This window comes from Ischnura elegans, chromosome 5 (assembly GCF_921293095.1).
Source record: "Ischnura elegans chromosome 5, ioIscEleg1.1, whole genome shotgun sequence".
Taxonomy (NCBI): Eukaryota; Metazoa; Arthropoda; class Insecta; order Odonata; family Coenagrionidae; genus Ischnura; species Ischnura elegans.
In genome coordinates this window covers 6723290-7876722 of record NC_060250.1, presented here as the reverse complement: position 1 = coordinate 7876722, position 1153433 = coordinate 6723290, and the positions used below count along the sequence as shown (strand labels likewise).

Sequence of the window (1153433 nt, the reverse complement as noted above, 5' to 3'; positions counted from 1 at the left end):
GACCTCCACTAGGCAAGAAACACTTCTAGAATGCGCGCGCTTTGTTATTGCAGATGTAATCTTCGATTGCTGTGTTGTCGTTGTTTCTTGAATACAGTATGATTTCAAATCAATAATTAAACATTTCCCACACATTTTTAACAAAATCTGAAATACTCTACTTACCTGCCTTTAGTTATATTGCTTGTAGCAGAAGTCCATCTCAGTCCACCAGTCCACCAGAAGGCCATAGAAGATATACGTAGTTGTCAAAATATTAGTTGACGAGAGAATTAAGTTCAGATCTGTGTCAAATGCGAAGAAAATGTTCATAACAGCTTTGAAATAGGGATAAAAATAAATATTAATCTCTATACCGTCGACAGAAAAATGAATTGCAAAAGAATGGTTAATGGTCGCATGGAAGCAACTTTCGTAGCAGCTTCGGTATTTCCAAGACATAATCACATCACTGGCCAATAATCCTAATAATGGTTTGACTCGGATCTCAACTTAATTCTCTCGTCAGCTAATATTTTGACAACTACGTATATCTTATACTTCACGTCTTTCTTAATCTGTTCCACATAGTCTATTCGCAGTCTTCCTTTTCCATTCCTGCCATCCAGTTGTACCTCGACTCCATCAGGCATTGATGTCTCATGACAGTGGCGTAACTATAGGGGGAGTGGGGGAGTGAGGGGATAGAATCTCCTCCAAAGCCTCAGAGAAATATAAAAAATATTTAAAACTCATGGACATCCAATTACTCTCGTCGGGATTGAAGGACGAAGGATTAATAAAGGCAAGACACAGACGAAAATATATTTTATTCGAGTAATCAATTTACATGAATTGATTTCAATTTTATTTGGGTTGAACAATTGTTGTGTTCCACCGTTTCTTCAGCGCATTCCATGCCGAGCCCAGGAGGCCGCGCTTTCGGCTCGTTATCCTGTTTAGCGTGGGGATTCCCCTTCCGGTCCCCTTCGGTTCCGGTCAGGCCTATACCACGCACCCCCGAGGTCAGAGTAGGGCCGTGACCCTCCTCTGGCCCCGTTCATTCTCACTCACTCCACAGCTTGCTGACTGAGGTACCCATGGCCTACTATAATACTAGTATTAAAGAAGGTCATGGAGGAACCACTCGTGGAAGATGTCATCCATTGAGAAGTCACCTCCAGCCATCAGGCTGCGCTCGAAAGACCCATGGCCCCGATCAACCAGCGGCTGAAAGTGGTGATAGGACCCCGAGCCCTCACCGCTGCCATCGTGGGGGACAGGTCCTCCTCTCCTTCGTCTTCTATGTCCCCCAGGTAGCCTCCCTCCACAACTCCCTCCATCACTGCTTCAGCCAGGACCGTCACCTCCTCCTCCGTCTCCTCCTCCTCCTGGCGTCGGCAGCAGCAAAGAACGCAGCCCATTATATCTCTTAGTTATGGCTTAAAGAAAACAAGTCCACAACTAAGCAGCTATTAAGGCCAAATGAGGAACCCGAGAAGTGGTCTCCATGGAACTCCCATTGTTGCTCAGCGCCAGAGCCTTGAACATCTCATCCATGGTAACGAATGAAGGGTACTTGAAATCAATTGATGCCTCCGACGTGATTGAGATTTTAGGGTAATCATAAGATTAATGAAGTTTAAAAGAGACATGGTATAAAACAATAATTAATTCTTTGAATCAAAAATTATTTCGATTTCAAATTTAAATCCCTCGTTTTTATTGATTTTTTAAATTTATTCTCCTGTGAGAAATCAGAAGCTGGTTCAATTTAACTTTGAATAAAGTTATATCAATTATAATTGCTAGCGGAGGAAATTAACCATAAAAAAGTGGTTTGATTACTCACATATTATATTTTTAAATATAGTGAGGTGGAAATTGCCATTACCTCGCAAAACATAAAGTTGTAATACCTACTACGACATTGAAGTGCAGCAGTCCATACGTCCTTCCCCAACCTGATTATTTCATATTGGAACCAGTAGAGCTGCTTCCGCATAGATATTGGATTTCCCCCAGTGACGCACCGACATCATTGTAGGCTTGGGACACTGCTCAATATAGGGCCTACCCACTATCTGAAATTTATTCCATTCACTTTTTGAATACAGAGAAAACTGGGAAAAAATTTGGAAGCAAAAACTGGAGGTGCGACCTGGGGAAGTTCTGCTGTGCTATAAGTTCTATTATCATTAAATTTTAATTTAGAGCATTGAATATATAGGTAATTAAAGACAGTTCAAGGACCGGATAATAATTAAAGGTGAATTTTTGAGAAAAATAGAAAATAATAATGGTCACTCGGAGGGTAGAATCGGTAGAAGGTAGGTTTCGACAATTTCTGCTGAACTGATTTGGAGCTTAAAGTTGCAAAAAATATGTCCTCTAGTCAAGGGGGAAGAGCTTCATGTGTTTTTGGAATTCTCATTTTTGCAAAAAATGGTCATCGTCTGGTTCTTGCACTCAGGTTTTCAGACCGTGGTCAATTCCTATGCAGTCATTTCGTGCAGTAAATTTATTTATAAGGTATTAACCCGCGGTAGCACGCGCTTTTCACGCAACGCGATAGCTCGAGGGGCGGGAAAAAGACGGTCGGGTGTTAGGAAGCTAAACAAACATTAATAAATAACGCAACGGTCATATATTTGATACTTATGGAGAGGTAAATATTTTATTAACATAAAAACTTATTTTCGATGTAATAAGGAACAATAAGTACCGAGGCAATGAGAATTTGATGATTTTCAGCTTTGAAGGTAAGTTTGCACCGCCGCGCCGGAGAGAAGAAATAAATGGAAGATTAAATAAAACAGTGGAAGAAGAAATAGTAAAATTACTGAGTTTGCAAGACCACATAGATTAAAGGATAAAACATGCTAGATCCTGTTATAGCGTCTAAAATCACCTAATCACGCAATTAATGGACGCCTCCTAAGCTCGCTGAGGCCAGCGTGTTCCCGCTCTTCGGCTTCTTTCGGTCACGCTCGGCAGCTCTTGTTGGTAGGGGAGCAAAGCTTGACGGCACGGATGCTCGACAGTTTCGGCGGCGAAGCCGTTGGATTTTCAAATCGTTACGTCCGTCTGACTGGGTGCTTCTGCAATGGCGTTATTTCGTAATTACCATTTCAGAAGGATTGCGATTTTAGAAACACGAATATGTAGAAAACGTCTTTGGTGAAGTGCTCTGATTGGCTAAGCTAATCTCCACGATAGCTCTGGCCACAACTGCCTCTGTGGAGAGGAATTTTTCTGCGCTTCAAAGAATAGAATTAAAGCATTTGCGAAGAGATCTTTCTTAGGAGGAGTGTGGATGAGCAATTTCTGCCAATGGAAAAACTCTCAGAGACCATTAGATATGGGGGAGACTTATACAAGGCAGTTATTTAAAACTTCGCAGCAAAAATCGGAGAATCGAGGCTATGTACATTCAAATGAGGTAGACTTTTTGTAACTATTGCAAACCAGGTAGTTTTATTGAAATGCATGAGCATATATTACAGAATAATTATATCATAGCATTGCTAATTGCTGGAACATACTTTATACAAGTCTGAATCTATGTAACGTTTGGACTTAACGTATTGGAGTCACGGAATCACTGCCCCTGATGTCGTCTGCGGTCGTCTTTCTGTGACGCAAAGACAGTTCAACACACCACCTCCCGGTTTCCACCCGCTATCTAACTCTTTACCTTGTAGTGAGTTGACCCATGACCTCTGCCGGGTTCCGTGCGACATAGAGGATGATTTCCCGCTTAAAGAGAACGCAAAAAATGTACAAGTTGATTCGATAGAGGGCCATTTCATTTCAAATCAGGCAGATAGTGCAAAATCATGTCAGGTGACCATCACTGATTTCTCTGAAAGTTATATATATGAAAGCAGTATCCTTATGATGAATAATGATCACTTTTTCTAAGCTCAGATTTGAACCGTTATAAAGTTACCATCCTTTGGACATTGCAGAGTCAGGCCTCCAAAAAGGGCGTGAAATATGTACTCCAGGAGTAATAATCTTTAGATTTAGGCAATAAAAAAATAATGGGAAACCACCCTATTTAGACAAAAAAATGATTTTGTGAAAGGAGTACCTGTTTCATGTCTTGGTAGTTAACAGACATAGGACAACTATTGCTCGCTCTGCAAACCACACAGGCAAACCGGCTGTGACACTGACAAATTCAGATATACAGACATACAGTCCTCAAAATCTCGACATGAAAGACTTCATTGTGTGTTTCCGAAAAACCTGGTCAATTTCAAAAATCACTGCAGTGTGTTTAGAAAAGAATGACATTAGTGTGTAGTTTATGCATCCACATGGTCCATCGAATTGTTCCACATTGCCCAAAGTAGAAGACTTGTGTGAAGTGCTATTGAAAAATACTCTTTGCAAACTGCGACTCATTCACCGTTTCCAGGTAGTAGCAGTGTGAGTTTACACACATTGGATGCCATGGAAGTAAGCAAGATTGAACTTGCTTTCATTCAATAGATGTAACCAATCATTCAGATATGAGCTTTTCGCTGTTATGAATGCTAAGTATAATGAAACTTCATTTTTCACCCTTGAAGGTATGCAATCTTGGTGTAAAAGAGTCGAAAAAATGCCTAACTTTGACTGCCTTAAAACAAAAAGTATAAAAATACTACCTTTTTTAATTTTTTTAAAATTGATATCAGAACATTTAAACTACCCACTGAGAAATTTTAAAGAAAATAAAAGGCGGACTTTTTATTAGTAATTAATTGTTAAATAATGACTAATTTTTATTGTTTAAACAAGTCCTATTTGTTTATTATTGCTTCAAATGACTTGCAAGTTATGCCAGAATATGCATAAATAAATTCTCTTCAAAATGAAACAATAACCATTGCTTTACGGGCCATTATTCCTTAGTAATCAGTGTAAGGGTGCGGGTTCTTGCCCTTGGTGTCGGGAAGCGAATAATCACACACAAGTATTTTAAGTTTTAACCCAAAGTTTATTTCCCTTTGAAATCCCAGTTTCTAAATCAATTCAATGAATATACAATAAGTAATTTGTGCGTCTAGAATAGCCAAAATTTAGAACATTACCAAAAGTCTCGGGAAGGAGAGGAGCTGCTGGTGATGGCACGGGTGGATAGCGAGGCGCTTAGGTCGCACGGGCCATACGGCCCGTGCTTCGACTCCAACTGTGAGTTACTGAGTGCGTCCGTCCCAATAGCATCTCCACCGTGCCATTATATAGGGAAGTGGAACCAGGATGTTTTCGTCCAAGAGGAAGGGGAAGAGGAAGGTTAGGCGTTCTTGAAAGTGAAAAGGTGCAGAACCCAAGGCATAGTTTGTCGCAGCTGGCTATTCTGAGACGTCACACAACAACATATTTATGCATATTTTGGAAATGGAAATCTTCCATTTCCGGATCACTACATCAGCATCTATGTGATTTTTCATTTTTTACTCTGAGGCCTGACTCTGCAATGCTCAAAGGATGGTAACTTTATTACGGTTCAGATCTGAGCTGAGATAAAGTGGTCATTATTCATCATAGGGATACTGCTTCAATGTATATAACTTACAGAGAAATCAGTGATGGTCACCTGACACCTCTCTGCCTGATTTGAGATCAGTGGCGTCTTGCCCATAAGGACTCTCGGACGCCGCCCCTCCCAAAGATTTGAAAAAGGAAAAAAATAAATATCCAATAATTTATAATTATACATCTAATTAATCGAAGTTTTTTTCAATGGCATGCATCGAGAGTGTATGAAAAACACGAAAAAAATAGCGCGAAAAGTTCGTATTTGTAGCCGTGGGGCGCTGTCCAGAACGTCCCAATCCATCCCCATGCAGTTATGTGGAGAGTGGTAGTGGTGGGGGCTGTTGGTGCGATGACGCGTCTAAGCCTGTGCCTTATGGGAGTCTTGGGACGCCGCGGCCGCGCGCCGTCCGGACATGCGCAGAGCGACGAATGTGTTGGCATCGCTGCGCCGGCGGGCGCGGCGGGCGTTTAATCTGGCGCCTGCTTGGTGTTGCCATAGAATAGGGACCTACGGAATCAGAATGGTCACTGTTCTGGATGTAGTCATACGATTTTAATTTTAAATTACTGGTAGGTATTGCTAAAGAAAATAAAATATCCCATTATGCTTGCGTTTTCGGGTGTTCGAATCCCGGAACACATAAAATCCAACCAGTTAAAGGCCGTATTGACGCAGGAAAACTATTCTCGAGTATTTGCCACAGTTCTGTTATGATTACGAATTTCGGTTAATGTCGCTCTCGTGGGGACGACCGATGGTCAGTCCCGATAGTGAGGGTTCAACCTCGACTCCGAGCCTAATCCGACCCTTTCCCGAGGGCCCGAGCTCGCGAGGGACGGACCCAAAACACCGCGAGGGCCCCCACCCATCTGGGCCACGTGTAGTACACTTTACATTTTACAATTCTTTTAGTGCTATCGACAATTTATTGACTTATCGTCTTGTTGATCACTCCAGAAATAAGGGCGTTTTTTGATAGTCTTTCTACGATGTCATCTAATTACAGACCGATATCTTTAACGTCCATCTCATGCAAGGTCCTGGAACACATCGTAGTCAGCTCGGTAATGAAACACCTAGACGCGCAAAACTTATTAATGGGAACTCAACATGGATTCAGGAAAAGCAGATCGTGCGAAACTCAGTTAGCGCTTTTCGCCCACGATATTTTAGTCTCCGGGGAAGACAGCATTCCAGTAGATGCGATTTTTCTTGATTTCAAAAAGGCATTTGATAAAGTACCCCACGGAAAGTTAATAATAAAACTGAAATCTTATGGTCTAGACGATGATGTCATTTCCTGGGTAAGAGAATTTTTGAGCGACCGCGTCTAAAGTTTGAGTAGTATTAGACGGTGCAGTCTCCAATGAGGTTAGAGTCACTTCTGGCGTTCCTCAGGGTAGTGTCATAGGCCCACTCCTATTCCTTCTTTATATAAACGACATTGGCGAAGTAGTACACAGTAAGTTACGATCATTTGCAGACGACGCTGTAGTTTACAGAGAAATCCGTTCCAGCAAAGATATAGATGAACTAACGATTGACCTTGCTGCTATCCAAGCTTGGTGCGATGCTTGGCAATTAGAACTAAATTTGAAAAAATGCGTCGTAATGAATTTCTAGAAGAAGAACAACTCCCTACAACGTAGCTATATAATTCGGGGTACCCAATTAGAGACGGTTGAATCCGTGAAATATCTAGGAGTTAGACTCAATAATGATCTATCGTGGAGTAAACATATTCGAGAAATAACCGGTCAAGCTAATCGTAAAATGGGTTTTGTTAAAAGAATATTAGCAAAGTGCGACGACAAAGTGAGAGAAATTAGCTACTTTTCCCTCGTTAGACCACATTTGGAATACGCTGCCAGTGTTTGGGACCCTCATGAAAAAGGCTTAATAACAGAGTTAGAACGCGTGCAAAGAAGAGCTGCCAGGTATGTGAAAGGTCGTTACGATACTCTTGTTAGTGTAACTGACCTCTTAGATAAACTCGGATGGGAATCTCTGTCGGACCGTATATTGAAATATAGACTAAACCTTTTAGATAAATTCAAGAGCAATGTCTTTTCTGACGAAGTCAACCATATCTTACGGACGCCAACATACTACGGAAGATCAGATCATATAAATAAAATAAGAGAGATAGATTGCAGAACAGACAGATTCCGAATGTCATTTTTTCCACGATCAATAAGAGATTATAACGGCAGCAATAGAACTCGTAAATAGATTGCATGACTTGTTGTGTAGGCTACTAACCTATGTAAAACTTAATGCATGTTTCTTATTTCAATTATCATTTCTAACAGCATATAGTAGTATAGTTTGTTATTATACGGGACGTTTTTTGGACGGTGTGGTGTGCATGTGGGAGTCCAAATGCATGTTGCATGCTGGTGATTGATAACCCCCTGCCAAACAGCCTAGAGGTGGCTCGCAGGGTATTATGTAGATGTAGATGATTTTTAAGAATTTTGTCCAATCTGCGGTAAAAGTCCCCTTCTGACTTTGCAACGCTGCAGCCATCAACTGTGGGCTGGGTAGTGAAAGTCCTCTCGGGCCCAAAGCGCTTGACGCCCGAGAATGACAAACCCTGTTCCGGCCTGGAAATTGGAAATACCATGCGAGCCACCTCTAGGGTGTTTGGCAGTGGATGACCAATCTTCAACATGCAGCATGCAAGATGACCGCCGCATTTCACGTCGCAATTTCATAGAAATATTCTACACATTCATACAAAGACATAACTTCGTTGGAGTGCTAGTCATGGTGGGCGAGGAAAGGAAACTTCTAGACGAGACTCGGAAGAGACGGAGGGTTTGAATTGAGCGAGTAGATACGTATGAGATGAGAAAAAAACCGTGTTAAAGAGAGGGGAATGTGAAGAGGTGAGCGGAGAACGGGGAGAAAGAGAATATATGATTAGTGAATATAAGATTAGTGTATATATGGATGGAATGAAATCGTTTATGCCATTGGCCAGGCGTCATGGATTTGCCGATGTCTAAACCAAAATGGAAAATGTTAAGAAGACTCAAGAAACGATTGAAAATAAGAAAACCATTGTGCGTAAGCGTAGGACGGCACAATTGAACTCTTCTCTAACCTTTTATTTTCTGTTTTTATATGAAATTCTTTTCTTCTTGTTTTTACTGCTTAGTCCGTTTTCTTCAGACGTGTTGCCCATAGAGTTGAAGTTATCCACACGCTCTAGTTTTTGCCATTTCTTCATTTCGATTTAAAACCTATCATTCCTAGTTGGAGGTGTTACAACGGTATAAATTTGGTCTTCTTTTGGTTAATTTTCACACCATATTCCTCAAACTGTTTGTCAAACGACTCCTGCCACCCTCTCGCTGACTAGATAATCAACATCTGATATCAGTGAGGCTGATATCCATGAGCCTCACTGATTTAAACATCATTCCACTCGCTTAATACTCCTGCTTCCAACTCATCCCACGCCTCCCTTATCATCTCTTCTGCAAATACGCTAAAGAGCAGTCGCGCCATTGGGCTGCCTTTCCTCACAAGCTGGCTCACGCCGAATCTCCGTCGGCGGCACTAACTCGTGCAGTTTGGGCCATCGAATGATTGGCCTATCCTTCCAATCCATGCGCCTATTTTCTTGAGAATACTCATTAGCTTCCCCCAGTCCACTCTATGAAATGCTTTTTCAAAATCCACTGAGCAGGCACACATCCTTATTATATTCTGGGTTCCTCTACACTAGGGACCTCACTACCGCAACAGGGTAGTTTCCTTCATCAAAGAAAGGCATTGATTGCGATTCGTTACCCACCATTAGTGTATTCATAATATACAAATTATTTGGTTTTAGAAATCCCAGTTTAGGCGAATGGCAATGGTCAACTTTATCCTCATATGAAAAAGGCCAGATTGGCGCCCATGCGAAGCCACTCCACGTGACGTCACAGGGACCTAGATGCTATACAAGTAGTCGAGAGTTTTACATCGTCTGGGATTACCAATGCATGCATGAGGCACAGAGCTCATGATAAGATTTCTTAATTATCACCTATTAAAATTGCATAAGGTCGGAAAGTTCCCTTCGTTTGATAGGGTTAATCCTTATTTTAGACAAGCGCTACCTGCTATAGAGCGCTCCACATTTAGTTGACAGTACGGGCTCTTATGAAGAATCGTTTCCCATGTTAATCTCCATAAGGCCGGGAGCGCGGTGTAGTCATTAACAGCACGAAAAATAATTTTGCGCTATGCACAGATTAAAAATTGCATTCTAATGTAGAAAGAGATGCTCATTGAAAGAGAGAGATTATTGGTGCCAATAGTTTTTCGATAAAAATTATAACAAAAGCCATAAAAAATATTTCCTTAAATTTCCGTTAGAAACGTGTATTTATTTACTTTATCTTCTTCTCGCAATTATTGCCTGACCGTTGTTTGTGTTGAATTGAATCTTCTGCGTATAATTCTTCATACCCTTTTCTCTTTGATGGTCTTCACCTATTTTACAATGGTTGAGTTAAAATGTTGTTATGCCGACGTAACACCCTTTAGGACAAGAAAATTTTGATTTTTGCAAGGTAAAAAGTAGTCGCCTACTAACTTACGTTTCAAACGTCGTAGATCCCCATATGCTGCGTATCAAATTGGAAAAAACTACAAAGTTATATTAAGTGAAAAAATCATTAGCTTACATCAATTCTGAAGGGGGTTACAAGGTTTTGATCCTAATAAAAAATATTACGGTGTCGCTGGGCCGGGCTTCTTGCTTTTTCTTGCGCGCAGAGGGAAAATTCTCGGGCGGAAAAGGAGCTTTTTGTCAATCATACTATGAAATATATTTATCTATTCGTTTTATATCCTAAACAGAGAATACTCATACGTCGTAATAGCAGTATTTTTATTTCAATACATTGATACACGAAAGCAAGCAAATTTTAACGGCTTGGAAATAAGACGCAAATTTCGCCTTTGGTGTTTCGGCCCCGCCTCAGAAACCAAGAAAGAGAATATCTCATAATCTGTGCGAAACACTACCACTTCCAGTGCATGCCTTTTACAAAAGGGGGTTTTTCCTCCAGTTCTGTTCATAGGGTAACATAAAACATCTGCGCCAGAAACGACCCTAGCGGAAAGGGCCGGGGGAAGAATTTACAGAGGCGTTCAGTTTGTCGTTGCATTTTTTGAAGTGAACAAGTGTTGTGTGGTCTGCTGAATTTGAGAGCTGTGAAGTGTGTTTTACACTTATCTCTGCTGCTATTCGCCCAATCACCATGTCCGATACAAAGAAGAGAAGAAAAGGTGAGAAGCTCAGAAGCCGCGAAATACAGTTGGTGCTCAAAGTCTTCTCGTACCTACTTCAGGAAATCTCTCAGCATTAGTGAGGCCTGCCGAGAAACTTCGAAGGCTGCTGGGTGCTCGGAGTCCACTGTTTACAGAGTGAGAAAGGAAAGCTCCCGTGGTCCATTGGTAACTCCTTCAAAAACTAAAGAAATTAGACAGCCTTACAAAAATTCGAGAGCAGTGATTTTCGACGATTTTGTGAGATCGGGAGTTAGAGGGAAGGTACATGAATTCTTAGTGAAAAATATTCCTCCGGCTTTAAAATCCATCTTAAACTCGGTAAATAGTGATCTCCCAGATTACAAAAGGACTACGCTATATCGTCTTCTTTTGGACATAGGCTTCGTGTACGAACGAAGGGGGAAAAGAAGCATCCTTATTGAAAGGGATGATATCATTCGTAGGCGGCACAATTATTTAAGGCAGCTAAAAAAATATCGTCGCGAACGCAGGGCGATTGTATTCACAGACGAAACTTGGATTAATGTTGGACAAACAGTATACATGACTTGGCGAAACAAACAAATAGAAACTCCGCTTCAAGCTTTCCTGGCTGGACAAGTACTGGGCTTAAGGCCCCTTTCACTTCCCGAGGAGGACGATTTGCAATTATATATGCAGGGACGGAAAAATGGTTCATAAAAGGAGCATCGCATGTGTTTCTGTGCAAAAAGAACTCAATGGATGTGCATAACGAAGTGGATGGCGAGTGTTACGAGAGATGGTTTGAGCATTCACTTCTTGCAAACCTACCCGAAGGATCAATTATAGTGGTAGATAATGCCTCATATCACTCAAGGAAATTGGAATCCTTGCCTGTTACAAGCTGGAGGAAAGAGAACGTTAAGGAATGGTTGGCTGGTAAAGAAATTAGCTTTGATGATATGTTTGAAAAGGGATCTTTTATTTGCAGTAAACCAAGTATGGGAAAAATTTGAAATTTTTTTTTAGAAATTTGAAAATTTTGAAACGTAGTATTTGTTGAGATTTGAAAGATTATTGCTATTCATAATTTATCTGCGTCACAAACTGCATCATAACACTGGCCAAACGATAAATTTTATTATCCTTAACTTTATCGTTATTTTTTATTCTTCGCGTGCAGCTTGTGCATTGAATAAGTGCATACATAAAATAACAAAAGACTTTTCCTTTTATATTGTAGAAAAAGTATTTTGGTTTGCGCTAAAAAAATTCTTAATTTACGTGGTCTTTCGTGCGACCCCAAAACTCTTTTTTGAACTACCATTTTGGTGTATTATTATGTGTGGTTGCATACGCTGTCAGGATGCCTGCCGGCGGAGCGGAAGCTTGGCAACACTGTTCTCCATAAGGCCCGTACTGTCAACTAAATGTGGAACGCTCTATAGCAGGTAGCAGAGTACCCTAAATGTAATAGGTTGAACAATAAATTGAGGCAATTAATTAAAGTTATACCTTGCTTAAGTTAAAACTTGCTGTGGCAGACAAACTTAGCATAGTAATGTTCAATGTATACGCACAAATGATTATATACTCCACAACACAAAAAAAAAATTTAGTGTACACACTAATACAGTTGATAAACACGTGCTATAATTAATTTGAAATCATTTTTCATTCCGTGCGGCGTACATCCCGTATGAGAGGAATGCGGCATGTGTTCCGAAGTTCAATGCGGCGTTTCTCCATTTCTCTACGGGCGAGACGCTGCACCTCGTGGCTCTATAGCCTTTCTATGCCAATATGGCGTAACTAGACTGAAAAAATTCCGAGCAGAACTTACTGTTGCTGCCTCAAACCTTAAACAATCGTAATATAGCAGTAGTTCAGCGTCCGATACGAATTAAGTGTAAGGCGAGGAAAATTTTTGAAGGTAAAACACCAAACTTATCTCAGTATCTGCCCTTTAAAATCTTAAAAAAAACCAATGAAAATGTATGACCGGGTGAGGCGAGTCGAGCAACTGTCATGCCAGTACCCAGATCCAGTAGCTGTCAGCTGTCAGGTCAGCAACTCGTATTATGTAACCGTGCCCTTAGTCTTTTTGAGCTCTAAGTACGTCCGATTTGTTTATTCCTTTATTGCGTTTAGTTTCCCTTTTGATTTATTTCTTTATTGCGTTTAGTTTCCCTCTTGAACTAACAGAAAATAGCTGCTATGGTTGATTACACGATGTAAGAAAGAAAACATATTTTTTGATCTACAAAGCTAAAGCTAAATTCTATAGTTCGTTCGCTTCGTCCACTAAAATTCCATTAATATTCAAGATCCATCGTTGACATAAATTTTAATAAAACTTCCCAAGGTTCCCAAACCTAGATAATTTGGAAAGAATGTACTTGTCATGCTACAAAAGTGTGTTGCGAAAGACATTTTTCTGCAGGCAGTAATACTGTTACATGGAGATGTCAAAATCTGCTGTGTGAATGTGAAAGGATCAAATATTACATAATACATTTACGCATACAATCTTGATTACAATTGTATAAATATCTTTCTTGAGTGTTCATTTGAGCAGTTTGGTTCCATAATTTGGCGATATATTACTAGAGGTTAATTCATTTCAATTGTGCTAATGGAACTGTTTAAGACATTAATTTTCATTCATCTACTAGTATGGTATGGCATTTGGAGGAGGCGACCAACAGCTTAGGTCATTTGCGCCATGAGGAAAAGGTACGGAAGAAAGGGTGGAGAGAAACTCGGCGTCGGCGTTAGCCTGCTCTTAACGAAAGGCGCCAAGGGGACCACGACTTAACGTCCCATCCGACGGACGGAGTGTTGAGCTTGAAATGTCCTCCACATAACACTCAAGCAGGGATCGGGCAGTCTCTGATAATTCTCTGCCACTGCCGGGATTTGAACTCGAGCCCACGGGGTGGGAAGCCAACACTCTAGCCACCACACCAACCCGATCCCCATTCATCTCCTAATTTAGATTCAATTACCATAAACGTTCCTCGTTATCACAATCATCGTTACTATCGTTTTACGTTATTTTAAATATCAAGTTAAGCGTCCGAAATAGAAAATTCGCAAGGGGATTGAGAAAAAATTAGGATATGTTGGAGCATGCTAACGAAACATGATATATTGCATTGCGTTGTTCAAGAATTACCACACTCGACTCGAATCGATTCTCGCGAGTAGTTTTCTATTCGACTCGAGGTCAAAAAATGCTTCTCGCACATCCCTAAAAATTCCCATTAGACAAAGAGATGTGCATTGTGCAACCGGGAGTTACTATCTTGATTTTAAAGATCACTCGCTCGCAAGATCCGTACTTAGGCGAACGGGACGGTCAGCACAAGTGCATATAACACACACACAGGCCGTGGGTGGGCGCGGAGTCGTTCCGAATGGAGAAAGAGTCAACATGGAGTCAACCGTCCGGTATACCCGACAGCAGCGCCAAAACGGAAAATTAAAGAACTACGTGCAAATACGCAGGGACACCATAAAAACAATAATAAACCAATGGCGGGGAATGGACGAAAGGTTATAGAAGAATAAGAAACCATTTCATTGAAAGAAATATGTTAATGAAGATATTGTATGTAGGGACATGACGTACTATTTTTATAACAATGTGAGTGAAAGAGTTAAATTTTTAGATTCGCTCAACTATAAACAAATAGGTAATTCCTCATTAAGGCAATCAAGATAAATCGACAGAAAGAGTCAACCTATTCGGTAGACTCATAGATTTTATCAATTCCTCAGAGTTAGATAAAAATAAATCAACAGAAAGAGAAAACCAATTTGGTAGACTACTAAATTTTATCAAATCCTCCATATATTATTCAAATCGAATCAACAGAAAGAGTTAACCTTTTTGGTAGACTTTTATATTTTATCAATTGCTGAGTATTTAATCAAAACACGCATCCACAGAAAGAGTCAACCTTTTCGGTAGACCAATAGATTTTACCAACTACTCCTTATGAGATCAAAACAAATCCACAGAAAGAGTCAACCTTTTCGGTAGACTAATAGATTTTACCAATTACTTCTTATGAGATCAAAAGAAAACGACAGAAAGAGTGAACCTTTTTCTCTAAGACTCGGTGGGGGCGCAGGGGCGCAGGTGGGGATGGCCCTTGCTAATCTGTCACACAGTGGCAAGCTCACAGGGCTGAAATAGTCTGAGTTTGACGAATATTCTCCCTGACGGGAGTAAGTATCCTGATAGGCGAGGTTTCGCTCTGTATTGGGGCCAAACCAATGTTTATAAAGTTTCCAATAGAAATCCAAGGGAGCCCCCCCTTGTACCCCCAGAAATGAGGATCTAAATACTTCATTGAGATAGCTGGTTGTGTTCAAATTGTGTTTTGCACACGACATTATTACGTTCACTATCTCACGGCTGATACCCAATTCGCAACGGCTTTGGTATGGTGCATACCCTTCGTTCTATGTGGATTCATAATTACTACCTGCAGTTCATAATTACTACCGCTAGCTCAGCCACAAGGGGTCGCTGGAGGGCGCAAGTCTTCTCTTCGAACGCGCTCATTTTCAGCGCATGTAAATAATTAATTACGGAATTGTTTCATTGAAATAGTACGTGAATGTGGACACTTAGAAATTTTCAATTTCCAATATTGAATAAGTTTCGGTAAAAGGATGAGATACGATGAGCTACATTATACAGTAATTAGCCCCAGTTACAATTGGCTTGTAGTTTACTTTCACTTTGGTTGTTACCTATATTCTCAAATAATTGAATGCCATGTGGTAACTCATAGGTGCAATTTATATTCTTACGTAAACATTTTAGAATTTCCGAAAGGCTTACGTAAAACAATCCTCTAAAAACTTAACATAATATCGGTTGGAATGTACTAATGACTACTTACATAGGTGGATTTAGTTTTTTTTTAAGATTTTGAATACGATTATCATTGTGTTCGTTTGTTTAGTGTATTCCGAAGCCTCAATCATTTAATTTCACACTAAAAACTTTCGTATTAAAATAAAGATAATATTTCGCACAGTTATTACTGTATGCTATTTTTAATCTCAAAAATGAAAAGACCGATTGCCTTGTTCCCCCCTCCCAAAAAAGAATCCTGGATCCGCCCTTGAGTACCTACTTACCAAAATACTAAGTTGGCATATACGGACAGATGTTCTTTGAGCTATAATAGTTCCGCAAACCTCCATTTTCTTCAAATTTCCTTTGTTCCATGTGATCTAGCTCCAGTAAGTTTCAAGGACTTTTCTGCTCGCTTCATTCCTCACGTATCCATTAGTGTGATATGCTCTGCGTTAGTCACTCGTACTGAATGACCCTGTAGTCACTACAATCGCAGGCGAAAATCTTTTTCCATGGTAATGTTATTGCCATTGCAACTTAAGGCGTGAAAATCACACGAGAATTTTCGTTTTGAATTGAAAGCAGAGCATAAGTTTTCGTTTTTCAGTGTTTAATTTTTTCCAGAATAGGGAAATTGCATACTTTTTATAAACAGTATGCTGATATACTACAGTAAACACTTAGTACCGCATATATACTTTTTTCAGCTTAAAATTCAGTTTATGCACTAGAAAATGACCCCCAAAAGTCTCCCGAGTTTCGCGGGCTAAAAAATACCGCCCCCACTAATCTTAGGCCGTGACGTCATAGTTCAGTAGGAGTCCAAGATCCAAGCCCAGTAACTGCAGGTTTGGAAGAGCCACGTTGCGTTTAAAGGAGAACATGGGTGAAATAAGGAAATATTACAAGTGGTGCATTGTTCCTCTGTGCAATAACACCCCAGGAAAAAATTTCGTCTGCATTCCCACGGAGGAAATTAGAAGAAAAGCCTCGATGTATGCCGTCTGTCGGGATGAGCGTTACGGAAAAATAAGAGTATAATAAACGGAATGATAAACCCGTGTGGTATGTGAGCGAAGATAACTTTAATATAAATAATATTTCCATATTTCATCGACTGAATAACTTGAAACTGAGATTTTTCGATAATTCGGCCGCCGTAGAATAAAAACTCAACTTCTCATCAAAAATCGAGTTACTTGTTTCTCGATGGTTACGATGGACTCAAATTATTTATGGCACTTGCTCAATATCAGTTACGGAAGGGCATAGAAAATTCCATGATGTTTACAATCAAGGGAGGAAATATGAAAATATAGAGCAACGTTGATCCTCATGCATTCGAGTGCCAGCCAAGAAGACAGCGTTTTCTTCTACTGTCGGCGTCAAAATGATGTGCCGCTGTATTTTGCAAATTTATATCCTGGCTTCACTGAATGCTATAATAATGAACTATACGTCATTTTAAAGCAAATTTTATCCTAAATTGTGATTTATTTTATTACAAAAAATTCAAAAATGTAGACACGGCCAGTGCAATAAATGACTCCGCGCACCGAAAAATTAGCCGTTTTGTCAACTTCATGAACTTTGCAACTCAACCTAGGGAAAACTACTACGTCTACAGCATTCATCTTCCACATTAATTTACTCTCATCAGTGCGGATTAATAAAATGGCTTTTGGGTATTTTTAGAACTTATATTTTGTTATAAATTAATGAAAATATTTAAACATTATCTTGTCCCATAGTTTACCCCGAAAGATAAAGGAAGTTGTAGATGGAAAAAGAATGGAATCCAGAGGTGGTCGCAAAAAATGAATCGCAGCATCCTTTGATTTTATTCTACGCTGTTGCTTGCTTTTCAGAAAAAGTTGAGTCACAAGAGGAATGTTCCGCGGCCCTTGATTTGGAAACTGTGGAGATAGAGGAAGACGTGTGGATCAGCAATTTCCATTTAGTTGGTTGTCAGGATAAACCAAGGATCCATTTAAAGGTTGTCAGGCTATCGTATAACGATAGGACTGATGTGCACCACAGGGGAAATGGGGTGTTTGTGGGAAAGTCAAACCCAAAGAATGTGCAGTTCTATGTTGCTCTTTCCCCAGTTAAAACCAAATAGAAATTGGATTGGGATGATATTTTCACCACGGGTTCCAGTGATAGTGAGAGTGCAGGTGATCACGGTCATCGTCGAAGGTCATCCCTCTAGGATCTCCGATACGGAATTTTTAAGTGACAACCGATCGCAATGACGATGAGCTCGCCTTTAGAGTAGGTTTCAGATATATCGTGAGAAAAGCTCCCAAAATGTATTAAAGACTCTGTTTGGAAAATATTCACATTTTAATGCTACTTTAGGAAGGCTTTCATTACAAAAGTAACTTCTTAACACCTGAAGACGTTGTGTTTATTATATTGATGGAAGTGCGACTGACCGATTCTTTCTGCAGAATAGGAAGTGGCTTCAGGGTTTTTGAGTCACAAGATGGTAGATTGTGTTGGAAGTTCGTCTATATTATCGCTACTAAATTGAAATATTGATAGTCTGGCTTCCTCAGAGCTTCCTGTAGCCCTCCAGTCAAGGTATTTTTAAGTTGAAAGTATCATCGACAGCTTCGAGGTGGAAATAAGTTCACCGTAAGAATCTCTACCGGACTGCCAAAAGAATACACATTTCACATGAGTATACGCTTTCGTCAATATTATACGCAAGTCTCACTTTGTTATGATCTATAAAACATTTCAGATGCACATCAGCTACCAGGGGCGGATCCAGGATTTCTTTCTGGGAGGGGCACAAGCAAGGCCGTATCCAGGATTTTGTTCAGGGGGGGGCACAAGGATACTTCGTCATACAAAACGAACGAAATGATAATGGGACCGTATTAAAAATGTAGCATATTTTTAAGGGTCTGGGGGGGCACGTGCCCCCGTGCCCCCCCCCCTGGATCCGCCTATGTCAGCTACCTTTCCATTTCTTGGCATCGACTTTCGGCGCCGACGAAGTCTACAGTTTCACTAAAATATCCTGTTATCATGATGGAATCAGTAACAGGAAGCTTGCTAGGATCAGCCTAGGAATAACCATATTCCTTCATCTTTACGCAATCTATCGCTTTCAATGGAGAAGAAATAGATCAAATAATAGCCCTGAAGTCACAATGAACAACTCCGATACGTCTGCACTTCAATAAATGAATCATAACCACGCCGTCGCTTGTATTCAAGTATGCAACCTCTACTATGGCCGTGCCGCCGTGCCTCCTCGTACTGAACTATGACGTCACTTTTCTACCAGCCAATCATCGGGCGTTTTCGATTCTCACTTGAATTTGAAAATTCTCGTGAACTTTGACGCATTAAATATCGCAAACCACGTCATAAAATAATAAAAAAAACTTTCACCGAGGTATGCAAACATATATTTTTATATAATTTTGGGGCTATTGATTATATCTGAAATATATGCATGTTCCCTAATAGGGAACCCTCCTTTATAACTATTTGTAATTTTTATGTCACTAAATGGTTCATAAAATATTATGAATTTGCAACTCAAATCCGAAGGAAAGAGCGTATATTTGAATATTTTGTGGAAGGAAAAACATGTTCACGAGCGTTCATCATCCATTTCCTGCACGGTATAATTAAAAATACCTAACTATTTCATTAGCCTTAAGTTTATACATTTGTAATTTAATATTTTCACGGGGTGAACCGGAGTTGGAACCCCTTATTCTCCAATTGGCGGATTGGCGGCGGTTTCTAGAACTAATTTCTGGATAGGTTTCTTCTTCGTGATTGGCTAATTTTAAAGCTTCATACCCCGCGCGTCATGGTTACTTCATTTTTTTCAACAAATCCCGGATTTATTATCGAAGTGACCCATTTATAAAACGTTCGAGGATGATTTCAATGGAATCTGTGGATTATAAGAAGAATTTGGATGAATGTTTTTTGAAAGAGGTGAAATATTCTAGCGGATATTTCGCATTGTTGCCTGTCTACGGTCAAAAGTATGTGTTAGATTGGTGAATGAAAGACGGTTTTATCGTCCAAAATCGAAGTCAAATTAATTGTTTTTTTTCTGTAAAATTATAAATTTATTATCAATTATTTTTTTGTACAAATACAATCATGTATTTAAATTTTATTTTTACAGTAATTTTACATATTTTTCAAAACGTTTATCGTGCGCCGACCACCTACGGTCCAACTACGGTCGCGCCTTTTTACGTTTATACGCTTGATTATCTTTTGCTCATGAGGTATTCAAAATTATGATCTTACTTTTACAAGTCATTCAAATTTCCCTCATAGTGCTGCACAGGTCCAAGTAGTAATGACGATGGTCCACAGTTGGCGCTGCACGCGATAAAACAGCCTTGCTCCTACCGGCCAACAGATGGCTGCTCAGTCGTTGCGGGTGTCGGCGCTGGTCGTGACTCCGTCTCGGCGGCGGCGCTCGGGTAGGCATCTCTTCAGTACATCCGCAGCGAGGGATGAGGCGATGTGCCGTGGTTGATTCTTCAGCTGTAGGATTGCTCACCAAAGTGATTCCTGACGATCTGGATCCGTCTTAATTCTGAGCGGGATGGTCAAATGTGGTCAATATCTACAAATTCTGTGCCCGTTGGGATGATTATACTGTGAAGTGAATGGCAGTCGAGGGAGATAAGTGTTGTTTTCGCGGCCAGTGACCGATTCTTTACCCTACAGCTGTGCGTCTCGACGGTTTATCAACACTTACACCACTTTTCAGTGTCCTTCACATACACCTACGCTACGGTTACCTCTTCAAGTGATCTAGTGTATACACGTATCCTCTGGAGGTCTTTGTTTTACCTGCCACACTTGTTCCACGCGAATACGCCTTGATTCGTGACGGTAAATACTGTGTTTTTCGTGAGTGAAAAGTTCAACGTTAAGGTGAATTTAATAGAGAATCGGCTGAAAGGGATCCGTACATATCTATTCAATCAGAAACATCTCCGCCACAAGCTCCCCAGGAAGGTATGAAAATATACGCTTGGTGGTGATTCAGTGTGTTTTGTGTTTGGTTGCCGGGGAGAAGTATCCAGTGCTGATTCGTGAGGAGAAGTCAAATTCATAAGGTAGGAAATTTTATCTAGCCCTTAAAATTTGGTTAAACAGTTCGCGATGCAATTGTCCAACTTTAAGGTTTGTTTTGAAATCCTTATCGACGTATTTTATGTGACTATTACATCCACTAAGTATCCATTACTGTGTATTGTTTGTTGTTAGCATTTTTTGCGCATGAAACTACGTCTTGGGCATCGTGTGATCATTACCTCATCAAAGCGTGTATTCGATTTGCTGTTTTTTTCCCTTTTGAAGCAGAAGTGTTTCGCCCATGGTGCTGTACCGTTGACCGACAAAACCTGCCCTTCCCGTTTAGTATTCAGGGGAGTGAGTGAAAGATATAGAATTCAAATAAAGACTTACAATCCACCGGCATCTAGAGGCACATGGACGAAGTATTATCGTTGGGGTCAGTACTCGGATACCTGCCGCACTTATCATAACACTGAGGTACTTTGCCGTTGAACTACACGTTGCGTTTCTCTCTTGAAGGACAGCTGACTTCTAATGTGTTTTGAGATTTCCTCCTGTAAGGCGATAACTGCTTCGCGATTATGTGCTCGTTACCTGTATTGACTAAATCGTTTATTTTGTTTGACGATTATGGCCACGCCAATATCACCTGTTTTTCCCTGAGGACGGCAAATGACGGTTTTTAAGCTATTTTTTCACCATGCTTTACATCTTTGAAGGCAGAAAGGGTGCATTGTGGATTTTCAATGTTTGAAGAATCGATTTTCCACGAGATATCCTGTTCCGGAAACGGTTTTGCTTAGAGCTAACCCTTTCTACTGGCTGTATCCCTTCCCACTGTGAAATCCTTGCCCATGCCTTGAACGATTCTTGAGCGTTTGGTATTTTTTGTATTTGAGCAATTAGCATTTCGACGAAAACGCGTTAACGGTGATGTGGTTTGGGAACGGGTTGAAGTGCTGCCTTCTCAACTAGTGGACCAGGGTTCAAATCCCGGCTGAAGTCGTGGTCCCAAAGTGCCTCTAGTTATACGCTGGCCAATGCCGACGCCTCCTGTTTCCCTACCCTGATCTGGCGCTAATGATCTCAGCGGTCAGTCTCCTCCTCAAAATATCATACCTACAATATACGACAGTGTGGTTGATATTTAAGTACGTGGGCTACCCATTAAATCATTTGTCCAATATCGGAATAAATTGGCAATACGCCATTGTACCCTCATATGTCGTTCCTCCCTCGTCGATAATGTGCCGAAACTTTGAGGTGCTCGTCGCGTAATGTGATCATATGTCTTGAATAACTCCGTAATATCACTCCTAGACATCAGTTGAGGGCAAGGACGATAGTGAAGGCATCGTGTTATGTGTGGCACGGTCATTTGTATCACGTATATAGAAGCGTCTGAAGGGGTCACTTATCGGGGGATGACCCTTATCCTACTACGGGGGTGTCTCTGAGGGGGTTGCCAGCCCCCCTCCAATGACGAAAATGTCGAAAAATCAAATTCCATAGTCTTAATTACTTTGACGAATCGTGCGCGTGGGGATGCTGTGATAGATCTGCGTCTATGTTATGATTAATACAAATTTAAATGTAAAATGTAGTGGGGTGAATAAGCGTGTAGTTGGGGTCTGGGAATTTGGAAACTATGTGCATCAAATAACGACGTTTTGAAGGCGCTGTTGTGCCGTGACATTCCCATGTCAATTGCGTTTAAAAAATATAATGTAAAAAATCATGTTTTTTCAATCGATGTAGGGAGGATGTATAAAAAGCCCTATTATTGTTCTGGATTCGCCAATGTCAGCATGCGATTCTAAGCATTCATATATTTCACTCGCGTTGTTCAGATCAGAAAGCGCGATAGCAATGATTGCCTTTGAAACTGTGAGAAAAGTATAGTGTCCTATATTTTAAACTTAGGCAATTCAATGGACTTCTTCGCTACGATAGCAAAAAGCGCCGCTTCAAACCACCGCAGTATTTCTTATCCCAGTTTTACTTTAACGCTGTGGCGATTTCAGAATTCAGGTATGGTTAGAGTATTTGGAGGAGGCGAACCGCAGCCAAGGTCATTTGAGTGTTGGGAGTGGTTAGTGGAGAGAAACCCGGCGTCGGCATTGGCGTGCTCTGAACGAAAGGCGCCTGGGGGGTCACGGCGGACGGAATGCTTGCCCTCTGCACTGCCCTGAAGCAGGAATAGATATGATTTATGGGAAGCCACGGCCGTGACATATGAATCCCGGACGAGATTTGAACGGAATGGGAAGCAACCGCCACAACCCGATTCCCCTGAATTAATCGCTAAGGATGAATATATGCGGCCATTACTCGGCATTATAGCAGACATAACAACGCGAGTTATTTCTTTCGATTACCAACATTCTCTCATGTAGTTTCTTGTACCGAAAGGAAATGTGTCGCGTCATGCGGCCATGATTGGTCATTTGCCTTAGTGTGAAAAACGTATGAGTCACTGTAATTATATTATGGGTAACATGAACGGTCAGGAATCCCAGGCAGCCCTCCGTTCGATTCCCTGTGACTTAGCTGGTCTATTAACGCTCACGCATTTCATGTGTTTTACACACTCAAAAAATAAAGAGTTGATAACCCATAATGCTGAAATGCCGTCCGTCACTCGCTTTTGCCTTCAGTGGCTGCTGTCCCGACATCCCCCGCCGACATATTGAGACCACTTGTACGTTCGTAATTATTTATTTACGTATGCAACCAGTTACGGTAAAGAAGAAGTTGGAAGGGGAGACAGGCTGCGGTAATCTTCAGAAGGCTCCATGGATACCTATCTCAACAGGCACCGAATCCTATTAATAATGTTTTTCCTCTTCTCTTACCTTCAATGGTAATTGCTTATCGAGCTTCACGTTTTCCGTCTTGGGAATCCGCGAGTTCTCAGTTTACTTATATTTCTACTGCGGGGCTGTTCACTGCTGAACCGTCTGCTTCCTTGCTTTCTACCCAGTGGTGGTCGGTCGTCTGCGGCGTCGCGTCGTCTTTTCATGGTCTGGGCACGCGTCTATAGCTTCTCTCTCTCTCTCTCATGCCGAATGGGTGACCTTGGTGAGCGCGGAACACGCTGGCTGCTATATGCAGTCGAGAGGAGAGGGAAGAAAGGTGTAGTGGTGTTTTTTTTTGTCTCTTTGTGTTGGAGGGGCAGGAGAAGATAGCGGAGTGGTTTAGGGAGGGGGGGGGGGCGGGGGGGAAGTGACTGACTCCCTTGTTTAAGTCAGGAAGGAAATAAGTGTGGGTATTACACTCGAGGGCGTCTTCCTTCCGCAACTATTCCATTGTGCTCGGGTTTGGATGGAGCGAGCGAGTAGGTACTCAACTTAACATTGCAGGTATTTTAGCGGATTAGGTTACATATTTAAGCACATTTAAAGAATTCTTTAACTGGAAGAGATCCAATGCAGCTTGTCTATTTGTCCCTCCCTAAATCCGGAGAGGGTCTGGTTACAACCCTAGAATTCAATCCTTATTGGGTTCCAATCTGATTTACCTCAACGGACTCATGGAATAAAATATTCAGCTCCTTTTCCCATCTGGTTGTGCTTGCATTATCCTACACTTTCTCCCCTAACAAAGCGGGACACTAAAGTGCTAGGCACTAGAGGAAGTCCAAGGTATGGTGGGTGAGGAGACTCGAGATACAGAGGGGACAGAAAGTGTGGATGGAACGAATACTGAGAGGGAGAGGATGTTGAAAACATCATTTAAGGGAAAAAAGTTTGGTGGGCGGGGAAGAGAATTATCATGAAAGTATTCTACCAGTTGGGGTAGATTTGAGCCAGCCCAGATTGGACTTCTCATCTTCAGCTCGCGATAAAGCCTATTCCGTTTCATCCTCTCTATAAATCCTATTCTCTCCCACGTAAATCCATCATTCCTCCCTCTAACACTGTTTTCAACACCCCCTCCCCGCTAAGTATTCCCTCCAGCCATACCTTCTGTCTCATTTAGAAGCTGCCTCTCTTCACCCACCATCTCCAGCACTTAGTCGCTCCTCTTTCGATCCAACCACTTCACCTTATGTAGGAGAATAGGATTTGTAGATAGAAGTAGTAGGAGAAGGTGTTCTTGTGAAGTAAATGGGAAGTTGAATGTGGGAGGGGATATTCGTATAAAATGCTCCGTGTGAAACTACGTTAACCGATGGAAAACCTTTAATGGCTTTAACGGTTTTGCCTATTACATGTTTTTCTCCTCTTCCCCGTGTCCATGTAGTATATCGTTTTCCTCCCTAACCGTCTTCGACCACTATTTAGGTAAAAAAGTTAATTCGTGCGTTTCAATTGCAAAATATTGGGTCCAACATCGAAACTTCTTTTCATTTGGAACCTGCTGATGCCCACTACCGTCGTACGCCTCATGAATACCGTAACAGCGGTGTCATGAATGGGATCCTCTGTTGCAAATGCAAAGAGCGTGCCATGCGGATGGGTGATGAGGCCTATTGCCTCAATATCTATTCACACGTATGATCGCAAAGGGGGCAATTGAGCATCGGCGGTGCGAAATACGTAGACGGGGGCACATCGCTGTCCTGCCTACGTACCTCCTCTGCGATCTGACTGCCTCTGCCCCACGGACAGGGACTTATAGAAAGAAGGCTGCTCGTGGCATTCCGGCAACAACCCCTTCCTCCTCCCCCACGAAAATAACTCTCCCCCGTTCCACGCTGAGTTTGAGGACTGCGGGAGGCAACCGTCGCCATGGCTCTGCTCTCGCCTCCTAACAGCAAACTGCTGCACACACTGTACCTAATGAAATTGAGTTGAGTTTTTTTTTCTTTTGTCGGGGTGTTATTCCGAAGTTTACGTATCTATTCCGCATGACATCCACGTTAATCCCATAATGTCTTCTTCCATGATTAACGGATCGAATCAACAAAACGCCGGTAAAATGCGCACGACACGTTTAAACTGAATACTATTATGCTGCGCGGTCCTATAATTTTACGCTAATTATCCCGTCACTTCGAAATCATCAAAATACTATGCTAATTCTGGCTCTGATTTCATTCGGCTTTTGTTCCGTGATCGACGCAGTGTACTAACGTGTTTATAATGCCTATCTAGAATATGATGATCTTGTAATCCCCCCCACTCTTTCCAGTGATTATTCGTCATTCATTCTGTCGATTCATTTCGTTGTCTTCATTTGTCCGTTGCGTCGCATTTGTTCCATCATTGACTCATATGCTGCTGTCCACGTCCTTGCCTAACTGCCATAAAGAAACATGTTCCAAGGTGTGACTTCTTATGAAATTTTTCCCTAATCCTATGGTTGTGTAATCGGTGGTGAGTTGATGCTTTATTTTGGTATACCCTGTTTGCTCTTGGCTATGCTGCAGCCTATTTATTTCATTTTTTCTTCGCCCAGTCGTCGTTGCTCGCCTTTGTACGGTGCTAAACTCTTCGCGTTCTTTTGAAGCTTTTGCTCTCGTGTTTTAACATTGGTCTGTTGTGTTTCAACATTGGTTGCATTCTAATACTCCAGTTCTCTTCTTTGCATTGAGTTTGAGGCGATGCGTTTCTCCATTATTTTCAAGTCCCTCTCCATCTAAGGCTAAGGCTTCTCATTTCGTCGGCAATTCGCGATGTAATATTTTTTTCGCCATGAATGTTTATCTCTCCTGACGCCTTCTTTGATTTCATTGATGGCTTTCTGGAGATAACGTTAAAAATGACGGGGAACGGCAATCACCTTAGTCATACTAACCTTTCCATTTTATTGCTTCTTCGCATTTGGGTCTGGATTCTCTAGGTGTTTGTTTGAACTGACAATGAGTACAATTCTTCGGTGATCCTTCAGCGCTCCCAATTTATTTCAGAATCCCTGTAATTTAGTCTCAACTAATTGATGAACATGGGGTACTAATGAATTAAAAGTTAATGGCAATTTTCCGCTAATACTTTAATTTAATGACCGGTTTCATTACATTTTGGAGTTGAATTTAGTGTTCGTGGAAAATTTCCAGTGGAATTTAATTAACTTTTATCATAGAATGTCGCTAGGTTAAGCCTGAAAAATCTCTATAAAATCAGGGGGTACTGTGCACACCCTTGTACCCCTTTTTGAGTCGTATGATAATGAAATATAGTTGAGTACGTTATATTCATTCTGGACGAAATGTCAGCTGTGTGGTAGCTGTGGACGGAGGGAGCGGCGGCAAGGGGGATGAGGAGGGTTTTTTTTTACCGTAGCCTGTTTCTCGCAGCACACCCCCAGCTAGCAGGCAGGCAGGCAGGATTCCCTTTCATTGATCCAGAGTGTGAAGGGGGGGGGGTGGCTGTGGAGGGTTCGTTCCGCCGCCGACAGAGGGGAGTGGGGGAGCTGGGCAGCGTTTTTGGAGGGGGGTATCTGTGCGCAAGGGGAGCGTGTGTCTTTTTCCCTGTCCTAGAGGGGAGGGGAGAGGTGGGAAGGGGGTGAGGTCTGCTGGGTGTTTGGTCTGCTGGCTCTACCCTTTGACTGCTACTGCCGAAGACAGTGAATGATATAGGTACATTGGTAGTTCAGGCGATGCACGCTTTGTTCTATGTTGTCGCCATCTTTCCTCTGTTTAAGTAATTCATTCATGCTTACTTAGTTTTGTATTATTTTGAGATTGCTATGCATACTCCATTTCTCCTCATCTCTCCTATGCCACTTCCCTGAAGCTCTCCTTCCCCGTATTCTTGTTCATCTGCCCTATAACTACTTGTCCCAAGGTCTTCCTTTGAGGAATACTTCATGAGTATATCCTTCGGTAATGTTTCTTTTCAGTTTAACATGGGTTTACATAAAGAGTATTTATCCAATCACCCTGGTCAATCTCACCTCCCCACTCGGGCTTTTCTCTTCAATTCACAGCAAAACCTTTCCAATACATTCTACTCATAAATCCTATCCTTTTCCCCCCCATCCCTATTTCACCTGATATTCTTCCCTCTAGCATTGATTTTAACATATTTTTTTGTACTCGCTCCACCCTAACCTGTCTCCTTCGCGCCTCATCTAGAAGCCGCGCTTATCGGTCATTATTTTATACAATATCATATAATATACACAATCAATATCATTTATACAACAACTTACGAAGTCGGGCATTTTTTTCACTTTAGTAATCGATCAGAATACGCTCTAACATAATTTTTGTTCGTGTTTTTTCCTCGCGTCTAGTCATTCTATAGTCTCACTGGCTGGGCTGCATGTTTCATTAAATGTGAATCGAAACGGACAAAATCCGAATGACTCGATAACCAGTGGCTTTGAAAGACTTTAAGTGTGAATGTATCAATTCTTACGTGCTATGCATTTTCTCCACAATTGTCGACGCTGCGAGTAGAAACATTCCCTTTTAATTGAGCAGAGTGTGCTTTTTTACTCAGACGTAATCAATCTTGCATAGGTGATGGACTGCTGCGTCTCGTTTTCAATTTCGCAAATTATCCTGGCAAATGCTTCGTCCGAGAGTTGTAGAATGGGCGCCGTGATGCAGGCGATGAATAGTGATGATTGCTTACAAATGTTTCGTGACCCTGGGAGGGATTCCTCGAATCGAAAAATTATTATTTTTCTGCTGCTAATTGCCACGATGAACCGCCACTTCAATCTCGATAAGACTGTGGGAAGATGGGCGAGCATTTGCCGCGGAGATTCTTATCTTCGGGAGTAATTTCGTGTGGTGGAAACGCTCTGATGCAGGTGAGGGGTTCAGTGGAGTTAGAGCGATTCTGGGCATATCTCGTCGTGGCGATGAAGTATTTCTTACAAGGGCGAGTGCTTCTATCAAGCAAATATTATGTGGAATCGTTATAGCATCATTGCATGAATTATTGGCAATGGAAATTAATGCTTAGTTTAGGTCTGAGAATTTCGTATTTATTCAAGAAAATTCATAACCTCCTCGGGTGGATAAAATCGGGGTTGTCATGTTATAAATAGTGTATGTATGTAATATTATAGTAGTGTAGAATCTACTTGAATGTATAATAGCACGTTCGAGGAAAAAAGCAGGCCCACCAGTAACGGTATCAGGAGGGGAATTGCATTATCAAAGGGGTCAATGATTAGGAATAAGCTCTTATAAAAATTAAAAAAAAAAAAACCAGCCTTTATATTTAGATTACAGGGGATGAGCAACGTTTATATATGGTGAGATTTTATGGGTGTCAAAAGATGGGAAATTTTATGGTGGATAACTTTTACTGTGGTCGCAAAACACGAAAATCGACCATTTGGAACTTCTTAGATCAAAAACATGTTTTGGGGGGCTATAGGTTGACTATAGGTGCTATAGGGGCTATAGGTGGTTAAAGGGGGGTTGGAGAGAAAAAGTTATATTTTCATGTATTGTCATCGGAAATGAAGAAGAGTGCAAAATTTCAGCGTTTTTGCTTCACAGGAAGTGAGTCAAATTTGAGTTACAAGATTTGTACCAGACAAACAGACAAACAAACAGACAGGTTGGTGAGTTGATATAAAGGCTGGAAAAAAGGCAATTACTATACCATCATGTGAGAGTGTGATGTGGAACTTTCCGGTGCGGAAACGTGGACGTTGAGGGAGGAGGACGAGAGAAGAGAGTGAAAGCGGTCATGAGGTGTGGATGTGGGGAGGAATCGTGAAGGTGGGTGGAACGAGAGGAAGGGGAACAACGAAGTGCCAGACATGGTGGGTGAGGTTCAGAGGAAGCTTCTGAATGAGATGCGATCTAGGCGGAAGGGCGAGTGGGGAGGGGAGGTTGAATGCGGGAGGAAATGCGCGCTTGGAATCGTTTCTAGCTTGACGCGGTGGAAATGCGATATATCCATGATAAAACGAGAAACCATAATTTCCACATTTTTATTTGTAACTCCACCATCGACCATGGTTTCGACACTTCGTCATTTAAAGGACCTTGAAATTGACGTAGGGTGTCGGAAGCATGGTCGGTAGTGGAGTTATACATTAAAGTCTGGAAATTACAGTTTTTTGTTTATATTTTACCATGGATAAATGCATAGTTATTGGTAGAGAGAAAAGAATAGGATTTATAGATAGAAGGCGAGGTGATAGGCAATGGGGTAATATTTCTAATTGGCGAATGTGATCCCAACTGGGAAAGGGGTGTTTTGTATTTTAAGTTCCATGTGACGTCAATCGTCTTTTTGACAAAATTTGACTTTCCCTAATGCTGTCTGTTATTCGAGACCGTGAAATTTAGCATCGAAAATATTTTCAATGGCTATCTTCTAGGATGGTGTTATCCTCATGGCAGTATTTTAGAGTATAAGGAAAAGCAAGGAGAAAGGTAAACCTCATATAGTTTTAATTTCTTCGCTGCAGGACGTTGGAGGGGACGGCATTTGAAAAGGCATATTTTTCGTGGTACAATTTTGTGATTGAAAAAGTAAACGAATGCATTCATTACCCCGCTTCACGTGCATGGACTATGGCTGACACACAGGAATGGGGAGATTCAAATTTTGTCCAAGAACATAAGTGGCACCGCTAATTTTGTTGGGATATTTTTCGGCACACGGTGCGTAAAATAGTGATCGGTATGAGAATTTATTATATTGCGTAGTTGATGTGTTATTCTCGTGAAATACCAGGAAAGGAGGTGGATGCGATTATGAGATATTGATACGGAGGAAGGCATGGATGAGCTTAGTTTTTTTTTTCATATTCTCTATCTCATTGAATATTCCGACATATGGATAATCTCTTTAGACCTCCCTCACTCTGCATGTCAATGAAAGGGAAGCCGATCACTGTTTATCGATGAGCTTTTGTGATTATCGGGGAACCATGATTTTCTTCTCAGGTGCTAATGATTCTCGTGATTATGATAGCTTGTCTCTTATCGCTCCTCGATACTCTTTCGTTATCGCTCCTCTAAATAATGCTTTCGAGTTGGTTAGCGAACTTTTGCGATGAAAAAGTGTAGTACTCGATAAAGCCGGAATGTTCCGTAGCTCCCTTTGATGCTTTATTTATGTGTCGAGCGGAAGTCATATGTGTATATTATGATATCGAATGTGCGCTGAAGTCCTATCTCTGTTTCTTCGAACACGTGCCTGCCTCATCTCCCTAGCGAGTATTTTCTTGACGTTAATGGAAACGTAATAACATATAATAATAATAATTTTGTCAATGTACAGGATAAGCTTGTAAATTTAGAATGGGAGGAAATAAATAAAGATTAGCTAGCTAATAATAATTAAAGATAACGAGCGTGATATGCGCCCGCTCCCAGCCCCCGCTTCCCCCGCTCTCTTCAACGCAGGTCCACACAGGGATAGGCGCATTTCTAATTTTAAAATGTAGAAAAAAAGGCAGGGTCTTATGTGCAGATTTAATTGAAATGTTCATGTACAAATTGAGGTCAGAGGACCTCTTTAAACACAACATTGGAAGTTATTAGACTATCCTCTGTTAAACGCACATGATGACTCACACTTACGTATCAACAGGAGACTTGAATGTGGAATCAGCCGCATTTTGATTAAAGTTATTTAAAGAATGCGAGATATTGTTGCAAATGAACAAATGTATCAGTTTGTGCGCCGTTAACGTCAGGATTATTTACCGGTTTTTGGTGTTATGTATTTTTTAATTTTTTTAAATTTAAAAATCAATTTTTAGAAACAATAGCAATATTCAGGAAGTAAGATATGCCGACGCATGTTCTCTGATAAATTCTGTGCATTTTGGTACCTTATTTGTAGAGTTTGGTGGCGTGTAAGTTGAGAAAAAGGTATCTATACAGTAGAAATAATATAGAAGATTATTACAATAATGGAAGTAATTTTTATGGGAGATATAGCTATCTATCACCATTGTGAACTGCGGTGATGACTTTCTTTTAATTAAGCAACGTCAGTGGCCAGAAGTAAAATATATGCTATTCAGATAATGTGACCCAAATTATTACATTGAATTTATTTTTATTCGTAATGCATTGTATATTTTGGGCCCTGTGATTCAGAAACATCGTTTATGTAGCGTAAGGTTTGGTTTGGGTGAATAAATGCGGGCTATTCAGGGGTTGGTGGAGTGGACCAATAAGTATGTGTCTGGAAGGTTTTGAATTGTACAGGAAATGCGCTTTGAGAGCTGTTGTGGATGGAATTGGATGGTGTGGTGGGGATAGGGAAGCGGTTATTTATTTGCTTTGGGGGGATTTCAGGCTACGTGTGGAGGAAGGAGTCTGGATGCATGAGCGCTACTCTTTGCTGGCCATTGAGTAAGCTGCTTGTTCTTTCATAGGAACGGACGGAACCAGTTCATACAAAAAGGATCAGCGGTAAATTCCCTGGGTCAATGTGAGTTATGTCGGAAGCAGATGCAAAGAATCTCTTCAGAAATATGTGAACTTGACACTGAGTTCAAATAGATACCACGAGACATAAGATGGCACAATTTTGAAAGTATAAAATATGACGGATATAGGGAAAGGCACAAGTTTTAGAATATATTACTAGAAAATTTTTATTTGTTCTGTCGTTAATCTGCTATGAAAGGGACGTAAATTTCGCCGTATTATAAGGAAACTTGAAATCAAAAATATCTTAAATGTGTGCCTGAAAAAGAACAGTATGAGGACTCATTCCATGAGTGACATTATCGCATGATTGAAGGGAAGCTATTCAAAGAGATTGTCTCCACAAATAAAGGCTCATTCGAGAAAAACACCGATTTCTGAGTGCATGGCTTTCCATTCCCGCTATCGCTAATCGATTTCATTTAGGCCCATCATTTAGCGTAATCTTCTGGATTTTGTGAAGTGGATAATTACCACTCTATAGTGAAGTTAATAAAGATAACAAAAGATGCAATGATATATTGGGTAAAAATATTAGCATGATAATTACATAATGTATGGTACTACTACTTTGACGAAATATACAACGTATGTTAATACAAGCGCCACAAATATTTATCCATGTGACAACGACAATTACTCCATGGCCTTGCAACGTTTCTGTCCCATACTTGGGCACCATCATCAGGGAAATGATGCGGCTGGCAACTAGAGAGCAATTTTACTGAACTGATTATTCAATGTTTGCACGCTATGCGATCGCAGGTGCAGAATGTTTCTAGGAGGCTCTTATGCGCTTCGTTGCTCTTCGTTGATTTTTTTAGCGGGGGCTGAAGTTTCTTCTTGTCTTGTTCCGCCTGAGATGACACATGTCACCTATTCCACACGCGTCACCTAATCGTGTTACTTTTCATCATCTAGTTTGCTGGCGGAAAAATATGTAGAAAAGACATCTTGTGCCAATTTTGACTTTACTGGAATATTTTTTGCATTCCGATTAACACCACAGTTTCCAACATTAGGTGGATAATTTGTTGAAATAATGGAGGAATATATTTTTTATTACCATGCTAATATTTTTAATCCCCATTTAATTTTTTCATATTTCAATTTTACTTCCTTTTATTTTTATAATGTTAAATTTTTTGTCATCTATATATACCATGTTTTGCTAAATGGTAGAGTTAAATATACTGACGAGAGCAGTAATAGATTATGAAAGATATTTCCACAAACAACAGTAAATAGTTTGTATGTGCCTGAAACTAGTAATTTTGTAATGCTCAATATTGTTATAAGCCTTAAAAAATAAGTGACTTGTGGAGAAGATAGTATTCGAACGAATGATATTAAGGGCTATCCGGTGTAAATACCCGTACTAACTACTCAAATTGAAAATAGTATTAAAGAAGGAGTAGTTCCACAGGGTATGAAAACTGTCCATATTGGACCAACAGATAAGGATGGTTCATATTCTGATCTAAATAATCATCGACCGATATATACTATCACTAGCTCTTTGATTTGCGTTATATTGCTACAATATCATAGCAATGTATAATATTACTTGCTCTAATTAAATTACAAGATAGATAATTTTCCTCTTGCGTAATACATTTTAAATCCAATTATAGACTTATGAAATGATGATTAATTTGTATTAAAAAAGAAACAAAAGCTCTACCAGGAAATATTTCAGCCATAGCAAACCCTGAATATACCATAGCAATTATGTATTTACATTTTTTTGGGTCATAAAATATTTTTATTCGGGTTAATCATGAGATAAAGATGACTTGCAGAATACTGGAGGTGCTTCTCCGTTGTGGTTTAAAAGTTATTAGTTTAATGGAAAATTTGTTGCTGGGTAAAATTATGTGCAGAGTAACTTCAAAATTACTCAATATGGTGTACCGCAAGGGTCTCTATGGGGACCTATATTGTCTACCTTATAAAAAAATGGAATTTTCAAATCTATAAAACATGGTAATATTTTACTCTATGCAGGTGGAGTGGCATTAATAATAACCCACGAACACATAAATGAGGCTGTAAAATACGTGCAAGAAGATTTGAATATTGCTTCAATCTGGTCTCATAACCATGACATATTAATCAATTCTCGGAAATCAAAAGTAATGCAATTTTTATAATCGAGACATATATTTCACTCCCACGAAATTCTCCCTTCATGGACATAGATGTTTACACAATAAGTGCATTTCTTTAAGTTATTACTGTACACCAATGGATTAAGTCTCACTTAAGACATATCTTAGAATAATCTGGTTCATACAAAAGTATAAAGACCATGAGAACATATCTGTTAATCACTTACATTGGATAATATCAACATATATTTAACGTTAAAATAGCGTGGAAGTTATTATTATCTAATTTAATAATGGAAAAACAAGTCACCATTCGCAATATTCTGTTATGAAATTAAGTAATTTTTATTTCCTTTTTCTTAGTTAAGACATTTATTTTTTTTAATGACATTTTGTCTTATTCTATTTGCTTAGTAGTGAGTGATTAATTGCATGGGTATGTTTGCTAAAGTAATGTACTGAAGTATAAAAACAATGATATATATGTACTATATCTGATAAGTACAGAAGATTATTTCAATGTATGTTAAATTTTAAAATAATGTGAGACCTTTTTCTATTTAATGTGATCATGACAATAAGCACGATATTATTTATGTCCTTAATATGCCTTTATTTATTTAATGCAGTGCAAAAACTCCACAAGGCCAATTAAAAAGGACTCACAGTAACAAAGAAAACAATTAACAAATAGGAAGCAAAAATTAAACAACAGTGAAAAAAGTAATGTTCAACAGTATTATCAAACAACAAGAAAAAAATTGTATAATTGAAAAGGTGGCGGGAGGAGTAGGGGGAAAATAAGGGTGGGCATGTTGCAAGATAGAAGAGGGATGAAAAAAAAGAAGATCAAAAATTGGAACACAGTTTGAATACAAGTTAATATCAGAAGGGAGTCTGACTAGAAAAGAGCGATAATTTTTATAGTCTTTTTCTCAGCGATTGTTTTTTCTAATGATGGTGTTGTATATCTATATAGGTGTATGAATTGTTTGTAGTCAATATATGCCAAGGTACATTTATTTTTTCATATGAAGATGTGTGTGTGGAGTGATATATAAAATTACAAAAATGTCTGATATACTGCACCAGAACCTTGTGTTAACGTGGAACCTGCTGACAAGATCCCGCTTTGCAAGATCATAATGAATAGCTCATCCCACAAGAAGACATTTCTTTGTTTTAAACTATACTTTTGTAATCTGTAAATGTGTACTGTTATAGTTATCCTCTATTGAAAAAGTTTAATTAATAAATGATCACCTGCTATGGCCAACTTTCTGGCACAGTCAGATTTTCACTGCTTTTTAACCTTATATTCATTTCTCCCTCTCCCTATGATTTTTGTCGTGGAATTCATCAATTACAGGTTAGCGAAGTTAAAATATCAAAATTAAGATTTTTCTGCCTCAACAAATTATGTCCGGTCGATACGGTATCTGTGCTTTCATCGCTATCGTGAGCGTGGCCTTTGTTTTGAGTAAGCAGGGTAAAAAGGCGATCGATGAGAAAAGAGTTGAAAGACGAGACAGCGCATTTGGGGGTATGAGAATAAATGGGGCCACGCCCTCTTCTGCATGAAACGCCTGCTCCCGCGTGTCGCTTCAGTGATGTGGCGGCTGATATTCATTCGTCTTTTGTCGCTTCGTGTCATGGAGTCCCTTTATTCTTTCCTCCCGCGTTGGGGTTCATTTCGCTGGGCCGAAAACATATTCGCCCATGAGTGAAGATATCCCGATTGCGTTTACTGAGAGAACCGCAGTAGGGTTACAAATGGTTGTTTTTTCTTATTGCAAGAGCTCGTACTAACGCGTAATTGTTATTACGTGAGTACCCTTGGTGATGTGATAACTCCGTGCAGGAGAATACACTCGCGTTCATTTCTTAATACATTCTATGTTTTTCTTATATTCATCTTCGATCTAGGGTAAAATATTGGTCCTTACATATGAAAAATCATGGGAAGTCATGAAACTTAAATCCAAATGATAATGGACAGTACTTTTTTTTAAGCGATCTGACTCACCTTATGTTAGTAATTATGTCACAAGTGTTGAATTTGCGCTGAAAGTTGAGTGCTAATATCGGTTTTTGTGTTAATTTAGAGCCGTATGGGCTACATTAAGTGACATTATGAAAGAGGGGTATTATCAATTGGATCGATTTCCAGCCATTTACAGCCTTTAGATTAAAAATAGCCAAGGGCCACCCGCCCTCTCACTTTCTCATCACTCTTGGACGTTTTGGACTGAGATCTGGGTCTCAGATACGAAATCGAATGGCATCAAATATTGTTGCCGCCAGTGCCCAAAAGGCTGAAATTTCTTCGAAGATCCAGGTGAGTTCGGAAACAAACGTGTACGGATACCAAGTGATAATAACTACGACCATTTAGTTAAAAACCAATCGCGGCTTTATATTTCAGCACTAAGCAATCGAGGTTGGCCGCTTATTTAACGAAATTTGTGCGTTTCCACTGTGTGGAAATAGGCAAAAACATAACAGTACTTACATATAAGTTACCCGAAGAGAGATTGCATTTTGCTGGGCCATTGAGTGTTATACCCACGAAGAAAATTCCTTATGTGTAAGGTGCTTCTCGATATGCATCGTCCGGGGACGAAATATCGGTTGCTGTGGAATCTGAATGTGATGCAAAATGTGGTGATATCGGTAGGGAAGTGAAGTTAAAGCACTTATGAGAAAAACTGCTTAACTCAATGGTAACAATCCGTCTTTTGAATGAGAATTCATTCCCGCATTGTAAGGTTAGCCTGTTGTGTCCTTAGAGAAACACTTGAAAAGACCCGCCTACCCAAATGATAGGGAAAACTATCAGTTAATCCTCCTCCGTCCTTTCATTTTGACCTGTTGTTCCTTCCCTAGGGTGGAGAAGAACATGTATGAGATCGCCCAGACAACAGCCCTGGGATATAAGGTACGATGAAACGCAAAAAAGAGAGAACGTTCTAAAATATTTTGTAATTCTTTCCCGAAGCATTATTTGCGTGAAGTCTTTTCGGTATTTCCACTGGTTTTATTCGCTGCATGTCACTAACGTTTCTAAAGTCCATCGTCATCAGGGCGAATGAATAACGGTGACTGGACGATAACCGTCGAAACGTTGAGACATCACGAACAACGCCTAATAAATATCTGTACCTCGTAGATACACTATGTCCGTTTTCCTAATTTTTCAGGAGAGCAGTTTTATAAATTCTTTTAATATTTAACCAGTAATTAATTGAAGGTCAGCTAACAAGTTCACAACATTTTATATCACAATGTAATTGGTATAGTAACCTAGCGTTTTAGTAATTACTGGTTGAATTTTGAAAAAAAAATCTTGAAACTGCTCTCCTGAAAAATTAGGAAAACGGGCGTAGTGTATTCTTTACCTCCAAGTTACAGATGTAGAACTAATTAAAGCGGTGGAAATCCCAAGAAGACCTCACTGATTACCAATGTGCTTCATTTTATATGGATGCTCCCCCTGGTTCAGGCCTATCAGAGTGTCTTAAGCAGCAGGGCCTTCTTCACACTCCTCGCCTCTTCGTGTAGACCCTCGTCCGGAGCAGAAGACCCTTCATGTATGTAAGGAGAGAGAGGGAGATGAAAGAGAAAGAAGACGGCGTAATTGAAATGACAAGAGTTTTCTCCTGCAAGTGAGCACGGACGAGAGTGAAAGTGAAGGGAAGTGATGACGATTCCCCGTGAAGCTAAGCACGGGAGGGAGAGAGCACAAAGTGGAGAGATGCCAATGTTTTTTTCTTCGCCAAGGGATCGATTAACCCGTAGCCTGCGAGATGTACATGTAATACAGGCCTGCGAGAGTGCAGGAGTAATACTTCCTCGACTCTTTTTTATCTTTGGACGCCCCCCGCGAAGCGCTGCAAATGCGGTTATTCCTGTGGTAGAATTCATTCTTATGGCAAACTTTAATAGAGCTCAACTTTCATGACGTGCCGTACTCCTCATTTTATGCGCCAGTTCAATTTAATTCAACATGTTTATTGACTCTGGGAAAACACAAAACAAAACAGAATTATGTCAGACGGAATTTTAGGCATTTCTTTCTGCGTTATCAGTGCGCAGTATGAAATACCTAAACGCTGTATGGCACCATATAATTGTTATTTTATTGGCCACTGCTCTTTCATTTAAAAGTTTAATGCAAAATTGTATCCTAGGGAAAATAATGACCAGATAAATGGCAGTGAAAAATCATTCCCTTCGACGTGTTTGCTAGAACGAAAAATTACGCTGCAATACCTATGATTTGATGGCTATCGTCATTGTCATGTAAAAATATACGGTACAATCAAACTGTAAAAAGCCCAAATAACGTTACGCTAGGAAATATTGTGGTGTCCCCATGAGCACCTACACCAAAACTGGTCTGCTTAAATAAAACTGATGTAAATGGAAATTCGGATGCTCCGCCCTGTGTACATCTCGGAGGCTACGAGACCCAATTACTTCTGCATCCCAGCTGGCCTGGTTTGATCGTCGAATTTGCTGCCCGGACAATGAAGTAAGTACACCAAGGCAAGTTTGCTGTTATTGCAGTGGACAATGTTAATGCCCTAGCATTCTTGATTTTTTTAATTTATTTATCTGCACCAAATCCAAAAACAGCCAATAAGACCTTTTACATTGGATTTGTAAACAAATGAATACATGATGAAGTGCACAAAGAAACAAAAAAACTGACTAAATAAGATCACATCTCTCGTATTTGATCAGTTGATACTACGTTATTGATGGCTTCAGGCTCGGGATTGTAGGGCACTACCATGCGATCTACGCTCTGTTGAAGATTGATGATGAAGTCACTAATGGGCGAAGAGTATTTGCGATTTGTCTTAGAGGTTATTTTTTTAGCGTTTTGTGAACTTAAATAATTTAAATACAAAACAAGTAAATAACCCCTGCCAAACACTGTAGAGATGGCTCGCAGGCTCTTACGTAGACGAAAAGTCCAAATGGCAGTCTAGTTTCGATTTTGGACGGGACGTCATCAAACTCCTCTTCGCGTAGTATGCGCGAATGAATAAATATGTGAAGAACACATTTCAGCATGCCCATGGCCTACAAAGTGATGCTTCCGTTCGTGAAGAGAGATATGAAGAAAAGGAAAACTGTGATTTGACCTTGTTTATGATCGGCTTCACGGAATAACGATTAGAATTTGCAAATGACTGACAAAATTCGGGGCCTATCATTTTAAGCCGTGGGAGTCCAATTATGTAGTCACCTAAATTAAAACTACCGAACACGAAAAGTTCGAACGGTATCATTAAGACAGGAAAAAAATTGAAATGAATTGGGAACTTCGAAACGTGCAAACAGTGAACGGGAAAGCTTATAAACAATTAGGAAAAATTTAAAACTCAATAATATAATGAGAGGTACTTTTTAATAGATGCATAAATTTAGTCTGAGCCGAATTTTCTTTCATTCACCTTTGGTTTAGACAATCCTTTCCGTGTCTATTGTGCGAACGAAACTGTAGCCACTATGAACTGAAATGAGATAGTTAGTACATAATATTAGGTATATACAAAGGAAGAATGATAAAATCCAAAGGATCGAACGAATGAGAAAGTCCTAAGAAGAATGGGTAAGGAGGGGAGCCTTATGAAGAATCTAAGAAGAAGACAGAACAATTCAGCCGGCCACATCTTGAGTAAAGATGGTCTGATGAATAAGTTCTCTTGGATATCACACAATACCACTTCTTTTTTACATAGCGCGACCCCTATTTTTATAGATCATAATTTTCGCCTGAAGATGATGATAATTCATCGAAACTCGGGTCGCGCTCTGTAAAAAAAGAAGTGGTATAAGTAATGGTGTAATATCCAAGAGAACTTATAATGGAATACCACAAAGTTTATAATGAGTTGGTGAATTTTGGTCTGATGGACGTCGAGGGACTAGTGATTGGTTAGAGCAGAAAAGGTAGGCCTCGAATAAAATATATGGAATAAGCGATGGCTGATGTGAAAGATAAGTTCATTGGCGTGAAAAATATAGCACAGTAACGTTGAAAAATTGAGCGGACAGCCGCGTGGAACCAGTCTTTATGTTTCTTGAGCAGTGATGACGATGATCATGATTACTATCGAGCAATTATCCTAAACTTGATCGTTAATGTCTACAAACCCATTTTACTTCATTTCTGCTAATTATTTTTTATCTTTTTAGTGAAAAATCCTTTAAAAAACTACTATTTTCAATGACGAGAAAAAGAAAGATTCTTAATTTTAAGTCAAATGTTTACTTCCAGTTACGAAAATTGAGGAAAGTACAATATTGTTAAATGAAATATAAGTGATTGAAACGAAGAATATATATATTCCAAAGATACAAGATTCGTGGACAGAACTCAACTCTTAACTGTTAACGATCACTCACCCCCAAGCAAAATCACGGCCCCTGGCTTTCTAAAGGAAACTTTCATCCTTATCGTTCTCAGCTGTGCATGCATAAGCAAAATGGGAGATAGTCATCTCCAGCGGTTATTAGATGAAATACCATCTCGTCCGGATATTCCCGGGAAAAGCAGGTTTTTCACCTTCATGGTGATGAAAAAGGTCCATTTTCCTCTGTAATCTCCGACGTTCAAGATACAACAAAATGCATTCCTGCGGACGAGGCGTGCAAAAAATAAGTTAAAGGCAGTTTATGTTCCTCGGACACGCCAAGCGTACAAATTATCTCCCTGACAACAAAACAACCCAACACTTAATTTTGCATTTTGAACGAAAACGACAGCTCATTCAATCACAGTTTTCTCATTAAAAAAAATGCGCATACATTTACGAGAGGTGCGGAAGGAATTTATGAGTTGTGTCCATGAACACGTTGCGTTGGTTTCGATGTAATGCAGATTGAAAATAACTTCTAATCCGTCCTTTGAACCTACACATACGTCGCAATGTATTCAAGGAATACTGAGCATTATAACAGCAATAATTAGCTTATACTACATAAATGGATTGATCATTTGAAAATTCTTGACATAAATTATAGTCTAAATTCAGAATATTTATAATTTGTCTTTTTAAAATTATAATGCTGCAATGTGACGGCATCTTTGTGACGATAATATACCAAGACTCGCAGTCCAAGTGGCTGTTTGAACGATTATTCGCGTTCAAGTTCTGACAATCTGACGTTCGGTTTTACCTAGTTCTTTCGATATATATCATGATAGGCCTGATGAAGATTCACGGAGAAAACGAAACGTAGGCAAAACATCACGGTATATTTGGTGGGCGAATACCAAGAAATCCAGTCCTCATTAATGGATTACCGACATCTGACTGATGACGTGTGGCCATGATTATTATCTTTGGAATCCCGCGACTACCCTCAAAATGACATCTCTGCAGGATATATCTCTTGTGCTTTCCGGGCTTCCACCGCGTTGTTTGCTGACTAATGACACCGGCAATCCCACTACCAGCATATTCAAATCAAAAGTGAACATTGATGCGGAAAGGGCCTTTACTTATACGTCGCAGTGGTTGTCATATGCGCCTGTGATACATTTAGGCCGTGTAACAGTAGTGTCTTTCCTCCCCAAATTTTCCCGTAGTAGCCTCTAAACCCGTTATGACCAAATGTTGCTTCAAAGTAACAAAAAAAAATGTTTACATTTTCAGCTCTATTCAGAAGAGTTTTAAACTACGTGTTATTTTGTGGTGTAAAGTTTAATGGCGAATTATGTAGCTGCCACAATAATTATGACTTGAGTTGAAAATTTTCACATTTTAAAAATGAGAAGTCTAGGAATTTAATATCTCCCAGAAGCACGGTCTGGGTTAGAAAAGGTTGAGTAATGTTTAATCATTTCCCCAAAATCTAAGTAGAACTTGTAGAATCCCGGAGGGTTCTACGAAACTTTTTCCCGCATATCCGATGGTTAAAAAAATAAGATCTCAACGTCGTGAATAATGCTATAATAATTGTGTGAGTAAAATAAAGTTTGAAAATCCCTTAAAATGTTGCTTCAGTATACTTTTCAACCGATGGAAGTTAACTTTTAATGATAAAATAGAAAGTCCCTCTACTTATGGTATTTAATGTTGTCCATACGGGGCTATGTTAAAACGAAAAACCGTTGTAAACTCACCAGTTAACACTTTTCAGCACTCTGACTTAATAATTGGGCTTGCAATCAGTCGGGTTGCCGTGTTAGACTGGCCACACAACGGCTAAGGCACGGCACACAGTGGTCCGGATTCAGAAAAAGGTGGACAAAACTAATTTTTTAGACTTTTTTGAAACTTGATTTGACAATATAAGTTATGATGTAATAAGTCTCGGGCATCACACTTCATGCTTAGTTTTTTATAAAAAATTGTTAACTTTGATATATTGCGTCAATTTTGCGCTATTTCTAACGGAAACATGCTTTTTCCGTTTGTGTTTTCGGATATTACGTATATTAGATTTTATTTTGGCCTTACGTTGACAATTATTTTGGAAAAATAACTTGCGACATAGATGATTGTTGTAGGAGTAAGTGAGGAGGAGTAATTTTTTTGTTGTAAAAATTCATTTAAATGTTGAGTTATAAAAAAGTGACGTCGATTTGCGCGGAAACTTAAATTGGTGTCAAGAAGCACGTATTACAAAGAAATTAGTAAAAAATCAGCTGCAAGTTCTCGCAAGTAAGGGAATAACAGCGATTTTTGTGCCTATCCGCCGTACACGTGAGCGTCAACACGCGGGTGTGAGCGCCTTGTGGGCACGTAGTAAAATGTGTCTTCCTATGTTTCATTGGCAAGGATTAAAAAAGAAAGTTATTTTAACTATTATCTATTATCTATATCTATTATCTATAACTATCTATCCTACGAAACCAACAACATATGATTTTATTCCTGGCTTAGTTACCCTAACAATCTAAAAATCGAATCAAAAACTATAGGCAGGGTATAGCTCAGGAGGAAAGACTCCTGATCACATTAAGGTAAGATTTATGATTTCACCAGTTCCCTAAACAACTAGATAAAACTGGAAGCTACTCATTACGCCTGTCGCTGTACTAGCACTGCCTGTGGCGGCGATCCACGCGTAAGCGCAGAATGATTTGTCGGAAGCCTTTTGCCCGACGGACGAAAATTGAAAAGGCAGTTCTTCGCCTTGCCGTGGCCGATACAGTGTGCGGAACTTCCATTCAGACAAATGCAAACCACGTCGCACAAGGCGCCTGCAGGCGCAAAACGTCCCGCCATGTCGTATCCGGTGTGCGGCCGGCTTTATCGTTCAGGATATTTATATACGAGAGAAAAATTCCGGTTGAATTTCCTGTAAGTGAATTGAACTTCTTGGTAGTAGAGACTTAGGTATGGCATTAAATTTATTGAAGCATTGGTTTATTTATTATTTAAAGTAGGGTTTGGTAATATCAGTTTTGGAATTGTGTGTTTTGAATAAATGTTTACGGCTTGTCGCTACGTACACATTAACTTCTATTGCTGTCGTGGAAGGAAAGTGGACACATTTGTGTCTGAATATTCAAATATGAGAAGAAAACCCAGCGCATTGAAAAATGTAACAAAACAAATATTGACATCATTCCCTTCTCCGAGTAATGACACAAAAATTTCAACCAATATCTTGAGTGTGAGGTAACTGAAAATTGTGCGTAAGAAAAAAGGTCTGCTCGGAATCCAATGCATTTCTTGTGTGCATCACAACGTTTACATCAATCGGGTTAGAGGTTCTCCTAAAATTATTCCTAGCAAAAATCCGTGCTTGAATAATTTCATGGCTGTACCTCAAGTATTTTAGGTTGTGCTGTGATGAGTGAGCGAAAAAGCGCCTTCCATTGAAATGAGTGTTAAATCCACGGACACTTCCTCGTCCAATGTGGCTCCCTCTCTTGCATTCACTGAAAACTGCGGGAAGAAGCCACTAGATGGGAAAAACAGCCGGCCAACGGACAAAATGGCAGCCACAGAAACAGGTCTAGGTATGTCGATGGCTTATTTCTACAAAGTCAATCGAAGAAGCACTCGAGTAAGGTATGGATAGGTGAAGAGGGGGAGGAGTGGTTCATCATTGTCGGAGATATAGTTGGAAATCTCAAAACCCAAATCTTTGGGTGTGACTGGACCGTAATTTATTGGAGGATGGCCATTTGCCATGGATGGGAATTTTGCTGTACCAGGAGTGACGGCGAAGTACTGGATGTGGTGGGTGAGGACAGGCAGCTTTTTAACGAAACACGGAGGAGACAGATGGTATAGATGAAACAGGTACTTAGCTGTGAGGGAATGTCGAAAACAGTATTAGAGGGTAGAATATTGGGTAAACGAGGGAGAGGAAGATAGAGAATAGGATTTTTAGAAAAATTGTAAGGGATTAGGTTTTAATGTATTTAATTTTAATGTAAGAGAGGTCCAACCTGAGCTAGCTCATCTAAATGGAAAGACCCTGCAAGTTCACTTGCTTTAACCGGTGGAATATTTTCATGATTGCATGTGGTGTGATAACCATATATAACCGCACATGAATATAAGGCAATAATAGCACAATTAAAATTCGCCCAAGGTAGCGGCGGGGATCCTCGATTGACAATTCGAAGGTCGTGGGATCGTTTCCCGCCGGGTTTCACGAGGGCGAGGATGAGCGCATTGCCCTGTTAGGGCAAAGGTCATCCCCCGGCAAGAGGTGTAAGGTTTGAAAAATGGTTAATGCAGGAATTTTTTTTTCAATTTTTTTAATCGAACATATGCAATGCGTACTAAAAAAATTCTCCTTTATTTCTCGGTTGGAGTGATTCATGAGGTTTGAAAGGTAGAATGAAAGGGAGCAGGCTGAATTGTGAATTGAAGAGTTAAGCCCATGAAGGAGGAGACAGGCCTGGGTAATTAGAAAAATACTCCATGCAAAACTTTGTGAAAAGGGTGGCTCCCAAAAGTGATTTGGGAGCCTCCCTTTCCTTCCAGCACTGCCTTCTTTAATTCTCTGTAAGGCCTACTCTCTTTCAATCTAAAAATCCGATTCTTTTCCTTCCCCTCCCCGGTTTCCCTAACATTCTACCCTCTAACACCATTTTCAACATCCCCTCCCCGCTAAGCACTAACTCCATCCATACCTTCTGTCTCCTCCGTATCTCATCTAAAAGCTGCGTCTCCTCACCCACCATGTCCAGCACTTCGTCGTTCCTTTTCCTCTCCTTCCATTTCACCCTCTCCATTCTTCTCCATAACCACATCTCGAATGCCTCCAATCTTCTCTCGTCTTCTTTCCTTCGTGTCCACGTTTCCGCACCGTAGAGAGCGACACTCCAAATCAAACTCTTCACTAACCTTTTCTTTAAACTCTTAAGAAACGATCCTCTCAGAAGCTCCTTCCTGTTCATGAACGCCTCGTTCGCTAATGCGATTCTCTTCCTTATGTCCTCACTACTGTATCCGTTTTCCTCTAACGTACTGCCTAAATAGTTGAATTGCTCAACTTGCTCAAGTTTTTCACCACCCACCTTTATCTTGAGTCTCACATACCATCTCTTCAGCGTACACGTTAAAGAGCAGCGGCGATAGAGGACAGCCTTGCCTCACACCTCGGCAAATGCTTGCCCACACAGATTCTCCGTCCGCTATCCTCACTTGCGCAGTCTGGGCCAGATAAACATTGCGAATCAGTCGTCTATCCCTCCAATCTACACCTATTCTCTTCAGAATATCCATTAACTTTACCAGTTCACCCTATCAAACGCTTTTTCAAAATCCACGAAGCAGGCATATACGTTCTGGTCATATTCTAGGTTCCTCTCCACGAGGGACCTCGTCGTTGCTATTGCATCACGAGTTGACTTCCCTTTTCTGAAACCAAATTGATCTTCGCCCAAATACTCGTTTGCCCTCGCCCCCATTCGTCTTTTCAATATCCTCCGCACCACTTTCGCCGCATGCGATATTAGCCTGATAGTTCTATAATCTCCGCATTCCACAGCTTTCTTCTTTTTCGGAAGCGGAATTAAAACTGTCTTCACGATATCCTCCGGCCAAAATCCCTCTTCATAGATCCTGCGCACTAATTCGAAAAACCTTTTCTTACTATCCTTCCCTAGATTCTTCAGAAGCTCACACGGGATATTGTCCACGTCTACTGCTTTCCTAGCCATCATATCACGAAGTGGTCTTTCTATTTCCAAATCTAATATCCCCGGCCCAAGATTATCTTCCTCCACTGCACTTTCCTCCTCTAAACTCAATCTCTCCGGCCTGTTTCTTCCGTCATACAGATCCTCCACGTATTCCTTCCATCTACTCTGTACCTCTTCTCGCTCGGTTAGCATCATCCCAAATTTAGCCTTAATTTTAAACATGGCTTGTCCTCTTTTGCCGCCCGATAGCGACTTAACTTTGGCGTACAACGCGCCTACTTCTCCATCCTTCTGGAACTTTTCCATTTCCTCAAACTGTCTTTTCCACCATGCCTCCCTTGCCCTCTTAGTTTCACGTCGTAATCGATTATTCAATTCCCTATACATTCTTTTGCCCTGTTCTGTGTCCACGTTCTTCCACTTCCTTCTCTCCTCCATTTCTTTTACCTATGCCTCCGTTATCCACGGCTTCTTCATCCTTCCACTGTCCACGTAGCCAATTGACTTCTCCGCCGCATTGGCTATTTCCGTTTTAATTATCCCATATTTCCTCAACAGTCTTCGTACTTTCAATCTCCCGTATACTAATGTCCACTAGTTCCTGATATTCTCTCCTCATACTCCCCTTCATGGCTTCTACGTTCCATTTCTTCGCCTTCCTAAATTTCATTAGTCTTTTGAATCTTACGCTGAATTTCATGAGCACTAGATTGTGGTCCGAATCCGCATCCGCTGCAGGGAAGCTGCGCGAGTTTTTCACACTATTCCTAAACCTCTGTCTTACCATAATGTAGTCTATTTGATTTCTCCCCACATCCCCTGGACTTTTCCAAGTGTACCTTCGCCCTTTATGATGATTGAACCACGTGTTTGTGATGAATAACTTGTTTCTCCTACAAAATTCTGCTGCTTTCTCACCCCTGTCGTTCCGAATTCCTAATCCAAATTCTCCTATTTCGTTTCCATTCCTCTTTTCCCCGACTGAAGCGTTCCAGTCCCCCATCACTACCAGTTTTTTCTTACCCGGTGTGTCTCTAATTATTTCCTCGAGCTGTTCATACACCTCATCTACTTCTTCCTCCCTATGATTGCTAGTGGGCATGTAAACTTGGACCACCACAAGTCTGGTGGGCCGCGACTCAATTTCTACCACCAGAATCCTATCGCTTACGTGGTGTATACCAACCACACGCCTACCCATCTTCCCGTTTAATACTAAAGCTACCCCTCGCTGGCTTTCTTCCCCTCCACTATATATGACCTTATACCCATCACTCCAATAGTCCCCCCATCCTTCCACCTCACCTTGCATAATCCTAAGATATCTATCCTCCCTTTATCCATTTTCCTTTTGATATTTTCTAACTTCCCCGCCTTCATCATAGTCCTCACATTCCACGTCCCTACATTTATAGTCGACTTATTCTTCTCCATCTTCTTGGTCTTCTTTTCTTCTTTCTTCATTGCTGCTGCTGATGATAATGATGATGATAAGTCTCTGCAAGGATTTCGCATGTTGGCGACCCCGAGGACCTTGCCGACCTCGCTGCCGTGCCCGACACCCGCTCTTTGCGTACGGGTCCCGGGCGATGAAATTCCGAGGCTCACGTGGTTGTACTCCATGTTTTCAGGGAATTGGTAGTAGGTAGGGTTTCCCACTTCCATTCCAACAGTGTTTTTCACGTGACACCATCACGAGGACTACCTTTCGTCTGGATCCTACCCTTCGAGCTTCTAGAATGGGTGGCCCTACCGGGAATAATTTAGAATTAATCCCGCCAGTGCAGCTCTAGGGGTCATAGGAACGCGCAAGCCTTTCCACCACGACAAGGTTGTAGCCCAAGGGAAAGGACTTAGCCGGTAACGTCTAATATAATTCAGCGTGTTTTAGGATTCTATCATCTCAGGATAAAAGAGTTCACGTAGTTTCCGATTCCCATACAAACAATTTATACCTGAAACATACCGAAAATCCGTCATATACCTATCAACGTATTAGCATAGGTGTGCTTACCTATCCTAAAATGGTCTAACTACCCCAGCGAGAGCAGTTCATCCAACTTATTCAGTACCGACATATTTTGCATTGAAAAGTGCACCAACATGACTTACGGTGCTTCGTAATGGTAGTGAACATAGTCCATAAGTTATTGGATGTGCTTAAAAACTCAACGGGGCCCACCTTTCAGAAAAGCGCCTTGAATCGATTAAGTCCTGAATTAAAACACATAACAATTTGTTAAATGAGGTAAGAATTATTGCCATGCATACCTGAGATATTATTTAAACAATAATTCATTTAAATTTCGCGGCAAGGTTTTTTCTCTTTGTTCTGCGTATTGACGAAATAATAATAACGCCTAATTTTCTGTATTTTTCTGCGTACGAGTAATGTAAAATAGTTAATATACAATCAATACTTTCGAATCTAAAATAAATGAAAAAATATTTTTCGATTTTTAATTGAACCCACTCACATTAATCCTTCTAACTTTAGAGTTCTGTTCGTGGTGGGTGAAGAGGGAAAGCTTCCAGATGGGAAACCGAGGTCACTAATACAGGAGAGGAAGTAATGAAAAGGAATTTAGGGCTGAATGAAAGGGAGTAGACCTTGGTGATGAGGGATATGCTATGAGGGGAGGAGGCATTAGGTTGGGTAATCTGCAAAATGCAAACTTAACCACGATGTCATAGTACTTTGATAACAATTATGATAGACTTCAGAGATGGTGCTTCTCAGGAAAGAAATGCCGTAGGAATACAAATGCATGTCAAGGTAATCAGTGCGGTACATGCGCTCCAAATAGCATTCAGTGAAACGACGTTGATTTTTTTTCTATGTGGAATATGGAAACTTGTAATAATGTCGTTAATTTCCTGAATAATATTTGATATCTGATCTGATTTTTCCATATGAAACGCAGCGAAGCACGTGCGAAAAATCCAGAGAGGAAAAATTATTCGCCTTGACCGGGATTCGAACCCGGATCCCTCGATTTCCAGCCGAGTCCTTTAGCCAGTTAAGTTACCGAGCAAATTTGTGGACTATACCGGACAAGGTGGTATCACCGTGGCTAGTCCCGGTATACTTAAATGCAGCGAGACACCGCTTGGGCAGCCTGAGGAGGTGGGGGGGGGTCATCGACCCCCCCACGAAATGTTATTAGTGACTGCCCGCCATGCACTCCCCCTCAAAACAACCAGCACGTGGGCACTTATTTCTACTGACTTCACTCCGCACCTGAACTGACATATCTGGTTCGAAATTTTCTCAAAATTCGATAATATTAGCGATTACAACTATAGCCCTGTAGTCGAAAAGGTTTTTAGAAAATCAGGCGGGTTTCATAAAAAAACGCCAGCGGAGACCATAGTTCCATAATAACTGCGGTAGGCTCGGTAAAAACTGACAATGACGATATATATTTCGGTATTATGGAAATGAGATTTTTTTACTTGAATGAAAACCTTGGGATATTTAAAAAAGTGTTGGAGGGCAAAATATTGGGAGAACGAGGAGAGGAAGGAATAGAAAAAAGAGGATTAGGAATTAAGGCTTATCGTAAATTGAAAGAGGGAAGTCCATGAAGAATACTTTTTAAATAATCAATGCAAAGCGACCTTAAACCGTAGAATACTCGAAAAAAGGAAATAATTCAATAAAAATAATGGTTTTCTGATAGGTGGAAACCGAAAAAAATAATTACCAGTGCAGGCAACCTGAACGCCTCTCAAGGCCCCCTAAGGCAAATAATTGCCGAATTGCTTACGTTAGGGTGTGAATGGAAAGGGGTGAGTATTTTTTTCCCCAATATTCGCTCAGCTACATAATAACAGCAAGTGCCACCAATAATTCAAGTGCGTTACTTGGCTGGGAAGTGTTGTATCTCACCCCTTATCGCATCGTTCATTTCGCTACCCGCGACAGTTCTTCTCCCCAAGTGGACATGCATCATAAAATTAAGGCATGCAAGAATGCGTGGGTCTATGTGTTCTACTGAGCAAATCATGGGTTCTAATAATGAAAGAAATAGCCTCATAAATAATTGTCTATCATCGAAACGCCATTGTTCATATCGCCGTGAATTATGTTTGGAGAGTTTAATATTTTTTTTTCGGAAAGAATGAAGTTTTGAACTTGCCGTATTGTCCTGATTTTCTGTTCATAGTCTCATCTGCTATAATACGTAGGATCTCTAAAAGTATTCTTGACTTCTTCTGCAAATTATTTCGCCGTGAAACTGAATAAACGACGACGGTCAGATTGTAGTTTCCATCCTTAGTTGTTGCTGTAGATTCGTAACTCTAACTAAATTATCGCATCGACCTTTATCGTACCTCGTTGATCTTCGGAGCACGATCTCCAGTTCAATGATTGTTCCTATCTCCTGAGGAGCTTCTCTCTCTTTTCGAATGCCTTTTAAGTGAGCCTTCGGGAGTTGCCTCAGTGATAGGTGTTTATCCAGCGGCTGCGTAAACCCTTCCTCTCTTGCATTCTCCCGATCAAAACAAGTGAGCGACGAGGACCGTTGCAGTCGCATCGAAAGGAAGGAAAATCGTTTCCTCCCCGAGGCGTTGGCGCCGCTTTGAATGCCCGCTTCGCTTTTGTTTGCACCGTTCGCTATTGGCTTCCTTCTTCAATATGGCGCGCGCTCGTTCGATATGGCCTCCTCTGCGATGTGAGGAGTCGACCTCGCAGTTCGACCCCAATGGGTCACGAGGGGGATACGTCGCCTGGAGGCACCATGTCCCGTTCGTCCCGTTGAAGCTTGATTTGTATCGCCACTTTAAGGCCAATTTAATTAGTTTTCGGCAATGTCCGCAGGGGGTGTCTGCACGTTAACAATATCGTATGTACTAGTGTATGTTATGTACGAGTGTGTTTTATGGAACAACTGTGGCGTAACTAGGAATATGCTTTTGGGGGATGAGATGGCCTGGTGAGGGGAGTTCCCCCGCCCCCATTGGGAGGTTCGGGAAATTTTTTAAAAATTGACATGCCAGGAAATACATTTTAGATCATTTTGGCACTGAAAAATTTCACTTTTACCAGATACAGTTGTTATAAGTGAAAACTAGACAATGGTTTTGATATTTTTTTATTTCTCCGAGGCTTGGGGGGGGTGGGATATATCCCCCTCATCCCCCCACCATAGTTACGCCACTGTGTAACAATATGTTATGCACGAGTTCAAAGTTGAGCAAATTTCGCCAAAAAATGACTACCCATGATTTTTCTGATATAGATAATCAAATTTAGCCTTTCGCAGTAGTTAAATGAATTGATTTGTGGAAAAAAGCGTACCATTTCAATATGTAGTTCTTTTTTATGTTATTTTGAAGATATGACCTTAACCAAATACACTTTCATCTAAACCCTCATCGCTCTGCCCGCCTAATTTGGCATGTGGCGTTAGGACTCAAACAAAAAGAAAATGCACAAACGAAACTCTGCCCAGCATTTGTTAAAATCCTTTGTTGTTCGGCAGAAAAAGGAATTCCCATACCTATCCGTGCGGCAAAATATCTCTCTTAATTTATCGTTTCTGTCAAACGTAGTGGGGTTCTAATATTATGTTCTCTGTGTCGCTTTCATAGATATCTGTTCTCAATTGCTCAAGCGCAGCTTCCGTGTCTTCAGCGGCTCCCAGCCTAATTCGCTTAACATCTGGGTAACGCTGTTTGTATGCACGTAGCAGTTTTTGAAGAAACGCGCAGCCTTCCTTTGCATTTTATTCCGTTCACGGATGAAGTGTTTCTGCGCCAGATCCCATACTCTCGCTGCATATTCAGATGGAAGAGTGCGAAATAGTACCTTCCTTTTACTTTGTCGTCCATAAATCTTCCCACAACATGCTTGACGAATCCTGGCGTCTTAAGGGTTGTGCCACAAAGACTTCTAATATGGTAAAACCATAAATGGGGATAGTTGGATAACCTACGCAAGTAGTGTGCCGCCGTACTTTTGCTCAGGTTAAGTTCGTGTCCCCACGATTGGCTTCACCCATGAACGTTGTTTAAATACGATGATGGAATTTCTAAGTCAGAATAATCACTAATTTCGCGATGGATGACAGCTTCGTCAGAAAATAAACGTATTTCACTGCTAATTACAAGATGGCGAAAATGTTGTCAGCGAATTTCTATACACATACGCAGTGGAAAAGTACACCATATCGCCGAGTTCCTCCCGGTAACTTAAACCTAGCCATTCTACTTGCGAATCTAAATTAAAATCATGCGCGAATGAGCAACTCCTACTTCTATTCGTCCCAATCAATAGAACTGTGTCGTACATTTCTGTTGTGTTCTACTGCGACCGATCGTGTATCTCTCTTCTCTTGGCTTTTGTCGTCGAGTGTCGGTCGCGTTGAAAATGGCAGGAAACGCAATGGGCTTCTGGAGTCGCATGTTTTGTTTCCCCGTGTTTTATGTGTTTCCTCTTCGCGATTCGGGAATCGCAGATAATGGGGGAGAGGTTTGACATTAATGCAATGCTCCCCATCCTCCAACGGTGTCTGTCAGTGACCAAAAACATCGAGTTCCCTCGTGACCTCCTTTGAATCGTGCAAGGGTTCGTTCCGCTTTCATGTGGTAAGTGTTCCTCGTGTGTTCTGCTGATTTGCCCTCCATGCGATTTTGTGCCATCATTATTAGTGAACAATCTGAAGATCGGTTTGATGCAATTCTGCCATGCCTCTGTGCATGCATGATCCGCTGCCTCACAGCTCTCTTAAGCACTCGCTTGCCTTTCCATATTTACGCTTTATTCCTCTTTTAAATCTTTAATAACCTGTCTTACGTTTCTCATTAGTGTACGTCCACTCTTCCTTTTGTAATTGTCTTCATCGTGGTGTGGCCGATAATGTTTTTTGCTTCAATTATTTGTTGATACATTTTGTGGAATTCGTTCACAATGTGTTGCAAGAGAATATTTTTAATTATAAAAATATATATATAAATAAATGTGATGGTCAGTAAATAAGGTGCAAAAATTCAAAACTAATTCAATCAGAATTTTCAATTACAATATAATGAGCTCAGTAAAATCGAAGTGTTGTAAATAATTCGAATTAATTAATTACCTAGTTTGAATTAAAATTTTAGAAAATATAAAAAAATGTTTTCCCATATCCCATTTTAAAAAAGCAAAATAACATAGAAAAAAAAACATTAAAGAATTAACGAAGCAGTCCCGTCTGCTTACAATCAGAGTTTTTAGACGACTTGCCTTAGCTTCCACTCTTTTAAAGCACTTCCGTAATTGCCTTCTTTGTCGATCGTTTTTTATCTTAATCCCTCGTCGGGGGCACTTGTGAGCCATGGCAGGATAATCATTTATTGCACACATAAGCAAGGGAGGTAGTTAATTTTTTTACGATGGCTTTGTTTTTTTAATGATGGTTGAGTTCATACTTGAGTTTGGTGGTGGTGGTGGTTTTTTATCAACGCGTCCATTTGATGCTCCATTCGTTTCGCCATCGGATGATAGCTCGAAATTGAAATCAGAACTAACTTCAAGTTTGACTTTGTTCCCACCCTACTCTACGGATTTGGGAGTTACTCTTTCAGTGGCTCACTGAGCTGACGTGATTTTATACAAAGCGTGGATCAATTGCATGTTTAGCGTTTTTCGCCATGATTGTAAGATTCCACAAAGTGAAAGATAGTCGAATTGACTTTCGAGACTGTTTGAGAAGAGATAATCCTGCCGAGTTACGGAGTTTTAGAGTCATCGAATGGGACATTTCCTTTCCAAATTGGTCAGAGTAGTAAGTTGAGCGAAAATAGATTTTGAAGACTGATTTGGCCTCTGTTTTGGAGTGTAGTTTCGATGTGTTGGTGTACTATCGTGACTTGGAGCAATGAAAGTCGTCAGGGCAGTGTTTTCTCGCTGGATAGCTAGCAGGGAAGGATGGAAGTCAGGGTTTTGAGGGTGAAGTTTCGGAAACTTATAATGGCCGAATAGCACGGGCTGGTTGAATGGCAGGCAGTATTAATCTAATAAAGTCAACCGACCTTTGTGGACACTTCGGTGTCTTACCAGGGGTCGAGAGTGCACGTTCTGATATTTATTTCTATCTTGTGCGTTAAAATTTCTATTTATTTTACGCCGATATAACATTGAATTACTCCAAAATTATAGAGGTTAGAGTTTGGTATGTAAACCTACCTTAACCGGTTGATTATTATAAATTTATTCTGCCAGCGCAAGTAAGGTAAGTATAACTGTAACCTAATTATAATTACCTCGGCCTGTCTCCCCTCTCCAATAGGACTCTTCATATCAATTCACTGTACATATCTTTGCATCCTTTTGGCAACAATGTTGTCGCGGTGGAAAGGGTTGCGCGTTCCTACAACCTCTAGATCTGCACCTACTCAATATTTTCAACGGTCAGTGGCGTACTAAACACTGTTGGAATCGCCGTGGGAACTCCTTTTTCTCTGGTAAGTACACGTAATTCAACCAACCGTTGGAATATCTGAAATAATTAAAAAAATGAACCGGTCCCATTGGATTCGACCCTGTGTCCGAAATTCTAATCGCGAGTGCCTATGACAGGGAGACAAGGAAAGGAGGAAGCCAGCCAACAAAATATACGTTGCAGGCATGTGGTTCGTGCTATTTCCTCGACTGTGGCTGGGTTTGATTTTCGTGACTTGGGGCAGTCGAGTGCAGCAGAGTGCGGGATTTGGGGGGAGGGGTTCAGTCGCCACTGAGTCTGCCAATGGCAGGGGGAGGAGGGGGTGGGTTGGGGACCCCCCTCTATCGCGTGGGGGTGGATTTCGCTCCCTCTCCTTACTTTTTCTCCTCCTACCCACCCACCCATCTCTCCTATCTGACCGCATCGCAAAAACCCCAGTCATTGATTGACCATCTCCAATCGAAACACAGTTGCTTGACTAATTAATAATAAAAAAATAATTCATTATTTTATTTTTCCAAAGGATTAACACAGAGTTTAGCCTTTAGTAAAATATTTTGGAAGTAACTTGAGGTAACTATAAAGAATAACGTGTGGGGCGAATAGTATTTAATAAAAAATTCCGTGTAAACTTACGCTAATTGGTGGATTATTATACATGTATACTACCGATTTGATTAGGTAAACGTGGAGCATACATAGATTCACCCCGGCTTTTCTCTCGTCCCAACATGGGACTTCTCATTTTAATTCTCAATGAAGCCCGACTTCCTTTCATACTATCTATTAATCATAAAATTTCAGAGAATTGAAAAGTTATTAAACGAATGCGTGCGAATGAAATTAAAAATTGTATCATATTTTGGTACATATCACGCCAACTAAACGTAATAATCTACTTTTTTTAAATATGCCGTTATATTTGTTCAAAATGATTATTTTTCTGTTGAGGAAATATTGTACAATTATTTCCAATTTAAATAAAATCCCTGAACTGTTTTCCTACGATGAATTGTGTGTCAGGAAATAATGTTCCCTATGAGTGATTTTATATTCCTAATAAGTAACTTAAAAGTTACTGGCAAGTTTCAACATTTTATTTCACTTCGGGACCGGTTTAATACATTTTGTATTATCTTCAGGCGTTGGGATTGAAATTGAAGTATTTGTGGAAAAATGCATTTGACTGTTAATTTGCTGATATCTTCGAATTCCAACGCGTTGAGCCCGAAACACGACTTTGAATTTCTATTCCTGAAATTGCTCCTTATCGTCTACCTGCTACTTCTCCCCTCCTGACCCCAGGCGACACCGAATACTTGAGTCACTGATTAAATGTTTCCACCCGCTATACGGTTTTGGTGCTGTAATGGCGTATTCATCTACGTGTAAGAGGTGTCGTGCATGCCAGCAACAGGGTGTATGGCACGGGGTGATTGCACACCAGGCATGCACCACTCACCCTAGCCTAAATCAGACACCCCACTGTTGGACCCTACCCACAATTCACTCTTACATAGTTTCCTGGGTATGCGATTTACTGGGTTTACGTGTGCGATTTTTGTCAATCGCAAGCAGCGAAAGTTACATACCGTAAACCTTGTCAAGTGGGAAAATTTGCCAGGTTTTGAACAATATTATGTTTTGCGCCCTCCCAAGTTCCCGAACCAACCAAGAGAGGCGCCTGTGTTTTCATCACACAGGCGATATAATTGACCTAACCTTACCTTTTCTGACGAAATTACGAAAGTTTTCTTTAAGTATTGAAGTTTGTGAATTAGAAACATTCCACTTCCCATGCTTTGAGTCCCATGCTATAAGCCTTTCTTCATTTCCCCACCGTGTTTTTAACCTTTGCTTTTATTTTACTCCTCTTCAAATTTCCTATATTCTTCTGTCTTTCTTGAACAGCTCTAAAGCACTCTCCAGATGATGATGAGCTACATTTAAGTACATCAATCCATCATCTGTGATTTTCACGTTGAGGACGAAGGTACCATGCTGGACCAATAGCAAAACATCAAAATATAAATAGATCACTAATTGCTTGAAGAAAGGCTCTCACTTGCTTCAAAAACAAACCTTGGTGTGCAACGTACCGCCGCAACGACTCGTGTACCTATTTGGGGCAGGATTTAATAAGAATGTACCTCCGCTCTCACTGCTACATACCGCGGTATTTAAGGCTCAGATCTACATGAATCACAAGCTACATCCACTCCTGCTCAATACCCTACGAGCCACCCCAAGGGTCTTTGGCAGGGAATGAGTAAACACCAAAATGCGCCATGCGGTACGCTCCTAATGAGTCTTCGTAGTGATCGAAAAAACGCTATAAAACTGCAGTGTGTGGGGTGAGCTCTCACCATTGATCCGTGCAAGGTGTCACCAGCCACGCAAGAAATAAAAAATGAAACCTTAAGGCCTGGTTACACGATACATTAACACGTACGGGTTAATGTATAAATGTATGAACACGTGAATGCTCACGAAAATGCACCGTGTAACCACCCAACTTGTGCGAATGCATGAACGGAAAATAGAACCTGGTCTAATTTTGTTCATGCATTCGAACATGTTCCGTCCCGGTTCACCAAAATCATTCACGCAAACGTACATTAACTTGTACGTGTTAATGTACCGCGTGACCAGTCCTTTAAGCTAGGCGTATGCTTGAAATCTGCATAAACATCGGCTGGTTGGCACTCCTGCGGATTGGTTTATTGTCCGGTAATTTTGGTGAAGGAATCAACTGAGGTGCCTGAAGGAAGATATGGTTTCAAGCAGCGGAGAACTCCGTTGTTGTTAAACATCATAATCGGAGAAAAATGAATTTTTGAACCTCTCCCTTCTCCAATCTTATTTCCCATATTATTTGTGTTCACATCGTTGAATTTATCGCACTCTCAAATATTCACCCCATTTTACACGATGCACCTTACTGCACGACCAAATGAAGATACGAAAGTGCATTGCAAAATGCATCGCGTAAAAATCCGAGAACTGTGTGAGCGCATGTGCAAATGCATAAAAGCGAAGAAATACCCCCTTGTTTTAATTCTAGAATGTGTGCTCGTTCGATTGATAACATATGCTGCTAAATGATGTGAAATTTCGTGTACCGTTTGAAAAAAGGCTTTGCAGGCGTCGCGTCGAATGCAAATATTAATTTCCCCCTGCGATTTATTTAAATGCTCGTAATCTACGTTACTGCTATCAGGCACTTAGATTACATCGGGTTGATAGGGATGTGAATGTAATAATATCCTATTTCCGTTCTTTTCTAGCTACTTTCTTTTTCTTTTAGTGAGACCCGTAGGTTACGCCACGTGATAAAATATATGTTCAAAAACACGAATATTTCGATAGAGTTTCTTCCTATTTGACTTCTAAATAACTCTTTACTTACCACGCTTTTAACCAAAAAGTCGCCACCTGCGGCTCTGAAGGTAGAGCGTTCCGAATTTTGCGGGGAATAAGCCGTAATCAACCGATATTTACATTCCTAATAATATCATCAGGAGCGGTTGCTCAGCAGGGAGGGGGTGTTACAATAATACTAATGTAAGAAGAAAGGTAAGGTAGGTAAGCGAGAGAGAGAGAGGGAGTAAGGAAGGAAGAGAACTGGGTTTATTTATATAATGAAATGGAGTACGTTTGTGTTGTGAACTGATGAGGGAAGTCCAACCTGAGCTAACTCTCAAAACACTCCATGTTAACCTAATAAACCGGTAGGAAATAAAAAAAATTCCCCGTGGAAGGAAAGACTCATGCATGGAAAATATTGAGAATAAATGGTTTCACTCATCGCCGCCGTGCTGAGAGGTTTTAAAACCGAGTAAATCGCGTCCGATGTTTACGTCATATGTGAAGCTAGGGGTCGGACCCTTCTTCCATGGAGTAAAATGTGGCTGCCAAGGTAACTCTACTCCCCCTTCCACTGTCACACCGTGATGACGGAGGAGGTGGGGGTTGATGCGGAGGGGTGGGATGAGTCCGTTGTCTTCAACCCTCTCTAACGACATTTTTAAAATGTTTTCTTTCTATTGGGCCCCAATGGCGCGGCCTCCTCAGTTGTCTTCGCGGTCGCCAATATCTCAGTTGCCTTGGGCGTGCAGTTGCCGTTCTTCCACGTGTAGTGCCTTTTCCAAGTCTTATAAATGCTGGATTCGGAGTTAATTTGTAAATAAGGAGTGCTATCGGCGTGTGAAATTATTTCTACATCTTCTTCGGAGTGAATTCCTCTTACTTCGTCGATGATGGGGCCTGCTGGTGCTGGAAGAGTTCGTTGGAGATAGCTGGGCCACCCGAGGAGGGCGGAGGACGATCGTCGCATATCAACGTGTTAATGATAAGGCATTATTATTTTATTCGTTTTATTGGTGAGGGTGATCTATTAGCATTGTGAGCGACTGCCAGTGTCTATATTTGAATTTTGTCGGTGACGAAGGAGTCTTAATGGCGTTATAATATTACCCATCTTGTAATGTGGCTTGGTGAGTGAGGGTTTTGAGCTACTGATGTTTTTTGAGCGGTTGGATCTGTTGACTTGCAAAGGAATATTTAGAAATTCATTCCAGAAATTATTGCGTGGACCAACCCTCAGTATTATTTACGCTTGTTAAACACAGGCTGAGAAATTGGACATCCCGAAGGTTCTATAACTTCTTAATCGGGGTATAGTAATTTTGAAGTTAAAGTAAGGGGTTTTGTTACTTTGCGTTTATGCAAATAATGTATTTCAAACGATGTATAAATGCACATCAATACAACTATAGAGGCTCGTGAAATTCCAAACGCGTGTCTTTGTAAAGGTATAATCTACATCTGCATGAAACTGTAATGCAGGGTGTTTAGCAGAGGATTTGTGTTTCTCCTCAATATGCATTTAGTTAAATTTAGGTGCAGCTACAATTATCCATCATCCCGCTATACTTGAACGAAATTCCGTACGGACTAATATAATAATAATCTCCTATCATGCGATTTTACTGCAGATTACGTCGCCATCCATGTCTCTCGAATTGAGTTCTCGCTTTCTCAATCAGTCTAAGCCCTAGTATTCCTAAACTGCACAAATCCACACGGATGGACTTGGGGATGAATGTTTTTATTTACATTTATTTTAAAATCTTCGAGCGTATTATGATCATTTCGATAATGGGTCATGTAGATAGAAAAAATCTGTCAGCAAAAGGACATCGTGGATTTAGAAAAATTAGGTCTTGTGAAACCCAGCTCTCTTTGTTCACGGTATCGTAGTCGCGAGTGACGGACATTGTCGAGGTGACGCTATATTGTTAAACTTCAGAAAGGCATTCGATTCCGCATTCAAAAGTCGAAAGCATACGATATAGATAAGCAAGTAATAGGTTCAGATCACGGGTATCGTAAACGATCGCTAACATAGGGTTGTTTTGGAAGAAGTTAGCTCGGATGCTATACAAGTTACCTCAGGTGTACCCCAAGGAAGTGTTATAGGTCGTCCTTTATTCCTTCTTTGCATAAACCACGTTGCCACCGCGGTCGCGAGTAAAATCCGCCTCTTCGCAGGTGATGTAGTTGTGAGCATACAAATTGATGGCCATTTCGATAGATTGGAATTAGAAAAGGATTTCGCTGCCATAAATGAATGGTACATTACTTGGGTGTTAGAATTGAAGCTTGAAAAGTTTATGAGTATATGAAGTGATTAATTTTAGAGAAAAGTATGTATCTTCAAGAAGAAGTGACAGCGATAACGGGAAAGTATCGAATGCAGAGTTACTACTATGCCGAGTCATCGAATCGTAAAATACTAACTGGTCACCATTGCTCGGGATCTCTCGTGGGGTAAACACATGCGCGAAGTTTGTTTTTCCGTTTCCGTATTGCCCTTCCCGAACGTGGCAATTGAATTTTTTTTGTTTTGAGTTTCTTTTCGAACGCCGTCAAGGGTGCTATCTGATCGTAATGCTGTGCACTCACTCAACCTGGATTTCTTTGATTTTGTGGTTCTCAAGTTCCAAGCAAGGAGACTGTTTACTGGGCGTGTCGGTTAGAATTGCTTTCTCGCAATTTTTATTCTCTTTATTTTGTCTCTTGTGGAAGTGGAATGCGTTGAGGGAAGTTATCGACTCTCTGTGATTTAGGTTTTCAGGAGGGGAATAATAGCAAAAGGGAGGTTAACAATACATTTTCCGTTCTATGAAAGGGTTTTTAATAGCTCTCGATACTTGATGGTTTATTAGTGGGTATTAAGTCGCGGTTGGTCTGATTTTTGATCGAGAACCCCGGGGATCATGTTATTATTCGAGTATGACGTTTTCCGTTGACTGCAGGCGGTTTATATGAGTAGCCGCTAATTATTGGTGTTGATTAATTGCTTAGTTTCTATATCTAAGCGAAGAAGTAAATAATGTTGCTTGATGTTAATTTGCGGAAAAATGGTATTGTTTTTTAATAAATCTTATAAAGATAAATTAGCAGTACGCAATAGTTCTATTGACCAATATATCAACTAATTTCATTTCCCATTCACTGGAGCTAACTTTTCCCGAGATAACAAGTGCGAATCTTGTTTCGTTCTCGTGATGTAATATTAGCAATTTATACATCCTTGTAGGCTAGCGAAGTAGGTGAATGGATATTGAAAACTATAAACAATGACTTTGCATCGGATTTTCATCCCACAATAAACTCGTGGAAGAAACTTAGGCGAAATCGTTCGTAACAGCCGGTATTATTTTCAAGTAAAGTTCATTAACCGTAGAGGACCAAAGTTTTTTGCTTCAATTTATTTTTTTAGGCTTGTTTACTTTACAGTCAAATTTTAAGGACAGCGCAACCGATTTCGCGTCTTAGATCACCATTTCTGGGTGGCAAGTACTTTTTGCCAGTTTTTGGCCCAAATACTCCTATTATGGAGGGATAATCCTGTGAAGTGAATTTATGTTTCACATTATGTTACTAGAGAAGAAAGTCTTCTCTCTCTCACGTCTCTTTGCTGTGTTGGTTTTCATCGCCACATTCCAATCGCGTGGGGCAGGTCGTTTGCTATATCGACCCGGGGGGGGGGGGGGATGGTTGGGGAGGGAGGTAGTGGGGGGGCTTGGGTGGTGTGGGAGAGCAAGGATTGGTGCCGCTGGCGGCGTCTTGGCGGCGGAATAACAGCTGCGCACTCTCCCATTCATTTGTTTCTTGATTTTCCTCATCTTCATCCTTTCTGCCATCGGGGGATTACATGCGTAGAGGAGACCACAGTCCTCTGGATTGTTGATAATACACTACATAGTTAACGACGAGAACGCATCGCTATATGGAAGCCATGAGAGTAATAATAGTAGTTTCGGAATAGATTTACCCTGTTTCGCACTTAAATGTGTGAGTATCATGTCCGGAAAAACGTCCCGTGAAAAGAATCAAAACTTGACTGAAGTGCATGTATTTGTTATTTTTCATGATTTAAAATTTACAAATTGTTAGTAAAATGTTCCTTCTACATCTAGACTGAATATATTATAATTTGTAATTACCGAAAATGCGACAGGAATCACGTATTTATGAAATATTGGGTCTATCTCACTTTCCCCCATAAGACTTCATAGACGGAAGAACAAAGATGGCGGATTTCTCAATTCCCATAGTGGAAGTGTGTGGAACGACTCGACCCTATGAGAGAGTAGTGCAGAGAACTGCCATTCAGAGGACTCTGGAGGAGACGACAGTTAGTCGCGTTTGCCTTGATTTCTATCCTCGCCACTTTGCGCGCTTTTCAATCGGTTTTCAAAAGTGCCCGCAGTGCGGCGCTGGGTGTATAGCGATCCATTTGCTCTCAATATTTACCCTTCATTGTTTATAACCGTGGGGAATAGCATCTTAGGTTGTGATATGATAGATTATATCACCGCCCACATAAATTTCAGTCTGCAGTTCTAATTATAGCGTACTTCGGATCGCTGTGTCGGATCTGCGACGCCAGTGGCGACTTTGGTAAACCTATTCAAGGGCGCGGTTGGTGACAACACATTTGGAGGTTGACTGTAATCCTCCAATCTTGTAATATTCGTGGTCTTATATATCAGGCTTGGTAATTTTGAACGTATTGTATTTATGGCTTCAATTTTTGAAAAATAGCGTATGAGTTGATGGCCCAAGTTTATGATTATTAGCTTCGATGGCTTTATTTATTTCGATGGCCACCTTACTGTCATTGTAATTCGAATTTGTCAATTCTGCAATGTCTCTTCAAGGGTAGGAATCTGTTTACTCTGTTGATTTTCGGGAGCAGCAGAGAGCAACCACTTCGTCGCAGCCGGATTTCCTTATCAGACGCACAAAAACGTCTTCCTATTCTCTAATTGGTTATCGTTGTTCTGTTCATTTTCAATACTTTACCGATTGAAAAATGGTCGATAAATTGTTCGACGCGGGCTACTAATTGTTTATGATCAAGATAATAATAAACGGGGCCCACGAACTGAAATGCTAAAATGGAATGCTCCTACCCCTCGACAGGTGAAGTCAAGACATTTGCGCATCTGGAGAAATAACTGTAAAATTGAGCGCCATTTCGATGCATGAGAAATCGCGACAAATTTAAATTCTTTCTTAGCCCTTAATATTCGGATAAGATTGTGACTCGGGAGATAAATAACTTATTATTAGATCCCCGACAACAGTTTTTCATCTCCAAATGATCTTTTATTGAATCGAAATTTCCCTTTTTAACTACATGGCAGTCGGATAATGTTTGGTGGGCCCGGATGGACTTCAGCCTGGCTTCAACTGCTTCCATGGTGCATTGCGGTGCTTAGCGACTAGCGTTCAATTGTTAACTAATCGATCACTAACACAGCGATCAAACCCAAGGAAAATATCACTTGACACACTGTATTTTATTCTTAATCTTATTGCACATCCACTTCAAGATGGCTCTCCTCTTAACAATCTCTTATTTATCTCTCATCACCATAGCATCAAATCAGCAAAAAAAATCAAAACAAAAACAAACATGCTCACAGACAAATAAAACAAACAACAAATGAACTCAAAAACAGAAAACAAACTAAACATATACAAAAGTGATTCCGGTCATAAAAACACATGCGTCAAATAAAAACACCTGCATCATTGTTTAGAGTTCAGTACAACGACCGATCGATAACTTTTGTCCGATTGTTAGTGGCCTACGTGAATCAATCTGCCTCGTCTGAACTGATCGATTATTTTTATCCGCCGAATTGCAATCGCCCATCGGACAAGCCTCCTTCAGGGTGGCTGAGACAGGAATAAAAGGGACAAGGAGGGACCTACACGGAATAGACGCGATGAAGGAGTTTTCATTCATTGTCCCCTTCCGTTTCTGAGTCTATCCGACGAACTGATCGACGGTGGATAGTGATGGATGTGTGTGTTTTTCATGTCTTGACAGCGCTTATCCAATTAGCTCCCGAAATATCCCCTGATGATACAAAGTGGATGGAAGCGGCTTTATTTAATGAGATGCTCTCCGCCGCGTTCTCACTCCTCTGTCGTTCCGTGTTCTCTTCTCGTCCTCATGTGTCGCTTTCTTCGACGTGGATTTTCTTCATCAATCAATCAATCGATCGATTTTTGAGTTTGTCCTCACTCCGTGAACTTGACTCTTAATTCCTTTTCTCTCGCCTGTGTGGCGAATAATTTGAGCACGCTGAGGAAATATCGTCGAATCAGCGTGGAGTGAAATGAAAGCGATGTTATGGGCGCTTTCTGCTGATTACGAAGACAGGAAACAAGCTATTATTTAGCTATTAATTGACTGTTTAGGCCTCAATTTACAAAAGAAACTGTGGAAATTCGATGGTGGAGAAGTCTATTGTTGGAAATGTGTGGTATATGTGTACTTCAAACCCAAGAATATAAACCGACTCGGTTTTCTTGATGTTGGAAGCCATTTTGTCATTGACCTTGTGGAAAACCCGGATTAACAACAACGGCTCTATAGAGACGGAAAACTTTATCGTGAATACTGCCGATAAACTTCAATTCAACGGAATTCAAATGACCCTTGTTCGGAGATTGCTAAATTTGATAATTTTACATTGATAAAATCAAAATCAATATATTTTTACTCTGCAAAGTTGTATTTTTAACTACGCCAGCCGACATTAATTTCGAATGCACTGTAATGATCTATTTTGAGACGTAAAACTCCGCATTCGTGTTTGGTCGGTTCAATTAACCATTTTCCTACAGTTTTAAGTTTAAAAAACTCAACAAAAATGCCGTCTACAACTCTTTATTATTCTGTCATGGTTTTACGGCTGACGAGGCTACGATTCCATATGTTGACTTTTACAATCTTTGGCTCCATGATGGGGACAGTCTGTCTGCCTTTTAGCCGGTATTCGAACCGGGGCCCTTTGGTTTCCTGGCTGGCTAGTTGCCAAATTGCCTGCGGAGACTGGCTCTTGGTGCAGTCTGCTTAACTGGGAGTGATCTTTATTGATTCAAGTGAAGGGCCTCTCTGCTACAACCCCAAGGTTGCCGAATTCGCCTGAATGCGTGCTTTATCCCGGTGGTCGTGATGTTTTTGGCTTTTAGGGACGATTGGTAGTCATCGAAATGTTGAAACCGGAGGTGGATACATTTATGCATGCTTTTCTGATGGATTATGAGTTTCGCTGTAATTACCTTCCAGTCTTTTGATTTGAGGATCTTAAATTATTTTTATGCGCAGGTTGCTTACTATGACAGTGAGACAATTATTGTCGTCAAAAATGTAACGCAATGTAGATGCAGATGGGTCGCATTTGGAGATTGAAGCGTTTCCAAAGCTTTTAAAGATAGATTTGCATCTTTAAATAGAGGTTTGGATGCGGTAAAATAACGGACCGCATTATTGGATCACCCAGCAACAACGATGCATGTTTAATTTCCATTAAGAATGAGTTTGGTATTAATTTTATTCATTGGATTCGCGATCAACCCGTGTATTAATTGGGATTTCTATGGGAAAACGAAATCTGTCGAATCTCGACTTTTGGAAATTTTTATGGAATATCGATCAGCAGTAATGGATACTATATGAGTTTTACTATAATTCAGAAAGTTATTAATATTTAAACTATTTAAAAATTGAAATGCCCCAATTTTGAAACTATCACACTCCCCTTCGTTGAAATATTTTTGAATGATGCGGAAAAAGTTGTTATTTTTGTGTGTTGAAAATTATGTACGCATAGGCGAAGGGGTAAATCTACGATGTATTGCGCAAATCGATTCCGTTTGCCGCTCGCCTGCCGTTATTTTATATTTTGTTCCGTGATATTTTCCTTCCACTTTTTCTGCCAGTGCAGCAGAGGTCGCCCTCCTCCTGGTCACTTGGCGGTCTGCTCATTCACGTCCCACTGCTGCACTCCGCTTTACCTACATGACACTCTCTACACGTCCTCCTTCCGCCATTAGGGACCGATCATTGGCCGGTTGGCAGGTGAGCGGCGATTGTGCGACTCGGTTGCTCCGCGACGATGAAAAATGATGCGGTGGAGAATGAACGCCTGGCGATGTATCCCTCCCCCATTCTCTCTCTCTTTTACTCTCTCTCTCTCCGACGACGACGGCGATCCTAAAATACGAGCGAATGCTCACCTCCGCCATCTATCTGTCCGATGTGTGATGTTGGTTGTGCGACACTTCCTCATTCCTTCACCAAATCTGGGAGCACCGTCGGAACGAACGGAATCAAAGAAGACGATTTGTTATAAGTCAAACCTTTGCGATTCGATGTCTGCCTGTTTTTATGGTGTGCGGCATTTCGAAACTGCGTCCAAAATCGTAGGTTAGGGCCCAAATCGCTTATGTTTAGTGAATAGAAATTTTCTGGCAATTTTCCACGAATACTTCAATCTCTCTTCGTGAGCGATTTAATTACGTTTTACATTTTCTTCAGGTCTGATTCTGGAAAATTTCCTGTTACGTTTAAATTTACGATTGTGTGAGAATTCCACCATATTAAGCCTGAAAGAACAGAGAAGAAATTTGTCAGGTTCACTATTATATTAATATGGGTACGACCCGGGTTTCGTAACGTAGTTACATCTTCAGGTTACACCTGTAACCTAAAGATTTAACTTCGTGTACTACAGGTAACTACATGTAACTACTGGTGTAACCTGAAGATGTAACTACGTTATAATAGAGAATCTGACAAAGTTTTACTCCTTTATTTCCAACCTGGAGAGGTTTCACAAAGTTAATCCTGAAGTTATCAGTTATATACTGGAAGAACAGATCTACATCCGGAATTTTGGGTAGGACAACGTCTTGAAGTGTTAACTGTGTGAAATATGTTAGTAAATACCGATTTCAGCCACTGGATTTACGATGCGCCCTAGTATCCTAGAAGTATATAAGTATGCTTCAGAAAGGCGATTTCCAATGCGTCAGCTTCCTTAATTCGTGCCTCATATTGTATTATTCATATGAATGCAGATTAGTGAGTATAATTGAAGGCGACCAATGGGCCCCACACTCCCGGCACTACTAACTATGAGGATTTACGACTTGTCTTACGAAAGGTCTTGAATTTTTTAACATGCAAAGACCAGCAGGTAAAATCAGATTTTGCGTTTGCGCCTACATGATATATAGAACATAGTTATAAGTTATTCTCCGTAAAATACAAATAATTCATACAATATTTTTTAAAATATGTGAAATTTAGGTACCCTATGGGGTAGAAAGACTATTTTTAGAGTATACAGAGGTTTTTAAATGAATCGCTCAAAGGATGATTTCTTTGACATTGTTTTTAGCCATGCTAAGAACAGTTGAATAAAATTGTTCCTCTTCAATTTTATTTGTTCGTTTATTATATAATTTAGGACCTTGAACAAAAATAATTTTTGAAAAGCGTGAGGCACACTTCAGGCGTACAGACCATGACCACCTAGATACTCAAGGCCTCCGCACTGAGTTGTGACGTCACAGCTTTGGGGCTGACGGACGGCCGGAGAACGACCACGGAACCCTGATCCCGTACCATAGGACTGGGAGGGTAGGCGCCGGTGGAAAACAATGCGAAACGCTTCAAGAATAAACACGGAATGAATCTTTTGGCAAATGCACGGTACAATGCCTTCACTTATCTATTGGATGATTTGTTTGAGTTATCCTCCAATATCACATTCGCCTCAAAATAATTATCAATGCGCGGAATAATTGTCAATGATCATTATGAATGCATTGGAAGACTATATTTCTGTACCTGACGGCTCTTAAGACTAAAGAAGTGATTTAAGTCCTTCAACTGCACTATTAGCGCTACAGTCATTCACCAAAATAAAACTTACGAATGAAGACGACAGCGGAATTCTTGCCAAATTACGAGAAGAATGAAGTTCTAGATATTGTTTATGAAGTTAATATCCATGACCATACCGTTCACGAAAAACATTAGAAAAGGGAAAATAAAGCATTAATCCCGGTATCAAGGCTAGCACTAAGAAACCGTAAGATTTTTTATGGATATTAAAATATCATTTTAAATTTGTCCAACCTCGAAAACGGATGAAAATCTGTTGATTAAGGGTACGGAAGAATCGCGACGGAGAAAATCAATGAGGTCTGTTTAACGAAACCAAAAGAGATAATATATAGACTACTTCCTGCGCTAATGATTTTAAAATGTGTCAAAAAATACCTCGTTTAATCACATTGTTCAGTGTCGGACGAATTATTGAACAGGTTCTACTTAAAGGATACACAGAACACAACAGTCACAGGCTTGTGAAATTTTCAGAATAAGAACCCCTAAACTCATTACATTCAGACGCACTCTAGAAGGGGTTAGGAATATCTATCAGAGTGAAACCAATCATTAATCAGATTTAACATCCCACAGAGCCAGACAACACTAGACCATTTGCTACCCAAATCATTTAAAAATGTGTGAAACATTTACCTCCATTTCTCACCACCAGCAGAGAGGACACCAAGAAACCAAATGTCACTTGCTTGTCTGTGAAACTTTCAGAGTAATACCCCTAAACTCAGCCCATTCACAAGCACTCGAGAAGGGTTTGGGAAATTGCCTGATATCTATCAGGGTGAAAACAATCATTGATCAGATTTAACAGCACCTAAGTTGTATCTCAGTGCCTCTTTCTTCTTATGAAGTAATTGCAGTTGGGTAGAAAAAAGTCATTAAATTTTTTATTGTTTTTAGCATTTATTTTAATGTCATCAAGAAGCTTACAAATCTTTGAACAGTAGTTTATGTGATCAGTTTTTGTCTGCCTGAGTTAACACTTTATCGAATGAGTTAAGTTCCTGTCGTGCCTCCCAAAGGATTTCATCTTAATGGCAACCCTGGAAAAAAGATTATCTTGTTAGTTTTTGACACTTATGGGCACTGTAAGAATAACAAATTTCTAAGCTTTCTGGCTGAGCAATGGATATATCAGAGAAATAAATTGAAAGATTCAAGATGCTGTCATAAAATAAGGTAAATATTCTGAACAAATTACTAACTTATTGGACCGGCAAGTATCCATCCTCGTTACTAGGGGTCACAATAGACAGTCATCATGACTACCAAAAAAGTAAAAGCACCCTCTTTCTCATTTTTGACTATTTATGCAGCTTCTTAAAAATAGGGAGTACAAAGAGCATGCATCAATTAAGTCAATGGAAACGACGGTTTTGAGAAAATGGAATTTTGATACCATTCGCCGCTCAATGCAACCCTATGGCGAGCAATCACCGAAGGACTCACACAAATGAATGAAATAAAACATTAATTGGTGAGGGAAGAAAATTGCTGATAAAATGGAGGTTGGAATGAAAAAATTCAGATGATATGCTTTGTTGCGCATATTTTACGAGCACAAGTCCCAATATAGGCAAAGATAAGAAAACCCAATAAATGAAATCGGATGTGAGAAAACAGAAATGAAGCCAGATGTGAAAGATGCAAGAGTATGTGGATGTGGGGCATACATCCAAATTCGAGAGACATTAATTGGACAAAGGAAAAATGACGATTTTAAGTAATGTGAAAGGATAAATGTTTTGGGATCCTAAAACCTGAAAATCTGTGAATGAGAGGAATTTGATTTCTAATAGAAATAAGAAAGTGGATGGCAAGATGTCATTTGAGGATCACGATAGCGAAGAAAAAAATGTGAAGCCACAAATTTAAAATTTAAAAACTAGTAGCAAATTGATCACGATATGTATTTTGATGACATATTTAATTACTATTGACAATTCTTCAGGAGTAGCATTTAGTAATGAATGAGCACCAGTCATCATACGCAGGATCGAGATGATAATGGAATGTGGGTGGACAGATTAAATACCCTTTAATACATAATATAACTTTATCAGTAAATAGCGCAAAGCCAACCACTTGCTAATGAACGGGATTACGAATACGGGACAAGAATAAGGAAATTTTATATAATTTTGATGATAATTTAATATGAATAGTATTTCCGAAGCTTTTTTATACTTTGAGATACAAGAAATTGACGTAAACATAGCTGAAACAGTAGATTCTGATAGATGGAGAGAGAGAGCGAATAATTCCAAGCCATTGAAAGAAAGAAGTGTATGACAAGGTTAGATGATTCACATTTGAGGATCCATATGATGAAGGAAAAAAGAAGCGAAGACTAAATAAAAAGCAAACAAATAACCTACACACCCGCCTTATAGAGTAGCAGCTTACTTCACGGATTGCTTTCGCAGCTATTTTTCAGGAAAATATCGGTTGATAAATGGAAAATACATTAACACCTATCAATGCGATCAAATAAATAACCTTACCTTAATCACAACGGTACTTTTATGATGCTGGAAATATTTCTCGGCGTATAGTAATGATTCTAATCCATGATTTTGAACGACTAAAATTTATTAAAACTCACAACTTTTAAAATCCTTCTCTTGCAAATAGAACAGTTAGCAACAAATGCAATAGGACATGGACAATGTGACTATCGTTTTGAAGATCAATGTAAAAATTAATCTTTGAATTCACGAAGGATAAGTTCAGGAAGCTGCAATAATTAATTGAGACCAACAGATGACCATTTCCTAACTCAAACGTTTCACTGCTTTCTATTCGTACAATCCCTGATGCTACATAGTTGATATAATAAATTTATTCGGTGCACATGTATACAATATAAGATCAAGCCCAGAAAGAATTTAACCCCGAAAAGTTTATGAGAAGAGAATGCATGTATCGATATGGCAGCAATTACCTCACGTTTAACTCCTCTAGTATAAAATATTTAATTCAATTATTAGAAAATATTCACCTTACTATGCTTAATTTTAATAGGGAAAAATAAATACTTACTCTTGAGTGCTTTGAAGGTTGATAGTCCTTCCTTGGGATGGCATTCATCCACCTCCTTCTCAGTCCTTCCTTGGGAAACTGGAAAACACTCACTATCTCTCTCCCGTCGTAATTACAACTATATTGATGTACACAACACTTGCCTACTATACTGAAAACTTTTTAAACACAGCAAATCGATAACTTCACCACAATAAAGGCTTGAAAACTCAAATCGCTTGCTCACACTACAACAACAAGGATCGCAACTGACGCTACTCACATGTGCTCTGTCGCCTATGTGCCTATGATTCCGGTTTTTTCGCCAGCCGCAATCCTGTGACGTCAGAGAAAAGAGAAAGTTCAGTGCGAAGGCCTTGAGTATTTAGGTGGTCATGTACAGACCCAGTAGGCTTTACGAGAATTATGTACAATATGTCGATCCAGTTCTTTAGGCACATTGCCGCTTCTTACGTAAAACATTAATTGTACCGTATAGCGTATTTCTAATAGGAAGATATCTGTTAAGTGAAAAAAATATAGGTCAAGAAAATTAGTCAAATCAACTGTAAAATTTGATTGAATTTCTGCGATGCATAATAATTCTTTTTGTACCATTTTTTTGGATATGCACTAATTTAAGCGTGTAAATCAAATTCAAAATATAGCGCACTATCTAAGAGACAAATTAATTTTCAAATTGTTTAGTGCTTCTCAGGCATCGACCGTTGCCACAAATCGCTGTTATAAATACATTATTGTGTCTCCTTTGAATTAGAAAATGTGTTATTTTGCTTAAAAAACGTCGGTTTCTCCACTATCACCAGGCCTTGCATCGTAATTATATCTCAGCACTTCTATTATTATAGTATTCTACCGATTAAGGTAGGTTTTCATGGAGTATTCAAGAAGTGATTTGGGAGCCTCCCCTTTCCTTCCAGCACTGCCTTCTTTAATTCTCTGTAAGGCCTACTCTCTTTCCATCTAAAAATCCTATTCTTTTCCTTCCCCTCCCCGGTTTCCCTAACATTCTACCCTCTAATGCCCCGTTTACACCACGATCGTCGCGACGTTGATCGCGACTACTGCACGTCTACACGTCTAAAAGTTACCATCTTAACTCAGTGCTGCCCTCGTTGTGGAACTGTGTCGGATAACAACTGACGACGACACTGCGTGAGAAAATTGAAATCCTGGAAATTAAGAAGCAAAAGAATATTAATGTTTTCATGTGCTAAAAATGAAGCTAGACCGAACTGTCGGTAAAACGTTAAAGAATATAGGTTTCTTTATGGGAATCTGTCCAAAGTTTAGCAATATTCGTGCGGTAAAGACAGTAGATATGTCTCCTTGCTACGTTCCAAATTGGAATATTTTGCTAACTGGTCACTTTATTATAATATCGACTCCATCCGGATTGAACGTGTCCAAAATAAATTTTTCAAATTAAATAATTGCGATTTATTAATCTCTTTGTCTGATTACATCACTTCATATATTCTTTCCCTAGTTAATTTGAAAACTCTTGCACGACCAAGGATCCTCCAACAAAGGCATATTCCTCTACAAAATTATCAATTAATATTTAGATTGTTCCAATCTCCTTTATTAGTAACTTTTAATGGATCCCGTCATAGCTATATAAATCCTCACCTGCTTGTTTTTAATTACCATAGAGCAAATTATGTCTTCAACTCCCACCTATGATGAGATAAAACTAAAACTAGTCACAACAGTCCGTGAAGTCTTTAAGAAACTAGATTCTTCGAGAGAATATGTCAAAACATTCAAGAATATTCACGCATTAAAGACAGTACATATTGCTGTTATAATTTAACTAGAAAAGGCTTAGATTTCGGCTTGATTTGGCACAAGTATTGATATCTCCATGTCCTCATCTAAATGTTATGGTTATTTCTGGCGAATTTTATTGTGAAATCCTGTATACAATGATTTAATTGGTTAACATTTTGTGCATGTTTGTTATTTTCCATCATCTGTGAATTATAATGTAAGGATACATGGTTATGGGTTAACCTGTAAATAACGAAATGCATAAAACTGGTATAGTACAGAATATCCGATATCATTTGGTAAATAGAACATCAGAAAAAACTTTCCCCTAACGTCCTTCCATTGCCTGCTGAATAATGTCTTCAATCGTTGCCATATATTTTTGATATATTAGAGTTATTTATGAAATATCAATTACTGTATCAAGATTGCAACGGCGCGAAAGAATCGTATATGCATCGATCTTCATTTCGATCTCTTTTTTTCTTGGCACACTAGCGCTAACCATCGTAAGTTCGGCAGTGTTAGGTACTAAGGCCTACGATGGTAACTCTGCGCGTCTACACGACGTTTTGAGGTTACGATCGTACGGATCAACGTCGCGACGATCGTGGTGTAAACGGGGCATAACACCATTTTCAACATCCCCTCCCCGCTAAGCACTAACTCCATCCCTACCTTCTGTCTCCTCCGTATCTCATCTAAAAGCTGCGTCTCCTCACCCACCATATCCAGCACTTCGTCGCTCCTTTTCCTCTCCGTACATTTCACCCTCTCCATTCTTCTCCATACCCACATCTCGAATGCCTCCAATCTTCTCTCGTCTTCTTTCCTCAGAGTCCACGTTTCCGCACCGTAGAGAGCTACACTCCAAATCAAACACTTCACTAACCTTTTCTTTAAACTCTTACATAACGATCCTCTCAAAAGCTCCTTCCTGTTCATGAACGCCTCCTTTGCTAGTGCAATTCGCTTTCTGATGTATTTGCTACTGTGTCCGTTTTCCTCTAATGTGCTGCCCAAATAGTTAAACTGCTCTACCTGTTCAAGTTTTTCCCCACCTACTTTGATCTTGAGTCTCACATTCCTCGCTCGCGATACTTTACAAAACCTCATTACCTTAGATTTCTTGTGATTAATCCTCATCCCATACTCCTCGCAACGCTCATATAACGCATCCACTAGAGCCTGAAGCCCCCTAGCTGACTGGCTAATCAACGCCTGATCATCCGCGAATCTCACTGATTTGAACATCATTCCGCCCACTTTTATTCCAGCTTCTAACTCATCCCACGCTTCCCTTACCATCTCTTTAGCGTACACGTTAAAGATGCTGCGGCGATAGAGGACAGACTTGCCTCACACCTCGGCCAATGCTTGCCCACACAGATTCTCCGTCCGCTAACCTCACTTGCGCAGTCTGGGCCATATACAGATTACAAATCAGTCGTCTATCCCTCCAGTCTACACCTATTCTCTTGAGAATATCCATTAACTTTACCCAGTTCACCCTATCAAACGCTTTTTCAAAATCCACGAAGCAGGCATATACGTCCTGGTCATATTCTAGGTTCCTCTCCACGAGGGACCTCGTCGTTGCTATTGCATCACGAGTTGACTTCCCTTTTCTGAAACCAAACTGATCTTCGCCCAAATACTCGTTTGCCCTCGCCCCCATTCGTCTGTTCAATATCCTCAGCACCACTTTCGCCGCATACGATATTAGGCTGATAGTCCTATAATCTCCGCATTCCACAGCTTTCTTCTTTTTTGGAAGCGGAATTAAAACCGTCTTCACGAAATCCTGCGGCTAACATCCCTCCTCATAGATCCTGCGCACTAGTTCGAAAAACCTTTTCTTCCCTTCCTTCCCTAGTTTTTTCTGAAGCTCACACGGTATATTGTCCACGCCTACTGCTTTCCTAGCCTTCATATCACGAAGTGCTCTCTCTATTTCCGAATCTAATATCTCCGGCCCGAGATTAACCTCCTCCACTGCACTTTCCTCCTCTGGAGTCAATCTCTCTGGGCTGTTCATTCCATCATACAGGTCCTCCACGTATTCCTTCCATCTACCCTGTACCTCTTCTCGCTCGGTTAGCATTCTCCCATCTTTAGCCTTAATTTTAGACATGGCTTGTCCTCTTTTGCCGCCCGATTGCGACTTCACTTTGACGTACATCGCGCCTACTTCTCCATCCTTCTGGAACTTTTCCATTTCCTCACACTGTCTTTTCCACCAAGCCTCCCTTGCTCTCTTTGTTTCACGCCGTAATCGATTATTAATTTGTCTATACATAATTTTTCCCTGTTCTGTGTCCACGTTCTTCCACTTCCTCCTCTCCTCCATTTCCCTTATCATGTTCTCCGTTATCCACGGCTCCTTTATCCTTCTACTATCAACGTAATCAATTGACTTCTCCGCCGCTTTGACTATTCCCGTTTTAATATTATCCCATCTTTCCTCAACAGTCTTAGTACTGTCAATGTCCCGCATACTAATGTCCACTAGTTCCTGATATTCTCTCCTAATACTCCCCTTCAGGTCTTCTACGTTCCATTTCTTCGCCTTCCTAACTTTCATTAGTCTTTTGAATCTTACGTTGCATTTAATGAGCACTAGATTGTGGTCCGAATCCGCATCCGCTGCAGGGAAGCTGCGCGAGTTTTTCACACTATTCCTAAACCTCTGTCTTACCATAATGTAGTCTATTTGATTTCTCCCCACATCCCCTGGACTTTTCCAAGTGTACCTTCGCCCTTTATGATGATTGAACCACGTGTTTGTGATGAATAACTTGTTTCTCCTACAAAATTCTGCTGCTTTCTCACCCCTGTCGTTCCGAATTCCTAATCCAAATTCTCCTATTTCGTTTCCATTCCTCTTTTCCCCGACTGAAGCGTTCCAGTCCCCCATCACTACCAGTTTTTTCTTACCCGGTGTGTCTCTAATTATTTCCTCGAGCTGTTCATACACCTCATCTACTTCTTCCTCCCTATGATTGCTAGTGGGCATGTAAACATATCTATCCTCCCTTTATCCATTTTCCTTTTGATATTTTCTAACTTCCCCGCCCTCATCATAGTCCTCACATTCCACGTCCCTACATTTATAGCCGACTTCTTCTTCTCCATCTTCTTGGTCTTCTTTTCTCCTTTTTTTTTAATTGCTGCTGCTGATGATGATGGTAAGTCTCTGCAAGGATTTCGCATGTTGGCGACCCCTCGCTGCCGTGCCCGACACCCGCCCTTTGCAGACGGGTCCCGGGCGATGAGATTCCGAGGCTCATTTGGTTGTACTCCATGTTTTCAGGGAAGAGATAGTTGGTAGGGTTTCCCACTTCCATTCCAACAGTGTTTTTCACGTGACACCATCACGTGGACTACCTTTCGTCTGGATCCTACCCTTCGACCTATCTGGCATGGGTGGCCCTACCGGGAATAATTTAGAATTAATCCCGCCAGTGCAGCTCTAGGGGTCATAGGAACGCGCAAGCCTTTCCACCGCGACAAGGTTGTTGCCCAAGGGAAAGGAGCACTTCTATAAACTATCATAAATTATTTTCATCCATATTTATCACTCATTCACAACCCACTGCATTATTTTCAATGTTGAACTATAAAGTTATGGAGTTTATTTTGGGAAATGTTTATTAGTAGTCATAAAACCTGCATTTATTCAAAACTTATTTCAACCGCCATTTTCTTACGGAAGCCTGAGGTAGTAGTTGTCGTTCGTTATAGTCATATATATTATAATTTCTACTCTTATGTATTTGGATGCGAAGTCTCAATCGAGGCGGAGAAACAGTGCGTACGGCTGATAGCTATGTAGTAGTCGGTCCCTTGCAAGAATTTACGGCGCACTCGCTATTTGTCGGATGGAATGGCTTCGTAAATTTCCGTGTCAACCGCAGTTTATGGATGTGGGACTGTGTGATAAGAGCGGAGTCGTTAAAACAGGTTTCATTTTTCAGTGGTTCATGATCTGGAATTCTTCTCAGTTCTACGCGCAATATTGTGGGTTGTCTTTAGCTGCGAGGTGCTATTTTAATGGGTGCCTCGTATGCATTCTGGAGGAAATGATTGATGAAGGAATCTCGTTCTGTTTTCTAGCACATCGTATATAGCGAGATCTGGATTTCCAATCTCAAGTACATGTTAGGTCGGAAATAGAAAACTGGTCTCTGTCCGGAGTGGAAATTTGATGGTACTGCTTGATTTGAAATTCTGAATGATAAATAAGTCAGATCTCATTCACAGTGACTTAACTTGGTGTTGCTAAGAGACAGAAAACTCAATATGAATGTCTTATGGGTCTAAACAACTTAAAACGGTGTAACTCGACGTAGCTTATTCAATGTAGGAGAAGAGCTCATTCTGTGTCGAGTTTAACCTGTGGGAAGGTATATAATTCTTAATCAAAAGTGCGTTGACATCTTTGTCACGATAGATGTGTCTTTTGTGCTGCGTTTGAAGGATTATATATTGGTTATATTAGGTTCATAATAGGTCAATATACGGCAAGTTACGCTATTGTGAACGTCCCAGAGGGCAGTGTGGCTACTCCTCTGAAGAACCTAGAAAGTCGAGGAACTTTTTAATTGTTACAAAATGTTAGTTATAACTTTAAGGAAATAACGAATCTCGGATGAAAGTTTTTAAAACGATAATTTAGACGTACTGTTTCGTGAACAAAATTAAGTGAAAAATTATAAATTCGTTTTTTAAACTTGTAAGCATTCAAATTTTTCTCTACTTCGGCTCCGCTAATAGAAATACATAGGTACTGTGAAATGTATAATGTAAGTACTAATTGTTTAATACGATGTAATGAGACCTATATCCCTCAATATTTTTCATTTATCTTGTCAAAGGAATGCCTTTGGCGAAATGTATGCGAGAGATAATAAAATGAAGACCTAAGTTGAAAATCAGCTGGGTAGTAGGTATGACTCATTTTTCAAGTCGACACACGCTCCTTTGGTTAAACGGGATGACATTTATTGCCATGATCAGAAGAGATATTCTATAAAAAATTATAAATTTGCATCTCGCCATAAGCTTTTTAGGGACGTCTAATTTTCTGTGGCATTGTAATCGTTTTTGTATTGGTACGTGTGATGCAAAATAAACAATTCATTATCAGAAATCTCTTACATTTAAAAATATTGAGAAATGCTGACATTCTCGAAGGTGAGAATGACATGGTCTAATGTCGAACCATACACCATATGTCGCCATCCACCCTTGGAATATTTTGTTCGTTAGAATCCTAATGAAAGCTCAGCAGCATTCGATAATAGCATAACTATCATGGAAGTTATTTCTGTCTCATTATAAACAAAACAGTAGTCCATGTAAGTTCATCTTGTCTAGCATGTATGTTAAAGCCAATGATCGACAATTAGAAATTTATGCATGAGCTGTCGAGTAGTGTAGGCGAAGCAGCCGAAAACATGAGTTTAAACGAAATACCATTCTCGTCTCTTTTCACCTTTCTTTCTTTGAATGGCGTTTCATTTACTCTCGCACTCGCAATTGGAGAGGACTCGGTCGCCTTTGTAATTCCCAAAGCCACCGACGACTCGCTCTCACCGCTCTCTTTCTTTATTTCTTTCTTTCTTTCGGCGTGGAGCGCGTGTGCCTGCTCGCGAGTCCCTTCATTAGGCGCACTGCTCCTCGGATGTTTCTAAAAGATGCAATAAAAAAGCAAACGTCGTTTTTTACGCCTTTTTTGTGCGCTGCGAGTGTGACCCGCTGGTGATGTCGCTGCCTATATCTCCGCATATGTTGCGTGAAAGAGAACTCGACGCGGTTTGAAAAATATGTCGACGGCAATGGGACGTTATTTCTTTCTCTTCAGCCGTGAAGAATATATGAATTTTTTACCTTGGCTGGTGTGTGTGTGAATATGGCTTTTAAAAAGCACGCTTTCTTCCTCACATTTCTTGTGTATTTCTTTTTTTTCTGGTTTTGCTGCGACGTGATTCTGCGTGCCGGGATGTGATTCACGGTCGTAATTAGCCGGAACGCGAGCACGAAGGAATTTTTTATCGCCTCTTTAATATTCAGTGTGTCTTTTGTTTACTTATTTCGGGTGGTGATGTGTCAGCGGGACATATGAAGAAATATAATGTTTTCGGTGGAGAAGGTTCAGTAGGTTGTATACCCCGTCATTAAGGCATGGTTGAATTGAAATTGAAAAGGGTTTCCTAGGTGGTGTAAGTTTTACTCGATATTAAATAATTTTGTACTGTTTTTGATATTACTTTATACCTTGATTATTATGTATCTCCCTCATTTTATGACTTCTACGCGTTTCTAAAAATGACTGGAATTGTTTAGCTGCGAATGGTTGCTTATAATTCGTATTTGGAATGAACCTCAATATGACAATAATGATGGCGTTTGCTCCGTAAATGGGATTTATATCTGTGGCATTATATACTTTATATGTAACCCGCTTAGGAGTAAATGTTATTAATTTCCTTAGAATTACGAGAAATCCCTCGACGAGAACTGAGGTGATTAATCTCAGTCTCTCTCTGTTTTACTTTTGAGGTTTTAATTTATTATTTCGTTTGCCCTTGAGGGTCAGATTAACTAACCAGTACGATACAGATAGATATTAATAGCTCGTAGATGAAAAACTGATGCACACAACATGAATTTATTAATATATGCATTAAGTAGCTTCGAGGGTATTACTGTGTGAAGGTTCGATCTTGGCAGGAGTGATATTAATCAAAAGCTTACATAGCACAAAATATGAAATATATGAAGTCATCAACAATTGGATTGAAATTCTCAATTCATAGTAACACTAGAGAGCGCATGATAATGTAATAGGTATAAATTATGATAAAATTGAAGACAAAAAATGTCTGTGTTTCCATCCATCCCCGTAAGTTATCTTACCATCCCCGTGAGTTATTATAATTACGTCTACTCTGTAGCGGGTATCATATATGTCCTGCATTCATTATGCATAATCCTCTTAAGGGATAAATTCATATCACAATTATGACCCATTCCTAAATGGAAAATAAGATGATTATTTTTTATCTACCTGAGTTTGCTGACGGGTATAAGACCAGATTTGCAAGAGGAAGAAGTAAAGAGGTTGAGGTTGAAAGTACTTGATGGCATCCACATCATGGAGGTGTGGAGCGATTCAGAGACGTTGGATGGATTGCATGATGGATCGTCCAAGCATCAAATTTGTCTCGAGCTGTTTTATTTCGAGCGGATCGTTTCGCCTCGGGTCAATCGACGATCCGTGAATTATTGATTGCCTGCTCGTGAGATGCGATCTTATTTTTTCTTCTTTCCATTGAGGCTCACGGAACGTTGAACATCTCAGTTGCTTTCTGAAGAAAGGCGCTCTCGATATCTGTGTGTGCGTGTGTGATTAGACTGGTTCTGTCGTCGTCTCCTCTGCCCTTACGTGAGATTCATCGACCATATCCGTTCGCTCGTACGACTATTCGCTCCCCCCTCTCCCGACCATTTCATTTTACATTACTCAAATACATTTCAACACTTCCATTCGCCTAACGGTGGGGTATGTCTTGCTGTGTCATAGGGCTGGAATCGATAGGATTTGAAGCTATGATTCGTCCTGCGCGTCGTTAGATTATTTTGCGTATGGTTAAACAAAAGAGAGATCTTACTTCACATTTGTCGGGCTGCCCCTTGAACACAAAGCAAGCATTGAAATATTTAATCAGTGGATATAAGGAGCGCGATTCGTGAAAAACTGCTACGAACGAATAGAGAGCGTTATACGTCTTTTACTTTTGTACAGTACTCTTCTTACTTATGTACTCATCATTTGGGTTCCTTCGAGTCTTCGTGGTAGGCTTAGATTGTTTGAGCTACTAAGAACTACCATCTTTTTGAGTACTTCATCATAGAACCTAACTTTGTTTCTAGATCCGACAGCGGCGATCGAATGTGGGAGATAGATATTTTCCGTCTGTATAGTTATTTTTTTTACATGTTTTTACATGACCGGATTTCCGATCGGATAAGGAGTAAGTTTTTTCTCTGGAGGGAAAATGACTTCTATAAATACCAGTTGGGACTCAGGAGTCAAATCTTTCCTCCGTGCTCCTTTTCTTACATTCTACAAGTAAGTATCCTAACAAAAAAAATAATAAAATCCATGATGATCCATCCTAATAAAATTTATGATGGCTGTCCTAATAATAAAATGTGAGAGGGTTTTTACAAACATCATAGAGTACTCCATCACGTCTGTGAGTGCTGAGATGGCTATTTGAATGCTGAGTTTGGTACTGGAGCACCAAGGCATGCACGATTACATACGTTTTCGTCTGATTTCGCAAGTGCCATAGAGTATGCACGAGTGGTGTTATTTGCCCAAGTGTCCGCGTTGTCTTAAAATCGGAAAGAGTCGCCGAAAACCTCAATTATGGGATTTATAGATCCTCAGCTTGAACCATTGCACATACATTGTCAATTAAATTAGTTCATTAGATGACGTTTTCTTTTGTTCATAGGAATTCTCAAAATCATCATGCATTCGACTCAAAAGTTGAACAATTTCGCTGAAAAACAATTCTGTGTTGTATTTTTCCCGAAATTCATCAATATGCATGTATATAATATTTGAGCTCTGGAGTAGTCTTTCTGGCGCCAGTCCCTCTCAGCGAAACGTTGAGAATGCGCCGTAGTCGGCATCTGAGGTGGGAAAGATGAATGTTAAAGGGAAGGTCGCGGGTTCGAGTACCGCCTGGGTAAGTGGCCCCTATCCAGTGTTTGTGGTCGTTCATTTTAAATGTTGGGACCTTCGTTTTTAAGGCCGTTACGTGCTATCTGTGTGACTGTTGGGAGTAATAATAAGTGGGCCCTGCGCAGAGGGGTTGACAAACTGAGGAAAGAAAAAGAAGAGGAAGTCAGTCACTAATAGAAGCCATCGAGAGATAAATCCCATTGCTTATCCGTTTTTACACGACCTCTTTACCATCGATCGAAAACACTTCTCGTGAATAAAGGCTGTGAGCATGGTTCGGGTATGACGCTCGCTGATCACTCATAAAAGTGTAGTATGAAGTTGATGCATGCCCTCGTCATTATCAGACCGCAATCAATCGAAGCGTGCAAGATTGATGCTTTGGCTTCGTGGAATAGAGAGGGTTTTATGGTTTCGAGCTAATGCGAAAATTAACGCGAGTCATCGTCGCGGCATAAGTCATTTGTGCGAGCACTGTTTTCACGGTGTGCTTTTAGTATTGGGAGTAGATTATGGGCTAATGTCGCCGTTGAATGAGTGCCAAGGGCCATTAGGATTCCTATTCATAGAGCCTGTCAGAGGCCTATTTCTGGGATCATATGGCACTCTAAGCGAGGAAGATTGCTTCTGCTAAGTGAAGATCATTAAGAATAAAACGATATGAATAATTCAAGAAGCGGTAGTCATTCGTGAATATAAGATTTTTTTAATTAAAGAAATGGATATTTTTCAAAGTAAGTTAAAGTCATTTTATAATATTCTTTTCTATTATATACTTAAAATTCTTTAACTATATATATATCTATTATATCTATGTATAAAATATTGAGGAAAGCGCAGAAGAGGAGTTTTTGTGAGTGTCCCTTTTTTATGTGTTTCTGTGTTTTTTAACTCAATATTTGTCCGTTCTCTTCGATCGGCCATATATGTATTTAATATCTATTAGAATATAGAGTTATTCTTTTTATGATATCTGTATGAAAAAGGGTAATACATTCACCATGAAATATGATTATTATATTTGTTATCAATAGGAAAATTATGATTTGCCCCTGCTTGTCTATAACTGTTAGCGGAGACTTGCTGTATGGGAGGATGCCAGGTCCTTAATATGACTTTTATTTACTTTTTGTGAGCATTAAGACGAGAATGTTAACAAAACTTATTCGCAAGGAGATAACTGTATGAAGAACCGGAATATTTCTCCTAATTATCTTTTCAGAAGTCGTCTTTTTCAGAAAAGTTTAAATTACATCTTCAATTTAGATGAGGTTATTGGTGGTGATTTCGCCATGCTCAATAATGCCGTCTATAATAAGTCTACCATGTATCTGTAAGCCTATTGCCACGCTATGCCTCACTTTCAGGGTTTCCGTCTCTTTTGCCTGCTTGTGTGAGTTTTCACTATTTGTTTTTGCAGTCGTTGCAGAGTTGTTGAATCATGCTATCTTTTGATTTCTTCTCCATTCTCACCTTCGTCACCTTAATTCATCCACCCCTCCGATATTCCCCCTCCATTAAGAATGATCCACTCACCCTCCCCTCTGCATTTTATCTGCACTATCACACTCTTACTTGATGCCGCCACTCTCTCGTGACTTGTGTTGGCTTTTTTGATCCATTTGTGAGCACTTGATCGAAGATACTGCAACCTTAACAGAGGCATGTAATGACATTACGAACCACACCAGATCACCTTATTTTGTTTTTTCAGGTCATCTATTGCTGGGTATAAATAATTTTCCTATCAAAGGAAGTAATTAGTGGTTACTGGCGTGCAATTGCATCGTGCTGAACTATGGTAAAATGAGCCTTTACGTATTAGCTTTATTTCGTTTCAATTATAGCTGTTTATTTTTGAACATGTTTCAATATATTTGCTAAATCTTCTCTCATTATATTAAAAAAAATAACTCATTAGCTTTCCCCATCGCCATACAGTCCCTTAAGGCTTAGTTCAACGATACGTTAACTCGTCTTCGGACAGGTATGGGAATTCGTATTTTCTCTTAACTATAAATTCTAGTCGTAATTTTGTTTGATCATTTCCTTTTTATATGAAGACGGCGGTTGTCCTAACAACCCCTGCCACACGCCTATTTAGGCGGGTTGCGGGGTATTATGTAGATGTACGAGTTTATGTCTAAATGCATGAGCGACTCTGGAATGCGTGACTATAACATGCACGAATGCACGCACCAGTTTTTATTTTCTGTTCATAAATTCTAAAAATTTGGGTGATGATCTACACGATGCATTTTGGCGTTCATGCTCGCTTCCATGTTTTTTTACGCTGTCTCGTACGGTTTACGGTGTGTCATGCAACCGAGCCAAATATCATTTAAGATGTATAAGTATCTCCTGTCTGTTATGTCCACCGGAGTGAGTTTTCGTGAAACTCATTTTCAATCTTTCGAGTATTTCGTTCGATTCCTCATTTCCCGGATTGTCTACCTCCACCGCTCATCGACCATTACCCTCCCCACCCCCATCTGTCTCTCTCTCTCCCTGCATCCCTCCAATTCCACCCTCTCCATTCTCAACTCACCCCCATCTCATCCGTCGCTCTCTCCATCATCCCACCCCTTTTACATCATCAACGCAGCCTCTCTCTCCGTCCATCATTAAGAGGTCGGCCCACCCTTCCCCCCTCTCACCTGCACTCACCTGAGCAGTGCAGGCGGCGTTTGTGCTAATCCGCCGCCCTCTCGTCTTCGTTTCCTCGACCGATGTGCACTGCAGAGCGTAGACGCCGTCCGTCCAAGGAGTCCGTCGCGGAGACGCTTGTCCAATTCGTCGCTTCATTGGCATTTAAATCGGTCTTCGTCAAATGCCGCCATGAGTATAGATCGACCCATTCATTCTTAAATTGTTTCCAGTGAAATACTTTCACCCGCGTGGAATAGCATTGAAAAGCAATGAATTCGATTCGATTGGTATGGCATTAGGAGGAGGCGACCCGAGGCTTTGATTATTTGCGCCATGGGGGGAGGTAGGAGAGAAACCCGGCGTCGTCATTGGCCTGCCCTTAGCGAAAGGCGCCAAGGGGACCACGCATTGACGTCCCATTCGACGGACGGATTGTGTCCTCCGATTAGCACTCAAGCGGGGATCGTGAAGTCTATGAAGGCAAGTCTCCGCCACGCCCTGGACTTTGCATTTGTGAACTTAACAAAGCACTCACTCCGTCCGTCGGTTAAGCCGTTGTCCCCATGGCGCCTTTCCTTGAGAGCAGAACACTACTACGGAAGACGGGTCCCGTATCATGATTTCTTTTCTACCCTTTCCTTTTGGTAGGAATAACCTAAATTGTTAGTCGTTTTCACCAATTACCATAACTACCGGAAGGGATTAGGATGAGGCGATTGGAATCTAATCAATCAAGTGATCAATCTGTGGCTCGTGACGGTTCGTCTGACTCTTCGAGGGTTTTTCTGTATTTCAGAATTTCGGCTCCAATTCGAATGTCGTCAACGATGAAGCCAATATAAAGCATTGCTTGAAAGTTCATTAAGTGATTGCCTTTGGCGCGCGAGAAACGGATCACTTAAAGTTCTCATGGGAGCGGTTCATTTGCGTCGCGTGGTCGTTTTTCCCTCGATCAATGATTTAACTCATTGAGCGATTCATTGGATTCATTCATTGGTAATATCATCGTCCCATTGCGCGCCACCATCGTTCTCCGTTCATCGTTCTCACCACCTTCTGATGCTGCCAACGTCTCCAATTCCAAGTTATATGCGTCGCCCGTTTACATTCAGCTTACACCTTCTTCCTCTCGCGACCCCTTCCTCCACTTCCGTCATTAAGACGTGAGAAAGTGAAAGGTTCGCTTTGAGGCAGGACTTTCAGCTTCCTTTGTGCGTTTGTTGTGAGGGCGCGGATGAGTTTGGGATTAAAAGGTTGAGTCGTCCTTCCACGCTGCACTCTCCATCACCTTCCGCCTTGGAGATGCGCGAAATAAAATCGAGAAGGAGGCGAATGTGATTGACTCTAGGTCCCTAGGGTTTAAATATCCGCATTATCCTCAACAGCCAAGGATCCGAAGATTGGTGTTACTCAGCTCTCCAATCAATTCTCCCTTCAGCCAGCACTTTCTTCTGACTTTGAAGAGTACCCTTCGTTCCGTGTACTCCACTTTTTTGTGAGATTTCTTACTCATTCTTTGTTGCCACCACTGATTCCTTCATTTCCGATTTCATGGTAATACGCGGGCTCGTTGTTTGCAGGCCTCGATGGCGGCGGGGTAAAGTCCTGGGTTCGATTCCCTCCTAGGTGGGTTGTCACTATCCAAGGAATCGGTACTAATGATAGTCCGTTGTTGATTGCCAAAATAAAAATTTATAATTACAGATTTGTTTCAAGTTCAGCTACATCAACAAACCTCATTACGTACTCGGAGGATCCATTTTAATTATTCTTCGGAAGCATCACACTCCAAGTCGATTCGTCGTCATAATTATGAGTCAGCAATCCGAGGAATGGGTTGACCAATCTCTCCACTCAATTCTCTCTTCAGCTTATCTCGTAAAACTTAATTAATTAATTAGTAATTATTCTTTTCTACAAGCATCCTCACCTGCTCCTCGAATATTATCCTAGGGCTTCTTCTGCTATCATTTCCTTCCACTAGCCGTTCAACGATTTTTTCCTTCAAACCATTATACTGAAAGCAAAAAGCATGTGAAAGGGAACTACATTTTTATTTCTGTGAAGACTTTAGGACCTTATGGGCCCATCACAATATTAACAATTATTATTATTGTTATTTATGCTTCCTGATGTGACCGATTAATTTTTTCTGCTTCCTTGTTGGGGTTTTTAGAAAATTTCTCATCTCTACCACTGTTCTTCGCACGACACACCTCATCGGATCTCGGTGGATCCATATCAGTCATTAAATGGTAGCACAACATTCCCAATGCACTCATGACTTCTCTATTGCTGTCACGTTCAATCCTCGCTCACACAGAGGAGCATGCCTCTTAAATTGCATCCAATGATCTTTTTTCTATTTTTCTGCGTGATTTATCAACCATAAATTGATTATTCTTTTGATAAAAATGCATATATTTTTCTTTTGATTAGAGTCGCGATGAAGAGAAAATTGAGGCACGTCCCTATAGTAATTTTTGAGCTATAAGCAGATGAACTCTATAGTTAAAGTTTAATCGCGTTAAATTCTCGGAAAATGGCGGTTAGTTGAATCAGATTGTTGGAAAAAGTATTAAATTAAAATTGCGAATAGAATTATGCATATTCTGTACACCACGATTTTTCTTTTTGAGCTTCGATGGTTTTCGTCTTTGATAGCAAAACCTTTTGTGATGAAATGCGCGAAAAGTACTTGCTTTTGAACTGCGCAGTCGTGATTACATTCCTCCTCAATGTACTGAAATGACAAGGAGCGATCGCGGTGGATCTCTTCTTACGAAGAGTCCCTCTCGGAGCTTGGTTGTTCTCCTTTTCCATTATTGTCCACTTCAACCAAAGCCAGAAGGTAACACTGAGTGACGGGCCTCAATGAAATCGATTTCGGATAGCGGGAATGGATTGCCATTCAATCAGAATTAGGTATTTTTCTCGAATGAGATTTTATTTATGGAGACAATCTCCTTGAATAGCTTGCCTTCAATCATGCGATAATGTCACCCATGGAATGATTCACTAGACTGTTCTTTTTCGGACAGACATTTAAGATATTTTGGATTTCAAGTTTCCTTAAAATACGTCAACATTTACGTCCTTTTGATAGCAGTTTAACGACAGGACAAATAAGTTTTTTCTTACTTATATATATTCTAAGACTTGTGTCTTTCCTAATGTCCGTCATATTTTATGCTCTCAGAATTGTGTCATCTGTATGTAGTCGTATCACTTTGAACTCAGTGAGAGGTCAAAGATTTCTGAAGAGATAATTTGTAGTTGCTTCCGTCATAAATCCCATTGACCCTGGTTTATCAGTAAGCTTACGCATCTTGTCCTCTGTTATCTTTCTTACGGTGACCTCGTCTTCCATCCCTCGCTCCTATTTATGAATTACTTACAAAACAATGTGGGGTCGTGTCGTATGATATCATAGAGTAAGGGTACACTTATCTATAATGATATTGATCGTACAATTCACATGGAATGTAATTCACTCAACAATGCTTTTTCAAATGGAAATATAATTTAATTTTGCCATTTGAAAGCTTTTAGCTTCATTTTTTAATATTCTGTTCCGTTTGAGTTATTCATCAATTATTGCATGTAACTAATTGTCTGCTTTAACTAGTTATACTTAAGTAGCTGACATGAGAACAATTCGAAGGATGGCACATGGAATTGAGATAAATGAGTCATAATAATAGTCAATACGAAACCATTAAATTATTTGTTTTCTACCTAATTATAGTTTGTCAATTTAAAACCATTCATTTATTAAATTTTCGTAAGATTGCATATCTTGCAGTACCTCCTCCCAGTTCAGTGTTAAAAAGGTTAGTGCTAGATAATTCACTTCTCGAAAGTGTAATTGCAGTGTACCTAATACTGATCCTTGGGGTATTCCCGAGCAAATATTTCCAAAATTACTATTGAGTCTTTTAACATGCAGTTATCGTGACCGGTGGCTATTCATTAGCGTGCTCGAGAGTCATTTCCTTGGCGCGAATCATGCGAGTCGGCCGTGGACGAAAAGATCGGAGAATATTGGATTCCCCCTCGTGCTCCGACCTTGGCCTCAATAATAGTTAAACTCGCTTTTCCCCCTTTTCTGTTTACCCGTCCCCAAACCATGTCATCCACCTCAATACATTTTTCCCCTTAAATATACCTCCGCTGTCCCATTATCAATTCGGATTCTTGTGAGGAGAGGGAAGTTGGGGGGCGAGGGGAGGCGTTTGGGGAGGCATTAAAAAGTAAAGAAAATATGGAAATTGAACGGGCGACGTTGACGCCACCAACGATGGATATCCTTTCTAGCACGGTCCGTTTGATGGGCGGGGAATGGTGGGGCGGGTGGGTGGTGGGTGGGGATGAAAAAGGGTAAGGGAGGATAACCCAATTGAGATTCTATCTAAAAATCCAATTCTCTTCCTTCCTCTCCCTCGTTTACCCAACATTCTACCCTGTGATAATACTGTTTTCAACATGCCCTCCCCGCTCGGTACTCGCTCCGTCCATACCTTCTGTCTCCTCCGCATCTCATCTACAAACTGTCTCTCCTTACCCACCATGTCCAGCACTTCGTCGCTAATCCTCCTCTCCGTCCACTTCACCTTCTCCATTCTTCCACCTCTAACGCCTCCATTCTTCTCTCGTCCTCCTTCCGTAGTGTCCTCGTTTCCTCACCGTGAAGCTCTACACGCCGGATCATACTCATCTCTAGCCCTGGCCTTAACTCCTACAAAACGTTTCTCTCACTAGTTTCTTTCTATTTTATGAACGCCCCCTTTGCAAGCGCAATTATCTTCCTGATGTCCTCACTGGCGTACCCTTTTTCCTCAAATGTACTCCCCAAATAGTTGCGTTTCTTCACCTGGTCCTCCAGCGTAGGACATAACCTGTGTGAACTTTGTTTATTTTAGAAAAATAACCAACGACGTTTTAGCTATTGCAAAGCGTTCATTCATCTTAATTTTTATATGTTTCCGTTGTAGTTTAATTTTGTACTTGATACTTCCGTCATCTCATTGTTATCTTTTCATCATTTTCTGACCTTTTTCTTGTATCAATTGAGGAAATTTTTCCAATGCTGTTCATATACCTTTTTTCGCGTAGCTCGTCAACTATTCTAATACTTTTTTTAAATTGGTAGTGTGCATTTCATTTATTCAATTCATTTAGAATTAACAGGTATTTCAGGTTTAGGTCGATTATTTTTGCAGGTTTTACATAGTAAATTTATTTCATACTAGCTGACCCGGCGAACTTCGTACCGCATAACATTCATTGAACTTATAGTTTAGTTGCACCATTTATAAATAAAGAGCGGCTGTATCGTTTTAATCATATTTGATTTTTTATAAATTAAATGAGAAAATATTGATGAAATAAAAATTATACGCATTCAGTGTTTGGCTATTTGTGTTATTAACCGTAAAAAAATGTTTTTAGGTATAAGTCCGTCGCGTAAACTTGGATCGTTCACGGGGCAGGTTAACGCAACGCTCGACCGACGCTTGACTGATGCTCAAAATAGTGTAAGAAAAGCCCCTACGAAGCAGCATTCGTATCAAATGACTTTAGGCGCGCCAGTTATAGTATATCTGTTTGGAAAAAATGCACTGCGTAAACGTGCTGAATGCGTAAACGCACCACGGTGTGCCCTAAACATTCGGGTTTAATGTCTTGCGTCAAGCGCCTTCTGATAAACAACAGTTTTTGTTTTGTTATCAGGCGCAAGATAAAGCGAATGAAGCTAAATAAAAATAGCGAAGCGAAGTAGGGACGCAGCGAGGGGGGTTTTTGGGGGTTAAAACCCCCCCAAAAGCTCAGAGAATCTTTTTATAAAACATTTGGTTATTAATATTCGGGGGACGGATGAGTCACAAAATATTTAACTGTTCACACAGCCGCAAAACCTACCATTTTGAACCTTTTATCCTAAAAAATGTCTGGGGAGGGCCCCCACACCTCTCGCTTACCTTAGCGAGTTTTCTATACCCTACAGACCCGTAGTATTAGCTGCGCCTAAAACCTCCTATCCTTAATTCCTAGCTGTGCTCTTGAAGGGAAGGAAGAAATACAGCGGATGGTTTATCGACTCATTAACATACCACGTTTAATTTACCATAAGAAAATCATGGGTTTTCACTGACACATGAGAACAAACATCACAAAAACTGAAAGACTGACCATGCGTTTTGTTAATCGTTATCACGAATGCAACACGAATTGGAAATTGAATACGTTTAAGCTCAAAAGGGCATGTAAGTTGGGATCATGGAATCTTCGGATTGAGAACTTCCTCATCTTTAAATTTTCCTTTGAGTATAGTGGCGTGAATCACTTTCATTATCAGTTTTTTTAATAACCAAACACGTTCCGTTGGATAGTTTTGGTTGGTTTAGGTTTCGAAAGATCATGAACACAGAGCCTAACTTTAGCTGTAAATCGTGCCGTGGTAAGCCAGGTGCGTCCAAGGACTTTAAATATTCAGATAGATAGTTGGTGACTTCGTCTTCGTTTATTACAAAGTTAAAAGATTTGAATTCATGCAGAGTACTCGGGCATTACTGATAATCAACAATTGCTTGGAGATTTGTTTACACACACGGTAGTTATGTGTTTGTTGACAACTCAATTATGCCTCGTTCACATTACGATCGTCCGAGCCGTCGTCGGAACTATCGTGCATTCACATTACGATGGTTGAAACCTGTGCTGCCCTCAAGTGCTGACATCTAAAGTGAACGGGAAATTGAATGTTAGCAAAGCTGTTGAGGTATGCATGGACAAGATATTACTGTGTTTATCGTGTATTTACCGAATAATTTTTCTTCCGCTCATATTCTTCCTTCCAAGGACAAATCCATGAAATGTCCATGGAAAAAATAGAGCTTCACGAGCTTTTCGTCTTTCTCTTGTCGCTTCCGTTTCCGGTCTCCCAGCGCCTAACCATCGTAAAGTGGCAACGTTCGGAACTACGTCAACTATAGTCAGAACTTGCATTCACACGGCTAGTTCGGTCAACTATCGTTAGGACGACGGCTCGGACGATCGTAATGTGAATGAGGCATTAGAGCTGAGCTTACCTCTAATTCAATTATTTTAATACTATTTTAATTTTACTTTAATATTTTTAACATGTTTGAACATTTAAATTTTTTAAAATATTGTTAAAAAGATCAGTCAATACATTAGTAAAAACGAAAAAAAATCTTATTTTTTTGACCGTCTTAACAATCAACTCCTAAAAACATATCTCTAAGATAAAGATGAATTTTTTTTTGCGAACTTTTCCTATTTTTTAATTGCCTAAATGTTATCCGGGGCTGAGACGAATCCAAAGAGCCCAATGTCACTAAGATCGGTGCAGCCGTTCTCGAGTTATGAGTTAACTGGTTCTAACTAACACGATTTTCGACTTTCTTTTATATATATATAGATTGGTTATAATGTTTGACATGGAAACAATTTCCATGTCAAGCATTATAACCAATTTCCCTTTTGGCTCTAGAAGAGAGGGTGGTAAATTTTGCTAAACATGCAATGCCAGCATGTTTGTGTGTGAATTCCGCAGATCGGGGTTCGGTTCCCGGTCAAAGTGAATGATTTTCCGCCTGTGGAATTCACGCACTTTGCAAAGGGATGCCTATGGCTATTATAGTCGGCGCCTCTTATTCTCTTCGAAAAAAACCACTCTCCTCCCTCAGCAAAAAATAGGGCAAAATAAATGATTTATGTGAAATGAAAATTTATACATAATTTTATAGGTATAGTCACGAAAATTGTAACTACTATAGTTTTTTTTTCATTAATGCGATGTCCTCGTGTTTTTGTCTTCTTCTCCTGCTGCTAAGGAGACGAATCGACGATGCACGATAGCCCTGGCCCATTTTTTATGCATGCACATTAATGCAGTTTTATTTTTGATCTCCCTTGAATAAGTACCTCTTTGAGGAGTCGTTGCTCAAGCGGAGCCCTAGAGGGTAAGAGACGTGTCAACTCTCAACTTCCGTGCAGTGCTAAAGATTATAATATGCAAAATCAAAGCTCCACCTGCCTAATGATTTCAGGTTTGTGGACAGTTTTGCGTGCATGCATCTATGATAAATACATATACTCAGAAAGAATGTGAGTGATTTGTTACTTTTTCAATCTTGCATTAATTTTCGTTTCGTTTCTTTTTAGGTGAGTGGTTTGCAAGCAGTTGATGTGATAGTGTATTCTTTGCCGCAGTCGTTACGTGAGTACTGTGGATTTTATTATCTGAATTTCATGAATGAGGTGAGTTACTGGGAAATTGCTATCTATGGTTAGACATTTTTGATTTTTACGTCTAAAAAATTGGGCATTGATTTTAAAATGAATTATTTCTGGCGTTGTTTTTTCTCTAATGCGTAAATGAAACTAATAAGATTTAATGGTATATCGTCTCTGTTATCAGTTTGACGTCCTCTGCAGCAGAAGAGCTAGAGGCATATACTTAAGTGAAGACTGTGTTGAAGAGCTAACTGTTTTGATTCAAATTGACGTAATGGAATCGATACTTTTTTCAAGTATAAGGAGAATATTTGTAAATTACTCGTCACTCAAGTCGTTCGCAACATTTTCGCAGAAGAAGTTATTAGGGTGTATAGTAATGAACTTGAGAAATTAAGAAATAGCCGTCTTCCATTAAATAATTATAATTGTATGTTGAAAATTAGTATCAAATGCGTCTGAGCTTCGAAGCGTGCATAAGGGTTTTGGGGTATTCATTAGGGTAACATGAGGTATAAAATATATGCGATTGGATGTCGTCGCTAGCATAATAAGCACTAAAGGTGATTTTGATATTTGTGGGATTTTTCGTGCATTGTAGACGTAAATATTTCCCCAAGTTCGAATTGATAAAAGCCTTGAGCTTTGCACTCAGTTAACGGCATCGAGTTGGAAGGTGTTGATGGGTGATTGTCGTTTAAATACAGTCCAATTTTTGATAAAACATTTTGAAATTAAAATACATTTTCGCATTAAATATTCCATAGAATGAATAAACCAATTATATAAGAAAGAATATATATTTTAGGATAAATATGTAGGTACATGATAAAAACAAATTTTTCCTAAATTCTACAAAAAGTAAATGTAATCTCATAAAAAACAGGGGGTAGTAGTTTAACAATGATGGGCGATTGTTAATAATGATTCTTCGGAAAGAAGTGGGGAGGTGTGTCTAAATAGCATTCGCTTCACATATATTTGGAGAATGCCTGATAAAAATGTTCCAATGCATCCATACAACGCTTTATCGCGTTGGGAGGGAAATGTAACCGTGTATATATCGTTAGCTTGTGCCTCATAGAGTGATTCAGGTGAACTCCTGGGAAACCGTGTTGGTGGTGAAACGGAGGTGCGTGATTTAGCATCGCCGGAACATGATCCGTAAGTCGAGTGGTCGGTGGTGGTGGCCGTAAGTAATCCTCATTTTTCTTCGTCGCGGTGTGCGGGCGAATCGGAATTGATGAATAACACCCCCACCCCACTCCCTCTCTCTTTGGCTTGGCGCCTCCCATTGCGCCAATTCCACCTCGCTCTGCACCTCCATCGAGTATTTAGTATGCAGAACACCTCTGGTGTGCTTGCGATGTCTGTTATCAAATGAGGGTGATTTGATTACATCATGTTCAAATGTTATCTAAAGATCTTTTAATTTTCACGAGAAATTATAATTTCGATGTGCCCATCATATCAATGGATACAAGTTCTATTATCTTCACGTGACAAAGAAATGTGTGAGAAGGAGTCGTATGAAAAGAATGCAAAATGTCCAGAAACCAGCCGTTAGGAAACAAATGTCTATATATACTCTTGATTAAGGTTCATTCCGGTGTTGGGAGTCATGGAGGTGCAAATCGGGACGTGATGCTACGGGAATGTCCGGGAAAATCTCCAGAGAGGCGGCTGCAAGAGGTGGAATTCCTGTGATTAATTTCGAACCTGAGGCGTTGACGGCGGTCCAATGCTCTTTAAGTGCCGCGGGAAAAAAATTCCCTGAATCTGGAATCAAACCGCGGACTTTTGGACTTCCGGGAAGCCTAAATCCCGTGGTTCGATTCCCTGTGCAGGGGAATTTTTTTCCATGGTACATTCTCTGAATGGGATTTGTGGCTGAAGGCGCGGGGCATTGTTGCTTGCGAGTGGCGAGGTGTCCAAGGTGTCGTGCTGGAGCTTCATTTCAGCTACTGCTATTATTGCTAGGCTGTACTTCAACTTTTTCTACTTTACTTCTACTTTATCCTGCTTGTGTTTGCATTAAATCCATATTTACGATTGCTTCGCCTTTGGTATATTCAGTCAGACAGAGTAAAGGGAATTTAAAAAAAATCGGACTTAAACTTAGAACAATTCTGTGATTTTGAAAGTGGAAAAACGGTGTGAAGTTATGCACCCTGACAATATGAGAGGTGAGAGTGATTTGATGATATCCTTATCCTATCCATTTGTATTCTATAAGGCACATGAATTTCACGAGGATTTCTGATTTCGATATGCATGGATGAGTACTTAGCGGGGATGGGATGTTGAAAACAGTGTTATAGAGGGTAGAATGTTGGGTGAACGAGGGAGGGGAAGGAAGAGAACAGGATTTTTTTTAGATAGAAAGACAGGGAAGAACACGCATTGTGGACTGTAGAGAGGGGTCCAATCTTGGCTGGCCCAGCTAACTCGTAAAACTCTTCATGTAAACCTAACCGTTAGAATGGTTGCATGCTGTCTGCTAATCTCCGCTGATCCCAGTTATGCTCTCCGTCCCTGCTCATCCCCTCAACTTCCGACTCCTGCCTCTTCATGTTTGACTCCCCCCTCCCGTTCCACTCCTCTCTCCCCCTCCCTCCTCTTGTTCCCCCCCCCCGCCAAACCCCCCCTTCGACGCTGCATCGATCTGTTCCTTCAAGAGGGCGCCGCCGACGTCTCTGAATATATTTTCCAACTCTCTTTTCCCCTTCCAACCATCTCTCCCCCCCCCCCCCGCCCGTCTCTTTACCCAAAGCGAAATTCGGTTTTCCGTCTTAGTAACAGAGGGGGCGTGGAGGCCAATAAAGTCTTAGTGCTTATTGTGATGTGATGTCAAGACATGCTCATGTTTTTTTACATAGATACATGCTAGGTTCTTTGGTTGGTATGGGGGGGGGAATGTCAAAATGGGTCAGGGGCCTCTCCCCCTGAAATGAGGTAAAAAATGAAGTATCCTAGGTTCATCTACATCTACATAATACCCCGCAAGCCGCCTAAAGGCGTGTGGCAGGGGGTGTTAGGACACCAGCCGTTTACAGCTAAAAAAATTAAGTGCTCAAAAGAAGTTGGGACTAGCGTTTATTAAAGTCCTTTATGGTTCGGGGGAGAAACGAATTCGCATATCTATCCGTTCGGCAAAATATCTCTCTTAATTTATCGCTTCTATCGGACCTGGAAATGTAGTATGGCTCCAATATTGTGATCTCTGTGTCACTCTTAAAGATATCCATTCTCAATTGTTCAAGCAGTACAAGCCTAGCGCGCAGCCTCCGAGTCTCCAACGGCTCCCAGCCTAACTCGCTTAACATCTGGGTAACACTGTCTGTACGCCCGTAGCAGTTTTTGACGAAACGCGCAGCCTTCCTTTGAATTTTATTCAGTTCGCGGATTAAGTCTTTCTGCACCGGATCCCATATGCTCGCTGCATATTCAAGGTGCGGTCGGACGAGAGCGAAATAGCACCTTTCTTTCACTTTCTCATCCGAAAATCTTCCCACAATACGCTTGACGAATCCTAATTTCTTCAGGGCTATGCCGCAAATATGACTAAGTTCGAATGAACATGGCCGCTGAATACGGTTATACTCTTGTCAATTACGTTAGTATTCGTTTATTTTGTTAAATATGATAAATGAAGAGGTTTCCATTCATCAACCTTGCGGCCAAACCAATGCTTAGTGCTAGTAATGGTTGTCCCCACTGAGGCGAATGCAAGAGAGGGGGTCCCTCCGAAAACGATGAGCCATCCGTATATGTGGGCCCCTTCCTGTCAATAGACTTTGAACTCTTTCAGTTTGATTCAAATAGTTAAACGATTGTGAGTGAGTGTTAAGTTTAGGATTTCAGAGTATGCCCTCGCGAAAGATAGCGGAAGAATATAAAAATGACCCAATCCCTCTGTGCATTCACCGGCTCCCATTCATCTCCTTCGTGCAACCGCATCCAACTGTTTTTTTTCTTTGGCAGAGAGGTTTGCAACTCTGAAAAAGTAAGGGAAATGAAGGGTATGGCTACGCTCGCTATGCAATGTTTTGTTTTTTTAAATTCTTTCTTTAAAAAAAATAATTGCAGCGCGTCGATGAGAGCTGATCAATTCTTGTAATGTTGATGTTCCCCGTTTTAATTTTGTGATGGACCTCGCAACCAATTCATTGTGTGGTTAGGAAATATTGTATCTCTATCGTATGAATTATCGTATTATAGTTAGATCGAATCTGCACGAATTTAAATTTCGGTTCATATCCCTACCTTCATTATGCAATCGTAGAAAAACATTTTTCAGATGAACAGATGTGTTCTCTGTAAATAAACCGCCCAAAATCTAAACTTATGCTCAAAAGATGGTAGCACCCTCAGTAAAGGTTGAAATCGTATACTCCGCCAGTATTAACAATATATAGGTAGGAAAATAGTACCTAGATAGCAAACGTTTCATGTTGAAGTGTAATATAGGTACCTAACCAACATCCTATGGAAATATGCGCAGCAAAATTGCTGACATGGGATGTGGAACCCGACATTGACTAGTCTGTGACTTATCCATGATTTAGCATTCCATGTTTTTCCCCGTTTGGGGCATTTTTGCGTGATCTTGGAGAAGTACTCACGATTTGGGATGCACGATACCTCCTGTACTACATCCCAAATTTTCTGTTATCGTGGTTCCATTTCCTTAATATTCCTTGGGGAACCTTTACACCGTTTCAAACTTACGGTTTACAGGACATATAATCATGTTAATGATGTATACTGGATTTTCATTAATTGTAAATGTGTGCAATTTGTGCAAAAACCGTGGGTGATTTGATGTTTTGAGTAATTATCATTTCCGTACTCAGAAGGTCAAAATACTTGTAGAACTCTCATATTTTTGAAAAAACACTTTGTGATTTACAAGTTGTGGCACGGTGTAATTTCAACGTGAAATTCGGATCGCTCTGCGACGTGAGTGGCTACTTTAGTGAACTCATTTACATGCGCGGTGGTTCCCTTCTTCTACATCTGGAGTCTGACCGGAGAATCCTTTCTGAAATGTTCGTGATGTCTCTCTTGTGTGCCTCTGCATACATTCGCATTTTCAGTTTATCGGAGAGTATTCCATTGAATGATGAGAAGGGAGGAAAATGGAGGGGAGGAGAATGGAAAGGCTTTCACGACTGTGTCAGTGCACGTGGAAAGTGTGAAGGGGAGAGAGAGAAAGAGAGAGAGAGAGAGGGGGGGGAGAAAGGGCGTGAATGGGAGGGAATGACGAAGTGCCGAGTGGGCTGTAAAACGTTTTAACGTGACTTATGATTTTTTGTTTTGATGTGGTGTAGCGGGAGAAGAGAGGGTGAGAGAACGGAATCCCCACGGGCTGTTTGGGGAATTTATATAGGCGACAGTGAGAAAGAGAGGGAGAGAAAAGAGAGCGTGTGTGATGGATGCAGCAATGGCAGAGAAATGAACAGAAATTTTGCGATATAAGAGGAATATTGCAAAGTAAATAAGATCGTTTGGTTCATGAGCTCCTCGGGTCTGTAGCGGTTGCTATGCTGAACAACATATTTGTGAGGTTTCTGCCGTGGAGCTTTTATTACCACTTCAAAGTAGAGACTGATTCATTGTTGATCTAGATGGCTTGTTTATGTAGTGGCTGCGAACTCTCTCGAACATCGCGATAGAACTTCCTGGAACATTCTGGATTTTCTCTGAAAAGGCCGGCGCCGGGAATCGAACGCGGGCCGACCGATTGGTAGTCTAACAGTGCTGTGGCGGATACTGTGTCACACTACTCCCCCCCCCCCCCTTGGAAGAGAGGGAGAGAGAGAGGAGAGTGAGGTCCAGGCTGAGTTGGATAGGTAGCGCCAAAGAGATTTAAGTTAATATATTGTTTTTTCATATTTTTCATAAAAACCTGTCTTCTAGTAAAACAATAACTGGTTTTAATGTTTTTGATTTCAGCTGTGTAACGAAAAAAAAACTCGTTTCTCCTCCTTTTTGAAAACAAATCACGCATGATATACAATTATGGACGAATTTGACGGAAATGTTTACTTGCCACCCGATTTAATCGTTATCGGCCACCCGGATACGAAGGCAAAAAAAATTACCGTCTAACATATTTTTCTTCAATTATCACATTATGCTCTTTGAACATATAATTTAAATTTATGATATTGATTACCGTCGTCATTTTAAGGTCAGGTGATATGCAGTACCGATCACACGGCCCTTACGTTTTCAGGGGCAAAATAAATATACCTGCGAACTAAATGAAAAGCAAAATTGGTCGTAGGTTCACACGCCCAGATGACTTAATGCGATGGTCTGGATAAAATACTTACCACATCATGTTGGCGAAAGCCCAGAGTCTTTTACCTTTAAGAGAGAGACAAGGTAATTAGAAAGGTACAGCGCTTTCCAGTGTATTAGAAACTTCAAAGCACTGCAGGAACAAGTGACTTCGTACGCAGTCACGCGCACGGGTGCAAAGTTAAATACCCCAAAAGATGAAGTCAAATATTTTTTCATGGTGAACTTCATCCCTTGGTGTATTTAATTTTATTAGAAACTTACTAAGAGGCTGTCCGAATTAGATGGAGCACTCTGTAGATACAATTGCATGTAAATACGTTGAGATTTAATAGAGAGGACTCTCCGCACTAACAGTCGACTGACACTCGCTCCATCTTCTGTCTCCTCCGAATCTCATTTAAAGGCTACCTCTCCTCACCCACCATGTCCAGCACTTCGTCGTTCCTCCTCCTTTCCGTCCACTTCACCTTCTCCATTCTTCGCCACACCCACATCTCGAATGCCTCCAATTTTCTCTCGTCCTCCCTACTAAGTTTTCACATGTCCGCATCGTGAAGTGGTACACTACAGATGAGACTCATCACTAGCCTTTTCTTTAAACTCTAATTTAAAAATCCTGTATTTACGAAACAAAATTAAATAAGTCGCAAAATATAGTTGATAAAAATTTATTCCTGTCAAAAAGTATTTAAGACCTCATTCCTTGGAAGCCATTTCATAAAACGTTGCTAATATAAATCGTAATCAGACTCTTCACGTGTACAGGAAGAAAATTCGCGAAAGTTGCATTCGCTTAAACATATTTATTCACGATGTAACATTTCGAATGTTTCAATTTTTGGCCGCCAGGTGGCGGGCACTTCAATTGGATTCGCGAATATGCCGGGGAATCGTCCCTTGGTGAGGATTTCCTCTGGAAAAGCGTTTCTAGTACCTACCGCTGACTCCGCAGATGGCATTTTTTTCTCGTCGTGGTGTGTCTTCTCCAAGCTCCAGCCTTCTCCTCTGGTAAATTATGCGCTGTTGCATTCCGGGTGGATGTTTTTTTCCCCTTTTCTCGTGAGGCAAGTGACTTTTCGAGAGTGGAGAGAAAGAAAAGATGGAAGAAAAGTGTTTTATTTGGATAGCGTGGGGACATTTTTAGAGGCGGAGAGCGGTACGGACTGGGTCGGAGGAAAGTGGAGAGACCTTTGGATAGAGCGCAAAGGTCAGCGAATAAATCGACAGAGAAGAGAACCGAGGTCAACCTTGAATATGTGAACTAAAAATCGGTCTCTGGGTATGGCGGGCACGGATAAACGGGCAGTAGGTACTGCGTTGGACACGAGAAAGATGAATGATTTGAAGGCCCCACCAATGGACTCATCAACCATTCGTAAAATTATTGTCAACTGCACGAGAGTTTCTTGACATTGTTTAGGTGGACTGAAACTCAAGGATAAACAGTTAATTTGACAACACGGAGGCGCATCCTTAAGGTAATTCCTAATGTAATCGAATAAGGGTAGAATTTCGTTTGCCCAAAGAGTTCCGCGGAAGATTTTATTTAGGAACACCGAATCACATCAAGCACTGTGGTGAGATGAAGTGGAATGCTAAGCAAGGATAGGATGACGTCGCCGATTAGTTTCTCATTGTAGTAATTCGATGGCGAGGAAGAAGATGGGTGAGCGGTTGAGCAACTTTAGGGTAGAGGGTAGGGGTGGCGAATTGGAGAGCATCAGGTATTCTAGCATGGGGTGGGAGAGATCAACTCATCAAATATTGTTAAGAGAGAGCTGTAGGTAAATTCGTCATGGATCGGGAGTAATCTAGTGTGGTGGGGGAGGTTGGAATTGGTGGGGAGGATTTGCGATACGAGAGGAAGGAGGGTTTGTTAATTTTTAACCCCTTGCGCTAAAGTGACGATTCTATGAACTTCCGATGACAAATCGCACAATGACGAGTGTAGCTCGTCATCAGATGTTTATAATTTTATCATTATTTAGGAGAGCAATATGAATATTTTGGAACTTAAACAATTTTAAAATAGTAATGATAATGTGCATAAAGAACTCATATTTCATGAAATATGATGCATTGGGAGGAATAAAATTATTTAATACGAGTAGCGATAGCTGTGTTATCGATTTATTTGATTAATTATATACTTAACAATATGAAATAATAATCACTTTTTATTTCACTCTTCTACGTTGATTATAAACTACAAAATGTCATTTGATTACCTACCATTCCATTTAAAAAGAACCGCAGAAAATATAAACAGAGGATAGGAGCACAATATTCAGCAAATAAATTAAAGTGGAAGGGGTTAATATTATTATATTTCGTGCGAAGGGGTAGGGCGCATTGGGAAGTCTCGGTCGAGGGCAGCGTCAATGCGAAGTGATCCTGGAAGGGGGGATAGGAAAGGGCTTTGCGCTGTCGAGGAAACTTGTCGTGCGTGTGAAAGAGAGAGGGATTCAGTCCGGGGATTTGTGGAGTCCGCGTGGTGAGTATTAAGAGAGCTGGGAGGAATTCTATGAGGCGCCCCTAAACAGATAAATATCAAGCATCGAAAATTGATTTGATTTTGGAGCATGCCTACTTAGAAAGTAAGGGCGTATGCAGGAAGTAAGTATTGTTTTGAGAAATATTCAGAATACTGTTTATCATGTTTAAACTTGTGTTGACACGTGAGAGATCGTATGTTAAACTGTTTTTATTCATAATTTCCAAGTCTGTTGAATCACTTGTCGTAGCGGTCGATCAACTTATGCAGTACTTTCTCACAGAACGACACCGGCAATCATGACAGACATCGCTGCATGAAGTGACGAATCATACAATTAATCTCATTGTCGACGGTAAGAAATTGTCTTTAATATTTTAAGTGCACGCTGATGAGAAAATAAATTGGAGACAGAATGGCGTAAATTATTGCCAACGCACCAAGGAGACGAATGTCGGCAGCAGCGCTCCTGCGGCGCTAGAGCGAAGCAGTACTAATTTATGGGTAATTATCCTCATTCTTACTACTTGAAGTAGGAGTGTGGATAATTTTTTAACGGTTAATTGATTGGTGTAATTTATTCATTGAATGTTATAGAATGAGTTCGACAGATCTAGACTTGATAGATTAATGTCTCCAATAATGTCAGTTTTGGAAAGGGACTTCATCGCTAATCGTTTACCGTCTCTATGTCTGTTTTTTCCAGCCCATTGGTTAGATAGGGGATGATAGAGCTCACCGCATAGGCCAGTAGTGCGTATATATTCTCATTTCGGAGGGGTGGCTGGGCCCCCTCGGCCCAATCCATTTTTATTGAATTTATATTTGGGACTGACATGGGTATTACGGTATATGCCGCGGATTTATCCTCGCTCACGATCCATTGAACAATTCGGACGATTTTTATCGTTCTCGTTATTTTCTGCATTTCTGGGGGACATAAGTAACCAGACATAAAAAATTTGACTACTTGGTGGATCTTTGCGGCGCAAATTATGTGCACGTGCCTAATACTCACTGAGCGGTTCTGATGAATTTCCCTGGAAGAAAATTAGCACTCTCAAGGAAATTAGTGTAGTTTTCGTAATATTTGTAAATTAGGAAAGAGAGTTTATTGCCAAAAGCCAATGAAACTCATCGAAGAAGCTTAAAGTCCCACTGCTGCAGAGTATTGGATTGTATTTTTTTTAAATTCCGATAAGGTCATAGGAAATGTAAGCTGGAAACTTGGTATTGGAAATAGGGGTTGCTTTGGAAATGGTTCATGGGAAAATCTATTTTCTTTTTTTGAAGAAGAAATTTCGTGTGGAAAGGAATACTGCCAATGGAGATTTATCAGCCGGGTCCTACCTTTGCGAGAGGAAAGCTGTAGAAAGGAGCTGGCCTTGGAAAAAGATAGATTCCCTCTCTTACCACGTCCTCCAATGGGAAATGGAGCGGAGGGCTTCTCTGCAATCATTTTTCACGGTAAGCCTTCAGCGCAGACTGACGCGAATTCTTGTCGTTATCACGCGTTTGGCGTCCTTATGCCTCTGGATTTGCCACTGAATACAAACGTGGGCGAAAGCGTGAGCTATTTGCCTAGAACGGCAGCACATATACCTTTGTATGTTCGCATTTGAATTTCCGAAGGATTTTTTTTCATCGGAATCTAGAGTTCAAAATGTGCTACGTGTTGACTTCGTGATGAATCTATTTTGGTGACTGAGGAATGTATCGTAGGAATTTTACCTTCCAGTTGATGCTTGGCTTAGGTTATTTGGTGTTTCCATGTTCTAAAGACTATTTACGTGTTCGTGGTTACTGGCAAGTTTTTGTTTGATTTCCTGCAGAGTTGAAAACATCTTAAAAAAACGAATATTGTTCCTAAAAACTCTGTTTTTGCATTCGAATCGAAAAAAAGTCCGCTATAACCATTTATCTGCCTATATGGCCAGTGTAAAACATATTTCTGTTATTTTTTAACCGATTTCAAAAGAATTATTGACGCTTTGTGAACATAGGTTTGGTAACTTCAAGTATGGAGTCCCAGAAGATGAGCATGTTCGATACCAACGAGTATTGACGTCTGTTTTTCATGGGCGTCACATTTATCATAGTTTATAACATAGGTAATTTCCTCGAAGTTTAAATATTTCCTTACAATAATTATAATTTGAATGAGAAGAGATTACATATTATTTGGTTGAGGAATTATTTAAGCATTAGTGTTAATAAACATGTTTTTCCTGTTTAAAATAGAAATTCAGTTAGGGAAAGAAGGATTAAAATCGTTTTACGAGTATAAAATTTTTATTCAACCTTTTTTAACGTTCAAGCGGAATAAAATTTTTCCCATCATCAATTTCTAGCCTTCATGTGTTGCTCAGATCAGGTTCAGATCATTCACGTCTTTGCAGTGCAGCAGTATTAAGTTCTTCTGTCGTTCTCCGCTGTGTGCCGGTCGAAGAGCTTTCCGATTTTCGGGGTTCCCGCCGCGTCGTTTCATTTTTATGGATGATACTTCATCTTGCCATTCTACAGCCTGATAGCCTTTTCTTAAGGTCGGAAGGAAACGATTTCTAGTAAGATTGCTTTGTAGGAAGGCGAAATATTTTCGAGAATAATGAAAAGACAACGAAAGAAGAGGGCATGCAAACGTTTTGAGTAGTATTTTGTTGTAGCAACGCGTCAACAATTCATGTAAATGATGATTAAGTAAGCAAAGCAATTGAAGAGCACGAAGCGATTATACAATGAGAGGTAGGTAAGTGTTGCAATTTTTATCTCTTTAACTACTTCTTCCTCGCTCTTTGCGGTATAGCATCGAATGAAGGGCGGTACAATTTCCTCTCCTCGTTTGCAGGCTCTTATCCAGATATTGGCTGCGAGGAGGGTTTGCGTGGCCTGTGGGTTGCCACTCATTTGATATCAAATCGCTCGCAAAGCGAACAAAAGAAATCGACGAATAAGCGATAAATTTTGTTTTTTATACTGAAAGTTGACGTCAGCTCAAATGAGTACTCAAATGCCCGTTGTCATTATGGCTTGGCCTCCACTGGCAGTTCGCTCCCAAAATCCACTTGATTTTTTTTTCAATTTTAGCTTTAGGACCCTGGCAGCATTCCCTAAAAGATCCGATTCTGGAATATATATGAGTGCAATTTCCGAATCTTAAATACACTCTCATTCTAGTTATACATGTATATATATTTTTATGCATCCCCTGCCATGAAATTCTGAGATTTAAAATAATTCCCTTTTCAAGTTTAAATTAAGTCGCTGCCCACAAGTATGTATTTTTGCATTCTGAGTGAAACATTGTTGCAGGGATGTTGATCAGAAGTTAGAAGGCCATGAGCTAGTCGTCTTTTGAGCGAATATACCGCAGTCAGTCTACGTAAGGGAATAATTACGGAGGTTCTGGGGGTGGGTGGGCTTGATTCCTCCAACCCCATCCCCTGGCCCCATATCCACCCCTTGGTGCTGTATTTGAGTTGGAATGAGTTTTTGGAGGTTTTTCTGAGTGAAAGAAGGCTAATTTTTTCAAGGGATCTAGGGTGGTAGGCCTGGCTTGGCTTATGTTAGTCCCCCCCCCCCCCCCTGGGCAGCTCGCTGCTGTGGCGATTCGCCGGCGAACAACGGCAGAACATGGCGAACGTGTGGCATGAATGAAAGCCATTCCCTCGAGGCCCTTTTTCTCCTGTAAACCCCTCGAAAGGCAGCGAATTCTGAAATGCGGGTCGATTGGTGGCATGCCCCCCTTTCAACTGCCAGCGGGGAAGTTCTCTCTCTCTCTCTCTGTATGGCTTCATTTCGACGGAATTCGCGGGAGGGAGTCAGTCCTCTGCGATATTCTTCCTTTCATTACTCGGATAGCGTGTCCCTTGAGCTACAACCTTGTCGCGGTGGAAAGGCTTGCGCGCTCCTTTGACCCCTGGAGTTGCACTGGCGGGATTAATTATCAATTTCTGCCGGTAAGGTCGAGATAGGTCGAAGGGGAGGTAGTCCACGTGATGTTGTCATCTAAATAACACTATTAAAATGGAAGTGGGAAACCCTAGCAACTATCTCTTCCCTGAAAGCATTGGGTACAATCAAATGAACATCGGAAACTCATCGAACGGGATCCGTCCGCAAGGGACGGGTGTCTTTCGCGGCAGCGAGGTCGGCTAGGTCCTCGGGGTGTGAAACCAGGCCGACGCAGTAAAGCGTTTGAGTTCGAATCCTGTGTCACGCACACCAACATATACAATAGATTGGTTAAAAATTCATGGCCCTTCGAATCAGTGGCCCAGCGAGGGGGGGGGGGGTTTGGGGATAAACCCCCCCATCTAGTGCTCAGAGAAATTTTTAATTTTAATCCATTTTACTTTATTGGATTGATATTACTAATAGAATAGTGTAAGGATTAATAAAATATCTCTCAGAAAGCCGTAAAACTCGCCATTTTGAACCATTTATCTTAAAGATTCCGCAATTTATTAATCTCGCACCTACCGCTTATCCGGGTGGGTATTCCATACACACCCCGGTATTAGTTGCACTTAAACTCCCCCCCCTCCCCAGCCTTAATTCCTAGCTGCGCCCCTGGATCGGATGATTGTGTCGGCAGATATAGTGATTTGGAACGATTAGTGAAGGAATATTGAACGTGTCTATTCCTGGACGATAAACCCATTTTTAGCAACGATAGTGGAAACCCAGGGTGGGTCCGCGGGGATGCAGCTTTTGAGGTGAGGATCACGAGTCCCAGGCTCTTATTTCTAAGAGGATGGAGGACAAAAGTGTAGAAATGGGAAAGAGGCAGCGCCTCTGCGATCAGGAGTGGAGGCGGGAGAACGACGAACGTTGGACGAATCCCGACGGACCAACAATGGAGTGGAACCGAATTCACCCGTGCGTGAGAAATGGCCGATCACTCAATGAAGAGAGTGGTCCGGAGATTTTTCTATAAATACCTCTTCTCGCAATGCAAGTCCCCTAAACAAAAGTATATGGCCAAAACTACGCTTGCAATCATGATCCAGCAGCTTTCAATTAAACTGCACGTACGGTAACTTCGATCGGTGTGTGGAAGAGGGTAGTAAGATAATAGCTATCAACCGGAAAGATAGATTAAGTGTTTTTTGAAAAGTTAGTAGTAAAATTAACTTGATTTAGAGTTTAACTGATGGCACACTAAAACGGTCTCAGCAGAAAATTGATAGACTACCTCCCAGGAGGTAACACTAATATCGTGAGTTAACACTATTCAAGTCATTAGCCGCTGGCAACTGGCTCCGATTCTGTTTGGAGGAGTCAGCGTTTATTAGTTGTATAAATAAATTTCAAGTAGAACTTAAGGTAAAAGTTAACTACAATTTTCTTTAAATTTTTTACTTTAAAGGATAACTTTAACCTGCGCTAAATTGTTATCGAGGTTGACGATTTAACGATTAACGAGTAGCATTCATAAGATTAGCGGAGATAAGCTTCGGATCAACAGCCAAGAGTCCTTGTGTCGTTGGTCTCTGGGTTAGACCCCCCGCTGAGCGGCGAATCTTCCACCGTTGCAATGCCATCCGTGTGCAATGCCCCTGTCCCTTTCTCTCAGCGCTGCGCCTCGCGCTTGAAGTCGTCTTGAAGTGCGCATTCCGCTGAGTCATTGTTGCCCCCCCCACCCACCCCACCCCTCCCTATTCTCGTCTCGCTGTCGTTCCGAGGGACTCTTCCTTCGAGATGCTCATGGTCCGTCTCTCTACGCTGCTTTGTCTTTATTACGGCTATAAAAAGAGGTAATGGTATTCAATTGCCTCCTCCAGAGAAATAAATGCTCACTCCGACGCACCGAGAAGAATGTACTTGCATAAGTACATACAGACAGACAGACGCCCTCCTCCTCTATCTGCGGGATCTCTCCACCTCAGCTCTTCACCACCTCTTCTATCCTTTACGATTTCGTTTCATTTTGAAAATGAAAGGCCTATATGACGATTATTATTAAACTATTCTAACGATTAAGGAACGTTTCCTAGGAGTATTTAATAAGTATTGTGTAAGTCTCCCCTTCCTTAATGGAGTGACCTCTCCCATTCACAATTAGGCCTGTTCCCTTTCAGTAAATCGAAAATTCCCATGTTATCTTCCTTCCTATATCTCGTTTACCCAACATTCTACCCTCTGACATTATTATCTACATCCAGGAGTACTTTTTGGCAAATGTAATTTTTTTTAATCAAAATACATGATTCCCAGACAGTGCCTTCACTTGACGACTTCATGTTAACTCTTTTCACTTTCTATGCGTACATGGGGATAATGGACGTCCGTCGTACGCATAAAATAAACTGCCGTATATTTGCACGGATCCACTTCTCGTCCCCGCACTTGCCTCCACGCGTGAACGTTGTTTAGGACCGATGAGAGTATTTTAAATCAGATTGTTCACTATTTTCGCGATTGATGTCAGGGTTGTCATTAAATAGACGTATTTTATCATGCCAATTTGAGAGCAGAGGTCATTTTTTACGCATACAATGAAAAATAGGCGGCCGATTACGCTTCCTTGTGGGACTTCCGTAGTGACTGATTGTTCATCAGGACAACCTACTGCTGATAAACTATAAATATTTTAGAATATATGTTTACCTTGTATCATTCAAACACTAGGAAATAATTTCGCGAATAGTATATTTAGGGCTCGTTTTGACTGGTACTCCTTAAAAGAATTGAATTCCGTCCAGTTGTTTTGATCTATTTCACTCTAAATATATCGCTTGAAAAAGAACTGTCGGAAACCTAAAAGTATGAATTAACTTAATTATCCTTTTTATAGATTTACATAAGACCCATTTACACAATGTAAACATTAGATTTGAGGAATGAATGGTTGAACCAAACCTGATTATTCTCAAATTTTAAAATCTAGAACACGACGTTTGCGCGAAATGTTTGATATTGAATGGCAGTTGATTGCTGCCATTCAATATCAAACTGCTGATGTACCAATATGCCCCTGTATGCTCCTGTCCGTGTATTAGTGTTAGTTTTCACTTATTACCATTACTCCCTAGTTTTCTTTGGTCCCTCTCTGCTCTTCACAGACAAAGCGCCTCATCGTCTCGGCATAAGTGTCTCAATGGGACACTTAAGTCTATACTGTCCATTTCAATAGTATTAATACTTTAAGTTATTTCCATCGAATTGAAGTTTATTTTATTTTTCGTCGAATATTGGTGGGGGGAATGATGTAATAGTTTTTTAGGCGTGATTGTATACCGAGGAGGGAATGATAATCCGTTTTTCGGCACTCTCCGTGCGATCATGGAGTTTGCGCCCTTCTGAAACGCAAGATAATAATCATATAATGTTGAAATCAGTACCAACGGTTGATAATGCCTTCATATTCGTATTAAAAAAATTTAGTTGTTTTAATTATTATTTCTGCTCGAGTTATTGCTAAGATTGTGGAGTGACATTAGATTGGAAATGAGTGGAGAAAGGGAGGAACTTGTGCGTTGCCCCGTTGCTAGTAAATGTTTCATAATCTTCGCTGAGAAATTCCACTCCCGTTTTCCTCCTTCGAAGTTTTCTCTTCCTCCCGTCTACTCTCCGCCAGCCTATTCCGGAAGTCTTGATTTACACGTGAATATATGTTTGTTTGATGGTGATTTTACTATGGCTTGAGTTTTCCTGAACGTTGCTCGAGGTCCAGCTGGCAAGGATCGGCTCTTGTCAATCTGAATTATGATTGGAGTGCTTGCCAAAGCTTTTGTTTCATCTCCTCCTTCTTTTTGCATCCTAAGATTTACTGTTGAATGACTCGAGTGCTTGCTTTTGCGAGATCAACTCTGCTGATCCAGGGTGACTTTGTGCAAATAGCTGGTTGCAGTCCTTGCCAACCAACACTCTTCTCGTCGTGAAATTTACCTCCTCGAGTGGGACTCTCGTTGATGTCTCCCGTAAATGCATACGTCGTGGGTCGGCACTTAAATTGTTGTTCTCTCGTGAGTGGACTTGTTCCTTGTGAGTTGCATGTGTTGAATCACTGATCACTACTGCATGGTAATCGTTTGCGTTAATTTGATTCGTGTTCATTGAAAATAATAGTCAGTTTTTTTCAGTTCGACATTTACCATCGTCGACTCTGGGTTTGTGATATGGATTTGATATTTTTTAAGTATTAATTGAATAACAGTTCGTAAAATGGGAGATCAATACATATTTTGAGGTCCTCCAGAGTAATTTTCTTTGGGCGTTGTTGTTTCTCTACCTAAATCCCGTGGAATTCATTTTCCTCCATCCGGTGGGATTTTTTGGACACTAATATTTCGTTTGCATTGCAAGGGTTCTTTTTTCGCCAAACTTTGTAAAGCGGTTTTCAAATCTGTCACCATTATTAAAAGTTTATGTATGATGAAAAATGTATGCATCGACTTAAATTGTTGTTCTCTCGTGAGTGGACTTGTTCCTTGTGAGTTGCATGTGTTGAATCACTGATCACTACTGCATTGTAATCGTTTGCGTTAATTTGATTGGTGTTCATTGAAAATAATAGTCAGTTTTTTTCAGTTCGACATTTACCATCGTCGACTCTGGGTTTGTGATATGGATTTTAGTATATAGATAGAAATATTAGTATAATCATTAATGGCACTTAAATATCGAGATCACCACTTTTAAATGGCAGGAACTGATTTTTGGACGAAGACATACAATATTGGGCTAAATAATAAATCGCAACCATGTTGGAACGATTGGCTATGGAAAAAATGGCTCAAGTAGTTGAAATGTTTTGCAAGCAAATGTTTCCAATACGGCTGTATCAAATCCACAGTTAATATTTATTCGTATCCAAAATGTATGCTTCAAATTTTTTATCGCCACATTGTTGGTATTTTTGATTGCATTTTTTCTTTGGATGCGAGATTTCAATCGCGTCCATTTCAAATCTGATCATACATTACTTATCGACATTCGTTTTTATAACGATGCAATGCATACCGTCAAGGGGGTTAAATAAAAGTTTTCGCTTTAATCAGGTGACTCCGAAACTCCGCATAGTAAGAAAATGCCTTGTTATATATCAAGTGATGGAACAACTGCCGCGATTCCGTGAGACCGCGGCTCCCGGTCCCGGTCAAAGCAAGTGATTTTTATCTGTGAAAATATCGTCATTTGTTTTGGTAAACATTAGGCGGAAAGGCATCATGTGTATATCTGTCTACTATTGTCAACATTTTTTCTATTTCATGCTCATGTTGGAAGGCGCTTGAAACACATGTAATTCATTAATATGAAAATAAAATTATTTATATTTTCGTGAACAAAATAGGCGATGCATAAAATTGTCTTTAAATTTAACAAAATTTGCTCAATCATAGCAGCAACAGTCCACATTAGGCTGTATTCAGACGGGGAAGTATTTTCGTGGACCATGATTTTTCCTGCATGAGCTTGAATGGATAGTTACTTCTGCATAGTTTTCGCAAATGCTTTTAGGATGGGATTTGTGTCCAATAGTAAGTGCCTGGTGTGAGACGTTAAGTTTGCTGTGGGAGTGATGTGTTTCGTGCGGAATTCGAAGCGGTGTTCGCTCGCTAGTGGGCAGTCAGTCTTTTCACTCGTTTGTCGGACGCAGGTGACAGGAAATGGCCGCCGTGCGACGCTTACTACTCAGACGAGAGAGCAAGATAGTTGGCAAATAGACGGCAGTGCGTTTGATTTATTTGCGGGAGGAGACGTGAATCCTCGAGAAAGACTTTTGCGGAACGGAATTGCGTCGTCATTGCGTGGATGCGTGCGCGAACCCTGGGATTTGTCGAACGATACCTCGTCTCGGGAGCGAGTAAATGACTCTTTCGACCGCTCAGAGCATCACTGCAATTGTGAATGTTTATAGCTTTTTGCCTTACGTGCTGTGGACTGTTCTGGCTATTTTATTTTTTTTGCATTCACGGAAATGAGACGCTCTGGTGCGTCGCCGGCGCACACATTGAATAACATTATTGCGCGTTTTTCACCATTAGAAATACTCTCTCGGTGTACATATGACTCGAGGGAATAGGGTGGTTTCCTATTATATTTTTATTGCCTAAATCGAAAGATTATTACTCCTGGAGTACGTTTTTCACGCTTTTAGATTTTTAAATGACGATATCTATTTTTCGCGATTAAATGAAAAGTGAAAATTTTCTAGCGCGCGAAAACGCGACGCGTAAGTATGAATGTCGGAAAAATCTCTCCGTGTGACGTATTTCTGGTTCCCGCTGCCGCCCTGTGAGGTGACCTTGAGGCGAGTTGAGCGCTGATACGACGCAGGCTGCTAGCGGGTAGCTGAGTACCCTGGTGGCTGGTAGCGCTTGGCTTAAATAAGGATTATTAATACCTTATCAAATGAAGAAAACTTTCCGACCTTAGCCAGTTTTAATAAGTGATTATTAAGACATGTTTCCCTGAGCTCTGCGCCTCATGCATGCATTGGTAACCTCAGACGACGTATAACTCCTATCTTCTCGTATAGAATCTAGGTCCCTGTGACGTCACGTGGAGTGGCATCGCATTGGGACCAATCTGGCCCTTTTCAAATGAGGATAAAAATGGACCATTGCCATTCGTCTAAACCGGTATTTCTAAAACGAAATAATTTGTATATTATGAATACAGTAATGGTGGGTAACGAATCGCAATCAATGACTTTCGTTTTCTTTGATGAAGGAAACTACCCTATTGTATTCTGTGTACGTTAGAAATTTTTATTCTTTATCACAAGCGAGGATAAGAATTTTGGTCATAGCTGAAAGTGAACTACTCCATTGCGGAAATTGAATGAGAATGCATATTTATAGTGTGAGAAAAATGGTTAATAATCCAAACGCCAAAAAGTGACGGCAGTGACTGATGATTAGATACATAAGTGAAGTGAGAGTCATATCCTTTGAACGTCTGCACCATGCACTCCAACGCTGCGGAGAGAACATGACGGAGTTAAAGATGTGGGTAATAAATACACTATTAATGGAATGAGGATTAATCACAAGAAGGCCAAGGTTATGCGGTTTAGTGAAGCATCGCGAACTATGTAGGAGTTGGAGATTGAAAGTAAAAGCAGGTGGGAAAAAAATCGAGCAGGTTGCTCATTTCAACTATTTGGGCAGCACAGTTGAGGAAAACAGATGCAGCAGTCAGGAAATCAGGTAGAGAATTGATTTGGCAAAGGGGGCACACTGAATTGTATTTAAGTTAAAGGATTATGTTAGGTTTACATGGAGTACTTTCCAGATTAACCAGGCCTGTCTCCCCTCCCTTCATGGACCTCCCTCTTCAATTCACAATAAGGCCTACTTCCTTTCACTCTACCTCTTAAACCTCATGATTCACTCCAACCGATAAATTTAGATGGATCATTTTCAGTTCTCATTCATTGAAAAGTTCGAATTACGAAAATTAAAAAAATATTTTTTCCTCTTAAATTACCATTTTTCATACGTTACACCACTTGCCGGGGGATGAACATCCCCGTAACTGGGGGAATGTCTTCTTCCTTGCCTTCGGGGGAACATCATCTTACCCGGTGGAAATCGAACCGCCGCGGCGGCATTTGGTTTGTCAAGCGAGGACGTTACACCGCTGCTACCTCGGGCCGCTATTACTTTCGTTTGAAAAAAGGGGGATTTATACGACGAAAACGCCTGTAATGACCAAATGCCATCCGCCTCTGAATAAATTATGCTTTTTACCATAACTCCCAAAGATTCATGCGTGCTATTATATGGTTAGCAGACCACGTGCAATTATTAAAATATTCTACCGGTTATAGTCGGTGTTCTTGGATTGTCTTTCGAGCTAGCTGAACTGGGCGAGTAAAGATCTCTTTTTTCTATAAACAACAAGGCCTAAGTACTCTCTTTCATTCAATCTATCAGTCCTATTCTCTTTCCACCTGTCCCTCGTTTATCCAACATCCTACCCTATTCAATTGTTTCCATCATCCCCTCCTCGCTCAGTACTCGCTCCATCCATACCTTCTCCCTCCTCTCCGTCCACTTCACCTCCTCCATTCTTTTCCAGACCCACGTCTCTGGAGCCTCCAGTCTCTTCTCTTCCCTATCCGTAGATGTCTGTTTCTTTACCTTGAAGCAGGAAAGGCCAAATAAGACTCCACAATAGCCTATTCTGTAAATCATTGCGTAATGATGCTCTCATCAGCTGTACAATACCTATTCACCAAATCCTACTTTGTGTACGTAATTCTTTTCTTGGCGTCTTTATTGCTGTGTCTGTATTCCTTTGATGTGCTGCCCAAATAGCTGGACAATGGTATGCTTGAGTAATTTTAGTGATTCTATACTTCGTATTTAAACCCATTACAACCCACTGTTGCTTCTAAGCAACATCGAAAATGTATAAATTTTCAGCTGTATTTAGGAAATATCTTAACTGCGCAATATTTTGTGGTGCAAATTTTAATGACGATATATATATATTAGCAGCCACGATAATTGTGATTGAGTGCAAAATTTTCAAGTTTTCAAAATGAAAATGGTTGAAATTTGATTTCTCCCAAAAACAGCTGTGGGTTAGAAAGGGTTAATAGTTAGGTGAAAGATCATTCGGTATTTCGCTATTGATTTTTGGCTTTGCCTGCAACTGGATAGCTAGAGAAAGTATGCTGTCAGCGTTCCGTGTGTGTCTATTGGGAATGGAATTGGCCGTGCAAGAGAGCGGACAATCGATCGTTTTAGAGATGCCGTTTTTAAGAGTAGACCATTTCTCTCCGGTATACGTCGTGTTTGATTCGGGTGGATGACCAACCGTTCGTCTGGCACGATGGAAGGAAGCGCACAGTTAATGGCAGCTGTGCAGCGACCAAGTCATTTCTCGCTCCGCGGAGCGAATTAGTGACCGCCGAAGAAATTTTAAGTGACCGGTTGCTTTTTCAATTACTTACCCTTTGTATTTCAGTCTTCAACCGAGAAGTTTTATGTTTATCCTCAATTTTTCTCGATGGATTTCCATGTATTTTTAAGGAAGAAAGGAGAAGGAGAAGTGGACGAAGAGGAAGAGGAACGAAGAAGTGCTGGACATGGTGGGTGAGGAGAGGTAGTTTCTGGATGAGATACGGAGGAGACAGATGGGGTGGATATAGCAAGTACTGAGCGGAAAGGGGATGTTGAAAACAGTGTTATCAGAGGGAAGAATGTTGGGTAAACGAGGGAGAGGAAGGAAGAGAATAGGGTATTTTAGATAGAGGGAAAGGGAGTAGGTCTTATTGTAAATCGAAGTAGTAGGCCCATGAAGGGAGGGAAACTGCCAGAATACTTCTTGAATCCTCCTCGAAAACCTTCATTAATCGGTGGAAATAAGAATAATGATAGTCTCATTTTGAAAAAATCAAATTTTCTCTACTGGGGATTTCCTGCCAATTTCACTGTACGCCAATAAATAAATTCACATATAATTATAAAAAATGAAAATTATCATTGAGCTTTGTGTTTTACTGTTCATTAACTAGCAGAATGCCAGAATCTCACGCAAGCTTCTCCGTCGGATGATCAATCCTTAACGCTGTATTAGATTCGAGTGAAGATACATGCAAAACTGCAAAACAAATCCTCAGAAATAACGACTACTGTCAGTCGGGTTCTTAGTGGACGTGTGTCTTCAAACTTCCGACCCAATTTCTTTTTCATGGTTCCGACCAAATGCTTTCCTCTTCCTATCTCGGGAATCGGAAATGTTGGAAAAAAACAGGGGGTGCGAGTTTCCCCTCAGGAAACAGCACTCCACGCGTTTATTTGCATATTGGAAAATGCGGCTGAGAGGAAAGCTTCCCTGACGTGGGTGGGACAGGTGTTGCCGATGTCCGAGGCCCTTCCTATCCCTTTCCCCCACCTGCGGCTCCCCCAACCATTTAATCCCACGACCAATGTGAAGCGCTGGTTTCGTGAACCCGATCGCTTTAGGCAAAGTACGAGCTCTAAAGAGATTTTCATTTTTAAGTAAACCTATTTTTTTCATACTTTTCATGACATTTTTTCTCAAATAGAACAGTAGTACATATTAATTGTTTAAATTTCCGCTCGGTACAAAAAACTTTCTTTTCTGCATCGCGTTGTAAACAAATGACGCACGATATACAATCATGGCGACGTTAGAGAGAATGTTTTTGTTCACCCACAATTAAATGAGTGAGGAAAACTTTAGTATCCAATGATCTGATTGTACACTAAAAATTATATTCTCAGTAAAATAGTGCACATTTCGCGATGTGTGTCGTAAGTTCGTCTACCAACCTATTTTATTGTTCTCCGCTGTTCGTTCGGAGTAGGTACCTACCTTTAATTCTACTCTCCTTACATCCATTCCCCCTTCATCCCCTCCACTTCCTCCCCGTGGCGAGCAACCCTTTTGTCGTCCAGTCGCAGGAGACAGTATTTCCTCGCCCTTATCGGACACGTCTCCCTCGGTTAAGTTACGACCCCGATCCCACCCTTCTACTATATAGTACGACTGGTTTTCTTCCCCCCTTCCTGTAATCAACGGAAGTCGAAAGGGGTGAATGATACAACGTCCACATCAAACGAATTCGTCTGGTTGACATTCAAAAATGTTTCTTTCAATAGTAACGTGAGGTATTCTAGCGAAAGGCACCTGGGACTCTGGTTCCGGTTCACGGCTGCTATCACTCGCTAGGATCGAATTACATTTATTTATATCGGTTTAATTTGGTTTTGTCAAAGGACTTTTTCATTTTCAGAAGCTTAAGTTTTCTAATGATAGGCCAGCTATTAATATATCCATTTGGTTTCAGTGAAATGTTGTGTTTCAAGTACAAGGAGACTTTTTGCTTTTCACTTGTTTTACTAGGGGTGGTTGTGAGATGAGCTGTAGCAAACGTTCTAACTCAGAGCTAATTCAAACTTAAGCACAAAGTTCTGAGTTTTTTAGGTTTACTGAGTTGAGGCTATTTTGTTTTTTGTGGGTTCTCTGATGAATGCATTTCCTCCGTGATTTACTTTTTCAAACTATTCACTTTACCGTCACTACCCTAGTTCGCCTCTTTTTTTATATTGTTTTACTACCGTATCTTCTTAGAATATATTTATCTTGTCGGTTGTACGTGCCACTATTTTGCTGAGTGTGAGAGATTGTAAGAACTTTCCCTGTCTTGATTTCACTCCAACGTACAGCACATTACTCTTTCATCGATTTATTTAAGTTTCGACTCTTTACGGTCGAATACCTACTAGTTGAAGTAATGTTTTAAGTGAAGCGATGCGAAAGTTCTTCATTAACTCCTTGTTTTTTAATCGATTCGCTTCTCAGGGATTGTTTCTACTTTCTTTGTCTCATTAATTTATATTGGAAACGAATGCGGTGTTAGTCACTTGAATCAATTGTTCATTTTCAATCCTCGCTGACCCTCTCTTGTCAGTTGACTTATTTCCAGTCGGGAGATAGTTTCCGGCGGAATTTCATCTCTGCTCAGGCGTAGTAAATTCTTAAAACAGGGTTCACTCGTCTGAGTGCACTTGCATTACATTCCAATGTCAAGCTTGACTCGTGCGACACTCGTGAGCATTGCTGAGCAACCACTACGAATCAATGCGAAAGTATGATATCAATCGATTGAGGTCTTGAGTCGATCTATTAGCGAAGTTGAAGTAGATCAACTTTGAACGCAGAAAAAGTCCATGGCTATGGCTGTATCGCTTGCGGAAATTTCTGGTTTAAATATACTTAGGCGAATAATATAATTTATTTGTTATTAGGGATCAATGGTGTGTTGCAATGTTTAAATGTGTTTTATTTTTCTCGTAATCTCGTAGAGAAGATGGAATTATTTCTCCTTCGTAGCCGTCACTTCTTTTGTTTTTCAATCTCCACCGCCATAAAGAGCATTTACTCTTCTGGGACACTTCTGTGTCGAAAGTATTAACGGCCATACATCGCTATTTAGTGGAAGTATATGGTAACGTTTAAACCACGGTCTAGGGAAGGTCGTGTTTCCTCATTTCAGTTCGCTTCCCTTGTTACGCACAATGCGTGCGTGCGTGTTTTCTCTCCAGCACGCGTCATGCTTCGTAATTCGTGTATCATTCCGCCCTCGAACTATTTAACCTTGCGCTTCTTTTCCTTGCGCCGAGGCTCCTTCCACTTATTCATCGTCCGTAAATATCGCTGATTCCGCCTGCGATGGTTTTCACCGCGCGGATCGTTCGGTCCTCCAAAACGGATTAATTTCGCTAAGCGAGATTTTTTTTTTTTTTTTTTAGTTTTTAATAATAATAATAATATTTATTGCAGAGATTAGAAATTTTACAAAAACTTATATTGGGCAGCAGTAAAAAAATGATTAGATGGACAGCAGTAAAAAAACCTCACCTCAATTGGACACATGACCGTTAAAATACACAATTAATATGCTGTAAAAAAATATATAATTCAATTAGATGAAACAAGAGTACGGCGTTTCAGCCGCCTTCCCCCGTTTAGAAAGAACTTATTGAAGGTTCTTACAAGTTCATGGATTGGTGGCTGATGTCAAGTGATTGGGTTGAATTCCAAATTTATCTTGTCCATCCAGAGAAAAATGAAGACGTTTTGCGGCCCATATCGTAGCTGCTCAGAATAGGGTGGTTTCCTATTATTTTTTTACCTGAATTGAAAGATTATTACTCCTGAAGTACGCATTTCACGCTTTTAGATTTTTAAATGAAAATATCTATTATTCACGATTAAATGAAAAGTGTAAAATTCCAAGCGCGCGAAAACGCGACGGCTAAGTATGAATGCTAGGAAAAGCCCTTGTGACGTCATTCTGGTTCCAACTGCCGCCGTATGAGGCCACCTTGGTACGAGGCTATTAGCGCCGCTACGATGCAGGCTGCTAGCAGGTAGTGCGCTTGGCTTAAATAAGGATTAGTAATACCTTATCAAACGATGGAAACTTTCCGACCATGGGCAGTTTTAATAGGTGATTATTGAGAGATGTTTCCCTGAAGTCTTTGCCTCATGCATGCATTGGTAATCTCAGACGATGTAAAACTCCTATCTACTCGTATAGAAACTCGTATAGGTCCCTGTGACGTCACGTGGAGCGGAATCGCATGGGCGCCAATCTGGCCTTTTTCAAATGCGGTTAAAAATTACCATTGCCATTCGTCTAAACTGGGATTTCTAAAACCAAATAATGTGTATATTATGAATACACTAATGGTGGGCAATCGCAATCAATGCCTTTCGTTTTCTTTGATGAGGGAAACTACCCTGTTGCCGTAAGATTTTTGCAGGGCATAATTGTAAATTGCGATGTACTAACCCGCATCAAAGGTGGATTAATGTTCTTTTTTGCTCCAAACTTCAGGAGTTACCTACTTAAAGGCAAGGTCTTTCAACTGGATTTTATCCGCTTCTCTCCCGCGAACAATGTGCTCTCCGTTACCTTCCCTCTCTTATTGCCATTCACTCCCTCTTTGCGGTCAATCCGTCTTTTTTTGTATTCGCCTCTCAGTGCACCCTTTTACACCACACCCTCGTCACTCTTCGTACGTATTTTTTTTCCTCTCGCGCACGTCCCATTATTGGGTACTCCCTCTGCTACAGTGGCTGGCTGGGTGCGCCCCTTTGACAAGTGCTGACACGGGTCAAGCCAACCCCTCCCTTCCCTCCCCGCGCTACGTGTTCGCGGCTTCTCTCGCCCGCAACGCCTCCTGCACGCCCGAGGCGACACTCAGCGGGTGGCGAGGGAAACGTCTTGTCAGTGGTAGTGGTGCTGCTGTTATTCTGCCGGGCGGGAACGCGAAATTGTCGGATCGACGCGACGGGGTGTCTCGCGTCCTCCCTTTTCTCCCCTTGGGTGGGTCCCCTCAGCCCCTCTCATAGCCACTGAGTGTATCCAAGCGGCGTCGAACCTTTGGGTCCTCAAGAGAGTGGCCGACATCTCTGGAGGAATGTTGGAAGCATTCTGCTCTGGTGCTTCCGGGATCAATTCTTATTGAGGCCTCCAGTAATCTTTACCAATAATGGACTGTATGAACAAAAAAAATCGCTGCATTTTTAAGTGAGCCCTTAAACCAAAAATTATTTATTTATAACTTCCCCGTAAACAGCACTTTAAGGCCTTTACAACGGAGGATAAACAATATAAAACACAAACATCCATGCCCTGGATTGGGACCACCTATCTAGGTGGGATTCGAACCCACGACATACGGGTTGGCAGGCGAGGACTTCACCCCACCGCCACCGAGGCCGACAAATTATCTTCACAGCTTCCAGGCGTTAAAAAATAATAGGTGGAGTGGACGTCATCTATGATTCATCTGCGGAACTAACCGCAAATTGCCCATGCAGCACATACGTAGTGTTACAATGGAGTTGAGCTTTTTCTTATCTGCCTCGGTCTTTTTTGGAGGTTAATTCTCAATTCAGTATTGTATTTCATCCCGAAATGTCCTCTTCCATGATTCATGGCGCGAATATCCCAAGTAGAGGTTCCTCATCTCGGCCGATAATCGCGCTCTCATCTTCCGCGCAATAATAGCGATAATTTGGGTGTCCAATCGCGTCGCTGAGCGGCGGACAGACACGAATTTCGAGGAAAATGATTGGGGCCGCTATCTTCAATTTATATGTGATGGTGTGATGAGTAAAATTCATAGCCTTTCAGAGCTATTCCTCTTGACTGAAGGGGATAGGGTTGGTGTGGTGGCTAGAGCGTTGGCTTCCCACCCAGTGGGCCCGGGTTCAAATCCCGGCAGCGGCAGAGTATTTTCAGAGACTGCCCGATCCCTGCTTGAATGTTGTGTGGAGGACATTTCAAGCGCAACACTCCGTCCGTCGGATGTCGGATGGGACGTAAAGCCGTGGTCCCCTTGGTGCCTTTCGTTTAGAGCAGGCTAATGCCGACACCGGGTTTCTCTCCACCCTTCCTCACCTACCCTTCCTTCACGGCGCAAATAACTTCAGCTGTCGGTCGCCTCCTCCAAATACCATACTATACCTCTTGATTGAAAATACTTTATTGAAAATATTGAGAGTTAATGGATCGCCTTGCACTCATTGCCACGCTGCGGACATTTTTGAAAGCAAATTTAAACGCGCCCTCGGTGGCGACAAATGGAAAACTTCGACAGGGGCCTTTTCTTAATGTACTCCTTTTGATTCACGCTGTGAATCAACAAAATAAATTTAAAAAGCGCGTGAGACCCTTAAACAAATAGCTAACACGCTGCGCATACCAAATATTTCAATTTTGAAGCGCGATCCAAAATCATTTCTGGTGCTTCGTGAGCGAAGTTGTGTTTGTCGACGGGCCTCCCGTCTCGAAATATGTAATCATTTAATTATTCTAGCAGTTGAGTTATGTTTACGTGGAGCATTTTCCGAAATATTTCAATGGATATCGAATTGAGAGCGAGCGATCCCGTTGTGGAGAAGTGCTGAGTCAACTAGAAGGTGAGGGGTGAAAAGAAAACAGTCGCCGTGCCTTGTGAATGAGTGGACTCGTGATTTCATGGGCGCACGAGTCCTCCACAACATTCTCCCGAGAAATCATCCCCTTCCTCCGCCTCCGGGTCGTGCAACAGTGACACCCCTCGCTCATCTGACCAATGACCGCATTTCCGGCCGTGACGTCCCCTCGTCTCCTTTTCGCATCGTCGTCCCTCCTCCGCGTTTATCGCTTTATTAAAATATCGCCGCCGCGAGATTGAGGAAAAAGCGATGACGTGGCCTGACTTGCCGAGATCGTCCCTTCACTTCTTCCCTTTCTTGCTTCTGAATCGAAAGGCTACCCCTTTTACAGGAGTAATTATGCTTCCGCCCACAGACTACGCGAGCGATTTGTATCGTGTATTTCCTCCCTCTGTGCCTTCTTTTGTTCAATCATTTTGCTTCCCTGCTATTTTCGATCGCCTTTTCGGTTTCGTGTTGACGCCAATGGATGGAGCGTCATTTGAGGCGATCGGTGAATAATCGTCCAATTGGACGCGAGCACCGCGAGCATTTATTTTAATGGCTAATAAGTGGAATCATTCAAACAATTATTCAATATTTCAATCTTCTGAAAATAAGCGTAATTTTCTGTGTGTAAAGTAAGAAATAAATTGATTCCCATTGAGTATTTAAATAGCTGAATATATCTGCTGTCTTGCAGCGAGACTATTGCAAGATCCATTAAACCAATCGATTATTATTGGGACATTTATTTTACTCCTGTAATATAAGAAATGAATAATGATTCAATATATTGTTATCTACGCTGGGAATCATAAATTCGAAATTTCCACGGGTAGTCAAGTGTGAAGTCAACCATCGGCGACATTGATCATGAAAGCACCGTTTTCAGTGCAGGTTGTTAGAAGCAATTGGTGAAAAATGAGTTGTGATTAATCAAATCTATCCTGAAACCAGCCCATTTCGCCTTTGGTGTCCTTTATCCTCAGTATTACGAATTTTGAGGACGAGGAGAGGGAGCTTCTACATGAGATGCGGAGGGGAGTGGAGGTTTGAATAGAGCGAGTGGTGAGCGGGGAGGGGATATTGGCAAAAGCAGTGTCAAGAGGGAAGAATGCTAGAGGGTAAAAGGTGAAAGGGTGGGAAGAGAATTAGATTTATAGATGGAATGGGAGGGAGTAGACCTTACTGATGGAAAGATAAGTTTAATTTTGGGGGGGGGGGGGGACAAAGGGAGTGATTCACTCCATGAAACCTGTACCTTTAATGAATAATTTCGCGAGGCAGAGTTCGATAAATGCTGTCGTTATCTTAAAATCGCATTATGTCATTCGTTCTTCAATGTGACGATTTTATCTTTAGACGTCTTCGAGTACCCTCCCACCTTTCATCCTTTGCGGCTCGTGTGTATGTTCCTTTGAACTCTCACCGCCTTCTTCATTTTCTTCTCGAAGTTTCGTTCCTCCCCCTTATCTTCTTCGTCTCTCTTTCTTGTTGCCGCTGAGCTGTGGCTGTGTGTTGCACCCTTCCAGATGCTGCTGTGGGCGATCTTGTTTCCCGAACGGCGAATATAAATTACAAAGACTGTACGAATGGATTTGACCCCTGATATAGAATTGGGTTTTGATTTTATCTGGAGACTTTGTGGCTCTCTTCTTCGTTATAAGTTGTCGCTGCAGATCTTTAGGCTATTCCATTACATTGCTGGCTTAGGGTTGGCAGAGAAGTACTTTAAGTTTTAAGAAAGGTTTCTATTTAATTTTTAGGAGGCATAGATCTGCTGAGCCTTTATGAAAATTGGTCTATTTCCCACCACCCTTTAGTGAATATGACCCGACGGGGTAGAGCGTGGTAATTTTGTAATGTGTCTCAGTCGATTGGCGGAAAATTTCGACGACTCTCCCATCATATTTTCATTGTGACGTGCCTTCTATTCAATTTTTCCGTTAAATTCTACTCAAACTCCCACCACTGTAAGTTTTGCGAGTTTGTTTTAAAGAAACTCTCTGCCTTCGAACTCGTCACGATTTTGAGTGTATTTATTTTCAATTTAAATTAATGAACACATTTTGCTGAAATTTGCGAGCCAAATATATACTTATCTCCACTTACTTTTGTAATTAATACTTACAAATAAAGTGTACGTAAATAAATATTGTTTTTAATGTAAATTTTAATTATGATTACCCTGAATGGTGCGTTGAAACAATATGCTAGATTGGTTTTAGGCACGGCGTTGTAATAAGTAAGCTTATAATAGGTCTATGCCAGACATCTAAGAATGGTAGGATGGTTTGATAACTCTTACAAAGGCGGTTATGCTGAAGCTAATATATATGAGCTTAGGTAGGATTTAATCGTGTATATCATGATCTATCTGGTATATTTCACTTGAACTTAACGAATCAAATATTGCGTTTGGCTGAAAGATAAGTTGTGATGTTGAGGAAAGTTAGACATCCCTATAACTTTTTGTACGTTCTTGAACATATTTCACTGGATTTTGACACCCCAAAGACAAAGAAGTCAAGAAATGGCAGCAAATATCGCTACGTCATCATATAAGACCAGTTATCAATGTACCATTTGTGAATATGAAGCTTCGGTTTGAGATGTACGAACGCATGTTTCTAATTTGTTGTTATCGTGTTTTATCGAAAAGAAAATTGGTGGAAAACTCGTCCAAATTCTAAAAAAAGTTATATATTCCAAATTAGGCGTTACATGGGATCATGAGAAATATTTTTTCATGTAAGGTTACTCTTCAGCAAACGTAATGTACTGACTTAAATTGTGCATTTATTAGAAAAATGCTCATAAAGGGTCAGCAGTCTATAAGTGTATTTAATCTTCCATTTTGTATTAGGATACCGCATGTTCTACAGTTTTCATGCAATTTCATGGAACCAATCTCTGAGTTTCACACATTCTACCTTGTCAGTGTTCCTCTCAACTTGCCCATTTTATATTTCCGCTTGGATATTTTGAATGTAGTCTGAAAGAATGCCGAAGGTTTGGAATGGTTTCCCTTGGAAACGAAGGACAGAGCGCTACTCTTGAAGCGGAAAACTTCTTTTAGTCGGCGCCATAACGGTCCTCGGATGTTTCTGATAGTTGTGGTGTCGTATCTCTGGGAAACATGCTTGTCGCGGCTGTCGCGACATCAGTGCTCTCAGAAAAAAGTTCCCCGTCGCATTCCAGCAATGCCTTATTTTTGGGAGCTCATCGTTATATATCAGAAGACTCGGACGTGAAGGAGGATATTTATTCTCATATTTATTGCTTCGGAACCATCCTTGTATCGGCAACTTCTTTTTTAAAGAGGCTAAAGACGAAATATGATTCCATTCACCGCTTAAGATAGCGTTGTCAAGAATCCTCGATTCCCCTGGCAGACGGAATGAAAGCCAGCGATCCATTATGGGATGTGATTAAATTTTTTCTCTTCCTCCAGAGTTGGTGTTGAAATAACGGAGTATTTGGGAAAAATAATCCATTGCAGATAGAATCTGTAAGAATTTAGAATTGATATGAATATTTGGGGAAACATTAATACATTCTTTTTCCGGTGCTATTAGTGTGATCATCAGGAATCTTAATTATTTTGAATACCTGCTATTTTGAAACAAGGAATTCTGAAATCACAATTCAATTCTGAAAAGTTTCATATGACCACTAATGTGAAACTTTGTGATCTGATGTACGATTTTGACGTATTTGTTAAACATTTATGAAACTGTGTAAACTGTATTGGAAAATAATGCGGTTAGTTTTTTGTTGATGCATTACTCTCCGTACAATTATTTGAATAAAGAACAAGAGTTTAATTCGGTAATATGTAATAAATGCTCACCTTCTTTAATGCCGAATAATTTGGTACCTCGAATCACAATTTAAGTCTCCTGAACAGCGGTATTTAGTTAGAAATCCCCATCAAGACCTTAGCGGGATGGTATAAATGAAGAGTTAGATCTTCTGGGCTTTACTCCGCGTCGGTCCATATTTCATCCAGGCGATAAGTCGCCTTGTTCAGGCCAATTTAGTATGCTGCATCGTTTTGTATCTTAGCCGTCGGTTAAGTCGCTCCTGATAGGCTCTTACCAAGAGCCCAAGCTCCTGATTGGCTGTTGCAGATTGCCTTGTTTCTTAAAAAACCTTTCCATGCCGGGGCAAGGAGGGAGTAGCCTATTCTTTCTTCTTCGTGATCTGTATGGCATATTGTATTACATTCGGAAAATATCTCCGTTCTTCGGATATTAGCTTCGCCTCTTCCAATTTTATGCGTGGGGCCTGTCCAATGTGTTCTCAGCTATGACGGAGAGTTTCAACAGCCTGTTCTTGGTAGCCCTTTGATGGGTTATCATTCGATCCATTTTCGATCATCGGGAAGTTTGCCCAGAGTAGCTTCCCCCAGGAATGCACTTCATAAACCACACTCCTCATCTGCAAAGGCGCTCGTACTAATACTAATAATAATAATACTCATACTAATACTCATACTAATAGTTCCCTGGTTTTGGTGATACAATAAAATGTCGTTACTTTATTGTGTATGATTAAAACGCGTGATTTTCGGTGTGAGGTTTCCACAACACAGGGTATTAGAGCAGACGCGGAAGCTTTTAATGAAGAAACAGGAGCAATTTCCACAATTTTAAATTTATTATGTTACTTGATGATTCTGTAAGCGAAACCGGTAGTACCAATAAATGTAAATTGTGGAAATTGCTCCTGCTTCTTCACTATGTTCCGTTTCCACTCCATCTCGCCTGAAACCTCAGATTATATGCGGAAGATTTTGTTCTCTCCTCCTATGTTTCTCCTTTGCTGGCCCTTATCATGACCATTTCTGTTTTTCATTCCGCCTTCAGGAAGTCGTCTTGACGGTAGCCGTTTTTCTCCATTATTTTCCTCAGATGATGTTTCTCATTTTTCAGTGCATTTTTGCCATAAATGGAGTGGACTGGGCTAAAATAGCGTCCTCATTACATCGTGTTTCTGCAGTGGCTGGTGGTGTGAAGAGTGATGCCTCTTAAATACCGCTTTGTATGAGTCTTCTTCCTGTATACCTCGTGACCCAGTGTTTTTATTTTTCACGTTGACTTCCAAGAATGGTTGGCTATTTTCTTTCTTCCATTTCCGCCGTGAGCTTGATGGAACCGTCTTGATGTTTTAAAAAGTTTTAGGTATTCGTGCTGCTCCTTCTCTCCGTGTTACTAAGTGAAAAAACTGTTGCCCACGTGCATCAGGAAGTGTTTTGGTTTAATTCTATTGGAATTCAGCGAACTTTTCCATGTAGAGGTTGGCGATAGCCGAAGTCGGTGCCTTTCTGTTCTTCATGGAACTTCTTCGTACGCGTTGTGTTATGGTCGTAGGCTGAAAATACCCAAGGATTCCGCATATCTGTGCGCACAGTGAAAATTGAAAAGGTTGACCCTGTATTTCCTTTATTTCATCTCTGAAAACTGAGTTATTTATGTTGAATATTTGTATTTTATAATTATGTTCAACTGTTATTGCGTGATAGTCTTTGGATCATTCACTAAACACACCATTTTTCTCTCTTTTTTCAGGTACGTGCCTCATGTTTGGGAATGGTTTGATATACTTTGCAGGGGGGCCAACCTTTCGGAGGGAGTGGGCCTGTTCGCAAGGGGTCCGTATCGCATATCTGGAAACCGAACGTGAGTTAGTGATAGAGTGGGAGGAAGTTGCAGGCACAAATACACCTCTGGCTCTCGTGCCTATCTGAAGGCGCACACTGAAAGAAAGACACGCCTTTGAGCTCTAATCTCTTTCTCGGAACTCCTCTCCCTCTTTGTGTTTGCCATTCCGTGCCGACTATCTCCAGACCCCCTCTTCAACCAAATCCCTATAGCCTAAGTCGTAAAGGGAGCCTCTCTCTCTCTCCAGTGGAGAAGTCGCATCCAAGTTCTTCGGCTCATTGCCGGAGTTACTCGGGCGGGCGTTGTCCTGCTGAAGTATATTTCTTTGCCCCTCTATTTGTATTTATGCACGTATGTGTGAAAAACACTAAATGGAGAGAGAGATATTAACTCATGTAATCCTCGAACATTCAAAAGAATTTGATTAAAATTGCATTATATTTCAGAGTGAATATAAATCAATTATTGTGACTGGTTGCCAAAGGAATAGGCCTAATTTCAGAGAAAATAATTTCGAATTAAAATTGGTGAAAAAATTCAGAGAGAAATGATAGAATATCTAAGCTAAATTTATGACTTTCTCGCAAATGCGAGGGCAATCTATTGAAGTATTTAGTACCCGTATTTATTTATCCATCTGATGAATAAACGTCAGCTCTCCATCTTTAATGAAAGCATCTGCTATTGGAAAATTTCAAAGTTTTATATTTTTCTTGCGTGATACTTTTATGTTCACTCTTTAGCGTTTACGGTTTGGCTCATAATGGTACTGTGTTGCAGCTATTCCAACTTAATTTGGTTTGATTGCTTGGTTCATATTTATTTCATCGCTTGTGTCAGGTTTTTCACGAAGCTGATGTACGGGGCCGTGGTCTCCTCATCCACTGAACATAGCTTTAGAGTTATTTATCGCTCTGCGCATTAAGGATGCGAAACCAAATCCATTTATTCTCATTCTTCTCACTTGCCTCACGTGAACCCGACTTCAGAACTTTTATTTTTTCATTTCTGTGTCATGTCATTTTTGCCCATTGTATTCCTCGCCGTTGTTATTTAATCCGTGTCCTCTTAGATAAGGGAGAACTCGGGTTTTGTAATGAGTTGGTGATGATGAGGAAGAACGGAAATGAAATGCCTCTTTTTTCCGTAATAATAGTCGTGTTCGACATCTAGCTACTTCAGGTGATCGGTTTCGTCGTAGTGTTTTTCCTGTTTTTGACCGGTTTATATCTGTCGTTTGCAGAAATTTCCGGCATTTGCGTGATCAAATTATCTTTTATCTATTCGAATATGAAGTTATATATGGCTTTTTTGGTGTTTTTCTAAGGCAAGTGATTTTAATAAGCTATAGGTATAATTTCATTTCTGAAAATCTCTGTGCCAAGTGTGTTCTCGCCGTTCTTTAAGTGTATTGATGTGAACAAATTTGAATCTCTGATTGATTTTCTGAATGAATAAATAAATATCTGTTGAGACCGTAAATGGTGTCATCATCTTTAATATTGTTGCCAAGGAGAGCTTGCTTGTTTATGCTAAGGTAACCAAAGTAAGGTAAGATTGTAGCGGCTATTACAAATGGGCTCCAATGGATTAATGTGATAAAAGTGAAGATATTCTCATTCAGTGGCGGATACAGATGGGGGGCACAGGGGGCGCGCCCCCCCCCCCTTGTGAGTCCGCCCGTATTGCCGAACATTGCAAAACCACAATTGTAACTTTTTTATATCATAAGATGGCATTGTCTTTTACATGTTTATAATCACTTTAAATAAAATTTTCTTATACTTTGGCTGTGATCTTTTATTACGATAAAAGTAAAGACAACTCAAGATATGTTGAGTTTTTTCTGTATCCGCCACTGTTCTCCTTTAATCATCTCCACGCAGATATAAAATTTATTTGAGAATTTTCTTTCAAGAAAACGTACTTTTTTCCGATGGTTATTTAAGATTGTCTCACAGATGAATAAGAAATTAAATACAGTGAAATCAGATGTTAATCAAGATCGTGCTTGGCCGTAATGTGTGTTCATAGCCTATTTGTTCCGTTTTTTTTTTATTCTCTCGCACATGCTACGTTGACGTAGTTATATTTAACCTCTGGGAGTTCTGCTAATACTAGATTCCCGCAATAAGATTAAAAAAGTCGAATTGGGGGCAGGCCCTATAAAGATAAGCTTAGGAAAAAATATTTGTCGGGGCCCATAAAAATGTTTGTGTGAATATCTTTATTTTTTAAACCGTTATCGGGGAAACTTCCTCGGCGATTGTGTGTCAACGTATCCCGTGAAGCTCTTGTTTTTTTTCGCTGTCGTCATGACTCAAGTGACTATTCAAATTTATGCACTTTTTTACCGTGTAATACTTTTTAGTTCCAAAAAGGATGTTATGGAAATAGAAAGATCGTTGATAGAAGGCCGTGATAGTTATCTTGAAAATATTTTTGGGACTAAAACGGTAATTTGCAATTTATTTGAAATTCTATTAAAATGGCAGCTAATAATTTGTCGAATGATGCATAGATATGTTTCCCAAATTTCCAAGTGAAGGGGAATCATTTAACATTATTAATACTGATCGCAATTGGAGTAATATTACACTGTATTGTGTTTATGGTGAACCATTTCACCTTCCTCCACGTAATTTTTTAAACCTTTTCTACCAAGTCAGCAAAATCCTTCCGGTTTCACATAGAAAACGTGCTGTTGTTTTATCAGTGCACCGGGCGCTATTATTTCATATTGCGTTTCAAAATGACCAATGTTGGACATTGCGACTTGTTGAGATTGTGACGAAAGCGTCTTTGGTGCACTACGGAGGTGTTTTTTTAATCGCTTCCGTGAAATAAAGGAAAGATAGATATTGTTTTGCCCATGGAAGAATTCAAACCAAAAACTACGGAGGCTCCTGACGAATATGATGCAGCTACACTCTCCGTTATGCTAGCAAATAAGTCACTCTTGTGTAAGTCGGTCGGCAGTCTAGTATTTTTCCTCGTGTCTATTTGATTTAGATGGAATTCGTAGGAGAGGTTAGCTCCGTTGGCGTCTTTAAAGTTCTCCATCTATTCGCTCGCGTTGAGTGGTGATTCGGAAACCGGAATGGGTTAAGTGGGCAACTTGTCACGCCTCTTCGCCGTGCGTGAATCATTCGTGAATCGTGATAAGTCGACGATTAGCGTTCTCGAGGCTTCATGCTTATTGATGCGGTACGCAGGTCTCCATGGACATTTCTTTTTAGTCTTTATCACTGTATTATTATTATTGGAAATTGAAACAGTTATCAAAGTGAAGAGGCATATAAAGTTAGATTGTATGAAAATATTTACAATTTACATTCTTCGTGAGTGTGTAAGTTAATAGGGGTAAATGAAATTTACAATCGGAGTAAACAACATGAAAATGGGTGCTATCAAGCCCACGCAACCACTGCAGGTTGGAAATACGAATCTACGGTTGAATCTACGAATGCCAACAATCAGCATATTGGTGTTCAACACAGGTACTTCTTAGGTCATTAAGATCGTCTGCTGCTTAAATATTTTCGAAGTTTCCATCAAATCATCAAGAATATTTGCTTTTACTAATTGTGCACAAATATTTGGGATTTATTTTATTGATTAATATCTTTAGTGTTTAATGGAAGTATTTTGCTGGTCGCCTTTTACTTTCGTTGTAACTGAATGTTTAGTATAATTTTTTATCGTAGCCGTTATATTATCATTTAAGCTAGTTTAAAATGTATATCCTCTTGTGCAATGTCAAACTTTCAAGTCTGTACCTACTCCTTATTCTAAATTGTCATTCCAAAGTGGAGCTAGATACTACTACTTATGTGTAGTTTCAAGTACCGCAATTAGAGGCATTATTAACGAGATTGCGTAACTTCCGCAGAAATTTGGCACCTATGGTTCATCGAGAGTTTCAATTTATGTGAATAGCCCGTCCGTCGTGATAATTATTCCTGTTTCGCAGCGGTTAATTTGGCATTCACAGAAGAACGGGTGTCCAACGCGGGATTTTCAAATGAAATCTATTGAAACATATCTAATAAACATATAGGCTTGAAATGTGATACACGACTTCATTTTGGGCTGTCTGTAGACGCACAAAGAAATGTTTTGGGCGAAAAATAGTTTTTGGGCAGCCAATTATTGTTTACCACATAAGAAAAGCTTTAAAATCGGTGCAGAAATTTTTATACTCTTTCATAAGTCACATGCACCAGAGATGTTGTTTCGAAATCTATTTTATTACACGGAAAATTAGATATAGTGCCTATTTATAGAATTCATTTACCTTAATTGGTTTATTTTATTCCGAGTATTTCGAGACCCAAATTCCAATTTTCTTCCTTTGAAATAGCGGAACTTAACAACCGAGTCTAAATATGAGTGGAAACATATTCAAAACAGTGCATTGTAATGCAAGGGAAAGCAATTCCCCTGAAAATCCAAGGGATTTTTAAATTAAGGCATGGTGGACTCCCCGTAACTTTAAAGCCAATTTTAGTCCGAATCATTACCCGTAGAAATTCACCGGGTTGTGGTCGGGAAGTTTGCTATTCGGGATATGAAAAAAATAGCCATCTAATATCCTCATCATTAGGATCGAACCACCTTTATTTTTATCCGACAAATTCACTCCAAGGGACTGAGGGCCGTGATCCACAATCTGACTCAGTGTTGAGTCCTCAATCTATCTATAGGTGTCTTAAAATCTCTCACTCAAGGTGAGTTTGAGCTTTAATTTAGAAGCTAACTTCGTTTAATCAACAAATTTTCATTCAAAACTTCGTTTAATCAAAAAGCGTGGTAAATTTTGAAAAATTATGCGTTAACCTAATCTCTTTACGTTCGTGGTCTCCTGATCATTCAAAACTGGCATTACTGGAGTACATTGTCACCCTTGTGTGTATATTTTGCGAGAGATATTTATTTTTTAAAAACATTAGGCGACGTCATCAGCGGGCATCTTGAACTCGAGTTTGGACTTGGGAGAGGCACTTTAAGTTGGGACTCGACTCAGGCCTCGTTGTGTCACCGTGGCAACCAAGTCGAGTTTGACTTGGGTTCAAGAGTTGAGCAACTTTGTGGAATGCCGCCCTCAGTCAACCCCATTTGACCGCGCCCATTTTTTCCTCTTGACTCGTCCCGGCCCTTCCCTCAAGAAAGAGAAGTTTGTATGGGTATTACATTTCATTCAGGGTTCGCCGGATTTGCTGCTCTGATACCGTCCGTCCCAACTTACTATTGATTTTCGGAGGCCGATAACTTTTGCTTCGAGGTCGCGACCTTGCTAACGAAGATAAGATCCTGAATTTTGGCCCACGTGTTTATCTGTTTGTATATATCTGAAATATAATCCTCATGAAGAGATATGTTTATCTATGAGCACAAATCTAAAACGCGCTACGGGCCCGTAACCTCGATAGTCGATTTTAAAACCGAGGCGTGGCCTATTCCTGGAGTTATGTGTATGCAAGAATTCAGCGGGCCAATTACACGCTGCTATCGATTCAGTCTGGGGATGTCGATGAGTCCCAAAATCTGCGCTCGAATTCCGTTTCGCTGCCGGCACGCCCACTGACTGAATAGCGTCATTCAGTGCTCTGAACAATTGTCCTCTCGTAAAAGCTTAGTTGGAGAGTTACGCATTAATCAGAGATGAGTGAAGTTCCAGCAAATGGTGTCTTGGATCGGTTATATTTACTCTTCAATGATTTTGATTATTTGCAGATACCAGATATCTGTCTTAAATTGAGGTAAGGTTCCTGATATTTTTCTCCTAACGCTTTGTGAAGACTTCAGAGGTAAATGTGCGAGAATTAACTGTGCAGAATTTTTAAATCTAATATGCATTATAATAACATTTTGTTCAGAGTGGACAAAAAAAAAGCGAAGGATTCATTTTACTTGTATTTTTCCGGTGAAGATATACAGTGATTTTTATGGCTAATCATTCGCGTTCTTTTCACTTGTTTGCTATGGGAAAATACGTGCAGGAATGTGAAGAAAGTTCTTATAGAAAGCATTTGGTAAATTTTGAGTGCAGTTATATGTATATTAGTAGGTACTGAAAAGTAAATAGAATGCACTTTTGTATGCCCTTAATTCAGTTACATTTACTATTTTACTCCTCATCTTTGGGGTTAATGTACTCCATTAAGTGAAGAATTCCTGCACGCTGTGATGATTAACCACGCATGGAAAGCTGGGTTAATAAAAAAAAAAATTGAGCCAAGTTAAAAGTTCATGGTAGTTTCGTGGGCCCCCTTGGATCCAGGTACACCGGAATATTTTCCATAATTACAGTAACTGCTGGTAATATACTGATTAAAAGAGGTTTAAAGGGAAGACAAAAAACAAATGTTTCCGATAACCCCCAGCTACAAATTTGCAAGTTGCACGTGATTCCTTATACACTTAGTAATAATACGTATTTCTGTTTAGCATAGTTCTTCTATGAACTTTGTAAAAAGATAAATAAGCATTTTAAAGAAGTGGTGGTGGAATTGCGTGTGCTACTCGTAAATTGGTGGCGGGAGGTTCTCGCAAACATTTGTGTTTTGTCTTCCCCTTCAATGTCCCTTAACCGGTAGTTAGGTACTCTAATTTTGAACAAAATTCAAGTCGTTTATTACTAGCTCGCTCACTCAGTGAGTCATATCTAAGTTTGGTTGGAATGGGTGGGGTAGAGTTCACCTCATACTAATCCAAAGGTGCGTGAGATTTCGCTCATTCTGGGGTTGGGTTCCTTCCTCGGTTTCCTTGGCGAGTATTTCGTTGGCGATGTTCTAAGGCTTCAGCTTCGGGATTTGCCGACGGGTCTCTTCGGTCAGAATAGCCTAATGCTCGACACATCAGCTTTTTCCTCTTTTCCCCCAAGTGACTTTCTTGTACAACAGTTCCATTTTGCCATGTTTAGTCTTTTTTCAACTTTCAACTGCTGAACTCCTTTTTCAATTGCCATCCAATGCAGAATACCAAATGATCCGAGCATTAGCCTCAAGTTGTGTTGACGTAATTTGTTGTTTGCTAAGGTTATCTTCGCGAGTATGATTTCCGTAGGCTCTGATGAATTTTTACCGAAGTAGAGTTTATGAATATTTCGTTCGAAGCTAATCACGTCGGCTTTATATTATAGAACGTGCTCCACTAACATTTGCCCCATTTTTCTCTGCCCTGCGATATGGGAATCCCAATCCATGATTCCTCGCTGTGCATTGGAATAAGCCGCTTTCTATCTCCACCGATACCGAATTAACCTTTGCCTTTGATTGATTTCGTGCAAATATCGTATCCTAGCTTTATAATAAAATTTAGCACAGCTGTACTGTGTCTGGAGCCGTCTTAAGATAAAGTAGGGGTTATTTGCACGATAATGCCGTTTGACGATGAAAAGCCGAGGAAAAATAACGAAAATGTTTGGCATTATAAAAAAAATCATGTTTATTTACGTCTGCGAAGTGAGACCGTGAAATATGTATGTCTAGGAGCAGATTTACCCATCTTCTGCCTATAATCGTATTTAACGAGGATTATAACCTCGAAAAATTATTGGCTCTGACTGAAGGGAATCGGGTTCAATTCCCGGGCGATGCCTTTTGAAGCCTCAAAAGAGTATATCTCCATTCGATACTAATTGAAAAAGGAGTTAATAAGTATAAAGAGTACTCAGGTAAACTTATGGAATAAGTGTATGTGCTTTTCAGTCTATTAGGTGTATTGCTCATTATCCTGTGTAATGCCTCAATCTCTCCATATCCTTCCTTATGCCACTCTTTTATGCGGGAATTTCTCGCCTGTTTTAGTTTTCTTGATTTGTTTAATCGTTTGAGAAGACTTCTTTGCCAATGTGATTGTAGCGCCATTTACATTCTCTAGCGATTTGTGCACATAGATCCCTCCTATAGCCTGATTAAATCGTCTTCAAATCATAGTGCATGCTCTAATCATCGGACCTGATTTATCTCTGCCGGTTTGGTAAGGGTTCTGCGCTTCGCGAGATTAATCGCTTCTCATCTGTACCGATGCCGGGGAGCGATGTGCAGATGTCTTTCAACACACACAGAAAAGCAAATCGCCCGTTTGGTTCGTCAACTGTTTCACTACCTGACCTACCTGACCTGTCAATCTGCCTATATGTATAGTCTTCAGCCTCATATCCATACAATGAGAGATCGTGTATCGCATGGCGATGGAGACGCAACTCTTTTGATGTTTTTTTTAAACATAGTAATCGCGTTCTTTGTGTGTTGATCAGTCCTCGTCAATGTCACTCCGACCGCTTTCTCTCACTCATCTCGATAGAGGCGGGCATTTTGATAATTCGAGTCATATGATTTGGTTCATTCCAAAGAATCGTTCAAAATTAACCAAATTAGCTGATTGAACAATGTGAGTCAAATGAACTCAATGAAACACACAATTAATGTGGATACTGGCGATCAAAATTAAAACTGCGAACCAAATAATAGCGCGATACTAATTACTTTTGAAAGTGACTTTACACAAATTAAAATGGAACTCCATTTAAATCCAATGTTTTCAAGTTTTCATATTACAAAAAAGTGATTGTTTGAAACATTTTCTTTCCGTATTTTCGTTTACTTGAAATTTTTTATTCAATTCATCGTTCAATGGCGAAGGCAATAAGAAAGAAAGCGGAAATAAAATATTTACGACCGCGATGGCTTGGCCTCGCTGAGCGAAATAAATTTTTGCATCGGAATCCCCGGTTTTCTGGTCCGATGATGAGAAATATGTACCTACAACTGTCGGGCTAGCAGCCTGAGCGATCTTACCGTAGGATCAACACCCGCCCGTCAAGGTGAGTTCGAGGGGTGGTTGTCGAAAAGGGGCATTTCGATTCATTTAGGCGATTCGAGTCATGTGACTTTCCTCATGCCAATGACTCGTTCTTTCAATTCGTTCCAAATGAACAAATTGAACAATATGATACAAATGAACAATGGCGATAAAAATGAATGCATCGAACCGAATGATAAGATGATCCAAATTAACACGACGGGCATTAAATCATTCAAATATTGCGCTTCGTATAGTAATTGGTTATGTCTATGGCGATCACCCTGAATCTCATAATGTTATGCAGAATTTTTAGCTGGAATTTTTAAGGTACATTTCCGATAGAAAAATGTGAAATTGTCGCCACTTGCAATTGTTCCAATTTTTAAAGTTTAACCTCAATTACTTATGTCAAAATTTGGCTAAAATATTATTCCGTACTCTTCTTAAAGTCAATTCTCCTTATGTCATTAATGTGTTCGTTATTATTTTATAACGATCACTTCATTAGGTCTAGGATCGTTGGTGTGGGATATAACAATGACCCAACTTCTTTTCCGTGTGATTCCATTTCCCTTCATGCACAATTCGTCATTAAAACACCTGACTTACATAATCCGCACAAACCGTTTGATCCATTCCATTTGAGAGCAAAATATAGACGATAAGGAAGGAGGACGAGAGAAGACTGGAGGCGTTCGAGATGTGGGTCTGGAGATGAATAAGATGGAGTTGACGGAGAAGAGGAGGAACGACGAAGTGCTGGACGTGGTGGGTGAGGAGAGGCAGCTTCTAGGTGAGATACGGAGGAGACAGAAGGTATGGTTGGGATGAGTACTTAGCGGGGAGGGGAGGTTGAAAAGAGAGTTAAGAGTTGTTGGGCAAACGAGGGAGAGGACAGAAGAGAACAGGATTTCTTAGATAGAATGAAAGGGAATAGGCCTTATTGTGAATTGAAGAGAGAGTGTGGGGGGTACACTGCCTGAACAAAAATACTCCAATCAAACCTAACTTATTATGTAAAATAGTTTAATGGGTAACAATAAAATAATATCAATTTAAAACGAATATCGCGATTCAATTCATTTTGTTTATCGCAGTGAATTGTTCACAATGAACGGTTCACTCATGAAAGACTTGGCTCTTCTCGAGTACGTTCTGTCTTCCCCTCCCTCTTTCTTCCAACCCCCCACCCCCTCCTATCCCACCCCCCACCTCTCGTCCATGGATACACGCACCCCTCACCTACTCAATATTCCCCACTCCATTTTTGGAATCGCAGATGTTTCAGATAACGCTGGATGCTCCTTCGCTCCGCTCTTCGCAACTGACTTACGAAGGTAGGCCACGTCTTCTGCTAAGGGAGGAAGGCACATTAAACGTACTCCATGAAAAATAATTAATCACATCCAAACTGAGGCCCATTCAATGAAACCACCACTATTCATTTGGAGAAGTGCGCAGCATTCCGAATGCCATAAACAATATGTCATTGAAAGAGGCGTAGCGTGGTCTCCACTTATTGGTATCTTGTATGATGTTGGGCACGATATGGTGGAAGTTCTTAATATTATTAAAATAAGACACTGCAATATTTCCACTGAGTTTTATTATTAAACTACGCGTTTCGTCGTTACAACAACATTATCAAGCCCTAGCCTCATTCAGTTATGAGTACCTGCTGTAGGTCGAAAAATGTTTCCAAGAAATGGAGTTGTGCCACTTATGCTATCAAACGGAATACGAATATCTCTTTTATAGTATGGTATTCCAAGTCCATTGCCATGAACATCGATGTTTGAATAGTTTTATGCCATATCCCATCTTACAGAAAAGGAATGGGAAATTCTATTAAGGAAAAGCACATCAAATAAAAATTTAAATGACACATGAAAATGAGATTGTGAACATCTCCAACGCATCGTTAATTATCCTAAGTTATCTGGAAGGGGTATTTAGTGCAAACGGATCTTATGCTGGTGATGGTAATTCGATTAACTGTATTACATAAGCCTACCGTTGAACACTTACGCGATCAAAAGATGGCACCTCTATTGCGCTTCAGATTCGTCAGAGGACATTTGTACAGCTTGGTTGGTTTAGTTGGAGGACATGTTTCATGTATATAGTTAATCTTTCAGTTTATAGTTAAGATCACGTCTGGCTTGATTTTGAAAGAGGAAAACGTAAGATGAACTCTTCTCGGGAAATCAGCCGGGTGATTTCCCGAGAAGAGTTCATCAACAGCATTCGCCGGGAAAGAACCAAATCCTTCTTCAGGAAAACGTAAGTTTTTGATTTGATTCTTTTCAAAGGCGTACTTTAAAGGTGAAGGTGTTAATTTGACAAAAATTGCATAAAAATTAATAGTTTTAGTTAACATGCAATGTCTTGATCAGCAAGTCCTTGGGTTAGCCAGATATCGTCGTTGAGACGCACAAGTTGACTGAAAGTATATATTGGACGCTGCGTCTGAAAGGCTGTGTTATGTTTTCTTTGCCGAATTCATGAATGTTTACCGTGTGCTTCGCTGAGACAAGTTCGCGTTGCGATATCCGGCTGAAATCGTTTTTCGGCCCCCTCCATTTTGTGCTCACACTTGTCCAACTTCCCGACTATGCATACTTCCTTTGTCCACTTATTAGAATGCCTTCCCCCCGTGTTTTGTTTATCCGTCTGAATATGCAGCAGCGCACTCTATGGGTTCTTCGAGGGATGCGGAAAGTGAAGAAGCGGGGTGGTAAACGGATATCGGAATCCCTCCCTCGCTGCTCGACAGCAATCGGCAAAATGGCGTGACTTTTGAACGCATCCGACATTCATGTGTGACTTTCCTTCGAATTGTTTGTTTGCTCTCCGCGTTGCTATGAGCGGTGCTCTGTTTTGGAGCGTGGCAGTTTGGTCGAGAACTCGCCAGTGGGGCAGTGTCTGCGAACTCTGCGTCTCGCATTTTTTTTTTAGAAAATTTTATCTGACGAAAGTACCGTCTTGTGTGGCTAAATAATCATCCAGAGTTATTGAGACAGCGCATCAATAAAAAGTTTATTGATAAATTATAAATAGATTTATTGATTAATAAATCACTGAATCAATCAAGACCTCTTGTGAATTCCTCCCATGTTCCCACGTTTTGCAGAGTGTACTTACAAAATTTATTCTTTTTGACTAATTAACGAATAATTTACATATTTTAACACGGCGTTCCACCATCTAATGCACGAAATTAAGACACCACTAATCCAATATGGATTGCGTCGATAATTTAAAATTGCAGTGATGTTAAATTGGCAAATATTATAGAATTAACGGTTTTTTACTTAAAATACGCATTTGAAGAAATCTCACGTGAGCATAGGGGCAACGGATGGAGTCGAGGCAAATCACCAAAATCGCCAACCACGTAATCAATAGGACACCCCCAGAACACAACTTCGTTTTCGTGTTCGGTAATGCTATGTAGTGTGCATGCGTGAATTGCGATTCGACATTGAATCCATCTGCTGAGTGCTGCCAACCTAAACTCTAAATCCTCCTCTTTTCCATTTCGTGTGGACACGCGTCTAACTCATTCGCTTCGGATTGCGTTCTTCTCTTTTTTTATTCCCCCCCTCCCCCCTCGCTCCCGATGCACCCTTATCTCTCCCTCACCCCTTGCCCTTGACCCTTGACTCTCTCTCCTAAGGCTTCATCGCCTACTTCTGTCTGTCTGTTCGCCTAAGTTTGCGTGCGTCCGCCTCTATTTCTCATCCCTCGCGATCTCTCTTTTGCAATCCAAACGAGTCGCCTCGAGGGGAAGGAACGCCCGTAAATTTTTTTACATAGCTCTATTTAAAGAAAATTACTTTGAAAAATGAATATCTAATCGAGGGTTATGAAACTGTTGAACGGCGAAATCTCTTGAATGTCTCGTACCCCATCAATGTAATTATCGAAGGACTGAGTCGAGATTATCCACCTTACGACTACAAAAAGGGATTACAGTGCAATTGCAAGTCATGTGTTTTTGTACCACTCATCTCACTGTAAGTTTTGCGGTGGAAATAGATCATTTACTCCATTCTATAACTATATGTTGATTCCATGAAGCAATCAGAGTCCCCAAAGCGCACGCTAGTAAGTCGACAACCGATGAGACCCGGAGACTACTTTTTAAGCTTGTTTGAACGGCTGAGAATAGACGCTAAATCAGAGTTCACGTAGGGCATCATATGTCACCCGAATATATTTACACGTTCCATGGATATAATAAGAAATATACACAGTGGAAAGGACAATTGAAGGGATTCATTTGACAACCAACTGAAAGTGTATCAAAAACGAAGGAAAAAGGACGAATGCCTCAGACGGTTGTATTGTCTAACGGTTAATTAGTTTAAAACGTACGCTCTGATCTTGAAATTTTTAGCGATTATAAAATATACGTCAGCATTTCCTCTTTTCTCAAATATATAAATATGCCATCTGAGAATGTGCCATGGCTCAAACAAGGATCCCAACAAATGGGAGTGGGCCCAATCATTGAATTTGACGAAACATGTCTTCCTCTAACATTGAAAGACTTTCTATGCATGTACTTGGAGGTAGAAGTTACATGTACATGCATTGAAAAGTAAAAATGAAGAATAAAATCAAAATAAAATTCGTTGCATCTTGGTGTCCATTTAGGTTTCTTGCGGCTTGCGACATTTTATTCTGCAAGTCGCCTCAATAGATGTATGACTTGTCAGGACACCAGCCGTTAACTATAAAAAGAAGAAGAAAATACAAAGAGATGCGCGATCAGAGTCCCACGTAGCATTTATTAAAGTAAGTACTTATTTCTTTGGTCAAAAAAGAGGTTCCTATATACTAAAGTTCTTTATTGTATCGGGTGACAAACTAATTCGTATTCCTATCCGTTCGGCAAAAGATCTCTCCTAATATAACGTTTTATGCTGGATCCATAAATAAAATGGATTTCTCAGATGATGCCCTCCGTGCCTCCCTGAAAGATATCTATTCTTAATTAACACAGCAATCTTTGTCAGTCACGTAGCTTCCGAGTCTCCAGCGGCTCCCAGCCTAATTCTTTTACACTCTCTTTAACACTTTCTGTTCGCTCTTAGCAGTTTTTGACGAATCGAATAGCTTTCTTGTCTCGTGTATATTTGCGTGTTTTCTCTTCAAAGTTTTTGTTGGATTCTGATATTGATGGTGCTATTGTATTGCATCAGATCCAAGTTCTGGCTTCTAATTGACGAAGGAATCGCATATGCAGAGGCTATAAGGAGAACCTCCAGCTTCGTCCGCCCGCTGTATACGGTTTGAAAGTGCGCGTTCATCTTTTACATTCTCGCTTGTCATCAGTGTACTCGCCCGACCCGTCATGAATGTGCACTTAGCTTGCTGCTCTAGACGGCACGGAGCGTTCGTAGTTGACGTGTTCATTAATTTGGCCTTGTGCTACACGCAAACGTAGTTGATCAGCCCTTCATTGCAGTCAGCATGCCTTCAATCGAAGATTAATTATTCTCAAACGCACTGGCTCTTTGGTTATCGGCCGCACTCTGCCTTGTATTACTTATTCATAAATGAGTGCTGGCGTGATGTGGAAAGTTAACCATGTATGTTATGGGCTTCCATTTTTTCTCTCGTGGGAATTTCTAAGAACGCGTTTTTTATTCCCGATCGACGACGATGTACAGCGGTCTGGTATGACAATTGACGAACTACATCCGATGAAAGAGGCATCTAGCTGTCATCGCAGTGTTAAAGAAAATGGCATCGAATTTCCAATAGTATCCATTGTAGCTTAGTGATTAACTCGGCGAATACCGCAAGACGTCTTTTCCGCTGCAGTTAATTCGTCAATTGTCGTGTAAGGTCGCTTTATACGTCATCATCTGAACTCGGAATCGAGTAAACTTGATTAGTGTCGCTTTAATTGCGCAGTGTGGTTAGTACATATGTAGCTTATATGGTTGTCTACCAATGGAATAGACTTTTAGGAGTTTTTATAGGATCCGTGATCACCATCCGTCGAGATAAGTCCTGAGATTCATTTACGCAGCTCACTATTCTCTTAGTGGCTAGTCTTATAACACTTAAGTAAATCTTCTATTTTATACAATTATATCTTCTACATTTTGTATCTGAGCCATGGTTTTCCTCTGCCGAACACCTCTTCTAATGTTCCGAAATGCCGGTTTACAGGATAATTGTTAGACCTAACGAAACACGGTTGAAGAGCGTACGAAAAATATTTCAGCGACACTGCGAATCCAAAAGTTTCCCGCTAATATTCCTGTGTTGTTAAAATTGACCGAATCCCTTCATGCTAATTCGCAAGCTAATATCCCCATAATTTTTTGTGTGAACGCACCTGATTGGCTAATGGGTAGGTAATGATATCTAATGGTTAGTGCTCCGTGTAGAGAATAATTACAAAATGTACATCAGCCCTCAAACGATAATTTTCATTATTATATAGTGCCTAATGATGTGAACTAATGATTAAGCTGTACTCTGTCCTTCTCAAAAATTTCTAAAGATTTCGCTCTTGTTCTTTCTAACCCTTTTTCATTACTCACACGTTCTATCCATTTGGTATTCATAATTCCGCTGTAGCACCACTTATCGAAAGCTTCCAACCTTGAATTCTGCGCTGTCGTCGTCCATACTTCACAACCAATGCTCCGAATTTAAGTCATAATGAATTGCTTCCTCACTGAAACGCTTATACTCCCGGCTCCCGCAAGATTCATCTTTTTATAGGAATGGCCTCTTCGCTTGGGCTATTCCACTCATTATTTCCTTCTTGCTGTAATATTCACATTAGGCATACATACTTTCCTTCTCTAATTACATCGTCAAAAATCTGATATCTAAGTATTGCATTTAATGGTTATTTATGTAATTATGCATGGTAAAATTATGCATCGAACCGCTGGCGTAATTTACGAAAATGTCAAAGAGGCAGATTGGCGTGAAAATATTCACAAATAGGTGGAATTGTATTTATCTTTGTAATCAGTATTCTTTATGGGAGAAATAACGGGAACTTGCTGGGAAAGAAGTAAATGACGTCGAATGATTGGTTTGTTGTATTTTTTTTATCTGACCTGAAAAAATTAGGAATGCCACATGGTTTTGTTCTGTGCAGCGGTTTCTCACTTCGTATATTAAATTTACATTCTGCTGTCTGAAGTGGAGGAAAAAACTGGGGAAACAGCATTATATGCTTCTGTTTGTTTCTTAATAATATACATAATCCTGAGTTTAATATGGGCTTTTCCAATTTCAATGCACTGTACTCACTCAAAGTTACTCCTACCTATTTTCTTTATCTTGAGGGCTTTTTGCAATAATTTTGAAACTGAAAAGAGAAGATAATCCCACTAATCGGAACCTTCCGCGTCATCAACCAAATTAATCCCCTCACTCATCAACGTACAGCCGAAACTGCTCAAGATACAGGCTACAGATACAGTATACTATGTTATTTTGTTATATAACTTTGCGAGAAATAGCTTTGGGGTTAGTCCTCACTCCTTTTAATCTTATTGTTAGTGTTTTGACTTTCATAGGAATGGCATTAAATTCTGTGCACACATTTCTTCTTTCCAATTTTTAATTTACTTCTACTCAAAGTATTTACTGAAAACCTATGTCATTGGGCAGGGAAAATAATGTTGAGTTAATTATCATTCATTCAATTAATCTGCACGCAGTTTTCTTCATATTTTTATCCAAATATTTTCCATTTTCTTTCATATCAACAGTGGAAATGAACCATAACAACCGGGCGTAAACATACATCTATCGTACATTCGAATTCGAAGCATAAAATTGTGCGAGCAGTGATATTTTTAATGCCATACCTTCACTTTAATTGCAATGGATATCTTTCGCTAGTAGTGATATAAATGCAACGCCAGAATTGTACGGATACTTCTATCCGATTTCCTTGTATTTCTATTCTTTAAATTTCCCTAGATGAGTTGTTTATTTTACGAAGTTACTTTTTCTCACCAACGATACAATTCTGGGGCGGAATTCTGTACACGGATACCGACGATCGTCGGTGTCGGTAGCTACCGACGATCGTCGGTAGCACCGATAGAAATGTGATTCACAAAACGCCGCTACCGACAGATTGTCGGTGCAACCGACAAATTCGTGACGTAATGCTTTTGTCGGTACGAAAGTGGTACCCGCACGCGAGGCTAGGCGCCTCGACCAATCATATTTCTCCTTTGTTTGCATTAAACAAATGAGGCTCCGAAAACGCCATCTGTTATTCGTCAGCCCGCGAAGAAGTTAAAAAGAGTTGATCACTGCTTTGTGAGATATTTACGATGTTTAATCACTCTGCGAACACAATTTCTTACTCCCGTTGGTGCGATGTGGCTTGTATTCCGCGATTTTGCTGTATTTACCATCGGATTTTTTCTAGCCCAAGTAAAAAAGCTTTTATATTCAAGGATTCAACGGTCGTTGATAGAAGAACACCGGCAACATTCGGTGCTCAATGTATTGGACTTTTCAAGTATAATTGTCTTGAAGAGGACTTTGTCTGCTACATAATTGTTCACCTACGCTTATTATAATTTTATTCTTGGGATTAGCAGTGACGAAATTATTTTATTAGTATTGTAACAATGTACCTTCATCTTGAGCCACGGCTTGTTTACATCGTTTGACTCATTTTTCGCCGTAAGTCCGATACTTCCACAAGGGTAATTATTTAATTAGAAAACATTTTTGTCGCTTGAATTCACATTTTGGGCTATTTAAAATACATTCGTAGAGAAAAACACCGAGATTCCGCGGATGTCACGGAAGGTATCATCGCGTCAAGTGTTGTGATGTGAACTTGAGTGACATACTTCACGCTATCTATTTGGAAGTGTTAACTTTTGCATTTTGATACCATTTGTGTGTTATTTCAAACTTTGCGTTGATATGACTTTGACTAAATATGCTTGATCAGTGTTAATTTGTGATATACCGTTGAAAGTATGAAGGTTTTCTCGTGTTGAAATGAAATTTTTGTAGTTTTATGATGAATAATTCATTAAATGTTTCCTTGTTTCGTGCAATCATTCTTTTTATTTGCCCCTTTCTACCGATGGAATTCACGGTACGTACCTACTCAGTGCTCTTATAGTAATAATGAAAATCTATCTTGAAGGCCCGTTCGGTGTTTGGTTAGTATGGTGAAGTAAATTCAGCATTAATTTTACGGGAAGTTTTGTGCACCGGTAACGACGTCAAAGAGTGAGAGGAGTTAAGTGATGCTATTTATATTCTTTTAAAATATAGTAGCAATATGTTTTTTCTATTTCTTCGTTGCTGTCTGATGCTCTCAAGAGTACTTACGAAGGTAGGAGAGTTATTTTCATTATAAACCCCATTCTCAGATGATCACATAGGGTATTGAGGTTAATACGAAAGTGAACGAAATGTCCACGTATATATTTCATTGAAAGTGCATCAATAGGCATTCGTTTTTATTGAAAATATAAATTAATTTCGGATCCAAACTTTACGAATCAACAATAGATACCTATCGTGTCTTGTTGTGAGTAATTTAAAAGCAAAGCAATACGTTACATACTTAAAATTACGGAATATTTATAATGTAAAATACCTTATGCTATTGGAACACATAATGTAATAAACGTGTAACATTGGCAAAGTTAAATACTGCTCCCACTATGTAAATTTTACGTTTCAAGTGTTTAATCAATCATTTTTATTATAAATAACATACAATTAGAGCACTTCCACGGATCTAGCGTCGTAGATTATGATTTAAAATCGTCAGCTTAGGCCGAAAAGTGTAAACAAAAGTCCGCCATGTTGCTAAAAATTTGTCGGTAGGTCCTACCGAGCGTTTTGAAATCGTCTGTATGTACCGACGGGTTTACCGACAACTGTCGGTGGGATAACGACAATCGTCGGTAAAACGTGTCACCTGAATCGCTCGTACCGAGACTTATCGGTAGGACCGGCTTACCGACACCGACAATCGTCGGTACGGTGTACAGAATTCCGCCCCTGTAGGGGCTTTCTCTAACTCGTTAACGTTTTGTTGTTAACGGGTTGTTAACGAAAGTCCTCTCTTGCAACGACACCCTCTTATCGAAAGTGTGTTTCTGTATCTCACCTTAACGACAGCTCGTCGTTGCAAAACAAGACCACGGCTCGTCGATAGCAAACAATACACCGTCGGCGCCTGCGAGTGAGGCTAGAATTTTCAACCAATCACATGCCTAGATTTATTCGTTCGGTAGCATTAAGAAGCAGTGCCTAACTACGGTAACTAATAAACGATAAATAGTCACCATAAATAAACAAGAAGCAGCTAAAGAACTAACCGGCCGATTTGGAAAAGAATAATAAATGATGGAGAAAACTGATGAGTATCATTTTAGTAGTGGATTCATTTACTGTTTTTATAATGTGTCGTAATATATTTCCATGAAGAACAAAATAAAATAAGGGGGAAATTAGTGTAAGTAAGCGTGTATATTCAAGGATTCAACAGTCGTCGATGGAAGAATATCGGCAACTTTTGGTGCATTATGTATCGTAATTTTCAAGTATAATTATCTTTAAGAGGACTTTGTCTGCTACTTACTCGTTCACCTACGCCTATAATAATTTTACTCTCGTGGTTATAGTAGTGACAAAATTATTTTTATTAGTATTATAACGATGTAAATTTCGGAGTGCATCTTCAGCCACGGCTTGTTTACATCGTTTGCCTTATTTCCGCTATAAGTCCACAACTTCCTCAGAGGTAGTTATTCAATTAGAAAAACTTATTGACGCTTTCATCATATTTTGGGATGTTTGAAATCAATTCGTTGATAAAAATACCGAGATTACGCCGATGTCATGGAAAGAATCATCGCGAGTGTTGTGATTGTGAACTCGTGTCACAAACTTAACGTTTTTTAGTGTCAATTTCTTGAGTAAAGATTACGGAAGTGTTAATGTTGCTGGTGTTGTTGTTACTTATAATTATATTCTACGCAAAGCGAAGATAAACACAATAAAGTAAACATAGAAAAAAATGCGCATTTAAGGAAGTAATATAATATTTTCATAGTCACTCACCATGTTGAGGCATCGAATTACTGATTAAACTCACACAAAAGCAAAACGTAGCATAGGTTAATCGTTGGTAGCCACAATTAGGCATAGAAAATCACTGCAATCAGCAACTGCAAATGATATTAAAATAAGTGTATGCATGTACCCATCAAAACACAGGCATATTATTCGTTGGGACTTAGTTTAACAGCATTGTAAAAGTTAAAAGTGACGACTAATGAGTTCTGAGTAAAAGAGGGAAACCGTTATTTTTTTCGCGAACGGTGGCTTTAGCCAGCCAAAAAAGGTATCAAAGATCTGTCAGTGTTAGGGCCATATCGGGGGTTATTCAAACGGTTGTTCCGAATTAAAAGTCCTTCGAAAATTAGGATTCTGAGTATTCCTAAGTCGTTCTCTCTGCACTAGATGCTTGATTATATTTGCTCTATCCTCAAGAGTGATTAGCTCCCTACCTAAAAAGTGAAGTCCCATCAATCGAGCCGAAAGAAACTACCGACTAAAAATAATCTAAGCACCAAAATTGGGATGTGTAAATATTATTTTCACACAAATTTTTACAAGGTTAATAACTTTCTCAATTCTACTTCAAACAGCACGTTTACTCCCCCGCAAAAACTAATGTCTCTGTTGCCACTATTTATACTAATTGATTATAGCAAAACGTTTTAAAGCTTTCCATCTCCTTCGCAAAAGTGTTCCTACAATTTTTCAAGTGAATATACCTTTATCGCTTTGTTGTAGCAGAATTAAAACTTTAAAACCGATACCGAAAAACATTACAGCGGGCGTCGATAAGCTTAAGACGTGCTCTCAAGCACCCGGATAAGGTATCGACAATTTTCGTTAGTGCTACCGAGAAAATATCGTTAAGCAAGCGTAGAGAAAACCAATTGTCGTTAGTTAAGATTTTCGATAAGTTAACGACGTAGCAACGTCGATAAGACTTGCTATCGAGTTAGAGAAAGCCCCTACTGGACTGTAGCAAAATCGACGTTCGAGCAAATATCGAAGAACTAATTTTTTATTCTTTTTTTCATTCCTCTGCGTTACGGAATGAGGGATTTCGTTTTATTGAAGTCATTCAAATCCCGCGGATTGAATCTGGCGAAGCCTTTTTAAAATCCGGCCTCAGCTGTGACCCTTCCACCCCGTTCACCCGGGAAAACAAAAAAAAAAAACGAACGAACGAGCGTGTGTGTACATACCTACCATTTGACGGGCGTTATTGAATTTCCTGAATACTTGTCCGGCTTTCGCATGCCATTTCAACGTGTGCAGCATCGTTCCTCTTCTCTACAGGAAGCCTCTCAATTTCACTGTCCCTGCAGTTAACCTTGTAAGTGCTACGCTCGACGTTAAGTTATTTATGTGAGGATTGCACAACTCTGCATCGGGTCAAATTTATACGCGATCGGAAGATTGTTTTGCTTCGGAATTTTCTTTCCTACACTTAGACTTCTTTCGCCTTACATTCCATCATAGGTTTCGCTGTTATTGATATTAGAAATATCGGTATGAGTCGACCATTCGATAGGGGGGTAATAGTTGAAATGAAAACAGTTGAGCATTGAATCACTACAAAAAACAAGCTGCCAAGGCTGCTCTTCCATATATTTCCAGTCTCGGGGAAATGGTCTCCCATTTTCAGAAAACGCAACATTGAGACAATTCACAAGCCACCAGAAAAACTATGGAGTCAACTTGTGAAGATTAAAGACAAAATGGGACTCAAGACCTCTGGCGTCTACCAAATACCCTGTGAATGCGGATATAGCTACATTGGGGAAACCGGAAGAGCAATTGAAACCAGGATATCAGAACACAAACGGTGCATTAGGCTTGGATACCCAGAGAAATCTGCCGTAGCCGACCACTGCATTAAAAACAATCATACCATCAAGTTCAATGAAACAAATATCCTCTGCAAGGCAAAGGGATATTTGGACCGTCTTACAAAAGAGAGGCCATTGCAATGAGAATCGAAAATAATAAAATGAATAGGGACGCGGATCTCAACCTCAGCAAATCGTGGAATCCCATGATAAAAAGAATGGGTAAGCTGAGAGGAGGAAAGAACTCAAAAGAAACTGACCAAGGTATGGTATTTGGAGGAGGCGACCGACAGCTGAGGTCATTTGCGCCATGGGGGAAGGGTATGGAAGGAAGGGCGGAGAGAAACCCGGCGTCGGCATTAGCCTGCTCTTAACGAAAAGCGCCAAGGGGACCACGGCTTAACGTCCCATCCGACGGACGGTGTTACGCTTGAAATGTCCTCCACACAACACTCCAGCAGGGATCGGGCAGTCTCTGAAGAAACTGACCAATCACAGACGACATGACCTCCCCAACGATGTATATAAGCCCGGCAATAACCAGGTCCATCATTCGCCCTGAAGACGATGGCAGAGAAGGCCATCGAAACGTTGGCAGCAATGTCCATCCTGACCCTGCTGATTTCCCGTGAAGATTTCATCAACAGCATTCGCCGGGAAAGCGCCAAATCTTTCTTCAGAAAAACATGCGTACATACACGTCTTATTAACTAAACTTCCGCGGTCCATGTTCATCGATATTAATGGCTTTTGGGGTGACCCGAGTCAAGACTTCAAAAATGACAAACTTTTCCTCTAATGTGCCGGAGACCTTATCAGGGCTAATGACCGTGTCGCTTTTATTGAAATTCAATTTATGGATGATGGGTGCTGGGAGAGGGTTTTCTGGAAATCATTTATTTCTGGAAGTGACTGGAAGCCACATGTTCATAGAATAAAAAATAAAATTTACCGAAAAAAGTAATTAAAAAAGGAAATGGTACCTTACATTTCAACTATATTTAACTTCCTCACTAACGCCTTTGAGTTACGCAGGAAAGGTTTAATAAACTACCAACTGTAGAGCGTTGCATTCCTCGGTGCAGGTAAGAATACTTTATACTGTGTTCGACAGTTGTTGCGGAGGATCTATTTTGTTACTATGATCTTTCCTCAGGTAATGTATTTTTAAAAATTGATTGGTGATGTCTTTCCACGCAGGATCACCCATAAACCTAGGCTTTCAAAATGCCCTTTAGTCGCTCTGGGTAATTTCGCTTTGAATGGAGTGCTTCCCATTGCAGTGCTTTCGCCATCTCCATAACACTGTCTTCTTCCTTTAAAATTTCCTGTTACGAATCTGGCTATGATAAACTTATTCATTTCTGCAATTTCTGACTCAATTATTAAAAGTGCACTATTGGCTAGTATTCAGTTATTATATGAATCAATTCTGGTTCATCTTTTTAAATAACCTTTCGATGATGATATACAATGGCGAGGAGGTAAGAAAAAGGTGAAAAGCATTTTCAATCTGCCGAGGAAATCCGATTTTACTTCGTCTCATGGGTATATCACTTTGTCTTCAGGGAAATAACTTTCATGGAAAATATAACTCAGTGGTGCCTTAATTTTTTTTGTGCTGGCTTTCAAGAATTTACATGTCTCCTCGGGGGATCTCACATGATTCAACGAATCGCAATTTTGGCGGAGATTAGAAATATGGAGTAATCGTTTATCATGCGGAGGACCTTAAATTGCTCGTGAGAGAAAGATGTTACGGCGAAAGGAGTTTTGGATACGGAGCTCTTGTCAAAGTGCTAAGGGAAGTTGTGGAGCGGTACCTTTAGATAAATGGAAACCAGGAGAGTGGATGTTATCAAACGCTGAATTTAATACTTTATGGAAAGGAGGCTGACGTGGTGACGCAATGTTCTCAAAGATGCTTCATGGGATAATTAACTCATTATCCCTGCCGTTTGGTGAATGTTGGTTTTCTTTGTTACTGCTAAGAGATCAAGCTGACCTCAGGTGCTCATTTTTCCTTTTATCATTGTCATGATTTTTGACCTCTTTTTATTTGTATTTTTGTCTAATTCATACTTCTTCGGAAGGTCTACCAAACAAAGAAATAGTCCGTTTTAAGGAGTACTTTTTAATATCGAAATTAGAAGATAATCCCAAAGCAGCAACTATCATAGCAATTTTAACAATTGTGGTTGGGCAAAAGCAACACCCTATGACAAAAAATGACGTAAACGGGCCGTAAGTACATTGACTGGACACTCTCAATCTGGTGTGATCAAAACTTTTAGTAATTAAGGTAGTGTCATAAAATTAAAGATCTATTTTGCTAATGATAATAATGAGAGGTTTTTGCTGCGGTTAAACATAGAGACATTTTGATCCGAGCTTCGTCAAAAATTGATACCTATGTTTTCCTCATGGTAAAGAAGCTTTCAACGAACGCAACAAATATGAATGTTGGAATAATAGAGTTTATGTTGATATAGGTTGCAGATGCAGTCCTAAGGTGAACACTTAATGTACCAGCGCATTAAATCGCTCTCCAACTTTTGTCACTAGTGGCGCGAGGCTCGGTAGCTGTTTACTTGAATTTGAATTGTCTTTAAAACTGTAACTGTGGTCTAGTGGTTACGGTGTTTTACTCCCATGTTAACGTTTCAAGTTCGAGACTCGACTGCGGTACTTATTTTCATGATTTCTTTTGCAGAAGCCTGATAATCACAATTATTTTCTCGCTTTTGTCATAAAATTTTATTTCTCTGCGAAAAAAGTTTTTGTGCTCATGCGGCGTCTGATGTTTTCCCTTTTTTCACACTGAAGCTTTCTTTGAATTATTTTATCTCCGTGTCGCAAATCGACGCACTTTTAAGTCATTCGTGCGCTTGGTTTCCATTTATGTTGCAATTCTATATTGTGGACTCATTCGTACAATTGCCATCGGAAATCAATGGAATCGTGGGGGTGGGGAATCCTACATGCAATGTTTATGGATGAAATATTAATTCTATTATGCCGAATGCATGAATATCAGTATTGCCAACACCCTCCCATTACCTGTAAGTTCTTCCCCTCCACTTTGATTTTTCAGTGCATGTGCTCACAACTGGAATTGAGTTTTAAGCGGCGGCGATGCTGGAAGTACCTAATAAACAATTCTGTGTGTTTAAGCATTGTTCCTCTCAATACAGATTATATTTTATAACGATCTTCCACAAATTTATACGTGAAAATATTTTTATTGCAGCAGTTGATTTCCCCATGAAATTCTAATCGTTCTACAGTTAGCGTCGCGAAATGACGACTTTTGTAAACCCTATCATCTATATCTACATAATACCCTGCGAGCCACCTTCTAGGTTGTTTGGCAGGGGGTGTTAAATCACCAGCATGCAGCATGCAATTGGACTCCCACATGCACACCACACAGTCCAAACAATGCCACGCATACTAACAAATTATGATACCATATGCTGTTAGAAATAGTAATAAAATTAAGAAACAAGTTTTGTGTAGGTTAATAGGCTACACTACAAGTCATCTAATCTATTTATAAGTTCTATCGCTGCCGTTATAATCTCTTATCGATCGTGGAAAAAAACACATTCTGCTCCTATCTATGGTGGGCAGGAGCGCGTTCAGTGGCCGACTCGAGAATCCTCAATTGTAATATTGTTGGGTGATAATTTCTGCTTTTCCTCCATTTACACGGAATGTCTCGAATCTCAAACGTTGGTACACCTTTCGTCATTCACTTTCGCCCTCGTCTGCTCTTCTCTGAAAACTCTCGACTTTGACGCCTATTGTGTGTGTTTCCCTTTCGTCTTCTCCATGGCAGTCGGAATAATACCTCTTATCTCATCGTGCTTAGGTATGTGTGCATTTGCTCATACACCCGTTCGTTCTCTCCGTCTCAAGTGGCTCTCTCTCTCTCTTGCCTCTTCCGTTTGCTCATGCCGAGAAATTTTGCGAACGAACTCGAGTTTCCAAGTCTGCTTGTGCTGAAGTTACCCAAACTCGCGCATTATCTATTGTTCCATTATGTGAGTTGCTTAATGTGTGTGTGCCAAATTAGGATTGCAACCGAGTACCAGAGACATGGTCATACGAGAGGAACAAGGTGGTGACGTCATCGACTCATTTGTGACAGGGTTGAAGCAGTGGATTTTTACGTCGTGAATTGCTCAAAAAGTCGACGACGGATTAAGATATGAAGGCGCAGTCTTACTATGTCTTTAGGGTGATAGTTAAAAAGGTATTATCGTAGAGTAAGTGTATATACTTACTCTATGATAATACTACTCTGTTACTTACTCTACTATAAAGTTTATACTTACTGTATGGTATTATACAGATTAAGTGAGGTTTGAATGAAGTATTTACGAATTATTCTCTCTGTCTCCTCTTGTACCTTACCTCCATGAGAACCGACAACCGGCTTTGAGCTCATATCGTCGATGTGGAAGACTGGCTGCGAACTCTGGAAACCTGTTTTCCTCGCGATGTCGAATGTGATTTTTTTGGTGCGTTGTCTAATTCTGTATTCCTTAATTAGCGAGAGCCGGAGTGAGGCAAGGGAATTTTGTGGGTTGCGTGAGAAGTTGAAGGGCACGAATGTGATCGTGTCGGGATCACTAATGAGCGTGCTTTTTCGCTTTCCTGCTGTTATTGCGGGGCACGTGCTTAGTTTTTATTGCATTTTTCCTTTAGTTTATGATGCACGCAGGTTAAAGACTAAATACTGTTGTAGGTGAATGAGTGATGGATATTTGGTGGCAGCCAACCGCGGCCAAATATGCGCACGTGTCATCGTTATGACTTCTACCCGTAGATTGGTTAATGTTAAATTCATCCCCTGCCAAGCACCTTTGAGTTAGGTCGCAGAGTATTATGCATAAGTAGATGAAGAAAACAGAATACTACTTTAGCATGCGTCAAGGTGTACGGCGAACTGTGCTTGTTCTTCTTGCGTTGTATAGTATTGCTATGTGTGTTCGTTATTTTATGCATGATATTTTCACGTGTGTACTTTACCCAAATAGTTAAATATTTCCAATAACATAAGGCGTTAAACCTCCAATGTATTGATATTTAAACAATGTTAATAACGTTTAATAATTTTACCGTTATGCGGAGTTGGTATACATTTTTCGATGTGTGAATTACTTGGATTGCAGAAGAAGTAATCCATTGTTAATAATTATTGCAACTAATTGCTATTTTTTTCTGTTTTAGGTGAGTGGTTTATTGCCTGCGGCCATCTTGCCTCATCTTGTTCGAAATTATCTCAGTGAGTAAGTAGTACCTACTTCGCAATTTCATCTCCGGTCATGTCGTCAATTATTTGAACGTGGAAGGGTGTGTTTGGAAATACAGCTTTAAAATTTTCTGGGTGGCTTTTATATCTCGACGTCAGTATATTCCTTTATGACCCATAATTATTAAGTCTTGGATTTATTCGCTCCTTGACCTCGTAAATGAAAGCCGTTAATTTTATCATGAGTTTCGTCTTAACTGCTCGATGACTTTGGTCGTTTACGGAGAGGACTTGTCGGACGAATTTCTCTTAGGCGTCCAAGTAAACGGATTTTGGAAACGCAGGGAAGCAATCCATGTTGATTTGATTGATGTTTATGATATAATAACGATTTTCAACATCCCCTCCCTCAGTGACGTAGCGAGGGGGAGGGTCGCGACCCCCCCGAAATATAAAAACGCAATTACTGAAATACGCAAAATATTGAAAAATTATGAATTTACAAAAGATTTCTTTTAAAAACTTTTCGATTTTGAAAAGCGGTAAAATTATTTTAAAATCCCTCTACTTAGTACCCTGTTTTTCAAAAATTTCTCCTCCTGGTTATGCCCCCTCTCCCCCGAACGAAATTCCTGGCTATCTTCCTGCTAAGTACCATCTCATCCAAACTTTCTGTCGTCTGCGTTTCTAATCGATGTAAATCCGCGTGAGGATGCCCCTCCCCTTGTCAATAGACTGACAGTGAGAGTTAGAGACTCTTAGACATATGCACTGCTTTAAGGAACTTGTTATATTTAATGTAAGAAGCGGCCATCAGCCTTAAGAAATAGACCGGCATCTTATGTATAATGGTCGGAGAGACTACACGGCCCATATCCTGCTTTCGCTCCATGCAAGACTTGTGTCTCCTCAGTATCTCCTCTAGAAGCTGCCTCTCCTCGCCCACCATGTCCAGCACTTCGTCGTTCCTCCTCCTCTCTGTTCACTTCAACTTCTCCATTCCCCTCCTCACCCCCTCCACCAAGGCCTTTTTTCGTCCTCTTTTTCCGTTTACGCTTCCTTGAAGCGCTGAACTCCAGATGAGACACATCTCTATCAATTCACAACTTCCTTGCACTACCAACTCTTTCAAGATTGATCTTATCGTATAGCCTCTTTTTCATCGATATGATTTATAATGGACGTATCGATTCCTTCTGCGTACATTATGTATTTACCATTAAAATGCAATATTCTCGCTAAATACTTAAATGGTTTTACTTCTGTGCATGGATTTCCCTTCAGAGTTAAATCCACCTTCTCTTCAATGTATTATTCATTAGTTTCAAAATTTTCGTATTGATCATTTCACTATATGTATGAGTTCTGTGTATATTGAATATCTTAGATGTGCCATTTATTGCCTTGTGGATTTGCTTAGGCCTGTCATTTCTTTCCAAATTTCAATTTACAAAATTCGCATCGAAGGAAACCCACGAATGGAATGGATTTCTATAAATTTTTGAAAATGATCAAATGCGCAGCGGCGATTCTTTTCCTTTAATCACTGCTTAAACTTTTTATCGATCGTGATCAGCGGTCGATACCCCAATTTTCAACGTCGCACGATGTCTACTGTGATTTGCATTTCCCTGCAAATATCGCGTGATTAGGCGTCGGGTCGGGTGATTTGGTGGAGTTCAGTGAATTGATCACGAGTCGGTGGATCTGATTTTAGGTATTAAATGTGATTTATTAATGTTACGTTGGGCGTTTGTCCATAAGGAAATGGGTCCCGTTTGCTTGTTTTGACTTTTCATGGTGTCTCTATATGCTTATAATGAGTGAATGGGACATTTAAACTGCGTTTCACATAATCTCTATAGTCTTAGGCTCAACTTTGTGGAAGTTCATTCTAACAAATTGAAAGAAAACTATGTATTAATCCACCAAATTATTCTCGCGGTACGACTAGTTTAGACGCAGCGGCCTGAGGTACCTGATAATGACATCGCTTCGTGGAAGCTAGTCGTACCACCAGAATAAATTGGTGGATAAATACATAGTTTTCTTTCTATTTGTTGCGTTTCACATATTAAAATTCTGGTGATAATATTTTTCCTGGTTAATACAATACTTTAATTTTTATTTTAAATTTTAGCGTCTGAATCAGCTGTAACTTCCGTGTTAGCCTAGTAACCTATCTCTCGTAATAAATAAAATAGGTACATACTAGTTAATTGGAACCGATACTCTTTGACCCAATGAACTGGCTGCAACATTCGCGTAAATACGCATGGACATTGGAATGCTACAAAGGAGCATTTTAACACTGAAATTTTGCTAGTGTTCTGTTATCTATTGCTTAAACTTTAATATTGAATAAATAATAACTTGGTGAACGATTATCTCAAATTCTGATGGAAGATTACGTATGATCAAATTCTCTATGCCTCCATCAATGGGAACCTTTTTCTATAGAGCTGTATGTAGCGGAATGAGAGACTAAAAAAAAGAAGACGCGTGGTCAGGATTGATTCAATGGATGCGGAGAATGTACAAAATCGGTTACACGTGTTTGAATAATTGCTAATCCTCACGTTTGTCTTCGGTAAATACGACCGATTCGTGGACCGTTTAAACAGCTTTTTATGCCAATTAACAGGAGAAAACTTTAAGTGGCTGGGTTTTATTCCAAGAGACCAAATAAGTGAGTTGTCCAGATGGAATCAGGCCGATGGTCCAAATAACCGGAATCTCTGTGTATTTTAAAGTGTAGAGTTTAGTGGAGAAGTACTCCTGTTTGTTGGGGTCGTTTAATTTGAACCTGCTCACTCTGAGAATCCCATCTTTGTTCTCCTTTGTGATGGATAGATAGCACATGCAGTTGATAAAGCTCCCTCACAGAAGCCCCTGCCCTAGCTTGGAAAAACCCCACCTCCCTCTTGCCAGGAGCCAGCCCTCTCTTACACTGCTATACGCATAATGCGCGTTCCCGGCATATCTTAAGTATACCAACCAACCTCGCCTCTTCGGGATGAAAAAGAATCCAGCATCTCATCTGTTCCAGTGCCGCAGCGGGCTCTCTCATGGCCATCACCATTGTTGTGCTCACCCCCCTCGCTGCACACTCACCCCATCTCTCGACGGAAACCCAACCAACCCCCATACCTTTCATTTCCCATTCTCAAGACATCCTCTCCTCCTCAAGTACCCCCCTCCTCCCTCTCGGCTTTCTTAAAGGAATGCCTCCCGCAGCGTCGAGCATACATCATCCAATATGCAAGCGCCGCTTCGTGTGCCAGCGACGCGTATCGGGAAGATATCGAACCTAAAAAAGGTCGCTTTTTCCCCTGAAGAAGAACTCTAATGGAAGAATATAAAATATAATATGTTCTTAAACTCTATGTTCTCTGACAATGTTTTCTGAGCCCATTTCTGACTGGTGGGTTCTGAAAGGGGTTGTTGCGGTAATGGAACTAAACCGTCTTGTCCAAAGATATCTGCAGTTTATTAGCTAATTTATTTTTCGTAAGCACTACTTTTACCGGCTGGTATATACTACCCTGGCCATTTTTTTCACCCCCTTTGAGTTTGTTAAATAAAAAGGGAATAGTACAGGCATTAAAACAATTACACATTAATTCATACGGGTTAATGTGCCGTGAAACCAGGCCTTCAGAGCCTCGCCGGCCTCGCCACATATCCAGGTCCGACAAATAGTTAGAAGTGGCCAAATCACTCCAACGCGTTCTTGTTTTTCTTGTAAACGGCTGGTGTCCTTACACCCCCTGCCATACGTCCTTTGAGCTGGCTTGTCGGGAAAGTATTTAGATGTAAATGAGTTAGCGATTATCATCCTGGTTGTTCACGTAAAAGGAAACATGTTTACAGTTTCGGTGTGCGCAAGGTTTATTAACTCAGAAGTTTTCTTGTCGTAAAAGGGTCAATGTAGCGGTTTTAAGAGGTCATATCACTCATTCGCATAGTAATTCTTCCCAAAGTTTGGGTTTTTGATAGGCTAGGGTAAAGCTAACCCCAAACTAAGCCACAGGTATGCCAGTTTCTTTACCTGGGCCACATCTCACTTCGAGAATTTTGATCGGAAGTGTCCGAAGACTCCTGGATTTGAGCCCTTTCTGTGAGTGATACGCAGTGTGAGGTAATGCGCTCTAAGGGGCAATACAAGCTATTTATGTCAAAGTATTTAAAAGTTTCACGGTTTTGGCGCTCACAATTTGGCTTACGGTCCAAAATATGAGCCATACGTATACAAAATTTGCGTCGTTATTTTTTGTTCATTTATGTAGCTGCTACACTTGCCAAGATATTAGAATTTCTCGGAAGATAGTATGATGAGATAAATCTTCTGGGGCTTGGCTTTTTGCGCTCAGCAATTTCATGAATGAATCTGTCGTTCAAAATTTGACCATGAGCAGACTAACCCACTGTGTAAGTCGACAATATTTTTCCAATGTGCCAAGTTACGTCTTGAAAACGATTTTCATCTTTTAAACGAGCTTTGGAAAGAGATACTCCAACACTGGTATTAATAGCAGCTCTTTTTTTACTTCTTCATTGGATCAGAAGTTCGGTTTTGGAGGAATTTGCAGTGAGGGCATTTTCATTGATTGTTCAGTTGATATGGGTGGATCAACTTCCTACGTCATGCCTCTTATGCTTGGCTTTTATGTTTGCATTTTACAAATGTTTCACGCCATTGAGAAGTGTTCGCTTCTCGTGTGGATAGGAGGTGTGCTTGTAAGAGGAGTAGATAAGAGAAACTCAGAGCCTCTGCTATTACGGGACTTTTCGATCCATAAGTTTCTTGCGAAGGGGCTTCCATTGTTGTCACTTTTCCAGCCGCTGTCGCTGATAACATCCATCCCACCTCTTTCTTTCTTTCTCTCTTTATTTCTCTCTAGCGACAAGGCGCCGACGCCACGGAAGACTCGCGAAACTTGACGGCGAAAATTTTGCCTTTCGTTCGCTGGGAACACAAATGATCGCAAAGAAAAACTTCCTAATAGGCGCATATTATATAGAGGGATCCGTAGCACCAGAGGCGGTGCCCTCGCCACACAGTCAACGGCTGCTTGCGCATGTTCTCCATCTTCCGACGCCGTATCATCCGTGATATGTTTTGCTTCCTCCATTCACGTTCCTAGTATTCCGATAGATTCAATGTGTTGCATTGGCACAAACCACCGCTTTCTCAGGCATGGCCTCTACAGCAGTGACGTTCATGAGTAGAGATACGTGAATATAGCACTTTCAATTACAGTTTATAGTATTTTGTAGCATCTATTTTTTCTTTATTTTCATATGAAGCAGTCCCAACATGTAGCACAAGTAGTTAACGACAAAGTGTGATGACACAAGTATTTGAAAAAATCCTGAATAGTTTAAATAATTATGGGGTATAACAATAATAAATTAAGGAATAAGACAAAGTAAATACTTAAAAATGTCACAACTAGATTGTACCTACTGGCTGAAAAACCTTTCTGCATCCACGATGCTAAATGGTGTCCAGATTGTGTGGAGTGCAGTATTACCGAACTCAGTTTTTTTCTTTGCAGATGGCAAGAAATATTTTCTTATAATCGCGGAAACTACCAGGATTCTCTCTCAAACTCTCTAGTAGCTACCGATGAAAATACATGCAACCATCTATGAAGCAGTTAGTCCCAACATCCAGCGGCTCAGCGAGGGGGGGGGGGGCTCGGCACTAAATTTACGAATTTTGCCATCGAAAAGCCAAATTTGCGGATTAAATATCATAAAAGTCGAGTCATCGCGCCTATGTCGCATTTATTCATGTGTATCGCATGTGCGATTTTCACGTATATTCATGAGTGAATCGTTCATTCTGGACGGTTGATTGCTACGAGTCGTATGAATTGAATCACATTGCTCGGTTTTAATGGTTCTTACGGTTCATGTCGATCGTGTGGTTCATGAAGAATCGCCGTGTGAGTGGAAGCGGAATCACGGGGAAAAGAATTCGGCCCATGGAAATATCCCACACTGGGCCTAATATTGATATTTGGAGGATTAAATGTACGTAATCACATAAAGACACCCGCCTCCGTTCCATGGAGATACTCACTATTTTCCATGTACTTTAATAAGCGTCAAAATGATATCTCTTTATCTAGCCGATAGAATGGCTGTTTGACTTCTGGCATTTCTCTCGAGGTAACATTTAGCTAACAGAAATCGAGAAATAGCGAAACCTGTTTTTGGTTAATGAAAAAGTCACTGAAACTTTTCCATGAAAAATTAAAGTATTAGTAATAGATTGCGACTAAGTTTTAATTAACTAATTGGTTAGAATTCCACCAGATTAAGCTTGAAACAACTCTATGCACCTTGTTTTGGGTTTGTTCTACTCGTTGAAAATCTTATTTTGTAGCTACGGTTAAGACTAAGGCGAAGTAATGTCTTCATCAAAATGAATTCGTTTTCGTGAATTTCACTGATAACATTTTATATTAGTTTACATATATTGTGATATTTACTTACGCCGTCTCCTTTTGTTCTTTTACCGCCTGTTTTATGTCCTTCAGTTGAGGCCCAGATATGCGATTGCAATATAGTCTCTCATGCCCAAAATAATCAACAAAAATCGCAAATTGCTTGGAAAATATCGAAAAATCCTCGCGATTGTTATCAACTTAGCAATAGTTAGAAATTCTTTGAATGACAATCGTTAGAAATCCTGTGCGGCTCGTAAACCCTTTTAAATGTGCGATGGGTGCTAACACATCTAAAGGCCGACTGAAGAGCCCTCGATTGAAATATTCTTGAGTCCCCTCGAAATATAGTTTTTTTAGCCTTGAATTGGGAGAGATGCCTGACCTGTCGTGTCTACAATGAGCGTTTTTTTTCCCTCTTCCTCAGCCTTTAATTTTGAACCGCGCGAGCGAGTGGATAGGTCCTTGTTAATTTGATGCTACTCTCTAAATGTTTTTGTAGCGATGGAATCTTCAATGAAATTCCTGTGCAATTTTTGGATACCTTCAGTCTAATATTTCCATGTCATCGTTAAGTTATTTTGACAGTACTTTCGGGGTATAGTGATAAAAGAAGAAGGTTTTAATGAGGCTTCTAATGATGCGAAGATTTTTCTCAAACCAGTACTTTTTGGTGCGTATTGATATGAGTGTAGAATTAATGGTGACAATAGTATCTAATCCCAAGAACATGAATTATCTTTTCTTAAAGCCATATTGACTTAATAATTCTTAAATTTAGCATTTACAATCGTCTTGTGAATTTTTAGAATCCTTATTTTAACTCTGTGCCACTGTTTCCATTTATGTTGATACTTGACGATGTAATCAAATGTAGTGGCATCTACTAATGATGAATAATTGATCTAGTATCCATCCAAAGCACTACTAGAATGACGAGAACACTGATTTACTAAAGTTTGGTACGGAAAGTCGTTGCATTTTAACATATTGTGTTAAAAAAATCAATTGGCATGGATCCTTTACTCTTGGTAATTTACTCGCTTATATATTGTTAACATTGCCAATTGAGATATTGAATTAACGCACTGTTTGTGTTATTGACTCAGTATGCTCTAAAATGGGATATTTACATCCAACTCTAGAAATTCTCTGTCGCAATAATCCTCTTTTGTAACCATATCAATTGAGGGAGATTTTAATTAGTTGTGAAAGCCGTCCTCCGCGTGTTTATTCTTCGAAAGGAGGTACGAGCTATCTCGTTGTGAGAAATGTGACTGGAATTTTTTTCAGCAACCGTTTGGTTCCAATCGCCCGAATCGTCACGTTGAAGCACGCTTCAGTGTTTTTGCCTGAAATAGTGGGTAGGTATCTGTATTTGAGCGATTGCTCAGTCGGAAGCGGTTATCCCATTTGGATTTATTCGGTTGATTTTACTATCGGTTAATTCTCCTTTTACTCTTCTGGTTCGAATAAATTGTGTTTTTTCATGTCATATTGTTGTTGTATTTCAATGCTATAGTGCAAATGTTTTGTTCCTAATTGTTGGAATCGTCAAAATGTATTTTACACCTTTCTGATGTTCTTTTTTCTATGAGGTTACTCTGGTGGGCCATTTTTTTAGAGTGGCTATATTAAGGAAGACCAATAATTTACATTATCTGGAAAGTTGTGGAATTATTATTGTTATTGTGTTATTCTTCTGGTGAAGGTCTGTTTGCATGGAGCATTTTTGAATCATTCCGGGCGTCCCTCTCTCAACCCCTTCATGAATCTTCCTCTTCCATTCACAAGAAGGCCTATTCCCTTCCACTCCACGTCTAGGAATCCTATTCTCCTCCTTCCCCTCCCCCACTTACATGACATTCTTATCTGTCGCATGGTTTTTAATCCCTGGGATTAAATGGATAGGTTGAAGGGGAGTAGGTGTTCTCGCGAAATGAAGGGGGCGTTTCGATTGAAGGAATGGCGAGGGGCGATACGTAAAAAAGAGCTCCTTGCAAATCTAAATATATGTGTGGGATACCTTCAATAACAACTATAGGTTCTCTATATTTTATAAAGAGCATCTGGTAACCCATGACTTCGGGCACAGTGTTTAAGAACCTATTAATGCAAAATATAATTTTAAAGCGAGACAGAGTAATGAGAAAAATTCCTTTCCCTAATTGTTTGTTAGCCTGATATTTGATATTCTTGAAGTGTGATAAAGAGAATGTGTGGGTGGTGGAGAGAAAGAGGATGAGAGGGGAAGCAGAAGAGAGAGAGAGAGAATTGAATTTATGGACAGAATGGGAGGGAATGGGCCATATGAAGTGCAGAAAAAGTTCCATTTGCGAGGAGGGCAGGTGGGGTTGATTTGTGAAACTTCCTTTCTTTTTTCATCGTAAACCAGCATATGTCGGGAGATTATGTGTAATTATGTTGATTTGCCTGTGGAATTCGTTCAGGGACTTCTTACTACCCCATATCCGATGTCAACTAGATGAATGCTAGGTTCGCGATCTTGCAGTATATATTTTGGGCTCTTTGTGATTTCCTATTGAAAAATCATATTCTAAGGCTTCGAGCGTTATTTTAGATATGAGAAAATGAATGAGAAAGATTTTTTGTTGAATATGTTACTTATATGTTGCGATTCGCTGTTGCTCCCTGGGGGGGGGGGGGAGGGGGGGGGGGGCTGCCCCCTTATACCCTCTCCAGAGATAATGAGAGAATGTTCCTTTGTAACACTCAATTTATACTTATTATCATAACATAACGCATTTATTATCCGATATAAGGCATATAATATAATAAAATCATCTCGTGAGTAGCAGATGATAACTTTTGACAAACAAAACATTATAAATGTCGCGATTTCGAAGATATTTACAGCTAAATAACTAAGTTTTTTCAATGAAAAGTGATTTTCGTAAGACAAATAATTGAATAAAAAATACGTATTATTGCTTTTATCCTCCATATTCTGTTTTTTTGCCATCACAAACTTAATGAAGATAAAATCATTTTATGAAAATAAAATCATTTTTACTTACCTATCTTTTAAGGAAGATTTGTTGAGAAATATTTCTACTGCAATCGTGTACAGGCAACAAGACAGGAACTACAGTCAACACCACAAATCATCTTTCAAAAATGGCATTATGTGCACCATGGAATTAATAAGAACCATACTTTCGATTTTAATAAATCCGAAATTTTATGTACAGAATGTAGTTTATCAAAAATGTTAGGTAATTTCCTACCTTATAATTATAATTTCCTATGAATACGCTTTGATGCTAACAAATATTCAATCATATGGAAATAAGCCATTATGAAATTAACTTTTCAAAAATTACTTTGTAAATTTCCTATCTTATCTTCATCATCTTTTCGTTTAAATTCCTCTATCTCCTTTTCCAATTTTGCTCCTTTCGTTTGCATAAACAAATATGTTGATGTCATCATTTGTTTGTACCTTCCTTCCAACGATCGCCGCGCTCCCTTCGATTTTGGTGGCCATTTTTTGAACTAATCCCCGTACTCAATTTAAAATGAGTTGACAGATAAATAATGGGAAATTTAGCGTTTAGAAAAAAAATCTTGGGGTTCAGACAATTTTAGAGGGGGTCGTCGTAAGACTTTTTGTCGTATCTCGTCTCGTACACCCCAAACATTTGTATAAGTGAGTGAGTGAATGAATGAGTGGGTGGTCGGAAGTGGGCTTTAGAGTATATAGAGTAGTAAACTGATATGCTATTTTCTTTTCTTAAATTGAAATTCCTTTCCTATTCACGTACCGCATCATCTCATTGAATCACGAATTTGGGTCTGAGAGATTGTAGAGGGAAGGGCATTTTTGGAGAAAGTAATTCATAAAACGCTCCATGCAGACCTAGGTTTATAGTCAGAATACTTTTAATAATTTCTCTGGCCACCGTGATTATACTTCTTCATGGTACATCGGTTTTGATGTGACTGTTTATTGCTCTCTGATGATGTGCATATAAATTTTGAACCTCATTGGATGATGACGATAAAAACCATCTGTAAAAGAGAGCGCGATTTGCTATGTTCTTTTCTGAAAAATTTTTCTCGACGGATATATACGTGTATATTTTTCCCCATGATAGTTGAAGGATACATCTTGGAGATCCCGTTTCATTAATCTCGAAATCACGATGTTAGTGTCACGGAACCAGGTGATCGGCAGAGTGAGTCCATAAAACGATAGCGCAGAAGAGGAGTTGCTTGGACATGCAAACCTCTCCGCCTGCTGCATTAATCAAGACACCCCCCCCCCCCTCCCGACACTAAATGGGCTGCTGCTGCTCCACAGCATTTGCGAATCTCGGTCGTGATTTTAATCTCCGCCCAAGTAACATCTGTATTACTTTCCAGCGAGCTTTGGAAAAAATTAGATCGGGTAAGTATTTTCATTCCGACATGAATGCTTAAATATTATGAAATCGTATGATTAGAATTGACAGACAGGAGTGAAATAAGTGAGTGGTAAAAATAGGGAAGCAAATGTAAATGCTCTCCGTGACACGTTTGTAAGTTCATTATAAAAAAAATACGTATGCATTGGGCTTAGTGTCACGGAGACCTCTTTACGTAATTTCTTTGAGTCTTTTCATGGGGAACTTGTTTTCGCTACAGAAAAATAGATATTATATTATTCAAAACGTCCAAATGCAGAAGTATTGCCAGCAACAAGCAAATATAAACAAATACATAAAACATGATATTAATATTCAGTGGTGGCTAGGGTAAGTCCTCCCCAGGTGACCAGGTACATCGGTATCTGGTCACGGATTCGAGACCCGCCGGAGTGGATTTAAGTGCGTTCGTCCACATTATTACAATGCTGTAGTAATTTGGGGAACCTGTTGGCGTTAGCGGAATTATAATTATAAGGAATATAATGGGATAAATCGATAAGAAAATGTGTAATTAATAATGTTGTTGATAATCAGAGAGATGAGAAGAAGCTAAGATAGTGAATTCGTGTGGGGATGGAGAAAAGGGATTCCGAGGAATGGAGTTAAGAAGATGACAAGGGGGGAGGGAAGGGAGCGGGAAGATATTTTGAAAATATCATCATGTATCGTGCGCCCCTTCCCATTACATTGATGTTCCCTCTTTGACATTATCCAATCACTCTCACTCTCCAGTTATTCTCCTCCAATGGCGTCTCCTCTTCACTTCCTCACATTCCCCTCCCGTAACAGTTTTCAACATCCCATCCCCGCTCATTACTCCCCCTATCCATACCTTCTGTCTCCTCCGTATCTCATCTAGAAGCTGCCTCTCCTCACCCACCATGTCCAGCACTTCGTCGTTCCTCCTCCACTCCGTCCACTTCACCTTCTCCAGTCTTCTTCGCACCCACATCTCGGACGCCTCCAGTCTTCTCTCGGCCTTCACACCATTTCTAGTTTCAGCATCGTAAGCCGTTACGCCTCTTTGCGCTCAACTTTTTGTCGAATGAATTGATGAATGAATTTAAATTATGAATGATATTTCTTATGACGCTCATTATATCAGTATCATGTCATAACGGCATTTATATTAAAGTAAATCCTTACGTTTACCCAACGCACCTACGTACCTACCTTCCGGTACAGACTAGTAAACTAATGCGTGGAAGATCTACGTATATTGTGATAGATTGAATGAATTATCTTAGGACGTCTTATGATATTTAGATATTTAAAATATCTGTTACCTTTACTTTTTGTCATACCTTTTGAAGAAGCCGCCTCCGAGTGGACCGGAAAGTGTCTCTCTTCTTACGCTGGCCGTGAGCACAATAATGTTGGGAAGTGAGTGACAGAGCTATTTTCGCCGCCGTCACGAAGTGGAGTCGAGAGCGAGAGAGATTTACAAGGCATTCTTCAACCACTCCTCGCCTTGCCCCTTCCGTCGCACAGAAAGGCTTTTATTTCTCAATTTTAAACGCTTCGACGCGACGTGTGCACTGCGTCGGAACGGACGCCTCGGTTGGGAGTGGATCTTTTTGGAATTCATGTCACCCCACACTTCGTCGTCAATTTAATTACCATTGCGGAGACGGGATTTAAAGATCAAGCTGGAGTTCAAAAGTTTCCGTTGTGCCGAGGGATGTGAGCCTGACGCCAGACTCCGCAGTCAGTTAAGGAATTTAAAGCTTTTTATCTTTTAAAAGGACTGAGAGCCGATTCAACGAACATTTATGGCGAGATTGAGCGCGAATGATCTTTCAAATTCGCGTATAGTATGTGTGCAGTACTAGCTAAAGGTATCCGTTGAATTTCATCGGGGGCGAGAAGGGGAACAAAGTTGTGCATTACAATTATTAAAGAAGCGGTTCCTGTCTATTGGAATCGCCTTCGCGGTTATAAGAAAGATTATGTCATCCACGTAAAACCATGGGCTATTGCTATGTTCCGTCGCGTCGTATTTATATTGCTATTTTTGAAACTTCTCTACTGGGGTTAGGAAATCTTTTCACCTTCATAAATCATTCAACTTTCGATTCAATGGTATTTATTTGGCTTGACCGCTAGCATGTCATTTGTTTCGGAGGTAACCAATTGATCCATCCTATTTTGTGTGCGTTTTGTTATATGCTATAGGAAAATTATAAACACAAGTGGACAGGAAGAACGGCTAGGGAATGTCTTATGTGTGGTAGAGGTTTATAGCAGGTTATTTAGTATATAAAAATTAAATACGTTAAAGTTAAAAGATAAGCTGGTAAGGAAATTGATCATGGATCTGTCAAACCAATTCCAAGAATGTTTGACCGATCCTGATTATATTCCTCCATGGCTGTAGATGCTATATTCATGCTTGATAGAACTGGTATCTTCAGAAACGGATTGTCGTAACAAATGACCGTAACTGAATCCCGTAAGCGTATTTTCACGGCGAATGCTAAAAACGTCCGCATTATGCCTTTGAATATTAGCCTGAAACCTAAAAGATGCTAATTAGTGAAAGAATGAAATTCACCGCCAAAAATCATTTATCGTTATCGGTATTCGAATCCGGATCTCTCGTTTGCCTGCAGTGTATGCTGCGGGCCGCTTCCTTTTTCGTTATTCAATTAGGGACGTTTTTCTTGGTACAAGTTCGGCAGTAAGTGATTTTTGTTAGTAGTCACGTGCACGGTTGCTTAGCAATTTATACCCAGGTTAAATTTCGAGGGACATAATCATTTGCCCCATCCGGAAATCGAACCCGGGGATCCCGATCGTACACGTCCGCGTATCTGCGTATAAATTGACTTGCTAAATGTAGTCATTTATAAGGATACTGTCGAAATTTGGGCCCAGATTTGTCTGAATAGTTAAAAATAGTAGTGGAATAGATCCTCTGCGTAATCATATCATAAACTCCTCACGGATCCAGGGTTGTGTGTTGGCCAGGCAGTCCTTAGTGCCTGGGCCTATCAGCTTTCCAACGGTTTGTTTTTCAGCTGTGGTTCCCTTGGTAGAGGTTCTCCCGTCCATTTCTTTGCGAGGGTCCCTCACCTCCGTCTCTTCTTCGGCGGCAGATCCTCCTCCCGCCAGTTGAAGAGCGTGGCCGCTCACAGCGGTGATCAAAACATTCGCAGCACAATTGTCCTAATTTAAATATGGTTGTATCGCGTGTCATGAATGTGGAAAATCGAAAGTAAGAGGATCAGTTTGAGTGTGTACCTGGTTCAGTCCAAATTTTTATCAACGAGAATTTCTGAGTGAATGGTAATCAAGAAAGCCAATCTTCAGCCAAGTTCCTCTTCATCGGCTCTCTTTCCAATTGCAGCGCATACGATGCCATCTGTAGCATTTTTTATAAAGCATGATGTGCATATTAACCTTTTGATCATACCGAAGGATTTTTTTTCATTGGTCGTTGATTTGGTTTGGAGGACCGTGGGAACGGGATTTTTGGTGTCATGAGAGAGGAGCTTTTTTGGTGGTGGATGCGAGGGGGAGGGAGGGTGGTGAAGGGGTGTCGTGGAAGATTAACGAGCCCCTAAGCAGGCGAGGGTTCCCTACGAGAGCAGTCCTTTTTTCTGAGGGATGTGAAGTGAGTGTGTGCCCAGGATTCCGCTAGGATAAAGGGACGACTCTTTATGATATTTCTGTAAAAAACGAGCGGGCATGTTTAACGTGCGAGGGAGACTTTGATTTTAAGTAGTATATGTTTGTCTTATTTTTTTTGCGGAAATGTTTCTATGGAGGTTTCTGATATTAGTATCCTCCGAAGTATCTCCTAGAATAATTTTACGGAGTCCGTAGAGTAACTTAGTGGCGTTGCGGCGTTACGGCCTTTGAAGACGATAATTTTCACGATTGAGGCCTAAGAGATGTTCTAAATTTCACGGAATTTTTCAATTTTCGTCTACATGGTACTCCTTCTACTACTTCATATGGCGTGTGGCAGGGGATGTTGGAACATCTGTCGTTAACAAAAAAAGAAAAAAAAGGGAAATATATCTACTGCTGCATTTGTTACATTTCTTTATTTTTTCGCCGAAAAATGTAATTATAGACTAAAGAAACTTATAAAAAAAGAATATGGATATCTAGAAGAGTCGAATAGTTATATAGCTAATAGTATATATGGTATAGATAATTGACGCAGTAGGTATAGCGTACGGAAAGTACATTTTTGCTCAAAGTTTGATTAATGTGCATCATGGAAATGACTAAAAACACTAGGCATAAAATTAGGCAGACCTCCGAACTTTCGAAATCCTCATACGAATTTTACTGAATCCGTGGTATCGTCATATGAACATAGATTCGGAAAGCGACGCGGCTATCAACGAATAACAGTGTAAAGAAATATAATAAACATATCTCTTGGAAAGCCCTATCAATGACAGTCAAACAGTGGCTGGCTTATTTTGCAAAGAGCATTTGAAAGGTTCAGGAAATGAGATTTATCTAGAAACATGATTCCTATAATTAAATAATAATTCCTTTTCATAATTTGGCAATACTTTATTTGACGAATGGCTGAGTTTTTCATGAAGTTTGGTCTTTGATTGTATATCAGAGACAAAATGTATTATTTAAGTAAAAATGCGAAATTATAATGCAATATATGAAATATTGTTTCAGGAAAGTTGTTTATTTGGTTTTTATCAATAGGACTAAACTTTTATATTATAATAAGTAAATTATCAAAGGAAATGCATTTCCATCAGGTCAGTACTCTATACCTTACTTGCAATCCTTTGTACAAAATCCAAGTAATAATCTGTATCTAAATTATCTCTTAAAATAATTTTTTATCGTAGTTTTTTTATTCCCCGGGAACTAGGGGGTTGACTTGAAATCTCTTTTGCCTTAAATGTTGGTAAAACGATGGTCATATCGTTCCTTCGAGAAAAAGACTGTTGTAAGGAGGTCAGGGATATGAAGTGATGAGTGTTTTTTCTGTGTTATCTTTTTTGTCGCTTTGGAGGGAAGAATTGTCATAATCCTTCCAACGTGTCCGTCCGTACGCGCCACCCCCCGTGTCTGCTCTCCATCCCTCCCCCGTCCATCCACCCTCTCTTGCTTTTTCAAACCCCTCACACTCGTCCTATGCTCCTCTCTTCATTCTGACTCGACGATTGCCCGCTTGCAGTGTACCTCACTAATCCTTCGATGAAAGTAATCTTTCACTTGAACACGTCTCTGGTAGTTAAAAGGACGTCCCGAAGATATCAACCGATCGTATTGTTTTGTTTCATTATCTAATTGAATGCTTCTTTAAAACGTAGGCTATCGTCTTCACATTTTCAGGATATGTAAAGTTGGCCTTTCTCGACGTACGCCTCTTTCTAAAAAAATTGAATTTTTACAAAATGCCAGCGTAAAATGTTCGATTCGTTTAGATACCTACTGGTAAATGTTGAGCAGCATCTACTCTCATTAATTCACTGCATTGCAATCTCCCAAGATAGTGCACCCTGCCAGGTTCTTTTACTTCCCTGACGATCTTCCCTCTCGTGTCCTTCTTCCTCCGTCTTGGATACGACTTGCCCTTTGGTCTTTTTCTGCGACTTTTTCGTCAAAATTTCCTTCCATTGTATATCACTGTCTCTCGTTACGCGGCCAATATACCGCGTCCTTATATGCTCTATGAACATTCCAAGGGAATTGTGTAACTTGTGAGCGAATCATCGTCCGTCACCAAAATCCAGTAGACGACACACGACGTGCATCGCTCCCCTCAGACCGGGAACTCCTACTCTCTCCTTTTTCCTCGCGTAATACTTGAGTTAAACTTATTGTTAGACCCCTGACAGCAATGATGCGAAAAGTTGGGGCGATGGTTGAGGAATGGTCGTAAGGAGAGACTTTTCGTTCGTTTTTCATGGCCAACTGTAAAGCTCTCATTCTTTTCAGCTTCCTAAGTTTTTGCACCTCGTAGCAAAAATCCACTGGACTGTAATGGTTATTTAGTGGTAAAAAAATAGTGAAACGATAAAAGAGTGTACAGGGAAAGGAAAATAAACCATTTCATGAAAGTACCAAAATGCTATAATAAATGAATTGGATTTAATATGGAATGGAGGAGATTACTCCGGAAAGGACACCGAGGTGGCTACGAAACCAATCAAATAAATTCAACATTAAAGTCTGATGAGCCTGGAATGCGGACGGAGAAATTTAGATGGGACTTTGAGGGCACCGTGTCGTGGCTTTGATCTTTCCATGAGGAGGTTTGGCTGTGATTTCGGTGTAAATACTTGTACACGAGGGACTCCACTCAGTGGGGGAGCCAGGAATTACGTTCGGGGGGATCTATCACTAGTTCAAAACCAGGGGGGGGGGGATTTTTAAAAAACAGGATACTAAGTAGAGGGTTTTAAACAAATTTTTGCATTTGTCAAAGATATCTTTTGTAAATTCATGAATTTTCAATGTTGCGTTTTCTTTTATGGAGGTAAGTAATTGTGTTTTTATATTTCGGGGGCGGGGGGGTCCGGGCCCCCTACTACGCCACTATCTCCGCGGCGTGCATTTTCCCTCGAAGAAGCGATGACGCGAAGAAGATGACCGGGGAATGGACCCAGGTCGTAAGACGACTCCCCCACTCCTCCCCCTCCTCCGATCGCCCCTATTACATCGCTCTCTTCCCATCATCCTCTCCTTCCCCGATACGACCTCCCTTCGCATCCTTCCCACCCCTCCACCGCTCGCAAAGTGTGGCATTAACTAATTGGCTCGGGGGGTCGTGTGTTGGGAACTCCCACCCCAACAGCACTCTCGACCGTTACCTTGAAAGGTTGACCCTCTGACGTTTTGATTTACTTTCCTTCTCTTACTTAACAAATACTTTTGTTACACTTTATAAAGAAATTTTATAATTTAAAACTTGTGAGCAAAAACAACATCAACAAGCCGCCATGACTTTTACAATCCCATTTATACTATCCGTACTACCGCTCACTGAGCCACTGCCATGAACTGCACCAGTGGGGATCTTGAGTCCTGCCGTATCCCTTTCCACCGGTCTCTTTCTCTCTCGTAGGCGCCTTCTTTTTCTCTGCGTCCTTTTCTTCTTTCTGCCGATCTTGAGTTCTGCCGTATTTCTTCCTCCGGTCTCTCAATACACCACCACTTTAATTTTTCTCCCGATCTTTTATAACACGTCTATCTCTTCCCTCTCTCCATACACGACTGCCCCGTTTTCTTTTCGCGTCCCTCACTACCATGATTGCCTCCCATTATTGCCTCCTCACTACTATTGTTAATGTTAATTCATTTAAATAAACAACATGGCAGCTTGTTTACAACCCTGATGTGCGGTGCAATTTTTTCTATCGAAGTATCAGTTGCAGCGATTTGCTGACATTTTTTGAAGCGGATTATCGGAAGTGTTGTTTTACCATCTTCGTATGAATTTTTGAACGTTGAGTGTATCAATGCCTCAGTGTAGCATTCTTTTTGCTTTTATACGCTTTAATACAAAAGAAACCTTTGCATGCAGCGGAGGTCATTTGATGCATTGATTTACGTTATACAACCGCGAATGGATTTTCATGCGTCGTGTGCAGTTTCAATTCTGCATTTATTAATATATCAGTAATTTTTGAGAAAATATTTCCTAGAAATATAGGGTTAAACCAGTTTGGAAGGGAAAACAGACCGGGTATAATTTGCTATGAAACCTATCTTTATCAGAAAAACACTTAGGTAAGTAGAGAATTTGCAGATAAACCTGAGGATTTACGTTAGGGAGTACTGAGTTGTAAAAGGATGCAGAAATCTTTGTTATAGGAAGAATGCTTGGTAGGAAAGGAAGTGATCAGTGGCAGTTTGCCCATAAGGACTCTCGGACGCCGCCCCTCCCAAATATTTGAAAAAGTAAAAAAAAAAAAATATCCATTAATTTATAATTATACATCTGATTAATCAAAGCGTTTTTTCAGTCCCATACATCGAAAGTGTTGGAAAAACACGAAAAGAAATAGCGCGAGAAGTTCGTATTTGTAGCCGTGGGGCGCTGGCCAGAACGTCCCAATCCATCCCCATGCAGTTATATGGAGAGTGGTAGTGGTGGGGGCCGCTGGTGCTATGACGCGTCTAGCGTTGTGTCTTATGGAAGTCTTGGGACGTCGTCCGAAAATACGCAGAGCGACGAGTGAGTTGACATCGCTGCGCAGGCCGGCGGGCGTAAAATCTGGCGTCTACTTGGTGCTGCCACAGAAAAGGGACCTACGGAATCAGAATGGTCACTGTACTGGGTGTAGTTATACGATTTTAATTTTTAATTACTGGTAGGTATTGCTACAGTAAATAAATTATCCCATTATGCTTGCGTTTTTTGGTGTTTGAATTCCGGAACACATAAAATCCAACCAGTTAAAGGCCGTATTGACGAAGGAAAACTATTCTCGAGTATTTGACACAGTTCTGTTATGATTACCTACGAATTTCAAGAACCTTGGGGAAACTAATATTATTATATTTAGGCCTTAACAATGTATTCATATCTTCCCGATGATTAGAAATACGGTACCTATTTTTCAGATAAATTTATCAAAAGACCTGCAGTATTAGGAAAAATCAGTTAACATTCCCCACTGATTTATAATTTAAGAAATAGTTGCGTGCGTGATAGGGTGAAGGATTAAGTATGATTTAAATCGTTAAGCGCGACTTTAAATAGAGTCATTCAATTAATGTCATGAAGTTCCGCGTACAATGCACCTTTTGTGTGTAGGTTCATCATTTTTCTAGCCATCCTTGTTGTATTAGTTCATGTTCACCTAATTCCTCAGCGGCAGAGCGGTAGCTGTCTGACGGAAAATGCCCACTTGGGTCTGATTTAAGTGGCCTCGAAGAGTTCATATCAGTGCGTAAATCCTTACAGCTCCCATCTGTGGCTCAGTCGAGTCGTCTTCTTTTACGATCTAGAACTTATTTTCTATTATATCATGGCAATGATTTCGAAGACACGGTTATTCCAAATGCGACCCGTTGGCGTCTCGTGTGTTTACCACATATGAATCTTAGACTCGAAGAGATGGTCCGTGACGTCCTTTGTTTGCTTGAATGGCTTTGCTGACCTTAAATTCGTCCCTCAGCTGAATCAGCATTAGTGGACCACGACTTCTATCTCCCTTGAGTCGTCCTTATAGTAACGGCAAGACTCTCGGAAAGAACGGAGTGAAATGAGTTCAGACATCATTTTCGAGGAGTTAATTGTGCGTAATTGCCGATTAAGAAGTTTCTTAGTGCTGTGTGTACATTCAAGAAGACAATTTTGAATTAATCAACAGTGCTCGTTTTTTTAAGGGAAATATAGGGAAAAATTTTCCCAATTCTGTGTCCAGGCACCTTGTTCTTTTTGGTCGTATTTTTCGTCGGCCTATTTTGTGTTGTCCCTTGTTTATTTATAGACTAGTGCCCTTGCTATGTGTTCAATCAGAAAGAAATTGTTGTCCAGCGCTGATTTCAACGATCGTGTAATTGATCACCTTGCTGGACAAAATGAAAGAAGGATGGACTTTTGCAATATAACGAAAGGCATGTGAGTATTTAATATTTTGTTAAAAATGTGTGAGAAATGTTTAATTGTTGATTTTAAATCATACTGTATTCAAGAAGCAACGCGAACACCGCCATCAAAGTTTACATCTGCAATAGCAAAGCGCGCGCATTCTAGTAGTGTTTGTTGCCTAGTGGAAGTCAGTGACACTCTCCTCCCTCCTCAGGTGTTAAAAGTGTCATTGCTACCTAAATCATTGCAAATGTTGTATAGATTTGACAAATAACGCATTATGATTGCAAAACGAACAACAGAAGTGTATTTCGGGCATATCCTCACGAAGAATGTAGACGCTAAAACCTAAAGTTACGTATTTTCGTTTGTATTTGCAAAATATCGCAGCAAATATATTTTTATTCTTCAAGATCATTGATCAGTATCATCGAGAGTCCGGACTAAGCCGATCCGTATGACCGAGAGTCTACTGCATTTAGTATTTATTAATCAAGCTTTATTAGGAAAACTAGGTATTTTTGTTGAAAAAAAACGGAACGTATGGCATCACAGAATTTAATTCCTAGATTGCCGTAAAAACTTAATAAAATACACGAAATATTAAAAAATTATGACCCCCCGGTGGAGTGCGCCCCCCCTAGCATTTGACTCACGAGCCGCCACTGGAAGTGATGGTATATTGAATGAAAGCGACCCCATTTTGAAATGAGGAGTTAGCTCTGTGATGAGAAAGGAAACAGCCGCAGCAGACTCATGTGTGAGAAAAAGTCCCAGGATGGTACATTATTATCCTTCAAGTTGTATCGTCGTACTGAGAATTATTTTTTCATGCGTGATAAACAGGAAGAATATTATGTTGTTGCCCGCATATTTTTTTTATTTTGGCTCAAGGCTGTGTCGGGGTTTACTATTGAGTTTCTTCATAAAACTTTATGGGTTGAGAGAAGTTTGGGATCATCTCCCAAAATTGTTTTTTTTTTGCGCCATGAGCTTGGTTCGAAATTGGAGATAAGTCATCGTTAAGAGTTTTCCCTCTGTCGTCAGTTGTAGCTGGTTAATAAACGCGCTCAAGTTTTCACTCTGCCAACGTTCACCAATTCAAGGGCAATTTCATCAAATGCGACCAAGTGGTGTTAAATATAGGTGGGAGGGAGTTTTGGAGGAGAGACGGCAATTTCACTCGAAGAGTATCATCTTCTATTTATGTTAGCTCTGGAACTCTTCTATTCTTTTCTTTGGAGATTCAACTTTGCCGAAGTTTACTTTTTTGCTTCCCTGCACTTCTTGCTCTCCTTGCTCTTCGTGAAAAAGTTTAGATATTAATAAACAATTCTCATCTTTAAGCTGGTGGATAGATGCCTACTGCAAATATTTTTCCGGAAAAAAGGAAGTTTTCAGCGTTTAATTAATTGGATACCTACGTTAATAAGTTTATTGACATGGACAGTGAGCGGATTATATTTACTTTTTTGATATGGAACATTACTTTCTTCTGTGGGTGAAAGTTTTTTCATTTTTATAAGTATATGAAAATATTACTGATGAACTTGGAAGTTGCATCCGCCTCGGTTTAGCAGTTTATTCGATAATTTATTAATCAAATGAATAAGAAAAGCTTTTGATTCAAGGCCTCCAATTGGTTCAGAATAGCAAGTATTTCCTATACACGCCGGTAGAGTACCCTGTAGATCATAATTGGGGTTATTTTATTAAATGAAAAAAAAAATCCAAAATGAATATAAGATTCTTCTGTGAAGTCTCAAGCTGTTATTTACATGTTTGATAATGGCATCAAAGAATTGAAAGATAAAATATGAGGTAATCTCTTGAAGTATTAACTTGTTATGGTTAGAGCGTAAAAAGTATTTTATGAAAGTTAAGAGGAATTAACTGGTCTAAATTCTTTATTTTGCAATAATTTATCAAAGGATGCTGTAGGTATTGTCATGAAAGTATACTGCCTGATAAGGTAGTTTTACATGGAGCATTTCGCGGATTACCCAGGCCATTCTCTTCTCCCAGCATTTGCTTCCCTCATCAAAACACAATAAGGCTTACTCCCTATCATTCTTAAGTAAATAAGTACTATTCCCTCTAACACTGTTTTTAACATCCCCTCCCCTCTAAAGTACTCGCTCCATCCACACCTTCTGTCTCCTCCGTATCTCATCTAAAAGCTGTCTCTCCTCACCCACCATGTCTAACACTTCGTCGCTCCTCCTCCTCTCCGTCTCTCTTCTCCGTCTCCTCTTGTAGGTATGCTCTTTATAAATGGAGTCATTTGTGCATCAAGGATGCATGATACGCTTTTGATTTTCCCGTCCGAAGCTTCTTGATTGCTTCGTCCCGCTCGTCGTCCACGTCTGCATGCTACATACTGCCTGCCCTCGCTTTTCTTAAAGCCTTCTCGTGCGGATGGCGAATAATGATCCGACGAACATACGTATCTCTTCCAACTCATCAACCCTTTCACTTCGCGTGCATCCGCACGACCTGCAATCAGCCCTTTTGTTTATTTCCCTTTACAGTTGTGTGACGTTCATGGAGCACGTCCTGCTCTGCCTTATGCCCGTTTGATTTCCTGTTATTATTCTGTGTCCAAGCATTCGGTCTTTAATTAAGGGCATTTGCCATCGGTCTATTCAGAAGCATTGGATGCAAATTCCGTGCGTCTAATGTCAGCTAATTCATTAGGATTCATTCTGCAGACAAATGTTATTAATATTTTCCTTCATCTTATCATTCTCATGAAGTTTAACCTCCCTTACAGTGCACCTCTAAATTGCGGCGATTTTTAGGTCCTCGCCTGCTGAACTTTGAGCCTTAAGGCATTAAACTCTCAAAATAGCGGACACTCTCGGAAAGTGATGGGGATAGCAGAAAATGTGTTTTAGTTGCCCCAATTGACTTCAACCCTACGAGCTCTCCTGTGGAAATTTCTCTTCCTGTGAACAAAAAAATGCCATAATTTTGAGCTGATAGCTTACAGAGAACTTATTCAGGAAAAAAAGCACACTGCAATATGCTGAGTATAGGAAAACAGTCAGTTTCAACGTTTTGACTATAATTAGATTTTCTTTTTTCCCTTGCCCTTGTTAGCCATTGCATAAACAATGGCCATGTTTTCGATTTTGACAACGCCGAAATTTGAGATCATGAGGTTAATTAAAAAAAGACCATTCAAAGAAATGGTTCTCATATCTAGATCAATTAACAGCTGTAATAAAAAAAACAGATATTGAAAACCATAGCAAAATTTATTTTTATTTAATTAATCGAAATTAATGGTGACTAAGTTAGGCAATAGCTTAGTTACCAACTATCAATAAACTTCTATGTGCAAAACTGAGCTGTGTCAAAACTTTTGTGTATTCCCTTGTCATTTTTTATTATATTAATGTAAAAAAACTGTTTTGTAACCTTTATTTATGTATCAATATTGTATATTATTGTACTCTTATTTTTTCTTTCATAGCCCTGGGGAAGGTTTTAAATAAACCGAAACAGTGGCAAAAAACGTGTTGCATATGACCTATGTGACCACCTTTTGCAGATAACCTATACTCCAGGAAATTTGATGATCGTTTTAACTGTAGAACAAGTTGATGATAGCCTTTAAAATTTTGTGTGTGTGGTTATGAATATTGGAATGTGGGACTGGACTACTAATTATCGTGGATTGGGGAAGGGGGATTTTACTTGGAAACTGTACTGAAGTTATGAAAGTGAACTAAGGAAGAATGTGTTTTTTAATCACTTTTAGAGGCATTGGCAGTGTATGAAGCACTTGTAGGCCGGGTTGTGTATTTTAGAATGGTGGTCAAGTATAAAAATCGATACCTTCCCATGCATGGCTTATTTTGATCTCATTTTTCGTTTGTGGAGGTTGTTTTCTTTTGAGACCTGAAAGGACTGCAGGTTTCACCGATGTAGTTTCTTCTGGTGTTCCATAACGAGTGAACTTGAAATCTGATCAAAATCTCCCATTATGACTGTCAGTAATGGAATGGAATCCCTTTGAATTACTCTGAGAAAAAAATAAAAGTAAAAAAATGCTAATTAGATCGTTTCCGACCTATAGAACCTCAAGATAATCCTCTAGAAAAAAAAACATTTTAATTAATTAGGCACCCGTTTCCGACTGTGGTTATACCTTATTATCCTTATGCATTGCGAGCGCCTCTTCTTCTTGGCTGCCGCTGCATCTTCCATCTTCGTCGAGACTGCAGCGCGCTCTTCCATTAGCCGGTGCGCTTGTTCTCAGGCGCTCTTCATTTGTCTGCTCTCGGCGGGAGGAGGGCGCTGGAGTGGAAGGGGTGGGGGGTGGAATGAGCCTTGTCTTTCATCCTCACCTGCACTCAACATATCGCCAACCTCCCTCTCTTCACCCTACTTCAAGGATGTCTGACTACTAAACAACCAAGCAATGGTACTCTCCTTTATACACTCCTAGACAAAGGTGCAAGTTGAATTTCAAGAGTCGGTGAAGCATAAAATATGGCTTTACAATAATATCAATGCGGTGACTGGCTGTTTACAGTTGGTGTAGGTGAAAGCTGTTTCACTTCTAATTATATTTTTGATGCATATCTACGCCTATTTCACTATGGTTTATATCTTTGTTGAAATGGAAGTGATAGGACTTTATTTTGATATAAAGGATATGATATTACGATGAAAATGAAGCTTGTTGAAAATTTGAGCGTAATTATCAAGTAGGTACAGCACTACTTTTTCCGTTCACCGGTACGAATCTTCAACCGTTATCGCGAGTTTAAGTAATCCAAAAAAGGAAAAAAAGGTCTTCTCGGAATTCAGTGCCATTCTTCTGGGTGTGAAAAAGTTAATGGGGTGAGAGCGACCCAAAAAATATTTCTCTCAATGCTGAGTAAGTAGGGCTTGATTGGCTTTGGCTGGTGAGTGAGTGAATCAGTGAGTCGGTCCATGCCGTGTAAAAATCCCTGCCTCTCTCTTTAATCGCTCCATTGCCTCTTAAAATCTGAATTGAAATTGTTGAATGCGGAAAAATGAAAGTGCGAAAGCCAAAATGTATGTATAAATATTTAATTATTCATATATAAATAATCAATAATCATTGAATATATTTTGGCGTCTATCATCTTTGGCAAATGACAGTTTTGCCATAAAATTCTTGTTCTTACGAATGGAGAATATGCCAGGTGTTATCTACTCTTTGTTGTGGTGTCTAAATTCCACTGTTTGTTAAAGATTTTACTGTCTCATAAATTAGGGAATATAATGCTTACTCTAAGCGACTGAATAGTTCCTAAAATTCGCACGATGCCACTGATTATTATTATTCGAAAATCAGTTGATAATTAGCATATAAATGATACTCGTCACTATTTTTTGCTTTGAGTATTATTTACTACTAAATTTATTTATTAATGTTTTGGCTGTAGTTCAATGTTGATGCCGAGGATATTGGGACTTCAGGGACAATGACTCCTTTTCTAGCTCTCCTCCGTTTCCATGGCAGTCTACCTCCCTGCCTCACTTCTGGAGGACCCTCATCCTCCGTCCTTTTGTTTTCCGCTGTCACCGACACCTTTCCCCCCCTCCTCTGCTCCTCTTCCTCCCTGCACGAACAATACTCCCATCATCAATCCATACGATGCCCGCCCGATATTACTTGCAGTGGTGGAGCCCCCGTCCAACTTTTCTCGTTTTCAAACTAGTTTTCTTATTCATTTCCATTTTTCATCAGGTTAAAAAAAACAAACAGCAGACTGGTAGGAAACGGAAAACTCTGACCTTTTTCATTCCTGGATATGATTGGTTTATTTTGCAATGACAATCAATTTTCCCTGGCGATGAACACACTTTTGTATCGGGTGAGAATTTTACGATAAATTGTTTCTGAAGTGTGCGTTGGCTGAATCATTTATTTTCCAGGAACAGCCGAGGAAGGATTCGAGGCCCAAAGTCAAACGATTTTATCTCCAGATTTGATTTAGTATATTTTAGCTGATAATCAAATTATTCTGGCACAGATGCTGCGAGTTTAAATTTAAAAATGAAATTGCTGAAATATCCATTGGGAGAAGTTAAGGATAGCTGCGGAAAGTTCGGAGTGAAGTCAACCGATTTTATCTGTAAATCAGATTGAATTTATTTTTACTCATTTATTTCATCCATATTCACATTTTCCTTATGAATATTCCGATATATTTAATTAATAAGCATCGGAAAGGTGTACGGTGAAATATTGTATAATTCATTCATTCCTTACATTAACACGGTAAATTTTATCTTTATTTTGATAGTTTTGATATTCCCTCGGAAGTTGTAGTCGAAGAACTCATTGGAGCACGAAGAGTTTTCTAATCATTCGTTTTCTAAATAGAGCCCGAAATGATTTTTTTTGCGTGCCTCACCGTAAGCATAGGCAGTCAATCGATTTCATCCTCGGATCTATTTTACTCTCTTTAATGCGCCCGTTATTTTCCCGACGCAGATTTTGTGCAAAGTGAGGAAACAAATTCATACATGGAGTACATGCCTACCTGAGAGAAATGTCGGAAATCACTTGTTCCTTAGGATGGCACCGAAAGGTTGTTCTTCCATGTTCTATTTAGTTTATAAATCAAATAGAAGAGAGGCAGAATTTTCGTTTCCTAAGCTTAATTACATTTTTATAGGTTTGAGAACAGAAATGTATTTACTCGTATATTTAAATTTATTCCTTCCTGTACACAGAGCTTTATTAATACAAAAATGTTTACATTAAACAAGGAACATTAGGTCCCCCTTAGGATAATTCCTGCTTGGGGATAACCGACTCTTCAAAAGTCGCTCTTTTAAGATAATAGCTACATAACACAAAGTACATAACACACCGCAATTTTGCTGAATCACAAAATCAACACAAAAAACATAATTTTCTTGATTTCAAATGACCAATCTATTACATTTTAAGGAAACATCTCTCTTTGTTTAACAAGATGTGTGATGAGGCAAGAAAGTAAATTTAAAATCTAGACATTAGTAAATCAGGAAAAAAACAGATTTGCTGGAACACAAAACACTCGATACAACAACAATATATCAGAGAATAACCTTCACTCATGCTTTTTAATCAAGTACTCCACCTCCTTGTTTTTGAATAACCAATCTTTAACACATTTCTTCTCTCTCTTCTTCTTCTTAACTTCTCTCTTAGGAAATATCGTTCTGAAATCAATAGCAGGTCACCAATATTGCATTTATCAAAGTATTATAATTGAAAAAATAATATTCTTCCATTTGGTAAAAAATATTATGCCTCCTATTGTTTTTCATTACAGTTTTTTCTGGTATAACATTGCACATAAAGGTATGCGCAGTTTCTTAAAAATAAAAATCTTTTACACGGTTTATTTCAGGAATCGAGCGTTGGAATGAACTCGGTATAATAATTTGACAATGGATAAATTGTATGATGTAAAACGGTCTCGCTTCAAGAATTCTTGCCTCCTGGTTTTGTGTTTAGAAAATGAAGAGAATAGGGTGGACCGTTTCCTCCGGAAATATTCTTTTAGGAGTCGGACGCGCTCATCTTTCTTGTACAAAAACGCACACAGCAATGCCATCTATTGTTCTCATTCGAATTAGGCGTTCTCGTGCGTGATTTCTCGTCTTCACTTGTTCTGAAAATTCGCTCGTACTGCCACGTATAAGCAATTTCTTCATCTCTACAGCTCTACATCACCTGCATCGTCGTCATCATCATCTTCGGCACTACAGTCTAACGTAGTGCCCTGGCCTTCTTCACAACATCCTTCGATTCTCTTTGGTGCTCAAACTACCATTACCTTAAAATGTGGAATGAAGGTTTGCATGTATTACTCAAGTGCTCTTGGCCTTAATTTTATTTGTGGGCTACTTTCATTTTTTTAATATGCGCCTGATTTTTTGTGATTTTGAGTTTCGATTTATATGGTTGTGGGTTTTGTATTGTTTTCTCTTATGTCGGTGCGAGGAAATTGAAGGTGTTATGTATGGAATATTGATTTTCTCCACAGTTCTTTTCTTGGCTGTAAATTTTCTGACTATCGAGACTACTGTTGAACGGGCATTTCCTAGGACAAATGCATGTTTTTTCTACCTGTTTATACTTTGAATACTTGTCAGTTCTGCAATTTGTTTGAGTTGTTTATTCCCTAGAAGTACTAGATTACCTGTTGGCAATTTCATATTTCATCTTTATAGGTTTAGGATCTGTTTATTTTTAATGGAAAAAGCATCATCGTATTCCGTCATCAACATTCAGCTGCTGCAATTCCCCATTTGATCTAATCCTCCATTGTCCTTCTTCATTGATTGGCCCATTGATCTTCCCAACGATTTTTTTCTTTCCCACCGTTGCAACAAAGTCCTTTGTCTTTCGCCCAACGCCAATGCGCGACTATTCTTCTGATGACTGTTTTGTGGATAGACTGTTTTTTTTCGACTACCTGTTCTTGCGTGGAATACTTCACATCCTCCTCCAGAATCATCCTTATTTCCCTCTCCATTCTCCCTCTATTTTTCTTTCTTCCTTCCCGTCCTTACATTTTTAAACTTTCTTTTTTCTTCCTCCTTCTCAGTGTACACCCCGTCTCGAGTGTTACTCTTGACGAGCTCTCCCTCCGCCTCCACACTTCCACACCTACTCCTCCGCGCCCCACCCTCCACCACTCCACACCTTCCTCCACCACCACACTTTCCACTCCCCCTATCTCCTACGCTCCCTCTCCTCGTAATTCTCCTTTTGCATGAAGTTGCTGCGAATATTGCGTTCCCTGGAACAAATGTTTATATGCTGGAGCATACAATAAACAAGAAAAAAATCATAAGGATCAGTGAATTTAATTAAATATAAGTTCATTTCCATATTATAATCGAATACTACGTGCACTTCACTTCGCACAATAATTAAGGAACAACATTTCTTCAGAATTTCCACTGAAAAACTGCATAAACCTACATGGGTACCACACGGCCATAGCCCACTGGCGACAGATGTCTTTCAGACGCGGCGATAGATCCAGATGAATTCTCCGGCATGATCAAGTGGACGGGCAATTGTAAGTTGCGATCACTGTATTGTTCTGACTATCTACCGATTTGATCGATAGATTTTTCTTCCTCATAGGAAAATCTACTAAAATTGGTAGCATATTAATTGCGTAAGCTTGGTTTCGTTAGTAGTAGGACCTGCCCGCCTTTGTGACGTTGCAGGATTCCTCGTCCCTTCCTTCCTTCCCCGTCCTTTCCCTGGAGGCGTCGTCGGGCTCCTATCGCGGCGCCGCGGCGCCTCCTTTCCTTGTTCCTTCCCGTCCTTCCCCTTCTGGTGGCAGAGGAGAAAAGCTGATCGCTTATAGTCCCTGCCCCAGGAGTGTATCCCGCGAACCCGACCCAAGGGTTTCGTTCCTATTGTATTGTTCTGACTCTCTGTTCAAAATACAGAAGTGTAAAATGTATTGCGGGGTCTCTCATATGGAATACGAATAAAAAAGCCTTTGGTGATAATTGATGCATGATGCTGAACTATAAAAGTGGGTGCAAATGTCTCTCTTCTGCTTTTCTTCCCTCGTACGCACTAATTATACGTTCGCTTCCTTGCTCTTATCCATTTTTATGCGTAAAGTGTCGTCTAAGTACGAGTAGCGATAAGTTTTCTTAGCTGAGGGTAAGTCAACGGCTATTTTACATGCCCTCGGTAGAAGAGAAGTATACTTATAATGGAATATATTCATACAGAATTGGGACAACTACGATTCTAATTTGCTAGTATTCCTTCTTCTCAAATACGTCATTTGTAATGATGTTACTTTCAGTTTTAGTTTGGTGAAATTTTGTGCACGTGTGATGGTTGGACAAAACTTTTTAATGTTATTGTTTTCTGTACGGAAGCGGCTTTTGTTTATGACATCACCACCTACATCCGACATCACTTCTCATTGATTGGACGAATATTTTGTCTTACCATGGGATTGACTGCATGCATGTTCAAAGGCAGCGGTTGCACGGATCGAGAATTTAGCTCGCTAAAATTTTTCCTGAAGCCTTGGGGTCAAAATGTTGGAGGGGAACATAAGAGAATCATGTGCCGTGCGAGCGTTTTTCTTCCTACCCCTCCCCCCCCAACTTCCCAGAATTCATGGACGATTACCTGACGTTCTTCCGATCCATCGCAACGAATCCATCTCCTCCGCTGATCCGTCCTTTCATTTTTCCTCCTCAACTCTTCCTTTTTCTTTCTTCCAAGAATTGCATTTCTGTTCCGTTATGCGTCCATATGCTGCGAAGGAAAAAGGATTCTCAGTCTCCTCGGGGTATATAGCATATGGTTTGCTGTGGAAGATGCGGAATGTGGTACGGTCGCGGTATAACCTTCGATTTATACGGTGGAACCTAAGAGGTACTTAGAAGTTACGGTAGGTGTTGGAAGCTAATCTCTGCATGAATTTCAAGCGTCGGTTTTTCGCCATTTTCATTCGCTTTTTTCTCTACATTTATGTAAAAACTGTATGGTCATAAAAAATCTTTATTAAAAACCTTATTTAAAAGTTTTCGCTGTGGTATTACTCACTCATAGTCATCAAAACGGCCATTGTGAGGAATCATGCATGCCTGATTATGCAATTGTCCAACTTGCGTGTCGCGTCACGCATGGAAGAATGTCTTCTGTGAATGCATTTTTCTTTGATGGGTCCTTACATTCGAATCGTTTTATTGAAATCGTTGTTTTGGAATGCGTAATCGTTGCGGAAAATACTTGAATGGAATACTTGAATACGCGGAAAGTACTCTATCAAAGGTTGATATCGTATATATTGATGGTTGAAAATCTTAACCATCATCTGTCAACAACGCTAAGATTGGTTTGACTCCATTCCTCTCTCCTGTCCGCTAGCCTTTTCATTGCGAAGTATTTCTTCTCTTTTACATCCTTTATAACCCTTTGTCCTATGTAACTCATTCGGGGCCGTCCCTGGCCCTTCTTCCCTTCCACCTGTCCTTCAACGTGTTTTAACCATTCCGTTCACTTTGCGTCGTAGCCGTGGAGGATTTTCCGATTTCCTCGCTGTGCCCGCGCGCTGTGAATGTTGCTGGATTTTGAGAGGGCAATCGCTTTCGTTGTGGCTGCAGTTGCATGACCCGCGATTTCCGTGACCGAGGGGTCGAAAGGTGAGCGAGTTATCTTCTCCCTGAGCGATTGCGTCGTGAGCGAGATATTACTCCTTTTCTGAGACCTCTTCCGAGAGCTTTATCGTCTCTAAAATTTCGAAAGGCGAGCTGCTACTCACATCCTCACAGCAGATCCAATTCCCTCGTTTTTATTTTTTTTTTCAGATTTCGTCGCGATTTTTTTATCGCGGTTATTTTTGTAATATTTAGTCTCAGCTGCTTCTACTGACTCCAGCTCTCTGTAGTTAATTTGCTCAAATGACACCTCAGCTTTCAAATCATTTGGTCCTTGACTAAAATAAGTATTCTACTAATTGAACATACCAGCTGAATCTCTCACCGGGTCTGAAAGATAACTTTCGCCAATAGATACAAGACTATGCGGTAATATTTGATGGCAGAGTATAGGAAGCTGGCAGTATTTGAATATAATATGGAAATTAACTTGTATTTCGTTGAAGTTAAATTGACTAGTAAAAGTAGATTACGGGGAAGGCGTAGAATACTCGTTAAGAACCCACAAAAATATATTTTCCTCACAACTATGCTTCGATTTATCCTGAAAGTCCCCATTTTCAATTGAATTAATCTACACTTAAATCGGCCGTTGAGTTAATAGTTTTCGAGGGCACTTATCAAGTACCCTTCTGGTGTCACTTTGTGTTTCTCCTTTTTCCCTCATGCTGCATGGTAGCAAATTCCTCGCGGGCAATTAACGTGATCGAGTCGCTTCAACCTTTTTAAAAGGTGGAGCAGGAGTAGTAAAATCAGTCATTAACACGATTTTACGAGACTACTGCCGTGGCTGGGCGAGGGGTGGGCTGATTATAATGTTCGCTTCATGGACATCTCCCCCGTCTGCTTAACGTATAAAGTTCATTCATCAACCCCACCTCCCAATGCATCCTTGGCTGACTGTGTACCCTCTCCTTACCCTTATTAAAATTCATTATTCTTCTTTTTTTTCTCGTTTTTCTCCCACTTCCCTCTCCTCCACTCCTGGCAGTAAACCTTGCGTTGAGCTCTCAATCTCTGAAATCTTCCCCCCCTGTCCGGAGGGATGGAAAAGAGAAATGCTCTTTCTGACGGCGATGCCTCGACTCGGTCGTGAGTCGCAGCTCAAGGAGAGAGCCGTGGAACCTCGCCAACTTCTGCTCAACCCTCCGAGCTGCGGAAGAAATTGAGACGTAAGATGTATTTAATTCGCCAACCTTTTTGTTTTTCTTGCCCCTTCGTCGATAGCTTATGCAGACACCACAAACAGTCTCGAGTGACATGTTACATGTAAGGGAAAAGGTTGTGCTTCGCTTTGATTGAGTTCACTATGAAATCACAGCGAGAGTTATTCAAGATTGTATCGCCATCGCTAAGGAGTGTGTTCCATTGTGGCTGTAGAGTCGATGAAAATATTTCCTGGGCTATTTTTCTCTATTGTTTTTAATAAATACCACCATCATTCCTCGTGTAAAGAAATGTCAAATAAAGTTTCAAAAACTCTGATGTTTTCGAGGATTTTACGGCGATCTGAATCGACTTCATCGCTTTTCTTTTGGAGGAACCATCATTTTTTTTTACATATAGTCGAAGTAACACTTTTGCGGCTCAAATGTAAGGGGGAATATATTCGAACGACTGTTACATTGCTTGGGAAATTAGCCTTTTCTGTCAGAATTTCTTTCGCATTACTTCTGTTGCCCTCCATAATTTTTAATGTAGTTTCATAAGTTGTATTTACTCTAGAAATGTATTGTGCAATTTACTTCCTTTCGGATATTCTTCATAAGACGTATTGCTGAAGTAATCCCGCAGTTAATGTCAGAAATTGGTCACAGAAGATAGCTTAAACAAAAAGGCTGTGCAACTTCATTTGTGTAGAATACCATGAGCGTTAGTTAAGTTTGTGGTAAGTACTGTGAATAATTGGCTGGAGGCAATGAAGGGAACATTTGAAGGCTAGCTATACATGTTATGGAGATAATTTCTGCATTGGTATATTTCCAAGCACTTTTGGAAGCCATAATATACTTACTTCAGCCCATCCCCTACTATTCTAAATGCCTTCATGGCTATGCTCTGCCTTTTTCCCTCGGGTGCGTATCTTATCCTCATTCTATAGACATTTCCTTCTCTTTCACCGTTCGATGTTTCGTGGACTCAGTTACGATCCTAACAAACCAGCTAATCATAGAAATGTGAATAATTGATTCTAGTTTTGTCTTATGATAATGCTCCAAATTATTTTAGTTTTTTCTTTAGTCCTTCAAAATACTTCGTTGATGTCGTTACCGCGGGATATATGTACTTCTATAAAGTCATGAGGAGTAATGCTTCCTCGCACATTTGTTTTTCTCAGTAAAACTAGTATCAGCGGTGTGGCTTTGTCGTCAAGTGCCTTTGAACTTATTCAGAATACTTGTGCCTACAGCATCACGTATTAAATTCCATTATAATCAATTTTTAATTGAATGAGTGACGAAATTTCAGTGTGGTAAGGGGTGCTAAGTGGAGTGATTGGCCATATACTTCATGCATTCAGTGAAAAACTATCCTCCCCGGTTCAATGCCTATAATTATAATATTATCATCTTCCCTTGCTTGTAAATCGCGCGTATGATTGTCTCAGAGCTCAGCCGTCCAAAACCCTCGAAATTGTGTTCCCTCATTAACATTGGTTTTGTTTTTGTGTACTACTTGAATCAGCACTTTTAAAGATATGTACTACGTTGGCTAAAAACTTTTTGCAGGAATTATATGACCTATACTCCAGGAATGTTTTAATCATTTGATACTGTAAGGTAAAATATGAATTACGTCATTTAATATCCATTGAGATTGGGCGTAATAAAACAATTCTAATCTGGTGATAAGTTTTTAAACTTAACAATTCTTTGGATCCCATTTTAAATAAAATAGAAAACGATAGAACTTCTGCTTTTCATCTAAAATTCGAGTATCCTTGGGGCCAAACAAGATTAACCTGATTGCTGTCATTTCTTATGGAAAAATCTCAACGGATTTAACACACTCAACCTAATTCAATTTATTCGCCCTGAAGACGATGTGCAAGTCATCCGTGGAAATGTCGGAACTCTATTATAATTTAAGCCGGCGGAAATCCCGAGAAGATGTCACCAGAATGATGATTATAATTTTAATCCCACCTTAAAAAAAACACCCAGCTTCAAGGAGTACAATTTCACAAAATTTTTGAGGGGGAATATACCCACTCCCAGAGGATATCCTGTGTTGGTATTGGGTATCCATGGCTGACCATCATGCAATAGATATTAATTTGCAGCGCTTGGCGCTAGAACATGCTATTCTATTCTTTCATCCACGAATTAATGATCATTTTTTCTTATTAACAACAGTGTGCTAAAAAAACGTAAGTGTTATGCAAAATCAACGGCAGTGACAAGGGTCAACACAGATACAATGGCCACACAACGACCTTCAACAGTCATGACTCTCCCGCAAGACGGAAGCCGTTGCCTTCATTTCCGGAGAAATGCAGCCCTGGGATTTCGTTTGCGCAGTTGGGTCGCGAGGGAGGGATTAAAACAACTTGGGTGCAAGTTAAAAGCGTACTTATGGTTAAAGGCTTCGTTTCTGGTTTCAGTATATCAGTGTTCAAGCCTGATAATGAAATATTTATCTTATATGGTCATCGTAATTCACTTGAATATTCAATCGGCTTTGTTCTGTTGTCACCACGGATATGAAACATCGTATTCAATCTCATTTTAGATCTCTGCTTTTCCTGAGGTTTACGAGTCATGAGCTCGGATTTTTTTAAGTATAGGCGAGTCGATTGTTTCAAATCGCGTTCTGTGCGAGTGTCTACGCATTAATAAGCGTTTCTCTCTGCTTGGCTTCGATGTGTCTCTCAGTATTCGTCACGCCCATCAGCATTAATCAATTTATTATCCGCCTGTCGGAGTCGATACACCGCTTTTAAGTAGAGTGTAATAATAATCTTGTGCATAATCACTTCAAGGTTCCGCATCGCATCTTTCGAAACGTTCCACGATTGAGGGATAGCGAGAGTGACATACTCTATTGTTTCATAAGAAACGCATGCTTCATGTGCCAGAGGTCAAAGTGGTGAACGTGGGCAGTGGACTGGGGGACTGTAGCTAGGAGTGGTCGAAGGTTAGAGGGCTCAATTTCTGATATATATGCTCTTTTGAGCAGCGTTGAGTTATTCTTACTGGTGTTAAGGAGATTTGAGGAGTTGCGTTCTTAGAGAACTGCTCTTCGGATTTAAGATTTTAATCTACAATAGCCAACCGTAGCTCTATTTTCAAGCGACCAACGTCATTTGACTTTAAATACAACACTCATTTGCTAATAAAGCAAAAAGTATGAATTCCCGGTGATGAACGTGAGTTGTGTATTTTCTATTATTCTTTAAGCATAAAGGACATTTTATGATTTTCTGTCGAATTGAAATAAAAATTCTGGCCAAATTCTACATTTTTCGTTTTTTAAGACAAGTTTCAGCATAAAGGATTGTGTAAAACTGTGCATTTTCAATTGTAATTTTCCGAAAATACATCGTTGAAAATACGTTTTTCTTGTGATGTAAGCTGACGTGGTAAAGCTGGAAGAGCATTTTCCTAAGCCATGAAAATGACAGGTATTTGGTTTCCGGTGGCCATAACAGTGTTGAAGAGGTAAAAGAGAGGTGGCTTGAAGCAATGAAGGCGTAATTACGTAATAGGGTGAAGAGTGCAATGCAACATCCATCAGTGGTCGATTAAGGAGCTCCCTCCCCCCCCTCCCGTGATTGATTTCTGAATAATGTTGAAAAGAGGGTTATTTTTTAAGTTCTCCCAAATGAAAGTTTTTTTTCTTTCGCCAATTCAACGAACGACGTTTAAAAATAATTGATTGATTTTAAAAAGCAGTTTGTCTACGCATTTCAGACACCGAGGTGCATTGTATTAGTGCCAATTGTGAGATGTATTGCATACCATGGAGGCGCCGATGAAACCTTAACAACGGCTTTAATCCGCCCTTCAATGGATGTTTGCGCAGAATGTGAATGTGTTATTTCCTCTTCGCTCACAATTGTCCTTAGTGTCAAAAGGAACGGGAATGGTGCGGTATTTACTCTTTAGTGGTTTAATATGAGTCAGCGATATATATGCATATACTCGTTCCGCAGTACTTAAAAATATGGCAGTAAAAGAGGTGGTCTGTCCTTTGCTTTCCCTTCCGTGAAAAAACAATTCCGTGCCGTGAACAATGGAATGTGAATATCGTGGACAGTTTCTGGCACACCCTTCATCATCGCCTCCACCCTAATATTTCTCTTGCCGTCTTTAAATATTTAAATCGCCATTTCATACATTACTGACCACATTAATTGCTATATTTTTGTTGTAAATGTTTGGGATATTGAGTAATATTGGTTTCATTTTTAACGTTTCTAAAACCTTTACGAACTCCACTGGAATCCGCAAAAGAAAAATTCAAAATAATTATTTATAATACTGAAAAATCAATCTAAAAATCGAGTGACTGATTGCCTCTGTTTGGTTTATTTACAGCCTCTACATAGTTAGTCGAAAATTGCGAAAGCTATATAATTTCGTGGGTTTGAGATTGGAATTGTTAGGAGACTGAGAGAGATTGTACTGACTTGTACCTCTGAGAAGGTGATTTTCCAAACTTAGCTACACTGGCAATTCCTTTCAGATAACTCCTCGCCGTGCTAACTACAAAATTAAGTTTTTTTTTGGTTTGAACAGTAGGAAATAATAAAATGTAAACAAACAACATGGAAATAGTTCCACGTAGAATTTTGCAAGAATTTCTGCTATATTACGATAGGTTGGTGGGGCGGAAAATGCAACACCAGAGCACTTGAGGGGGATTGGGAAAAGTGATTTGTATAGGGAGGGAGGGGGAGGCCAAGGGATGGTGATTGCGAGGTCAGCGGGTTTAGGATGTTAGGGAGACGGAGGGATAGTGAACCCTGGCAAATTGAGAGCCGAAATTTCGCGACGAGCAGAAGAAAACCATTAGTTGTGTGCGGTACGAGGAACGCAATTGACGATTCGTGGAAAGAGCAGCTTAGCGGCATGCATAAAAGCGGAATTTCGTCTGACGTTAAACAATGGCAAGTGTCATTTTCGCGTGGAGAAAGGAGGAAAAACACTCAAAACTTTCTTCTTGAGATGGCGCGTTCTTAATGGCGGGGCACGGCGATATTTCAACCGGTTTTCCGTCAGATCTCGTGGAATCTGTGGACAGCCCGGAATCAATCAAACGGAGGGCAAAACATGAATGATGAGCTCTCGGCGAAGACGCCGAAAGAAAATACTTAATCCTGAAGTGAAGAGCTGAACACTTTTTTGGACAAAGTAAAAAAAGGCTCGAGATGTGCCTTCTAATAATGAGTGGCTTTGAAAGCTTCGGCGTAGTGATGTCTTCCTTTCGATCCTTCCGGGTTTGCTCCCGCGTTGTGCTATTTGGTGGTGAATATAATTTGGCGAGTATTCCAACTCGCTTCCTCAGTTCAGGATGAAGTTCAGATGAAGATGCCTTCCGGTCATTATTTGTAATAGGGGGCTATTTTATTGGTTGTTTTCACTCTTGTTATTGTTTCTTCCTATCAATCACTCGATATTTCTGAACCCTGCTGATTTTCCCGTTTGTGCTCTACCCTCGCCTACACATACTAACATTCGGATTGAAACTTTGACTGAATTAAATTTGATTTTACTAAATACATTTTTTACGGAAACGAGGTAGCGTAGGAATTCTGACGCGAAAAGAGTGGAAGCGATCGAAATGTGGATTGTGAGGAGGATGGAGAAGGTGTAGTTGGCGGAAAGGAGGAGGAACGATGAAGTACTGGACATGGTGGGTGAGGAGAGGCGGCTTTTAGACGAGATGCGGAGGAGACATAGGGTTTGGATGTAGCGAGTACTGAGCGGGGAGGGGATGTTGGAAACAGTGTTTAAAGGAATAATGTTGAGTAAACGAGGTGGAGGAAGGGAGAGAATAGGATATTTAGACGAGCGTGCTGCGCCACCGCTCCCAGCTCCTGCTTCCCCCGCTCTTTTCAATGCAGGTCCACAGAGGGATAGGCGCGTTTCTAATTTTAAAATTAGAAAAAAAAGGCAGGGTCTTATGTACAAATTTAATTGGAATGTTCATGTACAAATTGAGGTCAGAGGACCTCTTTAAACACAACATTGGAAGTAATTACACTATCCTCTGTTAAACGCACATGATGACTCATACTTACGTATCAACAGGAGACTTGAAAGTGGAATCAGCCGCATTTTGATAAAAGTTATTTAAAGAATGCGAGATATTGTTGCAAATGAACAAATGTATCAGTTTGTGCGCCGTTAACGTCAGGAATGCTTACAGGTTTTTGTATTTTTTGTTTTTTTTTTAATTATTTAAAAACCAATTTTAGGAAACAATAGCAGTATTTAGGAAGTAAGAAATGCCGTCGCATGTTCTCTGATAAATTCTGTGCATTTTGGTACCTCATTTGTAGAGTTTGGTTGCGTAAAAGTTGAGAAAAAGGTATCTATACAGCAGAAATTATATAGAAGATAGATGATAGAATGAAAGGCCTTAATGTGAACTGAGGAGGAAGGTCCAAGTTGGGAGAGAGGCGGGGGTAATCTGCTATATACACCCTGTAAACCGGAATAGTTTAATAATTAAGTTTTCATGAACTCATGAATCATCGATAATTTTTTGTGCCATTACAGATATTATACATGTATAATTTTAGTTTTAATTTTCTTCGTCCTGTCCCATGAGTTCATATTTTCCCCCTTTCTGCTATCGCGTGCCCACCCTAGCCTACCCACGTTGAGTCGCTTCAGTATTCGTCTAGTGGCATCACCTATACTATCTACACATATATCGTGCTACTTGTACGGAACGACAGAGAGAGAGAGTGAGTATACGTAGGGTGGAGGAGAGGTGTGAGGTGGTGGCCGGTTGCCAAGGCGACTCATGAGCATTTGTGCTCGGCAAGGGAGCAGAGCAAGGGTGAGGTGAGGTGGGTGTCTCTGAATCGTGTTCCCGTCTCCATCGCTCCGTTTCCCGTCACGATTTTGAGGATGCCTCAACGATTGATCGAAACCATCGAACAGGTCTACTTACCACTCACCTTCAATGCACTAGTGATACAATGGAGGACTTCAACTGTCAGAGTGCAGATATGCTGTCATCCTCCGCGCATTTAAATTGGTTTACAAAACTCCCCACTGGCGTCTCTGAAGGGGTATAGAGTGACGTGTATTTCATGGAGAAATTAGCTATAATTAAGGGGTGCAAACGAAATTTATCTTCATGGTGGTATCATTTATCATATTGATAACTAACTTACTCCATTATATTTAAATCGCATTGGTTATAAATAGATCGCTCTGCTGTAAGAAAAATCCGCACGAAATTTGTGGATTTTTCGCACAAATTGAGCATTGCGGGTGACTCCGTAAAAGTTATCACCATGGCTAGTGCCGGTACACTTAAAAATCGGTCTGCTCTCATCGCCGTGCTGTGGATACTTACGATAACCGGTTTAGATGCGACTCAAGTGACTGTATACATCGAGATTCTGCGGGAAGTACTTGGTCTATCTTATGTTTAGTACTTTAATACTTATGTAGTCTCCTTGTATTATCTTAGGTTTTCCCGGCGTATCAGGTGCAGAAAGGTTTCTCGGGTTATCCGCCTGTTGATGCTCTCCATGTCTCCCGACGTTTCGAGCAGCGACTTGCGGTTCATCATCATCCTGTTGTTCATCATCATCATCCTGCTGTTCATCATCATGCTGTTCATCATCCAAATCTTCTGAAGATCCCCTGAAGATGATCAGCAAGTCCCTGCTCGAAACGTCGGGAGACATGGAGAACATCAACCGGTGGAAAACCCTAGAAAATTTTCGGCATGTAGTCTCCTTGCTCTTAGCCACAGAGCTCTTATAAATTGGATTGATAATGCCCCCCCCCCCCATTAAAACCTAGAATTGGCGCATCATGCCATCTTGAAAATGACCTCCGGAATATCGGTCGGCAGGCCAGCTTTGATTTTTTCCTCATCTCATAATGCGGATAAGATTGCGTCTTGGGAGGTATATTAATGTTGTCCAAGACGACAGTTTTTTCATCTCAAAATGTGCCACGGCGCCGTATCACCGTAAAGTGATGATCATTCAGAACTAAGTATCACGACTGTCCAGACATGCCCTTACACTACAATTTCCGCTTATAATCGCGGGAGGATATAGTAATGGGTGCGGGATATCTCTATCAATCGAATTTTTATAAAGTCGAACCGTCTTCAATATCAAAGAAGTGCCGGTGCCGAAAGAGATTCATCTAGTCAAAAGCATTTATCCATTCTTCTTTTTGCGAACATAAAATTAAATTTTGTCACAAGGATTGGCCGCTCACAGGAAAAAATTGAAAATATCCTCGCAGAAGATACACTCTTTGCCAGAGTATGTAAGCCCACGTTTTCGCGTGCATTGCATCCGTATCCGCATCCGTAATTGTGAATTATAAGGTGAAATTCTTAAGCTTTGTTAATAGATCGAATCAAGGTAGACTGTGTCCTCTCTTTACAGCCGCTGTCCACACCTAAGAGCCGTCTAAATAGTTGTCAATAGTCTACTGATATTGCTGTGAAATTCAACTTGTTACTTTACGCTTCTTTGTTGCTTTGTTGGAATATTTCCGGTTGCTGAAGGTCAGTGGCTTCAGTCCAATGCGCAAAACACTTCCTGTGATTTCAATCTCCTTGCTTTTCCCTCTCAAAAAGTGAAGATCACTGGGCGCAAACGTAACCTGCCTTTGCGGGCGCGCCACCTTCTCATTATCTGTTACCTTCAATGAAGCTACCTGCGGAGTCATGAACATTTAGAAAGGAGGACGATAAAAGACTGGAGGCGTCAGAGGTGGTGGCTTTGGAGATGAGTGGAGAGTGTGAAGTGGACGGAGAAGAGGAGGAATAACGAAGAGCTGGAAATGGTGAACGAAGAGAGGCAGCTTGTATGAGATACGGAGGTGATAATAATAATAATAATAATAATTGTATTAATAATAATAATTATATTTATTTATTTGCTCTGGGTACAATACCCCTAAAAGCACAAATTGTACATAGTGGTGAGCAAAGTACATACATAATGCAGTTGATAACATATCAATTATAAGCGAATGACATATAAACATAAATAAATAGCATAATACAGTAGATAGTTCAGTTTCGGTTTATCAAGTTGAATGTAATCAAAACATGGAAACGTAAATATGTCATTTAATAAGTATTTTTTAACATAATAATAAGTAAAAAATCGCGGATAGATGAGATAGATGGAATGGATGGAGCGAGTGCTTACTTAGCGGGGTGGGGATGTTGAAAACAGTGTAACATAGAAGAATGTTGTGTAAACGAGGGAGGGGAAGGAAGAGAATAGAGTTTTTAGATCGATTGAAAGGGAGTAGGCTGTATTGTGATTTGAAGAGGGTGGTCCGTGATTGGAGTTGTTGGGGGCCGACCGGAAGGATTCGCAAATGCTCCATGGAAACCTTAATTAACCGATGGAATACTCTAGTGATATGAATAATTATGAGATGAGGAACATGGCCGGATTGTCAAGGTCATTGGCTTCAGTTTAATGCGCAAGACACTTCCTGTGATTTCAATATCCTAGCTGGTTTGTCCCTGTTGAAAAGTGACGATCGCTGGGCGTGAGCGTAGCCTGCCTTTACCGGGCGCAAAGCCTTCTTAGCCGGCCTTATTATTTTGCTTCTATCTCCCTCCTGCTCGACTCATACCAGCTCTTGTTGTGGGATAGGAGGTAGGTATACATATATGCCTTCATTTATCTCGCGTGTGAAATATTTAATACGCTTTCCGCTCCATGAGAAGAATCTGGGACGCATGCGCGGGCTGTGCTGCCTGTGGTTACTTCATCTCTCCTCTGCTGGAATGTCTCGCGCCGTCGATGCGTTGCTTTCGTGTTCCCATGGCAACTTCCTACTTACGCCGCCATTGTTCGCCCGTCCAACATGCTCCTTCCTACCGACCAACATTCCTAGCCGTCAACTTCCGAACGCCATCTAATGGCGATTTATTCCTCCACTGACGCTTTACATTGGGGGCTGCTGCACCTCGATTCAGCCCCTCCTGATGGTAACCAAGGCGACTGCTTGCAGGAGCCGCAATCCGCCCCGTGCAACTTGATTTACGCGAAAGCCACTTTTGGCATATTTTTAGCCGTTTGCAAAAAGTGCGACGAGGAGTTCACATCGATTAATTTTGTGCGAATTAAAGTATTTGCACTCGCGAGGAACAGCGCAATAAAATCTATTAATTTTAATGGATTATATAAATAAAAAACGTTGAGATGAATATAATGAAGTAGTTTTCTGCTGAAATCAAATAAATTTCATTTGATTTTCTCGGGTTATCAATCGGTTGAGTTTAGAGGCAGTAAAGAGTCTCGTCTTTGTATTTACCTTTTTGACGACGGTTCATGTTTTACTTATTTCTCTAACAACATAATTCCCTATTCTTCACGTGAGACTATGAGCCAAAGCTTTCTATGAGAGCTGAGCAAGATATGAACAAGATCTATGGAGAGCTAACTGCGTGTGTCAGTTCAAATGGGCGTAACTTTAAAGTTTTCCGTTGCTCGTCCTCTGGCGGTCGACCGTGTTTTATTTTTTTGCATAACGGCTCCCGATTGGCTGTTGCTGATCTTCCCGTTTTCATCGTGTCCACCTACAGTCCTTGTTTCTTGTTCATTAGCCTTAATTGCTTCACGGCGTACAGGGAACGAGGAAAACGGCGTGAGGAAATCTTGAAGCAAGCACGGCGTGAGCGAGTGGGCGGCCTCTAACCTTTCCGCTGTGCGCGCCTTTAGTTGAGAAGAGTAAATTGTAACGGGGGTGGAATTTGTTACTGCCTCGGCTGCAATCAATGTTATCGATGATATGGAATATGTTATAACGATATTTCGGGGGCGGAGTGGTTACCCAAGAGCCCCTGCGGCGACGCGTCGCGACGTGATCAAGGAACCCCAAGAGGCAAATTCACCCAAAGACAACGTTAACGTGGAAAATTTTTAATGCTGTAAAATGGAGTGACTTTGTGACAAGTTTGGACGTTTTCACTCGTACGCTGATCTTAGTAATCGTAGCCCGAGCAATTTAGAATAGATTACTCTCATAGTTACATGGAGAGCAACATCTCAGAACTTTACGACATTTCTAGGTTCAACAAAAAAGATAAATTAAGGTTGATATTTTGTGGAACGAATGGGCATAAAGTAGGAATTTATTTTTCCTCAGACAATAATGTACACTAAAAAATATTAGGTAGGACTCATTGCAAGTATCTCCTATTTTTACATTTTATTATTAACGGCTGTTGTCCCCGCTACACGCCTATTGATGTAGCTTTCGAGGAATTGGATAGGTGAAGGTGTAAGTAATGCCACAAGTAATACCATTACCAGTCTGCCAATAAGTTTGCTAATGAAATTAAAGTTCTCTGTTGTTTAATTTTGATAGTTATTTCTGTTCTACTCTTACTACGCTCATGTGTGTGTTACATATTGTTTTTATACCGTTTTCTCTCGTATTAAATCCAATATTTTCTTTTTAGGTGAGTGACTTCATACCCGTGGTCGTTGTGCTGCATTTCGTGCGAAATTATTTCTGTAAGTACCATGAAATTTGAACTACAAGAATCACCACTTTGTTGAAAATGGATTATATTAGGCCGTAGAAGACGGCTTTCATCGATATATCTTTTAAACCCTCGCTTATCAGTGTCGGTTATTGCTTTTATTGACCGCCGTCTTCGATGTTATTCGCTTCCTGAACGCATAACTGGGAATGGAAAATATTTTACGGTGTCGTTTGTCTTATCTGCTTGACGTAAGAAAAATTAATAATGGTGGTTAAGTTGTTATATTTTTAGAGGCTCTCAAGGCTTGATTATTTATCGTCGGATTCATTTTGGGTACGTCAGAGCTAGAGGGTTTGATGAGGGGAGGGTGGGGGAGAAGTGACATTTCGGTGATTGGAGGAAAGGGTAATTGAAGCAAATAGCAGTCATTTGTTTCGGAATGAAATGCTTTATCCGACTCCGGTCGGTGGCAGTCAGTTCCTTATAGATTCATTCCACCTAATCGTCTTCGGGAAGTCAATTCCGATGCCTGATATATTTTCGACACGAAAAGAAAGAAATAAATCTTTGCTGTTAGAATGCTTAGAAGCCTCATTCGTCTCTCCAGATTTATTCCTCGCTTTCGTCTCGATTAATCAATCATATTTTCTGGAGGGAAGTTTCCTCTTGCTTGTTGACGGAACTTAATTTGTGCTCCTTAGTCAACGGAGCCAAGATATCTAAAATGCCCGGATCCGATGGTATTGTTTCTTTACGTACTGTTCTTATCGTTCGTGATACCTAACTGTAGGGTTTTGTTTCCTTAAGTAGGTATTCTTCCCAAGATCTTCCAGAGAATAAATATTTTTTTAAGAAGGATATCTCTTAATATGGAGAGTTGCTTCAGGCTTCATCTGGTGGAATTGTAGCATACTAATAAATTCAAAATCATCGGAAATGTTCCACAAATAATGAATTTGACTTCACTTATGATTTCGAAATATTTAATATTCTCTGTACCTTTGTGAAAAGTTGCCAGTTAGCTTTTTTTAGCTTAAGTTCAACAGATTCGGGATTCAACTGGTGGAAGTTAGACATATTTAAATAAATAAAAGATCGTAGCACTTTACCACAAGATTTTTAAATGCATACAACGCGTTTCGGCTCACTGAGACATCATTTGCTTAGTTTTTTAGCTTAGTTTGGTCACTTAACTTACTTTAATTTACTGGTACCTTTTAGTATCGCAATATCAGGAGTATACTTTTTGCGTCATAAATGACGGCTTCATAAAAAACAATAGCTGTAGTGATTTGCGAATAAATATCACCCTGAAGGTATTACACAATAATAGCGCCGAACTATTTCTATATTTTTCATGAGATTGTGCCATGCTTTAATTGTTCCATGTCTCATAGAAGCTTCTCTAGTAATTAAAACTCGAGTAACTAATCTTATGTATACTATGTCTTGTCTGGTAAATGTAATATTCGTAAATGTAAGCCCTTGCCGTCATTTTTTATCAGCGTAAATGTTGCTAAACCGCACAAACTAGGCTGCTGTTTAAATTTTATTTTTTTCCCAGTACATGCGCAAATTCATTTACTGGGCGTAATGAGACCCATCGAAAATATTTTCGTTGCTGAGAAAATTGGTCTCTGGGTGGATTTTGAGAAATTGATTGATCTTTGGACGGATAGATTGACGCCATTGGAAAAAATCAATATTTTAAGTGATAAAATGCTTCGGAATGGGGTTCGAAATGAGAATGGACAGTACAAATAAAGTCGTAATTTTTATAGCCGGTGATAATGACGATAGGTGATGACGACAATGGGTTTTGCGTAATCTCGCTGTTCAAAGAAAAACGGTGGAAATTTGAGTTCTTAATGTATACGTTATTGGTGAAATAATTAAATTTTTGAACCAGATTTATTGTTAAATTACCTTGCGCTTATGATATTAAGGTAGTTTATTCTTTAAATGTGTCAACTAGGTTCAATTATTCGTAATCAAGTGCTTGATTTGTTTTTTTTATTTGAACTAGTGGAATTCAGGCCCTGCAGACAGTATATGACACATTATGCTCACATTTGATCATTAACTGTATAAGTATTTTACGTACGATTAGATTTGTGTCTCAATTCATACACTCTTCATTACTTGCATCGCAATTATCCTAGTGAAGCCTTGTATAAATGAATGGAAAATATCGAAATATCCGCTATAAGTTAATAGTATGTAGCTATTTATTTGAAAATAAGTGATGAGAGCTGTTAACGTTCGACGATAATGCACCTATATTTGCAGCTATGACGTGATATTTTCCTTTCTGGGGACGAAATCTCATGGATTTATAAGTTGTAAAACTGAGAAATACTGAGGGCTGAAGTGCAGTCTAACGCTAAAATGAACTATGTCTCATTGTGACTGAAAACTTTCATACTCAGCTTAGGAAACATTAATAATAATGCGCACCATGGCCAGGACTATAAAAACTATTTGGAAAATGATGTTGTGTTGCAGTGACGCTTTTCTTCGAGGTAATGAGCCCACTTAAGATTAGTTGTAATATGTTGAAGAACCATTGATGCGTAATGTGATATTATCGAAAGGAAATTCATTTTGATCTATAGGAAGTTCAATAGTTTAATCTCTTTCCCTACTTTTTGCAAAAATTTAAATTTTTTTCAGTTCGAAATATATTTTACGTTCGGAAATTTCTTGTCTTCGGATCCAGTACCGAAAAACATAAGGAATCAATAATTGTTCACAAAAAGTACAATAATAGTCGGCTTATTTAATTAATTTTGAAGAGACTGGATTCTCGTTGTGACGAGGAAAACCTCGATTTTCAAATGGCGCTGGAGACGTAGCGGTTGGTCGGAGTATTAAACGTGAGGGATAACAACTGTTGGAAATTTTATCTACCTTAAATTTGAACTGAGAACTTATGCTATAAAAATTGATAGATTCAAAGGAAAAATTAATTAATTTCTTTTTGCCTTTTTGTCATTTTTTTCTATATTTTGTTACGAAATTTGTTCACGAACCACAAATTGGGATTCAGCGTCCCCTGTAACCTGAGGGAAAATTCAAAACTGCCCCAAATCGTTCCAGCCGAAGCTGCAGTTTGACTGGGTATTGATTAAAATGCTACATGCTGTTTCATATGATCAGCACTGAAGGCCTGAGATAATATTTAACGAGACATCTAGTTCTGGGCTCGTTGTCATTAATTCCTCCGCGACACTTCGAGACGTCTTTTATAAACAAGCGATCGTGCTCCTTGAAACTCACTCGTTCATGAATCATTCCATCCCGGCAGCAGAGTTACAAATTATCCCTTGCTTGTTTCAATATCCGAATCCGTTACGATTCTCCCCTTGGAGGATGCCTCGTATGTAAAATATTGAATCTAAATGATCTTGTGATGCCAATATTTGCTTCTTTGTGGTTAATGGACGACTGTTTGCGGTTGAATTGTACACGCTCATCCGTTATTCTTTTTGGTGCCTGCTTTGGCCGCGCGTAATTCATTGGCGCTGTATTTTGCTTTGCTCTTGTCAGTCTGATGATGGGAGTGTGCAGGAGTTGCGGCGGTCGCAGCGCCTCTGGTGGTGGAAACCGGTTTCCTTCGGGGTCTTGTACATGTCAATTGGTGGTTCTCAGGAAGTAAGTGGGTTTCTCTCTCTGGACTTACGAGTGATTCAATATTTTTCAAATCGTTTAGGATCATGGATTAGTGTTTTTAGAGCTTGGTTACTGATCGTAGGCCCCCTGGGACCAATATCACGCACGGATGAAGTCTTTGGACGCCCTCAAACGAAAACAAAAGAAATAATAGGTCGAATTCAGCCAATACCAAATCACTCCCACGCGCACTTCTTTAACGCATGGCATTTTAACCTCTGGTGCACGATGACTCTGCACGACTCACTTTTTATAAAATAATTTTTTTTCCGTTCCTCTGTTCCTACGAAATGGAAATACTAAATTATTTTAATCATGGATTTAGATCTGGCTGCTTTTATGAAGGTAAGAGTGTTTCTATCTTAATTTTAGAGTGGTTATTTAAGAGTTATATTGAGGAAAAGAAGAATAACCCTCTTGGTAAATATCGCTTTCGAGTTGACCTCGAAGTTGTTGTTTAGTAGTCAAGTTTTTTATATTTTTAATGGAGAAACGGTTGAAAATAAATAAGGGAAGCATACGAATTCATAGCTATACACGGTTCTTTGAATGGAAATAAATCCAAAAATACATGACTCGTGCACCAAGTGGTTCCAAGTGATTCTTGATTTCATCGTAGATGAACTTTTGTGGAAATCAGTGTGTTCTACCAAAGTAGAATGCGTTGCGAACTTAGTCGAAATCAGATCACGCCGTTAAAAATTGATTCTTTTCGGCAGCCAGTCTGCATTGGCAAACCGCCTTTCAACGATGGTGGACGAAAGAAAAACTACCCCTCCTAGTATTTTCTTGTTCAGGTTTCTCGAAAAATCGCCGCATTAGAAGCGATTTCTAACCTCTTGAATTTAGAGCGATATATGTTCAACGGATTCGGCAGGAAGCTGCATCGCTATAGCAACACTGACAACTCAACTTGGCATGGATTTATCGTTCTTAACGAACGATTTGTTTCATTTTGAATCATTTCACCAGAGAGCCATAATCAAACTCGTTTGGTCCCTTCTTAGGAAACGCTCTTATTAATGAAGTAATTAAAGACCAATATTAGAGAAAAGACGAGATACACTCTATCTAAATGTCGGTTTGGAGTTGATCTTTTTAAGTAGTTGTCCAGTTCTCAAGTTGACGTTTTAACGGAAATGCGGTCGAAAAATCAAAGAGAGTGGGCATTTCCCACTAAATCCTCTGCCGTTGATACGAAAAGGGAGGGATCGCTTGCTGATGTGGCTCTCCGAACACGCTGTCTCCTCTCTTTGCTTCCCCCAAATTAGGATTCCGATCTCTCAAAGGCCGTCCGAAAATCGTCAGACGACGAAACCGCCCTCGCCTCCACCACCACTGCTGTCTGCTTGCTCCACACACTGCCTCTCCGCGCAACCGAATCGTTCTCTCACGGCGAAAGCTTACACGCCCTCCATTCGTCTCCCTTTTGGCTCTTTGCCTCTCTCCACTCCTCTGCCATTGCTTTCTCTCTCCTGATTCTGCCTTTGATCCAACACCCTCTTCCGTTTGTATGCAGTGTGTGAGTGAGTGTACGTACCCGTTTTATGTATACACACACACACTCTCTCTCTCTCAGTCCTAAACAGATCCTGCCTCACTCACTCACTCAGTGGCCTTTCGCCATTTCCACTGTATCATTGCCCTCTCCGATCGAAATGTGGGTGTGGAGGAAATTGGAGAAGGTGAAGTGTGTAGAGGGAAGGAGAAAATAAGAAGTGCGTGACTTGGTGGGTGAGGAGAGGTATCTCCTGGATCATATACGGAGGAGACAGAAGTCATGGATGGAGGGAGTACTTAGGGATGTTGAAAACAGTGTTAAAAAGCTATTTTTTTCTATCTCTTTTCCTCAATTCTTAAAGTTTAATATTTTTTTATTTTTAACGTTGATTAGTACCTAGGATTATAGGTCTTTAAGAAGTAAATGCAAAATTGTTAGCCAACGTTTCGATGTATTTTCATACCTTCTTCATGGCTCTTTTTCAATGGATATGATTTGTTTATATTCGTAAACGACCTCTTAGCAACGAATTCCACTTAACAATGGATGCGATGACGTATGACCCAAGCTGATTTTGCGCGCGCTTTTCGAAATTTCGAATATTTCCGATTTTATTTCCACTCGCACATTGTCATAGGCAATCAAGTGATTCTTTGCATTATTAATAAACAAAACACACGCACATTTATCGCGGCAATATTAGCTTACTTTGATGTTCTGTCAACAGATTCCTCGTCCGATTAACTATGCCGATTCAACACACGATGGAATTCGCTTTGCGATTTATCCCCCGGATTAACGGAATCCTTCCCCCCCCCCCCCCAGAAATGAGGATCACTGGATACGTCACTGACCCTAGTGCCACGCGCCTCGAGGCGTTTGGCTCGGATCGGTTGATCCGTCGATTACGAGGAAGAGGAGAGAGGAGCCATTTATTTCTTTTTCGGCCTCTCGACCGAATGAAGTAGCGGGGGAATTGGCTCCCTTCCTTTCTCTCTCCGTTTGCGGTCGCGGCATCCGGCCCTTCTTATCCCACCTCAGCCACTCGGCAGTCAATCCCTCGCGGTCGGATAATCTTCCCCCTTCTTTCCCATCCCACAAATCTTTCTCCCTCCTTTTGAAGTCGCAATATTTCCCTCCTACCCGTCCCATTCCATTGCTTCTATCTTTACCTTTCCCGAGTCACTACGTATTCGGTTGACCACTGATCTGATGAGAGAATCATTTTGTTAGAAACTTTGCTTTTTCCACATGGTAAAAAGTTAATGTGGCAGAAATCGATCTTGCAACCTAATGATTGGTAGACAGCCGTGCTATCCACTACACTACTACTTCAATTATGTAAGTGTAGCAGTGTAAAGTAGTGGTGTAGTGGTAGTAAGAAGCAAATGAAGTAGTTGTGTAGTGGATGGCACGGCTGTCTACCAATCATAAGGTTGTAAGGAAAAGTGGAAATAGCAAAGTTAGTATTCCCTGTATTCCTACAATTATGGATTTCCACCAAGTTACGCCCGCTACTATTAATTTTATTCGTTACATTTTGTTAAAATTGGAAGAGAAAGTTAAAGAAGAGTTTGATCGAAAGGCTGGCGCTGCATGGTGAAGAAAGGTGGACACTTTGGAAGTGAGCATATGAAGGACGGGGAGTGTTTTGAGTCGTGGAGAAGACTGGAGAGGGTGGATTGGACGGAGGGGAAGATGAGGTTGGAAGTTCTGGACACGAACACTATGTTTCTAAATTTCAAAGAAAAGTTTACTTAGCCATTGCAATCATGAGTAGCATTTGTTCGGAGATGTTACAATTTCCTTCTCTGAATCCCGGTATCTGTGTGTCAACTTTTCCAGCCTGCATTTAATTACATTTTTTTCTTTCCTTTTCTTCGCCGCGTTTACTTTCGATGTGTAACGATATAGGAAAAGATTGTCGTGGATTGTATAGTTTTTTTTAATCAATCTATACAGCTGCATATCATGGACAATGATTACTAGTTTTTTTGATATTTACTATTTGATGAATATCTACGAATAAGTTCGCATTTTGAATGCACAAAAGACCAGTGTCATCTTTTTACAGTTATTAAATGAATATGTTTTAAATAATGCATATATTTTCTTTGGAACTATGTTTTCTAAGTACTTAACATAATAGTTTGGAAGTGTAATTGTTATCAAGATGCTTCCTAGTTTTGATGAACTCAATAATTAGATTTGTGCACTAAAGTCATTCTTGGCTGTTGAGTAGGTATAATATTTGAATTGTTTCGTTGCCTAGGTTACGCTCTGTCGCTCTCCTCACACCTTGCCTTTTCGTGCCCCTCCCTGTGCGTGAGTGTCTTTTCAATTTAGTGTGTCAGTTGGCCGTCTGTCTCTCTGTCTATTTACGTATGCCCCACCCTGCCTTTATCACACATCCCTCCCCTGAATAAATGTGAGTCGTCTTGGCCGGCCGCTGAAGCTCGCAAGGTGTTTGTTGCGTGAGCATTCATTTCGTTGGAGTGTTGCACACTGCCCGTGACGCTGCTCCTGGTGGTGCTTCACTAATCGAACAAACATTCCGTGAAAAGCGAGCCATGCGGAAAATGGTAGAAAGGTTTAAAAGAGCAAATCTTGAAGTCATTAGTAAAAAGAAGGGTCTTTTCGGTAGGAAGTATCTTTTTAAATAAAAAATGCTATTTTTTATTGCAAAAGTAAGGAAGATATACTCTATTAAATACAGTGTATACTTCGAGATTTTCCTCGATGAGGTATTTACACAAATATAATCCAGGTTAGGTTCGCACTCTATAGAGCACAATGAAAGACGCAATATGCTCACACGACTAAATTTTCGGTGGCACTACCACCTTCCTCAGAGTTAGGGAAGAGAGTCTTCCTGATATATTATTAAAATCCCAATGTATAGCTATGTTTCTAAGTCTTAGTCCTCAACATGAGAACCTTTTTCCTAACTCCGAGGAAGGTGCCGTGTGAGTGTTTTGTGGCTTTCATTGTGCTCTGTATTGTGTGTACTCAACCTGGGTTATATAGGTATTAAATGCAGTAGTATGTTCTCGCCTCATATTTGGCAGAATATAAGCGCAATTTACCAACAAACGTCATGTTTCCATCTATTTCTCGTGTGTTTTCAATAGAAAATATTTTTCATCCAAATATATGAAAATATCAGCAACATTTCATTTGTTGTATAGGTACGCATCTCGATTTTGAGTTGGAGGTATAAATCCTGCAAACGAACTTATTTTTTCTAATATAGTATTTTTTAAATTAAGAAGTCATATTTTTGTTGAAATGACGTGACTGAAATGCATGAGTTTCATTAGTATGAATTTATGTTAGAATGAATTGGGAGGATCATGGATGAGTTTGAAATAGTCTTTTTTGACGAAAGTTACATGATTCTATGTAGTTCATTTGTCATCGTTTAAAGAAAATGGGACATAAAATGCTTAATTTGTTTACAAGAATCGTCTTAATCTTGCACAGAAATGATGAATTTTAAGCTAGAATCAGTGTTTGCTTATAGCGAAAAATTTTTCACATTATCTTATGGTGAGAGGTTCTTAGTCGGACACAAATGTACGCATGCATCTCTGTTATATACGCTGGCTATGCGTGTGCAATTTTGTAGTTTAATATCATCTTTGGTAACCTTTTCCTTTCCATCTGGACTAGAGGATCGCAGGTGTGTATTGTAAACAAAAAATATAATAAAAGCGAATGTTGACGCCGTGTAATCGCCACATTTATAATGGCTGTTGCCCTAGCTGATGTCATCGTGGACAGACCCTTATTGAAGTGTTTACCCATTTTGCTGTTTCTTACGTGTGGCTATGAATAGTCATTCGTCTTGATGGCTGGCGCTGTTGCTGAGTGCAAGCACACCGCTCAAGTCTTTGAACTGCGCTCTCCTTCCGTCTGGCTTTTATCTTTTGATCGATCCGGCGTGGGTGACCTTACGAGAGTGGTTTACAGTAATTACCGCTCCTGCCATTGCTCCCTCGGGGTCATGGAAACGGATAGACCTTTCCATTCCGACAAGTCTTATTCGTTCTCCGTGTGTTGCTAATGGGGGGGATTTTATTTATGATTGCACGTTTCCATGGCGACCGATGGCTTTGCGCGGTGCTTGCGTGGAGCGACTGCAATCAACGAAACTTCCGGTGTGTAATCAAAAAATGAGAGGGTCAGTGAATTGAGTGAATGATTCAGAAAACTGAGTAACTCTGCTAAGAAGCAGATTTATTTTCGATGGAATTTCTGTGAGGAGGCCGGCCCCCTGCTCTGCGTCGTCACGTGGACACATTATGTGCGATCTTAGATTCTCCTGGCGTACCAAGTGCAGAAAGGATTTTTGGGGTTTCCGCCGGGTAATGGTCTCCATGTGTCCCGACGTTTCGAAGAACGGCTTGCTATTCATCCTGAGGGGATCATTCATTCTTCATCCGTCTCAGCAAGTCGTTCTTCGAAACGTCGGGACACATGGAGACCTTTACCCGGTGGGAAACCCGATAATCCTTTCTGCACTTTTCTTTCCACCTTCGAGTGCTTTCCAAAGGGGTTTCGGAAATGGTTTTTTCAGCGCGGCCAATGAGCCATCCGTTACTTCCGAGTATTTGAATTTTCATATTTATCGTGGTTGGTTATTATACTCGGTCATAAAACCTCATTTCCCCCTGAAATCAGATAATTGACTTGGACGGAGGGCGACTACGTGAGGGGTATTTTGAAGTAATACTCCCTCACGCATTCGCAAATATAGCCTCGCTCAGAATATCTGGATCAGGTGAAGAATGATATGAAAGAGAAGAAATGATTGGGTGCGAACAGATTGTACAATGGAATGTAGAGATTCGTCTAACCAATCTTAGCATCATTATTATTATTATTAGTTTTACAAGATTAATTATATATTTCCTCCGAATTCATATTCGCATGAGGCGTCAAGTGTTGCTATAACAACGAATCGCGACGAGCGAAAACAAAGTAATTGGAAATATTGCGATTATTTAACTAATATCCACGACTTCTTCAAAACAATCACATGATGACACATATCGTACAAGATACTGTGGATGGTTGACCGGTGATCATCAAGTCTTCAGTCCTCCGGGATGCGTGTAATAATGTAGTTTCCTTCATCAAAGAAAACGAAAGGCATTGATTGCGATTCGTTACCCACCATTAGTGTATTCATAATATACAAATTATTTGGTTTTAGAAATCCCAGTTCTGGCGAATGGCAATGGTCAATTTTAACCGCATTTGAAAAATTCCAGATTGGCGCCCATGCGATGCCACTCCACGTGACGTCACAGGGACCTTGTTTCTATACGAGTAGATAGGAGTTTTACATCGTCTGAGATTACCAATGCATGCATGAGGCACAGAGCTCAGGGAAACATCTCTTAATAATCACCCATTAAAATTACCTTAGTTCGGAAAGTTTCCTTCGTTTGATAGGGTATTAATAATCCTTATTTAAGACAAGCGCTACCTGCTAGCAGAGTACTCTGCTACCTGCTAGCAGCCTGCATCGTGTCAGCTCTCTTAGCCTCGCCCCTAGGTCACCTCACACGCCGACAGCGGGAACCAGAATGACGTCACACGGACTTTTCCTAGAATTCATACTTAGCCGTCGCGTTTTCGCGCGCTTGAAATTTTTCATTCAATCGCGAAAAATAGATATCATTATTTAAAAATCTAAAAGCGTGGAATGCGTACTATAGGAGTAATAATCTTTCGATTTTGGCAATAAAAATATTAGGAAACCACCCCATTCCGCTATGGTAAGAATCCTTCTGAGAAGGCCGAACGGATGCATCTTGCGCGCTGTACGTGATTCAGTCATCGGCCTTCGAAATCAGCTGTAACTTGAGAGAGAGCTCTGTCGGAGTTGGGTCGACCGCTGCGTGCTTCTGATCAAGGGCCCTGCGAAAACGAACGCATATTCCTTGCATATGCCGTGTCTCTCTCTCGTGTGTGGCGGTCGGCGGCCGGTGCGGTGTCGTGTTTCGCGCGTGCATAGAGAAAGTCGCTGGAGTCTTGATTCGTTATGCTCGTGATATCATTTGCAGAGCAAATCCGCCGTGACTCACCTTAGGTAACGGATACTGTTTCGCGTGACTCACACTCCATTAGGAAACGTGTGTGTTTGCGATTGGTTATTGGCATCGCTTGCGATGAAGGACAGTGCATGCCTGCTCAATAATCTCTTAGTGTTATCGCTTCTGTTCGATGGAGGAACTCGCCGAGTAAATAAATACCAGTTGTAAATCATGGTGTTGTGACGGAGAGGCGACCTTCATTCCATGGGAGCCTTCCCTGCCAGCGATCCATTTGCGAACCTGCGTCGCCGGTTTGAAAAACGTCTTCATTAAAATGGACGCGTCGTAAATATCTTTCTTGTCCATACTATCGGTGCTTTATAATGACTTACCCACTGGTTTCGACGGCAAGTTTTCTCTACTTGCCTTTCCTCGGTGTTCACGATTGGAAATATGTTTTCTCGGCATTTACTAACTAGTTTACTCATTATGGCGAAGCATGGGCGATACGAAATTAGCTGCCTTATTTGTTGTTTGAGTTGCTAGTATCAGCTATTATCTGGAACTAAAGATCATAATTATTTTCTGAAGATGTTTGGAAATGCGTATTCGGTTGTTTGTCTGGAGGGGAAGCTATGTGTGGCAAAGTCGGTTCTCAATCGTTAATAGATGGCGCCTGGTGCAAGGAGAGTGTCCTGTGATGAAGTGATCATAAGCATCTTTTTTATTTTTTTTTCACGATGCCCTTCTAGGTAAATTTTGGGAAAAATGTATTGTGAATGGGAGTGGAAATTTCAGTATGGTTCAGTCTTAGTTAATCTACCAAATGCTCCATGTCATCCAGGGAAATTGAGTCGAGGAACTTTCAGAGTATTCGGTATTGAAATAAGGGAATTTAGGATGGAAAGACGGTGTGATACCCAATGACGCATATGAAGCAATAAAGCTTCAAACGGCCGCGAAGAATTATCGCGCCTAAAGGCCCGAGCGTAATTAGCGCGACGAATGTGGCTATTTTTTTTGACAATTTCGCGTTGGATTCAGCATGGGAGAGAGTACTCAGATGTCATTAAAATTTACCGTAAGCATATTTCAGAGGCGTTGTAACTAAATTGGATGGGGAGAGCTCAGAATTTTTCTTGACGGAACATAAGAGACATCTTACTGTGCAATAGCTAATATAATTTCATATCCTAATAGACTCGAAAATGAAATAGGCGGAATAGTGGAATAAGAATACGAGAGAAAGTTTCATTTAAACTGGAAATTGAAAAATTTCCCTTCGAATTCACCTTTATATTTGTGTTTTAAAGATAATTGGCCGTTTTTACGTGATATCGAGGGCACATCGTCCTGAAGTTGCGATGAAACACTTTTCAACGTGCCTATTCTCTGCAGAAAAATGCGTATCTAATTGAGGCGAAAGTACTTGGAATATGATCTCAATGCATCAAAATTAGAGAAATGTTTAAACTCTGGTATCAAAGCTATATTGCTACTTTCTACACCCTAATCATACACGTATTGTATTTTGCACTCCCATTTCCCATATTCCAGCCGATTCTGTAATCGGATGCATCGTAACATCCGCTGCTGGGTCAATGTTTGAAAACTCACTTTCGGCCGTTCTCTGAATTTCGTAGCTGGCTTTTTCGTCCCTCTCCAGTGAAATAGCTCCGAGAGTGGAATCGCCGTGGCGGTATTATTGGCGCACGTTTATGAGCTGAGCTATTTTCTGCCTTGGGTTATCCCACCCTCTTAAACCGACTCCAGCAGCCAGCTGGCTGATGAGTTAGCCGCAGACACTTAATGGGGAACAATTGCCTTATACCTCCTCCCCCTCTCTCTGTATGTTCGCCTGGCCAGTCTGCTCGATAGACTCGCAATGGTCCATTCCATTCCATCGCGATGACGGCGTACACTGCAGTGATTCGCTTGGTTCCTTCTTCTTTTTTATTTTGAGCCGTCGCTTGGCAGTTTTTTGTACCATCATTCATTATCCTTTGGAACTATTTGACCTTTGAAAGCGTTTCTCCGTACGATCGAAAAGCAAGGATAATATGGGACGGCATAGTGTATGCATTGTCTCGTGTGTTTTAAAGTCAAACTTTTTCCGTGGATTTGAAGTTTCAGCATCTATGTCATCTTTGGAAAAAACTTTCCTGTGCCCGCTCGGTACTCCATCTTGGAGACCCTCAAAGTTGTGCGTTGGACCATTCCATTGAGCACAATTGTTTGCATAGGCGATACAGTTCGCTTCTTCATTTTCAGCTGTCGATCCAGAGGTATTTGTCAGTCAGAAATCCTTTTGGCCCGTGGAAATACTTTCTCTGACCGATCTAAAATTTAGGGTGTTGTGCATTGTACGCCGCAGTTCATTGCAGAATTGTCTTATGCCCTTTAAAGTTTAAAAGTATATCCGTGAGCTTGAGTTTTTGGGACATGCTTTTATAATATATTTAAATTAGATTTCCCTATTTTTCTTAAGGTATTTCTACAAGGTCAGCACTTAATTGCGCTGTTTAGAACAGCATTAATATCTCATGATGGCGTGCATTTGCGCGAATGCAGGAACGAAATTAGAACGGGGACTATTTTGCCATCTCTCACGTCGATGCATTCTTGCATGCGTTCTAGCAATTCACCGCTTTAAACAATGCAATTTCGACTGCGCGTCAGATTGTGCAATTACGTACTCCGTTTAAAACGGCCGTTATTGAAGGAACGCGCAGTGTTCCATTGTATTTCACTTAGCTTCTTCTTTTCTTTATGTTGTGCTCTTGCAATGGAGACTTGATGCGACCAGAATACTTTTTCATCCCTGTTTCTCAGTCCATCAACGCTCGTGAATTGTGTTTCTCTCCGATCGAAAAATAAATAATGACGCGCGTCAGGATTTGTAACATGTCATAGTTGTCTGGTACTTTAATTTGAGCCTTTTCCGTGAATTTCATGTTTTTATTGTTTAATCCACAGCGTATTCAAAGTGAGTACAATAATTTTCTTCATGTGCCTTTAACTTCTTAGCACTAGACAGAGAATAATTAGCGGGGTGGACATTTAAAACTGATGATAGTGATCATTTCCATGTCCTAAATCTGGTGAAGACGTATATTTTTTTCTTTTAAATGTGTACACTTCGCGTGAACTAGACGACGAGTCGGTTTAATATTACCAATGAATGGTCTATTGGTATGGTATTTGGAGGAGGCGACCGACAGCTGAGGTCATTTGCGCCATGAGGGTAGGGTATGGAAGAAAGGGTGGAGAGAAACCCGGCGTTGGCATTGGCCTGCTCTTAACGAAAGGCGCCAAGGGGACCACGGCTTAACGTCCCATCCGACGGACGGAGTGTTGCGCTTGAAATGTCCTCCACACAACATTCAAGCAGGGATCGGGCAGTCTCTGAAAATTCTCTGCCACTGCCGGGATTTGAACCCGAGCCCGCAGGGTGGGAAGCCAACACTCTAGCCACCACACCAACCCGATCCCCGAATGGTCTATTGTTTTTTCGTGAAACTATATGCTTTGATTCTTTTTCCAAAGTATACTCCAATATTTTATTAATATGGAAGGTATGTTTCCCTAACTAGTCAAGGTCTGCGTATTTGATATTTTATATGATGCATTAGAATTCTTTTGAACCATGGTTCTCCGCATATGTGCAGACGAGCGGGAACTCCCGCCGCGACCCTAAGGCCTTTGGCTCCGTACTTTTTCCTCCATAGTTTCCATGAGTGCTGAAAGACTTGCTTGCATTAAAATTGTTGACATGTTTGCTAAAACCCATCATCACTCTTAAACAATCTTGAGATTGGTTTGACGTATTTCTTTTATTTCACACCCATCTTTACGTATGTTTCATTTGAGGTCTCTCTTTTATATTGTTGCCATCTACTTGTCCCTCGACGATTGTCTTCATCTATCCATCATGGCACAAGGTATGGCCGATTTAGTTATTCCTTCTCATTATTAAGGTATTCATGAGGCTTCATCTTTCTCCTGCTCTTCTTAGAACTTCCTTATTACTAACTCGGTCGATCCATTTGATCCTCATCATTCTTTTGTGCTCAGCACCTCGTTTCGAATGCCTCCACCATTGATTCCTCCGCTGCTGTCGTTGTGCTCGCCTCACTTCGTAGAGAAAGATACTTACTCCAGATGTAAGTTAGGCTCGTAAACATGTTATTGGTAAAATGTTAAGAAAATTTTGTGAACTATAATATTGAGCTGAAAATGTATTCCTTACAAGGTGATAGATTCAGAGTGATACACAAAAAAAGCTAAAAAATGAACTATTGTAAGCCTTTTTCGCCACATTTTGCTATGTTGCGCAGCAAAAGATTATTTAAAAGCCTCAGATTCGGATTTAGCAGTCCAAAATAAACGTAGGAAGGAACTATTAAAACTACTCCAAAACATTACGGTGAAGATGACATCTTGGCTGGACTACATGACAAGCGAAGGCGCGTGCATTTATCATTCCACCTGCTGATCCTCTTCGGTTGGCTTTTAATGCCGCATTCTCCCCCCCCTCCTCCCTCTCTTCAACGCCCCCTATCGGCCTTGCACCGGTGCGGGAGTGCTTGATTGGTGTCGCAGTGTGTAAAGGCGGCAGCGAGCCAAGGTCGCCCGCGAGTGAATCCCTGAGGATCTCCGACGGCGCTTCCAAACCGTCGTTGACCTTCACCACCCAGTTCTGCCGCAGATGTGTTATTTATCGCCGCCCGACGCTAAAAATACGCATACACACGCACAAGCGAAGCCAAAAGCGGGAAAGGTGCTCCGAAGTGTGCGAAAACACAGGGATGGAAAGCGAGCCAAATCCGTCCTCTTCATTCAGCGGCGCGTTTAATCGTCTGTCGCGAATCCTCCCTCGCAAACAGGTTCTCGCTCAACTCATCCTCTTTCGCCCCCCCCGCCCTGCAAAAATCCCCTCCTCTCTCGCTTTACAAGTTCCTTCCTCTTTAAAATCAAACCCTTACTAAAAGACCCATAAAGGCCTGGCAAAGACACAAGTTACGTATAAGAGCACAGACTGGATTCACAAGGGTTTCTGCGCCGATGACATGGTCAAAAGGCCCCGAATTCATCATCCTTAAAAAGTATTAGGACACATTTGGGCGAGCATTTTTTGTGATTTAAAAATTACGCTCATAATTATAATTCAAAGAAATAATCATTTCTGTTCGTCTGGCTTTCGATGGTAAGTGGATACAGATTACATAGGAAACTCAATTTTAAGATCAGTTTTTGATGGTTGAGTAAGGGACTTGGGGATAAATAAAGTATCTGAAATAGACAATGTACTGGAAGAACAAAAAAAAATGCAGGAGAAAAGGCTTTGAATCAGCTGTGCAAAATAATAATTGAAATGTATTCAACTGGTGAAATACCAAAGGACTTAGTAATGTTATAATCCCAATTCCCAAGAGAAAAAGAGCGGGATCTGAGAAGATTTTGGGACTATAAGTCTGATAACACATACGTTCAAGATAATGACAGTGATCACATTCAGTAGAAAAGAGCGAAGAGCAGAAGAGTGCCTGGAGGAGGTCCAATGCGGATTCAGAAAAAGTAAAGGCACAAGAAAAGCAATGTTTTCCCATAGGCTGGTCTTAGACAAGAGAATGGAAAAGAACAAGCCCACGTTCGTTGCGTTTGTGGGTAAGGCGTTTGACAACGCGGATTGGAAATCAATTTTTAGGATCCAAAAGTACATGGAGTCCTTTACAATCACAGGAGAATCATCCACGGTTCATAAAAAACCAAGTAGCGTTGATAAAATCAGGATTTAGAAGAAGTAAGAATTTGGAAAGGAGTGACTCAAGGCAGTCCTCTGTCACCGATAATGTTAACGTTTTTATCGAGAAAGCCATCAATGAAATCGAAGAGAAGAGTTAGATGTTAATAGCCTTGGAGATAAAATTAGCATGCTTCCATTTGCCAATGAATAGCTTCCATAGCAGAGTCAGGGAAGGGTTTGAAGATTCTGATGAATACGAGTTGAGTAGTGAGAGGATATCGGACGAAACAACGTAACCGCCCATATATTGAGGCATGATGGTCTGATGAAGAGAATCGTCGAGGGAGGAGTAGATGGCAAGAATGGAAAATTGAGACCTTGAATGAAATATATGGAAAAAGTAAAGAGAGATGTGAAAGAGAAGAAATACGTAGGTGTGAAAAGATTAGCTGATGGGAGAACTGAGTGGAGAGCTGCGTCAAAGCAATAGTAGGATTGTTGACCAACGTTGATGATGTTCTGAGGATCTAAATGAGGAGAACTTAATCCACACTTTCCACAGGAAGGATTCTTTCTAATTCAGTGACTATTACTTTTTACCGTAATCGACGGGCGTGGGAAAGTGAACATTTTAGCGAGTGAATTGTGTATTAGATATAATTTATTTAGTGCAACACTTATTTTACAAATCATATAACCTAATTTATTCGCTGTCTTGCGATATCTAACGTCGATACGATAAAAATTGGAGGACTCGTTTTTCGTAGAAATTTTGTGTTTATTTGGGATTATAAGAAAAGGATCACCGAGTTACCTCGAGGTATTTACGTTAAATTACATTAAACGCTTTAGAGTGTCCATCCAAAGAAATCAACTACGACCGTTAGCCTCAAGCAAAATAAAAATCGATGTTTTGGCCGCGCGCGCAGTCCGCGGCAGCTCCCTTATGTTTCCCATCTTAACTTTAATTTACTGACATCATTTAAACCATAGTGTCCTATTGGAGAATAGAAAACAGTAACTTACCTGAGGTGAGCGAATATTTCCGTGTCGCTAATTAGGGATAAAAAAACAGAAGACGCGGAAATTAAAAAAAATATAGTATGGGAGATGAAATGACCACACGAAAACTCTTTCGGAGCTATATCAAAATATATAACATTATATTTGGAGTTACCTCTTATCGTCGTCGAGTTTCTTGCCAGATATAAAATGATAAATAAATAAAACGTCAAACGGAAGAAATAAAGAAACAAAGGAGCAGAGGGTGGCCGCACGTTTATTACTCGTGGTGAAGGAGACGCGGTCGGTGGCACCAACTAAAGGGTTTCCATGGAGACTCACTCCAAATGACAATCAGCTGAAAAGCGCGGGAATTTGCGCGACATCAATCCCATTATTGAGGGACTGTCACGCTTTGGATCCGACCCATATGGTGACCCATTCCTTTAGCTGATTTATGAGTATGTACTGCATTTAATGCTTTCGTGAATTTGAGGAATGGGGATTCGCTTTGCGTAGTTTTATTTGCGGCAGTTTCTAAAACGTGTAGTAAATTTGAGAGGAATTTAGATCGGAGACGGGCCGGAGTAATCTGCAAAATGCCTTGCGTAAACCTACCTTTAACCGTCAGAGTACTTCATTGAAACTGGAGAAATAATGTATTGGTGACACTGAATGAATCATTCACATGGATTTTGTTATCAATTCCTTGTTCTGCATCACTTTAACCTTAGTCTTCGTACCTCGAATAAATGGTGATTCATTTATATATGTTACGTGTGGGTGACTTACACTCTTAATACTGTTCACACTCGACTGATGTATCGATGTGGGGGAATATGCTACATGAGAAGCATTTTTATCAAATAGAATGCCTTTGAAATCCTAATGAACCCTTATTTTTTCTTCTCTCGCTCTTCACGCGAAAGGAAGCTCCGCCATCAAATCATGCTAACCTGTGATCCCAAGATTTAAGTCAACAGCAAAGAAATTGCCATTTGTAGCCTTCTTTTTTCATAAGGAAACTCAAAACCTTCTCCATTAGAAAGAGCACCAACTTAGGAAAAAACTGGCAATGAAAATTAATAATTTGCTCTTGATGAGGACATGAACTGTCGTTATAATGAGTTTCTATTATAATTCGCAGACGTTGCTCCTTTTCACATCATTAGTTAAATTTCAATAAGTTACCCCATGCCCTCTGAGATGGTAAGAATTAAAGTGGAATTAATATAATAATAAGAAATAAAGGTGTATTTAATTAAGATTTATGTTTAATTTAACCGCAATTGATTTCCCCGTGTATTCTAAACTGTAGCGATGTATGTATTCATAAATGGAGGGTTACATACGGTCATTATAAAGACATGGATTCTCTTCCCTGCGATTTCTGATAGCGTTGACACGACCACAAAATCCCTCAACCTGTTTGTTCTTTCCTGTTTCTCTAAGTGTTAATTATTTACAATGTAGATGCGTAATCCTCTTGATATAATCAGTAGGTGTCTTCCAATGAATGTCCTTATCTTAAATACGAATCTTTTACCATATTAAAACTACCGAGGTGAGATTGTCGTGTTTGAGATGCAAGTTAATATTTATATGGATTTACTCTGTTTACAAGGTGAACATGCCTAGACAATATTGTGAGTTTTATACAGTTTATAGTAACGCCAAGAAAAATAACCATAAAGTTTTCGTTATCTTAAGTCTAATTTATGAATTCATTTAAGGTATTCCGCTGGTTGAAATGATTATAGGTGCACTATTTTGAGAATCACTTTGGCTTTTTTAAGTTGGCTCCCAAAAAGTTAGCCCAACCCTCAAACATATACCCCCATTCCAATTGAGACCCCCCCCTCATTTTTATCTCAGCGCTAGAGACCCACTCATTTAGGCTTAGATTCTACAAGAACGTTGTTCGGATGCTGAAAGAGCTTGTGACCAAACGTGAATGACTTATTAAAGAAGTAAGGAGAAGCCAAGTGTGAGCGAAATGGAGAAAAGAATCAATGCTATTCTAAACAAATAATGACCTGGGTAAGGAAAGGAAGGCCTCTCTTCCCAACTTAGACTTCCCCCTAAATTCATGTCACAATTAAGTCTACTCCATTGCATTCTCTCTATATTCTTTTCATTCCTCTCTCGTTCCGTACATACCTTCTGTGTCTTCCGTGTCTAATCTAGAAATATGATATAAAATTATTTTTCCGGCCTCGGTGGTGGCGGGATAAAGTCCTCGCCTGCCAAACCGAAGGTCGCGGGTTCGAGTCCCGCTTGGTTAATTTACCCTTATCCAGGGCATGGGCGTCCTTCGTTGTTAATTGTTAATTTCCCATTGTAAAGGCCGTAAATGTGCTGCTTATGGGGTAATGGAAATGTAAAAAAAGCCTCTCCTCACCCACCATGTCCAACACTTTTTCATCCGTCCTCCTCTCCGTCCACTTTCCTTATCCATTCTCCTCTGGAGATAAACACCCACAAAGAAAAGCCAATGTTTCGGAGACGAGACTTTTCAGCTTGCTTGGCTTTGGGCGGGAGGGAGGGGGATTGGAGAGGGGGTGTGACACCAGTCGGTCGGGGAGGGGCCAAGGTGGATGACCCGCGGGGAGGTGGGTGGGCGGGTGCGTTTACAGGGGCGTTGCTATGGTGACAGCCCTGACGAGATGAATGGGACAGCAGAGTGGAGGTAGTGGAGTTGGGAAGGGGGGGGGGGTTTGAGTAAGGAAGGTCTGCTGAGGGAGACGGCGAGGGAGGATGGGACTCAGGCGGAATTAGGAGAGGGCGCTGCTTTCGACGAGATCCTCTCTCTCTCTCTCTCTCTCTGCTGTCCGAACCCAACCCTCTCTCACACACAAACGAACGAACGAACGACCGAACCCCCGTTCTCATCAGCCGTGCAACAATGAGTGCGCAGATTTCCATGACTTGTCCCTGAGTGACGTCCAAGAGGTGGCCCCGGAATTAGGTCGGCCGAGCGATAATAAATAATAAAAGGGAACTGTCAATTGCATGGCTGCCAACAGGACAGCTCGTGGACGGGAGAGGAGGTGTGATGTCAGGAAACGGTCGAGTTCTTTCCGCAGCCCGAAACACCCCTTCCCCCCCTCAATTCTGCGTGCGAAAGCAGCAATTTGGTCGCGATTTGTTCCCCACCACAGGGACAAAAGGCGAGATGAGCATTATACAATTTACCGCAATCGACTAAATTGCACGAGACACAATGCTCATTGCCCGTAGCATGTCACAAGTACTAGTTTAGCAGTTGAACTTAGTTACAGTGTCATCAGAGAAAGCACGGGAGTATGGCTTTGGTTTGGGAATCTGTTCCTCCTCCACAACCAAAGAGGCGCTGTAGGAAAATGGTTTTGAAATGAATGATTTGCCTCATACTCATGCATAATTTCATCAATTTCTTTGCTATTGTTCCAATTTATGTTCTCGTCTTTCATAGCTTTCGGGGATCAAAAAATATGCTGCTTATGTGTAAAACAAAACCCTGACAATGTAGAGCATTTTAAGAGCATTTCATTTAAGGCCTCATTTGGCGTCTGGCCGCATATTTCTGGAAATTATGTAGCTAACTGCTTAAATATGGAAACCTCAGGTATCTTTTTAATTGGATCTAAGCCCTGACAATTTAATATGGTAATTTTATAAGTTTAAAATGATTAATAAATAAGATAAAAAAATAAGCAATGCGAGATGGGTGAAGGAGACCCTTCAAATGTGCGCGATCGGATTTCTCCTGGAATCAGCGACCGCGAACGGCGGCCGTACACGGCGGAGTCTTCTTTCGAGCAATCGTAACTGGTTAGCGTCGAAAATGGCGCCCCTAGCGTACCTGTGTGATACTATCTAGGAACGGCTGCTAACTAGTTACGGGTACTAGTTCGAATACCTAGAAAATCACGAAGCTTTCTATTTGTTTTCCTCATATCCAAGGAATTTGTGGAGAGCTTGATATTTATGATCAGCGAATGAGGCAATATAAATCAATTTTCCGTGGTTGATATTATGCGTAAATATATAGCATATATCTGCAGCCGATGATGATGAGGGCTGAGGGGAGGCCCTGGGAGTATACAACGCACTGGGATGGGGACCCAGCAATCGTGCTGATTCGCGCGATCACCCGGGGAGGGCGTTGGAAGGGAAGGAAAAAGGAAAGAGGCGCTGCTGCGATAGGAGCCTCTGAGATAGGGATAGGGTTGGAAGGGATGGGACGGGGAAAAACACCTCAAAAGCTATAGAAGCGAAAAGGGCCGGACTAAATGGCGAAACCAGGCATCAGCCATTACTGTGCCAACGATTTTAGGGGATTATCCAATGAGGAAGAATAATCCAACGATCAAATCGCTATATATCTGCAGCAGATATAAATATCGGAAGTTAATGCTAGATATGCCAAGCTTTTATTTACTTCAATTTGGAAAGGTAGAGGCGCTCCGGGCATTCATAATGGCTGCCACCACCTGTGAATGAGCTGGCACGCATGCGCATTTAATAGTAATCGCGAGTGGGGAGAAGGGACGCTACTAGCCAGTACATCGGGGTATTTTCATATGAGTGTATATTAGGAGTGCTGTTCACTAGACAAAAATAGCTTTGTAATCGATCGAGTAATATTTTTATCGCTTGAAAGACGATCTTGTGAAGCCGCCTTTAGTGAACTCCTGTGAAGAAATATCAGCTCTTTCCTCGAAATGAAACGCCGGCTGCGCCCGTGGGAGAGTCGGATAGGTATATCTTCCTGCGGGTCCTCTGCCGGCTGCGGCTTTAGCCGGGACTTCCCGCGGAGTAACAAGGAAATCCCAGCGGTAAAGTTGACACGGGAGGGGATTGAAAGATCTGCTCTGTCGAATTGAAGCGAACGAAGAGACGGAGAGGGTGATATTCTAGAGTCTTATAAGGAGAGACTTTTCCACCGCAGACTTGCAACGGCCAAAGCTAAAAGAAAGGCAACTTTCTGATGCTGTTGAATTTTGGAATAGTGTTTTCCTGACTTTCGCCGCGTTTTTTTTGCCTGAGCTGTCCAGTGTACCGGTGATCCCGTCAGCGTCTTCATTTATAAGAGGGTACAATACTGAGCAATGAATACTCAATAAATGTACGCGAAACGCCCCAATGGGCCGGCTGGCAACCTGCCTGTGGGATATAACGACATCCATCTAATCCAATTCTTATTTCGGAATCTTTTTAATACTGCGAAATTCTACTGACCGTCTTTGAGATTTTTAATAACGTTCTTGTTCACAATGCGGAATATAGGATAATAATTTCCTCTCATTCACAATCTAGAAATTTTTGAATTTATACAGCCGGCAAAACATTCCAGCCATTATTTCTAGCATCATTATGTTTCTCTGCCCCAAAATTAACGAGGTGTGGAGCCGAACTTTTGAATTACTTACACCTGTAGCCTTGTAAACCCAAGATGGTGTCCGTCCTCGTCAACGACCCGTCTCAACTCTTTTTCCGTCATCAGTCATTTTTGATTTTCGTCCTCATCCTTCAATACTTGGCCGTCCAATGCAGTCGTGGTCTTCTTTCTACCATTGGGTCTACCATTGAAAACCTGTTCTATCATTCTGGTGTATTTACAACCTCCCCAACATGTGGTCTTGCCATCTCACGAGATTTCTTTTTACTGTTGCAATCATATCCGGCTCACTATGAATCTGATTCAGTTCTCCAAACGCCTGCTTCATAAATTGGTACAAAGATTTTCCCTTGTACTTTGTTTTCAAAAGTTATGAGTTTTATTTCTGGAGACTTTGTTCGTGGCCTAACCTCGCAGCCGTAGAGTATTATAGGTTGTAAGATAGTGTTATAGATCATGATTTTGGTTTTCTTTCTGAGAAAATTTCTGCTCAGCAGCTTGTTTAGGACTCAGGAGCATGCATCCACTATTTTAATTGTGCATCGAATTTCATTTTATTCTCTATTGATAGTAACTATTGTTGCTCCTAAGTATTTAAATGGGAGAGCTTTTTAATGATTATTTGACTCTTGTCCTTTTCTAAACTCTAAATTTACCTACGTAAAATCAAGGGTTGTCTGTTGTGACATTGTAACTGAATGAAATTATTTCTGTATGGGAATAATAACGATATTAGTTCTCTGTCACTTTATTCTCAACAACTCCGGTCCGCGTCGTGAGTTTCAAATGTGGCGCCGAACTCCCTCGTGTTTGTTTATTTTTTGTGTCTTGTTGAGGGGTGTCCACTAGGCCGGCCCTTATTTTTCAGAATTTCGAAAAGTTATGTTTTCCTGGTCTCAAAATGATCCAAATGAGGTTTATATTCACGTGTTAAAATTTGGTTACTTTAAAATAACGGCAACCCGTGCCCCAAGGGCCCTAAGTACTAAGGACCCTCAATTGAGTTTTTTGGGGTCACAAAAGTGCTATTCCTATGTAAAACGTAAAAGTAAAGTCCTTTAGGGCCAATTTTCTGTTGGTTTTGACCTATCTCTAAGCGTTTAGGAGATATCGTCCGTCGTAATGCAATCCCCCCCAGGGCGCCACCCCGCACCGCGGCACCGCTGAGGTACGGCCCGCACCACTTACTACAGACTTCCCCTCCACCCCCTCCCCTCCCTCGGCAAAGACTTTGCTCCTGACGACAAGATTTACGTGCTAGTGGTACAGTATTGAATAGTTTGCTCCTCTTGTGTCATCATTAATGTTGTTAAAGCCCATAATATCAATTTTAACCCTTCAACATCGTCCTAAGTACGAGTACTGGGTACCGACCCCTTAAACCTTGATTTTTTGCCGCCATACGGCCGCGAACCATTCCAGCAGGCTTTGTTCCAAAGTGCTTTTTATGTACAAAATATTATAAGCATGTGATACAATTGTGTCTATGAATTATGAAGGAATGAAGGGAATGGGCATGGCTTTCAGGGCTCGCAGCACTTACTACAGACTTCCCCTCCACTCCCTCCCCTCCCTCGGCAAAGACTTAGCTCACACTGGCAAGATCTAGCCTCTGAAGAAATGTGCTTACCTTAGAAAGAATTTAATTGCCATAATAATACTTCCAATCCAAGAGATGAATTTATTTTCACTATGTCCATGAATTTCGTTACATTAACCAAAATAAAATACATTTTCATTGTATTTCTAATTTTTCACTGACATCCCATATTTGGCAATTAAAGTGCCTTTCCGCACGTAAGGGTTGTACTACGATGAAAAGTCACACTCAGTAATAAATTTGGAAAGCCCTCTTGCTTCAAAGTGACTGCCTAAAAATCTTGAATTAGTTTCACCCCTCTCGCTGCACTATTATTTCCCACTTGATGACCCCGAATAATTTGCAAATCGTTCTTGGATGTTCATCCCATCCTCGTATGTGCGCATTAAATAATGGAGTGCATATTTATTCCCACCAATGACTTCATTTTGTTCTCCTCTTTATTTGCGTAAGAACGTTATTTCTTCAGCCCAAGCACATTTATCCGAGAGATTAACTGCACTTTCCTCCTCGTGCATCAAAAAATTCAATGGTACTGCTCCTTGCATTTTTCAAACAAATCATCAAGTTTTGTTACGAAATAATCTCTTACCTTCATCTCCGCTATAGTTCGCGCTCTTTTTATGTCGTTGCACGTTCATCCATTCTTTGCGTCATTTTTCTAACTTTTCAATCAACTTATTTTCCATAATAACAGGAATTCTAGTTTTGCACCATGGATGAGACGCATTTCTCACGGTTTTTCTCCCACTAAGTCTTATAAATTTCGAACCAATTAGGTGATAGAGAAAACACACAGTACTTCTCTCAATGTAGGTAAATTTGAGCCGAGTATTTCTTCACTTTCTTTTCCAAACAGTTCAATGCCTGGATTTAGTCTTGATTGATGCCTTTCCTTTTTGGTATACTCGTAAAACGAACGTAACGTTTTTTTTATTTCACCACTTTTCTCCTTACATCCTAAAAAACTTAGCACATCCTATCCTTTGCACACTATAGACAAGAACTATCTCTATCTCTCCACAGTGATATACATCCGTAAACTGACTGCCTCGTTTCTTCTTCCTTAAATATTTCTATCTACTGTTGGAGCCCTGAAAGCCCTGCCCATTCCCTTAATTCCTTTATAATTCATAGACACAATTGTATCACATGCTTATAATATTTTGTACATAAAAAGGACTTTGGAACAAAGCCTGCTGGAATGGTTCGCGGCCGTATGGCGGCAAATAATCAAGGTTTAAGGGGTCGGTACCCAGTACTCGTACATAGGACGGTGTTGAAGGGTTAAAATTGATATTATGGGCTTTAACAACATTAATGATGACACAAGAGGAGCAAACTATTCAATACTGTACCACTAGCACGTAAATCTTGTCGTCAGGAGCAAAGTCTTTGCCGAGGGAGGGGAGGGGGTGGAGGGGAAGTCTGTAGTAAGTGGTGCGGGCCGTACCTCAGCGGTGCCGCGGTGCGGGGTGGCGCCCTGGGGGGGATTGCATTACGACGGACGATATCTCCTAAACGCTTAGAGATAGGTCAAAACCAACAGAAAATTGGCCCTAAAGGGCTTTACTTTTACGTTTTACATAGGAATAGCACTTTTGTGACCCCAAAAAACTCAATTGAGGGTCCTTAGTACTTAGGGCCCTTGGGGCACGGGTTGCCGTTATTTTAAAGTAACCAAATTTTAACACGTGAATATAAACCTCATTTGGATCATTTTGAGACCAGGAAAACATAACTTTTCGAAATTCTGAAAAATAAGGGCCGGCCTAGTGTCCACCCAGACGCCACCCGCCACTAATTTGTATTTGGAAGGTGACCTCGCCACGTCTGACCCAGAATAGAAAGAATCAAGTGAGGTCAGAGGTGGAATTGTATGCAGAATGGGATTACATGTCGTGGTACTTGTAGTTGCGGTCGTTTTTCAGTTAGGTTTATTCTGATGAAGTAGTACCCAGACTCCAGATATGACTTCAGCCTTTCAAATTCAATTTTATTTTCTCTCAGATAGGAAGAGAGTGAAATATTCCATCCTGGACGCAGGATAATCTCTACGTTCTGCACTTGGTCCATTACGAAGCGTGTTGATGCACATTGGGGAGTTGTTGGCTGGCAAAAGTAGGAAGATGTCTTAATTGAGCCGCTATCACCGCAGACTCAGACTTCGCAACACTAACATCGCAGACCAGAAGTGTAAACCAGTCGTTCGATGGAGAAAAAGTGTCCTGCTGCTGTTTCCTTCATTTCTCCTCCAGTCCGTCCGATTCGCACATACGTAGGCCTCGCTGTCCAAATAGTCGGTCATAAAATGACCACTGTCCATCTCTTTGAGGCGGTCACCTGCCATTACTTGCCCATCCCTCCGTGCCGTGCATCCCGCCTATTGGACCTTCATTTCGACCGCTGCGAGTTAAAGAGGTCCCCACTGCTCCGAAATTGCATCAGGGGGAGAGAGAAAGAAGGGGATTGAGGGTGCACCACCGCACGTAAGCAGGTCTCCAGCTGAGGAAGAATGTGCCCGCCTCTGTCCGTCATATTGGACGATGTCTCTCGTTGACCAGCCGTTCGTAAGGCCAGCACTACGGTGACTTTGTTGCCCGATGGAAATGCATCTCCTGGCCGCTTACCTGGTGAAATATCTTAAGGGGACGCATCACTTCTGACGGAAGACGCAAAAATCCCCGATGACGTCTTTTTTTATCACAATTTTTTGATGAAACTAAGTTTTTATTGGAAAAAATTTGAACAGTTGGAACAGCTCATTCAGGTGCCTTCTTTGAGTTTTTTTCGTGAATTATAAATTTTTGGTTTATGTTTAAAAGTTTTTACGAAATGGAGTGATAGAATACTAGGTATTATGCCGTGATATAAAATGTAACTACAGAACTATTTTAGAACTGTGACGCAAAGCGAGCTCCAAGTATGAAAAGCGATCAAATGGACGTCATTCGTAGAGGTAAAACAGTACTTACACAATGTTTTCAACATTAATATAGCAACATGCCAACCTCCTCATTCATATTACGAGAATCAGAAGTTTAATATTCTCAATGTATTTTCTACGAGCAAGTCTGCCAGCTTTCACCAGTAGTCCACTTCAATAAACCAAAGGAATATTGCGGAAAGGTCATGAGCAGAACTAGTTACACCGTCTCCGTGACATCATAGCTTTCGAGTGATCTCCATTAACCTAAAGTAATGTCTTTCATTGCCTGCCCTGTGTTAGGAAATAACGCTTTGCGAATATAATGAAGGATAGCGGCACACTTCACGCGAAGGATGAAATACGATAGAGCTGAAAAGAACCGAAGTCCTTTCACAATCCGAGCGAAGCCTACGAGGAAGAAATTAATCAGGTTTGCATCTATCTGCGAAACGGCACTGTGCATCAAAGCAGTTTCTTCCATAGGACAGCCATCCCGAATGAATTTAGACTTATTCGTTCATCTCTTAGCAAGGACAGGTATGATTTTATCACTCCGAAGCTAATACTCGTCATGTTTGGCCCTTGAGGAAGTTCACTACCTCATCCGAATACATTCTCAGGGAAGGATGATGTCATGACGAAATTACTTACTTCAATCCATAAATGATATTCGTAATTAGATATTCATACTTTTCCACTGAATTTTAATTTTCACGTAAGGTGTTTCAGTGCTGAGCGGCATCATCAGGAGAATTTTACTGACAAAATATTAAAATTTAGTGGGAAAGTACGATTGTCTAATGATGGAGACAATTAACTCTCAAGACGCTGAACCTGATGTTAAATATAGGCATCTTTAGACGATACTGAGAAAAAATAAATTCCTAACAACGTGCGATTGCGTGGTTATGACGTAAAGACTTGATGATGCAGAAGATATCCTGCCTGAAGGTACGAACCACCACATTCACTCACTGGTTTTTATGGTGTCTCATTAGGTGTTATCTTAAGTCATGCACGGGAACAAACTAGTCTTCTAGTGTCACCAAATCAAACTGAATTTTGATTTATTGACACTAGATTTGTGTGGCATAGCGGCAGATATTTAAGGTATGTATGTTCGTTAGCTATCATCATAATGCTACTGCGTTAATTGTATACTTTTAATTGTATCAGTGTGGCCTGCACTCCATGGGGCCTAAGGGGGCCCGAGCCCCCTCAAAAATTCGTTACGGGTGTGAAGAAAAAATGTGTCAGGCTTGCCGATTTTCCCCAGAGTGTACAGATATCGAGATTCGAGTTATCAGGGTTATAATGTTGATCCTATGACTCTTCTAAAATGCATAAAAAACGTAAAACTCACTACTTATAAAATTGCCTGGGGCAAGATCCCCGGTTTGGGCCCCCCCAATATTTTTTGCAAGTCGGCGTCCCTGAATTGTATATACTTCGATGGATTGATCAATTTACGAGAGAAAATAAATTGAAGTTGTGGACGTGTATTTATTTTCTAGCTGAACAACTCATGTGGCATTAAACATTGCACATGTCTCGCATACATTACCCTTTAATCATGTAGTAATTACAATATTGCGGGAGGTGGGAATGTTGCTAAAATTTCCCGTTTTTGGACGACTCGGAGAACTCCTTGTGCAATAATAATGATGATCGTATAAAATCGTTTCAGGCGTAATTTTGTGTAATAATGCTATATCCATGATTAAAACACAAATGGTAATTTCCACACTATTTTAATTTAGCACTTAATCGACCGACCATTGCTTCGACCCTTACCTTAGACCTTGAAAATGACACAAAGTGTCGAAGCAATGGTCGGTCGATTAAGTGCTAAATTAAAATAGTGTGGAAATTACCATTTGTGTTTTAATCATGGATAATGATGAAGATAATAATAATAATAATATTAATTGTGGGAGGGAAGTATTACTCACCACATGGATTGTTTGACGCCTCCCAAATCTATTTCATGGCCTCGCGACCCGAGGGCAGGATCACAACGTTCACATTCGCCGTCTGCTCCGTCCTTTGAGAGGAGACCTTTGCCCTCGCACGCATTCGCATTACATATTTGTAGGGGAGGGAGACTCTTCGCCGCTGTCTGAATGAGTGAGTGAGTGCCGTCTGTTTAGATCGATTCCCTGGCCTCCGTACGCACGGCGCGCGTGTGTCTGCGTTTGCACGAGGGCGGAACCAACCCCGCGGGGGATTAGTCGTCGGCGCGCGAAAAAAGAAAGTAATTAACGCTGGAAGGGATTGGGGGAGGAAAGGGATTGAAAGAGAGAGAGAGGGAGAGAGAGAGGGAGAGAGAGAGAAAGAGAGAGAGAGGGAGGGAGAGGGTGGAAAAATTATTAAAAAAAGAATCGTGCGAAGGGAGGGATGGTTTTGGGATCTGGCTTGTGAGTTAGAGAAGGGCTGACGGCTAAGGTAATGGAGGGGTTGGGGAGGTAAGGACTAGTTGTTGGAGGAGAATCAGAGGAAGTGAGTGTCCTCTCTTGTACGAAGCAACGTCTTCTGAGTGTGTCTGATTACTGGCAGACTGCTGTACTCACGCATTTACGAACAGCCCAAAATACTCAAGATACGGCCTAGAAATGATGTGAGGGATGTGTCCTTTTTACGCAAACAAAGAAAGGATTCTGTAGGAAAGAATATTTGGGATTGTTTTACCCCCATTATTGTTAACTTTTTGACTCTCCTAAGAAAAGCATTGAATTCCGTGCAGATCTTTTTTCTTGGTGCCAGTTTTAAATTTCTTAAACTTGAAAAATGGAGTGAAAATTCATGTCATTGAACGACGAAAAGGATATTGTGGTTGTTTTGTTAAGTTTTTCCATGCGCTTAATAAAGGTTTCTGTTTTGATAATTTAATTATTAGATGCAAATTTATTCATTTTTTTCCATTTCAAAAATAGAAACCAACCATGCTAGGCTGGCGTTAATATGCGATTAAGAGCATATAGAGACTAGTTGTTTGAGTTTCCGTTTAGTTATTTACCTGTTAGTTTGTATTTTATGCGTGAGTGGACGTGTATGAGGGCTGGTTGGGGTGTTGGCGAGCGAGCGAGACGATCGTCAAGGCAACAATTGTTGCTGCTCGAGAGATGCGGATGTGAAGGCGAGAGAGAGAAAGAGAGTGAGGAATAATTAATGGTCAGCACATACACCTGCCCCCCCCCCCTCCGTTTCCCCCCGACCCCCCCAGACACATTCACGGCCATATTTTTTTATTGAATGCTGCGCGAGGGGGTGATGGTCGAGGGTCAAGGCAGACCTTATGCCAGGCAGACAGCTCCGGGCGAGTCCCTCCATTCGCATTTTCTCTTTCTGTAACGTTTTCATCCGATGCTTCCGCTGTCATTACGCTCGGCGAACTCTGCCCCGTACGTTTTCACGTGCTGCTGTCTCGTTTCCTGTGATTGTGATCTGCGTGCAACCCCTTTTAAATGCATGCGAAAAAAAGGCCACGATAGTTACCAACTCTCTGCGGTGAAGCCATAATTTTGGACTTCAGCTCGCTATCATGCACTTTTAGTGATGAACGGGTACTTACTGAAGTAATAAAAGGAAAATGAGATACATTTCGCAGTTTATAAACCAGTATTGTGTTTGTATGGAGTTTTATTTATAATGTGAGTATCATGGTTATGAGAATACATGGAATCTAATTTCCCATTAAAACATTGGTATTTTTTACTGTTGGTACTTTTGCTATTGGTAATTATCATAAAAATAGGCATTTTTCTCTGCCGTAGCGTTTCATCTGCTTTGTCAAGCGTTTTTGGAATGTGTTTCCATTCATTGATTTTCATTTTAAATATTAATTCCACTAGAAAGACTTCATAATCGCATCGCGCAAAACGGTCATTTGAATATACATTTCCATCCAATTTTGTCATTTTAATTGCTGATGTTTAAATGTAGCTTTTTATGCTATGCGTGTTTGATAGACAGCCTTTTGCGCAGGAGGCAATATTGCTTTAATCAATGAAATTGTAAAATGAAAAGGTTTTCTGTTAGTAGCGATTTCCTTTCAAAAATACTGTGCATTTATTTATGCCCAATTTATTAGTAATGAAGTGCGATAAAGACATTTTATCAATAAAAACTCATTCGATGAAAATATTTCTCTTTATCGTATTTTTAGTGTTGGATACTATATCCTGTACCGATTTCTTTTCACGGGGCTATTTTTATTGCTACCTTTTCATTTAATTATCATATGTGTCAGTAAAAACAATTTTATGACATCATCTCTCCTGTATATCTAGGTAGAGAAGTAAGAAGCTGCAATGAATTAACTGTCGTTCTTTGGTGCTTGCTACATTATTACGTCATTGACGTACGTATGTATGAAATTGCGTTTTTAATATATAGTTCAAGAAATATTCTCCCCCGTTCTAATGCGTGGAAAAGATACAACATTTTTCAGAAAAATATAATTGTCTCCTGTAGTTTGCGGTGTGAGATTTGTCTCGGTAGCGTAGCGTTTTGAATGAATTTTGTTTTCTGTGGTTTTTCTCCCTTCACTTCTCGTCCCGTCATTCACCTTTCATTCGCTTCCCGGTCGCGCCGAAGCGTGCATTTTGGAAGTTGAAAACATTGGGGGAGTATCGCAGGCAAACTGCGGTGCAGAAGATTTTTCCAAGCCGTAATTTAAATATATATATCCCTCAAATTACTCTTTTTATGTGACGTGGCACCTTCTTTTTTAAATTATCTTTCTTTTCCTTATTCATTCTTGAAAATCTGTCGCCAGGGTTTAGTTTATTTGCTCAAGAGTATAAAATAACCTTGTATCCATATCATCTAAAGAAATATTTATCTAAAGAAGTATTTTCGCACTTTTGTATTGACGTCCATTGTGTCAGTGTGCGATCCTTGAGGAAGAAATCACGTCAATGATACTGGGTTTTTAGATTCAAAAACAAAAATTGTCTTTAAAATATATTTTAATTAATAATTGCCGGTATTTTCTCGATTTCACCATGTTTAACTTCGGTACGACGTCATTTTATGTCTATTTCCTTGTCTCTCCACGAACCGGACCTTCTTTTCATGACACCGGTTTTGAATTTAAAATTCGCTTCTCTCTCTCCTCAGCGTCCATTTTGTGCAGAGCTGGCAAATCATATTGGCGGCTTGAATCGTTCACTTGTCTGATTTTTTAATACCATGGGCGAAAGTGATTTCGACTTTTTCTGAAAATTGTTTTTAGTACCTACCTGCACTAAAGGAGAACTTTGGTGTGAATTCTTTATTTTTTATTCATAAAAGCTATGTGTACAGTCTAATGATGTAATTTTTGAAAGCCCCTTACTGAGGTTTAATACGGAATCAAGTTCAGAGCGGCATAAAATTTCAGATTTTTATTGTGCGAAACGTGTAACTTGAATGTGGTTTGCTGCCGAAATTCTACATGATTATTTTGTTTTGTTGGTGTCTCACAGTACTTTTGCGCGAACTTTTGACCTTAAATTTAAATAAATGGATAAAATAAGCTTAAATTTTCAACTGCGCCACATTTGCGTCATCACCTCATAGAGAGTTATTTTAACATGTGTTAATGTAGAGATTGATTTTAGAAAATGAACAGAATACCGTGATTATACGGTGGTGCCCTGTAAATATTTTGACTGATCAAATGTGACTGAGTGAGAATAAACATTCATTCCAGACTTAAAATATTGATCTGTTTGGCTTCGTGCGAGTCGGCGTATTATCTGTTTATTTTATCATATTATCGTAACATTCCAATTAAGAATGATTAATATTGCCATTGCTGTAGTTCCGTGGTGGGTGAAGGTTTGTCTCCAATCAATACGCTCCATCCATGAAGGAGCTTGCATAATTAACGACATTTATGCTTGTATATCATGGACGATAAGAGTTTTCTTCTTGGATGTTAAAGAAAAAAAAGTTTGTATTTTAAGTTTTTTTTATTCGGAGCTAGGAAACAAAATCTCCTCTTTTACTTTCTTTTTTTATTTTATTAACTGTTGCCTTTGGCTCGATTGAATCAAAGGGACACAAAGTAGCGGTTGAGTTTATTTTTTTTCGATTAAGTTTATGTCCGGCCGCTTTCAATATGTATTGTTTACATTCCCCGTTTCGTAACTCTTTCATTTTAGTTATTAAAATTTGAATAATCGAATTACCATCTATTTAGAATAATTCCTTTTTCCTTTTCAGATTTCCTCCGCTGGGGGTATTTGAACTTAGCATATCCGTTATAAGTTCTTGATACTGAAGTGCTTTTTTATTTGCCTAAGGTTTGATTTGCAAGTGGTTTTTCTCCTTTGGACATTTCTCTGGCTCCTACAGTTCCTGAATTAATGAATTAATGAATTTTTTCGTAACACTGACTTTGTGAGCGCACTAGAAAAGGCACATATATTCATTCGTCCATGTTGTACCCTTGGCTCCCTTGGCCCATTGGAAATGAGTTATTCAGTGGTTGAGTTGTGACCTTTATCCCCTTCTGTTACTCCTGTTTGTTTCGTTCATCGTTTATGGTCTTTTATGTGACGTAGCTCTCTTTTACCACTAAGATATTTTAGTACTCCGAATGGCTTTGAGAATTTTTATCACGCTCTGTTACGTAATCACTGCTGAAAACTTTAAGGCATCTGATATTCTTTTCCAACCCTGGTCGTGTTTTTAATCTCTGTCTCTCTAACGGGCTCTCCAGAAATTGCGTTACGTTTAGGGATAAATAAACACTATTGATAACACTGTAAATCTAATGTTTCTTAATAGTTTCGCATTTCTCTTCCATCCTCGTCGCTACCTCACAGTACTTAAAACGTAGAGAAGATGAGTAACTCGGCAAAATCTATAGGGAATGACCATTAAATATTATATTTTTCGAATTTCGACCCTCCCCCCCTAAATTGCATTTGAGCGAGGGTCAGGGGTTCACGTACAGGTCTCAAATTTTTCAGGCCTTATTTTTGATCGGTCCCACAACTTTTTTTCATTGGGCCAGATGGATTTGAAAAAAAAAATCGATTTTTGCGATCCGCTCTAATGTCCACCACTAATAATAATAATCCATTCCACGCATCAATATCTTTCCTATTTATGAAATTCTACGATCGTAATGCCGTTTTCGTTTCCACGCATGTGCTAACCAATAGTTTAACTATGGACAAAATGCATGTTGCAGGAGAGAATGAAGTTTAAGCGATGCGGTTGGTGTGGTGGCTAGAGTGCTGGCCTTCCACCCTGTGGGCCCAGGTTCAAATACCAGTGGTGGCAGAGATTTTCCACAAAAAGTCCGATCCCGGTTTGAGTGCACGGCACCCCATCCCTCGGATGGGACGTTAAGCCATAATCAATCCCCTTGGTGCCTGTCGTTAAGAGCAGGCTAATGCCGACGCTGGGTTTCTCTCCACCCTTCCCCCCCTCTCCCTAACCCCCTAATGGCGTTGATGACCCCAGTTGTCGCTCGTCCCCTCCAAATGCCATGCCAAGAAAGTTGAAGATATGTCGCATGAGAACTATTCTAATGATGTGCGTGAGAGTGGAGTACATGCATTTCATCACAAAGCAAGATTTATTTGGTGGACAGATGGCCCTTGTATCTATATATTATTAAATCCACTTCCGACCTCTGACTAACTGATTCGTACACATGATTGAGGTAAACCGGACGAAATGCGACCAAAAGTCATAGAATCGACAGCCTCAAAAATCGCTTGGAAACCTAGGAAAAATGAACGAAACACTAAATTTCAGTTATGCCAGCTGCCTCTTCGCCTCTTCTTTTTAGGGGTGCATGGGGGTAAAAAAATCGATATTAGTGAGGAATGACGGAGATGCTTGTTAGTGGCACCAAAGTCATTCTGGCAGCCGTTAGTCCACAGTCGTGCGAAAGATCCACAGAGAAAAAAATCATTCGCCCTCACCGGGATTCGAATCCGGATCCCCCGACTTCCGGTCGAGTGCTTTAGCCAGTTAACCTACCGAGGCGTCATTCTCTCCTGTGGATATTTTCGGACACCACCGGACAATGCTCTGCAGTCCAGCAACATCTTGTCCGGTAGTGTCCGAAAATATCCACAGGGAAGAATGACGTCTCGGTAGGTTAACTGGCTAAAGCACTCGACCGGAAGTCGGGGGATCCGGGTTCGAATCCCGGTTAAGGCGAATGATTTTTTTCTCTGTGGATCTTTCGCACGATTGTGCATTGCGGGTGACTCCCGTAAAAGTTATCACCGCGGCTAGTCCCGGTATACTTTGAGTTAGTCCAAACCTTGTAATAGTCAGAAAGCCTGGAGGCCGAGAACTGTTTGGTATTCCTATTTGTTTTCAATTTAGGTTAGATATCACCAAAAAAGCCACCGTTAAGGAAAAAACGGTAGATAAACATTTTAAGAAATGGCAGAGTGACTAGAAAAAGCCACAGATCTTTTTCGCGGGAGGGGGAGGGGGGGTCAGAACCCCCCAGTTATTGAGTAAATATGCCTGCAATATTATCATCGAATACGTATGAAAAAAGAAAGAAAAAAAGGTGGAGTGAATGGTCTTTGCGCCACTGTTGTTTTCCTCTTCGAGTTTTCCGTTATCGCGGCGAGGGATCAAGTGGGTTGAAGAATGAATGGATGGCCTCTGGGGAAAAGTCCTATTTTTTGCTATAAAAAGCCCCTCTAATATCGTCGTCTTTATTTTTATGGTCTCATCGTAGAAGCCCGGCGCCACCGGCCGAAATAAATGTCTTAGGATGTCGTCCAACACCCGATAAAAACTGTTGTTTTTCATGTAATGAAGATTCTTCCCCCCTTCCCCCCTGTCGTAATCCTGTTTGTGCTTCATATCCTGATAAGCTGTGATAGTCAATATCTCTCCAGAAATAGCCTAGGATCCCTACTCCTCTGCGTTAAATTCCCTTTTTATGCCCCCAGGCCTCTTTATCTGGCCCTGCCGCATGCAATTTGCCCATTGCTGCCCCATTAATATCCAATTTCATTTCCTAACTTTTCACCCGATTATTTAGTTGATCGCTCTCAGCTGTTTATGATTTAAGTCCGGATAGCCATGTCGAATGGCATATAATTTAATATTAGCTGTGGGCGATTTAAAAAATATTTTTATATAGAAATTGCGGCATTTATTTGTTAATTTTTAAATTGACCGTGCGGACCGCAGTAATTACTGTGGTCGCAGTGCTCAATTCAATGAATTGAAAATGATTCAGCGGCGGATGAAATAGAGCGAGGCCGGTGCTTATTTCAACTTGAATAATTTTCTCTTCTCTTCGTCCCGTGTGTGGAGTTATCGATGGCCGAGTGATAAATAAATTCTAGGTTTGGCTGATTTTAAAACATAATCATGAGTTGAGAAACGTTTTTGCGCCGCGAATAACAGGCTGCTTTAGTATTCAAGCAACATTAATGCAAGCACTTGAGCATTTACCTGCGAAATAGTGTTCAATTTCTGCGTAATACCTGTTGAAGGGATTAAAGTGGCCAGTTTTTCTCAAAATATATTGTTAAAAACTTTATGCCTAAAATTACGTATTGCAAATAATTCACAAACACTTCAAATGTCATCAAAAGAAAGCTAAAAAAAAAACCATCAAAATACAAAAATGTTACCGTTGGTGTATTACGATATACATATTAGTTATTGAGAATGGCTGTTGAACTATCCTCTCTATACGTGTAGCACGCATTCGTTATAGTCAGTTTATTTGAACGCATGCCAATATACTGTCGTATTTTTGAGAGTATATCGCTATCAATGACTTTCTGGTGATAGTTTTATATTTTTTAAATTTGTTGACACTGCTAGATGTGTGTGGCTTTGTATTATGTCTTAAAAAATTAAAGATAGTTCCATTTGTGTGTAAAACGAACATGTCGTTGTCACTTATGTTGTCTCTATGTAATAAACAAGAAGAAGACTGCTCATACCACCAAAACCAACTCGTATTAGCTTTTAGAATACATTTATGAACTATTTTTTAAACTTTTTATGTAACAATTGATCCTCAATACATTCTACACGATGTAAACAATATTTTTACTGATGCATGATTTCTCAAGTATGATAAATTTAGTATTTTTTGTGAGTTAGCCATTAATATTCTATAATTTTATGAACATTTATATTTTTTTTCAATAGGGTAGTTTCCTTCATCAAAGAAAACGAAAGGCATTGATTGCGATTCGTTATCCACCATTAGTGTGTTCATAATAAACAAATTATTTGGTTTTAGAAATACCGGTTTAGACGAATGGCAAGGGTCAATTTTATCCTCATTTGAAAGAGGCCAGATTGGCGCCCATGCAATGCCACTCAACGTGACGTCACAGGGACCTAGTTTCTATACGAGAAGATAGGAGTTTTACATCGTCTGAGATTACCAATGCATGCATGAGGCACAGATCTCAAGGAAACATGTCTTAGTAATCACCTATTAAAACTGCCTATGGTCGGAAAGCTTCCTTCGTTTGATAAGGTATTAGTAGTCCTTATTTAAGCCAAGCGCTACCTGCTAGCATGGTAGTCTACGCTACCGCCATGGTCGGCAGTAAGCAGCCTGCATCTTAGCGGAGACGTCACACGGGCTTTTCCGAGCATTCATATTTAGCCGTCGCGTTTTCGCGCGCTTGGAAATTTTCACTTTTCATTTAATCGTGAAAAATAGATATCGTCATTCACTAATCTAAAAGCGTGAAATACATTCTCCAGGAGTAATAATCTTTCGATTTAGGCAATTTAAAAAAACTGAAAACCACCCTATTGTGAAATATTAATGTGGTTACAGGTGTAATGGTGTTAATTTGTTAAATTATGTATGTGTAAATTATTAGTATAAAACAGCAAAAATAATAATTTGTATATTTAATTAGTATATTCATCTAACTTAATAATTTGTATATTTTTTATGTGTGTTATCACTTTTTAAATATATGTATTAATTGCAAAAATGAGAAAAGCAAAATGCAGATAACGTACTTATGGTCCAAATATGGCGAACAAGGACTCGTTATGAAATAATGAGCTGCTTGTTAAAAATTTTGTTACATTCAATGTTAAATGTTTGCAGTCGTGGTACACACTGGTGAAAATGTTATTGTATGTTTCTTTTTAGATGATGAAATACAAATAACAATAAATTCGCGGTAAAATTTTTCAACGGCTAATTCCCAAGGCTTTTTTGTTGTACTCAATGTAAAAATGTTTGAAGTCGTGATACTTACTGGTGAAAATATTGTTGTGTAATGCTTTAAAGGTAATAAAAAAATAATACTAATAAGCAGTAAAAGATTTCAACGGATAGTTCACGAGGCCTTATGACTTGTTTCATAGCATTTACTTTGTGCGTACCATTTGCTCGTAGGAATTCAGGAGAATGTTATCTAGATGTATGAGGTGGTTGCGTTGGGGGGGTCCGAGATCTGTAGTGTGGCTATGAAAGAGCCGTTGACCGCGGCGGCCCCCCCCCCCTATAATAATTGGGTGCCTCCCCTTCCCCCCGTAGCGGCGGCGGCGGCGGCGTTATGTTCCACGCCCACGGAGAATTTAAAAGGAGGCTCGCGCATTTTTCAACGCGGTCTGGGCGAGGCACGGATTTATAAAAGGTGGCAACCCCATAACTAGTGGCGTAATTGGAAGAGTGGGGTGTTGGGGGATGGCTATTGGGAAATTTCTCGCGTTCTGTTGCTATTATTTTTTTTCGCGGAAGAATGGTTTAGGGTTGGGCTAGGGGTCGAATTCGGGAACAAAATGAGATGGGTTGGAATTTGAGAGTGGGAGTTGGGACTCCAAAAAAAAAAAAAATGATCATGAAGAGAGAATGAGTCAGAAAATTCGGAAGAGAATAAGAAGACGTCTTTTCTGTTTGTCTGCGCGTAAACTGGAGATGTTGAACTAATGCTCCTTTTTTAAGGAAAGTATCAAGGTTTGTATTAAAAAGTATATTTCCAGATCCCCAGTTAAAAGCACATACCAATTTTAAAACGGGGCTTCCAATTCTAACAATGGACAAACACAAACACCCATGCTTTAGACTTCACCCCACCGCCATCGAGGAATTGGATTAAAAGCAGAGTCTGGTTAATGGTCGGATTTAATATGTTTTAATTGGTTCACCACCCTCATTGACTCACCACCATTGGCTGGGAGCGTGTGTCCCCAACACCATAACTGCCTTTTTGCGGATTAGATTTGGTGTTATAGAACTTAAATAAATATCAGTCCTAAGTGTCGTTGTTTTTGCAATAGGTTAGAAATACTTCGTAGTAAATATTAAAATGAAAGTTTGAATGTTTTATAAAATTTAGTACCTATTTTCTTTCAATTTTGTAAAGAAAACCGTAATTATTTTTTCCTAATATAAAAAACGTGTGAAATGAAGTGTTTCATGTACTTTTTTGTCTTTCTCGTCATTTGTGGAGAAATAGCGTCGTCTAATGGGAAGATCCGGATGGCTTAACCGCTGCGTTATGCCTCAAACATTTACTTCCTCCTAAATTTTATCTTTCTTGAATAAAGTATAGCCCGTAATGGATTTTTTTAAACATGTAGAGTAATGTTTTATATACATTATATTACAAAATGAGGAAAATGGAAGAGGTAGGTAAATAGTCATTAATGGATTTGAAAATATTAAATTGTTATGTACTCTATGAAATTGTTTGAAAGTATTTAAGGGGACGTATCTGTTGCATATCTTCCTTATTTATGGAGATTCGATGTCGAACGCTTTCGTAAACTTTTAGTGATAAAATAATTCTTGGAGTATAGGTCAATTGTATAATGCAAAACGTTGTTAGCAGTTTATTTAAAACCTTCATCAGGGCTTAGTTTTGCACGTATTTGTTTTTTGTATACTTTCAGTTTTACAACGTTATAATATTTTGTAAACCGTTGCATGAGTTAGAAAAATCTTTGGGGTTTTCGTTTGGTAATCAAGTATATCAAGATAATTTGCCGAATTTGGTCGATGTCGGTGATCTCAGGGGTTAATTTTGCCAATTTTCTGGTCGAATTCACAGATTGAGTGACCCTATTGAATGTATGCATATATCTTTTTTCCGTCGATGGTCGGCAGCCGTTCGTTCATGTGGAGATGGGAAGGAGGAAGTCGCTTTGTAGACGAGCGTCGTCGGCGGATATGCGGTTGAAACTCGTTGGAGTGCATTTTTATGGAGCGGAGGGGGGCCGACCACCCTCCTCCTCCCCCCCAGACACGGGGAATGCATCCTAATGAGGATTTCCCTCGAGAGAGAAGAGCAGTGCATGATACGCGTTCGGATGCGTGAGTTGTGGGTGTATTCGAAGCCGAGCGACAGTAATTACCGCCCCACACTCACTCACACACACATCAGTCGACGTGCCTTCTCCCTCCCTCAGCGATTCCAAAAAGTCTCCTGCGAACGTGAATCAAACGGTAAACTGTGCCTACTATTTAATGGGACGTATCAAATCTCCACGTTCATTCGTCTCATATTACTCGTTCAAACCTTGGGATATCACGTTGGAAGTGTCGCGATTTGACCCCGCGCACGGTTATATCCATTTCGCCCTCTCCTTCCTCCCGATGGCGCTCACGATTGGACACCCCATACACGGCTGCTGGATGCGAGCCCATGTACAGTGAATGTTTCCTTTTGAAGAACACGCCTAACCCCTCCTCCTCGAACGGTCTTTATTCGTTTCCTATTATGCGTTCAAAACTTGAGATAAAATATTGAAAATTTTCGCGTATTTTGGGGATAGACCTTATGTAAACGTATTTCAAACATGAAAGTTTTTCCGCCATGTGAAAGGAAATTTTTGTTAGGTAAAACTTTCATATTTAGCTCAGGTAAAATATTCATATTATATATTTTTTTGTTCTTTACTCTTGTACATATTTCAATATGAACTCTTTGAGATTTAAGTCATTAAAAAAAACAATATTTGCCGACGTTTCGGATATTTATAAAAAAAAACAAAACGCTATATTTAATGCTTGTCACATAAATTTTCTTATTTTTATATTTTAAAATTTTCATTGCATATCTTTGCAGGGAAAAATTAATATCTTAATTCTTGACACTCGTGTATTTTTTGCACCTCTAATCTTTTGCGAATGGTCGAGCGTTGCGCCCTCTTCAGGGTTAGGCTGTCCTCGCCTCTTTTTAAAAGTTCTCGCGTGCTGAAATCCCCACCATGTCCAGCATTTTTTCGTTCCTCTTCCTATCCGTCCACTTCACCCTCTCGTCCACACCCACATTCCACTCTATTGTCGTCCTCCTTCCTATGTGCCCATGTTTCCGCACCGCAAAGCGCTGTGCTCCAGAGCAGTCTCCTCAGTCGTCTTTTCTTTGCAACCTCTTCGCTACGATCTTTTCATTAGCTTACCAACGATACATTTCTCTTTTCCCAACGCACTTCTCTTCCTGATATCCTTTCATGTATGCAGTTTTTCTCCTTGTGTGCTCCTTAAGTAGCTTAACCGCTCCACCTGTTCATGTTTGTGGCCATCTACGTTTGTGTTAAGCACCTCACGTTGCTTATCCACGAAGCTCAACCACCTTAGGCCGTGCGAACATTTATCCCCATGCCATTGGCATGCTTTTAATTATCCTAGCTCCCGCAGGCTCGTTGTGTTTAAGGCTATCGAGTTTACTCCCCAGCATAGAAAATAATTACTGCTCGAGATCGTATAGGCAACTTTACTTAGGTAACGTTGCCGGTCTATGAATGCTGCGGGAAGAAGGCAAGGTGAACTGCCTTCAACTCGAGTAGTCTATACTTCGCACTCTCGTATACCTTCTCCCGTTGTTAATAAGCAATTTGCCTCGCTTCCAATTTGCTCCGCTTATATTTTAATTCTGTGTAGCAAGGTTCTTTATCGAATAAATATTCTCTTACAATGCCAGCAAAAATCATTGGTGGGTAAAGAATAACTTCACGCGTCTGTAGCGTAAGTTTTCTTGAAAATTCAATGATACTGGCTTGCAGTGAATATCTTTTTGCACCCATCGAAGTGGTAAATCCCTTGTCAAATGCAATGGTGAGGGTCTTTGAACTGTGAAAATTGTCAGTTCACTCTTGTTTTATTGCCATCTAATTGTTTAACTCAATCTCATTTTTCGCATTTTTATTCGTAATTAGTAGATACGTCTTGAATCTTATTAATAATAATTACTTGAATTGTGAAACCTGTTGTTTCCTTCACGCGTGACGTGCTTACGTGAGCACAGCAAAGAGCGTTGATAAATAATTATTCCAACGCATAAATTTAAGTACTTGTAACTATCTATATGTATTGTATTTTTATTAAAAGGCTTCGTCTCTATTTCAACTATAAGAATGATAGTCGGAGCATTATAAAGTTATTCAAGGGATAGTCCTGTGTGCCGTATAACATGTTGTAAGGCTGGCCCTTAAGGGCCCCTCCTCTGGTCGTATATAAGTGACGGATTGCTTTAGGTGCTGCGGAATTTTGAAAGTATTTTCACTAAAGATTGAATGTTGGTACTTCTCATCGGTGAGCTGAATAAATGTAGTTTTATTTGACTCAATTTCATTTTGCTCGGAACTCAAGTGTGTTAGATTTTCTTAGCAACCAACGATAATAATTATAATAAATGCAATTTTTACTCTAATCCATAATTGTTGCCTCATTTGGACTCTGATTATGTTGCATTCTGAATGTGTTTATTTGTTATAATTTTCACTCACAATTTCAATTATTGTTTTTGACTTCTTGACAGAGGTAAAGGAATAGTCCGTTGGGTGTTTCTAGTGTCACAAAACCAAATAGTTCACCTAAGAATGAGTTCCAAAGAGAGATTTGCGTAATGATTTACGCAGCAAAAAATCCTTGCATTCGTTTCCGGCTTGGAACCGGATTCGTGAACTCTTCCGCGATATTTGGAGTAAAAAACGGAAGCCCTGTACGTCTTGATATCTTTCTTCAGGGTGTGCAGAGTCGTGAGTGAGCGCTGGGTGAATATTTTTACCCCGCTGCCGCGTTAATTGCAATTAATTACTAGGATTAAGTTTCTCTCACGTGTGTGTGAGTTGTTTCCTTCTCCCCGCGGTTGCCCTTGCTAATTGACACGCGCGGCTGCTTCCTCCACCTCCATCTTTCATAATTTCACATTCATTTTCGGAATCGTACTAGAGAAAGAGTGTTCAAACCCCTCTAGGAGGAAGGAATTCCTCTTTGCTGGCTCAATCATTCTCTAGAGTGGCATGAATTATTTACTAATTGAAGTTTTTCTTTCATTTCAGGTAAGGAACTTCTCATCATCCACTTAGTTGCAATCATGATACCATTGTCACAAAGATTCAGCTCATCCCATGGGTCATAAGTTTCATCCCTGCATTATCTCAGGTGAAGTAGTCAGTACATACTGCGTTCTTCCATGGAAGTTCATAGTCGTTTTCGCCTCGCAAATTCCGATTGCTATACTGATTGTGATATGCGTACTGCAATAAACCTTGTGTTTGGAATCCCGATTACTATCGTGGTTGAATGTGAAAAAGTGAAATTCACTTTGTTCGTTTTATATGAATATTTATTAATAACGAGCTTGGGTTGGATACCAGTTCGACCTTGATAATGGTAACAGTGTCGACACCATGAGAGGAACATGCAAATTCAATTCTAATATCCCAATTGAAGAAACCCAAAAGTAGGTTAGCATGGAGTATTTAAGGGTTATTCTGGCAGTCTTCAATTCCTTTATGAACTTCCCTCTTCAATTCACAATAAGGCCTATTCCGTTTCATTCTATCTATAATCCCTATTCTCTTCCTTCCTCTCCCTCGTTGATCCAGCATTCTACCCTCCAACAGTGTTTTCAAAATTCCCTCCGCACTCAGAATTACCATACAGTGCTTTCTGTCTCTTCTGCAACTCAGCTAGAAGCTGCCTCTCCTCTCCCACCATGTCCAGAACTTCGCAGTTCCACCTCCTTTCCATCTACTAGCTTTTGTTAAAACCATTACATAACGATCCTCTTTTATGCTTGCATATTTTCCTCAGTACAAAATAAAAAATCGAAAGTGCAATAGTCCTTCATGTAAACATTCAGCACGGAAATATTTCGGATGGTTGGATATTTCGATGTATTTAAAACTCAATCACAAATCAGCAATTCATCTATTCACCCATTCGGATATAGAAATCCAAATCCTTCGTCATGAAAACAAATGCAGAAGAAAAAAATGAAAAAAGTTTCACGGATGCAATGCACAGTTTTACAATGTTTAGAAAGGACCACCGAGTTACCCCTTCTACTATGAAAGTATCCGGAGTGCATATCCGTTTATGAAATCAATTGTTATTTTTCCACTCATTTTGATGGTGCCCATAACAGCTGAAAATAGCCCCGAAAAGATGTCCATTCATCTACATCTCTGCTGTTTCGTTCCTCAATGGTGATGTCTAAATGGTTGAAACTCCTATACTTGCTCAAAGTTAGGCTCATCTAGTTAATATGTTGAGCCTCATGAATCTGTTACCTCATGAATCTGCAGTTACATTGATAGGGCTTGAAGAATAGCTCCGTAGCTTTAATTTTATTCAACAGTGAATTAATGTATCAAAAGTTATAATGAAGCCTTGATTTAAAGGTGTCATAGGTGCTCTGTTGACGTTGACTTAGATCATCGGATAAGTTGGTATGCTTATTTGGCGATACTCTTACAGGTAAAAAACCTGATACCTATCATTGTGGTTTTATTTTCCTCGCCAATGTATTGAGTTATCAGGAGTCAAAATCTTGACCTCGACTCTCTAAATGTAAATCGAGAAGATATTGGAACGGTTCGCTCGGAAAACGATCCGAAACTTGAAAGCGATGGCCATGGGACTTGGAATGGGTTCCCTCGGACCATTAGCATCTAAACTACCCAACCGTTTTCGAAAAAAAAAAACGCGTGGTAACCCGAACCCTTTCCTTATCCTCTAATAGTCTGGATCTCCAATCCTTGCCTTCCACTTGGACGGTCGAAAAAAGGCCCCCGATACACGCATGGTCGAAATCTTTTTCGTGAAGCCGCATCGCACCTCTCCTCGTCCATCTCTTTGGAAACCCAATCTCGTCTCCGTCGCTGATGGATTGGAAATTCCCCTCCTTCCCCCATTCTCAGTGATTGACCCGAAGATTCCCAGGCGGTGGGAGGGAGCGAGGCTAGACTTTAAGAGAGGGGTCATTTCGTGGCAGCTTGACCAAGGTCCCGCGCCCTAAACATGGACGCGCGCCGCCAGTATAAGTAGTACATACGAAGGCATTTGGGCGTCTGGGCGCATATTTAGCGTGGTGTGGCGCCGGCGTCCTTACCGACAGTTTCTACGGAGCGAATTAGTGGCTAAAGATTATTAATTGGGTTCCAGGAATTGGAAAATTGAGATTGTATATTGAGAATTTGTATTAGTATTGAGTACATTCTTGGAGAGTGTTGAGTATTTAATTTTCAGCTCAGTCGGCGTTGGCACCTCGGCATCGGCTCATTTTCTGCCTTGGAGCCCAACTCCGCCACGCCCCATACCACCACCCTACAACTAGGTTGTATCGTGTTTTAGAGAAATTGCAAGTCATACACTTCAGATTTTCTAATATTTGGGGCCGATTTATTTGCTGTGAAAGACTACGGTCCCGGAGAACTCGTGAAATTTCTCGTTACTACTTGGGCCGACAAGATTTTATCCGTGTTTGGTGTCGATCCTATCATCACAAGATTAGTTTTTTTTTAGTTTGGAGAATGCGACGGAGGTACGTGCGACCTTGCTTCGCCAGATCTGGTCATTCTCGTGCTGTGGAGGAGCGCGATACCTTTCCTCCTTTTTTTAATGGGCATTATCTCCGGAGATTGTTGAGTCGTTTTGCTCATTTTATGGAGTGACGGAGGTTGTTGAGTGAGTTTGTTTGGTGACGGGCATCCCTTCGCATTATGTATCTGATGATATCAAGATAGAGGAGAGAGAGAGGGAGAGGTCCATCGCATTTTCAGCCTCTTCGAGCGACTCGTCTGAATTACAGCCAGTGGGGTGAACACCCTCGGCAACAATGAGATTTTAAATTTTAGTGAGCTCTGTAGAATGGGTTGGCCATTTCATTTTTATTTCCATTCCTTTGACGATTTTTGTCTTGGTGACTATGTATTCATGTTAGAAATTCCATCTAAAATGAGTTTTCACCATTGCCTATCCTGCAAAATACCGTGAACCAGATTAAAAATGCAATAGAAATTCTTTTTTCCAGTGGAATTATCCTCTTGTATTCGTTCCGATGGGCCAAATGGTTTCATTTCATTTCTCCATTTTTTTTACCACAGGTGGTGAGTCAAAACTAATGGTAAATGTTAGTGATAATTTGCGAGGTTACACAAATAGCTTTTGTCATGCTGACTGGTGGTCATATATGTACATATTGACAAAGAATTTTCGCGATTGTTCATCGAGAAATAGATTAATGGATAAAAGCATGAATTAATTATTGGATATGCATGGAAAAAGAAACTGCAGGGAAGAGATATTGGGATTGGTTTGCTTGTCCTGAGATAACATTCATTATTGGAAGAAGGAAAATATATTTTTTGCTCTAAATGTTTGATTTTTAGTATTTGTGGTGTGAGTTCCTGAAAAGTTTCGTGGTGTAAGATTAAACTGTAATGGTTGTCAGCGTATAAGGAACAGGGAACGATGTAAGGCTCCGCGATAGAATCCCGGCGGATAATTTGAGGGTAAAGAGCTCGGTGAAGGTCTCTTATGGTGGAAGCTTACAACGTTAGAACGTAGGTTTCCGCGGCGATGCGATGGTTTGATCTCTGCATTTCTTCAGGGTTTTCTTCCGCGTCAGCTTGTTTGTAGACAACAGTTTCGCTGGCTATCCTGCCAGCGTCTTCAGGTCGAAGGTTCGATCTGACGACGCTGGCAGGATAGCCAGCGAAACCTAGTCTGAGGTGAGCTCTACTCTAACTGAACCTAAACAACGCTCGCGATAAAGCACTCGCCGAGAGAATCAATTCAATCAAATTGGTTGAAATATTGCATCATGTTTTATGTAGCAAATGTTATATGTTGTGATAAAACACATTGTGAAACTAAAATAAATTATTCTATTAAAATCAGTTGAAGCATATTGACAGTTTATTCCAGATTTTACAGTTGATTCCAATGACCAAATTACTATAAAAAATTCTGAAAGGAAAATGAAATTTATAAGAAGTATGTAAAACCACATTTTAATCGTTTTAATCATATAATTTTTCTGTCAACCGTTTTTTCCTTTTGCTATATTTTTCCTTGTGGCTCATTTCAAAGCCCCGACGATGGAATATTTATTAATATAAGATGCATTGACATATTTAAAACTACTGTAAAATGACTTAAAACTCAGTTATTAATTTCGTATTTACGAAATGGTGAAGGAAACTACTATTTAACTAATATTATTGGAGTCCAGGAAATAACAGGTGCTTTTGTAAATGTCCTGATGATATATTATCAGTCGATGATGGCGATTGCGACGAGCTATCGCTCTAAATTCAATTCCACAGAGTTTAATTCCCGCCGCTGAGCTTTAAATGGGAATTTTGAGGACTTTTTTAAAGAGGACCCAGTCACGGTTTCCGTGAGCGAACAATGACCCTTCTTATTATCGATGCGGAAAAGAGTTGAAGGGCGGCCGGGCGCTTACTTATTCTCCGCTTCGGCGCTGGCATTTCGATGGATAAAACGATAGAGGTAAAGGTCATGCACTGCTGGAGGTTAGGGACCGGCGAACGAATCATTTCCCTCAAATTAAGGTGCCTTGGCATTTTGGAGCATTCGATACTTGATTAGATATTTGTTTTCACTTTTGTCACTGTTTTGCTGCCCAACTCCTGTATGCCATCCCCTATGAAAAAATTGTATAAACCTGTTTCAAAATTTTATACAATTTATACAATTGTCATGGTAATTGTATAAATTGTATAAAATTTTGAAACAGGTTTATACAATTTTTTCATAGGGGATGTAGCGCAGTACGTATTCTATGGTATATGTATAGAGGAGGCGGCCTATAGCCGAGGTCATTTCCGCCATGAGGGATGAGTGGAGAGAAACCCGGCGCCGCACAGTGGGCTGAAATCGAAAAAAGCTGGACAAAACCGGCTGAGGTAAATTGGTGATCCTTTTCTTATAATCCCAAATGAACACAAAATTTCGACGAAAAACAGTCCTCCAATTTGTATCGTATCGACGATAAATATCACAAGACAGCGAAGAAGTTAGGTTATATGAAAGGCAAAATATATGTTGCTCTAAATAAATGATATCTTATACACAATTCACTTGCTAAAAGATTCACTTTCCAACGTCCGTCGAGCATGGTAATCCTTGTGGCCAGCAGCGAGCTCCGAACTGTGCCGCACGTTCGAAAAGTCGATCTTAATTTCGGCGTCGCCGGTGCTCGCAGTTCTCCTTTTGTTATCATCCTCTATTGGTTTTGCTGCATATGTGGTGGAAATATCTCGAGGTAACTCGGTGATCCTTTTTTTATAATCTTACACGAACACACAATTTCGACGAAAAAGAGGGTCCGCCATTTTGTATCGTATCGGCCACAAATAATACAACTGATTCGTGAAAGTTGCCAAGAATTAACAATAATAAACCGCATAATAATACTGTAAATTTTTGCTTCTATTGAATTACTACAGAAGGTGTGGCAGAGGTTTTAACATGCTGAATTTCTAAAAAACTTCAATGAGGGCAATGTTTGCGAAATTTGCTCAACTATGAGGCCAAGTAATTTCTTTACAAAATTTACCGATGTAAAACAGTTTGCGTCAAAAAATGCACAAATGCATTGACAACAACTGTGCAAAGTTTTAATTTACCCACTCAAAAAAATTGATTTTGAGGTTTTGTCCAGCTTTTTTCGATTTCAGCCCACTGTGCGCCGGCGTGCTTTTAACATCACTTATTTTGCCCTCATATATACCTCGTGAACAATGTTTTAGCTCTTTCGATGCATGTACGATGCCACCGCATAATTTATTGTTTGTTATGACCATGATTTGCCGCTTTAGTTTAACGTATTGTCTTTTTAAATACTTGACATGACTTAGCAACTCTTTCAGCTCGATATGACGATGTTGTGCGCGTCAGGTGAGAAAATTTGAGTCACCTACCACCCATGTTCATATTATTAGTTGTCGTTTTAGTACTTGCCTGCCTGTGAGGATGTTGACTTCATTTTTAATTTCTCTGGAAGTGTGAAAGGTCCCTTGTGAGGCAAAGGATGTGTTTTTTATTATTTCAAAGGAGATTGGGAAAATTTTCTCCTGGGTATAGTTCTTCCTGTTTTCATCGCCGTTATTACGAACACAACTCGTTCCTTTGGATTAAATATCCTGGTAGATAAGAAGAGTTCTTTTTTCGCTTGAATATTGAGATTGGAATTCCGATTTTTTAATCTGTTTCCCGCCTTCCTTTCTCTCCGTTTGATGATTGAGGGTTAATCCACTAGTGGCCGCATCGAATGCCTGATTGCCGTGAGCGGATACCGGCTGGAGGCCTTCTCATCCCTTTTACGGAAGAAAAGAAAAAAAAAGTGGTTGGGTTTGAGGTTAGCGTGGATAGTGACCGCCTTGAAATGAACGAGTGGATGAATTTGTTATTTATGCGGTTTTCTGTTTCGAAGGCTGAATTGTGGTCACTGGTGACACCACCAATTTCTCCATCTGCCCAATCGATTTGGAAAGTTGTATCGGCTTAGGCAGCTTCTTTTTTTCCAGCCGTGTCATATGATACCTTTCTAAGGTATGCTTTCCATTACTTAGTACAGTGGAATGCGAACCTATAAGATCATGCCTTTGCTGTTCGCTTATTTAGTTTAAATTTAGCAGGAAGATAGGGTTGGGTGATTCTCGGTAGCTTTCGTTTCTAACCCTTTCTGTTTTGCCGGGCGTATTTAGATAGGGTAGACGTCCATGTCAGATTTGTGGCTGAATTAACATCACCGAGTGGATAGATTTTTCCTCCATTTTTAATGCAAGATAGGACTGAATAGCTCTAATTTGGCAAATTTAAGTAATTAAACCTATTGTAATCATTATCATTATTGTCTAGTATGATCGATTGCAGGGTTAAGAAGTTTCAGCATTCTCGTATTCTTACTTCCATTCCGTATCTGTTGGCCCTTGATAAGTGATGTTTCGAGGCTCTGATCGTTCGTCGTGAATGAAGGAATGGTCACTGACCATTGGTCAGATTATATACGAAATGTGATGGCGATGACAGATGCGCTGTCGAATCAACGGTTTCTGCCGAATACGGATCACCCGGTGAAAAACTCAGCAAAACATAATCCTTGAATTCACAGTGGGAGCACTCGTTGATACTGTTTCTGTCAGTTCGTATTGCCATTGGTCATTTCCTCAGAGAAATAACCGTCATGCTCTCGAAGAAGGATGAGTGGTTAACGGAATTTTCATTTTTTATTTTTCCAATAGTTTCCATTTCCTGTAGTATTACGTAAGTTGGGAGTTTCGATGTTTTTGTCGTCTTCTATTGCAGTGGCGTAACTAGCAATGTCCTTTGGGGGGATGAGACGGATTAGTGGGGGCTAGCCCCCAGGAAACAGGGAGGTCAGGAAAAATTTTGAAAAATAACATGCCTGAATCTGCATTTTACATCATTTTGGCATGTAAAATTCAACTTTAAGCAGATACATTTATTATATGTCAAATCCAGACAAGATTTTAAAATATTTTTTTGATTTCTCTGAGGTTTTGGGGGGATACATCTCATCCCCCCCCATAGTTATGCCTCTTTTCTATTGGTTGCTGCACAGTCATCGTGCTTCCCCTCTCGTCTGCATTTCCTCTGACGTGGCACTAAAAGTTTTGATGGGAAGTGGGTGGCATCAGTTCAAGGGGGAATGACACCTTCTGTAGGAACGCCAAAAATGCGTGCTATCTGTTTTTCATTCTGATGAAAGTTCTCCACGAGGTACTTTCCTCTCCACATTCTCCCCAGGAGACTTCAATATGTGTGAGTGCAGGTGTAAGATGCTGTAATATTCCCGTCCATTCTCGCTTCCATTCTTTTCCCGAGTATTTCGCGGACTGATAACTTCGCCTTCTCCCTGGAGACTGTGTCGCACTGCCTTCCCGTCATTCCACGGATTAAAAGGGTGCCTCTCCGTCCGCTTCTAACTCGCCCCGTGTTTGTCTTAAACGCCTCTAGGGTGTGCTCCAGTCGCCTCTTCCCTTCGCAGGACGCTCACCTCGTCGCCACTTTTTTTATTCTTTCATTACAATGTGACGACTCTCTGAGTCCCCGGGCTCCCTTGGGTGTCACTTGGATTTAAAGTTCGTTCGCCGGGGTCCTGGTGGCATTCTACGTTCGCTAACACTTCCTGAAACGTATATTTTTCTCTCTTTGACTTTGAAAAGGTGAAAAATAATGACTGAGAATCTTTATTGTGCATAGTGACTTATTGGTTTTAAAAAAGTTATATTTTTCGCTATTAATTTATTACCGGAATTAGTACAACTTTGTTCACGAAAATGCTTATGAAACTTATCGAAGAACGGTTCTCTTATTAAGAAACCGAATTTCTTTATCAAGGGATTCTACCAGTTAAGGAAGGTTTGCATGGAGCATTCACGAATTACTCCCCCTCACCTTGGACCTCCCTTTTCAGTGCCCGATAAGACCGAATCCCTTTTACTCTATATAAAAATCCATTATTCTCTTCCTTCCTCTCCCTCGTTTACCTAAAGTCCTACCCTTTAACAGTGTTTCCAACTTTCCCGCTAAGTACTCGCTCCAACACTTCTGTCTCCTCCGTGTCTCATCTAGAAGCTTCCTCTCCTCTCCCACCATATCCAGCGCTTCGTTGTTCCTTCTCCTCACCGTCCACTTCACCTTCTCCATTCTTCTCCACGTCCACATTATGGACGCTTCGCTTTGAACGTCTCCAGAAACCCATCGTCTTGCTAAATTAAGAACCTTCTCAAATATACGGAGCCTCATTGTATGAAAACTGAAAATAAATTTTCGAAACGTCCTTACATTGGCCAAATATATAATGGACCAAAACCGCAATAGTTCATATTTAAATATAAACAAGAACTAAAGAACAGAAAATACTGTTATAAATGGCTATTTTGTGCAGAGCAAGTAATATCTCGCTAATGTTGTTTTTTTTCTAAATTAATCAATGCGTGGTCTTGTTTTATATTAATAAGTGTTTCGTGGTCTAACTAATGGTAGTTCGGCAACAAAAGCATCTCGGTAGAATCCAAAATTGTATTGTTTGAGGGGTGAGCACTTTGTATTTATTATTTATTCAACTTGAAAACGATGAAATGAACTGCTTTTCACGTAATAGCCCGTTTTCGACGTGTGCGCGGAATATAACTACAGAAACAGTGTATGCCTCTGCGAGGGGTATTTGATTTTATCGATTACTTAACTCTTTTTCTCTATGTTTGCTGTTTCGATTTGATGCATCGTCAAAATATTTCGTATCCACACCTGCTGTGTTTGAGGGCGAGTTATTTGTGTATGGGATTGGTAGCGCATTAGCGGGATCGTTTTGCGCCTGATTGTCGCTACTTTGGTTGCAATCGTTACTCCGTTTGGGTTGCCGTGATGACCGATGCGTTTAGCGGAACTGCGTTAACGACCCTCCGCCTCCCCCACTTCCCATTCTTGCGATTGCGATGCTCGCCGCCAGGCGTCTCTTCTTCCCTCATCCCCACCCCTCACCCACAGCGCTCTCATGCTGACATTTAGTCGTTATTAAACGGATCGGACAAAGTGAACAAATTCACAGGCACGAACCGAATATGTAGTTCAAAGTTATGCAAAGGCATCTTAAATGCCATTTATGGTACATTTACTGCACTAACATATTTCCAGCTCGAAAACGGTACTAATAACCAGTGGCGTAACTAAGAATATGCTTTTGAGGGGGGAGGAGGGGTTGGGGAAGGGCGACCTCCCCATCCCCTTTTAGGAAAAATGCAAATACATTTTACATAATTTTAGCACTTAAAATTTGGGTTTCATTAAAAGGCTACGTTAAAATTTACTATAAGTCAAAACTAGACTAGATAGTTTTGAATATTATTTTTATTTCTCTGAGGCTTAGTGGGGGGGGGGGAGATCTATCCTCCTCATCCCCCCAAAAATTGGTACAGACCGCAGAAGTGAAATTGGTTTCCGTGTTTACGGAGTTTTGCGTTGTTTGCAGCAACTTACTCAATTTCAGTTTTATGGTGTAGAATACATTTTCGGAATTGACGGAGGGCTAATATAGCGCCCTCATATCAAAATGAAAATATCATTAAAAGGAAAAGTACATAATAAGATAAAAATGAAGCGCTCAGAGGCAGCCGCCATGATTTTACGCGCTGGATAAACTCGGATACTTTTTCAGGAAAAATAAGGTATGATAAATACCCATCCAACGTATAAATTAACAGCCACGCTTATGCTTTTCTGCAGTAAAATTAATTAATTTGTTTTTAGACGACAGAGGTCCTAACTCGTGTTTCCTACTTTAGGCGTAGTTGTGACGCTTTTTGCGTCATCTAAACGTATTAGGGTACATATTTTATTGTGCCTTTGTAAATTTATTTTATTATACCTTTGTATTATTCCGTATTGAAATATACCACAGAATTTCATCTGTCATCGTTTAGTAGAAGGTGATTCACGCATTCAATTCCAACGGTTCAAAAGTAAAAGGATAACTACTTAAATAATTCAATGCTATAGCTACCATTTGATTTTAAACCGCTAAAAATGACATTTTCCATGTTGTGTTGTAAGACTTTTAGCATGGATATAAGAATAATTAATGGGGATTAAATTGTGGTAGATTCTGGTGTCAATTTTGAGATTTTACTATAATCGCGGAATATTGAATTTTCGACTCCATTGATGAGTGCTGCGCTTAAAGGTGGTATGACATTGGCCGATACCAATGCATTAAAAAAATAATAATCATAATTTTCGCCTGAAGATGATGATAATTCATCGTAACCCGGATCGCGCTCCGTAAAAAAGAAGTGGCAGAAGTCATTGTGTGACATCCAAAAAAACTTACCGATATTCGGCTGTAAACATGACTGGAATAACTTTTTGAAAAAATGGCCTCAAGTTATGTCATGTTGCTGAGACTTCATGTAGATATTTCCCACCTATTGGTATGGTTATTTAGTTAAATATAAATATTAGATTGGTGATATTGTTTTTTAACGTAATATTACTGTATTTAGGTTTGGTGCCTGCTACGTATTTTGACCAGTGGAGTGGCCTTGAATTACTACTGAAATTTTTTAATTGTACCTATATTGGTGTCTGCTGATTTTACAGACATAAGATATTCATGTATCAATAAGATATTCATGGTGTCAAATATATTACCCGGGAATTGGAAATTATTTTTTTATATATTTCATCACAATAATAACATCAATGTTAATAACTGGGCAAGGTCCTGGAAGGAAAAATTCTCTTCGCCTGGTAATTACGGAATCTTCTCTAAGAAGACACTTTGGAATTCAGAGAGTATCTAGAATATGTTTTGCTTTGCCATCCTGATTGGATTTCAAGTTTGTGCTGCAGAATTATATTTATTGGGACAACTATTTAGAATTTCAATTTGCATAGTAGACGAGTTAAATTCAAACACTGGAAAATAAACCCATAATTCATTGCTACATGGTAGCACTTGTTTTTTATCATTGAAGGTAATGGCAATTACCTTGTTTTCCTCTTCAATTCACAATCCTTTTTCCCTCTGAACTCCTCCTTCTCCGCTTACCCGCCATTCTTCCCTCCAAAACAGTTTTCTGCATCCCTTCCCCGCTCTGTACTCGCTCCTTCCAAACATTATCTATAGGTATATAATCTATAAGTCTCCTTTCCTCACCCACCATGACTTGCACTTCCTCGTTCCTCTCCGTCCACTTCACCTTCTCCATTCTCCTCCTGATCCACATCTCGGACGCCTCCGGTCTCCTCTCGTCCTCCACCACCAACGTCCATATATATGTAACGCAGATAGCATCGCTCCAGATCAGACTTCTTTCCTAGCTTCTTCTTTGCACCCTTACATAGCGATCCTCTCATCAGCACTCTCGCATACGTAAACGCTAATACATATATGCTGCTTCCTGATATCCCCACTGCTGCGCCCATTTTCCATTGAAGTGTTGCCCAATATAAATACATGACTATATGCCGGCCGCGCCTGCAACACAGAAGACGTAACTTCCTCCATGACTGTCAGCACGGATTCCGAAAAATAGATCCTGCGAAACACAGCTCGCGCTCTTTCTTCACGACGTTATAAAATCTGGTGAATCTAAAAGACAAGTTGACGCACTATTTCTAGATTTTAAGAAAGCTTTCGACACTGTACCTCACAACAAACTTTTATACAAATTACAGCCATGCGGATTAAACGAGACAGTTGTAAACTGGATACGCGACTTTCTCAGAGATCGTAAACAAAAAGTAGTTCTTGACGGAATTAGCTCTGTTGTTGTAAAAGTTACATCAGGTGTTCCACAAGGAAGCGTAATCGGCCCCCTGTTGTTCATTATATACATTAACGATCTCTGCTCCCGCATTAGCAGTAAAATACGTTTATTTGCTGACGACGCTGTCATCTATCGCGAAATTAGTGATCACTCTGACTATGGAAATCTATCATCGGACTTAAACAACGTTCATTTGTGGAGTCAAGAGTGGGGACTCGAACTTAATCTGAGCAAATGCATGGCGGTACATTTTTTGCGGAATTCGTCCAACACTAACAATGTTTATGCAGTGGATGGCATTAACATAAAGGCAATAGACGAAGTGAAGTACCTGGGAGTTACGATAACCTCGAACCTCACGTGGGGAACACATATAAAGAATATTTGCGGCATAGCCCTGAAGAAATTAGGATTCGTCAAGCGTATTGTGGGAAGATTTTCGGATGAGAAAGTGAAAGAAAGGTGCTATTTCGCACTCGTCCGACCGCACCTTGAATATGCAGCGAGTGTATGGGATCCAGTGCAGAAAGACTTAATCCGCGAACTGAATAAGATACAAAGGAAGGCTGCACGTTTCGTCAAAAACCGCTACGGGCGTACAGACAGTGTTACCCAGATGTTAAGCGAATTAGGCTGGGAGCCGTTGGAGACTCGGAGGCTGCGCGCTAGGCTTAGATTGCTTGAACAATTAAGAATGGATATCTTTAAGAGCGACACAGAGAACATAATCTTAGAGCCACACTATATTTCCAGGTCCGACAGAAGCGATAAATTAAGAGAGATTTTTTGCCGAACGGATAGATATGGGAATTCGTTTTTCCCCCGAACAATAAAGGAATTTAATATACGCTTGTCCCATCCTCGTTAGAGCACTTCTTTTTTTTTTTAATAGCTGTAAACGGCTGGTGTCCTAACACCCCCTGCCACACGCCTTTTAGGCGGCTTGAGGGGTATTATGTAGATGTAGATGTAGAAGGTCGCGGGTTCGAGCCCCGCCTGGGTAGGTTGCCGATGTGTAGGACATGGGTGTTTGTGATGGTCCATTGTTAATTGTTGAATATTTCCGTCGTAAAAGACCACATTTGTGCTGTTTTCGGGGCGCATTGGTGTCGATTAGATTGCACAGCTGTTAAGGCGTCAAATGCGATGTTTTCGGGGCAGTGAAGATTTAAAAAAATTAACAAATGTAATCTGCCGGATCTTAAAGGTTTACCATTTGCACCACGTCAAAGACCATAGTAAGACCGTGGGTAATTTTGAAATGGTATGGGAAATATTGATTTGTATTGCAGGGAAGGGGAAGTTTTCAACCATCCCTTTTATCATTTTCATCACGTGCACCAGCTTGGAGAGAAGGATGAGGGATTTGGATCGGTTATCCGTCGACTTAAGCGTGGAATTGGAATGGGATTATGGGGAGACGTGCTTGATACGACGCGCGGCGTCCATGTTGGTGCGTGCTTCAATGTGGATGGCGTGCTGAAACGAAAAGGCTGTTGGGAGGATGACGACGAGAGAGCTGAGGAGATATATTTCTTCCGAATACCTTTGGAAATGTAATATGACGCCATAATTAACTGCAATTTTTTTCACTTCTCGTAGAACCTCATTTACTTAAATAATATTCAGCATTTTATGAATGTTAAGTTCAAGCCCCTGGTGAAATATTTGTTATCAAGAGAGAATTGTCATGAAACTTGCCTTACTCTTATAAATAATAAGGTGCTTAAATCGCGGGTTCTTGAGATTTTACTGTGATTTATAATTAGTAAAAGAAAGAAAATCAGCCTGATGAAAAGGTTTATTGACGCTTACGTGATTACGATGCTATAACAATATTTATATATAACAATATTTCATAGAACTCGAATGTTGAAATAATGCTATCCAAGGCCGTAGCCAGGGGAGGGATCAATGGGAATTGACCCCCCCCCCCCCCGAAATGAAAAAAAAATTAAATAGATACTTTATGCTCGCTTGGTGCTCACACGACGATATTATGTAGCGGCGCAGGGACATCTAGTAGTCCAACGCGACTTAAGTCAATAATTATCTCAGCGAATTTGTAGATGCAGTGTGTGTAGTTGTAGCGCAGTGTGTAAAATAATAGTGCTGTGAATTAGTTGAGAGGTGAGTGACTTATGAGCCTCCTGAGGGACCGCAGGATTGACATCGACACCGAGGAGTTAATTCATTTGGTCGCTGCAAAAAAAAGCTAGAAGGCTAAATTCAATTTTATAATAATATTTTTATATTTTCCTTTAAGGGTTTATAATATATTTGTATATTTAACCGTATACGCTTTTTTATTTATCTTATAAAAATAATTTTATGTTTGTCTACTATTCCATAAACCCCTTCCAAAAATATTTTCTGGCGACGGCCTTGCTGCTATCGGCCGTTTTTGAGATCAAAAATGGTTATAAATATTTTATTAGGAATAAAATTTATGGGGAGGTATTGTTATCTCTTTAGAATTGAAGGAAATGCATCGATGAAATAAATATTTTGGCCGCGACGAAATGAGGAAAGCGACCCTACTTTTTCAAGTGATGGCACTTCGCTTCAAATGAAAAAGAAATGAACGCCTTTTAACAGAATGAACGTCGTCATAGAACCTCATTTTATTTAAAAACTCAGCAGAAACAATACATTTAGAGAGGTGTTTTGCCATACATATAGATATAGGGATTTGCTTTTCCCCCTCCCCTACCGATAAACGTATAATGGTAGGTATAACTAGGGATGGTCGGATCGGATACCTCGAATCCAAATATCCGCGGATATTGCCCTTCATCGGATACATCGGATCCAAAGTCGCGGAAGACATCGGATCTGGATCCGAAGTTTTAAATAATAGCTTCAGTGAATGCAACGCCCCATAAGGGTGGAAAGAGTTCCGATTCTCTCTTCGAATGCGCTGTCGCATGCGATTCTTGTCCTACGCCACTGGTCAGTGGTTTATCCAAAGATTTTTCCCAATTTCATTTCCAAACCCAAGCGTAACAGTTTAGGTCCTGAGCATGTGAAGATGTTTAAAAAAAACTTAAAAGCCTATAAAAATATTAAAGTGTGTATTAAAATCTAAAAAGCATTCCTTCGATTGAACGTACCCAGCGTAAAATTGAATAATTACTTCGTTTAATTGCAGGAATTTGAAAATGCATTTGGATCCGAAAATATCCGATCCGAAAGATCCGGTTCCGAAAATCAAGGGTCCGAATCGAATCCGGATCCGAAAAAAATCCTGGATCCGTCCATCCCTAGTATAATCGTGTATATATCATTAAATATTGTGTGAAGAGTTACTATTGCTTGTAATTCAAACATTTAGGTGAAGAATGTCCACTACACCTGGCCTCGTCCTCTCTTAGCTTACTTTATATGAGGTATCACAGGTGGAGACGGTATGAAGATGAAGGAAATTTTGGGTGGAGGGGGTCAGTAACGGTTCTCCTGGCAATTGGGCTCTCGAGAGAGCATTATGGTTGAATCTTGATTAGAAATACGTGCCTTCTTTCCGCGTCGCTGTTCCCTCCCTCGGCACGGCACGCAGAGATAGCGATTGTGCGGTTTGATTCACGGTGAAGACGAGGAGAGGGCAGCAAAGATAAGCGACGCGATGGTGCTGCCGCCGTCGGAAGGTCACTAGTCCTCTCTTTCGCCTCTTCTTCGCTCTTCTTCTGCTCCGGGGCTGTCTCTTTTTTCACACCCTCACATTCTGGGCCCCATTGCCGTTAGCGCCTGAACTACATATATAACCTTTTTCCTTCGTGGAATATGTTCATAATGCCTACTGATTGCGATGAAATGTTAGAGTAAAGTAGTTGTGTATCAATTTTCGATTAATCTTTATTTATTTTATCTATCTAGCGATTTATGGTTTTAACCAGGTCATCGGAGAAAGGTTGACGTATTTAAAAATGTACGAATCCTACTCCAAACCAGATGAGCTCATCCCACTCAAACGAGAGTTTTTGCCAAATATCATGTCGTACGCATGCCGTCATTTTCATTGGGACTATCCTTCTGAATGAAAGAGTTTTTCCATTACCTTTTAATCCTCGTTAACAGTGCTGCATTTGGTTTGGAACAGAATTTTTTACTGGACTGTGAAATGTATTAATTCATGCTGTGCGTTATCTTGAAAATAGAATATCAAAATTGTTTGCAATGGTCGCACACCTCTCTCATCTGAAAATTTTGTGTCAGTGTGAATCTCTGTTTGCCTAGGAACGAAGACTAGATGAGTTGGTGACTAGTGTTCTCATTTTGTTGCCTGATAATGCTATCATTGGGCTGTAATGAATTAAGGGAATGAAGACTTAATAATCGATTTGAATACGGCCATTTCTTTCGCGCAAGTCTTGGATGTAGCTATTTTAGACTTTTATCTTTCGACTTAGAGTTTTTCTTCTTGAGATTATTAGCTTTTTGCCGTATTTATCTCTCTCCTTTATTAGTGTTCTCTATTGTCAGCTTTTGTTTAAGTGTTTGTTTCGTCTTCTATGGGTTTTAAACTATTTAATAAACATTTCATCCAATAAGAAAAGATATTTTTTAAGTACTGTTTTTATCGTTATCATATTTTCTGCTGAAAGTTCTTGCTTGAAGGCACTACTTATTATTTTTTGTAATGATAATACCTAGCTTACTTGCGGTCTACAATATGGTGCACATTCTTTGGGATGCTTTTAGCTCGCAGTTCCATCTGCATGTCTTTTTTTGTGTTGCTCATAAAATTGAAACAGAAACGGAGAATCCTGTACCTTGTTGTGAGTCAGTTACTTTGATAAAACTTCTTTTTGCTGAAGGTACATTTATATACCTCTTGTATTCAATTTCCGCCTTGAATAAAGCTTTTGGCACATATTTCGTAGTATTTTTTTGTACTTTCTCGTCAAACAGCCGTCCATCTTTTCACCGTCACCATTTTGCTGCATCTCTCGCGGTCATTACGTTTTTCCATTCTCCCATTCCGTTGGGCAACATAGCATTAACCATCATTCCTCTCTAAGCGCATCCTTTTTTGTGGTTACCCCATCTGTTCCTTCGACGTCCGCCTCATTTTTTCCTTCCGTTTCCTTCTTAGTAATTGAATTTCTCGAATCTTCGACAGTTGGTGTTCTCGCATCAAAACTTTCAGGAGACCGAGAGAATGTCTTGAGAATGCGGAGCCAGTCCAAGGAACGGACTGCGAACCTTCGGACCATCATCCGATTCTCCTCTTCTCTTCAAAAACCCCGCGGACCATCCGTCAGGCTCAGTTTTTTTTTGAGTCGTCGCTCATTGTGGAACCAAAAATACAAAGGGTGGCGTTTCAAATCTGTGATCAGAAAAAATGGCTCATCATTGAATCGCATATACGTTCCCGCGGGGTTAACGGTTAACGGTTTTCAATGAATCTGTTTTTCATTTACTTTCCAGGCAGGTATTTCTCCTAGCTACCCATTTTCATTGCCAGGTATCTTTTGTTTGCGACTCTTTAGTGCTGTCCAATAATGAGAATAGGAGCGAACATAGCTCACAGCATCATCATCTTGATCAACAGTCATCAAACCTAAGATCCGTTTGACTCAGCTCTCCTTTAAGCTTATTTTTTATACCGGCACTATACTTACACCCTTACTTGCTCTATTATTCTCATCTGAGACCTAACTCTTCCGTTTTTCCCTTCACGATCTTCTTCAACGACAGTTTTCATCATGCTATGAAATTTCCTCGACGCTCTTGCGTCAGTCCTTCGTGGAAAGGTAGGTACGTGACTTGGCCGGAGTATGAGATTTAATGATGCATGGACAATTGGGTGCTGCCGATTTCTGATGAATATTTGACAGTGAGGTGGTGTTCATGGCCTTGGTGTCTAAGCCAGAGGCAAACCAATTTGACTGAGGGCCTGGGGTGTTGTTGACTACGAGGCACACCCATACTCATTCAGATTGTTACCATGCATATTTGAAATCCACACAATAGGGTAGTTTCCTTCATCAAAGAAAACGAAAGGCATTGATTGCGATTCGTTACCCACCATTACTGTATTCATAATATACAAATTATTTCGTTTTAGAAATACCGGTTTAGACGAATGGCAAAGGTCCATTTTTATCCTCATTTGAAAAGGGCCAGATTAGCGCCCATGCGTTGCCACTCCACGTGACGTCACAGAGACCTAGTTTCTATACGAGAAGATAGGAGTTATACATCGTCTGAGGTTACCAATGCATGCATGAGGCGCAGAGCTCAGGGAAACATGTCTTAATAATCACTTATTAAAACTGGCTAAGGTCGGAAAGTTTTCTTCATTTGATAAGGTATTAATAATCCTTATTTAAGCCAAGCGCTACCAGCCAGCAGGGTACTCAGCTACCCGCTAGCAGCCTGCGTCGTATCAGCGCTCAACTCGCCTCAAGGTCACCTCACAGGGCGGCTGCGGGAACCAGAAATACGCCCCACGGAGACATTTCCCGGCATTCATACTTAGCCGTCGCGTTTTCGCGCGCTTGAAAATTTTCACTTTTCATTTAATCGCGAAAAATAGATATCGTCATTTAAAAATCTAAAAGCGTGAAATACGTACTCCAGGAGTAATAATCTTTCGATTTAGGCAATAAAAAAATAATAGGAAACCACCCTATTCATCTGTAAATGTGTTTCCCTGGGATTTCTTTCATTTTTTAGGCCGCCGATGAAAGTCAATGAGAAATATAAAATTTTTCGAGGGTGTGTTGTTGCCCTAGTATCGTTTCCCAACCTCTCCCAAGTGGTGCACACCCGATATTTTTTTAAATTTGATCAGCCCCTTGATTTCTGCCAACTCACTAATTTCTTTGCTTTTCATGGTGGACATATTCTCTCTTTGCGAGCATTATGTGGTTAGAGATTAGCGGAGAAAATTTGCTGTGTGACGTCTCAGTCCTAAGGCATTAATTAAATTACTCCTCTAATGGAATTGGAGATAAACGCGATGTGTCACTTATGAGAGGAAAATTGATGCTCAGTGGCTGGGGGGCGTTAAAATGAGTTTTCGCAATTTTAACTGATCGTCATTGCTATTGTGGCACTTGACAGTGATAATGATAGTAATCAGTGTTGCTCATGTTGAGGGGGTGAGGTCATTTGGAGCCATTTACTATAATCGGAACGTGTCAGGTTATGGCGTGGTGTGGGGTAATATGAGGAAGCAATTTTATTTAAAGCCCTTGGGCCATCCCGCTGCAAAATTTTCTCCGGCATCCTCTCTTGGATTTGAGCTACCGGAAAATTATCCTGCGGAAATATGTGGACATTATAAGGAAAGAAACTTCTTCGGGTCTTACCGTGTGATCAGGTTCTTCAAAGGAAAACTTATCCCAACATGACCACGTGACTAGACCCCAAAAAGTTTCTTTCATTTTAACTATGAGCCGCGAATATATCTAAGAAGAATTCATGTGTACACCTTGTTCGAAATAAATATCGTGAATATATATAGTGAAGGAAATTTTCGGTTCGATTTGATCCTTTTCCGGCGTATTATTCGTAGGAACTTTCGTGCGTTGGAACTTCGTAAGTATGGTTTCATCAAGGGACTTCGGTAGTAACAATTTTAATCCTCTGATTGTATGTATCACGCAAGTCCTCCCACGCTTACTTCTCGCTTCTTAGATGACTCTGGACGTGCCGAATGGAGCCCAAAATCTAGCATCAGCACTTCTCTTATCGGAAGAAGACGACAGCTTGCGGAACTCGTTCGAAAATGGACCACGGTGGAGGAGGACCAACCCGAATGCTTAGCCGAATCTTCAAGACGTCTTTCTCTGTCATTACATCTTTACTTTTAGGTCCAGCAATAAAGATAAAACAGGATATACATTTTTCCGAACGGATAGGTACAAGAACTCGTTTTCCTCTTGACTATAAAGGATGAGTATAAATGCTCTGTGGATCTTCACAGTCAAAATCCTTCGCCATGACAGGTTTCACGGCTCGTCCCAATGGATTGTGTAGTCTGTGAGATGCTGTGTCCGCCTATGGCTGATTTTTCAGGTCGTCACCACCCTAGAATGTCTCCTACGTTCTTAGGTATACGTCGCGATTATCCTCGCCGTCTCTCCTACGTACACTTGTCCACATTGGCAGGGTATCTGGTAGATTCCCGGTGTCATGAGTTCGCAAGGGTCTTTCACCCTTTTACCAACTGGTCCCTTAGTTTGGTTGGGTAGTGGTGAGTGGATTATAATGCAAGGGACGCATAGTTACTTCATTCGATTCGTGCTTCGCCTATGTTTGTTTTTTTTTCATGATAATGTTTCTTATTTTAAACCTCGTATCTTAAGTCCCCGTTCAAATATTGAATTCTTTCTCCCCTGTCTCTGCCCTCCCCCTGCCTCTCCCATCCGGCCACAGCATCTCCGTTTCCTCCGCTTCCGATACCTCTCCCCCCCACGTGATGATGACGCCTCCGAGGCGTGCCCCACCCTCCCCCTCCCCCGCTCGCTTCAACGGTCGCGTCCCGTTACCCCTTACATTTACATTCGCGTCGGCTTACATGTGCATGTACTTACTCGCCTATGTGAGAGTCAGAGGCGCACCTTATACTGCTGCAATAATGGCCTCTCTTTTTGGGAGAAGTGGTTGTGGAAGTTCCTATGAGACACGAAGAAAATGTCGTTTCCGTGACAATAGAAAATTTTACTCATTGTTGTCATCAGTTTTCGGTTGCAAAGCTGGGATTTACATGCTGTAGTTTTTTATGTTAGCCTTTAAAATTGCGTAAATTTTCGTTTCTTCTTTTAATGAGGCTTATTTTTCGTTGGAAATAGTTAAAAAAGCATGTAACACCAAGGTTGGTATTCACAATAATAAAATCAATCGGCTTAGCCGGGATATGGATCTCCCGATTATTGCCGGGTGAGGTATTCTGTTAGTTACACCACCAATCCGTCTTCTTCCAAGGCGAATTTTATCATAGACTATACACATGTGCTCCCCTTTGCTTGACTGCGTACAAAGTTACACTTTTTTTTCATGCGGTGCCACCCTTGAAAAGCGAATATTACGTGCATTTCGACCATGTTATCACGATACAAGAAAGCCGAAAAATATCCCTTATTACTATTTGAATTTTTAGGAAGTAAAAGGTGGAGCTGAGTTAAAATTTTGCCAGTTGAATAGAAGTGCCGCTAAAGTAGTTGTCAGGGTTATTGTTACGCACCTGACTGAAAAGCATTCATATAATAATCTTCGAAATATGGAAGACTGAATTTGATCTCATGAAATGTTGCCATTGAAGGTTTCAATGATGAAAGAATTTTAGAAAAGCTGGGGTCCGATTTTTAAATGTCTAGTAAAAATATTACAGAGTTAGAAAACCGGAGCGAAAAAATTCCTTCTTTAATGGCCGCACGCGTTGAACCGAACGTTATTATGAGCCACGATTTTCTGAGAGTTTTAAATAATGAGCTTCTTTACTTTAACGCTTATATTCTCAGCTGTTTAGGACTCATCTTATAATGGAATGCTCTCTTCTCTTGGGCTATTCTACTCACTGTTTCCTTCTTTCTTCGTCTGCTGGCCACTCGGCTTCTCAACTATCAGATATCCTTCACGTTCTCAAGTTTATGATTTCCTAGTTTGAGGTTGTCTTCTCTCATAGCGCTGACGCATCAGTTGATATTATTGATAAAATTGATTAGCGAGCATATTTCGTTATGGTATTGTTTTTGTATTCGAAAATATCCATATGTGCACAAATTAAGGCTGAGCCTGTTTCGTGTTCCGGTTAGCGCTATTCTGACTTCATGAAATCGAAATCCCTGAATCCGAATCGCTGGAAAGAGGTGTGTGTAATGCTTTGCGCCCTCATTCTGGGTGAGACCACGGTGGGTGGGGGTGAATGGTTGCCCTGAGGGACGCACGCCATTGTCGGCTGCCCTTGGAGACGTGACGGTCGCTCAGCCGGAAGTGGAGAAAGGAGTGGGGCGGGGGTCGATAGTGCCACGGCTTTCTTCCTTCATCTGTTTCTCGATTCTCGCTTGTTCGTGTCGCTCGTGCCATCTTGCGCCTCGCCCCCAAGGCGATCGTCCGCGTCCAATCAAAGCGGACCCTGCCATCGCCACCATCTCGCACCAAGGAGGAGGAGGGTGCAACCAACGCCTCTGTCTCGCCCCTGCGGGTGTCATCGCTGTGCTTCGCCAAAGAGTACGGTTTGAGTCGTCAAACGTTTCGATCCCCTGTCAGTGAAGCTCTTCAATTCAATATTGGATTGAGTTCCGATACGCTTCTGCACTTTCCCCTCGCTTTTTGTATCCCACTCGCGACTCGAGCTGCAAGCCACCGAGTGCGTCCACCTGGTTGCAGATGGTGGGTGGATCTCTAGATATAGAGGTTAGCTGCGAGATAAGCAAATTTTTTCTACTCGAATAAGCAAGCGTTGATGGTTCCTTGGAGGTATAGACACTGCCATATGGGGATCCCTGTTCTGGACCTTATTCATCAGTTATTATTACGAGGGTGTATTGAAAAGTAAGGTCTCCAACGTCGCCCTTTTCGAACGCGAGTCGCTAGGCGAAATATGACAACAGCCCTGCATTTAGTAATGCATTATATCGGCAAAGGTGGGTTTGTGTGCAGCGTTTTGCGAGTTAGCCTGGATTGGCTGACCTCCCAAATTGGACTTCTCTCTCTCATCTATTCACAAATAGGCTTTCTCCCTCTCATTCTATCTATCGATCAATCATAGTCTTTTCCTCCCTTTCCCATCAACCATTCTACCTTCTAGCACGGTTTTCAACATACAAATCCTTTTGTCTTTTTTGTATCTCATCTTAAATCTTTCTAACTTCTCCCACCATCTCCAGCGCTTCGTCTTTCCTCCTTTTTTCATCCACTTCACCTTCTCCATTATTCTCCGCACTCACCTTATCTCCAACTTATCAATAATTTAGTAATATTTGTAATTATAAATATATGAAATGACAATTGTGAGCTATTAAATCAGGAAGAGGGCTGAGCGTCATGATTTCGTGAAATTCGATAGTGAGGTCTTGAAGGCTCTAAGCCGAGGCGCCATTATCGTTTGCCCCGTAGTCGAGGGGGAGGTCGCTTCAGTCGCATCGATACAATCGATCCACGACGCCCCATCGAAATTACATCTTTCGTCGTTCTGCGGGAGGTTGGGATGCGGGGGGGGGGGGCGTCTCCGTGATTTGCGTAACTGGAAATGGGGGCTTTTTGGTGTATGGGGGAGGGGGGGGGGGGATATTGTTGTCGATGAGATCTCTTTCGGGGGTGGTCCCGTCGAGTCGTGATCGCTCCGCTTGCTCTCCTTATCAGTATCGGTTTGCGTAACGCCTTTCATTCGGCTCGCCTTTTTATATCGGGACGAGAGGAACTGAGCGCCCTTAGGTCGCCGAGGCAGTTTTCGACTCGGAACTGCGTATCGTAGAATCAAACCCCGACTTTCGCAAGGGCCCCTCGGCGATACGAGGAAGATATAGAAGCAAAAGTTATATTTAATAAATGTACACCCTCTTCACTAAATTGAACCCTATATAATACAAAAATTGATTTTATATTTTATATAATTTTGAAGTCGATTCAACACAATTCGATGAAAATTCTTTTCCCAAAGTCAAAATCAATATTTATTATTATTTCTGGTATTCAAGAAAAGTCAGTGGAAAAAATCGTGCTCAAAGTTTAATTTAATATCAAACGTGAATTTTCGCAAAGTTGAGGCCGAAAACATCTAAGATGAGAATCTTCATTCACATCCATCTGAAGAAAAAAATCCTAGCATTTTATCTTGAGTGAAAGTACTTTAAAAAAACGAAAAATGAAATCGCGGCGCAGATCGCATCGCTAGATTCTTCCTTACCATATTTTGCGTATAATTTATTCCATATAAAATAGATCTGCTATATCTTCATTGATCGATATGGATAATTTATACCGTACTCCATTTTACGTTCTGCATATTAAAACTTTATTAAATACCTATACAATTTACTCGCTGAATTATATTTTTTTACTTGCATCGCAAAATGAATGCATGCATGATATCTGTACAGCATGAAGAATAGGCTGTAGGAGATAGGAGTGGTCGGCCCTAGCAACCTAAAAGCCCAGTTGTCAACAAATCTACGAGTCCTTGGTGCAGTCTCAGGTCTCTTTCCTCAAGAAGGGAAAATCAGAGAGGGGATGAAATGAAGGGGGTGAGAAAGGGATTTAGGAATGCACGGAGGGAGGGAAATTGGGGAGAGGGAGCAAAAAGGGGAATGCCTAATTTATTATCTCCTCTCTCGCTGCTATTCCCTCTCATTTTCCGAAATCCTAACACGGCGTCACTCGGAAAGGATTGTGATAATCCAAGACCGGCAAGAATTCCACCCTCCCTTTTTTTTAAATCTCATCTCGCATGCTAGAAATTGGAATCGTTTTTCTTACCTCCGCTACTCGGTTTATTTGTGCAGTGTTCTCAGCCTTTTGATGCGGGCGCGCCTTGCATCACGACATTTCTTCCATTCAGGCCGAGTCGCGTGAAAAACAAACTTAGGATCGCGCCGTGTATTCCGCCTCGGAGTGATAAACATGTCACACACACTTTGTGCGTAGGTGGTCCTTTCACTCCAACAGATTGAGATGCTAGTGAGCTGTCTCTCTCTCCCTCTCTCCGCTGCAAGCTCTCTCTTTTTTTTCTTTCTAATATATATTCGCCCAAAGTTATGTGTGTCGCGACGGCTTTTTACGCGTGGCTAACGGTTCGAGACCGCGTCTGCGTGTAACGTCGCCAACTTGATTTCGTTTCCCTCGCCTGACTTTCCCTTCTCCTATATTTCCTCAGTCTTTAATTCAGTTACTTTTATAGAGTGAGGAAGTGGAGTTTTTATTACGATTGATCTAATGCTCGTCATCGATGGCAAATCAGTCAGCTCACCATTTGTGCATCAATGATTTTTCCGATAGTTACAATTCAGGAAAGAGTGTCATCAGTGGCTCTAAGCATGCGCATTCGATAAGGCACTGCTAATACGGTTTATCATCCATACTTTTCTAATCCTGTTTTTTGAACTCTCAAAATAGTGATTGCGAAGTCAATATTTTCACCTTCAACTTTTTTCCTTTTATCAATAAGTGGGTAGAATTATTTCGCTCGTTCATTCTCTTTTTCATCGCTCTTCTCTTTCTCTGAGATTCGCCATAGATTTTTTTTCTCTGATCGTATGATCTTGGAGTAAATATATTCTTACCCTATGGTATGATTATATTTTTCTGAAGAATTATCTTTCTGAAGGATTTGCATTTGCTATTTATAAGTTTTTTAAATCATTTGTATTGTTTGAGAAAGGTCTTTCCATGTCATTCTGTATACGCTCCGTTAATAGTGCACCTACGGTGCAAAATGAGGTAACATTTTACGCGCTGAATCACTGGCTTCTCACGAAAAATGCAATCTCAAATTTCACTATTTACCCATTATTTTTACTTAAAAGTTTCGATTTATCCATGTCGATTACTCGCTCGAGGTACATTCTCTCCGCTCTTTTTTTATTCTAAACTTAAAAAAAGGTTAAAAAACGTTAAATCCATGAATAAACCAAATAAAGGTAACATAAGCAGTTGCATGTACATTGAAATGTTGCCTTCCAAAAGTCCACCCTGACTCACCACGCGAGAAAAGTGTAACGTTTTTAAATATCCACTACTAACTTAACAAATAATTTCAGTACAATTCAAAAACAAGCTCTATATTTTGAAACTTGGGAGCAAAAACAACATCAAAAAGCCACCATGACTATCACAATCCCATTTATATTATCCGTACTACCACTCACTGAACCACCGCCATGAACTGCACCAGTGTGTGGGTCTTGAGCTCTTCGTATCCCTTTCCTCCGGTCTCTCTCTCCCTCGTATACGCCTCCTTCTTCTCCGCGTCCTTTAATTCCTCCTGCCGATCCTGGCTTCTGCCGTATTTCTTCCTCCGGTCGCACAATACACCACTCTTTAATTTTTCTCCCGATCCTTTCTATCACGTCTATCTCTTCCTTCTCCCCATACACGACACCCCTTTTTTCCGTTCACAACAATCTCCCCGTCCCTCACTACCATTGTTCGTTTTAAATTATTTACAAACAACATGGTGGCTTGTTTACATTATGTTACAAAAGCAACGGGTAACACATAGGATCAAAATCAGACGACAGAATTGTCACTTCTAATATTGTATTTAATGAAGTTTTGTTAATTGCGTGCCAATAGTCAGTAATAGATATCATGATTGTTCATACTGGTACTATCTTGCCTGTATTGTATTACTATGTATCGTATATTTTTGTATGAAAACAAGTGTAAATATGTACTTTATGATAGATCTTCTTCTTTATTTAAAACCCAATTACACCGTTTCCTTATTCTCTAATAGTATGAATATGCGAATTTTTCGCCCGGGTTTCCTAATTTGCCATTATGAGTAATCATTAAGTTCATCTTCCGTATAAGTTAGAGAATTTAAGCTGAAAAATCGTGAATAGTTGAATGGTTTATGGATACGGTTCCACTCGATACGAAAACGTTTATTCCTTCAGAAGTAATATTTCACTTTCCCTGGTTTTCGAAAGTGGAAACTGCACTATTTTGGAAATGAAGTGATATATCGTTCTGCTGGTGACCTTTCATTCAACGCTGTCGGCGGAAACTTTTTTTTCGAGATGACGGGTTTTGAAGGAGAATATGTGTGTGTTTTTAGGGGATCTTGGAAGAGGATCACACAATGAATGATGGGTGAATCACTAAACTATCTCCGTAGAGTAGGCATCTTGGCGCGAGAAATTACAAAGCTGTGCTCTTATCTCCAAACGCTGCCGTCCCACCAAGTCTGATCAGTCTGCGGTGTACACATCGGCAGTTTCCTTTTTAAGATTGCTTCTTCCCAATATTTTGGGGGGAGGGTTTGTCCCCTTGATTACCTCCCCCCGCTCGTTACTGCCTCGGTTACATTAGATCCTCCCAATCATTAATATTTTTCTCGTCGAGATCCCCTAATTAAGTCGTATTTTTGGTTAGAATAAAACGTGATGAAGTTTCGATTGCTCCTGTATAAATTAGGTTTATGTCTGGCTTTTCGGGTTTCGCTGCCAAGCGTTTTATCCAAGCTCTTAGCGTGTTTCAAACGGTCCGTCTCTTTCCCACTCTTCAGCAACCTCTTCCTTCGTCGTGTGGCAAGGGACAGGCAGCCACCCCTGACAACGGGAGAGCACTGACCCTGGCCACCACCACCCATTCCTCTCTCGCGTCGACCGATTTACGACGACTCTGGCGCCACTCTTAATGTGAGAGGATGCCACACTATCCACTAACACTGTTACGGCAATTATCACGCTTTACAAAAGAAGTGAAGAATGAATTATATTGAGAAGAATATTGTATCAATCCGCCTAATAGTTGTTGCTATTTTTCCCACACGAGAGAGCTCCTCCCGGTTTACTTTTCGGAGCATTTTACGAATCACCCCGGATTGGCTCATCTCTCCGAATTGCTCTTTCCTCTTCAGTTCACTATATGGTGTATTCCTTTTAATTTAATCTGTTAATCCTATTATATTCTTCCTTTCCCTCGCTTACTTAACAATTTTCCCTCGTAAACATGTTTTTAACATCCCCTCGCCGCTCCCTCCATCCAAAATCCTCTTCCTCCCTTTTTCTCTCTCCTCACCACTCATTCATCTCTACTCACTCATCTCTCCTTTTTCTCTGTGCCAATCTCAACTTTTTCATTCTTCTCCATAACCACATCTCCAATGCCTCCATCGAACACTTAATCGGAATGAAAAACAACACTAGAACTTGTGAATTGCAAAATATTTCACTCTAAGTACGGCTTTAAAGTGCGGGTATATCATCAATTTTTTACCTTTCCCTCTCGAGTATTTGGTGGGTGCGAGCGGCCCTGCTCACAGTTTCCTCATGCTCCGCGTGTCGGTTTTCTAGTATTGATTGCTATCAATAATTCGCATTTATTATTTTAAAGTATTACACCGATTTAGGTACGTCAGCATGGAATATTTAATAAGTATTCTCGCAGTTTCCCTTCCCTTAAAAGACTTCCTACTTAAATTCACGATAAGGCCTACTCCATCTAATTCTGTATAAAAATCCTATTCTCTTCCTTCCTCTCCTCGTTTACCTAACATTCTATCCTCTAACACTGTCTTCAACATCCCCTCTCCCGTAAGTACTCCCTCCATCCATACCTTCTGTCTCCTCCGTATCCTATGTAGAAGCTGCCTCTCCTCACCCACCATGTCTGTCACTTCGTCGTTCCGTCTCTCGTCTCTCCGTCTAATTCGCCTTCTCCATTCTTCTTTCGCCCTCCCTCCTATTCGCTTTCAGCCTTGTATCAAACAAAACTCTCCGTGTGCCGAAAGAAGAAGAAATTTTCGCTTAAAAAAGAAAGGAAGTGATAGAGCGAGGCGGCTGGACACGAGGGATAGTTGTGTCCAGGTGTGTGTGTGTGTGTGTGTGTGACACGGACTGACTGAGTTCTTCTTCCTCGACGGGAGAGTGGGGCGAAACGGAAAGAAGAGAGTTACGGAGTGAGTGTCTGCAGCCTCTGGTTGCTTGCAGTGTGAGTGAGTGTGTGCGTGTGAAGAGTTGTCCTGCGAGTGTCTCTCTGTCCCTCCCGCACTCACTTCCTCTCCTTTCTTTCTTTTCCTTGTCCTCTCTCCTCGACCCAAGAAGTCGCCGCAGAGACACGGGCCGAGTTGGCAACCCTCCAAGGTAACGCTCGCGCCCGGCGCGGCTTCGAGCCTTCGCCGTGAGACTCAAAGGAAAGGGGGAGAGTTCGACACCCGCGGGCGTATTCGAGTTGAAATATCCTTGCCACTCTTTCGGGCTCGATTTCGTGAAACTCAATTTTAGGGTCTGAAATATAGGAAACTGTTTCTGTCCATTGTGAGAAGAAGTTGGTACTGATATAGTTTATTACTAGTATATTTTCATTAATATTGATAATGGCTAAGACATTAAATTAAAATCAGTTCATATTATTTCCAACTATCACGTTTTATACTGATAATATGAGCAATACAAAAAATTAACATTTTAGCGCACACCAACCCATGCTAATGTAGTCGTCATATCGTTCGAAATGACACTGCTTAAATACCTAAATGCCATAGTTCTGAGAAAATTTTTTAATGAAGTACTTGTCTCCGTATGATCAAAATGAAGACTACAAAATATGGTGCCGTTGCGTGGCCTCGATCCTTAGTTCCCCCCTAGGTGGGAGTCGACGATGCTAACCACCACATCATCTGACCCATCTAAGGTTTTAACGCTATTTTGGAATTATTTAATACCAGGTCATAGATTATGGTATACCATTCCGAATGCCATAATAAAAAATAAATGCCATAAAAATACGGCATTGAAAACGGCGGAGCAAGGTACATATCATAGATGTCCAACTCCATGCAAAACGTCTTTGACAGTTAAAGAGTTTTCCTACGATAAGTTCAGATGGCAGTAGCATCGGCAGCTCAACATTTGCCGCCAAATTCAAGTTACTAGAACGCGACCTCGCTTCCCACTCCATTATTTCAAGTCTATTTGCTTCAGCTCAAAATGCCCGCAAACTCGTACGCACAAAATAACTGATTCTCAGGAGCGAATGGGTAGTTTAATAGCATTTTTATTTGGAGAAAAGAGCCATCAAGGCCTCAGAGCAGTAGGTTATTGTTTATCTTAGGTTATTGCACATAAATTAAAATCCAATATAAAAAAACAAAAATAATATTTATTGTCAACTAGTACATTATTTATGAGAATAACAAAACTTAGCCGAATAGTTCGGTGCTACATATTTTTTTTCATGATGAAGTTCTGAAGAATGATTCATGAACTCCTGGATAAAGAAAGAAGAGAAAGAAACACAATCAGAGTACATCACTTGAAATGTTTTAGAAATTAAAGGAAAATTACACCTCCCTATGAAAAACACAAGAAAGTTATGAGAAATGCTAGGACTTAATGACTTTCAAACAAAATTAGCTGACTGAATATGCCATAACTGAGTATAGCATTGTTAAAAATTTTCAGACGATATCCACAAAAATCAGTTCTGTAAGACAAAAATGGAAGCAGACGCGTAACTATGGGGGGGGGGGGTGAAGGGGATAGATCCCCCCCAAAGCCACAAAGAAATAAAAAAAATATTGTCTGGTTTTGACATTTAATAACTGCGTCTGCTCAAAGTTAATTTTTAGTGCGAAAATTGTGTGAAATGTATTTCCAAGCATGCTATTTTTTGAAAAAGGTGGAGAATCGCCACCTCAGGCTATCCCCTCCCCCCAAAGCATAGTCCTAGTAACGCCTCTGAATGGCAGCATGGATAATGCGATGATTCAAAACTTTTTAAGGAACTAGAAATACAGCTCAGTAATTTCTTAGAAGAAAATTATCTTAGACTGTTGCAAAGAGTATTTCAATACCAGGTTAAAATTAAAGAAAGATTCACATAACAGCAACACAAAAATGCTTAAAGTTAACTACACTAACAACACAATTTGGTGTAGACATGTGAAAAATTAAAGATATTAATTAAAAATGATGTAACTTAATTAAAATGATTTAAACATTAATTATAATGCATAGTAACTTCAAACCACTGAGTTTGGATGTTTGGTGCAAGCACATAGAAGCATAAAAACAATGTGACGAGCGAAGGATGGAAGTTAACGGAGCATAGTAAAAATTGTGCATTCCTTTTCAGAGACCCTAGGAATTTAATAATAATCGCTTCAAGCAGATGAACTACATTTGGATTAATCATTCTTAACAGTCCTATATTTACTCCACGGAAAAGATATCTCTTTATCAATTGATAGGAAATAACATGTCGCTGTTCTTCTAAAGAGTGGGATTAAGCTACCCAAATTTAAACATCCAACAACAACGGTCTTCAGAAAAGTATTTCCCAACACATGACAGCAGATGCAATAAAAATGAATGTGACTTACCTGGCTACTGTACGAGGAAAACAAAAAAAAACTTACAGCCCTTGGAAGGGCAGTCCTTAACTGCGCAACTGTAACGTATTTCTTACGATACTCCACATTTTGAAGATCTATTACGATGCGATACACGCTGGCAAATGCCGAAATTCTTCGATTTCACTACAGAACTCCGAAACAACAGTAACAGCACAGTTGACTTGAGAGGACGCGGATGTTATCTTCATTTATTTTTCTTATAACACTTCGACCGAAAATATAAATCATTAGAAAGAGACATTTAATTATCATAAGGAAACGCAATATTGCGTAAATTGGAATTTCATGGCTGAATTATGCATTTTTATAGCTACAAATATTATATTTAACAACAACGACAAGACTAGATGTCGCAAATGCTTGCGAAAAAATTTCCCCTATCCTGTTGAACTTCCATGGTACATATGGTCTCCCCTTGTGAGTCTAATATTTTCACGATCTAGTTTTTGGCGATGGAAGAAATGTCGTCTTTGCCTTAATATTTGTTCATCTCCCACAATCGCTCACGCCGATTAATTGGTCACTCATGTTACTTTCTTTTGTCACTCCATGACCCAAGAGGTTGCCTCGGAGACACCGGCAGCACTCGCAGAGGTTCGGATCAGAGTTGGCCTAGAGAGTGCGTTTGGACCCTCAACTTCACTTGAGTCGCCACTTGAAGTCGCCGCGTTGAGTCCAAGTCACAAAGATTCACGCGAAATTATGGCGAGGCCTCAATTTTGGTAGGGAAATGGATTTTTTTTCGTGATGGGAAGTTTATGATCTTTTAATCCATCACTTTTACTCTGATTGACATAAATTGATGATGCGCGGCTGCCGAACCGATGCCATGCTAGAAGGCATTTCAACAACTTAGGATTGGTTTTATAAAGTAAGAGAAATTGATGAGTAAAAATGACATAAGGGTGTTTTTATCAAATTTTGTTTGCATTTGCATTTTTTGCCCGTCTCCCAAAGCCAATGATATACTTATTTTAGGAAAATATTTAGTTCAGAGTTAATCAGAGTTTTAATCAGGGAAGAGAGTACATCTGGATTTCTTTTCTCGGTCTTATGAGAACAATGAGTTTGAAAATTGAATGATCCTGATGAATGAATGATTACTTCGCGTTAACGAATCGTGGTGAGTTCTATAAAGGAAAAAAGTCTCCAAGGTTCTTGAAAATCATCTCCATACTAGTTTCTTTGCGACCTGATTCGATGTGCGAAAACCACAAGTCAATGGGTTCGTCAGCGGAGCGAGTGCAATTTGGCGAAGCGAAATAGAATTGCATTTGTGAATAACCCTTTTGTTGGAATACTAAGGTAGCATATGGCGCTGGAAGACTATATCCTTGAACATAATAAAATACAGAGGAAAGCTACGCAATACGTCAAAAACTCCTGCGCAGAAAGCGAAACGCAGATGTTAAGCGAATTAGGCTGTGAGCTAGCTATTGGAGAGTTGGAGGCTGCGCGCTAGGCTTAGGTTGTTTGAGCACTTGAGCAGTTGAGAATATATAACTTTAAAAACGACTCTGAAAACATCCTCATTGAACCCAACGTATTTCCATGCCCGACAGAAGCGATAAATTAATTGTAAGAGAGAAATTTTGGCGAACTGATAAGCGAATGGTATGTCTGCCCTATCATTGGTCCCCCTATCCTCCCGTAGGAATTTTCACGATCTTTCCTTCATTTACAATGTCTTAAATGGCAAGTTCCAACGCTCAGAAATATTGTATTTCTTTTCACTCCACATTCCCACCCGCGCGTTCCGTAATAACCACCTACTACACCAACCGATATCCCTTCTTTCTCTCTCTCAGATATCACTTTTTTACAGACTCCCTACCTCTTTCAATACGATTTCGACTACTCACTCTTCCCTGGATCTTTCAATGTCCATCAGATCATTCAAGAGGCAGCTTCGAAAAGCCATCTTCTGAATCTTTTTTTTTTAAATCCCTTTTATAGTTTATATTTGTTGAAGCTGCAGATTTTAATTTGTCTATTCAATGCAAAGGCCGTTTTGGCTGTTTTTGAATGATTCAATAAAAAAAATAAAATAAAATAACTAATGTATTTCTCACGAACAGAAAAGGACTTGAATAAATGCTCTTCTCAGTGCGCGTATTCCCTTATTTTTCTCTTTGTCCACGGCTGGCGTCCGAACACCCCCCGCCATTCGCCTATTGAGGCGGCTAGTATATAGAACCCAGCGGTTCTGTCGGAGTGATAGAAAGGTAGAAGCACGAATGCAGTGTAGAACTGTGTACGGAGATGAAAAGAGTGAAGAAGCTAAAAACGGAAGGCGAAGAGGGCTTTGGATGAGTTCATGTGTTTTATTTTTTTGGTGTGAGGCAACAGCAAAACTTAGGGTTCATTGTGCCCTCCATAGCGATGTCGTCCCCCTCCCCTTTCTCCTCCGTGCCTTCGACGCGAGAAAAAAGCCCGCTTTTCGCGGACCGATTCCCGAATCCCTTCCAGAAAAAAATATAATGTATATAACAAGGCGGAGGATGCCACACTCCTTTTTCACCATATTTGGGAATATTTTTATTTTACGTTCTGTGCGAGGGGAATAAGGATTTTTTTTAAATGTAAACTTTACTTGCCTCTCCATGCCGTGATACTTGCTGCTGCGTTCATTGGAGGGTTGGGACCGCCACTGCCACGCCACTGTGCGACGCGAATGCTCCTCTATTTTTCGCGCTTCACGTGAGGCAATTAAATTTTATCCAAGATGTGCGTGGGTGTTTTTTTGAGGGCCATTCACTTTTGGAAAACGTCCTGAATGCTGCGTCGTCATTGCCTCTGAAGTTATTCAATTTTATATTGTTTTGGTGTGTTACACTAAATTTAAATTTACATTTAACTTTACATGAGTTGTGTAAGGTATGATTTTTTCACGGCAAAAATTGATTGTGAGTTTATATAAAAACTTCTAGCAAAAAAAATAGCAAAAAACGCATTGGCAAAGACCAAGGTATCCCCTACTCTTTTGTTGTTCAATTAGGTTGACATTTATTAATTTTTATCAATAGACTTCTCTCAAATCATAAATCTTAGCATTTTTAACAGCCTAAAACAAGTAATGAGATCGATGTTTGTGAAAGTTTCCAGTATTGAATGGGCAAATAAATAAAAACTTTTGCGCGGGATTTAATCAAATGATTTTGTTCTTTGTGGTATTATGGTACTGGTGAAATATTCTCGGGGTTTCCACCGGATTAGTTGCTTGTGGACCCACAAGAACTCGCCCGGGGATAACCCGAGAAGATATCACCTGGATTTAATCATGTACTAGCGAGTATTTTCGACAACTACATTTTTTCGAATTATTTATCTCAAAGCCTTTTTAGCCAGTGAACCGAACCACCTAGAACCGAGGAATTTGTTGATATCTAGCACTTTTAAAATATAAAACTCAGTCATTATTCAGGATTACGTCAACAAATTTGATAAATGACTATAGTGCCTAAATAACATTAATATTATGAAATGAATTCATTGAATTTCACTCCCTAATGTCGTGGATGAACGGTGAAAAACTCTTCGGCAGGCAGCCAATTATATTTTAGTTCCTTAGCACGCAGAATAGATAAACCTCTCCTTCGTTGAACTTAATCTGGTTGCATATCACTCCCTCGTGAACGTAGCTGGTAAAAAATGTTTTTATTTACCATTTGCTATTCTGAAGAATATGAGTATGGTTCATAGTCGACCAGCGTGTATCAAGGGATAAACCTTCCCCTTTTTCGTTTTTTTTCTAATAAGGATGCGTAATGTCGAATTTTGTGAGGTCCTCAATGCATTTGGTCAAATATTTGTTTTTATTTCCTTGTGCTTCTTCGGCTTTTCCTGTGGTAGCGCAACCAAGCTGTAAATTTGTATTGAACCTTGACTTGAAGATATTTTATCTTCCCTCTAACGAAAACCTGATACTCCGTCTTCAAAAATAAAAAAAGACTATTCTTGAATGTGCGCGTCTACAAAGCTCAGTGCGTCGTTTCGCTTTGTCTTTTTCCGCTCTCTTATGCTGAAGCGGTGGCACAAACAATTGTGTGCCGTAGAGACAAATGCTTCTGCGTCGTGTCCATCTAGAAAAAAACACGCGTGAGAATATCGCATGGTCGTCATGAATGGTCAGCCCTTTTTTTTCATCAAAAGAATATTGTTGTTCCCGCGTATATTTCCACGCAGATGTGTTTTTTGAGGCGAAAAGTTATTGAAAAATGGAAGAAAGATAGGTTGACGTGCTCATCCGTGGTGTGGTCCTTCGTGATGCACGAGGAGAGGAGAGGGAGCGGAGGAGAGTTTATTAAAAAAGAAAAGAAAATATAAAGGCGCTCACTCTCTTGCGGGTGTGGGAGTCAAGTGGCAATGGAGTGGGGTGAGGAGAGGGTTTGGAGGGGGGGCAAAGGAAGAGAGGAGGGGAGGGGAGAAGGAGAGGTGAAAGCGAAACGAAGATAAAGGGAATGTGAATGAGGAGTCAAGGAGAGAGAGAATGCGAGATACGCTTCTTAGGCCAAGTTCATTCGCGTCATTCCGTGTGATTTCTCCTGTGGCGACTTGCAGTGCGCTGTAGCGGAGTTCCCCTAGTGGAGAGCGGGTACAACATCAGTAGAGCTCATCTAACGCATGTTAATTTGGGCCATTTTGAGTTAAATATTTTGAAACTTACGTAAGCTAGATTTTTGCCACCTTTTCGAGGAGAGGAGGATGAACGACGAAGTGCTGGACATGGTGGGTGAGGAGAGGAAGCTTCTAAATAAGTTGTGGAGTAGACAGAAGATATGGATGGAGTAAGTACTGAGCGGGGAGGAGATGTTGAAAACTGTGTTTGAGAGTAACATGTTGGTTAAACGAGAGAGAGGAAGGAATAGAGTAAGTAGGATTCATAGCTAAAATGAAATGGAGTAGGGCTTACAGTGAATTGAAGAGGTTAGTCCATGAAGGGAGGGGATACCTCCAGAGCACTTCTTAAATATTCCATACAAACCTACTTTAATAGGTAGAATACTTAAATGATTGTAATGGTGCTGTGTCACAACGTAGTTAATTATCTTTTCAATTTGAATATCATGTAAGGATCACAATTTTTCAACAGTTGCCGGAGAGGATTGATGGGTGAGGCAACGCAAGGATGAGAATCATCTGCCTTAAATATTTGCTTGAAAATATTGATTGCCCTACACTTTCGAATCAAATGCTGATTCCTGAAGTGTATCATTAATCTATAAATCTAATAAACGCATATTAAGTCAAAGAATATAAATGTAGTTGTACTCTCTCGCCGATCTGATCGCCGCTAACCATCTGCTGTACAGAGAGCGCCACGACTCGTCGCGACTGACTGAGCTCCAAAACCCACCCACCACTTGTGCTCTCTCCTACGCGTTATCACCAACATCTCCCACATGTATGTATGTACACATACATGTATGTGTTCGGTGTGTGTTGTATGTGTTTGTGAGTTTTGTGTGCTCCTTCTCTTGGGTGGTTTTCTGTTGTTTTATGTGACGTTGGAGAGTCGAGTGCTTTGAAAGGGCAATGTGAAGCTATTTCGCCCGCAAACGCGGCTCCCATTCGATGATATTAAAAAGTGGATATGATGAAGGTGCAGTGATATAAACGAAGGATGAGGTGTACGACCTCTGGAGGGTAAGTGCGATGGTGATCTCTCCAGTCCAGAGATTGTTTCGAATTTTGAAGCCCTCCTGTTTGTTTTTTCCTCGTGCAATTCATGTTTGTGGTCAATGACCTTAGGGTAGGCTCCCGTTTGAATAGGTTATAGCCGTAATCACAACAACGTAAATAGAGTTTCTTTGACGTTAGTATGAAGTTAAAATATCTATAAGAGCGTCTGGTTCTTCTCAACAACTCATTACGGCGTGACTGCAATTGACATTGAACTTGAGCAGTCAAATTACTCTTGAAATCGACCAATTCTGCATAGTGAGGTCACTAATCCCATACCAATCTCTTCTCCCACCCTCTCTTATTGAGACCTTCCCCCACTCCTCATGGAAATAGCCTCTACGCTCGAAATATTTCATCTGTTGGCTCGCCCTGGAAAATTGCGCTTAGTCGCTGAAATCAATCGCGTACTTCATAATAATGTGTGGAAAGTACTAAGTTTGTTAGATTTATCATGTTTAATGCTCGATTAACGGTAGTATTACTGATCGAACCTACAGAGCATCGTTTCCAACATTTATGAAATTCGTGATCATTTACTAAGTTTGCTTTCTTTGAAATGTGTGTAAGAAGTGTGCTTGAAGCAGGAAAACGGTGCATCGGTAAGCGTATTATAACCAGTCCTTGAGAAGAATTAGGGATAAATGAGGAAGCATTCATGTGCGTGGCATCAATTGAAGCGTTTGAATTTGATTGTAAGGTCGAGCGTGCCACAAATAGTGCGTTTCTTAGAGTATGAATACTGTGAAGACCTTACGAATTATTTTTTACTCCTTCATTTTGATTTGCTGTACAGGCTCGTGTAAACTATCGTAGCTGCTTAAAATATTAGAAGCGAAGCCCGCGAATGAGACAAAAACCCTTATAAACTGAATTTGTGATAGCTTTACGAGTGGTACATTCCAACGGTGCTGCCATTTTTAATATTTCAGCACTCACTTAATTTCTATGGTTCCTCGAGAAAGAGAGCGCCGAGTAAATTGTTTTCAAAGAACAAAGAATACCTTTTCCTTTCTTCAAATATCCCTCTGAAAGGTTGAAGCTGGAATTTAAAAGTCCAGGCGTTCTCCTAAAACAAGAGAAAGCATGCTTTTTATGTCCAGAGATTCAATAAGTCTGAGGGCCAAAGGTCAAATCTTTTCATAAAGAGGATGGAGGCTGTTGAAGGCGTAGGTTGTTGTGTGAAAGAATCGCTCTCTCACGTCCCCGTCAAGCCGAAACATCTCACAAACCGCAGTCTTTGCATCTTTCTGTTTTTTTTGCGACGAATTATTCGATCATAACTAGCATTTTCAGCTTTCATTTTTCATAGAGCAATAGTATAGTACCAACATACCTATGCCTAAAGTGTACAAATTTTACATCTAAGAAATAATGAGGCGAAATTCTCAAGAATGAGATGTAGGAAAATGTTGATAAAATGTCCACTGTGTTCGTACATAGAATATTTCAGACGTTTTCGTAACATTGGAATGAGTGCGTCAATGAGACAGTCAAGCGGGAGCCATGCGCCCTCAGTTTTCTCCTGTGTCGCATTTCTTGTGCGCGAACGTGAGTTTTATAAGTGCCGAACAGTTGAACTTTCACAGTGGTGGCCGGTTCTAAATCATTCATGTGCATCACACTCATGACTGCGTAATAGATATATTTTTCTAAGCGATTAAAATACACCCTCATTGGCAACATGAAAAAAGCCTCAAAGGGACGGTCTTCCTCATCTTGCAGCAACCTCGTTTCTCTTTCTGTCGTGGAATAGAGGTGCAATGCATATTGTTCGAGTTTAAGCTTTTTTGTATAAACCCGCTTTGTTCTCCCTTATTCCTATTGGTAGAACCCCTTGCATCACTGTGCACTGCAGCCCTTGTATCGCGGGAGTTGTTTGGTGCATGATCACGGAGGCTTTGGAAGTGGCGTGACCCCACTGACGACCCTCTTTCCCCATACCTCTCGCATGAAATGTTTACGAGTGCGTTCCCTTTCTCCCTGCCGTGCTGCTGCTTCCAAGCAAAGACTCCATATGTATCCGTTTTGGGGCGTTTTTACGATTTCCAGCTTCATGCTCCATCAGATAAGGGATGGAAGTATGTGATAGGGCGTTGTTCACTTTGGCTTCCATGCGTACTCGATGTGTGTACTTAGTGTATGACTTCGTTTTGCGAGAAATAGGCAATCCTTCCTGGCTTTCTTAACTTGGTTTGACGCCTATTTGTAATCATAAGTATGCATCAGTAACGTACTCTGTAGACTGTCGAAGTGATACGACTCGTAGTTTTGTGGGAGAGCTTGGTAGAAATTCTACATTATGACTGCCAAGAATAGCTGTTTTGTTCTGTTTAGCCATTATTCTGTCACACGAGTTGACATCTGCAGGATTAGAGGGAAATTTCACTCCCTTACTCTCCTAACCTTCGAGGCCTGTAAGACCATTTTAAATGACCACTCACGGTTATCCGAACAGTGAACTTATTACTGCTGAGCGTATTGTATCGATCTTTTCCACCGCGAGCTGTCGTATTTTAACTCTTATAGTTCATTGGTATTATGAGGAAATAAAACGGTGCCTCATATAGTTGTATATCTTAAAATTAGATTTTTTATGCATCATTTATAATTTTACCGTTGAGAAAGGTATTGCTCAAATAAATTAATTATATGTGTATCTTAAAATTAGATTTTTTATGCAGCATTTATAATTTTACCTTTGGGAAAGGAATGCCTCAAATGAATAGGTTCCTATTCAATATAAAAAATATCGGTATAATTTTTTATTACAAAAGCTTACTACTCTACAGAAGGAAAAGGGGAATAATACACTTGATATTACTCCATTCAAATCCTAGAAATATTTATTTATTTCATTTTTAAGCGTTGCATAAACTCCTTGTTATCATTCTTCTGTGTCTCGGTGTTTCAATTCTAAAATAAGTTTTGATCTCTGGCCTTTGAGTCGCGTTTCGGATTCCTGACGCATCATTTGCTTCTCAAGATTAAAGCGTCTTTTTAAAAGAACAAGCTTTTTTCTCCTCTCTTACGCATTATCTAATGGAACCGAGATCTTCTTGTGCATTTAGTCAAGTGTAAATTCTAATCCCGAGAGTGGTAAATTGCAAACTTCGACAAATTTATCCCGTTTGCCACTTTTGAATGGCTTTCACGATATTTCATATGCTCTTGTAGTTTTGATGGCGCGAAAAAATTTATTCTGAGTGCAAGTCTATATGAGACCGTATTTTTTGGAATATGTTTTCTTCTGTTGCTTGGGTTCAATAAACGGCGAAAGACTGCTTTTGGAGAGCGGTGGGGGAAATAAAGACAGTTGGAGGGTGAGAAAGGGTGGGAGGTGGGGGCAGGGTCGACCAATTGTGAGTGAGAGAGTGTTCGCAACAATGAGAGAAAAATATAAATATATACACTCTTCTGTTCGGCTAAAAATGCTTTTCCCGTTTGATGACATTTTTGAGAATTTTTCGTATTAATATATAATAAGATTTTTAGGAGAATGTATGAACAATGTATCGTATAGATTGTCACCCGGTGTCTATATACGATAACGATGATAAAAAGAGAAGTGATTACGAGAATCTGTATTCCATGCATGATGCTGCACTCATTATTCAACCTCGCTCATGCAAACACTAGATTTGGTGCACAGGAAATATTTTTTGCTTTCAGTATCGAAAATCTTTCATGAGGAGGTGCCTGCCTTGGAACACGACCGTCACTCGCATCTTGCATTGCGCATGCGCGGAATCCGGAACAAACAGCTGGAAACCATGATATGAATGAAGTCCTCAGTTGCTAACATTCGAGCATGACGTCATTTGTCCGGTAGGTATGGTACTTGGTATTTGGAGGAGGCGACCGACAGCTTAGGTCATTTGCGCCATGAGGGAAGGGTAGGTAGGGAAGGGTGGAGAGAAACCTGGTGACGACATTAGCTTGCTCGAAACGAAAGGCGCCAAGGGGACCACGGCTTAACGTCCTATCCGACGGACGGAGTGCTGCACTAGAAGTGCCCTCCACACAACATTCAAGCAGGGATCGGGCAGTCTCTGAAAATTCTCTGCCACTGCCCGGATTTGAACCCAAGCCCACGGGGTGGGAAGCCAACACTCTAACCACCACACCAACCCGATCCCCCTCATTTTTCCGGGTTGTTACCTACTGCCTCAATGACGAAGAGTGTGTAGGAGCATATATCTGTATCCATAATGGAAGTTATTCAATTAGTACTGATTTTTGAACTGTAATATCTCTTCGCTTCAGTTTTATCAGTTGGCTTCATAGCCTTACTCCGTTGTCATGTCGCTGTCAGGCATTACGGAAAACCATCTCACACTCTAAGTGCATGCTTCCGTAACCCTCACGTGCCCTATCGATCGTGGTGCTAAAGAGTCGAGATTATGGTCTCTCAAGCGCAACTGTTTGGAAGGCACGTTAGAGTAAAACGGATACAGCAGTGGAGGAATTACATCTGCAAGGGAGATGTTCATGAATAGGGTGGGACTGATGAGAGGATTATTGTGTAAGAATTCAAAGAACAGGTTAGAGAAGAGTCTTATCTTGAGTGTGGTGCTTTACTGTTCGGAAACGTGTAAGGAGGACGAGAGAAGACTGGAGGCCCTCAAGATGTGGGTGTGCAGGAGAATGGAGAAGGAGAAGTGGACGGAGAGGAGGAGGAACGACGAAGTGCTGGACATGGTGGGTGAGGAGGGGCAGCTTCTCGGTGAGGTACGGAGGAGACAGAGGGAATGGATGAACTAAAAACTAGCTGGGAGGATGTCGAAAACAGTGTTAGAGGGAAGAATGTTTGGTAAAAGATGGAGAGGAAGAAGGAGAATATGATTTTTTAGATGGAATGAAAGGGAGTTAGTCTCACTGTGAATGAGAGTGAGGATTTCGTTATGAGAGGGGAGACGTGCTGTTTATGAAAATTAATACTCCATGCAAAACTACCGTAAGCAGTATATTACTTTAATAAATGACCTTAAGTTAATTGTGATTGATCATGAAGTCATAGCTAATATACGGTTCTCTAATGTAGGATGGTGTTAATCGGGACATTGCTGAATTTATTTCAACTTGATATTAGTCTTCTGCGTGGCATTTCCTCAAGGGCGTGTCTCCGTGTGTATTCGTGGCTAAGGCGCGTGAGCATCGCAGCAGCAGCTGAGCATATCCAGGTCTGCCCTTGGCATTGAGTAAACTCTCCTACAGATAATAATCCTTTCCCTCGATCCAACCCATTCGCAGTTGCACAATTGACCTTAATTATTGGCGATCGACTCATCCGTTAAAGACCTTCCGTTGCCCAGCAATTGGGTGTTATCCCCTGGTGATAATTGTGGTCGTAGATTATCGGCGGAAATCCACCATATTCGCTTACACCAAAAGCCATTAAATGTTTTTCTTTCGCTGCTGATAACAATTTATCAAAAAAGTGACATTTTAATGGAATCCATTGTGTAAAATCTTAGGAAAACGCCTCGTACCTACTGTATCGGTAATATTAAGTCTTTTAGTGCTTCCTTATGACTTGGTTGATGCTTAACGCTTTAGATTTGAAAATTTCAATGTATAGTGATTGAATCCTTGCCAACATTTACCTGTGTCGTAGCTATTTAAAAAAATTTCTTCCAAGAAAATGCCTCTTTCGAATTAGCACATATAAGATACTTTCAAGTATTAAACAGGGAATAATTTCTATGCCCTTCTCATCTCGAGGCAATGCCTGATTGAATGACAAGGCAATGTAAATGTATTGGTAATTTATTAGTGAGTTGGCTCAAATATTCGCATTTGGCGATATATTTGCGGCCAAAAACTAGTGCGACCATAGTTTTGAAAATTTTCCCGTGTCAGTTGGTGCGAAGTATTAAGAAGGAAACGTTTGGAAATCAGACGGACGATGGATAAACGTTTTAATTGAATGGTAGCGAATCGCAGTAAGGGAAATATTAGTAAAATACAATTATATAGAATGATAGTATTGAAAAAATCTTTTCTTTTTTCTTTAACATGGACGTCTAAAATATATTAAACTGCTTTCACAAAATTATTGATCTGTTTTTGTAGTTATTTTACTCCTTTTTGTATAGAAAATGACGTGAAGTCCTTTTTGTTTCTAATATGATCGCTCTCTATCATCTCATGACATTTTACTTGCGTAAAACTTATGCTTTCATATTTACATCTCTTGCATATCCGCATAAGGTCTGTTTTCACACCATCACGAGTGTCATATTTGAATATATTCCCTCAGTATTTTTTCTGAGCAAATTATTTATATTTGGGACTCAGAATAATGTTGGGAAGGCTCTACTCTGTATAGTTTGAAATTTCAAGGTGATGGCGTAAGTATGATGCGAGTAATTCGTCACGATGAAAGACAGAGGTCATCGAAGCAGTAGCTGTTGCCGTAGTGACGTGCAACCATGATACACTTAACCCATCCAATGGAATAGAGAGGAAGTTAAAGGATTAGAGTTTCAAAGTGGACGGATTAGCTGCTTGAAATAAATGAATTCCGTTGTGGCTTTACCGTGAAATAATATCCATAATCCCTGTTAATGCGGATAATGAGGCTTCAAGATATTAGATATCCTGGGGCGGAGGAGAGTTTATGAGAAGCCCTAGCGTCCTCTGGTGTCCGATGCGACCTTCCTGTTAAGTACAAGCGAGGATGAGACAGCAAGAAGACGACAGAATATGACAAAAAATGCAGGAAGACTTAGGGTAATCAGCGGAATGAAAGAATAGTAGGATATTGAAAGGGGTTCTGATTATTGTCGGGCTTTGATTAGTTTACCATTACATCCGGTGTATCGTTCCCAATTTATTAGCCATCATAATAATCATAAGTCAACAATCCTAAGATTGTTTTGACGGAGCTCTCCATTTCTCTCTACTATCTGCTAACCTTTTCGTAGTGACGTACCCCCACTCTTTTAAATCCTAAATAGTCTGTCCCATGCAACTCATAAGGGGCAGTCTCTTGCCCTTCTTCCCTTACACCTGCCATTAGCAAAGGGAATAGTATTCATTTCAACTTTTATTTTTGGATTTTCGTCATATCTTACTCGTCCTTTTGCACTATTTTTGACCCGAGTCCCGAAGAGACGCAACTTGATTATTCTGTTTGATTTCATCCTGCTCTCTGCGCAAGCGATACCAAAACCTCTAATCAATAAATTCAGCTTCAACCATGTTATCATCACAGGTCTACCATCTTTAAATTGGTTTCACGAGGCTCTCCTCATTACAAGCTCGGCCGGTCCATTTTATCTTCATCATTCTTCGGCAGCACCGCGTTTCGAATGGTTCCACTCTTGACTTCTCTGGTGCTGTCTACGTCCAACGTTGACAGCAGCGGTTGGAAGACGTCCAACGTCCAATGGTCCCGCTCTTATACTTTCCCCTCTCTTCGTTGAGGCGTAGGGTTTCTTCCGTGAAGTTTTTTCTTAACATCTTTATTTCCATCCTTATTTTCAGTCTCCTCCGTATCTAATTTAAAAGCTGCCTCTCCTCTCCCACCATGTCCAGCACTTCGTCGTTCCTCCTCCTCTCCATCCACTCCACCTTCTCCATTCCTCTCCACGTCTCGAACGCCTCAATCTTCTCTCGTCCTCCTTCCTCAGAGTCCACGTTTCCTTATTGAAGAGCTCCTCTCCAAATTAAGAGTAGATACTTTCCAATTATGAATTCCTCCTTTGCGAACGCAATCTAATCTTCCTTCTGCTGTATCATTTATATATAGTTTCAATGCATATTTTTGCCAGAAATTAAGGAGGGCGTAGTTTTATGAATTCTTATCGGTGTCGTGATAATTGAGCGACATATATTAAGCGGCATGTCGGCGTGCTTGTAAATATGGGCGCGTAGATTGCCGCTGGAGGCGTTGTCACCACCCACGGAGGGTTTGAAGAAGGGTTGCGGTAGTGAGGGGGGAGGGAGGGTTTGGGAGGCTGTGGCGATAATGACATTTAATGAGCATGGCAACGAAGAGGGCAGCGTCTTAAGTGAGTGGTCTTAAGTTGGGTTAATTCCACGGCGGCGGGGAGGAGGATTATGAGCAGAAAAGAGGATTATGGGAAGGATCAGGGATTGGATGGGGATCTAGGGTGGGTTGAGTTAAGTAAGGGCAAGAATGGGAGGGGATTGATGGGGTTGATGGAACGGCGATGCAGTGGATGATGCGAGAATGCGGTGGCTTTGGTGGAGGTGGGTGGAAAGGTGTTGCAATGAGATTTCATTCGTTCTCGATCGATTGCATCTATTTTTACTCTCTTCCCTCAGATGACGTCCTTCACGTAGACTTGAAATAGATATTCATTTCAAGAATCTACATATTACCTCGTTAGCCGTATAAAAGGCGTGTTGCAGGGGGTGTTAGGACACCAGCCGTTTACAGCTAAAAAAATGAACTGCTCTAACGAAGTTGGGACTAACGTTTATTAAAGTCCTGTATGGTTCGGGGGAAAAACGAATTCCCATATCTATCCGTTCGGCAAAACATCTCTCTTAATTTATCGCTTCTATCGAACCTAGAAAAATAGTGTGGCTCTAATATTATGTTCACTGTGTCGCTCTTAAAGTTATCCATTCTCGATTGTTCAAACAGTCTAAGCCGAGCGCGCAGCCTCCGAGTCTCCAGCGGCTCCCAGCCTAATTCGCTTAGCTTCTGGGTAACAGTGTATGTACGCCCGTAGCGGTTTTTGACGAAACGCGCAGCCTTCCTTTGTATTTTATTCAGTTCGCGGATTAAATCTTACTGCACCGATCCTTTATGCTTGTATGTATTCAAGATGTGGTCGGACGAGAGCGAAATAGAACCTTTCTTTTACGTTCTCATCCGAAAATCTTCCCTTTGATCGTTGCGCGGTAATATGACGACTTTTTAATTAATTAAGTGACGACGACGAAAGAAGTATTCCTAATCTTTACATATTATTCTCTCACATTGTAATATTACACATGTATGAGCCACCACGTGTCCGCATTAAGAAAGGATTTTTTGGGTTGTTTTTAAAGAATTAATGTATAAGTTTCGGCATCCATGAAAAAGTATATGTATACATGCAGAATGTTTTTTCTTTTGCTTTCATACGCTACTTCCGTGGAAGGTTATTATTAAAAATTGATGTGTTTGTACAGGAAATGGAATACTGTAATTAATTTTTCTGTTCAGTTTTTTAATACGCTTCGTTTTTTTCTGGTTATCATAGTTTTATATCCTAATAAGCCGATAATAGAAATAAACCGCAGCAGCTACGTGTAAATATTCAAAATGTACAAAAAGCAAAACTGCTTTCATCTAAACTTAATTTAAACAGTTAACCATCGTTTCAGTATTCGTAAAGCCACATCTTAGTGTTTATTACCCGTTAAAACACAGCATGTGCCTTTTGCTAGTTTAAAATAGTGATAACAATGCGCGCGTTTTACCGCCCACTTTCCCTTGGGAAGTTGGTGACGTTATTCAAGTCTCAGCTCAACAACTCGTCAAGGGAGGACCGCTCTCTTAAATAAGGATTTACTTACATGCGGGTAATCTATAGCAAACCTCGCAAGGTGGATGAGTGAGGCCAAAGAGTTGTCGTCGAACTGGGTGAACAACTCGGCAAGAGTTTTTGACGTCATCAACTTAAATGCATAAGGGCGTATTAAGACCATCGAGTTTTCGCTACGAATATTTCCAGAAGTGGATGAACTGCTACAAAAAAGCGAAAATTTCATCGCGTAATTTTATGTTCATTTTATGCAGTAATTTTGTATTTAGTACTATCGTTTATGAACGGCAGAAAATTGCATGGGTCAGTCATGTAGATGGCATAGTATATGTCTCTCGTGAATCATATATAGGATTTCAAAGTTGGATATGTCTGTACTTTTCTTCAAAACTCGTTATTCGTGTGAACATGCAGTTCGTTCATTTGCCCGCGAAAATCGTAAATAAATAAAATAAATCGAAAATATAATCATCGACCAACCCACGTATTTTATTCGTTATCCGATCTTTGGCAAACCAATATTTGTCATTCATGAAAGAAGTATCTATTTTACTTAAAAGCATATATAATTGCGATTACTTCTTTTGTCGATTGACGCAGTTACCTAGGGAACTTCTTAAATATCGGCCCGGTTGTTTATCCCGTCATGATTTCGGAAGCTTGGAATTTAAGGGATAAACATGGCCTCCAATAGCCGTTCGTTTTTAGAGGTTTCGTTGAAGGGGGTAGATCAGTAGTCCATTTTACGACTGCCTGAATCCCTTATTTTTCCTGAATTGCGGGTCGTCATTAATCAGTCACAGAGCGCGATTTTATTATCCTTTCCTTCTCGAGTCTTCTCCCCCCTCTAGAAACAGTGGGCTATAAATTTTGTCCCCTCTTGCACCCACCGCCGTCGCTGTGTCTGCTTGCCCTCACCAAAGTTGGAACCAGTTCTTTGAACTGTCTATCAAGCCACGCGGAAGATCGCGACTTCGCACCCCGTCGCGGGTGTGCGGGCAGATTTTCATACGTTCTTTTTGGTCGGCTTGCCGTGCGTCAGCGTCGCCTTGTGACCATCTGGAGTGGACGAGTGTATTCTAACGCCCCCTCAAGTGGAGTGACAGTGGAGTAAGAGGACACCGGAGGCGGATAATCTGCTGATGAGGATGGATGGACGGACTGTGATCATCATTTGCGCGTCGTGTAACGGGAGACGAAGAGAAGGCTCTCTCTCACCGCAGCTTAAACGCACGTGCTTGCTTGCGGCCACGCAGCGAATAAGGATCGATTGCACAGCTCACATGAACACGCACTTCTCTTTTTCTTTCGGTCGAGTGTTTTACTAATCTTGAAATTTTCCGATCACATCTGCGTGCTGCCTGATTCAATAGGCCTGTTGACAACAGCTATTAAAACTAATAAAAAGGAAATGCCTATGGGAAGTTCAGTAAAGCTTAATGAAGTCAGAGATGGATAAGCCCTTTTCGAAGGGAAGCTGTAAAAAGTGGCTCTCTGCACGTTCTGTAACATGTTCCCATACGAATAATTCGTAGCATGTCACTTGATTCCCATTTACCCTCGGGTTTTCTCTAAAAATAAAGAGACGCCGTAAAAACAATGGGATTGATTGTAAAGACTTTTTGCATGGCCGTAACAGAAATTTTTCTTCGAAACAGACCAAATTACTGGAATGTAGGGATGTGTGAGTACTCGAAAATTCGAGTCGAGTCGAGTAGTAGGTACTCGACTCGGTTTCGAGTAGCATTACGAATTTCGAGTCGAGTAGTTTTGGTTAGGGAGGTGTAAGTTAAAAAAATCTGGCGACAGGAAGCGCTATTGTGAAACTCATGTAATAACATCGTTTTTAAAGTCCATACGTCGTTTTAATGCGTAGACCTGGGAGTTTCAGCTCCCTATGTACGTAGCAGTCAACCACCATAGCCGTCGACGTGGGCTCCAAATACCTTTTCGTCAGCTGCGGCGGCCGACCGTCTTCCGACCTGGCGGCGCAATCGGAGTGGACCGCTGTATCGCTCGTAGTTTCTTATGCGATACTTTTATACCCTGCCCTACATTCCTTACACAAACGTCGAAGGAGTACGTAAAAATTTTTAAGATTTCTTAAAGATAGAAAAATATATAACTTAAAGGTTTTCGTGGACAATGCCGGTTTATACCGTTGTTTGACGTCACAAGTGGTGCCATCTTTTAGCATATGTGAGAGCTACTTACATCGGATGTTAATCCTCTTTTATCCCTTTGCTGCGTTTAGTTTCTATCTTGAAATTTCTTGAGCAAAACAATAGTTCCTATGGCTGATTAAGAGATGCGAGAAATATAGAAATTTGTTTTGCTCAACAAAGCTAAAGCTAAGCTCTATAGTACATTAGCTTCATTAACTGATTCAAGAAGTCCATGAAGATTCATGATCTATAAATATTGTTGATATCATTTTTAATAAAAATTCTCGAGTTTCCCAAATCATGCAATTTCGGCAAGAAAGTTCTTGTTCAGCCCCACAAGTATGTAGCGAAAGACAATTTTCTGCATGCAGTTACACTGTAACATGGAGTCATCAAAATATGTTACATGTAGAAGAGTTGGTTTTTCTGCATGGGAATTTGAAAGGATCAAAGATTACACGATTCTTTTACGTATATAATCTTTATTACAATTATGTAAATGCCTTTACTCAGGGCTCTTTCTAGCAGTTTGGAAGCTACAGGTATATCAATTTAATTGTCTTCTAATTATTTGAGGTTACGTCATTTCAATTCTGCTTTTGGCATTGTTTAAGACACAATAATTTTCATTCATATCCTAATTCGGAAACAACTACCATCAAATTTCCTCAATATCTTTTCCTTTTTACATCAAGCTAAGCAGTCATAGTTGAAAATTATCATGGGGATTTGAAAAATGAGAATATGTTGGAGCTTGTATTGTTGTAGTGGCTGTTCTGGAAATTGCCACACTCGACTCGACTCGATGCCCGTGAGTAGTTTTCATATCGACTCTAGGTCAAAAAGTTCTTCTTGCACATCCCTAGTGGAATGGTTAGCTGGAAAGAGACAATCATATGGTATTGTCAGCCTCTAAACCAGTGATCAACATCTACATACTATCCCGCAGGCCGCCTCAATAGTCGAGTGACGATCGTAACGCCAACAAGCAAACGAACATCATTAAATATTTGTAACGGCGCGCCGTTAGCAAATAAAAATAAAATGGCCGAACGAAGTTCTGCTTAAGGTCCGTGGCTCGAATCTTGGTCGAGTGGGATTTTTTGTATTTGCAATTCATGAAAAAAGTGAAAGAGAAAATGTTACATGCAATATGCCCAGTATAAATATAGTTTAGCGCGATTTTCATATCTTATAACGGAGAATGGATAGGTGAGCGAGCGGCCATAAACAGATTAACCACAACTCCATCCCCAATAATGTATTCGCTCGAAATTCGAGAGAAGCAAACGGATTTCCAACATCGCCGTGTACATCGCCGGAGCGTGAAATTCTGCGCTCAAGTGTGCGCAGATGCCTCGCCGATTCTGCGGTTTCCCCAGGATCCTGCGAGTGCTAATGCTTTGGGTGATGTCCGCTTCAGGGAGCATATACGAAGTGACGCACGTATCTTTCGCCGTCACTAATAACGGTGCGTGTATTCGATCATGTCAACAGAATATTCATCGAATCGCCCGCGATGCGACTCAGCCGCATGAGCAGCGGTGAAATTCTCATAATTAGCCTTTGGGAAAAGTTCCCGGGAATTAAAGGACGGACCTTTGGCTCTTCGGGACATTGTGACATCCAGATTTCTTGATTATCGTGGTCATTTTAGTGCCAAAGGACCGTGGTTCGACTCCAGGTCGTGGGGATTTATTTCCGATGGCAAATAATAATAATAATACGTCTTTATTGGGCGAGATTGGGAATAGAAAGTCCCATCTTCCATCTAACCCCTCGTCAAACATTAAATATATGCAGTTAAATACATTGCCAAGTTGCTCATTAAATACATGCAGAGAAATTACATAAAAATAAGTGGAAGTTCCATTTTCAATCAACAATTAGCATTATAATGTTACTATTGCAAAGTTACTATTGACCAAGTGTAAAAAGATGTTAGTGAACGTGGGAAAAACCTAAGGATATTGACTGTCGTCCTTATTGGAAAAAACCCACTGCAGGGAAACGCCCACACAAGAAGGGGGGCGTGAAAAACCTGCGAAAACCTACTGAGAAAGCTAATGTAAACCTGAGTATAGAAATACAATAAATTACATGGAAAATTTCACCCAGTACCTGTAAAGAAAAGGAAAATTAGATGAAGCCGGAGGAGATAATTGATGAATCTTTCGTACTGTTCCCGTGATGTTACATGTCTCGCTGTTGTTCTCGAAGAAGTTTTACGTGTAGTGCCTTTTTGAAGGAGGCGAGTGATGATGACTTACGTAGTGGTAGGTCAATATTGTTCCATTCGCGGCATGCAGTAACAATGAATGATTTATTGAATCTGACTGTCCGGTGGTGAGGTATAACGAGTTTTTCATTTCCCCTCGTATTTGAGTCGTGTATTCTACTAAGTGTTTGAAATTCGTCTCTGAGGTACGCTGGTGTATTTGTCTGTAAGATTTGATAGAGAAGACAAAGGATATGCATCCGGCGTCGAGAACTAGGCTTTAACCATTTGAGATCGTTAATATGATTGGTGGTATGATCTGATATTTGTAAATTAAATATGAACCTAATGCAGGCGTTGAAGGAGCGGTGAAGTTTATTCGACAGCACCTGAGATATGTCTTGAAAGGCAACATCGGCATAATCAAAATGGGGAAGTATTTATGTTGAAATAATAAGAGTAGGAGACATTTTTGCGTCAATATTTGGCTCCCAAGAAGTGTTTTCATGAGAAGTCACCAACAGTTACGGGCATGAGAAATCGTGAGCGGTGACTGCTTGAGTCACAAGTCGCGCTGGGCAGTGGGCTGAAAGCGAAAAAAGCTGGCAAAAAATCAAAATATCGACTTTCTCATTTCGCACCGGGAATAGTACATCATCATTTTAGAATGTCCAGGGCATGTAAAACTGAAATTAATATTTAAAAAAAATAATTTGTTTAATCAGCTTTCAAAATAATTTCTTTAATTTGTTATCTCGCCAAAAATCAATAAAAATCTACGAAATATTGAATTTAAATTTGGTCTGTTTCGATGAAAAATTTCTGTTACGGCCATGCAAAAAGTATTTACAATCATTCCCATCGTTTTTACGGCGTCTCTTTATTTTTAGAGAAAACCCGAGGGTAAATGGGAATCAAGTGACATGCTACGAATTATTCGAATGGGAACATGTTACAGGACGTGCAGAGAGCCACTTTTTACAGCTTTACGCGCTGGGCATTACCATAGAGTAAGTATATAGCAACTTACTCTATGGTATGCGCAACCCGTAATAACTGGCTAAAAACTTGTCATGAATGGGCTTCTCAGGTGAAAAAGTAAGCAAAGCAATGCAATTGGTCCAGGTTGACGTTGGGATCACGTGCATCAATGTTGAAGTGTTAACCGTCGTACATATATTAACATATAAAATGGAAGGGGGATATGCTTGTGTGCAATATTGGTGGTGCCTTAGTAGCCTCAGCTAAGCGAGGTCCTATTCAGAGTAACAATTGAAACAGCTGTAGCAATTTTCCACACTTTTTTAACCTTACTCGACCAGTTTCAATGCTTACGCGTCATTTTCAAAAGCTGTCTAAAAAAAGTGTGGGGAATAACTGCAGCTGTTTCGATTATTACGAGGGTTGCTATTTATGTAACCGGAATCTCTATATATATAAAAGAAAGTCGAAAATCGTGTTAGTTAGAACCTCAGAGTAAGGATTGGGGTAGAGGGCGCTTTCAGGCTGCGCAGTAGCAGATTCTTGTAGTCAACATGGTTACCACGTGATCGTGGGAAGTAGTGCGGGAATTCCTTGTGGGAAGAATTGTGGGAAGTGTGGGATGTATATGCTGTATATGCGGGATCTTGACTACATGCGCAGTAGCCAAAGCGCACTCTCGGCGCTTTCAGGCTGCGCATTAGCAGATTCTTGTAGTCAACATGGTTACCACGTGATCGTGGGAAGTAGTGCGGGAATTCCTTGTGGGAAGAATTGTGGGAAGTGTGGGATGTATATGCTGTATATGCGGGATCTTGACTACATGCGCAGTAGCCAAAGCGCACTCTCCCCCATCCTTACTCTGAGGTTAGAACACTTATAACTCGAGAACGGCTGCACCGATTTCAATGAGATTTGGTTCTTTGGATTCGTCTCAGGCGGGGTTAACATATAGGCTATTAAAAAAAGGATAATTTCACTAAAAAAATTCATCTCTTTCCTATGGACATGCTTTTAGGAGTTATAGTAACACAACAATTGATAAGTCGGTCAAAACTACAAATTAAATAATTTGTTTTGTTTTTACCACTTTAATAACTGAATTTAGTAACAATATAACATTTTAATTACTAAATATATTCAAAATATTAATTAAATTGAAATTACATTTTAAAAATTTAATTCGAGCTAATTGTAAGCCCAGCCGTGGCCAAGCTCGAGTTGACACTTCACTACCGTGTTTGTAAACAAATCTCCAAGCAATTGTTGACAAACGGTAATGTCCGTGTTTCTGTCGAGGAATCGAGTAGTTTTAACTCATTTCCTTGGAATGATTGCAAATTAGTTTCAGTGAGCTCATCAACAAAGAGTTCCAGAATATGATTGATCACCAAAAGAATCAAAGATGGTTGATTTAGCGAGCAAGAACGAAGATGCGGATGACTAAAACGAGGTAAATTCAAATAGTTCGTACTCTGCATGAATTCGAATCTTTTAAATGTGTAACAAACGAAGACGAAATCACCAACTACCTATCTGAATATTTTAAGTCCTTGGACATACCTAGCTTACCAAGGCACGATTTACAGAAAAATGTAGTTTCTGTGTTCATGATCTTTCGAAGCCTAAACCAACCAAAGCTATCCAACGGAACGTGTTTGGTGACTAAATAATTGGTAATGAATGTGATTCACGCAACTTCACTCAAAGGAAAATTCAAAGGTGAGGAAGTCCTTATTCCGTAGATTCCATTATCTCAACTCATATGCCATTTTGAGATTAAACGTATTCAATTTCCAATTCGTGTTGCATTCGTGATAACGATTAAAAAATCGCATGGTCAGTCTTTCAGTTTTTGTGTTGTTTGTGCTCATGTGCTAATGAAAACCCATGATTTTCTCATGGTCAATTTAACGTGCTATGTTCACGAGTCGATAAACCATCCTCTATATTTCTTCCTTCGCTTCAAGTGCGTAGCTAGGATAGGGGGTTTTGGGCGCAGCTAATACCACGGGTCTGTAGGGTATAGAAAACTCGCTAAGGTAAGCGGGAAGTGTGGGGGCACTTCCCCCAGACATTTTTTAAGATAAATGGTTCAAAATAGTGGGTTTTGCGTCTGTGTGAATAGTTAAATATGTTTTGTTTGTTAGTCATCCGTCCCCCTAATATTAATAACAAAATCTTTCATGAAAAAATTCTCTAAGCTCTTGGGGGGGGGGGGGGGTCTATCCCCCAAAACCTCCCCTCGCTGCGTCACTGCTTTGCTTCGCTATATTTATTTAGCTTCATCCGCTTCATCTTGCGCCTGATAACAAAACAAAAACTGTTGTTTATCAGAAGGTGCTTGACGCAAGAAATTAAACCCGAATGTGTAGAGCTCACCGTGGTGCGTTTACGCATGCAGTACGTTTACGCAGTGCATTTTTTTCAAACAGAGATACTAAAACTGGCGCGCCTTAAGTCATTTAATGCGAATGCTGCCTCATAGGGGCTCTTCTTGCACGATTTTGAGCATCAGTCAAGCGTCGGTCTGGGGTTGTGTCAACCTCCCCCCTGAATGGGCCAAGTGTATGCAACAGACTTGGACCTAGAAACATTTTTTTACAGCTAATAACGCAAATAGCCAACAACTGAATGCGTATAATTTTTATTTCATGAACTGCTTTATTAAACCACAATGCCCAAAATTTCTTAAGCTAAAACGTAAGAAAATTTGCTGAAAAATATCCGCGTAGACGTGCTCCGATCCTCCCTATATAGATTCAATAAAGAAAATGTCCTTCTGACAAGCAATTTTGGTACTCATTTACGTAGTTTTATTGAATTTGTATCCTTATTTCATTATAATAAATTAAACATAATTAAAAACGATACAGCCGCTCTTGATTTATAAATGGTGTAAGTAAACTTTAAGTTCATTGATTGTTAGGCGATACGAAGTTCGCCGGGTCAGCTAGTAATAAATATAAACAATAGTTTTTTTTTGTTTTTCAAAATAATCTCCTCGATGTATGAGAGAATTTTTCGTACGTTTGAACCAATTATTGTGGCAGGTTTGCCATTCGGATTGATGTTCTACAAAACATGCATTTTGAGCGCATCATCAGCCTCTTCTGGAGTCGGGGATCGGGTTGGCGTGGTTGCAAGAGTGTTGGCTTCCCATACGGTGGGCCCGGGTTCAAATCCCGGCAGTGGCAGAGAATTTTCAGAGACTGCTCGATCCCTGCTTGAATGTTGTGTGGAGGACATCTCAAGCGCAACACTCCGTCTGTCGGATGGGACGTTAAGCCGTGGTCCCCTTGGCGCCATTCGTTAAGAGCAGGCTAATGCCGACGCCGGGTTTCTCTCCACCCTTCCTTCCACACCCTTCCCTCATGGCGCAAATGACCTCAGCTGTCGGTCGCCTCCTCCAAATACCATCTTCTGGAGTCCAAAATGGTTTACCATGTACTTTATTCTTCACGGATGGGAACAAAATGGAACCATTGTGTGCCAAATCAGGGCTGTATGGCGGGTTAGCCATCAACTCGATGTTTTCAGTGGTTAAATATTCAATTTTTTGGGACGATGCACAGTGATTTAAAATCGGAAAAAGCCGGAAAAAGACCGACCCATACAGCAAATTGCTGTATGAGTCGGTCTTTGGCGAGGAATAATGTCTCTAGCGGCCATGCCATTTTCCTTGCAGTCAATGCCATTTTTTCCTTTGTCTCTTTATTCTTTGAGAAAACCAGAGAGTATTTGGGGAACAAGTAAGGTTACAAATTAGTCGCATGGACAAATATTGGTAGGTATTGCTGAAAAATGCCACCGAGTATTGAAAGTGTAGTGTTCACGAATGTTTGAGTCTATGGAGCACTAATAATTAACAAAGTAAAATTACTAAATATTTTATTTTGCAGTAAAATATCCCATTTTTATCCTATTACTAGGTATGATTCTCTCCCCTGTTGATTTTCACTTACTGAGCAAATATTACTGTACTGTTTTGGACAACAGTTTTTTGACTCAATTCTGACATCTCTTTGGAGCAACGTCTGTCTTAATGTGTGTATTTTAAAATTTATTTATATTTTTTCACTTTCTGACATCTCCTTTTTCCTTCCAGGTGAGTTTCATCGTCTGCGCTGTTTTGTGTCCTTTCGTGGATTCCCACAGTCAGTGAGTACATATTATTCCTATGAAAAATATTTATTCCTCGCTCACCGTATGATTCAACCCGCTTATTGATAAGTTCGTCTGCATTAAACGAGTTTTGGTGGAACAACATAGTGATTGAATTAACTTAAACTTTTTCTTACTTTTTCCACTTTATTTATTGCTAAAATCAACTCATCGTTTCGATGTATAGCGTGGTTTTTCGCGACGATTAGGAAGTACTATTTGTATGTTTCGATGCATTGAAGTAGCATCTATAATAATACGGAACTCCGTCGAAGTTCGCATGCCTTACCACGGAGAACGAATGACTCGTCGCCCTTACTAGGTCGTCCTTAGTAGTTCAAAATACGACCGATTGTCGTCGCCCTCTCCACCTCATAATCCACCCTTGCTGTGCTTTTTTCGATTCCGCACGAATTGTCCTTATGCAGTCACTGACCTCCGCTTCACTTCGATGAATAAAATCGCGGACACTTCCAACGACGTCCTCTAACTTTGTCGATCCAATGACGCGGAAGTATTTTAAATGCGGATTTTCATTCTTATGGACATACCCACCACTGTTTCCATAGATTTAATGGACGGTCGCATACAATTTTGCACAAGTACTCACTCTTTACGATTTTTTTCCGTTAGTGCAATTTGTCAGCTCAATGTCACTACAGTGTTTGCTCAGTACTTCTTTACACTCCCCATGTGCAATAATTTTTTCGCTGGATATTAGAAGGAAGACGAATTGGATAGATAACGTGAGATGTTAACTACGAAGTCGAGTTTTGTAGTTTGTTAAGGTCCCGTTGCTTGCTTTTTCTCTGTCGCTTTGCAATTTAACCTTCTCATCTCCGTTCATCAAACTCATCTCCCGTCCCATCATCATCCAGTCTCCTCCACTTCCGCATCGATATCGATTCCGACACATATTTTGAGAGTTCTCCGTCCACCGCGTCTAAGTTTCCTTAATGAATACGCTCCGGAACTTGCTAATCTTTTCTTCGCCGACCTTATGTCTGACACGCGTCGATCTCTCCCTTCCAACGCCTAGGAACACGATTGATATTGCTCAGCTCTCATCTCAACTCACATTGCCTTTCCATATTTGCGTTCCAATTCATTCTCTTTCATATTAATGATACGTTGATCCGTGTATCCGACATATCCCTCCACCATTCGTCACGTCCACTACTCCCTCGAAAATTATCTTCATGAGTCTGTCATATCGCTCAATGCTTTTTGTTTCAGAACTCTTCAGGATGGGCATAAGCAAGATATTTCGGAGGAGTGATGTACCGTAACGTTCGAATTCGAACGGCGAGTTCGAATGCATTTATATAATTATTATCATCGATTATTAATTAGTTATTGGATAAATGCGCTAAATTATCATGTTCAATAATCTTAAAAGTTTATTTGTAATGCAAGTGGAAATAAAACCTTCCAGTATTAATTCTCTATGGAAAATCGCTAAATAACATCGTTCGAAATTGGAGCGAGTTCGACGGCGCATTGCTATTTTGATGCTGCGCAGCTCAAGTCGTTCCTGAAAAGAGTAGAGAATCAAAAATACCATTCATTAAGTTCCACCATCAATCATAGCCCTCGTATTTGATATCTCTATTACGCTGTTAACGTTTTTGACCTTGCGATCAGGAGTTTATGTAACGTAATACCTTCATGCAAACTATTTTTTACAGTCACCGTCGAAATTGATTTGATTTGGGTCATTTACTTTCGCCATCGAGGAGTTATAGGTTTTTGAAAGTTTTTCTTTACTTTTTAAATAAAAACTTCGCAGTGGTATGGAAGAATTTTTGATTTCAGCCCCTTCGATTCATTTTTGTAGAACGCTCATTACAATAATTGGTATCAAAACCTCATTATTTAGATAAAACTATTGTAAGATCCCTCATTTTCCAAAAATAGGTTATATATGATCAATAACAATTCTAAAAAAATGTCATTATCATTTTTAGGGCATGACGTCAAATTAAGTTGCATGAAAACGAAATTTAGAGATTGTTACAATGTGAAACCCTAACGGTCGTATTTGCTCGAATTCGCCGCGCGCGTTCGAACTCAACTCACTCTAAGGTTTTCACACAAATCTCCGACCTCGGAGTGCTTAAGGAAGCATCTTTTCCTGTTGAGGAGTAATGTGGATCGTCTTGCTAAACTCTTTGCGTCTTCCGTCAGCAGTTGCCGTGGTTTTCTCGAGGCGTGTGCGATATGTTCGGCGTTCTCTTCGGGTGGGATTTTATCGGTTGTAGCGGTGGAATGTTTCGCTTATGGATGGCGCTGTCCTCAGTGCGGACGTGCGGCGCTTGGTAATGACACCGCTCACCTGGAGCACAGACACGCCCCCGCGCGAGAGGAGTACGAGGATATCGGGTGACCATGGAGAAAGGGGTGGAGGGAATGGGTGGGGAAACCGGTAGGAGAGGGGGGGGGGGGGACTTCGTTTGGGTCCTGATAGGATTATCTCTCTCTGCAAAGGAAAAGTGGGGAATGTATATGCAATTTCTCTTTCAACTGCGAATTATTCTGTCATAAGGTGTTATATTTTGCACATAAACATGCACAGGGATTTAATCAGATAGTTGGTTTGGTTAGGTGAGGGTAGAGCTCATCTCGAACTAAGCTACAGGCGTGCTAATATGATACGTTCAGAGAAAAGGGGGAGCCAGTTCCTTTCTGTGCCTGAGCCTCCTCGCATTTCGAGGACTTGATTTGGTGAAGTCCGAGGGCCTCAATCGGAATCGAACCCGGGACACCTCAATCGGAATCGAACCCGGGACACCTCAATCACCAGTTGAGCGCTTTATCCACTAATCTACCATAATCTCCCATGAGTAGTAATTGAACAGACAAATTATACGACAAAAGTTTGTGTTTTGGAGTGTTGAAGGACTTCAGGACAATGCTTGGTGGAACAATTTAGTCAAACATCACTTTGTTTTTTTTGTTCTAAACGGGTGATTTTCGAAGACCCCCGCTCCTATCCAGGCGAACTGCGAGGAATTTAGCAGACGTTCAAAATTGATATTCTCTCGAGGGATATCAACCGGTCGAGATTTTCCACCAAAATTCGGTGTGAATGTATTGAATTCTTCTTCAGCACGCAGAACGCAGTTTCAGCGAAGATAGTGGGAGTGGACAACTTTCCAATGAGGAATATCTGTACGACCACGGGTTGCATGGTTCTGATTTTCGTCGGGAATTTGAAAGATCATATTTTATCGTCAAAAGCCAATAAATTTCATTGAAGAAGTAGGTAATCGTATTTCTGCAACGTGTTGGCTTCAAATTTTCACTCGGTACACGTCTTCGGGATTTCAGAAAAGGTACTTATCACTAAAAATATTCTACGTAGAAGTATATTTTCCAACTGCTTCCCCGTTTGAGCTTTTACTTTTCACGAAATTCATCGGAAATGCGGGTCGTGGAAGTATGGAAGTGTGGTTGCTTTTGGGGTGGTTGGAGGGAGAATCGATTTTTCTTCTTCCGAAGAGGAGAATTTTTGTGGAAAGGAAACGTGCCAATGGAGATTTATCAGCTGGGTCCTACCTGGGCGAGAGCAAAGCTGGAGAAAGGAAAAAGATAGATTCCCTCTCTTATCACGTTCTCCAATGGAGCGGAGGGCTTCTCTGCAATCATTTTTCATGCTGAGCCTCTTTCTGCATTGAGTGACGCGAATTCCGTGTCGTCGACGAGATTTAAGCCCAAGGGAGAGTACACTCTAAATGATATGTTGGAAACTAAAAGTGCTCGGTGACAATGGAGTGAGCTGCGTAAATGGATGGGGTGCGGTCACCTTTTGTGATTCCATGCAGGAACGCTTTCCGCCGATGTGGCAAGCATCCTGTAGGGGTCGCAGCCTTTGGTTAAGTTGGAAACGATGGCTCCGACAGAACAGGTCACCTGGTGGGAATGCCACGAAACATTCGTCTATTTCCTCAGTATTCTCTTAGATCTAATTTTTCATATTTGAGGTACTAAAATATCTTTTAAAAAAGGTCCACTCTACGTATTCCGAAAATTTCATCATTGTATGCATTTTCTGAAATGAAGAATACGTTTATTACGTATAAATAATACAAAATGTGAACGGTGGAAGGGCTGCGATAGGTAATCTTTATCAGAATGCAGTAATCTACCCCGAAAATAGCGTTGCACCGATAAAGTAATTGTAATACTCGGGCCTCTAATTTTGTAAGGTAACTCGTTGCAACAATATATTTATGAATTAAATTTATAGCACAGAATATAGTAACCCACATTTTGGGTTTGAACGATTACCCCATGCATGAGTTAAAGTTTTATTTAATGTCTTATAATTGTTCCTTGGTGTGTTCATGCGGTTATATTTCATGTATCGCACGTAAACGAAACTCTATATATAAAATTGCCATGTTCTATTTACGCTACTATTTTTCTATTTTTGAATCGCTAGGCTACTCTTTGAATGGTATCATATTCAAATGTATTCAGGAAGAGAATAGTCTAGAAACCTATCGTGAAATACCTGTCTCAAACGATTGATTATTTAATCGCGCTTTTTATAACTGGTAGTAGAATATTTTTAATCTCTCCTTATAATGAATATAATATATTTAGTAGTTCACTAGATCACACAAGGTGTTAGGATGAGCATCTACTCAGTTAAATGAATGAGTTAGGTAAATAAATAAAATCAAAGATTTTTACTTTGTCCTTTTCAAATTTGGGAGTAACTTTTCCATTAGCGTAGTCATTTTGCCCACTATCCCATGCCCTTTCGTTCGAAGAAGACATTTTCGTTCCACGTGCGCCTACGGGCGGCTGTGATTCTAAATGGACAATGCATGAGGGCTCAGGGGAGCCCTTCGGGGATACAACGCACCGGGGCCGGGAACCAAGCCCGTGGCTTATACGCCCGATCACCCGGGGAGGGGGAGGAGAGGAAGGAATAAGGAAAAGAGGCGTCGCCGCGATAGGAGCCCGTCGACACCTCTGGGAAAGGAAAGGGACGGGACGAGGGAAAGACACCTCAACGCTATAGAAGCGAAGAGGGCCCTACTATTATTAGCGAAACCAAGTTTACGCAATTAATGTGTCAGCGATTTTAGTGGGTTTTCCTATAAGGAAGAAAAATTCATCGATCGAATCGCTAGATTTCCAAATGGACAGTGTGAACGAAACCCTTAGGGCGGGCTCGCGGGTTACACTCCTGGGGCAGGGTCTATAAGCGCGAGCTTTTCGGAGTTCCGCACCGTCACAAGGCGGGCGGGCCCTACTAACAGCGAAACCAAGCTTAGGCAATTAATATGCAACCAATCCTAGTAGATTTTCCTATGAGGAAGAAAAATCTATCGATCGAATCGGTAGATATTTGCAAATGGACAAGAAGAATCATGAGGGTTCAAGGGGAACCCTTCAGGGATACAACACACCGGGGCCGGGACCCAAGTCAGAGACTTATACGCCCGATCATCCGGGAAGGGGCTGGAGAGGAAGGAAAAAGGATAGAGGCGCCGCCGCGATGGGAGCCCGCCGACGCCTCTGGGAAAGGATAGGAGCGGAAGGGAGGGACTGGGAAAAACACCTTAACGCTACAGAGCAAAAAGGGCCCACTAAATAGCGAAACCAAGCATACGCAAATAATTTTCTACCAATTCTAGTAGATTTTTCTATGAGGAAGAAAAATCTATCGATCGAATCGGTAGATTTCCAAATGGACAATAGGAACGAAGCCCTTGGGTCGGGTTTGCGGGATACACTCCTGGGGCAGGGACTATAAGCGATTAGCTTTTCTCCTCTGCCACCAGAAGGGGAAGGACATGAAGGAACAAGGAAAGGAGGCGCCGCCGCGATAGGAGCCCGACGACGCCTCCAGGGAAAGGACGGGGAAGGAAGGAAGGGACGAGGAATCCTGCACCGTCACAAAGGCGGGCAGGTCCTACTACTAACGAAACCATGCTTACGCAATTAATATGATACCAATTTTAGTAGATTTTCCTATGAGGAAGAAAAATCTATCGATCAAATCGGTAGATTTCCAAATGGACAGTGTGGTTTTCCTCAGGTTGCTTGTCGGCGTGACACAAAGAAAAGGAGGGTACCTAATGTGAGCCTTGTTTAATTTCAGAGGTCGCCAGGGGTTACTTCCGCGTTTCTCGCCAGATGGCGCAAGCATAAGCCGGAAGTTGTGGTGGACCATCAGTCATCGCTCGCTCCTCCAGGGGGCGCATTCGTCGCTCCCGCATTTTGCTCCGCAGGCCACCTGCTGGCCACGGATGGAATCTGCGCCCTCGCCAAATGGGAACTGGCCAAGATTTTGCATTGCCGCAAAAATTATCATCCTTGGAAGAGCAAAAAAGGGATTTTGAAAGTTGTTGCGGCGATTAGAAACAACCCAACGTACCCTCAATAAAACTTCCGATAGATGCACGGAGGAAATGCAATAAGATATTGGATGAGGTATTATTAAGGGACTTGGAGATGTGGAATCCTTGACGTAGGGAATTAATTAGTCCAATTTTAGTAATAACTATAATTTTTACAAATACTTTAATTTCACATTTTCTGCCAGTTTCAATACAGTTTTAATAATAAATTTTTATGCTTTGTATGATGAAGTGAGGGGGAGTGTGTTAGCCAAGTGAGCAGAGCGGCAGGCTTATGATCGTTAGGTCCCGCTTTCAAATCCGGGGTGAAGGCTTTGGATACCCTCGAACAAAATCCTCGAAGTGTTAGGTGGCCCGAGAAAAACAACTGGCCCCCTACCATCAATGTGGTAATCACACGTTCCTAGCTTAGTTCTGGGTGAGATCTACCCTTGCCGAACCAAAACAACCTTCGGGTTCAGTCTTTGAGTCGGTTTTTGCGAAGGGAAAGTACTCGTGGAGAATCCGTGGAAACTTTTAATTTACTCATATGATATAATTCCACCTGACTAATCCTCATACGACTCTATGTGCAGGTAAATTAGACTGGCTATCAAGTTCGGATGATTATAATATGTGCCAATACAGTATAAGTAATAATTTAATCCTATAAACCTATTAGAGGAAACTAGAGAGAAATTAGTTTAACTATCTTCATAGGGACGAACTTAAAGAAAGCTTTTCCAAATTCAATCCGGAGTCTTAAATCTGCCCTTAATCTCCTCGTCCATTGTTTTGTATCTTAAATTGTTCTTAATCGTCACTCTCTCCTTCTCAAATGACATAAATTAGTTCATACTTTAAAAAAAAAAAAAAAAAAAGATTGAAAATATGAGGCATGCGCATAGGTAAAAGGGTCGCTAGTAAATATTATAAATAACTGTGTTGAAAGATTTTTCACCTGTAGGGAAACCATTGATGTTACTGGATTCCTTATCAAATAACTAAGCCTTATGATGAAATTTGAATGGGAATGTGAATGCATAGTGTTATTAAGTTAGGGAAGAGACTTATAAAAGTTTTCTGAGAAATCAGGATTGATGCAGTAGTAAATGAACTACCAAGGGAGAATCTACTCACGGGAGACATTGTCCTGGAATAGTGCTTGGAAGTACAGTACAATTAAAAAGTCGAGTGGCTTACCTGTATTAAACTGTCCTTAATAAATTAATATCAGTGCAGATATTAGTTATCCATGGTGTTACGTGATTTTTTAAATATTTCTGTGATACCTCCGAATGCCATTTGGTATATAGTAGGTTGGTTTTCTTTTGAAGAAAATATCCGATCTCGAAGGAATTTGATTCCGGACTCTGCGGCGGTAAAGCTTCGAATAGAGCGGAGAAGTTAAAATGAACTGAGAGGAGAATGAACAAAAAAGTGTTGGACTTGGTGGGGGAGAAAACGTGAGGGTGAGATATGGAAGAGAGAGAGAGAAGGTTCGGATGGAACAAGTACTAATTGGGGGATGTATTCTCTTTTTTCCTTACATTATAATCTTTGGTGCATCAATTCGTTTTAGTCTTCTAAGAATTCTCAACAAATTCAAATCAGTTCCACGATGGTACAAAAAATCAATGAATCATAGATGGAAATTTGGGAATTTATTTAAGTTTAATATCAATGCAATGCTCGGCACTAAAAACTGCGTTTTAGGGAAGACTTATAGATAATCTGGGAAGGGGGAAAAAGAGAATAGTGTTTGTTGATAGAATGAAAGGTAGTAGGCTTCATCATTCTTTGCTGAATACGTGGTGAGGGACAGATCGTGATGATTCGTAAAGATATGTTCCATGAAAAGCTGTATTTACCGCTGGATTATTGAAATAGTATTAAAGAGTAATTTGCTCCTTTCAGTCTACCTAATCAGGGTGCTTTCCACTCTTTGCCTGTTGTTGAGCATGGAGCATAGGATCTCCTCCGTCCGTGCTGGAACCCGTTCTTGAACCTTCGCCCCGTGAGAAATAAATCCGCCCTCCTCTTCGCCCTACCTGTTCCTCCGCCCACCCTATCGATTACGGTCGTCGTGAATGGGGGCGGGGGGGGGGGGGGGGCAAGGAGACCTCTCTTCCATCTTTCAATTCCCCGGCGAAATCCGCTGAGAAATTTCGCCCCAACTTTTCCCCGACCCATCTCCACTCAGGGTCTTCCTGCCAAGAGCAACTCTTCCGAGGGGAGTGCACCCCGGGGGTGAACAGGAGAAGGACGACGTAACTCGATCAAATGTTAATGACCGCGCAATCGTTCGCTAGACTTTCAAGGAGACTTCCAGGGAAAGTGGCGGAGAGTGAATTATGAAGAGGGTGGGGCGACTCAAACTATCCCTTCCACCCTCTTTGGGAATTCTTTCATTTTTTAGCTGGGACGTCGTGAGTGTTTTAGGGGCTGGTGGGTAGGTGGCAGCAGGGGAATACCTGTGAGATGCGGTCCAGTGGCTGTGGATCATCCGGCTGAAAACTTGGTGGCTTAGAGGGGGGCCTCCATTTCTCTTATCCGTCATCAGACAACGCTTTGGGTGTCCCATAGGTGAACTAGCACGGAGCGGTAGAGCAAGTTTTGCAAATATGAAAAAAACTCAGTTTTGCGTTAATTATTGCATGTAATTATTGTAAAAATGGAGAAGAAAAAGTGGAGGAAGAGGAGGAGGAGCGACGAAGTGCTGGCCATGGTGGGTGAGGAGAGGCAGCTTCTTGATGAAAAACGGAGGCGACAGAAATATGGATGGAGCGAGTACTGATCGGGGAGGGGATGTTGGAAACGTGGAATGTAAGGACGATGACGACGGCGACAAGCTAGAATATTTAAATCAAATCGGAAATGCAGAAAGGGAGGATAGATAACTTAGGTTTACTAAGCGATGAGTGGATGTTGAAAACAGTGTTAGAGGGTAGAATGCTTGGTAGATACAGGGAGAGTGAGGATGATAACAGAATTATTAGATAGAATGAAAGGGAATAAGCCTTATTGTGATTTGAAGAGAGAGTTCCATGAAGAGATAGTAGGCTGCCAGAATACTTCTTAAGTACTCCATGAAAACCTACCTTAATCGGTGGAATACTATAATAATTATTGAAACTATCTGTGAAATTTGAATCAGTGTCCCAAAGTGCGCGACGATTAATGACCGAGTGGGATGTAAGGGGGGCACCACTTTGGAAGGGTGTCCCAATACGTTAGGCATCTTAAGAGAACAGATTAATGCATCCCAATCGGACGTTGGATTTTGGGTTAAATTGGTGACGGAAGTAGCCAAGGTCTTTTTTGTCTCGATTAGAAAGGCAAAAATAGTGGAAATTACAAAGTGCCTCTAATTGCGATGAGTGCCCTACTCACGCTTCCGCCTGGACCTTCCGTCTCGTACGTATATTTTGTAGAAGTTGCATCTCCTCACCCACCATGCCCAGCACTTCATCGTTCCTCCTCCTCTCCCTCCACTTTATCTATTCTCATCCACGTCTCAAGCGCCTCCAGCCTTCTCTCGTCTTAGGTGGTGGCAATGATTCTTCGATGGAATTTCCTCCGTGGTTTCCTCTGCTGGAGGTGTTAATCATCTTGACGGAGGAGGAGCTGCGGGTGTTGAGTGGGGTTGAATTTTCGGGGCAGAGTTGAGGTTCAGGTTGTCGGTGGCGGTCGTGTGCTTGTCGCCTCGCTTTACGGAGACATCCCCCGTGGAGATGTTGCTTGGTTGATGAGTGACGTTTTCTCCAGGGGACCCTCTGAACACAAATGGGCGGAGGAGGCAATCAAGCGAAATGCGAGGCGACGAGTGAAGTCACCCCGCGTGAAAATTAACCTTTTGCAAAAACATATCCCCTGGCCCATTGCTGTACGGATGATATCCAAAGTGACGTCACCCATCCCTTGCGCTGGCGAAACGTATTGGGGAAATAGTGGCGTCAATCGACATTATCGTGGCCATTAATAACTTCGGCCCTGCGGTACTCCACCAAGAAAAGATGCTCGACTCGTAAAAGGCGTTGGAGAGAAGAATAGGTTTTTACAGCAGACGACTTTTGCTAAATGACGATAGCCTTCTTGCTTTGTGAATACCATTTTTTCGGTGCTGGAACTTTTTCTCCCCTCTAGTGTATAGTACATATACTCGTTTATTCCCTTCCCTCATCCCCTAAAGGAACCCCTTCCCCCTACCCTTCAACCCTTCCCCCACCCTCTCACTCCGTTTAGCTTTTTTCCTCCCCCACCCTAGATAATGTCTTCCGCTTCCGATCGAGAGAGCACTCCAATCAGTGCGCGACGCTCCCTTCTCTTTTTTTTTCTCGATCCGTAAGAAAGGCGAGAGTCAGGACTAGGGAAGAATCTCCTCCTTCTTTTTAATGGCATCCAAGAAAATTTTGTGCCTTATATTACAAGAAATCCATCCACATCCATTCCTTGCTTGGCACTCTTAATTTAGACTACTTGATGAAGAAAGTGACGTTCAGATTTAGAGTACCCTAATGATCAAGAGAATACTATAATATTTGGCGGAATAGTCTTCTCTAGGGTATACTATACTAGTTACTACTCTTGAGAAGATAAAATGTATCGACCGAGTTAGTAGAACAGACGGCAGAGTAAGTAATAGGACAGTTGATTTAGGATGTAAAAGAGAAGAAATTCGTCGCTCTGAAAAGACAAGGGGATAGGAGAGAGGAATGGAGAGCTGCGTCAAAGCAATTTTAGGATTGTGGGTTTATGATAATGACTCGCTTTGCTCGCTCGGGGGGCTCGGCCCCCCTAGACCTCCCGAAAAAGGCCTTCGGCCTAGTTTTGGTCACTATGGAAGGTCTTATACTTTTTGTATGCCGCTTGCTACTTACGGATATTTTACTTTTCAATGGGCTAGATTAGATATAAGTAATATTTACACTTTCAGGTAAAACGAGCGTATGGTACGTCGGTTATAATATGAAAATAAAATAGAAGAGGAACGTTTTTCTGAGGGACTAAAAAAATAAAATGGATTTCTATGAGCCTGACGGAGTTTCTAACTTATTCAATTCAAATACAAAATAACTTTGAGAGCATGTTCCCCTGTAACACTCAATTTATACCTACTTAATATCATAATATAACGAATTTACGAAATACAATGAACTACAGTAAACTACATTTTAATTGATAAAGAATTATAGAAAGCGAGTAAACACGGCAAAAAACCTAGTTAGGAATACCAGTTTCTGATCGAACGCTTCGCAATTTGGATTCATATCGAGTGTTAAATAGTACCTCTGTTACTTCTAACAAACAAGTTTCATAAGTGTAGTTTGATAAATAATATCAACATCGCACCCATCAGATCGATAAAACAACAGAGACCAAATGCATAATAAACGCTACGTAGCGTGAGCATATGAAAGAATTTCATCCCAGAAAAACATTGATCTGATTGAAAATCATAAAATTAGGAGTTATAGGAGGAGGAGAATAAATACAAGAAAGCGGAGAGGAGATGTGCCTGCATAGGGTACTGAACACGGGCCCCGACGCGTCATAACAGACTTTATCGACCAAGCTAATCGGTTGCCATGATAAATATAAAAAACACGTTTATTAATTATTTTTCACATCATTCAACCAAATTCTTGAAATAGGAATAAGATGTGACTGTAGTTTCCCTACGTTAGCTTAAGAGAGGACGATACACACAACAGAATTACGCAGGAACTAAATATCAATATCTAGAGAAAATGCACAAATTGGAGATCCTTAGCATGATTGGGCCTAGTATGACGAATTTAGAAATGAGGATTTTATTGAAAGATTTTTCGTCATGATCGCGAATGATACCACTTCAAGAAAACCTCTATAAATTTTTAATGAGTCGGTATACACAAACATCTTCTTACAGCTTTAATATCCAATATAATGCGAAATTAAATCATCTGGTGAGGTGCAGATGACAATTTTTGATGAACGAGGCATCATAAATGTCATGCTTTTGAACATATTTCAGCTAAATAACTTAGTCACTCAATGAAACATGCTTTTCGTAAGACAAATAATTAAATAAGAAATACCTATAATTGCACTTATCCTCCATATTCTATTATTCATTTCCAATGATGCACCAGCTCACAAAATTGTAAAAGGAAAAGAACGTAAAGAAAAATAAAACCCTAAAATTAATTTTTACCTACCTATCTTTTAAGGAAAGATTGTTTAGATATCTTTCTACTGCAATCGTGTATCGACAACAAGAGAGGAACTGCATTATGTGCACTTGTTAACTATGGAATTAATAACAACCACACTTTCGATTCTATAATCGCACTTATTCTCCATATTCTATTATTCACTGCCATTGATGCACCAGCTCACGGATAACATTGCACATTAAAAAGGTTAGTAACAGAAAAAGGACGTAAAGAAAAATAAAACGTTATCACCATCACAAAGAATGAAAGTAAAATCATTTTTACCTACCTATCTTTTAATGAAGGTTTGTTTACCTTATATTTCTCCTCTTTTCGTTTGAATACGCTTTAATATGATCAAACTTTAGTTCATACGGAAAGAAGCCATTAAAAGATTGACTTTTCAAAAATTACTAAGTAAATATCCTACCTTATCTTTATCATCCTTTCGTTTTAATTCCTATATCTTCTTTCCCAATTTAGCTCCTCTTGTTTGCATAAACAAATATGTTGCTATGATTGTTTGTTTGTATGACTGCCGCGCCGCCATTGGAATTTGGTGGCTATTATTTGAACTAATCCCCATACCCAATTTTAATTGAATGGACAGTTAAATAAGTGGAAATTTATTGTTTTCATAATTTTTCCTGGGGTTTCAGACAATTTTAGAGGGGGTCTTCATTAGACTTTGTGTCGTATCTTGTCTCGTTCACCCCAAACATTTGTATGACTGAGTGAATGAATGAGTGGTCGAATGAATGAATGAGGGGCTTTGTTGTATAAAGATAGATAGATAGATGACTACTCTTGAACCCGATGGATTCACGGCAAATATTGTTATCTGTTATTGTCAGAGTGGAGGATAAAATGAGTTACAATTTCACAGTAGTATTGCATTGCTAATTCTCGGTATTATTTAAGAGTCCACGTCGGCATGTGAAATAAATGAAAATTTTTGAACTATTGAAAACACTACTTGAAAATTGGCTATTAAAGTGCTAAAACAAGGGAGGGTGTTATTGAGGTTATGAAGTCGATGGAAAGGAGTAGTATCTGGGCCTTGGTTGGGGTAGGTGGGGATACGTAATGGAGGAAATGTGTTGGGTTCATATAGGATTTGGCGCTGGGAAGAGAGGTGGCAGGGTGTGCTTGGGTGCATTTTTTTTAACTTAAAGACGAGGGGAGGGCGTGCCATAGAAACATTTTCGTTTGACGACAGTCGTCCTCCATGAAAAACCATTCTTATCACCCACGCGGTTTTCCCCTTCCTCCTTGGGTGTGGCATTTGAGAATCTCAGAGGTGTTATACAACGTGCTCTTGACTCGTATTTGCCCTGTTAAAACATCTCCCGTGTTCTTGCGCCCTAACCTAGGAAGATCCGACGGCTTAGCCAACGTAAGCGGTGATGCAATCGCTACATTTTACTTTTGACAATTAAATCTTCTTAAAATTTGGTCTCTGTAATAAATTTCAATCAATATTTCTTTTTACTTATCTTTCGCAGTAAATTATGTTTGTTGTCGTAAATTTTCCCAATATGCATAGTTTTACTACGATTACTTAGGAAATGATAAGTTCCCCGGCTTTGAAATTGTTCATACCTTAACTTTAGCTTTAGTTTCGCCGTCATATTAAATGGGAACCTTTGGTTAGTGATTTGCTTGTCTCATTTTGTGTGATTTCTCTTCTAAAACGAGAGGCATTTTTGTGCTTTCCTTTATTTGTTATTATTTTATTTTTAATTCGACCAATGATAACCTAATTAACAACGGTAATTCTATTAGCCGATTTAAATATATATTTATGAGTGAAAATGGAAGCATTGATTCCTACCAGAAGTGATCTAAACAGTTAAAAAAGAGGAACTGTAAATAGCCGATGGAGTGAATGCTAAGCGGGTGGGTGTGATGCAAACGGTGTAGACGGGGAAGAATGTTCAGTGAGCATGGAGAGGGAGGAAGAGGTTAGGATTTATAAATGTATATGGTGAGATGATATGGGGCAGGCCTTATTCTGAATGGAAATGGAAAGTTCAATGAGGAACGGGGGGCTTGTAGGGCTCCTAGTAATGATAATATAAGAATGATGTGAAGAAAAGGCTGGTGGAGAGTGTAGCTCTGTACGGTGGGGAAACATTGACACTGAGGAAGGAGGACGACGAAAGACTGGAGGTGTTCGAAATGTGGGTGTGGAGTAGAATAGAGTAGGTAAAGTGGACACAGAGAGGTAGATGGACTACAAATTGCTAGGGATGGTGGGTGAGGAGAGGCAGCTTCTGTATGAGATACGGAGGAGACAAGGTATGGATAGAGCGAGTTCTGAGCGGGGAAGGGATGCCGAAAAGAGAGTTTGAAGGAAGAATATTTATTTATTTTATTTATTTATCTATTTAATTATTCAAACACAGCCAAAATGGCCTTTATATTGAATACAAAACACAAAATCTGCAGCTTTAACAAATGCAAACTATAAAAAAACTATAAAAAGGATATAAAAAAGAAAAAAAGGGATTTAGTAGATGGCTTTTCGTAGCTTCCTCTTGAATAATCTTATGGGCATTGAAAGATCCAGGGAAGGGTGAGTACTCGAAATGGCATTGAAAGAGGTAGGGAGTCTGTAAAAAAGTGATCTCTGAGAGAGAGAAAGACGGAATTTAGGTTGGTGTAGTAGGTGGTTATTACGGAAGGAGCGGGAGGGAATTATTATTAAAGTATTCTACCGATTAAGGTAGGTTGGCATGGAGTACTAAAGAAGTGATATGGGAGCCTTCCTTTCCTTCCATTACCGCCTTCTTCAATTCACTATAAGGCCTACTCCCCTTCAATCTATCCAAAAATCTTACTCTTTTCCTTCCCCTCCCTCGTTTCCCTAACATTCTACCCTCTAACACCTTTTTCAACATTCCCTCCCCGCTGAGTACTCCCTCCATCCATACCTTCTGTCTCCTCCGTATCTCATCCAAAAGCTGCCTCTCCTCACCCACCATATCCAGCACTTCGTCGTTCCTTTTCCTCTCCGTCCATTTTACCCTCTCCATTCTTCTCCATACCCACATCTCGAATGCCTCCAATCTTCTCTCATCTTCTTTCCTCAGTATCCATGTTTCGGCACCATAGAGAGCTACACTCCAAATCAAACCCTTCACTGACCTTTTCTTTAAACTCTTACATAACGATCCTCTCAGAAGCTCCTTCCTGTTCATGAACGCCTCCTTTGCTAGTGCAATTCGCTTTCTGATGTATTTGCTACTGCGTCCGTTTTCCTCTAATGTGCTGCCCAAATAGTTAAACTGCTCTACCTGTTCAAGTTTTTCCCCACCTACTTTTATCTTGAGTCTCACATTCCTTGCTCGCGATACTTTACAAAACCTCATTACCTTAGTCTTCTTGTGATTAATCCTCATCCCATACTCCTCGCACCGCTCGTATAACGCATCCACTAGAGCCTGTAATCCCCTCGCTGACTGGCTAATCAGCGCCTGATCATCCGCGAACCTTACCGATTTCAACGTCATTCCTCCCACTTTCACTCCAGCTTCCAACTCGTCCCACGCTTCTCTTACCATCTCCTCAGCGTATACGTTAAAAGGCAGCGGCGATAGAGGACAGCCTTGCCTTACACCTCGGCCAATGCTTGCCCACCCAGATCCCTCGCCCGCTACCCTCACTTGCGCAGTCTGGGCCATATAAAGATTACGAATCAGTCGTCTATCCCTCCAATCTACACCTATTCTCTTGAGAATATCCATCAGCTTAACTCAGTTCACCCTATCAAATGCTTTCTCAAAGTCCACGAAACAGGCATATACGTCCTGGTCATATTCTAGGTTCCTCTCGACGAGGGACCTCATTACTGCTATTGCATCACGAGTTGATTTCCCTTTTCTGAAACCAAATTGATCTTCGCCCAAATACTCGTTTGCCCTTGCCTCCATTCGTCTGTTCAATATCCTCAGTACCACCTTCGCCGCATGCGATATTAGGCTGATAGTTCTATAATCTCCGCATTCCACAGCTTTCTTCTTTTTCGGAAGCGGAATTAAAACCGTCTTCACGAAATCTTTCGGCCAACACCCTTCCTCATAGATGCTGCGAACTAGTTCGAAAAACCTTTTCTTACTATCCTTCCCTAGATTCTTCAGAAGCTCACACGGGATATTGTCAACTCCTACCGCTTTCCTAGCCTTCATATCACGAAGTGCTCTCCCTATTTCCGAATCTAATATCCCCGGCCCAAGATTGTCCTCCTCCACTGCACTTTCATCCTCTAAACTCAATCTCTCCGGCCTGTTTCTTCCGTCATACAGATCCTCCACTAATTCCTTCCATCTACTCTGTACCTCTTCTCGCTCGGTTAGCACTCTCCCATCTTTAGCCTTAATTTTAAACATGGCTTGTCCTCTTTTGCCGCACTATAGCGACTTAACTTTGGCGTACAACGCGCCTACTTCTACAACCTTCTGGAACTTTTCCATTTCCTCACACTGTACTTTCCACCAAGCCTCCCTTGCCCTCTTAGTTTCACGACGTAATCGATTATTTAGCTCTCTATACATTCTTTTTCCCTCCTCTGTGTCCACGCTCTTCCACTTCCTTCTCTCCTCCATCTCTTTTACCATCGCCTCCGTAACCCGAGGCTTCTTTATCCTTCTGCTGTCAACGTAGCCAATTGACTTCTCCGCCGCATTAGCTATTCCAGTTATAATATTATCCCATCTTTCCTCAACAGACTTCGTACCTTCAATCTCCCGTACACTGATGTCCACTAGTTCCCGATATTCTCTCCTCATACTCCCCTTCAGTGCTTCTACATTCCATTAATGTGGAGTGAAAAGAAAGGCAGCATTTCTGAGGATCGGAACTTGCCATTTAAGGCATTGTAAATGAAGGAAATACCATGGAAATTCCTACGGGAGGATAGTGGGACCAATGATAGGGCAGACATTACTTCAGAGCGAGAAGAATTACGGAGGTGAGGAACACGGTGTCGGACTACTGAAATAAAGAAATTAACTGGGCGAAGGCGAAGAATATTGGGTGAACGAGGTAAAGGAAGGGAGAGAATAGGATTTATATACAAAATGAAAGAGAGTTCGCCTTTTTGCGAATTGAAGAGGGAGGTCCAAGTTTGGAGGGGAGATTAGAGAATCGGGTTAATCTCGAATTGCTCCATGTAAGCCTTCCTTAACCGATTGAATACTTCGATAACGAATGTAAAATGTAGTCGTGAGCATAAATAATTCTATATATGAATAGCATTGGTTATACTGCATGATTGGATGTAGGTTTGGCCTCGGATTACCGTCGCTTCTCATATGTTTCGCGTGTGTGCATCGCGGTGAACGGTTCTCCTGGCGGACGTGACGGGTCGCTGAGCAGTTATTATCAACGGCGAACGGGAGAGGGCGGGCGGAGGTGGCGCTTGGTGGAAGGATGGGAAAGAGTGCGATGACTCCTGTGAGATTGATTGATTGGAGGGATTGGCGGAGAGGTGATTGAGGGGAAGGGAAGGGGTGATCGAGTGCGAAATCAGTGTGGAAAGGTGCCGAAAGTAATCCCAGAACGTAGCGTAAAGGCTTTTAATTTAAATTTCTTTATTTTTTCCTCTCTCCATATTGGTAATGTATTCCAAATGATTGCAAGCAAGGAAATTGAGGTTCAAGATAGAAGTATCTGGCCACGTACTTGAACATGTGGAGCAGTTCAACTATTTGTGCAGCATTTTGCGAAACCGACACGGCAGTATGTACCTCAAGGAAGGGAATCGCATTTGAAATGAGGGGTTCACACACAGTAAAGAGTTGATTTGAGGGTCATTATGTAATCATTTAAACAAAAGGCATGTGAAGAGTGTAATCTAGAGCGTAGCGCTTTACGGTTTCGTAAGAATCGATTTTTTTAATTTTCCCTCTGAATTATGTAAAGGAGCTGCTTGGTTAAAAGCATACAGCTTTGTATCACATTCGGCTTATTGCGAAAATTATCGGATTCTTTTGGAACTTATAATATCCTTCCTCTAGCAGTTTAGGTTGCAATCACTGTCGCTTTCAGAAGTGGGTGCTTAGCTTTAGAGAATGTTTTAGCTCCCCCACTTCTGATGTTTCCTCGTGGTTAAGGAATGAAACTTGCACGAGGCGACATCGCCCCACCCTCCGGCTGCATATATCTCATTAGACTCCTCGTCTCGTGTTTCGGCGCTCATATTTCCCTCGCGAGTGCTTGGCCCTTGAAGGAGTTTCGGGGCCCACCGCCATCTGGGGCGGCCAGAAAAAGAGGCACAAGATTCTATCTCGCCGAATGGTCCCTCCCTCTTTCGCTGTAGCGCATCGGAGCGAAAGTAATCCCCTTTAAGTCGTGTGATTTCGAGTGAGGGACGACCAGGGCTCTTCCTTTAAACTCCTTTTTGAGAGGGTAGGGGGGGGGGACGTTATTGGCTTATTAGGGTGCGCGCACGGGGTGTTTTGGAGAGCTTCTTGTGCCCTTAATGAAGACAGCCAGTGAAATTGGAAGGGCGCGCGTGGAAACGGCGAACGGGGAGTCGTCGGAATAACTTGTGGGCGGATCCAATTGTCTCAGACTCCATATTGCCTCCTCCCCACTTGTATCGCGTTACGGTTTCGAGACGGAATGTTGTCTTTCCCAAAGGGCCAACTAACTTCCTAAATGAAAACAGGCGCTCACTTCGCGAGGATATATATGCCCACCAGGAAAAGGAAAGCGGAAGGCAATCCTTTGGGTAGATGCATGGGAATATTTGCATGAGGAGTATGAGTTGTTATGTGGTTTAAAAAAATCCTTTTCGGATTTTTTTTCCGGCATACAGTCACGAAAGCCATGATGACCAATCAAATCCATTAAATATTTCGTTTTACGGCCTCTGTGCATGAAGCATATTAACTTTGATTATTTTGAAACTCAAATGGACTAAATTTCGCATTAACGCCTCTCCCGCCCCACCCTTGGATCATTTTAAGGTTTGAAGATGGAACGCTGTCCTTTCCACCTAACTATATGAATGAAAACAGCCCTCTATTCGCGAGTATGTGCTTATCAGGAAAAAATAAGACAGGAGAACAGAGAATTGCTTTGAATCTTTGACAATGATGTATGGTAATCTTTGCATGCGGAGTGTGACTTGTTGGGTGTGGAAATGATGTAATGTTCATTGGTCTTGAGTGTATACCGACAAACAGTCATAACACCTTGGGCGTCATCTGTCCTCATCTGTTAACCCCGAGACCACGAGTTCGTAACTCATTGTCAGTGAGACGACTTTGTCTCAGTTACCCACGATTTTCAACTGCTGAAATGAATAAACTTCTCCATTAATACGACAGCATTAGACCACGGGCTTCTGGCTCAACATTCAACTAGGTATCAAGCTGAAACTTGCTTAATTTAATAAGATAAGGTGCAGTCATCTTGCGAAAGCCACTCCATACCAATATCTTGTTACACGATAGTCGTGTGAAATGAACCTTGGTTCCTTGGGAATCCTAATGGGCTCAAACTCCCATTAGCGTTTCTCCCTGTCGCACTCTCTACCCTTGTATCACTTTACGGTTTAAAGTTATAATGCTATATTTCCCAAGGAACTGACTGAGTCTCTATATGACATTAGGCGCTTGCTTCGCTCGGGTAGGGAAACTACCAGGAAAAGTAAATCCACAGCCAATTTCAATGAATTTTTGCGAGTTTCCAATTGAGAATCTTCCAATGGGAAGTATGACTTGTATGGTGTGAATTTGATTTTTACCACTCGTTTGTTTTAATTATTTTTCGGATAAACAATAATTACGCCTCAGTAGCAACGGGAGATGTTCTCATCTGCTAATCCAGAGGCTGCGTGTTCGAATTCTCGTGAGGGGGCATGGTTGTTTTTGGTTGTTCTCCCAATTAATTGTGGCGAATGTATGACATTGATTCAAGATCTATAACGTCGTAGCTGCACTTTACTATCTGTACTTTTACTAACGCCTCGAGTGAATTATTTATTAAGTTTCCTTGGATTGTCAAGTCATGCCTCTTAAAATAACCTCTCGATAGAATAATAATGCTAAATGTATCAGGTCAATTGGTTAACATTCTAGGTCGCTCAAGATAGCAAAACGCAACAGCAGTTTATGTTTTTTTTTATTTTCTAGAGGTAAAAAAAGGTTAAAATCAATACTGGACCAAAATCCACTATGTTGTTATGTCCGAGCAACCGTTTTCTAGGTAAGTATAAGCTTCTTTCCTGGCTAGGGTCGGGGGAGCAATTTTCTATATACAACCCTGGCAGCCTGGCAGTTAAATATTCGCTCTGACCAGCAGTCTCAACATCTCTTGTTTATGCTGATGATCTATGTATCAGCTGGAGTAAACAAGGGAGGAATGGGACAGTTCAAATTTCTCTCTCTTGATTCAAGTTTTTTAGCTCTTGCTTTTCTCACATGTATGAGGAGCAGTAGCTGCTTTTCCTCCTAAAATGGCTCCTTGCTCTTTTTCTCTGAATGTGAATAAAGAAGAGGATATTGGTTTTCACACCAGTTTTATAAACTTTTGAGAGATGCATTAACTTTAAATTTCTATTATTTTAATTATGACTTTCTCCAGATGGAGCGTCTGATGAAAATTAATGCCCTTTTGGTTTATAACTGATAATTTTTATAACATTTATTTGTTTTTTAAACTTAATAATACGTGTGAAATACAAAATGACCCAGGGACACAACGTGGTGCGCATGAGGGATTATAACATTAATATTTGCTGGTCAATGTATATCAGATTTGTCTCCTTGCGAAAGCGAATGTAATCTTACATGCGCACTTTGTTTTTCGTTTTTTTATATCTGAAATTTTCTCCTAAATCTTATTTTACTTTCTCATCAATCATATTTGAAAATTTCAATAATTTAAGGGGCCGTATGCAGTTATTTGCTTCTTTTAAACAAAGCGAGTTTTTTTATAAAAATTATATTTTTATTCTTCAATATTATTTTGTACTAATTATCTAGTTATCAATCATACTTTCTATGTTCTTTGTTTAATCTATCAAACATACTTTGTTGAATGGCACATTTATTTTGTTTAACATGTGACTGTTGTCTTCCACTGACCGCCAAATGTATCTGTAAGTTTGATACATCTTTCTAATATTGTGACTTAAGGCAAAACGGTTAGGTCTGTTGTTCGTTTCGGAGGAGAAACATAACTTTGATGTGACTTCCATATACTTTTGCTTGGTGTGTACTGAAAAATACAGTGAGTCGATTATCGAAGACTAAATATAGTGCAGCCAGGGACAATGATGGGAACACGAGAACTCTACGTCATATGCGAGAGTGGGCTGCTAACTACTCCTGAAATGACTGTCACGACTAACTTTTTAATTTTTCAAGTTATCCTTTTTGCTCTTATGGCGTATCCGTTTTGCCCGGATACCACGGGCAAAACGGATAATTGGTAAGTTTTTATTTAATTGATTTTAGGAGAAGTTACCATTTAAGTTCTTATTTTTTTAATAGCTCAGTCGAAAGTTTGCGAAACATGGTACTGATTAATAATGAAAAAAAGTTCCGCTGATTGTGTAATTGTACCTTTTTTTCTTGCACTTTCCATTCACATATGCCCGGGCCTCCTTCCCCTATGTGCCACTGATATTGGTTCGGCAGTTCTTGGCGATAGTCTCTCGAGTCGTCAGCTGGGATCGCTAGGAATCTTCCATTTTGTAGCGGACGATGGTTTTTACTGCTACTACTTCCAGTGACCCACTTTCTGCCTGCTTGCCTATTTTAAACTATTGGCTCCCCGCCAGGAGGGATCGGTGGAGTGGATAGAGTTTTATGAGTTTTCGGAACGAGCGTGGTGCTTAGACCAATTTCGTTGACGCTCGACTCCATATGGTAAACTCCAGTAAAACCAGTAATAATTTAGCGGGAAATTCGCGTGCAAATATGGTATTTTTAGCCGTTTTATGTCCGATTGCTTCCAATTTCGAATCTCGGCGAGCATTGGAATCACCCACCCACCGTCTTGATGCGTTTGTTAATGGAATCACCCCGTTGCCAATCCTGATACTGGAAGTGCACTCACTCGATGGGTTCATGAGCAGAGTGTGGGAGGGCGCGCTTTCCGACTTTCACACGAACCTTCTTTCAATCCGTTTGCTCTACTTCTTTTTCTTTCTGACGGACTTCATACTCGTTCTTGCCCCGTTTGGCTACTTGAATTTCGAAGCACACTGTTTTGTTCCGCAAAACATTCACTCCTAAATCGACATTTTAATTTGAAATCATGAAAAAAATTTCAGCAACTGTATGATCATCGATTTGTGAAGGTATTAAATTTTATAGATGGCCTAAAATTGTAATTAAAAGAGAATATATCCTTAGCCTCTAGTATTCTTTAGTAAATAAAATGGTAGAGAGTTAAATTATATGAATAAGCCATAAGTAAATAAATTGAGACCGTTTACGTAAAATTAGTTTAAATTTCTTTAGTTAATTCATCATCGTTAACAACAGACATCAATCCAAATTACGGGTTGACGAATTTCTCCATTCACTTATCTTATCAACTACTCTCATAAAAACTGCACCAGTCTTCTATTTTGCATCCTTCCATTCCTGGTCCATTCTATGCAGTGGCGGCTCGTGAGTCATATGCCGGGGGGTCATAATATTTTAATATTTCGTGTATTTTATTAAGTTGTTACGGCAATCTAGGAATAGAATTTTGTGATGCCATATGTTCCGTTTTTTTCAACAAAAATACCTAGTTTTCCTAATAAAGCTTGATTAATAAATACTAAATGCAGTAGACTCTCGGTCATACGGATCGGCTTAGTCCGGACTCTCGATTATACTGATCAATGATCTTGAAGAATAAAAATATATTTGCTGCGATATTTTGCAAATACAAACGAAAATACGTAACTTTAGGTTTTAGCGCCTACATTCTTCGTGCGGATATGCCCGCAATACACTTATGTTGTTCGTTTTGCAATCATAATGCGTTATTTGTCAAATCTATTCAAAATTTGCAAAGATTTAGGTAGCAATGACACTTGAAACACCTGAGGAGGGAGGGGAGTGTCACTGACTTCCACTAGGTAACAATTAACACTACTAGAATGCCCGCGCTTTGCTATTGCAGATGTAAACTTTGATTACGGTGTTCGCGTTGATTCTTGAATGATATAATAGAATATAAATTCTAGATCGTAAAAGAAGACGACTCTGAACCTCAGATAGGAGCTGTAAGGATCTCCGCACTGATATGAACTCTTCGAAGCCACTTAAATCAGACCCAAGTGGACATTTTCCGTCAGACAGCTACCGCTCTGCCGCTGTGGAATTAGGTGAACATGAACTAATAGAACAAGGACGGCTAGAAAAATGATGAACCTACACACAAAAGGTGCATTGTACGCGGAACTTCTTGGCGTTCATTGAATGACTCTATTTAAAGTCACGTTTGACGGGTTAAATCATGTTTAATCCTTCACCCTATCACGCACGCACCTATTTCTTAAATTATAAATCAGTGGGGAATGTTAAATGATTTTTCCTAATACTGCAGGTCTTTTGATAAATTTATCTGAAAAATAGGTACTGCATTTCTAATCATCGGGAAGATATGAATACATTGTTCAGGCCTAAACATTATAATATTAGTTTCCATAAGGTTCTTGAAATTCGTAATCATAACAGAACAGTGGCAAATACTCGAGAATAGTTTTCCTACATCAATACGGCCTTTAACTGGTTGGATTTTGTGTGTTCCGGAATTCAAAAACCAAAAAACGCAAGCATAATGGGATAATTTATTTTATGTAGCAATACCTACCAGTAATTAAAAATTAAAATCGTATAACTACACCCAGTACAGAGACCATTCTGATTCCGTACGTCCCTTTTCTGTGGCAGCACCAAGTAGACGCCAGATTATACGCCCGCCGCACAGTGGGCGGAAATCGGAAAAAGCCGGACAAAATTACAAAATGGCTTTTTTTGAGTTATAAACTTGAAACTTCGCAGGTATACTCAAAAATGATTGAAATTTATTGATATGTACTTCATTTGGCATAGATCCTACCCGTTACTGAGATACAGAGGCTCAAACGTGAGCAAATTTCCATAAAAACGCCCGTCTTCAATTTTCTCTGAAAATCTTCCAAAGTAAGTGAATGGTGAAGTTATGGGTGTATTTTTGCCGAATAAAAAACCACATAATCTGTTAGCATGGTGTTTTTTCTTTAAGTTTCCGTAATCTTAAAGAATACAGCCCATAAATTCTTACCGTGCAGTAACAAAATGGCGGATACTGTTTTTCGACGAAGTTTTACATTTAGGTAAAGTTTCAAATAGGTTTTCGGCAAGGTCGCGCAGAGTAACTTATATGAGAGCATTGCTTGAAGATTTCTTGAGGTCTTTATGCAGTTTTCTTTGAAATAAGTTTGCGTCGCCGGAAATTACATTGATTTTTCGATCGCGCGGCAGGGTTCTTCTCCGCGCGTCGGGAGTTGGATTAGCCGCGCCGCGGTAAGGTTATTGAAGCTGTATGGGTATTAACGCTCAACATTCACCGTTTTTATGTTTTACTTCAAGACACCGATTCTCAAATGGTCTATGGTGAAGACAGTGGAGGTTTTTCATGCGATGTACTTGCACGTTTCATCGAAGTTCATTTCGTTATCTTTGGATACGATCGAAGACCATGCTTCTATTAAAAGCGTTCAAACCTCGACAAAGTGAGTTGTTTTCCCAGGGACTCGTACAAAAAGACCTACCAGAAAGATACCAGCTGAAACCCTTATACCTTCTTATATCACCGATCCCTGACCCTCAGGATTCTAATTTCGAAAACGGTCGTTTTATGACACCCTGGAGCGGAGCCCTTGGCCGTCTTAACGTAGGTATTTCCATGGGAACTTCTAGCTTTTTTAAAATGTGCATCATACCCTCAGTTCTACTTTGACATACAGATTACCATGTCTTTACACGTTTACCATACGTTCCTCCCCGTGTACGCATTAGGGCATTGGATAACCATAGGTTCGACAAATTTATTATTTCTAAATTTTACATAGTCTCCATCCGCCATTCCATAGAAAATGCCACCTCACATTATTACATGACTTGATATCTACAAAATAATATTGGAATTGGTAAAAAAATCATTCACTCGGTAAAAAATATTTGCTCCATTATTTATCGCGGAGGCTGAATTCAAGACAAGGCCCTGATGCTCCGAATTTTCTCAATGACTTCCTGACAAAACGCATCCTATGGCCATACCTTAAGAAATGGGTAGAGAGTTCTCGAAATAATGAATGATTTTTGTGTCGATACAAAAGTTGGCTCGCTGACTCTATAACATTTCCAGAATTTGTTATGCATCACTTTCCCGATACTTGAACGACAGCCGGTTGAGTATTGTATTTTTGTAAAAATCTATTCCTCTCAAATTGATTGACTAAATAAAATTCCCCCTGTAGCTTCATGCTACAAGATTCATATTATATTTGCCAGGCATTCCAGGGCGGCCAAAAAAATGTCGCACCTAATGTGTTAGATCACGCAGAAGAAAATTCAAACTTTAAAAACTACTGATACTACTGCTGAGCTTGCTCTCGCGGCATCTGTGAGTTTGAGAGAGAGGGGAGACACTGCAGCAGCTCACCTAATTGCAGAAATAACAACTACGACCCCTACTCGGGCTAAGAGAGTTCTTTCAAAGTGGAGGACGAGTGAAAAGGTCCACCCTGAGATGACAGTGGAAGAGGCACTGTCATTGATGATTGCCTCTGATTTGACCAAGCATCAGCATCGGTCTTTTCGTAGGACAGCTCTGAGCCATGGACACGAATTGTATCCCAGTTATGATAGAATAGCGATAGCAAAAAAAGGCAGCTTATAACGAAGGAATTAAAATAACTGAGACCATGTGCGAAGTAAACCTTCAAGCACCACTGAACCACACCATATTGGAAACAATAGCCTGCTTAGCCACCACTTCCACCTCTCAAGAATTAAAATGTGTGGTGAACTACAGATTAATCTCAAAGTACGGTTTTGATGGAAGTTCGGGCCACTCTCAATATAAGCAAATGTGGCAACAAGTAGATGCTTCAGATAAATTCCTAGTCATGAGTTCCCTTGTATCTCTTAGTTTGATTAAAAAGCAGCAGGTAACAAAGGCGCTACAGGTAACGACTGAAGTTTCCACTTTCCCTTGGTTAATTACATTTATCTCTAAACTTTTGATAAAGAATTTAAATTACATCGGAGGCACTTCTCACATATAGGCTCTACAATTTTAGATGACACTATCTGGGAAAATCCACTGCCGACGTCGACACGATTTTGTCATCCCATCCGCTTTAGGTGAAAAAAAGAGACAAAATAAGTTACAAAATCAGAAAGACATTACCTATATCGAAAGACAGGTGGATGGCCTTAATTATTTCAACTCTGGATTTTACACGATCAAGTTCTGTTTACTACTGACCATGATCAACGGAAAAGTAATGCTTACATTGCTTACCTTATTTTCCTAATTTTTTCTTAATCTTAAAACCCATATAATTTATTATCCTACAGGGAAGTATAGTCATTTCGAAATTAAGAAAAACGATAGTTTTTAGTTTGCAACACACTGAAGGACAGCTGAATCATGGGGTTCTAAATCTGCGGTGCAATAGCGTCGAGTATGAATAACTTAGGAGATGTAAAATATCGTTCACCTGATATCGATAAATATTCTGTTGGTTTGTGTACGCTGCACTGCCACATATGATTTTCTGAATGCATATTGGATATGTCGTATCGATTAGAATTTAAACAGTGGCATTTGATAATTTTAATTTTAATTTATTTTAGTTAGGAAAGGAATGCTAAGAAAATTTTCAGCTAAAATTGATAATATAAATTAAAATAACTATTTTGAAAAAGATGTTCGGGGATTTATTCAAAAACGTACTTACAGGCAAGTGGAAGTTTGAAATTTCTACGCTCCAAAAGCAAATTAAAATCGCTTTCACAAATTCTGCGCACTCAATAGAACTTAACTTTCCTTCACCACAGTCAAAGTAGAACTGAGGGTATGATACACGTTTTATAAAATCTAGAAGTTCCCGTGGAATTGTTTACCTAAACTACCCTGTCTTCATCGTATCTGCTTCAACAACTTTCTAGTGCTTACTGTAGGTGCAGAACATGAGATTGTCACGCGATCCATAATTTTCGTCCATAAAATTTTGATTATTTAGTTGCCATCAGTAATCTATGTTCATGATTAGTAATGTTAGTCACTGAACACTGCATTATTAGCCATCTTCTTGAACATTTTCTTCATCTCAAGAGTAAAATATTAGATTTAATGACGCTTTTTGCAGTTCGTTATTTGGTCAATTTGCCGACTTGGGTGGCGGCGGGGTAAAATGCTCGCCTGTCAAAGAAGTGTCGGGTTCGAGTCCCGCATGGGTAAGTTTCCTTTATCAAGCGCAACGTTCTCGCAGAATAATTTATTCACGCCATTTATGTCAATATTGATCCGTCGGTACGTATAAATAAAGTATGAATTTTGTAACGTAAAGCTAAATGTGGAATAGTATTTATTCAATTAATTTGAAAGAAATAGATTTTTACAAAAATACCAACTCCCGTAAAAGTATTGAGAAAGTAATGCAAAGCATATTCCGGAAATGTTATGGATTTCGCATGACAAACCTCCACTGTCTTCACCATAGACCATTTGAGAATCGGTGTCTTGAAGTAAAACATAAAAACGGTGAATGTTGAGCGTTAATACCCATACAGCTTCAATAACCTTACCGCGGCGCGGCTAATCCAACTCCCGACGCGCGGAGAAGAACCCTGCCGCGCGATCGAAAAATCAATGTAATTTCCGGCGACGCAAACTTATTTCAAAGAAAACTGCATAAAGACCTCAAGAAATCTTCAAGCAATGCTCTCATATAAGTTACTCTGCGCGACCTTGCCGAAAACCTATTTGAAACTCTACCTAAATGTAAAACTTCGTCGAAAAACAGTATCCGCCATTTTGTTACTGCACGGTAAGAATTTATGGGCTGTATTCTTTAAGATTACGGAAACTTAAAGAAAAAACACCATGCTAACAGATTATGTGGTTTTTTATTCGGCAAAAATACACCCATAACTTCACCATTCACTTACTTTGGAAGATTTTCAGAGAAAATTGAAGACGGGCGTTTTTATGGAAATTTGCTCACGTTTGAGCCTCTGTATCTCAGTAACGGGTAGGATCTATGTCAAATGAAGTACATATCAATAAATTTCAATCATTTTTGAGTATACCTGCGAAGTTTCAAGTTTATAACTCAAAAAAAGCCATTTTGTAATTTTGTCCGGCTTTTTCCGATTTCCGCCCACTGTGCGCCGGCCTGCGCAGCGATGTCAACTCACACGTCGCTCTGCGCATTCTCGGACCAAGGTGATAGAAGGTACCTTTACCACCTTGTTCTCGGACGACGTCCCAAGACTTCCATAAGACACAACGTTAGACGCGTCATAGCACCAGCGGCCCCCACCACTACCACTCTCCATATAACTGCATGGGGATGGATTGGGATGATCTGGCCAGCGCCCCACGGCTACAAATACGAACTTCTCGCGCTATTTCTTTTCGTGTTTTTCCAACACTTTCGATGTATGCGACTGAAAAAACACTCTGATTAATTAGATGTATAATTATAAATTAATGGATATTTTTTTGTTTTACTTTTTCAAATATTTGGGAGGGGCGGCGTCCGAGAGTCCTTATGGGCAAGACGCCACTGATTCTATGACTCCCTCCGCTGTCCTCGCCTTCCATTTTTCCCTCAACGATAATTGTCATTTTTCCATCGCGTCATACGATGCTGCCGATGAAATCGTCCCCTCTTCTACTCAAGGCTTTCAAAGGGCTGCTCTTCTCCCGTACTCCTCTCAGAACTTCCACATTAATCACGCGATCCAACTACTTTATCTCCATCATTTTCTGTAACACATCATTTGGAAAGCCTCCAATCATGACGTCTATGCTGCTGTCATCACCCGTGATTCATTACCATAAATAAATATGCTCCAAATGTGAGTTCTAATGAATTTATTACTTACTTACATCCCCATCTTTTTTCGGTGACTCCTCTTTTTTTAAGTTGATTACTGCCTTTTTTGTATGAAGACCAAGGGTGATATCGCCATGAAAAACTCATTTGGCAGGTCTGGGTTCGAATCCTGACTAAACTAACTGATTTTTTTCGTGGCTAATTTACTCATTAATGCTTATAAATGTGCTCCCTGATTACACAGTCCCTTGTTTCATGCAGCCAGCTTCTTCTGTTGTAATTGGTCCCTAAAAATATCGAAACATTTGAAAGAAAACATTTTATCGTATTTTTTAAAAATCTATTGAACATGTTTGTAGATTAAAAAAATCTACGTTCACCATGAATGTGGACATGTTGAAATAGTTTTTGGAGTGTGGGTCAACGTATGTTATGCAAAAAAGTTTTAGCCAACGTTTCTGTTTATTTTAAACCATCCTCAACTCCACCTACACTCCAAGAGGTATTTTGACATGAATTAAACGAGGTCAAGATAAGGAAAAAAATAAATCATGAATGTGGACTTCAAAACCTTAGAATGCTAGTTTTATGGCCATTTTGAAGAGATTCGATGACTTAGTTCCGTTCCTCTGAAGGTAGTGAAGGCAGGCAAAGTGCAACGCTTGTTAGGTTCTTATTATCTTTTTTGTTGACTCTCTTTAATAGGAAGTAATTTTTCATTTGTAATATTTCAATTTGTCCCTCAATTGAGCGTATGCATTGTATATTTTATTTTAAGTGTCCAGCGTATATGATTGTACGATTTATGAGAGTTAACTTTGAAATATTGCATTTAATGGTTCGGGATATGTGTTGTAGCAAATGGTTCCATACTTTGATAAAAGTGTATTCCAAGCTTGGAAATTTGTCTTTTACTTTTCACTCTGGAAAATTAACAAGGATTTTTAGGATGTCCATGAAACATGGTCGACATCGATACATTCAAAAGATGAAACATGCCTTTTAATAGGTTGTATTGTAAAGGGCGATGGTTGAATTTAAATTGCCTCGTATTCATGTTTTCCAACGATGGCAGTGAACTTAAGTACATCGTCTCACTTGAATAGGGCATTAAATTTTGCAATGTGTGACGACTAGGTGTAAACACGGTGCAATTAGGTGCGTTTTTATTGAGATAAATATTGCGAAGGACGAGTGCAAATAGCGATTGTGGTGAAGTACAGTTAATGGGGTTAATTATTATACATGTGTGCATCCTCAGTGCTCTACTCACATCACAGCAGTGCTCGCGACTCTTTCATTATATTGCGGTCTCATCAGTTTTGTGGCTCCCACACCGTTTCCAGCCACAGAATGTGCAAAAGAAGGGATTTAGAAATGAAATAAGTTAATAAATCCTTTATGTCACGATCCTATCGAGTAGTGATGACGGTGGAAGAGGGATGACGTCACCCGTAACCCGGCCAATAGGACAGGGATTTTTGTCATATGAATATTTTCGAAGATCCAAAGAAATCCAAATGCTAATTGAAATTGGAAGGGGAATATCTATGAAAAAAATATTTCTCGATTGTTTCGTGATGGCTCCAAAATTAAAAAATATGTATAATATTATAGGAAACATGGTTTAACAATGCCCAGTAAACTCTTTATGACTCATGTATGACTATTTGTGGTTTTACAATTAAAGTAGGAAAATGTCTTTCACTTGTGGCGCTTTGCGTCTCAACAAAGTGTAACTTCCTTAATTAAGGAATGACGTGATGCAGGCCTGCTGTTGCTGGGCAACCCTTACCTACCGTCAAGTGGTTTTTACGGCTTAAAAAATGTATTAATAATAACACCTTGCAAACTTAATATTACTTGTTTTATAGTTTGTAATTTTATAAATGAAAAGTTTAAGAATCCCTTACTTCCCTGGCTTCCCGAGTCTCAATGAAATATGGCTTTTATATGGTGAAGTGACGTAGGCCTGGTGTTTCTGGGCAACACTCACGTTTCCGTCACGTGGTTTATGCCACCCTCGTTTTCCCATTTGGTTTAGTTTACGAACCGCTCTCTATATTTGATATAACTATTCGAAATGTTGGTTCACATGTCGAAGCGGACTGCTCATAGCAGTGTCAGCTCAAGTACTGTATCTCCGTCTTGGGCTTCCTTTTTTTTCAATTTATTACTTCTGTGGGATTTATGGTGGAACAAAATTTACCCAATTCCATCAAAATGGGGAAACTCTTTCGCCGCCGTCGCCCTTTTGTTTGTTTGTATTTTTTGCCATCACGATGCGTATAGACACTCACTCCAGGGGTACTGATATTCCCCAAGGAGTCACAATTACGCTTTCGTTATAAGTTGTTTAATCCACACTCCGAATGAGTGCATAAATGTGTATGGCTGACGATTTATTTATTTTTTTTTACCTTTTTTTACGATTATTTTCACGCTAAATTGGTAAATGATGAGCGGTGGAACTTGCTACATTTATCGAGAAATGTCTTGCCTTCGCTATTTTTGCTTCCCGAATAAGACTCATGCTTTGAGCGAAAGAAAATCCTGATGTTATTTTTTAACGAACGTTGTTGTGAAATTTGCTTCGACTATATTTATCTCAATATGTTTTTGCGCCCCAAAAAGATATTTTGCTTAGTTAAATTGTAATTACATCTGTTTTTTGTTAGTAATTCAAATTATAATAAAAAACGAAATGTCTCTCTTATATTCTGATTTATCTAAATAAATGATTTATTTATTTTAAAGTATACTGGGACTAGCCGCGGTGATAACTTTTACGGAGTCACCCGCAAAGCACAATCGTGCGAAAGTTCCACAGAGAAAAAAATCATTCGCCTTGACCGGGATTCGAACCCGGATCCCCCGATTTCCGGTCGAGTGCTTTAGCCAGTTACGCCTCGGTAGCTTAGGTTGACTAAAGCACTCGACCGGAAATCGGGGGATCCGGGTTCGAATCCCGGTCAAGGCGAATGATTTTTTTTCTCTGTGGAACTTTCGCAAAAATGATTTATTTCGCCACTCACTCTCTTCCTCTCTCTTCTAATCTCTTAGGGAAAAATCTGAATCTGTAAACCCGACAACTGCTAGCTTTCCATGTCTCTCACTAATTTTGCTTGTATTGTTCTGCCTGCGAGGTCTAAGTCTATGAAATGAAGATTTAAACGCTTTCATTATGAGTCGTTCAGTCCACACACCGAATGAATGCATAAATATGTATAACTGACGATAGATTTATTTTTTAACCCATTCGATTACCTTCACCTTAATGTGGCAATTTTTTGTTTCAGGTAAGCAGCAGAAAAGACCCGTATAAGATGTGTTACCACAGAATCATCAATGTTCGCAGTACGTCAGATTTTGGCAGAATGGGAAGCATTGCATGTATTGACCAAATAACTTGTCTTCCCGCAACTTTTTGTCGTGGCTTTATCGTTTTATGATTTCGTGTGCCTTGGTGATATTTAAAATTGTGGAAGAAAGATTCAAGGATAGGTAATTTATTTACCATGATGGCTTTATTATTTATAATAGCTACTTCTCATGTGTTACAAATGCGTTTTTTGAATAGATTCATAAATTATAGTGGTTTTTGAAATCATTATCATGTGATTTTCCTAATACTCACCATCAAAAGTTATCTTACGTCTAGGATGGTTTTAATTCACAAAATTGTTCACAAGATTTTACAATTAACCAAAATGTGACGCGGTTTAAAATCTAATTATATAATGGTCTATAACATCAACGTGATCCTCTGTTATTGGTTGTTAAAACTCCGGATGTGAAGGCGTCATTGTGCTGTTTTCAGGGGTGATTGAGATGAATAAATAAATGCCCAGTGGTATTTCTAAAATTTTATTGTCATTATCACTGGGTTGTATTTTTTTATTGATATTGTATTAAATATTTTGTATTTGCTTGAGAATTTTTCCTCAATTGGCTCAACACAGAATATACGATGAATTTATTAGTTTTGTCCATGAGTTTATTCAGTAACAACACCGTTGACTACCCTTACGAAGTTGTCGAAAATTTAAAATTCCACGAGAACAATTTTTAAGCTTCAAGTGTTAATTGTAGATGACGAGTGTAGCACATGAATTGATGGCTATCCAAAAGATATTCCTATGGGAATCCTCTCGGAGGAAGTTACGCTTCCCATGGATTAATTGTTTCTCGTTAAATTCTTGAAATGCATTCTGGGAAGTCGGAAATTCTTCCCCTATTATTTTAAGTTTATAGTGGCGATAGTTTGAAAGCTTGCGCAAAAACTAGATGGCAGTTTTGTCTTCCGAAGCTCTGTTCTAGGATTTTACGAGTCTTCGTCGGCGAAGTTTACCGTTGTAGTGGATAGATGGGGCGAGGAATGCTTGCTTGGAGAAGTCCTTGGAGTGCCCATTACGTCGGCAAACACGGAGTTCTTTTAAGGAGAAGTTCTGCCAAGGAGCTTTCTAGATGGATCGCACGAGAGAGACTAACTAGCGGAAAGAAGAGTGATTAAACTTGGTAGTTGACGAATGTTAGAAGACCAAGTTTTTGGAGGATGACCAACCACGCTTGATGCCTTTGCTTTTATTTATGCGGTCGCTAGTTCGTAATGAAGTCTAAACTGGAGGTATTTCGGCCAAGTTTTTTTCATATCTTTTAGGGATTTTTGACGCAAATGGTGAATAAGTGGAATTAGTTAATTTTGTAAAATTAAAATGCGTACACTCATTGCACATTTGGGATTTCTGGACCTAAATCTCAAGTCCATTTTTAATTTTATTAGTGTTGAAAACAAAATCCCAGTCTGGAGTTAAATCCACGCCAAAAGTTATCGCCAGGCTCGTGGGCGGAGTTTTATTTTAACTTGCTCGTATATGAAGATCAACGTTGGTAGTTTTTACAAATCTGACTGAAATGCATGTGTTTGGCTCACGTGTTTAGCGTCTTTGCCGGTCATCTGGATTCCTTAACCTATTCTGACTGTTGTTTACCTCGTTTCCTTGACGTCACGGTGGATAACTGTTCCTAGTATTTCTACTAGTGTTCGATTTTGAATGCTTATTTGCTGTAAACTTATAAATTTTGCTTTCGAGGTTTGTGGATGACTTGCTTCTTTCAATATTCGGTCTCGTATGAGTTACTGCGGAGTCTTCAAAAGGAACATCTTCCATTCTTTGGAGAAAACAAATGTTCTACCGCTTGTCAAATTACTTCGATTTTTGTTTGCTCTGTAATGCCATTAATCGGATAATTTAAGGTAGGAGATGGAAAGATGAAAATAGATAAGCCATTGGAGACAGATCACCAGATAAAAATCATTTAATAATATCACATATCGTTGCAATATTTAATACTAATGCATTCTATTATACATTTCTCAAAATACAAAGTTATCGTTCAATAGCCCTTTTCTTACTCTTTTATGAGTGAATAGGAAGAATTGAGGCTAGGAGCAGCTAGAGACTCGGATGCTACGAGGTAGGCTTAGATCGATTGAGCGACACGAATAGGGTCATCTTAAAACATCTCTATATTTCTAGACTCAACGGACGTGATCAGTTAAGAGAGGCATTTTTCCGAACCGATAGGCATGGGAGTTCATTTTCCTCGGAATAATCAAGGACTTAAGTAAGTGCTAGGTGGGACTCTGGATGCACCCCTTTGTATTTTCTGTTTATAATTCGTTCTCTTCCTGTTTGGTGCACCAATACACCCTGCCAAGCCCCTATTGATGCAGGTTGTGGACGCAGTGAGGGAAGAGCACGTTGCTAAGATAGTGGCGCCTTTTAAGTCTTGTGGAATACAGGAACAAATTCATAATATTCATTTTCCGATGAATGAAATGCTGTTTTCCTCTTATTTAAATCAATTTCATTGGACGATTAGTTTCGCTGCTTTGAGATAATAAAAAAAATATTGAAATTTTTAATCCAACGCGGATTTTTGCCCAGGGGAAGCATATGTCTTTTCTGGTATTATTTTAACATAAAAATAATTTTATTCAAGGTACATTTCGAATCCAAATGGTTCTTAGTTTGCTGGGAGGGGCGATTGTTCGTATCGAATGGATTCAGAGAGGATAGATTGAGACATCGCTCCTCGTAATTAACGATTTCCATCTGGCCTATTGTCTTTCACGGAAACACCTACTTGAGGGTGATTGTCTTTCTCGTCAACCCTTCTTCACGCTCTTCCTTACCGTCTTCTCTCGTGGTGAAAGTTCCCATTTTTTATTTTGCTTTGATCGCTTCCTTTTAAAATTTGTGGAAGACTTACTTCCCATGCCATCCTCCTTTAGCTCCTTATCTCATCACAAAGAAGAAAGCCACTTCGAGGCGAGATGCTTTCTCTATTTCTTGCTAATCATTCCGCTACTGCTGTAATTAACTCAAAATTGATTCGCTTGGGAGTCAATTACTTTCCAATCGCCCGACCCATTCCATTTTCGCTAACGAGCGTGCTTCTTTTAATCGACGTGCTGCGAAATGAATAATGTTTTTCAAGCCTCCGGACGGCACCTTGTTTTCCGGGTAGGCATTATATTTCACGGGTGACCTCTAGTCAAAGGGCATTTCATTTATATCATGTCGGTTTCTTTGCGAAACAGTTACGATATGAATGTGCTTACCAGTATCAATTCAAACTATCCTGTGCCTATTTTTTTCTTCGATGAGAAGGATTGTATCTATCAAAAATGATCGAATAGTAGGTTAACATCGTAAAATTTATATTATTATATTTTTTTACTATCAGGTACATGTTTGCTGCAGTCAACTAACTATTCAAAACATGTTTTTGAGTTTTGTTTATCGATGGAGCTCCATTATATCTGAACGATTGAAAAAGAATTGTCTGATAGGTGACCTTAATGAGTGTTAGCTGGTTGCCGTACTATTTTGTTCGGCGCTTCGGTCCTCAGTTTCTTCCTTGGCGGAGAATCGCTCGGCAAAAGATTCCCAAGTCTTAATTTCGGAACTATAATGAGCTGTTGAGCGTAACGAGCCCTTCTTAAATGGCGAGAAATTTCTTCCCGTTTGCGAATCTGTTTAACGCTATTTTTTCCCGGTTTATTTTGTGTCATCATCAGTGGTCAATAATCATGAGATTGGTTTGACGGATCTCTACTCCCACTCTACATCATTCCTGTCAAACGATCTTTTCATACCTACGTATTTCTTGTCTTTCACATCCTTCTTTACCAGTTCCGTATTTTGTATTGTATTCGCTGTTTTTCTTTTCCCGTTCTTGCCATCCACTTGTCCCTCTTCAAATATCTTCATCATGCCATCATATCTCAATACGTGGCTATTTCGTCTTCTCCTCAAATTTTCACGACGCTTCTCTTGACTCCCACTCTTCTAATGACTGTTCACTTTTCGCTATTGCATTCAGTTTTCGTCATTATTATGTTGCACCGAATTTCGAATGCCCCATTCTTAATACAGTGCTATATAACGGAATCATGCAATTTTAATTTTTGAGCAATCATTTCGGAAAACAATAAATATCTTTTAAGGATAAAAAGTTCCTTTTCGTTAGCATCTATGTAAAACTCTCTGATAATAGCGTGGAAAAATTTTCTTTCTCACCAATAACTCGAAAAGGGTGCTTCTACCTTTGTTCTTGAGAGAAGCCAGAAGGAATCGAGACTTGTGATAAGTTTTCTTTTATGTCTACGAATCCAATGCGCCCTCCGACCGAACACAATCGGTCCAAATTTACTTCCAGAATAGAAAGAGTGTAAGAGAAAGAAGCAATTGTGATCAATGGCCCCTCTTGTCAGTAAAAGCACCGTTGATATAAGATTCTCCGAGCAAGCCGCAGTCCCTGTTGTATTTCAAAGGGTTTGAGCGTAAACTGGAACGCATTTCAGTGAAACTCAGTGTAATTTACGTGACTTTTCAAGTATATGTTATGTCTACCTACCGAAACGGCTATAAAGGAAAACATTCTTGCCACGTCTTATCGTTGTAATAATTTGTTTCGCCCCGTATGTTTGTCTCTTTTATATCTATCTTTAGCAACTATCTTATAAGACGATTGAATATTATTTTTTTACGAATGAATTAGATAGTATTTTAGCCAATTGTCCTTGATAAAATAAGACAATCAGTGTGTTGTTTTTTTCATTTTTACTGTGTTTGTGTTGTATTCATGTTATTTAGTAAATATTTGAATTTACTTTACTGGTGGTTTTTAGAAAAATATATATTATGTGCTCAGGCGCTAGAGTTATACATTTCAAGCATATTTATTAACATGTCTGTCAGAATAATTCCGTTTACACATTGAATCGTGCACTTTTTTACTAATTGGGAGTGTAAACCCTTTCGTATTAAACAATTCCGCTTAGCTTAATTCGTGCAATTGTCACTATGTCGCATCGTCTTTTCTGGGTGTACTTATGACGACTGAAACATTTTTTTAAATAATTTTAATCTCCGAATTTTTGATCGTATTAAATCTATAGAGAAGATATTATTTACTTTCGTCAAACGTCAAGACCTTTTTCATTTCAAAATTCAGGCCGTTCAACTTTCAAATGGTCGTCCTTCGCGTATATCATGTCGGTTGCTTTGCGGAACGGTTATGATATGAACATGCATTTGGTCTTACTCCATTCAGCGCTGGTATCCATAGCGATTATGATCTCCCTGCATCGTTTGGTGTGAAATTTCATTCTTAGTATAGCTAATTTTAGCCGCGAATTGCCCTACTCAAATGCCGGCCTGTTTATTACCCACGGGCAAAAATTCTCTTTTACGTTTTTCCTTTTATGCCCTCGTGTATTTTTTCATCTTTAACATTACATGCTGCATGAGCATCTTGTTGCCATGCGAAAATGATAAATGTAAGAGCATTAGTATTAAATATTCAATCTATTAGCCTTTAACTGCATACCTCATATATTATATAACACATGACTGCATATAATTAATTAATTTTTTGTGAGCACATCTATTTTAAGCTGTTAATACGATATGTTTACTTGCTTATGGTTTATTTTAATCCGGTTATTTCATATACGAGCATGATTAATTTAATTATAATTTCTAAACTGTGGCATGACTCAATCTGAGTAACATTTCTGATTTGAAGTGTGTTGTCGCTCTCTTCTCATGGGGTGTTGCAATGACAAGTATGCAGATATGTTTGAAAAGACTTCTCCCCTGGCAACTTAGGTAGCGTGGGCTCTGGTATCTGTAAGTAGGTACACCAACCATTTTATCTTTTACTTTGTTATAACTCTAGTGGGGTCATTTTTTCCCTTTTATTGTGGATAGGTACATCGTAATAATGACAGTGTATTTATTCATTTTTCCTGGTTTTATTTTAGAGGGTGTAAGGGTAGCGTGGGATGAGTTAGAAGCTGGAATAAAAGTGGGAGGAATAATGTTCAAATCAGTGAGATTCGCGGATGATCAGGCGTTGATTAACCAGTCAGCGAGGGAGCTTCAGGCTCTAGTGGATGCGTTATACGAGCGTTGCGAGGAGTATGGGATGAGGATTAATCACAAGAAAACTAAGGTTATGCGGTTTTGTAAAGCATCACGAGCGGGGAATGTGAGACTTAAGATAAAAGTGGGTGGTGAAAAACTTGAGCAGGTTGAGCAGTTCAACTATTTAGGCAGTGCGTTAGAGGAGAACGGATACAGTAGTAAGGACATTAGGAAGATAATTGCATTAGCAAAGGAGGCGTTCATGAACAGGTAGGAGCTTCTGAGAGGATCGTTATGTAAGAGTTTAAAGAAAAGGTTAGTGAAGAGTCTGATTTGGAGTGTAGCTATCTACGGTGCGGAAACGTGTACACTGAGGAAAGAAGACAGGAGGCATTCGAGATGTGGGTATGGAGAAGAATGGAGAGGGTGAAATGGACGGAGGGTAAAAAGAACGACGAAGTGTTGGAAATGGTGGGTGAGGAGAGGCAGATTTTAGATGAGATACGGAGGAGACAGAAGGTATGGATGGAGTTAGTGCTTAGCAGTGAGGGGATGTTGAAAATGGTGTTAGAGGGTAGAATGTTAGGGAAAAGAGGGAGGGGAAGGAAAAGAATAGGATTTTTAGATAGATTGAAAGGGAGTAGGCCTTACAGTGAATTAAAGAAGGCAGTGCTGGAAGGAAATGGAGGCCTCCAGATCACCTCTTTAGTACTCCATGGAAACCGTCCTTAATCGGTAGCATACTGTAATGATAATTTTATTCAATAAGAAAAAATGTGCTGATACATTTTAAAATTAAATAGATTTTTTATATTGCTTTTGGTAGTTCATTGTTTTCTTGATAATTATGCCCACCTTAATTTTAGTTTCAGTTTTAAGAGCATTGCTGCTTGTAAAGTTTGCTTTGCTAAAAATGTATTTTCATGACAAATAAATCATGGAAATCTATCATGATGGAGGACACATTGCACGAGTGGAAGTAAAATGGAAAAATTTGAATTTTGAAAGCGATGGGGAATCTTCTATCGTATTGCGGATCCACTTCGAGTCGGATGCATCACGAATCGAAGGTCTTCTGCATTGTCAACCTTTTTTAATCCGTTTTTATCAAAAGTTGCTGCTATGTCATCCATCTCTGGTGCCTTCACATCCCAGACATTTCAAGGTTATTTCCTAATTGTGGCCCTGCTGTATGCTGCTGCAAGTATTTTGCTTCGAGCACAAAATGGGGAAAGTTCTGAATTTATTTATTTTTATTTCCTAACTCCTATTCCTCCAGATTTCGCTTGTTGAGATTGACTGGAGTAAAATAAGGTTTCAGTATGCCTCTTGCTGCCTGCATTAGTGTCCCACTAGTAGGTTTTCCTGCTGTGCAGCCCTCCTTATCTAGTCGTCTTAATTTTTTTCCTATCCGTGCTTTTCTTTTCCTCAATCGAACGCTGCCCTCCGCGGAGCCAATTTTTGTCGAATGAATTTTCCTCCTCGGGAACACGATATTCCCCGTTGGCTTCTCCTCTTGCCTCTGTAGTCTATGTATTTTTTTCTCGTGCTTCTTCGGAGAGGCGTGTGTGCTCGCTTCCTGTCTGTGCTCGAACCTTCCAAGATTGCGCGTGGTTGATTGACAGGTGGAGGGATGGGGGGGAGAATTGATGTCTTCTGGCCTCGCGGAATCCTGTGAGAGCAGTGGCGGTCGGTCCCTCTTGCATGGCGATGCAACAAATAAGATTGAGCGAAATGAATGACGGAGTGCCAAGGAAAAAAAAGAGAAAGTAAAAGAAATGCGAGGAAGGGATCGACATTTTTGTTGCGATCGACCAATCTTTCAAAAGTGCGGTTCCGAAGGGCGTCGATATTGAAGTCCATGTGATTGATTTTATCGAAGTCCCACCAGTTGGATTAGGGTTCTGTCCGTGCGCTTACATGAACTCAACGTTAACGTATAGGCTCTCAAACATGTTCACATGGTGTAAATAGATGTCTCAGATACATGCAGGGGAGATAGTAGATGATATCATCACTGGTCAACAATCCTTAGAATGGTTTCACGCAGCTCTCCACTCAATTCTCCTAATAGCTAACATTTTCAATCCTACCTATTTCTACTTTTTTTTACATCCTTCTCTACTTGTTCCATATATTTCATTCGAGGTCTTTCTTTTCCGTTCTTGCCATCCACTCGTTCCTCGACGATTGTCTTCGTCAGATATTAACATGAAGGTAACAGACGAAGTGAAGTACCTGGGAGTTACGATAACCTTGAACCTTACGTCGGGAACACATATAAAGAATATTTGCGGTATAGCCCTGAAGAAATTAGGATTCGTCAAGCATATTGTGGTAAGATTTTCGGATGAGAAAGTAAAAGAAATGTGCTATTTCGCACTCGTCCGACCGCACCTTGAATATGCAACGAGCTTATGGGATCCGGTGCAGAAAGACTTATTCAGTAAACTGGATAAAATACAAAGGAAGGCTGCGCGTTTCGTCAAAAACTGCTCCGTGCGTACAGACAGTGTTACCCAGATGTTAAGCGAATTAGGCTGGGAGCCGTTGGAGACTAGGAGGCTGCGCGCTAGGCTTAGATTGCTTGAACAATTGAGAATTGATATCTTTAAGAGCGACGCAGAGAAAGTCATAGATAGATTCCGTATTAGAGTCACACTATATTTCCTGGTCCGATAGAAGCGATAAATTATGAGAGATGTTTTGCCGAACGGATAGATATGCGAATACGTTTTTCCCCCGAACCATAAAGGACTGAAATAAAAGCTAGTCCCAACTTCGTTAGAGCGCTTCATTTATTATGTGCAAACGGCTGGTGTCCTAGCACCCCCTGCCACACGCCTTTTAGGCGGCTTGTGGGGTATTATGTAGATCAGGCCACCGTGTGTCAATTAATGGCCGATTAATCTATTCCGCCTTCTTACTAAGGCTTTCATAAGGCCTCTCTTCTCTTATTTCCGCCTGGCGGGAGGAAAGAAAGGAATTAGATTTTTTCGGGGGAGTCAAAGCGAATAGGTGTTATTGTGAATTGGAGAGGGAAGTACAATGCAGAATGAGTTGGAGAGAGGCGGGTGTAGCCTGAACTCTTCTTCATAACCGGTGATCGAAGATTGAAGTATTTTCATAAATCATGGTATAAATTTCATCCTCAAGTAAACTGGAAATAAAGAAATAAAACTTTGTAAGGCAGTTATACTAAAGTAAATTGTCAACAAAGTTAGTGTCGCATACGAAGACCGTATTTTAAAATTGGTTCTCATGAAAAGAGATGATGGAGTATTGTATTTCATTTGAACCGCAGTGTTATCCTCAAAGGGGATGAGGTGTACGTGTGCTGGGAGCGACAATGCTTTTGGAATTGCTGATGAAAAAAGGCCGACTGGTCGCGCCAGACGATGAAAGGAAGGAAGCGCTGAGCTGCCGAGGTTGGAGGAGCAGAGGGCGTTGGCGGGAACACTTCCACGCACACTCGCTCCTTATACTCCTCCTCTGCACGGATGGATTGCGCGTGCACGGAGTGTCAACGCCTTCGGAGAGAGAGAAGTGTGACTGACACAGTGACGGGAATGAACGACGGCTTCAACTGTGCTCACAGCCACTGCGAAAAAAGCGTCACTGAGACCATCTTTGCGATTTCCCGATGCGTTGCCAAGACCTTTCCTATCGTGCGCTGATTACTTATTTTAATTATGCTCAGGAATGGATGAGTTTGCTTCTTAATAACGAGGCGTTGCTCTATGATCTTAGGTTTTCCGAAGAAGGATCATTCGGAAGATACCCTGAGGATGATCAGCAAGTCGCTGATCGAAACGTCGGGAGACATGGACGACATCAACCGGTGGAAAACTCGAGAAACTTTTTTGAGGCGTTGCTTTCTTTATCGTTGTAAAGAAGGTGAAATAGACTTAAAACTGACTTTTTTTCCTCGGTATTACGACAGATAATCATCCGGTTTAGATCACAAAAATGAAGTCATCCCGTAGTTCAAATAATAGTCTATTATCGTCGAATGTAAAAGTGATACTTCTCATATCATGAAAAATCTGCGCTGTAAAATGCTTTCAGAAATATCTAAAATTTTCTCTGATAATAGCACGGTATTATCGGCAAAACATGCGTCAGTGTTTTCCAAATTTTACGCTTATTTTAAGATGGCAATGTTGCAAAGAGTTGTTAGCATTTTGTGTTGGAGGACCAACCGTTGCGTGTCTTTTTCGATCATTGCTCTTTCCTCAAATGTGGTATGCTGTGCCCTCCAAGGAGGTTTAGGCAAGAAATGAAGCGGATGCTTTTTATATGAAATATTCATAAAATATTCTTCTGCCCGTGCTTCATCAGCTGACGGCAGCAGTCCAACGGCTTTCCGCCGAAAACTCTATCGAAATTTCATTTGCAAATCGCATTTTTACCCCATCTGGTATGGTATTACTTGTCTCAGCAGAGTTAGAATTGTTGATCACTGTTGGTGACCGTGCATGAAAAAAACTGAGTTGATGTTCGTTACAGCATAGGAATCACGATAAAAATATGATGTTGGCTGGTCACCGAACTACTTTTCGAGATGTAAGCAACTGAATGGTTTGATCGAGGTCAAGTCATGTTAGTTACACGAAAAAAAATGCCGCCGCTGTAAGCTTAAACAGTTGGAAAAAGTATTGACTTAAAAATAAATGGGAGTGATGTATCTGCTGGAAGAGATGTCCACTCCTCTCTCTCCTCCGCGGACTCCAAGTCGTCCTCACACGAGGGGTACGTGCCGAGTGTTTGGTCCCCCTTCGGGGGTCGAGGCTCCATTTTTTGTCCAGCTGCCACGGCCAAACGTTAGTGTCTCCGTATTTCATTTAGTCTCTAATGGTGATGCTTGTAGATGAGTGAACATTGCAATTCTAAACAGAATTTAAGCACTCTTACGGACATATATATATAGTCTCAATAATATCAGTGTATTGAGTTTCTGCGTAGAATCGCGCACAAGGAATATGGGGCTTAACGAGAAAGCAGAAGGTTACAAACTTGAGTTGGTGGAGGAGTTCTTTACAAGAAAACGGACGGAGTTGTGAGGGTACCAAGAAGAGCATGGTTTAGCGAAGCAGGCTTTTACGAATAGGAAAGAGCTGATGTTAGTATCCTCATGCAAGAATGCTAATTAAAAAGCCATTGAACAGTCTGATCTAGAGTGTAACGCTTTACCCTGCGGAAACACGTGCCTGCCTACGCTGGGGAAGAAGGTCATTAAGAAAGAGGCTGGAGGCGTTCGATATGGTATGGATGGAGCAAATACTAAGCGGCTCGGGAATCTGAAGTTGCTAAATAAGGGATAGGGATGCACTAAGTGGAATGAATCGTGATAGTACTCCATGTATAACTTCTGTAATAGGTAGAACACCAATAAGATGCGGCATTAATCGCCGTAGATATGAAATATTAGCACCTCATAATTATTTCTTTTTTGATTCATTAGATTAGCTAATTTTTTCTTCCATCGATTTGTTTGATGAAAACAGCGCATCAGACTTCTATGTAAAGTTTTAAAGAAATTGAATTGGACCTGTTAAAGCTTTTAGAATTCTTAAAGAGTATTTAACAATCCGTCAAGTTTAACGGAAGGTTAAAGCTAAAGAAATACCATCGTGGTGATAGCATATGATTCGCTAATTCGTCAATTTCTACGTTCCTCTTTCCCAAGTTTTGAATCTTGTAAGTATTGTGCACCAATGTATGTGATGTTTTCGACTGAATAAAGTGTGAGTGAGAGCTGTGATAGAAGAGTTGTTCAATTGAGGGGCAGCAAGTATCCAGACTCGATGTGTTCCAAATCCATCTGCCCTGAATGAAATGCTTCGCCTGCCGAGGGAGGTGCTTCTCTGTTTGAACCTCTCGCCACCCTTACTTCCCACCCTCTTGGTGGTCATTGACCACGCTTACAAGTTCGGACGCACATTATTCAGTCTGGTAATTAGTCCACTGCTCTGGAAAAATATGGCGTTCCTACGTTTCTCGGCAAACTTTCCACTCTGAATGATAAAATTTTGGCATTCACTCTTTAAAATTTCGAGTGGAGAACTTCGAACATACTTGGGCATATTTTCATGGTCGTGTTCCTGCAAATAATTTTAATGGAGAGAACTTTTTCTTCGGATTTAAATTAATGGAAGGTTATTTCATCGGTATAATTTGTGAGAACGACCCTCACTACTTTTATCTTTCATGACGCATTACTTAAATTAAGCCAAGATCGTGATTGAAGCCTTGAACTCTGTGATTTATCATGTTTTTCAGTTACTTTACAATTTTTGTCACAATTATCCTATTTTTAATTGCTGTTAAAATATCACTTTCTTCATTTATCTGGTGTGGGATACCTTTGAACAGTGTTAGGAAATTATTAATTCATTTAATCTATTCTATCGGCAGGTTAAGTTATTTTATGTGAATCATTGCGGCCTCTTTTCCCTACCGCTGTGAATACCATCTTTTTTAATTCCTAAGTACTCCTTTTCGGAGTTTCCAGAGGCTAACAATGTACAGTGACCGAGTGCGTAGCAGTGCTCCGCTTGTTGTCTGTTGCTATTTCCGGCCTCGATGTCGCTGGGGTAAAGTCCTCGCCTGCCAAACCGAAGGTCGTGGGTTCGAATCACGCTTAAATAGGGTACCCCTTTTCATGGCATGTGTTTGTGATGCTGTTATTCGTCCGAGTCCCGCGTTCTAAAGATATCGGGGCGGAGAAGGTAATTAAAAAAATACTGTAATTACTGCTTACGAACAATTACGAATATAGGGAACAAGAGGCCATCATCTTTAAATCAATGTGGATTTCCGGGTCCAATATACGTAATTTAAAACAAGAGAGATATATTTCCGGAGGGATACGTTTACGACTTCCCTTTTCTCCCATTCAGTCACGGTATTCAATTAATGTATTGCTTTTTATATCGGTCAAATCTTTAAAATTGGGCACCTTAAAGTATTTTAGTATTCTCTAAGCTACGGCATTTATTCTTTTATTTAATTAAACGCTTAATTCACCGATATATTATGATCAGATGTTTGGAGCGATGCCTGGAAAACGGTGGGATACCGCAGATACATTGCATACGTAACCTATAAGTCGAAAAAATGATTTTCCAAACCCGGACCACTGTGTTGTGGGGTATTAGTAGTAGGTGCCTAGACGAATCTTTCCGTCGAGGTAGCATTGTACGCTCATTGGAACTGCGGTGTAAGTTGCTAACTCTCCCGTTGTGGACCGTTCGTTGTGGCGGGAGAGATTTAAGGGTTGGAAGTGTTATATGGAGTGCCGTGGTTATAACTCGGGCCGCGACACGCGGTTGCAGGAAGTGGCGCTGGGGGAGAAGTATGGCGCGAGGCGCACTCGTAAAATCCGGATTCCAGCCTCGGCCGCCGCCGCCGCGGCGCGTCTAATTCATCGTGGCATCGCGTGCCATAAAATAGGTCGATGCGGGACTACGCCCAATGCGATCCACACCGTGCAGAGGCGTGTAATGAGGGACGTAATAACAGCCGTTTAAAGAGTGTAACCCAAGGGCACGACACATCACTCGCTTTCTTCCACTCGCGTCTCTCCCGATCCGTGTTGGCCTTCTCGCTCTCTCTCGCTCTCTCTCTCAATCCTAGGCCATAGCCTGCAATACTATCGCAGTGCAATAGTCTTCAAACTTTATCCGATCTTGATTTGAACTTTTGATCACTTTTTATTATTATTTTAAAATATATCTTTCAATATTTTCACTTTTCCGTACGATTGGCATCCAAGTTCCTTCACCAATCTAACCTAGATCTGCCCTTGTAGTTTTTTCCTGTACTCTACATTCTAGTGTGGTTATGACCACGGTTTTTAGTTGACGAATATGGCTAATCCAAGTGTTCCTTCTTTTACTTAAAGACGTTAATATCAGAGACTGTTTTTCTCATATCCTTATAAAAAAACCTCCTCGTTCGTCACCCTATTTTCAATCTTTTCCTCTGACATTGTTCATACTGTAAATGCTGTTTCTATTATTTCCTTATGTCTCTTACCAGGTTCAGTTTTCACTTTCGTAGAGCAGGAAGTACGAAATACGAAAGTCCTCACTTAAACATCTCTCTAAATGTTGCTAGCGGTGAATAGTTTGTTTTTGTTGTTGAAGTCTGACGGTTATTATCTCAAAATTATCGTTTGGGTGAATTGTTGGTCTCAACCGGGTATTTGAGGGAATTTCGACTTCTACGCAAGAGTCTTCGGTTAGTTTCTTGTCTTCGGACTAGATTCATGCTGGTGCTATTATTGTGTGGAGGTGAGGAGGGTATATGACGAAGCGTGGTGCGCGAGAAGATGCAGATTCTGCATGGGATACCGAATGGACAAACAGTTTGGACCGAGCGAGTGTTGATTGAGGAGGGGATGTTAGAAAAACGTGTTAGAGGGGGAGAGATTAGGTGGAGAGATTAGATTTATAAAAATAAGTAGGAACTTTTATATTTTGCTAAACAGATCAGATTCCTTGAGAAATAATATTACCTTAAAGTAATTACTTCATAGATGCGAAATAGTGTTTGCTTATTCACTTGCATGAGATGGTTTCCAGAAAGTGAGTTCTGTAAAGGGATGGACTTTGGATTGCGATTCGTACTTTGCATTGTTTAAAGCATGTTTCAACCTAATGATCTCATATTTTAATGCTCTTATCATAAACACTATGATCGTGTGTGTACGTACCTAAGGACTTCTTTTAAAACCCTTTGCGTGGAATTCTGTCAGAATATGGGCCCCAGCGTCCCATTGCCCTTACATAGCAAGTCAATTTTCTTTTCATTGAGGGTGACATATGGAAGTAGGTTTGGAAGAAGTCTAGGATGTAGCATCTAAAATGGGCGGGACACGGCGCTCCGCGTGCGAATTTTATTCACTGGGCATTGAAAATCTTGTTTGAAACCTAACGAAATATGTCTGGAAAATTTGTGTATATAAACATTATAAAGAAATATCTCTCTATGTTTCCCAAAGAGAAGTCTATCGAATAAATGAGCATTTGTTAAATCCCTAAACGGAATTACATTCGATGGAACGTGGTTTTTATGGAATGGAATTAATGCGGACTATAATGGGGACGTATAGAGATGGAAGTATAGAACTCAGAATAAATCGAATCATATCCTAAGCGGGTGGTTTCCTATTATTTTTTATTGCCTAAATCGGAAGATTATTACTTCTGGAGTACGCATTTCACGCTTTTAGATTTTTAAATTACGATATCTATTTTTCGCGATTAAATGAAAAGTGAAAATTTTCAAGCGCGCGAAAACGCGACGGCCAAGTATGAATTCTGGGAAAACCCCGTGTGACGTCATTCTGGTTCCCGCTACCGCCGTGTGAGATGACATTGGGGCGAGGCTTTGAGCACTGATACGATGCAGGCTGCTAGCAGGTAGCAGAGTACCCTGCTAGCAGGTAGCACTTGGCTTAAATAAGGATTATTAATACCCTGTGAAACGAAGAAAACTTTCCGAACTTAGGTAATTTTAATAGGTGATTATTAAGACATGTTTCCCTGAGCTCTGTGCCTCATACATGCATTGGTAATCTCAGACGATGTAAAACTGCTATCCTCTGGTGTAAAAACTAGGTCCCTGTGACGTCACGTGGAGTGGCATCGCATGGGCGCCAATCTGGTCTTTTTCAAATGCATTTAAAATTGACCATTGCCATTCGTCTAGGCTGGGAATTATAAAACCAAATAATTTGTATATTATGAATACACTAATGGTGGGTAACGAATCGCAATCAATGCTTTTCGTTTTTCTTGATGAAGGAAACTACCCTATTATTAGTATATAATGAGTTTTCTTCTTGACCGATTAATGTTTGTAGGCCATTATTTCTTAAAATGTACGCCTTGTATTTTTTTAATAAAAAATCATGTCTGACCATTGTTTCATAAGTAACTCTTTTAATGAAATCCTCGATTCTGAAAAAATGAAACTTCCAAAGTTGGCCGTGCATGCCTTTTTCACTTCCAAATAAGAGACCTATACTCCAAGTAATAATTGTGTGTAATTATAATTTGAATATTTTGAAACATTTTTGGATGTAACAGATTGGCCGTCTCCGCTTTTACGTTCTTCCTCTCCATTGTTCCATGCGTCACGTGACCTCGGTGTGTGTGTGAGTGCTACCGATCCAGGGTCCTTTGAACGATCTCCAGCGCCTCAATCGCATACCCTCTGAGCTGTGTTCTCATGCTCTTTTCTTTCTTTCTCTCTCTCTCTCTCCGTTTCTCCTTTTTATTCTCCATCAGATTACGCGGCCTCGCTTGCTTTCCAACTTGAAATCCATTTTTTTTTCCTCTCCAAGTGTTGCGACGTAGGTGTGCGTGCACTATCATTAGCATCCGTCGGAGACCACTTTCAAAACTGTGAGATTAACCCACTTTTGAGAATTTGATCTTGTGGCGTTCCCGATGATTGATCTTCATGCCACCTGGTGATATTTTATTTCTCCTTGTAATTGAATGCGTCAGCCGTGATCGTCGCAGGTAATAGATAGTTTAAAGCCTGTTTCACTCGGAACTTGAAATTTTGAAATCTTTATAATTTAATAGCGGGAGCTCTTTGTAACCTTGCGTTCATGCAATTTACGGCTTTACGCGATGCATTATGAAATGCTCGTTCTGTCTTTCAAGTTTAAATTACCCTACCATACCTATAAGTTTTGTAATTGCGTGCCTTGTGTAAAACGGCAATAATGACTCTGTGTTTCCGTCTATTTTTCTTCTAATCGCATGGCAGATGGTGAAGTATGCACTACGTGATGATTGGGGTGGTCATTTCGAGAAACACTCGCAGGTGTGATTGAATTCATGCATACTCTCTCTACTTCTCTCATTCCTCTTTGGTTATACTTTTAATATACTTTTAATGAAGTTTAATTGCGGATAGTTTTACTTTTTGAAGATTATATCGGTCTCCTCCTTGCTCTTCCGCGAGCGTTAACACTTAAACGGTGGCGTTCGGTCTGAGAGATCCCTGCGTTTTTAAAATTATGAATATTTTCCAAATTGGCTGTTTTTAAATATCTAAATTCATCGTTAGCTTCGAATTTTTGTATAATAAAGATGTAACACTATTAAAATTAAAAGTTTTTTTGATAAAATCCTGTAAATTTACAAATTAATTCGATTAGCGGCATGAGAGACCTCACGTCACGCCTGCAGAATCTATCAAGAAGAGAAAGACGAGATAAAGTCAATTGTTTCCTATCAGTTAACCGTCTTTCTTTGGAATTTAAGGCCTTATCTTCAATTATGGCGAAATATTGACGCTAAAAAGATAATAATAAGTGTTTTTCAAGTGTTTTTATATCCGTTTTAAATTACATTTTTTTACCGAAAAATTGATTCTTATTTGTAACTTATAAAATATAAGGTTTGGAAAAGTTTAGAGGATAAAGAAACATAAACTTAAGCAATGAAAATGCCGTCGCAACATTTTTATGAATATTTGATTTATTGCGGTCTCCCTGACCGCAGGCCACTGGTAGTGTAACAAATATTTCACGTCACTGTTTAAGGGTTAATCTCTTCGAAAAAAGGCTTTGATACCATGCATAAATATGTATGTAATTTTTACCATGCACTTGGCATCTCAAAAAACAAATTGTCATTCAAAGGGGTACCACCACGTGAGAATTAAATGAATTCAAGGTACGTGTGTGCACCTGGGATTAGGTCCATTTCACCAGCGGGTCCCGGGCTCGATCCTTTGTAAAGTTACAGAAGCGTGGGGTGGCCGTGGGAGGTCGAGTGTTGTATTGTTAAACGTGGGATTTCCACAGTGGGGTCTCGTATTCGATTACCGGTCTAGTAGAGGAGGTAGAAACATTAAAATTAAAAAAAGGATTAGTATAGAAAACCTATAAATTCCTAGACCTAACACGTTGCGAGGTCCGAAAGACCTTTTACCATATTTTTAAATATATTATTAACTCTCGTGGTTCTCGATTCGTTTCCATCCCCTGATAGAAACTTTTGTGACCACTACAGGATTCCGGTTCACGGAATCGTTGAGTAGCCGATCGCAAGAGTTGTGTGCGTAAGAGGCTTCTCTACTCGTGCGCCATTGATTCCCATATTTCATCCCTAATGAAATCTCCGTCGTCTTTGATTCCTTTTCTTCCTCGTGGACTTAATTCGTATCGGTGGTGACTTCGGAAAGAGTTTACTTTGGGGGCAGAGATGAAGAAATGGTTCGGGAGTTTATCCTCGGATTGGATCCTTTTTTATGTGTCTGTATTCGTGTGTGCGTGGATGGGGGAGGGGTATGAGGAGCGAGATTCAGGGGGGGGGGGGCGAAGGAAATTGGCTCAAGAGATCCGGGGTTAGTGGTGGGGGCGGAATAATAACCCTCCCCTCCTCTCCACCCCCGTTGTACTTCTGAAAGGAGTTCGGCGAACCAATGAGAAGAACGGCAGACGATCGCAATACCATGATGGGAATGTTTACGCCGAAAATTTAGGTACAGAATGTAATTTGTACAACACATTATGTAAATAAATTGTTTACACATACATAAACTCGAGAAACTGTAATAAAAGTTATATAGATGATTTAAAAAATATATAGGTTGTAATGCGATTAATCAAAATCAGTGTGATTAACTTTAAAAATATAAATATATTTTACAAATTATGCATTTTTTAAACACTTGTTATTTTCCATTCCAACTCATCTCAATTTAAGTACCGCGTGTGCTTTTGATTCTTTAGAAGAAGAATGATACATTTTGTGAAGTAGAGGTTAATTATTTTTCTATATGCGCCCTCTGCCTGTGAAAATGATTTTCCGTTGAATGCTTAATTTAAATTTGTAAATTATATTTTCTTTTAACTACCTTTTATCCGGGGGTGAGCTCTGCCCTCACGTATTCAAACCCAAGATTGGAGATCTCAATCTCTGAGTGATTGACCTCAAGCCAGTGCTTGCTTCATTATTTGGGAGGTCAATATCGGCATGAAAGGACCCCATTTATGTCGGCAAGATGAGAAGCGAACGCCACGAAGAGAAAGGCTGCGAATCGCTTCATTTTGTGGAATAAGAATGAATAAATGTGGAAGAATGGTTGCGGAGGCGGTGGGGACCTCTCCTCCGGGGTGGTTTTTGGAGGAGACGACAGATATCTGAGGTCATTTAATCCATGAGGGAAGGATATGGAAGGAAAGGCGGAGAGAAACCCGGCGTGCTCTCTAAGAAAGGCGCCTAGGGGACCACGGCTTAACGTCCCATGCGACGGACGGAGTGTTGCGCTTGAAATGTCCTCCACACAACATTCAAGAAGCGATCCGGAAGTCTCTGAATAATATATCCACCACCGCCGGGATTTGAACCCGGACTTACAGGGTGGAAATCCAGCACACTAAACCTTACCCCCACTCCTGCGAGTGACTCTGCATTCTTTGATTTTCACCCTGACGCCCAAGAATGTGTGCTTTGGTGACTGAATTGCTCAAAAAATTGTAAAGAGGATTGTACTTTAGTTCACCCCTCTGTGCATAGCAATATAAACAAACTATAAAACTTTTACATCTTGCAGAGCTATTTTAAAAATTTCTGTTCATTTCTGTTCTGCATCTGAATTTTCTTTTACTGTCCGACACAATTATAGCGACATACTCCTCTTGAATTGCCGATGTCGTCAAAATAATTTGTACAATGTGTATGTAATCTCTTACTTCCCGTTGCAAGTTGTTCTCTGTGATTACAAATGTGGCCCAAAACGCGACTTTGAACCGCAGATCTTTCTTACCCTTTTCCTCATCCGTGGACCAGAATGTGCGGGGGACGAAGAATGAGATGGTGGGGGGGGGAACCCAGTGGGGGGGGGGCGTCTGCTATTGAGCGGCTGAATGAGATACGGGGGACATACATTACTGTATCAGCCGCCAGAGTGCTTTCTGCCTTATACATATCTCCTCCCGTTGTACCTACGAACCCCACTATATCACTGTTTGGGGAGTATTTGCTTGAAATATTGCGGAAGAGTAATTGAGTGAATCACACAAGAGGAAAGATGTTTCATTGTTGCCTCCGATATGGTCTTATAGTATATGAGGGGCTGTTTGGATGGTAGTACATACATAGTTCAAAGGGTTTTAAATTACGCAGCTATGTTCTCTGTGTTTTTTTTATTTTATTTTCAAGCGAGATTGGTCGGTTTGCTAAACTCTTTCAAACAATGGATGTGAACTGTAATGCTTATTTACGGTTTCGCCTTGATAAATCACGTTTACCCAGCTACGTGAGGTAGTCCTCCATGCTTTCCTCAATGCTTCTTCTGAAAGGCGAGGAATTTATGTCCGTTAGAAAACTAGTACCTGAGGATTCCACATGAATCATTTCCTTTAAGAATTGGGGATGCGTGTACTAGAAAGTAATTTTATCTCATATTCGGTTCATGGGAAATAATTTTTGTGTTTGAATGTTGTCGTGTTAATAATATTTCGTAAAATGGTGTGCTTAAGTGGTATTGGGCTTATTGCTAAATTGTTTTTCTTTATTTTGTAGACATTGATAAAGTTGCTGATTTTATTTCTCGTCGTAGTATCACTATAACAAAAAATACAACAAAGTGCATGATTTGATGAAAAAAGTGAGACAATTATTGCTAATATGTGAAAAAACAAAATGCAGACACAAAAAAAGTTGAAAGGAAGATGGTGCAAGTTTAGTTTACTCTGTAATAATTTCAGTGCTATTTACGATTTGCTTTTTAGGGCTAATTTCCGCGGATGTTCGAGTGAAAATTATTCGTTTTAATTGCTTCAGCAGTTTTCAATTGATTGAGTAACATACAGACAAAGAGAGACGCAACTCAATTTTCCAATTAAAGTATTGATGTGTGGTAACAATAAATTTAAATCTCGCGGCCTGTGTTTTAAGTCGTTAATTCATGTGACTCAGCGTAAATTCCGTGTTATTGTCCTTGAAATTAATTTTATGAGTTTCCCTATAGCTAATATATGGTATCATAAAAGTTTTATGTTGGCAGCAGATATAATTTATGTCAATTTTTATGAGTGAATATATTCTACTCATTCAAAGGCTACATTGGAGTGCTTTTTAGATTTCGCACGCCATTGGGTGCGACTTATGATTCAACTTGATGAACCTGGACTTTCGATTCTGATGCATAGTAAAAATGTAATGATTTCACAAGTAGAAGTTTTGTTGCTGCAAGTAAAGATATCAATTTTCAATGAAAGTGATCCTGGACCCTTTGAGGCGTGATCCTCAAAGGGCCCAGGATCAATGTCCTCGTGGATCAATGATCCTTGGTCCGTAATCTCTGTTAAAATTGCTTTTACTGTTCTTTATCCCTAGGGATTCTCTAAAAAGTCTCATATTGTTATGTTTATCATTTGAGAGGATATTGTAATTCTCGATGTATACGCCGTTGTCCTTGTGCAGCCTGCTCTGCCACGGCCAATTTTTCTGTAAACCCCAGTCGGATGGTAGCGCTGTGTTCCTTGAATTTTTCTTCTGATACATTCTTTTGTAGATGCACAATGTTGATCCCACTCTTCTGGCATGAATTCAAGAGGGATAGGCTTTTATAGTTCCAGCGCAAATACTGTTTTCCGTGCGTTTTCGGCTTTCCTTCCCAACACGAAAGGTACGTTTGGTGTGGTGCATTTATCTGATGGGGAAATTATTCAACCGTGAAGACGAAATTAATTTTATTTTGAAATATGTATGGTAATGCAAAGGGGAGTGTGGTAGGCCGGTGAGTAGAGGGCTTGGCTGCCGGACCCGAGTTCGGATCTCGAGTGAGGTCTGAGGACACCCCCAAAAAATATTCGAAGTGATAGGAAGCCCAGGGAAAGGAATAGGCCATCCTTCCCTGAATGTGTGAATTCCACACGCTTGTGGCTTAGTTAGAGGTGAGCTTTACCTTCACCTATTGGTACCATCCTTAGGGTCTAGTCACTGAGTGGCATAATCACATTCAGCAAAGACTATGTTACATTGACCATGTAGCAGTATACCTAAAGTTTAAGAAGTACACGGACGATTTATAAATAATAATATTAATAGTCACAGGAAATAAATAATAATAACAGTAGTAAGGGATCAGGAAGAGAATCACGTTAGCAGAGGAGGCGTTCATAAACAGGACGGATCTGATGGCAGGATCGTTATGTAAGAGTTGAAAGTAAAGGCTGGAGAAGAGTGGAGGAGATGCAGAGGAGACAGAAGGCGTGGACAGACGCGGGGAGGGGATGTTGAAAGTAGTTTTGTTGCTGGTTGAACGATGGAGAGGACGAAAGAGAATAGGATTTTTAGGTAGGGTGAAAGGGAATAGGCTTTATTATGAATGTAAGAGGGAAGTCCATGAAGAGAGGATACTTCTTAAATATTCTATGCAAACCTACCTTAATCGGTGGAATACTTTAAAAATAAAATTAAAGAATGGTAATAGTAATATAAGGAAGCGTAGTTGGGGAATAAATCTATACGGTGTCAGATTGGAAAGGGCGAGGGTTATAAATAAACCCATTAATGTTCCTGGAATCCCAATTTGCTTATAAATCGGTGAACCTTTCCCCCCCCCCCCTCACGGGCGTTCTGTTGCTGCGTATGTATTCCATTGCCTTTTTGTCGCTGTATTTTGACGCGCCCTTACTCCTCGTTTGCTCCGCATTAGCTCGCCATCTTCCCATTCATTAACCTTGTCAGCGTCTTGCCTTGTCCCTTGTTGTTGTTCGTCGACTCATAATGCTGCTCGTCTCGGCCAATGGAATGTGTTGGCCAACGGAGCGGTCTTTCTGGAAAGGCACTCATGAAACATTCATGAAGTTGCGGAGGAGTTGGCTGCCGTAATTCTGCCAAGGCGAACGAAAGCGATGGCGCGCCGTAAAAGAGCAGCTTAGCCTTTGAGCGCTAATCCGCTTGCACGTACGCGCTCATGTCTTCCTACCAGACTGAGGATCTAGCGGCAACACTTGTCGTTTCGACGGGAGACGAGAGTTAAGGCCGCTTTGTAGAAAATTTGCAATAAATTTACTGTAGCGAACACTCAGCGTGAGATTGCAGCACCCATTCGTCAATGTCGGTGTTCATTACAAAAATTAGCGCCAAATTGAATTTGCGCTAAAATTAGCATGCAGGGTTCGGTCGATTTTGAATTTGCGTGAGCAAATTAGTACAATTATAAAATTATTAGTTTATTAAATTATTCGCTCAATTTGATTATATTGGTGTAATATCGAGTAATAGCGTTGAAAAGTTATGAATTTGATAGATCTCATCATCATATATGTGAATTTCGGTCAATGCCCCTGATTGTACCTAATTTCCCCCTGAAAATCGGATCAATTTATCGATTAGCGGCGCGAGTGGCGACTTTTGGAAACCCATTTAAACGCGCGGAGGGTGGCAACGCAGTTAGACTTGAGACTGATCCTCTTTTGTGATATTCGTGCTGTGAATCGTGGAATGAGACATCTCGGGATCGGAATGAAATTGGATGGAATGGAGGAGTGATATCGGGAGAAGACGTCCAGGCAGCTCTCTCAAACAACTCACCTCCATTTCAATGACATGTGTGCGGTCGTTTGTGGCTAGATGTTCAGATACCTGGGTCATTGTGCAGCCCTGCTAATTCTAATTATTGCTCAGCGCACATTTAAATGATAGAATTATAGCAATCACAAAAACGTGGATAGAAAGATTATTTTCACTTTTTAACAAAAATTAAATTAGCCGTGCTGCTAAAAATATTTAGTATAAATTGTTAAAAATCATAAAGGTGTAAAAAAATGTTGCTAAAAAGCACTAAATAGCATAATGAATATAAAATACCTAGTCGCTCTTTACATGATGGGAGAGGCAGCTTGTATTTTTCCTGGTTTTCCTTTAATTAATATGTCTCTTCATTGACGAGGAATGTTACGAGGGTTGTGATAAATACCATAATTTGCTGAATGAGTGGAATGAACTTCCAATGCTGTGAGCATTTCAGTCATTTGTGGAGATGTATGGTTGCACTTTGACATGTTTTTGTTGACTTAGCGCGCGAGGGCGCTTATGGCGATCGACAAAACCAAGAATATAACAAATGGGGATCCTCAAGTCGGCTTCTAAATGTGTTATCACCCACTGCGCATCTAACTGTGTTTACAGAAGTCACCACTCGCGTCGCTGACGAACAAATTGACCCGAATTTAACGGGGAAATAAGATATAAATTGGGGTCTCAAACGAAATACATTTACATGGTGATATGATCTTTCAAATTCATAACTTTCCATATATATTCCTCGCAATTACACCCATTATAATTCAAAATATTGAAAAAAGTGGATCTCATCGCACTCATCACCGCGCCGCAGACACTTTTGAAAACAGATTAAAACGCGACCGAAGTGGCATCAGAAATCAGCATTCTACAGGATGGAATTGGCCTACTCTATGGCCGAATCAAAACCGGAATTGGGCTTTTGATTGGACACTTCTCCACTCAAAACGCCTCCAAATCAAAATTACCCTCTATCCATTTCGCAGATTATCTTATTCTCGAAATTCCATGGGGAGACTTTAATTCTTTGAGTAGAATCAATAGAATTAAAAGTGATGTATATTTATATCTTAAAAAATGCAATACTCCTTGTTTTGGTCCACTTTGAATTTGTTTCGTTGAATATCTATTCGTCTTGAAAACGTGAGGGGATGGTGTGCGACTTATTTTCAGAGAAAGAAGACAAATGCTGGTTTGGCATAATGAACTTCGTTCACTTTGAGCATCAGCCTAAACTTCAAACTCACCGTTATAAACCATTACGCATACAAGTCGATGACGTCATACCATAAAATATCCCTGCTAGTGTATCCTAGTAAATTAAAACCTCTCTTATTAAAAACCAATCCTCTTGCGCTCTTGGCACCATTTCCCTTATTCCATTTTGTACAACATTCTATCTCTCTCTGCAATACTCCACGTGCATCGGAACCCTCTTCTCTTGGCGTATATGTACTTACGCTGGAATGAAGTTGGCTCTTCTATATTCTCGTCTGGGGATCCATCGCAAAAGCTCTCTCGCCCAGCGGTGCCCATTCACCCTGAATGACTTCCTTCGCTCGCTCCACGCGGATTTAATATTTGCCATTGCCATTCCCCGAATTATCGACTGGGCGGGGAATTCAGCGATTGGTACAGCTACCAGATATGGAGACGGCCAGTATTAATTTTATAATAGGATTCCCTCTTTGTCATTTGAACCAATGTTGGCTTATTTAACTGGTGTGTCCTTACCAGCTGTCTCTGACAGTTTTACCTCTGGAATATTTTAACGGCAGGATGCCTTCACCTCTTGTTGAATGCAAGGTTGCATATTTCAGGGAAATAATTGTGGAGGTTCTCCGTTGCCTTACATATCGCAGTAACTCCGACCGATTAGGTGGACTTCATTCTCGCCCGAATAAGAGATCGCAATTGATGCGGAACCAGTCCTTCGCCATCAGTGCCTTCTGCTAGTGAAACTGCTCCCTCTAACCAGTGGAGTCATGCAGGTAGAAGCAGCGTCAATATTCCACGAAAATACCATCTTGAATTTTTGTAAAATGCGAAAATAATTTTCTGCAGGACTCAGGTTTTGAACCAGAACTCGGGTTGGGAAATGAGAGATTCAATTAGTGAATACCACTGCGCAAAAGACCACAGTTTGCCCTACTCGGAGGTAATCAACCTCCATTGCTGAGAAGAAATTGAAATAAGTAAACTGTTAAATAATAATGCTCAATACTGCAGCAAGACCGAATTCGCATTTCCTGTTGAGTAAGGAAGGATCCGACCCCAATAGATGTCAAACGTTACAAAAAATACGCTTAAATTGCCCATCATGTAGGGAACCCTGAAATACTAGACTCGAGCCAGCGCCGCGCCGCAAGTCTGTTATTGGCGTCGCCACAGGAGCTCTTATCGAATGGATGCTTTCCAAAGGCTTCCCATCAACCCCCCCCCCCCCCCCCCCAACCACATTACACATATATATATATTTTCCCGCCCGAACATCCCCACCCCACCGCAACTCTCCGAAGTCCACCCCTCGATACCCTCCCCCCTCCTATACCCCCCATAATCCCCAAGAGTCACCAAGGAAAGTGTTGTGACGGCGACAGAAAGGTCGGTCTTCTTGGTAACCGCCACCTCAGACACGCACACAAATACATGCATTAATACAGGCTCCTATATAGTAAGTGAGGCTACGGGGCAGCGGCGGCGCCGCTTGTTTGATGGCGGCTGCGGTGAGCGCGTGCTAAATGATTGGGAAACGTGGCGTTCGGGTGGAAAGTGAAAAATACTTTTTCAATAGCTTTGTGTGCTGGGTTGTTATAAGAACAATTAGCCCTCGGGATGATGGACGACTCGGCCATCGGAACGTTGGAAATAATGGGGAACCTTAACCGACTGCAAACCCGACAGCTACAATATAAATAGTCATGCGTATATGAATTTGGCCATAGCATTCCCTTGCTTGCAGACAGTGTTCTTGTTTGTATTTACTCTGGAGTAGAGATGGGAGAGAGAGTGGTTAGTTGCCTAGGTAACCGCCACCTTACGCACTCAACAGTCACTCTCCCTTCACTACTATCCCCATGGTTACGCGATGGCGCCTGGGAGACCATCGGCCGGAAAGGCACGGCACTGCATCGCATTCAAGCAAGGCTTTCGCCCTCATCGTATCGTCAACAGCCCACTCCACACCACACTCTCCCCCGCCTTCGCATGGGACTAACACAAAACATACTTTGGTGATGCATTTCTCGTTCTAAGCTCACGGTTTCATTTCGAACTTTTAATATATGTTAAATCGAGCAAACGTGGATGTCAAGGAATGAGGACGAGAAGAGACTGTAAGAATTCGAAATGTGGGTGTGGAAAAGAATGGAGAAGATGAAGTGTACCGGGAGGAGGAGGTACGACGAAGTGCTGGACATGGTGGGTGAGAAGAGGAGGCTTCTAGATTAGATACGGAAGAGATATAAGTAATGGATGGAGCGAGTTCTGAGCGGGGAGGGGACGTTGAAAACAGTGTTAGAGGGTAGGTTGTTGGGCAAGGAAGGGAGCGAAGGGGAAAGAATAGAACTTGTTGATAGAATGAAAGGGAGTAGGCATTTTATTATGAGTTGAAGAGGGAAGTCTATTAAGGGAGGGGAGAGAAGCTAGAGTGATTCTCAAATGCTTAATGCAAGCCTACGTCAAAGGGGAGAATAAATTAATGAATATTCAACATTTGCCTGTATCTTAAATACAAAATGGTTGCATATGAGATAATGATGAGTACAATGTTCAAATTAGTTATGGAGGCAAATGTTTAGCGTCTACTTTACATACCTAAGAAGTTTGAGTGTGAGATAACGTGGGGAAGCTTACACTCGGTATCATGCAGACATGGATATGAAACACTATAAACTGATGTTGCTTGAAGCCTTGACCTTCAGGTTGTTAAACATGGATGTGGCGTTGGATCTTCGAGACATAGTAGACAACTCGTGCATAGGAAATGGTTGGTTCGTGACCGGAGATGAAATCTTCGCTCACATGTCTTTTTGGTTGATGCTATTTATCTGCGTATTTTATCTCACGTGGCGAACTGCTCGTAAAATCCTCAGCTGTTGGTTAAGTCGAATCTCCATCGGATGTTGAGCAACTTCAGGGATATCATATATCGATTCCGGATGATCAAAGTATGCGATCAAAGTCATGATTTCAAAATGTGGAACAGTCCATTCAGCAAAGTTTTGAGACAGACCTTATCTCTATGCACCTTTAAAGCCACCTTGCATTCAATGAATTCAACTCTTTCCCACTTATATTTAGGCCTCTCTATGTGGTATTCATTCATAGAAAAAAACCGATGCAACAGCTCTATTGGTAGCCCCGAAGATAGTTCAAATAAACGGTGCACTCCAAATTCCAATTGGACTTCAGACACTCTCCATTATGTTGCTCACGTAATTGCGATGTCTTATGACGAGACCTATCCCTGGCAAATGGTCTGTTCTTCTCCTATTCCTCTGCTACACTGCCTCGTTTCTCACTCCACTATTCGTCTATTTTTCCTTTAACCTTAAATTGAACGCCGTAATTCCTCTCTTGACCCCTATGCTAATGGTCCATTTTTATGATCCGATAGAATGACACTGCCGACACGAATGCTACCACATCTTGCTGTTTCCTTGTCCCTGGTCCTACACGGAAAAAAAAGATTTGATTAAAACTATCGAACTGGTGTGATAGGAAGTATTTTTGTTAAATATACTTAAACTTTGATGCAAATAATTTAGCACTTGATTTATTTTACCAAACGCTAGCGAGAGCTCTTGATATATTTCATCAAATATTTTGGTATTGCATAATTTGGTCAATTGTACGGAAGAGTTTCGTAAAAATAACCGAATTAATTCAATACGATTCTGAGTTTGATAACTTTTATCGAAGTTATGATTAATTTTACGAAGGTGATTGCTTGTTTGGTAAAAATTATCAAACTCTACATTGCTATGCAAATTTGGTTTGATAGAATTTACCAAGTGTTTCGTAACCTATCGAACGGTCTATCGTTCCTCTTATGTTTATACCAATACACATTTGTAGTTGAAAGATTCTTAAACAGGCCTTACATAAAAGATAAGTTGGTAGAAATGATTTTGTTTTCATTATTTGTGATGGCGATCACGTTTTAATTTTGTTTACGTTCAGTTTTCTGTTTTTTTCCTGCTTTAAATTGCAATACTACCCGTTAGCTGGTGCATCAAAGACATTGATTGAATCGCATATTATCATAGATATTAAAGCTGTAAGGAGATGTTTGTGTATTTCGACACATTAAAACTTTTATTAAAGGTATTCCTGAGGTATAAGCATTCGCGATCATGTTTAATAACATGTGATAAAAGCCGTGATACTAGACCCAATCCATGCTAAGGATATCACCCAGCACGTTAAAGCCATCTCTATATCGATGTAATAAGCCTGCAAATAAAGTTTTCTTGCGCATCTGCACTAGATATTCATATGGAGTAACTACGTAATGCAATTGTGTGCATCAAGTATTCCTCTTAAGAATACAAAGGGAAACTGTAGTCGCACCTTATTCACATTTCAAAACAAAGGTTAAATACTTACAATAGTAATATATTACAGCGTTTAAGTTGGCAATTATCATCACAACCGATTTAGACTAGTTGCTAGAATCCGTTGCTACCACGGAGGGCCCACGTTCAATGCTTCATGCAGGCTTATTATTTTTCCACTTATTTTTTGTATTTTTTTGCAGAAACTTACGCCAAACTCCTAATTTTATTATTTTCAATCGTAATAGTGTTTTCTGGGTTGAAAATCTTTCACATGTGCACGCTACGTCGATTTTATTACCCTTTCGATTTTGATAGTTTTTATCGAACTGCTGTGGCCATTTCGGTAACAATTACCAAATCAGTTTGATAGAATTTATCAAACTGGTTTGGTAATAATTACTGAATTTTTCAATGTGCCATATGAACCCAAAAGTTCGATAAATTTCATCAGAATTCGATAGTTCTAACTAAACTTTTTTTTCCGTGTAGAAACGCAGTTTCGGAACAGAAATAATTTTTTCGTTTTTTTTTACCACTTCAACTTAACGTTTTTATAAAGCTAGTTTCATCTTTGTATTCCATTTGTTTATGAAAAAAGCGTTATTTCTTCTTAACAAAAATAATATCTTTTAAAAGTTCTAATGTTAAGTAGCCTTAGAATCTTATTTCGCACATTAAAATGCATCAATATGAATGGCTGTGATGTTCAAACGGTTTATGTAAGATTTCAGTAATTAAATTTTAGCTGTGTTTGAATTTACTCTCTATGGCGTTAAGTACTGTTTTCGAAATTATAATCACAAAACCTAGTCAATAATTTCGAACGGTTTTAATAATTTCTATTGCTAACCATACAATGTCCCTTTAAAAAAAATAACCGTTAAAGCAGTCGCATTGTATGTGTAAGTTTGGTTAAAACTTACCATAAACCACAGTCCATTAACGTGGCTCAGCGGATATTATGTGGTTCGTGTATCTAAATAATTCGAGAGTGTTTCCCACTGAACTCCCGAATCGATGGAATGGGATTTTGAAGACATTAGTGAGTCAGTGGTTCCGCCTCCTGTATTTGGCTGCTTTTAACGAAAGACGGAGAGAAGACCGTGGTGGCTTATAGCCTCCATCATCCCCATGAGCAGAGCACTAAGTATAAACCCTGCGATCCGTCAAAGCACCGAGCCACGAGAGTAACGAATCACCTGTAAAATATTTGTGCTCTCTAGAGGGTTCAAACTCGAAGCAAGGGAGTACTCGTAGCCACCTGGCTAATGCGTTCTTATCCGTGTGAAAGGTTCATAGAAGCCTCATGCAAGTGATTTTCGTTAGTATTATATGGAACCATGTTAGCGTATGGTGCACCTAGTTTTTCAGTTCTTCTAGCTTTCATCCACTTAGTTATTTTATGCATAGAAATATCCTTGTTCGAACCATCGTACCCTTATGTTTAACTGATCCGGAATCAAAACCGCAGATATTGTGAAATATATGTAACGATTTTAAGGTAATGGTTTGTGATTCACTTAGGTATGAATTAATTCTTGGCCTTCTTTTGAATTCGTTGGTGGCAAGGTAAAACAATCAAGCATAAATAATTATTTAACTAAATAAGCATTCTTTGCCGACTGAAGTTGGTGGCAGCATATTATGACCAGAATTGGTCTCTCGCATTAATTCATTTTCATCCGAAGTCTTCAGATTCCCGATGAGTGGCGTTTCATCCAAAAGTGTTCCCTCTCCTCCTCCGTTCTCCTCCTTAATCTCTCTCTCCCCCAATTTTTCTGGAGATTTTTTTTATTCAGGAGATGGACCCTTCGCGGAGCATGTTTGACTGGCCAGAATCCTGAATCATCCTTCAGCTCCTATCCTGCCTCTTCTTCTCCGAGGGGTTTTCTTTACGAGATGGCGCCGTTATCGGATTCCAATTCGGCTCCGGAATGGAATTTGAATTTTTCATACTCTCCGGGATTAATATTTCTGTATCAGTAGTCGGGGAATCTCCGGATCTGAGTTCAAGGCAGCTGGATGAAAGGTGTTTGCTCGCCGATGGAGGGCCTTTCCTTCCTCCCTTGGTTTTGAGAGATTCTCTGGAATGTTGTTCCTACGAAATTGGGAGTGGAGGGTTCCCCATTCAGGGAGCAGTCACCGCATGACATACTCCGTTAAAAGGAACATTTTTCGATTGAAATGGGTGGGCTCCGATTTTACCATATTTGGTGAAGAGACATGCGTTGGTGAAGGAAGTTACAATTTTTCCTCGTTCTTTGCTCACCCTACTGTAATATCTTTCTTTAGTTCTCTCTATTTCTTAAACTGAAACTTCTGATCCTACATCACAGATAAAGGTGGGCCTAACTGGGAAAGAATTATCAGAATAATGTGCTGTAAGAAAACTCACTCGTAGAAAACGTTTTTGAAAAATGAATGAAATGGCCGTACATTATAGTTTGTTGACCTTAGCGTTTTTGTAATTAACTCCAGTAAAGGGTATTGGATGGATTTGGAAATGGACAGTCTGATCGAGGGAGGGTAACTTGGATTTCAGCTTCCTTCCCATTTTTGTTGATAATTTTGTGTGATATCGTGTTTTTCGATTACCTACTTATTATATCTATAGATAACTTATTTCTCATGCATTATCATTTATTATTTAATCTAGAGTATATTTCGGTTGGAATAGTAAGTTTTAGTTGTAATATGTAGTTGGAATAATTATCAACAAGTTTTCGATTCGAACTTGCGAAGTCATAATAAAATTAGACCCTATTAATAATATTTAATTCGTATTTTTCCTCGATCGTCCTGCTCGCGTATCAGTTTCTCGAATCGATCGTCTCTCGATTCCCCTATCTCACCTTTTCCATTCTCCTCCATAACTGCGCATTGGTTCCCGTCCACAGTACTCGTGCTCTCATGATCATTCTCTCATTTACCACATTTCCACACGGGAGAGCCGATTCAGGGATCTTAATGAGTCAAGGGACTAATTCTGGAAAATGTCTTAGTTGGAAACCCTTTAATGGATATGGAGAATATATCTAAAACATCTGGTAAAAATTTGATCAGGATATTGGTTAGTAGTGGACGCTCCCCAGCTATACAGAGGGAAACATCCCTCTTCTAATTTTGTCATAATTTCATGCATTTGTCAGTAAATTTGATGAGGCGATGGTATAATGGGTAATAACATACGGGGTCCATATCGCCTAGCGATCTTCTTTTGGATGTACCCGCGTTATATTTTAATATTTCTACCAAGAATTACGTATCCGCTGGTGAATACTTCCTCAGGGCAATGAGAAATTAACCTGAGGAGGTCTCCGGCTGCAGAGACGAAGCTTTTGGTTGATATATTAAACTGTGATGTGAGTGTACCCCGAAGAAGATCTCCAGAAACAGTACAATTGGCATGTTCTTTCAGCTTCCGTCTGCACCCCAAATATTCACTGTCTCCGAACACCATGAAAATGCGAGGGAAAATGGCAATCTTTGTCAGGGATATGCAAGGGAGTTTCTTTTGCTGAGAATCTTGCAACAAAATTGCTGTTAATTCTTTCGCAGAGAGTGGAGATGTTCGTGGAGAAGCGGAGGAGGGAATAGATTCGCCCGTCGTGGCCGTTTGGTTCTTTCGGCGGTCGAGGCAAGATATTGATCCTCTGGAGAATGAACACGCGCGCCGCCCGACCTCAGCTGTTCGTCGTCTGGCGGTCACCGCGTGCCCGGGCCTCGCGTGCTTCCGTCACGGCTCGTTTTAAAAAAATACAGATGAGCGAAAAGCACTTCACGGGTGAATTTTGCCTTTTTCATACTTCCTATGATGTTCTCTTATGGCGGAGCGGCGCTTGTGCAAAATGTTTATTATAACATATATAATAAACGAGTTAAAATTTACGAAACATGAATTGATCTGCAACCCGCGTAAAATATAGAATAGATTCTCCGAAGCAGGTTTATTTCCCAGGAGTGAATTAACTTTTACCATTTGAAGTTTGTAGTTACCTCATCTAATCCAGCATGCCTGGTATATCTGTATTTTCCATGATATAACCTTTTCTGGGATACGTATACATTTGAGACCTTTTCAGTCTGGTTTCATTTTCATGGGCCGTGGAGTCCGCGTTTCCGCTTTATAATTCGAGTGCTGTATAATAATAAGAGGAGGCAGTGGGGAATCTGGGGAACAGATCTCTCATCCTTCTCGCCAACATTCTCCGGCCTTTTATCCGTTAGTTAGATCTAAGTTACACGACATTTCATGTTCTCTGATCGACGACCCGTCGAAATTAACCCTTTGGCAATCCGGCATCCCATCGGAAAGGGCATAAATGATGGACTCGTACAATACTCCTGCAAAGTGAAATGGCCGAGGAAAAAATATGGAAATATCTTGAATTCCGCTTTTACAAATTGAAATTAATAGAAAAACAGGAAATTTAAAAGAAAAAAATAAATTTGATATTAAAAATTAAAAAATATATTTAATGGAAAAATGAAGTAATAATAATCAAATGACATTTCACAAAAAATTATCAAACTGCGATTTATTAATGTACCTACCTACATGATATGTAAATGTATTTTATAATTCAAACTTTATGCTTCACGACCCCTTATTATATATATATATTTTTTTTTAGATCACGAGATGTGGGTCAATTGTAAATATTATTTATTTTTTCAGACTTTGCCTACGTTTCGGACATTATATTTGTCCATCCTCAGGGCTATAAAAATGATAATGCAATAAAAGAACAGACATTACTTACCTTAGCAAAATTTATCATAATTTAATAAATGACATAACCAACAAAGAAAGAAATCCAAGCAACCAAATTGTAAATAAATAAAAACAACATCAGACTTAAAGGTAAATTTTGAATATGTATTTCCATGTATTTTAATGTATAACAACTGTAAAATTGCCTGTATTTAACTAATTTTGTATCATACATTATCATTTTTATAGCCCTGAGGATGGACAAATATAATGTCCGAAACGTAGGCAAAGTCTGAAAAAATAAATAATATTTACAATTGACCCACATCTCGTGATCTAAAAAAATATATAATGTATTTTATTGCTAAGTTGCTAGATTGTATGTTTCCTTTTTCACGCAAACCGCACTTAGCACCTACTTTCTCTGAAAATCGTTTACTTATAGCAAAGCATTTTCTATGGTTGATGGGTGTTTTTCATGGCCTCGCGTCGGTATGTTTTATGTTATAACTTTTTCTCCACTTTTTCTCGCGAATATCTAATCACCCCTTTGATGGAAAAATCGGCCATCTCGGATGAATGTTATCATCACGCCCCAATGTTTGACTTGTTCTCCAATTCCCTCGCTTTGCTTTCGTAAAGCCCCTCTTGCGGGGTCTCGCTTTTGAAATTCCATTCGTGAATGGACTGACCTCCTCACAACCTTCGAACTGATTCATTAATCTAGTTGTTTGATATGGGAAAGTTTTGCAAAAGTATTAATTTACGAAAAATGCATTCAAATTTGAATAGCATTGACATTGTGTGTGGAAAATATTGTAATTTAAATGGACAGTTGATTAGGATCGGGTTGATTTGGGGAGTAGTTCAATTATGGAAATGAATGGATACATAAGGGATTTGGTGTATATACGAAGAGCTCCCGTGCGTTATCTGAACTATTCTCTTGTGAACGGCGCCATATTTGTCGAAGGTTGTCGAAGAAAGCGATGGAAGAATTTTTGTTTCGTAATGGGGATGCAGACTTTGAAATTATTATAATTGGAGAAGTAGATTTATTACGATAAATGTACCAAATCACCCTGCCTTGTCATCCCGTCCCACAGTCGTTTCCTCCTATCAATTGGACATAAGGACTTTTACCCATCATTTCATCCGTGGAACGTATTCTCCTTTTCCATACGAATGAGATGTAGCAGTCACCTTTTGAAATCCCAACTGCGCCCTTTGATACTTTAATTATGATGTGCATCACTTTCATTCCATTTATTCGTCCGGTGTGCATGTGCATTGCATTTGTTTCTCTTCACCTGTTTTGTTTTCCGAAATCTCCACAGCTTTCATTTGCTAATCCCGTAATTTTCTTTTGATGGAACGTTGCTAAAACATCGTGCAATCCTTGAATTTTTTTCCTGAAATCCGATTATAATTTTATCTCTACTGAGCTCTGTGTAATCACTCAAAATTCGTCTCGTTTCCGATGCCCACCATCGTAGTTGTCTAGCCGGGCAGACTCAATGGAAAGCCTCCGTTGGAGCTTAAAAAATTAAGATCTTTAGAAAATATGCCTCATTATATCAGTCCAACCGCGTTTCAACTGGAAGCCGATATTAAAGAGTTTTTATTATCTAGAGTGCTGATAAAACAATTTAAATTTTTCTACTTAATACTATTTCCTTCACCTGCTATAATTACACGAGTGGTTGCGTTTTTTATTCACATGTCGTGTCATAATTGGGGTTAATTATCAACCGTAATTATAAGCCTCTTTTCCTCTCCTTCATTATTGCTCCATTAATAGGAGTACTTCGCTTATTTGAAGATAAAGATGGAGACCAATTTCATTTGGGGTCCTCCATTTCATATTTTTCTTTCAGGCTTCATTTGCCTCATTTAAAAATACTAGCTGATAAGGCCTATTCATTGATTTCAATAAGTAATTCTATTTTTAATATTTTATCCAAAATTTAGGTCCTTTAAATCCTTTCTGTGATTGCTTGCCTTTTGAGAATATTCCTGATTTTTCCTGATAGTGTCCGTATAAAGAATATAGGCTGAGAAGGGTATTGTGGCATTTTTAGTCTACCCCTTGGAACAATGGATTGTTGGCTCCAAGTCTGAAACTCCGAAGACGGGAAAAGTGTGTGCAGAAATATTTCCGAAAAACTTCAAGTGCTGAATATTTTTTAGCCGAGTGCCAGTGTTTACGTGGAGCATAGTTGTCGATAAAGTTCAATTCGTAAGTTTACGTATTCCCTTTTAAATGGTGTTCATGAAATTTTACCTCAGGGTTGATTAAAGAAATCTAAAGTCATTTTCCGCTCCGAGTCCTAATGGATATCCCGTCTTTGATAGCCTTGGTGTGGCACTTGGAATTTTATTTTTAGCTGCGTGAAGATTTTCGTTTATGTTAATCACCATTCCCTCGAAGTTTTTGTATTCTTCTCAGGCATTTAATTATTTTTTTTCCTCGTTGATACTATGGGGTTACGAAAGTGTTCGCTTACTTTTGAAATATCCTTCAAAAAGATGTCGTATCTAGAAAATTTCCGAAATTTTTCCTTTCTTATTACCTTACAGAGTGCTGATATTTTAGTAATAATTGTTAAAATTTGGAGTTGATCATATCATTAGTTGCAGTAATTGTCAAAATGCATCCTCATACTTACTTCTTTGTAACGTAGTATGTACCGCTCCCGTTTTTTGCAATGAATTGATCGCATAACGCCGAAAGATGTCGCTCTCCTTTGGTTTTCATGCGTGCAATTTATTGGAAAGAACATTTATCCATTTGTAAATGTGTGAATATTTTCCTTAATTCCCGTTTCATCCTCCTGTTTCACTAGTCGTAGAGTCGTCTCCTACCTGAAGCGGAATCTCTTTTTAGCGTTAGGAACCCCTTTTAATTAAAATCAACGGTAGAGATCTTTCCAACTGTATCTCTGAGAGAGAGATAGAGAGAGTCTGGGATCTTATTAGCCTTAATTGCTTTTTTTATCTTGAGTTTCCTCTCTGCGTATCGGAGATTTTTGTTTTCCCTACTTCGGTTATTCTTGTCCTTCCGCTTGCTTTTTTCCGTTAGTTTTTCATTTTCCTTCTTTCCCTCTGAACCTCTTTGTCTGCTCCCATTCCATCCGCTACCACTTACTTCGCTCATCCCTTCCTTCCATTAGCTTTCGTTTCCCTCTCGACTCTTTCCAACTCATTTCCGTGCTGCGTTTTTCTTTCTCCCTGTCTATCGACTCTTAGGCTAAGAAGTCCGAAGTCGCGATATTGAACCGCCGGAGTGGGGCGATGGAAACCAACCCACTTCTTCTCCACCCTCATCCTGCTTCTATTGAATTAAAGGAAGGAAATAAAAACAATTGAGCATTTGCATGAATATTCTAGTGCAAGGATAAGGTCTTTCTTTCGCAGCAAATGAAACTTCGTTTTACGCCAACGCTCTTTGTAATGGGGTCGCCCACCATTTCAGCACTCTGTAATTTATTTTTTAGTAGCACTCAGCAGTGGATTCGGTGTTGAAGTTTACGGGATATGCAACGCGTTTATCAATCTTTGTAGACACACGCGGTGTATATTCTGAAAAACCTCTTCACTGAAACGACGTGATTTTGTCAACTTTTCACCCCACTGTGAAAGTCTACACAATGGGTTCTCAATATTTATTTAGTTTTAGTAGTAATTTAAGAAGTAGTTCGTGTTCTCTCTGGAGTGCTGGTGAGTTACAATCAATCATACGGTAAGCCAAAGGTCAGCTTGAAAATTAATTTTAATGTGGCTTTTTGACTTTATAATGTGGACTTAAATTAGCGAAAAATTGACTAGGATTATTAAAATTCTAATAATTTATTAGTGACCGACTCTGTTTGGGGGTGTAGAATGTGTATGGATATTATGAAGCAGTTAGAACGCAATTCGCATCTTATTATTGAATACACATTTAAATGTTTAATTACTTCGAAATTGAGTTGAAAATAAGGTGCAATTAACAAATTGAGGCGTATATAACTGTTATGAATGCTATTTGTTGATCTTAATATCTCTCAGCTGACTCGATATTATCTTTTCTTCGGAAATATATACTGGAATGCAAGGGTGTGGACGCCCCCATATACAATAGTAATTATAAAAGGTAGAATATTAAATTATCGAAACATCATTGAGAGGAATACACTCATAATAATTTTTTGTGATCTATTCCTCTGAAGTTTTAAAATTTGTAGGAAACTGTCTTCTCAAGATCTCGTTGAGGACTCACTCGAATATGTAATTTTTTGACAATAGAGTTGAAAAAATGGCAGAGAGCTAACGTTGATACTTACAAATGCTATAATACGCATGTAATAGAACAATTTATTATAGCATAATTTCTTTGGCCTGTTCTAATATTTGTACGTTTTCGGAGAAAGATGCGTTTCTTTTCAGGGTTTGGACGCCCCGATGAATATTAATCCGTTGAGCAATTAAAGCAATTTGGGTAATTAAATTAGGGCAGCTTTGATTGTAGTAATGCAATTGTAATGATAATTGGTTAGCGAATCTTCCCAAGAGTTAAAGATAATGGGAAGCGAGCAGCGCAAGATTTGACTTTTAGTTCTCATTCAATTGTGAAAAAAACGTATAAAATAAAATACAGAGTTTCAAAAAGTGGATAAGTGGTTGTATATGTTTAGAATAATATTGTTTCTACCTGGTTTAATGTTTTCCGTTTTGGGGGAAAGAGTCGTTTAGTTTGAGGGTGTGGACCGAAAGATAAGAGCAACCGTTTTCCTCGCGAGCCACGCCGAGGCGAGGGTTTCTGCGCGCCCGCCAACCGTGTCTCGCGGCCACCGTAAATGACACGCGGCGCGCCGCGTGTGACCCCTCGTAAAATACGTAAATACATAGTTCGCCCTCTAGTGGCGGGACACCCTCGCGCAATCAAACGTTGTGGTCTCGGTTTGACGAAACTATTTCTTTTTTCTCTTTCATCATATGCAGCCAAGTGTTTTTTTTACGACTGTCGGGGTGAAAGCGGTGTTTTCCCGGAAGAACGTTTCATTTTAACGGGACAAAGTGTACTTTGATCGTGGAGACCTCTGCACTCGTTTCCATTTCTTTTTATTAATACTTCGCATAGTAGAATGGATCAATTTCTTATCTTTCCGCCTGAACCCGAAGAGTGGCCATATTTTGTATCGCTTCATGTTTTACTCCCGAGTCTTCCAACTACAGAATGTCACGTTCCGTGATGCTGAGGAATAATTAGAAGCTTTGTTGTCCAGGACCGTAGTTTCTAGGAAACTGAACAAGTGCAATTGAATTAAGTCCAATTCTTCCGTCCTGAAATTTAGTTGCTGTATTTACATTCTTTCATCAATATTTTAGACAGGGATCTGGAAGTTAATGCATATAACAAGGCTCTTTAAGACAAATGCCTCTATGCCTGTGAATACTGGGAATAATTCTCTTAATTATGCTATCAGTAAATTGAAAAAGAAATCAAAATTTAAAGATAGATTTTTCGACACAAATTACTTATATTATAATCGTAGCTCTTGATCCATCTATCTGAAGAACTAAAAATGTAGCCTTTAATTTACATTCGTGTTTTGCGCTGAGTTTTACGCGTATTTTCTTGTTATTCGCCTAAATACAGTAGTTAGTTATCTACCCCCATATCGTGACGGAGCGTTATTTTTAGCTGTGCTGGTGAAATAATTTATGTTTTGATACATTTTTTTATTCTCTTTTCAGGTATGCAACTCCACTTTACTCTTGCGTGCCCCAGAATCCGGTGGGAGGTAGGCCAGTTAAAAAAATAATTTTATGTTGCCACGGGCGCTCTTCTGCAGTTTTCTCGTGGTTAGTCTTTCTGTTGCTCTCATGAACATGAATGAAACAGCTTATTGCGTTAAATTACATATTTATATTTCGATCCATCGAATCACCTTTCTCTGATGGCGCAATGCGATGAAGTGACCACAGCTCTTCCAGTGTGAGCCCATGGAAATTGCGCATTCGGACATCTTGGGAAGGGCAAGCGAGCATCTTGTGTGCATGCCACTTTGAAAATTTAGTCATCATCGCGTAACATTAACATTCGCATCGAATGCCTTTTTGGATTATCTCTCTCTGATTTTCAAAAATAAAAATGCACTATTCTATTCCATTTTTTAGCGCTGGAATGAAAGGGAGGCTCCCAGATCACTTCTTTAGTACTTCATGGAAACATACCGTGATCGGTAGAATACTATAATAATAATAATAATTCCAAAATTTCCCTTTTTAGATACACTGGCCCCTCCTCATTTAACTGATGAGGCTTCAGAAGAACGTGTGCGCGGCCCAGAATGTTTTTCATTCCATTTCATTTATGCCAGTGATCGTGGATGGCACAGCGGGCACATTCCTCAGCGAAGCGCCGATAAACGAAGTTGACTAGGAATTTCGCTTGATGACATTGGACAACGATCTCATACTGCAATAAACGAATTTATCAAAACGAAGGAGACATCTAGCGGTCATCGGCGAATAAAAAATGAGCATCCAATTTACGGCAATGCCCATTGCACTGAATGTGATTATTGAAAACATAGTGATAGATGCCGCATGTATCGATATTTATTTCGTAAGCGTTGGAGGGGTAGGGAGAGAATATGATTATTATAGATTAAATGAAAGTGAGTGGGACTTATGTCGAGGATGGAGGGGGAGACAGCCATGAGAACCCACCTTAACCTCTGTAGAATATAACAACAATAATTATAATTTAAGTTCAATTCGCCATCCATTTTTTTCCGACTTTTCGATCCATCAAAGCAGTCATTGTCGTATGCTTTCCACTTCCTTTTACTCTCGTCGCGTGGCACTCAGCCTCAGGCGCAGCCGTTGTCGTCGTCTGTTTTGGGTGTGGGGTCATTGCGAATCGAAAATCGAGCGATGAGTGAGCTGTTTGAGGTGTCTGGAAAGAGCGAGGTCAGAGATGAATGGAAAGAGCTCTGGCCTCGGGAGAAAGGGATGCTTGGTGGATCTCATTGTGCTCAAAAGGTCCAGATTGTCGGAGGCTGCGCTGCGGTCTGTTCGGGGGTAGTGTCTGGGAGGGGAGGAAGGCGGGGGGTGGGGGAGGTTATTGTCCCTCCCCCTACTCCTTTCATCTCTTTGCTATCTGCCTTATCCTCCCTCGCTCCTCCTCCCGTGAGGTGGACCACGAGTGATCTCTCTTTTTTCCACCTACAAACAGTCGCATCTCAAGGTACCAAGGGTGCTCACTCAACATCTGCAATGCACACCACCAGTGTAAGAAGTTTTTGGGGACACGCTCCGGTTGACCGAAATTAAGGAAAGTGAAGGTGCAGTGATTTGTCTGCTGAGTTCAAAATAGTGTATATTATAGTTGGGTCATTTCATATTAACTCAACCAGGGTCCCACGCCCACCATCTCAGATTTTGATGATTTTTCCCTGTTGTTAGTTTCAACTGTAGTTCAGAAAAATCCAAAATATGAAAGCCCAATTGCAAGTGTTTTCCAAGATATTAGTGCTTAAAGCCAATGAGACACACATAAAAATTCTGCGCTCCAGTCAAATTATTCAAAACTACCATATTTGTGCCCCTGTAAAACCTAGACCAAATGAGCCAAGCTAGTAAAGCTTTAGAGGCTATAAAAGTGCAGCTATAGTTTTCAAAAATGTAATCAAAACGATTTTCAATTGAAAATTTTTTTCTGTAAATGTCAAAAAATTGCACTTTTGACAAATTTCGACAAAAAAGTGACATTATCAAACACATGTGAAAATCGCATATATCGCATGAAAGCCATAAAAATCTCTGTAAACATATTAAGACCACCAACTTTAAAATAGAGTGAAGTTTTGGGCAATTTTGAATTTATTTGTTGGAAGTAACTTTAGGTTTAATTTTCCTGAAAGAGGGAGGATAGTGCAAATTATATTTCAAACCTCAGTCACCTAATTGGTGTCCTTTTTTGTTATTAGAATTTGAAAAAGTGGCATTTTTCAACAAAAATCATTAGCGGAATGATCATTTTCATCATATTTATCAACAAATAAATTCCAAACCAAATTCAGCAAATTGAAATTTTTGCATTGCAGTTGCAGAACGAAGACCTCAAAATCTTTTTGTAAGAGTTGTGCATACCACGGTTTAGAAGATATTGCAATGTTAAAAAACACCAATTTTACAAATGCGCATTCGACGCCGGTTCTGCGGAAATCCGGTAGATATAAAAGCACGCGAAATATCATTTTAAAGGAATGGAATTGAGAACGAGTATTAAATGGATTTTTATTAAAAATTTAACAATTTAATAAAGTTTATAAAATTCAAAATTTCACATCAATTTTTGGTGATGTAGCAACCCCTTCAATTCCCATCAAACACTGTTTTCAATCTTGCTTAGTACTCGCTCCTTTATCTCATGCATAAGCATTGTATCCTTGCTGTCCGTGTCCTGAACTTCGTTGCCATTTTCCTCAATATATAATTTAATTTTATCATTTTTTGTTGCCTTTTAACGTGGATATACAGTAGATTTTTAGTATCACTCATTTGGTATCCGTCAAACATATACATATAGCACAGATTCTAAGGTCTAGCGTTTATTTTTTTGCCATATTAATACGCCAATCCTGCCATTTGCTGTGCTCCAGTGATTGTACTTTGAGAAATGCGTTTTTTAATCCTATAATGTTGGGGTTCTTCTTTACGCCAAGGTTGCTGTCGTTCGCGGTGGCATGTATGCCTCTCGGCAGTTAGGTGTCGTCGTTCAATCACCTTGACTTCGAGCCGCCCTGTAACCTTGACCGAAAGGGTTCGATTATCCGTCACCCAGAGGGTAGGACTGTTCTTTTTTTAATTCATTTTATTCCATCGCCCCGTGAAGTGTGTCACGGTACTTCCTACCGCCTAATAAATCGCCGTAAAGGCACGTTTTCACGAATGCGTGTGCGCTCGACGACACGCGTCATTCTTCGCGAGAACTGTTCCCATGAAAGCGAACCTACGCGCAGGAGGCTCCCGCCATATCTGCAGCAGAGAAGCGACAATAAAACAAATGAAATGTGACGACCATGAATACTTCCTCGGTAGCGGTGTTCTAATTATCTTTTTTGGATCATCTAACTCAAATAAGTGTAATTATTCCGTTTTTTCAGAGAGTCCATTACTCTGATCCACATTTCTATTTGCAGTAGGTATAGGGTGTGATATTTGTTACGTAGAGACTTCCATCTGGCTGACACATCTTTTGGGGCGAAACACAATGATGTTTCTACTCAAGCTTCAACATTTGACAATCATCGTCGTAACCTTTGACAATCATCAGAAATTAAAGTTCTCCTTATCTTCCACTCCAACAGATATACCTATCTCCTTCCATTTTATATTTGAATTTTTGTTTCGGTATCTGGAGTCTCTAAAATTGTGTACGTAAGTATATTCCCTAATTTTTTTAAGTACTCCCTAATTTCGGATATAATAAATTCATCCAAAGAGACAAGGCTCACGCCAAGCAGCCATATTGGCGAGTTCCACGCGTCGAAGATTCTCTTCAACTTCGGGCGACGTGTCTCGCGCGAACTCACGCAAACGATTTCGGGCTTCTGAGTGGCCGAGAATCCCGTTTTCGCGTCTCTTCGCCTGATAAGAGTTCATGAAAGCGTACCTTAGAGGCCATTCGAGCGACCGCTTCCGAATCCTAGTAAAGACCAACTACTCTGCCGTCACTTTCCCGTGATTCTAACCTATATGTTGGACTCTCTGGTCTTGGGCTTGGCCAGGAATTTGCTTCGGAGAGGTCTTGGTCAAATTAAATATCTCCTTTCCATTTTCTACAATTATTGAATGCGTTATGTTGTAAGTCCCACCCATGAAAGTAATAATACCGGCTTTATTTAATGTATAGTACACTCCTGATTATCTAGCGTAATGATGGGGAGGGACGACACGAATAATCGGGAAACACGGATAATCCAAACTTTCACTTAAATGTCTTGTAATGTTCATAATTTACGGACAAAACAATATATTATTATTTATGCAGTTATTCTGTCATTTTAGAGTGCTTCCCGGACTCAATGAGGGCTTTCTTCGCCAGTTCGCGATCTTTTTAGCAGCGATAACATGGTTGTAATCGCATTATTAATGCTCTAGGTAAGGCCTGGTTTCGAAAACCTCACATCCGTGGCTGTGGGATCACGGATACAGAAAAGCGGTTTTGCACGAATGCTTCAAAACCACTGCTCGACATTGGAAACTACACTGTTAGGCACCACACCTCGTCGTCGCGTCTCGCAAAAGTTGCCCGGGTTACAACTGCTGCGCGACGTGTATACGTGAGCACGGAGCGCGGTTGCGCACTGCGAGGCTTGGAAAACAGGAACACGGTGCTCCCGTGAATGCAGCTTACGCGTGATCGCTTCCGTTTTTTGAAGGGTTTTCTAACGGAAATAATAAGCATCGCTGTATCCAAGCATTAATGCCGTAATTCCGATGATTTTGCGTCCAACTTTATTTTTATGAATTAAGATCGCGGAAAAAATTGAGCGAGAGTGAAAATCATGCGCGGATAATCCACAACCCGGATAAACTGCAGCCGGATAATCGGGAGTCTTCTGTACGTGGATTTCAATTGTAATGCCTTAAGGAGTGACGCATGATTTTTTTAGGGACTCTACATTTCCCGGAATGTCTCGTAGACGTTTACCGCAAAATAATCGTGGTGGAAATACATTTTCCTCTTATCATATGTTACGCCCTTATATTTCACCTTACTTTGCCATATACTCTCCCCTTGATTAATGCGCAGCAGATTTGCCTTTTGTCACCATTTTTCCTGCTTTTGAGTATTACTGCCTCCGTCGTATTTGCGTGAATGTGGATTATTTATATGCAGCATCAATTAACTGCCCTTCTTTGGAAAGCGTCCGCTGGTGAATAGGGACGAAGTTGGGTCCTTCTCTCCGACAGCAACTCTCCGTCTGTCGTGTCATATTGTGGACTCGTGAACTCCTTGTTCGTTAAACCCAGGCTGAAATCCACTGTGGAAGAAAATGGCCTGATGGTGTAACTGGTGGCACCCCTGATCGTCAATCGTAAGATCCGGTTTCGAATCCCGCATAAGCCAAGTGATTTTTTCAGGTAAAATAGTTCCCTTGGTGCAATAAATGTGTGGTCAGTCATTCATTCAATGGGCACACATATCAGGACGTACAGCCGTATCCCACCCAGGGGAGACTCAGGAGTTGTGGACGTTGACATAAAATCCCTAGCTCTGCCTAGTGTTGCCTCAACCAGCTAGTTGGTGTCAGTTCTCACGCCTCCGCTGAATTTTTTGCCGAAACAAAATTGGTGTCAGTTATCGTAGGAGCTTTCAGTCCGCTGAATATTAATTTTAAAAATCAACTCATAATATGTGGCCATATGAGGATCACTTTATTTAAATTATTTTTCATGAATAAAGGCACGTGACTGATTTTATATATTCTTCTATCCTAGAATTTAACGAGCTCTATCCATCGGCCTTAATTTGAGCTTTCATTTGAATATTTAAGCGTGCGGGGCAGGTGGGGATGTTGGTAGTCATCGACACTCGGGTGCTAATGGATCTCCGGAGTTGAGGAGCAACTACTCCTCCTTCCATCGCTATTTAAGATCTTTTACGACCGAAAACTTCATTCTTGAGTCAATTAACGTCTTCTTGGAAAGGAGCTTCTTCCTCGCTACACTAAAGGTGTACCTTTTCCAAATGTTTTGCGGATATGGGTGTTCATTCGCTTTAGCCGTATTCCCCCTTTAGCAGGATCAACAAAGGGCATGGTCGTCTTGACAACTCGTTGCCGTGGCGGGATTACATTGGTTCATTTACTGTGATGGGTTTGCTTTTCTCAGTTTTACTGACTTCGCCGGTGCGTGTGATATGCTTTTAGCTCGTATGCTCTCTTTAAATGCTCTCGAACTGTCGGTATGAAAGTATTTCCAAGATTCACCGTCCGCTATCCGTCTCGGCGGAAGGCGACATCTGCATTGCTTTCTTCAACAACCTGGACTTCCCTTAACGGAGACCAATTTGCAGTGCAGCGAGCCATAGGGTAGGAAAAAAGTCTTGCAATGTTATGGTAAAATCCGAAAATTCTGTGAGGTATTACTTCAGGATTTGCATGACGTTGCATGTCACGTCAGAGCCGAAAGTAGCAAAAGTATGATAATGAGATCAAAAGAAGAAAATGAATAGTTTTGTTTTCGGGCCTGCATCCTCGTAGAATGGGGGCCTTCGAGACGTGGTGTTGGAAGAGAATGCAGAAGACAAGATGGACGCATAAAGTGAGAAATGAGAGGGATTATAAAAGCTTAGCATGAGAAGAGACACTGTGGATCGCTGTTTACCAGAGAAGAACACGGCACGGTTGTTATTATTACAAATAAATGTATATTATAAGTATATATTACCAATATGGTACTTCTTTGTAAATTTTGGACATGTACGGTCAATATCAAAAGAGGAAATAAGACCAATCATTATAAATTCATATCGATATATCTTCATTAGGAAACATTACTCATCTAAATAATTTATGTACGTGTACACATTACAGTTCATTCCTTTCCTAACATTTTGTTTAAATTTATCTCCCAGTAACTATGTAAATAGGTCTGAAAAAGAGCTCTATTGAATACCCATTTGGATCGATAATAACTTCGACTCTAATCATTAGACCCGCTTGATTTAACTTTTGTCACATTAAACACATTAGCAATAGTATTATTTATTACTTTAATGATTCAGGATTTTTTTCGGCACGTCACGGTTTATATACGGTGGATTGGCCGATCAACGAAAGGCATCTGTTACTTAGGAAATGTAGAGGAAGGATGAATTGATGGAAAAGTTCGCAGAGGAAGACCAAGGGACAAGTAGCCGTAGGATGCATCAAAAAGGATTCGGAGAAAAAGATCTCAGGGCGGTATAAAAAAACTACCTCGGGAGAGAGAAAAGGAGGGCTGTTGTGTGTATACCAATCTGGAGATATTGCAGTTGTTTGAATGGATAAAATGCGGTCCATATTGTCCCAGGTTTAATATATATATATCTGTGATTTGCGCATGACGTCGTTTCGATTCATAAATGTTATTGCAATATTTTGACTACTTTTCCCTGGGTGTTCCTAAGGGCAATTCTCCTTGAATATTTCCTTCCACTATCACCATTTCCCACTTAACCGCTGTGTCTCACTACGATCCCAATCCACCGTGTTCTTGTTTGGCGTACACTGATCCATTCCGCCTTTTCTCCTCCTTTCTTTCCAAATAGCTACTATTCCTCGTTTCCGCCTTCGCTCCTGCATCGGTCCTTCAGTTTCGCGTCTGCTGTGCGCACTCGCCGCAGCCATTTCGCATTTGTTTTCCGGCGCGTCCATTTCTGCCCCGTTTACACAACGATCGTACCGACGTTGATCGCGATTACTGCACGTTTACACGTCTAAAAGTTACCATCGTAACTCAGTGCTGCCCTCGTTGTGGAATTGTGTCAGATAACAACTGACGACGACACTGCGTGAGAAAATTGAAGTCCTGGAAATTAAGAAGCAAAAGAATATTAATGTTTTCATGTGCTAAAACTGAAGCTAGACCGAACTGTCGGTAAAACGTTAAAGAATGTAGGTTTCTTTATGGGAAACTGTCCAAAGTTTAGCAATATTCATGCGGTAAAGACAGTAGATATATCTCCTTGCTACGTTCCAAATTTAAATATTTTGCTAACTGGTCACTTCATTATAATATCGACTCAATCCGGATTGAACGTGTCCAAAATAAATTTTTCAAATTAAATAATTGCGATTTATTAATCTCTTTGTCTGAGTACAACACTTCATATATTCTTTCCCTAGTTAATTTGAAAACTCTTGCACGACCAAGGATCCTCCAACAAAGGCATATTCCTCTACAAAATTATCAATTAATATTTAGATTGTTCCTATCTCCTTTATTAGTAACTTTTAATGGATCCCATCATAGCTAAATAATTCCTCACCTGCTTGTTTTTAATTACCATAGAGCAAATTATGTCTTCAACTCCCAGCTATGATGAGATAAAACTAAAACTAGTCACAACAGTCCGTGAAGTCTTTAAGAAACTAGATTCTTCGAGAGAATATGTCATAACATTCAAGAATATTCACGCATTAAAGACAGTACATATTGCTGTTATAATTTAACTAGAAAAGGCTTAGATTTCGGCTTGATTCGGCACTAAGTATTGATATCTCCATGTCCTCATCTAAATGTTATGGTTATTTCTGGCGAATTTGATTGTGAAATCCTGTATACAATGATTTAATTGGTTAACATTTTGTGAATGTTTGTTATTTCCCATCATCTGTGAAGTATAATGTAAGGATACATGGTTATGGGTAAACCTGTAAATAAAGAAATGCATAAAACTGGTATAGTACAGAATATCCGATATCATTTGGTAAATAGAACAACAGAAAAAACTTCCCCCGAACGTCCTTCCATTACCTGCTGAATAATGTCTTCAATCGTTGCCATATATCTTTGATATATTAGAGTTATTTATGAAATATCAGTTATTGTATCAAGATTGCAACGGCGCGAAAGAATCGTATATGCATCGATCTTCATTTCCTAACTCTTTTTTCTTGGTACACTAGCGCTAACCATCGTAAGTTCGGCAGTGTTAGGTACTAAGGCCTACGATGGCAACTCTGCGCGTTTACACGACGTTTTGAGGTTACGATCGTAAGGATCAACGTCGCGACGATCGTTGTGTAAACGGGGCATTCGTTGTTCGAGGCAGAAGACGATACGGGAGAGGGGGGGGGGGGGAGGACGGGTGTAAGTGTGCATGCATGCAGTGGAGTGGTGTGGGTCTCCGTCCGCTGCAGTGGGTTGGGTGGCAGTCTGGCTCTTCGTCCGTCCTTCCGCTCGGCATTTGCCTCCTTCGCATCGTGGGAACTCTCCCCCCCCCCCCTCCTCCCATTCCGATCATCTCCTTCGCAGCAACTCCCATTCCCATGATCCCCTCCCCCCCCCTCCACCTCATGCTTTTTACTAATTTATTTGCCTATGCGTCCAGGAAGTTCGTCGTGCATCACATTTGCGCGATAAAAAAGTTGGTTGAAGAAATTTCATCTCTTCCTCATGTTTGTCACGGATATATTCAATATTAGTTCTATTTTTACTACAGCCAATGGCGCTTGGCAGATTTATATCGAGACAATAATTGGGAACAGGTATTGGTGGGGCCGTCCTAAGTATACTTTGACTGGTGACAGTTGGTCTTTTTCCAGATATCCAGCGCAGGGTATGGATGAATTGGGTAATGGGGCACCCTCGACAACTGGAGAATTTGTATCAACTCTGCGGGCGTGAGAACCAAGCAGGAATGTAAAAGTTTGTAGAAAGTAATTAACGCGTACTCGACGCCATCTGTTATTCTGGTGCAGAACTAACAGCTTATTTCCGCGCACCAGATATTGAAATTGACTTGTTTCTTGGCCACATCCATGTCTCTTCCGGAGTTTGAGATTCCTCTCCATATAATATCCCTGCTTCATATATCATCCCGAGATGTCTTCTTCCATGATTCACGGCTTGAAATCACAAAAAACGGATGGAAAGCGCATGAAAAAAGTGACTACCTACGGCAGTACGCGTTTCTTAGTTTCGACCTTGTCTTCCCATTACTTCAAGATCGCCCAAACCCCCTTTATGCTATTTTTCCCATTACTTCATCCACCTTCCGCGCTCATATTCTCCATGAATGTCGCTTTTCGTCTTCACCTATTCCCCTAAAACGGTGAATTTAAAGCCTTTAGACCGGGGGAATCTAACCAAGAACAACGCGTGAGGATCGTGTGCCCTGGACAACATGTCCTGGCTGTACTCGAACCCACGACCTTCGCTTTGGCAGGCAACTTTACTCCGCTGCCAGCGGAGCCGGTCCCTGACGTATGAGTGCTGGAATGCCACGCAAAGCGCCACTTACGGATAAATTATGGCCGATTTGTTATGTGAAGCGGCCACACTGCTCATCTGCCATCTTGGAAATGGATTCTTGTTCATCACGGCGATGCTTCGAAAAGCCAGCCTGCCTCAGGTGTGCTTGATTCACTTCTGATATCAGACGTACTCGGCAAGCGTCTTCGTTCGTCGGCATTCAAAGCGAGGCCTCGCAAAGGGTTGACCCGTGTGGAGGGAGAGGGATCAGTAATGGTCTTAGTTGATAGGTGTATATTAAGCTTCGAGGGGATAACCCGTGGGATAGACCCAGCAAGATAACTCGCTCGCCAGTATAAGGCTTGCACTGCAATCATCTCTGGACGTACCCAAGGTTATGGACCCTTCATGAAGCCTTATAAATGGGGCAGCAATCTTCTTTGACTCGAACCGTTGCGGATCATAATGCTCGGCGATAAATTTCCTCAGTTAATGATCGCATAGGTGCAAAATATACACCAACAAATTGAAATCGTAGAGTATTTTGATGTCATGCACGATTTTATAAAAATATTTAGTTCAGTGCTTTTGAAGTGTACGTACTTGTGTCGGTGTATGAGGCTGCGCGTCATCCTATTCACAATCTCCATGCTTCCCGAGTTTTCCGTAGTTTTTCGTCCAATCCTCTTTCAGCCATTTCTTCCTAAAATCCAAGTAACCAGCTTTTCTTTGCCCTGCCTCTCCGTCGCCTTCCCTATGGGTTCCTCTGCAACATTTGCTTCGGAAGTCTTTCAACTGCCATTCGCTGCCCGTTGCACTACAATTTCTGCATGCTTATTTAATCCACCATTGTGTCACTGATAATCATCATTTCCTTGTTCCTTATATTCTTTTTCCTGGGTGATTTTTTACTTTAAAATATTTATATTTAACATAGAGGGCGGAGATGTATCACAGCAGGGCAGTGGAATTCGCATATGTTTATTTTTTGTAATGTATAATATCCGAGCACGTACGCAAGACATCATCAAACTCTAATCGGTGATGTCTCCCAGCTCACTAGCTTCTTACACAGCACACAGACTATCGGGAGGTACTTTTGAAAAGGAGCACATGGAGCTTTAGATGAATTATAATAATGATTAAAAATGGCAAATTGAAAATAATATGTTACAAATCGTGAAATTTTTTCACGAATTGATTACTCACTGCTAGGAATTTTACTTGCGCACATTTTGAACGCAACAAAATCACCTGTTCATTAGATGCATGAAGTTGTAGTAGTGTATTCTATCACTCAAACTCTTCATCATTTCATGAAGCGAGTACTGAGCGCGTAGGGGAATTTGAAAAGTGTTAAAGGGCATAACGTTGGGTAAAAAAGGGAGAGGAAGGAAAAGAATAGGCTTTTTAAAAGATAGAACGAGAGGGAGTAGGCCTTATTGAGAATTGGAGAGGGAAGTGCATGTAGGGAGGTGAGACTGCTAGAATACTTCTTGAAAGTATTCCATGAAAACCTACCTTAATCGGTGGAATACTTTTACAACAGATGCTATTCCTTTATCTGGTGTATTCGTTTCGTAACTTCCTATCTTTCTCTTTCTGACACCATTACTGCCTTGCCCGTATTACTCTAATGCCCTGTCCCAATAGTGTGACTGTTACACTCGTCCAAGTTGAGTCCTTCATCCGCACCCAACGGTCACATCTCCAATTGAGGGGGTGCACTTGCGACCGTGCCCCCCACACATTTCCGATGCACTCGCACTTGGACGCACCCCCTTCCCCCGCTTCATCCGACCTTCTTCATTCATGATTTAAAGAAATCACGGGGCAAACAGCTGCAACCGTGATTATTTTTTAATGTGAATCGTGAATTTAATATTTCTATTGTATTATTATATAAATTTATCACTTTTTAATTAGATCATTTCTTATATTTACCTTGCATAGGTTAAGTGCTAGTTTATTTGATTAGATCGGTGTGAATTGACCAAGGTCACGTGGCACTCAGAGGTTGCATGAAAATACATTATGTGAGTCGCATTTTAAAGAAAATCGGGGGAAATAAAAGATATTGTGAAAAATAAATGTGGACATTAATGTGTATTTGTTTAAATTGCATAAATATTGCTCATAATGTCTATTCATGAGTTAATCATATTTATTTTTGAATTCCTGTATCTCACATGGTAAGGTTTTTGTAAAACTCTCCCAGTAACTGATTCCATTCTGTAATATCAAGTTTTTAAATTTTCTTTAACATTTAAGTTTTGTGAGTTAAGTATTTAATATACGGAAAGTCTTAAAGTCTTTCAACATATCAATCACATTTTTCCTACCCATCATTTTTATGACTGGAAATTTTTTAAGTTCTAACCGCCTACGTCATAGGATCGCCTGCATCGAACTCTGTGAAAATCGTCCGAATCGAAATTTCTCCAACTCCGGAGCAATTTCGCAGTGGGCAATCTGCTCCTCCCCATCACTAGCGCCACCGATTGCGTCCGACGGTCGTTCGGCCAAACCAAGGTCTTTGCTCGTTTTGCATTCCGCATTTCATGAAATCGCTGCCTGGATTCCAATCGCCCATTAGGGTAGGTTGCGCTTCCATTGATGAGGTATTAGCCGCCGTTCCGATCTTTTGAATGCAAAGTCCCCGAAAGTTTCAAGCGTGATGAATAAAGCTTCGGTTTGTCGGGAAAGGGCAGAGCGCTTACCCGTAAATGTAATCCATCCCCGACTTAACCATCCAATAGGACTCGAAAATGGCTTCTCGTAGAGCGCTACGTTGCATGGTGTCTTTATTTGGAAGCTACTAAACTTACAAATCGGTGCATGCAATCGTATAATGCTTCGAATCGGTCTAGAAGTTGGTTGAACTTGCTCCGAGATCGTATGGTATTCGATTGTAGAAATGACAGATCAATAATAATTGCTAGACCGAATTCGATTAATTAGTTTGGATTTTGAATCATAGTGCACTATCTACTTGTGAACAGGAAAAATTATCCTCGTTAAGCGATTTATTAAAGAGGAATTTTTGATAGAATGTACGTATTTCGGGAGTCATAAACGAACTCGTAGCTAGCAATAATTGTTTTTCTTAGTTTCTGCCATATTTTACCAGTATCTCTAGTTAATTAAAATACCTAGTTAATTAGTACCTAGAATTAAAAGAAGAGAAAAAGAGTTGAAATAAATCATCATTGACTCACTGACCGTCGCCATAATTCAAACATTATTGATCCTATAAGCATGGAATTTGGTACGCAGTATCATTTTTGGCTTTTTAGGTGGACTACGAAATGTTTTGGACTCATATATCTGTGTGAATATCACTACATTAATGATAAATATTATTCTCCCATATGAAAAGTATTGAATTTGGCTTGGACCTATTGTTTTTGCTCATTTTAATTTCCCAATTTTAGATATTTGCTGGAAATTCATTGCAATTTAGGAATCTTTTCTTTTTATTATTTCCTTCACTCTTTCCAGTCTTTTCGTTCGTATTATTAGGATTATAATATTTTTACTCATAGTTACCAATTTTTCTTCTTCTAAAACAATTACGGCCGTATTCATAGTTTCCTTAGTAAGCTACTAACGCCCAAGTAGCGTTCTAAGTAGTAGCATACTAGCAAAATGGTATTCATAGATCGTTAGTAAGGGCTACTAAGCCTAGTATGCTACTATCTTAGTAGCCGGTTCTTAGTCGCCCTTCGCCCTTGTTTAAGGGAGCTACTAAATATGGCGGACCGTTGTGGATGATCGAACTCCGGTTTTATTTGTATACTGTTATAGAGTTTTTACGCATTTCTGCCAAAATGGAATACGAGAATCCATTCTTCAAGTAAGGCAGGCAACGTATGTAGTGCAATTGTTGACAGGAATTGAAAGATTTTTTTGTAGCTGCGAGGAAACTACGACTTGAGGTGAACTTGTGCCTCTAGTGTAAGTGAACACCATTTGTACATTCAGTGCGCCCCTAAGTGAATTGATTGCATATTGACGATGAAGTAAAGAGTGAAGCGACAAGTGAAGTGATTTGTGAGTGTATGAGCTTCGACAAAATTATTTATTTCTTTCATACTGGTTTAACCATTTCGATCAAAGGTATCTACTAGCTGTTGCGAAGGGGATATGTTTCATATTTGAAGCAGTTGTTCTTTAGGGATACAGCAAACGCTTATCAATTTTCATTCGTTTGTACGCTTATGATTTGTGTTTGATTATATTCCTAATTCTAGTCACTTTATCGTGAGTTTTCGGCAGTGTTTACATTTCGCGTATTTCGTTGCGCTGTTGTTTTTGTTTTGGTTACGGTATGAGTGATAGTGGAGAGTGAGATTGGAAGTTTGTTGATGTTACAATTTCTGGTTTAAAAATTTGTTTCAGCCTATTTATTTCATTGTCTGGTAATGTGAAATAACATCAGCTGATTCTAAATCATTAGTGATGAGTGGGAAGTGAGATGTGAAGAATTCTTTCGAACGTCAACGAGTGCAAATTCTTTTGGTGTGTGCAGAGTGATTGGAAAACTGATTATCATTGTTTACTAGAGTTACGTTATAGTGTTTTAAATTAAGTGTGAGTCAAGCTTTTCATTGAACCAGTTGATTCAGAATGTACGGATTATAAGTGTCATAAAGACAGCTCGTGAAATGTGAAGTGAAATGTTGTGTGCGTTGTAGTGCTATTTGTGATATGATCAGCAATAAATAAGTAAAACAAGTTACGTTAATTATGCTTTGTTTTTTACATTAACCACCTCTAGTAAAGTATATGTCGTATATTTCCGCACGCTGTCAATATTTGAAATATTTAAATGTAGCGAAGCAGATTGTTGTTTCCTTGACTAACATTTTAGGAGTTCCAAACAGATGTTACTAATTGCTCGCACGTAGGTGTTTGTAACATAATAAATGTGTATCATTCACACATTTATCTCAACGTTATTTTCTTAACGTTTCATTTCTCCATTGCAAAAGTTTTCGTTTCTACTCCGACATTGAGGTGTATTTCTGCTTTCCGAATACAGATATGTATAATACTGACGTTGCTAGTTATGTTTTTCCATACTAATCACGCATACACTAATGGAAACAAATATCGGAAGTGCAAACAATATCTAATGTATATGATCAATGAATACACGGCCGTTTGTACAACAATAACTGCATCTCAAACATACAAATGCTTCTGTATTACTCATAAATCTACCCTTTCCCAATGGTATTGCATAATATTTGTGTACAGCAATCAAAAAATATGTCTGCAATGCGATATCGCATCGAATTATCCGCTATGAAGTAAAAATTTCAATGCATTTTGCTGAATCAATTGCTTTTGTTTGAAAGTTTTATGAATTTTCCGCGCCGCGGAGGAGTCAGATGCAGTGTTGTCAAGCGTAGCCTAGCGGGTTGAACCCAAATCGCTACCGAGTATCGGCTGCCGAGCTGGTTAGTAGCATACTAAGTTAGTAGCTCGTAGTAGCTCACGCAATAGAATCCATGAATACCATATCTTAGTAGGCGACTAAAAGGTCTTAGTAGCCGACTAAGTTAGTCGCCCTACTAGCGTGTTTTAGCGGAAATCTATGAATACGGCCGTTAGAGATTAACTATTAAAACCAGGCGTAATAATGTATTATATATAGCCAATAAACAGACACGGTTAAATTGCATTTTTTAATCATGTCTTCAGTTTTCTCATTTTAGGTGGAGTGGCTTACGCTTAAGTTAGTAATACCATATTTATTTTTACCATTGATTCAGCGTTTCTTTTCATCGGTTTATTTATACAATTAGTCGTTAATTACTTTACTCATGTTCTCCAGCCATGAAAGAACACTTATTCAAACGTGATGTAATTGATTTTCAATTATATTTAAGGCTGCAGTTTTTAAAGGTACATGTCGAATAAATAATTTAAATCGTACAAGAAGGCATTAGCCGTGATGTGGAGGTGCATGCGTGAACTCTCTGAAATATTGCTGTGGAGGAGATGAGAATAATGTTCGTTGGTTATCTCCCCCCCGCCTCCCGCCTCCCGCCTGTTTACGCGGGGAGAATGTAATGAGCGTTGGAAATGCTTGGTGGTTGGTGGCAGGCGCAGGTTTTATGGGATTTATGATCCCGACTGCCGTGAAACACTAGCAAAGCGGAACTGTATGGGGTAGGACTAGGGTGGCGTCGAGTCGACGTCAAGAGCACTGCGGTTGCCATGGAGATTCAGAGGGAAGGGAAAGCCTTGAATTACAATCGAGTACGCTCGAGGTGAGATACTTCGCACTCTATAACGATACTTGAGCGGGTTATTTATTATTCCAATTCTACCAATTAAGGTAGGTTTTCATGGAGTAAACAAGAACTCTTCTACCTTCTTTAATTCACTGTAAGGCCTACTATCTTTCAATCCATCTAAAAATCCTATTCTTTTCCTTCCCCTGCCTCGTTTCCCAAACATTCTACCCTCTAACACCATTTTCAACATCCCCTCACCGCTAAACACTAACTCCATCCATACCTTTTGTCTCCTCCGTATCTCATCTAAAAGCTGCCTCTCCTCGCCAACCATATCCAGCACTTCGTCGTTCCTTTTCCTCTCCGTCCATTTCACCCTCTCCATTCTTCTCCATACCCACATCTCGAATGTCTCCAATCTTCTCTCGTCTTCTTTCCTCCGTGTCCACGTTTCCGCACCGTAGAGAACTACACTCCAGATCAAACTCTTCACTAACCTTTTCTTTAAACTCTTACACAACGATCCTCTCAAAAGCTCCTTCCTGTTCATTGTATGTCTCCTTCGCTAATGCGATTCTCTTCCTTATGTCCTTACTACTGTAACCGTTTTCCTCTAACGTACTGCCTAAATAGCTGAATTGCTCAACCTGCTCAAGTTTTTTACCACCCACCTTTATCTTGAGTCTCATATTCCTCGCTCGTGATGCTTTACAAAACCGCATAACCTTAGTTTTCTTATGATTAATCCTCATCCCATACTCCTCGCAACGCTCGTATAACGCATCCACTAGAGCCTGAAGCCCCCTCGCTGACTGGCTAATCAACGCCTGATCATCCGCGAATCTCACTGATTTGAACATCATTCCTCCCACTTTTATTCCAGCTTCTAACTCATCCCACGCTTCCCTTACCATCTCTTCAGCGTACACGTTAAAGAGCAGCGGCGATAAAGGACAGCCTTGCCTCACACCTCGGCCAATACCTCCCCACCCAGATTCTCCGTCCGCTACCCTCACTTGCGCAGTCTGGGCCATATAGAGATTACGAACCAGTCGTCTATCCCTCCAATCTACACCTATTCTCTTGAGAATGTCCATTAACTTAACCCAGTTCACCCTATCAAACGCTTTCTCAAAATCCACGAAACACGCATATATATCCTGGTCATATTCTAGCCTCCTCTCCACGAGGGACCTCATTATTGCTATTGCATCAAGAGTTGACTTGAGCGGATTGGCTAAGGTTATTTGCACGTGGTCCTTATCAGAAAATATAATCCCCCCACCCTCATCAGGTAAAGCAACAGAGTTAATGTGGTACGGTGAGTCGGATACCAGTGATAAGGGATTGGTGTTCGTGTCTTACCTAACCTCGCTTCTTGGGCCGCTTGAACCACAGTATGTTTTCGACCTCACCAACGACTCCTCGCCGTCCCTTTCGACCTTCCACATCCACTCACCCACTGCTCCCATTATTCTCATCCATTCCTTTCTGATGTCTCGTCTTCATAGTCGTGGTCGTCCCAGGGGTCGCTTTACATACCTTTTCTAGGCCTTCTGAAACCGCTCTTACTCCGCCATGTCCTTTGCTCTTCACATAGGACCTGCCCGCCCAAGTCTTCTGCTTCTTTCGAATGGAATCCTATCTGGATCCTCGTGTAGCTCCTTGAGCTCGCTCTTGGCTCTGGTTCTCCAAATTACGTCTCCGTTCGTACATGCTTCTTAAAATTTTATTTTCTCAAACTATCAACTTCTTTCTGCCTGTTCAGAAATTGTACATATTTCTGAACCATACAGAGACTACAGGTGGTTGAATGGTCTTCAATATCCATATTATAGTTTTTGTAGGAGATGTTTTGCTTTCTAGAAGCCCTTTTAAAGCGCGGTGGTATTCAATAGCATTTAATATTGTGGCATTTATTTCTTTTCTCTTCTTGGTTAGCAATGTCAATATTTACCCTTAAGTATTTAAATTCAGTTATTCGCTTGTATGCATTTAGAGTGGGTGAATTATGTTTCCCAACAAATTCAGTGTAGCCACTAATGCTTTTCGACGATTTGTGATTTATTGCTACGTATTAACAAAAAAAGGGCTAGACTCACGAGAAAAAAATGCACCACTTTGGCGTATTGGAGTTACCGCAAGAGCAAATTTTTAATGTTTCCTGTTTTAGTGAGTTGCGATTTTTTTTAAATTTTGAACTCCAATTTTGATACAAGTATGTAATATTTATAATAATCAGTTTTGTGGAATAATATTAGGAAAATTTTGGGGCATATAAGCGCGCATTCGAGCGTTTTCGATTTACTGCGTGTAATTTGAAATACGTAAAAATAAATTAATTACAAATGTCACGAATAGTTTTCAAGAAGTTGTAAGTTTTGAATGTGGAAATATTGTTACCTCATTAGCTGTCGGTGGTAATGAAAGCAATTGTTATTGGCGATTTAATATTTAAAATAGGAAAATTTGCTGAATTTTAAATAATATATCGGTGTAGAACTTCCGTTGGGAGTTCCTCCTCTAATTAGAGGGCATTTATTGCATGGCGTGGCGATTGCGTGGACCTACTCGAACTTTGCTCCCATAGGTCCATCCTTTCGGCCCCTTATCGTAAACCCTAGGCCAGAAGATCGTGAATTGAGAATGTACCCTCTTCGTGAAATTGGCCCTCGATTGAACCGTTTCATGGCCATCAATTGCGCGATGATAAGGAAATGGAGTTCATATTAGGTTACCCTCTCATCATCATCCCTGGACATAATTTGGCGGGCATGGAGTCGCTGAGGGTTCGCCGCCCTCCCCTCGATTCCATTAATATTTTAAGGGATCAACCCCTCGGCCATAGGGTGGCTTCAACTTCAACGAGACAGAGAGAGAGAGTGTTGGGGCTTCAAAAGAGGGTATAAATAGCCGCGATGCAAGTGTCCATTAGGCTCTCATGCTCATGCCTTTATAGTTAATGTACTACCCTAATTCAATTCTGCCGGTGTATTTTTAGTAGCTTTTCATTCCTTATTAACCCAGTCTCCAAGCCCTTCTCGCGTGGAATTTTCTTCTGCAGTTCGGCGTTAGGCCTTTTTCTCTTCATACCATCTAAAAATCCTCTTCTCCGCCTATCTCTTCCCCGCTTGCCCTACATTCTTCCCTCTAACTCCGATTTCAGCATCTTCCTGCAGCTACAGTAAGTATTCCCTCCACCCAAATCCTTTGTCTCCTCCGTATCTCATCTAGAAACCTCCTCGATCTTGACCATTTCAGCAAGGCGACGACAGACGGGTATTGTTGATAACACACGGTTGTCGATGAATGTTAAATTTTTCAACATTTCTAGGAAATTAAATTATGCACAAGTCCTAGCTAAAGTTATTAAAAAGTATTTAGCCAAGTTTATTGGGGACGATTAGCGAGTTTACCTGGCCCCTCTCAACCTGATATTTCGCCTTAAATTCAGAATAAGGCCTGCTCCCTTTCATTCTATCAATTGATCCTGTTATCTTCCTCCCCCGTATCCAGCATAGTACTCGCTTAATTAAAACCTTTGTATCTCATCTAGAAGTTTCCTTTCCTCGCCCACCATGTCCGCCACTTTGTCGTTCATCCTGCTCTCTGTCCATTTCACCTTCTCCATTCTCCTCCATTCCCACTGCACGAACGCCTCCATTCTTCTCTCGTCCTCCTTCCTAAGCGTTCATGTAAAGCGCTACACTGCAGTTCATACTCTTGACTCATCATTTTCTTTAAATCCTTACATATAGATCGTCCCATCAGCTCCCCCATATCTTTAGCATTGCAGGGTTGGCACCTCTGCTCCAATGCATTCTCATTTGCACGCAAGTGGGTGTATTTTATCCCACATATTGCTTCCTCTCCACACTGCTATGATGTGGCTCTGGAGCCGTCGAAAGAAAGGATCGTTCGTTGGCTGGGTGGATAAACGATTTTTCCTGAATAGTCTGCTTTCCATTCTGCCGGGTGCCGGGTGGAGGGGACGACAAGTACTTGTCTCGAGATAAAAAAACGTTGCCAGGAGGCCAGTTGGGGTCATAACTACCGCCGTTTTGGAATTGTTGGATCGAAAAATTCCTCGAAATGAATTTTAGGGCTTCATAAAATGGGGGAAGGCGGGCGATTTCATGTGATTCACCTCCCTTCAGTCTTCGGTTTGTGTATGAAGGTGGTGGAAGATAAAATGGGAGGCTATAGAGTGGGGTCCGACTTCTTGTTTATCGATATGGAGAGTAGATGGCTTCGGGAGCTATTCAGTTCGCACGGAATGCAGTTCTTACTCGTCACCGGAGGCTGTAAATAGTAAGTATTGTTTTTTTCTCTTTTCTTGCTCTCTTCTCTTGGATCAAATTTCGTTGTGAAATGCAGGTTTTCCGCTCCAACTGTAATATCTGTCTTTCCCACCTGCTCCTAAACAACAATCAAACGTCTTGAGGTGGTGGCGTCTATGGCGGATTTCGAAGGAGGTTGAAGTTGTACTGGTAGTGGCGAAACGGGTCGTGCGAATTGAATGCGAACGTCCTGGGATTATGAACGCTTGGAAAGGTCTATTATTATCATTACTAAGGAAGTATTCTACCCCTTAAGATTCGTTTGCGCGGAGAATTTCGCAAAATATACTATCTCAGCATTTTTCCAATCTCAAGTTGGATTTCCTTTTTCACTTCATAATAACGCATATTCCTCTCCCCTTTATCCCATCATAACTAAAAGTAACAATTTGAAGTAGCGCTCCAATCCGCTTTCCTATCTCCTACCCTCTTAATATTGATGTATTTCTTCTCTTTTATATATAAGTAGTATATCTTATTCAAGTCATTCGGGACCGTCCCTTGCCCGTCTTCCCTTGTCCTCCTGAAATTGTCTTCATGAGACCATCTTGTCATCATTTTATTTATAAATTCTGTTCACCTCCTTCCCCTCCACCTAACACTCTACCGCCTTTTTCTGTTTTCAGCATCCCCTCCTGCTAAGTACTCGTTCCATACAAACACTCTGTCTCATCCGCATCTCATCTGGAAGTTTCCTCTTCACGCCCACCAAGTCCAGCACTTCATATTTTTTTCATCTCTATTCACTTCTCCTTCTTCTTTCTCCTCCACCCGCCCATTTCCAGTCTTCCTCCTTCCCTTGTGTCATCGTTTCCGCAGAGTATAGAGGTATGCTTCAGATGCCTCTTCACCAGCCCTAGTGATTTTCCTCACTCTTTAATTAGCGCAACCGGTTTCAATGTTTTCACATTTTTATCAAGAGCTGTCTCTCATGAGAATGATGTGGAATCGTTGAAACCTGTTGAGAAAATTAAAAAGAGAGGAATGTTACTCCAGCTGTTTGTATTATTACTATTGATGAATTTCCAAAAAGTGAACTCGGCGGCAATCAATCCTTTTAACAGCCTTTTATTCAAACTGTGGCGTTATTACTCTTTGCTTTGCAAAGAACGCCGCCACCTTTGCAATCGCATTTTTTGTCCTGATGTCCTCTCTGCTGCATTCATTACCCTCTAATGCGCTGCCCAAACAGTTGAACTGATCCACCCGCTGAAGTTTGTTAGTTTCCTCTTGTGTCTCACGTTCGTATCCGGAAAAATTCAAATCCGCGTGATTTCTCATGCGCATTTAATTGAAGCGCTATTCATGAGATCCTCTTCAAGATGGCCAGATGCGCAATTTCTTTGCCTCGCGTGGCGAGAGCTGATATGCATGGGATTGTTTGGAGCTCATTGAGTTTCTCCCGAACACTTTTATGAATGCGTTGGCTACCGCGGCGTCTCCCATTGACCGAAACTGCAATTCTCTTGGAAGGATCGGAGTGCGAGGCAGACCTCACGGAGAGGGAGGGACTGGAGAGGAAGTCGATGTCACGCACCTTATCGTCGTTGGCTGAGCATTTCCTTCCGCCTTGGCCCGCCCTCTTGTGAGCGGTGCGCTCTGCTCGACCTGCCGCAACCCTATTTCCAAGTCGAGGACAGGAAAACTTTGTGAAGGCAGGTTTACAGAGTAAATAGCAATAAATTTAAATCAAGCTGTTAGCGAAAAATTAGTTTTATGTACATGAAATCGGCCGATTCCTTTATCATTTGGTGAAAATTTATGCTAAATGTGGACATACACCTTCGAAAATTTTCATAGATTTTTATCAGGTACGACGCGTTTCAACGCTAAGGCGTCATTATCGAGTGCAAAGTTTCACGTGACAGTCCCAGTATGTATATAAGTATGTGCTATATGGGATGCGGGGGAGTAAAAAAATCCATGGGGGCAAGTTATTGTATTATGAAGGCATTGTATTATAATAGTGCCTCTAATAAATTCAAAGCTGCCTGGAATGTGATCAATAGGGAAAAAGGCACTTCTATAAACAGATCTCCTATTACAATTGATCCCGATACCTTCAACAATCACTTTGTCAATTCCGTGGACACCACATTATCAAAAATCACAAATAACAGGTGTGATGCCTTAGCACTACTCAATAAACACCTGATATCCCCTCCTAAATTTCAGTGGCAATGGATTAGTACGAGGGATATTTTCAATGTAGTAAAAAAATTTAAAAACTCCAGCAGTCGTGACATCAATGGGCTTTCCAATGATCTGATTAAGTCCATAATACATATTATAGCTCATCCTCTATCTATTATTATTAATGCCTGTTTTTCCACTGGATACTTCCCAGACTCCTTAAAATATTCTAAGGTCATACCTGTCTTCAAAAAAGGAGACACTACTCTTCCCAACAGCTATAGGCCCATCACCATTATATCAGTGATCGCTAAAATAATAGAAACTATTGCCTATACACAAATTCTAGTACACTTTGAGAAACACAATCTCTTCACCCCTTCCCAGTTTGGATTTCGCCCGGGGAAATCCACTGAATTGGCAGTTGAGTCAGTGGTAAAAAATTTATCAAGGGCATTTGAAGACAAGCAATGTGTCTCACTCACACTTTGTGATTTAACCTCTGCCTTTGACTGCGTCAATCATGCTACCCTCCTGCAAAAACTCCAATACTACGGCTTTCATAACAGTGAGCTGAAATTCATGACCTCTTACCTCACTGATCGTAAGCAGATGGTACAAGTAAATTGTAACCAATCCGATTTTCTTCCAGTGAAACATGGAGTTCCTCAGGGGTCCGTCCTTGGTCCTCTCTTGTTCCTTATTCTAATCAATGACCTACCTTACAATCTTTCTATGGACTGCATGATATATGCAGATGACACCACTCTGGTGCAGAAATGCAATACTCCTAGCCAAGTCAGACTTCTTACAAAAAAGGCAATAGAAGAATCTCAACTCTGGTTTACAGCCAATAATCTCTTTCTGAACAATGGTAAGACACAACATCTTACATGCTGTCTTAAAAGTACTGAGCTAAACAATGATCCTGTCAGGCTTCTAGGCTTCAATATTGACGCTAAATTGACATGGAATTCACATGTTTTCCTAGTCAGCAAAAAAACTCTCTAGGGTTTTGTACTTATTGAGGAAACTTAAAACCTGTATCAATGTAAAGTACATGAGATTAGCCTATTTTGCTTTTTTTCATAGTATTCTTGCCTATGGTGTTCGACTCTGGGGACATGCAAAAGAAACCAAAGAAATTCTAAAACTTATTCTTGCCTATGGTGTTCGACTCTGGGGACATGCAAAAGAAACCAAAGAAATTCTAAAACTGCAAAAAAAAGCAGTGAGGATTCTGAGTGGTGCTGGGCCCCGTGACCACTGCAGGCCAATTTTTAAAAACTTTCATATCCTCACCATCTACAGCCTCTTTGTGTTTCGCAGCATTATGCACATTAAAGATAACTTAGATACCTACCCCATTCGATCCACCATCCACTCTCATGACACTAGGGCTAAAAATAGCCTAAATACTAATTACTGTAGGCTGTTTAAGACCAACAACCAGTCTGACAATTTGGGAGTAAAATTATTTAATAAATTACCCAGCAAAGCCAGATCAGTGAGCATCACTAGACTGAAAAATGTGCTGGAAAAGTGGCTGTGCAATTATCCACTGTACTCAATTCATGAGTATTTTGAGCTGGACTTTTCTTCTCTTTTATTTTAAATGTAAATGTAAATGTAATCTTTGTAATGTATGTGTTTCGAATGTTTTAATCCAATGTACATGTTTTGTATGTTTCGTTGTATTGAATGTTTTCATAAATGTGTTGTATACAGCATCCGCGAGGGCCAATCCTCGCCGTGGATGAATAAAGATAAAGATACAAAAACACGGGAAATAATGACAAGGAGTTAAAAAAAGTGTAGATAGCATATTACAGTTAGCTCACAGAAAAAATTTTGATTGTCTTCCCCAAGGAAACATGCAGACTAGCGTATTATAATAACACCACTTCTCAATGAAATCAAGGATAAGGTGAACCAATTTTGAGTGCAGTGGGATGTATAAATTAAGGTGTAAAGATTGTGATGCAATTTATGTGGGGCAGACAAGTTCCTGACCGGAGCAGAGGGACATAAGAGCTGTTATCGGGAATTTGAACCAGTCCCACTTTGCGAAGCACCGGTTGGAAACCGGACACTTCGCTCCTTCACCCCCGATATTCTACACCATTGCAATGAGGATAAGAAGATGGACATTGAGGAAGAATTGGAGATTAAGAGTAATTTGAATATGGTCCGGGCACTGCGTTTTAAAAGCACTCGCCTCTCCTTATTTCACCGGGCTATCCCTCCGCAATTTACCCCCTCCACCAAACCAAGCACTCCCATCCCCCCCTCCGACCACCTAACCTTCCCGGTCTCTCTTTCCTTGAACCAACAATATAGTAGTGACTCAAGCCAACACCTCCCCCACCCACCCTCCCACTCTCTACGAGACACCGTGCATGCCACCACCAGGGTGTGTGGCACGGGGTGATTCCACACCAGACATGCAGCGTTCATCAGATTGCTTTCTCATGATTCCAATTTTTATTGATTTCTTTGTCATGATAATTCTCTGTTAACTTTAGGAAAAACTGCTAGTAGAAAAAGCCTGTTTAATTAATATTGAATATTGATATCACAGGCGTCAACAATGAGGAAGAAGACTGATAACGTGCATTTAAGTCATTGGTTTTTTTGAGAACTGAAGAGTCTTGCGGGTAAAAGTGGAGACGAATTGTAGGTATATCAGATAGACGAAATCTCTAAGCTACTGAGATTAATATTAATTTATGGTAGAGGTTGTAGGGCCATAAAGGTGAGACAAGATATTAAGGCGGAATTTTTTTCTACAGATTTGAATGATGGGATGTATGGATTCCAAATCTGAGATCTGACTCCATTCCAGCTTATTGTTAGTGATTTGCCGTATGCATTTTACTTTTTGTGAAACAGTAGTGATTACTGGCGTCATCAGCTTGCTGTATCCCTACAGAATACCATGTTCTGTGACTGAACAGACTAATTTATTTTAGGCCGGTAATCGACTCTTGATTTGCACAATATTGAATCTGGAATATTTTATGGCCGACTCACACTTTAAACAAATACACGGTGGCTTGCAATCCAAATTCCGGACTGCCGTGCGTTTATGTTGACTTAGGAATCGCGATCGCTTGGCTTACTTGAAATGGCTCTTTGTGTATCTTTGGAAGCTGATGGTATTTTATGTTGTGGGAGCTGGAATGGAACGAAGCGGAGTCTGGAAACCGTTCTGAAGACTCCAGTGATTTTATCTCGGAGGAGAAAATAAGAGGAATACTATAGGTCGGATATAATTTAGTGGTGCGTTCGTATTTTATTCCACACTTTGCTTTATGTCCTCCAGAATAGTTTGTTGTTTTCTCACCGGTAACCGTCTTTTTTCTTTAATTTTTATGTGAGTCTTGGGCGAAGTTGATGACCGTAAAAAAGTTCAGTGCTTATTTGAGGCGATCGTTAAAATAAACCGCAAACTATTTTCCGTCACTTTACAGCTGGGATAGACGATGCAAATCGTGCAGCCGCAGACAGGCTTCGTTTAAGAACTCAGGCGCCATTTTAATCGGCCGTATAACGGTTTTGTGCTCAGTGCAGATGCGTGCCCATGGAGACGAGTGCATCAATTTAAGTGTCAGTAAACCCGAGTTGTTGTTCACGCTGATTGGAGGTCGTCGTCAATTTAAGCACTCAAACGCTACTAATTATCCATTTTGATTGCATGATGGTGTCTTGAATGCGCACATCAAGACACCAGTTGCATGAATACTAATAGCACATAGGCAGCACTTGAAATATGGCGTAGCCCTGATCATTTTTATAGTTTCACCCCTGTGTCTATTTACACTGTTGCATTTTACGACGTAATTTGGTTTGTGTGCCAGCGCGTGTTACCATGTTCGTATTACGTTAAGGTGCTGTACGATGGCAGTGTTAAAAATTCCGTGAAATATTTAATTTGATTCTCATGAGCCTTCTTAGAAACATTTTATTCCAGCGTTTATAATGATTAATTCGTTCTTTATTCACTTTCAGGTAAGCCTGTGATGATAACTGCTGCTCAACTCGTTTCATGGCGATGCATACTAGTATTTGTCAGTGAGTGATTTTTTAAAATAATTTTTAAATAATGTTTTTCACAAAAATTAGTAGATTCTTAGCTACTTGTTGTACCGACTTTCTACAAGTAATCAAAGAAATCAATCAAATCCTTGCAAAATATAGAAATGAGTCACCCCTCATTGTGAGAGATAGCAAAACTCTACTCAATAATTGTATTAATATCTATATGTGCGAACGTGGGCATGTATTCTTCCTTGGAGTTAAGAATTATAACTTTGATTGAATTGTGTGTTTTAATGTAAGATTTCTGTGGAGGTATTTTATTGGAGCTGTTAATATGTATTTGGCCTTCACGCGGGGGAATGACATGAACTGTGAATTGAATATTTTTCATATTTCACAATTATTTTGTTCGCCTAAAATGAGATGAAATAATGGTTCGATATCGCTTAGTGTTTGATCCAAATGAGATGGGAGAAGTAAGATGGGATTTGTATATTTACTATTGACTGGTTTTTCAGAGTATTGGCATTAAGAGTGATTAGTTGATATGATAATGTTTAATAAGATCTTGAAAGATAGGAAATAGAGGAGGGAAGTTATACCATTGATGTCGGTGTAAAAATGGTCAAAATATTTATTTTATAAATTTAGAATTTCAAATTAGAGATGACGTAAAGTGGTATTGGTATGCTTTTCTAGTATGGCCCTTGCATTTAGCATTTTCTATTGGCATTACGCCTCCGTGATCAAGTGATGCTGAAGTGATAGCAATCGCATCCTCCCCTACGAAGTCGTATTCGTCGCATTCTATCCACGTGATCAAGTGCTGCCGTGGTACAGGGGGCAGTTGTATATTTCTCCGCAAACTCGTATTCGACAGTATCTGTTGGAATTGAGGGGATGTGTAAATCACCTAACATATTTCACCCAAGGAAATCAGTATTAGTAGCCAAGGGCGAAGTGAGTACCAGGGCCAGCTACGTGGTCAGCGGCAAAAGGCGAAATCCCACTTAGAAAATGTGAGATAAAACGTGTTAATGGTCATATTTAAGCACTAAACCAAAAGAGCAAATATATTTAAATAATGTTTTTAACAAAAATTAGTAGATTCTTAGCTACTTGTTGTACCGACTTTCTACAAGTAATCAAAGACATCAATCAAATACTTTCAAAATACAGTAGATTCCGTTTAATGGGTCCACCGGTTACTTGGGGCAGCCGCTCAATTGGGGCAGATCTTGAAGAACAGAAACCTTTAGAGGAATATCCCAGAGTATTCTCCGCTTATTTGGTACAGCATGCCGCTTTATTGGGTCATGAGTCGGCGATATAGACTCTATATTCGCGATAAAATTAATTTTTTTTGTTTTCAGAATACAATTTTTTTATATTTTCCTCCTTCGATTTACTCTTATTTTTCACAAATGGTCCTATTCTTGCCCTATTTTGAAAGCTCTTGTTGTTATACTATCCGCAAGAGGATAGAAGTTTTCTTTAATAGGACTTAGTAAAAGACATTCATTCAGCTTCGCCCGAGGCTGTGAAAAATATTTTTAACAAAAATATTATAATTCTTATAAATGATAATAAATTAACTAAACTCGCTGTTTATTAATCAAATTAATAGTTTAATAAACTTATGTTATATTATAAACATTCTTTAGTCTTCTTTCTACTATTTAAAAGTTTTTTATGTCCTTATACAAGAGAGTTCGCCTAATTGGGGCAGCCGCTTAATTGGGGCAAAGTGCACAAGTCCAGATATGTCCCAATTAACCGGAATCTATTGTATTGAAATGAGTCACCCCTCATTGTAAGAGATAGTAAAACTCTAAAATTTAGAGATAGTAAACTCTAGTAAAACCCTACATCGGCCAAACATCACGAGCACTGAAATGCCGAGTCCAAGAGCCCAGAAGGGCAGTAAAAAATAGACATTTCACCCAGTCAGCGGTGGCGGAACACCAATGGAGTGGACCGATACACAATATTGACTTTGACAACGCCTCTCTTATGGACAAAGAAGGCCGCTACTACCCGAGAATAATCAGGGAAGCAATTGAAATCGCCAAAACAACAAAGAACTTCAGCCGTGAAGACGGCTACAATCTCGCCAGCGCGTGGAAAAGGGTCATCAAAGATCCTGACCAATCAGGGCACACCTCCACAAAAAAGGGGGCAAACGGGGTGTATATCAGATGAACAACTTTCTGCATCGACGCTTCTGTGAACCTGAGGAAGCCAACTGGAACGTTGGCGAAATATTGTCCTACAAAATGGATAAACGCGGAAGAATACCCGGAAAAATCACCAGACATCATCTAAAATTTAAGGTATCAGAGGTAATGTTTGACTAAAAATGTCCACAGCTTTTTTGTCCACCTACCGAGAAAGCGAGCAGTCTTTCAACATTAATGAAAACCAAGGGCAAAACATTTTTTCAGCAAAGAGCTGCGCAGACTGGTTTTTATGATATTTATTATAGAACGTCGCTCACGAAACAATTGTCTGGACGGGGTAAAGGCCGTTGGGCCCTGGAAGAGGGGTGGGGGGAGGGATTCCCTTGGGGCCAGGGCGCCCCTGTTAGGATCGTGCGTGATTAATTTTTTCTCAGATCAGTAACCGTAGAGAGGTCTCGCGTTATGGCTCCGGTCTCCGTTCCAAGCGTGGTCTCTTGCGACCAATGACAACAGGAAGAAACTACGTTAACATACGACTTCACCCGTGTCTGCGTAAAGGTTATTTCGCGGCAAGAAATGTATCCCAGTATGTATGGAGGGAAGATAAAGGTGTGTCACGGAGTAGTCGTCCAAAAAAATGCGTCGGATAGGGCTTTTGTTTTTTCCTCCGTCTTCTCGCCTTCACAATGAGGAGGCGTGCGCGCTGATTGCGTGGCGTTAGACCTGAGTGACGGCGCTAATAAAGAGCGCATTGTCCGCGGAGGGCGACGAGTCTCTCGGTCGGGTTTTGTTGAGTCGCGCCGACGGATGTTGTGGGCTTGGAAGGAAGAGAGGCTGCTGACACACTGGCCGCTTATAAATAGGAGGGGATGATTGGGGTGGGAGGATGGGGTAGGAGGGGAACAGCTGTGAGGGCGATGGGAGGTTTGTCTCCGAGGAATTTCAAAAATAGGAAGAAGGTGTAGTCAAGGAAATGGGGAATAGAAATGTGTAATTTTCTACTCGGCTGTTTTTAAAATAATTACGTTATCGTCGTAAAATATGGGGAGAAATTGTAGCCCAAGCGTTTTAATAATAAAAATGAAATAGGTGTCTTGAACAGTATAGAAGAAATGGTTATTTCGCTACCATTTTACTTAAAAATACGAATTACCCTTCACGAATAAGTCTGCGTGCATCCACTTAGATGTAGGGTGTAGGTGGTCGATGGGATATCTACCAGGGCGACTGAGTCAGTCACAGCCTTCTCAGGCGACCGAGAAATATTAAATTAAGAAGTCCGTAAGGATATCATGACCCACGAGAGTCTGAAGAAAACGATTGCTAATCGAGACTTTGCAGAATACTCCATGCCAGCCTACTTTAAAGAATACTTTTAATGATACCTTTCGGTGTTACGAAAAGTATTCTGCCTCAGTCATCATCTGTCAGTCATCAAAAAGTCTAAATTGCCGTATAAACATATGGCGATTGGGATTTTAGTCCCTTCCACAAAGGTTAGACTTGGACCCTAAAACTCATTTCCGGTGTGTGATTTTGCCTTGCATAATTTCCACGTTAAGGTGTATACGCTTTTATGAGGAACGTAACCTATACTTACAATATTTCTTCTTCAATTTGAGTTACAAGTTACAATGTTTCATTTTTATGAAACTCGACGTATGCGGCTGTGAAGGCAGGGTGAATGAAATGTTTGGTAAGCGGAAACTGCATCATTGATTCCCTTTCTGTTCCCTCCAAACGGTAAGTACCTCTCGAAGCGTCGGCCGAGATGGAATTGGAGAACCTGACCCGGTGGAAATCCCGAGTAACATTCCACGATTCTATACGCCGGGAAAGCCTACGATCATTCCTGAAAAGTACCTCTGTTTCCCTCGTCATTGTATTGCATGGATAAGGTCTTCGTTCTATCTCTTGCGTATTTCCAAACGCCTCGATTTTCTCATCTTAGCGACCGCCTTCGATTTATTGCGAGTCGAGAATTGCACGATTTGAAAAGGGCTCAGCGTTGTCCTTTGATCACCCATCAACGGAATCTTCCACTCTACTTGATTTTGTATCGTCACTTCTGAGGATTGTACTCCGAATCTTTGGTTGTGCAAGAGTTAGGTGAGAATGCTGCTTCTACGTAGAGCGTGGAGTAAGGGCAAACCGTCGTAAATTAACTTCTATAGGAATAAACCATAGTTCTTCCATACGTGTTTGAGCCATTGAAATTATAATATGGCAATAGTCTCGGGAGAAATGAAGACGTTCAACCCTGATACCAATTTGGAATTAAAATATTTCTACGATATTTATTTGGAATAAGTCTCATGTCCTGAAATCTGTAAAGCAACTACTCTTTATGCCTTTGAGTCGTGTCAATCATTGGTTTGGTTATTCTGAGGTGTTCTTAAATAAATACTCGGTAATAGGATCGTTCGTTTAATATTAGTTAGTTTGTTTTTATGAACCTTTTAATGCCTTCTTGAGACAATATTTGTACATGATTTGTACCAACTGAAAATCAAGCAGTACATTGAACAAAACATAAAAAATGAATACAATGTTTATGAAAATCCACTCATTGCGGACCGTTGATATACCCCTGTAAATATTTACTACCCATAAAAAGTAAAAATTCTTTTGTCATTGATTTTCCGTGATAAGTGAGCATATTCACTATAACACACGTCATGTGTTCATTACGTGTACATGCACTGTAAAAGACTATGTACTAAGAGTACAGAAATATGGGCGATATTTATCTTTTTTTTACGCGCAGAGGAAGTAAGAAAATTAAATTTAAAAATAAACGAAGAACAAATTGGCAATATTTTGCCCATCATTTATTAAACCAATTTTGTGATTTTCCTTAAAAATAGAAAATATCGATTGATTTTCACGCCTTGGAGTGGTTAGTATGATAAATAAATAGCTTCGTGGGCATGACCTACTTGGGGAGTTGAAATTGGCTCCACACAGTCAGATGAGTGCAGATAGATTCCAGTGCCTCATTGCACGTCCTCTATCCTGGTTTGATCACGGAATGCGAATCGCGCTGATGAGGGAGCTGTGCGCCGTATTTTCATTCGCCGAGAGTGACCATCTTCCTTTTGAATCTGCAAAGCATCGGCCATTGTGAAAGAGGTCTGAAAGTGAAGCTGAGAGAGGGGAAAATCGTGTCGTGACGCTGATTGAGAGTCCGATTGAGTGATAGAGCCGTTGAAACGCACTGCTGGCTGGATGTGTTACAGAAAAGCCGGTAAAAATAAAACCGTGAATAAACGTGAGCAAGTGTTGCCCCTTGTGCTGGAGATTGTCGTATTTTAATGGGAAAACGAGTTCGTATTGGGTAATTGCTGTTGAAAATCGAGGACAGGTGTAAATCTTCTAACATATTTTACCCCGAGGCAGTCAGTGTAAGTAGCCAGGGTCGAAGTGGTTACCCAAGTACTAAAAAGTAGTAGTAGTAGTATTTAAATTTAGGGTGCGTCGACGGCTAGGTCATTTCGCACCACTACTTTGTCATTTAATTCCAAAACTTATGTAGAAAGAGTGTCACTGCATATGATGTCTTCGTACAAAGAGTGAGCATAATTAGACGTTATTAAAAATATTTGTTCCTTTGAGGAACTGAAATGTACATTTTAAGTTGGTAGGGTGGTCTTCTAAAAGGGCTTCTAGGTCTCCCCCTAGATTAATCCGTCTTCGCGCGTCGCGGTACTTAACACAATCTATCAGGATATGTCTAATACTTAACGGGCACCTACAATCATCACATTGGGGAGGTTCTTGCTCATCAGTAAAGAGATACGCATGGGTCAAAGGGCTGTGCCCTATCCTCAACCGTGTGAGTACTACCTCCTCTCTCCGGTACTTAAAAGTATTGACCATATCGCCGCCAGGGCTCCAGAATGTAAATACTCCATTTTAATTAGTGAGTTGAAACATTTAGAGAATCAATTTTTATGACTTAAACAATATTTCAATTTACAGTTTATAACTTCATCTTAAAAATTGACCTTCAAACTGATTGGTGTGAGTTAAGTCGATCCAGTGGTAATTCTTTTGGTTATATCGCTCTCACTTGTGAATGAAGAAAAAGGGCTGCCAATTCCTCCAAAAATGTGGATTATTTTTTCTGTCCCAAGTACTTCTCTTTTTACTTTTACAGGGCCTTCTTTCAGTTTTTCCTTCAAGGATATTCCTCTCATTATTACTCTGCACTGTTTTTAGAGAATGAGTAGATGGTAGGGTTTCCCTCGTCCGATGCAGCGGTGTTTTATTTTTGCGTGGCACCATCCTGTGGAATACCTTTTTTTTCCGGCTCCTCCCCTTTGACCTATCTGGCATGGGTGATCCTTTGGAAAATAATTGAGAATTACTACCTTTAGTGTTGGTCTAGGGGACATAGGAACGCGCTAGCCTTTCCACCGCGACAAAGTTTTAGCCCAAGGGAAACGGTTCTGGGCGGCATGGTGTGCGAGGAGTGTCAGCTTCTAGGTGAGATAGGGAGGAGACAGGACAGGAGAAAGGTATGGATGGAGCGAGTAATGGGCGGGGAGGGGATGTTGAAAACTGTGCTAGATGGTAGAATGCTGGTGGGTAAATGAGAGAGAGAGGAGGGAAGAGAATAGGCTTTTTTTTAGATAGAATGAAAGGGAGTAGGCCTTATTCTGAATTGGAGAGGGAAATCCAATCTCAGCCAACTTGAAACTCTCCGTGTCAACCAATATGAACCGGTGGCGCACGTTAATTATAATTGCCTTGAGAAATCACTTTTCCATCGAGTTATTTTCTGGAGTATGATGCTTAATAGTTGTCATTACTCCCTTATTATTTATGACATCTCTTTTTCCACCTTATCCCTCCATTTGATCGTTATGACGAAACACATTATTCGAATGATACGCAGGCGCTGTTTGTATTGGCTGGGTTCCTTACGGGCTTTCATCAGAGCTTATTTATTTTTTAATACCATCTTAAGAGGAGAGGGAGCCATGGACTAAAGAAGTGCTTATCAGCAGGAGTTGCTTGTGCTCAGTGCAACGATGGAGGCAAATATCCGAACGCGAGTCGCGAGTGGTGCCATTAACCTCTCAATATCTGTATGCGCTCGAAAACGTCTCAGTGGCCTCTCTGAATGCACGGTGAGTGTGTGTGGAAGCGATATCAGTCCATTTTCCAGCTTTATGACAACCAGAGTGCAGGATCGAATGCACTAAGAGAAATCCCCACTTTGCCTTTCACTCGAACGCCGCTTAAAAATTTGGGTCGAAAGTCAATTTTCCACTTCGCGCACGCCGATAGTCGGCAGGAAATTGCTCTTGACAAAACTGGTAGCCTTATAACTGCATATCGCACTCCGAGCGGGGAGCTAATGCCATAAATTACACCCTATATGAGATAAAATATCTTGTTACTCACTGTTACCGAGAAGAGCTAGTTAAAAAATTTAAAAATAAGTTTTCCGTACGAGTTACGAAAGTATTGTATCCAACCACTCTAAACATGTCGTTATTAAAGCCATGCGTTTTACCGGGGATAACTTTCCACGGGCAAACTTACGAAATTGCTCCTTGGAAGTCACCTGAAAAATCAATTGCTGCAAATGATGAGGGTGTAATGGATATTAGTACAGCCCGTTGAGGTGAAAGTCCAATGTAAATGTAATGTCTGAGGTGTTTACGTAAAAAAAAGGAGAAAAGCAAATATGCTTTCAAGCGGTCGCATATCTGGACTCCCTTCTATAGTTAACATTGAAAAGAAGAACTTTGTGCTTTCACATTAATATTTATTCACAAATTTTTAATGTGAAAGCACAAAGTTCTTCTTTTTAATGTTAATTATGAATCGCTTTCACCAAGTTACGCCTCAAACAATCAATCCCTTCTATAGGACAAGTGGATCCTAAAATATGTGCTTTAATTAAAAAAAATACATGTGCTTTCTGCGAAGCTTTCAACTGAGGCCCCAAAACTAGAGAAGTGATGCTGATAATCCCCCTCACGTACTATATTTTAAATATCTTAATTCGTATAACAATGTAAAAGGTTGCCCTGAGCAAAAAACATGTCGCTATGGAAACTTTTGAGCGTTTGAATTAGCATCTAGAGCTGAATTGGCAGCTGTTCAAATTACCTTTGCAGCCGGGAAGAATAATCCTCGGGGGGCATATATCTATTATATGTAATTATTATTATTTTTTCATTTGGAATTCATTATTATTTATGCCGCTTTCCAAAAATATCCATGTAAAGTGTAGTTTTTTCAGTGAAGTGCAGGAGCAGAACAACTTTTCTACAAATCATAAAACATTCCCAGTGTTGCTTTCAGGCTATGTTTATGATTTAAATGGGCAGATAGATATAGAATATCTTCAAGTGCGGGAAACGTGGTATTATTTGTAACTCTTCGGCTTATTCGGGTATTTCCTCTGAGCAGGAGAAGCAATAGTCCGTCCCGTTGAAGTTTGATTTTAATTATTGCCACTTCGGGCGCGTTTTATCTGTTTTTCAAAAATCTCAGCGGTGCGATGATGAGTGCGGAGCGATTGATTTCTTCTCAAAATGTAAAACAAAATGGTAACGCAAGTGATAAATAGCATGAAAAGAGTGTTTAAAAATTAGATACTGCGCATCATCAAGTATATAAATTTCGGTCAAATTAATCAAGTATATAAATTAGCATCCCTTACTATACCTTTTATAAATTAGGATCACGTTGCCTTCCAGTGACGCGAGTGGCGGCTTTCGTAAACACGCATGCGCATTGGGTGGCAACGCGCATGTGAAAGCCGCTAGTAGAATCGTCCTCTATTAGTGGGCATTGAAGTCCCTCCTTCGCCTGTATGTTACATTCTTCTGGCGCCGTTGTGCGTGGGTCGATTCGAGGGCATTCGAAGAGCGAGATCCTCTTTCGTTCGGTGCGGTCGCCGTCCTTGCTTGCGATTCCTCGATTCGACATCACGGCGCCTAAATGGTCGCCAAACCACATCGCCCACGAGTTGGGATTTATTTTCACTGGAATTGTTTTTGTGAAAGTCATCTTAGCTTCTTAATCCCGAGACCACTAAGGTTTTTGTAAATTATCGAGAGCTAGGAATGTGAGACTCGAGGTAAAAGTATAATGGGTGGGGAAAAACTAGAGCAGGTGGAACAATTCTGCTATTACGGCAACACATTAGAGGAAGACGGATGCGGTGACAAGGAAATCAGGAAGAGAATAAAAATAGATTTAGCAAAGGAGATGTTGATGAACAGGAAGTAGCTTACGAGAGGATCGTTACGTAGTAGTTTAGAGAAAAGGTTGGTTAAGAGTTTGATGTGAAGTGTAGCTCTTTACGGTGCGGAAACGTGGACATTTAAGGAAGGAGAACGAGAGGAGACTGAAGGCGTATGAGGTGTGGATGAGGAAAAGAATGAAGAAGATGAAGTGGACGGAGAGGAGGAGGAACAACGAAGTGCTGGACATGGTGGGTGGGGAGAGGAAGCTTAAATGAGATACGGAGGAGACATAAGGTATGGATGGAGTGAGTACTTAGCGTGGTTGGTATGTTGAAAACAGTGTTAGAGGGTAGAATGTTTGGTATAAGAGAGGGAGGGGAAGAGGATTCATAGATTAAATGATTAAAAGGAGTGGGATTTATTGTGAATTGAAGAGGGAAGTGTAAGATTGGAGGAAAGAGACTTCTAGAATACTTCTCAAATACTCCATGCAAACTCGCCATAACGGGTAGATACCTTACTAATAATTACCAAGTTGGTTATAGTGGTACAATTATTAAAATTGACATGCTTAATCTTTAATCTTGGTCACATTTCTGATGCGTATATGACTATTCCTCCGCAGGACAGCCTGGTTACATCATCGTTTCATTTTTTCGCGCGTTCGCCGCTAGGTGGCATTTTCTGTGGCTAAAGTCGGCAATATGGAAATTTAACGTGTAATATGTCTTTCCTTCCGTCGTACATTACATGGATAGCGTAAAGATCCTTAAAAATTAGTTATCAAATGCCTACTTATTTTTGAATGTGTAATATTTACTGCTGACGAGTGTTTTACATCGAAACAAGTTTCATTTATGATCGTGTGTAATGTTTCATGTATGAGAGTCCTTTATCATTGTTTTTATTTATCAAGGAATTACTCTTTCTGTTCCTCTGGTCTGGAGTCCTAAAACCTTGAGGAAGAGCACGTAACATACGTCCTCCTAAATTATCGGCACTTATCATATAAATTGGGCAGAAGCGTTCGTTGCCAAACATGATCACCTACCGTCGCGTCAGTGTTGTTGTGGTGCCTTCAGTGATTAATTATTACGTAAGCGCGATCGTATCAACCCATAAAGCGTCCTCTGGTGAAATGTCATGTGGAACTTGCCTCGGCCGAAGCAAAGAGATGGATCAAGTGAGCAACTGGTCGTCGTCCTTTTCGGATGATAAGTAGTGTAATCCATGGAGAGTGGCTCTTTTAACGAGGCGTCCTATATTGATTAGAATTGGGAGAAATATTTCAATGAATTAAAAATTTACTTTGAAAACTCATAGTTGTTCGAACTAAAAAGGAAAAGAAAAAACCGCCCTGCTCTCTCCAAACACTCTTCAACGTCCCACGTTTTTATTTTACAGAAAAAAAGACCACGAGTTCAAAACCATGAACGTGGTGGGCATTTTCTTGTAATTTTAAGCTGGAATTATATAAATTCATCGCCATATATTTGAGATTTTAATTGTAATGAATATTTTCTCGGGAAGAATTTTATTTAAGACGTTGAAATAGATGGCGCGATCCACGTATTTGGTTTCGAACATTTAGTCCTTTATCTGTATAAGTTGAAGGTGGGACCTTGGGCCAAGGCAGGGTGCTTATTATCTTCTTTTTAGTTCGACGTGGGTTCGACGTGGACGTAATAAAAACGTGGGTTTTATAAATTGATATCTTGATTATTAACATATTTTCTTGTGTACAGTTTAAACCATAACGTGGTTTGTGGATTAATTTTTTGTATTTTCCATTATTGTTTATTGTTTCCATCCGCCCAGCGCCGAATCGGCGCAAACAGTTTCGAATTATCGCTTCTTGAAAACGCGTGTGCTGCAGCTGAGCGATCAGCACAAATATTAATTGCCTGGATTGGCGGCTAATACTGCCTCTGAAGACCTAGAAATAATTCGCATCAGTGGTAGCAATTGTAAGTCGATAGCTAATCGGGAAGTGGGTTGAGTTTAAGTTGCAAACTTTCGCTCGTAAGGACTAACAGACAAAAAAGCGGCTTAGTAAAAACGAGGCAAAACACACTCGACCGGAAGAAGTGCCAATTTTGAGTCCCCAACCCAAGTCGCTCGTCCTTGAATCTCCCCTTAGTCTTCGACCATTCAGCAGAGTGGACACTTATCATTCCGTGGCCGATGCGATCCAGGCTTTTAATGCGCATAGCGACCTTCACTTGTTCCTTAAAGGGAGTGTAGCTTCCCGTATTCTTGAGACCGGTCAAAAAAAAGGGGGAAAAATGTCTGTCGACCATGTGGGGCAAGTTGAGACCTCAACGGGAAAGATAATTGATTCAGTTGCCCTACTGAAAGAGGGGTGGGGGACACTGATCCGATAGTCAGCTGTTTTCTCTATTCACCATGCTACAGTGAAAGAAACTTTCTTCAAAATAGTGGGTGTTCATACTTTTCCTATTGATTTCTTCCCGTCATATTTTGACTGAATTCGAATTGGTTTCCTTCGAATACGTTAATCAGCATTGGATAAAATGTGACGTCCTTTGATATGTTTCCTTATAGCTAGGATGCGGCCGCCTTTTCACTGAAAAAACTTCACTATTCAAAATGAATATACTTTAAATATCCAGCAAATTCAATTCCTTAGATTTTCCCCTGACGAATCGCTTTCAACTTTCATTTCTCAGTGCCTGCGTTTTTTATAATTGGCGAATTTTAGCAACTCAGTCTTAGGATGGTCAAAGTCGTCCATTTTCTACTATTCGAGGTCCACTCGGCGAGTGGCTCAGGAATTGCATGGACGATTGTTGTCTATTGCGCAGGTTTTACATTTTGTTGTGTGTAAATAAATGATAACGATGTGGTTTTCTTGTGCTCCGAACTTCTCCAGCTGAATTAGTATTTTATTTTCAACAAAAAAATTTATTCGATAAAGTGTTGCTGATCTATCTTCTTGTGCAATCGCAAAAAATGCAATAAAGTTCGCCCAACGATCCTAAAACAAATATTGCGGCCCTTTTCTCCTCAAGAGTCAATGGCACAATAACACGAAAGAGGGTGAACCCAAAGCCTATGCTACAACTACTCAATCCTCTTTAGTAGTGTTGAGAGCGGCTTAAAAAGGTTGACTCTGACGATAGCGATGCGATTTCCGTGCGAAGGAAGTTAGGGCTCCTCGCATCGCTTCATTCGTTGTGAGAATGGATTTATGGTGAGTGAAGGTCAAGAGAGAGCGAAAGTACCAGTCAACGTTCGCGGAGGGAAGAAATACGGAAAGATAACGGCCGCGCAGTAATCTTCCTCAAGGTTTACGACGTGTGCATACGTACTTAGTCCATTAAAATTCACGAGGAGAGTCGACGATACTCCATCGATTATTATCGTTCGATTTTTAATCATATAATCGGGGACGACTTTCGAAGGAGCTGAGTTGGCCCACGGCTTCTTGTTCTTCGAGTGGCCTGTCATCTGCGATGGCAATCGAAACGAAACGAAAATCAAAACCAGTAAAATTTCAATAGTTTCGTTCCCGGGAGCGAAATGTGGAAATGTAACGAAATGAATTTAAACCTGGGGAGATAAACTCAGGGTTGAAACGAAATCGGAGTCAAAACTACTTCGGGTCGAAACTAAAGTAAAACTCTGGGACGAAAGGAGACGCAGATAATGTTTCGCACCGGAGGGACCACGTACTTCACCTTCTAACAGTTTAGTTTCGACTCATGCACCGAATACGAAGTATGGTTGAATGAAGTAGGGGTTCAGCCTACCGCCATTACATGCTTGGGGCACTCATATTTTTACCACTGACTGGAGAACGGTGAATGCGAACTGGCCATTCCATTTTTAAGCTTAATGTTTTGACCTCGCAACGCGCATGTCAAACGTAATGGGTCGAAACTATTCTCCCTTATCCTCCTCCACTCAACTTCGTCCCGGGTCGACACTAAACTCATTGGTGTTTTTTATTTCGTGCGCGAATGAAACTAGACGTAGGCCTCGTATTTTCGTTTCCCTCCTCGTCGAAACGAAACGTTTTCCTTTCGTTTCGTTTGCCATCCCCGCCTCTCATATTGAATTAAGTAAGAATTACTGAAAGCATTATTTCTAGATTTTAAGAAAGCTTTCAAAACCGTACCACGCAAAAATACTTTTATAAAACTTACAATGGTGCAGGTTAAATAAAACAGTAGTCAACTGGGTAAGCGACTTTCTGAATGATCGTCAGCAAAAAGTAGTTCATGACGGAATTAACTCTGATGTAGTTGAATCAGATGTCCAGATGTTACCATCAAGTGTTCAACAAGGAATTGTAAAGGGGCCCCTTTTTTGATATATACATCAATGACCTCTGCCCCCGAATTGGCAAAAATGCGTCTACTTGCTGACGACGCTGTCATCAATCGCGACATTGTGATAACTCTAGCTTCCTATCATCGAATTTAAACAACGTTCATGTGTCGAGCCGTAAGTGGGGACTAAGACTTAATCCGAGCAAATATACGGCAGTACATATCTTGCGTAGGTCGTCCAACTATCCCCAACTCGTCCAACTAATTGTCGTGGATGGCATAAAGGTGACGGATGTAGAGAAATTCTGGTAGTCAGGGTAACTTCTCATCTATCGTGGGGAACTCGTGTAAGAAATATGTGTGATAGAGCCCTGAAGTACCTAGGATACGAATATTAGCTTGTTGTAGGAAAATTTTCGGTAGAAAAAGGGACAGAGAGGTGTTTTATCGCTCTCGTCCGGCCACACCTTGAATATTCAGCGAGCATTTGGGCTCAGTAAGTCTTAATCCGTGAACTCAATGTAGTGTATCCTGTTTGTCAAAACCTGACGTGCGAGTGAACCTATTGAGGCGGATTGCGGGGTAGTATATACACAGAGGCGCCGACTTATAAAAAATATTGGGGGGGCCCATATCCGAGGTCTTGCCCCAAGAAGAGGTTAAATTCAAAGTGTGTCGCAGCACCGAAACACTATCATGATTCACACCACTTGATTCAGTTAACCTGCTGAACCTTATAATTATTTTTTTAACACATTGTTGAATTTATTTTAAAAGGTAACTTTCGTCAAACATGGGAAATAAAAATAACAAATATATTTTTGTGATTTCACAAAGCATAATATAACATAATTATTTTCTTGAATTATTGAGGGGGCTCCGCCCCCCCAAACGAATCTTTGAGGGGGCTCGGGCACCCTCAGGCCCCATGGAGTCGGCGCCACTGTATATACATAGAAGTGGAAGAGGTGCAGTTAAATTTCAAAGGGAATCTTGAGGGATGCTATGTTACTCTTATTGCAAAGTTGATATCTCCTGCCTTGATTCAGTTTTTTAAATATTCATATTTTAATGCGAAATATAAATCTTTATAAAATGGAATGGAATCCATAGAAAATAAAAAAGAACCTTTTCTCAGTGTTGAGTACCTCACGTATTGGTTCGGAGAAGTGTTGGGGGTGGGGATGTGGCGCCAGTGGCTCCAAGGCCACCGCCACGATGTGTGGGCAGATGGGCGGGGGGACAGTCGCGGCGAAGAAGAAAAAAATTGAGCATCGCGTTGCGTGATGAAAGGGAGGACCACTCCACAACATCGCAGGGGTCGTATTTCTCTCTCGGATACGTTCCGCCTTTATGCGATGCGAATCGCCGTGGCTTAAGTTTTGCACATGTTTCTGTTTTCGGCGTGGCAACGAATCTACGAAACGGATGGAGAGGAAGAGAATAGGATGTACAGATAAAACGAAAGGGAGTAGCAGGCCTTATTGTGGGTTGAAGAGGGAAGTCCGAGTTGGGGTGCTTTACAGGCCGGGGTAATCTGTAAAATATTCCATCATCATCATTGGTCAGTAATCCTAGGATTGGTTTGATGCAGCTCTCCACTCAATTCTCCTATTGTGGCGTTAGCGTTGCCTAGTTTTAACCCCCGTTTTTCATCGAGAAAAATTCACCGTTCAATAGATGCTTCTCCTAGACGCGACTATGGTGTATAATCACGCAAGCAAATTGGGCAGCCTCATCCTTCAGGAGAGAGTTGAACTGAGAAAGTTAGGCAGCATTAGGAGGACAACTGACCAATAATTAGGAAGTAATCAGTGAAATACCTCTGTGGCGCAAAAGGCGAAAGAATTAACTTGAAGAAGAATCTGGAATTGCAGGCATTTAAAGGTAAATATGATTTTGCATTGTTGGAAGAAATGTACTCGGCAAGGAACTACTCATGTATGGGGTTTTTATGGTGTCTATGGATTGTTGGCTTCCCACCCTATGATGCCGGATTCAAATCCCGGCGGTGATGACTGAATGCACGATTCCTGCTGCAATGTCTTGTGGAGGGCTCTTAAAGTACAGCACGCCGTCCGTCTTATCACTTCTTCCTTTCGGCATTATTTTAAGTCTCCAAAAGGTCCTCTATAGCAATTATTTTGTACGCTGCATACTGCTGTGCTTTCAGCTATGTTTAATCAATCAATATACTGGTAGGACTCAGTGTTCGCTGCTCTGATGACTTTTGGGCGCATCTTGGTTCGTCAGAAAAGAGCCAGTAAAAAAAATCCCTTCCATGAGAATTACCTCGTCCGTAATCGCCTCAGACACCGCGATAATCCCGTTTTGACTTTCTTCGACAGTGCAACACTTGACGTCATCATGCAGGTGGCAAGCAATGTCGCCAAAATTATGTTTCAAGAGAGTTAATTGAGCGTTGAGCGTTTGTGTGAAGCGTTTTCAGGAATCCATATCACGGAGTAAAACGATGTGGCTGGAAGGGAAGAGCTTTCAAACAGGCAATTAGCTCCACGGCATAGGCAAAATTCTTAGGAAGTCATAGGCGGCAACATCCTATGAAGAAGGTACATATAGTAAAGCTAGTCCACAGGCACAACCAATTCCACAACCAGTGATTATGTCGAAAGGACACCACAAGTGTGCTCAACATTTAGCAATGAAATAATTTTTAATCAATCTCTTCGTCTTCTGTTCATGACCCATCGGAGGTTGAACAATAAACGGCCCTCGTATATTGATTCAAGGATGAAAAGAAATAGATTCGGGATTTTGAAATGCTCTAGTCTCATTTAGTTTCAGGTAAGTTGGGCGTATTTTCCTCAATGTTCCTATTGGAAAGTTGCGATTATCATTGCCCTTAAGTATTATGGAACGATTCTTAAGAATATGCGTTCTTACCTTAGGGTACATCTGGTCATGATGTCTTTTAGTCAAATCAATCCAATTTTATGTGACGAGTCACGAGATGACTGCATTATGCTCATTGAGACGTATGAATAGCGTCGAGCGTGCGAGTTTGTTTCCGGATGATGATCGTAATCCACTTCAATATTTGATGCTGATTTTGCTATTGGAGAACGCAGGCGCGTGAGAGAGCGAGTGAATTGATTGGACATCAGAGGGAGGTTTTTGCACATGATTTGCGAAATAAATCACTGGCCTTGGACCCAATTTGCTTGCGTTCCTTGTTGAATATTTGCGTGATCCATCCCTTCATGATATTGTAATTTATCATTTTCATTGAGTTCCCAGGTGCGTCGTGGGTAGAAAATATTCGCGGCCTCGTCGGAGGTCGATGAATTCGCGCAATGACTGCATCGTCGGTTCTTCCTTCTCGAAATTAATTCACATGCGAGCCCTAGAAACTGTGGTAAATAAATGTATTTGATTTTAATAATAAGAATTTCATCGCATTAAATGTTCAAAAATTGATTTGGGTTTTTAATTTTAAAATAGCGTAAGGTGATTAGGGTCGGTAGTTCCTTAGTGCCCACCAAAATTCCTAATGCAGGAGTATTGACACCCACTATTAATAAATTTGAAAAGTTTGACTGTTGATAGAAATTAAAGACTTGTGCGCAATTTTTATATGCACCCAATTTTTTATTTCATCAAAGTATTCTTCCGTTTAAGGTATATTTACAAGGAGTGTTTTACAGATTACACCGGCCTGCATTCCCTCGTTTCATGGAATTTCCTCTTTAAGTCACAATTATGCCTTCTACCTTGCATTCTATCTGAGAAAATCATTCTCTTTCTTCCTTTTCCTTGCTTAAGTACCCAGCATTCTTCCCTTTGATAACGTTTCCTACATCCTTTCCCCGCTCAGTACTCGCTCCATCCATACCATCTGTCTCCTATGCATGTATCTCATTTACGAGCTGCCTCTCCTCACCCACCATGTCCAGCACTTCGTCGTTCCTTCTCCTATCCGTCCACACCACCCTCTCCATCCTTCTCCGCTCCCCCATTTTTAACGTCTCCAGTCTTTTCTCGGCCTCCTCCCTAAGTTTCCACGTTTCCGCACCGTAGAGCGCTACTCTACAGATCAGAATCTTTACCAGCCTTTTCATCAAATTCTTACGTAATTGTCGGCCTCTTCCTATACATGATCGCCTCTTTAGGGACCCAATGCACACAGGCAATATGCTGAATTTTCAATAGCAGCAAATGTTGCGTCTCTCCGTTTGTAGGGTAATTTTTCACCCTCAGTGCATTTATGTTTTTACAATGCAGTGCTAAATAGAGTGTTTATCCAAAGATAGAGGATCGACTCTTGATAAATGTTCACCTTGGACGTGTTTCTTGGAAAACTTCGGTACAATTTCCTCCGCAAGTGTCATCTGTTACTCATTATTGCCTCGCTCGGATTGGATTCTCAGAATTGATTCTTTAACTTCGTCTTTGTCGTGTCTAGGGTTCCACGAACCCTTTGTGTTGGCATTATTTGTTATCCATTTGCGTTTCTCAGAAGATCCCCTGTTACAACCATAGGGACCAATTAAAAGTGCATTGCTGTCAATAAACTTAAGTAAGACATATTATCGTCGAAGATATACTATCCGTCTGTAGGTACAAACTTATGCTTTCAATTGATGCTATGTTGTTGTTAAGTACTGTAATAAACCTATCATCGACTCGTGCTATAAGATAAATGACTCTCAAATAATAAATAATAATAAAAAATTATCCGTGTTGGTAAGATATTGGTTGTTCGTAGGCCTCTTCTCTTATAGCGCTTGTTTTCACCAATTTAATCTTTAAAATCTTTGAGTTACAATTTTTTATCTTCCTTCCGTTTACTTCTTGTATCATCTCTTAGAATTGATACTTTAATGACTATTAATTTTCTAGGAAAAAATAGGCGGAGTCTATTGAGTCACTAGTTATTCAGCTGGAACTCTGTGTGTGTCCTTCGTGTGGCATTGTGTGAGATTTATTTTTAATATTATCTCACAAGGTTGGCAGTACATACCAAAGAGTATTGCTGAAAGAATGTTTGGCTCTAACGCTTTATAGAATGAATATCATCTACCAATTTGTAGGAATCCTTCGGCGGGGTCGTGACTTCATGTGAGTAAATCCGAGGCAAAGGAAATTTTGCAGTGGAGAAGAGGGGACGATATGAGAAACGCAAGGTGGTATTGTTGCATCATATATTTGGGTCTAAAGTCAATTATGTTGTTCTTTGTGAATTGCGTTTGTGTTTAAAAACTTTTCTATGGTTAAAAAAAATATTTCTGAGAGCATTCAATCTGCGGACAAAATGTTTTAACTGGGATCTTTGATTCATCATTATGATTCAAAAGACGTTTTTATAAGTATTCTTTTTTTGACAAATTTCTCTTCGCCACTAGTGGTAACTTACATAAAGAAAATATTCCAAGAAATCCCTTTTAGAGCTTACATTTTCTCTCTCTTTCTAAAAATTTGTAGAAGTAAAATATTTTTACATGATGGTCAGTTGTCAGTCATGTGGAACCTGCTTTTGGTGGCGACGGACATTAGCCCGAGTCGCAGCCAGAAATATGCATGCTTCGTGGGAATGTCAGGGTGTAATGCGGGCTGCATACAACAGAAATTTGCCGTATATTCGCACGTACAGTAAGTCCAAAAATTTACAACAAGCAGTAAATTTGTTTATCCCTGAAATACTGAAAGTAGATTCCGCCGTTTTTTACTACTTGCATGGCGGAGTCATTATTGCTTGGTCTCATTAAATAATATATCCCGTAATAAACATGATCTTTTGAAAAATTAATAATTGTAAAACTCAGGTGAGATTGGTTAATAATATCAGATCCGGAAAACTTTATTTGTTATGCTATATTTATTTGTTTATTTAATGTTAGATTCTAATATGTACTCATTTTATAATTAAAGATATTCATTGTGAATCTTCCACTAGAAAATTTTGAATAGTTTCCTGATGAAAATGTCTTTTCAAATTCAAACCAAGTTTCTTTCAACGAATTGTGTATTTTTTTAATTGTGCCCAGGAGGAGGTTGTGAGGATCATTTTTGGGGGATGGATGGATTAGCCCCTGGGTTAGTCGTCTTCTGAGCAGATGCACCGTTGGCGTTCGCCATTTGGGAAAATATTACGGGGTTGGGGAGTCATAGAATGAGCCTGAGTTATACAGCTATAACAGAATGTTAACGAGTTAGTTTTTTATTCAAATTTAAGGTTCTTCCAAAGATAAAAAGCATACCTGAGAATACATTTTAACACAAGAAACAATCCTTAAATAACTAACGTAGTGTAGACCCAAAATTACCGTACCGAAACTTCTCTTTCATTGCTCTGACGTTGTCCCCACATCTGTTCCACGAAATTTCCTTCATCTCTGAGATCTTCCCCCTCGGATGGCTACGTGCCTGCGTGGCCCTTCTCCCTCGGACTCCGTCTCGCCGTTTATGCTTCCTCCCCAGGGGTGTCTGTCGCCTGTCCCTCAGTGTGTGCTCCTCATCTCCAGACGCACTTCGCTTCTCCTCTCCACTCGAAAGAGTCTCTCTCACCCACGCCGTGCAAGCAGACACACGGCCCTGCCCAGTCCTCCCCCTTAACTCAGCACGCGACTCCCGAGTTCTCTCTCTCTCTCTCCAGCGAGAGTCGCGCCGGACCTTCTTCTCTCCAGTGGAGAGGGCGCTCTGCCCTGAAGAAAAAACGCTTCCTCTCATGCCGACTCCCAAAAACCCTCGGCGTTGCGATAACTTCAAACTTCCTTCGCATTGGATTGCCCCGCCGAAGGCGTGTTCAATATTTCCGTACCGGTGAGTCCATGCCTCGAATCAACCAGCCAGTTAACAATAATAAATTGAAATAGCGCATATGTATCCTCGTCGGTTTTAATCTTGTTTGTGTGAAGAGAAAGCTCAATACTAATGATTTGACCTTTTCAATAGAAGAATTGATTACAAAAGTATTTAAGTGTATGCAATGATTATTTTTTTCGATTTTGGATTTTTAATATATTTTTAAAAACTAAACTGGTGTATTGTTTTATTATATTTACATTTTTTTTAAATATAAAAGTTGCTGCTACGAATTCAGTTATCTTGTCTCATTTTTTGCATTTTTTTATTTTTTAATAGTTTGCAATTTGAAATATAAAGTTGTTTATCGGTAACTACAACATCATCGTGATAAAGGCAGATAAGCCTCGAAGAGGAGGTTGTTGGAGGGAGATTTTCGGATGAAAAAGTAATAGAGAGGTGCAACCTCGCTTTCGTCCGGCCGCACATTGAATGTGCAGCGAGCATATTTATTTATTTTATTCATCAACCCGAAAACATCAGTATTTGACCCATTCATTTGGGATCCGTCGCGGAAAGATGAACTTAATGACATACATAGGAAAGCTGCGCGATTTGTCAAAAACCGCTGTGAGCGAACAGAGAGTGTGACACATACTTTACACACGCATTAGGCTGGGAGGCGCTGGAGACTCGTGAGGATTGGTGCTGTGTTTAAGCTGCTTGAGCGGCTTAAAACGGACGCCTTTCAGAGTGACGCGGAAGACGCATTATTTAGAATCTCACTATATTATTAGTTTGAGAGAAATATTAAGAGAGATGTTTTACCGAATGGATAGGACTAGTGATTCAATTTTACCCCTAATAACAAGGGAATTTAATAAATACTGGGCGGAACTTTGTTGGAGAGCTTCCTTCTTAATTGTGAATGGCTGTTGCTCTAACACCCCCCGCCACACATTCGTCGAGTGGGCAATCGGGGCAGCATGTAGTTGTGAACCGATATTTGCGCCTCCTCTTTTCGTCTTTGAGTGAGGCATATACATTTGCGTTTTGGAAGAAAAAATATTTTTTACACCGATTGGTCAGTTTCACAATCCGCCTCTTTCCAATATTATTTTTGACGGAATCGCTGAATAATCCGCTATTGTTGTATTTCAAATCTGTTTACTTACACTACAAATTATACGGATTCGAGGTTTTGGGTTTAGGGGAAGATGTAAAAAGTGAACCGTACTGAATTTAAGAGGAACGACGAAGTACCAGACATGGTGGGCGATGAGTGAATGCTGTTAGATGAGCGGGGAGGAATGTTGGAATCTGAGTTGGAAGGTGGAATGCGTGGGAGAGATCAGCATTCAAGGAATGAAGGAAGCGGAGTGGAGAAGGAATTTCTTTGTAAAAATGGGGGTCTGTGGGGAAGATTAGTAATACTCATTAGTTTTGAGGTAAATTCGTTGAGGGTTTTTTTTTACCGTTTCAGCTCCTTCGCTCCCGACGTTTCAATGGATGATTCACCATCGTCGTCAGAGCGTCAACAGTGGGTTTAAATCGATAAAAAAACCGGTCAAAACTTGAATTTTTTTTAATTAGGAAGATGATACTTTGTGTTTGTTGTAAATAGGTATGCTTTTGAATATGATGACGAACATTGTTTTTCTTTGGCTTTTTTACTCACGCAACATACATTGAAAGCTAAAGTTTTTTTTTTGCATGGTTGACGTCAACTTTCATGGAGCGATGCGTGATCGGTGAGATCTCCCATCGCCTGCTTACCTGTGTTATTACTTTTTTTTGATGGCTACTGCGTATCTCGATGCGTATTGCGTGTCGTTGTATTCTAACCTCCAGCCAAACACTATTGAGGTGAAGAAAGGTGCTTACCCGGGGAATAGACTTGGTGAAGAGTTCTCGGGATCGCCACCGGGGCACGAACTCCATCCCTGACGTCGCGACGTGTCCAACTCGAAGAATCCCCGAGGTGTTCTGCTGGCCGAGTGTTATGTAGATATGAAGAAAGGGTCCCGCCAATGCGTGTTGCTGGAGTCACGCGTGTTCATCCCGGCCACTTGTTGCGCATCCTCTCTCAGCGAGTGCGCGTGGGCCACTTCATGCCGTCGCCTGGCGATTCAACTTCCACTCCTAATGTTTGACCTTCCCGAACTAAAGTTCCGCCTCGAAGTGTTCTTCTTTTTGGAAATAATTTGTAGGCATGCCCGACTTGCTATCCTCTACCAATTTTCTGGGAAAAATATTTCCTTTCCCATTGAAGAGCACGGCCTAAAGGGATTATGTAATCTTATTCAACTATGGCGCGGCCTTGAACTTTTTTGTTTGATATATTCCCTAAATCTTATTTTACATTAATTTAGCTTGAAAATTGTTAAATATCTCTTTAAGCTATTTTTGTAATTATGGTGGCGAAGCCTTATCCCACCGTTATCTATCGCCGGCCATTATCTATCGCCATGAGTGTCTCTGCGGATGAATGACTCGTCCGTCGCCATCTCTGGTTGAGTGAATTTGTTTGAGTTACTTAAACGCCGTTGAAGTGTATCTGTAAACTGTCACAGCAATCAGGTTACCCCTGTTTCTCCTGATTGGCCGGTAATATCTTGGGTATTTGGATAAAAGGGAAGAGTTTTACCATTTATTGTTATCTTTTAAATGGGATTCCACGCATTGCTAAGTTTATAATCCGTGTCTCGTTTAGAGATTTTTTCGCCAATCAGGAGAGGCAGGAATCACCTGATTGCTGTGGCTGTTACATCTTAGCGACATTGAGTAAACTCTTGCTAATTCATTCACCATTAACCCGATCCAAGAGTCGTCCGTAGAAACGTTGCTGATGAATAGGAGCGGTGGAAACCCCGATGAACCTCCTCCAAAATGAATGCGTCTCGTATCTGTGATCCACCTCTGCGTTGCGGCATTGTTTATTTGGTCCGCAACGGCTTGTAGCGGTGTTTTGATGGACTGAGGATGAGGGAGAGATATCTGGACAGACTTCTGCGTCGAGGGAAGTGTGTTCTAAGACGCGGCGAGTGGTCGAATGCAAGGGCACTTCACAGTGCCTCAACTCATGGGCGTCTGGCCTCTTGCGGCTGCTGTGTATGTGCGTATAGACACTCAGAAGGATGAAGAGATTGGCTCTTGAGAGCCAATTCCTACTTTCAAGTCACTCGGTGCTTTTCCTACGAATGATAATAAAGGAGTGCTCTTGGGTTTCCTGCCGGGTTGATGTCTCCATAGCCTCCAACGTTTTGGCCCCCGACTCGGGCATACAGCATTGATTACATTGTTAGGGAAGTAAATATAGTTAGCCGTGACGAATGGCCTGTGTTACTGGCTCTATCATTTGCAAATAGGGTATGCTCACTAAGAAACATATGGAGGAAGAGTATTTGAAAGTACCGTGCGTGTATGTTAATTAATATTATAAACAACGAAAAATATCCTCTTTTTTTCTTGTAAAAAGCCAATCCTGTACATTTTTCATTATTACAATACTGTTTTTCATTATCATCCGTGGATGCATTCTACATTTTGGGCCTCCTTTTTGGGTAAGCAGCATCGTATAACCTTAAGCTAGGTTCTACTCATTATACTTGTTGGTATATAACGATGCTATCTTATCCCTATAGTCTTCCGCTGGCTGTGAGCTTATGTTTTGTGATGCCTTTCCATGGAGGATTCCTCGCCGTGTCCGCTTCGCTCTGAAAAGTTCTATCTGCTTCCGACGGAAAGCGGACACATTTTGTTCCCGCACTCCGCTCTTTATTCTGACGCACCGATCTAGGTGAAGTGTCACGGACATGCACCAAATACAGTGCCCTCCCTCGGTACTTCCAAGAGTGTATTATAACTTTTACGTAGAATTAATGCGATAAAAAAGTGGCTACCTATTCGTAATGCATGCTATGGCCTTGCGTTTCCGGATTTTAGAGACTTCAGTGGTATGGGGCAGTAGAATAATGATATATGATGGAAATTTTTGAATAAATATGTGCTGTATCGGCTGATAAAAATAGTTCATGCAACGCTGATTACCTCGCATTCCCCTTCCATTGCATGACCTCGTACGGGTAATCCAAAACAAATCCCCTTATAAACGGTACCTATGTATTCAATCCTGATGATGCTGTGGTGCATTGAAACATGTTGACTGGATATAAGTTATTTAAGTATATAATGGTGGAATTTTGCAAAGGCATACTTTTCTGCGGCCTTAGAACAGTAGTGAATCCCGCTTAAATGGTATTATTTGTGTAACGAAAGTTTGATGGGTTGCAGTGGCGTAACTATGGGAAGAAATGAGGGGATAGATCCCCCCCAAAGCCTCACAGAAAAAAATATTTAAAACTATTGTCTATTTTTAAAGTATAATAACTGCATCTGCTTTGAGTTAAATCTAAAATGCCAAAATGATGTAAAATGTATTTCCTGGCATGTAATTTTTAAAACATTTACCAGAATTTGCCTGGGGGGGGGGGGGGAGGGTTCGCCATCCCATCCCCCCCGAGGCATAGTCCCAGTTACGCTACTGATGTGTTGCATTTATCTTCGAACTACATGAAAATGTATCAGCGTAATAAATCTTGAATTATTCCTAAGAATCTAAATCCAAATGCCAATTACAGTTTGTAGGAATAAAATATCCATAACCGGGTTATTCCACTATTTTCGACCATCATCAAAGGGTAGGCGTTTACCCACGGAGGGCTATGCATCAAAATGTAAGAGTGTAATTCTTTGTGATCCAATAATCAGAGCATACTATCCTTGGCCGGTTTTTGCCGCTGCAATATTACGTTCAAGTTTTTCAGGACTGGTCCAGCAGAATTTTAAACAAACCCATGAGCCGTGTGATTCAAATCTCCTTTCGGCTGATTTCTTTTTCATTTGAAAGCGCATCTTTTCCATTAAATCGTGAATGGCTTTATGAAACTATTTTACGTGAGGCCTTTTGAAGTTAGTTTCTCGTCAACTGTTTTCGGTATGTCTGTCTTCATTAGGCCATCATGCCTCTGTGTGTCATGATGTGACCGCTAAGTTATCCCATCTTCTTATATCCTTCATCTTCATATCTTTCATTAATCTCTACTCAGCTATTTCTCATAATTCGCTCAGCCAATCGGTTTGATTTACGTCATGTTTCTGCTGCTCATACCGGAAGCCTTCGTGTTGGAACGAATATCGCGGTCTCCATTATTTTGCGTTCTTTCTTCTTCTTCTTATCTTCTCATTGTATGCATTTCCACTTCCCAAGGGCACATCACATGTGTCTTGCATTTTGAATTAAAGTTTTCATTCCCTACTCCTACGTACCTACTTTGCTGATGGGAGCATTGTCAATTGTTCTTCCTTTTTGAATGTAAATTGCTCTTATCTGTGAATTTAAACTTTTTTACAGTGAGGCATTATTGATACCTCGCGTGCTAATTTAGGCCCATAAAACGCGATAAGGGGGTGACCTACAGAATGTAAGAATAATTGGACCATAAACGAATTCTCGGTTTCCATCCGTCTAGATTCCAATATTGGAGAGGTTGCTTTATCAGTTTTGCGATAGTTTTTTTTTACCCGTCGCTATTTATTCATTGCATGTTGCTGAGAAAAATGATGCAAATATTCCTCAAGAGATTACATAAATCTTTTATATGTAAATGCACCTAAGCTATTAGCTCGCCTGTGATCCCTTTTAATGGCAATGGTGAAATAGTGACTCAGAAAAATATTCGCGAACAGAATCATTCGGGGCTTAATGTGCGCCAGGAAATTGATCCGTTAAATTTTTTGAGGCGAACGTTTAACGAAATATATCAGGAAAAAAATGAAATTATTGTCAAGACTATAATTTACGTTTATTATTTTCTGTTTCCACGATACGTCGAAGTCATGCGATTTCACGTCATGATATCCGTTTTCGGCTACTTCCCTGCTGAGCACTGTTTTAAGGTACTCCTGTGGGATTATTCTCGAAAACTTTTTGGGAAGCTGTGTCGAAGCTATCTCAGGAATGTGAGCCAGTGGTGATGGGAATGAGTTACTTATTGTCACTTTTCAACCACGAGCGTTCGGATTGGTCGAAGCTATTGTAAGGACTTTTCAATGGTCTCCTGGTAAAATATTGACAGCTGTGAATCACTGCGCTCATAGCCTGTGACTCCTTAAAATGTTGACCAAGTCTGCATAAGTATCCACGCCTGATCTGAATATTTGGTGGGGTTTCTGATGAAATCGAAGTGATGTTGGTGGGAAGGAGGAGGTGAAGTGGAGAGAAACGACGAAGTGCTGGACATGGTGGGCGAGGAGAGAAAACTTCTGGATGGATTGAGCGAATGGGGGATTTTAAAGACAGTGTTGGAGGTAAGAATGTCATGTAAGCGAAGGAAAAGAATAAGATTGGTACATAGAAGGAAAGGGTGTCGGCCTCATTCTGGAGAAGGCTAATTTGTGAATGGCCGAGAGAACTCGTCAAACGTTTCATGGAAACCAACTATGTAATACATGTATTTGTGAAATAGTAAACAAAAATAAATAACCGTCATTTTCTTTTTGGCCTCTTGACTGCTGATCTGTAACCTTGCGAACATTTTTAATTTGATCAAGAGCGGAGAACTCTCAGGTACGTTGACGCTGGGAAAATGAGCCTTTATAGCCAGTTACCAGATGTGAGTTAGATTGATGTTAAGAGTAAAAAAAGGGAATCATCATGAAGAGAATCAAGAAAGTCGGACGTTTATATTTGTCACTTTTTGCATAAAAAATTAATAGGAACGGGCAATAAAAGTTTTTTTTATGGCTTCACGGGAGCGAGCATTTTGAAGCTGGCTGGACACCATCAAAACATGCTTCCCGGGCCGCCATCAAAATAACGCTTCTTTTTTTTGTCGTTCCTTTCGTCCGAGTTCCAGTCCTGCTCTTCCTGTCTCGTCCCCCCCCCCCCTCCCTCCATCTTCGCCCCCTTTGAGTGCTTGTCATACTAAGCAGGTAGCAGATGAGATAAAGAACTCGTTATTGATGTCCAGAGGACGTTTAAGGCGATTTTTCTGAGATACAAATTCTCGATTATGCGTTTTCTTTTCTTTTTCGCTTCGTGTGTGGCCACCACTCACGTATACCCGCGTCGGAGGTTTTTCTTGTTCGGGAAGGGATAAAACAGTATAAAAACGGAATACTTAAATGTATAGTGTATGCGAGGCAGATAAATTATTCGTTGAGCTTGAAGGATTACCTGCTGTCTCATGTGTATTTTTTTAACATACCCACTGGTGTAGAAATAGTGGTTTTATGTTCTCCTATAATGACGATATTTTTTTTTAATTCTCAAAGGTTAGGCTTGATGGATTTGAGTTGTAGGATTTTTTATCTTTCTTCAATTCCTTTGCAGGCAACATAATCGTCATTTTTGAATCAAATTTTCATTTTTGACTGATATTAGTGTGATATTTCTTCATAACGCTGTTTCTGAGCTCTATCGTTATTATTCAAATATATGTTTTTTCATGTGCTCCAATTCTAGAGGAGATAGTTATCTATTTTGATTGCTATTTTCAGTCCAGCCTTCTTTTTTTTTGGGTTCAATCGCTGATTTATTATGATTTTTGATTATGGTCATGAATGTGGAAACTTATTTACAAATATTGTATATGTTCAAACGTGACTTTTATTCTAGTTTTGCCTCCAATTTTATTAAATACAAATTGAAGCCCCAACTGTTTATTTATTATTAAAATTTTCTACCGGTTTAGATACACATGTATATATGGATTATTTTGCGATCTACCTGAGCCAGCTCAGATTGGACTTCCCCTTCAGTTCACAAAAAGCCCACTCCATTTCATTCTATCCATAAATCCTATTATCTTCCATCCTCTCTCTTAATGACGTTGATGGTTTTCGGGGATACTGTGTGGAATTTGCTGAACATTTTGAACGAATAACTGAAACTTTTGTTTTTCTATAGAATTTTTTATTTAATCACGACCATGGCTTCGACGGTTAACACCGTCTTATGGTGAGATTTAAGCTGCTTCACCACTGTATTCTTCATCAGAACATGACGTTTACTGTCGAAATCGTCGAGATTTAATAAAAGATTCTGCGGTTAAACCAAGGTTAAGTTATTCATTCAAAATGTTTTCTCCCTCGCTTATCCAAGATTCCTCCCTTTCACTCGGATTTCAACATCCCCTCTCTCCATCCTTCATATTCTTCGCCCTCCTCCGCATTTTATCACACTTTTCCATCAGCTAATTTTCCTCGCACTGTATCGCTCGTGGAGGACGAAACTCAGTGGTCTGAATTTTGGCTGTGCTTGGCAATTCGTGCAGGATGTGCTTATTTGTGAAATATTTTATTCCATTGCATCCGGTTTTAAAGCACTTAAATGGGCGGAAAAAGGATTCGCATTAATCTGAGTAATTGTGCATATTTTTATCCTCTCTAGGCATGAAAGTGTGTCAAAGAGCTACCTCTACGCTTTTTAGTATTTAGGGAAGGTAATTACATTCTATTCCCGGTGGATCATCTCTCAATCCAGAAATGCCATTACCTAAGCCTCATTTTTACCATTATGTTTAAAAAAAAATGATTTATACCATTTCGTCATCTAGAAACTCCACTTCTCCGGAATTGAATTTTTTTGTTGGTTATTTAAAATTCTATTTTGAATAAAAAAAAAGAGCTCTAAACGCTTTAAATTACGTACGTCATGCGCAATGAAATCGGAAATGCAGAAGTATCCATATATGAATAATTGCTAACGTAATAATGGAGTTAGCATTCTGCGTATCGCAATTTGTAGAATCGGGCGTATCTATTTGTAGCGTCTCGAAATTTGCACTTCCTCGTCCTAAAGTCATTTTTAAAACATGATAATTAAAAAAATATTCATGAAATGACCAAACTTTTGCAAGAAAAATCGTAAATAAGGACTAGGCTTTTTTGTCGTTGAAAATCTTTAAAGTGATTTGATATAATTATTTATTTATTTATTCCCATGCCACCAAAACAGCGCACGTTGATATTTTACGTCGGGGTTTATCCAATAATCCCCCGTTTACGAATAACCATCCCCAGGATAGGAGCAACCTATCCAGGCGGGACTCGAACTCGCGACCTGTTGTGTGGCCGAGGCCGGCAGGTTTAATTTCCTTCGATTTTTGTTTGTGTTTATCCTATTCTGTGCATTGGAGTCAAAGAGTTGACATAAATTAATTCCTTAGAAGTAGAAACTTAAATAGAAGTTTTATGGAAGATGTATATATTATGGATGCAATCGTGTTGACGCTGGAACTACGTTTAAAGCACAAGTTTTTAGCGAATAAGTATTATCATCACATTAGAAGCCCGTCATGTCGTCATCTGAAGCGTAGAATTTTCTGCTCCGTCTTAAGCCTCATGTCTCCTATAGCTTCCACTCCGTTCCGGGTTGTCGTCCCCCTTAAGTGCAGCGAAGGCTTAATGTTTGACGCTGGGATGACGTTGAAAGAGCATCGACGCCCAACGTCGTGTTCCCATCTACTTGCTTACTTATTTGCCGAGGGTTGCTGTCGTCACGGCGCGGGCGTCTGCACAAGTCGTCCATTGGATGAAAGGAGACGGCACTCCTGTAAGCAAGGCGATAAGTTGTGGCGGGAACGAAAATATAACGTCGACACCTATTTTTCCCGCCGAAGGGAGATACACCATCTTAAACTACCCTAAAAAAGAAAGTTGTGATTATTTTATAGATTTTACATTCGAACTTTGTACGTACTACTTGATTATAGCTGTCGTATTATTTAAGCGAATAAAACTCGATGATGCTCTTCATTGTTATGCTTTTACGGATACCAATAAATTTTAGACCGTCATCAGTGCAAAAGTATCTTAAATTACGTTTAATGCGTGCATTTACAATTATGATAATAATTTTTCTGGTCCCATTTATTAATAGACCATAATCAGTTTGAAAACCCTGTTGGGAAGTATTATAGGGTTCTTCGATGGCTATTGTTATCATCTTGACGCAAGCATCTGAATTGTCAGGTACAGAAATCTGTGGACCATTTCGTATGCATTTATTTCTTAGTAAGTAAGGATGTAATAAATGTACCAATTCCCACCGATGACCTAAGCGTGGAATTATGGGAGGCTACCCGTCAAATGTTTTTCACTGTTTTTTATTCCGATCCATTGATGAAGTTCTCTAGTGTAATACTGTGTACGGGGTTACTTCCGTTGAATTAGAATTTTATAAAAGTAGAAATATATACCCCCAATGCAAAGAGGTGATCACTTAAATGAATTCCTGATGCTTCCGATATCTTTTTATCCAGTCCATAAACAATATTTCCAATTCATTGAGTGATTTTAAAGTAAACTTTGGCGTTCTTGAATTCTGTTTACATTTTTAATTCTTATTTTAGGAGAAAGTATTTTAATTATTACGTATTAGAACATTAAACTTCCGAGTCAAAATTCCCCGGTATGACGGTTTAATTTTTGACTGTAGGTTATTTCTTATATTGGAGACGTGATTAACGGCTAAAAAGATACAACAGATAGATAGGACAATTATTGACGAAGAGTAATTGATTTTGTGCGGTGTTGAAGATGTCAGTGTGGGAGTCGTGTGATGAGTAAAATGAAATGCATTGAGATTCACGTAAACCCACCTTAATCGCTGCGGTAATCGTAATGATCGTGGGTAAGTGTGAAAATAACTGAGTTATTCAATTCAAAGCCGACCAGGTGATTGCCCTTACGACAACCGATTGAGACCACATTCGCCTCTTAATCTCCTTCGTTTGATTAATAAACGAAAACTATTGCATCTTTTTGTAATACGCGGCACGGTTTACTAATTTTTTCAATGTTGTAATATTACATTTTACGAAAGCTTTTTCGTATCAGGTTGTCATGCCTTCGTAAATATGGAAGTTAAAAATACATGGCTCTTTTTTTTAGGCCTTTAATAAAAATTATAATTAACGGAATATATTATAGCATGCGACGTATAAAATAAATTTTGAAAAAAATATAATGCAATGCAGACAAAAGGTATAGGTGATAAAAACTTTCCCTCCGTACATTGAACTTTATATCGTTTTGCAAAGGAGTAATTTTGTGTGTGACGATTCGTGTTCTGGAGCACGCAACTCGGGTGCTGGGGTGTGTTTTGTGAGTCCGTTTCATAAAACATCGTGCCGCACCATAGGGTCCCCTAACACGTCGGTAGTTCCAGGGGCACTTGGTCATTTCTCACTCAAAGAGAATGAGGCTTCTGCAGGAGCAATAAACTTTTGATCACAAGAAGTTGGATCGTGTGTACAAGCCCTGTCCCTTCCTTCCTCCCTTATAATCCTCGCCACTTTAATCTCAGACACGTTCCACTTGAGTTCGATCCGAAGGGTTGGCAGGCCTGCCTACACATCCGTCTTCACCCTCCACTAACTGCCATTGCTATCCACATAATTTCTTCGGTATCGATGCATCAAAATACTCGATGCTTTTTCCCGATTCATCGAAAAATTGATTGCGCTCAATTTTTAAGCCAGTAATACTAATCGCGGTGGACTGTGCATATCGTAATAGCTCAGTAGCGGCAATGGCGCAGCGAGGGGGGGTTTTGGGGGATAAACCCCCCCCTCCAGAGCTCAGAGAAATTTTTATTTTTAATCCATTTTACCAATTAGTAATATCAATCCAAGTTGGATTGATGTTACTAATTGAATAGTGTCAGGATTGATAAAATTTCCCTCAGAAAGCCGTAAAACTCACTATTTTGAACCATTTATTTTAAAATTCCGCAATTTATTAATCTCGCACCTACCGCTTATTCTGGTGGGTATTCCATACTCCCAAACACCCCAGTATTAGTTGCACCTAAACCTCCTTCCTCAGCCTTAATTCCTAGCTGCCCCCCTGAGTAGCGATATCTCGCTACTGTGATCAACAGAGAAGTGTCCGAGGAGAGCCAATGCCTGCAGAGTGATGGCATGGGTTGAAAACAAAAGAAGTTTCGGTTGCCATTCGGTCTAGTGACTGTTAAAATCTTATATGCATTGTTATTACCCTTGCTGTTGGCATAGTGCACACTACTGGGAAAACAACCGCGCATCGCCATGGGGGTGTGAAGGGGCAGCTTGTAGATGAGATGCGGAGGAGACAGAGATGGCACGGATGGAGCGAATACTGAGCGGGAAGGGGATGTTATAAACTGCCATAGGGTGGAATGTGGGTGAACGAGAAGAAGTTAGAAAGAGAATAGGAATTTTAGGTGGAATGAAAGGGAATAGGTATGAGCGTGAATTGAAGAGGGGAGTCCGAGGTAGGAGGGTTGGGGTTGCGAAATAATCCATGTGAACTTAACTGTGACCGAAAGAATATTTCAATAAAGAAAATAATCGCCGAATAGGTCTCATAACGCATGTGTCATCAAAATAATGGCAATTCCGAGTATTCCGTACCTTAATTCGTGATGCATAATTCGCTCAGTTATAAACGTTCGAAGCATTGACAATATCGATTGGCAGATGTTTTTTTTTTCATCCGAAGCGGCATCCGCACCCTTATAGCGCACCCTTTGCACATCCATCTTCATCCACCTCTCCTTTCCAGCTATTCGTTTCTCTCTGGCCCCCCTGGATCCCGCCCCTGCAAATCCTCTCCCTCTGGCAGCCGTTGGCGCAACCCCCGATGAAAATGGATCTGCGGTTTTTAGGAAACCCACCACCCTCCCTCTCCACTCTCCTCTCCACTCTCCTCTGCGTGCGTTTGTCTGAGAATCGTGGTGGATCAGTGCGTCAAAACGTTTCGCTGCCGATCGAAGGGTCCCGGGCTCGAAGCTCCCGACCAGAAATACTCAAAGTGTGAAAAGTGGGCGAGTAATAGGAACTTGCTGTCTACATTGAATGTGTGTATGCTTTACTCCTGTGACTTAGTCCGGGGAGAAAGAGCTCTGTCCTTATCCATAACATACAAACAGCCTTTGCGTGGTAAATTCCTCCAAACCGAAGGTCTTAGGTTCGAGTCCCGCCTGTATGGGTTACTCGTATCCTAGGAATTGTTGTATGTGATAATCTATCGTTAGTAGTTGTTAGAATGCCTTGATGTACAGGCCTCAATTCCACTGTTTTCAGGTAGGCGAACATAAATAAATGAAACATAACAAAACAGCGTTTGGCTTGGAGCGCTGAGTGAGTGCAGTCGGCACGGAGACTTAGTAATAAGTGGTGGTGGTCCCTCACTATGAAGCTTCATTTACTTTGCCGCGATTTTGCGCATTTTAATCGGTTTTCAAAAATGTCTGCGGTGCGGCAACATTTATTCTCAAAATTAGGTATTTAATAGTGATGGGTCGGTTCGATTCCTCGATTCTCGACCAAGAACCGGAATCGAAAACGAGTACTTGCCAAGGTGAAAAATCGATTCCGATTCCAGTAGTACTTCAAACAACAAAATATACGACCGTATTTCCAACAGTCATTTGAATTTTCGCGCCACGTAATCGTAATAACAAAACACATATCTTCCAGAGATGTGTGAGTACTCGAAAATTCAAATCGATCAAGTAGTTGTTACTCGACTCGAGCGTTTCGAGTAGCATTACAAATGTCGAGTCGAGTAATTAAGGTTACAGAGCTTTCGAGGCTAGTAGGTCCAGCAATCTGCCGACAGGAAGTGCTATCGTGAAAATCATGTAGTAATACAGTTTTTAAAGCCGATAAGTCATTCTAATGCCTCGGCCTGGTAGATTCAGCTTGCTGTATACTCTATAGTTGTCAAAGTGGGCGCCGAATACCTTTACGCCAGCCGCTGCGGCCTATCTTCGGCGGCGGCGGATCGTCTTATGACCCGGCGCACACCGGTCCAAAATTGGAAAAAGCTGGTCTAAGTCCAAAATGACCTTTTTGGGAGTAGAGACTTGAAACTTAGCGTAAATATCCAAAAATCATTACCAGATATAGATTTATATGCCATTTTACATAAATACGACCATTTAGTGATTTAGTGATACACAGTGGCCCAAACATGACAACTTTTCAAAACCATGTGCGTTCTCGTAAATCCTCGAAATTTTTTAAACTTATCCAGGTGGTGTTGCGTTGGTATGAGTTTTATGGAATAAAAAAAGCAATATTCCTTTGATCTGGTGCTTTGCCTATACTTTCAATGACTTTTGAAGATTTTGGCTCTCATCTGTCTGGTTTTACAACGCAAAATGGCCAACCCGTTTTTCACGTGAAATTTGACATAAAGTAGACATTATCTTTCGTTTACGTAAAATATAACTCGGAAAATTTGGTCCACAATATAAAGTAGAGATTTATAAAGATTACTAATTAGAAATCTTGGAAAAAAAAGTTTGTTACGAAGGAAATAAGAGCGATTTTTCAATCGCGCGTCAAGGCTGAGCTACACGCCGCGGAACTCTAAGGCTCGGTAACTGAGGCCGATTTTTCAAGGTTTTTAAAACATTAGTCTTGAAAATCATCATTTAAAGCATGGATAATCGTCTTAATTGACTTCAAACATTAAACTGAGGATGTTAAAAAGGATTATGTATAGATCGACTAGAACATTTAGCGCATTACTCGAGTGAAAATACTATAAAAATTGGATATTTTTCGGAACCATCCCACGCGTAAGAAATATGCCTCGGGTATTGAAGTAAAGTGAAGACATTAAGTCAGCATGCTTAAGAGAGAGAAAAATGAACTGTTTCCATGAAAGGCAACAACCGATACCCTTTTTCCCTTTCTACATTCGCCGAGGTGAGTCGCGCAGAAGGGTAGTTTTCACACCACAAGGCTCTTTTAGCCTTTTTTATTACTGCGTCCGACCGATGTGATATTCATTTGTAGCGTTTAGTTTCTTTCTTGAAGGGAAAAAAGGAAGAGGTTTTAAGGTTGATTAAATGACGTGAGAAGTATAGAATTTTTTTAGCTCTACAAAATAAAGTTTAGTTCTTTAGTTCGTTCGCTTCGTCCACTTGAATTCCATGAAGATTCAAGATCCAAAAAAATCGTTTATATAATTTTTAATAAAAATTCCAAAATCTCTGAAATCTTGCAATTTTGGTAGGAAAGTACTTGCCAAGTCACACAAGTGTGTAGCAAAAGGCAATTTTCTGCAGGCAGTAATAATGTAACATGGAGACGTCAAAACCTGCTGGCTGAGAATGTAGAATAATTGGTTTTTCTGCTTGAGAATTTGAAAGGGCCAAATATTACATGATTTATATACGTAGTATACAATCTTTATTACAGCTATGAGAATTTCTGTACTCAGGGCTCTCCCTTGTAGTTTTGATACATATATATGGTCGACATATTATGAGTGCCAATATTCTAAAGTAATACCTATCATGTAACACCACTTTTCACGTATGTTCTGTTTTGAAATTTAGCTATTATATTTTAATTACATTGTGATGATATGAAAGATTTTGTCAACTGACTCTTTCACAGAGTAATATTTTTAAAAGTGGTTTTCTTATTGCCTGGAATTAAGTGATATTTTTTTGGAGCCTATGGCATCAGAATCGATGGAATCGATATCGGTAGAATCGGAATCGAAATGTCAGAATCGGAATCGGGATCGGAATCGATAAAATTTTGGAATCGACCCATCACTAGTATTTAATATCTGAATTCGTGGTGAATAGAATTTGTAAGCTGTGGTTTTGATATAATACATCATTTATAAAAATTTTTTGCACGCTGAATTATTTAGATATGCTATCAAGCTTTTAAAATAATGGAAAAATAAAGGTCTGACACATTCCATTTTTTTGCTAGAATAATAAAATATTAGTGACATATACTCCAAAACGTAGTCTGCATATACAGGGTGTCCCATTTATCTTGACCACCCGAAATAATTTTTTGTCCAGATGTAAATTCAAAAATGTGTCAATCAAATGTCCATTAGCCGTCAGGGCGACATTAATCAGCATGATTGCCTTCCTTGTAGCTTTGTTATTTATAAAGATATGAACAGCGGTATTTCTTTTTTAAATGGCACCATTTATTTTTTATTCGGCAATTCATTTCCTCCATTTAAAAAAGACATACCGCTGTTCATATTTTTGTAAATAACAAAGCTACAAGGAAGCAGTCATGCTGATTATATGTCCCCCTGACAGCTAATGAAAATTTGCTTGACACATATTTTTGAATTTGCATCTGGACATAAAGTTACTTCGGGTGGTCAAGATAAATGGGACACTCTATATATTGTAGGGTAAAGAAGGTAACTAGCTCTATCACTTTTTAAAGATAGATTCATTATTTTCATGTTTCCGTGGATTAATTTTTACCTCCTCCTCCTCTCTCTGCTCCGCACATGCATGCATTTGGTGCGCGTGAGAGCGGTCGAACCGAAGGAGAAGGCCATTGGCTCGCATGGCCCATTGCCACGCCCCCTTCGCCCATCGCTCGCCTGCTGGAGGAATTTGGCAGGACGTCGGCTAATGAGTCCTCGAATCCATCACGGAGGTGGATTTCTGAGCCAGATGGACGTGGTTCCAGGAAAAAAAGGGCTTTTCCCCCTGCCTCCTCCCATCTATCCTATCCTGTAGAAGGTTATTTTGCCGGACCCGTAGAAGGAACCCCCTGCTAGGGTTGAAGGGGGGGGGGGGGCAAAAACCTCTCTCTCATTGCTTTAAAGCAGGGCCTTGGTCAATTTTTTTGGCCCTCTCCTCTCTTCCTTGCTTTCCCTCCACTCTGCCGTGATATCTCGAGTGGGAGGAGGGGGATGGACGGCTGCCTTCGGGGCAAACTGAGTGGGCGTATCCTCGCTGACCACCACTCAAGGAAAGGCTGAATTACCTCTGAAAAGGTTTTTTTGTTTTGCGAGTGCATTCGCGATACTCGCTCCGATCTTCCGCTCAATCTCTCCATTTTCACTCCCAACACTTTTCTTTCCATTGCTGCATGCCTTCACTCCCTACACTTTTCTTTCCTTTGCTGCAAGCCTTGCTGATTACTTTCTCGTCCGCAAACGTATAAATAAATAATGTTCGAGGTTTCACTCGACCTTCTTGTTGTCGTAGTTGATCACTTTCCGGTGAATGGGTTGGATGATTTTTCTCAAGGTGATGCTATGCATTCTGGATTTCCACTGGGACGTTTGATGCTTCTTGATGATGACGATTTGGCCTGCAATCCTCCAGCATATTCAGGTTAGAAGTGAAGTTTGATGAGACCACCAGACTGCGCCCCTGAGCTGAAGATGCTGAAGGGATTGCCGGTGAAATTGTCGTCATCAGTCATCAAACGTCTCAGTGGAAACCCAGAAACCACGACAGCGTCTACGTCTCGCCATAAAGCCTTCGCAACTTCCAATTGTGTTGGAGTTTTTCCAGTTTTGGATCCAACTCCACCCGATTGGAATGCCGAAGCAGTTTTATTCATGTTCATGTTTTTCCACGTCTTCATTTTAACGTATCCGCTCTACTCTTGATTGACCATGATTACTCAATCTTTGGATATACGTGCAGCAATAATTTTCTTTTATTCACTGTTATACGAAAGGATTTTTTTCGTGGCGATGATTTGTCTTAAGATAATGTTGTAGATATCATATTTCGTCAAACCATTGCTTGCCGACTTCTGCCCTTTGCTTTTGCTATTTTTGATATATTCAACAACAATATAAGGCTATCATAAATTAGAGTTTCTTCTACATCAATTTGTCTGTAGAAAAGATTATAAATAGTACATTATTATATTTTTTCTTTTTGGCATACTTTCATGCATTTATCAATAATTACCACTTTTCACCTGAAATTTTTGTCACTCAATTTCTGCCTCAACGCGGAAGTTATTTTGGATAGGCAAAGATGGATGTCAACCTTGGGGAAGCCAATATGATAATGCCAAATAATTCCTTCTTCGCCATTGCTGCTCTGAAAAATAAAATTCCCAATTTTATTCCATTTACCTTAGAATGCATTGGAACTTTATCTGAATTTTTCATTTTTTTGGGAAAGATTATCCTACAAAGGTAATTTATCAATAAATTGAAGAGGTTAATTTGACTTGTGGATGAATAGGAATCACAATTGTCGTGGAGTCTTTCTGTAGTGCAGAGCGCTTTTTATATGAGCCCCAAATTTGATTAATGCTTATGCACTCCATACCATACACTTTAAGCGGTCTCTGCTTTCCTGTGTTTCAGATGATGGACCTTAAATTGTCGCCTCAAAATATATTCTTCGAGTACTACAGTGGTGCACTTGGTATTCGTATTCTAAAAGTAAAAAGTGTTGATGATAGTTTGTCCATTCACTATGGCTCAATTCATGACAGTCGTGTTTTGCTACAATTTTATTAGCTCCAATTGAAGCGAAACAAACCAATTATACAATACATCGTTACATTAGTCACATTTTCCTCAATTTCACGGATATTTACTCATTTGAACAAATATTTTTGCTGTCATATTGTATTCAAAACTGCGACTTTCCTAATAAATAATGATGTGGTATATTGTGGGGCTTAAATGTCGTAAAAGTTGTCCAGATTCTTTTAATCTTGTTTTTCAAACCAATAACGTTTGTTTATATGGCTGATAGTGGTGTCGCTTCTTTAATCCACGTTAGCAGCAACTTGTCTTAGCATGGCGTAACCTTGATGTACAATAGGTACTTAAACAACTGCAACAAATTAAAATGGCGTAACTCGAATTAGACCAGTGATTAGTTGAGATCACCTTTGCTTTATTCATAATGAGGCCATTGCCTAGTTAGATTGCAGTATCTAACTGTAGTCACAGAATCCTAAAAAAATTCTCTATAATCTATTTTACACTTGATACGTGGTCTGAGGTGTGTTTGTATGACTATTTTATGTATTGCTGAGAGTCATATGTATTTTAGTTACTCCGAGTTAATTTTTTATGAACGAGGCATCGCTAGCCTCCCTCAAAACCTCGCTCCCTTTTTGCTCCCTCACCTTCAAACTCGTGGGGATTTAGGATGTTAGAGTAAGGATCAGTGGAGGGGCGGATAGCTAGTACCCTCTGCAGTAAACACGTGTGCCTGCCCATCATTTGTACTTATTACGTGACATGTAAAGAATATCACATCAATGAGCAATTAGGCATAGATAAAAATTAAATAAAATAGAGTAAATTTTAAATTTTCTCGCCCATAAAAGGCTTTTCGCTTATAAAATTTTTGCGACCTTAATGCAAAGATTTAGTGCACAATCACGCTAATCGTACGAGAAACACGTGGCACAGTCACCTTCACTCGACTAATCCTGACTCTAAATTAAGGGCAGGTGGTAGAGTATCTTTTGTGATCTCGGCATCATAGCCCAGAGGCTGTAATTGCCAATAGGTCATGTTACCCCTTTTAAGGGGTCACCTATGTATGCAGTTAAATTTTCCGGAAGTGGCTGTGAGTTTGCCCTGGGCACGGCGCACGGGGATGAGGAGGAGGGGTGGAGTGTAGATTTCCGCATGGGATGCTGACGTGGCATACGTCGCGTGCATTTAAGCAGCCGTGTGGAGTCAGCGACCCAGCCCTTCCTTACCTCTCCCTCGCGAGGAATTTAAAGAGAGCGTGGTTTTCGGGGACAATAAATTGAAAGACGCTCCTCCAAGAGTAGCTAAGCAACCGACCACCTTTCCGCCTCAAACCACACACCCATCTTCTCCTTTATTCTTCTTCATACCCCCCTATCTCTCTCCCCCCCTGAGACCTCCTTATGCAACTCCTCCTCCCCCTCGCCGTGCACACAATCAAGACCATCCCCTAATCTCCCCACCAACTCATTTTCCGCTTCTTTTCATACCTTCTCGCTCCTACCCTGATATTCTCTCCGTGAAACCTTACAAAAGAAGGGCTCTCTCTATTCATGCGTTTAAAAATAAGTTAATAGATGACTCTACTCAATACGGAGAAAAATGAAATGTTCTGCGCTCACCAAAATACAGAGTGCCTATTGCGAAATATTATAAAAATTTAATCCTCGTTTCATTGTTATCCTTTTCTTTTTTGCTGCACAACTGCTCTATCTTTGTTTTAGTTTTCATGTAATTATTAAAATCCTTGCCAAATTATAATAAGTTGTACTTATAATAAATCGTTGCCAAAGTAAAAGGTTTTAAACGGAAATTCGTCAGGGAAGCCATAGAAATATCTAAAGAAGAGAAGAACAATTTCAACAAGGACACCGGCATTAAAATTAGCCGTACTTGGCAACCCGTAGTAAGAAAAAACAATAAAAAACCCACTCCTCCAGCCTCCCGCTCCCCTTCCCCCACCACATGGCACGGATACCTATATATATGAATTTAAATTCCCACCTCTTTAGAATCCCTTGAGAAAGCGACCAGCATCGGTCGGGAAACGTTGGGGCCACCCAAGAATTGACGCGGCGACATAGCCCAAAAGTTTTTATTCAACATGTAATTATTGTTCTTATTGCTGATCCAAGTTCTACTTCCTTGTAAATTGTATGTTATCGCAAGGGTGATGCCCAGAACATACACAGTGAATATCTATTCTGGCTCTAATACCCCATCCCTCCCAGTAATCTTCCTTCCACTCATCCCCCTCGCACCCTCTGCATTTGTTTCCCTCCCTTAAAAATGAAGATCCCTCCTCACCTCCCACATCTCCTCACTCCCCTGTGCTCATCATGAATTATTCAGGGTTTTGAAAAAAGGGGTGACTTCACCGCGTTCGTCCCTTCGGGGGCGTGTCCCTGGGGTGCTGCGGTGCCCACCCCTTTCTTCGCGCCCCTTTCGGTGGCCACAAGAGCGCCCTCGTCTCGCGCATATCCAACCCCTCCTCAATCACACCCCATCCCCTCAAACACACTCCACGCTCTCATTATTATTTTCCCTGTTTTTTTTATTCACCCCAACCCCCTCTCCCCCTGTGCTCTTAAGTCTGAGTGGTGCCTGTGTTAATGTTGCGGAAGCGTATGCGATAATATGCATTAAAATAAGTGTTGGAGCGCTTTGCATAGTTGCCTCTCCCCCCTTCCCTCATGGCGCAAACTCTATTCGTTGCCTCGTCCAAATACAGTCCTATTCCGCACCTTGGTAATTTCTGTCAGGTAACAGTGGATGAATTCCTTTTGACATCAACGATATAATTTCGGTTCCTCCTTAAAGATGGGAGTGCGTGGAAGATGTTGTCGGACTGTTTGGAGGGTTGGAGGTGTGCAAGTGACGTGAAGTGAACCGTAGGGAGATGAGCGTTCACTGTTGGAATGCAAGGGGGCCGTTGCCATGGAGTGAATGAGTGAGTGGGTGAGTGGTTGCTTGGTTGTCATGGGGACGGAGGGCGCGAGAAGAGTCACGCGGGGAATATAATCGTCGGTGAGTTGCATCTCGAATGCTCGTTCACGTCACACTCTCCGACCCAAACCTCCTCTTCCTCCAATTCCTAAAATCTTCCGTGACGGCCGTCCAAATCGCCCTTTTATACTCATTCAAGCCGAATCTTTTTTTTTTATCATCCTCATTTTCGTGTCTTTCGGGGACAACCATAAATCACGTGAGATGATGGGGAAGACAGAAGAGGGGAGGAGTGATGTGCTGAAAGTCACGTATTATCGCCGATGGTCGTTCCATTGGGTATTTACGTATATCCGCCCTTCCCCCTGCACCCCCTGTATCCTTCCTCATCCGGATTTGGTAAAGATTTATCGATTTTCGAGGCAGCTGCACCGTTTTGCCGACGCCCGTTTCCTATGAAAAACCACCTCCGAATCATATGATGGCACTTGCCTATTCAACTAAAAAATATTTGATTTCTCGGAATGGATTCGCGTTCCGATATTTCCTTCAAGCGCAGTTATACCGAGATCAAATGTCGCATTTGCACAAATTAATAAACGGAATAAAGATGACTACTGCAAAATAACTTTCACCTAAAAATTGTCCTTCTTACTCGTACGAAGTAACTGCATCGACGTTACGGCTCACTCAGTGAGTCTCTCATTTTCGCGTGCCAGTTCACACAACTTTGATTTTGGTTGGATAGAAAGACGCTGGGATTAATTTATGGCTAAGTGTGTCAATTGGAATGATGTGGGAGAAAATGTGTTTTGAGTTTGATATCGGATTGCTCATTAGTTCGGGGGTTCATCGAAGCATTATGTGTGTGTGTGTGTGGTAAAATATCGAATGCATTCCCGTTTTCCTCTCATATTTTTATCGATTCGTCGGCATCGGTTTGGAGATTGAAAAGGATTCATCGTCTTGAAAAATAATCTCAACTCTCGACGAAAACCTATGGAAGGGGTTAAAAACAATAAAATAACGGGAATGGTGACCACGAACGACATCGAAACGATTGGTTGGAAGATTGTGGGAGGAAATTTTAAAAAGAAATGGAAAATTTAGCGATGAATGATGATAAGTTTGCGATTTCGGAGAAATGAAAAACGTGGATAGAAGAGGGATACAAATATAATTTTCCTACCAATCAGTTAGCTTTGTAACCTTTGCCACTTCGACTTTATTAGTGACCTATTTCATTGGAAGTAGGTACCTGATTTCCCGCTGGATTAGCACGTCCCTTTTTGTTAGTGAAGCAATAAGTATTGCTGTATATTTAGATTTTATTTGATATATTTGATACTCTTCCTTTTCTCTCGATGGCCACATTAGACGCGCAACAAAAAATCAATGACATTAATCCCAATAGGATGATTTCTTGCAATTCAAGCAATTTTTTTAAACGTAAGGTGGAAAGACTCTTGTTTTTTATCCGTGCATTCGTATCTTTGTAATAACTACGAATAAATATTGATGTATCGTCAGGAGCAATGGATAGCACAAACTTAAAAGTGAGACAATATTGTAGATGTTAGGGGTGTGTAGTTGGTGATGTTGTATAGTTTGGTCTGTCGTCTCTTTAAAGTGTGTGTCTGTGCTGATATATAAATTATTTTGCGCCCATTATAACGTTTTTTTTAAAGCAATAGAAATTATTTCTCATGAAAATGTCGGGTTCACGTCTGTAAAACAATGAAATACTGCCACAATCCATGTAAAGAGTTCAAAAATATTATGTCAACGGAAACCGATGTTTTTACGAGCTTGAGATTTGAAAAGGGTAGAATAAGAGAGGAATGAGGTACGAGGGATGGAGAGTGTTCCGATTTGAAGTATTGTGGGTGTATGAGGAAAAGAGAAAAGTTAAGGAAAGCGGTAGAAGGAGGCTGCAGTGGCTGGCAGCAAATGAACAAGTACCTTACTTACCAACGCAGTGGGGTTGTATATTTAATATTGGATTCATCATATCCCTATCTTCCTCGATGTACTTGGGACCGCGTAGGGAGTTAATAATATTTCAATCTATTAAACTTGTCTGTTTTTTTAATGAATGGGCAAACAAATTGATTTTGATGCATTGAAAAAAGATGTGTGAAAATGAGTGTGAAAAATTGTCAATTGGTAGGTAATTGGAGTGATGGGTATGTTGAAAAAGAATGGGAAAATATTATGAAGAGAGAAAGATGACGAAGTGAGTTCAGTTTTCGTGCGTGCTTAAAATAATGGCCGAAAAAGAGAAACAGTGTGAATGAAAGAGGAAGGTTGAGGATAGCGATGAGCAAATGCGGTTGACAGGAGTTGGATACGTAGATCTGTGCCTCTTGAGCAACTGCATTGGTAGAGTAATAGGTGAAGCAATAGGGTTGTCTATTTGACTGTATTGAACTGTGTTTTCCAATCTCCCTCAATGTCTTTGACAACTCGATAGATGTGCTGAAATGCATCGGCAGTATTCATTACAACACGGAAGAGTGCTTCTGAGGTATTAATAATGTTAATGGTGGAACGGACCGCGCTTAATTTATTGCTCCGCGAGTTTCTCTTGCCCTTGGTAGCTCAATCAACTTTAATTTTTATTCTATTTTTGGCGGTGAGAGGTATTGATGATTCTGGCACATCGATAAAGATCACTTGTATGCAGAGTATTGTCGTGTGGTATAAGGTTTCCCGGATGTCGGATAAAAATTTGTCTGACTTTCAACCGAGTTATAATTTGTTATTTCCCGATATGTCGACGGCTAACTCTGCTGTAGAGTTCGGGGAAACGAGTTACGGGTGTAATCCAGTAAATAATTAATTCTGGAGTCTCTCCAAACTGTACATTTTCCGGTGAAATATCTGCTGTGTGTCATTTTGGCTCTTATTGGTCTCGTTGATTTGCAACAATCGGTTCGGTGATGACGAGAAAATTTGCAACTCGATGGAAATTATACAACCGTCAAATTGATTACCCATCGTGCGTGTAATAAATAAATTAGAATGGAGGGTATAGGAAGAGCGTGGTTGTAAAGGAAGAAGTGAGAAAAAAATTGACGTAGAAGAAGTGTGGTGTTGTAACATGGGTAGTAATGAGGGCAGGAAAGTAAAGAGATGAGGTGGAGTAGATGGCGAGGGTGGATAAGTGATGGGGGGGAGGAGGAGCGGGTGTCATGATGGTGATCAGAGGCATGTGGGTGTGTGTGTCTGAGGTGTGGAATTGAGGAATGGAGCGTGTTAAAGGGAGTGTGTGAGAGAGGAGCTGAAGTGAGGCGTTCGCATTTCGCTCGCGGAAAAATCCGCGTTCCCTTCGTTCGCAGAAAGAAAATAAAAGAGGAGGAGACGACAACCCTCTCTCTTTCTCTCTCTCTCTCTCTCTCTCTCTCTCCCACGTGAAAAAAGGCCATTTTGTGTGGAAAGCGGAGCAATAAAAAGGACGGAAGCAATTTTAATCAATTTTTTAGTCCCGCTCATGGATGCGAGCTACAGCTACTGCTTCTACTTCTTCTTGAAAAAATAAAAGAAAATGAGTCCTCTGTCGCAAATCTTCGAAGAACCTCAGGAACATTACTTTGCTATTTTTGTGATTCGCAGTCGCTCGTAGTGTTTTAATGTTTCCCCCCCCCCCTGACTTTGCCACCCGTGCGCATTTCACGATTCTTTCGTTTTATTTTCTTTTCCTCGGCAGTTTGCGCTCCGTGGTGCGTTGTGCTTCGGGCGTGCGAATCGAATATCGAGTGCCGTGATGCGTGATGACGATGAGCACGGCGCGTGCTTGAGTGCGCATGCGCGGACGACGAATCGGGAAGCACTGCAGGCATCGAGTTACTTTTCAATTCGAATAATTAGTCACGGTTTGCTAGTTACTCACATCGTCCGTGAGAAAATCTTTAGAGGAGCGAGGTGAATTACGTGAATATGATGATGATACAATATCGCGAGAAGCGTGTTTCCACGCTGTTTTAAGATCTATATGTTTCCCGACGTGGATATACCTACTTGATGTACTGTATTAGGAAATAAGTCACCACATCGTCCATTTGCCATGAAGTTGGTGATATACTTTTCCTTGGTTGCTGCTTTATATTTTCAAGCCGTTTCTCGCGTGTGAAAAGAGGTTTGGTTTCATCGCAACCGTTCGTTACAAAATGCAGCCTACCCTGTGAATTTTTCCAATCCAATGGCTATTTGCAGTAAATTTTTAATTATATTCCACCGATAATTAATTCATGTTATCGCATATAGCACACACATAGCTACATTTTATACTAAGTATTTGGCATGGAATTGCTCAAGGTCAAGCCCTTTGTGTTGTTTGTATCCATTGCGAGAGTTAGGTTATAAAATTGCTGTTCCATTTTCCTCCTGATGAATGAGCCAAATGAAACAATGGGCTGGAATTGGCGAAGTCGTATGCTGCGAGGAAATTTAAGGGTGTCATGCCTTCCTGACATGATAACCCCCTCCTTCTCTTTACCTCGAAGTCATTGATGGCTATTTGCCTATTATACCGGGATTTTTCGCTTGACTATTCAAATGTCTCCCTTTTATCTGATTCAGATAACAAGGGATGCTACGAAACGGACGCTTATTATCCAAAGTGATAGCTATGTCAAACAAAGCGTTGTTACCTGTGTTGTATGAGCGTGCACTCCGTCTCAGACTTGTTAGGTGAGCAGAAGAAGTCGATGTTTTAACCCTTTCGAGACGGCGGAGTTTTCGTCTTGGCATGACTGCTGTACTGAGCCCCAAGAGACTCCTATTTCTCGTGGTACGGAGCATTTTTGGAGGACATTCGTTAAGAAGGGTCTCGCGGAACATTTCTCTACCCCTCCACGCTGGGACTCCGCATTGTCTCGGACTCCGAGAGTAGCTTTGTTCCCTACTTTCAGACTTGTTAGGTGAGAAGAAGAAGTCGATGTTTTAATATATTTCGGAAGAATTTGCCTTGAGTACAGCATGCCTTCAGAGAGGAAAAGTTTCTTATCCCAGATCGATGGTGGCGGCCCGAACTTTGCCGGAACACTTTCTCCCCATTGGAACATGCAATTAAGTGCATGGAACAAAAAAAGGAAATGTATTAAGAAAATACCAATGAGCTGTCATGCAAAGTATGGAGTTAGCCACTGTGTTTTATCGTGAAGGCGAAATGTTTTTGTTTCACCAAGTTTGATTATGGTCAGATTGGCTTGGTATTGGCGATATGGGAGGAAAGAGAGGAATCTCGATGGCAATAGCAATCCTTGGTATCCATTAAGTCTTGAGATTTTCTTTCTGTCGTACCTTGAAAGAAGTAATTAAAATGAAATAGCTTTCATCTTATATGTAAGGAAATGAGAATTGACAAAATCTCCTGATGGAATCTGCAGGTATAACGACAGATATTGATGGATGCATGGATTTCATTCGTCTGAAGTGCTATCGTTGCGAAATATTTGGAGCTGTAAGGCAAGAGTGCTGTTGTGTCCTGAAGTCCGTGCATTCTTTTCCATTTCTCCAGGGACTGTGTGACCCACTCAACTGTTGAATATCCTCCCGTTTTACTCTTAGGCCTGTGCAGCACTCGCCCTTGGAGTTTTCATCCTATATATAATTTAAATGTTCGTACGCTGCTCTATGGAAGGATTCGTTGTCATTTTACACCGCAATCAAATGAGGGCAATGACCGTTACACTGAGGGTTAGATTCAGTCTATGGTTCCAAATTTTTCCGAATTCCTGACCACCTAAAAGGGTCACCATTAATCTAACGCATTCATTTAATGAAACCCTCAGTTGCCTATGCTCATCTTATGGATTGTATTTATGGTAATTTACTAGGACGAAATGCTTAGTATTTTTATATTTTTTATCCCTCAATTTTCCTCAGTATTTTTTGTCTAATTGCTATATTCTCTTTGACTTGCAGGTAAGACAACTAGTACTATGGAAATGTATTCAAGTATCTACTTTGAAAAGCAGCGAGTCCTTTTTTTTGAGAAGTGGCGTTTCAATTGATTTCCATAGCGTGGCAGCAACAACGGTGAGTATAATTAAAATAGAATTCCCTTTACAACCGGCTAACTTTCTAAAGAAACGGCATTATTTGAAATATTTAATTCTTTCTTATACTTACATTCCTGCCTTAATCCTTCGAGCCCAGACAAAATGTTTTACGAGTGGAGAATTCATCTCTCCTTTCGTTCTGCGTCTTTTTCTTGTCATCTTTCATATTATTGCAGTGCCAATTCACTTTAAATATTTTACAGGGATACGTTAAGGAGGTCATATGGGTGGGTTATGCGATAGTTTTTGTTTTTTTACTTTCGAGTATGTTACCTACAATAAATTAGAGGGCACCAAATTCCTACAGTTAAAAAAATAATTTTTAATTCTGAATATCTGATAACACTTACAATTCCTACTTTTTATGCCCTTCTGAAATTTCCTGGCATTTGTTTGATTATAATTGCATGGTTTCATGGCTCTACAGCCGCGTGTCAAGAAGCAATCGTCAAAGATCTTTCATCTAAATCTATTTGTTGCCCCATAAATTTAGTCTTTCATGCATTTTCAAGGTTTTTCCTGGCGATTTATTTTTTAAAGTTGAAGGGAAGTGACGAGGTTTTTCTAATGCGCATCATAAGGTATTGGAATTTTCAATATAATTGTTGGCATATAAATAGTTTTAAATTTAGTGTGGTTTTGATTTGATTGGTGGTGATCAAGTTCAATAGTTAGTGTTGTCTTGATAATATTCGTCGGAGTTATAGCGAAGGGAGACATGTTAAGGAGGTATCTGAATCTTAAATACAGACTGTTTGTTGAGCATGTTAAACGACTCGACGTCTGTAGTGTGCATAAGTGGATATTGGTTGGAGTTTTAGCGGGGAATGAAGTTGTTCACTTGAAAATCATCGAAAATGACTGGATACTGTTGGTATTGTATTGTTAAACCGTATGCATGGTTTCCATGGAGCATTTTGTCGATCACTCCGGCCTCCAATTTGGGCTTTTCTCTTCACTTCGCAATTATGCCTAATCCCTTTCATTGTTTTCTCTATGTCCCATTTTCTTCCTTCCTCTCCTCATTCTCACCCGTACTTATCATGATTTTCAGCGTCTCTTCCCCGCTCCGCACTCCCTCCGTCTCCTCCCTCTCTTTTCATCCAGATATCTCTCCTCCCCCCATCTGTCTCTTCGTCGCTGTTCCTCTTAGCGTTTTATGATGTGTAACTTTATTCACCCGGGTTTCTAAGGCTATTTGCTTACTTTCCTTCGTCACTCAGATGCCTACGTTGGGTGTATGGCTACAATAATCCTTGGGCTGCAGGGTTCAATTCATTCCCATGTACGTACGTAAGGGTATAGTATTACTTCTTCTCCATCCTTCTTGTGATATTAGTCATGTGTTCTGATCGTAATCGGATGCATCCATGCATGTAACTCCAGTCACTATTCTTTCTTATCTCGTATCACCTGTTGTTCTCGCTGTTGTCTCACCTTAGGCCTATTGACGTCTAAGATCGTCTCGTCCCATTGCGCCTTGCTATGCATCTCTTCTCCGGTTGCCCTGAAAAAGGGCTGTTTCTAGTTAGCTCCTTAAGGCATCGCTATTTCATCCATTTATTAGGTCTAGTAGTTTTTAGGTCCATTAGTTATTATTGAAATTTTCTTTAGCCGTAATAATACTCTAAGAATCTTTGATTGGTGATGATTAAATTTGTTAATCCTTTTCCGCTCATGTTTTCGTGTTAATTTCCGTCTTAGGCACACACCCAAGTCTGATGGACACGTCTGGTGATCGGGTGCATTCATGCATGTTGCTCTGCTCACTTTTCTTTCCCTCGAATCACATGCTGTCTTCGCTATTGTCTCACCTTACGCCTATCGGCGTCTCAGATCGCCTCGTCCTGTTACGTCTTGTCTTACAACATGTGGTACACTTCTTCTTCGTGTACCTTGAATAAGGAGATATTTGCTGGAAATGTGCAATGTGCAGGCTCAATGAAGCGACCCCTAGATCCGTGTTGGTTGTTCGGAAAGCCCTTATCGTTGCCGACAGCCGCTGGTCACTTCGAGTGGACTCGTGACGGTCGACTATTTAGTAGGTGGAGTGGGAGGGGTCAAGTGTGAGATGCATGGTCTTCATTTCGCTCTAATCAGCCCTCGCTTCATTTCTCTTGGATTGTGTTGCGAAAGTCTCCCCTCGCAAAACGAAGCAGATATTTCACTTTGGGGAAATTTTAACATGTGCGCTCCTAACTCTGCCGATTCCGTGATTAGAAATAGGCAAATATAGGGTGTTTACATTAAACTTCATTTTCTGGTGGAGCGAGTCGTGAGCGGGGAGAGGATGTTGAAAACAGTTTTTGAGGATAGAATGTTGGGTAAACGAGGGAGAGGAAGTGAGAGAATAGGATTTGCAGATAGAATGAAAGGGAGAGGGCCTTTTTATGTATTGAATAGGGAGGTCAAAGTTGGGAGAGGTGACTGAAAAAACACGTTTTAAATACTTTAGGGATACCTACCTTAATTGGTGGAATACTTTAATGATGATATTGATATCTTTGGCCAGTTGAATTGCATGAAAAAAACATAAACTTTATTCGATGTTTTTCATTTTGACGCTAGATTCATAACTATTCTTACAAGAGTGGGTATTAATAAGCGCTTCTAAAAGTCACGCAAACAAATCCCGAACACGCCTATGTTGACATTGGTCGGTCATCGAGTGGATTTCTTAGAAGGCGCGTGTGCCTTTTGACGTGCATTGATTTGACGGGGTAAAACGGTCCAGTCGACTGTGTGGTGCTTGGTCGTGTGTGGACATCTCAGCAGCCTCATACACTTGCCTCATTGTGACTCGTGTTACCTAAGAGACGCCTGCATCCCACCCTCCGTCAACTCGTTGTCGAGGGCATTATCGTTGGCACGGCGACGATGGCCTATTACAGTGTCCATTGACTCTCTCTCTCTCTCTCTTTCTCTCTCGCTCTACAACCCGATGCTCGAGTCATCTTTGGCCGTGCGAGTCACACAAGACCATTGAAGTACGATCTTCCGTCATTAAAGTACTTTTGTGTGCAGCACATGGATCGATTATCGTGGGGGTAGGACTCCATAGCGAAGCCACAGATGTTTATTTGGACCTGCACCTTAAATTCGGGCTAAGTGACCATAACCTGACTGGTATTTTATTCGATGATGATTCTATAAGTACTACAGAAACGACAAAATAAGAGAGATCATTTGCTGCGCGGGTAGATACAGGGATTCGTCTTTCCCCTCAGTAATGAAGGGCATTCACAAATGTTAAATGGGACTCTTTGAGTCAAATCACACAAGTGCGTTACTTAATTTTTTTATTTTTATGAAAGACTCCTATCCTAACAATTCGTGCCCACACGTCAACTCCTTATAAGTTAACAACCCTCTAGATTGGCGTGAGGCAGCTCTTTTTTTTTTTAACTATCCTATCACCTAAACTTTTTCGTACTCACACATATCACCTCTTAAAATCCTGTGCAAAGTGTCTTGTGTAACCATTGCGTGACCCCCTTTCGTTCTTCCCATCCACTTCTTCTTCACTAAAAAGCCTTCGCTGAGGATGTTGCTCATCGTCTATGCCTCTCTCTTGCTTCTTATTAGGGTCTTCTTCCGCCCCTTATCAAGCTCATTATTTTCAGAGTAAGCACTGCTATAAAAAGCTGTAAATTACTTTTAATCTTCATGCTCTTCTACATCCTTGCCGAGAAAAAATAATAATGAATGCACCATTTGTGATAACATTTACGACAGCGGTGGGGGGGGGGGGGTGAAGAATATTTCGGAGGGATTGTTGGGGAGATTGAAGCATCATGTCCGTCCGCGTGTTAAGCGTTTTTTCCCCCGCCGCTTTCTCCACCCCTTTCTCCACCCCTTTCTCCACCCATTATCTCCCCTCTTAAACTGCCCCCTCATCTGCATGCGCCCATAAAACCATTCCTCCGCTTCGCCTTGACCCCACCTTTGTCCCCCCCACCCCCAGCACTAAAAATGACCCTCACCTCATCCCAATCCCATTACGCTTTTTGCTGCCCTCCTTCAAAATTGGACCCCGAGCAGCGCTGACCTTTCCCCGATATCCCTCAAGACCCTCATTTTTCGTACGAAACGGGAGATATTGCGGGAGGGATGTGGAGGGGGTGGCCTCTGTGGTTATAGCTGTTAGGGGGTGGGAGGTGTTTGGCTGAGAACGGACGCGGGTGGGGAGTTGTGTGGGCTGTATGTGGGGATGGTGAAGTGGAGGAGCAAGGGAGATGTAGGGTCTAACCTCCTTCTAAGGGGGCGTACGTCGTTAACGATCTTCAGGTGGAGATGGGGTTAAGAAGTGAGGGTGGTGAAGGGAGAGAATTTTATCATTTATTGATATAATTAAAGAATTAGGCCTTAATGTCAACTGGAAAGTGTACACGGGCTGACCCAATTTAATCGCAAAATACTCCATATAGACTTACATTAACCGGTAGAATGCTTCAACAATAAGGGTGGTTAGACAAGGATGATCGAACTAACATAATATTAGTGGTCGCCCTCCACCCCAAATGCAATACCATCCCATGTGGTTGGACAAGAATGTTTGAAGAATTTAAATAGGGAAAAAGAGAGGCACTGCGGTTGGAGGAATTCCGACGTAGAAATTATATTCTAGGAGAAATTTATTTATGATGAAATTTTGTATTGTTTACGAAATTTTCTTAATAGTTAGTATTAAAGATTTGTCTTTTTTTCAAATGCTTATCATAAAATTGGTTTTCTTCCCCCTCCATCCCTCCATCATTACTATTTTTCAATATTTCGAGTCAAGAGTTGTTCTGACGAATTTTAAAGTGTAACAATAATGTCAAGTTCATTGATAGAAACTTGATAACCACGATAGAACTTGGAGTACTGTCTTAAAACCGTATTTCAACCTTGAACTAAGTTTCAAAAGTTTCAGACTCGTCTATTTTTTAATTTACATATACTTATGCAATTACGAAGTTAATATTTTATTTTCACACTCAATAAACACATCAAATTGGATGTTGATCCAAGAAGGTGTGGTTACCTGTGGTGTTGAGTCCTTCATTAATTGATCTTCATTTGAATTCTCGCTGAGTCCCATGTGCTCTCGATTTTTCCTGCGGCAACAAGTACCCTACTATCGAATTTTAGTGCTTATGGAAAAATTTAGTGATATATCTTTCGTAGAGCACATATTTTTGTCGTGTGGAACTTTTGCCTAAATTGATAAGTATTTATAATGTTTCATTAAATAGTGTTATCTTCGGAGATCTTATTGGTGTTGTTGTCAAAATTTCCTCAATCCTAAGTTTTTACAAATGGTAGTCAAGGAATTAGAGTTGATGGGTTGGAGATGCATTTAAACGTGATTGGTCGTGTTTCCCTCGATTATTGCCCTTTCGATCGATCGATCGATCCCACTAGCAATTTTCCTCTGCGCACCCTGTTTCTCCTTGTGGCTTCCCCTCCCCCTATGCTCCTTACCGTGCGCCCCACTCCAACGGAGAATAGATGAGAATAATAGAATCTCTCAAATTTAATCCTCCCTGTGTGAAAAAATTTTCAATGAAGGACGGTGATTTATCGCTTATATCTATTTTAGGTGATAGTTCAAAGGAAAAAAATTGTTCACGAGAAAATTATAATTACAGTAGTCGGTACTTAAGGTGCACTAGTTTTTGATGTGAAATATTTACCTTGTGTTTTAAATGCCGTAGGTTGAAATTTTCCTTTGAACACGTGGAATCGCGGATCTAATGCATTAATTTCAGTCTCTTATTCGAGGAAAATTGAAATGTAATTCGAGAGAACAAATATATTAACTTAATAGAGATTTCATGGAATAAGCTGTAATGTAAGTGATGATCGAATGTAATGGTGAATCACTGGATGCCTTTGAGCTCTCTACAATCAAAATGATTTTTGGTATTTATGGTAAATATAATTTGGAAAGGAGTTGGTAGGAATATCTCCTCCGAGCAAGTCTTATAGTGGTTGATTTAAAATAACTGATAAAAACTACTCCGAAAATTGTTTATTTAAAAACTTTCAGTTTTTTTGCGTACGTTTCGCTAGTTTTTTTTGTAATTCTACGCAGTGCCGCGTACAAAGAGCCTAAAAAGCAGGCCCAAAAAAGTTTTCTCTTAAGAGAACCGCCTCGTCCTGGACTTCCTAGCATTTACTACGTAATCGGAATCCGTTGTGCCACAAAGACTCCGTCATCCTCCTCTCCGAAATTTTCCTCGGCCCGGCTTCCTTCCTCCCTCTTTCTCCAATGCGAGCAGATGGGTCAGGAAGTTTTCCCTTCCATTTTATTCACCAAATCTCCTCTTTTTTATCATTTAAATTTATTTTTCCATTAGGAGGAAGCGTTCTCTTCTCCAAACTCTTCCCTCGCCGGTCGCCGTACGAATGTAAATACGAAGAAAACTTTTTGGAACTCTGCGACAAACTTTATTGTTTCCATATTTTGAATCGGTCGCAACTTTGATGAAGAATTCAACTGTGAAAGAGGTTTTTTTCATACTTCCCTTATTAGGGAAGGGAAAACATCAAAAGATAGTTAGCCTCAGTTTGAGCTTTTAGCAGTGTGGCTCTCAGACGTGGTAAATGCAAATACCGTATTTATTTGTGATTTATTACGGCTACCAAATGGAACGAGGTCGAAGAATGGAATCCGTTCAATGAATCGGGAAAAACCTGAATATGTGCCTTTTTTTTAATTGATGTACTAATTGTTTCTCTGGTCTATTGTTGGTGAAAACGTGCTTAAATTTTTACGGCTTCGTAATTTGAAACTTTTTTCTACTGTTCATGTTAAAAATAATGACTGTGATCAAAATTTAGAAATATGAAGGAGAGAAATGTCCATTTGTGTATTGTTGGATATAAATGAAACTTTTTCTTTCGTTGAATACTTTTTAGTAAAACATATTTAATCTGTTGATGAGTTGATTTTATTTCATTATTCTTTATGTAGTTAAATCCCAAATCCCTTTCAGAATTGAAATGAAATAGTCTCCATTTGCGCCGTAACTTTGTCATTTAATTGTTGTCGTTTCCTTCTCAATGGACTGACTTTTATAGTGTGCTTCTGAAAAATACAAGAAAGTCTTAAAGTATTCTCTCTTGCTTTCCAAGGCGCAAAGCGTCGTGAAATGCTACTCGGGTGTCCCACCGGGTGATTTTTGGCATATTGTGTTGTTATTATCTATTTTATTGAAAAGCAAAGAAAAATTTGTAATTCCACGACAAATGATTTGGACGTGGCGTTCATCGGCTAGTGATGGTATTACATTAAATGTTTATGTGGAATTACAAAGCTTTCTTTGCTTTTCATTATATTAAGTAGATTCCATAAAGCCACGCCTGTAACAACTAATTATGATCTATTGTGTTTTAATGATTAAATTGTAACGCCGTGATATAAATCCATGTTTTCTGCGTATCAATTTTCGTAGCCAAACAAATGATTGCGTACATAACTTATGAAAACTTATAACTTAAATAGGACGTGTATCAAATACAATTTTCATACTCTCCATTCTAAAGAAGCTGGTATTTATTATTTCGTATTGACGGAGATATAGCATCGTAATACTTTTCTATCTAAATTTTGTGGGAGAGTGAATGTTCAAAATAATAAGTGATACATTTTTTTTCAATTACGTTCAGCATTTTTAAAATGTAATGTACTTACTGTTCAAATAGGTTTTATTTAAAAATTGCCAAATATTATTGTCTGAATGATGTACATCGTCAATTCGTAAGTTTTTAACTCTCTAGGATTAAATGATATTTTATTTTCGATTTTGAGAAGATAATCTCAGGTTTAAGCAGGTTGTCTCAGGTTTCTCTTTCCCGTTTTGTTTTTTCTTTTCGACGTGTGAATGTATTTGTCCCGGGAATTCAAGTGGAACTCATTCTTTGAGTGTCGGATTGGCCTCATGAGTGAACGCGAGCAGAGAGAGGGGATCACGAAGTGAGTGAACGAGACAGGGTGAAAACTTTTCTCGGGAAATCCATCACGGTGAAATTTCCTTAGTCCAAACATGTCCCGTTGGATATTTTTCTCCTTTGGCCTCCGTCCATGCATGCTGGAGACAGTCGTGTGGTGGTATCAACATCTGCTGGCAGGCAAACTTGTCTCGAGCCCGTCAAAATCGGTGAGTGAGAAATAAGAATTGTGCGCCAAAAGGAACATTCAAGGCTGCTCCAGTGCTAAATGGGGAGTGTAAATTACTGGACAGAGAGCCGTGAAAGAAGGCAGTATGTGGTGAGAACTAGGAAGTTTGCGCTTTCGATTTCTCTGAAAGTGGCGATGCGCTCATTCCCGTGGCGGACGAGGGAATTGGATAATTATCAAACAGGGTGCAGCAGCAGCAGAAATTGATTCTTTTCAAAACTGAATGAAACCAAAGGTATGAATCAGAATTATTTCCTTTTTTTATAGTGTAGGCACGTATCTAAAGTTCTATTTTACGGAGTTTTCAAGATCACATCAGGTAGGTGATGTTCCCCTTCTCCCTACGCTAAGTAAACAGAGTTCTGGAATTAGACGTTACTCTTGCCCGCATAGATGGGGTTAGTGATGCGGTAAGATAACTTACTTTTTTTTATTGAGCGCCATTAAGTCGGTTGATGCGGATGCGGATGTTGTAGCGGATGCTAATGGTCTCCTTCGACAGGCTTGACTATAAAGTTTTATTTTAACAGATTTCAGTCGCCATCATGCGTTAAATGAAAGCGATTCCGAAAGGGCTGCAATTCGCTCGAAAAATAGTCCTCCACGGCAAACGCACGCTCCTCTCTGCTCCAGCGAGGACAGTTCTTTTTCATGCATCAATAAGGGGATTTTCGTCTGGAGGTATCTGCGGGCTTCACTCTGGCTTTGAAACGGGGATACTACGATTAGGAACGATGGCTATGCCTTCTCATCATCATTGGGCAACAGTTCGAAGATTTGTTTGATGCAGCTCTCCATTCTGCTCTCCTATCTACGAGCCTTTTCACAATGACGTATTTATTCTCCGTAGCATCCTCTATAATGTTACGTTTTTTAACTCATTCGGGCCCGTTCCTCGCCCTTATTCGCGTTCCACGATTGTCTGCATCATGTCGCATATGGCTACATCGTCTTCTGCTGAACGCCGTAAACTTCTGCGAGATGGCTCTACTCACTAGACCACCGCGCTCATCGAAAAGTAGGTTTAAGAAACGACAGTCTTTTTCGAACTGAATGTGATTCACCAGTATGAATGGCGGGGTGAACTTTCCAATTATGGATGGTGAAAACATTGGAGGTTGCGTGAAGATCAAGATCAGGACCCAGCTTTCTTTAATCAAGAAGGACAGGTCGAAAGAAGCGACTTTTTGATTCATAATTGCAGTGGCAGGTCACAATGATGCGTTACCACTCTCATGTCTACGCTTTATAATGAGAGAGGATTTTGCGTGGAAAGCAAGGCGCAATGGCCGATTAACATCAATGAAAAGAATGCACTATCTACTTCTCAATCATGTTGGATCCCTTCTCTCTGGCTTCAATATTTTTTCCCCTTTTTTCATCGTTTTCCCAACTGCCTGTGAAGAATTTATAGCTATTAAAGCAATTTGGTCACCACCACGCGTTAGTGACTATAATTGATGCCTATTTATGCTTATAGTGTTACTTTAAGCAACTTTTGACTCATCAAACTATGGTTTTGTTGTTAGTTCAGCTCATTTTTGAATTATCGTCTTTATGATTTTTATTTTGATTTAACTTGTGTTAAAATTATTAGGTTATTTAAATTAGAAAATGTGCATAAATTTTGTTATTTGATGAGTAGAATAACAAGCGATGGAAGAGGCAAGAAAGAAAATGCCAGTAAAATAGCATTGGTGAAGAGAGCATTCTTTCAAAAGAAAGAACTACTTACAAAGGCATAACGCAGCTTAGAAGTTAGGAAACAATTCATCAGATCTTACAGTTAGAGTTCGCTTGTTTGCGGAGGTGGAGCATGGACGATGACAACAACGAGGAAAGCAAGGATTGAAGGAAATGTGGTGCTACAGAAGAATGATGAGGATCAAATGGATCGACAGAGTTAGTGACGAGGAAATCCTAGAAGAGTAAGAGAGAAGAGAGGCCTAATGAAAACCTTAATAAGAAGACGGAACAATCTTATAGGCCACATCTTGAGACATGATGGCCTGATGAAGACAATCGTCGAGGGACAAGAGGATGGCAAGAACGGAAAAGGAAGACCTCGAACAAAATATATGGAACAAGTGAAGAAGGATGTGAAAGAGGAGAAATAGGTAGGTTTAAAAAGTTTAACAGATTAGAGAATTGAGTGGAAACTTACTTGAACGTGAAGCCAATTTTTGGATTGTTGACCAGTGATGATAATGATCCTTCCGAAGAGAAAATTTATGGATCAGCGATTCGGGTAAATGCTACTATCTGTAGTTAGAGAATTTTAGGCAATATTGGGAGTGACCTCGAAAATAGAATTCGTTACGGCCATGAGGGAATGAAGCTTCCTCCTAAGAAATCAACTCATTCATCAATTTTATTTCGCTGAAAATCATGATTTTCCATTTCAATCCGTCGTATACCTCTCCATCAATTGCCGGCGATCAATCGATGGCCACAGCTCTTTCGCAGCTGAGTTGATGACGTCACGGACTCATGCGTAGGGTGCCACTTGAGTCTCTGCAACTCCCTGGTCTTGTGATTGGGCGTGTTTTGTTGAGTTGTTCTCTTTTTGTTAGAAATCACGTCCCTCAGTCAAAAGTTTTCCTGAAACGAGTTAATGAGGGAAATATGGGTGGAGAGAAACTGGGCGTCGATATGAGCCATCTCTGAATGAAAAGGAGACCACGACTCAACGTCCCATCCACGGACGGAGTGCTACACTTGAAGTGATCTTGTCATAGCAATCAAGCAGGGATTGGCGATTAATAGGAAATATTTTCGCAACCGTCGGGATTGGAACTTGGGTCCACGTGTTGCGAAGCCGACACTGCGGCCACCACACCAACCTAAGAAATCACGCATCTTCATCAGTTAGCAATCCAAAGATTCACGCAGCTCCCCATTGTTTTCCCCCATAAGCTAATGCTTATCACTTCAGTAGCACTAAAGCCCTTTCACCCCCTACGCTATGTATCTCGTCCAAGATCTTCTTCTACCACTCCTCCCTTCAACCTGTCCCTCCACGATAATCATCATAAGAACATCTTTTTTCATGATGTGGCCGATTACATTCTCCCGTCTTCTACACAAGTTTTTCAGTAGTCTTCTCTTGCCTGCTTTTCTTAGAATTTCCGCATTACTCACGCGATCTATCAATTTGATCTTCATCATTCTTCTGTAACATCACAACTCAAAATTTCCTCCCTGTAGGCATCGTCCATGCCTCAGTAATACCACGAATACTCCAAATCACACCTGATCTCACCGATTTTCAGGTGAGGTTTCAATCATTCGGTTCCATTTAATAAGCCCTTTACACTCCACTCCTTGTATCGGAGCCTCCTCTCATATACGTTCATCTCTCCTGCGTTCAATGCGTGTGCATTCAATGCAAGCCTCCCTTTCCTTCTCTTGTCTGCTCTGCGAACAAGTATCTCTTGTGAGCAGCTCCACTTCCATGCCTTTGGGAGGGTGGACTGTTGGAGTTGGCGTGCTCGGCCACGTGCTGGATGATGCGGAGGGAAATGTCGAGGAAGAGAGTGTATTTATTCAAAATGTTATTCTATGAGCATTCCCAGCATTGTCACCATACTTTTTGTGGATTTGGGATTTTTATTTGCATCGTGCATAGCGAATGTTGGAAAATATTGAAATCAAATGCATTGTATATACAAGGGGCGTTCATATGAGCAAAAAAAATGTGATTGAACTTCAAATTTGCTATTTAAGTAAAAGGCGCTCATCTCCAAGGAAGAAGTAGTAGAGCAGAAGCACTTATAAATGATAAAAATTGCTTCCGTTGGCCTTTTTAGCGGATGAGAGACGAGATGATTTATAATGAAAATTTGTCCATATAATGTTATAAACAGAAAAACTGTATTTTGAGTGATGATTTGACTAATAGTTCCCTAAATAGAACTTTGAAATGATCATCGAATGGTGCCACTTTAATTACAAGCGACCCTTTAAATAAAATCTGAGCATAGCTTTTAAAAATTCTTTGAAATTCTTTGAGCAGCCTTGGTTTCAATGTGTTTTCTCACATGAACTGCGTATGTAGGGGTCAATGACAGGGTTTTGAATGTGTTGGAAATATCCGAGTAAGCGAGAAAAACGATATAATTTGGACTGGCTATGAGAATTTTTAGTCGAAAAAGAATGTAATAACCAGAAAAATGGTGAATAGAGGTAAGATCGAAAAAAATATTCAACAGCTGCTTATGTTTGGCTGTAGGAATTTTAAAGGAACTTCGAACTTGTTAGATAGATGTCCGAGGCATTTTGTTGGCGTTAAGTAGCAATGCCTCAAGAATCGACTTGGATTTGAGAGGCCACAGGAGCGAGTTTAACTTTTTCCATACTCAAGATACTAGGTAGTGAATGTTGAAGTGGGTCCACTCCGTATGCTCTGAAAATTTCATGATTATAAATTATGTTTTGAGGTCCCTTGTGGCACTTTTGGTGATAATACCCATCTGTCGGTCAGTGATGTAACCGGGAGGGAGTTTTGGATGGCATTGGGAGCGAGAGAACCTAGTGAGTAGAGCGCTAAGCGGTTGGTCGAAGGGTACCGGGTTCAAATCCCTCGTGAAGTCTTCTTATAATCCAAACATAAAATCCTTGACTTGCGAGGTGGTCCGGGGAAAGGTACCTGTGATGTGTGGTATTCACACGCCTTTGGCTTAGTCAGGGGTGAGTTATACCCTCACCTATCCAAACCAACCTTCGGATTGAAACATGAGTAATTGAGGTCTAGTTTTAAAGAAGGTATGCTAGTGGAAAAAAAACGACCGTTCGACAGATACGGCCCCTAAAGGCTTCACCGTGTTATCAGAGTGCAGTTTTTTTTAAGAAGGGATAGGGAGCGTTATAAAAAAGAAATAACGGTGGGGAAATATTTGGGGCTTTGGGCGGATGCTGAGGCGAATGTTTCGGCGGATCGGAGCCTCTCTCTCTCTCTTTCTCTCTCTCTTTCTCCCTGGGGAGATTCGGAAAGAGAGGAAGGTGGGGTCGAGCAGTGAGTAAGGATCGTTTCTTCCCCCGAAGGAAAATAAAAGCCCCTTCCTATTTATTTTCAATCTTTTTTTCCCTTCATCCTCCTCTCCATGAAAAACCTAAAGCATTCTTTTCGCTCCATCTCCTTAGCTCCTCGGGCCCGACTTCGTTTTTCCAGGATTTGGATCTTGTCGGCGGAGGGACGGGGGAGGGAGAGAAAAGATAAGAGATGGGACAAGGAAAGAAAGAAGAAATAGGAAATGATGCGTGTCTTGGGGCTGTATGTTGGAATTCTTCCTGATTGATTTTGAAACGGAGTTATAACCAACGCTCATTACCTTAGCTTCAGTATTTCAAATATATGTATAATTATATGTCTCCACTTTTTGACCAAATATAAAGTTTATATCGAATAATTAAGTGATGACTTAGATGACAATTATAGTTATTTTAGGCATCAAAGGAAAAGATTTTAATATTATTTGGCATTAGAATGAAGATATTAAAAGGATCAAATTTACATCTTAAAAAGGCAACTAAATAAGATGGTTTTATTTAAAAATGCAAAACATTGTGCAATGAAATAAAATCTAGCATGGAATGTGGCACGAGTAAGTTAGATCGAAGTAAAGCCTATCTATCATTATTCCATGATGCTTCGTGCAATATCAAGTCTCATTTTTTGAGCTATAAGTCTGACATATGTATAGTCTTCCAAATAAAATTGACTAGGTGGTATTTGGTAATCTTCCATCATTACATCACAGTCTTTATGCTACATATTCGTATTTATTAGCGTTCTGCGAGGTTGTGTTGCATATCCAACGCGTTTGTCGGCATTAAGACATCGTCAGAGGTTTGAACCTTTTATTTGCATCGACATAAAGTCAATGCTATCGTTGCCCGGCAAGTATTTTAGCATTAAGTACAGTAAAGTAAAAAGCGTGATTTTGTTTACATTTATTTATTTCCTGCAGAATATGAAATGAATATATATCTGAAAGTCAAACCGCTTCAATTTCGATACTATTTCAAATGAAGATCGACCACGACATCATTCCATTCTCGCCCTCTTCGCAGTCACTTTCCAAAAGTGCGAATTTAGTTTCATGAAAATGGTTTATACTCGACTGCATCGTCAATAAACTTTGACTTGTAAATCTGGCTTTATCCATCCATCCCCCTCATGTCCAATTACATCAGTTCCTCCAGCATCCATTCCCATGTTCCCGTAAGCGAGCCGCCCTTCCCTTCTCCTGCACGATTCGGCCTCACGGCTGTCTCTGGCCGACAGGAAATTCGTCTTCCGTAGAGAGGTAAACCTTCCGGAAGTCGGAAGAATTTGGATTTTTTAAGTCAGCAGCCACGAAGCCAAGGAATGGGGGGAAGAGATATATGTGTGTATATATATGAAATGGGAGAGGGTCGTATAGAAAGGGGATCTGGTGGAAGCATGGCAGGAGTGCGCATTGGGCACGTGCGTTTCTCTTATGTTTGTGCGTTACCCTTTTTGTGTGTTTGTGTTGAGGGGAAGGGTTTCTCTGGAAATAGAGCCGAGGGATGAAGTGCGGCTGGGGAGAGGGCGGGATGCAAGAAATCAGAAAGTATGAGAGGGTGGGATCAACACAGGAATATCTTTGTGTATGGTAGGTATATTGCGTTGTATATGTTGGCGTGTCTTCTGGGAATATGTCGGTGATAGGTTTGTTGGGGTGTGTACTTATGCCGTATCTTGGGAGGTTGCTGCTTCATATCGCATTTATTGATGCAGAGGGGTTGCATGCCGCGGCGAATGCGGTCGGTGGAATGTTGGGGGTGGTTCTGTGCTCGCACGTTAGAGGAAAACGAGCACAGGGGTAAATACGCACCAGGGCTAGAGTATGTTCGTGAATAAAAAAGAGCTCATGAGAGGATCGTTATGTTAGAATTTACAGAAATGGCTTGTGGAGAGTCTGATATGGATTGGAGGAGAAGAATGAAGAAGGAGAAGTGGACGGAGAGAAGGAGGAACGACGAAGTGCTGTGCATGGTGGGTGAGGAGAGGCAGCTTTTAGATGAGATGCGGAGGAGACAGAAGGTATGGATGGAGCGAGTACTGAGTGGGGAGGGCATGTTGAAAACAGTGTTATAGACGGAAGAATGTTGGGTGAACGAGGGAGAGGAAGGAAAAGAACAGAATTTTTAGATGAAAATGAAAGGGAGTAGGCCTTATGTTTAGTTTATTTGAGAGGGAATTCAAGGTTAGGAAGGGGAATAGGCCGAAACAATCAATACAAAATACAAAAATGCAAAATACTCGAAAATACTATATAAACCGACATTTACCGGTGAAATATGTATATAATAATGAAGGGGCATTGCTATCGCCGCGTCGTCATTTGTGGGCGATGGGTGCCGTGGGATATCGACGGGCGACCTCTCGAACGACGGAGAGAGAAATCGATTCCAGGGACGCACAAATGATGAAAAACTACAGATATGGAAGATGAGAGTGTACACAGTTATTGTTGATATTCAATTAGTGGTGGGTGGAGCAAATAAATAATTTCAATATGTAAGATTTACGACCGCTACTGGTCCGTCAGAGGAAGTACAGGGAACAGAATTGAAAGATTTTGTGAGATAAAGACCATTCTTTTATTGATCCCCAAGTTGATGTTGCTCTCTCTACATCTCGCGGTTGACTCCCCGCTGCCAAGCTGCTTACTCTCCCAAGTCCACCTTAGGCGTCCCCACGTGACCGGCATTCACCTCTCCGATTCGTTGCCACCACCGTGGCGTGTGAGACTCGTAGGTCACTGATGTTGCAGTACCTATAGGTGGGAAAGGAGCGACCGGAAACCAGAGGGATGTGCAAGCTGGGGAAAAGAACGGAGAGAGCGTGGGATGCTTAGGTATTTGCTTTCGAACATGACGAGCCAGCATCCGCCCTCTTACATAGCCCTCCCGCAAAACAAAATTGGACACAGAGTGGACAATTTTTAAAAAAAAATAAGACATTCAAAATGAAATACCACAATAACCCAACACCCAATAAAACGTCAGAAAACATCATACAATCCCGCAATGCATAATCATTCCAACCCTTGGACCAACAAAAACACTGTACTTTTCTTATATTCAACTTGGCTAAGATGATACCATTACCTACTCAAAATTTCGTAACATACTAAATCCTTGTTCTTTTCATGAAAGGACATAATGCAATCACCAATTTATAAAGATGTTTCTCAACTAGTACTCCATTATCCAAATGGGAAACACTTTGTCCCGTCGCACTGATATAGAGGCTACATACGTAGACTTACATACACTCATCGCCTCTAGGGCAAACACTCGGCCGACACCATAATGGCCTCATCACTCACTTTTTAACATGGCCGTGGCCTCAAATTATATGGGCAAACGGCTAGCGTCGTACTTTCACAATTACTCTCGCTGCTTTGCTCATCATATGCACTGGGACACACTTCGGGGGAATTTGCACTGAGGGATGGGAGGACTTCAGGGGGCATGGTGGTCAAAGGAGTCTCCGCTGCTGCCTGCGTTATCTTCGCGTGGTCCGCGCTGTCTTCAAAAGGGGGTGGGACATGGTGGGAGGCAAGGTCGTAACGGGCAAGGTCGCCGCCGACGTGTCAACAATCTCCACGGGGTCTTCCTTGTCTTTATCAGCAACCCGCCGCCTACTTCGCAACGGGTACGGCGAACGCTGAGGTAACGGCTGCTCTGCTCGGAGTGGGCGTGGTCGGTCGGCTTTCCATTCGCCTCCACGCTCGTCCTCCGAATGATCGGAAACCGCCGACCAAGATGCCTCGCTCTCCAAATCGGAAACGGCATCAATTTTCGAAGAAGGGACAGGGGGGAAAACTGTCACTATTTCTTTCTTCCTCGTTGTCTCATTTGGAGTGAAAGAAGGGAAGGTGGAAACGATTTCCGAAGACGTTGATGCTTCCTCAACTCCTTTCCCACTCGCCATCAGTAATCTTGGACGCCCACGCCTTTTCTCGCCCCTGATTGCGTCTGCGAATTCATGTTCCTTATTTCTCACACCCCTATGTGCTTTAACGCGGTCTTTATGCACCACGATAGTCCTAAAACGTAGCTGCAAACGTAGATTAGAGTCATTGAGCACCTCAAGGATTTTATAAGGCCCCGAAAACGGTTTGTGGAACTTGCGGATTCTGCCGGGCTTAATACAGGGGTCGTTTAGGTAAACGTATTGACCCGGCTGGTAGTTCACATCCCTGCTCCTCTTGTTGTATTGCCTTGCCTGCGATTCAAGGGCCCTCTTACTGTTCCCCAAACATTCTTTCCAAATCTGCTTGAGTTGATCACTTAGTTCGTCCACATATGAATCTCTCGTACCAGTCTCTACGGTCTCTAAGCAATGGAAGGGCGTCTTCATTTCGCGACCGAAAATCACCTTGAACGGAGTCAATCGCGTGCTACTATGATAGGATGAATTATATCCGGCCACCGAAAACGCTAACCACAGATCCCAGCTATTGTCTCTTCCATTAACATAGTGGCTTAGCATTTGCGAGATGGTTCGATGCACTCTCTCACACCTTCCGTTACAGCTGGGGTGAAAGGGTGATGTACGTAATTTAGATATCCCTAGAAATTTACACAAATTCTGGAATAAAGCCGACTCAAAGTTGGGGCCCTGATCGGACAGTATATAATCAGGAACACCGAATTTCAAAATCCACCGCCTAAGTAGAGCGTCGGCCACTACTTCCGCTGTCTGTGATGGAATGGCCACCATCTCTAAATACCGTGAAAAATGATCGAGAATTGTAAGTATAAACCGGTTGCCGTTCGAGGTGCGCGGTAGGGGCCCAACAATATCTATGCTGATGAAGGAAAATGGGGAGGTACTTACTGGAAGTTTCTTTAAGGGTGCCCTCGTCTTGCCGTAAGGGCTGCGTTGATTACAAGGAACACAGCTAGCAACCATCTCTCTCACATCCTTATCAAGGGAGGGCCACCAGTACATCTGTCGTATTCGTCTAATAGTCGGCTTTACTCCTAGGTGTCCTGACAGAGCGTGATCGTGATGTTGGCGGAACACAGTTTCCCGTCGGTTCACAGGAACCACCACCTTTAATCCCTCACTTGTCGATCGGAACAACAGTCCATTTTTCTCCTCAAAACTCTCGCACGACTTCCACTCCTGGCATTCCGTATCCTCGGCTTGGTACCTCTTCCAATCTTCGCCATCCATTTCCTCCACCACTCGTATCTTTCGGCTTAACCCGTCGGCGTTAAGGTGGAGTTTTCCTGGCTTGTGAATAACGGAATAGTTATATTCGCCGAGCTTTAACGTCCATCGCATCAATCTGCTAGAGGGATCCTTCATACTGAAAAGCCATTTCAATGCTGCGTGATCTGTTACAATTTTAAAATTTTTCCCAAATAAATAAGGCCTCCAATGCTGAACACTCCAAATTATCGCCAGCAATTCTTTTTCCGTCGTGGAATAATTGATTTCCGCGACATTTAGTTGCCGAGATGCATACGCTATTGGATGCTCCTCTCCTGCGACCTCTTGTGATAAGACGGCCCCAAGGGCAAAATTACTTGCGTCCGTGGAGAGGATAAAGGGTTTGTTAAAATCAGGGTATACAAGTACGGGGCTACAAGTCAGTGCATCCTTTAAAACCCCCATTGCGTGTTGACAATCCGGTCCCCAGATAAACGCTGTTCCCTTCTTCAAAAGCCTTGTAAGGGGCCTGGCCAGCTCGGCGTATCGATCGACAAAGCGTCGGTAATAGTTAGCTAGACCGAGAAAAGATTGCAACTCTTTCACATTCGTTGGGGTTGGAAAGTTTTTTACAGCGTCAATCTTTCCCGGGTCGGGCCGCACACCCTCTTTCGAAATAATATGGCCGAGATAATTTACTTGTTCTAAGGCAAAGTGGCATTTTTCAAATTTTAATGAAAGTTTTGATTCTCTCAATTTTTCGAAAACTCGTCTCAATCTCTCGGAGTGTTCTTTAATTCCGCTACTGAATACAATAACATCATCTAAATATACTAAACACTGTAAGGGTTTTAATCCGCGGAGCACTCCGTCCATCATTCGCTGAAAGGTAGCAGGGGCATTTCGCAAACCAAATGGCATTCTAGTGTATTCGTAGTGCCCACTCTCGACTACGAAACCAGTTTTAGGCTGCGATTCAGGGTGCATGGGTATTTGATGATACCCGCTGGTCATGTCTAAGGTCGTGAAATATTTACACCCCCCCAAATAATCAAGAGTATCGACGATATTTGGAATCGGATAGACATCGGGTGTTGTAATGGAGTTCAATTGCCGAAAATCTACACAAAATCTAAAATCCGGCTTCCCATCTGTGGATTTCTTTGGCACGATAACGACTGGTGATGCCCATGGGCTTTCACTAGGTGTAATTATCCCAGCCTCAAGTTGCTCTTGCACAAATTTCTCTACCAATGGCTTCTGATGGTACGGAGTGCGGTATGGGCGACGATATATGGGCTTCGCCTCATTAGTAGGTATGTGGTGGTACGCGATATCTGTCGCAGGTAGATTTTTCTTATGACTAAAAAGGTCACGAAATTCCTCCAGGACAGGCCTCAACACATTCACCTCATCAGGCCTTAAGTGACTTAGCTTGTCAGCAAAATTTAATTTATCGGTGATATTTTCTGTCGTCCCTATTTGGCCAACTCTTGCCACATCACTTTCGCCCACCAACCCTGTAACTAGCTCGTCTACCGTAGCCAATAACGTCCCCTTTGGAAAATTTACTTCCTCTGCCCCAAAATTCGCCACTTGAAGGATAACAGAGTTATCTTCACCTACGCTACTCAAACTACGAGCCACGGCACACCCCTCAACATCCGGAAGTATGGGTTCCACAATCACTTCGCGACCCTGAATGGGGGTTTCACTTACAATTGTAGTTCTAATTATTTTTTCGCTACGCGGCGGCACAGATATAGCATTTACTAACCTCAACTCTACATTTTTAATAGTTTTTTCGTGTCTTTTAGGACTACTTTCCTTATTAGAACTAATCTCCTCCTTCAGGTCCTGTTTCCTCTCTACTAGTTCCCCTGTTAATGGCCAACTATTTTTTCCCACACAAAGTTTACCCCCACTCACATCAATTGATGCCTCATATTTCTTAAGAAAATCCAAACCTAAAATCCCGTCAAATTCTGCAACTCGCTCAACCACTTGCATATTTACATCATACTTCACTGCCCCCACAAAAAAGGTCACTTCTTTCTCCCCGTAATTCCACATTCTTCCCCCAGCAATACCCAAAATTCTGACCGTAGGTGCTCTGATTTTGTCTGTTCCACATACAGCGCGCCTGATTAGGGAAATCTGAGCCCCCGTGTCTATTAGCATTTTACATTTTCTTCCTAAAATGTTAACTACTGCCACCAAATCGCATGAATCCCCCTTACTGCACACACGAGGTAGGATTACACTTACCAGGGGCCGGATTCGGCGGCTCTTCCGGCCCCAGCGCCATTTAAATCTCCCGCCTGTTGGACCCCGCTATGGCTCCTACAATCACGGGCCAGATGATCTCCCCTTCCGCAGATAAAACAGCGCCTTCCTCGGCTGCACTGCTTGGAAAGGTGACCGGGCTGCCCGCAGTTGAAACAGACGCGCTGGGTAGGGGCATGGAATACTCGGCGGGCGGGTGGTCCATCCCTTGGTCCCTCCGCCGGCCTCCTCTCAGTCTCCTGGATCCGGATGGCGTTAGCGATGGCAGCATCGAAGGTCTCAGGGGCAGTCAGTCGACACTGATGGCCAACCTCCCCAGTTAGCCCACGTAGGAACGTGTCGAGCGCCCGCTGATCCGCCTCGACACGTCGCTCCGCCACTCGTTCTGCTGGGCCCTCAGTGGAGTAGGTTCGCGCATTTATCGCCCGCACTCGGTCAGCAAATGCCTCAATGCCTTCGCCCGGTGACATGCGGAGGTTCGTTAACATCTCCCGGAAAAACCGCGCGCTCCTTTTGGAGCGATACCGCGCCGTAACGAGAGCCTTAAAAACTTCGTACGAGTCTGCCTCGCGGCATTCGTCTTTGCTACGAATGAAAATATTAGCGTCTCCGAGCATACGCAGCTTAGCGACTCGCAATCTATCGGCATCGGACCATCCACCGAGATCTGCGATTCCCTCCAACTTTGAAAAGAAGGCGTCGACATCCTCCTCGACTTTTCCCGAAAACTCGCCAACCGCCGTGAAATATGCGAGCTGTGGTCGAGTTTCTATCGCGGTTGCCGCGCTGTTATCCTTCAGCCTCTTATTTTCCGTTTCGACCCTGCGGAGCCGTTCGCACAGTTCGTCCATGGCATGCTGGAGCTCCACCTCTCGTCCGCCTAAACTGATTCGAGAAGACATGGTCTTATCTTCTGATATGTATCCTCCTCTGACTAAGATCCGACACTTCCGACACCAATGTAAGATTTACGACCGCTACTGGTCCGTCAGAGGAAGTACAGGGAACAGAATTGAAAGATTTTGTGAGATAAAGACCATTCTTTTATTGATCCCCAAGTTGATGTTGCTCTCTCTACATCTCGCGGTTGACTCCCCGCTGCCAAGCTGCTTACTCTCCCAAGTCCACCTTAGGCGTCCCCACGTGACCGGCATTCACCTCTCCGATTCGTTGCCACCACCGTGGCGTGTGAGACTCGTAGGTCACTGATGTTGCAGTACCTATAGGTGGGAAAGGAGCGACCGGAAACCAGAGGGATGTGCAAGCTGGGGAAAAGAACGGAGAGAGCGTGGGATGCTTAGGTATTTGCTTTCGAACATGACGAGCCAGCATCCGCCCTCTTACAAATATATGTTTTGTGTTCGTTTCGCTCTCTTTAAAGCAATCTCTCTCTGGGCCCCAACTGAATTCTTAGCGGTAATGAACAATCTCAACCATTTCATTATTTTTTAAACGTGCAACCGTCGAGAAAGTCGATACTCGGTGAGCAAAGTTAGCAACACGTGGAGTCTCATTTGAATGAGAATGTAAGTGATAGAACTCCTACTTTTTAATCCGAATTTCCTAGATTTTTTCAGCCTATCAGCAGTAAACTAGGTTTAGCAAGTGAGTTAACCCGTTCTAATTTTCCACTGAGCCATAAAAACTAATCTACCCTTTAGTAGCTGTAATTTTCCGTATGCAAGGACTCACGGAGGAGTCTTAGAAATAAATTTGCCATTTAAAACTGCCTAAGGGGTGAGTTTTTCGCACGTAACTATGAATTTGGAATTTTAATACTTATTCTCAGCGGGGCATGAAATTTTCAGCCGAGGTTTTAAAGGGAGTTCCCATAAAGTACGTGCCCCTTGAAGTAATGCCTGGGAAATTATGCGATTGCATTTCCTGAAGTAAGCGTCCCGGTGCTTTTCCTTAATCACTATGGAGACTGCATGTGTTCCAGCGAGTTCGATGCTCAAATTTTCATGCCGTTCAATTTTCACTCTGGAATAAATGGGAATCTTTGCCTTCCTGCATGAGGTGGTGGTGGAAAAGACGGAGACTTCCGGAATTAAAACTTCCCGCGAGCGAAAATGCGTTCAATCGATGAAAGTTTATGTTATCAATGAGCTGTGCTCGGTAATAGGAGCAATTTTACTTGCTCTGAAATTTTCTCCGAACGAATTTCAAGCCGAATGAAAGGCTTGCGAGTCCGCGAAATGTTCAATTTGAAAATTTTTCGATTGTCATTATAAAGTGAAAAAGGGCTATTTATTCAAATGATGACAGTCTTAAAATTTTTGAAACGTGAAACGTTCTTCCCGTGCGTGACGCGGTAATGATGATTTTACGGTCGTGGTGTGTATGAAGCTTCTATTTTCATATTTAGCGTGTTTTTTTGTGATAAATTTGATAATTGACGACGAGTACTTTTACTTCAAGCTTTTTTATCCCGTGCCAATGATAAGGATTTGAGCTTTGCATTTGAGGTAAAAAATAAATAAAAATCCATTTTGGAGGAAAAATAATTAAGGCCGACCTTTTATTGACCTGGTGTAAGCAAATCCCTTATAAATAAGTAATTGATGCCCTTCCTGGCGTAGGCCGATGGGTATCCTCAAGTGCATGCAACTAGCATGCTAATATAATAACATCCTTATGTGTGCGCAACCCGCACACTACTGTACGTATTTACTATTTAACCCTCGGCCTCCACCTGCTCAATACTTACGTGAACTCCACCTGGGGTCTTTTTTGACCCCAAGCCGTAAATTTATAAACAAACAATTATTTTTCAGGAGATTTTGAATTATACCGTTTTAAATGATAATGAAGACATAAATAAGCATTTTTATTGTTTTATCAAGTAATATTAACATTTTGAAATACCATAACAATTATCCTAGAAAACTAAAAAAATTATTGTTCATCCAGAAAATTTCTCTTATAATTTTTCCGTTTCAGTCCAAGACAAAAAAACAATTACTTTTATAAAATTAAGTATTGAAATAACAACTAATCTATCTTACAATCCTTCACATTTTCTGCAGGATATAATGATATTTGAATGATCATTATAAACAAAGACCACATTTTTCACACCTCCGATTCATTACCTACCGGATTCTCTCGGACAAAATGAACAGCACCTAGGTTTTTTTCTACGTAGTGGCAAATCCCTTCTTCGCTGCAGTGGAATAAATGTTCAAATCCTGCAGAGTTAACTGCTTCCCTAATGGGGAACATGCACAATTTTTTATAACCAGATGAATCGGAAGACCACTATCTAAAATGGATTTGGTAAAAATTTCACAGGTGACCTGCGGTTTTTTACTGAGATATCACTCTTTAAAAATAATTCTTTTTCGGCAGCCTGAAAACACTACGTCATGGGGCAATGGACGCGTGACGTCACAGAACGATATCGCTAGAGACCATTGTTTATATTTAGACAAGAAAGTAAGTGGATGAATGATGGAACGGCATTTCGAGTAAGTTATTGCTTTTGCTTCTTAATTAGTGATTTTAACTAATCTTAATTGATTATTTCATTCAAGCATAACAAGCATAATGGATGTAAACGAGAAAAAAGAGAGAAAGTTTTACAAATCTTGCGTCGTGCCCTGTTGCTCAAATACCTCAAATTCCACGGCGAAGAAGGTTTTCATTTATGTCCCGAAAGATTCGAAGAAGAGATTAAAATGGTTGAGAGCCTGCAGAAGAGACGTAAATTCTATCTCGAAATTATCAACAGCTTTCTGTTGTGAGGATCATTTCAGCGTACGTGCCAGTAAGGTTGCAAATCTTATTTTTGTGAGTTAAAAAAGATTGAATTGAGCCAAAGGATGTTATTGCCACGTAATATAAATTGGAAAGTTACAAACAATCACATCAAAGGAAAAACTTAATTATGAACGGAAAAAGTGTTATTATATTTCAAGAAAAGTATTATTATAAAATTTTTCTACCGTGTTGATGGAGGCTTTCGCGGGGTGGTGCAGCATGCGCAGCAAGGTTTTCGGGTTGACCTTGCTGAGCATTTTTCTACCGGTTTAAGTACGTGTGCATGGAGCTTTGATACTTGCATTTTTCAATTCATATATATATATATATATATATATATATATATAAATAATTGAGCACAGGTTCCAGTGGCAATGAAGCTGACAAACTACGTGAACTGAAGCTGAGTCAGAGGATGACCGGGAGAGTAGTTCAGGTATTTCCTCTCAAGTGTCATCAAGTGTTGGGGTTCAAGTACGTACTAAATTCAGGAGCAAACAAACGCAAATAAAGACATGTGTTTCTGATAGGACGACATCACCAAAAAAATAAAATATGTAAATACCCAGACACCCCCCATTCAAAGTTTGAAGAGAAGGAAAGTCAGTGAAACTTGTGAGGAGTCGAGCTCTGAGGAGGATGTGAGTGAAGAAGATGAGTACAGTTTTTCTGATAATTCATCTAATGACTCAGAAGCTGAATTTCTTAATGAAAATGACTCAGTTGAACGAAAGCAAGTAGCAATTGCACGAATAAATTTAGTTAATAGTAACCCTAAGCTATACATGGGTGTACCTGAAAACTGTTGCTTCATTCTGGGCACTCTTCAGAGAAACACAAATTTACATATGTCCATGATCATGCTACCTCAAAAAAAGATTAGACTTGATGAATGCTTTACTATTCTCTCTGATGACTTTAGCATATCATTAAGCGCAGCTAGTAGGGTGTTTCATGATGCTGTTCCAAAAATATCCCAATGTATGAAACAGCTCATTATATGGCCAGCCAAGAAAAAGATATTAGAGTTACTGCCCATACCATTTCGATCAAGGTATAGCCATGTCCAATCAATTATTGATTGCTTAGAAGTAGAGATAGAAAAACCATCGGACCCTGTAAAACAAGCTCTAACATGGTCGGAATACAAGTCTGCAAATACTCTGAAGTACTCGGTGTCTAGCTCACCTGATGGATTAATAAATTACATATCTAAGGGCTTTGGAGGTCGGATATCTGATTCACTGCTTGTAGAGCAATGTGATTACTTTAAATACTTGCCTTCTCATTGTGCTGTGATGGCTGATCGGGGTTTCAAACACATTGATAGCTTCCTTGGTACAAAAGGCTGCACATTAATTCCACCCCCCTGTGTTAAGTCTGAAGTTAAGAGCACCAAAAAGGAAGTAATGGAGACGAAAATATTGCCAGCTTGAGGATTCATGTTGAGCGTGTTATCAGACGCATTGGGGAATTTAAAATGTTAGTTCCTCATGCCTGTATAGATCACAATCGTATTACCTTGATGGATGATGTGATTATTATATCTTGTGGCTTAATTAATCTTCAGGCTCCATTGATAAAGTAGCATCCTTGAAAAAATGCCGAATGAATGAGAGTGCAAAATAAATTTATTTCAAAAATATAACAAGAAGGATATGGGGCCAGTTCTGGGGTAACTAAAAAAACTAATCATGTTTACAGCTGTTGAAAAGAATAGGAAAAATATTTTTCCCCCAAAACCTTGTGGCGGCAGCCACAACATTCATTACAAAATCATGGTCATACTCAATCCATAGACAAGAAATATTCTTTGTATTCTCAAAATCAGGAGCAGCAACACAAAGTGCAACTCCTTTTTTCTTTTTTTCAGAGATAGTTTTATATTATGAGACACATTTAGTTTGCTAAATGCCGAATCGTATTTTTGGTGAGTGAAGATGTTGTAATAATTCAGAATTATTAGGCATTAATCATACCTGAATCATATTTGTACATTAGTCTATTATTTCATTACTTATATTCTAACGACTAGGGAGCTGATATAAGAGAACCGCATGATAAGTTTGGATTTAAATTATAGGCAACTAATAATTAACCACTGATGAAGGATGGTTTATTTGATTTCAAAAATAAGTATTTATAAACAAAAACTTTGTTAAAACTTAAAATTTTTCCTATGCATTAAATACCTTGCTTACCTGCGTGATTTCACTCCACGCATCTCGGCGGCGACGAAAGAATCACTGTTTTTAAGGAAGGCGGCCACCATAAAGGAGTCAACCATAGGTAAATTGTCTGACTGCGCCTTCTTAAATCCCACTTTAGTCATTTTGTCAATCAGTTTTCTTTTCACCTCATTCCTCCAACAATCCCCCTCTTTTTCCATCAACAACTCCCTAACGAAATTAAAGATCTGTATTCATTGAAAAACAGCTGTATTTAGACATCGAATTTTACGGAGAACTGAGGCCACTGAGACTGAATATTGTTCGGTGACGTCAAGCCAATGAGAAAGCGTTCCGGGTCACGTGACTTTCGTCGATTTTTTTAAGAATTTCATTAGCATTTTACAGCATTTTTGATTGACGTAGACAACTTTGGCTTATATATTCGGATTGGTGTGAAAATTCTCTGTAAGATGGGCTACAATAACGGGAGAACCATTTACCATATTTGCGTTATTAGCTGTAAAAAAATGTTTTTAGGTCCAGGTCTGTTGCATACACTTGGCCCATTCAGGGGGCAGGTTGACACGACCCCAGACCGACGCTTGACTGATGCTCAAAATCGTGCAAGAAAAGCCCCTATGAAGCAGCATTCGCATTAAATGACTTAAGGCGCGCCAGTTTTAGTATCTCTGTTTGGAAAAAAATGCACTGCGTAAACGTACTGCATGCGTAAACGCACCACGGTGAGCCCTACACATTCGGGTTTAATGTCTTGCGTCAAGCATCTTCTGAGAAACAACAGTTTTTGTTTTGTTATCAGGCGCAAGATGAAGCGGATGAAGCTAAATAAATATAGCGAAGCAAAGCAGTGACGCAGCGAGGGGAGGTTTTGGGGGATAAACCCCCCCCCCCAAGAGCTTAGAGAATTTTTTTATGAAAGATTATGTTATTACTATTAGGGGGACGGATGACTAACAAACAAAACATATTTAACTATCCCACTATTTTGAACCATTTATCTTAAAAAATGTCTGGGGGAAGTGCCCCCACACTTCCCGCTTACCTTAGCGAGTTTTCTATACCCTACAGACCCGTGGTATTAGCTGCACCAAAAACCCCCTATCCTAGCTACGCACTTGAAGCGAAGGAAGAAATACAGAGGATGGTTTATCGACTCGTGAACATAGCACGCTAAATTGACCATGAGAAAATCATGGGTTTTCATTAGCACATGAGCACAAACAACCCAAAAACTGAAAAAATGACCATGCGATTTTTTAATCGTTATCACAAATGCAACACGAATTGTAAATTGAATACGTTTAAGCTCAAAAGGGCATATGAGTTGAGATCATGGAATCTACGGAATGAGGACTTCCTAACCTTTGAATTTTCCTTTGAGTAAAGTTGCGTGAATCACATTCATCACCAATTTTTTTAATGACCAAACACGTTCCGTTGGATAGTTATGGTTGGTTTAGGCTTCGAAAGATCATGAGCACAGAAACTACATTTTTCTGTAAATCGTGCCTTGGTAAGCCAGGTACGTCCAAGGACTTAAAATATTCAGATAGATAGTTGGTTATTTCGTCTTCGTTTGTTACACATTTAAAAGATTCGAATCCATGCATAGTACGAACTATTTGAATTTACCTCGTTTTAGTCATCCACATCTTCGTTCTTGCTCGCTAAATCAACCATCTTTGATTCTTTTGGTGATCAATCATATTCTGGAACTCTTTGTTGATGAGCTCACTGAAACTAATTTGCAATCATTCCAAGGAAATGAGTTAAAACTACTCGATTCCTCGACAGGAACACGGACATTACCGTTTGTCAACAATTGCTTGGAGATTTGTTTACAAACACGGTAGTGAAGTGTCAACTCGAGCTGGGCCACGGCTGGGCTTACAATCAGCTCGAATTAAATTTTAAAAATGTAATTTCAATTTAATTAATATTTTGAATATATTTAGTAATTAAAATGTTACATTACACGCCTACATTTCTTAGATAACAGTGAGTGCTTGTAATTTAATATGAATTTAATATAATAGCAATAAAGTTAAAATTGATTCTACGTTTTAGTTAGAAAACGTGTGTATGTGAAAAAGAAAAGGGCTGTTTTTAGGGTTTTCCCGGCAATTATTCGATTTTTTCTCGCCGTAAGAACCATCCTTGGACTTCAACGAACATTTTAAAAAAAGAATTGGCCAAATTGGTCCAGGCGTTGTTGAGTTATGCGCTTACCAACACATTTTGCGATTCATTTTTATATATAAGAATAACATACAATTAGAGCGCTTCCACGGATCTGGCGTCGTAGATTATGATTTAAAATCGTCAGCTTAGGCCAATAGGTGTGAACAAAAGTCCGCCATGTTGCTTAAAAAGTGTCGGTAGGTCCTAACGAGCGTTTCGAAATCGTCGGAATGAACCGACGGTTTTACCGACATCTGTCGGTAGGATAACGACAATCGTCGGTAGAACGTGTCACCTGAATCGCTCGTACCGAGACTTATCGGTAGGACCAGCTTACCGACACCGACAATCGTCGGTACGGTGTACAGAATTCCGCCCCTGGACAATGGAATGGTAGTCGCTATGAGCCATGGGAGCTGTTGAATCCAGGTTGAAGTCCGTCCGGGCCCTACAAACATGGGCGAATCCGTTGCGTCTTTTGAAATGGCAGAATTTGATTTGAAAGGAAGGTGGATTTTAAGGAGCAACATTTGTCGTATGGCATCCAAGTAATTCTTCCAAAATGTATATCCCCCAAAATGATTGAGTTGAGAACAAACTCAAATGTGCGTGATGTTCCTTATGGATATTTAAATGATAAGTATAACTCCAGACATTTCTCCTTCTCAAGATGGCCAAATGCGCAATTTTTTCGCTTCACACTTTTCCACTAATTAGCACCAATCCATTGCTCAGAGTCTTGTGATTTGAAGCAGCTCAACTACGAACGCAGGGGAGTCGATGGCCAATAATACGATATATCGCAGGTAGAGAATAGAGGAAGTTGCAGTTTGCTTTTTTCCAATTCACCAATTATGACGGGCGAGGTGCAAGCCAAAATTGAATTTAATTTTCCCGCTATGGAGATTAAAATCTCTTTCCTACCATATTCTATTCTTTTTCCAGTTCTGCCTTCACGAAACGTATATGCACTCTCAGGAGACTTTTGTATGGTTAATAGTGACGACGCACAGTGGTCCCAAATCGAAAAAAGCTGGCCAAAATTAATTACGCCGCTGTTGTTATTTATATATTTGACCTAAAGGTCTATTCTTATTGTTTTTGACCCGCTTATTCTGAATTTATAACTATTTTTTATGTATTTGCAATAATTTTATTGCTATTTCACATTTTGTTTAAACAATTAATTTTTTTAACATTGGAATTTGAGATTATACTGGTGATAGTAAATTAAAATTATACATATCATAAAACTGAATTAGTTATTTAAAACATACATAAATGCATATAAAATGACTGCATTGTTTATTTTTGGACAAATTTTGAACAACTTATTTTGAATGAACCAAGAGAACATTTTCTACTTTCTCATTTGTTTGATCGTATTTGATACGAAAAATAAGTTAATATTAATTGGAAATTTATATTATAAGTATATTATTAATATTATTGTACTGCATTAATCGTTTAAAAATTATAATATCTAATTCTAATTAAGTAGACAATTTTATAGTTCCTTGTAACGTGCCAATGGATTTGGAAGCAATTTTAAACGGGGTTCCGTATTTCACAAGTTTCAACGGAGGCATTATTACAATCATTAAAATGTTATAAACAATATTTCATAACTCCTATAACTCAAGTTAAACGCCAAATTTATTGATACGCTTGCAATAAGCTCTTTACGAAGTGAGGCATCAATTTAACGAGCACATAATTTGGTACGAAAAATTAAATGAGATTTTCCATTAATTTGGGCTTTTTTAATTATCAAAAAAATAAGTTAACATTTCTCCTTTTAAATTTAAATACATTCATGATCACTATCCGACAAATCCTCATCACAGTCGTCATCCACTCAATTCTTCCAGGATTAATAAACTCTTTACCTCGACTGGTAATTGAAGTAATTTCCTTCTTTGAGCCTTAGAAATACTTGATATCATTGCATCTGAAGTTAGGAGTAATCTTTTAAACAGGTCTTCATTCGTTGCTATCCAGGAAAATTTCCTTGCATGGTGCTCCCTGAATCTTCTTATGTCCTTATTCCTCGCCTCCATTGCCTCCTCGGACAAGTGGACAATAGGAAGGGCAGCTTCTTTAGATGTCCGTCGGAGGAGCAAGTACTGATGTTTCGTGAAATTACCAGAAACGATCATGGAAAGGGCTTCTTCGTGGGAGATTTTACTTTGCCTCACATCCTTGGCTCTCCATTTTGATAACACTCGCCGCGCTCTTGAGAGAGTGGTTGTTGTCACCTCATTTATTATTTTCGCCACGAACTCATCACCTTTGCTTCGATAACTCATGGATGCTCTACTGGCGATGTGCTAGCTCTAAGATCCTCCGTTTTCCATCTCTAGGCCCTTTCACTGGACTTCTCAAATTGTTTAAATAAAGGCGGAGGAAATTTCAACTTCTCATTTAGGCAGTCAGCGAACTTTCTTCTAAAAAACCGGTCATTTCTTTTTCTTTCCTTCCACCGGCGAAGATAATTTGAGAGAAAAAACACTTCTCCGCAATTTTTTTAGGATAACTTTTGAATTAACGTCCTCATCTAACTCTATCTTGTTGCTCCAGCAATCCAATAAGTATTGGTTTTTAAACGATACGGACCCTTTTCCACTTTCAAGAAATTTTTCATGCATCTCAAGACGCGTGAAAATTTTCAGAGTTATCGAACTAAAACACTATGGGCACTCTTCTTTAACCCCACAAGTCTTCTTTAAAAAGTTCGAGGATACTCGACTTTTTCAAGACTCGATCTTCACGCTTGAGGAAACTAACTTTCACTTCTTTCGTTTGGCAAAATCTGAGTAAAACTGAGTTTTAGCGAGAAAATTTCGGGCAAGCGATGTCTAGAAGTAATTTGGGGGTTCCACAGTGTGAGGTTCGCGATGCTATTATCTATATTTTCTAGTAAATATCACATTGGAAAGGTGAAAAGGCTTACTCCGTTCATCCCCGGTGGCCAAAGTGCAATTCATAACAAGTGTACGGAGAGCGGTGGTGTCGTTTTCCCGATGGGTGCAATCAATAGCCTAGGCCTTTTCGGCCGTCGTTTGCCCTGCATGTGGTTGAGGAGGCCGCTAAAGAGGCGACAGAGGGACAATGTGCCGCGTGAGGGCGAAAACTAACCCGTCTAACGGAAGGAAAGGGTGGAGTAGCATTTGAGGGATTCTTTTTTGTTTTGAATGCATTCATGTTTTTGAGGATTACTATAAGCACAGCTGCGAACTTTCGTTCCATAAATATATCCTTCCGCTCGAGTCCTTAAGCAATTTTTATGAGAGCATGGGCACGCGTAAATAAAAGGTAAGGTCAAATGGAAACTATTAATGATAAAACGTTCTACGTATGACAAGAGATGTTTATTCATAGGGTAAATATTTTTTGTAGAAATAAAATATCCAGCAATGCTGAATAACACCCATAAATACTGGATTTCCTCGAGCCCTACCACGCGCCAGCCAGGCCGCCGCCCGCGTCAGCGCATTGCATCATTATAGTTAAATCAATGCTGAGGTCGGAGTAGCAACTAGTAGCAAAAATTTTCTTCACTACTGCGTTGCAGATACTTTTCCCTTTGTATTGGTGCAAAAGACACCGTGCATTCACGTGCCTTTCTAAACGATATTGTACATTTTATTTGAAAATTTAGGTAAAAAACACTAAAAGTTACAAAATATATATAAAATAGTAAACATAGTAAAATCCGAATAAAATTTATGTCCCACTATGTAATAATGTTTATATTTGTAGCTAAAAATGTTTTTGGCCAAATATATCGCGTAAAGGTTGTCCTGCATGACGCTGAACTTCCTCAAAATCGACCGATTTCACGCAACTGTGATTTTTACGGTGAATGCTCCATGTTTGACGGATCACTGCAGCCGCTCTGATAAACAAAAATACTAACTTAGTAGTGTAATTTGTAGACCATATCCTGTAGAATCCGAAAATAAGGTTCAAAAATTCCTTGAAAATTTTCGAAAAAACGACTTTTGGCCAGCTTTTTTCGATTTGGGACCACTGTGCGACGTAGCGTTCTGGAGCTTCCGCTTTGGCATTCTACTGCCAATTGTGAACCAGCCATCGTAGTATTCCTCCAGCCATGACTCAGCTAACACGCAAAGCGCTCCATCCATATCTGCCTTAAATGATGGAATAATTTCAGAATATTAACTTCATTTTTGCTTGTTGACTGATTTGTGGATCCCAAGAAAGGCGTTAAGCCTTTGTGTCGCTTGAGTTATCCGAATATATCGTCTGTGTAGATCGCAGTGTTAATGCCTTTGCTTATATGCACTTTCTATGGTTTCATTCTGTTGTCCTTATGCCCAATTTTATTTGGCTACCCATTCTCTTCCCAAGACTGTCAATACCCAGTACTTACCTTGTTGATGGTTCATGGAAATGTTTGATTTACGACAAAAAATATTCATGTTATTGGCCCCATATTTAGTTTTTAATGAAACAATATTCTTCGGGAGACATGGCTTACTGCTGTGCACGATATTTCAAATTGTTGGGGGGCATTTCACCCTCGTAACCTGGAAATGCGATTCCAGACATCATCAATGGTTGATCAGATCCAGATTTTACATGATATTTTCCACGTAAATTTTTCTATTATTGTATTATTAAGTGTTACCTATGCTATTTCGTAATAGTCAAAGTACAATTTGAGTACTTTTTTTATTTCGCCACCAGTATCTGTCAGCCTGACTCCTTATAATGAGTTAAATTTTTTTTGACGGGATAATGAGTCCAATGACACGCATGTCCACCTTTTTTCAGGGATTGTATGTATTGATCTTGGCTAAAAGCTAGTGGCTGTTAGTTGTAGCATTAACATTCGGATGGCACCACCTATTTAGAAATGATAACTGATGGAGAAGAGATCGGATCCCTTCAGTACTATAAATGGCCCCATTATTTTATCTAAAAAGTCGCTCTAAACGTATGAAACCCACCATATACCTAATTACTGTTTTTGTTGGTAGTCACAAAGGCAACGAAGTGGCTATTGTAATTCTCTTATCAACAATTTCCTACAGATTTCTGCATGACCCATAACCTCGTAAAAACTATTTTACGCTTTGATGAGATTCAATTTGTCATGAAGGAAATAATGCAATGTTAACGTGGTGATATGAATCTCACGCCCGTATTTTGTGATCAGCTTTATTTCATTAGCTACTATCCACTATTGCATTCATTGTCACGTTATTAAATTTTCCCTGTGGCGTTCCTTTGAACTGTCAATGAGGTTCAGCTGTTCATCAATTTGACTGCTGCGTCTCATTTGTTGGTGGACAGGTTAATGCTTTGTGCCGTTGACTGTATCTATTCATCATGTCTGTTTTAAGCAGAGCATTGAGACCCCGTTGGTCGGTGAAATTGACGTCCGCATTGTGTATGCTAATGAGAAAAATAAAAACGGATAGACGTGTACGAGGATGAGATTGGCACCCTTCCCGGCATGCATCGCTGTTTTTCCGCGACCTTGTTACGTCACGTCTCCAATATTCTTCCGTCCTTTAAACATGCATTTTCTCGGCGCCCCGATGCCTTGTCACGCCGCAAAAAAACGCTTCATTTGTGCCCCACCGAGTACTTTCAAACTAATGGACTTCAAGGTGAGAGGTCAAGGTTACCAAAATTTCTTCGTACTTTTTTGGCCGTGCCCATTTTCGGGCTTCAATTGTTTCGGCTTGGTTGAAAAAAAACCTTGGCATCAGTTTTTTTGTACCTGTATGAAAAATATCTTAATGGGCGTCTTCTTTCTGTTGAGGCAGCGGTAACAGTGGCTTGCTGTCTTGTTCCTTCGCCCGATTATCTTCCTTCCTTTCAAGGACAACACAGCCTCATCGGGGAGAAAGAACAATACGATGCGGTTGCTTTCCGAATCTCCATTCAAACGCTCTCTTTTCCGTTCGTTTTGTTCGAGGGCCATTCTTTGGTTGAATTGCCCGCGGCCGTCCCTTGGCGGTCGCTGTTAGCACATCGCGTGAACCGGATCCAGCCGCACCGGCAGATGCTCTCTTTCGAAAGAAGCGGGCGGTGTTATTCGTATGTTTCAGGCGCCGAGTGTTAGAATCGCGAATATTGCGATTGCGGGTTCCCCAGTTGTGTCGTCTCCCGCAACACTTTTCAATGGGTTCACTGAAATTGTCACTCGCTTCGCTGACGGGCAGAGCGATCCAAATTACAAGGAGGAATGATCTATAAAAAGGGCTCTTGACTACAGTTTTGATTTGTAACGAAGTATTCTATCAAGTTCATCACTTTTCAGTGGAATTACTCGCGGTTGAAAATATTATGTATCGCCGATTGGGAATTAATGGATCGCTTTGCACTCATCGCCACGGTGCGGAATTATTGGGAACTGATGTCAATGCGCCCGAATATGCAGTAATAAACAGATGTACTTGATTATAACCGAAGGGATTACATAGAGGAGACACCAGTCTGTCAGCTTGTTTTTTGTATTTGATTTGTAGGTTGTTGATTTTATCGCTTTTCAAAAATGCCCGCAGTGTGACTAGAGGGATTAGAAATCATCCGTTAATTTCCAATATTGAACACGTTATATTTACGATGGTGAAAAACTATGAATTTGACACCTAAACACGAAAGCAAATCTTTTTCTCTATTTTTTCTATAGTATTTTAATTTTTCTCTACTCGAGCGTATAGGTTGGTTTATAGAATAAATGGCAATAATATAATTGGCAAAAAATTGATAAGAGAAGAATAAAATTATAATTATAATCATTCAAGGCACTAGTTTTGGTGCCACATTTCCTTTGTGCATTGTGGAAATAAGTTCCATGCTGAGTCAACTTCATTGACATTCATTTATCCTCTTTATGTGAATCTTCTGTTTTTGTTATCATCATAAAATATAACGGCTTTATGCAGTTATTAGCATTTTCTCTTCTAAGTTCTCACACTTTTAATGGAAACTTAAAAACTTAAAATCGGAGTAATGTATGGAAAATTGGAAATAGAAGTTAAGAAAGGTACGAGAATTCGCGAAATATATGAATATCATTTAGCAAAAAGTAAAACACAAATTCGTTCTTTTCTTTTGGGAAAAATCCACTTCCTTCCCTCTTTATATCACATAACTTGAATATTTTTACTAAATATTCTCGTATTTGATTATCACCGAAGGTATTTTAATTAATCATTGTGCAATAACTTGTGTAATGTCATATATTTTGTCTACACGATATGTTTTTCTATTTTCAGGTGAGAATCGTAGAGTAGCCGATGCCGGGTAGTGAGATCTTGCACAGCTAAAATTTTTACTGCAACCAACGTATTGCATTGGTGAGTGTCCGTGTCTTGCAGACGTTTTCGTCCGCATATCATATTCATCTTTAATATCTACTCGTATTGTGAGCCTCCTTTTGTCCTGTTATTTGGATACTTTAGTGTCAGTAGTGTGAGTAAATTTTGTGCTTCTTTTGATGTTGGCGACTTTTTATGCTCGTTGGGACAGTAGGCATTCATTAAAGGGAGTGCCATGGTCTTTTAATTAGGTGTCTTAATGGATATATGTAGATGATTGCCAAGTAATCCCTGTGCCTATTTAAAAATATAATTGGAACTTCAAGTGATAATTGCGGGTCATAAGAGCTGTGTTTATGCTTGAGAGTTACCTTTGCCGGATGTTTTATGGTCGCTTCAATTTTTGTAGAAAATCCTTTGATAAAGTAGTTTTTATCATTTCCTTTTTTATCTCATTGTGTGCATCTAAATTTTTATTAATATTTGAATACCACTTCTCACTTTTAAAAATGTCTTTGTTTTAGACATCTCTAATTCACGGAACTCAAATTTCCTTTTTGAAAGTGCTTCATAATGGAAATAATGAACTGCAATAATAACAAAGAATAATTACGGAATATTTTGTTTTGCAATGCAAAGTAATTTTTTTCATGTGGATCATATTTCTGCTCATTATTTCCTGTCGCTTTGTTATTCTTCCATACGCACTGAGCATGAAATTTCAATGATCTCGCATGATTATTTTTCATTTCTCGCTCATCACGTCTATGTCAGTATTGTTGTCATGCCATCCGCTGAAAAGCCTTGTCTCTCTCCATAACGACGAGAAATCTCTTTCATGGAGAGAGTAGAGAGGCGACTTCTATTATGAATACTATAGTTCTCTTCCGGGAATCTCCTGTGAGCGCCTCTTTTTAGCATAGTTCCACGAAGAGGGCGGAATTCCTTTTTGGGCTCAAGGAAGCTCCTCTAATCTTGTTTGCCGGAGTGCTCTCAAGATATTTCGAGATATAATAACACTAAGGTTTCTTGGATTTTTACGCTATTACTTAAACCACTTCTTTTTTGCAATTGCGTGATCCGGGTTTCGATGAATTATCATCATCTTCAGGCGCAAGTTATTATTTTTTTATTATTATGATAACACTGCTTCGTTACAGTGTAGGTACTGCAGTAAACGTTTCAGGAACCTAGAATGTTGGCTGCGTGTCATAATGCTTTTCTTTCATTCCACTGTATGAATTTGGAAGTGCACTCTCGATGCAAAAATTATCATGGTGTTATTCCATAAAAGGTGCACGCTTGAAAAATCATAAATTTGATATCATAATTTCCCAAAAAATGTCTGTGAAGGCCTTTAGAAATTTCCAGCAATTGTAAATACATCTACAGCCACCCGTATTTTGGGGTACCTTAAAGTTGAGATTTATCCTACCGTCAGTAATTATTTTCAACCAAATTTTTTAAAAGATTGATCTCTACTTTCTCTGTGGTACACCGCCGTCAACAGTGCTTACTATTAAATTATTCGACCGTCCGTTTGCATGGGGTGTTTAAGAAGTATTTTGGCAGTCTCCCCATCCTTCATGGACTTCCCTCTTCAATCCGTAATATTGCCCACTCCCTTTCATTCTGTCTAAAAAAAATCCTATCCTTTTCCTTCCTCTCCCTCGTTTCCCTAACATTCTACCCCCTAACTCTTTTTTCAACATCTCCTCCCCCTCAATACTCGCTCCATCCATACCTTCTGTCTCCTCCGTATCTCATCCAGAAGGTGTCTCTCTACACACACCATATCCAGCGCTTCGTCATTTCTCCTCCTTTCCGTCCACTTCACCAACCCTATTCTTCTCCAGATCCACACCTCGAACTCCTCCAGTCTTCTCTCCTACTCCTTCCTAAGCATCCATGTTTCCGCTCCGTAAAGTCGTACAGTCCATATCAGACTTTTAAATTACATTTTCTTAAAACGATCTTACATAACGATCCTCTCATAAGTTCCTTCCTTTTAATGGACGCCTACTTTGCTAACATAATTCCCTTCCTGATCCTTACTGCTTTATCCATTTTCCTTTAATATGCTGCCCAAATATTTGAATTTATCTATCATGCTTAAGTTTTCATAGCATAGTACTTATCGGTATGCATTACCTATGTTTTTAAAGAGCGTCAAGCTAATCTTTTATCTCTCAGTTGTGAACTATACATATGAGTTTTGACGGTACAATTTTCCTTTCTATAGACATAATTTTAGTTCGATGCCCGATCGGCCTCCTGCATGCGCCATCGTTGGGATCTCCTCTGACGCGGAAAGGTTGGAGAAGGTTCGGTGAGGAATATGGTGAATTTAAGAAGTGTTATCTTGCTGTCATGCGAAGAGGCTCGCTCTTGTTTATGCTTGAGTAGGAACCACCGGAAATAAATGAAAAACTTGATTACAAGTTGATCGGAAGGCAGGGAGAAAATAAAACAAGTGCTACGCAGCTTCTTCACCGCAATCAGGAGTTTCAAAATGAATTCAGAGGCTGCAAATAAGAGCTCAAGGCTTGTGTGGTCAAGCTCAAATTAGTTAGCTATACGAAGACCTAGTTTTTCGCAAGCATATTAAAATGGTTCTGGGATTAAATTTGAAAACAGTCAAATTTTGGCTTAAAATTGAAATACATGAACATTTGGGAAAGAAATCTTTGTGAGGCGTTGCTTTCACAATTCGTACTTTATCACCCAGGCAACCATAGATTTACCTAGTGTGTCAGAGCAATGATATTGTGATAAGATGTTATTTTCTGAATGTGAGGCTCAATTATAGAACAAGCGAGTTCACATGTCTCACCCGATCCGTTAGAAAGACGCCGGTTTGTGGGGGCGTGTGAAGTGTTGGTAGGTAGCTTGGCGGCGAGGGGCACTTACTATTTCGAAGGCGTCAGTGTCACACCTTGGAGTGGGTGTCGGATCCGTTTACCGATTCAGGACATGACTCCCGCACGCCTGGGCGAGCAACAGAAAAAAAGAAATTGAATACAGAGAGGGTGGGGATTGTTTGTGAAGCGAAAGTTGAGGGAGGGGGATGCATTGGATAGCACGCGACTGTTCGACGCCCGTGACATTTGACGGTTGGGTTTTCGAAGTCAAATGGCACTCACGAAAGGAAGCGACGGAAATGAAACGTAGAGATGAGATATGTGATGTGGGGGAAGAATTTAAAAGTGGTGACGGCCGGTAAGTAACGTTGGTAACCATTTAATACAAATCGCATAATTTAATCCTTCAAATAAAAAGTAACTTTGTACTCAGTCGCGCAGAAATTGTTAATGTATTGAAGTCATCAATCATTTATTTCATGGTGAGGTTGACCCGTTGGATTTTAGCCCCATCAAAAAGTTTGTGTGGTATAATTAAGCGACTCTTAAATTGATTTTATTCATTTTAAAAGTCTAATTGAGATATTTGTATTCGAATTCTACTAGCATATTAGTGCTCATATCATATGAAATTTCGAGATTTTTACGTTTCGACTTAGATTTGACAATTGCGTACCTATGAAATTTCCCATCTATTTCGCGACACTCAGGATTTAATAGCGTATTCTTAAATCGATTACCTGGATCTTTTTTTTGGTCGGACAACTATTCGAATACGTCGTCTTTACAATGACCGTGATCTTGATGGTTCTCAGGTATTAAAAATATTTCATTCGTGCTTTTTACGCTGAGCTCCTCTGTTGAAGAAAACAGACGAGGAAGAATAAAAAAGACAGTTGAGAAGTTTAAAAAGTTGGATTTCAAATAATATATTTACAGTCTGCCTTGCATGTTTACGCCTCCCCCATTCTTGGTAGGAATAAAGAGAACAAAAGAAGTGCGAGGCAGCGAATGTTCTCTCATCGTGCCTCTCTTCCTTCTTTCCCTGTCGGGATGCCTTTCGTATTTCACCGCCCAGCGAATGTCATCGCGTGCATGCACGCGTTGTATGCAACGTAGATGACTAGAGTTGATTTTCTCCTCTTCTCTTCGAAGGGTAAACACGACGCGGAATGTCCGGACTATTGCCTGACGTTCTAGTCCTCGTCGTGACTCCATTTGTGTTGTGACTGTGCACGTGTGTTATGTTACATGAAGCTAGACCGAAGATTCATTCCGCCCATGGTCAGGTGTGAAATTGAGACACGGGAGGCATTTATATATAGAGGCATGATGCCATTGTTGACGGCGATAACATCACCACATTTTCGATTCAAAATAAATGACTATCGGTATTTTATCAAGGAAATATTTTCCATCATAAAAGACATCCATTGAGGTTAAAAAGCAAAATTTAGAAGATGAAAGATGTTGATAATGTAATCTCGATGTTTTTATTACATAACTTCTTCAATTTTTTCAGCTGACGATTTGAATTTAATTTTTTGTGGCATTAATTTACGAATAAGTGAACTAGTCGTGAGATGACATCAGTTTAATTTGATCATGATCATCCTGGTATAATAAACATAAAATCATTTCGTAATCAAAATGAAGTATAGCATTATTAACTGTGATTGACATTATTCCGCCATGAGAGCCGGTATGAAATAGCGAATTTCCTAATGAAAATTCCCCGAAATATATATTTGAAAGTATTTTTCCTTGCGGCCGTGCGTCGTTCAAGTTCAATAATAAGAGCATATTTTGAAACCTTTATAAAAATGACGTTTGAATCGTATCTCGCTCTTAATTATGCTGTGTTTAAACACTGTTGAAATGTTAACAGGGAGCAGTGTGCGATGAATCGTGCCTTATAAAATTCAACTTTGTCTCAGATCCCATTTCCTTGTAAATCCTGCGTGAAGGTCGGTTAGCAACGGTCGTGTTTTGTTAGCGCTAACTGTGAATCGTGGAAGGAGGCACTTCGAAATGAATAGTAACTATGACATAATATGAGATTGAGAATTGGACTCGGAAATGATATCTTTGCGATGATAAGGAACAGCTCAATTTCAATTTTTTTTGTGCGGCACTAAGCTGTTAGTCCTGCAAAGGAATGACAAATGGCGTCCAGTCCACGATAACTTTTTTCTATGAACCCCTGTGTGCAGCTTTTTTTTTCTTTGACCCTAAGTTACAATTGTGGCTATTTTTTTTTCTTTAAACAGTATTTTTCTTTAAACCTACCTTAGTTTGGGGTGAGCTGTACCATAACCTATCCGAACCAATCGGCTCAAACACCGAGAGATTTTTTGAGCGATGGGAATGTATATATATCCTGCATTCCCTAAAGTCAAATTCAATTTTCAAAACCTTTAACGATCCTTTTATTTGATCATTGGTGCGTGAAACGTATTCAACCTAGTTTAAAGGCGCTTTCGCCCTTACAATTGCTTTACTGTAAGATGATTACACTGGGCAATAACTGCATCAATCAGAATTCTACGAAAGAATTTTTTTTTCTTTTTTCTGATAAAAATCAGAAAAAAAAGTTTTGTAAACACGGGTGAAATTTCTAGAAATGTAATATTACTTGATATGATGGAAATGCAATGACTCCGTTTTGGATCACCTGAAGATTTTTTTTATCTCCGGAAGCGGATAAGGACTAACGAGGCGTGATTTGCTAATCTGTGCGTTTGTGTGAAAATGGGCTCATTTTTGGTTTGGCCATTTGGAATTTCTTAGGGGAGCAGTTCCATTGAGTCCTTCTCACCGTAGAAGAGTCCCGCGTATCACTTGAATGGGTGATTAGTTGGAAGTGGCCATTACAACTTCCGGTCGACAGTTCAACGAACTTTCAACCCTTTTCCGCTGGTCTCATGGCAATTGCTACTCTTAGCGGTAACCACCGCAACGCAATATTCTATCAGCTCTATTTGAAGACCAATATCTCGATGATCGCTCATTCCATTTTAAAATTGAGCACTTTAAGTTATTGCCCTTTTACCGATAGTACCTAAGCATAATTTTTGTGAGCAATAATTTCATTGAGCTCTCAGAAATAGAGACTTAAGCGTATTTTTCTTGTTGCCGGATGGTGACGTTGCCTGATAATATTGTTTGTATATGGCGAGTGGTTTACAATAATTTTTAGCCGTTTGGTTCCCATTGTAAAGGTACCGGAATACACGGAGTTATTTAGCATATTTACTGAGTACTTAAATCCAACTACTTTAATACTGGTGGAGTAAAAAACCTACTTTACCTTCCATGTTATGGCTCACCACGGAGTGACGGCTGAAAGTGTGTAGTGTGCTCGGAAGTATCTGAGGAGAAATCGTAGCCATCCGATTTTAAACGTTCTCTTTCCTGCTACATCTTCAGGAGAATTTAATCCTGTCCGCTCTGAAGCATGAGGTCGTTTCATTGCATCCTCCCCCGAATTAATTTTCCGTCAGTTTTGCGTCTAAACGTGCGCCATTATTTTTGCATCTCCTCCCATTTGCCGTTATCCTCTCGGCGAGTGGCTCGCACAAATGGCCAGGTGTTTCATTTCTGCGCGCTTAAATATTGTTGTCGTTTGAGAGAGGATGTTGGCGCATTTCCCTTCCAACTCGCTCCGGCGTCAGATACGCTCCCAAGTGTCCTTTTTTTTCGCCTCACACTCTCTCCGTCAGTTGAGTCGATGCGTCCATTCCCATCACAACGCTATCTTCTTCGCTCCACGCCGCCTCTCTCTCTCATTCGCTATCTTAGTCTCACCTCTTCCCTCCTTTAGTTTTATGCACACACGTCCGCATAAATGCATTCGCCCGCGAGGCAAGCCAGTCCGCATTCACGAGGGTGAGCCCAGTCTATTAGCCATTCGCTCGAACTCTCTTCCTCTCCCGACCAGGCTTCCTTGTCTGCTCCCTCCTTTTAATGCACTTTCTTTGCTCTCCGCCACTTGCTCCCGCGGCCAGACGCCATATTCGATTCGCTCGAGACGGAGTCCCTCAAGGGTCAGCTCTTGGCCCCATCGTCTTCTTTTATTTTTCAAAGTGAAAACGTCTTCAGGCGACCTGAGAACTTTTTGGATGGGGTAGAAAAAGAGGACACGCGGCACTCAAAATGGCCGTGAAGTCGGGCGTTTCCTGTGATTCTTCAGCGCACAGAACTAACAGTTGATAGAAGCGAGAAAGTATGAGAACGTATCCATACTCTGGAGTGCAGGTGTAAATAGATTTTATTTTTGAAATCAACAGCTTTTTGTTTTGAGCTCATTAGTTTTATATGTTACTCCCATTGTAAAATTAATGACCTCAGCGAAGATGTTTAAACGAAGATATAAAGACCTAAAGATCTGCAGTACCTTCTTCTTTCACTTGTATATATCATAGTGTTGCGCTTGTTGGTAATTAAGCAGAATTAATATAAATCTGCGATACTTATGCATAGGTACCGAATGAAATCGCCTTCAATCTATTGAGTTCAGCATTATGTTCCCAATATCGGTACCTTTTCGGAAAATTTCGGTGAATCGATATCGTTAGCCATTTATTTCGGGGTAAGAGTGCAATTATCGATCTTTCCTGAAATTGTCTTCCTTAGTTTTATAGTAGTCATATTTTTTAAATTTATTTTCAGCGAAAATAATATTTTACTGTGGATGAGGCGGTAATATTCATTCAAGAGTAATTTCATGGTCATTGAAATGATATTGCTATTTGCAATAGTTTTCATTTACCTTGACTAATTATGTTTTGAATTTTATTTCGTTACAGTTCCTTTTTGAATTTTATTTTCATGAATAAAAGTTTTTAAATATACAACTTATCAAAGCGTCGAAGTGGATCATGAACCTACCTTCATTATTTCAGTCCATACTATTGTTCTGTAGTCCCTTGACTATCTCATGTTTTTATTCACCTCTGAAGAGCTTTGCCTTATGCTCCTTGACAAGTTTCAATCATGTCCTGCACACACACATCCATAAATTCGTTCTAAATCATTCGAATAGTTTCTCTTGTTTTTTCTACCGTCTTCCTATGAGATTTCCTCTTTCACCCAATCGAGGCCCGTGTTCGTGTTTGTGTGGTTCGTGGCCGCATTCAACATTGCACCTCGGAATATCTCAGTTGTTGAATCTTAATGAGTTGACGAAAGAGGCACGGAGTTTCTTTGATAGAAGCGAGAAAGTATGAGAACGTATCCATACTCTGGAGTGCAGGTGTATATAGATTTTATTTTTGAAATCAACAGCTTTTTGTTTTTAGCTCATTATTTTTATATGTTACTCCCATTGTAAAATTAATGCATAGCCTTTTATGTGTCATTTAGAACATATTTACGATTTCAACTCTGCTCGGTCAAATCATGGAGTTTATGTGTGTGTGTATGAATGCTATTCCCTCGTATGGCCAGTAGAGATCATCATCTCCGATATTGTTTGTAGGGAATTGCGTCCGTTTTGGAATCGAGGTATGAAAGCAATAGTTTACGGCGGCGAGGTATTTGTTACTTGTGAAAGCAATCATGGCAATTTGAAATCGTTGATTCGCTTGTTTTGTTATTTTTTTCAAATAGCTGATGATGGAGATTCAGGCAACTACATTTAGAAATATATTTTACTGAGTATTTTGTCTCCATCACATTCTATCTTTGATGACTGATCTTATTTTTTCCCCAAAATATGCTCTGTTTAAATGTCGCATGTTGTTGGGTGTTCTGCCGTGAAATTTCCTCCTTTAATTACTCTGTTCCGCTTTATTATCCTTTCATCGCTTTCACATTATCACCGACGACCTCCCAAGTTGCAATTTGTGATTCGTCCCGTTATAAATGCCATGCATCCCTCTTTTGGGGTTTATAGGCATTCGGTGTTAAATGACGAAAACGCTTTCTAACGTAAGTAGCTAATTGTGTTTTAGGTCAAAAAGAACTCTCGTCATTCATGTTTCCATATGTGTTAGCCTTCTAAAACCTCAAGTCATGATGTCCGAGATTTGAATTTCTTTAAAACTTCGACATTTTAATTCATAACTTTATGTTCAACCTGAAAGTATTTCCTCCCAATATGTTGTATGGGTGAAGTACTCCTAAGAATATTTTTAGGCATTATTTATTTATTATTTATTCTACTGCCTACAACGGTGCATTAGATTTTAAATTGGCTAGCTTCAATCAATAGTTATTACGCATTAATTTCCTGGAAAAACAATGACTGAACACTGACGAAAATAAATTATTTTTTTAATGCAAAACAAAAACTGATATTGCGTTGAGACGTGTAAGGATAAGCCGTTAGCTTCTGAAGGGATTCGTAACCGTATCCTTTCGCCTGCTAATTTGTGCTGGGGTTATGTAATCCATTCGTCAGTGGGCAATTTCGTTTCGTGGGGCTCTCTGGGAAGGCTGCACCAGGATGGATGGATGGATGGATGGCTCTCATGCATAATTGGTTCCGTCAGCCCACGCTTCAATTATTCGGCGCCACTGTCATCCCTCGGGGACGACCATCCAACTTCGAAGAAGAAGAACCATCCCTCCGTCAAAGTCTCGCTTTCCACCCCAAGGGGGAGGAGGGCACTCTCTCTCTGCAAACTTAACCTTGTCTCTGAACTAGACGCGAAGTAAGGCAAGGATGGACGGCTGGTCGTAGATTCCTCCCTTTCCTCTAACCCGCCCTACCCCTCCTCCATCAGTTACTTTTACAATCGAGGACGTCGAGAAAGTTTCTGGTTCTACTTCCGAATCATTGGTAATGCTTTGAGTCCCTTAGCGTCTACATTTACACTCTACCCCAATGCAAGCCGCATCAATAGGCGTGTGGCGGGGGTTGTCAGGACACCAGCCGTTAACAGAAAGAAAAAGAAATTGAGAAAGAGAATTAAATGTGCCTGCTGAGACCCATATCTAGCAGTTATTAAAGTCCTTCATTGTTCCGTTGGGAAAACGAATTCACATACCTATCCGCTAGGCAAAATATCTCTCCCTTAATTTATCGTATCTGTCGTACCTAGAAATTTAGTGAGGTAATATCTTTGCGTTCTGCTTGTCGCCCCTAAAGATATCTATTCACATTTGCTCAAGCAATCTATGCCTAGCGCGCAGCCACCGAGTCTCCAGAGGATCCGAGCTTAATGCGTGTGAAAGCTGACATAAGAAACGCTTTCTGTAAGGCCGTAGCAATTTTTGACGAATCGCGTCGTATTTTATTGAATTCACGGATTAATTCTTTCAGGTCTATGTGTAGGGAGGGATAAAATTTATGTTTAGGCTTTTACACATGTTACGGCTTCTTGGTTTCTATATAGGTTGTAGATAATCTCGGGTCATTATATAACTCTCCAATTTCTTTTAGGCATCGCACGCCAACCCACTTTATCAAAAGACTTAAGACGTGAAAAAATGTGAAGTATACTATTTTTTCCTCTCCATTATCTTCTTTGTGAGAAATCTGAGGGCGAATACAATTTTTTAAGCCATAGGGTGCTTTTCATAGGTGCGTCTTAAAGGTATAACCACTATTGAAACTGTAATTTTCTGCAATCCATAAGATCTCAGTTGTCTTTTTTCTATAGCTTGCAATCACCTCTTTCCTTAAATGCTTCCTCCTTCAATCAGAATGATCGACAAATAGTGCAACTTAAAGCCCCGTTCACCCAAATTAACTTGGCGTAACACTATTTGATATCACCCAGATCTATATCATTGAAATATTTCACCAATCATAGCTCAGACCATGTTTAAATCATTAGATCTATTTAAGCGATAGTTTTCATTGCTTACGTAAGATTATTTTAATTGATACTTGCACATTCTAGTAGACATTTGATATTTTTTTCTACTAATGAGGATTCCAAGTCTAGTTGCGCCACTTTAAGCTGTTGCGAACCAATAACATCTCATCTCAAGTTTTCAACTCCATTGTTGCGTCAATTTAAGTTGTTTTTAAATGGCGCTCACTCATATTCTCCGGAATGCGTCGCCGTGGACGCACTGAAGGCGTGTATTTTTCATTTCACAATTCTCCCTTGCGTCTTCCTGCATTCGTGCGTTGCAGCTGTCGTAGAGGGGGATGGGGGAGGGGGGGAGGTGAGGCGTCAGTGCGACAAGTAATTACGGCCCCCGGTCTCCATGGCAACCGCCTCTTTTCTCTTTCCTCCTGCTCGTTGGTGGTGGTAACAAGGACCCGCGTAATTATTGATTTATGCGTAGAGAGAGGGAGGCAACATTTATTACTCTCTCTTTCTCTCTTTTTCGCCTCACCACACGCACTTCTCCTCCTCTCGCCACGTGGACCGCTCTAGCTCATCGACTTGCGTGGTCGTAGTGAAAGCTATCTATTCATGCTGTCACAAATACCCTTTTACTACGCCTATTGTGACTCCAATCAGTTTGCACGTAATGTAATCGCCCCTCATTGTGGTCCGGTCTCGAGAACGCCGGCGTTATTATGCGTTCGGCGCCATCGTGATTTAAGACCAAAGACTTAAATATATCATAAGAGTAATGCAAAGTTTAAGGTAGTTTTACAGGGAGTGTTTTGCAACTTAGCTGAGTCTGTTCAGATTGCACCTTTCTTGTTTCAGTTTACAATAAGGTTTCATTTTATTCCATCATTAAATCCTATTCTTTTCTTTCCTCTCCTTCGTTTACCGAGCATTCTAGCCTCTCTTTTCGACATCCCCTCCCCGCTCAGTACTCGCTCTATCCATACCTTCTGTCAGGTAATAACTGTCTGTCACTAACTGTTATTAGATGGTGATAGATAATAGCAAATGGCAGTCAGATTAAAGACGTCAAATATCATATAGTGGGGTTGCTTAAACATATCAAAAATCGCAGCGTATAGCATTTTCCATACGGAGGTAAAGGATAAATTAAGTCGAGAAAAAATACGTCCCCATTCATCCATTGTTTTGTTATTTGGGAATAAGAGATCGCAAAAGATGCCGCCCACTTTCCATGAGTTAGTGACGTCATTAGAATTCCGATTCGTTCACTCACTCACGCATAGTCTGTCATTGAGGTAATAATCGCAAGCAGGTTAGTAAACAACAAAGAGCCACGCGAGTCCGATGCGCGAGGCCACTTGACCTCGTGACATTATCAAATAATCTCCGAAAGGGTAAATGCCGTCGAATTTTAGGAGTGAGTTTATACAAGCCACAAAAACATGATGTGAATTTCTTCTCGTTGGAAAAGTATCCGCTTTTATGGACACAAAGAAGAGCAAGAATTAATCATTAGAGGCTTCACACCGAATACTTTACTTCAATATCTAATTCCAACTACCAGTAAGACCTATTTCCTTTAATGCTATCCATGAATCTTATTCTCTTCCTTCCTCTCCCTCGTTTACCCAACATTCTACCCTCCAACACAGTTTCTCTCCCCGCTAAGTACTCGCTCTATCCATACCTTCTGTCTCCTCCGTATCTCATCTAAAAGCTGCCCCTACTCACCCGCCATGCCCAGCGCTTCGTCGTTCCTTCTATTGACCGTCCACTTCACCTTCTCCATTCTTCGCTACACCCACATCTCGAATGCTTTCAGTCTTCTCTCGTCCTTCCTCCTCAGTGTCTACGTTTCCGCGCCGTAAAGTGCTACACTCAAGATAAGACTCTCCACTAGCTTGTTCTCTTAATTCTTGCATAATAATCATCTTATTAGTTCCCTTTATTCATGATTGATGTAGCAATTCTCTTCCTGATGCCCTTTCTGTATCAGTTTTCCTCATAACAAGTACATTTTAGTATAAACGCAGTGAGCTTGGTGGCCAAGTGAGTAGAATGCCCAAAGGGTCTCAGGTTCAAATCCCGGTTGAAGCAATCCCCATATCTTTCCGTCTCGTTCGTATCTCATCAAGAATTCCTCTCTCCTCACCCACCATGTCCAGCACTTTGTCTAGCCTCCTCCTACTTCACCTTCTCCATTCTTCTCCTTAACAACATCTCCAACGCCTCCTGTCTTTTCTCGTCCTCCTTCCTAAGTGTCCACGTTTCCGCACCGTAAAGCGCTGCTCTCCTTATCAGACGTTTCACTGGCAATTTACTTTTAACTCTTGCATAACAATTCTCTCATCATCTCTTCCTGAACGCCTTCTTTGCTGACGCAGTTCTCTTTCTCATGCCCTTACTCTTGCATCCGTTATCCTTTGGCATCCTTCCCATACGTGGAACTGCTCTACTGAAAACCGCCAAGTCTGAATTTTTTGTGACTATTCTCCGTATAAAATTCCTCAGAAAACTGTCCAAACGCATGAAGAAAAAATATCGGTTTACCTTCTTGACCACCCTTTATGACTGTAGGCGAAGGAGTCTAATGGCTATGATGTTGTTTGCGAAATACCTCGCCCTGCTAAATTGCCATGGGAAAGTAGCTGTCCCCCCTCTGCCACTATGAAAGTCTGAGCAATAACTCTCGTTCTTAACGAATCTAAACCAACCTGGTTTGGAGAGTATGCACTTGTTATTTCTATCTATAACAAATGCAATGCGTAATTTTGACAAAATTATCAAATTTTGTTTTGTACTAAAATGGATATATTTTTACTTTCGGGAATCGTGCATAATTTACTTTTTTTTAACTAACAGTATTTATACTTCAAGCTAAAGCATCCAATTAATAGTTAGACATAAAATTATATTCCTTGTATCTCTGATAGTTATGTGTAGTTAATATCCGTGAATAATGTAACAATGCTGAGTGGCCACCGTTGTAAAAACCAGCATTCTTGGGCTAGATCAAAAGAGAAAGTTGTCAATTTGATTGAACGGGACTGTCTTTGATTCAGAATGTTCCTTCCGTTGTGGATAATTGGTCTGTGGATGGAGCAGCTGGTGTGTTTCACATCCACTTTTCTTTTGAAAGATCCCACACACGGTAGCTTCTGCTGCGCTGTGTTGATTCGCATTTTTTCCACACAATATCTCGTGCCGTGTGAAGGCCTCCTGGCGTGAAATATTCAACTAATTTGCGAACTCGGATCTTTCTCGGTTTGCTGCGATCGCTCTGACGAAGAATGTATTTTGAAAAACGCTTCGCTCGCTGGAAAGCATATCTTTTTTTTGTCCCCTAAGGGAGGGAGGCCGTTAAAAGGAGACTGCAATGAACCAGCCTTCATCATTTTTTCATTTCTCTTTTTAATTTTTTCCTCGTTTTTCAGTCGCTTCCCATTTGTAATTTTGCAGTTGAAATTTTGTGCCGCACCGTAGCAATCCTATTTCATGCAAAACTCTTTTACTTTCTTTATTATTTTTTTTAGCAGCCGTGAGCGATTTCGTTCCATGGACGGTACGCAGAAAGCGATTGGAAACGCCATCTAGCACTCAATTTCTTCTCTGCCCAATCATTATTATTGTCGGCGTCCCTTTGCGTTCGAGAGAAGGGAAGTCTGATTGGAGATCGTATTAGAATTTGCCATTCGTCGTAGTATTTTTCTTTTTTTTTACTTTTCGGAGCACTCTTTCACCGATCCTAAAAGAAACCCTGCGCAAAAAAACTTCCTGCGTAATTAATAAATAAATGGTATTTTGTTGTAATAACTTTGGGAAATATGGCTACATGATTCCTCGTCAATGTTTTCTGTTGATCGATCCTGGAGTATCTTTGAAACTTGGCATGAATTTATACCTTTTCATCATGGGGAAATATTTTGTCGCTGTACTAGATGTTTTTTTTAATTGGCGTATAAGTCTAGGTTAATTAGATTGGCTTCTGAAATGTGCAAATATATTTTTCATTTCATATTTAATTTTTTATTTTCTCTTATACTTATTTGTTGCCACACCACTGAAAACACGGCTATTTTGCCTTTTTCATCGGGATTTGCATCGCATTGAACAATTACATTTACACGAACGTCCATGCCCTGGGTAAGGGCAACATACACAAGCGGGACTCAAACAGGCGACCTTCGGTTTGACAGGCGAGGACTTCTTCCTGCCGCCACCGAGGCCGGCCACTTAATGCCAATGGCCAGAAGACCCCGACGCGACGCCCGCCGCGCGGTCCATGTGATACTGTCACGTAAAATACATTACTGGAATGGACGGGAAAATCATTACCAGGTGTCTCTTCCCTGACAACATGGGACACTATCGTCTTTAATTCAGAATTCGTATTAACGAAAGTGATTAAGCAAGCAATATCCCGAAAGGTGGCGCGTGAATGCCAATGTCCACCGGTTAAGCACCGGTGATTACGATTTTCGCACTGTGAAATCTTCCTTTTTGATGTATTCTGATAATTATTATAAACCGGAGGGGACTGAGAGTTTGAATCGAGCGGGGAGGGAATGTTAAAATTAGTGTTAGAGTGCAGACTGTTGGGTATGCGTGGAAGGGGCAGGAAGAGAATAGGACTTAAAGAGAAATGGAAATGATGTGAGAGTAGTTGTGAATTGAAGAATTAAGTCCAAGGGAAGTCAGGGAGGGATGATCTGTAAAATCCGCCATTTAAACCTACCTCAACCGCTGGAGTACGTAAATATCTAAGTTTATCTGGTCTTATCTACCTTGATTAGGCCTGATTACGTATTAAATGAAGTTTTAAGTAGGTAGATCTTGACCTAACCAACTTGAATATGTATGATCAGGAATTGAACCAAGTCTAATCTAAATAGCTCGAGTTAATCGTACTGATATCCGATTGATAATATAAAAATGCATGCTCACATTCTCTACTTTTTGCTGTTTCGCTCGGAAGCATTCGTTGTCTCCCCGTTTCTGATTGGCGGCACTCGCAGGTAGAGTCAGGCATGGGTGCGCTCAGCCTGGATTCCCGATAGCGTAGGAGGCAAAATGAATACCATAGGAACGTGTTCTACGCGGGATTGTTTTTCAAAGCGCAGCTTGACTTGGCCCAATGTTCTTCCCCCGTATCCACTCCATTTTCCAACCATTTCATTCGGGGGCTGTTCTTCTGGAAATATTGGAAAATTGCACATCGCAGAAAAAAGACACTTCTCGTTTAGTATGGATAACTGAGGATGTACATTTCTCTGATTTATCCCAGTGCTGCGCTCTGTAATAGCTTCGCTTTTGTTTTTCGCGCAAGGCATGTGACTACGTCGTCTTCAAAAAGCTGTCGCCAGGAAACAGACTTCATAAAAGGTATTGGCTGTTCCTCCGTTTGCCGGGACGACGCAATTACGGTAAGATGTCTTTGTCTGATTTTTTTCCTGTTTACTCAGCGGCAGCGATGTCTCTTCTGTGTTGCTTTTTGTACAAACATCGTAATAATAGCATCTGGGAGTCTCTAATGGACTCTCTTTATCTCTTAGATGTTACTCAAGTAGTGTTTTACTCTTGTTAATAATTATCTAATGCTCGAATTTGTCATTTTTTCCACCAAAATAATTCTACTTTTTTGCCGAGTGAACTTTTTAATAAATAATTTAGCTTGTGGCCATCATGATGCGTTGACGTAATATCTTTTCTCAACGGCCAACTTCAATTGCCCCCAATCCGATATTGTGGAATAAATTTAACGAGATTTCGTACCCAAGAGAATATAAATCGAACTGCAAATGACTTCGATTCAATATCAGTTACATTTTTCGTGAACTGTCTTGGCTGCGCAGTTCGGTTGCATCGGGCAGGTAAAACTTACTGATAAATCACATTCTTATCTGGTTGATGTTTCTACGAAACGCGAGAGGTATCTGTCGAAATCATACGCTCACGGGTGGCCGCATCCAATCCCACTTTCGAGTAGTTTTGCGAGTGAATTCCACGCTGCTGGGCTAACTCAAAGATTGTGGAGGGAAGGCGATGTGATTCAAGCGCTGTCACTTGCACCCAGAGAAGCAGGGACGGGGACGCGACACGCGTTGTTGCAATGGAAACAAAACCACGACATGAATGAGCTTCCAACTCGCGATGGAAACAATGGTTTCCATGGTCCACCTAACAAATAGCCACGACCGCTTCCTCACACATACTTCCCCCCTCCAAACTGCGTGGATACTTACGGACAAAGGCGAATGGTTGGACTCTGACGCATAAATAAGGGACAGTATTCGACTTTCCAGGGTCGACTCTGGATTAAAACACTCGGAAAAACCTTTGAAGCGGCACCATCTAAAAACTTTGGGCAGATATTCATCGAAACTGACTGACTGCTCTGATATCATATTTTTTCTGAAATGTTCCCAGTAATATTTTTTTATATAATGCGTAGAAAAAAATTGCAAGGAAATAAATATAAGCAAATTGTCTTTGATAGTGTACAAAAAAGTTGTCATAAATTGAGTCAATGAATATTAGATGGTAAACTAACATAAACTCCCAAAAAATCGACTTAAATTTTACCAGATATGTCAAATGCACGTTTCTTGTCCTCCTTGCTATGTTAAACCGGATGTTTATCCGATATTTTTTTGTTTTTCCCTGTCCGTAATTCTAATTTTCGAGGCAGGAGTATTTTTCCCGATGGATTTCCATTAGAAATTACGTATAATTGAGTTACGCACATTCGCACGTAATAATATTTCCGGATACTTTATAAATTGTACAAATTCTAAGGAAGAAATTTCTGCAGCAGTGATGTTAAAGTTTATTTAAGCCTTGAAATAACGAAAATAGTAGAGTTTTTTTGTAACAATTGTTGGAGGTAAGCAATTGTTGCAATCTTTTCGTCTGTAGGGTCCATTTACGAGAGTCCATTCCTTCATTCTATGTCAAACCTTTTGTCATCATATGGTAGTGGTAGATGCTTAGATTTTTGAGTATTTTTTCCGCGACTTTCCCTCAGTCTCTATCATCTACGTGCTCTGATCTCTCTCGTGAGAATATCGCAGACTTCCGCGTGCGTATCGAGAATACAGGTGCTGCATCGAAGGGTCGGCGTGCGCGGGTGGAGCGCGTTCCCGCGGCGAATGTAATTCCACATCTTCCCAGCAGAGCCACGACGCGTCGGTGCATGTCCCCCTGGGGGCGCATCCCCAACCCCGCCTCAAACCCCAGGGTGCACCGTGCAAATGTATATGTATTCTCAGAGGTGAGGGCGGAGAGTTATTTTCCGCGCCCGGCGCGTGGTCCGAAAAGGGTGTTTGAAGTATGCGCGTCGCCACCGACGAGAATGGACAGGTCGCCTCTGATAATTGCGGATGAGTAGAGTAGAGAATATGCTTTTTTTCATGGGAACGGCGTGAAAATATCTGCCCTAACCAAAAATTCTGAATTTAAACTCTTCATTTTCATGGGATTAATCGTAACTCTACTTTCCTTGATTAAAATTTACGAAATTTCATTTTCACCGAAACACTAGACCTCCATGTTTTACGACGTGTGACGTCGACTTCCACACAAAACATGGAGTTAGCTCTTTTTCATGGAGTTAGGCTTCTATTTGTTTACATTTATTGTTTGGTGACTAGTGGTTCTCATTTTACGTTGTAATTCTCAAATAATTGTTTATTTATCTATTATTCGATTAGACCGTGGAGTTAAGGAATGGTTTGTTTAAAAACATTTTTTGTGAACGAGGGAAGTACTAAATGGAAGGAAATCCAACGTTATTAGACTTGTAGACTACTTTTTTGTTCCGTGATGTTCTGGTAAGAGTATGTTTACCCCGAGGAAGGTTTTCGTGAGCGCTACAATCGATCCCTTATTGAAGAGAAAGTGGATTGGTGGTTGGCCCTGGGGGGATTATAATACGATGCTATTTCCATCATCGTATTTACGCTGCTTTGAAGGTCATTACTAAGTTGGTGAATTTTTTAAATTTATTATTTAAGTTTTGTTTAAGTAGACGACATGATGTGAAGAAATGATGGCTGGGCGACCAGGCATCAGTATTTACCATGCGAAACAAGGAAAATTAAATTTTAAACTGAAATCAAGACTTTTTGAAACCACACACCACCCACAGCAAAACCTTTGTGGAAAAATCTTGCGCACGCAAATACTCTATTAAAAACTGATGGATCGTATGTAAATAGCATTTGTTTAACTTCTTCTTTTCTTGTTGTTTTCCAAAATAAAAATTATTATAAAGTCTTCATTGATTGCAGCAAATTGAATAGACCTTATAAATCTTGTCCGTGTCTCTTATGGGGAAATCAAGGGACGATTAGAAAACGTATAGCTAAGAAGCATTTGTATGGATATCTTAATCAAGTAATAAATTAAGATGAATTGTTGAGACCGCGAAATGTTTGAAATGAAGGTGTTTGACTGCGAAATGGACTCTTCGGACGGCTGGGTGGCGAGGACGTGAAATAATTCGCGCTTTCACACAAGCGCTGGCAGACGGACGACTGACTCGCTCCAAAAGTGAGAAAGGCGTTGTCAGCGTCGGAGGCAAGAACGGACGCCGTGAGGAATTTAAAGCCCTCCTGCGCGTGGGGGTCGCGTGAATGGCGTTTCTTGCGGGGCGGTGAAGGGGGCGGTGCCGCCCACCCACGACAGACGCCACGGCAGAACGCTCTTCAGGGGATCCAGCCGTCCAAGGGGCCTCAGGGCTGTTGCTGTTCTGAGTGTAAAGAGAGAAAGATTTCTTCCCATTGCCAAAGTCTGAATTACTCGGTCGTTTTTACGTACAAGTCTAGTGATTATATAGCAATACATTCGAATGTCGGGGGAAAATGATCACTTTAGCCATAATTTTGTATATCAGGCGGTAATTTTAGGCACCCTAGATGCCTGCTATTTTAGTTATCACAAAGCTCGATGGCGTCGCTACGATAAGGCTACGTTAGGTCTCGTGCGCTGATTGGCTGCTGCTTCACGTGCACGCGTTCAAAGATAGAAAATGCGACGCCAAAAAAGTGATGTAAGTGAGGAGCGTCGGTGACACCTCTCCGAAAGCCATCATTGGAGCTGTCATTGCAGCCATCCCTGATTTTTATCTAGAAAATGGTCATGTGATTCAGGTTGTAGGTTAGAGAGCAAGGAATACGAATGGGCCTTGATGTAAGACCAAGTGGTCACGAATATGAACGGGTGGAACAATTCAACTGCCTTTTTACTTGAGAAGCAGAATGGAAGAAACGGTAGTAAGGATGTCGGTGAATATGTTAAAAATATTTGTATTACAAAATATCGGAAAAGGCTTCAGTTTTGTTCGTAAGTGCGCGTTGCGGTGATCGCTGAGGGAAGAGGAAGAGAAAAGAGAGGGTTCCTTCGAGATGCGGTCGTTGAGAAGAATGGAGAAGGTGAATTGGACGGAGAGAAGGAAAGACGAAGAGCAGGAAACGGAGGGTGCTGGGAGGCAGCTTCTAGATGAGATGAAGAATGGAAACAGGTTCAAGTGGGGTGCGTTTATGAGGATTTACACAATTATTATTGAGATATTATTATACCAGAGTTTTTATTGCGTTATTGAATATGATTTGGGAAATTAATGGAGATACATGATATTGCGAATTAGAGAAAGAAATTCGAGGCACCAGCTCACAGTGAGATGTTTTCAATTTTTTCCACAATCACAACTGAATTAGCGTTTCAAATAATTATGACGGTAATCTTAACTACATTCTCAGTAAAATTATATTCATTAGCAGCATAAAGACAAGATTTTAACTTCAGATAGCTATAAAGGTTACACGTATTTAAGTAAGTGTGTGAAGCGCTTTAGCATATTGGCGATAAGATTTTTGCGCTTTAAATAGGCCTTTCTCGATAAGAAAACTTATAAAAATAATCTGAAATTCAATGGTCCATTGTAAAGCATAAACATTAAGCTTGTGAAATGTAGTAACGGCACTTATGAACGTAATTTAAACGTATGCCCTCTTTTTTTCTAATTAAAAACATGATTGACGAGCGTTTCGACAATGTATTTCCTTTCTAAATTGAATGCATATCTTAGATTAGTTCCGATGTCGTTTCCTAATAACTGGTGCATCCATAGTCTGGCATTTGGATAATTTATCACTTGGAGATTCCCTATGACTCCTTGAATCTTGTTCTTGCTTTCTCTTCTAACTCCAATCCTCGCATTATCTTCGGCTCATAATTAATGGATGCGAAGGCCCTTTAAGGAATGATACCAATTGCAAATCGCCTCTTGAATGTTTCCATTCTCTTAAGATATTTTTTAAACATTGGTGGATGTGGGAATAAGTCTTTATTTATTCTTCATGCCGCGCATATTACCAACTCACTTATTTCTTTAGAGAACTTTAAACTTATACTGAAGCCCAGGGGTTGCATGAGCAATATTTTTGATCGCTTGTACTTAAATGCATTTTTTAAGAATTCGTAACTCCTACTCATACCTAAGCTATTGCTTTTTTTTAATAAAAAACTCTGTTATGATTTGGGTAGGAGGTAACAATTTTTAATCTATATGCAGTTCAAACTCTTGATATAATGTGAGAGCATAGCGTAAGTTCCCCCTGTCCCCTTTAAGTTAAGTTGCAAGCGAGAACTAGGTCATGCGGATGATGTAGAATGCTGCCAATTGACCCGGAAATCCAATATTTCTGTTTTTCTTGGAATGGGTTTTTTTCTTACGAGTAATCGTATGGAAGTCCTTCAAATCGGTTGGATTAAGGTCGCAGTTACTGCTACAATTCCCCATTCTCCACTGTCCTCCCTATTTCAATAATGCAATCAAAAGTCTGAAAGTGGGGTTCCTTATAGTGTAAGTGAGAAGAAATTGTAATGCTACATTTGAGTGCTACAACCAACGTGAAGGGCTGAGCATCTACATCTGCATAAAAATTTAACAATGTAAGACACAGTCTCCGGCGTTACTTTGTGGAACTGTTTCATGTTAAAAATAAAAATACTTCGTTATATTCCCATTTTTATTTCAAATTGTATGCCCCATGTTTCTGCATATCATGCTATCATCATTGGAATATCATCCAATCATCCTTTCACATGATTTGTAGAAATCTAGGTCGTACCATTTGAAATAAAGTGTGGAATATAGCAAAGTATTTTTAACAATTTCGTCTGCATAGAAAGCGGCCGCCCGCGATTGAACCCAATGTATCTGCTCAATTGCTTTACATTTCCTCCGTTTGAAAGCGATGTTTGGCATTGTGTTCAATAGAATGCGACTCGTGTCACCCTCTTCAAGTCTTTTAGGCATCGCATTCCGGAGACCGCCCACATCGGGCCAATACTTTTTTATTTCTCTGGATTTACCCCATGGTGTATCACAATTTTCTTCGCTCTCTGGCCATTGTTTCCGGGCTTGTCCGGGCGACACGCGCGTCTCCCTTACCCCGTGTTCTATTATATTGTAGGTGGCGCAACCCCTGCTGCGAAACACCTCTTCCCTGCAACCCTCTCTTCCTTATGCGACGTCTCTTTGTCTCCTTTCTGGAATTTTTATCTCCCCAACCCCCCATCGCCACCTTCCACCCGCAACTTCGTCTCTCCTTCTTTTTTCTTGTGAGTTGAAGCGAGTTGAAGGAGGAGAATGGGGCGAGCAAAGACGATATCTGCGGAGATGTGTTTCTTCTGGAGGAGGCCACCCGTCTGTCACCTTGGCTGCTTTGCCTCCAGGGACACTTGGGGCGATTTCACAACACGAGTCTCTTGAATGTACCATTTTCTCTCCGAAATTCAAAAGCTTTTTTTTTGCATTTACTAACTGGCTATCCAAGTTTTGGTGCTTTTTTCGTGTTATTGTCTGATTTTGTGCCCATCTTAATCATCAGAAGTTTCATCATCTGAGAATCCATTAGGGTTTTGTGGGTAGGGTAGTTATTAGGGTACATTTAAGATATTCTCTGATTTTATAGTATCCTAGCCCAACCCTGGTAATGAATGACAAATAAATCGACACGCTTAAAGTTCTGCTTTTCTGTCATAGGAATGTGACACGAATAGAAGCATCAATCACAGTGATCCAACCAGAGGGTGAGTTTGGGGATGAGAGGATAGAGCTCATCCCAGAATAGGCCACGGGTTGTGAGGCGTGCACATTCTGGGTAGGGGTGCCAGTTCCTTTCCTTGGACTACCTCACACTTGGATGATCTTTTGGTTTCCCGCTTGTTTTGCCCTGGATGTGAATCCAGGACCCCTCAGCAGCGAAGCGCGCCAAAAATGACCATAAATAATGGGGAGAAATATATAAATAAGTTTTTACTTATTTCGTTACCTCTCTACGCTAAATGCAAACTATTAAATGAACCTTGGGAGTTGAATGAATTAGATGTAGAGAAATCGTTTAATTTTACAATTTGTAAATGAAGTGGCAATTTTGAGTCCAACTTCGAATTTGCAAGTGGCAAATCCAATCGTCGTTAAAATGAGCAATTTCGTCCTCTACTTGTAATGCGCCTGGGATGTAATCATAAATTTTGAGAAATAAAACTTTCTGGATATTGCGGTGTGCGAGATAGATTTCTTAACCAGCAGTTGCATAGCACTAAGTTCTGAATCCTGGAAAAATACAGAAAATGTATTTTTTCGTGGTGGATTCCGTAACCGATGTATATAAAAATTTTATTATTGTGCTTGGTTGATTTATTATTAAAGTATTCAACCGATTAAGGCAGTTTTTCATGGAGTATTTAGCTAGTATTCTGGGAGACCGCCCGACCGCACTTACATTCCCTCATGCGCTTCCCTCGTAAATTCACAATAAGGCCCACTCCCTCCCATCCTGTATCCTCCGTATCTCATCCAGAATCTGCCTTTCTTCACCCACCACGTCCAGCACTTCGTCGTTTCTCCACCTCTCCCTCTACATCACCTTCTCCATTCTTCTTCCGACCCACATCATTGCTAAGTAAAGTTTCACACACTTAATTTGAAAAGAAATCGTAGTAGCTATGATAAGATGATGCGTTTTTTTCGCTGTTGGTGAATTGTTAATTTACGAGCTCCAGATTCATTTTGTGTTCCGTAGGTGCCGCCGTAGTCCTTGTTCCACCTTGTAGTCTTTTCAAGCGGAGAGGGGAGCGAATGTCGAGGGGAAAGAACAAAGCAATGACGATATGCGCGGAGATTTATTTGTTGCGGAGGGCATCTGTCGGGAAGCAGCGCTGTTTCTCTCGCCACCTACCGGCCATCCCTCGCGGCCATTCAACAAAATGTCGTGAATGAAACGTTTTCTCCTCAAAATACGAACGCCTCCGACCTTTTATTTATTTATTCCTATGGTCTTATGGAGCATTAATGAAATAATTGAAACCTGAAATACAAAACGAGACATTTATGCGGATGTTATTTTAAAGTCTGATAATATGATTTGAGATTGATGTGGCATTGTGTGCGTCTAAGGTTACGATCGATCACTTTATTTCAAAATATTGATTTCTCTGAGCTACTTGGACTTCTTTATCAGTATTTTGTTTATACCTTCCTTAAAATACTGTCTACCCTAGTAATGTTGAACTAGTTTTCAGAGATAATCATTTGATATATCTTTTGTCCTGAGTTTTAAAAATATTATCCTATTTCCGCTCTGTACACTCGGCGTATTAAAAGCATTTACTTCCAATGTTTGCACACGGAGCAATTGAATTAAAAATGTAAACATAAAACTTAGAAATTGAAGACATTTGTGAGATATATTCCCAAGAAAAACACGCAATACGACACATAAAACTTGTATGTAATGCAAGACTACTTTCGTGTTTGTCGAGGTTAAATTTAGACCTTGTCTTTCATTTAAATATTCTCTTGAATTCATTCATGGACTCAGTTGCAAGTCAGGGGGAGGTGTGAGCGACTGATACGTGATGCAAGCGCCTCTTCGTAAACCTCATATCAAAGTATTCAGCCACCGATGCATTTACCATTCCTAGGTCCCGTATCTTGCATTAACGTTAAGCTGCCAACGGGTTGGCTCCAATCCAGCAGAGCAGTCCTCCCTCGACACTCCGCCGTCCGTCCGTCCAATTCCAGGCTGTGTGGTTTTCTGAGTACTCGACCACTCCGACACACAACGGTCTCCTGGAATCCCGATCCATCCCCCACCCTACTTACTCACTGTTTCCAGCCCCCGGGACTTACTTGGCATATCAAGGGCCCTCGCCACCACTCTGCCCTGATAACTGTCCCATGCATCTCCCTCAGAAAGTTGATGCATCGCTCCGTTACGTTTGAATCGACGGGAAAATTTCCACCTTCCTCGGCGGAAAATTAGTCCAAATGGAATTGAAATCACGAGGCCTAGCCGTGTATAAAATGTGACGCGCACGGGGATAGTTTTTTAAAATTTTATTTTATTGTTGGTTGTAATAGACTCGAAAGATGAAGTGAATCTTATTTTTATTAATAAATCCGTCGCCAACTTATAGACCTATCTGCGGCGAAAATCCGACGGCATTAACCCTAATGTAGGTAAGTCGATGGCGTCTTTCTGCGCATATGCTCCCGTCTCAGCTACTCCTCGGGCTCTCGTGGTTCGTTACCTGAAATGAGAGGTTATCCCTTGAATGAGGTCATAAACTTGAAAAGTAATGACGAGCGAAAAAGTCTTCACCAATCAGCCATACTTTCGCAAATGCATGATGATGGAAATGCGCGAACTGAGGCCGCCTGAGGTCTTCAACGTGCATTCGCTTGTTCAGCCAGAAACACATTTCATCGAGGGAGGGAGTCGCGCTCACATGAGCGAGATCGACGAATTGGCTGCCCGAGGCCCTTACATAAAGCCTACGAGTGGTTGATGACCCTGTCAGCTTCGATTTCGTGACATCATCTACCAAACTGCAGAAGGGTCAACGCCCCATTATGTTTCGCCACGGTGTGCTCGAGGTATGTGCGAAGGATCGAAACGTAGGCCTCTTTATTTTCGTGAAGACTCTCATCAGAATGGCAGATTAAAACCGAATGGTGAACGAGACATTCTCTGAAATCTATCGTCTGTCACTTGAACTCCTGAATATATCCCATTCCGTCGGCGAGTAAAGCAGGCTTGAGTGGGGCAAGAGATATCGATGAGATATACGATGAGAGCGGCTAGGTGTTCTCTCCTCTATTCTGTCTCCTTGAAGTGAACCTTTGGGTCGTCGTGGATCGAGGGAGGGCGCGCTACTTGCATTGATGGAATGCAAGGAATCTGAGGTGCGGGGGTCGAGGTGCCTCCTGACCCCTCCCCTTCCCCCTCCCTGAAGCCAACCATTCTCCCATCGGGCCGGGGGATGTGTTGCTGAAGATTGTGGGTGCAGATATCGATGGAGAGCTTCAAGTGGGATCACGACCGACTGGAGGAGTGGTTTGGCCAACGACCGCCAGGTGGATTTCCGGCGCCTCATTCCACCCCTTAATTACCCTCACTCCTTGATTTTATCATCGCGATTCCACCTATTTCATTTTATCGGCGATTGTGAAGGAGTTCGAAATGTGAAGAGACCCATGAGAACAGGGAGGGTGAGTTCTCCGAACTTAGAGTACAATGGAAAGAAAACAAAAAAAACGCTATTGTTTCAGTGGCAGTAGGACACGTATCTCAATATATTTTGGTATTCTTTCTAAATCTTCGTTTACATCTCTTCAAAGGGCATAACCTCCCTTCGGATGCGCCTACTCTGTTTTGGTAACTCATGGTCTTAGCAATATTGCGCTTATTTCCCTGTCCTTGGAAAGCTATTTTCCTTGTTTTTTTTCTTTGCAGAATAGGGCTCATTTCTGGGAGTTTTACGGAAACCAGAAAATTTTTTTACGACACAGAAAAGAATTTTTTCCCCTTTCAAGGTTTATTCAGATTGCGTGAACACTAAATTTTATGCATTAAAGTGGCATTTTTTAGAATTATGATCTACTGTAAAAACATTTGCAAATGATATCTTCTGGGGTGGATTGTCCTACAATGAATCGAAAAAAATAAATATTATTATATTATGTACCATTAATTCAATGGGAATAATAATTTCCTCCCCCTTGGGGTTGCCTCTAGGTTTTTCCAGTGAATTGATGCAAATCAAGCGATTTATTTCTCGAATTAAGCAATTTTGCTTGTAAATTAGGTCATGATTGCGTTATAATATATTAAAGTCGTGATTACTACTACGAAATGTTGACAGTTGTTTTTGATCCGTTATCAGTGCTCATAAATCCATTTTTTTTCCGCGTTTTATAATAAAACATGACTTGCTTCGTGTCAATTCTTAAAACACAAATTCTTAAAGGCGACGGAAAGATGTATTCCCGACTAAACTATATTTTTTCTCTAAAAATCGCATTTGGACTCTATTGTAGCGCTCGACTTTATCTAGTTGAGTTCCGAGGCAGTGGTTGTAGGCTGCCATTCGTGGCCCTAATAAGAAGCCAAGAGATTACCATCTCGTAGCTCCCTCCCACTCCCTTCCTCACAACTCATATCACGTCCACGATGGCATGGGGAGATAATGGATACGCCCGCTTAGAATACAAAAAGATTACAAATACTTCGGGAAGCGCACATTCCAATCGGAAAAAAATTACTAATTTATTCTCCACCTGATTGACTGTTGACTCTCTTGTCTCTGTGTAGCTTCGTTACCGCCTTGTTAAAAGATCGCACATCAAATTCAAATTATTTTACTTTGTATTAAAGTATTCTACTGATTATAGTAGGCTTCCATAGTACGAAGTATTCTAGCAGTGTCCCCTCTCTTCATGGACATCCCTCTTTATTTAACAATAAGGCCCACTCACTCTCATTCTATCTAAAAATCCTATTCTTTTCCTTCCCCTCCCTCGTTTACCTAACATTCTACCCTCTGAAATTGTTTTCAATATCCCCTCCCCGCTAAGTACTCGCTCTATTCATACCTTCTGTCTCTTCAGTATCTCATCTAGAAGCTGCCTCTCCTCATCCACCATATTCAGCACTTCTTTGTTCCCCGTCCTCTCCATCCACTTCACCCTCTCCATTCTTCGCCACGCCCACTTCTCGAATGCCTCCAATATTCTCTCGTCCTCCTTCCTAAGTGCCCATGTTTCCGCACCGTCAAGAGCTTTTCTCTACAACTCTTTACTAGCCTTTTCTTTTATCTCTTATTTAGCGATCCTCTTATAAGCTTCGTTGTACGCGATGGGTACAAAGATAAATGATTCGAAGGACCAGGCGGTTTATGGTAATTGAAATTGCAATACTCCCGTTTGATGATATATTACAAAAAAGGAGAACTCTCCCGTTCAACCGTTCTACATGGCGACCAAAAGCTGACTGCCTACCCTCGCGCCGGAACACGTGGGGGCAGTTACAAAATTTGACTTATTCAATCAACACAAATTTGACTCAATCTGTAAATAAAAGAAGAACGAATTGAATTGGTGGGAATTCAAACTGGATTACAAAGACTTCAAACATTCGTAATGTTCATGAACGCCTCCTTTGCATACACAATTCTCTTCCGGAAGTACTTACTGCCGTATCCGTTTTCCTATAATGTGCCGCCTAAGAAGTTGAATTTCTGTACCTGCGCAAGTTTTTCTCCACCTCACCCTGAGTCTCACGGTCGTGGCTTGACGCGCTTTTCAAATCCTCATGATCTTGGTCTTCTAGTGATTAATGCGCATGTCACACTCCTTGCAACTCTTGTCTGACGCATCCACGACAGTCTACAGCCCTCTCGCTGACTATTAGCTAGTCAGCGCCTGATCAGCCGCGAACCTCACTTATTTGCGGTGATAATTTGTGATTTAAAGTTGTAAGGATTGGCTATGCGAGCATATCTAAATGGATATTACTATGTGCCAACGTGTCGAGCATCTTCCATGGTCATTGATAACGGTCAACCGATAAAGGTGAGGTGACAGGGGCTGTGGTCGCATCACTCCAACTGGCCCTATTCTACATCTGAGGGGGAGAATATGATTTTTATCGATCAGGAGCCTCTCTTTTGTCTCTTCTCCACGTCTCTTCGATAAGCCTCCATCCCTGCCGCTCGCCGTGTCATTTGCATGTTACGAATCCAACTCTTCCCATTTGCCTATCATTAACTCTCGAACAGGCATCGATGTTCCGGGTCGCACATACGCATTTTGCCTCCTGATACACTATGATATTTACTGTCATACCGGCAATCGAGGAAATTCAGAGATATTCAGTAATTCTGATCACTGACCTGAGAGATATAGAAGTTGAAGTGCGATAAGATTCATTGCTTGATCTCGCTAATAGTCCAAATTCAAGATAGCTCTCGTGGTCGACGCTGGAGAAATTAAATGAGTTATTTTATCCGTAATGACGCTCTTCCCTTTATATTTTTGAATAGCAGCTTGTGCGTGTGTGTATGATTCGTCTATCAAGTCAAATAATGACTAATAGTTACTTAGCGATGCAAATCCGATATCAACCGCAAGGATGTCAGTACTGTCTCAATGTTGTTATTAAGGGGACTCAGGAATACTTGATTTTAATTGAGTTATTGAGGGAACTCCGATTTTCTTCATCGTGACTCTCAAGTGTTGAAAGTTATTGGATGGGATTTTATCGCGGCATATTCCTCAGTGGTCCCAAATCGGAAAGAGCCGGCAAAAATAATTGAAGTCGTTTTGTTGCTTATCTAGCTTAGCAGTGATTAAGGCTCCTCTGATTTCCATGGGAACTGACTTTTAAATTATGATTTAAATATCTCATCATTTTTAACTTTTTTAAATATCTCATCATTTTTAACTTTTGTCGAATAAATTTTAGAAAATCTGACTTTAGAAGTCATAGGTATTAGCATAAACTAGCTATTTATGGGGAACTTAAAGCAGACGGGAAGAGAGCCTTGGACGATTTCGTGGCATGCAACCAACGGGGTTCGAATCCGCGACCATCAGCATTGCTGGCGAGCTACCCGTATTGTAATTACAACTATGATTTACAGAAATTTTGTCTACATGCTTGTAAGTGAGGTACATGAATTTGATATTAACTTAAATTAAGGGTTAGTAAATTAAACTTTGCTGATAATTCTTCTCTAATAATTTAATTTGACGACCGATTTTGATGCATTTTATATTCATCATCTTCGGGATTCTTGTATTGTAGGCGGTCGTGAATTGAAATTAAAGCATTTGTGGAAATTTGCAATTGCAAATGAAGTTTTCATTGCAATAATATACTTTACTACCTTGATATTTCTATTTTAAAGTTATCCAGATTAAGCCGGCACGTATCTCTGAAGTTAAGGGTATTGAACATAAGAGTGTTCAGATTTAAATAGTATCACTTTTATGTCAATCCCTCGAATCATAATCCGCTATCTCCAAATCTGACGGATCGCTGCGACGGATGCCTCTCATTGTCCGTCGAACATTTTTATCTTCCCTTCCACCACGGCAAAACCAGAAAATCCTGTGAAACGAAATCACTCGCTTGACATGTTTTCCGCGTGCGATTCGCAAATCTTTCGCATTTGCTCGGTTTAATCCCGCGGGACATTACGCCTCACTTCCATCCAATCCCGCTTGCGCCAGTGTCATTCATCTTTTTCGTTGCGATCGGGTTCATTATGGCTATTTCCTAAATGCCAAACAACCGACCAACCCTTTCGACCTGCCTCCCTCCGTTGTGAAAGGCGCATTAGCATTTGCAGCATTACCCTTTCGGACGGAATGTCCCGAAATATCGCGCCGCAGTTGATAATCCGAGGGGTAATGTGTCATTCCTTCTCGCGTGTCGTGCGTGGTCGAGCCGTGCTTTGTGCGTCCCCTTCTCCATTCCCACATTTATCATTATTCCCTGTTTGCTTTGCGCGGAAGTCGGGCGTGCGCAACAAGTTTGATATGCATCAATTAGTGAACTTTCTACGGCCGCACTACGCTGGCGGCATTGAATGAAATTCCCCAAGGATTATTTCTTAAATTATTTTTCCTAATCTCCTTATTTTAACCTTTCATCGAGGTGATACAAATTTAAGATTTTCAGAAAATCTCAGAAAGTATTTAGGAAGGCTTGGGGGAAAAAAATATCTGTGTTTGAGAAACTTCAAGCAGTCTAATTACAATTAAGTAGAAAATAAATTTTCGTTGAAAGCCATGATATAAACTCTCTGCTGGACTTCTCTCCTCATTTCAAAATATGTCCCACCTCTAAGATTAATATTCTTTTCCTCCCACTCTCTCATTTACCCCAACATTATAACCCTATAACACTGCTTTAAATCTCCACCTCCCCGCTAAGAACCCGCTCCATCCAAACCTTCTGTCTCCTCCGTATCTCATTTAGAAGCTGCCTACCCTAACCCACCATGTCCAGCACTTCTTTATTCCACCTTCTCTCCGTCCACTTCAAAACTTCGCCTTTCTTCTCTATACCCACCTATCCAACGCCTCCTGTCTTCTCTCCTCCTCCTTCTCAAGTGTCCATGTTCCTGCTCCGTAAAACACTGCAATTCACAAAATGCTAAGTTATTTTGTTATGATTGTCAAACTCAAAGCTAATAAAAACTAAAAGATATATTTCTAATGTAATATAAACACTTATCTACATACTATGCCATATAAGGGTAGTCCTGCGCCAATGGAATTCGCGCGTGGCTGCAATGGCACCCATTGTAGTGAGGTCTACGTCGGAGGGGGGTTTCATAGCAACCTTTTTATTGATCCATCCGTGTCCATTGTTTCCGTCGGCATATCCGTTTTCGCCCTCGCAACGGTACACTTCAACAATGGAGGAAATGAAAGTGATTCGCGCCATCTTGATGTGTACACGCTCAAATTAAATCCCTTCGTCAATCGTAGGGATCAGAGAACGTTTCCGCGGATCGCGACTGCATTGGATTTCGTGCTCTCGTCCGTGCAGTGCACGCGGATGGCGTCACGTTTTCCGCATCACGACCCCGACCTTCTAATTGGAATGTCGAAGGGGAAGCCATTTTGAAATACTAGACGCCCTGCACGCGAAGAACCTCTCCTCTTGCCTTCAATCGTGTATACAGATGCAGGAAATGAGGAGTGCCTAAAGTTCTGTGGGGTATTCCTTATCGCAAAGGGAGGCCGAGTTTAACAGTTGGGAGAGAGGAGTTTCGCTCTGCGTCTGAGGATGGGCCTAGTTCATTTGGTGTCATTGAGTTTCACCTTCATGCACATTTCTGCCATCATTTTTTTTAGAATGTTTTAATCACTTTAAGTGATTCATGCCATGTGATGGGTTGAAAACATCTTGCCACCTACCATTTTTCTCAAAAATATGTTTTTTTAGTCAGACTCATGGACACTGGAAAATAATTTATAATAATGGAAGCATTCAAATGATCTACAATGATATCGCACTGCCCACGAATTTTATTTTTACGGCTCCAAGCACGTGTTTCGGTTGTCTTGCAATCATCATCAGATGCAGTAATCGTTCAAATCCGGAGCTCTATCGAAGGATGAAATTCAAAGGGAATAATTCGATTCAAAGTTACGACGAAAAAATATTCCTCATCCAGAAGTTCTGTCACATTCTCTCATAAAATGAGACCGATAACGCTATCACCCACTTTGCATGAGTTGGTGACGTCATTTGAGTTCTGCCCGTTTGACTGGTTGAGGGTGCGTGCACCTTTCACTATTGTATAAAAGTCCACGAGCCAGGCCAGACTAAAGCGATACGGAACGGATTATCGAGTATGTGTAACCCTCGCGGCAGGCGTTTGTGATGTCATCAATTTATCTGCGAAAGGGTTAGATCCGTTGATATTTCATTGCGAGTATCTCGAGGCGAATACGACGCACAATCGGTGAAAATCCTAAAAACCTCAATCATCGACTTTTTTTATCGATCCAAAAGTATCGTGCTATTAATATAAAATATCCAGACACCTAAGTATAGCTATTGATTATATTTTGGGTGCATTCTTTGTATCCTATATTAAGCTTCGGAAAGTGGCATACATTTTGAATGCTTGCGGAATATCTCAATCGCTTCTTCTCCTGGTGTGCGGATATTTCAATGTGATAGTACTTATGGGGAATATATTACGATTTAATTCATCAATTACTGTTTTATATGGGATTCTTACTGAAAAATATTTCCCTTTGAGGCGCCATTGGATGTTGTTAAACAAATATGGGTTTCTTGCTAAAATATTTGAAATTATTCTCTACATCAGAGGTCTCTAATTTACTAGGCCACGAGGGCCACATTCCAAGTTCCGAATCGCCCCGCGAGTGCGCGGGCCGGATCCGGCCCGCGGGCCGTATTTTGGAGACCCCTGCTCTACATGAATAAAAAAAGGGGTATCTCTATTTTTGAACTTTATTTTAACCTTAGTCACAATTATTGAAAACAAAATGTTTAAAGGGTGCATTGAACTTGTTTACTCCCCTCTCCCATACTCCTAATCTCATTATCTAAGGGACTTTTCCATTCGTGGAAAGAAAAACTTTGTTCAAGATTGACGAGGGGGCGTTTCCTTTCGTTTCCCATAGACGCAGGTCTGTGTCTATGAGAATCGATGCCTTCCCTTCCTTCCCCCGCCCTCTGCAGGATGTGTCCCTGCGTGTTGGGGACCCTTTTAAGGCAATCGCCTGGCCCCCAAAGCACCCCCATCTCGAATATTCCGCGTGGGGGCACTTAGCAGGATGGTCGGACTTGTGCTGCCGCTGTAGCGTTGGGCTTAATTGATCATCCCCTTGCGATTTATGCTCCGAAGGAATTTGCTTATGGGGCGGCTGAGTGGAGGCGGCAAGTGGTTGATGAAGGGCATTAGCGACGGGGTAATGCGATTCCGAACGGATCTCTGCCGCTTCGAGTTGGGCGATTCATGTGTGGGCAAAGCATCCCCATCGGCAGTGGAGTATTGCTCTGATGATGAGAAATTACAATCCCAAATTCATATTGTGTAAAAAAAAAACTCCTCTCTCAAATGGAAATTATTAATATTATTATAAAAACACATTTAAAACACCCTGAGAAATGTTGTAAATCCTATAAATATAGTTGATTCATTCAGGTCTTCAACCAATAATTTTATAGAGAAATAGTTACTCGTATCTTCATGGGCGTATTTGGGATGTTTCGCGTTTGTCCAAAGAGTGCTTATGAGCGCCCTCTTCTATACCTTTTGTGCCTTTCGTGAATGAATGTGAAGATAGTGTCATGTTGATTGTGTAGCATTGGAATTGTTTAAGGAGTCAATTAAGGAAACAATTCATCAGGTGCTTTGCTCAGGATTTGTTCCTTAATGACAGCAAGACGTGGACTCTTTGACGGCAGCAAAAAGGTGAAGAGAGGGGGATCAGGTTGGTGTGGTGGCTAGAGTGTTGGCTTCCCACCTGGCGGGCTCGGGTTCAAATCCCGATAGTGGCAGAGAATTTTCAGAGACTGCCCGATCCCTGCTCGAATGTTTGTGTGGAGGGCATTTCAAGCGCAACACTCGGTCCGTCGGATGGGACGTTAAGCCGTGGTCCCCTTGGCGCCTTTCGTTAAGAGCAGGCTAATGCCGACGCCGGGTTTCCCTTCACCCTTCATTCCATACCCTTGCCCCATGGCGCAAATGACCTCAGCTGTCGGTCGTCTCCTCCAAATACCATACCAAAGCGAAGAGAAGAAGCAGGGCGTTGTTGCACGAGTCCAGCGTCCGATGGCCAACAAGTGAGGGGGAATGGTTCAACTGCAGCTTCCGAAAAACGGGGGGGGGATGCGATTGATCGATTTATCGATTAAATCATCCCCCAATGAAATCCTCTCAGCCCCCTCCTCCTCCCCACAAATCCTAACCGCCAGTCCCCATGGCGATGTCTCCTCGTCTCCTCTCTCATTCGTCTGGGCACAATGTGCGTACCGGATATTATGAATTCACTTTTTTTGTGTCCACTCGGGAGATTTTCGATGAGATAACGCATTCCTATTTTCTTATCATTTGATGCTGAGTCCATTCTGTTTCATTTTATTTTTAAGTTTGCTTTTAAGTACTATTCCTCTTAGAATAAGTTACATGTTGCTATAAAATTATCATGTAGTTGATAGAAACAACGCTTAGTGGTGTGTGCATTCAGTTATTGAGGTGACAAGTGTATTATTTGATTTTAATTTGGTTGATTGTATTTTTTCTTTTAAATTTTGCACATATTTTTATTTACATGCTTGGAAAGATTTTTTTATATATTCCTATAGCTGAATGGACGCATTATTTCGTCTTGTGAAAGCGAATCGAAAGTGAAAATTTTGTAAACATATAATGTATTTCTGCCTTTGTAATACGCTATGGCTAATAACAAAAAATAGAGTACAAAACGACAGGTAATATGACTGTCATTGATATTTTTGTCTCGATGGTGTTAAAAAAATACTGTGAATAACAACTTACATAACAAGCAGCAATACAAATCAATCATAATTTGTAAAAATGTACACACAAATAAATATAAAATGAAAATGATACCATCAGTCTTAAATCACTCTATGTAATTTTAAACTGAAAATCGTTGAATTATAATAAAAACCCGTCGTTTGCAATTAAAAAAATGATAACAGGACAAAGTAACACGGCGATTTCGTGAAAATTTTTGATACACATTAAAATGTTTGTTTTCTGTGTTGATTTCCATTGTTTTTTTAAATATGTACTTTCAATCGACAAATTTCCATGATTCTAGTATAATCTGCGGTTTTTTTTACCTTCTTTCTGTTGTTAGCTATTGATGACGGTGAATACACCGAATTTCTTAATTCTGAAACAAAGAATAATCATTTTCTGACCGACACAACGGAGAGGACACAATACATATACCCATGCTTAGTTCGCCACAGGGCCTGTCTCTCATTCTCCATTCTCTCCACGGACCTTGTTTTCTTCCCCAATGACCGAACATCCTTCCATCTCACTTCGTATTTAGCATCATAACTACGTGCGCTGTTTGACCCCGTATCCTTTAGCGACGTGTCCTCTCCACACCCACCATGTTTACAACTTCATCGTTGCATTTTCTCCCAGTCCACCATGTTTTTTGTGAAATTAAGGAACTCTTATTCCTGTATCCAAAACGACAACTCGAGTATTCTTATGCTTCTGTCTGTCTGCTATTTTAATGGAAATCATGTTTCAATATTCATGATCAGTTAAACCCGTAAATTGTTTTATTTTAATTGCATTTAATTTTTACCTTTCCTTAAAATAGTTCATTGAAGTCCTTCATATTAGAGAATACAATCTACGACGTTGGACTATCACACACGCCCATTCCCGGGATGAGAACAACCAACCCAGGTGGTACTCGAACCCGCGACCATCGCACAGTGGGCGGAAATCGGAAAAAGCCGGACAAAATTACAAAATGGCTTTTTTTGAGTTATAAACTTGAAACTTTGCAATTTTACTCAAAAATGATTGAACTTTATGGATATGTACTTCATTTGACATAGATCCCACCTGTTACTGGGATACAGAGGCTCAAACGTGAACAAATTTCCATAAAAACGCCCGTCTTCAATTTTCTCTGAAAATCTTCCGAAGTAAGTAGATGGTGAAGTTATGGATGGATTCTTGCGGAATAAAAGACCACATTATCTGTTGGAATAGGGTTTTTTCTTTAATTTCCCGTAATCTTAAAGAATATTAGCGATACATTCTTTCCGTGCAGTTACAAAATGGCGGATACTGTTTTTCAACAAAGTTTTACATTTAGGTAGAGTTTCAAATGGGTTTTTGCCAAAGTCGCGCGGAGTAACTTATATGAGAGCATTCTTTGAAGACTTCTTGAGGTGCCTATGCAGTTATCTTTGAAATAAGTTTGCGTCGCCGGAAATCACATTGATTTTTCGATCGCGCGGCAGGGTTCGTCTCCGCGCGACGGGAGTTGGATTGGCTGCGACGCGGTAAGGTTATTGAAGCTGAATGGGTTTTAACGCTCAGCATTCACCGTTTTCATGTTTTGCTTCAAGACACCGATTCTCAAATGGTCTATGGTGAAGACAGGGGAGGTTTTTCAGCCGAGGTAAGTGCACGTTTCATTGAAGTTCATTTCGTTTTCTTTGGATACGATCGAAGACCATGCTTCTATTAAAAGCGTTCAAATCTCGAAAAAGTGAGTTGTTTTCCTGGGACTCAAACAAAAAGACCTACCAGAAAGACACCAGCTGAGACTCTTACACTTTCTTTACTATCCGATCCCTGACCCCCACCTTCTACCGTGATTCTACCGCGAAAACGGTCGTTTATGACACCGGGGAGCGGAGCCTTTGATCGTCTTAACGGGGTATTTCCACGGGAACTTCTAGCTTTTTTAAAATGTGCATCATACCCTCAGTTCTACTTTGACTGCGGTGAAGGAAGGTTAAGTTATCTTGAGTGCGCTGAATTCGTGAAAGTGATTTGAATTGGTTTACGGAGCATAAAAATGTCAAAATCCCACGTTTCCGGTAAGTATGTTTTTGAATAAATCACTGAAATCTTTTTCAAAACAGGTAGTTATTTAAGTGATATTACTAATTTTAACTGAAAAATTTCTTATCGTGCCTTTCTAAACTAAAATAAATTAAAACTTAAATTATCAAATGCCACTGTTTTGATTCCAATCGATACGATATATCCTATACGCATTCAAAAAATCGTATGTAGCAGTGCAGCGCAGGCAAACCAACAAAATATTTATCGATATCAGGTGTACGATACTTTACATCTCCTAAGTTATTCATACGCGACGCTCTTGCTCCGTAGATTTAGCACCTTAGGATTCAGCTGTCCGTCAGTGTGTTGCAAACTAAAAACAATCGTTTTTCTTGATTTTGAAATTACTGTACTTTCCTGTAAGACAATAAATTATATTGGCATTAAGATTAAGAAAAAATTAGGAAAAAAAGGTACGCATTATCGTTATTACCTTTCCGTTGGTCATTGTCAGTAGTAAACAGAACTTGTTCGTGTAAATTCCAGAGTTGAAATCAATAAGGTCAGTCACCTGCCTTTCAATATAAAGTCTTTCTGATTTTGTGACTTCTTTTGTCTCTTTTTTCACTTAAAGAGGATGGGACGAAAAAATAGTGTCGACGACGGCCATGGATTTTTCCAGATAGTGTCACCTTAAATTGTAGCGCCTAGATGTGAGAAGCGCCTCCGATGCAAGTTAAATTCTTTCTCAAAAGTTTATAGATAAATGTAATTAACCAAGAGAAAGTTGAAATAAAACTTCAGCCGTTACCTTTAGCGCCGTTAATCAAACTAAGAGGTACAAGGGAACTCATGACTAGGAATTCGTCTGAGGCATCCACTTGTTGCAGCATTTCCTTATATTGAGAGTGGCCCGAACTTCCACCAAAACCGTACTTAGAGACTAATATGCATTTCACCACACATTTTAATTCTTGAGTGTTGGAAGTGGTGGCTAAGCAGGCTATTATTCCCGATATAGTGTGGTTCAGTAGTGCTTGAAGGTTTACTTCGCACATGGTCTCAGTTATTTTAATTCCTTCGTTATAAGCTGCCTTTTTTGCTAGCGCTATTCTGTCATAGCTGGGATACAATTCGTGTCCATGGCTCAGAGCTGTCCTATGGAACGACCGATATTGACTCTTGGTCAACTCAGAGGCAATCACCAATGACAGTGCCTCTTCCACTGTCACCTCAGTGTGGAACTTTTCACTCGTTCTCAACTTTGAAAGAACTCTCTTAGCCCGAGTAGGGGTCGTAGTTGTTATTTCTGCAATTAGCTGAGCTGCTGCAGTATCTCCCTTCTCTCCCAAACTCACAGATGCCACGAGAGCGAGCTTCATGTATATTTAATCTGTCGTGACATTTTTCGTTACCATTAATTGCCTCTTTCACACCTCTTCCCCAATCATTCGTTCTAAATCAAAATAGACCAATTGCTTTGGTACTCTGTCGTCTTGTTCCATTCGACTTCTTCAATACCCATGGCATTACCGGAGAATCGAAATTGAATTTATATGTAGCTGGTTAATGGCGGCGTCTCGTCACATTCACCGATTGTGTGGAATTTAAGTATTTTTTTACATTTTTAATTAACGAGTTAAAGTATTTTTTCTTAACCTTAATATCAGCGTTTGAATGTTAAAACGTGCTCTGCAAGTTTTGTGACTTTATCCACCGTTCTTCCACCTCATCGGTGAGCAAAGTGATTTCAATACATCTCCCCTCCTCTTTTTCTCTCGGAGGGGGGGAATTCTGTCTCCTTTGGAAACCGAGACTGCACCCTACCAACCGACCAACCAGTGCTCACCTTTCTTTTCTCACCCTCCGAATAGGGGTGTGCGATTCCCGGAATCCATCAGCGGGGAAAGAAAATTAAATCGAAAAAAGAAAACAAAAGAATTGAGACATGCACCCTCGTGTGTGTTCGTGCAGTTGCTTTTATCGGTCGATCGATCGATTCCTTCATCTGCGTCACTCTCTCGCTCTTCACGAGAGGAAGGCAGTCTCTAGGATTTCCAATCATTCAGATTCGCTATTTCATGGCAAAATAATCTCCGAAAACATTGACCTAGCTAACGCGTTTAACGGCCGCTTCGGAAGTGCGCACAATAAAGACGGCTCTGTAATGCGCGTGTAATTTAGACATTCCATTCACTTGGGAACAGATCAAAGAATTCACTATTAAACGCGATTTGATAATTAGATATCTTCAATCGATAAAAACACAAATCCTTATCTTTGAACGAGCATTAAAATATTTACACCTGTTTTAATTCTTATGGGAATTTTGTATTATGGAAGGAAAACACTTATTTTTAGTAATTTCCACGCTTAAATTAAACATACCGGCGACCCAGATGTCGGTGGTGACTGTCATTCTCAAGGTACGCAGCATCAACTAATCACTCATGAATGTAACATGAGGTGCTTTGCTGGTGTTTGGGATTTTACGGATGGCGATATCTTGCTCGCTCAGTTTCATTCAAGTGTGGAAAATTGCTGAAGAAGTTTTCGTCTTCGCATCATCACTAATATAAGGGCACCTGTGGTTTCGCAACTGTACCAATTGTTTGAAAATTATTGCTTAATGTTACGGTTTTCTTTGAAGTCTCATCTGCCAATATATTTGCGGGAGCGTGTTGGGTAAGCAGGTGGAGCATTTGTCTACAGATGACCTAAGGGCAGTGAAATGGGTGCGTCTACTCAAGAATTCCGTTTTAAAATTAATCCGTGGTGAAGCCTTTGATCTCCTTGGGACGATTATGTATGTGTTCGCTGTGTGAGGTGGTCCTACACTAAGTGCTCGCGTGTGGCCTAGTTCGGGGCCAACGTTGGATCGAAGTATTAAGTTTTCATTATGAGTTATACAGAATCTATGATTTAAGTAGTTACTTTAGTATTTTTGTACTACATATTAGTATTTTTAATTGGTCGTAAACAAATTTTAGACTTCTTTGTTGCAACTTAATTAAATAGGTTAATTTATCACCATTCTGCGTTTTTCACTTTAAAAGTTGCAATGTTTACGTGCATCGGTTGCTACGCTTCTATCAATCCTTTTGCAGAAAAATTAGATAAAAAAGAATGTAGATGCTGAATCTGGCAGATATTTTGCTATGTTTCGAAACAGAAGTGATTTTTTGTGTGCGTGGAACGCTGAGCAGGTCTTTATGCGCATCGCGATTGAAAGTGTCCTATTTATGGCATTCGGAATGCGTACCTACGCTGCGATGTATCCATTTACCTTTTGGGCTTGTTTTCCTCGAATTCTAAGCGGCCGGTGCAATAGCTTGCTGCTTGCAGCACTCATGCCTTTTTCGCCTGGGGCGGAACGTAAATCATCGGAAAATGTGAAACTCGGGACATGCACTCGCCCACGCCTCTCTTCGTGTGCGTGCTGGCGCTTTTCAAAGCTTTTTCTCGTCCGCTGTGCTGATTACATATCCGCTGCAACGGATTGGCAGCGGCAGCGTTCGCTGGGCCTTTACGCTGGGCCATCATGCGCCCATAATGACGGGGAGGAGAATTGCATCCCTTTTGCGAATGCTGGGAGATATTCTGGCCGGAGGCGAACCTCGTGCGAGATGGTATGATTTATCGTTGTGGGGGCGAAGGGACGATTCCTCGAGCATGTAGGTGGAAAGATATTCGTGGATATCCCGGTGTTCTCTGCCATCTGAAGTGCCAAAGTACAACTGCATCCGGCGATTAATGTGAAAGAAATGCAATTAATCGAAATATTAGCGTATTATCCCGGTTACGGTAGGTTTACATGGAGCATTTTTTATATTACCGTGGCCGGTCTCCTTTCGTATTTGGACAGTTGGAATAGGCCTTATTTGGAACTGGAAAGGGTAATTTAACGTGGAAATGGGCAGAGACTTGAATGGTTCGACAAGTGCTCTATTTAAATCTACCTCAAACAAGAAAATACCTTTACTGGACAGGTATTTAATGCGTTGTGGTTGAACAGTGCTGGTGGAAAAAGCGGAGGAAGGGAACGTCACGTTGTTGCGTGGCAGCCGTGAATTACCAATTCAGCCAATCATACGGCTCACCCAAACAGTAATGCATCACTGAATGTAACTTGGCTCATTCACACCTTTGGTTTGGCCATCTGCGGCGTCATCCACTGAGTCGAAAATGCCTATGCTGAAGTCAGGGCTGAGGAAAGTTAATCTGAAACTCGGTTTTCTAGTTTTGTGAAAGAGTTACGGATTTAGCAAAAGTAAATTGTGATGAAATAAATGAGACCGTTGATACTTTTTGGATTTAACTTCAAAGTAAATTAGTTACTCAAAATAATTACTCCATTAATTAACGATTAATGGATAAGCGTTTTTCGGCCCAGTCTTTCCTAAAGGGTTCCAGGGCATGTCTGGCCAGCGATGTTCTACTGGTAAATTGGGAGCCAGGATGTAACAAAAGAGGCATTTGTTAAACGTGCCGTGAGGATTAGCGTTTGCAAAATTCTCGGTCTCATTGCGCTGGGGGGCAGGAAATGTTTGAATATTTGGCTTAGCGGCTTTTGTGGCTATGTTTCTGATCATGAAAGCTCCAAAAAACAATTAAATTGCCTTAAATTTTCAGGTGGGACCCTATCGTTGGCAATATTTTATAAAATAAATCTCCGGGTAATCTGTGCAGTAACTGTAAAATAATCTGCCGAAAAATATTATCTCCTATAATCCATTGGTAGTGGAACAATAGACTATTTAATGTAGGGTGAATGGTAGTTTCAATAGGGCCAAGCCGTCGGATGCACACGTGTAGTCATGACCTCGCTGTTAACGGACTTTGTGATTTTACATTGGCCTTGAACTTTTGACTTTATTGTTTTGCGAAATTTGAGTGCTGCGTGCGTAAAACGCTTGCTCATGTTATTTGCGTGGAGGGATGCTGCTCATTCGTTGGCAGTGTTTGTGTGTGTGTGTGATGGAAGTTCGGGAGAAGTAATAAACTGGGTCAAGTTCAAATTAGAACCATTCTGCTGAAGAGTCTTCCAGAAAAGTTCACCACGTTTTTAAGTAGTTTGTAAGTAGTCGTTTGGCGAAGTAGTTTCTGAGTTTATACCTAAATTTGGAGCTGTGTTAAGCAATTGCGTCGAATTTTGTGAGCATTTTTTGTAGATGAGTCATGCCGAACTTGGAAGTTTAATTACTTCGGAAACTTAGATTTTCATTGGGGCTGTGCTTTTTTTTCGGACGGAAGATATTGGAAGTTGGGTTTTTCAGGCGAGAAATTTAATTTGCCTGAGCGATGGACCACCACCTCAAAATTTCAATGATCCCGTATAAATAGTTTTTGCATTGGTTAATTGAGGATAAATGTTGTTGAAAATATTTAATTGGATAAAATTTAAGCATTTTTATCGTTATCATAAAATATTATATTTCAGAGGTGCATCTTATTGTGATTTTTCTTGTCCTTCCATATAGGTATGCCAGTAAACTTATTTGTATCACTGGAAGACAAGTGGTCAATTACGTGGCTTTAGGAGCAATCAGCATCCCAAATGTCATGAGCTTTTTTATGTGGAAAAACATGCATTCAATTTCAATGCTCTTTTTTGCTGATTATAATCATAATAATTATTCCATTATGAAAATGTATCTGCATCGTCTGCATTTTGTATACCATTATTTCACTGCTGTCTTTCTCGAGTGGAATTTATTTATTTGCTATTTTTTGGTATAGTTTTATGATTAATAACAAGTGTCTGTTGAAACTATAAATTTTTACTTATGTCGTGTTTTTTTTCTTTTTAGGTAATTTACTGTCTCAGTGGAGTAAAGGGGTGAGATCCACGCATAGTAAGTGTTCATCTGTCAGTGATTTTGTTTGACGCATGCGGTAAGCTAATATAGTTTTTGCATAGTATTTTCAGCGTAGCTTTATAGTCTTTTCCGCCTAGTATGTAGTGGAATCAAAGTCTGTGGGCTAGCTTTCGCCTAAGTGTTTCATGATGGGATATAAGCGTCTTTTCCTCAGTGGCCCTTCCCGTAAAACACTTGCAATTTATTATTTGACCCTTTGTTTAAAAATCCAATGTAAAATGTCTTCTTGACGGTCTTTGGATCTTATAGAAATTAAATAAATGTATAATAATTAGTATGGAAGCATTCTGTGGATGTTATACTCAGTCAAATGCATTTGCGTAAATAACCATACTCTTCAAATACATCCACAAATATTTTCTCATTGTGTTGAAAATATATCTCTATAGCAACTCTATTACGCACTGTTTCAGGAGTACCTATCATAACATAACGTCAACTGTACTTTCAACTATTTGTGTACGTCATTCATGCGTAAAAAATTTGCCTCTGTACTTATTTTAGTAGCAAATACAAAATTTTCTTTCTATATTAGTAAATGTGACTGGGAATACACAAAATCACAGAATGTCAGAGGAGTAGGATAAAAAATTAGTATTTAATTTCATTTTACTTGAGAGGGTATTGATCAAACTGACCAATCCTTTTCTAGTGTTATTATTTAGAAGTTTTATTTTTGATTAACCGACTTATGGACACGGGGTAATTCATGAAATGGGTTCGTTTCAAAATAATATTGACAACCGTTGGCCGTTAGGATGAACCATATTTCTATTCCCCCGTCCTGAGTGCTTCTAATTAAGACATTCGCTGCAGTACTTTAGCATAGTGGATTACATCATTTTCCTCCTCATCGTGTCTCGACGTTGTTCTTCCTTTCCGCTTCCTTTTCATCCCCCACTCCATTTCCTCTCCTCTCATCCTCGAGACTCCGTTCTGCGCCATTGAGGATTCATTCCTCTGAGGGAATGGGGAATTGGCTGCCTCCCCCTCCACCGCCTGCATAATTCATTGCAAATCCGCCTCTTTTCCCTTCTCCGGCCTCTTCCACATTAAGCTCTCCATTTTTCAAGGTCTTCCTCTCGTGAATTCTTCTCCTGAAGGCTCGGAATGACCACAACGCGAATCAGTGGTAGTTTTCCGGTATTTCTGAACCTGAAAATTGCCGATAAGAGCCTCATAATGTATCATAATAATAATCATCACAATAATAATTATCATAATGATGATAATGATCATCAATGCTCAAGAAATTTCGTTTATCAAATACGCTTCGCAAGTGAATGCAGTTTCATTTTTGCATGGCTCTTCAATCCTAAGATTGCTATGCTGCATGCAACGTCTCGTTGTACAGACAGGGAAGAAGAAAAGATTCCACCGACAATGTTCATTACACGAACATTTTTCTTCCATCAATGTACCTCAGAAAACAAATTTTTACAACACTTGGGCAGCAATTAAAATCTCACCTAAATTGAACAAATAACCTGCGGAAATTATGTATAACTATGCGTGCTGTGCTTTAAAAATACTCAAGGAAATATACGAGAACAAGAGCGATGCGTTGCAGCCTCCTTCCCCGTTCAAGGAGGAGCTTTCTGAATGATAAGTTCCTAGATTGCTTCGAATGCTCGGAGGCTAAAGTTCCCCAGGCAAATTTGCACCGCCTCCTCACGACATCTCCTTCACCAAATTATTGGGACGAGAGCGACGTCACTTGCACTCCTCCGCATCTCTCGATGCCAAGGTTATTCCCAATGTGTCCTCCTCATTTCTGTCTTTCTTGATATCCCGTCCGTGCTGACCCCCTTAGCCTTCCTTCTCCTCCAATTTCTCCTTCCGCGTTTTCCGTTTCGCATTTCTCGCGTTGTCGTGTATGACATGACCATTGACCAATCCATCGGGTCCTTATCTGCTCCTAAGTCCTCCTATAACCCCTCTCCCTTCCTGTCTCACACTCTCCGTCCATTTTATTCCCAGCGTCCTCTTCCAGCACTCACGTCAGTCTCAAAGGCCCACACATTCCTTACTGGCCATTTTCCCAATCTTATAAACCGCAGAGTGCCACTATAACCCCTGAGGGGTGCGTAGAACAATTTAGACAGGAGGGCACTATTGATCATTGTTCGCCAATGAGGAGCACGGTGGATTGGCCGCGTGATGAGAGACAGATGCTAGGTTGGAAACATGGCGGAAGGAAAAATTGATGCAAATGACCCCAGAGGAAGTCCGAGTGCCAGTGACGTGTAGGACAGATAAGGTAGGATGCGGGGAAGTGGAAGTAGTGGCGTGGGAGGGATGGGGAGGGCTCTGTCTTAGGATTGCGATACCTACAATTGAAAAAGTTACAACAATATTTTCTATGCCTCTACAAATTGATATTTTTTCAATAATTTCTTGTATTACTAAATGTTCCAAATATTTAAATGTAATACAGATAGATTGGAAAATTCAATTGTTTTGCCTTGAGTTGGCGTGCAATATTGTGACACATTTCGCACGAAAATCAAGGCATCACCGTGATTATCCCTTTTTGACGTCTTTCTCTCTCATGTTCAATTCTTTTCTTGAATTGTTCTTTGGCGTGTCCTTTCCTTCGCCGAGATGTTCCTTCCTTCCTTCGCTGGCGTCCGTGGGAAAAGTGGTTTTTCGAGGGCTGGAGGGATGGAAGGGTGAGGGGAATCTTTGAGTGGGATTTACTTTTATTTCAGGTCGGCTCGAAAAAGATAGCGAGCGGTAAAATGTGAAAAATTATTCTGGTCTGCCGAAATTCTAAATGGACGCGGAGAAGGCAAGGGACCCCCGGCATCGGGAGACCGGGATTCAACAAATGCGTTTCTTTATAACAGTCTCTAAAAATAGACTTCGTCTTTTCAAGAAATTTCTGCAGGGAATAAAGCAATTGGAACAGGAACACATCTTTATGTGATTCTGATTGTGGCTATAAGATAGTCAATTCAGTCTCTCGAAGCTCGTTGAATTGTTCGGATGGGCTTAATTCTATAGTTCCTCCTTTTATTTGCATTTATTGCTCGTATTTTTAAGGCACTAACAAGCTGTCGCCAGCTGTCTTGCTGCTTGAGCTTGGTTATTTTAAGATTAGTAGTTACTTATTCATAAAGGGAGTTACGTATTGAAGAAGGGAGTCCAGGTTGGAAGGTTGAATTCGTATGATGCCACCGGTGGAATATTAGATACGTTTTGTAGCTATTGACCTGATATGGCACGGTATATCATCCTGTTCCTTTGCTGTGGTTGGGATTTACAATTTTGATCATACGTTTGGCTTTATTCCCTGGAGTTTAGCTGCCTTAAGATAATCTAAAAGTAATAAGTCGCACGCATTAGCGGTGACACATGGTTCTCAACCTATGGAAACATTACAGAAAGAGTGGTACGTAATGCGCATTGGCTTGCCCCGAGTGTAGCGAAGTCTTCTCGAAAGTGGAACGTGATGACGTGAATGATCATTGGGAAATATCAGCGCACCAGTTTTTAAAAATATTTCTACTATTAGCCATGTTTCTTTTGCTGTTAAGACACCGATGGCCTCCTTTTTCCTACTTTTGTTGCGCATTTTAATGTGCTGGCATTAGAAATTTAAATTTTACTGGGAATTTACTGCAAATAATTTGATTTAACTTCACGGCCGTTTTCAGTACATAATCTACTATCTTCAGATGTAGCTATTGTACGTGTTGAAATCGTTAAGTGAAAATTGAGTATTTGTGGAAAAGTTTCAATAGCTTTTAAATTATTTAGGCTTTAGAATTTAACCAGATTTAGCCTGAATTAATTCTCTGTATGAGTTGTTGTGTTTCAAAATTCACGTAATGGGGGTTTGGTGGGCTGACGCAATTGCTCTAACGTGCTAAGTAAGTGTAGATGGGACATTATGATACCTAAAAAAAATCATCAATATGAACAGCCACTGCCTGTCTCACACTCTGTTGGTCTCTCACGCTGCTCTCCCATCCATGAGTGTTGTGCTCTATCGAAGGACGTAATAACCGCTGCAATTTCGCTGCAACGATCTCACGAATCGGCGAAAAGAAAGGAATCACCTAATTGCCCCTTTCAGTTTACTCTTACCTATTTCCTTTCGAGAAGATTTGCGACTGTTTCGAGAAGATGGCGGCAGTTGTTCTTCCTCCACGAGAAAAAAAAAATCGGAGTGTGGCAGGGCGATAAATCGGCAGTGGTTGCTGACTAAATATCTCTCTCGAGTTATTTGTCTGAGCCGCAGCCCATTCGTATCATTCTGCCCGATTGCCTCTCCTTCTCATTCCACTGGCGCGCCTCCCGAAGAGAAATCCGGATGCCTTTGCCCCCCTCCTCTCCCCCCGAAGTCAATCCACCACGCCCACCTTTCCGGTTCCTTAAATGTCGAAAAGTTGCGCATCGCAATCCGCGCTGATTTTTTTCCTTTGAGAAAGGATTGTATAGTAGGGAACCGGAGAAGACAGATGGTATGGATGGAGCGAGTACTGAGTAGGTAGAGAATGTTGAGAACAGTGTTATTAGGGGGTAGAATGTTGGGTAAACGTGGGAGAGGAAGGAAGGTAATAGTATGTTTTAGATAGAATGAAAGGGAGAAAGCATGATTGTGAATTGAAGAGTGAAGTCCATTAAGGGAGAGGAGAGTGCGAGAATACTTTCTAATTACTCTATGCAAGCCTACCTTAATCGGTGGAATAGCTTAGCAATTGTATTAAAGCCCTCCGTGTGAATCACGTGAAGTGGGAGATTTTTCATATCAATTAGTCCGGGAGGAAAAATTAGGCACTTATAAAAATGAAATGCAACTTATTAAAATGTTTTTTATTCTTCTCAAACACGAAAGGTTAATGAATTTTCCTTGAACGATTTTTCCAGTCACCGTGCACTGATGCGCTACAATAATGCACCATTTCGCTAATTGTACTCAGTATACATGATACAACACCAAAGAGACGCTTGAGGTATGTCGAGTCCAACGTGGATTCCTATGAAAACGAGGCGATGAGCAAAAATGATGGTCACCTTCATTTTCCACTCACAGATAAACGAGTGGTTTCCTCGCACCATCCAACAGTATCCCATTGAGGCAGTTTCGAGGGCTCTAAGTAGATGTAAACGGGTGATGCATTGATTTCCATACTTCTAGTAGACTGATCTAATTTTTAATGCGAGTCCATGCTTCTTAAAATGAATATTCTGAATTGTTTTTGAGGCAGTTGATGAAAATCAAGGAACTAACACGCTTGCTGTGATCCCTTGAAAACCTCGTGGATGAATGATCTCTGTACTCTTAACATGTTCTCTATGCATTCTATTTGTTTACTCACAGCGACCTTCCCCTGCGTGGTATTTTAAAACTGCTAATTTTACCCAATGATTAAGATGTTTTACAGGTGTTTAGTTTAGTCTGTTGCGTGCGATTTAAAAATGCCTTCATTTGTCCTTCCTTGTGTATCGGCTTATCCTCGCTGAGTTGTCCTTTCTGAATAGAATGTGGGTGATCTCGACTGGTGAATGTAATCAATTTAAGTTAATTGCATGATGAGAGCTGACGAAATGCTCTTGTTATTGAATCAGCAATTATTTCTTACGTATAGGGTCCTGGGAAATCTGTGGATCAAGAATTAGATAATGGCAATATACGTACGTTAGAAAAGATTTTAAGATAAGCTTCCTGTCTAAATTATCCTAGTAAAGTTATCTGAATCGAGTAATTAAAGCATGTGATATCCTGATTGGAAAGATTTGTCGGAGGAGGATACGATAGCCTCATTTGGGTATTCAGGCTACCAGAGGAAAATAAATGGGGAACACGTCAGGCTTACTGCTTAATGAGAGACCATGTTTGTTTAACAGATTCTTGGACCTTTTTACGGCAGTGAGAGCGGTATGTGCTGAATTAGCGGTGTCGTCTTGTTTTTAGAAGCACTGGTTAGTTCTTAGATGCAAATGGTTAAAACAATCTATTTAATTAAAAAATGGACTGGGATTAAATGAAAGATGTGCTTGGCAAATGGCAGCTACATTGATTTGATCTGCAACTTATTTTATGCTGCTGTAGCTTACTAATATATGCGATTTTTTAAAAATATAAACGCCCAATAACTTTGATACTAATTTTTATTTGAGCTCTTCATCGGGATTTTCCGCTATTTTTTTCTATAAAGGGGCATTCTGTCTTATAAACATTTCGCAAAGCAAATCGATGTAATTATGCTGGAGTAGAATTCGTCTCTTTGGTTGTGCGTTTGCTCGAGCATAATTCGGTTAGAGAAGAGGAAACAAATGAAAAGCGGTGTGGCGAGGTCGCGAGGGTACGCCATTGATCGTGTGGAAGCGTAGAGCAACTTCTCCCGAAGTTCTCTCTCGCCGATGTATTGATCTGTGGCGAGGGTGGGGCGTGCTGCCCCGGCATCGCTTATAATGCAGCGTGAATTTCTCAGCACGCTGAACCGAAGTCCAATTTCATTCGTCCGTCTTTCTCTCTACCTGCAGTAATTCGTGATCGTTAGATATTCTCCTGTGTCCCCAGTATGCCATTAGCCGAATTAGAGTCCCATTTTATGGATTAATTCCAGCCTCGGCTGTTTAGTGGTTCTGAACTAATGGTCAGGCGATAATAATGGTACGACCTCAACCGTAACTTAAAACTTTACCCATACTTACTTCAAATTACTTAAAAGATTATGCTTTAGTTCCTGATTACCTATGTTAGACGCATTCAATTGGCTAAATTACGTAGGAAAGCCAAGACACAAATTACCAAAAATGCTTATGGTATGAAAAGCTCTTTTTGAATTATTATCGTAATATTCATCTTTGAAGCAATACTTGATTTCATTATTTTTTCCTTAGTAAATTGCAATTTAAACAAACTTTCTTTGATTACTTTCCATTTTTTTTTAAATTTTGGTGTTCAACAACCCCTTCTTTCAGCTACTTTTCTTTATATTTTACAATTTTTACTGATTATGTAAAGCTTTGGTTGTTGATGCAGATTTTTTGCAATATTGATTTCCTCCTGGTGTATTAAGAATTATTTAGGTATAGTAAGAGGAACAAGACGTTCATTCGTTTATCTACAAGCTGTTGCAGAACAGATACGTCAAAGGAATGATGGAAACGTATCGGAATGAAGGTGAATCTTTAAAAGAAACTGAGTGTGTTACCTTCGGTGGGACGAGGAATGCGAGGCTCGGTGTAAGGGTGGAGAACCACGGGCTAAAGCTGATCGAATGAGCAAAAAGAGCGGTACCTATTAGAAGGAGAGTGCTCTCGAAAGAGATACTCTCTGAAAATGTGTGTACAAGCCGTGAAGAGTTGACAATAGGAGACCCTTTAATTTGTCATGGCCTTCCTATTTGCTTATCATAATCTTTTGCATCTAGATTTGAAATCGGGAGCTAAGAAAAACTCTTCAGTTATAAATTAATACTCAGTTGTATAACGTATTCAATAATCTTTAATAATTTCAGGTATGGGTTGAATATGTGGTTATTGCTCTGTTCGTTCCATTATTATTGTCTCAAGTTCGTCATAATATTCCCTGCCTACAAATTCTCACTTTTAGTCCAAGTTTTGCACTCACTTTATTGGCCTGAGTTTAACGATGAACTACGATGAACTCTACTCTCTAACGATGTGGAAATCTGCACCGTGTTTTCGGCTTCGAGTGATTCCTTCACTCAATAAATGAACGAGCCAATGAACTAATACTTAAATGACGTCACTAAGTCATGAAAAGTGGGCGTGAACCTTCGCTCTTTTAATTCCATACTTTTGAGAGAATGGCTGCATGGGGCCGATTCCTTTTCTCCGAGATTTATCTTTTCCTTCAATCTGTTCTTTTACTGAGTTGCGATATCTGGACTGAGTGAGCATACAAATTCCGTCAAAACACGAATCATAACTGCTCATCTCAAGAGAACTGCATTAGATGGGGCTTCGAGGCGGTCGATCCATTATTTTTGTCATAACTTGAAAATGTGAGTCACGGCCTGCAAGCTCAATTTTTTAATGTTTTGATTTGGTACGTCATATCTTTTTTTCACAATGCAAGTTAATGTTAAAGCTGCTAACATCTAAATTCCTCTCCAATTTGATGACTAGATGACGACATTTTGTGTAACCGTGGAACGGTTTACTCTTCAATGAAGGAAAAACGCATCACAGTTTTTTTTATTTTCCAGCCCACGTTTCGACAAAGTTTCGAATAGAATATCGTTTTCACAGTTTTTCCATTTCCATTTCTTGGACGTAGTCACTTGTATTGGTAAATAAAAATCTGTGTACCTTGCAAACGCTTTCATGTCATTACATTGGCTGTTCCCTAATACACTTATACTCGTAGGGCTGGCCTTTCTCGCTTGCGTGCTTGCAGTGATAGGTATAATGTACGTGCAGCCGCTCGACGTGAACTCCTTCCGTGCAGTCAGGCAGCGCACGTATCTGGATCATGAGTGTGGTTGTACGTATCCATGGCGTGTTCCCCCATCATCGCAACTTCCGCACTGCGCGAACTCTCCCTGCAGAATCGACTCTGAGTAAATCTTTCTTTCGCTCCTTCCGCTCTCCACCGGCCTAACTCTTTGCTTCCTCCCCTGGCCCATAATTTCCCGGAACCGCCCCTGGCAATCAGTGGGGGAGGAGAGGCCGGCTGTTGTGGAAGGCCGCTGCCTGCCATTTGTCATTTTGGTGTTTCGTGTCGGGGCGCAGTTAAAGAGGCGAGCGGACAAGTGTGGACGGGACAAGGAAGCACGTATCGATACGCCTCGGAACCCGATGTATTGATCCGATTCTCTTTTTAATCGATATTTGTTTGAATACTCACTCACTTAGTGATTCGACCCGTAATTGTTTTGAATAGGTTAAGGTTATTTAGATGGAAAGAATGAAAAAGGAAGGCCTTGAATGAAATATATGGAACAAGTGAAGAAGGATGTGAAAGAGAAGGAATACGCAGGTGTGAATTGATCAGCTGATTGAGTTGAGAGCTGCGTCAAACCAATTTTAGGATTTTGACCAGTGATGATGATGATGATGATTAGGTGAGGGTATAGCTCATCTCGAACTAAGCCACAGGCGTTTGAAAATTGCACAATCAAGATCAGGGAGGGAGGGCAGTCCGTTTGGTGGCCACGAGAGGGCGTGCGAATGCCTCACCCGATGCATATTTGCACCCTCGATTTTCAGGCTGGCGCTCCATCATCTAGTCTACCACGCTCAAATTGTTTTTTGTGCTGTTTAATGAAAACCCTTGCTCGATGAATATAACGTATTGAATGAGAAAATTATGTGATTTTCCAATTATTTGTCCAGCCGGGTGCGTGGAATATGGCTTAATTACCTAAGGCTTGGATGAGTTATGCATCGACACACCTCAGACTCAGTGGTATGGACCAATTATTTGACGTATAGATTTATATAATTAAATTTATTCATAAAAGAATGTGCTGTGTGCATTTTTCACCAGATACTATTTGCATATTGAATGAAAAAACTGCGTAATTTTCCCCTTACTTTATGGAGAATGTGTGGAATGTGTGACCTTGCTAATTGACTGACAATGAGTATGTCCTAGAGATTCCCTTGAGTTAACATGTATGTATTTTCCCTGCATAGAGGGTCTTCTGCATTAAAAATTAGGACGTTCTTTAAAAATCATCTCAACTCTTTGGAATTCCATCACGACATTCCCTAAGCGAATTATAACTTGTTCCTCGTATTTCCCTCAGATTACAGAATGATTTTGTTTCGCAAATTCGTCGTTTGGTGATGACTCTGCTGTGTATGGAAACAGAGCTTGAGTAATGTGATTAAAATTCTGTTATATTTAGCTGTATTCTTTGCTTGAGTAGTTTAACCAACCTCTGCCGCCATCAACATTTACATAACCATCGATTGCTGCAGCGTTCAAAGTTGAACTGCTTCAACTTAGCCGATCGATCGAGTCAAGATCGACCGTGTCCACAATCGATTCGTACTCTATTCACAGCGTCGAGGTCTCCGTGGTCTCATACGAGCCGAGCCCTCTGGAGTCGATATCTGCCAAGCACTATTGAGCACCTTCTGATATTGCGGTCGACTTCGACGTCTAAAGAAGGCTAATGCAATATCGAAAGTATAGATTTTTATTGTTGGGCTAAATCACTAACCTTAAAGCAAAGGAAAGTTAAAACGTCTTCCATGTGGGAAGGGATGAAATTTCGCATTTGGCAATCTTGAGAAGGATCTCAAGAATCTCGCCCAATTTAAATACTGCATTAGAAATCGCGAAGCTGTGAACTCTATTTTCTCTGGTCATGCCAATCGGATAAAATGATGTTACAAGAGAAATTTATTAAGATTCCTTACGACACCTTTTCCACCTCATGATGGACTATCCCTACAATCAAATACTGCGCATTTAAAATAATAAATGGGAGTCGGGCCTCAGCCTGGTTTATCAACTGCTCCGTTGCACTGCGGTACATAACGACCGGCATTCAATTGTTTAGAGTTCAATGGATTAAAGCAGGTTCAAGCAGCCTTTGTGAGGGTGTTGCATTGGTGTCGGGGTGTGAGAGTGGAATGGGAATGAGGGTCGGTGGCTTCGTGTGATTGGGGGTTGCAGGTCAGGGCCGCGGCGGCAGTCGAGGGGCGTGAGATAAGGAAAAGGGGTCGCTCGTTGTGTCGTCGCAATCGGAATGGATCGAAGGGGAAGTGGCTCCCATTGGAGGATCGAAGACTCCTGTGCTATGGGAGGCGCTGATAACAGGAAATAATGGTCGAATGAAGTAGGTTGATTACGATTTTAATGGAAGATTATAAAATGAACAATTTCCCTCGTGGCCAAGTGAGCAATGACGCGGAGGTAAAGAATATTTGCGAATGGCTAAAACACAATTTTAAATTATCATTCTTCTCATGACTGTGATGCTAATTGATAGTGACGATGACGACGAGACGACGATAGTGACGATAGATTGATGGTGACGTGATTGGTAAAGATATCTCCTCGGGGAAGCATCGAATTTAATTCATTCATATAAATTAATTAGCTCAATCGATACGTTTATCTAAAGCTATACTAGGAGACCCATATGTGGTATTTTATCTTTCCCTCTCCTCATGGAAAGGCATTCTGAAAGTAGTATTTTAATGGCATACCATGACCTTTTTAGTATGGTAATCTAAAAAAGTCATCGTGAATACACCCCTCTATGGAAATGATTTTTAAATGCGTTCTGAGGGTATGAGTTGGTCTGCTGACGGTACATTTCATTTCCTGACTGACCCTTTCCGCTGGAGCTCACTTCGTTTCAAAATGGATTTTTTAAATCTTGCTGGCGTATGCTTCCCAGCCTCTCGTCTAATATAAAATGCCCTCTGCTGCTCTGTGCCTCCACACCCACTTTCACTATCTCTTTCTCTTTAGCTGTCCCTCGTAATCTCTTTTACATTTCCAACCCTCTCTATATTTACCCTTCTATTCCGCTCGTTTTCATTTTCGTATTTTCTGGAACCAATTTTTAAGCCTGCGAAGACTCGTTCATTTTTTCAGAATATTTCAACGAATGCTTAAAAATAAAATCGTTCTTTGTCCGTTTCTTCGAGTGCTATTCCTTCCCTGAGATTAAACCTTTTCAAAATATTGAAGCGCTCTCGATTTAAACTCATCATAACTCTCTGGTTGATTGTTTTGCATTTCATGGTAGCGTAGTCGAAGAAAAATAAAGCTTTATTTTCAATCCAATCTTGAGATCTACTTTTATCTATCCGCCGCGTTACCTTTTTCTCACTGTGAATTTCGATGGAGGATCTTTACATCCTACGTTAGCATATTTTTAGATTTCTCTGATGTTACAGTGAGAAATGGTGGGAAAACTTTTACACGATCCTTTGATGGGTCAAATCTCTTCATTATAAATGGATTTTCTGTTATTTTATTTTGAACTTTTAATGTGGAGTGTAGTGCTTTGAGGGTGGATGGCTGGGGAAGGAGTGACAGCGAGGGAGATTGGGTTGAGGGGTGTTTGAAATTGAGGCATGGCGAAGTAAAGTGAAGGTCGGATGGACGGAGAGGAAAAGGAGGAGCGACGAAGTGCTGGACATGGTGGGCGAGGAGAGGCATCTTCTAGAGTAAATGCCGAGGGGACAGGATGTGAATTTCTCAACATATGTACGACAAAATATGTATGTCGCGTGAAATAGTTCAGGAATTAATTACACTTCGATATATCCAGGTTTTCATCTTCAAAGTTTCGTGACTACAATTGATTATTCTTCGTAAAAGTATCAAAAACTACCACGGGGTGGAACGAGTACCAGGTAAGCGGAGAGGGAGGGAATTCTGAAATGTTTGTTCGAGGAATGAATTCCGTGTGGAGGTGCGAGATACACATGCATGCTAAGATCTGAATTCAGGTGCAATGCCATTAATTATATTTATTACGAATCTGCCATGGTTGATATGACTCAAATCCATCACCTATTCCAGGAATTCTTGCAAATTACTCGTATTTAGGTCGTTGTGAAATTTTGGGTCTTTCCTCGCTGGATTTGTTTGTGGCTGGAGGAGGTACCCTTACGATGGATAACAAATGAAAACCCTTCATTTAAATCATATCGTTCAATATATCCATTATCCTGAAGATATGACAGAGCTGTTAACTTTGGTATACATTCCTTTCGCTTCCAGAGGTAATGCATTTCCAATTTGTATCAATAGGAGCTAGGCAGTGCCGGGGAGATGGCCGGTGTTATTCGCAGATTCTCCTTGCTAATCTACCTTATCCGGTTTCATACCTTGATAACAATAATTATTAATCTGCCATTTGCTTGGAAGCTTCATATCGAAAATACATAATGCCTTACAGCGTCGTTTGGGTCTAGGTTTTGTAAGATTTTAGCGTCTCTGTGAAAAAGTTATTTTGCACAATTTCCATGAAGCTCCACTGCTATTTCTCAATAGGTAATCCCCGCAAAGGCTCCCTTTTGCACCGTCTCATGAGAACGTGGTCGAGTGGAATTGGATGTAAAAGGGTAATGGGATGAAGGGGTGGGTTCTATTGTTGACGAATGGAATTTGGAGGCGGGAGACGGGCTGGAGGAATTCACGGAAGGGAGGGTGCATTATCGAAGGGAGGGATCGCTCAGAGAGAAGTAAGGGTGGGCAGAAGGTCGCCTCAAAAGGAAAGGGAAAGGGCAAAGGGTCATGTCGGGGTGGGGGGGGGGGGGAGGTTAGAAGTGGGGGTGAAATGGGCATTATGCGGTGCGGAGGTGAGTGACGTTTCGTTCTCTACGTGTGAATGAATGTTGAGGAGCGGCAGTGTGGCCAGAACAAAAGATCGTTGGTGGAAAATTCATCCGTAACTCCATTTTTTTCCATCCGTCAATCGATCACATTTCTCTCCAAATTTAATCAGAGGCCCTGGAAAAGTATTGTGTGGGTACGGGTTCGGGCTCGCTAGGATTCATCGCATTCATGTGTATCTTTTCCGCAAATGTTTTTTATTTTGTTTTTTTTTCTCGTGTTCGTTAAATTCCGGAGCGTCAAAAGAACTCTGGAGTGCAGGGCTGGATTTTCGGCGCTGTCAATCCAAACGTTCCCTGCAAGTCGTTGCTGAAGTGTGAATGTGCCAGCTTTCATAAAGACATTTTGTTTCTTTTCCATGCGAATCGGTTGAGAGAGTTTATGCGGTTTATTTGAATCGACCTTTTAAGCTGATTTTTAATATTTTTCTCAGGGAATGCCGATCTGAAAGTGATTCCTACCTTTTTTCTTCAGCAAGATCCGAATACAATGCTATGATTGGATTATGTTAGTATTCAAGCATCAACTACGTTGTCATTTAGAAAATGTCATTATTTATTTGCAATTAGCAGTTTTACTGTTAGTCAGTAACAAATTGTGTCATAGTTGTTTGAAATTGTCATTTTAATCTTTATAAATGCATTGCCATGAATCGTTGAATGTTTAAAATAAAAGAAGAGATGAAAGCGCAGCGCAAATAAACCTCCAATGAAGAAGAGGCCCTCCGTATCAAGATTGTCTGCTCCACGTCATATTCGTCAAGGCCATTTGCGTCGACCGTGGAGAAAGTTTACCAGGCATCGATTTTTAGATAGTATGGTAATGATAAAGTATAATTCGTCAAGGAATCTTCTATTACTAGTCATTAAGTCATTATTATGGTTCATTTTGCCGTATTCAATTCAAAGAGGAGGTATTATGAAAATATGATTGCATCCAGAGAAGTCTTTTCTCTCGTCTGTATGAGTCTAGATAGACTTCGATTTTCTTACGATACTTATTGTTTAAGTCGAAAAAATACGTATGGCATCTGTTTATTATTTTTTTCATGGCAATTAAAGTAAATTAGTACATTACTGTAGATGGAATATTGCCCGGTAGAAATTAACTCTTACCGTGAGAAAATACTAGAAATGGTATTTTTTCGTCCATTTTTATTGCTTATTTGGCGTAATGGGCATTAAATATCATAATTTCCTCTTATTCACAGTGATAAGAAACACTTTCTAGTATTATTCGAAATGAAGTAATTGAATTTACCTCGTGAAAGAGTTTGCTGAATGGAGCTGTATTTTATCGCATCTGTAGTTATGCAGACTTAACGAATTTGCATGGAGTGGGAGTTTTGGGGATAGCGCAGGGTAAGAAAACGGGACGAATGAATTGAATTGATAAATTGAGCTTTCTTCGATGGTTGGAGCCCATGAATGGCTGACGAGGGAAGTAATTTGAGGCGAACAAAATGTTCGGTGGCAAGAATGGGCCGCGGAAAATCTGCGGTTGTGAGGAAAATGGCTGCCGAGCACGAAAGGCCATGGATGATGAATATGGTCTTCATATTTGTGTCTGGCTCTTTCTTAGAAGGTCCCAAGGTTACAGCGAGGGCGTCCCCTTTTAGTGCAGGCGGAGGATTTTTTTGTGGCCGTGACCTCTTTGGTGGCCATCGCACATTACGCCAGCATAGGACGGAGGGAGAGGAAATGAGTTTGACAGATGCAAGTACGGGTGCAAGTGTACACTCTGAACTTCGTGAAATATTGTTCACTTTGTGCAAGAACTTCGACTATCAATCCCACGAATTGCTCGTCAGTTCCATGACGACATTGCCTGTTTTGCATATACACTTGCTTTTATTTATACGTCATCATTTTAAGATATTATTACATTACTAGGTGTGTGAGTTAGGAATAACAAAGATTTTAGATAAAACTAATTGTACAAAAAATTGAGCGGGTAGAGCAATTCACCTATTTCGGCCGCACATTAGCGGAAAGCGGGTAGATGTACGGATTTCATGGTACGTTAGCCAATTTTGAAGCCTCAACCTGGTCTGGAGAAATTATGAATGGAAATAGGTAGGAATTTTTAGAAATTGTCTGTTGAAGGAAGTGGTTTGATATGTGAAGCCTGGTCATGCATAAAAGATTTTTAAGGAGCTATTGAGAGATAACTGCACACCAAGTGACAATATGCTGCTGTAAAGGTGGTAAAGCATATAGCAGAAATTTTACTGTGAAAAAGAACTTTGTCTTTAATCAACAATTTTGTTCATAGAGTATCTTGTTTTTTCAACACTGCAATGGTGCCTCATCGTCTGGGTAGCATTTTCTCATTTTGTTCGGTAAAAAGTGCTATGAAAATGAAGTTTTATTGCCATGACGGATGCTATTTTTTTGCAAAATGAAGTCGTAAACGAATGCTCACATAGTAGAAACTGTGGGAAATGAAAATACATGGGAAGAGAAAATGACGCGAGTGTATTACAGAGATGGATTGGTCATTGGTTGTCAGAAAATGTTTAGTGCTGACGGAGAGAGCAATTTAGAGGAAACATCCAACGAAGATGAGGATACCGGTGGCGACGAGGATGCGTGGTTGCCAGTCGCAAAGATCCTGTATTAGAGCGCGCCCGTGGTTATGAGTTTCATCCCGTTTCGTGTGAGAAGGTCGCAAGGTCGCCAGGCCGTTGTCTTTAAACGCAGGGGTTACAGTGTCGGCCCTGACCTCAATTGTGCCCTGAGATTGTGGCGATGGAAGAGCTTTGCGGGAATATGCGTTTAGGCAAGGCCACCAAGTGTACCTACCGAGCTGGGAGTAATTAGATCAGCCTCCGCGTAGAGCACTTTACGAGTAGCATCACACAGCGAGAGTCTTTCATCTACGTGGTACATTTAAAGTGTGCGTTGTGCTCTTGGCCAGTTAAGTTTATTAGTTCATCACGATCACAATGCCTCTGGATGCTCGTGAAAAATGGAATTGCTGGGTAATGTATAGTTAAGGATGGATAAGTCGATCCTCATTGAAAAATATGAAAAGTTTCTGTTATCCGAAAATGCGAATCAATCCAATATGGTTTTAAAAACAACAGAAATGTACACTCATGAATGCGCAAAATACTTAAAAATACAAGTAATTTCAATATGCATGCAAATTCATACACGCATGTAAAATATAGCCATTTTGTGAAAGATAAATATCCAAATATGCACGCTCTCATATACAGTATTTACTTTGAAAAATTTTCGTGCAAAACTAGCTTTCTATAATGCATTTATTTCATATTTAAGGAGGTGAATATTAAAATGACACTTTTTGTGCTTGATACTCTCTCGCAAATTCGAGCTTTACTGTTTATTTAAGATTAGTTTTTCCATTTCCCAGTCTCTCATTTATGTTCTGATTTGTACGCACTTCTTTCACAAGATAGATTGTAATCATAGTTAATCTTTTTCGGTAAATTCCACTCGCCCATCTTTATATCACCGATTTTAAGCCTGTTTAAGCACTATAAGTTTTGCTTTACGTAGCTTCCGCGAGTTAACTATTTCCATTCTTGGGTCGTTTTTGGAAATTCATGGGTCATTATAGTTTAAAATCTCATTAATAATCACCCTTTTCTCTAGAATTTGCGTCTGCCGTAATTCATTATCATCAAAGCAGATCCATTCCATAGATTGTAATGAATTTGCCTTCTGAGGAATATTGTTGAGTTAAGCCGAGAGAATCGTATTTCCGACCCTTGACCTCTCCTGTGCCCCTGGCGTCGTCCCTTGCTGCCTTCGTTGAGAGCGCTGCCCTTTCTCGATGGAATCAAGGGTGTGGGAACGAGGCGGTGTGATTTGACGCTAAGGTCAAAGTTCATTCGTGCGCCCGGCCGAGCGAGGGAAACGACGCGTGTGTATTCTGGAACAATCTCCTTCGCTGAGCACACAGCCTGTCGGGACTGCTGCTCTGTAGTCATCGGCGGCGTGAGATAAATAACGCGATATCAGTTCAAAATTCAAACAAGCTTTTTTTTCAAGAGGGCGCAATCCTCGCCCCTGGCCAATCGTTCTTTTGTCTTTTTTGGTGACGCAACACCCATTGAAATCTTCCGGTATTAATTTTGAAATTTCTCGAGGTTTTGACGTAAGCCTTCGTCAACCTTTGCGGGTGTCGCAAATGTAAGACATTTGCATCAGACGAAATGATGAGGTGAAATTTTCCAATTTGAGACAGCGAAATGTTACCCGAGCCAGTCGCAGTCATGGCCACTGGTCAACAGTCTTAAGATTGTTTTCACATTGCTCTCCACTCAATGCTCCAGCCAGCTAATTTTGTCGCACTTACGTCCATCTACATCCGCATAGTACAAAGTAGTAGTAAGTCGCCTCAATAGATGTGTGGCAGGGGATGTTAGGTCACCGGCCGACCGCCAGAATTCTTCTCGAGTACTCCCTGGAAACCTACTGTAATCGTTAGATTTCTTTAATAATAATAATAATAATAATGCAACGCTTAGGAGGAGACGTTTGGCCCGCACAATTTCGCGCGCGTTATGTGGTGTGGGGGATGGTATGCGTGACGGGTGGGGGTGTGAGGGGGTGTGTGTGGTTGGGGGTGCAAGGGTGGAAATTGGAGGAGTATTGCAACGGAGACAAAGGGGGCGTTGTCTCCGGAGATGGGAAGGGGAGGGGGTTGAGCGTTGTTGAATGGCGTGTCGAGGGAATGTCCCAGAGGGCAATGCGCGAAGGATGAAAAGGAGGAGGAGGAGGGCGGGTGGGGTGAGGGGGGGATGGAAATTATTAGGAGTGGAGTGGAGGGTTTAAGGGGTTGGTGTTTTGGTTTGCAGACAGTGATGGGTTGGTCTTATCCCTTATTCCAGCTATCCCTTGTATTCCTCTAGTGATACCTCTATTCATTCATAAATACATCACACTGCTTGACCACTTTTCATCATGCAGAAACCGAAAATTATTTGATATTACGGTTTCAATTTTGCTATTTTCTGTTTTTTCTTTATCTACCGAAAAGTTGCTTAAAAACTTACCCCCACCCATCACGCATCGTTGAGAGAACTTTGCAACTACCGAACTAAACTTCTCTGAGGGTCATTTTATTATATAGTTACTGGTGTAATATCAGGATTGCTGTTTCATTGTGAAACTGTCGTACTTGCCCCTGATGATGATCCAATAATTGAGCGAAAAGTTGGTGGTAGAAGTCGAGGAAAACTCGTAAAATAAAGAGCAAACCTCAGAAACCTCATTCTCATCAGTCGTACATTCACTGTGTCGCAATGCTAAAATTGGCCTCCTTCGGCACCTTTCAATCTCCCCCTTTCTCAATCTGATTCTTTCACTTATTTCTTGTTCATTTCCCTTGTACTCCTGTCCTTACTTACCTTATTTCTTAGTAAGAATTGAGAACAAATGCTATATGACTAAAGTTTTCACGTAAGAGAACGTTTTCTATTATTTATTTCGATGAAAAATGTTGTTCATGAATGACATGCGCGATTTTGGAAATCTCCGATTGTGCTGCAAGCTTTTCTTTCTCTCTCACGGCCTCGTGGAGGATGTGGCGGTGTCTCTTTGAAGATTATGCACACAAGAATACTACAACTATTGGGTGTTTTTACCTAACTGGGAGCAGGTAGCTCTCTTTTGTCGGGTGTTTTATTGAATGCGTTGCGTTTGATGCCGCCTGGAGCTCAGAGACAGAGGTCAAGTTGACTGATAGCCGTGTTGAGAGCAGAAAATGGAGTGAAAAAGGTGTAATGTGGAGTGGATTGAAGCTGCAAATGGATCCAGGTGTTTGTCAAAGTGTCTGCTGCCGAAGTGGAGAGTTAAGTGGGTGTAAAAGAACTCTCTCTGCCACCGCTGTGTACTTAGTGTCGGTTACGGTTCACAGGATTGGTTTTACTACCGCAAGAAGAGTGACAGTGTATATTGCTAGCACAAAGGAATGCTTCAAAGGAAGTTTTCACATCAAACAGGTATTTTACAGCCTTCGGTCCAAAGAGATCATGGTGGAATGTGCCATCGACCGTTGAGTGATCGGAAAGGAATCTAATCTCTGGGCGTTTAGATTTTGAACTGCCATTGTGTTCTGACACAAAGGGGTGATGCAAATCTTTGCGCCGTCAAATGCAGGGTCGCCATTTTTTTTAATTCCTTCGTTTTCTTAAACTGCGTTAGGTAGTACATAGACTATGGGATTGATTTACTTCGACTCACCATTTCGTATGCTGATTATGAACTTGTGGTCCCTCATGTTGCTCTCGCGTAAGGATATTTCAGGCGAAGCTACTCAGGTGTACATGGTTTGGTCAGGATGGGAAATTTACAGTGGACAGATTGATAGAATTGCTAAAAACATATTTTTATTTGGAAAGAGGTGTCGATAATACTCCCTCAAGAGTCGTATCGTTTTTCATTACTTACGTGCCTAGAGTATTATTGTGATCCGAACTCAATATCTGTGTCCGTATTGCATGAAAAACACTATTGGATTTAACCAAGTTGGATTCGCAGCAGTCGTTCGTCGTGCTTTTCCTTGCTATGAGCTGTGGAGAGATGTTTTTTTCTGTGAAAGAATGGGGCTATGCATTGCATTTCCTGGAAAGTATCTTGGTTTGAGACTGTTAAAAGCTAACTTTTGGAATAGTCAAAGCTTAGATTTCCATGTTGTACCAGCATCTCCAATGGTTTGCGAGGTAAATTTGTGGAACTTTCTAATGATTCAATAAATATTTAAAAAAAATTTTTCAACTCCTTGCTGTTTTATTTGGCACCACCTCGATTAGTTTCAATTCATCTCGCGCCATTATCTCCCACCTCTCCTCTTTAAGAATGACGTGGGAGTGTTGGAACCCAGCTGTACCGAATAATGGCTGTTTAGATTAGGCAAAGTTATCCATATACTTATTTGAGCATGGTCGTGTCTTTTTTGACCTGTAGTTGTACATTTTGGTTGTGGGGGTAAGGATGGTCTTCCAACTATGGATCAGTGTTTGCAGTCGCGTTGGCCGCACCCATCACCCTCCGTTTGTGGAATGCCTGCTGGTGTTTCCATCGGTTGCGAGGGAAGACCCCTCCCTTATCTGTCTTCTCCCGTTCTACTCCACTGAGTCCCCTCTCCCCTTTCAGCACAACCCTCTTCATCCACAAAAATGTTTTCATATGCATGCGAGTGTTCCCCATCCCCGTTCCTCGTCCTCCTCTCTCCCCATCTCTATCAAATCCTATTTTTTCCATTCTATCGCATTCCTTTCCGCTCTCTTCTCTCATTCCACAATAAACTAACGAACTAATCTGAGATATATTCTCACTTGGAGCTTCATTTGAGGATCATGATAACCCACTCTCGTGGCCATTGTGAAACAAGTAAGTGTTCGGCTACACCTATGTGTCGACTTCTGATATCCCTTCAAGCTCTCGGAGATCTTTCTTTGCTTCGCCTCTCCAGCGAATAATGCGGCCTCCTGTAGATTACTCATTCGAGGTGTCGTGAATGAAGTCTTCGCCTCCGTATTTTGGAGGACTGTTTGAAAACAATTCGATAGCTGATGAGAAATTGAATGAATTCTCATAATTATATAAATTAGTCTACAGATTGTGTTAGGTTGTAATGGAGTATTTTAAGAAATGTTCTGGTCTTCCTTCCCTTCATGGACCTCTCCTATCATTTCACTATACTCCCTTCGTTCTACCTAAAAGTTATTTTCTCTTTCTACCTTCTGTCTCCTCCGTATTTCATCTAAAAGCTGCCTATACCCACCCACCATGTCCAGCACTTCTTCCTACATCCTTCTCTCCGTCCTTTTCACCCTCTCCATTCTTCTCCACGTCAACATTAGAAGAAAGAAATGGATCAATTTTCACTCTCTTTCTAAGATAGCTCCTGGGAAAAACCACCATTCAATGATTAAAAATTCTGTTCTTTTATTATCATGTGATCTTTGAGGAGGTTTGATGAGCGAGAATAGCTGATATAACATTAATCGGGAAAGTGTAAGGTAATGAAACTCAAGGCATAACATTCGGAAGTGCATGACAAGTTAGGCGGGGATAGAAAACTTCTGGATGAGTTACCGAGATACATATGATGTGAGTGGTGTTGGGAAGCGGGTGGAAGATTCTTCACTGCGTGCGATCAATGAAGGCTAGCAATATTTCCAGAACGGATACGTGCAGTTACCTGCTTCAGTCTTCAGAAAGTCTTCAGGCATTAACTTTATTATTGGAAATTGGATTTTCAGTTTAGAGCCTCCCCTAAAACATTTATTTGATACTGGTCTACTTGTATCAGTTAGAATCATCAATAATATTTTAACAAACTTCCTCCAGCAAAGGAACAAACTGGCTATTTTAAAATGGCAATTTAACATTCTCAGGTATATGAGAACGTGATGATTATTTTGATGAAATGTGGTCAATTAGCGTCACAGTGCTTTCACATGTGACCAACATTTCGGTTCACGAAGAGTATTTATTAAAAAACTTATCAGTTCATGGCTTCACCAAAGCCATGAACAATAATTTCCTAATCCAAGGGTATGAAAAAATGACTCTTATGTAAAATTAAATCGCATACATAGAAGATATTAACTAGGGAATATCCGTGTCTGAATCACAAATAAAAATGCAATTAATTCAGCATTAATACCATGCAAACAAAAGTATCACTATTATTATCTTATTACTGTAAATAATATTATGTTCTCACCCCCCCTAGATTACCCAACATTCTACCCTCCAACAATGTTTTCAACACCCCTTTACCGCCGAGTTCTCGCTCCGTCCAAACCTTCTGCCTCCTTCGTATCTAGTTTGAAAGCTGCCTCTCCTCACCCACCATGTCGACCACTTCGTCGTTTCGCCACCTCTCTGTCCACTTCACCTTCTTCATTATTTTCCCTGATGACTTCTCGGACGCCTTCAATTTATTCTCACACTTCTTCACTTCTAATTGTCCTAACAGCATATGAAGACAGATTTAATTTTTATCCTTAGAATTTAATCCCAATAACAATGACAGTGAAATTGTTAAAATAGCCTTACAGAGTAAAGAGAAAATGACGAAATTTTAAGCCTGGACAGCTGATGCCTTCAAGAAACTTAAGGAAACCAACCAATGATGTGTAGGTCGAAAACGCACCATTTTAAACTAGAGAGACCGTTGCCGTATACTCTGGATAAAGGCAAATGAGGCAAAACATTCGAAGTCATCGAGTTTTCCAGAGCATCTGGCAACCTGGCAAACTCGCGGCCAATCGCAGCGCTTGGCGCATTGTTTCCGTAGTTTATAAACACCGCGTTTTAGAACCAAACATGGTCAATAATTATGGTTCTTCGCAGCATCAGTTTTTCAGGGTTAAAATTCCTTCACTCAATATTTCTCCTCCCAGTTTGTGTGTGTATAAGTTAATATTCTGTATTCCTCCTCCCTCCTATCTCCTTTCCTCTCTCCCTTACATTGTACCGACATCACACACACACACACGAACGCACACTTGAGCTCTATTGATCGTTTCCTCTTCAAAAGCCCATTCTCATCGCTATACGCCTCCCGCCCCTCCCCCTTCACCCACCCTCTCCCCCCCCACTCTTCCCATTCGCTTTTCATTCCTCTGCGCGAAATCCTTTATTACCTCTTCTCCTTTTCACAGCCTCCTCCCTTCTTCCCTTTTCTTTTCTCTCTGCTCACTTTGAGGCCCTAAAGAATCTACCGGTCGGTGGTTGTGTTTGGGATCGTGGTATTTCCCCTTCAAAAAGTACTGCAAAATCAAGAGATGCACGGAGGTATCATGCCCAATCGACAGAATTACGATTTTCTTTCCGTTTACCTAATTTGTTTGGTGTAATTTACTCACATATTGTGACATCTATCTGAAAGAAATCCTGCGGGTTTGATATTTTAATCAAACATGAATTTTTTTGTAACATTAACGAAATGTTTGATTAATAACACTCAACTTGTAAGTTTTGTAATTTTAACAGAAAACTTTAGATTATACGAGTAAAATCAAAGCTACGAAAATATTTTATAATGCCAAATAGGTGAATGAATTTTATCAAACCCTTGGCATTTCCATGAATATTTCGCCATTTGAAAAAAAATCTCTATCAAACGTGTACGATTATTTCTACCTAACAATTTTTTCTATTAAAACACAAATAATTGTAAAATGGGGAAAGTTTTGGAATAAGACAATTTGCTGCGTTAAACATCATATTCATAACTTTTATTTTACTTTTGACTGGATTGCCTCTTGGAGAACCTTTCCTTGTACAGTCGTATCCACTTATTTAGTTCGGAAAGGACGTATTTTTTCGGTTCAAGAATGATTATAAGCATAAAATTCTGTACCTGTAGAAATATTTGATACTTTCCAGGGCGTAATTTTTTAATTGTATCCTTATCGGGTCCATAACCTGTTAAAGTTCTCCATGATCGTGTGCCCCTCATCCCTCTTCCTTTTCGATATTTCGCTTAATTCATATTTTTATCCCATTATGGATAATTTCTATAACCCTATCGAAAACTACATCCTCTGAAGGATACGTTCCGATCACTCGGGCCGTATAACATATTTTTTATACCCTTCTGAAAGCTTATGCATATTTTGATACCACGGCTGGCTCGGGCAATCCCATCTCTTCTTGCGATGTATGCAACTCATCAAGGCTTGTACGTCATGTGGGTTGCATTCCGCTTGTTCTTCGAATCCTAGCTCACGGCTTTTTTTCAAGCGATTTTATTTTGTAGCTGTCAATCGTCGTTATCCATGGGCCACCAAAACTGAAGCGCAAGCTGAATCACGTGCTCTTCATTTGTAAATAGTTTGAATTTTATAATTCCTAATTTAGTGGACGGGTCAAACACGCTCTTTTTTGGGTCGTTCATTTCAATACATGACGCAAATATATATTGACACACAGACTATTTTCAACATTATTCTCGATCGCGAATATGATAATATTCCCTCTGAACTTTCTCAAATGTTGGTTCGAAGATCCAAATGTTTTTTGCTAGGGCCAATTCGATGCGCCCTGAAAAATTCAAGATGATATTTTGATTTCGAGTGAGTTATACATACATTCTCCAAAGGAAAGATGCAATGCGTCCGTTTGACAGTCCTCTGGACTACAATATTTTCACAATCGAGAGCATCTCTTGACCTTTCAATCATTGTGTATTTTCCCTTTTGGAAGAAATACATTGGTGCCATGATAAGTCAACAGAGGTCAATTATTAGAAGTTCAAGGGTAGTAGTTAGTTGGTTAGTGGTAGTTAGTAGGTCATTTTGGTTTTTCGTGTTAAATTTAGAAGTCTCTCGGTAAATATAAATATACTTTACGGGCTGTTTTCATCATCTCGGCTGTGTTTTTCTTTAATTGTAATGTTTTATAACGGCCTAAATGGACCAAAAATGAAATTTGCGGAACGTCGACGGAACGGAGAGAGTTGGCTGGTATTTTAAACTGGCAGTTCCTTAAATTCTAAATTAGTGGACTGACATCGTGAATCCAAGCAAAATACTTTATTGAAACGAACTGGTTTTCTAAGGAACTTGAATATGAAGTCTCACTTCGAAAACCTGGACGTTTCAATAAAGTTTTTTTTGTGTGTGGAACAAAATATTACTTAAAGTTGTTCACGGGATGAATTGGTTTCGTGAAGAGACCACCAGTCCCATTACCTGTAACATCAAAATGAACATTTTATACTGATAATTTTCCTCCTCCTCGGACAAACCTTTAAATGGTTTCTTAATGCAAAGGAAAACTGCGCAATTTGTCAAAACTGTTTCGAGCGTACAGAAAGCGTCGCTCAGATGTTAAACGAATTAGGCTGGGAGCCGCTAGAAACTCGGATGCTACGCGCTATACCAATATTGTTTGAGCAATTGAGAATAGTTCATTTTAAGAGCGACGATGTAAACATATATAAGAACCCCACTATATTTTCAGGCCACAAAAAATGATAAATTAAGAGAGATATTTTCGAGAACAGTAGAATCTTTGCTTGGGCGCTCTCGTCCATTGGAGGGTTCCGTGGTCACGTGACTTGAGGCTGAGTGTGGCATGGCACATACCCTCGCCGCCTCTAACTAATGCCCTCTCCCCGAATTCGGGGACCCCCGCTTTTTCCTCTCTCTCTCTCTTCCCACATTCCCACCCTCTCTTCAATGCCCCTGGATTGAGCCCAACCCAAATTGCGACCTATTCATCAACCACCCCTTTCCCTCCTCCCTCTCCCCCCCTTTCCTCCTTCCACACAGCACACAGTTTCCCTGCCCCCCCCAGCCACTCCCCCTGTGTGCATGCGTCGCTTTCACCCCCCTCGAAAGAAACTTCTCCCCACCCACCCCCTCATATTTTATTTTTCTCTCTTTTGCCCTCTTTGGAAGCGGTTTAACTCTGCGCTCATTCTCACAAACATTTTTCTGACATGTTTAAAGCGTGGATAGGATTCCCATTAGCTATACACATAGGATTGTGTTTAATTATTTTGAGCACAATTTTATGGGTCGAAAATGATTGTCAATGAGGGTAATTATCACGTATTTGCATCAAGATAATATTATATTTATTTGAAATAGGTTTCTTTGTTATTTGCTGTTTTTAGGCATACACTTCTCGCCACGAATTTCACGGTTTAATCATGCGTTGCGACTCCTTAAATTTACGCGTGTTAAGTGTAGCTTGAAGAAATTAGAAATATTATTTTATTCTTCATTCACAATTTTCACTCGAAAAGTAGCAATGATATTTGTTTGCTGGAATTTTTCTAAAGAAGATGGGAATCGTAGCTGTGGAAAAATATTAGATATTATCTTCGTGTTCATGATTTATTTATGACACTAAAGATAAAATAATGGATACCTTAGTTAAGAACGAAGAATGTTACCAATGCAATAAAATGGAGATTTTTTTATTTAATCGCGAAAACGTTGGAATGAAGTTTTTGTCTCCAATGTCATCTCGTAAAAGTCAAATGGAAATGATGTTAGTATTTTAAATACCAAGAGATCTATTATTTCAAATATGTTTGTATGCTTCCTCACTGTAAGCATTTTCCTCTTTAAGATTTTCTCTGGTCACGTGTCGTTTTTACCAACAAATTTTAACGAATACCTCCACCCTCTCCCCTCGGCATCATTTCTACGTATCGAGTGCGGCTGATAACTTTTAGTCTCTGCCTCCCTTAACTTTTCCGGTGAAAGACTTTTAAGTGACAGAATGGAGCCTACTGTTGCGCATTTCTGGAAGTGTGTTCATTGGCTCGAGACTTGTGGCCCCTAACTTGTATGGTAAAACATGACTTTAACCTTCAAAATGATTTCTCATAAAAAATCTCATTTATTTTAATGGAGGCATTGCTCATTTGTGATAAAAGTTTAATTAGTAGTCATTATTTGGTTATATTAGGATAAAAGGACCATTTTATCTTTCAAAACAGGTATTAAATAGGCATGAACGATTGTACCTTTATAATTAGAAATTTATTTCGAAGAGCATTGAAATAGTCTTTAATTAATGAGTTTTAAAATTGAAATATTATTGTTTAACTTTGAAATCGAAGGATGTCATTTGTAATTCAGAGAATTTTCGAACTTTATATGCAAAGGTTTGAATGAAGCAGGCATTTATTTTCAGTGAAATAATTAAGGTAGAATTTCTTACGATATTCACGGGTAGAAGTAAAACTTTAAAAACATATTATTGACCTTTACTTTAAATTTATCGAACTCTTTTCTTATTTTTTCTTAATTGAAATTGTTTGCCCTGCCTCTGTAATTTTCTCTTCTGTTTCCCCCCGCATGCCCCCTCTTCTCCGCTCCTCGTATTTCTCATCTGTTCAGGGAGCTTCGTATCTCAGTGCCCCTGGGGTTCATTCGCAAACCTATCGGGAGTCCTATCATTTGGAATTCCTAGGCTCCATGCCACATCTTGTCACTACCTTTTGCTACAACGTATTCCTAAGCACATGATTTTTATAATATGAATGACAGGAACGTTTTATAAGGGTTGGGCATAATTGAGGAGGCTGAAATGGACATTGGACGACTGCCAGCATTAATCAAAAAGGAATGCTATTTTCTGGCGAATCAGCGGATGCGGCTTAGGGATACCTTATAGGGATACAAATGAGTACCTAGGGATACCTTATTCCCTGAATAGCGCAAAAAGCCAGGAAGAAAATAGTGGAGCAAGTTCGGTGTTTACTGAGAGGCAAACACCACTTTCGGATCCGTTCCCTCGTGCGATGGGAATCGGCACTTCTTCCTCCTCATCGTCTTTCTTCTTCCTGAGAGAGAGAGAGTTCCTTCTCTCTCTCCCTCCTATCGTCTCCTCCTCCGCGTGTCCTCCTCAGATTCTCGTCCCTTGAGCATCCTATCATTCCTCCTCTCATCCGTTCCGTTCCATCCTCCTGCCTCCAGGCTTAATCCCTCCCACTCCCCACCCTCCATCCTCAAATGTCCACCATCGTCATCTCCCCCCCTCCGCACTCCACACACATTTCTTCTTGGCCATTGCGTTATCGCCTCAACCCCTACCTCCCCTCACTGTTCAATGATAGACAAGGCGGTGCCTTCGCACACCACAGTATGCTGCAAAATCTTTCTTTTTCAGCATACTAGCCGGTAAAGGGAATACCAGTGGCTTGTGTGCCCCGGATGTAATTTCCGCTGGTGGATTTATTATTTTATATCCTAGAAACTTACTGATTAACGATGTTGCACAAGTCTTTCTTATTCAGGCCAACTCTTATACTAGAACGAGTTGGAACGAATCTTTTCGAGTCGACCTCTGCTTCCACCCTTAACTTTATAGCACCTGGTGGTAAATATTAACTACACATATTTCTTCTCAGACGATGCCTTATTGTCCGTGCAGTAAATACCCCATTGCTTGAAGTTTGAATTTTTCTGGTGACCACTCATTCGTTTGAAACGAACTGGAAATGAAAGGAAATGTATGTGATACCACGATATTAATAAACATGATGAACGAAAACGTTCCCGAAAAAGCAAAGTTCAAAGAGCAGCTATCTTTTTCCGAGTGTAAAGAACCTCACTTTTTCCATGAAAAGATAGTTAAAAAATTTATTGATTCAAAGATGAATTTTTGATGCCTTTCAGTGTATTTCTTTGGGTGTTGAGTCCTTTTGGTCCTATGTTTTTAGTTATTTTCCGCATTTTAGACTGATGAAGTTGGCCTAATTACTTGTATATTGTCTTACAGGCTACCTTACTTCCCCGAGTGGAAATAATTATATAATCGGGCGTATGAATGGAAAATTAATATATTATTAATATTATTTTTGAGTATTGACCGATTGAGTTTCCTAGGTACATTTTCATTTCGGGTAACTCAACTTTTATCAAGAAAAGTTAATCGCAATTTTTGAAGTGCTTATTTTTATTAAAAAGACTTGCTGCTTAGTCAACGAAAAATTATTTTATTCACGACCATATTGTCAAAAATATTTCTTTATCTCGTCTGCCCGTATTCACCATCCCTTTTTCGCTAAAATTTTGTCACACGAGTATTTGGGTTCTCAAAAAACGGACGAGTATGAAATATTCCGCTTCCCTGGTCGTGATGCAAAGTGTTTCTGGTGAAAATCAATATTCAGCGAAAGATGAATCCTTTTGATAGATTATTTTGGGTCGGCTAGTCAATTTGTCTAGTCTCCGGGAAAGTCAACGTATGTACCCCTCCCTTTACCATTTTTTGCGTCATTCTTATCAGTAGTCTTTTCAACCCTCCCTCCCCCTCCCTCTCTCTCTCCATCCGACTCCGTGTTTTTCCCTCCGTTCTCCTACCTACCTGCCCTTCCTTTTAAACCCCCTCCTTTTTATTCTCCTGCCCCCGGCGTCGTTTTTCCCGACCATCGGCCATGTTCCAAATGCCCGCACAGGCTCACTCACTCGCATTTTCACTGAGGAAGGGATCTGCTTGTGCCCTCCAGGCGGAAGATGTTGAAGAAAGCCACAGGACCACGCCCCCCTTCCCCTTCATCCCGCTATTTGCTATCTCCCCCTTGCTCCCGTGAGATGGCGCGCTCTTCACGCGTGCAAACCCATCCTCGCTCGCAGGCACTCTTCCTTCCTCTGATTCATCGCACGCGGCTGCGCTCTTACCATTGGTTCCTGGGCTGACCATGGATTTGGATGAGGGCAAAGTAAAACAAAATCGCTCCTTTGTACTGCTTCAGTGTGAGTACATTTTAGGTTTTTTCGTATTAGTCTTTGATTCAGCGTTCAAGGCTCTTAATTTGGAGCCTTGCGCAGTTGTGTAAATTATAGAACTCCTGGGATCGTATCTCTAAGGTTGTGTCCTGTTTCCACCTCCTCGGTCACCAAACTGTCTCTCGTAATTAATGAAATTTTTACGTTTGTGCAACCAGTGGCTTGTCCGCTGTTGTTTTCCTGCGAAGAAGGAAACGGGATCATCGTCACTGTCAGTATACCCGATTGATGAGTTAGGTTTACGTGGAATGATTTACTTAATCACCACTGTTCATCCCGCGTTACAATTTCCTCCTCACCAAGTTTCTTGAATGCTTCTCGAAAAAAATCGATTTCTCCGTTCCAACCTACTGTCGACCTTTCTATTCCATTTTTAGTGGATACGAGTCTTCAAGGCACGTAGGTAACCTTGTATACCGCTTCCTTCCGAGGGTGGCGTTGCACAGCAACAGCTTAGTGAGCTCACCTCTCCACGGGAGAAAAATGACTGTCGAATGCGCGCACTCCTAATGGAATGCAGGGGAGGCCCCGCTCCTCCCCCCCCCCCCTGTGAAAGAGAGCAGCAATAATTATCACTGTTGAGGTGGTCGCTAAGCGACGCCCCCTCCCCCTCCCTTTCTTCCTCTCTCGCTCATTTTTCCATCTTCCGTTGTCGCCTGAATTCCCTCTCTCTTTCCATTTCTCTCTTTCATTCTTTGCTTTTGCAATTCACCGAGAGAGGGTCTCGGGTCTCGTTAATTTCGTTCGGGTTGAAGGAACGCCCCCTCCAGAATTCGTCGGCGCCTGAATGAATGGATTCGTGGCCCCCGCCCGCATTGAGAGAGAGAGACCGCCTTAACCGTGACTTAAACACCAAATCCATCCTTGCTTATGTTCGAGTTTGCATTCATCCCTTGTGCTCCGGAAGCTTTGCAAGCCGATATACCTGTTTGATCACCGCTACGCATTCCTGCGGTTGCCTCGTCTTGGCTGAAAAGGTTCGAACATGCGGGCTGGGACGACGCTTGATTTTATGGACCGTGCCTTTTTAAAAAAATGTTTTATTCTCTGTATTTTCCTGCTCTCTAAAATTCTACGGTGGAGTAGAGGATCTAACGATTTGATCGTTGGATCCTTCTTCCTTATAGAATGGTCCTCCAAGATCGTTAGAGCATTAATTGCGTAAGCTTGGTTTCGTTAGTAGTAGGACCCGCCCGCCTTTGTGACGGTGCGAGATTCCTTGTCCCCTCCCTTCCTTCCCTATCCCCTCCTAGGAGGCGTCGTCGGGCTCCTATCGTGGCGGCGCCTCCTTCCTTGTTCCTTCCTGTCCTTCCCCTCCTGCGGGCAGAGGAAAAAAGCTAGCGCTTAGAATCCCTGCCCCAGGTGTGTAACCCGCGAGCCCGACCTAGGTGTCTCGTTTCCATTGTGGAGTAGAGGTGTTGCTTTGATTAAGTATGAGTTGGTGGGTGTTTTGATTGTAGAAAACGAGCAATTTTGATTAAGGGTATAGATTGAGTAAGTAGTTAGTCGAAAAGCATGTACTCCAAACCGTAAGAACTCGCGTAGGTATTTAGGGACGAACTTATTGCTTTTGATCAATTAATTGAATTTATTTCCTAGAAAGTATGAGTGTGACAGTTATTTAATTTTGTTAGCCTTATTGTAAATTAACTGTGCTCATTTTTTAAAATTATTTTTCATAAGTCTCTTTCAGAACATCATTTTTCAGCTAGAATGTTTCAAATGAGCATGCTCATTTTGAGCAATAATTTTTCTATTTTCCCCCTTGCATTCTCGCTTATCGCCTATGAATCGTGTCTTTTGATACAAGCAAATAACAGTTTTACTGGTTACAATTAATTCTACGAGTTCCCTGCTGAACATCTAGTGGGGAGGAAGCTATTCATACTGCGGAAGTGATTCAGAATTCATCATCCTACAATTGTCATGCTATTTGGAAGATTGTAAGAACATCCGTTTGGAATAATTAATTCGTTATTTATTTATCCAAACGATTGTAACTGCTCCAATATAAAATCACTTATCTCCTCAAATACAACATTTGTGGCTGAGTAAATACATTTTGAAATTTTAAACATAGCTGTATAACTACTAGTTTTAGATAAATTATTATAAATCATATGTTCTACTTAGTAACAGAAATTTAAAATGCATTATATTTACCAGTACATAGATGATGTTTCGGCAAAAATGATAAAAATGACTGTTTTATTTTTATTAATTTATCATACCCAATATATGTTTATAATAATTTTAAATTCTCCTATTTTAATTTATTTGCAATTTTTTGGACTAGAAATTGATTAACTTTTGCGTGTGATGATTTTTCTGTGGTTGGCACGATGTAATCAAGGAGATACCAAATTAAATCTTATAATTTTTTATCCTGCAATAGTCCACACTAAAAGATAAAACGTACTGTTTCCACGCTGCTTTGATACGTATCGTTGTCTTGGGTATTAAAGCATCCGATATACATCTATATTTTAGACCAGAAATATGCTCTGTTGCTAGTTAGCAACATGTATTTAAATTCATTGCAGAACTAATGAAATCGAATAAAAAATCTATAGCACTACCCCAAATTTTTATAGGTTTTACCAACTTATGAGTGGTCCATTGGAATGGAAAAAATTAAATGTCTCCGTTGCATAGACAGTATAAATTGCGGTAAAAGCTGAATTGCGCTATAATTTCGCTCATTATTTTTCATTATGGTACCGCAGTGCGTATTTCACAAAATCGCGTAACGCGGTTTAGTTTGTTCATTTTAATTTATGCTTCATCGAAGGATTTATTTTTGTGTTTTGCATTAATCTGTTCTTAATCCGGAAACGGTTCTTTTTGTGCTTCACTTCCATCACATCCTTATTGAAATAATTGGAATAAAGAATAATTTATTCCACCGAATCCGTAACGCACGTGGCCAAACTAAATCAACGGCTTTCAATTACCCGCCGTCGAGATAATAACCATTTGTTTTGGTATTTCAAAGATAATAGTGGATTTGGAGAACCGATGGTGTGCAGATAGGGCTGTATATTTAGTACATCTCTATAGTGCTGCGAACAATCATAGTCTTTAGGAATCGACAGTACTGGTACTAAATTAACGACGTTCAGTACGTTTCGGAGGAAGAAGTTTACCTAGATTTGTTTCATTCGCTATTATTTGATTTTAGTTCAGTGTCGTATGAGGTTGTAGTATTTTAATGTTCTTAGTAACGGAATTGGTGGGAATTATAAATCCTTCGTCTTCCCTTGATTATTTCCTTTGACTCAAAATCTGACGTGGAAGTTGACTTCGCGGTACGCTTCATTTCACGCGACAATTATTCACAGTGTCGCACTGTGCAGTGAGAAACGTCTCTCGTAATTCTATTCCTCCACAGTTACTCCAGAAAGTTCATTTGATTCGAAGGGACCCTTTTGTATAGCTTTAGATAAAGTCTAAAATGCCTAAACCATGGATTTAAACAAGTTTGATTGGTGATTCATTGATTAACACGTGGCTTAATGAGCTTCAGAGGCATTTTAAACTTGGACAGCCCGATAAGTCTGCTGGTGCTCTCTTTGACTACTCTGAGAGATGCGATGGTGGATGGCGTAACATGGTAAAACTCCTTCATGATGCACAAAGGTTAAGAAATTTCTTAAAGCACTCTGCATTTAAAAAAGCACTCTGAGAGATTGTAATTGACTGGCTGAATGTTTATGTCGAAGTACGTCGTCACATAATGGAGTATTTGAGACGTGTAAAAATAATATTATTTCATGATAATCACCGGATCATAATTGGCAATTTTACGCCTGAATGATGCTTTTTCTCTGTATAGTTGACGGAGAGCAATTTTTTTTCCAATTTTCATAATTAAATATCCTTTCTGACGTACCTCCGCAGTCACTTTTTGTTGGTTTCACCAGTTACTGCATTTAATGTGCCCTTATTAAGCAAAGATATGACTGTGGATGCAAAGGCTCATCAACTCTTGTTGTGTACGCTAATGGAAGTACTTAGCGTCGCGCAAATCCACGCCCCGGCGTCATTAGCTGGCCTTATCCCCTTTAGAGAGCCACTTGATCGATGGAAGCGCCCATATTAAAGAGCCCATCTTCCGACGGTTTTTTTATCTTTCGCCTTGTGATCTTTTGCCCTTCATATTAATTGGGTGGTAGTTAATGGCTTATGGAGATGATAAACAATTGTAGTCACCTCATTTCTCTCTATGTCTCAGCTAACGTAGACATTAAGTCAAGAGCGTAAACAGCATGGAATATTTTTCTGCGTTCCTACCTTTGAAGAAAGAGTTGTTCTTCTGAATATTCACCTTAATACATAAAGAATGCTGTTTTTCAATATGTTTTTATTTAGACACAGTTGTATTTAGTATTTATTTTCTTGCCTAGGTTTTCAATTATATTCTGGATATAGATGGCGATGGTCCCTTTTAAAGATGATTAATATCGCATATGAACTGTCGCCAAAAAACAATTTTTTCTAATCTTCACCTTTCTGGTCCAAGTTTAGTTAACGGAAATTTCGTCTTCTGAATTAAAACTGTTGGAATTCTGTGATTTTTTCGATGATTTTGCAGTGGGTAAAGCAATTAATTGCATTTGCCTTTCATTTCGGTGATGACTCTGGATTTAATGAATATAGGTTTGAATTTGTCTTTAGACGAAAGAGAGATAGTGTAACGTTTTAAATGTATTTAGTCATTGGTCAAAATCATTTTACATGATAAATTTCATCAGAGCGCGCTCGATGTTATATAGTGATTAAATATTGGTGAAATTCTGGGTTAATATTGCTGTTTCCGAATCAGTCTCTTCTTTTTATGAATGTGGTGGCCCAACATCATTTTAGCGCTCTTTCGCAGCATGCTCTCCATCATCTCTATTATAAATTTTTCATAATTCTTTCAGATTTTTCTGCATTGAACGTGTTTTTTCATTTCGTTTCAGGTAAGCAGTTTCTCCGGAGCTTGTGAGCCTTCGTCTTCCGTTTGTGGCTGCAATTCATCTCCCCACTGACAAAACTAGTTATGATCTGGGGAAGTGTGAGTAATGTAATTTATTGGCTGTAAATATTCAATTTTTAAATCCCAATCTTTTTCGTAATTTCTTCTCTGGAAGTCAGCGATTGTTTTATTGAAATATATTTCATGTCAGGAATCCAACTTTTTGCAGCGCTGTCATAATTTTCTGTCATTTTCTAGAAAGTAAGCCCTGTTTTAGACTTAATTATGCTATTTATATTACGATAAAGCGATTAGGTGACGGTCAAACCTAGTACAATGGCGAAATCGTCTTCGATAAATCGTTTTGCGACCTACTTACGTAACCACCTTTTCAATATCTGTTACTCCTATTCTGTTGCTTTGATTGGTTCTTCGTAGGTCTCTCTTATTGTTAAACTCCGTATTTTTCCGTCTGCGTCGTTATCGCCGGTGCATTTTCGATTGCTTTGAGTGACTTAAAGCGACGTGTTTGTAATAGTGTGGTGCTGTGTATTCTATCCTTACTCACGCTAGCTTACTTGGATTGGATTGGAATAATGGTGATGAAAAGCGTGAATAACTACTGGAAGCATTGCATTTTATAGACGGAATTATTTTGGAAAAAAGCCAAGTTATTTAGATTTTGTTTGGCGTTTCTCTATTTTCCCGTAGTTTTTCTTTTGGTGCTGTAATTGACCGGTGAAGTGATTATGAGATGGTCGAAAACTAATTTTGGAGGAAAAATAAAATATGTAATGAATAAATCGGAGTTAATTGGGTGTAGAATGGATTCGCATTTCCGTAATTAGACCCGTACCTCATTATAATTACAGTATTTCATCGTTACCGCTCTCGTTATTCAGGAGTAATTATTCAAACCCAACTCTCTATTTTAATTTGATTAATAAGGGATGGAAAATTTAATATTGTTCACGCGTTTCCACGAGCTATGTCTGTTTTCAAAATCGATTGCGTCAAACTCTACCGTGGTTGCTCTCCAACATGACTCGGGTGATTCTCAAGATTACATTCTTTCCCTTCCGAATTTTTCCGTCCTAAATGTGCGTTCACACAAAAGGATATTTTATTTTTACTAATACTGTGTGTGTTGGGAAACCAAAAAATGTTCAAAATTCATACCGGAGTCACTGTAGTTTGTTTCAATCGTAAAATAATCGTTTGGAGCCGCTAAACTTAAATATTTAAAGCGGTAAATCAAATTATGAGCTCATGAAAGGGCGTATCTATCAGAGGGTTATACATGAACGCTGCATTCTTTGTGTTAAGTGCATATTTAATATTATGAATTATATCCTCCAGCCTTATGTATGGGTTGTTTAGCTGGAGCACCTTTATTTCTCTTTTCTTCGTATCCCGTATGTAATCCTTCACTTCCGTCTTTGGTTCTTCTTCCCCGCATAAGTCTCCATCTGCCAATTCATGCCTTCATGAAGTTCTCCTAGAGTGAATTATTCTTCTTTATATCTCTCCATCATGTCTACCAAAATGTTTTTAATTCTATTTTTTTGTTAGCAATTGTACAATTTGCTTAGACTCTTGTGTTGCAAATCTGTCGTATCCGATCATTTTGCTCAATATTGGCGCCGGCGCGGCGCTGGCATTCCTTACTTGCTTGTGGCCTTATTGAATACGCTTCCGAGCATTGGATCGTCTCGAGGAAAATTTTCTCCCTAGCAATACAGTATTAATACTGGGATGCATCCCGGCCAAGTCAAATAGTTTTTTCTTCGTGAATTTCACCATTGGTATAAAATATTCAGTGCGCGTGACTGCAGACCAAGTCATTTGTGACAGGCAATATTTTGAGCAAAGCATTGATTTTTAGTTTTTTTATGAGCTCTTTAAAAGGGCTAGATCAGGAATCTGTCTAAGGCGTAGGTATAACCTCACATCGTCATACGTGTTTCAATAAAACAGCATTCACTAGTATGGAGACGTACAAATCGAAATACCTTTTCTATGGGTAGTATTACTTACCAACTTCAGTAAAATTTGCTGAGATAAACAATTTACTCGAAGCGGGTGGAACGAGCTCTTTCTCTTGGTGCGTTTTGCATGTGCGTCAATCGTTCATGTTCTGTCTTATGATAATAACGAATGAAAGCGGCAGCACTGGTAAAGAGCCTTGCGGAACACGCGTTCAAGTGGCAAATGAGGAACGATCTCTCGTCCCCACTCGTTGATTTGTGAGCAGTTCCTTCGTCGCCTCCGACCACGGCACATCCCCACATGCCACAGTGAGAGGGGCTGACCGCCTCCCTTCCCATTCTTCTTCGTTCGTCCTTTTGCGGTGCTCCTGGAGGCGATGCATGTTCTCGGCACCCCCTCTCCCCTCGCGGCGGCAGGATTCATGGCCGAAGCAGGAAGATCACGAAACAGGCCGGGGAAGTGTGGGAAGTGAATGAATGGCGGCTGCGAGGCGAGCGGTGTCTTTCACACGAAGCGGTGCCCTCTACGGGCCGATTGAGGAAGTGGCCGTTGCAGAGAGGGCGGAGTGGATTGAGTTTCCATGTCTCGAATCCCCATCTAACTCCAGCACAATCCTGTATATCTCTCAATAGTGTAGCCAATCAGGATCCATTTCTGTATCTACTTAATACTCTACGAGCTATCTCAAAGGTGTTTGGCACTGGGTGCCAATCAATAGCATCCGGTCTGCAACAGGATCTCCACATGCCCACAAAATGGTCATATAAACATATTATGTTTTTATGACCATTTTGTGGGCATGTGGAGATCCTGTTGCAGACCGGATGCTATTGATTGGTACCCAGTGCCAAACACCTTTGAGATAGCTCGTAGAGTATTAAGTAGATACAGAAATGGATCAAGTACAATATAATACGTGCATGTACAGGTGATGTGAACTTCCACCTAGCGTGCATTGGCCCATGGAACCAAACACAAATTTTCTCACATTGAATGCCAAAACTTGCCAACGGTGTGTAATTAATATAGTACATTCATGCTAATTTAGAGCAATGCATGGTGTTAACCGCGAAGAAATAAGAGTTCAAAAATTTAAAAAACAGTACAATACGAAAAAGAAATACGGAGAATATAGATTAGAAAATGTTTCCAAATGGAAAAAGAAACGCCATGGTTTTTTCTCATTGCTTTTAATGCCAATTGTATTAATACAAATTGTATAATTTTTAGTCTAAATATTCCAACTATTGTATGATGTAGTCGCCAGACTCCGATTTGGCCATAGTTCCGTTTCGGATTCGTATTCCCTCACACCCGAGAAAGAACCTTCTATACATGTATCCCATTAGAAATTATATGCCTACCGTCATGCTATTCGCTCTGCATATCACACTAAACGAACGCTTTTCATTTCCACTGAGTTACGAGAAATATTGAGTAATTAAATATAATGTTCAGGTGTAGACAAAATAATGTTCCTTCCTGAGCCGTTCCTGTTCTCTAAAATGTCAAGGTTGGCTCTTTCGATGTAAATTTCACGCTCGGCCATTGCTACGTTGACTTAATGCTATTTAATGGCTCCATCGCTGAAGGATCAACTTTCTGGAATAGCGTCGGAGTAATCGGTGAAATACCTACATAGCTATTTCCTACACAACTTTTATTCCAGCCAACCGGATTTCAATGACCACATTTATGTGCCATTGTCAAGGGTACAACTTTAAATATGGCCATCGGTGGTAATAGAAAATATTGTAATCAAGATATCCAAATAGATACGTAACAACCGTCTAATTTTTTTAATTTTCTTAAAATTATTTAAGTTTTTGGGAAGGCCTCGATAATTTTTTCCTGGTTAATTGTTTGTGTGGATTGTGGTCATTTTATGTAAGTAACCTTTTTGTGCTGCTATTTTGTGAGCGGCCCTTTAACTTAAGCTTGTGATTCTTTTTCTCCTTCAGTTTTAATATTTTTTCCCATAATGTGTGGACCTAGATGAGAATGTTTTAGTGGTCGGTTCACGAGCAATACCAATAAAAATGGAATCCAATCCCTTTTTCACCTTTTAAATGAAAAGTGACTTGTGCTGTCAGTCTGATCGCTTTACTTTCGAATCGTCCCCTCATTGATTCTAACACCTTTTAGAGCGCGTGTAGACGTCAAGCCGTCCGTGTCCTTCCGAATAGTACTTCCTCTTCTTTGCTTTTATGCTTTTCCCCTCCGTCTTCCTCCTTTCCTCCCGTGCTCATCCTCGCTCGCTCCGAACCCAATCCGCGGAAAAAATCCGCGGCGGGTCATGTCAAGGAAAATCGGGAAATAGGTTGGGGGAGGGATAAGGATGCGTAGATGTGGGAGGTTGAGGGGGTGGGGAGGAAGCACGGCTTCAGAGAGAAGAGGCATGCTTTATTGAAGAATAAATAGCGATAAATTATCCGATTGGAAGCGTGAGATTCTAATCATCAACAGTTTGAGATGGACGCAGGGAGGAACGACAGATCAGGCGGCCTCTCCTCTACCAACCTTAGATACGGATGGCCTAACGGAAATGTCAAGGCATTCAGTTCCTGAGGAGGACCGCAGAGCAAGCAGTGGAAACGTCGGCATGGAAGCGATTCTGATCCGGCTGTGAACTGGAAAGAATTTCGCTGCTACACTAGGTTTTTATATCCAGGAAGTTGTGAAGGGGTGCGTGATATGTTGTGGGGGGAGTGCTCTCATGTTGTACATATTCGAGTCCCGCTGTTCCGTAGGGTGAAGCGTTTCCTGTATTATTTCGCTCTGCCCCCTCTCATTCCTCCCTCCCTTCCCCTCCGCCCCCTCTCCTCCCGGAATGTCAACCGCCCCCTCTATTTCGCTCCCTCTTTAGGGATTATCAACACGAGTTGATCGGATTTCCCGCGCCGCCCGAAATGGAATTTCAATGAACTCTCTCGAATTAGATCCCCTTAAAAAGGTTTTACGCCTCATTTCGAAAACGGATCTACTTTCACATTCACACAGTCTGCATGTTTTCTTTGCAGCGCCGAAATCTGTTATTCCCATGACGTGCCGCGCCATTATTGATCGTTGCTGTGCGCTCAAATGTTATTGAAGTTTTCGACCTTTTATCCTGATTTTATATTTGCATGAGCCTTTTAGTGTTGCCATTGCCATGGAGCTGCTTCCTTTTTTTTCTTTTTTTGGTTCCAAGTAATGGCTGTGTGTGAAGTCATTTACTAAAATCGAAAAGCGGTGCATTCGACTGGAAATTATATCAGGGCGTTCTGAGGATACATTTAAGAAACTACTTTATATTGTATCGAATATCAAGCGGAAATGTGCAAGTGTATCTTTCATTCAGTTGAATTAATTACATCGCCCTATAATTCTAAATTTCCTTTTAAATATCATCAACCCTTAGATTTCAACATTAATGGACTTCGTGTTGGTAAAATTGATAAGTAATTTTTTTAATAGATGGAATCAAATTAATTTATCCCTCTTTCTGAGATTTACGCTGGTAATAATTGTGAATTCATTATGAATGCAATGATGTCTTCAAATGACCGCCAAATTACCTATCTCATTAGCTGAAATTGACTATATTATTAGCTTTTTATTATCCGTCTCTTAAGTCTTTATACTTATATTTAATACATATCATGTGTCTTTTTCTGTTCAAAATGAAATACGGAGAACCGTATGCAGTATGCAAGGAGTTGTTTCATTGTTATTAAATTATTTTCACTCATGGCGTTGGTTGTAACTTCTTATGAATAAAATGCGGTATATCTTCCCTTGACAATTACGTGTAATGCTGAAACCACTTTCTTTCCATTACAACTTTATCGTTATGTTCATTGGCAACGATGGCATTGGTACAGGACCAACGAAAGTTCTCCAATGGCTCTGGTTTGAAAATCAGAATTAATTAATTCATCGTGAATATTCTGAGAGCACCTGTGGGAAAAGTGTTTATCACTCAAATTTTATCTCTGTAATGGCGACTTATCTATGCGCCCTCAAATTCTTTATCCACTCCGATGGTGTCTAGGATCTTATTTTGACTTGATAGGAGAAGTCCATGATTCAAAGGGGGACAGACTGGGATAATCTGCGAAGTGCTCCAAGTGAACCTATCATTACCGTTATAATACCTCAGTAATAATAAAAAATTCACCTCTCATTGGATAAACCGCCATGGGTTTCGACACATTTGATGGCCATACTATGTTCTGTGTTGTAACCGTAGTTGGTTTATACATTTAAGCGTTGATTTGAACCTTGTTATTTTCATTCTAAAATTGATGAATGAATATGTAATTAATTTTAGATTTTCTCTTCTTCTGTTGTCTCTTTTTTTTAATTCTATGACTTATATTTGTTATCCCTGGCGCTCCTGATTGGCGAACGGAACCCTGGAGGGCACATTTGTGGAACACTCTTCTAAATTGGTTCATTAAAAATTCATATATGAAATACGGTGCACCCTTCGAAAGACTTCCGTTCGCCTGAGCGCCTTCCACTTTCTCCCACTCAAATCTAAAATCTCTCTTCATTCGCTCCCTACACTCCATTCGTCCATACAACCCCTTCCCTCCCACTCCAACCCTCCAACTTTATGCCGCTTGTATAGCCAGATTTTCTCTCCAAATCCATCCAACGGGCAATCGATACACGCATTTGTCAATTCCACATGCTCCATGTTTCAATTCATAGCCGTCAGTAGATTAAGAATGAGAAAAATGAGCTTAATTTAAGCTTATGCACGAATTGGGCCGGTTGTCGCTAGATATTTGGAGACTTCGTGATTGGCATTGACCGCTTGATCAATGAAAGACGTACGTATCTTTAAGAGCAACACGAAGGACATTAATCTCATAACCTCAGTATGCTTTAATATCCGACAGAAACGTTAAAATTAGAGATACTATGTATTATTGGTATGCGTAGGCATTCCCCTCACCCCCCAGCTAAAAAGGTCTGCAGTAAATTCTATCTGGGACTCAGTAATACAATCACTCCAATTTGGACCCTCTTTTTTTTTGTAAACGGCTCTAGTCCAAAAACACACCCGCTCCACGAGTATTTAGGCGGATTGGGGTGTATTATGTAGATGTAGATCAAAATACGATTTTAAATTTCCCCTTTTAATCAATATTTGTGTAATATCAACGTTTTTTTCGGGTTTTGGACGATGAATAGAAACCTTTCCATTTATTTTTCAATGCAGAACTTTATTTTCAATTCCTTCACCAGGGAAACACATGCAGGTCTTATATAATTTATACTAGTGGCTGCACCTTATAGAAGCTAGGGTTCGCCCAGCGTGTTGTGGGAAGATTTTTGGGTCCATAAGTAAATGAGAGGAGTTAAATGGGCTTTCGCACTCGTCCGGCCGCCCCTCGAATACGCAGCGAGTGAATCGGATCCGGCGTAGAAAAGATTAATTTTTTAAAACTTTACTTTCCATGAACTTAATTAAATACAAAGGAAGCTGCGAAAAAACTGCTTGGGGCGTACACAGATGTTGAACATATTATCCTGGGAGCCACTAAATACCCAAGAGACTGCGCGCTAGCTCCGATCGCTTGAGCAGTTGAGAATAGAATGAATAGAAGTATACCGCGCGGGTAAGATTATGAAAGAGCGCCGACGCGTCGGGTACCCGACAAGTCGCGACGTTTCGGGTACGGACTCGCTACCCATTCTCACGGCAAAAAATGTGTAGCTGATCTGGATGAATGATACACTTGCATGTTTCCGTTTGATGTTCGATAGAACATTAAAGTAGTTTCTTAAATGCATCCTCAGAGACGTCCTGATATAATGTCCAATCGAATGAACCGCTTTTCGATGTATGGAAACGACTACACCCACAGTCATTACTTGGAACTTAAAAGGAAGTGAAGTCCTTTCCCTGACAGTCGCATGCACCTCAGCGCCATGGCAACACTCCCGAGAAGATTTTATACATGTTGTTCGCCGGGAAAGTGTAAAATCTTACATAGGATCAGTAGGAATAATAACTTTGCGATTTCCACATGGTAATTTATTGCGACCGACCATGGTTTCGTTACAGCGTAACGTGGTGAAGAATTACAGGAAAATTGACGAGTATACGGAACTTAATTGTCAATTTCCTGTAATTGTAATTCTTCACCTTGACAATGTTACGCTGTAATGAAACCATGGTCGGTCTCAAATAATTGCCTTGTGGAAATAGCAAAGTTATTATTCTTTCTATTCTTACGATTAAGGATTTCCACCAAGTTACGCCCGCTACTATTCATGATATTACAGTCGAGAATAGATATATTTCAGAGGTACATGGAGAACATCATATTAGAACCCTACAATATGTCCAGGTCCGATAGAAACGATAAACTAAGAGAAATATTTTGCCGAACTGTTGGGTATGGGCATTCGTTTTACTCCCGAACACTAAAGGACATTAATTAATGTTTGGCGAAACTTCTTTTGAGCGCTTCCTTTTCATTTGGTTTGGCTTAACGGTTTGTGCTCCGCCACGCGCCTAATGAGGCGGCTTGAATTGGGGAAGTATGTAGTGGATAGATGTAGATGTCACTGTATGTACCGTTGAAATGGGAATGCCATCAGTTACTTTCTTTGTGTGTGTGGGCTACAGCAATGGCTGTGGGAAAACAATTTAATCGCTTTTCAGGAACCAGATGTCGATTTCCCCGTTTCCATGCTTCCTTATAGAGCGTGTATCCTATTTGTGACAAGGGCGTTCACTGGCTGATTTTTTTCCCATCGAAATAATCACGGCGTATTTTTAAGGAACGGCGTTCTTGTCTGTGGAACCGAGGCAAGCTTTACGTTTTATTGCTGCCAAATTCCATAGAAAGACATACAAAATATACAGGGATTTTTTTCTCGAAAAAAATTTTATTCATTGGAAATCGAATGAGCTCGAAGATAATAAAAACAAAACTTCTCCGGAAAGGTAGGTTCTTATAAAATGAGAACACTCTTGGAAGTTGGCCACCCGGAAATTTGAACCTTCCATCTTTTCCTTTGCTACTACCTCTCTTTGTAATGCTTCGCATCTCGATGATTGATGACTGATTTGCGTCCAATGTCAATCAGTACTTGACTTGTTATCAAGTCGAAGGGTTGCTCGATTCGTTTCTAGTTAATTGAAATCACATTTCCTGGTATCTAAAGGGACGAGGAAGAGCTATGCATTGAGGATCAGAAGAGTACTCTGCTGGTAAATATATAGAGGAGACAGAAGTTTTGGCTGAGGGAAGTACTCAAGGGAATTGAGACGGATGTGGTACTGAAGTGCAAGTGTTTTCCATTTTACATGCATAATTGCGTAAGAATCATTAGATTTTCCACTGGGGCGAAACAATCAATGAATTATATAGTTATTATACAGAAAAAACATGTTTTACGTTTCCTCTCTCAGTATGATATTATTATTCGAGTATTCTACAGACTATGGTAGGTTTGCATGGAGTTTTTAAGAAATATTCTGGCAGTCTTTCCTCCCTTCATGGACTTCAATATTCACAATAAGGCTTATTCCTTATATTTCTATCTATAAATCCTATTCCCTTCCTTCCTTTCTCCCAACATTTTACCCTCTAACCATGTTTCCAACATCTCATCACGCTCAAAACTCACTCCATACATATCTTCGGTCTCCTCCGTATCTTGAGTATCCGGTAAAATAACCGTATTAGCTCTCATAATGGTTCATGAGTTTCCATCACGTTCCAATTTTATTTTTCATTGTCATTGTGTTGCGGCGTTATTTTTGAAGTAGCATCTACATGTATGCTATAGTTTCGTTGTGTATATTCACGCAGCCATATCGATAATAACTTTTGATTTGATTGGCCGCCGTCCCGCGCTGTTATTTGAGCTGGATGTGGGTGTTTGTGGCGCCTAATAGTTCTGTCCTTTAGAGGCGCCCCCGCCGGCGCCATGTGGCTTGGAGAGACCGCCACTCGGCCGGGCATTGCAGTCGACGGTGGCGGCGTTGGCCCCTGGGATCCGCTCAATAAGGACCGCCTCTCTCACCCACCCCTGGCACAGTGCCTACTCTTCTGCCCCATCCTCCCTCCCTTCTCTCTCTCTTGAGTATCCCTCTTCTCCCCTCGCCTTCTGCTCCTACTCATCCTTGATTATTCTGCGAAAACAGACGAAATCTCAGGGAATATCGTGTTGCTTTCAGATAAGAATTGGACGGATAATTCGCTGTAATTCCTGTCGGGCTCTACTTCAGGTTTGGTTTTCCGTCTTCGAAGTGTCGTTGTCTGTGCGTTGAAGCGCTGTATAGAGTAAACACCATCCGGTTGGGAACCTGAGAATAATTCCAGAAAGGGGGAAAGTCGATGTACTATAGTTTTCATGTTCATTATGTTTCAGTGAACCTTTAAAAAAGTTATTCAGTGTAGATCAAGTGTGTTGACAAATTTATGTAGCGAAGAAATAGTGTACAGAAATGAATTTTTTCTCAGCATGGAGATACGGTAATAAATTCTCTCCTTCCTCGACGATTTTTCTGACATTTCCGTGTTTTCCCTTGCAATACCTAAACAAATAATGAAGTTTCTGGTACGCCTGGGATTGCTGTATTGTCTATTATCTTATGGCTGCCTAATGTTAGATGCAACTGCTAACCAGTAGCGATATATTATTCGGAGCAAATGTCCCAGGTCTCATTCCGAAAAGTGAGTCCTTGTAAGTCCAGCTTGCTATCCGTTGCTATTCCAAGAGGAGAAAACTTTCGCCGGCTCTCAGCACAGACACTCTCACACACATTGCTGTCTGCCTCCACTTCGCCACCCGCCGTATCACTCCCACCGAACATATCTTTCGCTCCGTTTTGCGCTGCAGACAAAAACAGCGGAGGGATTTGTGGGGAGAAATTCAACATCCCTCCAGGTCCCAATCTCAGTTCAGCACTGCTCCGAACGAGTTATCATTTCTGATTCAGTGGTCCCCGCCAGCCTTTTTCCCCCCTTCATCTCTCTGGGCGGGTGTCTGCAATCCCTGCCATGGTATTCGATGAATATATCTCAACCCGATTCTCAACTAAGTTTGAAAACTCAGTTGGTAGACCCTTGGAAATTAATAGCTACTGGCATTTTCCACAAATACTTCAATTTAACTTCACGACTGGAACACTTATATCTCCAACGAAACAGGATCATTCAGGCACTGAAGAACATAAAAATATTATCTTCAGAGCCTGAAGATAATACAAAATGTATTGAATTGAGCGTAATCATTACTGCTTAGAGTATTTTAACGAATAAGATAGTTTTGCATGAGGTATTTAAGAATTATTCTGGTAGTTTTCCCTTCCTTCTTGGACGCCCCTATTAAATTCACAATAAGGCCTACTCCCTTTCATTCCGTCTAAAAAATGCTATTCTCTTCCTTCCTCTCCCTCGTTGACCCAACATTCTACCGTCTATAACACTGTTGTCAACATCCCCTCCCCGCTCAGTACTCGCTCCATCCATATATTCTATCTCCCTACTATCTCATCTAGAGGCTGCCTCTCCTCACCCACCATGTGCAGCACTTGGTCGTCCCTTCTCCTCTCCACCCACTTCACCATTCATGTTCCCCTACAGACCCACACCACGAACGACTGCAGTCTTTTGTCGTCCTCCTTTTTAAGTGTCTATATTTCCGCCCTGTATAGCGCTACACTCCAGCTCAGACTCTTGCAATTTGCCACAAAAATAAAATTTAATTCGACTCGAGTTTCGGTGTTACTACATCATTTTCAAGGTACAACTGCTGTACCAGTTGTACCTTGAAAACCTATTTCCTCCATCCTCTTCGAGAAGTCTTGAAAATAGACCGTGCAATCAAAAATGGCGCGCGCCAGTGGACTCATTGCTTTCTTTGAGTTATAATTTTGGCTGGGCGTTTCTTTTGCCCACGGTGGTTATTAATCACGGCTTATAATTACACATCGCGTATTTATCTTCTCCTTGCTCATTAGCACGTCACTTTGTTACCGCTAGGCGCGGAAAGAGGACACTTTGAACCCGTTAAGGAAGCTGTGAGAAAAACACGATCTACTGCGTGGAGTAGTGGGCCCGGCGTTTTCATAATTAATAGACGTGAATATTCATAATCTTACTCTCATACTTTTTTCACTGTTTGAGAGTAAGATATGTGCCCGTCGGCCATACTCGAGGAAAAAAAGACGTTGACTGATTGCAAGCAGTTTCTTGTCGGTGCGGATGCCATTCGCTCCAGGAGTGATTTTTTTTTATTGGCTGCCGAATCGATTTTCTCGCTCGTGAACTGAATAGAGTCAGCCGTCTACGTTTTTTTTTCGCTTCCCATCATTTTTCTCCTGACGCATCGGCTCTTGAAAACTCAATTAAATATCTTCCCCACCTCTCTAGAAATGTTCAGCGCGGTCGACTCGCTTCATTTTTTATGACGTTATCCTCGTTGCTAAGGGGGTGGGTGTGTCAATTTTCCGTTGTAAATAGTATTCTTTTTTAAATAGTTTGTTTCGTTTTGCCGGTCACTTGCCAAATTAATCAGTCTCTTGTCCAACTGCCCTGGGCCGCAGACTTGTTTTTATTTCAACTTTTCGTTTCCCCGCTGAGAGTTCAACCAACGGGCGATGCTTTTTATATTGAGCCATCGGCATGCATTTCATGAACGTATTTACGGCGAATAATGAGTATGAACTATAATGATGTAAAAGAAAGTCAGGGAGAGAATAGTGATCGTATAGGAAGCGTTCATGAACGGGAAAGAGGTAATGAGAGGATCATGATGCCAGAATTCTAAAGAAATGGCTGGTAAAGACTTATCGAGAGTGTTTCGATTTACAATTTGCAAGCATGGGCACTTACTAAGGTGACCGATGAGAGACTTTTTAAAATGTAGGTGTTGAGGATAGTGCAGAGAGGTGAAGTAGACGGAGAGGGAGAAGAATGACGAAGTGCTGGATATGGTGGGTGTGGAGAGACAGCTTCTAGATGAGGAAACAAAAGGTATGGATGGAGCGAGTAATTAGAGGGGAGGGGATGTTGAAAGCAGTGTTAGAGGGTGGAATGTTGGGCGAACGAGGGAGAGGAAGGAAGGGAATAGGATTTATTGATGCAGAATGAAAGGGAGTAGGCCTTATTGTGAATCGAAGACGAAAGTCCAAGTTGGAAGGATGATCGGCCCGTGTTCTCCATGATATGCTCCATGTGTAGCAGCCGTAACCGGCAGAGAACTTCGATAATAATGAAGTTTTGGTGAATGTGTTTGTAACGGTGGTTTTCAATCATAGCAGTTTATGCAGCAGGTAATACCTAGGTTCCAAATTGTCCGTGAAATTCTGGTTTATGTTATCTAGTGGTAATTTGTGGAATTTCCTGACGTCTTCTTTAAAATATTCCTCTTCTCTATCGATTTTGAAAGCTTCTTAATCATCACATCAGCTAGAACTTACAATGGTGAATTATATTATTTTATGGTTTGCCATAAAAGTTAAGTGGGAGTTTTTTTTCTGACCTTTCTTCCTCTCGTTCGTTTCTGTGCGTTCTCATTTTTACCTGGGCTTTACTTTGCTTTGATGGATGTTTTTTGCTTTAAGTTGCGAAAAGTTTTTGCCAGGTGTATTTTTGTTTTTGTTGTTTAAGCAGAAACTGTTGTGTGTGTTGGTACTTGCTGAAATGGGGAAATCTAGAGCATTAATAAACTTTCGTTCATCCACGAACTACCCCGCCAGCCATCTCATGAGGCGTGTGGCAGGGAGTGTTAAGACTCGTAGAGCTCTACTTTCATTCCCGAGAATATCTTATTCACTGACGATGAATGAAGTTTTCTTGATACAAAAACTGGCTAACTGATTTCCTACTGTTAATTTATTTCATTGTCAAACTTCAAATATTGCCTCATTAATAAAATGTTGCAGCTAGCTTACTGATGTACTAGTAGAGAATTTTCGTGAATTTTGGAAATAATGCTGTGTTTCAATGAAGACGGACATTTAACAGTGCGCATCTACCAAACAGCTCCGTTTGAAATTTGGTAACTGGCGGAGATGTCTGCCTGTATCGGCAGAGGTGAAAGGTTAGTGAAGTTGCCCAAGTACGCAAAATGACTTACGATGATAGGCAATTATTTTTATGTCATTTTGGTATTTCTATGGCAGGAACCGATCAGGAACACAGCTTCTGTCATGATATTGCGAACACAGGGGGAAATAACCCTCGATCGGGAGACGAATTCAGTATTCGATCATTGTCTTTGCAATTTTACCAAAGTATATTGTGGTTAATGGTGTTACTAACTTATCTTCGTCCTCTTTATTTGCGAAATGAAATTTAATTTTCATTTATGAAATCCCTTATAGATAAGTTTGCCAGCGTTAAGGTATGATACCGAGTTCGTTTGTCCATTGACTCATCCTCTGGTCAACAATCCAGGTCAGGTTGGTTGGATCAATTGGTTTCTCCACTCTATTCTCCTATCAGCTAATCTTAATCTAATGAGGTAATCTTTTCACACCTACGTATTTTTCGCAATGTTACGCAACTTTACGTTTTCGTAATGCGGGCGCGTAATTTCTGGTCGAGCTGAAGTGAGATGTGGAATGCATCAATGCTGAATAGCCAGCGACTGAAAGAGATCTCAATGATTCTGGATTCCCTCCCCCTCTCTGTCTTTGCACGTGTCGCTTTACCTTCTTCCCTCCTTTCCTTTTTTCCGATGCGTCCCTCCCCTTTAATTGCTTTTCCTCAATCAAGCACGAATCCGCCCATCCCTCTCTGAACGCATTCATCGCTTGAGATCTGCTCGCGAGAAGATGACACGCCCACCCCACTTCGAAATTGAACTCCCACCGGCGGGATGCGGATGTGTTAGGGACCCATAGGGATGCTGTCAGGTGTAGCCTCCCCCTGCCCTCATCCGCACCGACCCTCTTGGGGGTCCGGTTGGTGTGGTGGCTTCCTAACGTGTGTGTCCGGGTTCGCATCCCGGCGGCGGCGCATATCAATCATAGGTTTCCCGACAATCCCTGCTTTGAGGAGGGCAATTCAGGCGCAGACAATCGAATGGTTATCGTAATCGTAATATGGTGGCGTAACTATGGGGGGTGGGGGATGAGGGGGATAGATCCCTCCCCAAAGCCTCAGAGAAATGAAAATAACATTCAAAACTATTGTCTAGTTTTGTCAGATAGAATATTACAACGTAACCTTTTAATGGCACCCAAATTTTAAGTGCCAAAATTATGTAAAATTTATTTTCTGGCATGTGATTTTTCCAAAATGTTCCCAAACAGAAGGGGGGGGGGGGATAGTTGGAGGTCGCCCTTCCCCATCCCCCCAAAGCATATTCCTAGTTGCGCCGCTGAATGGGGCGTTAAGCCGCGTTCTCCTTGGCACCTTTCATTGAGAGCAATATGATGCCGACGCCGGGTTTCGCTCCACCTTTGCTTTCCAACCCTTCTCTGGTGACTCCAATAGCCTCATCTCCTAGTCCCGTATTCCAAATACCGCGGCGTTCCCAACTCTCTGTCAACGTGGGAGCATCCTCTCGAAGTCAGAGGTGACGAATCAGGAGATGCGAAGAGGAGACATCGCACCAACCCACAAGCATGAGCCGGCAATGGACTCCTTCGTTCAACGCGAATTCGAAATTAATCGAAAATAAAATCGTTAAATGGTTGAGGAATATTAATTACGGAGAGAAAAATAATCCTCATTGAGCTGTTCACTCGTACGTGCAAAATAAGTGAACGGAAAATTTTCCCCATTTTGTTATGATTACATGTGCGAGGAAATATTTTAAGGCATTGAATCCATTCATTCACTTTATTCACTCAATGACCACCTTGTATCTTAGGTGTTTCACCGCACTGGTGATTTTGTAGAGATTATTTTATCTTCGTAATCTATCTTAACTTTCCCCTTTCTCCTTAACTTTCCATTATCACCCACGATTTCAATGAGTGCGCCCAAAGCAATCTGCATAATATCCCTTTTATTGCGTTGGAACTCCGAGATCCGTCTTGGGTGAGGTCACAAAGAAACGTTTTCCTGGTTTACATTACATTCAGATGCGTTACCCAAAAGCTAAATCAATGCGAATCAAATGTACGTTTAAATGATATATTTATTGAATGATTACCCATTAAGTGGTAGATAAATATTCCGTCCTCATTTCAAATTTTTAAATTGGTAAGGTTCGTTATTGACTTTATACTGTGAAGTTACTGCAGTGTAAATGAAAATAGTAAAAATGAATAGCTAACCATGCTTTATTCTTAGTCCAAGCGTAGACCCCTGAATCTAACGCTTTCATTATTCCGTACACTTCCGCATAAGGTCACCAAAGGCTTCGCCATTATTTTTTCCCTCTTTTTCGACGTAAGAGCGGAAATGGAATGGTTATTTCATTTCCGGCGGAAAATTTTCCATCAAATTTTCTTAAGAAGGCTCAAGGACTTAAGGGAATTAAGCTTTCTGCAAGTCTTCGAGGAAAGCCTTGGCAGAATGATTATTATGGGGTGGAATTAATAATTAGAAAATTGGTAATGTTAATGATGTATATAAATCAAATACTATCTGCGGGTATTGGGAAGGTGACTTATGTTTGAACTATAAGTCTTAAACTTACAAAACTTATGTTTACAGTTTTGCAAAGGTACTTTCTTTATGAAGGCCGTTTTGTTCTGAATCACAATCTTTTACCGCAGAGTTGCTGTTTGCGCTAACTGTAAAATCCTACCCAGGCATAAAATTGTACATCGCTATTTTTCTCGATACAAAGGGGTACAAAATTTAAAGGTATGACACAAAAAATTAGAGCCTTTACCTTAAAGTCGTTGCCAGGGCTTTTGGAATGCATCTCTCCCACGAAATCTTTTTTCCTTGTGACGAATTTCCGCGAATCATATGCTGAGAATACCATTAACCTTCTGACACTCCGTTTATCGATATTGATACTTTTCATAACCTCTGATAAATGGTGAATTTAACTTTCATAATCATGCAAGCAAAATATGCAGCCGATACAATGAAATACATGGTTTGGCAATGCGTGCGAATTGACAATGCGAATATTCGTATGCCTGTGGGAAAATATTGATATTTAAATAAATAAAAGATCGTAGCACTTTTCCACAAAACATATTTACTGCGTACAACGTGTTTTGGCTCACTGAGCCATCATCTGGTACAAGATACTGCAAAACATTTGAAAATCACCTTTATATCCTTGAGAAAGGGTTGGGGGGATTTGATATCCTTGAAGAAGGGGGTGGGAACAGACGTACGAGGTGGAGACAATGAGAAAAGATACAACTACGGGATGTGGAGAACCCACGCTGGAAGGAGGACTATAGTCACAACTGTAAAATAACGACACGTGGGAAAGAACCATTGAAAAAAGGGAGGGGAGGGGGGTTGAGAAGAGGAAAACAGGGAGGGTAGGGTAAAAAGAGGCCGCGTATTGTTAGAAATGGAGATGCAGGAGTAAGTAGCGACGCAGGAAAAGAGGCAGGGGTGAGGAGTCCCTTTAGGTTAGCTGAGAAGGAGTGAAAATTAGCGAGGGTACCAGGAGGAAATTGCCAGCAAAAGAAAATGGTCAACACAATACGGAGAGAGGGTGGGCGGACGGGAAAAACCCTGTGAATGTTGGGGTCGGTTAAGGAAAACAAAATTGTGGAAAAGTGCTACGATCTTTTATTTATTTGAATATGTATAACTTGCACGAATTGAAGCCTGAATCTGTTGAACTTATTCGAAAAATGTTGATGTAGGCTTCTAGGATGAGTTGTGCAGAAGGCGCTGTGGAGTGGTTTACTGGATGTAGTATTGGCCACCTCTCCCTCTCACACCCCGCCTCGGAGCAAATTTATTTCGAAGTGCCTGTTCCTTCGGTATTGATTCTCAACAGCACAAATTTAATGCCAAAAAATTCCGAAAGAGGATTGTATTTTTAAAAGAGATATATAGCGAGTGGAAGGGTTGTTGAAAGAAATCTTGAGTTAAATATAAAATAATGATTAACGGTTATATACAATCTCTTTAACGTGGGCCTTGAGGCTCCATGTTTCGAGATGTGAAAGAAACTGAAGGACATAAGGTTGGCGTAAGGGAATGTGGAGGTCAAGATGAAAGAAGTCAGCATTTTCGGTCTCCGTCCGCGTATGTTGACAAAGATTCGCAACGGTTTTGCCATCTTTCCTTTAGGCGTCCTGTAGTGAATGATGTAGGCAGGAACTTTGTGGTCCTCTCTTCTCTGAATAGGGGTTTTAGATTTATTATTAAATTTATTATCCTAAACCAGAAATTATCCTCGGCCAATGAGCAAACGTGCTCAAATTTTCGCGGAATTATTCTTTTCCATGTATTTTTCAATGGATACCCAACTTCCCTGTTTTAATTATCATTTTTTATCCTTTAGGCGTTGAAATCGTTCAAATACCATTTAAGTTGCCAGTTCAGAGCAGTAGTTTAAAATTTAGCTTGCATTAGATGACATTTTGGCCATAACTCCGAAGTTGAAAATATAATAAATATTGCTTTGACGATTTCGATAAGAAATGTCAGAATGTGAATGCAATTAACTCATTGAAACAATTCAGCCTCGTTTACATAATTTGAAGACTAATAACCCACTTAGCGTTATAATTAACGTGATTAATTCGAGAGCTTTTTTTATTTAAGAGTGAACATGGAATTAAAAAGACTTTTTTAAATTCTCTCGCACTACCTAATGATTCGAATTACGTTTAATTTAAATTCCATATATATTGCACTCAAATAGGGATTTAAAAAATCTTATCTTAATAAGGCAAATCGGTGATTAAGTTTTGGGAAAAAATATCTAGAAACTCGGGACCTAATTTTACTTGCGGGCGAAATAAGAAGTGGAAACGACTGACATGAGTGACAATTGGTGTGGAATCAATTAAGCAAAGTGAGGAAAACAGCTAAAGACAAAAGGTGCGGACGGAAAGAGAAAACAGGGTCATTTGGAGTAAGTACTGGGAAGAGGACAAAAATTATTGCGCATTGAGGTGAAAAGCAAGCCCATTATCTAAACCAAGAAAGGAAGATGCATGGAAGCGTGTGGTAGTAGAGTGGTGTCAAGATTTGAATGATATGAGGAGAAAATTAAGGAGTGTGAAGAGAGGGTGAATAGCAGATAACAACCCCCTAAATTCATGGCGGAGAAATATAAAGGGATAAGGTGAGCCCTAAATTCATCCGCCCCTAATTGCTTTCTGTCCGAAGCGGTGAGCAGGCCAAGAGTACTCGGATCAGATAAAAGAACTTTGAGATTTATCGTTCATTTCCGCGTCATTCCTACCAACGTGGGCGACTCAGTAATGCATGAAATATACATGTTTGTTGAGATGAATAGATTGAGACGAAATGCAACTGTCCTGAATTGCGATGAACACTCGACACGAAGTAAATAACCAAAATATCTTATTGAGGCACTCGAATTTCGGAACAGAATTTACCAACATTTACTACTGTGCAAAAAACACCGGAAAATCATATTGATTATCTATCCGCAATACGTTTCACGGAGAATTTTTCGGACTTCCAACTTCTCACCGACGAAGGAAGGAGGCTAAACTGCAATGTATAGGTCGTATTAGCAAGAATTTCATTTGGATTGCAAGATTAGAACTCTTGAGAATTTGAAAGAAATGCCTTTCAAAGCTATTATTTTCCGGATCAAAATGTTTTGCCTTACATAAATTAATAGTGTCATTTATGGCATTTCGAAAGTTGATTAGAAATCGTTAACGTGGATATTTAAGTGCACCACCCAAGTAAGCCGGAGAAAGAGCCGACGAGGTGGTTTTACGTGTTCAAGATTACGAGCCTTCATCGAATTTAACGCTAACGATGGAGAATGATACATTTATCGTTTTGCTTGGAGCAACTTAACGGCAGACGCAGCGAAGAAATGGCGCTAGTTATCGAATTTATGAGATCACACTCCCCGGGGCAATCACGACACTTATCGCGGAACTAGAAATCATCAAACTGAGAAGCCCAACGGCTTCGGCACGACAAGACTTAGTCACGTTTTCCACACATCGTAAGAGTCGCAGCGTCCGTACCTCATAGAGGCAGCAATCTTCTCAGTCGAAGGGAATGTGTAACATTATTATGCGACCGTTTTCCACGAATGAGCTCGGAGCAACATAAATAGTCAAATGCGTTCATAGAAGCGAGAGACAACATGCCATGCGAAGGGCAGTGAATGAGGGCGATGCGGGAATTAAAAAGGCAGCGCGCATTCTTGGCTGTCTCTGTACACGCACGGAATGAAATGGGCTAGCCGGAATGACAAGACGCCTTGGAGCGAAGAAAATGAAGAGCGAAAAGCGAGCGTTGAGGGTGGCAAACGGCATAACGGGCGCAGGTATTAGCTGTGGCAAAAGATGAAAGGATGCGGAACAGAGGAAAATGGAACAGTTATTAAAGTATTCTACCAGTAAATTAGCATCGAGTATTTTGCGAGTTTGTTTAGCAAGCCCTCCCTTCATGGAACTCCGTCTTCAGGTATCTCTAAGGTATATTGCTTTTCGTTAAATCATTGAATGCAATTCTTTAATTTCCCCTCCATCGATTACCCAAAATTCTTCTTTCTAACGTTATTTTGAGTTATTATTTATTTAAAATTTTTATCATCGCTCCCATTCCTTCTCTGTCTCCTCCGTATCTCATCTAAAAGCAGCCTCTGTTCACCCTCCATGTCCAGCACTTCGCCGTTCTCCTCCTCTCCGTCCACGTCACCGTTTCCAATCTTCTTTCCACCTACATCTCGAACGTCTCCAGCCTACTTACTCTCCAGCTTTATTTCACAGTACACCTAAATGAATGTTCTTATAGAATCCATCAACACGGCTGCTTTTCCATCGATATTGAGTGAGGGAAATTTTGAAAATTGAGACACCAGTCAGGGACATCGAGCATGGACATTTGGTAATAACTCTGACCGAAGCATGTCGAGTGGCAATGCCAAAGTATCTCATTCAAGTGAACCAAATAAATATTATTTTGTTTTTTGGTTATTTGTTCTCATCGTGTACAAATTTTTTAATTTTCGTTTTTCGTGAATCCATGATGAAATACCAACTCCATCCCTCAGGTAACCGCATCCTTTCCGAAAATTAATTGCGAAAATTGACAGTTGTCGGAATAAACCTTGCGACGGAATTCGTAATGGAATGGCGTAGTTGTCTCCTCGGTTATTATTGTTTTACCATGTTAAAAGTAAAAAAAAGCCAACAAATTCCAGGCAGGAAAGTCAGTCACACATTTCACATTAGTGGAAAAGAAATTCTCCACGTTACTGATTTGATTAGTTTATTCCCAACTCAAATTGAATCTCAAAATTCCAATACATCAGATTCTGTCTTCTAACATACTTATAATGAAATACGTCTCGTAAAAATACTTCCGCGTGTGATATTCTACTCCAATTTTTTCTAAATTTAGTTTCGTTTAAGGCATCAGTTTCCAAAGTTTACGGTTGAACATTACTCCATTGTGAGTGGTCTAAGATGGATAAGCTTCTTATATGGAACTCCAACGCGATCTCAACTTGAGTTAGGGGTCTGAAGTAGGGAGTATAGTGACGACTCAAGAATGAGTGAGGGTCTAGAATATGGCCCTGAGATTCAGGGAAGACTTTCAAGGAACCCCTTCTGCTTCATTCCATTTCATGCGAGCGTTGATGTTCCTCTTTAGGCAAGCGCAAATGGCTCGCCCGGGAATGCGAGACGACCCGATCTGCTTCGTTATGAAACTATTCCTCCTCCGTACGGCTTCTCTTGGGATGCGGTGACTGAATTTGTAGTTGTACTAAATGGCAATATTTGACAATTTTATTTTGTCGTCGTTTAGACAAAATTATTTTCCTTTTTCCTTCGTCAGTTAATAACCAACGCACGTAATTATGCATTGCCTATTCTCATTGCAGAAAGTTTAGATGAAGAGAGTATTAAATGGGGAAAAGTTATTCATATCCACTTCGGAAGGAAGAGAGTGCTTGATGATGGAAGGAGGGTAAGGAAAGGAATAAGATTTACTGCCTGAGTAATATTGAGTTGGCCTTATTTTGTATTGAATGGCGAAGTCCTTGGCTTGGGAATTCGCAAAATGCTCTTTATAAACCTACATTAGCCGGTAAAGTAATTTGATATTAGTTTCTCATTGGAATTTTCAGCTGAGTGAGAAAATAATTGCGAATGTCATCCATTAGCGCGGGAGTAAAAAAAAAACACCTTTGGTATTAAATTCGGAAAACAGTATTTAAAAATCTACTTATCATAGTATTTAAAAATAAATAGATATTTGTGAATTCTAAAGCTATGAAATAAGACTGCCACGGGTGCTCTATTGTATGAGTCATCTCTACTTAATTGGCGTTTTTCCAATCAACCCTTTTACCTTCATAGAACGACGGAGAACTCAATCATGTTCCGCTGAAAAATCAAACGTCTCATATGCTCTCTTTTCGGACACATGGGCTCTACGGAAGGACGAGGGAAAGCTGGAGGCTTTCCAGGTGTAGGTATGTAGGAGAATCGAGAGGGTGAAGTGGACGGAGAAGAGGAGAAACGACGAAGTGCTGGACATGGTGGGTGGGAAGAGGAGACTTCTAGATATACGGAGGAAACAGAAGGTATGGATGGAGCAATTACTGAGCGCGTAGGCATGTTAAAACAGTGTTAGAGGTCAGAATGACGGGTAAACGAGGGAGAGGAAGGAAGAGAAAAGGATTTATTTAACAAATACAAGGGACTCGGCCTTATTGTGAGTGGAAGAGGGAAGTCAGTGGAGGGATAGGAGCCAGGCAAGGATAACCTGTAAATTACTCTACATAAACCTACCTTGACCGGAATGATAAAATAATACTATGATATAAAACACTTTTTGTTGCTGAAGAAACAGGTTAGCGTTTTAAATCTAGCTTTAAAATCGCTAAGAATTTCAATGCAAATACAATCGTGGTCGTTGAAAATAATATTTTTTCATGGGCATCATCTTTTGTTTTCCAAAACAATGAATATTCCAGGTTTATCTTTCGTTTCGTTCGCTACAATTGGCCAAGGAATTTCGTTTTTCATGTTCTCGCACTGTGTGGAAAAATTATTCCAATAAATTGGCCGAGTATCCAATGTGCTTATATTATTTTAAATTACTTTGTACTAAGCAGCACCTACTTCATTCATATTTGAGGTCGTTTTCAACTCCTCGTAACGGAGCTTAATCGTAAAGCAAAAGAATTACCGAACCTACCTTGATACGTGTTGGAATTGGATAGCATTTTCTAGTTTACAGTAAGTGAGCCGTTCCTGAGGATGGTGGTGGAGAGACCTCTTTTGAGAAAACTCTGCACTAATCGCCCTCGGTGGGCAACCTCTCTCTCTCTCTCTCGCTTCTTTTCTCTTCTTCCGTTTCGCTCTCCTCCTCACGGTGCAACAGCCCAAGAGAATCTCAGCTTCCTCGGCAGTAGTTCCCATTTTCTCCGCTGCACCCTCCCTCTCGCTTTTCATTTCCTCTCTTTCTTCCCCGCGAGCGCCACTTTCACATCACCGTGCCATTGTATCACCCACCCACTCAACCACCTCACCCCCCTCCTTGCCTTTTTTCCACCCCCTCCCCCCATCATCCCCCATTTCCGAGTGCAAGTGACTCCACCACCTCTTCTGCTTGCATCAAGTCGCTCCCATTACCACCTCCTTCCTCGCCTCAGCGTCTTGAGTGCCCTCCCGTCCAACCCCTCCCTCCCTCCTCCACTTCCTCCTCCTCAGCGTGCACTTACTTTTCCTCGATCCGATATCCTGCGCACCCGACGAGGTGTTCTGTCGCGCGAGCGATTAATTCATGGATAACGTGGTGTTGGTTCTTTTTTTGTCGGTAATTTTATTTAATATTTTTCCTTTAAATGTGTATATCACTAAAATACCTAATTCCTAGATTTCTCAAAGTTGTTATGCGTGAGAGGAGGTCGTATTGATTATCCCACTAGAGCAAAACAATACGCTTTTGTTCGAGGTTCTGTTTAAACCGTACTTGAAAATAAACTGATGCAATTCGTATTCTGATATCATATTTCGTCATGTATATGCTGTAGTTTTTATAAATGAAATCCCTTTGAGATACAGTTATTACTATTGGAGCAAACTTTATAATTCATTACCTAAATGTAATTTTAAATGTGATTATTTCTTGACTTTGGAATTTAGATATATCATTTTATTTTTGGATATCAATCGCTAGTTTTCTTTTGCTATAATTTCTCCTGCCAACGTTTCGCAGCATTAATGTTTGCGTCTTCAGGAGTCGAGAATGTTTTTCATAAAATAACATATATATGACTGAAACCGACGGTCCCGTAACTAAACCTTAAATTTTAATCGTGTTGCTCTATTGAATTATTAAGAGCATTGAAAAGCGCTGTCGAGGACATGGTATCAGGAGTTTTAAAAAATGTTGATAATGAAATACCATATCATATCAGAATATAACATGATGTATAATCAGCATGGATATCGTTTGCAATTTATTTACATGGCGGCTGAAAATAACCTGCGTTCAAAAATCACAACCTTGCCGTGAGGCCTGAAGGATTGTTAGAGAACTAAATGGACTAACTTTTGTTCATCGGAGCCCTCGAATGACGAAGAAGAAGCAGGGCCCTATAACATTGTTTGAGGGGACTCTAGCATTCTCTCAAACAGTGTTGGAGGGTAGAATGTTGAGCAACTATCGGGAGAGGAAGGAAGAGAAAAGGATTTTTGATCATAGAATGGTCTTATTGTCAATTGAAGGCGGAATTCCATGGTGAGAGGGTGAATGCAATGTCACCATGGCGGGAGACCATGGTGAGAATGCATCTCAAATACTCCATTGAACCTATCTTGGACGGTTGAATACTTTAATTAATAATTTTCGTGCTCTAAATTATTGTAAAAGATGAATAAAATCTTCTCGGGTTAAGCACCGGGTCAGGCTTTTTGAGGCCAACGTTTCAATGAGTACCTCACTCATCGTCTTCAGGGCTGAGACTGAATGCCGAGCTTGGTCTACGCCGGATATTTATAGCGAGCTAGCCAACGGACGGTATTATTGTAAAAGATGATTGCAACCTATTAAAAATATTCTTTATCACTAAACCCTTTACATCTTTTCATATTCAAGCCGAGTTAATGCGAAAGTCAAGTGCCGAAATGTTTAATTTCATGATTTCTTAAGCCTGCAAAAATTTTCATTTATAAATTAATTTTTTCGACAATTTCATCGCCTTATGAAGCATGTTTTTGTGGCAGAACTTTCATTTGCTGAGTTGCGGGGGAAGTGCACGCTGTGAGGTGAGTCCGAAAATCAAATCTGTTCGTGAGAGGGCGCAGTCTGTGTGGCTGGAGAATTTGTGGTATTGAACGGACGGATGGGGGCGGGGGGGTGGTGGGGAGGCCGGGGTTGTTGATCCCAAAACACAGAGAGAGAGCATGTGCCGTGTCTCTGCTTCCTGCTCCGCGTCTCAAAGTGTCGACTCCTCTTTGCTCACCACCACCACCACTTCACTTCACTTTGTCCCTCCAGTGTGGATTCCCACTCATCAACCTCCTGCTCCCTTTTTGCCACCGGATTACCTGTCGACATCGCTCCACGTCGAGAGCATTCTTCTGCCTCCGCTCCTCTTATGGTGTAGGTGGGTTTGTCGTTTCGTTGCAGTGATTCGAATCGTGCCATTTGGCTCGTCCCTTTGAATCGGTCTTTAACATCCTTCCAAATGCTCACTGGTCGCACAAAAGGAAACGCAAATTACTGTCCCACAAACATTTCTTATACTGTTGACTATATTCAGCGGCTATAGCCTCATTATCGAGACAAACAGATTTTGTTTTGGTCAATGGTGATGCTATAGCCGTTGAAATTAGTCGAGAGCATTAAAAAAGATTGTGGAACAGTAGTTTGTGTTTTCTTTCGTTCTACCATGAGCATTACTTCGTTCCATCGAGTAGTTCCCGAATCAGTTTATTTGATTCGTTAAAAATGCATCACATGAACACGATAAATGAATCAAGGGGACGGGGAATAAAGAAGCATGGCCCTCTGAAAACCATGTGCATGAAAATTTCCACCGGCAGAAAATCTGAATGCCAATTGGATGTGGTTAGTAAAACATCTCCGAAACGGACTCTTGAATTGCTTTATGGTAGCAATTATGAACGGGAAGGAGCGTAGGTATCGTTTTAATACCATATATTAAATAAATACTCTAATCAATTTTATGAAGCCAGGCGAGCATGTGTGCGAAAATAATTAATCGACTCTGTGGAACTACTGCACTACCAATCGGAGGAAACCAATGATCGTCGGTTCCTCTCGGAATTAACTCGAGATAATCCTAAATAAAATAATGCCACGCCATAGCATAGCATATTCACAATAACTTGGATGTAAATAGATTAATTTAGAGAAAAATGTACACAGATACATTTATCAACTCGCGCACATCCAATCCACACTAACGCATTGAACATTTATCGAATCGAAGAGACTTTCGATCGATATACTGTCTGCTGAAAAGCTCACGGCTCGAGTGTATTTAGGAGAATTAAATGAAAAAAAAAACTGTTCGGATCATTTACGTATGCCTCTAAAGTACAAAGTTTTCTTCGATATTCCGTAATGATAAGGGGGAAGTCATACTATTCCAGTTTTCTAGTAGAAGAGCCATCAATTTCGATAAATATGTGAGTAATCCATGTTGTAACGGTCGTCTCTGAAAATGCCATATAAATCCATATTCTCACGCTTAGGGTAAACTCCACCCGTATTTATAACCTCCATGAGTTTTAGCGGACCACAGTCCAGATATTTGAAATCCATGCTCTGATATTATTATCCAAATATGGCGTATTATATAATTATGAAATGATTCCTCATTTCGCCACGAAATTCTAATCGGTCTAAGCTATCTAATATGATTTCATGAGCAACAACTGCATGGAAGACTGGACTTCAAATTGCTGTGAGTTTTGTTATGAGTGGATTATTACTTGAGTATTTCCAAGAAATTTATTTTAGAGCTGAATGCGTAAAAGAATATTTCGAAGAGAAAAATATAACGGTTTCAATTAACTAATTCTTTAAGTTATTAATTCTTCACCTCGATCGCTAATGTCAAAATTTGATTTCCATATTTCTTTTCGTGATCTTCATTGTGACATATTAAACTTGGCATACTCCTGATGTCTTTTTTTTAATTTTCGTTCTTTTTATGACGTTAGGCCCTCTAGTGTTGAATATTACCGCCTTTTTCTGCATTATTCCATTTCTCCTTACGCGATGGTTCATTATGAACCACATTATCAACATGCTCCATTTGCTTAATCATGAGCCATTAAAAGCGTGTCTATACTATGATTCAATTCATTCGGCTCTTGAAAATGAATCGTTCAAACAGAACGGTTCACTTTTGAGTGACGTAGCTTTACTCTGTGGTGATGAGGATGGGCGTACTTCATCGCTGTAGGAGAATTTCCGATGCTTCCATGGCAACGCAGCCCGTGATAAACACTCCTCAGAGAGTTGACAAGTCGCTGCGGTGGAAAAAATACGGGGCAGTCGTGGGACTGGCTGACAGAAGTGAAAACTGAAATCATTATTATCCATTTATTTTTTATAAATATTTAATATTATTAAAGAACCAATTTTTCCAGTAATACTCTTTTTTCAACAAAAATTTAAATTATTTTTTTCAGTAAACTGTTTATAATTAAATAAATATTAAAAATACGATGCATATGAATAGAAAGTAACATCATTTATATTTGAAAACGTAATATGCTATTATTTCTTTACTTTACAAAATTTTTACATCTATAATTTATGTTACAATGTAATATGCTTTTATTGCTCCATTTTACAATATTTTAAAAACTAGTTTACATTACACATTTTGTACTTCTGAAAAGTTTACTTTTATGTTCAGTTTTGAACAACACTTTCACCATCTTGACGACCAGCACCATCATCATCAATTTGTAAAACTGATACAATAGGTTTATGGTAGCTAAAATGATTTCATGAGCAACAAATGCATGGAAGACTGGACTTCAAATTGCTGTGAGTTTTGTTATGTGTGGTTTATTACTTGAGTTTTTTTACTTACTCCACCATCTTGACGACCAGCACCATCATCATCAATTTGTAAAACTGATACAATAGGTTTATGGTAGCTAAAATAAGAAATGAACAATTTTGATTCAAATCTTTTTAAATGTCTTGTAAAGACCGCATCTACTGTAGTTTTATATTTCGTTGTACTTTGATTGCGATAATTTGACATTTCTAAACCAAATTCATTATTTAAAAATTTAATTAATGTTTAAAAATTTAAATTTCCAAAATAAAATATATCTAAATTAGATAAAATTTATACAAAAATGTGTATTGCCATGTCTTCAACAAAAGTTAAATTAAATTTTAAATTTAGCGCTCAGCGGTTGTGAATTTATAAACAGAAAAAAGGCGCGTATGCTCTGCATATGCATGCTTTTTCCCCGTCCCACAAAAGTGCTCAACGCCGCTAAAGAAGTTTTCACTTCAAAAATTCTTTGGAATTATTGTTAAGAATAACTTGGGATGTGATAATATCTTATATAATTATAAATATAGCTTTTTTCTTTCATGTTCTGATATGGGTCGGAATATGTAGTTACAAATAGTAATGTACTTTTACTTATTAAATAGTAATATTTGACGCAAGTTTATTTGCAATATACCTTCTTGTAAGGTCTGATATGGTCCGGAAAATGTATTTATTATACTTAAAAAAACTTTTATTATACCTAGTCAGCCTGCGTAGTTGAAATATCCATTGTAAAATTTTTCAAATTGTATGAGATTGAGAAAAAAATCCTACCCGGCGAGGAATCGAACCCCGGTCTCCCGCGTGATAGGCGGGGATACTCACCATTATACTACCCAGGATATGTTACTGAAAGTCCAATTTTAAGACTGAAATGTATATCTCGCTGTAGCGGTCGCGGTGTCGGGTCGCTAACGCTCACGCGAATCCTATGCTTTTTCCCCATCTCACAAAAGTGCTTAACGCCGCTAAAGAAGTTTTCACTTCAAAAATCACAAAGTGCGCTCTTTTCTCTGCGCCGTCGTCGTCTGCCTGTGCCATTTTCAGCGATTATTTTTCATCCTCCGTTGGATTACTTTTTCCATGAAAAATGCCGCGGGACGCGAGCATGTATGTACCTATCGAGCTCATATAGACTGCGGGAACAAACCTTAAATAAAATGAATCTATACTAAATTACCATAGTCTCATGCAGCAGCTTTTTTCGCTAATTAAATGAATGCGCGATTATATTTGTAGGAGTCGATGAACCTTTGGTTAATTTAGTCTTTTTAAGCATGGACATATGCTTCACCGAAAAACACAGAAGGCCTCAAACATTTGCTGAAAACTAGAATGCTTTTGAGTGATCTTTTTTTGCTTAAAAATTTGTTTTTTTTTCAATTTTTTGCCTTGAACACCCTCATTAATATTCGATATATTTTACACTTATATTCCGTTACACTACCACCACCAAGAAATAAATGATATAAGTTATGTCTTACTTTAATGGAAAGTATTTTATTATTTGACACATTTCAGTTGATTGCGAGGATGTATCGACTGTATTTCGTTGGCATAAAACGCTAAGTAAATGCGATGATCCATTTTGTGTTGCTTTTCAGCGATAATGTATATTATCCCTCCGTGCTCATGGTCCTTGATAAACACTCCTTCGAGTCCTGATGTATTGCTACGGGGGAATCTCGGAGTCTTATCATCTTCCCCTGCATCCTCACCGGTGCATCGTTTGAGCGATTATTCATCTATGGTTTAATTACTCTTCGAGAGAAAATCGGGAGGGAGTCGGACGATCGTTTTCAGTACCCTGTGACGTCATTGTACTTCCTGAAGGATGCGAATTTCTCTGTCGATGGAGTTCGCAAAAACTCTAAGTAAATTACTGCGTTTTATCTCTTTCTTAACGACTTGTCTTGCGCATAATTAAGTATAATTGCGCCTATCGGAGGAATGGAATGAAAATAGGAGCCCATCGTTGTGCGTTCCATTGATTGAGAAGTTAGAGTAGATGGAGGGAATTTCTTAGAGATGGTGGAGTGATCAGTTCTACCTTATTGGCAGTCCCTTTACAAAACACAAATGATCATCAGGAATACACCCAACTACACATCATTGTGTCCCCTTGAAGTCGGAATCTATTTTCCCATAATTATTTTTACTAAAATGTGAAGTTAAAAAGGATTGTGAACAATAAGATTCATTGTTTTGTAAGGATTCCTCTGTGGCTGCCATCATGTTTGTTAGTTGAGATGCAGATTGTACAGAATGTATTGATTGTGTGAAGTTGGATTGAAACTTTATTTTAATATGGCCAATAATAAGGATGATGGCATAAATACAGAGCTTCCTCACAAATGATCCAGAAACGGTTCATTTAAGCGCAATGATGCCTTGGAATTTGAAGGTCTGTTGTAGAAAATATACAAATTAGCTCTCCTAGTTCTAACTAGCCAACTTCTTAATCACTGGATGGAAATATTTTCTGTCTTTTTTTATTTTCCTCTCATTTGTCGGGGCCCGTAATTGAATGCCACCTTAAGCATATTTAAAGGAACGTCTAAATATGAATTTTATTTATTTTTAGATAAAAATCTTGCAGAGGTTATTAGTTTTATACTTGTGGTATGATTGAAAAATCTGAAAAATGAATATTAAACTGGTTGTGTCCTATTCTAGCAATTATTCTTGATCATGATGGCTGTGGAATTTATAAATTTTCAAAATTAGTTACAAAAGCTATCATTTACAAGAATTTAATAAATCATAAAATCTGTATGAATTGTTTGAAGCATAACTTCGAAATCGATGCTTTTGAACGACGATTATCATTTTATCACGTCATTGCGTTTGATCCCTCTTTTCATTCTAAGCATGGATGTGGTAGGTGTTAGTCTATCATGACCTCCTTGCCTATTATTTCCTTCGAGCCGAGCGTCATGGAAACGGCCGCCGTTGTGTCTTAAAGGGGAGTGGTGAAGGAGGGCAAGCGTGGAGTGAGTTATGAGACGAACAATGGCGACAAAAGAGGGTCGGGGCGGAAGCTTGCATGCATTGGATGGGGGGTGGGGGGACAAAGGTGTTGTGTTGTATGGACGGCAGTGGCTTCTCCGTGTTTGTGTGAGGAGACGAAGAAAGGCACAAATGAATCGCCCCTCGCATGAAACTCTATCTCCGGTGGCAAGAACAATGCGCAACTCAACCTCTTCCTCCCTCCGCCCTCTCCTCTTCTCATCCATTCACAGCCTCTCTTCTCTCTGGCTCTCCGTTTATCGATCTCTCTCCTTTGATTCCCTTCCTTCTCTCTCTCCATACCTTCGTCCTCTTCATGACCTCTCTATCAACTTCCTTCCTGTTGTCCGAAAATCGAAGAGTTTTTCGTGCATTCGTCTCCATAATTCATGCCTCTTCATGCTCTAGCTTATCCATCCGCACTGTTTCCTTTTGCGTAAACTCTTCTTTACATTTTTGGGCCTAATTTTCTTAGCTTTTCAGTCTAATCCCTTGGAGTGCCTGTGTTTTTACATTTTTTTATTGGTTAAAACGAACTGTAAAATTTGTTTCAATATATCGTGATAAAAATGTGTCCTTGAACGGAAATTTCAATGCAAGATCGTTTTGATATTATTCACAAAGAAAACAAAGTTACTTCCGAAAATATAAAGCGACTAATGTCTCCATGTTTCTGGGTTTCACCGCATGGATTTTCTTTGTGACGACAGGTCGATCCTGAAGACGTTGGTTGGAATACCGGAGAAACTGTCGTCACAAAGAAAATCCACGCGGTTAAACCCAGAAACATGGTGACATCATCTAGACAACGCCGCGGAAAACTACGCATCAACTTCATAAAGCGACTAACTTCGTTATCATCTCTCTCTCGCCCTTATTCATAACATTCCCATGTTTCAATGCTTCGAACTTTCTGCTCCTCTCTCTGTTTTTATTTATGATGGTAAAAATCATTGTGTAGGTACGCAGTTAAACTAAAGGCTTCCTTTTCTCCATCCCTAGTGCTTTTGCATCATCCTATACACTCTGTAATTCTCTGCTATCATTTGTCTTACTTTTCAATCGGCTATCATGCAGTTCATTCATTCATAATTTTTAAAGTTTTTCTTATTTTAAGCCGCCTTGATATTTTTTCCTCCACCGAACAAAATTTAACTTAAAAAAATGTATTTATGCATTTTTTCAATAACTTAATGGGGTACCTTTATTTGCAACTTTAAGTTTTTGAGTATTCTATTTATAGTATTCCACATATTTTTCTTCCCCCCTCCTCTATCTTCCTGTACCCCTTTTCATTTCCCACCGTATCTCTTTTATCTATTATTCTGTTTTTCTTGCCAGTCGACTATCCTGTTGTAGCTCCATTCATACTATTTAACAATTTGAATGTTCTGACCTAATGATTTTTTATCTATTTGTCCTTTTCTTTGTCCTACCCTTTACCTATTACCATTTTGAAATTCCTTCCCCCTTTTCTAGCTAGCCTATGGACGTCTTATCAGTGCATATGCTTCTATCAGTCTTTCATTTGATCCTCCTCATCGTTTACATTGGGAATCAAACTTCTGTCTTTCCATACCCTATTCCTTCCGCTATGTTTTGTGTGGATATCTTAGCAATTCTCTTTACTAAAAGTTTTTAAATCATTAATTGCGGTGACCATTTTTGATCTTTTCTATTTTCCTCATTTCGTACATATTTCTTCAACCCTTTTAAAATTGCATCTCCTAGCTTTTTTCCAATCGGCCTCTTAATTGTGTTCATTTTTTATTCATTGTATTTCAACCTATTTTTTTGCGCCATGACGTTTGTCTCAGTTGCCTGGGCAGTTATTAATCCAAGCGTGAAAGGGTAATTATTTTTATGCATGAATTGAGTCAGGCGGATGAGATTCAGTAGGAATTTTTAAAGTGACGCCTTCCCTTGTGATATTCTGCGGATTAATGGGTAGTTTAATTAATTCCACGAAAGATCTTTCATTGTTTTGCTCATTGGTCTCATCATTATTTCAGCTCTGATTTATTCATCTGTAAATGCTTCTAGCATGTGTTAAAATATGCCTGACTTGCTAAATAAAGACTTCAGATTTTTATTACTTCCTGAGGCATTGAAAAAGATGATATAATGATAAAATTTTTCCCATAATTGACGAATTTTTGTTCCAAGTTTGCTAAATGCAGAATTGTAATTAATTCTAAGAAAGACTTTTAACTATTTTATGTTACGACCTGGAGAGAAGATTTTTTCACGCAAGGAGAAGGCCTTTCGTGTAAAATCGATTGAACTGTTTTTGCTTCTCACAAATTCTCAGTTTTTGTTTTTCTTCCTCGATTTATTTCATGTGATTACTTCTCTCATTTCTGGTTAGCTGCAACATCATGAATTTGATTAGATCATCCCGTTTATGTTTTTTAAAGGTGTGTGTTATTCATTATAATTGGTCATTAATCCAGATCAAAAATAAACTTTTCTCTGGGTCAATCTGGGTATGCTACCTCAATTGTTTGTTGAATGAAAATGTTTTCGCATGACTATTTCGTTAGGAAAAAAAGGTCTCGGCTTCTCGTAATATCCACGCAAATAATTACGTCATTTATTCGTATTCGAATGAATGATCAATTTCATCTGGATAATTTTTTCATTTTATGATGGTAAATGTTTTGTTAATAATGAAACATGGGTGTCATAGAGACAATTTTTTCGCCTTTTGGATGTTAATGCACAGATGCAGTCTTCGTTCGTGCACATTCTACTTACCTACAATCTGTGACTCTGCACTACAATCTCTCCCGTTCCACCTGTCATTTATTATTCCATGAGTTGTTCCAATTTAATAACAACTAAACATTTATTTTTCATAAAGGAAAGGTTGGACGTCGCCTTTTCACTTCTAAATATTGGTAAATGGATGAAAACGTGTATTCGATGGAATATATCGGATCCCCAGTCTTCTGCCCGCCAAAATCGTTATCTCTTCCTGGAAACTTCCCTGCTACCTTTCAATCATACTCTCTTTTCCTCATTTACCGCCATCAACGGCTCATTTCTCTCAGGATTTCCTCCCTCGGGTGATGCGGATTCTATCGCCATGGAGTCATTCCATTTGAAATCAACACAGCTTCCAACCTGACCCTCTTCGATTTTCATGAAATTTGGTGTGTTCATTACACATAACAAGAGAATGAAAAATACCAAATTACAGATTTTTATCACTAGTATCATAAGAGTAATGTCCACTTGAAGTTATAAAAATGTGCGGAAAATTTGGCCAACACCCATGACAGAAATGGCTGTAACTTCCGTTCTAATAATGATAGAACAATGAATTAGGTAATTTTGGAAAGGTCTTAAAACAAGCTTGCCAATGATATGCCATTTTGTCATATTAGAGGTATTCTCATAGTTAAGGTCAGTGACCTTGACCTTTGACCTTGAATATCTCAAAACATGTCACCTTCGAAATTAATGAAAAAAATATATTTGATTTATCATGATATTCTTTACAAGTTAGTAAAAATTTAAGTTGGTATGACCATGGGATCAGGAGATATAAATTAATGAGTACAGCGATGCGTGGCATTATTTCACTACAGGATGAACCCCATAGCAGGAGGGGTTCAGATACGGAAGGGACCCAAGGCCGAAAAAAAAGCGAAACAACGTAGGCGTGAAAAACCCCAATCCTAAGCTTCAAACGTCGTAAATATGATACTAGATGCTGGCAGGTCTTCGAGGTTCCGAGGACCATTGAGTGACAAGGCCTGGAAGGTCCATGACTTCACTATATATTGCCACGGTGAAAGAGAAAGGAAACGATGAGGCAGAAAAGCAGATGATAATGAACCACAGAGGAAAGCATTCAGTGACCCCACACAGAACACACAATCGCTAAGAAAGCACATAAATCGGAGCGTGAGTGGAGGAATATCTTCCATGAGCATCCACCAGGCACCGCTCCTAAAGCATCCTGGCATCAGCAGGAAAAATATTCGAAAAAAATACGAGCACTCAAACAAAGGCAATTAAGAGGCGCAGAAAGAAAGCAGGCAGATATTTCTCACAGATATACTCATTAAAGTACATATATGGAGGCTAAAGAGATAGGAATTGTTGATGAAGCCTTCGGAGGCCTATGTGTGTCACGCACGCTTGAGGCGCATTCAGAAGATGCAGTCAGTGCATCGTACATGCTGAGAGAAGGACCACGGGAATTTAATGTCACGCTTGAGGGGTTAAGCATTGTTACGTGCGCCAGGAGCAGGAATAGGTCACGTGTAAACCTCATTTGGTTCTGTTACCCACCTGTGAAAATATAGTATACTGTGCATAAGTGAAGTGTTTGGCATAAGTTATTGTATGACAGTGTGGCTGGTGCATATACACCAATATTTGCTGAAAAGGTTTTGTGTATTGACAAAGTTACCTTGAAGATGGAGTTTGAGCAGATCATCTATTGCTGTAATCCATTCGGGGAAAATGGACACGATAGATACAAGAAAAATCTACGTAAAGTGCAAATGTGGATGATTGACATGATTGGTGGCATAACCAGTGATTACAAAATATGTGATAAATGTAGAAAAAAGTTATCTCAGGGACAACGGCCTGTGACTCACCCAGCTACATCAAAACAAGTGGATTCCACAAAACGGCATAGCTCCTCAGAAGAGTCGGACACATTCGTGGCCCCAGAAATTGCCTTAGATTCATTAAATGATAGTTTGGTATCTCTTGGTGAGTCCCCAGTGAAAAAGAAGAGACTGAGTGAGAAAACTTATGCACAGAGGAAGTTTGAGAAAGTGTCTGAGGTTTTCAAAAGTAAATATGTATCTAGTGTAGAAAAAAATACAGAGCATGAAAACAATTTAGAATCTCAAATAATATTGCAATTGAAAGATAAATTTAGAACAAGCGCCACAAACAGTGAAAAGATACAAATTCTGACACTACTTCCAAAAGGTTGGAGCATTCGAATGATTGAAAATGAATTTGGAGCCTCAAACTATTTAGTAAGAAAAGCAAAGCAATTAGTCAAAGAATTCGGTATTTTAGCAACTCCCAATCCACGACCTAAACGTTCCTTAAGCGAACAAATAGTGAACAGTGTCATAGAATTCTACAATAGAGACGATATAAGCCGCTGTTTGCCTGGAAAGAAGGATTTTGTTTCCGTCAAAGAAAATGGTTCCAGGATTCACAAACAAAAACGACTAGTGCTAGCAAACCTGCACGAACTGTATAAGGCATTTAAGGATGAACACCCAGGACTGAAAGTAGGGCTATCAAAATTCTGCCAGTTGCGACCCAAGAACTGCGTTTTGGCCGGTGCAGCTGGTACCCATAGTGTTTGTGTTTGTAGTATTCACCAAAATGTGAAGCTCATGTTGGAAGGTTGCAGACTGAAAGAGTTGACACGTGATGCAGACTGTCAACTTAGCAACTACAAACAGTGTCTTGCTTGGATTATTTGTAATCCTGCACATCCAAAATGTTATAATTCCACTTGTGAAAACTGCCCAGGTATGCATTCCATCATGACACACCTACAAGAATTATTTGATGAAAATGGAATAGATGAAATAACATACAAACAGTGGATATCTACAGATAGAACAACTCTCCAGACATGTGTATCATCCGTGGAAGACTTTTTGGAAAACCTTGGAGACAAATTAAAAAAGCTTTTGTTGCATTCCTTCATAGCCACACAACAATCACAATTTCTACAACATCTGAAAGAGAGACTTAGTGACAATGAATATATTGTAATATGTGATTTTGCCGAAAATTATGCATTTGTCTTGCAAGATGAGGTTCAGGGATTTCATTGGAACAATGCTCAGGCCACAATTCATCCATTTGTTATTTATTACAGACATCCAGAAAACCATATGATAGATCACATTTCATTTGTTATAATTTCAGAATGCCGTAAACATGACACAGTGAGTGTTCATCTTTTTCAGCGTCACCTGATCAACTTCATGAAATCCCACTTCCTCAGAACACCCAAACACGTGTACTACTTCTCAGATGGTGCTGCAGCCCAATATAAGAATCACAAAAATTTTACAAACATAACTTTTCATCATGCTGATTTCAGTGTCTCTTCAGAGTGGCATTTCTTTGCCACATCACATGGCAAAGGACCATGTGATGGTGTTGCTGGTACTGTCAAGAGACTTGCTGCTCGTTCCAGTCTGCAGTGCATCTACAACTCGCAGATAATGACACCCAGACAGTTGTTTGAATGGTGCTCCAAGAACATTGAAGTGTGTCATTTTTGTTATACAACCAACAGCGAGTATGATGAAGAATTATCTCTCCTTCAAGAGCGATTTGCACAAAGTCACACAATCGCAGGTACCCACAAAATACATTGCGTCATTCCCATTGGCCATTACAATATTCAAACGAAAAATTTCTCCGATTCTCTAGACATCAGAAATGAATCCCTAACTAGGACCCAACGAGACTTGTTCCTTGATGACATCACAGGTTTTGTTGCATGTATGTATGAAGGTCACTGGTGGCTTGGATGTGTTTTAAATGTTAATGAAGATACCAATGAGGTTTCAATTAGCCTCCTACATCCTCATGGGCCTTCACCTTCATATGTATACCCTGAGAAACCTGACATCTTAACTGTGGACAAGAAGGACATTGTTGCGAAGGTTGATGTGAGAACAGCAACCGGTAAAACTTATTTGATTTCACCAAAAGATGCACAAAGAGTATTATATGCTGCTTCCCGTTACTGAAGAATAAGAAGTCAGGTGATTTATTTTTCATATTTGTATCTGTAATTCTGAATGCCTGCAAAACATATTTTATGCTGGGAGGCAAAAACCATGATTGTCATTGAAAGTCTGATATCAGTGCATGTGACCTCCCATATTACAAATTCTTGCTTTTGGCCCGTTGATTCACTTACTGACTGTGCTTTGGTAAATTACCATTTTTTTCTAACAAAAACATTTTTCAGTGCTTCTATTCCCATTGTAAGTATCTGAATACGTTAAATTGGGAAATAATGCAACGCATTGCTGTACTCATTAATTTATATCTCCTGATCCCATGGTCATCCCAACTTAAATTTTTACTAACTTGTAAAGAATATCATGATAAATCAAATATATTTTTTTCATTAATTTCGAAGGTGACATGTTTTGAGATATTCAAGGTCAAAGGTCAAGGTCACTGACCTTAACTATGAGAATACCTCTAATATGACAAAATGGCATATCATTGGCAAGCTTGTTTTAAGACCTTTCCAAAATTACCTAATTCATTGTTCTATCATTATTAGAACGGAAGTTACAGCCATTTCTGTCATGGGTGTTGGCCAAATTTTCCGCACATTTTTATAACTTCAAGTGGCCATTACTCTTATGATACTAGTGATAAAAATCTGTAATTTGGTATTTTTCATTCTCTTGTTATGTGTAATGAACACACCAAATTTCATGAAAATCGAAGAGGGTCAGGTTGGAAATTGTACTTTTCTGTGTTGATTTGAAATGGAATGACCCCATGGCGACACTTCCACGTGTGAATGCGTGTATCCTTGAAGGGAGGCAACCCGCTGTACGCTCTTGAAGTCAACCCCAGAAGAGACGTTGGCTCTCATTTCCTCCATCCCTTCCCTTCCCTCGCTTCTGGCCACGTGGTTGAAAATCCCACTCTCTCCCGAAGGAAATCCTTCCGTCGTCCCCCTCTCAACTGCCATTTTCTTCCCTGTCTTCGATGCGTGTGATTATGGTGCCCAGAAAGGCTGTTTTACACGGGGCACAGAATTGCGCAGGTTAGAGCTGCATTAATTTCTAAAATGGCGTGGAATTGCGTGAATGCATGAACGAAATTAGAACAAAGGCTATTTTGCCGTCTCGCATCCACGCATTCTCGCATGTGTTCTGGCAATTCACCGCTTTACACGACGCAATTTTGATGGCGCCTTCGCACGGTACGTCAGATTGCGCAATTCCATGTACCTTGTAAAACGGCCTTTAGGATCGATATTGCTTCTTAGGATTAACTTCAGCAAAATCCGTTCCTCCCATATTTACGTACTTTGGTAACTTTGAAGAATAGCTTATTTCTCATGATTTGTGAGAAGAAATGTTTCGTATAGGTTATTGAACGATATACGGCCGTTGAACAGTTGACAGAAAATGTATTGCTCTCCTGTCAGCCTTGTAACTTCCCACCCCTCACCTTTTCCCAGCAAAGAGTGCGGCCTTGGGGAATTTATTTTCTTCCAACTTCAAACTTTTCGTGTTTGTTGCAATTTATTCCAACGAAATAGGAAAGAGCCAATCGTTATGTGAGAATTTTGAGAAAAGGCCTGTGAAGGGTCTGATATGGAGTGTTGCGCTGTACTGTGCGGAAGCATCGGCACTTATAAAGAAGGAAGAGGAAAGATATGAGGTATTCGAGGTGTGGGATTGGAGAGTGTAACATAGAAATCGACGGGGGAATACATAAAGCTGTGTGGAAATTAAATTTTTTTCGTTTACCATGTTTTTAGATCTCAATTTTTGCCAAGTGTCGCCTTCACCCATTATTTTCATTTGGCATTAGTGTGTGTAATTGGAATGCTGCTGCAGTGCCTTTGATGAGGGGTCGGCGAACTCTTGGGACCTCATTCCGCGTGCAGGGGGCGACATTGCCATTCTTATTCTCCCTCGTCCAAATTGCCTCCATTCTAATCCAGCCTCGCGTCCAGCCTAACTCCCTCATCGTGTGCTCACAGACAAATACCACCGCCGCCACAACCTATTACTCTGCGAATCCTCACAAAGGGGTGATTTCCTCCTTCCTTCTTTTTCTCTTTTGTCCCGTCCATTCGTTGTGGTCATGTCTGTGATCTTCCATCCGCCCCCCCCCTTCGAAAGTCCCCTTTAAGACTGTAACTTCCGGACATGGCTTCAACGGCAAAGGGGACCCAAGTCGTCACCTCTAAGTTGGACTCATGTATTTGATTTAACGGCGTAATTAGTAAAAACTCATTTTCCTGTGCTACCTTTTCTCCGTAAACTTCAATTTTTTATAGGAATTAGGTCATGTAAGTACCTTCCATTCTTCGAAATATAACCTTTCTTGCAGAGGGATCAATTTGACCTCCGCGCCCGGTTAACGAAAATTTGATATATCCACGCAACGTAGCTACTTATTTGAAACGATGGTCCTGCTTTTACACCCATGTATCAGCTACAAATAATAAATAGTGACGAATTAGAACGACTCTTGCATTTAACACGTCATTAAGATCGAATTGAAAAAGGATCTATCAATAAAGCAAATGATCTCCATTGCCTCTATGGTGCTAAAAAAATAACGGGGAACAATAAAAAAACGAGTTGAAATTTGTCTTCGTATGATGCGGGGAAGGGTATTCGCGGGATGAACTCTGGCGCTTAACCCGTGGCCTTCTCCATTCTCATTTCCCTTCCCCCTCTGCTGGCCTCCGATTCTTCTCTTCGCCGCATCCGGATGGGTTTGAGGGAGGGAGGCAAAGAGAGAAAAGGAGGAGACAAATTCACTCCCTCTCTCATTCCGAAAAACCGCCGCTTGACGCCAGTCTGGCCGGAATGTATATTGAGGGCGGGGGGAGTGTGGGTCTGGGTAGAGAGGAGGGGGGGCTGTGCTATGCATTCGTAGAGCGAGCACTGCTGGCGCATAGGGAAAGTTCTTTCCACCTCCGCATTGCGTTCTTTCTGTTTTCTGCTCGTCCGTTAAGGAAGTACTTTCACCAGGGAGCGAATCAAAACAAATTCTTTTTTTTTCAGATTTCATGCGTCGATTTTAAAAAGCAAAGCAGGGCAAAGGGAAATTGGAAAATTATTCTCGTGTATCTTTTGAGCTAATACATTTTCACAGTGTTTGAGCTGACTGAGGCGCTATTTTAAATAACTAAGCGAGGTTACACTGATCAATCATTCACCTCTTATTACATTATCTGCTTTTTCTTACCTGCTGAATATTTTTCAAATCTGGGCTCAGTCCGCTAATTTTTAATATAACCGATTTGTGTAACATGGTAGACGGAGGTCGATAGTTCTTCGATCTAAATCTCAATCGATTATCGTTTATGGCACTAAATCTCTCAGTTTCCGTTTTCGTAACAATATAATTTCATCTCACTATTTTTGTTGCCTTGAGCCTTTTTTGAATTTTGGAACGACGCATTTGCTTCAGAAACTAGTATTCCCTGGAAATAAATTTAATATGGACATCTCAGAGGGAAGAATACATATTCCGGTTAATTTGCTTTTCAGATTTGTGCGTTTGGGGTATTCGTTGCTTCGAAAGTGCATCTTTTTGCATCTATAATGTACGCAAGCTGAAAGAGAATCATATTCACTCGCATTGCGCATTGATATTGACATATTACCCCCAGGCACTCATATATTCTCGAATATCAAAATGCCATTATTTTTTTGTAAAGAATTTTTCAATATTCATACAGATCCTACGCTGAGATCATTTGCATATTTTCCGTGTGCTATTCAGAATATTAGGCATTCTGTTCCATTAATATTTATTCGTAGTAGAAAAAGTGTCTTTCTGCTTTAGCAATTTTTCCCTTTAGTTAAAAAATATTTCAGATAGGAAATAAGCTCTTTTATGGTAAAATAATTTGATTAAAAAGATTTTATTAAAACTTCGAAAAAAATGCACAGAAATGTTTATTTAGTAATCCTCGTCTGATGTCAACCCTCGCGTGTGTAGCTCTGACGGGAAATGCAGCTTTATTTTCATAGAAGGTGAGTGTAGTTTGTATGGAGCAGGAAGAGGATTGTAAATAATGAGAATTGTTAAGGTATTGCGGAGGTTAAAGGTGAGGCTTCGGGCTGGGGGTGGGCATGATCAAATATTTTCTGGGTCCGGAAGACGGAGACTGGTGTAGAGGAGAATGGTTCAAATGTATCAAGTTCAATGGTTCAATGTATCTGTTTACGAGTGAGCGTTTGAAATGCTCTGTTTACATCAAATAGAAAGTTCTGTGGAATTTAAAAGTAAGTATTAATCAATATATTTATCCATTGGTTTGTGGTAGCACGAAGTTAGTTCGCCCACCTTCCATGATTTAAACCCACTAATCCTGAATATTTACTTTAAGCGTTTTCATTTATGTGTGTTTTTACATTTTGTTCTTCATTATTAAGGGGTAGAAAGTTTTGTTTTCGGGATTCGTGGAATCCAAAATCTGAGGAAATTAGTCTTGGAAAACAATAATTTGAAATCGGAATTCCCTGGGCCCGGCAACTGAGGATCGACCATCATTACTTTCCCTTACATATCGGTTTCCTTTGTAGGGGGAGTTGCACTATTTTCATTGGACTGAAATTTTGAAAGCGATATTCTGAGCTCATCATAGCCAGGTGTGGAGCATTCCAAAGTGTCCAATTCGAGGCAACGCTCACACGGGAATGGTGCCTATCGATCAACCTATCGATTTTCGATCCATTAATTGGTTTGTCTTCTACGGCTTCTCTGCCATCATTTATCACCATGTTATTCTCCTTCTTTCCTGCCATCATCTCTCGCATCCCCCATTCTCTGTCTGCAGGTCACGCTCTTCGTGTGTTTTCGTTGTGAATACGGGATTTCAGTGCCATCTCTCGGATTCATTTCAGAGCACTCTTTCTCGAACGTTGGCATTTTTTAAATTCTTTTGCGATGACGGACTACACATTTTAAACTTTCGCTATCGTCTTACCTATATTAAAAATATGAAAAAGTTTCATCGGAGATCAGAAGGTCAACAATTTTTAATTTGAGGCATAGACAAATGTTAAATAGGCTCTTTTTTCTAAATCCTGAATATTTGAAGATGGTAGCATTGATTTCGAATGGACGTCGCTTGAACAAACCAACCGTGCGGGAGGAGAAATGGGTCTTGTGGATTATATATTGAAATTGTGTTCAGAACATTTATTTATTTATTCGTCCACAGTAAAGTCGACACCTTCAAAATAGTCATCATTAGATATTATACAATTTTGCCTGCGCTTCTTCCTATCTTGGAAACACTTCTCAAACTCGATTGAAAGGGATTGCCTTTAGATCAGTCAGCGATTTCTTTTAATGTCATCTCTGCTTGTAAAACGACGCTCCTTTAAGGTTCTCTTTATTTTTGGAAATAGCAAATTCAAAGCCATATCTGACAAAGACGGAGGCTGGGAAATCGTTACAGTATCGCTTTTGGCCAAAAATTCGCGCACAAGCAATGAAGAGTGAGCCGAAAGTCGTTGAACTCCGAAAAATGCATCTAACCTCAGCGGCTGCAACAGGCAAAGTAAACAATTAATACAAGTTTCTAAAATTAATACAAATCTTCTAAAATTGGGTATTTATTATTATTAGTATTCTACCGATTAAGGTAGGTTTTCATGAAGTATTCAAGAAGTGAGCTGGGAGCCTCCCTTTCCTTCCAGCACTACCTTTTTTAATTCACTGTAAGGCCTACTCTCTTTTAATCTATCTAAAATCCTATTCTTTTCCTTCCGCTCCCTCGTTTCCCTAACATTCTACCCTCTAACCCAATTTTCAACATCCCCTCACCGCTAAGCACTAACTCCATCCATACCTTCTGTCTCCTCCGTATCTCATCTAAAAGCTGTCTCTCCTCGCCAACCATATCCAGCACTTCGTCGTTCCTTTTCCTCTCCGTCCATTTCACCCTCTCCATTCTTCTCCATACCCACATCTCGAATGCCTCCAATCTTCTCTCGTCTTCTTTCCTCATGGTCCACGTTTCTGCACCGTAGAGAGCTACACTCCAAACCAAACTCTTCACTAATCTTTTCTTTAAACTCTTACACAACGATCCTCTCAGAAGCTCCTTCTTGTTCATGAATGCCTCCTTCGCTAATGCGATTCTCTTCCTTATGTCCTTACTACTGTATCCGTTTTCCTCTAACGTACTGCCTAAATGGTTGAATTGCTCAACCTGCTCAAGTTTTTCACCACCCACCTTTATCTTGAGTCTCACATTCCTCGCTCGTGATGCTTTACAAAACCGCATTACCTTAGTTTTCTTATGATTAATCCTCATCCCATACTCCTCGCAACGCTCGTATAACGCATCCACTAGAGCCTGAAGCCCCCTAGCTGACTGGCTAATCAACGCCTGATCATCCGCAAATCTCACTGATTTGAACATCATTCCGCCCACTTTTATTCCAGCTTCTAACTCATCCCACGCTTCCCTTACCATCTCTTTAGCGTACACGTTAAAGAGCAGCGGCGATAAAGGACAGCCTTGCCTCACACCCCGGCCAATGCTTGCCCACCCAGATTCTCCGTCCGCTACCCTCACTTGCGCAGTCTGGGCCATATACAGATTACGAATCAGTCGTCTATCTCTCCAATCTACACCTATTCTCTCGAGAATGTCCATTAACTTAACCCAGTTCACCCTATCAAACGCTTTCTCAAAATCCACGAAACATGCATATACGTCCTGCTCATATTCTAGGTTCCTCTCCACGAGGGACCTCATTATTGCTTTTGCATCACGAGTTGACGTCCCTTTTCTGAAACCAAACTGATCTTCGCCCAAATACTCGTTTGCCCTCGTTTCCATTCGTCTGTTCAATATCCTCAGCACCACTGTCGCCGCATGCTATATTAGGCTGATAGTCCTATAATCTCCGCATTCCACAGCTTTCTTCTTTTTCGGAAGCGGAATCAAAACCGTCTTCACGAAATCCTCCGGCCAACATCCCTCCTCATAGATCCTGCGCACTAGTTTGAAAAACATTTTCTTACCTTCCTTCCCTAGATTCTCCAGAAGCTCACACGGTATATTGTCCACGCCTACTGCTTTCCTAGCCTTCATATCACGGAGTGCTCTCTCTATTTCCGAATCTAATATCTCCGGCCCAAGATTATCCTCCTCCACTGCACTTTCCTCCTCTAGAGTCAATCTCTCTGGTCTGTTCATTCCGTCATACAGGTCCTCCACGCATTCCTTCCATCTACCCTGTACCTCTTCTCGCTCGGTTAGTATCCTCCCATCTTTAGCCTTAATTTTAGCCATGGCTTGTCCTCTTTTTTCCGCCCGATAGTGACTTCACTTTGGCGTACAACGCGCCTACTTCTCCATCTTTCTGGAACTTTTCCATTTCCTCACACTGTCTTTTCCACCAAGCCTCCCTTGCTCTCTTTGTTTCACGCCGTAATCGATTATTAATTTGTCTATACATTATTTTGCCCTGTTCTGTGCCCACGTTCTTCCACTTCCTCCTCTCCTCCATTTCCCTTATCATGTTCTCCGTTATCCACGGCTTCTTTATCCTTCTACTATCAACGTAACGAATTGACTTCTCCGCCGCTTTGACTATTCCCGTTTTAATAGTATCCCATCTTTCCTCAACAGTCTTGGTGCTGTCAATGTCCCGCATACTAATGTCCACTAGTTCCTGATATTCTCTCCTCATACTCCCTTTCAGGGCTTCTACGATCCATTTCTTCGCCTTCCAAACTGGTATAAATCTTACGCTGAATTTCATGAGCACTAGATTGTGGTCCGAATCCGCATCCGCTGCAGGGAAGCTGCGTGAGTTTTTTACACTATTCCTAAACCTCTGTCTTACCATAATGTAGTCTATTTGAAATCTCCCCACATCCCCTGGACTTTTCCATGTGTACCTTCGCCCTTTATGATGATTGAACCACGTGTTTGTGATGAATAATTTGTTTCTCCTACAAAACTCTGCTGATTTCTCTCCCCTGTCGTTCCGTATTCCTAGACCAAAATCTCCTATTTCATTTCCATCCCTCCCTTCCCCGACTGAGGCGTCCCAGTCCCCCATCACTACCAGATTTTTCTTACCCGGTGTGTCTCTAACTATTTCCTCGAGCTGTTCATACACCTCATCTACTTCTTCCTCCCTATGATTGCTAGTGGGCATGTAAACTTGGATCACCACAAGGTTTGTGGGCCGCGCCTCAATTTCTACCACCAGAATCCTATCGCTTACCTGGTCTATACCTACCACACGCTTACCCATCTTCCCGTTTAATACTAAAGCTACCCCTCGCTGGCTTTCCTCCCCACCACTATATATAACCCTATACCCATCACTCCAATAGTCCCCCCCATCCCTCCACCTCACCTCGCATAATCCTAAGATATCTATTCTCTCTTTATCCATTTGCCTTTTGATATTTTCTAACTTCCCCGCCCTCATCATAGTCCTCATATTCCACGTCCCTACATTAATAGCCGACTTCTTCTTTTCCATCTTCTTGGTCTTCTTTTCTTCTTTCTTCATTGCTGCTGCTGATGATGTTGATGATGATAAGTCTCGTGCCCGACACCCGCCCTTTGCGGACGGGTCCCGGGCGATGAGATTCCGAGGCTCATTTGGTTGTACTCCATGTTTTCAGGGAAGAGATAGTTGGTAGGGTTTCCCACTTCCATTCCAACAGTGTTTTTCACGTCACACCATCACGTGGACTACCTTTCGTCTGGCTCCTACCCTTCGACTTATCTGGCACGGGTGGCCCTACCGGGAACAATTTAGAATTAATCCCGCCAGTGCAGCTCTAGGGGTCATAGGAACGCGCATGCCTTTCCACCGCGACAAGGTTGTAGCCCAAGGGAAAGAAAATTGGGTAATGGGTAATGTAAATAAACATAAGAAAAAACTTGATTATCGGACTCTCCAAACGCAGGAATTAAAAAATAAATAGTTCCGGTTATATTCTGAACACAACTCGTGTTCTTCAGTTGTTAAGTAAACAGTTTGAGAGGGGGAGGATGTTTCGTGAATGAGGAGAAGCAGGGTTAGAAGAGGACATGAATCACGGGTAGAATGAAATGGAAAAAATGAATTAATGACGATATTATCAAAATAAAGTTACGTGCAATGAGGTTTATAATATAACTTCAATACAGGCTTTAATACATTTTGTGTTATCATCAGGCCACTTTTATTATTATTCTCTGTATAATTCTAGATGGTAATAAAAAGTGTGTTGAAAAGTGTTCATGTCGTGAAATTAAGGTGCCTGCTTTTGGAAAATAGCCAAATACTTTTACGCTTCTAATGTGTTAGGATTCCACCGGATTAAGCCTAAAACCACTCTTTGTAATCCTAATTACCTAATTCAAGATTGAATTTGTGATTGGTGTAAGGACGAGGTGGTTGACCTGCCATAATTCACTCATTGCTCAACCAGAAGGTTAGGGTAGAGCTCGATCCAGACGCCCCAGAAAAAGCCTCAAGCGGCTGATTCCACGCATTGAGGCTAGTGCGGACGATTCACTTCCTCGGTAAAACGAGAATTATTTGTTTGTTTTCCGGAGTCCAGAAACTTCAGACTGGATTTAAAGTCGGGGTCTTTCGCTTAGTGGCCAATCCCTCGACCAACTAGGTTACCATGCTTCCAAACCTACCTTACCCGCCTTTTACGGTAGTGTTGTGGAGGAGGAATAATCATTTCGCTTCATGAGAGTAACGGTTCATTATTTCTAACAATTAAATGCATCATTTCTCTTTTTATTAGCTTTAAATATCTTGGTGTCCCTTCCTATTCATGGTATTCAGGTTACGGAGCACTTGCTTTTATTGCTGCATTTGTTTTCTTCTCAGAATGACTTGGAAATGGCAGTCCAAAAACCGAATAATAGGGGAAACGTTACATTATTTTTATCGAACTCATATTTTTTCTGTGTAGGGATTACAGTTAACAAGTAGGTATATTCTGAAAACTTCATTACCTGATATACGTGAAAAGCGATTATCCCCATGATTCATATCACCTCAGTATAAAATTCTTACTATTGTTACGTTAATATTCATATTCCTCTCTTTTTTTCATTCCAGGTGAGTGCTGATAAGTCACGGAATGAGGATGTCATGATACTTGGGAAGGTAAATTTCATGAATATTCTTTTCCATTGGTGTTCTCAGTGTGTTTTTGAATTTGCTTTGATCGTATTTATGCAGCATTGCTCTATAGTATTCTGTTTTTTTCTGGCGTAATATGTTGGTGATACCTCCTTTTGGGTTTTCCACACGATAAGCTGGTCAATTTCTCCCAGTCTTCCCAAATTCAGGCATCATGTAGTCAAGAGAGATAGACGCACTTGGCAGCGTTTACAAATAGCCTTGTGAATTCGTACATCGGTGAAACAGGCCGTACAATTGGAGCTCAAATTAAGGATCATAGGAGGCACTTCATATTCACTAGCCTGCCATCGTCATAATCACTGTAAAACGTCTTTATGATCCACAGATTTTCATTATTAACCGACCCAGGTTGCAACTAACTATGTAAGTTTCGAGGTAAAACCGTACATGTTGCGAGCTAATCTAGGCAGTTAATTTTTTGGTGGTGGATGGCTGGTGTTAAAAATTGGGGGTATGAAGAATATTGGAAAAAGGTCTTAGAAGAGAATTTTGTGCCGGGAGGAGTTACAATTGTGATCACTTGGGGACATGGATGGCGTGGCTATGATGGCCCCTATTGCACACTTTTTTAGTTTCTTATTGAGAATATTGTGCATGGTGGCTTTTTAGACTTTATTTCTGTGTTTTTGGAGGGAGGATCAACTCTTTCCCAATGCTGACAAACCCGTACAAACGCTCCTCTGTCATCATCCTCCACCTGTTATCGCCATCCAGTCTTAAGTTTGTCAGTCAGCCATTGGCGCGCACTTCGATCAATGGTAAGGATACGAATTGACGTCTCTGCCACTCGCCGAGGTGCAATAGGGTAGTTTACTTGATCAAAGAAAACGAAATGCATTGATTGCGATTCGTTACCCAACATTAGTGTATTTATAATATACAAATTATTTGGTTTTAGAAATCCCAGTTTAGACCAATGTCAATCGTCAATTTTAACCGCATTTGAAAAAGGCCAGATTGGCGCCCATGCGATGCCACTCCACGTGACGCCACAGGGACCTAGATTGTATATGAGTAGATAGGAGTTTTACATCGTCTGAGATTACCAATGCATGCATGAGGCACAGAGCTCAGGGAAACATCTATTAATAATCACCTATGCATTAAAATTGCCTAAGGTTAGAAAGTTTCCTTCGTTTGATAGGGTATTAATAATCCTTATTTAAACCAAGCGCTACCTGCTAGCAGGGTACTCTGCTACCTGCTAGAAGCCTGCATCGGAGCGGCGCACATATCCTCGCCCCAAGGTCACCTCACACGGCGGCAGCGGGAACCAGAAATACGTCAAACGGGCTTTTCCCAGAATTCATACTTATCCGTCGCGTTTTCGCGCGCTTGAAAATTTTCACTTTTCTTTTAATCGCGAAAAATAGATATCGTCATTTTAAAATCCACAAGCGTGAAATGCGTGCTCCAGGAATACTAATCTTTCGATTTAAGCAATAAAAAAATAAAATGGAAACCGGAAAAAAAGAAATTGGGATAGAGACAGGTGGCCATAGCATCCGCCTCGAAGAAACAATGATAAGAATATGGAAACAGGCTTTATTCAACGTTAACTACCCCTGAAAGCCTGCGTTCAACCGAATCAGGGAGGAAGGATAGAAATCGGAGGATAACCTGTGCGAATAACAAAAACTAGAAATTTAAAATGCCATAGTAGCATGTAAACCCATGAAGGTGATGGCCTAGTCAAAAGTGGAAACCTTATGGAAGAAATGGACCAGATTAACCGGTAGACAATCTGGAAAGAGTTCTCTAGTATTCTGTTTTTATCTTCGTTTTATAAACTGCATATTATACAGCTCATAAGGCGAAAACAGTGTAGATTTGCAGTGTGTATATATGCATGTGGACCTTTGGAGTGAGTGCTTGATAGCTCTGATTGCGTTGACTCCGAGTAAACAGTTCTCGAGGGCTTTATCTTATTTGCGCCCTTGTTATCACACCTGGTGTACTCTCGCGTAATTACTTGCAATGATCTCAATGATCTGCAGTGACCCTGTGGTCGGAATTCACACACTGTATCATTTCCCAAGAGCATAGCCATTCATCAAATGAATGATGCAGCATCATTTTTTAAATCATACCTCATGAATGTATTTATTCGACTTATCATTATTAACTAATATTTTTTAACATGGCTATGATAATTAAATTTTTTATTATTGCTAAATTGAATTCGCGCTATCTTTTGTTTGTTACTACGCCAGAGCTGTATAATTTACGCGTGAATACTAAATGGTAGATGTTTTTATCCCAGTTTTTAAAATATGCTACGGTCGTTAAAATTTGTTTTGTGCAAGGAATTCAAAATTTGACTCTATATTGCTTAATGTCCGCACTATTGATATTATTCTTTTATTTGACTTATTAATATTACTTAACTGTTTTTAAGTACGTTTAGTTGCTGAGGAATTAGTATACATTTAAATTGAAAAAATCTCAAGAAAAATTAAAACACGCCTGTTAAACTTAGTGTTTAAGAAATACAACAATCTGCTGGCGTCCATTTTTATGTTCACTCTTGAATTAGCCGTTACGTATTCTCTCGACCTCGTTTCTAATATCTAAGGTTTTTTAAATAAAAATTTCAAAGCCCAGTGACGTTTCCGTGCGGTTCTTCTCTCATAGCGTTATAAAGTCGTCTCAAATTTGTTCCATTTTTCGAAATTTAGCAATATACCATTTTTCGCACGAATATGAAGTCCCGTAATGGTGTTACTTGATTTTTTCTCTATGCGAATACGTCGTTACTTTTCTTCCGCTCTGATTCCTCCCACTCGTCTCGTCGTATCTCGTTACTCGAGTGCCAACACAAATCTTTCCCCAATTCTTTGCGTTCTTCTCATCCGCTATTATTAAAAAAGTGAGAATAAAATTCAGGTCGAATGCATGAGCTTCCCATTTCTTCCATCTGCTTTGAGTTATTTTTTTTTAATATTGAAGAATGAATGAAAATACCGGGTTCGAAAATTTAGCGCTCGCGTTGAGGCTGTTAGCGAAAGGGTATTTTGTATTGTCACCTCTACACCTGTCGTATGAGTTTATAACTGGGCAATATTGCTCCTCCCTTGCTTTTATCCACACGCATAGCCCTAATTAAATGTTAAATGATATCGGCTTGCAAAAAACTTCCCTAAACATATCATCAGTAGATTCCTAATAACGAACTCGAGAGCTAAAAAACGGTCCAAATTACGTCGAGTAAGCAGTTTGGAAAATAATAAGTATTCTCATTTACATCAATAACCCAAAAACTTAAAAAAAAACCTTAATAACATGAAGTATAAATGTAAGAAAAGAAGGAAATTCAATTTTTTAAATTGGCGAGAGTATTTAGTGACATTAAAAACATAACATTCGTTTTCCATTCGCTTCTATTCGATAACTGCTTCGGATGTACAGAAAGTGCTACACATATTTTAATTGGATTAGGCTGGGGGCCATAAGGGACTCAAAGGCGCCCTAGGCTTATATTATTTTTCCCCTTGAGAGTAGATATCTTTCAGAGTGACACAGAGAACATAATATCGGAGTCTTTCTATACTTAAATGTCCGCAGAAACGATGCATCGTGGGCGTTCCGCACAGTGGGCGGAAATCGAAAAACGCTTGACAAAACTAATATCTCCGTTATTATTCAAAGTAGATCCACGATTTTTTCGATCTTTGATTATTGTCACCTCCTTAATCCAAATCTAATGTTATTTTTGCTCTAGAACAATCAGGGGCCTCTCTAAAATAAAATGGCGGAAACAGTAAAAATTCCCTAATTTTAATATTAAAATCGCAGCATGTTAGATGCTTATTATATTCATTCAAGTACTATCAATGACTTAGAAACTTCGATAAATAACCCTAAACAACTTTACCATGCATCGATACATCACAGAATATGTATCGATGCGCGGTATCTATATAATATTAAGGATATGGATTTTATCAATGTATTCCACGGAGATTAATGCAAGTATTTTTCGATTATTTTTATTAGAAGTTAAAACCATATTTCTTTATCTGAAATGAATGACTAATGAAATGGAAATAATGCATACCTGAGTAAATACAGTTATAGGTCTTCGTCATCTGAATCAATCTTGTCTCCATCCGACTCTGCGTTCTCGTCAATCAGAAGGAGGTTCCTAGCTCCTTTAGGTACCTTCACATTTCCGTGATTCTGATCGATTGATGAGGATATTATTGCGTCCGAAGATAGAAGAAGTCTTCGAAAAATATCTTCGAACGACACCATTCTTGAAAATTTTTTGGAGTGCTGCTCCTTGAACCTCCTAATATCCTTGTGCCTCGATTCAAGGGCTCTTCCGACAATTATCCAATGGGTAGCACTGCTGCGTTTACAATAGACGCTCCATGTATTAGAATCTTATGCACAGTTGGGAGCATAAAATATCATTCATAGTGCTCCACATAAAGGGCAGCAGTGGAAGAGCAATACTTGCGGAAACGATCTACGTCAGTTGGAAGTCCCAAATTTCCCAAAAATCCTTTATCTCTGCATCTCCTTCAATGCTATTTTTTTATATAGAAATTCGAATGCCAATCGTTTTTTCAACTCTATCGTCTACACCATTTCTTGGCACATAGCATCGTGCAGTTCTTTTCGAGTCACTTCCCTCCTCTCCATTTTCTCCGCTGTCGGAGATAAAAACCTCTAAATCTACAAGCCACAATAAATAGCTACATTATCTAACGTTGCCTTATCGACAGTAAATATTTCTACAACTAGTGGTATTAATCATACCTGTGACCGAGTAATATATTCCCTCCGTCGTGTACGACCTCTCTGTATTAGAGGAACTTCGACAACCGGTAGCCACCGAGGAGAGCTCCTCTGTCAGTAGTCACTGCGGCTAAAAGACGTCGATGTTTCAACACTTACCAGCTAAGTTAGACTGACCGTATGAGTAAAACTGAAGAAGCAAGACATTTTCTAAGCCAATAGAACGCGCGCATTTTTGGGAAAACCGCCTTGTAAATCGCCAGCTAACTCGTTCACGAGCGTGTTCCAGCGAAGCGATCTTTTGGAGGGCATCCGATGCACGTGCGCTACGGTGGTAAAACAACTAGCGGCGACTTTTCAAAGAAACAACCTAGTCCCAAAAAACAAATTCACGAGCCCCACGTTTTGAAGGAACAATATACTGGAGAAATCAAGAGGTGTTACTTCGTGAACTACTAGTAGAGGAAGCGGATTACCGCCCCAAGGAATAATTGCGGTCTGTCGGTCGTGTGCACTGACCGCGCCTGCTTCGATTCTTTTCCCTCTCCTCAAGGTCGGAGGGATTTCTGGTTTGAAGGAACCTAAAGTGCGGGAAATTCCCTGTGTATATGCACGTGAGAATAAGTACGAATAAGGGAACAAAGCACCCTGCCGACGCATGATCACACGTCCTCATCGCTCTCATGGGTGACCGGCGGCTACGGCGAATTTTCCACTTTCAATGTGCCACAAGAGAGTACGAAAGCTTTTTCGGACAAAACATTGCCTTTACGTTTAGATTTCATATCTTTCCTAACGATTGGGGTAAAAATAATAGTGATGGGAACATTATTTGCTTTAAACTGGAGCAAAAACCAAATCAGGATATTCCGCGGCCGGGCCGGGTGGCTGCGTTGACTTTGACTTTTTATACATATCCCATATTTAAAAGCAAGGTAGCAAGTTGGAGCAAGATTTTTCTTTTGGATCATATAGTCAAGATTCAGGTCTTTCTTTCCATATGAATTTTACGATCGAGTCTCGCCGCCCTCATAATTTTTTTTCCACTTTATGTCAAAAATTGTCCAAAAGCGATGCACTTTTGAATGTTTAATTATTATTTGAAAATTGATAAAAATAAATAAAATATACCGTATAATTCTCAGGAACGATTTACTCTTTTAGAAAATATGCGTTGAAACTTATGAAAAACCATATCATCGGCTCACTAACGAAAGTAAATACTCGGTTTTTGCAGAAATTCAGAATTAAAATTTTTTATAATTTTTTTCTCGTCTTTAACGGCTTCTAATGGTTTAATAGGTGAACCAAATATTTAAATAGCCATAGTTCCTTGATCCTTGGACATTATTCTATCGGACTGTACCATTTTTGTTTGCCAAAAAAATAGTGAAAATTTAGGGTTTTTTCAAGCTTTTTTCGATTTCCGCCCACTGTGCGATGGTATTAGATAAATATTTTGCCTAAATTATGGGTATGGAAATTCGTTTTCCTCCGAATTGTGATGGACTTTAATGAATGCTAGGCGGAATTTAGTCTCCGCATTTCCTTTTTATATCTTAGCGGCTGGTGTCCTAACACCGCCTGCCCCACGCCTATCGAGGCGGCTAGCGGGGTAGAATATGTGCAGATGAAAATATCATGACAACGCATATAGGTGTATACATTATATTATGTTATGCATACAACATGGGATAGTTAACGACTGATAAATGTTGCTTATCAACTGTTCCTTTTCTTCGCAGTTGCCCGAAGCAAAAATATTATCCAATCCCTTCGAGCATAGGCAATAGACAGAGGCAATGCGTTTTTCAGAGCCCGTGGTATGAGTAGGATGGAAGGGAAATTAGTGGGACACAAAAGCATTATTATACGCTGAGGAGGGGCGAGTGTTGCTTTCATGGTTGCCAGGGGGACGCGTCCGAGAGCTCATTTGTTAAATCAATCAACGGCTAATGAGGTTGTTCTGGCCGCTTAATTTCCCATCCCAGTCGGGAGTGAGGGGCCGGTCGCTTTTATTATTATGGCTACGAATGACCACCGTCTCATCATTTCTCCCTCCATCCGCACCCTTTGTTGGTGTCGCCACTATCAAACTAGGTAAGGAAGGGTGGATTACCCCGATAAACTATGGTGAAAATACGGTACACGTACAGGATATTACGTAGCGCATTTGTATTTATTAATAATTAGTCAGCAGAATTATTTTACAAGATTGAAGGCCCCGATTGAAATAAACACGAAGTTATGTATGGTGGCATACTTAGCATTTTTACTTGAATGAATATTCTTTATCTGATCATAAAACCATATTTTATTAGAAAAATAAGTGAAATTTTAGATGACCCTATCATTATATGTATTCTACATAAAATATAACAATTTAATAAATGTGATTCATCTGTACATTTTGTCTGTCTCAGTTTCTAGTTGTTACACTTCCGAGCTACATGAGTGCAATTTCACTTCTTGACTTAATTGTTCTTCTTCGAAGCGAACGGAGTGCGTGAATCTTCATGTAGCACTACGGGCGACGCTTGGTTAAATTGTGCTACCCTCCGATGTCTACAACCCATCACTTCTCGCAGAGGCTGTATAACACGACTGTGAGGTGTTGTCAAGTTTCCAACTAAACTGTGATAATGTCACATTTCAATTCTCATATGTGAATAATAGTGAATATTATAAAGTTTAATTTTTGCTTTCAAAATCATCAGTGAAACAATATAAAAACTTATCAATGAAGGGAACGTTGAAAAAAGGTTTCCGTTACGGTGAATTAAAAAAAAAATTAAAAGTGATATAAAGAAAGATGTGAAAGAGAAGAAATACGTGAGTGTAGAAAGATTAGCTGATAGGAGGACTGAGTGGAGAGCTGCGTCAAACCAATCCTAGGATTGTTGCTAATAGTGATGATGATGATGAAAATTGATATTCCCCAATTTCTTGGTGTTGATAAAGAAATGGATATTTTACGTAGTTGCTGCCTTTGAATCATATGATTTTTAGCTTTGATTGAAAACGTCGGATTATGGTAATATATATTTAGATTCAGAAAATATTATTTTTAGCTCCTGATTTTTATGTAATTGGTAAGCAGTTGGTATGTAGCTGAAATATTCATTATTTATGAATTTGATTGGTAACTACCTCGAAATTACTTTTGACATTGTAGTGTTTCTATTTACGTTTAAAATCGCACGGTGCGCATGGAAGAACTTCCTTGGTGCCCGTGTGTCCCACCCTTTCGTGTATAGTAGTCACGCTCAATTTCACCCTAAAAACGATTCGAATTTTTTTAGCCTCTCCGACCCATTGTCCTTAATTCATTTCCTGCGTACATGGCACGCCAAATCACTCGAATCATTTTTGCCTTCCGGCGCGTAGTCGTAGACAATCGAAAAACGGACTGCAAAGGGAAAAACTTAATGAGATAATCTATATCGTGGACATGCCGTCCATCCATAATCCCCGATGTTTGCTTTGTTAATATGCACGCCTTTTGGTACTTAGTCTGCGCCCTGTCACTTTAATTTCAACAGAAACAGAGAAAAGAAAAGTATTGAATTAAGAGTTTAATCGTATTTACTTCGAGGAGCTTTTAAACCGAAATGTGAGAGACTAATCATTGCGTTTGTGCCAGCTTTAAAAAAATTATTGTCCTATATCAATACCTGATGGTGCATTCGGAAGGCCATTGTGACAAAAGGTCTATCTTATTTTTTTTATCTATTCTTAAGAATGCAGAAAAGATTAAATTTGACGGATACATTTTGGTTGGTATCAAACGTCTAAGCAATGTTTTTCTTTTTGCCACTGAAGCAGCGTGAGTTCAATTGATTTTACTCAGCTATCTTGATATGTTAAATCAGCCTAAAACAAAAATTCAGTAATAGATTTTGCGTTATTTTCTGTTGTTTAACTTCGGGAGGCGGAATGTGTGTTACATAATTTCAGGACTTGGGTTATGTGAAGAGTTCCGTTTGATTTCCAATTTTTCCTATGCGATAGGTTGTTAATAGTTATGTAAGTATTATACCGATTAAGGCCGTTACCCGTGGAGTCTTATCGAGCTGTTCTAGAAATCTGTTCTCCTACCATGGACTTCCATCTTCATTTCACCACTAGGCCTTCTCTCTTTTATTTAATCCAAAAATCACGCTCTATCCCTTCCTCTCCCTCGTTTAACCAACATTCTTACCCTAATCTAACACTGTTTTCAACACCTCCACCCCACTCAGTACTCGCTCCATCCATGCCTTCTGTCTCCTCCGTATCTCACCTAAAAGCTGCCTCTCCTCACCCACCTTGTCCAGCACTTCGTCATCCCTCCTCCTCTCCGTCCACTCCACCCTCGTCCATTCTTCTCCGCACCCGCATTTCAAAGGCCTCTTTCCAGTCTCCTCTCCTCCTCCTCCTCCCTAAGTATTCTCGTTCCCGCAGCATTGAAGTGCCATCGGCGTATCCTAGCCTTTTCTTCAAATTCTTCGTAGCTATCATCTCATTACCTCTTTTTTCATGGGTTGATTGGGCAGTAAAGAGCAAATACTTAGCAACTTTTGAATATATTTCTGAAAATGCTAAAATATTTTTGCTTTTCCATCTCTTTCTCATTGTTTTTCGTGTCTGTATCGTGTGAATATTATAATATACATTTCTGTTATGTTCCCTATCAATATTAATATATTATTTAAATACTTTTGCTGGGTAATCGTGTTATAATTTAGAAAAACTATATTTATTCTGTACGAGTATTTATACAATAGTATTTCCTACAATTCTCCATAGGAAATTAAAAGGATTATGCACCCTAATAATATAATTCACGGGTATTTTTAACGCGTATTTTGCATTTTATAATGTAATTCGTAAACGTATGAATGTGCAAGTACTACTTTCACAATGATTTTGTTCGCTTAATGCTTCGCACATCGTTGCTTTTATGCTGAACATTTCCTTGGTGATATCCTGAGAAAGCGGAGTAATTGGTGTATCTGTTTAATATGCCTCGTAGTTTTATCTGTTTTCTGATGTGCAACCAGGTTTGAAGGAATAAAACATGACAAGGGCATAATTTTCAGCTGAACGCCCTAAAAGAGGTAAAAAAAAGCTGGGAATCAGGAATTAAAGATAAATGTGTGGCAAAGTTTAAATTTTTCCCTCGACTGATAAAATATTTTGACACCTTTATCAGACATTCACTGTTCCTATTTCAATGTTTGGGAATTTTAAATTATTTATTTCTTTTTCACTAAACTATGTTTCTTTTTATATATTCTTTCACGTTAAAAATTTAAATAGAATCGATCGTAAATCCGTAAGTTACATTGATTTTTTTTTATCGTTCGTACTTCTCCAAGAAGAACTGCAAGACGGGCATCATCATTATGTGTACAGATCATGTAGGTATTTGATTTATGCATTAATGTAACTATTAAACGTATGCATCCATTGTGATTGACAACAAAATGTGTTCACTGCAGATTATACTTTTCTTTATGGATGTTTGGATGGAGATGAATTTGTGGGCTACATCCCGCTCGTGAGAATTTACTTTTCACATCATATCCGGCCGTGGATCGTAATTTTATCTAACCCCTGCCGTGCAGCGAGGTGTTAGGGACGAAAGTAGGGCAAGGACATAATTTTCAGTCCCAGCCAGATTGCGTATATTTTCAAGTGGCTCGTTTCATTTTGTGAGCGCCGTTCACAAGCGGGGACTAGTAGTTACATGGATGGGTCTCTAGCCTCTTCCATTGCCGCTCCGTGTATCGATAAAGCCACTCGCTTCAAGTCTTCGCTCTCGGCTCTCTTTGGCCCGTAGTCGTTAAGAACTCCCCTCTCCCTCTCTCTCTCCGGCGTTCCTTAATCCTTACTCACTTCACAACTTCACTATTGGATCGTTCGAACCAAGGGGACTACACTCTGGGAGGAACACCCAGTGTCTCCTGTTCATTTCTTCACTCACGTTCATGGAAAAGGTTTTCAAAAAGTTTCCTCTGGGCGGCGGTGAGTGTGGCGCGATCAATGTGTTGTCAATGAATCAGTGGTCACGGGATAAACTTTTCGGGATATTGTGATGCTAGTGGGACTGGCGGATGGACTTAGTAATTTTCCGTTTCGGCCCTTAACCACAGCCAGCCTTCATTCTCAAGAGTGCAACACTCCGCGAGTGATGTTTTGCTAAATATCTGCCAAACTATAGAGATTCATACGTTCACTCTAATTACATAGTTTAAAATGTATTTAATGGTTGCTGCGTCATTTGTTCCTTTTTCGGTATAATGTGTTGCTTGTGTTTTGCTGGAAACTTTAACAAAGGTTAACTTGAATCATTTCATAATTAGTAATTGACACATGAAAACTGCTGTCATATGAATCCAGCATTCTGAAAAGTACAACTCCGCTCCAACTCCAGGGTTTAAGGGGCCATTGAAAATGACAGGGTTAGTGTCGACAATGGTTGGCTGAATTACGCGATCAATGAACTTTGTATGGAAAATTGCGAAGTGATCATTGCTCCTATTACCAATTATTGTCTCTATTTCCTAGGGAGTACATATTTGCACTCGCGAGCGTTGGCAATAAAAAGTTATGGATTTGAATGATTGCAGCATCTCGAATATTATCCGTATTCCATATGCACTCCTCATGCATTCCTTAGCTCTCATTATAGCTTATTTCTCCGTGAACTTCGGATCGCTTTCCCCGCCAGCGGACTTTGGTAAACACATTGAAATGCGCGGTGGATGACAACACATCTGGTGGATGCCTGGGGAATTCACTTTTATAATATTCGTGGTTCGACCAACTCGGGTTCTGGCCCTATGCTGTTTTTTTCATACTGTGCCCACAGTGCCTATATCATGTGTTGCTGAAGCTGTTCAACTGAGGCCAGATTCCTCCCAACATATTACTCTTCCTGAAAGCTCTTGAAGAGAGGAAGGAGAGGAGCGTAAAGTGGGAAACTGTGGCAAGTGGACCACAACTTTAAAATGATAGAGTGTGATGGCGAGGGTGTGCTCAGGCGGAAAAACTCGCGGTTGTGTGGAGTCAAACGCAAGCGGACTGGCTTCTCTCTCTCTCTCACGTGCTGAATTCATCATTGCAGGAGCGAGAGAGGGCTGTTTGCAGTGACCCCCGAGGGGCCTTTCCCCGGGAGGGCCACTCGCGGCCCTAATCCACACCCGCAGGCCGTTGACCCGCCCCTTCTCAGCGCTAAAACAGGGAGAAATGTTTTATTCACGGTTGTGGTCGGAGGCGCTAAGCGAAAGAGAGAGAGAATGTCGTCGAAACGGGAGAACGGAATTTGGTTTGGCGCGGAGGTGTTTCGTTAGGACACACTGGTCGGATGACTTGAGCCACTCTCGCTGAAGGCTTTGGGAGAGAGAGAGAGAGAGAGCAGCGCATAATCCAGGCAGATTCATGGGAGTGACAGTAACAAAAAAAACAAACAGCTCTGTTCATCAACGGAAGAGCCTCTGTTTTTTTTCAATTCCGCGGTGTAAGGTACAATCCAAGGATAAATTTCCATTTCGAGTGTTGCTCGACGCTCATGCCTCGGGGTGAATAAGAAATAAAATATGAATGAGTAAGTTGAATGTGAATAGTTTAATAGTTCTCGCATGTGCTTAAAAATTCTAACTCCTTCTTGCATTATCCACTTTTTCTACTTCAGTTTTTAGGAATTTAAAAATATTTATTACTCTTTCACCAAAATATATAGTAGTACCTACTATATATATTCTTTTGCACTTAAAATTCAATTAGAAACGACCAAAAGTATTATTACGTATGTATCACTTATTCCTTTATATTGTTCTTAGTATTCTTAAAAGAACAAAAAATCGATCAAAAATAGTTGCTCAGATTCCTTGTGTTCAAATCGGCAATAAAAGTGTGAATAAATATTAAAAGTGTGAATCCATTGTGTTTGACAATAATAGGCTAGCGAAGCAGATGTTTGGGAGTGATAGTAGAATGGAAAAGGAAACAAGAGTGTTCATTAATCGGAAGATGGTGGGAGACTACGTGGAGGAACCCCCACGCAGTCGCATACTTCTTTCGTTAATGCTGCCAATCGGGGCTCTATGAAAGCTGTTTTCAGCTATGCTTGCAGCGAGGCAAAGGAATGGTACTCGCTAGGAATTGCATTGAAAATTATGAAATCGTTACATTATCTCATCAATTACAGTTAACAGCAAATAGCTTATTTCCCCAAAATAAAATTCGGGTCGCCTTGCCCGTCAGCGACGCAAGTGGAGACTACTGTAGATTCATATGTATATAATCGCTTGCTGGTAACGCATCTATTGTGACAATAGAATCACATCGATATATCGTCCTTCGCTTTATAAAAGCACCTGTTATTCACATATATTAGTGTGTCTTTATCAGATACTCATGCAGCTAAGTGATGAAAGTAAGAAGTTTACCAAGCCCTGATTTATTGTTGCCAAAGCTATCATTACGTAACTATCGCTCTACGTAACTGAAGATTGAAAGTGTTCTTTAGTATAAGAAGTTTAGTTTATATTTAGTATAATAATAATATAATATATTGTTATCGGACTTGTCCAAATTACGAGTATAACGGGGTCATACAAGACAATAGAGCTCATAATTGACAAATAACAAACACACATGTGGAGGATATGACAAGGCGAGGAGAAATCGAGGGGAAAAAAGGGAACAGAGGGGCAGCAGAAACCAGAGGGGGACCCACGGGCGCATTGGTAATGTCATGAGACATAGGAATATGTTGGAGGGAAAGATAGTAGGAAAAATCCCCGGAGGAAAACGCAGTGATTAAGTAGATACTTAAGGGAAAGTTACAGAAGGATGCGAGGAAGGGGAATGTCAGGAAGGTGAAGAAACTATCTAGGGAAGAGTGCGGCTACATTATACAAACCTTTGTATCACGACAGTTTATTACGCGCTTTCAAAAGTGTGAACCATTTGTGCACCATAGCGAGGACTCCTCTCTGACCATAGCCACCCAGCTTACAATAAACTTAATTTTGGAATCATTCGTTCATGTTTTCGGCTTTATGTTTTGCTTTCGTAAGTCAGGGAACTTAAATGTTAATGTGCATTAACTTGAAATCGATACATAAGTAGTGATTAAATAAATAAATGGTCATAAATTTCGCGTCAATATCCTGATTTTTACTTTTTATTTGCCAATTTTCCATTTTAAATTATTTGATCCCCTTTTGAATTATTTTCCCCTATATTTTTAAGCGGCATATTCTATCATTTTTGCATTTTTTTCTTTTTATATGCTTTATTAACGTCATTTTTAGTTATGCTAAATATGTTTTATTGACGTCATGTTAGTTTTTTAATCGCTAAAACTAGAGGAAGTAATATGTCACGAGAAGACTCAAAGATAAGTAACTTGGTAAGGCACTGTGTTTTTAGTTGTAAAATTTGAATCATAGTTTCATATGGCTGTTATAAAATTGTTACTAGTTTCTCCGAGCCTGGACCTCAAATTGTTGACTGAGTGACGGATTAAATTTTTTAGTGTAGGGAGTGAAAACAAGCACGTGGGATAAGCAGTTTAAGTTGTAAATTCGGAGTAAGATGCGGGGAGGATTTATGTTAAGTTTCTTATCCCTTGCGTATTGCTCTAAAATCCAGTACTGTCTATTTATGCATGTAAGGTGGTGTAGGATCTCTGTTACGGATCGATAACTTCGCTACAAGAGCGGTAAAGGGCTTCTGAGAGAGAGAGAGAGAGAGAGAGAGAGAGAGAGAGAGAGAGAGAGAGAGAGAGAGACGACGAAGCAAAATCGATGAGAGAGAGAGAGAGAGAGCGGTAATCGAAACAAAACACGCTCGGGCCGACGGCAGAGGGAAAAGAATGGCGGCAAAAGTTTTCCACCTCCGCTCCGTTTTTCTTTTTTTTTTAAGTAATGCGAGGAGAGAATGCGCGGCGGCCATTCTTTGGCGTGACCCCACTTCCCCCGCAACGTAAGGCACCAGCCGATCCACTTCTCCCGTAACTGCTGCCTTCGGCGCGATGCATCACGGGCCATTAGCGGGGTTAATCGAAGGCAGCGAAAGAAGAGAAGAGGTCGGGGAGAAGGCTAAGGGCGAGCAGCGGCCGCCGCCGCCTCTTCTGAGATCCCGGATACGGAAGGGAGGGCGGGCGGGGTCGCTAACGTGGAACTCCATTCCCCTGCTGCTGCTTGCCACACGCGGGAGTCGCTACAGACGGCCATTACATTCCTTTTCTGAGCTTAGAATTTTTACCGGCCGACCAATCTATTTTGATGACGGATTATTGGCTTGAATACTAATCAGATCATCTTGAAATTTCCAGGCTGTATGAAATAGAACCTGGTCCACATGCGATTGTACTGTCTCAAGTTTATCTTTATTTGCGCCACGGAATTTTGCTATTGAGGCAAATGTTGAATGATTGAGATATTACTGTTGTTGAAAATATTGAAAAATGCTATTATTATGCTATTGCTATTATTTTTACTGCGAAAGGCACTAAATGCAGTGACCAATACCATTGAGTAAGTAAATACTTACTCTATGCCAATACACAAAGTGAATGTAATCAAATCTTGTGGTAGGTAGCAGTGAATGCCGGCGAGGTTAATTTACGCTCCTAAATAAGTAATTTGACAAACGTCCCGTTTCTTCCCCGAATGTGTGAAAGGCGATTTATAAACTGCTATTTCTGAATGTTACGAAATATATACATCCAAATATTCATAATACTCTGCGAGTCACATCTGTGGGGTTTGGCAGGGGGTCACCAATCACCAACATGCCAGAGGATCCGTACATGAACTCCACACGATCATAAAAATATTACGCATAGTAAAAAAATACGTGCACATTAATGCAACAGCAAGAGTACCTACGGTTACTTCTTCCTTGAGTAAATCCATGCAAGGTTAGAAATATGTAAAACGGCATGTACGCAATGAATCGACTTAGCGAGTAACGCCAGTAATTTTTTTATTGAAACACTCTTACTATCCTTTATAGTACAAGGGAAGATTGACATTTTTGAATCTTTCTGTTTTGCAGTATATTTTCTTTGTTTTGTTCTCGTGATCACGTTTGACACAGTATGACGGTAAACGAAGGGCATTTTGACGTCGTCTGAGAAAAAATCTTCTCCGAATTTACCCAGTACATTTAGTCTATACTTTGTGACGCTCCTCTAAAGATTCCCATTATAACTCGCCGGACATATTGGAAACGATACTTTTTTATCGCGACTACTCATCACGACTCCAGCCGCCCTACGCTGTTATATCGATTTCAGGTATCAGTACTACTTCATAAAGGTCCCTTACGCTAGCAGCATACTCCAAGTGAGGTCTTAATAGAGTCAGGTACCTTATATCTTTCACCTTTATATGGCATTTACGGATTTTTTTTTACAAATCCCAGTTTATGGTTAGCTTTCCTGCATATGTAACGTATGTGTTTGCCCCTCGAGAGACCCCGAGTAATGATGACCCCGAAGTATTTTACGAACTCGGGATTCTATAGCGGGATGCCGTTGCGATGTGATTTATTCTGGGTGAGATATTCTTTTCCCAATAATTGATCACCATACATTTTTCTAACTGCCAAGTAATGCACCATTCATTTATGGCAGTAAAAATTCCTTTCTTTAAACTGTCATCATCATCATCATCACTGGCCTACAATCTCATGAGAGTGGTTTGACGTTGCTGTCCTCTCAGTTCTCACATCAGCTAATCTTCTTTTCTCACCCAAGGATTTCTCCTCTTCCTTCCTTACCTGCTCCATTTATTTTATTCTAGGTCTTCCATCTTTGTCCTTGCCATTCACTCGTACAATTGTCTTTGCCAGACCATTATGCTTCCGGGCACAGGTGATTGAATTGTTCCGCCGCCTTATTATTATGAAAGTAGAAAATCGAGTGTAAGTGTGGGAGGGAAATTCCTGAGGGCTCGCTTTATTGATCATTGAGACTACTTCTTTGTCCTCTCCTGTTATTTCACTTGGAATATTGAAAAGGTGTCTTTTCTTTCTATCTTTCAAAGCTTAATATTTTTCACAGCCCATTTTAATTACAGCCTATTACATGTACATACTACCCCAGTGCATTCCGCCCCTAACGGGCGTGTGGCGGAGGGTGTTAGGGCACCAGCCGTTTAAAATTTCTAGGGGACCGAGATTCACTGTGGAGTGATTTGGCGGATGAGTTTTCATCCAGAATTTATTAAATTAACTTATTTTCCAGGGAATAAACGAATTCCTATCCCTCAATCACATCCTTTATGCCAAATACGTTTCATATTTTATCATTTCTGTCGAGGTATCGAGTTTTAAATAGCATCTCTCTTCTACCCGAATAGATGCGGTGAGAGAAAGACTTTGGATGATTTCTTTCATTCCGTTAGGGTCGTAGGACAGGAATCAAGTCTCATTGCAAACTATAGAACAAGGAATTCGAATTTGTGATCGAGAATAATATTTTTGGAATTCTCCTTGTTGACCCATCCGAGATAGTAGTAAAACACAAATTTTGACTAAGCGATAGGTAAAACGAGGGAGCATAAATGGGTCCTGGGAACATTGTTTGTGTGCTATTACTATGATATTGCGATGGAAATTTTGAAAAGGTGCTAGTCCTAAGGTGCTCTGATATTTTTTTGACCTACTTCGGTGCTAACTATTGCGTTAATTGTAAGCTAGCCACGTGCATACTGAATTGTTATTGGATCGTCAGGCAAAGTCATTATGAAAACTAATACGCTTAATATGTATTTTTTTATAATCGCCATTCTTACGAATCACTCGTTCTTTCTCGAGTCGCCATCGTTCATCGGTAAGTATTGTCATCGCAATGCTTTATTGAGGATCCGTGCATAGTTATGTTACTCGTCATAAATTTTTTTGTTTCATAACATTATTGAGCGAAACGAAATCGATCGAATATTGTTATGTGAGCCAAGGACAGCTTATTTGATGAACCTGGTCAAATGAATTTACCAAGCATATCATAGGTCTAAAGGATATTGGATGCAAAGGAGCAGTTTTGGACTTTTCCTTTCCTGAATACTGTACTTTTTATAATATTTAGGAGAAGAAATATTGTACTTTGACCTAAATATTTTATTAGGTTTATTTTACGGTGATATTCACTGTTGTCATGCTGATATTTGCAATTATGGCACCTCAGTCCATCATTGAGGCGCTACGAATGCCGCGAGGGTCCATCCTCAAATTGCCCCCCTCCTTCACGCCCTTCCAGGCGAGCCCTCTGCTCCCCCCACCCCTGGAAGTGCGACAACAGACCTAATTGGCCGGCCCTTAATGCGGCAGAGCGAGTTAACGAACGTGTAGTGTGTGGGAGGTCCGAAAAGTTCCTTCGCCTGATGCTCATCCCCGGCCACCGTATTGTCCTTTCCTGCTTCACACATCCCCCTTCTCTCGTCGCCACGATTACCACCTTCCCCTCACTTTCCCTCCCTCAAAACCCTATGGAAAAGTTTTTATCGTGCAGGAATTATGGAGGGATCATTCACATAAGTTAATGTGTAGCAAGTGAGATTGAATAAAATCACCATTCGTGCATGACAATCCATTGCAAAAAGACATAGAAATAGTGTTTTGGAAATCATTGCGGCCAGGAAATGTGAGGCTTAACATGGACACAGACTTAGATGCTTAAAAGTAAAAATATTTTGCAAGCACAAAAGAGGAAAATGGGGACCATCTCTAGCAAGGATATTCGGATTACAGAGAATTGCATTAGCAAAGGAGGTGATCATGAATAGGAAGGAGCTTAAGAGAGGATTATTTCGTGGAATTTAAAGTGCTTGGGGTGCAGCGATTTACGATTCGGGAACATGGTAACTCAGGAAGAAGGATGACAAAATACTTGAGGTCTTCGAGATGTTGTTTTGGAGATGAATGAAGAAGTTTAAGTTGACTGAAAAGAGAAGGATTGACAAAGTGCTGGGTGAAGAGAGACGGCTTATAGAAGAAATAGGGGACTAAAGGTATGGATGACACGAGAACTGAGCTGGGATTGGATGTTGAAAACAGTTTTGGAGGGTAGAATATTAGTCTAGCGGTAAAATGGGTGCAAGACGTATTCGTTTCTTAATTAATGCATCCAGCTAACCTCCCTCCATTTGGCTAAGCTTTTTAGTCCCACTGGGAATAAATGGTAAATCTTAATAAATAATCAAGTCCCATATGAATAAACTCCTTACCTTTTTCGATTTCAGATGATGTGTGTGCCGGAAGTTGTCTGTTATTCTGCTATCTCATTTGTTTGCTGTCCCTCGTCCCTCTTCCCAGCTACATCGGGGGCTTCACCCCCCCTTGAAATTTTCCCTCCTCTATTTTCACATTTTCAAATTTTTCGACAACCAGCGATAATTATCCCGAGGAGACCTCTATCCTATCCTTTGGCACTCCTATTTCGATTTATTCAAGTACGTTTCATAATTTCTGCCAAATACCATCGATGAATTTTAGGTTTCAGGGCTTTGAAAATGAAATGAATAGCTGACGTATTGAAATTTATAGATATATGATTCGTGCGAATTGGCAACAAAATATCTTTATAGGCAACCCGAAAACCTGCTTATCGTCCCCGGTGCAAATTTCCGCTCGCCTTGTCCTTAGTTGAAAAGGAAGAAACACCACCCATCGGAGCTCCCCAGGGTTAGCTTTTGATCTTTGTATGGCTCATCCCTGGACTCTTTGCAATAGCGCTCTTCCCGGCAAATTCATGCGCCCCTCTGCCTCCAGATCCATTAGCCTCCCCCCCCCCCCCCCCATCCCCCAGCAACCGTTATCCACTCTCTCGCTTCCAAGCAACGGCAGCAGCACACCTTCCGTATCGAGACAGCGTGTGCCCCACCCCTTCCCTAATTGCATTTGCTATCTCTCCGACCACCGTTTCACTCCGCCATTACCTAGACACCTATCCAAGGAGCCATAGCCCTCCTCACCTGCGTGTCCGAGGCATCCTCCCTCGAGGCGTTCCTTTCGGTAAAATTTGCTGAGGTCAAAGCAGAAGCGATCCAAGGGATGTTGTTTATGGAGTGAATGATACGGGTTAGCTGGAATTTGAAGTCAATAGGGTCTTAGGTCGGTGGCAGCGGGTGGTGTCCTTATCCAAAATGTCTATTGTGGAGTTTCTGATGGCATTCATTTTTTCACTGATTTTGTTCAAATATTAAAGTTTTCCTGCCACAGGCCTGTTGGTATTCAGGCATAACGGCACATGCTTTATTATTCTCAATAAATTTGGTATAAACTAACGAGAACTGTAAAATACAAAGATAATGATTTCGGTCGTATAACAATGGTTAGTGCGCGGTCGTAGATCGTAATAATTAGTTATGGGATCTGCATTATAAGAAGAATTTTAAAAATAATGAAATGATGCAAGTATTAGTGCACTTGAGTTCAGTAATGGTGGGAAAGGAGGGATGAGGAAGGAAGGGAATAGGGTTTTTAGATCATAGAATGAAATGGAGTAGGCCTTATTGAGAATTGAAGAGGGTAGTTCATGAAGGGAGGGGAGACTGCAAGAATGCTTCTTAAATATTCCTTACAAACCTACCTTAACCAGTAGATCACCTGAATAAATACAGTTATAATTTTAGCTACGAGGTTCGCCTGGAAATTGAATAAAAATGCGTATCTATCACTCATTATATTCAATATTATCCCAATTAGTTAATTTTGAAACAAACCTTAATTCTATGCGCTATTATTGATTTTCTCTGAGTTAATGCTATTGAATTTTTTTAAATATTCTTGGACTGTAAGCCCCCTGAAGCATCGAAAAATAAACTTTCATTTAGCATCACGCCACAAACATGAGACCTAGACGACTTTTCTTCCGTTTGAAATGCATATCACGTTGCCATGTGTCACGTGCGTCTCCTACTTCCCCCACGGTTGGTAGCACTGCCTCCTCTGGTGGGTCTGCATCCCTCTCTCTTCCGCCCGGGGCGCAACCCTCTCTTCCTCCTCCTCCGATTATAAATACTCCCTCGAGTGGGGCCCTTTCCACTTCCATTCGGACTCCTCCTCCGGCACTTTGAGTGACACTTTCCTTCAGCTGCGTTTCCTCCCACCGTTTGCGCCTTTCGCCACTAACAAATACGCTCTCCCTCTCCTTCGTTTTATTTCTTCAGAGCTTTTAAGATGTCTCCTCCTGTCCTTACATAAGATAAGTTGAATAAGTGATAAAGGACGAGAAGGAGAAAATAGCTGACGGAAATTATTTCTGTTCCTTGTTCTTCATTTTGAATTGCTCGCCAAGTCGATGAAGGGACTCCTCATTGGTATTTTCAAAGGCCTGTAGCAAATACGCCGAGGGAAAGGAATTGCCGTCATAAGGCATAAAAAAGCGGTGAAGTCCTGGGAACATGGGTACACATTGTGAATAGCGTTATTCATAGTAATTCCATGTGAAATGAGGTACAGGGTGATTTTGTTCTCACAGTAGAGTTGAAACATATCTCATTGTATGCCACGGGACTGAACTCTAGGCCAGAAATCGAACCTAGGACCAATGGCTTCCCGCCAAATCTAACATGCAGCACCATGAACCTCGGTAAAGTTTCCAAGGTAATGTAGAGCCTTGATAGCGCTGTGGTGTGCGCTTTAATCCAGAAGTCCGCGAATCGATACCAGGTCCACAGGAAATTAATGTGCTAAATGTTTTACTTTAAATTTTTGGGTTACTTGGTACGTAATCAAGTGAGATACCTTCCGGTTGGTAGTTTCGTTCTTGAAATATTCTCTTACAAGTAAATTTTTTTTCAATGAGTCAGCCCGCGCCAAACAAATATTTTGAAAATAAATTGCAACTGAAATAAGAATCCGAACAAGATTTAGGAACACTTATCATCAGTGCTGCTTTTGAATTTTATGGAATACCATATTTTTTCGTCCGGACTATCCCTTCGAGTAAGGCTAGTATTTTTTTTAAGGTCGACGGTTTTAAGGTCGTTGTTCTGTTCCACCATGCATTTTTTAATGAAATGTGTTTTTTTCCACTCATGCTTTTTTTTATAATTTTTGACTAATTTTATTGCATTGCATTCCATTCAACAGTGCTCGAACAACATTTTTTAACCTGGGCACTTGAAGTCTAAGGCCATCAAGAGAAGCTATTTTAATTTTATTAGCGAACAATTCATCTCTTCCAGTTAATCTATGAATCTAATCACACTTCTGCGCCAGTTGAGACGGGAAAATTCTTGTGAGGAAGAAAAGTTATGGGAGGTTATTTCCTGTTTTCCCCGTGTTTTTATGTCCCTCCAACAACCGCCTTCGCCTCGTCTTCGCATTTTCCCTATTCTCCATCATTTTCTTGTCAAGCCCTCCTCCCCTCGCTATCTTTCCCCTCTCCCAGCTTCGATCATTTCGCTTTTATTTATCTTGGCGTAGTCGGAGTCGTAGAGCCGTTTGTGCACTTCAACTTATCCCGCTCGTCATATCCCTTTCTATTTCTCGGTTGGTGGTTTCAATTTAGGAGGCCGCACGTTGGACGCAGTAGTCATTACGGCCACAGGAAAGCGTAGTGGTTCGAAGGTGTGTTGTACATAATTCTAGTCGCTTTCGTCTTTTTAAAAGGACGCTTCGTTTCTTCCTATACTTCCACTCCGGAGCCATTGCAACGGTCCAGCCACAATGGGTTTCGTAAAGTATGAGATAAAGAAGCCGATCGTGCGAGAGGCGGTCTGGGTTAGCTACGCGTGCTGACGCGTGTCTCGCGATTCGTCCGTGGAATTAATTGAGAAGGGTATTTATGGGGCTAGATCCGAATGTTTATGGTGGCAGTTCTCAAAGTGAGATTGCTGTTGTTGAGGCGGAGGGAGGAAAAATGAGGGGGCCCTTGTGTAATTCGGTTGTAACTCAGTCGACGTGTGTGAACGAAAACATATCCCGATTGCTTTGATGTTGGCGGGCGAAAGCTCTTAGCCCAATAGATACGCCTCTTATCATAATTTACAATTAAGGAATGTATCTAGTCTAAAGTCGCTACAAATATCCACCGCTCAAATAGTCGCTCTAAGTGGGTGCCTTATAAAACACCCTCCCATGTAAGGCAGTAGAATTTCATTGATGCTTATTCCCTAATTTCACCGTGAGTGCTCAACCTTGTACATTGCAAGCGATAGTTCTTCATTGCCAAGCGTTGATCATTAACTGTTTTCATGGAAATATTACTGGTCCAGTAATTTGCGATTTTATTAAATACTAAAGCTAACCTTATTACTCTTATCAAATACATTGAAATCCAGATTTTATCATATAGAAAGCATTGGGATTCCCTGACGAAAGACTTTTCTAGTTAGGTGTACTAAAACCTAACCACAAGAATCCACTTTGTTCTTTTCGTAATTCTTAAGGAAACATTTCGCGTATCTCCTCCATAGGATAAGTAGTTACACAGAAAAACAAGTCAATTCTATTTCTTCCATATGCCCAACGTGCGTGATGATGAAGAGCTTCTTCGAAACCTGCGTCGCAGAATAGTTATACTCTGAGCATAAGTGGACTGACAAAGGTATTATAATTACGATTTCTTAATGATTATTTAATTCTGAATAGCGCATCTGAATCAGCGCTTTATCTGAGTAATAAAATCCTAGACGTACGGCGTGGCATATTATGACGACCTTCAAGTGCTTGACGTTGAATAACGTTCAGCAATGGAGAGGGTCGAATTTTCTCCTTGGGAATAAGTGACGCCTCTCAATATGCTTGGGATCGTTTTTTAGTCATGGTTCCTCTCTCTGTTTTTGTGCTGCAATGGTCGTGATATTTCTCAGCAATTGGTGGAATTGATCGATTGAGCTGTTGCACGATGTGCGTTGGTGCATTTCAACGTTTAAGACTTCCATTCCCGCATTATATTTTGTTTTGGCATGCTGTGAATTATACTTTTTCTTTTTCCGTCATAAAATTTTACAAAATACATAGATGTCTTAAAATATCCAATGTGCATGTATGGAATTTTTAATGTCCGTTTGAATAAAATAGTATCTCAATGTTCATTCAATCTGAGGCTGAGGCAATTTTTATGTCTTTGGAGAGCAGGCAGAAGGCGTGGACGGAGCGAGTACTGAGCGGCGAGGGGATGTTTAAAACAATGTGGCAAGGAAGAATGTTTGGCACTCAATGGAGGGAAAGGAAGAAAATAGAATTTTAGATAGAATGAAAGGGTTGGTCCAACTATGGATTGAAGTCCATGAAGTGAGGGAGACAAGTCGGGGTGAACGAAAAAATACTCCGCTTAATCCTACCTTGACCGATATAATTAGTTTATCGTAGTCATTAGCTTTTTGCATGCTATAATACTTTTTTCGAAAGTTACCTGCCCAGACAATTGTTGAAACTAGACTCCCTATTTCAATTCCTCTCGTATCGCTATGTATTTATGATTTATCGACTGGAATACATTATTCACAGCGTTCTAGTCTCTCTTGAACGTTGCATCACTTGCACGGAGGCTCTTCCTTAGGGACGGGTAATAGTGGTACGGCGGTTGGGGGCAGCGGCAAGAGCCGGGGCAATTCGGAATGCGATTTGCAGCTGCGGCCTCCCCCCCCTGCGCTATATTCGTGTTCTACATACGGAAGCGTGGTGCTGGGAATTCATATCCACCCTGTATGCATGCGGTGATGCAATAGCTGTGAAGCAGTATGTCTTGGCAGAGCAGGCCAGAGACAGCTTCAGAACGGGCAGTTGTGATGTGGTGGTGGTTTTGCCTTGTCGTAGCGGATTTGGTGTTGATCTTGCTGACTACTTGAACCTGTAAAATGTTTTAATGCATTTAATAACATAGTTGTAGTGTGTTTTTCAGGAAATAATTGCCATCATAGTAAATACTTACAATAGTCATGCAACTTTAACCATGTATATAGATTGATGATTAGCTTCCGAGTTATGTATATAGATGTTACAAGTGCGTGAGAGTAAAATCTAGCGTTCCTCGAGAAGATGGAGTCTTAGTTTTATGGGTTATGAATCCTATTTTGATGTCTTTAATTATCTATGCACTAGTAATATGGTGGCAGTGATAATTAACTGATCATTCCTAACCCAAGAAAACTGTTTGGAGTAGTAGGTATTTCGTGACCAAGACGTAATAAAATATTTAATTAGTTATTTAGTTTATTATTTGTTATTATTCAGTTTATGTTTTGCCGAGATGTTTTATTAAAAATTATAAATATTTGAAGAGGAATGCTCATTATTATGGGTTGGTATTAATAAGTTTTCGTGATGATAGCCGCGGCTCTTTTTAAAATTTATAGATCGTTTGCTTAGTTCAAGTTACAATTAGCCCTGCCTCATTGTGTTGGAAACATTTTATCTAGCTTGCTTTATACCAAAATTCATTGATCCTGGGTGTGTAAATTTTTATCTAAGTAATTTAAATTTAAAATTTTTGGAAATTGTCTCTTGAATAACTGATCATTAGACGTCATCATTACGTCATCATATGTAGCAATCGCTTGGTAATAACGTCATATGTTCAACAAAAACCTGGAGTCGTAATTTTACATATCGATAATTCAAGATTGCTTCCTATCTTTAGATGCATTGAGTATAGCGGCTGTAGTGCTGAACTGAAAATTCCCGACCAAGAATACTTTTCGCAGTGGTTTTGTCAGTTGCTGTCAGGAGATCGGAATAGCATTGGAGGAGGGCTCTTGAGGGTTCTGAGTTCTCGTAATTATAGCTACGGCTCGCAGGTTGTTTGCTTTCTTTGAGTGGACTTTGACCATTTCTCATTGTATCCCGCATTTTAGTAAAAGGTAATGGAATATGTAATCTCGCTTGCCCTCCACCAAACTTCACTGTTCCCTGGAGTGCAATATCGGCGAGAGCTCGGTGGAATCTCTTGCATGAGTAATTTAGAGATAGCTCGCCAATGAGCTCATAAATTTGACTCATCCTCATTTCCCTCGAGGATGGATCGAAGTTTAATGTTTGCTCCTTTCACTATCCCTCCTTGGCAATTATACGCCGCTGCCATATTCAAATTCGTCCGTCGAAATTCAGTTTATTTATGGGGTTCACGGCATTACTCAGGCGGAGCTTACTAGTTTGGGAATCCCCGTGACTATGGCAACATTAACCTGGTCTCGGTCCCGGAAAGGGGGCGCAGGAAATTCAGGCATAAAAGGTTCTCCGAGGTGCCACTTTTCTTCTTTTTTAAGTGCTAGCACGCGGTCCTTCTTGGTTGAGTTAGGGGGTTACATTTTGGAGAAAGAGGTGACTGGATGGATGAAAGGGAAGATTATTTTTGGAGGAGAGATTTCAGGAGCATCCGTGGAAGCCGCTTTGAGCTGCTCGGTTTGCTTTCGCTCGCTTCGGATGGAGGAGACCAATAGCTGACACGCGCGCCCTCTGGTTCATTCTAGGCACGCGTAGGGGGCGCGGCGTAGCGAACTGCTTCCGTGACTGGCGCGATGCGGTCGGAGCGAAGGAACCTTAAAACCGAATCATGCTTTCGTTTCTTCTGCACAAGTCTTCAATCGTTTCTGTTAATTCAAAGAAGGATAACCAAGATTTGGCCAGAGGCGTACCTTTTGCTTTTTCCCTATTCGTTCTCAATTTGTGGTAAAACTTGAGCTTACTACTGTGGAGCGTGACAGAGTCATACTTGTTTTATAGCGCCATATATGTTCTTACGAGGTGTGATATTTTGCTGGAACGGTTTGGAAAATTTAGCCTCGTCAATCTCTCGACTTTAAGAGAAAGCGATTGGTTAATTGTGGCCGTCCAATTTAATTAACATTCATGTGATGATTTTTAAATTTTCAGTTTTAGTGCATTCTTATTTCATCATTTAATGCTTTCACATATTCTCAGCATTAAAACCTTCTTATTCATTCAAGAAAATAACTTTGAATTTGACAGCGGTGGCTCATCTTATCGGCCTGCAATTGTAGGTACATCAAGTGCAAGTGCCAAAATACCACGATTAGGAATAACTGCTTGTCTTGACCGGTTTTGAACCTGGATCTCCTGAATTCGCGTCAGGTGTTCTGCCACTTGCACTACCTCCAGTAGGCACCTATTTCACTTGCGGAAATTTGTTGGTTTTAGAGGACAAAATGGCAGAATGTAGTACCAAATGAGTGATAATAATTTTAAATAAAAATGTCTGCAGCCGTTGATCGATTGTTGAAATTAGAGATCATGTCCATAGTTCAAATGATAGATTTTGGGATTGGTCAGTTCCGAGAACATTTTTTTTCTGTTAATCATCCATATTGATTGTTGTCTGCGTCCAACCCGCTTTTTTATATCCTGTTATAATAGTATATTTATTTCTGTGGAAATCTGGAAATTGATAAACCTAAATTCGACGCCAAATTATTATTCGATGTTAGATTTGAATCATTACTTTTTTTAGTTATCTTTCCTGAATAGTGATTTTTCTCTCCAGTTTACTCTGAATTAATGCTCGAAAGAACTGAATTTTTCGTCTCTTTTATATTCTATTTGGTCAGCTGCATCACAGTCAATAACAGAATTCCATGATTGATGACGGTAATCCAATCAATAAATGCAGAATAAAGCGCGAATTTTAGATCGACGCGTGCTACCATCCTTAATTAAATCCATATCCCTGAAAATTCTTTCCCACTGTGAATTATGGCCCAGAAAAAATTGATTCCTTTAATTGGATTCATTCCTTTTATTGCACATCATGCTATATATTCCTATTTATGGGACAACAGCATGCCACTTGATGAAGGATTCTATGATTGAATTTTGTGATAAAGTCGTTGGTAAGTCAATTCGGGAACGTGATTTTTTCTTTTATAGAATCGTGTATATTTTCTATGGTGACGATAATTGTTTTTACGCTGAAATGCGTCCATTATTATCTGTACATCTGTCGCCAATTAAAAACTAGTCGCTGGTTTTTTAGGAGAGGCTTATTGGCTAGCATTTTGGATTAAATGGAATTGGAGCTCATCTTCATGCTTTTATTTATGCCACTCCCATTCAAAGAGTTAAAAATTCAGCTTATCATTATCTTAAAGCATTTAATTCTTTTACCGGTGTATTGCTTGTTGGAAGATCTATGAATTTTGCACCAGGTGGTAGTTTCAGTGGTAGATTCTGGTCTTTCGAGCGACAAATCAACCATCGTCTTTACAGTATTCAAGGTTGAGTCCAGCAGATTACAGCTTGCTATCGAGCACCGTTAAGGTGGCCTCTGATTGGTTCGAATGGATTAGTCCTATTTGTAGTTTTTAACTTTCCTTCCACTCAGTGCTTGCTTAATTGACTCCTTACTCCTCTTGCATTGAAAGTCGAAAAAATTGTTTTCGGAGGTGATATTCCTCCCAACTTCAATCGGAATTTGGATTTCCTGTCTCATGGCTCATTCGCTTTAGCCAATTAGTATCTCCTAACTTCACCATTCCTTTATCCCCATTGATGAACTTTTCCACCAGGATATTTTCTGTTTCTTATTTTACGGATCCTATTAGTTATTAGTGCGATGTAGATTCTTTCTCTGTTTGAAATTTACTGTCAGCATGTCACCATCTTTTTCGTTTGTAAGCGCCACCTATGTACTCACAAGTCAAGGAAGTGATATTTTTCGTTTCGAAAACTTTAGCCTCAATAAACTTGTTACTTGGTCTGACGTGATTGGCCGTTTATCCATGGCCGTGCTCATAACTTCTACGGACATGACTTATCTTTTCAGCGTGTCCATGCGTCTTCCTTTGATCCCTTCAAAAATCTCAATTTCTTTGTTATTTCTTGACGTTGGGACTGTTTGCACTGCCTCTTATTTTCGCTTCGATAAGTCTCTATTCCTTCTCAAACCGAATTACTTACCTCCTACGTGCTCTATCGTTGAATCCTAAAGGCGCTCTTCCCGCGTAAACTCTTTTTCCACCCCGAGGTGAGTTCATCTACATCCACTCTGAGGGTCCCTTCTTTTTATGTTCTCATTACTTTTCCATCGATGTCATCACCTTCGGAGAGGGAAAACAATAATTTATTAGTTTTGTTTATTTTTTGAGACGAGGGGAAGGGATGCGTACCTCGGGTGAAAGGTAATGGATGCAAATTCATGCCTTCGTTTTATTCTGCATTTCCCCCAATCCACCGCTACGGGTGCGTGGAAGACGTTAGGGAGTGTTTGGACTTTGAATGATTGTTTTGTGGGCGTAAACTGTTAACGTGCATGACTTGGTTTGGATGGCAGAAAAGTGAAGTGAAGGTTCGTGCCTTGGAAAAAATGTAAAATCGAGAAATTTCTGTGAGGGGGGAGTCTTTGGGAGCTCTTTACAAGAGCAAATGAAAATTCCTTTTTTACCCTCGCTTGAAATCTTCGCGCTGAATTCTGCTGCATGATTTAAAGGAAAACCAAATGGAATGGATATCACATAAGTTGCTGGATCATTCCTCAGTTTTATTTTGCTGAGCATGATTATTTCACCCCTGTCATTCTTGACTGGATATTCTCGGTATAGAGGGAGTCAACAAGGTATGAGGTACAACAACATTGAGATTGACAGTGATATAGGTGAGAAGTGTGTGTACCACGTGCCCATAACTAACTTCAAACTTCTTGTTTGATGCTGAAAAGTTGAAGGATCGCAAATTTAGAATTTCGCGCGTGCCGGTAGATGGAGATATTGAACTGATATATAAATGATATAAATGAAAGCTTTAAGATTGCAGAAGAATTTTTGCCCCTGATTTTTTTTTGAAGAATGAAGAAGATTTGAAAAATTTTGAAGAATGAAGAAAATTTGAAGAATGTATTGCCCCTGTTTTTTTTAGAATAAGGCACAAAAATTCTTTTTAAATTTGTGTTTGTGTTTATCTTTTTATGATTGTTAACACTTAATAAAATACGGTAATCGAAATCATAATCGCAAGTGTTATCTAGTGGTTGCTGGTTGTAGTTTTTTTTAGATAATCATCAACTAGAGGAAGTCCGTTAGTTCTTTGTGTTTTTCCTCATAATAATCTTTGCTTACTGAATCGGTCCAAGTCTGAACATTAGATGGAAATAAACTTAGACATGATTAATGGAATGACTCGTGAGAAATAGAGGAATTCATGCGAGCTCTTAACTGGCGTGGCGGTTTAATTAATTAGCTCCTATTTCCAAAGGAAATTCGAGCTCCCAGAATTTCTTAGGCCACCAAAGACACTCTGGCCTTAACAATGGAAAAAGGATGGCTTTTTAAGAGGATAATTCAATTTTTCTATTCTCTTTTATTTAGCTCATAATGTCGCTAAAAAATCGATGGGGGAATGGACTTACCTTAATCCTTATCCATGTTCCATCCGTCTATAATTTTTTGACTTGTATCCCTTTATCCAAATTATATAATTTGCTCATTTGTTACCACTTAATCGCGATTGTTACGTAATTAGTTAGGGAATGTGAACTTAGTGATGGATGGATGAATTGCGTTCCCTTGGTTTGCCACTCCTGCGTACCGAATGTCATTGTTTCTCATTTTCGTCGTTCCTTTTCCTCTCCGCCCACTTCACCTTCTCCATTCTTCTCCACACCCACATCTCAAACGGCTCCGTTTTTTATCGTACCCATTCCTAATTGTACTCGTTTCCTAACCTAAAAGCCCTTCTTTACAGATCAGGCTTTTCACTTACCTTTTCTTTAAACTCCTATTTAAAGATCCTGTCATAATCTCCTTACTCTTCATGAACTTTTCCTTTGCTAACGCAATCCTCGTCTTAATGTCCTTACTGATGTATCCATTTTCCTCTACTGCCCAACGCTAATAGTTGAATTATGAGATTATTATTATTACAGTATTCTACCGATTAAGATAGGTTTCCATTGAGTACTAAAGAAGTGATTTGGGAGCCTCCCTTTCCTTCCACCGCTACCTTCTTCAATTCACTGTAAGGCCTACTCCCTTTCAATCTATCTAAAAATCCTATTCTTTTCCTTCCCCTCCCTCGTTTCCCTAACATTCTACCCTCTAACACCATTTTCAACATCCCCTCCCCGCTGAGTATTCGCTCCATCCGTACATTCTGTCTCCTCCGTACCTCATCTAAAAACTGCCTCTCCTCACCCACCATATCCAGCACTTCGTCGTTCCTTTTCCTCTCCGTCCATTTCACCCTCTCCATTCTTCTCCATACCCACATCTCGAATGTCTCCAATCTTCTCTCGTCGTCTTTCCTCAATGTCCACGTTTCCGCACCGTAGAGAGCTACACTCCAGATCAAACTCTTCACTAACCTTTTCTTTAAACTCTTACATAACGATTCTCTCAGAAGCTCCTTCCTGTTCATGAACGCCTCCTTTGCTAGTGCAATTCGCTTCCTGATGTCCTTGCTACTGTATCCGTTTTCCTCTAACGTACTGCCTAAATGGTTGAATTGCTCAACCTGCTCAAGGTTTTCACCACCCACTTTTATCTTAAGTCTCACATTCCTCGCTCGTGATGCTTTACAAAACCGCATAACCTTAGTTTTCTTGTGATTAATCCTCATCCCATACTCCTCGCAACGCTCGTATAACGCATCCACTAGAGCTTGAAGCCCCCTCGCTGACTGGCTAATCAACGCCTGATCATCCGCGAATCTCACTGATTTGAACATCATTCCTCCCACTTTTATTCCAGCTTCTAACTCATCCCATCTCCCTTACGATCTCTTTAGCGCACACGTTAAAGAGCAGCGGCGAAAGAGGACAGCCTTGCCTCACTCTTCCTTCCATTCTTGCCCACCCAGATTCTCCGTCCGCTACCCTCACTTGCGCAGTCTGGGCCATATACAGATTACGAATCAGTCGCCTATCCCTACAATCTACTCTTATTTTTTTGAGAATATCCAATAACTTTACCCAATTCTCTATTAAGAGATTAACGCTGCAAAAATAGCCCACAAGTATTTTATTTATTTATTTCCCATTTCCCCGTTAACTTTTACTTTACCCCCGCCTTTTACGACGGATTTCCAAAATTAACAAAGCACAACACAAATATCCATGCCCTGGATAGGGATCACCTACCCAGGAGGGATTCGAACCCGCGACCTACGGATTGGCAGGCGAGGACTTTACCCCGCCGCGGCGCAATGACAATAGGCGCGCCGTCACCGAGGCCGGCAAATGTATGTGTAAGTATGAAAAAGTATCTGTAATCATCAGCGTTAAACCATGAGTTGTCCATGAAGAATTGGAAGAATATTTCCCTGTTCTGGGCGGAAGACCTATATTTGTCATAGCTAAATTCCTGGTGTATGGAACGTGAAGGTGACAAGACTTTTCAGATTTTTTTTATTTATGTCACACCGTCAAGTGGCGCCGCGGCGTTATCTGAACGAACAATGGCCGTCACTTTGCGAGCGACACATCCTCGACGTTATTATCTCTCTCCTCCATTGATGCGCCCTCTCTCTGTCTCTTCCTTTTTTCACCCTCTCTCTCTCTCTCTCTCTCTCCGTGTTTTTCAAGGCTCTTCTTTTTTATCCACGCAGCTGCTGTTTCCAGCAGTGTTTGCGGCCTTTTAAGAGTCCTGCGTTGTTATACGCCTCGGATGTTGGCGGATGCGAGTGTGTATAGACGGTACGTGCGTTTCTGTATGTGTGTGTATTTTGAAGGTACGGTTGTGGTTCCGTTTTGCCGGGTTGTTTGCAGATGACGGACAATCGCCAGTTCCCCCATCGTGCGTACAGACGTGTTTGCTCACCGTTGCACTCCGGAGAGCTCTATCTCAACGTAGTTCACGTTGCAGTCAGGGTGGAAATGGTAGTTGCGGCTGTCAGGCACCCCGCGGGGCGCGGTAATGGCGGCAGTGGAGGTCGCAGTGTGCGTAGCCGCACATCCTGAGGTGTGGGTGCCATAGCAACCATCCATCCTGGCGGGGCATTGTTGTAGGGAGTGGTTTTAGGATTTATCATCTGCCGCAGGAGGTGTGACATCCCGTACGGAAATTTTAGATTAGGTCTGATTTTACAGAACATTAAATGATCTTATTTACATCCTGGTTAGGTTTTTATATCAGACGTGTTAAGAATTTAAATCAGCTCATTTCCTGACCTAAATTTTAAAGCAGATCGGATCTAAAATCTACGGAGAAATGAACACATATGATGATAGTGATATTAGTGGTCCAGTTTTCTTGATAAATTTTAAAAATGCCCAGACACGGAAAAATACGGTTCCCCATATTTTTCAAATACAATCGACGATGAAAAATGTAGAATTGGCTGACGCGCACATAAGTGCAATGAATTGCTATTTTTTGTCTGACAATTGTGAGTGAATTGCGTAAAATGTTTATGCACATCTACGAAGTGCTCATCCAGCAATCACTAGTACTCGAGCTACTATTGGAGCTTCCGGGTACAACTGGAATCATGATTGGAGGTGCCGTATTTAGAGGGAAGCTTGGTAACGAACGCTCCTGAAGTTTTTATGCCTCATCTCCCTTTAAAAGCGGAGGAAAAGGGGATTGATTTATCTTTGGCGCCCTCGTGAGGCTACTCATCGTCCCTGGTAGTAATCGTGTCTTATCGTTTCGGATCGAATTGATGACGAGGCATGTGTTAAAAGCGGGCGCATAATTCGCCCTTCAAACACGCGGCCGTGAATTCAAGTTTAGCTCAATGGAGGAGGAGCAGCTATTAAAGTGCTGTGCAATACGGCCTCTCCCCCGTCCATCGCTTTTTGTGATCCGAGCATTTTAAGAGGAGCCTATTTTCGTTCATGAAAAAATTCATCATTCAGACGAGGGATATCTATCCGGACAGCAGTGTTATGAGGAGCCTGGGAGGATATTCTGAGTGTTGGCTTAATTCATAATGACTTATTACGTCACTGAATTAAGCCCTCCAACCATCATACGTTTTCCAGCTGCCGCCAATGACTCAAACAGATCGTGCATGATCGTGAATTTTCATGATGGAAATGAAAGTGATTCCTTATATAGGTACTTCGTGCCCACAGGAGCTCATTCACTTCCGTGATTTTTTCCCCTCAAAATTCGTGCATCTATGAATAGGACTGTCAAGAATTATCAACTCCGTACTCGCGAAAAATAGATAGTCAGTGATTTTGCTATTCGAAATTGTCTTAATTTCGAACTTTGGGCTAGATCCGGAACTATTTGTATCCGAAAAGTGTAAAATAAGGAGTCGTTAAAAATTTACAACTTATTTCCGTTGTATCACGTAATTAAAAGTAGAATATTCAAATAGCATTGTAAAATAAATCGTAGAATGTGAGATCGTAGAATATGTACAATCCAGAGCGGAACGACTAATATTATATCACAATTTATTAATTTATTTTCGCTATTATTGAACAGGTGAAGAAATATGTGAAGGAGAAGAAATACGTGGGCGAGGAAAGATTAGCTGAGAGGAGAATTGAGTGGGGAGCTACGTCAAACCAATCTCAGGATTGTTGACCAGTGATGATGGTTTCCATCATCCTTTAAATATCCAAGGAGACAATTATTGTGCTTAATTCTTAGCTACTGAAAATCAAGAAATACGTTAAAACGCATTAGCGAAAGGAATACAATTTTGAATAAATGCACTCTATTTTGACCGTTGATTCTACTTTTGAAGAACTTTCAGCTCTCCATCCAAATCTAAGCAATTATGTGGTCAACGTGTCACACGGAGTAATGTTATTCAATCAGATGGCCTATAAAATCGTCCTGTCAGACCTAAAAATCGCGATTCTGCAAAAGAATCCGATAAATATAAGGGATAATGAGATTAGATACGACGTGAGAAAATGTCTCCTGCCTTCAGGCATGCTCTAAGTGATTTACAATAAGAAAACGCGAAATTTGTCTTGTTTCATTTACTCATTCAAGGAGTATCCGTCCGTCCAAATCGTTCATTGGAGCTTCGGTTGATAAACCAGTTTAGAATTGAACTGGAAATCGATGTAATACGAATTATTTACGGGAGTTTAATCAACAATGATGCCTTTCTTGCAAAGACTCGTGCGATAAGTAGATGGTGCCATGATTACCGAGTTTCCTCCGCGTTATTTGATGTCTGATGACGGCAGTTACACGTGTAATCCCGCCAACATCTTCAGAACTGAAGTGGAGTTTGATGTAAGGTAGGCCTGAATTTTTTGTGTGAAGCGGTGGTAATAGAGGTCTTTTTTCAGTCCTCTGATTGGCGGAAGTCGTATTTGGCGTTTAAATGAGAGCCCGAAGGAAAAGAGCAACCTCCGAATGTTGAACCCAGAGAGGCAATAGAACTCGGTGAAAAGCCAGGAAACTTCATTAAAGAGGACAGCTGCCCATTCCCCTCCGCGTGGGAGATATTTATCTCAAAGAACCCTCTCTCAAAACTCAAATACGGCTTCTGCCAATCAGAGAAAATGCGACAAATACGACCGCAGACGTCAGCTCTTCGGCGTAAAAATACAACCCTATTTCGCATCAAACTCCTCGAGGAAGACCAAATGCTTTATATCAATCCCCTATTAACCCATTAAATTGGACATGAATTTTAAAGAATTTTAATCTACCAATGTACATACTTGACCATAATAATGAACATAGACCATAACATTTACGACGCAAAAATTATCCAAACTTTTTGGCAAATTGTTCGTGACGCCATAGCTAAAGTTCAATATCAATGAATAATAATTTTTATCAACATATATAAAAAAACATCTGACTGAAAAGGTTAATACGGCAACTGCAGAATCAACCGCAGAGTCGAAGCAAAACTCGTAGGAGTTAGTCTGGATGAAAAGTTGACTTGGCGCGTCAAAGCGGCTACAGGTGAAGCTGCAGCAACATACCCACTCCTGAAAAGTCCACACCTTTGATCCGGCCCATGTTCACATACGCGCATCCCATCTGTGGCTAAATAGTGAATGCACACACAAACCAACAGTACTGCAGAACAAGGCATTAACGGCAATCACAGGAGCCATCTGCTTCCTCCGCTACACTTGCATTCTCGGAAACCTGAAAATGAAATCGTGGGCGCAATATCTGATCAAAATAGCCGAAACATTCGAACGATCTCCACACAGAACACAAAGCTCACTATCACAACTACTTCGGAATACAAAATTAAATATAATGGATCGAAAAGAGAAATATCGCATCTTACACGATAATGTGCGGAAAATAGTCAGATGACTTAATACCGCCATTATATGAGAATCACGCCACACTACAAACATCATTAGAAATAGCCGAATATCGTGAAAAATAATTGTATACACTGTTGCCATAATTGCGCCGCGTTGCAAATTTCTCTTCTGACTTGAAGATACTGAAACTGTCGATATCAGACATCAATCTAAGCGGAGAAATCCAGAAAACCAGGGCGTCACTAAAGAGCCAAGTAAAGCGAGTAGGAGGTGTACCTAAAGGACTAACGCCTCTTCCTCAACGCCTCGAATATAGGTAACTCATGTTTACGGCTCACCACTCTTCAAGTCTCTCACTCTGATTGTGAGAAGTCCCTGTGACTCACCTCGCTCTGTCGTTCGTCTCCGCTTTCCCCTGTGTCGGTGTGCCTTTTTCCTCATCGCTCCCTCGTGTGGCGGCGTCAGTTGGAATTGGGGTGGTGCTCCCAGACTCACACGCCGAACATCCCTTTGTATGCGTCTCTTTCGTGCAGCAAGTGTCCATCGTCTGCTCAAGGGTGCGCCTATTTTCGCTATTTTCGGCGGGAGTCGCCACAGAGGCACCACAACTCCGAGTGAATGTAATAAAATGAGGAAAATAAATTTGAATAAAAATGGAAAAGGACTTTAAATTGAAAGCATGACAGGCACTCAATGTTTAAATGCTGCGTAATGAGCTATAAATAAGGAGGGTTAGCGTATTAAATTAGGGAAAATGTCGCAGAATTTGAACGCGCGTAAACTCTCAATTAAACGGACGAACATATTTAGACTTGAATGGACAAATCTCGCACCGATTAAATTATTCAGCGTAACACGAGACGCCTCAATCACACAATCCCAGCGCGAGTCTCCACATCGCTTTTTGCATGTATAAAAGAAGAATTTTTGTTTTTCGCATTAGTCTAGTGTTAATTTCAAACAGGTTTTCAAGGAAACAATATCTGGATTACAATTCGCAGAGGAGAACTGTGACTAATTTCTAGCCCCGGAAGTGGAAAAACAAATGATTGTGCTTTGAGCGTCTTTCCCTCCTTTTCTTTCCACTTTGGACCCAATGCACGTCTCTTTCAATCCGAACGAATTTTCTTTCATTAATTCTTTCGACGAGCCATCGAATCTCGCCCTTCCAATTCCTTGTCTTTGTCATCCCCACTTTATATTCATCCCTTCCCCATCCTCGATTATTCTCACCGATGTTCCTCCCCCTTTCCTCTTATTCTGTGTCCCTCATCCATTTCTCACGCATTTTTACTTTGCCATCCATATCGTCTTCTGCTTTCTCATCTTTTTGTTTTCCATTCTTTTACTGTCGTTCGTCACTTGTTACTTTCCCTGAATAAATATAGGTGCTCCCTGGCCACAATTATAGGCTTATTAGTGAACTGTATAAAATATAATAATGAACGTTTTCAGGAATATGCAGAAGAAAGACTCGAACGACCGTATAATATCTCCCTGCACTCGTTCACCAAGATAAAACTCTTCTCGTTGAGGTAAGTCGTGAGTTAGTATGGTGCGAGTGCTAACAATAGGTGGGGAGTGGGTGTTGAAAACGGCTTAAGAGGGGAGGAGTTAACGGTGATGGGACGATAGATGAAAATTAATATTTATGGTGAGAATGAAAGCAAATATCCCTTATTATGAATCAAAGAATGAAAGTCAAATAGAGAAGAGGGACAGGGCTATGTGATCCGCAGAAAATTGGTCTATGAAGTCGCCAACGCATCTTCACCGCTAGAATAGATGATAATAAAATCACGTGTTGGGCAAAACACTTCAACAAGTCGTCTCATTTTATCCGTGACTGATTATTCAACGAGCAAACTCTAGGAATATAGGGAAACACATTTTCTGAACGGCAAAGGGAAATGCATTAAACGGTTTTTATGCCCAAATTTAAAGGATAGAATGTTCGGTAAACGAGGAGATGAAGGAAAAGAATAGATTTTTAGATAGAATGAAAAGAAGTAGGCTTTATTTTGAAGTTAAGAGGGAAGTACATGAAGGGAGGGTAGAGTGCCAGAAAACTTCTTAAATACGTCATGGACCTTTGTCAGCAGAACAATTTGATAATAATAATAATAATAATGCACAAACTTAGAAAATTACCGCTGGAGAAAGAGATAAACTCCCAAAACGGAATTATAGAATGTGTGACTTGAAATCCACCTTCTTTTTTAAATGTTATCCTGATAGCTTTGGCTCCTCCCCTCACTAACCTCAAACCTTCCTACACTAACGTCACAAAGAGGAAAAAATTAATATTAAAACTGTGGGGCTATAAGTAGATTCAACGTTTTTCACCAGTCTAGAACTTACTAGTATTTACGTATGCCTTCAAACTTTCATTCAAAGTATAGCATTAGCTTTTTCAAAGGACACGAATGAAAAAATTTAAGAAGCAAAAATGAAAAATAAGCCAAGAAAGAGAAGCATACAAGGATAATAAACAAGTTGCGGATATATTTTTTGTCGCAACTCAAATGATGAAAATCTCTCAGATACGAACGAAAAACTTCCCCTTGGCTCTCTTCTATGTTTTTATGGCTTTCCCTTCCGCATAATGTTCCCTCCTTTGTTTTCTCCAGCCAACAACGTGACTGATAATAACGTGAAACCTACGAACTCGTATCGCATTTTTTTATAAGTGATGCGCATTTTTTCCTCGCATTCGTCTGTCATTCTCCCCCTACTTTTCCGCGTGTTTTTATAAGACTATGACTGCCCTCTCACGTAATCCCTTCTCATCTGCGTGAATTCGAATTTGTGCCTCTCGCCTTGCTTTTTTACGACGTAACACTGTGCGCTGTTTATAAAATACACTCCAGTACTACCCTGCCTTACTTTCTTTGTTATTTCCTTTTTGCAGGGGATTATCTGACCGATACGGATTAAGGTTCTTGCGGTCGTGGACAGCGCAATAAGTGTCCTATGCCACTGTTTCTGTATTGCTCTTCCTCATCATATCTATTTTCTCTTTTTAACCGTGAATTGATGACCCCTGGCTATTCTCTGTGCCCGGGAAGGAACGGAAGCGATTCAAGCGAACGCTGCTGTGGTCGTCTCCGCTTCTTGCTTCTTTCCTCGTTTTTATCCAATGTTTCTCCATTATACTTTTGTAGTATGCCTACAGTGAGCCATGTAATTGTATTACGCTTTTACTCTCATCATTTCTTTTATTTACCTTTCTTATTTGACGTCATTGATGCATCAATATCTCTTTGTATGAATTCCGCTGTAAATTAATGGTGGATTTTGGGCTATAATTAGGTATATTATTTACTTAATTGAAAGGACTTGATCTATTATTTTTCCGAAGAATATAAAATATTGGGGCTCATTATTGAATGTTCACTCTCTTGCTACTTTGCTTGTAGCAGGAGAAGTTTTGGTGCTTAGTTAGTATTTGTAAATTTGACAATAAATTAAGTAAATATTATAATATATTTATTTATGTTCTACGGAAAGCCATATTATAATAAATACCACAGGATACATAATTAATTGAAACGGTCAACGCAATTATAAGTTAAGTTATGGAATTTCATCAGGCACCTACAGCAACCATCGTTTTGGACGCGTAAATATTAAACCATGAATGTGGTGAATACACCAAGCTGTGGAGGACTTTACGAAGAAAGGTATTTGTAGTTGGAAGTCTAGCAATGAATGCAATACTTAATGCTTTATTGTAGGTTTCCTGTGCAGTATAATTTGGCCGTGCGCAGCTTTTTCTTTTGGTTTCTATCCCTCAAGTATCTGATGAAGCTGAAAACTTTTCTACTCCGGGGTAAATTTCACGATATTTTTTTCCATTTGCCTTTGAGTTAGGGGATACGTGATATTTTTATGCCTGATACTTATTTCCTCTACAATTTTTGAATTTATGAATTTTAAGGCAAAGATTTAGGGTGGATCTGCATGTCATAACAGTAAATAACAAAGCAATTGTACTGTTCCCAATCTTAATTTTATTTCGACTTTTGTCAAACACCCCAGTGCCCGCGTCATCAAGACGACTCTTGGCAGAGAACTTATTGATCTTAATATTTAGATTATGAACAGCCATATAACTTTCTTATTTATTGCTGTATCATGAACTTAATCTCGTTTTAATAAGGATATATTCGCGTCGAAGTCTCTTCCCTCATGTTGTTTACATTTCCTGATCAGCAGGGGGGTGCACATGAAAAATATCTTCTGTATTATGCCACTCCGTGGTGAAGTGCACGATCATTTGATGTGGCAAATTTATCGCATTTCATATTCGCAGTCGAGCGGAGGAATCAGCTTCTGAATGACCAGTTGATGTGTATGAAAGGGGAGTGAGGGAGGGAGACCTCTCTTCACTTGACATTCGAGTCTCCTCACTCACCGTCTCCTCTCTCCCGGCGCCTGTCTCGCCTTTCTTCCCATTGTAAGCGCCGGCGCCTCCGGCCCAGCCGCTTTTTCCCGTCCTTTCTCTTTTAGACTCGACAGGGTCCTTTCAATCCTCCCCTCGCCTCTCTCCAGGGTCCCGCCCAAACCCCCAACCCCACCCACTTCCCTTTCCCAAATTCCCCAAGCGGTGCGGCCGTCGAGTGGCAATTGTCCTTCGTCCCACACTCCCGTGCAATCGCGGCAGAAAGCACTCACTCCTCTCGCAATTAGGCTCCGACGCTCCTCAACTCATTATCACGCCTCCAACCAAACCACCAACACAACCACTCCTCACAACAGACTCCAGAATTCACCACGGCAAACGACGTCCTTGTTTCTCCCTTCTCCTCAACCATTAGTCTTTATCGACTACTTTCATTTTCGAGTTTACCTCTAAAATCCGCACTATCTACCTAAACATTGTCCATTTCTTCTTGGCCATCAGCGTAAAATAAAATCCGGTAAGGCCTGTAAAATTCCTAATAAAATGGGAGTTAGCTTTTTAGTTAGATATAGTGGAAAATCGGCATATTATTATTTTTACATGGGACCAAGCGTTTATATATTATCTTACCTAACTTTATAACTTGACGCGCAAAGCCATTAACAGTGTCAGTAGTAACTTTTTTAATGATTTCTTTTGATTATGGCTCAATGTATTTTGTTATGATATGCTTCTGTCTTTCTCTAAGTCTTCTTCTTTCGTTGGATTTTTTCGCGGAGGTAAAGGATGTATCGAAATAAAGCCATCTTTTTCCCCTTTGTTTCGTACTCGCTTTGAAATCGATGGCCGTCGGATATCGTTTCATCATTGTTTCCGTGTTTTCTCTCTTTTAGTGTCTCCTTCCGGTGGATATGTTTCTCCGATTACCGTGAGATGCTTTCGTCACGATTAAAAAACAAAGCAGCACGGGTTTTGAAGAGAAAGCTCTTGTAAAGCGCAGCTAACTCTCTTTGTTCAATAATTATCGGACGCGGGTGACAAACATATGTAAATGCAGGTCAAAGAAAACTAAAAAAAGTTAAGATGATGATAAAAGAAGTATCCAAAGAAAATTCACTGAGGATTACAAAGAATTCTTTAATTGGAAAAGTAAATAAATCGGACTCGGTGGCGGTGGGCTAAAGTCCTCGCCTTCCAAGAAATAGGTCGCGGGTTCGAGTCCCTCCTGATTGGGTTTCCCCTACCGAGGGCATGGTTGTTATTGTACTTTTATTAAATTTGATGAATACCCCGATATAAAATGCCAGTATGAGCTGTATTCGGTGGTTTGGGAAGGAAATAAAAATAAAGCATGCAATGAGTCGAGCTGTCGACTCCTGTTCTGGATGTGTTCGTTCTGATGGTTGGTTGAATGAGTGATTTATTTTGTGTTTGCAGACGCGCTGGTATTGGAGTCGGGGCGAGTGAGGTCCCTTCGAGGGCCCACTGCGCCTCAACACAACAACAGCAACACAACAAGGCGGACAAAAGGGGAGAGAATGCAACCGACGCGGTGAGACGCCAGCGCTGGTGCGGAGGCGCCACTAACCACAGGAAAAGAAAGAGCTGTTGGAAGGACTCTTGCGCAGAGATCCAACTCTATAGAGGTAGGCGTGCTATTTACTTTCTTCTCTCTATTCGCACATGGAATGCCCAATGATGGCAGCACTATCACCCGAAGAAAGTTCTAAGGTTTTTAATCTAAGCCTTTGTTATTAAAGTTTTCTACCAATTAGGGTAGGTTTACATGGTGTGTGTAAGAAGTATTCTGGCAGACTACCCTCCCTTCATGAGCTACCCACCTCTTCAATTCACGATAAGGCTTATTCCTTGTGTTTCTATCTATAAATCCTATTATCTCCCCCGTTTACCCAACATTCTTACCCTAATCTAACACTGTTTTCAACATCCTCTCCCCGCTAAGAACTCGCTCCATCCATACCCTGTGTCTCCTCAGCATCTCATCTAAAAGCCGCCTCTCCTCACCCACCATCTCCAGCACTTCATCGTCCCTCCTCCTCTCCGGCCACTTCACTTTATCCTCCTCCAGACCCACATCTCGAACGCCTCCAGTCTTTTCTTCTTCTTTTTCCTCCTTGCCGATTGTCCATATTTACTCTCCGCACCTTAGAATGGGGTCAATGGGCTCTTTTTTCAACTTACTTGTGCTATAACTTTTGACTACGTAAAGCAGCGTAGTGTATTCAATTCCACCTTGTGTGTCTTAGCCTATATTTGTGATTCATTACCTGAGACATCTTAATATTTTTATTGGTGAGATCTAATTATCTTTTTAGTGGTCTGATCCTATTGGTCCACGCAATGGGGTGGATAGACTCTTACGCGATTTACACTTGCAGGTTCTATCCTCCTTTAACCTTGATGAGTAGGCTCAAGAAACAGTTAACTGAAAACATTGATTTGAATTTCTACATGTATTTGTCTTCATTTTTATGTTAAAGGTGCATTTCTATGGTTAACAAATGCCTACAATTATTAAATTCTTTTCAATTTTGATATTTATTCGCAAAGTAGTGTATTTATTCCCAAATACAACTTCTAAAACTTATGGAACTTGCTGTCATCACTCAAAGTGGGTTTGGTCTATTCTGATGTAATTTTGTCCTCGTTGTAGCCTCTTCAGTTTCGGAACTCATGTAGTGAGTAACTACCCCTTAAAAAAGTAGTGGAGAGTGTTACGATGAAATGGTTATCTCTATTCCTTGAAAATTATAATTCTGTCCGCTCTAAGTTTTTCGACATCTGGGGATATAACTGTTTGACCACCCTGAGGTATCGTGATCGCAGATTTCAGATTTCGTCTGATGACCGAGTTAGGTGTGTTGTATTCAAGGGCAGCATTACGAATAATTAGCCTTGATTTCACAGCTTCCACAGCCTGTTTGATCTCTTCGGAAGTCCTTTTGATGTACCATTTTTCTCTTGAGTCAGGCTTTCAAAATCGCGACATAGTTTTAAGTGAGCCTATTCACCCCTTTTCAGACGATATTAGCGTCTATCTTGAGGAAATTGGCTGCTGATTTCACCTGATAAGTTTAAAATTAACAAACTTTAGGAGTAGGAAGAAAAATATCGATTTATATGATAAGGAAAATGGCAAAAACTTTGCCTCAACGGTTTTCGAAAGGTAAACAAAGTTTTCCGGGAGCTTCGAACAGCTGTTCGAGTTGACTGACGAGTGCTGGGATAGATCTCGACTAAAATGGCTGCCAGACAAAGAAACATCAATCGATGAATTGCACCGCGGAATCCATCTCACTCGAAACCCCTTGATATTTTCCATCTATCTGTATTCGTTGGCGGTTTGTATGAATCTAAAAAAATCCTTGAAAAGTGAGTCAATTCACCCCGTTGGGCCTATTCACCCCGTTTTAAGGTAAAGCACTGCGCTCCTGATCAGACCCTTCACTAGCCTTTTCTTTAAACTCTCACATAACGATCATTTCATAGCTCACTCCTGTTCACGAACGCCTCCTTTGTCAGCGCAATTCCCTTCCTGATGTCCTTACTACTGTATCAGCTTTCCCCTAATTTGCTGCCCAAATGGTAGAATATCTCCACATGCTCAAGTTATTCCACACCATATTTTATCGTTAGTCTCACATTCCTAGCTCGCGGTGCTTTTGAGGTATGACTCGCTTTAACATCTGCTCTGTGGATCTTATTCTATGCCTTTATATGCCGTGTCCCCTGTCTACATTCCTTCTTCGATAATTTTATTTATTCCGCCGTGTTTAATATTCAAGGGTGAATAGTGGACTGTATTAAATTTATAATGCCGCCGAATGGTACTTACAGATATTCGGAGGCTTCATTGCCTTGGCGAGCTGGCGCGTGGCCTCCGAGGCAGTTCTCCTCGATGTTCGAAGCACACACACCCGTTCCGTCTTACTACTTGCTAACAACCATCCTCGTCTCGAGGATAAAAAAAAGAACCTTTTGCCCTCTTACGGCGAACACCAAAAAACAAATGAAAAACAAAATGCACCACTCGGCGGCAATACAAAAGATAAGTTTACCGAACATAACCCACCCACCAAAATTGGGTGCCAATTTTAATAATAATTATGAACAAGTAACGTCATGAGTGCTCAGGGAAATATGAAGAAACTACACAAAGAGCGTGCTAACTGAACCTGGGAAGATAATGAACAAAGGTGAGGTTATAAATTAGGTTCTTCACTCTGAAGGGGGCCATCATCAGAGACTTAGTACAAATGGGCAGCCCACGGATGGGAAAGGTTCAGCACGAATGTTCCCTAAGCAACGATATGTACAAGAAAATGAACAATTGCCCTGGCATACGAAAGAAAAGAGAAACAAAAGCAAACAAATGAAAGGAAAAAATAGATTATTGAACAGGCAGTTTGGCCAGTTTTGAGACTGGGCGTTTAAAATTACCAAACGCTGTTCGGACAGTGCAAACTCGCACTCGTCCATCAGTTCCTTGATGAACATCAATAATTCTAGCCAACGGCCATTGCAAAGGAGGACTATTCTCCCTTTTAAGAATCACTAAATCTCCTCGTTCTTAATTTGGATTTTCCAAAATCCATTTTGACCTAGATTGCAATGTGGATAGATACTCGTTCGTCCATCGATTCCAGAAATGTTGAGAGATTCGTTTCACAAGTTCCCATCGGGTTACTCTGTTGATTTTGACATCTAAAAGGCTTGGTTCGGGGATAGCCACTACTGGTGTGTCAATCAAAAAATGTGCAGGTGTTAAAACTTCCAACTCGTTGGGATCCGATGGCAAAGAGACCAATGGTCTGGAGTTTAATATCGCATCAATTTTGGCAAATACGGTTGATAGTTCCTCAAAAGTTAAAATCTGGCTACCCACTGTCCGTTTTAACAAACCTTTCGCCGACTTGATATTTGCCTCCCACAGACCCTCAAAGTGAGGTCCCTCCGGGGGATTCATATGCCAAGTGATATTTGTGATGGAGTATTTATCCGAAATTTCATTACCCTTTAATAAGGCTTGAAACTGTTTCTTTAATCCGGTCAAACACTTATTTGCGCCGACAAAATTGGTGCCACAGTCAGTGTAAACATCTGAGCACAGACCTCTTCGAGATACAAATCTCTCAAAAGCCGCAATAAATGCCTCTGTCGAGAGACTAGATACAATTTCTAAATGACATGCCTTGGTTGCTAAACAAATGAACAAACACATATACGCCTTCTGTTGTTTTTCATTCCTTCTCAAGGATTTCATCACTAAAAACGGTCCTGCAAAGTCAATCCCTGTGTGCAAGAATTCACGCGCAGGTTGCACACGAGGAGAAGGCAAGTCTCCCATTAATGGCACTTTAGGAGCACAACGCAATTTGAAGCAAGGGATGCATTTAAAAATTCTCTGCCTGATTACACTTCGGGCAGAGATAATCCAAAATTTAAAACTTAACCAATATTGTAAGGTATCTGGCCCTACGTGTAAATACACCTTGTGATAATAGTCTATTATCAAGTGAGTCAAATGACTATTTTTGGGTAGCAACAATGGATGCTTCCGTTGATAAGACAAATTTGAGTTTTGAAGACGCCCATCCACCCTGAGACAACCATCTGGATCAAGGAAGGGATTTAAGCGTTGAATTCGAACTGAACAAGGAAGACCTCGATTTAACCGATAAATGTCCTCTTTGAAGTGACATTGCTGAGTCATTCGAGTGCGAAGTATCAATGCCGAATTGATTTCATTAAATTTCAGATATCGACTGATGCGATTATTTGATTTAACCCTTGTGTTGGTAATAAATCTCCGACAGTATGCCACAGTTCTCAACAAATTGGACCACGATGAGTGGCGTTTGATAAATTCCAAATGGGTTCCAGAAATACTGTGAAGGCGGAATCATACCAGATGTTTACTTTCCGATAGTTGATTGAATTCAATTGGTTGGAAAGAACTGATTTTCCAATTAACAAAGGGTTCCGATAGCCAAGCGGGCCCATGCCACCACAAATGTTGATAAACTTGTTCACTTCCCCCCGACTTCCTATACCTGCTGCATTATCTTGAGTTTTAATGTGATTCCAAGTAATACCGATCGCATTTTCCTTGATTTGCATGATACGATGAGCAACAAAGGTTTTCAAACGATGGGGTGGGGTGTCTAACCATGTTAGAACAGTGCTAGAGTCTGTCCAAGCAAATACGCGAGTTATTTTCACCATTCTCGAGATACTATCAAATACAAATTTTATAAGTTTGGATAACAGGACAGCTCCTAATAGTTCCAAACGAGGGGTTGATTGAGTTTTAATCGGTGCAACTCGTGTCTTAGACAAAACTAAGTGAACACTTCCTTTTTCTGCTAAATCACCCATTCGCACGTACCCAGAAGCACAGTACCCTCGTTCAGAAGCATCACAAAATCCAAGTATTTGGGAAATGTAACATTCAATATACAAAGTTGTGTCCTTTCCTATCCATCTTGGGATTTTGACAGCAACTAATGATGGCAATTGTTTCACAAACTCTTTCCAAAGTTTCAAAGTAGAAGACGGAAGTTCATCGTCCCAACCCAGTTTTAATTTCCACAAATTCTACATTAGATATTTTGCCCAGAAAACAGTAGGGGCAATGCATCCTAATGGATCGAATATCCGTGCGATTGTGGACAAAATGCCTCGCTTGGTATTGGGCGTTTCCCATTGTCGTACATGATAACAAAATGTGTCCGACTTGACTTCCCAATAGATGCCCAACAATTTTATTGAGGGAACTTGATCATAGATAAAGTTCACTTCAATTTGGCAAAGATCAGACGGAAGCTCTTGTAACACCTCTACTAAATTGGATGCCCATTTCCGGACTTGAAATCCCCCCGCATTCATTAGATTATTCATTTCAATGATTAAACTCTTTGCCTTTTGGGGAGATGCGGTGCCAGTAACCAAATCATCTACAAATAAGTCCCGTGAAACAACATCTGTTGCACAAGGATATCGAAGGGCTCTATCTTTCCACAAATGTTTAATAGTGCGCATAGCTAAGTAAGGTGAAGAGGTGAAGCCAAAAGTTACCGTATTAAGTTCGTACTCTTGCAAATCAGAATCTAAATTTGGACGCCATATGATGTGTTGATACGCTCTCTCCTCAGGCCGAAGTTCAATCGTTCTGTACATTTTACATATGTCACCTATTAAGGCCACCTTATGCAAGCGAAAACGAATAATCAAGGCTGATATGTCTTGGTGAAGTTTGGGTCCCACCAGAAGCATATCATTAAGTGAAGTTCCTGTAGTGGTCTTGGTAGATGCATCAAAAACTACTCTCACTCGAGAAGTCGTACTACATTCTTTATATACAGAATGGTGCGGTATATAGTATTTACCGGTACACCATCCGACCTGAGACATATGGCCTAGTGAGATGTATTCGGACAAAATAGAGTTATATTCATATCTGCCTTGCGGATTCTCATTCAATTTCCTCTCCAGCAATTTGTATCGCCTAATGGCTGTCGTCTGAGAATCTCCTAATGTCGCCAAATAATCTATATTCTTAAGCAGTAAAGGAACAACATATCTGCCGCTAGGCTTTCGATAATGGCAATTAACAAACATTTCCTCTGCTAACTCATCCTGCGGTGACACAATATGAACCATAGGTGCTTCCTCTAATCTCCAAAAATTTTGTAGAGTTAAATCGAGATCAGATTCCGCAGATACAAGACAAGTAGAAATGTTAGATGACTCACTAGTTGCAAAAGACACCGAGTTTAATGGCCCAATAAGCACATACCTAAAAATCGAAGGCCAGGCTGTGGGGATTCCACTTGAACGAACCACTGGCTTATCCAACATTATATCGGATAACATATCTGCTCCAAGCAAAATATCAACTGGCCCTGGTTTGTAATACTCCGGATCGGCCAATTCTAGGAATTCAAAATGATGGCGTACTCTATCTGGGACTTACTCCGTGGGTTGTGTTGAGCTTATCTTTGGTATAACAATGGCATTTACTTGAAGCTCAGGACCCCGTCGACGCGGTCGAATAACTACAGAAGCCGTGCCCTTGGTGGATGTAATCGGAGTAGCGGCTAAACCAAAACAATTGACCAGCGATGATCAGCGAGGAATACCTAGTCGTTGCTGACAGTCCGTTGTAATGAAGCTTGCTTGAGAAGCAGGATCAATTAGAGCACGAATAGGAATGAACGTTCCTGACTTGCTCTTTGCAAGTACAAGATATGTCCCCAACAAAACCATTGAATAATGCAAATTCATCTGGCAAGCAGAACATGAAATTGAATTTGACGAACCATCCACCTAGACTACAGCTGATTCAGAGTTTACTGATTCAGTATTCTTAAGAAGTTCTGCAGCTGGTCGATCATTTAAAGACTGTGCCTTATCACTTGTGGCTTGAGATTTGTGGACTACATTATCGTAGCGCAAGTTTCGATTGCATACTAAAGTATGATGTTTATTATTACATACTTAACAAAGATTTTTGGAAAGACATTGCTTTGAGGAATGTTTCTCTCCTAAACAATTATAGCACAGCCCTTTTGTTTTCGCCAATTCTCTTCTCTTCGTCATCGGTAGAGAAATGAATTTCTCGCATTGATATATCTTATGATCACGCGAACAAACAGGACATGATAACTTCTCTACCTTTGCTATATGAAAATGAGAAGTTTTCTTTGCAAAAGATTTGGTTGATGAACTAACTTCTTTCAATGATATAGACTGTGCGCTCTCCTTTACTCCCGATGATCGGAGAACGTTAACGTAGTCGCGACCAAATTTTAAAAGCGTGTGAACCGATGGAAAGTCCACCCGGTTATTCTCAAGTTCAAAAATTTTCCTTGAGTCTTGATCCATAGCTCGAGATGCTAAATAGAACAAGATAAATTCACCCAAATTAGGTATGTTCATCGTCTGCAATGCAATCACATTTTCAGAGTATGTTTCGATGAACTTTTGCAAAGAATCCAGAGAATTATTCTTCAAACATGGATAGTTAAACAACTTATCTAAATAATGAAACGCCAACTGGCGTTTATTCTCGTACTGTTGGATCAAAGTTTTCCACGCTATTTGATAGTTTTCAGCGATTAGCGGCAAACTAGTTACAAGCCTGTGGGCATTACCTCGTACGCTCGACTCCAGATAATAGAATTTTTCAATGTCAGTTAATTTAGTGTTCAGGTGAACAAGACTATTGAACACATCAAAAAACGGCTTGAAATTCTCAATTTTCCCATCGAAGGAAGGCAGCGTAATTTTAGGTAAATGCACCGTTCTATCGTCGGATTCATTCGAAGAGGCTCTATTTGACGCTGCAGGTATCTCCCGAATCAGAACACGTCTTGCCACAGCTCGTATTTCGTGGTAGTAGCCTTCTACCTTATCGAATGCCTGTAACTGTGGTGCCTCTTCCTTATCTAGCTCTAATTCAATTGCCATTTCCCGCAATTGATCCGATAATTCAACGAAGGACTTATACTGATCATCGAGGAGCAAAAACCTTCTCTCAAAAAGGTCTTTATCTACCGCGTTGCCTTCGACCGTCATGGATATTTCGTGTAACTTTTCAATGATGCGCATGTTCTCTTCAAATTTAGATTTAGTTAATCAAAATCTCCCCATCAGCCTATTACTCTTCTCTTAATCGGACATGATAAATCAACTTCACTCAAATGAATATGAAACAATGCTACACAAATGGGAATGCCTGACACAAATCCAAAAGAAAACGACCAAAGAATAGCAAACATACCAATGAAACAACAAGGAACAAATATTTCCCCAAGCACTCGCCACGACAAATAATGATTTCAAATATAATAACCAACAAAATGATTACGATGTGGATTCACCAAATGGATCCACACAACAAATGTGCGATACGGTAAGCTAAATCCGGCCCGAAGGACCAAAAAAATGTTTAATATTCAAGGGTGAATAGTGGACTGTATTAAATTTATAATGCCGCCGAATGGTACTTACGGATATTCGGAGGCTTCATTGCCTTGGAGAGCTGGCGCGTGGCCTCCGAGGCAGTTCTCCTCGATGTTCGAAGCACACACACCCGTTCCGTCTTACTACTTGCTAACAACTATCCTCGTCTCGAGGATAAAAAAAAGAACCTTTTGCCCTCTTACGGCGAACACCAAAAAACAAATGAAAAACAAAATGCACCACTCGGCGGCAATACAAAAGATAAGTTTACCGAACACGCCGTATTGCATGATATGGCCGATAGTAATTGTCATCTTCCTAACGTTTTCAAAATACTTCTCCCCTACTATTCCTTTAACTTCTGCATTACTCACACGACTTCCACATCCAATTGATCTTCATCACTCCTCTATAACACCCCATTTCGAAAGCTTCGAACCTTGATTTCTCCGCTGCTGTCATCGCCTTCTTATACCTAATTTCCATAAAGAATCATCCCCCAAATGTAAGTCTTAATAAATTGCTTCGTAACTTAAACGCTTATATTCGTGGTTATATGATTGGACTTTCTCCTTTCCCCCGGCCGTCCCTATTAACGTGGCTGCCCAGTTATCAGAATGCCTTCGCCTCCGTAAGTTTATGGTTTCCTAGTACATACGAATTTGTTTCCATCGGCCTGAGATAATTCTCTTCTATTGTTAACCCCTTCACTTCGCATCGATTTCAGCTTATACTTAGCCATTTTCTTTTACACATTCATCACAACTTCCTTATCATCTATTCAGGCAGGTTCTTCTGTCTCTGCTATCACTACATATTATTCTGTAGGTTCTTAAGGTAGAATGCACTCGTATAAAATATCTGTTTTACCTTATTTGTTTAAAAGTTAATGAGATTTTATGAACTCTATTTCTGCATTATGATGTTTCGCTCTGTTCTGTTGCCGTATTTAATGAGGATGTATATTTTTTCCCCACAGTTTCAGGATGGACCACAGCGTGAAGGCGATGCAGCCCGGCCGGCCCTTGTCGGCCCTGGCGCATCGCATCCTGCACCGACACCGCTTCGAGAACGACGAGTTGGAGGCCTTATATCGCCGCTACGCACTCCGTCTGCAGCACTCCTCCGTCGCCTCGGCAGCCGCGCTCCTCTCCCTGCTCGCCGCGCTCTTGACCGCCCTCTACGCCTCGGCGCCGTACCGCGCCGCGACGCCCGCTTCCAGCGCGCAGGCGGCCGCCGCGGCGACGCCCGTGGCCGTCGTGGCGGCGGGCGCGGCGGCCGTGCTGGCCGTTCTGCACGCGCCGCAGCTGAGGCAGAAGGACGCCCGCATCCTGCCGTGGGCCGTGAGGGGCCTGCTGGGCCTGGGTGCGGTGGTGGCGGCCGTCGGGACGCCCGGCGTCGTGCCGCTCCTCGCGTCGGGCAGCGTCAGAGGGGACGGCGGGGGCAACGTCATCGCAGCAGTCGCAGCGGAAGGCGCGTGGCAGGTGGGTCTGCGCTTTTATCTTACTCTGTTTATTTGATCTGGCAAATTGTGAAGCCCGATCGAAAACGAGAATAATGAGGCAATACTCAGAAGATACCCACACTGGGAAGTTCAACTTATTCGGCGAGATGTGGTTTTTACACCTGTTGAATGAATAGAGGATTTGAATGCCCGCAATTAGACATTTAAGTACAATTTATCTCAACAATATTGGAGCTCATGACTACTGTAAGCGTAAAAATGATTTCCCGCTGTACTTTGCAAATTTATATGTAGACTCTAGTGCATGCCATAATAATGAATGATACGTCATTTTAAACGATATTTTTTTATAAATTCTAATTTATTTTTTGTTTAATGAAAAGTTCAAAAATCAAGAAACGCGAGTGCAATAAATGACTCCACGCGCCATTAAATTAGCCATTTTGTCAACTTCATGAACTTTGTAACTCAACGTAGGGAAAACTACTACGTGTACTACATTCATCTTCCACAATAAGTTTCAAACATTAATGTAGAATAATAAAATGGCTTTTGCGTATTTTAGAACGAATATTTTGTAGGAAAATAATTAAAATGTTTAAACACTATCTAGTCCTACAGTTTACCCCGAAAGAAAAAATAAAATTGATAGAAACACTTCTTAATTTATTTGCAATTTTTCTATGAACATAAAATTTTTCAAATGATTTTTAAATGAAAATAAAAAAAAATGTTTTTTATGTTGAATAGTTTACCTATGGGCATTTAAAAATCCACCAGAGCGAACGAATGCTGCGTTGCCACGTCTTGCGCGCGAACCTTTGCTTCCTGGTAACCCGCACTGGCCCCGCGCGGCCCCGTTTGGCAACATGACATTAATAGAAGTTACTAATATTCACAAATACCAATATTATTTTATAGAATATGGATCATTTTACGTTATGCATAGATTACGGTTATAGTATTTAAAAAAGTTTAAACATTATCAAACTTATGCCTTCTATTTTTATGGGGTCTATGTCGTTTGAGGTTGACGTAAACTTTCACTTGGTGTTTAGTTATTTACTTTTAGTCCCATTTTTCTTATATTTTCTTATGTATAATTTATTCCGCATGTATTCTAGTCGGACTTCTTCGATCTTTCAAACTTTCGGCGAAAATCTTATCAGAAAATTTAAAACTAAAAAATGTCGACTGCCTACAAGAAAGAATGAAGCATCATTATGATCTTGAAGGTTGGATGTGACCTGTTAATGAAAAGAAGCATTGAGAATGACGAAGTGACTTAGGAATAGCGTCTTTGGCATATGGAAACACCTCATTTCGTAAAAAGCGTCTTTCGGAATACACAAAAGGCGTACATCCCAATAACGAAATAGCATCTTAGGAATATCGAAATAGGGTCTTCGGAAAGCCGTAATGGAGTCTATGGAAAAACGAAGGGGCGTTTTGTGAATTCAGAAATCAGGCCTTTCTGAATTCGTTCGGATTTCAGGTACTATGGAAAATAGCATATTTCAGAACTCCAAAAAAGGGTCTATCGGTATTCCAGAATCCCTAAATACCGTCATTCAGAGTTCTGGTATTCAGAAAAATAGCGTGTTTTGGAATTCTGCCATTCCGAAATACCGTCTTTCGGATTGAAAATAGCGCCTTTTGGAATCCTATAATTTTGAAATAGCGTCTTTCGGATCCAAAATAGCGTCTTTCGGATCCTAAATAGCGTCCTTCGGGATGAAAAGAGCGCCTTTTGGAATTCTGTAATTGCTAAATAGCGTCTTTCGGATCCAAAAAAGCGTCTGTCGGGATGAAAATACCACCTTTTGGAAATGAAAAAGCTACTTTTGGAATCCTGTAATTCTAAAAACCGCCTTTCGGATTAAAATAGCGCAATTCAGAAAGAAAATAGCACCATTTGATATTCTGTAATTCCAAATATAGTCTTACGGATCAAAAATAGCTCTTTTTGGAATAAAAATAGCGTCTTTTGAATTGAAAATAGTGCCTTTTGGAATTCTTAAACTTCGAAATTGCGTATCTTGGTTAAAAAAAAGCGTATTTCAGATTAAAAATATCACCTTACGGAATGAAAAGAGCACCTTTCGAAAAAATAGCACCTTTTGAAATTATGTTATTTCGAAATAGCGTCTTTCGGTTAAAGTATCATATTTTGTGTTAAAAATAGCGCCTTTCGGAATAAAAATAGCGTCTTTTGGATCCAAAATAGCGTATTTCGGATCCAAAATAGCGTTTTTACAATTCTGTAATTCTAACATAACGCCTTTCGGATGAAACATAGAGCCTTTTGGATCCAAAATAGCGTCTTACGGATCCAAAATAGCGTCATTCGGAATGAAAATAGCTCCTTTTGGAATTCTGTAATTCCAACATAACGCCTTTCGGATTAAACATAGAGCCTTTTGGAATGAAAATAGCTCCTTTTGGAATCTCGTAATTTCGAAAAAGCGTCTTTTAAAATGCAAATTGCGCCTTTTGGAGTTCTGTTATTTCGAAACAGCGTCTTTCGGAATGAAAACAACTCCTTTCGGAATGAATTTATTCCCACATAGTGCCTTTCGGAATGAAATCAGCGCCGTTTTTAATCTAATTATTTTGAGATAGGGTCTTTCAAAATGAAAATATTGCCTCTCGGTATGAAAATAGCGCCTTTTCGAATGAAAATAGCGCCTTTTGAATGCTATATCTTCCGGAAAAACGTCTTTTGGAATGAAATTAGCGTCTGTTGGAGTGCTTTTATTTCAAGATAGCGTCTTTCGGAATAAAAATAGTGGTTTTTGGAATAAAAATAGCGTCTTTTGGAATAGTGTTTTTTGGAATACAAAATAACGTCTTTCGGAATAAAAGCAGCGTTTCGGAATGCAGATAGCGCCTATTGTAATTGTGTTATTACAAAATAGCGTCTTTTGGAATGAAACTTGTGCCTTTCGGAATGGAAATAGCGCCTTTTGGAATTCTATAATTCCGAAATAGCGCCTTTCGGAATGAAAATGGCGTCCTTCGGGGTAAAAAATTGTCTTTTGGATTCCTGTTCTTCTGAAATATTGTCTTTCGGATTTAAAATTGCTTGTTTTAGAATAGAAATAGCGCCTTTTCGACTTCTATAATTCCGAAATAGCGTCTTTCTGAGTGAAAGTAATGCCTTTCGGAATTCTGTATTTTGGAAATAGCGTCTTTTGGCATTAAAGTAGCACCTTTTTGCGTTCTGTAATTTCGTTATAGGGTCTCATGGAATTCGTGTGTTTTAGTTAAAGCTTTTTTCGGAGTGAAAATAGCGCCTTTTGGAAATCTCTGTTGGCGTCTTTTGGGATTAAAATAGCGTATTTTGGAATATAAATAGCGTCTTTTTAACTACAAATATCGTATGTTGGAATAAAGTAGCGTATTTTGGATTAAAAAAGCCTCTTTTGGAATAAAAATAGCTTTTGTCGGAATGAACATAGCAGCTTTTGAAAATCTGTACTTCCGAAATATCTTATAATGGAATTCCGCTATTTTCTAAAAAGTGTCTTTCAGATTAAAATAGCGTCTCTTGGAATAATAATATTGTCTTTTGGAATAAAAATAGCCTCTTTTGGAATTGTGGAATATTAAAGGCACTGCATGGAATAAAAATCGTGCCTGTTCGGAATTCTAAGGTAGCGTCTTTCGGAATTGTGGAATAGTGTCTTATGGAAGTAAAAAATGTAGTGCTTTGAAAACCGGAATAGCTACTTTCGGAATACAAAGATAGCGTCCTTTGGGATACGTAAAAACCTTCTCTCGGAAATCCAATAGCATCTTTCGGAATACGTGAATGGAGTCTTTCGGAATTGCGAATTATCTTGTGTTGGAAGACAAAAATAATTTCATCGGATAGCCTAAATAATGTCTTCGGAAAACCGGAAGGGAGTTTTGTGAATTCCGAAAAAGGTTATTTTGAAATTTTGGAATATCTTCTGGCATTATATCAGAATAGCGTCTTTCTGAATACCTGAATGGCGTATTTTGGAAAAAATACAAAATACAAAATCCGAATGCGAATATACCGTACGCGCGATGCCGGAAAAGTGAACTGGAGTCTTCGGATAACTGTAAGGGCGTTTTTTGATTTCCGAAACAACGTCTTTCGGAATCTCGAAGTGGTGTTTTTATGAATTCCAAAATAGCGTTATTTGTAATACCATAACAGCGCCTTCTGCATTCAAAGAATGGCGTCTTCGCAATACTGGTATTCGGAATTCAAAAGTAATTTGGTGGGAGGAGGAGGAAAGAAACGCTTTTTGGGATGAGAAAAAAAACAGGGGCCTCATGGCCTGCCTCTCTCCTCAATCACGGGCACCCTTCTTATCCTCCTCTCCCTAGGGTCATAGTCGCAAATCAGGATTTATTCCGAAGAAAATTCGTAATGCCATATCTGAGAAATTCAGAATTTACACCAATTCAACAGGAAAAACTTCCAAATTGCCGAAGAAGTTATTGTTTAGTTAAAAAAATCTGTTTTTTTAACGAGGAGATAGTTAATGAAAAAACTATTATTTAATTGCTAAAAATGCTAATTGCTGTATTCTAGTTGGTAAAAAGTGAAAATTGTGTTGCTTTTGTTTATTTATTGTTTTTTCAGTAAAATATTTCTAAGAAATGGCGCTTTTGTCAGAACCGCAGCAGCACTTCAACAGTGCAACAAAATGACCCTTGTCGGTAGACCTTTGAATAGCTATGGGAGGCTGGGAGGAGTAGCCCTTGGATCATGGACGGCTTTCGCCTAAAAAGAGAGTTTGTTTGTTTATAAAAGAGTCAGTTTCCCTACGTTAAGCACACTATGTAAGTCCATTCTCCGTAGTAGTACATAAAATGCACTCAAAGAAAGAAGCCTTTCAGAGTGCCTCTTGCAGTGCCCAGCGATTGCATAATAAGAGTACTCTCGAAAAAACGATTAAAAATTCGGGATAGCTTGTTGGTGCAGGATTTTACTTTAGGTTTACAATGTAGAAGCTTCATAGAACGACATGGTATAAGTCACTAGGCGGAAGTCAGCGGAAGTATTTACTTTTTCCCTACGTTTATGTAAAAAAATGTCTGAAAAAAGGCTCCGCCATTTTGTTATATATCTATGGTAATGATATAAGAAAATCTTTGGCAACCATCCAAATGGAAGAAAACTAAGTACTTATTATGATGGTATAATAGTGTTTTCAATGAAACTATTCATGAACCTACTGCACGTGGATAACTTAGGCCATTTTCAGAAAAAATCGAGGGTGGATGTTTTTCGCTAAATTTCTTCAACTTTGACCCCAAATATATTGTAAACGTGAAATCACATGGAAGAAATAATCAGGCAAGTTATGATAAATTTATTTGAAAGTATGTATGCGAAGTTTCAACTTCCCAGCTCAAAAAATTGTTTTTGAGCTTTTGGCCAGCTTTTTTCGATTCTAGCCCACTGTGCGTCGTTTAGTTTGCGTTTGACAGACATCGAAGGCAGGAAACCTTGCGAATTTTAGCAATGACGGAAAAGGTGAATTTTGCGTGCTACCTAAATATTATTTATTGCGCGAAAAAACTGTGGCTGAAGCCATGGAAAGACTGTAAATGTTTGGGAAACTCTGTGGTATCAATTTCACATGGACACAGTATTTTGGGATGCACGCGGTGCCATTCTCATCGAATGCCTTTAAAAGGGTGAAAAAATCACCGTAGAATATTATATGGAGCTTTTGGATGGATTCGATATCAAAGTATTATCACATTCGATATTTAAAGTATTATTTTATATTGGAAACAAAAGCGATTCTTCCGATCGATCGATCGATTCAAAATACTCACTATAGATATATTGTGTATATTAACACGTGTCCCGGAAATGTTTTGGCAGTGAGTGATTAACTTAACGAGTTAACTCTTAATTCTTTAACACTCGAAGCGAAAACATAAAATTGTACCGAATCTTTTGGGTTCAGTTATTTTCAATGAATTAAAATGTATTAGTTCAATCGTGCGCGTTTGGTGTTTTGCATCATCATCCGTACTAACGTTCTTTGGAAATGGCTGTAGTTCTTAGAAAGTCGTGATAAAATGAAATTTGCTGCTTACATTTCCACTAATTAAAATGGTCGCTGACCTGTCTATTGTTTAATGTCCCGTTGTATTACAATCTATTGTTGCCTTGCCGTTTTCTTTATTTTTGCGTCTTAACATTGTTCATCATTTGATATCTTTTCGCGGCGGTAAAGTCTTGCGGAGGTAGTCCAAATATCTCCTTGTATATGCTGTAGATGGTGTAAACATAAAAGCGACTGACGAAGTGAAGTATATGGGAGTTGCGATAATTTAAGACTTATCAGGGGGAACACACATAAGAAATATTTGTGGCAGGGCCCTGAAGAAGCTGGGATTCGTCCAGCACGTTGTGGGAAGATTTTCGGATAATATAGTAAAAGACAGGTGCTTTTTGCACTCGTCCGGCCACGCCTTGAATATGCATCGAATATATGGGATCCGTTGCAGGAAGACTTAATCCGTGAAATCAATAAAATACAAAGGAACTTTTCCTCTTTACGATGCATGACTTTAATATATGCCCCTCGAAGTTTCGTTAGAGCATTTCCTTTTATATGTAAACGGCTGGTGTCCTATAACACCGTCCCACACACGACTATTATGGCGGATTGCGGAGTATTATGTAGATGCATTAAAATTATGATAAATCACAAAGCACAAATTATTATTATACATTTATGAATACAATAGATGTCATCCATACCTTTAAACGTATTTATTACGCTCACCAGTGATTTTTCAGTAATATTTTAGTGGAGTGAATGAGCCTTCCCTTTGGTTTTCTATGAAATGGGGTGAAATCAGAAATCGAGGCCAATAGATTTATAAATAGAAATATTTCGGTATGATTATTCAAAAGATATTCAAAACTTGAATAAATGGATGATACCCATTCGGTCAAATGTGCATAATTATTAATAGCCGTCGGAGTATTAAATGTGAAAAAGTTCACATACCATTTCTTCAAACCTAGTCATTAGAGATAATTGTTTTTCGCACACGCACTGGAAGGAAAGCGTTGGTGCTTTTAATCACGAGGGATAAATTTCCCACCTTTTTTAAAGGCCAAATACAAAAAAATTTGAAAACTATGACTATCGATCGAGTTACTAAAATTTTTCTTAACCTATGGTTATCAAAATGATTTCAAATACAAAAGTATCTGGTTACTAAATGAGAATTGTAGTTACTATGAATAGGAATTTGACTCAACGGAGATTTGGCACTAATTAGCCAAAGGAGCACGAAGATACAACCACTGCCACCACCCCTCCTTATTTTTTCTCCGTGGATGGATCAGTTCAGAAATAAATGTGTACATAGAGACATCATTTTAATGGCTTAAATCGTTTAAAAAATTCAATATTAACTTTTTCTTGATTCATATACAAAGATAATAATGAGAGCAAGAATGTCTCGTTTAAAAATGAAAGAGAGTGAGATTACTTCGGACTCGAAGCCTCCCAGATGTTCACCGCAAATACCGCGTATAGACATGCTAGGTTACTGAGCCACGTATTTTTGAAATATAAACGATGTGTACCAATACGAATATGCAGACGGGAAAAACCTCGTTATGGAGCCCGAAAGAAAACACTCCGAATGCCCAAATTGTGCGCGGACGTGAGTTTCCTCAGTTTTTCTATTCGCAAATCTTAATTCCGATTCGGCCAATGCTCTTACAGTTTGACCGCAACTTTGGTAGCTCAGTCGCATCCTCTGCAGCCATGTCAGTTTACTGAACTGAGGCTTAACATGGGAACTAGAGATGTGTGAATTTTAGCCGTTGTTTTATAACTTCGAAAGATTTTGTATCGATGGTAAGTCACATTCTAGAGTAAAAATTACAGATATTTTTTGTATGTGTTTGAAGTTATCGTTAGTTTCGTATAACCATAGAGTAAGTATATATACGTACTCTATGGTATAACTAAACATCTGAATGAATGTAATTTTCGGTCAGTTAGTCGGCGTCTGTTCTTAGGTAAGTGTAAACGTGTTTATAGGGCAGAACGGGTGGGGCGCAATGGGGAAGCAAGAAAAAAATGGGAAAAAAGAATTATGGGATGAAGAGACGACTATATGTTTATACAGCGGTGATTTTCATTTAAAATCTCTTGAGGGCTGGGTCACCTGTTCCATTTGTAAGAAATTGGCTCACAACTCGTGTGCAGGAGTGGATAGCGAAGCAGATGATTCTGTAATTGTGAATGAATGTTGTGATTAGGCTTCAAAAAAGACTGTGTACTGCTCATAAAAATTCATACAAATTAAAAAACAAGTACGTACAAATCAAAAACAAAGAATATCCTCATTTTTTTTTCAATTTCAAATCTTTCATTCGGTATTAATATCATGCGCCCCTACTCTCTTACTGGCTGGCTTAAAATCTACGTTTTTTGATAAAAAAAAAACTTCATCATCACTTGACGAAGGCATCCCGACAGCTGAGGACTACAACTTGTTTCCAGCTTCTTACGTGAAAGGCCGCAATAAACGCCGGCGCTTGTAACAGCCGGAAATGAACTGCTGGTTTTCAGGCGCTTGTAACCAGCGTTTTACGTGAACGCACCCTAAGAAATCGGGCCGTCAAGAATAGTGCATTAACGCTTCCGTGACTGTGCTTAGAAAACTTAGCAAATCTCACGTGGTATCTCAGGTAACCCCATTTATAATTCATAAATAATATGTTGTATTTTAATCTTTCCTATCCACAATGGTTATTTTTTCAACGATAAAATATATTGTTTTGTATAATTTATAAGTAAATTACTGGCTTCATTTAGGTTTTTACGTTGCTTTGTGCGAAACGGCAGGAATCTGTCATATTTTGCTATTATAACTGCGTACATTGAATAGCATACTATGAAAAAATAAATACTAAAGCTGAGTCACGTAGAAGTCACGTGGAAGTCACGTCACAGAGCCATATTGACATTATTGGAGTTATAAAATAATAAAATGTATTGCATTCAACTTCCCTTCACTCATATAACAGCTAAGTTTTTCTTCCCGCCAACAGATATGTGGGTTAAGTCAGTTACCCTAATTATAATGATTGAAGTTTTCAAAAACAATTTTTAATGTAAAAAATCATTCGTTGTCTAAATAATGACAAAGTGGTTAGGCTCAAATACAAAAAATATCAAAGGGGCAAAATAAAAAATAAAAAAACTAACCAACATAAACATAATTTGGGGTAACTGAGTCACCCCTCACAGCCAAGGAAGGGTTAACGACAGCTCACAACATCAACACGTTGTTTTTTTTTTGGCCCACAGACAAACTGGAAGTATCAGCACTGATAGATTACTTGGACCTTGGCAAGTGTTCGCAACAATTGATTTGGAAACCAGAAACATATGACACACGAATAGTAAATAAAAACAAATTCGAGAAGTATGTGAAGGTTATGAAGGCTAAGAACACGGCTATAACATTACATAATAACTCAGATGACGAAATAAAAAATTACATTGATCATTACAAAATACTTACGTGCAATCGACATGAGTCCAAATTAGGGATCGCTAGAAATAAGTTCTTGACTCTCAAATTAGACAAAGAAGGAAATTTTCATTTACTATTGCTATGTTATCAGTCGAAAAGAAATCAATAATAATGACGCTAATCGAAAAAATATTTTCTCAATGAAATTAAACAAAAGAAAATTTGAAGTTACATCCCTTGGGCGAATATATACCGGAACGCCAATAATTCAGTAGACTGCACCCTCAAGCTTCATTTAATTAGCATCTCAGAGGCTATCGCTAACTTTTATCGCCGTAGCGCATACAGAAAGCTAAGAATAATTGCACCATTACTCGCGAATCTGAATAAAAACTCATATAATACCATTCGTCCCACGATTGTATACTTTTGTATGCTCGAGAGAAACAAATGCCTGCCTGAGGCGACGGCAACAGTAATACCACTACTGAAAGATTGAATGTGCATCCAAGTATTTCTCTCGACATATTTTGGACACTAACACATCGCAGTAAACAAAGAAAATCAACAAAGATGTTTTGCTTGATCACTTCACAATAAAGAAAATGTCATCAACCTCACAAAATCCAATTAGAAATCGAGCTAAGTAGTGCACACTAACCTCAAATATCTACTTCAGGAAACACCGCAATGCACTATTTCACGCACGGAAGAAATCATAAAATTAAATTTACAAATAGCACCCATACACATGAGGTTAAATTGAAAAAATAGTAGTAATTATTAAACACGGATAGTTCCATGCAATGCAAGGCTTAAAATACGCAATACAAACCAACAGGAACTGTGGGGGGCCAGAATGTCATTAGAGCTCACGAACAAATCATTGTCAACTAAATAAATCAATGAAAGGAAGATAAATATGCAATAACACGGTTATGCTACCCTCTTACGATGGAGAACAACATATATTTGCTAACAAACGAAACATTTGTGGCGCGTAACCAGGAACAATAATAGAAGTAAGTTATGCTCAATTTCTATGAGGAGCAGAAGTGGCGTCGCTCAATTTGTCAAGAAACTTTTGGAAACCACTGTACATAGTAATTATGGAGGCTTTTTCTATGGAGGCTTTATCAAAATCAAGCAATCTCCTATCGTTTAACTGGACACTAAGATTTCTCTTTTCGTGAAAAGTTGGTGACTCAATCAGAATGAATCGAGGGAAAATTAATGCACTTTTATCTTTTTTTTGCGGAAGTCAACGAAGCTTTTTGACGCAAATCGTCATCATCACTCCCTATCGTCTGTAACTATTCCCCAGCGACGTGCCCATTACCTGTAAGCATTTGGTCCTAGGTATCCTTTATGTACTGTCTTTGGAAACGGAACGAGATACATAATACGTCTTAGATGTTTTAGTTGAACAATTTTTGAGAAAAATAAGGATTCCTTTAGGGTCACAATTTTCCTGTATTTGATTCTATTTCTTTCTTGTTCTTTTATCTCAAATCGAGGCTCATGTACTCATCTTGCAGTTCGCTATTATCATCGGTTTGGAGTCAATGTATCATACAAACTTAAGGGGACGTATTGCCCCCCCCCCTCTAACGAGCGTATTTCTTTGACGCATTAGTCGTTTAAAACAATCTGTCACGTAGGTGAGATTTTCAAAATACATTTCTGATCCTTGCCAACATTTATACCTATTTCAAGTTTAGAAGTATCTGTATTTGAGAAAGTAGTTTGGTGAAATCTTCACGTAAAAGGTGGAATGAAATGTTTACGTGAGTGTCACCGGATAAGTTCAAGATGTAGTTGGACATTCTGGGCACGGAGGGATAGCTACGTTATCTGATTTTTTAGACTGATGCATCTGTCTGTCGCCAGTGGAGTCCAGTAGGTAGAGGGAGCTTCTTGCCTCCCAAAATTCCCAGAAAATATTTTCTTGAATTTTTGTAAAATTCTAAAATAATTTTTTGTGTGCCCTAGTATTCGAAATTCGGGTTGGGAGTTGAGTTCGCTTACCGCTAAGCAACCTCCGCGCCCCTCTGCCTCCTATGATTAATTTAAAATTTCCCGAATGTGTCGTTAACTTCGTTTTGCGGCGGAACTCCCGTGGCGTGTTAAAATGGGGTGTTCATAAAACTTGAGCCGTGGGATGATTCAGAGGAATGGAGCGAGCTCATCAAAGTCACAGCATCCGTCATCACCCACCACCATCCCAAAATATCTCACACGACGTAGGGAGAAATGCGCGAAATGTTTTATCATTGCGCCCGACGCGTTTCTTTTTTTTCGTCGCGAGTGTTGACACGTGAGCGGGGCCCGTTTTTGGAAGCTTCCTAGTATCTTCTCTTAATTTGAGTCGTGGTGGTCATTCGGTGGGCGCTAATGAGGCTCTTCAGTGGCGCCTCTCGCTTCTCGCTAATCCTTTCAACCCCAAGAGGACTTTCGGCTTCCTTTCTGTGCCCAGTGCACAGCAGGACCCTCAACGTTAATATCCTTGACGTCACATTTCAACGACATTCCCGACAGATGGCGTTCACCGTTGTGGTGCGCAAATAGTTCCACTTGCGCCCAGTAGGTGGCGTTCACAAGATTAACGCCAAATTTGAATAGCGGCAAGGCTCTGTCCCTTGTTTTGGTGGTTTAAGGAGCTAATTCGTAAGGTTTTTTAATCTACGAAGACTTTCCGGTTCTGCTGCGCCGTGCGCGTTGTTACGCTCCGAACTTTTAGGATCATAGCAGGAGACATCAGAAACGGGAAGAAGAACAGGTATTCAGGCACACACATCTTCCCTAATTTTATCGTTGGAAATGGACATGTATATTGGTACAGTGCCCGTTCCTTCTCTCATTTCTGAAAATGTCTCCTGCTGTGACCCCGATAGCTGGGAACTGAACGTTCACTGCTCAGCAGAGCCGGAAAGCCTTCGTCAACGGCAAAACATAACTGCTCAGAAAAAATGAAATACAAGCATAAGAAAGATTGAATCGGACTAAAATTGAATGATGTTACTATGATGAGAAATGAGGGATCAATTTACCTTAATTCCACGAAACTTTTACGGAGTATTTCTGAAAATGTAATAACCTAAGGGAAGACCATTTTTAACTTTTTCTCGAGGATATAAGAAGACACTTTTCAACCTTGAATCAGCTCTGGCCTGTATATCAAATTATAGAAGTTTACTGCATTTGTTCCCGAATGTGTAAATATTCCATCACTGTGAAAATAATGAGGAATTTTTTTATGTGATTTTCGGGTAAATATACACTCTAATGTCAATTCTAGGACGCATAAAAATTTTCTGTGTTTGGTGTATAGTAGTCTGACTGGTGAGCAAGGATTGACATCCACGATTTATTCTTCGAGTAATGGAAAGCTAATTATTTATCATTGAGTGTGCTTAATCCTGTTAAAAAAAAGTTTGTGTTTTATTTTATTTTTATTTTCTATTTTTTAGTTAGAATATGGTATCCCAAGTATGATAGAAGGTGGTATCCCAAGGTTTTTGCTATCAGTAATCAGGAAATGAAAACAAAATACCAACCTGCAGTCGGATTGTGGCGTTTTGAAGCAACTGAGTAGTCATCCCAACCAATTTTAGGCATGTACCTACTACTTAAAAATTCCTGCATTCTCATTTGAGGAATTGTTTCACTTCCACGTATTCGCCTTGATACTTTTCCCTTTAGGCCGGTTGAACGAAAAATTACCAACATATTATCCGTAGGCGGCACTTAGTGTGAGATTCCATTGCAGCCATACGTAGTTCCTAGAATGAAATAGTCGGGAATTGTATGTATTAATGCTATCGCCTAAATAAACGGAATGAGGTTTTCAAATGAGTTAGCATGAGGTTTGCTGGATTTTGAATTTACGGGGAAATTAGTGTGAATTTTCAGGATCGCGCAGTGTTTTTTTTTTAGTTTTTTTTATACCTATTTAACTCGTGTTTAGTCAATTCAAACGGTGGATCATGGAATAAGACTTCTCGTGGTGGAAAATAACGTGGATATAACTGAGAAGTGAGAATTGAACTCCGAAAAAAAGACATCAATGCTGTCAAAATACAACTAAACTCATTTGCAATTCAGTTCATGCGGAAGTTAGCTGTTAGTTACGTAGAAGAATGGTGGATGGCCTCCATTCCACGGTTATTTTTTTCTATGAAGTCTCCAAAGCTGTGAAGCCAATTTTTCGTTTAGAGCATAATTACAATTGCTTCCTGATTTGTTCTATGAGCCGGCCTTCACTCTGAATGATTAGTACCCAAAGAAAAAATGAGCATTCCCTTTCCGTTCCTGACCATCCTTTCTCATCTCCCAAGTCACCTTGTCCGCTTTGAATTCCTCGCCGATTGCGAAGCAGTTCATCGCCCGGAGAACATCTGCACTCCCGTCCAGAGCAAATATTAGTCTTATCTTGGGTTGGGCGGATTGCGAGTGCCTTGTATTTTCTCAAGGAAATTACGCGGCCGCGGGTTTTGTTTGCCCTGCTGCTTCCACGAAAATGATTGGGGGGCGGAGGGGGGAGAATTTCAGGGGGGAGGGCTGTTGTGGAGAGAGGGTGGTGCGTGTTCTTCCTCACCGATAGTACTTTCGCGTCGTCACAAGGTCGCGCCTGACACTCTTTCCCATTACGAGATCTTTAGGTCGCCTCTGATGAGCTGACGATGAATTCCATCAAAATATCATACCGCTCCGCGAGCCTCCTCAATAGGTTTTTGGCAGGGGGAGTTAGCCGTCAACCAAAAGAAAGTAAGAAGAAAGTAGAAGAAGATGCGGGCACTGTGTCTCACCTACCATTCATTTAACCAACACAGCTATAGGTCGGAGGAAAAACTAACTCCTACTCTTTTCCATTCGGAAATAATATTCTCTCAATTTATCAATTTTGTAGGACAGAGATTAAATATAGATGGGTTCTCACTTAATGTTCTCCGTGTTGCTCTGAAGTACAGCTGTTCCTAATTACTCAAGAAATCCAAGCCTATCCCGTAGCCTCATAGTTTCTAGCGGCCCCCAGCCTAATTCGTGTAAAAGATGACATGTGTAACGCTCTTTCTATGTCCGTAGCAGTTTTTGACGACACCTTTTTTACGAGCTCTAATCCTTTTTTTAAATGTATATTATTAAGCTTTCCGCTGAATATTGTTAAGGTATATTGTCACGAATATAGTGTGTATTTTGTGATGGATTAAGTCCCTTTTCGCGAGATCCAATACGCTCCCTGCATATTCAAGGTTCGGCCGGTCGAGTGCGAAATAGTTCGTTCCCCCTCGTTCACATGTAAGTCCGGTATTTATTTGTATTATTTTCATGCGGGCACCAGAGTATATGGGAGGACGTGGAAACGGAAACGCTGACAGAGTGGCGAAAGTGGCTCAATTTTTTCTCTTTCTAATTCGAGAAATTCAAGATTATCGAGATTTCTTTGAATGCATGAAGTGATGCAGCGCACAAAATCAAAATCACAAAATCATCACAAAATATTTTATATTTGATACGATGCCCCCCAAAAACAAATATACACTGCTGCTACTACTAGCACGCATAGAATGGCGAAAATATATAATGGATACCTCTCGACCGTATTCGAATTTAAAAGTCGGTGCGGGTTGTACCTTAAAGCTTAACTCTTTTTTTATTTCTTTAATTTTAACGTTAAAATATTTTAATATGTTTTGCGGCTGAATATTAAAAGAGAACAGTAATCAAGAACACGCCATGTGCCTCAAGAAATATCTCCCCTAATTTCGCCGTATGATTGGTGACGACGCACAGAGAGAGCGTTGAAATCGAGAAAGGTTGGCCAAAACCTTAAAATATTTATTTCTAGATAGGAGGGCGAAAATTCTCAAAAAAAGTGTTGCATAACTTTCTCAATTTATGTTTTTCTATGCCCGCGAGTTAACAACGCAAAAGAAGTCAAATTTGATAGAAATTCACGAAAAACTTTTTTTTCTAAAAACAACCAAATTCAGCCGCTTGGCGTTGTTTAAGCAATTGCTTTTGTTAAATACAAATAAATCTATTAAATTTTTTTCTTTTTTTTTACTTGCAATTGGTGATTTTTCTAAAGATTTTATTTATTTATTTAGTTTAACATTACCCATGTACACGAAAAAAAATGGCGGAGTCTGTTTTCAGTCAATATTTTTACGTGTGCGTAAAGAAAAAAGTAGATACTGCCCACGAGTTCCGACGACATCGCTTCTATCACGCTATACAACTAAGCTTTTGGATTGTGAATCTAAAATAAAATCCTATGTCACGAAGTCTTGTTTTCTTTGGACGTCTTTCCGCCTCCCCAAAATTACGTGCCCCATCATGTGTGCTCAAAATGATGTCAACGTGTTGTCTTTTCACCACTCTCACGCCAGTCTTCACAAGCTTTGCTAATTAACCGGAGCATTCTTAAACAGGTGGGATAATCACTTTACTCTGACCTGCGTTTATTTATTTGCAACTCGTTCAGTACGCATGAGGAGCTCCATGGAGATTGATAACTTTCCGGTCTGCTCTCAGCGACATCTACATGTGACAGAGTCTGATAAAGCTCTCGCGCGAGACTCGAGGCCTCTTCAGATTAATGTCTAGCCATTTGAGTGAAATTCCTTGGGGTGAATGTTTTTTCTCGGAATTGTACGCGAAATATTTGATGATAAAAGTAGCACCATTGGTATTCTCTTTTCATAAAAACTTATGAAATGACATTTTCACCGAGAAATACAGAATTTTTCCATCTTGAATTATTTTCATCATGTAAAGCTCATAAGGCAGAATGAGGTTATTTATTTTCGAAATGTTGATGGAAATAAAGGCGAACGACGAAGTGCATGACGAGACGAACTAGACATGATGGGCGATGGAAGAATGCTATATAAGACACGGCGGACACAGAGGGTTAGGACTGAGGGAGTAGGTACTTAGCAGGGATGTTGAATACGTATGTGATGTAAGGAAGAATGTTTGGTAAGCAAGGGAAGTGGAGGAAGAAAATGCGATTTATAGGCAGAATGAAACTGAGTAGGCTTACCTAATGTTTAATAAAAGAGGGAGCTCCATGGTGGTATTGTAGATGGCCGAAGTGATTCGTAAAAGCTCCATGCATACCTAGCTTAATCGGTAGTATACTTTAATAAATAGTATTATTTTTATTTTATTTTTATTTTATTCCCAAACCACCGGATACAGCTCTTGTTGGCCATTTTACACCGGGGCGTTCAACAAATGTAACAAGTAAACGTACACAAACGACCATGCCCTGGACTGGGGAAACCTACCCAGGCGGGACTCGAACCCACGACCTCTTGTTTGGCAGGCGAGAACGTTACCCCGCCGCCACCGAGGCCGGCCAAATATTAATAAATCTGTACCTATCTATTCAATCAAGATTTCGAGGCTCAAATTATTGAAGATATTTTGTTATCCTGGGTTTGCGGGAGGGGGTGGTAAGTGTGTTGCAATTTGTGTAAAGTGTAAATGATGATTTTCTCTCTCTCTTTTCTCCACTGCGTGTAGGTGGCGTTCGTGGCGCTCGTCGTTTACGCGATGCTTCCGCTGAGGGCGCCCGACGCCGCTGCCTTCGGACTCGGACTGGCCGTCGCTCATCTCGTCGCCGCCGCCACCCTGCCCGTCTACTTCGCCAGACTCACCTGGCAGCAGGTGAGAGAAACACACGCGCGCCGCTTCCCGTTTGGAATTTCACCTCTACCCTATATCCTTCTTATTCATCCTCTTCACTCCTTTGTCTTCGGATATAACTAATCGACATTCTGTGGAGTTCTTAAGTACAATACTAGATGAATAACTTTATAATTGAAACTTGATTTAGCGAGTTTCTGGAGGTAAAATCGGTGGCCCGAAATTTTCGAAAACTTGGAAAGATGGCAATCTTTCAGCTGGCTCTCCAATGCATATATTTAGTCCACCAGCTCGAAAAAGAATGTTTAAGAAAAATTGGTGGACATATAAAAGTCACTTGTCCGAATACATATATTCATGAGAACTCGGACGCGTTATCGCTGTTAGGTAATGCATGCCACAAAGCCCCCCGAAACAACGATCTTAGCCGAGACCCTAATGCTAATGGATTGGTGTTGTTATTGGTGACATTTTTCCTTGATAACTAAGAGGTGCTCATGTGGTAGATTGCATTACTCACTTCTTGCCTAACATTCTTAAGATACCCAACGAGGTATTATGGAGATATGTCCTTGTTTTCAGAACTGACGCTTTGTTATCAATAAAAATACGCCAAGGTTCTAGCCAAAACATTCTGGGGGACCTTCGTGTGGATATTCTGTAAATGTCGGTGGGGAAAGTTCATTTCGGAGGGGGTGCGGACGTCCGAATGATCTCGAGGGAGGAGAGAGCGGGGTGGTCCAACCCCTTGCGAAGTGTGAATGGGATAATTGCGTCTGTCATTCATTCCTTAACCACTATTTTACTTCAATTGGCTGCTCTATGGAACGTGTGTGACGTCATTAGATCCATGGCGCAGAGACTCGCTCATAGCATACGAAGGCGCCACTGCTGCGTACCTGCGCGTGTCATATATTTATTTTCCGATAATCCTGATACGCGGATGTGGTTTGTAACATGCTGCGTGTTTGTGCGGCAGTTACACAGAGGAGAAATCCTTTGCCTTGACCACGGCTGGAGCTATGACTTCTAGATCCTCCAGAGCCCCTCCAGACGCTCTGCCTCTCGTACCTTCCAAGACTTCTACCTCGCTTACAGGTTTTTTTATGTTCTAAAACATGCTGTCCTGTGGCATTTTATGACCGGAAGCATGTACCATCTTGTCCCCTAACTCATACAAAACACTGCGAGGGAATAAGTTGCTTAGGTAGTCTAAGTGGTAGAACACCTTAGACGAATTCAGTAGAAACGGGTTCGACTACTGGTCAAGGCAATTGAGGAATTGTCGCGCCGTAAGTGTTCTTGCGGGCGAGTCCGTGAAGTTAAGATGCTGGATAGTTCACGGTTTAAATATAGCGGGACTTCAAAGCTACGTAAAGGGGAATGACGCCTCGGTAGCTTAACTGGATGAAGCACTCGACCGGGAATCTGGGGATTCGGGTTCGAATCCTGATCAAAGCGAATGATTTTTTTCTCCGTGGAAGATTCGCACGATCAGCTCACGGTTGATCTTGCGAATGCTTTTAAGGTAAAGACTGTTATTATTTCCGGGTTTCCTTCGCGTTGTTTGATGAAAGGTGACGACAGTTTCGTAGGCAATCCCACTAGTATCTTGTAGCTTTCCAAAACGCTAGGAAACTGCAATGGAGAGGACAGCTTCTCGCTCCACTACTCTTGCAAGAAACTTCTGTCCACGGAAACCTCTCTCTCAAAACCCAAAAACGACTCCAGTCAATCAGAGCAATCCTGAGTGAAAATCGACCGCTCCTATCACCACTACCGAGTGTAAGTACATGCCCTCCTTGCATCACACTCTCCACTTCTGACCTACCGACGCGAAACTGTCGTTATCAGACATCAAACCATTAAATTGCCAGTAACTTCTAATTTACGAGCATCTTACAATTCCCTCATATTAATCCTAAATTAACTCTATGTATCAGACATGAAACAGTTTGGTGGAAGCCCAGAAACCATTACAGCATCCGTGGATATTCCTTGAATACTGCATGCTGGTGATTCGTCACCCCCTGCCAAACAGCCTTGGCTCTGGATCAAAAGGTATCATGTAGATGTAGTGTGTACCTCATGAAAACAATGATGGACCCATTGATCTCTCCCCCCCCCCCCTCCATCTTGGGACGGCTTGTTCATACAATGCGCGTGCATACACTCGTGCTATTGGCCGTCGCCGGAGGCCTAAGTTGCCCCTTAGTGACTCTCTCTCCGTTTGTCTGTCTGTCTGTGTGTAGGTCTGTTTGCCCCGGTTGATTGTTTGCCTCCTGAATTCCCTTGATCTGTGCCATTCCTTTCTCGGATTCCTCCAATTAGGATTCTCTAAAGAACCTCGACATCCGCAAACTCCTCTCCGCCTCCCCCCATACCATGCACTCTCTCCATCTAAACATATCACCCCTCTCTTCCCGCTACTGCAGACTGCATTTAAATACTCCCATGCAAGTTGCCTCAAATGTCATGTGGATAGATATGCCTTTTGTTTAGGATACCAGCTGTTTATAAAAAAATTAAGGAGTTACTCTTACTTATTCCCAACTGGACTTAATGAAACTTATTTATTACTTGAAGGAAAAACGAATTTCTGTAATAATTCTGTCGGGAAAATATCTATCTTGATTTATCATTTCTCTTGGACCTATAAATATAAATAGATAAGGACATTCCTTCCAAATACACGCACACAAAGCCAAGGAGTAGCTCAGACGCGGTGACCCGCTCAGGTCATCAACTTATATAAGATAAGGTTGAGGCCGTCGATTTTTCGGCGCGCACGGAAGAAGTAGGCGATTGATTTCAAAACGGAAAAATATCGGTTTATTTATTTTTCATGCTCTTTCACTATCGGAAAAAATTACAATTTTGGTGAACGAACTTATTTCAATATGACTCAGTGATCGATCGGTAACCAGGAATTGGAAATTAATGTGCTTACATTATTATTTAAAAGGGAATTCATTTCGCCACTGAAAATATTCCCTGAGGAATTTTCGTCATTTATAATCATCATAAAATCCCAATTTGGTTTCGAAAAGCTCTCATTTTGCGCCTTTCGCCAAGTGGAATTCATTTAGTCCGACAGGTATACATATTAAAAAAGTCGCACTGGCCTCAATTAAAATGTAATGCAAAGTACATTTTAATTTCGCATAAATACAGTACACGCAGTACACTACGTTCTAACAGTAATGCAAAGTAGTTAAAGGCGAAGTTCTAATCATAATCATGAGTCAACAATTCCAAGATTGGTTTGACACAGCCAGCTCCATTCTTCTCTCCCCGCGCCTAAGCAGATCCCTTTCACGTATTTTTTACCCTCTTTTGCACCCTCTGGAGGAGCGCTAACAATTGAAAAACTCGTGTGTGTATTTTGGGCTTCCGTGAATTGGATGAGACTAGAGCACCATGGGAAATATTTGGACCCCAGTCCTAAGCGTTGTATTGAATTACGAGATATGTAATGTCACTGACGTCGCTGAAAGCTATCTGGTCACCTATCGGCTATTAGTTTTATTTATCACTTTCAAGGCACCTGAAGTGAGTACGAATTTCCATTCTAACGATGGCCAGTAAGAAATTACTTTCCTCGTTGCCAAAGAGATATCCCAAAATAACAGTAAATAGTAATTTGGCACAGCCAGTGCAAGTATTTTTTCCTGGGGCATCTGTAACTCTACAGGTATAAATTTTCCACAATTTCCAAAATGACGCCGTTAGAATTCTGACGGTGTGCATTGACGGAAGAGAGTTAGAGAATTAGAGCGATCGGCTGTTGTGCGGATGGTCCCAGTTTCAATTCCCGGGTGGAGTCTTGGGAGATTTGAAGTGGCCCAGAGTAAGGAGTCGACCCTCCTCTCCTGCCCTCAGTGTGCAATTAATTTTCACTCCTGTGAGTAAGTCGTGGCTGTTATCAACCCTCACGTATCCAAAACAACCTTTGAATTTAATCACTGAGTGATGCAATAATTTCGATCGGGTATCTTTCACGTGACTGGTTTCACGGTTGATAATTCTGTTAAAGGGCAAAAATATCCCCGAAGAAACGCTACAATTTAGTGGCTTCAATGTATAGGCATTTAACTTTGCTTTGTGTGGTTTCAACTAATTTTAAACGTTTCTATGTGCTGCGCCAGATATTCCTACCACTAAATGACTGTTATTATTAGTGCATACTGTTAGTGGTGAAGGGGTTTCGTCACAAAGTTTGTGTCACCACTGTCACTCTTATAGAGAATAAATTTCCTCTTTAGCAGTATATATTATTTCCATGAATCTCACTCGACATGGTTTAGGCCCCAGAAAAAGACTCCATCTTAACTTGCCATAAGAAAGGAAAGAAAATTTCTCATGGACCGATCGTCCCGACACATTTTTATTGGAATAAATTTTCCCCCCATGGTACATGGATTCTTGGTACATGGTACATTTATTCTTGTTCCGAAATCCTCGATATTTTGTTGCCTCGTTAAATTCTTAAGTCTTCTACTTAAGGGAAAATAATGTTTGCACAGCCAGTACAAGTCTTTTTTCCCGGGGTAATCTACAGGTTGTAAAATTTCCACAATTTTCATTCATATAAAGATTGGACTGGCAGAAATTTTCGCGGCATTTTAATGATGGTGCGTTTTCTGTAGTCAATAGTACTGCTTTGCTGCGCGTAAAAACGATTCCTAGCATAAATAATATAGGATGCCTAAGTAGGGTTATCGAGATTCACAAAATTATGTTATTGCAATTTTAACTTCATCATGAGTATTTTAATGAGCATTTTAGGCTTGGAATGGACTTGATTTAATTAAAAGTTTTGCGTCCCTATAAAATTTATCAATGAATTTAATCTCAAAAATAGTGTTATGCGCTGTTTTTTAGTTTAGTCAATAAACGTTTTTACTTAGCTTTGATTGAAAATACCAATTGCCGCGCACATACGGCGAAAACGCTATCCCATACAGCTATTTATTTGATTATTGAATTTCACCCCAAATGTATGGCTACCTATATCGATGCGCTAATTCATTTTAATATTAAATGCGCAGAGATTTCGATATTTCTTCTATAGGGAACGCTTCACATACTCGCGATAATATTTCCGTGCACATCAGGCGAAAATGCTTTACCATACGGCTATTTATTTGATTATTGAATTTCACTCCAAATTTATGGCTACCTATGCGTATGAGCTAATTCATTTAAATATTAAATGCATAGGAGATTCGATATTGCTTCTATTTGGAACGCTTCACGTATTTATCACTCTCTCCACGTTGATTTATTTGATTTGTTACTCGGAATTGAATTTTGCGCACGGGCACTTAGGTGGAAAACAAAAAAATTCAATATATTTGATGCAATCAATGCCCACGTACTTAATACTTCCGGATTGAATACCCTTTTTTCGTGTTTTATTTTAGCTCCTCCTTATAAATGACTTTTTTTAATCGCATCGAGTCAACGTGAAGAGGAAATTTGCCCCAGAGATCCATATTTATCCTTGGAATCAACGAGTCCCTCAACCGTGAGGGAATAGTTTCAATATATTATCAGCGCATTGTGGATCTAGGGAGCTATTTTGAGATTTTTTTCACTTGATGATTGAAGTTGGGAAGAAATGGAATTTACGTAAAGCGTTTCTTTTTTGTTTTCCTATGGAACATGGGAACGCCTTATTGGAGAATTTTCACTGACGTACAAACCGGCGTAATAGGTGAAAAAACTGCAAAATTGCAATGAAAAAACTTCTTGGAAAATTTTAATATTGAATCTATTAGAAATGCTATCACGGCAGAAAAAAACCTAACACGGCTTCTGTTACCTGGTAATTGATTTCCCGGTTTTTGTTTTTTTTATTTTATTTTTGCATTTATGAAGTAGGTAGAGTCATTATATTATAAATTTAATAAATTCACGAATGCGGCATTGCATGCTGTTTTCAGATGAAGTCCGACGGAGGCTGTTTCTTTTCTAGCTTGACGCCTTCCGCCGAAATACTCGTACTGTGCGCCCTATCTCTCAGGCATCCTATCCAGTTGATCGAAATGAAATAAATGAGTGTGTACGTAAAGGACCTTCGTCCGGGTGAAGGTGAGGTCAAGTGGTTTCATAAGTTTTCTTTCTTCAACCCTCATCAGCTCCATCAAACGTGATTTTCAAATCCCGAACGGTGTCTCAGTTTTTTTTTTTACCCCTTGGATGTGGTGGTGTTTGCGGAGCGAAAGGCCCTCCCTCATCTCTTCCGTCCATTAACGTGATTATACGCTAAGAATGGAACTATTAAAATTTTTATAGACTCTCAGTCGTTGCACACAGCTGCACAAGTGCTATAAATATGTAGGTATTTCTGGATCTCCATTCTTTTTAGTGTCCGAAGTGAGTGAGTGCACGTCGGCCGTTTCCGTTGAAAGACACTGTTTCTCAGGAAAAGAGAGATAGAGAGAGGGAAGATGCACTTCAGAGGCCAACTTTCGTTTACTCCCCTTCCTCCCCCTCCCCTCCGGAGATCGCCTCTCCGTCCAATGATGGCGGATTGATGGACCTGCTTCAACCCACACCGCTTTTTTTAAAGGAGGATTGCCGACCGAATATATGTACTCAATACGTTCATTATTGATATCAATAAGTACACGTTCCATACACCCATTGATTTTATGCAACATTTATGCATGGGAAACTTTGTGGGAATTCGGATTGCAAATTTACCGGAAGCGAATATCTTAGACGCCTCGGTTCTGATTTTCTCGAATTTTACGAAATTCAGCTCTCTTATGCAATATAGTTGTGTAGTCAAATTGTCGGAATTTTCAAGTAAACTCAACTTTTAATTATACTCTGCGGCTATAAAATGAGTTCGTTTCGGGGTAAAGTTTAACAAAAACTTGATGCTTTTCTCGATCACCCTCAGAAACGCTGTTTCACAAGTACTACCGTGGTAAATACAAATGAAATGTATTTTTAAAGTTAAAATTTTAACGTGAGCACCCTAGAATTGAAGAATGAAAATAGCAATCTAATTAGTTTTCTTTGTCATATTTTGTAATGCAGCTGTACTTATCAACTAAGGATATTTATTTTCATAATCTGTTTTGGAATATTAATAAGAAAATCATTTCTGACATTTTTTTCCTCATCCTGAAGGATATTTTGGTACATTTTGGGCGGATTTACAGCTGGTTAACGTATGGCAAATCAGTTCCCAATAGAGGTGAGAATGTAGACAAGTAAGTGCAATATATATGAGCAATTCCCGGAGGAATTATATAATTGCCGGTAAATAAAAAATAGATAAATATAGTAAAAAAAGCCCTTGGTAAATACAAATATCTAGATTAAACCAATACTGGAATCTATTTATGATTAAGCATCTAACTGAAAATACCAGTTTGAGTTAAGTAAGTTCATTCTGTAGCTTTCGTGTGCTGTTTATTTCTGTATATTGACTACAATTTTACTCGTTTTGTAAAAAACTACCAGCAACATTGTTAAGGCTTGAACGCTGTTCAATGTCTTGATTTAACTCTAATACAGCCTTGGATACTATGGTAAGGACGAACCGAAAATCGGAATCCTAATTTTTGCATGTAGTTTTCCAAGATTTGCAGTGATTCTATCCACCCTTAGATAAATATTTCGCCCGCTAGCAGTGTCGAGTATCTCACCGACACTAGAGGAAGGATAAAAATGGTCCATGAGATCCGTGAAGAATGCTGCAGTTAAAAAAAAAGCGTCCAAAAAAAGAGTGACGAAAATAACCTCCACGTCGACCACCCATCCTTGCTTTTTTTATCATCCTCACTTTTTATCATTTTTTCATCATTTTTTCCTTCGCTGGATCTCGAGGGGGTCCATCCCATCATCAATCTTCCTTCTTCTCCTCCTCTCAAGTGACTCTTCTCCGGATGGGCGGTTCGAGGTGGTGTGTGTGGCATTTTAGTTCGCCACTCCACCGCTATTCGACGCACATGTCCCTCCCCTGCCTCAACAACTCATTTTTCATTTATTTGTTTACGAGATGGAAAGTCCGTTTTTTTTATCAACGGGAGGGTAACGAATTAGCATCTGGCCGTAATCGCCCATCGAAATACTGCTTACCATTACTCTGACCGAAAAACGGTTTGGTGTAGCGGCTAGGGTGCAGGCTTTCTCACCCTGTGGTCCTGGGTTCATAGCCCGGCAGCGGTAGAGATTATTTCCCGACCCCTACTTGTGTGCTACAAGGAGGTTAAATCAATTGCAGCACTGCGGATTGGACGTTTTGCTGTAGTCCACACTACGCCTCTCGTTCGGAGCACGCCGACACCGGGATTTTTCTCAGCTGTTCCTTCGTTTCCCTTCGCTTTCACCGTCTATTCGTCATCAAGACTGCAGTGCGATGGAATCACAAATATGGCTTTATATAAAGAACTTGCAAAACCCAGGAGACGTTGCACTGCAAGGGTATATACTCCTTTACTCAAGTACTCCTACGATAGTCCAGTCTTTAATGCTATTAAAATGAAAATAGTCTTAAATTTCATAGTCAAAATCACTAATAGGGTAGTTTCCTTAACGTATCAATGCGATTTAACACAAGGAAAATATCCCTTGACACACTGTATTTTTTTTCTTTTCTTAATATACATTCACTTCAAGATGGCTTTCTCACTAACAATCACTTATTTATATCTCATCATCACCATAGCCACCACCACCATCAAATCAGCAAAAAAAATCTAAATAAAAACAAACATGCAAAAACAGGCAAATAAAACAAACAACAAATGAACTCAGGAAAAGAAAACAAACTAAACATATACAAAAGTGATTTCAGTCATAAATACACATGCATCATCCTTCAGCAAAGAAAACGAAAGGCATTGATTGCATTCGTTGGCGATCGAGATGATGTCGAATTTTATCATCCTTTGAGTTATCACCCTTATCATTTTAGGAATACATGGCTCATGTATTCTTCGCTATTGTGTGTTTGTAAACGTTTCCTCCGTCAGCGAGAACCTAATAAGCCATTTAGTGTGTCTGTGAAGTTGCAGAGGACGTGATAACTGATCGAGGTGTCCCAGGTTCAAATCATCGTGCTATTTCTTAATCGCTCCGGAATAATTCCTCGTGCTATGAGGCGGCCGCGGATAAGGTCCTTGACAACCTTTTACTGCGGCCCTCTCTTAAGCACATTCCTGTTCATGAAAACTTCCTTTTCTAACGCAATTCCATTTCTGATGCCCTTAATAGTGTAAACGTTTTCCTCTAATGTGCTGCTGAGTTAGTTGAATTGTTCTACCTGCTCAAGTTTTTATCGAGCTACTTTCACCTTGGGTTTCTCACTCGCGATGCTTTATAAAACCGCATAGCTTCGTCTTCTTGTCATAAATCCTCATTGCCATGTTCCTCGCGACACCTCTTTCTCTCGGACTTCCATATGGCCTCATGTCCTCCGGCGGGTCGCCCGTCACAGATGAGGTCGAATGGGTGAGGATGATGTCCCGTCGCAGGATCATGATGGGATGAGGATTTTCGGAGCTGGTCGGCCGGATGCCGCGTGCTGTCAGTTTGAGCGCGGCGCGTGCCGCATTGGTGTTGTTTGTGAGTTTGCGTCCGGCCCATCGCAATCATCACGGTTGCTCCCTCAACCACCGCTCGCCATTATCTGGATGACTCGTCGATCTCTCTCTCCTGTTCGGTCTCTTTTCGTCACCAATTACGTGCTCGACTTGCGCTGAGGCTAAGAATACTTGATGATTGGTCCGAAACGGTGTAATTTTATAAGTTATAATACATATTACTGATACACTACAATCTGTTCATACTCTTTTTGCAACCTAATATATAGCTCAGTATGAGATAAAAACTAAAGTTAACTAGAGACCGCGATCGGCGTCTAGCCGTTATACGGCGTAATGTTTTTGTAGTCAGTCCCGCTAACACTCATGCGCTAACTCCCCCGTCTGCTCCACTAAATCTTTTCCAATCATCTCCATCTCATCATCAAGGAATTGGAGTCAGCCTTCTACTATCTGTTTTTCTGATAAGCATATTCTGTGTATCGGAAGTTAGGCTATGGAATGACTTAATTATTTTATCCTTCCTTCTCGCTCAACAAGGGAATAGTAATATCAATACCTCATCGTCTTCAAATCATATCCGCAATACTCACAGTTTTTACTTCCTTTAAAGCAAATATATTCAACTCTAACCTCCCCTAAAGTGTGTTCTTACAGAAAATAAATTTATTTCCTCTTTATAAATTCTTTCTTTGGCCCTGGCTATTCTTACGATACTTTTAAGTATTTTTTTGCCTTGCCTGCCAAACCGTCGCTGACGTCTGTGTAGGTGAACGTAGGCTGTTTTTTAAATTTGCTTTTTTAAAACATTTTTTAAGCAAAAAAATGTTTGAAAAAGTGCTAAATCATTCAGATACTTTACTTAAAGCTGTCAACACGTGTTACAATGTCCTTAGAAAGTGAAATATATAAAAAAATATGTGAAGAATCTTTAAAAAAATGTGTGAAACTGGGCCAAAGCAGCCCTTATCTGCGGTATTTTAAATAAGTGGAATAGCTTCTGACTAAAATCAACGTTCTTTCCGTAACAATTTATATTTTGATTTTTTTGTGAGGTTAATGTTAATTCTTGAATAAAATGTATCTAGAATCTATCCAAAGGTATCTCGTCTTCCCCTCATCAATAAGGAATGTTTTTATTGATTTAATATTTATTTTTGTATCTCTTTTACCCCCGAAAACAGCACGTTTTCAGTTCTCGGAGAGGCCTTTTATATCGTGAATTTTTAACAGACAATGGTGGACACATGCACCCACGCCGTGGTTGGGTGTCACCTACCCAGGCGTGAATTTTCGGTTTGGCAGACAAGGACTTCACCCCACCACCAGCACCATGGCGGGCAAACATTGAAATGATGGCGAATTTAACCCCCGACCTGAATTCTTGGAGTTCCTCTCCTTCGCTCAATTGTAATACCAATGGTCCAAATGACCTATTTTTAGCGTTCGAACTGTCCGTCCGCCTGCTATCGTCTGTAGCTATTACTGTAGTTCCTACCCACCTGCTGGTACTATCTCATAATTTAAACTTGTATTTATTTTAAATATAAAATATCATAGGGTGTAACTTATAAGTTACTCGACTTAACCTTACATTTATCTTTCTCCTCCCCCTATCGACAGTTTTTTCCTCTTCCTCCTATTCTATGCACGATGAGGAATGTATCCATAAGTCTTCTATGGCATGTCAAGGAACATGTGCTAATATTTGGTTGCGAACTCATCGCTTATTTTCTCGGTGAAAAGAATGCCCTCTGGCTTTGAATAATAGTATTATGTGATGTCTTCGCTTGAACGAAGAAGAGTAACTCCTAGAACTAAAGCCGGGTGTTTAATTCCCCATCATTTCATTTTTTGCCCACCATGGTACTGGTGGGGATAAAGTCCTTGCCAGCCAATGCCAGTAGTTGTTAACATTTGAATCAGTACACGACTATGATGTATTTCATGGCTACAATAGTACACGGCATGAATGGTTTTCATTTTCCATACAAACGATCAATGAAGGTATGAACTAAAGAACCGAAGAGAGAGTCTTCAGCTATAGCCACGAGTTTGGCTACCACCTTGGTAATTATATTCCGCTGACTTGTAATTGTTTAAATTCTTGTGATGCAACGTGAAAAAGAGGTAAATACAATAGCGTGATACAAGGAATGCTAATTATAACACTTAGTTGCTTCTCTTCAATGGCTCAAAAGGGATCTAAACATTGCTCGTTAAAATTTTCCGCGGACACGGGCCTTTTGGAATTCATCGCCGTTTTAGCATGGGCTAAAACCGTGCGAGCCGTCTTTTGGAGTGATCAAAAAAAAGTTTTTGAAAGTTGCTATTGCGGATTAATTTTTCATGTTATTTCATTTGAAAACAAACCGCTAACACATTCATAATTAATTACTATTTTCCTTTGCGTTTATTATTAGCGTGTGTTATCTGAAGAATGAAGTCTGTGGTAAGAGGAATGACCTTTCAAGTAATGTAATTGGCAATATAATTGAGATTCATGATGTTATTAACCGCACGGGTTGACCTTACCTTCCATCGTGAGAACCCTTCTCTTGATCTGATAGCTAAAGACATGGAAAATGCTCGCAATGTCGATGAAGGATCGACAACTAAGAGTGACTCTTCATGTATCCTAAAAATATCATGAATTGCTAAATTACTATTGCTGTACATGCAGAATTGTAGATGGCTATTAGTTACGCGAGCCGCATAAAATTTCTTCGGGGGCAACTAACGGCAGTGGCCCTGTTACTATAGCGACCATGGACCAAATGTTTCGGTGGGGATTCGCCGTTGGGAGAAGGGAATAAAACGGTCCACGGGTTATCTCTCTTTCGGCTGAGGTCATCGATCCAAGCGCCGGACATTCTCTCTTAGTATTCGCTCGAGGCGTGCGTAGTGGGAATGAAACACGGGCAGAGTATCGTCGCTTGCATACCGAATATTCAGCTGATGGCAATCGCTCGCCAAAACAACGACCCGGGCTGCAAGTATTCTCTGAAAGAGCAATTCGTCTCGGCTCATTTTCGAAACCGCCGTTGGCCGAATTGACCCCCAGTGGAAGGTGGAGAAAGTAGAGTTGCAACAGTCGTGGGTACCCGCCTAGTGAGGTAGAGGTAGAGATGGAGATTGGGGTGGAGGTAGAGGTAGTATCGCATAGTAAAGAGGTTTACGCACGCAGCTTCCCATAGCCTCGACCACGAGCCAGTCTTTCACTGAGTGGAATCAAGTATTACGGTTGTTTGGTTAGATGTAACATTTTTACAATGTTAAACGATAGTAGTGGTGATGGTGACGACATTTCATCAGCATGTAAGTGGTGGCTGATTGGCCTTTAAGTAATCGCGAATACAGTCCTCAGCCCATAAATCAAGCGCGACAAGATCTGACATTAGGATGTCACATGAAACGGACTTGAACGCACCAATCACGGAGAAGCTTCCCGATATACCTCGCGACACACCGCTCCAAAGACAAACTCGTTTGTCTTTGAAAGCGGTCCCGCGCGACCCCCTGGTGAACCGCCAGGTACACCTTTACCTCGACCTGCTCACTATGCGCGCGCCCGTAACACACAATGCATTTGTGTTACCTCAAGGTACCGCGACCTCTACCTCTATCTCCACCTCCTCCTCTTATCTCTTCACTATGCGAGTACCCTAGGAAGGAATTATTTAAGTATCCACAAAAGGTGTACACGAAGTATTTCTCAGATTTCCCTGGACTCTCTCCCAACTTGGACTTTCCTCTTCCGTTCACAATGAGACACTCTTCCTTTGGTTTTTATCCATAGATCCTATACTTTTTTCTCTTCTTCGCGCCCACATCTCTATGTCCTCTAGTCGTTTTTCATTGTCCTTCACGAGTGTCCGCGTTTCTCCATCGTAATGCGCTGCTTTCCAATCAGATGCCTTTTCTTTGCAAAGTTAAAATATAAAATGGAACCTTTAAAAAATTTCTTTTTCTCTCGATTGTGATGGAATTTTGTAAGATTAAGACACGGTCCAACGGCCGCCCTTATAACAAACGAGAGTGAAACGCAGCACATGGTAATGACAAGGACTGTAAGTGAGTTTTCGTCTGAAGACTTTCACAGCTTCTTTTATCTATGTTGCTGGTGGTTTTCGGGTATTGCTGTGTAGAAAACATTTTAACTCGACGTTTCACTCCTCCTACTGGGAGCGTTATCAAGAGAATGTAAGGAATTTATACTCGTCCCGAGCTTATTTATGTTTTTTTCGCTACTCATTGTTGTTCCGGATTTGAATTTTAGCCGATAGCCGTTGGCCATTATATTGTGCTAGGAACCCTCTCCATATACGGCTGAGGTTATACCCATCCTCCCTATTAAAGTTATTAGGTCTTTTCGCAATCTCGATGGATTCACGTATAAGACGCGGATGGTATTCTTCCGTCTTCGCTAACACCCGTGTAGCGTCAAACATTATTCTATGCCCAGGGCTGGAGGCAAAATGTTCAGCAACAGCTGATGCGTCCCACTGATGTAATTTTAACGCCCTTTCGTGCTCCTTAAGCCTTTGGGAGATTGAACGCTTGCTCTGTCCCACGTAGCTTCTGCCGCAGCAGCAGGGAACCTCATACACTCCCATAGATTGAAGGGGAGGATGGCTATCCTTCGGTGAAGGTAGGATATTCTGAATCTTCTTCACGGTGCAGAAGCGAGTCTTAATATTGCCTTTATGGAGGATTCTGGCGATTCTATCGGTGACCCCGGAGATGTATGGAATTTTAGCGTATGTAAGTGGCTTCTTCCCCTTGTGGCCGTCATCTTGAGGAGGGTGTTTTTCTTTCATTGCCCTTTTAATGAAAGAGACACTATAACCATTGCCTTTCAGTGCCCACATAAGGTGTTACAAAGATACCACTCTCAAGCAGAAGCGCAAATTTGAAAATTTCGCATTGAGGCAGGAGAAGCCGCAGACTGAACTACCAAGTGCGGTTTATAATTTATCGAAGAAGAATTTGGCCCAAGAGACAGTCTCAGTTCTTTCAAAAGGGTTGAACTTCGCAATTGCACCTAAATACCTACCAGCGGAAGACATCATTGCAGGAGCAGAGGCTGCAATACGTCTACTTCCTCCAGACAAGGCTGACAGCATGAGACATGAAATTGTGCGAGTGCTTCGACGTTCAAAAATGCCTAAATTAAATTTACCAGCAGCTGAACTACGTTACTTGAACGAATTAAAGTGTGATAACAACATCCTCGTACTTCCAGCTGACAAAGGCAATGCAACGGTCATCATGGATAAGGAAGAATATGGCAAGAAAGTTCTCTCCCTTTTGGATGACGATACTTACGAGAGACTAAATAAAGACCCGACAGCCAGAATCGAGCGCAAAGTGAGAGAATTGATCAAGAGGTCTTCAATTCCCGAGGAAAATCATTGGAAATTAATGCCCTCCGCATCCAGAGCTCCACGCTTATATGGTCTACCAAAAATCCATAAGGAAGGTACACCTTTGAGACCTATTGTAAATACCATTGGTTCGCCGACCTATAAGTTAGCCCGTTATCTCTCAAGAGGCATCCAGGATTTCGTCGGTAGAACAGACTCCTTCATAAATAATTCGGCGCATTTTATAGAGATCCTGAAAGACCTTCGAGTGACCGAAAGAGATATTTTAGTCAGCTTTGATGTCACGTCGCTGTTCACCAAAGTTCCTGTCCCCGATTCAGTGGAAATTTTAAGAACTCTTACAGGTGATGGACTACCAGGAGACTACCCAAACTTGGTAGAATTCTGCCTTAGAAACAATTACTTCCTTTACAACGGGCAAATATATGAACAAAAAAGTGGTGCGGCAATGGGTTCCCCACTTTCACCTGTGATTGCCAATTTATATATGGAGTTTTTCGAGAAGAAGGCACTTGAGACGAGCGAGAAGAAACCATCATGCTGGTTGAGATATGTGGATGATACCTTTGTGATCTGGCCACATGGAAAAGAAAAACTTGAGGAATTCCACATACATCTAAATACAGTACATCCAGACATAAAATTCACAAAAGAACTCGAAGAAGGAGGTTGTCTTCCCTTCTTAGATGTACTGGTTAAAAGAAAAATGGATGGAAGCCTAGGCCATTCAGTGCACAGAAAGAAGACCCACACAGACAGGTATCTGAATTCATCATCGCATCACCACCCACAACAAAAGGCCTGCGTCATTAAAACGCTAACCCACCGAGCCAAAATCGTGTGTGATGCTGAGCATATCAGTGATGAAATGCAACACCTTATGTGGGCACTGAAAGGCAATGGTTATAGTGTCTCTTTCATTAAAAGGGCAATGAAAGAAAAACACCCTCCTCAAGATGACGGCCACAAGGGGAAGAAGCCACTTACATACGCTAAAATTCCATACATCTCCGGGGTCACCGATAGAATCGCCAGAATCCTCCATAAAGGCAACATTAAGACTCGCTTCTGCACCGTGAAGAAGATTCAGAATATCCTACCTTCACCGAAGGATAGCCATCCTCCCCTTCAATCTATGGGAGTGTATGAGGTTCCCTGCTGCTGCGGCAGAAGCTACGTGGGACAGAGCAAGCGTTCAATCTCCCAAAGGCTTAAGGAGCACGAAAGGGCGTTAAAATTACATCAGTGGGACGCATCAGCTGTTGCTGAACATTTTGCCTCCAGCCCTGGGCATAGAATAATGTTTGACGCTACACGGGTGTTAGCGAAGACGGAAGAATACCATCCGCGTCTTATACGTGAATCCATCGAGATTGCGAAAAGACCTAATAACTTTAATAGGGAGGATGGGTATAACCTCAGCCGTATATGGAGAGGGTTCCTAGCACAATATAATGGCCAACGGCTATCGGCTAAAATTCAAATCCGGAACAACAATGAGTAGCGAAAAAAACATAAATAAGCTCGGGACGAGTATAAATTCCTTACATTCTCTTGATAACGCTCCCAGTAGGAGGAGTGAAACGTCGAGTTAAAATGTTTTCTACACAGCAATACCCGAAAACCACCAGCAACTGTAAGTGAGTGTCCAGGACATTTCGCTGTAAGTAGATATCATTTCGAAATCAATCAGTCCCTCAACCCGTGGTCCCATTTGCCTCCGAAAATTGGGTCCTGAAAAAGCGGGACGAATGATTACACAACAGTTGGGAGAGGAATTTTCTGCGGCCCCAACGAGGAAAACAGCTCGTAGTGTATCCACACCGATGCGGAGCAATACACACTGTACGAAAATCGTAGTCTAGTCAATGAAATGAAGTGTGCCAGACTAAGGTAGCAGGACCATCTGGAGAGAAGACCTGAAACTTCGGCGGACATTCAGTCAGAGGCTTCGTGGGGGAGCGCGCGAAAAAAAGGTGGATGATGAAAAAAGAAGGCTGGATGACGACCTAACACAAATTAGAGTAAGAAGATGGCGACCCCTTGCTATCGACAGGGACCCCTGGAGAGCCACGTGCCCCTCGAGAGCCATAGTGCCAGTCGGTGAGATAAATATACACGATTCCCGAGAAGGAATCCAGCGCCTCACAAGCGAGTGGGCTCGTGTTTCGTTTCTTCAGCATAGAGAGGCGAGTGCAGTTAGTGACGTCACTATTTGCTTTCGACCAACCATCACGAACGCAGTGTTCCTCTTCCGTATCTCTATCTTCTGGATATCAAGTGACGTCAATAACTTTTGTAGCGGGTATCAAAATACCTGTTTTACTGTTTGAAGTGAAGAATTTGTGTATAAAAATTATTTTATTGCTTATGTTCTGCTTGAAAATTCATCTATCCAATTCATTAATATAGTTACGTTTTCGTTTTACAATGGACGACCTTTTCATCACCTAATTACTTTCACGGATGAAAAACAAGTTTTTTCAGCCTAAATTTCACTGAATTGCGCGAGGGTTTTATTCTCTGCGGCAAATATAATTGTTGCGCTCACTCCATCAAAACCACCCGTTGCAATCTAATTTGGAATGAAAGTGGACTGGCTGGGTACCTTCACGACCTTTCAGAGCTCATTTAGTCCTTTACATTTCAGAGACTTTCGTGTAGGTATGTGTGCGGAATTTCGTGGCCTTTCGCCAAAATTAGAGTGTAATGCAAACACCAGAGCTGAGGAAATATTTGAGACTAAATATTAAGTGAAATGTGAAAGTTTACGACGTACTGCTGATAAGTCTACTATCCAACTTATGCTTGAAACCCAGTCCCCCGTGTTCCTTCCTCTCGTTTGTGCGTGTTCAAGCAAATTTTCATGAAGCTATCCCAAAGAAAGCAATTTTGGACTTTAGTGTGGCGATTTTCGATTTGAGCCCACTTAGCTTGGGCCAATTGAACGCAACGGGAAACCAAAGAACTCCTCCGGCAATTTTCCAACATAAATGAAGTGGAATAAATTCACTTTTCATTTTGGATCAAATTTCAAGAGAGAAACGATTGTACCTACGTGAGTGCTAAACGAGTGAAAATTTTCCCCGAGGATCATGACGGAAAGATATTTAGAAGAGCAATTTAATTCCTCCGTCGATTTGAGGCCATAGAATGGTTATCCCATTGGAAATTCCTGGAATAAATCCAGAGGCAGAATCAAATACTCTCTCTTTTGCTTCATTTAGGATCATTTTTGAATAAACATGATTTTATTCCTCGTATCATTTCTTTAAAGAGGGGAGATCATGTTACCGGTTCCATGATTGCGGCATGCCTTTAATTATTTCAATTTTTTGTCGATCCTGGTCGAAAACACACCTCTATCCTGGAAATTATATTGAACACAAGAAGCGATATATCCTCTGCTGTGACTGGTCGCGTGAAAGTTATGTAATTTTCTTTTTTTGTAGCCAATTAATTTTTTCAAATGAATGAATAACAAAAACCACTTTAGCCTGCAATCATGTTTTAAATTTTATCCTTATATATGCAACAAATGCTTGTGTACCCACATTCTCTGTTATTACAATCAAAATTTCAAATTGCATAAAATGTTTACGTTACATGCGTATCATGTGATGCGTAAGCAAAAATAGTATTTATTTTCGATTGGCGATGTGATTTTAGAGTTGAATCCGCTATAGGGTATGTTGTATTTGAAGTTGCGATAGAATATTTTTTATCTAAATAAAGAGGATAACAATACTTTTTGTGAAATCGATGACTACTTTCATTTCGGGAACTCGTGAATTGCTCGCACGCATTATTAGTTGTAATGGTATGGTGTGGAAATTAGTGTGGTCGACCGACAGCTGACGTCATTTGTGGTCAGTTGAGGGAAGGGTGGAGGAGGAGGGCTGAAGGAAGACCCGGCGTCGGCATTAGCCTGCCCTAAACGAAAGGTTCCAAGGTTGGGGACCGCAGTTTTCAAGTCCCTTCCGACGTACGGATTGCTTCGCCTGAGGAGCCAATCGCAAAGCAAGATCACACTTGCAGAGATCGGGTATTCTATGAAAAATGGTGAGATGCCAGCACTCCACGCACCACACAAACTCGACCAACTTTTTAGTCTTATTTATAAAATGTGTGTTCGCCTAAAATGGAATTAGGTCTTTTCACGCATCACCCTTTTATGAAGCTAATCTGAGGTATATCTCCTTCTAATATTTTGGAATGCGCTTCTTTTTTATTCCATTCATTTTTTTCCTCCGTTGTCGAGATGAGCGGTCTCTTATCTTGAGACAGCGTCAATCCGCCAGCCAAGAGGTCCCAAAAACGTCGTCTCGGATACGGAGTCGAGATAGGGACATGCGGATGCGACCCCGGCCTACTCACTATAATCATCCCGGACGATATTTTTTGAGACACTCTTTTAGAGTCCCGGCGAAAGACATGCGTGATATGAACAAGGTTTTTCTTCAAACGCCGATGTCAAATGTTCATCTTATTTTAAAATATGTCATAAGCGACTCCAACGTGACTAGATTAGTTTGATCGTGGTTTATTCGTAGTAGTAAAGTTTATAAGTATAAGTTCTGTTAATTTATTTTTTATTTACTGAATCATTTCGGTTCAGAACTTGGGATTAAGTATTATAATTTCCTGATCAACGGCTGCCTCTGAATATTAGGTGGAAATTTCTCCTGACAAAATTCATTAAAATACCCCAAAATGCCGTTTTTTTGGTCACCTAAACTTTGAAAGAGGAATGAGAGCCACAATCATTAAAATAAAACCTGTTTGTATATTTGTGGCTGTGATCACTCAAACTTCGAAATTTTGAATCAATAAGAAATTTTATTTGATGAAACCCACTGTTATGAAAGTAATTTTTTTAAATAAATAATTATGTATGTGATTTCATTGTGTAAGTAATGCGTTAATTTATCTCTATTTTCAGGTAAGCGCAATCCATTAATTTACCACGGTTGTTGACACGCACTCCTGCTGAGGAGTGTGCCTAATCTGTGAGTATCTGTGAATATCGATACAATTTAGGCAATTAAATTGTCCTGCACGGTATTCAGTATGCACGTGAAACAAATGAATCATTTATGATACGGACCGCGCTGAGATTTATTTGCGTGAAGTATGCATCACCCTTTTCTCTCGGATTGTGCTGAGTGGTTAATGTCATTTTCTTTCCCTCTTTCGATTGGTATTTTTTCACATGCATACTGAGCAGAAGAACTTAGTAGAGATAGATAGTACTCTGAGCATAGTGAGGGCATTGCCTGCTGGATGTTGCTTCGGCAACATCGACGGCTTTCTCGAAGTATTTGTACCTGGATTCCTAGCATCCGCTCTATGTCTTTACATTCTCTTAAAATATATCCTCGATTTATTATGATTTATTATTATCCTGGGAAACAGGGGGATGGCTGACATGTGATAGTTTGCTTTGTATTTAGTATTAGAAATTAGTCGCCGTTGATCTCCGCAGAACAGGGATCGATGTTTTTGGGTTCGCTTATCTGTGCTGTAGCCGCGAGCATTCTCCAATCGAATGATGCCATTATAATGCGTCCGTCCCTTCTGTTGAAGGACTGACGTGAAGGGTTACGCCCTTCGATGGACTGCCGATCCAAATTTATCGCCCCTAAGGCTTGAATGCCCAAATCCCTTTTCACGTTCGTGGCCGATATTTCTTTAGATCTTCAGTGGTCTCTTTTTTTGGTCCATACTCGTATTACAAATGACCACGTTTCCAGGCAGACTCGAAGGGTTTCATGTAGATGTAAATTAAAGGAGCTCAAAACAAGAGCACTTTGTTTTATGGATCACTTTTTCAGTTGTAATCGGTATGACAGGCCAAGGCGCTGCGTTTTTAGAATCGGGTAAACCCTCAAATGATTCGTGGAAACTCCTGTGAGTGTGAAATTCTTATGTGTGTGTATACATGACGCTTGCGATCACCTTCCACTTTATCTGATTGAACTTGTACGATGCGTTAATGAACTAAAAATGTCTGGGGGTATGCGACATTGTTCACGTTCATTTCCCAAATTATATTTGACTTGTAAGTTCTTCGATTAGTATTTTTTCACATTGTGACCGAGATGAAGAAATGTGCAGAGGAAGGGCTTTGCCTGCGAGGATTTACAAGATTAGTATCGATTTGCATATCTTGAGTACTTGCATCTGAATTCTATCACTCTCTCACGGAGAAAAAAACTTTGTATAAGTTACCTTCCCTATGCTGTTGGAGCAAAATTCGTTTGTCAGTATAGTGACAGCAAAACTCACCGCAGCCTGAGCAAATGGCGTTTGTTGCCTCTGCTCCGCCAAGCAAGCAATAGTCATTTGCTGACCGCTCGATTGCATTTGCTCCGTGTACAAATGCGATTTGCTCCGCCAGACGTCAGACTAGCTGAGGTAGCCAAGGTATCTGCTATTACGGCGTTCAGTTGTTAGTCCAGCCCAGCGGTTTGCTCGGCCGGCGGAAGTAACTGTAGCGTTGGCATGCCTTATTTTAGCAAATTATCGGTGCTGATGGCAAAATGTAGACTGAACACGTAATAGGGTTTAAGATCTAAATAACAACAATGCCGTTTGGTCTGGGAATCAAACATTTAATGGCATCAAACATAAGGAAATACATATCAAGATGTGGGGAAAAACTAGAAACTAGTTACATACGTAACTGAGAAAAGCATAATTGACAAGCAAAACAAGTACATTACAATTGTAGATACAACCCTTAAGGGTGGTATCGCCATGCTAGTCACAAATGTATCATATTTACAGTTAAATTGCATTGAAAAAGATACATATATTTACATTTATATGGCATATCTCAGCACTACATATTTTTCCCCATTTGCCATAGTGAATGCATAGAGTGGTAGAGGGTCCAATAGCTGATTCATGCCAATGCAAACCCACGCACTAGAGTGAATGACCTCATACCCTAGAACGTGCTCATTCAAGCCTAAGTTCTTTAGCTCTACACAAATGAAAATTGGCATGTCATCTGTTAAGATAAACCTAATCTCTGCAAATGTTGGACACAAATCTTTAGCACCGGTGACAAGAACCATACTTGGTTTATATTTAGTTCCCTTATACTCAATCCAGCTTGGACTTTGCACCTTTCTGTCTCTTAGACTTGCTGGGAGAGTATGATACCATTCAACAAGACCGTTTACTTCTAGCATATCGCCAGGACCATGAAGCGGTCTTGGTAATATGCCTTTATTGGCTGCAAGTCTGTAGCACATACTTAGCTTGTGCTTGACAGCCAAGGAATGGCTGATATTCCTCCGGGACATATTAACAGAAGCAGCTCTAGTTGAGTCCCGGTGTGTCCCGGCAATGGCATTAAAAAATTCTTGGAATTACTATCTCACTGAAATGACAACACCATGCTGAGAGGAACAGCTTCAAGGAAATTACCCTTTCCTAAGAGAATGGAGATGTTAAAGAAAATCTTTGCATGAACAAGGGCTCAAGATGGTACTTAAATTTGAACCATGGGGAAAGGTGTAATTTGGGGACTATTGATATTTGGGTTTCAAAAGGTATGCAGGAGTGGTTTTTGTATGAGGTGGAGCAGAAAATCAGGATCCACTTGGAAATATTACCATAAAGGAGAATCAGTTAGAGGACACTGTCAGGCAACAGATAAATAATTATATTCTTGAGAGTGAAAATATTGGGTAGGAAATGGAGGAGAGGTATGAGACAAATATTGAATACCAAGAGGGGAGATAGACAACCTGAAGAATACGATATGGTAACAACATAGGACATATATATTTTCACTTTATAATAGCTTATCAGTTATGGAGGTTGACTGTTATTGATGCAGAATTGATATTGTATAACCACCATAATTTTCCATATATGTAGATGGTTACAAAAAACTAATAAATATGTACATATATATTGTTTAGTTTAGTAAAGCTATAAGGAAATAAAACATTTAAAATAGTTAACCTGTGGAATGGTTTGAGTGCAAAATCACAAGATATACATTAAATCTCTTTTTAAAGCAAAGCACAACATTTAAGGAATGGTACCAAGTAGACTTGTAACTCTGAAACCCTTGTCATCCATATTGAAAAGAGGCTAGACTGCAATAACTTCAAATTAATTAATTAGGTTGTCCAGGTAGCTCTGCAGATTGTACTCACCTTGCTTTCAGTGGGGAACATTTCCACTATCCTATTTGCCAAATAGGTCAGTCTATCTGCCGAGAGTCTGTAAAGTAACCAAAGTTACACTAATAACACACAAGAGCAAATCTCCAACTTACTATCAGTCAAGAATTGGCGTGGTAATTGATTTTAAGGCAATACTATTCATAGAAGTTAATCAGCTTCAAACTGTACACACCATTAACATTGAAAACTTTAAAAACCTGAGAAGGGTTTAGCGTGCATAAAAATAAAACCTAAAATGGGGAGAACCTTCTATCAAGATCATCTCTGAGCTCATGAGCAATGATACGCCCAGCCAACAGATCTCTTGCCCTTTTGTCTAAGTGTCCCAGACTCTTGTATGTCCCTAGGACAATTTTCCCTCACCGGTAGAACGCAGAACTTTTTCAAGGTCCTATGGAAAGTGATACAAATTTGTATAATCAAATAAAACTATTACTTTGCCAATTATGGTAAATACGATTTGCATTAACTATCAAAAATCTGGCCACTGCACAATGGTTTGTGAAACTCACCAATTCATCCTCAAAATATAATTTATTGTTCATGACAAAACGGTTTTGAATCATACCATGAACTTCGAAATGCAATTGTAAACATTCAAATGGGTGACACAAATGAAATAAAATCACATCTACAGGACATCTGAAACTTGATGGAATTCGATATCTATACTTAGCAGATGTGCATGCAAAAACAGAAGTTGCTATTTATTGAATAATAGTATTACAATGATGTTAATGGATATATAATTTTAGCGAATTGGTTGCAATCACTTGCAAAATGTGTTAAAATAATGTAACTGGAAGTCATAGTCATTAAAGGAATATTGAAATTCACTATAAGCTAAAACAAATGTATTCATTCGATAACTTTACCACTAGATAGATTTTGGTCATGAATGTTGTCAGGAATTTGGTTTGACACATCGTTTGAGGTGCCTTCTTCAATGTTTGTAGTTAGAGGGTCAGTTATCTCTGATATCACTGGGGTACTCTCAGGAAAAGGGTCGATTACCTCTGATATTAGCGCAGCACTCTCATGAAAGCAAGCATATACTAAGCGTTGAAATTGGTAATGTTAGGCTGATTTCCTATAAAAACGTGTATTTAAAAATAGAAAAGAATCAAATTCCAAGTTTGAATAGTACCAAAACACAAATCGTTTCTTTCTTTCCCTCGCTCCTCAATTTCATTCGGAACCTGAGCCTATCCCCAGCTAAAGGCATCAAGAGCTCCAAAGTCCGATCATCTATGAACTCGAGTAAGTCCTCGGTAATGCACTGCTCTAAATAAACCCATGGCAAAATTCCATTAGACGATATAAATGGCGGCCCGCACTCATCTTCACACTCTGGTATTTTATGCATGAGGTTTTAAGTGGACTAAAACAAGACTGAAGATTACTTCTGATAAAGAGAATGACGTTTACTGCCAATATTACAATTCCAAACAAGCCTCGAAAAGAACAATTGAATACTAAAGCACACACTGAGTAAACCTAATAATACAACAAATTTAATTACTTTGTTACCTTGAAAAGTCTTTACGGCTTCCTCGCTAAGCCCCCATCTCCTTAGCTTCTCCTCAAGACTCATAATTAGAACTCCGGATGCTTGAAATAAATACAATATGAATGATCCTATTAATTGTATACCGTCACACTAAACACTTGTTTCCTACGAACACGTTGGCTATAGCGATCCAAAAATTGTTATTAAATTAAATATTCTTATTGTTCTATCCTACGGTGTACTGCAGATGAAAATAAATTGCAAAAAATGTTCTAATCTTAAATACACCACGATCATTCGAAGTAATGAAAAGTATAACCAAAAGCATTTATGGTGGAAGTTGAAATCTATGGTGAATCTACGAAAACTGATTTAGATACTATCTTCTTTTTTACTGGTTCACCAAACGGATGATAATATTTAAGGAAATATAAAAATATGGAACAAATACTTACCGTAGGCAATGATTTTCGAAGATTCTTGCAGCTCTACTCGGCGAACACGTGAGGCGAAGGTTTCTGCAATCGGAAAGACCAGCTTCTCTTCAGAGCACTTCCGTTAATCACCGGAATCGTGGGCGCAAGGCATCATGGTTTGCTAATAGATGACTACGATGATTATGCAGACGGACCACTTACACATAAGAATACACATCTCACTGAGAGATAAATTCGCAGTTAGGGAAAAAGGCTAACTTTATGGAAAAGGTAGAAATGCACTTTACCTTGACGATGACTGCAAATCTATTTGTTTCTTAAGGAAGATAATAGCTTGCCTTGCAAACTCATTTCTAATAGTTACAAATTCAAGGTTACCAATAGCATTTGCAACCGTTGCAGACGAGTTTTTTCTGTGAAACTAAAGTTTTTTCTATGTTTAATGATGGATTTGTCTCCTCAACAAATATTGAGGTAGTAATTACGCATTAGTACGAAGAACAAATAAATTCTTTCCGTGCTTCATTTCTTTGTTCTCCTTCATTGTCTGCCAATTTATCCTCGATTTTACGGTTACGAATAATTAACAATTTAATAAACTATTTTTCAAAGATCTTCGTAAAAGGCCAAATTATGCCAATTAGAATTATAATTTTGCGATTGTCATTGCGGTCATGAGTTACATACATCCTTACCATTATATTTAGGGTTAATCAGAAAGTCCTTCTTCAATAAGCAATATTATGGCTCGCTTTCTGATTGATCATAAATTTTATGAACATTAGGCGAACTATGATTTCAGTGAAGATGCTTCTTTCAATTGATTTTTTATAAGTAATTAAAGGCTAATTTTACCAAATGAAATTTATATTGTTTAATATACGTTGATACAAAGCAGTACTAAAAAACATTTTTTATGAATCATTATTTTCCGAAGCAATATGATTCCATTGGTTTGAAAGAGTGTCATCTCTGCATTATTTTGTTGTTAACTCACAAAATAAAATATTTAATCGTTATTTTTTCTGCTCTATCATTAAAAAAATTGACATTTTTAAATTGAAAATTCTTGTAAGCATATTGCTTATTAATAAAATGAGGGAATGGCCTTACAATTGATTAAATAAGTAAGTTAAATTTGGAGGACGGACAATGTCTTCTCTTCAATGGACATTCTGTCGTAACCTAAACGGCGTAAATCTACCTCAACCGGTAGAATAACTTAAAAAGCAGTGAATTGACGCATCTTTCCAAACTCAGTCTCATAATTATGAAACTAAGTTAAAAGAAGAATAAGTATCATATTGATCAATGATTACATTTTTTCTCCCATTAACAATTTACACTAACGTCAGCAGGTTTAAGATTACCATCTTTAAGATTTTCCAAGATAATTATAAGCCTCGTTCCTTAGGGAATTCCGTCTTTTTTGCATCCCTGTATCTAGACAAGGGCGAATTGGCTTTATTCTTTGATTATTACCTACCATTTTGGAATAGTGCTGCAGTGTTACAGAGGACAGCCCCTAAAAACGTCATTTTATAATTTTTTGCGATTTTAAAATTTTGATTTTAGTTTAATTGGGAGATTTTACATGCACTCATACTAAATTTAAAATCAATGCTGTAAAATCGGGGGAATTTGAAATCCACTGGGATTACAAGGCCGAATTGCAAACATAAAAAAAGACCGCTCGAAGATAATAAATTATTTACAAACCGTTGGATAATTTAGAAGTCAACGCTGCGGGTAGCAGAGCGTTCAATATTCATAAACTCATTTACTTATTTTTATGGAATCCACAAGAAAAAGGGATTGAAAAAAATACAACAAAACGGATGAAAACCTCTGACTTAGTATGTCTGACTTTAGATCCATGCACTCCGAAATTTTATTTAAAAAACGATACCCTGGGCAAACTTATCAAGCTTACCTCCATTGATTGGTTCCATTTTTTATTTTCCTCGACTTGCACCTCTACCTATTCAGTTTGAAATGGCCACCCATTTACGTGATTGAGCCACTGAAATAATAATCTGGTTAGAATTTATGATAACTTAAACTTTATAATACCTCATTGAATCTGACAGTAGAGATAGCACTCTTAACTGCATTTTACTACTATCATTTTAACTATTTAGATTCGGCAATCCTCTGAACCTAATCAATATGCAAAACACAGAATTCCACGTACTAAATCTTTATAAATTTAAAATATCTTCATAAATTAAATCCTTCAAAATTGAAAACTGCCTACGTTATTTTCTATTTACATTCGTAGAGTAAATGGTGGTTGAGGAGGTGAAATATATTTTTGTGATTTTTATTCAAGCCAATGAGTACACTTCTCGCTTTACTCAGAGGTTTTGCAATGTACTCAAAAGCAAAAAACATTCATGAAAATCTCATGTCGACATAAAATGATCGTGATCCCAGGTACAGAGTTTATGGAGCGAAGAATGGCGTTCTGTCTCATATTTCCTTCCTCTTCGAAATAGCTCGAAGTGCTGAGACGAAATGTAGGCGAATAAGAAGATTTGAGAAGGGGTTCTGGCTTTTGTATCGACTTCTTTTTCTTCCTTAAGACTGCAGCCCTCTCTCCGTTTGCAGCTTGTTTACTTAGTAACTTGTTGTTCCGTGAGGAGCACTCCACTCCATGCTTCAGCCTCCACTTGTCTCGGAGTGCGCGGAGTACGTACACATACACATTTACGTGCTGTGATGGCTTGCAGGTGGTTTCTCTGTGGCATTAGCCAAATGTTCGTACCTTCAAGGATTCGTTGTTTCAGACCTATCGGTCGTGCGGAAAGAAGTTTAGGCGTGTATTAAAAGATTGCCGATGCGTTCGCTTTTCTTGATCACCACGTGTAATTTCACACCACCTTCGGAAATTACTTTCCATTAGAGTATAGTGTCGAAATATTTGTTAGACCGTTAAAAAACTTGTGGATATACAGTATCAGTTTATCTGTCATTATGTTTCCTGTTACACAATTCCACCAAATAGTGCCATCCACCCTGAAGTTGGCAACTGGTAATATATCGAATTGTCTCTCAACTAAAGGTGCAAATTACTTATCGTTTGCGGTTTAAAATCCCGACACTTTCCTTGTGAAAGGAATTTTCCAAGTCTGCGCAAAGTTAAAATTTCTCGAAGACGCATCTATATTTTCTTTTTCTATCTATTTTCTAGGTTATACCTAACTAAAATGACATTATCTGTAGTAGCTATGTTCACAATTATTCAACAATGTATGAAATCGCATAAGTTAGTATTAATATGAATAAAACTATCATTGTGAAGTTTGTGGTTTCCGGAGCTGCTTTGTGGCAATTGCTAAATATTGTGAAGGAATAAATTAAACTTTGTTTTCACACAGATTTTATTATTAAATCACGACCATGGAATCGACGGTAAACGAAATCAACTGGTAAAGTGATCACTAGAAGATGACGTTTACCGTCGAAACCATAGCTGTGATTTAATAAATAATTATTTGCAAGTACAAAGTTTAAGTTATTCATTGATTGTATCAGTAAATAGAAGCGTACTGTCAGTTATGGATAAGGTTTTGTCTAGGAAGTTAATAAGGGAAAGAAAAAATATTTTTCCAACTCTCCTCATAAATTTGAATGATTGTTCTAAATATATTGAGAATGATATGTTGAATATTGATTTAAATTGGGCGAAATTAGTTGAATAATTATTATCTCCTCTATTTAATCTTTTACTTGTAATTTTTTTAAATTCAATAGGTGCCCTCTACATTTTAAAGTCTAAAAGATAAGGTATTTATTTTGCATTGGATATGTGCCCAAAATATTTTATTAATATTAGGGGTGTTCACACTGGGATGGTAGTTTCATGAAAAAGTCGAGAACTCTAGAATGATCTTTTGGCATAGCAAAGTTTAAGATGACATTAAATTGAGAAATCTGTTAATGGATATGTATAATCTATTGAAAAATGTAGAACATTTTCATGCCAGCAAGGTCCTGGCTAATAACACGAAATGACATAAATTATAGCTTAACCAGATTGGGAATAAAATCAAACTAAAAATGCTTTATTGCATGGTGACCTTAAGAATATTTTCTCCTGAAATAAGAGAAACTTTTTCTCGGGTTAGAATTGAGATTGAATAGCTTTGTAATTCGATTTTTATTTTAACTGTGATATGGCTATAGCACTCGCGCATACAGGGTATAGGGCTGGTAATCGCGTGTACAGACGAAGTGTCTGACATCTGCAGCTTGATTCTGTAAATGTAATATCTACGTTTCGCGTGCTTCGAATCACAGTGGAGTTGTGACGCCTCTCACCGTCAAAGACGTTCGAGCGATTCTGAAAGCCAGAGTCGTGAGATTTTTGACAGATTGCGAACGATCACTTGAGTTTCTTATGTTGGTAGCAGTGCGGATCCGAAGAACGAATCAGAATCTCCGACACAAATTGTATTCAGCGGCCAACTGCAACTTCAGTTACAATTGAGAAACATATACAATGCCATGGCAGATTCACTCTTAAAGGAGATAAGAATTCACTCAAATTTGAGTAAAGTCTTTTCTTTTAGAAGTACCTATAAATAATAATAAACGGTTGCTTAGTTTATAGCTATTAACTGTATATTACCTCTTTTATATGTTGTCAAGTGCTGCGTATCAAAGCCAGTCATCACGTAGCAGGCTCGTAATTGCACAATTAGCACTAATTTTCTCATAATATGGAGCATATGCTTACTCGGAATAAGAACAAGTGTTATTTTATTATTTAATAATGGTTTATTCTCGTATGCGTTTGAGCTGTTCTCATCATTTCTGTACATAATTTTAAATGCGCTGTGGTGCTTATATATATGTCTGATTGTGCAAGCACATGCCACTATTCACGATTTATACTGGTGAAAATGTTTCTGGCACGAATACGAGTTGATTATTAACAGTTTCTGCTAGAGGACGAGATGTTTACACGTCTTAGTATTTCTATGATGTCAACAGAAAAAAGAATCATATTGGTCGTGTTACTGAACGGCAGCAATAATGCATGGAACGTCTACGAATTAATCGTGGTGTGAGCTCAGTGACAATATCCATCGCCAATCCTCCAGATACGCGGGACAAACCTCTTAAATCCTCTTCCCGCATCTCGAAGGGATTGTTGATATCGCGTATCTGCCGCCGAAGTATGCGTATCTATTGCCTCTGTCGACATTGATGCTCATGCAACAATAGCGGAGCAATGAAAAGAGCCTCCATTCTCCTTAATAAAAACAAATCGAAGGCTTGAACTTACGAAACAAATATTAAATAAATCTGTTAACATTCAATACCGCACAATACTTTTGCCATTGGTTCTACTCCAAATTATTGTGAACATTAAGTTGTGAGTATTTGACCTGTACATTCTAGCAGATGCACAAATATAAGATAATTGTCAAACCCGTACCCAAGGTTTAACTTCTCACCAACTTCAATCGCAATAAAGGCCAATCAATAGGGTAGTTTCCTTCATCAAAGAAAACAAAAGGCAATAATTGCGATTCGTTACCCACCATTAGTGTATTCATAATATAAAATTATTTCGTTTTAGAAATGCCGGTTTAGACGAATGGCAATGGTCCATTTTTATCCTCATTTGAAAAGGGCCAGATTGGCGCCCATGCGCTGCCACTCCACGTGACGTCACAGGGACCTAGTTTCTAGAGGAGAAGATAGGAGTTATACATACATCGTCTGAGGTTGCCAATGCATGCATCAGGCGCAGAGCTCAGGGAAACATGTCTTAATAATCACTTATTAAAACTGGCTAAGGTCGGAAAGTTTTCCTCGTTTGATAAGGTATTAATAATCCTTATTTAAGACAAGTGCTACCAGCCAGCAGGGTACTCAGCTACCCGCTAGCAGCCTGCGTCGTATCAGCGCCAAGCCTCGCCTCAAGGTCACCTCACAGGGGGGCAGCGGGAACCAGAAATAAGTCTCACGGAGAGATTTCCCGGCATTCATACTTACGCGTCGCGTTTTCGCGCGCTTGAAAATTTTCACTTTTCATTTAATCGCGAAAAATAGATATCGTCATTTAAAAATCTAAATGCGTGAAATACGTACTCCAGGTGTAATAATCTTTCGATTTAGGCAATAAAAAAATAATAGGAAACCACCCTATTTAAATAGTACGCGGATGTAAATTCAACTTTACGCATTTCTTTTATTTGTTCATAATACATATTATTTATGGGAAGTGACAATATAAAATAGCCACCATCGTAATTAATGGATAATGTGCTATTAATCATCAATCACAGCGTAAATTCATAATAAAAAATTTGAGCGCATTGCCGCGACGAAGCTACCACGAGAAGGTCCCTCTTGGGCGTGAATACTTTCACGGACGCGGCTGTGAGAGTGACTTCACTAAAAAGTTTCAGAATCGCTCCAGCGTGAAAGCCGTGAATACATTGACGAAATCCGCTTGTGACGGCCATATCACATTTACAGAATCGAGCTGCTGGTAGCCAAAATACGAAGCTGTAGATAGGTGATTGCGAGAGCAAAGCTGTTTGAGTGCATGTGCATGTGTTATTTTTTCGGCGCCCGGGAAGACCGCTATTTATATTACCAATGGTTAATAAGATAGATTTTGAGTTATATACTCTCCTTATTTAATTTAGATGAAATAAATTTCTATCGATTAAAGTTGCTTCACTCATTTGGCTTGTGCCTACTCTCCGGTAATCGCTCCTCCAAAGAGTGTGGTATGGTGTTGGTGTCGTATTTTCCGTTGTAATTCATTTTTTTTTGCTTCCTCTTTGCGTGGGACATCTCCCGAGGGTGCTGTCGAATTCGAGGCTGCCTTCTCTCGTCCGCCTCTGAGTAGTCCTCCGTGCATGCATTCGTGAGCGTGATTTAATCCGTTTAGGCGACCGCTTTAATCCGAGTCGCTCGTGGCTGTCGAATCCGATTTGCTGCCTTTAGGTCGTCCGGGACACAGTTGACCAGTGTTTCCATTGATTCATTGATATGTTGGCGGCCGCAAAGGGTTTATCCGTGTGAGGTGGCTAAGCCCCCATGAGACGGGCTGCTGGGAAAAAGATCTGCTTCCGGTAATGGCGGTTGGGATGCGCTTGTTTTTCCAGAATGTGATCCCCGCCTCCGTATTTCCTTATTTGTATGGATACTCGAGTCATGCTACTCTACTCTAATGCTACACTGGACTCTTATGCTCTCTGCTGTTAAATTATCCCTATTTCGTTAAACTGGCCTTAAGTATAGAAGACACGCTACTAGTCAGCCAGTGAAGTGCGCAATTAATTTACGAAAAACTACCTATTGAACAGGTGCTTAGTGCGGGCACAAAGCCGAAATGGATGGGACTCGTAAAAAAATCAATCGATCAACAATAAATTTTCAGCATTTTAATTTTTTTGTTCTACCATTTTCATGTTGCAAATTTTGTTTTTTTTCTTTTGGACTCTTTTCCAATTTTTATTTTCCGTTAATTTATCAGGTATTTATTTTTGAAAATAATTTTACCATTTTTTCTGCATTGGGTTAGTATGGTCACAGAAGGGAAAACTTTAATATGCAACGGATTGCCATGTTTTGTTTTATACATTTCCGAAATTAGACGCACCCAAACTATATTTCAGTTCCTTGTTTACGTTATTTCTCGCTGCCGGCCGTACGTCAAGCTCCTAAAAACTCATGGTTATGCATACGATGGCAACCACTTCGCTTGCAAAGGGAACAGAGCCTTTTGTTTCCAGATGTGACATCTGCCAACGCCATCTGTTGCTGCTTCGGAGAGAAAACCGGTGAAATAAGAAGAGGACAAAAATGTGTCCGTGGAATGAGTTGCCACCAGTTATAACAAATATATATATATGTATATGGCTGCCCTTCACAAAAACTAATTAATGCGTGGCGGCCTTCATGATCAATGCTAATGAAACATTTATTCCGGGATAGTTTGCAATAGAATCATCCTATTTTTAACGGTAATTTATTTCTGTTCCTTAATAACTCGTTTGAGAGAATGATGTTAAACTGGAAGCATTGGTGATATTGCGAGGTGTACCTACTCATCGATAGAATAAAAGGGTATTAGTTTTGTATTGTTTGGCATTAGTTCAAGAGGGAAGTTCATTGTGGGAGGTGTATGAGGACGGAATGATAAATGAAGTGCAAATGTCATATTATATTGATATCGCCCTAAACAGTAACTTTGCTGTATAGGCCGAGATTTTTATCCCTCGCTGATGAAACGAATTTGAATATAAGCATTAAAAGAAGTAGAATCCTTCCCTCAATAGATGTTGACAGTTTCGATCCATAATTAGTAATTATTCCTCCATATTTAGCCACTCTGCTATCGATATCACCCAACCCCTTTCTCCGTCTCTTTCCCTAATCTCGTTTTACCACATCAGTTGGTAACCTTTTCACCATCTTCTGTCGGCTATTTTCTGTTCCATAATTGGTTGTTTATTCCTGCAATTGCAAATATGAACTATCAATATGGATCAGCGTTAAAATTTATACGAATAACATGCAGTTACGGGAAAATCCGCAATGGGTCGTCTGCGCCTCTTCGCTTCGTTCTTGACGCCTCCCTAATGCGTTCGCGTCTCGCATTGCTCAACGCTCCTCAAAATCCATATTTCCATGGCTGCGGCTCAGCGCGGTCTATTCTCGGCCCCGGATAGAGACATGGTGGGCAGTGGACCTCATTTAGCAATTTGCCATTCCATTCAGGGACAGGCAGATTTAGCCGACGGACCCCAGCTTCCCACATTGTGTGCGTCAGACACAAATGTCGAGCGGCGCGCCAGTGGCGTGGAAAGTGCGTGCATGGCGATGAGAAGACAAACGCACGTATCTCTCTGTCTATTCTGTCTGGAATGGGGTGGTCGGTGCTTTCGATCATTTAGGCCTCCTGATTCACGACTCGATTTTTAGGATAAGTATTAAGCATTCACCAACTCCTTGCCCATAAAGTTCCAGGCATTGATAGGAGTTTCATTGCAGTTTGCGGAGAATACTGGCGAAATGACGTATAATAGTTGGACTTGTATAATATGCGGCACGATTTGACATAAGTTCATAATATTAGTTAAATGAAACACTGCAATATATTTGCACATAATTCTGTGGAAAATTTGGATTCCTCATAATTCTGTGGAAATATTGCAGTATTTCTTTTGAACTATATAATTTGTGGGTTTGGAACTTCGCGTAAACGTGGAGGATGTCCACCGCCTGGAATTGAGTACAGAATGGAGTTTCAGGTCCTTTGGATGGAACATCCTATGTATTTAAAATCATTTTCTACTCAAGAATGTGGTCTCTAGTTCAGACAAATTTTACGCCTCGAAAAACAAGCATTATGTGTCGACTTAAGCTTTTCATGAATATCTTTTTGCGTTCGAGTAAATTGCAAAAATTCGAAGTAAAGCGTGAACTGTACCTGTTGGGTTGAATAACAATCACAAAAAGATATTTCACATTCTCAACCACTATTTACTCTAAGAATGAAAGTAGGGAATTCCATTGGCAGTTTTACACTTGAAGGGATGTAATTTATGAAGATATTTTAAATGTATAAAGGTTTAGCACTTCTGTGTTCTGCATAATGATCAATGATCAGGTATGGAGAGCTACCGAATCTACAGAATTGAAACAATAATGTTCCAAGAGAACTATATGAAGATATAATAGAGATGCAATTCGAGTAAAATAGAAAATTGAATTAATCAATGGAGGTAAGCTACATTAGTTTTCAAGGAGGATCATTTTTCAATGAAATTTCCGAGTGCATGGATCTAAATACTAACTCATGCAAACTAAGCCAGAATATTTAATTCGTTATATTTTTGAAAAATTCCCTTCTCTTGTGGATTCCCGTAAAATAAGTACATGAGTTTGTGAATATTGAACGCTCTGCGACCCGCACTGTTGACTTCTAAATTACATAAAGGTAGATCGATTCTTTAATACCTTCGGGCAGTCTTTTTTATGTTTTCAATTCGGTCTTATTATCCCAGTGGATTTCAAATGCCCCCGAGATCTTTTCCAGTATTGTTTTAAAATTTCCAGCGAGTGCATATGAATTCGCCCAATTGAACTGGAATCTAATATCCGCTATATGCGCATCACCTTGTCGCTTTTTATCATAAAAATATTTTTAATTCTTTTAGAACAATGTTTGCTCTTCATTTATTCGTAAAATTTCTTTAAAAAGCTTGCTCGTTTTAAATTCATCGCTCGATGCTCCAGAGAGCGGAGCAAAATTTGGTTTCAGACACTTGAACTCTGTGAAAATTGCTGAATACTATTGAAAATCAAAGTTTTTATTGCAAATATTGCAGAAGACGTTAATCATCCATATTGAGGTGAATAAAGTGCTAATTACGGTAAATAATTATTATTTAGAGTTAGTTAGAAGCCGAGGGCTTATGTGCAATATTATTTAATAAATTTAAAGCTAAAGCGAATTTTCCGAAAATACTGTATTGCACTGAATGCATAGTATTTTTTGAAATTTCCATTAACTTTTAAATTACAAACATATAAGAATTCCCCTAGATCAATCATGTAATCTCACTTACCATTATATGGAGTGCGATTTTAATTTTATCGCGTGCTTTATTATTTTCTTCCTTATTACTTTTTCCCATTTTCTTTTTTTTTATATGTTATAAGCGGATGGTTTCTTCTTTAGTTATATTTTGCTGGCCATGAAATAAAGGGTCATTATGCAATAATTCTCCGGTTCCAAAAATTTCTATTTTTCGATAGGAGCAAGGTACCATCAATTGCAAAGTCGTGCCACGTCAACTCGAGCCGATGGATATAAGCAAAAGTCCGCAATGCTCACAGTGAACAACTCTTGATTTCCAGTTCTCAAGAAGAGCTGAGATAATTCTTATAGAGCCACGTCACTAAATTTTTAAAATCCCTCGGAATGATTACCCTCGTAGATAAAATTACCCTCTTGGATAAAATTCTATAGTTTGTTAATGGGAAAGTCCATGGCTAATAATTAATGGTTCATTAAATGGTTGCGAGGAAATGACGATGCTGAAAATGCTGGCAGAGTATCTCACCCAGCTAAAGACCCGCTCTTGCTATCACTAACCGTGATGACTCTGGCTGGATCGCTCCTTTTGCATCCTAATTTCAAAATTGCGTGGCGAAAATCAAGATTAAGAGGAGCCGATCGATTAGTTGCCTGACTTTTGCAAATGATACTAAAAATCTGTTCAAACTCTTTAAATGACCTTAAATTCTCCATTTTTCATCTAAGGTAACACATCAAATTATATGAAGTCCCGTCTTGAGTTACCCGAACAATGTCATGTGGGCATTCAAGTTCCCCGTTACTCTCTGCATAGCATGTCTACAACAGCTCTCCTCATAATAATCAAAGTTATTCGTAGATTCAATTCCTCGCAGGCAATACGCAATTACGCCCTAAGGGCATGACCCTTAAAGTATCCCCGCGAAAAGAAATCGATTGGTGTGATATTAATTGTATTCACCCTATACGTTACAAATCAGCCTCTCTCTCTCTCGCTGATAGCGGGGTTATGTCCCTCCAAACCGAAGGCCGCAAGTTCGACCACCGCCCGGATAAGTTATCATTATCCAGGGCGTGGGTGATTGAGATAATCCATCATTATTGATTGTTAAAAATCTCCTGATGTGAATTTCTTAATTGTGCTGTTGTCTGGGAAGTGAAGATAAGTAATTAACCATGTTATAATGGCTTCGATGGCGTCTCTCGTAGGTGGCAAGGCATTTATATACACACCCTACCACGCATAGAGTTGATTTAGATAGATCATTTCAAATGCGATATCTCGAAATGATTTCCCGATCACTGTTTGCCAAGAAATTAGTACACTGGCAAATATTATCTTTTTTAATACGGTCTTCGTTCGTTGCAGGCAATCACCAATTTCATCAACGGAGTGTCTCGAGCAATAATTGCTCGCGCCAGTTTTTTTCTGGAAGTCAATTAAGGTTGGTGTCGTGGAGGTTCTGAAATTGGCTGAAAAGAGTTCATTCGCTGCTAGCGAGCCCCCATCCAGTTGGAGGGCGCTAATGCACCCGAAGGAGCTGCATGGCGATGTCACTAATCATTTATTATCCCTTAGCCGTCGCGTAGCTGCGTGTTGACTGGAAATGACGCATGCAAAGAGAGGAAGATAACGGACCGTTTATTGTCCAACTCGCAAAGAGTTATTGCCTCTGCGAAACTCCACTCGCCGTGTACCTTGAGAGAGTTTTCAACGGCCTCTTAACGAGTCCTTTTCTTTCTAATTGCTAGATTGCCTGGATTCGTTTCTGCTTTCAGTTGTTGTGCTTGTTACATCTGAACGCTCTCTTTGGCACACCGACCGACGCGGATTGCTCGCGTGAATAGAAGAGTAAGAGGGAAAGAGTTAAGCATTTTGGAAGGAAGAGTAAGGAATGTGCGAGATTTGGAAAGTACTGAAAAAGGATATATGGCTTGCTTGTTCTTCATTGCCCGTTAACGTTGGTCCCCGTAAAGTTATCCGTTGGTCCTCGCCGATCAATTTGATTGGAAAGCACAGCGATAAATAAAAAGCCACATGGCCTTGTACTTGACCTCTCACGTTCAATTCCAAAACACCATTCTTCCATCGAATTTCTGAGGCTGTAACACGCAGCCTCTGCTTCCTTATTGTCCATTACCAAGTATATATGTATCGGTATGTATTGCATTAAGGTATTAAAGTATGTCTTTTGGAAAGTGCAGAATAGCTAAACTATAATCGCCATGTGTGGTTGCAAACGGCAGGAAACTATTTTATTCCATTTAAAGAAACCTGTGTCCATATTTCAGCTCTTTCAGCAACGGACTCTTGATGCGTTTTATTCCTTTTCATTTCTAGACTGTATTCGACTCTTCACTCGTAAGGTACAGTGTCCGTTTCATCTGAATTTTTTTCTACTGTTCACCACCCAACTTGGGTTACTTGCGTACAATTAGCTATTTTTTTACACTTGCACTTTTTTTACAGTACACGTTACGATTTTTAAAAAGTAATGCGCTTCAAAATAGCCGCAGAAGAGAGGCTGATGAGTGAGGATCGTAATCGATTATAATAGGTGGACCTCTTCTATAATAATTTCTTTTAATTGAGTTTTATTAATTCTATTTGTTGGTAATTTCTCTTTGTTAGGATATTTCTCGTGGTGATAGTTATTGGTGATCAATATTCCGGTATTAGTGGACCATCTTGCCAAACTTGACGGCCTGCATATTATTAATGTAACATTATTATGAAATTTTATATGATTTTTAAAATATTTTTTTGCACTTAAGTGCTTATAATTATGCGTATATTTATAATCTTTGTTTTCTTATTTTTTTATTTGCTTTTAGGATGGTGTTTCGGGATTGTTGATTTTAATATGAGTTAAATATCTACGTATTCTTAATCCTAAATAGCGGAACTTCAGTTTAGTAATCAAATAATTAATTTTGTATTTATTCTCTTTTGATATTTTTGACCACTCACTGAGTGTATCAACTGGAAGGTGGGTTTGGGTGGGTGAGAGTTGAGCTCGCCCCAAAGTAATCCAGACGCGAGTGAGTGGACATCCTCTGTGTGTGTTCCTATCCCTGTGCTACCTCGCGCTTCCTATATTTATTTTTAGGGTGTCCGAAAAGCGGCCAAGCGATATTTTTAATAGATATGTTTTTTTAAATTTTTTTATGGTCGGTCAGTAAACATATGAGTTAATTGCTCCTAGCGTTTCGTCTTTTACGTTCTTTTCTCCGTGACTGGGAATTTATTTTAAACATTGGAACACAAAAATCACCATTTAGTTTTGGACTACGATTTATGTAGCGTAATATTTACATAATTTAATTCAATTACTAAACTGTTGATTTTGTTTCCCAGTTTTTTTTGTTAATACACGTAATGAGTATGAGAAACAAGCGGTGGCGAGGAGGTAATGTTCAGTTGTATTGACGAACCCTCAAACTATATATTAGCATACTTATTCAAGATAGTGATCATTCGTGTGCATTCATTCATGATAATGCTCATCTGTTCCTCCTTTTCACGCTCATCCTGTTGTTTCCCGCGTCTGTTCTCCTCCTCTCGCTATTTCTGCATCCCTTGTAACATCACATATCCACACATGTGCGGCTTCGATCCCATTCGCTCTCACCCACTCTCTCAAAGCAATTCCCCCAATCTGTCCGATGCAAGCAGCCGAGCCCATTGCGCTCAGCCGGGAGTGAAGAGTTGCCTCCACGCGGCGAGGGAGGAATCCCAACCGCCCCCCTTTCAGGACAACCGACCAGAGGGCGAGCTGGAAGCACGGAAACCAGTGTGAGGGAACCAAGCCTCTGCGTGGGCATCCACCGACGCGCTCGTTGAGAAGTGGAAACGTTTGTATTCTGACTCGACGACACTACTCGGTCCGTATTTTAACTCTACAATTATAACCGTAACCCATTCTGGAATATCACTGAGGTATTATCAATTATTTTAATATCTTGTTACTCTCGGAATAAATGCTAACACAGTCAACAGATTTCTAATATTAGTCATAGCACTATTTGATGCAAGTGACTTTATGCGCAGTCGCGCTAACACAGTCAACAGATTTCTAATATTAGTCATAGCACTATTTGATGCAAGTGACTTTATGCGCAGTCGTGCACGCGGGTGCAAAGTTATATACACCGAGGATGGAATTTTCCCTGAAATAATGAATTGTTTTCGCCTGGATTCAAACCCAGATCTCCCGATAGCCAGTAAGATATGCTTCCAGTTAGTTACTCCGCCAAACCATCTTCTTCCGACGCGGCTTCCAATCCCAGCCAAGTCAAATGATTATTTCATGGTGAATTTTATCCTTGGTGTATGTATATATTAGATCGATAGTTCATGTATTTTAGTAGCAGTTTCTCATTTCCGATGCATCATCTAAAACTAATCAATATGCTGACACCACTTGTGCTCCTTCGGAAGTAGCGGTGCGCTGGCAATTGGAACCTGTTTGGTGGACAAGAATAGCCGCTATGCGAAATTATCGAATTTTCCGTTAAGGTGTGTTACAGAATTGCGTTTTTTGGGGAGAGGTTCGTTGCATCTTGTAATTTTTGTTACGGAGGAGCTATTGACGATTTCTTCTCGAAGTACATGGATGTTTGTGATTGTTAAATCTTATCAACCCCGATGTAAAGGCCGAACAGTGCTGTTTTCGGTGGTGTGTGAAATAAATAAATAAAAATAAAATAAATAAGTCAACTTTTACGGGAGATATATCGTCGAATAGCATTGTGAAAACATACACAAAGATGTCATATTGTATACTTACTTTTAATGTCAAAACTCTACAACGCGTGTTGTAACTGGCTCGCAGTAATTGTCAAGTGGGGTTATTACGCAGTTAAAGGGTCACGTTAAAAATAGGGGAGTGACTAAGACACTCATTTTCATTTGATAATTGAACTTTTCCCTTTAAAATATTTCGACAGTGGTAATATATTATTATTGATATATTACCACTGTCAGGTCGTATCTAACCTTTGCCCTTTTTCTTAATAACAATAAATTTTGCATCAAAAGTGGAATGGTGTTGTGGACAAAATGCACACTGCCGGGAGTTAGTGTGAGGGAAGCAGGCAATCGTGTTAAGCGTGTGCATCTTCCGGCTGACCAATTGAGAAAGGGAAAAGCGAGGGAGAGTTCGAGTATTGAAAGAGAAGGAGGTGTTCCCGGGAGAGCTATCGCTTTAATGAGAGCGAGGAATGCTTTTAGCTCGCCGATCCGAAATTCACGAAACCACGTGTGATGCTGGGTGTTCCTTTTCGTGTGTTCTTATTCGTCAAGATGGTTGTGCCCACACTATTTCGCTTGCACCCCTCTCTTACTCACTTCTCGATGCAACTCGAAGGATGCTTTAGACAGGTGAGGGTAGAGCTCACCCCACCCTTAGCCTAATGGCGTGAGAACACCACACATTCAGGGAATGGGGGTTTCCCTGGACCACTTCCCGGACTTGGGATGCTCCAAGGCTTCACCCGCGATGTGAGCCCGGAACTCCTCGATTAGCTGACTGGAGCTCAACCGAATAAGCTACCACGCTTCATCTGCTCAATTAGGATGAACAAATCGTTGTCAATTGTGTAATGTGACGTTGCGACGATGCCTTCCATCCGTTAGGGTGACTAAAAATTGCATGACTCGATTAAGGGATGAGTGACAGCGTATCTACAACTCATCGACATCCCACTCCTGCAATTAGACGCGGCCATGAAACTGGGAAAGCACTTCGAAATGAGAGACTATGTCAAGCCCAGTCATTGAATCAGCCTCTCATAGGAGGCGTTAAAAATATAAATGATCGCGATCATTATTTATGCCCTACAGTGTGCAGCCGCGACCATAAGGCATGTAATTGCACAACAGAGAACTGCATTTTTGCCTCAATATGGCGGGCAGTAGGGTAGTTTCCTTCATCAAAGAAAACGAAAGGCATTGATTGCGATTCGTTACCCACCATTAGTGTATTCATAATATACTAACTATTTGGTTTTACGAATCCCAGTTTAGACGAATGGCAATGGTCAATTTTATACTCATTTGAAAAAGGCCATATTGGCGCCCATACGATGCCACTCCACGTAACGCCATAGGGAGCTAGTTTCTATACGAGTAGATAGGAGTTTTACATCGTATGAGATTACCAATGCATGCATGAGGCACAGAGCACAGGGAAACATCTCTTAATAATCACCTATTAAAACTGGCTAAGGTCGGAAAGTTTTCTTCGTTTGATAAGGTATTAATAATCCTTATTTAAGCCAAGCGCTACCTGCTAGCAGCCTGCATCGCAGCGGCGCACATATCCTTGCCCCAAGGTCACCGCACACGACGACAGCGGGAACCAAAAATACGTCACACGGGCTTTTCCCTGCATTCATGCTTAGCCGTCGCGTTTTCGCGCGCTCGAAAATTTTCACTTTTCATTCAAATCGAGAAAAATAGAAATCGTCTTTTAAAAATGTAAGAGCGTGAAATGCGTACTCCAGGAGCAATTATCTTTCTTTAATAAAAAATAATAGGAAAGCATCGAATTGCGCGAATGCATGAACGAATTTAGAACAGGGGCTATTTAACCATCCCATGTTCATGCATTACCGCATACGATCTAGAAATACACCGCATTACAATTCGCCATTTGATATGCGCTATCGCACGGACGTTATATTGTGCAAGTACGCAGCTTAAAGATAAATGCGTTGGTGAAGTTCCTCCGAAGTATTGTGTGTAAAGTTTTACATTTGGAGGGCCGCTTATCTTCTTCTCGACCGATCGTATATTTTTTTGGTGACGTATCACTCGTTGGAAACAAAGCGCTCTCATCTCGAAATGTTTGCCTCAAATAACCTTTGTCAGCATGTGCTTGCTCATCAAATACATTCAGATACAGACAGTTTTTTTAGTTTTCTTATTGTGGAATTCTAACGTACTAGTAAATTAAAAGTTAATGATAATCTTCCTCAAATACTTTGTTTGTACTCTATGGCCGTTATCATTAATTTTTGCACTACCTTCAAGACTGATAACGCGGGGGAGAAGATAATAATGAAAACATGATGAAACAGGTAAGCGTTTTATGTACATTTCAGAAAATGTCCGGGAAACATTTCAAAAGAATACGCAGACGAATTTATCCCGGGGTCTGCTTCACGCAACCTGAAAATGTCAAGTTGATAGCATCACAAGCGATAGAAAGCGCGCAATGCTCCATATGGCGAGTGGGAATTGTCCTCTTAAGATTATTATCGGTGTTAAAAAGCAGAATTAGGCTACACAACATGTAAGTTTAATTTACATTTTTCAATTTGCTCTTGGAAGTGTACCGTTGAGTCCTATTCGTTGAACTTATGTTTTGGCGTCTATCAACATTATTTTGATATGAAGAACCTACCCTCCACAATATTTGGAAGGAAATCCTTGATTTCGAAATCGGTCCACTTATCTCGTCCATGATATCAATACCATCGCTCGAGAATTCTCTCCCGGAGTTGAGCCCAAGGAGTGAGTATTGTGTGTACATACGTGTGTGTCAAAGTGGTATCTCAACCGAGGCAACCTTAGCGAGGCCCCTCCAACCCTCGCAAAGTCTCCTTCCAGTTGAGTAAGTGCTCATGAAGGGTTTTCGGTTGGGAGAGGCACTAAGGAATTCATAATGGGATTGGAAAAATGAGCATTTGTTTTTTAGCATGCATTGTTGTATTGTCCGGTCCAGAAATTACCATACTCGACTCGATACTCGCGATTAGTTTTCAACTCGACTCGATACTCGACTAGAGATCAAATAGTACCAATCGCACATCCCTAATTAGATGTATATTTCGTGCAATTGAAATTCCGGCTGCTGTAGCTCAGGAATTGTCATTCATAGATTTTCAGTTTTCACCCTTGAAGCGTAGAGACATCTTTTCTAGAGTTTGAGGAAGTATTTTGAATTTGGAGGACTTTGCTGGTACTTTCCCAACGAGCATAATTTAAAAAGTATTGACGGACAGACAAGAAGGGGAAACAAGAGGAAGGCGACGTTCTCTTTACTTATTCAAGTGTTGTTTTATAGGACCTGAAAGAGATCCTTGCAAATCTTAGGGAGCCAGTCATGGAAGCGTCGCCCTTACAAATCTATTGAGTTCTCCGCCGACTGTCATCCCATGAGAACTGCATGCATACATGCTCTATTGTCTATCTTCCTACACCTTGGATATCTACTTTGAAGAGAGTGAAATGGAAGAGGTTTTGAAATGGGTTTTTAAATTCCTGGAAGCTGTGAATGCTTTTAAGGCCGCGTTGATCTTCGCAAAATCGATTCCGATTGGACGGGTGCTGAAAGAGTTCCTTTGCGTCATCCCGTACGTTTCATAATCCACGGAAAAGCCTTAAACCCTTTACATTCCCTTCGTCTGACCCTTGTCGATAGCCATCTCCGCCCTCCCTTAGGGCCCTGCGATGCCGTATCCTTCAATGTTTATTTCGCGCCATGGAGACCCTGATCAACTTCGATTTCCTGCTGAGGTGCGGTGCGGGAATCTGATCGAGAGAGGCTTCCATCTTCTCTTTAGGAACCTGATAGACTTCTTTTCGTAATTTAAAGATGATTATTGAAGCTGTTTCAAATAATAGCTGATGGCACTGATATTATTTATATGGTACAGCACTGTTTATTTGATAGCCCATTGATATTTTACTTCAAAATTCTAGCAATTTCCTCTTAAAAAAGATGTTTATTTCTTATCTCTTCATTTTTTGAGGCTTAACCTGTATCGTCTTCTTTGGTATCGGTTTGCGTACTTGAAAATCTTCTAGTTTCCTGTTGTGTTAGCAAATGAAACCATCTATCCAAGTGAAGCCAAGAAATTGCGCCCCTTGCCCTCTTGAGTATGACCTCCGGAATTGCACTTCATTTCAAAATGTGGTAAATCGCGCAACTTTGAATTTTTTTCTCAGCTCATATTATTCGGATGAGATTACGACTTGTAGATAAATTACTTGGATTCGATGCGATATTATTTTAACCTCTAAATGCTCTATTCCCTGGATTTTGGATTTTATATTGAACATTTTCCCAGTGTTAGTGTATCGTGGGCTTGGAATATATGATGCTAAAAATATCCAATTCGAGGTAATTAGCAATGTAATTATTTAAAGTCAACTTTTTCTGAGAAATGTCGTGGATCAACAATTCTAATGATCAGCTAAGATATCGTAATGCCCACAAGTCTTATTATAAAATCCTACTACACGTTAGATTCTTACACAATCATCATCATATTCTTATAAAAATCCTATTCAATCCATAAATATCATCCTAAATAAATATTATCCCTAATATCCAAAAAAAAAATTTTTTTCAAAAATCTTCTGTCACATGATTTAAAATAATGTATTTTAATGTGAAATCGATCCTGGCCTTGTTTAGGATATTTTTAATTCGAGTATGTGCATCAATTAAACTATAGTAAAATTATCGTTGAAAGTGTTTTTTGCCAAATTTTCCGAATTGGCGGTGCGAGCCTTCTGCTCTCGTTTCCTCCCCTCCCCCTCCCCTCCTTGCTGACGTCATCCCCCGTGTGTGCCGCCCCCCTCCCCTTTGCCCTTTCCTCGCGTATATATATATTCCTCCCGGGCGCAATAATTGCGCCCCCCTGCGGTCGACCAAATCGTGGACACTTCCCACGAGACTCTGTCCGCGTGGTTTACGGCGCCATTTAATGCCGCTGTACGCTGGGGCTGCAACCCTTCTCTCTCGAACCTAACCGTTATAGGAGCCTCACGTAAAAGTAGTGTGCGACATTTTCAACGTATCAGTGGTATTGCGCGAAGAAGCGAGTGGCGTAATTTAGGTAAATTCGTAACTAAGCTTAAGCAAAATGGTCTCTCTCTGCTCAATCAAGCACACTTAATTTTTCATAATTTTGAGAAAGGAGGACAAGAAGTCACTCGAAACGTTCAAGATGTGGGCATTGAGGAGAATGGAGATAGTGAAGTGGACGTAGAGGAGGAACTACAAAGTGCTGGACAGTAAAAAATAAATAATTTTTTTTTATTTTGAATTTAAATTTCGACGGATGAGCATTTTAAAAAACTCCCTTTTTAGATGTAAATTATTGCACTCACCATTTATTTGCGTATTGCCATCAATATCTACTTTGAGACCATTGCTTGATTTAAATGTGTATTGTTTAACAAAGTTTTGCTCACCCTTTCGCGAAATTAGTCTCCTTCTAAGGTCAGATAACCTGGCAAATCTTAGGAGGAGGACGAGAGAATTATTATTCAACAGTTAAATTAAACGTAGAGTGAGTCAATAAAGAACGTGTGTTCACAATTACATCTGCGGAAGGCTATGAATGTGGACTATGCATCCTTGATATTTTAGATGAATTTAACTTCACAAAGTTCAATTCTGACGTCGTAATTTGTATATGAGGGGCTTGGTGAAATAATGTGTGGTGTAGCTTCCACCCGAAAGGTTTGAAGGAAATAATCTTCCTTCAGAAAAAAATCGACCTATAAATCTCACAATGACTGAGTTAATTGAGTTGGTCCTTACTACCATAAAGTCTGTGAAATGCGCACATGTGTGTTATTAAATGGAACTCAGTGGCAATTTACCACAAATACTGTGTTTTGATATTTTACTTTTGATACTTTTAATTAAAGTAGGTATTTGAGGAGTATTGCCACCGAGTTTAATTTTCTTACTTATTAGAATATAAATGCACCTTTGAGCTTAGTACAGGATGAGCTTCATTTTAGGGTATCCAAACTAACGTCTCGGTTTAAGCACTTCATGATGATGATGGCTTGAGTAATTACGACGATTAGTAATTATTTTCCTGTGGAAAGAAACCTCCTCATTTTTTCTTTTTCGTTCAACGAGACACACTCGGAAAATATCAATACACCCCCACTAACCTTCTCTATCATTTGACGTTTAATCAATTACAATGTGTGTTGAGTGAATGTATGCATTTTGATTTTTTATTTTGTAATGTTATGAGAATGATATACATTTGCATGTCAATGATTGTAACGTAATCTCATTGTATTGCTCTGATTTTTAATTAATGTTCTAATTCATAGTTCGCTGATAAATTTATTTCGGATTAGTGTAGCGATGGAGGTTACCGGCGATATTTAATTTAAAATAGTTAATAAAATATCGCTTATTATCGTCTGATATCGAGATACAATCGCCCCAAAGTGTAATGGTCCTAAGTCCAGAGGGGTATGTGCGGGGGGTGAGATCACCTTTTCAAACCAGCTCCGTGATTTTAATCTGTGCAAGTGGGATCGGCGGCGCTGTCCGTCGATTTATCATGTGGTCCATTGCTAGAGAAAAGGTTTCGATGGGCCATGACTCGACTCGAAATCGCATTAAGGGGTTTTCTTATCACCACATCTGGGGTCTCTTTAGGGTGGTTACTTGGTCAGGGGGATTCGAACCTATGCAAGGATTTACCGCAATTCTAGACTCAGGTAGCTCCAGGTTTGCCTCTAGCTTTGTTTATCCCCACAATCCTTTATCTTCACCTTTTACGTTATGTCGAATTTCAGTATTCCCGTGTTCACTGGTATTTTATAGCCAAAAGGTTATTTAGGATATTTTCTCTAATTAAGCTTTTATTTATTAAAAAATACGTATTTCGGATTAATTAGAAAGCAATATGGCGACAATACTAATACAAAACAATATTTCCATGTCCAGCGATCTTATTTTGAGCATACCCACTTCATAATTTAGAGTATCTACTCGCAGTGCCGTGTCCGCTGTTGCTGACTTCCTTAGGGTGATGAAATTGTTTGTCAGTGCTTCATGTCGTTAAACTGGAAGTCATTTCGGGAAGGAAAAGAAACTCCAACCCTCGACCCCTCTCACACCTTCACCCTCTGACGATTTATACCCAAAAACAATAGTTATTAATCTGAGGAAGTTTCCAGCTGCAGACAAGTAGTCATTTTATTAGTAGTAAATATTATTAGTCGGTAGATATTTTTATACTTTGGCGCGGGTGTAACCAAAAGAAGATCGCCGAACATCATGGAAATCAAAAGTTTTAACCATTTGAGCGATCCACCTTATCCTATTGCTTTCGATATCCGAATCGTTCGTTAATCCACTGCAAGCCCTTAAACCCTTTCCACTTTCCCTGTGCTAACCCTTGTCCGTTACTATCCTTGGAGGTCCATCGAACCCTATGGTTGGTCCACGAAGTCATGACACCCCTCTAAAATTTCGAGTTCCGGCTGTTGAGCCTCAGCAATCTCATTGTGACGCTAACAGTTTATCCTTTGGAGTTCAAGAGATTCACATGTGGAATTTAAGCGGCTCACTGAGGAAATTTTCAATCTAGTGTGTAATTTATATTATTTTTTAAGTTTAAGTCTGGTGATAACTCTTTTAATCCTCGGAATCTCATCAAAACTATAATTTTTCTGTTTTTCCAAGAAAACTAATAATTTTCCTCTATCGCATCGTTGGTAATATAGATCTTACCTAATTGAACATCATCTCTTTTTGGTTAAATTGTAATTATATTATTCATAAATGGTATATTTAAAAGCTATTATAATTAAATCTATTCTACCGGTGAAGGTAGGCTGACATGAAACATTTTCGAATTACTCCGACCTGTATCCCTTCCTTTCATAGACTTTTTCCCTCTTCAGTTCACAATAAGCCCTACTCCCTCTCATTATATTATCTATAAATCTTCCATCCGACCTCGTCCTCAAAAAGTACGGCGGGTGAATCTTCTTTGTGAATGAATTGCGGTCTGAATGAATGACTCCGGTCCAGAAACAAACCCGATATTGCAAGCGCTATAATTGGTTTCCTTAGATTCGACAGTCAGGCAAGAATCCCTAGGCGGCCATTTGTTTGCATCAATAAGGGTCTATCACCAGAGAAACGCTAGGATTACCAGAATTTATTACCCCGCCACAAAATGAGAGTTAGTATAGATAGGTAGTGCCTAATTACCGAATGGAACTCAACGCAGTGAAATGAAGGATGGACTCCAAAAGGGAACCGCCGCGTTGATCATGGATTACGTGGTCAGCTCTGAGGGGCGCAGTCCGGCGCGAATGTTATTTGAACACTTGAATCCATTTAACAGCGAGTAATAAACTGTTCAGACCGCAGAGCCAAAGCCTGCAGTTACATCACAAGGCTATCGGATTAATCGCAAATGCTGTAGTTAGGACGCGTTTTAAATAACATCCCTCATTATAAACCCAAAAAGGCCTCAGTGAGATATTCAAGAGACATACGATGAGTCTAATTAGACGTGAAATTTAGCGTGTTACTCGGCACGTGAAAACCACAGCCTTTGGGAATAGTAATTTAGGGATGATTATGGGCCAATTTTTGTTCACTGCCGCTTGTTACAGAGGTCATTAAACGAATAGAGCCGTATTTTTCTATTTTTCGAACAATGGCCGAGTTCTTGAGCCATGCGCAGTGAAAATTCGACGCAGTTTGGTGGATGATGTCACAAACTCGTGCCGAGCTGGTCATCGCTTCTCTGCAAACTCCTCGGCCTTGCGTGTGGGCCACAATGGCGATTGCAGAAGTACAACATTTTCAGATGCTCAGGGTATCTTGATGGCAATGGTTCCAATGAGGTGCAAAAGAAAGAACAAAACGTTTGGGCGCAATCCGGCAACATTGTAAGGCCGCGTACCGGCTTCTAAGTATAGAAATAGTAATGGTTGTTCTCAGAAAAACACGTTTTGGCCAATTTACGATGAACTCTTTCACCGCCCTCGTCGCATGTTTTTTTCCACTTCTGCCATCACTAAGTGTAGCATTCGCACAGTTGGAAAATGTTTGTGTTAATAATAATGGTTGCGAGATGCGGTATTGGTGCTACTCCTATAACTTTCAACTGTGGTGCAGAGGCAATGCTCAGTGCAAATCAGTCTCATACTGCGAACGCATTATATATTTAATTATATTTAACTGGATCCACTTCGCGTTTTGCGATTCTTAACACTATGGCAGTTAAAATAACTGGCGATTTACGTGCATTTTGAAATTATTAAGTTTATTAACGGAACGATGTAATTTTTTTCATAAAATGAAATGATTTTCCTAATCATTGGAACGATATTGTCGAGGGGTAGTTAAACTTTACTAAGATTTCGTATGCCTACATTTCGTAATTTCATTAAGTATGATTATCGTTTTACTTGAGATGATTTGACTCGAGAGAAAACTCAGAGAGTGAAAATTAAAGCCGGCGGTGAGAATATAACAAATAATTGCTAATACTTTAATTCAATTCCGATGATTTTAGATTTTCAGAAGACTCAGCGAAACGGAAATTAAAATTACAAAGGGATAATGTCGTGATAAGCGTGTAAACCTGGCTTAATCAATGGTGAGTTTCTCCTGCAATCTATGAAGACGTTCATGTCTTGTCTTTCCTTCTGCGTGTGTTCCTTGTTTCCTGGTCGAGTGATTCTATCTCCGTGGGGGTGGGGAGAGCAGCGTGTCCAGAGATGAAGAGATAATAATGCGTGCATAACGTTCTCCGGAATGAGCGTGCGTGCGTGTGTGGCCAATCAAGTTTCGGCGTTGGATGGGGAATGGAGAAAGGAGCAGCTCCAATTGAGCGCTTGTCATCACTCCTAATCAGCGTCCATCTCTCGCTCCGTGATTAAGCGCGGCCTTCATTTGTTTTGGCTTCCTGCTCCGCCCCTCATCAATTCTTTTCCCTTCGCTCGCTTGCATGCTCGCCTTGTGAACGTGTCTTCTGCGAGTGTGATTCGGCGTAACTTGGTAGACACCGATTGGAGAAAAAGTACCGCATCCTCTGTTATCCTTTCAGGGAAAACAAGAGTCCTCCAGTGAAGCATCCGAAAGCTTTGGCCGAAGACAAAGCGGCTTATGGGTGTGGAAAAAGGAGATTAATTTTTTATTTTATCCCCAAATATTCTGATGTCGTTATTCTGGTGATATTGAGTGTTCAATAACTTTGCTCACAATTTTTTGCCCAGCTTTGTTCCGCGGTGAAATTTTCTCTGTGAGGAGAATTTAGTGATTTTAGTGTTGATTGAGAGGAAAAAAGTGGCCTCAGCAGAAATGGCATACTATGTGGGAGAAGGCCTGGACTTGGTGTAACATTATTTTGCAAAAATGGATTTCAGTTGGTGAATTTACCCCCAACGACTTCCCTGCCCTGACTTCTGAGAGTATGACCGACCTTAGTGCGAACACCTAGACTTCTGATTTTTGCCTTTAATTATTGTATCCAAGTCATGTAACTGTGCAATCGTGTGCATTAGGTACTGAAGTGGTCTCTGCAGCATTTATCCTATATGATTTAAGAAATTAACTCTAAGGTGGAGTGGGAATTAGCTGCATAGAATTGGAAAGAAAAGATTATATACTTGCCGTGCATTTTATGCCACTTCTGTAGGTTTGCATGCAGAAATATTTCATTCCGCATGAATTACAGTTCAGATCCGTCATGAGTAAATTGCGAGAAGCCGAATGACTCCAATCCTAAGTGATCGTTGTGATCTCCCAATGCGAAGCATCACTCTAGTTACTCCCGTGTACTCTAGTAAGTATGTGCTCTGTGGTATTGCCGCGTAAATCGTTGGACTCACGAAGTATTCATCCGAGAAACATGGTCATCACATCGTCTTCGTCTCACACACATCAGCCTCACAGGTGCATCTTCCTCAGCTTTGGCCATCGTAAAATCAGAGGGTCCAGCCACTCGAAATGAAAGCTGGCGCTGATCATTTCCATCGACAGCCCTCCGTCAATGCGAACGAGCCGATAATTTGGTCTGTTTCATCGAAGTGCTCTTGTGTGCTGTGCATTGCCATCCACTTTATTTTTTAGTAAAATTGGACATTGCAATATTTCCATTGGGCTTCCAAAACTGAACTTTCACACATCGTGCCTCACATATTGCTACAAGATACTGTCATCCACGTTCAAATGACGACACCATGCATTCCATTGCACCTACGGCCATTTCAATTAAAATATTTTTTTGGACTTGTAAGAGGTGGCTATTCCCTTACTACTGTTCTCTCAACAATCTGTACTAAATATCTACCATTCAAATACTTATCATAACGAATGCGTATTAAACTACATGCACTTGAATATGCTGAGGGAGACAAACACAATTTCGTTGCTCTCAACAAAGCTATTATAATGCTAAAATAGATACGGAAACGTGGAAGTTGAATAACGAGGAGGAGAAAGGCATTTGAGGCGTTTGAGACGTGGGTGTGGAGGATAATATAGAAGGTGAAGTGAACGGGGAGGAAGGGGAACGACGAAGTGCTGGACATGGTGGATGAGGAGAAGCAGCTTGTAGGTGAGATGCGGAGGAGACAGAAGGTATGGGTGGAGCGAGTTATGAGTGGGGTAATTTAAAACAGTGTTAGGGGGTTTAAAGTTGAGGTAAACGAGGGAGAGGTAGGAAGAGAACCGAATTGATTCATAAAATGAGAGGAAATGGCCATTATTGTGAATAGAAGTGAGCGGTCGAAGTTGGGAGGTGAGGCAGGCCGGAGGAATCTGCGAAATCCTTCCCTAATCGGTAGAGAACTGTTATAGTTCTGGACTTTATTGATTTAAGATCAATCGAATATTTGTAAGTTAATATTTTTGTTCAATCTTGATAGTTTTTTCGTCAGGTAGGTTTACGGTATATAACCGTTTGTGTCCATCTTCGTAGACTTTTAACTATGCAACTAAGACGGCCAGCCTAATAATGAGTTCCCTGAGGAACCCAATGCGTGTAACCTAGTTAACTGCAGCTGTAGCAGTGCATGCATCGGAAAAACATGCAGGGTTCTAAAGATACTGCTTCAAGAACACCAAAGAGCCACTAGAAATGAGCAACTCAGCCATAACCGAGCATGCCTGGAGTGGACCCACTCACAATGTCAGCTACTTGGACGCAGAAATGTAAGCCAAGGAGAAGAGATACTATCCACGTATTAATAGGGAAGCGATAGAGAATATGAAATCCATTAAAACCTTTCATTCAATAGGGAAGGCGGATACCAGCAATCCAAGTCATGGAGAAGAGTGCTCAAACCAAGTCGGGAGAATAACAAAAACTTCAGGGAAGACGGACCGATGAGAAGTCTTCTGCCTCCTTTATGATCCGATGGGAAGACTTCTGTCTCCGATAGATGTGTGTAAGAGACGGCCGAAATTACCTATCAGCACTTCATCCACCTGAAGAAGCCAGCTTCAATGCTGGCGAAACTGTCATCTGCAAAGGTGGACTCGCGCGGTGCACATTCCGAAAACCTCTACGTCGAAACTTCACCTCACCGTGGAAGCATTCACAAGGACTGAATGGTTTGCATCGCTGTGAAGTTTGGTCGTTCGGCTCTCGATGGGACTCCTTCGCTTACTCCGTCCTTGCGTCACGTTTGTTGACCCCCTCGAATACTGACTTCCATTTGGGTGTCCGCGGATCGATCTCGGTGAAACGGGAGAAACTCCCCCCACCCACCCTCCCCTTCCCCCACCATTCTCTGCCCCACCCCCTTCAACAATCATCCCCCTTCCCCTCTGGGATTTACAACCGTCAAATCTTCACTTCGATTGTCTCTGCGTTTTGTCGTACTTTTCCCTTTTCTCAAAGGTGGGGTCATTCACCTTGAATCGACGATTTTCGCTTTGGCAGCCATTTCAACCTCTTCTCGCCGTCTCTTATAACGTCTATTTTATACGTTCTGTCTTTAAACATTCGCCCTGTAAGATATTTATTATTAATAGCTCTAGAATTTCCAGATTATTGCCTGGCCTCCGTGTCTGTTGCGGCTCCCAGCGTAATTCGTGTAAAAACTGCGCTAAGCTTTCTGTTCACGCTAAATAATTTTTATTCTAATGGTCGAGATATCCTTTTATTTTATTTAGTCCTCTGGAGCTCTGGGAAAATTCCGGGAAATTGTGGGGAAAAAAAAAATTGGTTGATGCATTGTATTGGCAGACGTTAGATTCACATTCTAAGAATTATTATTTTTACTTTGGGTCCATGATTCTTATTATCTGCAAGGAAGTACGAATTCCGTGAAGTTTAGCTTTTTTTAGCGATGTTAAGAGTACTTGTCGCAGGAAGTTGGATCATGGTGTTTGTCTTTCTCTTAGTAGTGGAGTAACATCCTATCGGTGAGGGCTGTATTTTGCACAGTTGCAATCCAAGTTCTAACTAATGTTCGGATAGGTTCTAACTGCAACCAAAGTACTTTAAAGTAAGTTAGTTACATATATGCTTCATCCTGTTACAACTGCATATTTGAGGCTTATATCTATTGAAGTTTTCGTTACAGCATTCATCGTGCCCTCTTTCGCGCAGGGGAGGTCGGTATAATTTATAACCTCTTGAGCTAATGTCATTCAACCTCTGTATTAAATACTCGGATAGAACCTTGTGAACCATTTGATTCATGCTCGTTATAAGATATAATTATGAAGGTACTTACGTTAGTGTATTTTTAAATATATTGTAGTTCATTTCATATGTAAAACGGATGGCGATGAGAAATGAAAAATACGAATATGTATTGTATATCGTGAAATACTATTTCTTTTGCTTATATTAACCATTTTCATTTTTTCATGCAAAATCGAAAAAAATTTAAATTATGGTTTCGATTTTGTTTCTTAGTTATCGAAACCATTGAAGAGAAAACTTAGGGTACTTAGAAGTTTTTTCTGAGTTTATTCTTTTAGTACTATTACCTACTCATGCAATTTCATACGGTTGTTCCATTTTTAATGTTTTTGCACTTATCCTTGAGGATGCTCTCCTGAAAGAACGGAGAATTGGTGAACAAAGTTGGCGACTAATTATAATTCAGAAGCCCTATAACTAATCATTTTCAGTTATGGTAGAAACATTTTCGCATTACTTCGCAGTTCCCGTCCACCTTTGTTCCATCGTGCTTTTATCGCAGTCCGTTGAGTTCGTCGCCTCCCCTGCTATGCATTCACTGGTCTCGATCACTTCCGCCCTCCTCCTCCCCCCCCTGGGCGTCTGCCGACTTCCATCCACTCGACGAGGGCCCTGCATTCGAGGGTCTCTTCCTGCTCCCCCCCTCTCCAAACCCTCTCTCTGCACGCCCGTGCCATTTCTATGATTGCCTGTCTGTCTCTCTCTCCACGTGACCACAAATGCTCACTGGTTTTATTTTACGGCCCGCGGGTCTACGCCGCTACGGACAGATGAAATCAGATTTTTTGAGCCATGCGCCCTCCATATTATATGGAACGCATCAATTTCGCTATATATTCTGCTATTTGTAAGTTCAGGATGATTTTTAGCCAGCATAGGAAATAGATCTGTGCCGTATAGCCTGCGTAGGCTGCTTGAGAGTATGATGTCCACATTCTGCATCCCACCCTGAAATCCGCCGTAGTTGTGTGTTGGAGGGTGCCCGCCGTTTGCAAAAAAATAAAAAGTCGCGTTTTGTGATTGATTTGATTTCGTGTTGCGACCTAGTATTTATTCAAGTCCTTTAAATTTTCAGGGATTTATTATCGTAGTTATAGATATATTATCCGTGCCAAATTGTCAACTGTCATTAGGACTTAAAATCATACATGCTGTCTGAACACCATACTGCTTAAGAGGACTCATCACCACCGCTCGAGGACATTTATAATATAAACTTCCTAATATTAACTTCATCACCTTGAAGTTTTCAGGACACGTATGGCGGGCGGCACTTATTGGCACTGTCCCTTACGGCAAGTTAAAAAAAATATTCTAGTTTGCAGAATTTCTATTTTAGAGATGGACACAAGTATTGATTAGAGTTTACTTTAAGTGTACTGAAGCTTTCAAGAAGATGGTTAAATCTGTAAACAAATAATTCACCGCTGAAAAAAGACTAACGCTGATCAGTCGAGATGGAGGGAAGCTTAATGTGTCAGGGAAACGTCAGCCAATGTTTGTCATCGATATGGTAGTCGTCATTGTGAGCCATAATTTTCTTCATGGTTGAAGTGGTGTGTCTCTAATCAATATCGTGTATAAAATTATTATAATTATATGCAAATTTTTCTTGATCAATTAAAAATTTTCCCCCGTGATATTTCGTATTTAAAATGAATGCAAAATTTAATAATTTAATTGGGTAACACTATACATCTAGAAAATAGGAACTAGTAAGATTTCTCTAAGCGCAAGGCGATAGGCATCTTAAACGCTAAACATTGACCGCATTTCGGAGGGGGGACCTGTCTCCTTATTCCCGCCTTATATGCGACCAAGGCTCAAATTATTATCTATGGACTAGTGCGTGAAATATGTGATGCAGGCCCCCCATTCTCTCTCCCTGTGCTCGAACCCTCTCTTCTCTCTATCGCCACCCCTCTCACACCCCCCCCCTCTCACACCCCCCCCCTCCCACACCCCCCCCCCTCTCATGCACCCTTTTTCATCGCGGCCCTTCCCGTCACCCTCGTTCCAGGGGTCCCTTCATTCTGCTTCGAGTGCACGGCTACATCACGTTCCGAGTCGCTCGTCTAATCAGCTGGCTGCGTCATCCCATCCTCCGTTTTCCTATCGGCGCGTGGTTTTCGGTGTGCGCTCGTTGTTCTGGTGTTGTTCTTCAAAATTCTCGAAAGCTCCGAAACGAAAAAATTCAGACAACGAGCGAAAGAAAAAGCAACAACTCTCTCATACTAATAATTTCACTCTTTCTATTATGCAAAAAGGATTTAGTATGGTTTTACCTCTACCGAAGAAATAAAAAAAATAGAAAAAAACTTAGGCAGTAACACGGGTTAAATATCTTAGTTAAGTGATTTCAATTTTTGGGCATATTATATTTTATTATTACATTATATATTATATTACATTATTTGGACAATATTCCTCTGTATATTTTATGTGTCTGTTTTGTATATTCTGTTTTTCTTCTTGTACTCCACCGGTTGGGTGAAAGTTGAAAAAAAGATGAAAATGTATGCAGTGCGGGCCAAATTAAAATTTGAGACTTGGAATTATTTGTCAATGGGTGAGTCGGCAACCCTAAAGGGAGGCGAAGGTCTCGAAGGGTGTCCAATTTCAAATCCGTTAACCCTTTCAAAAACAGTTACATATTTGATCACTGCACGAAACTCCTTTTTATCCAGTTTTATAAACAAATGAAAGTTGTTCTCTACAATCGGTAGCAACAATGAAACGGCCTCGGTGGCGGCGGGGTAAAGCCGTCGCCTGCCAAGCAAGAGATCGCGGGTTCGAGTCCCGTCTGGGTAGATTTCCTCTCTCCAGGGCATGATTATTCGTATACATTTAACTCTTAAATTTGTTGAATATCGCAATATGAGCCAATATGGCCAATATGAGCTGTATTCGGTAGTTTGGGAATAAAATTAAAAAATATAAATATAATTTAAAAAATACGGGATGGATACAGCTGAAACTTTGACAGCTAGCTTGTCACGAGTGCTGCTTTCTGGTTTACATTAATGTTTGATACTAAGAGAGCAATTTCTCGGATATTCTAAGGACTTATTGAACGAACTTCTTTTTATGAGGAATTGGCATTATTATTATAGGTGTTGCTTTTTTTCACTGCATTTTGACTAGGGTATTTGAGATTATGGGATATTTGTTTAGGCGAGGTCCAGATTACACCAAGCACTCTCGTCTTATTATTCCGAGTTAAAAAGTTTTCTTACTGTTCGAATTGTATTAAAAATTGCTGCTTTTTGTGTAGTAAGGAGCAAGCTTTTCGGTAATCCGATATTTATGTTACCCTGATGCATTGAGCACTACACCTGTGGCACTGATTATTATAATGTGTGTGATGTGTGCTTTCTCTAATTTCTATAATATCTTAATTTTTTCTTTTAAGTATTATTATTACTAATTCTTGATGTAATTGGACATTTAACGTCAAAATATCAATGCCAAATGTCAACAATTGCATGGACCTTCGGTACGTAACGAAATCTCATGATCCATGTGCCTCCCGCTGCTCTTCTCTCGTCTGCCATTTACGGGTATTCTCCTTCACAGTAGGAAGCTTGCTTCTTGCCGAGTCATTTTTGCTGTTAATATCGGAACGAGAGTTTTAGTCCATTCAATACTTTTGAATAATCCTCGCATTGCTACCGACGCAATTCCCTCAACTGCCGAATACTCAATATGAGACGTCTTCAATGCTCCTCCTATCAAATGATTTGTTATTCAATTCCATTATTACAATCATTCGTCAATTTTTTTTCCGCCAACCTTTTGACCCTTTTTCATTTGAGCATCAAAAGTCGGGGCTAAGTACAACAACATTACAATTATTTGGTATTTACTGAGAGAGAGGCTGCTAGGTGTCGGACTACCACAAGGATATTATAAATGCTCCTCTCGAAAATGGGAGTAATCAATATCCGTGTGGCAGGCCGACACCTAGCGGCCTCTCTTTCAATAATTACCAAACAACAATGAAGCAAACTGCGTATAAAAATTACCTAGGGAATTTTATTGTCAAATGATAGTCAGAAAAATTTAGTATGTAGGTAATTGAAGTATTCGCCCCAGTTGCTTGTGTAACTTATAAAAAAACAACACAATTCAAACTCTAATGCTAAATAAATAGCTCTATGCATTTTAAAAGTAAAGAAAATAATAGTGTTATTAATAGTAAAAAATAAGGATAAATTATCGCCTATATCGGACATTTATGGCGTTTTAATCTCATGCGGAAGCTGATCATCTTAAAATCAAATTCCCAAACATTACCCATGGCTATTTTTAATATCGAAGTAGCGGAATGGCTACTTTTGTGTTAAATTTTGAACTACTCTTTCTTCTTAAACTTCTTGATAGTCCGCGCTATTTTTTCTCAGTCTTTCGTCTTAACTATAACTTTTTACGAGAGTTCTCTGTCTGTACTGATTTTTTTTCACTTTCTTGCGAGACTTTGATTCATTGCTCGCCGACAAATTTGAATGTGACATTCGAGTGGCGGCTACGCGTTAGTTCTGAGCTCGCTTTTTTTCTATTTCTTGTTTCTAAATGCATTCTGGGATTGAGGTCATGGAAGAGTCCTCGGTCTGGAATTAATTATTTACGCTTTTTGCAGCAGCGAGGACATTTTTTTTTAGGGAATACCATCTGCAAGAGTAACTTTCGTAATTTTCGCATTTCGTGGGACTCCACGGGTCCACCGCCGGGAGGTCGTAAATTAGAAGATGTCCAGCGTAAAAATGGGGAAAATTTCAATTAATTCATCGCGTCGAGGGCGAGGGATTTGGTGGCGCGTCATTTTCGTAAATGAAACAAAGGAATGAGGACGTTTATTCGAGACTATGTGATGCTTACACTGGATCCTCCTATTCTCCTACTTTTGTTGCTCTTTGTTTTTTTTATGAATTGCCGAGGCCATCCCTCCAATTAAGGTACAGCGGTGGAATATTTTTGATGGCATAGTAATTTTTCCCATTCTAATGGGATAGGCGCTCAGTTGAAGTAGTTCTTCCTAATTTCAAAACCTGGCCCTTGTTCTGATTCCGTCAATATCATTGTTTTCTGTGGCGTAGTTTTCAACGCTCAAATGTTAATTATTTTACTGTTTAATCTAGCTTTTCATGGAACAATTTAAAAATTACTCCGGTCACTAACCCCTCCCACCTTGAACTTCCCTCTGCAATTCATTTAATTCAGCAGTACTACCTTATCTATTTTGTTCTGCCTGTAAAGCCTGTTCTCTTCTATTACCCCCTTCTCTCACTTTACCCTCTTCCATCTAACACTGTTTTCAACATCCCCTCCCCGCTCAGCACTCGCTCCGTCCATAACTTTTGTCTCCTCCGTATCTCATCTAGAATCTGCCTCTCCTCACCCACCATGTCCGGCACTTCGTCGTTCCTCCTCCTCTCCGTCCACTTCACCTTCTCCATACTTCGCCGCACTCTCATCTAGAATTCATCCGGTCTTCTCTCGTCCTCCTTTTTAAATGCCTATGTGTCCGCAACGTAAAGCCCTACATTCCAAATCTGGCTCTTCACTGGCCTTCTCCTTAAACTCTCACATTGCGATCCTCACATTTTATCTTTCCTATTATCTATAAATGAACGTCTGTTGTTTTTCAACTATTCTCTTCTTGATGCCCTCATTACCGTGGTCGTTTCGTTTTATTTCTATGGTCCATTCAGATTATTTAATTTTCCACCGGTTCATTTGATGACTATGCAAATGATAAACAAAGATATCGTGTTACCCATTATTTTCATCTAACAGCTCACAACACGCGTTTCGACTGCCATGCAGTCATCATCAATTGCTGGAAGCAAAGCACTTTAAGGCAATAGAAACACGTGTTGTTACGTGCTAAATGAAATTAATGGGCAATACGATATCTTTGTTTATCATTCGATCCATTGTTCCACGACAATTCTCCACAAAAAGTTGACTTTATGACCATGCATTTATCTTTCACCGTAGATTTCTTGGTATCGAAAGCCAACCATAATGTCTATCACTTGTCTTCTTTCCAAAGAGTGAGTGTCGTGTGTGAAATGCTTAACTTAGAAACAACATATTGGATTGCCTTTTAATGAACTGAAGATATAAATGAACACGTCTGTATGCTGTAAAAATAATCATGAATAAAATGTTAGGTAGTTTACCACCTACGGTTGGTGTAATTATTTCGTCTGTTAAGGTCTTCTTTCTTCTTGCTTTCTCTCTTCATACTTACTTGTTAGTTCCTTTGCACTTCATCTACACCCCCTGGATCCTATTTAATATCAAATACTCGAAAATTACGCATCAAAGCCTTCGACTCTTGCCTCAAGGGAAACATACCATGCCTGTTAACGCTATTTTTGGTTTCAAATTTTAATTGGAGTTAATGGAAATGAGAATATGCAGCGTGAGTGCAGCAGTGGCTAGTAGGTAAATGCTACATACACACAATTGCATTTTATAATTAATTAATAGTAGCGGGCGTAACTTGGTGGGAATCCATAATCGCAGGAATAGAGGGAACAACAACTTTGCTATTTCCACATAGTAATTTATTGACACCGACCATGGTTTCGTTAAAGAGTAACATTATCAAGGTGATAATGTTAATCCACCTTGATAATGTTACTTTGTAACGAAATCATGGTCGGTGTCAATAAATTACTACGTGGAATAGCAAAGTTGTTGATCCTTCTATTCCTGCAATTGCATTTTAATTATTGTTTAACCGTTTCTGTTTGCATCTTGCCCTTTAAGTTCTATATCTCAGTATTTGAGGTCTTTATATCCTATCTCTCCCTTTCTTCTTCACCTCTTAATGGTAATCTTTTACTCTACCACATATTATTTGATAATTTTCCGTTCAAATACGGTCGAAAAGCGATCTGTAGAATTCTATCAAAAATCCCTTTCCTCTGTTCGAATTTTAAACATTTCGATGGATGTTTCAGGTCAATTTGCTTTTAAAGCGCACGAAATTTCTTTATCTTTCCGGTGAATGTGTATCTCTTTGGGGGATTAACCCCGGGGGAAGCGATAAAAATGTGTACTTTACCTGTAATTTATGCAAGCGAATTTGAATGGTGTAGGGTAGAAAGGACAGGAAATGAGTTACATTAATCGTCTAAAGGAAGGCATGGATATGAAAACTATTTCATTGTTCGATTTTTGCAGAAACCAAAGGATATCCAGCAGTTAAATCAGATGACCACCACATCAACAGTTATTTTTTGGCCCCATTTTAGGCAATGGTTTCCGACAACTTTGCCACACTTTTTAAGAATAAATAGCATGATGGAGGCGACGTGAGTGAGGGCATCAGCATTTCAGGTGCTTGGATACACCCACTGGGTGCGATGAACTCGGCCGCGTTCCCCAGCGAACGAGGAGTCAGCCACTGTGGATTGTTGCGGTCTGCAGTTTCCCGGGTAACACGAGCAGAGAGGTCTTAAACCTAATTCTAATATTGCACGGATCATAGTGGTATCTCGAGATGGCGTTAGTTAGCTTCATCCCCAACCTTTTGCAGGTGAAGCCTGAGATCTACATGTACATAATCGACCTCTAGGGTGTTTGGCAGTGGGTGACAAATCACCAGCATGCAGCATGCAAGAGGACCGCCGCATGCACACCGCACGGGAATAGAAATATTACGCATACTAGCAAAATATACATGCTTATTAAAAAAAACTCGCTAATCTTACTTAGAAATCCTGTGGTAAATACATGCAAGGTTAGAACTATGAAAAAAACATGCAATGAGTGATCTTAGCGACCGACGCCATTAATCCTATCAATTGAGACAACGTTGCTATTCTTAATAGTACGAGGGAAGAATGACATTTTAAATCTCTCTGTTTTACAGTCTATTTCTTTTATTTTATTCTCATGATCACTTCTACTATAGTACAATGATGAACGAAGGATGTGATTCACGTCGTCTGAGAAAATATCTTCTTCGAATTTCCTAAGTAAGTTAAGCCTATACTTCGATCTATGCTCCTGTAAACATTCCCATCCTAACTCCTGTAACATACTGGAAACGCTGCACTTTTTGTCTTAACAACCCATCACAAATCTGGCCGCCCTGCGATGTACTCGATTGATTTCAGCTATTAGTCCTACTTCGTAAGGGTCCCATAAGCTGGCAGCATATTCTAAGTGAGGCCTCTCTATAGTCAGGTAGCTTATTTCTTTCACCTTTTGTGGGCATTTACCGAGAATTATTTTTACAAATCCCAGTTTACGGTTAGCTTTCCCGCATACTTCACGCATGTGTTTACTCCACGAAAGATCCGCCGTATTGTTTTACCTCACGTAAGGCAAACACCGGCTGTAGCATACATGCGTTTGGCGACAATAATTCAATATTTTGTCTACTGGCAGAAAGGCAATCCCTTTTCTACACATAGCACGGGAAAAAATAGCTGAAATATGCGTAACCTAAAACTATACAACAATACATTTCTAATCACTTTATTACAATGAATATCCATTCTTGTTGATGAAATGCACGATTGTAAAGTACTTTCCGAATGCTTCAAGGTTGAAATTCCCCGCACGAGAAAATTATTTGCGCAAATCGAACCTGGAACCCTGACCGGCCAGTCCCAGAACCCGGTTTTGAATCCCAGCTGAACCAATTTTTGGGATATATTTGCCCTCTTCACCCCACACTCTGGCGGCCGCATCACAGTAATTAAATGATTGCTGCTTCGTTTGAGCATTTCGTTTTTATTGGTTAACAGCTGGTGTCCTATCACCCCCCGCCAATCGCCTGTTGAATTGGCTTGCAATGGGGTGGTAGTATGCAGATTCAGACGAATACGTTGGTAAATTATTTCGTTTCTATAACACACTCCGCAAACTGGCTTTCCATTTCTCCATCTCTCTAGTGTATGTACATCGCGTGATATACATGTGTCTCTCCATAATTATCCCAGCACTCCTCCCATTTCTCATTTATTGTCCCCCGTGCGGGACTAGTTGCTTCATTTCTTTTTATTTTCTGTCTGCTGCGCCGCTTGCGGTGGTTGGTTTGTTCCGCGCGCTGCATGACTCTGCTAACACGGCTCCCGCTGATGAAAAAAGTGGCGGGGAACAAATGAGAAGAAGGCACACTGCTCCGCCTCTGATCCACGTCCTTCCCTGTTGGCGGTTGCGTATCCGACGGTCCCCTCAGTCGAGCAGAAATACGCATTCACTGTTGATTAGCCCAACTCCAGTTGGAGCACCAGTACAGTTTTTTGAAGGACCAGCCAGAATCTACCTCCCACAGAATCTAAAAGCAACCGTTTTTGCAAATCACGCTTATAAGAAATGCTTCTATCTATCTTTGTTGAGATTCGAAGGAAACACTTGTCGGGCAAATTCTCGTTGTATTTCACATTAAAGGGAATTAGTGGTTCTAATTTAAATACGAGTTGGTGTACCGTTTCTTATTTTTATCAGTTTTTCTTTCATCTTATTATTCTTATCAGCTTTTATCTAAAGTTTTCAGTGTATGCAATTAATTTTTAATATACCATATGTAAATTTTCTGGTTTTGCAAGTATTTGAACCCATAGCAACCAATAATCATTCGGTGGTGATCGGATTCTTGTTTGAATTAGAGTATTCATGTTCCTAATAATGAACCTTTGATGTACGTTTGTGAAGATAGGCGCCTCTTTATCATCCCATTGTGAATGTCGCTCGGATATCTTAAAAGCAGCGCTTAAAACTGAGACTGTTATTGGCTCTGCTCAGAGGAACCTTTTCTTCATTTTGCCCTATGTAGTTAATGTTATAAAAAATTGACGGATTCCATGGCTACGATCTGTATTTTCCTCCGGTTATGTCCAATGCAATGGATTATGGATTCATTTCATGTTTTCATCCATTTGCAAATTCGTCAAATTTAAGTGGAATATGTCCTTACCTCTCAAGAGGACTACTTTATATGCTAAATTCGTAGAGTATTTGAAATTATTTGATCAATTGAATGGTTGATTAATGCAAACAATTCATTGTATTTTTCAGTCCAACATTATTGCTTTTGCTTAATCCCCTTAATATTAACGCGTATTACAATTACTAAGTACATATAATTAATGTAAGCAAAGAGAATATTTTTTCTTTAATCTCAGTTCTTTATCTCCAAGTAAGGACTCTTGTGACTTTCTGTTTCTCGAAAGAGTCGCTCAGGAATTAAAACTCGTTCACGAATGTGATAATACAACAACTAATAGGTACTTTTTTCAATTACTCTGCGTCGTTAACATAAAGTGTAACTTTCTACTGCGTGGTAGAGTCGCTATGAAATTCGATTTGAAATAACGCCGAAATTTGTTCAGAAGGGAGAAATGATCTTCCTGATGAGTTGAGTGGTATGTGCGGACGTTGCCAGTGAGAGGGAATGAATGCATTTTTGGTTGCATTGGGGCTCCTATAAGGAGGTCGCGACACGCGAGGTGCGCGGCGGAGTGGGGAAGGAATGAGAGGGAGAATGGAAAGAGCGAATGAATGAATGAAAGAGTCCCTGGCTCGTCCCACTTCCAGTGCCGCTCGCTGCCTCTGCGCTGCTCCACAAGGTCACGGTCTTCTCCCCTCACCCCCCCCCCTCGTCATCGATTTTCGCCACCGCTGCTCCTGCTCATGCTCTCTCTCTGCCTCGCATCCCACATTCAATTCAGCCACGAGCAACACCCCTTCACGTACTTTCAGTCTCCTTATAATATTATCAACAGTTTAGTCATTTATTTTTCTCACTATACATCGTTGGAAATCATTTTTTACTCAAGATATAAAAATATATTTGACCAGAAAATAAAATTGTCGTCTCTCTCACAATTGACTAATCCTTCTCAATACAAAAATGAACTTAAAAGAATGTCAATTATCACAACGTTTGAAAAATGACTTGCAATTCATTTAATACACATATTCCCTTGCACTAAATACTCGTGAAGTACTGTCTTTTACAGTTACTTCGGCGTAGTATTTTAATGAGCTAATAAATGAAATATGTATTTAGTACTCCAATCCAGGAAAAATTACTGATCATACAGCGAGAAGGTGTGATATTAAATTGGTGCGACTTGTTAGAAGAATTAGGTGTCAGGGGAGAGAATCTTGTGTGTACATTTGGAATTCCCAAGAAATTACGTTTTCTTGCAGCTTGTTTGCTGGGATTGTGGGACGCGGTTATGGATGATAGGGAGCGAATTTAAAGTGCCCAACGTCGGGGAAAGCGGAGACAATGGGTTGGTGGTCGCTAGATAAAGTGCTTCTAGAGCATGATGAGTATCCGGCGTTGTCCCTTGCATGTGTTAATGATTCGTAAATAAGCCACTGTAAAAGCTCTCTAACACTTATGCTATTACTAACGAAGGAATATAAATGTTTTTACTCATTGTTTTGCTTTCATTTATTCCAGGTAAGCCCACTGTGCCCCTATTCACACTTTACCTTTCCAGTTCGGTAAGTTTAAAAAAATCATATTATTCGCTCCCACATAATTTTCAGATGTCAATGCTCAGGGTTTTAGGTCTATTGTTGTAGGGTGAATAACTCATTTCCACTATAAGGGAATGCATTGTCTTTTATGTTGGCTGATATTATTGCTTTGTGGCTCTACGCTTTTTTGTGTGATGCGTTTGATGCGTTTTTCCTTTGTTTAGGAAATAGTGTCTTTCTTTATTGGGTGAAAATGTGTGAGTTTCACTTATTAACCTTTGCGGCTTTGCGTTGTTCAATCACGGAATAGGAAATCACATTTCACACTTCACGCTAACAATTTAATTCTTGGCTATGTTTCCACAATACTAAAAGTATGCTATCATAGAGTTAAAGAATATATAGTCTATTTTAAAAATACTTTTTTCTTTGATGGCGTGATATTATTGGCCAAACAATCGTCACGGATTTAGTATTAGATTGAAATGTTCGAAGTGAATTATATCTCATGTGAGTTTCACTGCGGAATAGTTTGGCATCCGATATGGTCCCTTTGGTACTCATGACTCTGATGATTTTTCGTTGGTTCGTGTATACTTATCGTTACATCTTTTGATCTTCTATTTTGTATGATGTTAGACATGATGCGGCGGAAGTTCTTGTGTGATTAATGTGTAATTAAAATTGGTAATTGCAATATAATCGATATTTCAATGTCCAATATTGCTAATAATTTTGATCTACTGCAGTGTAATGTCTAAATTACCTGAAATCTGAGGAATGCTATTGCTAATTTCTTCGCCGCAACGTCTGCCATTCTTCGTTCATAATCGTTCTGCACAGTCCTCCCAAAGTGGTCAAAGTTCGTTGCCTGTTCGTTGTTGTTAGCTATTTCTGTTTGTGGTCTTTCCTATAATATTTAACTATTTAACTAACTATAGTCTTTAACTATTTAAAAATAGCCTGATATTGGTAATTTACAAAGGTATGTAGTTGATAAAAAACTTAGTATTGGCACTAAAATAGATATATCATTACCTGGCTGTCATTACACATGGACTTCCTTATCACATACCACATATATACTAGATGAAGCCCGGATAATTGCGTATTTATTACCTAGCCATTAATTTTTGTATTATTTAGATCAATACTAGTTATAATATTTAATTTCTGTTTTTATGTATAGGGTAGTGTTACAGTTATTACAGGTATTGTTGGCAAACGTTTATGAATCAATATTGCTTTACAAAATATCAAAAAAACTATCATGTTTTGAATGCTATGCTTTTTAGCTCCAGTGTAGATACTTATTTCTTACTGTGCACTCAGGGCTATGCTGAAAGAGATCTTTTAAGCAATGTTTCAATTTAGTGAACGTCACCAACAGACTGTCGGCCTTAGGAATATAGTGGAGTGCCGATGAAGTCCCTTTGGTCTTGCCTATGAGTCTCACTTGATTTTATATTACGCGTGCGGTGCCTCTTTTATGAGACTGGTTATTGGACTTCAAAAAGAAACGTATGAGCCTTACTGAGGGGCGCCTTCCTGTGGCGAAAGTGGCCCTGATAACTTTTTCGAGTAAAAGGTTTTCAAGCGATGAAAAGTAAAAAAAGAGAGAATCTGGGATTTAATTTTAAATGAGGTTACCGCTTTGGTCTAAAGGCTCTCTCTGTGTAGGCACTTCTCTTCCCTCGAATTGGCGTCAATTAAGAAATAAAAATTATTCCAACCTTTTCGAAAGGGTTAAAAATGCCTGTGGTCTTTGATTCGCCTCGAGGGAAAAACCTCGCGGCTCAAATGAAACCGGGGAACGTATGAATTTGCGAGAAAAGTCTTCATAAAAATTCAAGTCGTCCTACTCATCTCTTTTCGCAAAATGAGTCACGGGTATTCTGAAGAGTGACTTGGTCTGCATTGCCTGTTGGTTTTGAGAAAGAGTTGAAGCACGAATAACCACATATTCACGGTGATTATCGCCCATTGATTGGCAATGAGGCGGGATGTCACAGCAATAAAGTTCTCGGCAAAGCAAGTTCTCGGTAGAGGGATCTACTTAATATAATTTTAGCCGGAAAACATGTCGATTCGTTATAAAACGCGTACTATTGGAAAAATGTGAATTTAAAAATAAATTGGCTTAGTGATGGTTCTGTCGTAGGCGGGTACTGAATAAAGTAAAAGGCATGACTTTATGTAAACATCCGGTGAGAAGTCAGAGAGCATTCCATGGAAAAGTTTTTACAGGCAGCTCTAGTGTATGATGAATAATTCGCATGAAATTAGGTGTTGTTCAAATTATTGCACCGAAATAAGCTTCCCTGAAGCCTTTATATCATTCGAGTGATAATTTTCGACCGAGGGAAGGCATGGAATTCATTTGCGTAAAACTAGCCCGAGTATGAACGAGGTGGTTCGTATCTCGAAGTCTTTGATTCTGACACTTCATTTCGGTGAAATCTCATTGCGTTGCGGACTCCTCCTTGTTCTCCCGTTTTAATCCTTCGTCCTGCAGTTTTTCATCTCCTCGTATTTTATCTCTACATTCGTAGTTGATATCTGTTCATTCTGACAAACTTCTTCCCGAAACCTTATTTAAAAAACGTGCTACAATGTTCTTTGTCTATTTCTACTCATCTTCTGAGAGATTGCCTTTGGCCGCGTCGTTCCACAGGGGAAGATAGTTCGTGCGGTGCTTTGTATTAATTATGCATCCCAAACTTCTGCTATTTCTTTTCCAAGCTAGCCTATCCTATTTATATCTTCTCGGTCTTGTTTTCCTATTGAATGGTTTTCTACGCACTAAAGGGAGTCGTGCACTCAAAAGGCCTTTCATTTGAGTATCCTTCCACTGCAGCTGGTTCTTCTTTTTTCCTGGTTTATTTCGTTTTACCTCGGCGCATCGCTTAGCAGTCGACCTTTTCATATTGTGCACGTTTAGTTTTCCTTTGTCCCTGCAATCATTTGTCCAGATTCCCGAAGCGACTCCAGGGGTATAAGGGTATAAAAAAGAGGGTAAAATGATCCCTATCGTCCCTTTGAAGTTGGCCGCCCACAGTGCGTACCACTACTATTGCTTCCCAAAATAAATCTCCTTTTTTCTGTGCCGGTGTTTTCTCTGTCCTGGGGGCAAAGCGCGGGGCAAAGGGCGTAACGGTGCATCGAGTCCAGGGCGCAGGAATATCTATCTCCATCGGGAAAAGAAAAGAGTTGGACATGCTGTCGTGGGATTGGCTGGTGGTCGTCATTGAGGGGGTAATTCACCCTCATCCCTCGCTTGATCCCTCTCTCTGACCCTTGTCTCTTCTTCTTTTTGGACCATCCGTATTTTGAGACTATCGATTAAGCTGTGTGTCTCTTATCATAAAGGGTGCAGTGAATCTCTGCTTCAACTCTGCTGTGTTACACATCGATGCATACTTTTCGTGATTTTACTCGGGAGTTCACAGTTGGATTATTTGTATTTTTATTCCAAATTTTAATTGGTTACCCAACATATCCCACCGTCAAGCGACATCATCAGATTCATTTAGTTCACTGAATGTTTGATTGATTTTTACCATTATTTTGATAGCATAGTGACGCATGATTTATTTGAGAACTTGTTCGTTTAAATTTTGTGTCATACGAATGCAGTGACTGAGAAAGGAGGTTTGTTGAAGTGCAGGATGTTCGTTGCGGAGGGTTGTGTTTGCGTCTGCGACGAGGGCTCTCATTTCCATTTGTTCAAGAGTATCCATTTATAGTCATTTGAATGCTGCGTGTAAAACTTCTGGGACAAAATCACTTGAACGTTTGGTGTCAAGGAGTATTTCGCTAAAAGACAGGTGTAGTCCTTGTTGTTGAAGCCCCTTAAATGTTCTTTTGTGCGATTCATGAGATTTCTTCCTGTCTGCCCAACATATGAGGTGTTACAACTAATAAAATTTAGTTTCTAAATTCCAGTTTTGAGGGATCCACCTTTTTTGGTATTTTAAATTTTATTTTCATTTAGAAAAGCTTTCTTGAGAATAAAAAAGCTGCATTGAGAGGTACGAGGGTGTTCAATAAGTCCTTAGAATTTCCGAGATATTGCACCCTTAATATTTTAAGCAGGTCCAGCGGAAGAGGGTGTCGGATTGTGGCCTCATCTGGGCCAGGCAAAAGAAATTGATCAAATCTAATATCAAAAATTAATTTTTCCATTGAGCATCACTCTTGACCAGTCAGCTGTTAGATATTCAGCTGTCTGCAAGCCTTAGTTTCTGTTGTTGCCGATTGTTGTGAATAACTTAAGTTAGGAGTCAAACTAACGCTCCATCCAGCTAACCCTCCAGGCGTACGCTTCACTTACTCTTCGATGTTCCAATTTACGCTTCTCTGACTATTCCTTTGCTCTCCGTTGGCGCTTGAAGAACTCTTCGTTCACGCTCCGGTCGACTCTTCGTTGACGCTCCCCTTACGCCATATTTTCGCCAGGGTTTCATTTGGTTATAAAAATGGATAAAGCTGAGTTTCGTGCGGTGATCAAATACTTGTTCTTAAAAGGGTTAACGCCGAAAGAAATCAAAGCTGAGTTCGATGAATCTGACATCTACTCTTGTGTTTTCAACTATTTACAATTGTGTAAGTGAATTAAAACGTGGTCGTACATTCAAATGAATGAACATGGTTCTGGACACCCTGTGGAAGTGTCTACCCCCGAAACGATTGACAAAATCCACGATATGGTCCTAAGTGATACACAAATCAAAGTGCGCGACATAGATGTGGCCACAGGCATATCGCAGTGCACAGTCGCTTCAAGTTTGCACGAAAAATTGGGTGTGAAAAAATCTCGGTTATAAGGGTGCCGCGTTTGTTCGCTGTGGAGAATAAACGAAATCGTGTGGTCAACTCTGAGGCTGTTTTGGTGCCTTTCCGCCACAATCCTGAGAATTTTCTCCGTCAACACGTAACTTTTAATGGAATATGGATTAATCACTACACGACAGAGACAAAAACAGTGGAAACGGTGGAATTCTGAAGTAGAACAGGATCCAAAGCAGGCGAAGACGGTAAAAGGTGACGGTGAGGTTATGGCAACGACATTTTGGCATGCATGCGGTAAAATATGCATCAATTACTTAGAAAAGAGAAAAGCGATACAATAAAGAGTATTATGCATCGATATTGTACCGGGTTTTGGTAGAAATTAAGAAATGCGTCCTCATTTGAAATAGAAAATTTTCCCCCCTTCAACAAGACAATGCATGGTTCCAAACCTAAGCAGTTGTGTTGGCCAAAATTACGGAATGAAAGTTTCCATAGGGTAGTTTCCTTCATCAAAGAAAACGAAAGGCATTGATTGCGATTCGTTACCCACCATTAGTGTATACATAATATACAAATTATTTGGTTTTACAAATCCCAGTTTAGAGGAATGGCAATTGCCAATTTTAACCTCATTTGAAAAATGCCGGACTGGCGCCCATGCGATGCCAATCCACGTGACGGCACAGGGACCTAGATTCTATACGAGTAGCCAGGAGTTTTACATCGTCCGAGATTACCAATGCATGCATGAAGCACAAAGCTCAGGAAAACATCTCTTAATAATCACCTATTAAAACTGGCTAAGGTCGGAAAGTTTTCTTCGTTAGATAAGGTATTAATAATGCTTATTTAAGCCAAACGCTACCAGCTAGCATGGTACTCTGCTACCTGCTAGCATCCTGCGTCGTATCAGCGCTCAGAGCCTCGCCCCAAGGTCACCTCACTTTCGGCAGCGGGAAGCAGAACGACGTCACGCGGAGTTTTTCCCGGCATTCATACTTAGCCGTCGCGTTTTCGTGCGCTTGAAAATTTTCACTTTTCATTTAATCGCGAAAAATAGATATCGTCATATAAAAATCTAAAGGTGTGAAATACGTACTCCGGGAGTAATAATCTTTCGATTTTGGCAATAAAAATATAATAGGAAACCACCCTATTGTTACAGAATTCACCGTATTCACAAGATTTGACCCCAGGCGACTTTTTATTGTTTCTCAACACGAAGAAATAGCTCTGTAGACAGTGGAGTAGATAATCGCCCAAAATAATGTCAATTTTGAGGAAATCCCGGAATTCTACCTTTTGGACGGTTAAAAATGCTTAGCTCAATGCTATTAAAAATTTACAGAGCTGAAAGGAGTCAAAATTGAAAAATGAAAAAAATTGACCCAAAATAATTTGTTTTTCTAACTTCTCCTAAAGACTTATTGAACGACCCTCGTAACGGAGCAGGTGATTGGATAGCTTACTGGAGATAACGCCAAGGAAAGGTTCGGAACACCACTAAAAGTTTTTATCCTTCACCTCTGGTGACAAATTACAAATAATAATCTAATTATGAATTGAGTTTAGTTCCACGTGGTGAAGTCTAATGTGGTTAAACATAGACACGTGAAATTGTGAAGGAAGCATTCTCATGACTTTACATTGAAAACATATGCTCATATAAGATATGAAAGTTTTCGTAGTCACCTAGGTCCGGGATGAACGGTATTGCGTTACATTTTAAGGAGAATATTCTTCTATGTAATCAATCTTCCTTATCTATGTATTTGCCGTAGAACTTGATCACGTTTTAGTATTTTAAAACATCGTGGTAGGATTCGTAATATTAACGTAGAAAATATCTGAGAACTTGTTTTAGAATTTGCCTATATTGGCATTTCTAATAAAAGCGCACCTAACTGAAGATTATATGACAAAGTAATCGTAGAATTAAAACGTTTCGCTTAGAATAATCAGTAATACCTTTTCATACCTTATGTATATCGTTCGCAAGGCCTATTTTATGTCATTAAAATAGCTAGCATATTATCCCTGACTAATCGTATTTTGAGGCGGTCGCTTTTTGTTTTTCCGAGAATTAGTTCCGTAATAAAGGGTGCAAATGGATTATGCTTTAGCTCCAAGCGTACGCGATGATGCAAGTGTCTCGTTAATAGGCTCGGCGAATTGTGAAGGAGGGATTCTCCGTTAGTTGCAATTTCTCTCTTCTAGGTATCATCGTTTTCGTTGTCGTCCATATAACTTGGATTGAAGAAGGCGGTTATCATGTGTTATTCTAGCAGGAAGGTTACGATTCCATTTTCCCATTCTTCGTTATCAATATGTATCATTCTTCTTGCAATTTACGTGGGAGTACATTGCGATGCACCTTTCAAAGGCATATTATGGTATTACGCAGAAATATTTCACAATTTGCATTAGAAACAGTTTTAGTTAAGTATCGATAGCGAGTGTAAATTCCAGATGATGACGTGGCGGTTTTTTGAGCTTCATTTTGGATGAATTTGTCGGAGATATTTTGTGCTGCATGACAACAGCATAAAAATTCAGGACTCGAGATGAACCACGAGTGGTCGAGTGGCCTACGAAAATGGGATAGTGAAAAAGGCTATTTTCGTTCAATTGACATATTTTAAATTCTGCAGCTATAGCTATAAGTAGACAGTATCTCAAAATGTAGTAGTGATTACGTAACGATACTAAATCCGCTTCCTGTAATAATTTTAAAGTGTTTCATATGTGCATGGGGTGTATGAATAATAAGAGCGTATTGAAAATTTCTTAATTTACTTTCAGTTTTCTAAAAATATGTGTTTAAGGCTTCATAATTTTAGCGATGGTCAATTTCCTTCGTATTTAGAAACTTCCTCGGTGGAACTATTTCAATTTTTTTCAGTTCAGGACAGAACCTAAATATTGCGTCAGGGGTTGCTGCAGTGTGGAATTTCTCTCTTAAAAATCCCTTTCGAACGCCAAAATGAATTTTTTGCCGCGATTTGGTCCGTGTATAGGCCGGCGGGACAGTAAAATACAACTGGATATGAGTTGCATCTCGCAATCGAAGCGGTTCCGAACTTATTTCCAGCTCAGAAGTGGCTTCTGGTTAATATTCTTCTCCCATAGAGCGCAGCTTCCGAATCTTCCTCGTACCTGCTCCATAGTGATATGTATGCATGACGAATATAAATATCTCCATGAATGTATGGCGCTAGCTTAGGCAACTTTTAACTTCCGATCGAATTCATACGAGTCTGGGGTAAATAAAAATAATACGCCATCCAGAAAAAAGAACATTCTATTTTATAAAATTTTATTTGTTCTAATTTTTTCCCGTTGGATTTTCAGCTGCGAATTGGGTCAAGCGGTCTTTTTATGCGGAAGCCTTGTGTGTGTGGAGGTAAACGCGATGGAAGGGTGAACTGCATGCTGCCCGTTTACCTCTAGAGTTCCTCCCTCCATCACCGCGAAATAATAATCCACCGAGTGTCTTTTGTTTTGCCTACATACGAGCGGAAGTACGTACATTTTACTGTGGTTAGCCGGGTGGAAATTTGCTCGATTCTGCAATGCATGAAAAGCGATTTTTATTTATCATTGCCTCCACTCATTCTTCTCGCACTTAGCTTTCTTCGTGCCTTCAGCGTCATTAGCCTTTATTCAGCTTCACCTCACTTTTTCCGCATTTATCATTTTTTTACTGCTCAAAGAAGCGAGCTCAATGAAAGAATGCATGGAAAGCCATGTGAGGATAGTGGGCTTAAGTGACGCAATCTACTTTCATATGAGATTTCTTTTATTCCTTGTAATTCATGGTTATTTTCATGTTTTATGTTAGATAATTAAATACGCGATATATTTCAAGCTCAGAGTTACTGGTAAAAATTGGCCTCGAATGCTGTTTACTCCTTGCAAAGGATGCAGAGGTTTGCAAATTATTTCTTCCTCTAATATCATGGCTCCAAGTTCCATAAGATTTTCATAAAATAAACTTTAATCTTTAGTCTTTTAATCTAACAGGCTATGTTTTTATATATAGCCAGCATCTAACACATTTAGGAGCTTTATAAATTTTAGTGCTATTTTATTAGTTAACCATTTGTTTTGAAGTCATTGGACGTGTTTCCCAGTGATTTACGACTATTGGCTGAATCTCGGTAGGATGGATTTGTATGTTGGCGCAATGGTAGCAATCGCGAGAGAAATGTTAGCTTTTTTCTCGCCAATAATTTCGTGCGATGTAGATTTCGGAGTGGCATGCCACTCGTCAATGAATTTGTTCCGACCATGTGTCCTTCTTCCATTACTTGTCAAATACGCGACAAAGGTATTGAATTAACGAGATGAGAGATTTAATCCGTGAACTTATTTAAATACAAAGGAAAGCTGCGTGAATAGTCAAAATGAGCTTCGGGATATAGCTTTTCCGTTAGCATTACTCAGCTTTAAAAATAATTAGGCCTAAAGCTGCTTGGGACTCTGTGCTAGGCTTTGATTGTTTTAGAGGTTATAAGAATATAAATCTCTCAATGCGACTCGGAGAACGTCATCTTAGAACCTCACTCTTCTTCTAGATATGTTAGAAACGATTAATTAAAAGGCTCATTTTGCCAAACGAATTGGTGTAGGAACCCTCCTAGCAGTAAACGACTTGAATAGATATCAGATTGAACTGAGGCCGTCAAATATCTCAGGGCGCACTTCTATTGTTTTTTATTCTTGTAAAGGAAAGCGGCTGGCGTCCTATCACCTCCCGCCGTACGCTTCTTGATACGACTTGCTCGGTAGCATGTAAATGTGCATTTTCCATCCGCTTTTTTGGTACTATTGTTCTTGATGATATAGTTGCATTTCTGTATTTAAAAAAAAGGGAATGGAGAATTTATATTCAATTACCTTATTTGCATCTAGTGGATGCAATTACACATGTATTACACATTATGCACATTGCATATGTCTACTAGCTAATATTTTGTCGCCTCGATTCCAATATAAAATAAATATTTTGAAACTTTACAATTTCCACACAACATTTTAATTGGTAAACCCTGACCGATGGTACTCTCAATTCAAATGCATTATTTCAATAACTGTTTTTACAGCATCGGAATTGAAATAATTATCCATTTATTTCTATTTAAAATGCATTATTTCCGTTGATAATGACCCGAAAGTGGTGAAACTGGTCGTGGTGTTCCAAAAATAAAAGCGGAGCGGAAATTACAAAGTTACGATCTGTTCAATGCAATCGGGTGCTCACGGCGGTGAAATGGGTTGGGGGATTTGCTGTCAGATGGTGTTAGTGGAGAGGGAAGAAGGGGAAAGTGGAAGAAGAGAGGATAGGAGGAAAAAAGGAAGAGATGAGGAGAAGTGGATTTGGGGTGGGGGTTGCTAGGAGACCTACGAAAGAACAGCGGCAAAAAATGACACGACCCGTGGAAGAAGTTACGACCACGCTCACACTTTGCATTGGAGTGTTTTTCGTCCACTTTTACTTGTCACTTTCTCAGATGTCCAAAGTTGAATGGAATGCCCGAACTCCCTTTGTTTCCCCGAGGGAATACAGTTTTGAATTGTGCCGTGATATCAACGAAAAAGTTCTCCGAAAATTATATCATCTAAGTATTAGTGGATATCGCAGTTTATACTCACTGTCAGCACAATAAACTGGGGAGACTGTTATGCTACAGTTATGGTGGTAGTTATTTCATTATTATTGTAATGGAAGCATGTCATATGTACGCGGACAGTGCAGAAAAATAATGCATTAAAAATCTTTTGCTTGAAGTGGTAAATTCTTATTCAAGCAACTATCTCATCCCCCAATAGGGTAGTTTCCTCCATCAAAGAAACCGAAAGGCATTGATTGCGATTCGTTACCCACCATTACCGTATTCATAATATACTAATTATTTCGTTTTAGAAATACCGGTTTAGACGAATGGCAATGGTCCATTTTTATCCTCATTTGGAGAGGGCCAGATTGGCGCCCATGCGATGCCACTCCACGTGACGCCACAGGGACCTAGTTTCTATACGAGAAGATAGGAGTTATACATCGTCTGAGATTACCAATGCATGCATGAGGCGCAGAGCTCAGGGAAACATGTCTTAATAATCACCTAATAAAACTGGCTAAGGTCGGAAAGTTTCCTTCGTTTGATAAGGTATTAATAAACCTTTTTTAAGCCAGGCGCTACCAGCCAGCAAGGTACTCAGCTACCCGCTAGCATCCTGCGTCCTATCAGCGCTCAGAGCCTCGATCAAGGTCACCTCACAAGGCGGGAGGGGGAACCAGAAATACGTCACACGGAGAGATTTCCTTACCCGTCACGTTTTCGCGCGCTTGAAAATTTTCACGTTTCATTTAATCGCGAAAAATAGATATCGTCATTTAAAAATCTAAAAGCGTGAAATACGTACTCCAGGAGTAATAATCTTCCGATATAGGCAACAAAAAAATAGTAGGAAACCACCCTATTCTGCGATTTAGGAATGACTGGGTCATATTTTTCAATTTTAATGTTATTTATTTACCTTTAATTGGTGATCCTTTGGTCCAAAGTTCATCTCGGTGCAATAATTGTTCATAATTCTTCATTTAATATTAGGGACCATTCCTTTTAAATTGCATCAAACTTAATGTTGTGTTGTGGGAGCACTATTATTATAAGCGTAACCTATCTTTTTTTTGAAATATATATAACTTAGTTGATACATTAATCTTTTCTTAATACACGTTCCTCTTTCTGTTGAGTGTTGTTTTAATAGGCATTGTCATTGACTTTTCATTTTTTTACTGCAGAACGTCGGAAGCATCGTATGTAAATATGCACAAATCCATCTAATCAGTTTGTGAGTAGGTATTAAAATTTTCGTAGTTAAACGATTTCTCTCTTAATGTCTTGTCTCTTTTAAATGACGGCAAGCTTAGGTCGCCTTGTAAAGTATCTACGAGGAAAAACAAGATTGTTCTTATTATTTTATTCCACTTAGTGACTCCCGAGACAACGGAATAAAATCTAGTTTTTTTAGGCTTTTCTCCCCATTTGCTGGAGTGGAATTCGTGAAATTAACTGAAGCATATATTTGGGCATCCTTACATTGCTGAATATCCAACGAATCTTGTGAAAATATCTTCATTTCAATACTTTTATCAATCTAATGCAGTGTATTCTAATCTTAGCTCTTCATCTTTCTCTAACTAGTAAGACGTCTCATAGTCTTTTGTAGCGATGGAGTTTTTTTTCCAAGGATTTCATTTAAAAACCTTCATTTGATACTTCTGAACGGGGTGTCGAAGCGAGGCATATTACAGAAGTGCAAGTTATGTATATAGATTATTTCCATAGAACAGGTTGTTAATGATGTAAAAGATAACGAATAGGTCACAATGGAAATCCTGGCTCACATGAGGGCGGAATTGAGGGCTGTGTCTAACCAATATCAGCATTTTTGACACTGGATGATGATGGAAATTCATGCATATATGTGAGGAGTAATGGTGCGTGGTAATATCGGTACTCCAGTTGATTCGATTTGGTGTGTCTTCCGAGTTGAGGAATATTTTGGGATGCCTTGGCGGTAGTATACATTGCGGAATAGGCACCTTAATAAATGATCTGCCTAATGTTCGAAGCTTGTATTCAGAGTATAGTATGCATCCATCTCATTGGAGCAGCCAATACGGATCGTGCCAACTGCCATGGCAACCCACTCCTTGGAAGTGCCCACCTGCCGGACATTCGTCATGCACGTGGTGCATTTACTATATTACCCTCCCTCGCTCTGCACTTCTCCCAAATGCTTACATTATTAACAGCATCTCATCCGCCAAACTGATCTTATGCCACGAGATTTCAATTTTTTTCTATTTAAGAAGATCAGTACTAGTCATAACTTTTAGTAAAATGAAATGTCTCCGAAAGATTAGTTTATTTATGATGTCCTTATATTTAATTACGGTTTTTGTATAATCAGTGTTATTTAGCACAGTTGACGGAATTGATTTTGCTTACGATCTCCTAGAGTGATGAGTTTTTTCCTAGTTACTAACTTTGTAATTATACACTCCTACTAATGTTTGTGTTTCCCACATACGACCAACAAACATTATCGTGTACTGGAATGTTTTTCGAGCAGTAATACCTCTGCATTTATGAATCTGTAGATTTTTATCAGAGGAAATCATAAAACAAATCCATGGACAATGAGCGAAAATAAAGCCTAATGGTCTGACTTACAACGGCACCACTTTGGTGTCGTTGTAGGGAATGCATTTTAACCCTTTCCAGTCTAAATTTTTTTGGACAGAAAAAACGACTTAGGCCTTAAATTTTTTGGCTTATGTTACGTAAAACGCTGATTGAAATGTTTCTTGTAGTTGTGTATAAATCTTTAGAATATCAAATCATGAAAGATTTCAAAATCTTCATCGGGAATCATATTTTTATGCATGAAATATAGTGGCATTGGGAGATTTCGGTGTTAATCAAATTAAATCCTTTGCAGAAAAATAAAATATATTGTAAATATCACTTTGATTTAACCTTCGTCTAGTTAACTTGATAGTTGTAGACGACTTGCCGTACTCATAATGCCCGCTCTTTTGTTTACCTTAATCAATGCGACTCGTAAGGTGGTTACAATGTAGCTATTTGATGAACATAGCATGTTTCGCCATGACCCTTGTTGATGTATTGGAGTTGTAGGAACCATATGTAAAATACCTCAAATATTTCGGCATATTTGACCATTTAATTGGCCTCTCATTGGAGTTGCAATCAGAGTTTCGAAGCAACTGATGACGAAAACTTTTACAGTATCATTTTCATTCCACAACAAATCACATATAACGGCAATGTTTACGCTAAGGTTTACGTCAGGGGAGAAGGACCACTATTCGTTCGCTCTGTCATGAGCAATCTCTCTGAACTGCAACCGATAAATCTTCCGCTCTCTCTCCGCGTAGCAGCCAAGGTTGAAATAAATCCGGGCTTGATCCTGTTTTGGCAACGGCAGAGATTACGCGGAAGTAGTGGGGAAAAAAAAAGAAATCTCTGCGTGGAATCCGTGAGCGTTTCGTGTGGACTTCACCCGTGTGTGTGAGTCCGCTCCCCTCCCGCCCACGCAAGCCCACTCTCTCAAAGACCTCCGCTTGAACCGCTCCATCATGGGCACGTCGCGACGTCCCTGTGGTCTCCAGAGAGGAGGGAAGGGGACCAAAAAACACCTCCACCCTGTGTCGGAGGAGCGTTAGTATATAAATGGCTCCGCCGCTGTTTGTATATGCCGAGAGGAATGGACGTTTCAAAATTTTATTAGGGGTATTCCTAGGTCGTATTGAACCGTTGCACCTTGAAAACAAATTAAAAATAATAATTATATGGTAACAAAAGCCACATCATCATCATGATAAGTCAGCAGTCGTGAGATAAGTTAGACGCAGCCATCCTGTCCGCTAGCCTTCTCATGGTGACATATTTCTTCTCTTTTTCATCCTTGCAACCTTTCCTACATGTTACTCATTCGCGGCCGTCCCTTGCCCTCCTCCTCGTTCACCGTTCCTTCGCCGATTGTCTTCATCGTATCATCATTTTTTAATTACGCGACCAATTTATTTGTCCCGTCTTTTACTTAACCCATTAATTCCCATTGCGTTGCGTTAACGCAACATTATTGAATCCTAATTCTCAGAACAAGTTTCTACTTCAGAATAATTTTTTCTTCTTCTTAATTGACTTTTTGAAGTATCCTTAGTTCTAATTTTGTCATTTTCACATACATTTTCATTTATATAATTGTATTTTTATGACTGATGGCGTTTGGCATAAAAATCGGTGCGCACATACAAGACACCCTAGGAAAAATGACATACCCCAGCATGTCCGTCAAGGCAGAACACGGCATTTCATTCAAAGGAATAACTGATAACTCCCGGCGAAGATGTCGAGTGTACAAATAAAAAAAAATAAAATATGTAACCTAAGTTTTAAAAAATCCTTTTTTTATATTTATTTACCGGAGTTTTCCCAGCGTTGCGTATACGCAGCATTTTGGAAATCATATAATTTGATGAACATAATTTTTTCCAAAAATTCATTTAAATTGGGCCTAATTAAATCGGGAAATGCGAAACAAGCGACGACGTTAAAAGCCAATCACAAAGTACAGTCAATGGGAATAATAATGGGTTAATTAAGGTTTGCTCCAGGACTTCTCTTTTCTCCCGCTCTTCTCAGCACTTCCTCATCATTTATTCGGTCGACCCATTTGATCGTCATCATACCTCGGTATCTCCCCATTTTGAATGCTTTACTCCTGACTTCTCTGCTGCTTTTAACGCCAAAGGCATTGCGAAATACCTCCAATGCGAAAACAAAGTAAATATTTGCCATACGATGAATTTTTTCATTACTTCTATGTAAAAGCCGTATGCAAAATAGATATATTATTACACAACAGCATATTATTATTATTTCGTTTTATTATCTCAAGCGAATTTAGGACATTGTTGTCCTCTCTTCCAATTAACTTGATGGACAATCACAAACATCCATGCCCATCTCATCCCATGCCATCCATGCTCATCCATGATGGTGATCAATCCACCCAGGCGGGATTCGAACCCGCGACCTCTAGGTTAGCAGCCGGGGACTTTACCTCGACGCCACCGAGGCCGGCCGGCATAGAGTATACAGAACTATCGATTTAAATTAAAGGTATCTGGAAAATGAATTCGGGATACAATTTTACCTATTATGTCGTCAGCATCTCATATATAATACCCTAATCTTTTTTCAGAAGCCATATTCCTTTCAGACTTAGTGTAAAAGTATGCATATCACTTTACAAAAATCAATCGTATTAAATATCTATCACGTTGTGAGATTATCTCTAAATGCTCAAGACGAAGTACTCGTAGTATGAAGTATGCTGCTTCACTGAGGATCGCCACCTGCTGAAATATATTATAGTAAAATCCGGGAATAAATCGGGGAAATTTATATTATATACATAATAATTTTAATGCCCACTCAGAAATCAACGTGCGTAACTCGCTCAAAGATGAGTAACTTTTGGTGTCGGAAAAGGAGAATCCTGATTTGGACTCGATTGGATTGCTTTCATTTTCGTAACTTAAAATGGAATTAGGCACAAAAATGTACTTATATTTATCAATACTTAAGATTAATTAATAATTATCTCATCAGATTATGACAAAGTATTCTCAATTTTCATTTCTATATACTTTCAGTAAGTTTGCGAATTGTTTACTTTGGATTTTTAAATGCTTCCGCGGAGATATTGTACATATGATAAAAACTATGGTTTTGAGGATCAAACTTGGAGGTACTTGGGAGTAAACAGCCTTCGAAATGGACAAGGACTGAATATCTGAGGGATTAAGTTGATCAATCAGAGCATTTGCTTTCTTCGCGTCGACGAAATCAGTCTTTTCAGTGCGGATATATGTTGATGTGAGGATGTGGAAGAATACCTTGCTAATGAAGGTCTTGTTGGATTAAGACACTAAGTTATCGCTGAATATGAGGAAGTAGACGGTGAGCTATTGTGAAGAAAAAAGTAGATGCTATTGAGAATTTTTTCGCATACTTAATTAGATAGCGGAAGGAGTTGTAATGAGTAACCAAGAGAATTACTTTCTTGATTTTGCCTACTTGAAAAAATCAAGATGACCAATAATGTAATATTTTCACTTGATGTACTAGAGTTTATATGATTCAATTTGTTTACGTGTTTGAAAAAATAAAGCCACTTCCTCTTCTTCCGACCAAATTATTCTTTCATAATGTCTTTACGACGCTCTTGAACAACTTCCTTGATTTCGTTTTAAGCTGCGTGTTAAGGAAAGGGTTGTTGTCGCGATAATTCTCAAAAGCCAACGAGTCCTCCCGCAAAGATCTACGTGAGCTCTCTTTCTCTCCTAAAGACAAAGAAAAATCCCCGTAAGTGAGGAAGAGAATAATTACTTGAATAAGAGGCTAAGAGAGCCATTGAGTGAGGAATTCTGCCGACGCAACGAGATCTTTGGAGGGAAGATGTCTGGAGGAGATGAGACGAAGGGTTGAAAAGGAACGAGACCTCGATGAGTGGGGAAGGCAAGGGGCTGGTTCATGCTCTCAAAATCGACAGTGCTGTCGACAACCGCTGCACTTAATTCTTGAGAAGAGAGGAAAGGAATGAGTTTCAATTTCTGTGGACGACATTTACAAGATGTGGGTGCTATGTGAAGTAAAGACATTCGCAGTTTAATTGATTACTTCAGAGAAAACATGCTGGACTACAATAAACCGGAGTTTTTTATTAACAATTACAAAAATAATAAATTATTCTATTACTCCAAAGAATTCTTGGAAAGTGGAGTCCTGATTGTGTACTTAAGGAAACAAATTCACTCTCAGATTTGACTATTAGTAATTGAATATCGTATGGTTACTGCAATAATATGCTCATTAAGTAGGATGCTTTCCTTTCACATTATATTTTTTAATAAATTAAGCAATATATGGATTTTAAAAACATACAGTTCATTGTATGTTGGAAGTTACGGGGTATCGGAAATTTGTTTCAATTCAGTATTCTCATGCAAGGTTTTAAAAAAAAATATTCATACACCATACCATCATCCATTCCATACCAGCACGCGATACGAATTTAAAGTGTGTTTTCTCTTTTTTTCGCGTTTTTTAACAGCCCATGTAATCACAGACATCAGGGAAGTTGAAATTTTACAACTGAATAAAAGGAGTTACTTGAGTGAAGCAATTCCTTCACTATGTGCCAGACCCCTCAGGGTTCGTGCCAGGCACACTCAGTGTTTCTTGTTCGAGTGTTGGTTTAAGGCTCGTTCATCATTCGTTACTAATTTACCCATTCATTGTTCATTGGACAGATTCATTCCCTCCGCAATCAGCAAAATATCTTCAGGCAAGGACCTTTGCTGCGGAAATAGGGCGAGGTATATGTGCTCGGCGCCGTGAAAGGGGTTGTGTTGCCTAGATACCCTTGTGACTCTTCTTCTTCCTCCGTGCACAACGGGTAATCCATCCGACCTACTCTCGTACGCTCCCATTCCCTCCAACTGGAAAGAGGAGCAGCGGCGCCTCCCTCCTTCCTCCTCTCCTCTGTGTCTCCACGCTCTTTTAATTCATTTCACGCCGACGACGGCTGAAAGCGATTTCAATGGCTTCCTTGCCTCCTTCTCGAACCTACCTTTCGTTGCTTTCTGTTCTCCATTCCGAGCAGTAGGATATCTGACTAGCGCTCGTATCAGCGAGCCATTCTGGCTCAAATGGGATTAGAAGATGGTGAAAATTACAATATTCTGGCGTTTATCACATCAGTTCATTGGCATTCATAATTGAAATAACTTTGTCTACGCAAAAACCAAGTTATTTTTATTATGAGTGTCATAAAATTCCAATATGTTAAGCTGGAATTAACGAATTAAATTTATTATAGCATTTTTCATTGCCTCATATAATATCTATCCTAATCTCAGTTACCTTAACATAAGCAAGCATGGCCTCCAGGTGATGACACCATTTATGGTTGCCACAGGTATATGCAGAAAATTGGACAAGGTATACTGATCTCCTCTCCCTTAATTTAAAAGTAGCAGTCAAACAGAAGGTCATGACCTAACAGGTGAACTGGGAGCCGTCAATTACAATTATTGGCCGAAGCGGACTAATTGGAACGGTTTATGCATACATGAAGTATCTCTCTCGCTCATCCGTTCTTCTTTCGCGACGTCGAACTTACTCGAAACTTAATGATCTCATCTCGAATTTTACAGTTTATCAGAGCAGAGCTCCAGTGGAGTAAGGAGGAATTCGGCGCCAGTAGCTAGGTGGAACCATTGTCCGCATTTGCTTCTACCTACATTTTGAAAATAATACCTCAGTGCTTTCTCAGATTTTAAAATTTTATCAGAGGGAATTTCTTGACAACGATCCACTGAATATGCGTGGAAAATTTCAACATGGCATCGTAAGCTGTGAGCTATCAACACGCCACGAAAAAAAATAGTGTCATTTGAGCGAGAGTGAAACGTCGTCTTAAGTTAAGTGATTGTCGTCATTGTCAGTCTCATAGAGTTTTTGGCTTGCCTGAAATAACTTACCTTTATTGGTGGATTGATTGATGAATACCTACTTAATTCAGGTATTTTTATTTATTCTTTGCCCCGAGATAAATGTTGCGTGATCAGTGCATTGACTCCCGCCTTCAACCCCATTTACCTGGCCATTTAAGTATTTTTGCGATCTTTTAATTTATCGAAATTCTTCATTTTTAAAGTTTTCCTCTCCCTCTTGGATGGCCTCGTGATTCGTGCATGCATTCGTGCATTTGCGCTGGCATTTTATGCTCAGTACAATTCTCAGTAGCGTAATTTGTAAGAAGCATCCACTTATTATTATCATTACTCTCTTTGTGTTTGTGACTAAGCTAAAATATCATGACTTTTGGCCATATTTGAAGATATATGTGGTCAAAATAATTTTTTGCCAGTACCGATTTACCTGAAATTCTTACGTAGGTTTCCGCGGGGATGATCACGATCATCACCGAATTTCCTGCTTCAGCAACCACCATTCCACAACCGATTTTATTTCGTACATATTTGTTGCTTGTAGTCATACTTTAATTCGGCGCCGAGAAATATGAATCTTCTCATTTCAGCTGTTGTTCTCTTTTTATTTTGCTTGGCTCGTATTTTTCCCATCTCCTAATTTTAGTTATTTTTTGATCGTGCTGATTTTGAACACTTTCATGACTGATTTTATTTCTAAGAAACATGCTTTTGTATTCACACCCTCACAATTACCATTAGTGTTTCTATCTAATACATAAATCTTAATTTCATTATATTTTTACAGATTTCTTAGTGGTATGATATATAAATTTCAAATTTTCAACACCATTAAATAACAGATTTTTTGGCAAGTTTTCCTTATGAACCTTTTTGATTTTATTCTCGAAAAAGTGTGTCTATCTTATAAGCCTTTGCGTCATATCCGAAAAATGTGATTTATTTTGACGTTTGGACAGGAGTTTCGTAAATTTTGTGGAATAAAATAAAGGCATCGTGTGTCTTCCAGTTGAAAAATGGTGTGGCAACAGACTTGTGTTGAAATTTTCGTCTTCGTACGCGGTTCCTTTATTAATTGCATAATTTTCTTCTCATTAATTCGAATTGGTATAATTTTTCATAAAACGAATTTGCTTGGGTTAATAGAGACAGCGGTGCCATCAAATTTAGGAAATTCTGTGGCTGTTTTTATAACATTTCGAAAGCGCTTTGAAGGGTGTGTGCTATTTCATGAGGCGTGGCAAGAAACGTCTGGGTACATTAAGCGATGATTTAATGGTTACTATTTTTCAACTTCATAATTTTACGCGGTGGCGGATCGTGATGGACTATATTAGCATCCCGATGGAAACCAGGGGTGGACCCGTGTCTGCATATCCAGTGGAGAACTCTTTGGCGTCATCTGCAGTGCAATTCTGGCTCGGGCCCCTCAACCGAGTTGCATAAACTGTGGGTACGCTTCCCTCAACGCTATCGTAATGAATATAAAGTACTCAGAGGCGCCAAGGAGGCTTTGGGTCCTTAGCGCGCTTAAAATCCTGAGGTCTTATGAAATTATGGAGGTTATAATTATTCTCCGTGCCCCGTAGGATATTTTTTCTTATGGCCTTGTGTATTATCTGTGTAGTGAAATTTTAACATTTATTTTTATCCCTGTTGACGTTTATGTAAGTAATTATACCTCACACAAAGGCCCCTTTAAGAAATCCAAGATCAAGGAGTACCTTTCTTCCTTTGTGTAGAGTTAATTCCTCAATCATTGAGTGGTTGGTATATATTGAGGTGACTTTATTATAACTTCGGGTAGAGAGTGTGTATTCACTGCAGTTAAGCTTAGTAATATATGTTCCAGCTGACATAAGTCGAAGCAAAAATTATTTGAGAAGAATAATTTCCTAATTTTGAGGGGAAAGATGAAATTTTTCATAAATATTGGGACTACTTATTGTTTGATTAATTCTTAATTAGCTCAGCGAGATGCTCTGATTATACCTCATCTTCCTCGGAAAGGACAAGTCTGATGCACTAACGATTGCCGTAATTGTTCCCTATGCTTATGGCTTTTATTATTCTCTTGGGCATGTATAATATCTGTGTAGTACGAGTTTGACAATTATGTTGTTTACATAAATTTTTGTTAAGTGTGCCCCATATGTTTAGCGTTCAATGAGAATTTTTATTTTCCATAAAACAAAAAATTACAGCGCAATTGTTTCTCGCAATTACTATTTATTCACCATAGTTTTGATACTTCCAACTCAATCGCGAATAGATTTAATCACAAAGATAATTCGCTGAATTTGAAAATTAAACATTCCATTAATTTTACGCGTGAAAAAAGAACGTGATATGTCAATTATTAAGATGAAGCATGACCGCTGTACTAGTTTTGACCGCTTTGTATCTGTTGACTTTCCTCGAATTTTCTTTTTCCTTGAACAAACACCCGATAAATACAAGAGGGCTATATTTCACTCGATGTAAATGAATTTCCGGGGAAATGGTTCGATTGATTTCGAATCGTATTTGGGCTGGCAGAAGGCCGTATGAGGCCTGAAAGAGTTTTCTTCTTGGGATTTCGATTTGAGCCGCTGTCATATCTTTCGGGAGACTTAAATTACGCTCGTATTATTATGAAAGACGTTCGTCATGTTTGTTCAGCTGTCCGTTTCTTCTTATCTTTGGGTTTGCATTTAAAACTTCCTTTCTCTTAAAATAATCCCGTTGTGTTTGTTGGTGATAGTCAACCCAAGCGTATGCATGTCGTGCGGTTATTATTTATCCAGCTCTTCTCAGTCGTTAGCCGTAAATACGATGGGATTACGTGGTCGTGATGGCTGCGCTAGTGTCGAGAAAGTTTACCCCCCCCCCTCCCTCCAGTCTCCTATTCATAGCAGCGCCCGCTGGCGGATATTTTTGGTTCCTTGGCTCCTATGGGCGAGGAACTTATATTCCGAGCAGGAAGTGCGGCGAGTTGCCGCTTAAGCGTGAAATCTCGATGACAGCGACACGAGCGTGACGGGTGAGCGAGTTTCGCATTTCGACTTCTCCTGCTTTCCAGCTTCCTAAAAGTGGTGAAGTAGGCGATGTGGCATTACTCTAGGCTCCATTTGTCCTCTTTTTAGTGGAAAACAACCAAAATCTTTCCGTAAGTGCTGTCTATGGTCTTTCATTACATATTCTAGTGAATTTCTCAGGCATTCTTTATATATAGGAAGATACCTATCAGAGTGACGCAGATAACGGCATCTTAGCACCTCATCAGATCCAATGGAAACTATATAAATAAATGAGATATTTTGCTGAACGAATTCGTATAGGAATTGGTTTTATGCTCCGTCAATCATCAGTATTTCAATAAATGCTGAAAGGAACTCAGTCACATCATTTCAACGAGCTCCTTCTTTCCTTTTATTTTTAATTGACGACTAATGCCAAAGCACCCCATGCCACACGTCTTTTGAGCCAACTTATTGGGTACAACATGGATTTATTTGTCATATATTGTATTATTACTGGGTTCATCTTCCCCAGGTTATTTATTATTCGTCTTATTTTTTGTATTTGTGTCGGGTTAGGTCCCTAAAGTCGTATGCAAAACAGCTTCTAACACTGTTGCCATTTACCCTGAATTAGGATTTAATTGCTCTGGGCCAGGTTGAGCTAAAATCAGAAGAAACTCTAGCGGTACTTCTCACTTCGTTTTACACTCGGCAAAAACATCTCTGAGAATAGGATAATCTGCCGGACATTTGGTGTTTTTTAACTGACACAGTTATTGTTGATCAGGTCTTTCATTGATCCCATTTATCGTCTAAGAAATTCTTTATTCGTTTCAATGTGTGGATTCAAATATTACTTTGTGGTAAGCTCATCGCTGTACGAGTAGAAATTATTCATCATCCCATTAAGTAATTCTAGAATACGGACAACTGCTCAGCAAGCATTCTTGTATTTGACTTTAATCTATTTCTTCTAAACAGTTTCATTTGTATAGTAAAAGAATTGAAGAGAATATCTTATGCTCCTGCGTATCTCTACAATTTATAATTTGTGTTTCCACCATTTTATTCCTTCATTAATGCATTGGTAAGGTGCAAGAAAAATGCAATGATTTCGGAATGAAAAGAACTGATACGATAAAATTTTTCCTTTGCAGAGTGGAAATAATCGTGATTTATTAAGTTAATTGCACCCGGAAATGTATCTTAATTGCTTACTTAGAATGATGTACTTCAGTGTCGTAACCATAGACGATTCAAGATGCATGTCAAAATATGGCCAAGCAAATTGCAAATTAATTGAATCGTGGAAGTTAGAGTGCGTGAGAAGATTAGCGGCGGATGTTCTCGGGAGAGATTCATGAAGAAAATGATAAAGAATGTCGAGGAAAAGAAATTCGAATTTATAAAAGATTTGAAAACAGAAGACTGTGCGGAGAGGCACCAAACACTGGTGATTTGGAGATCGATCAATTCATGGGGTATGGTAAGAAAGCTAAGCAAAGTTCTAATTGACTTTAATTTGATTCTTGAATAAGGTGCGGGAATGGAAATTATAAAATCAAAAATTTAATTTCCCGATTTATATTATTTCCTTTTTGTGGAGAAACAAAATCAGTTCCGCGAGACTACTGCACCTGTTGATGTAATGATTAGAGTGTAGAAGTAAGAATTAAGTGTGAGTAAAAAAAGCTAATAAACGGTAGATTAATTGAACCTTTGAAGGAAAAGAATTGAATAATTCAAGGTAGAATGAATAAGTTCTGGAATGAGATCCATGAAGCAGGTGATGAAGAATGTAGAAGATGAGATCTGTGGTGTTTCAAAGATTTGCCAACCGGATAATGAAATGTCAGACCAATCTTCGGATTTATATCATTTAATCCTTTCCTGACGAATTATTCTATTGAAGTCTTTTGTTTATAAACTTAACAATTCGTGAATGCCATTTTTTATGAGAATATAAGCGATCAAAATCATTTTTATCTAAATTTCAAGAATCTTACGGCGAATGAGGAGTAGCGGGGGTAACCTGATTGTTGTGACTGTTTACGGATGCATCCTCACGGCTTGAATTAACTCATACTAATTCACTCACCCTGAAGGCGGTGGACAAGTCATCCGAAGAAACTTTGGTGATGTATAAATATTTAGCCTGGTGATAAAGCCGAGAAAACTTCACCGTGAAAATCTTTGGATCGTTGACAGATAGATTGTATTGATAAGGAGATAGATCCATTAGATTTTACTCAGAAGATAAGCAAAGTGAGTACGGACTCAATGTGGCACTCGAATAAAGAGAATGAGTAAGATTCAGTGGACGAATGTGTAGATAAATTATCTCGGCCTGAGGGGCAGTACCCGAGATGCCACCGCACACGAAATGCATTTCCCACTCGGCAGCATGCACCCATCCACTTTAGTCGTGGAAGGAGAAAGGTGCTTAAATTTTCCTTCGCTGCGATATCGGGTTCTCGCCATCGGTGTCCGTATTGGAGGCTGGGATTGAAGGGCATCTCTTGGCCCGGAGCCCAGTTGCAGTCGCACAGTGAGAGCAGGTCTTTATTTCTTTCTTTTCCATCGCGGAAGCAGGACAGGTATTGAAAATGGATTCTTTGGAGAGGACATTCATTCATCCTGCTATCGCACCATTCCGAGGAAATCATTTGCGCTGTTGAATGCGATGCAGTGAAACATCCGAGTGCCATGTTTATCACAATAACGACGACGCGAATCCGATCGTCCAAGTTTTGAAAAATATAACTCTGTGAAATTATTCTTGAAACCTTCTATTTATAATTCGGATTTGATCTTGCTCGTCGGTATATCAAGTTAATTTTATCGAATGCTCAGCCATTATAGGCCTGACTGTAGATTATTATCATGATGTAATATTTAATTCTTCCCCAAAATTTCTTGTTAGTCATGCAACCAGTTTTACCGATTTGCAGCATATTCAGACACTGCATTGCGCATGAGCGTGCCGCTATACAATGAAACTAGTAGCGCGAATAAAAATAAATATTTTTTTGATAAATTCCAGCAGGGCATCGTGAAAATAAGCACTTCCATGAAGCCCCATTTTCCGTAACAATTAACCTACAACATAGAAGCTAATTCTTTTTAAATGAAAACAAATTTTATATGAATCTATTTATAGGTAACATAAAAATATCCCACTTTGGGCAGAAGCACAGGACACAAAAAAAAAACACTCACTGAACTAAATTTTCGGTGGTATATAACCACCTTCCTCAGGAGAGTTAGGTAGGAGACTGTCAACAGCCTCCTACCTAACTCTGAGGAAGTGTTTTTGTGTCCTGTGCTTCTGCCCAACCAGGGATATTTTTATGTTATTTACCTCGTCGAGGAACATTTCGAAGTATGTATCTATAGGTATATATTTTTTAAATTTTTAAAGCCAAAAAAGACTTGTCGCCAAAATGTCTCAAGGAATGGCGTCAGGGTTTCAATTTTTCCGCTTTCACCCGTGGGCTAATAATACTCACTGCGTGACAATGCTCGTTGCATTCGTCGTCGCGTGCATTCGCGTGCCAGCCTCTTTCAGTCCAATCCCTTTGTCTCACTCTTCCGCGTTTCTTCTCTGCAGTGGGTGGGGGGAATGTGGCTCCGTGCTTTCATTCCACATTCTTTCCTTCCTCGCATTCCCTTCCTCCATTCCTCCCCCTCTCATTCTTCTCCTTTCACACACTTACTCCCCCAACTCCCCCCTCTCTCTCTCCCGTGTGGAACGTGCCTCGCGTCTTAAAGATTACTTCCCGCCTTAACGAAAGTCTTCCTCCCCCTCTTCTCCACACTCCTTTTGCACCGTGCCGCACATAACTTCACATCACTTCCCTCTCTGCGCCGCCACCTAAGAAACATATCCTCTCTCTATCTATATATGGCCCAAGCATCCTCCTTATCCCATCTGCTCGCTCGTCGGTCCACCCTTTATCCCCTCAATGCGCGACTGGGGGTCCGTGCTCCCCCCCTGAAACGTGGTCTCCTCCACGATCTCAGGGAATCGATACGCGGATTGATGATCCGTGCTATACTTTCCCCTCACAATTACCCCAATGTGCTGACTGTAAGCGTCTGTATATGATCGATCTTATCGATCGTCAATTCTGCGTTCGATCAACATATCGATCTCCAAGCTAAATCTTGTTATTCATGTCGAAATTGTCTGGCATAACTTGAGCTAAATGATAGCTAGAATTGTACGGTGGTATATCTGGGACAGTTACCCCAATGCGTTTACAGCTGATGTCAGAAAACTGTGGATAAAGTCTCTCCGTAGCTCATGGATCCATATCTGCTCTTCTGTCCACCAATTATCGCCTTAACACGCGAAAGGGGGGTTCCGTGCCGGCCCTCTGTATCGTGGTCTCCGCCATGATCCTGGAGAATGTCATCCCATAATTTGTTGAGAGTGTTCTAAATAAACGGCTAATTCATATGCATAATAGGTTATTGCCGAGATGTTGTAGTGGACTTTTTCGAATTTCGAAAATTTTTAAACTATAATCGATCGGCAGTGGTTAATTATTTTCCGATTTTGAATAAGAAATTGGATCTGATACCCTGATGGAAATGGACAACTCTCCCGCGAATTTGATCTCGAAAACAAGTCATTTTTTCGGCCCGCTGTTTTTCAGGTACAGTTCCTGGGCCCCCACAGGAATTCCCGCCAGACTTGGCTTTTGACCGTCACTGGTGGGAAGAAACGTCTGGCCAAATAAAGCGATGGATAAACGGCCAATATCAAATGTCAAACTATAGTAGGCCCCGGTGGCGGTGGGGTGAAGTATGGGTGAGCGAGTTCGAGTCCCGCCTGAGTGGGTTTATTGCAACTGGGTGTGTAATATTCGGCTGGTCCGATTCCTGGGAAACCTAAAAACTAGTTACGCTTTCCAGGATTCCAGGGACAAAACGGGTAGTGGGGTAGAAACGTCAGATGATGATAATATTCGAGTACCTCCCTCATTTCCTCTTCCAGAAGTCATGCCGCCATCACGTTGGAGCGGCAGGAAGGCGCCGTGATGGGTGAAACCCTGGCGAAGCTTCCTTAGCGGCCGCGAGAGATTTCGGGGAGTGGATGCTCGAACGTGGAATGTGGGTCACGGCCCTCTGAGATGATCTCTGCTGCTTGCATTCTTATGTCTGCTCCCTTCGCGTGGATTGGGCGCGGTTTCCCTTTCTGTCGATAGAGGGCGGGGCAATCGGTGGCCGAAGGGGAGGAATAGGGGAGAAAGGGGTTTTGCCGAGGAAAGTTGAACAAGAGAGAGGAAAGATATCCATTGCCATTCCGTGAGACTTCGCTCCAGACGGTGTTTAACTGTGATTGGAGCATGCGTTGTCCATTTGCACGCTGGCCATGGGCCAATTTAATTATTTCAATGGTCTATATTGTCTGTTGTATGAGACATTATCCATTATTTAGCCATTTTCCGTTGTCCGAAAAAGTTAACGACTATTTCACGTTTTGGGCGCGCTTTGATTGTGGAATAATTTATAATTTAGTTATGTTTTCTCCGGAATGTTGGTGAGTGATATTTTCTTCAGTAAGTTCGAAATACCTCTGGCAAGTTCACAAAAGAAATAGAACTACGATTTCTTACAATGCATGCCATGTAACATATTTCAATATGGTAACAGTTTCACTATATGTTCTCAAAGCTAAGGTGATAAAACTAATACTTCGTAAAATATTAGTACTAAAATTGTTGCAACTTCATATAGCCAGTAATCAATAATTCACATATTCTAAACACGTATTAAATCTAAATTCAACGACAGCCGCCAGCTCACTGCATATCATAATGATTCACTATGGGTGGGAAAGATTATGGACAACAATTCACCTTTTAATGGATGAATTTTAGTTAGGTTAGTTTAGGTTTGTATTTCCGATTTTTCTCAGAAATTGTACCATAGGTCACTGTTTATTCTGCAATCGGAAACTGAAAATAAACTTCCATTCCTTGATATGATAATGATTAATTAGTAAATGCTGACCAGCACTAAAGATAACATCGCTACACTCACTGTAGACCCGGAGGTTGGTTTGGATAGGTAAGGCTAGAGTCCACCCCAGACTAAGCCACAGGTGTGAATGTCACTCATTCAAGATGTGTGGACCAGTTCCCTTCCCTGGGCCACTTTGCTCTTCGAGGAGATTATGAGAACGCAATTGAGTTTTAAATGTGGCTGAATAATAATATAGTTTACAATGTTTACTAGAGACGCCATAAACTAACTCGTAATTATATTAATTATGGCTATCTTTTAGAAATTGCTTTCCACGTCCTGTTTAGAGCAACAAGAAATGAATCCGTTTTAATCCACCGCACCTCTCCCGGACTTATACCTATTTCTCACCCGTCAACAGCATAAAGAGTGATTTTGGTAGCACTTCATTTTAAATGTGGCATTCACCACGTACTTACATCTTTGTGCACTAAAACGTTAACATGCGAGTTATACCATAATTACTTAAATAATATGCTAAACTTGTGCCATCATTCTCTCAGCTGTTTTTTTTTGTCTGTATGTTTTTTTCACATAAAAGCAATAAATTTCTCAATTTTTAATCAAATCTTTTACGTTTTTCATTCAATTTTTTAATGGAATACTTTTTGTAATATCCTCCTCTAATGATGATACTTTTGAGTTTTGAAAATAGTCGTTAAGTAATATTGAATTGTTTGTGAGAAATTGCCAGTAAAATTTAATTTATTTGTATATTAGGTTGCCGCCACATTAAGCCTTAAATAACGTCCCATATTCATATTCGTTGATGGTTCCTTTTCCCAATTTCTATTGCATGACGTGAGCGCATGAGTTACAACCACTGCAAATGTAAACGCATCAGTTGCACTGTGAAGTCGTCTCTCCCTTTTTTCATTTTCCACCCTCCGTCGATGTTTGATTTTCCTCTTCAATATTGATTTCACTAAACGTTTTTCTCATCCTCTTCAGTATTTCCAGAATTGCTGCACGTTTGTCTTTCTTTAGGCCGAATCCTCGATCTGAGCTCTCCAAACAAAGCTGATTGTAATCCAATTCATTTAGGGGCATCGAAATGGCTGTGCCGTTGTTTTTTATCCCGGCAGAATTCCGCGTTAAAGCATTATTTACCTGGAAACTCGTGTGGATGTGGACGCCCCGTAAATTGGAAGCAAAAGGTAATATTTGTGGCCAATGCGCTGAGTAGCAAGTTGTGGAGTTGGAGAGTTTCCCAACGACTCTCGTTATATGCGTCGTTTTGTATTTGAGAGTGCGTGCGGAAAATGAATGAATTGCTGGAAACACATCTTCGCCTACAGCTAGAGTAATCGGATTCAGAGGAGTAAGTACTCATGATGATATCGCTGTTTATATAGTGCCATCCCTCACTCGGATTTCATTCATTACGACAGTGATCACGGAGAGAGAATCCTTGGAATACTGCATTCACGTATGTGTGTATCTCCTGTGGCCCGCGATAAGTTAGACTCGTCAGGAAAGAATATTAAAAACTAATCTTAAAAGTGCATGTTCGGTGATACCTCAAGTTACTGTGGTCGTTAAAGTAAAGTAACCAGGAATACTAAAGTATATCTATAGAAATTGCTAGAAAAGTTGAGCATCTCTCATGCGTAAAATATTATGAACGGAACGTAAGGTAAAGGTTTAGGTGTTTTATTTTCAATCATTAGAAGATTTACGTGTGCCGTTTATGATATAAGAATAGACGAAAAATATGTAATATCAATTATGTAGTAATAAAGATGTTGGGTGAGAGAGAACAGATATAAGAACTGTGAATGTCTGTAGATTATGCTTCAGATGGGATGGTTAAAACGATTTGTCCCTTTTACAAAATTTACCCATAAATCTTTTATTGCATGTAAGTTTGAATATTACTAGATTACATTAGAGTGTAGAAACGAGACTCGAAGGCGGGCTCGCGGGGTTACACTCCCGGAGCGGGGCCTATAAGCCTTCGATTTTCACCTCTGCACCGCAGAAGGGGGAGGACAAGGAAGGAACAAGGAAGGAGGCGCCGCCGCGATAGGAGCCCGACGACGCCTCCTGGGACAGGATAGGGTTGGAAGGGAAGGGAAGAAGAATCCAACACCGTCGCAGAGGCGGGCGGGTCCTACTACTAGCGCAACCATAATTTAATGTTTCTACAGAAAGGAAAACTTTCCTATGAAGAGGAAAATTTCTACAATTTTCCGTAGATTATTACATTAAACAGAGATCAGGACACCTAAGTGTGTCCTCTGAGGGTTACAACGCATCGGGGCCAAGAACCAAGTCCGAGACTTATACGCCCGCGCTCCCGGGGCGGGGTTTGAATGGGAAGGAACAAGGAAAGAGGCACCGCCGCGATAGGAGCCCGTCGACGCATCTGGGATGGGGATAGGGTTGGAAGGGATGGGACGGGGTAAACACATCACCGCAATAGAAGCGGAAAGGGCCCAAATAAATAGCGATGTGCCATTAATGTGCCAACGATTTTGTTGGATTTTCCTATTTAAGAGAAAAATCCACCGATCAAATCGTTGGATATTATTACATTAGACAAGATGTAAGGGCTCAGGGGAGCACTTCGAGGATACAACCACCGGGACTCAGTAATTCAACTGATACGCCCGATCACCCGGGGAGGGGGAGGACAGGAAGGAAAAAGGAAAGAGACGCCGACGAGATAGGAGCCCGACGACGCATCTGTTATAGGGATATGATTCGAAGGGTAGGACTGGAGTAGGACTAAACAGTGAAACCAGGCAAAGCCATTAATGTTCCAGCGATTTTAGAGGATTATCCTATGAGGAAGAATAATCTAACGATCAAATCACTGGATATAATTACATTAGACAATAGGTGTTTTTCGAACTAATCCACGGATTACACACCAAAGCATAGTAAAAAAGAAGGAACAGTAGTAGTGCGAAATGACCTAGCCATCGATGTTAAATACTACTACTAAAAAAGAAGGATATCAATGAAAGAAAATATTTTTACCGCCATAAAACCGCTTTCCTTAATTTTTGTCTAGATCTCTTGAAATGCTTCCTTTTCTGTCTGCGTCTTTTTGATTTCCTGGACGGAAGGGTACGATACTGCATTCTCTACAATTCGTTTATCGAAGCCCTCGAGACGAATATGAATTTCACCCTCTCGACTGGTATATCATCATCTTCCGTGCAATTAAGCGCCGTCTGTAAGAGATATTCTTCTCCTTGATATCCTCGCGCCCTCGGCAATTCAAATTCTCGTTTTGCAGCTCACTGAAATTACGTCTGTCACTCATCTCGTGAATGTAATTGGAACGACGCAGCGGTACATGACTTTTCGCGAGCGAGGCCCCGTTGTGCTGCTCATCGTCTCCGTCCGTGACTCCGGAATCAATTTGCGACGATTAGTCCAGCACACTGTTCCTCTAAATCGTTCGGGAACGAACATTTGAACTCTAATGACGGGTGAAATTAGGACACTTATCCACTATCTGAATCCACACTAACGTCTGGGTATTTTTGACTATAGAATAGCACTGATAGCCTTAACGCTAACTATAATATGGTTAACTTGAATATTATCAGTTGCAAATGCTCATAAATTTTCCCCTTGCTTATTTCATTAACTCAGCAATTAATGTTGCTAAAAGAACAATTGTTAGGAGGCTGATTGATTATCATTTAATTCTGTCATGAATTAATTTTGGCCGTTAACATTATAAACAGGTGTGCATTTAAATAGTAATTTGTCTTTTAATTTCAAATGTATGCTCTAGTACTTCGCATTATGTAACTCTTGAATAAAGGCTTGTGAAGAGTCTGATTTTGAGAGCAGATATTTACAGTGCGGAAATATGAACAGATAGCAAGGGTAGACTGTTGATAGAGGGTAGACTGTTGGGTAAACGAGAGGGAGGAGGGGATAGATTAGAATTAATGAATAGAATGAAAGGAAAAAGGTTTTACTGACAACTGAAGAGGGAAATTCTGAGGAGAGATGACTGGTAAACTCGCAGAACGCTCCATTTTAACGTGTAATGACCTTAATTGGGTTACAGTATTAGTGAAAACGAATTGTTTTTCACTAAATGTGTTGTTCCTCTTGTACAAGTATTTCATTGATTTTCTCTGCAAGAGGTTGGTCATATAAGGGGTAATTTTAACTTTTTTTAAAATGAACTCTATAAGCTGAGTGAGGATAATAACTGTGACTATTAAGGATGTCTAGGTGTAGGATAAACCAGGAAAATCGAATTTTTGCGTTAATATGCTGTGAGTTACGTAATATTTTTGGGCTTGTATAACTGTTGCTTATTATAGCCTATTATTATAGTTATTGAATGTCGGTTACACATATTTACAATTTTAATTATCTGTTGTAATAGTGCCTTACTGCCTTAAGGGTGAAATTTGCCAGGAATTAATCGATCTACGAAGTTGTGAGTCGAACACGGGTCTTCAGGTTGCCGGTCAGGTATGCTACCAGTTACAACACCGACCCATCTTCCTCCAGCGTAAATTTGTGAATGGGTTTACAGAGCGAGGTGTTCATGTCCACTTTGTGTCTCTTTGGAGACATGATCACATCAGAACGTACTAAGTTTATACGTTTATGTTATGAGCTTACATTGACATGTTCGCGGCATACATAAAACTTAGATATAAGCGTGAAACCCACCAAAATATCTTATAGTCTGGTTTTTTTTACAAATAAAGTGTCGGAAAACTTGGAATATTTCGTGAAATCTCCAATTGGACTTTTTCGAGAACCTTGATTAATGGTGCTCAAAGGAGTCCGTCTGACTTAAAGACTTATCACCTCTCATTATGCATGCGGTATGTCACCGTGTCTAAAGATTTTGTGGTATTTTTGGAGGCCCGTATATCTATCACATCGCGAAAATGGTAGGATAATTTCCTCCGTATTTGGATGAGGATTTGCCGTTTGATTGATGGGCCGCGAAACGCGCCCCCGCGTAGAAGCCAGTGGAAATATGGGATTCATGTCTAGGGATTCATGTTTATTTTGAGCCATATTTTCTTTTTTGTTGGAAGCATCTCATTGTTTGACCTCTGCGTTTGAAGCCATTGTGAGAGGTCAAGGTGATTGATTGATTAGCCTTTGGCATAGCTTCCTGTTCGGCGAGTGTTGCCCGTCTGAATTCCCTTTTCAGGTTGCCAATTGTGAGAATCGCTCCAAGTATTTGACCGAAAGTGGATCTGCATAGGATTGTGGAGCACATACTCATACATAACACATACATATAAATACAAGGCATTACTACAAAATTGTGAGGTATTCTACCGGTAAAGATAGGTGTGCATCGAATATTGTTCTAATCCTCTCGGCCTTACCACTTTGAATAATCTCCAGTTCGGTGAAGGGCTTACTTTTCTTCTATCTTTACCGCAGTGGCTGTATTGTCTCACTTGCCCTTCTACATGTTTGATCAATATGTTTTCCATGCCATGAAATTGTATGTGCGATATTTTGATGGGACCTCGAAGACAATTCTCACTGCAATCATCTATCATCGATTGCATATGCTTAACGAGAGCGCCTCATTCACATTGGCAATTATATTAAGTTTGTCTAGGGAAATTATTTTCGAATTTAGTTAAAGACCTGATGCACCTGAAATATCCGGTCAATTCGGTCTGTTCGCTATCACCAAATCACTGGACATAAAAAGCAACAAAATGGGCTCAAATCCAAACTATACTAAAATTGTAACTGGGAATTGAAGGAGGAGATTCAATGGTAAGAGCAATTGCATTCCCAACACTTCACACGTAGCAGCACAGAGCCTCTCTTTCCAACCCTTCATACCTCCTCCCTTCTTGCCACTGCTCGTTGCGTCCGAGCTTCGCTTGTCATTCCAATCAGTGAAATCCAAAACTTGGAGGTGGTCGTGGTCACTCCGGTTCCCGATGCACACACTTTCCTCCCCTCCCCCCTACTTTCTCTCTCTTTCTCTCTCTCGCTCTCTCTCTCTTTCGGCTGCATTTGAGTCACTATCCGCCCTTGCGCCTTCAGCTGTCTACTCGGCATGTGCGCGCTGCGCCCGCCCGCTCGCCATCTTCCATTTTTTTCTATATTTTTCATCTTATTTTTTAACCTCCTTGTCACTTGGTGCGTGACGTGCCGCCGACGCCTCGGTCTTTATATTATTTTACTTTTTTAGCGTCACGCAATGCAAAGGAGTCAGCCGTTGAGTTCCGTGATCTCGGTCCGCACGAGGAATGCGTTTTAAATACATACATACCTACCTCTTCCTTGTTTGGTGCTCTTAAGAAGATTCCGTGTTAACATAGTGATTAAAAACATAAACTATTATATAATAAAAAATTCATAACAAACAAGTAATTCTTACCTCATGAAGAAAGTACTGCCCTAAGTTTTCTTCATTTCATTTATATGATATCCTCGGTCTTTATATTATTTTACTTAAAAACCCAAATTAATTATCGTAAAAATAGGATTTTGTCGATTTCAAATCATCGAGAAAGTAATTGTGTATTTTGGAACAAGCACTGTCGTAGTCATTTTTCCATGCGGTCTTCATCCGTGTTTCGTTTCCTCTACTCATGAATCGTGGAAGAGAAACCTCGAAATGAATAACAACATGTAAAAAAATACGGAATTGAGAAATGAGTAAACTCCGAAAAAGACGTCGACGCAATTTAAAAACGACTCAGTTTCAATACATTTTGTGCACCAGTTTAAGGGTAGTTCTTCAGTATTATGATAGATGGCGTAGAGTTGAGTATTTTTTTCTGTTAACGCCTTAAAACTGATTTTTCGTGAAGTGCTATTTCGTGCAGAACTTTAATATACTGCTATTCGTTCCGTGAAGGGTAAAACCGCCTGTCCGTTCCATCCAATGTACCCGGACAACTCAAGGCGGCTCTCCTGTCGTATTAGGTATGAGCCTTGTGTCTCCGAAGTGGCTGGATCGATTCTACAAGATTCTATCCTTGCATGTAGCGAAGGGGGTTTTTGATCGGCGCATGAGGGCAGCCAAGCTGAACTCTAGTGTGTGGCCCTACTCTCTGCTCTGCTTCGTTCTGGATGGCGTGGGAAATTCTCCCTGATTGCATTACGAGATTCGCGTCTCGTTTGTTTCTGTCTTTTCCTAAATGAGCGATCGCATGACGGAAGGCTCTCCTTCTTTCTCATTTTGTTGTTTTACTTCTTTCGGAACCGTGGAATGCATTGCGCACACAACACAATGGCCACTTGGGACATTTATGAATTCCGAAGCTTCATTTTGGTCACAAGGGTCCTCCAAATACAGCTGCACGACACACATTGCCTTCAGTAAGTAACGCTGTCAGTAAAAAAATACCTCATCATGATGTGCGCCCAATTAAATTCGTAGTTGGTCCGCCGTAGTGCTATGAATACAAGAATAAAAATCAAATAAATATTTACATTTCGTGTGTTTTAATAAGATACGTTTAATTTTTTTATCTTGCCAATTGGGGAAGGACGGAATCGTTTTTATTTAACTTAGTAAATACAAACTGTGGTTGAAAATAGAAGCAGTTATAAAATGAATCGGTTTAATAATTTTCGCTGGGTTAGAAATTCTCGAAAACTATCAGATATCACCATTCAATTCACTTCGTTGGATTTACTTGTATTTTCTCTGAATATTTATTATTTCTGTTTTGCCAGTTTTTTTTTATTGACATCCCAATTTTTTTCCTGGCTAATGGATAGATCGTTGGCTAATGGAAGATTTTAAGGCTCACAGGGATATAAAAAAAAGGCTGAAAGTGAGATGGATGATTCTAGCGGTGCACGCTCTCATTCTCCTCCTTAATTCCCGCGATTAAGATAAGGCCTTAATTAAGAGATTAATCCAGGCGAAAGGATACGCTCAATCGTAATCCATGGATTATGGGCGAAAGGTCCGTCCTCAGTGCGGCGAAACGTTTCAGCGGAGGTAAATCTATCTCTCCGCGTCTCCGCCAATACGTCGACGGAATGACAGCCAGCAGTTCAATGAGAAGGGGGGGGGGGGGGGCGGTGAACGAGTTGGAATGAAAATTTACGACTTGGTCGCATAAATGAGCCGCAATTCGTTCGGAGACTTATTTGGAGAAATTTTTCTTATGCCGCGTCGCAAGAAAAAGCTTATCGTTTTAATCAAATCGAGGGTTTCCAGACAATTCTTTTCGAAAAAGGCCGCAGTTGAGGCGTGGGGGTGGAAGATAGAATGTAGTGGTACATGGAAGGATAAAGAAGGACCTCTGCTGGGATGAGTAGAGTGCATTAATAAGCAAATATTCCATTGCAAATACGTCGCTTATTAAAAGTTTTAAAATCAGCATAAGCAGTACTCTAAAACAGACCAGTATTCCTATTCACCGCTTGGTGTTGGAAATCGTTCATAGTTCCACTCCATTGTTCCGGTTCTTACGTGAATAAATTAGTACATTAATTATTTGATAAATAATTTCGTGATAGGCACATCGTTTCCAGTAATTCAGAGAAGTAGAATGCTAGCCAAAGTATTAGTGACATATGGTAAAGTAAATGTAAGTGGTATAGTAAAGGTCACTTACGGCCTCTTCAAATTCTGATCTTAAAATTGGGGCTCCCATATAATCCTCATCCACTTCCTTCTCGTTTTCGATAGCATTCGTTCTTAGGCTGCTTCCTTGGTACAAATCTCCCAGGTATTCCTTCCATCTCTTCCCTTTGTCTTCGTTTACAATCATTAGTTCTCCGTTTTTGTCCCTAATGGTATTACATATTACGCCCCTTTCCTTAAAGTGGTTCCTCACTATCCTATAGGCGGCCTCTACTTTTCCATGTTTAAGATTGCTTTGTAAGTCTTCACAAATATTTTTCATCTACATTTCTCTAGCCTTCCGCGCTTTACGACATATTTCGATCCTTATTCTCTTGTAACAATTCTGTCCTTCCTCTGATTTCGCAGCCTTGTATTTTCTTCTTTCTTCAATGAGATCTAATACTTCCTGCATGATCCATGGTTTTTTCATAACGACTCTTCTTTTACCAAGAACGTCCTCCGCTGCTGCCTGCAGACCACTTCTAATGATTTCCAACTCTCTTCCACTGGTTTATTGGTCGTATCCTCCCCTATTCTTTTTTCTACAGCTTCTTTAAATGCCCGTTGATGCTGAACCTCCTTCAATTTTTCAACCTGCCATATGTTTTTCACGGCTTTCTTCAACTTTTTAAATTTAAGGTGGCATTTCATCATAACTAAGTTCACGATCGATATCTGCCCCTGGATAACTTTTTCAGTCCTTCACCTAGTTCCTAAATCTTTGTTTCACTAGAATGTAGTCGATTTGGAATCTTTTAAGGACTCCTGGCATCTTCCATGTGTATCTTCTTCGCAGGGGATTTTTGAATAAAGTGTTGGCAACCACTAGCCTGTGCTCAGTGCAGATTTCAAGTAGCCTTTCTCCTCTTCCATTTCGGTTACCTAACCCATATTTCCCAGTTATTATTCCGTCTTGACCTTCGCCGACGACAGCATTACAGTCACCTAAAATAATAAGATTTTCTTCCCCTCTTGCCTGCTTGGTAACTTCCGCTATATCTTGGTAGACATCTTCTACTTCTTCATCTTCATAACCTGACGTAGGCATGTAAACCTGTACCACTACAGTAGCTACGGGTTTAGTATCTATCTTCCCCATTAATATCCTTTCATTAAACTGCAGTTATCTTTTAACACTTATTCATTACTACATTTAATCACAGAGTTATATTTGTACCACTGTCATTAGTTTTGCACGTTCAATTTTTAATCATTGAATCATCAAAACTTGGGAAAAATATAACGCTACGGTTCCTTTTGAAACGATATGAATAAGGGACTCGAATGACTGCATAAATTCAAATCGACCCATCATCGCCTTTATGTTGAACGCTCATGGATACGTTTAATCATCACATAATGCCAGAGGTTCATATATTCAATTTTACGAATGTTGTTGCTGACGGCACTATCATTTATAAGTGCAGGACGATACTGCGTGATTAAGAAACTGATGGTAAACTAAATGCAGGATTGTTTTGCATCCTTGGAGTGGGTTGGAATGGTTGTGCCTTGAAGAATGTTCCCCCTCCAATTCCTAGCTCCCTCCGCATTTTTTATTCCTCGCCTTTTTCTCGTGGGCCGCGGCGCAGTCTCATAACTTAACCTCAGCTTGGCCGGCCAGTCGGAGAGTTAAGCGCTCTCTAATCACCCTAAATTTATTAGTTCTCATTATTCCCTCTCCTGGTTATTTTTTTATTCCGTTTCGAATCGTTCCCTCTTTCTCCTCTTTCGTGGGAACGTGGACTAATTATGCCCTCTGCCTCTCGCGTGATGCGAGGCGAGTCGTTTGGAGAGAACCAACGCGAGGGTAGGGGGCCTCAATGCCTGCTAGTCTGCTGCCCTCAAAGGAGGGATGTTTTCAGGAGAAAGGGAGAGAGACCGTGAAATTGGTTCATCCCCACTTGTTCTACCTTTTATTAATCTCTTCTTCTCGTTTTTTTAAAGTCTTGGAATTGTTCCATTGCAAGAACCCTCATTATTATTGTTATTATTTATCTCTCTTTTCCTCCCTTTTGTTTTCTGCGGGTGAGTAGGCGTTTGTCCGAATCCGCGCTCCAAATTAGAGACTTGCTTCTCTCTGAATTTTTTTCCTACCGTTGCATTCCAACCACGGATGCCTAAGTAGAATACATATAAAGCCATTATGCCTAAGTAGATGTATATGTAAAAGCATAAAGAACAACTCGCCCACGTTGTGGCCTATTGTGTGTGCCAACGCCTCATTGCATCGAAAGTGCGGATGGATTGTGCCGCGGAGCTCAGTTAAGGGGTGACTGTCTTTTGTTTATTTCTTTCGGGGGCGAAACCCAAGTGCTTGCCCAGGCTGCGGCGTAGTCGTGGGCCACAAAACCAAAAGGTAAACCCCCCTTTAAAACGTGAGAATGAACTCATTATAGGTGGGCATTTTATACGGCTTAAAAGAGTTCAATTTAAAAAAATTAACGCAACAGTGTTTTCAGTTCCCTTAAAGTCCGAGGTAATATTTCCACAATTTTATTTTTATGTACCTAAAACCGTTGGCAGTTCATAATAACTAATGGCTAAAGCTTTTGCATTTGACGAGGAGATTCGCAACTTATGTACCTATTTGGGTCATGATTTTAGAACCCTTGCTCGCGAAACCCTTGTATGTGTGGATGTGTCAACATGAATGCATAGCGCGGTGAGAGAGGCCGTGGTATTGGTTCCACCCGCGCCCACCACTCCGCCTCTGATTTCTTTTGGGGGATGATTTTACATCGTCTTCGTGGAATTTGTGTACCAGCTCTTATTATTGTGCCGTTTGTTAGAGGCTGCATGTACGAATGGGTTGGCGATTGCGTCATATTTATTTAATGAGGCTAATTTGAATGCGATCCTGTAATTTTCATCCGCATTAACGCTGCAGCATTTGATACGAGAGCCATTGTATGGTAATTATGATCGGAGCACGTTTTTATGCCAAGCCACTGTGAGTACAGTTTTTATTCCAACACCCTTGCGGTGTCGTCTAATGCTGTGTGATAATGTAAAGGGGAAATTACAATCTGGCCGCGGATTTGAAGGATTCGACGCGACGACTGCTTCGGGCCATTCACCCTTATGAATAAGTTATGTTTCCCACTGAATGAGCCGACAAAACATGGGTTCAAAGAAGTGCCTCTCTTTCTATCCCTCGCACTGGTGGTGGGAGGTTGAAAATGGATTTAATTGCGGTCGTGTGACTGACTGGGATTCGAGGGTGGATAGAATTAAGCCCCGTTCGCAGCAACTTAACTTTGCGTAACTTGTCTTAATACACCCAGTCCTTAAAAAGAAATGTTCCACCAATCAAAGCTCACATCGTGGAGCATTCGTGAAATCGATGTAAAGAGAACCTTCGCTGGCTCTTATGGCTTTCGAAAGACTACTGTCGACAACTTATCGGAGAAATACGTGATTTCTCCACTAGTGACTATTTCGAGTCAACTTGAACTGGTGTTGTTGCTGTGAACCAGCGAATATTCTTCTCAATCTGTCAACTCTAAAGTTACGCCAAGTGAAGTCATGTTAAGTTGTTGTGAGGGTGGCAAGGGTACGGTTGCGTGAGGAAGTGAAAGCCCTGTCTGACATGAACTGAAATATTTTTGAGTGAGTTCGCTGGACAGCAGGTACTCTCTTCAGAACTACGCGAAATCATCCATTTTACTCCCGCACTAAATTTCGCCCTGAAAGAATTCCTACCCACTCCTTTTCCTCCAATCAGGCCAAAATTGCCCTCGACTTGGAAGAGTTTGGTCCTTAGGCAGGGGTGGCGGAATTAAATGTGTACTTACGTATGGTGGGATGACGATCTCCGACGTTTCGCGACATTTTTTTTTTGTTAGTTCAAAATTGACCAAATCCCACGCTAATTATCCCGTTAATTCAGCCGGACACCACGCTAAGGGTTTCTATAAACTCCACCATTGAGGTATCAATATCATGCCAAGTGCTCATACCTTAGGGTTAATTTATTGCGATATTATTGCAAAGTAAGAACCTACTCGGTGATTCAACCCGAATGTTGGTTTGGTTAGTTGAGGTGAGGGTAAAGCTCAGCGCGAACTAGGACAAAGGCGTGTGAACTTCACACATTCGGGGTAATATGGGGTGGGGGGGGGGGAGGGGGAGGAATTCCTTTCACTGAAATGCCACCTCGCACTTTTAGGAGTTTCGTTTTCGGATGTCCGGAGGCTTCATCCGGGATGTGAACCCGGGGTCCTTCGATTACGAGCCAAATGCTCCTCCCAATAGGCTACCCTGCTCTCCCCCACGTGAATGTGAGCGGTTCTTAAGATATCGGTCGAGTGGGAACAGGATATTGCAGTGGAAAAATCGAAAAGATTTTGAAGGCTACTTGAAAATTGAAAAAATATGTATCCTTGATTATAAGCGATCGAATTTAGGGATCAATCTATACTCTCTAAAGGTATATTGAAGTAATCATTTTATTTAGTATTTATAAATAGTGTAATTCGTTGCAGCCATTGCTTGAAAAATTTTACCATTTTTTGGCATGTATGTAAAAAAGGGAATGCATTGTTTTCCAAGGATTTTACTTTTAATATGTGAGAATCGAAAAACTATGCATCCTTGATTATAAGCGATCGAATTTAGGGATCAATTTATACTCTCTCAAGGTATAATGAATTAATAATAGTATTAATATTTATAAATAGTGTAATATGTTGCAACCGTTGCTTGAAAATGTTACCATTGTTCGGCATTTACGTAAAAAAGGGAATGCATTGTTTGCCAAGGATTTGACTTCTAATATATAGTCGTACGCTCTAAAAGTAGCATACGTAATTCATCCTGTGGTCTCACTTTGGAGTGGGGGTTGAAAGTCTGAAAGCGGCGCTTCGCAAAGGAACACTCCCACCCGATTGCGGCGAGTGGAATGAATGGCCCCTCCAGATGCGTCGATCCTTTCGCCTTCGCCCCGTGCGTGGCCCCAGTGTCTCACGCACGCTCGGCGGTCACGCGTCGCAGCTCCCTGACTCGCTTTCCCACGCCGCCGCGCGGACCAAGGGGCAGACGAGCGGCTTATTTCGACTCTGGAGGGAGAGATCGGGATCTCTGGAGTGTGTGTGTGTGCATGCACGCTTGGCGGAGCAGTCTCATGCTGCTCTCAAATGCATGTGCTATCGCCAGAGCCATCTGTGAGGGAAGAGTGTTATTATGGTCGTCCTCGAGCGCATCGCTATTCCAGGCATTCATTTGGTGTCGGCCCCCCGCATTCCATATCCTAATCTCCATTTCCACGTCCCCATAATTGTTTCTGTTTATTCCTTTCCATTTCGAATAACTGCCTTTAACCACCCTCCTACTAATTGAGGCTTCATTACAGAATCTTCGTATTACCGGATACACTTAAAACAAGGAGTTAAAAAATATTATTGTCGAAGTATATACTTGCATAAAATTCTGCATATGGTGTATACAAGCGTTCAAGTTGAGCCTTAGAATCCCGTGAACTATTAATTTAGTCTGCAATGACAAATGTGTAAATTACAAGCGCGATAAAGGAAAACATTGCTTATAACGTTAGATTTTGCTTTGTCGATACTTCGGATTGTGGAAAATAATAATACCATGCTGAGGTCGTGATAGTAAGCGTCAGTTATTAAGTTATCTTTATGTAGAGTTCACATCCAGAGACGTTTAGTGGTCATCGCCGCTTTAATGATTTCCGCACTCATGGCACTGTTGGAAATTCGATGCTCATTTTTTTCAACTCGGCGATGACCGCTAGATGTCGCCTCCGTCAGATAAAATTTGTAGATTTTCGCATGAGGTCGTTGTCCTACGTCAAAAAGTGAGCTCGAGACCAAACTAACATGATTATTTGATGTTTCGAGCACGCCCTGAGTTCACAATCGATGTATGTTCGTGTCCATTGTATGGTGAATCTTATGGAAGCGTGGTAGCCTAATTGGTGAAACAGTTGACTGTTGATCGAAGGGCCCAAATTCCGAGTGAAGCCTTCGGGGACCCATAAACGATATCCTCTAGTTCGATGTGGCCCAGTGAAAGGAACCAATAAGTGGTATTTCCTCGATTAGTCTGGGATGAGCTTTATCCTCACCTGTCTAAAGAAGCCTTCAGGTTATCTTTGAGTGATTGAGCCATACTATTTGCTAATATTTTTATTTTGCGAAAAATGCATGTAGCTAGTGTATTAACTCTAAGAAGGACTCCTTGCGTCGAAAATATGAAAGCGCTTTCGTGGCTCCTCTCTGGAACAGAGACCTCCGATCTGAGATCATTCCGCCACGTGGGCGAATGAAGGGGTGGAATTGTGGTCAGCAGCACCTGCTATATCGGTGAGGTGGGCTCAGTAGGTACGTTTATAATTTCCTAGAGGAAGAGAGACAATGTCCGATGAAGGTGCTTGGAGTGGTAGGAAATATAATGGCGAAGGGGTGAACGGCCTCTGAATGAAGAATATCTGCTCGGAAGGATCGTGAGAATGAGGAGCGGCCAGCCGTGATGCGGACGCGAGAAAACAAATGCCTGCTGCTTATCGGACGAAACCTTTGTGTGCTGCGACTTTGCGATTGCACAAATTCTTACAAATTTCAAATGTGCGTGTGGTATAAAGTCCAATGTATCCTAATATTCGGTTCATGGTTGATTGATGCTGTGTGTTTATTTTTGAAGCACTTATAATGCAGATTAAGGCTTATAAATTTTTAATCCAGAGAGTCTAGATGTATTAATAAATTAATGCATCTTTCACTCTTGATGGGTATATCCACAGCCTTTTAAAAAGCTTGTTTACCTAAGAACTGAGGGAAGTTTTCTAAAAACTCTTATGAAGCAGACGAGACACTTTCCCCGGTCGTATCATAAGGAGTGACGACGGCCTGATAGAGACAATCGTGGAAGTGAAAGTGGAGGTAAAGAGAGGCAGAGGAAGGTCCATATTGAGTTTCGTAGGACAACATCTGGAGAATTGAAATGAGGGGAAATGGGTTGACGGGATTGGCTGATAAAAGAGCGGAGAGGAGTACCGCGTCCAACCAATCTTCGGATTGTTTACGCATGATTCTGTTGACAATGATTACCCATTGCGAAGGGAAATTAATTTTGAATTAATGGTGAAAGTAGGGTAAAATGTATGGGAACGCGCAGTGTTTTAGTCTTTTAAGTGTTTCATGCGCTGCGTTTTGTTAATGAAAACCATGAATCAAGGGAGTAGAGAATTTGGGATGAAATATGACTCGAATGCAATGCGGAATGGAAAGAAGGAAACTCTGCTAAAGCACCAATAAAAAACCACTCAAGTCAACTGCAATACGGTGTGTGCGACAGTTTGCGGTTAGTTCTACAAAGTGTGTGCCTAATTTCACTTTATTGCTATTATAATTTGTATGAAGTGGCCTTTACTCATGTTAGCATTTTGAAATGCAAGGAAGTGGGAGAGGGTGGAATGTGTCATAGGAGGGAGGAAGGGGAGGGGGATGGAATCGGTTGCACAGGTACGAAGGAATGGAAAAGAAAGGACTGCTCTCTCTCCCTCTCGTGAGAGGGATAGAAATCCGTTCGGAGAAGGCGGAGGATCAAAATTTCCCCGAAATCCATTGTCGCCCATGAGAAGATGGTTGTGCTGCTTTTGTCGCGATGACGACCAGCGTGTTCTGAAATCACGCGCGCCGATTGTTCGAACGGGAGTTAAAATAAATATAAAAGGTGTGCATCGCAGCGAGCGAGGAAGCAGTCTCTCCTCGTGCTGTCCTAGAGAAGGAGTGGGGGAAACTCCTTCGACCACTTCTTTTTCTTTTACTAAAGACGCCAGCTATACCTATTTCCCGTAATTACTTCCCTTTGATGGTGCAGCGCAATCCTTCCTTCGCATTTCCGAGTGCTACGTAATGCTAGAAGCATCAGCACCCACGTCCATTCGAGAAGAGCCTTTCTCTCCATTCGGGATTCCATTCGAACGGGCGTAATTAAGGAACTACCTTTTCAAATGGAATGGGAACAATTGATGCAGGAAACGGTGCAGTGTCCTCCTCATCTACCCGGGCACCATTTAGAGGAAAAATCTTTAGATCGCAGCATACGATTATCCACCACATTTCTCGGTATAGAAAATTCAGTTTCACTGGTGGTAGCTCGCGTCGCCATAGTGACGATTCCCCCATCCCAATCACCCTTTCGGAGGCGTCCTATTGGGCTCTCTTCACAGTGGCCCAAAGTGATCCCAAATCGAAAAAAAGATAGCCAAAAGCCATTTTGCGACTTTTTTCTTAGAGTTTTTGAATTCGAATTCTACAGGATATGGCCTATAATATTACGTCCCGGATAGGGCGGTGTGATTATTTTGTGGACCTGAGTAATCCTTTAAACATGGGCATTTTGAGGACCAAACGCCCGAAATAGTCGATTTTAGGGGAATTCAACTTTATGCGTGACTGTTTTAATTTCATGGGATTCATTTATAAATTTTTACACGGTAAGGTCACCTCTTTTTGACAATATTTCGGTAAATTTGGTGCGTTTCATTATTGTTTTAACAATATGTAAGTAGTTTTGATGTTAAATATTTTTGAACTTTTATTTTAGTAAAACGTATCGGAATGTCTTGGGGCCCTGACCGCCACCCCCTCGCGCGCCATTCCTTCCCCTTCGCTCCACCCTTCTCCCGACACTTTTGACGTAAAATTTTCGGGCTTAGATCCCGGGCTTCGAGAGCGTATGTCCGCAGGCCCGCCCGATCCCACTGAACCAATTCCAATTGAGAATCCCTTTCATCATCACCACGTCAAGATTTTTAGGTCTGTGTAAAGTTTTCGTCGAATTTAAAACAGTGATGCTAAGTTTTCGTACGGATCATACGGCCCTTTTCCTGTAACGGGGATGAATTTGAGAAGCAAGGATTGCTCGACGTTGCTTGTGTGCTAGATTACCAGGGGGTTATACTTGGGTACTCGTGGAGGTAGTTGAAACGTGGGCGGAAGTAGTTGGACCATATTTACGGAAAGATATGAGTGTCATTAGCTTTACGGCGGCAAAGCAAAATGTAGAGTATAAAATGTGGATATGCGTACGAATTAGTGCGTTAATCTGCTTCTAGAAAACTACAGAGGAGCTTGAATAGTATCATAACTAGAGGATTTTTCCCTTGAATATTTGACTACTTTGAAAATATAGGCATGGCTCGACCATATGGTTAGATTACTCGCGGCAAAATTAAGTTTGAATTATATCGTAAACATCATCATTAGTCAACAATCCTAAGATTTGTTTGACGCAGCTCTCCATTCCTCTCTCTTATCCGCTGACCTTTTCGCAGTGACGTATTTCTTCTCTCTAACATCCTTTATAAATCATTGTCCTATGCAACTCATTCTCGGCCGTCCCTTGCCCTGCTTTCCTTCCACCTGCCCATCTACGAATGTTTTTCTCAGGCCATCATGCCTCAGAATGTGGCCAACTAAGTTATAGCGTCTTCTCCTTGAGGTTTCTAGAATACTTCTCTTTTCTCCCATCATATCTATCCTGTTTCTATCCATTTTAATTTCTCGGAATCCCTGTATTCGATATTAAAGTGTTAGTGGGAAAGAGAGGTGAAACTTAATGAAGTAGTGTTAGAGTTGCGTCATTGTGAATGGGTGATGTGTAGAAATACGTGATCCGAATGAATAGTTGCTCCGTGCACTCATTGTAGTGATGTGAAACGTACACTCATACATCCATTGATGCGCATCGCGAGTTATCTTCCATTCCCATTTCTCGTGACACTGCCGACGTGTCTACAAATTATTTTATCTGAAGCCACTCAATCAAGAATGTCCCTCGACGAATTCAAAGGATATCCATGAATGCCAATGAGCTATACAGATACACATCACTTTCTGTCACTTTGATTTAGTCATCGTTAGAAATTTAACTGCTGCTTTTTTAATTTATTAGCGGCGATGGTGGTAAAGAAATCACCTAATCCTTACCAGTACAATTTTAATTATCGATCAATTGATTACGCTAGAACTATCTCGTCAATAACGCTGCCGTCAATTCAATGGAAACCTTCTCTAGCGAAACATGTATCCAACGTTCATCCTAGACAAACGTGACCTCCAGGGCATGTGGCTCAATTAGTTTTATTTTCAAAGGCAAAGAACTCATTGGTTGCAAATGATTCTTAATTTAGTTAAAAACTAAACGTACAAATGCTATCTGAATTGAATTTGATAAGCATTCACCTATCCAGCGTATATTTTTTAAGTACTTTTTCACACGATAACGTGATGAACTGCATTCATGATATTCGTGGGCTCTCTGTATATTCCACAATCCACGCGATTGTTACGAGATATACCTATGACCCATTTTCGTTTTTAAAGGCAGTAGCATTTGGCATATTTTTTGGCAATAAATTGTAACTCCTGGAAGTTCCGTTTTATTACCTTGCCTACCATAAAATTTCGTTTTTATTTGTTTCAAGTTTATTACAAGCAACTCGTGCTTCATAATTTTATAACACGTACCTGCTATAAATTTCGTTTTGGCGATGCTGTGATAATCTTGCAAAAAATATTTGGAATAAAATTCCAATGTTGCGTTTGGAAGTCGCGCGTGTCGTGGCTGTTTTGAAGTTTTCCCTACAGCCGTGGATTTTAATCGTGGTTGAATTTTTGAATAATGATTGCTGTCGAGACATTTTAATCAAATATAGTGCTCGCGTTTTGTCTCTCTTGGTCTCTAGGGGCAACGGCGACACGTGTCATCTGATTGTCGTGGGACGCAAAGGTGGCATATGAGTGGCAAAAACACATATACGTGTTAAATAATGCGTCTTATTTTCAGTAACTCGTCTAAATTTTTAATAAGTAACTGGTACTAATCAAATTATTTGAGTAGGAACTATTCGCTGTTCTGAGCAGAGTTTAATATACTTTGTATTTGATTCTTTAAAATGTTAGTGGAGTTCATTACATTTGGCTTTTTTCTTGTTTCATAATTTCTTTCCCTCTTGATTGATTAATAATAACTATTTGAGCAAAATTCGCCATTTAGTCTCCGCCAAAGCAGTATTATTTGTTCACCGCCGAAGCCTAGGAAGAAGAAGACGCTAAAATGTTACCGTCAAAGTGTTTTCTCTCGAAGAGATATTTGTCGAGAGTGAAAAGATGCCTCGAAGATTACAGTGACACTATTTAGGTAGCGACGGGTGTGATGGTCTCGCATTAGGTTTAAATTGCTGCATTGAATACTTTTTATTATATAAGCGAAGCGAACCTTTGAAAAAATGTAATAGAATGTAACTTCCTATTGTGATATTTCATTTGAGACTATTGCTTGTTGTGTTTTAATCAGAAAAAAAACTTTGGTGTAGTTGTGGTACGACTTACCCTTGATGAAACCCCCATGATCAGGATTGGTTCGGAAAGGGATGATCTCTCGCCTTCATTGAGCCGATGCGAACTACCATCAGGTGAACCTGGTGTTTTCTATTCCTCGGAAAACTGAATCCATTTGTATTAAAAATAAATGAGCATCGATTATCTCTAGCAATGTAACGTATATTATAAAAGTATTCGTATGGTGTAGGTCGGTTCACAAGAAGTGTTTCTCAGATGTCTCCCCTCTTCAATGCTCAATGAAGGCTACTCACTTTCATTCTATCTTTAAAAAACTATTCCTTCCTCTCCCTCGTTTCCGCAACATTCTTCCGTTACCCACATTCTTTAAGCATCCAGTTCCAGCTAAGTATTCGCTTCACCAAACTTTTTGCCTCCTTCATATCTCACCTAGAAGCCTCCTCTCCTCATCACCAGTAAAATATTTTAAAGGTGAAAATTGACGTACAACTTAGCACATTCAGTCAGTCACACCTTGCTTTTGGCGCAATAATGCAAAGTTGAGTTTGTAAATTTATGAATCCACACACTTTTATCGCGTGCGGATTTGTTGGAGTGGCAATCCGCACGGAGGCGGATCCATTTCAGAGAGGCTTTCACTCGCATCCGTCCCGCATGAGTGAGCTCTCCTCCGAGAGGATTTGGGCGGCGGCCCGTCGCGTCGGTTGTTTCTCGGCCTCCCCTTCTCTAGATGCCGCTGTCGGGCGAGTCCCACACTCCGGGCCTTCGGCGGAAGGCCGCAACGGGGGTGAGGTCACGTGGAGATCTCTGGGCAAGATGTGGATGCGGGGGTAGTTCAAAATGCCTTCAGTTCCTAAAAATGGAGTGGATGTTCTGGCTTGTGGGCCTAAGAAAACACGCAATCTTACGAGCATATAGAGTCTATAGCGAGTCAATTCTCCCCTCTGTCAATAGTAATATTTAGGGTAACATTGTAAACGGCAACTCAATTGTGAAAAAATGTTTGTATGGTCCAAAGATTTGAATTATTAGCCAACCGAGGCTTCGCAAAACTGAATGAAAAGCCTTGAAAATAAGATAGTTTTTTCGTAACCGAGGTCAGTGAATAAAATAAAAATCATTGGACCTTGCAAATGTTTTTCCGCCACTATGCTACACGTTAACAAGGCCGTAGGAGCAGTGGTTGTGTGGAAGACCAGCTTGGTGAGAGGAAAACTTGAGTAACTGTTCGCAAAACTTTACTTTGTGACATTTGTATTCTGACATGTCGATCGGCATCGGATTTAATTGTGCAGAAGACCAGTCGTTTTTTTCCAAATATCCATCTCTAAATCTACCACCAGGCTTAACAGATGTCGTGTTGCTTACTTCATTGAGTGTTTTTCACGTTACGCATGCTCGGTTTTTATAATTAAAGTAGTCTACGTTACGTCATTTGTGGTATTCATACCCAAAATCTCTGATTAAATGGTAATTATGACAGTAGCAGCTGTATTTTAATTTTCAAATTTGGAAATTATCTAGAAAAATTGGAGGAGGCGTTGATACTTTATGCAAGATCTCGTTTACCTTTATAAATGCTGTGATAATGTCGCTATTGATCCGTCGTTCCATTTTTTATTTACTGCTCGTATTTGCATTTCCATTTTATCCTATTCGTCCGTACGATGTAAAATCGGTCCCTAATGGAAATAATAACTTCTTGTGAATGCTTCAAAGAATTTATGCATTTCATTAAAGTTAAATGGGGAAAAATAGTGTAATACTACAAGCAAATAATTTCTGTAGCGCCCATACTACAGGCGAAAATGATAGCTGGTCCGGTCATTGACTCACTACAGCTGATTGCCAGTTAGCAGCTTAGAAAAGTGAAATCATGTGTGTATTTCTGCTTTTTCAGGGTAGTGTTGTGTTTTTCATGAGCAGAAAACTTGAAGTTACATAGTGTTGTTATTTGACACTTCATTTAAACAATTATTTTTTTCTGGCAAGTGAATAAAAATTCAAATGGTATTCGTTATGCACTTTTCTTTTCTTTTTTAAGTTTTATATTTAAGCATATTTTCTCATTTTTAGTCAATATTTCAAATCCTCGTAAAAGGGTCGATAAGCAGAGCATAAATGCGGATATTTTGCGCCTAATGATTGGCAATTGTTTTGCATATCTCCGCTCAAGATAAGCGGCATTAGCTCTCGGTCACGTTGAACTGGCTGGAGTGTGACGTCAATGGTTTTTTTGGCAGTCCACCGCTACGTGCACGACGCATTGGCAATTGTCCAGAGGCCTCTGAAATATCTAGACGAGCACCACGCTCATACTCGTGGCTTTTTTTATTCTGCGAGGTAAAACAGCCGGATAATAGATTTGGCTCTAGTCCTAAGCTTCATCTCTGTGCTATACTCCAAGTTAGAATTAGAAAGCGAATAACTGGGTCAGTGGAATGAAGGTTGCAGTGCAGCATAATGAGTGACCACTCGACAGGTTTAATCATAGTTTGTCCGTGATATGACAAAGTTAAACTATCCGTTGTCATAATGAATCTATTTTATTGAGTTTCGCAAGAAACAATCAGACATACGACGTGTTTTCAATCAATTTCTTGATTGCATGATATTGTGTTTGTTCATCAATTTTATTTTATTTTCAATTACGATGAAGATTGTAAAGTATAGGTGTAAATTTCCATTTCTCCATTCTCTGCCTGCCTCTCTAGCTATTATGGTTGAGAAATTGACGGCCTTGACCATTTCGGTGGTAAGTTGTGGACGTAGCGCACTCAAGCCAAGCGCGTCACTGCTTCTCAATGACTCTTCGGCCTCGTGTATGGGTGAGCCTCGCGTGCTTCATTGCTGTCCGTTCGTCATTGTTCTTCCATACTCTTGCGAGAGATTCCTGCCTCCAATCGAAGGTCCTTCCTAAACGAGTTTATGAACCAAAACTCTCATGGCGTCGCAAATTCATGAAGAGTGGGCAGTAACTTTCGAGTTTTCTGTGTGTAAATGTTTCTGGGATTCCCACCTGGTTGATTTCTCTATTTTAGCCGACGCGACGCACAGTGGGCGGAAATCGGAAAAAGCCGGACAAAATTATAAAATGGCTTTTTTTGAGTTATAAACTTGAAACTTCGCAGGTATACTCAAATATGATTGAAATTTATTGATATGTACTTCATTTGACATTGGTCTTACCCGTTTCTGAGATACAGAGGCCCAAACGTGAGCAAATTTCCATGAAAACGCCCGTCTTCAATTTTCTCTGAAAATCTTTCAAAGTAAGTGAATGGTGAAGTTATGGGTGGATTCTTGCCGAATAAAAAACCACATAATCTGTTAGCATGGTGTTCTTTCTTTAATTTTCCGTAATCTTAAAGAATACAGCCCATAAATTCTTACCGTGCAGTAACAAAATGGCGGATACTGTTTTTCGACAAAGTTTTACATTTAGGTAGAGTTTCAAATAGGTTTTCGGCAAGGTCGCGCAGAGTAACTTATATAAGAGCATTGTTTGAAGATTTATTGAGGTCTTTATGCAGTTTTCTTTGAAATAAGTTTGCGTCGCCGGAAATTACATTGATTTTTCGATCGCGCGGCAGGGTTCTTCTCCGCGCGTCGGGAGTTGGATTAGCCGCGCCGCGGTAAGGTTATTGAAGCTGTATGCGTTTTAACGCTCAACATTCACCGTTTTTATGTTTTGCTTCAAGACACCGGTTCTCAAATGGTCTATGGTGAAGACAGTCGAGGTTTTTCATGCGATGTACTTGCACGTTTCATCGAAGTTCAAGGGAACGAAAAAATGAACAATTTTTGTGTCGCTTCAAAATTTGGCTCGCTGAATCCATAATATTTCCGGAATATGCCTTGCATTACTTTCTCAATACTTGTACGGGAGTAGGTATTTTTGTAAAAATCTATTTCTTTCAAATTTATTGAATAAATACTATTCCACATTTAGCTTTACGTTACAAAATTCATACTTTATTCATACGTACCGACGGATCAATATTGACATAAATGGCGTGAATAAATTATTGTGCGACAACGTTGCGCTTGATAAAGGAAACTTACCCATGCGGGACTCGAACCCGACACTTCTTTGACAGGCGAGCATTTTACCCCGCCGCCACCCAAGTCGGCAAATTGAACAAACAACGAACTGCAAAAAGCGTAATTAAATCTAATGTTTTACTCTTGAGATGAAGAGAATAATGTTCAAGAAGATGGCTAATAATGCAGTGTTCAGTGACTTTACATTACTAATCATGAACATAGATTACTGATGGAAACTAAATAATCAAAATTTTATAGACGAAAATTATGGATCGCGTGACAATCTCATGTTCTGCACCTATACAGTAAGCACTAGAAAGTTGTTGAAGCAGATACGATGAAGAGAGGGTAGTTTAGGTAGACATTTCCACGGGAACTTCTAGATTTTTTAAAACGTGTATCATACCCTCAGTTCTACTTTGACTGTGGTGAAGGAAAGTTAAGTTCTCTCGAGTGCGCAGAATTTGTGAAAGTGATTTTAATTTGCTTGTGGAGCGTAGAAATTTCAAACTTCCACTTGCCTGTAAGTACGTTTTTGAATAAATCCCCGAACATCTTTTTCAAAATAGTTATTTTAATTTATATTATCAATTTTAGCTGAAAATTTTCTTAGCATTCCTTTCCTAACTAAAATAAATTTAAATTTAAATTATCAAATGCCACTGTTTAAATTCCAATCGATACGACATATCCAATATGCATTCAGAAAATCATATGTGGCAGTGAAGCGTACACAAACCAACAGAATATTTATCGATATCAGGTGAACGATATTTTACATCTCCTAAGCTATTCATACCCGACGCTATTGCACCGCAGATTTAGAACCCCATGATTCAACTGTCCTTTAGTGTGTTGCAAACTAAAAACTATCGTTTTTCTTAATTTAGAAATGACTATACTTCCCTGTAGGATAATAAATTATATGGGTTTTAAGATTAAGAAAAAATTAGGAAAATAAGGTAAGCAATGTAAGCATTACTTTTCCGTTGATCATGGTCAGTAGTAAACAGAACTTGATCGTGTAAAATCCAGAGTTGAAATCATTAAGGCCATCCACCTGCTTTTCGATATAGGTAATGTCTTTCTGATTTTGTAACTTCTTTTGTCTCTTTTTTTTCACCTAAAGCGGATGGGATGGCAAAGTCGTGTCGACGTCGGCAGTGGATTTTCCCAAATAGTGTCATCTAAAATTGTAGAGCCTATATGTGAGAAGTGCCTCCGATGCAATTTAAATTCTTTATCAAAAGTTTAGAGATAAATGTAATTAACCAAGAGAAAGTGGAAACTTAAGTCGTTACCTGTAGCGCCTTTGTTACCTGCTGCTTTTTAATCAAACTAAGAGATACAAGGGAACTCATAACTAGGAATTTATCTGAAGCATCCACTTGTTGCCACATTTGCTTATATTGAGAGTGGCCCGAACTTCCTTAAAAACCGTACTTACAATTAGAGATTAATCTGTAGTTCACCACACATTTTAATTCTTGGGAGGTGGAAGTGGTGGCTAAGCAGGCTATTGTTCCCGATATGGTGTGGTTCAGTCGTGCTTGAAGGTTTACTTCGCACATGGTTTCAGTTATTTTAATTCCTTCGTTATAAGCTGCCTTTTTTGCTATCGCTATTCTATCATAACTGGGATGCAATTCGTGTCTATGGCTCAGAGCTGTCCTACGAAAAGGCCGATGTTGACGCTTGGTCAAATCAGAGGCAATCATCACTGACAGTGCCTCTTCCACTGTCATCTCAGGGTGGACCTTTTCACTCGTCCTCCTCTTTGAAAGAACTCTCTTAGCCCGAGTAGGGGTCGTAGTTGTTATTTCTGCAATTAGGTGAGCTGCTGCAGTGTCTCCCCTCTTTCTCAAACTCACAGATGCCTTGAGAGCAAGCTCAGCAGTAGGTTTTAAAGTTTGAATTTTCTTCTGCGTGATCTAACACATTAGGTGCGACATTTTTTTAACGCCCTGGAATGCCTGGCAAATATAATATGAATTTTGTAGCATGAAGCTACAGGGGGAATTTAATTTAGTCAATCAATTTGAGAGGAATAGATTTTTACAAAAATACAATACTAAACCGGCTGTCGTTGAAGAATCGGGAAAGTGATGCATAACAAATTCTGGAAATGTTATAGAGTCATCGAGCCAACTTTTGTATCGACACAAAAATCGTTCATTATTTCGAGAACTCTCTACCCATTTCTTAAGGTATGGCCATAGGATGCGTTTTGTCAGGAAGTCATTGAGAAATTTCAGAGCATCAGGGCCTTGTCTTGAATTCAGCCTCCGCGATAAATAATGGAGCAAAACTTTTTACCGAGTGAATGATTTTTTTACCAATTTCAATATTATTTTGTAGATATCAAGTCATGTAATAATGTGAGGTGGCATTTTCTATGGAATGGCGGATGGAGTCTATGTAAAATTTAGAAATAATAAATTTGTCGAACCTATGGTTATCCAATGCCCTAATGCGTACACGGGGAGGAGCGTATGGTAAACGTGTAAAGACATGGTAATCTGTATGTCAAAGTAGAACTGAGGGTATGATGCACATTTTAAAAAAGCTAGAAGTTCCCATGGAAATACCTCCGTTAAGACGGCCAAGGGCTCCGCTCCAGGGTGTCATAAAACAACCGTTTTCGAAATTAGAATCCTGAGGGTCAGGGATCGGTGATTGAAGAAGGTATAAGGGTCTCAGCTGGTATCTTTCTGGTAGGTCTTTTTGTATGAGTCCCAGGAAAACAACTCACTTTGTCGAGGTTTGAACGCTTTTAATAGAAGCATGGTCTTCGATCGTATCCAAAGATAACGAAATGAACTTCGATGAACCGTGCAAGTACATCGCATGAAAAACCTCGACTGTCTTCACCATAGACCATTTGAGAACCGGTGTCTTGAAGCAAAACATAAAAACGGTGAATGTTGAGCGTTAAAACGCATACAGCTTCAATAACCTTACCGCGGCGCGGCTAATCCAACTCCCGACGCGCGGAGAAGAACCCTGCCGCGCGATCGAAAAATCAATGTAATTTCCGGCGACGCAAACTTATTTCAAAGAAAACTGCATAAAGACCTCAATAAATCTTCAAACAATGCTCTTATATAAGTTACTCTGCGCGACCTTGCCGAAAACCTATTTGAAACTCTACCTAAATGTAAAACTTTGTCGAAAAACAGTATCCGCCATTTTGTTACTGCACGGTAAGAATTTATGGGCTGTATTCTTTAAGATTACGGAAAATTAAAGAAAGAACACCATGCTAACAGATTATGTGGTTTTTTATTCGGCAAGAATCCACCCATAACTTCACCATTCACTTACTTTGAAAGATTTTCAGAGAAAATTGAAGACGGGCGTTTTCATGGAAATTTGCTCACGTTTGGGCCTCTGTATCTCAGAAACGGGTAAGACCAATGTCAAATGAAGTACATATCAATAAATTTCAATCATATTTGAGTATACCTGCGAAGTTTCAAGTTTATAACTCAAAAAAAGCCATTTTGTAATTTTGTCCGGCTTTTTCCGATTTCCGCCCACTGTGCGACGTTTCGATCTCCGACATGGGTATCATCCTCAGGGATGCTGAATGTAGTTTTATTTTTTTTGTTGAAAAGTCACATTGCTACAATTGATTTGGAGTAACAAACTACGTATCATAAATTAACTGAAAAGCATAAAGCAAGTTCTTTAATCGCAGCTATTTGTGATTTTTAACTGACTTGATACTTTTTAGTAAATTAACTATAGTTTTTTGCTTCATATTAACTGTAGCGATGTGACTTTTCAACCAAAAAAACAAATAAAACGACATTCAGCAGCCCTGAGGATATTCCTTAAGTCGGAGATCGAAACGTCGGCTAAAATAGAGAAATTAACCTGGTGGGGATCCCTAGAAGAGTTTTCTCACATTATTCGCGGGAAAGGATCAAATCTTATTCATAGAGTCATAGAGTCATAGAGTGTAATTGTCCTCTTCACTATCTTTCCATTAGAATCTCTGCGGATGAGTGAAATCGACTCGAGACCTGAGGAGATGGCGAAGCGCAGTGATGGGAGAACTTAAATATGGGTGGGAATAGAATCGAATAAATCAGCACTTCAAAAAAGCGTCAGAGCATTCTTATTGTACCTCATATTCACTTTCAAAGCTAATGGAAGGAAAACTCTGAGCGGTAAATTCAGGATGCACTCACGTACTTAATCAGTGTACAGCGTAGCAGATACAATTCGTAGGTCGGTTTGGATAGGTGAGGGTAGAGTTCACCCCAGGTTAAGCTATGGGCGTGTGAGTATTAAACATTCTTGGTGATGTGGACCAATTCCTTTCCCTACATGATCCTACTCTTCGGGAATATCATTTGGTGGTTTCCCAACGCCATATATAGTATACACAGGATTTGGACCCGGGAGCTTACGATCAGCATCCTGATGCTCCACCAACTCAATGGAAAGTGCATATTGATGTTCTCATTGTACCGAATGAGCCAGTTGCCCGTGGTGTTCTCCCTGACCTGTCCACTCTGAATTCCTATCTTCAGTGCGGCCATCATTTTGCGTCCACGTCCCCCTCCCCTCGAGGGAGAAGTGAGTTTGGGGCTGTGGTCCTCCGAATATGTATTGTGGGCGTTGGAGGAAATGCCTCAAAGTCGGAGTTGAGTCACTGATTCGCAAGTCGCCCATTTTTCCGTCGAGCGGATTCTGAAAAAGGAATCGGCGGAAGCGGCAACATTCTTCGCGGTAGATGGCGTGACTGTGGCCGAATGGACCAGTGGACGAGGAAAACGAAAACCTTCGAGATTTTTCGATAAAGAAGATAAAGATAAAGACATTTTTATTGTTCTTGGACTGTTGGTCCTCTAAGAGCATACAAAGGCGCTCAGTATTATATATTATATCAGCTCATTGGTATCAGAGCTCGAGTACACAGAAAAATTGGATACATGCAATAAATGATGTTATAATGGTTACAGAAAATACCAGCATATTGATTAAATTAATTTTATCATGTTATAGCATTTTATTGAGAATTGTATTTTTGAAAGACATCAATGATTTGGAGTTTTTAATTAGTTTTGGAGAACTTTTCCAAATCCTTGCCCCAACAACAGAAAAGGATTACTTAAATGTAGCGGTTCGATGTTATGGAGCAATTAAAAAATCTTGTGACATTCGAGTTGCAGCATTTCGATTTCCCTCTATAGACTGAAAAAATTGCATGATCTATTCAGGTTGTTTGCGATTGAAATTTTTAAATTAAAAGGAGGCAAGCATATATCCCCTTCTTGTTTTAGCTTTAAGCCATTCTAACTTAGAAAAATAAGGGGATATATATGTTCATCTTTTTTAAGGTCATAGGTCATTAATGAACCTGACACACAAATTTAATTGCCGTTGAATCAGGGTGTTGATCTCTTCACATAGGTCTTGATATTATATTGCTTCAGCATTATTTTGTCGCAAATGAGTGTCTCTCTTCCAAATTTACCCTTGCTGTTGCAGCCACGGCTTCCAGAAATCTCTTTTTCCAGGCATCTTCTTCATTTCGTTGTACCTCTTACATGCGCGGTGCCTCGCATTTACATCGCCAACACGTATTCAATATTCATATTCGAAGAATTCGTGATGGTCGTTCTCTCTGTTTTGTTCCCATGAACTTTCCCTTTCGTAATTCTATCACATTTTTGTGCCTGAGTAATCATCCGATGAGGTTTGAAATTCTCGTTTCGACTGTTTCCCATATATTTTCTACCTGTCCGGATTTAAATCAGTGTCTACCAGCTAGTTGCTCCCAAGTTTTTTTCCGTCACTCCACCCTTTTCGGTCTTGTAACCCTTGCCATTCTCAACGAATTCATCGGAAATGAACAACCGTACTTTTTCCTTTCAGGCGGCAATTCAATAAATTCGTCGCACGTTAATTTGACCGCGAAATGCAATAAATTCTTGTTTTATATTATGCTCGAAGTCGAACAGCTATTAAATAGGGGGAGTGGTGAGTAATCTGTTGCTCTAATTGGTAAGCCAAATTTTGAATGTAACACCTGGAGCACCTTAAACTTTCCAGTCACATCAAAACCTTCATCTATTTCCAAATATAAGTCATAGCCGTTAATGATGTGCTGGTGAACTAATTATGAGTAGGTATATGCCGTAAATATATCGTAAAAAGTGAAAGGCAGCAATTAAAGTTTTACATTGAATTACTTGCAACCAGTTCGGATATCTGACCAACTCGCTCAACCAGTAGATAGAGTGACAGTTATTATATTTAGGACGTGCTGAATGGCTTCTTGTATTAACCACGTCAAAGAACATTAGCGAGAAAAATTAAGTAATTTGCGGTACGTATAAAAACCTTTTCTTTATTTTGACTGCATACGAGTCTGATTAACATACATCGTTGCATGGCTGCTCCCGCTGATCTTAGTGCATAAACGAAAAAGGAAACGTCCATCTTCCCCGCATCCTCAAGTAATTAAATGGCATGTTTAACTTCAGCCTTTGATTCCACCCTAACGAAAACGACTTCTCCATGCTCCTCTCATTAACTAACTCGGCTCGGCCAATGCATTTCCCTCGTCATTAACGTCGAGAACGGAGCGGAACAGAAACATTGAAAAATAAAAGTCTCTCATAGTATTCTCGAGAAAAAATATTTTAGATTACTACTGTTTCTGCATTGTGACTCTGTTGATTAGTCCTAATAATATCTTTTTTGCTTTTATTCTTTGAAATTTTACCGCTAAAATTGATGACGTTCTTTAGGTGGTCAGGGAAAATTAACCGGGAGATTTTAACTTTTTTAAATTTTTTATTATATTTTTATGTTTGTTGTGTCATTGCCCGCAAACCTCTGAATTAATTTATCTATCTGAAATCTATTTATCGTGGATTATCTCCTCCTCTTATTTTTATCTAATCTAATTCTCATCTTTTCTTTTAATAATCCTTAAAAATTAAAAATTAATGTCTGGAACGTCGGTGATTATGTTTTTTATAAACGATTTACGCCCCAAGATGGTATTTAAATGAAGGCAAAAATGAAATTGCATGCTAACATATGCATTAGCACTGTTACTTTGAATTCAAAATTTAACTCTTTTTTTGTCATAGTCGTAAAAATTCTCAGATCTCCCTTTATTAAGGGGGTTTGCTGTTTGGGCCCCTTTGACCACATTGGAGCCGGGGCTCTTGATAACAATGGCCTTCGCGTTCACAATGTATGGAATCTGTCGTCATTCCAATGCAAGGGTAATAAGGATTGGCCCCACGAAAGGCATCAGAACTAAGCGGTTCGAGGCGACGCATAAAATTCCCGAATTTCTCCGACGACCGCCCGTGAAACTCACATTTGTCTGCTTTCTTATCTTTCTCCGTGCGCACTCCGCGCAGCATGAGAAATTCCTGCGACACTTCCTCATGAGCGACCGAATGGGAGTACCCTCCGCAATTTTTTTGTCTGAACGTCACAAAAGTAATAAATTGACGCTAAAACAGGCGCTGGAGACAAGGGACCCAAGCGAAAAAAAAAACATCCATCGAGCCACAAGGCGAAAGAAATATTGCCGGCACTCGTGCGAAGGTCAATCTTTCGTCAAAGGAGTGGCTACAAGCTTTTCTTGGATAAAATATTCTGCCGTAATGAGAAGTGCATCCAAACAAAATGTAAAAAATGGAGAAAATATCCACATAGCATCCCCGAGTAGAGGTCTCGCGAATTCACGCTCTCCATTTATGTTATTTGAACCATAATCGCCAACACGATCATTTACTCCGCTGAATCGCACCACACAACTCAACGTCCCTAATTATTGAAATGCCCTAGAATAGTTTCCACTGAATAATAAAATAGGGCACTGAAGTGTACTTTTTGAATATTCTTTGAGTAAAGATGCACGAACTTGAGTATTTCAATGCTGTTCAATGCTAAATTATTGCGATTGTGCATGTACTATGGGGACGGAAAAGTTACCCAACGAATGGAGTGGCGCCGCATAAGCTTTCGGATGTTTTTTGATTTCCTCTCTAGCCGTATGTTATTCTATGCCGATGAAGATCGAAATTCGCATGCATTAATGTCATATGTCCTTAGCGGAGATCACCGAGGTCCGCCGCTATAGAAAATGCAATCAGATGATTAAATAAATAAAACATGTTCAAAAGTTTGCTCTCATCACACTATATTTTGAGTGAAAAGCATAGAAATGCATTCGTTGCTACACCAACCTGCCACGTTAATTGACTTGCCGCAAATTCATTTTGGAGTGCTCATAAGAGAGAGAGAGAGTATTTCGGTGGAAAAATAATTGCATCGTCTTGTACAAGTATTGGTTTTATTCAGTTTACTAGTTTATATGTGCTCACAAATTTCTTGGCGTTAAACTTCCGTCGTCGCTCAGGAGTGATAGATAAACCACAAGAGGTGAAATTGCAACGATAGTGACCGTGGCGCCCCTCCATTTGTTGGGAAACATTTTGATCCATTGCACTCATCGGATGCGTATAACAACCAATGCATTCGTGGTTTCACCCTACGTGTTGAACAATTACACCCGAGAAAACAAATGCCGTGCGCATGTGATTGACAGAGAGAGTGAAATCCAATGCAATTGCCAGAAGTAGGGGTGGAAATAAAAAAATAAATGACCAATTCACAGAGGGAATGGGGAAGTGTAACACCGTTTCGTTCTGAAACCAAAGCTATTTAAAAATTCATGCAAAAAAAGCGCATGGAAGACAAAGCTATCCCTTCAAAAAGCAATCAGTGTAAAAAATTCCGTGCCGATTATTGGCAAAAAAAAGTTGAATAAGCGCCCTCCAAACCGCTAAATTATTGAAAATAGATTAGATAAAAATATTCTCATTGAGCCACAATGAAATGAATTAAGTTAAATACGATATCAAATATTAATGTATGGTATGGAAATGAAAGTTCATTTGGCAAGCTCAAGCAGGCGAGATTATATTACTCTCCATTGATGAAAACCGTTCTGGCATAATATTTCTCCTGAAAACTCATCGAGGCTTTCATCGCAGTGAGCACGCATGCAGCTCTCATGAGCTAAAGAAAAAAGGGTACCAAACACAAATGAACTCTTTGTTTTGATCCCTCAATTAATTGTTTCAACGCAGTAACAAAGAATAATATATCCTAAAACCCCAGTAACAAAGGACATCATTCATTTATTCACTCCAAATTATTCTTTATTCACTTTTTTTCATCATGAAAACAGTGATGGACTTAATATACATTTGCAAATATTTTCCTCCATATTTCACAAGCGTAGACCAAACTTTGGGGGAGGACTAAATGCATTCCAGCGTAAAGTGAATTATGGATTTACATCAGTTTTCCGAAGTTAAAGTAGGACTTGAGGGACTGAAATAAAAAATGTGAAAATTACAACTACCAAGTTACAATTTGTTTAAATAATTTTACAAGGGAATTCGAAATAGGTATATTTACGTTAAAATTATAGGCCTCAGTTTTTAAAAACGGCATAACTTTGATTGATCACTTAACGCCATGCATTTTTCATTCCATTTCATACCATCGCGTGAAAGAATGTAATAATTTTTCACCTGCAAGTGTTTCAAAAAGTATTGTAAATTTCGTTGCTTCATTTTATCAGTTGATATTTATCATAACAACAACCTCTAGTCCTCGAACGCAATTTCTATCAGTGAAGGTGTATTCCTAAAATAATAATCCATGTAACCCAAATATTATCCTTTGCTATACAAACAACTCAAGATTTCATACATCGGAATATTAAGATAAACACCTGTCCCCATTCTACCTTTTTCAAGAGTAGACCTCAAGGGCCATTTGTTAGCAAGATCTTTTCTGCCTTATAAATCCTAGTCGCTAAGAATTTTTCCAAGGTGACTGTATGCGTCCAAGCGGTCCATCCTGTGAAAGATTGATTTATGTCGTCGTTTTATGCATCGTCTCCATTTTGGTTGCAGTGTAATCTGTTTTCAAATTTGTCCGCAACGTGGCGATGGGTGCAGGACGATTAATTTATTTTCAATTTTTGAAAAAGGTAGATTGCTATCGCGAAAAGTAGCACTGAAAAGTTAATAATTTGATAAATCATATCACCATGAATATAAATTTTGGTTGACTTAATTACATATTTTTTCGCATGGAATCTCTGCACGCCAGTGGCGCGATTAGCTTTAGTGACGTGAGTAGCTTAAACTTTTGAAACCCGATGAAATTCGAGTTGAAGAGAGCACATAATTCGTCACCAAAAACATGAAAATTCGAGCGACCAAGAGGGAGTGAGGCGTCATATTAAGCATTGAAATCATTGATTCATCGGATTCCTCCCAAGCATTCTCACCCGTGAACGTCTCATTATTTGGGCGTGCTCAGGAGTTGTATCTATTGATATACCAATGTTCACCGCAACCGTCCAATATACATTGGAATAATTTTTTTATGCACATTTTCCCTATGTTGTAGTGTGTTGATAGCGGCATCAGAAAATTAAACATTGAACATACGATTCAGACTGGAGGCGTACAAAATATGGGTGCGAAGGAGAATGGAGAAGGTGAAGTGGACGGAAAGGAGGAGGAACGACGAAGTGATGAATGTGGTGGATGAGGTGGGGCAGCTTTTTTATGAAATACGCATTAGACAGAAGGTATGGATGGAGCGAGTACTGAGCGGGGAAGGAATGTTAAAACAGAGTTAAGAGGGTAGAATGTTGGGGAAAAGAATAGGATTTTTTGATAGAATGAAACGGAGCAGGCTTTACTATGAATTGAATTGGTAAGTATTCTGCTCGAATACTTCTTAAATACTTCACGCAAACTTGATAGGTAGAATACTTGGATAAAAATGCATTCAGGTTATTACTTATCAAATTAGTTCCTACCCATCACCCAATCCACGCACTGAAAACAATTTATTTCTCCTCCTGCGCCCACCGACTGATCACCTTGTGCAAAGCAGAGAGCTGAGATGCCTCTGGGATCCGGACTTCGAGACCACTCAATGCACTCGCGTCTTTCGACGTGAGGCAGACGATCCGCAGAGCAGCGGCGCCGTGCGGTGAAGCCTAAACTCCAAGGAGAGAATCTCTCTCTGAGCTGCCTCTGGGTGTGGGTGGCGGACGAGCGGAATGAGGTTTAGCAGAGAGTGGGAATGAGTGGGAGCGTGCAGGGGAGGCTGGTGCGCAGGGGGAGTTTGCGGTGCGCGGCCTGCATCCCGTGAACCACCCGGCCTTGGATGTGATGAACGGGTGTGGGCTTAGAAGAGAAGGATACCGCCATCAATTAATGAACGCTCTGCGGCCGTGTAGCAATTGAATAAAAGGATTGCCAAAGGCCGTCCTCTATAGTGAGCGAGGAACGAGAATGAATATGGAAAATTATTGGGTGGAAAAAGGCAGAGAAGTGATAAAAATGAGGAGAACTAAAGGCTATGAAAAATGGGAAGAAAAAGAAGGTTGAGGCAGGAAGATACAACACGCGCATTCGCTCACCTGATAGTGCCTCTGGAGGAGGAAATTCCTGCTTCAGTCTCACGTAGTAGACACGTACTTAGGTTTGCGAAGATTTCTCTTACGTCAGCGACTACTCATGTACACTAAAAATGCAAAAATAAAATAGAAAAAGATTCCGCTTCTTTTGAGTAAAGTTGTAAAGATCTAGCGCTCCTCTGGCACTATAACTTCAGCAGTAAGTGGTGCACAACATCCAGTTTTATTCGCTGCTAAAAATGGACGGCCTAAAAAGCCTTTCTTAGATTATTTTGGTGACGTCACGAGCTCATTCGGAGCGGGTCACCACTCCTAGTCTACCCTAGTGCGTGGACTTTGCGTGGCTCGTTGACACCTTTTGACCTGTTGGGGGCGATTCCTTTCCAATTTCCTCTTTACCGCAAGAGGAATATTCATTTTAAATGACCAAAGGAGGCAGTTGCCGTCGGAAAAAAGGGTTTCCCTCCTCCAAGAATTGGTTTTCGCTCTCAAAGAAAATCAGACAAAATCAAAACATCGGTGCATCTCGGTTGGCAAACGAATCAATAATATTGGCGATGACGACCCCCTCGCTTTATCGGATGCACCGCTGCTTTCCCGCTGACCCGAAAGGACGGGCTTTCTGTGATGACGACCACGGTGCACATGCCTGTATGTGTATGTGCTGCTGCCTCACTTCTTCGTCCCGAAGAGAGGGAATTGCCCGTTGGGCCGTGTGCTTGATCCAATGAACCAGATGACCGAAGCCTCGCTCTCATCGTATCCATCCCCTCGCCGCAACCTTGCGCACGGCGTCCTTCAATTTTCCATCCAACTGCCTGCGCACTCGCCTCCATTTTATTCCATTATTTTTTTAAATCACCGCAAAGCCCTTCCAGACCTGATTGTTTATCATTCTTACACGCTCGGTCTCTCGTGAACTTAATTTTGCACAGCAGCTTTGTTTTGCTCTCAATTGGCTCACGCGCGGACACAGGAACCGATCTGAATATTTTCAGCTTCTCCGAAAGTTCTGTTGCGACAGTCATGTTTTGAGTATTCAAAATAGGTTACATAGATAACTGTAAAATCCATGTTTTATAGGATCGTAGTAGATTACATAGATATCCTTAGTTAATTAGACAACAGGGCGATTGAACTCTACAGTTTATTGAGCACTTACGACGAGGTATGAAGAACAAAATTAAATTATAAGTTCAACAAATACATGTTTTACAGAAACCTTCGGTCAGTACGTTAATTCGGTAAGTACGCTTAAACCTTCGGTAAAAATTATAAAAATGAAGGACTTGGGCCCCCGCAGTTCTCAAGTACTTTCAAAGAGACTCGGAACATTAGTGCGTAACCTAATGTTTACGAGAAGTTGGAAATATTTTGGGTACATTTGTTTTGAATGGCGGCTTAGTCCTTTCAATCGTCCCGAATCCCCCATTATCCATCCCCTCCTCTCTGCTTCTTTTCTGAACTGAAGTTTGCACAGCTTTATTTGTTTTTTATTGGCCCACACGAAAGGGGCAAATTGCAGCTCTGCGGAGAATTGCAGCTTTTGGCTCGATATGAGAGTATTTGTAGCTATAATTAAGGTATCGACACGACCTGGCGGACGACACCTATTGTTTATTTACCTTGAGCCGTTACCCTAACAATACGCCCGAAAACTATCGGACGTCTTTTCTTAGTTTCATAGTTAGTTCCCATTACGCCACCAGAGTGGAAAATTGGCGCTGCGCCATCATCTTGATCTACGTCATTTCAGAGAACTTGACGACGGAATTACACCCACCACTTATGTAGGGTTGACTAAGAAACGCATGTAGGGGCCTTTTGTTATGTAGGGACGGATATGTAGGGTCCACTAAGAACACGGCCCATAGTGTATAACTCGTAAGTACTTTGTTGTGTTTACTCCATTTACACACTCGTTGTCTAGTGGCAGATCTGGGATTTCATCACTTCCAATAATCAAGTATTTTGTCTTGATTACGATAATAGGGAGCACGAAGCGGTCTCACATTCCGGTTTCAATTTTGGGTTCGCATCCAACGCACGCTTCATTCATTCATGTAGCTGAGAAGTCTGATTCCAGGGTGGAAAGGACGATTAGCATATAATGGGATACAGAGTGCAATAATATGCATAGAATACTTGACATAAGAAATGGAATGTTATGATAAATATTCTTAATTTCATTGATATGTTTTTAATAATTATGAAGGCATCCTATGAGGCGAGATACACTTTAGTATAAGACAGTATTCAGCGTGGTGATGCGACGAATGTTAATGTAAATCAGCCACCCGGGTCAAATGATGGACTTTATTAAGGCTCATGTATTGATTACAGATCTAAGAGAATATTTATCATTTTTTTGCCTATGCTTTCAGTTTTTCATTGAGTTCCATTCTTTTTATAATTCATCTGCTATTTTAGGACATGATCAAAAATTTCGTTTCGCTGGGATTGAATATTTTTAGCTTTTCATAGACTAATAACTTCAGGCTTTACTTTGTGAAACCTCTCCATATGGGAAGTAAGGAGAACCTTACAAAGTTTTATTTCCTTATTTTCATAGACTGCCCAATCCCTCTTTTAGTGATTTTTGGAAGTTACTTTTGAAGTAAAACACTCCTTCCGTTGAATGGGACGGTGGCCTCCTTAGTGATTCTTCTGAAGAGTAACGTTTCTCTCCTGCCTTCTTTTCCTAGAGTGCGAATTACTTGATACGTCGCTCTTATCCTTCCAATGCCTTTTCTCTAATTTAGTAATACTCTTTTCTCTGGTTTTACACTGTCAATTACAACCTGGCTGAGTAAATGTCATCTAGCCCCAGCGAAAATCCAGGACTTTGCAAATGTCTTCTCATTTTCCCCCCGTTTCGACAATATCCGTGGCGTGTGAACCTCGCTTTTTCCGCGCGTCGTGGGCGGGTGAGGCCCTTGCCACCCCTGGCTGTGGTCGTTGGAATCAAAAAACCCTTTCATCCACCCCCCCCCCCCCCCCCCCATCCTCTTTGCCCGTGTGCATTCGTCGGAAGCGCCGGTGCTTGTTCCTTCTCCCGCTGCCTTTCTTTCTTTTCCGCGCGGCTTATTCGCGTCCCCTCCCCCGCAGCATCCCAGCATGCACCACGCCCCGCGCAAACGCACGCAACACTCGCGGAGTGCCTCGCACGAATCCTCTTTCATTTGTTTGTTTTTTTTCATCTTCATTGTTCCCCCACCCCTCCCCCATCGCGGTGGTTACCTCGCCGCGGCGCCTTCTTTTGTCCTTCACGCGTCTTCCGACATTCACGACGACAAGCGTTTGTGTTTTATTTTTTTTCATCCCCTGTCGAACATATCTTCCCCGCGCCAACGTTTCTCTTTTATTTCCTAATCTTTTTTTTTCTTCTCATGCCAAGTCACCCCAAGTCTCAGATGTGTTCTGTGGATTTAATTATGGGGCCTGACTAATCATTTTCGCCTTCCCTTTTCATCGCTCCATGTCAAGTTGTCGTTCGCTTCCCTCTTTTCCCTTCGTTTTTCCAATGCGCATGTTTTGAGCGTTGACATTCAGACATTAGCCTCCTCGTTCATGTTTTCTTACGCGTGTTTTTTCATCCCCGTTACACGCATATTTTTCGCGCTCGACTGGATCTGTTCTCTTCCCTTGCGGCTCAGTTTTTGAGAGCGTAACTCTCTCCATTCAGTTTTGTCTTCCTCACTCTTTCACGCGCTTCTCCCCTCTTTATCCTACCTTCGTGCTTTTCCCTCAGTTTTCCCAATCTGTGGGATAATATTCGGCCTAAATGAAAAAAATATGAGGTGGCTGAATACAGGGAGTCAAACAAGTGGATTTCTTGAAAATATAGTATTCGTTGAATAAAGCAATGCCTCAAAGGAAATGTTAGCGAGAAAATTTATTGAAAGGAATGTATTACTATGAAATCCACCGCAATAGCCTTTAAGAAATAAACCGTTCTCAAAGAAATTGTGCTCGTTTTTGGAAGGATTAGTTGTTCCACCTAATATTTATCGAAATCCTTCATTTTTCGGGAAAAATAGATTTCCTTTATCTACCAATCCGTTCGGCTAAATGTCTTTCTTGATTTATCTTTTCTGTCGGACCGGGAACTATAGTGAGGTTCTAAATATTATTTTTATACGCTGACACTCTGGAAAATATCTATTCTTATTTGCTCAATCAATCGAAGCCTAAAAAAGATATTCCATGGAGAGAGGCTCCATTCCCTGAAGTGGAAGATCCCACCATTTATTATGGAGCGATTGAAAATAAGTTTTGCTCGCTAAGTTTAAAGTGATAGGTATCGCTAAAAAATTATTATTTCCGCTGTAGGTTTTGTAGGTTGGTTAACCCGCATGCTAATTTATGTTTTGGATCCGACGTGTATTGAACATCACTGGTCAGTTTACTATCGGAAATGAGTTAGCTGTCGAGTTAATAGTTGTGTAAACTGGTTCGTTGTGGTTCACAACCGATGTGGTGATAAAATTTCTTGCGCGGCAGATCCGCAAAACGTTGGAGATGAGATATTTTGGAAGCCTAAACTTCTTCTCGATTTTGAAAGCAACACCCTTCGATCGGAGGACGAACATATATTCACCAGAACAGTTTTCCATTCTATTCCATCAATTAGCTCCTGAGAATATTTGCTCGTTCCGATAGTTCATATTTGTTCTTGTACACAGAACTTCAGTGGATACTATCACCTCAAGATCTATAGCATGCATACGTGCGATTCAACCTTGAAGTAAATTTGAAGGACCACTTCTGCTGCTTTCTACCTTGAATCATTACTTGGAATTGGAGTCTGCTTCATTTCCTTATAATTCAGCATTTAGAACGCAAGAATCACGGAACGTCGCGATGATTTACAAACATAAACAAGGCAACACCTGAATCATTGTAAATACATTGGTATCGAGCCGTGAAAACGTCACCCAAGGATTATAATTGTGTTCCAGAACTTTTTAGTAACCGAATGCAATCCCCAATTAAGTCATCAGTTTATGAGAAACTTGCATAGTGCACTTTCCTGCGACCATATCAGGTTGGTACTTTCCCTCGCCATACATTCTCGTCCTAATAAAACGAGGGCTGTTTCTCGCTCCTCATTACCGCTTCCAACGACGCATTCATTCCGGCTCCATGCTCATCAGAAATTTCCTCTCTTGAGTCGGTGCCGTGCAGGAGGAAAGTGAGTTCCTGGAAGACGGCGACGGGGAGACGACTTTGATGAATAGTAATAAATGGGGCCGTGGTACTCTTCTTTGGTCTCGAGGAAAATGGGATCTAATGGGGGGCGAGGGGTGGGCTGTCGGTTGCCATGGGGATTGTCACCCTATTGTGGAGTGAGGAAGTGTGCTAGGAGGAAACCGTGTTTGTCCTGCTATAATATGCGTCGGAATCTATCCTCCCTCAGAGGAAAAATATACAAGTAAGAGCGCGCAGGTTGGCTGCGCATTCACCAAAAAGAGAAGCCAACGTTGAAATCCCGACTTCCGTATAGTTATGGGGAGGGAAACAGCGGAATATAAACTGATAAATGGATGCCTTAGAAATTCTGATATTTTTCCTTTTTAGTGAATGTTAAATCCATTATTATTTAAGTTTTATTCTGGTCAAAGTTGGTTTACATGGAGTATATTGCAGGTTATTTCGGGCTGTCTTCCCTCCCAACTTGTACCACCCTCTTCCATTCACAATAAAGCCTACTTTCTTTCTTTCTATAAAAAGAAATCCTATTCTCCTCTTTCCTCTCCCTCGCATACCTAACATTCTTTCCTTTCATATTAAATTCATACGAGATAAACTTTGCAGTAGAAGAAAAATAGCGCGAAAACAAACGCTATCCTCGATATCAGCCAATCACACCCGCCACACCCATCACGTGATGTAGGTTTTTGAATGTTGGCGCCCAACGTTAAGCCTATGCAAGCCCTTGCGTACTTATTTTCTCTGAAAATCTTCCTCCTGCTGTTCTAGGAAATCATATTCCGTTTTGAGACCATATTTCTTTTTCAAAGACATTTGCTTTCTGCTACTGGACTTTTTATCTTCGCTGTATCCTCTGTGTTATTGTTGCTTCTTGCTTGTCGATATTTGGATTCAGCATTAGATTTCTAATCCCACTGCCAGGCAACTGCGCAACCCGTGCCGCTTTTCAATCGGTAAACTTCGACGAATCCTGTGTAAGGGACTAAGTATAATATGTTGTAGACATCATGACGAACTTCAATCACGTGAAAGTTTTAATTTTACAACTACGCGTTACCTATGCCGTAATATTTTACAGTGAATTTGGAGCGCCAAACCATTCCTGTTTTGAAAGTGTTTGCAATTGCAGACTTTATCCTCAGCCCACGTCTTTTCCTCCTCGCCGTGTACACTTGTGCCCAGAAAGCATTCTGCAAAAGGTCGATGCTGTGGAAAGCGAAGCCGATTGGCACTTTTGGTGAAATCTGGCTAATAAGATCAATTCAATGACTGCTCGAACAATTGCTTTGGAGAGTAGGGAAATGGTTGCAGCCCTTATAATGTTCGTGCCTGTTTTAGTTATGACAAGTAATTTTCTTCTACTCAAAAGAAGGTATCAATTGTGAAACGATTATATGGTATCTAACGGTTGTGAAAAACTATATTTAGGCTCATTTCCATGCTTAACTTTGGCCCCTGTAACTGGAGGGGGCAGCGTGGTGGCCTAGCGAACGGAGCGCTTGGCTTTTGATCGAGTGGTCCCGGGTTCAAGTCCCAGGTGAATCCCTCGGACGTCCCAAATCAAAATCCCCATAGTCTGTGGTGACCCATGAGTGTGTGAGTGATTGCAGTTGTTTTATTTCACGTAATAAAAGCTTTGGCATCTCCTTTGCACTGTATGCCCTTTTTAGGTATTTGCTCCTTATTTTTTCGCCGCAGGAGGCCTTTGATTGAATCTCGCAGAAGAGACGCCTCTTTTTTTCTTTTCGGGAGCTCCGAATATTCCGAGAATGTATTCGCTTTCGTCGGCCGAATGAAGTCGAGCGAGGCGGATATTTTTCCGAGCAGCGCAAATTGATTTCTTCCGTGAATCGAAACGGGCGATACGTGGCGTGCGAAAGCTCTCGTGATTATTTCTTTTCATTTTAATTCCGTTTCCGAGAGCGTTTCATGAGGAAACCTCGGGATTGCTTCCTTCCTCCTAACAAAGCTCTCTGAATGGTCTTTTCAGTTCGGGAGCCTTTCATATATTCCGGGGAAGTAATTCTAGGAAATTCCTTCCCTTTGTCATCTGATCCAAAGTGTCTTTCTCATTGCAGTTTTCAAAGGAATTAAGTGCAGATGGTATTTATCTCGTAGTTGATGCACGCAGGTAGTTCACGAAGGAAATATCCTCGCATGTGGGGGTTTAACACAACAATATAATGCTGTTGAGCGCCTTTTTTCTCACAAGTATTTCTGGTGTTTTGAACCCTTTGTCATTAAAAGCAGCTCCTTTGTCTCAAAAAATTCTTTCAATTCAAAAAAATACTAGGTAATTCAAAATACGAGGGTTATCCAGCAAATAAGTACCGTTTGTGCGTTGAACGACAAGCAGAGTGTGTAGCGCCGCCTTATATTGACATCGACGCGCGCAGCAGATCAGTACGCTTCTAACTGTGCTATCTCACGTTCACGTGCTGTCCAGTTATAACCTAAAAACATGAAAGCCATGATATAAAATCCCGCCAAGTGTTAAGTGCGTGATTTTATACGATTTTTTGGGCAAAAAATCAATCAGCAGCCGAAATTCAACGTGAATTGTATGCGGTGTACGGACCAGACGTGAGGAGTTAAGGTGCAGTCCGTCATTAGGTACGATCTTTTAAAAATGGAAGAACAAACATTCTCGGCGAAGAAAGGAGTGGTAGGCCTTCTCGTGTCAGTGATTTTTTTCTCAGTGGTCGACAATGATGGGGAGTTTCAAAACGCCGTGAAGGTTGGCTCTATTCTAAGGCGGCAGATTTTTATGAAGAGGGGATTGCGAAGACCATTAAAAGATACGACAAGTGCTTGAATCGATTTGCCGACCATGTAGAAAAGTAAAGTAAAGTTTTAATTTTAAGATGTATGTAATAAAATTATTCCAATTTCATTGGCTTAATTTTTATTTCAAAACGGCAGTTACACTCTGGATTACCCTCGTAGCATTGTAAGCCAATAATTAATTTAAAGTTTATCAGTTTAAGATTTTAGTGTAGTAGTTTATGAGTCAAATAAACGATAATTCATGATTTCAAAGCTAACGGCTAACTACATAATTATTTATAGTATTTTTTCGTAAAAATTATTGCATTCCCTCTTACTGTGACATTTCTTCACCGGTTCCTACTCAAGGTGACAATTTAGTTAAATCTGTCTTGTGATCGTATTTTTTGCTGTCCAAGGAGCTTCAGATGTCTAATGTAGGAATGGTAAAATTGTGGGTAACTCAATCCTTTCACTTAATCAGTCAAACGCTGTTCTGAAACACCTGGAGGAAATAGGCGGCGCAGCATTATATATAGGCTTGTGTTCATGAAAAAAACTTCATGCAGTACGAAAACTAAATTCATGATTGTAATTTTAATTTTTTCCCCGTATTGCCTAAATGGATGCCCCTGTAAGCTCAATTGATTGGTAGTTGATGAGAAGGTGTACATAACTGCTCGTGAAAGGCTATACGTGCGTAACAAAAGAATCTCGAATGCCTTTGAGAGCTCCGTTGAAAAGGGGAGCACTTTGAATACGCAGTCGACATGAGCGAATTCTTGAATGCGTTTATCTTGGCGTTATGCAGCAGTTTTTTTTTCATTTCTGGTTTGAATTGCGGGCATTTGCAAAATGTTTGGATTCGATTTTACCTCCGTAATTCGAATTTTCCCCTATTCGTCTCGTTTTCTGTCTCATCAAGAGATCTTACCAACAACAGCAGAGCATTTACATTTCGTCCTTTTTCAAATGAATTGGAATACAATGGAATCGTTTCTTTGTCTCCTGAATGTTGTCTTCAGGTCACCATTGAGGAATTACTAGGGAGGCTGAAACACACTCTATGACCCCGCGGGCGAATATTCGCGAATCCAATGGCCGGTGGTGGCAGCACTGTCGTCGGACGAGAGGCGATGGGGTGGGAACAGCCAGAAGTGCAGGCATTGCACGCGTGAGGGATTTCATAGATGTGGGGATGATGATCGACGGGCCTTGTGTTCGAATCCCGTTTGAAGCCTTCGTAAACCCCAATTCAAAGTGGTCAGATCGCGAGGTGGTTCAGGGGTTGGTACCGACCATCCGAACAAAAAATGTGTGAAATTCGTGCAAAATTGGCTTCTTCTGGGGTGCGATCTACTCTTACTTATCGAATCTATCCTTTATGTTCAATAACTAAGTGAGTGCGTGAAAACATTAACATAAAAAAGGCAACAGACAGGATGTAATTTTGAATTGCATTGAAACAGGGTATAGTAAATATAGCGAATGCTACGGTCTAGTTTCTACTTCTGTATAATTAGCAACATTCAGAGTGGCCTCTGTTCGTTGCTGGGACCGAATGCCACAACGGAGTGAAGTTTGATGCGTGATGGCGAATTAGTGTGCTTCTAAGCGTCTGTAACCATGGGCAGAAAACACACGAAGGCCTCGCCGCGTGTACTCGCACGGTTTACTTCAGTTTTTTTTCTTCAACGCCAACCCAGCCTGGAAGTCGTTCTTTTATAAACATTATTTTTTGATAGAAAAACTTGGAAGGGAAAAAGAGCAGAGTGTAATCGACGCTATCTCAAGCCACCGGGCATGAAGGTCGGGCGATGCCGGCGCAGAAAAGGAGCTTTATGCATTCTCAGTTTTTTTTTATGAAAAAGACGACAAGATGCGGGTAATTGCGGCGGCGCCACCAGCGAGGCTGAGAAAAAAAAGAGAGCGAGGATATGAAAAGAGCTGGGAGTGGGGATTACTCGTGCCTGTAATTTGAGGCGCATCCCTTTTGCCTGTTGCCAAAGCAACCAAGGGGCGGGACGCGTATTTTTCATCTCGATGACGCAAAGTGCTCCATGGTGAAAGATATCGAAATAAATTATTCGCCGACCCAGTTCAACCCTGGACGTATTCACGCTCTTAGGAACAAAGGCCACTGTAACACCATCATCACTGGTCAATATCCCCACATTTGTTTCAAATCAGTTCACCTATCAGTTCTCGTATCAGCTAATGTATGATGTCCTTCGTAAATTCTTCTGTTTAACATCCTTCTTTCCTGTTTCTTCTGAATTCTTCCTTTTCCGTTCTTGTCTCTGGACGATTATCCCCATTAAGCCACTCTGCCTCAAGATACGGCCGGTAAAGCTATTCCGTCTTCGTCTTAAGGTTTCCTCGAGGCTCCTCTTCTCTGCTATTCTTTAATTATGCAATTCAGCTTATTTCGAGTGATTGAGAGGTGGTTGGTTGGTGTGGGCGCAGTTGAGTCCAATTCCTTCCACTCTATCAGTTTACGGGAGCAATCAAAAATGGTGTTATCTTGATTATATTAAGTGATATATTGAAATTATGGGTGTATTATTGGGTCCCTTATTTATACGCATTAAGTTATATTTTTTTATTTTTGCAATTGATTGCCAGTTAATCGCCAATGAAAAGAGGCAAAACGTTGCCCTGAGGTCACCTCTGTGTGTGTTTGACTTCGTTTAAAACTGTCGGGATTAGAAATATATCGCCTATAGAAACGAAACTGATAAGTGTTTCATTATGTTCTCATTAGTTTCACTGCCTTCACAATCATTAGGCACCCTCTTTTTTATCGCTTTATTTCGTCCACTTTCTCTCACTGATCCATATATTTTAACAAGTGTGTTTTTCTTTCTCTTGTTCCCAGTTGACGGCGAACGCGGTGGTGTTGATATGCGTGAATGCGGTGGGCGTGTTCGTGCACAACCTCATGGAGCACGCGCAGAGGAAGGCGTTCCTGGACACGCGGAACTGCATCGCGGCCAGACTCGAGATGGAAGACGAGAACGAGAAACTGGTGAGACATCCACTATCTATCCTTTCCTCCTTTCGATGGATCCAGGGGTTTTATTGACACTGCTCAGAGTGATTCCGATGAATGATCATTTTCGTCCTCAGTAAATTTCATATATGTACTGAACCAATGGGAATCAACTGTATGGAATGTAAACCGATCGGAATATATCCGAATAGAGTCAAGTGCACCGCTTTTTTCCAGATATTCACGCTGGAAATCGATGCCTTTTTAATTCGTGTCCACTAATGCGGGCTCTATGCGTATATATTACAACTTCCATCGACTGGTTTGTTATTTTCAGTTTGTGACCGACGTAGACTTTACTCATTTATTTGGAATAAATGGCAAAAATATTTAAGGCATAAAACCCCTTCTTAATATCTTTACCTCTATACATATTTCGTAGTCATTTTGCAATAATAGTTCATTTATAATGATAGGAATATAATGAATTCAACGCGGAACGAAGCTTGCGTTCATGCATTTCATATTGTTTATTTATATTTTCAGTGGCATGAATTGTTTACTGATTTATTTTGAAGGTGTATGATTAATATTTTCTGCTTTTGCGGTATATATTGTTCTTTTTTGTGTCAGAAAATACCTGAAAATGCGTTGTAAATTTTAATAAAACGTTAAATTTAAGTATAAATATTCCTCCACTTTTACTCTAAAGTAAAAAATGTATTGTATTGGTCTGTTCAAGTACTTTTTTGAATATTTTGTCTCGGAAAAGTGCGTCAGTGTCAATGTTTAAGCCACGAAAAAGGGATATTGTGTTGCTTCAGCGTTTCAACCGAGGTAGTTGTTCCCATTAATAATTTCTGCATTCAAGGAATAAAGAATGTATTTTATTACCCTCCATAGTACTCAGCTTCAAGGTTTTCTTCAAGGGTGTGGAACATAATTTGTCCTGCCCTAGCTTATCCCTTTTTGCAGTCTTACCGAACGAGTACGTCGTGAACTCCTTGATGAGATTCGGAGGGGTTTTGGAAGGAGCGAGTACTGAGTTGGGATGGAAGAATGTTAGGCATGCGAGGAAGGGGAAGGGAAAGAATAGGATATATGGAGAGAGTGAAAGGGAGCAGGGCTTTTTGTGGAATTGAAGAGTGAAATCCAAGATGATAATAATAATAATACGTCTTTATTGGGCGAGATTGGGACTAGAAAGTCCCATCTTCCATCTAACCCCTCGTCAAACATTAAATACATGCAGTTAAATACATGTCTAGTTGCTCGTGAAATTAAATGCAGAGAAATTACATAAAAATAAGTAGAAGTTCCGTTTTCAATCAACAATTAGCATTATAATTTAACAAAGTTACTATTGACCAAGTGTAAAAAGATGTTAGTGAACGTGGGAAAAACCTAAGGATAATGACTGTCGTCCTTATTGGAAAAAACCCACTTCAGGAAAACGCCCACACAAGAAGGGGGGCGTGAAAAACCTGCGAAAACCTACTGAGAAAGCTAATGTAAACCTGAGTATAGAAATACAATAAATTACATGGAAAATGTCACCCAGTACCTGTAAAGAAAAGGAAAATTAGATGAAGCCGGAGGAGATAATTGATGAATCTTTCGTAATTTTCCCTGATGTTACATGTCTCGCTGTTGTTCTCGAAGAAGTTTTACGTGTAGTGCCTTTTTGAAGGAGGCGAGTGATGATGACTTACGTAGTGGTAGGTCAATGTTTTTCCATTCGCGGCATGCAGTAACAATGAATGATTTATTGAATCTGACTGTCCGGTGGTGAGGTACAACGAGTTTTTCATTTCCCCTCGTATTTGAGTCGTGTATTCTACTAAGTGTTTGAAATTCGTCTCTGAGGTACGCTGGTGTATTTGTCTGTAAGATTTGATAGAGAAGACAAAGGATATGCATCCGGCGTCGAGAACTAGGCTTTAACCATTTGAGATCGTTAATATGATTGGTGGTATGATCTGATATTTGTAAATTAAATATGAACCTAATGCTGGCGTTGAAGGAGCGGTGAAGTTTATTCGACAGCACCTGAGATATGTCTTGAAAGGCAGCATCGGCATAATCAAAATGGGGAAGTATTAATGTTGAAATTAATTTCTTCTTTAAGGAGAGAGGAATAATGTTTCTGAAACGAATTAATGGAAATAATGACGTATTCACTGCTTTACATATCTTAGTTATATGAGATGACCAAGACAGACTTCCATCAATGATCAATCCTAGATTAATAACTTCGTCGCAGTACATTATGGGAGAATCGGAGATGTGCAGTTGCGGTAATTGATCCCTGTCGATTGGCTTGAGTATTTTAGGATATCCAGTTATAATAGCTTGGGACTTACTAGGGTTTATGCTTAGAAAGTTGGATTTGCTCCAATTGTTGATATTTTCTAGGTCATTATTTAGATTACATATTCCATTGAACAGGCTTTTAACATTTGAATTTAGCCACACTTGGAGATCGTCAGCATAAAGACGATATTTGGAATGATTTATCACTGAAGGGCAATCATTAATGTACAGAGAGAATAGCAGAGGTCCTAGAATAGAGCCTTGGGGCGCACCTCTTGTGGTTTCGATCCACCTTGAGCAGAAATCATTTGTAATCACTCGCTGATGCCGGCCTGTTAAGTATGATGTTATCCAATGGACTACCGTAGGAGAAAAACCCACGCCTCTCATTTTTGCTGCTAGGATATCTTTGTCTAAGGAATCAAAAGCTTTCGAAAAATCAAGCAAAACGAGTACTGAAACTTCTTTTTGATCCATGGAGCGTCTCAAGTCATCGGTGATTTTAGTTAAAGCGGTAGATGTGCTGTGACCGTGTCGGAAGCCAGACTGAAATTTATCGAGAATACTGTTGCACTTTAAGAAATGTGTTATCTGCTCATATACAAGTTTTTCTAGAACTTTGGAAAGGATGGGAAGAAAGGATATTGGACGGAATTCTTTTTCCCCTTGGGAATTATTCTTTTTTGGAATAGGTCTGGTTAATGCTCGCTTCCATTGACTTGGGAAGTGATTTTGAAATAGAGAGGAGTTGAAAATGTTGGTGATGTGAGAGGGAGATAAACGGGGATGAGGGAGAGATGGGAGAGGAGGTAAATGGGGCTAACTTGTTAATAGTTCAATGTAAACGTGCTTTAATCGCTAGAATACTCCAATAATAATCAAATGGAAGTGCGTTTAAGGAATAAGGGTCTCATTTTCCAACCCTTTTTTAAACCCGAGACTGCTCGCTAGTTCAGCCACTCAGCGTCTTGTTTCACCGATTTGTCATGTAATCCTCGTCCCTTTCAGCTGCTCCTCGGAATGAGCGCACCTTTCATATCCTTCACCGCTCGCTCGGCTTTCGTCCCCTAAACCCCCCTCCCTCTGCCCCGCCATGAAATTTCCTCTTGGCCTGCCCCGGAACGTAGATTGATTCTGCCTGCCATTCTCATATCCCTCATTCACGTTCCAATTTACTGCCTCGGTCCCCTGTGCCACTTGACATCCCCATGGTAATGGTGCATGACCCGGTTTCCTAGGCCACAGCCACCAAACCCAGCTTCGTAGTAGATACAGTGCCCCCTTACATAACTCCTAAGAGACCATGCATTGTACTGCGCATAAAACACCCGTTGGTCAAACTTTATAAATGCCATAGCTTAGTATTTAATATTTATCATTCTTGTTTATTGGGAAAGTAATAATTGCTTGGAGGCTTGGACATCCAAAGTGATTTCATTTCTGTTATGAGATTGCTTCTCCATTTCCACATAGCCTTGTAGTACGACAGTGTCCTTCTAAATCTTATATACATGAAATCATGTTTTAAAATAGCCAATAAGTGCATGTTATGGTTGCTGGGGTGTTCTAGCTGTCGAAATAATACTACATTTTTTATTAGTGAGTCTATACATTTTTGCTCAAACATTCTATTTAATTGTCGAATGAGATTGCCATGGCAACTAATTGTTTCTGTTTAGTGAAGATAATAGTTTATACTAATAAACGAAGAAATTTATATTTTTGACTGTAAGTACTCTGGTGGGTTTAGGCTCTGCAACTAATCCAATGGAAATCTACTTAAACTGTTGGTAAGCCAAAGGACACATGATGATGTTACAACAGAAGTATTGTGTCGTAAAAATAGTTTTGTTGGGTAAAAATCAACACATAAATTGAATACTTTCACAAAATATTACCTTTCTCAATAATTAATTCAACTGAAGTTGAAATGTACCTATTCATTTCAGTGAAAATGTCCTCCAACGATCTCGTTTGCAATTTTTAATAATTGTCGCGTTTGAAAGATTAAGTGACCAGTTTTTACCACAACTCTATCTTTCACCTACTTCACGCGAAATATTCGCGGCCAAAATCGACGGCTGTAACCCTTTCGTAAATAAGCTGATGACGAGCTCATGCCGAGGGAGGCTTTGACCGCTTTCCAGTCGACGTTTTGCACGGGCTTCGCGTGGTTCTTCAGATTCTTATGAGCGATTCCTGCCCTCATGGGCCGGTTCTCCGTGCATGATTTTATGACCGGGACTTCACTGACGTCATCAACTCATAAAAAAGTGGGTGGCTAATTTTGCGTTTTGATATTTAAAGGTTGAGAGAACGGCTGAGTGGGGAGGAACTCTTTTGCGTCGTTAAATTTTCTTTCCTTTAGACGAAATCCCTGCGTGTGATCACACGAATAAGCGTCTATGCGAACGGCCGCTCTCTATAGATAAATTGATCTTTTTCTGGAGAACCAGGGAGACTACAGTGTTTTCATTGCTGGTGTTCGCCATTTCCCTTTCAAGCGAGCCCTCCCCCCCCCCCTCTGATGACGTAGCTTCCTGCGCTCCCAATGCCAGGGTATTCAATACCCACCTCTGGACCCATTCGATGTGTGACCTACTTACATAGCGTGGGGTCCTCCAGGGCGCAGTGGTTGCTACAATAGCTCCGTAGAGAGATAGATATTTTCGAAAGATTTCTGAAACCGATGGAGTTTTTTTATATTCCAATACTTGGGGTACTTAGTTGGAATCACGTGCCGTAAATTGATTCCAGCCAATGCTTAAGCTATTGCATTGCTTTCGGAGACATCTCTATCGAAATTTTTGAGGTAATTATCGCCGGTAGCAATAGACGATATCTATCCATCCGTTCATAGTTTTGCAATATTTTGAGATTGGTATGCATACCCCATTTCTCCCCATCTCTCCCTAAGCCACTTCCCTGAGTCCCTCCTTCCCCTTATTCTTGTCCCTTGGTCTTCCTCTGGAGGCTTTTCCATCAATTTTTTCCTTTCATAATTTTCCCAACGTTACCGCAGTGTCTCATCACTAGACGTGCCCATTTCACCGTGTGCTTCTTTGTCGTGCTCTGATCCATAGAGTCCTTTCTTCATCTTATGTACCTTTCTTAGAGTATCATCGGTAAATTACCTTGCTATCTATGTGCTATTGCATTAAATCTAATATTGCCTATTTTTAAGTAATTTAATGAAACTGTTATTTTCGATTGACTGTGCCATCTTCGAATGTGCTTTGCCGTATATCTTGTGCGAAAAACCCACAGAAAAACAATAATTCGCCTTGACCAGGATCCTGGTGAAGACAAATGATTTTTCCTCTGGATTTTTCGCACAATTTGTGCGTTGCGGGTGACTCCCGTAAAAGTTATCACCGTGGCTAGTCCCGGTTTTCTTAAATTTGTGTCTCTCTTGTGTTCGTATTCGTGCAGTGGGGAGAAGTGGGTTGAAGCCTGAATCACACGATCATTTCCTTTCGTAGCGAAAAGTGATCACTAGAGCGATCGCTTTTCGCAACGGGAATTTAAGTGATCGCTCGAGTGATCATTTTTCTGAATCACAATGTCCCTCCCGCCGTCGCCTTTCGCATCTTTTTCGATATCACAGCTCGTTGTCATAGCGGACCCGCATATCGAAAATATATATCGTGTTTGTTTATCTATGTCGTTCCCACGATTGTCAAACGTTGCGCTGCAATCGCTCCATACGGGAATGCGTTCTGATTGGCTGATGTGGGGTTTTAGTGACGATTTTAGCGACGGAAAAAGCGACCGGACGAGTGATGAAAAAAAGTGATTGGAATCGTCATCGCGATCGTGAAAAACAATTGCCAGCGACGATCATTTGCGAGTGATCACTCCAGTGATCGCGATAGTGATCACTAGGAAATGACGGATAAAGTGGTCGTGTGATTCAGGCTTTAGACTGGGAAAATCTTTGGTTTGGAATGGGTAATTTTGAGGCGAGAGAGTGGTAATGATTGTGGATGTGTGTTGCTGTGTCTTCTTTTGAAAGCACGGAGACAAAAATTTGCTTTGTGGGGCGCTTGGGTGGAATGCGAGTTGTCTGCATTGATATCATGTTGTTAATTCGCACGCGCCGTAAAACCATGTATTGCAATTAATCGGATACATATTTTGAATGCACAATGGCGAATTTCAAATATATCGTTCGGTATTGGTAGACATTATGGAATGCAAGAGTGTAGAAAAATGTAGAGTGAGAGGATAGGCGTACCCGTGGGCTAGTGGTCTCCTCTGCACATGTATCGCGGCTATTCGCCACGAGCGAAATAAGTTCCATGCAGGCTGAACACCCCAAAGCCTTGCCTTGCCTTGGATGCGTGTCTCCGCCACTGTTTGGAAGGCGTCCCCTTAGTGGTGGTGGTGGTGGCAGTTTTGCGGTGGCCATGGTAATTCCTCTGGGATATTCAGCATTGTCGTTAGGGTATTTTTCATTTGGGATTTCCAGCTCTGAATTGATTAGCCCTTGTAGAGAAAGTATGATTTAGTTTGAAAAAAAGAAGAGAGTTAGATTTCGATGGTAAATTAAGGGAGAGAGTTCTACCACATTGATTGATTGATTATTCACTGTAACTTATGCATTTCCCTAAAGGTTAGGACCCGAGCGGGAGCTCTTGATCGCGTACGAAACTGTCGTCCGCCAAAATGAGTCGACGTGGCATTAATTGGAGAAACAATTATCTGACTGAAAATTTCTTCCAAAAATGAGCAAGTTTAGGCTAAATTTCACCTTATTATCATGAATTCAGTGGCCTAAAATTTGTGAATACTTCATCTTATCCATTGTTGGCGAAAATGATTGTACATTGGCGTAATTCTAAGGCTGCTGATAAATTAATAGAGATTAGGTATTTGGAGGAGGTGACCCACAGCTGAAGTCATTTGCGCCATCTTACAGTAGTCAGAAATCGGAAAAAGCCGGAAAAAAAGTCCAAAATGGCTTTTTTTGAGGCAGAGACTTAAAAATTAGAGCAAATAATACTCATAAATAATTGCCGATTTAGAGGCCATTTTAGAAAAATTCGATCCGTTGCTGAAATATAGACGCTCAAACATGACCGATTTTTCAAAATTGCGCGCGATCTCGTTTTTCTCCGAATTAAAGTACCAAGTTCGAGCCTCCGGCGAACTGAATCCATCGGAGGATTGAAAATTGAAATTCCGTAAATGAAAAAAATGAGTTCGCCATTTTGTGTTGTAAAACCACTCAGATTTGAACCAAAATCTTCAAAAATCATGAACAAAGCATCAGGTCAAAGGAATGTTGTGTGTTTTTTATTCCATAAAAATCATGCAACTGCAACACCACCGGCTTAAGTTCAAACATTTTCGAAGAAAAACGAGATCTCGCGTGATTTCGAAAAATTGATCATGTTTGAGCTATTGTATTTCAGCTACGGATCAAGTTTATGTATAATGATCCTATAAATCCATAATCGGCATTCAATAATCATTTATGAGTATTTACTCTGAGTTTTGAGTCTCTATCTCAAAAACGCCATTTTGGACTTTTGTCCGGCTTTTTCCGATTTCGGACCACTGTGCAGTGTGGGAAGCAAGGGCGGAGAGAAACCCTGTGTCGGCATTAGCCAGCTCGAAAGCCGAAAGGCTTTACCTATGCTTGACATCCCATCCGACGGACGGAGTGCTGCGCGTCATCCACCCTCCACATGAAGGAAGATCCTGTGAAAAGTCTCTGACGCCACTGGGAATTGAACCCGGACTCACGGGGTGGGAAACCTACACTCAATCCACCACATCAACCCGATGCATGAAAGATTTGGATAGTGAATGGAAAAATTGTGTCTGTGAGGATATTCAATTGTTCTTCGTATTTTGAAAATGTGTGAGTTCGCCCAATAGGGTAGTTTCCTTCATCAAAGAAAACGAAAGGCATTGATTGCGATTCGTTACCCACTATTTGTGTATTCATAATATACAAATTATTTGGTTTTAGAAATCCCAGTTTAGACGAATGTCAATGTTCAATTTTAACCTCATTTGAAAAAGGCCAGATTGGCGCCCATGCGATGCCACTCCACGTGACGTCACAGGGACCTAGTTTCTATACGAGTAGATAGGAATTTTACATCGCCTAAGATTACTAGTTCATGCATGAGGCACAGAGCTCAGGGAAACATCTCTTAATAATCACCTATGTATTAAAAATGCCTAAGGTTAGAAACTTTCCTTCGTTTGATAGGGTAATAATAATCCTTATTTAAGCCAAGAGCTACCTTCTAGAAGGGTATCTCTGCTACCTGCTGGAAGCCTGCATCGTATCAGCGCTCAAAGCCTTTCCCCAAGGTCACCTTACACGGCGACAGCGGGAACCAGAATGACGTCACACGGGATTTTCCCAGCATTCATTCTTAGCCGTCATGTTTTCGCGCGCTAGAAAATTTTTCACTTTTCATTTGATCTCAAAAAATAGATGTCGTCATTTAAAAGTCTAAAAGTGTGAAATTCGTACTCCAGGAGTAATAATCTTTCGATTTAGGCAATAAAAAAATAATAGGAAACCACTTTTGAGGCTTTATGTCTATATGATCTGCGCCTGTCACCCTTCCATTGTCTCACTGATATTCCCTCTCGCGGTTGCTCCATCCAATTATTCACTCCAACAAACTCCGATATTATCGGTTTCGGTGCCACTTCATTTGCAGTTGACGTGTTCTTTTGAGGACATGACACTCAATTGCGTCAAAAGTGAATACTCTGCAGCGGTGTTTTTTCTCAAAACTAGGTCTGTTTTTTTCTATTTTCTTTCATATTCATTGAAATCCTTATCGTTGAGTTTATTTAAAAAAGTAGACTAAAATGATACAATCGATATCATTTCGCCATTATTTTGCTAATATAATTGTTTGAGAGAATAAGTTCATTTATTTCTATCCTGATGAAAACATGCTTTTCTCGGAAAAAATATTTCCTGCTTTTCCAACACGATGGGGTTATTCCTTTAAATTGTTATGCTATTAATCATGCAATGCGTTTTAAATAATCCTTTAACATTCGGTAAAGAAAACTTTTCTTCGGCATTTTTAATGGATTGACTTGTGGTCCCTTGCTGGAATTATTTTGATAGATCAGTCATGATAAAGTAAATGAGTGGGGTTCCAATAAGTGTTTTCTCTTGTCCTTGCTGTTGAATTTGAATCAAATCTGCGGCTGTTTATCAAATTTTTACTCGATAGATGGCGTTCATTTAATTATGCGGCAATTTAAGATTTTTGAATTTTTTGCGCCATTTTATTTCCTCATATTCTTTTCGCTAGTTTGTAGTGCTAAGAGTTCGACTCCCCCTTCCATTCTATGTGCATATATTCTCCATTCCCATTACCCATTGCGGTAATTTCACTCTATTTGAGAATGGTTACTTTCTGTTTCAGGTCAAGATGAAATATTTTTATCCGCAAAATGGGTATTTTAAACATTTTTTTTACTTTATCACCAATTACCTTCGTTGTATTAGAGTTTGAAAAATGAAGAGATTCGTAGGAATCGGAGAGGTTAATTTTTTCGATCCATCGCCAACCTCTCGAGCTATTCACGACGACATATCGACAGCAGATAAGTTGGTGACTTCACCATGTTTTTTCATTTTCTCTGCTATTCCTCGGTCTTGTTCAGGGTCCTCTCTTGAATAGCTTTTTTTTTAAAGTATCTTGAGTGAAAGAATTTCTACAATGAAAATTTCTTCCCAAATGAGTAAATGAGCCATGCTTTGCTTATACGTAAAAGCATCTATTCAGAGATGTGTTTGGAAAATATTGTTTTTAAATGATTCCGTGAATACATACTAAGTTGTCTTGGATATTATACTAATACTTATTCCGCTTCTTTTTTACATAACGCGACCCGAGTTTCATTAATTATCATCATCTTCAGGCGTAAATTAATTAATAATTAATTACGCCTGACAAATTTGCGCCTGAAGGTGAAGATGATTCGTCAAAACCCTGGTCGCGCTCTGTAAAAAATCAGTGGTATAAATAATAGTGTAATATCCAAGAAACCTTATGATGGAATACCACGATGTTAATAATGAATTAGTGAATTTTGTTCAATACATACTTTCATTTCCGTAAAAGAAAGCCAAAACGGAGATTTAGGCTTAGTAGTTACTCCATCGAGACCGTTCAGCAGTAACAGTAAAAGCTCGTTTTCTTATTGTCAAATGTACATACGTATGTGCCTCTTGGGCGATAAACTGCCAGAATTATTTCCAGTAATGTTTGTGACTATTTTGTGATTTAGTGTCGGTTTTGTGGGCGTGATTAACTCGGAAACCGTGATAAAATTATTCTCTTCTGTGATGGAAACCTCAATGCATCCATTTTAATTCTGGGACCAATTAATTTGGCCTCTAATTTCCTCCTAATTACATTGTATGAAACAATTAAACGCTATTTAGCTAGCCAAATTAATTATGCTCTGGGAATTAATGTGATGATTTTAATCAGACGTCCCGCCAGGAAAATATCTTTTACTTCTTCGAAGTTAGTCCTGAGTGCCGATAAAACTCTTAATTCTCTGTAGAACAATGAATATCGAAATAAAAAGGCGTAGAATTGCAAAAATATCCCCTCTTTCACCTCCAGTATTTAATTTTGATTCTTAATCGTGTTTGGAAATCTCACATTAAATATAAGTAGCCTTTTTCTGAAGCCGAACTTGGCTTGCCAGGCACAAACCTGGCATACTTTTGTTGAATGTAATTTAAATGAGCCTGTCAGTATTATACTATTATTAGACTGGGTATCTGTGAAGAATTATTTCTGTCCTAACAATATATGTACCTCTCTCTTTCGCTTTTTTTAACGACATGCTTTAAATTTATTTTGGTAGGATATAATATTTGTTTGGCTGTAAGTTTTTGTTGATTATCCTCGCAACACCGTCTTTTTATAACTTTTCCAGTAAAGATAGCGATCGTGAAAAAATTTCGGTTTCATTTTGAAGTGCGAAACCGTCACTGAAAGGTAAAGCTTTGAAATGTTCACACTTAAAGTGCTCTTTCGGATGACTTCACTGAATGTTCACCGCTTCCTAGTCCATGGCTATCCCTTGAATAGTGATGTGTTCTAGATTGACTGTAGATTGGCATGGAGCGTTGTGAATATTACTGAATTTTAGTTAGTCAAAAGTGTCATCTAGCACTCCTTAGAAGCTCCATTTACATTATCAGAGGACGAGAATAAACATTTGCTACCTAAAGTATAATGTATTTTTCACAGCCCCTAATTTAATTTAATCTTGGTTAAGTTAAAAGATAAATGTCAATAATCCCTTACCCTGTAATTCCTACTTCATATTTTGTCTTCTTTTTATTTCAGTGACTCAAAAGATAACTAACTCAAGCTTTCCTTCGCCGATTGAATGCGTTGATTTCGATTTGGAAACCTCACTTTCCCATTTTTTTTTAGCGATAGGCGTCATTGAATTGGTAACTTTTTCCCCCTCGACAATTCTGATGAATTTGGTTGTTTGTCGCGTAGTGTAATCCGATAGTTTTTACGGCTCTTCCGACCCTTTGGCTTTTAATTTTAGCCAATTATTTCTGTTCGCTCGAAAGGTAAAACTCGGACGATTACGGTGAGGGAAAAAAATAAAATTTCCTGCTCTCAACTAGGAAAATAACGGTCTGGGTATCCGCTAAATGTAGCCATCAAACATCATTTCAAGCTGTTCAAATAGTGAGGCATTTTATTTGGACGAGGCGAATCAATAACTACGAATGACACCATCCTTTTGAGGACGGACGGAGGAAAAAATGGAGTAAATATTGAATCTCCATTAATTAAACTTTTGAGGAAGAGAGGGGAGTTTACTGAAATAGCAGGGCGTTGCGGTGCGCGGGTCGGCAAATTCGATTGGTCGTAACTCATAGGAGGCAAATAAAAAAGAAAAGGATAATATCTTTGGCCCTTTTTTTCAATTGGCAGTTCGATGGAGATAAATCTGTGGGATTTGGGGCTCGTGTAATGATGCATTGATTTGTAGCGCGGTCGGCAGGGCAGGTCTGGAAAGTTGAACAGGTTAGAGTGGGCGAAAAAGGGTGCTCGTATGTTATTTATGGGGAGGGTGAAAGGTGCAATTTTGTGAGAAAGAAAACTGAAAGATGTAAGTGGCAAGTTTGGAGCAGAGGCGATACTGGTCTCAATCTGGACCAAGTAAGGGGCAAGTTCACTGGCTGGAGCTCTTCTATGGACAGACGCGGACAGCTCTTTCTATTCAGTTGTACCTGTAAACACGGTACTTCAATATAATGGTTGATTCAAATTCCTCTAGAAACTTTGGTTCTTCCATCTTCGCCCATATTTTTTCGTTGACCTAGTATTTTTTCATTATGTTTTCATCCAAAATAATTTCAGTTGCCTTATTGCATATCTTCTTCGTTCTGAAAATATGTTTTTATATCAATTCATGCCTTCTCTTCCCTTAAAAGAAAGCCGTTGCGGAAAAAACGCATAGAGACTGTCCAGCCATTCTGTAACATAACAAAGTTCTATTGATACCGTAGGAATTGGGTTCCCTTGGTAGTTTTTCAGGAAATTGAGCGCATATTAGCCAGCTGCGAATCTCAACGCATTCACCCTTAAGGGCAGTTTCCTTATAGTAAAAATCAATTTCATTAGCCGTTATTCGATCCTACATCTCCCAAATTCGCCGTAGTGTACTCAGCGGAATGAGAAGCGTTTTTAATTGAAGTGTCAGAGCACCTACGTCGATTACATGAGATTTGAATTTGGTCAGGGCAAATCATTTTCCTGTGGAATATTATCGAACTAGCTCTTCGGAGCCTCGACTGAGGTCGTTTTTCTTGTTTAGGTATTCTTTCGGTTAAGGTAGATTTATATTGCGATTTAGATGAGTCAGCTCAAATTGGAGCACTCTCTTCAGTTCACAATAAAGCCTAATCCTTTTCATTTTAATCTGTGAACCCTATTCTTTTCCTTCCTCTCCCTCGTTGACCCAACATTCTTCCCTCTATTACACTGTTGTCAACATCCCCTCCCCGCTCAGTACTCGCTCCATCCATACCATCCGTCTCCCCCGTATCTCATTTAGAAGCTGCCTCTCCTCACCCACCATGTCCAGCACTTCGTCGTTCCTCTTCCTCTTCGTCCACTTCCCCTTCTCCATACCCACATCTTGAAGACCATCTGAGTTCTCTCGTCCTCCTTCCTTAGTGTCCTAAGTTCCTCATTCTCTCTAAGTAATTGTGTGAAGAACCTGAGTAAAGTTGTCTTTAAGAGAGCAACCAAACTTTTCCGTTACTTACGATCTTGAATTGGTACCTTGGTGAATAAAGTGTAGCTATTATAAACTATATAATTTCTGTCCTTTAAAGCTAGTGTCTCCTGAATATAAGTGCTCTATGAAACAATCTTGCCTTTTTCGTCAATTCTTGAAACCAACAATTAAAGCGCGTATTTTATTTCGATAAGTTCATAGCTTACCCAATTTGTACTAACGCCAACTCAGTGTGTGAAATTATTTACGTAAGGAAGAGATGAAGATCCTTACGTTGAATATTTTTTCTTTTGAAATTGAAGGCCTCTTATTCCTCGCGTAAAAATGCATTAACGCTCATTTGTGTCCATGAACCGCTATTTGAATGTGGCCGTCCTCGGTAATAAACTCAGTGTACTTACGTATTCGTTCACTGTTGAAAACCTTCCAGCCGTACAAAATAAAACACCGCTCGTATTTTCGTATTCCACGGCGACATCGAATTTGGAGTTCCGGCTCCTCGTGTGTTTATTTGAGCCCAAGGAATCCTTTTTCTTCTCTTTTCTCGTTCTTTTGCGCGTTTTTCTTTGCGGCGTGCATGCCAAGGACCTCAAGTTAATTATGGGCGGAGTCTGTCCTTTTTTCCGAGAGGCGCGCTCGAAGGAAATGAAATTCCGGGGGTGAATCTGTTTGCCTCGCCAACCCCCCCCCCCCCCCTTCCTATCTGCCTCCCCCACCCCCACTGTCTTCCTTCCCCTCCCCCCTCATCCCACCCCACCACCGCAAAGCCGCCTTCTTCCTTCCTGATAAACTGTTCGTCATCCCTCTCCGTCATCTAATTGATTCCCGTGGATGGAAGATCCTTGATCGAATTTCCGCTCATCGCTCGGTAACCCTTCTCCCTTCCCACGTTGAATCCGCTTGCTCAGAGGGATTCATACTTCCTGTTCAACTCGTCTCAGCCGAGAGCATCCAGCAAGGAACGAATGCTCATCGCATTTCCTTCACTAGCATTTTCTTCTCCCCTTCGCATTCACTATTCAAATCTTACAATTATTCCCCGGCTAATCTCGGCGATTCTCAGTGGAAGTTGTCTAAGCGTTGGTTTTTTTTGGCAGCGACAGTGGATTTAGTGATTTGTTTTCAGGCTGGAATTGAATGAAAAACGAACGTAGCCACGAGGATAGCAGGAAAAGAAACTTTACGTCAAAGAGCACTTCATTTTTTTATCCACTATGATTGCAATTTTAAGTGGTTTTCAATATTAAATGTGATTTTTTTTATAACCTAGTATCAGTTATTAATTTCCTTCTTTGTCAGATCATGTTTTAATCTACTACCTTTGCTCTTAGATCTGCTGGCGTGATTCATGCTTCACATATAACTCATCGCGGTCCTATGTCTGAAGCCAGCATCGAAAGGGATGTGATCGTTTTTTTTTTATTTCAAATTTTTAATGCTTAATTTTCGCGTTCAATATCATTACCATGATCGTGGCCTATGCAAAATATTTCTTTCATCATCTGGTATGTTTCTTGAGGCAGGTTTAGTGAAGCTGCACGAGAATGCCGTTGGACATTAACTGTAAAATGCGAATCACTATTATCATCGAGGTAATAATTCAAAGATGGAAAATTTATGTCCTACAACGTCCTAGTAGAAGGCCTACTCCCTCTCATTATAACTTTTTTAAATCCTAATCTCATCATCTCTCCCCCTCGTTTATTCAAGAAAAAGAGAATCACCAAATAAATAGTAAATAGTAAAGAGAGTGATTCCTACGTGTAAGTGGTGGAGATGTTGGGGAGAGAATAATCTCAGCGATGGAGTTGTTTGAATTAGAGCACTAAAAGTTTTCTCCTTCTTATTCGTTGATGTTGGGTCTGCTGTCGAGATCCATACTTCCTCTTCAAGTCCATTCAGGATGTATCAGTCAGTACGGAATATTTAAGGACAACATGAAATGAATGGAAGTTGTGGACTCCATTATTGACATCTTTAGTGTCTTTTACCCCACCCATGAATGCCTATTCTCGCATTCACGTTACCGTTTGATTAATAAAAATCATGCCGTGAAGTTCTCGTAAAAAATCGTCATAAAATGCATGCCAGAAGGTTTTTTCACTTCTTACACCTAATGGCATTCGAAACGATTTAATTTTTCTCACATTTATTATCTTCATGATAGCTCCTAAGTGTGTTTTACATGCGACCCAGTCAACAAAACAAATTTTGTGAAAAATTGACTTCTTTGAACGATCATGAATTTAGTTCGCAGAATTTGCTTTCATATAATTAATTATATTCTGCCGTTTTTTTATGCAAACAGACTTAGAAGTGATGGATTAAATTAAAACTTGTGGGACTTAAATAAGTCGTGTCTGAGTTTTAAAACAATGAATCGTCTAGGGCAGGGGTCGGCAACCTTTTGAGTCGGAAGAGCCAAAAATTACAATTTACAAAATTTCAAAGTTTTAAAGAGCCACAAAAATTTTTCTTGCCCACAATAAATAGCACTCGCATAAATATTTTTTTTAATTATAAAAACGAATCTATTTATTCATAAGAAAAATATCTATTTATTCTCATATAAGTAGTGTTTTTTACAACAAATTAGGTAATATATCAAATGTGGGTAAAAGTCTTTACCGGATTTTTCGCAAAATAAAACACGTTATTTCAAGTATTTACTTAAAATTTATTTTATCAAAGTATTGACCATTTGATTCTATACATCTTACCATCTCTGAAGTAATTTATGGATAACATATTCTAAAATAATTGTAACTCCTGTGAGTTTAATCATTAATTAACCCATTTTTTAACTTCTTTGAAATTGGCAAAGTGTTGCTCTGCAAGCACATGTCCTATCGATGTGAAAATAAAAACAAACAATAACATACATTTCAAAAATTTTAACTTTGTTAAACAATGTAACTTGTACTTAAAAATAAAACAAGCAAATTCAATGGAAGCGTTGGCTTTGCATGGTTTTAGAAGGTTCGGATAATTTTGGCTCATAACTTGTTGTTTAAAGTTTCATACACGACTCCAAATTTTCATTTGTTAGTTGGCTTCTTACTTTACTTTTAATTATATTCATGCAAGAGAACGCTTGCTCGCACGAATATGCCGATCCGAAGATTGTCAGTTCTCCAAATGCCAACTTCTTCACCTCACTGTAGCAATCTGGAAGACTATTCCATGCGTCGAATATAAGTGCCTCAACTCGCGGCAATTCTTTTAAAGCTGTCCATTTTTGTTGCGTTACGTACATATACTTCTGGACCTCCAACTCTTCCAACTTGCTTTTCAACTCTGTAAATTTTCCACTCCACAAAGCTTTACTTTTTATATCGATCAATTGCATTTCTAAAGATCCAGTATCAGCTCCAAATGGCTCAATGTGGATTTCGTCACTATTTGTGTTGAGAGGATTTACTATGAATGCTAGAGTGGTTTTGTTGGTTTTAAATTGCTGAAATCTGTCAGCAAATCATCTTTAATTTTTTTATAACTGTGCTGAAGTAAATCGTGTCAACAGTTGCACTGGTTTTATCGCGATATTGCTTTAGAAATTGAAAATGAAGCAATTCACCGCTCTGAATATCTTCTGCAAAAATAGTTAATTTTTCTTCGAAACAAACCAATTCTTCTACCAAAACATAGACTGGGTCTCCCTTTCCTTGCAGTTTTAAATTCAGCTCGTTTAATTTTGCCGTGAAATCTACCATGAAATAAAATTTTTGCAACCATTTGCCGTTCTCTAATTCAGGGTGATTAGTGCCTTTTTCATTGAGGAATGTATTTATTTCATTTAAGCACAAAGCAAAACGTTTCAACACTCTCCTTTGGAAAGCCATCGCACTTTATTGTGAAGAAGGAGGTCGGAATACTGAGTCTCCATTTCATTTAAGAATTCTTTAAACTGACGATGGTAGAGTGGTTTTGACAAGATGCTGTTAACAATCTCGATTACCAAATTCATGACCTCAACTATTTCGGCCGGAAATGTTTGGACACAAAGCGCTTCTTTGTGTATTATGCAGTGAAACGTAAGAATTTCGTAATTTATTTTGCTCTGAAGAATCGTTGTTGTCCCTTACTTTTTCCTGTTATTCTTTTGGCTCCATCAGTTGTTATTGAAACGATTTTATTTAAATCAATCTTATTATCTTCGAGGCATTTTTGCACGGAATTTGCTATATATTCCCCTCTAGTTTGTCCCGAGAGCAGTAGCAATCCTAAAAGTTCTTCTTTTGGTCCTTTGGAAGACATATACCAGACAAAAAGGGCAACTTGTGCCATGTCTTTTATGTCACAAGACTCATCTATAGCAAGTGATAAGGCAGACGCCAGTTGAATGTCTTCCACCTGCAAATATGTCGCATTTGAAGACATTTTAGCTTTTCTATCTTGGACTGTTTTAGCAGATAGTGGCAAATCTTTGATTTTTTTCAAGATTTCTGGCTTGTTTTTGAAATTACGAAACAGTTCTTCAGATGCACGTATGAAACAATCTTTGACATACTGACCATCTGTGAATGGTTTGCCTTTTTTTGCAATTTCTAGTGATACCACGAAGCTTGCAAGATTAACATTACTTGTAGATTGTGTCCAATTACTTAACATGGAACTTGATTGCTGTGTTTTTTTGGAGCTCGTCGACAGCTTCTTTTCGTTCTTCGCCGGCTGGATATTTACTAGCAAACTCAGTATGTTTTGTAGTAAAGTGTCTCTCTAAATTTGATTTTTTATTGTGTGCGAGTTTTTCGTGGCAAATGAGACAAGCTGGAAGGCCAGCTGAGTTGCATATGAAAGTGAAAGACGCCGTCCAATCCCACTTCTTTCGCACATCCACAACACAGCGGCGATGGCGTCATTCGAGAGCTTGCTTCTACCATGCTGACGACAGTGACAACGCGTGTCACGGGGGAGAGGTGGAGTGAAAAGGGAGTACAATGGGCTGAGAGAGAGAAATGGTGCCCAATCCTCGTTAGTCGATTCAAAATCGTTTTTAAATTTTTTTAAAATAAGTAATATTTGCGTATGGAACTAAAGAGCCGCAGTTTCATATCCAAAGAGCCGCATGTGGCTCGCGAGCCGCAGGTTGCCGACCCCTGATCTAGGGGATGATTCAATGTTTTTTAAATGAGACATCCAATCCCAATGTCATCATCCAATGCTATTTCCTCTGAGTATTATATTTCAAGAGTCGGTATAAATGAATAAACTTCTTTTTCATCGTGCTGGAAGCTAATATCATAGAGTAAGTATATATAGAGAGCTCACCACACGTACAAAAATCGTATACGTTTTTGGTGTAGTTCTAGAGCGATTAACCAGATGTCACTAGAAGAATTTTGGCAATTTTTTTAATTTGCTCGTTCCACAAGTCTAAAAATATATTCTGAAGCAGAAAGGGTTGCTACGTTAAGTGGAGACATTAATTATTCGATTTTGTTTATAACAATTGTTATAAAAAATATTTTATCGAATTTCGGCTAGTTACTTGACTTTTCCGAGTTTATATTCCTAATCCATTTTCCGGCAGACTGTTCTTAGTATAAAGTTGAAACTTGCAGGAAATGTTTACAGTACATTTTTTTCCATACTGGTAAACTTTAATTTGTTCATAACTCAGTTTCAACGTTGTTATGTGTGTTTATATATCTTTCGGACGAAAAATCTGGAATTTTGCAGGGTAAAAATCAATCGCCTGCTAACTTTCGTATCTTACGATATAGGTCCATATATGCTGCGTATGAAATTTGAACAAAACTATAAATTTATTTTTGGTGAAAGAATTGTAACTTTATCTCGATTACAAGGGGAGTTATGAATTTTTAATGAACGCACCTCGTCAGGCTTTCCTTTCTGGCCTGGGTCCACGCTGAAAGCTTCCGCCTCCCAAGGATATCGTTTTGCCATCAGATAGGTTGGCGAGGTGAGATGTTGTTTTGACGAGGAAGAGATTTTCCGTGAGGGAAGATTTTTTCCCTTCAAGAGACTTATAAATCTTATTGATGTTCATCGCTTCATTGAACAATCAACATATAGAATGAAATACATTTCGAGTGGTGTGCTTCAGAACTTCAGTTATGAAATACCTCACTTTGGTGAAGTGTAAATGTTATTTGCAACACCAAGTGCCGGAATATTACAATAAAATAGGAATGCGAGATAGGATCCCTACACTGAAAAACAATGCACTGTTTGCCTTTCGCTAACGGTCATAGCCTCTTCACCACAGTTGGTAACTAAAGCTTAAAAGTATTTGGTAATGAATTCTTAAGCGCGCAGCTTCAAACGAACACAAAGAGGCATGGATCAGCAGTAGCATAGGGGTGGTCGGTGCATTTTTTGGGAATAGGGGTGGTCGGTGACCTTGATTTGTTTGCTCGATAGCGGGATGAGTAATGGCCCATTCTGTTACCACGTCGAAAATGGAAAGGTTTCTTTCGGCTCTACCATTTTTCTACTTCGGGTCTTACGTATGAGGCAGAGGATCATCTAAAGCATGTTTTTGTCTTTCCTTGAGACCTTATTCTGATCATAGTTGTGATAATCGTCGTCTCGTCAATAACAAGACGCATTGTCGTTTGAGGAAAGTTTTATTTTAAGCGTTAGCATTTAGTTGAGGTTCTTAAAAGTAAAACAAATAGCGGCTGCAATTGAGCCCGGGTTCACTCATTGCTTAAATTCTTGCCTCATTATATGAATGAATCCCTTCTCCTAGGGGCCGAAAAACTAAATATCCAAAGATACATTTTACGCGGTGAGCATTTATACAGGAATATCGAATGGAGTATTTTTGGCATATTCCGATTGTAAGTTGTTGCGGCACTAGAAAAATATGGCGATTCAAAATTATACGCCCTCCCCGTACGTTTGAAAATGTACGTTTTTTTATTGACACACCTATGCGTTGCGAGGAGTATGGGATGAGGATTAATCACAAGAAAACTAAGGTTATGCGGTTTTGTAAAGCGTCACGAGCGGGGAATGTGAGACTCAAGATAAAGGTGGGTGGTGAAAAACTTGAGCAGGTTGAGCAGTTCAACTATTTAGGCAGTACGTTAGAGGAAAACGGATACAGTAGTAAGGACATCAGAAAGAGAATTGCATTAGCAAAGGAGGCGTTCATGAACAGGAAGGAGCTTCTGAGAGGATCGCTATGTAGGAGTTTAAAGAGAAGGTTAGTGAAGAGTTTGATCTGGAGTGTAGCGCTCTACGGTGCGGAAACGTGAACATTGAGGAAAGAAGACGAGAGAAGATTGGAGGCATTCGAGATGTGGGTATGGAGAAGAATGGAGAGGGTGAAATGTACGGAGAGGAAAAGGAGCGACAAAGTGTAGGTGGTGAGGAGAGGAATCTTTTAGATGAAACACGGAGGAGACAGAGGGGATAGATGGAGTTAGTGCTTAGCGGGGAGGGGAGGTTGAAAATGGTGTTAGAGGGTAGAAAGTTAGGGTAACGAGGGAGGGGAAGGAAAAGAATTGGATTTTTAGATAGATTGAAAGGGGTTAGGCCTTATGGTGAATTGAAGAAGGCAGGAAAGGAGGCTCTCAGATCTCTTCTTGAATACTCCATGCAAACCTACCTTAATCGGTAGAATACTGTAATAATAATCTATATGTTTTATCTCACTTTTTAGGTCGTTGCAGGGGCCCTTGGGTCCCGACCAATTGGCCCCTGCTTTCATTGTTGCACATCACCTCCACCTCAATGATGTTCTTCATTCCTTATTTCTATGTTAAAGAGCTAAAATGCCTTCCCAAAATAATTGGTGATTCTCTGCTCACTTTGCTCTTATTTTCTTCTTTCCTCAACCCCATTTACCCTTTCCTCTTTGCTATACTATCCAATCTGTTTAATGTGGGGTTAATTTTATTTGACCGAGCTCAGGTGAAGCCTTGCCGTGCGTAATTGACATGAATGGAAATTGCTGATCCCTGAAAACGCTTGCGGTGAAGGACTGGGAGGGATGGGGACTGAGATAATTTATTCATAGCGCACGAGTGACCAGTTAAAAAAAAAATATTTAATCATATTAAGCCGCGTTTGATTTTATTCTTGTCGTTTTAGTCCTGTCGTTTTTGGTGGACGCGTAAACTCACCCGGCTGGAATAAATTGTCTCCGTATCTCAGTTGGATGCTATCGAAAAAAGCAGGCAAAAACCTCGACACATTTTTTAAGGAAGAAAGTTGAGTCTTTGCATATTGTCAAATTAATTTTGCGTAACACGCTAAGGATTTTCGATTTCCAATCTAGAATATTATTAGAATAGCTTGCTAACAGTAATTTGGTGGAACCCGGTGCAAATATCTAGTTTTGCCTGCGTACACTATGTAAAAACAATGGCTTAAAACATTTTCATCGCTTTGTCATGGTTCTATTTTGATAATGATTAAAATTATTTGAATAACCACGAAAAGAATAGAAAAAATTGTACATTAAAATTGTGTAATAATTTTGTTTTCTACCCTCTAATTCGTCCAAGAAAAAATCGAGGTTAGTTTTCACAGTTTTTTTGACATTGTAAGAACGAAGTTTAAACTCCCCAATTCAAATTAAAAAGAAAAACATTTTCGAGGTTTTGGTCATCTTGCAGTGTGCTGCGGCATCAGTTATCGCTTATTCAGGTCAACGCTTCGTGTGTCGCTGCACGTTGAGTGCATTTGCCTGCATTTGAATATTTGTTGGGAAATGGATCGAGGAATATTTAGTTGCTGCGTGCATGATAAATTTTCTCCCAACCCTTTTAGACGCCAATTAACGGTGATCCATTCCAGCTAACTTAGTTCTTCCCCGCTTACCTAATAGTCCCAAAAAAGTATTTATCCATGGTTTTCTTTCAATTTGTTCGGTGTAATTTTATTATTTCTCATCCTATCAAATTGCTAAAAATGCAATTATATCGCAAGTATGGCATATAAGTACCTCCATCGGTTGCGGATGGTGGGTCGACCCCTAGATATAGAGGTTAGCTGCGATATAAGCGAGTTCACTTGTCGAATAAGCAGTCGTGGACAAAAAGCGGCGGCATTCCGAGGTGGTATGGGCCTATCCCTGGGTAAGATAGGCCATCTGAATATACATTAAGCCTTTGAAGATGCCATGACCTGGCGACGGGAGGCCGCCAACAATTATGCCTCGCATCACCCGGGGGAGAGGGCAGCATTTTTTCTTCGTATGAGTGAAGGTGGAGACCATATTGGTCGGTACAGCGACACTCCTTTTACTTCAGGCATGGTAACATTTCCTTTAACGTCTGTAGTACTGCGATGTGGAAGGCAAGGGGAAACCACCACATTATCATCCCGAGGAGTCACAGCTACTCCACTCAATTTATATAATGACATGATGGAATTCTCTCGGGTAAAATATTCTGGAGGTAAACTTTTGGATCCATTTGGAACCCCCGTTTGGTTCTCCGGGCGCGGGCCACTCCTAAGTATACATCGGCTGAAGGTGTAAAACTCTGATGATAAGAATATGGAACGTGATATCGCTTTGGAGCTGCGAAATGCCGGATTACTTGAAGGTAGAAATGCGAATGTTGAAACTCGGCGTGTTATAAGAATAAGGTAAATAATGAGTGAAAGAGGGATACTTTAGTAGTGGAAGTTGTAGGATTACACACACAGGATGTCTGAACGATAATGCTGTAGTTGGGATAATCCTGAGTAAGAGCTTTCCGCAGAATGTACCAATGAAAGGATAATCATAGATAAGATCGAGGCCAAACCGGTAGATGGCGTAGTAGTACAGGTTTATATGCCAACGACGGACTATGAAGGTGATGAGATTGAAGGCGTGCATGAGGATACCGCGGAACAATAAAATAATTTGGAGGGGAAGAGAATCTTATTATTTTATGGGATTGGAACGCTGTGATGATGGAATGCCACCAAAAATTCAAGGAACAAAAGAGAGCCCTGATGAATGCAGAAAAATTTAGAAACACATCATCTATCACTATAAGAAGCAGTATGGAGTAAAATGAGACAGGAGGTTACCGATAAATCAGTGTGCGATAGCTGGAATGACATCAAAAAGGGAAAACATGAGACCGCAAAAAAAGTTCAAGCGAGGAGAAAAACTGTTAAGAAAATCCATGGATCATGGATGAATTCATAAAACCCATTGAAGAAAAAGGAAGTACAAGAATGCTTAAATCGAAGAAGCGTAACTTAGCTACAAGAAAATAAGGATCTAAATAATTCGCAAAGCAAAGAAAGCTATATAAATGTAGATGAAGAATATCTGAGAAGATTTGCCAATCATGTGGAAAAGTAGAAGCTGCCTATAAGATAGTAAGGAGCCACTTCAAGGACCCTGAGTAAGCTATCAAGGTGTCGTCATCATATTCACCAATATATATACATAAAGTAAGAAAAGATTCAACTTTCATGCGAAGAGAAATACGTATTTGAGGTTTTGGCTAGCATCTTTCAATTTCTGCGCACTTTGAGGCGTACTAAATGGTCATATAAAAGGGAATGTGCTGAGAAAAAAAGGTTTTACCTGATTATGATGGTGAAAGTGCTCTCATGTACCTACCTAGTCAATTCAAAGTCATTCATTCGTATTTTGTATAACAATCAATCATTAGCCACCAATGGGAGAAAAAGGAAACGAAGAGACAGGCAATGTCAATGCCAAATAAAGTTGGCGGGAAAGAATACCAGAGTCGGGTTGTTCGGTGGCCTGAGGCAATCATCATTGGGGAAGAGGACATGTCGAGAGAGATCCGCCGAGGGGCCATGGGCTTAGAGTAATGGGTTCGATTCCCATCTTGTGATATCAACCGTTTACACCTCTTCTCTTCCTCGCTGATGATCGCGTAAGACAATCGAAATCCCCGATTCGGAGATATTTCTCTTGCTCACTACTGCTGGTATGCGGACATATTCATTGCTGGAATTTGGTGGCTGTAGAGGGTGGATATGTAAGGGGTACGTGCCCCCTGGTCACTACCCTTGGGGATCATTTTGCGCCCGTCGTAAAGCCATTCTCCAAATCCCTTCCCTCAATGATCTCCAGTGTTTATTTTATTTTATTGATTCAAGACTCTCTTGCGGAACTACTGCGATGAATCTTTGATGCGTCCCCTCCCAATCCTTGCCGTTCGTCCTTCCTTTTGTCTGCAGTCACTCTCCGTGTGGAATTAAGTGTGAGTTATCCTCTTGGGATGGCTGTAACGGTTATCGCTGGTCTCCTTAGAGCCCTTGCAAACCTGTGCCAATAAAATACTCGGGCATTACACATGGAAGGACGGATAATTAGAAGAGAGACCTTACTCTCTTATTAGAAACTGCGTCCAAAAAATCAGCCAAAAAATATTCCATTTCAAATCTGACGTCCACGGGATGTAATACGTAATTGAAGTTGCACTGAAACACGCGACCTTATTGTTTTTCGATTTGTGGCGTCAGCTTGCACACATGACACGGAGTTAGGTCTTTAGAATTTGTTTTCTTATTTTTGCTGTTTGTTAACTGGCGATTCTCAAATCCCTTAGGACTTTTTTTTAGGGCCTCTCATAGAATATTTAATTTAAAATTTTCAATTTTGCCTTCTTCAAGTAGGGGATTAGTTTCTCCGAAAAGGCTCTTCATCGCAGGTTATCCCACCTAAGAAGAGAGAGAATACTGTTTTGTTCCGCGGCGTTCCAATTCATACGAGTATTTCCACGACGGAAAAGGTATCTGTAAGTGTGGCAATCGACTCCGCATTCAGAGGAAAGTGGATGATTGTCGCTCAAAGGGATTTGAAGAAGCCATTCCAGCATTGCATTTTTTCTTTTGTGGAAGATCATTTAAACGTATGTGCTTCTTTTTATTTTTTATTTAAGTTCTGTGCAAGTTGACGTCATGGGCTAAAGAACTAATGGCTGAGCGTCCAAGCATCAATGTTAACGATGCGATGGAAGTGCATATTAAAAATTAAAATTCTTCTAGGGCAACATGATCTTGATATATTCATCGAGAAAATATTTCAGAATATATTCATATATCCTGTCCTATATAACTCATTCGGGGCCGTCCCTTGCCCTTTTTCCCTTCCACTAGTCCTTCAACGATTGTCTTCATCAGACCATCGCGCCTCAAAATGTGGCAAACGAAGTTGTCCCATCTTCTGCTTAAGGTTTTTAGGAGGTTCTCTTTTCTCCCACTCTCCTTAGCACTTCCTCGTTACTCACACGGTCAATCCATTTTATCTTCATCATTCTTCGGTAGCACCACATTTCGAATGCTTCCACTCTTGACTTCTCTGCTGCCGTCAACGTCCAAGCCTCGCTTCCATAGAGAAACATACTCCATACTACATCATAAACAAAACTAAACATTAAAAAAACAGAATTATAAACAGTTCTTCAAATTCACCTCAAGGCTCCCGATCGAGAGTCGAGATTATTTTTCGGCGAGACCGATAGACAGACTATCCAATAAATTCTCCTGATTTCTAATATTTTTCTCGTTTACTTATTTTCTTCCTTTTGACGTTGAATTACTTGATATTGAGGCCTCTGTTAGCCCTTCTTCCCGTTAACTTGCCCTTGGAAGGTTTTCTTCATCATTCGTGCTTTTAATTTTGGCAACCGTCCAAGCCTTGAAAGCAATTTTTTATACATGACGAAAACATTTCATGGCGGTAATCGTATGGACTTATTCCTGTAGATTACGTTTCGATTAGCTTTCTGTGTAAATTTTCCTTTTCTCCATAACAAATCTTGGAAATATGTGAATTCATTTTGAACATTTTTCGAGTTGTCGCTCCCCCTAATCAATTTCTATCTGCTCTCTGCGACTATAATTAATCAGCCCACATAAGGACCAAATTGTGAGATCTGTATTGAACCTATGTATATGTAGACTGCCCAATTAATCGCGTGTCGGTATTCAGCTCTAATTTTATTCTTTTAAAGTAGCACGATTTTGTTGAAATTCGGTACATCCATTAAAAATATTGTAAGTTTTGTTTGACGTGAATGTATCTATGGTTACTTTCTGAGTAAGGCCACTCTGTGAGTAAATGTCACTGGCGCGTTCTGTATTTCTTTTGCTGCGGTTATGATTCTATTTTCAATGAAAGACGAGAGTGAAGCGCCGAAAGTTGTATCATCTCTCACTCATTCTTGAAGCCTTCCTTAGCCGTTAATTCTCGTCAATTGGGCCTTTGAAAGTTTTCCGTTCATTTTTCTTGCTTCTATATATTATTATCGTGTAATCTTGTGTAAGTTATTTTCATTTTTACATCTACATGACGAAGGCAGTTAATAGTATAACACGGCGCAAACCCTATGGGTTTATTCCAGTTAATAAATTCTTTCGTCATCTCGCATTACTGTATTTTGAATTGAATGAATTTTAAAAGATGTTTCAGGTTAAGTTTTCCTCCGCTATGTTACGAAGCTCGAAGGAGAGATGGCGCCAGTTGATCTTGCTGATTTGTGGAGGTCCTGACGATCCAAATCAAATTCTACGAGATATATCCACGAAGAGAATCTTTTTAATCATTCCTCACGAAGACCCTCTTTCGGGAGCAGACGTAACCTTTGTACCGCACAATTAGTGAATCGTACATCGCGGCTCGCTCCTCTTCTTTTCGACTCTGCGCGCTCAGTTTTTCTTTTGTTTTGGCGGTGGTCCTAATTCAATGCCAATTTCAATCAAAGACGAGAGGGGAGAGTTTGAAGGATTTTCTTTTCTGTTTTCGTGTCTTTCGCCCTTTTGTGTCTTTGGAGAACCGTGGAATCGAAAGAAATGGATTAAAACATTCGAATAAAAAAGGCGAAACTTTTGGCGAGAGGTGAATGAGAAAGCCGGCTTTTGCCTCCTCAGTTCGGAGTTCTCAAAAGACCGCAGGAAAATTCGCATGGAGAGGATCTCGGCGGAGAATCCGAACCACCCTCCCCTGCACCGCGGAAAAGAAGAGAAGTTGGTCGTGAAAGAGGGCCGCAGCCGCCATTTTCATAATCTCGGCGAAAATAAGAGCACACAAAAGAGGATTTAAAGAAAAATTTATTCTCTCTCTTAGACCATTTTTTGCGGAACAAAAAAGAACGACTCGAGAGCACGACGCCGCTCTCCAATCAGAGCGCCCGAAAGTTTTTCCAGTAATGGATTTCGTCCTCGCCTTCACAAGTTTTCAATCCTGTAGGGTGGTTCTAGGGGCGTCCTTGTGGGATCTATTCTTAGCTGGCTCGCTCGAATTTTTTTTTCGATTATTAGTTCGTGGTCTTATACGACGAAGCCGTCTATTGCCATGGCGACGAATTTATCCTTTTATTCCCGAAATAGAATTTAGGCTTTTAAAATTATTTTACTTCAGTACTTTCGTGGCCGTATATTTTATTCACATTTTCATGCCTCGTGACGCAGTCTCGAGAAAAGGGGCTAAATTAATCTTCATTAACGGTCAACAAATCCTAAGGATGCTTTGACGCAGCTCTCCACTCAATTCTCGTATCGGCTAATCTTTTCATACCTACGTGTTTCCTCTCTTCAGCTTCCTTCTTTACGTGTTCCATATATTGTATTAGAGGCCTTCGTTTTTCTTTCTGGCTTTACACTTGTCTCTAGAAAGTTGTCTTCATCAGATCATCACGTTCAATACATGGCCGATTTGGTTGTTTCGCCTCATTATAATGGCTTTCACAGGACTTCACTTCTTTCCTGCTCCTGTGGGGGCTTCTTCATTGCTCGCATTTGGTTTTTATTACTCCTCTTTAGCTCCTCACTTCGAAGGCCTCCACTCTTGATTTTTCCGCTGCTGTGATTTCCATTGCCTAACTCCCTAAGGGAAGCATGCTTCAAAAACTACATTCAATCGTCACAGTTGTTACGATCGAGAATTTAATAATGCATACCATGTAAAGAGGCCAGCGAAGTATTTGTAAGCATTGAATGCCTGTCAACCTCTCGTACTTCATGTTAGTTGAAAGAATAATCAAAGTACTGAAAGATCGTTCTATGGCGTCAAAGATTTAATTCAAGCATTATCTTTTTTCTCTTCTTGATATTCTTGAGGTGCCATTTGTTGAGTTTCTTAGCCTTTCTTCTTAATTTTTAATCGCCAATCCAGATGAGTTTGACTGGAATGGAGCATAAATACTTTAGTTCTTTTTCGGGCTCTTGTTGTGCCTCATGCTTTTGCTAACACGGAAAGTTGCTTGGACTAAAATTGGTTGTAGAGGCCCTTCTGTAGTAACCCTTGTTTACTTTATGTGACTCGTTTAAAGAGTCGTTTCTGCTGGATTAGGTTCCTTAACTTTTTCAAATTAAAAAATATTCTCAGTATTGCTTGGCTCTTTCAGTACCTTTTATGGTCAGGTTCAATTTTCGGGGTTTCGTAGGATTCCACTTTAACCTTTTCGAAAATATTTACGATGTCTGGTGTGGAAGGCAATTGATTTCGCTGTTGAAAAGGGAAGCGTTTCAGTTTTTTGGCATTTTAGTGAAATTGATCACTTAGCATTCATAGCATTCAGATGGGAGGATAGGGCTACATGCCTCATACTCGCCCATGAGGTGACCACCACAAGTGTTGGTTTGACCCCAAGTTTAACCCAGTTCAGAAAAGGGAACGCTTATAATATTTTATTTTTAATTAAGTGCGACAAATATAAGGCGTTTGTCTTAAGGCATGACGCGCAAAAACAGTAACACTTAAAAGGTTATACCTGTATTTTCTTTTAGCGTCCAAAGGCATGGTCCTCAGTGGAGTTAAGTATACTGGAATGACAGCGGTGTCACTCTAAATCCGATAACAATGAAGCCAGTGGCTTTGAAAGCTATGTTAAAATACTTTTGAAGGTTGTTCTTTTAAGTCTTACTGTTTGTTTGTGTCTAACTTGTTATTTACGCAACACGCATCGAATTCTACTGAAATGCGAGCATACCAATGTATAAAGTACGAACAATAATATGAATGACGGATTATCAGAGCATGACGCCGCGGCTGTGCCTTCGCGCATAATTAATTGTACTAATTCAGGCTGCGTTCGGCAATTTATTTCCAGTTGACTTCTACTCGAAACATCCCATCTACTCTGCCCTAACCCCGAAGATAATTCAAAATGAACATGAAAGGATAATTTAAATATTTGTGGGAAATTTCTTGTAATTTTTAATGTACTTGCTGTCAGCAACTGAAGCATTTATTTGTTTTCCTCATTTTTGGGGAGAGGAAATCATTATTTCCGGCAGGGAAACGATCTTCATATTTAAGTTTTCTTCTATATTACTCTATTACTTACACCACTTCTTTTTTACAGAGCGCGACCCGGGTTTCGATGAATTATCATCATCCTCAGGCGCAAATTATTAAATTAATTAATTAGGCGCAAATTAATTAATGTTTAATTGATTAATTAGCGCCTGAAGATGATGATAATTCATCGAAACCCGGGTCGCGCTCTGTAAAAAAGAAGTAGTTTAAGTAATAATGGAATTAGAAAAGTTCCCAGTTCTGCTCAAGAAAACTTACAATGGAATACCACAAAGTTAATCATGGATGTTATAATTAATGTTGGTGAATTTTGATCCTCCTCATTTGCTTCAATTCGAAAGAGATGAAGAGATAATCTTGAAGCAAATGAGTGATACTCATACTATATACCCCTTACACGCCTGACCCTGATTTTACCCCTGAATCAGCTCGTGGCATTCGTGTAAAGCAAATGTGGCATATCCCTCGTCGACCCCATGAGGAATAAATATCCGCGTTATCCGTCGTCAGCGAGACCAGCTCCCGCCTGCAGCATCTCGTTATCTGAAAGATGCGCCGACTGACGAGACACATGACGCTCTCTCGACGGCCAGGTTCATTTCTCCGAATGGCAGCCGCAGCACACTCTCTCTCCCTCTCTCTCCCTTGCGATGAAAGCGAATTTGGGAATGATAGATGGGAGAGTAAAGGGGGAGGGAACGGCTGGAGTTGAAAGAGTTGAGGAAACGGCTTCAATCGGATCGTCTCATTTTGATTCCTATAGTCTCCCTCATCCTTATCTGTGTCTTTTTGTGTTGAAAACCAAAAATTATGATGTTCCGTAAACCTAGAAAGCGCGGAGAGTGAGTTCAGACCAAAAGTTAAATGCATGCAATCTTGTACACCTTGAAAATCTTAAAATACGATTATCGAAAGGCAATATTTGGAGATTAAACTGACGGAGCAGTAAGCATATCGGGGAGGGTGTGTCATTGGCCAATGAAGGGGGACGATGACGATCTCTGTGAAATAAAAGAGCAAAGAAAAGGCTAGTGGAGAGGCTGATGTTGAAAATGGCGTTTTACGGTGAGGAAGGGGGATGAGGAAAGACTGTTTGGGCGTTTGATAAGTGGGCACGAAGGAGAATGAAGAAGGCGAAGTGGGCGAAGAGGAGGAGGAACGACGAAGTGCTGGACATGGTGGGTGAGAAGAGGCAGCTTTTAGATGAGATTCGGAGGAGGCAGAAGATATGGATAGAGCGAGTACTTAGCGGGGAGGGGATGTTGAAAACAGTGTTATCAGAGGGAAGAATGTTGGGTAAACGAGGGTGAGGAATGAAGAGAATAAGATTTATGGATAACATTAGAGGGAATAGGTCTTACTGGTAGTTGGAATTAGATATTGAAGTAACGTAGTCGGTGTAATGCCTCCAATGATTAATTCTTGCTCTTCTTTGTGTCCATAAAAGCGGATACTTAACCAACTAGAAGAAATTCACATCATTTTTTTGTGGCTTGTATAAATTCACTCCTAAAATTCGACGGCATTAACCCTTTCGGAGATTATTTGATGATGTCACGAGGTCAAGTGGCCTCGCGCATCGGACTCGCGTGGTTCTTTGTTGTTTACTAACCTGTTTGCGATTATTACCTCAATGACAGACTATGCTTGAGTGAGTGAACGAATCGGAATCCTAATGACGTCACTAACTCATGGAAAGTGGGCGGCATCTTTTGCGATCTCTTATTCCCAAATAACAAAGCAATGGATGAATGGGGACGTTTTTTTTCTCGACTGAATTAATTTTTTCCCTCCGTATGGCGAATGCTATGCGTTGCGATTTTTTATATGTTTAAGCAACCCCACTACATATATGATATTTGACGTCTTCAATCTGACTGCCATTTGCTATTATCGATCATCATCTAATAACAGTTATTATTTTAATGTTTCGCAGGAGCGGCTTCTTCTCTCCGTGTTGCCTCAACATGTTGCCATGGAAATGAAGGCGGACATCATCTCTCCAGTGGAAGGACAGTTTCACAAGATCTACATCCAGAAGCACGAGAACGTCAGGTAAGGCATTGATTCTCTTCAACTGATTCTATTGACTCGCGACTGCTATGGTGAACTTATATTCAACTGCGGCCCTATGTTTTTCCACCCGTGAAAAACCCTAGCCTCAATTTAGCACCAGTGAACTTCTTTCTGGGTTATTTTCCATTTCTTGAGTCTATGGCAGGTATTGGAATTTTAAAGAATAATAATAGTTCGTAATAGCAGCGAAAGAAATTTGCTCAGGTATGGAACTCTTAAATCTCGATAAAAGTTTTTACTAAAGTGTATTCGATAGGAAATATCTATTTTCTTTTGTCTTTCTGATTCATTTATTATTACTTACAATTAGATAGGAACTTAAAGTAGTACTTAGGAAGGTAGAATTTTAGTTGTCCGGATTCTACCCCTGAAGATGATGGCAGACTCAGTCGTCGAAACGTTGGGACCAATTACTCAAAACCACACCGGGTGGTGAACCTGAGAATTATTTATTTAACTCTCAGAAAATTTGAATGAGCTATGGTTTTCAAAAATGTTGCTATCGTAGTTTGATTTTAATAAGCGCAAATGTAATTCCAGTCCAATTCCACGTTTCCTCGCCCTGGCTTTTAACTTTTAAAAGGGACATCTTTATTTTCAAGAATTGTTATGCTTAATCACGCACTTTTATAAGTGGAAGGTTCAGTTATACTATAGTAATTCTCTGGGTGTGTTACATGACTTCTCGAAATATTACCTGAATATGGCTCAGTGCTTCATCCCCCATGTCGCTGCCTTCTCCTGAATTACTCCCCCTCCTCCGTGACACTATGTATTGTGGGTGGGTCGCAGCCCTTTTACTTACCCAGCTGTGATGTTCGTCCCGTGGTATTTCCTTCCGCCGCGAAATGGGATGATGGGACGCGCAGATAAGGTATTCATGGTGACGGCGGTGGCCTCGCTGTATTTTCCTGCCTACCCGAGCGTGCCTCGTGCAAATGTGGATAAATCTGCCACCCGTGGGTTAACTTGGGCCTGAATTCGTTGAGAGTGATACAAGAGTGTCACTTTTAGAACACTGCACTTTCAAGTTTTCATTCAAACGTTATTACATAAATCCTAGGATATTAATCCTTAAAAAATAATTTTAATCGAAGATTACTTTTATGTATTGCCAAATAATCACCTCAACGTCCACGTGTTACTTTAAGGAAGCGGAATCCAGCGTGTTTAATTTTTTACATTTCTTCTATTATTTTGAGATATTTTACTAACCCTACATCATGGATTTTTGCTTAAATATGTGTAAGGATTTGACATTCATGAATAAACGAACGCTCGTAATGCTCCACTAATCTAATACCATTTTATAGGTGATAATGAACCTTGAAAATAGCACTGAAATTTCCAAAACCCCGATCAATTTTGTATTCAGTATGGTTGTAGTATTACCAATATTAATTTCGTAATGAAACTCAAATTCACATCACTTAGTCTGCTGCTGACCTCCATTGACTTATTTTATTGTCCTAATGTAGTAATACGAAAAAAAAGGAGAACTTCAAGATAAAGTCCACTGCCTGTATTCATGGGAGTGTACGTCATCTCTCATGTAAAGGCCTGCCGCAATAGAGCTCTCGTTTTCAGATCGGAACCCAACAGCTTCGCGTGTGTCGTCGTCTCGACGTTAAATTTTTAACCGACATCCGCCCTTCTTTTGTCGACCGACACATTTCTCTCATTTGCCTTGAGACGCACGCACTGCGCATGCATCCCGCTATTTCACGATGCGGACGTTCCTTGAGGAGATATGTACTCGAAAATTCATTGGATGGAGTTTGAGAAAGTTACCACTCGTGAGGAGAGCGCTCTCCGCCACTTGAGCGCGTTTTCTTCAACAGACGCGGGAGTTGACATTCGCCGCCGAGTGCTATGCCAACTGCGAGGGGATTTCTCTCTATACAACGGGGATTTTTACATTTCACAGATTTGAAGTTTCCCGCTGTAAACATTTTTATTATGTTGGTAAACATCTTCCTGAAGTATGATTGAATATTGATCAAATTTTCATCTGTATTCTTTGTTTGCTTCGGCAGCCGATAAGATTAGACGTGTTATTATGGGCTCGGCGACTTTTGGCTCAGTCTTTATTGGTTTTTTGTGAATTTTTGGCCAAAAACAATACTGTAACGATGCCCCAGCTTCCGTAATCGCCAGACATGGCTCAGTGTGACTTATTCCTATTTCCAAAAACAAAGAGAACCTTATAGAACCGTCGTTTTACGAACATAGATGACATTAAAAGAAATTGATGACAGAGCAAAAGGTCATCCCTAGGGTCGAGTTTGAGAAGTCTTTTTTGAGGATTAGAAGCATCACTGGCACAAGTGTGTATTATGTAATGGGGATTATTTGAAGGTGACAACGTTAATGTAGATGAATAAATAATTTTATTTTCAAAAATTAAAATTCCCGTTATTTTCTGAGCCTCGTTCTAGCACAGTGTTTGAAGTAGGAACATTCTAATACCGTTTGGAATTAATCGTTTGGTGTGATGTACAAATGAAATACGCTGGATTCCGCTTTCTTACAGTTGGTCGGTTGGTCAGTCCACATCTACAGCTGCATATATCACCCCGCGAGCCACTTCAAGAGGCGTGTTGCGGGGGTGGTTGGGACGCCAATCGCTTGTAAGGAAAAAATAGAGCAAGTTGATGTACGCTGAGGAAATCCGGTTGTACTTAGCGAAAGTGACTGCAAAAGAGTGCTATGATTAAGAGGAGATAGAAAACCCTTAAATCTCGCTTGATCTGCATCCAAGCATTTATCCGCAATTTGCGCCTCAATGAGTTTGTGACGTTTTATGCCTACCATAAATAGATCATGTGCGCGTTGCGAAAGGTATTTGATACCCGTCTATCACTTATTTAAGTTCTTTACTTTTGGAGGAAAAAAACTCCTGTACCTATTCACTAATTGTAAGTAAAATATCTGTCTAACTTATCCCTTGTGTCGGATATGGAAATAAGTGAGGTTATAAAATGATGTTCTCCACGTCGCACAGTGGTCCGAAATCGGAAAAAGCCGGACAAAAGTCCAAAATGGCTTTTTTTGAGCTAGGGACCTGAAACTTGGCACAAATACTCACAAATGATGGTTGATTATGGATTTGTATGCCATTTTTCATAATGTTGATCCGTTGTTGAGATACAGCAGCTCAAACATGACCAATTTTCAAAAACTCGCGCGAACTCGCTTTTCTCCGAAAATCTTTGAACTTAAGCAGGTGGTGTTGCAGTTGTATGATTTTTATGGAATAAAAAACACAATATTCCTTTGAAAAGATGCTTTGGCTATATTGTTCATGATTTTTGAAGATTTTGGTTCACATTTACATAGTTTTACAACACAAAATGGCGTACCCATTTTTCGCGTGAAATTTCAAATAAAGTAGACATTATCTTTCGTTTACGAAATATGGTAATCGGGAAATTTACATCACAGTGTGAAGTAGACATTTTTTAAGAATATTGCGAAGAAATCTTGGAAAAAAGTTTGCGACCACGGAAATGAGAGCGATTTTTCGATCGCGCATCAAGTCTGAGCTACGCCACGCGGGACTCTGAGGCTTGGTAACTGCGGGCGATTTATCAAGTTTTTTTCAGAATTGCTTCTTAAAAATCGCCATTTGAAGCATGGCACATAGTCATTATTGACATTAAACACTATTACCAAGATAATGGATCGATCGATTAACCGTGTAACGCATTACTCTAGTGAAGATGGTAAGGGTTAGATTATTGTCCGTACCTTCTTCGACTACATCGCTGCCTTAACTCGAGATATAAATGTGGTGGATATTCATAACTAATCTATCTTTATAATAACCTTTGATCGATCTCGATATTTTTATACATGCAGCCCTCTGCTAGTCAATGCCGAGTGTATATTGCTGACCACCTGATAATTCCTGCGAGGCGCTTGCGGAAGAGTGGAGGCATCTTTTATGTTAAGCAGCAACTATTGCTTTTAGCTTTTTCCACGAAATTTAAGGGAAAGATAGGCGATTTTTCGCTAGAAGAATTGTGATGCCGTTCGGTTTCACAGTTGTTTACATCACGTCAGTGTGGTATCGGAACCCGTAGATTATACGAATAATATCAATAACGGCCGAAAGTAAAATTCTTACCGTGTAAACTTGCCGTTATCATTATCATCGCCAGCGATTTTAAAGATTGGTTTGTCGCAGCTCTCCATTTACCTGAAAAAGTAGCTATTGTAAATTCATCTTTTCCCTCTCAATTTCTCCGCCCTTCGAAGTGGATCTGGGCCCTTCCTCCGCCCTTGACGTCCATTCAATCTTGTGCGCATGCATCCATCCCTCTTCCCCTCCGCCCCACCCCACCTAAATCCTCCATCCTCCATCCCACTTGCACACACTCTATCCATCCATTTCAAACTCTCTCTCCCTCTCTCCATATTCTTCGCAGCCAGAGGGCTTATTTTGAGAAGGGCGCTAATTAATTTATGGGCCCACCGACTTGGGCGAACCTACAAACCAGCGCTCAGGGGTGGGTGGGGAAAGAGTTGAATCGTCGCATTTTCCTCGGGAAATGGATAGTGCATATTTCATGTTCCACCGCAATGGAGAAGAGAGGGAGGAAAAGATGAAAGAGAGGAGGAATATTTGGAGATAATGGGTGAAACGGAGAGAGAGAGAGAGGGTGAATGTGGGCCCATTGTTGTCTCGTGATACGAGCGAGAGAGAGTTTGTATCGAGCAAGTTTTGCCCAGCCAACCCAACCCTCCCTAATTCTCCACTATCCTCTTGCTCTTTCCTCCTTCTTCCCTCCCGTAGCTGGAAAGCCATGGCCTATAAGGGTTGCTCTCGTTGAACACTCGCCGGCGTAACTTCCAAAGCCTATTTGAACCTATTTTACTCTGTTCACTATTCGAAATTAATGTGTTGGGAGTTGTTTGAGGCTTAAACTAGTGGATTTCTTACATATATAATATTGAAAGTAGCTGACAATTTTCCGCAAATACTTCCTAAAATGTGACGTAATTTGCGGAAAATTGCTTGTCATTTTTAATTTACTATGCTACTAATAAGATGGTATCTGGTGTGACTTAGTCGAAGCTAGTCCTCATGTTACAACAGCAGGTCATGATGAACAGCATGCGGAAGTTTACAAAGTTCTTACTCTCCTTCCTTTAACGTTTGCGGCTTAACTTGGAGAACCACGGAAGAGGGAGCGAAAATTCTCTCGTCCCGTCCCACTCTGATGCCACATTTCCGAGCGGTCCTTCTGTCGAAACCATTCTCGAAAAAAAAACGTTACAATGTCGATCGGGCTTAGAGAATTCTCATATACTTTTGGAATTTCCATTTATTATTTTCTCATCTCGGTTTCCATGTGGATATCATTTTGAAGGTCGTTGATGTCAAAATTATTTCCACTCGTACTTTATCCATTAAGATAGTGTTCATGCAGCACAGCACATAAACTTGACGAATATTATCCACCTGGCCGGATTGCATGAGGTGAGGTCTTCGTTTCACCAATGAGCGACGTTATCTTCCCTCTTCGAAGCATTCATTCACCTAAACAAACCAAACATTCTTCACCCCAACCGCATCCCCCCCCCCCCCCACTCAATATTCGCCCCCTCCACACCCTCTGTCAGCTCATCATTTCCTCTTAACATTTTTTTTTTATGCTTGAAGCAGTCACTGGTTAGCCTGATTAATATTTAAATTGTACTACCGCTGGTTTTGTATTTTTAATAACGCAAAAAACTGCTTCACCAAAAATTATGGAAAATTATTTCAAAACATATCATTACTTTCTACATAAATTACGGGTACGAATTAAAGTGCGTCACGTAATGGAGAAATTATCTGTACAGTATCGCAATTTACTGTTCTCGAAGGGTTGCAGTAGTGTTCCTTATGTGTAAACTAACTCACCGGATTTTTGTAAGAACGTCCGCGGATGAACAAGCTCGGCCCTTTCACACACCTCTAGTTGTAAATTTCGTTAAAAAAATAAAAGAACAGATGATCGTGGTTTCAGTGGAGAAGTCGTTATGGTTATCAGTTTTATTCATCAAACTGTAGTTCATACCCATCCACTCGCCTCGACAGTATAATCTTTGAGGATCCGTTCGGGATTTTCTCAGACACTACCTTCGTATCCTTCGCTCTTTTGTGACGCTGGGTCGCGGTAGTTGAAATTGTGGTTTTGTGTGAGTGTTGAATTCTGCGAGTCCTGTATCATTTGAAATCCTCTGCCTGAATCCGGTCTCCATTCAAAAGTCTCTGTTTCCATCTGCTCTTGATACATTTGCTCCCGCCTTGAATATGTTTGCTCTGCGTAGACAAACGCCTACCGTCGTCCGACGCCCATTCCGACACGGTAAATAGTGTATAAAGTTGAAAGAGAATAAAGTACATAAATAAATCTCACTATGTCTTACATTATTGTGCTTTTGAAAAGAATTTTATCAGCTAAAGGAAGTGTTTATATCAATGCATTTGATATTGCATCATGTATTCTGCGAAATATAAATAATTTCGTTAAAATCGGTGTTCATTCTGTGTTTTTAGCCAATTTTAAAACTTAGTGGCGTCACTTCTTTCCTATTTTATGCTGTTCAACCTGAGTATGATAAGAATATACGAGCATTCACTGTAGATACTCTTAATTTTACCTCTCGCTGTATTCCTGGTGTATGTGCTGTTGGAAACATGGGTGGACTTGGGAATCAAGAGACAGTGGGATGTATATATTTTTTTAAATCGCAGTAAAGTGTCAGTTGAAGGGCACTGTTTTGTTTTTCTAATTTGAGGTTACCGCGTGAAAATTTAATTTATTTAGGGAGAGTTGGAGAGGGAGTGTATTGTGTATAATGAGTGAAATAATCACTGAAGGTAATGTTCGTTAATTTGGACCGTGAAGTCTTTATTTTCATGGGAGGGAAAATGGCATGAATTATTAGTCCTAATTATTCGCAGTAATGTCCGTGACATTATTCGTGCATGTTGCAGAGGACTGACCATGTGTCACCTTTTCTTATCAGATGACTTTGAGTGTAGTTGTTCTTTATTGGTAGTTAAGTTGTAATGAGCGGGTGTAAAACTCTTACATAATTTTTTTCATTGCCCCGAATAGTGTTGCATGATTACACTCGGATTCAGAGCACATTTTATAGTTACTACACTCAGCGTTGCGAGTATTATGGTCACCATCATTGCGAACGTATGAGCGTTTCAGACTTGACGTTCTGGAAATGCGATATATTCACGATTAAGTATAAGAAACAAATGGCAATTTCTGCACTGTAATTTGTAACTCCACTACCGACCATGATTTCGACACTTCATGTTACTTTCAAGGTCGTGAGCAAAATGTAATAGTGTGTCGAAGCCATGGTCGGTAGTGGAGTAACAAATTAAGGGTGGAAATAACATTTATGTTGCTTATATTTTATCATTACGATCGATATTACAATCATCGGTATTGTTGACTGCCGCTATTTCCCTCAATTTCAAACAAGTATATTTGCTCACCTGAGGTAATGCTAATTATTATGTGCCATAATGGAGTCGTTCTTCTTGTCAGACACCCCCTACTCATCGTTTGGGAATGATCCATTTGACGATAAGCGCCTTTAAATCAGCGTCGATTGTGACGTGTGCCAGCGACGACGTTCCCAGTCCAATTTCTCGGCATTAGAAGGATCGACTGTGGGTCGCCGGGCGATGATGAGTCCGAGGGATGGGCGTTTAATAATCTCTAGAGCGTTTTGGAGTGAGGGCCGCGGAGATGGGATCATTAGCGTGTGGGTAATGGGCCTTTTAACCAGCATCGCGGAGAGTGTGTTTTTTGCTCCGCTCAGTAGTCACTCGCCTCTCCTCGCACGAATGTCGGGAGGAGACATATAAAGGCGTATGAACGGGAAAAGGTGCCGCCGTAATTAATTACAGTGAGGCGCCTGCTTGCCTCTCTCTCTTTTCCTCTCCTTTGGGCCTTTGAATGAATGAATGGATGAATGAATGAAGGGCTTTGCTCGATAAAAAATAAAGGGTTGACGTCTTCTTCATTCGACCCAAAAATAGTTCACACGCGCCGTGGGCTTCTTCCTGAAGGTCAACCGCTCAAAAATAAATAAGCGCCGCCGGAATCGTGTTTATATGCTAGTGCATATTTACCTTCTCGTCGTATTTCCTTTGGCCACTATGGAACCTCCCTAATCAGAATAATTTTTAAGGAGGTAAACATCACCTGTTTCAGTTTGGGGTTGAAGTTAATTGAGGAGCTGTTACGAGGTGCTTATCACGTTCTTGACTGATCTATAATGAGTAGTCAACCACAAGTGAGATTGATGAAAATAACCGCCGATAAACGAATACCAATGGCGAAATATGACTTTTGCATTCCGTGTGAATGATTTTCAGGAAGTACTGTCGGGTTTTCAGCCAGGTTACTTTCTCCGTAGCCTCCTATCAATGCCCAATTCCGTGATGACGATTTCCGAGTCGGAAGCCAAAAATGTGCTCGGCATTTAGGCGGCTACAATCCTGTGACCAGTTCCTGAAGATTATTATGTTGTCTGAGCAACCGACAACTTTAATAGAAATATTTTCTGGTGAATTAATAATTTTAATTCACGACGCAAATGCCGTTGCTTGGATATGAGTGATCTGCAATTTCTATGCTGGTCTTTGAAACGAAAATATATCATGCTTACTTCGATAACAATCTGGTTCCTGGGCGTGTTATTTTTTGTGATACTTGTCCGTCTACTGGTGTGCTGTGTTCTGCATCCGACGGCTATGTTCAGTAGCACTAGTTTATTAATCCTTGTTATTCATATAAAATTTTAGTCTCTAGGTTTGAAAAGGAAGCATTCTTTACAATGTGCCCGCTGGCGAATTTTGTCTTTTTATGGTGGCTTACGTATCACTCATCCAAAACTTACGCTAACATTTTCAAATTTCATGGGTTAATGAAGCAGAAATTTGTCAACATTTTCCTGTTTCTCTAAGATGAAAAATTTACATTTGAGGAATAACTGAGGTAAAATTTTCAAATTCGATAAGCAAGGAAATTTTTACCAGGGCTTTCTAACGCAGAAATTTCCAAGGTGCTTGGGCAAGTTTTAAGCGATTAATATGTCGCCCAAAAAGACCGCTCGAGAAGTAGAGATGCGTTCTTTCATAAATTACTCGCTCTCAACTTGTGATCCCATTTATCTAAGTAAAAAATCATTTATATCTATCAAATGTGCGGTTCACACGAAATAAACAGCTGCGGGGGCTTTATGCGTGTCCTAAGTAGATTGGATTGTCCTAAATAGATGTTTAGTTTATGGCTCCCAATTTCTGTTTTCCGTATCCATTTATTCATTGCGAGATGTATATCGTACTAGCGAAAGGAAGCCGTATTTCAAAATGTATCAAAGACTTCAATGTGGCTTTTCGGTTTAATATTTTAATATGGCTTAACAAGTGGAGCAGTAGTTAACCGTTTATAGTCGATTTAGGTAAAAGTAGAGTCGCTTATTTATGTATGTTTCCTACGAATATTTACGCCTTGTAGCTACGGTTAATATCTATTGTTTTAAAAATTGATAAATTTGGATCAGTAAAGAAACTTAATGTATTTAAATGTTGACAATAAAATTAGTTTTATCATTCATTTTTCTGCGTAATTGTACAATTTTATTACCAATATCTTTAGTGAAAGTAACTTGAAATAGTAAAAGGTCTTCGCGTAATTCAATACTGTTGTTACTGGAGTCAAAAAGTACGTTGATGGGGTAAGCCTTTCTTCATAAACAGAGCTCGTGTCGATATGCTCGGCTAACCAGTATACCAGGAGATTGAACGGGAAGGTTTTACTTTCTTTGTGCGTCATGGGACCATTTAGTCTTTGCTTTCTCCTGTCTTCCCCAATCTCATCGTGCAAATACCTCCTCCAGCTCTTTTTCTGCTTCCTTCAGAGGGTCCACCATATTTTGCTTCAGTTAGCGCCCGAATGAAAACGGCGACTCACACGTGCACGGGGAAGGAATTCGCTCCGCCCTGCGCTCTAGAAAGACGCCGCAAATAAATAATCGCCAGCGCATCTTCTTCCCTCTCTCCTTTGGCATCCTCCTCTGCTCCTCCATTTCTCTCCTTTCCCTTTCTTCTTCCTCGTTGGAAATCCTTCCATTTCCGCCCTTCGAGGAAAAGTTCCAGGGAAAGCAGAAGAGAGAAAGCACGAGGATCGATGGATCGATTCTTCGACTGATATCGAGTTCGTCGACAGCCATCGCCGTTCCGCTCTTCAAGGGTCTTAATAGGTTTGAGCGTCTTTAAGGTTGAAAACCAATCGGAAGGAAGTACCGAGTCAATTCCCTTTTCCTTTCGAATGAGTGTCCTGTCGTTCTATCTCTTTTGTCGACGCGACTTCGTTGGCGTTCTCTCCTCCCTGAGACTTCATCCAGTTGAACTCGATTATTTGCGCTGATATGTCATCCTCTGGGTCGTGTCCATCACTTGGGATATATATGCAAGAGCGTTAATTGTCTGCTACGAATTGAGAACTGAGTTTAAAGGTATTTAATGGGGGAGCAAGGGCGCAACGTGAAAGAAAAGCAAAAATATTTAAATATTTATTGAAAATCCATTTAAAATTAGCCAATATATTTTGTTTATTTTAAACAATAAGCTAAATTTGCCTAAATTGTAAAAAAATATTAGTCTATTCTAGCCTGCAGTATATGAGAAAAATTTACTAATGATTTTTTCAACAATGAAATATAAAAATAATAGAAATGGGCATTTGATCATTTTTTTACATATTAAATGTTTTGCTTAATGTCTTAGCTCTAAAATAAGCCGTGATTCGTAGCTCGACGACAATTTAACCGAGAAAAAACGATTTTAATAATCCAAGTCTCAATATTTTGGCAAACATTAAAATCATAATAAAACGCTCAAAAACCCATTTCAGGTCTTAAACTAATAATAATAATGAAGGTGGGGAATAGAATGTGCTTTAATTTACCGTGTGCGTTTGTAAACTTGAATGCTGGGGAGAGAAGAGTGGGACATGCAGAAATGGGTTATTCTTTTTAATCCCATCTCCAGTCGCTCCTCTTATCCGTTAGTGGTGTTTTAATTCCATTCAAATATTGGCCTTCACTTTCCCCAAACGCCGTGATCTCCGTCAAATGATCTCTCCGTGCGGTGCAATAGGAGGGGATTGATCGGGGAACGACCCCTATCGTCCTCGCGAGGCCATCCGATGGCTTTTCTTAACGAGCGCGGATCCTTTTCCGTCTGCTCTCTAGAGACCGCATCAATCGGAGAAGACAAAAGGTAAGGGTTGCTCCAAAGCAACCGAACCTCTCTATTAGACCTCGTCAATCGTACCATCTACCTCATTTCCCATTCTCTGACTTGACTTAATTATATTTTCCTTTCATTTTCAACATTATTTTTTTTAACCCTTAGACTACCAACGGGACACATATGTCCCAGGTAGATTTGCAAAACAACCTTTGGGATGTAGGCCTATTATAAACACCTACGATGTTGTCCCATCGGTACAGGAGGGACTAATCGACTTTTAGTTCTTATTTTGCCAACAGAGGACAGTACTTTGACAAGTTCAATAAGGTTTACATTGTCACCTCTGTTTTTATAGCAGAGGAAATTTGGGCTTGGCTAGTAATTCTACAATGATAAGTATGTGTCCATGTTTCTTGAGGATCCTTGTTTTTGCACAATATTACCACTCCTCATTTTGCGCAATGATTTATCTTTTCACATCTGCATTTGTGAGTGCTGATGTTTTGATATAATTTCTCTGATTTACCGTTGCTGCCATGACGTCATAAAATTTTACCACATGGTAAATATTTAGGTTCTGTACATTGATAAATAACAGTCTTGTGCTTGTCTTCATGTGATATTGACCACTGAGACGAGCACTTTTAGATGAGGCTCTTTCTTTCATAACTTTGAAGCTATTTTAGGATTACAGTGATTTACAACTACTGCTGTGTAACCTCTGGAGTAGATTGATACCAGGTGAGTAAATACGTCAAAATGTAATTTGGTGTCCTTGCACATAATTGCTTCCATAACAGCCTTTACATATTCATTTTCATTTTAGTCACAAGAAATGAGCTACAAGAGAAAATGCAATGAAGAAGAATTACTCCAGATATTGGATGAATCTGACGACGAAATGTCGGTGGGCGAATCATCAAACAAAGACGCGTCATCTGATGATACATCGGACGAAGAATACAGGGTTGATTTTGAAAATATTGAGGGGAGTGAATATACTGATGAGAGCTCTCTGGAAGACAGCAATGAAAAGTCTGACGACATCCAAGACAATTTAAGTACAGAGGAAAGCAATAATTCTACCCTCTTATCTACAAGTGACATTCCGAGTGAGATTTTGTGGACTACTCCAAAGATACAATTCCTTCCGAGACATTGGTGCATACCTGATCGACCTACAATGCCATTGATTTCGGTTAGTGAGCCATTAGATGAAATGGAATGTTTTCTCCAATTATTTCCTCACAGCTTATTTGTATTCATCAGTCAATGTGCGAATAAGCGTTTGGATATATTGCGGAAAAAGGGAAAACATAATATCATCCGCGACACTGATCCTGGGGAAATTATGTTGCTCCTTGGTTCTATGCTCGTAATGAGCTACAATAAAGTACCAAATATTTCAGATTATTGGTCCCACAACATTTCTATGGGAAATGAAGCCATCAAAAAATCAATGGCACGAAATTGATTCCAATTGTTAGTATCAAAGCTCTATTTCAATGATCCCGAACAACCTATGGGTTCTTCAAAAACATATTATATTGACGAGGTAGTTTCTTGCCGTAAACATACATTTCCTAAGGCAAGGGAAGAAAGTCCGTTCCAGAGCATTGACGAGTTCATGACAAAGTTCAAAGGCAGATCCTCTCTCAACAATACCTTCCCATGAAACCAATAAAAAGAGGGATAAAAATTTGGGAGCGCTGCGATGCAGTAACTGGGTACGCATATGATTTGAATATTTACTCTGGGAAAGAATCCGGACAAAACTACTCTGCATTGATCACTCTCGGAGAGAGAGTTGTTCTACCTCTATGTAAGACGAAAAGAAAACCAGATGTCACAATAATTTTGGCAGATTTTTCACAAGGGTACAATTGATAAATACCATGAAATTTCCATCAGTGGGTTCCGCTATCAGTTCAAGAAAACACATGCCGAAGTTCCAAGGAAAATTGAAAAGGGGAGAGCATGAATTTGTTGTGAATCAGCATGGGACAATAGCAACAAGGTGGCAGGACAGCAAAGAAGTAACTGTTCTTAGCAACTTCCACGATACTACAGTGCAAACTGCTAATCGCAAACAAAAAGATGGTACAAAGTTGGTGGTAGAATGTCCATCCGCTATTTGTTTCTACAATAGATACATGGGAGGAGTAGATCTCTCCGACCAAAAGGTTAGCCATTGATTTCGGTTAGTGAGCCATTAGATGAAATGGACTGTGTATGACTTCGACAGGCGGTCAAAGAAGTGGTGGAAAAAGGTATTTCACAAACTACTAATGCTAGCAGTGGTGAATGCATGGATTTTACACAAGGAAATAACAAAGAAAAATGTAAAACTGCTACAGTTCGTTGTTCCACTGGCCGAAAATTTGATGGCAACTGGGAAAGAAAAAAGCCATGTAAAACGCAAAAGATGCAGAGGCAGACCATCGAAAGCAGCTAAGCTCATAATAAATGTGGGTGACCATCTGCGTATTGAGAGTAACACCAGGAGACGCTGTTCGAGGTGCGCGCAGAACAAAATGGAAAAAAAACAAAATTATTTGCTGTATGTGTAAATATACCATTATGTAAAACTTTTTTTTACGCCGTATCACACCTAGGGTTCAAAAACTTGATGTCTGCTTCATCACATTTTTTTGTCAAACTGATGTATTGTTTGTTTGTAATAATAGAATTGTTTATTCAACTCTGTATTATCTACTATTTTCAATTATCACCCTCATGAAACTTTCAATCTCAGTCTCTATTCTTGTGTATTTTGCTTCTTTGTACTTACACGTATGCCGATTTCAAAATAAATGTTTTTCTCAACACGTATGTATTCTCTTGTATTGGTATGAATAGTTGAATTACCTTATATACCAATGGGACATGCATGTCCCAACCGTAGGTACCAATGGGACATTTGTGTCCCATCCGTAAGTACCAATGGGACATATGTGTCCCACCCATTAGTACCAGTGGGACATATATGTCCCTCACCCCCCCTGCTGAAAATACGTAACCTGACATGCATGAAAATGAATATATAGCCTCTTGAAACACTTATAAAGAGAGAGGAACAAATAAAAAGGTTGGAAGTTAAGGAGAAAAAAATGGTAGTCTAAGGGTTAAGTTTTATCTTCGTTGGAACTGGCAGTTAGTGAGTTTTTTTTTAATGAGGTAGATTCTTCCGTGAGTAGTTTGAAGAGCTTCGTTGCCGAATTGGAAGCTGTGTTCATACCGATAGACAAAGCAAGAAAAAGTATAGCTAGTGTAGTAAAAAAATCGGGTATCTTCTGAAATGTAGTATTTAAGAGAATTTTATTGGCAAACTCTTCAACGTATAAATATAAAAATAATAGGATTTTGATCGGTCATGATCGGACATTCTACAAAAAGAAGCATTTACTATGAGAATATGGGTAATGAAAGTCGGTGGTAATGACATTGAAATTCCGTTAGTATGAGTAACATTGTGAACAAAATCGTCTCAGTTGCTGAAATTCTATTGCATAACATCGACCTTAGACGCATGAATTGGTTATCGTTTATGGAATTAAATGTGTCATCCTTCTCTCATACGAATATTATTCGTCAAACCCATGGCATAAGAACATGATAGTCCCAATTTATAAGTTTCACAGGTGGTCGTGGCTGGCATAGATCCTCATTTCGGGGTGTCCTTCACTTATGTGCAGTAATAAACGGACTGCAATCAGCAACTCGAAGCAGTTATTTGGCCCCAGTTCAGAGCGTAGCCTAGGTGACGAAAGGCGGTCGCGCTTATCAGGGCATTTCTCATATGGACCTGATATAATATTTAGCGATTGAATTTATCTTTAAAAAAAACTACTTTTGGTGGTTGGCTTTCCTAATTTCATGCAGTTTTACATTCCTTTGAGGCCTATTTTATCTCTAATTATTGAGGTTATTCATATATCCGCGTAATTTTTCTCCGATTCATTTGTTTTTATGCTGGTTTTATTTCGTATTATGCTGTATTTGAAATATCGACGATGACATCTACTGTTAATGTTGGAAATAGTTAATTTATCAATCAAAATTCAAATTACTCTCCTCACGGCAGTTATTTTTACACCTTTTGGGATTACTATCTACCATCCATCCTTATTTGTGTTTTACTTACCCGCATCATTAGGTACGCCTCTGTAATGAGTCGTAACATTCGTTCCTTGTTACCCATGTGTAAAAATCTGCATCAGTCAGCTTCTCTCCTTAGCTGATGGGTCTCACATTGGCTCATAGGGTAGAGTACGTTGGGAAGGGCAGATCCTTCAATTAAAAATTGAGAAGATGTGGAGTACCCCTTTTCTTAAATCATTTTCCTCGACTTTGCGCTTCATTCAACCTTGTCCTCTATACATACCATCCTCTGCCTCACTCTCTCTTCTCCCGTTTTATGTCTCCCCTAACACAAGTTCTTATACGTTGTCTTCACGCCGCCGTTCCGTTTTATTTTTCGCGTCCTCATTCTGTTTCCTCGCCCCGTTGTCTTTGAGGGAAGCTCGTTCAAGAAAAATAAAAACACGTTTGTCTACGCGTGCTAGAAGTCTCTTTCCTCCCGTATCTATTCATAATGTATAAACGTGTCCGTGTAAAGCCCGCTTTTTCCTCCACGCGAACTTCAAAGTCTCCGCTCTTTTTTATGTTCGGTGTCGCGGGTAAACGTATTCTCGCCGTGGTATGTGACTTAACTCCTCCTTTTAGCAAAGTTACGCTTTTACATCAGGGCGATCTGTTCAGAAGGGAGGACGAGGAAGCATTATCAGATTCAAATACGTCGCACCCCCCACATTAAGAGAGTAATTATTCATTTGAAATGCATTTTGAATGTCCCCGAGTCCAAAATAAGGATGGAACAAATAAGGGGTAATTGGGCAGCTTAAAAATAGAAATATAATATGATAATGGTCAATTACTGTTCAGTGAATTCCTTGCGAACAAATGGGCTTCTCTGGAAAAAGACATTTAGGCATGGAAATGCGTATTCCCGGTCTAAGAAAGGATGTAGTGTCATTACAAACAATCGACATCCATTTAAATGACTAACCTTTATCGGAACTTTCATTTTTAGAATGTGAGATTTAATAAAATAGCAGAAATAAACGTTTTCGGCGCAGCGAGGGGAAAACAGACGCGATAATAAGTTATGATTAGCGATCTCCCGGGGCTGAAATGGAATTTCGTAAAAAATAAATGCGGTTTCAAGAGAAAGGGAGCAATTCCTGCCACGTGGCTCTCTCTCCCTACGACGAAGGAACAAACACTTTGGCGAGGATTTATTGCTTCTATTACGGACGTTGCCTGGGTTCACTCCTTGAGACGAGAATAGAAAAAAAGAGAGAAACGGGACGCGTCCCCCACATGATAAATTGTCTGGAAGACGCGGGAAGGAAGATACGTGCCGCGAAATAAATTGTAATATGGCCTTCTATTACTTCAAATATATATAGAGTTTGTGGTCGTTTTCGTTTAAAAATCAGGTTTTCCGTTAGCGGTAAACGGCTGGTCCTCGAGTTATTTAATTGCGACTAATTCATAGTATTCTCATATTTGCAGTTGATATTTATTGAGTTAATATCCGTTTCTCTAACTATGATACTTTTTTCTAAGTTACCTATCCATCTTCCTCATCATCATCATCAGTCAACAATCCTAAGATTGGTTTGACGCAGCTCTCCATTTCTCTCTCCTATCCGCTAATGTCTTCATAGCTACATATTTATTCTCTTTTACATCCTTTATAACCTGTCCGATATAACTCATTCGGGGCCGTCCCTTGCCCTTTTTCCCTTCCACTTGTCCTTCAACGATTGTCTTCATCAGACCATCTTGCCTCAAAATGTGGCCAACTACAAGTTGTAAGTTGTCCCTTCTTCTGCTTAGTGTTTTTAGGAGGCTTCTCTTTTCTCCCACTCTCTTCAGCACTTCCTGGTTACTCACACGGTCAATCCATTTTATCTTCATCATTCTTCGGTAGCACCACATTTCGAATGCTTCCACTCTTGACTTCTCTGCTGCTGTCAACGTCCAAGCCTCGCTTCCATAGAGAAACATACTCCATATGTAGCATCTGATGAATTGTTTCCTTACCTCTATGCTGGTATTTTCAGCTGTAAGAAGATTCTTCTTTTTGTAGAAAGCCCTCTTCGCCTGAGCTATTCTACTGTGTATTTCTTTCTTGCTCCGTCCATCGCTGGTAATTCGGCTTCCCAGGTAAGAGAACTCGTTCACCTCTTCAAGCTTATGCTTTCCTAGGTTGATGTTTGTTTTATCCTCCTCTCTTTTACTGAAAACTAATATCTTAGTCTTCTTTTTGTTGATTTTCAGCTGATATCTGGCCATTGTCCTTTCCATGTTTGTCAACGTCTTCTTCAAATCCTTCTCTGTCTCGGCTATGACTGCTATGTCGTCAGCAAATCGCAGCATACTAATTTTTTCTCCGTGGATATTGACACCCGAAGCTTTCTGCTTGATTTCGTTGATGGCTTTCTCTATGTAAACATTAAAAATTAAGGGGGAAAGCGCACAACCTTGTCTCACCCCTTTTCTTATTCTTGCTTCTGCACCGTTTGGTCCACATTTGATCACAGCTACTTGGTTTTTATACAAACTATGAATAATTCTACGATCATTGTAGAGTACGCCGATTTCTTTCAAAATTCTAAGCATTGAATTCCATTCCACATTATCAAAGGCCTTCTCTAAATCGACAAATGCTATGAAGGTTGGTTTGTTTTTCTCCATTCTCTTCTCTATGATCATCCTAAGTGCCAAAATTGCTTCCCTTGTGCCCCTGCTTTTCCTAAATCCAAATTGGTCCTCATGCAGGAATTCTTCTGCTCTTCGTTCTATTCTCCTGTAAATGATTCTAGTCAGAATCTTCGACACATGTGTCGTCAGGCTTATGGTCCTAAATTCTTCGCACTTCTCAGCTCTCTTCTTTTTGGGTATGGGAATGATGATGTTCTTCTCGAAGTCACTAGGTAAATCTCCTGTTGAGTACATATCGCAGATAGTTTTATACAGTTGAGTTAAGACCTTTTCTCCTGCATTTTTTATTAACTCTGCTGGAATTTCATCTATTCCTGGGGCCTTATTCTTTCGCAGGTCTCTCTCACTGCAGCGTCAAATTCCGATCTTAAGATGCTTGCTCCAATGTCATCCTTTTCAACTTCACTTTCCTCTTCGAGAACTTTTGAGCTAAGTTTGCTCCCGTTGTATAATTCCTCCAGGTATTCCTTCCATCTCTCGGCTTTGTCTTCGTTCTCAATTAGAATGTTTCCATTCCTGTCCCTTATGCTATTACATTTTGTGTTTCGTTCCTTGAAATGGTTCCTCACTATTCTATAGGCCGCTTCCACTTTCCCTTTTACGAGGTTATTTTGTACGTCCTCACATATGTTCCTCATCCAAGCTTCTCTGGCTTTCCTCGCTTGGCGGCAAATCTCGTTCCTTATTCTCTTGTAGCAAGCCTGTCCTTCCTCAGTATTCGTATTCTTATACTTTCTCCGTTCTTCAATGAGGTCTCAGATTTCATCCGTGATCCATGGCTTTTTCTTAACACATTTTCTTATCCCTAGAACTTCTCTAGCGGCCTCCTGAAATCCACTTTTTATGGTAGTCCAGTTATTCTCAACTGAGTTTTCAGACTGATCTAGTCCTATCTTGCGCTTCATTAATTCTTGAAAGACCTGTTGATTTTTTGGCTCCTTAAGTTTCTCTAATTGCCAGGTGTTCTTTGCTGATTTCTTCAATTTCTTGAATTTCAGATGGCATTTCATCATCATTAGATTATGATCACTGTCGATATCTGCCCCCGGGTAGCTTTTACAGTCCTTTATCTGGTTTCTAAACCTCTGCTTCACTAAAATATAATCAAGTTGAAATCTCCTTTTGTCTCCTGGCATTTTCCATGTGTATCTTCTTCGCATGTGATTCTTAAATAGAGTGTTGGCAACCATTAATTTGTGTTTTGTGCAGAACTCTAACAGCCTTTCTCTTCTTTCATTTCTATTTCCTAATCCATATTTTCCGGTTATTCTTCCATCCTGGCCTTCGCCGGCGACAGCGTTCCAATCACCTAAAACAATTAGGTTTTCTTCACCCCTTACCTTTTTGATTACTTCCTTTATATTATCGTAGACGTCTTCAACTTCTTCATCCTCGTAGTCTGTCGTAGGCATGTAGACCTGTACCACTGCGGTATCTACCGGCTTAGTCTCTATCTTCACCATAAATATCCTTTCATTGTACTGTAGGAAGCTTTTCACACGCATTCCGGCGCTCTTTCTGAGCATTATCCCAACCCCAGCATTACCGTTCAGGGATTTTGTGTGTATAATCCTATAGCTTCCACTCCAAAAGTCTCCCTCCTCAGGCCATTTCATTTCGCTGATTCCTAGCACGTCGATATTCAATCTTTCCATTTCCACTTTAAGGTTTTCTAGCTTGCCGCAAGTCCTGAGTGATCTCACGTTCCATGTACCTATCCTCATAACTTTATCACAATTGACCGATGTACCCTCTCGGGTAGTCCCCGCCCGGAGATCCGAATGGGGGACTAGTTTACCTCCGGAATTTTTTACCTGAGAGAATTCCATCATGTCAGACAATTTAAAGTTGGAGTAGCTGCGCCTCCTCGGGATAATAATGTGGTGGTTTCCCCTTGCCTTCCACATCGCAGTACTACAGCCGTTAAAGTAAATGTTACCACGCCTGAAGTGCAATGAGTGTCGCTGTACTGACCATCGTGATCTCCACCTTTACTCATATGAAGAAGAGCTGCTGCCCTCTCCTCCGGGTGATGTGAGGCATAATTGTTGGCGGCCTCTCATCGCCAAGTCACGGTTTCTTCACAGGTTTAGTGTATCATTTAGATGGCCTATCTCACGCAGGGATAGACCCATACCACCTCGGATTACCGCCGCTTTTTGTCCACGACTGCTTATTCGACAAGTAAACTTGCTTATATCGCAGCTAACCTCTATATCTAGAGGTTGACCCACCACCCGCAACCCGGTGGACGCACTCGGTGGCTTAAAGCTCAGCCGCAAGCCATCTTACTACAATTATTTATTAACGTCATGTCTTATGAAACTTAATTTTATCCCCTCTGACTGCGATTTGCGCTTTAGTGCATTGTATACTCTTTCCTTCCTTGCACGAACTTTATAAATAAAAAGGAGTGATTATACAATATTAAATGACATCTATTCTTTGCATAATTAATCTTTTTCCTTACGATTTCATTTTATTCAACGGTTCTTCAACATTACTTATATTTTACTCTTCATTCATTTCTTCTTATTCCCATTATTTATTTTACTCCACATCTACTTTACATTCCTCTTCATTTTCTCGCGTTGTGTGCCTATTTTTATTTACATCAATAGGGGTAGCGTACTCTAGGATATCCTCCTTCAAAAGCATTCTAACGCTGTTTTGGTGTTTTCCACGAAGCGTTGGAATCACAAACGCGCTTCGTTTGTGCTGCGTAGAACTGGGTGTATGAGTTGTTCTCGGCTGGTCTTCATTCTCTGTATTCAATGGAAAGAGGCTCTCTATTTTGCTAATCTTCCACTTCACTCATTTCGAGGCAAAGGAGCCCAACATTTCTCTTTTTAGAATTTGCTTTGTGTGCATTTGTCAGAGCGGCGCCTTCGTTTGTTTGTTCCTCTTCGTTAATGCTAAATGCGCTTGGGATAATTACGTTCTTTTATCTGCCACGCTCGAAGTATGGCGATCAAAATTCGTAGTTAAAAGTCTCAGGTGAGTGTAGAAGGAACGTACTCAGGTAAAATTTATCTTGAAGTAATTGTATTTTCAATGCCGATGCCTTCATTTAATGGAAAAAGTCATTCCTTAGGTCTTAATCTGTTCTTTTTACCGAATACAATCGATATGATGCCAGGCCACTCGTATAAATGTTCAAGTATGGATTTTTAGTCATTATTTTAAACATTTATTTGTTATATTTCGATTTTAAAAGTGTAGTGAACAAGGCATATTGTATTTAGGACCGGAAAAAAGTAAAAATGGTTCAAAATACCATTTAGGTTACGGAAAAAATATTAGCTTTCATTTTCCAAGATTTTATTCATGCGATGCGTATAGTGTTTTATGATTTTTATTAATCGTGACCAGGTATCTACCCTACGCTTTTAATGTTTCATATGTTTTAACCCTACAGTGTTCAGGGCACTCGTTGCTTTCTCAGCGTATTCCGCTTCAGAAGATGAAATACTTCGCAGCTGTGGAGCCCATTCCACTTTTCATGCTTGAAATTTCCCAGGATTCGATGAATAAATCCTGGGTTCTTTCGTTCTTTCTTATGGAATTATTTAGATGATTTTATTATTTCCCATACACCAAGGAAATACAGCTTTGCAATATAGTACGTACAGCATCATCAAATAGTGGTCATAGTAAATTTACCTTAAATCTGGCATACTCATAGTAGTAAATTTAACAAGTGAAATTGTAATCAGAGTAAATCGTATACAAAATCATGCATAGTCATCTCATTGTATTCTGGCCTTATCACGCATACTTATCCTAGAGAATTATCTACAACTTCTTAAAAGCATGCATAAATGTATCATATAAAATAACCTTTAGTTTAAGGAACATTAGATTCGTCCTAACTTTCAAAATACATCTCCAATCATCACACTCATCCTTTACTCAGAATTATATTTGGACACAAATACATTTTCTCTCCATGAATAATCCAGATGCGCAAACACTTCATCGAATTCTTAACTTATACGCACAACGGGCGAGTTAGTACAATGCGTATTTGTGTTGTACAAAAGTGATGAAAAACAGTTGGTTTAACTCTCTCTTCTAATTGTAGAACTCATAATTTCCACCTCTGCATCACTTGTCCATGCTTTCCATTGTTTATTATTTCACATAAATATTTATGTCTAATTCCTTTTCCTCAATCGCTCAAAATTACAAGAACAAACAAATTAACAGAATTCTGTATGAAATGCTATTTTTATAACTTGGATATATGTACTTTTTAATTCGTAAAAACAAGGCCCTAAAGAATAATTATGACTTTCTTTGCCACTTTAACAACCTTTTCAGTTTCATTTATAATCACCCATGGATCTCAAAATTTGGCGTGCTGACGAAAACATTTTGGAACTCTTTGAATATTTATATCCGCAAAAATTGAGCTTTTTCCAATATTAAACGGCCGAACGTTGCCTTAAGTTGTGTGTACAGACAAAATAGCGCATTAACAGAGATGCAAAATGCTTCTTTTTCAATTTAGGATCCCCAACTTTTGCGTGTGGTGTTTTATTCGTGAAAACATAGTTTGTTTGTTTGTTTGTTTTTGCCGTCATAATCGAGAGCGTCATATATCAAGGGCGCAAGTCGGAGTCTGTGGCGGGCCGTGGACCACCACCGCTCCCGGCCCTAATATTATCATGGTGGGGCAATTCCGCAAATGGCGCCCCGCGCGCTTCTTTTGTCCCTCGTACTCGGTGCGGGCAATTTATTTCGCTTCTCCATTGTTTTATTTTCGTTACTCTTCTTTTGCTTACACTAAAGAACGTGCGGGGAAAAATATTCGTGTGTGTTTCGTGTGTCCCCTCCTGCATGTTGGATTATGGTCTATGCTGCGCCAATACTCGCTCTTTTCGCTTCCCTTCAGCGCTTTACAGCGCCACATTATATGATGTTCCACAACCTCAATCACTGTGAATATCTCTCCCAATTTCCTCCACTTCTCTACTCTGCTTCTCTTTCGTATGTTTCTTTCCCCTACGGATTCTCATAGGGCCGACTTTTAAATATAACGAATATATTGAATAAACCATTGCGAAAGTTCCTTGTTTATCAATTTTAAAAATTTTCCACTTAGTTGATATTAACGTTAAATTTTTGTATTTAAGATGTAGTCAAATGTCAAATAGAGTGTACTCCATAAATCCTGAAAATATCAAGTTTATAGCGTAAATTTAAAACCAGGAATGTCTCTCAAAAGTCGGGCTTAAAGACTGAGTCACAGGTTTGTTCACGGAGACCGCAAATCGCTATTCGCGGAATAATCCGGTTGATGGAAGGAAAGAAAAATAATTTATGCCGAAAAAAGCCGTCAAAATAAAGAAATATCTTGTAAGTTTAAAATAAAAGCACGCAAAATGGCCTGCCATTGGCCATTTTTGTTGAGTTGGTGACGTTATTTGAATACCGGTTAAGGGAGTACCCCTCGTTGAGGGAAATAATCGTTCACCCGAGGGATTAAACCCACAAGGAATATCGCGAGGCCGATGCAAGGATTGGCGATAAGCGGTGACCCGCTCGGCACGAGTTCGTGACGTCATCAATTTATTCAAATTATCTGTGAAAGGGTTGAGGCCAACTATTTTTCAACGCGAATTGCTCGAGGAATAGTCAATTTATTGGTGAACGGGGAAATACGGGCGTTCGAGAGGTGGGTCGTAAGTACAATGAAGAAGGTTAAATGAAAGGAGAGGAAGAGGAACGACGAAGTGCTGGGCATGGTGGGTGAGAAGGGGAAGCTTCCAGATGATCTACGGAGGAGGCAGGAGGCATGGATGGAGTGAGTACTCAGCGGGAAGGGGATGTTGAAAACAGTGTTATAGGGTAGAATGTTGAGTAAACGTGGGAGAGGAAGAAAGAGAATGGGATTTTCAGATAGAATGAAAGGGAGCAAGCTTCATTGTGAATTGAAGCGGGAAGTCCGCGATGGAAGTTAAGACTGCGGGAATTACTCGTAAATACTCGTAGAAAAGCTGCCTTAATCGGTGGAATAGTTGAACCGAGTCCTCTTGCCGCGAGTTTTTTTTTATCCGTGAATGTTGTCATCATTTTACTTGGATTTTTCCCCAGAATATATACGAGCATCTTTTCAAACTAAAAACTTATTACTCTTATTTTTTTGTCTTAATGTTTGTTAAGTATTTAATTATCCTTAATTGTCCTGTTTGTTAAGTACTTAATAAGTTTCACTATAAGGAGAGAAACCTCGGTGGATTGGGCTAAATTATCCGTTCGCCCGTCAGCATCCCTCAATATTTCATTAATTATTTATCTATGAATCGGCTTTCCTTGGCAGCAGCATTGCTATCCTGGTTATTAATTTGTATGATCCGTAGATTGTTTGCTTGGTAAGTTAAACATCCGATTTTGCCTGCGCGTGAAATTAAACTGCCTCTTTTGGTTCTATTTTCATTCCCCAAAATTTACAGGACGAGTTTTACCTCTCTAATACAGAGTTTACTAAATATGTGAGCAAATTGGTCTTTCTTCTAGGAGTAACATGATAGTTCGTTCTAACTCCCTTTTAGACAAAGAGTGTCATGCGATTGCTGTAATTGTGGTCCTCCTCTGTCTTTCAGTAAAATATTTTCTACGCTCATCTTGACCATAGCGTTATTTGTCCAAAGGCTCAGTCCACCTAGGCCTTCGTTTAGTCCGTATAGTATTAATTACCCTCCTTCTTTTCTCTCCCATGGCTGAAATTGATTTTCCGCCTTGTTATCTGGGAATGCCCACCCTCCAAAACCTCATTACCTCACCTCCATAAGGAACATCTCTTCTTTCTCCACTCTTAGCCTCCTCTCTTTCGGGTCTCTTTAGTCCATCGTATTCACATGGCGATGCTAAGCATGGTCGATGCTCTCTTTCTACCTGTGCTATGCGCGCACCTAAACTGATACTTAAATCAATCCGTGCTATGTTTCTATCTGGAGAGTGACCTTATTGAAGGGGGGTGTAATTTCTGGAAAATTGAAAAGAATACGGAACATATTTGAAGTGTGAATGGTATTTCTACAGCTTAAAGAACTATGTTTAAAAATATTTAATGGGTATCTAACAGCCACATTTCTAAGCCTTTTAATTTATTTTTATCAGTCCTCAAACGTGTTATCGCCGCCGATACCGCGGTAAGTAATGAACCGTCCTCTAAAAATATGACCTTAATCCGCCTCTGCATATTTCACTGGCAAATTTTGTCTTGCAATATACCTCCTGCAATTGATCTCTGGCATAAATTGTGGGAACTTCATTGCAGGAATATTGTTTTAGCTTTTCAACCGTAAAAAATTCTACTAATCTCTGAAAAATCTTGAAATCAGTGGTGATTTTTGTGAAAGAAATTTAATAAAAAATTATCTGGGTAAATGTATCCTGAAGGGAAATTATCTGTCCTCGTCGAGGTGAATGACGTCTTCGGAAGTAGTTATTTTGAAAGGCTCTACATACTGCTGTACATTATTATTAAAGTATTTTACCAGTTAAGAGTTTTTCGAATCATCCGAGGCTGTCTCCCATCAAGGACCTCCCTCTTCAGTTCACTATTAGGCCCTCTCATTCTATTCATAAAAGACTTATTCTCTTTTTTCCCTACCCTGCCTATCAGCCATTCTTCCTCCTAACACAGGTTTTAACTTCCTCTCCCCGTCTAAATATCTCTCTTTTTGCCATGCAGTGTTCTTGATCCTAGCTCAGCATTTACGTGACGTTGTATTCATCAGCACTAACACGTTGATGAATACGGTTTTTTCATGGTATTTGCTGCTTATGTACGCAATACTATATAGCCTAACCACGTTAGTATAAATCATATTATGCATTATTTGAGAGAATTACCGACTGCCACATAATCGCGTGATATTGTGCGAGCACTTGCAGCGTAGTCCGATTTCGCAAAAACAATCCCACCCAGTGCCAATAATTCTAGAAATGAATTGCCGGGCCAAATGTTAGTCTTCATTTGTTATGGAAGTGAAAAATGCTCTACCTATTACGGAGGCTTCCGCGGTGAGTTAATTGGTGATTGTTTTTCGGGTTCATTCCGCGTTGACTCAAATTTTGCGGACGACAGTGTCGGGCGCGTTCCAGCTCCCGTGTTCGGGTCCAAATGATCGGCAGAGCTGCAATCCTTTATACATTTATAAGGTTAGTCAGGTGGCCGTTGATTTTGGCCCCGAAGACTGGATTTGCTGGAACGCGCCTGAAACTGTCGTCCGCAAAATATGAGTCAACGCGGAATGAACCCGAAAAACAATCGCCAATACTCGACCTATTTTGTGGTTTTAGGTGATTGGAGTATGCTTCGTCGTACCATTGGTCTGATAAGGCTCTTATCTGCAAATTTTTTTTAGATAAATTACTCTTAGAGCTGCCAAACCACATAAGAACGTGCTACTTTTTTACACGCGGCCTCTCAGGTTACTTGGTAACTTGCAACGACTTTTAGCTTAGGCGCATGCCCATCAGCTTATCTATAATCATTGTGAATTCGAGATAATCAGTTATCACTGTCAAAAACCCAGCTCAAAAATGTAAAAAAATATTAACGGTGTAGTTCGGTTTCCGGGATTTCTTCCGCGTCGCCAGAGAGCAAGCAAGCTGCACCGTTTGAATAGCTCTGCGACGGGAGCAGTCCAGACTATCCAATTAAGTCTTCTGTGCTGAGTGGTTTAACGGCTGAAATTAATATCATTGCATTTGGCTTTAGGCGTTTGTAAAACGCTTCATCTATCTCGAATTGTGCCTATTCAAAGGTTCTTTTTTGTTGCAATACGAGTATTTGACGAAATAAAATAATCGCTGGGTGCCGTTGTGCATTCCTGGAACGACTCGGTCTCCATTTTATGTGTGGTTGCGGGGATTTGAGGGATCGAGTCGACCTACAGCCATTTGATAGTTTATTTGACTCTGAGGTCACTCTCCCCCGTCCGTATCCTTCTTATTAAAATAATAACTGACCGGATGGATAGAGCCTTTTGATAGGCCATTTTTCTCTGTTGTGGCTTCCTCAGTTTTTTCCCTCTTTCGTCTTCTTCTTCCCTCTCTGAGTCCAGCCAATCATCTTCTCCCTTCTCTCGTGTCATCCACTCCTCCATCTTCCACCCCCCCCCCCTTACCGTGCCTCCGTTTGCCCTTCTCTGCCTCCCTTAAGCCTCCTCTCCTTTTCATCCCCTTATCCATACACCCCCTCACCTAGCGCCCTCTCTCTCCAAAATGCCCCGCGTGTCCAATCGCGCCTATCCATCTCACCCTCCACTCATTCCCCCCTTCCTCTTCATCCCCCACCCCCTTTTCTCACCTCCTCCCCATCTATTTTCATCTTCTCGCCTCGAAAAATTCCACTTTTTCTCTTTTTTCAAGTGTCACTTCTTTGCCATGAGCTCATGAACTTTTTTCTTTCGGTTGCAGGAGTGGCGATCCTTTCCTTTGGGCTATGAACTTTTCGTGGAGGAAAGTGCTGTACAATGGTCGATTCTAACTGTTTATTGATTCCAATTTGCACATGTTAATTCCGATTGTCATACGTCAACAAATGGTTCGACGGAGCTCTCCAAGTCCATCTCCAAGCCTTTTTCACTGCGACGTATTTCTTCTCTTTCACATCCTTTATTACTCATCGCCCTATGTAACTCATTCGGGGCCGTCCCTTGCCCTTCTTCCCTTCCACCTCTCCTTCGACGATCATCTACATGAGGCCATCATGTCTCATGCTGTGGCCGACTAAGTCGTCCCGTTTTCTTTTTATGGTTTTGGGAACACCTCTTTTCTTCAACTCTTCTTACTAACTCCTCAACACGTACTCGGATGCATCCATTTTGACATCATCATTCTTTGGTAGCGCCTTAATGCCCATTATATACTAATTCCATAAAATGTCTCTAATTGCCTGTAGACAAAGCAGCTCCGAATGAAGAATCGCTTTCCTCTGTCATTAATAATATATCTCAATAAAAATTATTAATAACTTAATTATTTCATAACATTTCTTAAAGGAATGGTTTAGCGAAGGAAAATAAATTATTTGTCATATTTTCGGGCGTTTGAGAAATGCGTCATCTATCTCGAATTATGACTATTTAAAGGTGTTTTAGTTTTCATACGAGTATTTGGCGAAATAAATCAATCGCTGGATGCCACTTTTCATCTCTTGTATCAGTTGATTTCTATTGTAAGGGTATTTTTGAGAAATTGAAGGTCCGAGTCAACCTATTTGTCAAGGGATTTCATAATTCCGTCGTCTCTATTATTTGCTGAGAGGTTACGAGTACGCATGAGTGTGGAGTTGGGTCAATGCTTTTCACTTCACCCTCTGCTATTTCCACGTCCACAAAGGTACAAAAGGTGGTATTCTCCTCTCAAACTTCTTCCGTTAGGAAAAAAATTATATTTTCTGCAGGTAAACGAATAGGTTATCAATTTTGATACCATAAAATTATTTTGGGGAAGTTTGAATTCTGTCATTCGGATATTTTATGCGTACTTTTCCTTCAAATGCACGGCCAAAAATATTTATATACGAATTTTCTCATATTCACATAGCTAGGTTTCTTTCTTTCTTAAACTTCTATTTATTTATTACCACTGTTAATTTCGTTTTACCAGCCCCTAAATTTTTTCCTGTTCATCTTTCTCTAAAAGAATCATTTAGTTTTTTTTCTATTTCGTCTGTATTCCATCTACTTTTATGAATTAGGGTAAATATTTCGCATTTCTCGAGGATACTCATTTTTTAAAACTATTTTATGTTATAACCCTTGTGATTCCATGCCTGTAAATTGGAATTTTGTCCTTTTGTATTGGAAGTTGCGGTGAAGTGGCCTGTGTAGGTCGTCCGTAGTGTCCATGTTGAACCATGAAGGAGTCAGTCATTCATCACCCTCGCGGAAATGCTGGGCAAAGTGCCCGGTGAACTTACGGCGAGCGTTTTCACGGCTTAGTTGCTCTTGTTCGAGTCCTGTTCTACTCCTGTCGTCATAAGTCACGGTGAAGCCATTGCGATACATTTTGAGGGGCTAGAGGGAAAGTTTTGAGTGTCATGAAGGTTCCTGATGATGGGCCTGCTCACAGAATCGCGAATATAATGTTTTGGTAGGGTATTCGATATTTAATTGGATTTGGCAATTAATTTGAACGCTTGATTTTATGACTGTTTTGTCTCATTGTGGAAGGTCTTGTTAATATTTCTGTAGCTCCGTTAAATATTTCTGAGAATTTTCTCGGGGAAAGTATTACTTATGGATATAAATGAGTCGCTCTGGCGTTATCTAATGAAATATTGTTAGAAGATTTGAGATTCGCCTGGCATATGGCACGATAAGACTTAATTTTGTTCACACAATGCTCTGACACGCATGATTAATTGGAATAATTTAAAATAAAATCAATTTCTTCAACATTTTGAAAGGATTGTATTATTTCTAAGTCTGCAGAATGTATTCCAAATGTCTTACCTCTCATGAATATTCTATTTTATTTTTATCTTTTCAAGATATCGTTCATTTATATGCTGAGCTTCAAATGAAAACTTGATTAACTTTAATGATTTGATTTTTCATTACGGTACGGTTTATACTGCGATTGCGACCGAGAATAAAAAACAACTTTGTGGAGTACTCGGATACCCCATTGGTTTTCGCGAAATTGAAGTTCAAAATCTCATATTTTTATTTCCCTTTTCCTTGTAATATATTTCCTCAATATTTATCACTGTAATGAGTAGCCAATATTTTGTTTTTTTATCGTTACTCATTGCAACAAAGTTGTTTTATATCGGACGTATCGTAATTATTTAATGTCGTTCCACGTTAATTGAGATAATTTTTGATCCGTTGTGGCTCAGATATTGAAAGAAGTTTTGCATAAGCTCGTACTCATCCCAAACTGAATGAACCGAGACCGTTTTGTGGATATAATATTGTCAACTTTACGATTTTTTCATATGTACCCGGAAACATGTCTTTAATCAAATAATTCCTTGCATTTATGTGTCCAATGGTGGTGAAGCCACGACATTTTGTCTCATTTTCAAGCTGAGACATTGCGCCGGAGTCGCCTTCGCGACTGCACGTCTGCCTGCTGTTGCGGTTGCTGAGGGAGGGAATCTCCCGCGGTGGTCTCCCATGGCGACGGAGATGAATCTGTAGAGGGCGCGAGGACCAGATGACAGCGATGAATTATCGCCTCAAATTGTCGACTTTTCGGAATTTCCTTAGCCCCCCGGGTGGTCCCCTTGCATCTGAAAACCGTCTTGAAGAAAGTTTCAGAGCGCCACCAAGTTTCCTCTCGCAAATCCGTCGCTCGGCTGACGGCGACAGACGGAAGGAATTGGAGCTCTGCGGTTTGAAGATTCTTGCTACTCCCTTCGTCCTTGCATTCCCGCTGAGAAATTAAGGAAAGCGATATCTAAAATTCCCAGAAAATTATATTATCATTTAGAAGGAGGGGCATCCACACACAACCTTGCAAGCCGCCACAGTGGGCGTATGGTGGGGGTTGCTAGAACACCAGTGGTTAAATAATGAAAAGGCGCTTGCGAATTTCCGTCCAGCATTTATTGAAGTCCTTTATTGTTTGGAGGTAAAAGCGAATTCCCATACGTATCCGTTTGGCAAAATATCTCTGGGGCATATTCTAAGTGGGAAGAGGATTTAAATACATCAGTTTAGGGAACAGTGTAAGGGCTTAGGAGAAGAGGAAGAAGAGGGCTGAAGATGACGGACGAAGTGAGGTTAAAAAGAAGGTAGTTATGAGAGAGCCTTGGCACGGGAAAGGAGGAGGTGGCTTCAGACGACTTTGGTCTTTGGGACAGTTGCTAATGAAGGGCAGAAAACCTGGTGGTGATGCTGATAGCAAATTACGTGTATGTCAATCTATTACCATTGGTAGGTACATTGACTACAGTAGCGGCGTAAATTTGTCCTTACATAGGGATAGATTTTGGTGCTGAATAATTATATAAGTATTGTAAATATGTAGTGTTTATTTGTATTTTCTCTTTTGAGACTTTCTTTGATACTATCTAATTATCTTTGTTTCTATGATGCGTTACCGAGACAACTATCCCTCGATTCAACAGGTATTGTTATTTTTAAACCTATGTGTGAACAAAATTTGACTAGTGTGGAAAAAAATTCATCAAAGAAAAGGATTGTTGGAAAATGGAATGTACTTTGAATGGATCGTGTAGGTACAGGAAATAAGTGAATGAGGGAGGCTTGTTATTCTCATTCTTGGCTACGCAAACATTCTTGTCACATAATAATTTTGATTTGTAAACAAGACAACATGAAAATGCCAATCCCAGTGGAAAAATGATGTTCTTAACGCTGTTTAAAAGTATTTATGCGTCTCCTCGGGTAGTTTCTGTTGGAAATTGTTGGATTGGAACAATATCATTTATAAGCAAATAATTATGTTCGGGTGTTGATTTAAAAGAAGGAGGCCTAAGGGTATCCTCGGCTAAATTAATTCCCCTGTGGGAAATTGTGTATGTGAGCCACATTGCAGCCGCGTGCAAGCCTCAAATTAAATTTTTCGATTTGCTTCCAGGCAAAGCAAACTCACGGCCCTCAATTAAATGCTAATATTTTCTTTACTTGGAATGGCCACTTTTGATGTCTGAGCGCACAAATATTTAACCTTGTATTTTCGATGGAAAAGTCTCGCCTGTATCCAGAATAGAGGACATGCCCGGTGCTTCGCGTTGAGATCAAATTAAACTGTTACTAAATGTTACTCATGTGCATTCGCAGCGGTACTCTAGTGACATAGGTGTGGCGGAATCATTTTCTAAATATTGCTGCATGTGCTGCTATCTTTTCCTTTCTTCTATTGTAGTGAAATACGGTCACCTGAAAAATCTTCATCTATATGGTTGGGTGTAAACCGACGCAATGGGTGTCTGGAGGGGGGTGTTAGGACACCAGTCTTTAGCAAAATTCGAAGGAAAAAAGAAATAGTAGTAGATGCGCTTATTCAGTCTCACCTAGCATTTATTATTGTCCTTAACTTTCCGAAAGAAAAACGAATTCCCATATCTGTCCGTTAAGTAAAATATCTCTCTTAATTTATCGTTTCTGTGAGACCAGGAAACATAGTGGGGCTCTAATATGATGTCCTCCGCGTCGCTGTGTAAGGTGCGTAATCTTAATTGCTCAATGAAGCTAAGCCTCGCTCGTGGTCTCCGAGTCTAGCTCGTGTAAAAGCCTTATAACCTCTCTGATCTGTATATCTTGCATCAATGCACATAGTCTAATAGAGAATAGCATAAATCACTGCATAACTGCACTACAAATGTATTTTCACTGCACTATTGGTTGCACAATTCATATTACCATTCAAAACCCGAATTTAATGTACCGAATTGGAGTAAATCATTATCAAGGAAAAAATTACCTTCACGGCGGAGCCCCATTTACTGCGACTGAACTTAAGTTAACTTGGCGTAGCAATGGAATTGACTCTTGAGATGAGATGGTCTTTAATTGAGGAATGTCACCTATATTGAGGAAGTAACCAGTGTCAAGGAAAGTAATAATAATAATTATCGACAGCCAAATGAGCTATTCAAAGTCATTCATAAATCGCCATTTCACCGTTGATAAACGGTCTGAGCTTTGGTTGGTTGACTATTTCACTTATATTCCTGGGTGGTGACGAGGCAAGTTACACCAAGTTAATTTATTGTGAAATTCGTTCATTTTTTCCTTTTATTTGAGTGTAATTGCTTCATTTCATGCTGTCTCGCCTTTTGCGAGACGGAAGCAATTGCGAAGTTGAGTTTGCTCACCCGCGAGTCTTTGCGCACCAATCAGAGTGATGGCCGTGCGTCTGCTTCAACGGAATCTTCGCATCGACCTGAAAACTTCTCTCTATTTCCTCAATTTAAGCACTCGTATGGAGGAGGGACTTGGGAAGTCCGAGGGCGAGCCTTTCTTCCACTCTGAGATTCCGCTCTGATCTGGATTGAATGCTCACTGCCTCCCGCGCGACACACACCATTCCGAACGAGCGCCCCACTAATCGTTTGGCCCCGTCGCTCACGGAAGCCTTATCCTTCCTCCTCCTCTGCCCTCTTGAGCTTGCATCTTCCCGTTTCCACTTCCTCTTCTTCACGTGTCCTTCCTACATTCACGGAGGAAGCAGGGGCGTGATTGTGGTTGTTGCGTTTTCCAAGGGGCCTCTCTCTGGGAAAGAGGAACCAGGGAATGTAGACTTGTGGGTCCATCATTTACGTGGTTACACATAGAGTCCGATGTCCGTGCTAAAGGTCGATATAGACCATTTATCTCTAATTTAGATACGGAGGAGACAGAAGGTATGGATGGAGCGAGTACTGAATGGGGAGAGGATGCTGAAAAGAGTGTTGGAGTGTAGAATGTTGAGTTAGAGAGGCTTTGACTTGTGTTTTATTTACCTGGCCCGGATTGGACCACAATCCGGTCCACTCTTCCCCCGGGCCAGGGCTTTTTACAGGACGGTAGTGGAGAGATTAAATAATTACATGAATGGAATAAAGTTTTAAAAAATCATTGAGGGATTAAAACTGCATTTTAAAATCTTTGAAGAGAAATGATGAATATATGCAGATGTTAGAAGGAATACATTCAATAAAATAAAAGTAAAAAACCAATGAAGGATTTAAACTGAAATTACTTGATAAGTTACACTAGTAAAATGACGGTCAATAAAGAGAAAATGAAATGATAATCAATAGAGGCAATAGAAACTATTTGGATATCTGCACCGGAAACTCCTGGCACAGAGAGAGAGAGAGAGAGAGAGAAAGGAAGAGAAGAGGACTTTAAGATGTAGTGAAAGGGAATAGGCCTCATTGTGAAATGAAGAGGAAAGCCCATGGAAGTAGGAGAGACTTTCTGTCCTCACCCACCATGTCCAGCACTTCATCGTTCCTCATCCTCTTCGTCCTTCTCCAATCTTCTGCGTACCCTTAAAAGCTTCCATTCAGCATCCACGTTTCCTCACCATGAAGCATTGACTTTCCGCTTGCCATTTTCTTCTCTAACGATCATCCAAACTTGCTCTTACCTGTTCATAAAGGACTCCTTCACCAATTAATCGCTATTATTTCACTAGCAAATGAAATCCGTGACATATTTTTTCGGATTAGGTGACTAATGGTGAAAAGAACCCCATCTTCCTCCTACTTGTGCCTTGGTAGTGGGGGAGGATATTTTTCTCTCTCCTCGAGAGTTTCATCCTTCAAATTTGCGCTCTTTATGCTCAGGAAATACTGCTCGTGAGCGTTCTTTGTCAGCCTTGAGTTTATTCTGCGGTTTCAAAGTGAATGGATTTGTCAAGTGACAGATTTCTCCGAGAGAGCCCAGTGAAACAAAAGGAAGTTTGAATTGTAATTCACACTAAGCGGTTCCACGAGACGTCTTGCCTTAACATTTTGACGAGACGAACATGTAATGGTGCCCATCTGTCGAATTTCGCCAAAAAAACTTGCTCCGTGTTTTTCACCATTTCCATCTTTATCTTGCCGGACTAATGACTTAATAAATCACAGATCTTATAAGCAGATGATACACTTGGTATTCCTCAAACAGTTTATAAAATAGGACTGTAATCATTTTGTTTGAAACTGTTTGAAGAAGTTCGCGGAAAATATAATCTGAGGGCATTTGTAGTGAAATATTTTTGCTTTTTTAGAAGAACAGATAATTGCGAAGGGGGAAATCAATCGAGTTCAAGTTGCGGCGCTGCGGAGAAACAGACGTATGTCGTACCAGAGGAGAAGGGGTTGAATAAAAGAATCCCCTGTGGTGATTGTAATACATTGTCATACATTTCTTTCCCCCGTTGGCCTCACCTATTGCATTGACCCTACCATCGCTTTCCCAGCGCTGCCTACCCCTCCCCTCCCCCCCCCGTATTGTCTTTTGCCTCCTCTCCTCCTCTGGTTCATTATATACGATATATATCTGCTCCTCCGCTGATCAGGATCTCCGTCTCATCCAATCGACCTGATGGTAATGCTATGCAGAGAAATACGATGCTTATTTTTGCAATTCAAAAGTGGACCAAGTACGAAAAGCTTTTATTTAATTCAATCTCCGTGTTGTTCCGCCACATCTCGCCGAATCCAGTTGAATGAGAGGGTAATGCATTAATTAATTATTAAAATTAACGAGGAACACATGAGGGTATTTTTTACCGAATGAGATTTATCACAACGCAGTATTATTTGAGGTTTGGGGACAACTGCCAGTTGCCTTCAAATAAACAGTTTTTATAGACTGCTAGCTTTCGCCTGTCCAAAAATGGAATATACTCCGTATGTGCCACCCCTGACAATGGAGTCCGGGTAAATACTCGGTAGGTAGATTATTTACTCAAGAACGGAAGTGATTCCCATTGTGAAGGTATTTATGGTTATATATCAATTCTAAAATAAAACCATGTATTTATTTCCGCCATTCTATAATGTAAGAAAATTACCAAAAAGAGTCTACATTTTTTATCATAAATATCTTTTCACTAAATTAGGAAAAAAATATAAATTAAGAATGAAATCCGCAGAAAATAGATATATTGGCTCTTCACCAGAAACATTCGTGAAGGAGCATAATAAGTGGAATATAAACTAATTTAATGGTCACTCTCTCTGTCCAACTTATTTTGTGTATCCTCCTGTAATATCAAATCCCAGAAGCCTCTATTCTTGGGGCTAGGGTGGTGGAAATGAGAGAAAGGAATTCGAATTGAGAGTCTTTCATTCCATGAGTTCCCTTTGTGTCTGCATTCTGCGTGCGTTGCACTTCTCCCGCGTCGTTGAACAAATGCTGCGCCGAGGAGAGTGGGTGATGGGGTGTCGTTTTGAGTTTGGGCAGATGCAGAGAGGGTTATTTGCCGGGCAATCGGAGCCAAGTCACCCAGCGTCGGCACCCCCGCCGGGGGGATGCTCGCATTCTCGCGTCGGATCAAATCTCGGGATGTGGCGCTGGGTGTGTAGCCGCTGCGATGCAGATTTTCGGTGCCGAGAAAGGAGATCAAAAGGCCTTTCCGCCTTCATTTGCATCAATGCGCCGCCAAATGCCTTTTGGCACTCCATTACGCTCGGCAAATTCCCACGGAGCGCGACACCCACGGAGCGAGTCCCGCAAGGGTTCGACCCGCCACCACTTCCCTTCTCCGAAATTGTCTCGCGTCTGAGCGTCCTCTTGTTCTGAGGTCGGGTGAACACGCCGATACAGGAAAGTGGTTTCAAGCGAAAAAGTGCCGCGTGTCCTAACTTCTCTAACCCATGACTTTGGCATCGCAAAATCTTTTCTCCTCGAAATTCCTCAGGTTCTATTGTAATGTTTATTTCAAAGAGTCAGTGTAAAGATATTTTTAATGTTATTTTTACTTTTATTATAAATTTTCACCCACACTTCACTAAATAAACTGCTTAGTGTTTGAGCTCATCATTGCCTTCATTTCTTTGCATAATTTGTGTGAACCATGGCACGTGTTTACCGGCTTGTACTATGTTTTCCCAATCTCCAGCTTTTTGCTCGTTTTCGATCTCTCCTCTTTTCTTACATTTTATTTTCCAAGTTCTCCTGTGTTGAATGTTGAGTAGATTGGTTACAACTTTAAAAATCCCTTTTTTCTTCTTTCTATGACTAAGCCACTTCTATGCCCTGCACTTGAACTCGAAACTCATTGATCAGGTGTCAACCACTCCACCCAGCGGGCTACAACGCCCCCAAATTAATGTTGCAAGAGATTATATTTATTCTCATCGGTTAATAGATTACTCTTTGACTCGAATTATCCCGAGAATTTCGTTCTTTTGCCCACCTTTGTTTTATCACTATGTTGAGTAGGAGTATTGAATGAAGTTAGAAAAATAACAATTTTGCTTTCTACAATTTAAAATTCAATCGTCGACTTTTTTCAGTACACTGCATCATTTTCAAAACAAGTGAGTGGACAAGTGAAGATAAATATTCGATCGCCCTTAGCACCAGTGGTTCGCATCCGCACATATTGTGAGAGGGCGCCGAGCACCAACTTCCCGCGCTGAAGAAAAGAGCGCCACCGCATACATTTATTTATTCTGCCTTTGTACTCCATCTTTTTATTATTCTTATTGTCCATGCTCAAGGCATTCCCGCTGTAATCTCCTTTCATTTTCTCGTTTACTGCACAATTCCTTCTTCCTTTTCCTCCTATTCTCTCTTCAGTCGACTAATTCGTTTCCCTCCCTTACCCCTCGCCTCGTCTTTCTCTCTATTTTCTCCTTTTCTCTCTCTCTCTTCCTCCGCCTCTCTTTCCCTCCTTCCAATTCCTTCCTCCTGCGCCCCAGAGGGGAGATAGAGAGAGATGAAAGGAATACCTGGCTGCTTCTCCGCCGCGAATGCTTCTTTTTCTTAAATTGAATTTCGCCGTCGCATGTTCTTTGTTTTTTATTTCTCCTGTCCTGCAGTCCGGGCGCCCTTTTCTTTCTCTCACGCCTTATTCTTCACGTTCTCACTCACTGGCGCATTATGATGAAAATATCTGCTCAAACTGCCCACCCTTATTGCCAATTGTTTCACATTATGCTTTTCAGAACATTGTATACTTTACGCTACGATCGACGTCGACTTTTTATCACGTGTCTTTCAGTTAGCTTACTGTGTTTCGGTGGAATTTAGACCTCTTCTCTTGGTTAAAATTCTTATAGATATTCTTATGCCAGTCCTTCGAATGGGAATTTTTTTATTACTTTTATTAGTTTACCTATGACGTCGTGAGAAGATCTTGTCCCTCAGCGAAGACATTGGGACTCATAGGTTTAATAGCACTTTAACGATTCCCATTTAATTGGAATAATTCGATTTTTCATTCTCAACCGTCTGGATTCTGTCATTATTTCATTTTGGAATTTAGATTAAGGAAGTAGTTTAAAAACTGGAATAGTAATTTTATATTTACTGATACTATTGCGAGAAAAACGAGTCGTCTGTTGTCTGCGACTACTGATCATGCAACACTAATTACTTCCTCAAATTGTACTACATTTTCTAACAAGTTTATCACCAAAAAGTTTGTCTTGTAGATTTAAAATGAATTGTTTGTGGAAAGCTTTCTTCGGTCTTCCTATGGGTCTGCATCACTTAATCGTCGTATTTCGAAGGAAAATTCAAAGGATATTTTCGTAGAAAGGCTCTTTGAATCCTCACTGGTGCCAAGTGGGGAATACATACCCATGGAATACTCTGGCATACAGTTTTTCCACAGGTTTCCGATGTATGCATATGGTTTCGCTTGCTTATGTTATGTCATATCTTCTCTTTGGACTTGGTAAATTTCATGGACTTTCTTATGAAAATAGCCGTAGATTGGAGGTATTGGGACTAATTCGTAATCGGAAGGCTTCAAGTTTATTTTCTGGTCAGCTTTGCCAATCGTCTAGAAGTGTAACCGGTAAGTTAAAGACCTTAACGGGAGAATATCCCAAATGAATCTTCTGTTTGCAATGAAGATCGTCCTGCGGCTTCGCCTCCTCTTCTAATTCCACCTGCGTTGAGTTATTCCCCGCGTATCTTCTCCTTACGCATCTCCTCGAGATGTCTACCAAAAAGCGGTGAAGCTAGCGGTGTCTCTGGATTATCCGTTGATGCCTCTTCATACCGCGACAGAAGTGATCCTCAAAAGAAAGAGACAGACGTTTTCTTGAAATGCGAGCGCTTCATTTGGGAAAGGGTCTCTTGCACTGAGCACACGATTTCTTTCTTGGCTTTGATTCCTTTTTTTTCGAAGAGAACGCCTCGCTGCCAATTTAAGCCCCAAACTTCGCTGAGGTCTCATCACTATCTCGTTTTCTTTCCGTTGGCGTGTTTTAGTTTTGAAGCTGTCGGACCGCTTAAATGTGCGTGGAGGACGTTTTCTTGGATATTTTTTTTCAAGTGCGGTTGCCTCGCTCATTTCGCGGACGAGGAGGGGCTTCCTCGCTCTGTCTTGTCTTTGCTCTGGGACCGTTTTTTCAGTGTCAAAATTTTTACCAAAATCAGAGACCCTAAGGGTCCAATAATTTGTCGAATTGAAATGATATTACCCTTCCGTGGATCCTTTAAATCGTTCATCATCATCTGAATACCTAAAAACGAATTTCTGCACTGATTGATTCGTCGATCGCTCCAATGCTTTTGGGAGTAATAACGACATTGTAGTGTTCGACACAACGTTTATTTATCCCAACCGGCTTCGATAATTAATGTGTCACTTCGCGACCTCTTGTACACTTGAGTTGGAGGGACCTTATAACCTAGAGAGTGGTTGTACTACCCTTTAGAAAGACACAGAAAGTGTCGGGGCCGGTTGGGCTTAGTAAGCATTGTGTGCACTAATTCCCTTTGACAGAATATATGTTCTGCCAGTGTAATGTACGTAGGTCTGTTTGTTTTTCATGCATTTCCATACCACACAACCTATCGCTATGAAAATAGGGTATATTAACAGTCGTCGAGTCATCTCAAATGTTGGAGACCATAATTAATGCGATCACGTAAGATTGTGAATATTTTTTTCTTTCCCGCTTGCTCAAGTTAATCTTTATTAGTTTCGTTTTATTTTTATATTCTCTTTTTTAATTAGAATCTGTGTTTTAAACAATTGTAAAATAGGTATGCCAGTGTTGTATTGAAGTCTTGTAATATTTTCTCCGGTGAAGAAAAACTTCTTTCGTTAGAATTTTTTAGTGGATTTTTTAATGATAAACATGGAACTCGTTTTACAAATTGTATGCGATTGTATTATATGATATTATAGGACGCGTCGTTACTTCAATGTATTAATTTTGTGCATAAATAATTAATCTTCTTTAATTTAATTTATTACTTATTGTATATTATTTCGGGAATCTAATTTTGTGTAAGGGTTTTATTACGCTTCGAGGTCTTGAAAACGAAGCTTCTTCCGTGAGCCTTTGTAGTGGGCTTTATTTTTATTCTTTTCGTTCTCTTAGCAACATCTTGTGATTTGCTTGCCATGAAACGCTATGTTTTATAAAAGGACATCCTAAAATGATGGACAACTATGAAATATGGGAAGATTCTTCATTTCAGCAGTTTTCCTTTGTGGTTAAATTACTTTCTTCACTTTTCTGTTTTGTACCTATCATCCCTGTCGAAAATGAAGCGTTCGGGGAAGTGTCCGGGTAGTGTTGCGGGAGTGTTCAGGAAGCGTTTAACGGTACGTGAACGCTTCCCGGCAGCTTCCCGAACACTTCCTCAACACTACCTGACTGTCGACCCTTCGCTTGCCGAACACTTCCTCGCCACTTCGTGGTTGAAACACTTCCCGGACGTTTCCCCGACACTCCCGGAACGCTTCCGAAGCGTGGGAAACACTTCCTCGACGCTCGCTGGACGTTTCCCCGACACTCGACCGCGACCGTTGTCGACACTCCCCGAACGCTTCCGAAACACTTCCGCGGAAGCGTTCCAAGTGGGCCATAATCTGCTTCCCGAACACTTCCGCGATACCTCCTCAACGCTACCCCAACACTTGCCCGCCACTTCCCGAACACTCCGTCCGACGCTTCCCCAACACTTCCTCAACACTTCCGTTTCGCCTGGGATCCGCTCACCCTTGTGTTAATTTATTAATGCGAGGCTAGATCTCACCCCGCACTAAGCCACAGGCTTGTATAATTAACTCTCATTCAGGGCCGGTCCCTTCCCTCGGCCACCTCGCATGTACTTTTAGGAGTGTTAGTAATTGTTGTGGGCTTCTCCCGGGATGTTGGATTAACCCATCTATTTTTACGTTTTGATTATCAGTCACCGTTAAGTTTTTAGGTTCGTGTGTATTTTATTTTTATTCACGTGAGTAATTTAGTCATTTTTATTTAATATTTTTATTCTTAATTATTTGTAGGTCCCTATTCGTCTTTGTATCCATTCCAATATTGGTATCAAGTGCCTGATAAATATAATTTTCAAGCATCGAAATTTACGTGGTATGAATGAGTTTTATCACCATTTCATCTTAGAAATTTGCATACGCCTAGCTTTCTCTTCTTCAAGTACATGAAGTTATATGAATAATTTGGTATTCTTTCGTATATGTTTGTTGGTATCCTGAGCGTTCGATATAGAAATGTTTTCATAATAACTTTCAATATCCTCGTACGGTATTGATGCATATAGAGGCAGGTGAAAAAACGAAATAGCGAGTAAAAAAAAGAGGAGGTAGTAATTCATCAGGCGTAGTTCCCCGGGCGTTGCCCCGAGAGAAATGGAAAAATTCCTGAAAGGTTAGGCAAGGGGGGGGAGGAGGGGCCTTTCATTTCCCTGCTTGCCCTTGAGGGAGTGTCGTGAATATTGCGAAGCCCTTCTATGGCCGCCCATAATGAGGGAGGGAACGAATATTGGAAAGGATCTTTTTATGGACGGACCCACGGTTGAGAGTTCGGCGAAAGATTCGCTGGGAAAATAAATTTCCTCTTTGCCCTTCTGGAGAGACTGCCTGCCTTTCGAGTCCTAGGGAAGAATGTCGCCTTAACCCCGTGGTGAAATTGGGATTGAAATTCTTGGATCATTTTTCTAAGAAATATATAGTAGTTGTAAAGTTTAGGAAGATGATGATTTTCTTCAGATTGGTTTCACTCTGATGAATTTGCATATTCGTGTGGATTCTTTTTTTTAATTCGAATGCAGTTCATAATTCCTTACTTCAGATTATCATGAGCTGTGGATGGCTTGTAGCCAGCTTATCGACTGAGTCATAAGACTTAGTACCAAGGTAAGAATTTCTTGCAATCATCTACCGAACACCAGTGAAACCATACCAAGATGCACTGTCTTTTCTGAGTATCTTGCCTCGTCACGACTGTTGCTTAGAATCACGTGTTGTAAATGGAGAATGCAGAAAATCTAAATTAACCTCCATCTGTATGTCTATTGGAAATTGAATTATAACCAGCTGATGAAAATTAGCTTATATTAAAATAGGTAAATTTATTTAAAGAGACTGTTAGGTTCTTAGAAAATTTATTGTATTCCTTTTAGTTCGCGATAAAAACGTTATTTTGTAAAACACTGCTTTTATTTTGTATTATTTTTACATGTAACTACGTCTTACCACACTAATCGGGGCAATTTTTGATATAGTCGCCTGTAAATGCAAGCTTATAATTGTAGGCCGTGACCTTCAGTTCTGCAGGTAAACTGGCAATGCGTCGTCGTCACTAAATTCGGCGGAAGAGGATTTCTGGAAAGGCCTGATTTTGGGTCGATGATTCGGATTATTCGATTTGAAAAGAGGGACTTGGTGAACCACAAAATGCTCCGTATGAACCAGCTTTCAACATTAGGATGAGTTTAATCAATAAGAAGTACCTCTTTGTACATGTTTAATCAATCCATGGTGAAGACAGTAGAGAATACTCCGAGATAAAAGGTATGGTATTTACATGGACAATTCATGTCTTGGGATATCAATACTTTAAAACTTTGAAATGTGAATTCAAGGCGTAGTAAGTATGGTTTCTCTTGTTCAGTGCATGAAACTTTTTGATAAAGATTTTGTTGAATGGAATGATGGTGCAAGAACATATAAGTATTCAATAGCAAATTCCCAGTTGGGAAGTATTCGATGTGGAAGATGCATTGAAAGTTGACGGGTTGGAGGTGAATACGGTGGAGAAAATCTGTAGGCGAACTCGGTGAACATATTTCAATGGAAGAGCGGGCAGGGGATTTTTGATGGAAGTATTGTGAAGAATAAGGAAAGCGTAGAGTATTATGCCTACGAAGAGGAGTTTGCAGATGAGATAGGAGCCTTTGGAAAAGTTAGTTTTGCCAATCCATCGTGAATGGAGCGAAGTGAAATGCTTCGTAGGTATCACAAACTTCAATGAGGTTGTAGACTCTCTCGGTTAAGGTCAAATGACTGCCTGGTGGACACTGTAGCAAATGGAGATAAAGCTTAAATTTGGAATTCGTTTTCATTGAGTGCTTGCTAATGCGTTTTCAATCTCCCTCACTTGTTACCCTATGGTAGAGAGATAAATACAAGTTTGCCTGCTTTAGGAAGCACCCTTGGAGTAAAAACAAAAGTTATTTCAAGCTACTGCTCCGTAGAGTATTTTTAAGTTGTCACAAAATCACTGGAATTACTGCCATTTACAATAACAAGGCGTAAGTTACAATCCAAAGGACTGAGATTAACTTAAGTACGATAGATAGACGATTTTCAAAATAATTTGCACGTTCTGTTAGCCCAATAAATTACAACGATAAATTAATTGAGATAATTTCTTGATCGAATACGTTAAAATGAAGATACCAAAGTGGCAATTATCGACTATAACTTTGAATAAGTTATGACAATGCAACCACGAAACAGATGCAATACCAAGAAAAGTCAATGGTCGACTGATTGACGGCACGAGATTGTTGAATATCAACATCACCTGCTGGTTTTCTGCCCACTGGCAAATTCCAGACACCAAAATCGTCTCCACTTCTTCCTATCCCGTTCCTCCTCCTCCTTACACCTTCTTCCTAACCTCACTTCGTCTGCCTTCTTCAGCCTTCTTCTTCCTCTTCTCTTTTCTCATTTCACTGTTCCCTCGACTTCTGTATTCAAAATCCCCCTACCTCTCAAAATATGCTCTTTCCAATTCCCCTTTCTCTTCGTTACAGTTCTGAGTAGTATTCTTTCCTCCCCAACCCTTTACCCAACACCTCCTCATCCCTCACTTTTTGCACCCATTTCACTTTCTCCGGCATCCTCCACACCCGCATCTCAAAGGCGTTCATCCTATCCCTATCTTTTCTTCCCCAGATCCACGTTTCGCATCCATACAACACAAAACTCCACACATAGCATTTCGTCAGTCTCTTCCTCAGCTTTAGATCCAAACTGATTCATAACATCTTTCCCTCCCCATTGATCATAAAATTCACATTTCCGCCATCATTTACCCACATAACATTCTTTTTCACAACATATATTTTCGTTCCATAGTATTTCACGCCTCCCTCAAAACTTTTTATCATTCCTTGAAGTGTCTTGTTCTTATCGGCTAGAATCACCATGACATCGGCAAACCTGACGCATCCTGACTTATCACTCCTCCTTCAATCCCTCTCCCTTTTTCACTTTCCGTGGCTTCAATGGCCATATCTTTCATGTATATATTTTTAATAAGGTGGGTGAAAGACAGCAGCCCTGCCTTACCCCCCGTGGCCAGGTTGATCCATATTGTTAGTCTTCCATTAACTTTAATAGCAACCGTCTGGATCTTGTACAATGCCCTAATAAGCCTCTTATCCTACCGCTCTACTTTCTTAATTTAAAGAATCTCCATTAGGCCATTCCATTTTATCCTGACATATGATTTTTTCCTAATCCATAAAAGTGAAGCTTACACCTTTTCGTCTCTCCCAATATCTTCCAACAATTGTTCTCAGAAGTGCAATGTCTTCTCTGGCAACCCTTTTTCTTCTGAAGCCAAACTGCTTTCCGGATAGAAGGTTAAAAACTCTCGTCATCGTTGTGTCTATCTGTGATATCATAGAACGCTTTTCTCGTTCGTGAATTAACCAGGTGCTCTTTTTAAAAAAGGTTTTAGCTCTTATCTATCTTCGGGGTACATCTTGCATGAACTCTTGCGGGCACTCAATTTATCCCTACTGATTGACCTAGGTTTAGGATTACCTTCCCTTATTTTTTCATATCTTGTTAGCGAAGGAGGCGTTCGTGAATAGAAAACCGTATTGCGGTGCGGACACTAAGGTTGGAGGACGAGAAGGGAGTGGAGACATTCGAGATGTGGGTTTAGCGAAGAGAGGAGAAGGTGAAGTGGACGGAGAGGAAGGACGAAGTGCTGGATATGGCGGATGATGATAGGCAGCTGCTAGATAAGATACGGAGAAGACAAAAGGGATGGATGGAGCGAGTACTTAGCGGGGAGGGGATGTTGAAAACAGTTTTAGAGGGAAGAATTTAAGGTAAACGAGGGAGAGGAAGGAAGAGAATAGAATTTATTGATAGAATGAAAGGGATTAGGCATACTTGTGAATCGGAGAGAGAAGACCAAGCAGGGAGGAAAGACAGGCCTGGGTTATATGCAAAAACTCCATGTATACCAACCGTAGCCGGTCGAATACTTGAATAATAATGCTGTATCATAAGTATTGCGTTTCATACTTATCTTTACCGTTGTCTTTTGGGATCCTCTTTATTAAAGCCTTTCTTAGCCTTACCTGTGTGGGGGAATGTCTACTCGGGATGAAATCTCACGCCAAGATGTGTCCCTTGGGCCCACCCTGCGACCGCAGCGACGCCCACGGTAGAATCCCGGAAGTGAAGGCGGCGTCGTGCTCGTAAATCTGGGGCCGTAAGCGACGCCAAGGCCCGCATATCCCCTGCGCTGTGAGTGAGTGAGTGTGTGAGAGAGAGATCCCATCTCCTCGTGGTGAAGGTCCCGCCATTTTCCCCCGAGTGCACTTCGGGCCCGCCTTCGAACGACCCTGTAAAATTTTTCATGATTTTCTGCAGTGTCTCTTTGCCGTCTATAATCTGCTCTCTATTGCTTCCCATGGGGTTTTGCTTCATCTTGAAGACGGGTCCTTTTTGTGGGGTATTGGAATCCATTACTGGACGGAGTGGAAAAGGTACCAAAAAAAATATGGACATAATGTTTAGTAAATAAATAGCCTTACTTAATTGTTGAACATAGATAGGTACTATTGTAAAAGATGAAGGTTTTATTAAAAAATGACGTAAAGTATAATATTTTTAGGATATTGATTTTCGATTAAAATTTCTTTTGACGTCATCCTTGTTCTGAATCGTTGTGGACAAATAATAAATGCCATTCTTGTTTTCCTTGTTTTCTACTTTTCAATAGAAATCCCGTGGAAGTGTTGAGAGGAAACTTATAAATGATAGAATAGAATAGAATAGATATTTATTATGCTCTGGGAAAAAACCCTTGGAGCAAAAAACACAATTTACAAAAATAATGGCTCATCAAAGCAAAAAGTTCATGAAAAATGTCAAGTAAAGTTGTTTGATACGCACCTATAAAAAAGAAATAACACGTAACAAGGATTGAAATTTGACATCATAGGCAGACGGAATATAGTACATAATACATAATAATGATACATAATAGGCTGTATTTTCGTGGGAGTTTATTTTTGCTCTCCACTGAGTAAATCCATGTACAATTTAATTTTAAAAGCATGGATGGAGCCCCTCTGTCTAAGATCCTCAGGGAGAGAATTCCAGAATTTTGATCCCGTTATCAGAAATGATTTCTGGTAGATATTAGTACGTGGAGTAGGATAACATAAATAGTCATTTTTGCGAGATGACATATGGGTGGTTACTGATCTGTTCATAAAGATTTCCCGGAGATAATTAGGGATTCTCTCTCTGAAAATCTTAAAAAGAAGAGCACCGAGTAGATATTTCCTTCGATTACAAAGATTTAGCCAACCAAGGCTGATTCTGTACTGTGATACATGAACATCCTTTCTTAAATTGAATACATATCTTACACATGAATTAAGTAGCCTTTGTAACTTTTTATCCAGCTCTTTAGGCATGTCATTATAAACAAGACTACAATAGTCAAAGGAAGGGAATACCAGGGTAGAAATTAACATTTTTCGGGTGGATATAGGAAGTAAGTGCTTGTGCAGTTTTAGTTGATACAGTGTGATATTGACTTTATTACAGATTTCGTTCACATGTTGGTTCCAAGACAAATTTTTTGTGAGGGTTAGTCCAAGAGTGCGAACAGAGTCGCTGAACGGTATTTGATGGTCACCAACTACAACTGGAGGAAGGTGATTATAATCTATTTTGTTTAGGATCCTTGAGCTACCGATGATTATTGCTTTCGTTTTCAAACAGTTCAGTATGAGGTGGTTTTTACCCACCCATTTTGTGATTTCTCTCACGTCATGATTCACTAGATTAATACTATCAGCTATGTTTTTAATCGAAGTATGGATGTATATTTGAAGGTCATCTGCATATATCATATATTTACAATTTTTAATCGCAATTGAAATGTCATTGACAAATATAGAAAATAGCAGAGGTCCCAGGACAGATCCTTGAGGAACTCCGAAAGATACTGGAGCCCATGCGGATAAGTTATTTTCAGGTCCTAAGACTGCTTGAAATCTATTGCCTAGGTAGGAGCAGAACCAGTTTAAAGCTGAACAAGAGAAACCAAGCTTCACCATCTTATGGATTAGTAGATTATGATCAACTCGATCGAATGCTTTACTGAAATCAAAAAGAACTAGTATTGTAACCATACGCTTATCAATATGAAGTCGAATGTCATCGGTTATCTTTAGTAGTGCCGTCTGCGTACTGTATCCATGCCGAAAACCTGATTGCATAGCGTCAAGTTTGTTATTGTTATTTAGGTACTCTGTAACTTGCTTGAAAACAATTCTCTCCAACATTTTCGACAGGGCGCACAGAATAGAGATTGGCCGGAAGTCAGAAGGTAATTTTGCATTTTTTGTCTTCTTTATCGGACGAATAAGTGCTTTTTTCCACTCCGATGGAAATACTGAATTATCGAGAGAATGGTTGAAAATTTCAAGGATGTAAGGTAATAGGGCATATTTGGCAAGTTGAATAATCTTTACTGGAATGTCGTCAACTCCAGTGGCATTTGACTTGGAGAACTCCAATACTTCGATCAGAGTCTCAGGAGTTACGTGCTTAAAGTAAAAGTTGTTATCAGAGAGATGAGAGAAGGTTTAAATGGAGCTTGCGTTGACTGGTGACACGATTTTTAAATCTGTGTTAGAAGTAGTCATTCGTTAGGTAAGGGAGGGAGGGAGGAAGATTATAAGTTTATTTGGTTGAATGCGATGGGAGTATTGTGAGCTGAAGAGGGAGGTCAATCACGGGAGGGAATGCAGTCGGTCGGAGTAATTCGCTTATAGTGCTCCGAGCGAATTCTCCTTAACTGGTAGAATACATTTAAATTATAACCGTTTTCCATGATATTATGAATGATATATATTTATGATATATATTTCCATAATGTTAAAGTATCCGACTGTCTGATGTATATTCAGGAGAGTTTTAATGGAAAGAGGCGTGCGATGTATTTTTTTAGGATAATGATTTTCAAATATATCTTACTTCAGGGGTTAAATTCGTTGTGAATGGTTTTGGGCAAGTAATACTTAGCTACCTACAGTTTCTCTGTGTATACTTTCCGCTGAAAATTATTTTGACGAATGGAAGGTAGTGAATTGGAATGGCACCATAAAAAGCTTTGCTGACGTTAAAGCGACAGCTCCCTGTTAGGAAATAAACTGGCCTCTCAAGGATTTACCGTCGACTGCGAGACGTGTTTTTTATGGACCTATAATATAGTCTCGAAGTTTAAAAACGCGCTCCGTCAGGGAACGTCTTCAAAGAAGTTACGTATGATGTGTATTGATTTGGGATTTTGAGTCTTATGCTTAGGTACTGGATGTTCTGAAAAAAAAACAACTGCCAAAATTATGTTTTTTTGCAGAAAGGTTTCTCGGGTTTTCCACCGGTTGATGTCGTCCATGTCTCCCAGGGAGACATGGACGACATCAACCGGTGGAAAACCCGAGAAACCTTTCTGCAACTGATACGCCGGGAAAATCTAAGATTATGTTTTTTTCTTTTCATTTAAAACCATTTATGTGGATGGAAAGCAGGGGTTGAGCAACTCAATAAAATTTTATAGCATTCCATATTTTCGATAAGTTTACTCACAAGTCTATGATATGTTATGATTCCTTCGGGGATTTCACGTCATAATGGTGACGAATATTTTTGCGGAGTAATGGCATTCGTTAAGGACCTGAATTTTGGAAAAGGGCGCTGAAAGTCGCTTAAAACTATACCATTCATGAATGATGGAATTCGAGACAAAAATTAAAAAAAAAATGAAAATTAGCCAGCCAGAGATGAGATATCTCGTGATTTCACTATTTATTTGACGCAATACATATTTGAGTGTGAATTAAATTATCGGCGTACAATTACGGGCCGTTTTCAAGCAGGTATTAATATTTACAGGTGAATAAATGCGCGGAAAGAAATTTAGATAAAAATTTTAGAGCCCGTGGTCAAGCGTTTGTTGACGTAAGATGGAACGACCCATTTGTAAGAAGGGATGGCGAAGATGTGCGTTGCCTATTGCCCCTAATGCCTGCAATTTTCGACCAAGTAAGACTCCAAAAACTAATCAAGGAAAAATTCGCTCATGTTTTCCGTATTTACGTTTTAATCCCTGCATTTATTGTGACTGATTTCATTCTGGATCAATTACAACTGTGTGACTTAATTCGAATTTTTGAAGCTAATATTCTGACTGAAGGTATATGTCAATATGTAAAAAATACTATTTTTAGCCACGAAGCGCGTTGTAAACTGTTCAGGGTATTGACATTAACTCAGAGAAAAAAGTCGCTAAACGAGTCACTCAAATAGATATGTACAAGCTGTTCACGTAAACATAGTCTGTATCTTCATCTGCATTTATATACCACCTGGCAAGCCGCTTCAGTAAGCGTATGTCATGGATGTTAGCGCACCAACCCTTAACACAAGGAAGGAAAGGAGATGCGCGTACCAAGATCCACCTAAAACTAATTAAAGTCTTTTACAGTTCGGGGAAAAAACGAATTCCTGTTACAATCGCTTCGGCAAAATATCTCTCATATTTTATCGTTTCTGTTGGACCTGAAATTATAATTGAGGCTCTAATATGATATTCTCCGTGTCGCTCTATTTAAAATTGCTCAAGCAATCTAAGCCTGGCGCGCAGCCTCCGAGTCTCTCAACTTAATGCGTAAATCATCTGTGGAACTCTTTCTATTTTCCAGTCTTGCATTTGGCTCATATTTTCGCCAAGTTTTTTTTACTTCTTTATAAGAACCGGGAACCGGAGGAAGTCGGAGAGATGAAAAAGAGTCGTGCTCCTAATTGAACGAGTTGCTTTGGAAGTGAGCTCGAGGGTTATGAGGGCAGTGTGTCGCCCCGGCCAAATTAAAGCCGTCCACCCCGGGGTGTTCGTCATCCCCTTTCGAGAAACCTCGCCAATGCCTTTCGGTGTTGTTGACGAGCATTTGGATCACTAACAGCAAGCGATAGCGACACGAGATTGCATCTCCTGAGACACAAGTTGAACGTGTAATATATATCAGGCATGCAGCGTGAACGGCGGTGAAATAAATTCAAATGAAATTGACGCAGGAAAAAATTCCCCTGAACTTGGAATCGGACGACGGTCATGAGTTGAAATTTTAAAATGTTGGCGCTAAAGTAAGTAAAAAAATCATTAAGAATGCAGTTTGCGCTTTCGATGAAAACTCCGCATCCTCGGTAATTTTCTCATGGCAGACGATGCGGAGAACTTCATCTCTTTATTATATTATTTCATTGCTATTTTTGATTTCTCACTACTTGAATATATCCTTGGGGACTATATCGATGAGTTTCTTCGAAATTGAATTTCGTTGTATAAAGTGATATATTTTGATAAAATATAAAAAATGCCCACTTTTATAATCATTTTGACCAGTTTGTAAGTAACTGTAAGCTTTGTCAATATTAATTCCCCTTTTTTTGTTCAAGACCTTTGAAGCAATCTTCAAATTTGGTTGACTTACGTTTTCATCCTCCTTTTTACAGGTAAGGAGAAGCAGAAGCTCTGTGCCTCATTGGTGTTAAGGATTTCACTCACTGTAAGTTATAATTCTCTCCCCTTGATGCCCTAATTGCTGAATTCCGCAAAAGAAGGAGCAATCGTCCGCATCCTCTGCCTTTCGCTCCGATTCCGTTTGGCGCTCGTGATCGAACCGCGGAATTAATTTGTGTCTTTATATTTGTAGTATCTTTTTGTTCCCTATCGCTCTACATGTAGCTTTGTAGTATCCCATTAGCTATTTCCCTTTCATTCTATTCAAGTGCAGAAATCATTCAAACGTAATCTTCATAAAATGCGAAGGAAACTGCTTCTGTCAAAAATTGCTACGAGTGAACCGATAGCGTTAGACGTGAATTAGACGAGGCAGCCGCCAAGACTTAGGAGCCGTGTGCTAGGCTTGCGGGTCCGCCCGTATTGCCGAACATTGCAAAACCACAATGGGGAATTTTCACATTTTTTGAAAACTATGTCAAAATGTAGTAAACCTCTAGGAAAGAATATCTACCGGGGGAAATTTCAATACAAGCATTAGTTTTCAAGATATTAAAGGTCAAAGTGGAGGAGTGGGGGGTGCGAACGAAAGTAGTGTGTCCAAGAGGAGTGACGTCATTTCTCCCCAAACAGAGTTGCTAACGTCCGAGGCGTGGAGCTTCGAGATTGTTGCGGTATACGTACGCCAGGAAGACGGTATGTTTACCTAATTAAAGTGCTGTTTATAATATCGAATAATAAATATTGCGTGGTGCCTATGCGTTCAAATACATCTCGAAATTCTAATAAAATATTCGTCCTTATGTCGAATAATAAAGCGAGAAGAAAGAAGTGGATTAAGGCGATGAAGAGGAAGAACGATTTGTCGACGAAAACGACGGGATTTCTTCGTGAAGATCACTTTACCTTAAGTAATTACGACAGAATTATGCTGAGAAATGACTTGAGCGTGTGTTGCGGGGGACGTGCAGTTGCCCTGTTCGTGCAGTACCCGCCTGTCGCTTGCATGCTGTTTTTGCTGAGTTATCGTAGGTTGACGGCCCTCGTAGTACCCGATGTCTTATAATTATTGTATACTTTGAATTTTTCAATGATTAATCATGATAAGAATACTTAAAGGGTGCATACAGTAGGCTACCCTCCCTCTCTCCGAAATCAATTGATTCACATGCATAGTATTCCAACTGAACTCCCTCGAAACCATATTTGCTACCTAGCAGTGTATAATTTGTAAGAAACTCACTGATGCATAATCACTACCTCCTCCAATCAACTGACTTAGAGCCATAGGAGTAAATACAACCTGAGGAAGTGGTGGAAAGTCTAGGTCAGGAAAAGTCATACCAATTGAAACCAGCAGCTCGATTCTGTAAATGTCATACCTGTGCTTCGCGTGCTTCGAACCACAGTGGAGTTCTCACGCCTCTCACCGTGAAAGACGTTCAAGCGATCCTGTAAGCCTGTGTCGTGAGATGTTTGACGGATTGCGAACGATCAATTCAGTTTCTTATGTTGGTAGCTGTGCGGACGCGAGGAACGAATCAGAATCTCCGACACAAACTTACTTCAGCGGCCAACTGCAACTTCAGTTACCATAGAGAAACATATACAATGCCGTGGAATATTCACTCCCAAAGTAAATAATACTTCTTTACTCAATTTTGAGTGAGGTCTTTTCTTTTAAAAGTGCCTATTAATGATAAGTTACGGTTGCTTAATTAGTTAATAGCTATAAACTGTATATTACCTCTTTTATATGTTGTCAAGTGCTGCGTATCAAAGTCAGTTATCACGTAGCGGGCTCGTAATTGCACAATTAGCTCTAATTTCCTCATAATATGGAGCTAATGCTTACGCGGAATGAGAACAAGTGTTATTTTATTATTTAATAATGGTTCACTCTCGTATGTGTTTGAGCTGTTCTCATCATTTCAGTACATATAATTTTAAATGCGCTGTGGTGCGTATACATATATGTCTGATTGTGCAAGCACATGCCACTATTCACGATTTATACTGATGAAAATGTTTCTGGCGCGAATACGAGTAGATTATTAACAGTTTCTGCTAGAGGACGAGATGTTTACATGTCTTAGTATTTCTATAATGTCAACAGAAAAACGAATCATGTTGGTCGTGTTACTGAACGGCAGCAATAATGCATGGAAGAGATGGAATAGATGATCAATGTTTATCTTAACGTACTAAAGTATGCCCCGGCAAGCCATCTAAACGTCTACGAATTAATCGTGGTGTGAACTCAGTGATCCATCGCCAATCTCGCGTATCGCAGGGAATGTTGATATCGCGTATCTGCCGTCGAAGTATATATGTGCATCTATTGCCTCCGTCGACATTGATGCTCATGCAAAAGTAGCGGAGGTATGTAAAGAGCCTCCATTCTCGTTAATAAAAACAAATCGAAGGCTTGAACTTACGAAATAAATATTAAATAAATCTGTTAACATTCAATACCGCACAATACTTTTACCGTTGGTTCTACTCCAAATTATTATGAAAATTAAGTTGTCAGTATTTTAATTGTACATTCTAGAAGATGCACAAATATAAGATAATTGTCAAACCCTCAGCGCAAGGTTTAACTTCCCACCAACTTAAATCGCAATGAACGCCAATCAATTTAAATAGGACGCGAATGTAAATTTAACTTTATGCATTTCTTTTATTTGTTTTTAATACATATTACTTATGCGAAGTGACAATATGAAATAGCCACCATCGTAATTAATGAATAATGTGCTATTAATTATGAATCACAGCGTAAATTCATAATGAAAAATTAGAGCGCATTGCCGCGACGAAGCTACCACGGGCCCTCTTCGGCGTGAATACTTTCACGGACGCGGCTGTGAGAGTGACGTCACTATAAAGTTTCAGAATCGCTCCAGCGTCAAAGCCGTGAATACATTGACGAAATCCGCTTGTGACGGCCATATCACATTTACAGAATCGAGCTGCAGAATCAAAAATTGTTGGTGTTCAGAAAAGAAACCTGTTTCCGCCAATGCTGCTACTTCTCCTATGGATATGATAAGTGACTGACATGGAATCAGACAGGGAGATATGTAGCCAAAGGGTCAAGTATATTGTGTTTTTCTTGGAAAAAAGGCAGCATTGTATTTAAGAGTAGATTGTGAAAATTATTTTTTTGTCGATATGCTATCAGGAAAGACTGGGTTACCTGTTATTGCTATGTTCAGGAAAATTAGACTCAACAAATCCTTCAATATTTTAGCCTAGAAGATCTCTATGTCTCACCCTCGACAGCGGCACGATATTTCTCTGCTTCCATTATTCCGGTGGCTAGTCTTTTGAAAAATCTAGTTATTTGGGTTGACAAAAATAAGATGTTGCTTAGTATGCCAATTCCCTTTCCTGCTCGCCTTCACATGTAGAGTCAACTATTGATTGTTTAGAAATAGAAATAGAAAAGCCAGGTAACCCAATTTGGCAAAGTTTAACTTGAATTGGAGCATAAAAAAATAGATCAGTACTCACTGCAGTGAGTGACATTTTCTATTGTATGGATCAGTTCTTTTTACTGCGATCAGCATAACAAATTGCGCTTAGTTTATTACGCTGCGATAGGTATAAAGTAAAAAAGTGAATTGCGAAGGAAACTCTAAATCCGTTTTTTTACAGAACTAATCAGTGCATTATACCGCTGATTGTGAAGAAAAATAGAAATAATGTTTTTTCAAACGCAATTATTTCAAAAGGAATCATTTTTAACATTACTATAAAATCAATGAATTGTTTATAGCTCAAATATTTCTATCTAAACTCAATAAAAAAAATAAATCATATTATTCTCCTTTAGAAAATTTCATTTCGAGGGGTAATGGTGGCCGGGAAATAGATAGTACCATTTGCATAAACTGGATTTCTTGAGCAAATTCTAAAAGGCTGTGAGGTAAAAGTAGATCGCGCGTTCAAACTAACTGTTCACTCATTCAGTGGTAAAATTTGAGATTTAATTAGACCACCAAGAGTTTCCAAGAATGTAGAGAGCTCTCAAGATGAAGTTAAGCTAACTAAGCAAATAGAAAGCTTTAGAACCCATGTGAAGAGAGTAATAAGAAAGGTCAGGGAATACAAGTTGCTTGTCCTTCATTCCTGCATTGACAACCGTTTGGTGCAAAAAAGCAGGATTAGAGGATAGCTTTAAAAGACAATCACTTCTACCATAACGATATTCGGGCTCTGCCTCAATGATGGGGAAATTTTTTAGGAAGCGACGGATAATACTTTGAATGATTCATTTATAACCTTTTTTTAAATAAAGATGTATTTTTCATTTAAAAAACTGCGAGAGATTAGTTGCGCACCTAATACTATTTAACATAAATGATTGAATTTTATCATAAGTTTGCTAAATAGCTTATAATTATTTTGTAGGCTTCTGATAGAAGTTTCATAGCTAACATTAAAAGCTGTATTATCTTATGCTTATGCCTATCGTTAAGCAGCCACTATAAAAGCGGCTACAAAAGTTCATAACCTGTCAAAACCTGTACACACTTCAGACAGTATGCATACAGAACTCACCTTAAAACTGTACATAGTACGATGTGCATAATGTGTACAGAAAAATTACCTTAAATCTGTGCACAGAAAGCATTTCACAACATACTGAATCAAAAAGCTGATATCATACAGAAAGCAAAAAATCATAACTTGTACCATATAAACTATATTTGCACTAACTAGATGCATCAACATTTCATGCAGAAATTTTCAACGGAGGCCGAGTAGCTACTACTGCATTCGTAAAAGCTGGTCCAGTAATGCCATAATAAACTAGAAAAACTTACCGCGAAGCCTTCACTTCTCTAAATTCTGCAGCCAAAAAGTCTGGGTTACTTTTAAAATATATTGCCATCTTTATGGAATTCACCTCTGGGAGATTATCGCAACAGCCTTTTCACGAAATCGTCTTCCATTTCGCATATATTCGATATATTCTTGTTCTACGAATACAGAAAATGGATTAAATATACTTGACGTGACTAAATAACGTCATAAAATGTCTGAGAGAAGACACGGATTAAAAAAATACCGAAATATTCACTTTCTCAACGACTGCTTTATTGTAGCTTCTGCGGCCGTACATGCAAAACGAAAACGCCGTAGGGAGAAATAACGTCACCAACAATCAGAGCTAACTTCGCGTTTGCAGACGCATTTTACTGTTTTAAATGAATTTCATGATAAAATCAATGGTTTACGAGAAGTTTGATTGGTGAAAATGGATTCCTGGTGAAAATTGCTATAAGAATCATATATTATTTCGATGAAAAAAATTTCATGCAACTTCCCCATTGTAACTTTTTTATATCATAAGATGGCATTGTATTTTACATGTTTATAATCACTTTAAATAAAATTTTCTTATACTTTGGCTGTGACTTGACTGTGATCTTTTATTACGATAAAAGTAAAGACAACTCAAGATATGTTGCGCCCTCCCCGTTGAGTTTTTTCTGTATCCGCCACCGGATGACAATGAGGTGTTTCCCTTTGTCTCTCTATTCGAAGTGTAACAGCCGTTAAAGGAAATATTATCACGCCCGTAGTGAACTTACTGAGGTGCTGCACCGACCACTATGATCTTCACCTTCATTCAAGAGCTCCTTCCCTCTCCCCTGGGTGATGGGAGACGTAGTAGTTGGCTCCAGTCGTCGCCAACGCAAGGCATCTTCACAGGTTATGAGTAACATTTGAATGGCCTATCTTACTCTAGGATAGACCAATAACTCATCAGAACGACGTCGTTATTGTCCATGACTGCTCATTCAGCGAGGAATCTATCAGATAACCTCTATATATATTTATTGGCACACTCAATATCCGCGACCCGGTGGACTAACTCGGTCGCATTCGGCCTCGCCGCGAGAGAAAGGATAAAATAACAGAGATATTTTACCGAATGGATTGGTATTATTCTCCCGGAAAAAATAGAGGACTTGGATAAATGCTTGGTTAAACTGAACTTAGGCAGTCAAATCAATCTAACCATTTTTTGCCCATTCTCTTCCTGGTAAACGGGTGCTGATCTATAACCTCCCATCATGCGCTCATGGTGGCGGTTTTGTGTGGTAGTATGTAGTGATGGACGTTATTCTTTTCCTCATCCGAGTGGTGGCCTCCTCTGATAGTGAAAAGTCGGGCGCTGTGAATATATCCACAGAATGCTCTCCCAATGGGATGGGAAATTATCGATTATCGCGGTGTGACGAATGGCCTGACCTCTATAGTCTCAATTGGACACATCTGCCGCTTTGCGTCCACATTCGTGAGAATTCCCATTCCCGGACTGGGGGCCGATATTCGCTCTATCTTCCAGATGGGGTCCCCATTGTCCTCGAATTCTGTCCTAGTTATTCCAACCTCGTCTCTCATCTCCACACAGTTCCCTGATTAATATCCGTGCTCACGCTTTGGAACGGACCAGGGTCGCCGGCTTAGAAAAAATATTGGGTGGCCCAAACCGGGGATCTTTCTCCGGGAAATTTACAACTTGTGAGTTTTAAGTTTTTTAAGCATTTTAGAAGAGTCATATGATCAACATTAGAGCACTGAGAACTCTAATCTCGATATCTGGACACTCCGGGGAAAATCGACAAGCCTGGCACTTTTTTCCTCACACCCATAACGAATTATTGAGGGGACTCGGGCCCCCTCAAACCCCATGGAGTCGGCGCCACTGGAACGGACGTTTTAAGTACTTTTGGTCTCCGTTTGAGACGTACAGCGCATTGCTGTCAGCATTATTATGTTGGCTCCTATGGCCGATGGATGGCACCACCATCTCTGACACGGCCCGGAAGTGATCGGGTCCATATACGTATTACCTATTGACGACTGGTGTTTTTTATGTAAGTTCTGTGGCAATGACCTCTGAAATTCAAGTCTTTGAGCTTATGAAATACATTGATGTATGACAACAGGCTTTGAATGAAGGCATGGAATTGCTCAATTTCTATCTCGTAATTAATTACACGCGGGTTAAGTGATTGCTTGTCTGCAGAAAATCTTTCAACGGGTATGTGTTCCAAACTGGTAAATTCGATATGAATTATCATGTGGTTGAATATTCAATCCTGTCAGCGAAGGATGCCGTCTACAATTATCCACCCGCACACTGATGAAAGAAGACGAGAAAAGATTGGAGGCATTCGAGATGTGGGTATGGAGAAGAATGGAGAGGGTGAAATTGACAGAGAGGAGGAGAAAAATTCAATTATTTCAATGGGTTGCACTGCTTTTCATTGGCTCAATTCTATTCGGAATAGGTTCCTCTCCCAGCCCTCAGAGAAATTTCACTGATACCAAGCCTTGTGTAAAACACATCTCAACTGTAGCAACATAATTGTGTGTATTGTAGCATAGAGTAATATACTTACTCTATGATTGTAGTAATGTGTGGTAATTTTTTAATTAAAAAGTCATTTAAATCAAATTAACATTAATTTGTATAGTAAATGACACTTCTTTGATGACAACTTTTCTGCTTGGACTAATTATTGGAAGTAAGGAAATAAAACTTTGTAAGGTTCACTGTTATTTAATTATGGGCACGACCCGGGTTTCGTAACTTGGTTACATCGTCAGGTGACTGATCTTGCATGCATCATACATTTATACACAAAGTACACAAGTGACAGTGAGGACATCTATCGGAAAGGAAAAGGACTGGTAGAAAGGGCGGGGGTGAGGGTTAAACACGGAATGGAAACAACGGAAGAGGGGGGGGGGTAAGGGGGAAAGGGGCAGCCTTGATTTGGGACGAGGGTTTTTCCTGTGAGGATAGGTATCTGACCAGCCAGGGGAGGGCGGGGTTAAAGTGGGTGAGGAGACGAGAGCTAAAGAAGGTGGCGGTGTTTGGGAAGAAAGAGAGGATTAGCGGGGTTCATTGAGTTTTCTAAATCACAATAGTCTATGAAAGGTTGTTGAGTCCGGCTATGGAAGGTGCTGGTATGGGTTAATGATTTCCCCGAAGGACATGGGTCACTGGGGGAATTTTGGTAAAAGCACTGCGTAGTATTCGTTCTTGGAATTTTTAACGGCACACAGGTGGATAGGTACTTGAAAATTCAAAGGTTGTCACTGTAGGAGTTCATTGATGGGGATGGAAAAGAGAGGGGAGTGAGAGGGAGTTATATTGGACTAATTATCATCACTAACATTTCGACAGTTCCTTTGCCGACTGCAAGAACGCTTGGACATTGGTCGATTATGGGGTTATGGTAATACTGTCTTCGATGGAGACATTCGTCGTGCGGGTATGGAGAGGATTGGGGAGGTTGAAGTAAGGGCCGAACATGGTGGGCAAGAAAAGAAAACTTCCATAGGAGGCAGAGGTTTTGGATAGGGCGAGCACTGAGCGGGGAGGGATGTTGAAAATAGTTTTGGAGAGTAGAATGTTCGGTAAGCGAGGTAGAGGAAGGATGAGAATAGAATCTATGGATAAAATAGAAGGGGGAGGGCCTTATTATGAATTGAAGTGGGAAGTCCATGGGGGATGGAATACTTTAATACTGGCAGGAATAGAAGGATCAACAACTTTGCTATTTCCACGCAGTAATTTATTGAGACCGACCATGGTTTCGTTACAGAGTAGCATTATCAAGGTCACTTTCACCATAAGGTCATTATCACCTTGATAATGTTACTCTGTAACGAAACCATGGTCGGTCTTAATAAATTACTATGTGGAAATTGCAAAGTTATTGATCCTTCTATCCCTGCGATTATAAATTTCCACCAAGTTACGCCCGCTACTATCAATTACTTCAATACTGCTTCGTAAATACTCCCTGCAAACTTAATCGATAGAATTCCCTTATAATAATGGGTCCGATGGGTCTCCTTCTATATTACCCTATCTCTGCACATCATCTTTTCTTCCTGAGACCATCTTGGACCCTTTATTTTTTCGGATCCCCCCCCCCCTGCATAGGTCTATCCCCGCTCCCTCCACCCCTCCGCATGTGTGTGAGTGTGTTTACGCGTATTTGGCGCCCGACAAAGCCTCGGGCGGTCAGCGAGCCACGGTCACTGCTTGCCCCTCGGAGCGTGTCATATGCGCTCCCTTTGTGCCCGCCCGGAGGCGAAATCGTTCGTCGGTCGAAGGTCGCGCGCCTTCTGTGGCGTGAAAGGGTGGATTGGAGGAGGTTGGGGGGGGGGAATGGCAATATGGAGGGGCGTTCCGTCCCGTGGCTGTGACGATAAAAATAAAGATATTGCTCGTTCGGACGTAATTGATTCGAGTGAAAGCCACCAGCAGCGCCACTGTCTCCTTTAGCGTGAGATTTACACTGCGGAAATTTATCCGAAGCAAAGGATGAAGTTGCCCGCCCCCCGATTACATTTTATTCTCAATTTTGCTTCGATTAAATGCGCATATCGATGCTTTTACACTTTGGCCATGGTCGCTGTTTACGTCACCAACCGAGGATCCCATATTCGACATTGTTTGAGTTAGTTGCTACTAGTTGCGCGCGCTCAGCATGACTCATGGGGCGTGTGCGATTAAGAGCAAGCTCCTCTTGAAAAATTTTTAGCCGATGCCTAGCCTAGAATTATTGATAGATAGATATCTTAGATCACTAACCACTCCCTTGTCCACGCGCGGCCCGTGTCCCTTCTTTCTCGAGGTTCGTATGAGGAGGGAGGGGAAAGGAGCTCTCTTATCCTCCTCCTCTTGTCTTTCTATCTCTATCTCTCTTTCTCCCCTGCCTCTTTTCGAAGGGTGAGAGAGCCCGCTTTTCCGCACTTGAGCGGACATCCAATTAATTCGAGCGTCCGAAAAAACCTCCCGGCGTCCTCTCCTCCACGTCTTATCTCTGCGTCTGCCACCAACACTTCGCCTTCGCCTTAAATCTCACTCTCAGCTCCTGCTTTACGCCTCTCCATCCTCGATTTCTTTTCTTTCATTCAACCCTCCCTCTTTCCCTCATGTGGACTTTTTTTAACAAGCAAACGGATTATTATTAAATGGCCATGGTGCTAAGAAAATTTTGAGAATCATTTTCGTGCAAGAGGTAGTTTTCTCCTTAGTGGCGTAGGGACTGATATTCTGTGTAAATGCGTTGTATGTCGGTTACAAGGGAAAATATTTCTTATAACCTGGGACCACTTTGAAATGCGTAAAATTATTGTGTTTTTTTTTATTAAATCACATTTTGACAAAGGTATACTCATATACTCAACTATGTTCAACAGATTCAGGCTTCAATTGGTGGAAGTGAGACATATTTAAATAAATAAAAAATCTCTAATAAAGAAAAGATAACTTGCTACGATATTTTATCTATTTAAACACAACTATGTGCTGAGAATGTCGAGATGATGTCAAACGAACGACTCATTGCTAAAAGAGACAAATTACTAATATTGGAGACGCATTACGAGGCCGTCATACTAAAACTTGAGTGAATATAAAAATGTTGAGAGGCATTAGAACTTAGTAGGGAAAGGAGCAGACTAAATGTGACAACGGGGAAAGAGTATGGGAAGAACTTTAGAATGGAATGATTGGCCACTTAAACCCCTCCGACCAAAAAATTTAGATATTTAAAAACGGTCAAGGAAATAGGCGGGGGTTAAACGCCTTCATTAAAATATTTTGACACGAATTCTATGTTACAACTGGGAAATTTACCCACTTATAATTATTAATGATAAAAATTTTGTCTGCGATAGATGAAGGTATTATCTGAGAATTTATTTTCAATAATATCGTGTCAATAAAAAAAAAGTCAAAAACTTACGGATCAATACACATTTTAATTCTATAATCTTTATTTTTAATGAGCGTTCAAAACAGTATCTACGGACTGTGCTGCCATTCTCAATAAAGTATTTTAGTCGAAGCAATCGTCTCAGTATATATATTGTCGTGGAATTTCTCCTCGACAATCTTGAAGCAACAATGCTATTCCTCATATTTTTTCCGCACTATCACTCACAATCCCCCACCCACTTCCTTTCCTATCCTCTCCTCCCCAAATCTCCCCCACCTTTGTGCCGTCGCAGATAATTTCCAACCGCCAACTTTCCTCTTTCTCTGTACGCTTCTCTCTCTTCCTGTCTTCCCACGCTCTTATTTATGTATATCACTAACCATGGTGGGAGGGGGGTGAGGATGGGGTGGGTGAGATCACGTGACCCGTGTCGAAGCCTCGAGGGGATTCGATTAAAGCCCGCCCCACCGCCCGCCATATCCATCCACCCTTCCCTCCTCTCTTTTTTTATCCTCCTCCTTCATCCTCTTCCTTGAATCCCATCGAAGTTTAGCGCGTCGTACTTTCAACGTAATTTTCTTAACCCGTTAACGCCTAGCGGTACCAAATGGTACCGGCTGGTAGTGCAGTGCTAAACGTAACTTTTTTGTCATTTATAGTAATTTATTAGGGTTTTTGAGAGTTTTAAATTGATAAGAATATTTTTATTAACATTTATCCGATGAATTTGCTGTTTTAAAGCCGTAATTAACGCATTTAGAGCCGTTTGAAATTTGTGAATTATCAAATAGCACAAAAAAACGGAATTTTTAGATCAAGCATTTCGATTTTCTTTACTTGCGCCTTATGTACTGTTAATACAAAGGTTTTATTATGAAATCATGGTTGTTATAACATGTATATCTCATATAAAGTATGGTTATTCGATGTGAGCCTAATATTTGGAATGTAATGATGCAAAACATTTTGGTGGTACTACAGTTACCACTTATAGCGGTACCATTAGGCGTAACTATTAGTTATAAAAGAATAAATTTTGCACCTAATGACTCCGAATTTCATTGATATTTAGATATTTCATTGATCACCACAAAATTCGCAGAAACTTTTTAATGCAGGCGTTACCCGGTTAATATCGTAGGTAGTACCTATTTTTATGCGAAAATTCATCGAAAAAATTTGTTTCTCATTATGAATGGTAACAAACACCTATTTCCTTCACCGCGAAGGCCGATCGATTAAACGTCGTACAAAAAAAGTTTCCCATCAAATGAGGAGACGTCGCGACGTCGTAAACGTGTTCACACGTCGTAATACCATGAGTAACGCCCTGCTACGTGGATTCGTATTACGTGTAAATCGACGTAGTATTATGAGATGAATCTAATTATTGGCCACCAAAACAATCTCTCTGACTTACTTATGACCTTTCCAAGATTGAGGCTCCGATGAGTTTATGTTGCAGGCGAACGTGGGAACGAGTTCATTTTTTTTTTACTTCTTACCGTAAAAAAAGGCTGGTGAGAGCGCACTTTTTTCATTTTGTAGTGTGTAATGTTATTTTCCTTTAGCGCTGGACCCCAGGGATCTCGAGTGATATCACGTGACATTACGTTGCTAGAATTTCGATCGTCATTTCGTAGCCATTGATGCAGCATTAGAGGAAATCAAAAGCCGTCCACCAGCGCATGTGACGATCGCGGAAGAGTGAGACCGGTAGCAGTGCTTATCAGTGGCAGCTGCTGTGGAGCCCATTTATTTATTAACGACTAGGGATGACCAAAACATCGGAAAATTGTGTTCACTTGATTCGAGGTGCGAATTACTCATGGGAATACGAAACTATGGCATATTATGGTCGTGAAACCTCGCACGAGACTTAAAATACAACAATACCTCGTGTAAAAAAGAGGAAATCATATTATTAGTCATAATAACAGCAAAATATTGCCACGGCAATTACAAAAGAGGATTCTCGAGTTGGCCTTCGGATTTGTTGTCAGCCGCCGCGCAATTGAATGGGATTACAAAAGTCGCCACTCGCGTCGTTGATGGGCAGAGCAATCCAGATTTCAACCATAAATAGGTCGTAATCAGGGCTGTTAACTGAAATTCATACTCCTGATTATGTGATCTATGAGAGTCATAACTTTCAATCCTGGTCCTTGCAATTGCAAATAGAAAATAATTTCTAAAAGTGGATCCCCTTACACTCAACACTGCTCTGCGGACATTTTCGAAAACCGATGGAAAAGAGAGCGGAATGGCGAGAGGGGAAATCAACCTCGAATGAAGGGGTGGAATGGACCCCCCCCCCCCCTGTGTGATAATAGCGATCGATGTTTCACATTGGCGCATGGAAAAAGCAATCTCAATTCGGCACGACAATGCGGAGTCTACAAGAAAAGACACGCGCGGTGCGCATCTCGTGAATCTCCCCACTGAATCTTCACCACACACACCGCGAAAGCCTACACGAGGAAAAGTACGTAATCTTTTATAGTTTAGCTCATGATCGAGGATTATTATTGATATAATTTTGTTTCGTGTTCATTTTCAAAAGAAAATGGATAGTAGTGAGTGCACACTTTGAATTTACGCAGTTTATGCTCTGTCTATCATCATTATTGCTGCATGCTGTCGAATAATTATCTCAGAATACTTCGATATCCTGACAGCGCTCCGTTTGTCGCAAAATTCGTTGCTAAGTAGTTACCAATGTCGAAATTTCCCTCATTAATTCCTGATATATATCCATTCATGAACTTAGTTTTTGCGTATTTTTGTATCGATTCCATGAATTTCATTGCAGTTTCCATAAATTCCACTCAACCAACTATAAATGTATAGAATAACACAAGCCGTGATGTCCCAGTTGGTGGCCATGAATTGCTTTTGAAAGTATTTTAGCCGAGAATTCAATCTATGTACAAATTTGTCCGTACGAAATCATTTAACACTGTTTGATAATAAGCGTTAATTTCAGAAAATTTAAGTTTTCCTAATGGATATCGTTAAGAATCTCTTACATTGACTTACTAATTATGTCTCATCTAAACTAACTTATATTTTTCACAATTTTCTCATTGTGGAGTCTTCTGCGCTTTATTTCTGTTATTATTACTTGTCATCTTTCATGCATTCATTTCCTCGAGGATAATGAATGAGATCTCCAATATGTGAATATTCTTCTCCGCCTGCGTTGCGAAAGAGGCTTTGGATGTTTTGCATTTTCACCTTAAAATAACTTAGTGTACGGATCCGTACTTAAACAAATGTCTTCATCTACATCTACATAATACCCTGCGAGCCACCTCTAGGGTGTTTGGCAGGGGGTGATCAATCACCAGCATGCATTTGGACTCCCACATGCACACCACATCGTCCAAAAAACGTCCCGTATACTAACAAACTATACTACTATATGCTGTTAGAAATAATAATTGAATTAAGAAGCATGCATTAATTTTTACATAGGTTAGTAGGCTACACTACAAGTCATGCAATCTATTTACGAGTTCTATTGCTGCCGTTATAATCTCTTATTAATCGTGGAAAAAATGACATTCGGAATCTGTCTGTTCTACAATCTATCTCTCTTATTTTATTTATATGATCTGATCTTCCGTAGTATGTTGGCGTCCATAAAATATGGTTAACTTCGTCAGAAAAGACACTGCTCTTGAATTTATCTAAAAGGTTTAGTCTATTTTTCAATCTACGGTCCGACAGAGATTCCCATCCGAGTTTATCTAAGAGGTCAGTTACACTAACAAGACTATCGTAACGACCTTTCACATACCTGGCAGCTCTTCTTTGCACGCGTTCTAACTCTGTTATTAAGCCTTTTTCATGAGAGTCCCAAACACTGGCAGCGTATTCCAAATGTAGTCTAACGAGGGAAAAGTAGCTAATTTCTCTCACTTTGTCGTCGCACTTTCCTAATATTCTTTTAACAAAACCCATTTTACGATTAGCTTGACCGGTTATTTCTCGAATATGTTTATTCCACGATAGATCATTAGTGAGTCTAACCCCTAGATATTTCACGGATTCAACTGCCTTAAACTGCGTGCCCCGAATGATATAGTTATGCTGTTGGGAGTTATTCTTCTTCCAGAAATTCATTACGACGCATTTTTCGAAATTTAATTCTAACTGCCAAGCATCGCACCAAGCTTGGATAGCAGCAAGGCCATTCGTTAGGTCATCTACATCTTTGCTGGATCGGATTTCTCTGTAAACTACAGCGTTGTCTAAAATAATCGTAACCTACTGTGCACTACTTCGCCAATGTCGTTTATATAAAGAAGGAATAGGAGTGGGCCTATGACACTACCCTGAGGAACGCCAGAAGTGACTCTAACCTCATTGGAGACTGCACCGTCTAATACTACTCTTTGGACGCGGTCGCTCAAAAATTCTCTTATCCAGGAAATGACATCTTCGTCTAGACCATAAGATTTCAGTTTTATTATTAACTTTCCGTGGGGTACTTTATCCAATGCCTTTTTGAAATCAAGAAAAATCGCGTCTACTGGAATGTTGTCTTCCCCGGAGACTAAAATATCGTGGGCGAAAAGCGCTAACTGAGTTTCGCACGATCTGCTTTTCCTGAATCCATGTTGAGTTCCCATTAATAAGTTTTGCGCGTCTAGGTGTTTCATTACCGAGCTGACTGCGATGTGTTCAAGGACCTTGCATGAGATGGACGTTAAAGATATCGGCCTGTAATTAGATGGCTGTTCCTTGTCTCCACTTTTAAATATTGGCGTTACATTAGCGATTTTCCAGTCATTAGGTACTTCGTGTTGCTTGATGGATTTACTGAATATTAACTGCAAGTAGGGGGCAATTTCTGAGGCTAGTTCCCTATGCACGCGAGAAGGGATTTCGTCTGGACCAGGTGATTTCTTTGGACTGAGTGATTTCAATATATTTTCTATTCCGAGCGTACTAATGTCAATAGCTGGCATCTTATGTATACAGGGATTGTCATCGGTATCGGGTGAGTTCTCGGAAGGCTTCGTGAACACGCTCTTGAAGTAGGAATTTAATAAATTGGCTTTATCGTAACTGCTTGTCAACACATCTCCATTGTCGATTCTCAGCGAACATACGGTAGATCGTTTACCTTGAACTTCCCTAACATATGACCAAAATGCTTTTGGGTTATCCTGTAACTGCTCTACTAGTGTTTTTCTTTTAAAATTCGTGAACGCATTCCTGAACGCTTCCTTCGTGGCGGCTTTAGTCATCCTATATTTTTTAATTATTAGCTCGCGTTCATTAGCGGATAAATCCGTGCTGACTTTTTTCATTTTAGCATGACACGCTCTCTGTCGCCTCAATGATTTTCTCACTTCCGCGTCGTACCATCTCGGTTAGCTGCCTTCTTTTACTGTTTTACTAGGGATGTTGCTATTTATTCCCGAAGTTACGAGTGAAAGAAAGGCTTTCCAAGTATTCTCAACATTTAACTTTAATACTGATTCTTGAAACTCGGGGAAAGCATTTTTCAGATGACTCTTAAACCCATCAAAATCAGCTCTTTTAAAAATGAAAACTTTACGCTCTTTTTTAAAGTTTACAGCGGTATTTAGAGAAAACTTTGCAGTTACTACCCTATGGTCACTTATTCCTTCGACAGTGCCAACGTTTATTACCTGATGTGGTATATTTGTCGCTAATAAATCAGGAATACTTTCTCCTTTGTTTGGTGCGGATGCTATTTGAAACAATGAATTAGATGTAAAAGTGTGTAATAAAGCCTCGCAGATCACTTTATCCCTCCCACCAGGAATGTAGCTATAAGTCTCCCAATCTATAGAAGGTACGTTGAAATCTCCACCTACAATCAAGTTTCTTTCAGGATACTTGGATGCTACGCTGTTTATTTGATTTTGAAAATCCAATATTGACGTTATATCTGAGTTAGGTGGTCTGTAATACGAAAATAATAAAATAGTTCTGAATTTTGGACATTTAATTAAACACCACACAGAGTCAACGCTGGTCTCAGTTCCTCTATTCCTACATTTTAAATTTGAATCGGATTTAAGTCTATATTTCTTTATGATACCCGCTCCACGAAAGTTTAAATCGAATTCTTTGCTTGTTTTTGTTTTCGCTGTCCTTTCATTACTTTTGTTGCGGCGCGCGTTCGTGTTTTTTCCGCGATGTGTTTGATGGCGCACGTGCGGGTTGTCGTCTTCGGAGCATTTATGGCGCGGCAAACGACACGGTGTTTTTTTTATAAGTACAAATCCTCCCCTTCGTTTTGAAATGCTCCGAATGGCGTGCACGTCTTACGCCTCCGTTTAAAGACGTCGTCCTTAGTAAAACTCCTCCGACCGCTCTTTCGAATGCGAAGACCACTCCTCATCCGTTGTTGCTCACTCCCTTCAATCGCTTCGCTTTCCCATCTGTACCTTTCTTGTGCGCGTGGCTTTTCCACGAATGATTCGCGATATATACCGCCTTCTGTGGTGTGTATGTGGTGTTTATTTAAGAGGAAACCTTTGAGGTAACGACAACGTCATATGGGTCACTCCGTTGTCAATGAACACACGCTCATTTGTGCGTTAACTCACGATTGTGACGAACTGATCTAGAAGGGCGTGCGAGTATATCCTCATCCCCTCGACTCGTTTTTAATGTCGACGAGACGGAATTGTTTTAGGAGAGAATGCAAAGCTGTTTCAATTCATTTTCAGGGAAGAAAAACTCGAGTCAGGTTTCAATACATTTGAAGACCGTTTCACGTTGCTGCTTGATGCTATCGGGGGACTTCAAATTAAAGGCAGTCGTGATTTATCATTCACGAACTCCTCGAGCAATGAAACGGTATTCAAAGTAACATTTTTCTGTTATTTGGATGAGGAAAAAAGGGCCTGGATGACACAAGAATTGTTTTTAGACTTGGTTTGCAAATTCGTCTTCCGCCAAATGTGTGTCGCACAATGCATGGGTGGTCGATCATCGCATAGGGCGTCTTTAAAGTGACTCTAACATCATCCCAAAAACTCAGCATTTCAAGGATGTTCTACCGTGAATGTTTACTCCGAAACATATTTTAGGCAAATGTAATAATCAATATTTCTTTCTTTCGGGGATACAAGTTATGCATAATTTTATAGAACAAAATAGCATCGTTATGCATTTTTTCTTGGTGTACAGTCAGGTTCTCCTGCATAGCACTCCATGCATGTATTTTTTACCTAAATGTATGCTTCAGAGATTTCTCTGCGTTATTTTGCAAAATCCTCCATATTTTCGATGGCTTTCCGTTATTGATGAAATGCTATGACTTGGCTGCCGCCTTCTGCAGCATATATGGTTGACCAATCCATGTATCAGTGCTATACGGGTTAGCGGTGTCAACGATGTTTCGTGAACCCATCTCTTGGAAGTATTCATTGAATTTAAGGGCTTACGAGGGTATTGATACATTTGTTTTCTTTGTCGTAATACCCTGAAAATTTCTCATAATTTGTGTCATGTTGTTCCACCGTGTTATTAGTTCATTTCCAGGCTCATTGCGCCGTGATTGAAAATTCGTAAATTATTTGAAAATTTTGTTTTCGTTCTGCAAGCAATGGTCTGTTTTATTTTCATCTTTGAGTGGAGAATGAATCAATTAACCAGTTATCTAAATGCTAAATATTGTGGAAAGGTAACCAGTCTTTAAAATATCTTGAGTGAGAGACTTCTCCGTGGTGACGCTGGGTGTGTGGTTTGGTTGAGTTGAATTTGGATAATTTAGGTTTAGGGTGCTTTTTTCTGGATCTAGAAAGACAATTCAGGCTTAATCTGGTTGGATTGTAATATATTGTAAATCAAAACTTACTATCAATTTTCCACAAATACTGGTACTCACACGACCGGTTTCTATGCATTTGTACTATCGTCAGGTGGCTTTTTCTGGAAACATGGCGTGGAGGATATTGAAACGACATGTATTTATCTCCCTTCTAGTAATCCCTCCACGGTAATTAAAACACATGCTTCGTGAAAAAAGCCCTTAGACGATAATACGAAATGTATTGAAACCAATTGCGTATATGAAAATGTTAGTAGAAATTTTCTAGTGAGTTTAAATAGAATTTTTACCTGGAAATTGTTATAATTTTGGTACAGTAGGTTTTCGGAAGGTAAAAAAAAACTTTTCCTTCCAATCCTACCTTAATCCGGGAATTTATGGAAGAACTTCGTGTATTCCGTGGACTCTTTGCACACTCTTCCTCCGTAGTCACGCTATCCCGCTGGCTGTTTGGGTTTGGTTGAGTTGATCCAATGGACGTCTATTCTCGACCGATAGGACGGCCTTTGCGATCTTCTTTTTTTCCCCAACTCCACTGTATTTTGCGCCGGAGTATTTCTTTTTCTTGTCCCTCTAGCGGTGCGAGCGCGCATTGAATGTCCCGTCCTAGTTCCGCTTCGACCGCCCTTCCCATGATTCAATTAGTCTGCAGGAATCCGTCCGTTTTTGTCGCCTGTGGGACAGTCGCGTCGCTTCGTCGACTGTTGAGAGAATTGGCGGAAGCCCATCGCGTGCTCACGAACGCTCCAAAAGCATGCGAAGAAATTCATGCACCCAAAATATTATTATTTTTCTTGAAAATAATCAAAATAACTGTTTTTGGGTGGTAATTTTATATTATCAGCCCGTGCGAGCAGAGGGATTCTATGGGTAGATGTTAAGTTTTAGATTCGCAGTAAATACCCTGACATTTTAAATATATCATCGGTCTTTCATTTTCTATTCATTTACGCTGTATGCTTTAATCCAGGGATGACAATCAAAACGAATTTTTTTGTTGCTAAGGGAAACGAAGATATGAGACCTTAGTTTAGTTTCATTCCCGCTTGCTATTATGATGACCAGGGAGTTTATTTTCGACACGGGACGAAGCTGAACTTCCGGGAAAGAAATATTTCGATCTAATCGAAGATCCGCTACTTGTAGTGGAGTTTGAACTCGCTGTAGTTAGTTTCGACTCTTATTTCGTGAGACTCACTGCAATAAGCTCCCTTGGCTTAAGCCTATTTCGTTTATTTCGTACATTCCGCTCCCGGGAAAGAAACTACTGAAATTGTACTGGTTTTCACTGTCGTTCTTTTGACTTTTTGACCTTTGTCAACGACGAAGTTCTTGACACGGTGGGTGAGGAGAGGCAGCTTGTAGATGAGATACGGAGGAGACAGAAGGTTTGGATGGGGCGAGTACATCGTGGGGAGGGTATGTTGAAAAGGTAGAATGCTAGGTAAACGAGGGAGGGGAAAAAAGGTAATAGGATTTCTTTGATAAAATGAAAGGGAATAGGCCTTATTGTGAACTGAATAGCGAAGTGCACGTAGGGAGGGAAGACAGGCTGGGTTTTTTTTGCGAAATGCCCTTTGTAAACTTGCCTTTACCGGTTGATTACTTTGATTATATATTTATTCATTCGAGGACGTGCATAGCGGACTTCGAATGCAATTAACTCTAGGGGCATTACATTTCGTTGTATACTGGACCCTGAATTGGTTCATTCATATCAGACATTGACTGGCGTATTTATCCCGGTTGTCGTCGTGCGAAACTCATGTGAACAGGAGACGCGTTGCTAGGGCAATGCACGGTTACCAGCATAGCAAACGCATGCGTAATGCGATAAGGCAAGCTCAAAACCAAGTCATGCTTGACCTACTCCGATGAAAACATGGACAATCTGACATGTGAAGCGTGGGTTGGTATTGGAACTAACAGCCTCAATGTGAAAGAGTAAAGAAATGTTGGTACGTACACCTGATCACTGAGATGATCGAAGGCGCGAAAAGAAAACAAAAGAATACCCACGCGGCGTGTGATGAGACGCGCGGCCGCAATCGGAATTGGTCGAATAAATCGAGTTTTCGTCTCACCAGTTTCCTTTCTCTCTCTTTTTTATCCATCGACTCTTCCTTTGGGCCAGTTCGCCTGTGCTCACTTCACAGCGGTCCACTGAGCACCACGCCCCCGTCTCAGTTCACACGCTTCGCCGGTCCACTCGGTCGTTTTTCTTTTGTTTTCGGTCCCCATCCCTCTCCCTTACCACCTCTTTACGTTCTCTTTTACGCGCGTGAGCGTGATTGGACACGAAACGAAGCGACAAACGAGTCTCCCTCTCACCCTCAAATATATTTCGCTTCACCGTTTCGTCCCCATGACCACTCTTCCCGCTTTCTCGCGGTTTCTTATGAGTGCACTATCAAGGGACTGGATAATGGAGGTGAAAGCACAAATAACTAAGGAAGATAAAAGTATAAATTGGTTTAATGAACTGCAATTGGATGAAATATGTATGGTATAACATTTGAACAATTCTTTGTTTAGATAATACATTTTGTAAAGTAGAAATGTGTCGGCTATGGTACTTTCTGTGAAAAAATTGACGTGAATTGGAGATATTATCTGATTGTGAGACTTTTACCCTGAATTGTAGGTGATATAGAATAGCTATTTATTTCAAATCCATGGAATCGAATCACGGATGCATGGATATTCTCTCGCCGATTCCAAGGAAACAACAATTTTCGAAGAAAACTAATAATTGGTAATAAGCTAAAAACTTAACTTCGATATGATCAAATATCAATATATGGAGTGAAAAAACAATAACCGATTACCTTCAGGTTTCCAAGAATGAAAGGTATCTGCTTTTATCTTTTTTTAATCCAGTGTATTAAATCCAATATTTTGGGAGTAAGCAGTTTAAGATTCAATCGAGGTAACATCTCAAACGTTCCTCTCATTGGTGTAAATGTTAGCAGAAAGGGGATGATAACAACCGTGGATATTCATCAATATTAACGGCTTCTGGGACAATCTTATCTTCAAGCTTATCAAATGGCCAACGTTTCCTCTCGTACGCCGGGGTCCTCATAAGGTCATTATCCCTGATGAGGTCTCCTATAGCATGGGAAAGGAAACGCAAGCCATTTTTAAAGTCTTGACGCCGGTTACCGCAAAAGCCATTAATATTGACTGACATGGACCGCGAAAATTTTAGCGATTTGACGAATTGTATACATATAATATGTATAATATAATATCTATAGATAATTTTTATAGCAAAAATCCTTTTCCTACTACTCAATGCGCACTTTAAGCTTTTTAACATTATCAGTTTTAATCCTCTAAGCCGTATGGCCTTTCAGAAGGCTTCACAGACAATAGAAAGTCGCAATTTACCAGATGACGTTCCTATTATAATTCAGAAACTTGTAAGAAAGAAATTATCAGCAGAATATCTCAGGCGAAGAGAGCATTCCACCAAACGAGGGACCTGCTTACAGCGGGAAACTTAAATATGGAAGTAAAGAAACAATTTATAAGAACCTATATTTGGAGTATGCTCCTATACGGAAGTGAGGCATGGACAATGACCGCAGCGGAGAAAGCAAGATAGAGGCCTTCGAAATGTGGTACTACAGAAGAATGATAAAGATCAAATGGATCGACCGAATTAGTAACGAGGAGGTCCTAAGAAGAGTAGGAGAGAAGAGAAGCCTCGTGAAAACCTTAACAAGAAGACGGAACCACCTTATAGGCCACATCATGAGACATGATGGCCTGATGAAGACAATCGTCGAAGGACAAGTGGAAGGCAAGAACGGAAAAGGAAGACCCTTAACAAAATATATGGAACAAGTAAAGAAGGATGTGAAAGAGAAGAAATACGTAGGTGTGAAAAGATTAGCTGATAGGAGACTGAGTGGAGAGCTGCGTCAAACCAATCCTAGGATTGTTGACCAGTGATGATGATGATTGGGTAAGTATGTTTCACTCACTGAATTTACTAACTACTGATAAAATAATTCTTGTAGTATAGATCAAGAATTACTATACTCCAAGAATTATTTTATCATTAATTAAATGAGGTAAAGATAAGAAGAAAAAAATTAGTTACCAACTACGTGATTATTCACAATGTTTCTGTCAAATCTGTAAAAGATTAAACTTTTATTTCATCGACCTGGCATGTGCTTCTTTAAATGCTTTTACCCCATGTTCCAAAATATTTTTTGCCATTTCGTCGTCCACATTATGCTTTAAACAGGGTAATAGGGAAAAGACAATGTTAAGTTGAGAAGGTGTTCACAAGAGCGCGCACCGAACTCTCTAGATGCGCTCTCCCTTTTCATCCGAACGGAGGGTTTTGCTTTGTTTGACGCCTACAAAATAAAAGGCTCGGATTGTATGGGCCTTTGTTGCTCGGTTTCCTTTTTTTTTCAAATTATTTTCGCCTTTGTCATTTTTCCTCCTCCTATCCGCTTGGACCTTTTTCCTCACTTTCACCCGAGTGACCAAAACGCTCAATCCAATCGATATTTTGACCTTCCCCTTTCATCTCCCTCTTTTTTTCCAAATTTGCTCCCAAACATTCTCACCACTGGCGCAGCAGTTGTGGACGAATTCAAACAGGCTGTGCGACCAACAGAGATCGCGATACCACGCAGCCCATGGACGTTGCGGCGAACACTATTCGTCTGTGAAGCCTCAGTTCCACAACGCACTTCGAATTATTCGCTGCCAAGAGGTCGAGTATGTTGTTACCCTTGATAGGAGTGCTTCAGTATCAGTAGTTAGTGACTGAGAGAATACTCTGGTAAAGTAACTCGGCGTGCAAATGAGCGGTACGCGACGGCCAAATCATGCTCGAAACTCATTCAAACAGCCCGCTACTTTGCCCATTCCAAAGCGCTGTTGCCATTTTCCGGTGGTCTGCAGCCGCGTTTTCAGCATAGTTAACAAAATCGTTATTTTTCATCGCAGAAACACGTTTCAAAGACGCACTTTCTCGCCGGAATGGTATAAGTATGATGCAAACAATCATTTTTTGATGATTGGATTGATTGATTGATTGATTGATTTTCGAATTGCAGTCAGAGCGGTCACTTTTAGGGAAGGAGGCCCCCCGCTGGGACAGTCGAGGACACGGATCAGCAAGGGCTAGCGCGTCGAGGAAAGGGTTGAGGATTATAATAGCGACCTATAGCGACCTTTCGGAGGGTGCACCACGCCCATTCTGGGACTGCCTGCTCCATGGCCCCACCAAACGCATCTTAACCATGATTTTTACTGTGAAATATATCGTAGCATTGCCCTCCATCATCAAACGGTTGTTTGCCCACTGGTAAAGCGCAAAAAACATGTCCCTCCCCTCCACAGACTCCTCCTTGCTATCCCGCTTCGAACTTCTTTTCATCCTTCCAACGTCTTTCATATACAGACCTCGTCTTCCTCTTTTCTATTCTGGTTCTTCACTGTCCCCTCGACTGCTATTTTTTAAAATCCCCTCCCCCTTAAAATATACCCGATCGAAATACCCCTTTCTTTTTTTTCAATAGTTTTCAATAATGCTCTTTCTTCCCTCCCCAATGCATTCCATTACCTAATCATTCTTCACTTTATTCCCCCACCTACTAAACTCTCTCACCACACCCACATCCCAAAAGCGTTGATCCTATCCCTATCTCTTCTGCACAAGGTCCACGTCTCGCATTTATACATAATAACACTATGAAAATTGCTCATACCACGAATTTAATGTTAAGAAATGATAACACATTCAGTAACGATATGGATATTATGGACTCACAACGATGACCTTTAAAGTAAGAAGGCGGTCCACACGCAGCGAATTCGTCGGTTGTGCGGATCGTAAAATAACGCAGTCTTACATTTGCATCGACAATTAAAATAGTAACGAGCCTTTCAACAAGAAACATCGCGAGGCTTTTGTGACAAACTTTGGCTACAACATGTGCAAAGGAAATTTTGCATCCCTGTTGGTGGTACAAAACCGTGAATGCGATGCATCCGTGCAGCAACGGGGAAAAAACGATGAAATCCTTTTCTGGGTGCATAGTGAACATATTATTAGAAATGCCTGTGGAGAGAAATAACGAGAAGGCAAGATAAGAGACGTAGGTAAATCTAAGGAGGTATTGTCTTCTGGCTCAATGGACTAAGAAATGCGAAGCGAGGAGGAGGGTGTGGGAGGGGAAGGAGACTGATATCGCGAGGGAGACGTATTGGGCAGCAAGTGAAAAGACCGGTCGTAGAAAAGATCGTGCAGGCCGGGCTGTAGGAAAATATTTTAAAAGAAAATCGCCATTTGTGGAGCATTTTGCGGAATATTTCAATACTCGCACATAAGTGAAAAGCGTTCTGAGGAGAAATAAGCGCGGAACATAGAGTGAAAATGAGCGTGAAGGGTCGATTTTGAATTAACGGGAAGAGTAGCTTGAAACTTGAGGGTGCGCAGTGTCGCAGTCATTTTTTCCGTGCGCTTTTCATCCGTGTTTTTATCCTCTAAACGTGAATCGTGGAAGAAGACCCGTCGGGATTAAAAATGAAATATGGGATACTATTGAATTGAGAATTAAACTCCGCTTAAGACACTGATGTGACTTAGAAACAACCCCACTCGATTTCAGTATCTTGAATGCGGCACTTCCAAAAGATTTTCTCTTAGTTCCGCAAGAGAATGATGGATGGCGTCGAGTAGCTACGCGTTAATTTTTTCTTAAACGCCAAAAAGGTGTGAAGTTAATTTCTCGTCGAGGTCGTAATGTTACTGCTAACATTTTTTCTCCCATCCAGCCATAACTGGCTTCCTCTTCCTTATCTCCACTTGGGCCCGTCCATCTTAGATATCCCCTTTCTCGGTTCCTTCTTTTCCGACCTGCACCAACAGAGGGAACCATTCTCTGAGGAATAAACCGCCGTTGCCATGGAGGGAGGATGTGCAATCCCCAATAGGGGGGGGGGAAGAGGGATGGGCGATTTTTATCCGCCATGAATGAACTGGTGGGAAGAAGTGGGAGATTGTTTTTATTCTGGGGGTGGGAGGGGTGGAGATAGGGGAGATTTCCACCCTCCCACCCTTCCGTAAGACTGAGGTCGGGTGCGAGGGTGGATCTCTGGTGACTTTTCCCCCCTGCATGAATAATTCTGTGTGTACGATTCAATCATTGCAAACTGCAGATGGGCCTCACTCCTCCATTTATTCCCTTCCCCAACCATTTCCACTGAAACTCAACCAACTCACTCAGAGTCCTCCCATTCGGCTTGCATATCACTAATTTTTCATTAAGTCTGCATTAGTCATGGCATTTTTACCTCTGATTGTTCCACGATTTTTTTTTCTAAAAATTTTCGAAGAGCAAATAATATATGGGTAGGTGGCGAACCTATCTGCGCACTAAATAGCATTCCTTCTTTAATATGAGAGGACAATACGCATGTGGCTTTCATGGGCGAATTGCACGAAGGGGGGTACATTTTTCTTGGTCTTCCAAGCGCCTGTGTGTGTGTGTGTCTGTGAGTTGCCAAGTTGCAGGGGGTGTTTTGGAGATGGGCGGTCGGTATGTATATTTAGTGCTCTTGATGACGGAGCATGGGCGGCGTGGGTGTGAAATCCCTCTCCGTTGAACGCGTGTGTCCGTCACCTCCCACACCCACTTCTGCGCTGCATTTCGTTCTCTTCGCCCGCATATTCGTCTTCGTCCACCCAAGAGCATTGGAGTGGAGGGAATTCGAAGCTGTTGTGCACGGTTCGCTTCCTGATTCGCGCGGAAATACGTACATTATTCCCAATCGTAGGAGTTGCCCAATTACCCATGACTTGATGAGTGTTTGCGTTCAATGAAATAAAAAAGTAGCTCTTCAGTCGAATTTTATCATTCCGTATTTTCATAATCTACCTACATATTGACCACTCTGCAGTCATTTGACAGTGGTCTTAACATTAATCCGGGTAGACTGTTGAAATTTGCATTGGTGAATTAAAATTTTGAAGGGAGATTGTTAGCTACGAATGGGAGAGGAGGGAAATATGACTATAATGTAAGGGAATAGGGCTTATTGTGAATTGAAGAGGGAAGTCAAAGTTAGGAGGGGAGAAAGACCAGAGCTAACTGCGAAATGCTCCATATAAACTTACTGTAACTGGTGGGACACTTCATTAGTAATTCATTTCTATTAAAATGGAGTTCCTCTAAGATTTACCGATTAACGATCCACTTAAAACATTTTATAAGTATTTATATGTTTTCATGCTTTACTTTTCCGTCTTAGCACTTCGTCTTGGAGGGAAAGTTATTATTAAGCTGGTAAGATGGAGATGGGATTCCAGACCCCGAAGAAGATGGCGTCGGAAAAGCACGCTAACGATTCTCACACAGTCTAAGAACATGATCCAACACACTCATCGTATGTCAATAAGATTCGTAAAAACCTGTGTCCATAGGCGGATCCAGGGGGGGGCACGGCGGCACGTGCCCCCCCCCTACCCCCCCCAAGACCCTCAAAAATGTGCAAGATTTTTAATACGGTCGTTATCATCACCATTATCATTGCGTTCGTTTTGTATTACAAGATATCCTTGTACTCCCCCCCCCCCCAGAACAAAATCCTGGATACGGCCTTGCTTGCCCCCCCCCCCCCAGAAAGAAATCCTGGATCCGCCCCTGCCTGTGTCCCTATTCACCATGTAATTCGTGGTGAAAGAGAGAATATACTTCAGAAAAAGTAACTTTCCGATGAGATCACAATGAAGTGCTAAATGCGTTTGCTATCTTTTAATTGTGAGAAGGAGATTCCTTCGATTTATTACACTTTTGTTGAAAAGCGATGAAATCCATGGAAGGTGTCTTGAAAAGCCGAGAACGTACAGTGCAACGACCTCAATCTTCCCTACGGGGGACTCCCACGTATTTAATGCCTGTTTTAATAATCCATTTTCAAAAACTAGTCTAATTTGAAGTTCAAGATTCTTAATATCGGAATAAATATCCAATTGCTTTCTTATCCTGAATATTAATAACTCATGTTTTGACGGAAAATAAAACTCATCAGCTACGCTTTAAAGCTACTCCTGTATTCCAGAACGAGATATGTATTGGACCAGATTTATTTCCTCAAAAATTAATTTGATTCAAGAAAAGGAATTTAGAGGGAATGAAATGATAATTACTTAATTAAGGACATAACTGGAAGAAAACACATATTTGAATAATTACGTACGTTATTCTGAGACCCAAAACCTAGAAATACATTCGGATTGGTGAAGTTCACGCTACGGTCAAATTCCACGAGGTAAATTTCAAACGAGATTAAGTAGTTGGATGAGACAGAATTCGGTGCCTGGGTCTCTGTGAAATTTTCGCCGGCTTTAAAGCGTTGCTGCTAAATATTCGCGTGGATCATGCGGCCCTTGTCTCATTTAACGGCGATGAATCTGAGAGGTAACGTTGCCAGTGAGCCAAATTGCTAAGGGTGTTCGTGGAGGTAGTTGAAACGAGAGCGCAAGTAGTTGGGCCATCTTTGCGGAAAGATACGAGTGACATTAGCTTCACGGTGGCAAAGCTAAATCTAGAGAATGAAATGTGGATATGCGTGCGAATGAGTACGTTAATCTGCTTCTAGATAACTATAGAGGAACTAGAGGATTTTTTCCTTGGAGAGTAATATATGTGACTACTGCGATGATATAGGTGTGGCTCGGCCATATGGTGAGGTTACTAGCGGCGAGATTAAGTTTGAAGTAGGGATGGTCGGATCGGATACCTCGGATCCAAATATCCGCGGATATTGCCCTTCATCGGATACATCGGATCCAAACTCGCGAAAGACATCGGATCTGGATCCGAAATTTTAAATAATAGATTCAGTGAATGCAACGCCCCATAAGGGTGGAAAGAGTTCCGATTCTCTCTTCGAATGTGCCGTCGCATGCGATTCTTGTCCTACTCATGAACCGTTTTCTTTGAAAGCTCTCGCAGAGGTTACGTAGGAGAATTTCAGCGGTGGAGAATATAAAAGGCAAAATACGACTGCCACATGGTGCGACTCTTCCAAAGAGATTGAACAATCATCGGGGGAATCTCAGCTTTAGGAAAATGAAAATGCATTTGGATGCGAAAATATCCGATCCGAAAGATCCGGCTCCGAAAATGAAGGATCCGATCCGAATCCGGATCCGAAAAAAATCCTGGATCCGTCCATCCCTAGTTTATATCATAATCATCATCATTAGTCAACAATGCTAACATTGGTTTGACGCAGCTCTCCATTCCTCTTGTCTATCGCGGCGGCGCCTCCATCCTTTTTCCTTCCCTTCCTCTCCCCTCCCTAGGCGCGCGAGCGTATCAGTTAAGTTACTGGGTCCCGCCCCCGGTGTGTGGTAACGCTCAGGGGACTCCCCTTGGGTCCCGACTCACTGCTTATCCGATAGTCTCTTTATTGCGACGTATTCCTTCTCTTTTACTTCCTTTACCACCTGTCCTATGTAACTCATTGTTTTCGTCAGACCATCATGTCTCATAATGTGGGCAACTAAGTTATGAATCGGGCGTGTTACGCGGAGCGAATTCATTTATCGTCGATCAAAGGGGCTTTCGCTCCAGATGCTTGGATGTTTTCCTCCTCTGGTGGAAAAATTAAGTTTCCAAATATTTCGAGCGATTTTCCTTTGCCCCTCGCGTTGGTTTGAGAATAATGATTTTTTAAGAAAATCACTCATTTTTCTCTTAAAACAGCTGTATTAAACTTACTTAACAAACAATGAATCTAAAATAGAGTTTGTATTTAAAATCTAATACCGTTTCCATTGGAATTTTTTTGAGTGCTGGTCTTTAAATTAATAAATATTCCTCTGTCGAATAGTGTTTTCACATTTATGCTGGGGTGAAGTAATGTACACGTGCAGGCATCGCCTGGCGGCCATTTTATGTGTTTTAATAGTATCACATTATGTTCGCTAGTGATAATGTTGATCTCTCGCTCTCTTCCGTTTTAACTTTCCTCTCCGCTACAATTCATCGCAGATTTTTGTCATTCATGAATGCTATTTGATGAGGAAATTGCTTTTCGTCGAGAGTTCATCGCCTGTGGCCATTACTTCCTCATTCTCGGAGACTGGCGGCAAAGTTAAAGCCAGAGTGAGGGAGAATGGAGAGCTGATCGCGGTGGCTGGTTCCACGCAAGCGCATCAATTCTCGGCAATGCTCTTCCGCAGTTTAATTTTCTCATTATCTGCGAATCATGGACTCTGATTTATAAAATTAATTTTCCTCCTCGGGCTTATCTGCTCGTTTTTAATGACAAACACAAGCAAATTTACCCACGGAACAAGGGTCCATAATTTACTCTACATAATTAATTATTTTCCAGATCAAGCTTTCAGAAATTGGACCTGTTAAAGTATCTTAATTTCATGACTAATTCAAGGATGCTTCGTACATAATATTGAGACTGCTCACTTACAATTGGTTTTAGGTGTTGACCTGCTCGAGTACACAACTCTATTCGATTGACTGAGTATAATTCTGAGGAATCACTCTCTCCGGCTTCCAACTAAACTAGAGAATTGCTACGTGCTGACGTTCCAACGGCAGGCTCTGCTGTCTGCGTCAGGGGCTGGGACATGGGAACAATCAGATTCCGAAACGCCGCACAGTGGGCTGAAATCGAAAGAAGCTTGGCTAATCCTTGAAAACTTCTTTTTGGAATATGAATTTGAGTCATCGCATAAACATTCTCGAATAATGTGTGCATAAATTTGCGCATTTAGTTTTTTCTTTGCCAGCTGATTAAAAAAATAGATGACGTCCGATGTGAATAAATTTCGCGAAAAACGACCTCATTCAGTTTTTTTCTGAAAATTGCCTACTTCTGCCTCTTGCCATGTTTTGTGAATTTTTTGTGGAAAAAAATGCTTTAGCAATTTATTACATTACCATATAGTTTTTTCTCTTTCATTGGATGGTTATTCAAAAGTTATTTATTTATTACTTGCGATAGATAATTAACAAAATGGTGGAGCCTGTTTTCAAGCATTTTTTTGTAGTATTCGTCGAGAAATAGTTGATAGGTTCAGTAAAGTTACTAGTTTTCACGCTGTTCCTCCTAACTTCTGATGCATCGCCATGGTCACCAACTCTAACCCGGTGGAAAGCCCGAGAAAGTGTTCCATACAACTTACTCCCCGGAATAAACCTCATGCCTATTTTTTCGTTCAATTTCCATCCAGAGCATACATTAGAGCGAAATATACCTCATATAATGTGTAATAAATCAACCAACATGACTTTGATGAAACTTAGAATGAATTTTCTGTAAATAATCAGTTTTTAACGTGGAAAAAAATATTTCTGTCAAGCAATTACTAATCCAACTGGCCCGTCAGTAGATATAGTTGATGCTCATATCATAATATTACGCCGAGGCTAATATTTTATTCATGTGTTTAAAATATAGTAATTTATTTATGGATTTTTTCTCTGATATCTGATCGGAATTATGGCTTATCGCGAACGTAGAGTTGCTGTTTTTCTAGCTTTATTGCACTTGGTAGCCTACTCCAAATTCATATATTTCTTTCATACGTGCCCAAAACGGGAAATAAGATAATAGAATTTGAAAATAATTATTCTGTATTTTTGATCTGCGCGGAAATGGATGTATCTAATTTGCTCAGCAAAAGGTCCATGTACAAAAGGAATTATTGTTAAACGAAATATATTTCGCGTTTGGTCACATGTTAATCTCTCACACGAGAAATTCTTTGCGTTAGAGCGAGTGTCAATTTTGCGGCATCATTTTCTTTTTCAAGTTCATCCGAGGTCACCTTGCGTTCCCCGCTGCCCTTTGACATTTGAAGCTCTGTTCGCGACTTCTACTTCCACATTTATACTCTTCGTCGCTATCCCCACCTCGTCCGATCAAAGTGGACGCCCGTGCCGAACGTAATCGCAATCGTATCGTGCAAATCACTTTTCGGTCTCTTCACTGTGCGAGTCATCTGTTGGCCAGCCGTCTTCCCAACGGACTAACAGTTCACTCACATCCAGTGTCCTCATTCGGCTCATTTTTGAACTAAATATGAGGATGTTACGGAATGAGGGTGAGAAGAGATGAGAAGCATTCGAAATGTGAGTGTAGAGAAGTATGGAGATGATGAAGTGGACGGAGAGGAGGAGGAGGAGCGACGAAGTGCTGGATATGGTGGGTGTGGATAGGAAACTTCTAGATGAGATACGATGGAGACAGAAGGTTTGAACGAAGCGAGTACTGAGCGGGGAGGGATGTTGAAAACAAAGTTAGGGGGTAAAATTTTAGATAAGGCAGAGAGGGGTAGGAAGAAAATAGAATTAATTGATATAGTGGAAGGGAGTTGGCTAATATTCGGATTGAGGGGCGATCTAAAACAGTGTTAGCGGGTAGAATGTTGGGTAAACGAGGGATATGAAAGAAGAGAATAGGGTTTCTAGATGGAATGGAAAGGAGTAGGCCTTACTTTGGATTGAAGAGGGAGGTTTGTATGATGGATAAGGAGACGGCTCATGTACATCTACATAATGCCCCGCAAGCCGCCTTAAAGGCGTATGGCAGTGGGTGTTAGGACACCAGCCTTTTACACATAAAAAACGAAGTTGGGTCTGGCGTTTATTAAAGTCCTTAATGGTTCGGGGGAAAAACGAATTCCCATATCTCTCCGTTCGGCACAACATCTCTCTTAATTTAACGCTTCTATCGGACCTGGAAAAATAGTGTGGCTCCAATATTATGTTCTCCGTGTCGCTCTCAATGCTCACCCAAAGCTCACGGCTGGACTCATCCGTATGTGCTCCAAGCAAACCTACCGTAATCGGTTAGGAACTGTCATAATAACTTATTTATTTATAACCTCCATTTCATCTTACGATTGAATTTTTTATTGATTTTCAATTTCAGCCCTGAGAGACTTATCCCATTGTTGACTTCCTCGGCTCACGTCAGAAAGGCTAAGCTCACAGTTCTATGAAATTATGTACATTTTCTGTGGAAAATCTAAACTGCTTGGTCTAATGGCTCGATGACAGTCCTATCTATTTTCGATAGGTGTAAGGAACGAACTAAGTTCACGGAGCTGATTCTGTATTTCCAAATTAGGGCTCACATTCGGATGACGGCGCAAATTAGCCCAAATATGGAAAATCTTTGGTGGTTCCATAAATGACTGCCTACAACCTAGGAAGAAAATAGGATTAATAGATCGTGACTGTTAATTTGAGGGGTTAGTCTTAGCTGGGGGATCGGGGTACCCTTCAAAATTCTCCAGGTTAACCCACTATAACGTGTAGAATAGGGTAGTTTCCAACATCAAAGAAAACGAAAGGCATTGTTTGCCATTCGTTACCCTGCAATAGTGTATTCATAATATACAAATTATTTGGTTTTAGAAATCCCAGTTTGGACGAATGGCAATGGCCAATTTTAACCTCATTTGAAAAATGCCGGATTGGCGCCCATGCGATGCCAATCCACGTGACGGCACAGGGACCTAGATTCTATACGAGTAGCCAGGAGTTTTACATCGTCCGAGAGTACCAATGCATGCATGAAGTACAAAGCTCAGGGAAACATCTCTCAATAATCTATTAAAACTGCTTATGCTCGTTTAGTTTAGTTGGTCGGATAGTTTCCTTCGTTTGATAGGGTATTAATAATTCTTATTTAAGCCAAGCGCTACCAGCTAGCAGGACACTCTGCTACCTGCTAGCATCCTGCGTTGTATCAGCGCTCAAAGCCTCGCCCCAAGGTCACCTCACTTGCGGCAGCGGGAACCAGAACGACGTCACACGGAGTTTTCCCAGCATTCATACTTAGCCGTCGCGTTTTCGCGCGCTTGAAAATTTTCACTTTTCGTTAAATCGCGAAAAATAGATATCGTCATTTAAAAATCTAAAAGCGTGAAATACGTACTCCAGGAGTAATAATCTTTCGATTTAGGCAATAAAAAATAATAGGAAACCACCCTATTCTGTTATTCATTCATGTACTCTTATCGAAATCCTTTATTTAAATTCAATATAATTTATTTAATTCAATAATCCTTCAAATCCAATATATTCGTGATGCCGTCGCGTCGCGTTGGTGATAAAAGATGGCGGCAGTTTGACATTGCAGCGTTGCATCTCCTCTCCTCAGGTTGAGTTCTCGCTCTCACCGAACTGACTCCCTTGCAAAAAAGGCATGAGGTGACTTTGGTTTCCAGCATCAAATTAATGGCTGGATGTTTAGCTGATGAAAATGTGAGTCACGGGGTCTGTATGTATAGTAGGGCTCCCAGATTCATGTGAAGCCTCTGAACACCCGAAGCGAAAACAATCCTGGAAATGCAGAGTGGGCCAGTGTCCTGGTCTGGTTTCCGTCCTCCTGAGTGAGAGGATTAGTTTGGAATGAGCTCTATCCTCACTTATCCAAACCGGCCCTCGGGTTTGATCATTGATGAAGAGAATTTCAATTATTTTTAACATTATTAGCATCTTGATATTTTAAAGAACTACTTACGGATATTCTACTTTCAATGAAAATCATGTTATTTTTTATAATAGATGGCGAATCCTATGAATGAAAGGCAGCCTTATTAAATTGTATAAATTGAATAATTGAGTAATAGAAGGTTGAAAAATATGGAGACGCCATCGGTATGTGATGGATGAACAAATGAAGGCGCTTCTGCGATGCAGTCCATGAGGCGATGGACGAGGGGCGGTCCGGCAGCCAATTCCCCGCAGGATGGCGCTGACGTGGCCGCCGCGCCGGTGAGGCTGGGTGGGGGCGGGTTCCCACGAGAGACAGTGTCACCTAGGGAGATTGAGGTGAGTTATTGGAGGAGGGGTGGGGTTCTGGCAAGAGATGCGAGGGGCGCTGTACTAGATGGATGGATGGATGACTCCACGCCGCTTGCTCTCGTAGCCGCCCCCAATTTCATGTGGATGCTCTTTCTTCTTGATTAACATGTTGTCCTAGAATTTTAGCAGCCGAGAAAAACGACGTGCAGCTATGAAGCGTCTCGTTAATAAATACATGCAGCTGTAGTTCTCTTATATCACTGGCTTTCCTGGCGTTGCATTAAGGAGTAAAAAAGTTTGTGCACGTCAAATATTTGCCTAGAAATGGGTACACATTTTGAAATTGAAGCAGAAATTCCTGTCTGAAATGCATTCACTTGGACCACGTTTCGTATTTAGCCAAGCGACCCTGAATTTTAGTTTTTCTGCTTATCAAATATCAGTATGCTACGATGGGGTGTACTGCAGGAGATAGGGCGTGCCTGAAAAGTATGCAGCAGTATTGCTGGTAGATAATAATCTTATCTGGAAAAATCCGCAATTACGTGAAGCCTTTGTAGACCAAGTTTCGCCAAGTTTAGTTGCCTCGAACGGCGCGGCGTTTTACTTCCCCGCGATTCGGCGCCAGCGGTCGCTGCGTACGACGCGAGACAATCGAGTGGATTAGTGCGTCCCACGCATCCACGTCTCTAGTTGAAGGCGTGGCACGCATCCATTTTTCTGGATTGTAAACAATGCACGAGACGTGACCGCTACATTGCCTCGAGAAAATATATTCTTAGGCATGGTCGCTTTGGCACCTCCTGCCGTGGTTCAAGAGCGGCGCTATTGAATTCTTAAGACTTAACGAAACGATCGAGGAGGATATTCTTCAGTGATGCGTATGTCTATAAATATATTGGTGGAAATATTGAGCCTTCCCTTTCATTCTCAAACGTTTTGCGTCTCATTTCATCGGAGGGGGGGAGGCTGGTAGCCTAGATTGAACTGAAAGGCCTCGAAGGTCCTGCTGAAGGGTTAATATCCCGGTTGAGGCCTCCGTACATACCCAATCTGAAAACCCTCGAATCGTGATACAGTGGAATCCCTCACGCCTGTGGATCTACGAGATAGCGCGCTGATGCTTCGCCACACGCCTGTGGGCGTATAAAGTGAAAAATGATTGTTTGGCAGGTGGGGCTATAGCGCCATGTAAATCCTGAATCACGCAATGCCCACGTCCAAGGAATCTACACTCGAGCCAATGAGTCCGGGGTGAGCTCTACCCTCACATATCCAAATCAACGTTCAGGTTGAGTCAAGGAGAGAGTGATTATTATCGAAAATATTTGTGGCGCTGCGTCTATGCATGACAATATCTCTATTACGTTGCTTGTAGTTTTTTATGAAATTTGGAGGCAATGGTGTGAACTCAGTACAAATGTGGGTGCGGAGAGAGGGAACGTGTTTTTTTATCATCGTTGCTACACTTAAACGGTAGAAGGCTTATATCACTAGTCACTGCCCCATAACCAATACAGTTAGTTGGAAAAAGTATATATACGTGTTATTATTCGTTGCCTACATAATTTATCACAATTATGACTTAATGAGAACCTCGACTTATTTGTGTGTTGACGGCCGGAATTTTTAATGCCAATCAAAGAAAATATTTCTAGCTGGAAGAGATTCTAGAGAAAATTTTATTATATTTGCATTACAAATATTCCGTGGGCGTAATGCGTACCTATGCCTATTATCACAGCACTTGAATATCCATTACAAACAGAGTCACTTGTATTTTAACTCCATATTTTCTTTCATTCTATACCCATCTTGGTTTTATCTCAGATAGATATTTTATTTTTTAATCCTTATTAAAGTGTACCGGGACTAGCCACTGTGGATTCTGAAAAAATGTGCGAAAAATCCTCTGTGGATTTTTCGCACATTTTTTAACCCTATTATTTAGAAATGTTCCCCTTCCATCCGCTAAAACAAAGCCTAAGCCGCTCTTTTCTCTCAATTTACTTTATTTATTTTCTGTGTACTCTTACCATTAATTCTCTGAATCCTTTCCTTTCTTAATCCTAATCCATTTTAATATAATTCCTAATAATTCCTTTTCTTACTCAACTCTGTTTTCCTTCGAGTTTCTGTTGATTGTATAACCAGTTCTCGTCGTCGTCTCGTTATTTGTTTATTTTTTGTCGAGAAATCTCTTGTGACGCAATGGAAATTGTCTTACAAGTAAAATATTCATGGAATTGAATTTTAATTTGTCATAATTGATAATATGTATAGGAATCGACTGTAGCACTTCGTGATGAAATTTTCTGAACCTTCATGTTTGCCGGGAATTTTACTTAAAAATAATTTGATCTTCTGAACCTTCATGTTTGCTGGCAATTTTACTTAAAAATAATTTCATCTCTCACCTTTAGGCAAACTGTAATACACTATGGTATTCCAATTCATTAGCTTACCGTTTTTATTTTAGAAAACTCGGCTGGTTTGTGCAGCATTATAGCCGCCATTTACCACATTTTCTACAAGTACTATTTCTGACTTCGTGAATTTCGTATAATCTCAAAGAACGGTTTCTTGAGGTCCTCTGTAATAACTGTAAGAATATTATAAAATCTCTCCATATTGAGGGAACTAAACAGCAATGCGACTACTTTAAACTCGTATATCTAATGATTCAACTAAACCAGCGTTAAAGTGTAATTTATCCACCACCATGGATTTGAAATGTGGAAGTTGGCGATCATGAATTTGAAGCCGTTGAAGTCGTTCAATTCACGAAGGCTGACTTTGGCGCTGGGCGGAGATTTCTGGGCAAACTTTATGACGGTCGTCCCGCCACTCAGTCGTGAGAGAGGTTTAAGGAGGAAGGATTTCGACTCTCGAGGGCGCGGCGAAGAGTGGGGATCCTTGAGGATCCAAGTGGCCGTGGAATTCATAAGGTGTTCATACCCCTGCGCCCCGAATGGGGGAGGGGGGTGGGCGAGGGTTTTTTCTCGGAAGGGAGATTCCTCGCTCGCTTGGGAGAGGAGAGAAAGGTGAAAAGGGAGGGAGACCCGCTCGTTCGTTTCCCGTTCTAGACCCTCTTGGTCGAGTGAGGTAGCGAAAATGGGCCATTCGGAAATACGTGGAAGGCAGTGAGTGAGCGTTGCCCGCGGGTGAAATATAATTTGTTGCCTTCCCGGCGAACGATCGGGAAAAAGAAAAGCGTCCACGTGGCGTTGTTCGTACGACGACGTCAAAATACTGGCGCCACTTTACTATGAAAAAAATACGAATGCCAATAGGCATCTGAATAGGCAACTTTCGTGGGCGTCACACTAGATATAAGTTTGAGATGAAGCTCCCATGCAAGGAGATCGATTTGGAATTGGAAAGCTTCACTGGTGGGTCCTTTGCTGCAACGTTGATCGAGATTATTTCTGAAAACGAAAATCACCTAATGGTGGATCTTGATTACACTCATGCCAGATTGCTCGTCCCCACTGTGGTTAATGGCCGCCAAAATACATCTTAAACAGTTTCCAACAACAGAAAACAACTAATAACAACTTACAAAAGTTGCTGCTTGGTATATCAGGAATATCTCGGGAAGAGCTTGCAATTAATTCCGATACTGCACGATTTGAAAGCCAATTTACCCAAATTAAATAAATTATTTTTCTCCCCCTGAGGGAAAATCAATTTTGAATCTTTTGGACTCCGTTCCTCTGCCATCAGCCAAACATAAAGCCTCACTTTCCGCCCTGCTTCACAATAATATACATTAACCTCTAAAACCAATAGTCCATACTGTGACTACAGAATATTGTATTCAATGCTCCTGAAATGAACTCTTTCAAGGCGCCCGGGAGGTGGACCGATGTGTCTGAGGCTAGTAAGCCACAAGACCGGGAAATTTCGACGTGGCGTGACGGCGAACGATGTTCAGAAACGGTTTTTGGGTTCACAACCGGGTTAATATCTTCACAGCCTCCAACGTTTCGGCTCGCGATTCGGGCATCTTCCCCAGGGGAATGATTGTTTTTTAATTGAATTCTTGAATTCTTGCTGTAATAGGTTCTAATTATTTTTCCTTGTAGGATGTAATCCGTTTCACATTCATTTAAAACCATGTACTGTGGAACTAATACAATCTCTCTTCTTTTATAGGTAAGCTGTGGCGCTATCTCGCTAGTTGTTTCGGATCTTTGAACTGGTATGATTTCATGCGCAAGGTAATTTTTAATTTTTATTTTTATTTTTAAATGATTGTGTACTTATGAGACCAGATATGTCCGAAGCATCGTAAAAGGTTATTTCAAGGATAATTTCGACCTGTATCGTAGCGGCCTGAAGAAAGCGTATTTCAACTTTATGCCATTTATTCTTGCTCTGATAATAAAGTGAGGGAAGAGAATTGTTTCAGCCAAGAAAGCGGTAATGAGCGGGAAGGAACTATTGTGAGTGTCGTTTAAGAAGAGTTTAAAGAAAAGTGTAGAGAGGAGTCTAATATGGAGTGTACCACTTGACGGCGCGGAAACGTGGACGCTTAGGATGGAGGAGGAGAGGAGAGTGGAGGGATGTGGGTAAGGAGAAAAATTGGACGGAGAGGAGGAGGAACGACGAAGTGCTGGACCTGGTGGGTGAGGAGAGGAAACTTCTGAAAGAGACGCGGAGTTGACAGAAGGTTTGGAAGGAGCGAGTAAGCAGCGGAAGCACTGTATCCAGAATAGGATAGGAGGGGGGGGGGGTAACTAGGTGGGGGGTCCGAGGGGTGATCTCCCAGCGATAGTGGGAGTTCGAACAAAATTTACATTTTCCCTAGTGTAATCGGATACCTAAATACCATACCCCTAGACTTTGGGGTATGTTAAAATATTTCCTGGAGTGAAGAAAGTAATGTTGGCGAGGGAAGGAAAGGAAGATAATAGGAGTAATGGATGGAATGACAAGGGAGTTCAATGAGGCTGTTCAACTGTACGGGTTAACCTGCGATAAGTTTCCCTGCGAAAATTCTACCTTAAGTGGTACAATACTTTAATTGTGGCATTTTAAGGATAACTGAGTCTTACCCCAAAAGAATACCCTGTTGGTGGTCTCTAATGAGTGCTTGTGCAATGTCATCCGTGCATTAGTTTTGCAGGGGAGAAACCTATTTTGCAGCTGTCTATGAGTTATCGTCATTACTTTATCTCCAAATTACTATGCCTTCTGTTTAACATCAATTTTTGCGCGTCCAGCTTTCTCTTGAGCTTAGCACTTAATGCCGTGAAGTGATGTGAACAGTCTCTTGGCAATTGGTGGTACGCTTGATTGAGCCTTCACACTCTGGGGGGCGTAGAATTAGTTTCCAAGACTATTATTTTTATTGTTATTTCGGGGATTCGACAAAGATTGAGCGTTCGTGTCACTCTCAAAGTATTTATGTTTGGGTGGTTTAGTGACGTCTTTTTTGTGAGAAATGGCTGTTTACTCATTTTGCTTGGAAAATATTGCTCTGCGCCTTTTATCCGATCGCCGCGTCAGTTGGCCCATTATTGTCTTATTGCAAATTTTACTCAGTCTAATTTGATTCAATTGTCCGTCAGGGCCCATGAAGGTCCATCCCTGGTTGTTCGAAGGTGAAGCACTGCGTTCTAGTCAGCAGTTTTGCTTTATGGTTTATTCTCAGTACTGTCAGCCGTGATAGACAACTGTTATTTCTATTTCCTTTAATCGACTACACATTCCACCTTTTGCCTGTCTTTCTCCTATTCAGAAGGTCAAAAAACGTGAAGAAAACTACTATTCCAAAACTTATTTATGAGCATGCGCTTTGTTTCGTAGTGCAATTAGTGTTTTTAGATTGGAAATTTAATATTCATTTATACACTATTTTTATGCGAATAGTGTTGATTGCTCAACGATTACATAAATAACATCCTCTTCCTCTTAGCTCCTTACTAAATTCCTCTTCCGATTAATTTTTTATGCATGCTTAAATGGGTTAAAGAAATATACTCTTGCTAGAAAGCCGCCGCTGGATTTAGAGGGCAAATTTAAAATGAGCGTCCATTCGAAGCTCCACGTGAGTCTCGATCTGCGAAATAAAATCGCCCCCGCCATCTTTGGAAGAGCATGAAAGGTCGTCATAACATCCCTCGTTCCGGTGTAAGAAGTTAATTCATGAGGAAGGCTTACCATCTTGTCTTGGATATCCTAGGCTAATGACAGGAAGTCCTTGACTAGATACGGTCGCACGGGATATTGGAGTCGGCTGACGATTAATTTTGTCCGTCCACCCGAGATAGGATGTCTTTCAACTTGTCTCAAGGACATTTTTTTATGATTTACGTTTCCTGGGTTTTTATCTTAGCAGCTGCACTCAACTCTTAAATCCCTTGGGGTTGTCGGACAAGTTTGGAGCGGTAAAACTAATTTTTCCTGTGATCCACGAGGCATCATCTTGGGGATGTGTGATGAATGCATACTTGGGAGTTTGGTTCGAGTAGAGATGTTTTTGGATTTCTTATTTTTCATGAAGATACTTAGTTTTACAAATATTAAAAAATGTACATAAAATGCGTAAATATAATGAGGTTGTTTCACTATGCACTTACGTGTATGTAAACGAGTATCCGAGATCCGTTTTAAAATCTGCTGTCAACATGTTTATTAATAGGTCAAATAAAAGGCCATGTGTGTTGGTCCAGCCTTTGGCAGTGCGTCAATGAAGCAGATGCCATGGGGTACAGACTTAGGTCGCAGCTCAGTGACGTTTGATCTTATGCTGTCAGGAATGGCTGGCGCGAATTAAATAAATATCCATTGGCAATATTCCAATAATCATTTCGGCCATTCTCGGTAAGAATGGACTATTTTGCCAGGGTAGCTGCTCGACCACCTACAATTCTCGGCATTTTTGGAGCGTCAGGATGGTTTGGTAAGAAAATTTGACTCACTGAGTACCAGAATATGACAATTAATAGTGCATATTTAATTCTTTTAACTTTACAAGGAAGGAAAGAAAATTTGTTCTTTTCAAAAGGGGGAATATTAATTTTTCGGTGAAAATGTATCGTCAGACAGACAGAGTCCCAGACAGACAGATCGTCGAAAGTAAGAGTGCGAAAATTCATGCTGAAAAGTTTCACTTTAAGCCTCCCTCAGTTTTGCAATGTACACGCGAGAAAAATAACCAAATTAACTGCCAAACTTTTAAAATTACTTGCGATATTGTAGCGTCGGCATAAGTTGTATGTGACAATGAAGGGTGGAAGTAGTGTCGCATGAAACATTAAACGTAGAAGGTCACAGGGAACGCTGGTCGTACAGTTAACGCAATGTTCAAGTAAATGCGGCTTTAAAATCTCCTGAAAAAATTCTGATCGAAAGGACGAAGAAAATCGCGATACTTTCATTTAATTACCAATGCTCATACAAAAATGTATTAAACAAAACATTTAGGCGTATCTCAAAATGAAATATTAAAATTTTCACTTTAATCAGTCGTATAGAACCATGCTCAATGACGATGAATATTATAAGATAAACACTGACAGAGAGAAAATAATCCTACATTTCTTGCTGGCTAAATTAAAAAAATAACCTGTTTCGTCCATGAAAAATAGAAAAATGTTAATATGTGCTTGCTCTGGACGCGCCTGAAAGCTCCATCCAGCTAAAAGCATTCGGTGCACATTTCGTCAATGGAGGCTCGGAAGCAATTTGCGGGAAACGGCTAGAGGCGAAGGATTCCTTCCACATGAATGGGCGAATGTATTTCGACGCAGAATCGAATCTCCGTATTGTTTCCGTCCAAAATATTCGTCCGGCGGACACTCGGATCCCCACGCGGCAGATAACGCAATTACACGGGGGAAGAATCGTGCTCTCAGAGAGCTCTGGTGGTAGGCAAAGGAACCAACCATAGGTGACGCGCTCTCGGTCAGGGAGGGAATGAATAAATGGGCGTCCTGGGAATGGAAAATACAATAATGAAAAAAATATCAGCGGCGGCGAGAGAGGGAGGCAGCGAGACGGGGATGGGTGCTTATGGTGTAGTAGTAGCCACTCGGGCGGCGTGTGTGTTTTGTTATTTTATTTCTCTCGTTCCCGAGGGCCGTGCCGTCAAACGCCATAAAGGACACGGGAGTTGATATTGGCCGATCGGAAAGAGGAGGAAAGGGACGAGGGCTAAATAAAACACAGCAGTGAAGAATACCAGCCATCCTTCTTATTATTATTATTATTATTTTTCCTTCAAATTTTCTTCAGTTGTCACTGAGTTGTTTTAGTGTAAAGAGCACGGGTTCTCACCAAGGTAACTCTTTAGTGTTGAATTGCGTTGAGAAATTTTCTCGTGATATGACAGGTTTAAATTATTGCAGCCTATTGCAATTTGATGTATGTATTTGGATGAAGGTTGAGTATTTTAAACAGTTTTTTCTATGTTTTGGTATGATACCGGTAGCTGAGATGACAATTGGAGCTATATAAACCTGTTCCATATTCTTTTTATTTCTATTGCCAACTTGTGTACTTATTTATTTTTCCGATTATTGTCTTTTCGATGTTATGTCGCGGTGGCACAGCAATATCAACCTATGTAACAAGTTCTATATTTCTTGTCAATCGACATTATATCTGGTATATTATTAACTATAGTTTTATCTGTTTATAGGCAAATCGTAGTAAATTATTATAATTATTAATGAGAGTGCATCCTTGGGCATTCTTGTGGGGGTTATTTTAAGTTGAGATGGACAAAGTTGTTCTCTGCACAAATTCGGTCTTTATGAATAGAGTCACTTGGGTAATTCAATCAATTCATTCAATTACTTCCGTATTTTATTATCGGTCAATCATTGAATGTAAAGAACCAATCAGCGAGAAAGACTCACTCTGTGATCGATAGAGATCGTGAGACAGTTAATAATCAAAGACTCCGATGAGTGGAATAATTGATTACTGATTACTCAAATTTATTAGTAACCGTTCCTTTAAATAAATTAGAAAGCAGGGTCAGAACAGGTAAAGGAGAAATGTGGAATGTATTCTTGAGAACATTCAGAAGTATTTAATATTTTTCTAACTATACGGTTTTTGAACTAAGGAAGTCTGATTGTTATGACTGTTTAAATTGAAGCTAATACAATTGAATAGGAGTCTAAGAGTAAATTGTCTTACGCAGGGTTTAAACTTCGCTTTCTAGGTGAAACATCGCTTGCATTAAGCATCACTTTCGTAATGAATAGTTGCTTAAAGCGGAAGTCTAACTGATTGATGATCGGCTTGTATGTCCTGAATGAATCAGGAGTCTTTTGATGCATTCATTAAGAGCGTATTGAGCATAACTAATCATTACGAACCACATATTTACGTCAGTTGCGCCGTATGGAACGTTCTTTGGAGAGAAACCCGGCGTCAGTATTAGCTTGCTCGGAACGATAAGATGCGAGGGACCCACGGGCTTTTAAGTCCCATCCGTCGGACCAAGTGTCCTACGTCCACAGAGCACTCTGACGGGGATCGGGCAGTCTCTGAGAAATCTCTGCCACTGCCAGCGTTTGAACCCAGGCCCCCCGGGCATGAAGCCAATACACAAACCAGATCCCCTCGTCCGCAGATTAATGGGATTCCCCAGGTAACGATGTGTTTAAATAAACCATGCAACTTAATGTTAGAGAGCGCCCACCTCTTAAACTAATTGTACTAAACTTTATGTGGTACCTACTTAATTAGAAAGAAGCATAAAACAGAAAACTTAATACCTCTTACCGAAAATTGAAGACTGCTTATTTCATTGTGGTGGATAGTTTAGCAAAACTAAAAGCATTGTGAAAAAATCTTACAGTTTCCTAGTGAATGATGAGAAAGTTATCTGTAGCGGCGAAAGACAATGTATGTGAATTTTACTTAAATATATCATTAACAGAGTATGTTAAACTATCATATTCCTAGTGAATGATGAGAAAGTTATCTGTAGCGCGAAAGACAGTGTATGTGAATTTTACTTAAATATATCATTAACAGAGTATGTTAAACTATTATATTCCTAGTGAATGATGAGAAAGTTATCTGTAGCGCGAAAGACAATGTATGTGAATTTTACTTAAATATATCATTAACAGAGTATGTTAAACTATTATATTCCTAGTGAATAATGAGAAAGTTATCTGTAGCGCGAAAGACAGTGTATGTGAATTTTACTTAAATATATCATTAACAGAGTATGTAAAATGAAAATCGCATAATTTGTCTTCCGCCGAAACAGCACCCTGCGTTTCAGCACGTATCACTCACCCGCTATTTTTAAGTACCTATCCACAGAAATTTATTTAATTCATAATTGAATAATACGGAAATAGTGACCTGTGAAATTACAATTCATTCAGAGAGCCAATAGCATCCCGAACATTTGACAAATGAAACACATATGCGGTCCATAAAGAAATCAAATTTTTCCTTCACAACTACCTACGCTTCTTGCATACAACATCGGTAAACACGTATTAATCGATTTATCAAGTGCGTCCACTTTGACCTCATTCAATGACGAATTGAAAGCTAACTTTTAGGACGTCTCCAATGCCATCAGTTCAAACTCAGTTCTACAATTGCGTGATTAATGTGGCAAACTGCCGGCACACATTGAAATGGGTTCCAAGAGCGAATAAATTGGTGCTTAATGAATATCTCGCTTTGACGTAGGCTAGTAGAGAGCGCGAAAATGAGCAATTCATAGATTCCCAGCAGCCTGGCTCCTGTGGGGAGCGAGTGGTTCATCACCCGCTGAAATGTCTATCGAATGTGAAGTGTAGCCTGTGGAGCGGCACTCCGTGTTACACGTGAGTGCTGCGGGGTGCATAATCACAAGAGAATTCGTGATGTTACGCAAAAGCGCCTCGTGGATATATGTACAGGAGTGGCGGTTAGGGCGTCAATGCATTGGTCCTCAAAGACACGCATAGATTCGAGAGCTTGTTCGATACCTTCAACAATCGAAACTCTTTTCGATTGTTCTGATGAGGTTGGGTTTCAATGACGTTGATACTCTTTGCCGATGACAGGCATTGACCACTTAGCAAAGACATTAGGTTTCTGAATGGCGAGGGAAACTTTGTACAATAAATTGAAAATTTCATTCTATTGATAAAAGCGTTGTAAGCGTTTTCAGCAGGAGTCATTGAATTATAGTTTGTGAACTTTTTATCGCTATGCGTGGTGATGAATCATTTTAACTTATTAAGTCCACAGCCAATTGATTGCGTGCGGCCAATATACAATATACCTACTACGAATGATCAATTGATAATTATGAAAATTGTTTAAAATTTAATAATTTAAACTGAATGATCACATGGCATATGCCAATAGTTATCAAACTACAAATTGGGGTTCCGCAGCTTCGAATTTCAGTATCTGTCAATCTAATCTTCATATTTCCCGCATTATGACATTTTGGTGACGAAGATGCAGATAACAGAGTTTTTTCGAAGTGTAAGCTTTGAAAATGCCCATTCTTGTGTGTGAAGAGAATTTTCAGTTCCCCAATTTATTTTAATTGGTCCAATTTGTGTACCAAATGAATCCTATGGTACCTACCATGTGTAAAGGCCGTTTTACACGGGGCACGGAATTGCGCAAGTTAGAGCTGCATTAATTTCTAAAATGGCGTGGAATTGCACAAATGCATGAACGAAATTAGAACAGGGACTATTTTGCCGTCTCGCATCCACGCATTCTCGTATGTGTTCTAGCAATTCACCGCTTTACACAACACAATTTTGATTGCGCCTTCGCATGTACGTCAGATTGCGCAATTTCGTGTACAGTGTAAAGCGGCCTTAAGTTCAAGTCGCGGGACAGTGGAGCAACGAAAATGGAGAATTAGATAATTTCATATTTTTCTGTGCTAGAAATGTATGTTTTTGACTGGTTATTTCAAAATGAAGCACATGTTTGACTGTGGTTTAAACTTTTATATTTTATATATTCCCTATAGAGGCACGGTGTGGAATTTACTGAGTGGATTCTTTCGTCGTATCTGCGACAAATGTCCACTTATTTACGCCTTAAAAGTTAATTTCAAGCATACGAATTTTACACGAGTTTTATAATGTGCTGCTCATTGTTCAAAAATGACCCGTTCATTTCGATGTGGGTTTCTTTTATCTCGTTAACGCAGGAAAAAATGAGAGGAGACTCTCGATGAATGTGCGAAACCTTTAATCGTTTTATTTTCTTTCTGCTACCGTAAAAATACTCCAGTTATCGAGCCCTATCACCCTATATTGTGCCCAGACAATGCGCCCTTCACGCCAGCCCCAATGGTTTTGAATTTGCCGTTCCATTCTCTTGTTTACAGCCCTATTCATCCCTTGTGTCATAACCTCCCTCATATACTTCCACTGCACCTCCGTTCATCGGCTGCTTTAAGACAACTATCCTCTTCATATCCAAGACGCGAGCAGTTAACCATTACGATAGCTACCCTTCACACCCATAAAAAATAACGATGTCAATCTCTCCCGCAGACAAATTTTCTTTTTTTTTCTCTCGAACCTTCTCGTGATTATTCCGAAAAGTATAAGCGCCCTTCGTCATGAATATAAAAGCTTTTATTTTTGTTGCTATGGGGGGCCATTTTCATGTACTCAGCAGATTTATTGTTATTGATACTATGGTCAAGGCATATCACTCCAAAATAATTGAATGGCCTTTCTTCTTAGGCTAAAAACTCCTTCAGTGTATATCTAGGTTTCTAAGTTATCTGTGGCACCTAAACCTAGGGTCTAACTCTGAAACCTTTTTGACAAAATGGATCAAAATGAGGAAAACCTCAAGGAAACGCTCAGGTCAAACTAATGAATAAAATCCTCATGGATATCCATTTCCATCATTGGTACCACGAGTTAAGGACATATCAGTCTTAATAAGTCGATTTAAAGAACTCATTAAAGAGTATTTAATGAACACATTGGGGTGCCTTATTTATGATTGCTGATGTCCTTTTGTGATGTATTCTGGTCCTATTTCTGGAAATGACTGTCAATCCTCAAGAAATGAGGAACGAATGGTTTTTTTACGATTAAAGCCTTGCTCTACATTCTAAGTGTTACAGTTAGAAAGTGAAAAATATTAAAAAGTGAGGAAAGATTCAAAGCGAGAATAACTGGCAATTTTCCGCCATAATAATGAAATTGCTGACTGTTTTCAACTTAGTTAAAAGCGTTCGCCTCCTCTTTCTACTATCTGTAAACTCAATCGAAATCTGTGTGCAGTAAAATGAACGCCAGAGCTAATGATGTCTTTAAATGTTTCAGACTCGATCACGCAAATCCTCCTCGTAATCGCTCTACAAAGTCGAATGAGTCGAAAACGTTACCCGACTGATGGAGCGGCGCTGCTCACATACGCGGACGAAATTGTCCTCTAATGCGGTATGTTCTTCTAATATATTGCGTGTAAAATAGTAACAAATGCATTTGTTTACTTCCAATCAAAAATTTTATTACGGAAAATACGCCTTATCGAATTACGTGCTACATGGCCCTGTAGTAAAATAAGTAACAGTATGTTAAACTTCTATTTCTCCGTGGTTTTTCTTATATTATATAAAAAAAGCTTCCATTAGGGTAATAGGATCCTAGAAGACATTTACTGAGAATACTTTCGATCATTTGGTGCTAGGCCAAAAAAAAAAAACTCACAGCAATAGGGAAAATCAAAATTTGAACACGTGGCGAAACACAATGCGTTGGAAAACTTTTTTATCTATATTACGTAATAATGGGGAAATCATTTTTACTCGATGCTGACCAGCTTAACTGGCGGTAATCCTTGGATTTGGTACACTTTTTATCCCTTTTTTGGGTAAATTAGTCTCGAGCGAATTGTCTTGGACCTCGTCATTTGTCACCGTCCGCTTTGTAAATGTTCCGGAGCAGCAGCGGGGCTGAGGAAGTCCCTTTGCAATGGTCGTTTGGGGGGGGAGAACGGAATTTGCGGAGACTCATTTAGTGTGTGCCACCTCAGTCATCGCCGAAATTGCGGCCGTCCAACCCATGACAAAAAACAACAACAGAAGATCGACGGGCGAAGGGTCTTCGGCACGTCCTTCGACGTGGCAACACCGCGTCACCGTTGCCAAACCCCCTCCCCCCTTCACCCTTCGGCGATATTCCACAGCCACACTTACTGAGACACCGTCCCGCCCGAATCTCTTCCCTGCTCAATTGCAGCTCATGAAATAATGAAAAATCTTCCTTCGCCTATCATATCCTACCAAACTGCAATCCTCCGGCACACTTCATCTTCCATACTTTCTCTAAAACCCACGAAAGAAAAAACTACTAAATAATGGCTTCAGCATATAAATAAGCATACTGGCTCTCACGACTCAAAAATAACGAGACGCTCTTCACTACTTTGGTGTCGCCGAAATATCTGGTCTTTTCTTGCTGCGCATTTACGAAAATTTAATTTACGCGCATTGCATTGGGCTCCGCGTGGGTTTGTTATGTGAGACCTGTAGAGCTCTGGCCTCTCCCTCGCCTACGAGTCAAAAGGGCTTTACAATATTACGGTGGAAATGAAAAGAAAATGTATCTCCTGCCTCTCTCATGCCGCCGAAATACCACTCAAATCCCTTTTACACGATTGAACCCCATTTTGGAGTGAAATGTTGTCCACTCCGGCAAACGCGGAAAATGTGAAAAACAAAAGTGACGGGCTATGTATCTACTACTGGTGTTTTTAATTTTATATTATATTCTCGGAGGTCGGTCATATATTTTTCTGTAAATTTAGCCGTCAAAAACCATTCTTTCAGAAAACTTTTCGGTTTTTATCGCAACTTGCATCATCACGGCGTTTTTTCTCTCTTTGTATTAATCAAATCGATAGATTTCTTTTTCGACATCATAAATGTTTAAATTATGTGAAAAATAAATGTCTGATGCCCTAGGAAATAGGAGAATTATATATTAAAAGATTCTGGATACTGGGAAGTTATCAGTAGGGTTAACCTTAAAGTGTGTTAGTATTCTACCAGATTAAGCATGAAAAAACTCACAATGAGGCATAAATAATGTAACTTTCGAAATCATTGATGGCTTTATGCTAGATAAATGTGTAAAATGTCATTTTCTTGCCACTCTTCATTGTGCACAGAGTGCATTTTCCATTAGCCGTATACCTTCGTTGGAAGCCTATCGAGTTACTGCAGAGAAACGTTGTGCGGGATGTGGATCACTTCGGGATCTGAGCAAGCGCTCACCAATCCCCCGACAAATCAAAGTCCACTCCAGCGAGAAAAATATGGTGGAAGGAAAAAGAGCGTTGCCCCCCCACCCCCCCCAATACGGAGAGTGCATTGTCTCTGCATCCCCCTTCCCCCCTCCCCCCGCCGCTATCTCCCCTTTGCAGCGCATGCATTATTTTTCACCCACCCCTATCGCCCCTCTGCCAATATCCACCCTTACACTTTTTTTTCCACCCAGCGTTTCATGCACGCATCTCTTATGCGTGCTTGCGTCCCTTCGCACTGGTATGAACACGCGCACACGCACCGCACTCTCTGCGTACGTTCGTGCGTGGGTTTTGGCTCGGCCTTTTTAGGGTCCGTCCGGCCCCCCGAGTGCGTGTCTGGCACCCCTCCCCCTTCTCCCCCCGACCCCTCTTCTTCCGCTCTGCATGTGGGGCCTCCGCAATGCAATCTTTCTCCCTCCTTTCTCCACCTCAATTCCATCCGAATGGCAGCATGTAAGGTTTTGAGTAAGACTACTGCTCGAAAGAGATTGCAACTGCCATTTGGAGTTAATAATTTATCTCATGCTGTGTTTCTATGACTGTAGGAAAGCATCGCGTCCGAGTAATGTGTGGATCAAGATGAGTGTAGGTGGCCGCAAGCATAAGAGACGGAGCAATTCAATTATTTGGGCTTTTAGTGGGCCTTGAGGTGAAGTGGAGAGAGAAGTTAAAGTTGGGAGGAAAGACAGGTTGGGCAAAATTCTCCACGAGAACGAACCTATCTTAAGGTGTAGAATAACTATGCTATCATGATTCCGTGATTGGTGGGAGAGAGGCACAAATCGGAAGCGGCGCCGCTGCTGTTGAGGGGTTGTGCGGAGTTTGGGATGTGAAGAGTTTCCAACTCTACAAAACTATGGAGAAAAATTTTAAATTTTGACGTCTTTTTCGGCTAATTAAAATAAATAAGCAGTTGTCTGGGAATTGGAATATTACGAAAGACAAAGTCATAATGGAAGTGAGACATGGGCATTGAACAGTGATAGGTGCGGGCAAATCAAGGGTCGATTCCTTTGAAATGTGGCGCTACAGAAGAATGATGAGCATCAAATGGATCGACCGAGTCAGTAATGAGTTAAATATAAGAAGAGTGTGAGAGAAGAGAAGACTCGTGAAAACCTTAATAAGAAGACGAAATAACCTTATAGGCCATATTGAGATACGATGGCTTGATGAAGACAATCGTCAATTCTATTCAAAGGAAGATTTGGAATAAAATGTATGGAACAGAAAAAGATGGACGTTATAGATAAGAAATACGTGGGTGTAAAAAGATTAGCTAATAGGAGAGTTGAGATGAGAGCATCATCAAATCAATCTTAGTATTGTTGGCCAATGATGATAATGATGAAACCCGTAATGTGCCAATGGAACTGGCCACTATTCCTTCATCGTATTCAAAATGTTTCAAAGTGTATTACATTGAGTGTGGTGCCTCTTATTAGTGGATCGTCATTTGTACACAGCAGATTTTGCAAAACACGCGTTACAAACTCGTGCAACTGTGTGTTTGGGTTTTTTTTCTGATCAACCCTATAATGGTCCGTCCGTCGAAATACGTGTCTGAGACGCTACGAATGAAACCTCCATGTCTTTTGAGGCTTCTTCCAGTAATACATGTATTTTTTCATCTCTCTACACCGCTTTTCTACGCGTGGTGGGTATGAAGTATAGTACGAGGAAAGCATATGTAAGTCAATTTTGTGATTTGAGAACATGAAGCCATAGGGTATTTTTTCGTGCTATCAAAGTGATTCTCCACGAACATTCACCGATATTACGATTGAAACTTATCTCCTGGAAATGCTTAGAACTTGGCAACTACCAGTGAATGTATTGAAAAATAATAAAGATAGCAAGGATTCGGCGGTAATCCCATGATAGATGTCAGCCTTGTGGGCAAATAAGCGTTTTTTTACTGCTAATTCGGGGAGTGGTCATTTTTAGTATATAATGAACTAGAGAGGCCTGATCTTGCTTCCTTGTGGGACTTAAGATGCCAGTCAAAATGGTTCAGAGATGATACCGTCCGAATTCAATTACTTGTGTGTCCTTGGTAGGGTAAAGAGGATGAACGATGAAGATTTGGACTAACAAGCCTGAGAAAGGATCCGGAAAAGAGTACAAACAAATAAACAACTTTGGCCTGAGCTCCGTTCCCTTGGAAACGGTCTTGTGTTGAGAGCAGTGCCGGAGGACTGCAGAAAAAATTCCTCGGCTCAAGGAAGGATTTGCGAGAAGAGAAGGGAGTCGAAGAAATGCGATTAACGTTAATTAACGTGGTCGGATGGCGAGGAAATTCTTTCTTGGAGGGGCGAACGTTCTGTGGGAGATTGCCGAGCGAGGGGAGACGTCGTGGATGGAGTGGAAAACAGAGAACGATCAAGAGGCGGAGTGGGAATTCCCGTTTCCACCGAACGTGGCGCTAGTGAGGGGAGGGAGGTCTGGGTATGTGGGTGGGGGGAAAGGGAGAGAATAGCTCGTTAGTTGGCGAACAACTTCTCCACAAACCCTTTTCTTTCAGATTGCTTCCCCGAATCATCGTCCAAAGCTCATTGGAGTTTTCAAGTGGTGATTTTTGCAGTAGCGGAAGGGCTCTTCCGTGAATATACTAAGTGTTTTGTTTCCTCAATAGCTGCGGGAGGTTGTTATATGGTTTGATGATTTCATCAGCATTAATTTTTCCCCTTTTCATCTCTTGCGTCGCGGTGATTGGGTCAACTTCATCATTTCCTCGTTCTGACGAAGAACTGTACAATTGCAGAAGTTTTGATCGAAATACCATGGAAATACTATGGAATGCGAGGCCTCGTGAAGGTGATTTAGAATGTAAAACAGAAAAATTGCGTTATTAGTGTTTAAAGATTAGCCGATAGGATAATTGAGTGGATACTTATGTCGAACCAATCTCAGGATTGCTGACTCATGATGACGATAATCAACGGAGAAATGAAATCCAGTGTGGTAACCTAAAGTTGACGTGAGGTAATTTTCTTATCAACAAATGAAATGATGTGAAAATAACGAATTGTATCGGGAATGATATTGTGTTTTTTTCCTTGACGTTAACGACATAAATAATGCAAAATTCAAAAGAAAAGATTTAAAGTCGACAAGAATTTCGGCAAATTGTGAAGATGGCATGATTTGTCAAAACCCGGTTCGTTGATAAATCTTTTTATTGTGAAATTCGTCCAAGTTTGTTGCCGCGAAAGGCAAAATGCTGGTTTATAAATGATCGTAGTTTTTCCCGGCGAATCGAATGAATAAAATCTTCTCGGGTTAAGCACCGGGTCAGGCTTTTTGAGGCCAACGTTTCAATGAGTACCTCACTCATCGTCTTCAGGGCTGAGACTGAATCAAAACGTTGGCCTCAAAAAGCTTTACCCGGTGCTTAACCCGAGAAGATTTTATTCATGCTGGTTTATATTTTCTTGGGGAAGGCCACCAGTGGAATATTATACTTGATTTCCTAGCACCGTGTACAAATATCCTGGTATAGTACCTAGGTGGGGCCGCCAACATCCCTGCAAGGTCGAGGGCCTAAATGAGCAATGGGGTGACAGGATTAAGTTTCTGCCATCGCCGGCAGAGCTATCGGTTGGAAGCTTTTGGTGGAAGATGTTTCGCTGCCATTGAAACGAGAGATTAAATTGACGTAATGGGGAGTTCAGGTCCTCAGCGATTCGAGACCAACTATTCGCATTCCGTCTGCTAGTCTTCCCAAATTGTATGTTATTGACGGTTTACGAAATGGCTAAAGTTGCATTTTTGGAGCACAAGCATGTCATACAAGTTCCTTTGACTAAAGAAAAATTTTGTGACAACATTAAAACCTTACTTTGAATTTATAATGAATGGGTTAGCTAGCTGATTATTCTTAAATTGATGATTATGATTAGGTAAGATTTTACACTTTCCCGGCGGACAACATGTATAAACTCTTTTCGGGATACCGCGCGGGTAAGATTATGTAAGAGCGCCGACGTTTCGGGAACCGACTCGTCAAAACGGTGCAGTACATTCTCATGGCTACTCGTACAGTAGCCGTGAGAATGGGGTGTTTGCATAAAAATTTTTTGCGCTTAAATATTTCTTCATCGTATAGAGAAAAGGAAGTAAATGAAGAAAACATAGGTTTCAATGCAGTAAAATAGAGAAATATATTATTAAATGAATAATAAAATCGCTAAAATGCCAAGGAAATCAGCGGGAGAAGATACGGTTGGTGACGTCACTTGCCCGTAGTTACCGGTATGAGGCCTCATTGCGACTGGGAAAATTGTCGAAAACATGGTATTAGAGGTAAATTTTGATAAAGGAAATACAAATAATCTACCAAAAGTAGATGTATTTATGGTGGCGGAGTATTTGAAGGGTAATGACTGCTTCAGCATTCCGGAAGTTAGAGGAACGAAGGCACTTCGGTAAGTTACCTGATGATTTCATCTCCATAGTACAATGAAAGGTATGGGGAGCTGTCTTTTTATAGTCACCCTATAAGGCAATAGATCAGTTCCTTCAATGTGTGTGCCAGGATTGGCACAGTTCTGTTAAAAATTTTACATGCATGGCCACATGATATGCAAAATTGATCCGCGAGCCTTTCAAAAGAATCATTTACCTTGATTTTGATGAGAGTAAATACAATGTCTCTCTGGCCAAGTTTAGTGTATTTCATTATCAAAGACATTGCATGAGGAAACCACTCATCTGGCACGCCAATATACATTTTGGATTTCCTATTTACACAAGAGATAATTGCATCAGGGTCCTGAAATTCATGAGCAGACTCATCACTCTCAGATGAGCATGGCTCATATTCACTCCCACTGCCATTTTCCACACCCTCAGTTGTTGTGACAGACTCCAATTCCTCTTCATCCTTAGCCCCACCTATTCTCTTCAGTGGAGATGTCGACACATCCCTCTGTAACTTGATGGGTGATGTGGTAATGTTAAGTACTTCCTTTTTTGTCATATTGCAATTAATACCCTTACTCCTGTGAGAAAAAGAAGTTTGGACACTAGCATCACTAAATGTCTTAGTAAGAGTCAATGGCTCATAGTTGGATGCAGCATTTCCACCCTCATGAGCTAGAGCAGTCTAGTTCTATGTCCACTGACTTCTCATCCAAATCATGACTGGTTATATGGGGAGGGATATGTTTATCAACCTAAAAGAAAAGCATATACTTTATGAGTTGGATAATTCATGCAATAATTTGCAAGTAACTGACATACATTTAACAAGACCCTTATCTCCATAGTACCAAGTTGATTTTTTTTATTTGAGTACCTGAGCAGCACCAAACTCTTCACTTCAAATTTTCAATAATCACTTGAGCTTATATGAAAATATTCAAACTCCTACTGGGCATATAAGTATAGAATTAAATAAATGATTAACAACATTTTATTTCACTTTCAAGCTTATTATTTTGCCCATTTTATTTCAGATATGAAGGGTTAGAATCCAAGTATAGCCAATAGTTAGAAGCCAAGCGTATGGATGCCACATTTTAATATGAAATATTTTTCAGAAATATTAACTGTTCTGTTGTTATTAGGCTTCAATGTTGCACAGGGGCGGATCCAGGATTTTGTTCACGGGGGGGGGGGGGGGGCACAAGGATACCTCGTCATACAAAACGAACGAAATGATAATGGGACCGTATTAAAAATCTAGCACATTTTTAAGGGTCTGGGGGGGCACGTGCCCCCGTGCCCCCCCCCTCCCTGGATGCGCCTATGATGTGGCAGCATATAATATATTAGTCAATGTATACCTGTAGAACGCATTTATGTCTCTGTAACTGTTTCTATTTAGTGATTATCATTTATTTTATTCATTAATTAAAATATTAATTTATTTAAAGGGCAAATATAAACAATTCAGTGTACACTTAAAGTAGGTACCTATAAAGAGTTCCCATAATAAGACTGTAATATTCATCAATTCACATTGAGGCTACAAATATCTTTAGAACCAGCCTAGGGAGGGCTGCATATGCATAACTTACACTCAGTGCGTCTTCTATTAATCTCTGCTGAGTCCTCTTCATGGGTAATTTTCGGGTGGTTGACGCAAATGCTCTCTGCCGATCTTCCTGGCAGCCAAATACGTGGGGAAAAGCACATTTTTTCAATAGCTTATGCCCTCCTACCATTTTGCACCTCATGAAATTTCCCATGTCGTCCTCCATCTAAGAACAAAAGCATTAGGTATATATTTTTAACTGTACATACCAAAATCATAGCTCAGACTGTTTACTTCTGATCTCCTAGATGCTTCTTCCAAGGTTTTCTTCGTAAACAATTTACATCCTTTGAATTTCAGTTTTTGGAAGCATCTGTTTTCCATTTCATTACGTTGGCTATTATGTACGATTAATGGATTCATTCAGCAGATGTTAAAGGCTCTTCATCATGAATAATTTACGTGTCATATACATACATCAGCATCTATTCAATAAGCGTCAGTAATAAATATTAAAATACCTTAAAACGGTCCTCGCAGCAATAAGGGGTTGATTTCAGAGAGACATTGAAGTCCCTTCTTGCAGCCCTAAACCATTTCTTCCTCTGTTTCTCTTCCTTCGGAACCGCGAAAAACACTTAGCTAGGGTTCCTGCTGCTTATATTTGTACACTCTGGTACAAAACACCATTTATATGCTGACATTGCCCACAGTTTATCTCTGACTTTCGTTCAAGAGAGCGCATAACCATTAACTACAGCATACCCGTACGGCAAGTACTCGTAGTTACGGGCACGTGACGTCACAGGCGGCCATTTTCATTTTTCTTGTTTTCGCGGACGTTCAAACCGGGTAATTTTTAACGCAGCCAGAAATGGCCAAAATTACCCTAAATTTAAGTTTAAATAGCATATCCGTATCTAGGATGAAGTGAAGTTTCCGCATATATCGCTAAAAAAAATCCTTGCAAACACCCCATTGGTAGCGAGTCGGAACCCGAAACGTCGCGTCGGCGCTCTTACATAATCTTACCCTCGCGGTATCCCGAGAAGAGTTTATAAAGATTATGATTAGGGGTTTAAAAATTATGGAAAACCGTATTTTTTCCGTTTTTCCATCCGTTGCCTTCTTCTCGGTGTCTTTAACCCATTCGAAGTTTAGTTGGTGACGTCACCAACCCTTGTCAACGCGTCTTATCTAGCTCGCGACCTCAACTACTGGTATCGCGTGGTTCGTCGGTGCCTACCCTCTTGTGAGCGATTCTTTCCCTATGTGACCGGTTCCCCCATGAACGAGTGTATGAGCCGAAATTCTAATTACGTCATTACCTCATTTAAAATTGGCAGTGACTTTCGCCTTTTTTATTTTTTTATTAAGAGAGAATAGATGGATGGGATCATTTTTTGTCGTGACTTTTCTTCCCCTTCCACTCACGGAATTCTGTAAATTGCTACTTCGGGTCTGAGTCTTAGTTTCCATTGACTGACGGCCATGAGTACAGTTCTGCACACTGTGTTGTCTAGAAAATAAATTTGAAAATCCGCATATATATACATACTCTTTTGACGACACACATTCTAAGCCTACGGAAATGTTGATAATTGCCAGAATATGAAACATCGTAATAAAGCACGTTAAAGAAGGTTTCCCTGGTGATGGTTTAATCGCTGCAACCGGATGGCCAGTGAAACTATTGTCCACAAGCCAACTGACGCGGAATAATACCCGAGAGAAATGTAGCGACATTAAGACACCATAGCATAATAATCGTGGAAAATTGCAAGTGATTTTTTCGGCATGCAAAAATTACACTTCATCACGCTTGGATCTTTTTATGCATTTTAACTTATGACTTATGGTGAAAAATAAGACTTTAATGGCATAATTGACTCATAAAAGGCGTTGGGAAGTGACAAGAGTGTTTTTTATCATAAATTTATGAGATAAATTTTTTTTATAACTTCAGGCTTTACTTTGTGAAACCTCTCCATGTTGGAAATAAAGAAATGAAAACTATGTAAGGTTCACTGTTATGTACACTGTCATAACAGTGAACCTTAACAGTGAACAAATTTTTTATTTCTTTATTTCCAATAAAAATTTTTATTGTAATAAATCTTTCCCTTGTATCTTCCGAATTCTCATCAGGAATTTCCGTCTGAAAATGTGTAATCTATCCCATTTCACCCTTTGTGCCTTGTAACCACCCCACTCTGCCCTAGGTAAGACAATAGCTTGCATTGCTCAGACGAGGGATAGGAAATGAGTGGGCCTTTTAGCAATCGATTCTCGTTCGAGGCGATGAAAATTCGATCACGGTAGGGTCGTTTTCTCTTGATGACATCTGATGGGAGATGTGGGTCGCGAGCTCTTTCCTCACTCTCCTAAACATCATCTCTCAAGGTTCACAATCTCGCTGTGTGGAACATTTTGGTGGACTAGTAAAGAGTTCTGTCTTCAACAGTCTTCTGAAATGAGTTCCACCTGGATCAACCTACCTCGGTCGATTTCTCTCTGCAATAACTACACCCAACGAGTAGCATGAGAATCATTTATAAGCTTACATTTAACAGATTCAGGCTTCACTAAATAGAAGTTTGTCATATTCTTACATCTGCGTTCTGCCCCGCCTCGATTGGCGAGTGGCGGGGTTGCTATGACAACAGCCGTTTACCAAACAAACAAAATAGGTGTGCGTTGGAGTGATTTGACTTCTTAGCTCAAACTCACATTTATTTAACTCCCTTATTATTCGGAATGAAATGGAAATGTTTTACGTATCCATTAGGAGATTTGACCCTCTTATTCTATCGTTTCTATCGGACGCAAGAATATAGGGAGGTTCTGGGATAACATTCTCCGCGTCGCTCTGAAATATATCTGTTTAGGCCTGAATAGTGATTGCATCCTCACACTAACGAGTAAAAATAGGAAGTAAAAAATGCATTAGTTCTTATGATAGCTGTCCAAGTGTTAGACAGACCGTAATTTGTCATCGCATGAAAAGAAAAGAAGCATGAATAATCGTGTTCAGGTGATGTTGTTTCGTGTTGACGTAATGATAAAAAAAGTAAGTATTTGTCTTCTTTTGCCACAAACATGTTCGATACCACTGGATTGTTGGCGTATTTGCGTAATATCTTGTAAAGTATTATAAATATTAGTCCTGCAGAGAATTAACCAGGCAAGTTATTGGATAAGATGTAGATTTTTAAACCTCCGATTTTTTCTTACGTATTTTCTTGCTTTTACTGCCTCTTCGTGAACATTGACGTCTAGCTGTGCAAGCTCTCCTTCCCATGTGGTAAGCGATCACCCTAGGCATTCCTGCGTATGGAAGAAATGAATCTTTCATTCATGAAGCTTTTGAGTTAGTTATTTCAGACTTCCAAACCTATCAGTACGTAAATATTTTATGCTGCTTACGCATTGCCTTTCATTCTTTTGCCATGATTCGAATTTCAATTATGGATTTTATCCAGCCTGAAATTTACAAACAAAAATAATTTGTCTAGTGTTAATCCTTGATAAGCTTCGTATTTCATCCACTCATTTCTATGTTTATAATTCCCAGTGCTAATGCCTGCATTGTGACAATATTTTTTCCTAAATCATGGCCTAAAAATCAGGGTAGTGATGATTTGGATATTATTAATATTTATAATGCATACCATTTGGGATGCAGATTGATTCTGCAGAAAAATAGCATCGTTACGCCTCTGCAAATTTCGTAGAGTCTGTTGCGTCCCCTCCTTCGCGCACTTTATAACCGCGGTGAGAAATTTCCTCGGAAAATAATTCCTTCAGCCCTTCTTCCTCGTTTGGCGTGAATTTACGGCGGCATCCCTTGCAACCATCTTCATCGATACGACCCCCCTCCTCCTCTTCTCCTTCAATATTTCTTTCTCGCCCTGACCGCAAGCCATAAATCACGCCACCGACACTTTTTTAAAATCTTTTTATCCTCAAGCTCCCTGATACCCTCACGCTCTCCCTTGGCGTAAGCCCTTCTCAACTCCCATACGTATATAAAAATATCCCTGCGATAACCAACCCCAACACACCAACCACCCCTTAACACTTATTCGCATCAAAAGCGCCCCCACGCACTTGCCTCTCATAGTTTAATAAATCTCTGGATTTATCGATGCCTCGGTGGCTAATCAAGTATTAAGTAGTAATACAATAAACAAATTTATATTATTTTAATTTTCTAATAATAATTTATTTTGCACAAAATATACAGTTCATATTTAATAAAGTGTTAAAAATCATGGGACAAATATGTGGGTACCCTTGCACAAAAAATTTAAATATACACGCAGTTTAACATTTCTAATTTTTAGAATTTCTTTTGGCAAAATTTTAAGTGCAGGAAGAACTCTTTGATTTTCATCCATCACGATAACCGTTTATGAGTTCTTCTGAGCTTCGCAAATGCTTATCCGAAGGTTCTCTATTCGTCTCTGTTCACAATGAAATGTTTGATAGTTGGCCTGATCCAAGCAAAATAATACCTTTGCAAAGTATAGCAATGCACAACATAATTCCAGTCCTAATTTTATTTATTAACCATTGCTTCACTTTACTTTGGCATCACCCTCTCCCATTATGTTCTTCAAACAAATCGGCAAGTTGTGGAGAATTTTCGGGATTAAGCTTTGAAGTCTTTTTTTCTTTTTGAATACCGAAGTAAGAAGTTAGCTTCTTAAATAGAGTGTGTATGGAATCGAGATCACCCGATTTCTATTTAGCGTTACTGCAGTTGTACCACCATACACAACGTCAAGATGGAAGCCGAAATGCCGAACTGGGCCAAAATTAAAATGAATGAGATAGTGAAGAGTAACATTTGACCTACAGAAAACTGCGTGCGCGGACTCAGCTTTTCTTTTGTTCGTTCTGAGACCGTGGCACGTTTACACACATTTCCGAACGCGCTAAACATTGGTCAAAAATCGAGAGCATTCCAAGTCTGACTATTCAAATGCGGTTTCCTATCAGGTCTTTTCCCTTCTTCTGGGTTAGTGATTAAAAATGTCGGTTGACATAGATTTTTCGAGTTTCCCCTTTGTAATCGAAATTAAAAGATCGACTTTTCAAAAAAAGCGAAATTTGAACCGAAAGATCGATTAATCGAAAAAACGGATCGTTCTCCGAAAAAACAGTTTGTACGAAAACATCTTTATTACTCGAAATGTCAATCGAAAAATACTGAAAATACACATTTGAGTAGTAAAAAATAATCTATTCAGAACATATGTTTGAATAATTAGGAGCAAAAATTTGCAAATTAAGGCGCATTAAAGTTTTGGGACTATCCCTTGGAACCATTCGGCTTCACTAAAATTTTTAGAAAAGACCAACGAAATGAGATGCTGTCTTGATAATCGAAGGTATGCTTTTCCAATTTTACCGGCCTTAGAGGAATTTATTTTCACATGGGATGGATAATATTGCCATATGCCGGCAGTGACGCTGCTGTGATCAAACGAAATGGTCGAGATAGAAGTTGAAAAATCAAGTTGGGATCGCAACTCGAAGATCAAGGATCAATCTCGATCTTTGACTATTGAAACCCCTTCTATTTAATTTATTCGAAATCCATTTTTCCATCACTATCCTTGGTGCCACGTTCACAGGCGTCTTGGTTTGATAAGATTTGTTTTTCTCAGCCGATAAAGTTTACATTTACATTCATTCGTCGGATATATTGTACATTTTTTTGAAAGAATGTTTAATACCTTATCATTGTCTTACAAGCAAAAAAGTTTAGAATTGTCAGGTTAGCCTGATTTAAGGAGAGAAGAGGGCGAGGGGGTAGGTTTACGCTCTTGTACCCTGGGGGCACATGTACACAAAGTGATGCCATAGCGCGTATTATTGCATAACAGAAATGATTTTCAAATTGTATTTATTATTCCTAAATGGTACAAAATCACATCTTAAAATTTTCTTGTGCTAATAGTTCATAGAAAACATGCCACCGATCCACGCTTATACTATTTGTTGTACTGCAGAAATTACATTGAGCTCAGGTATTTCATGATAAATTTCTATCGTTTACAACTGACGTACAATACTTTGCAAAATGTTTCGTATCCCAACCCCAAATTATGAATAGGTGTGGACGTGGTCCAGGTGCTGTGTAAACTTGCCCCATACACGGGACAACAATTGACTTGGGCTAATATTTTTACCAGGGAGCTACTAGTAGTAAATGAAAGAAATTGATAAGGTCGGAAAGTAATTGTTCTGTGTGTGTTACCTATACTTAAAAATAAGAATCTTTGAGAAAAAACAATTATAAAATCAACACCATAAACGCGTCTAAATGTGCGCGGTGTCTCCCCTACTTGTGGCACGCAGATGGGATGCACCCTTATTCTTAGTACGTCGTAAAAACACGCACTCAGGATGATCCTAATAAGCATCCTTCCCTCCTCCACCATTATGTCGTGTAATTCGTTGGACTGTCTTCTGCTGAAAGGGAAGGAACATGAACCATCTCCGCAATGGGAGGGTGGAGGAGAAGTGTTTTGATTGGCTGCCAACGTCCTCCCCTCCTTCCGACATTACGTCCAACTGATTTCTCGGGGAAAGAGAGACTTCGAGAGGGAGGGAGGGAGGGATTTGCTCTTGTTTCCCTTCTTTACGACAGCCAATGCCCTCTATCCTCGGGCGAGCAACGCTCATTTGGCAAAGCGACAGCCCATCAGGAAATCAGAAGCTAGGGCATTTATCCGGGAAGCGAAGTATAAAAACACATTGATTCACTAGAAACGCGCTTAGGTATTTCTTTATTGTAGTCGGCAACTTGGAAAATGAGAAGCAAACAAAGGCTTCAGGAACGGCAGTAAAATCAACTTAGGGATGAGAGACACTACGAAAAGAACTCTGTCTCAAATGGGAAGATGATTCAAGCTAAAATGAGGTAGAATTATATCGTGTTGTTAATTAAAACTTATTTGCAATTTTCCACAAAAAATTTTATTCAATAAATAAGGTGGCATTTGGCATGTATTGAAATCGGTGGTGTTCTTAGAGAAAAATTGATAGTAAATTTTAATTTATTACTTTTATCTCAACTTTGCCTCTTTCAGTGCCCTCGGCATCTGAAAACAGGAATCAGGCTCTGAACCACCCAGGCTATGGGGTCACTCTCTAACTAGAAATAAGTCGTAAACCCCAGGCAAATTTTTAATTTAAACAGCCTGAACTTAATCGTTGCTAACGGCTTCCGGGTGCAGCTGCGTGTTGCGCAACATGCAGCTGCACCCGGAAGCGTATAGCAACGACGCCTCTCGCTGCGAAAACCTACGTTCAAAGCCTGAACTTGAATCGTATGTCGGAAATTTTAAGTATGGAATCTTACTCTAAATCATTTTAAAATTTCCTTTTTTGTCTGGTGTACGCCAGTTGTTAAAATTTGACCTTTTGACCTCATGATTTGTGTCCAACACGAAAATAAAAATATTACGGATAGAATTTCAAGGTTAAATTATTTATTTTGCAAAAAGTCTGAATTTTTTTGGTCAAAATGTAATTTCTGAGGTTATTGGGCATGTAAAACACAAGAAAGCAACTTTTTTGCTAATCCAACAGTGACCCCGTTGTAAATAGTTTATTATTATTGCCCTATATGCCGTATTGTTGCCATAAGTTTTAAATCTTTAAAACAATTCGTTTTTTTCGATGTAGGAAATGTTGCTGAGTAGTGCACTATGAATATAATAATTGGAATACAAAATATAAATATTCGAAGTGTTTACTTTCGTCGCCAGTCTCTCTATTTCTTTCACCTTTGACCTCGACTCCAATGATATGTTTCGGACAGGCCTTGGAACAGCTCTCAAGTATTCTTTTGTATTTCATTGATTTATCTGAATCCAATACATCTATGGACGCCCTTATGCATATTCAATACCCATGTATATATATTTTTACTTTTCCCATTCCAGGTCCATCGATTTTGTCGAATCTAACTCTACGTAAAATTCTGCTTCGGAGAGTTTATTTCCAATTGGATGATTTTTGGATTGAAAACAAAATTCTTCCGTGTCCAGCGTCTTTTTGCTGTGATGAACCCTGTCGATATCGAATCCGTTGAAAAAAAATTTTCGATTAAATCGACGAAGAATTTATAAAATATCGATTTCACCAAGTTTATTTTTGACGACCCGTTGAGGACAATTTTTTTTGCGCTCAGCATTTCTCCCCTCCGTATGAACTGAGCTCCGAATTTGCTCTTGGTCCGCATGTGGGTTATTCGTGGTATATTTACAGGTTGACTAACATCCGAATAACAAACCCCCGTGAATACCACTCACATTTACCCAATTTGGCATTCGGTTTACATGAGGTGGCAGGCACGAAATTCTTACATGTTACTCACCGCGTTGAAGTCAACCACACTTAGAGTATTGGTAATTGGCATAATCAATGGATGACTAATGGTTATTAATCCGTTCCATCTCTAGCTCTCTCTGCTTTACTGACGTGTGCTTCCCCATCATCATTCATTGATCAAATTTCACTCATTATTTGGGATAAATCAATTATTTTGATGCCCTATTGTAACTTATGTTCAGTGCGTCATGTGTAGAAAGTACATTTTAATGAGGCGCAATTAAAGGCATATAAATATCAGTTTTATCGAAAGTCATCTAAATTGTGTTCATACGTTTCGATGCCATGTTTGATATTTTTTTGGAATCCGTGGATATGATATCAAATTTGAATTCTGCGGAATAATATACATATATGGATTGATTTAATATAAATTCGAGTTTTTTTTATAAATATTTGCGATGTTTTGAGGGCACATACTTCACTGTGGGACTTCACTTTAAAGGTTGATGTGATAACTCGAGCAAGAACGAATCTACCTCAGAGAATCCAGAGTGAGTAAGTTAGAATGAAATGTAAATTCCATTCACTTGGCGTTTATATGAATATAGACACTATTCCTCTTTCGATTTGTATTTGTTACATATATATACCCTTATTGAAGGTAAGACATATACCAAGAAAGAACTACGTATGAGCTTAGAGTAAGTATATACTTACTCTATGGTGTGAGGTGGTTTGCTCATGACGGGAAAACCTCCGAGTCATGCAAATTTAATGAGTTCATTTCCATATGGAAGAGACGTGGGTGTGTACAACAGTCGGCCATGTTTGCTGCCAAACCCACGCCTATATAAATCAAGGAACAACTTGGGAGCGAAAATTGAGCTATTGCCGGTTTTTTCGGTTGCTTCTTTATTCTCGTGGCTGTCATATTGTACTGCGTTGGAAGGTTATCTTCCATGTTTTTATCTGCTCACCATGGTGCGAGTTTGTGCGTGGTCGAGTTGTGGATTATCATTGGTCGATATTAACGAAGTAGTAGTGGTAGTTTCGACGTCCAATCTTAAAGAGGTGAAGTAGTGGTGGGGTGGGCTACTTAAATACGGATGTAGAAGCAAAGCAACCGTGAGTGCGTGTGTCTTGCTGCCCACCGTGCACCGTTAGCAGCGGGGGTTCGCCCATATTTCAGGATGTATCTCTCGCAGCTGAGGACCAGCCGCGGCGTTTGGGCTCATAAGTGCCCAAATCACTTACCCCCCACCCTCGAAAAATATATTATATGCTCTCCCCTGGAAATCTTGGTCTTAAAGGCGATAAATTTATGCCGCTATCTCACGCGACGAAATTTCATGCAGCAGCACTCCACCCACTCACGTACACATTTCATTTTCCGAGCGTTAAAGGGCCCTTGAAAGACTACACACATTATTAATCCACTGGTGTATTTGATTTCACTTGGGTGTTAATGAACTCTTGGCCTGAATACATTCCCATCAGTTCATTTAATCGGTCAGACGATGAATTCGCACGCCTGTTGGAAAAGTTGGAGTAGGGTGTAGCGAACCGTCTCGCGGTCAACTTAAATGACCTTTTTCTCTTTTAAATTTTCATTTGAAATATCCCCGTTATTTTGCATCATTTTGTCGTTTTTCCCCGTTGAACATCTTCCCCTGAATTATTCGCAGCATCGCATTCGTGCCTTGGCGTGCTGTTTGCGCACGCGTTTACTGCGCCACAGTTAAGTAACGCACGTGGGTTCATTCATCACGGGCCCATGGCTGAGAAACGACCTCTCGCGAACTATTTGTCTATCTCAACGCTTTCCGCCCCTCTCTTGTTTCTCTCTCTCTCTCTCTCTCTGCGTGAATGGAGGTGCGCTTTGAATGAACCTATTTGTTTCCATCCTAGCGTTCGAATGCGTGAACAGTAGATGCGTTGCTAAGGCAAGATATTGGTCCTAACATAAAAACGTTTTCATGTATTCAATCTCCGCTTGTCCCTTGACGACCGTTTGTATCACACCTCTGGATGCGCCCAAAATGAAGTCATACCAAAGGACCTCGCCTCTTTTCTCCGACTCTTCATGGGACTTCCCCTTAGGTCACCCGATTTATCCCCATCCTCCGTATGTCACACACTGTCTGTGATTCAGCAATGGTTAGAGCTCAGCCCGGAGTAAGCCACAGGCGTAAGGAATTCGCCCATTCAATTCTCTCATTTCCCTGGGCTTCATCTGGAAGGCGCTCTTAGAAGATTTTTGCAGCATTTGAGGAATGAATTTGTAAATCGCGCGTGAGACTCCAGAACTATTTGTCATTCATGGCACAACACTTTAAAATGGCTTTTTAGTTTAATACAGCCGCACTATTCTGACTTTAATCATGCTCTTCTTTCACAGTTTTTAATGAAATATTTTACTCAATAGGTACTTGTCGCTTTTCAGTTTTAAATAACAGTTATTCCCGAATAATTTATTGTTGTACTGTATAAGGTATCTAGGATAAGTTGAAATGTTCATTAGAAAAGTACCCGTTATTTTGTATAATTTTTGTCGCCAACATCAGTTTCCATATCGCCCCTTCATTTTTAAGTAATGCCACCTGCAGTGTAGGTCAAGACCCCTGCCGTGACTTCAATTGTAGTAACAGCATACATTTGCTCTCCCTAAATCTAATTTACTTCTCCCAGTGCAGTTGGCATTAGAGTGCGATTATGGTATTATCTCGGCGATATCTTGGTCCGCCAATCTTCGGGCGAGGAACTCAATCCCAGCCATGATTCAACCCACACACGTGAAGAATGCAATTATGTACGTACGTACCTAATTGCATCCCCTCCGAATCTTTTCTTCTTATCCCCAACTTCCGCACTGAGCGACGACCTTTTACGAATCCACTTTCGAATTGCAGCCCTCTAATGCACTTAATCCCCCTCCACTCATTGTTGTTTTCGTCCCTTTGGTGGATTGGGGTGCGTGGATTGGGGTGGCGGCGCGGAGGGAGGATTACTCATATGCTGTTTGGATTTTCTCAAAGTCTTTGTTAAGCTTTAGTAAAGTCCCTTCTGATCTCCCACCACGCTATGCTGCTCCATCAGTTGATAAATCAGGTTTGCTTATTGCCTATACGCCTCTGTTCCCAACCATATAGGGAAGTGGATAGAGGAGGCTCTATACCTCAGTCCTTCACACCCAAGTCACGCCCTGTCACGATAAGTGAAGTTAAGCAGTTGAGTTGAGCGGGTCTCCAACCTCTCCTCGCCCGCAAACATCTCCATATTCCATGCCCTTCGCATTGCAAGTGGCAATTGATTTCTATGGCTTATAAAGTCCCTCAGAATCAGAATCCCTGATGTCACCTTTTCCTACCACGCTGGCTGATCTGCGGCATTCGCTTAAGTTTTGCTCATCCCATTCCGTACCATTCTTAACCATTTAGGAATATTTCTCACTCGAGACCCTCTTTTGATCTCATCCCTCCCTCTGATTGGGCCCATTTCCATTTAGTTCCGTCAGCACGGCAATTTACTCCACCCCATCCCCAACTCCTCTTTTAAGCGTGACTCACGCCGAACAATCGAAGAGCGTGCGGCGTCCCCGAATGGAGAATTAACTTCATCTTTGGTTATTTTCTGGTTCTTGCATCCATGCCCTCAACTTCTTTGCAAAAATGGTTAAACATGGATTACCGCATTTTTCATCTCACAACCCATAGACTCACAATGCAGGCCTAAAACGTAATACTTGATGATATTCTTACCTCCGCCTTCGACTGCTCTCCTGTGTGAAGTTCCATCGCGCTAGTCTCATTCCTTAATTCACATGTGTCCACTTTATATTTTTAATAAATATTCTATTAAATTGTTGGAAATACTCTATCACGAATTCCTCATAAAGATATTTTGTGTGGTCGACTTACAATTGACAATGGCGATATGTAATCCGCCGAGTTTGATCAAACGTCAATAAGTACCTACATCATGTATGTCTGTTGTGTTCGTGCCTTAGCCGATTGGTTTCATCCTTGTGGTATCTATTTGCCACCAATTACTATCTCTTTTCTTCACTTAGTGGTTATTAATGTCCTTATTAAATGGATATTTTAAATTTTTTATTAATTAACATTAATTTTTCACTTACTCAAACAGTTAGTGAAAAAATAATTCGTTTGAGTTCATTGGGAGGCAAGCAAAATTTTTTTACCGCCTGGCCAAATTTCTTTCGTCAAACTTCGAAGATCATTCTTAAGGTTTATGATTGCTGTACTCGCAGTGAATTACTCCGTGCATTTTAATCGAGTGTATTCTGTTCTGTCTGGCATAGCGTTCTTCACATTCCTTTTTCTCCTCCATTTCATTAATGCTACGCGACTCTTATGTGCCATTATTCTCCCATTAATTGCACCATTTCTCACATCCGAGTTCTTCCATCCCAGTAAAATATTTCAATAAATATCCCGTCCACCACTACCATCCCTAGGCCCTTGTCACTTTAAATAATCCCAGTTTACTTGAGGAAGTACTCAATAATTCTTCATGTCCATTCTCCGTTCTGAAAATATGACTTTGTAGGCTTTTCTAGTAATCTTCACAGTCCCTCAGCGAGCCGTTTAAAAATAGAATCACATTGACGTGAATAATGGTACTTACTCTCGTTTTTGTTTAGAAAATCATGAAGAAATAAAACCATGAATTGTATTCCTCGTGTAAATTATTGGAGTCGCTTCGGTGGTGTAGAAACATGTTCTGTAAGTTGGTAGGAGAGGATGACAACACCCACATGAGACTCGGCTATCTATGGGCTGAAATGGAAAGGGATTGTTTAGCGTTAAAATATCTTCTCCCCTTTGGGGAGGTTTCTTTATCGGGCGAATTTACTTTTGAAGGATGCTGACATCAGGGTGGGAAATAGTATATTCCCCTCCACCTCCCTCCCCTCCCACTTCCCCCCTCGGTAGTCATGGAAACGAGCGATGAGTCACGTTTTGAGCTCGAAGAATGAGAGAGGTGTCCCTCGACGAGGAGAACTTTATCTCGCTGAGGAAAATGAGTAAGTTATAAAGATAACTGGTCGAAGTAAAAATACCCTGCGTCCGCAGAAAGATAATAGCCCTGTCTGTTTCATGGGGTGTGAATGTGTGCTTCCTGAGCGATGAAAGCGTGTTGGCAACCCCACGGGAGACACAATAGCGGAGGCCGTAAAAACAGGCGTTATGCATAATATACTCACCGTTATATTTTGGGTGTAGTCGTCCCACGATTTTTGCTGTTTATAGATTCTGAAAACCCAGAAGACGGGATAACTTAGTTGGCAACTTCATGCGATATGGTGGCCTGCTGAAGACAACCTACATCTACATCTACATAATACCCCGCAGGCCGCCTTAAAGGCGTGTGGCAGGGGGTGTTAGGACACCAGCCATATACACATAAAAAATGAAGTGCTCTAACGAAGTTGGGACTAGCGTTTATTAAAGTCCTTTATGAAGTAAAATCTGATGCTTTCCCGGCGAATATATTCAAAAAATGCTATTCGGGCTTCCAGGCAGAATGGAGGGAGACCACCCGGCTGGAAGCCCGAATAGCCTTTTTTGAAAGTCCTTTATGGTGCGGGGGAAAAACGAATTCGCATATCTATCCGTTCGGCAAAACATCTCTCTTAATTTATCGCTTCTGTCGGACCTGGAAATATAGTGTGGCTCTAATATTATGTTCTCTGTGTCGCTCATGTCCATTCTCAATTGTCGAAGCAATGTAAGCCTAGCGCGCAGCCTCCGAGTCTCAAGCGGCTCCCAGCCTAATTCGCTTAACATCTGAGTAACGCTGTCTGTACGCCCGTAGCGGTTTTTGACGAACCGCGCAGCCTTCCTTTGTAATTTGTTCAGTTCGCGGATTGAGTCTTTCTGCACCGGTTACGCTCTACGCTCGCTGCATATTCAAGGTGCGGTCGGACGAGAGCGAAATAGCATCAATCGTTGAAGGACAGGTGGAAGGAAATAAGGGCAAAGGACGACCCCCAATACCGAGGATATCCTCTCTGCCAATACGTTACACAGGACGAAGGGTTATAAAGGATGTAAAAGAGAAGAAATACGTCGCTATGAAAAGGATAGCGGATGGGAGAGAGGAATGGAGAGCTGCGTCAAACCAATCTTACTGTCAGCGTAAAAATGATGTGTAGCTGTACTTTGAATTCATATCTGGGCTTCAGTGAATTCTATAATAATGAATGATGCGTCATTCTAAACATAATTTTGTTCTAAATTCTGATTTATTTATTTTTTATGAAAATTTCAAAAATGTACGCACGCCATGGCAATAAATGACTCCGCGTACCGTAAAATTAGCCGTTTTGTCAACTTCATGAACTTTGTACCTTAGCCTTGAGAGAACTGCTACGTCTACAGGATTCATCTTCCAAAGTAAGTTGCATACATCAATGTAGATTAATAAATTAATTTTTTCGTATTTTAAAACGCATATTTTTGTTAATTTACGAAAATGTTTAAACATTATCTAGTCCTACAGTTACGCCGAAAGAAAAATAAAACTGATAGAAAAACTTTTAAATTTATTTGTAATTTTTCTATGATCCGAATATACATGATTTATACGTAGCGTGAATTATACATGTGCATGATGAAAGTACGCCGGAGTGAACTAATGCTGCGTTGCCAAGTCCTGCGCGCGAAACTCAAGAAGAACATTCGAATGAACTGCGATTGAAACATTTTCTTTCGACCCTCAGGAACCTTGGCGACGTTCAATAAATAAAACTATTAAATAGATCAATCATAAATGGTGAAGGTGTGTATTAACGAATTCGTCCTTCTAATAAAGCAGCCCTCTTTTCGTCAGTTTAAGAATGTTGCGTTGCTAATTCCGCTCAAACCAGGAGATAGAATGAATGTAAATAAGGATTGAAAATCTACCTTCTTAATCCTTTGAGCAGCCTCATTCCTATCCTCCTCTGCAACCCGTGTGCACGGTTTCGATGGTTCACTACCGTGAAACCCATTCATGCCCCCCCCCCGCCCAACCCCACCCTGCGTCCAAACCCTCCCCAGGTGAGTACGCTAGAAAAACTAGTTAATCGCGGCTTCGAGGCAATGCACACAGAAGACCATAAGAGGGTACACACAACTTTAAATACTTCAGATAGTTTGTGCAGGTTTTCAGCCCTTGTCTGCTTTCCAACCCTTACGCACGGCTTCTTGATGATTCGGACTCATTGAGCCACTCTCCTCGCTTCCCTTGGCGCCCAGCGTGTGGCTATTTTCCTTTCTTTCACTCCCACCGACGGTGCTCACCTTCCTTTGCCGTTTTCTAAGATGACCTTTAATTTTGGTATGTGCGTTTATCTACACTGCCATTTGTTACCTTATTCTCCTTCCATAACCATTGCCGCTGCCGAAATTAAGTTCCATAAGTAGGGCTTTTGACTCTGGATGGTGATAAATATTATATTTATTTTGCAAATATCTTGAGGGTTTTGTGTGATGATTAAAAAACTTGCCAGGCCTATTTTCTTTCGCTTTGTTTATAAGGTATCTAAATGGTTTAATCACAGATTTAACGCAATTACTGGACAACAAATTCTATTTTTATGTTTAAAAATAAATGATTTCCCATTAATTGTGTCAGTGGTGTATTCATGGTGACCTGAGGGTGATTAATACTAAATAAGGCGAAAAAGGTTAGTCTGGCAAGTCCTTCAATCATTTGACCAAATCCTCAAGGAATTAACCAAATAAGTATGAAAAAAGAAGAGTTCAATGAAGGTTAAACATCTCTAGAGTTTAACTAGTCGTGCTCTGGTGCTTCAGTTTCCTATTTTCAGTGGGTAGATAGATCTCTTTTTTACTTTTGCTTCCTAACTTGCATTTGGTCGTGCGAAAGTGATGACAATTTGAATTTTACCTTTGCCTGATCGTGCACATTTATTATAATAAGTGAGATGATTGAAATGACAGGTTACAGGTAAATGTTGCTCAAGCTGTGCTTCCTCTGCATTTCAGCATTTGACTTAACCTGTCGTCTGGAAATTAACGAAGTAACTCTATGGAGAACTTGTTGAGGTCGCCATGAAACTGATGACCGTTACACTGTTGCAGTCTGTCCTCAATATCCATTTGAGAACGCATGCTGATCGACATTTTTGTCCGTTTCGGCCCAAAAAATATTTTTTTACGTATTGACAAAGCCAACTTTAAAATAAATGCATATTATACAGAGTAATTTGTGCACAATTAGGAGAAATTAGTGAATGGTAAGAGAAATATGTCTATAATGGAAGAATTTGCTCTAATTAAATCCATTGAACTCTGTTTAGCTGAGATTTCATGATATTTCAGTCGCTTCTTTGTGCAGATTTTCCTTTATCGCCCTAGAGAAAGTAGTGCTCACCGACTCGTGTAGATTCGTGACAATGGAATCGATGTACACTGTAGATCGATTCAATTGTCACCCCCGAGACAGATTTTCCTGAAACCTCGAAGTACCCGCAGTCGAGAGAGCGATGCATTCAACGGAAATCCGCTTCTCCAGCAGAGAGTGGATATTCAAATAGTTCGATTGTCACTTGTTACAAACATGAGGGTTTTTTCAACATCTATCGCGGCAATGCTCCTACCTACAGGAATATGTCTCAAATGATTTTAATCTATTATCCTTCCTCTATATATTACCTGCATACACTCATTCTGCGACCCAAGCCTTCAAAATTCGTTAACCATGAGAACATTCACAGCATTTACTGAACTGCTCCACCGCTGGTAAATGGGGAATGCAATTGAAATTTAACTGGGTATCATAATAAATCATTTATTTCCTACGCTGCAGGTGTACATGGATACTTATATATTCAAAATAATGTGTGGACAAGGAAATTACAATTTTTCTGGTGCATGAGCAATATCTCTCTTAATATTTCGCCTATACGTGTGAGGATTCAATTGTTTGTGAGCTTGTAGCAGCGATAGGAGACTTTTAATCATGCTGCAACTCTTTTCCTCCGGGATGGCTTCGTGGCCTGGCATTCGCCCGAGACGCGAGGGAAACCGGTAAAACCCCACGCAGGCCGCCCTGTATTCACTGGAAATCACTTATTATGCTGCAACTCCTTTCCTTCGGGATGGCTTTCGTGGCCTAGTAGACGTGAGCCAAAACCCCCTTTCACTGCGTATGTTATTATGGTGGTGGGTCGATGTTGTGTCGTCCATTGAGGAGATGTCCTTTCATCCTTCTCAATCCATTTCCTCGTCGTCTCATCCAATCGGATCACTTCCAGGGACACTTCGCGCAGAGCCCTTGCATTGGCGTGTGCTTCTGTGGCCGTATTCATCGAAACTGACTCATCCGTGCGTTTTCATCTCCTAGGCAGCTTCAGCATTGTTGGCCATAGGCTTGGCCGTGATCACCTCAGCGACTATTGTTGCCGCGCAGAATTGCACGATGGATGTGTTCGACTTGCTCTGCTACCATAACTGCATGGCACACGGTTGCCATTGTTACAGGCTGCCGTAAATTACTCGTTGTACCCTCCATAATTCAGCATTGTTCTTACCAATTATCATGACTCGGATACGAAACATTGTTTTCATATTAGAAAAGAACTGCATAACGCTTATGATTCACATTTGTGTTTTACCAGTTGAAATCCTATAAAACCATTGCAAACATCAGTACATGCGTAATTATGAAATGGGTCCAAACACGGTATAAATCAGCGATCTGTTAATTGAACTATTGTTAAAATGCTCAAGAAATTTAAATGAGGATAGGGAAACCTCATGTTTTCTCACGTATTTTTCAAATTATTGGCAAATTTGCAACATGACGTGAGAATGGAAATCGCTATTTGCGTTACGTAATTTTCTGACACCCAAGAGTCCAATAGGTGTCTCATGCGAAACTGGGGTGTACGAAAGCAGTTAACGTGGATTACGTAGCATCTAGTGGTGAAAAGAAGATTCAGAATAGAATCTGATAAAGGCACCACTTTCCACCATTCTCACTTTTCCTGATGATTTTGCTCGACGTCAGTGTAAATTTCTCAAGCTTACTTATAAGGAGCGGAGTGATCATTCAAAAAGGAAAATTGGATATGTTGACAACTACTCTGAAAATGCTGAGCTAGGACTTTTTAATCCGTCATTTAATCCAACGATTGAGTTATTGATTCGTGTCCATATAATGAAGTGAAGTTGTAAGCGGATGATTAAAGAAAGTGATGCTGATTTCGAATTTTTTATCCCTATTTCTATTTTGATGATTCGTGATGATTTGTTTGGACTGTTCCCATTGTCCTCCATTATTCAGAGGCTTTATTCCAGCCAATACATATTATTTTTCATCTATTCATGAATAATTTATAAAGTAAATTGGTGATTAATATCGCATATAACAATTGTTTCTTATTTTTAGCGGCATTAAGTGAGTGAATAATCCCGATAACGAATGGTATGCGAGGAAACTGGGACAGAAAGATTAATAAGGGATATCGAAGGGGGACCTACAATGCCAAAAATCGATTTGAACATTTGAATTTGTTATAACTTTAGTAATTAGTTTCACTTTTGTAAAATAGCGCACTAATTATCTTTCTCGATCCAAGTACTCAAAAATGAGCTGTTTTATGCATATGTATCTTCCTTATTAATGGAGAGATGGTTTCTAATGCGAAGACGGATTCGAAAAGTCGCAGTTTTACAACATTGCATTGTCTTACAAATCATCGCATTACTGTACATTACAAAAAGACTTTGTGGTTTTCGTCTTCTAATCAAGTGAAGATGATTTGTCGAATTTGGGCGGAGTGACTGATGTATGTATTTTATGTATCTGCGTAATGAATGCCCTTCGAGCCACCGCTAGGGTGTTTGGCAGGGGGAGAGTATTTTTTCCCAGCATCCACTCAACTCCGTGTGGGGGCTGCCACAATGGCGAGGCTCTCCTGGAGCATGCACTATCCTGTCCATTCAGGCACGCAGCCGTGGGGTGGGGGACTCAGACCCCCTGCAATTTTTCTGCTTCTTTCCATGTTATATATCCCCTTAGGAGACAAGTGGTCGAGGGGCATCCATCCTCTGCCTTTCTTGTTTTAGTCATTAAAAGTTATGGACTGAAATGAAGGTCTCAAGGTCGAAATTTCCTCAAATGAATGGTGCATTGATGAGTTATTTTCGGGTTCTCAACCAGGTTAATTCTGTCGTATAGGCGAACGTTTCGGCTGACGACTTGTCCCACATTTTAAAGACATTTTAGTTACTCAATGAAAGTCCTATTTCACTCTAATCCGGATCGACCGCTTAGCGAGCTCAACAATATAAGGCTCCAATATGGATTAAGGCTTTGGACAGCGGTTTTTTAGAAAAAACCATACCATGGTTTTTCAGTTATGGATGAGCCGCCTGAAAAACCGCTGTCCAAAGTCTTAATCCCATATGTATATTACTATTATACATATGGGATTAAGGCTATTATATATTATATTAATACTATATCTGGTAAAATCCACCGCATTCTACGACGGTATAACGTGAAAACCATCCATCTACCACCACCTAAATTAAGGCACCGATTGGTAAGGGCGAAAGATCCTATCGGCCTGAAGACACTTTGGGGGTTTATTTCAGATTAGCGCAACCATGGAATCGGGAGTGGCGGAACACGGCATTAATGAAGAACATGCCATTAGATGGGGAGATGCAAAAATTCTTGGCCACGCACAAAGCTAATTAAGGAAGCCATCGAGATCCGCCTCAATCCCAAAAATTTCAACCGCGATACCGGCTTCCATCTCAGCAATACATAGAGACCTGTTATCAGCTGCATAAAAAACATGAGGGAAGCACATGAGGAATTTCAACAGACCTTCAGCCAATCGGACAACACTTGAGCCTCATTGTTGAGCTCACTAAACGGCCGTATCGGTCCAGTGTGAAATGAGACATTCATTCAGCTCTAGTAGCACCAAAAGCATTATATCTAGATTCAATATCAGTATCATAGTACATATACACTGTATACATATTATATCTGTATAAAATACATGCAAATGTCCTCTACTGCGCAGATAATATCTAGATATTATACGTATTATATATGCTGCCTTAATATGGATTTTATATAGATTAAACACGTATAACTCGTCGTAAATCTGTATATTATACACATCTTATACATGTCTGATGATCCCTGATTACGCTGTAAGGATATTATTTGTATATTTTAAAGATTCTGGTATACATCAAGGACCATAGATCATCAGACATGTATAAAATATGTATAATATACAGATTTGCACATCTGTATACCGATGTATTTCGAAATCTTAAAATTATACAGATATAATCTATTAGGTGCTACTAGGGTGAGTAACAAACACGCCTTGAAGATGGGAGGCAAGTCGTCTTCCGGAACGTCGGCCTATACGACTGAGTTAGCCTGATTGAGAACCCAAGAAGAATTCATCAACGTAATTGACCGGGAGGAATTAAAATCGTTTATTGAATGGTGCATTGTTGGTGACATTGGAACGAGCAGGTACCTACAGGGCGGGTCCGCAAAGGATGCTCTCTGCTGTGGGCCGGGAATCAAGTCGGAGACTTCTACTGTCGCACTCCTCAGAAGGAAGAAAGGGGAAGGAATCGCCGCCACGATAGGCCGCCGCCGCATGGCACAGGAATATAACATTTCTTTGCTTTCTTTTAGTCTTTTCTTGCTGTAAACTCATCCTCTGCGAATCCATTTTATTACCTCTCATGAAAGAAATTTCTAGGCTAATTAAATGTAAATTACGCAAGGAATTTCATGTTACAGTATTCTGCATGCTCCTCATTTTCCATATGCAAACTTTTTGTCAAAAATCGTAATCATCGCCAGGAGTTTTAGGACTCACAGTTGTCACATTTTCGACATTATTGCGAAGGAATAAACTATTAAGGAATAATAATTTTTTAACCATATTCTCCAACCAAATTTTTATGGTACGCCATAATCTTTCATAAGCTATGAAAAACCAAGGATGAAATTCTCCATGAAAAAATCATTTGGACTCGCCGGGATTCAAACCCGAACCTTCCGGTAGCGAAATAGGCATGTATGATACAAGGTACACCACCAATCCATGATCGTCTTGCAAAGCGAACCTCAGAATATGTTCACCAAACAAGAACTTGGCTTGGAAGAAGATGGTTTGTTGGTGTAACTGCAGTTAGATCACCTACCTGACCGGAAAAACAAGACATAAAAATTAGTGTACAAAATATTCTCTTTAATTCATTATCAAAATTATTTATATGAAGTTAAGTGATTTTGACTCCGTAATACAAAAAAGCAAAGTGAATGTAATGATAACCCATATTAAAATTTTTGTTCATTATTTAAGCATCTGGGGGCGTGAGGGGGGGAAGGCATGTGCCCCCCTCTAAATCCACCTATGATCATATCAATACATGACACTTATTCATAAATCTGACATTTAATTGATGTTTCTCAATATATTTATTTTTAAATATCATGGTCACTGCATAATTTATTACTGCCTGCTTGTAACAGAATATGCTGATTTGAGATGAGTCACTCCTTTTAATAAATTCATCTCTTCTCTTTGATTTTTTCCAGTATCCTCTTTGCCGATATCGTGGGGTTCACTGTGTTAGCATCCCAGTGCACTGCTCAAGAATTGGTGCGGCTTCTCAATGAACTGTTTGGACGATTTGACCAGCTGGCCAACGTAAGTAATACAGTTGCCGCTAACCATTAATGTGTCAGCATATTCACTTCTGCATTTTCATTTGTTGCTATGAACATGATAATAACCAAGTTCATCGGGTAATTGGCTTAAGTGAATAATTCTGCAGACCAGAAATCCCAATGCCGCGAGTAGTCGGTAAAGGGAAATGTCTCCAAGCAGTTTTTTGATTGTCATAGGCAATGATCAGTTGGAAGGAGAACATGTGTTAAACCCCTGCTAAGAGCTAGGCTAAGATTAAACTTGTGCATATGTACTATTACTTACCCCAGCCCTATGCCCATCTCTTCTCTTCCTTTTTTCAGATTAAGTTATACTTCAAACTCAAACCTGTCTCATATTCTTCTATATAAACATGGTGAAGGCTTGTTTCCCTTTGAATAGCTCCCTCACGCATGTTTCAGAGATTTTTTTAAAACTGTAATTGGCATTTTTATTCTATGTCCTTGAGAATATCTATTGCTGTAAATAGTTCAGCCATGATCTCAAATTTACACGTCCTGGTTTTGATATTTGTCATGATTGCGATTATGCAACTGACATCCTGCTCTATTTCTGAATATTATATGTGTTCAGTACTCCAACACTAATTGATAATATCAAAAAATTAATCAAAAAGAATCTTGCCAATGTACCTGGACTATTTGTTACCTTATTTTGAATATTCTCTCTTTTTTATTGCTAAAAGATTACGAAATTCCAAAGGACCACTATAAAAAGAGGATGTGGACATAAAATACCTTTTGCAATCTGATTTCTGGATCATTCCTATTGAATGTAGAGAGAGAGTCCATTGCGTGGACCCGTCAAAATGTGTTTATCGTGTGTGTGGCTTCATGTTTATCCATTTCATCCCCATTATTCTTCTGTAGCAACCACATTTGGAAGGCCTCCGCTATAGATTTCTCCTCTGCTGCCATTGCCCATGCCTCACTCCCGTAAAGAAATATACTCCAAACTTCAAGGCATGAAAAGATTAGCTGAGATGATAGGAGAATTGAGTGGAGAGCTGCGTCAGACCAATGTTGGGATTGTTGACCAGCGATGGTGAACACCTTCCTCTCTCAAATATAAAATTCTTTAGTGTTTTTGGTTTCTTTTTGTTCTTTTCAGGACAATCACTGCTTGAGGATAAAGATTCTTGGCGACTGCTATTACTGTGTGTCTGGATTGCCAGAGCCGAGGTCTGACCATGCCCACTGCACCGTCGAAATGGGACTCGACATGATTGATGCCATAGCGTGAGTATCACACCGATTTCTCTTTTTTCATCTGTAGGAGTTTCCAACAGTTCAAAAACATGGTAAAGGCTTGTTTGTGAGGGCCTGGCTCCCTTAAAATATCTCCCTCACACATTGGACGACTTGCAGTCTATCAACTTCCTCACATGTAAGATTAATGTGATCACAATCACCTTAATCTTACAATAATTATCAGGCTTTTGGCAGGTTTGACATTAATCCCAAACCTTAAGTAATACGGAGCAGAATTTTTATGCCTGTATACCCAATGCCTGTAAACGAAATTTTTCAGCAAACAATTGAGTGTGCGCGTATTTGTTCTACAATCAGAATTAATTTTTGTTCCATTTTTCCTGTAGGTCTGTGGTGGAGGCTACTGATGTGCACCTGAACATGAGAGTTGGGATACACAGTGGGCGTGTCTTATGTGGTGTGCTTGGACTTCGTAAGTGGCAATATGATGTGTGGTCAAATGATGTGACGCTAGCCAACCATATGGAAGCTGGAGGAGAACCTGGGTGCGTTCCAAATTCTCATGCAATTTACATAGTTCATAAATATTTTATGTATTTTAGCAGTTATGTATAACTGTTGTACATACTATATGGGCAGTCCCCCTTCCCATACATTGGCCAGTTCCCCTACATATATTCTGGTGTCCCCATATACATATTGTCCATTTTTACTCTCCTCCTTCAAATGCTTATAGCATCTATTCATTCTATACATATATGTAATCTCTTCCTCCCCACCAGTAGTGGATACAGAAAAAACTCAAGGGGTGGGTAAAATATTGTAGCGGAGGAATCATCCATGACAACGGGGATTATTTATTTTAACGACGAAGAGATTAGAGTAAACAGAGGATTGAAGAGATTGCGTTTTGAGAACGAAGTGAGAGTTAATGTGTACGACTTCTACTGAAATAAAGGTGTTAAGTGTTCCGGAAATAGGAATAGTTGTTTTTTTTATTGGAACCCTCGCACGTAACAATATATATATCTTGAGTTGTCATTACTTTTATCGTAAGAAAAAATGATCAAGTCACAGGCAGAGTATAAGAAAATTTTATTTAAAGTGATTTTAAACATGTAAAAGACAATGCCATCTTATGATATAAAAAAGTTACAATAGGGTGGTTTCCTATTATTTTTTTATTGCCTTAATCGAAAGATTATTACTCCTGGAGTACGTATTTCACGCTTTTAGATTTTTAAATGACAATATCTATTTTTCATGATTAAATGAAAAGTGAAAATTTTCAAGCGCGCGAAAACGCGACGCTCAAGTATGAATGCCGGGAAATATCTCCGTACGTCGTATTTCTGATTCCCCCTCCCGCCCGGTGAGGTGACCTTGAGGCGAGGCTTAGCGCTGATACGTCGCAGGCTGCCAGCGGGTAGCTGAGTACCTTGCTGAATGGTAGCGCCCCATACACCTCCCTCCCACCACTATCACGGTTTTGAAACGATTAGCATACAAGCATTTACACAGTTTACCATTTTATACTGCTCAATTCGCTCATGCAGGAGTTCATGCTTTAAGTTCTATATTTTCGTGGATGTACTGCTGTGTGAAACAGTTGATGCAATAATGTGACGTTAATTCTTTGCTTGAACAGGAGAGTGCACATCACAAGGGCTACGCTCAAATACCTGAGTGGGGAATACGAGGTGGAGCCAGGAAATGGTGGTTCTCGGAGTAACTATCTGCGGGACAACAGCGTTGACACTTTCTTCATCATCCCACCTCCTGCCAGAAGAAAGGTTTGCTCAAAAGTTGATTTTTTTAAATTCAATTTAAAATTTTTTTCAGTTATTTTTTGAGCTCCCTTTACGTAAGTGCCTGCTCCCTTCTTTTTCAATTCGCAGGGTATGCTCTTTAACACTGGAACCGCGGACGGGACTTTTTTGTCCCATCGCCCTTTGCAAATGTTTGCCATTCATGTACTAGTGGTTTGATCCCTTTCAAATTTGCTGACTTTTATGTATTTTTTTCACCTTTTATGCTCTTTCGAATGGTCGTATCGAAAATATTGTACAATGTTTGGTTCACGAGAAAAACGACGATTTACCTAGAACCGCAGGATGGGACTTTTTTGTCCCATATGGGGAAAACGTACAATTTCAGTTTTTTTTGTACACTTATTTTGTATTTAGTAGTGATGGGTCGATTCCAAATTTTTATCGATTCCGATCCCGATTCCGATTCTGACATTTCGATTCCGATTCTACCGATACCGATTCCATCGATTCTGATGCCATAGGCTCCAAGAAAAATATCACTTAATTCCAGGCAACAAGAAAACCACTTTAAAAAAATATTACTCTGTGAAAGAGTCAGTTGACCAAAGCATCTTTCATATCATTACTATGTAATTAAAATATAATAGCTAAATTTCAAAACAGAACATACCTGAAAAGTGGTGTTACATGATAGGTATTACTTTAGAATATTGGCACTCATAATATGTCGACAATATATATATATCCAAATTACAAGGGAGAGCCCTGAGTACATAAATTTTCATAGTTGTAATAAAGATTGTATACTACGTATATGGATCATGTAATATTTGGCCCTTTCAAATTCTCAAGCAGAAAAACCAATTATGTATTCTACATGCTCAGCCAGCAGGTTTTGATGTCTCCATGTTACAGTATTACTGCCTGCAGAAAATTGCCTTTTGCTACACATGTGTTTTATTGGGCAAGTACTTTCCCACCAAAATTGCAAGATTTTGGAGACTTTGGATTTTTTATTAATAATTATATCAACGATTTTTTTTAAATCTTGAATCATCATGGAATTCAAGTGGACGAAGCGAACAACTATAGAACTAAACTTCAGTTTTGTAGAGCCAAAAAAATGCTATACTTCTCACGTCATTTAATCAACCTTAAAATCTCTTGCTTTTTTTAAGTTCAAGAAAGAAACTAAACGCTACAAATGAATATCACATCGGACGGACACAGTAATAAAAAGGCTAAAAGAGCCTTGTGGTGTGAAAACTCCCCCTACCGCGCGACTCACCTCGGCGAAGGTGGAAAGGGAAAAAGGGTATCGGTTGTTGCCTTTCACGGAAACAGTTCATTTTTCTCTCTCTTAAGCATGCTGACTTAATCTCTTCACTTTACTTCAATACCCGAGGCATATTTCTTACGCGTGGGATGGTTCCGAAAAATATCCAATCATTAGTATTTTCACTCGAGTAATGCGCTAAATGGTCTAGTCGACCTATACATAATCCTTTTTAACATCCTCAGTTTAGTGTTTTAAGTCAATGAAGACGATTATCCATGCTTTAAATGACGATTTTCAAGACTAATGTTTTAAAAAAAACTTGAAAAATCGGCCTTAGTTACCGAGCCTTAAAGTTCTGCAGCGTGTAGCTCAGCCTTGACGCGCGATTGAAAAATCGCTCTTATTTCCTTCGTAACAAACGTTTTTTTTCAAGATTTCTACTTAGGGTGCGATTCATAGACGACACTGAAATTGCTCACTTTACAAAGTCTCTCTTTACGGTAAAGTGAGACTTTAGCTAAAGTTCGTTTCAGAGTCGTCCCAAGGATCTCACTTTATAAAGTGGCACTTTAGCTCCTAAAGTCTCGATCAAGCATTGAAATTTTAGTGTGTTGGCAATGAACGCTGCGAAAAAGTGAAGAAAAAGATGACACACGATATTAAATGCGTACTTGTTTACATGTTTCTGGCGACTGGGTTTTCGTGTTTTATTTTGCTAAGATTTATTAGTTTGCATTTTCTCGTTTTGTCATATGATGTGCAAATGTAAATGAATACTGCGTCATTGAAAGCTTTTCCCCACTAGCTTTTTTGTACGTTAATGACTGAGTTGGCTGAATAAAAGCTCACTTTTAATTATCTTCATGTATTGGTAATGCCCTTCGATGTTTCCAGCGAAGTAAATATTCAAATGCTGATATTTTCACGTCATTTTATGATCATGTTGTATTATTAACTGCATACGGTTGTTTGGACTACATTTTAGTCGAAGTTTGATGGTGTACGTCCATTGAAGGTGGGTGAAATAGTGAAATTCTCTCGTGTTAACTTGAAACTGTACCAATTAATTTGAAGATTTACCGATCAGTGGTTGTCTCATTTGGACGCATATTTTGAATGAGGTATGGGTGTTTGTTGAATTCTTTTGTGCTTACCAATATTTTAATTGACCTATGGGGTTATATATTGTAGAGAAATGGACGAGAATGTACATTCACGAATACCATCATAACCAATGAATGAATGGCCACGCAATGAAACATGTTGAATGTGAGAAACGGACTTATATCAATAAATATCTCTTTGTCTACGTTAAAAGATGCCTCGATATATGTGAATACGTAACCCGAGTATCCATTCACGAATTAAAAAATGTTAGTGAAGTCTGTGATGCTGTGTAAATAACATTTCATAACAATCCTACATCCTTGAGAAAACATTGCTTTGCTGCTGATAATATGACTATGAAGGAAAGTACGTTTTACTTTTTATTGCTGCCTTTCATGACGAGATCTTATATCATCATTGTAAACATTCAAATGCATAGTCGAAAAACGAAACAGAAACTCGACTCTAGTTTCAAAATCACATAAACATCGTGATATGGAGGCATACGGAAAGAGTACATTAAGCAAATATTGAATGAAAACGCTTAAAATGCAATGCAAGGTATATAAACTAGCATTTCGCTGGCCAAACAATATAAAAATCAAGTCTTTGTTTACGAAGGCTATTGACGCCAATGTAAACAGAATTTTGCTATCATATTCAAGTATCTTTAAGGAAAATTCTAGAATATAAACGCATAAATAACCTAAGAACTTAACAATTAACTTGTATATAAAATCAACATAAATTATGCCAACCTGTCCAACCACTTACTGTGTTGTAATTATCACACGACCGATAGAGTTAACCTTCAAAATATAAGTAATGGGTCATCTCCATCAATACCGACTCGATATATATTCCGGGAAAAGACATACATTACGTGTCTGGTTATTTCTTGAAACGCGCCAGTTTGCCGCTGTGTTCTCACCGAAAAATTAGTTCATATTCATTGCCGTAACCCAAATATCTTCATATTTCAACCTCAATAACAGCTGGTGCAGCCATATTTATTCATCCGTAAAGGACACTTTAGCCCTAAAGTGAGCTCCGGTTGGGCACTTTACGGTAAAGTGACGATTCGGCCATTTTTCTTCTAAAGTGGCGTTTATGAAACGGAAAAAGTAGACTTTAGCCCGGCTAAAGTATACTTTAGCCTAAAGTGCCGTCTATGAATCGCACCCTTAGTACTCTTTAGAAATCTCTCCTTTATATTGTGGTTCAAATTTTCCGAGTTATATTTTTCGTAAACGAAAGATAATGTCTACTTTATGTCAAATTTCACGTGAACAACGGGTCGGCCATTTTGCGTTGTAAAACCAGACAGATGAGAGCCAAAATCTTCAAAAGTCATTGAAAGTATAGGCAAAGCACCAGATCAAAGGAACATTGTGTTTTTTATTCCACAAAACTCAAACCAGCGCAAAACCACTTGGATAAATTCAAAGATTTTTTTAGGAAAAACGATATCTCGCGTGGCATTAAAAAATTGGTCATGTTTGGGCCTCTGTATCTCACTAAAGGTCCGTATTTATGTAATATGGCATATAAATCAATATTTGGTAATGATTTATGAGTTTTTACGCTGAGTTTCAAGTCTCTATCCCCAAAAAGGTAATTTTGGATTTTATTCCAGCTTTTTCCGATTTCGAACCAGTGTGCGCGGAGTAGGAAGACGATCGGCCGCCGCGGCTGGCGTAAAGGTATTCGGCGCCCACGTCGACAACTATAGTGTATTCGGCAAGCTGAAACTACCAGGCCAAGGCATTAGAATGACTTATCGGCTTTAAAAACTGCATTATTACATGAGTTTCATGATAGCGCTTCCTGTCGGCAGATTGCTGGACCTACTAGCCTCGAAAGCTCTGTAACCTTAACTACTCGACTCGACATTCGTAATGCTACTCGAAACGCTCGAGTCGAGTACCAACTACTCGACTCGACTTGAATTTTCGAGTACTCACACATCCCAAAAAGATATGTGTTTTGTTATTACGATTACGTGGCGCGAAAATTCAAATGACTATTGGAAACGCGGTCGTATATTTTGTTGTTTGAAGTACTACTGGAATCGGAATCGATTTTTCGCCTTGGCAAGTACTCGTTTTCGATTCCGGTTCTTGGCCGAGAATCGAGGAATCGAACCGACCCATCACTAGTATTTAGCATAATAACAGCTTATTACGAAGGGGATCCATGCAAAGATACAGTTATTCTGCCCGTTAGAAGTGCAGAAGGGAATAATCTGTGCACTGCGCCGGCCGCCTACTCACGTCCTCTGTCGACTGTCCTTGACGTTACCTTGTTATTCTTGACAAACAACACTTTTGCTGTCAAAATAAGTTTACTGTATTCCTTGTTATACTTAATAAAACGTTTTAAACATGACCTAAACACGTGTTTTGTTCACACAAACCACAAAAAAAACCGTCAATTATACTGAAACATGACAGGATCAACGTATTTTGTCAATGGGACAAAAAAGTCCCATGCCGCTGTTTTGGTGGGGTTGGAAAGTTCAGCGGTTCTAGTGTTAATACTAAGTCCCTTGGTCCTCACTCTCTAATCTTTACAAAACCTCATGATTTTGGTCTTCCCGTAGGATACCTTAGGATATCTTTTTTTCTTTCCTCCTAGATCCGTGGCATGGGCGGTATTGGAGGGGGCCTCGGTGGTATGGGAGCATCGGGCAGGCGGAAACTCTCATTCAAAAACGTCTCCAACGTTGTCGTCCAACTGCTCCACTCCATAAAGTACTCCATGGAGGTCCCGTTCTCCAACATGGCAGCTCCATTAAATCCAGCGGATGCATCTGCTGCCACTGCGCGCAAGGTTGGTTCAATTTTTTTGTAGAAAGCTAATTTTTCTAGTAAGTTTACCCTGGCTAGTGTCGGGTGGTAGAAAACAGCTGTACATTGTGTGCCCCAATTTGCTGATGTAAGTTAGTGTCTCTGTGAAGCATTAAGGCGAGTAATAACGTTGTCTTGAGTCGTATTACAGAAACAATTAGATGTTTTGTGGGGGTATTGTTCAAGCAAATTTATTTTTCGATATCTGTACATAGGTAATTCGGTGTAATAGCTATTTTGTGTGCTTAAACCATATGATGCAGTGTTGAATGTGCTGCTTTTTTTCAAATCGCTAAGTGTCTGTGTGGTAAGTCAAGAACATTCCTTAAGCTGTGGCACTCTGGAATAATGTCATGTTCTTGCCTCTTATCTGTTGCCCAATTATGACAGATATTTAAATTTCTATTGTGAGCAAGGGAAATCATTTCAGCAGATATATGTTGTAAATTCGCTGCCTATGGAGAGCAGTACACAATTGATTAATGTAAAATTTCACTTTCTAAGTTCAAGTGAAGAATTCAAGAAGTTGAGTGTATTATTGGGTAGAAGTTTCTACCACTTTTACTCCACACTGATCAGGGGCGGATTCAGGATTTCTTTATGAGGGTGGGGGGTGGGGGGGTGGGACACAAACAAAGCCGTATCCAGGATTTTGTTCTGGGGGGGCAAAAGGATACCTCGTGATACAAAAGGAATGTAATGATAATGGGACTGTATTAAAGATCTTGCATATTTTTTATGGGTCGGGGTGGGGGGGGGGGCACGTGCCCCCATGCCCCACCTAGATCTGCCTACAACTCTGATCATGTGTTTGTTGATATTTTGAACTCTGCAATTGCAAACTCTGCAATAAATAACAAATCTACCAGTATAGTCTTTATGCTTCTTATTAAAAACTGCTAAAAAAAATTCAAGGTTATTGTAATTTTATAGTCTGAATTCTTTTCACTTTGCAACGAGAAAAAGTTAGAAAGCAGTTACTTACAAGCATTATAAGTGTGAATCAAATAATTCCAAAATAAATTTTTAAGAGTTCAAATTTATCCTTGACTGCTCAATTACATGGTCAGAGCAAACTCCCTTGAGGTAAAAACTCTCCATACATAATTCTTCTAGCTACCATTGCCAATCTCATCTCTTAATTTTAGTCAGGGAGGTTCCAATTGATAGAATTGACAGGGGGCGGTTTGAAATGGGATTTCATGCCATAAGAAGAACAAAAAGTATATTAATGTCTAATTTTTTAAAATCTATTTTTAAAATAAATAAAATGAGCTAAACGTGTGATAGTTTTGAAATATGTACTATTCAGACATTTGCATTTCATACCAAATTTTTAAAGTTAATCTATGAGGTGTATAAGAAGCTATAATCTATAATGAAATATAATATATATAATTAAATTATTTCCTTTAAAGTTAATGCCATTTATTATGATATTAAGGAAAGCTGTTTCCAGTGACATTCCTGAGGAGAATAGGTTACGTAATTACTTATGTACATATATGTACTTTTCACAAACTGGATTTCAATTGTTCGCTCATCATGCAAATTATACCTAATTTTCATTATTTTGTAAAAATTGTTGGAATATTCGCTCAAAGTTTATATCTATATAAGTTCCAATTAGTAAAATGAATAAATAGTAGTGATATTTTTTTGTATGTTATTCTCTTACGAGGATATAAATTGTGGGATTCTTGTGCTAATTGCGTGAAAAAGACAACATATTGATGCATATGTGGTAGTTTATATTTTGCAAAAATAATTGTAGCTACATAACACATTCCTTCTGTGTGAACACATGCTTGAAGCTGCAGACATTGTTTGCATGACACCTAAAGGGCACAATACATTATATGTACTTGCTCGTCTCCTCTTGAGCAAGAATTATAAACTCAATATTCACAATTTTGTTTTGGCTAGTGAATTTTCCTACCCTAATTCGCTCATAGTTGAGCATATCATTCCCAAGTTCCCCTATGATATTGGCATAGATTTAACTCTCTTCGTATTGACTTTCTTAGCTGTCTACATATTGTTTCATTTTTTTAGTTTGCCTTGCCATTTGCGTTCTCCATTATCTTTCATGCATACAATCCACATTTTTAAAAAAGTCACCAAATTTAAAGTACCTTTTTTAAAAACCTATTCCACTGCTAGCTTATTTTTTAGTTGGTATCAATAGAGATGAAAATTATAAGTATTCTTGTTATTCTGATAAATTTTCTTTTAGTTTACTGTAGCTCCATTTGCTTCATCTTCAGCTAACTGCTGATTATCAATAATTCTGTGAATATGGCTTCAGTCCATCCATTAATTTTTTGTAGGGTGGTATTTAGAATTTCCTTAGAGAGAGAACAATTTTAAAGAAAAGAAATTGTTTGACGGGTGATGGATTTAAGTTCAGTCATTGTATGTGTTTATTTTACTTGTAAAATTTGCCATGGTGAGTGGCTTAACTACTCACACGAATTGGCTAGGCTGGAAAACTCTCTTTACCTGTTGCTGTAGCAGAGCACTTAAGGTTCAATTTGTATTATATCTCAATACATACATGTCTTTGGATTTAGTTTTTTTAAGATATCACTTCACTCATAGCCCTATTTCAAAACACAAGTAAGGATTGGCTGCGGAAAACTTCAAGTGAGACCATCATGAATGACATGTACGTTCTCCTGGCAACATGAACATTCAAGAGAGACAAGTATACAAAATAGAAACTACCGTATTGCTATTGTTTATGCCTACCACGGTTTATCAAAGTTAACCGTATGACCTCAAGGACTTCACTGTACTGTAATATTTTCTTTGCTTTTTTCAAAATTGCTTCATAGTTGCGTATTGTGTCAGGTTAAACTAATTGGATGTACTTATTTAAGTACTAAGTGAATAGCCACATTCTATTCTTAGTCATAAGTTAGAAATGGTTTTTGTGACTTTAACTGCCTCACCTTTAGCTCACGTACCTCCATGTCTGGGAAAGAGATTCGTTCATTGCTACCCTTCAATTATAGCTGAGAACATTAGTAAAAGTTTATCTGCTTGAAAAATATCGTATAGGTATGAGTCTTTACCCTTCCTTCCATGAATCTCCATATCATCACAGCTTATGCTTTTGAAGCTAGCTAGTGAAAGTTTTGCTTTGGCTAACTTGTTCTTTTTACTGGTTCTGAATTATTTAAACTTACTTAGAGGATCTTCCAAGTTTCAAAATACGTAGATGATACTTTCATTATTCTTTTGTTTTACTTTCACCAGAACAGCTACCTAATCGCATCTCTTGGTATATATAGGAACAGAATAAAAATTGCAAATTTCATTTAATGTTACCATTTACCCATTTCAATTGATTGGCCCTTTCATCAACCATTGTAATTGTGATAGACTATAAGAATTTTACACAGTCACTTGCTTAACTTTTTATCAAATGAGAAGCCTTGATTGAATAGCACCAAGAGGCTTAGTGAAATTTCAACATTACTAATACCACAAATAGTTTTTGAAAGATGTGAATGATCAAAAAATATGATGAGGTGCTTATTTGTCTCACATGTATGTATTCAATAGTCCATACTTGCCGTGCTGTGTACTAGATGATTTTGTCTCGAGGAACATGCCTTATTGAGCATATTTTATCTCTTGTGCATGTGTTCTTGCTGCTCCCCATTCATGTGGTAGGACGTGGTAAGTGTTTCCCCTTTATCTAGAACCAATTTGCTACTCTCTCTTTCTCTCTTACTAAATCTGTTCCTTAAGTTTGAGTGTGTGTTTTAATGTCATATTTTACAACACCTATTGTTTTGCCTTTGTCTAGCAAATGTGTGATTGCTGGAGAATTTGACACGCCAATAGCTAACATTAGATAGTTTGTGTGTGGAAAATTGCACTTTTTTCATGCTTACAGGCAATTTTGAAAGTGTTTGTCTTCAACTGTAGAAAAAAGATATTTATTTTAAAGTTTTCATTGCAGTGAATTTATTTTGCGCTGACAACCACGAGGCTTATGAAAGACCATAATGCAACATGGTTCAGAATTAGAGTGGGCTTATTATACTTGACATGCTTAGGTTGTTTATATTGCATAATAAATATCAGTATACTCAAGAAAGGTTAATGTCAGTTTCTTTCAGAGGTTAAACGTCTGTTTTTAATTGCAACATGAGTTGCGGAGAATTTTCTCATTTTTTATATGCAGAAAATGTCTTCACTCATTCTGGTTTTTGTGCATGCTGTTTGTGAAGATTGACATAGATTAATCATTGTGAAGGGTTTTAGTGTGCTTCAGTGCTTCTAGTCTGATTATCTAACACTGAAATACTCTTCTGTTCACAGTCTTGAAAGTTGATCTCTTTTTGCTGGTTACTGCTAACATTTATATACTTCTTAACTTTTTTTCAAGTAACAAACATCTCTAGAGCTCTACTGCCTATTTGCTGAGAATATCATTTCAAATCAAAATGCATGTTTGATTGGCAAATTTCTCAATCTTTTTATTGTTATTAATTACTGAAAAGTGAATATATTTTTTTTGTATCTGCCACAATTTTCTATTGCTGGCTTTGGAAAATCTTTATGGCAATATTTTTGGCCAAAAAATGGATCAGGTGAAACCTTTAAAAAAATCTACCTTCAAATCCCATTTTATTTTTTCAAAATTATATTTGTTCAGATTTTTTGGCCTAAATACTACCTCTTATTTTTTTACTATTTGAATGAAGTTAGAATTCCTATATTTTGGACATAATGGCTTACAAATTCATGTTCAAAATATGCTTTTTTTATCAATTTTTTCATTGGATGAGTATTATTTTTCATAGTTACTGTTTTTGTAGCAGTTAAATTTGTTGTAACGATCAGTCCATTGAAGAATAATTGTTTCATAAAGGCAGTTTTTGAAGCAGTTAAGAGAGTGTTCAAGTATTATGTGAGCACACTTTTCACCATTTCTTCCCCCTTCGTCCCACTTTTGAGTGAGCCCCACACGGTGCGATTTGTCCACTCTGTACCCTCCCTCCCCCACGTAAGATTTTTCAATTTGCTTCACATGAAGAAAAATCAATATACTATTCTCTTTTTTATCAGTTTATTTTGCCATGTTACATGAGTAGTACTATAAAAAAATCATTCTAAAGTACTTAATGTTTTAATGATCGCTACTAAAGTATGTAAGTAGTATTCATAAAAACAAATACATAACACTATATTTATTGTGTTATATAGTTGTGCATAATTTGCTCCATCCATCATTCCTCCTTTGTTTGCTCTTAAGAGTAAAACCTTCCCCTGTTTCACATGAGGAATGCTATGACCCTCTCATCAGCAAAATTGAGCAAACTCGTGGCACCCTCCCCTAGGGGTGCTAACGTAATACTTGAACTTCCCCTCTTTGAAAGGAACTTTTTGTAAGATAAGAATATATATATATCACTGAGGCCTCGATATTGTTGTGAACGAGTGGCCGTTGTACCGTTAGGTGCTTGACCTTCAGAGAGTTCTCCATGCGGACCATCCGGCCACTGGCTCTAATGCTGCCAGTTCAGGCATCGGAGCGGGGCGGACCTTTGGCGGAGAGGCTCTTGACCTCAGGGACATTGCAAATAAGGTGAATACACAATATCACATCATGGGGCCACCCGTTGGACTCTTGTTGTAAGCATAAGCTGCAGGCATGAAGTTTGTGAAATTTAGTTCCTGTTGATATGAAACCTTTGTTGTTCTTATTTATAGCAGGCCATTCAAGAGTAGAAAAGCTCTCATTTCCATCTTTTTTCTAATAATCGACTAACTTGGCCAATATGTTGTCTCTAAATAATGTCCTTTCTTACATCCAAGTATCAAGTACTTGTATGAACTAATCAGTCGTCCATCGTTTAGTAATTTTCTCTAGATCCAGGGATGGTTGGGTCCTATTTTGTAGTCAATGGTCTTTGTTTTCTTTCTTTTGCTTCTGTGTTTCCTGTATATTTTTATTTTTCCTCTGCCATTTCTAGAGTGATCTTCCATTCTTCTCTTTCACTCTCCGTGTCCCTGGTAACTGTGTACATACATTTTCTTTCCATCTATTTTCTTCTCTCTCCTTATCATATTATGTAGTACTTGTTCTTCTTGCTTCATTCAATGACTTTGTTGTGTATATGGCGAACTCTAATTGTGGTTAATCAAAATGTCTTACTTTTTCTTTCTCACTGGCTTCTCTTCTTTCTCTTTTACCTTTGACAGTATATCTGAATGTGAGTATAGCATAGTCTGAGACCTTCTTCTTGTTGTGTTTACTTGTGAAACATAATTTAGAGATTGAAAGTCTTTCTTTTGCCTTCCCTCCTGACTATTGCGTCACATTTCTCACTTTCTTTGTTCCTTTTTTCTCAATGAATTATGTGACATTTAAACAAGTGTTCATCCACAGGCCAAAAATTCGGATAACCCGCTGAAAAGGCCGTTCAAGAAGCGCCACTCAACCATGTACAACAGCGGCCACCACCACAATCACTTCCACGGCTGTGGGGTCGCTCCCTCCAACCGAGTCAATAAGTACCTGTCTCAGGCGATCGATGCTCGTAGTGTCGATCGGGAAAAGTCCACGCATGTGTCGCTCCTGACTCTAAGGTTTCGAGACAGACACAAAGAGGCCCAGGTAAGTCATTTGATCACGAGCACTTAGACTTGTAAAGGAGGCAGTGGCACATTTGATTTTTGAGAGAAAAAAAACTCCTCTCAACAATCTTAGCCTAAAAATATATGTATCAAGCTGTAGGAAAATATTTTTAGGTTAACAAACTGATTTTAATATGAATTTGTAAAATTACATCTTGAAGGAGTTTTGAAAAATATAGACCTAATAATCGCTGGCCTTTTGCAAAATTTGTTAAAAAAGCAGTACATAATGTTTTTAAAAACTGTGTACTCATGGTTCTCAAAGATACTGCAAAGTAAAGTTATTAGCAGCAATTTCAAATGAAAGGTCAATTTGTGATGATTAATCTTGTATTTGATTTAGTCTCTTACAACTTGTAGTTCCGGAGTAACCCAAGTGAACCAATATATTGAGTGTCATTTTTAAAACACTCTGTGACCTTCATGATCCTTCAAGGGTCATTCAAAAATGAGGCCATGAAAAAAATAAACAGAAATAGCAATTGTTTTTGCCTTTGCCAAGTATGTGTTGGAAAGGGTAAAATTTAATTCTTTTCTGAAGTGGTGCTGCAAGAATTTTAAGGTGAACTGACGTCAAGTGACTCTTAATTCAACTCTTTACCTGAATGCAATCATGTTTTTCTTCATATTTCTGCCCATCATTGACAATGGGGAATGTGCTTGACACTCATGGTAATCATTCTCATCAGCATCTATTATGACTGGTCGATTCCGAGTGGTTCCGACAAAATTAGAATTCATTATTTTTAAATTTTTCATTTCAATGGCTCGTTATGAGATGCATATGAGGGCAGGGCCCACGGGTCAAGGTCCCCCAAAATGGCGGAAATAAAAGGAAATTTAGTGACTTGAGTCTGAATTAGTTTGATGATAAAGGGTGGGGGCATGATGGCCTACGTGTTGACACTATTTTACTTCACATGTCTCATGTTGCGTGCATAATGCTATCACTCGTCTTTGCAGTATCGAGAAGAGTGCGATTCGGGATTTGCTCCATCCTTGGGCGTGAGCTTGGCGCTTGCGGTTGGCGCAGGGAGCGCGCAGGCCCTCGTCCTCCCTCGGACGCTCATCCTGCTGCTGCTCTTCCTCGTGGCGTTTGCGTGGTTGGCCGTCCTGCTGGTGCTTCTGCTCGGGGCACGCCTCCGCTGCTTGCCCTGTGACCTCTCCCGCTCAGCCCGACTGCGAATGGCCATCTCCATCTTCTCCATCATTCTCGTGTTTGCCGTTGCCACTGTAAATGTGGTAAGTGTCCTTCTCAAAGAATTATAATTGAGAAAAATCTGTGGGCCATCACTCCTATGTGATGGTCCTCCTTGAGTCTAGGAACTGTAAATCTGGTTTAGCTCTCTACCTATGCATTGCCTCTATGATGCTGTGAGATTCTTCCTTTCCTCTCGTACTCCTACCCTTAGAAGTTTCGTTTGTGCATCTTTCCCTTACACTAAGTCCCGTACTCACCAGCATCCGTCTGACAAATTCTCAGAGATATGAACATTTTAAAATTCAAGAGTGCCAGAAATTTCAAATTTGATGCCTAAGAAAGCATATTTATGTAGTAGCTATGTTGGCCTTTATGTTCTTGAACCAAAAATCATCAATTTCATTAATCAGCAGTACTTCAAGACCCCACTATATCATATTCCACTCTTCTATCCAGTGCACTGATATGTTTTTTTTTATTATCTTTATTTCCAGTTTACCTGCCGGACTGACGTCAAATGCGAATCGCCCCTTCCTCCCGCTGGTCCAACGAATGTGACTCCGACTTCGTCCTCAGTGGGGGGCACTAGTCACGGGGAGGGGAGAGCGTCCGGTCTGGAGGGCAGCCTGGGTGGCGAGGGGAGCGATGAGCACAGGGTTTGCCACTTGCCTCAGTACGTGGCACTCGTGTCGGGGGGTGTGGGCGCGTTGGGTGCAGCAGCGTTCCTAAGGCTGCCGGTGCCCATCAAAGGAGCGATCCTTTTAGTCATGGCGACAGTCTGCTTACTCCTAATAGAAGGATCTCACTCACACATATTCTCCTGTTATGATGTCCGTGTTAAGTGAGTACACACTTTCACTCTTGATAGCCTTCCATAAAATATTAATTTATACCTTTATGAGAGTCATTACAGTTTAACACTAGAACTACTGATGGAGTCATTTTGACTCCTTGCAGTATACGCGATCGCCTGATATACTTTTGAATTTCACATATCAAAAAAAAAATGAATAAGTAATGTGTCAGTAAAAGCCAAAATAATCAGCAAAAATATACAATGACAAGGTAGGAGTCAGTATGACCCCATTCAGTAGTTCTAGTAGGGATATCAAGTCTGGTATTTCTAGTGTTAAAGTGCCCATCCTGTGACTCATAGGCCGTACGAAGCCCACGAATTTGAGTGGTGTAGTGTGCACTTATTTTTGTGTGGTGCAGCAGACTCTCAATTATCTGGCTACGTATCATCTGTGTTGCAAATTATTTGTGCATGAGTTTCACTCTCCAAGGATGTTTTCCGTGCTCTTTATAAAAATAAAATTGGATGGAAGAGCACTGCAATTACTGCATTTAATTCAAGACTAGACCGGGCTTATTATGTCCATTTAAATTATACACTTAAATGGAATTATTTTATTTACTAGCTGACAAGGATTGTTTCAGCTTCACTTGGAAAATTGCTCCAGCATTGCAGAAGATGATGAGTGGTGGGAAGAAATTCATTTGATTAATTTTAGAAGATTGTTCAATTGTGAGCCAATCATAAATTAAGAAAATGTTATCATCAATCTTTAAATGCATTTTTCATATTGCAAATGCACCGTTATTGCCTGCAGCTGAATAAACACCAAAGGGGACCATTTTTAAGGGGAGATTTTGTCACACTCTGGCATGTTTAAGCTGCCACCAGTCAAGGTCAAAACCACTGTTCAGCGTCGGAAACTACACTGTAAGGCACCGCACCGCGTAGTCGTGTCTCGCACAAGTTGCCTGGGTTGCAACTGCTGCGGGACGTGTATCCGTGATCACGGAGTGCAGTCGTGCACTTCGAGGCTTGGAATACAGGAACACGGTGCTCCCGTGAATGCAGCTAGCACGCGACCGCTTCCATCTTACAAAGGGGATGCTAACGGAAATAATAAACCTGGTGTATCCTCGCATTAATGCAGTAATTCTGATGATTTTGCGTCCGAATTTTTTTTGTAAATATCGTGGAAAAAATTGAGCGAGAGTTAAAATCATGCATGGAAAATCCGCAACCCGGATAAACCGCAGCCTGATATTTTGAATGTACAAGTAGTGCCATAATTTATCAGCGTAAAAGGTTACTATGGACGTCAGTAGTTAAGGGTTTGTTGAATTACTTTGTTGAAGTTACTTTACTAATGGTTGAGAATAAAACCGAAGTAAGATGGTTGAACCTGATTTTTATTTTTCGAACTAACAGCTGAAGCTAGTTCAATTGCACGAAGACTTTGTCTACGGATTGCTGCTATAATATTTTATCAAAGGACTGATGCTACAACTCAAAAATATCTATCTCTATTATTATGCTTCTGTTTGGTTTTCAATTCCAGCGGTTTGTTTAAAAAATCATGACAATGAAGGTGATCTATCTCTGAATACAGTCTAGACTGCCATCTCATCATTGGCCTGGTCTAAAACTCAAACAGCCCTCCATGATGTGAAAACACTGTAGATCTTGGGAAAACACCATGGAATACTTGCTGTAGGGTGGTCCACATCGATGAGGTGGTCTTGCTTAGCAGACCTACTAATGCCACTTTAATTGATGTGTACTTCCTAATGAATGTGCTAATAAGGTCCTAGTTTAGAATTCACAAGTTCAATCAGAATTTTTGATGCTTGCTTCCTATCTCTGTTTTTATCTGGTTTCTTTCTTAACCAAAATATGACTGTTACTTTATTTCCCCAGTGCGGCTGTCCCTCAGCATGCATTGGCTGTGGTTTATGCGCTTATGTTCCTGTTGGCAGTGTTCATTCATGCACGACATGTGGAATGGACTGCTCGTCTGGACTTCCTGTGGCAAGTTCAGGTCAGAAAGTGAAGAATTGAAGTACATTTTTCTAGTAATTATACATATGTCCTTAAAATGAGTCAATTGAGGGTAAACTTCATCAGATTATCAATATTTTTAGAAGTTGGTACAAGAGCTAATAATTACTAATTAAAAAAAAAATCACCAGGGAAGTTTTAGTTCTACATATATAATTATCACCAGGCTATAGCAAAACAATATCATTGGGAGTTCACTGAAAGAGAAGATGAATTTTGTGGGTTTCATTTTGAGAGGGTACACTTAAGACTAGCACCCAGGGTGATCATTTGTTTGTTCATCGACATAGCAACTATTTTTATTTTTAATGAACATGAGGCTTCTTTTGGCATGCTGTCAGGTGATAATGACTATTTGATGGTCTGATATAGCCGTTATAGTTCCACTGGAATCCTCATGGTGTGCATGGATTGCTGAAAAGAAGGCGTAGTATCCATCAGATGGACAAAGCCCCTGCATGTCATTATTCTTCCTCATGTGTGCTTTCTCTTTAATGTGTATATTGAAGGGATTTAATTATTTCTGCTTGATATCGGCATATCCGTTTGTACTACGGAAAAGAATAGGGAATTAATTAAAATTTTCTTCCAGGACAGCCATTATTTTGATCATGAAGTTTGATTAAAGACGAGCAATGCTATTGCATTATACAGTTGAGTGCTTGGGCTGCCATGTATGTAAACATGCACTCTAATCACATAATTGATTCATATTTTTTTTAATCACTAGGCAAATGAAGAAAAGAAGGAAATGGATGCCCTTCAACATAGCAATAAAAGAATCTTATTTAATCTCCTCCCAGCTCATGTGGCCACCCATTTCCTCGACAATCAGTTTCGGAGTAATATGGTGAGTCACTTGTCGGATGAGGATTCTCTTCCCATTTCTTTTCTTCCCCTCTTTGAATTCTTCCATTTGCTTCTTGTAAATATCTCCTATCCCCTTCGGAATGCTTACTCAAGTTCAAATCTCTCTTACTACCATCGCAAATACACCACTTTTATGTGGAAGGTTTCAATAACCTAGCTTATTCGTGCAAAATTTCAATCCTGAAAGAATGCCTCTTGGCCTTCCTTCAATTTTGATGATTTTTTTGAAAATTTTTTAATGCATTTTCATATCAAATTAATTTTTGTCATCCTTGATGTTGGATGGATTGAACATGTGCTGTAAATAATTTCAAACTCAACTTTTACTTCCTGGTCTTAATGGTAAGGTATTATCCATAGGCATTGTATCAGATATATATGTGTACTAAAAATAGTTCTGAGCATTGAAATATATTTTTCATGGGACCTATTTCTTTACTATACAAAATTAAATTATGACGTTGGCCCATAATTATTGGTCGCTTATTTGGTGTCTAAAACCAATTTCATCAATGTAAAGATACTATGTTTTTACCTATAATATGCTTTTCTCAGTCATATTTTTTCATTAAATTAGTAATTGAGTGTTTAAGATTAAAACATCTTCAATGCTGAGTACGCAGAGCTGTAAATATTTTCATGCATATCATTTTAACTAAGAAATTGTGACTTTCAAATATTGTAGACGACGGGTCTCATTGCGGTGAGACATCATTGGATGATGTCAACAACAGATAATGTTGCACCAAGATTAGACTGTTCATGGAAAATTGTATAGATATGAATTTTACAAGGTTCTTTACTTAAAACTTCAACAATAGATGCTTCAAACCATTGATTATTGATTTCAATTAAAACAAAATTAATATGAACATTTTCATCTGCTATGTTGAATATCTAAAATTCATCACAAGTGTTCTAGCATTAATATTGAACTAACTCTCTTGAGAACCTATCTTGGTGGCAGTAAAATTTCATCTTGAAACGTGTCTAGCTTTCCTTCGTAAACTGAAAGCTCATAAACCTGGAATTTTGTTCATCTAAATCTTCATGTAAAAGCTATTTATGTATTCTAAAAGAGTGGCTCTCGTATCTCCAATTAATATAGCCATTACATGCTGTAAACCTGCATTTTTACCCTTTATAATTTTACGTTTGTTATATATACTAGCTAGAATATCTGCTCGAATTAGACTGGCCTGATGATTTAAATACTACGCTGGTTAGTATGTACTTATATTGAGGGCTATCTTAGAGGTATCCAAAGTAAATAGTTGCGAGCAATTTAATGCACAATAGTAAATAAAAATTTTAATTTATTTTTATTAAAATTTGTAATTAAATGCTTCTTATCTGCAGATAATTTAAACCATGCATAGTGCTATTTCATACTAAATAAAATGCACTTAAATTCATAAATCATATTTTTTGCTTTCCATATTTTTATGCCATTTATTAATATTGGAGATGAGATTTTTGTAAATGAATAGCCTGTGATGCTCATCTAACAAAGCTTGATTATAATATAAATAATTTGCATGTTAATCCTGGAAAATTTAATATTCTGAAATTTTAACATTAATATATCCGCTGATAATTACATGCTTGATAATTATTGATAAATAAATCTGTCATCTCATGTATGTACTTATGTTTGACTTTTTAATATCAAATGCACATTATAATATGTGTTACATCATTGCCACATAAACAATGTAGGTTGTTATGATTACCCATATGATAATTAATATCATAACAAAGCTACATATATTGAAAATTTTGGCTAAATCATTAATTAGGCATTAGTGAATGGGCGTACATATGAACAGCTCTTCAAAAATTTATGTGGACTTTTATTTTGATTTATTATCCATGTGATTCTATATAACCTTCGTTTTTGAATTTACATTTTAAGGAGCCCTGCAGTTAGAATATTCATTCTCCCTATATTTTTTGTAGAGCCTCTAGTTACTTAGACTTGCTGGAAGAACACATTTTTATCTTCAAAAGAATGGCTATAGTCAACTGCTTCAAGCAGTAATCGATATACAGTAAAACTTCTTTGTAGTGAACCTTTTTATCTCATAAAACCTCCACTTATCACACCAAGGAGACACCCCCGAGACTACCCAACTACCTCCGCAAATTGTACCGAGACAACTAGAGACCATTAATGCAGCCGCAATCACATACATGGAATGACATTTTCAGAAATAAATGTTTCATGCTTATTTTTTTTCTCTTACACCTTTAAAATGCTGCAGTTTTCGCGTTAACCATTAGTTATGGCCATTTTGTTCCATATGAGAGCATACCTAACAGTATATAAGAAAAAAGATGTCCAACTATTCTAATCATTTTAAGCGGCTGAATTAAGAGAGATCACAACGTTTTCTCTTGAATCATGGTAAAAATCATGCGATAGCGCTTGCTTTGTGTTATCATTAAATAATAAATGCTTGTTTATTTAAATGCATAAATATAATGGATTGAAAGACAGTAGTGCCTTTCATTTCCAAAGGATATGAAAAAATGGTGTGTATTACTAAAACCTCTCTATAGTGAACCTCCATTCATCAAATTGCCCAAATTTTGGTCCCCTCCATTACGATGTAAAGAGGTTTTACTGTATCATTTTCCTTGTTAAAAATGTTTTAGAGGTCTTCTTCCTGTCATTAGAAAAATTCTCTGTAATATTACAATAGAGGAATAGCAAGGTCAAGTCCTCATTTTCTAATTTTGGAGTTCCAATTCAGTGAGTGAGGACAGTTCCACACGTTCACCTAATCAGTAAATCAGACTTCTAGCAACATTGAAAGGACATGGCTTACTTAAGCTCATTACATATCTGGGGACTCGAAAGGCTTCACCAATACCTGACACCAACCGAATCCATGGTTATTTTCTATTCTTAACCTGGACATATGTATGTACATGTTTTTTGAAATATCAGAGTAGTTCACATATCCTATCTAGCTTAATTTTTTTCTGTCTCAGCAAAATTAATATGTATGTACACCCTTTCATCAAATTGGGTTGTCTCTGCAAAAAAAAACCATGCATCTTTATGGAGATTTCCTGTGACAGAAAGTTCTTTGTTGTGGATAACGTTTTCTCCCTTGGATTCTGTTTCTTGCCTTGATATGTTGATTTCACTATCAAATCAATTATGGGCATATCCTGTGTTTTGTGACAGATGACTTCTGACAGACATTATGCAAGTTAAAATCTTACAGTTATCGAGTTTCACTCATAAACTTCCGTAAACCAAGTGTCTGCAAACTTAGAGATGTTGATGTGTACGAAGAAGCTCGAGGAAAACTGTCTCCAAAGTTTCACTCATTTCACTGTAAAATTCATGTTTTTTTAATGTGGATTATAGGTACCTATACTTATTTTCCTAAGTAAATTTTAATTTAGCCTGAAAGGTATATCTCATGAATTTCCCTTCCTCTCTCTCAGACCTCTGTTAACCAATGAGTGACAAAAATTCGGAGTGATAATACAAGAGGACAGATTCACCTGACTTACAATTTTGCTGTGGCATTGTCTATATTTTGCAGTATCATTACTAAAATTGCCATTATTTTGATATGCTTCTGTGTTTTCAGGCATTTTTAAACAAAAAATATTGCCTTTAAAATCTGAAAATTCCTCAGTTTGGTCATTTTCTTAAACTGGTTGGCTAGTAGTCCTCTATAGTTCATGATTACTGTGTTATTGTCCCATGATGCACCCTCTAAATTTGCAGAATTCTACCTAGAAACATTATAATTCATTTGATTAAATAAGTGAAGCCAAGCCAAGCAGTTCCTGTGTTCCCCATTACTTTCAAAACAAATATTGCCTTTATAGTGTAATTTTTACTGAAAATTGAAATAAATTTAAGGTAATTCAGGTATTTACTCTTCTCTTATCCCTCACTACAATCCTACCATTTGATCGATTTAAAGTGGCTTAATTTGTTTTATACTCTGAAATAGCTTACCACTACCTTTTGATACATATTGTAGAAACACTTCTTGCATTTCAGTAAGTGCTGTGATTTTAGCTGAAAAGTGTTACATATAACAGTATTAGAAGCCTTATTTTCATTTCATAAGTGAAACCATGTTAGGGCCTCACATTTGCGGGGATCATATGTTGTGTCTGTAAAACCATAGAGTAAGTATATACTTACTCTATATACTTACTCCTAGTTTTACTAGTAAGTATATACTTACTCTATGGTAAAACTATGCCCAACTGAATCTGGGAGTTTTTGAAGGTGGAAGACAAAGATTTTAAATTTATATCGCTGACATATTTAATTAGGAAGATCAAAACTTCTGAAGATGAGAAATAAAAATGGCTCTGTTTATTTTTTATGAAAACTCGATACATACCCAGACGGCACAGAACCCTCCGTATCTAATTCGTATGTACATAGTACCCATTGACTACGGGGATACTATGCCGCTCCGTCGCTTTTCGTCAATGGATACTTTCCATTCGCGGCCTGTCGACGAAGCGCGTACGCAGCATGTGAATGTCCGCTATGAAGCACATACGATAGGATACGAAGCGCGCAGGAATACAGCACTCAGGCTAATCTCAATCGATTGGGTCGAAAATTAGATATATCGTAACTCGCACGATCGAAAAATGTATCGAACGCAACACAATCGATAGCTATCAACCGTAGCGAGAATGTTATGAATCATTATGAATTGTAAGTTCTCAATAGGTAAATAATATGTACTATATCATGAATTCTAATTACCCAGACGGCAAAGAACCCTCCGTATCTAATTCGTATGTACACAGTACTCATTGACTACGGGGATACTGTGCCGCTCCGTCGCTTTTCGTCAATGGATAATTTCCATTCGCGGCCTGTCGACGAAGCGCGTACGAAGCATGTGAATGTCCGCTACGAAGTACGTACGATAGGATACGAAGCGCGCGGGAACACAGAACTCAGGCTACCGACCGTAGCGAGAACCTTAATACGAATCATTATGAATTGTAAGTTCTCAACAGGTAAATAATACTATATCATGGTATTTAGAATTCATGATACAGTATTATTTACCTATTGAGAACTTACAAAACTTATTCGGCCACTTAAATAACTGCGAAAAATGAGATTCTTAAGGCTAATTCACGCATCCCCAGCATCCAGCATTCTTAAGTGGCTCGTACTTACTTGGAAACCTTGAGATGTTAATAAGAGTAAATTCTTATTAATTTTGACACTAAATAAGACATCACATAGCCCACGAGCATTAAAAAGCTTACCCGAAAGCCTGACGAAATAAAATTTTTAAATAAAAATTGCCGATGAAACAGGATTGCTGACACATCTGCTATTAGTATGATCGAAATGCAAGCAAAAATTAACGTATAGTTCAGTCTCTGCTACTAAAACTTACCCATATCAGGCGCTAAAGTATTTGAAAAATTATTTGGGATGAGTAAAAGTCTCTAGGTCACTGCAGTAAATGTATCAACCTATTAAAAATATGAAAGTCCTGCCAAATCACCAGCATAAACACTTGTAAAATAAAACATGGTATCTCTTAGATCACACCTCCGGTTTTATACTTACTTTGCATGAAGTCACCACCACAAGAAATTTGTATTAATTCATTCAAAAAAACAAAAAGAAAGAGGCAGGAAAGAAAAAACCCACAGAAATACAATACATATATTATGTATTTTCTATTGTCAACCACAATAATATTTCCAATTTTCTCTTCTATCCCACATCTAATTTAGCGAAACAATTACTCTTATTCTCTTTCGAATAGAAAATTATTTAAAAGAGGACTGGTCGATACATAAAAACTATCTTCAATACTTTCTCCGATGAACGTCCACTATCACAGCATCAACTTGCACAAATCAAATCCACATCCACAAATATGTCACTTCTGCCACAATGTCTGTCTTCTTGGCGACAGGTAACAGTGAAGCAATGGTACCTTCCTCCAATCTGGGCACCTTCAATTCAGCAAGAATTTTCTCCTCGTCTTCTCGTCCAAGGCCACAGATTATTTTCTGATATCACAAGGTGCGATGTGAAGCTCACATACCTAAAATTAATAAATAATAAAATACCATGTAACTATTATTATTTGGTCAAATCATTTCCAATTTTTGGTATTTCTGCATGAGAAATCAAATTAATAGGCTCGTAAATATAGTAAATATTTGTATGCCTGATATTTTTATTGTTTTAAACTATAGCATAAGATAATTTGAAATGATGAAAGCCGACGTGTAATACACCATAGGGCAAGCTAAGAAGCAATATTCGATCCTATAAACTTGGCAGCTTATTCCTAGTTTCTCCTTTAACCACACGTTTACCGAATGAATTAATACAAAAAAGACAACTAAAATGCAAAAATTTTCAAAAGAATTGCTGTCACAATATTTTGAATCACCATTTTTAGTACTGATTAGTACTTCAGTACTGAATAGTTCGGGATGTTGATGCATCAACATCATCGGGATGCATCAACATCCCGAAGCCACTTCTAACTTAAAATTACATCCAAATAATTACAGCGAGAAAGAGTACATACCTCACAGTTTTTCGTAGGGGTGAAATGTTTTCTTCTTATCGCCCAAATGCACTTCTTCTTCAACTCAGGATCTTTTGGAAAGCTAAAAACTTGAACCATGTCCCGGAGTTTCCATTACATCCCGACAATACACACACGAAAGGCATTTTTAACAAAAATATCTCACAAACACATTTCTGAAGCCCAGTGAATGAAATTAAAGAATAAGGGAAACTTCACCATTACCAGACACTCTATTTTTCACAAACTTAACCACAAATATCCCTGAAATGTGGTGAGACGTGACGTAAACGATGCGATCTCCAACGGATTCTGCCAGCTTGTGAAGGCATGTGATCTTTCTAGGAGGATATGGCACGATGGCACCACCTGCGAAAGAAAATAGTCCTAGACCGAATACAGTTTTATCGATGAGATACAATTTTATCGATGCATATGAATTTGCCAGTCCTCATGCATCTTTTTTCGTCATTAAAGGAAATAAAGAAACAAAACCTTTTTAGTAACTTCCTAAGTGCGATTTTTGTATCTTGATGGTCCACCCTCGTATTCAGGTACGAAAACTTCCTGTGCCGTCTGGGTATTCATTCAATCTTGCTTGGGAGCATTTCACTTTTTCGTGCCTAATCATGGTAGTCTCTAAGGATGGTAGCCACTTATGAGGTACGGATTTGCGTAAGTTGAGCATCACATAACTCAGGAAATGCCTATGCATAAATTTCATTCTTAAATCCATAATGTTGCATGATTTTCAGGCACCCATAACCTGCTGTTTAATCATGGTATGGAACTTGCTTAGTCTCACCAGTCCACAACCCTTGTTAGTTACATCCATCCACTTGCGTGCCTGCTTTCTTCCACATGAATACACCACAACATTTAGGGGCACAACATTCCCGAGCACCACTTCCCCAAAACCTCGCTAGCAAGCACACCAACCCTCACATTTGTCCTAGAAGCCACTCACCACTCCAAAGCTAACCCCTAAGTCAAATGATGATCTCTTGAAGCATGTTATATTTTTAGCTGTAATACATAGGAGCAACTGTGTACAGAGCCAACGAGCAGGTACATATTCTCATTACTTGAGTCTTGGGCCAGAGCCTTTATTTCATGGGAAGCTTATGTTCATTGAAATCTTTTCCCCTTTTAAAAAAACAAAACGTTAAACAAAGGAGTGTAGGAATCAAAAGAGTTGACTAATGATGTTGTGTGAAGTTATGAGCATGAGAGGTTCACAGTTCTAAGTGAGATTAATCCAGCAGCTTTGAAATATTTTTAATCAAAATGAAATGAGCACTGCAAAATTTTCACTGTCAACAATAGTGGCAAAGATTGAATTCAAATTCAAGCAAAAAAATATGCACTATTGTAAATTAAATTTCTTAAAAAAATTTTCAATAAAAATCCAGGAAATCAAGCTAAATAAGCAAAGGAAATTTTCTTGAAAACACCTTACCATTACTTAAATGATGATTAAGAAGTAGTGTATGGCATTGCTACTTGAAAGGATATTCAGTAAACAGCGATATGTATTTCATATGTGTTGATGTAAAATTGAATCTTCTTGAAAAGATTTTCCAGCAAAATGAAATGCAACTCTTTTTGCAGCAAATCGTACGTAAAATTTTGTTTGGGGGTCAAATTAAAAAGTTAATGAAAGTTAATGCAGAATTCAAGAATACAACTATGCGTTAGAAGTTCTATTGTCCTTATAGTGGCAGTGGCAGTCCTTGTAGACATGAACTGGTGCCAGATTTTCGGGAGATGCATTGAATGTCAGTAATTCATTTGGGTCTACGTCCAGGCGATTCTGTTCTTCTCCAATCTATCAGTGACTGTGTTTTCCATGGGGATTTTGATTGTGATACATTGATTCTTTCACCATATTTTGATCCTCTTCCAGAGAAATCCTGATTGGTAGGGTTTATTGTGCCAATCAAACCTGCTTTGTTCTTTGTTTTTCAAGTACTAGGAGTCAAGGTTCACCCTGAGAAAATCCATTATCTCAATTGCATCATCTCTCTCCAATCATTCATTGCCCCTGAAGTCAGTCAGATCCAACGGCTGGTGGAACAGCAGAATGCTTTGCACCTATAATGTCATGCTTTCTCCGGCAAGCAATGCTAAGCTCTCCCACCACCATATTCTTAATTTCTCCAAGTATTACGTATATACTGTTGGAGTTCTCACACAATATTTTTATTTTGGGGCTAGATGCTCAGTTATGGGATTTCCCAAATCACACAGAATGCAGCCAACCCCAATGAGAAGCAATCAGTCAGGTTGATGGCCTTGCTCTTGTATCAAACGTCGGTCAAAGACTTATTCATTCTCCTGATTTTTACGTGTTCTTATAATATCATGGAGATCCTCTTCAAGGTGCTGATGAATTGTGGGTAGGGCCTAACACCCATAGTTTTTACAATCCTCGTGCACAAAGGCTCCTTTATCGGGGCAGAAAAAACGGTAAATCATATCATACCCTCTTGGTGCAAGGTGTCACTCAGATGTGTCGATGTCTGAGGAAGGTTTTCTGAATCTTACACCCAAATGGTCTGGGGACTGAGTACAGAATAAGTGGCAAAGCATAACTCTACTCTGAGTGTTAACATTTGTTATTTAATATAAGAAAGTAAGTTCGTGCATCAAAATGAATTTGATCTTAATGTCCACACAATGCTTTGAATGGAAGTGTTTCGTAGGCTTGTGAGTCTGAGTGCAGGCATGATACTCCCGAATGATACCCCTCCCACCAAAAGCCTAAGCACATCTGACTCAGTGTGATTCTTGAGCACCAATAGATGACACCTCGCTCCAACCCGGAACTCTCCCTCCCACTTCTCATGGAAAAAGAAATATGTTGATACATATATATGCCTAGTATGAAATATTATGTCAGTTGACTCCTCCTACAAAATGACGCAGTCATAGAAATCAATTAGGGAATATATAAAGCTGTATGGAATGTACGGAGTTGATTTCATTTATTGCGCTCTAGGGACTATTCTGGTAAATCCTTTCAAGTCTCTTTGGGAATGACCAAGAGGGGCAAGATTGTCTCAAGAATTAAGGATAGGTACTTACTGTTGATGGTGAACTTATTAAAGAGTACATAATTAGCATATACACGAAGTTGATGGTTTGAGGCGTCACTTTGTGGAATTTACTCATAATGAATGAAAATTGAACTTTGTTTTTCCACATAAATTTTTATTTAATCACGACCGCAGTTTCGACGCCCTGCGTCATCGTCAGGCCTGAGGATGATGCAGTGCGTCAAAACCGCGGTCGTGATAAAATAAATAAATAAAATAAAATTGTGCCTCAGGTGGACATCACAGTCCATTTTTGCAAGTTTTTGCACTTTTAGCCAGGGAGGCAAAGGTTGCCTTTTAAAACATACTGTGGTCAAGACTATATTAGCATGTGTGCCTCAAAATGGATTAGGTTATCAAAAAGTTGGAGATGACGTTTTTTCCATCTGGGGGGTTTCATCATTTTTGGAAATTGTGATATTGTTTTGAGGGTCCTTCAAAATGCGCGTATCCAAAATGAATTACATATATGTGTTCTGCTGGGTATGTGAAAGCCGGAAGTTTGATTGAACAGAAACCACGGGAATGGTCGCATGGTTCAATATCAGTGTCTTAAGTCACACATTATCGGAGGTGATGAAATGGCACAGGACGGGGAGTCAGTTCACATGCTTAGATTCACATCACTGCAAATACCTCAGAGGAAATGGATGTGTATGAAAGCCTGCATTGGCTTCTGCCCATGGGATCAAGATTGAAACAGCAAAAATATAGATCTTGTTATAGGGAGTTATGGCAGTGGTAATAAGATTCACACAGCGTTAGTTCAACAAGATATATTCGGATATAAACGGATACAACTCAATGGTACATTAGGCGCGAACACACACAGAGAGACCACTAGCGTGCACCGGAAGTGCGCGTGCACACAATCGACAATCATCCAATACAATCGATAGTATCGAACAATCGATACAGGATCATAGCAGACAGACATAAAGAAACTATTGAGCACACCCTTCAACACTCCCCTTTGCTCATAGTTGCAGCCCCAATTCTTTAGTGAACTTCTGAGTCTTTATACGGTTTAATCCCTTGGTTAAAATGTCAGCTACATTTTCAGAGCTTGGGATGTGCACATAAACTATTAAACCCTTGGATACACAGTCTTTGACATAAAAGTAACGCACTTGGACATGCTTTGAACTTTCAGCAACAACCTCGTCTTTGGACCATGAAATGGCTCCCAGGTTATCACAAAAAATCTTACATGGTTGAGGACAGTAAAAGGATTGCCCTAATTCCTTCAACAAGGATGATACCCATACAACCTCTCTAGCTGCTTCCTGCATTGCAACAAATTCTGCCTCACATGTTGATTGAGATACAATCTTTTGCTTCCTTGACAACCAAGACACAGCACTGCCAGCCAGTATAAAGACATACCCACTCCTGGATTTTCTGTCCACTGTGCAACCTGCGAAGTCTGAATCACAAAACACCCTTAAAGTTTTTCCAGTCTTTCGATAAACAAGTTTCAACTCTTTCGTTTTGAGCAAATACTTAAACACACGCTTCACAGCTCTCCAATCAGACAAGGTAGGATTTACACACTTTTGACTTAGTTTACCTATGGCACATGCAACATCTGGACGGCTTACCGTGGCAACATACATTATATGACCAATAGCTTGCTCATACAATTTTTTATCAAAGGGTTCATCACAATCAATATCAAAACCAGCTTCACACTCCTTAGCTAAAGGTGTTGACACCCCAGTCTCATTCATAATATCAAATAACTCTAACATTTGACTCACTTGGGCAGATTGGTCGAACACAACTGTCTCACTGTCAGGCATATGTAGATGAACAGAAAGAAATTGGGTGTCAGAGCCCAACATTTTGACATCCAACTTTTCTTTAATCTTGCCCTTAAAACCTTCAATCATAGACCTTTTCCCAACAATCAAAAAATCGTCAACATACACAGCCACAATGAGATCCTTAGTTTCATTTACATATACACATGAATCACTCAAACAAGGTTTCAAGTCCATACCCTTCAAAATATTGTTTATGTGTTTGAACCACATTCTCCCTGCTTGCTTCAACCCATAGAGACTTTTCTTTAGTTTGCACACATATTGGTTCCTATTCTTTCCCTCAATTTCGAAAAATTCAGGTTGCTCCATATATATGTCCTCATCTAAGACACTGTTCAGGTAAGCGTACTCAACATCAATGTGTTCATAACACCATTCATTCTCAGCACAGAGAGCAAGTAAAATCCTCAATGTTCTGCGTTTTACAATTGGACTGAAGGTTTCAGTGAAGTCCACCCCAGGTTTCTGCCAGAATCCCCTCGCTACAAGTCTAGCCTTAGGTCTGTTTGAGTCCCTTTTAATGCTTAGAACCCACTTACAATCGATCACATTTGTATTTAACGGTCTCTTGACAATGTCCCAGACATCCTTTTTGTAAAGGTTCTCTAATTCAGCCTCCATAGCTAATCTCCATTTTCCAGATTCATTTCCCCTTAAGGCATCATTTACAGAAATGGACACACACAGATCTTGAGCCCTACAAATCATTGCAATGTTCCCACAACAAGAATGAGTCTTTTCTTTTCGAAGTCTGGAAGACCTCCTAGGGGCAAGTACATTTTCAACTCCCAAGTTAACCCCCTCGTCAAGTACCCCCTCATGATTTTCATCTCCATTCATCAAGTTCTCCAAGAAAAAATCACCATCTCCTTCCTCATACTCACCATCACTCTGGACTTCAGGCTCATCCGGGTCAAAGGTCCCTTCATCATCCACATACCATATCCAATCATTACATCTCCTTGGAATGTGAGTGATTTCACACACCTCTTTATACGGGACCACCCTCTCCTCAAAACGTACATGACATGATATAATGACACTCCTACTTTTTGGCAAATAGATTCTGTACCCCTTCACTTCTCTATCATATCCCACAAAAATACCTTCATCTGCCCTACTGCCAAACTTATTTCCAGTTGGACTCACCAGATACCAGACCTTACAACCAAACACCCGCAATCTAGAAAGCTCCCCTTGGATGTCAGCCTTCTCTCCTTTCCATAATTCCAAGGGAATTTTGTTCTCAATTGCAGACGATGGACACAAATTTCTGATATGACATGCTGAACTTATTGCTTCAGCCCACAAGAAAACAGGAAGCCCTGCTTGAATAAGCAAACACCTTGCCATTTCCACTAGTGTTCTATTGGCACGTTCAGACACACCATTTTGCTCGGGGTTTCTAGGCACACTTTTCCGATGCAGAATACCCTCAGCCTTCAAATAATTCTCAAACTCAACACTTGTGTATTCGCCACCATTGTCTGATTGAAAAACACTTATTTTCACCTGATGCTGAGCCTCAACCTCTCTCTGGTATTCTCTAAAGCATTTAAATACTTCACTTTTTTTCTTGATTATCCTGACATTTGTGAATCGAGAGAAATCATCAATGAAAGTCACAAAATAATGACCTCCCCCCAACGATTGACACTGTGCCCTGCCACTTACGTCACTGTGGACAATTTCTAAAGGGCGTTCACAATTGTGATGAGCAACTTTCGGAAATGGCAACTTAGTCATTTTACCCTTCACACAGACTTCACATAATTCATCGTCCCTTTTGGAATCCTCTTTCTTGAGATCAAGACCTGGGATTCTGTTCATAGCACCTTCATGGAGATGTCCTAATCTCTCGTGCCACAACGTACTCTTGAAGGCTTTGGCCTGAAATACTTCGATTTCTGTACCACCATTGCACTCATCGTTGACAGAAACATTTGCGACGTAGCTCTCATCTGGCTCAGTCTCTAAATAATATACACCATTTTCCACTAAGGCATTGAACAACACATCACCGTCATCATGCTCTCCAATAGCTTCATTTAATCTGAACACGGTCTGTACACCTTTCTTCGCCAGCTGTCTGACAGACACAAGATTCACGTCCAACTCAGGTACCCACAGAGCATTTGATAGTGACAAGGTCCAGCCCCCACAAGAGTTTGCTAACTTGATGACAATAGTTCCCTTCCCCTTCACGGCCAGACGTCCCTTTCCAATCTTTACTTCTCCGGTGGCAGGTTGGAAATCAAAGAAGCGGTGACGGTCTGGCGTCATGTGGTTCGAAGCACATGAATCTAGGTAACTAACACACTTTCTTTGGGAGCAAGCCAAAGCAAACGCAGATATGAGTCCTTTAAACTTCGGCTTGTCCCCTCCTTTCTCTTGTCTCTCCCATGACTCCTCGCCTTTTTCTTTTCTTTCCTCCGACTTGTCTCCCCTTGGCGCCCCACACTGGTAAGAAATGTGGCCCCACTTACCACACTTATAGCATTTCTGATCAGCAGTGCTCCTCTGCTTTCCGTTGTTGGCTGCTCTCGTCCTGCTGAACTTCCGCGCTGCCAACGCACTGCCATGTTCAGAGGACTCCGCAGCATTAATCCTTCTCTCCTCAAGCAGAAGGTCTGCCTTCACCGCCCTAGACGTCAGTTTCTCATTGATCTTTGTTATTCTCACATACGTAGAATACTGTGGATCCTTCACGAGTCCCGCCAATATAAAAGAGGCCACAACGTGGTCTTGGAATACGATGCCGTTTTTGGTTAATTTACCGCAGAGCTCCTGTATCCTCCCAGTGTACGCTGAGATGTCCATCGCCTCTGTCTTCTCAATGCTACCCAGCTCTCGGAGACACATAGCTATATCCATGGATGTAGCCCTCCCATGAATCTCTTCTAAGGTGTCCCAACACTCCTTGGCTGACCTCAAATGGCTGATGTCTGTGAGGTACTCCGGGCGCACATGCCGGAAAATGTATGCACGAGCCTTGTTGTCCTTGCGCATATTTTCTGGTCTCTTCAACTCGTCTGCACTCAGCCCCGGGTTGATTGCGTCCCAGCAGTTCAGAAAAATCATCGACGCCTCCGACATGGTCCTCCAATATTCGTAATTATCCTTGCTCAGGATTGGATTCATTTGCCTATCCGAATCCAGCAACTCATCCTGATCCGCCATGGTCTCGCCTTTTCTATTATGTCCAATTTACCGAATCACTAACGTCTATCACCACACAGCACGATCCCTGGGCCCATAACCTGTTATAGGGAGTTATGGCAGTGGTAATAAGATTCACACAGCGTTAGTTCAACAAGATATATTCGGATATAAACGGATACAACTCAATGGTACATTAGGCGCGAACACACACAGAGAGACCACTAGCGTGCACCGGAAGTGCGCGTGCACACAATCGACAATCATCCAATACAATCGATAGTATCGAACAATCGATACAGGATCATAGCAGACAGACATAAAGAAACTATTGAGCACACCCTTCAACAGATCTTGTGATGGATCTTAGGGGTCTTATTTGCTAACTAGGACGATAGGGTCATCGCTGCGAAAAGTATGGAAAAAATGTACATAATAGGGCTCAATGCTGCAAATTTGTAATAAGTTGCAATTACAAATTACTCTTTCTTAAAGGAATCATTAGGATTACAATAACTTTTAATTTTGCTCCTGTACAATATGCAATCACTGTAAATCCTATTTTCTCAAACAAATAATGCACCTACATGCAAACCAGTATTTTAATTATTGTTTAATTCCATTACATAAAATAATACACAATTGAAATGTTTGATTTAGGCAATTTAGACTCTAAGTTCTATCAAAAATTTACTCCTGTGGATGAGGCTAATATAGTTTGAACTGCCTTTCGATCAGAGCATGAGAAATTCAAATTTCACTTTTGATTAGGTACTCAAATGTTACGATTACTTGCAAGAACTTTTGAGTGGACTACTTTAAAAATGATTTTTTAAAAATTAATTGAAATAAGTAAATATTACCGAAGATGTAATCTTTGACAGAAATGCAGTTACTTTTTACTTCATTTCATCATGTTACTTGCTAACCAACAGAAATAATATCATCATTATTATTATTCTTATTGTCACGTCCTTAGATAGGACTTGTTTTCTTCTCACTTATATTGATTGAAAATTTTGCTTCCATTGCAAACTTTAACTCATGAAAAATGAAAAGTGTCAGAATTTAAATGCAATCTATTAATAATTATATCATCTGCCAATTCTTTCCACTTCTCATAACAATGTGGAAGTTGGGGGTTTATTGATGTTGGCCTCGGCTTTGGATTTCTGGGAAGCCAGCATGCTTGCTCTTGTTTATATTTCCTCTGAGACAGAAACAGTTTTGATCTCGATGAATTCTGTGATGGCAAGAGTAACCTGATTGACCTCTACTTAGCAAACCTTATCAGCATGACTGAATCATTTGTTTGGTTCAATTCATAGTGGATATATCACTTTGGATGCCTCTCAGATAAGCCACCTCCGTGCTAGAAGGATGATATATGCTTGCTTTGGGAGTAGATAGCCCATCCTCCTTCTTCATCTGACCGTTGGCCTTATGACCCCCTTAAGATACGCCCCTTGTACAGTACGCGACTGAATGATAAACATTTTAATATGGCTGATTTTTAAATTTTAATAATTTGTACATTTTTGGCATTGGTAGAGCTGCAGTTTTACGCAAAATTGAATAATTTTTTGTAGATGTATTGTAATGTCCTGCTTGTTGCTTGTACACTGATCAGCTTCTCCTCCTCCCCATCCCAATCCTTCGCTCCCTTCTTCTGTCTTTCAATCCTCTCTTTCTTTTCTTTCACTCTCTCTTCTGACCTCTCTCAATAAATTTATGAAACATACACATTCACTTTTGTGTTTTTTTTTAAACTTTTTTTGTTTTATATGTATCATTCATTTTATCAACATTTGTTGCTAAATGTATTATTATTTTTATTATGATTTTGTTTGTAATAAATGTTTGATGTTGTCCACAAAACGTGTAAATACATATTATTCATGATTTACATCTTTGATTTTTGTTAATAATTGGACTGCATTACTGGCATGAAATGTGTCTATTATAATTATCTTTTTTATTTCCCCGATTATTTCTGTCATTGTCCATTTTTATTTATATTTTCGTCTTTGATTTGTTTGTGAAATTCATTTTTGTCCATCACATCTTTTCCAATCACACATTCATTCACCCTCTCTTCTTCTTCTTCTGTCTTCATTCCTCTCTCACAAATTACTTTTCCGTGCCTGCTTATCTCTCTCTCTCTTCTTCCCAACTAATTTCCAATTTCATCATTCATGTTCGACAACACTTGCATATGGAACCATCATTCCAAATAAAAATGTCTTCTTCTCTGTCATTCTCTTTTCTGTGTCCACTGCTATCACTGTGTCATAATTATTTCACCACTCCTTCTCACACTGGAAATGGGTTCCACTCTTTACTTTGACATCCTGCCCGTCCCCTCCTGCGTCTTCTCTCCCTTCCTCCTCCCATATATTCCCTTTCTCCGCCCCCCCTCCCCCTCCCAACCCCTGTGTCTCTGGATTGGCTTGCTACATGGGATTGGCCCACCCCTGCCTCTATGCCTGCTGCTGCGGCACACCCCTTCATTGGCTGACCTCACCTCGGGGGTTTGGATACTTCTCTGCTCCTGTCGCTGCGGCTGCCGTCTCGACTTGTTCTCCTCTCCTCCCTCCTTCCCCTCTCGTCTCTCTCTCTCTTCACCTTTTCTCCTTCTGTCCACCCTTTTTGTGGGTGGGGGAGGGCTCCTTCCCGCCAACCCAATAGAATGCTCTGCCACAGGACCTGTATCACCAAAGCTACTCCCGAGTCGGAGTCGTGTTCGCCTCCATCACCAACTTCCACGAGTTCTACATGGAGCTGGATGGGAACAATCAAGGAGTCGAGTGCTTACGTTTGCTGAACGAAATCATTGCCGACTTTGATGAGGTAAGCAGCGTCTGTCTATTGACCATAAATTCCTTACAACATAGGGAAAGTGTGGAAGTGAAAAAAATCAGGGAACTTTACCTTTAAATAAGGGCTTTCTTGATGCCTTGCAGCCATTTTTCAACTAAAACTCCACTAAATTGGAGCTGATGAGTTTGAATTCCACTAGAACTATTTGCATAGCAGCATTTGAAGCAGAAAAATGAATAAAGAATTGTGGAATATGAAATAATGCTCATTGTGCAAAGGAAAAGTAAAATGACTTTACTTAATCTTTAAAAAATATCAATCCAAATTTTGTTGAGTGAAGTTTAAGGTGTTCATATCTGAACCTAAATTCAAGACTACATACGTGTATACAAATTTCCTTATCCTTTTCTTTCACATCAAGCTGTTGGGAGAAGAGAGGTTTAAGGCCATTGATAAAATTAAGACTGTTGGATCAACGTATATGGCAGCCGTTGGTTTGATGCCAGAGCAACGCATCCTCGACGAAGATGACGAAGTTACAGCTGGACTGTATTTAGGAAATTTAGTTGAATTTGTGTTTGCAATGCGAGAACGGCTGCTCAACATCAATGAAAATTCTTACAACAACTTCATGCTCCGTGTTGGTAAGTATGTATGCCACTTTTGGATTGAGCATTGGAGTTAACATAACTCCCAATATTAATACGTAAACAGGTAAATGAACATTCTTCGACCGTTTGATGTATTTCCCACGCAGTGTTTTATTCCTCTGAGCAAATCCATGAGGAGCATGATAGTGTATTTCTTAATTTTGCTCTTTCATGCCTATTTTATTGGTGTGAATGGTTCACTGGCATAAGCCAAAGCTTTTTAAACCTGTGTTTGTGCGTGTTTTCCACCCGTAATTTTGTTCCTTAAAGCAAATCCACAAGGAGCATGAATGCGACTCTGTATTTCTCAATTTTATTGCTTTCTGCATTTATTATTATTCTGAGTGGGTCACTGACGTAAGCTAAAGCTTCGTAAAGCTGAGTGATTATGTGATTGAGACCTATGCAGAAATTTGTTACTGAGAGCAAACCTGCTAGGTGAGTGAGTGAGCTTGCGTGTATTATTGTTTAAATGGCTGTGCATATTTCATCCCATTATCATCCTTCCCGACTTCCCTCCTCTTTTCTCTTCCTTCCCCCTTTTTCACCCAACAAAAGTACAGCCTTGGGAAATTTAGTCCTTTCAAATAATTTCCAGTGTAAGCTTCACTGGTTTCAGCGAATTTGGAAGATAATTGGCCGACCAACTGCCATGATCTCCATGAGCCAACCCTACTGTTTCATTGGAGGGATCGTCATCTATAATTCATGCTTAATCTCTGTAGAAGTAACTGTGTTAAATATGTAATTAATTAGTCTTTTTGTGCCTAGTACTATTTCCAAGAAATGCATTCAGTGAAAATGTGTAAGTAATTCATGTAAAAATTCAAACTTTTTAAAAGAGTAAAGTCAATGACTAAATTTGACCATCAAGGTCAAGGTTGAAAATGAAAAGTCAACTGCAGAAAGTCAAATTTTGACTTCACCTTTCCAATCGTTAAGTGAGATAGTGGCACTGAAATCTAATGTTAGATATTTAGGGTTAGACAACTGCCCAGCATGATTTCTATGCATCCATTGTTTTCAATAAGTTTCCCAAGGTAATGAAGAAAATTTAATCACCTGCCACGTTTGAATATCAGTAAAAGCAATTACATACAAGTTGATAAATTAAGATTCTCTAGCCTAAATGAATATTTTCCTGTCCACCTATGAATACAATGACTGCAATACCATGTGTATTAGAGTTTTTCATATATTTGTGTATATATTGTGTGTGAACAGCCTTATGCATGAGTATTGTATTTGTTTTTCTTGATCATTATGTTGTGTCAAAGTTTTTTGACCAACTGAATGATAAATATTATTATTATATGAAAGAAGCAGTTATATTTTATATCAAATTTTCAGGCATCAACATTGGGCCAGTGGTTGCTGGTGTCATTGGGGCTCGGAAGCCGCAGTACGATATCTGGGGAAACACAGTCAATGTTGCAAGCAGAATGGACTCAACAGGATTGCCCAATCACACACAGGTAATCATCACAATCTGTCAAGAAAAACATTCAAGAAGGTGCCGCGGAGAAGTAAAGGGAATGAAAATCCCAAATACAGCACTCTAAATTATCCAGCTGCGTATCATTTGTGTTGCTGATTATCTGTGCATGAGTTTCATACTCCTCAGATATTTTCCGCAGTCTTCATAAAAAATGAAATTGGACGCAAGAGCAGTACGATTATTTCACTTTAATTCAAGGCTATACCGGGCTTATTATGTCCATTTAAATTCTCTTTTTAAACGGAATTATTTTATTTACTTGCAGACAAGGAATGTTTCAGCTTCACTTGAACAGCTGCTCTAGCATTGCAGAAGATGGTGAGCAGCAGGAAAAAACTGTTGTTTAATTTTAGAAAATCATTCAAAGGTTAATCAATCATAAATTAAGAAAATGCTATCTATGATCTTTAAATGCCTTTTTCATATTGCAAATGCACAATTATCGCCTGCAGCTGAATAAACCCCAAAGGGTACCATTCCCCAGGAGAGATTTTGTACACTCCGGCATGTTCAAGCTGCCACCAGTCAAGGCCAAGCTAAAGAGGAGTCCATTGGCCCATTCCTCTGACACTCCATTTTCCCATATACATATGTAGTTAGATACATTTCAGAATGTTTGCCAATAGCCTACGCTGAGTTTTACTTCAAGCATTATGTAAACGAAATGTGTGGCTGATTTAACAAAATGAGTAGTTTTTGGATGTGTGTGAATTGACAATTAAACTTCATCATGGGCAACTCACATACCACCCAAGCACACCTGAAGCAATTTTCTGGCTACATGCAAGATCATTAGAGCTGATGAAAAATTTTCAATTAAATTCCTGAATTATGGTGAATAAAATGGTGGATTTCATTGCAAAATAGATGTAAATTAATGAAATTTTGTTGAAAAAATGTTCATTTGGAAATAATTTAAATTAAAATAAATATTCACAATGAGTGATATTTATGCATAATTTTATGAAATAAAAAGACTAGGTCATTCAGGCCTATTTGAGTTATACTAGGTGTCCGAAAAATATCCGACCTGCATTCAAATCTCTGCGTTGTTGTCATCTTTCGTCATCTGGGCCATGGTATCCTTTGAAGTAGTCCCAATTTGATTTAACCGAATGCTCCCAGTGGTGCTTCCACATCGTAAAACAGTCCTCAAAAGCAAATTTTGCATTGGCCCTCAGCTTGCGAGTTGCATTAATCTGAATTGTCTGCATGTCGTCAAAGCGCTTTCCATTGAGTGCCATTTTCAATTTTGGGAACATCCAAAAGTTGCAGGGAGCTAAGTCAGGACTACATAGAGGCTGGCAAAGCTGTACAATCTTGTGTTTTGCTAACAATTATGTTGTGGTGTAGGACACGTGAGTCATTCCCAAAATCGTGTTCAAAATTTCCAATACAGTATTTTTTGGTATTCCGAGATCATTTCCTAGTTCTCAAACAGTTAATCCATGATCACCGTCAAGCCACACACCATCTATGCTTACCGGTGTTGTTGTCAGTGAAGGTCGGCCAGAACGAGGGTCACTGTGTACAAATGAGCAGCCATTTTTAAACCACCTGTTCAACTCCTTTCCCTGCATTATCTCCATACTTTCATCCCCTTAGGCCCTCTGCATCATTTCAATAATCTTTGTACAGCTCTTGCCAAGATTAAAGCAGCACTTGATGCAAATTTGTTGATCTGTTCTTTCTGCCATTTTCATCAATAAATTCAACAAATGGAAAAAGCACGTTGGATATAAACATATTGTGTGTGACCCAAGGCGTCCAGCTGATAACTACGGCATTTGGGAAGTTTGTGAGGGACTACTGGTTGTGTTCATACCTCGTAGAGACAGCTTGAGCACTCTTGTACAAAGAGATGAACGTAGCTCCAATACTTTTCGGACAAAGTTTGCACATGCTACTATGAAAATCATGATAATAGAAAGGTAAGTAAATCATTGATTCTTTGAGATCTGAAAGTCTGCAAATACATAAGTGAAATTGACTTTTTTCACAAAAATGTAGTTAGGGTAGACCGACCGAAATGTAGTTAAATGTAATGCAATGCCGACACCTTAACACATTTTTAACTTTATGTTTTTTAAAATTAATTGTTTGAGGCGTAACTTGGTGAAAGCGATTCATAATTAAATTAAGAAAGAAGAACTTTGTACTTTCACATTAATATTGGACATTATTAATGTGAAAGTACAAAGTTCTTCTTTCTTAATTTAATTTATGTTTTTTACTAATTTAGTTACATCGTTTATTGAACTACTTGCAAATTAGTTCGAATTTTCTACATCCGAATGATATGTTATGTTTACAAACTAATGTCATTTATGAAGTAAAAAAAATGTTTTCTGAGACTGTTACCAGATGTCGGTATTTCCCCGGTCACTGGGGTAATTTCGACAGGCCTTTGGGGTAATCCCGACAGTGGTAAAAAATAAGAAAATACAGTAGATTTCATTTAATGGGTCCACCGGTTACTTGGGGCAGCCGCTTAATTGGGGCAGAACCTTGAAGAACAGAACCCATGAGGAATATCCAAGAGTATTCTCCGCTTTATTGGGACAGCATGCCGCTTTATTGGGCTGTGAGTCGGCGACATAGACTCTGTACTCGTGACAAAATTAAAATTTTTTGTTTTCCGAATACTATTTTTTTATGTTTTCCTCTTTTGATTTACTCTTATTTTCCACAAATGATCCTATTCTTGCCCTATTTTGATAGCTCTTGTTGTTATACTATCTGCAAGAGAATAGGACTTTTCTTTAATGGGAATTAGTGGAAGACATTCATTCAGCGTCGCCCGAGGCTGTGAAAAATGTTTTTAACTAAATGGTTTTAATTCTTAAAAATGATAATAAATTATCTATAATCGCTGATTTTCATCAAATTAATAATTTAATAAACTTATGTTGCATTATAAACATTCTTTAGTCTTCTTTCCATCACTTTAACGTTTGTTTATGCCCATGTACAGGATAGTTCGCCTAATTGGGGCAGCCGCTTATTTGGGGCAAAGTGCACAAGTCCCGATGTGTCCCAATTAACCGGAATCTACTGTAATTAGATTGCTGATTGTTTATTTGTGAAAAAGCTATTTACGTAATTATTAGGTATATTGAAGAGCACGGATAAACAAATGAATACTAGAAGGTAAGAAGTACCTACTCTTTCAGAAGGAAATAATTCGCGTGATATTTCAGCGATAGCTTCTTTTGTTTCATAATATTAAAATACTTGCCTAATCTTTAAAAACGACCACCAGGACTTGAAAACCCTCTAGCCCCGTCCTCGCCAGCCATTTAGGTCTCTTTATTGAAATTATGCTTGACATTTAGCTTTTCCGGAAGATCATACACTAATCGCCTTAAATCAGTCAAAGTTATGCCATATAACTGGTTTGGTAACTGTTTATTATGATTAAATAATATGATTTCCTGGTCGGTTGAGAAGTAAGATTTTCTCCCAAGGCTGGTTTGGCCGTAGAGTTGGATTTCAGATGGCCATTAAGTGTGATTCTGGGAATATCTAATTCAGCCACCACACTTTTAACAGATCTTCCACTTTGAACCAACTCAAACGCCTTTTCAAGGGTCTCCTCATTCCATTTCCCCCTCTCCGTGGTCCGTTTCTTCGATCTCACCATCTGGAGGTCATTTAAAATAAACAATAAGGCCCTAACAGTCTCATGCAAAATTATAGAACAAATGGGGAAATACCGACACCCTGTCGATATTTCCCCCACATAGGATGTCGGCATTACCCCGAAAGAACAATATGGTGGTTACTGAAATCTGCAGACTACTCTGTACGCTGAAGTTTAAAAGATGTGCCAAAACGTTAGTTGTAATACGTACTTTCTATTAATCTAAGAGCTATAACAATGACACGTGTTGTTAAAGTGTTACCTTGATTTGTATTGGAGTCAATTGCTAGATGAAAAACTATGAAAATGAATTATGCTTCACCATAAAACAACTTGTTTGCTTAGACGACAGGAGCATACCAAGCACTAATTCCGGTGTCGCTCGCAAGGCAGCAACACTAAAAAGTAGCGCCTGGCCCTCTAAATACAACCGCAAAGTAGCATGCCGGTATTCTACGTAGCGTACTCTGATTCTTATAGTTTTATTATACTATATTCTCAGGTTTTAGCGATTTCCTTTTATCAGATATAATTTTGCTGTATATTGAGAATGCTCTATGGCTGTCAACATTAGATGCAGGAATACTTTTCCAGTAGAAAGTACACACTACAAATTAAGAATAGTAAAATCTTAGTCTCTTTACAATTAGATCAACCACACTAGTAGTCAAAGACCCTTTTTTTGGTATCTAAATAAGCTTCAGTAAAATCAATTATGGATGGATACCAAAGGAATGGCATTTATTTTACATGGAACTATGATTTACATGCTGCATGGCCATTTATTATGATTGAAAAATGATTATGAGCCATGTGGGTTATGTTCTTTCAGGTTACAGAAGAAGCTTATCAAGTTCTGAAGAATCTTCCCTATGAGTTCCAATGCCGAGGAAAAGTACGAGTTAAAGGAAAAGGAGACATGACGACGTACTTCCTGACGGACAGGAAACAGCCCGGGACGATCCGGGTGGAAGAGCTGCCCGCCACCAGAGTGGGAGGAGTTGGTAAGAGCAATTTTGAATGCTGAGTTGTAGGAAGGGAAGTCATGGAGGGTTGTGTTCAAAGGGCAGCAAAATCCCAGTTTCCACATTCATTAGCAGCTCATATATATAAAGTAGAATCCTGACTTGAGACTTTTTACGGGGACCAAATTTTAAATCCCTGCACGCTCGGCGGTCGAATCCTAGCAGTGGCGGAGAATTTTCAGAGACTGCCCAATCCCTGCTAGAATGTTGTGAGGAGGATATTTCAAGTGCAATGCTCTGTCCGTCAGATGGGACGTTAAGCTTGGCACCTTTCGTTAGGAGCAGGCTAATGCTGACGCCGTGTTTCTCTCAACCCATCCCTCAAGTTGCAAATGACCTCAGCTGTCGGTCACCTCCGACAAATATGTACCTTACCATAGCAAATATTAAATGCTTAATGCAGAAAAAAAAAACAAAATGAGGACCTGCTATATTTTTGAGGTTTTATAATCTGTAACAATTGAAACAGCTTTCTATGAATAAAGACAATAAGTTTATGTCACTAAAAGCTGTCATTTACAAAATAGTGTCATTTTTATATGCTATTTTCCAATATGGTTGGAAAACATTCGTCAGAAAACAGCAAAAAAAATGGGATGTAAAATTAAATATGATGAGCAATTTGTGGATGATATTTTATGATAATTATAATATCAAGTAACTTGACAACATTCCTAAATGTTATTGTGGTTGGTAATTATCAGTAATAACTTCTTTTTTACATATTTCTGAGTGTTCTCAGTACATTGTTGCTATTTTATTGTCTGAAAGTGAGGTTTCGGTGGGCTTTGCACTCGAAAAATCATCATCTTTGTATCAATCAAAATGAGCAAAATAAAGATAAAGTAGGAGATTGCTAATTCATAATTCGAAACTACAGAATAACTATTTAATAGAAGGTTTCACAGAATTTTCCCAGTCGCCCCAACATCCTAGTTTCTTCAGGATTGAGGCAGAAATATTTCTTATATGTTCATCCTCATGATGGATTTGATGTGGTCCTAACTCCCAGGTTTTTGAATTGACCAGATACCTAACTGTTAACTCTATCTGGAGTAAATTACATGGGGATAGTTAGACATCCTGCCCAAGAAAGTACTGCTGTGTATTTGCTGAGATTAGGATCTAGCCTCTCACTCTATGCTCCGCGCATAAATGCTGTTTAGGTCCAATGAGAGAATTTCATGGTAGATGACAGCATTACCAGCATATTGAGGTATTTCACTGCTGATTTGGGAGCAGAGGTCATTTACACATAAATGCAATGAACAAAAGGGATCTGATTACGGTTCCTTGAGGGACGTAGAAAGATACAACGAGGGTTGTACCAAAAGTAAGGTTCCCATATTTTTTACAAATACAAAAATGTGTTTGTTGATATTAATTTTCACATCGTTGAAAAGCTTACACTTTTGCCTATTTTTCAACGTAGTCTCCATTTCTTTTGACACACTTTTAAAGACAGTGCTCCAGCTTTTCTATCCCTAAGTTGAAGAAGTCTCCTGCCAAACTGTTGAGGAAGTGTGTGACCTCTGCTCGGACTTCATCGTCGCTCTTGAAGTGTTTGCCACCTAAGAGTTTTGTTTCGGGGACATAATGAAATACCCACACTTCATCTCCAGTGATGATAGAGACCAACAAATTCTCAACAAAATCTCTCCCCCCCTCTAAAATTGTTGAAGAAATTTGCTAGCACAGTCAAGGCGTTGCTCCATGTGTCAGACAGTCAGCATGCAGCCAGCACACATCTTGCGATAACCCAACGTTTCTGTTAAAGTTCTTTCAATTGTGCCATGGGAAGTATCAGGAATGTGTTCAACAAGTTCACGGACAGTGACCCTTCGATCTTTGAGCAGCTCACTGTTGATCTTCTGGACAATCCAAAACCAGTGGCCTTCCACTATGTTCTTCAACTTGAACTTCCGCGCGGCCCTCAGCAAAAGCCCTGCAACATTTGCAGACGTGCTGAACGGACATGCACTCTTCACCATAAAGTTCAGTCAGTTGCTGATGAATCTCCAATGGCGGTAACTTCCTTGCAAGGAAAAATCGGATTACTGCTCGATCCTCACACTTGGCGGGAACAGGGATCACCACTTTCATTGTTGATGGTTGCTAAGTCGATAATGAGCAACACAGTGAATCGCAGACTGGTGGACTCGAGATTAGGGGAACCACTGCGCACGGCACTGCTGTGGGATTTTGCCTAGCACCTTCGCTCAACATTGTAGCTCATTGGGAACCTTACTTTTGGTACAACCCTCGTACATCAGAACTAATTCTGTCAAGAATTACTTTTTGGTGTAATCTCTCGGAGAGCTGCATATCTTTACACATAATGGAGGATATTAATGAAAAGATAACCACATTTCATGCAATAAGAAATGAGAATTGTTACATGGCATTGGTGCCACTCTGTTAATTTTCAGCAAAGGGGCAATTCAAGTTGTTCATTCTTTAGTTTTTGAAACCAGGCATCCATCCACCTTCTTGCATGAAGCATTCTCTTTGCTCTCGACCTCATTCATCTCATCATTCCTATGGCTCCACACAGTCCTTCCTTTGCCTGTCCATAGTAAAGCGTCGAGGGAAATGGCATCATAGCATTGGGCATGTTTACCATTTTTTATTGCTGTTGATTGTAAAGGAGTTTGGAAAATCAAGGCACTCCTATTTTTCTGTTTTTATTCAATGGCCTATTTTTCAAGCTTTTCACAATGGAAACTCAATGGCCTTAAACCTTTTGCAGATAAGTTAATGACACTATGAGGTCATGTCAAGCAAGTCTTAGCTTTGCAGCTACTCATTCTACCTTAAGTTATTGTGAGCTAGCAGACACTTTCCATTAGTTCCCATCATCATGCTAGACATAAATGGTTGAAATTGCTGTGAAGATGCTTGCTTCATGTTCTTGTGTTTCGTATAGAATATTATCATCATAGTTTTAGCATTCTCTTATCTATTCAATGTACAGGTAACATGTATGGAGGAGTTGCCACTCCCTTGGCTCTGGTCCACCAACTCCAGCAAGGGTCAGGCAGCGGTGGTGGGCCAAGCAGCAAGGCTTTCCCCCCTGGGAGCGGCTCCAGTGGCAATGGAAACATAACCAATGGAGGCGACTCATCTGCTGCAAGGTCCAGGAGGGGGGGCAACTCAAGTCGCCTTGACGACGGGAGGGGAGGATCTCGACTAGCGCCCCTCCGAGAGACAGATGGTGGCGGAAACGGCGGCAATGGTGAGAACGAGCCATTGCTGCCTCCTCAGGCCAACTCCGCCATGCGCGTCATACCAAAGAACAGTGGGAATACAATCTCTGGGAACGGAGGCTTCTCTCGGCACCACGGCATGGAGAGCAGCAACAACGGCAGCCGGTCCAACGGAGGTGGCAGCGCCCCCATGCCTGGCAGCAAGTCTGGGAAGAGCCGCGGGGGCAGCAATGGCGGAGCGATCATGCAGACGTCGATGATCGACACGCGCTACACTCCTCCATGGCCACGAGGGGACATCAGCAATGGCGGGTCGTCGAACAGGATGACCGTGCAGAACAGCATCTCAAGGTCCGTGCCAATTTCAGGGGTCAACGGCACGAACAACCTGACTACTCCCACCATCCCACCCTACCTCAAACCCCTCCCCAAACCCCCAGGAAGGGAACACCGCCACCGCCACCACAACCAAAGCCACAGCAGTGGGGCTAGTCACGGCCACCACCCTAGGCACCAACCATCTTCGGCACTCCCTGCCCTCCCCCACGACCGACACCGTGGTCACCATCACCACCATCACCATCATCACCGGGACGACTACAGCGGGGGAGGTATTCGTAGCAACAGGCGCGGTCTGCAGAGGCACCACTCAGACGAGAGTTTACCTGGCACGGCCTCAGGGTTGGGCTCCCACTACGGTGGACTCATATCCCCGTACGCAGCTGTGTTCTCACAGGCGGTTGCTTCCAATTACCACCACCGTATACATTCGTCTGCAGACGAGATCAGTTCCCTCAACCACTCCCCAAGCATCAGCTCATCTGACGAGAGTTTCAGTCGGACGACAGACGCTGCAGATTCTCCGTCCCCACCCCTCCCCACGACGCTGGGGAACAATGGGGAAGTGCCCGCATCCCGGTGGCTGTACCCCTCGGATGTTCGAGTGGACCCATCGTCCCTGGAGAATTCCCCAGTGGCATCCCAAGACCACCTCATGCTGCCTCTCGGAGGCCAACTCTACCCCAGAATGCCTGGCGAGAGCAACAACTCTGGCAATGGGGCTTCTGGAAGGGGGAGTGATAGCTCACGGGGCGGCAACCACCACCGGCCATCCCCAACGAGCAGTTCCCATGCGAACCCCCATCCCCCACCACCTCCCCCACCCCCTTCCGCCCCCACCCTGCCGTCCCCATCAAACCCATCGTCCAGTTCGTCAAGGGGTCCCCCTTCCATGCCCGTGTTGCCGACTCGGGGGGCATCCAGGGGAACAGTGTCCTCAGGCAGCTCTCGGAAGGGTGGGGAGTCGGGCAACGGACGAGGGGAGGGAAGCTGGGGCGGCAGGAGACACGTCAGTAGCAGTAATGGAGTGGCTGGAGTTGACGGGGACAAGTTGGCCATGTTCGTGGACTCTTCAGGGAGCGTGGTCTCAAGCCCTTTGCCACCGGAAGGCGACAGTTCTTGCAAGGGCGACAGCTGCGGAAGCTTTGAGTACATCACGGGCAGGCCAAGGTTGCAGGTGCAAAACTTACAGCAGTCGTCGCAGTCACGGCACCACGGCCATCACAATCATCACAACCACCACCATCACCACGGACACCACGGCCACAGCCACCACCATCATCATCACCACTCACACTCGGACCGTCGGAAGTCACCGAGCAAGTCGAGCGGCAGCCTCAAGAAACAGAGCCTGGAGAGGAGAGAAGCTTCGAGGATAGCCGCCACAGCAGAGGTGGTGCCGATGGCAGAGCTGGGGACCCAATCGGAGTCCACTCCTGAGGAGATGATGGAAGCAGGGGAGGAGGGGAGGGGGATGAAGCGGAGGGATGGAAGCTGCCAGACGGACAAGTCGAGCACTAGCTCCAAGAATCATCACGTGGGAGTCCCGTCACAGAGCTCAGGCGAGAAGTCGGACAACAGCCATGGAGACTCGAGCAACAACAACAACATCATTAACAATAATGAGAGAGTCAGTAGCATCAAAGAGGAGCCCGTGGTGGTACAGAAGAAAGTCCCAACGTCAGAGGGTGCACCAAGGGACAGTGGGAACACGACGTCGGACACTAAGGAGGGAGACAGGAAATGTGCCTCAACGACAACCAAGTTGACGACATCGAACGAGACGACGAGTGCCATCCCACAGGACTTTGAGATGGAGATCAGGAGGCTGTTGGAGGAGCAGGATCTTCTCCGAAGGGAGGAGAGGACAGTGGAGGAACTGAGAAACGTGAACCGAATGCTTGGTGGCCTGGGGAGGACTCCATCGTCCGGTTCAAGGAAGGACACTGCAGAGTGTCGAGGAGGGGAGGGTGGAGGAGGAGGAGGAGGAGGAGGAGGGAGAGGAGTGAGAGAAGTGGGAGGAGGAAGGTACGTAAAGGGCGGTCAACTGCGTGGGCAATACAGGGGGGTGAATAATACTCCCTTGAACCACCACAGCTGCAACAACAACGTCTATCTGCTGGGCTACACTCCAGGGGAGCTGGGCAGGCGGGTCGCACCCAGGGTGGTCGGGGAACACCGGTTGCGGCAGTGGCGACGGCTCGGCCGTGAGTGGCTGCGCGTGGGCATGATGGGAGGGAATAGGCAGATGAGCTCTCGGTTTGGTCTGTACAGGCATCAGGGTGTGCCGATCCAAGAGGAACAGGTGTACTATGGCTATGGCGATGATGACGATGATGATGACGATGATGAGGATGATGATGTTGACGATGATCTCTACTCGTACGATGACGATGAGACGGATGAGGTGGCAAGCGATGAGGAGGAGGGGGAGGTGGGAGATTGGGTGGGGGGGAAGAGGGTGGTCGGAGGACGAAGGGAAGAGTGGAATCACAAGGGAAGTACTGTGCAGAGAATGTTGTACGCTGCCGGTGTCGTAGCCCCTTCTACTTCTTCTTCTTCGTCCCTCATCGCCCGAGGTCGCAAATTCCCGATGGAGTTGCCTGTGGAGGTGCGATGGTTGTCCAACTTCAGGTAAATTCAGTGTGATTTCACCCCCCTCCCTCCCCAACCTCCCGTTTCTTTGGTGGCTGCATATATATAGTCCTTGGGACCACTCTCACAGGCCAGATTCTTTTTACATTTTTCTTTGCGTTGCATTTTTCATAGTGCATACATGAAAATATGTATGCATAGCTTACATGAGGTGGTAATGGCATCTAATAGGATGGGCATTTTTGTGAAGTGGGATGAAGTAACTTGGGAAAAATACTAAATGTGATCAAGCTATGATGATTCTTTTTTGTTTCTTTTATGATTTTTCTGCTGCTAATGGAAGGCAAAAAAATGCCATGCATCATTTTGATAGAATATTCTATGTTTACTTTCCATTTAACTCTTGCAATTGATTGAAAATTATGATTTCCATGGCTTAATTAACAGAGTCCTCAAATCAAGCCCTGTTGTTTCAACCAGTCAATTCTTTGACTTTGCACAAAGTACGTGTCTCTCTCTGTCCTCTGAGAAAGAATAAAAGCATAACCAGGGCCCTCTGATGTTTGTTTGGCTCCTCTTGACAATTTCTTCTTGATAATGTCTTTGTTTGGAAGTCAAGTTACTGTTTTCTGAATTATTTAAAAAAAAAAAGACCTGCACACACAGCTGATGCTTATCACCTGCATTCTAGAGAAGCTTGCATGCATAGACTTGCTGTTCTAGTCGATATTTGACCAATTGCAGTGCTTTACTATAACCTATGCACGCACACATGAGGATTGCCAACTTTTCATCTTCATTGATCATGACTCACCTTCCTGATTTTTCTCTTCTTCCTTGTTTGAGATGTTTTCATTTGAAGTTGTTTTCAGAGTTTGTTTGATGCTGTTTAATTTTCATTTTGGCTTTTGACCAAATTCATGTTGTTTGCTTGAAATCTATCGTACCATAAGCGCAATAATCCCTTAAAATATTTAAACGTACTCAACTCTTAATTGGTTTGAACAATTAATTTTGGAAACCTTTAATTAATTACATGTATCCATTATATTTTTCAAATCATATCATCCGTCATCAGTTATCATCTTTTGTAGCTCAGTAACTTGCAAGCATGGTATAATTTTAAATATTTCAAAGTTACGTGTTTTTTCCAGGGCTTGCTTGAAGGATGAATCACATCTTCATTTGCTTTCTATATTAAAATAAGAGGAATAAATATTAAGAGTATACTAATCCGCTAAGAGGCTTTTATACTCTCGTTAATATTTGCCATGCTCAAGCTTGGATGGGACTAACATAAATCTAGCAATGCAGACTTCATCTCTCATTGCATCAGCCACTCACACTCAAAATCCAAAACTATTTTAAATACCTTAGAAGAATTGGAGAAAATATATCTTTGCTGAAATTCACTTGTTCCTAAATATTATTTGTATCAAACTGCATTAGCTATATTTCAGAAAATCTCTCTGCTGTTGGCCATAATTCTCATTGATAGATTAATAATATTCTTCTAGTGGTGCAGAAATGTTGTGCACTTCAGTTTGAGAATGAATAACTGGATGAAAAAAAGGGATACAGAAAAAATAATTGCATTACTATTTTCCTTTTATATTGTTTGTTTTTTAAAACTAAAAAAATACTGATGGAAAACATTTTTGTTGCATTCATCACACTTGTAAAGAAAAAAGTAACAGTTTTGGAGGATATTTGAGGGAGAACCACATTTGGTATCCCACAACTTGGTAGCAACTTATTTTCATGCAACGAAAGTGAAGTACTCATTAGATACACATTTTTTCTTTAGATGCTGTAAGTTTTAATAACTTATCTGTTATCTGTTACAAAAATATCACATTGTTAACAATTATTTAAAATGCGGGCAAAATAGAACCAAGAGTTGGTACATTTTTGATCTTGGTAGAGCTGTAATCTGTACCCTCACAGTGTTCGAAGCATGTAATTCTCTAGTGTATCAACAAGCATATTTGAACGTAGTTGTTTGATATTTATACTGACCATAGCGAGTATTTTAGGCAGGCAATTATTCTTGGCTAGTTTGCTGTTAGTCCATGAGAAACACCTTCTGAGAATATTCACTTATCCCAGAATAAATATCAATCGATATGCTTGTTGACATTATGGACAATTAATTACTAGTAATCCTGAAGACACATACATTAAAACACTACCAAGAACATGAGTATAACACCCCTGTTGTTTTTCCCACGTTTTACTAAATTGACAGCTCCTTTTTGTGAAAGATACATAAATAAAACAAACAGCATTTATAGCAATGATGTGTACCTTACCAGCACTACATGTTGTTTGTAATAAAAATGATGTGTTGCATAGTTACGGGTCTCCAAAGCTGGTGTTTGCTCAAATAGCCTCAAAAACAAATACATACCTAGCTTTAGTTGCAACCTTGTAAAAATGATACTCAAGTAAATATTAAGTTTTATGCAGTTTAGAAATTAACAAAAAAGTTACGGTGTAATTACTTTTTCTGAGTCCCTTTTCTTTATTTAGTTATTTTTTTCCAAACTCTTTTGCATATAATCTCTGTGCCTACAATAGTTGATACAATCAATAAATGTTGATGAAGTTCGAAGGAAAGGGATGCTTAATTTGTATTTAGCAATCATTCTTTAGTTTGTGGCTATAATAATTTGGATCACTGAGAAAAAAGGTGCAATTTGACTGCTTTGTAGATGGAGGTACTGTTGAGGGAGTGAGGTTAACAAAATGTTTATGGGTCATGAGAGAACTGCCTTTGAAAAAGGGTCGAATGTCAACAAAGTAAATGTATACATATTTCTTTGAATGGGGATAGTTGATTATTTTTCAGTTATCCAACCAAGTGGAATTGTTTGATTCCCAGTCATAGGTTAAGTTCCACAGTTGTATTTTATGGCTCTTCCTAACTCCTGGTTCTATTCCATATTCGCCATTCTCTATTCTATATTCATTTGCCAAGTTCTATGAATGATTCTCGCCTTGCTAAATGCTCATACTCATATAGCGCTTACACTGACGTACATACATCTTTTGGAAGGAGTCTCATGATTTTTATGCTCCAGAATTTTTTATCTATGGCTATTCTTGAATTTTTTATGTTTCCATAAGTTTTTTGTTTTCACTGAATTCAACACACATTTGAGTATGCTAGTCTATAAGTTGGCTTCATTTACTTTGGTTGGATATTCTCTTCTCTTAATCTCCATTTCATCTAAATAAGGCGAACTCAAGTCTTCTCAAGTATCATTTTTCATGATGTCAAGTGATTTTGGAAATGCAAATGACTGTGCACTTCTCAAATGCCCTGTCTCTTATGCCAATTGCTTCTTGAATTTGGTGCGAAATAATCAGCCGTGGCGTCGTAAAGGATGGAAAGGATCATTTTCAGATGCATTCGTGTCGCTTTCTTGCACATACCTAACTATCATTGCAGTTCATGAAAAACAAATTGTTTATGGCTATCCACACCTCGTCATAAGTCAGAAAGTTTTCCTTCATGGGCTCACGGCTCTATGGTTTTCATTGTTTGGTCACATTCGTTAGATTATTCTCCCATTTTGTCTTCCCATTCTCATAAATTTGTGATCATTTTTTGAGAAAAGCAGCTGTGAATCTTTTTAAAATTCTGGTTCTGTGATTATTTTCTGAGACCATTAATTCATGTATGTGTCCGTAGTAGGCCCACCGTCTTCATATGACTATGCTTCCTTAAAGGTGTGCACTTGGTGTTACTTTTTAATCCCCGTACTCGTAAAACTTCCATGGAATGGATTCGTTTACAACTCTTGTTGTTAGTTAATTCATCGAATATGTTTATAGTCCTGAATTTAGTTGTCTTCCTTGTAAAGTTTCCCTGAGAAAGAGGGTGTTTCATGAAACCTTATTGGAGTTATATGCATACGTACACTGTCTTCAATTAATTGAATCAATTGAGAATGGAATCGCGAAATCTCAATTTTAAAGTGATGCTTTGATTTGAATGTGAGAGAGTGTGCAGGTCTTGTTGCCCTCATCCTGTCTCCTTCAGTTTGGAGTTTATCTTAATTTGGAATATGTTTCAGTTTGGATTATGTCTTAGTTTGCAATATGTGATCATGAATATTATTACATATTTTCAGCAGTATATAGAACACAGAAATATTGAGACCCTAGTAAACTTAATCAGAAGACTTAATTGACTAGGTGAAATCGATTGAATAACATACTGGCCTTTTGTGGTATTGAGTGGGCTCTTTCGACAATTAAAAGCATGTCACGTCCAATGCACTCGGATTATTCCTTGGTGGTTGGGTTGGTCAGCTGTTCGGATTTAGTGCTGGTATTATTTTACATCAAAGATCTATTGTTGATGCTGAAATTAAGCATTCTTGAGAATGGATATTGATGTCTGATCAAAAAAGGATGCAGATGCACTACATATTTATGTGGATCAAATTGTTCTTGCTTAGTGATGCAATGTTTAAAAAAAAAACCTTTCAATTGTAGAAAATTTAAAATTTTCTCATTAATTGCAATAGGAAAACAATTTCCATTGGCTTTTTGGGTTGCTGTGCAGGCCATTACTATATCCAGGTTCTATGATTCCCTGTGGCAACTTCACAAAGGGTCATGGTACTAGATTTTAGCTCCGGTGTGAGGGCTCTACCTGTTTGCTCCTGTGGAAGTTCTTCCTGTCGAGTGTTTTCATGTTGAATGGACCACAAGGGCCTAACTCTGAGCACCAAGAGTCTCGGTACAAATGCCGTGGGAAATTGAGCAGCTGGAGAGAGCAGTGGTCTGTAGAGTGGCACTGACAGACTAAGGACCGTGGTGCAATTCCTGGTCCAGAGGAATTTTCTCCCTTGACAAATGTACTGTGCATTTCACTGCTATTCACGGGATACCCCTGAAGTATAAAACATAGGTATTTAAGTATATTTTATCAAGACCCGTACTATATACATAACAGTAGCATGTTTGCAACAAGTACCATTTTTGAGGATTCGGAGCCAAACACTCACATAATTAAGGCAGTAAGTGCTATTGCAGCCAAATTTTTATGTGCTCGGTAGACATACTATGCAAGAGATTAGTGTGAAAGTAGTGAAATTAATAGAAAATCATTAATTTAAAGAAAGAATAAGTGGGGCCACATGTTCCAGAATAAAACTTATCCCAATGACCTTGAAAATGGGTACTTTTTTGGTTACAACCCTGATAACAATATGGTAATATAGGTATTTCTAAAATTTCAGTTCAGCCGAAAAAAAAAAAACTGCAATCAACATAAATAGTTTGATCCACGTATTTAGTTTTTTGCCTTTCTTTTCATTCTTAAGTTATTTGTATCCATACTTAAGTGCCCATATGATTGCTGCACCAGCAGTATTGATCCAGCCGCAAATTTCATAGAATTAAGAAAAAATAATGAGAGATTTAGGATCGCTATTTGGAGGTTTATGCAGCAGGAACAATCTACTTTGGTCTTTTAGTAGCAGTTGCAAATGTTGGTTCATCAGCCCAGAAGTTGTGGTAATTGGATATGATATCCCTTTAATATCCTGATGGAAAATATTATTGATGGTCAGATTGGATACTTTTGATCCAAATATCTGCAAATATTGCCCTTCAATGGATGCTTTGAATCTTTATTCGCTGAAGACATCAGTTCCAAAATTTTTAATTTAAGCTTCAGTGAATGCAGCGTCCCATTAGAGGGAGTGGAAAAAGTCCCAATCCTACCTTCGCATGTGCCGTTGCACTGCGATACTTGTCCTACTCCGGAATAATTATGTTTTAATGCTCTCGTAGGAGTTATGCAACAGAATTTACCCTGTGGAAAATTTTATGACAAAATAGGTACGACTGGCACATAGAGATTGAACAACCATCGAGGGAATCTCAGCACCATAGGATAATTACCTATAACATCAAAAGTAACTACGTCGCATATTTAAAAAAACCATCCTCAGACCTCCATCAGCCCATGCGCCTGATATTGTTTTTCCTTTCCGAGACTACAAAGTCCATAAATCATTATCTTTGAAGGAAAATATCAAGTTAAATGAGAACAATGGAAACGTATTTCATCCCTACGCCATCTCACCCACTGGCCTTTATCGTCCCACTTGCTTCAATTCTTCGTTTCTGGAGGACAAATGCTGGGTGAGTGACTTCCTGGGCCTGAAGATGTCTTGATAGCTTTCGGCAACAGGATGAAATGTATGAGATTAAAAATAGGATGGAGGAGGTGTGCATGAATAGGAAAGAATTTATATGAGAATTGCTAGATAAGAGTTTAACGAATACACTAATGAAGAGTCTGATCTGAAGAGTGACCCATAGCGATGCGGGAACTTGGACTGTTGGGAAGGATGGCGAGAATCATTGGAGGCATTTGAGATGTGGTTATGGAGACAAATGATAAAGATGAATTCAATGGATAGGAGGAGGAACAACAAAGTGCTGGGCATTTGGGTGAGGAGGGGAAAAATCTACCCGAGATATGGAGGAGAGAGAAGGCATGGATGGAGAGAGCACTTGATTCCGAGGGTATGCCTAAAAGCAGTATTAAAGGGAAAAATGTTAGCTAAGGGAATTAGTGGAAGGAAGAGAATCTTATTTGTAGGTGGAATGAAAGGTTGTAGGCCTCATTTTGAATTGAATAGGGAAGTCCAAGCCGGGAGGGGAGATAGGCCGGGGAATGTGCAAAATGTGCTTTGTAAACCTACCCTTATCAGTCAAGTACTTTAATAACAAAATAATGCTCTGACAATGATATGCATCATTTTCTGAAAAAATCTTGATTGAAAAGTACATACCAGAGGTAGCTGCCTCCAAAAGGATGAAGTAGAGATATGTATGACTTACAAGTGAGAGATGATTGTTTATTTATTGTTGATGTAGAGGAATGTACTTTCAGGGCTCGTTTCGTAAGATTTCTGTTAAAATGTATCAGATTGTGAAAACTGAAGTTGACAAATTCTTCCTCTAAAGTCACTGTAACCATGGACTTTTTTTGTGTATCCTCAGTAGGCATCATTTTGACACATTTTTTGATTTTTTCATCCAGAGTATGAAGCTGAGGAATAATTATAATCACAGAAAATAACATCACCATTGTCTTAGTGATGAAGAAAAGACACCGGTGCAAGATTAGACTGACTGCCGGGCCTCTAGGCTGCTAGAATTAGTGTAGACTGTGCCTTCGGCAGAAATTAAAGATAGAAGAAATTTCAGTATCATTCTAACAATTTCATTGCTTTTAGAATGAAATGTACTGTTTTTCGATGTGTGCAAATTGACAACATAGGCAATTCCGCAGTCCACCTTTGAAGCTAATTTTTGGCTATGTGCTGGTGCAGAAAAAGAAAAAAGCATTAGAGTATCACGGAATTTGCTAAGAATGAATGGTTGGGTAACCCTCATTAGCCACGGACATGCAGCAGGAAGCACCAGCAGACCAACTGAATCCATACTGGGAGATGGAATCAGGGAAAATCAATGGAATCCCTTGAGTAGGCACAAGGATCTCATGTCGCATTCTGCTTTGGACTGTAATGACTGTGCTTACTTGCTTTATTAGGTTAAGTTAGGTGCAGCAGCTTATGGCAGTATTGGCCTCACTGGCATAGCTATGGGAGGGAATGAGGGAATAGATCCCCTCCCTAAGCCTCAGAGAAATAGAAATATTATTTAAAACTATTGTCAAGTTTGACTTTTACCTAATAACTCTATCTACTTAGAGTTAAATTTTTAATGCCTATGTCATTTTTCAAAAATTTCCTCGGACCCCCTGTTGTCTGAAGGGGAGGGTCACTACCCCAGGCCATTCCATCCCCCCTCCCCCCCGAAGCATATTCCGAGTTACCCCACTGATTGACGTAGTAATAATGTGTGAAAATTACCTAAAAATGTGATTGCTACTGGAAACTGACAAGGAAACTTTTAAAAATGATACTCATTGATTTCTTTCATACTTTGTATGTGTATTTAAACATTATGGATGACTGAACATAGTGAAATATCCCTTGTTCCCCTGTGGCTGCATTATTGCAATTGGAAGATCAATGTTCTGCAACCTTCACAGCATATTTTTACACCGACAGGCACTAAAAGCCAGCTGTAAACATGGTGATCAACAGAAAATCATAGTATTTCTCTTCTTCACAGGGAAATCTTTCCTTTATGTAGAAACATTAAATTATGGTTTCCCCATTTGTGGCCCACATCGCCCCAATGACGGCATTGGGATTTCCCTGGAGGCATCGTCAGGCTCTCATCACGGTGGTGGCCCCTCCTATTCCTTTGCCTTTCTCTGTCCTTCCCCTCACGAGGTGCAAGGGTGGAAAGTCTCGGACTTACAGACCCAGCCCTCCGGAGAGCAGCCCCGCCAACACACCCTGGGCCCTCGTTTCACTTGAAGCCAAGGTGACTCCATCGCCATTCTGCTTCGGTTAACACGTGCAGTGCTGGTTGCCTCCCATTGATTTTTAAAAATTGCAATAGCTCCATTCTAAGATCATGAGGACCATACACAAACGCAAAATGATGAAAGCATATGTGTTATGTTTAAATGAGTTATTCATCTCAAAAATAATTGGTGGAAGGGAATGGTAAGTTCTCTTTATTTTGGGCCTGTGGAGATCTCAAACCCATTATCTAGAGTCCCCTACTTTAGTGTCATGGCAATGGTTTCAGCGTAAAGAGTCTATGTTTTTAACCTTTATTTGGACTTGAGAGGTATATTGTCCTCATGGCCTGGCCAGAGGTAGGGTTGGGTCTAAGAAATTTTAATCTGAGAAATTACTGAGGCAAAATTGTAATTGAGAAAATACCAAAAATATGCATGCAAAGTATGAACAAAATAGACGAGTTGCACTTAGTGAAGGTTCCTTGTCACTCCAATTGTCTCTCGTACACCGATTATGAATCCGAAAGTTGATTAGCAAGGTGAGGGTAGATCTCATCCTGGACTAGCCCCAGTATCAAAATCTTACAGCTAAAATATGCAATTTAAAATTATTTGAACGAAATTTTACTCTCATCTGTAAATACATGTAGTATGTACAGTGGAACCTCGTTAAAGCGAGTACAGACTATAGCGACACCCCCGCTATTACGAGAGATAGCCGATGCACCGTCAATTGACCCTTTAGGGTGTTATAATATAATAAGCGTGTTAAAAAATTCGTTTTTACGAGACCCTTTCGGCGTCGGCTCTCGCCATAGCGAGGGTTTCACCGCCGGAAGACTTTCATCAAGACTCCTTAACATCTGTAACTGCTAGCGATCTGTTAGAAATGAAGTTAATGGAGTGCTCAGTCTCAAATTTATGTGGTAAACTGTCGTTCGATAAATATAATGATTGACGAAAAAATGCTTTGCATGATTTTTATTCAGTTCGGTGCTTATAAATTGTTTGAATAGTTAGTCGTTATTTGAGTAAGGAAATTTAGTGATGCAAAAAACATCGCCTTTCGTCTGGATTTATGCTTACGTTTATCGGATAGATGTTTATCTGTCGCCGCATCACTCCTGCTCCTGTATATATATGTTCGCAACAGGTATATTGGCTATTATTTGCTTCACCTCCGGTAAAGCGACAATTCGCTATAGCGAGTGTTTATTAGTGCACCGTGGGGTGTCGTTATATCGAGGTTGCACTGTATCCCTTTTTTTGGATTTTCAAATATTTAAAAAAATTTCTAAAATAATTATGAAATATTTAAAAACAAAACTGATTATATATTTTGGAATCTAAAATTATATTTCTGAATGATTCCTTCACAGTAAGAATTATTTTAATTTAACTTAAGGCTTTAAGCCTAATGAGCTTGAAGTTCACTGATTTAGGGCATTATGGGGGACCAGTTCTTTTCCTTTAGCCACCACATGCAGGGGCGGATCCAGGATTTTTTTCTGGGAGGGGCACAAGCAAGGCCGTATCCAGGATTTTGTTCTGGTGGGGCACAAGGATACCTCGTAATACAAAACGAACGCAGTGATAATGGGACCGTATTAAAAATCATGCATATCTTTGAGGGTCTGGGGGGGGCACGGGGGCACGTGCCCCCCCCCCCCCCCAGACCCTGGATCCGCCTATGACCACATGTATGTATTTCTGTTTCGGATCACCCAAAGGCTTCTCTGGGATTTGAACTTGACACACTTGAAGCAGAGTGAAAATGCCATTGAAGGAAAATCATATACATACATACCTTGACCAGGAGTCAAACCCAGAGTCCCCTAAATGGCATCCAATGCTCTAACACTCAAGCTGCCAATGCCCCCTATTCACCGTATTCCTATTGCTTTGCTGTATTTTGTCGAATTTAGAAGACGAGGAGTAGTTAATGTTGCCAGATTTGCTGGTGACTCCTTGAAGGTATGCCACTGGATAGTCAGTGTTAATTTCCGTGAATAATATTGACGGTCAATGACAAAGCATTGAAAGTTCTAACGTAAGCCTCTGAACTGCGGCTCTATGGGCACGAACATGGTGTATTGTGGCATTGAATGTTTGTCATCACACTGTCCTCTAAAGTCAACACAACTGCACAGAGGAAGAAGGTGTCTTGGTAGTTCAAGTAGTGGAACACATGGGGTGAATTATTGATACACTGGTTTGAATCCTGGTCAAGGCAGATGATTCATCCCCCGTGAAGTTTGCACATTTTGAGTGCACTTGCCTTGGTTAATATATGCTGCTAACAATCTTAATTATGTCATGAAATAATCCTTTAATCAGTAGATAAATACTCTGCAAAGTTGGCCTCAATGGTTCCTTCAATCTCTTGTGAGTCATTAAATGTGTGTACGAATAGCTTTGACACATGAAAATGCCATACAATGGTTATCTTAGCCTCGGTAAATTAGAATATGTCAAGACCATGCTAGGTTGATGCAATTCTTTATATCCTAATATGGATTCAGAACACCTGAATTCTACGACATCAAATGATGTGGAGTATGTCAGTTGGTGGTTTCCGGCAATACTTAGTGGAATTTGCTGAACCTTATGAATGAATAACTGAAACTTTGTGTTTCCACAGAATTTTTTTGTTTAATGACACACGGCATCACCAGGTTTCCACCAGAAGATGACTTTAATCATTGAAACCATGGTTGTGATTTGATTGAAATAATTCTGTGGAAAAACAAAGTTTAAATTAGGAATGAATGTAGGCCTTCGCAGGGAGGTTCATTGGTGTCGACGGCTTTTGGAAGCAGCTCCGTGTTGCGCTTTGTCACGCAAGCTTTTGCGGCCATTGCAGGTCGCATCATCAGGCGATGAATGATCATTCTTCATCTGATGATTTGCAATGGCCACGAAAGCTCGCGTGACAAAGCGCAATACGCAGCTGCTCCCAAAAGCGGTCGACACCAAAGTTTAAGTTATTCATTCAAAAAAAGTATGTCATACAATTAAAGTAAACCACATTTGGCTCTTTTTTACTCTCCACAGTAAATCATTTTGTAGCTACCTCAAAAAGTATTTCATTTCAAAATATCCACCTCCAAGAAAAGTTGCTTATTAGTCAAATCAGGTACATGTATATAATATTGCTGGAGGAACTCTCAGTTTCATCAGGAAGGTTAATATTTTTCAGTCATATTGAGCGTACATCATTTACCTCTACGTAAGGTTAGTAAGAAAATTTTAGTGAATGTTATGGTTGGATAGTGGGACAATGATGTTAAAAATCCAGGCAGACCGGTTACTCTGTGAAGTTTGCTACCTGATTAAGTTTGTTGGTAAGTTACTTCTCCAGGTTTGGTTTCCATTAAAACATCAAGTTTTTGATGATACTGGTAATATAAAATACACCATAGATGAGAAGCAAGGAGTTATATTAGCATGCTAAAATTATCATCACTGAAATTCAAATTACTGATAAAAGTCATTGTAGAATTTGCACTCTTCTTAGTATGTAGCCTATAATTTCCTCTGTGCACTTTAAAACTTGAAATTGATCAAATATTCATAAAAGTAATTTGAGGAATGATCAGCTTCCTTCTGTAGAAATAAATGAATATGTATAAGCCATGCTATCCACTGAGTCAAATATTCGCTTTGTCGTGAATACTTCAACCTCTGGATATGAGTAGATATTTGCTCACTATTAAATGCAATTCTTTTCTTTACTTTCACAATTATAATCAACTTGATGTTAAGTTTTAATATTCATAAATTATCCTTACTGGTCAGATTTTTAATTCTCGTTTACTTTCTTTTATAGCTAACTAAGTGTTTTATGGCTGTATTTCTTTAATTCTTGGACGCCCTTATCATAAAATTATGTTCTTTGTTGGTCCATTTTTCTCTAGTTTGACTTTCCCTATTTTCATCATCATCTAAAAGACTGGTTAATTAATACTTGAAACAACACAATGTAAGTTTGTTATTGGAAAATTAGTTTCAATTTGAATGAATCTCTTGAAAATCGACCTCAGTCATGGTCATTTAGATGTACATGCCTACTCACTCATGTCATCAAGTTATATTTTTCATAAATTATTGTTTCTCTTGACATTTTCATTCAGTAAGACATCATAATATATTTTTTAACCCAGCTTCTTGTTGTGACCTGTGAGAGTTTCACCTGAGCTTGTAAATGCATTAATTTAAATGTGAACTCTTGAAAATGCTAATTTTTCAGTGTTACTCTCCTTGGCCTCGTTCTAAAAATTCTGGTTGGCTGCATTTACTATCCATTTCCTAAAATTTGTCTTGATGTTGTTTGTTTGAAATTTGCTTCTTAGATTTTCCCAAGTTGGAAAAATGGCATGCATTGAAAATAATTTCAGTGGATACAGTTTTTAAAGTCCAAAGAGATTATGTAATTTTGTTTGCATTATTTTACGGTTAAATTAATATCCCTTATGTGTGTTTTGTCAGTGTGCTTCATGGCAGACACAACTTATTTTACCATTTGCCGTGCATTCCCCCTTAGTTTTTTTTTTTTTTTTTTGCTTGCCTACAATCAGATGCATTTGATGTATGGTCTGCCCCTCCTGGTTGATCATTCACTATAATGTGGAAATAACTTTTGAAAGAGTAATCAACCGTTTCTTCACAGGAATCCTGCAAAAGGGAATGAATTTGAAGACTTGGACAGTGATTTAGCTGAGACGTTGAATACTGAAATGGAAGAGGAGGAGGAGGAAGAGGATGATCTTGAAAAGAAAGGAACAGAGACAAAAGAAGATCGGCTTACGGGAACAGCAGAGGACAGTGAAACGGAGAAAGAGAGGAGAGAGAAGGAGGAAATAATGACGTTTGAAATGGAAGAGAAAATGATAGCCGAAGAAGTTGCCAGGCAGGTAAGGAAAACGCTCGCTCATTCATTTTTCATTCATTCCCTTCACAATTCATCCCCTGCCACAATGTATAGTGGATGACTTGGAGTATGAAAATACACCACTTGTACATATGGAATAAGTAGACATGTACCTACTCTACTCTGTTCCAAATATCTTTCTGGATGAAGAGGTGGAGCTGAAGAGATGAGGGAGGGAGGGTCCTCTTTGATTGAGCCGCATGGACATTGGAGATAGGCTTCGCTGATGGGGGTTTACCGAGAGTTAGATATGGAGTAAACTAGGCATTTACAAATGTGCATATGTACTAGCATCTACTTTTTTTATGGATAAACATGAACCATAGATATCTTTTTAAAAACCATTGGTGGTGAAGGTGAGGCTGCACAGTGGAGCAATTGACAGGTCAAAGAAAGTAAAAGGTTAACAAGTGTTTTAATCTCTCATAGAAAACAACCTTACAGCATGACTGAGGCTTTGTCCATTGACATTGCTTTTAATGAGAGATCACCGCTTATAAAACTTTTACCTCCGTCTATCTGTTAATACCCTATAATATAATAATATTAATTAAGCTATGTTGCCTGACCCTCAACTTCTGTGTTTGTTTTTTCATTTTTTCTACCCACCCTTTTTGTCTCTTTCATAATAGCTATTTGAAGTTAATTTTGGGCAGTGTTACTTTGATAATATCACTGCGTATCATAACATAATAAATATAGGTATTACAGTTTGAGGGCATGAGCCACTAAGAAAACTGTACTCCCAATTATCCGTGCATGAGTTTCACCAAACTGCAATTTTTCTGCAACATCTGATAAAAAATTAGACTCACAAACGCCAGGATTATTGGTTTTTTAATGCAAGGACACACAAGGCTTTTTATTTTCATTAGAATTCTCTTTTTAAAACCTAATTATTTTCTTTACTTTCTGGATAGGAATGTTTAAGTTTAATTAGATGTCTGCTCAAGAAGAAGATGGGTCTCTTGATTAATTTTAAAACTCTTGATTAATTCTAGAAGATTTATTCAATGAATAGCCAATCGCTAGTAAACAAAATTTTATCTATGATCTTTTAATGTATTTTTGATATCCCAAATGCACCATTATTGCTGTGGCCTCACTTGTGGTTGATTATATATAAGCTATAGCCCAAGGGAACAGGAGACATGCATACGTATTTCGTGGGACTCGGGCATATTTACGCCGCTACCAGTCAAGGTCAAGCTGTAAAGGATGGGAGTAGTGGAAGTGGAAGCAGAGACGAAGTGAGTAGGGATCTCATGAGTCAAAGCCAAGTCCTCGCCTGCATAATAGACAGTGTGCCCAAGTGTATAGAGTAGTGGGAAAATAATACCCATACATAACATTGTCACCACAAAAAAAATTGATACCGGGTGAAGAAATCTTCAAAGAGTCCCTTCAGCAACGTAGAATAAAAGACTGCATTCATAAATAAAATTGTATTATTTGATTTACATAAATTATCAGTGTATTTATAAATCAAAGAGAGAGTTTGGGTTGTCTGTGTTTTCCAATTATGTATTTGTGCCGCATTTCCCCGTAATTAGGTAAGTGCCCATTTGGATAGTCGGGAGTTAACTGTGCCATAAGCTAAGCTTCTGATCATATGGAAGAAAACTCATTTCATCTCTGCTAAGATGTATTTAAATTTCTCTTTAGTGTTTGTAATGTATGTTCCCTGATTTTGGACTCATCCTAATTATTAAGTCTTTTTTCTTCTCTTTTTCGCTCACAATCAGCGAGACAAAGGACCATTGGTAAGCAAGAATATTTTTTCAAATGACTCTTTGTCAGGAAATGACTCAATGAAAGTACTTTATTCAAATTTTATTTGCCAACCTGGATTTCAACGGGTGTCATTTTTATTGACATCTCAGGTGCCTTCTTTTTTTTCTTTTCAAACTATGATGAACATTATACATATTTACAATTAATTCATTTGCAGTAGGTACTGACATAATTTTTCAATAGACATAGCTAACTGAGTTAGGTCAAAGACTGATGCTTCATTTTTCCCCTGGTTTAATTCTTACTATTAATGCAGTAGATCTTAGATGTCTTAGCGCATTGTGTGAAGCATTTACATTGAGCACAAGCTCAAAAAATTGGTGGCTCAAAGATAAAATAATGGCCAAAAATGCATGGAAATGGTGAATTTTTTAAGGTGAATGTGTTTTCCCACCATTTTTCCCGCCATCATTCCATCTCCGAGCCACCATTGTGTCCAATGTTTTCTGCTTGTGTTCTACCTGCTTGTTTCACTTCCGTTTTGGATTCATTTGTGTATTTTTGGTTATGATGACTAGTGTGATGACACATTTGATGCTGGAAGGATATCCCAAACTTCTCCAATTCACAATTTCAGTTCAATCTGAGAAATTAAAGCCTTTTATTGCATGTCCATGAAATAAATTTTATCTCATGAAGAAGTGGCATTATTTTGTCATTCTTTTTCATTTTTTTCAACTGTTGAAATGATATCTTCAGAAGTTGAGATTGAGTTTTGCTCAGCGTATGGTATGCAGTCAAGTTTGTTGGATTACCCTCAGTGTGTTGATTTGGGAATATGGTCCCAATGATTCAACATCTAAGTCTGCCATTGTCTTCAGGGATGGAATATGCAGCCAAGTTGTTATCGGTTTTTATATGGAGTGCCATTGAAGTGGGCCCTGGTTGTTTCCCAATTGGTGTTGTTGTCGTATGTCGTGCTTTGTTAATCTCTTCCCCATATTGTTTTTGTTTCGCTTGAATTGTCTCATTAAATTGTCTCGCTTCTTTTATAATGTGATTGCAGTGACTGTCATTGCGTGAGTATCTTAGTGAGACTGTCACAGAATCTTTGTATTTTTGGAATTCATTCCATGTGCAAGGTCCAGGCAATGCTTGGCTACCATTGATTTCAGTGGGTTGAACAAGTTGTGTGGCCTGTATCCCCAATGTAGACGTGAGCGCAGTGGCATGGGATGCTGTATACTCCTGAGGTTTTGAGGCCCAGGTCATCTTTAGGTGTCACGCTGCAGCCTTTGATTTTGGTGGCATTTGCATCGTAGAAGAAGGAAGAAAATTTAGCTTAGAGAGAAAGGCCATCAAGAGAGATAAAGCCTTCCAAATACATACAAGGAAGATCATCATTAATCACAAAATGTGGCGACAAAAATCAAGAAACAACCAATACTTGAGTGGCACTCGAGGGTTTAAATACCATAAAACTTTTGGCTGGCAAACTCAGCCATTGAAACAATGACACCACATGTATACACGTGGTGCATGCAACAATAGCACCATATGTATACATGTGGTGCTATTGTTATTTGTGCCATTGTTGTTTGTGCCATTGGCGTTTGTGCCATTATTGTGGTGCCAATATATTTCCAAATCAACACTGTGTGGGGAACCTGAGAAACCTTTGCGCAAATATCTGCAGAATACAAAGCAAAATGATTTTGTCCCCAATCTATTTCTGTTAGCAAATCTGATCTGCATGATGTTGCTTGCACCCAAATGGTACATAATGCCATAGTATTTCTTCCTGAATATTCAGAAAGAGATGGGGCTTATTATATTTTATGTTGTTGTATTTCATAATTCTGAAGTCATAATCATCCTTGCAGTTCTAATGCTGCCGCTCTCCTCTGCTGACTTAGTCATGAGCTTTCAAACTCTAGTTACTTTAATTTTTAAACGGGCAGTAGTTCTCACCTGTTTTGTGTCATTTTTTCATGGGAAAAAGATGAGACCATACGCATGTGCATACTTTGGTATTTAATGTTTGAAACAGGAGGCTGAGGTGAAACGCATCCTGGAGGAAAGTGCCAAGCAGGAGGAGATGGGTGGGGGCTTTGTGGTCGAGGTGACGAGCCAATCCGAGTGGAGTGACGAGGAAGAGGACGAAGATGGAGCTGCCTCGGAGCCTCTGCTAGCTGATCGGGAGTCCACTGGCTACACCACGGACGACCCAGCGTTGGAAAATGTTTCTATGCTAAATGAAACTGGTCTCACAGATGCAGAAGGTAAGGTCTTAAGTTGGATTCAATAAGATTGTCTTCGCACATGCTCAATTTTTAGGATTATGGCAAGTTAAGGATTTCCAGCTTCAAGCATAAAATTCTCAAATCCATCCCACTAACTGTAATTTGATTATAGAACTTGAGCTAGGTTTCTTAGTAAGTCCAATGGGAAATTTTATCTTTCACAAGATAATAAAGGTTTTACAATTGACAGTCACACTGCAGCTGATTTGCCAGCAGCTTCTACATCCTCCTGGGAGCAAGTTTAAAATAAATACCACAGCAAATGAATGTTTACTAGAACCAGGGATATGAACTACCTTATTTGTCAGTGAATACTGATCAAATTCATTCCTGGCATAAAACTTTTTTGCCTGTATATCATTGGAATAAGCTTCTTAAGTTATATTTTTGTATCAGCCTTGAGGAAGGAGAAATACTCCATGATTGGCTGCTAATGTCACTGGCCCGACTGCCTTTGCTTGAGTGGAGTATACTGCTGTTTGTAATCAGGAACAGAATAAAAATTTTACTTTTTTCCTTTGCACGCAAGTCAGTTAATAATGAGACTGATGTTATAAGTCTTTACCTAATAGAGCAGTCCTTGAGAAAGGACCTTCACTTTGTCCATGAACCATTTTGAATTTGAAATATTTATATTTGGAACAGGCTTCTCTAATTCTCATCTTGAAATTTTCATGAAGGCTTTTGAATTGATCCATTAGTAGATGAAGGCAGTTTTGCAGCCTTTCCGTCTTTAATTAGTGACAATTAGAGGGACTATGTTGACATGTACATACGTCCTATGTAGGCAGGTACATACATGTGTCTTCATATCTTCTATGTTTCGTTTCAGGTGCCCTGAGTGATGTGAACTCAGTGTTTGCAGATGGTGGTCATGAAGGTGATCTTGATGACACCAGCATTTCTTCTCGTGCCTCCTCTCGAATATTTGGTGATGCTGACGCAGTTGCCATAGGCAACGTCCTTGCCCTTGTTGACACTCTTGGCGGCTCAGCTGGCACTGCGGCAGCGGTTGCGGCAGCAGCAGCTGCAGCGGCGGCTGCTTCCTCCCTTGGCTACGACTCAGAGTATGAGTCAGCACCTCATGGACTCTCGTACAGGTGTGTTGTGCGCTCAAGCTAGAGGAGCTGCTGTTCGTTTATTCTAGAATTAATGTCTTCACATTTAATGTTGATTCTTTGTGGCTACAACTCATTTCAATTTACTTCAATGATAAATGCTTAACAATCCTGGTTGTAGATTTTTCTGTATTTTACATGCACATTCAGGACATGTTTTTTTTTCCTGTATGAAAGTTTTCTGAGAATATTGGCAGAGTATGTCCTTAAACTTCTTGCACGACCAGCTTTGTACAACTGGTGTAATTTATGTAACTCATGCACAAACAAATCTGAGTTTAAATCAAAGAGAAACAGTCATGGCGAAGGAGATTAGTAGGGCTATTTATGGTGAAGAAAGAAAATTACCTTATAAGAGGATAAAGATTTACTGGACTGATGGGAAATATAGCACCCTCTAGAATAAGATGACTGAAGATGTATGGAGAAGAACATAAAATACAATTTTATAAAATGGAATTGAAAAGAGGTTTTCACACATGAAGGCTTCATTGGACTAGTTCTCATAATACTCTATGTTCAATCTGTGATACAGTAAAACCTCTTTACATCGTAATGGAGGGGACCAAAATTTGGGCAGTTTGACGTATGAAGGTTCACTATAGAGAGGTTTCAGTGATAGGCACCATTTTTTCATATCCTTTGGAAATTAAAGGTGCTACTGTCTTTTAAACCATTATATTTATGTGTTTAAACAAACATGCATACATTAGTGAACATATACATATTTACTATTTATTTTTATCAGAAAACGAGCGCTATCGTGTGACTTTTACTATGATTCGAGAGGAAACGATGTGATCTCTCCTAAATCAACAGTCACTTATAAGATTTGGATAATTGGATACCTTGTTTTATTTACTGTTAGGTATGCTCTCATGTGGAACAAAATTGCAGTAACTAATTGTGAATGTGAAAATTACAGCATATTAAAGGTGTATAAGAAAAAAAAATAAGCATGAAACATTTATTTCTGAAAATGTCATTCTAAGTACGTAATCACAGCTGCATTAATGGTCTCTAGTTGTCTCGGTATGATTTGTGGAGGTAGTTAGGCTGTCTCGGGTGTATCTCCTTGGTATGATAAGTGGAGGTTTTTCGAGATAAAGAGGTTCACTATGAAGAGGTTTGCCTATAAATTTACATGTAAATCTGATGGGACCATAGGGGTGGTACATATGAAGTATGGAGGTTTATGATGTAAAGAGGTTCACTACATAGAGGTTTTACTGTATTACATTTGTGAAAAGTTAGTGTGGGTTAGAGCTCAGTACTTAGGTCTCACAAGGAGAAACCATAGAAACTAGACAAACTGTGGAGTAGAATATCTTCAGTGAGCCATGTATTCAAGAGTAATTTCAATATTGGTTCTAAAATGTTTGCATGAAAAACAGTGTTTGTTTTCTCTTGGAAATAATCCTTTAAAATATTGTATTTTCTGTTTTTGGCACTATTAGGGGGAATGGAGCATCATCTGATGATGATTTGCCATTCCTTCATCGCTCAAGTGGTCGATCGTCCTCCAGTCAAGCGCAGTTGAGAGGGAGTGCCGGGATCGAGGGAGCATCGAGGAGGCTGGGAGCAGATGGGAGGGCAGGCATAGAATTCATAGATGACACAGCCAACAATCTGGAGAATATTCGTTCAATGTCGGAAAGTATTACTCGGAATTTTGGACAGCCGCGAAGTGAAACAGACGAGCCAGATGACAGTGACGACATCTAAGCTTTGTTTAGTTTTGTGAATTGGCCAGTGTTGACTAGGAGTGAGCTCTGTAGATTTGTTGAGGGGATTTCGAAGCTTCTTCAGTTCTTTTCTCAGTTTCTCAAACTTGAACTTTTTCAAGTGGAATGAAGAAGAAAATTGTTGACAATTAGTGGAGAGTGGTGTACTACCATAGACTGATGAGTAGTATCGATAAGGCTGATGGTATCCACCTCTGTTTTATTCCTAGAGAACTTTTCATTAGCAAGTTCAGTGTTCTACTGACATTTAGATTGTTGATTCTTCTTCAGAATGTTGTTGTGTGACTTGATACAAAAGGGTGCAAGCAGTGTTGGTGATAATAGTGAGCATCATATATTTTGGAACATGTTGATTTCTGATGCACCAATTTTGAAGTTAAACTGAAAAAAATACTCCTGAGTGATTGTATTAAAATAATGAACATCAATGCTCAAACCTGAGCTATTCTAAGAAATATGGGTAAACAAGAGACTTTTTAAGGCAGGAAAGAACTTGATATAATATATATTTTTAGGCAGGACCTGCAAAAATCAACTTCAAGAGGAAAGTGTGTAGTTGTAAACTCTCTAAGGTTTTTAAAATTATAAGTACCTATGTAAATAATTACTCTAATAAGAAAGCCAAAGACATTGTAAGAAACTTTGTTCCAGCAGTATTTATTATTGTTGGTTTACTGTCTTTTTGATGAGAGATTTCTTTGTCTTTTGTAGAATTGGTGCACCTGTGGAACTCATAAATACTGTTAAATATTTCTCTTTTAAAAATTTGATTGTCTTAACTACCTGATGGCTACCTTTGAATTTTTCAATATATTTGTGTAATTGTCCCAAAATGGTGTATTCCAATTTTTCCTCAAGTTTTTAAAGAAATTGAATTTTCTTAATGTTTGATGGCACAGGTGGTCATTTATATAATTCTTTGTGACTATTTTTGATGTGACAACCAAAAGTGGCCTCCTTTGTTAAATGTAAAATACCTAATTACCCATCAGTCATGGATGTCTGTATTCTTCAATTGACCTAATGGTAAACATTGTTTAGATTTTACCAAAGTAATTTATTATCTTCTGGCAAAACCGTAATAAAACTATAGTATTTTATAGGTCTCATCAGAGCAGAGTTTTGCCCATAGATCAATAGGTGGCCATCACTTTGGGTATTTCATGAGTAAAAATAGTCAGAATTGGTTCAATCTTACAAAATTGTTGTAGAATTTTTCAGAGCTTTGCAGTGATGACTGGGTTTATATTATGGTAAAATTATGTCTCAATTTGGATCCATATTTTGTTTTATGTGAAAACATGACTTTTGTGATTCATCTTTTAATTTGTTAGTCTGACAAAGAAATGTTTCAACTGATAACTTATTGGTATAAAATACCTGGTTGTTGATCAATCAAAAATGAGCAAGGATACAATTTGTTTGTGCTACTCCACTAAATCTAATGCCAATTATATAGTAATTGATTCTTTATGAATAAATTGATTCCTTTTGAAAATATTGGTCATATAAGTACAAACGCTTCCTTCCTCTCAGTTCAAACTTGGAATTGCTTATTTATACAACTAAATAAAACTGAGATTACAAAATCACTGGTGGCTATGATATTTTTCTCACGCTTAAAGAGGCTCATGGCACATGCCAACGGCACACAATAATAATTTGAAACAGAGGACTGTTTAAGCCTTGAGTTGGAAGTGAGGAAAGGTTGTTAGGGAAGGGAGAGGGTAAATACTATTGTTGCTTTATTGTGGAAAGACCTCGATACTGAAACGAAAATAAAAAAGTATAAATTTAGTGAATATAGCAATGTGTTAAGAAAGTGGCCTCAGTTTTAGAATGAGCACTCTGATTACTTTCAAGTTCCATTTGCTTTGTCATCAGGTTGTCGGTGTAAATGGTGCCGACCACATGTGCTCCAATCATTAGGTTACAAATTTTTACTACAAGGCTACACGTTTTTTGAAAGGAAGGCGTAGACATAATACTATTAACTTCTTCTAGCCTAAACTGTAAGTGGGCTCTCTATTATGGGGTTATGTATTAACAGGTGAAGCCTTCAGACAGCCCCAAATCAAAATGTGTGTCCTCCATTGCTTCACTTCAGCTTCTACTCTTCCTTTAATTTTTCTACCTTTCCTGATTCTCAAGTCCCTGTAGTCAGCATCGACAACTCACTATTTAGAAGGAAAATTCTCACTTTAGTTCATGTGGGAGCACTCAATAATAATGACTGAAATATCTCCAGGTGAGTAGCATCCATGCTTCCCACAACATTTGTCGTCCAGGGTAAAGAACTGGATCCCCTACACTGTGAAATTCACACTAGCAGTGTAATCTCAGGTAATCTCTGCCACTCCTCCAAACCAACGTCAGGGTTAAGTTACTGCGTGAGAGACTTAAGTAATTTGAGTTAGAATTGATTAAAACTGTAAATAGTGAATGAATCTCTCCGCAACCTCAATATTCACTCAGTTCATGAAAATTTGCACAGGCGTTACTATTCAGTGGCATTTTAGTCACTGCTACCCCGCACCACTGAGTGCCATCTTCAGAGGAAGACGCTCAAAGACAGACATTTTCTTGGTGAAATTTAAATTGAAATTTCAATTGAAACGTTTGTGTTTCAAGATAATTTAAACCTAACATGCTGACCTCATGCAGGTAATTAGCAAGGGGGGGACAGGTCGAACACCGCCAACCCGGGGAGAATTTTTACCCAACCTGGACAACTGAAACTAAGCATTTTACAATATTATTTATTACCAACTCCCCCATTCCCCAGTAACGTTATTGCCTGACCTGGAAACCTTACCCTCCCCCCAAGGTAAAAATCCTGGCTACTGCCCTGACCTTAGGATGTATTGACAAAAGGTTTGCTTTTTGCCCTAAAAGTTGATGAATTATGAAGTTGGTCTGCAGGTCACAAGATGGCATATATATAATATAGTAGTCCTCCAGTAGCCCTCCTTGGTGAAGTAGTGGGGGTAGAAGAAGGGGAAGGGGGAAAAGGGAGGATAGGGTTTGCTTTGGCTGTTAATGGGCAATGTTTAGCCCGGGCGTTTCGAACGCCTTTTCCACCCAAATGTGGGCCATCTCCCTCGTTCTCACCTCGATGATAGTAACCCTCTCTGGCAGAACTTCAATGAAAGTTAGGGAAAAACATTGATCAAAAGAACTGTTGTGTGAGGCAGTGTGAATGGGGATAGGTTCATGAAAGAGGGGAGTTTTGCAGGAATCCGCCTGCAGCAGTTCGCCATCGGCACTGAGGATAGCGGGTCAACCCGCTCAAACGTCTAAAAGATTCTTTGTGAGTGTCCTTTTTGTATGTGTTCCTATGTTTTTATTAGTGTTATTTTTGTCCGTTCTCCTCGATCGGCCACATACTTATACTATCGCTTAGTGCGCTTTCCCCAAACCTTTTTGTATATAATAAATTCACAGGTAAGGAAAGAAAGGGATAGGAACATGGAATAGAAAAAGGACAAGGACAACGGTTCTGTGGTAGATAGAAAAAGCTAGAAATCAGAGGGTAAAAATGCGGCCTGACTGGGACTCGAACCCAGAACCCCCTGGTTGCCGGCCCTATAGGGAATGGTAGTCCCCATTGCCAATTCCCTAAAAGGAATTTTAATGGGTATTTTCAATGTGGAATTACAGTCCCTATAGGGAATGGGTGTCCCTATAGGGAATGGTAGTCCCCATTGCCAATTCCCTATAAGGAATTTTAATGGGTATTTTCAATGGGGAATTTTTAACAGGGGGATAGGAACATATAATGGAAAAAGGACGAGGACAACGGTGCTGTGGTAGATGGAAAAAAGCCAGAAATCAGAGGGTAAAAAATGCGGCCTGACTATATTACTGTTAATACTATAGTTTTGCAGCATGTTTTAATTACATATCATATTTAACAAGAGAAAATACACGCAAAAGGCATGCTTTTAAAATTCGTTTTCATTCTTTTTGTCGCAAAGTAATTGAATTACATTTAATGCAATTTTTGGCAAGCGAAATAAGCAATGGGCAAAAGTGGTACCCACTCACCCATTAAGAGGCTAGTTACTGTATATGGTTTTCCTAGGGATGATGTGAATGCAATGGTAAGATGTGGTCCCTCCGATTTTCAAAACTTCAAATATCCGCTTGTTGAACTTCGGGTTCCTACAGTCTTTTGTTTGTTTGTTTCGGGAATCCGAGGGAAGAGCAGGTGGTGGGAGGAGAGAGATGTCCTCGGTGTATTTGTTGCAGTGCCTTATTCCACTATTTTGTACCTGTGTTTCAGTGCAAAAGTAATGGATCGATGCTGAAATTAACACTATGTGAAGATTGCTTGAGGAGGAGAAATGGCGGAGGTAGAAATTTCACGGAGAAATATCTTTGTTATTCTGGAAGAGTTTTTAATCAAGGTACATTCCAAGTATAAATTTCTGAAAGACTAAATTTTAGACTTTCCTGCCCTTCGTTGCAATAACTTTTTTGTCAGCTTGCTATTATCTGTCCTTAATTGTATACTGGCTTGTTTACAAAATGGTATGTTGTCTAAAATTTTACAGGTAGCATCTCTTGACGTCTTTGAGGTGCTTATATTCAACTATAAGCTAAAAGATGAATATATCGGTTCATTATCGTGTAGTTTTATTCCAATCATCGATGAGTTATTTTTTGAAGTACAGGTTTGTTTCACTCTTTACTTACATGGCGTTGTGAACCTATAGAGAAGTGTATGTGCAGTATTTGATGATTAAGTTGTTTTCCAAACAGGAACTTTTGGCGGATTACAAAAAGAATGCAAATGCGTTGGAAATAAAATCTAGAGAGTTGTCTATGTATCCTTCTCTGCCTGAAAATATCGAGTCCTCTCATAGTAAGTCGGCTAATATAGCTATTTTATCTATGTTCGTTTCTTTGCATTGATTGTTTTCAGGATTCATCCGTGGTTTATTAATATCCTCACGTCTATGGTTTTCTTCTAGTCCCAGAAGATGAAAAGCTTATCAAGGAAAATATTAGGGGTGGAAGTGTTGTCAACCCCGTGGATGTCATACCACAGTCTCTTCTCAATGAAATGCCTTTATTCTCTCCTAAGATCATTGTTGAAGATAATCTAGATGTTGATGCCTCTGATTCTTTGTGGAATTCGGATTCTAAATCGGCTGACTTGTTAACTAATCAGATAAACCTGCAAGATATTTCTAATCATTCATCAGAAAGTGACAATTGCGGCTCCTTTCAGTGCCTCTCATGTCAGAAGTAAGTCTCGGTATCAGTCGTAATTACCCTTGTTTAATTCACGACTGTGCTTTCGTAAAGTGAATGAACTCTATGTGAACCTTTTGACCATTTTTTCAGGCTCTTCACTCATGACAGCAAATTAGGAGCCAATACGTGCCAGTACTGCAGGAAAAAATCAAGTAACAACTCTAGCCACCTAGAATCTAGTTACTCGAACCATGTAGACGTTACAAAACTTTCGAGCGTTAGTCAAGAATACCCCCTTGACTTTCGGCATTCCACTGAAATCGGTTGCTTGATTGAAGACGCCCTACATATGCCCAAAGAAAGTTCCCTTCGAGTGGACTACAAAGCTGTGAACGAACCGTGTGCCATCCATCTTGATTCATCAGATTTACAAGGATGTCAGACTACAGTTGAAACAGATGGAAACCATAGTGAAAGAAAAAGTGCGCTTCACTTGAATAATGAAATATGCTTGCAGAAAACTGTAATTAAAGAAACATTTTCACATCAGAAAGATGCTGACAATAAATCGCTTGAGTTGAAGTCACAAAGTGATAATATACCAGGAATTAATAATTCAACTGGTAAAGGTGGTGATGAAGCTAGCAGGAGTCACAAGAGAATTGTATGCAGTGATAGTGATGAGGATTTTAACACAAAGTCACCAGAGGCCTTACACAGTGCTCCTGAGAACTGTAATATGCAATGTAATGAGGGCTTTTCCGAATGTGCCTTGGTAAACTCTGTGATTATAAATTCTGTAGCAATGAAAAGTGATGGGGAGGATGGGTCATCCCTTTCAAAAATCAGAGCTAAGAAAAAAAGCAAACGCAAAGATGGGGGAGAGGAAGCACGTGAAAAAGTTGCAACCGCTGAACCAGAGCCCACTGAGAGGGAGCGAGGAGTAGCAGTTAGTGACAGCATTAAAGAGGACTCTTGGCAGTTGGGCAAAATGAAATGCTTGGCTTCCAACGCCTCTCCCTTCATTTGCTGTAAAGAATGCTTTTTTGTTTTCAAAGATTGGGCATATTATCGTAAGCATGTTTGCAACTCAAATCCAGTTGATGCCCAAATCAGTGGTGATGAAGAATTGGTTGAAGGAATCTCTGACATATCATCAAAAAATGAGAAGGTAAATATGTTCATGATGTGTTGTAGTATAAAGTGATAGAATTTTGAGGCAAATTTCAGGAGTGGGAAAGTGAAGGAGCGGAGGAGACTGAGCAGTGGACAACTATTTCTTAGGGGTGTAATCACAGAATGGAGGAATGGAAGCGAAAATTATCAGTTTAATCTTGATTATCTAATGTATTATTAATTCCTGCCTGATTACCTTTAATTTTTGATGAAATATTTTATTATTTTGCAGGAATGTTCTGTAAGAGTAAATTCATCCCCTCAGAGGTTAAGGTGATGAACATAATATTATGAGCTGACTCAAATGAGTCTTGAAAACTAATGAAACTAACTATGGTATTCTCTCCTGAAAATACTACTGTGTCAGATTATACAAATTCCCAGTTTTTTCTGTGTTTTACGTAGTACGGTATTATTTGGGAGAATTGTTAAACATGCAAAAATTTCACTGTTGAAAATATTTAGCATTAAAAATTATTGACCTTGACGGAGACACTCACTCATTGTGTGCACTTGCAAGTTACTCTGTGAATGTCCGTAAAGTCCTACACTTCAGATCAGACTTGATTAATCTTCATTTACACTCATAAGCCTGTTTTATACGCAGCAAGTTGCAAATTGCTCAACCTAAAGCACAAGAGAATACATGCATTCCAAGGTGCATCATACAAAGATGTAAATTGCAGGAATGCAAGGTTATGGAATAGCCTCTGCTGGGATTATATAACTACTGCACGCCTGGTTGAAAAAAGGACGCAGCTTGAATGTGAGCAATTTAGTGCCCTGTATAAAACAGACTCAACTCAAGGGAAACTCTCTTCAGCTCTCTCATGCATAAACTCCTTTGAAAACAAAATTATACTTCTCATATCCTTACCACTCTGTTATTTCTTGTGTAAGTGCACTATATGTATTTTGGGGATGGCTTATTCTTTGTCAAATCAGCACACCTTATCGACCTCTCTGTTTTAGATTTTACATAACTTTCGATTAATCATAGTATGTGTTGAGGCTGTGAAAAGCACCAATTTTTAATTATATGCATTTAGCCATTTTCAAAATATGGACTTGTAAAATTGACGAAAAGAGGATTAAAAAGAGTCAACAGAACTTTTTTCTATTAGCTCCAGTAGCTCTTCTAATAAAGCTACTGAGCTTGGGAAGGTATCATGTAGTAGCTTTTGAAATGCTCTTTGTAATTGCAATGCAACATAGATTCTAATTAGAAAATGTTTTCCAAAATGACCTTGAAACTTAAATATTTTTTGCAAAAGTACTTATGTAATTTAGAATTTTCGAAAAATTTCCTTGAATGCTTGGTAATACTTGATTTCCGCCTCTCTTATTATTTAGTAAAGATTTGAGCCAATATAGGGCAGTTTTTATGCTACATATGAACCCCATTTGATCGGTCTTTGAATGGTTTCTGCTTGCATTGGATATTTACATGATGTAACTGTGTGATTTTACTGTGCACTTAAATGTAGATAATATTTTCAGGAAAATGAAAAGGCAGATTTAGGAAAGCTAATGAAAAGCCTGACTTCAGTGGCCAAACATGATATCAAATGTGAAAACTCTAATGATTACAAGGATTTGAAGGCAAAGATATTTGGTGAAAAAGAAGCTTCTGATGCAAAATGTTCTCGCAAGCAAAGCTCTGTTATTACTGACTATGAAGCCTTGTCTGAAATCCATCGCTTTGTGTGCAGTATTTGTTTAGAGGAGTATCGAAGCCTAAACCGTATAATGTACCACCTGCCAAGATGTGTTTGTGGTCCTTATAAGTGTGAGCTATGTCCATTGGAGTATGCTTCCCGTAGAGAACTCAATCTGCATAAGAAAAAGAACCACAGGTGAGTGCACCAAATCCACGTTGAAGGAATAATTTCTGCTACTATTTAATGATAATTAAAAAAATGCCATTTGCTTGTTTACTCAGCCTGTTTTCTTAACTATGTATGTACATATGGTGCCGTGCAAATTGTTATTAATGGCGTTTGTCAGCCAGGATATAACCACATCAGTATCAGGGAATTCATTCTAAACTTAAAAAAAGATAGTGCAGTATTTAATAGTTGAATACTTTGTGGCTTCATGATGTGCCATTTAGTTAACCCTTGAAGAGGGTTTTTATTCATCATTTTGAAAGACCTGCATAGGTTCGGAGAATGTCACAGAGGGATTGCCAATGGCTGAATTCTGAATGGCCACAATTTTTGGTGCTGGCAGCACCTCCTCCTAACTCTTGGTTTGATTGATTCCTGGGACATGTTCACAATGTTGTAAATTTCACCAAAAGTTGTCAGTGAACTGTATCCCAAATGCTTTCTAAGGCCTCCTACCCCTTTTTTATTTAACATGTTGGCTTTTTGATCCCATGGTAGCCTAATTAAATATTTTAAAACATAATCTCCATAGGTAGAGACTTGGAAGAGCTCTTATTATGTTTTTTTATAATCATCATCATCATCATCATCACTGGTCAACAATCCTAGGATTGGTTTGACGCAGCTCTCCACTCAGTTCTCCTATCAGCTAATCTTTTCACACCTACGTATTTCTTCTCTTTCATATCTCACTTTACTTGTTCCATATATTTTGTTTGAGGTCTTCCTTTTCCGTTCTTGCCTTTCACTTGTCCTTCGACGATTGTCTTCATCAGGCCATCATGTCTCAAGATGTGGCCTATAAGGTTGTTCCGTCTTCTTGTTAAGGCTTTCATGAGGCTTCTCTTCTCTCCTACTCTTCTTAGGACTTCCTCGTTACTAACTCGGTCGATCCATTTGATTTTCATCATTCTTCTGTAGCACCTCATTTCGAAGGCTATCCTTGCTTTCTCCGCTGCGGTCATTGTCCATGCCTCACTTCCGTATAGTAGCATACTCCAAATGTAGGTTCTTATAAATTGTTTCTTTACTTCTATATTTAAGTTTCCCGCTGTAAGCAGGTCCCTCGTTTGGTGGAATGCTCTCTTCGCCTGGGCTATTCTGCTGATAATTTCTTTCTTCTCCCGTCACTAGTTATCTTGCGTCCCAAGTAACCGAATTCATCCACCTCTATCAGTTTTTGCTTCCCTATTTTAATGTTAGTCTTGACTTCTCTTCTGCTGCATACTAAGATCTTGGTTTTCTTCGTGCTTATTTTTAGCTGATATCTACGCATTACCCTACACATATTAACCACAATATTTTTCAATTCCATCTCTGTTTCTGCTATAACAGCTATGTTATCGGCAAATCTTAGCATGCTAATTTTTTCTCCATGGATAATCACTCCCAATGCCTTTTCTTTGATTTCATTAATGGCTTTCTCAATGTAAACGTTGAAAATTACGGGTGACAATGAACAGCCTTGTCACAATCCTTTCCTAATTCTTGCTTCTTCACAGCGGGGCCCTGATTTTATCACCGCTACTTGGTTTTTGTATTAACTATGGATGATTCTTCTATCATTATAAAGAACCCCAGTTTCCTTTAGGATTCCAAGCATTGTGCTCCAATCCACGTTGTCAAATGCTTTCACTAAGTCCACAAACGCAACGAACGTTGGCTTGTTCTTTTCCATTCTCTTCTCTATTAGCAGTCTAAGGGCCAATATTGCTTCCGTTGTGCCTTTGTTTTTTCTGAATCCAAATTGGTCCTCATCCAAGTACTCTTCTGCTTTTCGTTCTATTCTTCTATAGATGATCCTTGTCAGTATCTTCGATGCATGTGTAGTAAGGCTTATAGTCCTAAAGTCTTCGCAATTCTCCGCTCTTTTCTTCTTAGGAATAGGGATTATAATGTTCCTCTCGAAGTCCTTTGATATCTCACCTGTGGAATACATTTCACTAATGATTTTGTATAGCTGGTTCAACGTCTTCTCTCCTGAATTTTTAATTAGTTCTGCAGGAATGTCATCAATGCGAGACACTTTATTTATCCTGAGGTCTCTTACAGCCGCATCAAATTCTGATTTTAAAATTGGGGTCCCATGTCATCGGCATCCACTTCCCTCTTGTTTTCGATAGCATTCGTTCTGAGGCTGCTTCCTTCGTACAAATCTTCCAGATATTCCTTCCATCTCTTCCCTTTTTCTTCGTTTTCAATCATTAGTTCTCCATTTTTGCTCCTAAGGGTATTACATCTTAAGCCCCTTTCCTTAAAGTGGTTCCTTACTATCCTATTGGTGGCCTCTACTTTTCCATGTTTAAGATTGTTTTGTGCGTCTTCACAAATACTTTTCATCCACGTTTCTCTAGCCTTCCGCGCTTCACGACATATTTCATTCCTTATTCTCTTGTAGCAATTCTGTCTTTCCTCTGTTTTCGCGGCCTTGTATTTTCTTCTTTCTTCAATGAGATCTAATACTTCCTGCGTGATCCATGGTTTTTCATAACGACTCTTCTTTTACCAAGAACTTCCTCAGCTGCTGCCTGCAGACCACTTCTAATAGTTTTCCAACTCTCTTCCATTGGTTTACTGGTCGTATCCTCCCCTATTTTCTTTTCTACAGCCTCTTTAAAAGCCAGTTGATGCTGAACCTCCTTCAATTTTTCAACCTGCCATATGTTTTTCACGGCTTTCTTCAATTTTTTAAATTTAAGGTGGAATTTCATCATAACTAAGTTATGGTCACTATCGATATCTGCCCCTGGATAACTTTTGCAGTCCTTGACCTGGTTCCTGAATCTTTGTTTCACTAGAATGTAGTCGATTTGGAATCTTCTAAGGTCTCCTGGCATCTTCCACGTGTATCTTCTTCGCAGGGGGTTTTTGAATAAAGTGTTGGCAACCACTAGCCTGTGCTCAGTGCAGAATTGAAGTAGCTTTCTCCTCTTTCATTTCGGTTACCTAACCCATATTTCCCAGTTATTATTCCGTCTTGACCTTCACCGACGACGGCGTTCCAGTCACCTAAAATAATAAGATTTTCTTCCCCTCTTACGTACTTGATAACTTCTGCTATATGTTGATAGAAATCTTCTACTTCTTCATCTTCATAATCTGACATAGGCATGTACACCTGTACCACTACAGTAGCTGCGGGTTTAGTATCTATCTTCACCATTACTATCCTTTCATTAAACTGCAGGTAGCTTTTAACACGCATCCCGGCGCTCTTTCTAAGCATTATGCCTACTCCAGCATTACCATTTAGCGATCCCGTGTGTATCATTCTGTAGCTTTCACTCCAAAAGTCTCCTTCCTGGGGCCACTTCATTTCGCTGATGCCTAATACATCGAGGTTCATTCTTCGCATCTCCACCTTCAAGTTCTCTAGCTTACCGCAGGTGCGAAGTGATCTGACGTTCCATGTTCCTATCCGTAACATTCTATCACCTTTGACCGATGTACCCTCTCGAGTAGTCTCCGCCCGGAGATCCGAAAGGGGGACTAGTTTACCTCCGGAATATTTTACCCGAGAGAATTCCATCATGTCATTATATAAATTGAGTGGAGTAGCTGCGACTCCTCGGGATGATAATGTGGTGGTTTCCCCTTGCCTTCCACATCGTAGTGCTACAGCCGTTAAAGTAAATGTTACCACGCCCGTATTGGAATGTGTGTCACTGTACCGACCAGTATGGTCTCCACCTTCGCACATGTGAAGAAGAGCTGCTGCCCTCTCCCCTGGGTGATGAGAGGCATAATTGTTGGCGGCCCCCAGTCGCCAAGTCACGGTATCTTCACAGGTTTTGGTATAATTTAAATGGTCTACCTTACCCAAGGGTAGCCCAATACCCCCTCAGAACACCGCCGCTTTTTTTCCATGACTGCTTATTCAATGAGAGGACTCGCTTATCTCGCAGCTAACCTCTATATCTAAAGGATAGGTGGATTAGTAAACACTTGAAATGTAAAATTAATGGAGTTTGAGCAGGTTTTTTCTTTGGCAGTTTTACACTCATAGCACTTCTTCCATTCCAATATTCATACATAGTTTAAGGTCTTATGGTAGCATTTTGTAATATATGCATTATCTTTATTGCTTTGCTTTTATTTATGCAGTATAAAATACACATTTTGAACATTTAAGGAAATTGTTAATGTTATTAGTCAGCATTTATTAGTTGTGATATTCATATATACTTATTAACGCATGTACTGTCTGTAAAAAAGGCAAGACACCTGAGTTCGAGGAGCTCTGTCGCGTTAAACTAAGCAATCAAATTCAATGCAACAAAAAGCAAATGTGTAATAGAGAATTTATTTCTGTGTTGAATCATTTATTTTTTTTTAATTTTGGCCCCATTTTATTTCCTATACTTAATTTTTTCTAAAAAAGTTCCTGTTTTTTGCATGTAAAATCAATTTGCCCAATTTTGAGCGCTTGGCATTCCTGTAGTTTTTATTCCAATGAGTTGGAATTTTGATACAAGAAAGCCAAATGTGTTATTAACAGTTTGCAGAAAATAAATTGTTTGCAACGCAAAAATTGATGGATTTGTTGTAAACAACTCAAATCTCTGCTATCTTAGAAACCAATGGATAAATAGGGTAGTTTCCTTCATCAAAGAAAATGCAAGGTATCGATTGCGATTCGTTACCCACCATTACTGTATTCATAATATACAAATTTTTTGCATCTGAAAATCCCAGTTTAGGCGAATGTTAATGGTCAATTTTAATCTCATTTGAAAAACGCGAGGTTGGCGCCCATGCGATGCCACTCCACATTACGTAACAGGGACTTAGATGCTAAATGAGTAGTCAGGAGTTTTACATCATCTGATATTAACAATGCATGCATGAGGCACAGAGGTCAGGGAAACATTTCTTAATAATCACTTATTAAAATTGCCTAAGGTGAGAAAGTTTCCTTCGTTTGATAGGGTATTAATAATCCTTTTTTTTAAGCCAAGTGCTAACTGCTAGCAGGGTACTCTGCTACCTGCTAGCAACCCGCTTCGTAGCGGCACTCATAGCCTCACACCAAGGTGGCCTCACACAGTAGCAGCCAGAACAAGAATGATGTCACGCAGACTTTTCCCAGCATTCATACTTAGCCGTCGCATTTTCGCGTGCTAGAAAATTTTCACTTTTCAGATAATCACGAAAAATACATACTTGTGGTCATTTAAAAATCAATTCATGAAATGTGTACTCCAGGAATAATAATCTTTCGATTTAGGCAATAAAAAAATATATAATAAGAAACCACCCTATTGAAAATTGATTACAGCTATTTTTTTGATGATTTGACTTTCATTGCACAATATGTTCAGAATCTGTGTAAATTTAGTCCCTTTGTAAGCTGCTAAGGGTAGGCTTTATGATGAAGTACCTATAATTTTCCTATCTGGATGAGATTTTGCAGTGGTATTCTTAATACTCACTCAAAGCTCTCATTTCTATGCAGTAATTGATGCCTTTATGGAGTGAAACCTGAATATTGCAGCGAAATCATTCATCTTCAGTCCTTCACCTCTGTGTCAAGCTTCCATTGTTGTTGCTAATCACCATGGTAACTGGGGAAAATTACTGTTCTCTCCCCATCTGAGGAATGCTTCAAACTGACCACAATGTCACTAAGTTTCCTCACCATCTGTGCAAATAATGATAGAAATTATGTTTATTGCAATATATCAAATAAATTTTCTAGAAATTAGTTATGATAATTTTTTTAAATCTCTGTGAATAAAGCTTTTATTGTGGAAAATATGTCTTTGAAAGTTGAAGTATCTATGATTACTCGGAGTGCATTGTAAAAATAAGCTACCATTCTCTTTGTGTATGTATAGCATTAAATGAACGAATCATATGTCAAACACAATCAGCCCTAGTTCAGATCCCTTCCACCACTGCACATTACGTTACTAAGAGTCTCCATGCTAACTACAAAGTGCATCCCACAAAATGTTTGTGTTGCTATAGCTAAGCGGCTAAGGAGTTGCAACCACATGTTTAATTTATGCTGAATATTGATATGTAATCACAAAGATGGTTGAAGTAACATGCCAATGGTTATTAAAGGCAAAAATTCAAAACCCATTACCATTTTCAATTAATTGATCAGAAATCACTTGTATTTCACTCTAGGCCATAATTATATGCTTGAAATGTAAATGCATACATGTATTGAATACACTCCATGCCTAAAATATAATATTCTCTCCTTCTCAAGTGGAGGAGAAAATACAGCTGGCTATGTTGGCTTTCTTTTATTTTTGTGCAACGCTCTTTCTTCATGCATTATTGTTCAATATCCTTGCATTGTTTAATGGTAGTATTTCCTATGAACATTTATAGGGATGCCCAGAGTTTCATATGTGATGAGTGTGGAGTGAAATTTAAGTTCCGGACGTCATTGCAGAAGCACAAAGTGAATCGCCATGAACGTTTGGTGGAGAAGGAGGCTTATTCCTGTCCACACTGCACTCTGACTTTCCCAAAGAAAATATACTTGACCAACCACTGTATCAAAGTGCATTCACTCGAAAGGAAATTTCTGTGTCAGGTAAAATTGAAGCTGTTGATATTGTATTTGCATTTTTTATAACTCTTCTCTGTAATTTATGGTTTTTATCGGTAAAAGTTTATTGACTACAACTCTACCATGTTGCAGTGATAGTTATTTTTTCAGCGACTGTATGGAAGTTCATAATCCAGTGTGGAATGCATGCATCCATGCTTTATTCATTCATTGTTTCTTGCCTGAGAAGAGTTGGTGTACAGCATCCATATTTGTAATATTTATCGAGACTAAAAATAATTACTTCCAGGTGTGTGGGAAGAAGTTCCTTAATCAGAACAGCTTCAATGCCCACCTCAATTCCCACACTGAGGAGGCCAAAAATCGCTTCGCATGTGTCCATTGTTCAAAGACATTTCAAAGGAAAGAAAAGCTTTTGTATCACATGAGGATTCATACAGGTGAGTGATTTTGAGTGTGTCATTTTTGTGTGTTGTTTACAAAAGGGACATCGATCACTTTATATTCGATTTTGTTACAGCTTATCTTGATATGTGTACAGTTAGTAGTGATAATTCATTAATGCCTCATGAAAAATCACTATGTAGTTTGTTGCAATTTAGGAATACATATGTGTAATTAATATTGTCGATTTTTACCCCCTTATTTTATATTACCTGAGAATATTGTACATTGTTGAAACACTTCTTGAAATTACCAACTTTGTGAAATTCTTTTTTACTAGGGAACTTTATCAAAAAGTCTCAATTTTGCTTGCATATGTTTTTGGAGTAATGTTCTCCTATGGTATGAGTAGTACTTACTGGTACTCCATCAAGGTTTAACACTCGCTAGTCCATTGCTATTTCCTGAACACATTTGCTGCAAAGTGACCTGCCCATAGGTTGCAATTCAACAATCAACTGTATATTGCAAAAGGCAATAGCTATTCATGATTTTCTTACCATCCGTTGGTTCCAAAATTTTAAATCATTAAAATAATAGGATTAACGAAAGTGGCTAGTCGTCAATACATGAGTGATGTATTATTTAAAAAAAATTTAATGTACAATCTGTTCATATTCTGTGTACTTCTTTGTGCAATTGTCAATGTGGTATTCTTCTTCATTTTGAGAAATGAGACATGAAACTTGTTGTGTCTAAATTGTATGTGGTAACCTATTTGGTAAGACTGGAAGTTAATTGTGACCCACCAGTAGGTCACTATCTTGCTAGACTTGATAGCATATCACAAATTGGCTGACCAGCTTAGCGCACCACTTACATATCGTCAGAACAAACCCATGAGAATTTTGTATGAAATGCACACATTCAGTGTTTAACATGACCCCAGTCTCTGCTGTCACTTCAGAATGTAGTTTGAGGTTTGAAGTTGAAGGAAATGGGATTTGTGCTCCCTGGTGGCTCTGCCTGACACTGGTCTCAGTCTAACGCCTAGGCTGCTAAGGCCTAGGAATTAGCTGGGCCAAGTCTGAGAAGTGGGCTTATGCTATACTATTGGGGCACTGTCCTGAGAGGGCCTCTAGCATATTCCTTAGCTGCAGTGGACTCAAACTGCCCCACTGGTGGTTATCACTTCAAAGAATAAAGTACACCCAGTGGTGGTTCCCACCTCAGTCTTTACCCAGGAAGGAAGAATCAGCTCAGCTGCATCCTTGTTAAATTTATACTCATGGTCCTCGGAGGGTTGAGAATATGATTGATTGACAGTACGAAAGGGAATAGGCGTAATTGTGAATTGAAGATATTTGGGACTTTAATTGAATGCCTTTTACTAAATAATGATTTTCGATCTCCAATCCTGCTTGCTCATTCCGCATTCATTCGTTTCAGGTGAGCGACCCTATAAGTGCAAGTCGTGTGGGAAAACATTCATCTCCAAGGCGAGACTCACGGAACACCTGTGGCGCCACGGTGGGAAAAAGCGGTATTCATGTCCCCATTGTCCGAAACAATATGCTGGAAGGTGGGACCTGAAGTTGCACGTTCGTAAAATACACAGCAAGACTCTGAGCACTGGCGACGGTCACTCGGTGGAAGAGAGCTGTGCATCTATCCCAGAATCTCCAAGAGTTGGGGGGGAAGTTGTTGCCAGCAACAAAGCAGCACCCACGTTGGCAGTGGAAGGAGTTGAGGAGAGGAGTGTTGCAACAGCCGTGCGTGATTCGAATGAGCTGCTTGGGGATTTTCGCTCCCCAATGCCTGACCAAGATGCATCACCCCTCTCCCCTGGAATACTCGTGCAGCTGCCTCCTGGCGGGGATCACTCGCTCCCTCACGCAGACGTTCAGTCACCTCAGCTCATCCACTTCTCGTCCTCTTCCTCCAATGCTTCGTCTGTTCCCATTCAAATACAGGTCAGTCAATCCTTCTCGTGCCTACTATGTATTCTCCGTAATTTGACACATATGCTACCATGATATGGCCAGGTTATCAATAATGCCAGATTACTGGAAATGTGCAAAAACAAATTAAATTCACCAAAGTACTAATTATGGATCAGCTTTGCCGTTAAATGTTGTCGCACCTATTCTTTCCTTCCGTCTACCTTGAGTATGAGTCATAGCATTTCCTTCATTAACTTTGTTATCTTTTCCCAGCATTGTGGGTCACATTTTCAAATCTTCATGCATATAATTTATCGTGCATCCTGTGTAATGATCCCGAATGCCATTAGTGCTCATCCCTGATGCAGAATGGCTAGTGAATGTGAGTGCTTTGGGAGTTTAAATGTCTGTATGGGCACGTCTCATTAAAGTCTTTTGTCTTATTGCAATTGGTAAATACTTCACAGAGGTGAAATTTGTGTGGAAGGAACAATTTTCTGAGAAATAATTACATGGGCCACATCAAAATCTGAAAATAGGGTAGATTGAATTAGTATTAGGAGCTTTCAATGTGTACCGTGGCACTTTAAAAGAACCTTTGTGAAGTGCTACTCTACGATTTCATTAATGCTTAGTAGTTTGATCATTCTTAATGGAAGACTTAACTGTGTGAAATCTCCTGTCTCTCCTGGCCTTAGAACTGATTGTGAGCTCTTTCAGTTTGAAAATTTATGGTGGGCAACTTGTGTGGCAAGCTTTAACCCATTTGTGCTTCCGTAGGTCACTTCAGCCCTTTGGTTCTATGCCAAAATGACTAATGTTGAGTTACATGCTTTCTGCATGCTAGTACTTTTAAATAGACTTCGTAGATTTTACATAGCCATAATACATATATGTTTTCTTCTGAAGTTAAATGAACCACTTTCAGGCATAATTCACTGAAGCAAAGACTGTTGAAGTGGCCTACAAAGGATACCAGCTGTCACCTATTAACAGTGAATGAAATTGGTGTGTTAGCACTTTACAAAGGCATTTTGTTAGAGGGCTCTTGTTCTAATGTGTCCAGCATCATGTTAAAATGTCTGGTACTTAAGTACAGAGCACACCATCCACTCAGCCTTAGTCCCTTGCCCCAGCCTTGCGAATGTTTGCCATATTCTGCTCCTATCTTTGACTAGAAACCTGTCCTGTGACATCTAGGTCTCCTATGAATTGCTCTGTGAGGTAAAATTGGTGCATGATGTAGTAAAGAGTGTGTTTTCATAAATCGGGACGGTCATTTTGAAGGATAATGGCTGCCTTTTCTCTTGAGTTATTAACTGGGCTAAAGTGTGGGGTTTTTCAGTAATACCCATCTCTATCTCTCTCTGTCACAGGTATCATCTGCTACTCATGGACTTGAGGTAACGTCTCATCCAAATATTATTTTCACCTCGGGCTTGTATCTGTCTTAGGGATCATTTGTGTCTGCCTTTTTCGTGAGTTTTTCATCGCTAAAAGTGTGCGTTGTGCTTTTAGCTTGCCTCGCAAAAAATTGTAAAATGTTGATATTTTATTCCTTTTCCATATGTCTATGGAAAATATCTAATTTATTTTTATTGCCTTACTCTACTTGATAGTTTTTTACGGTTTTACGTGGAAATTTGCTTTATATATGTATACATTCAGGATGAATTTATTAATAATTATTCTTAGTACATAGTTCGCATTCCATATTAGTTGGTCGTACAAATCGAGAGTTCACTATTAATGAGGAAAATTATGTCACTTCAGTTATTTTTATGTTATTTATTTTTGTATTGAAATAAAATACAATCATCAGTATTTTTATGTTACATATATAATTAACGGAAGGGTTTGGAGGTGTTGATTGAGCTTTGAGATTTGTGGTATACATGAAGGCCTATTTGTGTGCTATTCCTCATTGCTCTATTAAGACTTAATGTCTTACTTGTATTGTTTTCAATGTTAGAAACCATTGTTTGTTAAAGTGATTGAAGTATTTTCTCACTACCTGCATTGAACAAAATGACTGAAAGACAGAGGTTATATATTTGTGATGCCAGAAATGTAAATGAGAGAGTGATTTTTTACAAATTAGATTTTTTTACTGCAGTAAATCTGATGGACATAGTTACTGTTGATATGTCCTCTATAAGTTTTTTTTCTGTATGAGCTTAATGAGTTTACAGTATGCATTCATACTATGGCTGTCATTTCCTGTTAATTCATTTTCTAGGCATTATTTCTTAAAGGGTATGCTTCTATTGCTGAGCATCAATGATTTATCATCATGGTACCTCGAGCGCAGTATTACTACCCATAAATCTAGAATCTCATTCTATATTTTTAATGGCATTGCTTTGCTTGTAAGGCTGTAATTGTGTGTTCTAAGGCTTTCATGAATGTGTGCAGTGTTGTTGTACCTGATTGCTTGAGTATGTATTTCATTAGTGCCATGAAGAACGTATCAATGATGCATAATTTGGTAAAACCATGCTATTAATTTGGTTAGATTTATAATTTCACTGTTCCTTCATTTTATGACCTGAGTGATGTAGCCCTATTTATAGTCTTCAATCATTTTAAAAGTATTTTTGGATCAGCAATATGGCTGTAATGAAGACACTTTGTTATTGCTTGGCATTATGTATTCAGGCACTTTTCTAATGTTTGGCTGTATTTTTGCAGCATAAGGGAGGTAAATTGCTTTAATTAGTAGGTTTGAAATTGATAAACTGGGGTCATTCTTTAAGCATTTCTATTTAATAAGTAACAGATGGTTAAGATGGTAAGTGCTTAATGTATAGTGCGGTTGACTTTTGAATCTAAGAAATGTTGGCTAAGCTATGAACAGTGTCATACATGGCATACAGTTTTGGTCCAAACAAGTGAACCATTTGCGAGTGGCAAGGAGTGTAGCTCTTCATCTTTGGGATATCCTGTCTCAGAGCAGATGATTCCTGAGCACCCTTCTTTCCTCTGTTTTGGGTGGATTCTACTTGCGTTTTTCTCCATTTCAAATGCTGCACCTGGACCCTAAGGGTGCTAGAAAAGACTTCTAGCAAATCATTGGCCTGCCTGGACCATCAGACCCTGCGTAATACCCAAAAAGAAATCACTCAAGCCATCCGTCAGTCAGGAAAGCTTGAAATCTTTCATCACGTCCCTTGTTTGCTTTGCCTTACTCTACGGGGCAGTAAATTCAACTATGTATTCTAATTTGAGTAAGCTGTCACTCAAAGATTGGGGTGAAGGATTCAATAAATTAAGGAATTTTATTTTCAACCTTTTCCCAACTTGCAGAAGCTATAACTTTTTACATACTTCGATTTTGTACTCTTGAATTGTTGTCACGGTTTTTGAGTAATTCACAAAAAGTTGATCAAGTGCCTATTTAACTTCCCTTCCATCCACCAGGTGTCAGGGGTTATACTGGGTCGATGACAAGGGTTGAAGGGCATTGTTGCTCTAAAATTTGCCATTTTTTCCTTTATTTTAAGTTTATTTGACTTGGATAGACTCAAAAATCCAGTGATGACGACCCAGTGACTCAAATGATTTTTTGAATCTCTGCAATGTGTCGCAAAATATTTTTGTTAGTGTGTGTGTCTTAACAGTATCAGCGTGGGTGCTGAATTGCAACATTATGTCCACCAGCTGATCTTTCAAAAGCCTCTGCTGAAATGGGTCACTTTTTGCCTGGGGCTGCACTCATGTATTATTTAATCGTCAATTATACTAGAAATGTAATGGATGTAAAAACTATTGACTACAATAATGCGATATTGGTTGCATAGGAGTTGTTGGATCTGCGATTATTGTATATTTACTCCTCGTGTGACTTATCAATTAGCGTTATGTAGATAATGCAATACCGTCTTAGAATGCAGTTTGCATAAATGATTCAGTTACTTGCATTCTCTACTATTTTTTTTGATTTTGAAAATGCTGTGTACACATTATATCAATGCTTCAGGCTGTTCATGTGCCTTATCACTTATTGTCAGTGCAGAGGTATCTAAATGTCATCATGATTCTATGATCATGGCTTACTTAACCCTGTACGTATAGTACAATTTTGCCATTCTAAAAGAATATGTACAGTACATGCATATTAGCAATGTATGATTATCTCTGAGGTTTACTTAATATTTTCTATATTACTATGCTATTATTTAAATTACTAAATATTTATTTTGACATCTAAGAAATGCAGCTGTGTTTGGTATATTTTTCAGTGTTGAACTAATATTCCAGATAATATGTAATATGATTTCCATCTTGCTGTGTGCTTGTTGAATATGAAGTATTTTGAAGTGAACTTTTAGGTATTTGTTGCACCTTAGAATAATACTTCAAGATATAAGTTTTACATGTGTACTTGATTAAAGTCAGAATTATTTTTTCACTCATAGAGCTTAATTTGGTATTTTTATAAGCACCCCAGAACACTAGTTATTTTCTGTTCAATTGGTCCTATTATAAACTGTGATGGTTAATTTTGGGTGTTTCAATCTGCAATTCCATCCATATTTAAAGTTTCAAAGGTAACTGTTATGGTTGATAGCTCAGTCAAAAGGTTGATGTGTAATTTGTGGTAATTTGTTCATAGAAATCAAATTACTATACATAATTACCTGTATGTATTATGCATTTTTTTTCCACAAAAATGTTTCAAAAAATTCAGTTATGATTTATATGACGTTACAAATGCACTTGTTTTTCTCAGAGAAGATCTCCCATCCGTCCCACTTGGGTGTAGTTTTTCCGAGCTAATGTATGACTTATTCATGGGCAGATGCCATCCTCTCCAAAAGAGATATATTTTATCCATAGGAATTTAAAAATTCTCATTTCATGCTTGCAAAAACGTATGAGTGTGCCTTATGCTGGGCGTGCATATTAATGTTAACTCTTATTAGAAGATGCAATATGTACATAATTCATTTTTCCTTATCTGGGCATCAGTCATTTTGATAATATTTTCTTGCCAACTTCAATGTTTATCGTAAAATATTCAATGGGGATCAGTAAAATTTCAGAAGTAATTACTCTCATTTTAAAGAATATATATTCCTAATATATCAAATGCATAGTAGTACAGGAATATCCATCATTATTGAGCTGAAGCACTTTTATCTAGTTCTCAAATTGTGAGAACAATGAAGAATGGTGAATTGCAAGTACATGGTTACATATGCAACTGTGATAAGTGGAAGGGTGTATTCAATGTAATCTTGTACTTATTTTGAAAAGGATATTCAGTTCTTAGAAAGTTCGGAGTCTATGGTTTGCAGTCACAGCCATCAGTGCCATGTTCAATGATTGTGCCTTGTTTTGTGGATGTGCCTTGCCTTATGCCCAAGTTGTGATTATGTATATTGTGATGCATTAATGGGCTGATTTTCACTGCATAACATTTTTAATATGCACTACCAGCATCATAGAAGGTGATGTACCAAATTACCCTGAGTATGGTGTGTATTCGTAAATTCAAACTTCAATTTCAATTCATGATCAGAATTCCAATTTAAGTTAAGTGCCTCCTCAACAGTTGTTATGCATTGCATAAATCACAAATTGTGAGTGTGTAATTTGCTTATTTTTGTTCCTTACTTCCTATTTGTGAAATTTTTTAAGCACATTTTTAAATTCTATTGAAATTAAGATTTTTCTTGAGAATACGATCAATTCTAATGAAAAGTATCAATTGCTTGTTAAGGAAATGTGTGTATTTTTTCAGGACATCATGCCTCGTAAATGTCGAATTTGGTTCTGGGTGTATTTTCTTTGCAATTGTTTTGCATATTATATGTATTTGGTAAAGTAGAAGCTAAGTGTTCAAATCAACTTTTACATAAACTGTTGATACATTTAAAGCACAAGTATGAGATCAAAATTGTTATTATCGAAGACAAGCCCAAGTTTTATATTCCTAATATTTTAGTAAGAGTAATTATGTATAGGAAATTGCCTTATGCTATCCCTCCTTGAGGCTTCAAATATCTAGGAGTATACATGTAGTTTATATCTCTCTTTTTTCTGTGGAATTTTATAATCTGGAATTATTTGTGATACAGTTGGTGTCTTTTTTTTTTTAACAAGAAGGTAGTTATGGTTGTCATAATGATGTAAGATCTACCAATTTTTTGAAAGTATGTTTCTGAACTTAATCTTTGCTACTGTAATACAGCATTTATTTTATTCTCGGAATTGATTTTTATGTGACGATATCATTTTATTGCATCCACTGAGTTCTATTTCTTATTTAAATGATTTTTTATCTCTGTGAAATGAGATATTCTAAGGCTTTGGTTTATCCATCTTTCATGTTTTATTTAGTCTGACTAGTCATTTAATTTATTGAATTTGCCTTTCCGATTCCGTCCAAGGAAGTTATAGAAATTCACGAACTGTTGATAATTGCAATAGACATTGAAAGGGAAAGAGAAGAATGTCATGTCCTACTCGACACAGTGTAAGGAGATGCTTTGATGACTGTATCTCATTCAATTTTATATGTAATACTATCATTTCACGTATTTAAATTGCTTAGGAAAAATTATTTTATGAGGGGTCTATTCACTCTCTTCAAAGCATTTTAGTGAGGCATTTAGAGATTTCATCTTTTGCAGAACCCTTTTTTTTCAGCAAAGTGAGAGTTCATTGTTATGTCCATTGCAAACTAGGGGTTATGTTGTCTTTGGGGTTTTCAACTGCCAATTAACTTCAATTTCTGCTGAATAAGAGGTAAAACATAAAGTAGATGATGTCACTTTGTCATTGATTTCATAAAAAATTTGTGCATCATGATTCAGCTGCTTGGCCATTGGTGAGTGCAAAGACATGAGCGGTAGCCAGGGAGTGCCCATTTTGCCACGACGCCAGTTGGGGTGAGCGGACAGAAAAGGAGGATTTGGGGGGAAACTTGCTGATGCAGGGGTCAGCAACCTTTTCTTGCCTATGGGCTTCATATTCAATTTGATTTGGCTAAGATCACCTTAAAGATATCTCATTCACCTCTACTAGCAAGCGCTCTGAAATATTTCACACTCCCTTCGTATTTTCTTTGGAAATTGAGCAGAAACATGTGTGTTTCGTTACCTCTGTTTTAAACTCTACCTGATTGGTTGTTTCGGCAATTTAATTATTATTTACCCTGCCGACAGTGAGGTTAAGTCCTTGCCTGTTAAACAAGAGGTCATGGGTTCAAATCCAGCCTGGGTAGGTTGCCCCTATTCAGGGCATGGTTGTTCGTGCACGTTTAATCGTTAACTTGTTGAAAAACCCTGATGCAAAATGCCAATATGTGCTGTTTTTGGTGGTCAGGGAATTTAAAAAAAAATCAGTGTGAAGCTTGTTAGTTGCATGAATGCATGTACATAGATTGTTTTTTTTATTAGCAATTACCCCACAACCCATTAGTGCATAGCGTCCTCCGATATATCGGACGTGTGTATTTTATTTTTTTATGGGCTCCAGCTGACTTGCACTACATTTAAATTACATTTTAATACTGTATTAAGTTCAAATGGATGTCTGTCTCCCCCCCCCCCCCCCCCGGCTAATATTTTTGTTGACTCATTAAATTTATCGACTAGAGAAGTATTTATGTGAGACATGGCACATGTCCGATATATCAGACACTATGCACTAATGGGTTAAGATATGTATTTGATGAAGAGTATGTGTACATGTAAGAAGATGAGCTTTAATAACTGCTCTCTCTGAAGTGATGTACGTCTCTATTTTCTTGTGTGGTATCACAGATTTTGTAAAATTTGTTACATGAACTCTGATGAAATATGTGTGAATATATATTTTTTTATAATCATGGTGATATACTATTTTATGAGTTTTGGTAGAACAATCTTTCATCTGTTGTACTACTTCCGTGATTGCCTTTCAACGTGACAGATCATATGCCTTGTGATTGTAAAAAATTGACATTTTACAAAATACTTAATGAAGTTCTTATTGCTAAATTTGATTTTTGGCATTGCAGTTGATTGTGGATTTAGGAAACATTGTTTGAAAATGTGAACTTAATTTGAACATGTAGGTGAAGTACAAAAGTTTGTATATAACCTTTAGTTAGCTGTCATGGTAGAAGGTTTTCAGTTAATGTACTTGAAATTGTTAAGAGGTGATTTGTTTGAGTATTATTTGGCGATATCTCTTTTATTAAATTCACATCAGAAGTCAATGAAGAAACAAGGTGACTGCTTCAGGAAGCAAACCATGTCTGCAAGTTGATATTGGTATTCTTCAATGTGTGCTGCTTTTAAAGACCATTCATCAAAATTCCATTCTCATTGAAGTAGCTGAACTCATGGTTAATCTGTTTCTTTCATCGAAGGGTGTAATTTCTTTGTTTTGTTGGTCCACGCTTGCCATGAATGAATTAGGTGGACCTAAGTGAATCTCAGTTGTGATTGAACAATATCTACATATCTACTACATATCTTATATATTTTCTTGCTTGCACAAATCTTGAATGCTACCTTAACGAGGTGAATTTCACCATGTACTATTTCTTTAATGAGTGGAAAAAAAAGTACATTTGATTTTTTGTGGATTTCACCGAGTCAGAACCAAATGATGGCTCTCTAATGTTGTGGCTGTACATTTTATGTGCACTTGCGTGTTTTATTACTTCAATTGAGTCCCTTCAATGAGTTATTCATTACGTGTTTTGTTACTTCAGTTACACTCACATTTTCCTTCCTGTTAAAAGAGTTGTGAATGTAAAATAAATATATTTAATGTTGCACAAGAAAAATGTATAGTTAAGAACAGGATAGTAAAAAATTCTAAGTGTACTGCACTTCAAGAAATAAAAAAATCAAATTAACTCGTATGAAAATGTTATTTTTTGAAAATGTGATGGGGTAGTCACCCCTAACAGAACATTACTGTGATTTTGGATTTTGGTGATGATGTAATTGTGAATTGGGTAATCTGACAAGGTCATTTCTTATGTTTAAGGGCAGACTGTAGGTACATGATGTGGCTGGGAATCTCCACTCATCCACCTCTGCCTTAGCCCACGTTACGCATTTATCCTGATCATCCAGTTTACCCGAAAGTCTTGTGAGTGAGTGTTCTGAAGTGAATATTCTCACTTCCAGGTTGCTCAGGATCAGGTTGTTGCCATCTCTTGAAGAAATGATGATTCCTCGTTTGTATGACTATTGAAAATCTCTTAGCTTTTTAGATTGACAAAAAGTAAAAATTTGAACATGTTTATTCATACATCAGGAGAACTGAAAACACTCTTCAAGTCATAAATTGGACTCTTTTTTTATAATTCATTGAAAAATGCTCATCTGAATTTTTGATGTTGCTTTTTTAAGGGTGAATTGGCCTCTAGTGGACCGTGACAAAGTCGATGCCAGTGACCAATTCACCCCTGCATCTGGTCAAATGAACTCGTAGACCTTTGAAAATCGGCATGTTGCCAAAAATTAGAGTGTGGAGTGTCTGGCCTTACTTCTTAAAAACTCCATCAATTAAAATTCTTTCCCATTTGTTGCTGCAATATGAAATAATATCCCTTGTGTTTACATTCATTGTGCCCATTTCTTCTAGCGATTCGATCGATGGATTTTTCTTCCTCACAGGAAAATCCACCAGAATCGCTGGAACATTAATTGCTTATGCTTGGTTTCGCTGATAGTAGGGCCCTCTTCGCTTCTGTAGCGTTGGGGTGTTTTTTTCCTCGTCCCGTCCCTTCCATTCCTTTCCCTTCCCAGAGGCGTCGACAGGCTCCTATCGCAGCGGCGCCTCTTTTCCTTTTTCCTTCCTCACCCCTCCCCGGGTGATTGGGCGTATAAGCCACTGGCTTGGTTCCCGGCCCCGGTGCATATTATCCTTCGAAGGGTTCGCCCAGAACCCTCATACTCTTTGTGCCCATTTCTGTACATTGTCACTCATTACGTTTACGTACTTACTTGCTGCTGGGGCGTAGCAAATCATAGTCAGTTCTTTGCTGTGTCAATGAGCCTCTTCAACACCCCTCTGTCTCCTGCCGAATGAACTGTCCCTCCACACTGGTTTAAATCCTTCAATACCTCATCGCACCATCTGCCTGGTTCCTTTTATCTCTTTGCAGGTCATGGCCAAGCCAGCTAATTCTTTTCACCTTAATCAATGTGATGATGTCAGGGTCTTGCTAAAGAGATCCTGATTCTATATTTTTTCTGATATGCTGCAATCCTTCATTATTCACTGGACCAAGTATTTCATGCAGGAATTTTTTTTTAAACAATAAGACAGCCTTCTTTTCTCTAGGTAAGGATCCAGGTTTCAGGTTTCTAATCGCCCAATACTCGAGGCTTGGTGATTTGGGGACTAATTATGTTTATTACTTAATATTTTATGAAGTACATAGTTAATTTTCCCTGCCTCTAGACAAACATTCATTCCTGGCGAGGGTGGTTTAATTGCTAGTGAGTGATTCAGGTGCAGGCATTGCATTGTGCGACTGTGTTGGAAAACAGAGTGTTGTAGGATGACTGTCCCTGTTCTACTGGTCTCCTCAGCGAATTTACTGTGGGCATTTGCCTCTAAGGTAGAAATTTTGATGGGGTTAAGTCCCAAAACACCCCCTCCCCTTGGCTCCACACCTGTTAGTTAGAAAATGAAATTTAGGTGCAATGGATCAATGTCTCGCTAGGGTTGTGATGAAATTTTAATCTATTTTTTTACCCCCTGCATTGACTGGAGTGGTAGAGCCTTGAAGTGGATTTAAATGGTAAGAGAAAGATGTGGAGGAAATAGGTGAATGTGGATGTTTTGTTGCGACCCTAGTAAGGCATATTGATTCACAAAGGATGCATTTCATTTTTTCTTGTAGGTGGGAGACCTTTGGCTATAGGTTTGTGGCCATATCAGGTGTTTCTCATTCATATTATCATGCTCCTAAATCTCTTTTAGGGTCAGAATGAGGGAGTGTTAGTAAAGGAAAGTCAATGAGGGGTAGCTGTAGCATTTAATAGGTGAGAGAGTGGTAGGTGTAGACCAGGTAAGGGATAGGAGTATGGTGGTAGAAATTGAGGTGTGACTCATCAACCTTGCGATGGTTCAAGTGTATATGTCCACTAACAATCATTGGAAGGAAGAAGTAGATGAGGTGTATGAACAGCCCGAGGAAATAATTAAAGGAATTCCGAGTAAGGAAAGTTTAGCAGTGATGGGCGACTGGAACACCTCAGTCGGGGAAGGAAGGGATGGACACGAAATAGGAGAATTTGGATTAGGAATGCGGGACAAAAGTTGAGATAAAGCAGCAGAATTGTGCGGAAGAAAATTTATTCATCGCAAAAACTTGGTTCAATCATCATTAAGGGTGAAAGTACACATGGAAACGTACTGGGGATATAAGGAGATTTCAGGTAGACTACACATGGTAAGATAGAGGTTTGTTAAGAAATGGTGTGGAAAAAATGGCGCAGCTTCCCCGCAGCAGATGCGGATTCAGACCACAACCTAGTGCTCATGAAATGCAACGTAAGATTCAAAAGACTTGAAAGTTAGGAAGGCGAAGAAATGGAATGTAGAAGCTCAGAAGGGGAGTATGAGGAGAGAATATCAGGAAATAATGGAAAGTAGTATCCGGGAGATTGAAAATACACAGACCGTAGAAGGGCGAAATATTATTAAAACGGGAATCGTCAAAGCGGCGGAGAAGTCAATTGGCTACGGTGTCAGTAGAAGGATAACGGAGAACATGATAAGGGAAATGGAGGAGAGGAGGAAGTGGAAGAACGTGGACACAGAACAGGGCAAAAGAATGTATAGACAAATTAATAATCGATTATGGCGTGAAACTAAGAGAGCTAGGTAGGCTTGGTGGAAAAGACAGTGTGAGGAAATGGAAAAGTTTCATTAGGAAGGAGAAGTAGGCGCGTTGTACGCCAAGTTAAATCTATCGCGCGGCAAAATAGGGCAAACAATGCCTAAAATTAAGGCTAAAGATGGAAGGATGCTAATCGAGAGAGAAACGGTACTGAGTAGATGGAAGGAATATGCGGAGGATCTATACGACGGAAGAAACAGGCCGGAGAGATTGACTTTAGAGGAGGATTTTCTTAGAAAAGGGAAGCCAACTCGTGATGCAATAGCAATAATGAGGTCCCTGGTGGAGAGGAACCTAGAATATGAGCAGGACGTATATGTGTGTTTCGTGGATTTTGAAAAAGCGTTTGATAGGGTGAACTCGGCAGGGGTGGCGACTTACAGAAAATATTGGGGGGGGGGACAAATCGGGAACCGGGATCTTGCCCCAGGAAATTTTTTAAGTAGTAAGTTTTAGTTTTTAAGCATTTTAGAAGAGTCATGTGATCAATATTATAACCCTGATAACTCGAATCTTGATATCTGGACACTCTGGGGAAAATCGAAAAGCCTGACACATTTTTTCGTCTCACCCATAACCAATTTTTGAGGGGGCACGGGCCCCCTCAGGCCCCATGGAGTCGGCGCCACTGGAACTCGGTAAACATAATGGATATTCTCAAGGAAATAGGTTTAGATTGGAGGGATAGGCGACTGATTCGTAATCTGTATATGGCCCAGACCACGCAAGTGAGGGTAGCGGACGGAGAATCTGGGTGGGCAAGCATGGGCCGAGGTGTGAGGCATGGCTGTCCTCTATCGCCGCTGCTCTTTAACGCGTACGCAAAAGAGATGGTAAGGGAAGCGTGGGGTGAGGTAAAAGTGGGAGGAATGATGTTCAAATCAGTGAGATTCGCGGATGATCAGGCGTTGATTAGCCAGTCAGCGAGGGGGGCTTCAGGCTCTAGTGGATGCGTTGGACAAGCAGTGCTAGGAGTATGGGATGAGGATTAATCATAAGAAAACTAAGGTTATGCGGTTTTGTGAAGCATCGCGAGCGAGGATTAGCAAAGGAGGCGTTCATAAACAGGAAGGAGCTTGTGAGAGGATCGTTATGTAAGAGTTTAAAGAAAAGGTTCGTCAAGAGTTTGATCTGGAGTGTAGCTCTCTACGGTTTGGAAACTTAGGAAAGAGGATAAGAGAACATTGGAGGCGTTCGAGATGTGGGTGTGGAGATGATTGTTATGATTTATATTTTTACTTCATTCACCTTGGTAGGGGGAGAGCGGGGTAATACCCTACGGCGGGGCCTTCTTACCATACACCAGTTGGGGCAATTCCGCTCTGTGCGGTAGTGCCCCAGCACTCGGGACAATACCGTGCCGTGTTAGTGTTTTGTAAAGTGGATACAACACTCAAAGTAAGTTAAGTTTCCCAAATATGAAGCAAAGAATTGGCGAGGAATCGAATTTCCTTCAAGATAATATGATTGCCTCTTTCATTGAAGTTTTCAATTGAAAGATATAAACTAAAAATGCGTAAGTGTGCGCTATTACCCCGCTCTCCCTTACTATTTCATAAGTCGTAATTGCGTTACGCTATCGTCTTTTCTAATGAATCTTTAAAAAGAGCGCTTCAAATAAAAGCGAGTGCATGGGCGCATTGTACGTAATGCGAACTGAGTGCTTTGTTTTTTTTACACGATGTGGTCGCGGAGAGAAGTCTCTGACAGCCGTGATTTATATTTTCCTTGCTTAACATTCGATCTTTCCCCGTGCATTATGTGGGGAGCTGAGGGAAGACTTGTGTTTGACCATGTATACGAATAGTAGTGGTAGGTATCTTATGTTGTGATATGTCATAACTGCAGTTATTCCTATCTTATATCCTTGGATGTGATGTTGGTGAACACACTTTAAGAATCTCTTTTTATTCAGGCGGAGCATTTGTTCAAATTCTTTGCGGGCGAATCCTGTTTTTTATCCTGGCCTCCAGATATGTTTTCTACGTCAGTCGCCCAACGTCAGCTTTCGTGCTTACCTACTCATCTGTCTAAGGTCAGTACCCACATCATCTTGGTTATGTCCATACGTTGAGTTGGTTCCTTTCACATTTCATCACATTATATTCCAATGTGTACACTTGTCCATACCAAGAATTTTTTGAGGGGTTGTAATGAGCAGATGGTCCCGTAGAGAAAAGTCTTAACATCGAAAATAGAAGCCAAAAATTCCCTCGAATTGATGCCGATTTGATAATACCGCTGAACCAAGCCCCCGGTGCGAAGGTTTCGAAAACCGCATCGGTATCCGAAATGTCCTGAGTAATTTTTGACCCTCGACCGGCGGTAGGCCGAAAGGATTCACTCATGATATTCATATGCTCAGGCTCCTTAAATCGTAGAGATCACTCAAAAATAACCCGTATAAATATTAGGCAATGCTACTAAAGCACGCCCCCGCTGCAAAGAATGACGGCGATTTAGGGGAATCCGATAGACTGAATGCACTAAATTATTACAGTAAACATTAAGGGTGTTGAAACGCTTAGGTAATCATCAATTCATGTTTCTAGGATAGGTGGGCGATGTTTATTGATCCGAAGGTTTCACCCGAAATAGAACCTTAGACCCTTACATTATTAACTAAGAGGCTAACTCCCTATCATTCTATATAGAAATCCCATTATTTTCCTTCCTCCCCCTTGTTTCCCTAACATTCTACCCTCTAACACTGTTTTCAACATCCCCTACCGGCTAAGTAGTCGCTCCATCTATACCTTATGTCTCCTCCGTATCTCATTTAAAAGCTGCCTCTCTTCACCCACCATATCCAGCACTTCGTCGTTCCTCCTCCTCTCCGTCCACTTCACCTCCTCCAGTCTTCGCCACACCCACACCTCGAATGCCTCTTATCTTCTCTCGTCCGCCTTCCCAAGTATCCACTTGTACTGTGCTTTAGCAGAGAAGCTGTCTCTCCTTACCCAGCGCATTGACCTCTCTGACATGAGTGGATACCTATCGGGATTAATTGAGAATGAATCCCACCAGTGTAGATCTATGGGGCCATAGGAACTCGAAAGCGTCTTCCACCCTAGTAAGGTCTTAGTCCTAGGGAAAGGTGCAATCAATACCTGACCCACGTTTGAAATTTGCCAGTAATTTGAATGATGTTTGATAAACCACATGGTTTTCGTATCCTTTGAAAATTTTGAGCATGGGAACGATAGTTTAATAAAATAGCATCCCTCTTAGCTGATGCCAGATTTATGCCGTGTTTGGACCCATTACATATTTACACATGTTGTGATGTTTGATTTAGTTTTATTACATTTCATCTGGTAAAATACAAATGTGAATCTTACGCGTTACGCAGTTCATCTCCAAAACGAAAACGATGTTTCGTATCCGAGTCATGATAATTCGTAAGAACAATGTTGAATTATGGTGGGTACAACGAGTAATGTACGGCAACCTGTAACAATGGCAACCGTGTGCCATGTTGTTATGGTAGCAGAGAAAGTCGTACCTACTTCCATCGTGCAATTCTGCGAGGCAACAATAGTCGCAGGGGTGATCACGGCAAGCTTGTGGCCAACAATGCTGAAGCTGCCTAGGAGACGAAAACGCACTAATGGGTCAGTTTCGATGAAGACGGCCACAGGAGCACACGCCAATGTAATGGATCTGCGCGGAATGTCCCTGGAAGTGATCAGGGGCCGTATTCTGTATTTCGTCGGTACCTACCGCACCGGTCGGTTTCCCTTCCCAGCCCACCGACTGCACATCATTCCATACCGACGACGGTTTCCATACCGACGACGGCAAATTCAGCGATTCAGTATGGTCGTCGGTATCAAACCAGTCGGTACGGTTCCTCCTCCTTCCCAAACAGGGAAAATCCGAATATATCCGAAGTTAAACGTGTCTCCACCAATGAAAAAAGGGTAAAAACAAGTGAAGACTCATTGGCACAGTTTGTTGTCGTCATTCTCAATCTTTTTCTTTGCGGAAATTACGACTTATTGCTAGATTAAGATAATCGATATTGGATAAGTTGTTAACAATGCTTATGTAATGTGTGGTAGTAATGCTGTACCTACAGAATCGAAGGAAACAATATTACAACATCACAATATGGTTTGTATGTGATGGAGATTGTTGTTGCTGGAATGAATTATTGAAACTATCCTTGAGATCGTAGTTTCTTTTAAATATTGGTTCCGTATATTGCTATGTATTCATGATTTGGTAATATAGTTGTCATTAAGTAAGTTCCGTCTAAATGTTATCAACGGAAGGTTATGCCATTGGCACCGTAGCAGACGAAAATAACATACCATGGAACGTGAACGTAGGATTCAAAAGCAAATGTAAATGTCATATTAGAGGAACAAGTTAGAACATTGTTATAAAAATATGGAGCTGGGTGTAATTAAAAGAAGTGTAATGACGAGGAAGTAAAGAAATTGTGATTGGGTGAAATACATATGTTTAAGTTGCGCATTCCAAGTGAGAGAAAATGATAATATTGCGGCACCTCATACTTATTAACAAATATCTTCTTTTATCGTCAAGGGAATCAATGGCTGACGATAAAATGAAATATAGTTGCCTGTTACAAATGAAAGAAACTGATGCCGTTGTGGCAAACTTAAATAAAAAGATCTTATTTCTATGCCGAGAGAAACGCCAAATGATGATTGAGTAAAATAATAGTTGCCTATTCAGAGTGAGATAAAGTGATAACATTGCGTCAAAACTCATATTTAATCAAACATATATTTTTTATGTCAAAGGAGAAAATAAATGACGATAGAGAGAAATAAAGACTATTACAAGCGAGTGAAAGTGGTAACATATATGAGAGAAAGTCATTATATGTTAGCAAACCTCATGTTTATTAACCAATATCTTATATTTCTGTCAAGGCAATCAATATAGATGATGACACAGTGAATTATAGAGGCGTATTCGAAGGGGCAGAAAAAGATAACATTGCAGCAAACCTCATTATTTACTCGGTGATGAGATAAAAACAAAATAAAACGTACAATGCGCACCAATGAAACCCACTAGTCGGTGGCCGTACCGACACCTTTTTGCTGTCGGTACGGCTACCGACGAACTCCCGTCCTCACCTCGGTGCCGCACCGATCGGGTTCGTACAGAGTCGCACCACTTCTTGCCGGGAGTCGGTGTGACGTCGCACCCGACGAATCGGTGCCGCACCGATCGGTTTGGAGTTACAGAATACGGCCCCAGATTGGATGAAACGACGAGGAAATGGATTGAGAAGGATGAAAGGACATCTCCTCAATGGACGACACAACATCGACCCACCACCATAATAACATACAAGTGAAACAATTTTGGCTCACGTCTACTAGGCCACGAAAGCCATCCCGAAGGAAAGGAGTTGCAGCCTAATGAGTGATTTCCAGTGAATACAGGGCGGCCTGCGTGGGGTTTTACCGGTTTCCCTCGCGTCTCGGGCGAATGCCAGGCCACGGAGCCATCCCGGAGGAAAAGATGAATAGTCTCCTATCGCTGCTACAAGCTCACAAACAATTGAACCCTCACACTTATTGGCGAAGTTTTAACGGAGATGTTACTCATGTGCACCAGAAAAATTGTAACGTCTTTGCCAACACATTAACCTGAATATGTAAATATCCATGTACACTGGCAGCGTAGGAAATAAATGATTCATCATAAAATTAAGTTGAATTTTTCATTGCATCGACTTCTTCATTCAAGAATGCGTCAAGGTAAAAAAAAAATTGACTGAATATTGATATTTATTTAAAAAAGACACGACGTCGCAGTGTAGAATGGGGGCGGTATTTGCGATGTATCGTTCCACATCGACTATTTTTCCTCGAAGTGAAACGGAAGCATTTTATTCATTCATTCATTTCTCATTTTACTCATTAATTTCATTTCATCACACTTCACGGGGCAATAAAGTTTTTAGTAGTGGAAAAATCACTTATAAAAAAGGCACTACCTCCGGAAAGGTCACCTCCATGGAAAACCACGGAATGTAATGATTTGCCGACGGCCAGTGGTTCCCAATTCCCCCCTTCCTTCCGCGAGAGACGAAGCATGTTAGTAAGGCATCCCAGCTATTCACGGTCGATTAAGGATTTGAAGATTTTTAATGGGAAATATCGTACAGTTACGCAAATAAGTTACGTACGTTACGCTTTTGTACTTGGACACATTGTGCCCAGGGCTACGCCCAAAAATGCTTTCTGCGGCTGAAAGGCCTCCTTCAGGAAACTTCTTGACTAAGTCGTCTTGGTGTTTCGTTCCCCACTCCGTCAGATACATGGTCATCCTCCGAGGACTTCTAGACTCTTGGTTTGACCGTGAAGCAGGCTCTCGATTGACGCTCAGCTTATTGCCACTAGCATCGGAGGCTTGTTTCTGCGGAATTGCCGAGCCTGCGTCAATTCGGGACTTGAAAAATTTTCCGCTCCTTTCGGCGGTAAGATTTTTGTGTCCGGAGGGAGGGACATTTCGGGGGGGGGGGGAGGGGTTCATTTGGAGGAGGAGGTCCCCCCCAAAATTTCGGCCGGATATCGGAATGGGAAGGGCTTGAGCTTTTGGATCTGTCTCGTTGCTATGGCCTCACTCTCGTATCCATGCTACATTTGCTCTTCATGTGCGATCCTCATAACCTTCCTCTGTCCAATTATTGCTTATCAACGACAGTTTTCAAGTCAGCCTCAGCCATCAGCATATGCCTTTAATCATGGCTAAGGTATGAAGTGTGAAATAGCAGAAACGGTAATGCATTGAAAAAATAAATGTATTCGATTTCTGAAAAGCGGATGCTGGCAACCCATATTCATTCTCATTTCTGATATCTGGGTCGATGCATGTTTCATTTAAGTGTCGAAAATTACATAATATCACTAAAATTTCCTTTAAAAGTCAAAAAATTATTAATTTTACTTATAATTGAGAGATTCCATAAAATAAAAGCTGATCCAATTTTTAAAATCGGATTCTGATGTTAAGAGTGAAAAGACTGATTGTTTTCGATAAATGGAGTGCATCAGAAAATGTTAGATGTAAACAGGAGAAAGAATATTAAATATCGGAATTTGAGGGCAGATAGGAGGTGGATATGAGGAATAAGCGAAGTGAAGCACTTTCAGGCTCTAGTTACAATGATTTGGGAAGAGAGGCAATGCTGCTATTATCAACATTATCATCGTCACGAGTCACCGTCAGGGTTATTGATTTCACAACAGTCTCCACTCAGTCCTCCTGACAGTTGATCTCTTAACTCTCACGTAATTCTTCTGTTTTTTCATCCGTTATCGTCCACTCCATGTATCTCCGCCTTCTTCATCCCATCTTCCCATCCACCTGTCCTTCGATCATTATTTTCATCTTTTCCGATGATAAGGCCGATGAAGTTGCCCCTGTACCAGGTCCTGTTTTTTTCCCAAGGTTACCAGAAGAATTCCCTCGTAATAAAAATTTACCTCACTGCTAAGAAAAATCAGTGGCGCCTGCACCCCATGGGGCCTAAGGGGGCCCGAGCCCCATCAAAAATTCGTTATGGGTGAGAGGAAAAAGTGTGTCAGGCTTGCCGATTTTCCTCGGAGTGTCCAGATATCGAGATTCGAGTTATCAGGGTTCTAATGTTGATCATATGACTCTTCTAAAATGCTTAAAGAACTTATAACTCACTATTTATGAAATTTCCCGGGGAAAGATCCCCGGTTTGGCCCCCCCCAATATTTTTTGTAAGTCGGCATCCCTGAGGAAAATAAAGAATAGTTAAGTAATTTTGTCTGAATTAGCCATTTCGAGACGGTGGAGCTCTCTCCTTGGAATGACTGCCGCACTGAGCCCCGAGAGATTCTTCCATCCCTTAAATACGGAGCATTTTTCCTGGACATTCGTTAAGAAGGGTCTCGCTGATAAACACGCACATTCATCTCCGACCTTTTCTGACCCTTCCAAGCGGGGACTCCGCATTATCTCGGACTATGAGTGAAGTTGGGCTCCCTCCTTTCGATGTATATAACCCCACCAGTGCCATTGGTTCGCAGTCAATCATACTTTGTTCATTTGAATTAGCTATATGGATGATTGTTGCTTGAACGTAAATTGCAAACTTTGAATTGAATTACTCATTTTATTCTGAGAATTGTCAAATTCTGAAGGAAGCTCTACCATCAATATTAAAGCATTTAATGCAGCAACAATTTCCATGTTGATTTTTATACTGAAATCGAGATATACTTGAGTTAATATTTAATCTCTATCGTAACAGGCTCAACTTTGTGGAGGTTCATTCTAATAAATAAAAGCGAACAAACTGTAAAAAAATCCACCAATTTATTTATGTGGTACTACTAGTTTCGACGCAGCGGCGTCATCATCAGGTACAAAGGCTACAAAGAAACAAACATCCATAACATGTGGTATCGGGAGGAAGAAGAAAAAGGATATCATTGAAAACCTTTCCCCCCTCCTAATAGCCTCTCTGGACCTCACGGAAAAACCAACAACCCATAATCCTTCCCCTCCCCCCACTCCTACGGACACCTCCGTCATTACCTTAGTCACTAACAACCTTCCGTTACTCCTGACCAACGGTCTTCCACACCCCGCCCCTCGCCAACTCTCACCACCCTCCCACAACGCCCAATCACATACCTCAGATTTCCCAGCCACCCCTTCCACCTACCTTCTTCCTCCCGATACCACATGATATATAAGGATGTTTGTTTCTTTGTAGCCTTTGTACCTGATGATGACGCCGCTGCGTCGATACTAGTAGTACCACATAAATAAATTGGTGGATTCATACACAGTTTGTTCGCTTTTATTTATAAGTTAATATTTATCGTCGAATATCGTTTAAAAATTGTAAACGCTGCTCCAAAGACAAATAATTCAATTCTTAGTTTATATTTTTTGAGAAATTAACAAATATTAATTTCGCAAAATGACTGGATAAACAATTGTATGCCCGCGGTCCCTCACCGCTAAGAGGGATGATATAAGACTATATGATATAAGATAAGGGTTCAGGCTATCTGCTCCCGGATTTCGAGGGAAAGCCTAAGCCCCACAGTGTTGAGTCCCGAAACAAAGACATCGCACCCCCGCGATCGTCATAAAAGGGGGAGAGCTAGGAAACATATATTCGGCATCCGTTCACCTGCGAAAGAAAATCTCCGACGAAAATTTTCGGCTTTCGTCTCCCGGGTCAAGAAACGTCCAGACGTATATTTTCGTCTTTAGTAGGGAAAATGTTAGAATCACTATTCATTCGCGAGGTCATGATCGCATTACTTGCGGTGATACTCCTTTATGCATGTATAATATTATTAATAATTAGAGTCCATTACACGGCCGAGTCGGCTAGTCGTGTAGCGAGTAGCATATTTGAGCACTGTAGGTCTTTTTTAGAGTAGAGAGTAGGGCATTGTAGATATATTAGTGGGTTGAAAATTAAAGGGGTAAGTTCAAAACTTTTCACTGACAAAAATTCTTCCAGAAATGAGAATAGAGTAGTAGAAAGAAAAATCAGCGATTCAGAATCAGCATTACCGATTTAAAATGATACAGGTATTACTTTTAAGCACGAGAAGCGTCAGTCGAGCAATACTTTCAAAGGCAGCCAAGGCTCAAGTCATTATAATGGTGAGACAATAACAAATGCATTTCCATTTATCAGCGGTTTAGAACCTGTGAATAGTCTATTCGACAAAAGCAAATCAGAATTATTCCCGAATCGCAATAATACTAGTTCCGAAGTTTTAATCGTGGCTGTGGTTAAATTGCCGTAGTTTAAGAAATAAGATTCCCGAATTCCACCATTTAATTCATAGTACGTAGTGTAACGTCATTTTTGGAACAGAAAGTTGGCTAACAGATGATGATTCAGACAATGAGATCTTCCCAAAATCGTTCACTGTTTATCGGAAAGATAGAATTAATCGAGTTGGGGGCGGAGTTTTTATAGCTGTAAAGAATTCAATCGTCAGCCAAGCGATAACCGTAACTGAGACCAGCGTTGAATCTGTGTGGTGTTTAATTAAATGTCCAAAATTCAAAACTATTTTATTATGTTCGTATTACAGACCACCTAACTCAGATATAATGTCAATGTTGGATTTTCAGAATCAAATAAACAGCGTATCATCCAAGTATCCTGAAAGAAACTTGATTGTGGGTGGAGATTTCAATGTACCTTCTATAGATTGGGAGACTTATAGCTACATTCCTGGTGGGAGGGATAAAGTGATCTGCGAGGCTTTATTACACACATTTACATCTAATTTATTGTTTCAAATAGCATCCGCACCAAACAGAGGAGAAAGTATTCCTGATTTATTAGCGACAAATATACCACATCAGGTAATAAACGTTGGCACTGTCGAAGGAATAAGTGACCATAGGGTAGTAACTGCAAAGTTTTCTCTAAATACCGCTGTAAACTTTAAAAAAGAGCGTAAAGTTTTCATTTTTAAAAGAGCTGATTTTGATGGGTTTAAGAGTCATCTGAAAAATGCTTTCCCCGAGTTTCAAGAATCAGTATTAAAGTTAAATGTTGAGAATACTTGGAAAGCCTTTCTTTCACTCGTAACTTCGGGAATAAATAGCAACATCCCTAGTAAAACAGTAAAAGAAGGCAGCTAACCGAGATGGTACGACGCGGAAGTGAGAAAATTATTGAGGCGACAGAGAGCGTGTCATGCTAAAATGAAAAAAGTCAGCACGGATTTATCCGCTAATGAACGCGAGCTAATAATAAAAAAATATAGGATGACTAAAGCCGCCACGAAGGAAGCGTTCAGGAATGCATTCACGAATTTTAAAAGAAAAACACTAGTAGAGCAGTTACAGGATAACCCAAAAGCATTTTGGTCATATGTTAGGGAAGTTCAAGGTAAACGATCTACCGTATGTTCGCTGAGAATCGACAATGGAGATGTGTTGACTAGCAGTTACGATAAAGCCAATTTATTAAATTCCTACTTCAAGAGCGTGTTCACCGAGCCTTCCGAGAACTCACCCGATACCGATGACAATCCCTGTATACATAAGATGCCAGCTATTGACATTAGTACGCTCGGAATAGAAAATATATTGAAATCGCTCAGTCCAAATAAATCACCTGGTCCAGACGAAATCCCTTCTCGCGTATATAAAGAACTAGCCTCAGAAATTGCCCCCTACTTGCAGTTAATATTCAGTAAATCCATCAAGCAACACGAAGTACCTAATGACTGGAAAATCGGTAATGTAACGCCAATATTTAAAAGTGGAGACAAGGAACAGCCATCTAATTACAGGCCGATATCTTTAACGTCCATCTCATGCAAGGTCCTTGAATACATCGCAGTCAGCTCGGTAATGAAACACCTAGACGCGCAAAACTTATTAATGGGAACTCAACATGGATTCAGGAAAAGCAGATCGTGCGAAACTCAGTTAGCGCTTTTCGCCCACGATATTTTAGTCTCCGGGGAAGACAACATTCCAGTTGACGCGATTTTTCTTGATTTCAAAAAGGCATTCGATAAAGTACCCCACGGAAAGTTAATAAAACAACTGAAATCTTACGGTCTAGACGAAGATGTCATTCCCTGGATAAGAGAATTTTTGAGCGACCGCGTCCAAAGAGTAGTATTAGACGGTGCAGTCTCCAATGAGGTTAGAGTCACTTCTGGCGTTCCTCAGGGTAGTGTCATAGGCCCACTCCTATTCCTTCTTTATATAAACGACATTGGCGAAGTAGTACACAGTAGGTTACGATTATTTGCAGACGACGCTGTACTTTACAGAGAAATCCGTTCCAGCAAAGATATAGATGACTGAAATGACCTTGCTGCTATCCAAGCTTGGTGCGATGCTAGGCAGTTAGAATTAAATTTGAAAAAAAATGCGTCGTAATGAATTTCTGGAAGAAGAACAACTCCATAAAAAGTAGCTATATGATTCGGGGTACCCAATTAGAGACTGTTGAATCCGTGAAATATCTAGGAGTTAGACTCAATAATGATCTATCGTGGAATAAACATATTCGAGAAATAACCGGTCAAGCTAATCGTAAAATGGGTTTTGTTAAAAGAATATTAGGAAAGTGCGACGGCAAAGTGAGAGAAATTAGCTACTTTTCCCTGGTTAGACCACATTTGGAATACGCTGCCAGTGTTTGGGACCCTCATGAATAAGGCTTAGTTACAGAGCGTGTAAAGAAGAGCTGCCAGGTATGTGAAAGGTCGTTATGATAGTCTTGTTAGTGTAACTGACCTCTTAGATAAACTCGGATGGGAATCTCTGTCGGACCGTAGATTGAAAAATAGACTAAACCTTTTAGATAAATTCAAGAGCAATGTCTTTTCTGACGAAGTTAACCATATCTTACGGTCGCCAACATACTACGGAAGATCAGATCATATAAATAAAATAAGAGAGATAGATTGTAGAACAGACAGATTCCGAATGTCATTTTTTCCACGATCAATAAGAGATTATAACGGCAGCAATAGAACTCGTAAATAGATTGCATGACTTGTAGTGTAGCCTACTAACCTATGTAAAATTAATGCATGTTTCTTAATTCAATTATTATTTCTAACAGCATATAGTAGTATAATTTTTTAGTATACAGGACGTTTTTTGGACGATGTGGTGCGCATGTGGGAGTCCAAATGCATGCTGCATGCTGGTGATTGATCACCCCCTGCCAAACACCCGAGAGGTGGCTCGCAGGGTATTATGTAGATGTAGATGAATATTATTCTTGTGAAGTTTAACAAAAAATACAATGAGGAATGTAAGGGATGGGCCAAATGCCCCACCTCCCAAAATTTATGTTTATATTCGCCACTGGACATTTATGATGCAGGTATTCAGTATGATAACATGTGATGAACAGTGGTTCATGATAATCCTCGGATATTTTTACTAAAAGTGGGATTCGTGGGAGATTCAAAGTTTAGGACATAACGGCCAAAGAGACCGTACTCAGGAAAAATTTTCGAGGGAGACAAATATCGAGAGCGGGGGGTCCATTTCGAAGGATTCATTTGGAGAGGGTACGCTCAAGATAAAATTTCGGGGGCATTAGAACCTCTTGACCACTCTGCGGGAATTTTTCTCGAATTCTCATCCAGGTCAGGTTTTTCATAAGCGACGTTTTGTTGCTCGATTCGCGTATCGTCTTCAGAGCAGCTGAGTGTCGAAGTGAGGTTGCTAACCGCATCAAATCAAGGGTTGACGATCGAAACTGAACGAAAGTCAAAACCAGTGAAATTTCAATGCGTGACCCGGGAGCGAAATGTAGAAACGAAACAATAAATGGATTTAAACCCGGGGAGCTAAACCCAGGGTTTAAACGAAATCGGAGTCAAAACTATTTCGGATCGAAACTAAAATAAACGATCTGTGGGACGAGGCGAAGTACAGATAATGTTTCGCAGCGGAGGGACCACGTGCTTCACCTTCGAATGGTTTAGTTTCGACCCGCACTCCGACTGCGAAGTATGGAGTGGAGGTTCGGCCTACCGCCACTAGATGCTCTATGGGCCAGCCCCCAAGGAGAAGTCGTTCCGAATGGAGGGAGAGATAACGTCACAGGCATACCTACGTCACAGAAAATGGCGGCGGGCGCCAAACATATTCAAATTGAAATGCTGTACAGTGTACAAGTATGAAGCCGTAAAAGATAGAAAGTAATGAATAAAACTGTGGGACGTATATGTTTTTGATTTTATGAAATAAAATATGGAATTATCAGACACAATTTTGTAGTCTCATTAAAAGCCAAAACATAGGAAGGATAACCTTCAAGGAATACCTCAGTCTTTAATGTAAATGTGTACAACTATCCTCAGAATGGACAATTTATGTAAAATTATAAATATTGGAGTACGAATTACCCTCAGTCATACTTCAGTCTCACATGAAAATCAATTCATAGATTTCAAAATCTATTAAGAACTTAGGTTATTGAAGACAGGATAACCTTCAGGCATACTTATATCTTCAATGTAAACATGCCAAACTATGGAACTTTTACATTAAAATTCTAGTATTGGAGGAAAGATAACCTTCAGGGATACCTCAGTCTTTAATGTAAATGTGTAAAACTATCCCCAGAATGGACAATTTATGTAAAATTATAATAATTGGAGTAGGAATAACCTCAGTCTTTATTGTAAACATAACAAACTATCGTCTTTCATCATACTATCATCTTGAAATTCCAGTATTTATAGAAACGTTCTCCTCAGTATTTTCTCTGATGTGACATATTTTGTCTGAAATAGAAATAGCTATTATGACGTTTCTCTCTTTAATACACCTAAATGTCAAAATGATAATTTAATTTTTAAACTTGGAAGTAGACAAAATGCCACCGGTTGAGACAAATTCCTATAACTGTCCTCGGTAAGTCGACCGAACGCGAAATGAATCTCAAGGGACCATCTGCAAGAGAGTTACTTATTTATCAATCGTCAGCCGTGTATTGCATTCATTGCGCCGTCTGCAGTTGAATTCATTCGAGTGAATAGTCGGTTGCTTTGAGATAACTGAAGACAGGAAGTGTTTTCTAAACATTTAAGTTTGTTATCGAATTAAGTAATTTCTCGTCTCCTATTGCCTCTCCTTTCGAATGTCAACAGACACACGAGTTGGGAGTAATCGATCATAATAATCTCGCGTTGCCATGGCAACGGCCTGCGTCGCCGTTAGTACCCCCCTTAAATATTTTTTCCCCTACCAAGCTATCAGTTCTGTTAGTGTTCAATTTATATCGGCTGCACGATATCGCACGATATATGCATCAAGCGAACATTTGAAGGGGAGACTTTGAACGATTACATATGGTGGAGGAAGGACTGGGATGGAATGGGCGAGAACATATTACATAAAGGACACCCCACTCAGAAGTTCTTGTATATTATTTTGCGATTTACAATCAGAGATCATTGAAATCGGTTTTCAAAAACGTTCGCAGCGCGACGATGAGGTGATAGCAGTTCATTTATTCACAATTGTTTACAATAAAGTATTGGAACTCGCGTAGTATAGGATTGAAAAGTAATGAATTATATATTTCTTCATCACCGAGAGTACAAATTTCGGTTGACACATTTTTACGTAAAATTTACCAAAATATAAAGTGTACTTCATGACCATGACTACCTTCAACGGGGACCTGAAATTTTTAAACAAATGCAGCAAAATGCATCTTTCCCTCTGCAAATATTAAAAGTTTTTACCATGTTTATGGTCAATAAGTATGATGCATGCCCAAGATTGAACATAATTTATTTATATCTTAAGTCAATCCTTTTTCTATATTATTTTTAAAATCAACAAAGTGATATTATCATTTCAACCTTCTTTAATTGGATATGGTAAGATGTTACGAAAAATTAACATTATAATCGCTTATTGTCGCTCATATCGTGGCTTTCTCACTATTGATGGTTTTTTTAGTTATGTTTTTTGATAAGGATCTTAAATTATAGTAATAAATTTTGACTAATTTGAAGTGAGTAACTTGCTCTTTACATGTATACATTATTATCATTCTCTCTCGCTGAGTAGTAGAACGTGCGTTTGACGAGTCCTTTTATCGTGATAAAATTGGGTTATTATTCGACAAAAACGTGGCAAGAATAAGCAAACAATTTAAACTCACTCTCGCCGACTTTCTGAATAGCATATGCGTTTGTGTAAACGTATTCCTCCTTTTCCTCTCAGATACTTTTCCGTGCTTTCGTCGTCGGGATGTGCTTATCATCTGAAGCGTCCTCCCTTGAATTTTCCTCATAAATATTTCGTGAACGCGAAGTATCCACCGTTTGTCGCCTTTTTGAGGCCATGCTGCTATTTGGATGAATGATAGCGTCACGAAACGGTAAAAAATAATTCTCTGTGCATTACATGTCATTTTTCCATTCGTTGCTCTATGAATACGCTAATACAATTATCTCCGAACTAGCTATTAGTGTGTCATACACAATTAATTCAGTTGCCCTCCTTGACCATTGATACCTTCGGGTTAAAAATAATTTATTATACATTGTGTTTATAGTCGCTCTTATCATGATTCAACAATTGCACGATTGGTTTGACGGAGCTCTCCATTAAGCTCTCCTATCTGCTCACCTTTTCATATTTACGAAGCTCTTCTCTTTTACATCCTAAATAGCCTGTTCTTTGTAACTCATTCCGGTCACTCTTATGCCTTTCTTCACACCCATTTGTCCTTCTATGATTGTTTTCATCAGGTCATCATGCCTCATTCATGATTTGGCCAACGAAGTGATCACATATTCTCTCTAAGGTTTTTAGAAGAATTTTATTTTTACTAGGGATGGACGGATCCAGGATTTTTTCGGATCCGGATTTGGATCGGATCCTTCATTCTCGGAGCCGGATCTTTCGGATCGAATATTTTCGGATCCAAACGCATTTTCAAATTCCTGACGCTGAGATTCCCCCGATGATTGTTCAATCTCTTGAGAAGAGTCACACAATATGCCAGTCGTATTTTGCCTTTTTTATTTTCCGTGGCTGAAATTCTCCTACGTAACCTCGGCGAGAGCTTTCAAACAAAACGGTTCATGAGTAGGACAAGAATCGCATGCGACGGCGCATTTGAAGATAGAATCGGAACCCTTCCCACCATTATTGCATTCACTGAAGCTATTATTTAAAATTTCGGATCCAGATGCGATGTCTTCCGCGACTTTGGATCCGATGTATCCGATGAAGGGCAATATCCGCGGATATTTGGATCCGAGATATCCGATCCGACCATTCCTAATTTTTACTCGTTGTTCTCAACACATTCTCATTGCGATATCGATCATCACATAGCTGGTAATTTGGCTTATATTGCACTGTCAGGTGTAAATGTAAATTTGACATCATTAAAGCTGGCGTGTATGACGCGACACCACAGAGAAGAGTATGGGAAGACTCAATGTGATTAAATTACGGAATCAAAAGCAAATTAATGCGAAGAGAATAAATATATTTTTCTGCCACGAAAGAAAATAGGCCGATGTCCAACTAAAACAAGTAGGAGATGAAAACGCGTCGCTCGCACTCTATTGGTCGTATTTGGTCCGTTGACAGAATAAAATAACTAAACTAAAACCTTGTTTTAGAATCAAAGTTACGATTTTAAATTTTCAGGGCATGAAGAGGAGACAGTAAACACTTGCCTGAGTCTCAATTACAAAAAAATAACAACTGAGAAAATACTGATTTGAAATTTGAGATATTTATAAAGGTTTTGAAATGGGCCGAAAATATTCCCAGTTAATTTCAAGATGATTGCCGAGGTGTCAAACGAGCAATGCGTCACGGAAAAAGATGGGTCGAGCGGGAACGATGAGTCTTCTTAAGGAATTGTGCCACTCTTATGGGTGGTCGAACGTGACCAGCGACGGACGAAGCAAAATGGAAATAATCAGAGGAGTAAGGGCCGTATTCTTAGTCGACCCTGTAGGGCCAACCGACCCTGGATACGTCATCAGCCCCTACATATGGCCGTTTTTGGAACTAAACGGGCCCTACTTGATGTAGGGTAGCTGAACCAGTCCTACACCCTACAAAAACAATTTGCTCGGTCATAAATTTTCGGTCGTCTTTTCTTAGTTTCATAGTTAGTTCCATTACGCCACCAGAGTGTAAAATTAGCACTGCGCCATCATCTACGTCATCTACAGAGAACTTGACAACGGAATCAACCCCCACCACTTATGTAGGGTCGACTGAGAAACGCATGTAGGGGCCTTTTGTTATGTAGGGACGGATATGTAGGGTCCACTAAGAATACGGCCCTAAGCCTGAGCGAAGAGGAGAATCAAAAAAGAGAATCTGAGCTGGGAATACCAGCGTTGAAGTTTAGAGAACAGCGTCGGTGGAAGAACAAAAAAAGCTGTACATTATGAGCGTGGCGTAAGACGTCACTTCCCATGCATAGCCATTGCATGCAATGGCGGCGTTTATAGAAAAAAACGTCAGTGTGACATTAGCGCGAGAAAGAGCGTGAAAAAATTGAGACGCGCAGAGTCAGAGATAAGTGTTTGGTGCGCTCTTTAGCAGTGTGTTGTTAATTCAAACCGTGATTCATGGAAGGAGACATCTTGGGATGAAATATAAAATGGATCTAATGTAGAATTGATAAATAAACTCCGGAAAAGACATGGGCGATGCGGCTTAGAAAAATCTCGACTCAATTTCAATGCAGAGTGTGAGGCAGTTCGCTGTTAGTTCTTAACTAGAATGATTGAGGGCGAAAAGGCCGCGATAACTTTTCCTCTAAACGCTCAAAAGCTGTGGTGCTCATTTTTCGTTAATTGCTAACATTTTTACATAAATCGGCCTCGAGGAAGAAACGCATTAGGGCCTACGTTTGGAGCACAGTTATTTTAGCTAGGCATTGACGATTACGGCAGCAGAGATGCCAAGGGCTGAGGCGTTTGGAATGTGGTGTTTGCAGAAGTGAAGTCTTTTGAAAATCTTGGGAAGAAACGGGACGAGTCAATCGGCCACGTCTTGAGACGTGAGGTTCTAATGAAAACTATCGTTGAAAGGCAAGTGGAAAAGAAGAAAGGAAGAGGTTGGCCACGAATGAAAGGCATAGAGGGAGTAATGGAGGGTGTAGAGCAGAAGTAATTGTCAAAAGAGTAGCTGATGGAAGAGTTGAGTGGTGAGCTGCGTGAGACCAATCGTTGTTTGCTGTTTTTGATGATTCAATTGATGGGGATATTGTCCATCAAACGATTTCTCTCCCTTGATGATGGCCTGATTGGAAATTTCGATTAGCTGCAAGTGGAAAACCAAGTTAATGGAAGCAGTAATTGCACAATTCGTGTAATTGCACGTTCTCTATGCGGTGTCGATTGGCACGCTTGCAAAAACCATTCCTGGGTTGGAAATACACATACTAGAACACCACGGAACAATGCTTATAGTGGTTTCTTATCTTTAGGTATTCGTGTGTGAAATTTTCTTTGATGAAGTACTTCCCTCCATCATAAATAATTATTCGAGCTAGCTATTCCCTCCTCCGAGGTTTCATCAATTAGTATAAATAAGCAATTTTGAGAATTGAAGATGAGAAGAACTAGTAACCAAGCAACAAAAACAAACAAACAAACGCCAAAGAGCGACCTTCGTGTCGTGTGTGCAAGCTGACGTCACATATCGGAAAACATGGAGGTCGTGCGTTTCGGCGCAATTCCAATTTCGTAAATTTTAATAGTTAATGATGAATTAACTATATTTCCCATGGAAGTACAAGAATTCACACATATCATTTTTAACTGGTACCGATTCTTTTGGCGCAATTAGCATATTCTCCATATTCCGAAAGAGAAAATACTGTATTTCTGTCTGTAAGTGTTTGATTCAAAATTATAACAGACTTTATACATGATTCCAGGAAGAAGTTAAGAATCGGCATTTAATATACTCTCTGTATCGGATCCTGCTCTAAGTGTGGTACCACTAAACTGGTCATGGCTTGAGCCTGATTTTTGTGAATCAAACGCAAAGCGAGTAGGTTCCGTCTATGTGGCTGAAAATGCTTTTCTCTTTAGCAACGTTTAACTTCATGGTTACGTAGAGACTCTTTACTCCCTGGGCATAAACAAAAGTTAAATTTTTTATGTGAATATGAAATGGAAAACTGCTTACGTACGTGACAGGTTTCGATGTTGAAAAGCAAAAATAAGTGTCATAGCACGCGTCAATTATCTGTGAATGTACTTTTTACCCGTAATTTTTCCAGCAGTTATGTAATTACCCGCCTAATGTCATTTTTCATCAGATTGACAGTCTTTAGATTATTCACGTCTAAATATACAATTTTAATTCGTAGAAAAAAGAATGGCCATACGAGTCTCTAAGTGTATTTTTTTTAACGAAATTTTAAATGCAATTTAGGAAAAATGATGCGTAGATAGGCGATTTATTTGTATGCATTCGGCCAAGAATAATACGAAGGACTCACATTAAAATCTTAGCAAATATGACGTTTGTTTTGCTTACCAGTGGAATTTTCTTACATCCTGAATTCAGTAGCATATGTCCAGTGGGGAATGATTCATTTGACCTTTTTCATTAGCCATGGTGACCTCTAGGGTTAGCATAACTCGATTGCGTCCTCCCAGTGCGCCATATAATGTTTTTAAACGCAGAAGCAAGGACGTTCTTAAGAGGCTGCGGATATAATTTATTTTCGAAGCGCACGAAGCCCATTTATTGGTTGACTGGAGACAATTAATACAAATCACACACATTAATAATCTTTTAAATAAAGTTACGTAAGTGTCATTTCTCGGTTGCGATTTCCTAAATCCATTATCAAATGCGCCAGTATTTCTGATATCGTAAAGTACCTGCAGTTCTTAAATTTTGATTCTAGTATCAGATGTGAGATGTATATGTAGTAGTGCTGACAAATAATCCAGTCGCCATTACCTACACGTTAGGTGGCCTCTCGTTGGCGACCTTGGAGGGGTGCCATGCTATTCTCCTCTCCCGAGAGAGCCTTGGGCTATCGTCCTTATCTCCCTCGAGGCCCCTCTTCTCAGGGTACGAAAGGGGTGTGCTTCTTGAGAGGGTGGGAACCCCCCCCCAATGCTGAGGTTTTGAATACCCAGTCCATCGCCTTCGTGTCCATAGCTCTCGCCTTCTGCGTGACGGAGGTCGCATGACTCCGAATGCAAATCAGAGAGGTCGATGGATGGAGAGATTTCTGCTAGAGAGAAGTAGTCGAGGATCGGCCAGCGTGAAATGTGTATTGGAGGGGGGGGGGGGGGGGGGGGGTAAGGCATTTGCGGGGAGGTGGATGGACGTTTGGAGTGATAGATGGTCTTTTTTTACCTTGGGGGTCGTTATTGCCTCAAGACAGCGTAGCGTATGGTCAACCAAGCACGCGGAGGGTTCAGGGCAAAACTGCCTTTGGCGCTTGCACGGACGATGAGCCGGACAACAGAGAGTACTTTCTCTCTCTCTACTCACAAAACATAATTATTAGTTGCCCAGGTACCAAACCACTCGCCTGAAAAACCTCAACGTCCATATTACTTCTCCTTTCACCGACAGGAGCCGCCACGAGCCAATGCGAAAAATATTGCCGATGATTTTGAACAATTTCGCGTTTAACTTAATTGTTTTTCTATGAATATTTCCATAAATTCTGTAAATTTAATGGAGTGGGTTTACCAATGACCCAATGTTTGGTTTATTCATAGTTTTCTGGATTCAAACAGAAAAACAAAATTTCAAAAAGTTGCTATCGCAGTTCCTTTTGAATGTCAACGTAACCAACAAGGATTCAAGTGGTAAGCAAATGCTGTTTGGTGATCAGTGGTCTGATTTTCGAACTCTTTAGCTGAGGTAGGCCAAACTTTTTTAGTTCGAATCGTCAAAAAATATTTCAATAATACCAACACAGAACATGATCGAAATATTAGGAATAATTCGAAATAATTGCATTTCGTAATACCGAACCGCATAGTGATAGAATATCAAAGAATAGCCCATGTGGTAGAAATTGACCCCTGTGGTGAGGGAGGTCACGATGCCAATGAAGATACTATCAGTAGCTACTAGAGAATTTGCGTTGGAATTCATTTCTGTGATGGAAATATTAAAGTAAAAATAATTATAATGATACGGCACGTGGAAATATTAGGCATGTGAGATGGCGAATTCTATCAAGAACTGGCGTTAACATGATGGGTATACAATTATAATTTTCGTGGGATCACGTAGAGTATTCTAAATGATATCGAAGAAATTTCTTGTTTTGCCGTTAGATGTCATTTGATGGCATTGGAAAAATTGAAAGTCACAGAGTTCTTCTAGTCCTATCATAAATAATCTTCCTCGTGAACCGTATTAAAATACCGTTAACACTTTATTTTTCACATTGCGGGCGAGATAAAAATATTCAGCCCTCCGAGTGTTCCACTTTTGCAATGAGCTCTTTGCGTGAGCTCGATGTTAATGTTGCGGTGTTCTTATGTTTTCTTCTTCGTCCACCTCTGTCTTTCTGAAGGTCCAATGGATCGCTTTTCTTTGGCAATTGTCTCAGTCTACCAAACATATTTCTCTCCTGACCGTTGGCTCTGCAGCCTCATGACGGACAATTTAGTGGCCACGGAGTAGGGACCATTCATTGAATGACCACGAACCATAGTTTGTGAGGTTCCTTTACTCTCCATCATCCAAGTCTGGGAGTTAAGATTTACTTCAGCTCACGTTTTAGGTATTTTTCATAGGAGGAGAGGCCAATCCCTGCTCTAAGTGTGTTAGCTAGCCCAAATCAACGGGTATGATGAGATCGCATGCCTTTTATTAAAAGAGCACCATCTTCTTAAAGTTATAGCGGTTTCTTTAGCTTTAATTTTGTGTCAAAGTTTTCTTCGACGAAGTTTAAATATTTGCTGTTCAAAAGTGTCAAAACTGTCGTAACCCAAGTACTTACTTATACTTCTCTAATAGAGGCCTTTTTACGTTGATTCACATTTTATCACGAACATTTTTGCATAAAAATTTTGAAACCACCAATAGTCATGATTAAACATTAGGATATTAATATTTTGTTTCTTGACGGTAGCGAGCTTGATTTCGTGGAAATCCTTGGTTGTAGTTGCGTTTGAAGAAATCGCAACTTGGTCGTTTCCAATTGAGGCTTTCGTGTACCCAATCATTATCATCATTGTAGAGGCAAATTATAACCTTGACAGTGTTATGAAAAATGAAGAAGCATGAGCAATTTCCACAATTTTAAATTTATTGGTACTACCGATTTCGCTTTACAGCATCATCATATTGTACCTGATGATGCTGTAAAGCGAAACCGGTAGTACCAATAAATTTAAAATTGTGAAAATTGCTCATGATTTTTCATTTTTCATTGTGTCACGTTTCCACTCCATCTCGCCTGAAACCTCAGATTATATTGACAATGTTACTCTGTAATGAAACCGTGGTCGGTAGCAATGAAACGTCGCACAGTGGTCGGAAATCGAAAAACGCTGGACAAAAGTCCGAAATGGTTTTTTTTGAGGTAGACAATTGAAATTTGGCACAAATACGGGGAAATAGTTGCTGATTTTGAAATAGCAAGCCATTTTTATTAAGTCTCAGCCGTAACGGAGTTACAGAGGCTTAAACATGACGAAATTTCTAAAAACACGCCATTTATCATTTTTCTTCGAAAATGTAAAAAGTTACGCAGATGGTAGAGCAGTGGATGGATTTTCATGAAATTTTTAACATGTTCATCTGTCATAATAGTTTCTTGCCTGTACGTTGCATAAGTTTCAGACATTTTTGTTGATATTTGTGTGCTGTAATGTATCAAAATGGCGGAAGCTTTTTTCAAGCAAAATTTCACCTAAAGCAGTCATTATCTTTTTTATAAGAAATATGTATGCCGAGATATTTCGTAATAATACTAAGAAAACATATTTAAACGTTTGTCTGCAAAAGGTTTGGGAAAAAGTTTGCGGCCCTGAGAGAAAATTCGAATTTTCGACCGCGCGTCGCGGTCCGGCTCCGCGCGGCGGACCCCGGTAATATCGATTGCGTGTGATGGTTGAAGTTGCTTGCACCTAAATTCCTCAAATTTGCCTTTTTCAAGCAAAAACACTTTTGTGGATTTCCTAAGGTTCTATATCGAAGATATTTTGAAAGCAGTATTGGTCATTAGGTCATAAAATGGCGGACATTTTGTTAGGCAAAAGTTAACATAAAGTAGTCATTATCTCTGGTTTTAGAAACATGTATATCATGATTTTTTGTCAGGGTATTAAGTAAACATAATTTTAAAGTATTCTGCAAAAATCTGCGGAAAAAGCTTGCGACCCTGAGAAAAAATTCCAATTTTCGATCGCGTTTCGCGGCCCGGCTCGGCTCAGCGCGGCCTCGAAACTCCGACTCCCCGCACTGACGACGTTCTGAGGACCTTAATGTCCTGTATTCGCCTTACTCAAGACATCCATGCTGTCAATGATAACCAAATGTCATATATTTGTTATCATGGAGGGATACTATATCCAGCGCATGTGTTTGTAGACTGTGATGCCTAACTGTGATGAATATGCTTTTCTTCGGTTACTCTACGGAATTTCCGAGTAATTATGAACTCCTTCAATTCATGAGTGCACATGAGGGTGTTTTGTTCCTCATACACTCTTTTGTGGAAGGGTGTTGGGTTGGCTGTTTAGGTTTGACAAAGCCTTATTCTTCTTCCTCACAACCCCGGCTAATCCGCACTTCGAACCTTCTCACTTCGGTCGGGGACAGGAAATACGCCGCGGGACACCATTCTTTCCTCGAAACCCCATGAAAGTACAGGGCAGGCATGTAGAGCCCATCTGCTTTGGAGTCGCACAGCAAAATACCAAATCTTATCCCGGAGGTTTACCATGTTCATTTTGTAATATTTCGTACCTTAGCACCTAAACGCCCCGCTATTCATCTTATATGAAGTCACATACGCTTATGATTTGAGGAAATATTTGGCCTAAAATTGATGTATAGGTTGAAAATACGCTTAAATATCTTCATTCTTTTATTGAAAACAGCATATGGCATTTGGGAGGTTAAATAAATAATTAAATGGTAGTGTCTAAGTTGGTTCAACTGTTCAACAATGTGCCTTTCCTCCGTGAACGGCGTTGCATTTTCTCAAGGGAAGCCGGCAACACTTCATGCAGGCCTCGCAAAAGCGACATTGAATCTCAAAGGACTGTTAATTGCAGTTAATTATGCCCCAAGATGCAAGCACAAATTAATCAGACATTTGCCTCGAAGTGCCTTGCTTGGGTGGTTCACGGCCTTCGCTTACACTTTGCTGTCCATTCTCTCGCATCGTACAGCCGTAAATTTGATTTAATCAGCTTCATGCTTGGTTTGCATAGTGCTGTAAGTTACAGTCATCGTTCGTTATTAGTAGAAATTACAAATGCATCTACATATATCGAAAAAATGGAGTCATACGATAATGGGATGGAAATGGAAGGATTGATGATGCTTTTGGTCTCTTAATAAGGTGTACAAGGCAGCAAAATTAATGGGGTGGGAATGAAACCGTCAAAACCCTGTGTACGTGCCTGCATGGTGTTGTTTTTATTGTCATGGCCAAGGCCCTTATAAGGGCCATGGTCATGGCTGTGAATTTTGCGTGCGCTAGTCATCCTGCAAAGACGCAACCCGACGCACTCAAATAACGTGCGCGGTTGCATAACCATCCCTCATGAGCCTCGTCTCGGGAAAATCTGAAGCAGAATGACACTGACTCCAACATCACAACGGGACGGACCGCTATGCATTCATAGAGGAGGAAATCCAAGCAGTGCGTCCCGTTTCATTTTGATTTCTATTCTCGCCACTGCGGGCGCTTTTACGTCAGAATTTAAGAATGCCCTCAGCGATGTGTAGCGATCCATTTAGTCTCAATATTCGTAGGGAAGTATTTGCACGCCTGAGTAATAGGGTCGAAAAGATGGACATGAATCCGATACATTATATCGTATTGAGTCTAAATTTCGGTCAAAAGGTCTTGTATTCCATTGTATTTCTCTTAAAATTCCGATCGCTCTTGCCGTGTATTCACTAAATCCTTGCTTGTATTTTCGAGGCATTTTTTTCTGTCATCTCCACGGAATATTAGCCTAGGAGTTAAGTTAATTTGTTCTCCATGTGCAATTTCTTAAGAAGATTCCATTCCTGACAATAATGTTTTATACGAGAGTAATAATTTAGTAAAAATTATTTTAGGTATTTCAAAAATGTATTTCATATATTTAGAGGTAAATAAAAATGCTTACATCGACACTCATTCAAAGATAGAAGTAATTATTTTCGTCCGCAATATGTTAAACCAGCTTACTCTGGCTACGTTACACGACTGCACATTTAATCATAGATTCATTCACGATGTCAAATATCATGGATCTCCAACATTTTTCTTGTTTATTTCCGAACACTCTTCTTTATCGTTTAGTGACCTAAAATCTGTGAAAAGGTACAGTCACCCATCTGGGTGTTGAGGAAGAAATCCCGTTAAACTCTTCCTCCTGCCAAACCACCAAGAATCTCGATAAGAGGCCAATAATAAGTTGAGCAAAGTAAGGGTTCTATTGCGGACACGAAAAAAAATATTAACGAGCAATTGGATCACTCACGCAATAAATGTGATCAAATCTCTTTAAACCATCACTGCATGCGTGTGCGCTTGCTTGTTAATGAGGTGCTGTGGTTGTTGGAAGTGTTGTCGACTTATGGATAAAGGAAGGTATGAGGCGATGAAATATTCGGCTTCTCGATAAGTTTCTATTCTGTCCAAACGAAGAAGAAAGAAAGAGAGGTGTTAGGGCGTTGTCGAAAGCGCCAATTGACTTGAATTCGAGCTCATTTTGGTGATGCACGACAGCGGCCTCACAATTTGTGAACAATCTCCAACGGAAAAGATATCTAGTGGTAATCGCCGAGTTAAAAAAACATAGAAATTGAATTTCCATCAGTATCAATGGGGTAGTTTCTTTTATCAAAGAAAACGAAAGGCATTGATTGCGATTCGTTACCCACCATTAGTGTATTCATAATATACCAATTATTTGGTTTTAGAATCCCCAGTTTAGACGAATTGCAATGGCAAATTTTAACCTCATTTGAAAAAGGCCAGATTGGCGCCCATGCGATGCCACTCCACGTGACGTCACAGGGATCTAGTTTCCTTACGAGTAGATAGGAGTTTTACATCGTCTGAGATTACTAATTCATGCATGAGGCACATAGCTCAGGGAATCATGTCTTTATAATCACCTATTAAAACTGGCCAAGGTCGGAAAGTTTTCTTCGTTTGATAAGGCATTAATAATCCTTATTTAAGCCAAGCGCTACCAGCTAACAGGGTACTCTGCTACCTGCTAGCATCCTGCGTCGTATCAGGGCTCAAAGCCTCGCCCTAAGGTGTCTTCACTTGCGGCAGCGGGAACCAGAACGACGTCACACGGAGTTTTCCCAGCATTCATACTTAGCCGTCGCGTTTTCGCGCGCTTAAAAATTTTCACATTTCCTTTAATCACGAAAAATAGATATCGTCATTCAAAAATCTAAAGGCGTGAAATACGTACTCCAGGAGTAGTAATCTTTCGATTTAGGCAATCAAAAAATATAGGAAACCACCCTATTGTACCGAATACGAATAATACAAAAGAAGTTCGCCTCTGAATATGTTCTCAGCCACTGCTCAGTTAAATTTGTTTGCAAAAGTCGCCACTCGCGTCGCTGACGGTGAGAGGGATCCGAATTTCACGAGAAAATAGCTGTAATGAGGGATATTAACTGAAGTTATACTATTTATGATGTTGTGTATCTAATTGATGACTTTGCAGTGCTATTCCTCGCGATTGCATTGTAAATTTTTGTAATAAATGGTTCACTCCGCTCTCATTGCCGCTCTGAGGGAAATTTTGAAAACGGATCATAATCCCCCCCTAGGTAATGAGATAAATCAAACTTCTACGGGATAGACCGGTGGCTCCTCTGTGAAGTGGTCTAGAGTATAATTTACGTAATAATATCGTACAGAAGTAATTATGTTCGGCGATGACCGCTAGGTGTCTCCTCCGTTGGATGTTGCTCGTCAATATGAGATTGTTGTCCTCCGTAATCCAGTTACCTCGAAGTGACTTTGCGTTGTCACGATGAGTTCACTTGTCCCTGAACCCCCACCCCCCCAAATCCAACCACACCGCCACTCCATTATTTATATTTCACCCCCTACTCCACGCGATACTCCCCCCCTTCATTAAAGATTCTCTCTCCCCCCCTCTCTTGTCATTCTCGGCCGGTGTCGACCAATCGCGGAGTCCGATCTGCGGTCACGTGACCCTTCGCCGACGTCACTACTCCCTGGTAACAGAAGCGTGGTGCCCAAAGCGTTCGCGTGCAGTGCGTCCCAAACGACGATTCTCTAAAGACGTGCCCCCGATAGAGCCGAAGACAGCTGCGAAACATACGCGAGGCGTGGGAGTCGGTCTTCTGTTTCAGTGTTTTTGATTAAAAAAATATATTTTTATTTGCTGCACGCGTATTAAAGTTCTCTACAAGGCTAGTGAAGTGAACACAGTTTTCCGTCACTTTCGGAAAAAAGTTCTGCTCGAGTAGTGAACCCAGTGAGATAGGTACCTACCGTATAAGGTGCGGCGCCAGCATTGGAGAAATGGAAATAATTCGAAGGTGGGTTTGCAACGAGTCTTGATTGCTTGCACGCTTCATGGAGAAAATTACTTTTCATTTAAGATTCACTGTTCCTTACTCTGAACTTATAAACTGAAAATTGGTTTAACATGACTTTCATTAGTCAATTACATCACAATACAATACCACCATATTCGTTAGACTATATAAAATTCAAATTTATAGAGTTGCAATTTTATTAAATTGCCAAAAACTTTAAAAAAGACGATGACATCAATAAATATAAATAAAAATCTTGAAGAGATATCAATAAATCCTCTTCTGTGCCTATTTTTCCTAAAGAAAAAAGAAAAAGAGTATCAATATAATTTTCGATACATATATTTCTGTAATAAATGTCCGCATGCTACATTTTTAGTGTAAAAAATTGTGTTTCTGTACTTAAACCTAATCGCCCGATAGTATTGCTTCAAATATGCGAATTGATGATTTACGTGATCGTATTTTGTCTTCATTTGCTTCAAATATCTGTTACGTTATCAAAAGAAAAGTTTTTTAGGGAAGGAATTAGGAAATGAAGTGATTGGCTGCGTAATTTATTGTTGTAAGGTGGGAATATAGATTTTTTCGGACAATTTTCATTTTTTCAATATCATTCATCAGTTTTTATTGTTTTGTTCGCAAAAGTGAGAGAGTTTAAGTATTTGCGTAAGACTACTTTTTCTTCCACTTCGCTCTTGCTGACTTCGTTGAGGAAAGCAATGATTTTTCTCGCAGTAATTGATTGCTCAGTCTTGGGCCGAATTGCGCGCGCGGCAAAGTAAGTGCCGCTCCTCTGGATTATTCGACCCTCAATTGACGACGGGGCGCGCCGCTCCTTTGTCTCTAGTCACTCTGGCAAGCACGCGAACGCAATAATTGGCGCTTATCAACTGTTTACGTTACCTCATAGCCGTCTTCTGTGCATGATTCTTCGTACTTGTCGGCGCAATAATATCTCAAAATCGTCGATGTGTAAGCACCGCTCTTGTGCATGGAATGTATTTGTAGGTTTTATCCCGTGGGAGTCTAACATATTAAATAATATACGTCTTTTCTTCTCCGCCTCTCGTTTTATGTTAAAAGACGAACTATTGAGATTTTGGTAATTTGAAAAAAAAACATCTTTTTCAACGTTAAGAATTTTAGATTACTTATTATGACGGAAATGAGAGTGATCAGAAATAAATACAAAAGGATTCGAGTACTAAAATTAATTTTACAGGCCAAAAATATCAAATTATATATTTTAACAAATAGATTTCAATTTTAGAAAACAAATGAAAAAAATGGATACGATGTACCTTTTCTGTGGTAGTTTGGCTGTACAAAACAATAATTTTCAACTAAAAGTCAAACTGTACGATAAACATGAAATGTTCATCATATAAATTTCCTTAATTTGTTTTTAAAATGTTAAATCTCTATGTTGAATGTTTAACTGGATACTTATTAATATTTATTGTACTGGATATTATTATTACTGGATACTTATTATTATTTGATCCGTGTACTTATTTTTGATCGCTCTCAATTTTGTCATAATAAGCCTAAAATATGGAAAATAAATTTCCAAAACGTCATAAATGACCTAAAAGAGTTCATAGTTTAAATTTATCAAAACACTGACTGGCCTTACATCTCAAAATTATAATCGCACAACCGTTTTCAAGTCATTACAAAATAATGCGATTAACTTTGTTTTTCCACGTAGATTTATAACGAAAATTCTCTGCGGCTTAGGTGTCATCTCCACAACGACTGAAAATTCCTATTCTTTCCCTTCCCAATCTACCCTACCCCGTTATATGTTATTTATTGCAAAACTTCAGTCATCAAAAACCAAGTCATTTTTAGTGCGCTAAAATTTTAAGTAAATACCACGAAGTCACCTCCAAGAGAACATGGCTTTATTTAGAACATTTCCACGTGTTTTGCGACAGATTTCGAACTTCAATGAGTTGGATACGCTATTCACTGTTATTTTAAACACCCTGGGTGAATCTAGATTTGGTTAACAAGTAATTTTACTACATTTGTGATTTGCTTGAGAAAATGAGGTTTAATCGCTTGACGATGCTCCGAGATGTACTGAAACTGGTTGTGGTGCTATATTTTTGTACTCATGCTCGTCAATTTTATTAATACCCTTTCGACCTTAATTATTTATTTGTCATATGCCATCAGTTCTTAGGCATATAAATTTCAAAGCGTTTATGAACATGATTTTAGTGCGGGAAAATATTTAAAAGTGATTAGCAATTTGTTTTCTCTCGATCTTTTTCTCGCTGCGTGCGTTCTAAGATCTTTGGAGCCAGAGGAATACTATATTCATTCGTGGAAGGCCAAAATAAAAGTGGTGCAAGATAATAATGGTCTAATATGTACCCTAACAGAATTTAAAGAGCTTTCAAACTTGACCGCATCATTCTCTTTCCCTTTCGCTCTCCAATGTTACCATAAGACTTGATAAAAACTGGTTAAGGCGTCAAATTTTTCATGGAGCCTAGTAAATCAGACGTCCATGTTTGTTTATTAGCGATGACTCTCTTTCATTGCCGAATTCCTGTGACGAAGAAGAACTTCGTGATACTGACCTAAAGCTAACATTTATCGTTTTGATACATTTATTGACTATTTATATTACATCATATCATTCTATCGGCGCAAATATTAAAACATTTGAAATCGGATGGAACACAAGCTATATTTACCTATGAAAGATGTTCTAGATATCTTTGGCAATGACTACCCTTTCTTATACTTTTTCCAACTGACAATTCTAAGACAAAGATTTCTTTTTGCAACTTAGGACAATCTTAATGGCTCATATTGCATGCAAATGAGAAAAATGGTGTTTGAAGTTATTATTAGTGCTGCGACATCGGCTCTTGTAAAATAAGCAAATGGTACTTATGCTTTGCATGGTGGGGCAGGATAACGGCATTGACCATCCAAATTTATTCTGCGTAGAGAAAACCGCCTAGCCCATTTCCACTGTTGAAAATCAGAGAACAAGAATATCAGATAGTGAATATGTGTATGGCGGGTTCTCTCACAGCCGAAGCGGCACAGTTATTCACTAGATTGAATGGAAAGATAATGTACGATGAACGATCTTCCGTAAATAAGAAAACGCAAATGTTGCCAGTGCCCACTTTTTATGACTTGGTGACGTGTTTAGAGTGAAACTTCCTTTGAGGGAAGGATTCGCTCGAAGAAGTGTTCGTTATAACGACGAGACCCACGTACAAGGGCCAGGAGTAGCGTTGAAGGCGAGTCCCGCTTGGGCTTTGAGTTGGTGACGTCATCAACTTAACTGCGAATGTGTGAAGGCCGTCGGTTTTACTTCTCGAAGCAGGCCACGCGAAGCGTAGCAAAACGTTTCGCAAGACTCTCATCACATTCATTATAGTATTATAGCGGTTGAGGTAAGTCTGCGTAAAAAACGTTAACTTCGGCCCGTCTTCCCATCGTCGACCTCCATCTTCATAAGGCCTACTCCCTTTCATTCATTCTCTCTAAAAATCCAATCCTCTTCCTTCCTCTCCCTCTTTTACCCAACATTCTATCCTCTAACACTGTTTTCATTATCCCCTTCCCGCCCAGTACTCGCTCCATCCATGCCTTCTGAATCCCCCGTATCTCATCTACTAGCTGCCTCTCCTCACCCACCACGCCCAGCACTTTGTCGTACCTCTTCCTATCCGTCCAATTTACATTTTCCGTCCTTCTCCACAGCCGTAATTCAAACGCTTCCAGTCTGCTCTCGTCCTCCTTCCTCTACATTCCATATCAGACTCTTCAATAGCCCTTTTTTAGCAAAATGAATCATTTTTGCAAAATTATACTCTCATCGACCCATTCCTTTTTATAACTGCCTCATTCAATAAAATTTCTCCTTCCCGTTAACCTCACTGCAGTTCATTTTTTTACACGTTCTCTTGCCATTTCTTTAAACTCTAACATGAAGATAATCCTCCCATCAGCTCCTCTTCGTTCATAAACGCCTCTTTCGTCGATTCAATTCTCTTCCGTATGGTCTCACTGCCGTATCCGTTTTCCTTTAGTCTGCTCTCCAAATAACTGAATTGCTCAAGTACATCACCATCTACTTTTATCCTGATCTTCACATTTTTTGCTCTTGACGCTTCACAAAAATTTGGTCTTCCGGTGACTCTTATCTCAATGAGCGGTAAAATGAATTTTTTGAAGGAGGAGGTCTATTACGTGAGCATTCTTTCATTCTGCTTGCAGTCGTGGGACTAGGAGGCCCCCGGGGCCGTGGCCCCAGAGGGCCGTGCGATGAGGTGCTGCCATGGGCTCGAGATGAGTGCCAGGCGCCGGAGAGGGTCCCCGCTGTCCGGGGCCCACCGGCGGATGAGGGCCCGACGGCGGCTGGGCGAAGGAGGCGACCAGGGCCCCAAGGCGAAGAGGAGAGGGGGGTGGCAGAGGGTGCCAGAGGGTGAGGCGGTGCAGCAGAAAGCACCCAGGCCACGGTTCAGAGGTGAGACGCGTGAATATACTTATCACACGATCTGGGTTACTACTTAGAGAAGATTTGATCATCATAGACAAAGACAACTAACACCTTCCCAAAATCTTGGCATTGCACTTCTGCCTTTGATTAGTTGGCCGCAATCCCAACAATGACAACTTTTTCCAATCTTTCCTTGGCTGTGTACTGAGGATCAACATTCAAAACCCTGAATGTGAATTTATCAATGGCAAAGTTCAAAAATAGTTCTATATATTTTCCATCCCTATATTTATATGACTGCCCATCATCCAAGTATATCATACCAGAGGCTTTATTCTTGGCATCAAGGGCGACAACCAATGTGAACGGATCGTTGTGAGTGAGAGAGGATGCCCTTCGGATGCGCTCCTTTTTCGCAACAATGTTCCCTCCCCTCTGGTACTCAGGAATCTTCTCAATAGGGATTTGTGTAGCACCTGTCCCCTCAGGCATCCTCTCAAAGGTGAAGTAATCATACCAGATGTCTTGGCCCTCACCAGGGAAGTGAACGGTCACGTAGCGAGCTCCAGCCTCTGTCACTGGGTGCACAAGGAGACTGTCACCAAGCAAATATTTGCTGTCAATGTTGAAGGTGGCTCTTTCAGTGGGGTAGTGGTACCAGAGAGGCCTGTCACCTCGTCCTGCCTTGCCAGAGCATACGAGAAGGGCATTTTAAATATTCCGCCGATTGAGATAAGTGCTTCCCCACCTCAGAGGAATTATAAACGGTGGTGATCATGATGAATGTGCTCTATCCAAAAGCGGAGGCCATCATTGAAATCCCAACTTTCATATTCTCATAGGAAATAGAAACGTACGCAAATTAACAAAATTAAAGGGTAGATGGCGATATTTGTTGGAACCGCGTAACTTGTGGAGCCCTTGGCTAACCACATCGCTTCTGATATAAAATTCCCTTCATGGTAGAGGCCCAGGAGAGAGTGTTCATACGTTACATAATTCAAAGTACCCGCGCTCGTGAGTATTCTGTCAAGCATTTTTTATTCTCGACGAATTATTCGCTTTTTGCGAGTAAAATCCACTTTCCAAACTTGGGCTCTTTACATTCTCGGTTTTTTCAATTCAATCCCCAGTGCTTTTTAAATGAGACGTCCTGATCTATCCGTTGGTGTGTGCAGAAAAATTATTGTTTACATCGCCGTAATTAAACAAGTTATTGTAAACAACGCTGAATTATCCTAACTTCAATACGTACGGCTCAGTCAAGCATTGCAAGGAATTGCTGTGTACTCAATAATGTTAGCAAGGCGGTTAAGTACTTAAAGCATTCAGGTTAAATATGGTTAGTGCATTAAAAGTAGGGTACCTTGGTAGTCGCTAGTTTTTTATTTTGGTCCCTTTATTCTACGATTGAATGGTAATACCCGGCTAAGTTGTAAGCTCGTTTCGATATCACAGACATCATTATATTTTCCAAATCAATTAATATCTTCCATCAAAATTTTTCTTTCAAAATGTCTGAAAATCGAACAAAACCACCAAACTTGTAATTTTCCTTTCATTTTTATTTCCACACTATAGAGAAATTGAGAAGAATTGCGATGAGTTTTGATTTTAAAGTTTCATCATTCTAGTTCCCTGAGAAAAGTTTCAAAACTTAAATATAATTTTCAGCCCCATTTTATGATTCGTCAAAAGTAACGTGCTCAATTTTTACGGTTGATTTCTGCTGCTTTTTAAGTGGTCGATTCAGATTTTGAAGTAAGAATAAAGTAATCGCTTCTACTTTACTTTTAATGTTATAACGATTTAAAAATGAAAAAAATTGTTACCAGATTACCTTTTTTGGTAAATATTTTTTTAACATAACTGATGTAAAAACGCGAAATCCCCAATCATTCTCAGTTTTGATGGGCCGTGATGAGCAAAGGGGAATGCAAATTTCTCGGGCTTTCCACCTGGTGGGCACGCCATCTCAATGTCTGCCGATGTTTTGATGAAATAAATTTCCATGGCAGCGTCGGCAAACATGAAAACACCAACCCCGTCGAAAGCCCGAGAGGATTTAATATGAAAACAAAGGATTAATATAAATTAAGTAAAGTTTTGTTCCCAATACAGCTTGATTCTTTATGATATAATGGTGCCTTGATGCAAATGACCTGCAATATCACTAGAAAATAGAAAATTACCTATTTGATTCTTTTGTGGTGGTTCTTTTTTCCTAATTACATTCTTGCTTCTATTCTTTCGGGTATTTCTGTAGCTGGAGTACTGTATGTGGCATAGATTTTCCTTGTTCTCTTTGTGGATCCAAAAGCAAGGCGTGAATGAAAATTATTTTATTTGTGTTCCAGTGGAAACTATTGTTTAGTTCTCAAATACAGGCCAACGGCCAATGCAATTGCATTCTTGTATTGGCCGTCTGTGATTATTTTCCAATCATTAATACCTTCCATCAGAATTTTTGCTGCAAAATGTCGATTGCTTGAAAAAAACCTGTTACAAAAAAAAGAAACTAGACACCATTTATTTGTATGGCAGTCCGCACATTACAGGAAGAGAGACAATAATTGAAAACATAAGTGCTAGAACCAGATAATAACCAGAGGTAAAGTTTCGAGAAAAACTAGAAGCAAGTAACTATACTTGCACGCAGAGAGGAGAACTTTAGTTTTCAGCGGTTCTTGCTGAACTTATTTGATACTCATCTTTGAAAATAACATTGTCTTCCGGTGAAGGAGAGCTTCATGTGTTTGTGGAAATTCCATTTTTGCAAAAATTAATCTGGTCCTTGGACTCGGGTCTTCAATTGAGATGAATAGTACATCCTTTTCGACGCACTGGTTGAGTAAAATAGTTTCGAGTGCGTTGTGTTGATGTCTAATTCCACCGTGGTCGTCGCCCGCACAGATCCGCTGCCCATGAAGATGCGTGCGCTGCCGCAGTCGTTCTGGCAACAGCCCAACCTCGCCCCGACCTCTGCCCCGGGCGGATCCGTCTGCGCCCTGCCCCCCCTGCCACTGCCCATTCTCCTGGAGAAGCACTGCCAAGAACCAGCGGCCAAAGGTATGTACGTACAATGAATGAATGGGTGCGTGAATTCAACCGCTAACCACTTGAAACTTCATTCTAAATGGTCTTCTATTGCTTTACTTTGTTGAGGCCGGTTCATATGAAAGAAATAGCTATGGATAATAAGCGTAGGGAGACCTCAGCGAGATATTGCAGCTTCTGTGGGTACGTCAATGTCGACGTTCACAGGAAAGATTAGTTCGGATATTACGAGGTGAAACTGATACGAAAATTATCTAAGATTTATTTTATCAATGATCAATTGTCAATTTTGATGAAACGGGAATATTAGCGTGAAATTTTTGGAAGCGTCGCAGTCATTTGTTTCGTGGCCTTTTTACACGTGTTTTGTTGTTTCAAACCGTGAATCATGGAAGGAGACATCTTGGGATGAGAAAATAATGGGACATAAGATGGGATTGGTGAGAGAGTAAATTGCGGAAGAGACAACGGCAATGCGGAGCCTAACAAAAATCTCACTCCATTTCAGCACCGAATGTGCGGATTGTCAGGGGTTAGTCCGTCAGAGGAATTGCAGATGGCGCCCAGTCAATGCTGATTCTCTAATCTATAAACGCCCCAAAGTTGTGAAGGTAATTATTCGTGAAGTGCGTCGTTCAAACTTATCGCTGAATTTTTCTCTGGGCCGATCTCCACGCGTGCAAGGAGCGTGATGGGCTTGTGGAGCCTGATCGGACGGTAAGTATCGGGATGAAATCCCAAGCTGAAGTCTTTGGTATGGTGTGGTGTGGTACTAGGAGCAGGGGGACGACAGCTGAGGATAATTGTGCCATGAGGGAAGGGTAGGGATTAGCCGGAGATAAGCATGGTCTTGACGAAATGCGCCTAGGGGACCACGGCTTTACGGCCCATCCGACGGACAGAGAGCTGTGCGCGAAGTGCCCTCCCTTCACGTGGCTCTGAAGAAGGAATCGTGAGTTCTCTGAAGAACCTCCGTCACCGCCGGGATTCAAACGCGGGCCCGCGGAGTGGGAAGACCACTACTACACAAACCCGATCCCTATGGTGAAGATTTTCGGGCAGCCAGAACAACTTCAAGTTGGCCGATGGACAGGGACCGCCCCCCCCCCCAAAGTGCTGATGGCGTCCGACAAAAACAACAACTGTACCCTCCTACCCTGAATATTTCGATTTACACCGCCGTGGGTTAGTCTGATGCGAGCTCTACCCTCACATGTCCAAATCAACCTTCCGGTTGAATAACTGAGTGTGTCATTCCCGATGTGTTTCTCCGCGTTGGCGAGCAATCATCTGGGATATATTTTTTGCTCATTTCGATAGGATTGTTGGCGTTGTATAGGTAATGCGTATCGTTAGAATTTTTGCGTGAAGTATAGATGGATAGACGGTTAATTTAACTGGAACATTAGCCTCGTAGAAAACTCGAATTATTAAAGTTTTTCCAAGATTTCCTTATATACAGCAAAATATTATGACTACCGCATTTAAGAACATATGCACGATAATGTGTGATATCCATAGCAAAACATGTGGAGAGAAAAACTTTATCGGCCCAGTACCATTCCATGCATTTGCTTGTCCAACATCATTCTAAGATCTTATTATCCTTTGTGTTTGGAATACGGTCTTCGGCGACTGTCAAGACGGAAGAATAACTGGAAAATATTGATTGGGAAACCGAAATGAAAAAGAAGGAAGGTTTCTTGCATTCTGCACAGAGCAGAGGCCGGTGGTTGCCAACACATTATTCGAAAATCCCACTCAAAGAAGATACAGTGGAAAACACCAGGAGTCCTTAATGAGGAAGTTTTAAGAATAGTGGGAGAGAAGGGAATCCTCATTAAAATCTTGATGAGAAGGCGGAACGGCCTAATCCGCATTATCCTGAGACATCATAACCTAGTGAAGAAAATTATTGAGGGACAAATATATTCGGAGAGCTGCGTCAAACCAATCTCAGAATTTTTTACCTCTGATGATGAGAGAGACCATTTCCTTGCGTTTACTAAAGTGATTTTTATTTAAATATCAGGTTTAGAAAAAAATTCAATAAATATTTCCATACTTCGCTTGATCGAAATTCTCTCTATAATACAGCTCACACACCTCTTGTTAATTTATATGCATATTGGTGTCATGTTCTTTTATCAGTTTGCCTACAGCATTGATGGTAAGGATTATTTGATTTAAGCGAAAATTAAAAAAAATCATGACCTATTCATTGATGACATTGTTTTAGTTTCGCCAAGTTGCGAACGTTTCTAAAATGGAACCAGCGTCAGAGGAATTGCGGAATAAAAGCTGAAAATTTCGGAAGATGCGGAATTCGATTTCTTTCTTTCTTGCCGCTAGAGTCGAGGTGGGGTCGAGTATTATAATCTCCCTTATTATCTTTCGTGCCAGTTTCATTTTATATCCTTATGCAAATACACTTCCGATATCCACCACATTAATCCCTCACGCCAACTCTTTCTTTTCAACGACCTCCTCGCGAAATTGCAGTCAACTCAGAACTGTGTTTAAAACGTCCTTGTGCTTTTTAACATTTATACACAAAAATATGTGAAGTTTAAAAATTTGTAGATGACCGCAGTGTATTTTGAAGCAGTTGCATTACAATTCATTATTTTCTTAAAAATACATTAGGTATTCAAGTAACACAGAAACTTGTTTTGCAAATAATTGAAAATGCCCAAATAACTATTCTTCCTTTCACCAGACCCGAATTACAGCAGCGAACTCAACTATGGAAGGTACGACTCGACAACTATGGGTTGCGATTAAAGACCAAGAAGACTGAGTACATGGAGTGTGGACCTCAAACCGATGGCACGATCAGCATCGATGGCGAAGACCTTGAAAAGGTCGAGAAGTTTAAATATTTGGGCTCTGTCATTAGCAACGATGGAAGCACAACCGCCAACACACGAGCTCGAATTAATGCAACATGGCTGAAATGGCGCCAAGTGACTGGCGTATTGTGCGAAGAAGAAGAAGATTTCGCGTCATTTATCGCACGCAAAAAAAAATATGAGAATTCGTGTTGCGGGTTGCCTACACCACAAAATTGCTTTCGGGGACACGGTGAAAGCTCATTTTCTCAATATATACCTCATAGGAAAGTAAGCTCACGTATTTGGTCTAAAATATCAATTAAAGTTCAAAATTATACCGAATTGCAAAAAAGGAGTGCTCACTCAAACCAAATTAAAATCATTTAATTTTTTTTAGCACTTTTCGTTAAAAATTTCGAAATGTTAAGGATAATTGGCGAACAGAAGATATTAACCGATTTTGAAAAAAAAAATCATATTTGTAATACCCATCTTGGTGAACAACTTTAGCCAGGTGTTACGATTCGCTCTTTAGAAAAGTGGCCGAACGAAGTACACTGGTGAACGCTGGGGGGCGACCAGAAATGAACAGTTTAAAGCATCAGCCATTGCTCATCACGCCTGCTTCCTTCATCGCACTTCACCTCCTCTTCGATTGGAACTCACTTCGTCCAAGATGTCTTGTCTCCTAGAAGTAGTCTCTTAGAAGTTCCCTCTGCTTGTCCTCCATGTCTAACACTTCATAACACACCTTATATAGTCCGTCATGCTTTTTTGTACATTAATGCGTCTCCTGTTACCCGATGTACCTATATATATATACTAGGGATCAAATACTGATCCATATCCTTGTTATTATTTTGTTGTCGATTTGAGTGATACGTGTATTCCATTATCCATGCCAAAGTTTACATTAATTTAGTTAGAGTTAAATAAATCGCCATGTATTTTGAATTTTATCGAATCGAGGCCAACGACAAAAGAAAACTTGTAATGCCATTTGGGACGCCAGCCCAATGTGTTAAATCATCGATCTGTCCATTCAAAGATGTTATTCTTAATTGAAATTTTGAATTTGTTATTCTTAATTTGAAACGGTGGCCAGAGATGAATTTCATCATTTTTATTTCAGACCAATTAAAAAAAAAAGCTGTTTTTTACATAGTTTTATTAAATGAAAAATAATTGTACAAATGTAAGTATCGGAAATCACCGCAGCATCGCCTTAAAATTCTCTCTTACTTGCATGGTATCCGCGTAAAAGAGACCTCAATAGAGCCCTACTCCCACCTCCATCGCAACAGTGTTATTTTGACGCCATCACCTGGACTACCTTTCGTCTGGCTCCTACCCTTTGACCTATTTGGTATAGGTGCTCCTAATCTAGGAGAAATCAAGAAAGAATCGCTGCAGTGTTGCTCCAGGGGTCATCGTAACGCGTTACCCTTTGTTACCTCATTTTGTGCACACACCTGCGATATAAAAGAAGTCTTGGCCGCCCAAAAATTCTTCCTTAAAATTTTAGCCTAAATCCTACAAACGAAAGATAATAAATAGGAAAAAACTGTAACATTTAAATCGCAGGCAGGAAAATCTCCCGCCCTCAATTCCTTGAGGTGTACAACAGTTAATTATAAAATTTGAAGGTCAAATGATAAATGTCTTAGAAATGTTATTTTATATTCATTTGGACATTTGCTTCTTCCTCATTAATGACTCTCACTCCGGCAGACGACCCTTGCATTGGTTTGGATAGGTTAAGGTTAGACTCGCCTTAGATTTGGCCACAGGCGTGAAAATATTTAGATTAAGGGGGTGGCCAGTTCCTTTCCGTAGGCCACGTCGCACTTAGAGGATTTTTGTTTGAGGATGTCCGAAGGCTTCACCTTGGATGTGAACCCGGACCCAATGGCCCAAAGCTCTATCCGCTGAGCCACCACTCTCATCAATCATTCACATAAGGGGCTACATTTATCGGTAGGGGGCCGCTCATCAGCTTCCTTGCGACCCACGTGACAAGTCCTAAACACGCCTTTACCGTTTCTCATGGGAAATGAAATTTGAATACTACAAGTGACCATCATCAGCTGGTTACTCACATTGATTGTATTGGAAAAAACTCCCTTCGGCTGGGAATCGAACCGCAGACCTTAAGCTTTCCGGATAACTGCGCAGACCACTGCGATATCCAGGTTTCTGAATTCTTTCATTGCGATTGTCCTGAGGCTCATAGAACGATATTTGAAGCCCTAAAATCAATCCACTATGGCAGATGGAGGAAGTAAGTACTCCCACAAAGCCGAAACCGATTGAGAATGTTTCAAATAAATGAATGAAAACGATGAAATCATTTCAGGAATAGCGTGTTGGAAATGCGGTATATCCACGATAAAATATGTATTACCAACAAATGGTAAGTAAGTTATTTATTTATTGTTCAGTTGCCCCGAAAACAGCTTTAGTTTGGTATTTAACGACGGGAATGTTCAACAATTAACAATGAACGATCATTAACACCCATGTTCTGGATAGGGACCACCTACCCAGGCGGGACTCGAACCCGCAGCCATCGGTTTGGCAGTTTAGGACTCTTCCCCTCCGCCAACGAGGTGTCAAACTTTCTACACAAAATGTCTACGCTTTAATATATAACTGTACTACCGACCATGGTTTCGACCCTCAGTGGCATTTACGGAACCTTGAAAATATCGAAGTGTGTCGAAACCATGATCGGTAGTGGAATTACTTATTTAAGTGTGGAATTACTATTTGTTGCTCACATTTTATCATGAAATTAAAAAGCTGATTGCTAAAAGGTAGTGTGCTTTATGCGGAAGGCCAAAAGTCTGTGGTTCGATAGCCGGAGCAGGGAATTATTTCCCATGGTAATTAATGAGAACTTAACCGCGAGAGGACTGTAATAGAGTACATAATTGGTGTATATGGTGGTTTCCTATTATTTTTTAATTGCCTAAATCGAAAGATTATTACTCCTGAAGCACGCATTTCACGCTTTTAGATTTTTAAATGACGATATCTATTTTTCGCGATGAAATGAGAAGTGAAAATTTTCAAGCGCACGAAAACGCGACGGCTAAGTATGAATGCTAGGAAAAGCCCGTGTGACGTAATTCTGGTTCCCGCTGCCGCCATGTGAGGTGACCTTGGGGCAAGGGTATGAGTCCCTTTACGATGCAGGCTGCTAGCAGGTAGAAGAGTACCCTGCTAGCTGGTAGCGCTTGGCTTAAATAAGGATTATTAATACCTTATCAAACGAAGGAAACTTTCCGACCATAGGCAGTTTTAATAGGTGATTGTTTAGACATGTTTCCCTGAGCTCTGTGCCTCATGTATGCATTTGTAATCTCAGACGATGTAAAACTCCTATCTACTCGTATAGAAACTAGGTCCCTGTGACGTCACGTAGAGTGGCATCGTATGGGCGCCAGTCTGGTCTATTTCAAATGAGGTTAAAATTGACCATTGCCTTCGTCTACGCTGGGATTTCTAAAACCAAATAATTTGTATATTATGAATACACTAATGGTGGGTAACAAATCGCAGTCAATGGAAACTACCCTATTATATTTTAACTGACACTCTTTGAGTAATGATTATGATTTCGGCCGCAGGTGGCGTGGCGGAGTCGGTGTCGAGGGAGCGGGAGGAGGTGGTGAGCGCGGCCAACACGGATCTGCTGTTCAGCCTGTTCAGGGGTGTGGAGCGGGCGGAGGGGCAGGCGAGGTTCGGAACGGACGACCAGGGCCCCAGGGAGGCCCCAAAGAGACCGCCACCGCCCAGGAGAGGCAGGTCAGTGCCCAATGCACAATGGTCCGTTGATGCTGTTTTTGGCAGCCCGACGAAAAGAGTGAATTCGAGGCGAGAGAGCGATACTAAAACAGCCCATGAATATCCTCCTGATTGCTATGCAGCTCAGAACGAGCGTTCAATCATTTCTCGAAGCGGTCCCTTGGGCCTCCGAGCACTGACGGCTCATTGGCCGGAGCTCAAACATTATTTGGAGGTGGCCAACTGTTGTTGGCAGGGAGAGGTGGCAGTTGGTGACCAACTGTTGGGGGATAAACCCTCCCCCCAGAGCTCAAAGAAATTTTTTAAAGTTTAATCCATTTTACTTAATCGGATTGATCTTACTAATAATAGATTAGTGTAAGGATTAATAAAATATCCCTCAGAAACCCGTAAAACTCACCATTTTGAACCATTTATCTTAAAATTCAGCAATTTATTAATCTCGCACCTACCGCTTATCCTGGTGGGTATTCCACACCCCCAAACACCCCGGTATTAGTTGCACCTAAACCCCCCCAGCCTTAATTCCTAGCTGCGCGCCTGTTGCTAGATGATTCGAAAATGATACCTTTCAGAGGGACTCGGAGAACATCATCTTGGAGCCCCACTATACACATATCCAGGTCCGACAGAAACGATAAATTAAGAGAGATATTTTGCCGAACGGAGAGATATGGGCATTGGTTTTCCTCCAAACAATGAAGGACTCCAATGAATGCTAGGTGAAACTTCATTAGAGCATGTCTTTTTTGATTGTACACGGCTGGTGTAGCAACACGCCCCGCCACCCTTTTCGGGTAGTATACTATGTGTAGTATGTAGATGTACGTATGCGATTAAGGTTTAAACGGGAATGCAATGATCAAAGTAAGATCGCCCTCAAGGAAAGAGTTTTGAGGGACTGAGGGAAAAAGAGGTTACATTTGAAAGAGTTAATATTATTAGACTGCGTTTAAGCATAACACATGGCGGAAGTTAACAGTGTGTAGGCTATTTCTAAATACAATTTCGATTGAAGAGGCGGTGTACCTTCCTCCATCCATCCAAATATTACCATATTCGGTAAATTAACCTATAATGTTGACAACCCATGATAAATTTCGATAATTCCATAATTGGATTTAGTGTTGCACTTTTTGACTCTTGGTGGTAATTGAATTTAGAGAACTGTATTTATGCAATTCAGCATAATGTTCAGTAGTGAATATTGCGCATTCAATTTCTAAGAATTGAATTTTTTACTCGTATCAGAATATTTTTCGCCTTGAGAACTTCTTCGTTCTACCATGTCAGTTGTGAACGCCTCAGCTCTTTCCAGTTCTACTGGGGCCGCTGTGAAATTTGAAGTTCTCCAATTGTGCCTTAAATAGTTAAAAAACCAAGCGATGCGATAGGTACAGGTGATTGCTATAAATAATATAAGAGCCACCATCCCTCTGAAGGTGCAATTTTCTCAAAGGACGCGGTCGGGAGTCTCGTATTGGAAAAGTGAATCGTTCATTTGTTATTCACCCCCTCTCTCTCTATCGCTCATATCGGAGTCATCTCAGTAAATATTGATTGGATAGTTTTTGCTTAGCAGAGAGAAAAACATTCCGGCTCGTGGATAAATATTGTATGTCGGCCGTAAGTGATGGCAGGCAATCTGAAATCGTTATGAAAAGTGGATTGAGGGGATCTTGTCTCGATAACTGGAGATATTGCGAGTGAGAATATTGCAGAATGAATTGCCCAGTTGAGTGGTCGCCGACAGTGAAATAGCCAATGGGACTCAAAGAGGAGTTCCTCACGCTGAATTTTTATTTTTGTTATCCCCACTTAGGGCGAATTTAAATCGTGCTTTCATTTTCGAATACGCCCGCAGCACGGCGATGAGTGAGGAGCCATTAATTTCTTCTCAATATTTACTTACTTCTTATACAATTTTTACAATAGCGAAGAGTAGCATTGAAAAGTTGCGGATTTGATAGATCACTTTAACACGAATAAAGTGTTGGTGAGCAGCCCTGATTATAATTTCAGTGAATTTCGGATCGCTTTGTCCATCAGCGTCGCGACTTCTAAAAAGGCCTGATTGAAAAAGGCCAGATTGGCGCTCATGCGATGTCACTCCACGTGACGTCACACGGACCTAGTTTCTATACGAGTAGATAGGAGTTTTACATCGTCTGGGATTACCAATGCATGCATGAGGCACAGAGCTCAGGGAAACATCTCTTAATAATCACCTTTTAAAATTGCCTATGGTCGGAAAGTTTCCTTTGTTTGATAGGGTATTAATAATTCTTATTTTAGCCATGCGCTACCTGCTAGTAGAGTACTCTGCTACCTGCTTGCAGCCTGCATCGCAGCGGCGCACAATACCCTCGCCCCAAGGTCACCGCACACGACGACAGCGGGAAACAGAATGACGTCACACGGGATTTTCCCAGCATTCGTACTTAGCCGTCGCGTTTTCGCGCGCTTAAAAATTTTCACTTCTCATTTCATCGCGAAAAATAGATATCGTCATTTAAAAATAGAAAAGCGTGAAATGCGTACTCCAGGAGTAATAATCTTTCCATTTAGGCAATAAAAAAATAATAGGAAACCACCACATTTTGTCACACAGAATAAACTGGTTTTTACCATATCGCTCTAGATTTCCATGTAATGTTGAGGGAGAAGTGTTGAGATTGCCCATCAAGAGGCTACTGGTTTTTACACCCCATGCACGTTTGAAAAATCGACCATTTGTCGCCACTCAGCAAAAACAGAGCGTTAACTGTGGTGACTGTATTCAATGTCTCTCGCGGATACCCTATATTTTATTTGGATTAATAATATCACTTAAACAGGCGTGGCTGTGGTTTGAGTCGCCACTTCATGAATGTCTCTGTATGTTTACCCTACTTTTCCCATCTCTAAATATTAAAGTTAAATTTTCGTCATATGTAATTCATCATGTATGCAATTGTATTTTCCGGAGTACGTAGTATGGGAGATGGTTGCTGGCCTTCGTGGAAGAGAGTTCAAGTCCTCGGCTGCTAACTCTTTAAGATCGCAGGAATCGAACCACGGGCCTTCGGCTCTCCAGGCCAATGCGCCGTCCCCTGCTCCACCTGGATCCCCTGTTTCCCATGGCAACTGTATCGAGGCTCTTGGAAATATTACACACCCCGCCATACTTGGCTTTAGCGCAGGTTGAGGTTCTCCATTGGTTGTGGCTTCATTGAAGTCCTTTCTCCCTCGCGTTGCCTCCTACCTCCGAGAAATCAGGAATCTCTGCGCAGTGGCCCGATAAGCCTAAGGTCCATGGTTCGATTCCCGGTCCAGGGGAATTTTTTCTCATTGCAATTCGTGTGCAAAACTCTGTACGTATGCGCTGTCGTTACCAAAAAATGTTCAATACCATATTTGAACCACACTATTTATACGAGTAGCCAGAGCATATTTTATGCAGTTTTCACTGGGCGACTCTAAACCTGTAAAATGCATTCCATCATCCAAAACCACAAAAATACCAACAGATTTCGTTTATTTCTAGATTTGGGATTACCCGTGTTTCCGAGGCACAGGGTTTGATTTCAGTTTAGCATTCGTACAAATTGAGTGCTTTCCCTCTTCTTCCGGCACTGTCACTTGGCGATTCCGTGTCGCCTACTTTTGATGTTATTGTATGCACTGCAGGTATGTAACGATAAGGATAAGCCTTAATGGGGCAAGATTCAGTTATTATCAATCAGAACAAAACGGTTAATAATATTCTCGTCTACATTATGATCGGAAATGTAGTGCCACTGTATAAATTATGAACAGACTCAAATAATTCTTGTAAATTATTGTTTTCGTTTAAATTTTAAAAAAATATTCAATATTTAAACTCACTCACACGGCCGTAGTGAGGATTGGGGGCGGGGGATGTGGGGGTTGAAGTTGACACTCCTGAAATTATTTTGCGACCCCTGAATTCCGTAATCAAGGTATGAAAACTTTCGGGTGAATTTATAATTTTTGTAGTTATTTTGTGGCGAAAGATACCCGAAAATCAAATAAAATCTTTAAGTTCTAAACCTAAACGATCCTTTAAAATATTTTGTATGCGTGTTAGTTTTGCCTTGGCTGCCTGATGTTTCAGACCCCCCAATAGTCCTCACCACTCCAAGTTAAAAATTTAATTCCACCACATGACATTCCCCTGGGACATTACAACATTCACACAAGTCTCATATTTTTACCCATATTTTTTAAAGTATTCTAAAAATTCTCTTATTACTTGTATAATATTGCATTGTACAATTCTCTTATTTTCCTCTTTTGCGTCTTTGATCAATTAGGTCTTAGGTTTTAAAAAATGTTACATATATATAACTCAAAAGCTCCTTAATGGCTGTTACTTAATGAACATTTTTCATAATAAATTATCTAATATATCTTATCTGCCTCTAACATTAAAATGGCTCAATAGATTTGATTTCCCCCTCATGAATGTGTTCATTGCTTGGATTAATTTTACATCGAAACTCCACATCGCCAAGTAAATCGCTCAATATGAATTGACGTGCTCGGCGTGTCAGCGCAGAATGAAACTTTAGCACTGCGGCCTTTCCCAGACCTTCCCCGTCGACTTGCTTGCGGTTTAACTCTGGCGAGAACTCTCTTTTCAGCGAATTGCATTGAAAATTTTTTTTCGTGGAGAGAAGCGCGGTAATGTCTTGGCCTTGGCGTGACGACCAAACCCTTCTTCACCCGCCAATCTCCGACAATTTTCGTCGAACCGTTCGTCTTTTGTTCCGATGATTGCATCGCGAAACAAACGTAATCGCTCCGAAGTCTCTCTCCCACGCCGTGCGATGTGGATATCCAGCGCCGTACAATGTCCAACAAATCGTCGTAATGAGGAAATATAAAAGTGGGAAGGAAGAGGAGGGAATTCCTCGTGGTCGACGGGATGGAACGGACATCGCCCGCCTTCTCCGCGCCTCTGTCTCTCTCTCTCGCCGTTCTGGCGATCGCCCCCTGGCGGACACCACACGAGCCACGCTGCGCTCTTCCACGTGCTGCAAACCTCGCCTCGCTTAAACCCAGGCGCGATTTTGCGCAGACTCTTCGTTCATTCATTTCTTCATAATATTGCAATCCTAATAATGGCGTTCTGTAGCCTCGAAAAACATTGCATATATACGTAGAACAGAAATGCAAATTTCCGAATGAAGACGATATGCATATAATTATAATAATAATAATTTATTTACTCCTAAATTTTGTTACACACCACACTTTGTTGTTTGTGTGTTGTTTGTTTGTATTACACGTGTTCGCTTCCGTTTTTTTAGTACATACACAGCACAATACAAATAAGAGTAGATATGAGATATGAAGTGAAACATTTTGCACTTTCCACATAAAAATTTATTAAACTACAGTCGACATGCTTCGCTTCACTACAGCATCATCAAGACTCCGAAACATGTCGATTGTAGTTTAATAAATTTTTATGTGGAAAGAGCAAAATGTTTCACTTCATATCCCATAACGGATCTCCACAAAGTATCTGCCTCATCCATCCAATTCAAGAGTAGATAAAAAATTAACTTATTTTTTCACCGAAAAAAAGAACCAAAATTTCAGACAAAGTTAGAAAATCTTTATTAATGCCTAAAGGATAATATGACCATTGCCCAATTGCCTTGAAAATTAAATTTAAGAATATCAGCTTTATCCATTATTATATCTGTTGATATGTACCACAGAAAGCACTCATATGCAAAATGGATATTTAAAATTGACTTATTAGGTATATATTTTAATTGAATCCTTATCCATCCATCGGATTGGAGCGTAAATCAAATGCTTGTCATTTGATTTACGTTCTTCTACGCCGACTTGTAATTGAAACGTTCATTAATAATATTGCAATGTTTTAAAATTTGTATGCATACTGCTGTCTTCCTTTTCTCCCCATCTCTCCCTATGCCACTTCCCTGAGTCTACCCTTCCTTCGTATACTTCTTCATCTGCCCAATGGCTACTTGTCCCTTGGTCTTCCTCTGTGGGTTTTTGCAGACATTTGCACTACAGTTGTGATATCCGCAAAACTGCTGTCTCTCATAAAGTGGCCAATTCACAGTTTTCTTCGTCAGAATGCAGCGAATCATAGAAGCCATCCTTCTCCTATTCTTCTATGCACCTTCTCCTATTTATCTTCCTGTACGTCCATTTCATCTTAAGCATCCTCCTCCAGCACCACCTCTTTGAAGGCCTCTATTCTTCTCCGATCAATTTCTCTGATGGTCTAAGCTTATGAACCATAGTGTGTTTTTCTACGCACCGTTTGCTGGACTCGAATATTCAAGCATCGCGGCGGCCTCTTTGCCATTAATGCCGCCTTTGCTAGATTGGGCTGCTCGGCGCGTGGTGCCCGTCTTGCCTCTTCCGTCTCGCCTGATGATGCTACCAAGATACCCAAGTGAAGTATTCCAACTGCTCCCCAACGACACTTATAAATCAGGCATTGCCACCAATTCGCCAACAAATTGAAAAATGTGAACGGCGTGAGTCCTAACACCTCCCGCCACTCATCTATTGAGGGGCGGATTGAGAGGTATTATTTAGTTTTACATACTGGAGAACATCTTATTTATTAATAATAATGTTTGGTAGCCCGATTAAATGCAGGATACCAGCTGATGAATGTGAAATGCGTAAAAAGAGTCGGTGGCTATAATTCATGTTTGCTGTGCTTCACTAAAACATTACTCCGCACTTCATTCGGCCCCTCCACGCAACCCCCCCCCCCTCCCCTCCACTGTCGGCGGTGGACTGTGGTCACTCGAGGCCGCAGTGGCGTCCACGACGCGTCTCCATGGCGACCACCGTTGGCACAACACAAGCGGCGTCGCCGTTGGTTCGATTGTTGGCACCGCCCGACCCCTTTCTCCCGCTCTTTGCCTCCCCTCCCCCCCCCTTGCTCCCAACCCCGACCCCCTCCCCCACCATCAAGCGATCAATTTGTCTCCTTACCTCTCGCCCTCTTGTATTTAATATTCATGCTCACTCGATATTTGTATTTTGGGAGTGATTATTGTGTCACAACATACGTGGATAGCTGTGGATTGCTGGCGGCTTATTCTGCCTAGATCATGTCTGCACGAGCCAAAACTACCCGTTGAATTTCCAGGGATTGTGGAGGATAAAATTTCACTTTAAATTTGCTGGGCTTTGGAAAAAGGAGTTTCTCATCGGCACCACCCGAATATGTTTGCAGTGCATTTTTTACGCTTATTTTCTGTAGTCAATTTCTATAATATGTTAAGGAAAAAGCAATTATTTTACGGTCTTCTCAATTCGAATTTATTCAATTAATATGAATGTATACAATAAAAAATGAATTGCTGTCCATTAGTCTCGATAAAACTCGAGAACGGCTAAACTGATTTGGCTAATGTTAGTTTTAAAATGTTCGTGAGAGTTCGGGGAAGGTTTAAAAGTTGAGATGTTAAAAAGTTCATTTGCCATTAATAATTCACAAATTTATTACGCGAAAACATTTTTTACTTACTTTAGACTAATTTTTTGTTATTAACAGTTTAATGCTTATGTTAAGATAGCCATTCGTTTATGCAGTTTGGCAAAGCGACACTATTTACGGATAAGTGCGCGAGAACTTTCTTCTCTTTGATTATTTCCGATGCTGTGAAGATGGCCACCAAACTGAGGTCGTTGAATTCAATCAAATGTGCGAAGTTGATACGAAGTTCACCGGGTCATCTGGTGCTAAATGCAATCCTTCTAAATTTATACGTATGAATGACATCATGTGCTAACCGTACTGATGACCGGCGAGAGACAGATGAAAATGATAGTCGTATTGGTACGGCAGAATTGCGTTAAAGAGTGACTGATAATGAAGCGGATAGGCTTAGAGAATGCAGCACGTTCGCGCATATCATACACAACAGTAGCGCGTACGATACAAAGAAATTGAGCGTTTTCGCAGACGCTGTGCTCCTGTGATCCTTGAAAGAGTATTATTTGACTACGATCGGGTTTTAGTTTACTGTGGCGATAAATCATCAGGAGATGGGGATATTAAAACCATTTGTCAATATTGTAAGGCGTTAAGATATAGCGGTGAATCTACTGGATTAGGTTGTACTGGTGGAAAAAGTAAAATTTCCACAATTGGTGCCACCACAAGATTTATTACACTCATTAGTTTATTGAATGAGAAATGATTCTAAACCCTTATTAGCCAAATTTAAAAAAATACATCAGTTGTTTTAATGACTTTAAATGAGAAGAACTAACTGCCATTGATTTATAAATATAGATTCACACGAAGTTGATACGAAGTTCACCGGGTCATCTGGTGCTAAATGCAATCCTTCTAAATTTATACGTATGAATGACATCATCATCAGCATCATCATCAGTGGTCAACAATCCTAGGATTGGTTTGACGCAGCTCTCCACTCAGTTCTCCTATCAGCTAATCTTTTCACACCTACGTATTTCTTCTCTTTCACATCTCTCTTTACTTGTTCCATATATTTTGCTCGAGGTCTTCCTTTTCCGTTCTTGCCTTCCACTTGTCCTTCGACGATTGTCTTCATCAGGCCATCATGAATGACACATAAAATTAAATGTGAAGTTGCACTAAACCTATGTACCTACCAGTAGTACTGTTGTTATTATAATTGTACACTTCAAATTACCTTCATAGTGAAATAGCCAAATAATGGTTCCCAGTGAGTACCTCCGTATTTAAGACATTACCATTTCGGTGTAGTAATACCAATTTTCAACCATTAACTTGAGTGAAAGACACCTTTAAAGAGCAGGAAGAAAAAAAGATCTCCACGAAATTCAATTCTTTTCCAATGGGAGTCGAAATTTATCATAAATGAGGTAAAGCAAACCCCAAGAATTATTTATCCCAAAAATCCGTTCTTCGAGCGCCAACAGAACGTGTGCTGAAATTTCCATGGCTGTATGTTGAGTGGCATGGGATGTGCGTTGGTGAGTGAGTGGGTGAATCAGTCAGTCAATGGGGCCACGTGTCTTTCCAGGGATTGCGGAGGATAAAATTTCACTTTAAATTTGCTGGGCTTTGGAAAAAGGAGTTTCTCATCGGCACCACCCGAATATGTTATTATGTCATATCTACGTCTGTATTTACCTCAGCTTTCGAGACCTTATTGAACAAGGGAGTCCGAACCGTAGCGTAGGACGCGCCTCCAACTTCCTCTAATGGATCCTATCCTAATAGGTCGGAGTGTCGCCCAGCCGAGGATTCGAAAATCCACTCATCCTCACGAGAGCGAGCCCTTGCTGCAAGAGGGCGCTTTTCTCCCAAAATGATCATGTTGCCAACGGCCTCGCGAGAAAAGAAATTCACAATTTGGCCGCTCGTGGAGTCCCTACCTCGTACGAGGCGAGTAGAAGACGAGTCTTTGGGGATTTGAGGTAATTTAACGATTCTCATCTCCTCGTCTGCTAAGAATAATGCTGAATTTTGCTGAAAGTATTTCGCATTAGGTAATACATCCATCCCCATTCCGCAAGCTAGTTACTGTCAAATCTTCGTTGAGCAAAAATCCCACTCATAGTATCAGCAATCCACCGTAAATAACAAGATATACTCGTAGTTGCAGTCATTTTGACAGTCCCAATGAAAAATTATCGTTATTCAAATGATATCCATAGTATTCAAACTTCTAGTTCTTGGTCACGTGGAAATTTGGGTAGTTGGGTGCTTAAAAGCACTGACGCTTTCCTTACAGTGGTTGTACGATCTACAATTAGCTAGAGGGACCAGGTGGATATAATTTGGTATTTGATTTATTTTAGCCATACTAATAATTATTTTATTAATAATTATTCACTTATGATCTAAAGGGAGGTCACCCATGTTTTCAAACTTCTTAACCAGGCTCAGCCGTGATTTTGCTGTGGTGGATTTTTATCAGAGTAGTATGGGAGCTTAATCAGTAAAACTATGATTTTTTCATTTAATTAATATTTTGAAGCGTCACCCGCTGTCTCTACAGCTTTCTGCAGACGTGTAGGGATTGATGCAACTAAGTTGACACATAATTGATGCCGTCGTCGAAATGAATTCCACAAGTCTTGGACCCTAATGCATGCCTCCTCGGTTGCCATTCCTTTGTCATATTTTCCTACAAGTTCTCTCTGAGGTTTGCGTTGGTCGAATGAGCCGCCGCTCGTACATTTAATATGTCCTTGCTTCTCGGTGTTCACTTCGTGAAAGGGATAGTTGTATCCTATTTATTTATTTATTTATTACACATGACTACAAGTGCAATGGGATCTGAATGCCGAAGTGAAGCGGGTGGGTGGGACCATTGGGGTCGGCATAGAGCTTTCGATTTGTAGTCTTGTCCCGAGGATCGATCGTGGTTCTCTGGTTTGGAGCCGAGTGGAAGGCATAAACCAGAGGCTGCGTCGTTTTTGCACGGACATCGGAGCCTCCTTCGTGGACCTTAGGCCGGCAATCCGATCGTGTCGGATCCCTCTGAACCGTTCGGGAGTCCATTACACGGCCGAGTCGGCTAGTCGTGTAGCGAGTAGCATATTTGAGCACTGCAGGTCTTTTTTAGAGTAGAGAGTAGGGCAGAGTGTAGATTTATTAGTGGGTTGAAAAATAAAGGGGTAAGTTCAAAACTTTTCTCAGACAAAAATTCTTCCAGAAATGAGAATAGAGAAGTAGAAAGAAAAATCAGCGTTTCAGGTATTACATTTAAGCACGAGAAGCGTCAGTCGAGCAATACGTTCAAAGGCAGTCAAGGCTCAAGTCTTTTGATAGTGAGACAATAAGACATGCATTTCCATTTATCAGCGGTATAGAGCCTGTGAATAGTCTATTCGACAAAAGCAAATCAGAATTATTCCCGAATCGCAATAATACTAGTTCCGAAGTTTTAATCGTGGCTGTGGTTAAATTGCCGTAGTTTAAGAAATAAGATTCCCGAATTCCACCATTTAATTCATAGTACGAAGTGTAACGTCATTTTTGGAACAGAAAGTTGGCTAACAGATGATGATTCAGACAATGAGATCTTCCCAAAATCGTTCACTGTTTATCGGATAGATAGAATTAATCGAGTTGGGGGCGGAGTTTTTATAGCTGTAAAGAATTCAATCGTCAGCCAAGCGATAACCGTAACTGAGACCAGCGTTGAATCTGTGTGGTGTTTAATTAAATGTCCAAAATTCAAAACTATTTTATTATTTTCGTATTACAGACCACCTAACTCAGATATAACGTCAATGTTGGATTTTCAAAATCAAATCAACAGCGTAGCATCCAAGTATCCTGAAAGAAACTTGTTTGTGGGTGGAGATTTCAACGTACCTTCTATAGATTGGGAGACTTATAGCTTCATTCCTGGTGGGAGGGATAAAGTGATCTGCGAGGCTTCATTACACACATTTACATCTAATTCATTGTTTCAAATAGCATCCGCACCAAACAGAGGAGAAAATATTCTTGATTAATTAGCGACAAATATACCACATCAGGTAATAAACGTTGGCACCGTCGAAGGAATAAGTGACCATAGGGTAGTAACTGCAAAGTTTTCTCTAAATACCGCTGTAAACTTTAAAAAAGAGCGTAAAGTTTTCATTTATAAAAGAGCTGATTTTGATGGGTTTAAGAGTCATCTGAAAAATGCTTTCCCCGAGTTTCAAGAATCAGTATTAAAGTTAAATGTAGAGAATACTTGGAAAGCTTTTCTTTCGCTCGTAACTTCGGGAATAAATAGCTACATCCCTAGTAAAATAGTAAAAGAAGGCAGCGAACCGAGATGGTACGACGCGGAAGTGAGAAAATCATTGAGGCGACAGAGAGCGTGTCATGCTAAAATGAAAAAAGTCAGCACGGATTTATCCACTAATGAACGCGAGCTAATAATAAAAAAATATAGGATGACTAAAGCCGCCACGAAGGAAGCGTTCAGGAATGCGTTCACGAATTTTAAAAGAAAAACACTAGTAGAGCAGTTACAGGATAACCCAAAAGCATTTTGGTCATATGCTAGGGAAGTTCAAGGTAAACGATCTATCGTATGTTCGCTGAGAAACGACAATGGAGATGTGTTGACAAGCAGTTACGATAAAGCCAATTTATTAAATTCCTACTTTAAGAGCGTGTACACGAAGCCTTCCGAAAAGTCACCCGATACCGATGACAATCCCTGTATACATAAGATGCCAGCTATTGACATTAGTACGCACGGAATAGAATATATATTGAAATCGCTCAGTCCAAATAAATCACCTGGTCCAGACGAAATCCCTTCTCGCGTATATAAAGAACTAGCCTCAGAAATTGCCCCCTACTTGCAGTTAATATTCAGTAAATCCATCAAGCAACACGAAGTACCTAATGACTGGAAAATCGCTAATGTAACGCCAATATTTAAAAGTGGAGACAAGGAACAGCCATCTAATTACAGGCCGATATCTTTAACGTCCATCTCATGCAAGGTCCTTGAATACATCGCAGTCAGCTCGGTAATGAAACACCCAGACGCGCAAAACTTATTAATGGGAACTCAACATGGATTCAGGAAAAGAAGATCGTGCGAAACTCAGTTAGCGCTTTTCGCCCACGATATTTTAGTCTCCGGGGAAGACAACATTCCAGTAGACGCGATTTTTCTTGATTTCAAAAAGGCATTTGATAAAGTACCCCACGGAAAATTAATAATAAAACTGAAATCTTACGGTCTAAACGAAGATGTCATTTCCTGAAATTAGAGAATTTTTGAGCGACCACGTCCAAAGAGTAGTATTAGACGGTGCAGTCTCCAATGAGGTTAGAGTCACTTCTGGCGTTCCTCAGGGTAGTGTCATTGGCCCACTCCTATTCCTTCTTTATATAAACGACATTGGCGAAGTAGTGCAGAGTAAGTTACGATTATTTGCAGACGACGCTGTAGTTTACAGAGAAATCCGTTCCAGCAAAGATATAGATGAACTAAGGAATGACCTTGCTGCTATCCAAGCTTGGTGCGATGCTTGGCAGTTAGAATTAAATTTGAAAAAAATGCGTCGTAATGAATTTCTGGAAGAAGAACAACTCCATACAACGTAGCTATATGATTCGGGGTACCCAATTAGGGACTGTTGAATCCGTGAAATATCTAGGAGTTAGACTCACTAATGATCTATCGTGGAATAAACATATTCGAGAAATAACCGGTCAAGCTAATCGTAAAATGGGTTTTGTTAAAAGAATATTAGGAAAGTGCGACGACAAAGTGAGAGAATTAATTAGCTACTTTTCCCTCGTTAGGCCACATTTGGAATACGCTGCCAGTGTTTGGGACCCTCATGAAAAAGGCTTAATAACAGAGTTAGAACGCGTGCAAAGAAGAGCTGCCAGGTATGTGAAAGGTCGTTACGATAGTCTTGTTAGTATAACTGACCTCTTAGATAAACTCGGATGGGAATCTCTGTCGGACCGTAGATTGAAAAATAGACTAAACCTTTTAGATAAATTCAAGAGCAGTGTCTTTTCTGACGAAGTTAACCATATCTTGCGGACGCCAACGTACTACGGAAGATCAGATCATATAAATAAAATAAGAGAGATAGATTGCAGAACAGACAGATTCCGAATGTTATTTTTTCCTCGATCAATAAGAGATTATAACGGCAGCAATAGAACTCGTAAATAGATTGCATGACTTGTAGTGTAGCCTACTAACCTATGTAAAAATTAATGCATGCTTCTTAATTCAATTATTATTTCTAACAGCATATAGTAGTATAGTTTGTTATTATACGGGACGTTTTTTGGACGGTGTGGTGTGCATGTGGGAGTCCAAATGCATGCTGCATGCTGGTGATTGATCACCCCCTGCCAAACACCCGAGAGGTGGCTCGCAGGGTATTATGTAGATGTTGGTGTAGATGTGCGGCAGTGGCGGAATTGGCATGGATTCGAAAAATGACATTTTTATAAAATTCCATGTTTTGGAATGATGTTATAGGAATTGAAGCAGTTGGCAGCACCGTACTAGATTTTAAAAAATGGAAAATTTAGTGTTTCGTTCATTTTTCTTTGGGTTTCAGACGATTTTGGAGGGCGTAGATTGTGTGACTTTTTGTCGTACATCTTCTCATTCACTCCAAACATTAGTACTTATGAATCTTTCGGTCAGTGGTCTAAGTCAAAGGTGGATTTTACAGTATATAGATAGATGCACCTTGACCTGTGTGTCATCCCTCCAAGTTTTCACCGACCCGGCCCAATCAGTAAAATGGTCTAATTATTATTGAAAGGAATAGCACGTGTCACTACATTACCGAGACTCATGCCTACTACGAATAAGGAGCGATTTGAAGCCAACCAGTGGATAAAAATGCTGAAATACGTCTGGCCTTACATAACTCTCATTAGATGAAAATTAGAATAGGAATAAAAATCACTAATCACTCAGGTCTCCTTATTTGTTTACAACCGGTCGTGGGCAATGCTTACATAATACGACTTGCTTTCGATGCACAGTCTTAGTGTGCATTACGTTCAAGAGGTGGCAGCACCATGCACGTCAGAACTGCGATCTCTCGAGGCAACGCCTCAGATTAGGGTTATTATTACAGTATTCTACCGATTAAGGTAGGTTTCCATGGAGTGTTCAAGAAGTGATCTGGAGGCCTCCCTTTCCTTCCAGCACTGCCTACTTTAATTCACTGTAAGGCCTACCCCCTTTCGATCTATCTAGAAATCCTATCCTTTTCCTTCTCCTCCCTCGTTCCCTAACATTCTACCCTCTAACACCATTTTCAATATCCCCTCCCCGCTAAGCACTAACTCCATCCATACATTCTGTCTCCTCCGTACCTCATCTAAAAGCTGCCTCTCCTCGCCAACCATATCCAGCACTTAGATTAAGGTTAGGGCTCATATATTATATGTACATTACTCTGACCAATAAGTCTATAAGGGACGTTAATCTCCTATTCCGATAGTGTTATCGATAGTCGCGCAAGAAATCTAGTTCCAACTCTAGGCGCTAGAGCGAGCGGTAGCAACCGCGAGGAAGGCAGGTAGCAGACGTTCCACTCAATGTTATTTCGCTTGTGTGTTCTGCCTAATTACAGTGAACAATTATGAATGGTACTGAAAATAATGACAGAATGCGATAGATAATAGTCAGATATGTATACGATGGGATGGAATAGATGCAGATGCCTGTGATAGTATAGCTGATTGTAAGTGAAATCATATTCACAGCGGTACCCTCCGCAGGAAACCGTTGTAACTGTCTGAAAAAGGCGAACACCACGACCAATTATCCTTAGGTGCACGAAATAATCAGGAAGAAAATCGAGAAATAAACGATTTTTCAAGGATTGTCAGCATACAACTTCGTTCACCATAATACCTTGACAGAGTATTTCGAACGCAGTTATTAAATGATGTTTTAGCCTACCGACAGTATTTAAAGCAATATGGCGGACCTTTATTTACATTTTTCAACCCAAGCTGACGGATTTAAATCGTAATTTCCGACGCTAGATATATATAGAGACATGGAAGCGCTCACATTGTATACTTTAATGTTATAAAAGATTGAGTAAACACTTCAAACAGAATTTACGTCGTAGGGGTATTATTTAACTTTGCCAATGTTACACTCATATTACACGATGCGTTCACTGTTACGTAGAGTAATTTATATTTATTCCTTACTATTACGAATGTAACATATTGCTTTGATATCACTCATTACAAGAGGCCATGGATATCTATGGTTGACTACCCATGTAAAGTTCGGTTCCGAAATCATATTATATCTTAACCAAAGCGACTGGTCTATTCTGCGATATCGATGCAGCGTTAATGATAAAAATTCATACACATTATGTTAACTTTGTTTGCAACTCCAAAACACTTAGTGAGCAGCAGAGAATGGGCTTTATAATGATATTACCATGCTCTTTCTTACGTTTATTGTACAAATAAATACCGTTGAGAGCATTCGTTCATGGGCACAGACAGCACCGCCCATAGAAAAAGCAACTCGCTACCACATTTCAGAAGAATGCAAATGGCATTTCATAGCTTATCACACTCATTGTCACCGATATAATGATCAGGGGTGTTCTGGGGTGATTTACTTCGGCTGGAGCTCATGATGGGCCCCCCTCAGCAGGGGATTCGCTCCCCCCACTCGGGAAATTTTAGGAATTTGCAACCCCAGAAATTTATTTTGACGCTATAAGATCAAAATATAAATGAAATATAATAAAATTTCGTAAGAAAAAATACTATGATAAGTGAGAACTGAACAGCTTATACAATTTAATTGTGCATTATGGTTCTATTATGAATTTAGTGAATTTTGTCTTTTAAAATGCCCTGAAATTTAATAAACCTCTAAAATAACCATTTCGAAAAACCCTTTCCAAACATGCATAATACGTCAAAGAAACAGAAGCAACGCGACGGTAGAAAATCCAGAATAATAGTTCAGGAGATCGATTTCCTAACTTTTTTGGATCATTTTATTTCAGAGGTATATTTAAGATAAGCAGTACTTAGTGGTTTTCGTGGAGTCCTTCCTCTTGAAGGCCTCATTCCCTCCAAACTATCAAGATTCGCAAGTTGTCAAAATCTGCTGCGGGCGTAAAGAAAGCATCACTCAGGTGTTAAACGAGTTGGGTTGGGAGCCGCTGGAGACTCGGAGGCTGCGCGCTATACTTAGAGCAATTTAGTATGGATATCTCGGAGATCATTATAATACAACCGCACCACATTTCCACGCACGACAAAAACCATAATATGAGAGAGATATTTAGGCGAACGTATAGGTGCTGGAATTCGTTATTTCCCCGTACGACAAAAGACTTTATTGATGCTATATATATATATATATACGGCGGTTGTCCTGACATCCCCCGCCTCACGCCTATCGAGGCAGCTTGCGGGGTAGTATGCAGATGAAGATGATTACCATGAAATTTTTACTAAGTACTTAATGGAAAGACTTGCTAAACGAACTCAGTAGTGTCTTTCTTTATCAAAGAATTAGCCAAAAACCGCCGTTTTTGGGTCTTTAAAATCCCAAATATCTTATATCCCCGAACATATCCTATGGGCCGAAGAGAATTCCCCAGACCCCCCCTTTCCGTCCAAACTTCGATCCGCCTCCGGTATCAGGCGTATCACTGCAGGTTTTGCAATATAGTAGACCGTTTCTTTCCATTCTTTGTGTTTGGCGCAATATATTGAAAATAGAAATTAAGCGCACAAAAAAGTAAAATATATGTTCAAAACGGACTAAAAAATAAACGTGATAATGGAGAGAAGAAAGAACTGCACGGCAAGTTGCCTCGAAGCACGTCACAAGACGGTATTGTTTAAACTATTAAAATGAAAATACGAATATTCCAACGTACCTGTATCTAAACTCTGATTGTGTAGTAAATCGATAAAGGAACCACTGTCCTTGTTCAGCCAAACACTCAAGTTTTTTGAGATATTATTAACATAAAAGAATTTTTAATTCCTTTCCTATCTTTTCTGCGCACCGCTATTATCAAAAAGTTACATAATAACACTTCAATGGCGATGAAACTCTCTCACTAACCAAACCAGCATTCACTGACCTACGATGGTGGTATAATTTTTATGCTGCATATCGGTTCTCCTTCCTCGTCGATAAATAGTTCATCATAAATGGCACTATTTGTTTGTCCCCCTCGAATCAATAAGCAATAAATTGTATTGCTCTTAACTTATGGCTGGAGAACATTTTTTAAAAACTTGAAATACAACCCAGTCGTAAGTTTTCCATAAGTATTTATAATACACAGCAGAAACATTTAAAAATTCACTACTTACAGTTTCTTCCCACACTCTCGGACCAAAATCACCGCCAGGTTCTGACACGCACAATAAAAACTTTAGGAAGCAGCTTTCCAGAAGCCGTAATAACATACTGCGCTGTATATGAGTGTGTTATTTTGCTCACGCTCCCAAGAGCCACCTGAAAACAATTTTCTCTCCTTTCGCTGAGAGCGTTCTATTTATATCTCCCTCTACGGATACCCGGTCTGGTCTCACAATAGCATAGAAATATAAAAATAAAAAATATAAAAACACAATTAAGTATTTTTCTTCGTAAAAGAAAACAAAATATTAATATATATCATGAATTTACAAAATATTTCTTAAACAAATTAAGTTTTTTCGATTATGAAGAGTGCTAAAATTAGATTAAAACCCTATACTTAGTGCCCTGTTTTTATATATTTGGAGATCAGGTTTTTTGTTTGCTTCTGAAACGTCATTGCTGATTGCAATATTTCTTCAGCAGACGCTTGCTCGCTCGCTGTCACGTATTATGTTATTTTACGTCGCACGATTCGGTGTCTCTTCTTGAAAGATGCAACCAATGAAGCACTCGCAGAGAATTCAAATCCTGGAGATATGTGCTGAAATCATGCTGAAATAGCCTATTCTTGTCAAGTCCGAGTCATCACTGGCTCATTCCTGTTCCTGGCTTCCACAAAGCGATCGTATACCCATCTCTCGATCATTTCAAGGTTGTCGATTTTCGTTTTCCCTGATTATATATCTTTCTCCCACATGGGACCTGGGACACTCTTCGAAGACAGTATGTTTAAAATCTTTTGCTTTGAAAATAAGTTCCCTGAACTTCGATGACAGCACCACAGTCTTATCACTCCCGCTTGGATAATCTTGGAGACATAAAAGTCAATTTAGGGCTTATTCTAAAAAAAACAGTAGAGTAAAAAAAGTATAACGTCTAAAGTCAACAAATCTGAAGAAGATGGAACAGATTACAAAAAATGAAGAAGGTGGCAGGATGGAAAAAATCAACTCTCTCCGAGTCTCGAGCCCTGGTCTTTTAAAACGATAACGCGATAACTTCCACTAGGCCAAACCGACCAAACAACGGGTAAAAGTTTCTACATTAAATTCAATGTGATCGTATTTGTAAATATTTAAATGCTTTTTTCTTTCAAACCCGGGCGTTTATGGACTGTAACTGTATTCCTATCTAAGTGTCTAATTTGAAATAAAAAAGGATTCATCTTCTTTCCTGACATCACTTACGAAAAGTCTCCTTGTTAGCATGCCTGATTTGTGTGAGGAAAAATAGATTATGTTTGTGCTGCGCGCACGCAACTTCCCCCTCCAATAACGCTTCCCTCCCCACTTCCCGCCCTTGGCACTGAGTCCCCCAGTAATAGATACCCCTTCATAAAAAACTCTAGGAAGTGAGATGTGTAACTATACCCAAACATTGTAATCTGATATTTTTTCCCGATGAATGAATCGACTACCCAGAAGAACCTGCGGGAGATCGGGTTTCGCTACTAAAGTGGAGACTTAGGGAAGAGTGGACAAGGGAAAAAAATGGAATGTAACATGATCCGTAGTAGTCCCTAAAATATACTGTTATATACAGGGTCGCACATTCGGCTGCCACCGTGGTCTCATCTCACGACGGAGATTCACACCAACTCCTCGTCGTATTTGGCCTAAGCATGATACACGAGAGAGAGAGAGAAGAGTGACGCGACTAGCGCCCCAGCGCATGCCGGCCGCTTCTTGAGATACGTGAGCGTTGTGGGGGCCCCCTGCGCTCGGGGCCCCCAATGTCCTTTGGATGGCAGTTCTCTACACTACTCCCTCATAGGGTTATGAACTATTTAGTGTATTATCGACAATTTAGAGTACCCCCTGAGCTCGGGGCCCTCGGCGACCAGCCAGACCGCCCAAGATAATGATGCTCATGAAATCCGTTTCAAGCGATGCAGAATTTCTCTCACCGTACTAAGCAAACACTTGAGGCGACTCATAAATACGTTTCTTAATTAAAAGACCACTGAGTGATTACGTAACTTGTATTCCAACGGTAGGAAGGGGAAAATAAACACCTGTCATTTTTCATCTTCTTCATCATCATCATTGTTCGATACTAAGAGAAATTTAATGAATTATTCATCTTGAAACAGCATGCATTGCTCTAGAACAGGTAATAATCTTCTCACCTTCAGCGATATATCACAACTTTAACTGAGCTAACAGCAATATAACAAATTTACACTGATACAGTCTATTCATTCAGCGTCATATATTCGCAAAGTTGGTTGAATGTGACAGGCAAATAATATCAAAAGGCAAATATTCTCACTTCCATAATCGTTACCCGCGAAATCGACATTAGAAAGCACAGAGAGTTAAATTCCCAATCACAACACTAGCGATAACTACTTCCATGACATCCGCGTGATCTAGGGGTTTTCTCAAGGACTGCATTTTAAATGGTCCCAAATGTGGTTTCAAGCCACAAAAAGATTTTTTAATTACATAATTAACTTTGTGGAAGTCGTGGAGTTATTGCGAACAATGACACAAGCGTTGTAAACAAGCTGTGCTTGAAGATGCACTCCGAAACAATAAAAAGAACATTGTCACTACTACTCAAGAATTAGAATAATTGAATGCGTAGATGATCAAGTTTGTGATATCTTCAGGGCAGCTCACACACTCGATCGCCAAGTGCCAAAATCTTATCCTTCCTGGGAAAACCCTTCCTCCATTTTTCAAGCTGGAACTCGGATTGAAAAAGTATTGACATAAAATAAAAAATGTCGGTAATTATAGGATTAACAAAAATACTGGGAAATCACGCGTGAAATTATGATCATAATGGCTTATGATCGCTTGCGACCGCAATGACCCACATTGACTTACTTTGGCTTTAAGCAAACTCCTGTTCTTCACACTCTGAAGTTTATAATTCCTCCTTGCAGATGAATTTTCAGAAGAGCATCCTGGTACATAGCAGTTTTGTACACCCATTTCTTCCTGAATAGTCTTCGATTTTTCAAGGGACGCTCCGTTTGATACCATAACAGATAATGGCAAAATGGCTACGACGCTGCCTACCACATATGACCAGCGCTAGCTATCGGCGGGATTAGAAAATAAACCATATTGACTTGCGATCCGAATTTAAGACTCCGATCCCTTGCTGCTCCAGGTCCCTGTTAGAAACCATATTGACTTGCGACCCGAATTTAAACAAATGACGACCGGTAGCGCGCCGAGATTACTCTCCTCATTGTGAGGTACTCATAAGGATTCTTCACTCCCATGGTTCCATTGATTCCCACCGGTCGCAATAAATAGCGGCGCTCCTGTCGCTAGGATGCTAGTCAACATACGCATTAGCCAACAAGAGATACGCTAGGCGTTGAATGTAATCGTTCATTACAAAAACTCATGCTCAATTAATTGATATTAAGCTCAATTTCATATCTAATAGTTTAAAAAATGCAGTTAAACATTTACAAGTGAAATGTACTCCCTTCAAAACGATATTCGAGTAATCGTAAATGTGGTCCAGTGGTTACGGTGCTGGAATACCATTCATTCCATGTTCGATTCCCATCTCTGGTAAGTAATATTTTTTCATAATTTCCTTCTACTTTCTCTTTCGCAGAAACCTGCTATTCACAAATCATATTATTAATGATTTTCACTGAACATTTTAATTTTGTGCGAGGAAATGTTTTTGTTCAATTGCGACTTCTGATTTTTTCTCATTTTTTTTCACACGGATGCTTCCTTTGACTTATTTCATTTTCGTGACGCAAAACGACGCATTATTAAGATAAATATGCCTTTGGTTTCCTTTTATGTTGCAACATGATATTGTGTCCTCATTCTTTCATTCATGCCTAGTTTTCGAATCGGATTTCGTTATTAAGTAGTTGAACTTTTAACACCATGCGTAGTAGAAAAAAACATAACCGGGAAATTTATTTACTTTCCTTATTAGAATTGATAATTCTCTTGATAGAAAAAGCAAAATTTGCCAACAAGAAGCTTATCTGGAGCCTCTTGTTAGATGAGTGACAGCTCGCTGAGTGAAAAGATGGTAGACCGTCCCCAACTCCGGAGGAAGAACCCATTCCCTCCCTGGGTTGCTCTATCTTGATGTCAACGGTTCTTTTCCAACGATTCGATAACTAGGCTTGAATTGTAAGAGTCCAAATTGTAGCAATCCAAGTAAGTACATGTGTAAGTATCTTAAAAATACGTTTTGTTGCGGAAATAAAATGATCGAAAGAGAAAAATTGGGAAAACATCACACGTTGCATGAGCACGAAACAATCCTCGCGCAGAAAAAATGAAAATTTCAGTGAAAATCATGAAAATAATTGTGAAAAGCAGACTTCTGTAAAAGAAAAAGTAGAAAGAAATGTTGAAAAAGTACCGCAAACGAGACTCGATCTTAGAAACTTAAGGTGGAAGTCAATCACAGTAGCCACTGGGCCACGACATTGTTCCATGTGGAGTTCTGAAGGGAATTCAAATTTGATGTTGTCGATGTATTAGGGGTCCTAATAGCTACCGATACCTACCGCTACAGCTACAGCTACCGATCCTTGCGCCACTAGTGACTAAAACTGGAGTGCGGATTAATCCGCGGAGACCGATTTCACAGTAGCGCGGCAACTGATCCCTAGTGGAGCCTGTAGTAATATAAACAATATGATAAGGTTATTGACGCTGATGGTAATTATTTGCCTGTGTATCCTTGTATCCTAACGAATGCAGAGGTAATAACTTTATCACTCTCTCCGTTCTTGTTTCGCCGTAGGCCCCGCAAGGCGCCGTCCAAGTGGTCAGTGGGAGCGGGTGGCGCCTCTGGTGGCGGTGGAGTGCGTGACGACGACCCTTGTTTGGTGAGCGCCGTGGCGCACGACGCCATTCGACCACTGCTGCCATCTGCCAAGGAGAGCGCCGCTTCGCACGCTCCACAGGTATGAAATTCCCACTCATGAGCACGATCTCCTTGTTTACACTCCTCTCAGTTTCAGCGACGTCATCGCAGAATTAGAAGAGCCGGAACGCGCTTTCCTTAACTTTGTTTTAAAAGTGAAATATTACTCTGTGTTTTTTAATTACAATTTATTATTTACATTTTTTACAATTTTTGTTTAGGTTATGTAAATTAGAAATTTTGTGGCAAAAACTGCTAAAAATGTTAATTGACTATTATTATGTCCCTTGTTAACCATTGCCGGAATGGCGTTCCGATGCTTTCCGTGACCACTGCTCAGGTTGTCTACCGCGTCATTTCCTGCATTGTGGCTGACGAGATGTTGTTACGTATCAAGCATCTCGTTCTAATTATGAAAAAATGAAGACATAATGCTGCGGATCGTTGTCTTTCCGGGCCACTGCGCCGACCACCACGATATCCAAGTTTCTAAAAATTCCAGAGCAGTTTACCGACGTTCAATTTGGTAACGCCCTTGCGGTGAATCAAGGATGGCTATGTCAAGGAATATCTTCTTTCTTCTAAGCAGTCAACCCTTGGGTTGGTTTGCAGTAGTCTTCCATCGTTGTCTATCTTCCGCCAGTCTTTTCAGCTCCAGGTAATCGTTGCAGCCTTTGTCTTTCATTACTTGGGGGTAGTGTAATTCAACCTCGGTCTTCCTCTGATGTTCTCTCCTTCCACGGTGCCTTCCATAATTGCCTTTACCAATCCAACATGTCTCATTAAATGACCCACCCACTTATTTCTCCTTGCAGTTAAAATAGTTCACAGGTGGAATATAATATTTATATAGGTTCACTCCCAGTCTGTCCAATACTTCTTCATTCGTAACCTGGTCTATCCATGAAACATTCTACGGTAGCACCATAACTCAAAAGCATTAATTCTTTTTTTCTCTGCTGCTCCCATTGTCCACGTTTCAATACCAGAAAGCATTATACTCCATACAAAAGTTTTGAGTTGATTCATCTTAATCTTGATACTCATGTGTTTTGAAACGTATACCTATCTCTTCTTGTTGAAAGCTATTTTTGCCTGTTGTATTCTACTGCTAATTTCCGTCAGAGAATGGAGCCTTCCTAAAAGCTAGGACCCGTTAACTTAAAGATCTATAGTTCTATTGCTGATGCGGAGAAATTATTTTCCATGGAAACTAGGGGTGTATATCATTGGTGTGGCGAATGCATAGAGGATTATAAGGTGAAGTTTCCACATTATCATAGAGGAAAAGTTTTTTTTCTGCCAACATGACCTCTAATACATTTAAAATACACCGTGCATTTTTCTCATAGATAACAGGCCAAAGTTACTCCTTCAGAGTGGCTCTTTATTTTGATATAATAAATTAGTTCTATATAAGATTATTTAAAAATAAAATATATCGCTTGGAAAACAATTGAAACTCTTAGTTTCAACCCTTACACTAGAAAATCTATGTCCTCTACGTTTCACAGAGGCCTCTGAGTGTGGAAAAGAGGGGATTTGTAAAACAATTGAGTGAGTAATGACGCATATTATTCCGAAGCACACCGCTATCGCGCACCTCTTCGGTTGGAGTAGATGGGATAAGAGTAGGCTCAATGAGCAATGCATTCCTTTGACATCCATCCCTATTTTATTTTAGCGTGCCTAAATGCGCGCCCATTCTTTTGGGAACTGCGATTGAAGCATTTTCATTAAGTATGGTTGGTTTATATGGGGTGGTTTGCAGATAACTTTGGCCCGTCTTCCATTACGAGTTGAACTTCACTCTTCAATTCCCAATTAGGCGTCTCATTCTCTATCAATAAATCTTAATCTTTTCCTTCCTCTCCCTCGTTTTCCTAACGTCCTACATTGTTACTGTTTTCAACATCTCCACCCCCTCAATACTCGATCCATCCATGTATTCTGTCTCGTCCCTATCTCATCTAGAAGCTACCTCTCCCCACACACCACATCGACATATTTGATTTGAGTGGTGGAGTAATAGGGAATTAATCCCGCCAATGCGACTCCAGGGTCCTTAGGAACGCATTCCCACCCTTGCAAGGTTTTAGTCCAACGGAAAGGTGCCTTCAATACGTGTCCTACATTTGAAATTTGCCATTAATTTGAATAATGATTTAGAAACCGCATGGTTTTCGTATCCTTATTTAAGTTTCGTGAGCATGGTTACAATAGTTTAATTAAATAGCATCACGCTTAGCTGATGTCAGGTATATGCCGTGTTTGGACCATTCCATATATACATACACCTGTATTCCATATATATATATATTCACCTGTATATATATACCTTTCCATATATATATATATACCATTCCATATATACACCTGTAAGTACTGATGTCTGCTTTGGTTTTATTGGATTTCATCTGGTGAAACACAAATGTGGATCCGACGCGTTACGCAGTTCATCTCCAATACGAAAACAATGTTTCGTATCCGAGTGGTAATGCCCCGTTCACATTACGATCGTCCGAGCCGTCGTCCCTACGATAGTTGACCGAACTAGCCGTGTGAATGCAAGTTCTGACTATAGTTGACGTAGTTCCGAACGTTGCCACTTTACTATGGTTAGGCGCTGGGAGACCGGAAACGGAAGCAACAAGAGAAGGACGAAAAGCTCGTTAAGCTCTATTATTTTCATGGATTTGTCCTAGGAAGGAAGAATATGAGCGGAAGAAAAATTATTCGGTAAATACACGTTGAAAACAGTAACATCTTGTCAATGCAAACTTCAACAGCTTTGCTAATCATCAATTTCCCGTTCACTTTAGATGTCAGCACTAGAGAGCAGCACAGGTTTCAACCATCGTAATGTGAATGCACGATAGTTCCGACGACGGCTCGGACGATCGTAATGTGAACGAGGCATAAGAACACTATGAATTATAGGGTGGGTACCTGAGTAATGTACCTGTAACAATGGCAATCGTGTGCCATGTTGTTATGGTAGCAGGAAAAGTCGTACCTACTTCCATCGTGCAATTCTGCGCAGCAACAATAGTCGTTGGGGGGGGGGGGGGGGATAATGGCAAGCCTGTGGCCAACAATGCTGAAGCTGCCTAGGAGATGAAAACGCACGGATGAGTCAGTTTCGATGAATACGGCCACAGAAGCACACGCCAATGCAAGGGCTCCGCGCGAAATGTCCCTGGAAGTGATCACATTGGATGAGACGACGAGGAAATGGATTGAGAAGGATGAAAGGACATCTCCTCAATGGACGACACAACATCGACCCACCACCATAATAACATACGCAGTTGCCTCACATCTCGGGCGAATGCCACGAAAGCCATCCCGAAGGAAAAGAGTTGCAGCATAATGAGTGATTTTCAATGAGTGTACGGCGGTCTGCGTGGGGTTTTGCCGGTTTCCCTCACGTCTCGGGCGAATGCCAGGCCACGAAGCCATCCCGGAGGAAAAGAGTTCCAGCATGATTAAGAGTCTCCTATCGCTGCTACAAGATCACAAACAAATGAATACTCACATGTATTGGCGAAATGTTAAAAGAGATTTTGCTCATGCACCAGAAAAATTGTAATGTCTTTGTCTACACATTATTCTGAATATGTAAATATCCATGTACAATGGCAGCGTAGGAAATAAATGATTTATCACGATATCAAGTTAAATTTTAATTGCATTCCACATTTATCAGCGGTGGAGCAGTTGCATTAAAAAAATAATATCGCATCGCATGCAGGCAAATATAGATTACTTAAATTCATTTTAGGAATATTCCTTATACTTGGAAGCATTGCCGCGATAGGTGTAAAAAGTAAACCTCATGTATATAAAATGTAACAATCGGACTGTTTTAATGTCGGCCTAGAGCAAAAATTTCGATAGATAGAAACAAAACTATACCTTTTGTATTGATTATATCGATGAGGTATTCATTGTCTACTTTAGAGGTTAAGATGTTTAAGATATTTTATCCCCTTCGTATGTCATCTATACGATGCCTCTCCTCACCCACCATGTCCAGCACTTCGTCGTTTCTCTTCCTTTCCCTCCACTTCATCTTATCCATTCTTCTCCAGACTCAAATCTCGCACGCCTCCACTCTTCTCTCCTCCTCCTCCTTCCTAAGTATCCACGTTTCCGCTCCGTAAAGAGCTCCACACCAGGTGAGGCTTATCACAAGCTTTACTCAACGATCCTCTCAATCGCTTTCCTATTCATGATCGCCTCTTCTGCTGGCAAAATTCTCATATTTCTGCCTCCGGTTTCGTCTATTATTCTGCTCATATAGTTGAAATCGAAGGAAGTGCTCACTGCTGAACACAAGATCGCGTGCATCCGAATGTGATGGATTACAATAAACAAAATACCCTACATCGGTTCAGAAGCTCCCCTATCATCTTCATTTTATTCTGTTTAATAAATCTTTCTTTGTATCACTTCAAAAGTTTTCGTACAAGAAACGATATATTTATGAAATTTGGAGTACTTACCTAATAAATCTCTCCTTTCCCTTGGGCTGCAACGTATGTAGTGGTGGGGAGGAACGCCAGTGAGGGGTAGCTAGAGGTATTAAACGGGTAGATGGGTAAGAGAGTGGTAGGTGTAGACCAGGTAACCGATAGGATTCTGGTGGTAGAAATTGAGGCGCGGCCCACCAACCTTGTGGTGGTCCAAGCTTACATGCCCACTAGCAATCATAGGGAGGAAGAAGTAGATGAGGTGTATGAACAGCTCGAGGAAATAATTAGAGACACACCGGGTAGGAAAAATCTGGTACTTAGTGATGGGGGACTGGGACGCCTCAGTTGGGGAAGGAAGGGATGGAAACGAAATAGGAGATTTTGGTCTGGGAATACGGAACGACAGGGGAGAGAAAGCAGCAGAATTTTGCAGGAGAAACAAGTTATTTATAACAAACACATGGTTCAATCCTTATAAATGGCGGAGGTACACATGGAAAAGTCCAGGGGATGTGGGGAGATATCAAATAGACTACATTATGGTAAGACAGAGGTTTAGGAATAGTGTGAAAAACTCGCGCAGCTTCCCTGCAGCGGATGCGGATTCAGACCACAGCCTAGTGCTCATGAAATGCAGCGTAAGATTCAAAAGACTAATGAAATTTAGGAAGGCGAAGAAATGGAACGTAGATGCCATGAAGGGGAGTATGAGGAGAGAATATCAGGAACTGGTGGACATTAGTATACGGGAGATTAAAAGTACGAAGACTGTTGAGGAAAGATGGGATAATATTAAAACGGGAATAACCAAGCGGCTGAGAAGTCGATTGGTTACGTTGACAGTAGAAGGATAAAGACGCCGTGGATAACGGAGAATATGATAAGGGATATGGAGGAGAGGAGGAAGTGGAAGAACGTGGATACAGAAGAGGGCAAAAGAATGCATTAGAAAAGGTTTATCGAGTTAGTTCGCAGGCTCTATGAGGATAGGTGTTGGCCGGAAGATTTCGTGAAGACGGTTTTAATTCCGCTACCGAAAAAGATGAAAGCGTAGGAATGCGGAGATTACAGGACAATTACCCTAATATTGCACGCGGCGAAAGTGGTACTGAGGATATTGAACAGACGAATGGAGGCGAGGGCAAACGAGTATTTGGGAGAAGATTAGTTTGGTTTTAGAAAAGAAAAGTCAACTCGTGATGAAATTGCGATATTGAGGTCTATGTTGTAGAGGAACCTAGAATATGACCAAGACGTTTATACCTGTTTCGTGGATTTTGAAAAAGCATTTGATAGGGTGAACTGGATAAAGTTAATGGATATCCTCAAGAGAATAGGTGTAGATTGGAGGGATAGGTGACTCATTCGTATTTTGTATATGGCCAAGAGTTCACAAGTGAGGGTAGCGGACGGATCGTAAGAAGACCAAGGCCATGCGGTTTTATATAGCATCGCGAGCGAGGAATGTGAAACTATAGATGAAGGTGGTTGGGAAAAACTTTAGTACTTAAAGCAATTCAACCATTTAGGCAGCACATTAGAGGCAAACGGATACAGTAGCAAGGACATCTGGAAGCGAATTACATTAGCTAAGGAGGCGTTCATGAACAGGAAGGAGCTTTTGAGAGGATCGTTATGTAAGAGTTTAAAGAAAAGGTTAGTGAAGTGTTTGATTTGGAGTGTAGCTCTCTACGGTGCGGAAACGTGGACACTGAGGAAAGAAAACGAGAGAAGATTGGAGGCATTCGAGATGTGGGTATGGAGAAGAATGGAGAGGGTGAAATGGACGGAGAGGAAAAGGAACGACGAAGTGCTGGCTATGGTTGGCGAGGAGAGATAGCTTTTAGATGAGATACAGAGGAGACAGAAGGTATGGATGGAGCGAGTACTAAGCGGGGAAGGGATGTTGAAAACGGTGTTAGAAGGTAGAATGTATGGGAAACGAGGGAGGGGAAGGAAGAGAATAGGATTCTAAGATACAATGAAAGGGAGTAGGCCTTATTGTGAATTGGAGAGGGAAGTACTTGAAGAAAGGGGATTTTTCCAGAATGATTCTTAAGTACTCCATGGAAACCTACCTTAAGCGGTAGAATACTATAATTATAAAAAATAATAACCCTTTGTTTTTCGGTAAATTTTAGGCTTTAAGAGAACTGTTTTCCATAAGATTTGACGTTAGTGCTTGTCAGCCCAAAAAGTCGCGTAAAAATACCAAACTTGGTGGTTAGTATATGTGAAGAATGTAAGCATCAGGATTATGGAGTGCTCATCTACTGAATTATAACCGACGATCTCGTATGTCAAGAATCTTTTATATTTGACATGGGAAGACAGAAATACGCACTCGTGAACGAGAGCAGTAAATCTGATTTAATTGAAACGCATATAAAGAATATCGATTTTTTGTGAATCAAATTCGAAATTACCATGAAACAATTTAGGGTAGTACTTTGATAGAATTCCTTAAAATATTGAAACAATTTTAAAGGAATTTCTTCATACTCCTTTAGTGATTATAAATAAGTTTTACGGATTTCCTTATCGTTTTCTGTAGTGTTTGCGGATTTATTTATAATATTCTGTAAAAATTCCTACAATCAATTTCTGGCGAAATGGTCATTAAAATTTAGTTCAAAATAAAAAATTATGTATTTGAAAACTATTGAGCACTGTGTAAGATGTAATTTCAAATGATATCCTATTGATTTGATTGAAATGCTTACATATAGGAATGAAAATAGTTTAAAAATGATTTGTCGTGATTACCCGTGCCTAAAGTAGTTCTTTTGTTGTCTTCCAGGTCCTCGCCATGGTTACGTTGCCTGAGGCGGATGGTAATGTGTCTCTGCCCACCTTGGACGTTCAGCACAACTATTCGCAAATCCTCTCAAAACTTGTGATGAAGCTTTGAAGCGTCCGTCGCATTTTATTGAGGTGGTCTTTGAAAGTAACCCCCGACACTTACACACACACGACTCTTTGCGCCATTTGACTTGAAAGTTGATGAAGGAAAGAAAATTCTCAACTTCGGATTGAATTATTGTTGACTAGGGCGAATGCTTATTACCACTTTCTGAAGTCAGGCGGTGTTATATAAATAGAGTAGGGGAATCTTAGATAAATAATGACTTAAAGGCTATCATAATTACTTTTTGACGACCTCGACGGAGAAATAACCAGGAAGTCATAAGTATATGATTTTATACTTTATTGATGGATCGTATTGATTTTGTTGTCTTAATTTTCGACATCGTGTCAATATTATTTATTTGAATGAAAGAATGTCTGTTAGTACCCTGAAGGAGTGGCGGATTCATACTCAGAGAGGCGGAGCCGCAGTTGGAAAGGCGTTAACTTTCGCGAATCCCGCGGAAACTTCATTAATCACAGGCAGTCCTGTTTTGATCTGAATTATGTGATGGAGAACGTGTTTTTAGTTGAAAGTTCTAAACTTTTCTTTTAATTTCTGATATTACTAATGATTTTCGAACAAATAATTAACTTCTTAGAGTCGTGCTAATTATACGTGGGTCCTCCAAGTATTTTGTTAATCAGGAGATATAATATATTAATTAAACTATCCCATTATAAAAGTCTTAGGAAATTACCTCGTAATTGAATGACCTATGATATTATTGATGCTGTGATTGTTTAAAAAACATAAAATGTATTTCCGTGTACATAGACATTTTAGAAAGATAGATTTGTAGCTACTTTCATAAGAATAGCATTTAAGGATTCTTCTCTTATGGGAATAATGATTTAAATTTAGCCTAGTTAAGTCTAATAAAACGACATTTCGGGTGACCATATAATACGTAATGCCAGACCCCACGGGTGGATACCGTGACAAGGTGCAGGCAGGCCAGAGAAATTTTGTATTAGATAAATATTTTGGAGTTTAGTGGTATATTTTCCTAGCAATTAATCTCCTGCATTGAAATTCTTACATGAGGTAAGGGGAGGGAAGATCAACGTCAGGTTAGGTTTACGCTTCTTATGTAAGGACACCATGAAAATTCAAATTTATTTCAAATTTTAATATCATCATAATCATCATCATTAGTCAACACTCCTAAGATTGGTTTGACGCAGCTCTCCATTCCTCTCTCCTATCCGCTAGCCTCTTCACAGTGACGTATTTCTTCTCTCTTATATCCTTTATAACCTGTCCCCTGTAACGTATTCGGGGCCGTCCCTTGCCCTTCATCCCTTCCACCTGTCCTTCTAAAATAGTCTTCATCAGGCCATTATGCCTGCCTCATGGCAGTGGCGGATACAGAAAAAACGCAAGGGGGGGGGGGGGGGGGTAACAAAATGTTTCTTGAGATGCATTTACTTTTATCGCCATAAAAAAATAATCAAGTCACGTGCAATGTATAAGGTAGTTTTTTATTCAAATTAATTGTATAGATATTGAATACAATGCCATTTTGTGATATAAACAGTTTCAATTGTGGTTTTGCAGTGTTCGGCAATGCGGTCGGCCCCGCAAGAGGGGGGGTTAGGGGCGCCTCCCATATGTATGCGCCATTGCCTCAGGATGCGGCCGACTCAATAGTTCCGTCTTCTCCTTGAGGGTTTTGGAAGACTTCTCTTTTCGCCCATTCTTCTCAGCAGTTCCTCATCGCTAACAATGTCATCGCCATCAACAGCCATCAGTCCTAAGACTTGTTTCTCGCACCTCTCCTCTCATTTCTCCAATCGCCTTGTCTCATTGCACCTACATAATTCGTCTGCTTCACGTCTTTAATCTCCTGCTGTGTATATAATTCTTGTAATAATTATGTACTCTTCTGTAATACTCACCACACTTTTAAAGCTTTCTAAGTTGCTGTCATCGTCAATGCTTCTTCACCACGAAGTAGCACCTTCCAAATGTGAGTCTTAATAAATTTCTTCCTGACCTACTACGCTCACATTTTCAGCTCTTTTAGAGGATTGTCATCCTCGCTTGGGCTATCCTTTCCACTGTTTCCTTCTTGCTTTGTACGTCGTTGGTCACTCGGCTCCCCAAATAGCAGAGTACTTTCACCTCCTCAAGTTTACGGTTTCCTTGTTTCGGGATGCCCTTCGCCACTTCTCTTCTACTCTAAACTTTTGTTTTTTTTTTGCATCGATTTTCAGCTTATTGCTAATCGTCATGTTTCTCATGGTTTAGATTCTTCAGGTCTCACTTTGTCTCTGCCATGACTGCTATGTCATCGATCGGGTGCTCGCAGCGTGCTAGTTTTCACTCAAGGCGCTTACTGTTATTATTTCGTTCATAAATTTCATCCATTATATCTTCATCATCCTTCGGTAGCACTACATTTTGAATGCTTCCACTTATGACTTCCCGGCCGCTGTTAACGTCCAAACCTCGCTGCCAGACAGAATTACTCAATACATATTAGAGGAATTATTCAAATTTAAATAAACGCTGCTAATTATACATGAGTGATAGAATTACCGCATGCCGCAATCATTCCCTCGTGGACGATTCATTAGATCAATTCAGACAAAAGCGCTTTTTTTCTTCATTCTACCTCCTCTTTCATATCCCCCCTTCTCTGTAGATTCATCACTTGTTTTGATTGTCTCATACTGTTAATTATTTCCTGCACTTCCCTCAACTGTGAGACCTTGTTCCTCATCTGTCCTGTCCGTCCATTATTCCGTCCACACCCACATCTCCAACGCCCGGCACCTTATAGGAAGTGCAAAGGTACAAAATAAATGTGTAATATTTACCTTATTGTAGGATCTAGCTTTAAGGAAATAATATATAGACAATCACCGTGGAAGATTTATATGTCTCTACTGATCGGCTCAATTAGCCCAGCCTTATCGTAATCCGTCCATGCATATCTTTCACATATCGACTAACTAGGTAACCATGTAATATCGATATCCGTCCATGTGCAAGTATTTTTCCTGTAAATATTATGAATGCGTGTCATTATTGCAAGCGAATCGAGAAAAGGCATCTTAATTAAAGAGGTGAAGAAGTGGCCTGACTGTACATCATAACCGTAGGATCGCTTACAAATAACTTCTGTCAGATGTGAGAACGGGATTCGTGCTTTGTTAATGCAGTGTCATTTTCAGAGAAAATAATGTTTTAGCGGGTGTTTTACTGTGATGACTTCAGTGAATGCATCAAGTGTCATTACCTAGCACCTTATGTTACCTACTAGATAGTGTAAAGTTTTTGTGGATCCAGCTGTTTTTTTTTTATAAAAAAGGAAGTATGACATTTTGAATAACTGGCATTGATTTACAGCAATGAAATATATTGTGAAAATTTAAAGCTGTAATCCAGAGAATTTTTACTATTATTATCCAGCATTATGACGCAATAATTTTTTGTGTGCAATCGCATTGCTTTAGTCTATGTTTATATATTCTGTTTCATCTTATGATGTTCACAAAAAGGGTTTGTACATTAAAATATATTTGACTTTAAAATATATTTAACAATATTAATTTCTGGGTCGTATTTTATTATATTCTCTACCCCAGATTCTCTTTAATTACAGCTTCTTACAATTAGATAAGATCCACTGTTTTGAGAAACCCTGGTTACGGCCCTGACGTACGAACCAAGGCAAGTATTCGCCTTATCTTCTTAGAATCCTACAGTGTTTTAAATGTTATTTTGAATGGGTAGTTCATCAGGGATGCTCTCCCCTTCAAGATTGAAGACTCACTCAACAGTTTGCTCTTCAATAGGGTAGTTTTCTTCATCAAAGAAAACGAAATGCATTGATTGCTATTCGTTACCCACCATTAGTGTATTCATAATATAAAAATTATTTGGTTTCAGAAATCCCAGTTTAGACGAATGGCAACGGTCAATTTTAACCTCATTTGAAAAAGGCCAGATGGGCGCCCATGCGATTCCACTCTACGTGACGTCACAGGGACCTAGTTTCTATACGAGTAGATAGGAGTTTAACATTGCCTGAGAATACCAATGCATGCATGAGGCAGAGGGCTCAGGGAAACATCTCTTAATAATCACCCATTAAAATTATCTAAGTTCGGAAAGTTTCCTTCGTTTAATAGGGTATTAATAAACCTTATTTGAGCCAAGCGCTACCTGCTAGCAGGGTAATCTGCTATCTGCTAGCAGCCTGCTACGTATCATCGCTCAAGCCTCGCCCCAAGGTCAACCTCAAACGGCGACAGCTGGAACCAGAAATACGTCACACGGAGTTTTCCCATCATTCCTACGTAGCCGTCGCGTTTTCACGCGCTTGAAAGTTTTTACTTTTCGTTTAATCGCGAAAAATAGATATCGTCATTTAAAAATCTAAGGCCCTTATTAGACGAGGTAGCCAGGCGACGTCGCCAGCGACGGTAGCTGGCGACGCACTGGCTACCGAACCTAGTAGCCAGTTGTGTAGCCAATTCAGTAGCCAGAATTTTTCAGAAACAGCTACAACACCAACAAAAACATCTACACAGCTCAGGGACAAGTTCTGCGATTACTTCGTCAGTGAAGCAGGAGCTGTATCATGGCAAATGGGGAATATTTAAACAAAGGCACTAGTGCGTAACAGTTGGTAAATAGTAACAGTACGTGAATGTTGAGAAATGGTTTGAATTTCTTGATTATGTATTTTTTTTCATTTGAATATACGGGTAGGTACTTCTAAAAATTTCAATGATATTTTGTCAACTTAACATTTGGGGATATTTTTAAAGTTGTCATGATTAGAATCACCGGAGAAATATTTAGCTTAGTGCGATATAAAACATAAAGAAATAAAATAAAATCATTTCAAGATTGTAAATTTATAACTGTAAATTATTTAGGCAATAACCAAACCTATTTTATCCTTACTTTTCAATTGTTGTTTTGCAAAAAATAAGTTTATTACCCAGAAAATAATACTTTTAAAAATATTTATCCACATTTTCAGCTGTTGTACAATTTTTAATGTGTGCCCTGAAATATATTTTTTCCGTCAACATACTATGGTGCTCCTTATTTATTCTGTTTAATAACTGTGTCTTAAATTTACCATACTTGAAACTGAGCTATTTAATATTACCTAAAGTGCCATATTTTCATTTAAAATTAAATTGCTTTCAGTGGACAATATACAATGATCAGCTATTTTTATAAGTTAGGCCTACAAGTTGTAACCTCACAATACCTACTGAGGGTGATTTTTTCAGAACCCGTTCTC

The 1153433-nt window shown here is 40.1% G+C and overlaps 3 protein-coding genes and 2 long non-coding RNA genes across 6 annotated transcripts; 3 read left to right on the top strand and 2 right to left on the bottom strand.

Moving 5' to 3' along the window:
* Positions 1-68881: 68881 nt before the first annotated feature.
* On the bottom strand, positions 68882-71409 carry LOC124159645. Its single transcript, XR_006864999.1, has 2 exons — positions 71041-71409; positions 68882-69041 (listed from the first exon to the last, which is right to left on the bottom strand). It is a non-coding gene; the product is annotated as an uncharacterized LOC124159645 (long non-coding RNA).
* Positions 71410-648492: 577083 nt separating this feature from the next.
* LOC124159607 (Ca(2+)/calmodulin-responsive adenylate cyclase-like) lies at positions 648493-1046544 on the top strand. Its single transcript, XM_046535531.1, has 27 exons — positions 648493-648697; positions 658018-658522; positions 675547-675690; positions 815521-815670; positions 847386-847504; positions 975958-976069; positions 977201-977328; positions 977688-977846; positions 978950-979094; positions 984097-984291; positions 987990-987995; positions 989785-989913; positions 990718-990945; positions 991929-992207; positions 992661-993007; positions 994880-995000; positions 995751-995870; positions 1013234-1013395; positions 1013787-1014009; positions 1015366-1015490; positions 1019989-1020160; positions 1023156-1026360; positions 1039404-1039647; positions 1041410-1041427; positions 1043449-1043680; positions 1044534-1044801; positions 1046277-1046544. Exons 2-27 carry the CDS (start codon positions 658025-658027, stop codon positions 1046542-1046544), a joined length of 7797 nt encoding a protein of 2598 aa, XP_046391487.1. The 5' UTR covers positions 648493-648697; positions 658018-658024.
* Positions 1027330-1028703, bottom strand: LOC124158469. Its single transcript, XR_006864803.1, has 3 exons — positions 1028341-1028703; positions 1027694-1027879; positions 1027330-1027513 (listed from the first exon to the last, which is right to left on the bottom strand). It is a non-coding gene; the product is annotated as an uncharacterized LOC124158469 (long non-coding RNA).
* Positions 1046545-1050770: 4226 nt separating the features above from the next.
* LOC124158468 (zinc finger protein 470-like) lies at positions 1050771-1070978 on the top strand. The gene is made up of 10 exons (XM_046533583.1): positions 1050771-1050973; positions 1051121-1051240; positions 1051329-1051431; positions 1051541-1051817; positions 1051917-1052937; positions 1054443-1054798; positions 1061177-1061384; positions 1061650-1061800; positions 1063194-1063717; positions 1065064-1070978. Exons 1-10 carry the CDS (start codon positions 1050911-1050913, stop codon positions 1065139-1065141), a joined length of 2901 nt encoding a protein of 966 aa, XP_046389539.1. The 5' UTR covers positions 1050771-1050910; the 3' UTR covers positions 1065142-1070978.
* A 6248-nt stretch (positions 1070979-1077226) lies between these two features.
* On the top strand, positions 1077227-1149331 carry LOC124158467. Of its 2 annotated transcripts, XM_046533580.1 has the most exons (7): positions 1077227-1077362; positions 1077466-1077585; positions 1108065-1108314; positions 1111201-1111356; positions 1117811-1117988; positions 1140653-1140815; positions 1148054-1149331. In XM_046533580.1, exons 3-7 carry the CDS (start codon positions 1108113-1108115, stop codon positions 1148162-1148164), a joined length of 810 nt encoding a protein of 269 aa, XP_046389536.1. In that variant the 5' UTR covers positions 1077227-1077362; positions 1077466-1077585; positions 1108065-1108112; the 3' UTR covers positions 1148165-1149331. The 2 variants fall into 2 exon arrangements, with proteins under 2 accessions (XP_046389536.1, XP_046389537.1); XM_046533581.1 differs by lacking the exons at positions 1077227-1077362; positions 1077466-1077585 and adding an exon at positions 1103538-1103807.
* Positions 1149332-1153433: the final 4102 nt, after the last annotated feature.

What these genes read in the sequence shown, in the direction of transcription:
- LOC124159607 (XM_046535531.1), top strand. Translation starts at nt 658,025, where the DNA reads ATGGACCACAGCGTGAAGGCGATGCAGCCCGGCCGGCCCTTGTCGGCC. An exon ending in CCAGACTCACCTGGCAGCAG is followed by an intron (nt 675,691 to 815,520) that starts GTGAGAGAAACA and finishes TCTTGTTCCCAG; the next exon opens with TTGACGGCGAACGCGGTGGT. An exon ending in GATTGCCCAATCACACACAG is followed by an intron (nt 1,015,491 to 1,019,988) that starts GTAATCATCACA and finishes ATGTTCTTTCAG; the next exon opens with GTTACAGAAGAAGCTTATCA.
- LOC124158467 (XM_046533580.1), top strand. Translation starts at nt 1,108,113, where the DNA reads ATGAGGTGCTGCCATGGGCTCGAGATGAGTGCCAGGCGCCGGAGAGGG. An exon ending in ACCCAGGCCACGGTTCAGAG is followed by an intron (nt 1,108,315 to 1,111,200) that starts GTGAGACGCGTG and finishes TCGCCCGCACAG; the next exon opens with ATCCGCTGCCCATGAAGATG. An exon ending in CCAAGAACCAGCGGCCAAAG is followed by an intron (nt 1,111,357 to 1,117,810) that starts GTATGTACGTAC and finishes TTTCGGCCGCAG; the next exon opens with GTGGCGTGGCGGAGTCGGTG.
- LOC124158468 (XM_046533583.1), top strand. Translation starts at nt 1,050,911, where the DNA reads ATGGCGGAGGTAGAAATTTCACGGAGAAATATCTTTGTTATTCTGGAA. An exon ending in TGGAAGAGTTTTTAATCAAG is followed by an intron (nt 1,050,974 to 1,051,120) that starts GTACATTCCAAG and finishes AAAATTTTACAG; the next exon opens with GTAGCATCTCTTGACGTCTT. An exon ending in AAATATCGAGTCCTCTCATA is followed by an intron (nt 1,051,432 to 1,051,540) that starts GTAAGTCGGCTA and finishes GTTTTCTTCTAG; the next exon opens with TCCCAGAAGATGAAAAGCTT.